We start from the raw sequence: 1,079,057 nt of genomic DNA on the forward strand, positions 1-1,079,057 counted from the left end.
AGTCTATGCAACTTTTAGGAATTATCCTTAAAGGCAAAAGGCATTTTTTGCCACCATTTCCCTTTTTCTTTCCAGCTGGAGTGTGGATGTGATGACTGCTGCTGGAGCAGCCGTCTTGGACTGTGAGGTAGAAGATGAAGATGTATGCTGGGGCTAATGGAGCAACGAGATTGGAGGGGCACAGATCATGATAACCATTTAGCCCCTTTACCAGCTCTGGACTCCTGTGTTTATCTGAGAGAGAAATAAATTTCTATTTTGCTCCAGCCAACTTTACTTTGGTTTTGGGATTCAGAATCTGATCCTCAAAAGTAGGATGTTGCAAATAACAACTAAAATATGGCATTGGCTTAGTGGAACTGGCAGGCCAGCAGATGGCAAAGACAGACATTGCCTTTTATACAGTGACTAAGGTGTCACTTTGATGGAAGTGTCATCTGCAGTACTTTGGAGGAGGAACCACATGCTGACCAAGGCCAGATAATAGAGAAAATGGTGGGAGGGTACAATAAGTATGACTGTTGTTCCTTGTTGCTTTTCACTAAGTCCCATAAAAGTGAGATTGGCTGGGGCTTGAGCCTGGTGGGCTGCAGCAGAGATGGGAGGGAGCCTGGCTTGGCTAAGGGAGGCAGCCTGTAACCTGTGCTCAAGATGCATGAAGGTCTTCAAGTACAGAAAATACCAACTGCTGATGTTCTCCAAACTGCAGCTATTCAAGGCAGTGGCCTTGAAGTGACAGCCTTAGCAGGAGATAAGGCTGAGGGCAGCAAGGCATCTTCAGGACTCTCAGCCAGAAAATAACTAGGTAGCTCTAAAGGTCAGATGAAGGGTCTTGCCTTCCCACCCAAGGCTTCTCTTTCTGGTGGCCTCAAGGTAGTCACCCTTAAGAGGCATGAGCAGAGCACAGAATGTCATTCTAGGCCAGACCTTCAGCTGTGGGTACTTGCTGGAATTCAAGAAACCACAACTCTGGGGACCCCCCCAAAACTGCTCCAGAAGTAAACAGGTGACAAAAGCTGTTCTGTCCCCAAGAAGGCTGCCCACCACTGCATTCCCACCTTGGATGTGGCCATGGAGGCCCATGGACAAGGAAGTCCCCCCAGAGAGCAGGACTTGGCTGTCGGGCAGCTGAGGGACTTACTGGCCTTCTAGAAGCATCTTCGTTCTTCCTGTGCAGTGGGCTTGGATAACTGCTTGGAGCAGTGTTTCCTGTTCTTTCCTCTTATGAATGAGTTTTCAGTGGTTGTTTTCCTATTTCTGCTTCCCTGCTGTTTATGGACTATGTTGGGAGATGACTTGTCTTGAGTTTAGAGGTCATTATACAAGAAATCACGCAGAGCTGATGAAGACCACAGATCATCCAAAGGAGATCTTAGCTTTAGCTTCAAGCCATAAGGGGCTGGGGCTTGGGTTGTCTACCTTGGAGAGAGGAGGAACGGCAGAACCAAAGGATTGAACTATGGTAGAGATTATTAATTGTCCCTTAAACCCATTCTTTCCTTCTCAGAAACAGAACTCTTTTTTTTTTTTTTTTTTTTTTTTAGAAACAGAACTCTTGAATTTGTAAGATACGTAGCTTCTGGGAATAAAAACCTTTCCTAGACTGCCTTGCAGGAGGTATAATGCTACCACTAAGTTCTAATCAATAGAGATGTCCAACATTGAGATGATATACCCTAAGGGAGGTGGTTTTGCTTGCTCCTTCCCCCTTCCTCCATCAGGCTGGCTGGAGCCATCATCACGGACCTCAGCATTGAAGCAGCATCCCGGGGATGGCAGAGCACCAGGTCAGAAGGAACCTGGGACCCTGCGGCTCTTGGAGCCACCCGACAGCCCTGTGTGATATATAAAGTACTGAAACTTCTTTACGTCAGTTATTGTTGTCATGACAGCTGAACCTAATTCAGATCTAGAATTTGCCATACCAGGTCAAGACAGAAATAGGTACGGAGCATCGTCATGCTCCTGACCAAAGGGAAGGCAGGCATGAGCAGAGAGCACTCTCCTCCAAGACAGTTGATATTTACTTAGAGAAAAAAAAAAAAGAAACAGAGAAAACCCTTTCAGAAATCAAGACAATTATTAGAATAAAAATGTCAGCACACAACAAAAAGTGTTGCATAACTTGTGTGTTTTTATATCATCAAACTTTTTCAGTAGAGTCACGGATGGTTCAGAATGAAAAACATCCCAAATGTAGGGAAAAAAACGTTGCTTATTAAGATACTTTCCAAAACGATGAAATACCAATCTTTTTGTTGCTCCAAACAGAATGTGGGTTATAAAGATGGCGGACAGTCGGCCATCAGACTCCCACATGTTCGGTTCCTCAGAGTTAGGCTGAGGCCAGAGTCTCTGCAGTCTTTACAGGTTTTGTTCTCAGCGCAGAACGGCAAGAACCAGAGGGTGCCGATCCTTGTCTCGGCTTTCAACCCTGCTAATGTTTGAGGGACAGTATCTCGGAGACAAGTCATGGAAAGGTGCTACGTCTCTCTCCAGTTGAATTATATGGCTTTGATTGGGGGTTAATTTCAATTCTCTGGAACACTGACTCCCAGAATGGTAAACGTGAAAGAACCCAAGAACTCATCTAGTCCAGCCCAATCTTCTCCTTTTGACACATAAGGAGATTGAAGCCTTAGGGTGTCACATCTCACCCAAGTCTAGGTCTAGACCCTAGTGAGCTTTCCCTTGTTTGAACGTCTATGAGCATTTCCTATTGATGCTGCCTCTTTGTTGCCTCTGAGAGATGAAGCGGCCTGTTGCTTTCACTAAAATGATAATTTCTGAGGAACAACAAAAACAAAAGTATCAGGTAGCAATAGAGGACCAAGAGCGCTTACACTAATCTAAAAGCATTTTTAATGTTTTAATGTTAACTGTCTGGAATTAAAATAAAAAACTTAATTAAAAACCTTTTTAAGTATAAATTACTATGGTAGGAATTACAGACCAGCATGTTTGTGATATAACACCCCTCATCCTGACCTCCCCCAGCCAATCTGAGTTTATCTTTTTTTTTCTGTGAAGTCAAAATACCAAGTGCAGGTTCTACAGGGACACAGGGAGGGACGTCCCTTCTTAAGTCAGCACATCAGTGGGTCTGATCAGATCTTCCAGAAAACAAAATGCAGACGTAAAATGTCTTTTCTGTTCACATCCAGCCAAATTTTCCAGGCAAAATATTCCGTTTTGAAGTTTTTCACTTAGGACTCCAAAAGGCTAAAGTATAATTGTTTAAATGTAGGAAGCACTGAAGCAGGAATGTGGTGGCACAAAATTTAATCAGCTGTGTCTGTAGTAATACTTACTCGTGGATTTTGCCCCTTTCGATAATTGTCTTGTCTTGTTCTTCCCCAGTATTTCGTGAATTTTGTTGCTAGTAACATCTGCTGGGTCTGCACCACTGGCCTGAACCATGGCCGAAAAAGGTGAGCTGGAACCCTGGTAAACTTTTTAGAAATTTACATACAATAATGAGAGCATTTCTGCAACTATATTGAATAATTTGTTTTTTAAGGAAAAAAAAAAAACCACAACTCTCCAAACACATTTAGTCTTCTCAAGCTTCTTGCACACAGGGCGCTGGTGCATTTTTATCAAACAGCAACGTCTTGCTAGACATCCTGATGGCATTTACGTGGCGGTCAGCTTTCTACCTTCCCCTCTTTTTTGGGACTTAACTGGTAGGATGTTTTTTGAGTCCAGACTGAAGAAAGGCATTGGTAGGAGGATATTCATTTGTCCTTTTGTTCTCAGCAAAAGAAATTTTCTTTTGTGGAAAGATCCATATACTTCTGATTCTGGTTTTGGGCTAATGGCTGGTAAATTAACTTTTCCAAGTAATGCACCTGTAAGCAGTGTCAGATAGCTGCCAGCTGATGAAGTCTCCTGCTGAGAGCATTTTCTTCCGTCCTCATAGTCAACCCATAGCCTCAGAATTATTTCTCCTGTTTTACAGGAAATAGAAGAAAGAGGTGTACTGCTCCAAAGTGACCAGGCCAAGAGACGGTTATTCAGGAGTGGGACCAGGAACCAAATCTCCAGCTGCATAATTGCAACCTTTCCGGGTTCATTCTGGAATCCGATAAAGATGGGGCTTCGATGGTCTCCTGTCTCAGAGTAGTGGGCTATGACATGGTGTGACACTTCCCTCCCACCCTTGCCATTTAGCAGTAAAATACTGTGGGGGACAGGTGGGAAGTATGCAACTAAATGAGCTAAGTCTGGAGATAAAGAACCTTCAGAAACCCGGCTCCCATCATCTAGGTCTGTATCCAGCTTGCAACCAGGAAATGACTCAAATGGTCCAGAGTCTGCGAACCATCAAAATGGCTTCACTTCTGCACACTATGATATAAAAGCATCCTTTTCCTATAAATCCCACTAAGAAACTGGCTGAGCTTCCTCTCCCTTCTGGATACATAAAAGCCGCTATTTAAAAATACCACGTTAAAAATTTTATGTAATTTATTTTCCTTAAATAATAATTTGCTACAATCCTGTCAAATATTTTTAAAAAATTTAACACAGTATGAACAAAGGCATAATTCTTTAGAACAATCAAAATCGGGGTGCACTTAGAATAAATTAACATCAAATTGTGTTTATATTCAGATAGCCTGATCCTCTCCTTTGAAATGAAATGGAGACCATTCTAACCGAGGGTGAATGCACACATTTGTTCTTCTATACAGAGACTCATTCTTTATAGAAACTCAACTGTAATTTGAATCAAGTTCGGGATCCTGAGAAACACTTACCATGGGCACACACACACATCCACACACATCCACGGACAACCCTCTAGAAGCTGGGGTTCCCATGGTTCCACGACTAGATCTTTCCTCAGAAGGGCCAAAGATTCTGAATATTTAGATGATACCCCATCTCCCCTCAGGAAAATCGTTAATGTTTCAAGTTTAATAGCTTGAAGTAGCAGCAATCCACGTAGTAGGTTCAGTAGTCGAGAATTCCAGTCTTGGGTTCTGCAGGTATAGCAAAGGGGCGAGCAGAGGCGAGAAGGACCCTACTCCCAAGGACAGATAGGACGGACAGGCGAGAAGGACCCTACTCCTAAGGAGACATCGTTCTCAGAGCCTCAGCTGAAAGCTCGCCTGAACTCACATGACTAACCTGGTCCAGGCATTGTGTGAGCCCCTGGAGAGGGTCACTAATGCAGGGAGCAAGTGGGGCATTTTGGACATGATTCTCAGAAACACGAAATACGGGAAGTGGTGGGGAGATGGGGCAGAGGAAGGAGGGGCAGAAAAGGTCACGCCTGCCCCTTAGCCTGCAATCCCACCAGCCTGCCTCTGAGTACATTCATCAGGGTTCCCCTAGCAGCAGCGGGTGAATGCCAACGGTTCCAGCTCTGCCTCGAAGCACAGAAAGCTCAGCCCTTAGAGTCCTATAAACACATACACACAAACGCCCTAGCAACTTCAAGTAGCCACACCCTCTTGTTTCTGGGAGGTCAACACTGTGGCTGGCCTCCCCTCCCAACTACCCAAGGATGGTTTACAGGAACATGGTGAGGTCTAGGGAGGAAGGCAATAGGACAGGCCCCAAACTGAGATCCCCTTTTGCTTATTTCGAGGACGAACGGGCCTAAGAGTTGCTATAACTGCATGCGTTATCTACACGGTTCCTCTGTACATGATACCTCTTCTAGAGAACTTTAAAGTGCCTGGGTTCAAATGTGCTCATTCCTTCCCCACGGCCTACATATTTCCTCTTGCTGCTTCCGGAGAGAAGGTCTGTCCTGACGGAGGACGCCCTTGGGAAGGAGGAATGAACGCTTCACAGTTGTCTTAACTGGGATCCAGCATTTGGACTAAGCCCTCTTCATAAACACGAAGGATCGCTTCACATACAAACTTGTACTGGCTCTGGAAAAGAAAAGAAACCTGTCAGCCCACCTGTGGCTCCGGAAACACGGCCTCGTACCGCATCCACGCTCGGTCTTTCACACGGTTTGTGAGTGCTCTGAGCTCCGGCTCTGGGCCAGGGCAGACCCTGAGTCCCTGCCTGGGACGCACGGCGGGGCAGAGACCCCCGTGCAGCTGTTATTCCTGCATCATGAGGGCTGGGGGCTCCCAGACAGTGACAGGCAGAGTGTCATGGAAGCCCCTGCCGAGGGAGGAAGCAGCCCATTCTGTGCGGCAGAGTCAAGGTTCAGAGCCCGGGCCAGGAACACCTGGGCGGGAAAGGAGAGGCTGCGCTGGCGGCCGGGCCCTGGGCATGTGGGGCCTTGAGCCACAGTAAGGAGCCTGGACCTTGTTTTAGGCAGGGCCACTGAACGCTGCTCGACATGATGTGGTTCTTTATATTAACTGACACCTATGGAACTTATTTAGTGAAGTGTACGGGGTGAAAGAAAGCGTTGAGACGGTGCTTTACCAGCTGGGAAAATCCACCCGGAAGATGCACTGTAAACATGGTAAACCAGGGGCACCTGGGCACCTGGGTGGCTCAGTGGGTTAAAGCCTCTGCCTTCGGCTTAGGTCATGATTCCCAGGGTCCTGGGATTGAGCCCCGAATCTGGCTCTCTGCTCAGCGGGAAGCCTGCTTCCCCCTCTCTCTCTGCCTGACTCTCTGCCTACTTGTGATCTCTGTCAAATAAATAAATAAAATCTTAAAAAAAACAAAAAACAAAAAACCCATGGTAAACCGGCAGGGAGGGCTTCTGTAACATGAACCAGGGCAGAGAACGAGAGTCTTAATAACCTGATCTTTTCCTCTTAATTGTATTTCCCAAGTATAATATAAAACAAGAGCTCACAATCATTAGAGAAATCTTAGAATCTCTGTCCATGAGCTTGTGAGGGCACAGAGCTGGCGGCAACATGGCATTCCTACTCCTTTCTTTGCTTACTCTACCACCTCCTCTAGAAAGCCTTCCCTGACTTTGCAAAGTCTGCTTTTGATACTCCTCCACTGAGTTCCTTGACTCCCCTTAGACTTCATTACTGTTGAAGCTTTAACTGACTGATCCAGTTTTCCCCCACATTGAAGCTTGGGTCTCTCTGATATGTGCCATTTTCTTTTCTTTTCTTTCTTTCTTTTTTTTTTTTTTTTAAAGATTTTATTTATTTATTTCACAGACAGAGATCACAAGTAGGCAGAGAGGCCGGCAGAGAGAGAGGGGGAAGCAGGCTCCCCACTGAGCAGAGAGCCTGATGCAGGGCTCCATCCCAGGACCCTGGGAATCATGACCTAAGCCGAAGGCAGAGGCTTTAATCCACTGAGCCACCCAGGTGCCCCTGTGTGCCATTTTCTAAATGAATGTGGGATGGTCCCCATTTTATAAAAGCTGGGGAAACTGAGGCTTGGAGAGAGGTTAAGGGACTAGCCAAAGGTCACCCAGTATGTGGGGTAGCCTGAATCATGTGCTTTTTTCTACATCCCCCCATCCCCCTCTCTTGAAGTTCAAGGGGAAACCCACAAGATTTCCTTTGGGAGACACTTGCAGTTTAAATGGCCCAGGTGTGATGCACATGGGAGACAGCCCAAGGAGGAGAGAGTAGGGCTGTGTGAAATGTCCATTGAGCCAAAAGGCTCACCCACAGACAGGCAGGTGCAGTAAAACCCTTGGGGGACTTTGCTTACTTCTGTTGGATAAATGATGGGCCAGTGGCTCGAGCACGTAGAACACAACCAGGGCTGCTCCCTGGCCGCGTGGCTGGCAGGAACCACATGACGGAGACAGCAAAGGGGAAGGGCAGCAAAAGACAGAGGTCACACAGGGTGGGCTTTGGAGTCGCTTAGCCCCGATAAGCTCTGCGACCTTGGGCAAGGGATGCAGAGCCCTGAGCCTTGGTCTCTGAACATGCCAAGCCCTTCGCAGAGGCCTGGCCCAGGGCAAGCAGCCAGAAAGTATTGGCCACCGTTACTACCTTTATCAATGGATTTCTACTCACTGATGTCTGCACCATCATGGCACGCTGGTCTCGCATTTTCCGGACAATATTCAGTGGGTAAACAGGCAGGTTTCTCTCAATGAGGCACATGGCTGTTTCCATGGTGACCAGCACACCGGTGCGCCCTATTCCAGCACTGGGGGACAGAAGCAGAGACTTGGGATTTGCTCACACAGTATTTCTGCAAGGCCCAGCTTAACTCCCAGCCAGTTCCCATGTTTACTCAGACACAGCCTTCCTCCCCTAACCTTCAGAAATACGAAACGCACATTCAGGGCGTGCTGTCGAACGGGCTGAGCATATTCTGAGGCCAGGGGCTTCAACACCCGTGAAGAGAAACCCAGCTTTAAGTGCAAGCTGCACCCCACTCTCATTCACGTCTATTATGAAGGTCAGAGGCTCAAGGACAGACGGAAAGCTGAGGGTGCAGCTTTCTTTTTCTGGTCTACATTCAGGACCTTATTCATAAAATCCCAAATCTTTTGAAACAGCGCAGAAGTAAAGCAGAGGCGTCTTGTAAAGGCGTCTGGTGTCGTGGGATGTAGGGTGCTCTTTGCCAACTTTCTCCAGGTCTTTCCCTCTGGGGTGTGTGTGTGAACACAAACAGCACCGGAGGGCCACCGTACCTGCAGTGAACTAACACAGGTTCGCCGTCCACGCGCAGGGACCGCACAGAGTTGACGAACTCCAGAAAGTCTGAGGAGTCATCGGGAACGCCGTGGTCGGGCCACGCGACATACTGGAGGTGCGTCACAGTGTGCTCCTCCCCGGTCTGTGGAAGAGGCAGGGTGGCCTTGGTGAGTCCATCCAGAAGGTGGGCAGGGGGACCCCAGCCTCAGTTATGGTGGTCCTGTCTCTGGCTGTCCTTCCGCCTGCCATGCACAGCCCTGCCGAGGCCCCCGGAAAGCCCATTCCCCAGGGCTACTCTCCCACGCACCCATCCTCTGGGACACGGCTCAGGCCACAACCCTGCCCCCCGACCCCCAGGACAGGTTCTTCCCCACTTCTGCCCTCCTCGATTCCTTCCCGTTTGCTCTGATGGTCCTTGCCATTAGGGCCACAAATGGGCTTTTTCTTTCTTTCGGGAAGCAAAATACACGTACAGTGAGCTTACCACTTTAAGCATTAGGTGTACAGTTCAGTGGGATTACCTACTTCCCAGAGTGGTACAACCATCACCACTAGCCTTTCGCAGAGGTCGTTCATCTTCCTGAGCTGCAGCTCCGGACCCGGGAAGCACTAACTCTTCGTGCCCCCGCCCCCCAGCCAAGCACCCTTCCGCTCCCTGTCTCTCGGATTTGGACTCCTGCGCTACTCCGTCCAGCTGCACAGTACTTTCCTCTCGTGACTGGCTGATCTGACCTAGTAGAACGTCTTCAGGGGTCATCCTTGCTGTAGCATGCATCAGCCTTTTTGAAAGGCAGTGAAAGGCTGAATAGTATCTCCACTGCACCAACGGGCCATATCTTGTTTCTCCATTATCTGTCAATGGACACGTGGACGTTCCCACCTGCGGGCTATGGTGAGCAGTGGTGCTGTGAACAAGGGTGCTGGTTCCTTCACAAGGCGGCCTGTACACTGGCTGAGAGGCTCAGCAGGGGAAAACGCAGAACAGACCTGGAGGCACCAGCCCGCCCAGGACCATGGGGGATACTGCTGTAGAACCTGCCTCTAAGCTGTGCCCTCCCCGCCACCCCCATTCCCTGCAGGGGTGCAGCTTACCTCAGTGTGGGTGACCAGCATTTCCCGGAACACGTAAGCAATGGTGCAGTCCTCTGACTGACATCGGATGTGAAAGTTGCCGTGTTCCATGACATCGGGAGGATCAGGCCAGTACTGGTGACACTTGGTCTGCAAGGGAACCGCCGGGTATGAGCTAACCTCCACTGTGGGGCTGGTGCTCAGGACCAGTCACCTGGACGGACGGGGCGGGGAAGGGGCATCCGGCCAGAGCCCACACACTCCCACCAGGTACTCTGAGAGTGGCTGGTAGCAGGCAGCCTCAGGCAGAGCCCATCAGCTCTGTCTGTTCCCTGAGGGCAGGAGAGGAGCCTCCCCTCCTCTCCTGGAGAGTAGGATAGGAGTGAGCCTGCCAGGGGCCAGGCCACAGCTCTCGTGCAGCCTGGGGCTGCAGCCTGGAGGTTGGGTACAGAGCCCAGCCTCCTCATCATCCGGGTCCGCTTGCTGGAAGAATAGGAGAGGCCTCAGACATGATGCCTTGACACAGGAACCACCTCTCTTCCTCATCCTCCGGCGCTCCAGGGCCTCGGGCCCCTTCTCTGCTCTCCATACACGCATCCACCTCACCCTCCTTCACCATCCATCCCCTACCCACTCGAGTAGAAGGCCTCAAGGCACAGCGGTTAAGAGCACACAGTGGGAAGTCAGAAGTCTACTGGACTCATTTTCTCCTCTACCTGTTAGCCTTATGGACTTTGAACCTGCCTCTCAACCTCTTGGGATTATCACCGTCTTCACTGGATAGACTGGGACAGCACCTGCTTCCCTGATGGTGACAGAGGCTGGAGGTAATGGTGGGCAGTGCCAGGCTCACTGTGGGGGATCAGGTTACCATGGTTGCTATGAGCCCCCCACTCAACTTCAGTAAGGGTGATCAGAAATTCCACAGAAATCCCAGTGGAAGAAGGCCCCAAACTGAGACGAACATCCCTGTACATTCAAGCAGGATCCCCTAGTCCCTCAGAGGCTTTTGTCCACGACTCGCAGAGCTGACACACTCCCCAGATGGCCAATGAAGAACCCCGGCCTCAGAGGCATTAAGCGACTTGCCCAAGGTCATAGAGCTGCTGTGGTTCCCCTTAAGCTCACCGAGAGCCCATGGCCTCTCCCTGTTTTTGATCCTCCCTTTCAAATCCTGATGCTGCCCACAGCTGTCTTAGCTCCTGCCTCTAGCTTCAAAGCAAAACTCAGGGCCAAGCTGTCCATCCCATCACAGTGCCATCAAATTCTGACTCATTCAATTTTTTTTTTCCTCTCCAAGCCTATAGTTGCAACATCTTACATAAAACTTATATTTGTGTACAGCTAAAAGGGGCTATAAACCGACAGATGCACGTGATTTGTCTAGAACAGCTTTTCTATTCTTATTTTCAAACGTCACAGCGAGTACTTGAAATTAAAGCGTGCGGTCGGAAAGTTGGAGTTAAGAATTTACTTGTAAACCTTAAATATGGGTGTTTGGGTTAGTGGCCATTTCCCAACTTCCCTTAGACAGGAAGGAGCCACCGTCCCCAGAACTCAGGGCAGAGTCAACCCCCTCTGGTCTACACCTGCCTCATCATCTCAGGGTGTCAGGGAACATCTCAAGAAGACGTGAGCACACATGGACCGTGAGCCGAACTGGGCACTCAGAGGCGCCTCGGCCCCTCCTGGTCCTCGGAACGTGGTTTCCAATTGCCTTTCCTGCTCCCAGGGGCTGCTTGGAGGACACAGCCTAAAGGCAGTAACGTGCTGTTGGAAACACCTATCCTAACTGAGCCCAGTTAGGGTCTCTATAAACTTTGAAGATTTGACGGGAAGGTGCAAGGATCCACTTGTCTTGTTGCTACCTAGGACAAGCCTTGTAAGGTGCCTTGGCTTCTGGAAACTGTCACCCACCAAGCCGCAGTGGTCTGTGTCTTTCTTCAGTTTCTCCCTGCCCCCTGCATCCTGCAAGTGGGCCTGGGACCCCTGCTTGGCTTCAGATCATAGCCGGGCAGCTCCTGGGAGGGCTCTCAGCTACAGACGCCCAGGCGTCCTGCCCACAGGACTGCTGACGCGAAAGGCTGTCTGAAGTGATCGGCCCATACAAGGCACAGCCACAGATACCCTATTTCCAGAGACTCCCAGTGAAGCTGACGAGAACCGGACTCTACGCTTTGATCAAATTTAGGTTTTAGGTCTTTTGGATCACAAAGCAGTGAGGGTGTAGAGAAAGAGCAAGGAGTCTGTGAAAACTGAGTTTCAATCCTGGTGAATAGAAAGCTCCACTAACCAATGGTGTGATCCTGGGTGAGTTACTAGACTTCTGGAGTCTCGGTGTCCACATTCCTGCAGGCTGTGGGGGTGAGGACGGTAACCACTAAAGCCTACTAGCTATTGCTCAGGGTACGCCCAAGCATGAAATGGTACTTTTTATGGATATTAGCTTGGCCTCAAAAATACCCTATGAGGGCGGTATTACCGTCTCTCTATTTTGCATATGAATAAACTGAGGTTTTGAGTGTGAATCTACTGCAGATCATACAAAGATGTGAAAAATACTTTTTCCCCCAGAGAAAGCATCCCTGATGGAAGGTGCGGGAGAATGCTTTTTCAATAGAAAAGTGATACCCCTATAGGTCTTTCTCCTCTATGAGGAAACCTGTGAACCTGAAGGGAGACTATTGCTAAGACTAAGAGAAGCATTTTGAGGGGTAATGAAACAAGGCAGGTATCAAAGTGATGCTGCCGCGGGAGCACCTCACAGGCCGGAAGACGTGCTCGAGGAGACCCCGCACTCGTGGACGCACCTGCTGGGCACAGTCATGATGGGGGCTCTGGCCAGCTGCCGTCTGCGGGGAGGCCCACCCTGCTGAATGCACAGTAGGGGAGAAAGCAAATGGGACACGGTGAAAAGCTCAACTCTCAGAATAGGGAAGGGGAGAAGCCGGCTTGGAGACAACCCGTGGGCGGGGTGAAGAATAGATAAGGGACCTCAGGGATAAAGGGCGCAGGTCAGCTGAGAGCTCGGAACAGGAGAGGGAGGAAACATGTGGCCTGGATTTTTACAAGAACAGGTTTTCAACAATGGATGCACAGGAGGGTAAGTCCCCCAGGGCCTGAGATAGCGAAGGCAATACAGACTCCGGAGAAGGGCCTGGCTGGGATGGGCTCAGTCAGGAAGACCGCTGGGAAACAAAGAAGGCCCGTGGGGCACAGGGAGACCTCGGAGGAGCTCAGGTTCTGAGCAGATGCCGACAAAAGGCGGGGAAGTGGGATGTCATCAGGACAGAGCAGGAGGGGCAGGGCCCATAAGAGTGGGCAGTGCCCATAAGAGTGGGCAGTGGAAGCAGGGCCTATGGGATGGAAGAAAGGGCCTTTCTGTCTGGGCTGGAATGAACAGGATGAGGGAAGAGGGGCTGTTTTCCAGGGTAGATCATCTGTCACTTGCCAGGCCTGCTGCCGCTGGAGAATGACCTCAGGGCTGGGAAGGGCAGAGCCAACCTTAAAGGGGAAAGAGAAGCCCAACCCAGGGAGGTCACCATGTCCAGCTGCCCCAAAAGACCTTGTGACATGGGGGAGTGGCACCTCTATGAATACTCTGAAAGAAGCTTCCAGGCACCCAGAAGTCACAGAATAGAGGCAAGCATAGCACAGGTTTCATATGGGGAGCCTGGCAGGCTGTGGAAAAAGAAAAGGTGACAAAGGTGATGTTAGTCACCTACAAAATACCAGAAGTGGCCCAGAGCAGGGCCTGCAGAGTGTGGGAGCTGCTGGTACAATTGGGGATTCCATAACATGGAAATGCATTTAAAAAAAATATATATTTATTTATGTACTCTTAGAGAGAGCGCCCACTCGAGCAGTGGGGAGGGGTAATGGGAGAGGGAGAGAGAATCTTAAACAGGCTCCATGCTCACTGTAGAGCCTGATACGGAGCTTGATCTCATGATCCTGAGATCAGGATCTGAGCTGAAACCAAGAGTTGGACACTTTAACTGACGGAGCCACCAGGCGTCCCAGGCAAATTTTTTCCTATGTGCTAAGGACAGTCTGAATTGGGTTGAGGATGGCTTTAACAACCCTTCCTTAATACATTAACTCCCTTTTCATGAGAGACAGAGAAAGCATGGGTGCGCACACATTCATCTGCTCCAGGCTTTGTGTCCAGAAGCTGCAAGGTGAGGCAAGAGTACTCACTTACACTTTAGTAACACTGTTCTATGGCGCATACACATATATAAACATATCTATATCTATATCTATATATATATATAGGGTCCATGCCCAGAGTGGAGTCCAACATAGGGTGTGAACTCAGAACCCTGAGATCAAGACCTGAGCTGAGATCAAGAGTCAGATGTTTAAACAACTAAGCCACCAGGTGTCCCGTGGTCTTTGTATTTTCATGTATACCTTCTCTTTATGGCATGTGATATTTGATTTCCATTTAAGGTATATCTTTTTTAAAATAAATTTATTAAAGGAAAAAAAGATATGTCAATTTAAAGAAAAAAATAATACTGTAGTAAAATAAATTCAGTCTTGTCCCAGCAATAATTGTTAAGGTGGTCCCCAGCTACCACTGCCAGCTGATGTTTACATCATATTGTGTGCCAAGCACCCTTCCAAGAAACCCACTGATATTAACCCCCGACAATCCCACAAGACAGGCACTATTATTATTCCATTCTACCAGAGGTTTTGTAGCTTTCCAAAGTCACACAAAGTTCAGAGCCAGGATCTGAATCTGACTGCCTAATCTTCCCCACCACAGCCCAGAACAAGAGGGTTGTAAGGGCTCCAGAAAAAGAGAGAGTGCGGGACTGTGAGTCAGCCAGGGTTCCCTAAGTTCAAAAAAAAAGGGTCTAGGTCACTTCATTTCCTATTCAAAACAAAATTAGAAAGTGACAAGAAATGAAACAAAATATAAACAAACGAACAAAAAAAAATCAGACAAAACAGACTTGTGGACAAGGAGATGAGGTGATGCCCTGTGATTTCAGGAAAGCCTTGCACAGTCTCTCAGGGTAATGGGGTAAGACAAGGTAGAGAAGAGCCAGAGCCAGGAGCAGAGCTGGAAGGGTTACAGCTGCTGCCCCAAGGGTGCCCTCGATGCGTCTGACTCACGGCATTCTAGAAGGAGGTTTCTACTGCCTCTTGAGGACCTTCACATTTTTAAACAGTGACTTCATGACAAGAAGAGATTCTGATCAAAACTGTGAGTGACAAGAAGCTAAGAGTGACAGCCAACACAAGGAACAATAGAAGGGAAGCCCAAAAAGCCGCAGGGAGCATGTGACAGGCCAGATCTATGGCCGAATCCAGCCCGTGACAATGACACACGACACAATGCTAACATCTGCTGGACACTTGCCACATGCAGTTCTCTAAGCTTTTTACATACAACGTCTCCGTCTCTACAACCCGTCCAAGATGGGCACGACGATCGCCTCCACCTCATATATGGAGAAGCTAAGGGCAGAGAGATGAAGTAACTTGCTCAGGGGGAATCACGCTGTGAACCCAGATTGTCTGGCTCCAGGACCCGCGACATTCTGCATGTGTAGCTTTGAAGAGTCAAGCGCAGAGTACAGAACAGGGCAACTGGTCCGAGAGTGACACCAAGACAGAGACCAAACGCTTTCTCTGGGTCACAGGATTGCTGGAGGCCGAGATTATAATAACCTTTTACAAAGTCTGAGGTTATTTTCAGATACCTAAAAGGCCAGTGCCTAGGAGGGAGGGGTAACTTATTCTGTGTCTTCCTGGTGGGAGAAGCAGGTGGGGTGGAGGTTCAAAGGCATGTGGATTTCAGCGAGTGGTAAGGAGGAATTTTTTTTTTTTTTTTTTAAACTGGAGCCGAACACCCATGAGACGGACCCTGGAGGTGTTTTTGCAGAAGCTGGGAGCCCGCTACTTCGGAGAACACACAGAAGTCCTTTGCAATCCATCAGGCTCTGCAGAATTAGTTAGGAATTCTCATTTTGCTGTTTCAGGCGAGAGTGTAGACTGTTCTCAAACATACTATTCATTCTAATCTGCACAATCTGATTTTCAGCATGGATCAATTTGGTATTCTGAGTGATGGACCAGGGAGGGAGGCCTGGGAGGGAGGCCTGGGAGGGAGCAGCACACGAATCATTCAAAGCAGGTGGCTCAAAGTTAATTTATCTCTGCATAAATGTTTCCTAATGAAGGTATCTTGCCGTATGCACAAGTTAGAGAATGCACAACACAGGTATCCCTTGCCCAGTGACTTCTGTTCTATGATCAGTGAAATGCTCCTCTGGAAAATGCACCCCACTAAGCCCAGTGTGCTGCCTGTCACTCTCCTCATCAAGCCCTTCTTCCCCTTTTTGCATCGGGTTTTGCTGCATCACAAGCAAGGCAGACAGACGCTGTAATTTTTCTACTTATTATGGTCACTGTGGCACACCCACCGCTCTGCTCAGGACCAGCGCTTGTCCTGCGTGGCTGAGGCTACAGTCAACACGGGGGTTTGGGGCCAGGTGAAGGGAGGCAAAGGGAACAGCCTTCTGCTGGTTATGATGGATCGGAGACAGGGACGGGAGGGGCTGTCTGATCCTCGTCAGCTCTGGGAGGGCCAGGGAGTGGGCAGGAATGCCGAGCCGCCCATCAGTCGAGGTGTCTATCGGTAGCTCTCAAAAGGAGACCTATGAGTCACACAAGGGCTGGACCAGGGGGCGTTAAAGATCCTTTCCAGGTCTGAGGTTCATGTTCCACAGAGCACGGCGTGACATGCCCGTGTGTGAATTGGAAATCAAGCCACTTACCCGTCCTCGCTCGGTGAGAGTTGTCAACATGACAATGAGTGATAACTTCTGATCCCAGACGACTTGCCAAAATTGTGCACAGGTGTGTGGCAGGGGACCCTGAGCAGCAATGTACTTGTTCACAAGGTTAGCAGCAGGAATTTCCATCTGGCAAGAGATGGTTCAGGCGTTAGTACCCGTCGCCGTGACAAGGTGGACGTGGAACTGGATCTTAAACTCTTCTAGTTGGTGCCTGACATCACACCAGAATATCCCGCCAATTTATAGCCAACAAAGAAAATCAAAGAAAAAGCTACTTTAAAAAATCCTTGAAACACACTGGACAACGCCACTAGCATTAAGTACGTAGGGTAAAGCCGTACGACACGCAGTAGGTGATAATCAGAAACATACCTACAAGATGGCAAAGAGTCTCAATGACTTTTACTGCCGGATCCTAAATATAATCAGTGCTGGCCATCTGTATCTTCAGCAACACATACCGGTCCTCGTGCCCAAATCTTTCCCCATGCAGGGCTTTCTATCAAGATCCATGGACTTTTCTCTGATGCACAGACCACACGGCTTATCCCCCCACAAATGCTATGCTTTGCTTTCTGCAGGGCTGCTAATGTCGTGTCATTGAGCTGACCAATCCTTTCCCCCACCCAACCTTACGATGTATCATCAACAAATACAAATTGCATGTATTTAAGGTGTACAACAGGATGGTGTGATACATGCGTATGTTGAGGAATGATCACCACAGTCAAGTTCATGAACACATCCATTACTTCACACAGTTACCACTTGAGTTCATTAATGTTAAACGCCAAAATGTTTTCAGCTGTCCTCAGGGTCCCTCCGCCACCCGGCCCTGCTCACACTTCTTCCCTCTGAACGGAGTCATTTCTATGAAAAACATTCAGAACCTGATGAGCTCTGAAGCGACATGGGGATTCACTCATTCTTAGATGGGGAAGGCAAAGAGAGGCGCCTAATTCATGGTTTGGTTGATGCTTGGGTTAATGGCTTCTTCAACCCCGGTCTGAGTTCCCTCATATCCTCACGGTCAAGGAGACCGGATAGCGTGACCTTGCTGACCCCACCAATTCTGATGCTCTGCTCTTAAGACACAAGGAAGGGTGAAGTGAGGGGGCAATGAGTTCCACAGATGTTTTGGAATAAATGGAATCACTGATAGGACCCATTTTATCAGGCAGTTCTTGATATTTTCCTATAACTTGAAAACCTGAGAAATCATCTGTTCATTTAGATCAGGGGTTGGCAAACTGTGGCCAGAGGGCCAAATCTGACAGCCACTTTGCAAGCTAACACTGTTTTGTTTTTGTTTTGTTTTTTTTTAAGATTTTATTTATTTATTTGAGAAAGAGAGAGCATGCATGAGAGAGCACAAGTAGGGGGAGCAGCAGGGGCAGGGGGAGAAGCAGACTCCCCGCTGAGCAGGAAGCCCAAGGCAGGGCTTGATCCTAGGACCCTGGGATCCTGACCTGAGCCAAAGACAGACACTCGACTGACTGAGCCACCCAGGCACCCCATGATTTTTTTTTAAGATTTTGTTTATTTAAAGAGCATGAGCAGGGGAAGGGAGCAGAGGGAGAGGGCCAAAGAATCTCAAGCAGACCCCACGTGGGTGAGGAGCCCGAGTCGGGGCTCAGTGGCATGACCCTGAGGCTCACGACCTGAACTGTAATTGAGAAACAGATGCTGAATGGACTGAGCCATGCAGGTAATCTGCAAGCTAAGAGTGTTTTAAAACTATTTCTACATGGTTGCATTTTATTTTATTTTTAAAGATTTTATTTATTTATTTGTCAGAGAGAGAGAGAGAGAGCAAGAGCGAGCACAGGCAGACAGAGTGGCAGGCTGAGGCAGAGGGAGAAGCAGGCTCCCTGCCAAGCAAGGAGCCCCATGTGGGACTCATCCCAGGATGCTGGGATCATGACCTGAGCCGAAGGCAGCCACTGAACCAACTGAGCCACCCAGGCGTCCCTACATGGTTGCATTTTAAATGGCTGTGTAAGTACCTAAGTAATATCCTCCATTTTGCCTCAGCCTACAAAGATCGAAATGTTTATCACCTGGCCCTCTACAGAAAAAGCATGCTAACCCCTAGTTTAAATGACGACAATGAGGTTCAGAGAGGCCAAGTAAGTTGTCCAAGATGCATCTGCAGAGTGAAGTGCATGTTTTTCCCACAACATGTGAAATCTGTTATCTTTTCTTTCTGGGTTATATGCACAAGTGGTTTTCTTCCTCTTATTTTTAGGTGGGATGTACAGTAATAACATGCGGTGGGGGGGAACACAGAAAGTTACAAGCATACCACTGGCAAGAAAAAAAAAAAATCAAAACAACCAAAAAAAAAAAAAAAAAAAGCAACTCACAAAAATGTCAGCAGTTGAGGACAGAAGGCATGTGGACGATGGGAGTCAGAGACACGGAGTCTGAGTTTTGGTCTCACCTTCTGTTAGCTTTGTGACTTTTCAAATTATTTAATCTCTCTGAACCTTAGTTTTGTCCTCTGTAAAGTGAGACTATTGTGCCTTCCCTCAGGGGCTGCTGAGGTGCTGAAAGGAGGGGGCGAACGGGGAAGCACTCTGTCCACCGCAAAGCACCACCCATGCCACGATCATGCTTGGGACAGTGATCAATGTGCTCTTAGTATCCAGATTCTTGACTTACGTTCACATAACTCGCATTAATATAATCTTCATTTCCCTGCAATAAGACCCGGGTGGTGTCGTCTGCAGGGAGAAAAAAATTTACCGGTTATCCGGAGCGTTACTTGGATCATGCCAAGGAAACCAGAGTTCAGTCCCCAAGCCCATCTGCAGTTCTCGTCTCATTAGCATAAACACTATCCCCCAACTGTTCCCAGTCTGACATGGCGGCAATAAAGACGGTGGTGTTTACAGACACACTGAAAATCGTTCCAGAATACCAGACAATCTGTTTTAAAAAGAGAAACATTATCTCGGCGATTTGGGGGAGGGTGGGCAGGGGAGGGAGGCGTTCACCCCGGATACTCACAAGGCAGCACATCTTTGTATCGGTTTTTGTCCAAATTTTGAGGCAGCTTTGCAAAGGTGATGGCCAGACCCGGCTTCTTTCTGTAGAGTTGCTATATAACGAATACAGAAGTGAGGGAAAAAAACCAAAACACAAAAAACCAGCATTGCAAAAAACAGCTATGGAGGGAGTGTGGAAACATACTTTAACAATAGTCAACCATGCCCCGCAGTTAGGGGCTATATCATTTATTTTTTCAAAGAGCGAGCAAGCAGGGAGGGGCAGAGAGAGAGAGAGCGAGAGAGAAAGAGAGAGTATCTCAAACAGACTCACCACTCAGTGCAGAGCCCGAAGTGGGGCTTAATCTTACACCCTGACATCATGACCAGAGCCAAAACCACGAGTCAGATGCAAAACCAACTGAGACAGCCAGGTGCCCCTAGGTGCTATATTTTAAAAGAAAATTCTTCCTAATAAGAAATTTTATACTCCTATGAGAAACTGACTACATTCACTTTTTTTCTTTGTCTTTTTTCTTAACAGGAGGATCTTTGGGAGAAAGGAAGTCACAGGCAGGGTTCTGAATCACCAGATAATGGAATATGGTTAGTAAAACCTCATCCTTAGGACAGTTACTTGACAAATGCTAGAAGCAAGTAAAGAAAGGAAAGGATCCTGACTCCAAGTTACAATGGAGACCATTTACATTAGTCTAGAAACATTTCCTTTCAGTTCAACGGAGAGAGCCCGGTTCTTAACTAAAGTACAAGAGCATCTCATTCATCATTTCAGAAGTCTTGTTTCCACAGTAAAAAGAGTGAAAGCTTTGTTTAAAGACGTATTTCCATGTGCATGAAACAACTAGGAAAAAATGCAATTAAAACCATCTTTGCCCATCTATAAGCACCTACTGGACACATTTATGTGGTACCTGGTATGATTCTGACAAAAGGTCTGTGGGAGGGACTAAGAGGGCCCTTATTTCGCAAGCGAGAAGCAGAGACTATATATCTTGCTCACAATCACGATCAGATCTGACTCAATGTTTGAGCTTTCTTTTTCTCTGAAACCACACTGTGGAGGTATGACTGTCATGTAAGAAGTGGTATGTATTTCATGTATATAACTTGCCGAGTCTGGGGAGAAGGATACACCACAAGGGCTGCAGACACATTTGTTCCTTCCCAGTTTTCTACAGCCCTTGAGTTTTTTCTTCCCCTCTTTCTTTCCTTTTTTTTTTTTTTTAAGATTTTATTGATTTATTTGAGAGAGCGTGCATGCACACATGAGTGGGGGAGGGGCAAAGGGAGAGGAAGAAGCTGACCCTGCCCTCATGACCCTGAGATCATGACCCGAGCTGAAACCCAGAGTTGGGCGCTCAACCTACTGACCACCCAAACATCCCTCACCAGTGCTTTTGCTAAATGAACTTTATGAAAGTTTAAAAACAACACAACTTTTTTTCAATATTGAAAGTGTTCTTTCTTTCCCTAGAAAATCTGGGAAATTCAGACTAGGATAAAGAAAAAAAAAAACAAAAAAACCCAGTAATTTCACAACCCCTACGATGACCCTTTTCATCGGTTTTCTCTAGTTTTCTATGCATACATGTATACAAATAAACCTAAGTACACATGTATACACAGAAGACCGAGACATACTACATTTTTAAAAATAAAAAATGAGACTCACCTCCATATTGGCACTTCCTATACTATGTTCTATGGAACCCAAGGGGTTTCGTTTCTTAAGACTTTTATTTATTTATTTGATAGAGAGCAGGAGAGCACAGCAGGGTGAGTGAAGGCAGAGGGAGAAGCAGGCTCCTCACCTGAGCAGGAAGCCCGATGTGGGGCTCAAAGTGGGGTTCGATCCCAGGACCCTGGGATCATGACCTGAGCTGAAGGTGGATGCTCATTCAGGCACCCTACCCAACTGTTTTGAAAGATGCTAATAGGTATTCCTTAGAAAGTCTCAAGTCAAAGAAATTTGGAAAATACAAGCCATCTTATGTTCTATGATTAGCTAAGCGTTTTTCAAGATCATTTGGAGGCCATGGAGGATCTCACATCTCATAAGAAGTATTCTGGGAAATACTATCGTAATTTTGAAGCCTGTTTTTTCCAGCTTACTAGAGCCTAGTTCCCTATGCCATTACATCTTCTAATATTCTCTACATAAAATGATTTTTACTGGAATAATTTATAGTTTCACATAATGTAACTTTTTAAAAAAAATTTACTTATTTATTTGACAGACAGAGATCATAAGTAGTCAGAGAGGCAGGCAGAGAGAGAGGAAGGGAAGCAGGCTCCCTGCTGAGCAGAGAGCCCGATGTGGGACTCGATCCCAGGACCCTGGGATCATGACCTGAGCTGAAGGCAGCGGCTTAACCCACTGAGCCACCCAGGTGCCCCTCACATAATGTAACTTTTACTCTATCTTTTCATTAGGCTGTTTTCAGTGTTTTTACTCTTATAAATTTCCAGGAGAATTATTGTATCAAAACGTATTTTTAGGGACTGTGATACATATAACTAAGTTGTCCTACTGGGGTGTATGAGAACAAATTAATATTCCATCAAATTGTGGCCAACATCATCAATGTGTTTGCAATTTTAGTAAGAAGGCTGGGCGGTATTTTCCGCCAGAATTTTTGCAAATTGTATTTTTTGCAAATTGTATTTCTTGTAAACTGACCTCTGTAAGTCTGTTTCTCTTATTAGTTCTTTTTTCATTAAATAAACAAGCTGCACAGAAATCACCAGGAGAGAATTAGCACTGAGATTTTTGGCAACAATAATTGTGTCATGTCTTATACATTTACCAGATGTTCAGAATTTGCAATCTCTCCCCCAGCTCAGCTACTGAACTTCACAATTTCAGTTCATAACAATCAAGCAGCCACAGAACAACTTCTGAAACGTCTGCCACCTTTCATGGACCGAGACCATTCTAGAAATAAATTCATGATTTATTGGGAGGTTTGGTTTGATACTGTAAGGAGACTGAGTCGTATTTCCCCAAATGACCTTTTGGTTCTGACTGACTAACTGCATGGAGGTAAAATCCAATTAAGTGAATATAATCAGTAAAGCTAAGCCGGAGGTTCAAATTCCAAGATTTTTTTTTTCCCCCAAATAAAGTCGTAAATGTAATCAACTTGACATGGTCTAGCAGAAAAGCACAGATCTAGCAAAAGGCTTTAATTACAACATAACATAATTTAACAAAACATTACCGTAAATATATAAATATATCTCAGCCATAACAATCTGTTGATAAATTAGTAAGGTTCTAAAATAAAAAATAAAATAACAGTGTTTAAACATTTTAAAATGTGCACACCCTGGGCTTTATCTGACAGGAATGCATAAAGATTCATATCAAAGAAATTTCCCCATGGCAAAGTATTTTTTTTATGAATACTGGAAATAGCCTGAAAATTTCCCAGTAGGGAGAAGTGTTGCCTTAAATTATGGTACAGTCATACCACAGAATTATGCGCAATGAAGAGAAGAAGACTTAAAGCACAGATTTGGAAGGATATTCATTCATCTCTTTCTAAGCGAAGAATGCAAGTTACAGAATAAAGTGTGATCCCTTTAATATATAACAGCACATTTGTCACTACTGGGTATTTACCCTAAAGATACAAATGTAGTAATCCGAAGGGGCACGTGCACCCAAATGTTTATAGCAGCAATGTCCACAATAGCCAAACTATGGAAGGAACCTAGATGTCCATCAACAGATGAATGGATAAAGAAGATGTGGTATATATACACAATGGAATACTATGCAGCCATCAAAAGAAATGAAATCTTGCCATTTGCGATGACGTGGATGGAGCTAGAGGGTATCATGCTTAGCGAAATAAGTCAGAGAAAGACAATTATCATATGATCTCTCTGATATGAGGACTTTGAGAGGCAGGATGGGGAGTTTAGGGCGTAGGGAAGGAAAAAATGAAAGAAGATGGGATCGGGAGGGAGACAAGCCATAAGAGACTCTTAATCTCACTAAACAAACTGAGGGTTGCTGGGGGGTGAGGGGTATGGAGAGTGTGGTTGGGTTATGGACACTGGGGGAGGTATGTTACATGGTGAGTGCTGTGAAGTGTGTAAACCTGACGACTCACGGACCTGTACCCTTGGGGTAAATAATACATTACATGTTAATAAAAATAATTTTTAAAAAAGACCAAAAAATACATTTGCATGAGCACCAGAACAAGTGTGGAAGGACAGGCACCAAGTTGTTATTTGTAAATGTGTAACAAAAAGAAAGAAGCTAAAGAAGATGGGAGTCAGGAGACAATTCTACTTTGGCTATTTCTTAATTACTTGAATTATTACAATGCAAATTCTTTTTTTTTTTTTAAACTTTTACTTAACTTTTAGTTAGTTAACATATAGTACAATATTGGTTTCAGGTGGAGAATTTATCACTTATATACAACACCCAAAGCTCATCAGAAGTGCCCCACTTTAATGTTCATCACTCATTTACCCCATCCCCTGCCCACCTCCCCTCCAGCCAAATTCTTTTCCCTTTTTTTTTTTTTTTTAAGATTTATGTATTTGAGAGAGAAAGAGCACGTGAGCGATCAGGGAGACTCCCAAGCAGACTCCCTGTTGAGCACGGAGCCCAACACAGGGCTCCATCCTACCACCCTGAGAATCATGACCTGAGCCAAAACCAAGAGTCAGAGGCCCAACTGACTGAGCCACCCAGAAGCCCCAGCCAAATTATTTCTTAAATTCAAATGACTGAATGAGGACAAAAAAGAACCTAGAATAAATCTATATATAAAATTTCAAAATTCTACAAAAAGCTGGGTGAACAGGAAGATGATTTTGGGGGCCTTCAGAGAGTAGGACAACAAGCTCATATTCGTGTCTGCCTTGCCAAGGTGAACACTGAGCCCTATTTCTGCTGAAATGCTTCAAGTACTAGTCATCCACTTAGCTTCTGAAGGTGTTAAGAGTTGGTTTTCAACGTCCTTTAATTTACTTTTTCTCCAGACTCCATGAGCTGCTCAGCAGGCTATGAAAACACTCCTTTGAGAAGGGTGATTCAAGGTGGAGAGTAAGGTGTTGGAAACCCAGGTATGTCTTTCCAGAAGGGTCAGGGATGGAGAGAAAGGAATTAAAGACCATCAGCCAGAATCCAGAGGAAGCTCTTTCAAGAACTCCTCATTGCAAAAGGACACTTGGCTGGGGTTATTCCCAGGCTAAGGGTGTGTGAGCCCAGGAAGGAGCGGTCAGGCACAGATCCCTTCAACTCTGCCCTAAAACAAGGGCAATCAGGAGCCTGGTGAGGGAGTCCTAGGCGCAGTGGGTTAGAAATTTCATTTAACAGTTTTGTTAAAAGCTGTTAATTTTTAAATCTCAAAGTGCTTTGTTTGCCTCTTATTGGAGTGTAGTTCTAAGAAGCTGTGAAGCTAAGGGTAAATTATAAAAAGACCAGCTGAGAATGGTTTGCAACAGAACAGCCACATTTATTTATTTATTTTGGGGGGGCTTGGGTTGAGCTCTTTTTTTTTTTTTTTAAAGATTTTATTTAGGGTGTCTGGGTGGCTCAGTTGGTTAAGCAACTGGCCTTCGGCTCAGCTCATGATCCTGGAATCCCAGGCTCGAGTCCCACATCCGGCTCCCTGCTTAGCAGGGAGTCTGCTTCTCCCACTGACCTGTCTCCTCTCATTCTCTCTCTCTCTCTCCCCCTCTCAAATAAATAAATAAAATCTTTTTAAAAAAAGATAAAAAATTTTAAAAAAAGAAGATTTTATTTATTTGAGAGAGAGAGAGTATACAAGAAGGGTTAAGGTCAGAGGGAAAAGCAGACTCTACTCAGCAGGGAGACCAACACAGGACTTGATCCTGGGACTCCAGGGTCATGACCTGAGTCAAAGGCAGTCGCTTAACTGACTGAGCCACCCAGGCATCCAGAACAATCCTACTAAAATTAACACCAATATCACCGGCTCTGGCTTCCAAAGACAGAAAGCTGAAGAGTAGAAGCTAGACCTCTCTCATGCAGGACCACCGGGATGGGTAAGATGATGTGGTTTTCCAGGCTAAACATTTCTCTGAAAATTCCAATATTAGAGAGAGGGTTTCAGGAGAGGACTGTGATCTCATCAGACCTCTGGCCCAAGTGAAGGTGTGAACTCTGGTGACCACCCTCAGACGAAAGCTTCTGACACCCCAGGGGCTCTAATCAGTGGATGCTGGCAAGGTCTCACACAGGGGGAATCGAACTTCCTGTCAACTCTATGACCAGAGAAAGGGAGAATTCTCAAAGGCTGAGAGCCCAGGGAGGCCGGGATTAGTAGGGAGGAAAAGGGAAAAAACAGGGAGAAAACAAACAAACAAAAAAACCCCCAAAAAACAAATAAAAGGAGGGGTCACTGAAGGGGCAATGAATAAGGAGAGATCAAACAGCAGAAAGACTCCCTTTCACACCCTTGGCAATGACCAGGATCTACTGCAGGACAATGGTTTTTCAAACAACCTACTTCCTGTGTCAAGCACCCAACAGCGATCTTCATGAAGTCGGGCATCTTGTCTGCTTGGCTCTCACCATCGCCCCAGGCCAGCACTCTACCGGACACATAGGACGCGCTTAATCAAAAGGTGTAGCGGGGTGTTCAGCTTTGGACACCACTGAGTAAAGCAAAACAAGAGGTGTCACAAAGCCCCACACCTAAGCTGAGGGTAACTCCTTTTTCAGGAAGACCTTAAGAGGCTATTTTGCCTTGTAGTACTTGGTGGACATAATTCACTACTCAGGGGCCGTTTGTCTACACTGGGGACTCCTCCCTTCCCTTATACCTGACCCACCAGAGGGCCAGGGACCCTATCTGGTGGAGGGTAAGGTGTTGGAATTTCCCCCTACATTCCCCCTACATTCCCATGAAGGTTTGCTGAAAAAAACACTATGGCTAGTAATTTGGGGACCTTCAAAAGTGCTACTTGAAGCAGATCCCATGGCTAGGATTAAGTATGCTTTCGAGTCTGTTTCACAGGTAAGTATAAGACAGTGAGCTGAGGTGTCCCCGCCTTTAAAATGGGCTTCCAGAACTTGAAATGTCAAGCCCTCACACTTGCTCCTGGGATCCCACACATTACAGAATGTTTTCCTTGAAGAAAAAAAAATCCGGGAAGATTCTTAAATGCTTTTTTTTTTTTTAAGGTATGAATTCTAAGCTTGAAGGTATAATCACCTTCACTAATTTCTACGTGTGTCAATTTAAGCCTCTCATTAAGTCTTTAGCTATCTCAGTCCTTCCAGATCAACCTTCATAGTAATCATGGGAGCCAGTCAGTCACTTGTTTTGACACCGAAGGATGTTTCCTACAAGCGTGATGTAGGAGGGACTTTAGGGAAAATGGGTCAGAAGAGAGAAAAAGGCAGGCTTCTGGTTTTGTAAAGGAGGAAGACATTGAAGGGGGAGGGGCGGGGTTTCTGAGCAGGACGCGGTCTCTGGTGGAGTCCTATAGCCTCTGCTCATATCCGTGCAGAGAGGGAGGAGGAAAGTGCATTTCCTATCGGCCCCACTCCGAAAGTCTCTGCAGACATCTTCACTGGACAAGGAGGCAGGGAAGTTGCAAGCCACCTGGTCACTGGATGGAGACAGGCATAATGGTCCTTTACTGGGAAAGCTGGTTCTCAAAGGACACCCCTTCCCTTGCTTAAATAGAAAAGGTCAACTCAGGGAAGGCATGAAGTGAGCCATGGGTTTCCTTTAGGAAGGAATGAACCTGGGGCAGACTTAATGAGTTCCTTAACAAAAGAGCATCCTGGAGATGGTAAGACTTGGAGCCATGCAACCCCCAAATCTTCTCCTTGACGTGAGACAGAGAGACGCCCAACCTCGGCTGAACCAGGCAGTATACTCAGGCAGTTTGATACCAATCTGCTCACTCGGGGTAGCTCCTGCGGGGCAGCTCCTGGAGGGAGGGACTCAGGCTGGAGGCTGGTGAGGAGCTGGGGGGCACCCGGCAACCGTGAGTTCTGACACTGACTAGACTTCCACACAGATTCGGATCCGACCTCGATCCGACCAGCGACTTAACACGCGGCAAGTCCCCAAGCCCCAGCCTCATTCTCTCCACCTAAAAAGGCGCCCTCCTCAAGTTGTGAGAATCAACAGAGACAACATATGTGAAACATACTTGGCAGATTCCAAAGTGCTACCGAAATGCTAATAATTATTAAGCGTGATCTTATTACAGCTGGGACCAAACGCTTTCTGGAACACATTAGTAATTGTTTACCAAAAGCCACGGGAGGGACAGGAACTCCCCTGGTGAAAAAAATGCTTCAAAACAGGCTTTGCTGAAAACCAGCTAGCCATCACCGGAGGATTCCATCTACGGCCCAGCCACCTCAAGGCGGGCCCTTGGCGTTGGGGAGTGGGTGGCATGGGCACCTGTTAGGGGCCAGCTCCCTCTTTCTGCTCCTGTCCAGAGTACAGCCCCCATCAGACACTCTGCCTTCTGCCAATGACACCACGGGGCAGGTGGAAAACCAGAACAGCCAAGATTCTGGAGTTGGACAGCTCAGGGTTCCAAACCCAGCAGACATGACCACTTCTTGTATGGAGACAGCCTGTTTTTTTAAAAAATAAATAATTATAGTTGTTATTCTTTATGGCATTTTTATCATATGCTAAACAACACACTGAGTATTTATCTCATCTAACCCTTACAATTGACCCATGAGATACCCAATTTACAGACGGGGAAGTGGAGGGTACAGAGAGGTGACAGGGACGGGCTGCCTGGGGTCACACAGGAAGCGAGGGACAGAGTCAGGACTTAAAGCCTGGCTCTGTGTGGTGAGATTGCTTCTCAGATCTTTTCTAGTTCTGATGCTGTACTATTCTAACAACTCCCACACGTAAACAGCACTTGGTTGTTTCCAGAAGTGGTACACTTGTTAAGAGAGCAAGCTTCTGAGTTAGCCTGTCTGGTTCCAATCGGGCAGAACCATTTACGATGCAACAAGCTCTCTGGGACTCTGATCGTCCTCCATACAGCGGGGACAACAGTTCTGTGAGGCAGTGCCCATGAAGCACTGGACTCAGACTATGAGCTAAATTCGGGGTTTCCCTTTGTGCGAGTCTCCTGTCTGACCCGGCTTCCCTGAGCACAGGTCCCCTCTAGCAGCGGGGGTGGGGGGGACATCCTCCCCATTCTGTAGCAGGGGTCGTTACATTACGTTCCACACTCTTGGGCTCCTTGGGACCTATGCGGGGACACTGGGGAAGCAGGGCTCCAGGTGCCCCACTTGCTCCAGCACAGAGCGGCTCTGCTGTTGTTTCTTCTGCAAACGATCGTGGTTAAGAAGAGGGTTTTCCTACTCCATCTCTAGGAAATGTACAGACTAAACGAAACGTGCGCATACTAAAATTTAACACTAGCATTTCTGTGTTCTCCATTCCTTATGCTGCGGTCCCCTGGATCAGAACCTCCCGCCCATCCTGGGAGGCGGGCCCACAACCAGGCCTGTCCCAGGGTGGCTCACCCAGCAGCTGTGGGCTGTGCCCCGTTTCACAGGCTCCTATCCATACAGGTGGCCACCCTCTGAGAGACGCTGCTCAGAACCACAGGGGATAGTAGGCGCTCCTCTCTCAAGTTTTTTTTTTTTTTTAAAGATTTTATTTATTTATTTGACAGAGAGAGATCACAAGTAGACAGAGAGGCAGGCAGAGAGAGAGAGAGAGAGGGAAGCAGGCTCCCTGCTGAGCAGAGAGCCCGATGCGGGACTCGATCCCAGGACCCTGAGATCATGACCTGAGCCGAAGGCAGCGGCTTAACCCACTGAGCCACCCAGGTGCCCGTCTCTTAAGTATTTTTAAGCTTCTTGGTGAAGTTCAGTGGACAGTGTTCAAGGAAAATCTTATGTGGGATTCTCACATGGGAAATGGAAGTGGAGCCCGCTGAATGGAGGGGGTTTTCAGGAGCTCTGTGTAAGACCACAGTCAAGCTCTTTCCCTCTTCGAGAGCCCACAGTGCCTCCTTGTGGACAATGTGATCAAGGACAAACAGTGTGCGATGGAAGGACTCCCGACACCAGAGGCTCTCCCAGGACTCCTTGGGGGCATTGCTCAACCCAGGTTGGCGTGTTTCCCCGTGCTACCTGACACCTTAGGGGCTTAGTCTGCATTCGGACTGTGACCTTCCTGGAACGACCTTCCCTCTGCACTTAATCCCATCCATCTTGTTAATACATCTCACCCCAGAGGACCTCCTGGAACCTCCCACATCCATTTCCTGTGGAACATACCACTACCACGAAAGGAAGTCTTGCCCTACCTTGGTCTTTCTTATTTATTCTTTTAAAGATTATTTCTTTATTTGACACAGCCAGAGAGCGAGAGAGCGAGAGAGCGAGAGCACACAAGTAGGCAGAGCAGTAGGCAGAGGGGAAGGGAGAAGCAGGCTCCCCGCTGAGCAGAGCGACCCAATGCTTGGCTTAATCCTAGGACCCTGGGACCACGACCTGAGCCGAAGGCAGACACTTAACTGATGGAGCCACCCAGGCGCCCCCCTACCTTGGTCTTCAGCTCTTTCTGGGTCTCATGATACATCCCCCAAATATACCAATATTAGACTGTTAGCTGGTTGGGGCCAGAAATCCTCTCTTTCCCTCCTTATGTTCCTGACCTCAGCACACAGTAAATACCCAATACACACTACTGAACTGGTGTCTCCATAGTGCCTTCCTGCCTTTCCCATCCCCTCCAATGCCAAACACTTAGTCATATTATGTAACTCGCTCTTACCCTCTCCTTGTTTCAATTACTCAGGAGAGTGTTTAAAAGTGTTGAGCTTTACAGTGTTTAAAATGTATATCTCAATTTTGAACTTTTTGCACTGCAAGGCCAGAGAACACAACACTTTCGTTTTCTTCCTTCAAACTTAAGTCAACACAGCCTCCTGCAGGACACTGGAAAAAAGGGCTATTTCTCTTCGTAGATATTCAGTATATGTCTATCAATCCTACCGAGTAATCATATTATTCCTCCCGTCTTAACCCGATTTCATTTTCCGCAAGTTATGAAGTATTTTTTGTTTTTTTTGGGGTGGGGTTAATTCCCTTCACCTTTTACTCCATGGGTTTTTTATACTTTCTACTGTGTTCAGATACGCATTGCTCTAATATTATTATTTCCATTCTATTCCTTTTATTTATTTATTTATTTGTTTGACAGAGATCACAAATAGCAGAGAGGGCAGGCAGAGACAGAGGGGAAAGCAGGCTCCCCGCCGAGCAGAGAGCCCGATGCGGGGCTCGATCCCAGGATCCTGAGATCATGACCCGAGCCGAAGGCAGAGGCTCAAACCACCGAGCCACCCAGGCACCCTCCATTCTATTCCTGACGCCATTATAAACCTTTCACTTAAGATTCTTTGCTTTATAGTGTTTCCTATTTAATATTCGCATCATTCATACTCTTCTGAATCAATATGTGACCACGTGTATTTGACAAACTTCTTAGTTTTGCTTCTATGACTTTTCTCTTCCTATAGCTTTCCAGTGAAAAACGGCACAGCTGACTTGTGCTTCTGAATCGAATCCAGACTCCTTCCGGGACTTATGAATTCGGACTGCGTATGCTGTCGTTAATCACAATCTATTCTAACAGTTTACGTTAGGCTTCTTTGAGCTCTTCTGTTATCTTTATTGTATGAACTACACTTCTTCCACCTTGAACAACATTGGAAGATAAACACTCACTCCATTCACTGTTCGTGATCAATACAATGGACTTAAAAACTGAACCTCCTTTGTTCCTGCTTCCTTCTGCGAGGGCCCTGCCTGTGCCTCTGTCACAGTCTCAATTCTGTGGTCAGAGGCCCCTCCTGGGGAAGGAAGACAGGGGTCTGACTCTGGATTCTACTCCTGGTCACACGGTTCAGGGGACCTGGGCAGGCCAGCCACTCTGCCCTCACAGGATGACGTGACCCCGCTCCAAAACTACAGGACAGTGCCTGGTGGGGTCAGGCACTGGCTCCTCCACCACCCTTTGGGCTCACCCACACTGCCTTTCTAGCACCTTCTACTGCTGAGCGATTTGAGCTTTTGTGTTGGCAGCTAAATATGCTCAGAGTCCCCTCCTCCTTGATGTGACATGTTTCTCCATGACGACTCTTTACGAGCATTACTAGGTAAGAGGGTGAGGCAGAGTTCAGCACAGGCTGTGGTCCCATCCCCAGCTCTCCAGGCCCGCTGCCCTACGCTCTGAACCCCACCGTGTTCCGCGATGAGCATGGGCTCCCTGGTGCCTGGGGTCACGCGGCAGCCACTGAGCAAGCCCACTGAGACTGCTGTGGCCTCCCCACAGGCCGAGGACGGTGGCCCTCGAGGTCTCTTACCTCAAACTGGATCCTCACTGTCCCGCTTTCAAGGCCCTTCTTTAGTTTGTTCCATGGATCCCTCCAAGGTGTCCCCACCCTCTGGACAAATGGGGAAAATGGCCTCAGGGAAAAGCTGGTTTAGTTCATCTTCGGATTTGATGTCTGCGAACGAGTGCACTGCTGTAGTGAACAAGAAAAAGAGTGTGTCTGGCAGGGGTAGGAACGTTCTGGTTGATCTGTTTCCTCAAAAAAAAAAAAAAAAAAAAACGTACTTACGGCACCTGCACGCAGATGGTTTAAAACAGCTTATTAAACGATTAAGCTCATGGTAATCACTTTCACCAAAGACACTACTTCTTGAATGATTCAGTAAGTGCTAATTATACAAAATGACATACTAATCTTTCTGGTTAGTTTTAAATGACGGTGTTTTGTACTCAGAGTCTTTTGACTAAGGTGGGAGAGAGTGAATATTTTTAAGGAAACCTGACTTCCTCCAACTTTGTTCTCTCTGACCTGGTTATTCTTCTACCCAACTGTCTCCTCTCCCCTACCTCTCTCTCAGGTCCCTTTCCCTTTCTTTCTTTCTTTCTTTTTTTTTTTTAAGATTTTATTTATTTATTTGAGAGAGAGACAGTGAGAGAGAGCATGAGCAAGGAGAGGGTCAGAGGGAGAAGCAGACTCCCCGTGGAGCTGGGAGTCCGATGCGGGACTCGATCCGGGGACTCTGGGACCTGAGCTGAAGGCAGCTGCCCAACCAACTGAGCCACCCAGGCATCCCTCTCAGGTCCCTTTCATTTGCTCCCTTAACACAAGTATTTTTCATGGGCACTCTATGACTGCATTGTTCCCCAGAGCCCAGTCAGCCTCTCCCTCAAGGCCATCTTTAGGTGGGAGGTTCCCAAATATATGTATCAAGTCCTAACAACTCCTCTGGGTTCAGTCCTACCTCATCAGTACGGATTCTGCCTTCACGTCAGACTCCTTGGGTAAGGACAAACATGGGAATCTCCCCCATCCCTAGGCCCTGCACTAACTTCCTCCCCAGTCTCACATGCCTCTTTCTGTCCACTGCCGCATTCTTCTCCCATCTCCCAAACTGGAAACTTTGGGATCATCTCTGAATTTTCCCCTTCTACCCAGGAAGGGAAGTCACTCTCTTACTCAAAAGCCTTCAGTGGGGGGCACCTGGGTGGCTCAGTGGGTTAAAGCCTCTGCCTTCGGCTCAGGTCATAATCCCAGGGTCCTGGGATCGAGCCCCACATCAGGCTCTCTGCTTAGCAGGGAGCCTGTTTCCTCCTCTCTCTCTACCTGCCTCTCTGCCTGCTTGTGATCTCTGTCTGTCAAATAAATAAATAAGTCTTAAAAAAAAAAAACCAACAAAAAAGAAAAAGCCTTCAATGGCTCCCCACTGCCTTCAGGACAACAAGAAAGGAGAAGGAAAATCACCACCATGGCACTTCCCCCAAATAGTTGAAACTGAATCCTGAACTAGCTACCACTGTCCCCATTTTACCGATGGGGAAATGGACTATCAGGGTGAAGAAGCTGTCTAAAGTTCCGAAGTGACCCGGACTATTGGGGGGGTGGGGAGACACACAGGAGTCCGGTCAGTCCACGGGTCTCTGATCCAAAAGACCACATTCTTTCCACAGACCCTGGAAGCACATTTCTTCTGCTGTTTTGTGAAGATAATATGATTTCTGTTATGTCTGCTACTCCTTATGCTGTTGACTTATTTTTCTTCCAGTCAATTCGTTTTTACTTAAATGTTTATTTTAAAAGTGAAATGATCGGGGCACCTGGGTGGCTCAGTGGGTTAAAGCCTCTGCCTTCAGCTCAGGTCATGATCCCAGAGTCCTGAGATGGAGCCCTGCATCCGGCTCTCTGCTCAGCAGGGAGCCTGCCTCTCTGCCTACTTGTGATCTCTGTCTGTCAAATGAATGAATAAAAATCTTAAAAAAAAAAAAAAAAAGGCTGTTTCAAACTTCAGCCTGTTTCCACCTTCTAGTGAGGGTGGGCTCACTAGAAGCCAAGGATGGACTTGGGGGCTTTAGCCATTTTTGGCCCCATAATTTCAACCAGTTCCTCTTCCTCCGTCCTTCAAAAAATAAAATAAAAGGGGCGCCTGGGTGGCTTAGCGGGTTAAAGCCTCTGCCTTCGGCTCAGGTCATGATCCCAGGGTCCTGGGATCGAGCCCCACATCGGGCTCTCTGCTCAGCGGGGAGCCTGCTTCCTCCTCTCTCTCTCTGCCTGCCTCTCTGCCTACCTGTGATCTCTCTCTGTCAAATAATAAATAAATAAAATCTTTAAAAAAAATAAAATAAATATAAATGAAACAATCATTAGTTCTAGACAGTCCGTGGCACTGCCCTTTAGCTCTAATAGTATACAAGCATCCATTTTTCTCCTCTCCAACCAGCGCCAGTCCCTTGCTATGGGCTGGTGGAGGACTCCCCTCCCAGGGAGGCCCGAAGACTCTATTCCTGGCCCTAGGATGGCCCACATGTCCCGGGGCGCAGCCTGTGAGGGGGCCTACTCCCCATCACTGGATTCCTGTTTCCGGCTTCACGGCGGCAGGACAACTTAGGCAGCCTGTGACTTGGTTTCCTCACCCTCTCCCTCTGGGTTAGGGCTACCATGCTGACCTTCTAAGAGCGTTATGTAAAGCAATAAGCACAGCGCAAGGCCAGCTGCCCAGGGCTGCGCTGACATCAGCAACTATGGCAGAGGAACATCCGCCTTGCTGGGCGTGGCAATGGCGGTTGGTGGGGGTGGGGCGCTGGGGATCTGGAGGGGATCTGGAGGGATCTGGAGAGATCTGGTGAGGCCTCAGGGATGCAGGCCAGCTCTGGGCTTAGAGAAGTACGGGGACAGAGGGAAAGCAGGTGTGTGGGGGTCTGGGAGCTGGGCGTATAGACACTGTGCGGCCAGAACAGAGGTGTGCCGCTAGGCCTCAAGTCACACACTTCATCGCCCTTATTTTAAATCTGGGCAGAACGATTCAAGGGCTTGGCTTATTTTACAACAGCAGCAGCAAGACCAGTCATGGTATTTAAGGGAAGCCGTCCTTCAAACGCCTGCCAGGTATCAGGAAACATTCTCGGTGCTTTCCAAGTCTAAGCATCAGTCTGTCTTCACAAGAACCCCGTGACGGGGTGGTCATCACACCCTTACTCTACATCAGAGTGAACAGGAGCACGAACTGGGCACGACACTTGCTCGAGGCCCCTTCACCCAGTAGCAATGGAGGGAGGATCACCCTGGGACCCTCCGCTCTACTGACTTCGACAGAACCCGACCCTTCGTGAAGGGGCCGAAAACACAAACGTCTGCGGGGGCGGGGGGGGGCAGGCAGCTGAGAGAGGGGTACGGGGCAGGGGAGCCGGCCAGGAGGGATCAGGGCTCATGCTCCGTATCAAGGGGCTAGGTGGGTGCTGCCTACCTCCAGAGGGCTGGCCACGAGGGGCTGGGCCCTGCGTGGGCAGATCTTCACATTTTTCAAGTGAGAAGTCCCACATCCTGGTTGGGAGGTGAAAGTTCTTGGATTTTCCAATGCCGGCTACGAGCTCAACATTTTCAAAACCACGGAACGGGCCACATAGGGCCCCACCTCTCTAAGGCCCCGTGGCTCCTCCCTGTGGCCGCTCTTACCTTTCCTCCTGATCACCAGGGCCAGCTCCCGCGTGTGGGACTCCCGGCTGGCTTTGATGAACATCACCACTTGGTCATGGGTGTGTTCCGAGATGTCCCGGCCATTGATTAACACGATTTGATCCCCTTCGTTCAGCTTAGGAATGCAGGTGTCTGCCTGGGTGGAGAGGAAAAGCGAGTTTCTTCAGTTACCATAACACAATCCTCAAGGGCAGGACGCGGACGCCCTTGGGGCCCAGACACTTGAGACCATGTTCGTGTTCTCGTCTCCCTCTGGCACGACCGCGCCATTATTTTTCTATCCGCTGCTATGCTGACACGGTCGCGGGTTGTGGGACTGTCAACGGTCCCGACGTGAGTCATGCAGCATTTCAGAATAAAGCTACGAGACTTACTGCAGCCTTTTCTCTACGATAGCCAACCTCCACTTATTACTATAACGTAGTAACTGTGAGGCTTCTGAGCTGCTGTTTTCTCGATGTGCTGTTAGGAAATGATTCGTCAGCCAAACGTGAGTCTTTGTCTCTCTTGCAATGGAGAAAGCCTTTGTCAGCGTAACACCAAAGGCAGAAACCAGCATGGAGAGAAGCAAAGCACCGAACAGTATAGAACAGAAGCCTTGTAATTTGAAGAGAACACAGGCAGTAAGAAAAAGGAAACTACGGGCTTAAGGCCCATGTATGAGTAAAAGCCCCAACCGGGTTTCCTTCTAAGGAGATGCAGTGTGGCTGCTCACTGTTCTAGAAAAGCAAACCCTCTCCTGAGGAGGCCAAGACGGAGGGCAGGGGGCAGGGTGCTGGCGTGGATGGTGGGTCCATGTGCAGAGTGAGCAGAGCAACAAACTCTGTGCCTCCATTTCCCTTCCGTGAGAGGACTTCTAAATTTTAATGGGCACACCACCAATCTCCTGGGAATCCCGTGAAAAATGCAAATTCTGGTTTAGGAGGTCTGGGATGGGGCCTGAGATTCTGTATTTCTAGTGAGTTCTCAGGGGATGCTGGTGCTACATTGACCGGCAAACTTCTGGAAAAAAACATGGATTCCATTCTTTCTTTCCATCTCCATGCATGCACTGACACACACTCTTTGTTGCTGGGAAAGGAACGGCACACGGAAAGAGAAATGTTAGATTTAGCAGAAAACAAAAGTAGGGAAGAACGAAATGTGTTCACTTACAGGTGACTCCGGGTTTATCCTCGATACCACGAGAGGCATCTTTTGGTCCACTCCTCCCTGGAAACACGTTAAATTAAAAAACAAAATGCTTGAATAGCTCATAGCAAAAAGACACACGGGTATTGCTGACACAGGGAGGGCTCAGACATCGCTTTAACCTATTCTCATCCCAGGGGTTGGCATCCTTTCAGGAGTACAAGCTCTGTGACCCTGTGGGGTCCAGTGGGGTAACCAGAGGACTGCTCAGATGTCTCTCACTGCCGTTCCCATATGGCATGAACTAAAGATGTGCTCAGAGGGTCGCGCTCCTTTTTAAAAATGCAACATCCCCCAAAGACTCCAAAAGCACAGCCTCGAAGTGCTGCTGGAAAGGGGAGTTTTCAGCATCGGGGATAGAAGCTGTAGAAAAAGTCACGTGCTGTGAGGGCAGGGCCTCAGCGGGGTGCTGGGGTACAGGAAGGGAAGTCTGCGGTGGCAGCTGTGGGGGTGGGCAGTGGAGACCACCCGCCCTCGCTCTGCTCTAGAGCAGGGCTTTGTCCACTTTGTATAGGGCCCGAGGGTAAGTAGGTATGGGATAGAGGGCTCTGTTCTAACTGCTCAACTCTGCCACCAGTGTCAAGGTAGCCACAAACCATTTGTAAATGAACGGATGTGGCCACGTGCGAATAAAACTTTATTTGCAGAAAAAGATGGGGTGTGACTTGTGGGCCAAAGCAGGCGGAGGTGGGGGAGGGCCCTGCACATGGCCTTGTAACTTGTGCTGCTCTTCTCTCTCATTGGCTTTAGTGATGCTCGTGGTTCCCTCGAAACCCCCTCTTCTGGAGGTAGACCGACGGCCAACAGTGCGTCATCGCTCTGAGCCTCAGTACACGTTTATAACTGAGCACAGCGTAGGCCCCTGGGCTGAGGCAGTGCTATGGCCACGTCAGAAACTCCCCAGTTCTGAGGCCTGAGCCAGTGTCCTCATGCAGACTTCAGCAAGCAGCACTCTCCCAATGGGAACTGAAAAGCCATCTAAAGACGGCATCCCTATGAAGACACACGACGTACCTTCAGATTAAATCCAAATTTTCCATCTTCATCTGGTGTGATGCGGATCAAAACTAAGTAGCCATCACCGTGATCATTCTGGAAAATGTGGCAGACATGATTAATTATGTTACTTCTTGCTCTCAGGGGGTGGTGAGGAGGTGTTTCCCCTTGGTCCTCATTACTTGAATTGTCCCGGGGCACCTCAGCCCAGGGAAGCCTGGGTGGTCGCCGGCTGGGCCGCTCAGCAGCCACGGGACCCGAGCTCACCCACCTTGTCACAGTAGTACTGGCTGCAGTCCTCGGCGGAGCCCCCTTTGGTCACCCTGTGGAAATCCTCTAAGAACTGCTGATCGACGCCATCTGGTGAGCAGGAGCCTGGAGCATTTGAAGATGAAGACACAGAACTGGATGACTTCTGGGTCAGGCAGCTTTGTGCTGGATTGTTCTCGGATATACTCCTTCATTATGGAGAAGGAGGAGATATCTTACTCACTGGATTAACATGTTAGCAGAGCAAGCATCATTGACGGTCGGGGCCTGGCATCCCAGGGCTGTCATGAATTCCTGCAACCTTAGGAGAGCTCCAAAGGTCAGTGCCAGGGCTCTGGCACACCTGGGGTCCACGGGCTGCCCTTGCTCTTGTCCAGCCTGAATATCACCACCTTTAGTTTTGGGGAAAATGTGCAGGAGGGCAGGGAGGATCCAGGAGCTGCTGAAAACTCAGCTCCCTTCCCAGGTCCTCTGAAGGTGACAGGGAAATGTGCCCAGCTACTCTGGTGGCTTAATTTCCAAAGCTCACTCAGATGTACACCTCTATCCCTTCTGAAAGCTTTTTCCTTTCATCTCATTCCTGCTGTTAGCTCTGTGTCAGTAGGACTCTTGGCTACCCAGCCTCCCCCAAATGGGACTGAAGTTCCATTTCGAAGACATTTACATTAATCCTAGTTTGCAGTATTTGCCTGTGATCTCCATTAATTACGTACAATGAGATTATACATTGCCCCCTCTAATATATGTCCTCCTGTGCCCATTTACACTTAATGAAGACCAGAAGTTCCTTGGTTTTATTACTCACATCTCAATAATGCTCAGGAGCCACGGTTACAGAATTTTCTTTTTAAAAGATGTTATTTTTTTAATCTATTTGTTAATTATTATTGTTGTAAGATTTTATTTATTTATTTGAGAGAGAGAACACAAAGGGACAGTGAGAGGGAGAAGCAGACTCCCTGCTGGGCAGAAAGCCGATGCAGGGCTCTATCCCAGGACCCTGAGATGATCACCTGAACTGAAGGCAGATGCTTAACTGACTGAGCCACCGAGGTGCCCCAAGATTTTATTTATTTGAGAGAGAGCGAGCAAGAGAATGAGAGAGCATGAGCAGGGTAGGAGGGGCAGAGGGAGAAGCAAACTCCCGGCTAAGCAGGCAGCCTGTCACAGGGCTCTATCCCAGGACCCTGAGATCATGAACTAAGTGTAAGGCCGACGCTTAACAGCCTGAGCCAACAGAACATTCCCATCAGCACAGGAAATTCTGTCTTAGAGAATTATAGACTATGAGAACAGTCCCTCTGAAATCCTCTGGTCTAACTCCCATTTCACAGATGAAGAAACTATGGTCTAGAGAGGCTGAGTGACTTGCCCAAAGGCAGTCAGCTTTCCGCTCACTTAACATACAGAATCTGATGGACTTGGGTCCCCAGGCATCTCTTTCTTCTCCAGGCCACACCAAGTCTGTTCCTAAGACCCCCCCCCCCCCGCAACCCCCCACCACAGAGGGTCACAGGGATTAACTATCTCAGCTGTCACTGTGTAGGACACTCGACTTCTCTGCATCACACACACCCCCACTATCCTCCCTCCAGAGCCACAGGCCTAGCAAAAGATGCCTTAAAATGCCAACAGACTATAGGGTTTTCTTTACCTACTACAGACTCTGCCACATTCTAACCTCAAATGGACTTAAAAGGTGACAGAGGAGAGTGGACAAGGCATTCAGTGACACATAATAGACAAATGATGGTGCTGCTGCCTCATTAAATTTTTATCTCAAACCCTTATCCGTGGATTTTTCATGAAATTGGGGCTTCTGTTTCCTAGAAAATTCAAATTATCTTACTCTAAACATAAAATCTGTATCATGTTCACACAATAATTCACTATCTCAATTTATGGGAATATAAAAATTCAGTGACAGACCAGTGTAGACATAACAGCGATATGCAAGACAAGAGTGTGGCCTTATGGCCTTCGAGCTGCTGGGTGACGAAGAGTGCTATGGATGGGAAAGGGTTTCAGAGACAGGATATTTTGGAAGTGAAGCTGTATACCAGTGGTAAGTTTTCACAATGAAAACGAATGAATCTTTAATTTACTTAAAGCTTTAAAAAAATTACCCCCAAATAGGGTAACTTGGCCTGTTTCAGGCATATAAGAGCACCCCCTAGTGGCAAGAGGGGCAACTGCTTGGCAGCTGCCAGACAAAAATCAAGCCAAACCCAGTTTAGGAAACACTATTTCCAGTTCTAGAGGTGGAGCTGAACCCTTAATATGAAGTTGCAAATAGCAAACAAGCTTCAAATGTTTGGAAGACTCTGGAGGGTGACAGTGACAGAAAGGGTGAAGGGCATATAAACAAAAAAGCAGAAGAGCAAAGTAATAAAGCAGAAGAGGACTAATTTCAAGAAGTCTCATTTTATGTCCATTATGTTTAATTTCTACATTTTGGATGCGTGGCTTACATCATATAAAGTTTTAAAGTATTTTTCTTTTTCAGTATAAAATGTAACGGTCGATCTAACACAGCCCACAGTGCTAAAAATAATATATTCCAAGTCATTATGTGCCCAATCCTATTTTCTAAGTAGGGATGGAGAGGTTACTTTTAGAGAGCAATTTATTAAACATATGACGATTTTTTTTTGGCTGATCAACTATGTACAGACGTTCCCTGTAGGCTGCAGTAGCGTTCTGCTCAGCGTGGAGGATGGACAGACAGATGGTGAGGAGGACATCAACTGAGAAGCAACAAGAACGTGGCAGCTGGATACAGCACACGGATGCCAGGAGCCAAGATGCCAAACCAAGCAGGCTTCTTCCCTCCTTGGGGCAGGATGCTTCGTGCTACTGAGGGGGAGCCTGGTGGGTGAGGAGGGACGAGGGGAGCAGCCAGGGGTACTTGGGTTCTAAGGAAAGGAGTGAAGAAAGGGAGTAGGATAAGCTGAGGCAAGAAGTCATTGTGGGCTGACAAAGCCAGTAACTGGGAAGAGGGTCTGTCCCTGAGGCAGGAAAGGGGCACTTGTCAGAGGAGCGGGGGACATGGCGGGTGGGGAGGGACTGTCACTGCTGTCTGGGAGCCAGAGCAGCCAGGGAGGGACTGCCCACCTCCAGCTCACTGGGGAGACAGGGGTAAGGACAGACTGACCGGCAGACCAAAGCGCATTCACCTGCAGGAAACATATGCTTCAGAACTCTAAGTGCCACCGACTACAGGTATGAGAAGCCAAAGTCATGCCAGAATTCATCTCTCAGAAGAGAAGCAAAGCTAAGGAAATTGTAAATGGTAGGACTGCCCACGAAAGAAAACTCCCTGATCGTGATGCTTTGATGTCACAGCTCCCTAAACCCTACGAAAGGACAATGACCTACACCCTCAAGCCTGTTGGAGAGAGCAAAGCCGTGCTCCATGGAGGGCGTCCCAGCTCTAACTGGGTGCCTGGTGAGGAGGTGTTTGCTGTGTGGTGTGACAGAACAGGGGCCATTTGCTGTCATTTCTCTCTAGAGTCTATGAGCTTCTCCATGTTGGCAGAGACCTCTTCCTCTTTCTCCTTCTCTTTCTCTCCTATCCTAGCACACAAGACACCCAGCCAGGCACGCAGTGAGAGCTCAACATGGTGCTGAGTGAATGAAGAAGAAAACCACCTTCCTGAAGTACCTGGGCTTGGCTGAGTTACGCTAGAAGAGCACAGAATTCACTGAGTCACCTGGAGGCGGAGGGGAAAAGGTGGGCTATGTAGCTCCCAGCTTCTATGAGCTCAGAGCTTCTGAGGGCGTCACGTTCATACGGGTCCCCTGAGGATCTTGTTAAAATGCAGACTCTCATTCAGCAGGCCTGGGGTGGGCCCGAGGCTCACATTTTCAGCAAGCTCTCAGGAGATGCTGATGTTCCTGAGCTGTGGCTGAAGCGTGAGTGTGAGGGGCTACAAGAAAGGGTACCAGCTCCCCCCTAGTGCCATGTTTCTTGTGAATGAGATTCGTGGAGAAATTTTTCATACAGATCTTATCTTCACATCAGGGTCGCTGAATGACAAACAGAATACTCTTTTCAAGTGTGGGTTTTTAGGACATGGAGATGTTCTGCACATGATACTCTGAAGATACTCTGAAATCTGTTGTAAATGCCAACGGCCCAAGATCAAGACTTCAGAAGTGGCAGAAGTGGCTCAGGGAGTATGGTGCAGATGGGTTGCTTTCTGGGCTCTATTATTTCTGCACTAACGGAATCATGGGTCGTGCATCTGTCCCACACCCCCGGCTTCTCCCTCAGAAATGAAGATATCGCAATAGCAAGAAAGCCCTTCCATTTCAGTCACTTCATGCTTTAGTTCTCTGAGGAGAGTTTCCTGCCATATGACCTGCCACAGACCTACCACACGGCTCTGCTCACAAATGATGGTTAACCTAAACTCACCAAAGGAGGTCTGTTTGATTTCTTCGTGTGCATATAAATCAAATCGTGCAATGCTGTTCACAGGATATGGGTACCTAACGTGAAGGTGGCAGAGGGGGCATCCCGCTGCTTCCTGTAACCATCTGTCTATCTGTCCATCTGTCTGTCCAACCATGCAAGTACTCACTGAATATGTACTAAGTGCTGGGCACCATGCCAGGTCTGGGGGAAGGAGAGGTACACAGGGCACTATCCCTGCTCTCAGAGAGGTACACATGGCACTATCCCTGCTCACAGTCTAGTTTCAGAGAGGAATTAAAAAAAAAAAAAAAAAGAGAAGAATTTAAAGTATAAAAATAATCAAATAATATCTTGTTGCAATGGAGATGCTCAGATGTCTGAGTGTACAGCAGGAAGCCAGGAGAGCCTTCACAGAGCAGGGAGCACTGGACCTGGAGTTTGAGTGATGAATTAGCAGGGGTCTGAACAGGTAGCTGAGAGGGAAGGAGAAGATGGACTAGGAAAAATATTAACAAAAAGGACAAAATAGCAGCATATGCAGAGGCAAGAAACTCTGACAAAGTGACATGCTGGGGCACAGATTTCCCAAAGAGAAGCCTGTTGACTTGTGAGGGATGGCTTGGGAGGGCAGATCCAAGGTCAAGGACACGATCACGACCGTCCCCATGACCAATGACGGGGGTGACCGCGGGATGCGCAGTGGCACGGTGTTCCAATTCAAGAACAGCCTAGGAGGAAGATTACCGAGGTGAGGGCCTCGCAGAAGAAGGCAGAAGAAAAGGAGTCTAGGATGACTGAGGTTTCCAACGGCTGCAAACAGGGTAGTAGTGAAATGCGGTCCTTACTTGCCAAGACCCAGGAGGAGCCACAGGTGGGACAGGGAGACGGTGAGTGGAGACTGGGGTCCCTGAGGTTTAAGGCATCGGTCATGCAAGTGGTCAGATGTCCTGGTGGAGGACAGGCGAGGTGCAGAGAAAATGAGCACAGAACTGCTAAGGCAGCCCCGTGGCGGGCTGGCCTCTTCCCTCAGATGTATACCGATCCCGTCACTACGTCCCAATCCAGGTGTCACCCTCTAGTCCAGGACTGACGTGCAGAGAACAGTGACCAGAAGGCTGAAGGGTGGACCGTGGCCGACGGAATGGGAAGTAATGTAAAGGAGGGGAGATGGGGCTGTGAGGGAGAATGAGAAAGGGACACCTCCTGTGTTGTTCCAGGAGCTCGAGGCAGGGATCTGCGGACGGCAGGGCTCGTGCTGGCCCAGCGTCCAGGACAAGGCTTCCTGCACAGGCTGGACGGCAGGGCTGCCCACCACCAGGACAGGCTGCCCCAGGGCCGGCAGGGAGACCCGGGTGGCCGGGCCGGGCGTGCTCCCGCACGGCCGATGTGGCTCCAGAGGGAGTTCCCAGAGTCCCTCTCGATGAGCAGAAGTTCTTTTTAGAAGTGTTTAACAGCGGAGGGTAAACACACACACTACAAAACTGACCATTCTAGCCTTTCTCGAGTGTACCGTTCAGTAGCGTTAAGTGCACTCACATGTTGTCTGCATAGAGTTTTGAGATAAAAAGTGACAGCCGCCCCGTGTCCCCCGGAACAAGGCAGGCCCTGAAGAGAGAGGCCAGCAAATCCTGAGGCATCACCACACAGAGCCGCGCTCCCTCTGAGGACCCGTCAGGGCAACCGTGAAAAACCAACGACGAAAAAGTCCTTCCAATACGACCCTCCTCTGTGCCCCAGTGGGTTTTCTGCCAGGCTCTGCTCTGAAAAGTCACTTTTCCTTCAGGGAACCTCCCCTCCCCCGTTTTCTGGGTCGTGGGGAGTGGTCGGTTTCAAAAAAATTGTTTTTCCCCCGCAATGAAGGAAACTGCCTTTCCTGCAGAGTCCGGACTTTGCTCCGAAGCCAGCGAAGGAACACGGAAGGGCTGAGAGAACCTTGGGAGTAACAAAAGAGCACAGCTGACTCGGGCACAAAGCGAACTGCCAAGGATTCAGAACGATAATCATAAACTTCGCGGCGCTGCTATAAATACGGAACAGCCTGGACGGTGACTCACCCGCCAAGATAACGTTCAGAGAGCCTGAGCCGCGCCACTCTGGGTGGAGAGCCCCCATCTCTCTGCTCTTTTCCCTCCTTTCTCTTTCTTCTTCTTGTTTACATGGGTACAGAACGGTACACTTCATTCTCCTTTCTACAGGGAACCCTCCAGACTGCGATATTATTCTCTGACAGAATAGTTCTTTTTGCCTCTTAGCACAAACGGGCTGTCGAAAACATGCCAGACGTTTCTTAAAGGCCTTGCAAATAAACAGTCCCTCCAGGAACCACCCCCAGTTTTTTTTCACCAAGCACAGAACAACCTTACCTGCTTGCCTTGGGCAGCAGAGGGACCCCCGACCCCTGGACTCTGGGGGGCGGGGATGGGCAGCTGCCTCTGAAGACCCAGCGGGCGGCAGCTTCCCGCCAGCAGGGAGAGGTCCCCCCCTGAGGTGGTAGGGCCTGCCATGTTTCACCTGCTCGCCCCACATGCCGCACACGGCCACCAAGGGGACTCTGTGAGATGTCTCCTGTCACACCTAGCAGAGCCGCAACAAGAAAGGCTGCGTTGGAATCACCATTATTTGCTACTTAGAACATTAAGCGGCAAGACAGAAAGTGCCCCGGGATGACACATCTTACAAGGTCTCACGGGGAAGTTTCAGAAAGAATTGATGGGCCACGTGTTGGGGTGTGCACGGCCTGAAAGTACTTGAATTAGACAGGACTTAACGAAGTGAGTTTTGAATCTAATTTTAATGAATGTATTTTTTTTAAAGTAGGCTCCCCGCCTAGTATGGAGCCCAACGTGGCGCTTGAACTCATGACCCTGAGATCAAGACCTGAGCTGAGAGCAAGAGCCAGCTGCTTAACTGACTGAGCCACCCAGGAGCTCCTGAATGTAAAGTTAAATAGCCCTACGTGGCTAGTAGCTTCTGTGTTGGGCTGTGAAGGTCTAGCTGCCACGTGATGCCATGATGTGGGTAGCAGGCCACGGCAGGAAAATCTGACGTGGGACACATAATTGGGTTTCTCAGGACCCTCAGACTATTCCCCAAACCCTTTCCTTTTCCCAAAGTGGTAGAAGACACAGTGACCAAGGCTGACAATATGCTGTTTGTCCAGCTGGACTGGAGGCCCCTTAAGGCAGAGACTTGTCTAATTCGCCTTGATGTTCCCTCCGTGAGCAGCAAAGGGTACATAGGGCATGCCGCTGTGGTCAGCACCACACGGAGCCTTGAAAAGCACCCACACCCCACCGGACAGCATCCACCTCTCTCTACGTGGCACGGATCAGTACTGCCGACAGCACTTTCTGTGATGATGGGAAGGTTCTCTGTCTGTCTCCATCCAGTATGGTAGTCGTTACCCACATGTGGCTCCTGAGCACTTGAAATGAGGCTCGGATGACTGAGGAATGGGATTTCAATGTTAAGAAACTTAAATCTGCTACACTGGACCACGGGAGTCTGGATGGTCCCCAATTCCATGAGGGGGCTGCAAACCACAAGAGGAAGGGGTGACAGGGAGGGTGTGAGACTGAGCTTCCCAGAGCCCTCGATCCATTTCCCAAACCCTCTTTCTCCTTTCCCCAAAGCTACACAACCCCGTCGTCGACTCACACTGGCTCAAACCATGCAGGCCTGCATTCTTGCCTTGTCTATCTAGGTTGGCAAAGCCATGGTGTCACACAAAGGAACTCACACCCTTCCACATTGTCACTTCAACAGGCCTGCAAGTTGGAGCAAGAGATAGGGATCATTTCAACAAAAGCATCACCCGAGCTCAGGTCACAAGGAAACAGTGACCAGAGAATTATTTAACCAGAGGTGTTAAGAACACAGATAAGCTGGAAACCACATTTGCTGCGGTCAGAGACAATAGAGAGGTAACAACCTCCCGTGTAAGGGGGAAGCCAGATTTGCAATTCACCTGCGACGTCCAGAATACAGTCAGGGTGTGCTGAGTGCGTTAAGCCTAGCAGCTAGAGTGGTAAAAATCTACAGATTAACTAAAGTGCCTTCTCGCTAACCTTGTGCCATTAGGGGAGGCATTATGTTCCAGATTTCAGGTAGAGTATGGCACTTAAACAGCATCAATACTCCATGTCTATGGTTGACTTCCTAATGGTTGACCTGGTCTTCTCATACTTGTCATTTTATCTATGATTAGGTCTTGTCCACTGCAAAAACTTGATTTTGAGATTGCTTACTCTAAAATGTATAGATCGGGTAGGACCGTGAATACATTAAGAGAAAAAAGTAAGACCCATGGAAAAAGTGAAGAAGTGTGGAGGCTCTGTCAGAAGCTGGAGGGAGGGAAGCCCAAGCAACTGAGCCAACCAGGGAGCTCTGGGTTCCCTGCTCATCAAGACAGAAGGGAACGAGTGAATTCAATACAGCTAACTGAATCATAAAAGCACTCAACCCAGAACTTTTGGAAAGACATTTTTTCCCTGGCCTTGAGATGTGAAGGGAGTGTGTCACATTTAACAAAGGGAAAGTGGGGACATAAAAGAATTTAATCCCAACTGTCGACAAAAAAGTTAACAAAAATGCAGGAGATGGTCTTTGCATGTTTTTGCTTTACACCAATGATTCATTAAAGACGAGCCCCTCTCCCCATAAAACCCCGAGGGCACACTGTGGGTCTGAGACGGCTTTCTGTGGACGGGTCTAAGTAAGCCTATCTCCAGCGACCCAGAAACCTTGCAGTGGTTGAAACTTTGGCAATCTAGAGAAATACTGCTATTAAGGTTAACCTAGCTATCGCTCTGGAACATGTACTAATTAAAACAGGGCTTTGCTCATGAACTAGAGACGGTCAAGAGAGCTAACATGTCTGTGGAGAGTATACAAGAAAAAGTGCAAGCCTGAGACCCCAGGCGTACAGCTTGTCCCCCCCACCCCGTGGTGGAAGGACACTCTGACACAGGCAGAGGGCAGCCGACGAGCTGGCTGCAGGCTCCAGCCCTTGATTTAAATGGCCATCTCTGGGCCTGAGCAAATCCCTCCACAGCCAAAATGCACAGATACAAAGAAGAGAACATGTTTCTTACTCTCGGTGCGGGCTTCGGTTCTGAGAAACCTCCGATTCGCTGTCTTTGGGGGACAGGGAACCCTTGTACGTGTAAAACACATCTTCTGTTTCCGTAATGTAGGTCATCTCGTTCGTAAGGTTATCTGCAGAAGAGTGCCGAGGCTTTCGGATTTCGTGCCGGAGCCTAGGACTTCGCCTGCGTGGGGGCAAGGTTGAGTGTGAAGTGTTGAAAGCAAATTCCACTTAAAAACTTTACCAGGCATCAGGGATCTAACTTTGTGCCCTGACCTTTCTAAGGATGCCTTGGCTCGCGCTGTTGGAAATTAAGAACCGGTTAACTCATTGCCACACTGGCATCTGCCCAGGGCCACACCAGTCCTCGAGACTCTCAGCCCCCATGCCGTAGCCCCCAGCATGGTAGCCCTGGCTATAAAAACAGGCCGATGAGATTAATTTATGCTCTTTGGGAAGTGGCGAGGTTGATTTAGAGTAAATTATCCTCCTAGGAAGACTCAAGCTCTCAGGGCACAAATAACAGACTATACTGACTACTGGTCAATTCTTCGGATTCGTTCGAACACCCGTATTCAGTAACGGGCTTAGAAGGCAAGATACAGGGCGCCTGGATGGCTCAGGAGGGTAAGTGTCTGCCTTCCACTTGGTTCATGATCTCAGGGTCCTGGGATCGACCCCTGCACTGGGCTCCCCGCTCGATGGCTACCCTGCTTCTCCCTCTCCCTCTGTCTGCTGCTCCCCCTGCTTGTGCTCTTTCTCTGTCAAATAAATAAATAAAATCTTACAAAATTAAAAAAAAAAAAGCAGCAGCAGCAGCAGCCGCAGCCGCAGCCAAAATACAGTTTTTGGCAAAACCAAAACCTTACTTCAACTACATCCCTTCATGGAATTTCACTTAATCCAAGAGGAAATTTTTTAAACATTTTTATTTATTGGACAGAGAAAGAGAATGAGAGAACATGAGCACGGGGAGCAGCAGAGGGAGAGGAAGCCCGACACAGGGCTCGATCCCAGGACCCGGAGATCGTGACCTGAGCCCAAGGCAGACGCTTCCCGACTGAGCCACCCAGGCGCCCCGAAATGTTTGCTTTTAAAAATACAGCCTGTATGCCCTATTAGACGGGCGCGGCACCACCACCCTGTTTCACCGACAGCAGCAGCTGCTGTGTGGCTTTAGGCAACTCACACCCCCTCTCTGGGCCTCAGCTGTACCCACCTGCTCCTGAGAATGAACCAAATGAAGCCGTGTTCTCTGGACCACTGGCGCGGCCCCTGGGCATCAGCTCCCGCAGTGGGTGACTCCGGGCTGCTGAGCCTTCTACTTTCTCTCCATTTTTCCGCCTTCTTCTTCCTTAGCCATGTCTCCTGGACACTGCCAGGGCCTCCGCTATTCCCATTCCCCCGGGGCCCAGATAATCAATAATACTGTGCCCGGAGCAGGGAAGAAAGGCTCGTGACTCCTCAGGAGGGGACCTATAAATAGCAGTCAGAGCTCCTGGCCACGGGTGTGGCGACATCAAACCCCGCTGTTCTCCTGGACGCCATCCTGAGCCTCTGCTCTGGGGCCCTGGCATCGCTGCCCCCAGAGGCTTCCAGACAAATTAAGCTGCTATGTTACAGCACAGATTTATCACTTTAGCATGAGGGGCCTAAATCTTGGGAAACCAAGAAACAAATCTACTCAGTCATGCCAGGATCTCTAACACCACGTATCATCGGCATCTCTGCCTATAGCATTCGGCCCTGGGGGTTGGGGGCGGGGGAGGTCCCCAACAAGCGGCCCTGCACAGCAGCCCCGTTTTATGCCTGTTGGAATCTCCCTTAGTCCTACTAGGACTATCCTCGGTCATTTACAGGTCCACCTGCATCTTTTAAGGCATGAATACAAAGCCATGCTCTCCAGTCCAGCAGGGAGCTGGGGCAATGTTTCTGGCTTGGTTTCCCCTCCTCCGGACGACGCCCGGCCATTCTGGACGGGTTCACAAAACTGGCCTGGTGTCTCTGACGAACATTCTAATACAGTAAGAATTCCACCTGATTACTTTTTTTTTTCCTACTTACAAAGCACTTGTACACTATTCAATCATTTGGGTGATTTCTGAACCCTTTGACAGATGGGAAGACTGAGACCAGAGAGGTAAAGAAACTTGTGAGTTAACAAAAGGGCCCAAATCTGAGGCTGGGTGATGCGGTTACACGCTGTCCTTCCCACTTTGCCAACTGACACTTTCTTGCCAACTGGCAGGCTACTTCCCCAACGGCGTCTGCTCCTGCTGCTGAGGGCCACACACCCTACCCGGTGACCCTTTACTAGGTTTTCCCGAAGTTTATTTTGTGTGATGTTAACGGAACACAGATGATGTTAAAGCTCAGTGTGCTTCCTTATCACAGGATTTCCCAGAACATTAATATGCCAGTGTGTACTCTAATTCCAAGAGGGGGCTTTTCAGTAGGCTGTAGTTCTCCAATTCAGACTAAATAACTTCTTAAAAACAAGAACATCCCAGCACCACACACTAAGGAAAATGTTTAGCCGAGGCCTGCGCGTGTCATGAAAACAGTAAACTGTTCGTTCCACAAGAGCCAAGCGAGCAACACAAACCTTGATTGTGGGCCACCTATCTTGGGAAGACTTAGGAAGCTGAGTTTTTAAGAGAGATAAAGTTTTTACTGGTGGGTAGTACAAAAAAAAACAAAGGAGGACATACCAGTTGGGAGTGATGGGAGGGGAGCGAGAAGGCAGGCTCTTGGTTTCTAAGTGCTCCACTGATAATGATCTCCGCATGGCTGGGTTCCACACCATTCCTCCAATCACCTTTTTGCAATACTGGTTATTTACAGACCTGAAAAACCAGAAGCAAGGTTCACTTTCTACGCGGACAGACATGTTCAACAAGAAATTACACCATAAAACAAACAGTCTATCCATGCACACTCCCTCCCAGGTGGAGGGCTGGTTAGCTCCTGGATGACAGACACCAGCCAAGGTTACAAGGAGTGGAGGTACGAGGTCCAAAGTGGTTCCCTTCTGCTCTGGCCTTTCCTTGTTGTTTCTCTGCTTCTGGTGAAAGTATTTGGCCCTACTACTGTAAACAACAAACTGAAGCTCAGAAGAGAACCAAACCTTACCAGGAGATGAGAAGGCATTTTCAGGATAACACAAAAACAGTTCAAATAACTTCAAGGAATTTTTCACGTCACTCACAATGGCATGAACACAAACATTAACCATCCTTCCAGGAAGGTGATTTTTGTCATCCGAGCTGGCAAAAGCCATAAGCTATAAATCACAGAGAACTCTCTGAAAGAAGGCCCGAGAACATGCTCTGGTGGTGGCGCTCCATGCCCCGTGCTGTATGAACAGGCTTCCCTGGAGCTAACGTCCATGTTCTATTTATACCTAGAGAATTGAAATCTTAGCCATCTAGACCCCCAAGGAATGAATTCTTTGAGGGATGGGGTTTGAAGTCACTTTAAAGGAAATTCAGTTCTGTCATTCCTACATTTTATTTTTTTTAAGAGATTTTATCTGTTTATTTGACACAAAGAGAGAGAGAGAGACACCACGGGACAGAATATAAGCAGGGGGAATGGGAGAGGGAGAAGCAGGCTCCCCACCGAGAAGAGAGCCCGATGCGGGACTCAATCCCAGGACCCTGGGATCATGACCTGGGCCAAAGGCAGATGCCCAACGACTGAGCTACCCATGTGCCCCATGCCATTCCTACATTTTAAACAAGTTATAATGTCTTATCAAAACATTCCAGGGGCGCCTGGGTGGCTCAGTGGGTTAAGCCTCTGCCTTCAGCTCAGGTCATGATCTCAGGGTCCTGGGATCGAGCCCTGTGTCGGGCTCTCTGCTCAGCAGGAAGTCTGCTTCCCACCCTCCCTACCTGCCTTTCTGGCTACTTGTGATCTCTTTCTCTGTCAAATAAATAAATAAAATCTTTAAAAAAAAACCCAAAAAACAAAAACATTCCATGCATGTCCTTGCAGCCTAAAACCAGTAAGCCAAACAAACAAACAAAAAGAGTGGGACAAAAACCCCAGAAGAACGTGAAACTCTCCTGAAAATATCAAGGTACTCAATTACAGTAAGAAATATCACTGTCACCCTGATCAAAATGTTCACAGCAGCAACACCAGGAGAATCTACATCAGAAAGCAAATCAGCATTGATTGAGAACCTTGCCTCAGAACAAGGGGAGAAAGAGGATTTAAAAGTTTAATATCGTAGTTCCCCAAGGTATGTGTCACAGGTTATTAATAGATACTGTTTAGGGGGAAAAAAGTGTTTCATTGTCCCTTATGCTTGCAAAATACTGAACCAGTTCCTTTTATGTGGAACCTCTATTAGGAGGCCCCACATGCAAATATGTAGGTATAGCTCTAGGGTTGGGCAAATCATGGAAGTGAACCTCAATTTTTTCATCTATAAAATGGACACAGTGAGGGCTAAAATCTGCAATACAATGGAGTTGGTCTTCGCAGTGAAGAACTGCTGACCTGTGTCCCCAAATCACTGACCCCCAGTGGTAGATTAAAAATGGCTCAAGTTCTTGGACTCTTGAATGTGGGCTGGCCTGTAACGGCTCTGACCGAGAGGAGCTGTGGCAGTTCCAGGCCTGGCCTTGAAGATGACTGGGTGCTTCTGGCCTCAGAGCCCTGAACTTCTGCATAAGACATCCAACTACCCTGCTGGAGAGCACACATGAAGAGGCCCTGAGAACAGAGTGAAGGAAGGGGTCCAGGGGGGTCCAGACTTCCAATCATTCCATCAGGCATGGGAGCCCAGTCTTCTTGGATCCGCAGCCCAGCCTGGCCACCAGCTGCCTATCACTGAGAAACCCCAGTCTATACCACATGGAGCAGGGGAGGTGGCTAGCCAAGCCCCTCCCAAATTCTTAATCCACAAAATCTCAAGACAGAACAGAAAAATGGTTGTGTTTTTGTTGTTGTTGTTTTTTTTTAAAAGATTTTATTTATTTGAGAGAGAGAGAGAGAGAGAACGTGCACATGGGGGAAAAGCAGAGGGAGAAGGACAAGCAGACTCCATGTTGAGCGTGGAGCCCCACATGGGACATGAAATCATGACCCTGAGGTCATGACAGGAGCTGAAATCAAGGGTTGGACGCTATTCTGACTGAGCCACCCAGGCACCCCAAGATGGTTGGTTGTTTTACTGTACCCAAAATAGGGGTTGTTTATTCTCTCACAGAACCTGCCCACCTCACCCCCAACTCTGTGTTGGCTGTATTTGACAGAAATGAGGAAATTCGAACAGTAATTTCAAATCAAAAGCGACACAGGCAGGATCTGAACTCAGTCTTCTCAGCAAAGTCCAGGCTTTCAACTGCTCACTATCCAGTCCTGTCAGCTGGCCCGAAGGCTTAGGTCCAACTAAAGTGAACAGCAAATTCCCATAAAGTTGAGTCTGTGACATGTTCAGTAAGAGCCACTAAACGTATAAAATACTAGATGATATTATATGAGCTGGAAACTTTGAAAATATATTTGGTCTTGTTTCATCAGGAGCTGAGAGAGAACACTTAGCACCATAAATACTATCACTGATATGAACAGAAATTCACTGCTTACTGGATCTATAAAAAGCTACCTAATGATTATCAATGTAATAGGAATGTCATGAAAATAGTCTGATACAGTCCCACATATCAGATAATGGCTTAGACAGGGGCCCCTGTTTCATTAGTAACAGCCACATCAACAACAAAATTATGAAAACAATTTTTTCAAACCAACCAATAGTTTACAGTAGCTTAATCATTTCTGTTAGATCTTATACTTAGAGGGTAGTCTTAGAATAAATACACAAAAATATAAACTGCAGGATTAGTTTAGGAAATACACTCTAAAGTTAAAATTTTAGAAGAGGAATTTCTTCCACTGCACTACTCATTAAATATTCTGATTATCATTCCTGTAGATATCAGTACACATAGGATTTAAATGTAATTTAAATATAATTAAGTATGTGCACCGTACAAAGTAAACACTCGATTGCCAGTTTTCATGATTACTGTTACTTTGTGATTGTGATATGTAGTATATCCCAACGTCACTTGACTCTGGGAAGCCTGATTTCTGCTCATTCATTATTCGGGAGCACTGTATGGAATTAACATTCTGTGGGAGAGGCTGTTCTTAGCAGCGGGACAACCCTCAGAGTCAGGGACATGGGCTTCCCTTATTGCAACACGCTGTGGGACTAGTTGTAATTCGGGCTGCTTGGACACTCCCAGGGCAGCCGAGCCGCGGAGGCAGAACGGAGGGATGGGAACCACGAGCAGCAGCTGAGTGTGCGTGGAAGGAGACGCTGCTGCCCCTGAGACACTTGGAGCCACGCAGCTCCCCTTGGAGAGCTGTCATCCCCTTCCCCCGAGGATGTCCCCTACCCGGCGGTGACGGGGACACAGTCACATCTCAGTCTACCGTGGATACTGTCCCTCAAGAATACTCACTTTTGGGGGTTCCTAGAGCCCATAGTCCAGTACTGAGCCAGAATATTCTTTTCCTGAGGTAGTAGCTTCTTTGCCTGAAAGAACGTATGATGCTCGACACAGGATTTCCACAAGTTTTTGCAAGATCGGTAATTTAACATGTTGAAGGCCACGATATGTTCCCTGGATTCAGTCTGGGAGGAAAAACACAGTAGAGGTTTCACCTGCACAGAGGAAGGAGCAAAGGCTCACAGAGATTCTAAGCCCACATCAGTGGTCGTCGGCTAAGATGCAACAGACAGCGGAAAACCAGCTTCAAAATGCCCAAGGCCACAAACCAGCATGACAGGGTCAGGAACAGGCTCTGTTAACCAGCTTATTAATGCGGTAAAGATGACTTTACTCTTTTTTTTGGTCAACTTTTCTTTCTTTTTTTTTTTTAAAGAGAGAGAGGCAATGAGAGAGGGAACACAAGCAGGGGGAGTGGGTGAGGGAGAAGCAGGCTTCCCGCTGAGCAGGGAGCCCGAGGCGGGGTTCAAACCCAGGAGCCCAAGGCAGATGCCCAAGGACTGAGCCACCCAGGTGTCCCCTGACTCTACTCTTCACCATCACTTATGATCCTTTGTGAAGACTCTGATTTCAAATGTACTTACGCTCCTGGGTTGGATATATTTGGAACAACCAGAAAAAAGGCTGTGTGATACATTTCTTTCAAAAATTAGCTCTGGGAAGATCTCTCCTGAAGAAATACTCTTCCATTTACCTGAAACTTGGGACTTTATAAGCCTCCGGATTTCTCCCTTTGTCCCCCAAGCACGGAGCTAAATCAAGTGCTCACATATCCTCACTTTAATTATTTCCTTGACCTTCATCCTACTTAAGTTTTCTGTTTTCATGCTAAATTACCACCTCGTACATTTTGGGGCCACCTTCAATCTTGCAATGGAGGGGGGCAGTCAGGAGACCCAGATTCTAGTCCTAGTTTGCTCTGGGCTTTACTGTCCTCATTTCCATGTGTCCTTTCGTGTCCTCATTCCATGCTAGGTGAAGCCATTTTAAGAACATATTATCTCTGAAACCCTGGGAAATGAACATAAGGACAGTAAGTGAAAAATACAGAGCACAACAGGACAGAGTGCGGGGTCATGGAAAGAGCAGGTGTCTCTGATTAGAATACTAGCTCCTCCCTGGGTAGCTGTGGGAGCCTGAGCGTCCATACCTTCAAGTTCTCTTCTTCAACTGCAGTCATCTGGAGAGCGGTGGTCTCCTCTTAGGAGACACATGCAAAGGTTACTGTGTATTTTATTTTATTTATTTATTTACTTATTTAAGATTTTATTTATTTATTTGACAGACAGAGATCACAAGTAGGCTGAGAGGCAGGCACAGAGAGAGGAGGAAGCAGGCTCCCTGCTGAGCAGAGAGTCCGATGTGGGGCTCGATCCCAGGACCCCGGGATCATGACCTGAGCTGAAGGCAGAGGCTTTAACCCACTGAGCCACCCAGGCACCCCATTTTATTTTATTTTTAAAAAGATTTTATTTATTTGAGAGAGAGGGAGAGAGAGAGCACAGAGCCTGCCATAGAGCTTGATCCCAGGACCCTGAGATCATGGCCTGAGCTGACATCAGACACTCAACCGACGGAGCCACCCAGGTCCCCTTACTGTGCACTAGAAACACGTTAAGGGAAGAACCTCATCTTGCTGACATTTATTGCCACCCCGGGTGGGCTCATGCCAAGTGTTCTGACCAGTGCTCTTTTACTTAACCTTTGGGATTCCCCGAGAGGCAGGCACTACCGCATTGCCGGAACAAGGTCGTTTGGGCTAGGGGACGTTAAGGAGCCTGCCCAGCTGATCAGTGGAGGTGGAGCATTGAAGATCCAAACCCATCGTCATGGGCTCCCAAGCAAGTTACATCTCCAACCCGATAAGCCATGAATTCTAGAGGGAACTCGGGACTCCGGCTTCCATTTTCTGCACAGCACACACCAAGCTCTTTCTCCAGTAACCCACACAGCCAGCTGCCATCCCCTGCCACAGAATAATGGCTAAAGTGGCTACAAACACAAGAAACAAAGCAAGCGCAGACATAACTCACCTGTTTCTGTCGCTGATGTATAAAGAACTTTTTCCTTTTGAAAGAAATTTTTAGAATGTTCACCCTGCAAGAAATAAAGCACACAGAATGCACTGAGGGAGAGCCAGGCAGAAGCTCACATCTCTCGACGTGTGTCTTCTGCTCTGTGATCAACGAGGAGCATGGGGTCGCAGCTTCCCGAGTTTACCTCAGGGTAGGAGTGATGGCAGCCTGTCGCCTCAGCCAGATACCAAGGACCGACTGAAGCTGAGTACCACACAGGGGCCGCTGGATTATGATGTAACTTTAAAATAACAAGAACCACGGGCCATGTGCTCTCTCTGCGGTCAGCTGCTTTGGTGAGGCCGCAGCTCTGCCTGGGCTGGTGTGTGCCCGGGGAGGACAGCTGAGGGCAGTGCGGAGCAGAAGGAGGATGGACAGTAGCCAGACAGACTTGAGTCCACATCCCAGCTCTGGTACTTACTGTGTGTCAAGCAGCATTTCTATTGTGTGCATGAGAACACGATGATAGCCCCGACGGACAGCATTTTTATATGCCAGGTCCCCTACTAAAAACTTTGCTAGCAGTCCCTCAACTAGGCCTTCGAACAGTCCTGAAATGTAGGATTATACCCAGTTTTCAGATGGCAAAACTGAGGCTCAGTGACCTCACCGAAGTGCTCAGGATTATCCAACTAGGAATGCGTGGATCTGGGCCTGTGCCCTCAAGCCCTGGGCTACAAAGACCTTGGAAAGCACTGCCTTTTCCAGAGTGGTCTTGTGAGGATTCAAGTCTGAACACTTGGTGAAAGTCCAACTAATAACTAAGGAAGCACACTGACAATACAGTTCCTGCACAGAGGAAGTCCTCGGACTTCTGGCCAATGCACTGCCCAGGACTCCTTCACTCCAAAACCTGCCTTGCACCATTCTATCCATGTTTCCACACAGTATCTCAAACCACACAGTGACTAGGGGAAGGGGATGCGGGGAAAACCCAGCTTACTTTGCCTAAGTACTGAATCTGGGTCAACCCCCCAGGTCGGAGGGGAAAACCTAGGGGGTAAAGTCACCATCCTGCCTTCAGAAATAAAAATTTAAAATTAGAGACAACATTTCTTTTGTTCAGCACATTTCTAAGGCATGATTCAGAAAATAATTAGAAGCGGTTTGCACTTACCAAGGATAGAAACTTGTGCAAATGTATTTTCGGTACACGGCGATGCCCGCAGAAGCAATCCCAATCATTAGCTCTAAATTGTGCAGATCCTGGAAAAGGGAAGAGCTCAGATGCACGGCATGTTGTAGTCATGCTAACACCCTCCAATCAGTCAAGCACCCATGCTTTTATACACAGCAGTATGTATACGCTCCAAAGGGAAAATCTTATGGAAAACAGGCATGGGACACTTCAGATCCAAGAACTCAGCATCAGACTCATCTAAAGTGAACACACACCACCTGAGAGCAACAGCTGGTTCCTGCCAGCTCAGAGAGTTACCAGGCAGGCCCACTCATCATGCCACAGACTCCTGCCGTGAGCATCCAATAATTGTATGTTTGCAACATTTGGATGCTATGCTAGCATCAGGAAGGCCTCGCCCTCTGCACAGCTTTCCACCAATCTCCACTCCCATCACTGGAAAGGCATTAGCTACCTGTTGTCATGAAGCATAGGACTGCTGACTTTAAACCCAATGAACAAAGAAATATTGCCTGTAAATCCAATACACTCAACCTTCATTAAGAGCCTGTGTGCTAGGGGTGCCTGGGTGGCTCAGTGGGTTAAGCCACTGCCTTTAGCTCAGGTCATGATCTCAGGGTCCTGGGATTAAGCCCCGAATCAGGCTCTCTGCTCAGCGGGGAGCCTGCATTCCCCACCCCCCCGCCTACTTGTGATCTCTCTGTCAAATAAATAAATCAAATCTTTGAAAAAAAAAAAAAAAAAGAGCCTGTGTGCTACACATTGCCATAGACAATGAAAATACGGAAGACAGAGCAACCATAAGGTGTTCAAATTCATTTCAGAACAAGGTGAGTACAGTAAAATTTAAAAATAAGACGGTTCCTTCCCCTGAGTCATCTATATCCCAACATACCCAATCAGATACTTGTAATTATATTAAAAAAGGAGTGGGGCACAGTCTGACTTAGTTATCACTGAGTGTGAACGTTAGGTTTGCCGCTTACTAACTGTGTTATTTTGGGATCCTGAGCCTCATTTTTTCCCTTTGTACAATAAGGATTATCAAAGCCACCTCTCCAAGGGTTTTTTCCGGCTGAAATCACAGAACACACAGCAGGCGTAATGAACTTTCATTCCCTTTTGCCTCCCAAGGTGCGGTGGGACAAATCACCTGTGAACAGTGATGCGAACACAGGGAATCAGAGAAACTAGCCAAAGAAAACAGTGCTGATACAGGCGGAAGTCCAGAGAACATTCACTACTGGGCATCCAACGGACGTCACGTGCAGCTCATCTCGAGACAGTCCCTGTTCACTAAATTCCCATGCTGTCCCCACATTCCCCAGCTGTACGTGTAGAAGGCAGGGTCATATGACTAGTCGTGGTCAGTGTTCTAGGAGAAGTGATGGGTCTCTTCTGGGCTGCAGGCCCCCGCAGGGTCTCTGGGACCCAGTGCAGCTTTTGCAGTGCTGCAGAACGAACTTTATGGTATCAGGTTATTGATATTATTGATATTCAGGGGTTTTCGGAAGATCCAGCATAGCCAAAGATAACCCAACTCCCTCCGATTCCCTGGGAGGTGTCAGCCAGGCAGGTAATCATCTGGCCTGAGGTGTCTCACGGGACCCAGGTGGTGGGAAGAGCACTCAACTCAGACACACAGAAAGCCCACTTCACCACGGCAGAAAGTTCTCCGCAACATTCTATGACAAGTTATTATCTGCAAATGTAATAAAAATCAACCGTCAAGTCCCAAAGTTGATCCCATATATTTTTCCTACTTTATTACTTAGGTCATAACTTGCCTATCACACAGTTACAGGATTGAAGGGACACAAAAGAGATGACAGCGTGTCTATGAATTGCAAAAATATTCTACAGATGAAAGTTTGGTCATTTACTCAACTTCTCTGAGCCTCCATTTTCTCACTGTAAAATGGGATGATTAGCTTACCGACTTCACAAGGTTGCTATAGTCTTTAAATGAGAACTTGGGGTCTCGTGAAAAGCATCTCGAGCAATGACTAGTACCTATTAGGTGTTCAACCAATATTTGCTTCCTTTGGGATATGATGGGGGCCGATTACTGGTAAAAATATAAAGATCAGGTGCTGATTAGACAGTGCCGGGGTCATGTACAGAAGCTGTTACTTCTGTGCTATATGACCTTTGAGACGTCCTTGAGTATCAGTTTCTCCATCTGTAAAATGGGGGTAATAATACTCACCTCATGGCAATACTACAGAAAATAAGCCACAGTGTCTGGCAGATAGAAAGTGCTCAGTAGATGATGGATACTAGTCAGTTTTATTTAAAAGGTCACAATCAATTGAAAATATTTACTGGTTTGCATGATCATACCACTATGATTTTTAAAAGCTGTCATATTTGAGCAGTTAGTGATATTCTGAGCAGCACTGAGATGAAACAGTAAAAACCCTGGTTCACTAATGTATCACCTGGAAAATGGATATACACACTTTTTGCTTCTTTAACCATAACATGAAATCATCTTACAAAAACTACTCATTTCTAATCCCCATGACCCCCCGCCCTCATCCCATGGAAACATGAAACATGAGAAAAGCAACCGGATAAATAACCTACCAAACTCAACATTACTTTATAAACTTTCCGAATATTGTTCAAAAAGGTTGTGGTTTTTTGTTTTCAGTTTTTTTTTTTTAAATACTGGAGAAAGCCGTTTCAAGAAGTTTTCAAACTTCTGGAAGTTACTTTTTGAACCAGACTGGGTCAAGGATACCTACCCTACCACTGTGCAGCTCCACGCCATAGAAGTCAAGGGTCCGTGCTATGTTGATAAAGCAAGATTCAGCCTCTGATTGCTTTAGCCCACTACAGGAGAGGAGAGAAGATGCAGAGTTTGCCAATCAGTAGAGTATAGAACTCCAGTTTTTAAAACAAAAATCCCCTCCAAGTTGGTAGCATTTTTGTCAGGTCATTAAATACCTTATGTTATTAATCTTAAATAGTCTGACCCTAGAGCACGTCTTTTTCTTTTCCATTGAAGGGGACTTCATCTAGCCTGCTCAGTCCTTTCCTAAGTACCTCTTTCTCAGTAGGTTCTCAGTCCTCAGATACAGAAGACAGCCACCTTTTAAAATTCCCACCTTCCTTGTTCCGAGCTGCTTACTTGATAGGCGCTTCAGGTCTTTCCACCTTTATCTATTCTTCCGCAGCCTCAAACCCTCAAACGTCACTGTCCTATTTTAGGATGCTGGCTTCTGCGTGGGAAACAATTCTGGGAGGGAGGATTGGCAGCGCCTTTTAGAAGGGACGCTGGTTGCGTGGCCTTTGTTTTTCCAGCCTTTCCAAGAATGGCAGGGCCCTCGAGACCTGGCCTTCCCTGTCGGGAGGGCCCTTACCTGAGCTGGACTGAATGGATGCCACTGCAACTTTGAATAAAATGAGGCAAAGGATGAGGGGGCCAGAAGGGGGCACGACTGCTGGAGTGCAGGTTTGGCCCGAGGCAGCCGCTGAAGACTGGTGCTCCCTTCTGGAATGAAGGTCGTTTCGTGGCCTGAGCCCAGAAAGGACGTGGGAGTCACACAGCCTGGTGGCATTCGTCCATCTGCCTGTCTGTTCCATGGGGCCTGAAGGAGCCGCCTGTTTTATTAAGTGCGGTCAACTGTTCAAAGGTTTGCCCGGTAGGTCAACTTGTGGGGCAGTCAAGATTTAAAAAGGGCATCCCCCCTAGGAATTAACGGATTTTAATGACATCCTAAAAAAAGAACGCTGTAAATCCCCCTAAACTCTTACTGGATTTTGCACTTTACAGAAACGCTAGTTATGCCAAATATATCTGCTAGCGTAACAGTGCAAAGGTTCACAACCCCCCCGACAGCTTAAAAAAGGTCTTGTGAACAAATGGAAGCGAACACATCAAACTTACTGGAACACGAGGTCTGAAATGCCCGACCGGGGTTCCCAAAGGAGGCCGCCCCACCCCTCCTCTCACCTGTGCTGCTCATGGAGGGATTCCACCTTCGTTAAAAAGTCATCGTTCTGATCTGGGATAAACTGACTATCGGAAAGATAGCCTGGATGATGGATGGAAGAATTATAGTCTCCAAAGTGAGCTACGAAGACAGAACAAGGAGGAAATCGCCTTTTCAGTTTGGTCTGTATTCACAAGCATTGACAGCATCACAAGAAAGGCCCTGGAAGCATTCTTCCAAGAGATTCTACCACCACGTGCGATAGAGCTGTTCATTTGCTCCAGATTCCACATTTTTAACAGAACCCTAGATGGGCTCGGTACCACTACGCATGCTTCTGCTGAGTGCTCTCTCCCTGAGGCCAGAAGTTCCAACAGTGTAAGCTAGGTCCTGTTCTAAACCCACAGACTGGCGAGCACAGCAGTTTGTACCCTAGCCTGGATATTTACACAGAACAGAGCCCACTCAAAAATACCACGCCCTCTACCAGACACTAGGCAGATGGACTCTCTAATACCCCAGGGCGATGACAACACTGGACCAACCTGCCCTAGAACAATGGGTGTGGGCAGGAGAGAGGGCATGCTGACCTGACTATTTCCTGCACGCTGACCAGCTTCCTGGAATTTGGAAAAGTGTAGAAGAAATTGAACCAGGATGTGTTGGGAAGCACAGTGGGAGAGTGGGGGATGGCCTGAGGGATGGGAGTGGGTGGGGCTGATGGGTCTGGGCCTCAGCAAGCCTGAAGGCAGAGCTCTTGGGAAGAAGGAAACCTTCTTAGGGGAGTCAGGGAAACATAGGGAACCTGCAACAGCAAAGGGAAGAGGAGGAGAGCCTTCTAGAGGGATTATCAGATGCATCCCTGGTCCAAACAACACCTCTCCCTCAAGATCCTTAACTACCATTCTACAAACATGACTCGCTGATGTGTATGGTGTCACTGGTATTCCTGAGAGTGGTTCAGTAGCCAACCTGTACAAGTGTACATGGCTGCCCCGAGGATTCAAACCACCTGCGTGTCTGGACTGTTGAGACTGGGAAAAAGACCCTGGGTGGAACAGCCCAGGATCTGGCTGTGGGGCCCGAGGACACCTGCTTCCCTTCTCCAAGATTCAGGTTTTTCTGCTTTATAAAAATACAAGAAAAACAAGCTCTAGTTATGATGGGCAAATTATCCTGTATTTCATTTTCTTAATGAGACACTTTCATCTTTTTCTTAAAAAAATATTAACCTTGATCTTTCCAAAGGTTTTGAAGAATTCTTCCTGCTGTTGGCTTCAGTGCCAGGGGGCTCCTGAGGACTGACGTCTCATGGCACCCAGTCGACACAGATTTCTAAATCACACAGCTCCTTCTGTGTCACAAGGATGGGGACTGGGAGAAGCTGCAGTGATGCTTCATGGCCAATCTCAGAAGGGAAGGAGAGGAGCTGGGGAGCTGCCCAGGCAGATTTCATCACAAAGATGAGAGGAGAGACACAAGCATGTCTTTCTTTACATCCATGTGGCCCTGCTCCCCCTCAGTTGCCATCACACGTTAACAGGTGCCCTATGAGATCCACACTGTAATGAGGGGCTGTTTCCTCCTTACAGTCTTCCCTGGGGGTTGGGAGTGAAGCAGACTCATCTGCGGGGCCTGGCACCTATGGATGGCACACAGCAGGCGCTCACAGATGCAGTGCTTGGAACTAACCCAAACAAAAGCTACTACAAAGTTCAGTTTTGGAAGGGGAAGAGGGCAGAAAGCCAAATGATCTATACAGGCAGACTCGGCCAAGGGGAGACCACAGGCTGTTAAGGCCAGCCAAATGCAGCTAAGCTATGGACAGAAACGTCAAGGCTGGACTTTGGAAGCACAAGCGTGGCTTACAGGCAAGTCTGTACGTGGTGAAGTGTGTACGTGTGTTTATAGGAAATAATTTGGATGCCCTGACATAGCCCCAATGAAGACAGCTTGAGAAAGCCTTAAAATTACCTTGTGTAAATTCATTTTAAAAGGGAAGAAACATACAAACAGATAAAGGAAAGAAACTGGTTGAGAGAAGGAACTTCTCTCACTTCACAGAAGTCACTCTCGGCAGTCAAGACCAGAACCCAAGTGATCAGTGCCCCAGCTGGTAATCTCACCATCTCCACCAGCCTGCCTGCCAGGTCCAAGCTGGTGCTGGCCAGCCATCTGCTGAGGACAGTGGTCATGTCCCCAGAAGGCAGCCAGATTCTACAAGAGACTTTCCTTTGCCTCCCAGAAAAATCCTACTGAATTTTACTCGGTTGGTTTCATTAGCTCATGGAGATTCTCTTGGATCTTGAGTGGGTCATCCCTATTAGCTGACAAGTTCCAACCCCTGGGCCCTTCTGCGAACATGAATAGCAAGGCTGTCTTCAGTCAAGTCACCGAAAAACATTTGAAGGAAGAAACCTCCCGGTAGGGTGGTTTTCCCTAGAAACAGTAGTCCGCTGCTTTGCGCAAAGTGCTATGCTAACCACTAGAGGGAAACAGAGTCAAACAGTCATCTGCAAAAACTAGGAGCGCCTAGGGAGCACGTCCCATGATGGTTTCAAAGCCATGGATCCATCATGCTCATGACCACCAGGTGACAGACATTGCATTCATCCCCATGAAATAGTTAAGGGAAGGGAGACTCAAAGAAGGGACCTGCCCACTTTGCTCAGCTGGTAACTTGGGAGCCTACACACTGACCACAGTCCAAACTCTTCCTCGACTTACTATAACACATACCCTAACCTCCAGAGTAATACACTTTCCTATTTGTGGAGAAGCACCGCACGCAAAAGCTAATTATAGCAGGAAGAAAAGGAAATGAGCGTTTATGTGGGAAATACATTGTCTTAAGTTCCATGCATTCTTCTGGCTAATGTTTTATACTGTGCAGGACAGAGAGAGTATATTCTAGGCACTCAAATGTGCAGCATTTCAAGCTGCTAAACTGTTCTGTTCGGCAAGTCCCTTACATCAGCCCCTTGCATGTTATTTATCCATATCCCACTTGACCTTGGAGGTTCTTCTCAGGGGTCACGACGAAGAAGCTTTTCCGGATACACTCACTTCTCCCCCATGCAGGATGGAGGGCACCCCCTGTGCCCGCCCTCACTGTCAGCATCAGCTGCCTACCCGTGCCTCCCCACCGGGCAGGAGACCCCTTGCCTTGCAGAGAGACCGTGCTTTGTCCGTCCGTTCACCCTTAGGCGGGTGCAGAACCTGGGTGTGACAGAGGCCAACAGACATTACAGAGTAAATACAGATTTTTAAAAATTTCATTCTTCGAGCCTCATCCATACCTGAGACCTACAGTCTTTGCAGGTTATTTGCCTACATGTCTTTTTATCTAGTAAGAAAGTGCACTCTTGATTTGCTCCTATCTTCCTCAGCCACATGGTGGGGACAATCTGGTGAGATGTCGCAGATACGTTTCAGACATCCCACAGTATCCTCTCCAAGAATTCACCTTACAGGAACGCAAGCCCAGAAGTATGGGGGAAAATACGTAGGTACTTCCTGAGAGCAGAGGGATAAAGGGCTTATACTTAAAAATGCTTGCCTGACAACCCATCTTTTTATGAGCACGCCAGTGAGGCCAAGGCTCCCACGGACAATAGTTTGTAATGTTTGGGTGCTTGTAAATTCTTTTAGTCCCCGGTCCGGCATTCGTTTGCAGAGTGGAACCTGACCACTGAAGCCTAGAGTAGGATTCTCTCATTCGGGTCTTACATTTCACTCAAAGTAGAGTCGATTGGTTTACAAGTGTTCTTTAGAAAGCTTGCTTCTGGGCCAACGTGAAAACAGAGTGAGAGTTAACGCTCACCTTACGCCTGGCACAATTCTGAGAGCTTTCCACATAATAACACATCCCTTCCTCGCTGCAACCCCATGAAGTAAATAGTGTTATCCCCACTTGACAGATGAAGAAGCTGAGGCCTGGGGAGGCTCAGGGTCCTGCATGTATGAGGCAAAGAGCCAAAACCCAGATAACATGGTCAGGTGTGCTCTGGTCGACTCAGGTAACAGCAACGGTCCAAGTGCAGAGTTTCCAGTTGGGAGACTGCCTCACACGTGTGGTTTGACTCACAAAGCCAATTCTGAGTTATCATAGTCACCGTCCTCACCTCCGTTTTACAGATGAAAAAATGGAAATTCAGGGAATTACCCCATTGCCACATTAAGTGGCAAATGGAGAAGCTGGGCTTTAGACCGAGTCTGGCTGCATGCAAAGCTACGTTCTTCCCAAAAGTGTTCCCAGCCCTCAAAGCGGAAGCTGTAGTCTCGGACACCAGGCTTCCTCTGGGATGTGGCAAAGCTGGTTTCTTCAGCCGACCAGCCTGGCAGAGACGGAGGCCATGAGGTCTAGAGACCAGCAGGGATACAGGTTGACTGTGGCTGTGTCACTTCCCTTCTGGATGCAACATGGCTGGGTCTGTTCCAGCTGTACTGTAGGGACAGGGGAACTTTCCAAACTACCCAGACCCACCATTGTGCCACCTCTTCTCAGTTTTCCACTGGGGAGGAGATGCAGGCTCTCTGGGGAGACCGATACTAGGTCTTCCCTCACTAGGGAGTGGGGTCACTGTTAAAAGTCCATCTTCCACTTCCTGGTATCATGCAGGTGGGCAGACAAGTGCAGGCCCAGCCACCTTGCCCTTCACCTCTCCTACACCTGTTCCTTGAACCCAGGGTGTGGACAGACTTAAAGGCCACCTCAGGAGTCCCTGTCAGCCTTCTCTTGCTACTTTGCCTCTGAGACCAAAGTAGAGTGAGTAATTCAGCCAGCACCTGCTCTGAGACCTGTCTTGCCCTTTTTGTTCCCTACCACACAGTCAGCCAAGAGGACTAACAGGCCAAGACGGTGCGCAGCGCAGAGAAAGGGAGAGGGGCCTTCCTAAGTTCTGGGCTCCCATGGAAGTCTGCCTGACACCACATGGCTAACTGGGAAGCAATACTTTGCCTTCCTTCTGGCTAGGTACTCTCTCCACTGTGCACAGCCAGCATCTACCATGGTGCCCGACGGGGTATATATTCTCAGCAAAGTTTTGCTGAATGAGTGATTCTTAAGCTTAAGCAGGCCTTGATGGGTAATTCCATATGGGTTTTCTACCCAGCATGGCAGCCACTAGCAATATATGGCCACTGAGCCCTTAAAACATGGCTGGTCCAAACTGAGATGGGCTGGTTTTCAAAGACTTCATAGGAAAACAAAATGTAAAATGCCTTGTTAATTTTTACATTGCTTATATATGGAAATGATAATATGTGGGATAGACTGGAGTAGTTAAAATATTAAAGCTAATCTCACCTGTTTAGTTTTCCTTTTTAATACTGGGTACTAGACACTTAATTTGACAGACAGAGATCACAAGTAGGCAGAGAGGCAGGCAGAGAGAGAGGAGGAAGCAGGCTCCCCGTGGAGCAGAGAGCCTGATGCGGGGCTCGATCCCAGGACCCTGGGACCACGACCTGAGCAGAAGGCAGAGGCTTTAACCCACTGAGCCACCCAGGCACCCCTGGGTACTAGACACTTAAAAGGACACATGTGGCTCACATTATGCTTCTATAGAACAATGATGCTACAGACTGACGAACCACCCAGGAACTCTGGGTCCAAAATACACTCCAAAAATAAATTCCTTAGATCCTAAGAACGTAGCATGAGTGGCCTCCAGCACATCCTTAACCACGGGACTTGTTTTCCATATCTGTAAGAGGCAAATGGTAGAAATTTTTGCCCCACTGGGGTTTATGATGAGATCTAATATGTGGGCGAGGGTCTGCTCAATGCGTTGTGTGACAGGTGACTTCTGTCGAATGGACTCATCCACACCTTCCCTAACCAACATCCCAGTGCCAGCAGAGTGTGTGTCAGTCAGGGGGAAAGTGGGAGTATCCCGACAACCAGAGAGAAGCTTGCCCAACGGGATTCCTGGGAAGAGGGGAAGTGACCTGGTCAAACAGGAAAGGCCACTGACTTTCTTAATACATTGGTCAGAACAGTCTGTCCCATGAAACGCGCCCTTGGTGACTTACATTGTACTGCATAGGATGCTAGAACCACTGCCGAGTTAAGAGGGCAGGTTAACCTGTCAAGAGAAAAACATATCAGCAAAGTCACAAGAGCCAAAGGCAGCCTGAAACAGCCATGATGGGGAACACTTGTCTTCTTCTTAGATTAGCCATTAAAAAGACATCATGAATCATAATAAAGATAATTTTAGGATGTAACTCAAATAGTAAAGATAAATGTAACATTGTAGATTCACAATTAAAAGAGAACTTTGTCATGTTTAAAATAATACACATTAATACAAATACCATGAAGCCAGAGGTCTAATATTGGCCAATATTGGTCAATTGGTCAAGAAAGGTCAGGCTCATATCACTAAGAGGAAACGTGAGAAAAATTATACTCTTAGATCAACGGGCAGCCTCCGTATCTTTCTAGTAAAGACGTGAGACCTTTCAGAGGGCTTTCTAACTAAATCCCTGACTAGAAAGATGGGGAAAACAGAAAAGGATTCTTAAAATTTTAAAACTCTTGTGAGTTCTAAATTACTTAGTAACAGTTACTTTTTAAGATTCCTAAATCTGTTTACCCTCCTGAAGCTTCTGATCTATAGGGAATGATCTGTCTGCCTCCCAGTTTGCCTGCCACCTCCTAGAAACCCATGGTCTGGACATTAGACTTGAGCTCCCTTCTCCTTAGGCTTATTGCCCTCCAAACACCCTGTTTCTACCAATGACACCATCTCTAGCTTCGTTATACTGCGAATCCTCTGGCTGCTCCCTTCTCTCTGTTCAACCATGAACTCTACCATCTGCCTAGGAGCCTGGCCACCAGGCCTGGGCCAGGGATCCCTGCCAGGTGGAGAAACACTGCAGAGGGGCCAACTACAAGCAGCACAAAGGAAGGCTTGCAGGGTGGGGAGACACAGATTTCAAGAGCATTCTTCCTGGCAGCCCCAGGGGAAGTGGAGAAAAAGTGCTGTTTCCATGGCAGCTCGTGAAATTCCCAAGATGTAAGTCAGCCCCATGTCTCTGACTAATCAGGTTGGCCAGCGCAGGGTTCCCCTTCCTGTCTGCTGTGCTATGCCCCGTCCTGAAGCTGCACAAGAAGGTAGCCTTCCCTATGTGAGGGGGCCCCCCAACTTTCCTGAAGTTACTAGGTATTCCCTGCTAGAACTTCTCAACGATCTCTCCAAGTCTGGAGATACGTCCAGCAATACTCACCATCTGTTTGTTCATCTGGAGGCCCAGAGAGCCCGTGGGGAGAGCAGACACCAGCCACTCACTCTCCACCAAGATGGGCTTCAAGGAAACCTAATTTAGGGTCCCCGCTAGAGGCAGAGCAGGTGAATGGGACTCGGGGAACACCTGAGGAGACAGGCTAAGGAGGTTCCATCCGCATGAATGGAACAATCTTATGAATACGTCAAAAAAAAAAAAACATTTCCAAAGAATAGTGTAAATATAAATGAAAAAAGAATGCTGAAAGCCTGCATGACCATTCAGTGTGGCCCCTAGAAAGACCCCTTTCTTTCCCTCTAGGCTTTAGGGTCTCCATCTCATGGCCAATGTCACCTAGTTCAGCGGGAAGGAGGGCATGCCTTGGGAACCGCCCGCCACTGATGGTTTCAGCCAGGACGCCTAGGAAGAAGGCTAACCAGTCTGTCAAAAGATCCACAGCTACTAATGGCCAGACCCACCCTGACGCACCCAGAAGTGTCTGGTAGTAGGAGAACCTCTCCTGAGAGAGGTGGCAAAGGCCACCAGCAGGCCTGATGAGAATGCCAGGGATTTAAGGCCGGTTGTGCCCCTCAACCGGTTTTACCCAAAACTAACAGGGGGTATTGTGTTGGGAGAAGAAAAAAATGAAGACAGCCGATTCCTACTGTGGGGAGCACTGGACTGAGAGCTCCTGGGAGGAGAGGGCCTTGCCTTTTTTGACCAGCACAGAGCCCACCCCCTAACAGTTGCTTGAGAAATACTTGTTGGGAAAAGATATTAGCGCTCAGGGGCAAGAGACAAGTTTCCATGGCTGCAGAGGGCAGCCTGGACCTGGGAGAGGGGCGAGTAATGTCACTCTAGCGTCACCCCCCCCATGTGAGAAGGCTGTCTCACAAAATGGGGAGCTCATTTCTGGGGGTGCTTAAGCAAGGCCTGCAACTGGGCTAGAGAAGGGGCTCCTTCCTCCTCCGAGTAAGAGAAGGAGCTAAATTACATAACTTCTCCAATTCTAGGAGCCCTGAACAGGTTTTCAACAGGTTCGGGCAGTCCAGATTTCAACATGTGTCTTGTTTCTAAATGTTCCTCTACCCCCAGGATCTTCACAGCCGTGCCCACAAATCTACCTTCCATCCAGATGAAGAACCCTAGCCTCTTCCAGCCTTCCTGTCCTTGCACTGGTACTGTCTTTGCGGATGCTGCTCTAGCCACATGCTTTCTACTTGAAAACCTCCAACAGCTCTCTGCCTGTCTGTCTGGCTTTGACAGGAAGACAGCCCCCCTCCTCCCCTTATTCTGCTGTAAACCTCCAACACGTGTTTTTCAACTGGGACCAAGTGGGTAGGGCAGGGCCTGCACTCCTTCCTCCTTCTAAAACCTTAGTGGCAACTGGGGTCTGCACAGCCCATACAGGTCCCGTCGTCTCATGGGCTCCTGTCTCATTGCCCCAACCAGATGGGGGGGGCCCCCCTCACAGAGGCTTCTGAAGACCCTCCTTGGGGCAGCTACCAGGAGGAAAGGGGATGAGGAGAACGGGAATAAGCTATGACTGTTTCTACCAGTTCACCGGCTGCAGGTTCTCCCCTAAGTCACGGAAAAGTCAGGATTTGGAGAAGGCAGCTCAGGCACAAGTGGCTTGGCATATCTCCTCCCTTCCCAAGCCATTTCAGATCCTTCCAGCCACTGAGATGGTCCTGCCACACAAGACGTGCTGACTCACAGGCAGATGCCCCTGTCTTCTAGCACAAAGCCTCCCAGAGAGAAAATGAATCATCTGTAGGTACTAAGGGGCTTGGAAGTGGACCTAAATTAGGCCTGAGCTGCCTTCCTGAATGAAGCGTGTCTCACATTCTCCCTGTAACATTTCTCAGGTCTTTACCAGAAAGATAACTGTACCTTTGCTAATAAAATCGAAACATGAAATGAAGTTTCTCCAACCTCAGCTTCTCCAAATCAAGACTGAGTTAAAAACAGATGTCCAGAGCAGAGTGTCATGCAGGGTGCTGCTTTCAACCACTATCCTTTGTTTAGATTTAATACTGTTTCTAGAAATACATGCTCATTAGATTGAAACCAGGAATTTTAGTGTCTGGCAACTGACAGGGAAAGAAGAATGTGAAATTTTCATTACCTTCCTTCACAAATATCCATCTTCAGTTGTAAGAAATACAAATGCCTACAAAACAATTGTTTTTATTAATTCACAATACTGGAAATACAAGAAAAAGGTGATAAGTCAAGGACAAGATCTGTACATTTGGAAAACAAAATACACAAATACGCATTTGCGTCTGAAGTCTTGGGGTTGCTTTTTGTACATTGCAAAGCTGCTCCTTCGCTAACAATGGTTCCGTGTGGCTGCTGGTTTCCACCCAGCCTCACGCCAGCACATGCTGTCCCAAGGATGGCTGAGCCCGCCAACAATCAGCCGGAGCTGTTGCCAGTGGGCTCCCCCACCCCGGACATTCCCCATCAAACTCGGGGCCTCCGAGAGCACCAGGCCCCCATGGGCATCACACACAGGGAGCCCCCAGGTGCTAGGGGGGCGGCGGTGCAGCGCACACCCACATTCCCTCTGCGTGAAGCGGCAGACAGGAATGGGTCTGTGAGGACACTTCCTTGGCTGGGTGCAAACACCCAGCTGAGCTGTTTCCCGTGTCCCGGGAACTGTGGGTACTCGGGCAAAAGCATAAACATCAGTCAGCTACCAACTGCCAGGACCTCTGAGCAGAATTCGGCATTTGCCCGCGAGCTACCAGCAATGTCAAAACCCAGGACCTAATTTGTGGGCAGAGCTTGGGAACCCATCCCAGGCCCTGCACCCCGTGAGTCTCCCCCCGGTCTAGGGACGGGTAAGAGAGAGCAGCGAGAGTCCTGCACCGGCCACCAAGCACCAAGGAAAGCTTTATATTTAGGGATGCGACATACACTCACTTGGCAGCTAGCTCCCACTCTTTTTTAAAGCCCAGATTCAAATGGGACAGACATTCCAGCGTCTGGCCAAGGGGACAAAAGGGAAACTTCTTGAAATACAATACAGATGCAGAAGTATCCTGGGGCAGGACAGTGATCATTTTGGCAATTTGAAACACATGGGGTCTCCTTGGTCCTTCACATTCATACGTTCAAAGGTCAAGGTGCTGGTGTCCCGAGACATGAATGCTTCACTTGGCATTACCTCCTCTGTGCACAAATCTGGGCTAGGTGCGGGGAATTCATTTCAGCCTCCTGCCCGTTCAGATAGGTTACATGGGGTCAGTTAGATCTTATTTTAACCTGGATACCCATGCTATGAAAAAACCTGACTATGCTACAAATTTCTTATGCATCTAATGACTTCAGGCTTGCGGTCAATGTCCTAACTCTGATATTTTTACGTAGCCTGTTGTCATCATCAACTACCCTTAACATGTTGAAGACCAGCACTGAGATACCATGTAGCCTACGGTTGCTGATTCACGCTTACTCTGTATTGGAGACTATCTTTTTCACCTAGGAGAACATCACCAGTCCTTTCTAGTTTGTTCCTATGTTTATCCAAGCTGACATTCAACCAGAATTAAGTGTTCTCTCCTCCTACAGTGCTACTGGGGGAAAGCAGAGAAGGGAGAGAATGCTAGATAATCCAATGGTAAATCTGGCCCTCCAGTGACGAGCCGGGCTAATCTGTGTATCTTCCTAGGGACAGAAATGCGAAGGGACATCAAAAGCTACCTTGTCTGAGTCAACCTCATGACATCACACCAGGAGGCTGTAATAGTGGAAGGAGGCCCAAAGGTAGGGCATCTCCTGGGAATCCTGAAGGAGATTCCCTTTGAGACTGCCAATAAATGAAAATGTGTCCAATGACGTAATCTTATCAGGAACAGCAGTTGTGAAGGCTCTCAGTCAAGGAGACGTCTAACCATCAGAATAAAAGAAAAATCAAACAGAAGAGGTGTCAGCATACCTGACTTCAGAAATGTAAAGGTCACTCCTAGAGTGTACCCCATCCGTGAACTCAACTTCACACAAAAAAGCAACGAATGCCTCCCTAGGATTTTAGAACACAATAAATACCACTTTCTCTGGCACTTGAGAGCTACATTTCTTTAAGAGGAACTTACTTTTGGGTAGGCTACAGAACTGGGGCTTAATAGAATACTGTGTGTCAGGAATATAGGCAAAACTTTAAAAAAAGTTAAAAAGTTTAAAAAAAAAAAAAAGGACATGTGAATTAATGGTGTAAGTCTAGCTCAGCATAGGAAAAAGATCTGGCAGTCCTGGCTGCCCACCAGCTCCATCGGAGCCATGTGGGTGGCTGCTGTTATGGCTCCTGTTACATTGAAATCTGGTGCCCCAAATCCTAGGAGGTGACAGCCACATTCTACTCCAACCCTGGGGATACCACTCATCTTAAGTTGGGAGGTGGGGTGGTGGCAGGTCACGTTTCAGTGGATTCTAGCAGGGATACAAACAAACTGAATTTTATCTTGGACTTAGGGAAGAACAAAAATTCGTCAATTACTCATCTTGTGCCCAAATCTGCCTCCCGGCATCCTCCACCCACTGGCCATGATTCTACCACCAAGTATGTCTAATTCCCCTTATCCGTGACAGCCCTTACAGATCTCAAGGCAGACTGTTTTCTCCCTCCGTCCCCAATGTCCTACATTTCCTCAGATGTCCCTCAAATGACAGGGAGGCTAAGCAAAGGGACTCTGTCGGCTTCCAGAGAGGGTGAGCTTCTCTCCAGTGGGGTATGGAAGTGGATGCCTGATGACGTGGAGAGAGACTCTTGGGGTAGGCCAGCCCTAGCAATCCCTGCACTCCACCATGCCCGCTGGCCACCATACCCTGGGAGCTCCAGCATCACAAGGGGCGGACAGAACCACAGGTGACAATTACTAGCTTAGGCAGGGCAATTCACACTTGGTGTTGAAACCTATCAGTTGCTCATATGTTTAATGGGTAATGACTGGCATTTTAAGAGAACAGAGAGCTTGGGGCGCCTGGGTGGCTCAGTGGGTTAAAGCTTCTGCCTTCAGCTCAGGTCATGATCCCAGGGTCCTGGGATTGAGCCCTGCTTCGGGCTCTCTGATTGGCGGGGAGCCAGCTTCCTCCCCTCTCTCTGCCTGCCTCTCTGCCTACTTGTGTTCTCTGTCTGTGAAATAAATAAATAAAATCCTTAAAAAAAAAAAAAAAAAGAGAGAGAGAACAGAGAGCATGAGAGGGGTCTGCCCTTGCTCTTGGTTTATTAAACATTTGCTTCCCTGATGTCCCTCCGGACTGCCCTGTGAAGCAAAACGCATTTTTGCTCTGTGGTTGTGATTTTAAAATCCACAGGTTAAAATCACACACATGTATACACACACACACACACACACACACACACTTATAACCCATCATAACATTTTCAAAGCATCCCTTCAACAGAACTTGGTATTTAATAATGGCCTTGTGGAACCTTGGTAAGGTGATCTCAAACACCTGTTCCTATAGCTATGTCGCCCCTCTGTGTCCCCTGGCTCAGGGGCTGAGCGGTTGCACCAACCCCTCAGTCCACCCGCATGAGGAACCATTATGGGGAAAACTCAAAGCACCACGTGAACTTCCCACGGTGACCCAATGAGCCCTGCCAGACATCTCTTACTCTGGCTTAAAATTCAACTGAACAGTAAACACAGTCAACTCTCCGATGTCTGTTATTGTGGAGGGAAGAGGTGCCCAAAGAAAGCAAAACAGAATAACAGACTAATATTTAGTCTTCAAACATCCTAAAAGTTAAAACATCATCATGTGATTACCTTCCAAAACAAAACAAAAAACCATACTCAATGCCTGAGTTAATGTCACCTTCTTGGTGAGGGTCTCTGGGTACAATGAACACAGAATAGGAGTCAATATTCCTGAACATCCATTAAGTCGGTTTTTGTTTTTGTTTTTTTTTTTCTGGTAGAGACAAAAACCTCTGCAAGTTTCCCCCCCTATGAAAAATAAACATATTATTAATAAAAGGGCTCAACTGTTGCTATAGGGGAGTGGAAGTGGAGGCAGGGTCACTATTCAAACAGCGACAACCCTCCTGCGTAGGCCTCTTCCATTCCAAGCCCGTGTTCCCCACCCAGAAAACCCACAGCAGCTAGCACAAAACAAGGGTCAGGCCCCTCACCAAGCCCTGAGGGGTAAACAGTTCTATCTCGGCTCTCCTTCCCTTATCTGGCTCACATTTGGCCTCTACAGACTGATTCACCCAGGAGAGATGCTGCCCCAGCTTGCATTCCTTTCTATTTCTACCAACTGGGGATTTGATAGAGAATGCTCAGTTCAGAACCTTCTTTTTATCCCGAAGAGCCTCCGTTCTAGCCTCACAGAGATACCGTGTTATTTGATGTGTAGATGATGGAAGACTGTGTAAGCAAACTGGTCTTCCAAATCCCCCCTCATGCCCCCACCCCCAACCGCGCGTTAGCAAATGAATGAGTGCTTTCTCTGCTTTCGCAGTGAACTCCAAATGGCACCAAATAAGGAAGTAAGAAGGCCCCAGACAGAGAACTAATTACCTGATGAAAATTTCAATCTGTAACCCTCTGATTTTTACTTGTTTCATAACTACTGGTGTGGTTATACCCAAAGGAAATGTACGGCCACAGTGATAAGATAAAGAGTATATTTTTAGTGGTTACTCATTTTTATATACTACAAAGGAAACTTAAAAAAAAAAAAAAAAAGTTATTACCTGGTTTGTTCTTCCTGTAGTGTGTTGGGATCAGGTATAAAAAATCTTACTCGAAAATGCAGAGTACAGGGGAAACCTCCTACAACATTTTTCAAAAACAAATTTAAGTTTTCCCTTTAAAAAAGTCAATGCAGGTAAGAGGCTACTCTTGCATTAGTGATGCATTTTTTTTTCCCCACTAGACCACAGCTCTTTTCATCAATTAAAGGACTAATTTCAAAAAAGGAGTGCACAAGATAATCGTTTAGAAATCTCCCAAGTCTGCAAATAGTCAAATATTTTGCAACACGAGCATAGAATGAGGTTCTCTATCCCCTCCCTACTATAGGTTTATCTTAGGGCTGTGTTCAAACAATGCACTCCATTACAGGTATTAGGAATTTTAAAAAATCCTTAAATCAACAGATCATACAACACTCATAAAGAAATAATGTCACACAGATAGCCATTTTATACTTTTTCCATTTTCATGTACATTCTTGAATTTAAACACTGCCATAACACTTTCATATGTGTTCTTCAACTTAAACATCGCCGTGACTCTGAGTAGGTCAGGCTGTTCTTGGTGGCACTGCTTTACAGATAAGCCAACAGGCACACAGTCTTGCCTTGGGCCACAGAGCAGATGAGAAAACCGGAACTCAAGTACTGAGGGTTTTGATCCCTCTATGCCACAGAGCAATCATTTTGATAATAGTTCATGCTTTTAATGCCAAGTGAATTCCCAAAGTGATGAACATATTAGCAAATATTACACAATTAACATACTCAAATATGGCTTTATGCAACGATACCAAAAGTCAATTTGCTTATAGAGATAAAATTAGCCCATTTCTTTCGCTGGATATGGCAACAGGAGCAGATCAGGTTGTGTGGCTAAGATTTCGTGCTCCTCTTCAGGTCAGCCTCTCCCCTCTCCGTTACTCAGTAAACGTTTGCTGGCCCATCTATGTGCTCAGCACTATGCTGCTTCTGAAACTCAAGCCTTCTCCACCCTGCTCCTCTCACTGATCGGCTACAGATCTGCCCGCCTCACCTCGTCTCTCTGTGGTACCTTCTGTCAGTATCTCTCTGGCTTGGGTCAAAGGTATGAATGGTGTGTGTGCACCTGTGAGTGTGCCTCTGTGCATGGGCCTGGGTACCAGTGGGTGGCGCCGTAACCTGGTACAGTCTGACCACCTGCACTTCAGGGGATAGCTCAGTCTTCCCACTGCCTTCAGCTCCTCACCGTACCTTGTCAGTGTGTGTCTCTCGGGATGCCTTTGTGCGCCCAGAGCATCCTATCAAGTGCTCAGAACTGTCCTAGAACCATCACTCTCCTTGCCTACATCTCTACCCTTGGCTGTCTGCTCCTTGAGGGCAGGGTCCAAATCTCATTTGGACCAGATTCCCAAAGCCCAGCTCAGCGCGCTGCCAAAATCTGAGCTCAGGACACATCTCCTGAATGAGGGAGTTAGTGAGAGAATGAGTAACAACACCTCTTCATGTGCCTACGGACTCAACGCTCTGAGAATTCAAATGGGGGCCAGTAGTTATCTGCACAGTGGTTCAGCAGCTCCCCATGGGGAGGTAGTTCTGAAAGCTGAGGGAGGTAAGGGCTTGGAGGTCCAGGCCCCAGGTGAGAGCATCAGTGGGATCACGACCATGGTTCCTCGTCTCTACTCCTTCCCACTGGGGTGCTGGGGCGGGTGTGGGGATGTGGCACATGTGTGTGTCCGCTTGCGTGAAATCTACCTGCCACTTACCCTTCACTGGTCACCTCCCGTGAACGGGGTGCATGGTGAGGGATGCAGAGAAAACGTGGCAAGCACCATTCCCCGAAGGAGCCTACAGTTTCCAAGGAAGATTAAGGCAGGCAACTAAGAGATGAATGAGTTACGACAAATGTAAGGGAGGGTAGGGGGAGGCATGTCTTCTAATAGCAGAGGCAAGAGTCTGAGTGGCTTAGAAGAACAGCAAGATCTGGATATAAGGAAGAGGGAAAAGCATTCCAAACAAAAGGAACAGACTGAGGGAAGGCACAGAGGAATGTTGCAACCTTTCAGGTCAGTCAGGTTTGTCTGGGGCAGAAGGTGCATAAAGGGGAACAGAGTGCGATGCTAGAAAACCAGGCTGGGAACAGACTGGTGGTGGGGGGGGGGGCGGCATGCTGTGAAGCCCCTCCTAACTGGGAGTTACAGGACAGCACTGGGGCCCACTCATGACTGGGGAGCAGTATGCTCCGTCTGTAATATTACCTACCTAGGTCTTAGGCTCCAGGGGGAGCAAGTGTGAGCGTGTGTGCATGTGTATGCACGTGTGTCTTTCCCACCCTGGCTCTCTCACTGGGCAAAGCAAGGCCATCCTCCTTCCCTTGTAAGAAGAAAGTAGGTTCCTCGGCTCCTGGCTGCCTTCTTTGACCTTTCCCTTTCCTGCTCCCAGCTGTGAGGGCTGATGTGGAAGCTGAGCTCAGGGAGAAGTGGGCTCACTCACATTGCCTGGACCCCTGGCAATCCAGGTCCCAGATGTTACAAGCACGCTGAGGCTTGGAGGAGAGAAATGGGCTGTGATACACGAACACCCCACGTTCAACCGAAATGGGAAGGTCACACTCACCTTTTAACTGCTTCCTGATGGGTTTGCTTGATTCCAGCCATCTCTGTCGGGTAAGAAAACATACGCTATAAAACCAGATCATGCAGGAGTCCAGCAAGTCTTAAAGGGACGGCACTCACAAGAGAGTCTATGGAGTCATCGCCATGCTGCAAACCAAAATACTCCTTTTCAGTCACACCCAGGTGGTTGTACACCATATCCAGAAGAACTTGACCGGTATCTTGTTTCTAGGGAAGGAAAAAAAAAAGTGTCTAGTGGGAAAAATTTTAAAATGAATCAAGAATGGACAGTTCAACGTCTTTATTGCAGGGGTACCTGGGTGGCTCAGTCGGTTAGGCGGCCAACTCTTGTTTCTGGCTCAGGTTTGATCTCAGGGTCCTGGGACTGAGCCCCGCGTCAGGCTCCACACTCAGTGGGAAGTCTGCTTGGGGATTCTCTGCCTCTCCCCCTGCTCGCCCACACAGGCGCATGCTCTAATAAGTAAATAAATCTTTATTTTTAAAAAAGATTTTATTTATTTATTTGACAGAGAGAGAGATCACAAGTAGGCAGAGAGACAGGCAGAGAGAGGGGGGTAAGCAGGCTCCCTGCTGAGCAGAGAGCTCGATGTGGGGCTCGATCCCAGGACCCTGAGATCATGACCTGAGCCAAAGGCAGAGGCTTAACCCACTGAGCCACTCAGGTGCCCAGTAAATAAATCTTTAAAAAGAAGTCTTCATTGTGGGCAAAAAAAGGAGTTAAAACATTTAGAGATTTTATGTACACTCTGACCTCACGGTAAGAAATGCTTTAATAGATGTCACGTCAACATGACATGTTGTCACATGGTACATATGGGAAGTAGGGCAAAGAAAAACCACATACATATGACTTAAGATGGCAAAGGTTAATTTTCTAAGTCTTCTTGCTTCCCCTTAGCTGGAATTCCCAAGTGATATCTGAATTGGAAAACGGAGACCTCACCATGAGAGTAAACTCTCCGTGACCTACCCACGGATTATCCACAGCAATATGCTAATCTCACGTCAGTTTCTTGGCTCTCGGGAGCCATGGAAGTGTGTACAGGGAACAAAACGCTAACAGCGTGAAGGAAGATGGCTAAGAACACGAAAATGCCATCCTAAATACCCTCAGAGTGACTGGGTATGTGACACCCAGGGGGATTAGCTGCCTCTCTGCTCCCTGCCACCTGGAGTGAGAAGCCAGTGGAGACATTCAACCACACTTCACGTCCAGAGCAGGACTCAGCCACCGTCACCAAGCTTTACAGAGCAGGCACAGTGCTGGGCATGGGGACAGAATCACAGGACGTGGCCCAGGGAGGCCAGGCATGGAAACAGTGGCCGGAACGTGGTGTGTCAAATGCTGGGACATTCAAGGCATGATAAGTGCACGGAGGACGACACAGGTGGTAATTCAACTTGGGGACAAGCAGAAGCAGCTCCCCACCTGGTCTGGGAGGGCGTCAGGGCTGAGTGTCACTGCTCCCCTCCAGGTGAAATTAAGAAAAAGCATTTTAAGCAGATGGCCTGGCACAAAGACACAAAGGATAGAGACAGCATGGTGCCTCCTGGAACTAGCAAACTCTCCTTTATCAGGCTGACTTCTCAGGCATCCTTTGAAGCAAACCATTTGACTTAAGGACAATAAGACTCAGAAATAGACTATACAGAACAAGCAAAAGACAGCTCCTTTTTTGAGTGCTTGAGAGCAGATAATGTACCTGGAAATAGGCCACACGGACGAATTAGGGAGCTGTCAGGCCTCCTCCTGCAGCCTCCTCTTTGGTGGGATCTCATATTGTTTGGTCCTAAGTGTGGGAACAGGAAACACGCCCATTTCCTGAACTCACCCCCCTGCCTGCCCTAGGGCCCTGCACCTGCTGCTTCCTCTACCCAGGACAGCTTCCTTCTCAGGGGAACCTTATAGTGTGGAGAAGATGGCTCGGTCCGCATATTCCAAGTTGGGAGATACGCTCCTGGTGCATCCATCAACAACTGGTTCTCCTTATTAAAATTTCTACAGGATTTGATACTTAAAAGGTAAGTGACTATTGAACATCCACACCAAGCCAGATCCGATACCATGTGCACTTTTACATACGCTCTCTAATCCCTGTGGCTACTTGTGAGGTCCTCACCGGCATCCCCTTGGCCGCCAGCAGGCAGAGGCCCTGGGAGCTCTACGCCGCACGCCGTCAGCTGGTGATGGATGGTCTGCCTGCCCGCCTGCCTGACTCCGGGCCGCCGGCTGCCACAGCCTGCATTCAGCGCACTGCGTCTCCCCCATAGGAGGAGGTTATTTGCCCATTCTAGTATATTCTGCTCAACTTTCCCAGTTCCCAAAAGGAACTGAAATGTACTAAAGGACACAGCCTCCCAGCCCAGTTCCCACCTGACGGGAAGTCAACGGGAGGTCATCTCGGCTGCACCAGGTCACCATCCCCGACCGGCTCTCTCCCTGGGCCAGGCTAAGAACAGCTGATGTCCAGGCCAGCTTCCTGATGAGGCCCGCTCCGGCCCATGAGGTGGTGGTGCCAGAGACCCCTCCACGTAGAAACTCTAAAGCGAATGGGACTTAAGCTGCCACCAGACCCTCAGATTCAAGTTCAAGGTGAGTCAGCTTTGACCCGACTGCAGGAGGCTTGGGGAAGCAACACATGAACAATGGTGTTCGTGACCAGCAATGACAGGCCACCCACTGAACTCCGGCTGTGCTCTAGGATTATCATTCTGGGCAGGCGCTTTCCTTATCGCCGTTTACGGGGCTCATCCGTCCTCCTTCACGAAGTTCTTACCTGGGATTCTCCTCCCTCCCAGAAGAGTCTGTCCCCATCTCCTGGAGCGCCTGATCCTGCTCCCTCAGACCTTTTATTTTTTTATTTTTTTTTTTTAATTAAAGATTTTATTTATTTATTTGACAGAGAGAGATCACAAGTAGACGGAGAGGAAGGCAGAGAGAGAGAGAGAGAGGGAAGCAGGCTTCCCGCTGAGCAGAGAGCCCGATGCGGGACTCGATCCCAGGACCCCGAGATCATGACCTGAGCCGAAGGCAGCGGCCTAACCCACTGAGCCACCCAGGCGCCCCTCTCTCAGACCTTTTAATAGGGAATCATGTTCGGAGCTTCTGTGGCCTCGCTTCTCAGGTGATGTCACCCAGTTTTGTCGGTTAAAATACCACCTCCACCCCAGTAAGCCCCCCGCCTATATTCCGGCCCTGACCCTTCCCTGAACCTCCTCATCTGTACAGCGATCCCCGACTCCACGTGGATGAGTACCAGGCACCTCAAACTCACTGTGTCCCTGACAAAACCCCAGACCTGCCCTGCTTCCTGCCTTTCCCATCTCTATCCACTGCAGCTCCATCTTGCCAGCTGCCCTGGCCAACAACCTTGAGAGCCACTGTGCGGCCTCTTTCACATCCCAAATTCCATCTATCAGCAAACCCCACAGGCTCCGCCTTCAAAAATAGTTTCAGATTTGGTTTACTCTTAACTACCTTCACATACTACCACACTGTCCAACCTCCTCTTCTCCTCTGGACTGTTCGAATAGTCTCTTGTCCCTGGCCCTCCACAGTCTACTACTGACAGAGCATCCAGATACTTGAGTCAGATCATGTAAGGTCTCTGCCCAGACCTAACAAAGCTCTCTGCCTCTCTCAGAATAAAGCCAGCACTCAAGGCCCTCAGGATGACCCACAGCTCTCCACAGTCCCTCTGATCACCCCGATACCAATGACCTCTGACTGCTCTTGCTACTCTCCCCCTTGCTCATCCTACTCCAGACGCACTAGTATTCATACTGTCCTGCAACTACACTGAATGGGAGCCTGCCTCAGGACCTTTGCACTGCTATTTTTTTTTACCTGGAATGTGCTTCCCCTCCAGAGAATCACATGGTTCTTTGTCTCACTTCCTTTTTTTTTTTTTTTTAAGATTTTTATTTATTTATTTGACAGAGAGAGAGAGAGCACAAGTACGCAGAGCAGTAGGTAAAGGAAGAGGGAGAAGCAGGCTTTCTGCTGAGCAGGGCGCCCAATGTGGGGCTCAATTCCAGGACTCTGAGATCACGACCTGAGCCGAAGGCAGCTGCTTAACTGACTGAGCCACCCAGGCGCCCCTCTCTCACTTCCTTTAGATGAGATCTTCCCTGATCACTTCTGTAGGAATGACAACCCCGCCCCTGTCCTGCTCTAGCCCTCTCTACCCTCCCCATCCTACTTTATTTTTCTTCTAAGCACATACCACCTGACAAAGTATACATTTCTTTAAGGTTCATTTCTTCACACAAGGATACAAGCCGTGAAAGGCCAGATACCTTGCTATTTTGTTCACTGCTATATTCATTACGCCCAGCATGAAGCCTGGCACATAGTAGGTGCCCAGTAAACATTTGCTGGGGAAACATTCATGTTCTTGTCAGGAAGAAGATAAACAGCAAAGGAACAGCCCCCAAATCAACAAGAGAGCCAGACACACACTGTAGTTTACAGTCTCTGGAGGAGACACCTGCGGCCTTTTCTGAGCACCCACCATGCTGTGACTTCATGCAAACCACTCTCTCTCCTCCTGTCTTCTTGGCTATCAAGTTCCATAGTGAGCTGGGGTCAGTGGGAGGCAGACTTAGGGGTGGTGCAGAAGACCCAGAGGCCAGTTAGTGTCATCCTTTCCAGTCCTGTAGCCTTCTATTACCCCTAGTTGTTTCCTGCACCCAGTCTTCTCTTTCTCTTTCCTTGCACACCGAACTTTCCAGGCTGAGGCAGATGCCGGCAGCCGACCCAGAGGATGGGAGAGACAGGCAGAGGGCACTGGCCTAAACAGTGACTGGGGTAGGGTGGGGTAGGGCAGGGCAGCACGGACTGCTCTGGGTCAGGCATCTCACTGCTGGCCAAAGATGGAGGCCACGTTTCCAGTCCTCCCTCTGTCTTGGGCTTGAGGCGGGAGAAGCCAGGCTCTCCCTGAGCCCTGCCATCTATGAGCAGAACCGTCTCAACACCCTCCAGACTGGACCCATCCCCTCGCACATGTCATAAGCGTTGGCCACGGGCCTCATTAAAGAACATATAACCTAGGAATTATAACTACAATCAGTGCAGTGTGGCATGGGCTCTCATAAAGCCTACAGGGCACCATTATAGGAGAATTAATTCGGGAAGCTGACGAAGATGTCACAGAAGAAGTAACATCAAAGAGTCTCTCAGTTCAGGTCTCCAAGAAGAGGGGGAAAGACACTCTAGGTGAACAAGAACGTGGGCAGAGATTTTAGAGTTATTTCCAGCCCAGTCTCAACATAGAAGATCTGAGATCTCACGCTTTCATTTTATTTTACTTTTTTAAGATTTCATTTATTTATGAGAGAGAGAGAGAACATGAGCAGAGGGAGAAGCAGAGGTACAGGGACAAACAAACTCTGCTGAGTGCGGAGCTCGAGCCCAGGACCTTGAGATCATGACCTGAGCCGAAAACCAAGAGTCGGACGCTTAACCCACTGAGCCACCCAGGCGCCCCGCAAGCTTTCATTTTAAAATAGTTTTCATCTCTTGGTTTATAAAACGAAGAAAAATGATTTCTCAGTGGCATGAATTCAGAAAAAATTGAATTTGGAGAACTTACATTAGCTTTGAAGGTCTGTACCAAGCCATCGAGAAAGCGGACACTGCAGACGACTTCGGACCGAGTTTTCTCCTTGGGTAATTCTGAGGTGCGTATATTATTAATTCTTCCACCCAACGCACGTAACCGGGAGGTCATAACTATCGCTGAACAACCTGTAACAGAAGTTATGCCTGTCAGCTCTCTGGCATGCAAATTACCCGTTGCATGGGACCTCCTCACAGTCCACCCATCCCTTGTCTGCTTTAACCCTCACACACTGAAGAACTCACAGAAATGAGGACCAGATAACACACCATGCTTCCATTTGAGTTTCTACTTCTAAGTGTCTCTAAGCAAAATTTACTGCTCATTTGTTACACATGAATAGAATGACAAGGGTTATTTGTGTGTCTTATCTCCCTGGCCTAAATCTAATTTATATTCCCCAGGCTTTTAATTTTTTACGTTTTTTAACAAATACATATTTGTATATTCTACTCCTTTTTTTCATTTTTTTAAGGAACTAAATGTGGTATAAAAATGATCTAAAATATGAAAATGCGTATTGGTAAAAGAAGGTACATTAAGTAACTTACGTTCATTAAAAGACACCATTTAAAAGTAAAGACAACCCAGGGAGATACTTGCAATATGTGTCTATAAAAGATACATCAAGGGCTCCTACAAATCAACATGAGAAAAAACAAGCCATCTGGTAGAAAATGGGAACCGCATTAGCTGTCAAAGAAATGAAAATTAAAACCACAAGGTAATAGCACCACAGACCCTCCCCCCCGCAGAGTGGCCACAGGGAAACCGGACAAAACCAAGTGTTGGCCACAATGTACAGCAACTGGAACTTTCGGCCATTGCTGGTACGAATAAATATTAGCACAACTGTTTTGGAAAACTATTTGGCAGTATTTACTAGAAATGAACAAATGTATACTCCGCGACACAATTCCAGTCTTAGGCAAATTCCCAACAGAAACATGTAGACTTATCCACTAAAAGACATGGAGAGAATTTTTTGTAACAGCCCCAAACTGGAAAAGACTCCAGTGCCCATCAATGGAATGGGGAAATTACGGTCGACTCCCACCACACTGACTATACAGCAAAGGAAATAAATGAACTACCATTAGGCAAAACACAAACGACTTCTTTTAACGTTGTGTTCAGCAAAAGCAGCCAGACATAATGGGTGACTGATACCACGAACCCATTTACGTAAAGTTCAGAAACGGGCAAAACGGATCAGTGTTAATAGAGGACAGAAGCGTGGTTACTGCTGTGTGAAGTGATGGTGTGTGTGTGTGTGTGTGTGAGAGAGAGAGACAGAGACAGAGACAGGAGTCTTCCGGAATGCTTATAACACTCTATTTATTGATCTGGGTAATGCTGATACCAGCGTATTTACTTGGTGAAGCTTCGTCAAGCTCTGTACTTAACCTGTGTACTTTACTCTGTTTTTCAATATCAATTCACTTAAAATAACACATGTATGAAGAGGGAGTTGGTTTAAAATCTGACCACGGTGTGTTCAGGGAGCAGTGAGGAAAGAGGTTTTCCTAGTGACCGTACTTGTGGAACCAAAAAGACCAAAAGAGATCAAATGTGCAGCCAAGCCCAGGGTCGTGGCGTGCAGACAAAAAAGCCCAGGGTCTGTGCCAGCTCCTCGGCCTCAGGAATGGACAAGGCGTAAATCTGATGAGGCTGATGAGGCTGGATGGAAGAACAGATAAAGATGAACGACTCGGGTGTGATTTAATGTTCTTTTTGATTAATTCTCTGTAAACTTTCTGTGATGCGCTGGGCCTTTGCACATGCTATTCCTTCTGCCCAGGAAGTTCTTTCTGCTCCTATTCAGGACTCAGGACCCAGCACAGGTGTCACTTCCTCAGCAAAGCCTTCCCTGGTGTCCTTAACTACTCTATATTTGCCTTACAAGCTGTCCTGTACGATGCTCGTTTTAATTCCACAGTTACAGCTGATGACGTAGCTAATATCAGCTCCTGCGACAACCTAATAAGCTTCACAGGGCTAGGAACCACATCTGGTTTTGCTCACTGCATCTCCCAACACCCAGCTCTGGGAGGCAGCCAATATACAGCTGAACAAATCAGTGAGTACAAGGAAGAAAAATGAAAAATGAAGCACGAGAAAACACAGTGCTACCTGGGACGCCTGGGGGGCTCAGTCAGTTAAGTGTTTGCCTGGGTCCTGGGATCGAGCACCGTATGGGGCTCCCTGCTCAGCAGGGAGCCTGTTTCTCCCTCTGCCTCTGCTGCCCACCGCCCCCCTCCCGCCGCTTATGCTCTTTCTCTGATAAATAAATAAATAAATAAACAAAACAAAACAAAAACACCAAAAAACCAGTGCTACCAGACAGCCTAACTTGGGTTGGTGGCGGCAGGAAGGAGGAGGGAACGAGGGTGGGGACATCCCGTAGACCAGGGCTCTTCGCACTGTAACGTGGACACGCGAGACCCCTTGGGGACCTGGATCAGAGACAAACCAGGATTCCAGCAGGGCTGAGCGAGGCCCTGCAGTCCGCACGGGACGGAGCCTCTGACCCAGGGTCCACGCGGTGAGGAACAAGTCCCAGATAACTGGAAAACCAGCACCCCATGTCAGACGGGGCCAGAGATCCAGATTTGGGAATGGGCAGCAAGGAAGGGGTGAGGACAGAGCTGACTGGAGCCTGAGAATCAAGCTTCAGGGAACCAGACAGGCACAGCCCAGCCGCAGGAAGCTCAACCACAAAGGAGGGGGAGGCTCCGGGACGCAAGGGTGCACCTGGCCCCTCATCCTCCCTAGGGAGCTCCAGACACACCTCTAGCCTCCCGAGGTCAGGGGCAGGGAAATCTCAAATATGAATACCACAGATCCCTGGGATTGGCAGCAGTGGAAGAAAACTCAATTCTGTCCCTTCCACAACCCCACCCACCTCACCGCCTCCACCTTGCCCTTTCCAACCAAAATGTCGTCAGAAGCAGGGATGCGTTTTCTGAGTAATGCCAAAAGTTATCAAGAGACAACAAACATGTTCCTTAGTACTTAAACCACATTGCGTTTAAAATGTCAGACTTATCTTTGTCTAAAAATTTCAGGTGGGCCATAATTTATTTTATTTTTTTTTAAGGTACGACAGAATCACTCTGTGTGGCTCTTAGTGGGAGGTGCAGGCCTGTCCTAGCCACACCCGTAGATGGTGAGTCAGCGTCCTGGGGTGCGGTACAGAACGACTTTCCCTTCGGGAAGCCAGCAAAAGAAGGGCCAGGCTGTCAGTGGCTAGAGGATGGGTTCTCAGGGAACCTCAGGATGTGCTCTGCATGTCACACTCAGAATACAGGTCCCACGGAACCCAAGCCCGTCACTGAGGCCGCACCCGTGGAATAGGGCTGTCCCTCAGAACCGCCAAAACTAAGAGCTCATCAGGCCATGACTCTGGATGGAAAAAGCCAAAGGTGATTTCAGACAAGAGTTGCCACATGAAAGGACCGTGAACTGATCTGCACGCGGCCCCTTGCCTGAGCAGCTCTGCGCAGCTGGCCCAAGCGTGGGTAGTGGTGGGACTTATTAACTTGACCGTGATTAATGGGGCCTCCCAGCACCGTCGTGCAGCCAGGTGACAAAGAGACCCGTTTTCCTCCGCACATGCATCTCTGCTATATAAAAGGGTTTGAAACCTAACGACAATGTCATGAAGAGGAATTTCATGAAAGTTGCGGAGCTGTTCTCCCCACGTTAACTCCTGAAGCAAGCCTTGATAAGAGCAAGCCTCACGCTGAATAACCATGTCATTGAACCATGTGTTTTCTGATTGTCTTGAAATTCTATCTTAAACAATCGGGTCAGGACAATGGATGCTGACTGACTGACCCACTTCCTGAGCCCCAGCAAGTGGGGAACTCGGGCTTTCTAGGGCTTCCTTTATAAGCCTCTTCATTTAAACAAAGCCACAACCCAACCAGGAAGACACCGGCCTCTCCAACCACAAGTGATTACGGCTGCAAGTGACGCGTTTCATAATATGGAAGCCAAGCTTGTTCTTCATCTTCAAAACCAAAATCAATCAGTTAATGACTCCACTGTCGACTCTGCACAACAGAGGTTCGACTACAACTGTAGTCCTTACCAGCCTGTCCTTGCCAGGCATAAAGAGCCACATTTCACTTGGTGCCCAGTAGGGGCCCAGTGCGTACCATGACAACTAGGATTAGCACATGTGAAGTGTGTAGACCATGTGAGACACGTAGCAGGTACTCAGTTAAAGGCATTTTATTAGGGGCGCCTGGGTGGCTCAGTGGGTTAAAGCCTCTGTCTTTGGCTCGGGTCATGATCCCAGGGTACTGGAATCGAGCCCGGCATCGAGCTCTCTGCTCAGCAGGGAGCCTGCTTCCTCCTCTCTCTGCCTGCCTCTCTGTCTACTTGTGATCTCCGTCTGTCAAATAAATAAATAGAATTTTTTAAAAAGGCATTTTATTAATAACGTTAAGCTTCTAATCCACCAGGGGTCCACTAGATTCTGTAGATAATCCTGACTTCAAATATCTTACAGATATACAAATATTGTTTCTTCAGTTTTTAATAAAGACAGCTTCTAAGGTTAAAAGGTACCAGAGATGTGTGATATATCTATGAGCTGCTCTACAAACTCGGGTTCTGGGAGCAGGAGCACATTGCCTGGGGTGTGGCCATCGAGGGCACGTGGGACACCAGAGCCCTCATGCGTAGGGCGTAGGGCTCCCTTTCGGGCTCCCCATCTGCCCTGGAGCCTGGGACAGGGGAAGAGGTGATGCTTTATTTCCCAAGAGTCTACATGCAGACCTGGGGAACTCTGTTCTTTCACAAGCCCATGAACCACAGATAGATAGACAGGAAGGAGAGCAGTGTACTCTTCTCCATTAGACAAAGTCAAAAAGCAACTCAATTCCACTTTGGTCATTTTAAAAGAAAGTGTTAAGGTTATTTTATACCCTTTTTTCAAAAATAACAATTTAGACCTCTAACTCAAGAGCACAGGTTTCAGTTAAACAAAAAACAAAAAACAAAAAACAAAAAAAAAACCGGGGCGCCTGGGTGGCTCAGTGGGTTAAAGCCTCTGCTTTCGGCTCGGGTCACGATCCCAGGGTCCTGGGATGGAGCCCGGCATCGGGCTCTCTGCTCAGCGGGGAGCCTGCTTCCTCCTCTCTCTGCCTGCCTCTCTGCCAACTTGTGATCTCCGTCTGTCAAATAAATAAATAAAATCTTAAAAAAAAAAAGCAATCCTGATTTATCAACACCCAATAAACCCTAAAAATGAACCACAGCAGGCTCAGAACAGGAATCAACCTGAACAATCATCAGGCTGACCTAGGCCGATGCTACCACCTAGTGGCCACCAGAGGAAATAACACCACCTCCCACCCTATCACCTCCTACTTTCTTCCGGGAAGGCAACAGCACAGCCACCCTCCCTTCTCATCCCAGTTCAACTTCAAAAAAAATCTCTCACGATATTAGAAGGCCTTCCTTGTATTCCAAAGCTCTCCTTTTCCTCCAACTCTTCTTCCCTAGTGAACTCAGGAGAGGTTCTTCTGGGGCGTGGGGAGGATATTTATAAGCCCCAACAGATGTCTGATCAGCTAGAGAGGAACGTCCCTAGCTTGGAAAAGTAATAAACACTCATGTATAATCAGCCAGGCTAGAGAGATGACTCATCAAATACCAATATTGCTTTCTCCTCCTTTTCACTGTAAATACCGCAGCAGTCGGGCTGCATTTATGGTTTAACCAAGTCTCTGGGGGGGCAAACACACATCACTGACATCTTCACTGCCTACGGATAGGAGAAAGTCCAATTGTTGACTGCGTCTCACATAGGATAACTTCTAGCTCTGGTCTGTTTTATGGTCAGGCTTAAGTGTTCCTTAAACTCCTCTGAGTGGCGTGTTCCCTTCTAAAGATTTATAAACATCTGGAAGGGGATTTGTATATGAAGCACTAGATTAAGATCAGCTCAAACTGTAAGAATGTATGCTTAGTAATTAAGCTGCTAAGAAAGAAATAGTGAATAAAACGAGACTTTTTAAACCAAAGACTTAAATAAAACTTTAATGTGCTTGATTTAATCATCTGGGGAACTTGTTAAAATAGATTCTTGGGCACCACCTACAGAAATTATGGTTTGGTAAGGACGGAGGAAACTGCATTTTAAAAGTTAATTTTTTCCAACTTATAGGAAAACTGCAAGAAAAAGAGAACTCCCATGCACCCTCATCGGCCTGGATTTAACTGGCATTTTGCCACATACGCTTTCTCTCCTGAGCACACACACGCACTCCTCATGCTTTTTACTGATCACTTGGCCTCATGCTTTTTACTGATCACTTGGAAGGTGCAGATATCATGCCCCTTTACCTCTGAGTATTTTAGCAAGTCTCTCAAGAACAAGGACCTTTCACACCACAGTACAATGATTGCACCGAGACAATTTAACATTGATAAAGCACTTATGTAATACACAGCCCATATTAAAGATATGCAAATTATTCTAATGATGTCCTTTATGTCTTTCCTCCTGATCCAGGATCTAAACCAGGAACTTGGGTTGCTTTAGTGGTCAGACAGAAGTTGCATTTTTAGTAAGCATCCCCTGGGGACCTAAATTCAGCGGGTCTGAGCACCATCCAGTGGAAAATACTCAACCAGATCAACCCAGGGGTCCTTTTGGTTTGACCATCTGTGTCCACAGCCAGGAGCCTGGTTAGGCTGGTACCCTAGGTCAGTTTTTCTACATTACAAATCACTTCCCAGAGCTAAAAGGAGTTTTCTGCAGCTTAGCAGCTGTCCCCTTACTCAGTCTGGGGAAGCCCTTTGCAAGACACTGTGGTTGAAGAAACAGACTTTCCAGTCTATACGTCAGTGCTGGGATTAGCACTGTTGTCAGACAGAGGAAGAAAGCAACACATAAATAATGTTAGTTCAAAAAGGATTCTATCAGTTGACATTATGTAACCAGATGTCTTGGCTTCTTTGCTTGAGTTAGTTCACATCTTTCCCAGACAGTAACTCTTAACAATTCCTAACAGCCAAGTTATAAAAAAGACAGCAGTGTCTTCTGTAATGCACTTCCTCAGAGAACAGGGACAGTCCACTATTGTGGGAAGGAAGGAAAGAAACAAAGGGAAAAGAGATGCACGCATTTTGTGATTTATTAGGTTTTGCGAATGTTATTAATGAAACTCAGCCCCACCCATTAGTGATTTTAGTTCCTTTTGAAAATACCCATATACCTTAAAAAAACACTGCCATATATACTATTTCACTTTTTTTTTTTTTTTTTTTTTGAGAGAAAGTGCTTGTGTGCAAGGAGTGGGGGCAGAGAGAGAGGGAGAAGCTGAAGCAGGTATTTGGATCCAATACCCCCATCTTCATGCCCAGCATGGAGCCCAATGTGGGGCTCGGTCTCGGGACCCTGAGATCGTAACTTGAGCCGAAAGCAAGAGTGGGACGTTTAACCAACTGAGCCACCCAGGTGTTCGTCACTTTATTAATTTTAAATTATGTGCACTTGGTAAAATTACAGCTGGTATACGAAACTTAATTTTCCTCATGGCTAATTTCCATAAATTTATCAACACTGCTTTCTGGCAATTACCTCCCCCCCCTCCTGTTACTTGGCTTTTTAAATATCCAAAGTACAACACGCCGTAACAATAAGAAGATAAATACACAGACTTCTTTTAAAAACTAGTTTATAATGTAAACAATCACTATGAATATCACTAAGTTAGAAAAAAATCTATTAAGGATGGCATTTTCACATTGCTAATTCAATGTTACAGCCAGTGCACTAATTCTTCGGCATAGAGGCTCAGGACAAATTAACTTTTCAATAGGATTTTTAAGGCTTAAAGCCTGCTACTGAAAATAATAATCACAGCTGACAATGGAAAGTATTGGTGCATAAGACTTATTTTTAATTTTGCGCATGCATATATGAGTAATACCATATTTATTAAAAAAAAATGCTTCGGGGCGCCTGGGTGGTTCAGTGAGTTGAGCCTCTGCCTTCGGCTTGGGTCATGGTCTCAGGGTCCTGGGATGGAGCCCATATGGCATTGGGCTCTCTGCTCAGCAGGGAGCCTGCTTCCCCACCCTCTCTGCCTGCCTCTCTGCCTACTTGTGATTTCTCTCTCTCTCTGTCAAATAAATAAATAAAAATAAAAAAAAAAAGCTTCTGTGAACACATTTATGAAAGTTCTTAACTCTCACATTTCACATTATCGGCCACCACATGGGAAAAAATGCTCATCCAAGTCCCTTCAATAGCACAGCTCGATACGCAAATTATCTTGCGACTTTTAATCCTCACACTCCAGAAGTACAGTCTATGGATCCAATCATTTGTTCTGTAGACCCTGTAATATGTCCGGGGAGTGGATCTCCCAACCGGAGCCCCCGGGGAAGCAGGGTGGAATAATTTGCAGGATTAGTTGTATTCAAACACAGACCGGTAATTAGCACCCTCCTTCTCCTACAACTTCAAAATGCCAAATAGTTCTCTTACTATGGTGTCGGGGTTTATTTATAGGTTCAACACCATGACACTTGCAAAACTAACAAAATAAGAGGGTTATACTTGATACTGGGAGGATAACAAGGGAGTAGTTTTAAGCTCCCTGAAGGGCAAGATAAAGAGCTCCCTGGGAGCTTCAGGCAGCTTTGGGAGAGAGGTAATGCTGTCAAGAGAAGCCAACCTCGTCTGTTCCACGGGGCGAAGTTTCCAGGGTAGCGCTGAGACGCTAAGGAACTCAACACAGTCTGTTCCCAAACGATGAGAAAGCTCTTGTTAGGCGTGTGAGTCTACTCAATGAAGTCATGACAGCCTCCCTCTGCCTCTTGAAGGATCACAGAGTGGGGGAAAAACACACAAATCCTAACTGCACAGCTCTCAAGAAGCCTGGCATGCCCAACCCCATGCCCTCTTCCAAACATGACTTCCCCTAGCGGTAACTACTCTTCTGGCTTTTAACACCATCTTCGTGAGATTTTCTAAAACTATACTCTACTCCCAGCACAGGGCTCGAACTCATGACCCTGAGATCAAGAGCGGCATGTTCTATGGACCAAGCCAGACATGTGTCCCTTCAGGAGGTTTTTTTTTTTTTTTAAAGTGAGGTTTTTAGGGGTTTTTATTTGTTTTTTAATGTTTAGGGAACGTTATCATGGTGCAGTGTTAAAGTGCACCCCTATCCCCAACTTCCCAGGACTCAGCCCTCCCAGGGCTGTTTTCATCACGCGTGTGGATGTGTCTGGCGCCTACATAGTGTGGGCTGCGGAGAAATGAGAAGGCCGGGATGTGGTCGCCCCCCAAGGGAGGCTCTGAACAGAGTCTGGTGAACTTCTCCCGTGAAGATACCACCTTGGAGAACCCAGAAACTTCAGAAGCCAGCAAGCCTGCCTCCTGGAAGAAAGAGGGGGACACACGCCAGCCCTTAAAGGGACTGACCCAGGGGCGCCTGGGTGGCTCAGTGGGTTGAAGCCTCTGCCTTCAGCTCAGGTCATGGTCCCAGGGTCCTGGGAACAAGCCCCGCATCGGGCTCTCTGCTCAGCAGGGAGCCTGCTTCCCACTCCCTCTCTCTGCCTGCATCTCTGCCTACTTGTGATCTCTCTCTGTCAAATAAATAAATAAAAATCTTTAAAAAAAAAAAAGGGGGGGACTGACCCAAACCATACTGAGGAAAAGGACTTCTAGGACACCCCACCAGACAAGGTGTCCTTACGTCCTTCCAACAGCTGGCTGAAGTCCCACACTGGACTAGGACTAGAACTTCACAGACCCTTCATCTTGTTTATAATTACTTTTAGCCTTTATTACTACTCTGGCCAAGGAGTTCTGGACCATTTCTCAATATTCATTTCCTGGGCACCTGCTCTGTGTCAGGCCGGGTTGGAGGGGTAAGGTGGGGAGATGGAGGCGCCTGGAGTTTCAGCTTCTAAGGCAGATGAACACCCAGGACACGAGAGGAACGGGAGGAAGGCTCCCAGCCTGAGTGTGGTGGCAGTGGGACCAGCTCACCAAGGTCTCATGGGGAATCTTGCAGGATTAAGACAGTCTACCAGGTAGAATGGCTTCCAACACCAAAGTGCATTTGTAAAAGCCAGGAAGGGAAACACATTTTAAGAACTGCAAAGAAAGATTTTAGCTGGAGTGTCTAAGGAATAAGTGGTATCCAGAGAAATCTCAGGGAAGGAAGATGAGGTTCAAAAATCCAAGTGGCTGTCACACAGGATATGGTGGGAGGCAGTGGGAAGGTTGGCAACTTGGGCTGGAATCAGACTTGGGCTGGAACCCCAGCTCAACCACCTAGTAGCTGCATGAACTTAGAAATCACTCACCCGTTTTCCCTATCTGTAAAAGGGGGAAACGTTCTTTGCTTTCCAAGGTTTTAAGCACTGAATATATGTGCAAATTAACTGGTACCTAGTTGGGTCCAATCAATGGTACTTATTATTGCTAACTATAGCCTGGTTTATTTAAACCCCAGGGGTTTCATGGGTAGAAGATGAAAGAAACAGATGTCCCTTCAACAGAAGGAAGAGCTTTTGAACAGTCGAGGCTGCACAAATATGGAAGGGACTGTGTCAGGAGAGAGGGAGATCCCCCCACTAGAAGTGCAAGCAGAGAAGCTGGGTAAGACCTCTGGTGAGAAGGCTGCAGAGGGCAGGCCGGCACTGAAGGCGGTGGAATGGGTGCACTCTGAGCTTCCAAGACCAAGGTTCTATTATGACTTCAGTTTCAACAATGCCAAGGTTAAGCTTCTGTACATGTAAGCCCACTCAAAGCAGCACCTTAAAAATGGGATTCCTGGGGTGCCTGGGTGGCTCAGTCAGTTAAGCGTCTGCTTTCAGCTCAGGTCATGGTCCCAGGACCCTGGGATCGAGTCCTGTATTAGGCTCTCTGCTCAGTGGGGAAGCCTGCTTCTCCTTCTCCCTCTGCCTGCCGCTCCCCCTGCTTGGGCTCTCTCCCTCTCTCTGCCAAATAAACAAATAAAATCTTAAAAACAAAAACAAAAACAAAAAACAAAACTGAATTCCTTACACAGACCTCTCATGGGAAAGAATTCTAAATGGATACCTCATTCTTGAAAACAACCAGAATGACCCAACACTGAAACAGGGGATAAAAGAGTATGAATGGACAAAAAGCAATACACAAAGCTCAAAACACAGACGGTAGAATGTTCTATACTGAGTTCTTTCCACCTAAAACTAAGCTACCAATCTCTTACCATTCTCCTTCTAGATAGTTCCACGAGGCCCCAAACGGACTGGAAAACAGGATGGAATAAATTTCCTCTACAGGGACATGAATCAAGTTGCAGAAACTTTACAAAAATACTGTGCTAGTATTTGCCCTCAGGGCACAGACACGCCCATCTGGGTGTCCATCCCTGATATTTCCATCCTGGGCTCCGGCCCCCACCCCTTTACAGCCAAAAGTAGCAGAAGCCTTCAGAAAAGAAAACAGCTAAAGTCACTTTCAAAGGTTGGAGATGTGCTAATCGCAACTCATCCCGGCCAAGAAGTCAGCCTCTCCCAACGGGACCTTCCTGCCAGCTTCGTTCCAGCCAAGGAGTCTGCAGCCACCGGCAGCCCGGCCAGAGAAACCCAATCCTCACCAGCAGCAGCCCTCGCCATAATTTTATCTCAGGGAAGCTCAGAAAAATATCCCCCAGCCGCCCCGCCCCCTGAAAAATATTGTCCCATTTGTCCCTAAACCAGGCCAGTGACCTGGGAAGCTGCTATTCCATTCTTCAGTTTTCCCTGGTGTTCCTTCACCGTTTCCCAGCTCAGGGCCCTCCAAAGGCTCCCTCCAGCTTTAAAATCCTCTGCCTGAAAGATTTTAAGCCAAGGGGCCAGTCCTGGGTTATATTAGGTACAGTAGCCCGGCGTCTCTAGACACCAAGATAAAATGTTATTTTTATGGAGCCTAGTCAGCCAGGGCTTTAGGACTTGGTGAGATGGAGTCGAAGATTAATGAAAGGAAACTGCCCAGTCTCTAAAAAACCTTTACAAAGACGTGCCAAAACGCTAATGAGAGTAACAGGGTTTAGGAACATTTGAATGCAAATACTGTATCTGTTGCTGCCATTGTTACATTTATTTGTTTGCGGTCTTCCAGGTGCTGGGAGTTGGGAATACAGAGAGACAGTTCTTTGATGTCAACAGTCTCGGGGATAGGGGGAGAGTAACACCACTGTCCAGGTGGCCAGGGCCACTGGAGGCCAGAAGGAGTAAGCCAGACCAGAGCGAGTTCCAGTCTCTGCTTGGCCACTCCTGAGATGACAGGACCTTGGTCAGAAGAACGGTGTAAGTCTGTTTGCTCATATGTACGTAATCCTGAGGAGCAAGGCTCTCCTGCCTGGCCCCCAGCAGACACTGGCGGTTGCTAGGAGTACTGATGCTTCAACCACCTCATTCCTAGTCCCCCGGCCGCTGCCATCCCCAGGCTTCTCATCCTGAGGAATCACCAAGGGTCCCACAGGGCTTCAGACTTTTCTTAATACTTCTGCCCCCATTCCTCCTGAGCCCATTCATTCTGATGGGGCCTGGCGGCCAGTCCTCCTGTTTCCACTTTACAGATTGGTAGACTCAATGCCAGGAGCCATGCCCAGGTCACACAGTCAGCCTCCAAAGGGGACGATCCCAAGCTCAAGCGAGGCACCACACGCCTGCGCACTGAGTCCACAGGCCCACACGACGGGGAAGGAAGATGAGTTACAGGTGATTCACAGTGGCAGGGGAGGGAGAAGGCCCCATGTAAGCCCTGCGGTCTCTGTAATTTACTGACTAAAGGTATGTTCTTACCTTTTGAGATAATCTTTGTAAACACTCCCCACAGTTCACATGTTCGTAGATTTCCTCTTAAGGAGGAAATGGTCCAGAAGACCTCTTCGCCCTAATTCTGCGACATCAGAAACCTGAGTAATGACTTGGGTATTTATTACCCTATTCCCTCTAAGATGATACAACTGATTGAACAGGTGTTTCAAATGAAAAAAAATTAAAGAAAAAGTACAAAGTACCCTCAGACTGCCAAGGGCGTGCTGATGGGAGTTAAAATGTGGTAAGGGCGTGCTGATGGGAGTTAAAATGTGGTACGCGTCTCTCAGGTCCGAGGAAGCATAGTAAAGGACTTCCTTTCCTTTGTGCAAAAGGTGTGGGCCGGAGTTCGAGGGCGAGACATCCACAGGCCCTTCCAGCTCCCGGCAGCCACTCTGGGTTAATTATTAGCAGTGGGAGAACAGGAGTAGGTCACCTCATTTCTGGAGGACAGGCCCTCAGTATGGCCTGGGCCTCTCCAAACTCTGACCAACAGCTCTCCTTCCACGGAGATCCTGAGAGCTACAAGCCAGTCCCAAACCCAGCTCCCCTCCATTTCCCTCCCCACGCACCTGCCTCCAGGGAGCCCCGAACTCGGAGGACTCCGGATGGAGGCCCAGGTTCACTGCAGCCCTTGGATGGCAGGGCTTCTAAGGCAACTTGAGTCCAACTAGACTCTTCCCTCTTCCCCTGCATGGTGGGGCCCTAAGCCCAGGATCTCATGAGGACAGCCATGGGGCATCTGAGGTGTGCCAGGGGCCTGGGTCCCCAGGAGGATCCCGGGCAGCCGGACAGGACTGAAACCTTGCTGTTCTCCGAGCGAGCTGTGGGAGGTATGCAGGCCATGCAGGATCCAGCTCCATGGCTGTGAAGGACAAGCTGGCCCCCATCGCCCACAGCTGGCTCACCTGGGAGGGGAAGGAGAGGCCAGTGATGCTGAGAAGCTGCCCCACAGGGTCGGCTCAGATGAACGCACATCAGAGAAAACAAGCAGCTGACAGTGTTGTCCTGAGCGGGCACCTTTTTTTTTTTTAAGTTGTCCTTGTTCCCATTAACCCACTGTCAAACATCTGACCACAGGCGGCCACAAAGGTCAGGGAAGTGGGGCCCAGTGGAGCCCTGCTTTAGGGCAAAAGCACCAGGGATATGTGGCAGCAAAGTGACAGGAAGGGGCTAGATACCCACCCCCGCTCTGCAGGAAAACGGCAAAACAGATGAGCAGGTAATTGATGAGGATTTGCACAAAACCACCAGATTTACACTTTTCCATATTTTCCACCAGACAGAACAATCTTTTTACACTTGGGAAAGATAGAATTTAAGGGAATGGGAAGGCATGACCCACACCACACACCTGTCCACTCGTTTGACATCCATGTCAAAAAAGAACCAGGCTAAAGGTCGCCAGGACCAAGCCAGAGGGGAGACGAAGCGGAGGGAAATCAGAGGGAATCAAATGGAGTGGCTCCTGGCAGTCGTGTTCCCAAACCTCCCCACCTCACCCAGCTTCCCTGCGTCTTTCTTGCGCCAAAACAAACAGAACACAGAATTTGCCATTTTAACCATTTTAAAGCATACAATTCAGGGGCATTAATTATATTCACAATGTTGTGCAACCAACCACTATTTCCAGAACTTTTCTGTCACTCCAAACAGAAACTCTGTACTCATTAAGCAATAACTCGTCATTCCTTTCCTCCCCCAATCTCTGGCAACCTCAACCTTGTCTATATGAATTTACCTCTTCTAGATATTTCATATACGTAGAATTAGACAACATTTGTCCTTTCATGTCTGGCTTCCTTCACTCAGCACAGTATCTTCAAGGTTCCTCCATGCTGGAGCAGGTATCAAAATCCCATTCCTTGTTAGGGCTGGGTGATAATATACCATCATACAGAGACCCCACATTTTGTTCAGCTGTTTGTCTGAGGGACACTGGGTTTCCCATGTAGCTACTATAAGCACTGTTGCGATTACCATCTCTGTACAAGCATTTATTTGAGCTTGGTTTCAATTATTTGGGGTATATGCCTAGGAGTGGAATTGCTGGGATATGGTAATTCTAGGTCTATAGCTTCTCTTGACTTTTCTACGGAGGCCGCACCATTTCACAACCCCATCAGCACGGGAAGAGGGTTCTAGTCACTCTACATCTGCACCCATACTTTGTATTCTTTTTGATGACAGCCATCCCAGCATGTGGGAAGTGACAGCTCATCGTGGTTCTGATTCGCATTTCCCTGATGACTAAAGTCGAGCATCTTTTCATGTGCTTACTGGCCACGTGTAGATCTTCAGAGACATGTCTATTCAAAGTCCTCTGCCCATAGTTTTAATTGGGTTATCTTAATTTAGGTTGAGTTAAAGAAGTTCTTTATATACCCTGAATAAACCTTTACCAGATAGAGGATTTGCAAGTATTTTCTCCTAATCTGTAGGTTGTCTTTTCTTTCTTGATAATTTCCGTTGATGTGCAAAAGTTTTTAATTTTGATGAAGTACAATTTATCTATTTTTCTTTTGCTCATGCTTTCTTCTATCTAAGAATCCACTGCGAACCTCAAGGCCATGAAGTTATACTTCTTCTTTAAATCCCTGTAAGTTTTATGACTTTGGCTCATATATTAGGTCACTGATCCATTCTGAGTTAATTTTTGTATATGGTGTGAGGTAGGGGTTGCCCTGGCCTTTCTTTTTTTTTTTTTTTTAAAGATTTTATTTATTTGACAGAGAGATCACAAGTAGACGGAGAGGCAGGCAGAGAGAGAGAGAGAGAGGGAAGCAGGCTTCTTGCTGAGCAGAGAGCCCGATGCGGGACTCGATCCCAGGACCCTGAGATCATGACCTGAGCCGAAGGCAGCAGCTTAACCCACTGAGCCACCCAGGCGCCCTGCCCTGGCCTTTCTGACCAGGCTCCCTCCCCACCATAATTCTCTGGCAGGACTAGCATTGCTGCACTACACTATGAACTTCATGGCAGAATCTGCGTCTCTTAAAAATCACGTGTGGTGGGGCGCCTGGGTCGCTCAGTGGGTTAAGCCGCTGCCTTCAGCTCAGGTCGTGATCTCAGGGGCCTGGGATCGAGTCCCGCATCGGGTTCTCTGCTCGGCAGAGATCCTGCTTCCCTCTCTCTCTCTCTCTGCCTGCCTCTCCATCTACTTGTGATCTCTCTCTGTCAAATAAATAAATAAAATCTTAAAAAAAAAAAATCACGTGTGGTGCAGGCAGCACAGGGCGTGGTATCATTAGGTGGTTGATAACTGCCAGATGGATGGATGGTTGAATGGATAAGCTATTGGGGTGGGGGGGGGTGGGGGCATGCTCCATCCCCATCTGCCTACCATTACTGCAAGCACCCACAGCTAGCTGAGCAACTCCTGTTTGTAACAAATAAATCTGAAAGGCTATATTTAATAAGAACTAAATATGTACTGGGGCACCTGGGTGGCTCACTTGGATGGGTATCCAATTCTCAGTTTTGCTCAGGTCATGATCTCATGGGTTGTGGGATCAAGCCCACGTGTTGGGCTCCGTGCTCAGCGATGAGACTGCCTCAACATCCTCTCCCTCTGCCCCGCCCCTGGCTTGTGCTTGCACACTTGTGTGCTATCTTAGAAAGAACTAAGTACCTATCAACAATTTCATCTACACATTCCAATCACTTAACTTAAAATGACCAAGATTTAACTAGTGCACTGAACTAATGGCACTTAATTGAGTCCTAGCCCTGGAAAGCTCCTCATTTCCTTACCAATCTCCTAGCTGAAGTCCCTCATTGCACAGAAGGGGAGACCCAAAGGGCCAACGAAAGCTAGGACTTCCCAAAGTCTGGGTTTCAACTCCCAGGGCTTTTCCCCACCAAATATAGGCCTTTGGATCTCCCACTGTAGATAAGCAACAAAAAGGTATGAAGTTAGTCTGAATTGCTTCAAATGTCAGGGATGGCTGTCTGGCTCCCAAGCCTCCCAACGGGGGAAAAAAAAAATGAACCCTGGGTCCTAGATCTCATTAAGCTACAAGGCCCATCTCCTGCCCTCCTAGTGCAGTACGCCTCACTGCTCACTCCAACCCCCTGCCCACCCATTCCAAGATTAAGCTCGTTCCCACTGCTGGAAGCCTGCTTCCCTCAGACATCCTCCAGCCGTGCTCTCTCCATGTGTCTGCTTAAATTTTACCTGTCAGTGAGGTCTTCCCATCACTCTATCTCCCTCACTCTAGATTTCTCCTTACCACTTATCACTGATGGACGTGTTAAGTACTTATTGTCTCCTCCCAGTTCCCATATCCTCACATCCTCACCTCCTACAAGACTGGTGGTTCCTTGGGGCACCTGGGTGGCTCAGTGGGTTAAAGCCTCTGCCTTCAGCTCGGGTCATGATCCCAGGGTCCTGGGATGGAGCCCTGCATCGGGCTCTCTGCTTGGCAGGGAGCCTGCTTTCCCCCTCTCTGCCTGCCTCTCTGCCTACTTGTGATCTCTGTCTGTCAAATAAATAAATAAAATCTTTAAAAGAAAAAAAAAAGACTGTGGTTCCTTAAAAGTCAGGGGCTCCCCTCACCCCTGGAGTAGAACCTAGCACACATGAGGCACTCAACAGGAGTCTGTGGAATGCATGAATAGAAGGTAAAATGCTGCTAAGCGTCACAGAAGGAAAGGCAGGTACCTCCACACTCGTGAGCATGACCGGACCCTGCAGCCACGCGGGCCTGCAATCTTACTTCTGGACCCACGGGCTGGGCCGTCCCTGCTTAGCGGGGCAGGCAGGGCAGAGACGCCGTGTGTGATCAAACACTCCCACACGTCTCGGGCAAGCCAGAGAGGCCGACAGCGGCTCCTCTCCTGACCTGGCCACAGGAAATGGAGTCTTGCCCCACAGGCGCTCAAGAAACGCTTGGGAGGGGCGCCTGGGTGGCTCAGTGGGTTAAGCCTCTGCCTTTGGCCTATGATTTCAGGATCCTGAGATGGAGCCCCGAATCGGGCTCTCTGCTCGGCAGGGAGCCTGCTCCCCCCCCCCCACCTGCCCCTCTACCTACTTGAGATCTCTCTGTCAAATAAATAAATAAAATCTTAAAAAAAAAAAGAAAAGAAAAAAAGAAATCCTTGTGAAATGCACACAGCAATGAATGAACAAACAACTAATGTCCACAGGGCTCATGCCCACGCTTTTGGAAGGCTTGTGTCAGCGGTAAGAGAAGATGACCCCAACAAAGCTGGGAGGTGGTCTGACGAACACCATTCCTAGGAACCTACTGTTAGGATACATCCAGACATGAACCGAAGTCAGCGGCAGAGATGTTCCTCCCAACCACGCTTCACGTGGACAATTACAAACCCAAAAAGCTGATTTCCAACTGTAGAGGGCTAGTTAAATAAGTCACAAAATAGCCCCCGGGGCCCATGAAGACTTCACAATGACACACTGATGAGATGGGAAATGTGAGAATATTAAGCAAAAAAGGCTGGTTGTAAAATTGTATCTACAGTGAACACAACTATTTAATTATAAAGGAACTTGAGACCATAAATATAATCGCTAGTTTCTCCTATCCTTTCAAACTTTATTTCCTAAGTTATAGTGAGCAATAACGAGTCTGAAGAAAATCAAACTGATAGAAGTTTAAAAAAAAAAAAAAAAAGCGGTCAACTGATATTCCACTGGCCCCCAGGGTGTGTAACTACTTAAAACTCCGTCCGGCCACCTCCTCTTCCCACCTTTTGGCCTTCACCCCACCCTGCTTCTCCCTCTTCCTCTGGTCTGCCCCCAACTGCCCGCCCAACACCCTCCACCTGTCAGCCACACCAGCACCCACTCCTCCCCCAGAAATCCCGTTCCAAGCCGGAGCCGCCCCACCCAACACTCCCCCGGCTCACAGACCCCAGGCTCGCTCCTCTACTTCCCAGCACTGGGGGCTTTGAGCAAGTTACTGAACCTCTCTGAGACACCACTTCCAGCTGAGAAAACAAGGCTGGCCCCAACTCATGGGGGCCTCTGAAGGTCCAGGGAGCTGAAGGATGCCCACCTTGCAGGGCCCCCCACGCCACAGGGCCCTTCTGTGGGGAGGGCCAACGTGCTGTGAGTTTGCTCTAGCCCTGCCATGTGCTGAATCTCAGTCTGCGGCTCCTACCCAGGATCCTGAAGCTCAAGTTCTTTATCTTCTCTCTGCCTGGGTCTGGGCACCTGTCCTCTCCTGAAGGGAGAAGAAAAGCAGGTTTGCTCTCGGATCTCAGATCAACACAGTGCTTGCTTGGCTGAAATTCCTATTCCCCCCCGGCAGAAGCCTCGGCTCCCACACAGTCCGGCTCTCGAGCTGATGCCCAAATCCCCAGAGCCGCCCCTCCCGAGTTCGCGTCTATCTTCAGAAGACATTCCCGGCATCTCACTTAAGGTCTTGAGGACTCCTCAAGTCCTCGACTTCTCGACACCAACATCATCCCATCGTCTCAACTTTTTGCTTCTCCTGCTCTTTCAGTCCCTGGGGTTTACACATTCTTTCTTCGTGAACATTCTGCACTCATCCCTCTCTAATCCCGGAGGCATTTAATGAGCCCCACCTGTGGCCACGCTCCACAGCGGGTGCTGGGGTTCAGGTGAGTAAGAGGCTGTCTCAGCTCCCCCTGTTCTCTGGAACTCACAGACAGGAACGCATGAATAATCAAATAATCACCTTTTGCTGTGGTGAGTGCCCTGAAAACAGCTGTGTGCCCCTGGCTGCTGGAGCCTTGTCCACGCTGTGACCAGAGCTCAGCCTGGGTCAAAAACAGCCTCTGAGGGGATTGTTATGGCAAAGCTAGACCTTGAAGGATGAGCTACCGAACAAGAAGATCAAATCACTCAGTGCTTATCCCAAAGCTCTCAGGCTCCCCCACTGCCCCTCCTCCACCATCACCCACAACCTGATTCCAACCGAGCTGCCAGTCTGCAGACACCTGAGTGCACCTGCCACTCCCAGGTGGCTCCACGGAGCTGAACAGAAAGAGCTGCGGCTGTGCTTACCTTCTTTCTCTATATGCTCTTCTCCAGGAGCTGTCTCCCTACCGAGGTCACGTTCCAGGCCAATGCCTCTTGAGTGCGGTTTCCAGGTGGCTGGCATCAGCATCACCTGAGTGCTTGTCAGAAATGCGGACCCTCAGGCCCCACCCCAGACCTACAGGACCTCAATCTTCTCCTATGCACGTTGAAGTCTGAGGGACCCCACTTTCCACCGCAGTCCAACCTCCCCCTGGTCTTCAGCCTCCTCCTTGTCACAGTGGCCAGCTGCCATCTTTAACATCCATGCAATGAGCGGACACCCAACCCCCATAGCGTCTGCCTTCTCAGCCACAGGGACCTCCACGTCCACCCCCAAGGCGGCACCCCCTCAGCCCCACCTTGCCCAGGGTGACGAGCCCACACGGCACAGATGTCTCCAGCTGCGACCTCTGGCTCCACCTGTGGGAGGATGTCCCCATGGTCCTTCTGTCAGCTTACTGAGGACGGCTGCTGGCCGGTGAAAACCGGCAGCTCCTAAGTAATCATTACGGGCCACCAGGACAAGCACTGCCCCGGACCTAGTGGGCTGGAGGAACTTGTCATTCCCAGTATGGAGATGAGGAAACCTGAGCAGCTCAACGAGGGCACGGGGTTAATGGGAGTGGGGTGCGGAGAGGACGCAAGCTTATAACCATGCACCAAGAAATAACAAGGAGCCCCGCAGGCTTGAAAAGAAAACTCTGGAAGGGGGCTTATAGCTGAGGCGGCCCATTTGCACTGGGCCAGGACCTAGAAAGGAGGAAAAGTAGGAGAACAAGTGGGAGAGGCAGGTGGAGGCTAGGTCACAAAACCTTTCTTCGTTGACTACAGAGTTTAGACTTACTGGGTGAAAGGAAGGTAACATTTTGGAGCAGGCTGGTCAAAAATGCCTACATCCTTCCCACTACCCAAGCCCCCATGAACCTGATTCTTTGCTTTGTGGTACTTGCTTCCCCGACCCTCATGGTATGGCAAACACAGCCAGACTCTCCCAGCTACCCTGGCTGCATCTTCCTGCCTGCTTGCCCTCAGCCCTCCACGACCTCCTCCCTCCCCTCCCAGGCTGAAGCCCAGCTCCTGGGAAACCTCCACCAGCATGTTTCTGCCAGCCGGCTGCCAGGAACCCCTTCCCTCCTTCTACGATGGACAGTGGACAGCACCTTCCCCAGGAGGGCCGGGGGCATGGGCTCCCCTTCCAACCTGGGCGTGGCACATCCAACCACCTAACCCTGTTTCCACAATCAGCTCCTCTTAGAGGAAGACCCAGACTCCTCCCCTTCAGCCAGCATCCTAAGGGGAGCCAGGCCCGGCCCTGGGAATGGAGCTGATTAAGAGCCAGTCTCTGCCCTGCAGAAGCTCCTAAGAGAGAGCCCTGACCCTGAGTACGTGCCTCTTTATGGGGAAAACATTTTTGTGACCTCTGTACATTCACGCACTTGACCTGTTTGGTGATTCTTAAAAAGGGTAGCCTTTCTTAGTCTTCTAAAATGTCTTTAAGTGGCGAGTCATTCCTGCAACAGTGAGTCAGCCTTTTTGATTGAAAAAAGTTCAGATTAACTGTATACAAAACAGTAAAACTATCCCAACATTAAAAATTTCTTGCATTATTTATAGATTGAAAATACGTTCGCAGAACTTTTATTTGTGAGACACAGATCGGTTCTAGAGTCTGGCTTCTCAACACCTCAACACCACCCGGGAGCTTGCAGACTGCAGGTCCAACCCAGACACCCTAGAAGAACACTAAGGCTTGGGAAGCCCTGGCTTAGAGCATACGCCTTGTGGGGTTGGGGTTAGAGACAGGGGGAAGCAAGGCCAGATGGAATCCGTGGGGAACAGGGGGATCTTAGGTGCTTTCGTATGGAATGTTTTTCGGCAGGAATATGAAGGAGGTATAGGTGTGAGGGGACACCAGAGGGGGCGGGGATAGGAAGCAAAAGCAGAGGCAAATGGGACAAGCACAGGGACAAACCCAGTTTTAGCAGGAGTGGGGGTGGTTGGGGGAGGGGGTGGAAAGGAAGGGCAGGCTGGAGGAGGAAGGTCTGAGGTGTGATGGGGCAGGATCTGTCTAGGGCAGGTGTGCAGGTGAGTGAAGGGTGACCCTGGGTTTCTAAGCTGGAAGACTTGTCACTTACGAAGAGGGCGTTTTTAAGGAAGGAGGGACCTGTGGGGGGGGCACCTGGGTGGCTCAGATGGTTAAGCATCTGCCTTCGGCTCAGGTCATGATCTCCAGGTCCTAGGATCGAGCCCCATGTCGGGCTCCCAGCTCAGCAGGGAGCCTGCTTCTCCTTCTACCTCTTCCTTCTGCTCCCCCTGCTTGTGCTCCCTCTGTCTCTCTCAAGTGGAATAAATAAAATCTTAAAAAAAAAAAAAAAAAAAAAGGAGGGACCCAGGGACACTTGCAGGGATGTTCAGATGTGATAAACATATGACCCAAATCGCCCAGAGATGATCAGGCCCTGTGAGCCCCTGAAAATGGCATCAGGGGAGTCTACCCAGGAAAGTGTGCAGAATGATAAGAACAAAGGATAAAAGAATGAGCCATGGCAGGGGTTGGGGTGAATTGTGGAACCACATCATAGAAGCCCTGGTATGGGGGGGGCAATCAGCCCGCAGCACAGAGACCCGGTGGGCTGAGATAGCAAAACCGGCCACTGGTCTTGACAAGCGAGCAGTTTCTGACCATCGTGGCAAGGGCAGTGTTGGTCAAGGGATCGGTGTTGGTGGGGAATGCTGGGGTAGTTTAAACACCCTGCCTGGGGTGGCAAGTCCCAATCAGTCAAAGTGATGTCTTTCTGTACACGCGTGTTCATGGCAGCATTACTTGCAAGAGGCAAAAGGTGGAAGAAATTTAAGTGTCTGCTGACAGGTGCATGATAAACAAAATGTGGTGCGCACGCCTTCAACGGAACATGACTCCTCCCTGAAAAGGAAAGATATTCCCACACCTGCTCCAACATGGCTGAACTTGGGGACGGGACATCATGCTAAGCAAAATAAACCGATCATGAGTCCATGTATGTGAGGTCAGGAATCCTCTAACACACAGAGAGACAAAGTCGGAGGGTGGTTGCGGGGGGCTGAGAAGTTAGTGTTTGATGGGTACAGAGCTCTGGTTTTGTAAGATGAAGAGTTCTGCTGTGCATGGGGGGTGACAGTGCCCCACCAGCGTGACCGTACCTAAGGCCACTGAGCTGGACACTTACGTCCATTTTACTGCAATTTAGAACAATTATGGCTTTCATTATAGGCAGAGAAAATCTGAACTCCCAGAACTGAGAAGGAGGTCTGTGTTGAGAGGTGAGAGCAAATCTTTCTCAGCAGCCATAGAGGACTCCTCCAGCTGGCCTGGCAGTAGAACTGGGAAGGGAGTAACCGGGTGGTGACCTAAAGGTGAGGCTGGGCTCAGAGAAGCCTTTTTCCCCAGGTGATGGGAGGACAGCCTTCGGCTCTAAGTGGAGAGGCGAGGCTGAGCCAAAGGAACACTCATTTTCTCAGACAGGAGGAGAGGAAGAAAGAGGAGAGGAGCCAGAATGTGAAGGGCAGGGAAGGGGATGGCGCTTCAGGATCTCGGGGCCACAGGCCCTCTGGAGAGCCAAGGCAAGGACGATAGGTAGGAGACCTGGAGAGAGTGGGATGGTCAGGTTGGCTGGTGTGGGAGTAGAAGGGGAGAGCTTGCTGCAGGGCTGGCTGGCGGGCTGGGGGGGGGGGTGGTTGGCAGGGGAGGAGGCCGGGGGAGACAAGCTGGTTGCAAAGCACAGGGCACTTGTCTGAAACGACCATGGAGCCTGAGGTGGCGGTTAGGAACCTTCTCAAAGGAAGGTCCCGGGTCTCGGGAGCAGCGGCAGCACCTGGGGCCTTGTTCGAAATGCAAGTTTGCAGGCCCCACCTGAGTCTGATTCAGACCCACGGAATCAGAAACTCTGGGGGTGGGGCCCAGCAGCCCATGTTTGAACAGGTGATTCTGATGTGATAAAATCAGAGACACCCTAACATATACTACAGAAATTCAGTGGAAGACACAGACCATTTTCCATATGAAAACAGAAACAGAAAATCAGCCTAGCAACTTCCACGTAAAAGAGCCAGAGATGCAGAGCGGGCTTCAACACCAGTACAACCGCTTACTTCAGCAACAAACTTTCTGTTCACAAGACAAAGAGGCCGTCCGTCTCACCCACTTCCTCAGATGAGATCTAGAAGACACACCTACGATCTGGGGTGGAAATGTGGGGACTAGTTCGTGCCCTCCAACTGGTTACGTGAGCCGTGGAGCCCGCCACAGGCCTTTCAGGGCCTCAGTTTACCCATCTATAAACCAGAGGGCTGGGAACACCGCTTCTGAGGTCTCTTCCAGTTCTGACACTGTGTGATTCCTTCTGTCCTACAGGAAATGTGACCTCAGACTAGGTGCTTTCGCGTAGCCATGCCTCGGCAAGAGAGAAAGAATATCTCTAACTGCAGTTAACTGGAAAACCTTTCTGAAGTTCAGTAAGTGCTAGTATGTTGCATTCGAAGAACAAGAACACTTCCTCACAAACTGGCTTTGCCATTAAAGCGACCAATGCCTAGAGTTATAAAAATACTGTACTGTCCTGGCCTGTGTTCATGAAGTCCACATGACTGGGACGGCCCAGAAAACATCGCCAAACCTTCACGTTTTTATCCTATGATTCTTTTTAATCCAGGAAGGTGGGGTTTGTTATTTTTCTGCTAGGCGGAAAATGAGTTAAAAGAACTGTACCATATGGCCCCCCAGGCCTGCCCCCTCTGACCCGAGTATCTAGGGACACGGCATTGCAAGTCTAGGCTTCCTGATAAATGGCCTTGTGTTGACCTTGTTACCGGAATCCCTAGATGCTGGTTTCCTGCCTGGCTTCTCTGTATCCAACTCCCTGTCTACACCTTCTGGTCATCCAATGCTCATCCTTTTGTGCCTGGGTCCCCAGTGCCACCTGCTTCCCTGCTTCTGCCAAAGGCCAGTCACTTGGTTCTGATCTCAGAACAAGGGTGGTGAGAGGGACGTGGGTGTTTGTGCAGGAAGGAGAGTGGAAGTGTGAGCACGAGGGGAAAAAAGATAAGGTCTAGGGAGTCTCTAGTCTCCTGTCCCACCTCGATTACACACCCTGGCTCTTAAATTCCATTGGAATTGATCAGTGGGAAACACAGCTGGCTTGTTGGGTCTCCTTGTGCACCTATCACAGACCCAGTTCTGGCTTCTCCATCCAGACCCAGTATGTAAATGACCTTCCAGGTTCTCCTAGTAGCCCCTCTGGCAGGAAGGTGCAGGGGAGGGGAGGGGAGGGCCAAAATAAGGGTGGTGTAGCAGGAGCAAATTTCAGTGGGGGCAAGAGAGGTGTGACCGACCGCAGGTATTAGAGCCTTGAACGGGGTTGGGACAAGCAGTGCCAAGGTTAGTCCCCTCTTTATCCAGGCAGAGGATCCCCAGTGCTAGAGTTTTCCAGGCTGATCTCCAACTCAGAGTCACATCTGGGTAGGGTGACCACACCGCCTGACTTGCCTAGGGCAGTCCCAGTTGAGGCTAGTTCATGAGACGCAATTATTAATAGCCCCACTTTTATCTCAAAATGTTCTGGTTTAAGTGATGAATTTTCATCGCTTTATTCTTGGGGCCCTAAGCCTGCAAAGTAGGAGTTGCAGACAGAGAACGGTGCTGAGCACTAGGAGGGAGAGACCTCCAGGCTGAGTCTCGCTTCTCCTCAAATGCTCCATTCTCCTCTCCAGCACCCCTGCCAATCCATCACTGGGGTCTGCTTGTACACCTTCAGGGACAGCAGGCTCGCTAGCCCCCGATGAAGCCTCTTCTCTGGGGAAAGCTATGTTATAAAAATAGCATGATTCAGGGGCGCCTGGGTGGCTCAGTCGTTAAGCATCTGCCTTCGGCTCAGGTCATGATCCCAGGGTCCTGGGATCGAGCCCTGCATCGGGCTCCCTCCTCAGCGGGAAGCCTGCTTCTCCCTCTCCCACTCCCCCTGCTTGTGTTCCCTCTCTCGCTGTGTCTCTCTCTGTCAAATAATAAAATCTCAAAAAAAAATAGCATGATTCAAACCTATAGACAGTATGACGGTAACGAACAAAATCCTTCAGCAAGGAAAGGAGTAGCAAGGGGGAAACTGGAAAACCTGCTTTTCCCTTCCACCTCCTTCCATCTTATGGTCTCTCCATTCAATAAATATTTTCTGAGTGCATCTTATGTTCCAGTGGAACTGGGGACACAATGGTGAGTTAAAACAGACTCAAGTTGAAGGGCATTTCTATACAATAATGGGCCTGTGCTTTCCAAAAATGTCAAGGTCATAAAGGACAAAGAAAGGCTAAGTAAGGGTTCCAGTTTAAAGGAGATTAAAGAGAAAGGATGACCTTATGAAATGCATGATCTGGGGGTTTCTTTGCTACAAAGGACACTATCCAGACAACGGGCAAAAACCTAACTAAGATCTATAGATTAGATAATTGTATTGTTTCAATAATGACTTCTTGATTCTAAAAATTGTGCTGTAGTCATATAGAAGAATGTCATTGCCTTTAGGAAATACACTGAAGTATTTTGAGGGAAAGGGAGAATCTAAAAATAACCCTCAAATGACTCAAGAGAAAAATATATATACATAAAGAGCAGAATAAAATAAATGTGATAAAATGGTAACATTTGCAGAATCTGGGTGAAGGGTATATGAGAGTTCTTTGTTCTATTCTGAGAACCTTGCTGTAAGTCTGAATTAGGTCAAAATAAAAAGTTGGAAGAAAAAAATAAGCCTCAGAGAAAGGTTGTTGTTGTTTTTTTTTTTTTTTGAAAAGAAAGCCAGATCAACCCTGACTTCAGAGAGCTCCCCGTGTTGCTGGGGAGACAGGTACTAATACAAATAATTACACTAATTAACTGCAAAACTGCAACTGTGAAAGCACTGTGAAAGGAGATCCGGAGGCATGAGCGTTTATAATAGGCCGTTTTACCTAAATCATGTGCAATCATGGGCTAACAACCAAAGCAGGAGTTACCTTGTGGGCAGGGGGAGGGGGACAAGGTTCCAGGCTCTCACAGCCCCTGTTGCAGGTAAGGCAAGCAGGGACCAAAGCCTGCTTACCCGGGCCCAGCAGGAGATACCAACATCAGTCTATCCTTCTCTTCTCCAAGCAACAGGAGGTGTTTCTGGAAGACACCTCTGCTGCAGAGGACAGGCAGGTGAGAAGGTGTGTAGGGTCCACCACAGTGGTGATGGTGAGTGTAGCCTCCAGCAAGAGCATCAGTGAAGTTTCTTCTGCTCCCTGACACTCTAATTTTCTACAGCAGACATGTAAGAATTTGATAACCAGCCCGGAGGAGGGGGCTGGAGGGAGGAAAGCGGGCTCTGACTATCACATCCTATCTCTTGGCCCGCTAGTGGTCAGGGTCAAGGGATGGCCGATGGAGCTGGTTGCTGCTTCACTTACAAGCACCCGGGGTCTAGACTGAGGCTGACTCCACCTTAGGGAAGCAAAGTGCTGGGGGTCAGGTCTTTACCCTCCACTCCCAAAGTCAGCCCAGTGCCTTCATCACACAGCATCCAGCTGGCCATGGCCCCTTTCTGGTCCTGGATCCTGCCCTTTGGAATATCCCTTTAGCTCTGAGAGCTGGGCCCCACAGCCCTGTCCTGGTAGTGGGCCATTACTCACCCTCGGTGACTCTTGGCACTGAACATTAAACAAAGCATCTATCTGGAGGGTCAGGGGCCTGACCGCAAGCCGGTGGGGGGGGACCCTTTGCTGTGCCAAGTTCTGTCCTGGTGGGTTTTCATTCATTAGCTCCTTTAAAAAGGTCCATTTAAAGGAAACAGGTTCCATTATTATCCTCATTTTACAGTTAAATGACTTGTCTGGGAAAAAGACTTGGGTTCACATCTTGACTCTCCTGCTTATGAACAACGTGCCTTTTGGGTGGTCACGCCATCTCTCTGAGCCTCGGGTTTTTTTTTTTTTTTTTTTCATCTTATCAGTAATGTGGGGCTGGTAGGAATTAACAAGGTTCTGGGACTAGACAGTACTATTTATCCCTTTTTGAGGCACCAAGGGGCTCAGTACAGAAAATCAACTCCAAACTACACATCGCTTAAATATTTACTAAAACTTTGTATATCCTAACAGTAAATCATGGGACCTGAATTTTCCAGGACTATCCCCATTTCAAATCCTCTGTCCTAACTTTCCACATAAAGCGTCACACGGTCTCAAAAATTCCACTCGCTCAGTATCCAAACAACACCTCCAACCAGGCCCTCCTCTTACACGAAGTAGCAGCACAAACATTCTTTCTCCAACAACAGATCCCAGTCTTCGGTTCAGAAAATGTAGTCAGTGGAACCTTGCTGGCGCCCTGATGGAAAGAGGGTCATGGCAGCCAGTGCCCCATCCCAGCTCCAACTCGGCTGCTTCCCAGCACGCAGTGGTAGGAGAGGCCATCCTGTGATCAGAGCACCGCCCACAGAGGGACACAGACTGGTGAGAGGAGCTCTGCCCCCACCTACCCAGCAAGCTGCCAGTACCTAGGTAGGAAGTACAGCCAGAGGGTTGCTCCAAGATTGGAGGTAAATGAGTTAATATTTAGAAAGCACTCAGAACAGTGCCTGGCAGCCAGTAAGTGCCATAACAGTGTTTCATAATGAAATCCAAAGGCATCCCTGGCAGAAGATGGTCATGCCTCAAAGACAACCCACCAGCTTCACTTCTATCTGGGGAGAACAAGGAGAATGGCCACTTACCTCCGCCTTGAGTCTGGGGACATGGGGGAGAGTGTGCTGACTACAGGAAGCCGGACCTGGGGAAGAGTAACCACTCCTGATATACACATGGTCTCTGGGCCTTAGTGCCTGCTGTTCTGTCCACTCCCCAAATACCATCTTTCCTCCCTTCAAGGCTGAATTCAAATGCCAACTACTCTTTATAGTGTTCCTTGACCCCCACCAGAATGAATGGTTGCCTCCACTGGTCTCTCCTGCACTTGGCTTTACCCTCTTTTAAAGTAACTGTGAGACAGAGAAGTAGATACAGAGCCTCAAACACGTTCACACACATCATTGTCTTCCCAATTCCACCATGCATCCTTCCGAGATATGGGTCTGACTTCCATCTCCTAGGGCCTGATACATGGCTCAGTAACTGAATTTGCTGTGAAATCTGTGTTCTCAGCTGAGTTTCACCTGGTGGGGCCAAAAGTAGATTCAGGTGCACACATAAGCAGAAGCCACTAGTTGCAAGATCTCGGGGTCTGGGAACCCATAACTAAATCAGATTTTAGCCAAGGGCCTACCAAAGCATTCCCTCTCATCCCTCTTGAGGGAGATGAAAGGAGACACCCGTAAGACCCGAGCAGGGTGGACGCTAACCTGATCCTGGCCCGTCTCTAATAGAGTTGGTAAGAAGAGCCCAAGCTTGGGAAGCAACACTGGCAGGATGCCCTTCCTCCAACAGCCCATCAAGGCCAGGGCAAGTGCAGAGTGCCTTAGGCATTCCAGCCCCTGCAATGGACCTGGGAACAGATGAAAGGGGATTGGCCTTGCTTTCCAGGAACCACTGCTGTCTGATGGAAGGAAGCTGAGCACAGGGATCACGGTCAAAGTCGCAGGTCCCCTCCCAACCTACCACAAGCCCTGAGAGTTCAGTGGGGAGGTAGGGAGCCAGGCCTTCTTGCTCCTTCCAATCCCCAAAGCTAAGCCCTGTGGGTGGGTTATGTGCATCCTGGAAGACAGATATCTTCCGGGCCTGGACTGAGAGTTCAGAAGGTCACAGTTAGTCCCTCTTCCCAGACTACCTTTGCTAGCTCGGTTTCTGCAAGAGTGGGATAGAACAGCAGTGATATTAAACCAGTTCAAATAAACCAATGTAGGCAAATCCTCCCAGTTTCACAGTCAACAATCAAGTAGTTGGTCCCAATTCCCTAAGGTCAGTTACCAGCTGGGAACCCCAACTCTTTCAGGGGTGAGATTTGTCTCTGTCCAGGTTCCAGCCACTTGCCTGAGGATAAGAGCTACCAGAATTCTTCTCTATGAAAAAATGTGAAAGAAGAGGTCTAAAACAGTAGTGGTGAAGCAGGGAGATATCCTGAATTTGACTCTGTGTTAACTTAGGTTCTTTCTTCTGCTCCCAGCTGTCCCTGAGGACCTGCCCCCACCTGGCAGGGAAGTTCCCCCAGGCATCCTGGGTTTGCTGGGATCCACTGGCCTTACTCAGCATCCCCACCCAGAGCTGCACCTGAGGTACAGAAGCAGCTCAATAAATGCTTGCTGAACAGAAAGCCACTCGGAAAATGCCTTCAGTAACTTGACCTTTTACATTCCTCAGCTAATGCCTAATTTGCATATAAGAGCCCAGTTTTAGGAGATGGCAATTCACCAGAGACAACTCAGGATCAATACAGAGTATTAGGCACGTTTTATTCTACTCTAATTCTCCAAATCGGTATTCCATTAAGTGTACGTGGGGTTTATGGGAGCTCACTATAAACTAGAATATTTAACTACAACGACCTACTCAATCATATAATAGCTTACCGCTGTTAATTTTCAACTAGTCAATCTCAGAAAGGTTTCCAGCTTCCAGTCTGCTTTACGTGTTGATTTAATCGCCAGGAAAAGTCATCTGTTTGCAAGTCTCCGTACAATAAAGGGCAGTTTGATGCAGAAGAAAAAGACTTGCCCAAGGAAGCAGAAGACCTGAGATCTATCTCACATGGGCCAATACTGTATGATAGGTGGTTCAAGGTCTCAGTTTTCTCATTTGTAAAATGGGAATAACACTAGCCTCACGGGAGAGTTGCAAAAATTAAGTGAGTTCCATCCATCTGGATGCATTCTGCACAGTTCTCTAAGGCTATGTGAAGGTTAGTTAAACACAAGATGAAATTCTGGACCAACAGCCTACTCAGGTAGGCTAATGACAGAAAGCAGGTGGTTCTAAAGGGGGAGAGGAGATATTCTGCCCTCCTAGGGACACTTGGGGGGGGGAACGACAGGACATTTTTGGTTGGCACAATGGAGGGAGAAGGATTGCTACTGGAATCTACCAGGTAAGACCAGAGATGCTGCTAAACGTTTTGCAATGCATTGGACAGGCCCCACAACAAAAACCGATCCAACCCCAAATGTTAACAGTGCTGAGGTTAAGAAACCCTGATTTAAATAATCAGGAAAGCTTTTCCCAACAGAAATCCTTCTAACCAGGCTGTACTTGCTCCCATCATCTCTTTAAACATTTGCAAGATGGATCATCTTGCAAAACAGCTCTTTTGTAAGTAAAGCTGAACTGCCAACTTCTGGAGTTTCTGAATGTATAACACTGCTTTTAACTAAGATGCTCTCGGATTACAATTCGGCTAAATTGTTTTTCCAAAACCCTTGACTTCTGCAGTTCTCCAGGGCACAAAGACAGGGTCTGTCACTCTGCCACTAGGCCCTGAAGATGCTTTCGTAATTCTAATTTCCTGGTCAAATGGGAGCCACGAGGGTCTCTAAACGAATTAAATTCACATCACGCCAACTGCTCCCTTGCTTTGTGCCGGGCACGGAGCCAAACACCTCCACATAATTTATCCCACTTAATCCACCCAACCACCGAGTGAGGTGGGCATTATTACCGGCTGTTTGCAGGGGAGGAAACCGAAGATCAGAGAGGTTAAACAACTCGCCCAAGGTCACCAGCTGGGCAAGGGGAGCCCAACTTGAAAGGAGGTCTCCAGTTTCCAAGTCACAAGCTCTTTCCACCAGGTCAGAAAACCCAGGTGTCAAGTTGTCTCAACTTCCCATGAATTTTTAAGGCAACCGCAACTTCTCAGTAAGTTTAGGTTGCTGAAAATGGGAATTTCCGGGGGACTGGGCGTTCTCACATACACTCCCCCACTGCAGCTGTCTCACCGCAGGTACCTGATAAATCATTCCATAATGCCCGCGGAACGGGGAGGATTTATTGGCGCTGGAGTTCGTGCCAGGCCCAGGAAATGCCATCTTTGAAAGCCGAGAGGCGGATTCGCCCTGGGAGCCGAGAAGGTCTGGCCGCCGCGCTTGGCTGGCTCCCCGCGGGCGGTGCGCCCCCTCGGCGCCCCGGGCTGGGGTCGTAGAGGTGCTGGGCCCTCCAGGTTCGCCCGCCACGTCCACCCCTGCCCGGGTCGGAGCGCACGCCCACGCCCCGCCGCCGCCGCGTCCCGGCAGCTCGCCCGGGACTGAGCCCCACCCCGCCCCGCTTGCTCCCTCCCGGCACGGCCCCGCCAGGTGAGCGCGCCCCGGGAGCCCCCTCCCCGCCCCGACGTGGCTTCAGGACCCCGGGGCCGCGGCGTCCACCAGCCCGCCCGCGCGCTCGCCGCGCGCTCGGGGACGGGTGGGGGCGGGGCGGCGCCAAGCGCGCCCCCAACCCCCGGTAGTCCCGCGCCCCGCCTCGGCCCGCTGGGGTCGCGCCCGCCCGTACCTGCAGCATCCGGGGGCGCGGGGCGCCCAGGTAGGTCGCGCGAGCGGGCGGCGCGGAAGCTCGCTCGCGGCGCGACCTGGCCGCCGTCTGAGCATGCCCAGTGCCGCCCGCGGGCGGCTCCCGCCGGCCGGGCTGGCCGCGACGGGCCCGCGCGCGGGGCGGGGGGCGGGCGCCGGGGCTGCCCTGCGGGGCGCCCCTGCTCCGCCCCGGTCTGGCGCGCTCGGACGCGCGGCCCAGGGCCCCTGGGGCTCTGCTGCCCAGCTCCTGGCAGCCTCCAGTCCCTTCGCGCAGGCACGCAGGCATTCGTTCCATAACCATTTATTGGGTACCTACTGTGTGCCGAGCCCTCAGTGATTTTATGCTGAGGAGTGTCAGACAGACCACGTTCAACAAATCTTTAAAACGAGGACGAGTCCTGCCCAGCTGGGGTCCTGCTGACTTTCAGGCCAGTGCTCATCCCGTTCCACTAGTAAGTTTACCGGCTTAAACCGTCTTCCCCAATTTTCTTACCCGCCCTTACCCTCCTCCTCCCATCTGTGCTCTTGCTGTCTTCTTCCCCCTCATCCGACGCCGGCCTTCCTGCAGCCCCATGAGCACCTTTATGTCCACCAAACTCTCAGTACTTGGCCACCCTCAAGACATTTGCACACGCCTTTCCCCTCCTGCTGTGTAGGACTTCTCTGCCCAGTTTTTCAAGTGGCTGGCACCTTCTCGTTGTACCTATGTCCTTGTCTGAGAGGCTTGCGCCAGCAACTAACTACATTAACACCCTGTTCCTGGACATTCTCCATGTCCTCGTTTTATTTCCTTCACATCTATCACTATCCATTAATTCATTTAACAAGTAATTATCGATCGTCTACTTCGGTTCTTCAGGCATGGTTTACAAATAGGCAAAAATCCTGTCCCCTGGTGGAATTTAGGGAAAGAGGGGCAAGCAACAGACAATAAATGTAAATAAGCAAGCTATGTAGTATATTAGAAGATTATAAATCCTTAAAGGGAAAAAGGACAGGGTAAGGAGAAGAAAGTCTAGGGAGTACGGTTTTCAATGAGGTGGACTGATCAGCCAGTGAGAGTGACACTGAGACGGTTTCAGCCCCACGGAGGGAACAGCTTTTGCAAAGACACTAAGGTACAATACTAGTTAGGCTTTGGCAAGGACAGAGTAGTAGGAGATGAGGTCGGCAAGTGACTTTTCCTCTCATTTGCTTACTTCTTGTGTATTCCCCTACGGAATGGCTGGAGCTGTACAGCCCTGCCTGTCCTCCCTGCAGTGTCCTAGCTCCTGCATGCCCGCACGTGGCACACAGTAAGTGCTCAAAAACTGTGCGATGGATATGTGAATGGAGGGATGGACTGATGTTTGGAACCGTCCGGTCCGGACTAAGGTGCCCGAGGTCCAGGTGGCCGGCCTGCCCAGGGCCATTCGGTGGCCGCCCGCAGCACCTGGCACCTCATCTAGGTCCTTGTCCCCGAGTGGCTTGTCCCCGGGGTGCGCCACTGCAAGCGGGCGCCGCCTGAGCGTCGCGTCGGGGGGAATTCCGACGGAGTCAAGGAGTCCCAGGAACAGGACCCGCCCCGAGCCCTGCCCAGCCCTTTGGTCGCTCGCAAAACCTGGAGCCGCGGCGCAGGTCCAGAGCCCCACTGAGACGGAAGGGGAGTTCACTGGGCATGCTCGGAGCCGGGCGGGGCCCGGGCCCGAGTGCCGGGGAGGAGGAGTCTCCGAGTGCTGCCGGCAACGCCCCCGCAGAGCCCGGCGGAGCCCCGCGGGACCGTCAGCTCCCGTTTTGTTCCCGACGCTTTCTGGAGGGTCTGAGGGCTTTTTTTTTTTTTTTTTTTCAAAGCTTAGTAAGAAAACTGGGGATTCGGAGTCCTCGAAGGGCGTTCTCTGCCTTCTCCGCTGTGTGATCTGGGCCAAGCACCATACTCTCTCTGTGCTTCCAGTAACATGAATACCCATCACTTGGATCTAGGCAGAATTCGGGGACTGAATGAAATAAAACACGTGAACATGTTTAATCCATTTTAAAGATCCATTTTGTGAGTGCCTACCTCAGTTATCTGTCATCTGCAAACCAGTTTGCCAAGTGCTAATATGAGGAAACGTAAGTTAATGGACATGGGAATTCTTGGAGTTGTCTCAATTTGCCTTCCACCACAAACTAGGCTGAAACTATCTTTTCTTTCCACACATGCAACAGTCGTGAGCTTAAACAGTGCTCTAAGTTTGAACTCAAAAATATCTGCACATCTAAGGGGAAAAAAAGACCTAAATCGTTTAAAAACCGTGCATTTCCATCACCATAACAGAAGCAGGAATAAAAGGAGAGAATAGTCCCCAAACTGGAAACAAATGAACGCTCCCAAATAGTCAAAGAGTGGAATGATTAGTTAGGTTATGGTATGTTTGTGGAAATAATAACTAGTTTATACTAAGCTAGACCATTATGCAACAGGGGAAAACTTAAAATACAATGTTGCAGGGGTGGAGGGGGAAGAGGTAGAGACGAAAAACACAAATACACTGCTTAAAGATTATGTCTATGCATTCACCTAGACTAGAAGGAAATATGGGAAAATGTAAATAGTTCAATTTTGGAGGGTAGTGTGGTTGGTTTCTCTTTTTAAGTTTATTACTAAAAAAAATATAAAAATAACCCAAAAAACAAAGTTGATCTATTACTGTCACACTGTTGTGTTTGTAATAATAAACATTAAAAGACCAAATTAAAAATTTGTGAAGTTTTGTGAAAGTCTAATCATCATCATAATAATAATTACTATTATTAAGCTCAAGTGTGCTTGATATTGTGTCTTTAATCCTTACTATCTAGGATGCTTGTTTCTGGCTCAGTTTTACAGAAGAGGAAATAATCTAGGAGCCATTCAGAACTAGTAAGACACAGGGTCAGGACTGAATACAGTTGGTGTGACCTCAAAACCAGGGTGTTAGGTTTTATAATACTGCCTCTCTGTGTGGTAGCTTACCATGTATTGATCAGAAGAGAAACCGCCTGTCATTTCATTTTTGTCCTTTTTTGCTTTATTATCTCTACCCTTTGATGTTTTTGTAGGCTGCAGATTGCTTTTAAATGTTCTTGTCTCCTGTTAACTATTTTATTGTTGGAGCCAAAATGTTAAAGTTCATTTTTTTCCGCTGTTGCACCTGGAGTGACATGATGTTATTATCAGTGGTGACAACTGATCTTCGGTCCTAAGCTCCCAAACTTTATGGAAATGAAGCTTTTGGATGGACACACAACCTTCTTAGTCTATGTGGTTGAACCCAGCCAAATCAAGAGCAAGTAGAGGCTTCATCAGAGGGTAAGGCTATCCCAAGTCTCAGATGAAGAGGCCAGTCCGGACATAGATGATTCTTCCTGCATAATCATTTTGGAGTCAGAATCACAACATAATGGAACTAACTGGTCCATGGACTCCTCAGAACTTTGTTGCGATGAAAAGATACAAGGCCGATAGTCCTGATGATGTTTGCCAAGAGAAATCCAGGGCCCTAAGAGCAGCCCTCCTGTTGATAACCAAAACCAGAAACAAACAAACAAAAACACCCAAAAAACCCCAGCTTGCTCTTTTAGTAGTGCTGGTCAACTGTTCCTGGCCCAGAAATCACTAAACAACAAGAAACACACACACACAGGGGTGCCTGGGTGGCTCAGTGGGTTACAGCCTCTGCTTTCTGCTCAGGTTGTGATCCCAGGGTCCTGGGATGGAGCCCCTCAGTGGGGAGCCTGCTTCCCTTCCTTTCTCTCTGCCTGCTTCTCTGCCTACTTGTGATTTCTTCCTTGTGTCAAATAAATAAATAAAATCTTAAAAAAGAAACACACACACACACACACACACAAAACCAAAGAGGGTCATTTCGTTGGAGAGGAAGGTATGCCACAAACCCAATAGCATCACTGGTAATGGGCCAGATTCAGGCAAAAGGAATGCGAGATGCCCAACTGGACAGAGTTAGTAGTGTATTCCCGGAAGCTGCTGGGTTCGGAAGAAAATCTGGTGCCCAGCACCAGACACAGGCAATTGGCTGGGGGCATTTACAGGAAGAGTTTCCTGGAAGGATCACTGAGGATTGGCTTTCACAGCAAGGTTCAGGAAGTCTGGGCAGCATGTGGACTGTTTCAGAGCAGGGCTCCCAGCTGAGATGCTAATGCTCATCAATTATTTGTATGTTAATGCAAACTCCTGAAGGATCGAAGCCCCAGCAGATACACGGGCAAGTGGTGCTGTTGCAATGACAAGGGAGAAGAATACAGGGTAAAATTATATACATAGTGTGGCTTCCACTCTGAATTACTGAGTTAAACCATATAAAACGGCCATTTTGTGGGTCAGTAATGGTTGAACGTGGGCAACTTTCTGTATTTCAACCAAATTCATACACATAGAAAAAATGACGAGAAGGAACCGCACGGAAATATTAATGGCGACTCTCGGAACCTTGCATTTACAAGCAGAGAAACAAGATAGGGAAGGTATCTTTTATAAACCTGGAGAACCTCAAGGCTTTGGGCATCTATTTCTTTGCTATGTCTTTACAGTTCCCTAAATCTTATTCTTATGGCATGTTTCCTTCATTATCAGGAAAAGTGAAGCCAATTTTAAGAGTTGGCAAGCCAAACAAAATGATGTACGGAGGGAAAACAGCTACTCTGGAATCACACACAGATGGGAGAGTTTCCTTTCACAGAGCATGAAGCCCACCGTGCCCTGTCCAGCACGGGCAGAGGATGACAGAGTGTCTGTTCCTGGCCCAGGAGGGAAGGAAGAGGAGGAACTGATCAGGGGTCTAGTCACGAGCCTGTAGGGGGCTGTTCGTCTGACTTGGGACCCCATTCATCCCCTCAGCCTGTGTTCTTAGGTCTCTTGGACTTCATGGATCTCACTCGCAGCAACACACATTTTTAGCCCAAAGTGTTATCCATTGAAAAATGTTTTTCCCTTGCCAGTTGTCACTGCCAAAAGAATTTTGTATGTAAAACTGATGAACAAAGCCAGCATTGGAATAAGAGCGGTGTTGTGGATTCATTCATTCATTCGTTCATTCATCACATATTTATCGAGTACCTATTGTGTGTCCGGCATTGCTCTAAGTGCTTGGGAGACATAAGTGCACAAAAGAAACAACATTTTCCGCTCAGCCTCTCAGTGTGAGCTAGACAGAAGGCAAGCCGATGTAACAGAGGCAAGCGAGCTTCTCAACACACGCCAAAGTTAAACGCTGTCCCTGTAGATGGTTACTAGATGCAACCTGACGGTAAACACAGATCTGAATAAGGGAACTGAAGTCATGGAGCAGGCCTCTGTTATAAGAGAGTCAGCCATAGGATCGAGGGTATGCATACATTTTTAGTGTTACCATATAAATGCAAAAATAACATAACCGGTGACCTCAGAGGGTTTTCAGACTTTCTGGAACACTTGAGTGAACCCTTAGAGATACACAGACCTGAGTTAGAAAAATAATTTCCTGGTGTACACATTGTAGATATGCCAGAGGACTGGAAGGACCGTTATAGGCCCCCAGACCACCACATGAATTTGCTGCTACACCTTAGAAAGATAAGTCTAGGGATTTTGAGATCCTGCTCTGAAAACTCAGCAGAAAGTTGTGGCTTTAGAAACAAAGAGAAATATGGGAAATGCAGGAAATGAGAGTTGGTATCCTGAACTGTGGCTGACGGTGTTTAAGCAATGGGTGGTGTCATCTTAAAAAACCAGGGAGAATGGATTTGTCAAGTCTCCCAGCCACACCTTTAAGGTTCATATATCCAACAATAGAAGGAGAGAGAAAAATACCCAGGCAATGCAGAATAGTCTTACAGAGGTCATAGCTTCAGAAAATCAGCAGCCATGAAGGACACATTCAAGGAATACCCTAATAGAAGATTCTAGGGTGAAGAGTCAGGGAAAATACCAAAAGTGGGATTTTTAAAACTTGGATCCAGGAACCACGTATCAAGATCACCTTGAGAGAAGTTCTTGCGTAAACGCAGACTTCTGGCCTCAGCTCAGACCTTCTGTTTCTGCTTGTGGACCCCAAGAACCTGCATTTTATAATTATCTGTAAAGAGGCGCCTGGGTGGCTCAGTTGGTTAAGCATCTGCCTTCTGCTCAGGTCATGATCCCAGGGTGCTGGGATCCAGCCCACTTCCCTGCTTAGCTGGGAAGTCTGCTTTTCCCTTTCTCCCTTTGTCCCTCCCCCCATGCATGCACTTGATCTCTCCCTCTCTCTCTCTCTCTCTCTCTCTAAAGAAATAGAATCTTAAAAAAAAAAAAAAAGAATCTTAAGCACACTTAAGTTTTATAACTTCTGTCCTGTAGCTCCAATATATGTACTTTAAGAACCTAGTCTGATAAACTAAGAGGATGGGAAATTTTACTAAGAGATAATCATGGTCCTGTAGGTATCACTGATACTTAGATGGATGGGGTGAAGGACCACAGCATCAGCTTCTTAGCCATCTAAAGGGGCAAGAGGGGAGGGGACAGGAGATGGAGAAAGTCCATCCCCTGCAGGAGAATAGGGACCCCTAGTAAAGAGATATCAGGCTTTCTGCTTTCTGTTCTTGACCTTGGATCTCTGACTCCATCTACCTGACCATGCTCTCCTGGGGCCAGGAGGAAGCAAACCATGTGACTGGAGAGGAAGTGGCCATGGGGATAGTCACCGTGGTGGTGATGTTTGCTAAGAGGAATAGACGCTAAAATAAACACATTGGAGTGTGTAGAGTACACACAAAACTGAAACTGAGAAGGTCATTACCTCCTGAAGAGGAATTGGATGAGTGGGGGCGGGGGAGGGATGAGTGTTTAACTTTTGCCATAAACCCCTTTTGTACCTTCTGACTTATGTACCATGTGATGTGTAACCTATTTAAAATTACATTCTCTGGGGTGGGGGAAGTATAATGATGTATGCATGGTATATATATATTTTTTATTATTTTGTTTTACATCTTGGCTCCCTCTCAATTTTATTGACCAAGTACAAAGCCCGGGTTACTTGACAGCTCAAGGCTGTAACTATGACCAGGGCACACAGTGTAGCTTGCTCAAAAGAAACAGCCCTAGGTCAAGGGCTCTTTCTCATACTGGCAATGCATGTGGCTAAGGGTTGGAACAGAAAGCTTCAGATGAGGATAAAGGAGTTAAGAAAAATCACTTCAGTGATCTCGAGATCAAGAATGATGCTTTCCTGACATAGCTAGTAAGAAAATGGCCGGGAAGTCAGATGGAGACCTTCAGCTACCCACACCTTGACTGGAAGTCACAGCCCCATGGAAAGATGATCATCGGAAATCTGTTCTAGCTTGGCTGCCCATTCCATCCCTGAGACACTGGAAACCTGATCTGGTCCCAGAAGAAAACCATGCTTCCAATCCTTGGTGACATTTCAAGAGCAGGGGGCACCGTTCAGCCTGCCCAGTGCTCTGGTGACCTTCTAGTATTGCGTGGATGACACACCACAGGATTTCCTCAACTGCGCTTTGGCGTCCTGCTAGGATGTGGCTCTCATTTTTTCCATGGTACACACAGTCACTGCATTGAAGTCCAAACAGACTGTCCAGCGATGCCTCCATAAACAGGAGTCACATGTGAAGTTTAAGGAATCCGTGTTTGGCCAGGGACGTCGGACTTCCATAGGCAGGCCATCTCCACATACAGGGTATGGGTTGACAAGAGTCATATGATTTTCTGCCAACACACCTGAGCAGTGATCAGGGACTGACTTCATGTGGCAGCCACCAAGACCTACCCAGATACTGTTCTTCATCCTGTTGCAGGGTGAAGTTCTCCAGCTATCATATCAGAAAACATTACCCTCTGTCCATTTGTCTTCTTGAGCTTCTCTCGGTATGGTCCTTGTTGCCGCCATCTTTCCCGTCCTTGGTCATGCAGCCCAACTGCTGGCACAAATCTCTTTCTTGCTTCCTCTTGAAGAATGAAGGTGACTGATGTCACCCTCCTAAAACAGATCATTCAGCCATCGCTGCCTTTGAAATCCTACCCATCCTTCAAAGCCCATCTGACAAGCTACCTCTTCCTAGATTATCCCAACTGGTGATGAGAAGTCTAATCCCCACACGCCTGTGGGTTTGGTCTGTTCTTTCATGCTTCTCATTGCATGCTGACTCCCGTGGAGTTAGTAATGTGCATGCCCCTTTTTGGAAGGCTCTTGGAAAAAAAATCCCCTGAATGGGGCCATGATACCATGACGCCACGCAGGCTGTGACTGTTATTTCTGAGCAGGGTATGCAAAGGGCCACGAGCCTCTTCTCAAAAAACTGCCTGCCTTTCTGCAGTGAGCAAGAAGTTATGTTGCATCTGAAGTCCTTCTGGAGTTTTTTCTGGAATTCTCCTTGCAAGTTTAATAATTAATTGACCAATAAAAAAGAGACACACATAGATGGAGATACACAGGGAGTATAAGAAGGTATATGAGATAATCTAAGGCAGAAACAAGAGCAGTGGTGTCCCAAATAAGGTATAATTAATCTGTGATTAGATGTCACTATGTACTCTTAATTTCTACATGAAACAATGAAAGGAATTAGGACATTGCCCCTGCTTCTCCACACCTGGGAGTCATCTCGTTGTGCTGGCAGAAGGTCTATAGGACACACCCTTTGTTGTCTGCCCGTGTTGCTGAGTGAGCTAATTCTAAACCAGCTCTGGGGCCTGTGACCTTCATCTTTAGGCCAGAGGCCCAGGAACAGCAGGGTGAACAAAATCCATCATAAAAATTACCAGGGAATGGAGGGGGGCTAAAACCTTCTTGGTTTCTTGTGGGTTCAGTTTCATTGTAATCTTAAAATCATGTACAGTATCAACCTTGGGAAGCTGCCCCAATTTTGTCAGCACCCATGACAATATTTTATCCCTACGTTATAAGGTCCAAAGCATCGAGGGCAGTCCTCACTTCCCTCTCACTCTTATATAATCTGAGTAAGCTCTTTCTCTGACTGCACAGGCAGACCCAGGAGCCCCTCCTTCTGCAATTAGATTCCACTAGATTTACACTAACACATCATATACAACGAGAAAGCCAGCTGCCCCAACTGTGAACTCTTATCATTTCTTTTTATGCTGGGAACCTAGGCAGAATCTGGCACCTAAGAAGAGTGTGATGAGTGAGAAAATTAGTTGAAATTGGATTGTCTCATTGATATATTTCAGTCAGTCCAAGTCCCTTGACTTACTAAGGCCAGCATATTATTTTCCATTACACTTGGTTCCATTGGCATAGAAAATGTACATAATACTAGTACATATTTCGAATGCCAGTTCACATGAGAGAACAATTTTCCAACAGTGTTATCTAGTTTCTTCTCATGTTCCCTGGGTTGAGGTCAGTCTTTGTAGTTAATGTTGGGTTCCTGACCCAAACACAGCCTGTGCCAGTTAGGAAAAAAAAAGTCAGCTTTCCATGGTTTGAATAAAGAGGTGACCGTGGGAACATGTACAGCTCTGTTTCTGGTTCTGGTGACGTCATTGAAAAGCCAACCCAGCCTGGCTATCCTGTGCACCCACACGGAAATGAGGATAGACAAGGACTGTAGAGCCAGAGGAAGTAGACCAGTTCTGCAAAGTCGGCCTTGGCATATGGAGCAGAGGAGAGTGTCCATTCCATTCAGGAGGAAAAATATATCTTTTGCTATTTATTAAGAAACACTGAAGTAACCTTGAAAAGTGTGCCATATAAGGAAAAAATACGGACTTGATCTATTCAAAGGAAAAATCCAAATGCAGATAAAGGTTTATGAGCAGAAATGGATGATTTTAGCCCTGTTGATAATTGCTAAAAAAGAAGAAATAAGGGGCTGAATGAATATATAACCCTATGTCCCACCGATTATTATGTGACTCTTAAAATTACAAAGAGTTTGTAATGACCTGGGAAAGCGCTAGTAATATAGTTTAGATAAAGAGTATAAGAGACAAGCTGCATTCATAGCATAACTTTGTAAAGACAAACACCTTTATGAACTTAAAAAATCCTGAAAGTATAGTAAAATGTTTAGAGTAATTATTTCTCGATAATGATATGACTGGTGTCTTAGTTTGTTCAGACTGTTACAACAAAAGACCATACACTGGGTGGCTTGTAAACGGCAAACATTTATTTCTTACAGTTCTGGAGGCTGGGAATTCCAAGCTCAAGGTGTTGGTAGATTCAGTGTTAGGCGAGTCAAGGTTTGTAGACAGCTGTCATCTCACCTGGTTCTCACATGATGGAATGGGATGAGGGAACTCCCCTCCCCGGGATCTCTTTTATGAGGCCGCCGATCCCACTCGTGAGGGCGCCACGCTCATGAGCTAATCACCTGCCCAAGGCCTCACCACCAAATGCCTTAGGGACTAGGTTTCAACACAGACATTTTGGGGGGACACATTCAGTTTATAACAACTGGTGATTTTCTTCACATTTTTCAATTCTTCCACAACAGATGGATAGCACTTCAAAAATAAGGAAATAGTTTAAAAAAAAAAATCTGTGTAACCTGTACAAACACAAAACTTCTGCTCCCAGATAATCGCACGGGAAGATACTTTTCTATCCGGGTGACTGTAGCAGTGACCACAGGAATTTCATGAGTCCTCCGTGGGAGGTGTAACTGTGGTACCTACGATACCCATGGTCACCTCATCTCCTTTATACCAGCCCAGCAGGGAGTCCTTCTGAGTCCTAGAATCCCCATGGATTAGGAAGTCCATGAGCCGTGGAAGTGCTTAGTCAGATCAACCAGATTCCTTCATGTAGGAATTTCAACTGGAGGACACAGCAGGAAAAAAATGTGAAGGCACACAAAGAAAGCCCAAGATCAAGCGACAGCCAGAGTAGCTGTGGTTGAAAGTTACACAAACGACGTGCACAAAACTGACTTCCTGGTGTCCATCCCCCACGCAGTCCCCTCCCACACTGAGGCACAGCCAAAGGGATGACTTGATTTGGTCAATGGGACATCGAACAGGACACAAGGTGATGTTTAACAGTCACTTGCGCACAAGGACGGGCCCTCTTGGAACCCTGAGACCAGCCTGACTTTTAGAAGCCCGGGTTGGAGAGGAGAGAGGAGAGAAGTCCAGCCATGACAGGCTTGTCTCAGCTGAATCCAGAGAAGACCAGTAAAAGAACCATTTAGCCAACACATTCAACGATGAGATATTAAAAAAAAAAAAAATTGTCATTTTGAGCCACTGTCTTGGGACTGGTTTGTGACCAGCAGTGGATGACTGGGACAGCCATGACAGGAAGTCCTGTTACCGAGGACTCCACCTGGCATCCTTCCATTTCCAAACTGCGTTTCCTCCTGGCTCGCCTGGGCCCAGTGGACAGTCTGTCCTGGGGTTCTTTGAGATTTCCATCTTCCCTATTGATCCCAATAGTCTTACAGCAACCTGCGTTATTTTAAAGTAGGTGCTGTCAAACCCCAGCATCCAAAGAGCTGAGCCAAAATACGAGTGTCTTTAGGAGAGGGGAGCTGTGGTCTTGTTCACATGACACCCCCACAGAACGGTGTCTATCACATAGCAAGACCTTAGGAGATATGCGTTAAGTAAATGAACAAGCAGATCTTGGGAGCTTGTTTAAAATACAGATTCCAGGGGTGCCTGGGTGGTGCAGTCAGTTAGGCGTCTGACTCTTGATGAGGTCATGATCTCAGGGTTGTCAGATCAAGCCCCACGTGGGGATCCACACTGGGCATGGAACCTGCTTAAGATTCTCTCTCTCTCTTTCTCCCTCTGCTCTCTCCTCCCCAGCTCTCCATATAAAATAAAATAAAATAAAATAAAATAAAATAAAATAAAATAAAATAAAATAAATATAGATTCCAGTGCCCCACCTCTGAAGACTCTGATTCGGTCGGTCTGGGTTGGGTCCAGGAGACTGCATCATTATTAAACCACTTGAGTGAAACCGAGGCCTGCGGCCTATAGGACCCATTTTCATCGTCAGGGCCTCAAGTTATCGGCAACCAAAAGAAGCCAACTAATCAATTTTCTAGCTGTCTGTGCATCAGGGGAATTGTTCATGATATTAGTTCCTGGTCCTCATTCCTGACCTACCAAGTCTAAAAAAATCACTGAAAGTGAAAACCTATAATGTATTATTAAGAAACTCCATGGAGCGCCTGAATGGCTCAGTGGGTTAAGCCTCTGCCTTCAGCTCAGGTCATGATCTCAGGGTCCTGGGATCAAGCCCCACATCGGGCTCTCTGCTTGGCAGGGAGCCTGCTTCTCCCTCTCACTCTGCCTGCCTCTCTGCCTACTTGTGATCTCTCTCTGTCAAATACATAAATAAAATCTTAAAAAAGAAAGGAAGAAAGAAAGAAAGAAAGAAAGAAAGAAAGAAAGAAAGAAAGAAACTAACTAACTCCTGGGTCAGTGTGATGCAGCTGGTCCACAAACTTAAGGGCATTGGGAAACCATTGGCCCAACCAACACAATTCTCCGAAAGTCATTTGGCACTGAACACACTTCTCTCACTCCTGAGAACAGAGAACACACACCCCCTCAGTTAGATATTCTCACATTAATCTTTAGGGCTTTAAAAAAAAAAGTTTTCATAACGACTGTGAGAAGTATTTGTTAGGGACTCTCTCTAAGCCTAAATGTCTCATCTATAAATCAGATGCTGTTATCACCTGCCTTTCAAGTGTTGTGAGGACTAAAACAAGGTGAGGTATGTGATGGCACTTTGAAATTGAGCACACCACACACGTGATTTGTAAGCCTTTAATCATAAACATGTCATGCGGGAGATTAAAGTATTCTTGTCGACTTTTAGATAAGCAATCAGATTCATTATGAGTTATCTTGTTTTCCAAGTGAAGGGAGAGCCAGGCCTGTGGGATCCCGATGTGAAGTGTTCCAGGGACAGGAAACCCTGGTTGCATTTCGAATTCCTTCACGTGGTGTTCAAAGCTATGTATCATCTGAATCCTGCATCATCTTGGTCTCTCCTGACTCCTCTTCCACACCCTCCTGCCCCCATGTGCCAGCCCTTCTGAAACACTAATGCAGCACACTAGCTCACCTCTGTCCCAAGCCCTGGCTCATGCCGGGCCCTGCTTCTGGAATGTTCTTTATTATTGTCCATGTCCATCCACCTGAACCTTTCTGGAACCTTTGGTGTCTGTTACTGTCTTCCATTCTCTAGTCAGAATCGACCAGCTTCTGTCTCGAGCCCCCACTGAACATTTGTCCAAGACCCTGTATCACTTGGCTGCATTTACCTAGATCATGCCACCCTCCCCCTTCACCTTGAAGGCAAGGACTTTTCCGTACTCATCCCTCTGTCTCTGGCCCTGAGCACAGTGCCTGGCACAGAAAAGGGACTAATAAATAGTTGTGGTTGCATGAAAGTCCAGACCTGTCCTTGGTGGGGTCTTAACTTCTAGGGAAAGAAAAGTGCTCCTGCCTGGCTATGGCCACTTGTCTCTCTCAGACTCTGATTTCCTGCCGTTGTCCTTTGCTCCTCGTGCCTCCGTGCAGAGACCTATGAGAACCAAACAACTTGCAACAAACTGCTTGCCTGGTCTTTAACTGGTGTTGTGTATCCAGGAGGTTTAGGAGAGTTTGCCTAAGTGGATATTACATATAAATGTAATATTTTATATACATGAAAAATTAAGGTGCTAATGAGAAATCTCTTCTGAAGGCCAGTTCTGAATTGTTGGTGTCTATTAGCTACCATCCAGCTGGATGTCCTAGAAGCATTTCACATCCAAGTTCCAAACTAACAAATCAGCTCCAGCCCACAAGCCCACTCCTGTCCATTCACCATCTGCCCCGTTGCCTGGGCTCCAAGCTCCAAGCACTTGCTCTCTGTTGCTATTCAAGAAAATGAGTTGTTCTCTCTATTCTACCCCCACAATATTTCTCACATCCTTCCCAAGCTTTGCTTTCTGCCGCAGGAACTCCTTATCTCTCTTGCAAATAGCCTCCCAGTTGGTCTCCCAGCTTCCTCTCACTTTTTTCTTGGAATACTGAAAACAGCTTCATCTTGCTAAAGCACAGATTTGAACAAGTACTCCCCTGCTTGAAAATATGCAACGTTTCCCCATGGCCTACCTACTGGAAAAGTCTCAACTCCTTAGTCTGCAGGGGTATTTGATGGTAACAAATCTGTCTGATCAGATGGCATCTCCTGGGAGGGGAGAATGTAAGGAGAAGGCAGCAAGAAGCATTCATTTGTTCATCAAACATCGATTAGCACCAGCCATATGCCATGCTCTGTTCTAGGTTCTGGGGACATGTGAAGTCTTTGGTTTTATGGAGCTTGTATGTGAAGGGACAAAAAAATGGAGTCACTGGTGTCTGCTTTTAAGATAACCTCTAGTCTGAAAAACAAGATCGTGTAGATTGCATTGGCCTCAATTCTTCTGTCCTCTGTGTCTATGTTCTTTGCCATGTGACAGTGAAGTTCCTTTATAGGAGAAGTAGATGGACTTCTCCCTGCTCAACGCCGGGCTTAGCCACATGACTTGCTTTGGCCAATGGGACGTTAGCAGATGTTACACAATTAGAGGCCTGAAATGTGTGTGTGTGGCTAAGTTTGTCCTTGCATTTTTGCTTCTGCCATGAAAAGGCTACCCTGGGTAGACCGCTGGTCCCAGAAGAAGGAGAAAGATATGAAGTAGAACCAAACTGTGAAGGAATGGTGATTGCTTTAAGACACTGGGGTTTGGAGGGAGTTTGTTAAATAGCCCTACTGGGGCAACAGCTGATTGATTCTATCCTCTGTGAGATCTTCCTGACATCCCTGCATTGGGGGTGCTGCTCCAGAGGAACTGGGCTGCTACCTGGCAGGACTCATACGTCCTTACTTCTGTACAAGAAACCCTTCCATGTAAGGAATTTTTAAAAATCTAGCCATTTACATCAGCACCTAAGAGATGGAGTATGTCTTTTCCTTACAACCTGAATGAGCCTAATGAAGGCGATGTCTCCTCTCCTATCACAGATCCCTGAGGAAGAGATAGTGGCCCAGAACCTGGTGTAGTGCACGGTATACTCCACGAGTTGTGAAACCAGATGAAACTGGGTAAAATGAGTGAGTTTAATGAAGCAGTCTGCCCTCGATCCTCTCTCGGGAGATCTTTTCCATGCGAGAGGCTATTGTCATTTCAGTTTACCTGTCTCTTTTGCTCCCTCCATCCCTGCCATTGGTGAAAGGAAGACATTCTGTTAGGCTGTAAAATATAGGGGGCAAATCAGGCATGGCTGATCTTGTCCTTGTAGAGCTCACAGATTAATAGAAGAGATTAATAGAATATTCCAAGGTGGTGAGACATAAAATCTACCAAAGAAACGATAACAAGATACTAAAGGAGGGTGGACTAATCCAGCTGGGAGGATAAGATGTGTCATCTTATCCTATCCTAGAGTTTTGATGGACAAGGAGGCATTGACCAGGTAGGGAAGGGGGAGAACATTCTGGGAAGAAGGTGAGCAAGGGCATGAACTGAAAATCTATGACGAGGGTGTGTGGGGTGGGGAGGGCATGGGAAGTGGTAGGAAATGAGGTAGAAACTCAGACCTGGCCAGGTGTGAAGAGCCTTGTGTGCTGCAGTGGGGCCCTGAGGACACTGGGGAGCACTGAAGATTTTAAGCAGGGGAGTGATGTGTTTGGATTTTGCATTTTTAAAAGATCCCTCTGACCACAGTGGCTTGGGAAGGAACAAGGGAGCTTGTTTGGTCATTACAGTCATACAGGGGGAAAATTTAGATGACCTGAAGTGTTGCTAGAAACCTAGAGAGGTGAGAGAATGGGAGAGTTAGGAGGTTAAGTGGACGGACCAGGTGACTGGTATCTGATCCGTGGAGAGAGGGTTTTGGGATGGCTCCCAGGTTGCCTCTTAAATGCAGGCTGGATGATGATACCACTCACTGGAGTTGGGAGCCTTGGGTGGATGGGGGTGGTGGTTGGAAGATGAGTCCCCTTAAGGTCATGTAGATTGGCGGGGGGCCTCAGGAGCCTCTACATGTAAGTCTCACAGGCAGCTGAGCACCCACACTCAGAAGAAGTATTTATTTGGGTGTCATAAATTGTGATGGTGGTTGAAAGCAAGGGTTTGGCTCGTCACTTTGCCTTCCCAGGGCTGGTGCTCGCAGACACACTGAAGAGTCATCTGCACATGGTAGAAGTGACTTTTGAAGTCCTAGAAGAATCCCTACATAGGATGTGAGAGGTTATCCTAGGATATTCATGTGGGGGCCATCCTTTTCCACCTTTGTGCAGCCAGAACACAGGGCCCAGATGTTAGCACATGCTCAGTAATGCAGATGAATGAATGAATGAATGAATGAATGAAGTCCCCTGGTGCTCTAGAAGTGGTGGATGGAAAACCAGCCCCATCAGACCACATACCACAACCTGATTCTGTAGGTTCAAGTTATGAATTAATGACGTTGAGGTTTCTCATAATTCCATACCTTCCAGAGATCCCCAGGTGAATTCTGCAGTCACCTTGAGGAGTTTTCTGAGAGTACAGATCCTGGGGCCCTACGGATAGATATGTTGATTTGGTAGGTCTGGGCTGGAGCTTAGGAATCTGCTTTTGAAACAAGCTCCCAAAGGGTTCTCGGTGCTGAGGGGATGTGGCCGTATTTCGAGAAAAGCCACTTGTGCTGGATACTCCCCATTTCTCCATGCAGATCTGCACTTGGCTTTTACTCACTGGAGTCTGTGCCCAGTCAGGTTGCCTTCTGTGGCCTGCACCAGGGTGGGCGTTGATGTCCCGGGCCCTCCAGCCGAGCTGTGTTTTCGCAGTGGCTTCACCCGCAGCCCCTCTGCGGGCTGTAGCTCTCCCCCAGTCTTGTCCCAGCTCCCTTCCCATGCCCCCTCAGCTTCTCTCCGCAGCTCCTCTGTGGCTGCTTTGCCGTCTTTATTTCCTCTAACTCTGTCCAGACGTCTAAATAATTTGTTTATTACATGCTCTTCAATTACCTCTTAGAGTGTGCCCTCTGCTTCCTGCCGAGACAGGAAAACAAAAACACTGACTGGAAATAGTCAGGAATTCTGGGCCCAGTTCAGTTCAGTTCAATTCAATTTAGCAAACATTTACTGAGCGAGGTCCGTGGGGCCGGGCTCTGGGCCAGAAGCTGGGGATCCAGAGAGTGACTTAGACACAGTACCTGCCTGTAGAGGGTTCACAGCTTCACGGGAGGGTAGACCCCAGAATACAGGGTGATGCTGTGGCAAGTCAGGGTAACACTGGAAGTACAAGGGGGACCACTATTTCAGGAGCAGCAGGCAACGAAGGCTTCCCAGGAAACGGGGCATGTAGAATGTGGGTGGGCCAGAAAAGAATGAAATAGGATGTTTAGGCAGAGACAGAATCATGATGTGAATGGCCAGGTCTGCTCTGGCTTCCTGGAGGAGGAACCAAAGCTAGGATCTTTGTGCCCACTCTGCTGGGAGGCCTTGGGAGGCCTCAGAGTCTTGAGATGTGGGATGCTCCCCTGGAACAGGTGCTAGTCAGGGTCTCCCGGCCTCCAGGTGTTCTCTGTGGGCTGGGGACCTCCCATTCTTTCTGACCTGCCTTGATCTGGACTCCTCTCCTTCTAACGCTGATCTAATTCACCAGCCCGCCTTCCAAGGGTTGTCCGGGAGAAAAGAGGGAGATTGTATGGATAATGCGTGTGGCAGTCTATGAGGTTAAGATGAAAGAAAACCTCTGGCTGTTATACACAATAGACTTCCCATTTGGGACTCCTAATTCCACAACCTATCTCCATTGTCTTTGAATGGAGATGAGTCCGGCAAACTCTTATTCATCCTTCAAAAGCCAACTAAGATTTCACCCTCTCCAGGAAGACTTCCTGGAGCTCCCTCACTCGTGCTCCTTCCTTGTACTCATCAAAGGCTTTGGTCATTCGTATGATCACGGGCCAATCCAGCTCCCCTCGACTGCTAGATCCTCACATGCATGGCTTTGACCTATTTGTCTCTTTCTTTCCGGGACCCAGCACGGGGCCTAGGGCATCACAGGGCATGAGAAAATATTTGCTGAACAGAACTAAAAGGAATTCTTGCGGCATTAGCAGAAGTGGTAATAATAATGGTGATATTATCAGCCCTATGTGAGGAATGAGGAACTGTGGCCCAGGGCCACAAAAGGGCTTGCTCACCGCGATGGCACAGCCCATAAATGACAGGATGGAACTGGGACCTGAACCCAAACAAGCCTGTTGATCACAAGGGCTGGAGTAGACCTGGGTGGGCTCTTCATCCACACAGACACAGTGTGTGCGATGGCTGGCCAGTGCTGCCCAGCCAGGAGATTAAAAATAAGAGCACATGTTGACAGAGCGCTCCTGACCAGGAACCGTCAGAGCGCTTCATTCCCATCAACTCACTTAACCCTGACAACAGCTTCGGGAGGTATGTATGTGATCACTGCGTGATTCCAAAGATTAGGATCCAGAGAAGCGGTTAAGAAATGCGCCCAGGTCATACCAAGAAGAGACAGAGCTTGCGTTCAAACTCAGACTTGTTCCAGAGCCTATGCTCTGAACCACTGCACTTTCCCCGGGGAATGTGACCCCAGTGTCAGATTTAGGAAAAAAGAGAAAGCACTTATGTATATATTGTATTTGTTGTTATTGTTGCTGGTTTTTGAGGGAGCAGAGGGAGAGAGAGAGAGAGAGAGAGAGAGAAAATTTGGCAGGTTCCACACCCAGTGCAGAGCCAGACATGGAGTTCCATCTCACTACCCTGAGATCATGACCGGAGCCAAAATCAAGAGTTGGGCGCTTAACCTACTGAACCATCCAGGCGCCCATATATATATATATATATATATATATATAGTATTTGTAAGAGGTTTATAAACCAAAGTATGCCTTAACATGACAGTGGTGGTAAAACAAGGAAAAAGAAGGGCGCCTGGGTGGCTCAGTCGGTTAAGCATCTGCCTTCAGCTCATGTCATGATCCCAGGGTCTCCGGATCAAGTCCTGCAGCCGGCTCCCTGCTCAGCAGGGAGTCCGCTTCTCTCTCTCTGCCTCTGCCCCTCCCCACAGCTTGTGTTTTCTCTCTCTTGTGCTCACTCACTCTCTCTCACATAATCTTTAAAAGAAAAGGGGAAAAGAAAAAGAATAATGTTTCTAGAAATATCCTGAATTAGACAAATTGAGAGTTTTAGAACATTTAGAGCATTGCAGAGGAAATTGCCTGGGCCTGGTGGAATGTGCTCCTTCTGCTACTGAGTAGCTGTGTCATTCTGGGCACATCACTTCCCTCATCTGCGTAAGTCTTCAGGAAAGCGTTCCCTTTCCGATCACCAAGTACCAGGCAGTTTGTATCAAGTGCAGTCTTTTAGTGCCCTCTACTGTCCAATTGTGGCACTGCCAGCGGCGTGGTTTGAAAGCGGAGGCGGTCTTGGTCTGAACCAAGCCCTCTGGAACCAAGCGCCCCCCTCCCCCCACCGGGAGAAACCCATAACCTGAAGCAAAGGCCAATCCTGTTCCATCCCTTCGAAGACTTAAAAGTCCTGCCCACACAATCTCAGTTGTTTTCTGAAGTCTCCCCTCCCCCAATGCCACCTGGATTATTACAATCCTCACATTGTGTGGTAGTAACTTGTTCACATGTTGGTCTTTTTTTTTAAAATTGTGTCATGTTAGTCACCTTACAATACATCATTAGTTTTATTTATTTATTTATTTTTTAAAGATTTTATTTATTTATTTGATAGAGATTACAAAGTAGTCAGAGAGGCAGGCAGAGAGAGAGGAGGAAGCAGGCTCCCCACTGAGCAGAGAGCCCGATGTGGGGCTCCATCCCAGAACCCTGGGATCATGACCTGAGCCGAAGGCAGAGGCTCTAACCCACTGAGCCACCCAGGTGCCCCACATCATTAGTTTTTGATGCAGTGTTCCAAGATTCATTGTTTACGTAGAACACCCACTGCTCCATGCAATATGCCGTCCTTAATACCCACCACGGGGCTCACCCATCTCCCCACCCCCTCCCCTCTAAAACCTTCCGTTTGTTTCTCAGAGTCCATAGTCTCTCAAGGTTCCTCTCCCCCTCTGATTTCCCCCAACTCACTTTTCCTTTCCTACTCCTAATGTCCTCCGTGTTATTCCTTATGCTCCACAAGGAAGTGAAACCATATGATAATTGAGTCTCTCTGCTTGACTTATTTCACTCAGTATAATCTCCTCCAGTCCCGTCCATATTGATACAAAAGTTGGGGACTCATCCTTTCTGATGGCTGAGTAATATTCCATTGTATATATGGACCACATCTTCTTTATCATGTTGGTCTTTTTAAGTACAATGCCTAGTGTTACTTTTATATTCTCTTCCTGCCGCCTGGAAGAGTGTGTGACACAAAGGTCTTCAGCTCAGGCTTGCTGAATGGATGACAAATGGTGAGAAGAATGAATGAACCAACAAGAGAGAGAGCCCTCTGCAGAAAGTTTGGAGCATGAGTTGGGGGAGTTCTGAGTTTGGGACTAGCAAACACCCGGCCTTTACCAAGCCCTGCCCTCTGCCTGGAACACAGTCCCCCGTCCCTCTGTGGGGCCTCACCTGGATCACACCCTCTGGGATCAGCTCGGTAATGATTTCCTTTGGGAACTCTCCTCTGATTCCCCTTGGCCTGAGTGAGATCTGCTTTCTCTTTGCTCCCACAGTGCCCTGAGCTTTTTCCTCCCGAAACTCTTACCAAACTATTTCCAACTCTAATTTGCTTGTCTTCCTCACCAGACTTGTGTTCCCATGAGGGCAGGGACTGCATTTATTTTGTTCATCCTTATGTTGCTAGTTAAAAAGTTGCCTGTACTCATTCTCAGAGACTAAATATTGTTTTGTTAAGTAAATATTACATGAAAACTAACATGAATAGGCTAAAGAAATCCACGATTGAAATGAAAATCATAGAAGAAACTTCAAGAGTGTCTAGTCTCATCCTTTTATTGTACAAATGGAAACCTGAGGCTCAGAGAGGCCTGTCTGAGGCAGGGCTGGAGTTCAAGGGTTCTGATCTGGATGGTTTGGGCTTTCTCTGCTGGCTGGTTTATCTAAGGAGTGAGGGAGTCTAAGCTCTTAGGACCAGCAGCGTTACTAGCGGATTCGTTGGGCTCTCAGGCCCTGCTCTAGACACGCTGAATCAGAATCATCATCATCTTCTTTTTTTTTTTTTTAAACAAGATCTCAGGTGTTTTGTAGACACACAAAGTCTGAGAAGTACTGACTTCAGTGACCAAGGGGACACCTAGCCTGGCTTAAAAGTCATCCCAGTTTGTGTGGGAAAGCCAACTTGTGAAGTGCAAACGGAAAACTATCCAAAATATTGTGGCATCCAGTGCATGCAGGAGATGAAAGTTCAGATGTACGTGCCCCCTCACCTTTCAAAGTTCCAGATAGTTTGGAAGTCCAGGACCTGACCTCATGGCGGTCCATGGTTCAAGTTCAGGTGAGGTGAATAAAGGGACCTTGAGTAAAGGGAAACTCTCAGGAGCACAGCTGACCAGCAAGCCTCTGCTGCACATTTCCAGCTTTTGTGGTTCTCAAATGTAAAAAATATATATATTTTTTTCAAATGTATATTCATTTATACAAATAATTCCAACTGTGCCTCTTGATTTGGTGGTGAGACCTCATAACCTACTGGTGACATCGTCCCCTGGTGCAGCCCGTGTGGTAAACACGACAACCATAGGTAGCAACTGTCAAACACAGTTTGTCCCGTTGGACCAAGTAATGCCATCCACGGGAAGTGATCCTAAGAGAGACAGTCGGACAGAAGGGAAAAGCTATACGCAGGAGATGCTTATTGCCACGGAAAGTGGAGCCTATGAAATGAAAAGGAAATTGCCTGAGCAAATTATGATGCGGTATCTTTCCAAAGACCATTCACAATTAATTGTAGTTTAACTAATATGCCTCAGTTCATCTGCTTGGGGTACATAGGTAATTAAGAGCACGGAGTCTGGGTTTTCGGTTCTGACTTTACCACTTGCTGTGTAACCTTGGGCAAGTTTACTCAACTGCTCTATACCTCAGTTTCCTCATCTAGAAGATGGGATTACTAACAATACCTACTTCACAGGACTGTTGTGAGAAATAAATACTTAATTTAATTGAGTTGATTGAAGTGCCTGGAATAGTCCTCCCTATAAATTGATACTATTGTGATTTTTAAGGTTTGTTTGTTTATTAGAGAGAGAGAGAGCACACACCCACACATGTGCGTGCACGGAGTCAGGGGAGGTGCAGAAGGAGAAGGAGAGAGAATCCTCAAGCGGACTCCTCACTGAGCGTGGAGCCTGATGGAATGGGAAGCGGGAGCTCGATCTCACAGTCCTGAGATCATGGCCTCAGCTGAAATCACTAGTGGGACGCTCAACTAACTGAGTCCCTATATTATTATTATATTATATTATATTATATATTATATTATTATATTATAATTTAATACATCACATCATATATTATATTATTATATAATATTATATATATATAATATTATTACATAATATTATATATATAATATTATTACATAATATTATATATATAATATTATGTAATAATATTATATTATATAATTATAATATATATTATATATAAATAATATATTATTTATTTTAAATTTTATATTATTTATTTATAATAATATATTATTTTATTTTAACAGTCAAATTAAATGGCCTGATATTCACACCCCACCTGCCTACATAAGAATGCTTTTCTTCCCTCCTCAGGACCTGACCTCCAAGACCCCAGAAAGGGATGTTTCCTCCATCCTCGCTGGAGTCAGTCTGGTTCTCCAGCCTCAAGGAGAGAAAACAAGAGAATCTGCTCAAGTGGCCTGTACCTTCCATTCTTTCTGGCTTTTGTTGATGGCCGGTGTTGCCACTGAAACAAGTGGTCCGGGGCCCTCTTGAATTCTCTCTCCCCAAGAATTATGTTCAACCATGGGAATTCAACCCCACATAGGCCAGTACTCCCAGGTCTTTGGCACACACACACACACACACACACACACAGTACAGCTACTTTCACAAGTCACTCCCTGTGGTGCCTAAGTCTTTGTTGCTGAGGGTAAACAAACTCCCTTCCTTTATCTCCCAAAGCCGTTGGTCTGTTTGCCTAGAATAGCATTCCATTCAGTGGATAACCTCACGTGTAACAGCTACCAGCAGTCGAAAGCCCAGTGTTCTGCTGTTGTTTTCTTAGAAACATCCATCCTCAGAATGAACCTATGAGGTAGATACCATTATTTCTACCTCTCAGCTAGAGTCTGTCCGGTTCAGGTATGTGAAGTAGTTTGCTGGAGATCCCCAGCTTGCAAGAGAAAAAAACTTAGATTTTAACCCAGGTTTGTCTAACTCCAAGGCCCACACTCAGAACCACTACCCTACACTGCCTCCTTATGAAGAGATATAAACAAGAAGTTCACAACAAATGGTAAATTTGTAGAAAGAAGTAAAATTGCATCATCGCAGTAAGTACAGTTGTACAAAAGTATGTCCGCATGTCCAGAATATGGGCTCTGCAAGAATGATAGGATTATGTGTGCTTGTTCTCCTCTTAAGATATTTCCTTTAGTGACAGCTGCTACATGGTTTTTACAATTTTTACAAAAGTTGTCCTCCATCTGCAAAAATTACCGCCTTCAGCCTAGTAAATTCTTAGCATTGGTTGCGCAGGAGAATCACCTTGAGGGTCTACTGGAAAAGATACTCAGTGCCTGGGCTCCATTACAGAGGAAGTAAATTAGGTCTGCTTGGGGTCGGATCCAGGCAGCGGTATTTTTAAAGCTGATTTTAGCGTGCAAGTAGAGTTGAAGAAGAGCTTCATGGAGAAGCTTCACCTCCCGCTCCTCCTCTTCCGGTGAATCTAGCTCCCTAGTGTTCTGTAACCCCATGCTACTTAACTCAAGTTTTTCCCTCTGTGCTCAGGAAGGGGCTAACAGTATGACTTTTTTTTTTTTTTTAAAGATTTTACTTATTAGAGAGAGAAAGAGAGCGTGCACAAGCGGGGGGCGGGGGTGGCAGAGGGAAAGGGAGAAGCAGGCTCTCCACTGAGCAAGGAACCCGATGACGGGCTTGATCCCAGGACCCTGGGATCATGACCTGAGCTGAAGGCAGACGCTTAACCGACTGAGCCACGCAGATGCCCTGTATGACTTTTTTCTAATCCTTTTTGCAAAGAGGCACTGAGAGGACTTTTTGGCTGATGGAAATATTCTATATCTTGATGGTGGTGTTGGTTACATGATTGTATACTTTTGCCAAAACTCACTAAATTATAAACTGAAAATTTGTGAATTTTTTTTAATGTAAACTATACTTTATTAAACCATTTTTTTAAAAAAGGTGTAAGTATTGGAAAGGAAGAAATAAAGGAAGATTGTATGTTTGAATATGAAGAAATCTAATATAAAGTATTAAATAAGTAAATTGGCAAGAGAACGGAATACAAGGTCAATGTATAAAACACATTTGTACTCCTACATACTAGCAATGAACAAGTAGAAAATAAAAATTTTAAAATATAATTTATAATAACAGAAAACACAAAACATCTAGGAATGACTTGAATGAAAGGTTTTGAAGACCAGTATACTGCCAACCATAAAACATTCCTGAGAGAAATTAAAGAATGAAATAAACTAAGGGATAAACCATGTTCGTGAATTGGAAGATACAATATGAATAAGATATGAATTTCCCTTAAGTGGACCTCCAGACTTACTGCAAACTCAACAAAATTCCAGTAAGTTTTTTTTTTAAGTGGATATTAGCAAGTTTTTAAAAAATTTATATGGAAGCAAAAGACATAGAATAGCTAAGGCAATATTGAAAAAGATTAACAAAGCTGAGGACTTCCACTACCAGGCATAAATGTATTATAAAGCTACAGAAATGAAGACAGTGTGATACACAGATAAACAAATGGGCCAATGAAATAAAATAGAGTCCATATCTATGGACTCCCATCCATATATGATCATATGATTTATGCCAAATGTTCTGTAGGAAGCCAATGAAGAAAGCATCAACTTTTCAGTAAAGAAAAAAAAAAAAAAGAAAGAAAAGAAAAAGAAGAAACTGGACCCTTCACACCACATACAAACATTCATGATGGACCATAGATATAAATGTGAAAGATGAAATAATTTTTTTTAAAGAAATTTTTTTAAAGATTTTATTTATTTATTTGACAGACAGAGATCACAAGCAGATAGAGAGGCAGGCAGAGAGAGAGAGGGAAGCAGGCTCCCCGCCGAGCAGAGAGCCAGACGCGGGACTCGATCCCAGGACCCTGAGATCATGACCCAAGCCGAAGGCAGCGGCTTAACCCACTGAGCCACCCAGGCGCCCATGAAATAATTTTCTAAAAGGAAACATTGCAGAATATCTTCATGATCTTGGGGTATGCAAAGATTTTTAGAATAGGATACAAAAATGGATAAGCCATAAAAGGAAAGCTTGATAAATTGGGTTTCATTAATATGAATAACTCCTATTCATCATAAGCACCATTGGCAGAGAAGGCAAACCACAGACTAGTAGAGAATATTAAAAATACACATATATCTGACAAAAGACTCATACCCAGCATATATAAAGAACTCTTACAAATCAATAAGCAAAAGACATACAATCTAATTTTAAAAATAGACAGCAATGATTGTTTCACAAAGGAGGATATCTAAATGTCAATTACTTATGAATAGGTACTCAATATTCTTATTTGTTTCACCAATGCAAATTAAAACCTCTGTGATCTTCTGAAGGGGCATACGGCAATGTTGTAACTATAACTGCTCAAGAAAAAAATCTATTAATTAAAAAAATTATTGACCAGGAACAACAATGATAACAACAGACTTGTTACCAGAGGTGGATGGTGGGGGGAGGGGGAGGTAGAGGAAGGGGGGTCAGAAGGAACAAACTGCTAGTAATAAGATAAATTAATATTAGGGATATAGTGTACAAGACGATGACTATAGCTGACACTGCTGTAGGATATATAGGAAAGATGTTAAGACCATAGATCCTAAGTGTTCTTATCACAAGGAGAAAATATTTTTTATCTTGTTTTCTTCCTTTTTTCTTTTTTAAAATTTTATCTGTATGAAAAGATGTATGTTAGCTGAACCCATTGTAGTAATCATTTCACACCATATGTATATCAAACCATCATGCTGTTTGCTTTAAACTTATACAGTGATGGGGTACCTGGGTGTCTCAGTGGTTAAGTGTCTGACTCTTGATTTCAGCTCAGCTCATGATCTCAGGGTCATGAGATCAAGCCCCACATCAGCTCTGCGCTGGGTGTGGAGATTCTCTCTCTCCCTCTGACCCTCCCCCAGCCTTCTCTCTCTCCCTCTCCCCGCAACAACAACAAAACAACAACAACAACAACAACAACAACACCCAACCAACCAACCAACCAACCAAAAAAACCCCAAAACTTTTACAGTGATGCATGTCAATTATTTCTCAGTAAAACTAGGGATAAAACCCCCACATAATCCCCCATCCTCCCCTGCCCCATCACTTGATATAATTAAAAGTACTATTAAGGCTTGTGTAAACAAGGATATAGAGCAACTAGAATTCTTGTTGCTACAACCATTTTGGAAAACTCACAGTATTTACTAAAGTTAAACACAAGTAAATCTTATGTCCAAACTTGCCACTCTGTGCATACGAAAACCAAGCACGTCGCTGTGTTTATCAAAAGACACATATATGGGGCACCTGGGTGGCTCAGTGGGTTAGGCTGCTGCCTTTGGCTTGGGTCATGATCTCAAGGACCTGGGATCGAGCCCTGCATCAGGCTCTCTGCTCAGCAGGGAGCCTGCTTCCCTTCCTCTCTCTCTGCCTGCCTCTCGGCCTACTTGTGATCTCTCTCTGTCAAATAAATAAAATCTTAAAAAAAAAGGACACGCATATGGATATTCTTAGCAGTCAAACTGAAACAAACTCCAATATCCATTAACTGTGGAATACAAAATAAATTGTGATATATTTATATGGAAAACTATGTATCAGTGAAAAAGGACAAACTGCTACACACAGTTAAAAGCATGGATCTCAAAGACATAAAGTTGAGTGAAAAGAAGGCAGTTGTAAGAAAGCACATAATCTCTGATTCCATTCGTATGAGGTTCAGAAGCAGGCAAAACAAATCTGTGGAGATGAAGGCAGAATGGTGATTACCTCTGGGGGTAGGGAACCCTCTGGAGGGCTGGATGTTTATTTTGATCTGGGTGGTCATTTCAAGGGTATATATAGGTGTAAAAATTTACTATTCTATTAATATTGATGCACTTTTCTATATATTATATGTTATCTAATATATATATATCATATATTATATGTATATATCTATGTGGGTCTAACAGTCTCTTCTTCCCTTCCCCCTTTATCTTCTTCTCCTCTCCCTTCTTCCTTGTGTGTGTATATGTGTCTCTAGAGTCTGTCTGACCATATTATACATGTTTTAGTGTCTCTTTGTTTGATGACTTCTACTTCCTTATACATTCATTCTTTTTCTTGACGTTGTTGTTGTTCTTCCCCCAGGGTTGGCTTTCCTCAGATATTCCTGGCTGCCCACTCTCCTTGGACGTTAGAAGTCCCTGGTTAGCACATGTTGACTCTCCATATGGTTCCAGTGGCTGCCTCCCACCACTGTGGGGGAAACAGGATGTGTGCTGGTGTTTGTCCTCCAGGATGAAGATTCTTGGACCCACCCAGTTTTCTATGAATCTGGGGCTTTGGAGTCTATACTCAGTGCTTCCACCAGGGAGAGATGCTGCTGTCTGTACTCCATTAGAAGTGGAGAAGGGGGAAGGGCTGACAGGTCTAGCTTTTCTCAAAGTGGTTCTCAAATCTCTGTCTCTAAACCAGGAGCATTAGCATCACCTGGGAACTTATAAGAAAGGCAAATTCTCAGGTCTCATCCCTAGACAAACTGAATGAGAAACTCAGGGGCAGGGTGCGGCCATCTATGCCTGGACCTGTGCTCCGGGTGATAGCAATGCCCTCTTGGGTTTGACCACTGCTGTCTATTATAAAATGCCTCGGTTAACTTCCTGGACCATCACTCTTCCTCGTCCTTGACCTGTTTTCACTGTGGGGACCTTTGCAAGTATTTCAAGCTAGATGTCTTCCGTCCTGTTTCTCCTTCTGTGCAATCCCAACTGCTTTCTATCGTTCAGAAATTCCTTTTTTTTTTTTTTAAGATTTTATTTATTTATTTGACAGAGAGAGATCACAAGCAGGCAGAGAGACAGGAGGAAGCAGGCTCCCTGCTGAGCAGAGAGCCCGATGCGGGACTCGATCCCAGGACTCTGAGATCATGACCTGAGCCGAAGGCAGCTGCTTAACCCACTGAGCCACCCAGGCGCCCCCGTTCAGAAATTCCTTACAGTTTCTGATGGGCGATAGCCCCCATTCTTGATTTCCAGTGTTCTAGCATTTATTTATGTGTTTATGTATTTATTTATTTATTATTCATTCACTCACTCACTCACTCACTCACTCCACACTCAGTGTAAAGCCCAGTGCTCAACGACCCTGAGATCAAGACCTGGGCTGAGATTAAGAGTCGGATGCTTAACCGATGGAGCTACCCTGATTTTAATTTTTAATTGTGGTAACATTTATAGAACTTAAAGCCTCCTCCCTTGACAATTTCTGAGTGTGGAGTTGAGTACTGTTGGGTATATTCACACTGTCACGCAGTCCTCATCGCCACGCAGCCCTAGAACTTTTTATCTTGCAAAACTGAAACTCTACACCCTTTCAGCAACAACTCACCTTTTAATGGATTTCGTAAAGCATTTTTTGTTTCTGTCATTAAATAGAATTTGGGGTGGAATTTGAGTCCGTAGCTGCATGTCCTTTGAATGCCATCTTTTTAAAATTGTGGGTAAATATATTACCAGCACCACTGTCCATCTCCAGAACTTTCTCTTCTTCCCAGACTGGAAGTTCGTACCCATTGAACGCCAGGTTCCATTCCTTTCTCCCCACCAGCGCCTGGCAACCACCCTTCTATTTTTGGTCTCTATGAGTTTGATGGCCCTAAGTACATCACAGGAGTGGAACTGTACAGTGTCTGTCCCTTTTGTGACTGGCTTATTTCACTTAGCATGTTGTCTTCAGGTTTCATCCAAGTCATTGCATGTGCTGGAATTTCCTTCTTTTTAAAGACTGACTAATATTCTATTGTACGTATATACCACATTCTGTTTATCAAGGGTGCTTGAGTTTCTTCCCCTTTTTGGCTATTGTAAATAATCCTGCTGTGAACATGGGTGTACAGGTATCTCCTCATGTCTCTGCTTCCAGTTCTTGTCGTTCTTTTGGGTAGATAGCCAGAAGTGGAATAGCTATTTTTAGTTTTCTGAGGGACAGCCATATTGTTCCCCACAGCAGCTGCCACAGTTTTACAACTTGCACAAGGGTTCAAATTTCTCCACATCCTTGCCAACATTTGTTTTTTTCTTAGTTTTGTGTTGTTTTTGATAACAGTCATCTTAACGGATACCAAGTGGTATCCCATTAAAGTTCTGATTTTCATTTCCCTAATGATTAGTGATGTTGAGTATCTTTTCATGTGCTTATTTTTTAAAAAAAGATTTTATTTATTTATTTGACATAGAGAGAGATCACAAGTAGGCAGAGAGGCAGGCAGAGAGAGAGACAGAGAGGAGGAAGCAGGCTCCCTGCTGAGCAGAAAGTCCAATGCAGAACTTAATCCCAGGACCCTGAGATCATGACCTGAGCCCAAGGCAGAGAGGCTTAACCCACTGAGCCACCCAGGCACCCTTTTCTTGTGCTTATTAATCAACTGTATATCTTCCTTGGAGAAATGTTGATTCTAGTGCTTTACCTGAATATGGTTCTTTGTGTTTTTGTCATTCTTATATATTCTGGATATCAATGCCTTATCAGAGGTAATTTTCAAACATTTTCCCTCATTCTATAAGCTACTTTGTCACCTTGTGGATAACATCCTTTGATGCACAAGAGTTTTTCATTTTGATGAAGTCCAATTGTCTGTTTATTCTTTTGTTGCTCCTGACTTTTGTGTCTTATCCAAGAAAATCAGAGCTGATTCTGATAGCATTGAAGCCTCATGTTTTCTTCTCTGTATGCCATCTTGATCCAACCTCTAATAATGGTTTCCAATTATCTGCTAGTTAAGCATAAATATATAGCTCTTTCCTACCTCTACCCTGCCTCTGTCATTAGCATGGATATTTAAAACCCAGCACTTTCGCTATCAATTTAAAGTATAGATACAGCTGCTCTCTGACGAAAGGCTAAGACAGGCTGGAGTAAGGCCAGAAATCAGAATGACCTTGATCTTAACCTTAGTCACACTGGAAGGGACCTGGGAATAGTAGAATGGGCAGAAGTTTGGAGAATCAAGGGAGCCTTGCTCAAAATCTTGGATTACAGCCTTGCCTCTGCCATGGCTAACTGGGGGGCCCTGAGCAAGTTCCATCAATCTGAGTTTCAGTTTTTATGTTATTTTTTATCTTTAAAATGAGGATAAGGTGTACTTGTGAGAATGACAGATAATTTATATAAATGTCTGGCTCTTGGAAGCTGGATGCCAACACCGGATCCCAAGCCTGGTCCCTGGTAAGTCAGGACCTCAATAGGCATTGGCTCAGTGAGTGATTTGGAAGGAGAAAAAAACATTCCCTTGCAGCCTGCCTGAAAGTCACATGGTTGTCCTTGCACACAGGTAGGACGTTGAGTCTGAGGGCTCCTGTGGAAAGCTCTGTAGCCTTGACCATGCACCCTGCTGACTGCCTACATTCTTGCTCTTTGAATGTATTTCTTTCCACATTATGGATGCTAAATGATGCCCAACATTTCCTTTCCCTTCTTCACTGCTGCCATTTTGTTTTTGTTTTTGTTTTTACTTTCCAAATGAAAACGATCCTGCAGAGAAGTTAAAACTTTGGAAGAAGTTTTGGTGGAGGTGAAAGCCAGGTACCCAAATGTTCTGGGTTTAGCAATGGAAGTCTGGGGTCTGGGAAACCCCTCTGTCCTGGGGCTTCCTTCAGAACGGTTGGTCACTCTAAAAAAGCAAGGGGAACCTGACTGGCAGATACACCAACTACAAGATGGAGACCTTTCAAATTCCCTCTGAAGTTGGGTTAGATAGGTTCTGTCTGGTTCTCATAGGTCACATTGAATTTAGTACTCAGGTGCACATGGAGTAGATAAGATTTTCCTTCTGGCTTCATTCAAATTTTCATTCTCTGTACGCAGCAACCCCACTGACTACTTCTAAAAAGTTACAGCATGCGGTATTTCTTGACATGGGAAATTGGCTGAAACTGAGACTGGGAAAATAGGTGTATTAATTTTAGATCCTACCTCCTTTTCTAAACCTATTTTCAGACTACACTTTGCTCTCATCAAAACAAGACTCTCTTCCTTGGTGAAGTATTTGCTCAAAGACAAGTCTCTAGGAGTAATCTTTAGAGAAAGAGGAAGCACGTTAATTTTATGTTCAAATCTGTTGGAAGCCAAAGGTGGTAGGATGTGCAAAAGGAGGGGCTTTAGTTCCTTAAAAAAACACCTACAACTTTTCTTCCCAGAAACAGTCTTCTTACTGTTTCTGAGTTCTAGTTTAATGGAAGAGGATTACAATCACTTCACTGAAACATGACCATGCAGTAGTTAGCATCCTGGTCCACCCGTTAGAAGCTCTCACTGAGCCAGCAGACTCTACCGGCTGTTTCCAAGGTTCTGGACCCTCCCTACTATTATCAGCCATGCAGTATAAATGTCTAGCCTTTTTTTTTTTTTTAGCTTTTATTTGTTTATTTTTATTTTAGAAAGGTGTGGGGAGGGGCAGAGAGAGAGGGGGAGACTCTCAAGCAGACTCTGGGCTGAGCAAGGAGCCTGACTCTGGGCTTGATCTTGTGATTGCTATATCACAACTTGAGCGGAAACCAGGAGTTGGCTGCTCAATCAACTGAGCCACCCAGGCATCCCCAAAACGTCCAGTGTAAAACAAGTCACCCACTGACTAAAAATTCCTCACTGCCATCCCCTTCTCCCAGGATGAAGTCTGAAGATACCCAAGGCTTGCGGGAGCCCATTCCCAATGGATCCTATAAACTTGCTTCCTGGCTCCCTCCCAGCTTCTTCAGAGCTCTCTTCTTACTCACATAATATAAAATTAACCGTTTTAAACTGAACAGTTCAGTAGCATTACCACATTTACAATGTTGTGCCACCATCCCTATTCTCTGGTTTTGGAGAATTTTCATCCCGTCGAGCAGTCACTCCCCATCGCCTCTCCTCCCGGTCCCTGGCCACCACTGATCTGCTTTCTGTCTCCAAGGATTTCTCTATTTTGAATATTTTATATAAATGGAATCATACACTCTGTGACCTTTCTCTCTAGCTTTTTAAATGGAAGAGTATTTTTGAGGCTCAGCTGTGTGGTGGCAGTGTTAGAAATTCATGCCTTTTTAATGGCTGAATAATAATTGAATGGATATACCGCATTTTGTTTATCCATTCATCTGTTGATGGACATTTGGATTGCCTCCATCGTTTGGCTATTGTAAATGGTGCGTGCATATACGTATTTGTCTAAGTACCTGTTTTCAGTTCTTCTGGGTATATACCTGAAAGCGGAATTGCTGGGCCATGTGGTAATTCTATATTTAATGTTTTGAAGAACTGCCGGACTGCCATCCTCTCCTTTCTCTTGTGTTTCAATAGCCCAGCGTATTCAAGTGAATTTCTGTCGTAGTACAATTAGCAGATGCCTTTAATCCTAACAGGCCGCGTACATATCTGAGGGCAGGGACTGTGTCTTACTCATCCGTGCGTCTCAGGCGGGCTAGTCAAGGGCTTCACAGAGGTGCTCCATGAAATATCTGAGGAATTGGATTGACTCTAGAAGGATCATATACAGTTTTATCCTTGAGGAAAACGTGGTGTGTGTGGTAAATCTTTGAATACCTTTGAGTGATGAGCTAAGTGGAAATTGGGGGGTGGGCAGCGAGGTGAAGGAGAGCCGACTGACTCCTTTGGACAAAGGGAAAGGAACACCATGTAGGAGAACCAGTTATCCGTATGCCTTGTTTCTGTTGCTGGCTCGCCTTTTTCTAATTCATTATAGTTCTCTGGGAAGTAGATTCCCCTCTCTGTCAAATGAAAAGTTTGCATATTTTAGTGATACTCAATTTTTTGGTTTCCTTTAGGGCAATGGAAACTGTTTTTCCCATGAATTCACAGAGGAAAGCCAAATGGGCCAGGGTATGCATTTGAGGAGGGAGAGTTGAGGGGGAGGCTAGAATGCAGGGTGCCCTCTATCCCTGCAACCCCAAGGACCTTGGAAGGACCCCAAGATTTCAAGGTCCCAGCACAATCTGAGCTCCCCTCAGTAGCTCTCAGAGACCTCTGTTCTACAAAGATTAGGAAAGCATTAATGCACCAAGGACATATTATTCTGTAAAAGATATTTTTTTCCGAAGCAATCAAGGGGAATGTAAGTATTGAGGTAGCTACTTAAGCAAAAAAAGAACAAAAGTTCTTTCTGTATGAAAAATTATAGTGAGTAGTACACTTGGTTAAAAAGGGGGCTACCCAACCTCCCTCACACCTCCTCTTCCTTAAAAAGTAAAAAGTAAAGATATTGTCAGTTGACTTCATGACAGGATTGTCACACATTTTTACTTTCCTAATCAAACGGATTCCTGCACTGTGAGAGCATTTCCTCTTCAAATGTCCTGTTCCAAACCAAAGCTGAACATGTCAATGGGCAAGCTTAGTCTTGTCCTAACACTCCGGGTTTCCTTTTCTTTCTGTCTCTCTCTCTTTCCTGGGGAAATGTCTTGGAAGCGCAACATTTACACTGTACCCTCATGCTCGCTGCCTTTTCTCTCTAGTTCTTTGCTTTGGAATTAGCCTGCAAAACCGGGTATTCACTGAGTGTCCCCCCACCCTGGCCGTTTCCTGACATGCCCATGGCGCCGGCAGGCCGTAACCTGTCCCCTCAGCGATGGTCACTGTTGACGCTCGCCTTGCTCTGGTCTTGTTGTATTCTTTATTTCCATGAAGCTCCTTTGTAGGCCGCACTTCTGAACACACCCCTGCCTGAACTCCAGCATCGTCTCTCCCAGAAGTTCTTCAGGCACTGAGACCGAAGATGGTTTAAACAGATGTTTGAGTGAGCCCCAAACACTTGGTGTTCTAACACTGGCTGTCATAGAAACATAGCTTAAGCAGTGTAACCACAAACGTTATTCACATTCTAGTATTAACCCTCTCTCTCTCTCTTTTTTTTTTCTTTTTTGCAAGGCTCTTCTTGAAATTCTAGAACTTCTTTTAAAACAGAGCTTCTCAACAATGACCATCCCTTGGGGGGCATAGCCCTAGCATAAGAATAGAAAGGACATTCAGTTTTATGACACCTCTGGTTTTTCTTGCTTAACGTTTGCTTTCATTCCAAAATCGGCGTGAATACAAACATTGCAATATTTCCACCATTTCTTTAAAGGCTTTGTTTCCAGGGAACTTACGGTTTTCCGGAGGCGGGTGCCCACAGGATGATAATCCCTCTTGCTCCACCATGATGCCACCGGACGAATGGAGAGGTGAAGGCGCTAATTCTTTAAACAGCACTTCTAAAGTGATTTAGAAAAGCTAACGTCCGTCTTGTAAACCCCAGAACTTGTCTCGGAAATCTTGCCTCGATCGGCCTCCAAAGTCTGAATGCAACATGATGATTTTCCTTTGGGGAAACCTGTGAAACAGGTCTTCGAGCCCCATTTAATGTGTCAGAGTTTTAATTGATTCTTTACCATGTCGGTCCACCCCATAATAGCAGTGCTAAGCACAGGACGTGTTTTACGGGAATAGTCACCCAGAGCTTAATTTGTTGTTGTATAGCAGACGGACTATTTCACAATGAAAATAAATCTGTTTCGTGCCCAGAGAATTTCTTCCCGAGGAAGCAGGGCCTGCTGATACAGAGTGCAGACCAGGAGAGCCTCCAACCTGCACCACGGCTGCTGCAGGGAGAACTTAGTCACTGCTCTCTGTCAGCTCTAAAGACCTTCCGGTTGAGGAGAGGGCTACCCAACAACCCTTGACCCTTGACCCCATTTACTCTTCTCTTGCTCCTTGAAGCACCAGACAGAGCTGATCCCCAGGCTCCTATTTATAACCCTCCTAAAGCAACCTCACAAACCTTATCTCCTTCTCTCCTCCTGATAACATTATAAGGAAGGCAGGGCAGATATCAATCAATGCGCCCATTTTACAGATAAGAGAACTGAGAGCTAACAACCTTGCAACCTTCTAAAGGAACCCCAGATAGGAAGCACTGAACAAGAATTAGAAAGCAGATACTCTTTTTAGTAATTACTGTTTTCCCTGGAGAACAGCCTGGACTGGTCTACCAGGAACCGGCTGCAAGCAGCACGGTATCCTTTCCCCAACACAGCTGGTTCATTCATTCATTCATTCATTCAACAAACATTTGTAATGAGTATGAATTTGGGGGCTCAAAATTCAGATCTGCCAAACAAAGGTGGCTTTCTTTTTCTATAATTTCAATTAAGTTCTCTCCCCAGCCCTTATTCCTTCTGGTGGCAGAATCCTGTCAACCCTAGGTTTCCTGAGCTGGCTCAGCGATTTCCCCTCCCCTTTTTTCCATGGTTGTATAGAAGTTCAAGCCCCTGGAAGGGATGTGTGGGGGGTGGTGGGGAAATGGAGGACGAGTATGGCCTTCAGAAGTCTTCCCACCCTGGCTGCTATTGAAATGTGTGGCCCATCTGGTCTTCAGACATTTGGAAAATGCTGGCCTTCCTTGTTATGTGGTGTTTTGTTCGTTTGTTTAAACGCGATCTTGAAGCATCTGTAGAATGGCCAGCTCTCTCTCTTTCAACTAGCTTCTGTGTCCTCCTTGTAAGTGTGGAAGAAGTTTGGTGGCTCTCCCAGGCTACTCAGAGGATCTGGGGGAATGCCAAAGGGTTATCTCAGGCCCTCATGGTCCAGCCTTGTCATACATCATTTTTTTTAAAAAAGATTTTTCTTTATTTATTTGACGGACAGAGATCACAAGTAGGCAGAGAATCAGGCAGAGAGAGAGGAAGGGAAGCAGGCTCCCCGCTGAGCAGAGAGCACGATTCGGGACTTGATCCCAGGACCCTGGGATCATGACCTGAGCTGAAGGCCGAGGCTTAACCCACTGAGCCACCCAGGTGTCCGTCATACGTCATTTTTATTCTAAAGCTCCTCCCTCCTTTCCTACTGTGCATGGGCGGTAGGGAAGGGATGGGAGAAGAGACTACTTCCCCATCTCCTCAAGCATCACCTGGTGTGAGGCACAGGTCCCTTCTCCTCTAGGATGTCCCAAACTGATCAAGACTGTACTTAATATCCCTAAGCACAAGCATATATCCCTCACTGCTGGCCTTAGCCCAGGGGAAGGAGGGCAGTACAATATGCTGGCTGATTGAAAGCATGTGTAAGGTGTCCCGGGTGCCTTTCTCGGAGACCTAAGCAAGGACTATACTCCTACAATTTCCTTGTTATCCCGCTATTTGGTGCTCACAACTTTGGGCAACTGTTCTGAACTAAGACGGGAGCAGAAAACCAAGGAAACAATGATAAAACCATTGTCATTTTGTATTTATGATTTCAGTGGCCTTCTCCACCTCAGTGAGAACTAGGAGGGTTATCTCCTTGTGGCCCCTATAAAGCCAGGGTTACTCAGTAGCCTCTTGTAGGTACCAGTGCATGTGGAGAAACACCAGTCTAGCATCCTGAAATAATCTGAATGTATACTCTCAAAGAAGTTCCGAGAGTGTGTGTGTTCTTTACTTAGAGCTAATTCCCTCCTTCTTCCATCTTCTCTTTTCTCATTTTCTCTTCCTCCTCACTTCTTATTTATACTATCTATTATCTATCAATCTATCTATTGATCTATCTATCATCAATCTATCTGTCCATCCATCCATCCATCCATTCATCATCATCTATCATTGACTCATCTCTCTCATACCCAACTTGGCCCTTTTCCCAGCCCAAACTCTTTCCCACCCTCAAATCTCTTGAACTGAGCTGGCATAGTCTTTTTTTTTTTTTTTTTAATAAACATTTTCAAGCCCTTCCTGTTTCATTTTCCTCTCTTTCTTTTTCTCCTTTTCTTTTTCCTCTCCTTTCCTCAAAAGGCAGGGGGGAATCACTGAGCCTGAAATCGCTGAGAAAACCTAGAATTGACAGGTTTCTGCCACCAGAAGGAATAAGGGCCCAGGGATCATGACCTGAGCCGAAGGCAGCCGCTTTAACAGCTGAGCCACCCAGGTGCCCCTGATGCTGTAATTTTAAAAATATATGATCTATAGCTATTTGTGTATAAGTTAAACTAGCACTGTCCTATAACATATAATATGAACCACATAGGAAATTAAATTTTTAGTAGCCCCATTAAAAATGTAAACAGAAACAAGTGAAAGGAATCTTAATAGTATATATTTTATAACCCAGTATACCCCAAGTATTATTTCCACATGCAACCAATTTAAAACTTGAGCTATTTTAGTTTTTTTCATATTAAAGTGTTTGAAAGCTAGTGTATATTTTATATTAACACCCCATCTCAATTCCCACTAGCCACATGGCAAGGGCTCCATATCTGTGCTGAACAGTATAAATCTGGAGGCTGCTAATTCAAGATGCGGGCCCTGGACCAGGGGCTGGGGCAACATGGCAACCTCAGGCTCCATCCCAGATGCACTGAATCAGAATCTGCATGTTAACAAGATCCCTCTGTGATTTATATGCACATTAAAGTTTGAGATGCACTATTCATCCATCTTGTCCGCCCAACACGGGGCTCGATCTCATGACCCTGAGATCATGACCCAAGCCAAAATCAAGGGTTGGATGCTTAACCAACTGAGCCACCCAGGCACCCCACCAGAAGTTCTTCTAAAACTTACTAAGTTTCATCTTTTTACTTTAAGATCTTTGATCCTTCTGAAGTTGATTTTGATGTAAGAAGTTAGGAAGTTTGCTATATTATTGTTATTTTTATTATAGGACATCTTTGGTAGGAGAATGAATCAAGAGCAATAGTGGGAAGACCATGGGATATGCAGTTGGATCAGTCTGGGTTCAGGTGACTCTACCAGTTACGAGTGTGTGACCTTGGTCCTAACCTCCCTAATTCCAGCTTCCTCATTGGAATAGTGGGGAATAATAATAGTTTCTGGCTCATGGAGCTATTGTGAATATGAAGTGAGATAATGCTAGTAAAGCACTTTGCACAGTGTCTGACACCTTGTAGGGACTTAGTAAATGGCAGTTAGACTGGGTATGATGATGGAGATAATTACTGTTGTTACATAAGTAAGGAGACGAAGTCATCACTCTTGTGAGTCAGGTGCACCAAGGGCTTGGGGAGCTGTTGCTCAGACACAGTCCACACTTCAAACCACACAAAAAGCTGCTTTCTACCCCAGAACCTGTGTGAGGTTTGAGTCCATGAGATGGATTTGAGTTTGTAGGATCAGGAAGTGTGACCGGCTAATGGGCAATGTTGTAGGTAACACATTCACATTTCCCTCAGTTAATGGTGGTTGACAAGGAAAATGAGGAATCCTACGTTTTCTAAGAGAGTGTTTTTCAAAGTCGGAATTCAATCATCTGGTATCCTTGCTAAAATGTAGATGCTTGGGCCCCATCCCTGATCTAGGAAATTAGAACCATGGGCAGGGCCTGAAACTCTGCATTTAGCAGGCTCCCCAAATAATTCTTCTGTGCACTGAAATTTGTGACAAACTTCTCTAGAAGGAAGAAGGTGGGTGTGGGGATGGGAGAGGGGTGAGGAAGGGAGAGCAGGAGACAAAACAGCAGAAGAATGAGAGGGGAGGGACTACTATTGTGAATTAGAGTATTAACATCTCCCCTACATAAATCTTCCTGGTCCCCTTCCCCCATTACCTGCTGTAAAATACAGCCTGCATCCCACTTTTTATAAGTCACTCAAAAAGCTCATTTAGTCAACCCAAAGTTTTTGAGTCTGGCTGTGGACCAGAACCCTGGAGAGAAACAGAAAAGAGACACATCGCCCAGTGATGGAGAAAGACACACACTCACATCCTCCCTTTCAGCATGAAGGTGCTGTGGTCGAGAGATGGGCATCAGGCATATATGGAAGGCTGAAGTAGGGCCACTAAACGCAGACAGGAAACATCAAGAAATGGCTTTCGGGGGGAGAGGTACCTGGACTGAGTGTCATAGAGTGTAATCATTCATTACAAAGAGGGGAAAAGAATTAGCAGGGAGAGGGGAGATTGGGAGCCAAAGACTCAGTCAAACAGCAGGGAGTGTCCAGGATGGGCCAGCTCAGTGTTTTTGGAGGAGACAGTTCGAGGTGGGAAGCTGTTTGTTAGAACAGTGGTCAGGAGCCAATATTCTCATTGTAGTAGCCACATCTCAAAAGAGTCTGTGGGCTGTGTCAAGGAACTCGATCAGCCAGGAACCACCCAAGGGTGGAAGCAAAGGATGAATGGGTAAGATTCTCATTTGCATGTTGTAATGTTGTTGTTTTTTTTCCCAAGATGGACATAGTTTTATTGATTTTTCTGATTTATAAACATGATGCATGCCAATTGTGAAAATAGAGATAATTCAGAAAGAGATAACGAAGAAAGTAAAAGTTGCCTAGAATTCCAACACCCAGAGAAACTCTGCAATTACCGTGTGTGTTTATCCTTCCAGACTTTCCTCTAGGTGGGCATACATCCAACCCCCCTCAACCCCACCACACAACATATTTTGAAATGAGGTCGTTTCACACACATTGTGAAATGCTGCCTTCTTAGCCTTTTTATCTTGACAATATGGAGTGGACATCTTTCTCTGTCTATAAATATAGATTTCTACCTTGATCATCATTTCTAATAGCTCTGTTGCTCACTTCTGACCCTCTTTCTTACTCCCTCTCCATGTGTTGTCCTCTTCCCATTTGGTCTCCAAGTGTCAGCTTGGGGGCTCAGCACTCAAGTCCGTCAGGCAGATGGAGATGCTCCGTTGTGGGACCTTGATTCTGGTAGGACTTCTGTGATGCTTAAATTTATATGTCACATAATTTATTTGCTTGGGCCATGGGCTGGCAAGATATTTAGTTAAACATTGTTCTCAGTGTGTCTGTGAGGATGTTTCTGGATGAGATTAACATTTGAATATGTAGACTGAGGAGAGCAGATTGCCTTCCCCACAGTGGTGGGCCTCTCCTAATCCACTGAAGGCCTCAATAGAACAAAAGGGTGGAGTTAGGGAGATTTTGCTCTCTCTGCCTGACTTCCTTCAAGCTGGGATATCAATTTTCTCTTGCTTTTGGGTTTAGACTTGAACTGGAATTTACACCATTGGTTCTCCTGTTTCTTAGGCCTTCAGACTTGGACTAGAACTACGCCATTGGCTCTCCTGGGTCTCTAGCTTGTCAACTGCAGATCTTGGGACTTCTCAGCCTCTATAATAAGTCTCTTATAATAAATTCCTATATATGTGTATATGTGTGTGTGTATACGTATATGTGTATGTATAATATGTGTGTGTGTATGTATGTATGTATGTGTGTGTGTGTGTGTATATATATATATATATATATATATATATATATACATATACACATACACTTTTAAATATGTGTATGTTCTGTTTTTCTGGGGAGCCCTGTCTAATGCAGTTTCCTGCCTTGTTCTTCTGTGCCTTCCTGGCCCACCACCTCTGTGCCCAAGTCTCTTGCATTGTCCCCTCAGTCATAGCAGCTTAGATCTCAGTAATGTTCTTCCTGTCCTAACACTCGCGGGCTTCATGTTTCTGTGGCTCTCTGTGGCCTTCAGGATGACACCCAGTTTTCTTAGGCTGGACCAGGGAGCTTTCTTGTCAACTTCTCAGGTGTCACCCGCACACCCTCTCCATCATCCATCACCTGCAGCCACTCCCCCTTAGGCTCCCTGTGTTTCCTGCATCTTGTTTCCCTGCTGTTGCTCATGCTGTTCCTGATGCCTGGAATGCCCTCACCCTCCAAATGTATCTGGCTCACTTGCCTAACTCCAATTCATCCTTTGGAACTCCACTCAGTCATCACGCCCTCCAGAACCGTCCCTGACACAACTTGGCCTGGATTAGCTACTCCTCCTGGTCTCTAAGAATACTCTGTGTTTCTCTCTGTTGTTTCTTTTATTGGGTTGTGTTAGCATGATCTCACGTGTCTGTCTTTCTCATGGGATTGTAAGCTCCTTCACTCATTTAACTTTGTATTCCTGGACCCTAAAATGTAATTGGCAGTAAGTACATGTTTGTTAAAGGGGGCTGTGTTTGTAGAGGGGGCTCCTCTTCTCCTGCCATCTACCCTGTGGCTCAGATCTCTGCCCTGTGCATCTCTGCCCATCACTGCTTTTTGCTGTCTGGGACAGACCTTGAATTAGTATAGACCTTGGCTTGTGATGCTTACTTCTGCCTCTACCTGCCCTCTCTAACTGATCTTCTGGTTTGGCGTCCTGTGTCTTGTCCTTGACAATTAGTCAGTGATAGCCCATCTTCTGGGTCTATTTGAACTTCAAGGCCCAGTCCTCTCCACCCAGTCCATCTTGTCACCTTAAAAAAAAAAACACCACAAAAAACACAACAAAACAAAAAAACCCAAACCAACCCTGCCATGTTCAAATTCCCTGTTTTACTTTACAGACATTTAACATTATTATCAATTTTATTTGATTATAATAATACTTTGATAAAAATGTCCTTCAGAGCACAACAACAACAAATGTGTGCATTTGTGTGGTTCTGTGAAGTTTACAAGGTGTCTTCACACAATTTGCTTCATTCAGTCTTCCTAACAACTGTGCGCAGTGGGTTATTATCCCCATTTTACAGATGAGGACACTGAGGCTCAGTGTAGTTAAATGAGCCCCTTGAGGCCTCATAAACGGGGAGTAACAGAGCATGAACCTTGGGTGAGATCCTTGGATTCCAAAGCTTTGAACTCTCTGGAGTTCTCACCGTGGCATTAACATTAGATATATGTGATTGCCATCAGTCTTTGTCTTGTACCTTGCTCTGCAGGCAGTGGTGGTCTGGCCTCGGTGCTCTATGACTTCACCTCCCACCTCCACTACATTTACCCTTGGCCTGGCCAGTATGTCCTTCCTATCGAGCTTAGGTGTCACCTCTACTCCGAACCCATTTTAACACAGCCCATCCTCACTCTTCCTACTACTGCTTCATAGTGTCATGGAGTGAGTCACACACGTTTTTGTCCCGGCACCTCTAACCACGTGTGGTCTTGTTCTGATTATCTGTCTGCCTCCCTAGGAAGACCTCTCTATTCTTCCGGTTAAAACTGAGGCTCAAGTCCTCCTATATTACAGACACTTAGCACAATCCCAGTGCGGAGTACAAGTGGGAATGGGAAGACAAAGGCAGGAACGTTAGGACGCGTCCTGCTGTGATCTGTGCTGTGATCCTGGTAGGGATTCTGGGAAGGAAGTCTTCAGTCCACCTTCATGCTGCTGCCTGAGGCATCTTCCACAAAATGAACCGGATCAGATCCAGGATATGATTGTGGCTTTCCTGGACGCCGAACTCCCAAGCACGGTATGCAAGGCATCCTGCCCCTGCCCCGGGTACACCTCCCAGGACACAGCAACCTGTCCCTCTCCTGTGCTTCAGCCACACCCAGCGCCTTCATGTTTCTGAAAACGCCCAGGCAGGTCCAGTTCCCCTCATTCCATGCACCCAGTGCCTGGCCCCTGGGAAGCACTTTCCTCCTTTCCTTGCAGGATCACTCCTGGATGTTGAGCTTTCGGGTCGAAGCTCATTAGGACCTCCTCGGTGGGTCCACGGTCCACCATTCCCTCCTTTGTGACTGTTCAAAGAGTGGCTCAGATTTCTCATGTTTTGTCTTTTTCTGTTGGTGTGTTTTCCTCATCACTGAACCCTCTATTTAAAACAGCAACCCTCATTTCTCTGTAACCCTTTATTCTACTTTCTTTTCCTTCCTAGCTCCTAACACCACTCGACATTTTCTGATGTATTCATATTTTCCATATAATTGTGCAACTCCTTTCACTTGGAAGCAATGCTTCCAAATTCCTGATAGATACTTATCTTAGGGAGTTAAGAACAAAAAAAATTGGCAGTTTCTTGGAATTTGGGGAGAGTCTCCAAATTGTGTTATTCTTTTTTTTTTTTTTAAAGATTTTATTTATTTATTTGACAGAGATCACAAGTAGGCAGAGAGACAGGCAGAGAGAGAGAGGTAAGCAGGCTCCCCGCCGAGCAGAGAGCCTGACTCGGGGCTCGATCCCAGGCCCCCGGGATTGTGACCCGAGCCAGAGGCAGAGTATTTAACCCACTGAGCCACCCAGGCGCCCCAATCATGTTATTCTTTTTAAAAACCTGAAAGATAATTTTTCATAACTTTGTTTTAAAATGATGAGAGACCATAATAATAAACAAGGAATTATTTTTCCAAGATAGGGTTGTACCCAAAGTTTTAGAGACCTTCCGTTTAAAAAACCTGACATAGAAAAAAAAAACAAAAAAAACAAACCTGACATAGGGTCACCTGGGTGGCTCAGTGGGTTAAAGCCTCTGCCGTCAGCTCAGGTCATGATCCTGGGGTCCTGGGATGGAGCCCTGAGTCGGACTCTCTGCTCAGCAGGGAGTCTGCTTCTCCCTCTCTCTCCTTCTGCCTGCCTCTCTGCCTACTTGTGATTTGTGATTTCTTTCTCTTTGTCAAATAAATAAATAAAAATAAAGAAAAAACCCTGACATAAAAAATACAAGGTTTGTTAATTATGGATTAATGTGTTATAAGATTATATATTTCAATAACATTTGAAAATGATTTTTGTCTGATATTTCAACATGAAAGATTAAAGAACATCAACACAAATAAATTACCTTTTTATTCATCATATGACAAATATTCCAGATGTCAAAAATTTTTTCATGTTTCACGGGGCGCCTGGGTGGCTCAGTGGGTTAAGGCCTCTGCCTTCGGCTCAGGTCGTGGTCTCAGGGTCCTGGGATGGAGCCCCACATCGGGATCTCTGCACAGCAGGGAGCCTGCTTCCCCCTCTCTCTCTGCCTGCCTCTCTGCCTACTTGTGATCTCTGTCTGTCAAATAAATAAATAAATCTTTAATAAGAAAAAAAATTTTTTTTTCATGTTTCATTGATTAAGTTAAGAGTAAATCCAAAATTATCTTCAAGTTGGGTGCATACTGTTTCATATAAGCTCATTTTCTTCATAATGGAAATACTTTTTCTGTCTCCTTCTTTCAACTCAAATATTACCTCCTCAGAAAAGCCTACTTGGACTACATGATTCAAAATAGCAGTGCCTCATTACCAGCTTTGCCTTGGTCTCCTGTCTTTCCTGCCAGCAGGAGGTAAGGGAAGAGCAGTGACAATTTGTCAGTTTTAAAGAATTCTACAAGTTCAACGTGAGTCAACTTATAAGAGGCTGCTGACCCTCCAGTTAGTAGCCATAGCAATAATAATAGTAAGTTGTAATAGTAATAGTAACAACAATAACTATTTTTTTTTAGATTTTTTTTTTTGAAAGTGCTTACTGATTTTTATTAGAATTCTGGAGGGTTTTTTTTGTTATTTTTTTTAATTTTTATTAATTTTATTTTTTATAAACATATAATATATTTTTATCCCCAGGGGTACAGGTCTGTGAATCACCAGGTTTACACACTTCACAGCACTCACCACAGCACATACCCTCCCCAGTGTCCATAATCCCACCCCCCTCCCAACCCCCGCCCCCCATCAACCCTCAGTTTGTTCTGTGAGATTAAGAGTCACTTATGGTTTGTCTCCCTCCCAATTCCATCTTGTTTCATTTACTCTTCTCCTACCCCCTTAACCCCCCATGTTGCAAGAATTTATTTGACAAAGAATTTATTTGACAAAGAGAAAGAAATCACAAATCACAAGTAGGCAGAGAGGCAGGCAGAGAGAGAGGGGGAAGCAGGCTCCCTGCAGAGCAGAGAGCCCGATGTGGGGCTCGATCCCTGGACCCCGAGATCATGACCTGAGCCGAAGGCAGAGGCTTAACCCACTGAGCCACCCAGGTGCCCCAACAATAACTACTTTTTAAAGGATATTTGGTTCTGTGTGTGTTTTTTAAATTTATTTTTTACTTTTTAAATTCCAGTGTAGTTAACTTACAGTGTTACATTAGTTTCTGGTGTACAATATAATGATTCAACAATTCTGTAATGACTCAGTCCTCGTGATGGTAAATGTTCTCTTAATCCCTTTCACCTGTTTCACTCATCACCCACCCACCTCCTCCAGGTATCCAACAGTTTTTTCTCTATAATTAAGAGTCTGTTTCTTGGTTCATCTCTCTTTTTTTCCCCTTTGTTCATGTGTTTCTTAAATTCCACATATTAGTAAAATCATAGAGCATTTGTTTTTTCATTGACTAGCTTATTTTGCTTAGCACTGTACTCTCTAGATCCATCCATGTTGTTGCAATGGTGACATTTCTTTCTTTTTTTTTTAATAGCTGAATAATATTCTGTTGTGTATATACACACTAAATCTTCTCTATCTGTTCATCAGTCAATGGAAACTTGGGCTGCTTCCATAATTTGGCTATTGTAAATAATGCTGCAATAAACATAAGGGTGCATATATTCTTTCTGATTAGTGTTTTCTTTTTGCTTCAGGTAAATACCTAGAAGAAGAATTGCTGGATTATATGGTGGTTCTATTTTAAATTTTTTGAGGAACCTCCATACTCTTTTCCACAGTGGTTGTACTAATTTGCATTCCCACCAACAGTGCACAAGTGTTTCTTTCTCTCCACACCCTTGCCAACACTTATTCCTTGTACATTTGATTTTAGGCATTCTAATAAGTGTGGGGTGATATCTCATTGTAATTTTGATTTATATTTCCCTGATGATGAGTGATGTTGAGCATCTTTTCATGTGTCTGTTGGCCATCTGTATGTCTTCTTTGGAGCAATTCATGTCTTCTGCCCAATTTTTAATTAGCTTATTTTGGGTGTGTGTGTGTGTTGATATTTATAGGTTCTTTATATATCTTGGATATTAACTCCTTATTGGATAGATGGTTTGCAAATACCTTCTCCCATTCAGCAGTTTGTCTTTTAGTTTTGTTGGTTATTTCCTTTGCTGCGTTGAAGCTTTCTATTCTGATGTAGTCCCAGTAGTTTATTACTTGTTTTTGTTTTCCTTGTCTCAGGAGACCTACCTAGAAAATGTTGCTATGGCTGATGTCAGAGAAATTACTGTCTGTACTCCTTTTCTAGGATTTATATGGTTTCAGGTCTCACACGGAGGACTTTTTGAGTGCGTTTTGTGTGTGGTGTAAGAAAGTGGTGCAGTTTCATTTTTCTTCTTGTAGTTGTCTGGTTTTCCCAACACCATTTGTTGAGGAGACTCTCCCATTGCGTTTTCTGGCAAGAGCTATTTTGTTTTTGGTTTTCGCTCTTATTATCTACTCGGCATTAAGTCCTTAAAATGTATCGTCTCTAAGGGACTAGATAGAATTACTGTCCCCCATTGCATTGGTCAGGTTACAGAGAGGTTAAACAGTTTGCTCAAGACCGGGCAGCTAGGAAGTGAGAGAGCCGGGAAAGGAATCCTGAATGCTTGACTCTGGATTGTACACTTTTCACTGTGATATCTGACTGCCTCCAGAACAATTTTATTCTATGGATAGCATGGTGTATGTTTCCAGGAGAAAAGTAGAGGTACGGCTTCACTGTCTCGACCCTGTGCTAACCACGTGGCACAGACGTGGGCTGTGTTTGGTGTTGGGCTCTACCAACTTCAGTCCTCCAAGAGAGGGTCCAGAAATCAGCCTTGAAAGGAAGACAGGGACCATGGGAACAAGCCCTGAGTAGAAAACATTCTGCACCTGGGGTACGTCCTGTTGGCTGAATTGCCCCCCATACAGAGCAGAACCAGGATGTGGCCCAGTGGACAAGCCAGACTTAACAACCACCAGCAGCAGCCATACCCAGTGGACACGCAAAAAACCAACAGTCTCCACAAACCTGAAAAACAGCTCCCCAAACCACCAAGGAGCTGCGCGAGTTGCTTGCCAATATCAACCAGCCAGCATGACACACTTTCCTACCCCTGATTAACATAGCTGACCACAGCAGAACCTGAGCAGGAACTGTCTGTGGGAATGTCCGCCACAGAAGTAGGGCCTCCTGGTTGTTGGGGATGCCAGCCTAGCTGCTCTCTGTGGGTGCTGAGTCTCCCCTCTGCTGGCGCGGTTGCCCCCAGAAAGCCTTGCCTGAGCCTCTGACTTAGAGGTCCAGCCCCGTTTCTGTCCTCGTCGGGTCCAAGAACCCGGCTCTGGTAACAGAAGCAGGGGCTGAGAGCCTGATGATGCTCGACCTGGGGAAGAAAAAGAATGTGACTGCTTCTCGACTCTGTTCAGGTCCCTACCCAGGCAAGAGAACCCTTCCCTGATCACAGGGCTTAAAACAGCAGCCCCGTCTCGCTGCTCCTTCTGTTTAATTTTTCGTCGTAGCACTTACTGCCACCTGACATTTTCTGTTACATGTATTTCCAACCATAAGCCACTGTCGAGTTTCCCCACTAGAGAGTAAACTCCATGACCTCAAGGATATTGTCCAGGACTGTCTCTGTAGGGACCAGAAGAGTGCCTGGTATAGAGTACACACTCAACATATTTGTTGAGTGAATAAATAAATCTGAATCCCCAAATATTCTCAGGTGTTAATATCCTATTCTAGTCCTTGCCCACGAACAGAACTGATTTGTATATACTTCAGCTACATCACAGAAAGAATTTAATGTCCTAAATTTTCCATTGATATTGGGCCATGCATATTTCTTTTTTTTTTTCTGTGACATTTGAACCTTACCTTCCTCTTTTCTTTCCTTTCCCATCTCCTCTTTGCCAAACGCAATTGATATTAAAAGTCGATCCTCCCTTATCTTTCTCCCTGGTTGTACAATCATGGACATATGACACGTGTACACGTAAGTTTTCTCATTGGTTTTCAAAATGGATATTTTACATATCTCTCACATCTGCCTTTCTCACTTACATAATGGAAATTCTTCCAGGTCAAGACATAGAGTAGCCATTAAAAAAAATCCCAGGATACTATTTCATGGTATAACTGCTTCAGCAGTTTATACTGTACTGGCGTTTTATCAGCAATTTATACTCCTAGGCATTTTGATGGCTTTCTGTCTGTTGCCATGTCTATCAATTCTGCGGTTTGCATTCTTTGAGGTATATTCTTTTGACCCTCATGCTTCATTTTTATTTGTTACATTCCGTAAGTGGGATTTCTGGAGTATGAAGGTGTGTGGTCAGAATAAATTTGCTAGATTACTTCCCCAAGGAGCAATCACAATTCACGTCCTATCAGCAAAGCCCAAGAATGCTCTTTTCTCTCTGCAACCCTCTGTAGGGACACAAATTTCTCTGGATTTTTCAGCATTCCTGTAAAAGCCCTAGCCTCCTGAGACAGAGCAATGTGCGTGGTATAAAGCCAGGGAATGTCTGACTTCCGTTCTCCTAGGCACATTTTGCTTTTCCCACAGTGAGAGAATTAAGTCTGCAGGCTTTAATTCCTCTAGTCCAAAAGGGTAATACAATTTCTCTTATCTCTCCAAGAGGTACCAATGGTTATAACCTGGACTAGATTTCTGTTATAGTCCCAAAGGGTCGGAAATACAGGACTGCTATCTTGCCAGGTATCTGCATTTCAAAAGGAATGAAGCCCAGACCTTGAAGACATCTCTTGATGGTAAAAGCCTAAGACTCTGGGTTTAGCTGGCCCTTGGAGAGTTGTTTTTATGTTCCAAAGGGTTGAGTGAGAAGCCAGGATCCTTCTCATCCCTTTTCCAAAGAGCCAAGGTTTTTCTCCTTCCCGTCTTTCTTTCTTTCTTTCTTTCTTTCTTTCTTTCTTTCTTTCTTTCTTTCTTTCTTTCTTTCTTTCTTTTCTTCCTTCCTTCTTTCCTTCTTTCCTTTCTTTCTTTTTAAAGATGAGTTTTTATTGTTGTTTTTTAAGATTTTATTTATTTATTTTAACAGAGAGAGAGAAATCACAAGTAGGCAGAGAGGCAGGCAGAGAGAGGGGGAAGCAGGCTCCCCACTGAGCAGACAGCCCGAAGCGGGGGCTCATTACCTGAGGTCATTACCTGACCCGAAGGCAGAGGCTTAATCCACTGAGCCACCCAAACACTTCTTCCTTTCTAGAGAGGAGGAGGATGGCTGCCCCTGTCCTGTATACAAAGGGAGGAAATCCTTTCTTCCATCCCTTGTCTGTGGAGTGAAACCGGTCACTCCTGGGAGAGTTGCTACGGTGCTCACAGCTCTGCCTGTAGGTCCACGTTTCAGGGGCTGATCTAGGTGTCAAGGGTGGACCCTCTGACTGTTACCTGGTTGCATCAGGAAAGAGCACTTCCCCCTCCCCCATCTGGGCACCTCATGTTTCTACAGTATCCACACACAGAAAGAACAAAAATTATCCAAGTGCCATAACGTTCCACACCCTTCACAGTTCTTGGCGAAGCATCCTGCCGGCGTGGGAAATGATCATTATTTTTAATTTTTGCCCATCTAATGGGTGAGAACTGGCTTCTCATAGTTACTTGCATTTTATTTCCCTGGCGGTCAGCGAAATTGAACATCTTCCATTTTAGACATTTCCGTTATCCTGGGGGCACATCTATGTATGTGTGTGAAGATCGCCTTTTCATACATTCTGCCCATTTTTCCAAGGGTTTCAGCGAAAATTCTACAGCTTCTACGGGCTGTTTTTAGAGTAGCGGAACGGTGATGAACGTAGACAACAGTGGTTCATTAGCAGACGTTTTGCACGTAATTTTACTTCCAGTGAACCTTTCTTCGGGGTGTTGTCCTCATCCCGCTTCTTCCCCCTGCTTTCTCTGTGTTACTAAACAGGACAAGGGTCCTTAATGCCTGCTGTTTGCAGGTCCGGAAGGGAAAGCATGTCCCTCGCTGAGGGAGGGGCCAGAGTCGCCTGGAAGGAAGCCCTTCGGGAGGGGCTGGTGGTAGGGAGGGTGGGTCCATGGACAACCTCGTGTGACACGGAGTCCGATGCGGAAGAGCAAAGCCAGAGGAAGGTCACAGTTGGTCTCTGAAGGAAAAGAGAAAATCACTGTCTGGTGCCCCAGCTGACTTGGTCACAGTAGCGTGAGGCTCGGAAGGTTCACTCAGGACTCCCGTTGGGAAGAACTTTGGCCTCTGCTTCATCGTGGGTCAGCTGGCACACAGCCAAAAAAGCAGGACTCTCCCCATTCCTCACCCCCCTGGCATAGGGGGGTGGTCACAGAAAAACAGGCAGAGCAGGACCCAGAGCCAGCAGGAAAAGACTACAGTGTCAGGAGGCTGTGTTTGGACCAGAAATGAACAGGATGCGAAATGGGGCTGGCTGAGGAGGCAGAGATGGGGAGAGCAGGGGCGGCCTCCAGGCTGGGTCCTGAGAGCGGGAGAGTCATAGGGAGGGAACTGGAGATCCATGTGGAGCTCTAGAAGTTCTGGGGCGGTGAGGGGCAGCGGCAGTGGGGGGAGGGGAGAGCAACGGGCCGGGTGCTGGGTACATTCCTTCAGCAAAGTTTATTTGTAGAAAGAAACCGCATGGTAGCTGATCAGAGAATGAAGTTTCCTTTCCAGATGTAAGCTCTGAGTGTAGAGAAGCCAGGAGGCATCCAAGGCTTAATGAAAATACTCACCCTTCCAGAAGCAAGTAGAAACCTTGTTGCCAGGGATGGTTGGCCATAACGTAACAAGTTTGGGGGCCAGAAGTGCTCTCTGGAAGGTTCGTGATGTCCAGGCTGCCCCTGTGCCTGGGGTCTCAGCTGGGGACCTCCATCCCTGTGATTCTCCGGCTGGACAAGGGAGAGACCTGTGCAGGGAGGCGCAGAAATACCTTCTCAGAACTCAGCTCTCATTCCTCCCTTCTGATTCTGTGCTGAGGGCTCCTGCCATTCTCCTGGAGACTGAAGAGAGACGGCAGAGTGACAAGAAAGGCAAGTCAGGGTCACGTTTCTCCAGAGACGCATTTGGGGCAATATCAGTGAATGGACCGGGTAGCGGTGAGGACAGTGAGGCAAGGCAGTGACTTTGCATTAAGGTCAGGTGTATGAATGGTGAAGCTTCCCCCTGCAGGGCGTCTTGGAGAGCTGGCACGAGGATGGACATATCCTGAACTTGCAGTCTCTGCCGTGGTAGCCGCTAGCCACGTTGAGCACATGGAAAATGCCTATGATTACCGAGAAAGCGGGTTTTTAATTTTCCATAATTTTCATTGATTTAAATTCAAATGTAAACAGCTACCACACTGGCTCGTGAATTCCACATTGTCGAGCCCTGCACCACAACACAGGGGTCTGGTGTTTGGGCCTCAGAGTGAGACAGAGAAGCTTGCCTCCCTCAATTCCTACTCCTGTGAACTCAGAAAAACAACTTAAGCGCCCAGTGCTTCAGGGTCCTCTAATCCAAACCAGACTTAATGGAACCAACCTGGCCTTCTTTCTGGGAGAGTTGAATGATGTCACCCAGGGGGAGGCAGTACAAGCAATCTTGCCTACACGTACAGGTGCCCAGCAGACATTGGCTCCTATCCCCACAGGTCTATCCAAATCCACAAACCCGGCCCAGCTCACGTCAACTCTCCTTCCGTGTACTTCCTCAACACTTACATTCTGACCCTACGCTTTGCAACAGGACTGGGATATCTGGTTCTGATTAGGAAGTACCTCGTTAGTCATACTGTAATCAAATCCACTCCTCTACTACCCACTCCTTGCTCCATCAAATCTGGCCTCTTGGAAGGGCACAGGGAACCTGCAGATGGAGCGCAGGCTCTGCTCAGGAAAGAGATTAAGACTTTTCTCCCACATGCTCTACAAGCATCCTAGGGAAGCCCCCAAGGTTTACAGCAGAAAGCAGTGACATCAGAGCATAGTCAGGAAAGTGGGCGAGGGTTACTCTGAGAGCCCTGCTTTGCCTCACTGGACCCTCAGTGTGGCTTTCCAGTCCACTGAACCCAGGTGAATGCCTCACCTGGCAAATCATTACCATCACACATCAGGATACCAAAGATATGGTTGAAAAATGGCAATGTATTTCATCTGAATGACTAGTTTCCTTTTCTCCCTGGCAGGAAATTAAATACCAGGTTAAATTGTTTCTTTTTTTTTTTTTTGTCTGTACAAAAATGTTTACTGCAGTTCTATTTATAGTAACACCAAATTGGAAACAACACAAATATCCATCAACAGGAAAATGGATAAACAAATTGTGGTATATTCATACAATAAAACATTACTTAATATTAAAGAACAAGTTAATAATGCAAACAAAAATACTAATGTGTCATAAAAACAGTACCTTGAATGAAAGAATCCATACACAAAGGAATATTTTGGTATGACCTTATTTACATGAAGTTTTGCCTGAAGTACAGGCAAAACTAATATATGAAGCTAGAGATCCAAATATTGATTTCCTGAGGGGAAAACAGAAAGAGACTGGAATGGTGCTCAAAAGAACTTCTTAGGGTGATGAAAATGTTCTATACCTTCACTGGGATCTTTGTTACATGAATGTATGCAGGTTAAATTGTTTCTTGAAACCTTTCTTGGACCTGAAGAGTAGGGCCACATTGTCAACGCAAAGAAGGACATTTGTCTATGTATTAATAGGAGATCATGTGTCTCAATCACCAGAAAAATATTATTCATACCGCGGGGCCTAAGAAAGGGTTCTCTGCTTTATAACCAGTGATGACAGAATGGTGATAGGAATAAAAATTAGAACAGATCTGGGTTCAAATACCTCCTCTATAATTTACCAGTTGGGTAAGTGATGCAACATCGCAGAGCCTCAGTTTCCTTTTTTGTGAAGTGGGGATAATAATGTTAACTACCTCATAGAACATGGTAGGGATCAAGTAAAAACGTGTGTCTCAAATATTTAACTCAGTTCTTTGGACATAGTGCTCCCTAAGTGTTGGCCATTATGATATGATATAATATGATATGATATGATTTGAAGAGTAGTATCAACTGTAAGATAAATCTGTCATATCAGAATATAGATAGTTATTAGGTTTTAGTTGTAAGCACACAGAATGTATTTGGGTAGAAGGCTGTGAAGTTTTGACTTTCTTGTGACCGGAGTAGGTAAGTGAGTCAAGGACACTGGGGGAATATGACCTGGGGCTTGGCTAAGGACAGATGGTGTAAGTCTTCTTTCTGGTTTCCTGAGTTTTGAGTTGCCTCTTTATGTAATGACGTCGTGATGAGCAAACCCCCTTCAGACATCAGTCCTAGCACTCCGTGGCTCATGAGCCCCACCTAGAGGAAGGGGTTGGAAGTGCCAGTTACAGAGGTTACAGGGAAGAACGTGAGCTCTCCATAAAGAGGCACCTTGGGCTGGAGTTTGAAAGCCTCTTGCCATGTGCATCTGCCTGCAGTTTCTCTTCCAGGCATGGCTGGGACCTGTGAGAATAAACTTCACCCCCTCGTCTGCCCTGCTTGCCCAGGCCATGGTGGGGAACACTCCACAGGGAGACAGGGGCGGTCACCACCATCAGTGGCTTCTATGTGTGGGCTTAGGTTGCCTGGGACCGTGACAATCTGATCTTGGTTGCTTTCCTGGCCCCTTGCTGCTGCTAAAGAGGGCAGAGCCTGCCTGCGTGGGTGGGATTGGGTGTCAACAGTGTTACTGCTGTGGCTGTGGGTGTCACTGACCCCACCACCGCCACCCTCAGTTATAAAGCTGGCGAAGGACATTGGTTGGCCCAGAAAACCACCACTGAGAACTCAGTTTCCTCTACTTAGAAGAAGACAAGAAAAGAAGGAAGAAGGAAAGACACTAATGAGCAGTAAATAACCAAGATAAATGTTGCAGTTCAGTTACTCAGGAGCAGAGGCCAGAGAAGGCGCTGAGATCTGACCAGGACGGCCACCTGCCTGGCAAGACACAGAGCTCCCTCCTCCCCCCAACACCACTTCCGATGGCCTGCAGGTGCAGGGCTCACATTGTGTTGTGTCATCCTTGGGACAACCCTGTGATGCATGGGTCATTGTACCTATTTTACAGTTAGGGTGAAGGAGGCTTGAAGACCTTGAAGAGGTGCCTGGGTGGCTCAGTGGGTTAAAGCCTGTGCTTTCGGCTCAGGTCATGATCCCGGGGTCCTGGGATTGAATCCCACCTCGGGCTCTCTGCTTCGGCGAGGAGCCTGCTTCCCCCGCCTCTGCCTGCCTCTCTGCCTACTTGTGATCTCTGTCTGTCAAATAAATAAATAAATAAAATCTTTAAATAAATAAAGACCTTGAAGAGTTTGTCCATTTTGATCCAGCTAGTAAATGGAAGAGTAGAATTCAAACTCAGATCCATTTGGATCTAAAGTTCTCTGATTCATCACTGGGATGTCACTCCCCCCCCCCAAGTCTCTACTTTCCTTCTCAGAATATGGGGGAGTACAACTGATTCCAAGGCCATCATTCTAACCCCAAGGATCACAGGGGATCATCAAGCAGTACTGGAAATGGGAAAGGAGAGGTGAGGACCTGGTTCAATGGAGCAGCAGCTCCGGGTCTTGAACAGAGTAATTCAGGCAACAGGTGTGTGCCAGGGGCTGGCCTGGCACAGGCAGCTTTGGGAGGGGAGCTCAGAGAAGGTAGGGTTTGGGACAAGTAGGGTGTGTCTTTCTCAGGTCATATGGGTTCCCTAGAAAGGACATTAAAGATGCTAACCTCCCCTGAGCCTCTCTGCCCTTCGTCCTAGCCGTGAAGCCTGGGTTCTGACTTCTTCCCTAGGAAAGACCCACACCTGCCTAGCTGGCTTTGTGCCACCAGACTGGACTCTCAGCTCTTAAAGCTATATTCTCCTTACCTCTGGATGCCTCTCTCTCCATCTCCACTCCTCTTCACCACAGGGCCAGCAACAGCACCAGGAGGTTCCTGGAAAAGTGGTCGGAGACTGATGCCCTTGCCCATGTAGCTGGGCTGATATTGCTTGTCTGGAAACTGTTGTGAATGACCCAAGTACAAAAATGTAATCCAAGGCCCACCAATGCTCAGCGACCTTCACATTTTCACTGGTTTGGCAGCATCAGTGGCGCTGTCTGTACCCACGGCACCGATATGAGTGTTAGGATTCAAACTGTCAGCGGAGCCACAGCAGACAGGCATCCCTGACCTCACCGATGATGCTGGAGCTTTCTGTGGTCCGGCCCAAACTCAGAACTCATTGCTTCTGTAAGACCTGTAAGAGCAGTGCCTTTTCCCAGTGTAAACCCCTGTGGATGTGCTTTGGTTAAAAAAAAAATTTTTTTTAAAGATTTTATTTATTTATTTGACACACACACACACACACACACACACACACACACACACAGAATACAAGCAGGGGGAGTGGGAAAGGGAGAAGCAAGCTTCCTGCTGAGCAGGGAGCCCCATGCAGAGCTTGGTCCCAGGACCCTGGGATCATGACCTGAGCTGAAGGCAGATGCCTAACGCCTGATCCACCCAGGCACCGCCCCCCCATATCAGTCTTACTGAGGTATAATTTCCATATGAAACTGCCCCTCTTCTGGGTGTACACTTGGTGACTTTTGTTGTATGTATACATTTGTGTAATCAGTATCACAATCAATCTATAGAACATTTCCATCATCCTACAATGTTCCCTGTGCCCTTCCTCAGTCCATTTTCCATCCGCCCCTCCCTGGTCCTTAGGCTTCCAGTGATCTGCTTTCTGTCATGACAGATTTGTCTTTTTTGTAGTTCCACATAAATGAAAGCATACAGTAAGTACTCCGTTCTGTCAGGTCGCTTGGTAGAAGAACGTTGAGATTCCTCCATGTCTCTGCATGTGTCATAGGTCATCGTTGTCGTCACTGAGTAGCTTTCCATTGTACAGATATGCTATCTGCGTGTCCATTCCCCGTTAGTGAGCATGTGGATTGTTTCGGGGTTTTGGCCAGTACGATGAACAGTGCTGTGAATATTTGCATGCTAGTCTTCGGGTAGACATAGGTTTTAATTTCCCCTGGGTAACGCCTAGGAGTAGAACTGCAAAGTGTGTGTCCTGTGTATACTTACCTTTCCAAGAAATTGTTGTCAAGTGCTTTTTCTGAATCAATTGAACAAATCGTGTGAGTTTTCCTTTCATCTGTTAACACTTGGTCCATGATCTGTTACCTTTTTTTACAGATTGGCTGATGTGATTTGCCAAAATTCTATTACAGATTTTTACATCTGCATTATTAAGGATATTGGTCTCAGTTTTTCATTTCTTGCAAAGCGTTTGCCTGCTTAGGGCACAATATAGTGCTGGTCTCATGAAGTGGGTTGAGAAGTTCCCCTTTTCCTCTATTCCCTGGAAGAGTTTGCATAGAATTGGTATTATTTCTTCTTTAAGTGCTTGATAGAATCCATCAGTAAAGATACCTGGGTCTGAAAGTTTCTTTGTCAAAAGGCTTTAAAATTGCAAATTTATTTTCTTTAACAGATATTGGGATAGTCAGATTTCCTAATTTTTTCTTGAGTCAGTTTTGTTAATTTGTATCTCTGGAGACATTTGTCTACTTCATCTAAGTTGTTGAATTTATTGGCAAAAATCTTTTTATAATTTTTTTGTTGGTGACTGCAAACCTGATAGCAGTGTCCCTCCTTCATTTATGATATCACTAATTTGTGTTTCTCCCCTTTAAAAAAACTGTGCATATAATTGACATATAACATTCTATTAGTTTCAGGAGTACAACATAACACTTTGATATGTATATATACTGTGAAATAATCATCACGTGAGACTAGTTAACATCTCTCAGTATACATATTTTTTTTCCCTTGGGATGAGGTCTTTTCAGATCTACTCACTTAGCAACTTTCAAATATGCAATACAATATTAATGACAGTGACCCTGCTGCCTATCATCACATACCCTCTTTCATTTATAATATTGGTAATTCTGTTTTCTCTTTTTTTTTTAACTTGGCAGTCTGGCTAAGGGTTTATCAGTTTTACTTATTTTTTTCATGGAATTTGCTTTTGGTTTAATTGTTTTTTTTGTTTGTTTGTTTGTTCGACCATCTTCTATGTCATTGATTTCTGCTCTTATTTTTATTGTTTCCTTCATTCTACCTACTTTGCATTTAATTTGCCTTTCTTTTTCTACATTGAGATGGAAGTTTAGATAATTAATTTTAGACATTTCTTATTTCATTAACTTTTCAAACTTATGGAAATATTTCAGAAAGCAAGAATTTCCAATAAGCCAATCCCCTTGAGGTAATTGTCTTAAAAATATATATATATATATATATATATATTTTAGAGAGAAAGAGAGAGACCCTATGTGATCAGGGGAAGGAGCAGAGGGAGAGGGAGACAGAGAATCTCAAGCAGACTCTGTGCTGAACATGCCACCTGATGGGGGAGGGCTTGATCCCAATACCCTGAGATCATGACCTGAGCCGAAATTGAGAGTTGGATGCTTAACTGAATGAGTCACTCAGGTGCCCCAAGGTAATTGCCTGTCTTTCTTTCTTTCTTTCTTTCTTTCTTTCTTTCTTTCTTTCTTTCTTTCTTTCTTCTTCTTCTTCTTTTTTTTTTTTACCAACACTGTGCCCACCAAAGACTTACCAAGGATGTGACATTCTTTTCACATACCACATGCCTTTGAATGTATGTGCTTTGCCTCATGGCATTCCTTCAGACTGGAATACTGAGCCCAGCATCCTCCCCCTGGTAAATTTCTGCTTACTGAGCTCGATCTCAAATGCAGCCTCTTCTTTGAACCTTCCTTCTATTCTTCCGCTCAGAGTTAGTTGTTCTCATCTTTGTGTACTATTGAATTTTATATACAACTCTACTACAGTGTTCATTGGATAGGAAGGGTAAAATTTTAATATGATGCATCTGTTTCCAAAGTCCACACTCTCATGTATTGTTTCCTCCTTGGAACTTTTCTATTGGAATTTAGAGCAGGATCTAAATGCTTGATTTGCCATACCTTTTTTTTTTTTAATTTGGGATATAATTCGCAAGACATAAATTTTACCTCTGTAAGGTGCACAACTAATTTCAACTATTACAGGTTTTTGTTTTTTTTTTAAGATTTTATTTATCCATTTGACAGACAGAGATCACATGTAGGCTGAGAGGCAGGCAGAGAGAGAGGAGGAAGCAGGCTCCCCACTGAGTAGAGAGCCCAACACGGGGCTAGATCCCAGGACGCCGGGACCATGACCTGAGCCGAAGGCAGAGGCTTTAACCCACTAAGCCACTCAAGCACCCTTACAGGTTTTGTTTTTTTGTTTTTGTTTTTGTTTTTAAATCACAGAGTTCCTCTTGGAAAAACTATATCTTTCTTGCTATTTCCAGTTCCTGGTACAGTATTTAACGTTTGGTAGTAAGACATTCAATAAACACTTCCTGAATAAAGGTGTTTACTATATGCTCCAAGGCAGCGCTTCTCAAATCATCCAGGGAGAGTGTTAAGACATAGATTCTAATGGGGGAGGGATGCGAGATTTACATTTCTAGCAAGCTTTTACATGATACCCATGCTGCTGGTCTGAGGAGACCACCCTTTGAATTTCAAGGCTCAAAGCTCCCTACTCTCTAGACTAAAGGTAGTTCTCCTAAACTTTCACAAGGGGGCGCAATGGGCAAATATTTCTACTGCTATTTATAACATTAAATGAATTCATGCGACATGCTTTCAGCAGCTGTTTTGCTAATTATTATTTATTTCATGGAACAAGCGCAGTGCATATCACAGTGGACTAAAAATAGATTTTCCTTTACACTATCGTCTAAAGAATTTGCCAAGATTGTGCTCACAGAAATTGGAACAATTCAGTATCTCTGTTATGGGAAGTGTCATATAAGAATAGTACTAAAAAAAATTATTACATACGAAATATCTAAAAGATGTGAAAATGATAATTGTAATAATATAAGTAATAATAATAGTAGCAGTCACTTATTACATGTTGTGGTATTGTCCTAGCTGTCTTGGGTAGATCGCTTCATTTAATCCTTACAACCACCCCATGAAATAGGTCATAATGCTCTCATGTTACAGGGAATAAAACTGATGTTTACAGAAATGAAATAAAATGCCTAAGTCCTGGGGTGCTTGGGTGGCTCAGTCTGTTAAGCATCTGCCTTCATGATCAGGTCATGATCTCAGGGTCCTGGGGTCCAGTGGAGTCTGGCGATGCACAGGGCTCCCTGCTCAGCTGGCAGTCCATTTCTCCCTCTCCATCTGCCCCTCCCCCCGCTTGTATTCACACTCTTACTCTCTCTTTTTCTATCAAATAAATAAATAAATAAATAAATAAATTGGAAAAGCAATACCCAAGTTCTGGAGGTCATAATTGGAAAGATAGAACTTGAATACACTCCATCTTTTTCCAAGGTCTGTGGTCTTGTGGGCTACGACGCCGCTTCCAAGGCATTTTCTGCTGGGATTTAGAGCAGGAATCCATGATTCTTGATTTGCCATCCTCTTTTAAAAGATCGATTTCTGATTCATATGCCATAAAATGCGCCCTTCTAAGACGCACATTTCCCTGGGTTTTAGTATAAACACAAGGTTGCACAACCATTATCACGGTCTCATTCCAGATTATTATTTTTTAAAGATTTTATTTGTTTACTTGAGAAAGAGAAGTATGAAGAGGGGGAGGGGGAGGGGGAGAGAGTGAAGCAGGCTCCCCGCTGAACAAGGAGACTGATGCGGGGCTTGATCCAAGGACTTTGGGATCATGACCTGAGCCAAAGGCAGATGCATAACTGACCGAGCCACCCAGATGCCCCTAATTTCAGATTATTTTTGTTACCCCAAAGAGAAATCCGCACTCATTAGCAGTCACTCCTCATTTCCCCCTCCTCTCCTGCCCCCTGAAAACCACAAACTTACTTTCTATCCCTATGGACTTGCCTATTCCAGGCATTTCATATAAATGGAATCATACAATAGGTGGCCTTTTGTATCAGACTTTTTTCACTGAGCATCATGTTTTCAAGGGTTCATCCATCTTGCAGCATATATCAGCCCTTTGTTCCTTTTTATGTCTCAGCAATATTCCATCACACGGATGTATTATTACACTTTGTCTATCCATTCACCAATGGATGGACATTCGAGCTGTTTCTAGTTTTTAGCAATTATGAATAATGCTCTCAGGAGCATTTATGCCTCCGTTTTTTTGTTTGTTTGTTAAGATTTTATTTATTTATTTATTTATTTATTAGAGAGAGAGAGCGAGACAGCGCGAGCGCACAAGCAGGCAGAGTGGCAGGCAGAGGCAGAGAGAGAAGCAGGCTCCCTTCTGAGCCAAGGAGTCCGATGCGGGACTCGATCCCAGAACTCTGGGATCATGACCCGAGCCGAAGGCAGCAGCTTAACCGACTGAGCCACCCAGGCGTCCCTATGCCTCCATTTTTGTGTGAACATGTGTTTTAAGTTCTCTCAGGTATACACCTGGGAGTGGAACTGCTGGGTCGTATGTGATCTCTCTGTTGAGCTTTCTGCAGGACTTCCAGACCGTTTCCCACAACAGCGGCCCCATTTTACATTCCCATCTGCAGTTTTCTCCACAGGCTTGCCAATGCTCTGTGTGACTCTGGAGTATGATCTAGTCCTTCAGATTCTCAGCTGGAGATTTGAGATAATAAAATCTGACTCATACCCCCTTCCATTCCCTCAAAATCAATCAGTCAGTCAATCAATCAATCAAACAAACAAATCTGATTCACTTACCTGGTGGTCGTGGCACAAAGCTAAAACCAAATACCTATGTCATGAGAAAGGGCTTTCACAAAGGAAAGAGCTACCGCAGAGTTCATGAAGGTTAAGGACAGTGCCCTCTCTTGCATGGGCCATGGCCTCTACCCCCACTCTCTAATCCTTCTCCTCTAGGAGTGGCACTGGATGGCCAAGGGCATGTTGAGTCAGAGCTAAAGATTAGTTGAGTTGGGTTCTAAATGACTTGTTTCTGGGGCACCTGGATGGCTCCTGGTTAAGCACCTGCCTTTGGCTCAGGTCATGATCCCGGAGTCCTGGGATCGAGCCCTGTGTCAGGCTCCCTGCTCAGCGGGAGTCTTCTTCCTCTTCTCTCTCTTTCTCTACCCCTTCCCCTGCTTTTGTTCTCTCTCTCTCTCAAATAAATAAATGAAGGCTTTAAAAAAAATAAATGACCTGTTCCTAATGAGGTGAGTGAGTCCCAGATGTCAATAAAGTCATGGCTGTATCTTCACTTACTCAACTATAAACTATACTGCATCTAGCACCTGTACTAAATACTGGGATACGATTTTGTACAGGGTAATTAGAAATTTTATTATAGAGCTGACTTAAAATAAGCAAAGGTATAGAAGAACTAAACAACATAACTAACAAGCCTGAAAAAATATGTACACTTCACACTTCATAGCCAGCATTCAGAATATATACATGTTGATCATACATTGCACATTTATTAGAATCGGCCATGTTTTAGGCCATAGAAAAAAGGTCCACTTTATTCCAAAGGGTCAATATAATACAAACTATGTTCTGTGACCATAATGTAATAAAATTAAAAACCAAGAATAGGAGTTAAATTTTTCCATTTCCTGGAAACTGACAAATAGTGAACAAACCAAAACTAAAGGAAGGCTCCCCCCCCAATCTTTGGGTTAAGGGGATTGTTATATGTCACAATTCATGAGGCATAGCCAAAACTGCATTTATTTTTTTAATTAATTAATTAATTTATTTATTTTCAGCATAACAGTATTCATTGTTTTTGCACCACACCCAGTGCTCCATGCAATCCGTGCCTTCTCTCATACCCACCACCTGGCTCCCCCAACCTCCCACGCCCCGCCCCTTCAAACCCCTCAGATTGTTTTTCAGAGTCCATAGTCTCTCATGGTTCACCTCCCCTTCCAATTTCCCTCAACTCCCTTCTCCTCTCTAACTCCCCTTGTCCTCCATGCTATTTGTTATGCTCCACAAAACTGCATTTAGAGGGAAAGTTATAGTTTTAAATACATTTATCAGAAAATGGAAACATTTGAAGGCAGATAAATGAAATATTTGGTTGCAATAGTTTGAAGAAGATAATAGAGCAAACTCTACTGATGGAGGACAGAATTCATGCTCTAACTTATACATACACAGGAACCCGAGGGAGCCCACCGGAGAGGCGGCTAACCTGGGAAGAAGACATGTGAGCTGAGTAGAAGGCTATGGGAGAGAAATTGTGGCAAAAATGAAGAACAAGTACACCGAGGTGAGAAAAAGTCATTTGGTTGTGCGCAGCTGCAGTAAGGGCTCCTATAAAGGGGTGCTCGGAGAGAAGGTGGGGTCACGTCAGACCATGAAAACTTTGTTGTGAAATCGATAGGGGAGCCTAGCACTTTTTTTTTTTTTAAATAAGAAGATAATAATGATCAGTATGAGGCAGTGGTTAAGAGTATGAGCTCTATAATGTATAGACTTATACAATCACTATATTGTACTCCTGAAACAAATGTAACATTGTGTGTCAACTATACCTCAATTAGAAAAAAAGAAAAAAAAAAGAGTATGAGCTGTCAGGTCAGCCGGTGCCAAGTTAGAATCTCACTCATTCCAACTGTGGGGTTTAAGCTGTGTGTTCATGGGCCCAACCACCTAACCTGTGCAAGCCTTAATTTCTTCATCTTAAGTGGATAATAATAACGATTGTCCGATGAGTGCATTGGGTATATAAAGTACTTAGCACAGTGCCTGCCAGAGAGTTAGGGTTTTTTTTTTTTTTTTAAAGATTTTATTTATTTATTCGACAGACAAGTAGGCAGAGAGGCAGGCAGAGACAGAGAGAGGAGGAAGCAGGCTCCCTGCTGAGCAGAGAGCCCGATACAGGGCTCCATCCCAGGACCCTGAGATCATGACCTGAGCCGAAGGCAGAGGCTTTAACCCACTGAGCCACCCAGGCGCCCCGAGAGTTAGGGTTTATTTGCCGCATCAGAGCAATTATTCATAGCACATCCTGTTACTATCAGAAGTGTCTGTTGGCTGATAAATTATATGGCCACATGTAGTTGGCAATCTGTGGGTCAACTCTAGGCGTAGGTGAGTGTTTTAGAAAGATCATCTTGGATATACATTGGAGAATGGATTTGGAAGACACAAGGCTAGAGACAGAGAGGGCCTCTGGGAGAAGCTTGAGCGATGCAGGTGAGAACTGACTGGAGAGTTCGGAACATGGGTGTATTTTTTTATTTTTAAAAGAAAGCAGCATTTATCCAGCTGGTAACTAAGGTGATGCTCCTAGGCGTATGCTGATGTTTTTGACTTAGATGACCGCATGGATGGTGATGGGGGATTCACCAAGGCGGGGCTTTCTGAAGGCAGAACAAGTTCAGGATGAAGGCAGATGGGTTAGTGAATTTTGGATACGTTGGTTTGAGATGCCCAAGGACTGCAATGTAGAGGAGTTCATGAGAGTCAGAAAACAGAATCAGAAGTTCAGAGCAAGGCCAGGCCTGGAGATGGAGATGTGGGTCTTATCTGTGTGTGAGAGCAAACAAGATCACTCAGGAAGACAAATGAACAGTGAGAGGAGATGAGAGCTGGAGACCAACCAAGGCACCCTGCCAGGTAACAAGGATGTTGTTACCTGGCAGCTGGGGAAATCCAGGAGACGTGATGCTCACGGAAGCCAAGGAGGACAGGGTCTTAAGAAGCAGGAAGCTGCGGTGGAACGGTCAGATACAATGAAGGCACGGATGGGTGAAACTCATGGCTTCTATGGAAAGGAAGGTTCTGTGAAATGGCAGGCTGGAAAAATATGGCAGAAAGCTTAGTGTGAATGGCAGTCCAAGGAGGAGTGAAGAGTCAGGTTGTTTCTGTAAAATTTCCCAGACTCAGAGGTTCAAGTTAAATCCATCATTCCGATGATTAAAGTAATGTATCAGAAAGTCGTGATCTAATTCTCGGGATGCACGAAGAGGCATCCACAGCTGTTATTTCCTGTGCACTCAAACGGCCACCCGCTTGCACACTACGTCTGAAACTGAGGATGTACTGAATCTTGGCTACCCGCCCACATTGTGATGCAGTGATGGTGTAAGGAACCTGCCCCCTTGACCCGTGCAGGAGGGGATGGGAGGGGGCTTCAAGTGGCCTGTTCAGCATCACACAACCACAGCGGGATGGAGCGGCAGCTGCACGCATCCCTGACCCAGCCCGGAGTCCACGAGCATCCCTCCGAACCTCAGCTCCAATCTCAGAACATCGCCCCACTTTTTATTTGTCGGAAAACAATTAGCTTCTACCGACACCGTAATCATGTTTTCCAGTAAAAATGCTGAAGGTTCACATAATTGCAGAGGAAGGCCATCGCTTGTGTTCACCGTGCAACCTGGGGACCTCAGAAATGTTAAAGGCATTAAAAAAAAAAATCATTGTGCTTTCTCGTGTGGAGAGCAAACAGTGGAAAATGACCTGTCTTTCCAACCTGAGCCCCGCTTTCGGGGAACAAGGAAACTTTGTGTATCTTTCAGTCCCAGAAAAGGGAGGGGCCTTGTCCCTGAGTAAAATAGCAAGTTTCATCTTAGCCTTCAAGAATGGTGCCTTTTCATGTCTTCCTGGGGTACCTGAAGGCCTGCCAAAACTCTTGAGTGAGAAACCAAACCCAACTCACTTGGCCAGTCTGCACCATTCCCAGCCAAATATGAGGCCCTTTTAGTGGGGGTGAAGGCACCCTTGTCCTTGGAGGTCCGTTTGTATTTTATTCTTTGTATCACATGCATTTTATTTATAGATTTTCGTGTGTGCGGAACATCTCGTGACACGATTCAAAGTGCACTGCTTAAAATGTAAGCAAAGGAAGACTCATCCTTTCAAAAGGGAAAGACAACTTTTTGAAGAGAGGAATGGTTAAATAAAGCAGATAATACACTGTATGGGATATCGTACAACGGAAAGAGCAGATTCTGTCTACTGGAGTCTGTTCGGGGGAAGCCCCAAAATATGTCATGGCCTGAAAATAGCACACCGCAAACTGACAGACTGAGCGTATTTATCCAAAAGTAAAAATAACCCAAAAAACCCTATACATTCTTCTACAACTATAGTCCATCTAGTAAAAGCCCGTATGAGGTGTAGATACCAACCCTAGAATTGTGGGTATGTCAGCATCTGGAAGGCAGTGGCGATGCCGGAGGAATTGGGGTTGGTGACAGATGAGTTGAGGAGGACCTCTGCTTGATACATTGCAGCTGCTCAAAAGGGGGGTCTGAGGGTCCCGAAAAGTCCCCGTGACTGCTCCAGGGGTCCTCAGAATCAAAGCTATTTTCATAACAACATGAAGATGTTCTTTGCCTTTTTCATGGTATTGACATCTGCACTGATGGTGTAAACCAATCAAACGCACAGAGCTGCTGGGTCCTTAGTGTGTCGGGGGGCTCTGACCGTAAGAGCTGTCCTTGCGTCCTGTCCTGCCACCTGCTTGAAGTGAAAAAAAAAAAAAAAACAAGCTTCACTTTGGAGTGATCGTAAGGAAATGGTAAAAACGATTAATGTTATTAAATCTTGGCCCTTGTGTACACATTTTTTTGGAAGATTTACTTATTTATTTTAGAGAGGGAGTGTGAGTGAGTGGGGGAAGGGGCAGAGGGAGAGGGAGAGACAGAATCTTCAAGCAGATTCCTCGCGCAGCCGAGAGCCCGACTGGGGCTCCATCCCAGGACCCCGGGATCAGGACCTGAGCCAAAATCCAGAGTTGGTCGCTCAGCCAACGGAGCCACCCAGGCGTCCCTCTTACATATTTTTTTTTAAAGATTTTTAATTTATTCATTTGACAGACAGAGATCACAAGTAGGCAGAGAGGCAGGCAGAGAGAGAGAGGAGGAAGCAGGCTCCCTGCTGAGCAAAGAGCCCGATGTGGGGCTCGATCCCAGGACTCTGAGATCATGACCTGAGCCGAAGGCAGAGGCTTTAACCCACTGAGCCACCCAGGCGCCCCTCTCTTACATATTTTTAAAATATATCCTGAGTAGGGGGCGCCTGGCTCGCTCAGTCCTTGGAGTGTGCAACTCTTAATATCGGTGTTGTGAGTTCAAGCCCCAACTTGGGTGTAGAGAGTGCTTAAAAATAAAAAATCTTCAAAAAAAATATCCTGAGTAATGAAGTATGAATAAAGTAGCTTTGCTGCCTTCTGAGGCACAATGGCTGTCCTTATTAAAAACACTTAAGTAAAAAAAAATAAATAAACTTGTATGTTTGAGTTGAGATCTCAATTAATCCCCCCCCTTTTTTTTTATGGAACACCATTTTTACTTGAAAGAACGATGGCAGACAAACTGTGATTATTCAGACAAGGGGATCTGGGGAATATTTTCCTGGAAATTAACAAAATGAGCCTGTTTCTTCAAGGAAAACAAGTGATGGTATTTTTTACCAATGATAAAAATACAAAATTTCAACCAAAAATTTGAATTTTGGAAAACTTGTTTCTGTAAGTGAGCTTGGCAACCCCTCTGTTCTTAAAGAATTCTCCAGTGAGACTTGTGGTAATACTAACACAGGGGATTTTTTTGATATTGTATAATACAACATTTGGAAGATCTGCATAAGCTGGTGAGCCAGTATTTTCCAAAAGACCAATGTGTTTCATTACAAGATCATTTTAGTCTCTGGTTTTCTGCATCTTCAACTCTAAAAAAATTATTTGCTGCAAGGTTCTTCTTTCTTGTAAGAAACCTAGATCATTAGAAATAAAGTTATTTCAGGACAGGGCAACAATTCACAGCATGCAAACATCCAAAGAAGTTTTACTTGCCTTTTTCTCCCAAATCTTTCACTGCATCTTCCTTTTCCCCCACTTCCCTTCTTTTCCATTTCCTACTTCTTTCCTGTGTCCCCAAACCAAAATGACAGGCGTATCCGAGGGTTGTTGCTGTGGTTCGTGCCCGTGCACTCACGCATGGGTACACATGCGTGCGGGAACGCAGCAGGTACGAGGTATCAGATAGTGGTGTTTTGTGTTTTCCCTGGATGTTGGCATTAATACCCCTTTCCTCTGTTCTAGTATGAAGAGAGAACCAGGGCGCCTGAGTGGCTCAGTTGGTTAAGTGTCTGCTTTTGGCTCAGGTCATGATCCCAGGGTCCTGGGATTGAGCCCTGCATTGGGTCCCCCGATCAGTGGGGAGTCTGCTTTTCCCTCTCCCACTGCCACTTCCCCTTGCTTGTGCTCTTTCTCACTCTCTGTCTCTCTCTCAAATAAATAAATAAAATTAAAAAAAAAAAAAAAGAGAGAGAGGGACACCTGGGTGGCCTTTGGCTCAGGTCATGATCCCAGGATCCTAGGATCAAGTCCCACATCAGGTTCCTTGCTCAGTGGGGAGCCCACTTCTCCCTCTGCCTGCTGCTCCCCCTGCTTGTGCTCTCTCTCTATCTGTCTGATAAATCAATAAAAGTTTTAAAACAATTTTAAAGGGACACCTGGGTGGCTTGGTTATTAAGCGTCTGCCTTCGGCTTGGGTCATGATTCCAGGGTCCTGGGATGGAGTCCCACACCAGGCTCCTTGCTCAGTGGGGAGCCTTCTTCTGCCTCTCCCACTCCCACTGCTTGTGTTCCCTGCTCTCGCTGTGTCTCCTCTTTCTGGCAAATAAATAAATAAAATCTTTAACAAAAATTTTTAAAAAGAGAGAAAGTTGGAGTCAGAGAGAAGAAATTTGAGCATGGAGACTTTGTCCCAAATGGCTTATTTTAAAATAAGGAAGAAAAAAAAGGCAAATATAGTGAAATATATTATATACAGAAATATAATACCAAGGCTATTATTTCTCAAGGAGTGGCCCAGGGTCAAAGTCGTGGGAGAACATACATTCTTCCTACAGCCTGGGAGTCCTTGGAAGTGTCATGAATTCTTGTGGTTCCAAGTCATGTTAGTCTTCTAATACTTTAGGTAGAAAACTGGTCACAGCATGGTAGGTGGGGAGCAGTTGAAGCACCCACTCTTTCCTGCCTCCTCCTAAGTCAGAACTAAAGCCCACCGGCTCTCCTCCCCACGGGGGATGGCATCAGAGAGGTGAGCTTGAGTTCTTCACTGCGAGCCTATCATGGGTCCTGTTTGGCTCAAGCAAGACAAAAATCCACCTCCTTAGCCCCAGACCCATGTCCAATGCAACATCCTCAGCTGCTTCTCAGGGCCTGTAAGTTGTCCTTGTGGATATTAGTAACTGCAGGACATAATATCTACTGAACCCTCACTGTGCACCTGAAACGCTTATTTTGTTAATAATCCTGTAAGGGTATCATCCTGGGGCAGGGACTGGCTGGCTTCCCCTTGTGGGTGCACCGCTAAACTCTATTTCCCAGATTCCTTTGCAGTTAGGGATGGTGATACGGTAGAGTTTTGGTTAAAGGTTTGTTAGTGAAGATGTCGTGTGTTACTCCCAGGCCTGGCCTCTACTCTCCTCCCATACCTCGGACCCTCAATGTTCTTTTCTCCTCTTCTATCTCATGAAGACAAGCATGGTGATGCTGGAACTATAAGCCAGAAGGAATCTGACTTTTGAATCACATCTTGGAGGATAGCCACCACTCTGTGACACCCCTTTAGAACTCCGCTGACCGTGGTCAGCCAGGGAGATTTTTGGAGTTTATTTTTCACATGAAAACTCATCCCCATTTTAGAGATGAAAAAACTGAGCCTCAGAACATTTTCCTTGTCCAAAGTTTCACAAATATCCAGCCTACCTACATGAACTTGAACTGTGTGTGTGTGTGCATTGGGAATGGAGTAACAAGAATGGCAGTCAGATGATGGTGTGTGTGAGTGTGTGTATGTGTGTGTGGTATAGTTCCATCTGTGTTTATGGGCTCTGTGGTCCTCGAGGTCCCCCTCAGTCTCCAGCAGGAATGAGAAATGTGAGTTTCAGTGACCATACTCTACCCTCCTCAAGGGACTGAGAGTGGGACAGTTATTTCTGCTTCTGGGCACAGCCGAACGAAAAGTAGTGACCCCCAAAGTGACTGAAACTTCATCCCCCATGAAGCGGCTGCTGTGTGGCTGCCTGACAAGCTCCCAGCCCTTATCTGAGGTGGAGGGGGCCTGGCCGAGGACAACGCCAACCTGAGGAGAATATAACTCTAAAATGTCAGCCTTTCCCAGGGATATCAGTGTCGGCAGGCTGGCAGGATGTGGAAGGGAAACAGTCTCAGGCCGGCTTACCTGGCCCCACTCTCACCCCCACTATGTGGAATTTCCACTGGGCCTGGCAGAAAACAAGCACCGCCACCCCCCCACCCCCGCTCCACTTCTTAGCCAGGTTACCCAGCTGGCCCGCCTTTCTACTCATTCCTGCGTCAGCGTGGAACTGCGTGTTTGTGACGAGGGGAGTCACTCGGATGTAGGTCATGTAGCTTGCTAGTGGCATATTGGAGCCCCTGTCATATGCTCGGCTTTCTCTCATTGTTGCAGGATTGTGTTCCCAAGGCAACACATGCTGAGACTCTGAGGCTTTCATGCTAGACATTTATTGGGTAGTCTCTTGGGAACGCGCCTGTAAGGGAGGCAGGACTGGGCAGAAGGAGACGTTGAACTGTGATTTGGTTGCAGGAGACCCTAGCTGATCCCACAGGGAGCATTGAAATTGAGGTGGCCCTTTGGAGATGTTCCAGATTGAGGCAAGAGGGCTGAGGTTTTGCATCCCTGCCTGGACTGAGTTGCAAGTGGGCTGCTCTTGGCAGGACTGGGGTTTTGGGGGAAGGTGGGGGAAGGTCATATCCTTGGGTGAGGCAGCTTCCTTTGGCGTGGGGCAGTTTCCAGGGAGAGGCTGTGCTGTGAGCTGGGGGAATGGGTGCCCCAGTTCTAGATCCTGGAGGGCGTCTGAACAGAAGACCACATAGCATTTGCTATATTCATTTATACACACAGAAGTGCCGAGATTTGGGATGGCGGAAATTGGAGCTTAGGGAAATGATGTTCCTTAGGTCACTCAGCCACTACGTGAACTAGAAAAATTTACGTCTCTGGTCTCAGAGTTTTAGCTCAAAGTCTCAAAGTGGTTGGGAAGCACACCAGAGAGGACGGAACAAGGTTGATCTTAAGAATGATGGACTTCGGGGCGCCTGGGTGGCTCAGTGAGTTAAGCCTCTCCCTTCGGCTCAGGTCGTGATCTCGGGGTCCTGGGATCGAGCCCCGCATCGGGCTCTCTGCTCGGCAGGGAGCCTGCTTCCTCCTCTCTCTCTGCCTGCCTCTCTGCCTATTTGTGATCTCTATCTGTCAAATAAAAATAAATAAATAAATAAATAAATAAATAAATAAATAAAATCTTAAAAAAAAAAAAAAAAAAAAAGGAATGATGGACTTCCCAGTTCAGGAAAGTGGCCTGAGTGGAATGCTTGGCCAGGGCTGAGTTGAGCCCTGAAGTGTATACTGGAACAGGAGAGAAAGATTGGTGGGGCCAGAGGCAGGGAATGAAGACTTGGTAGTGAGGGCAAGAGGCAAAGGATGGGATGGGAAAGCTTGGTGCCGAATTCCAGAAAGCCTGGTCTCCCAGGAGGAGCTGAGGAAGCCCTGTAACCACTGGGAAACTCATTTCCCTGCCTTCAGCGCCTTGGGAGCAGCAATGGGTGAGGTGGAGGGAAGGGGCCATCCTAAAGGTTCCCGAAGGACACTTCCTTCCTATCAGCAGACACCGACCCCCCCCCCCCCCCGCCCGCCCATGGATGTAAATGCCTTAGATGATTGATGACATTTAAGCAGGTGGCCCTAGCACCTGGGAGGCATACATCCTGTCAGGAAAAAATGTGAAAGACTACTGGGTGTCTTGTCTAGCGCACCCTTCCTGGTTATCTGCATCTCTCATTGCTTTGCAGCTTTTTTGGTAACTCTGTCATTTGTAGAAAACTGATAGTAATGCAAATGATTCTTGCCCATAGAAATGCAAATGAATTTTGTTCACTGGAGATGCACTTAGTTATTGCACTGGGGGTATTGACTAGGTTTGCGTTTGTTTGTAAATTCATTTCTGTGTTCGGGATTGCACCCCTCTCTGTGTTCTTTGAATGCTCCTTTGATCTGGTTGTAACACCTCATGGTTCTCACATTCATGATTAAATAAATCTTTGACACGTGATCATTAAAAACAAACACGCAAAAGGAAAAAAACCCTGCAGTCTCCTCTCAGTTGAATTGCTCTAAAACTGGGGAGAGTTATTACACCCTGCAGAGACTTCTAGAGTCTGCAGGAAGAGGGTGGTTCTGAGGGAGCGGCGAGAACTCAGCACGCTTGTGTCACTTAGAGAAGAATTCCCTCCTTCCCTCCTTAGGGGGCATCCTCGTGAGTTTTCACTGGAACCAAAGTGGCATGGGTTGAATCTTTTCCCCTTAGAAGATGCTGAAGTCCTATCTCCCAGTACCTGTGAGTGTACCTTCGTTGGAAATAGGATCTTTGCAGGTGGTCAGGTTAGGGTGAGTCATCAGGGTGGGCTTTCATCCAATAGGACTGTACCCTTATAAAAGAGAAATTTGGACACAGAGATAGACACACACATTTAGGGGGAATGCCAGGTGAAAAAGGCAGAGATCAGGCTGCTGCACCTACAGACCAAGGAATGCCAGAGATTGCCAGCAAGCCCCCATGAGCTAGACGAGAGGCATGGAGAAGATCCTTCCTTAGAGCCCTCAGAAGGAACCAACCCTGCCAAAACCTTCACCTTGGATTTCTAAGCCTTCAGAACTGTGGGCAATAGCTTTCTGTTGTTTAAGCCACCCAGTCGTTGTGCTTTGCCATGGCAGCCCTAGGAAACTGATCCCCAAGGCTTCTATAGCTCCGTGCAGTGCAAACCACCAGATTTTGGCTTGGAACCCCTCTTTACCATGAGAAGGGGAATTAGGACTATAGAGTGTTAGAGGACCTTGAGTCCCTTAAATACAACCACCATTCAAGTGGGGGAGGCACTTCATCTTTTTGGTTGTAAAACTCTTCAGGAAAAAATGAAATCCAAAATAGCCTGCCCAGCTGCAGTCTGACACTGGGTAATTATAGCTCTCCTGTTTGTTGTAGGCAAAAGAAGAGACCCTCCCCTCCTCCTAACAAAAGGAGCCGATTGGTGCCTGACTGGTACCCTGTTACTGTGTCCTCAATTTCCCAATCAGAACTGTCAGAGGTTGCACTTAATTAAGCTGTCTTCCCGGGCTCCCGGCATCCCACAGGTTCCCATAGTCATTACCGAGGTTTCCGAGAAGGGCTGGCTTTCCTGCATTTTTGCACACTGTCCTGGCAGGCAGGGGTGGTTTGGACTCTGATGAGATCTTGGCTTTTCCCCGCAGCATATACTGGAATAAACATTGATTGAACCTTGGCTTATCCAATTTTTTGACAGGAATAGGAGTACCGAAGAGGACACACCCAGGGCTTGAAGTGGGAGTGACCCGTGTGCCTTGCAAGGGTTCTCTGTCATGTCTCTAGAATGCTGGGGGCTGTGGGAGGAGGGTCGAGTGGGTAATGAACCTGGGGAATCAGCCCCATGTTTCTCTTAGGCTGAAGAGGTGTTGGCTGGGCAGTTCTCTCTGCTTAATAATCCATGCAATGCCTCTGAGAAGCCCACTCATTGCCTGCATTCCCTAGACTTAGGTTGAACATTGGACTCTGATGGCGATCTGATTGCTTGTCTGCCTGCAAGAGCTCAGGTCAATGCCCAAAGCTGGATGATGGGGAGGGCCACAGAGATAAGGCAGGAATAGGGAATCCCGATTCCTTTTGCATTTTCTCGCTTGCCGCAGAGCACTTGGCCTAAGGGGGTACAGCTTCCCTATGAAGATCATACTTCATTCCCTAGACGCCCTGTCTTTTCTCCTCCCACAGTCCTCTTTGAGGACTCCTCTTGTGTCTTGTAAAATCGGACACCTTGGCCTTCAGGCAGAGGTTGGTGAGGCTTCCTCTGGTGCCCCAGGGTGGGTCTCATGTGAGCTCTTTGAACTATCAGTTCTTTTGCTACTTCTCAACCTGCCGTGAACTTCTCTCCTGACTTCAGAGGCGTCTCCTGATCCCTCTCCCTTGAGACTTCAGAAGGTGGCTCCTCACCCTTGCTGTGGCTGTGAATGTCCCCAGTGTGATGCTGATGTCCAAGGCAAGTCCCCTAAGGGTATGCCTGATGTCTTCACTTCTGGCAAGCTCTAGGGAGGAGGAGTCCTCCCCACTGTATACCCTACTCTGCCTTTTGTCTAATTTTTAGTTCCCGTTAAAACTACAGAGAAAATATATGCTGGACTTGCTCAGCCCCAAGCTCGCCCCAAGGCCAATGCCAGCACATAGGGGATGGGCTGGTGGCACTCCAGGATGGCCTGGAGCCTTGGCTGTGGAGTCCCATGACCACAGGGATGAGAAGGGCCGAGATGGCAGAGAGTGACAGTTTCACTGTAGACTTGTCTCCATCAGGTGTCTGCACTTTTCATCATAAAAGAGAGAATATACGAGGTATTTGAGTTTCCTGGCACAAAGTACAAACTACTCCCCAAGCCCTCTGACCCGCAGACGTTGTAGCAGCTTAGTAAATTCTTGTCCCAACATCTGCATGGTCAAATATGTCTGGTCACTTGTGTTCTCAGTGAAAACTTTCACTGTGTTTCTCCTGTTAGCTGAGAAGGAGCTCCCAGAACAGACGGGGCTATCTCGAAAAGAATCTAGCAAAAGCAGTAGGTTAGCCTGGCAAAGCCAAAAATCACAGTTAAAGAATCTGGCCACAGGAGCTCATGCACTGTGTTGGGAGCAAGAGAGATCTCCTCCCGCGTTAAAAACCATTTCTGGCCCTTGACTTAGCTAATCCTGATGTTTCCGTTACGAGGAAAGTTCATCCAAGAATGCAGAAGTTGTCCGGATCTGTAGATTTCTCAGTCTACAAGGAAGCCCAGGCTACATGAAATGTGGGACTTGCTGTTCATTCACCTGGCCTTGCCCTTGGGACTGTCAAGAAGACCTCACTCAGAGGGGATGCTCGGGGTTCCTTATAATGGCATTGCTAATACATAGCGGTCAAGGTCCTGTCAGGAGGCAGAAACCACATCTTATTTTCATTTTCATTTCATTTTTCTTTTCTTTTTTTTTTTTTAAGATTTTATTTATTTATTTGACAGACAGAGATCACAAGTAGGCAGAGAGGCAGACAGAGAGAGAGGAGGAAGCAGGCTCCCTGCTGAGAAGAGAGCCTGATGCGGGGCTCCATCCCAGGACCCTGAGATCATGACCTGAGCTGAAGGCAGAGGCCTTAATCCACTGAGCCACCCAGGCACCCCTCATTTTTCTTTTGAACACCATGGGTTATGTTCACCGTCCAGAGCCTAGTCCTAGACGGTAGAATGTGGGATTTCCCAGGAAGGGAAGCTGGACGTGGCTGGAGGCCTCAGGGTGTGCTTGGGGCTTAGAATATGTGTCGGAGTAAGTCCAAGTCTAGATAGACGGGCAGGAAGAGAGTGGCCTGAGATGTAGAACAGACCCTTTCTCCAGGTCAGCGTGTAGCATTTTCTGGCCTTCATCTGACGCCCCAGGCAACCCTTCCTAGCTTAGGGCATGGTGTATGGGCTCTATTCTATATTTTGCAAGAACAGGTGGCTTTGCCACTTGTCCCTGAGCCTCCCAAACCACTAGAGGTCAGGTCCAATTATCATCTTTCTGTGAACCACATAGCTTTGGTGTTTGCCCCTGGGTTGAGCTATGCTTCTCTCTCTCCTTCACTGCATCAGTGGATTTTCTTTCTTGCTTTCTAATTCATATATGTATTGAAAAAGTTCTTATTTTGAGAGACTTGTGTGTTTTATCTTGCATTTCTACATGTTGTAGCTGAGGTGGGGAGAAGGGGGAGATGCTTTTATGACAGGTCAGTGTTTCATGGTGACCCAGAGTGTCGGAGAGTTCTGGCAGCAGTGAATGAGACAGAGAATGGGAGAGAGATGCAAAGGGAATGCTACAGTGTTTTTCTGGGAACTAAGAATGTGGTCTTCTGCCTGCCACTGGTAATGACTCAAATTGTTTTTAATTACCTTTGTTTTTCAAACTATAGTTTATTTGATTACAATTCCATGCACCAAATAGAGTCACACAGAGCTCTAGTTATATTTGAGATGGGACTCGTGGTCTCAGTAGTAGACCCTCGATACATATCTGTGGAATGAAAGCAGGCATGCACGAAGGTCAGAGTGTTAATGAAAAACAAAGGCATTCTTGACAGAGGGGACGCCTGGAACGTATGAACAGCAAAACTAGAAAGAGGGAGCCTGAAGAGAAAACATTTCTCCAAGAAAATGACATATTGAAGGCAACTTTAATAACAACAACAACAACAAAGGCATTCATGATCTTATGGTAGAAAATTGCTTTATTGTCTCTCTGGAGAAAAATCAATGAGAATTTTAGATTGAGAAGAGAGGAATGGTGGGTTCCTCAGGGCACATCATCTGCGGGGTGTAATGACAGCTTTGCCTCAGGGGAGGCTTTCACAGTGACAGGAAGAAGGTGGCTTCACTAGGCAAGTCGCAGGCCCGCTGGGGACCAGACCCAATGGACGGAACAGCAGGTTTTTCAGAATGGAAAGCTGACTCAGAAAAAAATGTATGCTTAGGTGTTGTGGAGAAAGGGAAGTGGACCCAATAAAAGAGATCTTTGATTCAAGAAGGGAGGAAGCTTGATAACCACATTAAGTTGATGAGAACAAGTAGCAGGAAGACAGGTGGGAGAACAGAAACGAAATCAATGGCAGTTATCAGTGCAGTGGGATCAGAGAGGACGCCCTGGACAATGGAGCACACTTGGGAGGAAGGTGGGGACAGGAAGCTTGGGAGGAAGGGATCCTAGTGGGCATAATGGAGAGAGCGACCTGGTCACAGCTTGGCCCCAGGCTGTGGACAAAGAGGGGAGAATGATTCCAATCTTTTCTTCCATTCTCTCTCTCTCAAGGGTATGGTCTTCAAACTGGAAAGGGTAGAACGGTGTGAAAGGGAACTGCAATCAGATGTGGTTAAGGAAATAGTGGAAACTATGTGCCCAGATGAAGCATATTCTGGAGATCAAAGGGCTAAACCCATACAAAGTTGTTGTCAGCCATCTATGAGAAATTATGGAAAATTGGGGCTGTCCAGATCAGAGGGGAGTTGTCTTAGTCCTTTTTTAACTGTAACAACATACCGTAGACTGGGTGTCTTATAAACAGAGACCACTTATTTCTCACAGTTCTGAGGAAGGAATCCAAGATTAAGGGGCCGGCAGGTTTGATGTCTGATGAGGAATTGCTTCCTTCTTCACAGATGGCCTTCTCCCCGTGTCCTCCGGTGGCAGAAGGGGCTTGGGCACTCCCTGGGGTCTCCTTTGCAAGGGCACTATTCCCATTCATGAGGACTCCACCCTCATGACCCAAGCACCTCCCAAAGGCCTCACCTCCAAACACCCTCCCACTGGGGAGTAGTTTTTAACATAGAATTTTGGGGGACACAAACATTCAGTTATAGTGTGAGTTAATATAATATTCAGCAAAGCCACCACTGGACCATATGAAGCCTTTGTGTGATGTGGCAAAAGGCACCTCTTGCTCAACATACTTTCCTTCCATCTGTCGAAAAATTATTGTAATACAATTTTTAGAGAATAAGACACTTCGTGGCCTTCTGCCATAAAAATTTGGATAATATTCAAGACTCAAATCTACAATATCTACCAGGTATAGGGTCTGTCTAAGTAATGTATCACCTGCACACCTTGCACAGTCCCTGATTTTCAGAACAGGAGGAAGGTAGATTACAGAAATTATAGAACAGGAATATGATATGATCCTTGGAAAAGTTGAAGAACATTCAACTATCCTGCTTGGGAACAGAAAATAATACGATGATCTATAGAACTCACCAAGAATTCTGATTAATGGAGACAAGTTAACTTGGAGAGAGGTTTCTGGGGCAAATGACGTGCTCTGCCCTCAGTTCTGCCTTACTTAGCAATTCCTAGCTGACACGGGCCTCAAATTTTCAGATATGACATTAAAAGGAGTTAGGAATATCGAAATTGCTGGGTAATAGAATTGGGGTGCCCAAAATGTTGACAGATCAAAGTGATACACTAATCTGTTAGAATGATATTTAATTGGCAGAACTTATAGATGTCAGCCCTGCAGTGTGAAAACAACACCATGAGTATAAGGAGAGGGAAACAATGGGATTAGAGGGAAAGCATGTGTGAAAAAGAATTTCTATTGCCAGGCATCTCGGCATAAGTAACAGGTGAAAAGTGATCCCTATAAAAGTTTTTGGTGTCCAAAGCCACATCCGTAGGAGTAAAAATATTAGAATGACAGAGATTAGGGTCCTTTCCTATATTTAAAATCTCAGGCCATGATCGACATGTCATTTTGTGTTCGATGCACGAAGGTATATATAACTAAACTGGAGTCCATTCAAATGTTTGTCTAGGAAAGTGAGAAAACTTGAAATTACAGGAGTATTCCCCCTATCTGTGGTTTGGCTTTCAGCAGTTTCAGCGACCCTGTTGACCACCGTAAGGAAGAAGCCAGAAGACTCCTCCTTCTGGCGAATCATCAGCCTGTCAACAGCAGCCGCGTGTCCCATGACGTCACAACACCTGCATGGTCCGCTCCCTTGTCTCACTCACCATGAGGGCATCTTACCATCTCATATCGTCTGAGGAGGGTGAGTAAAGTAAAATAGAATATTTTGAGAGAGAGAGAGAGCACACTCACATAACTTTTATTACAGTATATTGTTACAATTGTTCTATTTTGTTATTAGTTATTGTTGTTCATCTTCACTGTGCCTACTTTACATCATGGCATGGACCTAGAGGAAGAAACATGAGCATGTGGAGTGCCGTCTGCTGTTTCAGGCCTCCAACGGGGGTCTTGGAACATATCCTTCACACGTAAGTGGAGACGACTGTATGTTGTTCGTGTTGTAGTCTGAGGAACTGAAGGCATGAGCTTGTGTGATGGGAAAAATTATAAAAGAAAAACATTATTTATAATTTCCACACTGAATGGTTGTGGTTGAACACTGTTCTGTTTGCTGAAGTCAAAGTCATCTTTGGGAAAATAACCGCTAGCGTTCTGGGTTTCCAGGAGAAAGATGAAGACGGATTACAGGGCAGCCAGGGGGAAAGATGCTTGGGAGAAGGCTTGTGTTGGATGGGGATTCCTGGGGCGTGAGATCCTCCCTCTACCACATCAAAAAATCTGTTTCTGTTGCTCATTCTTGATTGTGGAAAATATTGGGGCCATAGACTGAGATGAAATGTTGAGTCCTGCTTCAAGGTGGTCATCTTGAAAAAGAGAATTTTTTTTTTTTTTTTTTTTTTGGTAGGGAAAGTAATGGTTACAAAAGGCCATACATTGGAAAAATTGGTAGTAGTCACTCCCTTAAATCTTTTTTGATCTATAGCAATCCCGTACCCCTCCCCCACCACCCCCCACACCTTAGCCATGCTATTCATCTGTGGAAGAAATATGGTCATTTCTCCTGCAGAAATTCCTATTTTCTGGATTTGGCTAGTTGCCTCTCGTGTGTTGATATCCTAATGAGTTGATATCCTAGCAACCTCCAAAAGTGACCCATGTGTATTCCTATTATTTTTATTTATTTTTTAGATTTTATTTATTTATTTATTTATTTAGAGAGCATGAGCGGGGGGTGGACAGAGGGAGAAGGAGAGAGAATCCCAAGCAGACTCTGAGCTAAGCATGGAGCCTGACATGGGGCTGGATCTCACGCTCCTGAGATCACGACCTGAGCTGAAACCGAGAGCTGGACACTTAACTGAGCTACCCGGGTGCCCCTGTTGTCATTATTTTTAAAGGATCCCATAGCCCGGGCAGTACCCTCAGATGGTTTACCTGTTCCATTCATTCTTGGCAGATGTTCCCTGGAGAGGCTCAGTCTTTGCTCCCCAGGTTTCCACTGTTCATTCCTTCCTAAAGCAGTTCTGGGTGGGATAGATAGTGGTAGGTGATGGCAGCTATCGGGCTGGCTAAGTGGACTGGTGTTGGGCTCTGGTAGATTGAGCTCCAAATCCTGGCTCTGCTACTTAGCAGGCATGTGACCTTAGCCACATCACCAGACTTCTCTGAGCTTCTGTAAACACATGAGAAAATAATATTCACTCTGAGTCTTGGGGCGTTAAATGAGATAATGGGTGCAAGGCACTTATCACAGGGCCTGGCAGGTAAGTTTGGATTAGAAAAATGGCAACTGTTACAAGAAGCCTCTTGAAACAGAGTTTCACCCCATTGATCCACCCAGACACGTAGGAGTCCCTGCTGAGCTCCAGTCCTCCCTCCCTCCTGCCAGCCCCACGGTGACCGGGCTCTCTCAGTCCTGCAGCAGAATTCCCTTGTAGCTTTCTTCATCAGCAGGTCAGGCCGCCGACTCCTTTAAACCTGCCTTGACGAGAACGTCCCCCCCCCCCTCACTGTGCTCATCGATAGTATGTCTTAATACTGAAGTTATCTATCATATACTTTTCTTTCTTTAAGTATGAAAGTTTTAGAGGAGTTTGTGCTGGAAAACAAAAAGTATTTCTCATAGTTGTGGCACATTTGTCTTTCCTGATTCACTCACTCTCCATCCCTTATCCTGCTCAGATCGTGTGTGCTCTGGCAGAGGGCTTTTTTGCCCTCTGGCTTCTGGCTGGGTTTGGCCAATGGGAGGCACAGGCTGGAGACCTGATTTTATCCCTGCGGGTCATGGTGGCTTGGTTGTCTCCCCCTAATGCAGGCTACACACATAACTCTCTCCACATGCTCTCTCCACTTTCCGGCGTGCTCTCATTCTCCATCAGGCCCAGGGAGGGTACCAGCTCCCTGGCCTTTCCAGCCACCAAGCAGTGCACAATCTGCAGTTGCTTTTCTTAAATCCTCCCCTTAACTTTGTAAATAGTACTTCTTCTGGGGTAAATATTACCTTGGTCAAACTCTCCTTGAGTTTCCCAATGCAAGTGTACCGCCTGTGTCCTGCTGAGAGGTAGGACAGCTGTTGGAGTGCCGAAAGATCAGCAACAGCCTAAAATAATCACCAATATAGAGGATTAGTTTATCCAATTATGGTGTAGCTATGATAGAAAATCATATGTAGCATCTGAATTCGAGTTTTTGAAAAAACACTTAATGGCAAATTCAAATGCTACAGTATTATCTTCAGGACTACCCAATTTTATAAAAGAAAAAGCATGTCTAAATTGTGTGAGCCTGTAGAAAAAGACTAAAAGTTAACATAAATTCTATATAGGATTGTGGTTGATTTTAACTTAATTCATGGTTTCGTGTTCCCAACTTAAAAAGTAAAAGGTGGAGTTTGTAAGAATAAAACCAGCACATCTCATTACTTTTATATTATCAAAAGGACTTTTCTGCTTCATGTTAGGAATGCCAATTATAGCAATACCAAAAGAGTTACTTTGGGCAGATGATCTTTTCTACTTGTATGTTGTTATGATGTCTATAATTTGCTTGAAATAACTTCAGCAGGGATGTGTTTGGGGTGGTGGGAGAGAAAGAGAGAGAGAGAGAGAGAGAATGAATCTGAGCTACTTTCTAATGGCTGTCAGTGGCCCTCAACAACAATTCCCACTCCGGGGCTGGTCCGCTAACATTTAATCTGAAAGTCCATACCCCAAAGGCAGCTGCCATAGCATTTAAGCTGCTCTATTTCAATAAGCACCAGAGGCTCTATTAATTAAAGATTTATTTACTTATTTATTTGACAGACAGAGGTCTCAAGTAGGCAGAGAGGCAGGCAGAGACAGAGAGAGAGGGAAGCTGGCTCCCTGCTGAGCAGAGACACCCCCCCCCCCCCCCCCCCCGATACAGAGCTCGATCCCAGGACCCTGGGATCATGACCTGAGCCGAAGGCAGAGGCTTTAACCCACTGGAGGCTCTATTAGTTAAAATAAAGAATGTCAGAAATGGGTATTCCTAGATGAATTTTATGTCTTGCTAATCTGCATAACAGATGTTAGAGATCAGCTTTTCTTAGTAAAATTAAATATTCTCGAGATATAGAAATTAGCTATAATATTTGAGAGACAATTGCCACCCTAGCAAGTCCTAGAGCCTGTCCTTTTGGGGATAGCCCTTGAAGTTTGGTCCCTAAGTCGTCCTGGGTTGAGCCAGAGTGGGATGATTCTGGTAGCTTTCTGTGGACAGTAGGGACAGCAGAATCCTGCCTCTGGAATGTTGTGGTGTCTGCCTCTGGCTAATGTTCCTTGCAAGGTGGGGTCAGAGCACCTATAAACCAAAAGGGATTGTATGACGTTTTAGTGTCTGCTACTAGTAAAAGGTTGTTTAATCCATGTCTGTACCTGTGGCAGAATTTAGTCTGAGACCTGCTTTCATAGAAACTTGGCAGCAAGGTTATGGGGAAATAGTTCATCCCTACACCCAGAACTTTTTGATGTGAACAAGACAATGAATTTGAGAGTCTTGGGTGACCAATGCAGCTTAAATTTACTTATAACACAGAGGCGTTTGGACTCTTAAGTCACAGATATTCTCTACCAAAACTGTAATTCCAAAAGAGCTACTTGAGGATGGAATCGGGATGGAAAGCACTCTTTGACCAGGGGACAATAAGATGGCATAAGGGTATGTAGCAGAACAAGATGGTCACTAAAGGCCGAAAAGTTTGCCTTTTGTTGTCCATCATACCCTGTGCCTTTGTAGCGTTCCCGGCACTCACCTGCTCCTAAGACTAGGATGTTTCAGGGAGGGTGGAGATCAGAACCAGCTGGGCCAGAGCTTTCCAGAAGGTGGTCATGTCCGGAGGAGAACAGCAGATCCTCCCAGGTCAGAGGAGGAGTGTGGTTATGAAAATAATTTCAGGGATAAAAGGGAAATAGGGGCCGCTCCCAAATATTCTTGGATATCTCCAAGAAACAGCACACAGATGTAAATCAGATGTAAAGGCCTCGATGCCTCCTGGGATTAAGAAATAAAGCATCAGTAATTGTGGGCATGTTAAATGTGTTTGCATGCTGAGTTCGCTTAGGATTTCTTCTTCTTCTTTTTTAAGATTTTATTTATTATTTGACAGAGAGTAATCACAAGTAGGCAGAGAGGCAGGCAGAGAGAGATGGAAGCAGGCTCTCTGCTTAGCAGAGAGCCTGATGTGGGACTCGATCTCAGGACTCTGAAATCATGACCTGAGCCGAAGGCAGCGGCTTAACCCACTGAGATACCCAGGCGCCCTTGTTTAGGATTTCTGAGTCATTTACAGTGTCTACCCCATAATGGGCATCAATTATGAAGTCACATATAAACAACATTTTTTATTTACTAAAATTCTGCCTTTGTCCTAGAACTATTGAGGCAGCTGAATAGTATCGCCTATATAACAAAAGGAGGTTAATTCATGCAATATTTGTGGATACATTTTATGGGCTAGCTTCATCTGATAAAGCTTTTAGAAGCAGTTTTGTTCTCAAAAGCATCAGGTGACCCGCTTATTGAAGAAATAGGGCTTTAGCTTTTCTTTAAACCTTTCTGTTGCCTTGTCTTTCTCTGTCCTGGATGAAACTTTGGGCAGTTTCCCCAGCTTTTCCATAATCCTCAGGTGTTAACACATTGTCTAATTTTCCAGCCATGCCATTAGTTAACTCCAGTCCTGTTGAATAGAAACTTCAGTCTTTCATCCAGTTTAAAGCCTCTCTCCCACAGTGTGGACCTCTGTCAGGCAGGAGACTAGCAGTGGGGGGTAGGGGGGTGTGGTTGGAATCTTTACTATTCCTCACCCTTGTGTTCTTTGTCCTTGTCTCTGTTGCTGTGGCTTCTCCATGGTTAGGGCCAGAAAGGAAGGGAGGGAAGAGGCAGAAACTGCCTGCCTTGAGTGCTCAAGCCGTCATCCACATCGGTGCCCTCTGGGTGGGGCCAGCCGACAGATGATGGGTTCTCTACAGGCTCCTTCCTGGAGGGAGCCCTTCTGTTTCTTGACATGGCACTTTTCTTGATAGTCCCTGACTCTTAGTGGATCCCTCCACACCCTTTCTGGGGTTGGCGGCGGGGTGGGGGGGGGGGACTGTCCCTCCTGATGACTTGTCCTTTGTTCCTCCAGACGACTGAGCCTTTTTTCCTTCTGAGGGATCCAGATCTAACATGTGGGAAACACATGTTAGAAACAGGCATCTTTGGGCCCTCCACAGACTTCAAGTGGAAGCCAATTTCAGTGAAGCCCTCTTTATCACCAGCGGTCCCTCTGGCCAGCTGGCCTTTCATACGTTGACAGCGTCAGGTGTGTGACAGCTCCAGACTCCAGGACTCCAGGCTCTCGAACCAGTCTCTGTCACTAGGGTATACCTATCGGGCTTTCTGAGACATGAAAGTTGCCTCAGGTCAGGAACCTTATGTGGCTTAAGGTGAAAACAACTTCACACTTCCTATTTCCCAGGGGGAAGGGAGGAGAAATGCCACAGCACACCAAGTCTGTTTCTAAAAAAAATGGCCCGATGTCTGTGACAGATCCTCAAGCCTGTCCCAATGTGAAGAGTGAAGGATGGAACACCCTCCGTCCCATTTTCTAGCCCATCCTATGAGAGTGACGTGTCCAGTTGTCCTCAGCTGAAACCTCAGTCTTGTCCTATTGTCCTCAGCTGAAACTTCAATGAGAGGAGAAGTCCTACTTAACATCCTGTAACTCGCACTGCACACACCCAGAGGCGGTTTTGTGCAAAACATAACATTCCCAAGGAGCCACGGTCCTCAAGATTCTCCTGCAGTAGAAGTGGGTGGGTAATGCCTGCTCTCAGAATCTGTTGGCCCAACATGGTCGCATTCCCTGTGTTTCACTCTGAAGAATTTAGGAACTTAAACACATCAAATACTCAGGTTACTTATCTTTCGGGAAGTCTCTAGAGATCTCCATTTTGCATTGACAACCACATGGTTCTGTCATGACCCTGGGCACAGTTGGAGCTAGCCCAGCCATCAAATACCCCCAGCCATCCCAGACTCTGTCTCTCTCTCTCTCTTTCTGAGACCCATATCAGGCAGAACAGGCAGTTCACTGAATAGTCTTTCTAGGACTGTGATCTAATTCCATGGCTCTCATCGAAGGTCAGTATAACAAACAACCATATACAATTTCCTGTTAGCCATACTAGAAATGTCAGGGAAAAAGCAAGTCTAATGGAGAAATAACCAACTCCCTTTAATCTTTCTGTAAAGCATCAAAGTTGTGAGATAAAGCTGGAAATTCCAGAGGAAAAAAAAATGCACAGTCCAGAATATCAACATAGCTTCCTAACTCCTGTGACAACAGAGAACATGTCACCTAGAGACATGGCAGGGGATGCCTCTGCTTCATTTGGGGACAAATCCCATTTCAAATAGATAGAACAGACTTTCTAGAAGTTGTAATAATTGCATCTGGGCCAGAATGGAAGAAGAAGCAATTGAGAATAGTGAGTTTAAATGCCAAGAACAAGAGGAATGACATTAGCAGCTGTAGAAAGTAGCCTCTGACCAAATCTCCCTGTGCCTTCCCCCTCCAGCCACCCTCAAGATCTTCACATTCTAGAGCAAGGTTTGTCACCCTTTATTTATTATGGTCCAATAAGGAGATTTTCAGACATTTTTCCCTACTCTCCACCTCCCATGAGCATTTAATATCACATATGTGTTTATGTACTTACTGTAGACTTATCTGTGTTTTATACATGAAAAGAGTAATATATTTGCACCCCCTATAATAATTTCCTAGGATTGCCATAACAAACTGTCATAAACTTGGTGGCTTAAAACAACACCAATTGATTCTCGTACAGATCTGGAGACTCAAAGTCCAAAATCAAAGTGTTGGCAGGGTGGTGCTCCTCCGGAAGGTTCTAGTGCTTCTGGAACTCTTCTCTACGGCCTCTGGTTCCAGTGGCCCCAACCGTTCCTTGGCCTGTGGCTGCCTAACTGCAGTGACTGTCCTCACACTTGGCCTTCTCCTCTCTGTGTTTCTGTCCGTCTTTTTCTACCTTGTACCAGGACACTCTCATTGGAGAGTGATCCCATCCAGCATGATCTCATGCCTTCCCGAATTATATCGGCAAAGACCCTCTTTCCAGGAAAGGACGTTTTCCGAGGTTCCAGGTGGACATGAATTTTGACCCAGCACAGATTTGCTCCTCTAGGGATGATATCATCTTTATCAAGAATACATAGACTAGAGAATAAATGATATTCAAAACACTCCAGAACCTAAATGCAGTTTACCTGGAGAAGCGAATGTCAACTCTCTGAAAAGCTTCTCTTATAAATCCTCTGTTGGAGACTTTCTTGTGGCTTCCTGCTGGGGGCTTTCATGCTCCCTAAAGGGGTGTCACAGCCCTGCCAGTCCATCTGCCTTCCCGCACCCCTCACCCAGCTGTCAAAAGCATTCTTTAGCATCTCTCATCCTCCACCCAAGCCTAGATGAAGTGGAGAGAAAAAGAGGCATTAAGGAGGGCACGTATTGCATGGAGCACTAGGTGTGGTGCAAAAACAATGAATACAGTTACTCTGAAAAGAAATTAAAAAAAAAAAGAGAGTATCTACTTCTAGAGTTAACTTTGCCAATAATGGAAGTCACGCAGGAAGGGGCATTAGCTCAGTGTCTGCCGTAGAACACATGCTCAGTAAATTATTAGTCCTTGTTTTTACTGTTACTCTCTTCCCCTCACTGTGACTTCTTTGAGAGATGGTGCTCCCTGTTCCTCCCCTGTCAGTTTCATGATCTCATTCCTCCCTCTAGCCCGGCGTCTTGAGGCTTCTCTTTTGCTCTCTCGCTCGTGATCCCCATTTAGTGACAGCTGACCTGATCTTTACAAGCTTCAGGTTTATCTCCGATCAGGAAATCATGGAAATGCCTGTCCTTGGCCCATAGCGCTTGCCTTGATACAAGCAGGGAGCATGGGCGAGAGAGGGGCAGCCCGTCCGGGTGGGATGCCAGACACATCGTGAAAAACCTGGGTGCAAGGTCCTGTTGGGTGCCCTTCAGAGGCCTTCTGTGTGACTCTTCTGAAAAGGTAAGAAACCTGTAATCGCCTTTTCCGAGAAAACATTTTACCATGACATATGCTTATAAATAATCTGCTTCCAGCACACTTCTCTTGGCATTTTCCTGATATTAGCTGTGTATCTTTGTCTCTATACTGTGGCTAAAACTCCGAGGCAGAATTAAAGTTGGACTAGGTGCCCTTAACCCCATCAGCCCCCGAGGGACTCCTCAGGCAGTCTCTCTTGTACAACCGGGAACTCTATTGCGTGGGTTTGATTTTATCTTTGATAAACAAGTCGAGATGTGTCTTCACTATTTCATCCTCTCCCCTAGAGTTGGGCCAAGAGTTCTTGGTCACACAGTATTGTGTTTGGTATCATTTACTGTGATATGTTTTTTATGCCCTTTGGCAGAACTAAGCATTTGTGGGGACTTGAATGCCGTTTGGGGACCACTGCTTAAGGGAGGTGCTAATGATCATTCCCTCCAGATAATCTGCCATATACCTTCGAGTCACACTGGCTCAAAGAGACCCAGGAAGGTGGATGGCACTCTCCTGGTGGCATACAGTTTGGATTAGTGAATTGCTTCTGGATTTTCTGTCTTCAGCCTATATTAGCATCCCCTGGACTGAGCCCTAGCAAGCTTCTTATTCTGTGGGAAAGCAATGCTGAGGATATCCTGCTTTCCTTCCACAGTGTCCTCTTGGGAAGATTCTCATCTTCCCTACTGAAAAAAAAAAAAAATCTATACTTCCCTTGAATGCTGGGTCTGTTTTTTGCCTCATGGATGTTGGAATCCTGTCTGTGACGGTGTTTCTTGTGCAGAAGGCAAAGCATAGAACAACTGGTAGTTCCCTAGGGAGCCAGGCTGAGGGCCTCTCCTCCCCCACGCTCGTTCCTGTCCCTCTCCTTGTTATTGTTCTTACTTCTACACCACTCAAAATTTGTGCCCTTGTGTTGTGTTTTAGTCACCCTTGTAAACTCCCTTTTATCATTTCTTGTAAGAAAGTGGGGAACACATTTTTAAGCAAATGTTTACCTGGAGAGGAATTAGACAAATTCTGTATGACCCAAATGGACAAAATGAGGGTTCTTTCGTCCCTCTCTCCCTCCTTTCCTCCTCATTCTTTCCTCCTTCCTTCCAACATATGTCAACTAACTATCAGGAACTGAGCTGGGAGACATAGATAGAGGAGGCAGCTTTAAGCTATTTAAGAAAAGACTTTACAGTGCTCAGAACTGCCCAAAGACAATTACCACTTGCCCCAGAACTTCACAATTTACAAAGCACTTCTGTGCACACATGATTTTGTTTTACCTTCACAGCAATGCTCAGTTGTAGGTGTTACTTATTATCCTCGTTGATCGAGAGTCTGAGCTTTAACGAGAATCTTAGCTAAGACAAGTCAGCTGCTAAATGGGGGAAGCAGGGTTGCCTTCTGGGTTGTTTGCCCTTTCCGTGACCTGATACTCTCCACCACCTGTCCCTCTTCTACTCCCCGTGGGGTGGGCACACCCTGTCAGTCTGAATGTGCTCCATTTCACTCTGACCTCGTTTTTACCCAAAATGTGAATAACATTTCATGTAATGCTCTTCCTATTTTTATTTTCTGTGATTTAAAAGACAACGGAAATACACCAGACATGTTTATGCTTTCATGCTTCAAAAGTTTGGCTTCAGGAGACGGAATCTTCCATAGAGGGGCCATATGAACGCTGGTTGGGGAACAGGTGGGTCAGCGTGCCCATCACTCAAGGCTCCCATCAGATTCAGCACACAGTTTCCGGGTCACCACACACCACCACCTCCACCTGGGAGGTGAGCTCTAATTTGCTGTTTATGTATGCATATATCCCATTACTATGGGGAGAGCAGAGCAGTATGTTCTAGAACAATGCTAGTGCTTGTCACAGCATGCCCCACCAACAACTATTAAGGCACTTCCTTCTCCAAAACCAATATAAACTTGGAGAGCATTGTTGTGTGTGTGTGTATGTGTGTCAGGAAGACTCCTCACCACGTCCCTATTTAGCGTGAAGAAGTAAAATTTTCTAAGATATTATTTATTTGTTAATTTGTTATCCTTCCTTAAACTCATTTTGTTGAAATCCCTCAAACCCCATGGCTTAATGGATGGTACTCTTCCTCTGCTCCTAGAGAGATGCCATTTCCCCCTGTTTTTATGGTTCTCTGGTCATTTCAATGAGGGCCCTTCAGTGTAAGTCTGTGGGTGTTGTGGATTAAGCAGGGTAAGTCAGGTTGTGCTGTGATAACAATATACCTCAATAAAACAAAGGTTTATTCTTGGCCTGGGTTCACTGTGGGTCACCTGGGGGCTCTGCTCCTCATTGTCTTTACTCTGGGACCCAGGCTGACGGAGCAGCCCCACCTATGTGGTGCTGGTTGGTGTGGCAGAGGGAAGAAGTGTTACAACTTCTGCACTAGACCCGAAGATTTCAACCTTTCAAAATGAGTCACTTGGTCACACACACCTCACTTCAAGGGGCACTGAAGTACAACCCCACCATGGGCCTGTATAGGGAACCTGAAAGTGTTGGAACAGTGTGTTAGATCCCTGTGCTATATTCAAATCTTATCTGGAAACCTCACCATTTATATTTTAAATGTAAATGTAAAGTTTTATTAGGGTTTTGGAATCCTGAGGCTAAATCTGACACTTACGGCTTTGTACTTTTGGATAGGTCACTTACCCTTCTTCTAAGTCCAGATTCCTTTATCTTAACATGGTAGTTATAGCCTCTGGTCTGGCTACCTTTGTAAGATCATTGGTGAGTTTATCAGTGAGATACTATATATGAAAATATTCTGAAATATGAAAAATATTTAGAAATAAAAATTGTTTCTATTATTACCATATGCCTCTTTTGGGTAGAATGATAATTCCAACTCATACCCATTAGATTAAGAGGAAATACACCTATTTTGAAGACTGGCACCCTTTCTGCAAGTGATTCTAAATGTCAAGAACCATTCAAAATAAATGCACAACAACAGTAACAAAAAGTTATTGCAGAACACACGGGAGAAGAGGCCATGGCAAAAATAGTTACTTTCACGAGGGTCTGACCTCATGGGTCACTTTGACTTTAGACACTTGTAGGAATATTTTTATTCAGATGAAGAAGGATTGTTTCTGCCCTTTGCTGGCTTTCTGTAAGTTGACAGGTAGAAGAGTGATCGTTAGAGAAGACAACACAAAATCCTAACACTCTAGGTTGTGAATGGATCAGATTTCATGGACAGTCTGAGGAATTCATTCCATGTCATTCCCATTTGTCATGGCAGTTCATGATGACCTTCTTTGGGGCCCCCTAGAGGGCAGTATTTAGCATGTGTGCTCTTCTTAGGTTAACAGGACCTCGGTTAACAAAACTTAGGTTAACAAGTTTCCATTTACCCCAAATTTCACAGGATACCATGGAAGGTAAGCTCTTTAGGCCTCCAAGAGCCTACACTGGGCACACAACTCCAAGTGGGTAGCTTACAAAAGCTGGTTCTTTGTTCTTGACTTTTTCATTCACCAAACACTAATTAAACACCTATAAGTTATGAAGCACTTGGCTAGTGATCTAGCTAGTATGGATGCAAAATTAAGACCCGGTCTGCCTTTGGGTAGTTCATATCTGAGTTGAAGGAGACCATTATACAAGTGGTGATTACTTAAAACATGTTAGAGATGTCCGGAAACAACTTAGAACAGGAGAGCCTAACTTTCTGTAGAGGTCAGGAAATGCTCCCAAGAGAAGACAGAAAGAAAATCAAGTCTTAAATGGCTATCAACACAGAGCAATAGAATCGAGGGGAGAGAGACAGCATATGGAAAGACCTAGAGGCTGAGAAGACTTCATATTATGAAACTTGTGCCACTGGGGGTCACGAGGCCCAGCAGAGCTAGGAAGGCAAGCAGGACTAACTGTGCTGGGAGAACTGTCCCCCTCAGAAGCAATCATCATCCCAGATGTATGCACACATAATGAATGCATACATTACACTCTGAGGTGGAGCCCAGAGAACACTTCTCAGGTTTCCCCCACATCTTCCTCCTCCTCTGCTCCTCTGCCTTCTCCCTGGCCCCTTCCTCTATTCCCTAGGGTTTTGGTTCCATCCAGCTGCTACCCCATTTGGGCAAGCCTGGGACACTGTGTGCCCCTTAGTTCTGAGATTGCTGCATTTTGGGGAAGATAACAATGGATCTCTGCATTCCTCAGAATGAGACACCTACCAGACTACCACCTCTCTCTTGCCCAATACCCATTCCCCAAAGGCTTAATTTTGATGCATGATAATCAAAGTCTAGAAGACTTTCTTCCTGTAAGGGAAGAGGATGGGAAGGAATAAAGCGGACGAACAGCAGAAATAGCCATGTCTATTCACTTTACCTTCTGAGGCAGAGATGAAAAGTCTGAGAGCAGCCTTGTCTCTGTATTTGCCTTGTTCATCGCCTTCCGGGCCAACCTCCTATTTTCACGGTAAGAGGATGTAAGTGGGTGATATAAATTCAAGAGCTTACTTAGCCAGCTTACCTTCAATGACAACCTAATGGATTCCATGAGATTGTCCCAGGTTATATAAGCCAACAACTGTGATCTCTGACTCAAAGTAGTCAGAAGAGCCAAAGAAGAAGACCAGTAAGAATGTATTGGTAAAGCATTTGGTCCTAAAAAAGAAAATTTGCAGTTGTTTTTAGTAATGTACAGAAAGGCTACAGAATTATTATGTGAGCAAGGATTCTGTTCTTTTGCTTAGTTCCAGTATATATTGGAATGATCCTAAATCATTCTCTATTATATTTCCAGCTCAGTCCCAGCTGGTCATTTTCTGTCATTGTGCCTGTAGAAAATAAAAAAAAAAATTGCAGCTGACCCATAACACAAAGACTACTGTATTCTTAGAGATTTGTTGGTTTGATTTTAAAATCCCAGAAGCTAGCACTGCATTTTGAAATGGCACATTGCTTGACATGGGGTTTAAATTCATCTTGGATCCAAATCTTCACCTACCACCCCGGTTGCTTACTGATGGGTCTTCCAAGCATTCATAACAGCAGAGTGCTATTTTCCCTCTTCCCCCCACAAACCATGAAATTCTTTCAGTTTACCACTTTATACAATGATCAAAAGTAGTGACCACCACTGATTAATAGTTGTTTTAAAAAATCTCCTAACCATGGGAGCATTTATGGTAGAGATTGTCAATCTTTTGCTGCAAGTAGATTCTTAATTCCATCATTATTCTTGACAGATAGTGGGAGTACAATAAATATTGAATGATCTTATGGAATATCTCTGCTTAACCATTTTCAAGTCTTCCTGTAGTCTTTTGATTTCCTCCTGACTTCGGTATTTAATGAAGAATCATTCGGTGTAGTTTGGGGTTGAGGGACTCAAAGAATATCCTTGGGTCTGTGACCCAAGGCTTTATTACCCCTAAATACTTATAGTATATATTTAGATCAGAAAGGCTACCCCACTTCTTTTCCTCATTAGCTCTCACTTGAACTGTTACTGTGGTTTCTGATCTGGTCTCCTTGCCTTCTGACTCTCCCCCTCATTTTAATCATCCATAACCCCATATCCTAAGTCCTGACCAGCCATATAATGTGAAGGTCACAGGCAAGATAAAAATGCATGGACTCCTATTCAAAATTATTCAAACTTTCAACACAGCAGCAGTATATTACGCCACACTTGGGACAATTCTTTGCTTGGGGTCCTGTGTGACTGTGTAGTTGGCATAGCCATGAAGCTGATCCTGCCTGGGTTCAATTCCTTTTTTTTTTTTTTTTTAAACATTTCATTCATTCAAGAGAGGCAGAAGGGAAGGGAGACGGAGGGGGAAAGAATCTCCAGCATACTCCATGCTGAGTGCAGAGCCTGATGTAGGGCCTGATCTCCGAACCCTGAGATCATGATCTGAGCTGAAACCAAGAGTTGGTTGCTTGACTGACTGAACCACCCAGGTGCCCTGAGTTCAATTCTTTTGAAAGTACAGTTTTGGTCGTGGTAAGTCCTTGCTCAAAAACTTTCAACAGCTCCAGTGTTTAAAGTTGTAACTTTAGGGACCTCTAACTCATTCTAACTTGCCATTGACGACAGAGGTGAAGATACTTCTGTGGACTCCTGAACTTTCTAATGGGGGCTACAAATTTCACAAGGAAAAGCCCTGGCTGACCCAGGCCTTATACTCCATTGGTCAGCTGAGTCCAGAGAGGCCTGAGGAGTAAAAAGAGAACAAAGAATGCTGCATACAGGTGTGACCTGGAGAGACAGCAAAGAAAAGCAGTTGATGCCTTTAGTCATTGCATATTATGAAATCTGTGGGAAGAAAGAGGGCACTTTTTTAAAAAAGGATTTTATTTATTCATTTGGCAGAGATCACAAGTAGGCAGAGATGCAGGCGGGGGGGGGGGGAAGCAGGCTCCCCGCTGAGCAGAGAGCCCAATGGGGGGCTCCATCTCATGACCCTGGGATCATGACCTAAGCCTAAGGCAGAGGCTTTAACCCACTGAGCCACAAGGCGACCAAAAGAGGACACTTTTGATATGCCAGCCACAAGTATGGTTTCCATCTAATTGAATCTATTCATCACTGTATTTTTAAAAAGATGATGTAATTGAAAAATGAGTTAAAATGAATCCATCCTCCCACAAAAACAGCCTGTTGTGTGTGTGTGTGTGTGTGTGTGTTTGCATGTGTGTGAGCATGCATGTGTGCACTGATATAGATTTCATTTTAAAGAATAAAATAAGTCCTGGCTTCGAGCAAACTGGAGACTTATTTCATATGGCAGCCTCCTTGCAGACAGTGGATGGTTCCAGGTCATGGAATTACTTGTGACTAAAACCTCTGACTGAAAATGAGGATGTGGCACTCAATTATCATCCTCTTTTCTGAGATTTAAAGGGCTCTTTAGAACACAAACCAACACCAGTTGTTATTTTAACCAATCTGTAAGTATCTTCATGGGCTTGATCTTCCCCATTTGGCAATATCCCAGAGACCTGTGACCATAAAGTTGTCATATATGTGCTGGACATAGCCATCTTGGAAAAGTAGGTCTTCTTTTAAAGACTCTAGGAAAGGAAAGGGCAGTGCTTGTTTAGAACTGTGAGAACCAGCCATTCTTCCCTCAGTATCTCATCTTGGATCAGGATTACGTTAGTTATCTGTTGGTGTATAACAAGTTACTACAAATTTAGTGGCTTAAAATGATGCACATTTATTAACTCAGTTTCTGTGTCAAGAGTCTGGGTATAGTTTAGCTGATTCCTCTGTTTTAGGGTTCCTCACAAGGCTGCAATCCAGTTGCCAGCTGGGGCTGTGGTCTCATGTGAAAGCTCACATAGGGAAGGAGCAGCTTCTAAGCCTTTTCAGGTTGTTGGCAAAATTCAGTTCCCAGAGGACTATTGGACTGAGTGCCTTATATTCCTCATGACTGTTGGCTGGAAGCTTCCCCAAGTTCTTTGCCATGTGGACCTCTCCAACATGGCCCCTTGACTCATCAAAGTTTGCAAGCCGAGAAAATAAGGAGAATCTGTTAGCAAGACAGATATCATAATAATCCTACAGGTGACAGTCCATCATCTCCCCTATACTCGAATAGTCCCCGCATTCTCAAGCAGAGGGGACTACACAGGACATGTGAATACCAGGGGGTGGGGATCATTGAGAAACATCTGGAATCAGCCCATCACAAGGATGTAGTCCCTGCTTGAGGGAATCACAATGCTATTCTCTTATAAAGAATGTGCTGCATGTTCCAGAGTTTTGAAAATTCTTGTGGATAGGTTCAGCAGAGAAAGTCTATCCTTGGAGAAACTGTGATATCCCAATGGCAAATTTATGTCTGTATTTCAGCTAATTTTCTCATCTTTCCCATAAAACATTATCTTCTATTCTCTCCAAAGAATCTCTTTTCTCTCATACCCCCTTTCATCTTAATCTAAGGGAGGAAATGTCTGGTTAAAGTAGAACCAGGAAAGAGCTCAGATTCCTTGACGTTGGACAGAATGGCCTAGAATTAGGGGGTGGGCAGTGCTGTGTCTGCAGGGCATCCTTCTGACCTTGGCTTTTCTCAGTTTCACTATTTCTCTTTCATATTTATGAGGCCCTGAATCAGACACCCACACATTTTCAGAGCCCTTTCCAAGTGGAGTTGTCATGACAAAGCATTTTTAGGGAATTCCATGCTTTATCCTCTAGAATCTTAAAACCATTGAATCTGTTCCCAGCCATTTCCCTTATAGACTTTGCTAAAATTTGCAGATGACATTCTGCAACTTATAATTCTGCAATTTCTTCTATGTTTGTCATTTTTAAGGACAAATACAAAGGGTCTACATGTCTTTTTCAAGTGGGCAGCGATCCCAAGAACTCGAACATTCTAGTGGTGGCTGTTCTTTTTGGTCACCAAAATGTAGTATACTAATGAAGTCAATCGCTCATTCACAGAGTAAACTTTACTCATTTGAGAATGGTCATGGCTGCTGGTGTTGGGAGTGACAAATGTCCCTGTTGGTCCTTGCTCTCCTCACTCTTGACGGCATTTCCTCTTAGTAATCACAGTTCTGGCCTCTCTTAGAGATGGAAAGTATTTTATCTCTGTGCCTCCTAGGGTCTTACCTGACTCAGAAACTAATATTCCTTGTGTCTGAACACAGGAAGCTGCAATACTTAAGTTTAGTCCAATCGTCCTTGGACTTCTGCATGTTCTGTGGGGACTCGGGTGCTATCGAGACCTGCCTGCACTGGGTCAGACCCAAGGATATGTACGGTTTCTCCTTTCATGACCTACTTAGAAGTAGCAGATGGAGCGGGGGAGGAGATAAGAGAGATGTCAGGAGTCTGAAGGCTAGAAAAGATGGTTAGAGTCTTTTAAAAGGTAAGATGGTAAATTTCAGAGCCCGTGAGAAGGCCTTGAGGTAGTTCTCAAATAGGTTAGTGTACATTAGAATCACCTGGGGAAAGTTTTTTTTTTTAATGCAAATTATTTGTCTCCTCAGATATTTTGATTGGGGTGGAGGAGGTCTAGGTATGGCCTAGGAATCTGCATTTGCACCTAGCATTCTTCACAATTATGACGCTGAAGGTCTACAAAGCATCATGAAGAAAATAGTGGGATCTTTGCAAAATAGATCACATGTAAAACTATAAGAAAAAAAATCTAAGGTGTGAATTTACTACTTATTATTCCCTTCATGGATTTCAGATGTATAATCACAAACACAATGCAATCTACTTCTTATATTTGACCAGAGTGGGGAATGATTGCAATGTTTATTAGCTGAGGGAAACCTAAAAGCTGAAATTAAGCTAACTGACTGCTTAATTTGATCATTTACCTCCTCCATTTAAAGGGCATTCATTCATTTCCTCTTTTCTTTCATTCAGGAACATAGTCACCTATGCTTTATGAATGAAAGTCAGCAGTCTTTCACAGCTAGACAAATAATGCCAGCTTTGGACAACCAGACAATGTCTCCTTTATATCTGTGTCTCTAAATCATACCCTGAGTACTCACTACTGTTGTTCTCTCTTGTTCTCAAAGTTTTGGAATTACAAAGACTCAGAGAGAAGTCTGTGATTTGCTAAAGAGAGCAAGGTATAAGATAATGAATGATACAATGTAACCAACCATGACATAACATCTATCTGTATATATTTGTAATATATATTTTTAAAAATTACTTATTTATTTGACAGAGAAAAACAATGAGAGAGGGAACATGAGCAGGGGACTGGGAAAGGGAGAAGCAGGCTTCCTGCTGAGCAGGGAATCCGATGTAGGACTAGATCCCAGGACCCCAGGATCACGACCTGAGCCAAAGGGAGACGCTTAACGACTAAGCCAACCAGGAGCCCCTGTAACATTTTTTATGATGAAAATTTTTATAATATTTATGAAATATTGTCATGAAATATTTTTATGGCAAAAAGAGGTAGAAGATAGCTCCATCCTATTAATGTGTCTTTCCCCCTTTGGGGGACTGAAGATGAGATAGATGTAGGAAATTATTAACTTTTTTATATCTTAGTATTCTTGTTAACAGTGAGCCTGTATATATATATTTTTTGTATCAAAAAATAAAAAAGTGGAATATTACAGTGTGTATTAGGTACAAGGAAATTCTGGCTTTTGGGTCCCAGGTCCTGGGCATGTTAAAATTAGAGGAAGAATGCAGGTATAAAGTAGCTTCCTTTCAGTGACTTCCTATCAGATGCCTCTCCTCACTGTCTTGTTAGGTCAATCAGATTTACTAAAGATTGGTGAGGACCAATCACCTGCTTTCTTTTTTCCTCAAAAGGCTCATGCTACAAAGGATATTCACTGTCACCAAGAACACAAAGCACCCCCAAAATGAATGATAAGATGGCAGGATTTCTGATAACACTTCACATGTGCCCTGATTTTGGAACAGAACAGAGATTAAAGTGACCAACTGTTAACTCTTTAAGAGCTACTAACAAAAGTCCCGGGGCCTGTCCAAGTTTTGAACCAGAGGTCGGGTACCAGTCATTTACTCACTGAATGAATTTTTACAAGTGGGTGGAAGGCCAGAGAAGGAAAAGTTGTTACTGATTTCATTCTGCTAGTGGTGCCCAATCAACAGCTGGTTATTTTAGCTACTATAATTGTAAACCAATAAAATTCAATTTATACTTTAATAATTTCTTGAAAGCAGGAAAGGACAAATATTATATGATTCCACTTACATGAAGTACTTGGAGCAGTCACATTCATAGAGACAGAAAGTGGAATGTGGTTGGCAAGGGCTCAGGGGAGGAGAGAGTGGAGAGTTAGTGTTTAATAGGTATGGAGTGTTAGGTGGGGAAGATGGAAAAGTTCTGGGGGTGGATGGTTGCACAATGATACGAATGTACTTAATGCCACAGGACTATACACTTTAAAATGATTAAAATGGTACGTTTTATGTTATGTATTTTACCAGCATTTAAAGAATTACTGAGAAAACTTGACAGAAAAATGCAAGATGCTTCCAGAAACCTCTTCAAGGTATAACATTCCTGGATCTTATGACCCTTGCAGTGTGGACTTAATGACTACAATCCAGAGGGAAATTGCAGGGGGCTCCCAACTGTCCCACTGTGCCTGGGACGGAGGGGTTTCTTAGGAGGTGGAAAGTGCCTAAACTGGAAAGCCTCAGGAAAGCAGGAGCATGTTGGTTGCCTTAACAGTATCTAGCAAAGATACCTCTTGAGGAAGAAAGACAACAGGATTGCAGGCTTGCAGACCATGGAAAACAAGGTGAGGGAGTGGCTGGAAAAGCAATCTTGATGTGGGAAAGCAAGCCCCATCAGGACTTCTTGAGTCTTTAACAGTGGAAATGCATTTTTGTTTTTTGCAATTTCATTTGAAATCTGGATTGCCTTGGCCTCTTCTAATTTACCTTTTTTTAAAAAAATTTTTTTTAAAGATTTTATTTATTTATTTGAGGGAGAATGAGTGAGAGAGAGCATGAGAGAGGAGAAGGTCAGAGGGAGAAGCAGACTCCCCAAGGAGCTAGGAGTCCGATGCGGGACTCGATCCTGGAAGTCCGGGATCATGACCTGAGCGGAAGGCAGTTGCTCAACCAACTGAGCCACCCAGGCGCCCTAATTTACCTTTTTTTAAAAAAATTTTTAAATTTATTTTCAGCGTAACAGTATTTATTGTTTTTGCACCACACCCAGTGCTCCATGCAATCCGTGCTAATTTACCTTTTTTGACGGTCGGTGAGCAATTCAAATAAGGACATGGTGCAGACCCAGCCTAAACTGAATTGGAAGCACTGACAGAGAAGGGAAACACTGAAGGACCTAATGCAGGACATAGAGATTGCCTGTTTTGCAAGCATCCAAGCTGACCTCGTCAGGTTTTCTGGAGAATAAACAACTGAAATGGCATCCTTTGATGGACCATTTGCCTGCCCAGGGACAAAATCCCACCCCTTCCCTGGCCTTTCCTTTTTGCTGGCTGCCAGCCAATCAGCATTGTACTCTTAAGTATGGAAATCCAAATCTGTGTTCTCAGAATGACTTTCTTTCCTCCTCGACTTCTCTTTCTCATATTAAAGTCCTGTTTGATTTTTTTTTTGTGCTTCCATTAGAGGAAATCAGCCTATTAATATTTCTCCTTATGTACAAATAACATGTTAATTTTACTGTATGTCTCTCAGTTACTGTTTGACTATTATTCTGCTGTGATCTAGCCCGTTCCAGAAACAGGTAGATTGAAGTGCACCTGGTCTGTGTCTTGTCTGTACCTGGACCCACTGGGTCCTTGGCTCATCTCTTGGCTCCTGTAATAAATCTTGTGTGGCAATTGTGCTCTCTGCCTCTTACATGCGGACTCTGATTCTTGGCCACATCTATTTCTGCATCTGGTTCCTGCTTTGCTTTGAGCAGTGTTGATTGAACCTACCTTGGTGGTAGCAATGGTGGAGTCTGTTTTTTTTTTTTTTTTTATTAAAGTATTTTATTTATTTATTTGACAGACAGAGAGAGAGAGATCACAAGTAGGCAGAGAGAGAGGAGGAAGCAGGCTCCCTGCTGAGCAGAGAACCGGATGTGGGGCTCGATCCCAGGACCCTGGGATCATGACCTGAGCCCAAGGCAGAGACTCAACCCACTGAGCCACCCTTTTAATTTTCTGGCCTGCCCATGACATCACTTCTCTTAAGTGGTAGCTGAAGGGCACCTATAGTCGTATCCCTGACCATCGTAGATTGTTTGCCTGGAGGTTCTAACGGTGCCTGGTACTAGAGAATGCAAGATTGAAAAGTTCTTGGGGGGTTTTTCTTGCTCTCGATCACATTCTTTCTATTTATGCATTTTGGTTTGTGTCTGTTTGGGTTCCTCTGATTCCAAATATCAGAGCCTTTTTTCCTTCTTTCAGACCGCTGGTAATTTTTCATGTGCATTTGTTCTGGACCCAATCGTGCCAATATCTGCAAAGTGAAAATTGCTGCACCAGAATTAAAAGGACACTGGATCTCTTTGCTTTCTGGCACAAGTTGTTTCAGGCGCATCTTGTACTTTTTTAGTTCTAGTTCGGAAATGAGTATTCAGTGGTCAGATTATGTTTCTTTTAATGATTGAATAATTCCAGAATTACTGTCTTCAGGACTTATAAAATAAGGCCAAAGAAAGATTTGTCACTATTTAAAAAAAAAAATGGAGGGCATTAGATAAAAAGGAAAAGAGATATCTTGATATAATTAGAAGGAAAATCACAAAGTTTCACAACATTGACACTGATGCTTCCCAAAAGGAACAAATGATGATCAATTACATGCCTCTATTCTTTAGCTGATCAATATCCTTAACAAATATGGCATCTACGTTTCCACTTTAAATTCTGCTCCTTATCACAATTAGCTCCTCTAACTTGCATAAGAATGGATACAAGTTCCCAGCTTAGAAATATGGATCAGTTTCTGAGCAAATAAATGGATATATTTTGTCTACCTATAGAGATAGTTAAAAAATTAGATTATAAGGTTTCTTAAAATCTAATGGGGCATGTGCCTTTTCCAATTAGCCTTTCCAATTTCAAAATATTAAGTGCTTATATAAATGTCAAGTAAGAGAAACTAAAAATTCTAAGTATGACAAGTAAGTTGATGGTATAAGAAGTTTTTCGTGTTAAAGCTGTAACTCAGAAAAAGATTTAACTGTAAGTTTCATTAACAGGCTTGAATACTAGGTTCGAAAATCAAATGGAAAAATTTGCTTTTAAACGTGTTGGATGCTTTAACATATAGTAATATAAAAGAACAGAAAATAGCTTCTTTTAATATTTATAAACAAAATGCCTCTGAAAATTAGACTGATTTAATAAATTTATTTAAAAATATTATCTCTTTCCTCTATGCCAGTCTTGGATATATTTTCTCATAAAAGCCTAATTAATTTGAGTTTCCTAAATTCTTAATACTCATTTAGCTGGTTACGTAAACTAACATTCCTTTATTTAAGATGATAAAATTACAAAAGCATGTGTTCAACTAAATTAAAATTTAAAAGGTAATTTCTTTATAGAACGAGATATGTTACTTGTAGACAAAAATAGCTAGTTCTTTTCTTCTTCAGGTTTTCTGTATCAGGAGAAAAACGTTGGCTGCATTTGTTAAAGATAGCAATTAATAGAGAAGGCTGATATACTGGTATAACATATTAAAAAATATGAGGGGTGCCTGGGTGGCAGAGTGGGTTAAGTGGCTGACTCGTGGTTTGGCTCAGGTCATGATCTCTGCATCATGGGATGGAGCCCTGTGCTGGGCTCAGGGCTCAGTGCAGAGTCTGCTTGAGGCTGCCCAGTGCCCCCCAGCCCCCATTTTCTCTTGCTCTCTCAAATAAGTAAATCTTTAAAAAAAATAAATGTGCATATACAAGATAATGGATATTTTAGCTGTTTATCAAAGGAATTGTTACAGCTTATTAAGATGGGAAACATTATATATTGTGTATGTTTATATTTTACACATTTGTATGTATACATTTATACAGTCTTACACATTTCACAGATGAAACAATTACCAATATATAGAAAAGCTGGAAATACTGCAAAGAATTTTTATTTCCTGAGCCATTTGAGAGCAATTTGCCAGCCCAATGCCCTATCACTCTGTCTAATGTGTACAATTTTTCTTATGAACAAAGTCATTTTTCTCTAAAACTGCAATACAACCTTTGGAATTGGAGAATTAACCTTGATATGTTATTGCTATATAATCCTCAGACCACATTCAAACTTTCTAATGCTGTCCTTTATAGGAAAAGGACCTAGTTCAGAATAGTTGTCACATCTCTTTTGTGTCCTTAAGTCTGGAACATTTCCTCACTCTTGCTTTAACTTTCATGACCTTGACACCTTTGAAGGTTATAGGTATAGGTCAGTTTTTTTGTAGAGTGTCCCTCAATTTGCATTTGTCTGATGTTTTGTCATGACTAACACAGGTTAAGCATCTTCAGCAGGAATATCCCAGAACTGATGCTTGTTCTTCTCACAGCAGCCCATCAGGTGGTACAGGGTGTCACTGGGTCCCATTACTGGTGATGTTCACTTTAGTCACTTGGTTTAAGATGGTGTCTTCCAGGTTTCTCCACTGCAGAGTTCTCTTTGCAATAGTTCATTTGTCATCCAAATTAGCTGCATTCTTTCTCTCTCTTTCCCTTCCTCTGTCCCTCTGTCCCTCCCTTCCTTCTATTACTATTGACTCATGGATTTCTATTTTGTTTGATGGGTGATAGTCTATTTCCATCATTATTTCTGTTGTCCCCAGTTGTTTCCCTGAGACCAAATCAGTGCAAGTTGGTTCTTCTGTCCTTCTGACATGTTCTTCATTGTTCAAGTACTTCTTTGGTTTCTGGCATAAGTTGTTTCAAGCTCATCTTGTACTTCTTTAGTCCCAGTTCTGAAATGAGTCATTTCTCCAAGGGGCTTTGGTGCCTTTAATGGAGAATAATATCCAGAAACCCACATCTGGGCACTTGGTGTCCTCACATCACTTTTATTGGGGTATTATTGTTCCAAGGCCCTCTTTTCGTAGACACAGCGAGAGAGAATATATGTTTCCATGCTTATATTTCATATACACATTAGTTTGCACACATTTGTGTCTGTATTAATTTCTTTATCTACCTATCTGTATATTAAAGACCATGAATTAACACCAATGTTTCTAATTCTAGGTTTCATTCTGATATTCACTCTTTGTGTATTTATTGCTCCTTTTTCAGATACTCAGAAACCTGGCTCCTGTTACCCTTCTGCATTTACTTATTTGTTTGCTCTTCCTGCCCAGTCTACAGTCTATGCTACTATCCTTGTTTTGACTTGACTGATATTCAACTCTGATAATTCTGAAGTGATAGTGTTCGATAATATGTATATATGTATGATGTCATATATATGATATATAAATGATGTATCATGTGTATATATATTATTACCTCTAGCTTATTCTCTTCAGATAGCCACTCTACTAGAGGTTTAAGAGTTAACATCTCTACCAATTATGGATATGTCTTCAGAGTTGGCTGTGCTTTTTGAGGTATAAAAATAAAAGTAAAAAACTAATGACTTCTTAGAGGCACTTCAAGAAGTGAAGAAAATCTCAGCTACTAAGATTAAAACCAAAGAAAATGCCCCAAATGACCTATATGCTTACAAGTAACCATGATGCTTATGGGTTCCAGGATTCTGTGAAGGTAGAATGGGCTATGGTGTGTTAAAATTAATATGGCCCAGGGGTGCCTGGATGGCTCAGTCGGTTAGGCGTCTACCTTCTGTTCGGGTCATGATCTCAGGATCCTGGGAGGAGCCTGCTTCTTCTCTCCCTCTGGAGCTTCCCCAGCTTGTGCTCTCTCTCCCTCTCAAACAAGTAGTCTTTTTTAAAAAAATCAAAATGGTCCCAACTTTCAGAAAAGCTTATTCTTTACATTTAGCACTAATAACTCCACACCCAAAACTCTTCTGTGCTCTTACCTGTGAAATGGTTGCAGGAGGACCCATGGGACTTGCTTGACTCTTCATCTAACAAACTCTACTTCCTTGGGCTCTGACTCAGTCATTAGTGAGATTTCTTGGGTTTCTTGGTATTCTCACCTTGCCCTTCCTCAAGTTTCCTGGTTCTGACCTCAGATTGCCACTGGGTATGGTGTCCTTCCCTTCTTTCTATAGACTTGACTTTGGTTATTGACCAGAGCCAATCAGACAAAGGCCTCTTCAATTTTCACAAAGAAATTGATAGTCACATGGCACAGAAGCAAAACATAGTCTAGAACATTTTTGCCTTATAGCAAAGAAAGTCAGAACTATTCTAAAAAGCATTGATTGTTAGCATTTTATTTGGATGGGAGAATCCTATGATTTGTACAATGTTATATTTAGTCTGGTCAATTTGAAACTTTATACTGTAACTTTAATATTCATTTAAAATTGATATTATTTCAAAGACTAACCAGTACCCAAATATTTTTCCCAAGACCAGTCACAGTGTCTGAATCTGAACATCAGAGACTCACTGGATGGTAAAGAGAGCTTGAAAATATGTTTGGTCCTTAATTGCCCTCCTTGGAAATCTGAACCACCACAGGAGGATTGTAAGGCTGGGAGAGGTTCTGGGGTTCTTGAGATCAATTTCACTTTTTAAAACCAGCCTCTGCTTGCCCACTATTTTTGTTTAAACTTTTCAAACACTTTCTAATGTTTTGGTTTTGGAGTGCTGCACAAATGATGCTTATGAATATGAAAAAATTTAAAGGGGAAATTATTTGTGTTGTTGGAGACAAACACAGATCAAGTTCATCTTTGTAAGCTGCTTAAGCACCCAAATTAAAAAGATTGCCTGGGGAAGAGTTATCTGTAGTGTTAAATAAAACCATGGGTGAAGGCAGGGGACCTGGAGAGTGGGGGAGTGGGTTTGGGAGGCGTCAAGGACAGTTCGGGAGGCAGAAAGGCCATCCTTGGCAGAGTGTCTGACAATGGGACCTATGTGCTTCAGGCCACCATCTTGTAGATGACCCCTACAGTCGACATCTTTTTAAGAAAAATTTTATTTATTTATTTGACAGAGAGAGAGACCACAAGTATGCAGAGAGGCAGGCAGGGGGTCTGGTGGGAAGCAGGGTCCCCACTGAGCAGAGAGCTTGATCCCAAGACCCTGAGATCATGACCTGAGCCAAAGTCAGAGGCTTAACCCTCTGAGCCACCCAGGCGCCCCTACAGTCAACATCCTTTTGACTGGGTTTTGAGCCAGTGATCTCCAGGAGAAGAAGCTGTAGGGACTGCTATCACCTCTGAGTTCTGTGAGAAATACCCCCGTTCCCCTCCTGTCACTCATCTGCTTACAGGCCCATTAAGTAGCTTGTTCTGACTTGTCTAGAAACCTATAACTCCCCTAAGAAAACTTGTATATGCCCTGACCTCTCCCCATTCCTAACAACCAACATCTTTTCAAGAAGCCCAGAGCCCCCTCCACCCCCAATCCGTCACTAAATAGCCATGCAGTAAACCATGTGACTCCGCAAGAAGCTATGAGACATCCATGTGGTTTGGGGAATTCAAACCCACCACTGTTGATTCCTTAAAACCAAGATTGTAAAGGGCCAAAGATGGCCCCCTGATCCACAGGGTTATTTACAAAATTTTAGTAGGTACACACCATTTTCTTGGGGGGGATTTTACACAAATAATTTTTTTTTCTTCAGAAAATTCAGAAGATCTGGACATACGCAGACCAGACCTGTATTCCTACATGGTGGTAGTTGGCTGGGGCTGAGTAGAGGTTATTGCCTCTAGAAGGTATATAGATTGGTCACAGTCCCCACAGGTCCCTATTATCACTTACCCAGCCCATTTTATCATTTAAAATATGTGCCTGTTCTCTGTATGCTAAGTTTACAAAACTCACCTAAAACTGTCCTTGGCTATCATCTTTACCTGTGGGAATAAGTTCAGAGAAAAAGTGCAGAGAGGATAGGAAAGCAGTAGGGATCTCTACAAACAACATTATCCTCTTTCAAAGAGTTGAGGCAAGCATTCACTCTCTGCAGGCCATACAACCTTATCCTGATCCTGACTTGGACCTTCTCACTGACTGAAGTTTCCTGTCTAGGTCTGCATTTGTGTCAGCCTCCGTGGACATGTTGGAGATGTGGGCAGGAATATTCCCAAGAATACTGGAAAGAGGCCAAGGTATACTTCCATTTTCCCTCTGAGAGTTCCAGGACCAAGAATATTAGCTCTGGGGAGCAAGGAGAGAACATACCCTTGCCCTATATCTCCTCTCTACTTCTGTTTCCCAAATGTATGCCCTTGTGAAGGAGAATCAAGAAGAGTGTGGAGACACCACTGTACCAACTCTTTCCCAAAATCTGGACCTCAACCCAGGAGTACCTTCCCCACCCCCTGCTATTTTCAAGTTGCACTAAGTTTGTAGGAATAGAAGGAAGAAAAGTGGATGTGGAAAAACATGATTCTAGAAATTTGAGAAAGTAAAACAGGACTTATCTTTATCCTTTATAAGTAGGTCATGTTCATATTTGGCATTTCATTGTGAAATCTGATGAGTGTCAGTGGCTTGAGTGGAATTGAAGTTAAGTTGCTGGGTGGACGAGGTCAAGAAACTGTGAAGAAAGGATTTGCACAAGACATTTGTGAGCATTTAAGCTGGTGGTATGATGATGGTATCTGGCTTACAGAGGAATTCTGGGAGTGTCAGTGAAAGTGAGTACCTGGCAAAGGTAATGGGAGGGAGAGGCTGGTTATGGTTTACTTGGTTCAAAGGAAGATATTTAAAAGTTTTATCTGAGGGGCGCCTGGATGGCTCATTAAGTGTCTGATTTCAGCTCAGGTCATGATCCCAGGATCCTGGGATGGAGCCCCACCTCGGGCTCCCTGCTCAGCTGGAAGCCTGCTTCTCCCTCTCCTGGTCCCCCTGCTTGTGTTCCCTCTCTTGCTGTGTCTCTCTCTGTCAAATAAATAAATAAAATCTTAAAAAAAATAAAAGTTTTATCTGAGAATGGAGGTCTAAGGGGGAGAAGTGGCCACTGGCTTCAGTGGATGCCTGACCTAAGTTATTGATGTTTCTACTGATGGAACGTTCGCTACCTGAAAGTCAAAGGATTTCTTATTGGGAGTAACTTACCTAGTTCTCTAGACTAACGCATAACCAAATAGCCCAATTTTGAGTACTCAGTTACTTCAGTTACTTTCCCTGAGCCCTCTGACCCTATATTTTTATAGACCTCTGGAACAGTATATTGTAGAAAACTAAATTCAGTTCTTTTCAGATGTTGCTTCCCTTCTCCTAATGCTGGCATTATCTCATTCCTTTTCAAAATGTTTTCCAGCATTGAAGAGAACTAGATCTGCATACTTTCTTGCCTATCTTGTGTGTGTGTGTGTGTGTGTGTGTGTGTGTGTGTACTTGTGTGAATGGGTCATGTCCCTGATCCCTGAGATAGGATCAAACACTGTTATACAGGGCAGTCAATGCATACCTAGAGAAAGAAATATTTCTATGGGAAAGACTTGGATTTGATAAAAGGTATATCAAAGAAAGTACAATTTCTTAGTGTCTTACATAAGATGATTTTTTTCATTATTTTATTTAACAAATATTTATTCAGAGACTGCTATGTGCTAGGCACTGCTTTAGGGGACATATGAGTGAATAAAATAGAAGAAGAAATCTCTGTCCCCATAGGTCTTACATTCTAATGGGTACTTGATTGCATTTGCAAAAGTAAAATGTTCTACTTACATTTCTTTTTCCTAGAGCAAAAGAACATTTTACCTCAAGAATAAATCCAAGTTTCCAATTCTCAGAAGGGAAAAATGGTTTTCAACTTTCTAATGATCTTCCTCAAAATAGGTTCCAAAAAATGTTGAGTTTCTTCTTAGGTAGTATAACTTTTAACATTGACATTTAATATTTGTATCAGGAGATGAGAATATTCAGTGAGTGTATAGATAAGCAACCTTTAAAGATACCACCAAGTAACCAAATAACTTCTCCAGCTTCATTCAGTATGATGAATGATAGAGCTAATAGGATTTTGCTCAATTAAGTATTAATGGCCTCATATCAAACATCACCAAGGTCTTCTGGCTCGTAGCTTTCCCAATGTGCAGGGTAGCTTGGTGACACTGAACTGACTTCTCTCCAATGTGTGGTCAAGGGACAGCTTTTCCTTGGCAAAGTCCCCTTCATGAGTCCATGGTGTCACTGGCGTTATCTCTGAGAGGTCATTGTTCATCTTCCATCATAGGTCAGACTTGGCAGTGGTGAAATAAATGTTCTTGCTACATCTGTACATACATAATCATGGGCTGTTCTGAACACATACGTCATTTTGTGGGTGGGTGAGAGGATTCTAAAAACAAAAAACAAATAGGCCTTTTCAGCTCTTTAAAAGAAAACAATAAATGTGTTTCAGTGAGAAGGATGATTCCAGGTCAACTGTAGAAGTTTGTGTTGGCTGATGGACTAGGTAACCCCCAGAATCCCTTCCATTGTCAATAGACTCTGATTCTGAGAACCATCCATGAGCCAGAAGTCAGTGTTATTAGTGTGTTGTCTGAGCATAGTCATAAATATATAGAGAAGTCAATAGAAGGACCATGAAGAAGAGAGAATCTTTGCCTGTGTTTAACCAAAGAAAAGAACTCCTTGCATTTTGCCAATATCCTTCCTGTCACAGTCTATGGGCTGGTTTTATAGAGCATCAGAATTACAAGAAGCCATTTGAGGTGACCTGTTTTTAGAGAGGACTTATTAATTGTGGAAGAAGAGTGAGACATAGAGTCTAGTAGTGCCTCCTCCACGTTCACGACAGCTCTATAAGCCAAGTGGGAAATGTACAGATCAGTGAAACTCAGTAAATTATTTAATTACACTCCTCCACCCCCCACATGTATAGTTCTAGATGAACAAATACCCAGTTTCTGTTAGAGATGTTCCTTCCCACATATCTCTAAATAGTAACATGGAAGTAAAAAGGTAAAGCAGTATGTTATGAAATATAAAAGCTACATAAAGATCCACAGGTCCTATTACTTCTAGGAATAGAGATAAAATCCAGTAATGTCAGGTAAATTAGAAAATTGCCTGTTTTTATATTTTAGTGATCAATCTAATGATTTGCTTTGGGTTTGTTAATGTATTTGAATGATGCCTTGAGCTTGGCAAAATGATTGTGCCTATTTCTATTCCCTTCCTCCCCCGTTAGACCTTTAAAATTATAGGTATATCTCCATTAACCAAACATTAACGAGAAATGAGACTGAACAGGAACCCCGATGCACTTTCCAAATAACTAAATGTTAGCCTAGCTGAAAGATAAACATTAACAACCTAATATGAATGGGAACATTTGAAAGCCTGTTTAGTCTTAAACACAGGTGCTGAACCTGATTATTCTGTGATGTTCTCAGGAGTTACTTTGATGTAGACAACTGTCAGTTCCTACACTAAATGATTCCACACTGTTTCTGTTTTGTTGTCCTATGTCCATTTTCATATGTTTCTTCCTCATTTTTTAGCTCTTACTTCCCAAAGTAACAGTTTTACTGATCCTCTCCAACCTCTTCAAATTGTGTATTTCTAATTCTAGTGATCCAGACACCAGTTAACCAAATATACTAAGTATTACATCCGAAGTAGTCCTATTCAGAATTTTGTTTGTTTTGAATCAGGGAACACTAAGGTAACACGGTGAGAGGCATGGACCTTTTCTCTCTACTTGACCTACCACTCCTAGCCCCTAATTCTGCCTGTAGTCTGAGACAGATCCCCAAAGCCCAGCCATGGTCCCCTTTTTAAGAATTCTAATTCTAAAGCTTATGCATTATGCCTAGATAGAAATCATGTTGGGTTTTCTCTCAGCCAGCATATTCTCTTTTTAGACCAGGAGGTTGAGGACTTTGGTTTTGTTTGTGAATTTGACTCTTGTTGACATGTGAACCCAGTAAGTATTTAACTACTCTAAGATTCAGTTTCTTCACCTACAAAATGGGGATAATAAGTCCCACAAGACAATCACAGGATAAATAGAAAACAATGTATATGGGAGCAAGTGGCAAACTTGCTCCAGGCAAGTAGAACTTAGCCTGAGGTCCATGAAGAATGAGTGGGCTTTAGGGCATCTACAAACCACCTGATATTATGAGAAAAATGTGAGTTTGTGCCACCTTATGTTTTTCTTGGGAGAGGGGTCTATAGTTTTTCCCAGATACTTGAGGAGGTTATAACCCTAAGGAGGTTAAGAAAAATAATTTATAACATGGACTTTTTTTTTTTTTAGATTTTATTTATTTATTTGACAGAGAGAGATCACAAGTAGACAGAGAGGCAGGCAGAGAGAGAGAGAGAGAGGGAAGCAGGCTCCCTGCTGAGCAGAGAGCCCGATGCGGGACTCAGTCCCAGGACCCTGAGATCATGACCTGAGCCGAAGGCAGCGGCTTAACCCACTGAGCCACCCAGGCGCCCTATAACATGGACTTTATGATATGACTCTTATTTCCTGGTTCTAGACTAAATTTCAGATGGGTAAAGTTGTTAAGGTATTGACTTCCAAGTTAGAGAGGTGTTAATGTGTATTTGGTGTACTAATAGTATCTGGTGAGCTCAACTAAATGAATAAACCATTAAAGAATGTGTGTATTGATATATCCACATAGCCATACCCTGCTACTTTTTATGCTATGTATACTACTTTACTATATTATATTATTGATATATCTATATCATTTTAAAGAATAAATAATATATCATCGAGTGTAACATTCTCATTCCATCAAAAAGAATAAACAAGTTGATCTTCACCATGTCTACACCTGTATCAGTTTCACTTCTTCAGGGGTGAAGGGATGTTGTGAAGATATAGCTGTCACAATGTTTAGGATTTCAGAGGAAAGATGCAATGTAATAATAATGATACAGTGACAGTAATAATTATGATAATAGCTTATTATAATACTATTAATTGAGTAGCTACTAAATACCAGGCACTGTGCTAGACATTTTATATACACTGTATCTAATTTCAAACCAACCTTTAAAGATAAGCATTATTGTCATTTCATAGATGAAGAAGCCTATGAATTAGATTAAGAAATATGTTCCAAATCACAAAACTAATAAGTGAGCAAGCTGGAATTTTAACCAGAGTCTTAAAATTTAAATTTTGGCCTTAAAGTCTGTTATTTTTTCCTGCTGTTAAATGTAGCAGATGATATGTTTGTGACTTTTAAAAAGATATAGGCCATCCCTGTAAAATGAATTAATTCTTATTTTTCTACTGCATTTGAAAATTATACTAGTGAGGAGACTAACTTCAGACAACTTGAGGTGTACCTACAATGCAATTTGACCTTTATCTTAAAGTTGAGAGATGCCGATTGAAAGGTGTTAGGCAAGGGGATGATATGATTAGATCTTGTGTCTTTGGAAGATTGCTCTGGCTGTACAGTTAGATGAGTTGGAACTCCTTAAGATGTAACTAGAAACAAAAAAGCCAGAAGGGAGGCTGTTTTATCAACATCAGTGGGGATAGACAGGAATGAATGGGCTCTGTGACTCTTCAGGAGGTAGCCTGGAAAAATTCTGATTGACTGGATATAGGAGGTCAAGATGGAGATAAATCAAAGAAGGTGCCCAGGTTTCTGCGTGGACATTTCCCTCTCTGTTGTTAGGATAGTGTACAGGTTACTAGAAGGAGATTTACAGTTGAAAATGATAAGTGCTTTTTGGACATATTGGATTTGAAGTGTTTGTGAAGATGTTACAAGGGACCTGGATATTCCATTTTGAAGATTAGAAGAATGATGGGGGCTGGAGATTTACTTTTGGAAATGAACACCAAAAAAGCAGCTAATTAAACCCACAGAAGTAGATAAAATTGCTCAGGGAAGATATGTACGGTCAGAAGGAAAGAGAGTTAAGACCAGATCTTGTAGAACACTAACATCTAAAAGACAAGAATCAGAGAACAGGTGCTAGAGCTATGGCAATGTGGCGTCACCTAGGACAGTTTTTCAGAATGGAAGGCGTGACCCTAGGTATTTACCCAAAAGAAATGAAAACATATGTTCACACAAAGCCCTGTACTTGAGTGTTTATAGAAGTTTATTAGTGATTGCCACAAATTGGAAACAATCTAAATATTCATCAACTGATGAATGAATAAATAAATTGAAGTCCATCTGTACAATGTACTCAACAATGAAAAGAAACTGCCTCTACACACAACACTGACTCCCAGAAGCATTTGCTAAGTGAAAGAAGGCAAATATAAAAGGCTACATACTGTTTATATGACATTCTGGAAAGCAAAACCACAGAGACAGAAATCAGGTCAGTGGTTGCCGGAAGCTAGAGGTGGGAGAAGGGAACTGACTATCCAGGGACTCAGAGGAACTGTTTGGGGTGATGGTAATGTTCCTTATCTTGATTATGGTGGTGATTATATGAGTGTATAATGTATCCAAACTCTTAGACCTATACACCTGAAAAGAATGAATTCTTTATATAAATCATGCATCAATAAAACCAACTTGGGGGGGGGTGGGAAGCAAATACAAAAGGAGTGGTCAAAATGTCAAACGTTGCTCATAAGTCATGAGTAGAAGTGGCCCGAGACATGGCCATTGCATTTAGCATTAGCGACTCTATAGGGAATAGTGTCGGTATGGGAAAGGCAGAAGCTAGATTGTTAAGGGTTAAGGAGTAAGAAAATAATGCTGGTTTGCCCCCAATACCCATTTTCTCCTTCTTTCATGGGAATGGAGCCCTGAATTTCTGGTTAGGCCCATGACTATGCAGAATGAAGACTGTTTTGCCCAGTCTCCCTGGAAACTGAATATGGCCATGTGACTGAATTCTAGCCAAAAGATGTAAGTGAAAGTGTCCTGAGGCAGTTTCTGGAAGCCTTCCATAAGAGGCAGCTGGGATGCTTCCTTAGCCCTTTCTTCTTTGCTTCTTCCACCTTTGTGGTGGTTGGAATGTAGACATGATGGCTGGAGCTGGAGCAGCCACCTCTGACTATGAGGAAGGGAGATCACAAATGACAGACCAACATTTTGCAGGAGCCTGGGTCTCTTAGCTCTTTGAGCGATATTAAACCAGTCCAGGATTGCTTATCACTGAACTTTTAAGAGGCAGACAAATCTCTTTCCTGATTGAGGCTCTTAATTACTCACAGTTGAGTTTAATCCTATAAACTACCAGGAACAAATAGGAGGTGAGGGTGGAGAGATGGTGAGTATAGGCAATCTTTTTAAGAACCTTGACTATGAAGGGAAAGAGTAAAGATAGGATGGTAGCTGGGAGGAACACGGGTTGAGGGAGGGTCTTATGATCTCCAATTCACACCAGATTCTCTGTGAATGGAGACCTGGCAATACCCCAGAATCTTTTTCCACAAGACAGCCCTATGAATATTCACTAAGATCGACTTTGTGGCTCACTCTCCAGAGGGAAAAGAGGAGCAGTGCATTCCCCCAGAATATTTTACACCCATCTCCTTCCAGCCCCTTGATTGTGCAGAGCTCCTTCCCATCTAGAATCACCCAGCAAGCCGGGGCTGCTTTTGAACCCATCCCCTCTCAGGTCAGTGTTTTCAGGGCTCCTTTCCTGAACACCTGACCTTAGTAAGCCCACTTCCCTTTTATTCTCCATTGGAGTATTTTTCTTTTAACTGCTTTAAGATATAGTTCATATACCATAAAATTCACCCAGAATGTACAATTCAGGGCTTTTTAGTATACTCACGAATTTGTGTCATCATCGTCACAGCTTAATTTTAAAACATTCGTCTTGATATTTTATTTCTTAATTTTTCGAGCAATATTTTCAGTCTGTGGTGATGTTTATGTTTCTCTTTCTCTGTGCTTTGTCTTTCTGCTTTAGCCGGTGAGCTCCACTAGGGCAGGGACTATGATGACTATGGTTAGGGCTGCATCCTTAGCGCCTGGCAGACACCCACTCACCGAGGGACCGCGCAGCAAGACACGGTGAAAGCCTAAAGCTTATCCCGTCTAGTCTTCATTGCAGCAGGTGCAGGGCACCTGGATGGGAGCCACGTTTACATTTGGGAAACCGTTAGGAGTAGGGAATCCTTGGGGGGGGGGGGGCGTATAAGGAGGGAATATATGCCCTAGGGAGGCTTATAACTCTGGGGTGGCGCCATGGTAATTTGGGAAAACATGTTCAATGAACCTATTGTTTTCAGAGAACGAACTAGGAAAAGTAACGCTGGACAGTATCTTCCTACTGGGCAGGAACACGCAGAATATGGAGTGATAATAGGAAGGGTGTGGGATTGCCGGAGGGATGACACACCGCAGTAACGCGCCGCCACGCAGCTGGAGTTTTCCTTGGGAAACTCACACCGATGCCCGCCGGGCTGGCACAATGGCGTTTCCGAACTCCTGCCCGGCCCGCTGGGGGCAGTACTTGTTAATTGCAGCGGCTAGATGCTAGATGCTTCTTTCTTTTGCAACTTCTAAGCCTCGAGAGCTGCAACCTTGCGGATGACTCAATCATTTCCCTGAGCCCTCTGGGCTGTGCGGCCGCCGCAGCCGCCCCTCTCTCCTCCCACGGGTCCCCCCCCCCCCCCCCCCGTGCCTCAGTGCCGCGCCGCCAGTCCCAGGGGAGCTACCGGCGCACCTGGCGCCTCGGGCGCCTGGGCACTGCGCGCTGGTGGCCACACCGCCGGGCGCGCAGCTGCCAGCGCGCTCCCTCCCGAAACATTTAAGTGGAGTGGCTTGTCTAGCGCCCAGCGAACAACATTATCCAATTGCTTCCCGTTTTACTCGCAGGCTGGGAGCTGAGAGAGCCTGAGCGTTCACTTTCAACCCTCGAGGGGAGGAGGGGGTGCGGGCGGGGAGGGGGAGAAGCTTGCGAAGCTTGCGAAGCTTGCGGCTCCACCTCACGCGCGGCGCGGCCAGAGCGCCCGGCTCCGGCAGAGGCGAGCAGCGCCGGTGAGCCCCGCAGCAGCGCGCCGCCGGGCCGCCGGGAGCCCCGCGATGGAGTGAGTATCCCCGCGCCGCGCTCACCGCTCGCTGCCCGGCTCTCGGCATGTTGCCATGGCGACCGCGGCAGCAGGCAGATCCCGGCTCGGGTCCCAGTCCGGGATGGGTGTTTAATTTCAGCCCAGTGTGTACGCCTGGTGTTTCTATAGCAGCAGCCGCAGGGGCTGGAGCCAAGGGGTAGGAGCCCCGGGATGCGCGGTTTTGTGCAGCTGCCTCTCGGCCAGCAGGGCCTCCGGAGGGGACGGTGCTACTAAGGAGGGAGGCAGGTTCTAGGCTTCCCCATCCCTGCCCCAAGCTTCCGCTTCTCAGGGAGTTGACTGCAATAGCCATTACTTCCGATTCCTAACCATGTCAGCATTATTGGACTGCAGTTAAAAAAAAAAGGGGGGGGGGGTCACTGCGGATCGGAAGCAAATGTGGTTCGGTGTGAAGCGTGTCATGGAAGGATGATGGGTTCGTGGGTAATATGAGCCAGAGAGGCAATGCCCTGGCTACTAGAGACCATCGGAGGACCCAAAATAATTGATTTGTTCCTGGGGTAATTGAGAAATGAGACAAAAAGGTAGGAGCAGCAGCTGGGGGTTGAGTTACAACGTTTGGCACCGTGGGCACAGCAAGAGAGGGGTGGGGAAGAGAGGGCAGGGAGGCAAGAGGGGCGTTAACCAGAAAAGACACAATAAAGGGCTTCAGTTGTGGGTTCGAACTGGGGTTTCTTTCTCAGTCTTTGCATTTCTGCGCTGGTCCTTCTCCGGGGCTGCTGCCGCAGCAGGGCCACTGTGACAGGCGAGATGCTCCACGAAAGGGTCAATTATGAGGTCGGCTATTAGATACTGCTCACTTGGTCAGCTTCTCTGCCTCTTCTTCTTTTCCCCCTGACGTTGGGGCTTCATGAAATCATATTTCAGCCTGGGGATAACGTCCGGTTTTCAGGTAGCAGGACCTTCATGTCAAACCCAATAAACCCTAGATGCAGCTTTTGTCCTTCTGCGTATCTGATTGTGTAGATGCAATTTAATCCTCACCAACAAGGCTGCTAAAGCAGAAGTAAGAGACGGTGTGGCATTTAGGAGTGAGGAGTTGTTAGGTTTCAGCCCCTGGTTGAAATACCCCCTGGCTGGTATTAGTGCTATTGATTTCCTATATCAGTAACTTTTGTCTCTGAGCCTCAGTTTCCCCATGTGTTCAGTGGAGTCAAAGATGCTCCTGACGTAGTTTTTAAGCATTGTTGAGAAGATCAGATAAGCTTTCTATCTCTTCTAAAGGGCATTGTAAATTGTAAGGTGTATACAGATTTAAGGAGTTAATGATTAAGTCTTTGCGATCAGTTTGCCAGGCTTGAGTCCCTGTGCACTTTGCTGAATGACGTCAGTCTCTCTGGGTCTCATTTCTGGAAAGAGGAATAATAACTATTTCAGCAATTTTTGTGAAGATTAAACAAACTGATACATATAATGGTCTTAGAGCCTAGCACAAAGAAAGCTCAATAAATATCCTCTATTATCTAAAAATATTATCTATTGTCTACTATTATTACTGTGGTCTCCAGCATTCTCCATGAACATTTTGTGGGGTTTCAGGTTGGCAACAAGATGTTTGGTTTTTTTTTTTCTCCCTCCAGACAATTTATAAAGAAACTTAATGCCCCAAGGGCAACTAAGAGTAACACAATTTTCAAGATGCCATCATAGGTGTGGAGCCACGACCAAAAGACATAGCAGACTTGCGTACACAACAGAAGCTGGACAGCTTGGCCTTGGACATATTCTATTCTTCTTCTTTTTTTTTTTAAGATTTTATTTATTTATTTGACAGAGACCACAAGTAGGCAGAGAGGGAGACAGAGAGCGAGGAAGGAAGGCAGGCTTCCCTGCTGAGCAGAGAGCCCAATGCGGGGCTCGATCTCAGGATCCTGGGATCATGACCCGAGTTGAAGGCAGAGGCTTTAACCCACTGAGCCACCCAGGCACTCCTGACATATTCTATTCTTATTGCCATTGTTGTTTGTTTAGACAGGGAGACTGTCCTTAATAAGAGAATGAATGTCGGTCTAGTCATCGCACCATGGACGGTTAAGGGATACCCTGGTTGTTTGTCAGGGCAGTGACTTTCATCTCTACCATCCCACATTAGTATGCTAATGTATTGCCAATCTTCCAGATTAAAACTGGAGTGCTCAGTAACTGTGAAACGCTTAAAGAATTTGTAAGTTTCCTTCCTCAGACCCTCCCTCCTTTCCTCTCTATCCTCCAGCTAAGTTCTTGTTCCAGGTGTGCTGATCTCCCACACTCTTCCTCTCCTATCGCAGGACCCACATAGTTGCCACAACCAGCCTGCTTCTCTCCTGATCAACCTGGCCCTGGTTTTCCGGTTCCCTTGTGACATTCCAAAGTCCTTCTCACCTTCCAGTTAATCTCCTGCATTTCCAACTGTCTATCTGTTCTCTGTCCCACTTCCTTTGCTTCATTAATGTAATTAACTTTTAAACTCTTTTTCTCTTCTTTCAGAATACAACCTCTTCCTGTCTTGGTTCTAACAACAAAATTTCTCAAATCCTGTTCTTCCTCTCAATCTAAGCCCTCTCAAAATCTCATCTTAGGTAGGACAGGCTGCTTTAAATATCAGTGAGATAGGGACTCAATTCTTCTTACTTACCGTGTTCAACTTATGTTTATGAGAAACAATTAAAAGGGGGAATAAAACTCACTTCGTCCTTTTATTTTTTTCATGTAACTAACAAATATTTGTTGAGATTAGTCCTGGTCAACAAAGCAGTCATGATTCTCACCATCTGAAGTTCATGGTCTAATGAAAAGGTAGATGTTAAAGTAGTAAATGAATATATAAATACAAAGGTATAATAAATGCTATGGAGGGAAATGCACAGAGAAAATAACAGGAAGGGGATATAGATTAGATTGAGGTGTCAACAAAGCCTCTCTGAGGAGCTGATATCTAATGTGAGATGTAAAGGATGAGTAGGAGTTGGCTAGGTGAGGAGTAGAGGGAAGAAGCACTCTAGGCTGAGAAAGCAGCATGTGCTAAGGCCTGAGGCAGGAGAGATCCTTGGCAGTTTGGAAGAACTGAGAGAAGGATGGTATGGTTGGAGCTTTGGCAGTGAGGGGAAGATGGTTTAGAGATGTGGCTAAGTGCAATGCAGAGCCATCAACAAGCTTTATGAATGGATATGAAGATAATCATTTGTCTTTTAAAACTTTTAAGCTTAAAAGTTCAGAAAGCTAAAATTACCTTTCCTTCTGAAGATATGTAAAACAGATGGCATAGAAAATGTGTCACACCATATAAGATAAAGTGATAGTATCAAAAATCTATAAAGAACTTATCAAACTCAACACCCCTAAAATAAATAATCCAGTTAAGAAGTGGACAGAAGACATGAACAGACATTTCTCCGAAGACATACAGATGGCCAACAGACACATGAAAAAGTGTGCAACATCACTCACCATCAGGGAAATGCAAATCAAAACCATAACGAGATACCACCTCACACCAGTCAGAGTGGCTAAAATTAACAACTCAGGAAATGACAGATGCCGGCGAGGATGGCAGAGAAAGGGGAACCCTTCTACAATGTTGGTAGGAATGCAAACTGTTGTAACCACTCTGGAAAACAGTATGGAGGTTCCTCAAAAAAATTAAAAATAGACCTACCCTATGACCCAGCAATTGTACTACTAGGTATTTATCCAAAGAATACAAAAATACTGGTTCAAAGGGTGCACATGCACCCCAATGTTTATAGCAGCATTATCAACAATAGCCAAATTATTGAGAGTGTCTAAATGTCCATTGACTGGTGAATGGATGAAGAGGTGGGGCGTGTGTGTGTGTAGTATGTAAAATGGAGTATATATAATGGGATATCTACACATAATGGTATATATATACATAATGGAATATATAGACTTAATGGAAATATATATATAATGGAATATTACTCAACCATCAAAAGAATGAAATATTGCCATTTGCAATAACATGGATGGAACCAGAGTATATATTGCTAAGTGAAATAAGTCAGTTGGAGAAAGACAAATACCATATGAATGCAGAATTTAAGAAACAAAACAGATGAATAGGGGAAAGGAAGGAAAAGTAAGATAAAAACACAGAAGGCAAACCATAAGAGACTATTAACAATAGAGAACAAACTGAGGGTTGATGGAGGGAGGTGGATGGGTGATGGGTTATAAATCCGTGATAGGTCACCTGAATGGCTCTGCTGGTTGGGTGTCTGCCTCCCGCTCAGGTTGTGAACCCGGGGTCCTGGGATCAAGTACTGCATCGGGCTCCCTGCCTTGCACGGAAACTGCTTCTCCTTCTACCTCTCTCTCTTTGTCTCTCATAAATAAATAAATAAATAAAGAGAGAAAGAAAGAAAGAAAGAAAGAGAAGTGATGGACATTAAGGAGGGCACTTGTGATGAGTGCAGGGTGTTTTATGTAAGTAACGAATCACAATTCTACACCTAAAGCCAATACTACACTGTATGTTAACTAAATAAAAACTTGGAGGGAAAAAAGAAAGAAAATATGTGTCATAGCCAAGCGTCAGTATACTGTAGATATCTGCAACAGGAGAAGGGGATTATCAGTTTTGAAAGCCAGACAGTTTGTACTGTCAGGTACTATCATTATCTGATAGTTCTGAATAAGCCAAAGTCACTAATTTTAAATGGAGTAAAATAAACAATGACTCTTGGAACACTGAAAAAATAAAAAGCTAAATTAAGTTAAAAAAATAAAATTATCCCTCCCCCGCAAAAATAGTCATTTGTTCATAAAACAAGAGCATCTCAGTTGAAACAGGAAAAAATAAAGATAGCAAGCAGAGGGTCCTAACTGATTGCATTTGTCTGCTCTCCTTGTTGGGTTGAGTGTGAGGTCAGTGTTATATATGGGGACAAACTTTAGTATGTGCAGTATTTAATTTGATACCACACCTATAGGTTTTGCTGGACACTTCTCTAGAACACAGCCTTCCAAACAGCATGGGAGCTAAAAGGCACAGAGGATACTACATGGAACTCTTTAAATTGTTGCCATCTCTGCAAACTTTGGGGTCTGACAACGTGGATGGCAGACTCAGAACTGATCTGATGGGGTGTAGAAATGACATTTCCTTTCACCTGTCAGGTGCCTGCTTTCACACAGACATACCACAGGGCAACTTTAAAGCATGCAGAGGAAATCACCAAGTATCTCAAGGAAAGTTTCTTCTTTCACATAAACAAATCAAGGCTCATGAAGGGATAAGTGTGGGAAGGATAGTGAGTCACAGCTGACTTCTGGTTCTTAATATATGTCTTCATTCATGCATTCATCCATTTATCCAGCAAATGTGTATCGAATATTTTCTTTTTTAAAAAAAAAATTTATTTGACAGACAGAGAGAGAGATCACAAGTAGGCAGATAGGCAGAGGGGGAGGAGGGAAGCAGGCCCCCCGTGGAGCAGAGAGCCCCATGCAGGGCCAGATCCCAGGACCCTGGGACCATGACCTGAACCAAAGGCAGAAGCTTCAACCCACTGAGCCACCCAGGCGCCCCTTACCAAATATTTTCTATGTGCCAAGCACTGTGATAGGTACTGGGAGTAAATGGTGACCTGATCCTGTCTTCAAGGAACTTCCTGTTTAGTCTAAATGTGACTGTGGGTGCTCTATGACCTTGAATCATTTTCCTTGGCTAAGTCTGCCATCCGGTTACACAAAGTGTGCCATTTCATGTGTTCAACACTTTGTAGGCATTGAAAAAATGTGTTTAAAAATGTATAAGTCTTTAAAATTTTTTTTTTGTTGTTGGAAGTAATGTTTGCTTTTTACAACAATTAAAATGTTTGGGGGCTTAGTTTATGAAATAAACCTCCCTTTTCCTTACTCTTTCCCCCAAGGCTTAGTCCTTGGACCCTTACTGTGAACAGTTTGGAGGTATCCTTCCAGATATTTTCCATGCAAAGCAAGTAGAGTTGAAAACACATACTGATAGAAGTTTAAATACTTCCTTTTATATAAATGAAATCATACCACATATGTTGTTCTGTAGCTTGCTTTTTCCTCTAAATATATCATACATACTTTTATATCTCAATATATACATACCTATCATGTATGCTTTTATTAGCTGATTAGCATTTACTTTTGGAATATAGTTCACCAGTCTCTTTTGATGAAGATTTGGGTTTGTTGCCACTTTTTTTTTTTTTTGCTATTAAATGCAATGTTGCAGTGAACATCTTTGTACATCCTGCAAATTAATCTGTATAGTGCTTTCCAGAAATGGAACTGCTGAGTGAGTGAATATGCATATTATGAATTTTTCTATATATTGTCAAAGTATATCCAAAAATGTTCTATCACTTTACATTGCCACCAGTAATGTGTGAGTCCCTGTTTCCTCAAATCCTTGACAACCCTAGCCACCTTATATATTTATATCTGAGTAATACATTTATATTTGACTCATCTGACTTTATGTAACCATTCTATCAGTGGTCACCGTCTTTGCTTTTGCCTCACTGGACTACTTGTCATTTTTTTCAGAGAGCACTAGGGAGCCATAAAATACAAACAACAAGCTTGAGTCAGGAAGAGAGTGAAAATTATTTACAAACGGAAAACTTAAGATACCTACTTAACTTTAAGAAGTGATCAAGTAATTTTTTTGTAGAGTTTGTTGTCAAGTTTTGACTTTATTGAATGATTTCTTACTCCTACCATTAAGGAAATCAGAGTATATCACTTAGCATTTACCATTTGTTGCAGTTATATTGTTAGTTAGATTAGTTAATTAGATTGTTAGTTACATTTTCAAAGTTTTTAACATTGGCAATTTTGAATTGTAAACCAAATTCTCACAGTTCAATCAACTGAGCACCCATTGTGCACTGGGCACTGTTGGAAGCACAGAGTAGAGCAGTGAACCAAACTGAAAAATGTCCTTCCTTCACAGAACTTATATTTCATAGAAGAGATACAATGTGTATCTACACTAACATCAGGAAGTGATAAATGTCGAGCCTAAAAATAAAACGCATTAGGAGACTGGAAGCTGATGAGGGAGGGTTATTGATGATAGGGTAGTCAGGAGACAAGTTTCTAGGTGGGAAAGTTTGAAGAGAGACTTGAACAAAGTGGGGAAGTGAGCCGTGGGGAAGGAAGACCATGCTTTGTGGACTTAGAGTTAGTCTTGAATCTGGATAGAGTCAAGGTCACCACCAGCCCCTTCCTCACTTGCATCTTCCTTCAGCATTTTGTGATGACTTAGTGTTTAGTGGGGAGGTACTGTTTTCAAACAGGGCCCAAGAGTGTTATATTCTGGATGCCTTTCTGTTTCTTCTATGAACAAACAAACTGACTGCTTGTAAAATTAAATTCATGTATATCCCCCTTCATAATTCTACAAGACATTGTTCCATTGTGTTCTGGCATGGACTGTTGCTCTGGAAAAGTGTGAGGGTGGCCTGATTATTTCCTCTTTGTAGCTGGCTTGTCGCCTCCTTGCCCTCCCACTCTTGCAATTTCTTTCTTTCTTTCTTTTTTTTTTTGGCCTTGGTGCTGATAGAATTATTTTTAAACATGAAAGTTTGGGGCGCCTGGGTGGCTCAGTGGGTTAAGCCGCTGCCTTCGGCTCAGGTCATGGTCTCAGAGTCCTGGGATCGAGCCCCGCATCGGGCTTTCTGCTCAGCAGGGAGCCTGCTTCCTCCTCTCTCTCTGCCTGCTTGTGATCTCTCTGTCAAATAAATAAAATCTTAAAAATAAATAAATAAAAAAAATAAACATGAAAGTTTAATAACTTCTCTGTGATATTTCTTACTGTAAGTCACTGTGTCAGTTTTTTCCTAGAAAATGGTACAGTCCTTTGATCTAAAGATTTTTATTTTCCTTTTTTTTTTTTGTAAAGGCATTTTCTTTATGGCTTTCAATTAAGCAATCTACTTGTTCTCTTATCTAAACTGTGTGTGTGTGTGTGTGTGCATGTATGTATCTCAGAGTGGGGGGGACAGATAGCTATTTGGTACTTATTTGTCACCAAGTGGTTGGCTTAGTTTAGCATCTACAAACAGAAGAGAGGGGGCAAGTCATCAACAAAGGTCATTGTTCCTTTCCTTTTTTTCTGCTGTCTCTCTAACCTCCGGACTATGGCTAGACTGGCGGATTATGACTATCCTCTGTGCATGCAGACTAGACCTCTTCATTAAGTTTTTAAGCTTCAGGCTTTCACTGATAATAAAGAGGAGAGAGTTCGCACCATCAGTGTCACTCTCTGTGACATCATGGTAGAAGTGTCATCAGTTCCACCATGCTGGTATGGAACCAGCCCCTCCATATAAGATGTTTCCCAAGTCTTTCATGACCTGTTGATGTCACTCCTCACCATTCTGGCATTGGGTTCTGTGAGCTCTCTCTTTACTTACAGAGAAATTTTTGAATAGGACTTGGAATCTCTAGAGGTATGGATCACCTTTTAGGTTTGTCCACTGGTTCAATAAAACTTTTACTCCTTAGGGCCGGTAATTCTTCTAGTCTGTGATTTGGGACTCTCCACTCTGCTAGTTTCATAGTAGATAATTTTTTTTTCAACGTTTCATTCATTTCAGCAGGTTTCAGGGGCATGGAGAGGAAATTTGCCTTTACCATATCTCCAAGTGAAAGACTCAGTGAATCTTGCATCCACATGAAAATATTACAAATCAGCAAATGTTGGTGTTATTGGAAAATTTGTTGTTATTATAGATCATTTTGTCAACTGGTTCTTAGCGATGCGTATGACAAAATAAATTTGTGAGTGCTCTTACGAATACTTTGCAGTACAGGAAATTTGAAAGAGGTGTGCATAGTCGGTATCCTCTGTCCTGCCCTTCAAAGCCATACTTTAGCTTTCCCCACTGCTTACTACCCTATGAGGCTGACGTCCGTGGACTGCATCAGTTGGCTCTCTTGCTCTTTGGTTTCCTATTGGGTCGGATGAATGCAAGGCACCAGCAGGAGACCCAGAGGTGGAAAGTAGGCTGAGGTCAGCATATTTACTCTATGGTCTCCCTTCTGGTAGAACAGGGTGTTGGCACTGGCTGCTTTCCTCAGCTGAAGGCTACAGGTCCTTCCTGTAGCCCTTTCCTGCAACTTTACTTCTAGTTCTCTCCTGGTTCTGGTGACCATTCCCTCCCCTTTCTCCTTCAAGTCTGGGTGAGGCTATGGCTGATCTCCCCACTTGGTTTCCTCCTGGTGTGTTTCGTCATCCCTGTTGGTTTCCCTGAACTCTGCCCCTGGTTTTGTAAAGTAGTCCCTCTATTAAGTGCATTTCAATTATCCAGGTGTGAAGCATGCCATCTCTCTCCAGCGGGGTTCCCAACTCACAGAGGGTGCAAAGGAAAGAAGTGTTTGAAGGTTTAAAAAAAAAAAAACCAACAGAAAACCCCACACACTTCACATTACCAGGATGGAACTTGGCAACTCTTTATTTGTTTATACATTTTGGTCATTGGAGGTCAAGGCCCCAAAATATGAAGAAGCTATTTGATAACTATTATGAGCTTACTCATGAACTTAAGAAAGAGAAGCTCCAATGCTATGAGCTACTGAAGTGTTTAGTTGCTTCCCATTGAAAATTGCATTCTTCTTATAACTTATTATAAAAATTCTCCAAATTGGATTCCTCAGAGGGAACACCAATCTCAGTCTTGAGGTGGCTTAATTAGAATTTTATTTAAGGAAATGAAATTATATGTGTTCTTGTAATAGGAGAGAACTTTACTATTAAAAAAACTAGGGAAAACTATTGTTTTCATGAGTAGAACTTCATAGTATTTGACCTACTATTTAAGTATAAGTCATAATTTAACTTATTATTAATATCTAACTGAACACTTCTTAAGTTGCTGTCAAATCAATAAAATCTGTTTTGTTTAGTCTTCACAGATAGCACAAAAGCATAAAATAGAGTCTAATGAAAAGCTGTGTTTTACAAGTTCTGAATAGGTGGGATCTAAATTAGATATATTTTACTCCATCTATTTTTATATAGTATTTCATGCTTAGAAAGTGAGCTTCAGGGGGTGCCTGGGTGGCTCAGTTGGTTAGGTGTCTGACTCTTGATTTTGGCTCAGGTCATGATCTCAGGGTCATGGGATCAAGCCCCACATTGGTCTCCATGGTCAGCACGGAGTTTGCTTGAGTTTCTCCCTTTCCCTCTGCCCCTCCCTGTGTGCACTGTCTCTCAAATAAATAAATAATATCTTAGAAAAAAAGTTATTTAGGCTGCTTATCCTGCTTTAAGTACTTCCATTTCTCTGTCAATTATGTTCATTTAATTTATTCATTTCACTCATAATTATTAAGTACTTACTATGTGCTAGCCAGTGCTCTAGGTACCTGTAATACCTAGGTAAATAAATAAATAAATAATAAGTAAATAAAAGAAGAATATGCCGGTCCCTGCTTTCATGGAGGCCACATTCACATGAGGGACAAACGTAGTTGACCAAGTTATTATAAAGTTGTGCTACATGTGGTTCTGGCAGAAGTTTTGGTGGGATACTGTCTGAAGCTATGACATAGTGAGAGGACAGGAGCCTAAATGAATGTTAAAATCTCCAACATTCTATATGAGGTCAAAATCCAAACCTAATTCTTAGCCCCTGAGGTTAATTTTGCATAAAAACACCTTGTTTTTATTTTTTTAAAGATTTTATTTATTTATTTGATCACAAGTAGGCAGAGAGGCAGGCAGAGAGAGAGGAGGAAGCAGGCTCCCCGCTGAGCAGAGAGCCTGATGCAGGGCTTGATCCCAGGACACTGGGATCATGACCTGAGCTGAAGGCAGAGGCTTTAACCCATTGAGCCACCCAGGCGCCCCAACACCTTGTTTTTAATGTTGGGACTAGTCATCTTAGAACTCCTTACGTCACTTTCTAAAACACTAGCCAAGCCAAGTCCAATGTTAAGACTATTTGAATAATTGACAGTCTTCAGATGTTTTTGTTTGCACTAATGAACCTGGGCTAATGCTACCTCCAGGACCAAGCATGTTGCTATCAGTATCATGGTGAATGGCTGCCCCCTTGAGGAATCAGAGACTCAGTTTTTCAGATGACAAAGCAAAGTGGGATGGCTAATAAAGACAAAACAAAGGACAAAGAGCAGTCAGAACAAACAAACACAAACACTTAAAAGAACTGCAGGTCACTGCTAGACATTTTTTTTTAGACACAGTACTTGAGTTGTTTAGCTCTCTGTCGAAATCATATAAAAAGCCTCTTTTTTTTTTTTTAAGATTTTATTTATTTGTTTGACAGACAGAGATCACAAGTAGACAGAGAGGCAGGCAGAGAGAGAGGAAGGGAAGCAAGCTCCCTGCTGAGCAGAAAGCCTGATGTGGGGCTTGATCCCAGTACCCCAGGATCATGACCCAAGCTGAAGGCAGAGGCTTTAACCCACTGAGCCATCCAAGCACCCCCAAAAGCCTCTAAGTTTTGAAAGTTATCAAGATCTGCTGAACTATTAGCCAGGGAAGCACTCAAGAAGTTGACCTAGAAATTACTGGGAATTCTCCTTCCTTCCAATGCTTTCCTTAGCTTCTTACCTTCCAAGAGGGAGGGACCCAGGATTTGAAGGTAATGATACCATCTCCTCAGAGACTCATGCTGTAATGTGCACAGGAATCACCTGGAAATAGTGTTAAAAGGCAGATCCCAATTCTGCTAAGTTTGGGGAGGGATTGGAGATCATCTGTATTTCCAGCAAACTGCTGGTCTGTGGACCACACTTTGAGTAGCAATGTTCACAGAACAGAGACACAGCTTAGGGCTGTACATAATGCAAGAGGTAAGGGCCTCATTCTTTTACACTTCATCCCTCAAAACAGAACTGGAGTTCAGCAGTCTGTGTGTGAAACAGGCCAATATACAGAGCCAAACAAGGCCCTTCATTTTAGTTGGCATAACTTGGCAGTTCCATGGGAATAGCTAGGTATTTTCTGGAAAATCAGAACAGGATAGGGGGTTGCAAAAAAAAGTGTGTATGAGGTAGATAAATGTAATCTTATCTTTTAAAATATGAACTTGAAAATACTTGGGGTCCTAAATAATTTAAAATCCAAAAATATTTTTCTTTGGCCAGTTCCTTAATATTTTTCTTCAAAAAAATGGTGAATCTGCTTATCTGGAGACTGAGGAGTCTGCAAATCAGTAATACCTTGGTATAAATGTCAAGTTAGGATTCTAGAAAGATGATATTCATGTGAGCATGAATATGATCTATTAGGACCAAGTAGCTTGTGGTATTACATTTTCGGAGTGAGGCTGACACACTTAGGGTTCTTTATTAGTGGAAGCCAGGAAAGAGCCACCTACTTCATGAAGGGTAATACAAACAGGTTACTAAGTTATATTTTCATTTACGTGAGATGGGAAATATCTCCCAAACTCTTTCCTTGTTACAGGAACTAAATATTATAAGGACAATCCATATTGGAGAACTAAACCGTACAGAGCAAGGTTTTGTTAAGGATTCTTGGTTGCTTAATAAAACGATGGCTCTCCACAACTAATTACATTTTTGGGAATTAAAGCACAGTTCTTATTTTTTTTTATGATTTTGTTTATTTATTTGACAGAGATCACAAGTAGGCAGAGAGGCAGGCAGAGAGAGAGAGGAGGAAGCAGGCTCCCTGCCGAGCAGAAAGCCCGATGCGGGGCTCGATCCCAGGACCCTGAGATCATGACCTGAGCCCAAGGCAGAGGCTTTAACCCACTGAGCCACCCAGGTGCCCCTAAAGCACAGTTCTTAAGGGTTCTCAATACGTCCTCCTTCAACCTGTGTCAGCCACACAATGTGCCTTCCTGTTAGTTTCACCCCAGGTCTTGAAATTGGGAACATTTTAAAAATATTTTTTAATATCAGGGTGGTGCCTGTATGATGTTTAGTACAAGAAGAGTAGGACTGTCATGCTCCAGAGAAAGAGAGATTAGGTGTGTGTGTGTGTGTGTGTGTGTGTGTGTGTGTATGAGTGTATGAAGTTCTACTTTTTTTTAAAGATTTTATTCATTTATTTGACAGATAGAAATTACATGTAGGCAGAGAGGCAGGCAGAGAGAGAGGAGGAAGCAGGCTCCCTGCTGAGCAGAGAACCTGATGTGGGGCTCCATCCCAGGACCCTGGGATCATGACCCAAGCCGAAGGCAGAGGCTTTAACCCACTGAGCCACCCAGACGCCCCTGAAGTTCTACTTTTTAAGACCTCTTTTTTTTTTTTAAGAGTTATTTACTTTATTTATTTATTTATTTATTTATTTATTTATTTATTTATTTGAGAGAGAGAGAGAGAGCGTGAGCAGGGGAGGAGTGGAGGGAGACCAGAAGACTCCCTGCTCAGTGGGGAGCCCCACATGGGGCTTGATCCCTAAACACTGAGATCATGACCCCAGAATGAAATCAAGAGTGAGATGCTTAACAGACTGAGACACCCAAGCACCCCGAAGACCTTGTTCTAAAATGCCAGTCTTCCAATATATCTGTGTCTTATTTTGATACTTTCACTTTTCTCCCATTCATCCTTACCTTGGGAATTTTAAAAGTGTTCCTAAGACCAGAATCCCCAGGTTGATTAACAGAAAAGCTTTGGCCCTTGTCACCCGCTGCCGAAATTTGCCCGCTTCAAGAGATTGGTCAACTCTTGGGGTTGAATCTTGCCCTCCATAGCCACAGAAGCCAGGGCTGGCTGCTGGTGCAGATCCTGGGATCTGGCTTGGGGGGTGATGGTGGTGGAGGGCTGAGGAGCTTGGGGGGAAAAGGGCAGCAGAGGGCAGGAAGGAATGTAGACAGCCGTCAACACAAAAACCTACAGGGCAAAAAAATGGTGAAATCTGCATTGGATCCTTGGTGGCTATTGGTTTCTTCAGTGGGGAAAGCTGCTGGCTTCCTCTGCAGAGCAGGTCACTGGGAACCGTGGTCATTCCCGTTGCGTGGCTGATATTGGTAGTTCCTGCTTTTCTTCCTTGTTTCTAGCTTGTCTCTATGCGTCCCTGCCTTGCCTGTTTCTGGATGGGGTAAAACCCAAGTGGGTCCTGAATGTCGTGTCCTGAAAGGCTAAGGAAGCTGGCCGTTCACCCTGCTCTCTTTCTCAGTGAAGGGGACTCTTTCTAGCTAGAGAGTTCCCTCTTGGCACTGAGCAGTGCCAGCCTTGGGGACAGGATGCTGTAGGTAAAATGAAGCTGTTCTTCCTTCCCTGTTTGTGTAGTTATTTTTGTTCTACTGTGTTACTTTCTTAAGAAGACTTCTGATCTCTCTCAGAGCTATTTTTGTTCATGGATAGCTGTCTGATTATTGATCTTTGTTGTGGGGGGGTGTCCCATACAGAGGTGGGATGGGACTATACCGCTGTCTTCACAACATCAACCTGGAACCTAGTAGGAGCTGTGTTCTACTTCCAATATGTTTGCCTGTCCTTCATCATGTCATAAGTCATATCCTTATAGTTTTGCTTTCCAAGTGATACTAAGGTGCGAGTTCCAGGAGGGCACCACAGCTGGGGGTGTGAGTATCTTGATACTCGCAAAGCTTTAGCTGTCACCATTTTGATTCATAGAAAAAGAGAGATGTGTAAGGTGGAAAAGCAGAAACCGGAGATCAGAGGTAATACCATTGCCTCCAATCTGCCTGTTCCTGGAGTGGAAGCTTAGGCTTGCAGTTGGTGAAGAAAAGTCACCTACACTTAGACGATAAGCTTATAAATAGGTCTGCTTTTGGGGAGGGTGAAAGATTTGGCCTTTCCACCATTAACTTAGCTACAGGCTTTTAATAGATGTTCTTTATCAAAATTGGGACGTTCCTTTCTTCCCCTGGTGTGCTGACAGTGTGTTTGTTTTTTAAATGAACAGCAGTTTCATTTGTCAGATACTTTTTTTTAGATCTGATGAGGCAATCCTGTGATTCCCTTTGCTAATATTTTGTGGAGGTATTTACATCTATATTCGTGAAACGTATTGTTTATGATTTTATTTTGTTGTGATGCCCCTGTCAGGCTTTGGTATCAGTGTTATGTTAACATCATAAAACTCTGGGAAGGTGGTCTTCCTTACCTATTGTCTGGATGAGAATATGTAGAAGTAGCATTATTAATTCTTCCTTAAATATTTGGTAGAATTCACCAGTGAAACTCACTGGGCTGAATTTTTCTTGACTAAAAGATTTTTAATGACAAGTTCCATTTGTTTAATAGATATAGGGACATAGATTTTAGATTTTTTGTGTGTGTTATTTTCAGTAAGTCGCATTTCCAAGCAATTTGTTCATATCGTCTAAGTTCTATCTATTGATAAAATCTTTCACAGTATTCTGCTGTTATCTTTGTAACATCCTAGGAATCTATAGTGATGTCCCTGATATCATTCCTTATATTTGTTATTAGTATTTTCTCTCTCTTGATTAGTTTTCTTTTAAATTTTTAAAAATTATTTCTTTATTTTAGAGAAATTGAGAGAGATATCAAGTGGGGAGAGGGGCAGAGGGAGAGAATCTCCAGACAGACCCCCCAGTGAGCAGGGAACCTGATGCAGGGCTTGATCCCAGGACCCAGAGATCATGACCTGAGCCAAAACCAAGAGTCCCAACGCTTAACTGACTGAACCACCCAGGCGCCCCTTGATTAGTTTGAATAGAGATTTGTCAATTTTGTTAATCCTTTCAACGTACCAACTTTTGATTTAATGTGTTCTCTATCGTTTGCTTTCCACTTCATTGGTTTCCATTCCTTTCCTTTTTATTTCTTGTATTCTAAGTATCTCGAGTTTATTTCATTATTTTTCTAGTATCTTCAAATGAGGACTCAGGTCATTAAAAATATCTTCTTTTCTAATATGAATACTTCAAGTTATAAATTTCCATCTAAGCACTTTAGCTGCTTGCAACGTATTTTGATTTGTTGTATTTTCCTTCTTTTAAAAACATTTTTTGTTAAGTGATCTCTGCGCCCAATGTGGGGCTCAAACTCACAACCCCCAGATCAAGAGTCACATTCTACCAATAGAGCTAACCAGGCACCCCTGTTGTATTTTCATTATCATTTAGTTTGAAATTATTTTCTAATTTCTATGTAATTCCTTTTTCAACTCCTAAGATACCATCTAGTATCATTTTCCTTCAGCCCTAAGAAATTTTTTCCACTTGGTTTCTATGTGACATGTTTATAATGGTGACAAATTCTTCTGCTTTTCGTTTATCTGAGAATGTATTTTTACCTTCATTTTTTGGAAGATTTATTTATTTGACAGAGACAGCGAGAGAGGGAACACAAGCAGGCTTGTGGGAGAGGGAGAAGCAGACTCCCACTGAGCAGGGAGCCCGATGTGGGGCTCAATCCCAGGACCCCAGGATCATGACCTGAGTCAAAAGCAGATGCTTAATGACTGAGCCATCCAAGCACCCTTTACCTTCATTTTCGAAGAAGATTTTTGCTGAATATAGAATTCTAGGTTTGCAGGGCTTCCCCCACCCCCGCTTTCTTTTAGCACTTTAAAGATGTCATTCTTTCACTTTCAATATTTCTAAGTAAGTCATAATTTTTATCATTGTTCTTCTATATGTAATATGTGTTTTTTCCTTTGGTTGTTTTTAGGATTTTCTCTGGTTTTCAGCAGTTTAACTATAATGTGCCTAGATGCAATTTTCTTGTAATATTTCCTATTGGGGTTCTGGAAGATTCTCAGCATATATTTTTCAAATACTTTTCCCACTCCATTCTTTATGCTTTCCTTTTGGAACTCCAATTATTCACACAGTGGAGTGCTTGATGCTATCTGACAAGTCATTGAGACTCTGCTCATGATTTTGTACTTTTTAAATTTAAATAATTTTTAAATTTAAGATAGTTTTTAGATTTATATAAAAGTTGCAAAGGCAAGTTACAGTTACATACATATATGCCCCATACCTTGTTTCTTGTGTTGTTTGCATCTTCCATTACTAGTGTACATTTGTTGCAACTCGGGAATGAACATTGATATATTGTTATCTAAATTCCACACCTGATAAAGATTTCAGTAGTTGTTCCTAATATCCTTTTTCTATTCCAAGATCCCATCTAGAACACTACAGTGTTCTAATTATCATACCTCCTTAGCTTCCTTACCTGATCTGTGACAGTTTCTTGGACTTTCCATGTTTTTTATTATCTTGACAGTTTTGAGGAGTGCTGGTCAAGGTTAATTTGGGTTTGTCTGATGTTTTCTCGTAGTTAAAGTGGGATTTGGCTTTTTGGAAGGAGACCGCAGAGAAGAAGTGCTAGTCTCATCACACCATTTCAAGGGAACACAAAATGGTTTATTTCTGATGATGTTAACCTTGATCACCTGACCAAGGTCATATTAGCCAAGTATTTAAAAAGAAAAATACAACTTTGTGAAGTTACTTTTCCCCCTTTTATGAGGAGGAGGAGTTAGGCTCTACCTTCTTGAGAGGGGACTATCTGGATAATTTATTTGGAATTATTCTGTAGGAAGACTTATTTTTCTCCACCACTTATTTATTTAGTAATTCATATGTATATATATACATCAGCATGCACTCAGGGATGTTTATTTTATACTTTAGGTTATTATTTCCAATACTACATTATTTATTTTGTTCAAATGTTTCTACTTTTGTCACTAGGATCTCTCTCAGGTTGTCCATGATGTACCTAGAGTAGTTTTCTTCATATTTCTCCTGCAGGGTTTTGGGGTCTCAGCATATAAACTTTTTTCACCCCATTCTTTATCTTCTCCTTGTAGGAGAAGTTATTCATATATTAGGGTGCTTGATATTGTCCCCTAGTCACTGAGGCATGCTCATTTTTTCTAATTATTTTCTTTGTATCATGCTTCTATTTTAATAATTTCTCTTGACCCATCTTTACGTTCCATGTTTGTTTTTTTGCTTCTGCATTGTACAGTTTGCTGTTAATCTTATCCGATAAATGTTTTATTTTCATTTTGATTCTTTGTTATCTCTGTGAGTTTTCTTATATTTTCACTTGTAATATCCATATTTTCCTGCAGGTTTTTAAAAATATATATATACTTACCACTGTTATTCTAAAAGACTTTATGTGCAGGGCACCTGGGTGGCTCAGTGGGTTAGAGCCTCTGCCTTCGGCTCAGGTCATGATCCCAGGGTCCTGGGATCGAGCCCCACATCAGGCTCTCTGCTCAGTGGGGAGCCTGCTTCCTCCTCTCTCTCTACCTGCCTCTCTGACTACTTTGTAATCTCTATCAAATAAATAAATAAAATCTTTAAAAAAAAAGTCTTTATGTGCTAATTCTAATATTTGGGTCTTCTGTGGGTCTGTTTCAATTAACTATTTTTCTCTTTGTGACTGTGGGTCACATTGTCCTTTAATATGCCCAGGAATTGGCAAATATATAATGTACATTAAGGATAATATATTGTAGAGATTCTGGATTTGGTTATACTCTTTTAAATAGTGTTATAGTGGTCCAGAACCTGGATACTGCAAAGGCTGTCCTTTCAACAATGTGGCAGGATATAAATCAAAATCACAATGAGATATTACCTCACACCAGTTAAAATCACAAAAATTAACAAGACAGGAAACAACAAGTGTTGGTGAGGATGTGGAGAAAGGGAAGCCCTCTTACACTGTTGGTGGGAATGCAAGCTGGTACAGCCACTCCTGAAAACAGGATGGAGGTTCCTCAAGACATTAAAAAGAGAGCTACTCTATGATCCAGTAATTGAACTACTAGGTATTTACCCCAAATACAGGTGTAGTGAGAAGAAGGGGCACATGCAATAGCCAAGCGGTGGAAGGAGCTGAGAGGTCCTTCAACAGATGAATGGATAAAAAAAGATGTGATTCATATATACAATGGAATATTACTCAGCCATCAGAAAAAATGAATACCTACCATTTGTATCGACATGGATGGAACTGGAGGGGATTATGCTAAGTCAAATAAGTCAAGCAGAGAAAGTCAATTATCATATGGTTTCACTCGCATGTGGACTCTAAGGAAGAGTGCAGAGAACCATATTGAAAGGGATGGAAAACTGAAGGGGGAGAAATTGGAGAGGGAGATGAACCGTGAGAGACTTGGACTCTGGGAAACAAACTGAAGTTTTCAGAGGGGTGGTGGGGGGATGGTCACCGGGTGATGGGCACCAAGGAGGGCACATTTTGTGATGAACACCGGGTGTTATACACAACTAGTGAATCATTGAACACTACATCAAAAACTAATGATACAGTGGCTAACTGAACATAAAAAAAAAAAAAGTGAAAAAAAAATAGTGTTATACTACCAGGTAATTAATTACTGATGTGCTCCCTTAACTTTGTGAAAATTTAATTTTGTGTTTTATTAGGGAGTTCTAGTCCAGTGTGGTCTTTAGGCTTCAGGTGCCCTTCTAATGTGTGGCTCTCCTGGGGTTTTAATGGAAGTTCAAGGTTTTAACACATTCCTTTATATAGACAATTGGTGAAAACATATTTCAATAGATTGAGGGAAGTATTTTATGGGCAGATCTTGCCAGATTGAAAATCTGATTCTTCTCAGCTCTGAGACTAGCTTGCTTCTTTGTCTTAATCCTCTATTTTAAAGAAATACTTATGAAAATACAAATAAAGGGAAAATGGGCTGAATTTCTGCATCTTAAAAATCAACTAATTTTTTTTACACAAAATAGAAAAATTGACATGTTTAAATTTAGTGGATGAAGGTAAACCCAATGTGCTTTTGAATACTTTATATTACATTTGTAATATTTCTAAATCTCAGGCTTATTATCTATTAAAAAACACCAAGAGAAAAAAAGACACCAAGATACTTGGATTTTCTTTGAAAAATGTGTGTATATCTTTCTAACAGTCATCATCAAATTAATTATGAAGTTTGATGACTATGTGTTGATAGGCTCAAGACTCATCCAGTAATCTAACCTTGGCAAAAGCTCTAAATAAGCAGAGTTCCCATACTTTGCTTGGCCTTATTGGCTTATGTGTTTGTCATTATTTTTTAAATCTCTTTTCCTTTTTACTACATATTAACAAAATACCTCATCATTTTGTTAGCCAAATTCTGTCTATAATTAGAGCCCCAGAGTTGTTTGCTTTTAAACATCTCAATCATCCCAGGGATAGTTCAACTTTCACATTCCAATCATCATTGTTCTAATTATAAAATATAAGAACAAAGCTTTTCACATCTTCCTGATGGGAATATTTTGCCATCAGACTTTGCTTAGTCAGAGACTTTGCTTCCTTCTTTTCAGTCTTATCTAGACACAAGTCTTATCTGGTGTTTTGCCTGCCTCTTCTCCATTTGTACTTATCCACTCTTACCTGTGTCTTGTCTCTCTGAGATGATTCTCTTTACTTTTGCCATGCCTATAGATTTTTGAAATGATGATGAAAGACTCACACATCATCGTATCTACTTATTAGGTCCTAAGGCAGCCTGCCATGCAAAATTTCTAACTAAAATATCCAGAAGAGACAAAAAAGACAAAAATGTTCAACTCTCAAAATTGAGGCAAATGGCCTATGGTTATCCTGTGGAAAGAATTTCCATTAATTTTAAAGTCAGTGGAATTGGGAAAAGGACAGGGGTCTTCTATCCATGCTTTGCCTCTGGTAAGGTAGTAGCCTCACATACCCAAAAGAAAGTTGAGAGAGCCCACGTGCCGCCATCTTGCATAATCATCTGTTCTAGTCAGAAAATCAGGCAACTTTTCTCTATTCATTTCAAAACATATATTCTGTGACCACTGTGCCAAGAAAAGAGAGAAATTGTTGTTTGTCCACTTAATTTTGGAGTATAGCTAATGAGCAATCTACATCAGGACAAGGAGATGATAATTGGATGGGTGTCAGGATGTTCCTTCAGCTAGGAGATACAGGAGGGGAGAACAGACTTAGATGAAAGATAATGAGTCTAGTTGTATGCATGCTGAGTGTGAGGCTCCTGTGGTGTTTTATTGTAATCATTAAGCTTGAGGTACTTTAAGGTTTTTATTTATAATCATTAAGACTTTTCAAATAGATTCAAGGGAATAAGTGGTAAGAACTTGGCCATGTGACTAGAGTTTAAACTAGAAGTGATATGGATTTAGAAAACATAGTAGTTGTAGTCAGGATATGGATGCGGGAAGAGAAAAGAGCCCTAGATAAATCCCCAAAGGGCATCAGCATTCTAAGTACAGGCAAAAGTAAAGGAATGAGCAAAGTTCGGGAGACACAGAAGGAGAGACGGAAAGATGTCAAGGAGAGGTTGGTGTCAGAACCCAAGGGAGTCGATCGCTTCAAGAAAGAGAATGGTTCACAGTGTCAAATGCTTCAATTTAGGTAAGGAAGTAAATAAGTATGTAAGCTGAATGTATGTATTATGTAAGATTATGATGAATGCAGAGAAGTGATGCTATAATTGGGTACCAGTTATCTGTTGGTTATCACTGACAAAGACATGTCATAGGAGTGATGGGATGAAAGTGAGATTCCCATGTGTTGAGTGAACGACAGAACAAGTGAGGATTACAGAAGTCTTATAAAGGGGTGTCTGGCTGGCTCAGTCAGAAGAGCATGAGACTCTCAATCTCTGGGTCATGAGTTTGCGTCCCATGTTGAGTGTCAAGATTGCTCAAATAGATACAACTTTTTAAAAAGTCTTATAGAAATTTGACTTTGAAAGTAATATTAGGGGGCGCCTGGGTGGCTCAGTGTGTTAAAGCCTCTGCCTTTGGCTCAGGTCATGATCTCAGGGTCCTGGGATCGAGCCCCACATTGGGCTCTCTGCTCAGCAGGGAGCCTGCTTCTCCCCTCCATCTACCTGCCCCTCTGCCTACTTGTGATCTCTCTATCAAATAAATAAAATCTTAAAAAAAAAGAAAGTAATATTAGGCTGTACCTAGAAGGCTATGTAAGATCAAGGGAAGATTCTTTTGTTCATGGGAAGGACTTGAATACATTTTTATTCTTAAGGAAGGATCTGAGATAGATATGGGAGAGAATAAGCTAGTCCCTAATGGATGAAGGAACAGAGAAATGTATTGGCTTACCACCTACTGTATGCTTCACAGGATCCCATTAGAGACTTGTGGATCTTTTAGTTCTTAAGTGAAATTATGTTGCTATAGGGATCATAGAGGTCTTTGCTACCTGAAGCCCCCTAACTATAGCATGCAATTATTAACATTAATAATATTAGCAGAAAAACCCAATAGGAACCCATTCTAAAAAGGTTTTGATGGGCACCTGGATGGCTCAGTCAATTGAACGTCCAGCTCTTGATTTCTGCTCAGGTCATGATCTCAGGGTTGTGGGATCCAGCTCTGCCTGGGCTTTGTGCTCAGCACAGGGTCTGCTTTTCTCCTTCCTCTTTCTCCTTCTGCCCCTCCCCCCCAATGACGTGTGTGTTTGTGTGTGTGTGTGTGTGTACGTGCACACTCGCTCTTTCAATCTTTTTTTTTTTTAAATATTTTATTTATTTGACAGAGAGAGATCACAACCAGGCAGAGAGGCAGGCAGAGAAAGAGGAGGAAGCAGGCTCCCCGCCGAGCAGAGAGCCCAATGCAGGGCTCGATCCCAGGACCCTGAGATCGTGACCTGAGCCAAAGGCAGAGGCTTTAACCCACTGAGCCACCCAGGCACTCCTGCTCTTTCAATCTTTAGGAAAATAAAAAGTCTTTGAGATGACCTATTTTAATAAATATTATTTATTTATTGTTTGTTATTTTAATAATATAATTGGATAAAAAGAAATCGGTGATAAAATCAAGATAAAAGGGAGATTAGGTTTAGAAATACAGAATAAAGCTGAGCAAGAGTAGTACACAGCGAATGCACATCACATTGCTCTGATCAGTTGCTAAAGATCGGCTGCAAATTTGGCTCCAAGCTTGCCAATGTCTAAAAACAAAAAAGGAAAAAATAGTTATAAGATTCAAAGCACCTAAATGAAAGAAACTATTTATTAATGAGAAAACAGTTTTTCCTAGTTTCTCTCATGGATGCTCTCCATTCCCATGATAAATACACAAAAAGATTTCATAGGAATTTCCTTACAGTGCCCCTCACTGGAAGTGGAGGACAAAACAACTATGTGTGTCACTTTGACAGCATGCAGCATTATTCAGGGGCATTTAACAGGCACTAAATATTTAAAAGATTCTGACAACTTTCATAGTTATTTACACTGAAGTATAAGTAACTATGTAAGTAACGTTGTTACTTACACCGAAGTAGTTCCTCAGATCACATCTGTCCAGTGTGGCACCCTGAATTTTCATTCTCCTTAAAACCTCTGAAATGAATGGGATCCACATTTCACTTCAGAGAGGCTGAAAAATTATCTGTCTCCGTGCCCTTTTCCATTGTTTACTGTGCTTTGCACTCAGTCTAAGAGAAGCAAAGCAGTGGTACTGGAAGCTAATAACATTGGATTTCATTTATAGTCATTAAGATTTTCAAATAGACACCATTTCTCAGGGCACATACTTATCTAGGAGAGATAATCTATGGGCCTTGCTAGTATCCAGCAGTGACAAGGTATAGACAGAGGAAATTAAAGTTCTAGGAAGAGGAAATCATTGTTGGCCCAAATGTTATAGGAGCTTTTTTCCTCTGGCTAGAGGTGAGCCAAAATTTAATTATACTGCTGATGGTTTGGCTTGATAAGCATAGCAAATGCTAAGTCATAGGTGGCTGGAAATCAGTCCTTTTTTTCCCCCCCCAGTGAGTAATAACATGCTTTCTTTGAAATAGTTTATCTAAGTGTAAGCTTCAACACGTACAGCTTCTTGAGGTTGTCAACTCTGAGAAACGCAATACAGCAAAGGCAGATTTGAGTTTGGGGCTTAGATAGAGCTGCCCTGCGAGATCTGATTACAGAAGCCCCTCTTCACCTCTGAAGCATCATTTAGAAACCTCCATGCTCTCTAAGTGCTGGGTCTCTGTTACTGAAACAAGGCCTCTGTGTGCCCGAGACGACATTGGCTCTCTCTTGTGCTGCTTTCTGTTGAGTGTTTCAGATTACATATTGCCGAGCTGTGGCCGTGGAGGGCTTCCTATCAAGAGCACTAGCTTAAAAGAAAATGCTTTCATGTTGTAGCAATACCAGAACCAGAGGGAAGGTAGTCTCAGAGACAGCTGTCCAGAAAAGAGAAGAGCACAGATATTCCAGTGAAAGACGAATGGTATGGGGATGGGAACCATGTATATATAAGAAGCCATATGAAGAGATGGGGTCTAGTTCCTTAATCAGCCAGATGAGCTGTTCTCTTCTGTTTCATGGGTATAGACCTTGTCCTTTACCAAGGAGAAGTGAGTTGCTGCTTATTTTTTGGGAAAGAAACCCACGTTCCCTGTCATCGAGTTTTGCCTCTGAAAACTCTGACTTATTATAAGATCTTTGGAAAGCAATTGAAATTCTGGGCTTCAGGTGCCATTTGAGTATGACCTAAACTAATTATATTTGGCTTTTTCATACCCCACTGGGAGATGCAGAGAAACCTCAAAGCACAGAATTGTAAAGCTCAAAGGTTATCTGGCTTAGCCTCATCTCCAGTGTGTGAGTTCAGAGGTAAGTGTTCTCCACCATAACTGGACCTACATTTTAAAAATGCACCCCCCCAAGGGTAAAGAAATTCCTTTGGTTGATTGTTAGTGTTCCCTTTAGTCTTAGGTAACAAGATACTCTTTGTTCTAAGACATATTGTTACTGAGGTGGCAGGACTATATTGTGGATACAATCTTCTAATTCTGTTTGACAGGTTTCATTTACTATCTGTGCAACCTGGTAAAGTCACCTTGGTTATTCTGATTCGATCATCATCTGTAAAACAGAATAATAATCTCATCTCTCTAGATTCATGCAAAAAGAGAGGGTTTTTTCCCCTTTCAACTCTTACATGCTGTCGTTATTTTATATTTCATTATGTTTGCCCTGGGAACGAACTAGTTTCCCTTGATAACTCACATTTGCCTTATGGTCCACCAAGATTCCCAGATGCTTCTGGCTATACCTGGACCTGTGAGTCTCTTTCCTCCTGTCTGGGATGTGTATGGTTTGGTTTTCAACAAATGGCAGATTCTGTCTAAATTCCCTTCTCAGGGACGCCTGGGGGGTTCAGTCGGTGAAGCGTCTGCCTTCAGCTCAGGTAATGATCCTGGGGTCCTGGGATCCAGTCCCCCATCAGGCTCCTTGGTCAGCAGGAAGCCTGCTTCTTCCTCTGCCTGCTGTTTCCACAGCTTGCGCTCTCTGAGAAATAAATGAAATCTTAAAACAACAACAACAACTAGTCTTAAAAAAAAAAAAGAAACTCCCTTCTCTGTTAGTGAAACTCAAGCGCGTGTGCACGTGCACACACGCACACACGTGCGCGCGCGCGCACACACACACACACGCCCAGACTCACGCATGGGTGATTAGAGCAAGACAGTCACCTGGGAGTACATACACATGTCCTCTCTCCCCTGCTGCCAACATGTGGCTGGAAACACTGTCCCACTGCAAATGAATGGTCCATACGCAACTAAGCCTCAAAGCTCAGCTCTGGCTTTGGACATCATCTCAGAGAAAGAACTCAGATATGTGTGAGGAATAAGTACTATCAGGGTATAAATCAAGAGTCCTCCAACTTTCTTGAATGCTATGGATCTCTTTGGCAGTTTTGTGAAGCCTGTGGAGTCCTCAAGAGAATCCAATAAAATATATTGAAATATCATTAAAATATTTTGCAAAAACAAATTTGTGGTGTGATATTAAATACACCTATGTTTATAATATATACATATTACATATGTATATATGTACTTTTAAAAAAAAAAGATTTTGTTTATCAGAGAGAGACAGAGCTCATAAGCAGGGGGAGCAGCAGGCAGAGGGAGAAGCAGGCTCCATACTTGAGCAGGGAGCCCGATACGGGACTGGATCCCAGGAGCCTGGGATCATGACCTGAGCCCAAGGCAGATGCTTAACTGACTGAGCCACCCAGATGTCCCAGCACATACTTTTCATTCATGCATTAAATACTAAGCCTAAGAGCAAATCAAATAAGCAATTTCAAAGTTATGATGAGTGTAACAGTTATTCCAATATACCTGTGACAGCTAGAACAGAACGTGAAAACACCCGTGATTTCTACTGGTGACAAAGTCACAGAAACCCTAACGTGACAGGGGCTGGTTACCTACACTTGTAATGGAAAGAAATACTGAATTTCAGTTGGACATTCATGGAAATACATATGTCATTTTTTCCCTATACCCATTTATGGATCTCCTGAATTCTATCGCAGGTGAAGGACCCTTGGTTTAGACAATAACGAAAACAGAAGAAAAGATCAGTATAAGGAAAATGGAAAGCTTTCCTTATGAGTGCAGTGACGTGAATGTTAATTGCATTTGAAACCACTAACAATAAAGGTTTTAGTTTGGTGGTTAATGCAGCTTTTTGTGTACCAGCATCTCGCAATAAATATCTGTTGGAGAAATTAACAAAATCATCGCTTTGCATTTGTCCATCTATTAGTCTTTTTTCACCAGTGGAATATGAGCACTTTGAGTTTATTGAATTAAAAAAACTGATATGGGGCGCCTGGGTGGCTCAGTGGGTTAAAGCCTCTGCCTTCAGCTCCGATCATGATCCCAGAGTCCTGGGATCCGGCCCCACATCGGGCTCCCTGCTCAGCAGCGAGCCTGCTTCCCTGCCCCCCAACCCCTGCCTGCCTCTCTGCCTACTTGAGATCTATGTCAAATAAATAAATAAAATCTTGAAAAAAACCCCAATATGATATGTTATAACATAATAGGATATAATATAATGTGATATAATTTCATTTAATGCTCACAATAAGCCACAGGTGTGCCTCACTCATGTACGACAATGCAATTCAAGTACGGCTGGGCGTTTCCATGCAGAAAGCCATGGCTGGCATTGCTCCAAGAACAATGGGACAGTGGGAATGTAGACATGGTCCCTGTCTGCAGACATCTCATAGTCCAGGAGGGTGGGTAGATATGTGTATGCCTGATCATGAGACAAGGTAAGCAAAAGCAGACCGAGAGGCTGCCATGGCAAGAGGCCCAGGGACAGGATGGAATTTTTTTTTTTTTTTCTGGGAAAGGTGGACTTTTCAGAGGAACTAAAGTTTGAGGAGAAAAGCAAAGGGAGTAGCAGAAGCGAAGGCTGGAAAGGTAGGTCGAGATTTAAATTGCAAAGCGAGGTGAGTCTACTGACTACAGAGTTCAAAAATACCACTGCTGCCCTCAAATTGCATGTCCGTTCTCTGCCTTCTTCCGGGCTCTTGTACACTGTTTCATAATGATTTTGTCGGGGCTTCTCGGAACACATAATAAATCTCAAGTTTTCCGATTAGGTTTAATCAACACCCCTCTCTTCATGCCCCGTGAGGGCATTGCTAAAGAGTTCAGGTGACTCTGGCTTTTGGACAGGAACAGAGAGCACCTAAATGCCATCTGTCACCAACCTAACAATGCTAATCGGAAGCACCGCTCTGCTCTCAGACTCTGGTTAAACGTTGTTGTCATGGTTCATAGTAGTTTTCCCAAACCAAAAATTTAAGAGGATTAATAACATAGTAATTTGATCAGATTTGATTTTCTTGGACTAGTCCAGGCAATTAGAGAGCCATCATCCATGCCATGCCTCTGTTGAGCCAAATGAGAAACGCCCTGATTTATAATGAAAGCTGGCAGTTTAATGTAGCTCAAAACAGAATTTGTGAACTCTAATGCCCAGAGAGTTAGCTATCAGAATGGTACAAATGGAACCATTTCTCAGAACGTGTGTTGTTTCGATGTGTCTGGATCATGTTGCTTTGCTCACTGTAGGAAAAATATTGCTTTGTACACAATTCACTAGATAATCAAACAGTCGCATCTTCTACTCAAAATATGTTTCTCATATAATCATCAGTTTAAGAACATCTTTGGCCTTTGAATGTGCAGAATCATGGAATAATTGAATAGAAGAGGCTTAAAATGCTCTGGTCCAATTATCTTATTTTGTAAATAAAGATTTCCAGGCCCAGAGAGAGAGAGAAAGAGAGAGAGAGAGAAAGAGAAAGAGAAAAGACTTGCCTAAGATCATTTGGTTCCATGTAATAGACCTCAGGTAGGACCCTGCCCGTGCATTTGCTCCCACCTTGAATAGTTTTTAGAACACTTAATCCTTTATTTGTTTGGTGTGCTTCATGCTGCAGGAGAACTTTTTGTTTCTGCCAGTTTTCTGGGACCTTCTGACCAAGTACCATTGGATATTTTATGCTGCATTGATAAGTGTTGTCATTGGTGAAGCAGCATCCCCTTTCCTCTGACTTCTTGACTTTATATCTGAACTTTCTTCCTGTAGTCATTTGAATGGTGACCCTTCAAAAAGATTTACCCATGTTCTAAGCCCATAACCTATAAATGTGACCTTATTTGGGGGAAAAAAAAAAAAAGAAAGCTCTTTGCAAGTGTCATCAAGTTAAGGATACCGAATCATCCTGGATTTAGGCTGGGCCCCCAGTCCAATATCAGGTGTCGTTATAAGAGAGGGGGCAGAGGGAGATTTGAGACACAGAGATGCAGGGGAGGAGGCCTGCGAAGACAGAGGCAGAGATTGGAGGTCTGCAGATACAAATCAAGGAACGAGGGGCATGCCAAGGATCACCAGCAGCCCCCAGAATTCAGGAGAGAGACATGGAATGGATAATCCCTCAGAATCTCCAAAGGGAACCATATTAGATGCTAATAAATTTTTATGGAAGGAGTGAAAGGCAAACAAATGTTTACTTCTAAAAAAATGCATAATAGCCCAGTTCATCAAATTGCCAAGAATTTAGGGATGCAGGGAAGATAAAAGGTTGAAACTCTCAAAGGAGAGTAAAATTTCATTGTAGCATTTGTGGCACCAAACATATCCTTTTGTAATAATTAGGTATGTGAGTTATCATCATCTCTGAAGGACTCATAGTTCTTCTGTATTTCCCCAACATCAGTGAATAAAATGCTTCATGTCTCTTGTTGTAAGGCCTGCAGAATCGCATTCCCATTAGAGGGGATAAAACACACTAAATGAGTTCAGTGCATAACTCTGGGTCCCGTATTCCTTCTGATCCTCAATTTTTCATCTGTAAAGTGGACAAAAATAACATCATCCTCAAAGCCTTGTTGAGGTCATGAAATGAGATAGACAGTGACCTATCTCTTGAATTGGACACGCTGAATAGTACCCCCAGTGCCTGTGTTCTGAACAAGCTGAGAAATGAGACAAAAGATTCAGTCAATGGAACACAGAAATGTCATCTTAGTGATGACTAGCAGAGACTAAGATGGAGTCCACAGCTAGCGTGAGACCCACGTGAGGCTGCTAATTCCCTACAAGGGGCAGATAGTAGTTTCAGGTGACACTGGACCCTGTCATGGGTACAAAGCCTGTCTCCGGAGATGCTGAGCAAATCCAGTCTCCCTGTAGAGTGGCCCACTTCGGAGAGAAAGAAGAAGGGTTTTGAATGTCAGATTCCAGCCACCAAATGCTCTCCTCAACTGAGCCATTCCCAAGGAGAGAGTGAGTGAGAGGTGAAATGAGGCCAGGAGTGTCATGGAAATAGAGCTTCTTCCCAATGGGCATGAGCATCAAGAATGGGAAGTAGCTTTCTGTTTTCTTAACCTACTAAGCCTGTGCTCAGCCACGGAGTGGCCTTCCCCTGAGGGAGAATGGGACCCTCCCATTCCCATCTTTGCGAGACTGTTCTCCACACCTAACAGCCTCTGCTCACCAGCATGTCATTCTGCCTTGCCTTATGTCCAAGATATTATCTTTAATTTAGTTCATAATCGAGAAATATGAGCTTAAAAATATGTAGTATTTGGCAAAAGATCTTAAAAGAAAACAGCTGTAGATAAACTATATCTTGATAATTATGAAGTTAGGAGAATAAATCTTTTCTGGATGCTGGCTAAAAGAGGAGGTTTGAAATTCTCTCTCTCTCACATATTCCTCCAAAGGCTCATCTGATCTCTGCTCTAAATTTATGTGTCTCGGTCTCAAAGAATCCAGTTGACTTTAAAATCCTTCATAATTTTGAGATGGACTTCTCTTCTCCTTTAGTCATTATAGCTTAATACTGCATAATCAGGAAGAATACATCATGCTCACAATTTGTAACAGATATGCAATTAAATTGTTCTCACATATACATTTAGGATTCCCCCCCAAAACCGAATTCAAAGATAAAATTAACACAGAGTACAGAGACCCTGGATACAATGTTTTAAATAATTAAATACATATTTGATCAGTAAATATAGTTTACAAGTGTGTAAATTACAAAGATTCTCTTCCTTCTCTTCCTCCCAGTGCAGGCAAAACACACAGGAACTGATTACAAAATTAAGATCGTGTCCTACACAACTGTGAGATAAAACAAGATCTGAGTTTTCCATGTTATAAGTTCTGCAATGAGAGTTCTGCCTGTCTGTGAGATTTCTCCTGGTTTCAGCATGGGCACACTGACCACTTCTCAGAATGAGAAATGAATGTGTATTTTTCCTGAACAAAAGCTGTAAAAATGGCTTTTAAGTGCCTTCAGGCAGGGCCTAGAAAATCTTGAAAGTTGAAGGGGTAGTGGAAGAATTTGCTATTAGCATAAAATCAGAGATTAAAATATGACCACAGTATAAAATATACAAAGGTTCTCCAAAGCACTCAGATCTTTCAGAGGCATGAATGCTGCATTTCTTTGAATTTACACACACACGCACACACACACACACACACACACACACAGAGCTTCATATGTTCTGCAGCTAACTGTCATCTGTCAGACTGAAAGGTGAGATAGTGAGGGGAAAATGAGATTGAAGAGTGGAGTAGAAATTCCTCCCCATCTCCCTTTAATTTTTTTCCCTCTTTGAATAATTTCTATTTATTCACCAGATAGCCTTATGGACCCGGGGAGATGGAAGAAACCTTACTTAGAATGGATCTAGTCCAAATTTACCTACCAAATTTTGGAATTTTCTCCCTACCATTCCAGATTCTGGCCTTCCTACTTCTACTTGAAGAGGCCTGGGGATGCAGAGCTCTGAAAGCACAAGGGCCTCATGTTCTTTGCAGATAATGCTAGCCATTAGAAAACACTTGTATCTGAGTTGACCTTCCTCTCCCCGTAATATCCATCCTTTGATTTTCATTCAGTCTTTTGGAAACAAGGGGAATAAATTTAGTTCCCTGCCTCCGTGTTATGACACTCTTCCAGATGTTGGAAGAAGCCTCTCAGATCACAATAAACCTTTTTTTTTCTGACTTACACCCAAGTTTTTCCCATCTCAAGAAATGATGTTTTTAGGGAGAATTAATGTCTTGACAATATTAAGTCTTCCAGGCCCTTAAAATGTTGTATCTCTCCATTTATGTTGGTAGTCTTTAATTTTTCTCAGCAATACTTTAAATTTTCTCACATTTTGCATATATGTATTAAATTTGTCTCTGGGTAATTTATAGGATTTTAAGATTGAGATTATAATTCACATAAAATCTACTCCTTTAAACTGTATAATTTGATGGCTTTTAGTAGATTCACTCAGTTGTGCAAAAAGCACCATTTCATAGTTCTTAAATGATATTTTAAATTTTAGTGTTCAATTATTTATGTTATTTTTATATATAACTAGATATATATAGATATACAGTTGAATTTTGTATTTTGACTTTGTATCTTGAGATGTTGCTAAACTCATTTTTAGTTCTAATAGTTTTTTAATTGTATTGGATTTTCTATATAAACAATCATGGCATTTTTTTTTTTTAATTTACTTGACAGAGATCACAAGTAGGCAGAGAGGCAGGTAGAGAGAGAGAGGAGGAAGCAGGCTCCCTGCTGAGCAGAGAGCCCAATGCGGGGCTCGATCCCAGGACCTGGAGATCATGACCTGAGCCGAAGGCAGAGGCTTAACCCACTGAGCCACCCACGTGCCCCAATCATGTCATCTTTTAAAAGACAGTCTTAATTCTTCATTTCTTATCTCTTGTTTATTTCTTTACTTTTCAATAAACTTCCAGTAAGTTCGTGAATAGCAGTGGTGAGAGCGAATATCCTCAACCTGTTCCTAGTTTTAGAAGGAAGCATTCTTCTTTCACCATTAGGTTTGATACAGCTATAGGTTTTTCATAGATGCCCTTTATTAAATTGTAGAGTTTCCTTCAACATTTAATGAATGGATGTTGAATTTTTAAAAAATATATTTTATTTATTTATTTGACAGATCACAAGTAGGCAGAGAAGCAGGCAGGGGGAGGGGGAAGCAGGCTCGCTGTGGAGCAAGGAGCCCGATGTGGGACTCAATCCTAGGACCCTGGGATCATGACCTGAGCTGAAGGCAGCAGCTTAACGAACTGAGCCACCCGGGCATCCCTGGATGTTGAATTTTGTCAAATGGTTTTTCTTCCTCTATTAGGATTATCATATGGTTTTCTGCTTAGAATATGTTAATAGGATGAATTACATTGTTTAACTAATTTTAAAATGTTAAATTTTGTCTTTCTGGAATGAACTCCATTGAGTCATGAAGATCTGTCTGATCACTGCTTTAGCTACCTTTTGCTAATTCTGACAGGTTAGGTTCTCATTTTCATTCAGTTTTAAATATTTTCTACTTTTCTTTGTGATTACTCTTTGGACTCGTGGCTATTTAGAAATGTGTTGCTCAATTTTTTTAAGTATTTGGGGACCTCTTAAAACATTCTCCTAATATTGATTTCTGATTTAATTCCATTAGGGTCAAATTTCAGTCCTTAAATTTATTGAGTCATGTTTTATGGGCCAGAATGTCGTGTTTTGGTGAATGTTTACTGTGCATTTGAAAACAGTGTGAATCTGAATCCATTCAGGTTGTTAGAACAAAACACCGGGTGGCTTATAAACAAGACACAATTATTTCTCGTAGCTCAGAGTTCTGGCATGGTTGGGCTCTGGTGAGAGCTCGCTTCCAGGTTGCAGACTTCTGACTTCTTGCTGGGTTCTCACACTGTAGAAGGAGCAAGGGAGCACTCAGACCTCTTTTAAGAGGTCCCTAATCTCATTTATAAGGGCTCTGCTCTCCCAAAGGACCCACCTCCTAATATCATCACTTTGGTGGTTAGGATTTCAACATATGAATTTGATAGGGGATACATTTAATTTACACCACTGTTGAAGAGTATGAGTTTAGATGTTCTTTAGGTCAAGATGACTGATAGTATATCCAGCTGTTCTGTATTTTTATTGATTCCTTTTTGGTTATTCTATTAATTAGAGAGGAATATTGAAATCACCAATATAACTTGAATTCGTCTCTTTCTCCTTTTATTTCTCTAAGTTTTGGGTTCATGTACTTTGAAGCTCTATTATTTGGTGTAAAGTCCTTTGGTATTGTTATGTCTTACATTGAATTTGCCCCCTTTATCCTTGTGAAATGTCCCTATTTCTCCCTAATTATAGTTCTTGTTGTGAAGTCTGCTTTGATATTAATTAGCCATTCCCACTTCCTTTATATTAATGTTTTCAGGTAACACCTTTTCTGTCATTTTTTTTTTAACCTGTGTCTCTAAACTAGTTCTTTTTTTTTACTTGAATAAACGGCACAAAATTGGTTCTTACCTTTTTTCAATAATGGGACAGTTTCAATGTTTTACTTGGGGTATTTAGGTTGTTAGCATTTAATGTAATTATCTATATGGTTTGGTGTCAGTGTATTGTCTTGATATTTATTTTTTAGTTGATCTGTATGTTTTCCTTCATTTTTCCTGTTTTCTTTTGGATCAACTAATATTTTTAATGATCCTGTTTTATCTTCTGTTGGCTATATGTTTTGCTTTAATTTTTGTTAGTGTGGTTTCTCTAGTGTTTGTAATATTTATTTTTAACTTACCACATTCAAATATTGTAACATTATACAAACTATGTAATGCCTTCAGACATTCTTTTATTTATTTATTTATTTATTTATTTATTTATTTATTTATTTATTTGACAGAGAGACACAGCAAGAGAGGGAACACAAGGAGAGGGAATGGGAGAAGGAGAAACAGGCTTCCCACTGAGCAGGGAGCCTGATGCAGGGCTTGATGCCAGGATCCTAGGATCGTGACCTGAACTGAAGGCAGATGCTTATCAACTGAGTCACCCATGTGCCCCTCTACCAGAATTTTAAATGCTTGTAGCTTTTGGCCCAGTAATTTTACTTCCAGGCATTGATTACGTCAGTGGTGCTGGCACGTATACAGAGGCATGTGTCTGCAAGGATATAAGCATTGCTGGTACCTGCAGAATCGGAAAGGACCTAATGTCCATTGAGGTGCTCCGCCTGGACCCCTTTTCCTGGGCTAGATCATTTATCTCTAGCCACATAGGTGTTGGCTGTCAGTGGTTTACAGCTACACTCTTCTCCAGAGACTTATTCTCAACTGAAAAGGATCCTTCTCTCTCGGAAATGGCTGGAAGGTTACCCCTGGATGCAACCAAAGCCATTGTCTGCGCAGAAGTGTGTCATGCACTCTCCAGAGCGCCCCATGGGATCAAGCTGATGTTAGACACTGAAGCGACATCTTTCCTTAGCTTCCTCCCCAGCCCTGTCTTTCCTCCCTGGCTTTTGGATAGGTTTCTCTTGAAATCACTTCTCAAGAAATCACTTGTGGAAGAACCTCCATCTTGGGCTTTGCTTTTGGAAAATCTGATCTAAGAGATCCATCAACAGGGGGCTGGCTAAATAGGTGTGGTATTCTATATAATGGGGTACTACCTAGATATTTAAAAGAGGGGAGGCAACAGCTTTCTATATACTGATATGGACTGATACGGACTGATCTCCAAAATAGAGTGCAAAAAACGAATTGCAAATATGTATAATATACTACCATTTATGGTAGAATAGACAATTAACAAATATGTTTGAGTATGCATGGAATATCCTTGTAAGTATAACTAAGAAAGGATAATAGTGTTTACTTTGATGTCAAGGGGAGCCTAACTGGGGTCTGTGAGATGGAAGGTAGAAGAGTGCACTTGGTACTATATACTCTCCTACCTTTTTAATATCTCACCATGTAAATAAATTACTTACTGAGTTATAGTCGGTCAACAATGTTAAAGCAAAAGCCATTAGTACTATTAAAATTTTTAGGTATCAGAAGTCTTTTCTCTTGCCCTCAGGAATAGATCACATTTAAGAAAATCAGCATGTCAGTACTCTAAATGGAAACATATGTTTTTTAAGTCCTTGGAGAGTGCTTAAAAAATCATCTAATCATCTACATCATAAGGATTCTTTCTGTAATTTTCTTAATTTACACAGTAAACACTTTCCTTGTAGGTAATGTCATGGCAACTTCCAACTGGCCCTTTCCAAATTATCACAAATTGGCAAGTATCTTCATTTAAATGAGTGTGCTTTTTATGAACTTGAATTTAATTGCCATTCATTTTGCTGCATTAATTATGGTAGATTTCCTGCCTCTTTATGCCTGTGGCCACACAGACATCATACCATTATTAGTTATACTTGGCCTTTGGTTACAAATTAAATACACATACCTGCTGTGAATTGTCCATTATATTAAAGATCAAACATGCTGGACTTGGGGCTTAAACAGAAGAAGTAATGTCAGTGCACAGTCCTGAAATATGAGACTGCACGTTGTCTCTGCCTCATGAAACAGAGGTCATGACTATATTAAAAGCATCTCTGAAACTGAAATATAATGAAAGATATATCATACCTCTTTCCCTGTACATCCCCGAGTCCATGATGTATAACAAAAAAACCTAGCCTTTGTTCTTCAACTGTATGGTGCTGCTTTTGGAGGCAAGCAGAGTACTCTTCCAAAATGCTTCCCCCTTATCATCTCCCCTCCCCATCTCTCACCCCTGCCACATTTGTCATACCCACTCAGAGATGGCACAGGAGATACAGGGCAGGAAGGCTGGTAGGAATGCATCTTCTGGCCATTCGTCCTTCCATTATGTTAATAAATGTTAATAAACATTTCATAAATCCTTACTATGTGGTAGGTTATGTGCTAAAGGTCTGGGCACACAGTGGTAGATATGGTACCTAGCATCTGGAGTTTAGACTTACTTTGAGGCAATATAGTAAGCAAATGAAAATAAGACAATAAGCAATGTCCTCTTAATGTGCACAGAGGAAAGGGAGAAGTGTGTGTGTGTGTGTGTGTGTGTATGTGTGTGTGAATTTTAACACTATATGCATATATCTATCTATATACATATATATGTATTATATGACTACCATAAAATTTTATAGTTTTGTGCACTAGGAACAGCACAAGCAAAATTGAAAGGCTTAAGATGACAGCCTGATTGTAGCATACAGGACAGAAAGAAGGGTGCGTTGCTCTTAACAATCAATAATAGAAAACAGCCCAACAGAAAAATGGGCTAAAGACATGAACAGACAGTTCACAAGAAATGATCTCATTAAATCAACAGGTATAATTTTTGCCTACTGAACTAGCAAAATGTTGTAGTTGTAGGACCTCATGCGATAAGAATGTGGTTGGAAAGACTCACACACAGCCATTGGTGGTGCAAATTGGTGTCTCCTTTTGGGTACCTCTCTACTGGACAGTTAGATTGTGTAAATAAAGAACCTGAAACCAGTTCATGGCACTTGACTCTATAACATCACTTTTCAGCATTTTATCTTGAGGGAATAATCAGAGATGTAAATAAAGATTTTTGTACAAGGATGTTATTGTAGCATAATTTGTGATCATGAAAAATTGCAAATAATCTATTCCAAAATTAGATGTTTAAATTTATTAAGGAGGTTATAGGGAGGAATATTATCCCACCATTAAAATTTATATTTTCAAAGAATAAATATATGAGAAAATATTTCAGATCTATTATTAAGTGAAGAAAACAGGAAAGCACAGTAAGAATGCTAATAGATTAGTAATGTACACACAGACAGAAAGGAGTAAGTTATTTCTAGGTAAGTGACTTATTTTTGTAAGGAGTGAACTTATTTCTATTTTAATTTTTCTTTGTATTTTCCAACTTCAACTGTGAACAAGGATTACTTTTTGAATATATTAAAGATTGTATCAAACGAGAAGGAAGAGATATGAATCCCACCCAATTCATTCAACACCCAGCCCAGAGATTTATAGTTGAGTGTCTATTTTTTTCCTTTGGAGCAACTTTATTGAGATATATAATTCATAAATGACTGTTCAAACCTTTAAAAGTTTCTAATGTCCTTTGGCATACAACTATCTCATAAACTCTCAAAATTCCTCTAGGATATAATTTCATGTTCACTCTTATACTTCCTGTGTCTCATTGAAAAGTCTGAGCTATTTCTGATAATTTATTCTATAATATCTCATCCTCCTCAAATATATATTTTAACACTTTTTCTGGATGTCTCTGTTATGCCTGGAGTTCTTTAGAGGCAAAGACGAAAGAAAATCTAAAAAGCAGATGTATTATTTCCCTATTTCCTTTTTGCTCCCCACCGCCATCTTATGTTTTCAAATCCTGCAGTTTAACACCAGATAAAAAGATCCTTTCATTGGAAAATCAAAACATAAACATAGCTAGCAAGAATGCATTAAGTCAATAATATGATTGGAATTGTAACAAGGACAAAGAATGGGGTATCATGTATGGTAGACATGGAAATATGTGCTAAATGCAACTTTTTATAGCTGGGAGAGAGGGAATGCCTGAAAGAAGATTTTGCATTAAGAATTAAATTTTATGTGGGGCACCTGGGTGGCTCAGTGAGTTAAGCCCCTGCCTTCGGCTCAGATCATGATCTCACGGCCCTGGGATTGAACCCTGAGTCTGGCTCTCTGCTTGATGGGGAGCGCCCCCCCCCACCCGCCTGCCTCTCTGCCTGCTTCTGATCTCTCTCTCTGTCAAATAAATAAATAAAATCTTAAAAAAAAATAAATTTTATGAGATACTATAAGACCGGATATAAAAAATTATAGTTGGAAACAAAAGAACAACCTACAACATTTTAAGGCTATAAAATAAATTCTTGGACATACTAATGGCACTTTTAAAATAACTTCTTAAAATGTTTTCATTTGGCTGAATTTAGAAATTCACATGTACATATTTAGTTCCTTTTTGCAATGTTACAGGTATTCAGGTCAGTATCCCCAGTAAAAATTATTCAGCGTTCTATAACTTTTCATAAAATTGGTTTTGGGGCTTCATCTGTCAGGAGCAGTTTTCTTTTGGGGTGTGTTTGTGTTGTGACTAAAGAGAGGGATTTTTCTTATTAGCCAAGTTTTCAATATATAAAATCATAGAATAATCTCATTTATTTAAAAATTGTATTGCATATCCAATATATCATGGCGATATATTTTTCTGATAATTCTATTATGACCTTTAAAAGTCTTCAAAATGGTATTTTGTGATGGAAAATTTTTGGAAAAGTTCACAGGTAGGTACTTATTTCAAAATAGATCTTTTTAAAGATTTTTTTTTTTTTATTTGACAGAGAGAGATCACAAGTAGACGGAGAGGAAGGCAGAGAGAGAGAGAGAGAGGGAAGCAGGCTTCTTGCTGAGCAGAGAGCCCGATGTGGGACTCGATCCCAGGACCCTGAGATCATGACCTGAGCCGAAGGCAGCGGCTTAACCCACTGAGCCACCCAGGCGCCCCTCAAAATAGATCTTTATATCAGAAAAGTAGGAATTGGATGAGTACTCTTTGGAATTTTAAGATTAATTAAGACTCCCTTGGAATGATTTACTTATTTATTCAAGTAAGAACCAAAACATTATCTTAACAAAAGGATAGTATGCCACTGAAAGACTAGGCAGTGTGGTGTGTTTCATGGAACAGAAACCCTAGATATATAAATTTAATATTCATAAATGATTGAGAATGATATATAATAGAGATCTTTACAGCAGCTGAAGAGTTAAAAATATTCATTACCTGATAGCTTGAAAATATTTTAGTTAATTAATCTATGGAGAATGTTAATTTTACTACACAATACTTGCATACCAGAACACTCATATTCTTTTATTTCCTAAAATTTTATTAGTCTGCTCTGAGTCTCTGCACCCATGTCTGGGGGAAAGTCAATCTTAGTGTGTTTTGTGAACACTCTTCACTCCTTGTGACAAAAATACAGGGGTCTTATGTAGTCCAAACTGGGGAAGAACCTGTTCATCTTTGGTCCTCATTAGTCACTTTTGAAAAGCTCCTTAGTCCGCCCTTGTGTCTTGGATGTCTCTTTGGGAAGCCCTTCAGTCTTGAGATCCTGGTGAGTGGCCATCTCTGAGAAAATAGATAGATGGTTTCCTGGCTCTGGGAACCTGAGATGGAGCATAGGGAAGAAGAAGGAAGTGCTCAGGGACCCAAAGGAAGAACAGATGTCCTTATGAGGGAAGAGTCTTACAGGGAGAATCGCTATTTGGACAAAAGGGCTGGTGCTCAGATGTTGCAGGTTCTATACCATGACCGTGAAGCCCTCAGATCTACCCTTCTTCCAAATTTCCCCATTTGTTAGCTCACAAAACAATAGCTAAGCCTGTGCCTGGCTCAGAATAACCTCCATATGCATGATGTGTAAATGATTGAAATCAGATGAGCTACAACTGTGACTTTACTCATATAAATGTGTAAATTACTCAAGTGTTCCAAATGAATGGAGAGAGAGAGCAAAGTGTAGTCCTTGGCACCTCAATGTAAGAAGAAGAAAATTCAAAGAGAGGATACTGCAGAATGGGGATTCTGATGGAAAAGTCTCTGCCCTCATAGAATTTAAAGGCATGGGGATACAGTGGGTAACCTGTGTCACTGTTTCAGGACTGCCCCTTTCATCACTCAGGCCTCTCACCTACAGTCTCCTTGCACACTTGTAACAGTCTCCAGACCCATCTCTGCCACTGTCTATATTCCCTGTTCATGTCTGATTGTCCCAGAGGATCTGAGACAACATATAACCATGAAGATCTGGCTCCCCATGAGCTGGCATTCACATCAGCTTGGCTCTTACCAGTGCTTGACAAGTTTTTAATTCCTTTCTCCTTGGCATGTCTCCAAAAGGGCTCTTTTTTTTTTTTTTTATGTTCAGTTAGCCACTGTATAGTACATAATTAGTTTTTGATGTAGTGCTCAGCAATTCGTCAGTTAAGTATAACACCCAGTGCTCATCACAGCATGTGCCATCCTCAATATCCATCACCCTGTACCCCCTCCCCCAGTGAAGCCCTCAGATTGTTTCCTGGAGTCCATAGTCTCTCATGGTTCATCTCTCTTTCTGTTCTCCCTCTTTTGATTTCCCTCCCTTCCCCTATGGCCCTCGGTGCCATTGCTTATTATCTGCATGTGAATAAAGCCATATGATAATTGTCTTTCTCTGCTTGACTTACTTCCCTTAACATAATCCCCTCCAGTTCCTCCATGTTGATGCAAATAGTAGGTATTCATGGTTTCCAATGGCTGAATAATATTCCATTGTATATATGTACCTTGTCTTCTTTATCCATTCATCCATTGAAGGGCATCTTGGCTCCTTCCACAGTTTAGCTATAGTGGATGTTGCTGATATGAATATTGGGGTGCATGTGCCCCTTCTTTTTGCTACATCTGTATCTTCAGGGTAAATATCTAGTAGTGCAATTGCTGGGTCATAGGGTAGCTCTATTCTTAACATCTTGAGGAACCTCCGTACTGTTTTCGAGAGTGGCAGCACCAGCTTGCATTCCTGCCAACAGTGTAAGATGGTCCATCCCCCTTTCTTCACATCCTCACCAACAACCGTTGTTTCTTGTTTTGTTAATTTTTGTCATTCTAACTGGTGTAAGGTGGTATCTCATTGTGGTTTTGATTTGTACTTCCTTGATGGCTAGTGATGTTGAGCATTTTTTCATGTGTCTGTTAGTCATCTTTATGTCTTCTTTAGAGAAGTGTCTGTTCATGTCCTCTGCCCATTTTTTGACTGGGTTATTAGTGTTTTTGAGTGTTTAGTTTCAAAAGTTCTTTATAGAGCTTGGATATTAGCCCTTTATCTGTAATGTCATGTGCAAATATCTTCTCCATTCCATGGGCTGCTTCTTGGTTTTGTTGACTGTTTCCTTTGTTGTGCAGAAGCTTTTAATCTCGATGAAGTCCCAAAAGTTCATTTTTGCTTTTGTTTCACTTTGGAGACATGTCTTAAAAGAAGTTACTGTGGCCGATGTCAAAGAGGTTACTGCCTATGTTCTCCTCCAGGATTTTGGTGGGTTCCTGTCTTACACGGAGTTCTTTCATCCCTTTTGAGTTTATCTTTGTGTATAGTGTAAGGGAGTGATCCAGTTTCATTCTTCTATATGTAGCTGTTCAATTTCCCCAGAACCACTTATTGAGGACAAAATGGCTCTTTTAAACTATTTTTTCTTCCTTAACTCCTCAGTTGTATCTGCTGAGAGTGAGTGAGTATGTATGTTGGTGTGGGCATCAACAGCTCTGCATTCACCAGCTGTAGGACCTTCATCACATTTCTTAAGTGCACCTGGAAAATGAAGATGATAGTAAGTACAACTTAACCTCTGAGTGCTGCTAAGCCTAAAAAGATAGTATCTGGGATGGGGCTCTGTGAATGTCATCTGGGAATGTGAGTAATCTCTCCTCAGCTGAGTGAACCCCCTTTTTCTTCCTTTTCCTGGAAAATAAAGCATCCCCTGCATATTCTCCTTCAGTTATTTGATATTCCTTTCTGCATATCATTCTGTATTTCCATTTAATCACCTTTTCCCAAAATGTACCAGCAGACCTGTATTTTTGGATGCCATTATTGAGGGCCCAGTTTCTTTGTCCTCATAATTACCTTCACCTGCTCTCTAACCTCCTTTGGGCTCCAGGCAAACTTGGCTACTTTTTTTTTTTTTTTAATTTTTTTTTTATTTTTTCAGCATAACAGTATTCATTATTTTTGCACCACACCCAGTGCTCCATGCAATCTGTGCCCTCTACAATACCCACCACCTGGTGCCCCCAACCTCCCACCCCCCACCCCTTCAAAATTCTCAGATCGTTTTTCAGAGTCCATAGTCTCTCATGATTCACCTCCCCTTCCAATTTCCCTCAACTCCCTTCTCCTCTCCATCTCCCCTTGTCCTCCATGCTATTTGTTATGCTCCACAAATAAGTGAAACCATATGATAATTGACTCTCTCTGCTTGACTTATTTCACTCAGCCATAATCTCTTCCAGTCCCGTCCATGTTGCTACAAAACTTGGGTATTCATCCTTTCTTTCTTTCTTTTTTTTTTTTTTTTTTACAGCTTTATAAACATATATTTTTATCCCCAGGGTACAGGTCTGCGAATCGCCAGGTTTACACACTTCACAACACTCACCACAGCACACACCCTCCCCAATATCCATAACCCCACCCCCTCTCCCAACCCCCTCCCCCCATCAACCCTCAGTTTGTTTTGTGAGATTAAGAGTCACTTATGGTTTGTCTCCCTCCCAATCCCATCTTGTTTCATTTACTCTTCTCCTACCCCCTCAACCCCCCATGTTGCATCTCCTCTCCCTCATATCAGGGAGATCATATGATAGTTGTCTTTCTCCGATTGACTTATTTCGCTAAGCATGATACCCTCTAGTTCCATCCACGTCGTCGCAAATGGCAAGATTTCATTTCTTTTGATGGCTGCATAGTATTCCATTGTGTATATATACCACATCTTCTTTATCCATTCGTCTGTAGATGGACATCTAGGTTCTTTCCATAGTTTGGCTATTGTAGACATTGCTGCTATAAACATTCGGGTGCATGTGCCCCTTCGGATCACTACGTTTGTATCTTTAGGGTAAATACCCAGCAGTGCAATTGCAGGGTCATAGGGTAGTTCTATTTTCAACATTTTGAGGAACCTCCATGCTGTTTTCCAGAGTGGTTGCACCAGCTTGCATTCCCACGAACAGTGTAGGAGGGTTCCCCTTTCTCCGCATCCTCGCCAGCATCTGTCATTTCCTGACTTGTTAATTTTAGCCATTCTGACTGGTGTGAGGTGATATCTCATGGTGGTTTTGATTTGTATTTCCCTGATGCCGAGTGATGTGGAGCACTTTTTCATGTGTCTGTTGGCCATCTGGATGTCTTCTTTGCAGAAATGTCTGTTCATGTCCTCTGCCCATTTCTTGATTGGATTATTTGTTCTTTGGGTGTTGAGTTTGCTAAGTTCTTTATAGATTTTGGACACTAGCCCTTTATCTGATATGTCATTTGCAAATATCTTCTCCCATTCTGTCAGTTGTCTTTTGTTTTTTTTAACTGTTTCCTTTGCTGTGCAAAAGCTTTTGATCTTGATAAAATCCCAAAAGTTCATTTTTGCCCTTGCTTCCCTTGCCTTTGGTGATGTTCCTAGGAAGATGTTGCTGCGGCTGAGGTCGAAGAGGTTGCTGCCTGTGTTCTCCTCGAGGATTTTGATGGATTCCTTTCTCACATTGAGATCCTTCATCCATTTTGAGTCTATTTTCGTGTGTGGTGTAAGGAAATGATCCAATTTCATTTTTCTGCATGTGGCTGTCCAATTTTCCCAACACCATTTATTGAAGAGGCTGTCTTTGTTCCATTGGACATTCTTTCCTGCTTTGTCGAAGATGAGTTGACCATAGAGTTGAGGGTCCATTTCTGGGCTCTCTATTCTGTTCCATTGATCTATGTGTCTGTTTTTGTGCCAGTACCATGCTGTCTGGATGATGACAGCTTTGTAATAGAGCTTGAAGTCCGGAATTGTGATGCCACCAACTTTGGCTTTCTTTTTCAATATTCCTTTGGCTATTCGAGGTCTTTTCTGGTTCCATATAAATTTTAGGATTATTTGTTCCATTTCTTTGAAAAAAATGGATGGTACTTTGATAGGAATTGCATTAAATGTGTAGATTGCTTTAGGTAGCATAGACATTTTCACAATATTTATTCTTCCAATCCAGGAGCATGGAACATTTTTCCATTTCTTTGTGTCTTCCTCAATTTCTTTCATGAGTACTTTATAGTTTTCTGAGTATAGATTCTTAGTCTCTTTGGTTAGGTTTATTCCTAGGTATCTTATAGTTTTGGGTGCAATTGTAAATGGGATGGACTCCTTAATTTCTCTTTCTTCTGTCTTGTTGTTGGTGTAGAGAAATGCAACTGATTTCTGTGCATTGATTTTATATCCTGACACTTTACTGAATTCCTGGACAAGTTCTAGCAGTTTTGGAGTGGAGTCTTTTGGGTTTTCCACATAGAGTATCATATCATCTGCGAAGAGTGATAGTTTGACTTCTTCTTTGCCGATTTGGATGCCTTTAATTTCCTTTTGTTGTCTGATTGCTGAGGCTAGGACTTCTAGTACTATGTTGAATAGCAGTGGTGATAACGGACATCCCTGCCGTGTTCCTGACCTTAGCGGAAAAGCTTTCAGTTTTTCTCCATTGAGAATGATATTTGCGGTGGGTTTTTCATAGATGGCTTTGATAATATTGAGGTATGTGCCCTCTATCCCTACACTTTGAAGAGTTTTGATCAGGAAGGGATGCTGTACTTTGTCAAATGCTTTTTCAGCATCTATGGAGAGTATCATATGGTTCTTGTTCTTTCTTTTATTAATGTGTTGTATCACATTGATTGATTTGCGGATGTTGAACCAGCCTTGCAGCCCTGGAATAAATCCCACTTGGTCGTGGTGAATAATCCTTTTAATGTACTGTTGAATCCTATTGGCTAGTATTTTGGCGAGAATTTTTGCATCTGTGTTCATCAAGGATATTGGTCTGTAGTTCTCTTTTTTTTGGGATCCTTGTCTGGTTTTGGGATCAAGGTGATGCTGGCCTCATAAAATGAGTTTGGAAGTTTTCCTTCTATTTCTATTTTTTGGAACAGTTTCAGGAGAATAGGAATTAGTTCTTCTTTAAATGTTTGGTAGAATTCCCCCGGGAAGCCGTCTGGCCCTGGGCTTTTGTTTGTTTGGAGATTTTTGATGACTATTTCAATCTCCTTACTGGTTATGGGTCTGTTCAGGCTTTCTATTTCTTCCGGGTTCAGTTGTGGTAGTTTATATGTCTCTAGGAATGCATCCATTTCTTCCAGATTGTCAAATTTGTTGGCGTAGAGTTGTTCATAGTATGTTCTTATAATTGTCTGTATTTCTTTGGTGTTCGTTGTGATCTCTCCTCTTTCATTCATGATTTTATTTATTTGGGTCCTTTCTCTTTTCTTTTTGATAAGTCTGGCCAGGGGTTTATCAATCTTATTGATTCTTTCAAAGAACCAGCTCCTAGTTTCATTGATTTGTTCTATTGTTTTTTTGGTTTCTATTTCATTGATTTCTGCTCTAATCTTTATGATTTCTCTTCTCCTGCTGGGTTTAGGGTTTCTTTCTTGTTCTTTCTCCAGCTCCTTTAGGTGTAGGGTAAGGTTGTGTACCTGAGACCTTTCTTGTTTCTTGAGAAAGGCTTGTACCGCTATATATTTTCCTCTCAGGACTGCCTTTGTTGTGTCCCACAGATTCTGAACTGTTGTGTTTTCATTATCATTTGTTTCTATGAATTTTTTCAATTCTTCTTTAATTTCCTGGTTGACCCATTCATTCTTTAGAAGGATGCTGTTTAGTCTCCATGTATTTGGGTTCTTTCCAAATTTCCTCTTGTGATTAAGTTCTAGCTTTAGAGCATTGTGGTCTGAAAATATGCAGGGAATGATCCCAATCTTTTGATACCGGTTGAGACTTGATTTAGGACCAAGAATGTGATCTATTCTGGAGAATGTTCCATGTGCACTAGAGAAGAATGTGTATTCTGTTGCTTTGGGATGAAATGTTCTGAATAGATCTGTGATGTCCATCTGGTCCAGTGTGTCATTTAAGGCCTTGATTTCCTTGTTGATCTTTTGCTTGGATGATCTGTCCATTTCAGTGAGGGGAGTGTTAAAATCCCCTACTATTATTGTATGATTGTCGATGTGTTTCTTTGATTTTGTTATTAATTGGTTTATATAGTTGGCTGCTCCCACGTTAGGGGCATAGATATTTAAAATTGTTAGATCTTCTTGTTGGACAGTTCCTTTGAGTATGATATAGTGTCCTTCCTCATCTCTTATTATATTCTTTGGCTTAAAATCTAATTGATCTGATATAAGGATTGCCACTCCTGCTTTCTTCTGATGTGCATTAGCATGGTAAATTCTTTTCCACCCCCTCACTTTAAACCTGGAGGTGTCTTCGGGTTTAAGATGAGTTTCTTGTAGGCAACATATAGATGGTTTTTGTTTTTTGATCCATTCTGATACCCTTTGTCTTTTGATTGGGGCATTTAGCCCATTAACATTCAGGGTAAGTATTGAGAGATATGAATTTAGTGCCATTGTATTGCCTGTAAGGTGACTGTTATTGTATATTGTCTCTGTTTCTTTCTGATCTACTACTTTTAGGGTCTCTCTTTGCTTAGAGGACCCCTTTCAATATTTCCTGTAGAGCTGGTTTGGTATTTGCAAATTCTTTCAGTTTTTGTTTGTCCTGGAAGCTTTTAATCTCTCCTTCTATTTTCAATGATAGCCTAGCTGGATATAGTATTCTTGGCTGCATGTTTTTCTCATGTAGTACTCTGAATATATCATGCCAGCTCTTTCTGGCCTGCCAGGTCTCTGTAGATAAGTCTGCTGCCAATCTAATATTTTTACCATTGTATGTTACAGACTTCTTTTCCCGGGCTGCTTTCAGAATCTTTTCTTTGTCACTAAGACTTGTCAATTTTACTATTAGGTGACGGGGTGTGGACCTATTCTTATTGATTTTGAGGGGGGTTCTCTGAACCTCCTGGATTTTGATGCTTGTTCCCTTTGCCATATTGGGGAAATTCTCTCCAATAATTCTCTCCAATATACCTTCTGCTCCCCTCTCTGTTTCCTCTTCTTCTGGAATCCCAATTATTCTAATGTTGTTTCGTCTTATGGTGTCACTTATCTCTCAAATTCTCCCCTCGTGGTCCAGTAGCTGTTTGTCCCTCTTTTGCTCAGCTTCTTTATTCTCTGTCATTTGGTCTTCTATATCGCTAATTCTTTCTTCTGCCTCATTTATCCTAGCAGTGAAAGCCTCCATTTTTGATTGCACCTCATTAATAGCTTTTTTGATTTCAACTTGGTTAGATTTTAGTTCTTTTATTTCTCCAGAAAGGGCTTTTATATCTCCTGAGAGGGTTGCTTTAATATCTTCCATGCCTTTTTCAAGCCCGGCTAGAACCTTGAGAATCATCATTCTGAACTCTAGATCTGACATATTACCAATGTCTGTATTGATTAGGTCCCTAGCCTTTGGTACTGCCTCTTGTTCTTTTTTTTGTTGTGAATTTTTCCGCCTTGTCATTTTGTCCAGATAAGAGTTTATGAAGGAGCAAGTAAAATACTAAAAGGGTGGCAACAACCCCAGGAAAATATGCTTTAGCCAAATCAGAAGAGATCCCGAATTGTGAGGGGGGAGAAAGGGGATAAAAAGGAGTTCAGAAAGAAAGAAAAAAAAAAAAAAAAAAAAGAAAGAAAAGAAACTATTAAAAAAAAGAAAGCCAATAAAGAAAAAATATAAAAAGAGGAAAAAAATATATATATTAGATAAACTATTTAAAAAACGTTAAAAAAAAACGGTAAGAGTTAAAAAATATTCAGCAGAAGAAGAGAAAAAGAAAAAAAATTGAAAAAGAAAAAAAAATTAAATTAACTGCAAGGCTAAGAAATCATGGGGAGAAAGCCATGAGTTCCGTGCTTTGCTTTCTTCTCCTCTGGAATTCCGCCGCTCTCTTTGGTAGGTGAACTTGGTCCTGGCTGGGTTTCCCGTTGATCTTCTGGGGGAGGGGCCTGTTGTAGTGATATTCAAGCGTCTTTGCCCCAGGCCGAGTTGCACCGCCCTTACCCGGGGCCGCGCTGAGTAATCCGCTCGGGTTCGCTTTCGGGAGCTTTTGTTCCCTGAGCGCTTTCCGTAGAGTTCCGGAGGACGGGAATGAAGATGGCGGCCTCCGGTCTCTGGCCCGGAGGAGCCGAGAGCCCGGGGCCCCACTCCTCAGTGCGCCCTCAGAGAACAGCGCCCAATGTCTCCCGCCACCCTGGCCTCCACCACGCTCCGAGCTGACCGAGCCCGCGACCGGCCCAAGGCAACCCCGAGCCGAGAGTCACTCCTCGGCTCTGTCTCTGCAGCCGGCTTCCCCGTTCCAATACCGGTAAGCTCTGCGACACTCAGACACCCCCGATCCTTCTGCGACCCTGCGGGACCTGAGGCTGCGCTGACCCCGCCCGGGCTTCCAGTTAAGCCTCTGGAGCGATGTCCCCCAGCAGAACAGACTCCCAAAAGTCCTGATTTTGCTCCGTTGCTCCGCCGCCCGCCGGGAGCTGGCCCCTCCCCCCGCGGTCTATCCTCCCGTCGCTTTGGATTCACTTCTCCGCCAGTCCTACCTTGCAGAAAGTGGTTGATTTTCTGTTTCTGGAATTGCTGTTCTTCTTCTCTTCAATCTCCCGTTGGATTTGTAGGTGTTTGCAATCTTTAGATAAGCTATTTAGCTGATCTCCCGCCACCCGAAGCAGTCTCAGCCTGCTACTTCTCCGCCATCTTGACTCCTCCCCCAAACTTGGCTACTTTTGAGCATACTTCCTGAAATGCTGCCTTCCCTTGAATGACCTTGCACCATCCCCTACCGTGTTGCTGGGCTTCTCTCCTTCCTGTGTCATATTTCATGGTTCAGTTCTTAATATTGTCATCTTTACTTTTGTACCCATTCACTCTGAGAGCTTTCACTGGATGTCAAGTGCAACAAATCATTGCTAAATGTCCCATATTCTGAAAAGAGCCAACAACAGCTGGGGCCAGATATGTCCCCATGACATACTGTGGAGAGGCAGAACTGCCCAGTTAACTAAGGTGATACTTATCCACTTCTGAAAATAGCCTAGTGGTTGAGAGCACTAAGATGTTTTTGGAGCCAGCCTACTTAGATTTTAATCCTGGCTCTGCCACTGACAAACTTCATATGCCTCTAGTTGAGATATTTAATCTCCCTGTGTGTTTGGTTTCCTATCTGTAAAATAGGGGTAATAATAGTACCTACTCCCACTCCATTGGGCTGAGTCCATTATTTTTTTTAAAGATTTTTTTTTTTTTAATTTGCTAGGGAGAGAGAGAAAGAGCACAAGCAGCCAAAGTTGCAGGCAGAGGGAGACGGGAAGCAGGAAGCCCAATGCGGGGCTCCATTCCAGGACCCTGGGATCATGACCTGAGCCAAAGACAGATGCTTAACTGACTGAGCCCCCAGGTGCCCCGGATTAAGTCCATTATTAAGAAGGATGGCAGTATCTTTATAATTCCCCAATGTTTCTGCCTCCTTCCCAGTCCCAGTAGGGGAAAAGGGGAGGAATGAAGGGGCAAACCATGTTTCTCTCTGCACTTAAGACTTCTCCAGAGAGGGGTCAAACTGGTACAGGAGACAAGGAAAGGGAGACGATGAGATTTAAATCACGTTTAAGAATGAAATGTTTGAGTAGATTGAAATTTTAATAACTTTTCAGAAAATGTCTGGAAAGCAGTGGCATCTATCCAAGATATAATTAATAATCAAGAAAAGGTTTATTGCAGATTTCGAGAAAAACTGAACTGATTCCGTATTATCACTCCTCCAACTTGATTCCTCAGTGATGTTGATGATGATGGCTAACAGCATCAGGATAGGTTTTCTTGGATATCTATAGCAAACTATCAAGCTTAATACCCATTAAGATGGCTATAATCAGAAATATAGACAATAACAAATATTGGCAAGGATGTGAAGAATCTAGAATACTTACGCTAATGGGAATGTATAATGGTACAGCCACTTGGGAAAGCCTGGCAGTTCCTCAAAATGTTACACATGGAGTTACCATCTGACTCAGTAGTCCTACTCCTAAGGATCTACCCAAGAGAAATGAAAATATATGTCCACACAAAAACTTGCCCACTAATGCTTATAGCAGCATTATTCATAAATAGCGAAGGAAGATGTCCGTCAACTGATGACTGGATAAACATAATGTGATATCCATACAATGGAATATTATTCAGTCATAAGAAGAACAGTGTATGGATGAAACATGTTATCACAAGGATGAAACTCAAAAACATTTTGCTAAGCGAAAGAAGCAAGTCACAAAAGCCTACATATTGAATTGTCCGACTTATGTAAATTGTCCAGAATACATAGAGCTGGAGAGACAGGAAGCAGTGGTTTCCTAGAGCTAATAGCAGGAAGTGACTCTTAATGAGTATGAGGTTTCCTTTTGGAGTGATGAAAGTATTCTAAATTTAAATTAGGGTGATGGTTGCACAACTCTGTATATATGATAAAAAAAAACATTGAATTATACACTTCAAGTGAGTGAACTTCGTGACATATAAATTATATCTCAATATAAGTACCATGCGCTAACCAATTACACCACTGGAGCTTCTAAATTATATCTTAATAAAGCTGTAAAAAAATCAGTTGATTTTCTCCAGCTGTTGAAAATAGAACCACAACTTCCCTTGCCTTGGGCTTCATACTCTACAATAAACCTTTACCTCCTCTTTCCACATGGCCTCACTTACCAGACAGTGGTACTAACAGATGTTTGTCATTTTTCTGGTGTCCCAGCATTTAAATCCATTTCCAAGTTTATGAGTTTTGGCAGGTACATCAGCCATCTCTCATTATAGAAATGGAAAACAATAGATAGCTGCTTGCCAGAGGTCGGAGGCACCCAACCTAGGCTTGGCCAACCTGCTCCAGACTTGGGAGTTCAGCATTAGGGATAGATTCAAAGAAGCAGGGATAGTGGGAAGTGTATTTGGATAGGGGTGAGAGCAGTGCCAACAGCCAACTGTGTTTCCAGGGATGGAGTCTGTGTCCCGTGCCAGGCAGTGGGAGCGACGCAAACTCTGGTCACTGTGCTCAGCAATAGGGGTGATCTCACTGGATGGATTTTTGGCTTGATTTTGGCTGTGACTAAATGCTATTTCATCTTCCAGTCCTGCCTGTTTTCCAAGTCTGGTTCCTCCAACCTTCTCAGCAATTGTGTGGGTGAGTTAATATCCTTCCAATCAGTTCTTTTTCTCCCATGATCAGTTTCTCTGCTTGCAGCTAGGAACCCTGTTGATGTAATTCATAGGTCAGGATGATTTTCATCCTACAGGGTCTCTGGGATTCATCCTTTTGACTGTAGGCATTTATTTATTCATTGACTACTTTGTGCCATCCATTATCTCATGCATTCCTTGTAATAACGTCGTGACATACATACTATTAGCCTTCCTCGCACAAATGAGGAACCAAACTCATTGAAATGAATAACTTGTGGATTTAAACCCAGAGCAAGCCCAGTGACCCTTCCTTGAGATCTTTGTGTGTGGCTACATCTCACCCACCATCTACTGGACAAAAGTCTCTGCTACTCTTCCTCCTTCTATCTCTTCTTTATTTAAGTTGTTGTGGGCATCATTACCAAAGTTCTTCATTAAAGTATTGTTGATTCTTCTGTATAAGAGTCTATACCTCCCTATTGTCTTGAGGCTCAGACCTCAGAAAGGCATTAACTGCTGACATCTGACAACTTCCTTTCTGGTTATATCTCTCAGTAATTCTAAACAAGCCCATCATATGCCACAAACACAGGCCCTATTTTTTCTTAGTCTGGCTCAATTTACTGCAGACAGTAGGCCCTCAATAAATCTCCTTAATCTGGAGACAGACTAAAGACAAAATATTGAATTCACTCCTCCATCATAAGCCCCAAATTCCATGGCAGTGATGATTTGGGGAACAATAAATAAGCACCAAACATCATATGACAAAATCTATTGGAATGTGATGTTCTTGGCAGGAAATCATGTCGGAGTGGAAAATGATCCCTAAATATAAATACTGTAAAGACATGTGTACCATCAGGACTGTATTATTAGATTCCCAGAGATTTTTATTTAGAAGCTCAAGAACTTGCAAGGCTATACAATTCCTGGAATGGAATTTAGGTTTGCTTTCTGAAATCAATCCAGTCAAGCCTTTTCACACACGAGCATTCTTAGAAAGTCTTTGAACGTCTATTCTTACTCATTTATACTGGTGGCAAGGAGTCCAAAAATAAAATCATCATGAGGTTCTGCTTGCTTCCTGCTTTAGTTGCACTGGAAATCTTCCAGGGAAAGCTCATGTACTTTTTGAGATCTCCTCTGCCTTCCATAGTCAGAACTGGGTAGTGGAAGCCTAGACTTGGGGCAAGGTCTGGGATAGCATTTGGGGTTCTATACCCAATTCCAGTGTGTGTGTGTGTGTGTGTGTGTGTGTGTGTGTGTGTGTGTGTGTAGTGGGGTTTCATCCACACCAATAAGCAACTACTGGACAGCAACAAGGTTTTTGAGAATTCAACTCAATTCTGACACAATCTACCCTGAGATAGTGTCAAGTTCCATAGATTCAGGACTCAGTCCTACAAGACTGTCCCTCCTCCCAGACACTAGTCACAAACCCAGGTTATGACCTGGTCTTCCAGCCAACCAGGTGTAGAGTGGAGGTTCCAGGACCCCTTGTTTGTATATCAGATTCCCCTTTCGAGTTCAGGTTGTTACCTGTACTTCTCATTGACTGGCTATAATCCCGAAGTTCCTAAGATCCCATCCCTGGGCTCAATGAACTTGCTAGAGCAGCTCGAAGAACTCAGGGAAGCATTTACTCACTAGATTATTGATTTATTATACAAAGATTTAACTTAGGTCTAGTCAGAAGAAGAACAGAAACTTCCATGCCCTCTATAGGTGCACCACTCCCCCCAAACCTTCTTGTGTTCACCGGATCAGAAGCTCTCTGAACCCTATCCTTTTGGGTTTTTATGGAGGCTTTATTACATGGGCATGGTTGATTAAATCGTTGGCTCTTGCCAATTGATCTAGAATTCCAGACCCTCTCCCCAGGTTGGGTGGGACTGAAATTTCCAGCCTTCTAATGACTTGGTTGGTTCTTCTGGCACCAGCCCCCATCTTTAGGTTACCTAACAGCTTTCTAAAAGTCACCTCATTAACATAACAAAGACACCTTTATTATCGTAGGAAATTCCAAAGGTTTTAGGAGCTCTGTGCTAGAAATGAGGACAAAGACCAAATATGCATTCCTTATTATACACCACAATACCACAGATCGTATGAGCCAAGTGAATCAAAGAGGCTGAGCAAGAGAATGCCAAAGACAGGATCTCATGCCAAGGATGGACCTGGAAAGCAAGGGCAATCGGGGAGGGTTGGTCAGGAGAGATAGGGACGTAGTAGACATTGAGCCTGGCTCTAGTCTGAGACTACTCCTCTCCCTCCACTGGGGCTACTGGGGCCCTAAACAGATCCTGACCTAGGACAGATTGAAGGGTCTACAGCCCACATTTTGGGGCACTCCAGCATGGCCTTTTTATGGCTGGGTCTGTCCCTCACTTTGGACCCTGAATGTGATACTCTGTGAGAGTATGTGGCCAAATCCTACTGTAAGGTCTAGCCTAGTATCTGGATGACTGACAGTTGCCCCTTCTCTCCTCTTGCCTCCCCTACCCCTCTCCCAAAATGGCTATCTCTCCATTCTGCCTGCTATGAGATTGAGCCTAGTGAGTGACTCTCTTGGAGGCTACTTGCTCACTGGGCCACTGCTTGTTGTTAAACTCATAGACTTCATTAATGCTATCCTTCAGAGCCCCTTGCCAGGGGCTGTGCCCTTAGGGCCTGTCTTCCCACCAGGAAGTCCAGTAGGCAGACCTAATTCCAGACCTGACCACATGCTGACTTCACCAGGCTCTGTTTCTCAGAGAGGTAGCATGAGCTGAGTAGGCTGCCAGAAGCCCAGCCATGGGTTAAAGATTGATAACCTTGCAGAGAAAGAATGGGTTAAAATCCTGGACTGACGGACAATAGGAATCAGGGAACACATTGAGGGGATCAGGATACCCATTAGCCCATACAGGTCTTTGTGTTAAATAGAAAAATCACATCCTTTGGAGGTGGAATAATTAGGAAAAGCTGCTCTTCTTCCAAGTGAATACAACCTGAAATGGATTGAAGCGGCCCCAAAAAGATCCATGCAAGTCCTAACCCCAGATACCTGTGAATGTGACCTTATGTGGAATGAGGATCTTGATAATATAATTAAGTCAAGGATCCTGAAATGAAATCATTCTAGATTAACCAGGTGGGCCCTAATTCCAATGACAAGTGTCCTTACAAGAGAAGGAGAAACACGGGGGTGACACAGGGAGATGATGAAGGCAGAGATTATCTCTACAGAGCTACAAGACAAGGGATGCCAAGAATTGCCAGCAGCTACTATTAGCCAGGAGAGAGGCATGAAGGGATTGTCCCCTAGAGCCTTCAGTAGGAACCAACCCTGCCGTTTCCCTGGTTTCAGACTTCTGGCCTCTAGAACAATGAAAGAATAAATTTCTGTCGTGTTAAGTCTGTTGGTTTGCAGTAATTTGTTGCAGCAGCCCTAGGAGATGAAGGCATAACTCCAGGAAGGGGATGTGGCTTCCTGGGCAGAATGCAGGTGGGCGTGGGCCCCCTTCTGCCCCTCAGCCAGATTTCTTTGAGCATGGCACAGACACAAACTGTGCAACTGTTCACCAATGCTCTGATGGAGACTGAGAAAACATAGCCCAAATCCACAAGAATTAAAGGGAGTCAACACAGGGCAGTGGTCAAAGAATGAATTCTGGAAGCAGACAGGAAGTCTGGGATTCTTTTTTTTTTTTTTTTTAATAAACATATAATATATTTTTATCCCCAGGGGTATAGGTCTGTGAATCGCCAGGTTTACACACTTCACAGCACTCACCATAGCATATACCCTCCCCAATATCCATAACCCCACCCCCCTTCTCCCAACCCCCCTCCCCCCAGCAACCCTCAGTTTGTTTTGTGAGATTAAGAGTCACTTATGGTTTGTCTCCCTCCCAATCCCATCTTGTTTCATTTATTCTTCTCCTACCCCCTTAACCCCCATGTTGCATCTCCACTTCCTCATATCAGGGAGATCATATGATAGTTGTCTTTCTCCGATTGACTTATTTCGCTAAGCATGATACCCTCTAGTTCCATCCCCGTCGTCGCAAACGGCAAGATTTCATTTCTTTTTATGGCTGCATAGTATTCCATTGTGTATATATACCACATCTTCTTTATCCATTCATCTTTTGATGGACATCTAGGTTCTTTCCATAGTTTGGCTATTGTAGACATTGGTGCTATAAACATTCAGGTGCACGTGCCCCTTCGGATCACTATGTTTGTATCTTTAGGGTAAATACCCAGGAGTGTGATTGCTGGGTCATAGGGTAGCTCTATTTTCAACATTTTGAGGAACCTCCATGCTGTTTTCCAGAGTGGTTGCACCAGCTTGCATTCCCACCAACAGTGTAGGAGGGTTCCCCTTTCTCCGCATCCTCTCCAGCATCTGTCATTTCCTGACTTGTTAATTTTAGCCATTCTGAGTGGTGTGAGGTGATATCTCATTGTGGTTTTGATTTGTATTTCCCTGATGCCGAGTGATATGGAGCACTTTTTCATGTGTCTGTTAGCCATCTGGATGTCTTCTTTGCAGAAATGTCTGTTCATGTCTTCTGCCCATTTCTTGGTTGGAGTATTTGTTCTTTGGGTGTTGAGTTTGCTAAGTTCTTTATAGATTTTGGTCACTAGCCCTTTATCTGATATGTCGTTTGCAAATATCTTCTCCCATTCTGTCAGTTGTCTTTTGGTTTTGTTAATTGTTTCCTTTGCTGTGCAAAGCTTTTGATCTTGATGAAATCCCAATAGTTCATTTTTGCCCTTGCTTCCCTTGCCTTTGGCGATGTTCCTAGGTAGATGTTGCTGCGGCTGAGGTCGAAGAGGTTGCTGCCTGTGTTCTCCTCAAGGATTTTGATGGATTCCTTTCTCACATTGAGGTCCTTCATCCATTTTGAGTCTACTTTCGTGTGTGGTGAAGGAAGTGGTCCAATTTCATTTTTCTGCATGTGGCTGTCCAATTTTCCCAACACCATTTATTGAAGAGGCTGTCTTTTTTCCATTGGACATTCTTTCCTGCTTTGTCGAAGATGAGTTGACCATAGAGTTGAGGGTCTATTTCTGGGCTCTCTATTCTGTTCCATTGATCTATGTGTCTGTTTTTGTGCCAGTACCATGCTGTCTGGATGATGACAGCTTTGTAATAGAGCTTGAAGTCCAGAATTGTGATGCCACCCACCTTGGCTTTCTTTTTCAATATTCCTTTGGCTATTCGAGGTCTTTTCTGGTTCCATATAAATTTTAGGATTATTTGTTCCATTTCTTTGAAAAAAAAAAAGGATGGTATTTTGATAGGAATTGCATTAGATGTGTAGATTGCTTTAGGTAGCATAGACATTTTCACAATATTTATTCTTCCAATCCAGGAGCATGGAACATTTTTCCATTTCTTTGTGTCTTCCTCAATTTCTTTCATGAGTACTTTATAGTTTTCTGAGTATAGATTCTTAGCCTCTTTGGTTAGGTTTATTCCTATGTATCTTATAGTTTTGGGTGCAATTGGGAAGTCTGGGATTCTAACACTGCCGCAGTCAATATGACTTTGAGCATCATTTCCTTACCTGCAAATGGGCATGGGGAGGGAAATGACATTTATCGACTACTTCCTGGGAATTATTATTCCTCTGCTTTTGCAGAATGACTTTTAGGATTGGATGACAATGTGTAGGACTTGGTGTCCCATCCTTTCTCAGTAGATATTTATTTCTGTTCATCTTCCCACCCTGGGCAATGTATCAGTATGGCAGATATAAGAAGGTTGCTTGGATCTGTGCTCTAGCTTTGCTTCTGCTTAGGAATATTGCAGGTCTCTTGACACTGCAGCCATTGGCATTTGCATTTAGCTCCTTGGGGCTGTTAGAGAGGACAAAAAGGGAGAAAACAGGAACTAGGGTTGAGAGATACTGTTTCCCCAACATGGCCACCTTGGGAAATCTACTCTGTGCCTTTATTTTGTATGTAACGCTATGGGTGCCCAAGGCTGACTTAAGACAAGCTCCTCGATGAACACAAGCATTAAATTTTTTAAAATTTTATTTATTTGAGAGAGCAAGCGAGCATAGGGGGAGGGGCAGAAGGCAAAAGAGAATCTACAGCAGACCCCGCACTGAGTGCCAAGACCGATGTGTGGGGGCTCAGTCCCACGACCTTGAGAACATGACCTGAGATGAAATCAAGAGTTGGACATTTAATCAACTGAGTCACCCAGGTGCCTCCAAACACAAGCATTTTAACAATTTAACAAGCATTTTTAGCAATTTCGATCTCATTAAGTGTCCAAATGGGAAAAGGGTTCTTTATTCCAGTATGACCATGATTGGATGTTGTTGCCTTTGTCAGGCAGAAGGGAATTACTTTGTTTTCATTACAAAAAGAAGGAAAGAGAGAGGGAGGGAGGGAGGGGGGAAGGGAAGGAAAGAAAGAAGGAAAGAAGGAAGGAAGGACGAACGAAAGAAAGAGAAAGAAAGAAAGGAAGAAAGAAATTTGGTGGATGTTAGCCTTGGGTTGGAGGAGAATGGATTGACACTTTTCTATCAAGCGGAGTCTGCTCTTCTGAAGCACAGGGACATTTCATATTTTCTGAACCTGAACAGAAGAGTTTGTTGAAATACACCATTAATATGCACTAGTAAGATGATTTTGGTGGTTTATAAAACCCCTTGTGAATCATACGGGAGCGAGGACCCTCATTGAGATGGCATTCGGTAATCCAGCGGCTGGAGTCTTCTAGTTCTTTCAGAGCAGGAGAGAACAAAATCATGGCTTTTCTTATCCTTGTGTGTATATTTATGAATGAAGACATTGCAAATGAGTGGGATTTACTGAGCTCTCCCTGTGGTATGTGCCTGTCCCTGCATGTGTGAGCAATTCACATAAAAAGCATCTCTAAAGGGCTCAGTTCTGCCTTCTGAAGTGACAGATGCACATACATTGGAACCATGAACTTGTTCATCCAATGAAGTAATACAAGAATATCTATATTTTTATGCCCCTTCTCAGCATTCCCAGGGACTCTTAGGCAGAAATTCATTGCTTAAAGCGTAGTTAAATAAAGGCGCTGAAGGATTAGCTAAAACATTATCCATGTGTTGTCTCAGAGTCCGTGCCAATATCTACCGATAAAAGAGAAGATTAATCTCAGAGCCTTTTGCTCAACAGCAAGCTGATGCCCAAGTCACGAGTCAGCATACTTCATCACGGGAGTCTGTTTTATCTCCATCCAAGGTGGTATTGATAGACTTAACGGAATAAGTTCTCCTGGTCTCCAAAAGCTTGTCAGCTTTCCAGTGACATGTTTTTTCAAATAATTCAGCTAGTCAGGTCCATCTGGAAACAGTTGTTTTGATGCTTTATGTCTTTCGTGTGACCCCTAATAAAGGCTACAGAAAGAATATGGCTTGCAGAAAGACTGAGGTGTCCCAAAGTAGTATTTAATGCTCTGCCGACATTCAAACAAATCAGCACCTTCTTTGGAAGTTTATGTCTTGGCACAAGGAGCCACTCCAAGGAGCCTTGGAGTTACGGAATGTTTGCGTTAGAGACGCTTAGAGCTCCCAAGCCTACCTTCCATTTGGTGATGGTGGGACATACCTGCTGTGGCTTTCCCTCTAGGTGGCCTCCAGCTGTGGTCTCTGCACACTTTGGTAGAGGATGTTCCCCACTTCCTAAAGGAGCCTATTTCTACTGCTAGGCCATAATAGCACAAGGGAAGTTCTTCTGTTGAGCTGAAATATGCTCATGTAACATTTGGTCCTAGTTCTGCATCCTAAAGCAACAAAGAGTGAATCCCTTTCTCCGTAATGGACTCCATGGTCTGGACAAATGGGTAGAGATATTGGATTTGACTCTGCTTCATCGCTTAGCTAGCTGGGCTGTTTAGAATCCCTCAGAACCTTGGCTTCCTGACCCCTCCAATGAAGATCAGAATCCCAATCACATAGGCTGTTGTGGGGTTTGGACCTAATAATATATTTAGCCACTCATCACAGTGCCTAGCATATCATGGGTGTTTTTTGAATGTTCCCCTTTTCCTTCTACTTCTCAGCTCTTTAGACACATGAAGACAGCATATCTGTTTGCCTTTGCTCTTCTCTCTTCACAGCCACTAAACTGCAGATCAAAGGGTTGGAGTTAAAAGTAGGGCTTGGGGAGGGGAAGGGGGGCTGGGAAATAGTCAAATCAGTGTTTCCTGAAGTGTTGGCATTGATAGGTGGTGAAAGGATTCTTCTCAGATAGCATATGGGTAATCATTTTACAGTTTAAATTTAAATCTGCCTATCTAAATGATATATTCCGGTTTCCTTCTGTTATGACAGGTGCTACTATCTTCCTTTCTTTGATCGTGATATAAAGTTTGCCTTAAACATACGTTTATTTAAGAATAAAGGTGAATTGAGCACCATAAAAAGGTCTGATTATCTTTAAAATCAAAAGAATTTCCAAATAAATCAAAATCCTGTTCAAAATCTCCTTAGTGAGCCAATCGGAAAAGGCTATACTGTATGATTCCAACTCTCTGATATGCTGGAAAAGGCAGAACTGGGAAGACAATAAAAATCACCTGGGAGCACAGGCGATTTGTCGGGGACAGAAACTATTCTGTGTGATGCTACAATGACAGGTGCAGGTCATTATACATTTGTTAAAAGCCATAGGATGCGTAAGACAAAGAATGAATCCTAACTTAAGCTCTGGACTTGAGTTAATAATAATATGTCAGTATTGGCTCATCAATTTTAACAGTTGTAACGAATACACTACACTAATGCAAGATGTTAATAGAGGAAATTGGGGGATGGGTGAAGGAGGGAGTGCATGGAAACTGTACTTTCTGCCCAATTTTTCTGAAAGCATAAAAGAGCTCAAAAGAAAGTCTGTTAATTAAAAAATCTCATTAGCTAGGCCAATTACCACTCTGTTTATTCACTACCATATCTCTGTTTTCCTGGGGATATTTCATGTCAAAAGCCAAATTAGCCACATTTCCCCCCAAATGTTACCATTACCACCAATTGCTAATCTCTGAGGTCCTCAGGCTCATCTCAGTGGGTCTTGTGCTCCTATTATTCCTTAATTTACTATATTCAATTTACTGCTTGCCTACTAATTCCCCCACCCCCTCTCCTCTTACTCTGCCTGGAATCTCAGGCCTATTTGATTTATACAACTCTTGCTATGGAGTAGGAACTCTCCTCCCTCCATGTCTAGGCTACTCCGAGAGCCTCCTGGGTGGTCCTCTTATCTTTAATTTCTCCCACATCCTAAGATCACCTGCTAACATCATTAAAATGCTGTGCTGATGTCAATTTCATCCTAATTCTCCTCTACTTGAGAATTTGTGAGTCTCTATTCCCGACCAATGAGTAGAATGATCAAAGATGTAGATCTTGCATGTGTCCACCAGGTCAGGACCGGGAGCTGAATGAAGATCAGCCACTAGCTGATCCAACCAAGATAATTAACAAGGACAATTATGAGCATTTTCTGAATACCCGTAATAGATGCTAGGGTGCGTGGGTAGGCAGAGGCTCCTGTTCTCCTCCCCCACCAACCACCCCGGTGCTGGGAGTGTTGGCAGCTAGAAGCTCTCAGAGGAGTCCCTCTCTAGGAATTGCTCTTATCTGAAGACACCACCTTCCAGGGGCAGCCCATAGCCAGCATCTGGTGGGTGACAGTGTATATAGCACTCTACCTCTTTGCCTTGAAGCAGGACATTTCTAAAGGCCCATTGGAGTATTAGAGTTCCCCAAAGACTGGCTGCATGTGTGGTGACTGCACTGCAGTTCAGCTCCTCTCCTCTGCCCTGTGATTCTTGCTCTCCTGCACAGCATCCAGCAAACTTCCTGCACTCAAATCTCCATCCTGGCATCTACTTCAGGGGGAAACGTGTCTATGAAAGCATCCAAGGTTAACTGGACTCTAAGTGTGCTGTTGCCCTGATGTGTGCTCTTTCTTCTTCTTTTAAAAAGTATTGTATTTATTCATTTGAAAGAGCACTAGAGAGAGAGAGACAGAAAGAGAGCGCGCATGAGTGGGAGGCAGAGGGAGAGGGGGAAGCAGGCTCTCTCTCGAGCAAGGAGCCTGTTGCAGGACTCTGATCCCAGGACCCTGGGATCATGACCTGAGCCAAAGGCAGATGCTTAACTGACTGAGCCACCCAGGTGCCCTAATGTATACTCTTTAAAAAAAAAAGCGGGGGCGGGGGATTAAAAGCAGCAGACATTTTTTTAATAACTTCTGGATTCCAGGTTCTATATAGGATATTTTATTTATGTGAGTTCTAATCTTTACATCAACCTCGTGACATACGTCTGCTTTCCAGATAAGAATACTAAGAATTAAAGGATTTGGAAATGTACAGTTGTGGTCCAGTGAAAGAGGTCTTTGGACTTAGGGAAGCTCCTGTAAGTGGTGGTAAGGAGGCAAAATGACAGCTTAGAACAGCTTGGTGTTGAATTATCAATTACTTCTCCCTCCACAAGGCCAAGTTTGGTTCCAGGAGAAGGAGGCAAAGTGGGAATGGGCAGTTTTCCCATAAAACCAACTCATGGCTGCTCCAATCCCAGGCCCACAGCCTCACTCACTCTATTTCTACCCATCAGCCCTCCATTTCCTGGCAGGTACTCTGCTTTCCATCTGTTTCCCTAAATGTAACCCAGCCCAGCCTCTGCGTTTTGTCTGGGCCTTGTATTTTCTTCAGAAATGCCCATTCATCAGCCCATGCCTGTTATATCCATTTTAGTTTTGTTTAAAAATGTATCTTCCTTCAGAAAGGCTCTCCTAATGCTATCTCCAGATAAAGAATTCACCTCACCATGGTACTTAATCCCTCAGCGTGGTTATAGCTGTTCTACCTTTACTCATACCTTAAGTCATATTCTGAGTCATAGAGTTCAGAAAGCTTCTTTTGATGACGTTGAAGATTGAGTTGGGTTGGGGGTTCTAATCTCACTTCCGTTCTGAATCAGTGGTTGAGAAAAGGCATAAGAAGCAATATGTAATACTAAATTTGTTCAGAGTTTGGGGATATTAACTTAGAAGAGGCATTTCTGGACTATGGGGCCTGATACAGGTATGGTTATCACAGGGTCTAGGAGCAGAGCCCAGGCCCCGTTGGAGCTCTAGCAGGTCTAAAAGAGAGCAAGAGGCCAGATTAGTTCAATCTCAGCAGGCAGGCAGAGAAACCCGTGCAGTGAGGAGGGGATGGGATTTGAAATATTCCTTCAAAGCTATGTGTTCATGGAGAGACTAGAGAGAGATCTCTCTTCTATGGACACATGAAGAGTGGGTCACAGTGCCTTCCCGTCCTCTTCAGAGCAGAGGTGTGTTCTGCGGAGAGTGTAAGCTCCTAGAGGACAGTGTACCTCTTCTTCCATTTCTTCTGTTCTAGTGCCCAGAAGGTTAGAAGTGTCTTGAGCAGGACATCACTGTGTCACTTGTCTGCTAATGCTCCTTAGAATAATGCACCCCAGAATGCCAATTTTAACCAATTTTGTTAAGCAGATGTACTCTTTTCTATTTATTACCACATCTGTGGTGCCCATGTGATTTCTATGTGTTTTTCAGATGCCACTGGGCCTGGACTTTTCTGCCAGGTTGACTGGAATGTCTAGAACATTTTATCATCTGCAGCTGGGAAATTGCTGAACTGTCTGAGTGTTTTCCTATGTGAGCAATTGTTGTGTCAGCCAAGGCACAAGTAAGATTTTAAATAAGCCCAAATTGTTCCATGATGTAATTTAGGAGTGAGACTTGTGTAAAAAGGGAAAGGAAGGGCTTTTATTGTGCTAACTCCACTTGTCAGAGTTTTCTCCCCTCTATGTCAATCACATCATTCCCAAGAAGACATTAAAATGTCTTCTAATGTTTATAATATTATTGAGGAACAAAAACATGTGAAGCAGAAACTCATGGTTTCTGTAAGCCATTTGGTACCCACTGGACATATAAATTCTATGTCAAGACCCAATGAGGACAGTTTGGTTATCTGTTATCTGGATCCCACTCATTAGACTGTCATAGGGGTTGCTAGGTGAAATATAGGATGCCCAGTTACATTTGAATTTCAGATGAACAACAAATAACTTTCTAGTATAAGTATGTCCCCAAAATTGTGTGAGATATACTTACACTAAAAATTATGTTATTCATCTGAAATTCATATTTAAATAGGAATTCTGCATTTTACCTTCTGAATCTGGCAACTGTAGGCTGACAGGGACTTGGAAAGACCCCTTCCACCCTCCAAGGAGAAAATTAGGTCAGGAGTAAAGCCTTTAGTCAGGGCAAGGGGAAAGGAACATGTTTTTAGTGGCAGCCAAGAAAGCCAAAATAATTCACATTGCCCTGTCAAAATCTGTTCTACCTTTGAAAAACAGAAATGGTTTGGGAAGACAGGCATAACCAATGGCGTGGGAATGAGACAGGTGGCCTCATATTGTACATCTAGAAAATCAGTTGGCCAATGTAGACCTTGGTTTGGCCATTGGTGGTTCTGGCATCATAGCCATATGCTGGGAAAGGGAAGAAGGGTGAGGTTGTCAGGAGTCAGCCTGGCAGAGTTGGTTTGGCTAAAGGACTGGATGTCTGCTTGTCAAATATCCAACATTCAGTTACGGGGCAAACTAGGCCTTGATTTAGGCTGGTAATAAGATCCAGTAATACTGATCCAATGTGGCAGTCCAATCATAAGAGAAAGTCCTGGTTCCTGAAGAGAGAGGGTTGATGAGACTTCAGGTAAGAGTTAGGACTCTTGGCCCAGTGGGGTCTGGAAAGCATGGCATGAAATGGTGGTGGCTGGAGAAGAGGCTGTTCATGAAGACAACTGCTTGATGTTTTTGGACTCCTGGGCTTCTTCCCAACATTATAAGGACCCTATTAGGGTAGCCTGTTTGATTCTGGGTCTGATTCAGGAGTGACACTGAGGCAGCTTGTGTCCTGTCTCTCTGGTCAGGCTGGCCAGGGTCCAGGAGGGGCCAGGCCTATGAGACCGAGAGAAGAACCAAGATCTGCATAGCTCAGGAGAGACTAGGGTAACAGCCATAGAATTACCTCATTTATGCCAGGAAAGTGTGTGGGGTAGAGAACAGCCATGTACCAGACATCATCCAAAGAAACAGCAAAAACAGTTGGAAATGCAAGAGTGACTGAAACAGAAATGTACAGTCCAAAAAGGCAGGTGAGTCATCATACAAAGATAGCACTCGAAGCCATAGAGGTCTTCTTCCTTTGAAAAACAGAAACAATTATAAAAAAGTGGGAATAAGCTTTTGTAGATTGCGTGTGATCTCTGGTTAGCCTCCCACACTCAGCAGGAACCTGTCCTAAAAAGATTTTCGCTGTGGGGGAGCTTGCAGGGTGAGCAGCTTGAGCCCTCAGGAGAGCAGCACCAGTTTCCATTAGGTCTGATGTCTCGATTGAGTAATTGCATTGAATGCCTTGTGTGAAGTCATAGGAACAAATTCAGGTGGATTGGGGGCACCAAACCTAACAAGAAAGAGAGTTTGGTGGAAGTGAATGAGAGATTAAAAGAAGAAAGGAAAGGAGATAAAAGGAAAGACATGGAAAGAGAGAGGCCATATAGACATTTGGTGCTCTGGACCCTTTCCCCTCGTTGGTGCATCTTTTTTTTTTTTTTTTTTAAGTTTTTTAAAATTTGACAGAGCGAGCACAAGCACACAACCAGAGGGAGCAGCAGGCAGAGGGAGAAGCAGGCTTCCGGCTGAGCAGGGAGCCCACATGGGACTTGATCTCAGGACCCTGGGATCATGACCTGTGCTGAAGACAGACCCTCAACCAACTGAGCCACCCAAGTGCCCCTGCTTTGTGCATCTTGACTGAACATCCTGAAGACTGGTCTCTGCTAGGCATTATTACCTGATTTTTTATTTAAAGTTAGTTTTGACTTTATTATTATTATTTTTTATTTGAGTATAGTTGACCCTCAATATTACATTAGTTTTAGATGTACAACTTAGAGATCTGAAAATTCATACATTATGCTCTGCTCATCACAAGTGGAGCTACATCTGTCCCATTACATCACTATTATAATTGCATTGACTGTATTCTTCATGCTGTGCCCTTTTCCCCCCCTGTGACTTACTCCTCTGGCATCTGGAGGCCTATATCTCTCATTCACCTTCACCATCTTGCCCAAACCCCTACTCTTCTCCCCTCTGGAAACCAGTTTGTTCTCTGTATTTATAGGTCTGATTCTGCTTTTCATTTTAATACAAAAAGTGTTTGAAATGCCCTTACCAGCTTCTGTGAGGTGTTCCTTACTCATGTTGCTTTCTACAGAGTTGATTTATATTTTACTGTTGAAAAGTTTATTGTCCGGATGTGGATGCCGTTGGTCCTGAATACTTCTCAGTGTAACTTCGACATATCCCTGGGTTTTCAGGACTTGCGAAATGTTCTCATAGGACCATGTTTTCCTTCTCCCCGGAAGCTTGAACTTTCCCACCCCAGGCTTTGGGATCAATGTGTGGTCCCTGTTCAAATGGTATTTCCTCTCACTCACTTGACTTTTGTATTTCCTAGATCTCTCTTTAATTCCTTAAATGTAAAATAAACTATTTCAAAATGATTTTTTTTTGCACTTCTGGACTTGAAACCAGCAGAAATGCATAGTTCTGGCAAGGGAAAAATATATACGAACTGGGGTAAAATAAAAACATTCATTTTCCAAATTCAAGGCCAAATGCTGGAATTTAATCATCTCATAAAAATAAACCATTTGAAAATTACTTAATTCATCACTGATTCAGTCTGGAAATTAGATATCAAGGAACAAACACAATAAAGCTCTGTTAGTTAGCACGGAAAGGCTAAAGCATGTTTTGTTTGAGCGTTAAGTGTATAGGATAAGATAATCACTTTGTGTTCACTCTAAAGAAAAGTTTAGTTTTCAGAGAAGTCTGCAGTGGTAAGCAAGGTATAATGTTGGGAGCAGGAACACACAGGACCGGGAACCCTCCAGATTCTTAGTATAATCCAAGATAAGTAACTTTACCTTAGATCTTGATGTCTTTGCCTATATATGAGAGACATTTAGAGACAGTGCCATGGTCTGAATGTCTGTGTCTGCTCTAAATTCATAGGTTGAAAACCTAACTCAAAGGGGATGGTATTAGAAGTCAGGGCTTTTGGGAGGCATTAGGTTATGTGGGCAGAGCCCCAGTGAACGGGATTATACAAGAAGCCAGAGAAAGCTTCCTTACTCCTTCAGCCTTGTGTAGTTACAGAGGGAAGATAGCCATCTCTGAAAAAGTGGGCCCTCACCAGACACCAAATCTGCTGGCACCTTGATCTTGGACATCTCAACCTCTAGAAGTGGGAGCAATAAACTTCTGCTATTCATAAGCTACCCATTCTGTGGCATTTTTTTAGAGCAGCCCAAACAGACTAAGACAGGGAAGTAGTTAAGGTCTTCCCCATTTTCTAGACTCCACAACAACATCCAGCAAATTCCCTAAATGCTGAGGCCTTTGCGTATTATCTGATGATTCACCTGGCATTTAGGATCTTGCTGTATGTGGGATCCCAATACAAGTGCTAGCAATGGTGTTGATGAAATGTGTGAGAATTAATGAGATTTTGAGGACTGGAGGCAAGATTAGTACCTTTGAACCCTCTTGATATGGCACCCATAGAAAACAGGTTAACAGCCAAAGATGCTTACGCCTAAAGCACCTGGCTTATAGTGTGATCAGCATCCCTAGGTTCTTTCCAAATGCCCCATGTGCCAAAAAGATTGTTATCTTGGGCACTGACCTATAACTCATTTGTGGCATACCTTCACACATCAATCAGGAAGCTCTGGACCAGAACTTGGAACTACAACTTACTATAGAATGGGGAATTGACAGTTTACACAATAAGCATGATAGCTACTAAAAATAATACTCTTTATTTTTATTCTTTAGTTGTAGGAAAATTTGAGAGTGAGAAGGCATAGATCTGAAAGGGGCCAGGTCGTATGTTTAGCTGGGGACACACCGATTAGGGGGCATCTCTGAGATATCCAAGTGCGGATGTTGAGATGCTAGGTAGATACCCAGATCTGGAAGTCAATGGAAGTCTGGGCTGGAGAGAGTTCTGGAAGTCATGCATGTATAGATGAAATTGGAAACCCTGAATGAGATTTCTCTGAGAGACTGAGAAGAAGTGAATAGATGGGGTTCAGAGAACACTAAAATTTGAGGAGTTGGTAAAGAGGAGTTAGCAAAAGATATAGGACTCATTAGGAGCCATTTACAAAGTGACTTAATGTCGTTCCATAACTGAAAAACATAAGATACATTGATATCCCTGTGTAGATACGATTTATTATGTAATGACATCCACAAATATAGGCAAGGACACGTGCATACAGTGGATTTGGACACGTGCATACAGGACACGTGGATACAGTTAATTTCATTCACTCATTCACATCATTCTTTCTTTCAACCAATGTTTACAGAGTACCTACTATATGCCTGGAATTATTCTAACCACTGGGGATATGGGATACACAAGTGAACATAACAGCAAGTCCCTTACCTAGTGGAGTTTTATTGTGGCACGCGCACACGCATGCACACACACACACAGAGACACCCCCCACTCACACACCCCACACTAAATACTTTACAGCCTACTTCCCAAGAGGTAGAGCAGAATGTAGACAGGCTTGTGTTTTTACTGGGCCAACATCCTTTATTCTCATAAAGAATTGCCTGTCATCACCCCCCACATATCGCTTTGGCCCTGTTATATTTGTCTTTTTCTCACTTAAAAGGTTAACTGGATGGTTGAATTATGGGATTCTAGCCAAAATACGCTTCCCTTAAAGGAGTTCCTAGCTAATCAGTAAGCTGAGCTGGTTTGGCATCTGTCTTACATTACCAAGGAGCTGGGCATCTGCAGGCTGAGCTCATACTGGGAAGGCATCAACGGGACCTTGATCTGCCTTCACACTGTCATTGCCAAATGACAGGGAAGCAGCATAGGGCATGGTTCCAATCTGAGATGGCAGGTTCTGAGGACAAAGCCTGCAGGGATAATTTTTTTATTGGAAACTCTTTCATTTCCACCCATTGTCAAATATTCTAACTCCAGGTTATTTTCCGACTCCAAAAAGTGAAGATAAATCTATAATTTTTTACCTTATCATTTTCCCCAGATTATTGTTATTATCATTATTGTCATTGTTTAATTTTTCTCATATAATATGGAGATCAGAGATTTTCTCCATTTTGGGGCCAGTATGTTCTGGGCCCTATTAGGTGATAGGACAACTCTACCTCTAGAATTTTCTGTTTCTATTAATGGCACCATCTGATGATGTTTCTAGTCTCCGTGGTTCCTTAAAGTGATTTCCCATTGAGGAAGCTTTTCTTCCCTTCTGTTCTTTCTCCATTGTCTGGGTGAGACCTATTTGAAAGCCTATATGGTATTGGAGATAGGAAGGATATAATATTTATGGGTGAGAAAATACTCCATTATGCCCAAAGTGTTGGCTGTCCTGGTCATTTTCATTAATGATCTTAGCATAACCCTATACTCCACCATCTTTCATAATCTGTTGTATCTAATTAGTTATATATGAAGTCAGTTTCTTAAAATGCTGTCTGTATATGCATTCTTTGGCCAATAACTTTCAATGAATCCCTATCATGGTTGGAATCCAAATGCATTAGGCTGTCATTTGACCCAGCGATGAACACTTGGAGGAATTTATCTTACAAATATAGTTACACAAATGCAAAATGGCCTATTTGCAAAATTACTTACTATAGCATTACATGTAATAATAAAAGATAGGAAATGACTTAAATGTCATTTAATCAGGGACAGATTAGATAAATTTTGATTTGTACATACAGTAGATTACCATTCAGTTAGAAAAAAAGGGAATTCTTTGTATAAGGGTGGGGAACAATCTCTAAACTATATTGTAAAATGATAAAAACTAACATTTAAAAGAAAGATACACATGCACACATACACTCATGCATAGATTTTCTTCATATGCATTGTATCCTTGGAAACACACCGAAGAAATATCAGTTGCCTGTGGGGTGGGGAGTGGGGGACAGGAGATAGTCAGACTGCCAGGTGTCAATTCCAGCTCCACATAACCTGCTCCATCCAGGACCTCAGTGAAAAGCTGTGAACCACCTGCTACGTGCTGCTTCTCTCCAGTCAGCCTTTCCTCACTTTTTGGATTCACTGAGTCATGGTGACATTTGTAATGACAACATCATTTCCACCTCTCTCTTTCTCAAGTCATCGGGTTCTTACTTAAAGAACGAAAATGATGTATAATAGCCTAACTTGTGCTGTAGAGGGGCTGCCCTACTGGTTTAAATTCCTACCCGCTGCAGTCCTGGGAGTGGACTTACTCGTCCCTAGAAATAAACGCTGGCACCAGATCCCCCCGACCAGAAGCCAAGGCCACTTTCTCCTTTCCTACTGGATGATGTGCACATGGAGGGCTGTCTCTCCAGCAGGGTGGGGCTCTTAGTCCCCAGAAAGGAATCCTCATGCTCTCCAATGCTAGCTCTCTGAAGCCTCTAGGAGAGCTGTTGCTCAGAAGGTCTGAAGGTGTATATGGTCTGATGTCCCTTTGTAACCTGCCTTGACCCATAAATGAGTCCTCTTTTCAGCTTCTGCCATGAGATGTTCTGACCATGAGATGTTCGTTGGCAGGTGTTCAGTCTTCATTTTGGATGAATTCATTAGGTCTGGGTCCCAGAGGCCTTTCCTAGTGCAGAAATTTTATGCTCTTTACATGTGACTTTGCCAGGAAAATGGCAAAACTCTTTCAACATACTCTCTCAGTCTGCTAAAACAGTACCAGATACATGATCTTGGAATCATAATAGTGTACTGACAGCTAACAAACATTTAACCACACAGCCTGTGCCATTCACTGGTCCAAGCACTCAATTTGCATAAACCCTTATAATCTTCACAGTAGCTCTCTGTAGTAGCTACTATTAGCATCCCCATTTTGGAGATACAACAACTGAGACCCACATAGGTCAAGTCATTTGCCCAAGGTCACACAGCTACTAAGTGGAGAAGCTGGGATTTGAACCCATGTAATCTGTCTCAAGCCCTTAAACACTTTGCACTCTATACCAAGTGTAACTTGCAAGCTGTTATAATATATTAATCTTCATGGAATGACTTTCTGGCCTCCATCAAAGGTTTTCCTCTTTAGGGCCACTCACTTGCAACCTGACATAATGTCCTAGGTCTCACAAAATACAAAATACAAAATTTGGAACTGGGCAGTCTGGATCCCAAGGCCAGGTACTTGATCATTATGCTAGACTGCCTCTCTGGAATGAGACTAGTATGGTAGACACTTTATTTCTAGTGAGGCCCATACTCCAACGTTGAGTTTACGTGAATTAGGCTGTTCATGGACACAACACATTTCCTGATGAGGACTGTGGTGTCAGAAAGTCTTGCTCTACCTCCTTCCTGCCAAAACCCCACACCTGACGGGGATCCATACAGCCCACACCAGCCCTCACAAGGAGGACCAGACTGGCAAGAGCAAGAACTGGGATTCTAACACAAATTTTTTTCAATGCACATTACCCTACAGCTTTATCTCTTCAAAACATGGCCTCGTTAACCACTTCAGACTGGACTGATTGGTAGCTCCCCATTTTTAAAGTGTGGGTAAGGGATCTTATCCTTGATCCTAGGTCCTTTTGTGTAGGGGAGGAGAAGGAGTTGGGTGAAAGAGCTGACAGAAGTTTCAAGCTCCTTCAATGTCCACCTACAGGTCCACCTCCCCCCAGGCACCCGTGCCTACACACTCAGCCTTGGTGATTTCCCTTGAATTACTGTAAATCTAATTGTGACTGCCCAAAGCACTGTCCAGAGCCAACCTGTATGGCCACTTACCATGACACATTGGGGAGATTGTGCTCTATTCCCAACCAACTTAATACACTTTTGCCTTCAACAAATTTATTGAACATCACCTGGTACCATCTCACCAGGTAGCAAAAAAGAAGATCAAGACCCATTTCTGCCCTCAGGTACTCATGGACCATTAGAGCAACAATTATATTTCCATGAAGAAGCCATCCCTGAGGTCAGTGGGCCATGGCAAGGAGACCTCCAAACTCTTCATGGGAGATCATGGAAAGTTGGCAAGAGTAGACCAAACTTGACATGAGTCATGAGGGTATAAAAGGAGCATTTCAGGATGACAAGTGGAAAAAGAGCAAGGGTAAGAAGGAGTTGTCCAACACCGAAGACATGTAGAAGTGCAGCTAATTCAGTGTAACTGAAGTACATAGCACCCGCGAAGAAGGAGAGGAGATGGGATGGATCCATAGGCATGAGCTACTACAAAGCACAAATTCCTCCTGAATATGGGCTTCTTGGTGGCAGGGATTTTTGTCTGTTTCTTGATGGACTTCTGGTGTTCCATGGCACTTGACACAGAAGAGGTGCTCAACACGTATTTGTTGTCTATGCAAAAAAATGAATGTGTGTTGGATCCGGAAATGTGAACTTCATCCTGGAAGATTGTAGGATTTTAGGCTCGTGAGTGACATGATTAGACATTCATTTTAGATAAACAAATAAAAGGGCTCAAAACAAAGGCTGAACACAAACCTACAAACACCAACCATTTACCCATATATGTAATTGCTGGTAATAACATGATAGCAATAAAAATTTAAAATACCGGGCGCCTGGGTGGCTCAGTGGGTTAAGCCGCTGCCTTCGGCTCAGGTCATGATCTCAGGGTCCTGGGATCGAGTCCCACATCGGGCTCTCTGCTCAGCAAGAAGCCTGCTTCCCTTTCTCTCTCTCTCTGCCTGCCTCTCCGTCTACTTGTGATCTCTCTCTGTCAAATAAATAAATAAAATCTTTGAAAAAAAAAATTTAAAATACCAAGTAAACTAAGAATGTGCATGATGTACAGTAAGAAAACTGTAAAGCTTGCTAGAAAGGCAAAAGAAGATTTGACTAAATAAAGAGAAACACCATGTTCCTGGGCAGGAAGACTCATATTGTAAAGATGTCATGCTTCCCTAAAATAACATATAAATTTAATTCAGTTTCAGTTAAAAATCCCAGTGGGATCTTGTGGTACTTGACAAATAGCTTTTAAAATTCGTTTGTATGTATAAATGAATGAGGACAGCCAAGAAACATGTGAAAAACCAAGAAAAATGAGAAGGGAGCTTGCTTAACCAGATCAAAAGGCACTATATAAATCCATGGTAATTAAAACACTGTGGTACTGGAGTTGGAACACACAGAAAAATGGGACAGATAGAATATTCAGAAACAGGCTCATGTGTGTGTGTATATAGTTAGCATATAGTGAGAGCTCACATTTACTGAGTACTTACTATGTGCGTGGCACTGTTCTAAGCATTTTGTATTATTCATTTAATTTTTGCCCAACTCTGTGAAGGACGTCCTATTGTTATCTCCATGTTAGAAATAAAGCACATAGAGATTATGCTACAAGCAGTCTAGGGAATGGTATCCAGGCTTTCAAACTCAAAAGACTTCATTTTCCATCACAATGGAATGATTTTTCTGCAGGTGAAAACCAGGGGAATTAAAAAAAAGATTAACAAATTGGACTATATAAACATTTAAACAATAAATGGAAAAAAAATAATGTTAAAAAGAAAATGAAGACCAGCAAGATATTTGCAAAACACATGATAGCAAAGGGTTACTATCCTTAATACACATTTATATGTATCAGGATATATAATAATACATAATTATATAAACTATTTGTAATTATATTAATATTTATTATGTACAAATCAATAAAATATGAATCTCTGGGTAGAAAAAGTAAGGAATCAGTATGAACAGGCCAGTTCATTAAAGGAGAATACGAATGCCCAATAAACATATAAGATGCTCAATTTCAATATCAAAGAAATGAAAATTAAAATGAGATATCATTTTTTTTCCCTATCAAAATGGCAAAGAGTAAAAGGATTTCTAAATGCCTGAGGTTCCCTAGAACATGGTGGGAACAGCGCCGTGCCAAACCATATTGCCTCAGAGCCTGAGGTGGAAGAAAAATCAGTAATACTGATTCTGCCTTTATTTAAAATTCTGTTATTTTGTTCATAATGGACTTCTGTGCCTTCATTTTGATTTTTAAAATATTGCAATAAGTATTTGTCTTAATTACTGAGTTTTTAAAATGGCTCCTTAAATTTTGAGCCCAAGGTGAACTGCCTTATTCACCTTGTCCCTGTCCCAGCCCTAATAGAAAACTAAACTACTACTACCTTCAACAATTACTTAAAAATGTGAGTCAACCTGTTAGATGTGGTTAGCCACTAATATAGCAACTCTGTCTCTAGGAATTTGACCTGAATGTATGGCTGGGCCAGTACACAGTAATATATGTACAGGGTTGCTTGTTGTAGCACGATTCAGAAGAAAAAAACTGTAAAACTGTAAATAATCTAACTGATCTTCAGTCGGGGGTTGTTAAATAAAATATGGTGTATTTGTGCAATGGACTACTGTGCAGGGGAAGCATAGAAACACCTGGGTGGCTGAGTTGGTTGAGTGACTGACTCTTGGTTTCGCCTCAGGTTATGATCCTGATCAGGGTCAGGGGATTGAGCCCCGAGTTGGGCTCTATGTTCCGCGTGGTGTCTACTTGAGATTCCCCCCACCCCGCCCTTCCTCCCACTTGCACTCTCTCTCTCTCTCTCAAATAAATGAAATCATTAAAAAAAAATGATGGCATAGAGGTGTGCATAAAGGAAAAGATCCATATTGTTTTCATGAGTACATTAAAAAGCAAGAACTACATGTGCGCAAACATCCCCATTATACAACACACAACTCCAAAACGTCTCAAAAAATAATGTCTTTATTGGAGTCCTATGAAAAGGTAGCCAAAGGAAGTATCACACTTCACAGAAATCTCACTTATTATAGCAGCTACTCAAAAACCCTTGACTATCTCTCAAAATTCTTGCTAACTCAACCTCCCCGTAATTCTCTAGCATGTTCTCTTGTCCCCATTGTAGTAGATAGCACCTTACATGCCAGCAGTTAAGCTCCCACATTCCCCAGATCCCTGGGTCTTCCATTCTGTCTGTAGCTCTACCTGTCCTCCAGGAGACCTGGTGCTTGTAACCCATTCACCTTCCTCCCCAAAAGGCGGGTGTAACAGATGTTTGTTTCTGTTTGGGGGAAACTCTGCCACTTAGAGTTTGCTTCCCTCTGTGGAAGCCAGATTCTTGCTCTTCCAGCCTCCCTTGCAGCTAGAGCACAGACACGTGACCTGGGTTTACTCCCAGGGAGCTGTTCTTGTGCCGGACTTGGAAGCAGAAGCCTGCAGTGCAAACCAGCAGGCGTGGTACAGTAGCCAACTGCTGATGGTGGCAGCAGATCCATCCAGTGTCCCCCAGCAGCTATGGCAGGGGACCTCGGGGAGGCAACCCAGGGTCCAGCATCCATTGATGGTCTACTGAGTCCGCCCTTGGGGCTGTGGTGTCTCCTCCAGAGCAGCTCTGCAGTAGGACTGGGCTTTGGCTCTGGCCATGGAGTCTCCAAACCTGGTTGTCTGGCCTTCCAAAGACTTTGTGAGTGACCTCATGGCCTTTAATACATCCCTTTTCTGCTTCAGTTAGCATTGCTTGCAACTAGGAATCCCGATTCATACATACTTATTTTTGGTGTTGCCACAAAAACATGTTGTGGGTAGATCTGATTTCAGTATTCATTATGACACAATTTTAAGTAACCCCCCCCCCCCAAAGACACATGCACACAAGCTTATAGGTCAGGTCAAGTAAAGTTTTGGGGCAGCTTTATTCATCGAGAGCTGTGTAGTCCAATGCAGTAGCTACCAGGCACATGTGGCTAGCTAAATTTAAATTAATTCAAAATAAATAAAATTAAAAATTCAGTTCCTCAGTACCACTAGCCAGATTTCAAGCTTTCAGTGGTCACAGGTGTCTCTTTGTTACTCTATCGAGCAGTGAGATGTAGAAGGTCATTTCCGTTATCACAATCTAGAAAGTTCTTGAGATTTCACCTACCCACCTTGCTGAACCCTCACAGAGAGTAAAAGAGCACTTGAGGATGTATTCATTGCAGCAGAGACATTTTAGGTTAACAGAGGAGTCATCTTGCTAACCAGACAGGTATGTTTTATTTGTGATATTTAAATTGTTCTTGCTTGCTTGCCCTGTGGCTTCCAATCTCCCTTTCCCCTCTCTCTCTCTCTGCCAGACTCATGCTGGTGAATGTGTTCAAATTATTTGGGCATATGCCATAAGTATCCCATGAAAGTATTTGCCCTGTCAACTTCACAAGGTTGCTATGAGTGTAAGAATATAACTCAGTAGGGGATTTCATGTTTATGACTGGTATGGAAAGAGCTCTGAGATGAGATGATTCTATGATTCTAATCATTTGACTCTGAGCAAATCACTCAACCTTTCCCAGATTCCGGTTTCCTCACTGGTCAACTGAAAAATTTGAATGAGATCATTTTTAAGGTCTCTTCCATTACCAACATGCAAAAATTCTATTATCCCATATGTAATCCAGAAATTGTGTTTATTCTCTCTTCAAGGGAGCTGAGAATAGAGTCGTAGAGCTGGTGGGCATTGGTCAGGGAGGTAGAGATCACAATAATTTAGAATGAGTCTTTATTCAAGATTTGATATCCAGTAGCCCATTCTACTGGTGTGAAAGCTTGGGATGTGAAAGGCAAAATGACAAAGTGAGGGGCTCAAACCACAACCTCTTTCTCAAATTACCCAGTTGTCATATCCTTACTGCTTCGTAGTTAATATTTAAGCATTCAGAAGCAACTTGCAAACAGACCAAGTTTGAAATCTGCACTTTTTCTTTGGGTGACCCACCTTCATGTTTGGCAACTCATTCCTTGCTATGGGAACACAGTCTACCCCAAAACACTGTGTGTTCTTTAAAAAAATTCAAGACTATTTCCAAGTCACCCTTCTGGGTCAGCTACCTGGTCATCCATCCCAGAGGAAGACTACTTGAGCCTCTGCGAAGGGTTTTCTGTTCAGGAATTCAAACACACAGAGTATCAACTTGTCTCTATTGAAACTTCTGCTCCCATAGACTTTATTAACAGATTAGAATGTTAGGTCAAGGCCACCTTAGAATCAAGGGTTATAATTCTAAGTGAGAGAGTATTAAGTTCTGGAGGATTTGGTAGTTTTAGAATATCTTTTAAGCACTCTCTCAAGGAAAAACAGATGTTCCTCATTGTTAATAGGGGACTGCGTTACAATAACATTTATTGTCACTAAGCATGTTCTGTGTATGAAGTACATTATTGACATCCCCATTCTACAGATGTGGACACAAGCACAGAGAGGTTTAGCGACTTTGCCTTGCCTTCTGGTTCATAGTTAACTGTTACGGCTGGCACGATAAATCGACCAGGAATGTGAGGGTAAGAGGATGAAGAAAAGAACTTGAGAAGCAGAGAGATGGGGGCAGGAGGAGCACTGAGGAGGATGTCCAACAGTGCTAAGTTTATTCAAAGCATTAAGGCCATATATATAGTGATATTACAATAGGAGAAGCAATACATCTGTGTCTAGTTAAACAACCACAAGTTCCCATAATAAGTTTCACACTTAACTATAAGCAGACCTCGTGACACCAAATGGCTGATGCCAGTACAATTGTTCTGTATTGATACAGCAAAACTGAAAGTAATTTATGGGCTGTACTAGGACAGCAAGGACCAGCCACGAACTTATGACCCCAACCAAATTGTTCTCATTTGTTTAGCAAGCGTGTGGGAAGTCACATAGGTGAGCGCACAACACATAGCACAGACCCTTTCTCAGTGCTACTCAACTATTCCCGTCCTAAACCTTTTGTTAGGTTATTTGGACTTTAAAGGAGGCACAAGTCAGGGCCTGGTTTGGTCCTCGTCTCAAGCCTTACCGTGGCCTCCCACAGTTAACCAATGGCTTTGACAGGATTTGAAACTTAGAGCGGTCACATCTTGCTACCACATATGGATGGGAAATGATCACAGCACCCAGAAGCAGGAGGTGGTAAGAAGCTGAGAGCAGTCTTGTCCCAATGGCAGCAGTAAAGCCCTAAAGTCAGTTGTGCCCCAGGCAAGTCTGCCTCTGCACTTTGCGGTTGCGAGGGGTCAAAGTTTTGGGGGTTCGGTTTTTCTTTCACTCGTACCTTCAAGAATCCTACTTGATAGAGCTTTGTTTTAATTAATGTCACCAATGCAAAGATGCATAACCTTAGCCAAAGAATATATTTGAATTTCAGAATATGGAGCAAAATAATTCAATGACTTTTTTTCCCCCTGGCTAAGGTGAGGACCTCCAAGAGCTGGCTGCATGCGGTGGCTCACGGGTCAGGTTCATCCCCTTCTCCTCATTCTGGAACTTAAGCCCGGAACTGTAGTGGAGAAATAATTTAATGTGGTATTTTGCTGAAACATCCTGTAGATATTTTAGGTATTTGCACAAGGAATTTTTTGACCTTTGAATAATATATGTGCTGAGAAAGGTCTTGGGATATTTTAACATGTTGAACTGAGAGAAGCCTAAAGGGGTTTATTTTGGTCTCTGTTGGCTGCCACTTTTTTCAAATCTTGTTGGAATATTTTAGTTTTTGTGAGGACACTTTCAATATTTTTATTACTGTGACGTATTTCAAGCCATTGGATTGTCCCTGTATCAAAGGTGATGGGCAGCCAGTTGATGAATGTTCCAGAAGCAGGCTTCATTAATGATCTAGGTGCATTAATGCTGACCTGAGGTGGCCACCTGGATCTCCAGGAGGCACCTCCAGCTTAATGTGTCCCAGATTGGGTGTCTGGGGACTTAATGTGGACACAAGCTTTTCCAACATTTCAAACGTGGGTGTAATTCTTTGAAAATGTAAGTACCGGTGATCACAAGCATGAAACAGGCCAGTATCATGACAGGCATCTTGAGGACAGGATCTCCTCCACCACTGGTTTTTGATTGAGCAGATGAATATGGTAAGTCTATCACATCAGCCCTTTCACAGAGGAGACTGTGATTCTGCTTTCACAGCTGTAGGATAGATCTCAGCTTAAACTGGGGATCAGTTAAAAGTGCATGCGGTTTGGCTGTTCTGTCAAAAATGTGAGGAGACAGATTGACCCAGAATGCAAGGTAGGCCCCTGGCTGGAGCCTGGCATCTTTGGAGGACCTGCTAACCTGTCTGTGCAACTGAGTGACCAGAAAATACATTTCTGTTAGAAAAAAAAAAAAAAGAAAAAATATGTTTCTGTACCCTAGGACATTTTATTTCCTAAAAAGAGGAACTTGCAGGTAAATTTGTAAGTAAGAATGTTATACTGTGGTCTGAAATTTTGTTAAGCCTGGTTTTCTTCCAAATTAATAAAAGCATGTGAGCTCTCCATGTCTTGCTCACTGCTGAATTCCTAGGGTTTGTCACAGTGTTTGCATACAGCAAGCATCCAATAATTATCTCTTGAAAGAAGTGCACTCAAGTCGTGAGCGGCTGCCTTGAAGAGACACATACCACCTTGCCTGGGAGATTTTGGATCTGAGTAGCAAAAGATGAGTGGGAGGTCTTGGTGAAAGGAGGGAGCATGGACGGGGGAAAGGAATCACAATAAAAGGGACTGGAGGCACTGATGTCAAGCACCCAATCATTCATAGCAGGAATCCATGAGTAAAATCTTGCATTAGGTCATAAATGACAGACTTTCACAAAGTGCAAATAAAACCCCAATTCGTAAATGTCCTGCTGTGGACATTGGCCAGAAGTTGGACTTGAGACACAACATACACATTATATTAGGCCAATTACCTTTGTGAGGTGATGAACCATTTCTCGAAGTTGGCAGTTTCCTCCCTGCTGGCTTTATAAGGCTATTGCATAGTGTCGACCTATTCTAGAATGTTGCCCGGGGCTGCATCACCAGGAGTACATGAATCGAGGACTGGTCTGGAAAATACACTAACCTTCTGTGTTTGATAAGGTGGGAAATTCTTCTACAGTGGGTCTTTGGCAAACTGCCATGTTTTTTTTGCCAATCGTGTACATCTGAGACTATGAATCTGGCTTAAGAAATCTAAGACGATTTTTAGAAATCACTGTATCTTTAAACACGTCCATCGTCTTTTCAGAGTTCGTGTGTACATACAGAGTCCTTCAGGAAGAGTCATCATGCTTTTCTCTCCCCGTAGGATGCTTCACAAAAGAGAAAGGGGGACTCAGTCACTTCCAAAGGTCAGGCTGCTGGGCTCACTAGATTTTATGCTGTACCTGTGCAAGGTGAGGATGTTGGTGCTCTTTCTAACCAACCACGTATCTTGAGTAGTACTCATTTACCAATGGCAGGAGAGAGGGAAAGCATAACATCCTTGATTCAAACCATTTGGTGCAGATTAAGATAACTATTCCTGAGGTGCTTGCCTGTGATTTCCAATTAGGGACCATCAAATGCTAACCCACCTTTCTGGAATATAACTTTTTATTAGGTACTGCAGATGTTAATTAACCACACCCAGAGCGCATATTAAAGTTGACTTCTCTATGCATATACATACAGACACACACTGTGCTGAACTGTTTTAAAGTAATTATGGAGGAATTGGTGTCTTAATTCCTGATTTTTTTTTTTCTAACAGTCCCATCTGTGCCTCTACTACCAATGAATAATGGAGTTCGTAATGCTGCGTGAACAAACCAGCTTATATCGGACATGTTTCCTGTCTTTTCTGTGTCAGATGATGTCGTTCTCAAACATCTTGGAGTAGCTTAATTTTCAGCAAAGCCAACCCTTATCTTTTCCTTTCCATTTTCTTCCTCTCCCGAAAATGAAGGAAAAAAAAAAGATTCATGGCCCCAACGCAATCACTTTTGTTGTATTCAGTAGAAAGAATGGTGGCCTGAATCTTTAAATTACAGTGAAATTAGAAAGGAGGATATTCTTATCTTTGCATTATTAGACTGCCTAATAATCCTTCCTCACGGTGGACCTCAGGTGTCAGTTCTGTTACATTTAATTATCACTAATGGTAATTAAATACTGCAGATTGTGAAAAATTTTTATGATACAAGGTTGAATCATGCCCTGCTCTTCCATGTGTTCCGAAGCGAGTTGAAGTTGGGGTTAACACCTGGGGGCAGCACACACGCACATTCACAGGTGTGACATGCATCAGGAGAGAAGAGAGAGGAAGAGCTCTGTCTTGTTTTGGCCTGAATGCCAGGGTATATGACGACCTTGGGTTTGATTCTTGTCCAGCTGTAGGGCTGGGTGAGGACTGCAGATGGTGCTACAAATGACATCTTGGGCAGTTGTCTAGCCAGGTCTGTGCTTTGGGAAGCCCGATCCTTTAGTGCCTTCAGCAGAAGCCATTTGACACAAAGGACAATGAAACAGGAAGATTTCTTTCTTTTTTTTTTTTAAGATTTTATTTATTTGACAGAAATCACAAGTAGGCAGAAAGGCAAGCAGGGAGAGAGGGAGAAGCAGCTTCCCGCTGAGCAGAGAGCCCGATGCAGGGCTCAATGCCAGGACCCTGGGATCATGAACTGACCTGAAGGCAGAGGCTTAACCCACTGAGCCTCCCAGGTGCCCCAAGACAGGAAGATTTCTATCAGACTAGACTCCCTCAAGCAACTTCAAGGGACCTGCTTCATTGTGCGTGGGTTTAGATGCTATGCAAAGACCAAGGTACAGATCAACAGCAGTGAAAGACTACACAGAAGAGCAATGATCCTTCCATGTGTTCTTTGCCCTGTGTTTTCCCCAAAGCTCTTGGGTACCTTGCTTCAGAACACTGGCAGCATAGGATCGTGTGATGGAGACAACATCAGCTTGAGCATCAAGCTAGGTAGCCCCATGTGTGACCCTGAGCAGCTCAGCTCCACAATATCCTCACCATGTCTTCACAGGTCCTGTGCACACGATAGCAGCTTTCTAACAAGGTCTGTGTGATGATTAATGAGACACCCCTCAGGAAAAAATTAGACTTTATTTATAATTGATGGCTATCATCAAAGAGGGGGAGGTGGATGATAGTCGTTAGAAGACTTTTTGTTTGCTTATTAGATGGATGGATGGTGGGATTGCAAGTTTGGAAGAGTTAGGATGGAACTAAATTGCTCTCAACTATTCCTTCAACACGTGGTCAGTTGGGGTGTGAGTGAATAGGGCAGACAAAGACCCTGATTTATGGAGTTTACCTTCTAGGTGAGGGAGGTAGATAATAAGCAATTAATCGAAAAGAAAAACAATATAAAGTTTGCAATGATGAGTGCTAAGGAGACAAACAAAGCAAGGGAAAGGGTTAGAGAAAGGGTAGTAGGGTGGGGGCAGGGAGGTGTCCATCCAGACAGGATGCTCAGAGAAGGCTTATCTCTGGGTCATTGGAGTAAGCCATACAAAACTCAGGGTTGAAGAGTGTTCTGGGCAGAGGTTGCTGACGTGCAAGGACCATGCAGCTGGGATAAACCAGGTGTGTTTGCTGAATTTTCCAGGGAGATGAACTGAGAAGGAGTGAGTAGAGTGAAGCATGTATGGCAGGAGGAGAGGGCTGAGAGGCGGGCAGGGCCTAGTTATGTGTGAAGGTTTGGGCAAGAGGTTTGGATTTTGTCCTAAGTGGGTTGGGAATCTCTTGAAGGATTTTCAAAAGAATGTTCTGGTTGATGCTGTGCTTAAAAGGGGGTGGGAAAATTTTTGAAGGAATTGGGAGCTGAGACACCGTAGAGTGATTTAGGTACATCTTGGAAAAGGGTTGAGGGGAAACATAACCCCTGGTCTGTTTTCCCATTGGCTTGGATACAGAAGGAACTTGGGGAAAAGAGAAATGGCCAAGGAACATTTTATTAGGTTGTTCAGAGCATGGTGTGTGGTAGAAGCTCTTACTTCCTCTCTCCTAGAGAAGCTTCAGGAAATTCAGCATTGGTCAACAATGCTTTAGGGTGAGTAGATCCTGCATAATTGTGAAATGCTGTGTCCACCTTGATGGCAAGGCAGAGTGTGATACGTGTGTAAATACCCTAGCATGTACAAAGCAGAAACTCATGAAGTGTTCCTTTCTTTCCCCACCCCCCATCTTTCGTCCTTGCTTTGCTTTCAGTTACTGTTTAAGGTCATTTCCTCATTTGTGGAATGACATTGAACTAGCCCGAGTCCCTTTCAAGGTTGACAGTTTATAGCCCCATGGTTCTTTTATCCCCCAGAGAAGAAAACTTTATGTAAATTTGTCCTTAATTTTAATTATGGCATTTAACATAATCATTTGGGGATCAATCTGGAAATCATCAGGGGATTCTTTTTTCTTTTAACCGCTCCCACAGATAGTGATTGTGCAACCGCATGGAGGAAAGATTTTTGGTTTTGATGCTGCAGGGAATGGAAAGTTGCTACCATCTGCGACTTAGCCAGAATCATAATTTCTTTTGCAACACAAAAGAAGGCTCATAGGGGACCAGAGGATGGTTCTGGGCAGCCTCGACATAGATCCAGTGGTGAATGCACCATTGCAAAGGGGAGACGCAACCACGTTTGAGTAGTTCGATTAAAGAGCAGCTAAAACAGATTCTAGATGATTTAACCTTGACTTAATGAAAACCCAAGGGAGGGACCATAATTACAACTTACTTCTCTTTTTCTTGGCAGAGTCTGGAGTCCATTTTGTTTTGATTTCTCTTAAGGTATCCCTCCTACTCAATTATCTCCTTTTTAGATAGCGGCTTTAAATGTTTTAAGAATCTTACGGTTGTTTTTCCTTTCAGCTATATCCTGGGGAATCAGTCTGGACTAACACAAGCAATGCATCATAACTGGCATCTCGTAGCTAGTAAAAGGAGAATAAATTACAAATTGAATATTTAACCTAACAGGACTGTGCTAATAGACAGCCATTAGCACATGTGTCTATTTAAATTTAAATTAATTACAATTAAATAATGTTAAAATTTAAGTTCCTCAGTCGCATTAGACACATCTCAAATGCTCAGTAGTGATATGTGGCTAGTGTCTATCACGTGGATAGCATAGATAGAGATTATTTCCCTCCGTGCAAGCAATTCTTTTTTTAAAGATTTATTTATTTTTGTGGGGGAGGGCAGAAGGAGAGGGAGAGAGAATCCCAAGCAGACTCCCTACTGAGCCCAGAACCTGACATGGGGCTCGATCTCAAGACCCTGAGATCACGACTTGAGCTGAAACCAAGTTCGTTGCTTAACCGACTGTGCCGCAGGTGTTCCTCATTGTAGGCAATTCTATTGGACATCCTGGTCTAGGAGTTTTAATGGCTTGGAATCAAGAGAAGAGTTCTTTAGAATGTATAAAGAGGGAAAAGGTTCTTATCAAACAGTTTCCATGACATTTTAATTTCATACCCTTGAGCGACTGACATCCTTAGCAATGATCTGTGTGCTAGAACCAACCCAGGGGAAGAAAAGGGAAGCTAAGTTTCCTACAATTTCCAATGTGTTAGAGTTCCCAGGAGCTTAGGGTTTTTTGCAAAGTGGCCGAAAGTATTTTCAGCAGATGGAGGGAGGACCCATCTACTGTGATCACAAGACCCTACTGCAGTGAACTCATCCATTCCCATCCCTGGAGAAATAGATGGAAGCCTTCTTGACAAACATATTGACTTGGTTCCATCGAGGTAGGGAGCAAAAGAGCTTACCAAGTATGAGACTCTTGTGGGCCAAGCTATTTTTCAAAGAATATAGAGAAATAATAGCAATTCATTCTCAAATACTAGGTTGGTCAAGATGAGGCAAATGAGAACTTTACCTTGTTCTCCAAGCATCGTTGAGAGAGTGTGTTCTTGCCAGCTCTCTGTACTCTTCTCTTCACTCTGGTAAGAGTCACCCTCAGATTTTGGATATTGCCCTGGGCACTAGATCCATGGTCTTTGTCCTGGAGTTCCTTTGTGGCTCATGCTGACCCTGCTCTCCAGCAGCTCAAATGCAAATACAGTTTGGGCTCACCATCATTTATGATCTCTTAGTGCTGCAAGGAAGGATACATTATGCACATGTGCCCATTTGCATACTTAGAGAGTATGGTGTCTGAGGATTGTTGAAAGCTGTGGGTCCAAGGGCTTCCTGCATCTGGTGAGTTTCAATTAAAAGGCAGCTTCTTGGGACAAAATCCCAGCTCAAATCATGTCCTGCAGGGAGCCATGAGGACTGAATCCAAGGATTTCCATTTTTAAAGCTGTAGAATTCCACACAGAAAGGCCCAGTGAAATGCTTGTGGTCACACAGCAAGTTAAATATAGAATAAACAAATAATTTTTTTTTAACTGAAATTCCTATTGCATGTTTAAGAACTTTGTTCCCCTCGTTCTGTACTACCCTTTGTAAAAGATGCTTTGTGTGCCCAGGGGATAGGGGAAGATGGTGTAGATGCTGATTTTCACTTAATAGATTTTTCTTGGAATGTTTGTTGGTTTTATTCAAAGCATCAGTGGCAAGTTGGCCTTTGTGCACCTTGTCATCATGCTGACAGTGGGAAGAAGAGAAGCAGGATGAAGATTCATTTTTCCCCCTCCCCTTCAGGACAACAGCTTGGGTTAGCTTTCTGTCTGTGTGCAGCAGGCTTCAGAAGACAGGCCATCTCTCTGGCTCTCAGATGTTAAGGAATGGGGCCAAATGTGGAGAAGAAAGCCAAGTAGGCGTTTCTCCCATGGTGGTTATCTTTAGTCTACGGTGAGGTCATTTCCCACTGTGAGAAAGTTGCCTGCTCAAGGGCTGGGGCCAAATTTGCACTGATTCCAGGAATCTGGAAAATCACCAATCATCCCAGCCTCAAGGATCAGACTTCTTCAAGGCATAAGCAGGGTTAAAATCACTGTGTTTTTGTCTTGCCTTTATCTGTCTATCTGGAAGAGAGGTCCCAGGGGTCTGGTCCTTTGGGGGGAAAAATGGTTATAAACACATACACATTTGTGAATGAATGTATAAACATTCTGCAGAAGCAATCTCTTTTTTTTTTTTTCCTGAAGTGACTACGAACATGAGAGAAATTGATCATTTAAATTTAAATCGAATGAGTTGCTAGTGCATTGGAAGACATGTTCAAACAGTGGTCTAGATGCTATGAGACTTTATAGCGGTGGTCACGGCCAAACACTAGTCCAAGTGAAATGACTTACCTTTTCTTCAATTTTAGTGGAAGATGGTGACACACAGCCACATTCACTTTATAAATGAAAGGATTTGATGGCCATTTCCTGAAGGCTAGAGAAAGCATCTTTCCCCTTAGACCGCCTCCAAAATCTTGGTATGAAAGCACAACCCCTGTGCTGTTGACAGAAAAAAATAGCCTTAAAGAACTGAAGGGCTGCCCCGGTTTGCTATGTCGTTTGCATATCAAGGTCAGCCATTCTAATCTTTAACACCATTGGGGGAGGAATAGAAAGCGGCGCCTGGGTGGCTCAGTGGGTTAAGCCGCTGCCTTCGGCTCAGGTCATGATCTCAGGGTCCTGGGATCGAGCCCCGCATCGGGCTCTCTGCTCGGCAGAGAGCCTGCTTCCTCCTCTCTCTCTGCCTGCCTCTCTGCCTGCTTGTGATCTCTCTCTGTCAAAAAAAAAAAAAAAAAAATCTTTAAAAAAAAAGTTAAAAAAAAAAAAAAAGAAAGCATTTGAAAATTGATTCGGAAAGAAGACAACATAGCCAAAGATTCTTTTTATCTCCCTGGAGATATCATTGAGGAAGGTCTTTGCCCAGTAACATTCTTTCTCATCCTAAATCCTAAGAGAAACAAGAAGAGGGCTAGGGATCACTGTTCTGGACAGAAGGCATCAAAGGGGTCCTGGGAACCATCCGATCAGAATGGCTTACAGAGATGTGGTGGAAAAGACAGAAGGAACAGGGGTCAGTGTGACCCACATACGGGACCCACATCCTGGGTAGCCTGAGTGGTCATCACAACTAGAAAGGAGTGACCAGTATATCCATTTGTCCTGTGACAGCACAGCTAGGACTCACTCCATGACCACGTGGCCAAGGATGAGGTCCGGCTTGATTCTGCAGAGAAGTGTCACTTACTCTGCCAAGCATGCGTCTGAAAAGAGGCAGAGGTAAATGAAATGTTAGAGGCAGCAGTAGCAGCAGCCACTGTAAAGGGAAATGAAACATGCCAGGAGTCCTGCCATGGACAAAAAGAAGGCAGCCAGGCACATAAGAATGAAAGGTCCAAGGAAAACAGAACCAGGGCTAGAACTGGGGCTTTGCTAATTTTAGCTAGGTACATTTACTGACCTCATAGTAAGAGTAATTGATGATCCAACAAGAATAATAACTGGTTAAGAATAATAGCTAGTTAACACACACTATAATTAGTGAATTTTGACCCTACATTATTTAGCAAATCTATAAGTAGTTTACCCATAGGGTTCCAAGCATGGGCTTTCAAAGGACCAAATTAAAGAACCCCATTCAAACATGATTACCAATCTGAAAATGGATGGTCTCCATCCAGTTGTAAGGTTTTATTTGATATTTTCTCAAAGCCTTTACAACTTGCAGGCATTGGAACCAAAAAAAAGTCTGAGACCAGGTAGATGGACACCAACTTGTGTAACATGGAATTGGTGTCTCAGTATGGAAAATCTTGATCGTGTCTTCTGGATGGCAAGAGACATGGACAATCATTATATAATCGGCCTTTAAATGGAAGGCCACTACTGCTGCTACTGCTGTCTCTCTACATAGTTCCTGATACTGGCATTGCCAAAAACGAATACCCATTTATTGAGCACCAACTGTATCCAGTCAACTACATTTGCCAACCGTTTCTTTACATAATCATCTTGTGTTTCGCTCACAGCATACCTGGGAAGTAGAATTACTATTCCCATTTTATTTATTCATTTATCTTGAAGATTTTATTTATTTATTTGACAGAGAGGGAGATAAATCACAAGTAGGCAGAGAGGCAGGCAGAGAGGGGCGGGGGAGTAGGCTTCCCGCTGAGCAGAGAGCCCAATGTGGGGATCGATCCCAGGACCCTGAGATCATGACCTGAGCTGAAGGCAGAGGCTTAACCCACTGAGCAACTCAGTCGCCCTACTATTCCCATTTTAAAGGTAAGGATACAGTGGGATAAGTTGTCAAATAGGATCTTCCTCCCATTTTCTCACAATTGCCCTCATAGCCTATTGCTGAGAACTTAAGAGTTCAGAGAAACAAGAGCTACCATGAAGGATTTGCGGATGTGTACACCATTCCTGAAGAAGGATCAGAAATAAAAGACATACAGCTAGGAAAAGAAGCATAAAACTGTCTTTCTTCACAGAGTAATGGTTGTTTATATAGACAATTAGGAAATCTACAAAAAAGCAACTCAGTGAACTGAACAAGGTCTCAGGATAAACGGTCACTATATAAACATCCCTTGTGTTTCTATTATACCAGCATTGAACAATTGGAAAATGACTTTTAAAAATGTTCCACTTGTAAAAACAGAATTCCTGGAAAGCATTAGGATCTGACTGATTTACCATTAAGGGAGTCAGCTATCCAGGCAAGTCAACAGAGAATAGTTGCTAGGAAAATAAAGCATTCTACATTTTACCTCCGAAGAGTTGAGACTCAAACAAACCTTTACACGGGCCCAGAGTGATTAACTGTTCCAAAACCACACGACTAATAAGTCTGCGAACTGGGACGTGGACTTCGGCTTCACGGACTCAAAAGTTTCTTGCTTTTTTTTTTTTCCCCCCACAACACCTCTGTTCTCTCTATGGGTACTGTGAATAGTGGGAAACCAATGGTGGGAGAGAGTAGATATACTCTCTCTTCCAAGTGCCCAAAGGTTCAAACATTCTTCCTGAACTCCTAGCATTTCCATTTGGTATTAGGTTGACTTTCAAAGTGCTGTGCTATGATAATACTATCTCATATTCACACAGTGTCTTTTACTAAGCTTTTGCATATATTTGACTCTCACAATAACTTGTAGGTAAGGAAAGACTGAAATGATCTGTTTTATAGATGATCTATATATAGGTAGGCTCAGAGGGTTTTGTCTCCACCAAGGTCATGTTGCTTATAGGTAACAGAGTTAGAAATGGAACAAAAAACTGCTTAGAAAACCTTGATTCATAAGAGCACCAGACTTGGCTGACATGGACGGATTTCATTAATTCAGATAGTCAGATTGTTGACTTAGACCATGTCTGAACATTGGAATACATTTAAGGAAATGCAGGTTGTTAAATCTGTTTACTTATGTCAGTGCTCCAAAAAGGATGGAGAAAGGGAAGCTAGGCCTCGTGTTTTAGAGAATGCCATCACTTGTATGAGGAAATAGCAAACTTGGGGCACCTGGGTGTCTCAATCAGTTAAGCATCTACCTTCAGCCCAGGTCATGATCCTGGGGTCCTGGGATCAAGCCCTGCATTGGGCTCCTTGCTTAGCTCAATCTCTCTCTCTCTCGTAAGTAAATAAAATCTTTAAATTTTTTTTTTAAAAAAGCAAACTCATTTGTAATAAGCCTATTTTTTTTAAAATATAGACATCACGATTGAAAGCTTTACTCATAAGTTGAATTCTTCCTCATTTATGGGTATAGAGTTCACAAATTCAAAAAATTTCAGGGTTGGAAAGTGATTTAACCAACTGAGCCACCCAGGTACCCACCCCTGGAAAGCACTTCAGAGTTCTTCTGGTTGAACCTGCTCTTTCCTAATTGAGGGTGATGAAGCTCCAAGATTTTAGCTGATTGCTTATGGTCACACCACTGATCAGTGACAGAACTGGTCCTTGATCCAGAGCCAGACCCCAGTCCAGTCCTGTGGTAACACATCTCAAGGGTGGGAATGGTTTCCCCTGGTTTTAGTGTGTGTTGGACAATTTTAATAAGAATTTTCAGGTCTCTAGTCTTGAATGGTTGTGATTTTGGAATGCAAAGGATGGTAGCTCAGAAACTCTCTTCTTGATCCTCTGCAGGGCCAGGAGGGAGGTCTGCAGAACATGGTCCCTCCCAGGGACTGGTCCATCCCTGGAGCTTCCCACCCTGAACACAAAGGACAGTGTCATGTATCACTTTGCTGTATGACATCTCATCTTAAAGGGCTTGTCACGGCTGGCCACACAGGCCCTTGAAAATATTGTGAAGTTCTTTGAAGTAGGTTGTTTATTTTTCCTGAAACACATCTGCTAGTCATCTTGTTTGTGTGTTAAAATGCAAGTGTTGTGGCCAGCCATTGGAAAGAGAAGTCTAATCAAAAGTACATATACCAGTCTGCTGTGATATTTTTCATCAGATGTACCATTACCCTCTGTTCATTCTTTCTTTCATTCATTCATTCATTCATTCATTCATTCATTCATACTACTTAATGGGTGTTTACTGCAGGCCAGAGACTGTTCTGCCTGCTTGGGAAATAGCAGTGAACAAAACGACGTCTTTACTGTCAAGAAGCTTTTACTCCTGGAGAAAGACACAGACAATCAGCAAAGGGATAATGAGTTTTTTTTATATGTCAGATGCCGATGTGATCTGTGACAAAGAGGCAGGATAAGGGAGGCTAGGGAGTGATGGTCATAGTGACTGCGATTTTCTACAGGCTGGTTTAGAGGCTTCTCTGCTCAGGTGGCATTTGTGCAGAGACCTGATGGAAGTGGAGAAATAAACCATGTAGCTACCTGGGAGAAGAACTTTCCAGACAGTGGCCCAGCAAGGCATGGTCTCTGCATTAGGAGACCATTTGGTATGTTCTAGCAACAGCAAAAAGGCCTGCCTCGCTGGAGTGGAGAGAATTAGGTGGAGAGTGATGGGTGCTGAGATCAGGGATGCAGCAAGGCCACCCAGGGGCTTATAAAATAATTTAAGGGATTTTTTTTTGGTCCTTTTTAAAAACTTTAAAAATTGAAATATAATTTGCATATAATAAAATGTCTGGGTCTCAAGTACATGTGTTGAAGGGTTTTGGCAATTACACATACCCTGTAGTCACCACTCAGAACCAGATATAGAACATTTCTATCACCTCAGAAAGTTCCTTGTGACATTTTCCAGTCAGCTTCCCACCCAGCCCAGAGTCAACCAGGGTTCTGACTTGTATCACTATTCCTGAACTTCATTAAAAAGGAATTGTGCAGCATGCCTGCTTTTGAGTCTGGTTTCTTTTACGCAGTGTGATGTTTTAGGGGTTCCCTCACAGAGTTGCTCTATCAGGAGGTCAATGCCAACTAGTATTCCACTGGATATGGATATCATGTATCATGTATCCACGGTCCTGTTGACAGCCATTTAGGACGTTTCTTGTTTTTGCCTTTTTTGAATGAAATTGCCATGAATATTCTTTTTTCTCTTTTAGTACCTTTAGAAGGTAATGAAGTACCTTCACCCATTTCCCCTATCCTCTACCCCCTCCCCTCTGCCTCTAGCAACCATCAGTATGTTCTTTATTTCTGAGTTTGCCATGAATATCCTTGAACTAGTCTTTTTGTGGGTATATATTTTCGTGCTTCTTAGGTACATATGTAGGAGTGGAACTGCTGGGTTATAGGGTGGTATATGTTTAACTTTATATGAAACTGTCAGTTTTCCCAAGAGATGGTGTCATTTTATACGCCTACTAGCAATGTCTAAGAATTCCAATTGTTCTATGTGCTCACCAACATCTGGTATTGTCTAGCATGTTTGTTTTGTTCTAAACATTCCAAGTAGTTGGAAATGCTCCTCATGGTGGTTATGATCTACATTTATCCACTAACTATTGATATTGAGCTCATTGTTTTGATACAGTTTTTTTGGAATCTGCATATCTCTTTTTTATGAAGTTTATGTTCATGGGTTTTGCCCAGTCTTTTAAAATTGGGTTGTCTTTTATTGTTGTTTGTAAGCACTAAAAAACATATATTCTGATAAAGGCCCTTTAATAGATTGATCAATCTATCTCTCTATTGATCTTGTCTAGCTAGCTAGCTATGTGCCAACCTATCTACCTAATATTTATACCAGTCTGAAGCTTGCCTATTTATTTTTCAAAGGATTCACTCATTCATTCATTCATTCATTCATTTGAGAGAGAGAATGTGTGTGGATGGGGGAGGAGCAGAGGGAGAAGGAGAGAAGCAGACTTCCTCTCAGCATGGAGCCCAAGGAGGGCTCAATTTCTAGACCCTGAGATCATGACCTGAGCCGAAGTCAAGAGTCAGAGGCTTAACTGACTGAGTCACGCAGGTGCTCCATTGCCAATGTATTTTCTTAATGGTACCTTTTCATGGGCAGAGATTTTTTCGCGGGGGGACAGAGATTTTTAATTAGATGATATCTGATTTTTCATTTTTTTCTTTTATGGTTAGTATTTTTTGTGTCCTGTCTGAGAGATATCTTTTCTCCTCCAAAGTCATGGAAGTATTTTCTTCAAGGAGTGTTGTGGTTTTAGCTTTTAGATTTACCTCTACGATAGGTCTTGAATTAATTTTTGTTGTAATGTAAAGCAGGATGAAGGCGCAAATACCAGTTCTAGCATCGTTTATTAAAATGCTTTATTTTCCCGTTGAATTGTCTCAGCAGAAGGAGTTTGTTTTTTATTCCAAGTGAGAAGAAAGCTCCTGGAGTGCTTGAAGAGCTCTCTGAAGACAATTAACACTTTCTACCTTCCACAGTAGTTGTTTATGTGTATATCTTAAACTGCATGGACACACACTTTGAGACAGGCACTGTATTTTGCTTGGATTTTCATCTCCAACACCAGCATGTAGCATATTGCTTGACACAGCATAGGTGCTCAATGAATCAATCAGTGAATCCCAACAAAAGACAAAGTTAGCTTTTTATTTCTTGTTTAGCACATGGGTCCACTCGTTTATTCGTGCTCTATATGGTTCTCACACAGATTATGACCATTTCCATTGGAGTTTGTTAGTCTCCGATTTCCAGGGCATTTATAATACGTGTGCAGGATTATATATTTCTTTGACCCGTACCACATAAGCATATGCTGGCCCCTAGCATGGTTAACTTAGCTTCTATTTTTATTCTTGTTTCTACTTGTCACATTTGGGTAGAGAAGATTAAAAGGCATGTGTGGACAGCAGAGTCATGGCATCTGGATTGTACCCTTGTTCAGCCCTCCCTACTCACTACTAAAACGCCCAGGAAGAATCAGAAACGTGAAGAAACACTCACCACAGCCATGAACAGTGTGATTGTTGAACAGGCTATTGCCAAGACCTAGGAGTAGTTTCCCTAAAAGAAGGGCAGAGGTGAATAGAGTGGGGAAAGGGCTTTTCATGACCTCCTAGACTCTTCCTTTTGAAGAAACCATTGGCCTACTCCAGCCAGAAAGCCGAGTGCCCCTTCTCTTACTTTTGAGAGGCTGCTTCCTTTTAAGGCAGCCACAAATCTCCTTCCTATTCACCCTTCCTTTATCCACCCAACCTCAACAACTCCCCCAAACTGAGAGGATGGAAAAAAGAGAGAGATCTTTTTCCTCCCCCTTAAAGCTTTTGTAATGCTTCATTGAACCCTGGGAAGTAGATTTCCTTAAGTTCAACACTCAGGTGGGTGCAAGAGGTAAGATTTATGGCAGAAGCCATCTATGTGCCGGAGTTGTAGTTTCCCAGATACATCAAGTCAAAGTCTCAAAGAATCAGACAATGGGAGTTGGAGGAGATGCCCCCTCAGATTCTGCTTTAGAATCTGGAGTTTGCTGAGAAGGTGTACTTCCACCTGTCCTCCAGCCGTAGGAGTGAGGTCATCACAGATGTGAAGGGTGGGCGTTGCCAATGTCAATTTCATGCCAGGTATGACTGTTGACACAAAGTCTAAGGGGAGCTCACCTTATTTAAATAATCATACTGGAAAAAACAATACAAAAGGCTACTTGGAACCAGTGGGACAAACTGTTGCCGACTCCCTGCCTACCCCCTCCCCCCGACACATACACCGCAAAGGAGATTCAATCTTAAAAGTTTATCAGAAAATGAGGCTTCTGAAAATTTTGTGTATTGTAGGACCAGAAGAAAATTTCAAAAAATGTACAGGATTCAAAACATCTTTTGAGATTTAAGCCTTATTTTTTTTAAATTTTTTAAATTTTTTGAGATTTAAGCCTTTCTTAAAACAAGGAAGACTTTCTACTTTACATTATGGTTGTTTACAATGCGCATCTCTCTCTCTCTCTCTCTCTCTCTCTCTCTCTCTCTCTCTCTCTCTATATATATATATATATATATATATTTTTTTTTTTTTTTTTTTTTTTCACACATGCTTTGAGACCAGAGGGACATAACTTGCTTCAAAGCCTAGCACAGTGCTTGGGACATTATAGATTCTCAATGAATGATGAATGAATTCCAGAAAGTGACAAAATGGGCTTTTTGTTTCTGTTTTGTTCTTTTTGTTTGGTGTATGGATGTACTCATCTGTCCATGTTCTATATGGCCATTAAAAGATAGAAATAGGGGATGCCTGGGTGGCTCAGCTGGTTAAGCCGTTGCCTTCGGCTTGGGTCATGATCCCATGGTCTTGGGATCGAGTCCCGCATCGGGCTCCTTGCTCAGCAGGGAGCCTGCTTCTCCCTCTGCCTCTGCCTGCTGTTCTGCCTGCTTGTGTTCTCCCTCTCTCTCCCTCTCTCTCTCTGACAAATAAATAAATAAAATCTTCAAAAAAAAAAGATAGAAATAGAAAATTCCAAGGTCATAGGGATAGGGAGGAATGAGATGAAAATGAAAACAAGAAGTGGATTAAATATGTTCGAAAGCTAAAATCTTAAGAACAGAATGAAAATCCTTATTAGAGGTAGTAAATAACTGAACTGAGTCAGTAGAGGTCTGGACATATTACTGGAGAAGATAAATTAGAACTCTCCCTTGGAATGCAAAGAAAAAGGAAAAAGGTAGGCAACTGGCAGGGAAGATATTATTAGATAGGGAGGACAGGGAATGGAATTCCAACCCAAAAGTAATGTATTTTTGGTTTGGTTTGGTTTGGTTTAGTTTGGTTTGGTTTTGGGTGTAGAATGTAGTGATTCATCCAGTGGTCATCACAAGTGTTCTCCTTAATCCCCATCACCCATCTGGCCCATCCCCTGCCCACCACCCCTCCAGCAGTCCTCATTTTGTTCTCTATGGTTAAGAGTCTCTTGGGGCACCTGTGTAGCTTAGACACTTAAGCATCTGACTCTTGATTTCAGCTCAGGTCATGATCTCAGGGTCATGAGATTGAGTCCAGGTCAGGCTCTGCACTGAGCATGAAGCTGCTAAAGATTCTCTCTCCGTCTCCCTCCCCCATCCCACCTCCAGCTTGTGCATTCTCTCTCTCTCTCTTAAAAACAAACAAACAAACAACAACAACAAAAAAATACTTCCTTATGCTTTGCCTTCCTCTCTTATGCTTTTCCCCCATATTCATCTCTTTCATTTCTTAAATTCCACATTTGAGTGAAATCATATGGGATTTATCTTTTTCTGACTGACTTACTTTGCTTAGCCTAATACACTTTAGCTCTATCCATGCTGCTGCAAATGGCAAGATTTCACCCTTTTTGATGGCTGCATAATATTCGTGTGTGTGTGTGTGTGTGTGTGTGTGTGTGTGTGTGTGTATCTTCTTTATCCATTCATTGGTTGATGGATATTTGGGCTCTTTCTGTAGTTTGAATATTGTTGACAATGTTGCCATAAACACTGAGATGCATGTGCCCCTTATAATCAGTATTTTCATATCTTTTAGATAACTACCTAGCAGTGCAATTACTGGTCTCACAGTAGGTCTATTTTTAACTTTTTGAGAAACCTCCATACTGTTTTCCAGAGTGACTGCACCAGTTTGCATTCCCACCAACAGTGTAAGAGGCTTCCCCTTTTTCCATATCCTCACCAACATCTGTTGTTTCCTGTACTATTAATTTTAGCTGTTCTGACAAATGTGAGGTGATATCTCATTCTGGTTTTGATTTGTATTTGCCTGATGTTGAGTGATGCAGAGCATTTTTTCATGTGTCTGTTAGTCATCTGTATGTCTTCTTTAGAGAAATGCTGTTCATGTCTTCTGCCCGCTTCTTGACCTATTTGTCTTCTGGGTGTTGAGTCTGATAAGTTCTTTACAGATTTTGAATACCACTCCTTTATCAGGTATGTCATTTGCAAATATCTTCTCCCATTCCATAAGTTGTCTTTTAATTTTGTTGATTGTTTCCTTTGCTGTGCAGAAGCTTTTTATCTTGCTGAAGTCTCAAAAATTCATTTTTGTTTTTGTTTCCTTTGCCTCCAGAAGTGTGTCTAGTAAGAAGTTGCTACAGCCGAGGTCAAAGAATTGCCCATCTTTTCCTCTAGGATTTTGATGGTTTCCCATCTCACATTTAGGTCTTTCATCCACTTTGAATTAATTTTTGTTAATGGTAGAAGAGAGTGGTCCAGTGTCATTCTTTCACATGTAGTTGTTCAGTTTTCCCAACACCATTTGTTAAAGAGACTGTCTTGTTTCCATTAGATAGTCTTTCCTGGTTTGTTGAAGATTAATTGACCATGTGGTTGTGGGTTTGTTTCTGGGTTTTCTATTCTGTTCCATTGATGTATGTATCTTTTTGTGCCAGTACCATACTGTTTTGATGACTACAACTTTGTAATACAGCTTGAAGTTCAGAATTGTGATGCCTCCAGCTTTGCTTTTCTTTTTCGGGGTTGCTTTGGCTATTTGAGGCCTTTTGTTGTTCCATACAAATTTTACGATTGTTTGCGCTAGTTCTGTGAAAAATGCGGGTGGTATTTTTTTTTTTAAGATCTTTATTCATTTATTTGATAGGCAGAGATCACAAGCAGGCTAAGAGGCAGGCATAGGGAGAGGGGGAAGCAGGCTCCCTGCTGAGCAGAGATCCCGATGCAGGGCTCGATCCCAGGACCCTGAGATCATGACCTGAGCTGAAGGCAGAGGCTTAACCCACTGAGCCACCCAGGCACCCCAGTGCTGGTGGTATTTTGATAGGGATTATATTAAATGTGTAGACTGCTTTGGGTAGTATAAACATTTTAAAAGTATTTGAACAGACCCATAGCCAGCAGAGAAATGGAATCAGTAATAAAAAAATCTCCCAACAAACCAAAGTCCAGGTCTAGATAGCTTCCCAGGGGAATTCTACCAGACATTTAAAGAAGAGTCAATATCTCTTTTTCCCAAACTGTTCCGAATAGAAAAAAAGAAATGGAAGGAAAACCTCCAAACTCATTCTACAAGGCCAGCATTACCTTGATTGCAAAAGTAGACAAAGATCCCACTAAAAAGGAGAATTACAGACCAATATCCCTGATGAACATGGATGCAAAAATTCTCAAAAGATACTAGCAAATTGAGTCTAACAGTATATTAAAAGAATTATTCACCACGGTTAAGTGGGGTTTATTCCTGGGCTGCTGGGGTGGTTGGTTCAATATTCTCAAATCAATCAACATGAGACACCACATTAATTAAAGAAAGGATAAGAACCATATGATCCTCTTAATAGATGCAGAAAAAGTATTTGACAAAATACAGCATCGATTCTTAATAAAAATCCTCAACAAAGTAGGGATAGAGGGAACATACTTCAACATCATAAAGGCCATATACAAAAGACCCACAACTAATATCATCCTTCATGGGGAAAAACAGAGCTTTTCCTCTACAGTCAGGAAAAATACAGGGATGTCCCCTCTCACCATTGTTACTTAACATAGCGCTGGAAGTGCTGGCCTCAGCAATCACCCAACAAAAATAAATATAAGGCATCCAAATTGGCAAGAAAGAAGGCAAACCTTCACTATTCATAGATGACATGATACTCTATATAGAAATCCAAAAGACTCCACCAAAAAATTACTAAAACTGATACACAAACTCAGCAAAGTCGCAGGATATAAAATCAATATACAGAAATCTATTGCATTTCTATACACCAATAATGAAGCAGCAGAAAGGTAAATCAAGGAACTGATCCCATTTATAGTTGCACCAAAACCCATAAGATACCTAGGAATAAACCTAACCAAAGAGGTGAAAAATCTGTCCTCTAAAAACTATAGAACACTTACGAAAGAAATTGAAGAGGATCCAAAGAAATGGAAAAACAGTCTATGCTCATGGATTGGAAAAATAAAGGTATTTTTGAGTTAGAAAGAATTACTGGAACAGGAATAAGTATAAGGGCTTTGAAAAAACAATTTTCTGGGCTGAAACCAAGAATGTGGTTGTCACACTCCAGGCAAAATGAATGACCATATTTCTGGATCATGAAGATAAAGAAAAATATCTTGCAAAGGCTAAGGCACTTTCCCCCTGAGCTCCCTTTAAGGCCTGTGTGCCCTCACCCCCTGTCATTTATGGATCCCACAGCCCTTCCTCTCAGCCTAGGCACCCAGTAACTTTTCTGACAGCTTAATCGGCATTTAAATCCAATCCCATCAGGGGCGCACAGGTTTCCTTTTGGATCACATTCGGATCCCCACCTCTTTGCTGTTAGGAGCTACCTTTCATAAAATGGCAGGATGGCGGCCCCAAACCGTCTAGCCCACCGCCAGTACCAGGTGTAGGCTTGGGTTCCACTGAAAAATGGGTCTCATTGTTCACAGTTCTTACTACCACTGTGACTTGACTTGGCTGCAGTGAATGCTACCTCACTACTTTCCTTTCTGATCTCTGGAATCAACGGTAGTGGATGGGCACACGTGCATGTGTGTGTGTGTGTGTGTGTGTGTGTGTGTGTGTGTTTGCAGACATGCACATACTTCAGCCTAGAAGGGAGGGACCTGAACTACACCAGTCAGAATATACACTCACACTCTGTCCTGTCTTACTAAATTGCGCTCTGGGTTATCCAGAATGGTACTCAGCTGCCGTATTTTTAGCAACAATAAAAAGGAGCAGAAATCGTCAATTCTATGAACAATAAACACATGTAGAAAAAGCGGCAGACAGTAAAGCCCGCTGGGAAGGGTTTCAAAGGCATCTCTTCAACACAGGAGCAGACGGAGGATGCCGGCAGAACTCCTGGGCCTCCACAGTTGATTTACACAATAGTCTGGGGTGCCCCAGTGGTGACCACTAAACTTGGCTCTGGGCTTTATAAATTCAGACCTCAGAATACAGTTTATTTGTGTTATGACTCTGTCCAAAACGTTCCAGGGAGGCCAACTCCCCTCACCCCATTAAAGGTGTACTACGTCATTTTACTAGTCTGTGAGCTCGGCCTTTGGAGGTAACAATGTGTGCTTTGTTCCTGCACAAGTCTGCCGTGGAGGGGGCTGCGGCTTTGCCAGGGGGTGTGAGGCTCCTTCCCAAGAGGGTTCACAGCCCGGAGAAGCACTTCAAGCTGCTTAACAGCCTGCTCCAGCCTTGCCTTTTATGGTGTTTTCCTTCTGCACCAGGGAATGACAACCACTTAGAGCATCAGCCAGCGAGAAACAGATGACAGCAAAAAATCCACTCTGCTCTTAGTTCCAGGATGTCCTATCTGCCTTGAACTATTGGTCTTTGAACCCGTGTTCTGATAATGAATTTGGGAATGCCAGTGGGCTTGGAGGGAAATAGGCGTCACTTCGTGCAGCTGGCTAGATGATTCTATTTTAAGAAAGCACAGAAGAGTGTCTCCCGCCCCGCCCCACCCCTACCCCCACCCTGGTACCTTAGTTAAGGAGCACAGGGCACAGGAAGCCCCCCCAAAAATGGAAGAAATGGAACAAAATACAAGCTACAAAGTAGGTGCTTGATCACATAGGCTAATACTTAATTTAATTCAATCTTTAGGGCATAGTTACCAGAAGTAAATTGACTTATTAATTATTAATCATCATTCTTTAATAATTATGAGAAGCGTATCAAAGTGTCCCCATGTTGTAGAGTCATCTAGTGGGCTAGCTCAGTAAAAAGAAGCCCCAAGAATATTCCTTGGAGGTTGAAGGGAAGACTGTTGTAAGCCTTTTAGATCTAGTATCTCAATCATCACAGCAGCCCTATGAGGTAGTACTCTTATTTTCCTCATTGTGCAGATGAGGAAACCAAAGCCACATGCTAGTGGGATTGGAGCATAATTACGAAGTGGCGGGAAATCTCACCAGGAGTATAATCTCACCGCCATATTGTGGAGGGCTTTCAAAGCTGATGTGGAGGCACTGTAATTACTATTATTACTACTGCTGTTAAAAGCCAATATTTTCATGCTTTTTTTCTTGTTAATTTCATCTGGACTAAATACAGAATTGTCTAGGTCTGTACTAGGGCACCAGTCCCAGTTCTTTTTGCCCTTGTCTTGCAAGTGTTTCATGTCAAGCCACGACTCTAGTATTCACTGAGTCTCTGGTATTGGATCTTTCATTAAAAATGCCTTCTTAAATTGATACCTTACTCTAGAAATGTTTTTGAAAAAAAAAATTCTATTCCACTTCTAAGTAATGGCTAACAAATACACCTAGGCAATGATGGCTTGGAGTTCATGCAGAATTTGTTATAAAATACTACACAATCATGCAAAATCATAAAAAAAGAATCAAAGAAATAGTCCTTCTTGCTAGTCATTTGCATGTCACAAAACAACATTTCTGAGTAGAAGGCATAATGAAACATAATTTCACTAAATGCTGCCTATCTGGTAGGCATTAACAAACAGTGAGTAAGGAAGTATCATTCTTCCCATTTCTAAAATACGAAGGACTCCATAATTTTAAAGCCCACAAAAATGGATCGGGCAGAAGTTATTCTTCTGACCGATTTCACTAAAATATTTACCAGCTCAAACTGCTTTTTATGCTGTTTAGAAGGCCATTTCCTTAATTACACAATTTATTCTAGGGCACTTACTTGATTCATCACTTGTAATGAAGTAGGTTGTGTTTTTCTCACGCTAATGGAATGACCAAGCAGATGAAGGAGGAAGAATATGAACCATGGCAGATGTACCCAACCCCTGTCCTCTCTCCATTTGGATCTGGTGAACTGGGCTACCCTCTTGCCCTTGGGAGCATGTTACCTGCCCAGGTCCTTATTCCCAGTAGGGTACTAGAGTCTGTAGGTAAGTAGGTACTATAGGAAGAGGAGTAAGAAAAATTGGGGTAAAGGGGGTCTACAAAACGGCAATCCCAGTTGCCCTTTGCTTTTTTCCTACCTCAATCAAATAGCATGTGATCTTTCCATTGTATTAGAAGCAGAGTCATGATGTTTCACAAGTCAGATGACTGACTTCATGTACTGTCGTGTGTCATGTTCTGTCTCAATTGCATTTACACATTTGTGCTCTGGACTTGGGGAGCTTTGATGTTGGGATGGGATGTATTTTCCCCTTACGGCTCCCTGGACCACTGGGCCACCTGCTTTAAGCATGAGGTGATACAGGGCGCCTGGGTGGCTCAGTTAGTTGTGTGTTTGCCTGTGGCTCAGGTCATGATCCTGGTGTCCTGGGATGGAGCCCTGTGTCTGGCTCCCTGCTCAGTGGGGTAGCCTTCTTCTCCCTCTCCCTCTCTCTCTGCCCTCTTCCCTGCTTGTGCTTTCTCTTGTCACTCTCTTTCTCAGATAAATAAAATCTTAAAAAAAAAAAAAAAAAGCATGAGGAGATAGGAACAGCTCTTGTATTTCTATCTCTATTCATTCCCCTGGGCTTCCCATTAGCTTTTGCAGGAGTCAGCCTGACAGGTCAGGATGCCCTTCAGAGGTGCCCAGACTTTTCATGGCATGCAGCACGGCATCTCCACATTTCTCCAACAGACAATTGAACTTGGTCACGCGCCCCGCCATATTAGAACCACTTACCCGGGCTTGGGCAAGCCCCTAGTGGTGAAAAACAATCACTGCACTAGGAATCGAGAGATCTGGTTCTCATCCGGACTGCCAGTAGCCTGCTCTGGGACAAGTCTTTTTCTTTGGTGAGGCTTGCTTCCCTACCTGAAAATTATGAGCATTATGATTTGTAAGGTCAGCTATATGTGAATTTACTAGTAAGTGCAAATGGGTTTTCATGGCTTGGAAAAAAAAAAAAAAACCCATAGAATATTTTCTAGGAACTGGGAGCTTTCAGAACTTGCAATTTCACAGAAATATTTTCATTGTTAAAGTTAAGGTATTAGGTAACCTTGTAGAAGGAGGCAGGACCATTTTGATGTTGTCTAGAATTATACCTGTGATCTCCATCTTCTAAATTTGAGCGACATTTTCGGAGCACTAATTCCATGCAAGGCACCAGGGCTGAGTGCTGCAATTAGGATTTCATAATTCAGAGACAAATAAATCCTGCCCCTGCTCCCAAGTTGCTCATAGTCAACCTGTTTCCTTGTTTGGATGTTCAGGACCCTTGGCTAATGCCAAAGATATCTACGTTGGAGACCATGGGCTTTACTTCCTAGTTGTCCTTTGGCATTCAGAGCCTAAACAGCTCCAGGCTGGTAGACATCATTGACATGGCTTTATTGCTCCCATGAACAATGAAAATTTTGCCCTTGAGCCTCCATGAGTCCAGGAACAATGATTTCAGTATGGCCAATATTGCCAGACCTCATGATTTACCAAGAAGAAGCCAGAAATCAAGATTGTAGGTAAACCCCCAGGGGTCTCTTTTTAAGAAAGGGCAGACAGGGAGCTGAAGGAGCTGCGTGAAATAAGAAATGCCAAGGAAACACTCTTACTTCCCTTATTTGAGACAAAGACGGCCAATGAGAATGCTCTCTGACACTGGCATGTTTGGTTCCTCATTAAAGAAGGAAAAAACACAAATATACATGAAAAGGCAATGTTCATATAATTCTGCAAAAGTGGTGTAAGGTAAAGAAAATAGAAGAAGGAGGAAGAGAAGGAGAAGAAGAAAGGAAGAAAAGGAAGGAAGGAAGAAAGGGAAGGAAGGGAGGGAGGAAGGAAGGAAGGAAGGAAAGAAAAGGAAGGAAAGGAAGGGAGGAAGGAAGAAGGAAACAGAAGGAAGGAAAGGAAAGGAAGGAGAGGAAGGAAAGGGGGAAGGAAATAAGGAAAGGAAGGAAGGATGGAAGAAGGGAAGGAAAGAGGAAAGAAAGGAGGAAAGGAAGGAAGGAAGAAGAATTTCTATTACCGTATGGAAGAGAAAAATCATGAAATAACAAGTAAGGTACCTAAATTAGAATGACCAAAGGTGGTCAGTCAGTGGAGACAAAACATTTCTTTCTCATCCTCAGAGCCGGCTTAGTGTGTGCATGCATGCGTCTGTTGGAATGTGTGTCTTTTCTAAAGATGATTAACAAGCAGGTTCTACTCTGATCCAGCCAATCATTGCCATGCAGAAATTTTTAAAACGCTGGCAACCAATTGAAGGCATTCTTTTTTAAGATCTAGTGTGGTCCAAACAAAACATGCCTGGATCACTGATTTGCAGCCTCTTTTCTAGAGCATCTTTCATAAGTTTAGATATGATATTCATGATCAGAAGCAGCAAGGGCAGTTCAAGACAAGTTTCTTTCCCGTTGAAGAAACTCCAGACAGAAACCAGAGCAGACAGAGTATCTCGCACCCCTACCACACCCCTACCCTGGCTTTCTGTGCAAACTATACCATCTACTTGATGTGCTCTGTTTGGGCAAGTCTTTCGAAACCTTCATCCAGCTGGGCAGTCCTGGATTTGCACAGGCAATCCTGTTCCATGTGCTCTCAAATGTTTTCTACTCCAAAAAGTTCTAGACTGAGTGGGAGCTATAGTTGAATTGGGCATACACAAGGGTGTCTTCAATTCTGAATCTTTCCCAAATATCCATGGCAAAAAAAAAAAAAAAAGTTTAATAATAAATTATTCAAATGTACATTTATTCTTGAAACATTTTAAGGATGTTTACATTGAAACCAGATGCCTCCCCCTGCCCCCCCCCCCCCCCCCCCCCCCCCCCCCCCCCCCCCCCCGGCCAGGCAGTCCCCATTTCTGTTGATTTTACAGTTCTACTGCTTACTTCAGTTTTCTCAGTAGGGTCTTTGTTTCACTCGTGAGTAGAAAGAATGTTTCTTTTGTTTGCTTTTCTTGCCATCACTGTGGCCAGCCTCGGGAGGGAACTCCCGCCACTCTGGGATTTGGCCAGCATCCCTTCCATTTCACTCCTGGAAGTCGCACGCTCACACGGCGGTAAATCGTTTCTGATACCCCCACGTGCTTGGGCTTTTCCTCCAGCCCGCGTCCTCTGTGTGGCTGGAATTTTGCAGCACTTGGAGCTGCAAAATAAAGAAGTTGAGTCAGTTTGGGAAACCCATCCCATGGAGCAGGACGAAGCTAGAATTTCTAGGGACTTCCTGGCCCTTCAAAAATGTCATCCGAACCCAAAGCTTTTATGTCTAATCTGAGCTGAATCCACAGGCAAGCAAAGATCTTGAAGACTCTTATTTGTTAAAATGCCTGCCCCTCTTGGCATGTGGGAGGATGGGGAGAATGGTTATTTCCAAGGGTGCCCTTAGTGCTTTCTTGAGGGGTTGGCAGTTGAAGCCAAAGGGAGAAAGATCTATTTGGCCTGGTTCATCCATTCATTTCTTCATTTGTCAATTTTTATTTATTTTATTTATTTACACCTGTTACATATTTCTAGGCTCTATGCTGGGTCCTGTGAGACAGCAGTGCATATCTTCTGGTGGGGGTGACAGGAGAATCCAGAAAATTGTTAATGTATCAAAAAATATGGAGGGAAATGCATAGGATAACGGGAGATCAGAGAAAGGCTTTCAGTGTGGACTAGGTAGAATAAAGGCAGAGTGAGAGAAGACTTCTGGAAGGAGGTCACTTTCAAAGTGACCATGAGGGGTGCCTGGGTGGCTCAGTTGTTACGCATCTGCCTTTGGCTCAGGTCATGATCCCAGGGTCCTGGGTTTGAGCCCCACATTGGGCTCCCTGCTTGACAGGAAGCCTGCTTCTCCCTCTCCCACTCCCCCTGGTTGTGTTCCCTCTCTTGCTATCTCTCTGTCAAGTAAATAAAATAAAATAAAATAAAATAACAAACACAAAAACCAAAGTGACCATGAGTAGCAATTAGCTGGACCAGCTCTCTCAAGCTTCCATGCACATAGTAATTATCTAGGGATCTTGTTATACTAGAGATTCTGATTCTGGATATCTGGGGTGAAGCCCAAGATTCTGGATTTCTAAGGAGCTCCCTTCCCTGACAACTTGACCCAAAATAGCACCCAACCCCACCTCTGCCCTCTCTGTCCCCTTACCCTGCTTACTTTTCTATAAAGCCCTTGCAAATAACTGATTAAATATTCATTTATTTATATATTATATGTAGGGAGAGCCCACTTAAGAAAGGAAGGGACTTCCTTGCGGTCATAAAACATAATGGTAGAGGGAAGAGTAGGTCCCAGATCTCTCTCTTTTCCTGCTTGATTTATGTATTTTGATTTTTATTTATTTTAAATTTTTACTTATTTTAGAGGGGGTAGTAGAGTCACATCGCTAAAATTCAAAAGGCATAAAGATCAGTACCTTAAAAGTCTTCCACACTTCCATTCCTCTGGGGTTCCCAATAGACAAGTCTGTTACCATTTGCCTGCATATCTTTCCAGAGATAGTCCAAGCGTATACAAGCAAATATTCACATAGATTCTCTAAGACCACCTCCTCCCCTTCTTTAACCTGCATGTTAACCTCAGTTCCCTATTCACATTTTGACTTTTTGTTTCCAGTATATCTTGATGATGGCTCCTTCTCATATAAGAAGAGCTTTCTTATTCTTTCTTATAGTGAAGGCGTATTTTATTGCCTGATATAGAAAAATTCAACCCTGCTGAGGGGCATGTATTTGCTATTCTGCAGTAAATAACGTGGCATACATGTCATTTTGCACATGGGTGACCAGAAGGATAAAATTCATGGACGTGGGATTGCTGGGTCAAAGTTATTTGTAGTTTTATTTTTTTTTAAAGATTTTATTTATTTATTTGACAGAAATCACAAGTAAGCAGAGAGGCAGGTAGAGAGAGAGATGGGGAAGCAGGCTCCTGCTGAGCAGAGACCCCAACACGGGGCTCGATCCCACGACCCTGAGATCATGGCCCCAGCCAAAGGCAGACATTTAACCAACTGAGCCACCAGGTGCCTTTTGATTTGTTTGCTTTTTTTTTTTAACTGGATATTGGTCTTATATCTCACTAATTCATAGAAGTATATATTTAGAAAAGTTACCATTTGTGCTAATTACATTGAGATTGAACATCTTTTCATATGTTTAAGAGCCCCCTGTATTTTCTCTCCTGAACTGTCTTTTCATAGTTTTCCTCCCTTTTCCTTTTGGATTATTAATGTTCTCTTCTTGATTTGTAGAGCTACTTATGAGTTATAGAACACAGTTTTTGGATCCCATTCCAACCTCTTACCTTGGCCAGGCTGTCTCCTCTAATGACATCATACTTTTCCTCATTTCATGTGGTGGAAAAACATTTTATAAATGGACACGTAAAAACCAATTTCCTAAATGCCACAAACTCAGAAAACAGCCTCAAAACTGTGATTGCTTTTTTTTTTTTAAGGGGAAGATAATGTGAATCACTTAATTGCTGGCAAATGCATTGCAACATATGAACTTTCAGAACAGAAAATGAATCAAACCTATAATAAATCTTGCAAGCAATTTGTAAACAGAAGCTACAGTCTAAGTCATTGATCACAGTTGATAAAGAAGAAAAAAAAAGTGGTTAACTATAACCTTCAGACTCCGTTTAAATGCAACCCTCTTCCATAGAGTAAGTCTTAGTGTCCTATCCCTGGATGGATGTTTCTCTTGCCTCTGAATTCCCAGAGAACTTTGCACCTCTCTGAGGAAGATTATCAAATGTCTGTTTTTGTTATAGTTAGTTTCATACAAGAGTATTCCCAAGGGCACCCTTAACTTCCTGTACTGCTTATAGATGGGTTTTTTTTTTCTTAAAGGAAGCCTTGAAGGTCCCAAGCCACAATTTTCTTTTCTTTTTTTTTTTTAAGATTTTATTTATTCATTTGACAGAGAGAGAGATCACAAGTAGATGGAGAAGCAGGCAGAGAGAGAGAGAGAGAGAGAGAGAGGGAAGCAGGCTCCCTGCTGAGCAGAGCGCCCAACAAGACGCGGGACTCGATCCCAGGACCCTGAGATCATGACCTGAGCCGAAGGCAGTGGCTTAACCCACTGAGCCACCCAGGCGCCCCCACAATTTTCTTTTCTAAAGTCAGTTTTATTGAAGTATAATTTACATACAGTAAAATTCACTCTTTTCGAGTGTACAGTTCAATGAGCGCTGACGAATGTATCCAGGTGTGTAATCACCTCCAAAATCAAGATACAGAACATTTCCACTACCACCAAGTGCTCCCTTGGGCCCCCTTTACCATCTGTCACCTCTCTCCACATTTAGCCCTTGTCACTCACTGATCTGATGTTTGTCACTAGAGTTCTGCCCTTTCCAGAATGTCCTATACAAGGAATCATATATTCTGCAGTTTTTTGTGTTTGGCTATTTTTACACTGAGCCACAGTACTTTGCAGTTAAACACAGAGGGACAATTTCCCCATTGCTTTGTGGAATTCAGTCTAAGTAGGCTTGCTCACCAAAATGATGTGAGTGGTTAGACAGTGGTCACAAGGAAGGAGTGAAGAGGAAATGAGAGAGAGACAGAACAGAAATTGAGACAGAGACAGGAAAAAAGCTTAATATTTGTTATCATCTTGATTGTTTAGAAATTGTGGCTCTGAGTAGAGGAGAGCACTCTTGGCGGGCCCAGTGTTTTGCGTAATTGCCTCGACAACCGTACAAATTGTTATTATTCCCATTATGCAGATGAGGACACTCGGGTTCAGACTGTTTATGTGGTTTGTCCCCAAAAAGAACACTAGTGACTGAAGTACAGGGACTGAACTAGCTCTGGTTTGAAAGACTTTATTTTTTGGGCTTCTCCAGGCTCTGTCTTCCCTGAAGCCTAATAAAGGAGAAGTAAAAAGAAGACCCATAAGCTCTGGATGGAAAAATTTCCCTTTACTCACCCAGAAACTCTCTCACTGTAAGCCCAGAAACTCACACTGTGCCCAGTACACAGTAGGTGCTCATTTAAATACTGTTAAATGACCGAGTAAAAGAGATCTAACTTTCTGATCCATCTAATGCAAATAACACTGATTTTTTTTTTTTTCCTCAGTAACTCACTGGGAGTTTTTCAGGTGTCCCATTTTTCTTAGTTTTTAAAAGTTTGCTTTTCTACTCGAAGTGCACATTATCTCCAACCTCCGATTTTGTTTCAGGGTACATTATCTCAACACATGCATTGAAGGAGTGTGAGCAAGTTCCAATTATCCCCTTTTGGATTGTCTGTCATTTGAATGAAGGTTTATATTCATTAAAGACCACTCCAGAGGCAATATTCAGTTAATCATTACTATGTTCTATTTCTACCCTATAAGGAGTAAAAGTCAACATGAGGTAAAATGAACTTAATATGAAGACCTAGAAACAATTTAAATAAGTATTTAATATCTTAGGTATATTTGAATACAAAATAGGCTATACAGGAAATAGTATTGTAATTGAAGGAAAATCTAATCTTATGGTATTTTAAATTACTGGCAAACCAATATGGTACATGGCAAAATTTCTTCCCAAATAAGATTATTGCTTTTCTACAAACAATCTGACTGCCTGAAAGCAGACGAATATGTCAGGAATCTTGACAATTTCACTTTGTGGAATGTTGTGAAATGATGTTTGAGGACAAAAATGAACAATGTAAAACGTAGCATTCTATCCTATAAACCCTGTGCTTCCCAAAGACGTTTCCAAAATATTTCAGGGAAGTTGTCAATCCCTTGGATTTCTCATTATCTCTTTACATCATTATATCTCCAGAATGGTTCCTCTTTTGGTCAGTGGAAATACAGTGACACCTAGGTAATAAGTCCAAGGTTCTCTTTTTTATTTAAAACATTTGTCTATTTGAGATCCTGAGCCTTCCTATGAAATTTCATCTCAGGGTAGAGTAAAAGTCTATTTTATCATTATTTAAAAGTATTTTATTTATTTACTTGAGAGAAAGAGAAAATGTGAGCAGGGGGAGGAGCTGAGGGAGAGACTCGCAAGCAGACTCCCTGCTGAGCACAGAGCCTGACACAGCTTGATCACCAGCCCCAGAGATCATGGCCTGAGCCAAAATCAAGAGTCAGATGCCCAACCGGCTGAACCACCCAGGCTTCCCAGTAAAAGGCTATTTTAATGCTAGACCTGTAGAATGATACTAATACCTCCCTTTACATTTACTGATTGATTATGGCCTCTAGCAGATTTTTCCATCCCGACCCACAGAGGAAATTGCAGGGGCTGGCAATTTCTTGAGCTAGCCATGTACGTCCTCCATATGGCAGTAACACAGCAGACCCTGTGCTTTGTAGCTGGACCCAAACTGGTGTAACTCACTCCCTGCAGACCAGCTAAATTATTACAAAGAAGCAAAAAGTACTTTCAAATGCTTTTTTTGGTCACTTGAACTCAGAGGATGAGAAATTTTACAAAGCGAAATAAGGAAACAATGCAGAGGGACTGATATTTTGCCTTGGAAGACATGGTTTTCCTACCAGCCCTTCACATGGATGCTATTCCTTCTCATTTGACAGGGGGATGGGGAAAGGGGAGGAAAGGACTAGGGAGGCTGAGAGCAGAAACCAGTATAAACAGTGGGCTTCTAGGGTCAGAAGAAGTGCCTGGGGAGAGCTCAAAGCTGTGAGAACACACAGCCAGACCCGGCACCTGGGTGGCTCCGTCACTCGAATGTCTGACTCTTGCTTTCGGCTCAGGTCATGATCTCATGGGTCGTAGGATCAAGACCCATGTCAGGCTCTGTGCTCAGCAGGGAGTGGGCTTGAAAGTTCTCTCCTTTTGTCCTTCCCTACTGCAAACAAACAAATAAATAAGAACATGCAGTCAGAGCCAAGAGAAAGAAGGAAGCATAGAGACCACCTGTCCAGGAAGTCAAACAGTAGGGCCACTTTGAGGACATATTTGGGGAAAGCCAAGAAGGATTCTTTGAGAAGCAGGTGCAGGGAGCGTGACTAGAGAGGTGGACAGGTTAGCATGTCCTGGGGGGCAGTGGGTCATGGAAAACAAAGGTTGACATCAACTCAGTGGATGGAGGCACCCCAGCACCTGAAATCCCGAAGCCTTAATCCCTCCTGCCCACCCTTCTGATGCCCAGGGAATGGCCATGTTCTAGTAATTCCACCTACTCAAGTCTGCTCCTCCCTCACCATCTCTCCCACATTAGGCCTGGGGCCTAAGGCCACAGGCTCTCCTCCCAGACTGCCTGCGAGGAAAGCCCTGCTCTGCCACCATGGGTTTTGTAACCCTGGGTAAAGCATTTATCCTTCCTGTGCCTCAATTCTCCCATACCATAGATGGGAATGCCAATACTAGAACCAACCTCATGCAATTGTTGGAAGAGAGCAAACACCATTGAAGCACTCACCCCTCCCTGCACAGAGTAAGGAGTCAATGTTAGTTACTATGTCAATTTCCTAGGCCCAGCCTAATACATTACTGCATAATGGGAGTTGTAGAATAGTAACAATGTACTCTCTCTTGGGTCTCTAGGTCAGAAATTTGAACAGGGTCCTTTCCTTCTGGAGGCTCTGAGGGAGAATCTGTTCCATGCCTCTCTCCTTTGTTCTTGGGGCTGCCAGATTCCGTGGTGTTCTTTGGCCTGTGGCTGCAGAGCTCCTATCTCTGCCTCTGTCTTCACATGGCCTTTCCCCCTCTGGGTCTCTGTATCCCAAATCTCCCTTTGCTTTCTCATAAAGATATTAGTCATTGAGTTTAGGGCCTACTCTAAATCCAGGATGATCTCATTGAAAGATCCTTAACTTAATTACATCTGCCAACACCCTATTTCCAAATAAGATACCAAGGGTTAGGATTCTGAGGTATCTTTTCTGGGCTGTTCAACCCACTACAGTTGTCATGATTATTATTTTCAATTCAGTAGCTTACCATCTCTCTTCAGGACTTAAGGGAAAATAGTCTCCCTGCTTACAGTCTTCACATGACAATCCATTCTCAATAAATAGCCCCAGTGATCTTTCCTTCCCTGCCTACACCCTTCAGTGGCTCCCCACCACCTGCAGGAGAACATGTGAGTGTGACATGCTGAGCATAGGTGTGACCTGATGCCTGCACATGCCCCCAGTGCCATCTTCCATGTCCCTGCACCTTGCACATCCCTCTCCAAAACAGGACTGCACTCTTTCTTGCCTCCTGGCCTTGCCCAGCCTCTTTCCTCTCCTTATGTACCATTCTCCTCCCTACTGAGGATTTGTGCAAACTTCAAAGTTCAGTTCTTATTTCATCTCCTCTGAGAAACCTTCATGGGAACCACCACCACCTGCTGCCCCAGCATTCTCCCCCAGGCCCCAGGAATAGGCGTTCTCCTCTTCATCCCCAATGCATCCTTGACTTATCCCTGTCACCAAACTTTATTCATCATTCTATAAAGGCCTGTTAAGATTTTTGTTGCTCTTTGAGAGTTATACCCTACTCAACTCTACATCCCAATGTCAGTGCAGTAAAGGAAGGTGTTTAGTAGAGGATGGATGGATGAGTGAATGAATAGATGGATGAATGTATAGGAGGATGGATGGACAGGTGACTTGATGGATGGATGGATGGATGAATGGGTAGATGGATGGATGGATGGATGGATGGAGAGATGGGTTGAGTGAGTGGATGGATGGATGAATGGTTGTGTGGATGGATGGAAGGATGGATGGATGGATGGATGGATGGATGGATGGATGGATGGATGGATAAATGGATTGGTGAGTGAATGAATGGATGGATGAATGGTTGGGTGATGGATAGACAGGTGAATGGATGGATGGATGGATGGATGACCAATAACTGGGAAAATGAAAATGAGTCATGGATTATATGGAACCAAGGATAAAACCTGAACTAAAACTGGGACCATCTACAGTCAGAAGATCTGACCAGTTACTGGAGGAGGGACTGTGGCTCCTTAGGACTTATATCTGCATAGTATAAATTATGAACAACTATGTATCTGAGCAGTCCTGTACATGATACCCAAGATGACCGCTGAACAAACTCATTATAGCTCCCCAGAGTACTTGGAATCTTCTCCATTTTCAAGGTCCTAAATTAAAGAAGCCACTTTGGGAGTGGATAGAACATGGTTCTCATATCTTATACTTCTGTATGAAGAAGATTGACTGGTGTACAAATCCCTAGGCCCTACCCTCAGAGATCCTGGTAAAGTCGGGGTGGGACAGGCTCAGCGATTTGTGAAGAGGTTGAAAGAGCAAATGTTGTCTCTGCAAAATCCTCCACCTATGATCTAGTTGTTGTTTTTTGTTTTTAAGATTTTTTAATTTATTTGACAGAGATCACAAGTAGGCAGAGGGGTGGGGAAGCAGGCTCCCTGCTGAGCAGAGAGCCCTATGCAGGGCTTGATCCCAGGACCCTGAGATCATGACCTGAGCCAAAGGCAGAGGCTTAACCCACTGAGCCACCCGGGTGCCCCTGATCTTCGTTTCGTAATTCTTAATCTCTGAAGTGGAAAAATATAGTGCCCCTTCCTAGGACTGCAGTGAGTGACTACAGTGATAAGAAGAGTCTGACATATGGAAGTGCTATAAAAGCACCTAGGAAGTTTGAAAACAGATCTTGACAGAGTCATTCTGGAGTGGGTCTCAGGGAGGGACATTATTTTAAAGCATCCCGAGTCCCTTGCTCTGTCGCGTGGAGACCCAGCAGGCCCTTAAACGATGCTCCTACAACTTGAACATGCACACAGATCTCCAACAGATCTTACAAAAATGCAGATTTTGATTGAGAAGGTTTCAGGCTAGCTGAGAATCTGCATTTCAGCCATGATGCCTCTGTTTCTGTCCACAGATCCCACTGTGAGGAGAAGCCCTGAGACACAGTGTACGGCTTGGTCAGGGGTTCGATGTCAACACAGGGGCCGGTTGTAGTGGAGGCCAGGTGGTTCCCGATTGCACCCAGGCCTGTCCCATGCCTCGTGCCACGCCACACTCTGTCTGGAAGCTCCCCCCGTTGTCGGCTAACACGGCCAAACCCTGGGAGGAGAGGCAGGCAGTCTCTTTCTGACTTCTCTGATAAGATATGTCAAGTGAACATTCATACTGTCCCAGGAGTCCTTTCAGGAGGCATTTAAGGAAATGCCACACACTTAGCACTTAGCTCTCCAGATTTCAGAGCTCGGGGGTCATCTTTTTACCCATAAAAGGGCCATGTGTGTGTATCTAAACTGCTGAGCCAATTACCCTGCCCAGTGGAAATAGTATTGTTGCGTCTGTTTTTGGCACAAGCGACTTGAGTCTTTTCCAAACACCATTAAATGCCAAGGGCCCTGGCCCTCGGTTCTAGGTGTAGTGACTCAGAGGTCTACTATCAAACAGGGCAAGGGGGGAGGATAGAAGGCGAAAATCAGAGCCGACTAACAGCCAGAGGATGTTAATCCCCCAAGACTACGTTGGCATCTTGCAGACTCATTGTGATTTTCGTCCAAGGTTTAAGTTGTTGGGGAGGCCCTCACTGCCTGGGTAAGGGACGGGACTCACAGCATCAGGAAATCACCCTGAAGGCAAAGCTCAGAGCATCTTCACTCACCGTGCGTGAGCTTAACGTGACGTCATCTTTTTGTTGCATGTTGATTAGGCAAAATTATGAGTCATTTAAATACCTGATTACAAAGACTTGCAATTTACACAGCAAACTGATCCTTTAGATTTTCATTTCGTATTTTGTGATTCCTAAGATCTAGTCAATACTAATTATATCTTTTTAAAAGGCATGCTTTATTTAGCATCCATGTCACCAGAAAAATAAAAGCCAACACAGACCTTTCCATGTTCCCCCTCGGGTAGATATTATTGGTCTCAGCTTACTCAGTTGAGGCACTGGGAAGGTAAGTACCTTGCCTAGGGTCCCCCTCCCCCATCTGCAGAGCTGGTATTTGAGATGAGCATCCTATTGCGGCAATGCTCTTACCTGCCGCATTGGGCTCCTTTCATAGAAATGCTGCCGCTCAGTAAGGACGAGAGTGCCGTGCCAAGGGCTCCACATGGATTGTCTCCTTTTGCCCTTAAGACACCTGGATGGGCAAGACACTGTTACTTTCAGGTTCCAGAGGCGAAATCTCATCTTAGAGAAATTCTCTAATTGGGTTTGAACCCAAGCAGTCATGTTCCGTCTCTTCAGTCCCCTGCCACTCATCTCCTCCAGCCTGGAGTGGAGGTTTCCTGGGTCTGTCCATGGGATGGTTCCATCTGTGCTCACCTATGTTCATTCTGCTGAAATCCCCTTGCCATGTAAGGTTCCACAGTCACAGGTTCCAGGGATCTGCACGTGAAAATCATTGGAGGCCATTATGCTGTCTCCCCCCACCTTCCTTCTCTCGTGTAACCCTCTAGCCGGTCTCTTAGTCCTATCTTCTTCCCTACCTGATGGCTGCCAGAGTGATCTTTTCAAACATAAATATATCCCTTCATAGCTTGTCCAGCCTCCTCCTACCCAGGCCATGTTCTGACTGGGCCACTCTCTGGCCTCTTTGCCCATGACTGACATCTCACTTCCTCTGTCCTTACCACACAAGTCTCGCAGCCACTCCCAGATGCTGAGCACAGTCATGTCACATCACAGAGGCTTTCCATCTGCTGTTCCCTCAGCCCGGAACAACCTTCCCTCAATATCTTCGTGGCTCTGTCACTCCATTCAGCTCTTTCTGATGGAGGCACTTCTTCATCCCAATACCACTCTCACTCTTAGTGTGATTCGTTTTCTTCAGAACATTTCTGAAATTAAGTTGCAGAGTTCCTGCTTTTAATGCCTCTCTCCCTTGCCTGGAATGTAAGTGCAAAAGGGCTCTCTTGTTCTCTGCTGATCCCCACAACCTGGGACAATGCTTGTTGAGAAGTGTTTGTCCAATGCATGTACCAGAAAGGAAGGTAGGAACGAAAGAAGGATGGGAGGGAGGGAAGAAGGAAAGAAGGAAGGAAGGAAGGAAAAGGGTGGGAGGGAGGTGTGGGAAAAGAAAGAAAGGCATAATGGAAGAAATTTGCTTAGTTGATTGTCTTTCTTATGGTTTTTGTCTGAGGTCTTATCCTTTCCGGAGGATGATATTCCAAGTACCTCAAAAGGAAAGAAATCACTTTTACCTCTTACCTCTTTCAATTGTGTGTTATTTATAATACAGTTAAGTCTTCCCAGCATTGAACTAGCCCCACACAGGTATGAGCTTCCAACAGCACAAGTTTATCTGATATTATTACATTGGCTACTCAATGACTGGAAGCTCTCTGTTGCCTCAGTGTCTTTGTCTGTAAAATGGGTATAGTAATAGTGCAGCCCTCATAGGGCTGTTAGGAGGATTACATCAATTAATGTTTGCAAAGCCCTTCAAAGGGACCCAGGGGACAGAAGAAGAGTCATGTAAATGTTTAGTAAATTTAAAAAAACACACTTTTACCCTTAAATTCAAACTATTTTCTCCAATACTCCAGTCCTACCTTTATTCAATGTAGAAAGACATTTAGGAATTTTCAGCCTTTTACTTACATCAATTTGTTTCTGCTTTCTTACAACTCAGGAAAATACTGGTTTATATCTGTGTTAAGGTAAAAAAAGGCAAAAGTGTATATGTTCCCATTTTTTCCCCACCTGTGGTCCTATTCTTATCAAATAAATGTTTCCTCTACAAACCAGGGCTGTTACAATGTTTTTTTAAATAATGGGACTGAAGTTTAAGTCGTCAACTTGCTCAGAGGGAAAAGCAGGCTGCTCTGAAGACATTGTCAAAGTATCATCCGCTAGGCTTTCCAGGGTGCTGGGTTTGAAAACGGATGCTCATTTGTTGCTTTGCCTTACCACCTTGGAAAGGCTGCTTCCCCCTTATTAAGGAAAAGGCTGCTCCCCCCTTTTTTTTTTTGGGTTCCAGCCGTCCTAACAGTGTCTTTAATTCAGTGACGAACTGTTTTCCTTGGAACTCGGAGAGTCCAGTGGTTTTGGATCAAGCTTGAGTTCTTGCTGGAAGTTCCAAACTCAAAGTCCAATGACGTCACTCAGCTGTGGTGGAGGCAGGAAGGTGGGGCCAGCCTTGGAAAGTGGATTTTGAATATCGCAGGCTCTTCATCATGGTGCCTAATGAGGGGGGCACCTAACGCTATTTGAGGGTGACGTGGACAAATCAACTTATTATTCAGTTCCGGCGCGGGGTCTTGATACCTGTTTTTGTTTTGTGTCGATTGTTTCTACCGAAGATAGAAAGCAGTTCCCAGCCAATCCTGGGAGGCAAGAATGGATTGAAAGATTGCCTGCTGTATGCACATGAAAGACAGATCTTTTCTGGGAGACCAGGTGAAGGCCACTGGCCAGAGAGAGCTGGAGGTTGGGAGAGAGACAGTGAAGGTAGCTTGTGTGCCGGGAGGGGTTTCATTGGCCTGGCGCCCTTTCTCGGCCAAGAGCTGTGAGTTGGGACAAAGGAAGCCAGCTCTCAGAGCCACCAGCTGGTAGCTTGGGCTGCTGTTGTCCAGGGCAGGGGGACAGGGAAGCTGAGCAGAGTTGTCCAGACTTCTGACACTCTTGCATTAATAAGCCAGGTGACCTTCCTGGATCTTGGAGATAAATCTGCTCTCTTATCTCTCTCAATTTCTCTGATATTCTAGGTTCCAGAGCAAAGATTTTTTTTTTTTAAACCAGATATTCATGGGTACTCTCAAGAGTATCTATCCATGGAAGAATTCAAGAGGTTCCTGAAAGCTCAGAAATTGTATACAATGTGTTGTAGGCATGTAAATTTCCCTGGGAAAACAGTTCATGGTTCCTACCAGATTCTCTAAAGGCTCCTCTGATCTTCCCTCCTGCAAAGCTTAGAACCATTGTTCAAGATGATAACATAAATCACTTTAGAACACTTTGCACTTTTGTCTCCTTCAGTCTCTCATGGTATGCACAGAATTTGGCAAAGCCAAAGTGTAGCAAAAAAGTTTGCACAGCTTGGAAAGACCTTGGATAGCCAACTCTAGTGGTAAGACTAGTCAAGGGCATTCACAAGCGGCCCTAGTCTGAAGGCCATGTAGGTGCACCTAGTGTCTGGGTCAGCTGTGAGCTCCTGTAACATATTATCATTGAGAGGGTGCTTAAACAGCAAACATTTTTCCTTCCAGTTCTGGAGGCTGAAGTCGGGAGATCAGGGTGCAGGCAGATTGGGTTCTTAGTGAAGAACCTCTTCCTGGTTTGCAGAGGGCTGTCTTCTCACTGTGTCCTCATATGGTGGAGAGAGGAAAGCAAAATCTCGAGTGTCTTCTAAGGACACTAATCCTAACACGAGGGTACCGCTGTCATGCCCTAATTACTTCCCAAAGCCCCCATCGCCATCACACTGGTGATCTGGATTTCCACATATGAATTTTGGAGGGACACAGACCTGCAGTCTCTAGTCCCTGGTGCTGGGCCGAACAACTCAGGAACCTTCACTCAAACACAAGCACATCTCTATAAAACACAGCCAGAGTGATAGAGATCTCAGTGAATCAATAAGATTGTGCTCATAAGAATAATAGAGTTTTCACTGACCAGGGACAATATGCCAGGAGCTTTGGATACATTACTTTATTTGATTATCACAATAATCTCATAGAGTGCATAATAGTATCTTTTCCATTCTACAGATAAAGTAACATAAGCTCAAATATGTCAAATAAATTTCTCAAGGTCATTAGGTGATAGAATTGGGATTTAAGGCCAGGTTTGTCCAACCCATGGTTCCTCTCAACTTAAATAGCATTGTTACATCCCAACAACCATCGTGGCAGCCTGAGGAATGCTGATTAGTCTAAGGTCTCCTTCAGGGTCTGAGTTTATGATTTTTAAAGTTAACTGAAAGAATGACAAGTCAGGCAATCAATTTGTAAGTCACACACTATGTTTGGAATTGGGAGGGAGAACCAATTTTCCTTCCCAAAGGGACCGCCAGGCATCCCCTGAGGGGCTGGGATTTCGGGGACTTGGTGGAGCTAACAAGAGAAGACTTGGACAGTTAGAAAAGCGAGGGGGAGGCTACATTCCAGACATAGCATATGGTATGAGAAAGCACCAAATTTGGAGTGGGACAAACAGATGAAGAACGTGTCAAGTTCTCCGGGGAGGAGTAGAGGAGAGCAGAGGCTACACACAGGGTAAGGTTTTGACAAGATGCTGGGGGTGACTTAGCTGAGTCTCAAATGAAGAAGAACCATCCCACAACCCAAGGAGCCCCGCCTGCCCCGTCCTAACAAAGGGGAGTTTCCGCAGATGAAAGGGACCAAGTCCCAGATGGAAGCCGACTGCCTGTTCTATAGGCAAATCTTCACTTCTAGCAGAGAACTCTCCATTCATAGGAAAACTTATCTCTATTGCAATGACTTGTCCACTTGCAAAAGATGACCTAGCAAGAGTTTGGCTTAGCGGCGAGGGAAAAGTAAGGAATTACAGGAGGAGAGGTAGTAGTTGAGTGGGAAGAAGAGAAATAACGGACTGATGGGAAGCAGCTGGGTCCCAGCGAGGCCAGAATGATCTTTTCTCAGTTATAGGCACACCGGACTTAATGCAACACAGCTCACAAATGCAACATCCCACCTTTCCTCCCCCTCCCCTGACCCCAAGGAAGCTGCCCCAGGAAAGGAAAATAACTGGAATGACACCACAATGGAAGGCAAGCTCAACTTTGCATCAGAAGTGGCCCTGCCAGCCTCCCCACTACTTTCCCCCCTTGGGGACAGACACCACCTTCAGTGGTGGAGAGCGGCTGAGTGTCCACTTCCCCAAGGGCTGGACCAGAAGCATGAGCTCTGGGGAGTCAGGGAGCTGCTTTTCCGGACACACAAGATCTGAAATCTTGTTGGTGCTCACACCCTTCTCAGAAATGAAGGGCACATCTGCTCCCCTGAAAACATGTCCCTTTGTCAAGCCAGCACCGGCTCCGTCCTCTGAACCTGCAGAGGAGCTATCTTCCCTCTTCTGGAGCTCCCCCAGGGCCCCTGGCTCCCAGTCAAGCAGCCGCCTCTGTGTGGGCTCTTTTTCCACCAAGTATGCCTTCCCCTCTAGTGGGATAAATTTAGCTCTGAATGAATGCGGAAAGGAGAGCACATTCATGTAAACACAGATCAAGTAGCTTTCAAATGCAGGTTTGACACAGACACAATCGGCAAAAAAGATCCAAGTTCCTCCATCTCCTTCTCTCCTGCTTCTCTCTGCTTTTGCCGTCTTGTCCTCAGAGCCCTGCACCTTTTTCTGCATTTTGTGAAGTGAATTAAATACGTAGACCAGACTATGGCTGTTTGTCTTCAGACTGGAGAAAGCAGGATCACTTGAGGAATTGAGGAGCATCTGGAAGTCAAAGGGAGCCCTAGATGGTGTTGGTAATTTTCATTTATCGGTCTGATTGTCTTAGAAGCCCATCAGAATCTGGGAAGCCTCTTTTGTCTTCTGCATTAGGAGAGTCTTTTCTCCCAGTGGGCCGAGCCCCTGGCTACTACAGAATGTTGCACAGGCCTGCAAACATTTCCCTGCTGACCTGTCATTATGTCCCTAAGTCCTTAACTTTGAAGTCACCCCTTTTGGTGTTGTCCTTCCCACTCACAGACATTTATAGTTCTCAGAACACTTTCTCATTCATGAGTTCCTTTATTCTTACAAGAACCTTGTGAGGGAGTTAGTGATCCCCTTTCCCTGTTTAAAAACAGAAAGCCTCAGCTAAGAGCAGTTACGTGACTTGTTTGAGGTTATATAGTAAGTGGTGGAGTTAGGATTAGGAGCTAAGATTGACACTTGGTCTTAGGCTCTTTCCATTCTACCTTGAGTGGCTTTGGGGAAAGGTAGCTTTTCCAGAAGGCCCAATCTGGGAGAGCTACATTTAGTAAACATTTGCTAGTGTATGGATGGTGGGTAAAGGGTGGGTAGGCGGGATTGAGACCCCAGATGTTCCAAAGGGCTCAGTATCCAAAGGCAGTAGGAGCTAAAGCCAGGCTTTCCAATTTTATTACTCATTCTCCAAACAGGAGGGCACATAGGGCTGGTGTGATGGGCCATTGTCCCTTCACTGCCAACCCCATAGGACATCTCTCTCTCCTGTCAGCAGTGCTGACTTGCAGAATGTGTACAGCATTATCGAATCATGGCTAACAATGAAAGTGTCAATGACCGTGCTGCAAACAGGGATTCCAAGCTGACAGGACACATCGCACTCATTGTGCTAAGGCCAACGAGACTGGCCCCTAAGCTCTCTGAGAAGCCAATGACCCCGTTGTGTCTATCGGCATTACATAACCAGATAGGCCTTCCCAAAGACTTTTTCACTTTGTAGCTAATTCATCCCCAACCTAGAACCAACTCCACGAAGGAGCATACTTAATAGGTAGGCAAGTAACTCTCCAGACATTCCGAAATCAAGCCTGTTTTCCATCCTTCCCTAGAATGCCATCCATCTCTTCTCAAGCATTCCCTTCTCACTCTTATTTATAATTATTAAATGGACTCACTCCAGAAGATAAGACTGTAGGTGTCTATGAATCATGAAAAAGAGAGTCTGGTAATGAAATTTCTAAACAATAAATGATGCAGAGCAGAATCCTCCATTTTAAAGGATGAGGAAAGAGAAGTACCTACTAATGTGAGGAATTTTAAGAATAACTATAGTTCACTCTCTTTCTCAAAGAAAAAAAAAAAGCCTACATAAAAGTAGATAAAATCCAGTCACTCACTTGGCCTGGTTTATGACCTTTTTAATGAGGCAACAGTTAGGCTGAACAATTAGGACCTACCATTTCTGGAGCAGCTACTGTGGCCACTCTGGAGCATTTTATACCTGATCTCCTGATTTCTCAGGACATCCTCATGATAGCCCCATGAAGTTAGAGTTATTCTCCCCCAATTAAAGATGAGGAAAATGTGGACCAAAGGAATTCCAAAAATGCAGCTGGTGAGTCTCGGGGCTGGGAGTCACACTTGTCCATAGAGCTCTTGCCTCTTTTCCATGTCACACCCACCTACCGCTTCCTAATCGTACTTTCCAAAACTTTTTTCAGTAACAAGATTATTAGGAACCGACATATGAATATCAAGCAAAGCAAATGTAAAAATGATCCCTAACTACCCTGCTCTAATTCCCATACACTCTCCTCCTACCCCCTCATTTCCTCTGACAATACACATCGTCAGTCAGTTGACATTGCCAAAGCTAACCAAGAGAAAAGGAAACCATAAAAATGAAATGCTAATGTTCATTTCTGGATGGATTTCCAGCTGCTGATTTTGAAGCTACTATGTAGACAGCCTAGTCAATAGATAGATACCTTAAGTGCCATCCAGCTGGTCCTGGTTGGATCTGTTTTCTAACTTCTCTTTTTTGCCCCACAGTGACTCCCTGGACGGATCTACCATTTGAATCCCACAGGGAAACACAGCACATACTTAAAATCCCATCAACTTTCCCAAATTGTTTGCAACCAAAGAAGCCAAAAGCCTCCAACCACTATTCCCCTCCTTTTGATTCCATCACATATGTTTTGAATGACCACTTATTCTAGAAGACCCTAAAAGGCAAAACAGAGCTCATACGAGTACAAACATTTTGGAGGCCCCGGGCATTCCTTTTAAAATTACTTTTGTCAAGAGAAAGCTTCAGGTTACTCTGAAATTTCACACTCCTAGCTGCTGCTTAGTAAGACTTTAACTGTTACTTGCTCAAGGGGTCTTGGCAAGTCATTTGCCTCTCAGTTTACAGAGCTCCTGCTGTCCCCACAGGGGAGTGGTCTCTGACCATCTGTGGTTCCCAAAAGACTCATGCTCTAAAGTATACTCTGAAACTTTTATTAATAAAATATTTATTTTGCAAATCTGGCATTCAGTACTCTCCCCATATAATGCTTTGCCATGAAGCATCTATCAGAAAAATCATTTAACAGTACGGGCAGTGCTTATGCAACACAATTTAATGTCCCAGCAAGAACTAGTGATTTGTTGCACACATTATGCACCATTGTAATAGATCTTTCCAGATTTTAAATGTGTAGAGGGCAGAAGGTCACCAATATTAGCACTAGACTACGAATTCTTTGTAATACCAAGCCATAGCCTAATGTCTTGTATAGAATAGCTACACAATAAAAGTTTATGAAAGAAATGACATAATTTGTGTTAAAAATGTCTGTGTTTGTAATGGATTCAATGATTTTCAAATGCTAAAATTTAGAGAGCTAAAGGGAAGAGTGCTGGAAGAGAAGAAAATGTTTCCCCTTGGCTCTTTGGCGAGCACGGGCCATTCATTTTACAAGCCTTCCTATTTCACTTAGTGTTCTTGGTCATGAGAAACAGACATTGATTCTAGTTGATAGGGGCAGAGAAGGCATGAACTCAAAGTGTATTCACAGAATAGCCGAGAAGACTAGAGAAGGAGGCTCGGACAATGGGCAGGACCAACGGTGAGCTACCAGCCTGAAAGAATTTTTGGATGCTGTGCCTTTAGGATCCTTGGCAGGTGCTCGTGCCTGACTGAGCCCAGATTGCACGCCATATTGTAGCTTCTAGGGGATCTGGGGATGCAAGTGTCTGGCATTTCCCAGCTTCTATGATAAGAGGTGGCTCTGACTGTCACTATGGTTTGTAATATGGGAATTCCCCAAAGATGGAAAGGGTTTCACAAATTGGGCAACCAAAAAATATGAAAGAATCTGCTGCACCTCCCCCTGGACAAAGGCCCAAGGTTCAGCATTCTGAATCTCTTCCCTCCTTTGACTTTTTGCCATATCTGGTTTGGCAATCCTCAGCACTGACTAAAGATACAACCACTGTGTTCATGGGCTTCAGGTAGTTAAAAACCACTGAGGAAGTACACACAATTGGTCATGGGTCTTTGGTCTATTCCTAGTAAACTCAGTCCAATGGTTCCAAAAACCCATCCCTAACCCCTACCTCACCCCATAGGAATTTATTTCTGTATAGAGAAATGTGTTCCATGGAAATTCTGATGCAGACTTTTGGGTGGGAACCATGTCTTAATTCTGTCCATTTCCCACAGCTTCTTTACAAACCATTTCTGTTTTTTTGAAGTCCCCCACCCCCATCCCATTAATCTCAACCAATGATTCTTAGGTGGGAAAATGAGGAGTTGATGGGGGGAGGGGATAAAAATATATGTTTATAAAAATAAAATTTAAATGTAAAAAAAAAAAGAATTGAAAAAAGAAAAAAAAAGAGTCTCTTATGATTTATTTCCCTCTCTGATTTCATCTTGTTTTATTTTTTCCTCCCTTTCCCTATGATCCTGTTTGTTTCTTAAATTCCACATATGAGTGAGATCATATGATAATTGTCTTTCTCTGATTGACTTATTTTGCTTAGCCTAATTCCCTCTAGTTCCATCAATGTCATTGCAAATGGCAAGATTTCATTTGTTTTGATGGCTGAGTAACATTCCATTGTATATGTATATCATATCCATTCATCTGTCCATAGTTTGACTATTATGGACATTGCTGCTATAAACATAGGGGTGCAGGTGCCCCTTGGATCACTACATTTATATCTTTAGGGTAAATACCCAGTGGTGCGATTGCTGGGTCGTAGGGTAGTTCTATTTTCAACTTTGTAAAAAAATTTTTAAATTTTTTAATAAACATATAATATATTATTAGCCCCAGGGGTACAGCTCTGTGAATCGCCAGGTTTACACACTTCACAGCACTCACCATAGCACATACCCTCCCCCATGTCCATAACCCCACCACCCTACCCTCCTCCCCCCAGCCACCCTCAGTTTGTTTTGTGAGATTAAGAGTCTCTTATGGTTTGTCTCCCTCCTGATCCCATCTTGTTTCATTTATTCTTTTCCTACCCCTCCAAACCCCCTGCATTGCATCTCCACTTCCTCATATCAGGAGATCATATGACAGATAGTTGTCTTTCTCCGACTGACTTATTTCACTAAGCAAAATACCCTCTAGTTCCATCCATGTCGTTGCAAATGGCAAGATTTCATTTCTTTTGATGGCTGCATAGTATTCCATTATATATATATATATATACCACATCTTCTTTATCCATTCATCTGTTGATGGACATCTAGGTTCTTTCCATAGTTTGGCTATTGTGGATATTGCTGCTATAAACATTCGGGTGCCCCTTCGGATCACTAAGTTTGTACCTTTAGGGTAAATACCCAGTAGTGCATTGCTGGGTCGTAAGGTAGCTCTATTTTCAACTTTTTGAGGAACCTCCATGATGTTTTCCAGAGTCCTTGCACCAGCCTGCATTCCCACCAACAGTGTAGGAGGGTTCCCCTTTATCCGCATCCTCGCCAGCATCTGTCATTTCCTAAGTTGTTAATTTTAGCCATTCTGACTGCTGTGAGGCGGTATCTCATTGTAGTTTTGATTTGTATTTCCCTGATGCCAAGTGATGTGGAGCACTTTTTCATGTGTCTTTTGGCCATCTGGATGTCTTCTTTGTAAAAATGTCTGTTCATGTCTTCTGCCCATTTCTTGATTGGATTTTTTGTTCTTTGGGTGTTGAGTTTGATAAGTTCTTTATAGATTTTTGGATACTAGCCCTTTATTGATAAGACATTTGCAAATATCTTCTCCCATTCCATGACTCCTTTGAAAAAAAAAATTTTTTTATAGTAAAATATACACGGCATGAAACTTACCACTTAAAAAAACCTTTTAAGTGTACAGTTCAGTGACATTAAGTCCATTTACATCATGCTCCTCTATTCCCTTTTAATATCTATATAGTTGGGGCAAGGGAGGACCATTTCTTATTCATTACCTGTTTATTCTGGGGGCCTGCCCTACCTCTGTTATCACTGGCTGAGCCTGGTGCTGAGTGGTGAGGAGCATGAGCTCTGGAAGTCTGACCTGAGTTTAAGTCTCAGCGTTAGGACTCTGGCTGGGACTGTCAGCCTCACGGGTCTCACTTTTCTCATCTTGTTATTCTCTCCTATTGTTGAGTACATAGTCAGTCTGCCAAAGCAATGACAGCTTGGTTTATTTGTGAGCAAACACCCTGCAAAGAACTTAACCTGCGGGAGCTAGTGCTGGAAGTTAAGAGAAAATAAAGTGTTTGAAGAAAGTGATAGATCTTGGGGCGCCTGGGTGGCTCAGTCATTAAGCGTGTGCCTTCAGCTTGGGTCCTGATCCCAGGGTCCTGCTCTGCAGGAAGCCTGCTTCTCCTCCTCCCACTCCCCCTGCTTGTGTTCCCTCTCTTGCTGTGTCTCTCTCTGTCAAATAAATAAATAAAATCTTAAAAAAAGAAAGAAAGGAAGGAAGGAAAGAAGGAAGAAAGTGATAGATCTTCGGCAGAAAATAGACTTTCTGGATAAATTGGAGTGGGATGTTGACTCGAGCATTGGCTTGGATTTATGACACAAATAACTCCACCTACACCCCTTATGAAAAGGAAGAGAAAACAATCATCAGTAAAGCTGTTTTGGTGATGACTTCAGTGTTCGGGCAGAGTAGTAATTGCTCATCAAATGGCAGGTAAAACCTCTGTGAAAGTTGAAAAAGCAATTTAGTTGAATTGCAAGAATTTGCCCAGGAAAGAGGTGATTTGGGGAAATTCGAAGTGCATACCTTTTAAAAAGCCTTTCAAGGGGCGCCTGGGTGGCTCAGTGGGTTAAGCCGCTGCCTTCGGCTCAGGTCATGGTCTCGGAGTCCTGGGATCGAGCCCCGCATCGGGCTCTCTGCTCAGCAGGGAGCCTGCTTCCTCCTCTCTCTCTGCCTGCCTCTCTGCCTGCTTGTGATCTCTCTGTCAAATAAATAAATAATATCTTTGAAAAAAAAAAAAGCCTTTCAAGTCCTGCATTTAGAGAATCATCAAGGGTCTAAAGAGGTAGGATTGTTTTGTTTCATTTCTTTCAGTGTTTATTATTTCATTTTATGGAGGAAAGTTTACTTGTGAGTGTGCTGAAGGTTAAGAGGTATTTTGTTTGTATTTAGCATTTATTTCCTTTTGGACTTGGTCTTATCCATCTCTCACATTCAGCCCAGGGCTGGTCACAAAAGATGCACTTTAGTACGGTTTAAAGGAATAGTGAAGTATGTTAGTGACCTGATTTTGCTTTTCCTTTCAGAGCCTGCATAGAGAAGTAAAGACTCTGAGAGAGTTTCAGCCCAAAATGTCACAGGATAATGATAGAAACAGCTTGCCCTTTACAAAGCACCTTTATATATTTTATCTCATTAATCACTGACGACATTCCATTTTTCAGATGAGGAAACTGAGGTTCAGAGTGGGTAGGCAAGTTGCCCGCATTTTCACTGCTGATTTGTCAAGCCCCACCTAGCCCAGCGCCAGAGACTACAAACTCTCTGTTGTCTTTCTGAGCCGCATTTGGCCTGCAGAGAGGTAGGTGGCCAGTGTTGAACTATATACCCTGGCCGCGGCCTACGTGACCTCTGAGCACCCTGTCATCTAAGGCATGTGGGCGAGGCAGCCCTTCCCTACTGGAAATGTCCCCACGTGGAGCCCAAGCATCTGGCATAAGCTAGAAGGCGGCCAGAACACTCGGCGGCCACAGCCCGCACGTCACAGCACGTGCTTGGGGCCCGCTTTCTGCCAGAGGCCCCTCTGCTGGCTGGCACTGGCGCCACCTTGCCCTGCTCAGACTCCAGAGAGCGCCCGTCCACCCCGGAGCCAGCCCTGCACCCCAAAGCCGCTCGCCCTGCGCCCGCGCCCCAGGTGCCCACCGCACGCGCGCTCCCCGTCGGCGCCTGGGGACCCCAACTCCCCCGCGGTGACAGCCCGGCGTCTCCTGGCCGCCTAGAGCCACTGGAGCGGGGGCGGTGGCCGCAGGTCCCCCACACTCCAGGGGCGGAGCGAGGCGCCGAGACGTCAGGGCGGAGGACCAGTGCGGGGCGGGCGCGCCCTCCCGGCGGCTGCCCGTGGCCCACGTCCCGGACTGGCGCGGCCGGCCGCGGCCGGGAGCTGCAGTTAGTGGCGGCGCTGGGGCGCATCCAGGCGGCTGGGCGGGCGGGGGCCGGAGGCTGAGCCGGGGCGAGCCAGCCGAGCGCACAGCTCTACCCGCCACCCCGCCCCACCGCCAAGCGGACCCCCGGCCGCCCCTCGGCTCTCCCCTGAGCTTCTAGCGCAGCCCCCCGGGGTGCCCATCCATTTCCTTAGGTTGACTACAACGTGTGTTTTGTTTTTCTTTCTTTTTCCCCCTCCCTGTGTGCCCTTCTCCAGGATGGCAGAGGCGGAGTTGCACAAGGAAAGGCTGCAAGCCATAGCAGTAAGTCCACTTTCATTTTATTTTCTTGCTCTATTGTCTGGGATGGAAGGGGACCCGGAGTGTTTTGGGGCCATTGACATTCCAGCACAGTAGCCGCCAGGCATGTGTTTGGGGAATAAAAATCTGTCAAGGCTCAGCTACGCTGCTTTTTCTTTTAGACGTCTGTGGATAGAAACCCCCAGGGCGCGCTTTGGGCTGGGGAATTGAATGTGGAAGACTGGCTTAGAAATAAGATGCTTGCTACTGGGCTTTGGGAAAAGACCAGGCGCATGGGGGTGGGGGTGGGGCGATTCCTGGAATATCAAGTCACCCAGTGATCGGTCCTACTCTGACTGCATACACTGGAGAAGCAAGAAAACGGCGACCAGAACAGTGGCTGCCACCCTTCCTGAGGAAGTTCTTCCGTCTCCTAAGTGGGAAACCAGCAGTCAGCCCCTAGGCCAGCCCCGCGGTAAAACCTCCTCCCTGAAACCCCGGGTGTTCATTTTCCCTGTTCTCTCTGATACTGACAAGGACATTGGCACAAGCCTCCATCCTGGAGGTGGTCTGGGAACTACTTAGAGCATCTGGGTCCTGGGCATAATATTCCAAGAGAGCATCCTTCTTCCCTGGGGTGGACAATCTGAAACCTATTTTCAGCATACGGAGGAGCAACCAGTTTTGGCAAAGTTTACATGCACTTTTGGAAAAGTGTACCCTTGTGCATCTCGATTGAAAAAAGAGAACTTTCTGGGACTGTGTAGATTTGAGCAATCTTGCCCCAGTGTTACCAGCGATCCGCAGATGTGGTATTTTTACTGGAGCCACCGCAGCTGGATTATATATCTCCTTTGCAGATGAGGGAATGATTACTGCTGCCGTATGAAATATTAACAATTAAAAGAGGTCTGTTCACATATTGACCTAAAAGAATCTCCATATGTTCTTCTACCGAAGTACCCTTTTTTTTTTTTTTGGTCCAAGAGTTCTCTGGAAACCCATATAAATCTGTCGGAGAAATCGTGCGTAATGTTTTGGAATCGAAGTCTATTAAAGTGTTGTCAAAATCTTTGGACAGATTCTTCATGGGGAAAATGCACACAGGCCCCCCCCCCTTTTTTTTTTAAAGAATCATTTGATACGGTTCCCAGGGCACTGGGACCGTCTTTACCAACGTCTTCAAATTTTAAATGTCTTGGAGACTTGACCACTGAAGTGAGAGGGACATTTGTCGGCAGTGTTGAAATGCTATGGTTTGTTTTTTGTTTGTTTGTTTTTGGTCTATTGGGCAATCTTTGAACTTGGTCCTTCAGAACTCAGGAAGGCTGTTTTGTTGTTGTTTTTGTTGTTGTTGTTTTCTCTTTTCCCTTTCCCTCTGTGCATGTATATTTGGATGGTTAATGAAGTTGTTTTACGGTTTCTAAAGCTAGTGGCAAGGCAGTGTGGCCAGTGTGTCATGTCAAACTTGATAAGAATGGAGATATTCACTTACTCGTGCCATGTAGCTGCTGGGTGTTTTATGTAAACTGAATAATGGGCGGCTTTAACCGCCCCGAAGTGGCCGCTTCAGAGGAGGGTCAGTGGCTCCTGGCCTGTGTGAGGGTTTCCAACAGTTGTCACATTTTCTGCCTTTGCATGAGCAGCTTTCCTGGATGCCTGAGAACAGCTGAGCCTTATGAAAGGACTTGCTCTCTGAACCAGGAGGCAGTAGCAGCTAACGCTGGGGCCACCCCTTTCCCAAGGGGCTTGGGTAATCCCGGGAGGGACCCGGTGGATTTTCAAGAAAGACTGCGCCAGTCTTTTCGGAATTCTCTTGAATGTATGATAACGTTTAAAGACAAATACTTGTGCCTGTTCAGTTGTGGAATTGAGTTCGTCCTGGACCCGGAGAGATGCTGATGATTCTCGTGACTGTATCAGCTTCAATTAACACATGTGTTGTCATTGGTTTGGATACACTAACTGTGTGTGTATGTGTGTGTGTGTGTGTGTGTGTGTATGTGTGTGTGAGGGACACAGGGAGAGACTTAAGAAATGAGAGAGGTCAGCGGGTCTTGGCGACCGAATCAGTATATAGTTCTATGCTATGCTTTGGCCTAGGGCACACTCTCCAAATTTGGCAAATGCTCCCTCTCTCTTCCGCTTTCCTAGAGTTCTCAGGGGACCGTCAGGAGGAAGGTCCCAAGCCTTCCTCTAGAGCCTAGCACTCCTGCGGTATGTCAGGAAATGAGAAAGAGAACGAGCACAAGTCCTTACCTCTTCACCAGCCTGGGCTCCTCCCTAAGCGGTGGAACAGAGAGACAAGGATTCTAGGCTGAGGGGTCCTGGGCAGTCTTTAGTCTGGACTGCTGTTCCTTCATCTGTACAGTGAGCTCATGCATTCTACCTCGTGGGCTTCTCGCAAGGTTTAGCTTTCTGAGACACGTGAAGTACCTGGCATGTGGTTGTCATTAGATGGTTTTGAGGCAGAGCCCCTGAGCCCCTGAACCCCTGGTTCCCGTCTATAGCATCGCTGTGTCCTGTGAGGCATCGAGACAGGGCCTCTGGAGCACAGAGCCTGAACAGCTTTTTACATTTTCCCCTTTCATTCTGACAAAGGCCAGGGCTGTGTCCAGCATCAGTTCCTCCGCTGCTTCAGACACAGGTCTGTCACCTGAGGACTCCTCCATCTATTCGTTCCCCGGGTCCTCACGGCATGCCTCCCCTGGGAAGGCACTATCAACACCAAAACGTCAGTGTCCCCACGTTTCATCCTTCAGAGGAAAGATACTACCTTTTACATACTTACATCCTGAGAGGACAGATGTCCTGTGACCCATTTGCCACATGGTCATCTGGGATTCCTCCCCCACCCCCGCTGGAATGAAATACTCAGAAACTGTGGTACTTTAAATGGAATCTTCCAGTTGAATCCAGAGCCTGATCAATGAGAAAAGATGGATCTCTCATCCTACCTCTTGCAAAAGAAGAGCAGGTCCATCTTTGGCAACTTTCTCTGCTCCCTTCCACCTGCGGGGACATTCCAAAGTGGTAGTATCAGGACAGAGCAGAATGCTTCTGTAGCAGAACAAATGTGAATAATAATTCCGGAGAGTAATAATACAATTGCCATTTATTGAACATCATCTATTCAGCAAGGCACTGTGTGATCAGCTTATTATTTTTAACCTTAAGTTTTTAATAATCTAAAGGAGAAGCACAAACAATTACCATGCAGTGCCAGGAGTACTTTTGCAAATGAGCACTCATGTGAGCAGGTAAACCAGACTCTAGGAGTTGCAGAACATTCCCCGGAGAGGAGGCATTGGAGCAAGTCCTGAAGACTGGGTCAAATCACATATAACATAATAACCTTCCTAATTAGCAGAAGGCATTTATTGGTTTCTTGTTAGTTTATTACTTATTTGGAACACTTAATATGAGAAAGGAAAAGCCAAAAGTGTGAAGAGGTTCAGTCACTAGCTAAAGGCACAAACTCAATAATGAGACTAAAGGGCATTTCAACACACATTATGTCATTTAATACTAACAAACTGATGAGGCAGGAAATGCTGTATTATCTGCATTTTGCAGAGAAAGGGCCCAACATGAACAGAGAATGTCAAAGCCAGGATTTGAACCCACACTTCAGAGCACTGGAGCCCCCGTATTGACTCCTGTCCTGAACTGCTACTCCCAACTTCTGCTTTTCCTGGGGGCACACTGTGCAGGTGATTCCAACCGCCCCAGTGGGAGCCAACAAGGGAGAAGCAGACTGATTGAGTAGCACTGGGAAAGGCCAAGACAAACTAGGAGGCTCACATCCTTTTGAGAGTCTTCCAAGCTGGGTTTCAGTGCATGGAAATATCTGATGTACTTTCTAACTGAATGAGTGACACTCTCTTGGGAGAGAAGCTATGGAGTCTCATTGAAAATCAGCCTCAGGAGAGGATGTTATGTCTGCATCCTTGAGGAAGACAGTCTTCCTTGGGCATGTGGGAAGATAAGCACATGTTGCAGAGGTCAGCATGTGCAATAGCCCACAGAGCCATGTGGACAAGGTCTCGGCCTCTACCAGGGACCAGCATGAGCCTGGTCAGAAATATGAAAGGCCAACCCAACCTACACATGCTTTTTAGAGAATTTTTGTCATTTCATGAGAACCCACTCTGTGGAATAATGAAAACGATCTTTTGCATCTGTATGCTGATTTACAATGTACAGACACCTGCGTAGGTAACTTAATTCTGAGCAGTGTGGGGCATTATCTTCACTTTACCAGTGAGGATACAGAGATATCCAAGCTCACCCAAAGAGATGTGGAAGAGTTGTATTAAGCCCAGTCTCTCCTGACTCCCAATCCCCTGTGTTAGCGACACATCTGGTTTGGAAGGGGTACCCTGATGAGTGTGGGAGCTCCACAAGAGTCCTCCTGAGCTAGAGTCCTGGGGGCAGAAGGAGAGGGATGAGCTTGTGGGTATGTGGGCCTGGAAGTGCCTCCGTGAAGTCTGCCCTTCTGGGGATCTCACTTTGGGCTCCCTGCCTCCGTCTTGAAACTCTCACACAGTTAGTGGGTCTGGGGCTCCCACCTCATCCCATTGTCTGTCCTGAGAAGGCCTGGATGTGGGTGGGCGGCTTAGGTTGGCTCCGTGTGCACTTGCTGAGAAACACTTTGGGCATTTCCTTGGATTCACATCTCAGTGTCTCTTCTTGCCTTGAGACGATAAAGCCTAGAATACCACCCGGGTTACGGTGTGGGACCAGGGGCTGGGGTGCCAATCAGCCTGCATTTGATCCAGGCCGCTTAGGTTGGTCTGCATAGCCTGGGCAGAAGTCCTGGCTGCCATTTACATGTGATCCAGCCCAGTCCAACTTCCCAAGTCAGGGACCCCTCAGAGCATTTAGAGATCCAAACCCCAAACCCTTCAGTAAAAACAACAGCAATAACAACAACAACAAACCAAACCAAAACAAAAACCCCAATTCTTGCAGGGACCATCCCCGTACAGGTCCCTTTTACACGTGCAAGGTCATACACCCACCGCTCTGGCCCCTTATCTGGACCTCTGAGTATTTCAGGCTTTAGCCTCTTGGGACAAAGAGCCCTGAGAAGGAATAGCAGTCATCATTAAAACGTCATCATTAAAAAAAGCCAAACAGCGGGGCTTGTGGGTTATGATTTGTCAGTATTTAAGGGAAACCAGGGCTCGGTACTGGTGCTTCTGTATTTCTTCTGGGCTGCCCAGCACTTTTGGGACCCCTGCTGTTGGCCGTTTGAACTACCCGCATTTCATCACTGGTCCCTTTTGGGAATGTTGTTCAACTCGCTTGACGATAATCATTATGTGGTGTGACATCTGTCATCAGGTGGTGTGACATTGATGGAGACAGCAAGTGGACTCTGATGCATGGAGAAAGTGGTCCCCTGGGCTGGTAGCGCCTCGCACGGTCTGACTAGTTACGAGCTAGGCTTCTGGTGTCCGAAAGCCTTGGCTCGAGTCCTGGCTTTTCTGTTAGTATCTGTATGACCTCACTGTCCCTCGTTTTCCTCATCAGTAAGATGGAGATAATGATAATACCTATCTCATGGAATTGTTGTGAAGGTTATTTGAGAAATTTCATGGGACATGCTCAGAGCAAGGACTCAGAAAGCACTCCGCCAAAGCTCTTTAGTTACAAGTGAATCACAGAATCATAACTCATGGATCTTAAACAGAAAATGGACACTAAGAATGGAAGATGAATTCTGTTAACTTCAACATTTTTGTCAAACTGGGAAACTCAAATGAACAGAGTAGGTATTGAGCATTTCCAGTGCAGAAGGATACCACTAATAACAGTGAAAAGGATTGTTTATGGTGGATAGGAGTTGCAAATTTAAAGGCTCCAGGGGCCAACATGTAACATGGAAGCTAGGGGTGGGGGCAGCAGTGAGGACCTGGAGAACAGTCACCGCTCTTTGGTTAGGATCCAGTGAATTTATACCACGTGAGAATGCGAGTGAGTTCTATGTTGTTACGTCCACTCGTCTAGAGAAGTCGGAAATCTGCTTTTTAAAAATGTGAGATCTCCCATTTAAGAAAGAACTAATTTCAAAACTTTTAAAAAATTTGTGGATACAACAAAATTCCTTTGGGTCAACAGGTCAACCTTTTATGACCTTCAGGTGTAGGTAGAGCTTTGAACTTTACGATGTGCTTTTCTTATGCATGGATTTATTTGGGTTTCGTAAGGATACTGTGAAGTAGTACGTCCAGCACCCCCTAGGTGTTTCATAATGTTACAAAATCAGGGTGTATTTTCACCAGGGTTTTGTGAGTTTGTTGTCCAAATGTTTGGACTGTTGGAAAAACAGTGTGCATCTGTTGTATCTTTTGACATTAAGTGAGCTTTTGGTAATCACTAACGTTTTTGTGACCCAGAATATTCACATCTAGGTGGGCGATTGCTCTCTCAAAATTAACAGAAAAGTTTTAGACAATCAGTATCTTGAGGTGGGAAATTCCTGTTCTAGAAGAGTCTTTAGGAACAAGGTATACATATCTGAGCCCCTCACATAAATCACCCAGGGTGTTTATATGATACCAATTTATTACCAGCCTCACATAATAAACAACCTAAGGAGACCCAGCAGGGCTTAGGACTTCTAGTAATAGCGGCAACTGCCATTGGGCACAGAGAGTTTGCCAGGTAAGGTGTAGAACGGTGATTCTCAAACCTTAGTGTATTAAGATCCCCTGAGAGCTTGCTAGGCAACCCCCTGGGAGCGTGTTTGATTCTGTAGGCCCAGGGTGGGGCCTGAGAACTTGCATTTCTAACAAGTTCCCAGGAGATGCTGTTCCCAGCTGCAGCTGCTGTTCTGGGGAACACAAGTGGAGCACACCTGCAAAGGGACAGAAGATGAATGGTCAAGAAAGATGGCGGCTGGGTCTTGATCCATACCCATTGTGACATGTCCAGGAGTTTGTGTGCTGTGGATATCTTCAAGAGGCAAAGTAGAATAAAAGATCAATTCAGTCATGATCAGCGGGAGCCTGAACAAAGCTCAGTTTGAAAGTGATCCAGCATGTTCCTCTCATGTCAAGTGGCTGATCAAGAAGAGGTCTCTGTTTGGGTAGTTGCTTTAACTGATTTAAATATAGTGAAATTTCTATCTGTTGGTCACTTGAAGACCCTGGTTTGAAGGGTATACTTGGGATTGGCTGATTAAAACCATGGGCCACCAAATTCCTTGAGGGGGCTCCTCAGTGAGACAAGAAGTCATACAGTGCGGTCGATAGCCAACTTACCGTGGGAAGACACTGAGAGGTGCATGGTACCTATTACAGTGCTCTAGATGGTCCCATAGCAGATCAGGCCATGGAGTCTGGTGGCAGCCCCTCCACCGCCCCCCACGCCTGGTTCGTGATGCAGCTGCTTCTCACGTGGGCAACTCTAGTGGGCTGCCAGGACAAGCCGCAATTGAGACTCATTTACTCGATGATGGTTAATGATTCTCCTAAGCCAGTCTGCACGCACACAGGCATAGCTTGTCACTGGGCTATCAAAGAGGAGTTTATTCTCGCAAAGCTGTCGTGGAGGCTTCCCTCATCCTTACTTGTAGCGTCCCTCTTCTGAACCAACCCTTCACGTGCAGAAGGCGTCAGCCTCACCCAGACTCTTCTCTGTCCTGAAGCACAACTGACAGAGGCCACCCCTGTACAGGAACAAGGCCCAAGAGAACATGGATAGGATTGTGGGTGATGGCCGCCCAGCACGGGATCCTTTGCCGAGGAATGTTCGCACATGAGTGCTGTGGGTTTGGGAGAATACTGCACAGCTGAGACCTATTTCTGACAGGAAATGCCAGCAGAAGCAGAGGTTTGTGTGGGGTGGTCATTTTTTTCTCCCTTCGTTTCTCGTTGGATTAAAATCTTCAAAAGATTATTACGAGAGACACAGATAAAGACAGCCTAGAGCCTATTTACAGAATGCTTGAACATATATAAAAAAATGCTGTGGGGTTAGTCTTTGACCTGAGGATCAGCGGTTCTGTTGCATCACATGAGTTCAGGCAGTAGATGGGAACAGGGAACACAGTACCTTTCCCTTGCATAAGATGGAGCGGAAAGAAAATCCATATGTGTCCCCAAGATAAAAGCTCTAGGTGTAGATGAGAAGTTTGTGGGCCAGACCTCAGGACACATCCTCCTGCCCATCATCCCCCACCCAGCAGCTGAGTTCATTACCCTGAGGGCTACCAGGCTCTTGACAGTCTGTGCCCCATCAGATGTCTTCAGAGCATTTGTAAAAGCTGTCCTTACTTTTTTGCTGAATTATACTGGTCTTCTTACTATTCTAGGTGGGTGGGATTCCCCCCCTACTTCTAAATTATAACCAGTCATCTGAGTATTCACTTTATTTTTAAATTCAGAGCTGAAACTTAAAACTTTGAGGGTTATAAAAAATGTTATTCTTAAGAGAAAAACATATGCTTGAAAAGTTAACCCCTTTAGTGGTAAGCGAGGGATCTTTCTCTGCGTCTGAGCAAAAATGGTGACAACTTTGAGGCCAGTGACTAGCACACAGGGCTCTAGGATTTGGGCAGCTCTGAGAGTTTGCCTGGGCTGTCTGTGACATGAGAGAGAGGCTGGGATCTAGGAGAGGTCCTCCTGGCTGAGAGGCGTAGAGCCTTCTCTGTGGGGCTTCTGGTGGTTTTAAACACTGAGTTATATGGCCTGATTTGTCAACATGGGCTGATAATACCTGCCGCCTCTAATGGGGTGGGAAGTGGTGCAGAAGTTTCCTTGTTCCAGCGGGGCCGTGAGGCAGCTAAGATCTGAAATGCAGAGAAGAGTAGAGCGGTTCCTCAAGAAATTAAAAATAGACCTGCCGTGTGGTCCAGCAATCCAACTGGGTGTAGCTCTGGAGGAAATAGACTCTCTACTTTGAGGAGATATCCGCAGCATTATTTATTATAGCCAAAGACATGGAAAAACCCAAGTGTCCATTGTCTGATGAATGGATAAAGAAAATGTGGTATATATTATAATGGCATATTATTCAGCCTTAAAAAATGAGGAAGTTCTGCCATGTGTGACTACACGGATGGACCATAAAAGCATTATGTTATGTGAAGTAAACCAGATGCAGAGAAACAAATACTGTGTGATCTCACTTATACGTGAGATCTATACGTGAGATCCATCTACACGGATGGACCATAAAGGCATTATGTTATGTGAAGTAAACCAGATGCAGAGAAACAAATACTGTGTGATCTCACTTATACGTGAGATCTAAAAAAAAAAGTCAAATTTATATAATACACAGTGTAATGGGTTTTACTAGGGCCTGGGAGGTGGGGCAAAGGGAAGATATTAATCAAGCCTACAACTTTAATTAGAAGATGAGTAAGTTCAGAAGACCTAATATATAACATGATGACTAAGGTTAATAATAATGTGTTATATACTGGAAACTTGCTAAGAGAGTAGGTCTCCTGTGTTATCATCACACACAGACAGACACAGACACACACATGCACACAAATCGCAACTATTTGAGGTGATGGATATATTACATTGTGATGATCATTTTGTAGTATATACATATATCAAAAATCATGTACATTGTATATACAATTCTTACTTGTCAATCATACTTCAATAAAGCTGGGGGGAAAAAGATCAGTTTTTTAAAAATCTGAAAAGCTTGAAGCTATCGTGAGTTACCCTAACCCCTGAGGGCCCCATTTTTCTTTACCAGGTGCCGTGCAGCCAGCCTTGTTCATGAATAGCAAAGTCTGAACGTCTGTGTTCAACACACAGTGCTGTTCATTAAATAAAACTCACAACTGAAGTGGAAGGATATTTAACAATTGGTGGGAAAGGTCTGGTGGGGATGAGTCAAAAGCCAGGGCAGAGCCTGGAGGCTAGGATATATGCTTTACTGCCACCAACTACTAGAAGTAAGACTCTAGTAGCCTGATCACCCTCATCTTTATTCACCCTGGAGTGAGAATGGTAGATACCTGGGCAGTATTGGATCTGAGAAGGGAGAAGGAAGAGGAAGTACTCATTCTGACAACACAGAGAAGAGGAAGTGACCGGGAAAGTAATTTCAATTGCTCAGCGACTCCCTCCCCTCCACCTTCCACCATCATCTGTGTCTGGGCATGTCAGCTGCTACGACCTCTGGATGATTCCAGCTGTCTGTCTGCCCTAAACCTGGGTCTACAGAGAAAAGCTGGAAGTAGACTGGCTTAGCAGTGCAAGGGCAGGCGTGGAACATCTCCCCTGTAGGGAGACAGGGAACCCCAGAACTCTAAAAGCAAGTAAAATATGGCAACTTCATCCTCTTGCATTTTTTAGGGGGAGGGAGGAGGGGTCTCCCAGTTTCTGAGAGCTTTTCATGGCCAGACACCCGGCCGAATGCCTGGTGTTAAAAACCCAGATGTGTACGGATGCCACGTTGATAAGATGGCTGAGTTCTTGGGGTTGTGGTGACCCAGACAGGGCGGGAGCCTCAGGGATAGGCAGCACTCAACCCTAGCTGATTGGAACTTTGTGGGAACACATGCCCAGGATCTTCTGCTTTTTCAAGAGAAAACCTGGAGATCCAGATTTTGAAGGAAGTCTGTTGATGTTTAAATGTTCACAACGATTTAAACACTGTGTGGGCCAAACCTAACATAATGAGATTTTAACACAGTGTGGGCTGGATCCATTTCCCATCCTAGTACCCCCTTGCCAGCCCCCATCCTGGGCCACCAGCTTGCCACTTCTGCTTTTCACAGCATATTTTATTTAATTGTCAGGAGTATGAGAAGGTGCTGGGGTGTAGTGTTATAGTGGGAAGCTAAGTGAGATGTAGATAGGTTTAGGCATGTTGGGCAGATTTGTGGGTGGGCCTGTCAGAAACCCTTTGTGGGCCTTTGGGGATGGGGACCTTGTAGGAGAACCATAGTCTTGGGTTAGAGTCAGGACGGCTACTTAAATCAGTTCCTTATGCAGCTTGCTCGAGGAACTGGTGAATTCTCCGTGAGACATAACAACTGAAAGCCCTCTTTAAAAGACAATTAACAGAGCACATGTGACCGTTCTGATGTACAAATTTTTGAGGGGGGAGCGGCAGAGGGAGAGGAGAGAGGGAATCTTAAGCAGGCTCATGCTCAGCGCAGAGCCTGATCTCATGACCCTGAGATCTTGACCTGAGCAGAAATCAAGAGTCAAAAGCTTAACTGACTGAGCCACCCAGGTGACCCTACTTCTCAGAATTTTAACACATGTGTAGATTTGTGTAACCACCAACAGAGTTGGTGGTGTTCAGTTCTGTCAGCTTCCAGTACTCCCCTAAGCAGCACTGGTTTTAAATTTCTTCAGACACTGGCATGTAAGTCATTCTGCTTGCCCTTCCCTTTGTACCCTGACTTTAACCAGAACAGGAAACTGGTGTTCCCAGTCTCTGGTGAGTAACTCTTTCCTAATAAGCACCACTCCTAGACCTTTAACAAATTCTAATTTCCCCCCAGTAATTACCTTCTGCTCTAGGCTGGCCCCCCTTTTTCCCTGTCCCCTACCAGGGTCATCACATTTAGCAACTAAAAATATAGGGTGCCCAGTTATTGCCTGGGGCACACTTTTATACTAAAAGATTACTTGTGGACCCGAAATTCAGGTTTAACTGGACATCCTATATTTTACGTGATGAGCCCATCCCCTTCAAGTACACATCGCATCTGCCACCGATTTCAGAACCCGCTTCTCCTGGGGTTGTGTTTCACTATTCCATTGTGAGTGTGAAGATACCCCTTGGTTTTAAATAGTAACACGTTTTTGTAGGGAGAGAGGGCATGTATTGGAAGGATGAGAGGACCTCATCAATACATTAACGTGTTTCCAAGAAATCCACCTGACCTGTCTTTTCTGGAGACTAAGAAATGGCCTAATGTGTGTTGGGAGGAGAACTACTGAATTTCAGAAGTTGGTGCATTTCCCAGCCCCTCCTCCCCCTCCCTCAGCCCAACCTCTGAATAATATTCTACTGCAGAGTCTAAACAAGGAGATCGCTCACACTGAATGAGTTTAAAAATACCACTGGAATGCAAGCCTTCAGCAAGCCATAGATCTCCTACTGTATTGAATAAGATGGGGCCTGGTGGTGTGTTGCGAATGAGTTCTCTCAGTGGCCCCAACTAGATGATTCCCAGCCTGGGTATTTGGGTTGAGAGTGCTGTGATAGTTGATTTATTTGTCTAGTTTTTTTTGTTTTGTTTTGTTTTTTCCATTTATCAATTTTAACTAGTGTGATTTCAGAATCCCAGTGAGACAAGAAGGAACATCAATTTAATTTTTTTTAAAGATTTTATTTATTTATTTGACAGAGATCCCAAGTAGGCAGAGAGGCAGGCAGAGAGGGAGAGAAGAGGAAGCAGGCTCCCTGCTGAGCAGAGAGCCCGATGTGAGGCTTGATCCCAGGACCCTGGGATCATGACCTGAGCCGAAGGCAGAGGCTTTAACCCAATGAACCACCCAGGCGCCCCGGAAAATCAGTTTTATATAGCAGCTACAGAATTAAGAAAAATGGAAATTCCAATTTTCTATCTAGACCAAGGGTCAGCAAACAATAGCCCACAGGCCAAATCGGGCCTGCAGCCTGTGTGGACAGGACCTGTAGCTGTATGTGGCTCTTACAGTTATAAAAGAAAGGAAAACAGTCTTTTAAGGACTATTTCATGACACATGAAAATTATGTCAAGTTCAGATTTCAATGTGCACAAATAAAGTTTTATTAGAACATGGCCATCCCCGGGGCACCTGGGTGGCTCAGTGGGTTAAAGCCTCTGCCTTCGGCTCAGGTCATGATCCCAGTGTCCTGGGATCGAGCCCCGCATCGGGTTCTCTGCTCTGCAGGGAGCCTGCTTCCTCCTCCTCTCTCTCTGCCTGCCTCTCTGCCTACTTGTGATCTCTGTCTGTCAAATAAATAATAAAATCTTTAAAAAAAAAAAAAAAAAGAACATGGCCATCCCCATTCATTTATGTGTTGTCTAGGGCTAACTTCGTGCTAGGACAGCACAGTTGAGTAGTTCCAACAGAGACCGTGTGGCCTGCAAAGGCTGAAATACTTATTTTATGACCGCTTCTAGAAAAATTTCTGTCTCCTGCTCCAGATGGCGTGTCTTCTGTGGTTGTGTCTGCCATTAAGGCTCTAGGTGTCTTTTACCTTAAAGGAGTAACTGTTTTCTTATTGCTGGCGGTCCAGAACAATAGAGCGTCTCAGACAGGCTTGTACTGTTTCCTGAGCTACCATGATGACAGGCTTATACTCCCTGAAGAGCTCACGTGCGTGTTTTGCGACTGCAGAATTTTCTTGTTAAATCCTTGCTATCCAAGCCACCAACTGCATGTTGTTTCCTTTTGAAAGCCGGAAAACCTGATCTCTGGGGACGCCTGGGTGGCTCAGTGGGTTAAAGCCTCTGCCTTCAGCTCAGGTCATGATCTCAGGGTCCTGGGATCGAGCCCCGCATCGGGCTCTCTGCTCAGCGGGGAGCCTGCTTCCTCCTCTCTCTGACTGCCTTTCTGCCTACTTGTGATCTCTGTTGAATAAATAAATAAAATCTTTAAAAAAAAACACCTGATCTCTTAGAAGTAATGGTTTGGCCCCTCTAAAAATAAATCATTACATTTAAAACCATTTTTTTCCCCTAGTGACAGGGACTGAGAGGGTAGAGGAAAACCATTGGTGATTCTCCAGGTCATTTTTCTTTCTCCTCAGAAATTGCCAGAACCCTCCTTCTGCTCTCTCTGAGGATTTTGAGGGTGAAGTGTTAGACTGAGAGTCAGAGAACACACCTACCGCTTTCCCAGAGTCCAAGCAGGAAGCCAGTGAACAGTGGCTTCTGACCAGCTGCCCTGTCATTTGTTAGTACATCATGGAGGGTTTGTTACCTTCTGGAAGCCAGAGTGTCACAGCCTTGAGTGCACATGAAGTGACCGTCAGCTCAAGCTGATGGTGGCCTGTGGTGGCGGAGTCCATGCTGGCCTCTCTGAATCAAGGGTTTCCTTTCTGCTCTCTTGGCTTTCTTGTTCAGAAGGGCCAGGTGCCCTCATGAAAGCTCCTCGGTGCACCCCAGCCCTGCACTGTCCTGTGTCCTGTGACAGCTGGCGGGGGCATGCATTCTGCATGTCAGATGCTCCGGATCATCTGGCTCTGGTGACCAGGGGGGCTTACGTTCCTAGTTCCACAGAACTCTAACAATCAGACAGTTCTCAACAGGCCAACATCCCCAGGGCACTATGCAGACAGCAGATTGAAACACACCCCCAGTCTTGTGAAAAGTGCTCATTTGCTTGTCTGGAGCTTCAGCTTGAGGGGCAGGCCACGGGTTTGCCACACATAGAGAAGCTACACGACTCTCTGAGAGAGTAGGCTGGGGGGCGCCATCTTTGTGCTCTCCCTTGGCCTCACGGCCGGTCACTGGTACTTGTCAGAAAGGAGCTTATCCCCTTGTCTGAAGTCCTGATTTTTGTAACTGTCACCCAGGGGACACCTCCAGGTCACCTGGTCTGGAGGCCAGCAGGGATTACAGTTGGGGTTCCATGGGCATGTATATATTTGCATGTTTTATTTTTTTCTATTTGTATTTTTAAAGATTTTTTTTTTTTTTTACATTTGGGTATTAGGGAGAGAGAGGGATAGAGGGAAAGGGAGAAACTGACTCTCCACTGAGCAGGGCGCCGGACGCAACGCAGGGCTCGATCCCCAGAACCCAGGATCATGACCTGAGCCTAAGGCAGATGCGTAACCCACTGAGCCACCCATGCACCCCTATTTGCATACTTTAAAAGCTGCTGCCTGAGGATCTGGTTTCCAATCAGCCTGAAACCAGGTGCTGATTGAGATCCCTCCCTTTGGAACACTGATAGACCATTAACAACTAGGACCTATCAGGAATAAATCAGGCCTCTTAGACAGTCACGGTTCAACAGTTTATTACAAGGATCATACATCAAGTGGGATTTATTCCAGGGATACTAGGATGGTTCAACATCCATATATCAATTAACGTGATATACCACATTAATAAAATGCAGGATAAAAATTATAAGACCATCTCACTAGATGTTAAAAAAGCATGTGACAGAGGGTTGATGGGGGAGGGGGGTTGGGAGGGGGGGTGGGATTATGGACATTGGGGAGGGTATGTGCTATGGTGAGTGCTGTGAAGTGTGTAAACCTGGCGATTCACAGACCTGTACCCCTGGGGATAAAAATATATTATATGTTTATAAAAAATAAAATTAAAACAATAATAATAATAACAAAAAAAAGCATGTGACAAAATTCAACATCCATTTATGATAAAAATTCTCAACAAAATGGGTGTAGAGGGAAAGTAGCTCAACTTAATAAAAGGCCATATACGACAAGCCCACAGCTAATGTCATACTCAACAATGAAAAGCTGAAAACGTTTCCTCTGAAGTCAGGAGCAAGACTAGGATGCCCACCCTTGCGGTTTTTATTCAACATAGTATTAGAAGTTTTACCCAGAGCAGTTAGGCAAGAAAAAGAAATAAAAGACATCCAGATCGGAAAGGAAGAAGTAAAACTGTCATTATTTGTGGATGATATGGTTTTATATATAGAAAACCTAAAGACTTCACCAAAAAATTGTTAGAACTAATAAAAGAATTCAGTAATGTTACAGGGTACAAAATCAATGTAGAAAAATCTGTTGGATTCCTATACACTAGCAATGAACTGTCAGAGAAATTTAGAAAACAATGCCATTTGCAATTGCATCAAAAAAAAAATAAAATATTTGGAAAAAAATTTAACAAAGGAAATGGAAGACGTTTATGCTGAAAACTATAAGACATTGATAAAAGAAGTTGAAAAGACACAAATAAATAGAAAGAAATTTCATGTCAATGGATTGGAAGAATTAATATTGTTAAAATGTTCATATTACCCAAAGCAATCTGTTGATCTGGTGCAATCCCTATCAAAATCCCAAGAGCATTTTTTTTTACAGAACTAGAACAAACAATCCTAAAATTTGTATAGAACCACTAAAGATGCAGAATAGCCAAAGAAATCTTAAGAAAGAGGTACAAGGCTGAAGGCATCATATACCTTCATTTCAAATTATATTACAAAGCCATTGTACTCAAAACAGTATGGTGTTGGCATGAGAACAGAGGTGTAGAAACACAATAGATATGTGGAACACAATAGAGAGCCAAGAAATAAATCCATGCATATATGGTCAATTATGACAAAGGAGGCAAAAATACACAATGGTCAAAGGACAGTCTCCTTTTTTTCTTGAAGAATAAAATTGATAGGTTATATTTACTGTAATAATCAGACCCCCTGCCTTCAACAACGAGCAAATGCACATTATTTTCAAAAATATGTGGAGCGTAGCCATAAAAATTGAACATGTATCATATAGTAAAGAAACCTCAATTGATTTTAATCCGTTGGTATTATCAAGACCAGTGAAAATGATAGAATTTAATTTTTTTTTAAAGTAAGACTATTTCCTTATTTTTATTTTAAGTAATACATGAGAGATTCTGGGAAACAAACTGAGGGTTAGAGAAAGGAGGGGGTTGGGGGATGGGTAACCAGGTGATGGGCATTAAGGAGGGCACATCTTGTGATGAATACTGGATGTTATATGAACTAATGAATAGGTGACCACTACGTCAAAAACTAATGAGATACTGTAAGCTAACTGAACATAATTAAAAAAGGGTAATACATGAATACAGCTTCACTTTAAGACATGAAGTCATTCAAACAACAGAAAAACAACCTCACTTCTTTTTCCCCTCTAGACAATGCTATTTTTATAAAATTATTATTTTTAATTTAAACTTTAGGTAGTTAACATACAGTAGCAATATTGGTTTCTGGAGTAGAATTCAGTGATACATCACTTACATATGATACCCAGTGCTCATCATAAGAAGTGCCCTCCTTCACACCCATCGCCCATCTAGCCCATCCCCTACCACCTCCTACAGCAACCCTCAGTTTGTTCTCTATTGTTATGAGTCCCTGATAGCTCATTTCCCTCTTTCCTTTTTTTTTCTGTCCCTTCCCCTTCCTCTCTTGTGTTTCTTAAATTCCACATATGAGTGAGATCATAAGATAATTGTCTTTCTCTAACTGACTTGTTTCACTTAGCATAATACCCTCTAGTTCCATCCATGTTGTTGCAAATGGCAAGATGTCATCCCTTTTGATGGCTGCATAATATTCCATTTATATATAAATACATACATACATACATACCATATCTTCTTTATCCACTCATTTGGGAATAGACATCATTTTGGGCTTTCTCTATAGTTTGGCTATTATTGATAGTGCTGCTATAAATATTGGGGTACATGTAATGCTTCAAATTTGTATTTTTGTATCCTTTAGGTAAATACCTAGTAGTGCAATTGCTGGATCATTCCAGTTTCAGCTTTTCTGAGGAACCTCCATACTGTTTCCCAGAGTGGCTACACCAGCATGGATTCCCACCAATATTGTAAGAGGGTTCCAACCCTTTCTCCACATCCTCTCCAACACCTGTTGTTTCTTGTGGTGTTAATTTTAGCCATCCTGACAAATGTGAGATGGTATTTCATTGTGGTTTTGATTTGTATTTCCCTGATGATGAGTGATGTTGAACATCTTTTCATGTGGCTGCCATCTGGATTTCTTTTTCTGAAATAGAGGACAGCCTCCTTAACACATGATGTTGAGAGAACTGGACAGCTACTTGCAAAAGAATGAAAATGGATCACTATCTTACACCATACACAAAAATTACCTCAAAATAAGACCTGAAACCACAAAACTTATAGAAGAAAACACAAGCAGTAAGCTCCTTGATATTGGTCTTGGTGATGATTTTTTGGATCTGATTCCAAAAGGAAAGGGAACAAAAGTAAAATAAATTTTTTTTTTATTGAGTTAGACTATATCAAACTAAAAGCCTTTTGCACAGCAAAGAAACCCTCAGTAACATGAAAAGACAACCTACTAATTGAGAGAAAATATCAGCAAATCATATATCCAATAAAGGGTTACTATCCAAAATATATAAAGAATTCATATAACAACAGCAAAAACCCTTCAGACAATCTGATTAAAAATGGGCAGAATATCTCAATAGACACAGAGAAGACATACAGATGGCTAAGAGGCACATGCAATGAAACTAACATCAATATCGCTAATCATCAGTAAATGTTAATCAAAACCACAATGATATATCACCCCGTACCCGTTAGAATGGCTGTTATCAAAAAGCAAGAAATAACAAATGTGGGTGAAGATGTGGAGAAAAGGGAACTTTCAGGCACTGTTGGTAGGAATGTGAATTTGTGCAGGCACAGTGGAAAACAGTATGGAGGTTCCTCAAAAAATTAAAAATAGAACCCCACCATATGATCCAGCAATCCTACTTCTGGGTTTTTATCTGAAACACTAATTCAAAAAGACATGTGCATCTCCATGATCATTGCAGCACTATTTACAATAGCCAAGATATGGAAACCACCTAATAATAGATAAATGATCTGTACACAATGGAGTACTGCTCAGCTGTAAAAAGAACAAGATCTTGCCATTTGTGACATGGGTAGACCTTGAGGCTATAATGCTAAGTCAAATAAGACAGAGAAAGACAAATACCAGAAAATGTTACTTGTATGTAGAATCTGAAAAACAAAACAAATGAACAAATGGAACATAACTTAGAATGGTGGTTGCTAAATGGCTATCAGACACATGAAAAAATGTTCATCATCACTAGCCATCAGGGAGATTCAAATTAAAACCACATTGAGATACCACCTTACACCAGTTAGAATGGCCAAAATTAGCAAGACAGGAAACAACGTGTGTTGGAGGGGATGTGGAGAAAGGGGAACCCTCTAACACTGTTGGTGGGAATGCAAGTTGGTGCAGCCACTTTGGAGAACAGTGTGGAGATTCCTCAAGAAATTAAAAATAGAGCTTCCCTATGACCCTGCAATTGCAGTACTGGGTATTTACCCCAAAGATACAGAGGTAGTGAAAAGAAGGGCCATCTGTACCCCAATGTTTATAGCAGCAATGGTCACAGTCGCCAAACTGTGGAAAGAACCAAGATGTCCTTCAACGGACGAATGGATAAGGAAGATGTGGTCCATATACACTATGGAGTATTATGCCTCCATCAGAAAGGATGAATACCCAACTTTTGTAGCAACATGGACGGGACTGGAAGAGATTATGCTGACTGAAATAAGTCAAGCAGAGAGAGTCAATTATCACATGGTTTCACTTATTTGCAGAGCACAAATAACACGGAGGACATGGGGAGATGGAGAGGAGAAGGGAGTTGAGGGAAATTGGAAGGGGAGGTGAACCATGAGAGACTATGGACTCTGAAAAACAACCTGAGGGCTTTGAAGGGGCGGGGGGTGGGAGGTTGGGGGAGCCAGGTTGTGGGTATTAAGGAGGGCACATATTGCATGGAGCACTGGGTGTGGTGCAAAAATAATGAATTCTGTTACGCTGAAAAGAAATAAAAAAAAAAGAATGGTGGTTGCTGGGGGAAGGTGGTTGGGGACTGGGTGAAAGGGGTGAGGGGGGCCAAGAGATACAAACTTTAGTTGTGAAAGAAGTCATGTGATGAGCAGCATGATAATTACAGTCAATGATACTGTGGTGCATGTTTGAACGTTGCCAAGAGAGTAAATCTTCAAAGTTCTCAACATAAGAAAAAAAATTATTTTTTGTAACTTTGTGTGGTGATGGATGGTAACTAGACTTATTGTGGCGGTGGTTTCACAGTGTCCACAATTATTGGATCATTACATTGTGCCCCTGAAATGAATATAAACTTGTATGTCAGTGACACCTTAATTAAAGACAAAAGAGCCAGGCACAACTTTGAGTCTTGTCTGCCTGGAAATTTCCAAAGCGTCTTTGGTGCCTTAGTAAATATTTTCAGATTGCCCAAGGTTCTGTGAGATAGCAGAGCCATAATTGTGAAATCAGGTTTAAAGACAACAGTTAGTGTCATGCTTGGGATGCTCTTGTGACCGTGTCGTAGAGAGCCACAATGCGGGTACTCAGGGGTGCTCTCCCTGCAGATGGATGGATTTAGGGCTTGTGGCGATACAGACTCCTGACCCTGAAACTCTCTCTCTGGCCAACCTCTGGAGAAGCTGCTCAGAGAGTAGGGCACCAGACGTAAACAGTGTAGCGTTTCTCAACTGTGACACGATTGACCTGATACTTTGGACTGAATAATTCTTGGCAGTATGGGGGTGTCCCATGTATTGTAAGATGTTTAGCAGTATCCCTGGTCTCTATCTGGTAGATGCCAGTAGCACACCCCCTCCCCCCTGTCGCCCCCCAGTTCCTCATCATGACAATCAAATATGTCTCCAGACATTGCCTGGGAGACAACATAAACTCTCCGAGAGCCACTGATCCAGTATACCATAATGGTTAGCCATCTGTAGTACTATCTTGGGATGACCTCCAAGGCCGCACTGGGGTTTCGGGGAAAGAACACCATGATAGAGTTTGTCTTTTATGTGCGAGAGCTGAGGGATATGTGGGTAAGGAGCCTTGTTACTTCACGTCTGGGGAGAGGTTCATTAATCAGGCCTTTTATTTTTTTTTAAGATTTTATTTATTTATTTGAAAGAGAGAGAATGAGAGAGAGAGAGCATGAAATGGGGGAAATTCAGAGGGAGAAGCGGACTCCCCTCTGTGCAGGAAGCCCCGATGCGGGACTCGATCCCAAGACTCCAGGATCACGACCCAAGCCGAAGGCAGTCGCTTAACCAACTGAGCCACCCAGGCGCCCCTAATCAGCCCTTAATCTGAGGTTGGAACTGCTCCCAGAGCACCATTCATTCAGGCATGGTTCCTGCGCCATGTGTATTTGTTAGGGCAGGTGCCAAAAAGGTATCTTAAGAGGCGTCTTGTCTAAGTCCTGCAGAATGGAGGTGCTGGAGTTGGTCTGATGACATATAAGTGGCGGGAAGCAAAACAGGGGCAAAGTGTATAAATGCCCGTCTCTTTGCCCTGCATGATCATAAACTTCTGGAGGACAAGAGCTGTGCTCTTGTCATTATCAGTGTCCTGCCTCCTGTGGTACGTTGTGCATTGGGTCAAAACCTGCTTAGTGACTGGAAGCTGGACTCCTAACTGCTTTTATATCTTGTGCTCCTTTGTGGTCTTGTGGACCTAGTTCAGAATAAAGCCGAAATATACAAAATAAAAGACACAGGGTTAAAAAGATAATCTCTTGTACTGAAATACAGTGGGAAAACTATTTAGAAAACAATAGTAGGACACAAATGTGCTGCTTTATTATTCTATTATAGCAAATCCAATGATAGTTCTAATATGCAGTCCAACCTCAAATTACTGAGGGGCATAGGTGTTATTTTGAGATATCTCAAACAGCTATAGTGTGAGATGAGTGTAACTGTGAGTTCTACTCAAGACAAAGTCATGGGTATTAAAGACTTTCCTGAGACTTGTGCTCATGTTCAAAACTAAAGACAGTGCTAAATTTTGGCTAGAGGTTAGTGAGAATAACCTTTAGCTGGAAGCCCTGGTTTCTTTCTTTCTTTTTTTTTTTTAAATATATATTTATTTGACAGAGAGATCACAAGTAGGCAGAGAGGCAGGCAGAGAGAAGGGAGAAGCAGGCCCTCTGCTGAGCAGAGAGCCTGATGCGGGGCTCGATCCCAGGACCCTGAGATCATGACCTGAGCTGAAGGCAGAGGCTTAATCCACTGAGCCACCCAGGAGCCCTGAAGCCCTGGTTTCTGACTTATCCCTAGATTCCCTTAATTCTTTCCTAACCAAGCCCCTGCTTTGAAGGCTCCCTCCATTCTCTTTCCTGGCACTTCCATGGCCACCTTCCTAGATGCTCTTCCCTTGCAAATTTCTTGAGGTTCCGTCTTCTACACTCGTTTCCACCTAACATCTCCTAGCTGGGTCGTTCTTTGGTTCCTAACTTTCTCATTGAGGTTAGCCAGGGAAGGGAAACTTTCAGCCTAGCTCATGGTTCCCCTGAGCTCGAGGAGAGAGAAAGTAGGCACATCATAGATGCCCAATGAATGCTTGTTGAGTTGAAAAGTTTGCTTTGCCAGCTTCACCCTTTTTATCTGATGCTGCTGTTGGGTGTTGAGTTGGTGCTTGGACTGTGTTTGAGGTCATTCCACTCTTGATGCCTCCCTCTGGGTGGAGAGTATCTAGTATTTCCAGTTAGAGCATCAACCTTCAGTCCAGTTTGCCTGGTTCCTGGAGGTCTACAGAGTAAGGCTGTGAAATTTTGTCCCCTCATGAAGAGAGAGGGCTGCACACCCATTATGACTTCAGGAGCAGCAGTGGGCAGGGGGAGCAGTAGGACCTTTGACCAGCGATGAGTCCCCTACATGCCCCTGCCATGAGTGGCTCTGCAGAGGTCTCCCGATCCCCATGGTCCACCTTGCTCTGGACCAGCAGGGTGGGGGATGTACGCAAACCAAGCAGCCTGGGGATGGGTGATGGCTTCATGAGAATTCCATAAGAAAGACAGAAAACCAAAATGGGCCATCTCTAATTTAGTTCCCTATGATATCAAAGTCACAAGTTTCCAAAATGTGCTGTGTGAGATTAGCACCAGTGGTTTTCACCCAATGAATACATCTACCCAACTTGGATCTTATGGCTTCCCCAGTTCTTGCCCCCCTCAACCCCCCACTGGATTGTTACAAAGGATCTGTAGTAGATTCCTAGGGCTGTCCTAACAGAGTGCCACGAACTGGGCAGAAATGTACTGACTCATAATTCTGGAGGTTGGAGGTCTGAGATGACAGTGTCAGTAGGGTTGGTTTCTTCTGAGGGCTATGCGGGAATGTCTTCTCCAGGCCTCCCTCCCTGACTTACAGGTAGGCAGCTTCTCTGTGTCTCTTCACATTGTCCTCTAGGTGCATCTGGCTCTATGTCCAAATTTTCTCTTTTTATAAGAACACCCCTCATATTGGCTTAGGCCCCAACCTAATGACATAATTTTAACCTGATTAGCTCTGTAAAGATGCTATCTCCAAATAAGGTCACATTCTCCAATAGGATTAGGTATTGAGGATACCTTTGAGAGGGGCACATTTAACCCCATGTAGAGGTCCGTGCATGTTTTCAGACGATATCTGCATCTCACAGTGATGGTTGTTTGTATCCTACTTTTCTTCTGACTGTAGTGCTAGAAATCGTGTCCAGGGGAAATGGCCCAGGAACCCATAGGTAGAGGTTCCCATTTGCCATTAATGCCTCAGATCTCTGCCCTTTTTTTCACATCATGACTTCCTTTTAGCACCCACAACCCTCAGCATCCTACAACCTTCTGTCTCCAGTCAAAGCCTTATATCTGGAAAGGCCCAGAATGGTATTTCACACTAAGGTGTGATGAAGAAAGCTTAAACATTCCCTCCCTCTGAAAGCCAGCTAAAAGCAAGGCAGGGCTGTAAAGGATGTCACAGGAGTTCAGGATGTCAATTCAGCCACCACTAGTGCTATCTGTGTTTTGTTTGGGACCCAAGGTTGTCCCCTAACTTGCCATCAATCATGAGCCAGACATTCCTGGTGAGTTCAAGGCTATTTAGAGTTCACAGAGTTCTCTCATTTCCATTTTCCTATTGGGTCCTCAATGATCAGCACAAGTATTATTTTCTGGATTTTACTGCAGAGAAAACAGCTCAGCTAAGCAATCTATCCATATTCATATATGACAACATCATCCACATCTCTAAGCCAGCTCTCTCTCCATTACCTCCAACACACCTGCCCTGTCACCTTCCATTTCTCCTCTGGGTTCCCACGGTGTGGTCCAGGCAGCCTGAATCTCAGTTTCACTGATTCCCTTGCTCTGCTCCAGGAGCCCATCCTGGCCCTTCCTGCTGTCCTCAGGAGGGCAAAAAGTAGCCTACCCCTGGGCAGGGTGGCCAAGGCGAGAGTATTCTTTGTCCCCGGTTTAGGCCAAAGGAGCACACGGGCAAAGGCACAAAGCTCGAGAGGGTGAAAGCAGCCCTGGGAAACCACATGGAGTTGGGCATCGTGGAGCATCCCAAGAAATGAGGCTTGAACGGCAAGAGGTGCTGGGTCCTGGTGTGCCCTGTGCAGGGCACCAGGACTTGCCCCATGGGTTGTGGGAGCCCGTGAACGCCCATGATTTCTCAGAGAATTCCCTGGTGGCAGAGTGAAGGCAAGAGGAGGCAGACAGCAGTTGTCCATCCCTGATCACCCCTCCAGAGCCCCGTCACTGCCAGAGGTGGTACATTCCTGAAGGGTTCTGAGGTTCTCTCTACTCCTTCCATGCAGAGGTCACCTTTAGCTTTTATTATCGCTTAAATCATCCTCTTGATCCTGAAATCCAGAAGCAGCAGCTTAACCAACTTCCGCTGAAACCCTCAGAACCAATGGAAACTGATTTGGAGCCTGAAAGTTGGAGGTTATTTCTGGACGCTGTGACATCCTGTTCAACTTTCAGAGGAGCCTGGGAATAAAGGGGTGACTCAGTCTGTGAGCTTATTTTTAGGGAAAGCTGAGAATTCAGTGTGGAGCCACTCAGAGTCTCCATTGCCTGTCCGTGCAGAGTATGCTATTGGGGAAGAGATTTCTGGGCAGAAATGCTGTATTTATCATCAACTGAGTGTTACCCGGCACATCCTACACACCAGCGCAAGGTTTGTTGATTTGAGAAGAGGGTGGAAATCCAATATAAACAAACCTTTAACTCAGAGAAGTGTGTTTCAGGGCACTTGCATTTGAGAGCTGACTTCAGAGCTCAAGAACTAATGTCATAAAAGTTCCTGTTTATTGGGGTTTTCGTAGGTCCTACACATGACGGTAAGTGCTTTGCGGAAGCATAACAGGAACCTCGGTTCTCTGTTGGAGGTATGGTATTGTCATCACTGTTTTAATAGTGGGGAAATGTTAACTTAAGGAAGTTGAACAGTAGCCTAGGGCCAGGTAGCTGAGTCCAGATTGGACCCGAGATTTGACTCCAAAGTTCATGCAAATGACTGCTCCAGTTTTGGCGAATAAGTAGCCCACGTGCTGCCACTCTTTGGTCCTGGAAATCACTCATTGCTCATGGAATTATTTCCTGCTCAGCTCCAATTTGGCCACACAGTGCTCTGGGTAGTTCCTGTGACCAACAGACCAGCCTTAGTGCTTGAGATAAAGCGCCTCAGTCGTCTTATTTTTTCTCTTTGTATTTGCTCAAAATAAAATCTTGAAGTCTGGAGACTTTTTGTTGTTGTTGATTTCTACAGATCTATTTATAGTCTTTTATTTCCCAAATACTTGTAAGAAACAGAGCATTTAACGGGATTTCCTCTTACAGTCAGTGGAGACTCTGTATTCTTTAATAGGGGGATTCAGCTGCCTTGGAGGGAAGAATGACATTTTAGGAACCCGAAGCCTTGATATGGACAATTGCCTTATGTATTGGTGTTTGCAGTGATGAGTGGAAGATGGGAGATGAACTTCAGGAACTCAGGCTGTTTACAGCAATAATGCTTTCAAATAACCCAGTCTGATTAATTATAACAGGATGGTGAAGTGGTGGAGGGGAGGGGAGGGTGTGGCTGTGGTATGAAGGCTAAGAAAGCAAGATAATGGGGCAGATGCTGGGGGAACACACTCTGCTTCAGTTGCTGTGAAAAGTGTCAGCTCACCAGGTAGGCCTGTAGTCCTGAAAGTGTAGCAATGGTTGGGGCTAAAGTCCCAGCGGGGAAAAGGGAGCTCCTTAAAAGCAAGTTCAGACAAGAGCAAAGGGAAGGCAGTCTCCAGGTTGGTGCCCAAGGAAGAAATGAGGACCCAGCCATGTAGCAGGATGAGCTAGAATCCACCCAGGAGGAAGTCCATGGTCAAGATAGAAAACTGGAACATTAAGATATAATAATAGAAATATATTGTTTAGGCAGTGCATGGAGGCTAGCATGATTTCTTTAAGGTTCCAGATAATTGAGCTAAAGTAGGGTTCAGCGGTTGAAATGGAGGGAAGGTACTACATATGTACCACTGATATAGGATATAGTTTAAAAAAGAAAGAAAGAAAGAAAGAAAGAAAGAAAAAAGAACATTTTTGCTATGCCTAAAAAAAAAAAAGAAAAGAAAAAGAAATAAAACCCCAAAACTCTAGTCAAGAAGCAATGGAAGCCTGCAGCAAGGGGCAGGATCTCAGTCATAGGCCTGGGCTATAGGGTTAGGCCTCCTGGCCCTGAAATGGGATGGGTACAAGTATGGCAAGGCTCACTCTGAAATCAGAACTGGGTCACAGGTCAGGGCAGAGCTGGAATAAACCCAAGTGTTGCCCCATCTAGGTACCCCCTGGTGAGTAGCTGCCCTCTCCTTGCTGATTTCCTCTAATTTAGTCTCATCTCTGGGTATGGCCCTCTGGATCATCTGGATCCAAACCAGAAAAAGGTCTACCCGGCAGACGATTTTACTTTACCTCTTAAAATGCTGGTGATTCGCCAAGCGGGGCTCAGAGACCCGAGAGCTTCCCAAAGCCCTGTTCCTAGATGCATCCCATCCAGTTTCTCCAGTTTTCTTATCCGCTCAACTGCTGGTTGGGGGTGATGAAGGAGCTACAGCGTGCCTGTGGGCTGCATGGGAAGGATGGAGAGGGGCGAAAACAACTTAGCATCAGCACGAGGGAGTACCCGCCACAGGCCCAGTTCGCCATCCCTCACCCTGCTTCTCCCTCCAGTAGTAGACATGGTGGGAGAGGAGATGGGGAATGCAACCAGTGGCTTGGAATTCTCAGGGTCTGCATTTAATGGGTGTGTGTCCCTTGGGAGTTCAAAAAACAGCAGTGGCCATAAGCATATTCCTTAGAGCTTGGAAGCTCCTTGGCTGTGCATTTAATGGGTGTGTGTCCCTTGGGAGTTCAAAAAACAGCAGTGGCCATAAGCATATTCCTTAGAGCTTGGAAGCTCCGTGGCTGTGTCCTGGACCAGGCCCACAGAGTCCAGAGAAAATCAAAAGGTGTCACATAACACCTGGCCATCCCCTGAAGCCCCACCTTTTCCCAGGCAGCTTCAGAGAGAGATAACTCCCAGCCCGGCTCTGACCGCTGAATTGGGTGGCTGAGTTGTGGCTGTGCTGTTGCCAAACCACCTGGATTGTTTACCCAGGGGGCCTGTGGAAACAGCCAAGTATCCTACTTTACCCTGAATTAAGCAGAAATCCTCACCTGCCCGGATGTTGCTATGTCTGTGTCACGTCATCACTGGAGAAAATACATTTCAACCTCCTGCAGCTTTTACTTCATGCAACGGAGCTTGGCATCGAGGAAATAAGAGTCGGTATGGTAGCAGGTCAGAAATAGTATCATCTGCATATTTTGATTATATTTTAAAGTTCCGTTTACACACAATTGGAGCTCAGTTAATTAACTCCCAGCCATAATATCGGTCTGGGTTTGAGTGGATCTGCATTTCAATAGCTTCTTCCTCCAAAATAATATTTATATGCCCAATAGCAGCCTATCATTCTAACACTGAAATCATGGAACTTGGTTGCTTCCCCCTCATTTTTCAACAATCATTATTATTTATGCAGCAGTAATGAAATCAAGCAGTTATCGTTGGACTTTTTTGTAGATGAGGTTAATTTGTCAATTTCCTGCCAGTCTCCCATTACTTCCAGTACACATTTTTCTGGTTAGCTGACAAATCAGAATGCTAATGAGAGCACAGCAGAGAGGACTGGCAAAGTTTATTTCTGTGGATTTTACCCAACTCATGACTGGTTGAATTTTTTTTTTTCTTTTGGTTTTCCAGGACAGAGGATTTAAAATTTTTTTAATAATTATTTTCCATTCAAAACCAAAATGTGCAATGTACAAAAAAAAAGGGAAAAGAATGGAATAATCTAAAAGTGTTCAGCACGGGGCCTGACACTCAATAAATGTTTTAATATTTTATAAGAAAATATGTATGTAATCTTAACAAATTTGGGGGACTTTCTGTGCATAGATTGTTTATGGTTGTAATTATGTTTCATATAAATGTTAGTTGGAAATTTTCCATTTAATGTTTTCATGAATATTTCTCATGCTGTTACAAACTCCTTATAAGTACTATTTTAATTAGTTAGGTAATTGTTCATTAGGAGTATATCTGGCTGTGAGTACTAGAAAATCCAAGAAACAATAATTTAAGGTTTGTTTTTTTTTAAAGTTCCGTGGGAGAAGAAATCAGGATAATTCAAGGCTCTTGGGGTGAGGGAACTGCTCAAGGGGGACACAAGGAGCTCTCAATGCACTGCCATTCTTAGGGAAGGCTGCCGTGGGCCAGGCATGGAGTCTTCCTGGAAGAAGCAGGAAATTTTGCCTCCTGCAGACTGAGTCACATGACTGCCCTAGTTCAAAAGAACTTTCCAGCTTCTTTGGTGGAGGAATGTGGATTTCTTGGAATAAGGTGGCCGGAACTAGATTTACCATGTCATAAAGGACAGTTGATTTTTGTGTTTTCAGAATTTCATTTGGATTGCCTACCTGGTAAGTGGCAGAATCCTGTGCTCCATTTCCAACCATCTGATTTGATCCTAGAAGCACAAAGGTACAATCGGTCGTGAAAGTAGCATCAAAACTCAAACTGGTGGATGCTGGTTTCAGGGAGGCAGCTATTAATACAAGGAGATATTCCTCAACATTTAGGGCCGGCCCAGTTTGGATTAATTAATTCATGGGATGGTGAGCAACCTGTCCCCAGATGCAGAGACTGAACAGAAACTTGGTGTGTAGATGGGAGAGGTAACTTATGCATCTGCTGAAGTGGGCCAGCGGACAGCTAACATCTGTACATTTCCATGTTTTAAAATTAGGGGATGTTTGCTAAAATACTTCCACAAGTACCTAGGATACTGGCTGTGTGTTAGAGCCTTGCTTCACTGTCGCTTCGGATCAAATACAATTACCTAAAATGGGTAAAGTAATTGCTGAAAATGACAGGACTTCCCTGTTAGGCTCCAGGCTCCAGTGCTATGGGAAAGCTCTCCCCAGGGTTTCGGGCCAACCATTACCTGGTCCATAAATCAGCCCTATCCACAGTTTTACCTTTTTCCTCATCGCCTGTTAAGATGACTCTATTATTTCCCGTTATGCCATGGGTTTCCCCTTCTGTGCCAATAAAAGTTACATGTTGCTCATGTGGACTCTCCCTCTGACATAACTCAGTGTTAAAAAGAAGGAAAAAACTCACTGTTCCTCTGATTTATTTGTAAGAGTGGGTTTACTGAGATAGAAAAGTTTTGCTGATGAAACTCATGGGAATAACTTAAAGTTATGAGGTTAAGTGCAATCGGTAAACAAGTAAGTTTGAGTTTATGTAACTCAGTCAACAAATATCTTGTGAACATCTTCTCTGGGTTAGACATATTTGTGTGTGCTGGGGATGTCGGTCAATGCAGCAGTTTCTGCCCACATGGAGCTTGCATTCTAGGGGAGGGTGGGACGATTTACAAATGGACAAGTGACTATGTACTGTGTTGATTTGAAATATGGGGGCTAGGGAGGGCTGGGGAGGGGAGACCTTCAGAGAATGGTCAGGGAAAGCCTTACCGATAAGATGATGTTTGGCACAAAGCAAAGGAGTGAGCCGTGTGGGTATCCGGGGGAAGTATACTCCTATGAAAAGGCACATCAAGGCCATTAGCTCTGAGTTGAGACCTACTTGGTGTGTTCAAGAAGCAACAGGAAAACCAGTGAGACACAAGTACAGTGGTAGCAGATGTGACCAAAGAGATGGTGGCCAGGTCTAGATCACCAAGGTATCTGGATACCAGGATAGAGACTTTGACTTTGACTTTAAGTGATATGAGAATCCATTAGAGGATTTGGAGCAAAACTCAACCTGTTTTTTAAAAGGGTTACTCTAGCATCTATGATAAAAATAACTTGGTATGGGGCGGGGGGCAAGCGTGGAGGCAGGGAGACCAGTTGGCAGAATATTATAGTAATTCAGAAGACAGATGAAACCTGTCTTGGACCAAGATGGTAGCAGTGGAGGTGGTGAATTATGGATATATTTAGATGGTACAGACTAAGGTACTTCTACTCATTGAGTAGAAGTAGAATGTGAGAGGAAGAAAGAAGTCAAGGATGCTCCAAGAGTTTTGGCTGGTGCAACTGGCAGGATGGAGTTTCACTTTAATGAGTTGGAGACAACTATAGAAAGGCCTGTTTTGGAGAGAAAATAGGATTTCAGTCTTGGGAATGTTCAATTAAAGATGCCTACTTGATACCCGAGTAGAAATATTGAGTGGGCAGTTAGATGAATGAGTCTGAAGTTCGAAAGAGAGGTCTGAGCTGATGACATAAAGATGGGAATCATCCATATCTACATGACATTTCAAGCCAGGAGGTTGGATGAGATCACCAAGGGGGCAAAAAAAAAGCGGGGAGGGGAGACGAGGCCCAAGGATGGAGCTCGGGGCTGCTGCCAGGGATGTTGAGGAATTGGCAAATGAAACTAAGAAAGGGTGGTGGGTGAATTAGGAAGAGAACAAAGATAAATGGTGACCCGGATGTGAAGAAAGTATTTCTAGAAAGAGGAAGGGATCCTCTTTGTCAAATGTTGCCAAAAGATTTGAAGTCGAGTTTTGACCATTGGATTTAGCCATGAAGAGATGACTGGTGTCCCGGACTGGGGCTGTTTTTAGTGGAGACGTGGAGGTGAACACGGAAGGGGTTGTATTTCAGTGAGAGTAAGACAAGAGGAAATAGCAACGGTCTTTCATGGAGTTTTGCTCTAAAGGGAAAAAGAGTAAGGGAGGCATAGGTGAAGAAGAATGTGGGCTCAAAGGAGCCTTCTTCTAGAAATACTAGCGCATGCGTGAGGGCTTCTGAGAATGTTCCAGAGACTGGGAATGTTGGTGAGGCAGGAGAGAGAGAGGAGACAGTTGCTGGAAGGACATCCCTGAGTTGGGGAGTATGGATGCCATCCAGAGCACAAATGGAAGATTGTCCTCTTATGAGAGTGATGGCCCAGCCTGTGGGACCCATGGGTGGGCTGGAGCCTGTGATAGTAAGGTAGGGATGAGCCCTTCTGACTGCTTCTGTTTTCTCAGTGAAATGGAAGCAAGGTCATCCGCTGGCAATGAGGAAGGGGGGAAGAGGTGTTGGAAGTTTGAGGAGATAAAAGGTGTAATATAATCCTTTGGGACAGTTCAAGAGCAATTAGTCTAGGGAAATACAGTTTGATTTCTGGTTACCTCCAAGGCCCTTCTGTCATTTGAAGTTATGAGTTGAAACCAAAACCAGACATCAGGGTCATGTGCTTTTCTCTAGCGTCTTCAACTGAACATGTAGAGGTACAAATACGCAGTGTTGGGTTTCATCTCAGTTGGTCTTTTGGAAGAATATGCTTATAATTATTGATAGTGCTATCTAAAATCTGGGCAAGGAGGGAAATGAAAGCCTGAGGTGGGTAAGAGGCAGTGGGAGATTGATAGGATCAAAACAGTATACAAAGAGAACTATATTATGCTTTTATATGCTGGATTCCTTTTTGTAAATTCATCGAATTTGTAATGCATGATAGAGAGTTACTATATTAAAAAAAATCCATGGTAAATTTTTATATATGAAACATCCAGTATAAAAGTAAAAAATTATCTGTCAGTGTTGCTCTTTATATTACAATTTCTTGTAGCAGGTTATGGTATATCTGGAAGAAACGGGATGTAAGGCATTGTGGGTAAATCCTGATGCCGTTGGCTGACTGGGAGGAATCTGTGTGGAGGCCTAGTGTGAACTAAGGGTCCTCAGCCCAGCCTCCAGGGCTGAATTTGAAGATCCTGCTGATGCCCCACCAGCCAAGGAAGCAACAGTTTTGGTCATGATAATAGAACTGATGATCAGTGGAGTGTCTGGTCCAGAGGGACAAGAGACAGCTAGTTAAGGAGAGGGCAGCTGGGCGTCTAGAGCCTGGATCTGTCCAATCCAGGAGAAGCAAACTGATAAGAACAGAGGAGAGTGGGCAACCAGGAACACCCATCTAAGAATGGAGCAGGGTAGTAGGGGCATGTGCTAGACAGAATAGAGTCTAAGAGACAGCAGAGGTAGCCCAGGAGGAAGGGGAGAACCTGGGTAGACCCCTTAGCCTCAGACACTCTCCCCACCATGGCCTGTGTTGGCTCAGGCATTGGGTAGGACTGAGTCCAAGGGTGGGGGGATGGACAGATCCAGCTGTGGAATCTGGGAAAGGCAGGGGCAGAGGAAGCCGAGAGGAGCTGACAAGAACCAGCTGCTCTCTTCCCCCAGAGCAGCTGGAAGGCCTAAATCCCAGCACACCATTCATATCATCCATGGTCCCGTTGTCCCTATTTGGCACAAACCAGGGTAGCATGAAGGGGAACCACAGGTCCCTTTTCTTGGCCTTACTGACTTTATTCTTGCCCAGGGCAGCTGTCTGTGGTGGGTCAGCGTCATGAAGGGGGTGACTCTCCAGGGCACGTGTCGTGATTCGAATCTAGCAACGTCACAGCCTTGGCACAAGAGCATGCCATGTTTGAGTCTCCTCATCCTTGAGGAGAGAATGGCAAGGCCCGTTCTCTCAGCAGCATGAGATAAGAGATATGGAAGCGTTCTTGGGAGGTGCCACAGAAGGCACAGCTGGGAGGCTTCCGTGGGATGGGATACAGCGGCCCAGTCCTTGCGAAACAAAGTGAGGTCAGCACAGACTAAGCAGACCAAATCAAATCTTTGATGGTTGAGTGATTTTTTAAAATGATTGCAGGTCTGCAGAATTTAACGGGACTGCCCATCGTGGCTGAAAACATTTTTCAGAGCAGATCAGATAAAACCAAGTTAGAAATCGGTCGTCACTCTAAATCGGGTGGTATGCTATCAGTGACCCAGATTTCCCCAGAAGTTTTCCCACAGGAAGCAAAAGGAAAACCACCGTGCAGGGGCTGAGTCTTGATTTGTCAAGAGCAAAGAGATCGACGCAGCATTAAAAGGTTGCTCTTCTCCCAGCTTGCCCTAATGAATTGGGGTCCACTTAATTCAGAAGCCAGTGAGATGTGTAAGTCACTCCTCTAAAATAAATGGTCTGATTTCAACCCCAGTTGCCAGCAATCTTTAATGGCTTCCGGTTACATTGTTCTTCTGTTAGCTTAGCTGACAGAACGCTCCAGTCACTGCTGAAGGGTCTGCTTTTTAATGCCTCACACGGTGAGGTCAGTATTTTTCCCATTTTCTGCCTCCCCCTAAGAAGGTAGAGTTGGAAGATGGTATAAGAGGGCTTGTTGCTGGCTCTGAACTGAGCACCTCCGAGAGCCGCTGCTGAAGCAGAGACCTGGATGGGTGCTCTCAGTTGTTCTGTAGGGTATGGGGCTTATCAGAGTGGCCCAAGGCTGTGGTAGTTACTCCAGGGCATCCTGGACTTTCCAAAAGGCCCATGAACTCCTGGGAAGAGCTTGGAGCCGAACGCTTCTCATCTGTCCTGTATCAGGCCTACAAAACAGTGGAATGAATCATATCCTGCAACTTAGCTGATGAAAGTGAGTCATGGTCACTACAGGATGGGTTCCTGAGGGTTCCTGAGGGCTCATCCCCCTGGGATCCACTCGCACACCCAGAGGCACAGGAGGAGTTTAGAGTGTCCTTGGTGACACCACAGACATCAGAGCTTCTGGGTCCACATTAGGACATAGTAAGTGAGCATAGTTCAGACAAAAATAAGCACGTGGCACACATTTGGACCCCCACCTCAAATCTGCATGGTTCTATTGCCCTGCTGTGCCGTATGCACATGGAGCGTGAACACATATGAATTTCCTTGTGCTCTTGTCCTATAGTGTTAATGATGGTGTTTGCAAGTGAAGATGAATCTGGCAACGTTAAAGTATAAGCCTGAAAAACCCTATAGGAGTGATTGTGGGAGGATTCTGGGGCTCTCGATGCCGTGTCTGAAGACCTTTGTAACAGCCAGGTATAAAGATGCAATATTTGGCCCTAAGAAAAAGTGAGCTTCCTGTTGCTGGAAGAATCCATTCATTCTCCTCATTATTCATATACAGAGTATGTATTGGTGGCCACTGGGTGCTGGGGATTTAAGGACAACCAAGTAGAGGAGATGGGCCATGAGTATTCTGTAAGAGAGGAGCATGTGCTCTTGTCCATGGTCACAAAATAGTAAGTGGCAGGGCTCGATTTGAACACATGTCTATCTGACATTGACTAGTCTAGCAACCACTAAACCATGTGACTTCACAAGCATGAGTTAGGATTGGTGAGAAACAGTGACAAAAAGGTAGAACAAGTGTTTGCTAAGTGAGGGGTTTAGATTTTATCCCGTGGGTAATGGGAAGTTCTTGGGAAGTGATCTAATTGGGTGTGCACTTCTGAAAACGTTTTCCACTGTAGCACCAAAAGTAATTTGAGTTGGGGGGCGGGGAGTGGGTACTAGGCAGGAAGACCACAAGAGGTGGTTTCACTGAGCCGCTGATGAGGTAGTGATAGCCTAAAGTAGGAGAGTAGCTATGGAGGTGGGGAAGAAGGCTGGACATGATAGTTATGAGGTTGGATTGTTAGACCTTGGAATGACTGAATAAGGTGGGAGAGGTATGGAGAAATACAGGTGCGAGACAGGTGTCCGGCAAAGATAAGTGGTAGGGATCACAGGGTAGGGAACACAGGGAGAGGGAGGTATGTGGGGAGAAAGCGATGAGTTTATTTTAGATGCATTAAGATCATTAGGCCTTTTGGAAAAACACATGCGATGCCTGGTAAGACAGTTATAGAACTAGGGAAGGAGATTTCATACGGCGATTTTAAAGACCTGCATATAATCATAACTGCATCTGTCGGAGTGATTGAAGCCATCCAGGCAGAGATTGTAGAATATAAAGTCAACCCAATGAGTCACATTTGAGGGATGAGAAGGCCAGCAAGGTAGGCGAGGTAGGCAGGGAATCCGGGCCGGCAGGAGTGGGGGTGGGTGGAGAATGAAAGAAGAACCTTTCAAGGAGGGAGTGATGCACAGGGGTGAAGGCTGACAGGTTGTAACGCGATTTCTGGAGACAACATGATTGGGCATACCACCTAGAAGGTCATGGTGGCCCTGAGAGAATGGAAAATCTGGTTAGAGTGGTGAGACTTGGAACTGGTGGCGAGAAAGTGAATGAGAGAAATATTGAATGAAACCCTTTTCTCCCCGAATGGTGTGATTGTGAAAAAAAAAAAGAGAAGAAGTGAGGCTTTGGGCAGGGAGGGCATCGGGGTTATATGGATGCTGTTTTAATTGAGAGGAAGCCAGAATTCTGCACAACAGGAGGCATTGACAATAGAGAAAGAGGGGAACGCTGCAGATGAGTGGAAGGAAACTTGATGGCACGTGGTCCTGAGAGGTCACGAAATGATGACATTCAAGGCACGGGTGATTGGTTTTTTTATGTATAAATGGAAAAAATTAGGGGCACCTGGGTGGCTCAGTGGGTTGGGCCTCTGCCTTCAGCTCAGGTCATGATCTCAGGGTCCTGGGATCAAGCCCCGCATCGGGCTCTCTGCTCAGCGGAGAGCCTGCTTCCCCCCCTCTCTCTGTCTGCCTCTCTGCCTACTTGTGATCTCTCTGTCAAATAAATAAAATCTTAAAAAAAAATTAAAACCAAAACAAAATCCCATATTGAGTTCCTACAGGAGCTAAGTATAGGCTTGTGCTGGGGAGGGAGTATCTTCTACTGACACTAGGGAATCGACAGAGAACAGGTGCAGAGATTTTTGGACAGTGGTGAGAGCCCACCTGAGGCTGCAGACCACGGATTGTTGGTCTTCTCCAGAACGGGCTTTTAGTCTTGGGAAATCAGGACGAGCACCTAACCCTGGTTTGCAATTTTTCTGGACGGGTATAGATGGAGGTTATCTGCGAGGAGATTATCTAGGGAACTGTGGGAATAACAGTTGGATGACTCATGCTCACAAACACTGAGGTCACCCAGCATGATGGTGGGATTGGATACCGATATTGGGAGCCAAGGAATGAAGTCATCATGAGTAGGAAAGAGGAGGTCTAGAAGAGCAGTTGGTGACAGAGATGATAGCATGATAAGGTAGAACAAGGGAACAAGCGAGATTTTTTTCCAGGAGGTCAGAGGAGTCATGGTCTGGAAGCAACATTAAGAAGTAAAAAAATTGCCAAACCCACTTCCTGATCCTGATACAGTCTGGTTTTTTAAAAAAGCCCTCTTTTTAAAACTATTCTGTACTGTTCACTGAATCTGAAATTGAATGAAAAACTACCAGTTTGCCTGGAGATGCTACCACCTTAAAAAAAAAAAAAAGGCTGTAGGAAGTAGCCCATTCTCAGCTTTATTCAACCAATTTACTCACCTCTACTGAATTTTCCAAATCAGTGAGTCCATATTTTAAGGAATAAATCTTAGGCATAAGAAATGGTGGGAGTTAAAAGACTTGCACCATCGGTGTCATCTTTTAATCAATCAAACTAATCATATAAATCTCTGGTTAAAATTTAGATGGCAGTGGACACTTAAAACGTGCAAACACTCCAGTTGGCACGTCTGTGGCTATTTGACTGACACTTGGGCACAGTAGCTGGCCTTTTGGTTTGATCTGAGGCCAAATTGAACTAGGAATACCCCATACATTCCCATGATGTCCTGTTACCTTTAACACACACTTGGCTTCTGAACCTGCCTGTTATGCTAAGAATCATCGGACTGGAGAAAGGTAGATAGCTGTGAATCACAGAGGCAGCAAATTTTGTCTAAAAAAAAAAATCAGACATCTATAATTAATGAGTTCATAACCCTATTACTCAGATTTTTTTTTAATTGGAAAAACAAAAGCAAAAAACCGAAAAAAACCTAACGTGGATGATACAGGCATGTGTACATTACAGTGGAAGTTAGCTCCTCCGGTGAGCCATCTGGTGTATAAGGGTTGAAAAATGAAATCCAGAAAGCAAAAATTTGGTCGCCTCAGAGTTCATGGGGTGCTCAGAACTCCTTAACATCATAGTGATGACCACGGAAAGTTTTGTGACTTGACTTAAAGCAAAGAAGATAGGTAGCACAGCTGTCAACCATGACAGCTGTATTTCATTTATGCTTGGAAACAGGGCCCTTTTGTCTGTTCCAAATGTTCTTGGCCCCCTCCCTCAATTTCATGGAGTTTGGTTGTTAGTGGAAAAGTAGTTGTTGAAATGTAGTCTCACTCTTGCTGAGCCTGCCACTCACCAGGACTTCTGGGGGACCTTTGGGTATTGAATTTAAGACAGCGAATCTTGTTTGTGATATGTGGCAAGGTGAAGAAATCATTCAGCGGACTGACCACGTGTTCATCTGTGGCTTCATTCATAGAAGCGCATTGATTCCCGAAGTTAAGTACTTGCTTCCCAGTATCCGGGAACACAAAAGGATGTAGCGCCGCCTAGTGGAGGTGACTTATTGGCGTGTGTTCCGCCTCTTTTTTTTGGTTAGAAAATATGCTACTGAATGCATTTTTTCAGTTTGGGTAGTTGTAAGACAAAAAGCTATAAATAAGCCCTTCAAAAATTTTAATTGATTACACAATCTTTTTTTTTTTTAAGATTTCATGTATTTATTTGTCAGAGAGATAAGACACAAGAAGAGGAGCACCAGGGAGAGGGAGAAGCAGGTAAAGGGAGAAGCAGGTAAAGGGAGAAGCAGGCCTCCCGCTGAGCAGAGAGCCTGATGTGGGACTCCATCCCAGGACTCTGTGATCATGACCTGACCCAAAGGCAGACACTTAACCAACTGAGCCACACAGACATCCCAACTACAATGTCTTTTAATGGTGAAGATAGTGACTTTGAACCACAGCATCTTGTAACTACAGGGGCTCTGGGGTTCAACTAAAGTTGTGGTTACTTTCAAGTGAAGGGAGAGGGGTTGAGATTGGGATGCACACGGAGAGGTTTCTGGAAGTGGCTGGCAAGTTTCATTGATTTTAACTGGGTGGTGGTTTTAAGGGTGTTTGCCTCATAAAAATTCATGTAGCTCAACGTTGATTTTTTGCTTTTCTGTGTCCATATTTAATAATAAAAAGGGAAAAATATGGAAACTTTTGACCAACATACCACCACATAAATCTATAGCCCTTTTTTAAGAGAAACCTCAACAACACTAAGGGTTGTATGGTTTTGACACTTTATTTCATCATATTTTCAAAGTATGGCTTAGGTACTGATGAATATTTGCGTCCACAAACTTGGTGGCATCATTCAAACTGAGTGTGTTGTCTACTTCAGTAGCTATATCACGCTATTTAGTAGACTGTGTATTTTGCCCTGTTGTGTATTTGAATCTGAGTTTTATATTCTCTGTGGCACAAATGTTCCCCTTCTCAGCCCCTCCAAGAAGTCCAAATTCAGCAATGCCCTTAGAACATCCGGTTGCCATGGAAATGGTCATTTAGGTTATAAGTTCAATTTTGTAATCGGTCAGACAGAGAAATTAAGAATTACTTAGGAAGACATCTGCCTTTTAGAAAAATCCTTCACAGAGTCCTAAATTCAGAAAAATTATACTTTGTTTTATAAGTGAGACGTGAACAGGTGCATTAGTAATGCTGAAACATCTGACTGCTTTCTCTAATGGGGAAAACTCTTAGCCTTTTACAAGGAGAAATTATTTCTGAGTGATCTAAGTGATAGCAAATCAACAATTGGATTGTAATATTAAATCGAACATAGTTCAATGAGTCGTAGCTAAATTTCTTCAAGACATGATGCATTTAAAAATTTACCTTGAGGAAAATCTCAAAAAAGCTTTCATATAATCCAGATGAGGATTGAGAAAAAAGCAGTGAAGTCGAAAGGCCCAAATTGATTCCAGAAGCCCTTGCCAAGTTTCCGTAATGTCTCATTAGCTGTTTGTGGGGGAGGGAAGCTTGGTGAAAAGCAAGGATTCTTTTCTAGGTTCTCAGGGTAGGAAGTGAGATTTTGATCTGGTTAGTCTGGTCTTATATCTCCATTCTTGTCTTCTACCCTATCCTGGACAGATCTGCCCCCAGCCCCACCAAGGGAAGAAGATGCGATGATAGGACCCATTCCAGGGGCAGCTCCTTCTTACACCCATCATAGAACATCACCCACCCCCTAGTGGTTTGGATATACACACACATACTTCAGCAAAGACTGCATTGGGTGCGTGTGTGTATTATGTATATTAAGCTGGGAGTATTTTGTTTTTTGTTTTTTTTTATTAATTTTATTTTTTATAAACATATATTTTTATCCCCAGGGGTACAGGTCTGTGAATCACCAGGTTTACTCACTTCACAGCACTCACCATAGCACATACCCTCCCCAGTGTCCATAATCCCACCCCCCTCCCAACCCCCCTCCCCCCATCAACCCTCAGTTTGTTTTGTGAGATTAAGAGTTTGTCTTAATCTCCCAATTCCATCTTGTTTCATTTACTCTTCTCCTATCCCCTTAACCCCCCATGTTGCATCTCCTATCCCTCATATCAGGGAGATCATATGATAGTTGTCTTTCTCCGATTGACTTATTTCGCTAAGCATGATACCCTCTAGTTCCATCCACGTTGTCGCAAATGGCAAGATTTCATTTCTTTTGATGGCTGCATAGTATTCCATTGTGTATATATACCACATCTTCTTTATCCATTCGTCTGTTGATGGACATCTAGGTTCTTTCCATAGTTTGGCTATTGTAGACATTGCTGCTATAAACATTCGGGTGCACATGCCCCTTTGGATCACTACATTTGTATCTTTAGGGTAAATACCCAGCAGTGCAATTGCTGGGTCATAGGGTAGTTCTATTTTCAACATTTTGAGGAACCTCCATGCTGTTTTCCAGAGTGGTTGCACCAACTTGCATTCCCACCAACAGTGTAGGAGGGTTCCCCTTTCTCCGCATCCTCGCCAGCATCTGTCATTTCCTGACTTGTTAATTTTAGCCATTCTGACTGGTGTGAGGTGATATCTCATGGTGGTTTTGATTTGTATTTCCCTGATGCCGAGTGATGTGGAGCACTTTTTCATGTGTCAGTTGGCCATCTGGATGTCTTCTTTGCAGAAATGTCTGTTCATGTCCTCTGCCCATTTCTTGATTGGATTATTTGTTCTTTGGGTGTTGAGTTTGCTAAGTTCTTTATAGATTTTGGACACTAGCCCTTTATCTGATATGTCATTTGCAAATATCTTCTCCCATTCTGTCAGTTGTCTTTTGGTTTTGTTCACTGTTTCCTTTGCTGTGCAAAAGCTTTTGATCTTGATAAAATCCCAAAAGTTCATTTTTGCCCTTGCTTCCCTTGCCTTTGGTGATGTTCCTAGGAAGATGTTGCTGCGGCTGACGTCGAAGAGGTTGCTGCCTGTGTTCTCCTCGAGGATTTTGATGGATTCCTTTCTCACATTGAGATCCTTCATCCATTTTGAGTCTATTTTCGTGTGTGGTGTAAGGAGATGATCCAATTTCATTTTTCTGCATGTGGCTGTCCAATTTTCCCAACACCATTTATTGAAGAGGCTGTCTTTGTTCCATTGGACATTCTTTCCTGCTTTGTCGAAGATGAGTTGACCATACAGTTGAGGGTCCATTTCTGGGCTCTCTATTCTGTTCCATTGATCTATGTGTCTGTTTTTGTGCCAGTACCATGCTGTCTTGATGATGACAGCTTTGTAATAGAGCTTGAAGTCCGGAATTGTGATGCCACCAACTTTGGCTTTCTTTTTCAATATTCCTTTGGCTATTCGAGGTCTTTTCTGGTTCCATATAAATTTTAGGATTATTTGTTCCATTTCTTTGAAAAAAATGGATGGTACTTTGATAGGAATTGCATTAAATGTGTAGATTGCTTTAGGTAGCATAGACATTTTCACAATATTTATTCTTCCAATCCAGGAGCATGGAACATTTTTCCATTTCTTTGTGTCTTCCTCAATTTCTTTCATGAGTACTTTATAGTTTCCTGTGTATAGATTCTTAGTCTCTTTGGTTAGGTTTATTCCTAGGTATCTTATAGTTTTGGGTGCAATTGTAAATGGGATGGACTCCTTAATTTCTCTTTCTTCTGTCTTGTTATTGGTGTAGAGAAATGCAACTGATTTCTGTGCATTGATTTTATATCCTGACACTTTACTGAATTCCTGTACAAGTTCTAGCAGTTTTGGAGTGGAGTCTTTTGGGTTTTCCACATATAGTATCATATCATCTGCGAAGAGTGATAGTTTGACTTCTTCTTTGCCAATTTGGATGCCTTTAATTTCCTTTTGTTGTCTGATTGCTGAGGCTAGGACTTCTAGTACTATGTTGAATAGCAGTGGTGATAACGGACATCCCTGCCGTGTTCCTGACCTTAGCGGAAAAGCTTTCAGTTTTTCTCCATTGAGAATGACATTTGCGGTGGGTTTTTCATAGATGGCTTTAATAATATTGAGGAAGTGCCCTCTATCCCTACACTTTGAAGAGTTTTGATCAGGAAGGGATGCTGTACTTTGTCAAATGCTTTTTCAGCATCTATGGAGAGTATCATATGGTTCTTGTTCTTTCTTTTAATTAATGTGTTGTATCACATTGATTGATTTGCGGATGTTGAACCAACCTTGCAGCCCTGGAATAAATCCCACTTGGTCGTGGTGAATAATCCTTTTAATGTACTGTTGAATCCTATTGGCTAGTATTTTGGCGAGAATTTTCGCATCTGTGTTCATCAAGGATATTGGTCTGTAGTTCTCTTTTTTGATGGGATCCTTGTCTGGTTTTGGGATCAAGGTGATGCTGGCCTCATAAAATGAGTTTGGAAGTTTTCCTTCTATTTCTATTTTTTGGAACAGTTTCAGGAGAATAGGAATTAGTTCTTCTTTAAATGTTTGGTAGAATTCCCCCGGGAAGCCATCTGGCCCTGGGCTTTTGTTTGTTTGGAGATTTTTGATGACTGTTTCAATCTCCTTACTGGTTATGGGTCTGTTCAGGCTTTCTTTTTCTTCCTGGTTCAGTTGTGGTAGTTTATATGTCTCTAGGAATGCATCCATTTCTTCCAGATTGTCAAATTTGTTAGCGTAGAGTTGCTCATAGTATGTTCTTATAATTGTCTGTATTTCTTTGGTGTTCGTTGTGATCTCTCCTCTTTCATTCATGATTTTATATTTTGGGTCCTTTCTCTTTTCTTTTTGATAAGTCTGGCCAGGGGTTTGTCAATCTTATTAATTCTTTCAAAGAACCAGCTCCTAGTTTCGTTGATTTGTTCTATTGTTTTTTTGGTTTCTATTTCATTGATTTCTGCTCTGATCTTTATGATTTCTCTTCTCCTGTTGGGTTTAGGGTTTTTTTCTTGTTCTTTCTCCAGCTCCTTTAGGTGTAGGGTTAGGTTGTGTACCTGAGACCTTTCTTGTTTCTTGAGAAAGGCTTGTACCGCTATATATTTTCCTCTCAGGACTGCCTTTGTTGTGTCCCCCAGATTTTGAACTGTTGTGTTTTCATTATCATTTGTTTCCATGAATTTTTTCAATTCTTCTTTAATTTCCTGTTTGACCCATTCATTCTTTAGAAGGATGCTGTTTAGTTTCCATGTATTTGGGTTCTTTCCAAATTTCCTCTTGTGATTGAGTTCTAGCTTCAGAGCATTGTGGTCTGAAAATATGCAGGGAATGATTCCAATCTTTTGATAATGGTTGAGACCTGATTTAGGACCAAGAATGTGATCTATTCTGGAGAATGTTCCATGTGCACTAAGAAGAATGTGTATTCTGTTGCTTTGGGATGAAAAGTTCTGAATATATCTGTGATGTCCATCTGGTCCAGTGTGTCATTTAAGGCCTTTATTTCCTTGTTGATCTTTTGCTTGGATGATCTGTCCATTTCAGTGAGGGGAGTGTTAAAGTCCCCTACTATTATTGTATTATTGTCGATGTGTTTCTTTGATTTTGTTATTAATTGGTTTATATAGTTGGCTGCTCCGACGTTAGGGGCATAGATATTTAAAATTGTTAGATCTTCTTGTTGGACAGTTCCTTTGAGTATGATATAGTGTCCTTCCTCATCTCTTATTGTAGTCTTTGGCTTAAAATCTAATTGATCTGATATAAGGATTGCCACTCCTGCTTTCTTCTGATGTCCATTAGCATGGTAAATTCTTTTCCACCCCCTCACTTTAAATCTGGAGGTGTCTTTGGGTTTAAGATGAGTTTCTTCTAGGCAACATATAGATGGGTTTTGTTTTTTTATCCATTCTGATACCCTGTGTCTTTTGATTGGGGAATTTAGCCCATTAACATTCAGGGTAAGTATTGAGAGATATGAATTTAGTGCCATTGTATTGCCTGTAAGGTGACTGTTATTGTATATTGTCTCTGTTTCTTTCTGATCTACTTCTTTTAGGGTCTCTCTTTGCTTAGAGGACCCCTTTCAATATTTCCTGTAGACTGGTTTGGTGTTTGCCAGTTCTTTCAGTTTTTGTTTGTCCTGGAAGCTTTTAATCTCTCCTTCTATTTTCAATGATAGCCTAGCTGGATATAGTATTCTTGGCTGAATGTTTTTCTCGTTTAGTACTCTGAATATATCATGCCAGCTCTTTCTGGCCTGCCAGGTCTCTGTGGATAAGTCTGCTGCCAATCTAATATTTTTACCATTGTACGTTACAGACTTCTTTTCCCGGGCTGCTTTCAGGATCTTCTCTTTGTCCCTAAGACTTGTCAATTTTACTATTAGGTGACGGGGTGTGGACCTATTCTTATTGATCTTGAGGGGGGTTCTCTGAACCTCCTGGATTTTGATGCTTGTTCCCTTTGCCATATTGGGGAAATTCTCTCCAATAATTCTCTCCAATATACCTTCTGCTCCCCTCTCTGTTTCCTCTTCTTCTGGAATCCCAATTATTCTAATGTTGTTTCATCTTATGGTGTCACTTATCTCTCGAATTCTCCCCTCGTGGTCCAGTAGCTGTTTGTCCCTCTTTTGCTCAGCTTCTTTATTCTCTGTCATTTGGTCTTCTATATCGCTAATTCTTTCTTCTACCTCATTTATCCTAGCCGTCAGAGCCTCCATTTTTGTTTGCACCTCATTAATAGCTTTTTTAATTTCAACTTGGGTTAGATTTTAGTTCTTTTATTTCTCCAGAAAGGGCTTTTATATCTCCTGAGAGGGTTTCTCTAATATCTTCCATGCCTTTTTCGAGCCCGGCTAGAACCTTGAGAATCGTCATTCTGAACTCTGGATCTGACATATTACCAATGTCTGTATTGATTAGGTCTCTAGCCTTTGGTACTGCCTCTTGTTCTTTTTTTTGTGGTGAATTTTTCCGCCTTGTCATTTTGTCAGATAAGAGTATATGAAGGAGCAAGTAAAATACTAAAAGGGTGGCAACAACCCCAGGAAAATATGCTTTAGCCAAATCAGAAGAGATCCCAAGTCGTGGGGGGGGGGAGAAAGGGGATAAAAAGAGGTTCAGAAAGAAAGAAAAAAAAATTAAAAAAAGAAAACCAATAAAGAAAAAGTATAAAAGGGAAAAAAATATATATATTAGATAAACTAGTTAAAAAATGTTAAAAAGGAAAAGGGTAAAAGTTAAAAAAAATTTAGCAGAAGAAGAAAAAAAATTGAAAAAGAAAAGAAAAAAAAATTAAATTAACTGCAAGGCTAAAGAATCATGGGGAGAAAGCCATGAGTTCCGTGCTTTGCTTTCTCCTCCTCTGTAATTCCGATGCTCTCCTTGGTATTGAAACTGCACTCCTTGGTAGGTGAACTTGGTCCTGGCTGGGTTTCCCTTTGATCTTCTGGGGGAGGGGCCTGTTGTAGTGATTCTCAAGCGTCTTTGCCCCAGGCGGAGTTGCACCGCCCTTACCCGGGGCTGGGCTGAGTAATCCACTCGGGTTTGCTTTCGGGAGCTTTTGTTCCCTGAGCGCTTTCCGTAGAGTTCCGGAGGACGGGAATGAAGATGGCGGCCTCCCGGTCTCCAGCCCGGAGGAGCCGAGAGCCCGGGGCCCCACTCCTCAGTGCGCCCCCAGAGAACAGCGCCCAATGACTCCCGCCACCCTGGCCTCCGGCCGCACTCCGAGCTGACCGAGCCTGCGACCGGTTCAAGGCAACCCCGAGCTGAGAGTCACTCCTCGGCTCTGTCTCTGTAGCCGGCTTCCCCGTTCTAATACCTGTGAGCTCTGCGACACTCAGCCACCCCCGATCCTTCTGTGACCCTGTGGGACCTGAGGCCACACTGACCCCGCCTGGGCTTCACCCCGGTTAAGCCTCTGGAGCGCTGTCCCTCAGCAGAACAGACTTTTAAAAGTCCCGATTTTGTGCTCCGTTGCTCCGCCGCTCGCCGGGAGCCGGCCTCTCCCCCCGCGGTCTATCTTCCCGTCGCTTTGGATTCACTTCTCTGCCAGTCCTACCTTTCAGAAAGTGGTTGATTTTCTTTTTTTAGAGTTGCTGTTCTTCTTCTCTTCGATCTCCCATTGGATTTGTAGGTGTTTGTAATCTTTAGATAAGCTATCTAGCTGATCTCCCGCTACCTGAAGTAGTCTCAGCCTGCTACTTCTCTGCCATCTTGACTCCTCCCCCCAAGCTGGGAGTTTTGTGTGTGTTCCTCTTCTCATTCTTCATAGCACAGCCTGTATAGAGCCTAGCCCCTGAGTTGGAATATATTACTTATTCATTGGAATATATTACTTATTTAAAAATAAGCTTTTAAAAAACATGACAATTGAGGGCGCCTGGGTGGCTCAGTGGGTTAAGCCGCTGCCTTCGGCTCAGGTCATGATCTCAGGGTCCTGGGATTGAGTCCCGCATCCGGTTCTCTGCTCGGCAGAGATCCTGCTTCCCTCTCTCTCTGCCTGCCTCTCCATCTACTTGTGATCTCTCTCTGTCAAATAAATAAATAAAATCTTAAAAAAAAAAACATGACAATTGAAATGAGAGCCTCTGCCCAAATAAACATGAATTAGAAAGTTTCTTTAAAAGTTTTGTTTGTAATAATAAGAAATTAGGACCAAGTCAATTGGGAGAAAGGGAAATGGTTAAATGTAGTATGTTCACAATAGGGAACATTATGTCGAAGCTTAAATTTTAAAGTCTATTTGTATGTACTGATGTGAAAAAAAGTCTGTATCCGTGCACATGGCTTGTGTAAATACATGAAGAATGGATCAGGAGTTTGAGATTTGGTCTTCCCTGTATTGTTAGGATTTTAAAATATCAACATGGTATTCATATAGTACCAGTGTTAATAAAAAAAAATTGTCAGCCAAATTGAAACATCTTTGGAATTGACTTTTTAAAAGTTATCTTACACCACCTGGGGATAAATATACCACGGTGGTTGAAATTACAATGATAACCTGAATTCTCATTGGACCTTTTCAGCTCAAGATGTTTTCAAAGGATGGCTTAGGGGCAAGATCCCCTCATGTGTATCTGTTGGGGATGCTTCATCATGTTGGTTGATGGCTTAGGGCTCAGTCTCTAGCTCCTCCTGCCCACTGTTAGCTCAAGCCCCCTGGGTAAGGAAGTGAAATAATTCAGGGCCAGCCCATCTCAGTGTTTCCTGGGTCCTTAAAAGCAGATGCTGTCTTACTCTAACATTTCTTATCCAAGGTACCATCAGCCCCAGAGAGTCACAGGGAGGGACTCACCAAAGATGCTGGCGATGCGAGCTGTTCCTTTGTCACTTGAATTCTGGCTTGTGAGCAGATCTTTTGCCCAAGACATGGGAAACCTCCAGTTGTCTCCAGTTGTCATGTTTGGAGGGATCCATGGAGTGACTAGAGAAAGCGGAGCCTCCCTTTTTCTTTGAACAGCTGTTTGTACAACGTGTGCTGGTGGCTTTGTAGACCTGGTTTTCCTTACCGAAGTATTCTATCTGGGGACAGTTATGGAAGGCAGCCACACATTTCAATTAGAGCAGCATGCTGGAACTCATTTACTTGTTTTCTGCCTAATGACTGTCCCAGCTGGGCTCCCAAGGACCCCCAGGATCTTCTAGATAGAACATAGCACCCTGATTTTAGCCTATGAAGTCAGTCTATGTACGTTTTTTTTTTTTTTAAGATTTTATTTGTTTATTTGACAGAGAGAGATCACAAGCAGGCAGAGAGGCAGGCAGAGAGAGAGGAGGAAGCAGGCTCCCTGCTGAGCAGAGAGCCCAATGCGGGGCTCGATCCCAGGACCCTGAGATCATGACCTGAGCCGAAGGCAGTGGCTTAACCCACTGAGCCACCCAGGCACCCCTCTATGTACGTTTTTAAAGCACTCTCCTGTCGCTGCACCAGGCATGGATACCCACTTCCAACTTCTATGGAGTTGGCTGCCAACCCAAAGCAAGGCCACCAGACATGTCTGTTGGTAGAGTAGGTGCTGAATAATATTCCTCGAACGGCTGAAAGAACAGACATTCGTATAATCTGGGTAAGTGAATGGGCCCCCTTCCCTACCAAGGAGCCTTGGTAAGGGAACTCCTAGGACCCACCTCATTTAGAAACCTCTCAGAGGTTGTTGTGTATCCATCCATCCATGCATTCTTTCAACAAGGAATGATTAAGTACATACTCTGGGCCAGATACAATGCTCAGTGGTGGGGATATAGTGGTGAAAAGGGCCATCATGGACTTTGCAATCCAATGGAAAATACATTCTGGGGTAGATGTAGGGTGTTGTGTAACCCCAGTGACTTGGTCACAATGTTGACTGTTGGCACCTGCCCAAGATGACGAGCCCTGCTTTATCTTCATCTCCACCCTGTATGTGACTCTTCCTAAGAGGGAGCCCATTCTCTTAGGTACCTTTGTACCTAATGTACCTAAATGGATCTTCTAGTGTCAAAAAATAAAATGTCTCAGATTCCATTGCTTGTAATAGGCATTTGGGACCTAAGGCATTTTATTTTTTTTGTAAATGAAAAAATAGTTTTTCATAAGTTAATGTTTTTTCTTCTAGACCTGGATGCCCTTCTCTTATTCATCCCCTACCCATGTAGCTAATCAGCTTTGAAGGGTAAAATAACACCAGGCTTATCACCGAATATTTCATGAGAAATGTATTATTAGTTAGAAGCCTGGGGTTCTAAGAAATAGAGACCAGATTGAGCTAGCTCAAGGAAAAAGGGGTGGGGGTTACTTACATCCTTACTATAAGGATGCAGGGGTGTCTCACAGAATCAGAAACAGAGATGTGACTGGCCCTAAGGAGAACATCAAATCTGGAAAGCAGAAAGTCCCCGGAGTCTTTTCTCTGTCTTTTCTCTTCCCATCTTCTCCATCCGTCTCCTTGACTTCCCTCTTTCCACTCCCCTCCTTTCTCTCTCCCTCAATATCTCTTTCTCTACTTAGCTTCTTCTGCTTTTCTGATGCATATAGTCCATCAAATATGGTGGCCTCACAGTTTCTAAGTTTATATGTTATAGGCCCAGCTACATCAAAGAGACTCCCTTCAAATCAGGTGTGGTCAGGAGCCAGAGACCTAGTGTTTCAAAATGTCTCCTGGAAGTCACTCTTCCGGGTGTGGGTTCGCTTCTAGAGAAGGGGAACGTGTATGCCCAGAGGTAGCTAGTATGCCTGGGTCTACATACACAGACACACTTATAGCTCATATGTCAAAATCCCTCTCATGATTGCTTACATTTAACTGGAGATGATCAGTTGGGCCCTGCTCTGAACTAGCCTATGGAGGAAATATTGTTTACTGAATAATTTTTTAAGAAAGTGAAAATTCCCTATACTTATACTTAGTTAGGTAGACTTCTCCACACTTCTCCATTGGTCTGGGGAGCACACACTGTGTTGTATCACCCTCTCCTAGGAAGCCCTCTGGCCACCTCTCCCAAGAGGCCATCCTTGGCTTTGCACCCAGGTGTGTCTTGTATCCATAGCACTTGGTGCATCTGCTGTCTCATCACCTGCTTTCCTCTCTTAGACTGTGAGTACCTTGAGAACTAGGAGATTGACCTATTTATCTTGGTTTCCCCAGCATCCTGGAGCAAAGAGTGCAGCATGTTGTAGGCTCTTGTGGCAAATGTAATTCAAGGTATCTTGCGACTGCCCTGCTCACTGTGGATGGAGGATAAAAACGAAGGTTTCTAAGTTCCCCACCTGCTACAAAATTCTGGGCTGTAAAAATATGAAGTACTCTTTTCCGAATACACAAAGCCTTCCGTTTCACAGCCTCAAGACTGAGACAACCAGTTCTGCTCTCCAGTCCTGTCCACCTATAAAAATCAATCCATCAATCAATTAGTAATTTTTAGAGTCAGTACGAAATAAACCTTGATTTATAATTTGATCGTGCAAACATTTGATGAGTTCGATTAGGCAAACAAACAAAAAATAGAAAGAAAGACAAAATTGAAAGGAGAAAGAATGACCTATTTGAATTGTGTGAATGATTCTTCATGGGCCTATGTTCCGGTGGGTATGGAGTGGGAGACTGATGGATTTACTAGAATCTCTGCCGGCTTCTGTTTATGATTTTAGTGTTTAAAGATTTGGATATGTTCTTCATGCCTCATGGCCTCTAAGCACAAGGTAGATTTCTGTATCTGGGGGTCAAACAAAGCAGCCCTGCCCTGATCACAGAAGAAGAAAGGAAGCGGTGACTGCGTCAGACTCCATGCGAGACACGGCGCTGGAGGCCTTATGAACATTTTACGGGATTTAATGGGCAGTTTTGGTGACAGATGATTTTTGCCGTATGCACTGATTAGAAACTGAATATGACATTCTTGGAGATGCAGAGTTTGTTCCGCAGATAGACTTCAAGGTTGGCAGGCTCAGTGAACACGTCATGTGTGTCAGTGGGGCTGAAGGGAGGGCAGGCAAGGGCCTGGTCCGCTCGCCAAACCAAGAGCTGGAGCTGATGTTTGATCAGCAAAACGCTTAGAAGCCTCGGAGTCTGACCTTGGTCTGGCTGCCAGCTAGGGTTGAGTAAAGCCTTTTCACGCCTGCCTTCCCTACCTCAGTTAATGGGGGGCGGAGGGGGGGAATGTTAAGGAAAAGGAAGAGCTACAGCCAGGCAGTGGTTCCTTTCACTCCGGAGAACAGAGTGTGTTTACTTAATTTTAGCTGAAAAGCCCCAGCCACTAGTTTTAAAGCTGAGTTGGAATAACAGAATGGCCTTGGGGGAGACGGAGAGGGAAAAAGAGGATGCTTGGTGTTTAGTGTCCCCTCTTCGTTGTGTGTCGTGTTGAATACTGAAGTGGAGGGGATGGTTCCCTCCGTTTTACCCACCACGCACTGGAAGCTCGTGGGCTGTGGAAGGCCACACGGTTAGCGTGACAGAGTTTAGACCAGAACCCAGGCCTGTCTCTCTTCACAGTCTTAGTTTTGACACTGCAGACTCGTCAACTTGACACAGGTTGAAGGCCAGAGGGAGACTTGTGCTGCTCCCCCAGATGTGAGAACGTCAGGTTTAGGGGTCACGTGTTAGGAGAATGGGCCGATTGTGAGTCTTTGGGTCCCTAGAGCCTTGGAGGGAAAAAACCTGCATCTGGGAGTCGGAGCTGTTCAGCTGGAGGTGGACAGTTTCCAGTGCCGCCTTTCCTTCTTGTGGATAGCTATAACTGCCCCCCCCACCACACACAGAGGGGTGCTCGAGCCCGTGTGCACACGTGTGCTTACACACTCGCATACGAGACACTGTTTTCTCCCATGTAAGGGCTCCTCTCCTTGTCCCTCTCACCCCAGCAATGTGTGCCTCTCTGTGGCAGAGCTTTGCCTTGTATTAGGGCGCTGATGTAGAAGAACTCTCCACCCAGGCCCCAGAGAGCAAGCCTCCTTCATCTTTAAGCCCCCGTGCTTCCTAGCACAAGGGCGATAAAGCCGCAATGAAGCCGCCTCATGGTCTGGGGTGATTTTTGATGAGTAACATAGGCGACCTCTTGACACCCTTATTGCCACCATCTGTCCCATGCTGTGGGTGCCTATAAAACGAGGCCAGACAGCTTCTCAAGATCACAGTGAGAACATTTCTGGCAGAGTCAGAAACTTCTGGGAATTGTTTGCAGGCCCTTAGGCAATAGTCTGCTTTGTGGACTTATCCCCGTTAGTGACAGAGGCAGTGAGACGAACAGAAAAAAATCTCCAATGATACAAGCCCTTTGAGTTGTTAATAATTGATACTACCCTGCATTTCTTGATAATCCTTGGGAAATATGGAGGCTTGCAGTGCTTAGAATAATCAGTCCGTTCCTCTGATGAGCCGGCTTTCTAAGTCAGTATAGAATTCTGTCTTTTTGACTTTTGAACTAGTCTTTTTTTTTTGTCTTGGTAGAGAAAATGATCTAAAAACTCCTTGTTTGGGGTGACTGGAGCTGTCAGTTCAATTGTGAAAGCCAATTATTTTTAAGCAGTAGAATCTTACAAATTCTAAAGTTGCAGACGGGAAGCCAACCAACCATCCAAAGTGTAAAGATTTCCTTTTGGGGGAGAACACTTGCAAATTCTTTCCATTTTATTCCAGTGCCCCCCCCCCCAGCCCACCCAGACACAAGGGAAAGCTCACCAATTGGCAAAGTTGAACAGGTGTAAAGGATTCGGTGCATGGAGAAGCAAGACCCTGACCTCTCAGGGGTATAAGAGCAGGCAGTGCTTGTATGGGGCAGTTTTGGCTGCACAGAAGGTTCTGGAAGTGCTCCAGGCTTGAGGTTTGGCAAGTCTCACTGGCTGGGTTCGAATCCCACCCTGTTCAGTCACTTGCTAGTATGCACACAGGGCTACTTACTTAATGTTTCTAAGACTCCGTTCTATTCTCTGTGAAGTAGAATAGTAACCATACTCACTTTGTAAGGATGCTGTGTTGCGAGGAACTGATGAGCCGTCCATGCCAGTAGGGTAGCATGGTGTGAGGCTCAGACTTGATGCTCAGTTGATGTCTGTTATTAGTTCTTTGGAGCTTACTTTCTTTTTTTTTTTTAAGATTTTATTTATTTACTTGACAGAGATCACAAGTAGGTAGAGAGGTAGGTGGTGGCGGTGGGGAGCAGGCTCCTTGCTGAGCAGAGAGCCCAATGTGGGGCTTGATCCCAGGACCCTGAGATCATGACCTGAGCTGAAGGCAGATGCCTTAACCCATTGAGCCACCCAGGCACCCCTCTTTGGAGCTTTCTTACTTCAGTCTCGGGAGCTACGTTAATCCTTCTTTTCTGCCCAATAGTAATCTGAGGCCAATTGCCATTCTCAAAAGAAATGCTTTTTTTTTTTTTTAATTAAGAAAAATGTACCCAGAATTCCAATTTTTGTTTTAGTTTCCATACCTTAACAGAAAAACCCAGATACCTTAAAAGAGTTTCCACAAAATAATAGATTTCCAATCTAGGAAATTCTCCATCAGTAGTGATGAAGAGCTTTTGCAAGCCCCAGAGCTCCTCTATGCCCACAAAACCATTCCCCAGTCACAGATCATCTGACACAATGTCACTGTGGTTCTCAGATGGTTAGAGCTTATGTAAAATGCATGGATCTGAGCCCCACCCCTAGAGAGTCTGATGAGGGCCTGGGAATCCACACTTAACAAGGCTCCAGTCTCACTCTGAGAAGGCAGTAGACTGCCCTAGGCCGTTGGGTTCCTCTCATCCCTGCGGCCCCAGTCTGCCCAGAACAGGTGCTCTCTGGTCTTTCTCTTGATGGAGGAAGATGTGCTGGTCCACTAAAGACAAGCTGTGTCTCACCTTTTAAAATCGACTTCCCAACCAAGTATTGCTGTATGCTCGACACCACGATGGGCCTGGAGTTGACAATGATGAATTCAGCATAGCCTGTGCTGACATGGAGCTCAGAGTCCCACTGTGACACCCTCAGAAGAGGGCTTCCATGTATACTGAAGGTGCTTACAAAGGATCGTGAGGTCAGCACTGGCCCAGACCACCCCTAAGGCCCGCGCACAGGTCCCAGTTTCTGGTCTGTGGGCTCACCTGCTTTGAAGACTCCCTTGAGCATCAAGGAATGTTCCAAGCATGACTCATTTGGGGAGTTACCAGTATATATGGCAGGACAGTTAGTCATTGTGTGGGACTGCCCAACACATCAGAGCATTGAGCATCTCTGTCCTTGGAACACTGAATGACAACTGTGTCCCACCTTGTCACTGTGACCATCTGTGAAAGAAGGACTAGCATGGTGGGATGACACTGCCCCAGATAGAGGGCCTCCCTCCAGTTTAGCTCTTTCTCTCTCTATAGCTCTGTCTCTTCTGAAGTGACCACCTCCACCCAGGGTCACGCTTTCTTGGAACTGAATTTGACAGTGTGCAAAGTTGATATGCTCTAAAATGCAAATAAATTAACAGAGTATCAACCAATGGGAACGAAGCATCATTCTATAACAAACAGAAACCAGTTGGGATGAAGAGGGTCCTTAAGCACTTGTAATTTTTTTTTTTCTATAAAGAAAAGTCATTTTATTTTTTTCCAGGGATCATAGATGAAAGTCTTCAGGTTGCCTTCGTGAGTAAATATGATTTGTAATCATATAAATGATAATTAGCATTTCTCAGGATGTAAAGCTGTACCGAGTCTGAGGCTGATCCTTAGTGCTGTGAGGAGCGGGCCCAGGCTGGGGGTCTTGGAGAAAAGAGGGTCCAACCTGAGGCCCTGACTTGCAGAGTGTCTCAGCTCTGCCTGAGATCACCACACGCAGAAATCAAGCCGAGGTGACCTTTTTTGTCCACTGCATGTCACCACATGCCAGACACCGTGCTGAACGCTGAGAAGGACCTCTTCAACCTTCACAGCAACCGAAGCTTTCTCATCTTGCAGTTGGGGAAACTGAGGCTTAGCAGCCAGTGTCAGACAGCCAGGAGGAGTGGAGCTGGGATTTGTCCAAATGCTGTTCAAATCCAGAGCCAGAACTCTGGACCACTGTACTATCCGCCTTCTCACCCAACTTCTGCTAGGTTCATCTATTTTATTATTCATTATAGATTCAGTCTGATTCCACCCCCCCACCTCAAATTCTTCCAAGATGAGCAGCACTTCTCATATAAACCCTTTGTTCTTATGCTGCGGGGAGCCGGGGGTCTCCACTTCATTGCTATTGTTGTTTCTTTTTCATCTTTTTTTTATTTGTGAGACCCGAGACCCTACAAATCCTAGAAGAGACCACAGGCAGTAATTCCTCCAACATCGGAGGGATCCCTGCTTAGATGGCTCAGCTGTCCCGCTGCCATGGTCCCGGCTACTCTCATCACTCAGATTTGGGCCTTGTGGAAGCTGGCATTTAATTTCAATAGCCCAATAGATGACAAGAGGCAGAGAGACATGCTGGCAGGGAGAAGGGACAGGGAGGATGACATAAAAGAGAGGCTGGAGCTGTCATGGAGAGACCTGGGTTTTTTAATTTTTTTTTTAAGATTTTATTTATTTATTTGACAGACAGAGATCACAAGTAGGCAGAGAGGCAGATAGAGATGGGGAAGCAGGTTCCCCACTGAGCAGAGAGCCCAATGCGGGGCTTGATCCCAGGACCCTGAGATCATGACCTGAGCCGAAGGCAGAGGCTTAACCCACTGAGCCACCCAGGTGCCCCGAGACCTGGGTTTAAACCCGACTCTCACATTTACCGGCTGGGTGACATCATGTGTGCTCCAATTCTCTGGGTCTATTTCCGGTTCACATGTGAAACAGGGACGGTGTTATCTACTTTAATCGGGCTCTTGTGATCCTTCAGAGCAAGGAGACAGAGTCATCTGAAGAGAGACAAACACCCTCCTTCCCCGAGGGCGAGCAAGACAGTCCTTAGGAGAGGTAGTAGAACATTTGAGCATTTCTATTTACCTTTTCCTTAGTAAGAAACTAAGTTTCACTAATATCTAATATAAGGGTTGCTCCTGATACCCACAGCATGCTGTGTGTCCTGGGCATGTCCCAAAAGGAAAGAGGGAGTTCTAAAAGCAGAAGGGAGGGGGCATGTCTGTCTTCACCCAGCATGTTGCATTGTCTTATAGTTCATTTCTGCAGGTGACATGGACTCACAGAGCTCATTATCCATTTTAAACTGCACCAGACTGAAGATGTGACTTATAAAAGATTTTTGCATAGACACTATGAATTAAAAGGTAATATGAGGGGCACCTGGTGGTTCAGCCTGTTAAGCGTCTGCCTTTGGCTCCGGTCATGATCCCAGGGTCCAGGATCGAGCCCTGTGTTGCGCTCCCTGCTCCACAGGGTGGAGGGAGTCTGATTCTCCCTCTTCCTCTGCTGCTCCCCCTGCTTGATCTATCTCTGTGTCAAATAAATAAATAAAAGCTAATATGAATAGTATCCACATAGAGCTAATATTAATAATATCCATATAGACCAAATATGGCAGAGCTAACACTTTGCCTTCTAGAAGGATTTTTTTTTTCGTCAGCTTCAGCCAGATGTTAAAAACAAAGACATGCTAATCATATCTGATAAGAAGTTGGCCCCAAATATTTAAAAATGATCAAGAAGACTTTTTGAAGTAAGATTTATAGTTACTCTCATGAAGAGTTCTCTTACTTGTCCATTGATTTAACAGATTGCTTATCTCATCTACAAATTACCCAATTTAAATGCCCATTTTGTGCATATTCTATAATGTACATGTTAGTTCAGTGGTACATATGTATTACGTTGGTTTATTATGTATATACATGCAGACGGTATGTACTGAAAATATTTTATAGACAAAGGTGTATGAGAAACATTGAAGGCCTCCATGCGTAATATATGTGCAGAGCCTGGCATGAATGTTAATTTCCATCCACTTTCACCCTGGACTGGAGTCTGTGCTACTGAAATGGGCCTCGCTGATGGAAGGAAAGGTCAGCGAGATTTCCAGAAGACGGTGTGTCTAAAGCTAACAGCTGTGCTCCCCTGGGCCTGGCTCTGTGCCAGCTGCTCACGCTGAACAGGGATGCGGCCAGCTGGCTTCCTGTTCGTGGTCCTCTTCTGTCACCACTGGGCATTTGTCACAACCCTGGCATTTAACCACCAGGCACAGCCACAGAGACAAGCTAAGATTCAGATCTGTCGTTCTTGTCCCCACCGGCCACACCCAGTTTTCTCGTTGGCCAGACACAAAAACCACACTTTTTCCGATGTGGGGGATCTGCGCCTCAGACGAGCTCTGGACCATTCATTTCTTGGTAAATCGGAGCTTGGGATGCAGTCGCCCTTCCCGGTGATATTGCGGTAGCTCACATCTGCTGAGTGGGGAGTATGTGTAGCCTATTGCTAGGCACCCTTCCAGAAGGATTTAATTTTCACAACAAAATTCTGCTCCTAGCTCCATTTTCTACATTAGCCACCTGAGACTTAGAGAGGATTAGTAATTTTACTGAAGGAAAGTAAACTAAAGGGGGAAGCGAGGGTCTTAGTGTCTCTTTGGCCTGAGCGTCATTTTCTGTTTGCAAAGCCTGTTTTGTTAGGAACGGAGGGGATGTACCATCCTACCTCTTCAGATAGAAATGCCCTAAATGCAGTGTAGTATTCTGGATTGGATTCTGAAGTGGAGAGAAAAGACATTCGTCTAAAAAAAAAAAAAAAAAAAAAGCGAAAATCCCAAGAGTCCGTAGTTAACAGCTCTGTATTCATGTGCACCTGGTTTGGGCAGCTGCGCTGGGTCCTTGCAAAATGCTGACATGACGGGAAGGTGGGTGGGTTGACCTTCTCTATGATCTCTGCCACATTTTTATAAATCTAAAATTATCCTAAAACTGAGAGTGTATTTCAAAATGGAAACGCTAAGTTCCCGTGTGTCCGTTTGTGGACACACACGCTTACGTATGGGCACATGGACGGTCGTGTGCGTGCGAAGCTTCTGGAACCCACTCTGCACATGATTGCACACCCACTGTTATCCCCTGTACCATGTGATTCCAGTGGTAAGGCACGCCTGCCACCCTGGGAAATATGAGAGTGCCAGCCAGGGGAAAGCCCGCAAAATTCACACATGACATCCCCTGTCATTGTCACGTCACTCCTCACCTTCGCTGTAGAAACCCTGCATCGTGGGTGGTAGGCTCATGCCCTGAGGGGAAATGTCTGGAAGGGGTGTGTGTATGCTGGTAGGAGGGCATCGTGAAGTCAGTTATAAGGATGGACTCAGGGAGGGCTCAGAATGACCAATTTATGTCTTAAATGCTTGTCTTAGGGAGGGCCATTTGCAGCAATCTTATTTATTAATTTTTTTTGGCAATGACACTGGAGAATTCCTCTGCTTTATCTTTTCATCTAGCACCCAAATGGAAACCAAGGGCTCCTGGCAGTTCTGATCTAAAAGGCAAGTCGAGGAGCTGCTGGCCACAGACTTTTGCCTTGTTTCTTAACATGGGCCACGGTGATGCTGAGAGCGTATCTGGATTGTCTTTCAGTTAATGCCTGTCTCCTGGGGGGCCTGTAAAGCTGGAATGAAGACAGTTTGCAATTTACGCAAGAGCAGTCGCTTCCCCAGATGGCCAGGAGGCAACCATGAAAAGTGCTTGACTTGCTAAAAATTGCTCGATTAACTAGATTCAGGGATTTTCAGGGTTTCTGGGTTAGACTGTGCTCCTTTCATACTGCTGTGCGGTGTAATTGCTCGAGGCCCCCGGTGAGCAGAGCAAACGGGGACTCGGGCTTTCCTGGGTGACTCCTAGCGTGCAGCCCTGGGGAGAGGAAGAGAACCCACTCATCTGAATGCATCCCATGATCGGGCAGAAATACTGTGTGCTGAGAGCCCAGGAGGCTCGACGTCCTCCCTGGAAACGGAGCTTGCTGGGGCTGTGTCAGTTCACTCGCTCGCTCGCTCATTTATTTATCGTCTGCCGTGCGCCAGACATCATTCTGGGGATGGGGAATATAGTGCGGGACAATCAGAAGTTTCCAGGCTGGGTTGGATGGATCAGGGTGGTGACTTCTGAGTTGAGATCTGGAGGATGAGGCTGCAGAAGGAGGAAAAAGGGACAGCGCTGGTGGGACAGCAGCTCTGCTCTCTCTGGCATCTCTCCGAGGCCCTGCACAGAAACTGGCGAGAGTGGCAAAGGAGGAGTTCAAGATGGGAGGGCCTTGTCCCCAGGCTCAGGCAGCGGGGAAGCTCAAGGCACCCAGATGGAGGCCTGCAAAAACAGGGACCTGCCCCCCCGAGGCCATGAAGCAAGGGGCAGATTGGTGTCAGGGCTGCTATGCAGATGAGTCTAAAAGGCCCAGGGGTGCGGGCAGCCTCCTTGGCCAGGGTTCAGCATCATATGAGAAGTCTCTGGCCATTGTTCTTTCTTACCCAAGTTGTTCCACCACCATCAGCTCCCTCCCTGCTCCCAACACACACACACACACACACACACACACACACACACACACACACACACGCGCACTCACTCACGCACTGTGTACCATTCCTGGCCAGGCTTTGTGATGTAGAACGCAGATGTTAGAAGGGAGAAGGCAGGAGTCCCAAGGACCCTTATTGCTGAAGCCTTGGCTTTAAGGAAGGCAGACACAGTGAGATCTCAGTCCTCAGACCTGGATGCAAATCCAGTACCACCCCTACCCCCTCCCTCTACGCCCTGTGCACTCTACCCCTTAAGCCTTAGTTCCTTCCTCTGCAGAGTAGAGAGGATGCAATCTTCTTGGTATTGTGAGACTTAACATCTGATAGTTCCAGGAGCGTGGGATTCTCGGTGAGAATTGAGAATCCTCTCGCTTCATCCTCCCTCGCTCCCTCCTTTCCTCCGGCAGTAAGGAGGACACCAGTTTGAGCCCCCGGGGCACCCACATACCTAGCAGAGCTCGGGGTCAGGAGTCACTTCTTGATGTGGTTTGGCCTGGGTCTGCAAAGTCCAACCTGTGGGCCAGATGGAGCACAGCCACACCTGTTTGTGTCTTGTCTGTGGCTGGATGAGGGCAGAGCTGGGTAGTTGTGGCACAGACTGGGAAGCCAAAGATATTTACGATGTGGCTTTTTACAGAGCAAGTATGCCAAGCCCTGCACTGGAAGATAGAGGTAAAGGGTCCAGGATGCGACATGGGAAAAAGACAGGGAGTGTGAGATAGGAGAGAGAGAGAGAGAGAGAGGGAGGGAGATCACGCTAGAGATTTCAGTCTTTTATTTCCCAGCAAATGCAATACTCCATACTAGCTGTTACCTTTGGCACTTCCAGCCCCCCTGCTTTAAGGCAGAACCTTCCAAAGATCAAGTGCACGGGGCCCGAAGCCCCAGGATCCTGGGCTGGTGTTAGTTAATACCTCTTTAGAGAGGCAGACATCTCAAAAATGAGCCTAAACAGAAGGCATCCAGCTGGGGATTTGCAGATAGATGCCTTCTCTTTTGAGAAATACTATGTGGTGTCACAATATAATCTTGTTTGTTTCTTGGATAGCCTTTTCTTTCTTCTTTTTTTGTGAGTTAGCTGGTATTTGCACGTCAGAAAAGCCTGTAATGATACGGGTGCCATTTACCAAGTTTGCGATTTCCCCTTCTTGTCCTATCATTGTCCTTTTCATTCAATGAGACCTTTATCAAATATCAGCCTGGGTTCTTCAGTCATTCCCCTGGCTAGGAATGTGCCTGAACTAAACGCTATGAGTTCATGGAAAGTGCCAGAACAAAGAAGTGCTCATTGTGTGTAGGGTATCCCCAGGGAGGCTGAGCCAGTTGGAGAGACCCATGGGTCTCATTGGCCTTCAGTGGTATGGATTCCCTCTCCTGTTCTCAGGTTGTCATTAGAATCCCCCTTCCCCGCCAGAGGAGACCGGATAGGGAATTCTGGGAGACTTTGGACATACCTGTGGGTTCTACTGCCTGCAACTCAAATCTGGCAGAGAATCTGCTCAGCTCACCTTTACTGCTTTTTCTCAGTACGTTTTTCTTAGATGGAGCTGCCTAGGAGGAATCCATTCTCAGGGATGATCTTTTTCCTAATCATGGTCTTTCCCAATTTTGAAATGTAGTGTAGCATCCAGGCATTTAAATAAATCTTCAAAGCACAAAACTTGTTTACTTTTGATGGAAGCCAGATTCAGTTTGACATGCCCTGGAGGTGTTTTCTGTAGTTCTGTGTTCAACCCCCGCCCTGCGACTTCGTCTGACTTGGTTTACCATCCATGTTCTGGGGTAGAACATTGTAATCTAAACCAATTCTGGGAGCCTCCCAGGAGGGGACGAGAACTGAGCAGCAGGTGAGGACGGTAAACACTACGAAGAGAAGCAGTGTTGACTCTTGAGAGACATGGGTTCATACACACTCCACAGCCCTTACCTCAAAACCCCAACGACCTTTGGGTGAAACCCAGAGTTTTGAAGAGGAAAGAAAGTAAGGATTTAACTGCAAAACCAGGCAGGTGACCGACTCTGTGCTGAGTCCTCAACAAAATTAGAACCAAAGAGCTTATTCCAGACTGACGATGAGGAAGCTCAAACCAGCCTGAGCAGAAGGAAACTGCTTCTCAGTGTGAACCATAGGATGGTCACATGCCCTTTGGTGACTTTCCACCTTTGCTAACATTAAAACTACCAGGGAGCGGTCACAGCCTGCAAGGCCCCGACCAATGAGACCAAAGTCTTGGGAGGTGGGGCCTGGGCTTGGTACTTTGTAATGTTCTTCAGGTAATCTTAATGGTCATCTAGGGTTGCACACTGTGGGGGAGAATTAAGGTCAAGGTGTGGAGGCATCCAGCTGGCTTCTGCTTGTTCGGGGCTGGATGAGACTGGAAGCCAGAGCTTAGAAAGAAGGAGATCAGGGCACCACTTACGTGATCTTAATAGACAGAAATCGTGAGTCTTGCCCCACACACTGTGGCCATAACTCTGGAGGGTTCCCTGGGAGGTAATGGCAAAGGAAAGCAAAGTCTCATTTTATTCTGAGGCGGACTTAGTGCAGATCCCCTCCCACCTGCCTGGCCCCCAGGCCATGTTGGATCTCTGGTTAAAGCCAGTGTGGCTGGAGTGGAAAGTGACCAGGAAAGAGAGACAAGATGAGGTGCAGAAGAGAGGCAGGCAATGCATTATGGATGGGCTTTCTTTGATTTTATCTCAGATGAAAAGGGAAGTCATTGGATGGTTGATAAGACTAACTAACTACTTGCTATTTGATTTTCTTTTTGGTGTTGCACATATATTTCTAGGTTGAATATACTTTACAAAAATCTTTGAGCATGTCAAAGATGATTTTTTTCTGCATAAATTCTTTATGATAAAGTCAATCAGTAACTTTTGAAATGCCTTCCAGAAAGACCATTCTTATTTGTCATTCTGACCTAGATTAAAGAGAGGGTCTTTTTTCTTCACACCCTCTCCAAAACAGAATACAAAGTATTTTAAGATACACTGAGGGTGTGTAGGAAGCGAGAGAGTACATTTCATAGGTGGAACATGGCATCCCAGTGCTTAATTTGCATTTCTTTGGTTACTGATAATGTTGAACGTTTCCCCTATATTTTGTTCTTTTTCCTGTATTTCAGGGTTCATAGCTTTATTTACACATCATCTCGTTTTGTAAGAACCTTTATTGACTAAAGGTCTTAGTCCTTTGACATAAATATTGCAAATATTTCATCCCAGATGGGCCTTTGGGTTGTATATTTCATTGATACTATAAAAGCCACATTTTTAAGTTTTATGTAATGAAGTTATATAATGAAGGTTCATACTTTGTGGTTTCTTACTCTGCTTTATGTTTTTAAAGTCCTTTCCCTTCCTAAAATCAGATAATCACTGTATTTTCTCATGTTTTCATTTTTCACATTGTTAAGTCCATCTAGAAATTATTTTGGTAGATGGAGAATTTTGTACTTTAAACCAAGGAGGATAGCAGCCACAGTAGAAGAAACAAACCTTCTTTCATTATAGACAAGTAGGCACAACTTGGCTATATAATTCTGACATTAACCATATAAGGAAGAGGGATACAAATTTGATTCCTCCTAGAAAACCATGGGGCCGTGATAGACTTCTGTTCATAGAGGAGAAAAGCACCACTTTTATAAACCTGAAAAGTATCCTTTTAAGCCCCAAAACACAGAGTAATTGTTTATGATAAAGATGGATGACACAAGTATGGTTTAAGAACAGCTTGCAGGGGGCGCCTGGGTGGCTCAGTGGGTTGGGCCGCTGCCTTCGGCTCAGGTCATGATCTCAGAGTCCTGGGATCGAGTCCCGCATAGGGCTCTCTGCTCAGCAGGGAGCCTGCTTCCTCTCTCTCTCTCTCTGCCTGCCTCTCTGCCTGCTTGTGATCTCTCTCTGTCAAATAAATAAATAAAATCTTTGAAAAAAAAAAAAAAAGAACAGCTTGCAGTTTATTAACAAAGTGGTGGATATTTTCTTTCATTTAAACTCCCCCTGGGTCACTAAGGATGTGGCTAATAAAGGGGAAAACTGTCAAAACCCTTTGTTGAGTTGCTTGAGTCTTATTTTCAACTCAGATTTATATCATTTAAGACACAGAGAAAACGGTTTGGGGAAGGCATTTTGGCCCTATTAAAGTGTTAAGTGCCCAAATCCTTTGACTTAGCGGTCCTTCTGCTAGAAATTTACCCTACAGATATGGCCACAAAAATACATTTAAGATGTATGCAGAAAAAGATTCATTAGAGCTCTGTTTATAACAGCAAATAAAATACTAGGAACCACCTAAATAATCTATCAGCAGTGGACTAGTAAAATAAAGTAAATCTAAGCAGTAGTTATAAAGAATGAGGTGGGGGGGGGGTGTCCCATGTGCTGAGATAGGAAAAAATCCCTAATACATCCCTAAGAAAAAAGGAAGGTGGAAAGCAGGAAGCATATGTTATGACTCCTTTTTATATAAAGAATAAAAGTTCTCTATGGATAATACATTGGTATACTTTGTGGGTTTTTTTTTCCGCATAGTAGGATGCATAAAAAAATCTAAATTAATGGGGGTGGGGCATAGGGAGACTCAGCTATTCATTTTATTTCTTTATGTATTGTTTGAATTTTCTCACCATGCACATCTATTAGTTTGATATATATTATGTTTTTATTTTTTAAAAAGATTTTATTTATTTGAGAGAAAGAGAGACAGAGATAATGACAGAGATAGAGAGAACATGAACAGAGAGGTTAGGGAGACTCCCCACTGAGCAGGGAACTCAATGCAGGACTTGATCCCAGGACCCTGGGATCGTGACCTGAGCTGAAGTCTCAGACCCTTAACTGAATGAGCCACGGAGGTGCCCCGTATTATGTTTTTAAATGCTGTAGTTATCTGGGCTATTTATATTTTCTTCTTTGTAGTTTTCTCATAGGTACAGGTAGATGTAGATATAGATATGGATGCCGGTAAGTGGTCACCGGATATTGACATCTAAAGAAACAAACAAAAACGTGGTTGGCAAGAGTCAGAAAAGTTGTGTACGTCTCTGTTTGCAATGACGCTCTTTTCTCGGAGTCGGCGTTCCTCTCTTGTGAGAATGCCCCACATTGGCGTTCACGTTCTATTTTAGGGCAGACTATTTTGTCTTGTATTTCTGACAACTGCAGCTCTGTTCGGGTGCCTCCCAGCCCCCCTACTGGTCCATGGGCTGCTGCTCTGAGACCTGTAAGCGGCCAGTGGGAGAACTGCCTCCCGTGAGGTCCATGCAGGGTCCACTCCTGCTTCCGGCTGAGGGACATTTCCCGAGAGAAGAAGTGCAGGCCTTGTACTTCTCCCCAAGATAGGACTGTCCATTTAGTGGATGCCTCTGCCCCTTACTCTTCCTGTCATCTAATTTTAGAGAGATATATTCTAATACCTAGATGCCCCAGATTTAGAGTTTCTCCACTCATGAGCCTGACATGGTAAATTGAGAGCTTTCCCAGCTGCTGCCTCATTTTGCAAACGTCCTTCTCAGATGAAAAGTTCAAATGGGAGAGACTTAGTTTGCATTTGCTCTCCTTATGACATGGTTCAATACTCTGGAAGTGTCTCCTGCAGGAACTGAGCAAAATGAATGTACTGGTTCACCAGGAATTGCTAAAGGTTCCAATCTAGCCTCAGTGGATTTCTGTTTGGAATTGGGAAATGCTCCCAGATTTTGTAAAAGGCCTTCTGTTTGGGGGTTTGGGGTGGTGGTGGAAAGGTTTGACGTCAGGATGTTTTGTATCCTCCATATCTCATTTGTTCTGGAAGGTTTTGGCATATGCGCATGAAGGTGGGGAGGTTGTGTGTTCTAGGTGTCTTGTGTGGAGCTCTCTCAGAGCTAAGCAAATGTTAGTAGCCAAAACACATGTCTGTTCACAATAACATGCTCAGGAATCAGACTGTCTGGGCTTCAGCCCCTGCTTGGCCACTGCCTAGCCCATGACCTTGGACATGTTTACTCACTCATGCTCAGTTTTGACTATTCTCATCCATCAAGAGGGGGGTGGGATAGTAAAGGTACCTCCTTGAAAGTGTCCTAGGGTTGCCTGGGTGGCTCAGTTGGTTAAGTGTCTGCCTTCAGCTCAGGTCATAATCCTGGGGGTCCTGGAATTGAGCCCAATGGTGGGGGGGGGGTCCCTGCACAGCGGGGAGTCTCCTGAGGATTAAATGAAAAACTGGAGGGATCCTGGCACATGGCAAGTAGTCAGTAAACTTAATTACCATTATTATGGTTTTTGTTGTTGATATTTTTATGACCACCAACATCCTTATTCTTAGTTTCAACCAGCAGAGATCTGAATTTTGGTTCCATGAGTAGACTGCCTTTGCCTGGGCAGATCCTAAGCCCAAAACTTCATACCAGGTGCGAAGAAAGCATCTTTACCTTTTGAGTACCCCACTCTGTCAGGAGATGGGCTTGGTTCCATTTTTTATTGTATTTCACATGGAACCTTAAGACATTTTTATTTCCATATTTCATACTGTGCTCGAATTCTGTTTGGCACTAGCCATCTGACCTCATCTCTGTATCTCCCTGTACCTCAGCTTTCTGCTCTGTAAAATGGGGAGAATTACCGTTCCTAACCTACTAGGTCATTGTGAAGGTGAAAAGTGTGAATATGTACCAATCTGAACGGTTCTAGGCACACAGTAAGCACTATGTAAACATTAGCTAGTGTGACTTTAGAGATGAAGAAGGGCATGTGACCATCTAGAATGTGAAGCCATTGTTCTCCCTAGAGTCGTGGATTCCTAGAGCTGGAGGAAGCTTACAGTGAAGCTGTTCCAACCTGCTCCGTTCCCACATGCAGAATCGAATGCCCGGAAACAACAGACTCATTCCAGTCACCCAGGGTTTAGGGGTCGAACCTGGACCCAAAGCCGGGTCTCCTGACTCCTAGTTCAGTGCTCATGGGGCTTCATGGTGGGAGTAACACAGTACTTTGAGGGTGATGATATGGAGATTACATGCTGTGGGTGAATTTAGTTATGTTATTTCTGGCATTTGGGACTTTCTGAGTTCTCTACCATCCCATCTGTGTAGAAAGCCCGCGATTTTTTTTCTTCACGGTGGACTTATCTATATGATACCATAAAACAGATCTTACTTTCTCATGAGAGCTGTGTCAGACCACTCTCCTTTCTGGTTTCCAGAAAAGGACACTAAAGGGGAGCACGCCTAGCAAAGATGTCGATGTTATAACCATTAAAGCAAAAATATAGCTATATGGTTAGATAATTATTTAAAGGGTAACACTGAGGGCAGATCTTAAAAATAGACTTAAGATATAACCCATATGGACTATAATGTATCTACAAAAGCCTTCAAACTAAAACTTTCCTGTGTTGTGCATGGGACCTGTCACTAATAGGCTAGCTATATTAGCAGTTCCGTTTTGCGTCTAAACTCTGAATAACGTTTGTTAAAATTTTAAGTGTTTAAGTATCCTTTCAGAGAAACCCTTAGGGAAGTTTGAACTAATCAGTGGCTTCTTTCCCATTTAAAATTCCTTCTCTTGACTTTATAATTTCTGTTAAAAGCAAAACAAAGCAGGTGGTTCCTTCTGTTACCAATAGTTGGCAACTTCAAGGCCAAGGAATTGGTTGAATAAAAGGTAATTACCTAAATGGGAATGCTCGTCCAGACTAAGCAATGGGAATGAAGAGTTGTAGAATTCTCTACTTCACATGGTGGTGCTGTAGGTTGAATGGGTGCACAGCTGGGCAGAGCGGTGTGCTTATAGGAAGAGTAGTTGATTTGTCCTTTTGACCAAGCCTTTTGAGCTGACTCCAGATTCTGCGCCTTAGTTTCGTGGGATCAGAAAATCACGTAATGACTTGGTTTTCAATACACTTGTCAACCTAAGTCCAGGCACCATGTTATTCATTTGATGGTGGATGGACATTGCAGGGGGCTTAACAAGTATGATCTCTCTCCATTTAACTAACTTCTTGAGGAAGCTTGGATATAATCAGAATCATGATTGGTGACCTTCAAGTCAGAGCCAGGAGAGAGAGTTTGGATATCAGGGGGCATTGAGATCAGATAACTGATCTCTGGTAGGGGTACATTCCTCTGAGCAAACTCAACCTTCAAATTACCCGTGACAGGCAGTTGGGCGGAGCTGGACGGTCCCCTCCTCAATTGTTCTGTACCTCACCACTCAAGTTCTCAGTTTTCAGACTGACCATCCTGCTTCTCTTTCCTCAGATATATAAATAACACTGGTTCTATAGCAGCATTAAACAGGTAATTATAATTCAACCACGACTGAGATAACATTCTGATTCCTTAATAGAAAAAGCTCACAGGGCCCCCATTTGCAAGTCGATTTCACAATTACCTTACTACTTAGCATAACCTCTATAAAAGCTGGCATCCTGGCGATTCCATTTCAGCTACAAGGCACATTCAAAGAAGCACGGTCTGAGGAAAAGTTCAGTGATCTTATCCGAATCTTTGGGAGTACATCAAAGAGGATTCATTTGATAAGCCACAATAAAAATATCGCAAGATTCTCTCATCCTGATCTTCTGGTCTTAATATCTCAGCTTCTTTTTAAATGGGTGAACTTTAAGCTGTCCCCAAGCCATCTCAGTTTTTTGTTTGTTTGTTTGTTTTTTTACTTCATTCCTTCCTTCCTTTTCTCTGATTTCCCCCATCAGCTATATGCCTTGTTCCCTTTCCAAGTGCAAACTATTTAAACCAGTCTGGGTCTGCTGTTCAGTACTCTGCCCCTTTCTCTGACGCTGCACCGCAAAGCCTATGAACCAGCTGGCCCAGAGACACTGACAGGCCTGTGTGAGCTCAGCAAAGGGACACACAATTCCCTCTGGCTCACAGTGGGAGGCCACCAAAGCCACTTTCTCTTTATCTAGCACTAGCTGGAGGAAAGACTGCAACATGTAAATTTTAATGTTTATTTTCTTTTTTTCCCCCTCTCATCTAAATTCTGGCATCTCTTGAAGGCAGTCATGCTCTGAATAAGTAGGTCTTCTGGTTCCTTCCCACAGATGCATGCTGGGGCTCTAAGTATCTGCTCAAGTTCATGGAGGCCTCAGAAGAGGAAAGGGAACTCCGTGTCTCTGCTCCTTACTGCCCTCCCTGCTCAGCCTCTTCTCCTCTCTTGCTGTTTCTCCCAGACTCATCTGGAACACCTCCCCAGCCACTGCCCTGTGTGGGTAGCAGCCCGGGCAGAGGTGAGAAGAAGGAGTCTGCCTCTAGCTGCACAAGGGTGAACATAGGCTTCCTAGTGACTCCCCGTTGTACTTACTCACCACCTTTGCCCAGAGTGTGCTCCATTCCACGGCTGCTCCTTCCTATGCTAAGAGCCTGCAGTTTCATAATGTTGCAAAACTTCCAGAAAATACTTGCCAGGAAAATATCTAATTTACAGAAAGACAATGAAAGTGACTTGCTAGGCCTCCCAGATAGTAGAGGGATCTGGAAACCTTCTTAATGAATCAAGATCACTTCATTCCAGATGTCTCTTGAGTCACATTCCTCCTGAATGGTTCGCTACTGTCAGCTCATTATGCTTTCCCTGGAATTTCCCCTTACCCCAGCTTTTCTCCCCAGAACGAGCTTTCCATGATTCCTTCCCAGAGTTAGCTTTTTCAGCTCTGTTCTTCTATGCACGGCAACAATGGCCTATTCTGCAGGGACTAATGTCTCCAACAGAAAGATGCTTCTGGTTCTCTTGACTGATTGCTAATGTGTTTTCAGTGATATATTTTACTGCCATTGAGATCATGAGAGCAAATTCATAATGCATTTGAGTGAGAGATTTGTGCAAAGAGAACATGATGAGAGGGGAGCAAGTATCCCAGTCAGGTATACTTGTCTATTCATGTCTTCAACATGCCATGCTCTAGGCTTTGGAGATGCATCAGCCAAGATTTTTTTTTTTTAATGATTTATTTATTTATTTGAGCGAGAGAGATGGGGGGGAGGGGCAGAGGGAGAGAATCTCCAGCAGACTCCCCGCTGAGTGTGGAGCCCGACGCAAGGCTTAGTCTCATGACCCATGAGATGATGACCTGAGCCGAAATAACGAGTCGAATGCTCAACCACCTGAGCCACCCAGGTGCCCCTGCATCAGCCGAGACCTTTGTCCTCAAAGGGCACGTAGTTTGCGTAAAGGGAGAAGATATGTTAATGGTTAAATGTGTAAGTGTTGAAGTGCTCAAGGTGCTCATGCAGAAAGACCCGCAGCCTGTAAAGAGAGAAAAGAGAAAGCGGGAGTGATGAATTCTATTTGGAGGGAGCAGAAAAGGCATCTGTACTTGTCACTACCCTTTGAGTCGCAAGTGACAGAAGCACCACTCACACTCGCTTAAGCAAAAGGGAGGTGTGTTAGTGTACATCATTTAGGAAGGCCAGGGGTGGTTCTGGCTTCATGTGCAACTAGACTTGGGACCCATTAGTGTCATCAGGATCCTTCTTTCTCTGTCTTTCAGCTCTGCTTCTCTCTGCGTGTTTGACCTTCTCCAACATGGATGCATTTCTTCCATGTAGCTTGGAAAAATTGCCACTCGGATGTGCATTGTTACAGCTTAAAACCTTAGTGGAAAGGGAGCTTTTCTCTCCCGGTATTCATGTGTCTATTTCTTATTGGTCCTGCTTGGGTCATTAATCCAGCCCTTGGCCCAAGTGGTATTGCACTGAGTAAGGTAGAATGATTAGCTCAGCCTGTGCCACACGCAAATCCTTGTGGCAGGGACGAGCCTGGCTACATCTGATTAACTTAAGACTGTCATACCCACCAGCTCCATTTACGGTGAGGGTATGTGAATTCTCTGAAGGAAAGAAGACTGGGCAGATGGTTACTCTAGTTTCGTTGATATTTAAACTCTATTGTCAAAGAGGAATACTTTTCTTTAAAAAAAGATGTCATATATGTGTGTATGTATTTGGAAAGCTCGGGCAGAGGGAAGGGCAGAGGGAGAGGGAGAGAGAGAATCTCAAGCAGACTCCATGTTGAGTACAGACCCAGTGCAGGGCTCGATCCCATGACCCTGGGATCATGGCCCAAGCTGAAATCAAGATTCGGATGCTTGACCACCCAGGTGCCCCAGTACTTTTTTTGCCTGATGAAGAAGTGAGGGAAAACTTAGTATTTGCCATTGCAGGCAATGGGAGGGATTCTGGGATTTGAGGCAAGGGATGGAGATACACTTCCATTTGAGAGTGTCACTCTGGCAGCCACGCAAAGGGACTTGTTCAGAGCCAAGACTCAGAAGAATGGAGACTAGTGAGGACACCCTTGCCGTAATGCAGATGGAAATTGGATGTAACAGGTAAGTGCCACAGAGAGCTGAAGATACTGATGTAGAACATTCTACACGTGCAGGTGGGGAGATAAAGGAGGGAACATTAAGGTAGTAATAATGTTGTATTCAGGAAGCAGAAGATGTGGAAAATGACAAGCAGAACCAACAGGAACCGGTCTTTTGAAAAAGTGACCTGTCTAGGACAACTGCAGTTTCTGACTTGAGTAATGTCATTTGCTGACATGAAGACTGGGAAGAACAGATGTGAGGCTGGGGGAGGAGGGATGGCCAAGATGGTGGTGAGGCAAGTGCTAAGTTTGAGGGAATGGGTATGAACCATCGGCCATTGGATATGGGAATCTGGAGCTCAGAAGAGAGATCTAGGCTGAAAACACAGATGGGGAAGTTATTAACATACAGTTTTCTGGTCAATGAGACTAAAGGGAATCATGTCGTCTAATTGTCTGGAGTGGGAAGAGAGTGAGTGGTTTTGCCTTCATCCGGGGAAGGAGAAATCTAGGAAGCAGCAGGTTAGCCAGTGAGAAGCACAGCTCAGATCCCAGCAGCCCAAGCAGGTGATACCCGGAACCCAGCAGTGCCCTCTTGGAACTTGCTGGACGTTGGGCTCGAAACCGATTGTATACCGTGGCTAGCTGCGCGTCTTAACTCTTCTGTTGGGTTAGTAGTGACTTGAGGACCTAGCCACATCACTGTGGAGGGGGACTCAACTCATCAAAGATTCCTCCAACAGCCACTGATGTGCAAAGGGTCCCTGGGATGGGGCCAAGCCTGAGTCTGCAGCAGATGGAACACAGATGGGAACATGTTCATGCCGGTGCCTGGTTGTATATGTTAACAACTGTTTGGTTTTGAGTTTTAACCTAATAAGGAGTTTCCTCAGGGAAAATGTGAATACGGCACCAGTGGGAAAATACTGCTTTCCCACTGTTGCCTGTTCCCACTCCAGCATGCTTTGGTCTGTGTGGCTAAAAGCCAGGATGCTGCCTTGCCTACCCACCCTAGATCCTATGAGTCCCCAGTCCCACCAGTTCTGGTTCTTGTATCTGTCCTTTCCTTTCCATTCTGATTGGAACAGCTTGTTAGTTTACCCGTCCCCACCACACCTGTGGCATCCTCCTAAGACATTTAATGATCTTTTCATCTGGAGGCCAGCAAACTCTGACTGCAGGCTAAATCTGACCTGCCCCCTCTGTTTGTAAATAAAAGTTTATTGGAACACAGCCACCCCTGGGGGGCCCAGGTGGCTCAGTCAATTAGGTGTCTGCCTTCGGGTCAGGTTATGGTCCCGGGATCCTGGGATCAAGCCTCGTGTTGGGCTCCCTGCTTAGTGGGGAGTCTGCTTCTCCCTCACCCCCTGCTTATGCTCTCTCTCTCTCTCTCAAGTAAATAAAATCTTAAAATAAAAAGAAGAACAGAACCATACTCATTCATTCATATGTTGTCCAAGGCCATTTTTGCACTATAACCCTAGTTTTGAGATTGTATATTCTACAAAACCTAAAATGTTTACTGTTTGAAACTTTATAGAAAAAGCTCCCATCCCCTATTAATCTATCCTATACACCAGTGTCAGATTAATGTTCCCCAAATGCCATTTTACTGTATCACTCTGTTGCTTAGAACCCTGCAATATGCCATTGCCTGAAAGATGAAATCCGAACCTCTTGACCTGGCATTCAAGACCCTCAATGGTCTAGTCCCAGCTAATCTTTTGAATCATTGATCTCTATTCCAAAGAGCAGATTTCCGTCCTCACTATCCCTGGAACATGCCAGGACATTTCTACCCTTGTTCACACAACTCCCTTTCCCTGGAATGTGCTGCCCATTAATTTATATCTACCTGATTCCTACCCATTCTTAATGAACTATCTTGAAACCTGCATTGTTCGTAATCATGTCTGTTCACAGTGACCACCCATCAGTCTACTGCTTGGGCATACAAGGGTTCACTGCTTATACCATTGGTAATATTTTTTCTATTCAAGGTTTAGTTCCCTCATATCATGGTGGGCAACTCCGGAGTGAGGATTTTCTATACGAACAAAGACCCAGAGGTGGGAAAGCCTAGGTTTGCAAATGACCAGACATGTAATTAGAATACTGGCTTAGCACATTCAGGTTCTATAACAAAATACCATAGACTGTGTGCATTATAGACAGCAGGAATTTGTTTCCCACAGTTCTGGAGGCTGGGAAGCCCAAGATCAAGGCACTGGCAAATTCCGTGTCTAGCGGGGACTTGCTTCCTGGTTCAGAGATAACTGTCTTTTCACTGTGTCTTCACACGGCAGAAGGTGCAGAAGCGTTCTCTGGGGTTTCTCATATAAGGGTACTAGTCCCATTCAGGAGGGCTCTGCTCTCATCACCTCACCACTTCCCAAAGGTCCCCACCTCCTAATCACTGTCGCTTTGGGGATTACGTTCTAATATGCGGATGTCGGGGGAGGACGTAAGTGTTCAGTCTGTAAAAGACACATAACACACAGTTTCACGTGCTTAAGTATGGTGTCTCTGCATCTTGTGTCCATGACATCCTAGATCATGGATGTGGATCTAAATTTGGCCAACTACATACATACTTTAACAGCCAGTGGGAGCAAATGAAGTCGTTCTAATGTTGAGGAGCTAGTTGCTAGGATATAGAGAAGGTAGCCAGTTCTGGAGGCCCTTCCTTTATCACCTGGCACTTCCGAGACCCTGGAGAAGGGGGCTCTTCCAATGAGGCCTCACTTTGCCATCCACTGTCATATATCATATGTTCTGACACATACTCTGGGCTTAAGCAGCATCCGTAATGCGCCACGGATCAGAGTTCTTTGGTAAATGGTGAAGTTCTCGGGCCTCACTTTGGTGGGGAGGTTATACTCCTGATGTGGATATCACGTCTCCCAGTGGCTGGAGATGAATAAACTAATATTTCTTACAAGTCTCTGCAGTGCCCAGAGGAACTTGGTTGTAACGCAAATCATTGCTGTGTTGACTTGATCATCAGTGGCGCGAGCCCATCCCCAGAAACAGCCACTCCGTAAAATACAGCCTTCTGTTGACACAGAGCACGGCAGCCGGCCTTCTGCGTTATTGTCTTCCCCGGGGTTTGGCGGTCGTATTGTAGAATGCCACTCTGTCTGTCTAGCAAGTTTCTCCCTGCATATGGGAGGGAAGGAAAGGAATCCAGGGCAGTGAATGTCTCAGCAGACTGCCCCACTGTGCACTTTGGAAACAAAACGTGGAACAAGCAAGCTCTTATTAAAGGCTGCCCTTTCTATTCTTAAATCAGTCATGTTTATGTGATGTCTGTTGTCTGCATTTGAGAAATGTGAAGGAGAAAAGCATTAAGTGTGTATTCCAGTCGAAAGGTTTTGCTCTAAATACAGGGGAATTACATCCCTTTAGAGCCGGCCTCTAGGCATTACCTAGAAGTAAATGCGATGACAATAAGCATAAGAACAAGTAACATTTGTTGAGCATTTACTATGTGCCAGACCATTGTTCCAAGCCCTTTATATCACCGTCTCATTGGATCCACGCCCCACCCGTATGGTTTAGGTACAAATTATGATCTCCTCTTTATGTGAGAGAAGGCTTGGACCCAGGGTTGTAAAAGAACTTGCCAGAGGTCACACAGGTAGCAAAAGGCAGAGCTGGGAGTTGGATCCAGGCAGACCAACTTCAGATTTCATATTTAACATAACCTCAGGGAGCCCCAGCCATCAGCAGTGCCCCACCTGCCCTTCCCACCCAGAGACTAGTTTCAGCAAAGACCACCCATCTAATTTGCATTGTTGGTGATATCCAACGGGAATGATGTGTCCTACGAAACTGGAAATGATGTCGGATTACTTGTGTGTGTGATTTCAATAAAAGAAAGCTAACCTTAGAATCTCCCCTGTTTCATTCTGTCATCTTTGCAGCCGATAACCACCTCTAGCTTTTCGTTGGAGACGTTTTTATTCTTTGTCTCCAAATTAACACTGCATAGAACATGATTCTGTGAGTGTGTGTGTGTGTGTGTGTGTGTGTGGAAACCGCCTTTTCTTCTGGATTCAATTGCTGCAGCCCGGCTGACTGAGGGGACTCTCCCACTCGCCGAGCCCACGGCAGGCATGTTAGGAGAAAGCTCCTGGAGGCGGAGGGGCAGGTGACATGCGTGTGTGCCCAGCATGTCTGCAAGTATCTCTCCAGATGTGAGCTGCTGCTGCTGCTGCTGCTGCTGCTGCGGTGGCAACGGCCACTGCTTCCGGCCTTAAAATTCGTGGAGCCAACACCCACCTACTCTTACAGGCTCTCTCTCTCTATTTTCAAGGAAAAAAGAAAGACGCAGACTGAAATAGAAGGCAAGCGCCAGCAGCTTGACGAACAGATACTTCTGCTGCAGCATTCCAAGGTAAGTGGCCGATCCCACGAACCTTTTCCATTATTAGACATGCAGATCACACTCCGGAGAGCCGGGCAGAGCCTGCCCTGGCGCGAAGGCATTGCCGCTGACTGCACGAGCCCTTTCTCCTCCAGTCAGGAAACCATCCTTGGGCTTTTCTTGTGAATTTCTCCAGCGCAGGGCATTGTTAGAGCATTCCAGTTTCTGCGAGCAGGAGGAGATTACAATGTGCATGTGGACGGGTTTGGGGGCTGGTGTGTGCATGTGAAATGTGCTGGTTATATATAGAAATGGGACGAGAATCTCCACATAGTGGGAGAGGCAGCGTTCTGGGGCTGCCTCTCCAGTGTATCAGGTGCCCTGCGTGTGTGTGTTCACAGGTTCCAAAGGATCCGTTGAACAGGCTGTTCTTTTATAGATGAAACACCGGAATGTTTTCTTTCTTGATATGGAGAAAAGGGAGATAAAAAGCACCGATGATCTGATAAAAGAGCAACCCTGTGTATTTCCGGGGATGCATTCGTTTTATTTCTACTTTCACAATTTTGGAAGTGTTCTCTCCGAATGAGCAGTTGGTCAAAAGATGGCATTGAAATGATTTCGGTCAGTTGGGTCTCCATTGCACAGAGAGAGAGAGAGGTACAGAGAGAGAGAGATGTTTCATTATTTATGTTTCTTTAAAACATAAGGCACTTAAGCATCGTAATTGATTACAGCCTACGAGAAAGCTCTGTCACTGTCACAGGGACTCCACGGGCTGTAGCATGTTGCTTTCTACAGGCTTGCAGAGTACGGTGAACGCATTCCAGCAGCCAGCTGGGAGCTGCTGCATGCCGTCTGTGGCTCTGCCCCACTCAAGTTGCTGTGACATTCATGTACAGATTCGCATTGCTCAGAGGGCTGGTCGGGAAGGTGGGGCTGGCTTTCCGGGTGATGCTGGGTGTAGATTGTTTAGATTCTTTCCAACAAGATGAGCCTTTATGATTGTATTTTCCTTTCTTCTCTAGAAGATAGCATTGTGCTAAATGAATCCTTCAGACGAGAATGATCAGCAAGCTGATTTCAAATAGCAGCATGACCTAAATCTGCTTGGCATATTTATCAGTACACTATCAACTTTAACCGGAGAAATGTGTTTAAAAGGAAGTACAGCAGCATGATACTGAGAATATTGCCCATTTATTTTTGCTCTTATAAATCCATTTATAGAACTTTCATTGTAGGAGCTTACAATACATCCCCTACGCTGTTACTCTCTCCTTACATCATTCCTCAGGAAGCACTGAGGGCTAGAGTTAGTATTTCCTTCTTGCATAGAGGGGGACTTAACACTTAGTGGAACCAAGTGAATTTTTCAAGGTCGCTCTGGACAGAGCTGGGACTGTGGCTCAGAGAAAAGTCAATTCACTCCTTACAGGAGACCAAAATGAAGTCTTGGTTTAAGGTGGATTTTTTTTAATGAAGGGGACTGGAAAAATGAGAGGCTGTTTTGACTAGGCAGGCCCTCTCCCCTTTAAGCTCAACATGGTTCTTTGCTTTTGCATTCCTTAAGCCAAAAGTCAGGTGATAAACATATGTCAGAAGATTAAGTTTCCTTTTCCCACTTTTTATCATTCCGGATGCCAGATAAGATACCGAGGACTCATTCATGACTGATGCCCAGCTCAGTATCCATCCATGTGTCTGGCCATCCAGTCAACAGAAATAACAGTAAAAGGACTTAGTATTGCATGTAGAAGCAGTGAGACTCCCTCAGAGACTTGGAAACAAGGGAATCAGCTCTTTATGGTTATCCTGGTAAAATTCTCAGATTGCTGGTGTAATTGGCTAGCTGAGGGAATACCCGGCCCTTTCACCAAGGTCATCTTTCTGTAACCTCGAGAGAAAGAACTAGAAGTGATGACAGTTTAATAAATGGAGACCAAGGGGTTGTGATTTTCTCTCTGGGGAAAGCCCATGTAGACAGAACGAGGGTAGATCACTAGTCTTGAACAATGAAAACAAAAACAGAAATGACTGCAGGTACCAAGTTCCTGTGCTCTGGTGAGGTGGGGTCTGAGGTAGGCGAGGCATGTCATCAGACCTCACTTTGGCTCAGGTGAAACTTCTCTCATGACTCTGCCTCTCTTTGTTCTGAGGCCATCATTCCCAAAATAACTGAGTTATTTTGGTGGTGCCTGACTGAGAGATATGATCACTTCAGGCACCAGAAAAGAATATGTTCTACTTTCAATCAGTTAGCGGTTGACGGGACTTGAATAGCCTGAGTCATCTTCTCTGTGATCATTCAGTTGTGAGCTCGGCAGCCTCACCTCTGGATGGTAGTAAATTCATTGAGGTTATAGTTCCTCTGTGAGCCTCTTGGTAGGGACTCCGCCAGCTTTGTCCTGGCTGTGTGGCAGCCCTGTCATCCCCTTGGCCATCCTCGGTGATAGTCATCTTTTTGAGTACCTAGTATGTACCTGGTACTTTAAATACATCCCCTCAGTAATGGCCACAAAAGAGATATTACTTTCCCTGTCTCACAGGCAAGGAAACAAACTCAAGAGGTCAGGTCATTTGCCCAGGAACATAGCGACTCTACGTGAGGAAGCCCTGGTTGAACTCTACAGCTTCTCTGCCCTCAAAACCAAGTCTTCTCCAGGTCACTGTTTTCTTCAAATGTAATGTTCCATTTTGAATAATTTGTCTAGAGAGCTGCCAGTTACCATCATCATTGTCTGTAACTCTAAGTTACACTTTCATGGACTCCAGAAAATTTAGACCATGCAGAGACATTATTGATTACTGGCAGTTCCTTGAAGTAGAAAATATTAAGAGATATGTCACCAATTAATATTTCTTCCACTAATTTATAAAATCTGAGATGCTCCCTAAAAACATATACATATACTTAGTGTAAAGTTAAATGGAAAAGCATTAGAATTAGATTTCATGTTTATTAAGAAAGAGTTCTCATTGTCCAGTAGTCTATGGACATTTTATTCTCATGCAATGAGGGATGAATTATTTAGATAGATTTACTGGTCTCTTGTCAAACCAAAAAAAAAAAAAAGAACGCAAGGCTATAGTTTTTATAATAATCACATAGTCATGTGATTAATATTTTTGGTAATTGTAATGTGTAGGATTATGCAGTGAGCAATGCCACAAAAATGGAATATTTTTACTTTATATACGGACAATAAACAAATTCTGCAATGCAATGAAAGACCCCAAGTATTAAAAGAGCTGCTACACTCCAGTGGTTAGGAAACCTCCAAGCACTTTGAAGTCCTTGCCAAATTAAACTCCGATTTCTTTTTACAAGATCCTTATCTATTCTGAGTCTCTAATATTTGCGATGTAAGAATTTCTAAGAAGTGCTCACCTATGGGACCAGTAAGCGATTTCAATAGCTAAATTACTTTTTGCTGATTGTAAGAGAAAGGGATGCATGATCATTCCAAAAGTAAAAATGTAAAGTGTAGGAAAATATAAAGGAAAAGAGATATCAGCTCTATACTGGTCACCCAGATGTCACTCCCACAGAGGTATATTCTGTGCTTTTTCTCTAGTATGTTTTTATAGATTAAGCTCTATGACCCTTATTCATAAGCCTCATGAGCTGGTGATTAAAATGAAATGGTTTTAACATTCAGGTCCAAAATATATTCACCTTTACCTCTTTTTTTTTTATTTTGATAGATGGGCTGTTTTAAATTCTCATAAAAGGGGCACATGGGTGGCTCAGTCAATTAAGTTTCTGCCTTAAACTCAGGTCCTGATCCCAGCATCCTGGGATCAAGTCCTGGGATCCAACCCCATGTCAGGGTCCCTGCTCAATGGGAAGTCTACTTTTCCCTCTCCTTGTACCTCCCCACTGGAACTTATGCTCTCTCTCCCAAATAATTAAAGAAATAATTAAAATCTAAAGTACATACGTTTTCATACAAAACTTTGATAGTTGTGATATCACATCTAACATTCTTTTTGCGTTATGATTTCTGACTTTGATGTGGTTCTTGCAAAGAACATCTCAGACATTCACCTAGGATGTTTCTTATCCTTCAATCATTTTAACCCATCTAGAATTTATTTTTCTATATGAAATAAGATAGGAATGACTTTACTTTTTACTGATGGTGAACCAGTTACCCCAACGTGATTTATTGATTAATTCATTCTTTTCCTCACTGACTTAAATGTCTTCTTTATCATATCCATATTTCTCCCTTATACTGAAGTCCACCATTGGTGCATTCTTCCTCTTCCATGAATCTGCCACTCCTGGGCCAATACCACCCTCATCTAATCCCTCTAGCTTTTTAATATATAACATATAATCATAGTATGTCATAAGGTAAGAGCCATCATTATTCTTCTATTGAAAAATGGTCTTGGCTTTGTATTCCAGGGAAACAATTATTTATTCTTATTGTTTTTATTATGTAACTTGTGATAATGTTGAGTTTAAAAAATAAATCAACTATGAGATTATACCAGACAGACTAAATTTAATATTCCCTTTGTGCTCTGGGTTGAATTGCCAGAGATTTGTCTATTTTATTGGTCAATCCAAGGTTCCAGCAAGAGTAGGCAGGTAGCGTGTATTGCCACACGAATCCCTTTGGAACTGTCACATTTATAAAGGTTTGTATGACAGAGGCAGCACTGTCAGAATCAAATTGTTAATATCATATCTTCAATACATAAGACGCCTTTGAATTATTTATTCATGATCAGGGAACCCTGACTAGAGTTTTTTTTTTTTTTCCTAAACCAAGCTGTGACAATTGTCATTATATTTTAAAAACCACAGCCTTTTCTTTCAAGAGGATTGAATGAAAAAAAAAAATCAAAGACTGAATTGTGACCCTACGAGATATTTATTGTCAACCTTCCAAGGTCATTTGCTACATAGCCTGAAGGTACCAGTGGGCCTTGCTGCAAACATGTTTTAGTGTGTCCCTCTATTGTGAACCTTTAGCACTAATTTTAGACTTTTCTTGGTCATTAGTATGTTTGAAAGGCCAATTTCAAATGTTAGAGTATTAATTGACAGGCAGGGTACACAGTGTAAAGGAACTTCACGTCCCACTTTTTCCCATCACGTCTCCACTGGCCCTTTAAACAGAGCTTGAGTAGAAATTAGAACTTGGTTTCTGCTTCTTCTTTTTCTTCTTCTTCTTTTTTTTTTAGATTATTTATTTATTTATTTGACAGAGAGAGACAGAGACAGAGAGACAGACAGAGGGGCAGGTAGAGAGGGAGGCAGGCTCCCTGCTGAGCAGAGAGCCCAATGAAGGGCTCGATCCCAGGACCCTGAGATCATGACCTGAGCTGAAGGCAGAGGCTCAACCCACTGAGCCACCCAGGCACCCAGGACTTGGTTTCTTCTATCAGAAGTCTTGGTTTGGGTTCTGTGTGGACTGAAATCATGTAACGAAAACTCAATACCAAACCAAGATCTCACTGGGAGTCAATGGGGAGGAGTGATAATTATCATTGTCATCATCATCATCATCATCATCACTCGATACTGTGGCTTCAGATATCATTTATGTATCAATGACTCCCAAATGGATGTCTCCGGTTCCAGTGACCCCTGAACTCCATGCTCCTGTATTCAGCTGTTTTCCTGACATATCCACTTGAACGTGTCACTTCCATTTATAAGCCTCTCAAGCTTATCCTGACCTAAATGGAAATTTCCGTTTTCTGCTGTTCTAGCCTTTGTTCTTCCTCTAGTCTTTCCAGTCTAGTGAGGATACCACCATCCACCCTTTTGCTCAAACCAACTGTCTATGTCGTCTTTAATACCACCCTATCCCTTGCCCCCCACATCTAATCTGTCAGCAAGTCATGTTGACTCTCCCTCTGAAGTACACCCCGTGCCTTCCATTTCTTCTGCTGCTCCTCCATTTCCAGCTAGCACACTCTGTCACCTGGTGATGTAATAGAATCCAATCACTTATACTTTGTAATCCTGTCCCTTCCAAACTGTTCTCTTCCTACGGTGCCAAACTCCTTAGCAAGTCTGCAGGACCCCACCAACTCTGGCCCCTGCGCTCCTCTCCATCTCTAACTTGTTCTCCCCTCCCTTCCTCACCCCCCACTCACCGTGGTGCCACCGCTTGGGCATTCTGTCTGGTCCACAAACGCTGTGAACTCTGTCCCACATCTGGGCTGTTACGTTTGCCAGTTTCTCCCCGTGAATGTCCCTTCCTTGGATCTCAGATCTCAGCTCAAGTGTTCAAGTACTCACAGGGACTTTTCCCCCCTAAAGGGTCCTCTCTCTGTCCCTATTTGTCGTATTGTCCTGCCTACCTCCTGCCGTGCATGTTTCACAGTCTAAAATTATCTCACATCGTTGTTTATTGGGACAAAAGCTTAGTGATGCTGAGGACTTGCCCGTCGTCCAGAGTGGTGTCTTCAGGACATGGCGGAGTGTCTGGGGGGAATGGATGGGGACACCACTGCTCCCGAGATGGGGATGCAGAGGGAGAGATGGCTGGGTGGGAGGATGACGAGCTCCTTTTTGGGTCAGGTTTGGCTAGCTGGTGGGAAAGCTTAGGTATTCTCCAGGCACTTGGATAGTCACAGGTTCTTATGTGGGGCTATTCAAATTGTGGACCTTGGGCCAGGAGCATCAATGACAGCATCACGCGGGAGCTTATTAAAATTCATATTCTTAGGCCTTACCTTAAACTTTGAGACGAGAATCAACATCTTGGGGGTGGGGAGGTGGGAATCTGTGCTTCTGCGAGCTCTCCTATAAGCCTTATGCATACTTCCTTTGTCTTGACTCTTCATAGTTGCATCTCCTTGACCAAAGTGAAGTTTGACCATTCTTCACTCCTGTAAGCTAGGATACAGTTTTTTGGTATATGCCGTCTGGACATTAAAAAAAAAAAGAAGAAGAAAATTTTTTATTTTTAGTGTTCACTTCTGCATGCTCTGCTTGTCACTTATTTCTGAAACACTTGGGCAGCCAGTAAGGACCAGCCCAGTAGGGGGAAACGGGTACTTTCGATGTGCCTGTGTGAAAAGCACGTACGAGTGCGTTCTAGTCTAAGGCCATAACACCACTGACCCTTAGAAACAACAGGAAGTGATCTGGCGGAGGTTAAGGGAACCTTTGGTGGTAAACGTATTTGAATTGGTGGTCTGACCACGCAACATCAAGGCCAAGGGGAAAAAAATCAACTTTGCTTTTTAATTTTTGTAATGTCCAAACACTTCTGTGAAACAGACTTCTCTGAGACCAGGCCTGCTGTCTTGTTCTGTTAGAGTCTCTCTTCTTGGCTCCAGCTGTTGGGGATGTTTTGGTGACATCATCACTCACTGCCTTATCCAGAGAAGAGACAGATGTGAGGGCACATGTGCTCTCGGCGCTCGTGGTCACCAGGCTGCTCTTGTCAGAAGTACTGACGGATGGCTAGGACTCAGTCAGCCGGAAATGAGTGATTAGACCCCTTCCTTGGTGGCGGGGGGCGGGGGGGCACAGTGCAAAGGAGAGCAGACAGAACATTTCCAGGAGCGGCCACTGGGTCACGTCTCTAGAAGCTCTGGCTCTAGAGCATCCCTCCTGGGGCAGAGAAAGCTGGGTCTTTCCAAGGCTGCCTTTCCAGAATGTCCAGTCAAAATGGACTCAAAAAGTCCATTCAGAAGTGTAAGAATTCGAGCCATTGGAACCTACCCCTCCGCATCCGGCAGCGGCTTCATAGCCCTGTGTAGCTGCTGGATTTTTCAATAGAATGGTGAATCAGAACCGTTAATGAATTCTTACTGTTACTAAATGTTGGTAATTTTTAATAACTCATTTTATAGCTTCATCATAAGTAGCTCTTGTTCCTTAACCTCAAGACAAATGTGAACCTCTGGAATTGTCTACCTTTTGCTTATGAGAGTTGTAGAAAGCAAAGTGTAGTGAGTATGAGTTCTGTGTCTATAATATTGGAGACGTTCCACTCTCTCAGTTCTGTACGTCCTATTTAATTGGCTCGAAGCCATGCATAACCTGACTCTTAGTCATTATAAGGGGTTCCTTTCCTTTACCTTGCTCAGCCTGCCTGAGGAGGTCAAACCGGATTCTGACGGAGGTGATACCAGGAACCAGGGAACCCAGGGCTTACCCTATGCTTACACTATGTTGACTGGCTTCATAGCCATGACAGGACCAGGGAAAATCTGGTCACATGCCCTGCTTTTGGGGTACCCTTACAGCCTTCCAGGACCACCGACCTGACCAGGGGACACTCAGCCATGATGCCTAGGGTCCAGCCTCTACAAACATCGAATAGCCACCATCTGCCATCTAGGCACCATGTAATGAAAACCCAAATCAAAAATCCTCTCCCACACCTTCTTCACCTTGCTCTTTGTTTTAGGGAGTTTCAGCCTGCCTTTCTTTTGAGCTGTTTTCATTTCCCTTGTCAAAGCAGTAATGGCTCCCTCCTCGCCATTGCCTGAAACTCAAAACCTTTTTATTTTGGGGGGGGGCACCTGGGTGGCTCAGTCAGTAAAGCATCTAATTCTTGATCTCAGCTCAGGTCTTGATCTCAGGGTTGAACGCAAGCCCCAAACTGGGCTCCTCACGAGCCTAGTAAAAACAAACCAAAAAAACCCCACCTTTTAATTTCACTCCACAATATATTAGTACACTGGTGCAAATGGAGTACATGATTTTAATACCATTTGGAGACCACTGCTGAGGATGGTTGGGAATCATTAAAAAGCTTCTAAGAAGTATGACATAATCTTTTTTTTTTTAAACACTTTAAGATGGATGCAATATCTGGTGATCTTAAGAAATTATATAATGAAATTGCAGTTGCACAGAAAAATGCCCTTATGTTTTAGAGATTCATACTGAAATACTTATGGGTGAAATGTCACGGTGCTTGTTATTTCCTTTAAAGTGTTTTGGTAAAGAACTTGTGGGAAATACGGCAAACTGTTTATAATTGTCAAGCTAGGTGAGTTACACGGACATTCATTATCCTGTTTCCTGTTTTTCTGTATGTTCTCAAAAGCTTTTTATAGTCAGAAATGCAGAAATCAATCCCGCTGGTGGCTCTCTAGGGGTTGGGCCTGGGGGAGGTGGGGAGCCAAGTCGGAGAGGAGGCGAAGGCAGCAATTCAGGTGACCACTGACGAGGGGCGGAGCTCGAACCGAGGCACCGCGGCCCAGAGAAGGCTGGGGACGAAAGGTATCATCTAGTCTGTTCTCTTCCCTCGTTCCCACAGTCCAAAGTGCTTCGGGAAAAATGGCTGCTGCAGGGTATCCCCGCGGGAACTGCCGAAGAGGAGGAAGCCAGGAGGCGGCAGTCTGAGGAGGATGAGTTCCGAGTCAAACAGCTGGAAGATAACATCCAGAGGTAGGTGGTTCCCCGCGCCGGCGCCCACCCCCGACCCCTCCCGCCCTGGGGTCTTACAGTGCAGTAACCGCCACTGTCCTCTAGGGGGCCCTTCTCAGTGCCAGCCCCTTTGCCCAGAGCTTGGGAATTCTCTTCCTAAAAACAGAGTACATTGGGGAAAAAAAACAACACCGGAGTACATTGGTATCGTTTAAACGTTTCCAGATAAACCCGAGTTACTACTCTGAGTACTAATTACTGTAGGGGCTGTTATCGGTACAGTGATGTTTTCCTGGAACAGTGAGGTGTTGGAAGCAGCTCGCCCCTTCAGTAAATGCCCACCTTTTTTGAGTTCTTCCACCAGCTTTTGTCATTTTCCTCCTGTGAGTCAGGCTGTTAGCTGTTGTTGCTGCTGTAGTGGGTCTCTTTCCTACCTTTGATCAATCTGAAGTGGGAAACGGTAGCCAGGGGTCTGAGAACGAGAGACGTGCCGAATGAGGGTACCACTGTGAGTTACGTGCCTGAGCTCTAAAATTAACGTTGTACTGTCTGCTTGCACGGCTCAGAGGGTGAGTTGGGTTCCTTTATGGTTCCCAGCCAGGTTCTGAACATTTCCGTCTGGGAGATAAGTGCCCTTCCTGTGGCCAGTGGTTGGCCAGGTTCACACAGAAGCAAAAACATAGGTTCATACTTGAAAACTGTAGTCGTACCAGGTCCCAGGACACCTAGCCAGAGATAAGAGAGGGGGGTGGAAAGTGGCGATCAGAGATGCCTTAGAACCGAACCTCTCTCTCCATCGCATCCCACCAAACCCCGCCTCAAATCTCAACCTCAAGAGCTTCATCTCTTTCTCCTGAGGGTGCAGCCTTGTTTAGAAGACAGGGCAAGAGCTATGTCACTACCAGCCTTTAAACCCAAGCATATATGAGGACTGTGAGAGTCCTTGGGGACTCCAGTACTGTTACAGAGGGAAATCAGACCGGCCATAAGCCCTAAAGGCCTGGGTCCCTATTTGCTCGGGCCCTAATGTCCCTTGAAGTGTTCTCAAGAGCAGCTTAGCTAAATTTTGCTTATAGAGGAAATTTGCTAAGAAAAAGTTTGTATGCGATGTACATATGTGCACATACACACATATGTGTATGTGAACGTGTATATATGTGTACATACATGTGTGAGTGTGTGCTCAAAAACATGTATATGAATGTGTATACATATGCACATACATTATGTGAATGTGTATGCATGCACATGTATGTATCAGACACATGTATGGAAATATGTCTGTGTACATGCAAGTGAATATGTATACACATGTGCACGCACATGTGTGCAAATATGTATGCATGTGGATATGTGCGTGTATATAAATGCACACATGCACAACACGTGTGTGGGTGTGCATGCACATGTGTGCATTTACACGTGTGTGTATACATGTGCATATTCTCATATATGTGTGAATGCCCACTTGCTTGTATACACATGCATGTGAATATGGTTACATATGTATACGCACATGCATGTGTGTGAATATAGATACACGTGTGCATGCACATGTATGTGACTATGTATGTCCTGTGTGCACATACATGTGTGTGGGCATTATGCACGTATGTGTCTATGTACACCCACTTTTTTCTTTAGCATACAAAGGGTAAAGGCTAAACTATTACCAGCCATTTTAGATAGAGAGATCTCTACATGTCATTAGAAGAAGAAAACCTTAGTCCTGGGAAGACGACATCAAGCTTGTGAAGACAAGTGCCTCTAGGAAGTAGGAAAGCTCTCCTGTCGGAGCCCAGAAGGTAGGAAGGGGAGGGGCAGGAGCAAGTCACTCAGCGTCCTGAGCCTCGGGAGTTCTTCTCCTCTGAAGTGGCTCAGCTGGCTGTGTCTTAGACAAGATTAGGGAGCCAGGGATTATTGAAAACATAGTAGGTTGGGGAGAAAGAGTCCGCTCAGAGAAGTGGTTTTACAGGAAGTCTCAGAAGTTCAAGTCCATGGTGCTTTCAGCTGCTGGTGACCATGGATATAATACAGCAGCATCGCTTTCTCTCTATTCTCGTTAGAAGTTCCGTCGTCCTCGTTTCTCTCTCTCACTGGCTTTACATACTCATGACAGACAGGTCTGGCGCCGAGCAGAAACTCCCCACCTCTTTGTTGAATGAAGAATTGGGACCTGGCAGGCCACGTTTCAGGGGACCGCCGCCTGGCAGAGGAAGCCTGGAAGATTATTCTCTGGGCTAACTTCATCCTAGGAGCCCCGTGGCCTGAGCACAGTCTGTTGGCTACCGTGGATGCAAAGGGAGGCAGGGTACACACTGATGGGCAGAAAATTTTGTTTAAAATCATTTTTCAAACACTGGGTATCTTCTCTCACCGAGGCTGAACCTGTTCATTCATTTCATCCATTAGGTGTCATAGATGGAAGGCAAAAAGGACTTGGAAGACAGGATAAAATTAGGCCTGTGACCTTTTCTCTCTCTCTCTCTCTCTCTCTCTCTGTGTGTGTGTGTGTGTTTTAATGGCATTAGAAAACGTGGTCTTCCCACCAAACTCTCAGTTTGGCTTTGGCCTACATACACGTAGACCATTATTCTGGTCTCACAGGAGGTAACCCTTACCTGTGAGATGAGTCATTACATGGAGGGAGAATCTTAAATAGAGACTCAGTTTGGGCTAAATTGACCCCCAGAGCTAGGCATAAGAGTTCAGGGCTGGTTTAACGTTCACGCAGGCATCCCCGTATTCGGAAAAATACGGAGCATCCCTTCTTATCTTTTGAGTCAACAGAATAAAGAGCTCGCGGATGTATGCGGGCAATCTCTCGGAGCTCACTGAAGACCCAGATAGCCGAGCCAGAAGGAGAGAAATCACAGCAGCCTAAAGGGCTGGGGATGCGGGTGCTTATTAGGCCTGGATTCAGGGCGCATGTCCTTCCAGCATAGTGATGGCTCTGCCTGGCAGTGGCCACTTGCTGGGGGTTGAGCTGTGTTCCCTCGAGCTGCTTTTCTGTAGGAGCAGGGCTGCCGCTGGGCGTCATTTCTTCCTCGGGGGCTCTGGAGGAAGGAGCTGCTTCCTGGAAGTAGGCTTCTGCTTCTTCTCATCTTACTCGAAACTTCTCTGTTGCACGTTAGCGTCTTCAGGTTCCTGTGCCAAGGGAAGAAAGGAGCTGTCCTGCTTTTTGCCTTAGAGGACCCTGAGCCCCCTCAGGAGCTTTCCTTAGTCAGGCATGGTTTAGTTCACTCTCACAGCCCTAGAGCCACTGGAACAGCCCTAAAGGCTCATTGGAAGCACGGGCATCCTGTAGTCTTTGTGGTTCGGCTGTTCTGGCTCTGCTCATTTGGGCTGAGCTCAGCTAAGTGACACCAGGGCATAGGTTGGACGAGTCTGTGCTTTCTTCCCCCGGCCCTAAAGAGCTGACCATGACTGTTTCCTTTTATGGCAATGGCAGAGGAGCCAGAGGACTGAGAGGAAACAGAACTGTCCATATGGTATTAGCTCCAGCAAGTCATGGCCACCCCCAAAATCAAGGCAGGGAGACAGTCCGCTTTTAGTGGAAGGAACTTTAGAATTGTGTGGCACAGGGCACAGATACAGGGAGGGGTGAGAATGGGGGCTCATAATTCACTTTTCCAGAAGCGTGATTGTTCAAGAGAGACCTGCAAGCATTAGGGGAAATATAAAAATATAGGGAAAATATAAAAATATAGAAAAGTGAATTCATGAGGAGGAAGATGAGCTAAAATTTTACAGCTTGAGAATTCAGAGGGACAGAGAGAAGAGAATGCGAGAAAACAGAATTGGCTTTGAGATCAGATTCAGAATCTAATCTTTATAGAACCGGAATCCCGGACATTGACAACAGATCAAATGCAGAACCACTAAATAAAGGAATTCTAAAGGGAATTTTCTTTGTTTGAAGCAGAATATTAATCTTTAGATATTTAGATTTGAGCCCATTGATCTAAGTCTCTCCTGAGTGTAAAATAAATTCTCCTAAAGAGGTACATGTGGGGCGTCTGGGTGGCTTAGCCGGTTAAGTGTCCGACCCGATTTCAGCTCGGGTCATGATCTCAGGCTTGTGAGATGGAGCCGCGTGTTGGGCTCCATGCTGTGTGTGGAAACTGTTTAAGATTCCCTCTCCCTCTCCCTCTGTCCCACCTCCCCTCACTCACTCTCTCTCTCTAAAAAATAAAAAAAATATAAATCGGGAAACTGTTTTCAAACCATAAAGTAGATGAGTACCGTTGTGTCCCGAAAGTATTTTAGTCCCTGCTGGTAAACCAAGAGTAGCTTGAAGAACTTGAAGGAACAATAGAGAATAGTAATCAGAGAGCAGGGAGAATGTGTTCAAGGAAATATTAAGGAAAATCAGTGTCATTTAAGTTTGGAAAAAGAAAAGGTAATAGCACCCTAACTCAGAACCTCAGTGTGGGTCGTTTTAGGCCATGTCTTAATTCCTTATGTCCGAATATTTAATTAATAGTAAATAAATTAATATTAATTCTTGAAGTCTGAATGTAATAAAGACTTCATATAAAGCACGAGAATTTGCACTTTAACATGTCTCTTTCCTTAGATATCTTCAGGAAGAAAGAATATGGCCTCATTTCTATTTCTGAGTCTACAGTTCTTTATAGTGTCAGCAGCCATGCAAATTCCAGGTTTCCCCGGCATGGTTTTTATAAAAGTGTTATTTGTAAATTGGTGGTTGTTTGGAACGAAGAATATTATCTCTCTTCCAAGACTGTTAGATGTGGTACTTAGATTTTGAAGACAGCACAGGTTAGATTTTGAAAAGGGGCAGAGGGAGGGAGGAAGGAACTAGACTATTAAATCCTGGGCCTTAGAATCACCTGGGAAGCTTTTTAAAAAAATATAGATTCCCAGGACTTATTCCAGAAAATTTGGATTCAGTGACCCAGGTAAGGAGCCCTGGATTTTTTTGTTTTTTTTTTTAAGAGTGTTCCTGATCATCTCTGCAGAGCATAGTCAGGTTCAAGAAAGATTGCTGTAAAGGGAAAAAGAGTAGAATGCAAATAAAATGCAATTTGCTAAGAGCACAACAGAACTGCAGTGGGAGAGGAAAGAGAGGACTGGTCCCTACAGTGGATAAACAGATGGACTTTTTGTTGTTGTTGTTTGTTTGTTTTGTTTTGTTTTTTTTGCACAACATTTCCCTGGACAATGTCAGGATAGCCCAGTCTATTGGTTTTATTCTTGGCTCTCTAGAAAGCAAAAGTGGTCAGCATTGCTGAAAGCAAAATCTGTACAATGATCTCTTTTTTATTTTTTTTAATTTCAAATGTCATATCTTCTGTGTGCTTTATTTCCTACTGGAATGCCAGATTAAGAAAGCCCAAAGGATTGTTTCTGGCTTGAGCCCATGGTCAGCTGCCCTCCATGTTGTCACTGAGTGTGAAGGGACCACATGTGGACCTCGCATTTGTACTCTTGGAGAATCCTGGCAATTAGATCCGCACTGGCCTTGTGAACTTCACATCTCTCTAGTCCACAAGTCTTGCTGCTTGCCCCGTGATTTTCCCACTTAAGAGTCTCTTTCTAATTTCATCAGCTTTTATTCATATGTTTGAAATACAGTGTTCTAGTGCTTGCTTCGGCAGCACTTACGCAGAAATGGAATGATCCAGAGAAGATTAACGTGGCCTCTGCACAAGGATGACACTGAAATTCATGAAGCTTTGAAATACATTGTTCTTAACTTTCTCGGACTAGTGAGAAATTTGGGAGAACTGTGTCCACCCACCCCCCGCACCTTGGAATTACCCCCGTGAAGAGGAGAAACTGTAGCAAGTAGTAAATGAAACGGGGACAAGCTGTTGTAAAACCAGGGTGTTAATTCTAGCTCTGTTGTTAACTTGATGTGTGACTCTGGGCAAGGCTCTTGCTCTCTCTGGTCTCGGTGTCCTCATCTTTTCAGTGAAGAATCTCTGAGGGTCTTCCAGCTCTGGTTTTCTAAGAGTCTCGAATTTGGGAAATTGAATAGAGATCCCTTTTCTGAGCAAATACACCTGTGTGGAGAAATGCTACTATTGTAGAAGGAAGTGCTTGTGGCGACAGGCTAGAATTGGGGAGAGAGGTGAAGTTCTTAGGAGATAAAAGCCCCATGTGTCAATCACTGACTCATCACCACAATGACTGATTCATCTGATCAGCTGTCAGTTCTAAAATATGTCCCATCAAATATTGATTGAATAAAATGTTGAAGTCCCAGCTGCTCACCTCAAGAGGGACATTGTAGCTTTTTAGAAAGAAAGTTCAAAATCCAAGTGGACTGGCTCATTTCTGCTTCTGATTTAAGATTCTCGGAGTGCTTCTGTTGGTCTCTGAACAAATTCGGATGCAAGAATTCACTTAGTTTTCCACATTCTTAAGAGACTCAAAGCAGAAGACTGGAGACATTAGGCAGAAGCATGTGTGTCTTACATGTTGGGATTTTGGCAACGAACAGGATGACAGTCATCCACAAATAACTGTTCTAGAAAAGGCAACCACAGAAATGTTCATTGGAATCACAAAGGATACTTGCTTGGGATTCATTCTGTCCTTCTTGCTATTTTTGACTCTATGGTGCACTGTTCTTCCGCAGAAGGGTACGGAGTACAGAACACTCACACAGGCGGTCCACATTTGTGCTCTCCCAGCCCGCAGCCCCACCCGCACAGCCACATCTGGCAATCCAGCCCTGTTCTCCTCTCATTCTCTATGTTCTGCTATAAACCAGAGAGTGATGCAGTGCGATCACTGTACCACCTCATACTCATTGTTCTCTCTTTTTTTTTTTAAAGATTATTTATTTATTTATTTGACAGAGAGAAATCACAAGTAGGCAGAGAGGCAGGCAGAGAGAGAGGAGGAAGCAGGCTCCCTGCTGAGCAGAAAGCCCGATGTGGGGCTCGAACCCAGGACCTGGGATCATGACCTGAGCCGAAGGCAGCGGCTTAACCCACTGAGCCACCCAGGCGCCCCCTCATTGTTCTCTTAATCACTTCTGGGTCCCTAGCTTTTTGGCTTCCACTTAATTCATTAATTTTCTTGTGTGTGTCCTCATCCTACTCCCATGAAGCTATGGTGATGATGATGATGCCCATAATACAGTTGGGGGAACTGAGGCCTAGAAGATAAAGTAACTTGTTAACCCAAATGACCCCATTAATAAGTGGAAAAGTGAGGGGTTGGCTTGGTTGGTAGGTAGAGCACGTGACTCTTGATCTCAGGGTCTTGACTTCAAGTGCCATGCTGGACATAGACCTTAGTCTAAAACAACAACAACAACAACAACAAAAAGAGTGAAAAAGTAATATTTCAGCTGGGCTCTGTCTAATCCCAAAGCACGTTCTCAAAAATCTGGACACAAGTTATTTTAAGGTCAAAATTTTTGAGACCTGTGGTATCTTGGTCACACTGAAATCACACTGTCGTTCTCCTCGTGATGCAGCCCTCAGTGTCTCCACAGGAAGCAGGGTAGCAAATGTGCCCCAACCCCAGAGAGATTGGGCTTGGGGCCATTGAGAATGGTCACGTGGTTCGGGAGCCTGTGCCTTCAGGTTCGGTCTGGAAGTACAGGCTCCATTTTAGGCTTGGTTCCTTTGTCTCCTTCTGAGGCCCTTTACTCCTGAGGGCACTTTCTTGGCTGAAGAAAGCCTAAGTGTCTGCTTTAAACAGTGTACAATGACGTCAGGGTCTCCAGGCATACTAATGCGGAGCTGGGCCCTTCGAGTCTAACTGACTGGGTTCGAGCCCTAGTTCTGCATTTGCAAGCTGTTTGGTCTTAGGCACAAAGTAACTCTCTAGGCCTTGAGCCCTGGACCCTGGCCATAGCAAAGCCCATCTGAAGAGTTGTCGTACAGACCGTGTGCTTTTGTGAAGTACCAAGTATAGTGGGTTGTCAGTGAGTAAGAGTAGTGCTTTTGTTGTTGTTTTCTCCTCCATGCTTCTGGAACAGGGTTTCTCAGTAGCAGCACTGTTGACGCCTGGGCTGGAGAATTATTTGTTGTTGGGGGCTGTCCTGCGTGTTGCAGGATGGTTAGCAGAATCCTGGCTCCTACCCGGGAGATGCCAATAGTGTCCTCTATCCCCCATCTGAAGGTCAGGAATGTCCTCAAGCATTGCTAAGTGTCCCGTGGGGCCCAGGTAGCCCCCAACTGATAACCATTATGCTAAAGCCTGGAATTACAGGTTTTGATATGAAGATAAAATCACCGCATCAAGGAGCTTCAGAACCCAGAACCCTAAAAAGATGTATGTGGCACAAAGGCCAGAGAGAACAGATGCAGGTGTGGATATGGAGCAAAGGGAACCCCTGTGCACCGTTGGTGGGATTGTAAATTGGTAGAAAACAGTATGAAGGGCGCCTGAGTGGCTCAGTTGGTTAAGCAACTGCCTTCGGCTCAGGTCATGATCCTGGAGTCCCGGGATCGAGTCCCGCATCAGGCTCCCAGCTCCACGGGGAGTCTGCTTCTCCCTCTGACCTTCTCCTCGCTCATGCTCTCTCTCACTGTCTCTCTCTCTCTCAAATAAATAAATAAAATGTAAAAAAAAAAAACAGTATGAAGTTCACTAAGAAAATTAAAAATAGAACTATCCAAATGATCCAGTGATTCCATTTCTGGGAATATATGCCAAGGTTATGAAAACCCAGAAAGATAACCAGGGTGCCCGAGTGGCTCAGTCTGTAAGCGTCTGACTCTTGATGTTGGGTCAGATCATGATCTCAGGGCTGTGAGATCAAGTCCCACATTGGGCTCCATGCTGGGCGTGGAGGCTGCTTAAGATTCTCTCCCTTCCTCTTTCTTTCTCTTCCTCTGCCCTTCCCCACCCTCCCCACCTGCATGTACGCATGCACACACTCTCTCTCTTAAAAAAAAAAAAAAAGCTATCTGTGCCCCCAGGTTCATAGCAGCTCTGTTTATAATAGCCAAGACCTGGAAACAACCTAAGAGTCCATCAGTGGATGAGTGGATAAAGCAGATGTGATAAACATATATGGAATATTATTCCGCAGTGGAATAATATTATTCCAAAATATTATTTATATATATATAGTAATATTATTTTATTATAAATTACATATTTTATATATAATAATATATTCCAATATATTATTCCAACGATATGGAATATTATTCAGCCATAAAAAATAAAGAGATCGTACCCTTTGTGACAACAGAGATAGACCCTGAAGACATTACGCTAAGTGAAATAAGTCAGAGAAAGACAAATACTGTATGATCTCACTTACATGTAGAATCTTCAAACAAACCCACAAAAAAAACAGACAAAACAAGAAACCCCAAACACATCGGAAAAGAGATTAGGCTTGTGGTTACCAGAGGCGGAGGGCAGGGAGGAAGGGGAAATTGGAGGAGGGTGGTCCCAAGGTGCAAACTCGCAGCGAAGTAAGTACTGGGATGTCATGTATGACGTGAGGCCCACAGCTAATTCTGCCACAGGATATACAGGAAGCTGTGAAGAGAGTAGATCCCAAGAGTTCTCATCACAAGGAAAATATCTTTCCTTTTTTCTTCTTTCTTTCCTTTTTATTGTCTGAGAAGATGGATCTTAGCTGAACCTATTGGGGTGATCTCTTCACATGTATCTATATGTATCTATACATCAAGCCATCAGATGGTGTGTCTGAAGCTCATACAGTAACATTTGTCAACTATTTCCCAATAAACCCAGGGGAAATATTTATGAAGAGAACATTCACGATTTTCAGTGCTTCATGATGGAAGCGTTTCAGGTGCTTGTAGCAGAAGGCTTCTCTCAAGCATGGAACCACGGAAGTCAGTTCTGCGTTAAAAAGAAATGATGGCCTTTTTCTTTTGCATCCAGTGCTGCACTGATTTTGCAAAGGCAGTGATTTTACGACAGCTCGTAAAACCATAGACTCTTAGAGCATTCATCATGGAGATGTAATCTGGATCAACTCCTGTCTGATGCTTGAATTTGCAGTGATCCCTGTGAGTGGGAGTCCATTCGTAGTCTCTCCCCGAGGCTGAAAGTGACAGGAGTCTCACTTCCTCACAAAGTAACACCCACGTCCACATTGGAACAGCTCTTACTATTATTACAAAGGATCCTCCTCTGGGATGAAAGTCATGTTCCCTGCCATTTTCACTGGTTCTCTGCTCCCTGCTCTCTGGAACCACATCGAAAGGTCCCTTTTCACAGACTCTGAAATGTGAATGTTTATGGTTTGTGGCCAGTTCTGGAAGTTGGGACAAGTCAGGAAGGAAACACTCTCCTCATGCTTTCAGCATGTCAGCATCGCCTGTGTGTAGCTCAGTGGCAATAGTGGAAATGCCTACTTCCAGGGGTCTGTTGTGAGATCCCAAATATCTTGCCTTCTTCGGCTTTTGTGGGCTCCATTATAATTGCCTTTATTATTGGTCAGGTAAATTGGGTTAAAGTATCCATAATTATGAAAATAATGGGAGAATTTCGTCCATACACTGAGACCCCATAAGAGCCACAATTGGGGGGAATACTTGCATTTTCCAGCCCTTAGAACAATTGCCATAATTGAAGACATTGTGCAAAGTCAACGTTCTTGGCAGCTGGCCCCAGGTTTTTTGGCTTATGAATGCCGTGCCTCAGATCTCCCCTCTACGAAAAGTTTCCCCTCTGAAAATCATATTTTTCTGCCCCTGGAGCTGGTAATATGGTCCCTTGTAACCTCTCTGTATTCTTGATGAAACAAGGACATCAAGCGTCCTGTTGACATTTTCCTCCACGGTTTTCGCCTACCGTGTGTTGTGAAGGCAGCGGATGGTCGCTCGGATCCTCTTCAGCGAGGGCAGTCTGTGATCTTACAACATGGCGTCACGACCGTGGAGTCTGGGGGCTGTGGCCTGGCAGCCATGGGGAGGCAGGCGGGCTCTAACCTGGGCGGGAAGCAGACGTGTATAGGCAGGCTGGTTTGACACTCCACAGCCAGGGCCTGGAGCCAAGTCAGTTTCCTAGGCACACCCCCGCTTTGTAGCCCCCTCTTTTCATGACTGAGGCCCCAAGAGAAGAGTTCAGTGGGTTCGGAGGCTGCTTGAGACTTGTCACGGCAAGTCCTGCGTCTACTGGCCTTGCCAGTTTTTCCTTCCCTCACCTCTACCCTTGAGTTCACTACTGCAGTGAATGGGTCAGTGCATGGACCCACTCCCATTCTAGGGTTCCAGTTCCCTAGCAAACTCATGCCAGGACCTGAGAGGAAATGCCCCTCTTTTTTCTCTTACCCAGAAAGTGACTTCTGACATCAGGGCTACTTTGGCTCTCTTCCCCACAATGTACGCAGCAGACTTGGGGACTTCAGGCCAGGGGAGAGGGAAGGGATGAACAGTAATAGGGGAGTTAGGTTGGGGCACATCTATGAGAAGGGCTTTGCCTACATCTTCCTTCCTGTCCCTTTTCTGAGAAACTGTTTTTAGCCCATTTGGAGCACATGTGCAGTTATATTTGCAAAATGAATAATTCAGGTTTATTGTGCTCATGGATTCTTATTTTTACTTAAGTATCATTGACACACATGTTACATTAGTTTCAGGGGACAACATGGTGATTCAACTTCTCAATGCCTTATGCTCTGCTCACCTCAATTGTAGCTGCCATCTGTCACCATACAGCACTGTGACAGCTCCGTTGACTAAATTCCCTGTGCTGTGCCTTTTATTTTCATGACATAGTCTTTTCATAACTGGAAGCCTGTGTCTCCTACGCCCCTTCGCCTATTTTTCCCTTCCCCCCACTCTTCCCCTCTGGCATCCATCAGTTTGTTCTCTATATCAATGGGTCTGCTTCTGCTCTTTGTTGTTTGTATTGTACTCTCGGATTTGAAGTCAAGAATTTGAGCAGAGAACAGTGGGGATGACTTGTCTCTGCTCCTGTGGGGCCTCAGGATGTGGGGCCTCAGCTGAGAAGTCGCCAGTAGCTGGGGGTGACTCCAGGAGCTGCATGCTGAAATCACCTGGGGACTTCTTCACTTGCGTGCCTAGGCCCTGAGCTAGAGTAACCCAAAGACGGGGACTAATGTCCGAGGCCCCTCCACAGGCGTGGCCTTCTCAGCACACAGCAGCTGGGTTCTGACAGGGATCCCAAGGGGGAGTGTCTGGAGAGCAAGCATTGCAAGGGATCTGGCTGGAAACCGCAAGACGTCTTCTGTCTTGGCCCTTTGGAAGTCACATAGCATCACGTCTTCTGTATCTCACTGGTTTCACCTGAGCCGCTAAAGCCAGCTCAGACTCAAAGAGAGGGAAATTAGACTCTACTTCTTTTTTTTTTTTTCAGAGAGCATCCTTCAACTAACCACTTTCATGTAGAAGTGGTTTTTAAAATATTTATTTAAATTCTATTTAGTTAACATATACTGTATTATTAGTTTCAGGGATAAAATTTAGCGATTCACCATTTGCATATAACACCCAGTGCTCGTTATAGCAAGTGCCCATCACCCAGTTATTCCTTGCCCCTGTGTCCTCCCCGCCAACAACCCTCAGTTGTTCCCTAGAATTCAGTGTTTCTTAAGGTTTGTCTCCCTCTCTTTTCATCTTATTTTATTTTTCCTCTCCTTCTCCTGTGTTCATCTGTTTTGTTTCTTAAATTCCACATGTAAGTGAAATCGTATGTTATTTGTCTTTCTCTGACTGACTTATTTCACTCACCATAACACCCTCCAGTTCCATCCACGTTGTTGCAAATGGCAAGATTTCATTAGACCATTTCTTGATGGCTGTGGGCCACCACTTGGAAAGACACCAGGTGGATTCCAGCCTGCTTTGGCCCCTCAGCCGATGTCCTTGGGCAGAAACAATCTGGATGAATATGCACAGTGGCCCCGCCCTCTTGTCGATCTCCACCCAGCCCCTTCTTATTGGTCATCAGGGTATTCCCAGTCTCCCCCCTTCTCATATGATCTCAGGTAAGTCCAGACAAGATGGACATGAAGCTTTTTACAGGCAGCTGGGGACACAGAATTATACATGGGAACCATCAATTGCAAAGTGGGGGGAAAGGTCTGATCATGGAAGTTCGGAAGGTTCTAGAGGAGCATATAAGGGGAGGGTACTTCACACTCAGGTTAGGGAGTGTAGGTAAGACTTCTTAATGAAGGAGATGTTCGAGGAGAAATGCTTTTCAGGTATTAGACAAGTGATTTTCTCTTTTTCCATCCCATCCCATCCCTTTCCATTCCATTCTGTTGGTTCTTAGCCAGGATGTAAATTCTATGAGAACAAGGACTTTATTGGTGGCCTCCTATATTAGTTTTCTGAGGCTGTTATAACAAATTACCACAAACTTGGTGGCTTCAGACAACAGAAACTTACTTGCTAACCATTCTAAAGGCCAGAAGTCCAAAATCAAGGTGTCTGCAGGGCTGTGCTCCCTCCAGAATCTCTAGGGAAGGAGCCTTTCTTGTCTCGTCCAGTTTCCAGAGGCTCCAGGTGAGCCGTGGCTTATGGCTGTGTCCCTCCTGTCCCTGCCTCTGTCTTGCATGGCCTTGTCTTCTCCCTGTGTTTTCTCCTCTTCTGCCTCTTGTAAGGACACTTGTCATTATAAGGTCCATCCAGTTAATATCAGATGAGCTCATCTGAAAACCCTTAAATTAATTGCATCCACAGTGACCCTTTTTTTTTTTTTTTTTCAGATAAGGTCACATTCGCAGGTTCCAGGGGTTAGGGTGTAGACTTAGGTTTCTGGAGGCCACCATTCAACACACAACACCCCCTGTGTGTATCCCAAGGACCTAAAATTGTGCACGATGCCTAGTAGGTTAATAAATATTTTTCAATTTAACTGATCCACATCGGGCTTAGACCATCCATAAGACTGTCAGGAGGACCCTAACCAACACTCCCGTGTCAAGACGGTGCAGAGCTGTGGTGTGGAGCCTGAGCATCAGCATTATACTTCCTGGGGTCAAGGCCAGGGACTCCCCTTGCCGCCTGTGAGCTCTTAGGCAAGTTCCTCTACCTCCTCTCTGCTTCAGTTTCCTCTCCTACAAAAATGAGATAATAATAACGAGGTGAACTTTCCTGGGTGGTGATGGTGGTTAAATTAACACAGGTGGAGTGCTTAGAAGGATCTAGGACTTGGTACCCAATAGACTCTAGCTTTTACTATTAATCCCCTTCATTATTTATCAATTATTATTATTATTTATTAAAAATGAAACTGATGTGACAATGTACCATATGTAAATAATCCCAGCTGTTGGATTTTACCAGACCCCCGCTCCACTCTCAGAAATAGCTGAGAGGGATGCCCCCCCCACCGCCCACTAAGCTTAGCGCGCTGTCTCAGAGGTCAGCTGCCACCAGACCTGCAAGTCCAGTGGCGACTTGGAAGTGCCAGCCCTCACCGCTGACAGCTCCAGGGCCGTGGAAGGAAGGGGGGATGGGAGCACAGCCGTGACAGTGGGATGGCTGCTGCCTTACAAGCTTGAGAAGCAGCTTCTGTCCCCAGGGCAGCTGCCTGCCTCCTGCCCCTCCCCTCTCGGGTTCCCTCCTGCCCTGTGATCAGCTGCTGTCTGTTCCCCTGAGGCCCTCAGCGGGAAAGCCAGGGCTGCTCCGCCTGGCCAGGCGCTGTCAGTTACAGGGGAGGATGATAAAGAAGTAGGACAGTGTGATAGACGGATTGGAGAAGAATCCAGATCAGGTGTGGGGCAGACCTGGTTGAATAGGGTGAGAAGCAGGAGTTATCTCAGCAGGTGTATAAAAATAAATAAATAAATAAATAAAGGGGACTTTGTGTTTTCCAGTTGCTTATTTAAAAAAAAAAAAAATCGGAGCACCAGGGTGCTGTGGTCCTTAAGTGTCCGACTCTTGGTTTCAGCTCAGGTCAGGACCTCATGGTTGAGAGATCCAGCCCCACGCCGGGCTCTGAGCTTGGTGTGGAGTCTGCTTGAGATTCTCTCCCTCTCCCTCTGCCTCTCCCACTCATGCACGTGTTCTCTCTCTCTCTCTCTCAAATAAAGAAATAAATCTTTAAAAAGAAAAAAAATCATCTAGGTTGTCTGAGTGATGCTCACCTCAGGTCCTTAGGAGGCTTGCTTTGTTCGAGAAAAATGACTAAACCCAGTGTTGTTCAAAATATGGTCCACGGCTGCTTCTTGTCAGACAACTGTTCATTACCAGTCTGTGACAAGATAAGGACAAAAATTGCCAGTTTGGAAGCTTTAATGGCAATTTGATATTGCCATGGCAACTGAGGACGGGGGTGGGGTAAAGGGTTGATCGGTGGACCTGTCTCACCAAACAGGCTGGTCTGGGTGTTGTCTCACTCCCGTGGTGAGTGGCATGCATTGTGAGTCAGGTGTGAGTATTGGTGTGTGAGAGGTTGGGGTTGGGGTGGGGGAGCCCTAGTCCCTGACCACAGAGAGTCTGACAAGTCCTGCCCCAACTCAGATGGCTGAGAGATGATGTGCCTCTAAACCACATGTTTTGCCTGAATGTTTAAATATTGTCATTGTCCTCTTTGGACATGATTTATCTTTAGATTTAGGAAAGAACTGGGAAGGTCCTTAGAATAGCCCCTCCTCACACTTCTCATCTTCAAGGTGAGGAACCCGAGGCCAGGCAGACCACAGGACTCCCCGAATGACCCCGCCAGCCAGTAAACTCGAGCTCCACGCGGGTCCCCCGTGCTCTTTCAAAGCTGCCGCTCTTTTCCTGCAGCCAATGCAAAAGCACATTTTAGTCCCTAACAAGGAATCACAAATTCCAAATTAATACCCCAGAATGATACGGCTTTTTCGGGTGCAGCCGGTTTACAAACATAGCTCGGGCCTTCCGCACAGGGTCTTCTGCGGGTGCTGTGGTCTGTTCTGTTCGGGCAAAGGATGGGAATCCAAGACACTGACATTTTAATCTTAGCCACCCAGATGTCTTGGTTTGTGATCTTGAGAAAATCAGTTAAGGTCCCAGCTGATTCTGTAAATAGGAACAATAATAAAAGTTGCTTTCCTTGGGAACATCCTAAGAATTTTCGTTAGGCTATAAAAGGAGGCCCAGAGAGACAGTTTGGTCCATGAAGGCAGAAGTAAAACTTGGCTCTTCATTCTGGAAGACTCTCCATGGTTTAAATAAATCATGTGAAGCCGGCGGGGACGGGGGAGACCCTTGTCAGTTGACTTGTTCAGCCCTCTGCCTTCAGGTAGGACAACACTTATGCTTTTTCTAAGTGATGACCATTTCTCCTATTTTTCAAGAAGGGAAAGTTAAGTAGCTTTTCCTTTGGCAAGTGCTGCCACGGTCACGATAATATTAATGGAGCCAGTCGGGGAGGAAGTCCAGCTTCCTCAAGGCACAGTCCCTGCAGATGGAGGGTCAGAAGGGAGAGCCTCCTATCTCAAGGATGACGGCACTTAGGTTCTAAGTGTGTCCTATGTCGAGTGGAGCCAGATGCAGTCCTGATAGCGAACATTATTCAGATGTCCTCAGGCTTTTCTTCAGATGGTATAATTTTACTGGCTTTCAGAGGCCCCCGCTGGAATTTTCCCCAGCCAACTTTTGCTTCACTTAGTAATTAGCTCCAAGGTCATTTTGTCACTCCTTAGATGCGAATCCCATGCTAATAACAGGTGATGGGGATTTTCCACAAGGTTTAAATATTCACCACTCAACCTCTTAGCACAGAGCAAGGAGGCCAGCCTGGCATCCTTCACAGGGGACAGAACGGTGTGGGGACAAGAGCAAACATCCCCACTGGTTTCGAACCCTGTACTTCCCCACCTCTGATGGCCTCAGACTGATTACTTTGTGTTTTGTATTTCAGTGTCCTCACCTATTAGATGGAAATTTCATAGCACATACTTGGAGAATTGACGAGCTAATACATGTAATGAGTTAATACATGTAAATATGCTCAAAATGGCATCCGGCAGTGATGGTAGATGACCTTGTCTATTGTGACCCAAAATCTGTATTTGCTTTGAGCAAATGGAATGATTCTCAGACCAAATGTTTTCACTCTCCATTTATTAGAGGGGGGTTTAATTTGATTCTCAATTATGTTCCAAGTCACACTCATTGTGTTCAAAAAAGAAATATAGATACATAGTTGTGGTTTCTTCTTTTGGAGGGGGCGTGGGAAGGATTCAGCATTGTCATCTTAAAGGTGACCTTCGTGCCTCACTCTGCTCATCTCTCACCAGAATTCCACTGTGTTTGCCACCGGCTCGTTCAGTAAGATAAGGGATGTAGAGGACCCCACTTACTGTTCAGATGAAGTGTCCTTTAGTCACGGGAGTATGGGAATTTGCATTCAAATAAATTACAGGTAATCGCATTAACAAACCAAAAAAATTGTGATTTGGTAGGGTAAAATATCATTTACTTACAAGTCCTATGAAACCTGTCTGTGACTATCTCAGATCTCTAAAGAGAATTCATATGAATACACCTTTTTTTAAAAATTTTAAAAATTTATTTTCAGCGTAACAGTATTCATTGTTTTGCACCACACCCAGTGCTCCATGCAATCCGTGCCCTCTCCAATACCCACCACCCGGATCCCCCAACCTCCCACCCCCCCGCCCCTTCAAAACCCTCAGATTGTTTTTCAGAGTCCATAGTCTCTCATGGTTCACCTCCCCTTCCAATTTCCCCCAACTCCCTTCTCCTCTCTAACTCCCCTTGTCCTCCATGCTATTTGTTATGCTCCACAAATAAGTGAAACCATATGATAATTGACTCTCTCTGCTTGACTTATTTCACTCAGCATAATCTCTTCCAGTCCCATCCATGGTGCTACAATACCCAACTTTTGTAGCACCATGGACGGGACTGGATACACCTTTAAAAAAAAAAAATTTAAACAAAGAGGTCACATAAGCAGTGGTACCCTACTTCCTTTGCAATAATTATATCCTTCATACGTTCCCCAGGTCATAGCGATATATCAAGGTCAAGCTCCCACTATTTCAAGTAGAAGTACCATTTCACCTATGCACACAGAGTTGCATACAGACTCCTGTTTTTCAAGTTTTCTTTCCATACCATTTTAGAGATGAGGACACACATCTCAAAAGTCCTCTCTTTCTGAGCTATTTGAAGATATATTTTTGCAACGTGCTAAATTCATGGTTCTGCTTCTATATATGTTAGAAATATCTTTTTGCCTGGACTCGTTTATGTTCACTTTCATAGAAGCCAGTAAGTGTTTCCTTTATTAGGACGGACTCAACATTGCTTGTTGAATTATTGGACCTTTTAAAAGCCCATCAAGAGATTAAATTTTAGGAATCTTGGTAAAAACAAGACAATCCGGGTGAACGAGCCTAGGAATGTGTAGCTGACTTGGGAACAGCCATTTCTTAGTGGTATCATCTGTTCCCAGGGCTTTCGAAATGTGTTCTTTCCTCCCACTTTCTTCCCCCTGAACTATCCATACAGCCACCCACCTCCTGTCTGTACCCATTTGGATCTTTCCCAAACACCTAAAACTCGGCATGTCAGATATTGAATTGTTTCCTTTCTCAAACTGGTTCCCCCTCTTTGGTTCTTTGTTTCATGCAAAAGTACCACAGTGCACCCAGTTACCCAAGTCTAAAACCAGGACAACATCCTTGATTCCCCTCCTCATATTGACCCCATACCTATTCAGTAATTTCATATCACAAGTATTTCTGGAATCCTTCCTTTCTTTCCTGTACACTCCGCCGTGATGCAAGTCCAGGCCACCATTATCTTTCAGGTGGATTGCAGCAACACTGTCTCACACCATCTCTCTGCCGCTGGCATTGTGTCCTACCCCAAACTCCACCCAGCCACCAGAAGTCTCTTGCAGAATTTCTATCTGATGGCACCGCTCTCCAGTTTAAAGATCTTCACCCATTCCCCTTGGACTTTAAGATAAAGTCCAAACTCCTTATTATGGCTCAGAGAACCATTTATGATATGGCTTCTGCCTACTTCTCCAGCCTTATCTCCCATAATTGCCTCCTCTTCCTCCCATTGCTGGCCACCCCAGTACTCTCTACAGCTCCTTGGAGGGACCAAGCTCTCTCTGGGCCAAGTTCTTTATACATGCTGTCCCTTCTGCCAGGAACACTCCTCAGCTCCTCTTTACTTGGCTAACTCCTACTGACCCTTCAAGCCTCAGTTAAGACTCTACTTACCTTGAGCCTTGAACACTGGTTCAGTGTTTCCTGTGGGCATTTTTAGCCCAGAACTGCTGTATCGTAACACACGTGAGATTGTTTTTTGCTCTGTTCTCCTCTAGCTTCAGTTTCCTAGAGGTGAAGAGCATGTAGTGTTTACTTTTGTATTCACAGATCCTAGCACACTGCCTGGGACAAAGGGCTTTCACTTATATTTAATGGAAAGGAGGAAGAAAAGACTGAAGGCAGCGAAACAACACACTCACAGTCACTCTGAGAATAAACCCTAGTAATTCTCTTTGCACAGGCATTTCCAACTGCAGCTTGGGCCTTTGTGTCTATTCCTTTGATTGACATGTAATCATGAAAAGGAAAGAGACTATTTTCTTGACAAGGCTTTCCTTTACATAGAAGTATGGACAAGTACTGCTGTGAACAAACATCCATGCTCACAACTGATTGCTCTATGGTGGTTGACATAACATTCATCTGGAACAAGATTATTAAAAATATGTTCATTGAGCATCATACCTAGCAGTGGTAAGGTGTAGGAATTATAGAAAAGAGGACTGAGTCCTCTCCCCTGCCTTTATGAATCTAACAGTCTAGGTGCCTGATGGCTGGTGTGTACATATGGCAGGTGCTAGGATATATCATACTTGTTCTCAACATAGTTCGGAGAAAGGAATAATCATTGAGGGGCTTAGGATTTGGGCTTTCACTCCAGTGGGATTTCTAAGACTGATGGATTCACTTAATAATCCGTTATTGAATATTTATGATGGAGGCTGAACTAAGTTCGAGATACACAAATGAAGGTAGACACAATTATTTATAATCCACTCAGTTAAAATGGGAGACAACTCTTCAACGTCTCTTAACTTTGAATATTCAGAAATTTCCAGAAGCTTCTGGACTTAGGTTTCTATTGGTCTTGAATTTGATTTTAGAAGGTCCCCTTCCAAGAAATATTTATCACCCAGAGAGGGTTAACTTTGACTCTAGACAGTACACTATCGTCCTAATCCAGAACCTTTAATACCTGAATGTTGTGAAGCAGTCATAGTTCCACTTCTCAAAAATAAAAGATAGTAGGTCAAATTTAATATGCCTTGATTCAGTAGAAGGAAATTCCAGGCTCGTGGGAAACAAGCTATGAAGGCTGTGTTGAGATGTTGGGATGGGCACTGAATGGCCGCCATTGAGATGCAGCAGAGGCTCACGGATATCATTAGATACTAGCAGACTGGAAAGTGGGGACCCTTCCTTGACCTCAATGAGGCCTTGGCCCCTTACAGCCACATATTGGGTCCCAGCTCTAGAGCTGGGCTTGAGCTACTAGATGATGTATGATGTAGTCATTAGAGACCATGGCCACAGGCCTGCTGGAACGGAACTTAACTGGCGAGGCCAGCTGGCTGTCATGGACGCTCCATTTTGACCAAGCTCATTTGGCTCTTCACAGCTCAGCCACCTGTTGTAAACAGCTGAAAGGGGCCTGGCTCCATTGGGACGTTGTCACTATCTCTGGTATGTTGTCCCTCCCTGGGAAGAGAAGGGTGTGTGGAAACAGGGAGGACAGTAAACAGTTGCTTCTCTCCCAGAGTCACTCTTTTTGTCAGAGGCAACGGTCCAGGCATGGCCAGGCACGGGTGGTCCTTCTGCATGGGATCTGCCATCGCTTTGAAGACAGGATAGTCTCAGACCTAACCATAGCGGCAGCTCTGCAGAAAAGACTCGAATAGCAGGCTGGAACCAGATCACAGAGGGCTTTGTATGCTCAGAGGAGGGATTTAGAATTTATTCTAGAAGCCATGGAGCATGACTGAAAAGTTTCAGAGCAGGAGAGTTGTAATAAACCCAGTGTTGCAACTAGAGAAGGAGAGGGGTAGGTGAGTCAAGGGTAGACTGGGAACCAGCTGGGCACGTGGCCAGCATAGGTTGAACTGAGCAGGCTAGAAGACATTCCACCGACACAAGACAGACCAGGACACAGCACAGATGAAACAGGTCACTCAGCAGTCCCGTGATCGTCACTCACACCTGGGCCAGAGGAGGCATTGCAGGGGCTGGCCAGGGCTCTAGAGACTTCCCAGGCAGAGGCATTGCTACACCATGAAGGAAAACTTCCAATCTTAGAACCACTTTTTGCCCAGCCCGATTGTGCATTTTTTTTTCTTTTTTAATCTTGGCAATATCGTGGGCCTGGATAGAGTTCTACCAGGGGTTCTCATCAGGGGTTCTTCTTCTCCCCCTGACCCTGGGGTTCCAAAGGCTAAGGTGGGGTTTGTTATGGAAGCAGTGAAAAGAGTATGTTCTTTGACATCAACTGAACTTAGTGTGAATCTCGGCTTATTAATTGCCCGGGCCCTTGGGCAAGCTACTTAACCCATCTGCAAAGCAGAAATCAATAACAGGAATCTCATTTGGCAGTTGAAAGATTTAACTTAGGTAATATATGTAAAGCATCTAATCAGTGCTGACTGCATAATGGGTTCCCAGCTCCTGTTGGTATCCTTCTGTCTTTCTTTTCTAACACAGAGTTTGTCCCCTGTGGATCCTGTTTCCCTCCAGCCAAAGGCCGAGCCATGAGGGGAGGGATGTCGTCAGAACAGCAGCATCCTTTGTTATGAAGTCAGTTCAGCCATACCTCATTTTACTTGGCACTGGCTCCCAGAAAGACTGTATAGTGAATTACCATTTCAGTGCAGGAAAGTAGCTGGATACCCCAGGTCTAGTCCTGCTTGTAGTCCTTTGTTCGCTGAGATATGTCACCACTGAATTCTTTTATATACGTTGACTCTGAGTTTAATTCATCTGCCTGTGGAGCGCATCTATGAACTTACTCGGCCACTCCTCAACAAGCACTCACGTAGAAGCCCGCATGACCTCATCGCAGAGCCTGGTTGTCTCTCCCCAGATTCTCACCATGCCCTGGGCCCTGGCTGGACTTGGAAATTCAAGATGCTTATGACCAGTTAGTTCTGGCGGAACCCTCTGTCCAGAAGGGAGTACAGTTATACCCTTACACTGGCCCCCATGAGGGGAGAACTTGGGGGATAAAGTATGCACAAAGTACAGGCCTTGCCTCAATTCCACAGATAGCCAGGGTCTACTTTGTGCAGGTCCTTCTGTTGGGTATTGGGGTTCCTGAGATGACACATGCTCAGACTCTGTACTTGGAACTTCACAGACCTCATGAACCTCATGGGCTAGGTGTCATTCCTGGCCTTGGTCACTGGGTTACCAGATGTACCGGGGGGAAAGCTGCTCCTTCAGGGAGGTGTTGCACCCCTGAAGGGAAGGACCAGGACACACAGAGTGGAGAAGTGTGCTAAGACCGCCTCAGAGAGGGAGCCGCCCTCCAGGGCCTCACTGCTACTTTGCAGCAGTGGGAAGAGCCAAGAGCCTCGGGGTCGGTGTCTAACCCAATGACTGGGCTTCAGGACACTGTGGACACTGTGCTGAGATATATTGAGATATTGAGATATTGAGATTTTGATTCCCAAATAACCACACAGTACCAAATCTCCAGAATGACAGCAATTTCCTCCTAGAAGCTTTATCTGAATTGCCAAACTTACTACCTTAGTTTGTGGTCTATGATGACTACCACCTGCCACTAGATGGCGCCACATGCACACACAAGCCCCTTCCACGGAGAGCCCTTGAAGTAGTTTTTCTGGTTTTTTGTTTTGTTTTGTTTTTAAAACGTGTACACACACATACATACAGGCACAAAATCTTAACTTTCACCATCTTTGAAGCTGATAACAAATTTACTAATTTCCCTTTTAACATTTAAATGCTAAAACTTACATTCTCTGGAAAATTGGTTTAACATAAAAAAAATCTGTGGGTGTTCTTAGATCCTCTGGGCCATAAACTACATGATTAAGAAAGAAATTAGATTTGAATATCTTCTATTAAATAGTATGTTTTGGTTTGCCTTGTAAAGTTATCCACACAGTGTTTAACAGAATAGTCTTTAAGTTCAAGTTTTTTTTAGTAATGCTTACTTTAAGCAATAGTCTTTAAGTTCAGTTTTTTTTTAAATAATGCTTACTTACTCCTTGACAGGAAGTGTTCTGAGATATTTTAAATGTTTTTTTTTTTTAAGATTTTATTTATTTATTTGACAGACAGAGATCACAAGTAGGCAAAGAGAGAGAGAGGGAGAAGCAGGCTTCCTGCTGAGCAGAGAGCCCGATGCGGGGCTCAATCCCAGGACCCTGAGATCACGACCTGAGCCGAAGGCAGAGGCTTTAACCCACTGAGCCACCCGGGTGCCTTGAGATATTTTAAATGTTAACTTATTAGTCTTCATAGTGAAATTAGCTCTTCTATACCCATCATTATAATCGTCCTATAGACAAGGGAATGGAGACAAGAAAAGTGGGGAGCTTACTCCATGTTTCAACGAGGCTAATCGAAGTCCTGATCCTGGTTCCTTGGCACTGCATCCTGCTGCCTCCCATTGGCCTAAAACAATCAGGAGGGGCTTAGCAGAAATCCAGTTGTGGGTGGCAGGAAAGATAATCAGATTCTGACTTCTCTTTTTTCCCTCCTTTCAATTTTCTTCTTGAAACCATAGAAACAAAACAGTGTTTAATTGCTACGAAAAGAACTTTGTGTATTACACAAATGTCTGCTACTGTTATTATGGGGATAGTTTGGGTTTTGTGGGAAGGTAGAAGTCTCAGATGTGCCCAGGAGGTGTGTGGTCCTTCCCTCATTCACCCAAAAAGTTATTTATTTGGAGATCTCCCACCCTGAGGTGCCTGTGTCAACAGTGAATCCGCCCTGCCCTATCACAGCTGAGTGTTACCATGAGGTTTCCCTGCCCTTTCAGCAGGTAACTCGCCCTTGGCCTCAGGATCCAGAAATACCAGACAATGGTAGGAAGTCTCCAGAGGTGGGACCACAGCTGAAGGGGAAGATGGCCAGTGATGCCCCTGCATAAGCCCGATCACCAGCACGAGGCAGACGGGTTTTTAAATCATTATTTTGGAACACAGTGCACTACTTCCGGATCCAAGAGTTTCCATTTCAAATGGCCAATCAGATCATCCCTCCAACAGAGAGCTTTAGCTAAAAAGCGCAAGTCTCTGGATACACTTTAAAGGGGTTTCTTCTTCCTTGGACCCGACACGAGCCACTTTGGTGTTGCGCCTAAGAGCTTCTCCAATTTGGCTTAAGCAACGCCGTCCGACCTGGGCTTCGATCCCTAGGGGTGAATCATTCTGTATCTAGAGGTTCTTTCTCCTTGGTAGGCTCTTGGTATAAGGAAAATTCTGTTTTCCTTCTAGATTTGAAAACCCAGCAGGAGACATCATTCTCATTTGACTTCTTCATAGGCTAGCTGGTGAGAAACAGAATTCGGGCTGATAAGTCTACAGGGATAGAGTTCATCAGAGAAAGTATGTGTGACTTTATTTGTAGTTCCTCGAGTTTTTGTCTCAAAACCTCATAAATAAAGGTGGGGTGCCTGACTTTCTTTATCCTCTGTAGGGCCTCCTTGGGACACTGGCCCACGCAGCAGCCTTCTGCCAGGTTTCTCAGAGCTCTGGCCAAGGGGGCTTATCCACCAAGGCCATTCCATTCCTAGCTGACCAGCCTCTGGGGCAGCAGGGGCATTCATGAACCAGAGATGGGGGATGTAGCTGTTTTTGCCTCAGAACCCTCTGTGCCCCTGGGGCCCCATAGGGCTCTCTTGATGGCATTTGGACAGATTATATTATATCTGCAAGAAAGAAAAATGACAGGGGGGCTGTCAGAGGGACTCCTGTGAACGTGCCAAGGGAAACCAACAGTGCGGAACCACTTTGTACCTGCAGTCCACATAGGACGCTCGAGGAGGACAGTGTTCAGTGTTCACTCAACCTCCCCACTGTAAGGGAGAGGGGAAGCCTCAGCATTTGCCCAGCCCTGTGAGGATCTGTTAGTCTGTTACTCTGAGCCCTTTTCTGCTGCAGCAACATGGGGCCTGTGATACAGCTAATCGGGCTAAGGCCTGATTTCCCTTGTAGGAACTCATGGGTTTGAGACCATTTCAAAACTTGGATCTTCTTGGGGCACCTGGGTGGCTCAGCAGGTTAAAGCCTCTGCCTTCAGCTCAGGTCATGATCCCAGGGTCCTGGGATCAAGCCCCGCATCCGGATCTCTGCTCGGCGGGGAGCCTGCTTCTTCCTCTCTCTCTCTGCCTGCCTCTCTGCCTACTTGTGATTTCTGTCTGTCAAATAAATAAATAAAATCTTTAAAAACAAGAACAAAAACAAAACTTGGAACTTCTTAAGTTGGGGCCTCCAGGTTCAAATTCATTTCTGGGGCAACATTGAACCAGAGACCATCAAAAGGGACAGAAATGCTGGCTTGGGCTATATTTCCTCCCTTCCCCAAGATAGGAGCTCTCTGATACCTCTAATGGTTGGACGGTCACAAGGAGGTGGGCGGGAAGGTAAAACCCAGAGTCTCACTAACCCATACAGACTCTAGCCACTGGGCCACCACAGTCTACTTTCGGGCATAGTTTCACTATTTAATGTGCTCATCTGTTTCAGCCCAGGCTTTAGGGTCACACCAGTGCCAAAATTTGATTTAGAAAGACCTTGATGTCCTTGGAATATAAAAATCAAGAAATGAAACCCTTTCTTGCTTTCCACAGTAGGTCTTCTCATCTCTTGCCTGGACAACTCCTAACTGGTCTTTATGGTTTCATCCTGTAGCTCTTCTACATATCCACATCCATTCTCACACAGCTACCAGAGTGATCTTTCTAGAACATAGCTGATCCAGGCAAACAGACAAGAAATTTAAGTGGCTTTTCTGTTGCCTTCAGTATCAAATCTAAACCCCAGAGGTATGGTTCCAGCACCACGTTTCCTGGACCTGACCCTTCCTGTCACCCTCTTCCCATCACGAGCACCTTTGGAGTCCGTCGTCCTATCTGACAGAAGTACTCACTCCCTTGCTTGAACCCTCCTGGCACATTGGGCCCCTTTGTCCATGATATTGCCTTGGCCCGAAATGCCTTCTAAACACCCCCCTGTCTTGATACCTTTTCTTATCCCTCAAGGTCCCACTGACATGTTCCCAGACCCCGAAATCCTGCCCTCCTGTCCCAGTCCCTCAGCAGTCAGCCTGTCTTCTTTGCATTCCCACAGTCTTGTGGACCTCCAGTTTGAACTCTGCTGAGCAGGGCTGTGTAACTGTTCATACACTGGCCTCCCCATCCGATGATGAATTTTTTAACTGTAGAGACGCGGGCAACTGTCACCGTACCTAGCTCAACACATCCTTGATGAGCAATGAGCGAGCGATTCAGAATATTTCATACCTCCCCTCTGAGACCAGAGAGACCCAAACACTGTGGTTTCTGCTCCAGCCAGCAACCACCCCTGTTTCGATTTCATACCCTTTTCTCCTGGCCAGGTGCCTGATCTCAGAGTCTCGTACACCTCAGCCCATAGCCATGACTGTGGCCGGTGGCTCCCGAGAGGAAGGGGCAGGGCTCCGTGGCTGTGTCTCTGAGAACATGCTGGAGAACAATAGCGGGAAGTGTGCAAGTGGGAAACAATCACTGGGCTCGGCCCATGTGGAGGCGCTTCCTGATTGGCTTGATTTGTTCTGAGCAGGAACTCTTAGAATAACTTTGGAATTATCCCAGTGGGATGACAAATTTCTCCACAGAAGAGGAACTGTCACCTGGTAAGATCAAGCATGGAAAACATGGTTACCAAAAACAAAAAACAAAACAAACAAACAAAAAACCGCAATAAAACATAAGAGGACGGTCCCTTGAGGGAGATGGTTTGGGTGTGTCAAGTCTCCCAGCCCCTCTCATGGCTCCTGGGGCCAGCCTTCTTCTGAGACGCCCCTTGAGGCACAATTCACCTGTCACCTGTATCTTCCAGATGGAGAATGTTCTCTCTTCCAAGGCTCAGAGACAGAGGTGCCTTCTGTCCTTTGTTGACCTGTCAGGCAGCTCATGGAAGTTCGGACAGTCGGTGGCCATAGGCAGCAGGGCTCCTCAGAACCCCATGCCTGTGGTAGACATTGATGGAGCCCTGGCTGTGTACATAGCACTCCTGGAGGCACTGTGGGGGGCATAGTAATACACCAGATGCTCTTTCTCCTCTCAAGGAGCAGTGGTTTCCAGACCATGTTCTGTTCTGTGGGCAGGCCCAGCCAAGGCAAGGATGGGGTAGCAGAAGCAGGAGGGTCTCCCAGTCCTCTCAGGCCTCAATCAGAGCCAATCTATCTGATCAAGACATTGGACAAGAAAACTCTACACCAATAAGAGGAAATACAACTGTTAGAGTAGGAACAGTTTCATTTGTCCTTGGAAGGAGGCAGCCCAGGACAGCCTAATACCTACCCTAGGCTCCAGCAACAAGCAGACCTAAGTTTGGATCCCAGCTCTGCCCCTTACTGTTGATGGGCCACCAGTTCCCCAACCTCTCCGAGCCTCCAGCAGACCATCCATCGAGTGCAGATGATAGAAATAGCTACTGTGCAGTTTGCAGAGAACTGAATAATGCTTATGAACAACTTAGCACGTTGTCTGGCTCATGGTAAATGCTCCATAAATGTTAGCTATTGTTACCACTACTACTGTTGGACATTAAATAATTTTTTTTCTGATGAATGACTCATTAAAACGCAAATTCAAGTATCCGGAAAGCTCAGTCAGTCTCCTCAGCGTAACATCCCATACAGATAACAGGCAAAAGTATGTTGATTAGCCCCAGTCTGGGCATTGATAAAAGCTGTGGCTGAGGGGCGCCTGGGTGGCTCAGTGAGTTAAAACCTCTGCCTTCAGCTCAGGCCATGGTCCCGGGGTCCTGGGATCGAGCCCCACATCAGGCCCTCTGCTCGGCAGGGAGCCTGCTTCCTCCTCTCTCTCTGCCTGCTTCTCTGTGATCTCTGTCTGTCAAATAAATAAATAAAATCTTTAAAAAAAAAAAAAGCTGTGGCTGAAGCCATGTGGGTCCACACACGTACACACACACACACACACACACACGCTCTCTCAGGGGCTAATGGGGAACTCTAACTCAGCAGGAAAGCTATCACAGAGTGCTGGATTTAGAAACAAACAATGAGTAAACAGGGATTTGGATGAGAGGAATGTGCCACATAAACAATTTTCACAATCAGATATGAAAGCCCAGATGCTTCCTGCATGAAGGGCAAACCCAGAGAGAATCATAGGGTGAGACAAAGTAAATGCTGAGACTCTCCATCATTCTGGCCCAGTTCCTGCATAGCTGTGTACCCTGTACCTGTAGTTTTCTATAGGTGAGCCCCAGAGTAAAGAATAGTGCATCACACATGCACACGTGTACACACACATGCATGCATGCACACACGCATACCTGGGGTCGGGAAATGATCTATTTGAGATATATTTGAGCGAGTGAAAAGTCTAGAAAACACACAAGTTCCCTCCTGCATTTTCTGATCTCAGAGAAAGCAAGACAAGTTGCTTCTCAGTCTGTTCTTTTTACTAAGTCTTGAGTTTCCGTTAATTTGAATTTATTCTTTCAAGAATCATTTTTGACTGAAGGCATTGAGCCAAAGGGTCTGCCTTGAGGCCGCTGCCAGTTGAGAAACAATTTACACATTCACTGAAGCGTGTCTTTCCTCCACCAGCATTTCTTGAGACTTTCCCTGAGCCCTGTTTCTTGCTGGAGGTAAACTAGCTCGATGCTAAAAGCCATATTTGGAGAAAGCTAAAGAAGAGATGGTTATTCTCTTTAAGAGTTTTGCAAAAGGGAGTTGGGAAAGGAACCTCAAATCCATAAACAAGTGATTCAAATATGATGGGAGAAAATTGGTGGTAGAAATAGTCCACACGGGGCATCTGGGTGGCTCAGTGGGTTAAGCCTCTGCCTTCGGTTCAGGTCATGATCTCAGGGTCCTGGGATGGAGCCCCGCATCAGGCTCTCTGCTCAGCGGGGAGCCTGCTTCCCCTTCTCTCTCTGCCTGCTGTTCTGCCTACTTGTGATCTCTCTCCCTCTGTCCAATAGATAAATAAAATCTTAAAAAAAAGAAATATGTCCACAGGATAAGGTGGTGAAAGGTATCAGGGACGACTTTCAGAAAGAGAGACTACCCAAGCAGATTCTTAATGTGCAGTAATTACCCAGGGGAAGGGGAATGGGGAGATAAGGCAGTTCAGGCAGAGGCAGTGGTAGGAGCAAAGGTGTTGAGGCAAGAAAGAGTATCCTGTGTGCATGGATCTTTAAGAAAGTCATGGTCCTGGAGATAAGTGGGAGGCTGGGAGTCTGTAGACTAATGGACTTAGAGCAGAGAGCCTGTGAGGAGTTTCGAGCAGGGGGATGCAACTGGGGTGTCGGATTGGAGGGCGATAAGGCTGGGTAGGGGCAAAGAGATTGATGGGAAGGTTGCTGTAGGCATTAGGGAGAAAGAGGAGAGAGCTATCACAGGACTGAGGAGGAAGAGATATGGAAGAGATTTGTGGGGCAAATCGGCAGGATTTAGTGCTACTACACATGTGTGGTGATTAGCAGAGAGGGGCAAGTCGGAGGTCAAGATAACATCCAGGTTTCTATCTTAAGTAGAATGGATTGGGGGTGGTACCAGGAAATGAGGTAAAGGGGTGCCTGGGTGGCTCAGTGGGTTAAAGCCTCTGCCTTGGACTCAGGTCATGATCTCAGGGTCCTGGGATTGAGCCTCGCATTGGGCTCTCTATTCAGCAGGGAGACTGCTTCCGCCCCACCCCCCTACCTGCTGCTCTGCCTACTTGTGATCTCTGTCTGTCAAATAAATAAATAAAATCTTTAAAAAAAAAAAAAAGGGAACTGAGGTAAAGAATGCCGGTGGGAGGAACAGCTTCATGGAGAAAAATGAGTTTGGTCCCGCCTGTGTTGGGTTTGGAGTACCTGTGGACCATCCCCGTGGAGACCCAGCAGATGCATTTGCGTACAGAGGCTGGAGTCTAGGAGAGAGGCTGAAGGTACAGGTTAGGTAGAGGTCAGCATGTCGTGGGAATCAAACCATGAGCAATGATGTGATTGGCCAAGGATAAAATGTCTAGCGAGGACGGTGAGCCAGATAAACATTGAATAAAGGCGGGAAGAGGAACACATTGAGAATCCAGTGTCATGGCCTCTGAGGGGGAGGAGGGATGGTCCACAGTAGTTTAAACATGGGAAAGCTAATAGATTCACCCTGAAGAGTATCCGTGACACTCCGCTGTTAGGACGTCCCAGATGGGAACAAGACCAGATACAACACAGTGGTGGGGGCAGAAAGTAGAGGGGAGCAAGTTGGACGGTGATGGGGATACGAGGGGTTTGAAGCAGCCGGAGGTGAGTGCCGTCAGGGGAATCTGGGAGAGAGATTTAGCAGTAACTCAAATAGGATGCAGGGTCATAAGAAGTTCACCTATTTTTAATGTGAGAAAATTTATTCTTGTTTATGGACTAAAGGAAAGGAGGCATCTGGGGAGAGGTTGAAGCCATAAGGGGAGGGGATAATTGATGGAGTGCCATCCCAGAGGAATCTGCAAGGTCAGGTGCACATGTAGAGGCACTGGCCTTGAACAGGAGAATCTCTGAGTCAGAGTCAGGAGGTAGAAGGCTGGATGAGACTTCTTTTCTCTTTTTACAAAAAGAGATGCTTCTCGTGCTAGAAAGAGTTTAAGCCACTGAGAAATGTGTTGCTTTGAAAGGAGATTCATCTTACTGTCGTGTAATCAAAACTCTTTATTTCTGATGAAAGCGGCTCAGACAGGAATCACACCCAAGAAATCAGTGCTCAGCACAAGCTTGGACGTGATTTCCTGTAGCAAAAATCAACTTGCACAGATTCTGGTGGTGTGAGCCGTGTGATTACAGATGGAATAAATACACAAGACGGGGAGATAGGCTGGTCTCTGTGGGATAAGGAAAACTTAGGGAGAGAGACATTTGCATTCATATTTATTTGGGATTCTGTTTGGTTGCACCAAAGTCAGTAATGAGAAGTGTTAATATGTCCCAGCTGTATACTTAGATCAAGAGATAAGTCAATCCAATATTAGTTTTTTTTCTCAATGTATATACAAATTAGTGTATCTGGAGGGGGGAAAGTAGCAAAACCAAGACAAGATTTAAAAAAAAATACTGAAAAGTACTATCTCCAAGTTAGTTTCACTATGGAATCCTTGAAAAGTGTGTTCTTGCCTTGTCTTGCTTTTCATTCACTCAACATATATGTACAGGGACCGAAACAATATATAGTCCTACATCTCGGTAAGTCTGTCCTCAGGAGCGGGGTGGTACAGATAAGGTTGGGTAGGGTAAACACATCTCTAACACTATTATCAGATGGTGTATACCAAAAACTTAACAGGGCTAGCAATGTTATGGTGGGGGGAGTGAACACAACAGGTTAAAATGACTTAAGAAAAACATTACTAAAAAGACAGGCTTTGGACTGGGTTTTGACTGTTAGGTATGTTAGATAAGGTTGAGAGTAGGGAGTCATTCCTGGCTTTTTCACAGGGCGGCGTATTATCTGTTCTGGCTGGAACTGTGGGGAGGGCATAAGGCTGGGAAGGGGTTAGAGCAGAGCATGGAGGGTGTAAACTTCCTGCCTAAGAAGTTTGGGTCCAGGAAAGAGTGAATGGAGAGCCACCAAGAGCTTTTTAACAAGGGAAAGGATATGAGCTGGATTTTAAGAATTCTTGATGGCACCATTCTCTTCTCTGCCATTATTTCTGTCTCAGGGATGACATGGAAAAAAAAAAAAAAAATGAAATGGGCATGAGTTTCCACTGACACCTTGCGGTCAGGGAAGGTCCTGTTGTGTTATAAGGAGAAGTGGAAATCCTCTGTTTATTTAAGAGCCATTAACCTTTTTTTGTCATAGTAAAATACCAAATGATCTGGGGTGATTCCAGATATGCTCATCTAAGTAAAAGGAAGCTGTTCCCTTGCAAATTGAGTCACAAATGAAAAATATTTGGGGAGTGCCATAGAAACAAATGTACTGTCTTCCTGAAATATGAAAAGGAATTTTGTAGCATCTATCTGTGTGAAAACAAACAATATTCTTCCCAGTGCTCCACCTAGAATACAGAAACAGAGATTGAGGTATTGAGAGAGACAGAGAAAGAGACTGGGAAAGAGAAGGCAGGTGTGGGGGGCAAAGAGAGACAGGCTAAGTATTCTAAGAATGGAGGAGGGATCAGAGGATTAGGCCTTGGGCAGAACTGAGGACCCAGGAAGCAGGAAGTAATAGGGCACTCTTCAGAATCTTGCTGGGGGAGTATCTCCCCCTTGATGTTTCTCCCTTCTTGGGTCACTCCTCTCAAGAGGCAGACTGGGCAAGAGTTCAGGCAGTTTCGGTTAGTTACATTTCTACTCCGTGGCTAGGGATGTGGGAACTTTTCATCAGTGAATGGTTCCACCAAACCCATGGAAACTCCAGAAGGACTGTGGATGAGCTGGTTGTTGTTCCCAAAAGTCAAGTAGCGGGGATCCGGGACAGGCACAGTTCACAGCAGCTGGGCCCCCCTTAGCCTCTTGTCACACTCACTTCTGAACCACATACATGTGGATGTGTCTTCTGTTTCCATTGTGTAACTGCAACTTCATTGTCTTTGATGAGCACCATATTGTTAATTAAGTCTTATGTGTCCCGATGATCAGCTCAGCTGGAAAGTTGTTTCAAGTATATACAGACAGCAAGGACTGCCTCTCTCTCGCCTTAATTCAGCGAGCAAAGGCTCTGAGAGTCAGAGTGACACAAACATCACAGTCACAGCACACCAAAGAGATGCTAAGACATGGGTGATTATCCCTGAGCAAAACACAGGAACTTCCCTGCTGAGCCTTTGGCTGGGGCAGGGATTTGAGGTAGGGCGGTTGGTCAAGCACAGCTTTGGCCAAGCCCCATTGACAAGAGTTGACAAGCAGTGGTGAATTCCAACTTTGCCAATTGCTTATTCTTCCCTCCTGCTGCTGCTGAGTCATTAATGAGGCTCTGGGCTGTGATTAACTCTGTCCCCACATCGTCAGCAGACTTCTAAGAGCGTTCATTCAAATTCAACCCTAACGTCTTGAATGGGTTAGAATTAAATGTGGTTGCAGGTGAAGGGATCCCCGATAATACTGGCTTAAACAAGATGCTCATTTCTCCCTCCAGTAAAAATCCACAGGTGGGTAGTCAAGACTAGTCTGGTGGCCATCTCTCTGAATTCCTCAGGGACCCTGGGCTGCTTTCAGTTTCTCCCTCTCCTATCCTTGTCCTCAGAGTTCAAGATGGTAGTTCGAGCTCCTTCTGCACATATGTGCGTTTCAGGCCGAATGATGAAGGAAGAGGTGAAGAAGAAAGGGCTAAAGGAAGGTTCTAGAATCTTCCCTCCAGGGCTTCCACTTACATCCCTTTGGCCAGAATACGCTGTACATGGCTACAAAAGAGGCTAAGAAATGTGGTCGTTATTCTGCATGGCTTTAAGCTTAGCTAAACCTTAGGGATCACACTGCTATGCGAGAAAGGATGGAAATCAGTGAACAACTAACGATCTCAGTTACGGGTTCCCTTGTGCTGGATACACAAAGATGTGGGCAGCCCTCCTCTCCTCTGAACACAAACATTCTTCCTGAGGTTCTTGTTCTGGGAGGTTGGCCAGATGGGTGCCCCACTTGACTGCTCAACTATGAACCTGTAGTTCAAGAGAGGAGAACAAGATCTCTTAATTCGGCGGCCCAGCCATCTGCCCACCTCTCCCGTTGTTCTGGGAGAATTTACTGAGACTCAAAAGACATGGCAATGAGCAGCCATGTTTGGCCTTTCACGGTTTGTGTGTGTCACCCTGGCTCAGGTTTCTCAGTGGAGAGGAAAACTGTAAAGGTTCACTCCACTGGCTTAGAGCTTCTTCAGAAATAGACCTGGGCGCCTGGGTGGCTCAGTGGGTTAAAGCCTCTGCCTTCGGCTCAGGTCATGATCCCAGCGTCCTGCATCGGGCTCTCTGCTCAGCAGGGAGCCTGCTTCTTCCTCTCTCTCTGCCTATCTCTCTGCCTACTTGTGATCTCTGTCAAATAAATAAATAAAATATTTTTTTAAAAATACCTTAAAAAAAAGAAAGAAATAGACCTGTGAACATTTCTTTACCACTCTTCTTGCCTCAGCTGACTCACGGCTGAGTTCCTCCATGGGAAAGCCCACAAGCCCCCCTTCCTCTTCTTACCTTACTTGTCTACTCCTCCCACCACCCCCCTTCCCACTCCTGGGCCCCAACTCATATCATCAATGCCCCCCGTCCCACTGGGTGGCAAGTTCCATTTGCCTGGGTCTTCCCATGTCCCAGAACGGAGCAACCTAGAAGTCATGGTGTTTGCTGAACTTGACCTCTGCACGTCCAAACAATAGCGCTCAGACAGTGAATGCTATAGGGAAATGAATGTCGCCTAAATCAGGGCACTCTGATCTGAAGGTCAGCGCTGCCGAAAGAGGGAATGGACTGCCTTTAGAGGTGGTGAGCTCCCCGTGCGGGGAGGATTTCAGAAAGGGGTAGGATGACTGCTGAGTGGAGTACCGCTCAGGGGCTTCATGTTTCTGAAAAGCAATTAGATTCCATAGCTTCCACTCCTCGCCTGACCTTCTGTGGGCATGAAAAATACATTGTGTTGCATTATGCATTCTTCAGGAAACCAGGGCAAAAAGAGGCAGTGGTCATAGGGAGGTAGTGGAAAGAGGTGGCAAAGAATACCAGTGCTCCAGCCAGACCACTGGGGTCTGAATCCTGGTCCCACGTTATCTTTGTGACCCTGGGCAAGTCAGGGACCCTCCCGCACCTCATTTCCTTCATCTGTGGACTGTTGTGGAGCTTAAGTATCTTAATGCTTGTAAAAGACTTAGAAACAGTGTCTGGCACGCAGTCAGCACTCAGAAATTATAATCATTACTATTGTTGTAGCACACAAGCAATAGATACGTAACCCACACAATATTAGCATTCTGAGTATCATAATGATTATTCTCACCACCACTGATGGAGAAACAAAAAGTAAGCATACCACAGGGATCAGGCAAAGTCCTCTGCAGGCAGTAAGACCAGTGGAAGCCCAGTTTGCATTGGTCTGTACTCTTTTGGAGTGGACAGAGAGCCGCCCACACGAAGGAAACATTTACTGGCTCCTGTAAGTAAGAAGGTTAGAGGTGTAGCAGAGAGGGTCAGGGGAAAGAGTAGTTAGAGAATCCACGGCCCAGGGTCCCTCTCAGGCAGCCGCTTCCTTGTTGGAGCCTTGTTTTCTCCCACTGCAGAGAAGGGGAGGTCGGTCCTCCTCAGAGCCCTTCAGATCTGGTATTTATTTCTGGGCCAGATGAGGCATAGCAAAACGCAAGCACTAACTGAGCCATGGGGAGGAGCCATGGGCAGGAGCCAGAGGGATGCGGGATAGAAATGCCGAGGACCTCTCTGGGACCATCATGCTGGGCCGTGTCCACTGGGGAGGTAGAGCTGGCGGTGCCTGAAGAGGCCATACAAGGCCACATGCCCCTGGGTGAGGAGCGGGGACACATTATATTCTGGACCGTGGCCTATGCTGTCTCCTTGGCCTGGCACGTCTTCTCTCATTCACCTGGTGAGTGCATCCTTCAAGGCTCAGCTCCCATGTCACCTCCTCAGTCAAGCTTTTCTCACCGCCCTCTGGCAGTTGGAAATTGCTTTCGGCTGTGACCTCAGCAGGGCCTTAGACTCCTACAAATCTGGGGCTAACAGTCCAGGTGCCTTTTGAGTTGTCTTGTGACGTTATGTGTCTACCTGGCTGTTTTGGTCACTTGACTGAGGTCTCGGGAGCTGATACCATGGCCGACCTTGCTCTCTGTCCCTGAGGCTCTGCGCACGGCCTGATGGGATGAAGGTGCTTGCAGAAAGCTGGATGGATGGATGGATGGATGGATGGATGGATGGATGGATGCATAATGGATTTTGAAGTGAGAGTGACTGATGCGCCTCACAGAGCCAGAGGTCTTTCGTATCTTCCTGCGGGGAAAGTCCAGTGGGGTTAGGGGGACTGTGTAAGACATCTGGCCATGATTGCAACTTTATCTCTGGTAAATTAAGCCTGCACAGGTGCAGTGTGTTCCCTCTGCTTACTGCCCATTACAGGTTGCTTTGTGCTCAGAGGACACCGAGCGAGCCGGTCCGAGGCTGCCCTGTGCACCTGGCTCAGCCTTAAGAGCCTCGATTAACCTGGAGTGTAAATTACACTTCCTGCCCATTCTTTATTTTTAGCTCAGCAATATCTACTTGACTCCTGCAGCCAAGACTGCCTTAGATTTCAGTCATGAAACTACAAAGCCGGAGCATCTCTAGCCCGGCTAGGATGACTCTCATTAACCCCACGATGCTCCGTTTCTTGGGACGCTCCCCAGCTCTGGGACTTAGGTTTGCCATAGAACGATGGCGGCCTGGGCCATTCAGCGCCCTCAGGACCTGGCCCCAGCCCACATGTGCACTGGTAGGGAAATCTGCTACTCGGACCGGACCTGCCTACACTTAACCAAACTGTCGTTTTCCCATGTTCATCCCCTTTGAGGGAAACTCATTTGTTGTTACTGCAGAAGTTGAGGTTTTTTTGCTTTCTCTCCCTCCCTTTCTCTCCCTCTGTCTTGCTCTCTCTCTCTCCCCCCCCTTCTCAGTAAGCAGTATCATGACCCAAATCTTTAGTGCTTGACCTATATAGCCGGGGGCAGGCTATGGAGACAGTCGGTCATCCAGTGGGCGTCCCCGGAGGATTCTTAAACACTTGGGGCTGCTTCACTGGGAGACGAGAGCAACTTAGAGTCAGCCTCTCCCCACCCCTTTTTTTCAGCCAGCCATTCTTTTTTTTTTTTTTTTTTTAAAGATTTATTTATTTATTTGACAGAGAGAAAGATCACAAGTAGGCAGAGAGGCAGGCAGAGAGAGAGCAGGAAGCAGGCTCCCTGCTGAGCAGAGAGCCCGATGTGGGGCTTGATCCCAGGACCCTGAGATCATGACCTGAGCCGAAGGCAGAGGCTTTAACCCACTGAGCCATTCTTAACACCATTTTGTTTATTTTAGAATCCCCGGCTCCGAGTCCAGCCACACAGGGTCCGAAAGTGTTGGTTGAGTTGAATAGAAATCCACGCTGGAGTGTGTCCTTTTAACCCTCCAGGGACCCGGGAGAAGCTGGCTCCTTTCCCGTGCCCCAGTCTGTGAAATGCTGCCTTCTCAGCACTAGGTCAAAGGAGGGTTTTTGTTTTTGTTTTTTAAAGCTACTTATTGTTTTATTCTAGTTAGACAAGGAATATATGATTTTTTTTAATTGGGGAAAATATTGAAAATTATGAAGAACAAAATTAAACTTCCCAATATACCATTATCCAGAGGCAACTACCACTGATGTTTTCCTATTTTCTCAATCTTAACTCCTCATGACAGAGGAGCCTGTATTGCTCCAGATTTTTCTGAGGACTGGGAGGAGGAATGTTGAGGGTGGATTATATTCTTTCTAATCTTACAGCTTCAGGCCTTCTTGGGCTATACACACACATATTCCAAATTTATATATATTATTGGGATATGTTTTATTAGGATATATATAGTCACAGGTGTATGTCATATAATACATATGTATATAACATGTACCCATATAATATATAAATATTTGAGCTGTATCAGCTGTTGCCGTAATAGTACTATACAACTACTTGCAAACTCTGTGGTTTGTTTTTTTTTTTAAGATTTTATTTATTTATTTGTCAGAGAGAGAGAGAGAGAGCACAGGCAGTCAGAATGGCAGCCAGAGGCAGAGGAAGAAGCAGGCTTCCTGCTGAGCAAGGAGCCTGATGGGGGACTCGATCCCGGGATGCTGGGATCATGACCTGAGCTGATGACAGCTGCTTAACCAACTGAGCCACCAGGCGTCCCACAAACTCAGTGGTTTAAAACGAATATCACTTATTATTGCTCATACTCCAGTGACTACACTGGTATTTGCTGATCTAGGCTGGGCTCCGCTAAGCAGCTCTAATTTCAGGTATAGGTCCGACTGGGCCTGGCTTCTTACTCTGGTTTGGGCTCCGGTCTACTCCCCATGTGTTTTTCCCAAGGCCAAGGCTGAAGGGACAGCCACTGAACAGAGAAGCTCTTCTCTTGGTGCCGTCAAGGCACACAAGGACAGAGCCAGCTCCACAAGCACCTTCGAAGCGTCTCCTGTGTTGTGTCTGCATCCCAGTGGTTAAGGCAGATGACATGGCTGAGCCCATCGTCCAGGGGCAGGGAAGTACAACCCACCCACCATGAGACGAAAGCACGTGACCAAGACCAACATCAGTGGGTCAGGGATGTATCCACTTCCCACAGAGGTGAAGAGGGGAGGGAGGGAATATGTTTGAGACTGATAGACTCTACCAGCGTCCCACATACCTGCTGAAGAACTCTGTCCTCTGTGATTCAGTCTGCTCAGAACACAGCGGGCGAGTACTATCACCCAATCTTCTCAGGAAGCCTCCTCTAGTGTTCCTCTACCCATTGAGCTAGTTCCATTTCTGGATCATCATGCCCCATGTGTGTTGTTCCTGTTGCACACTCATATCCCTTTCCTTGATTCCCCCAGAATAATGTACACAGAGGTGGGGAGGAGATTTTGCGGCACATCTGGAACAACAAAGGAGTTCTATTTTTTTTAAAAGATTTTATTTATTTATTTGACAGAGACAGAGATCACAAGTAGGCAGAGGGGCAGGCAGAGAGAGAGGGGGAAGCAGGCTCCCTGTTAGCAGAGAGCCCAATGCAGGGCTCAATCCCAGGACCCTGGGATCATGACCTGAGCCGAAGGCAGAGGCTTAACCCACTGAGCCACCCAGGTGCCCCTATCTTTTTGTTTAGATGTCTGTGACACTCGGCCCCATCTCCTGTGGATTCTGTTTGCATCTCAGCCCGCACACAGCCTATCAAATTTAGGCTTGCTGAAGAACTCATCTTGGCCTCAGAAATCCTAGACGTCTCATTTGGCTGAGCCGCATCTTTTTGCAACTTGGTTTCGTTTCTTTGACTCTTCCAACATACGTTACATTGAGCACTTGAGCCTTCCAGCCCTACGATGAATGAACTATCTAGAGTGGGAGATGAATGATTTCTATGTGCTGTCATGTGAGGTTGAGAGTTGCTAGACCTCAGCACTATTGAGATTTGGGGCCAGATAATTCTTTGTGGTGGGAGGCTGTTCTGGGCATTGTTGGGGGTTCAGCAGCATCCCTGACCCCAGTACCCACCAGATGCCAGGGGCACCATCCCCACTCTTCTTGAGTCATGGACAACCAGAATGTCGGCACACATTGCCAGATATCACCTGGGGGAAAAAATCACCCCGGTTGAAAACCATGGCTCTAACATGGAGTAGACTTGAAAAGACCTCTGATAAGCCAAAATAATGTGCTAATAAATGAGGGCAGTGTTATTTCCTGGCTGCCTCTGTGAAAGCCTCATAGGGTGGCTGGTATCTGTGCTGAGACTTCAAGAATGGTTAGGGTTTTGAGGTGGGTTTCTCGGAGGAGGGAAAAACGTGGGGCACAAATGGGCAAATAAGGAGTAGCTCTTGTCCAGAGTGTAGACCATGTTGGCATGGGAGGCTAGCTACTGGAGGGCCACCTAAGTTGTTATAAAGTCTTTCACTTCTACCGGGAATGAAATGATAAATATATCTGTGTTCGTTTGGAGAGAAGATGATTGTACGTAGAGTTTGTCTTCATAGCCCAAAGTAATTGCTACAAAGTCTCATCTATCCACAGGTCATTTCTCAGATGTCCAAGAAGGAAACCTCTAAGGGCACAGTGTATCCCTAAACAGACCCAAGCTTGTAGCTTGGTGTCCCTTACCCCTCTGAAGATCTCACTCTGGACTCCTCCTCTTAGGTCTTAGTTGAACAGACTTGGTTAGCCAGTTCCCACCAGCAGATTAGAAGATGGAAGTGGGTGGTGGTAGGACAGATTCAGATGGGCACAGACTCTGCCGCAAAGCTTTCAGCATGACAGAGGGGAAAGAAACTAAAAGCAAAATTGAATGAGCAAACAAGTATGTTCAGGTCAAATCTTTAGGCAGGGGAACATCCAACCCTTCATAACCCTTAGGACATTGCTGTATGACAGCATCACCCTAGGATGCCAACTTATGCAATGTTTCACAAGGCAGGAACTACGCGAGATACTACAGAACCCATGTGGTAAGAGGTTAACACCACGGTCAGGAGTAGGGTCTAGAGTTTGACTTCTGGCTTGAGTTCTTGCCTCAAGGCTCTGTAGCAATCAACTGGCCCCTTAACTTTGCCAAGCCTTACTGGTCTCATCCATAAAATGGGGATTCCCTACTCAGAAGGTCATCGGGAAAGTTAAATAAAATCCACTGTGTGAATTCTGAGCTCTGTTCTCGCCACGGATTTAGTACTCAATAAAAGCTAACATTTAATACTATCATTTCATTGAAAGAATTAGCGACTGAGACCTCTCCCAGATTAAAACTGTTCTGGAATATTCCCAGGGTCTCTTGTCAGTGCCCGGTTTTCCCTTTCAGAAAATACCTAGGATGGCCATGACAACTGAGAAAGTTCCAATTGTCTCAGTTACCACCCCCCTTCCCCCTTCTTTGGGGCAGAAGAGGACGGGCCACTAAGGGCAATGACAGCAGGCCTGCAAGGATATTGCCCACTAGCCTGTGGCAACCTATTTTCTTTGAGAAAGAAGAACAGTTGTTCTGAGATGACTAGGAGAGTAGGAATCTATTTTCCTTCGGCCCTTATGCCCTATGCTATGTAAGAATATCTACTGCCAGATTAAGAATGGGCACACTAACAGAGTTCCAGGGGGACACGCCCGAGCCTATCACAAAGCAGTGGCACTGAGCAAGGGGCGGTCACTCTGGGATGTTTTCCTTTGATCACTGTCTGCGACCTGGCAGAGCTGAACACACAGGGTGCTCTGTGGGGTGCTCTGGCCTGGTATTACACCGGGAGACGGAGACTGCCAGGAAGTCACCCCACAGGAAGGAGCTGCTCTCCGACCCAGGAGTGGCAGGACAATAAAGGACCCTGTTCTCTATTTGTGTGTTTTCCAGGCTGGAGCAGGAAATACAAGCGCTAGAAAGTGAAGAGTCCCAGATATCTGCCAAAGAGCAAATCATCCTAGAGAAACTAAAGGAGACAGAAAAATCCTTTAAGGACTTTCAGAAGGTAAAAAAAAACGAACAAATAAAAAACAAATGTGATTTCTCGAGATTATATCCCAGGGGAAGTGAGAACTAGCAAATTGGCACCAGTGGGGACAAGGCCAGTTAGTACTGATGAGATGTCTGAGCCCCACACTCCATGAAATGCGGTGCGGGTGTGTGAGGACCTGGCCATCTCCGACCCTGACAGTGGCCTATAGTCAGGTGTGGGACCACCTGGTCTGCGGAGAAGCACAGACAAGAGCCTGTAAATCAGCCCCATCCACCTATTATCCAAACCCTTCATATGCCTGGTTCCTGAAAAGTCCTCTGCCCTTGGACTTCAGAATTCCTAAGCTAATTCTTTTTTTTTTTTTAAGATTTTATTTATTATTTATTTGACAGACAGAGATCACAAGTAGGCAGAGAGGCAGGCAGAGAGAGAGGAAGGGAAGCAGGCTCCCCGCTGAGCAAAGAGCCTGATGCAGGGCTCAATCCCAGGACCCTGGGATCATGATCTGAGCCAAAGGCAGAGGCCTTAGCCCACTGAGCCACCCAGGCACCCTCCAAATCCAATTCTTATGAAGCAGATTAGACCTGCTCCTTGTGGCTTCAATCTAAATCTTTCCTTTACAAAAAGGCCAGAGGCAAAAACCATATCCAATGGATATAAATACCGAATAAACAGAGTGTAAACACTATGGAAACAGGTGGTGCCCTGTAGCACATAGGAGAGAACCCATAAAGCCAGCAGTCTCTGAACATCTCAGGACCTTCCTTCCATTTTGTCACCCAGCTACCCAGACCGAAGAAACAATCCAACCAAATTAATTTTAAGATGGGATTTTCCGATGTCACTTCTCCCACACAACCAAGGGTATTTGCTGGGTAATTGACATAAATCCCTACCGGGAGAAACTCAGTGTGAGGTGGAAATGACCAAACTTTCCCTTAAATTTCAAGATCCCAAACACATTCCCCAAAAGAAAAGAGAGTATTGGGTTTAGGCACCACAGTCAAATTCTGGACCTGGGGGAGAGAGACAGGTTAGATGGTTGAGGGATTGTGTCCCCACATGTGAGTAACGCTCTGCCCTGCTTTTGTTTCCACAGAGCTTCTCCAATGCGGATGGAGGTAAGTGGAAGTGTTCTCTGCCCCCATTCTTTAGAAGAATCTTATCCCGGTCAGCTTAGTGGGTTTCATGAACACAGGCTCACTGGGAGACGCGATGTGTTGGCGTGGGAGGCCATCAGAAAGAAGGAGCAGCTCTCTCTGCTGGGCCTCTCTGCTGCACATCCCCAGGCTTGTCTGCCTCCTTTTTCAAGGATGGTTTCTCAACTCACCATTTTTAGTCTTCTACAGTTGGCCTGGCTCCTCCCCTTCCCATCCGGTCCTCCAGGTTCCCTGCTTGGGCCTTTCTTAAAAGCTGCTCCACCAAGAGTGCTAACATTGGGACCAGGTCCCTGGTGAGAATGAGCCCGTTGGTGGCCAGGGCTCCAGGTCACAATACACATCATAAGGCCATCATCTGGTGTTTAGGGAACTTTTCTAAGGCCTGTGTTTTTACTCTGAATCAGAAAACTGCCATTTCTTCAGCCTCCCAGGGTAACAAGTCTGGGCAGAACTTCCCTCCCTATGTGGTGGCATTGGCCTTGAACCTGTGAAGGGTGGGAGAAGGGCCCTGGCTACCTGGCCCCATCCTGGCAGGAGTGGTTCTTTCTTCTGTTCCCCCTTCCCTTCCATGGCCCTAACCTGCCTCTACTGACTTTCCCTGTCGCCTGTAGTCAGGTGTGGGACCACCTGGGGTGGTGGGGGATGAACTTGGGGTTAGGGGATGAACTTGAGGTTGTGTGTTTCTCGTCCTTCACCTTGCTTCCCTCACTTAAGCTACAAACTCATGAAAACCACTCCATTTCCACTTTCACTACGGCCTTCAACTAGACTTGCTTTAAAAGGCTGGGACTTGTCAGAAAGATCAGATGCCGTTGCTCTCCTGATTCTTATAAGGTCAACCTCTAAACTATGAAGAAGATCAGGAACCAGGATAAAGGTTGGCATCAGTATTTTCCCAATGTCATTTGTAAATATAAGACCAAAGACTTATAAATGCAGAGATGGGTCTTGTAATTTTCTGGATTAGCAAAAATATTTGCACTGAGGAGAATTCTGACTTTAGCCAGAAAAAAGTATTATTTTATTTTATTTGGTGGGAGAAGTTGGTTTCCAGCAAATAAAAAAGGAGGAAATCTGGATTTTTGGGCCCCAGGGATCTTGGGGAAAGTAGTAAAATAAACTTCATGTTCCCAGCACATGAGGGCAGGGACAAATCAGGGCCAAACTAGTAGGGACTCCAGGGGGAGGACCTATGACATTCTAAAGCCTTCTCTAGGGTGTGGCCAAATCAGGGGTCTTGTTCTGTGCTTTGGGAATAGAACATGGAGTGAAGAAGTGGTGGTCCCGTGTCTTTGGGGCCTAAGGGATGGCAGCCTGGGAGGCACAGTGGGCTTCCCTAGTGCTAGGAAAGACCTGAGGCAGTGGACATAATCAGCAATCAGTCAGTAAGTGTGAGGCTGGAGTGGGGCCATGGGACATTGGCCCTCAGACACCTACATCCTGGAAGGGTACACACTGACCTTTCATGCTTTTACTTCTTTTTTCCCCCTCTTCTTTCTCAAACCAGAATCTTCCCTAGACTTTTCTGTATAATTAGGGAAAAGAAGGACCCTGAATGTCACATCTCTGGGAGGGCTCTGTGGGGCATGGAGACCCACATAGCCTATGATTTGTTAACAAGCAACACAGAAGGCATGTTATAAGCCCTGTGTCTTTCATTTACAACCTGAGCTTCTTTCATTTCCTCCTGCATCATTTCTCATGATGGGCGTCCCTTCATCCAGCAGCTCATGGAGGTGGGAAGAAACTTGACCGTGACTAAAAAGAGCCTACAGAGAAAATTGCTCTGATGACTCTGTCCTCAGTCACTTTTTGACAGAGGCGACCTCGGGCTCAAGGATGCAGACATTTTAGGGATCCCAGGAAACAGGGAAAGGTTTCTATGGTCTTACTGGTCACCCTGGATTATGGCTCCTGCCATCTCTGCTTATACCTCAGCCTGCGTGGACCTTTCCATTGTACCACATCTACTGGCAAAGAAAGAAGTTTGAAGGAAGGACCACATGCTCCAACAATGTGGTCAATGTTTAGCTCACACTGTGGTCCGAGAGTTCAAAGTAAAGCAAATCCAGTTGAGGAACCCTGGAATATCTGATTCATTTTCCATTCTTTGGTTTCAAAGGCCAAGACCCTCTCAGAATCAACCACCTGTTGTTACTAAGAACTAACCCCAAAGTATTATAGAATAATAGCGCCTTGAGAAAAATACCCTACTTCTGAAATGCTAACTACAGAATCCAAGGCCAACTAGGATTATAACTGTGCAAGACGCTACAGAAAACCAGCAGAACATCCCTAGTTTAATGAGGTGCCAAGGAGATGGCTGCTGGCGACCCCGCTTCAGGTCCCTGTGCACGTCCCCCTATGCATGTCAGAGGACGTGAAGGGACAGCACTGCTAAGTCTCCAATGGCTTTGGATTGCATGGTCGTCCTGGCCATCAAGAGCAACATATTCCGATCTTGAGTAGAATTCCCTGGCCATATACATTCTGACCCCGCTCACTTTCTCCCCACCCCCATACATTCTTTTTTTTTTTTTTTAAGATTTTTATTTATCTGTTTGACAGAGAGAGATACAGTGAGAGAGGGGACCCAAGCAGGGGGAGTGGGAGAGGGAGAAGCAGGCCTCCCACAGAGCAGGGAGCCCAATGTGGGGCTCGATCCCAAGCCCACGGGATCATGACCCAAGCTGAAGGCAAATGCCTAATGACTGAGCCACCCAGGCGCTACCCACCCCCATACACTCCCGTTATGTGGCAGAGCCTTCATCAGTTGGGCGGGTTGTTTTTACCGCCTTAAATTGGCAGAATGTCTTGCGTAACTGTAATTTCCATGTAGCATATGTCTTGTGATAACTGCTCTTCACCCACCAAGGAGCTGGGGTGAAACCTTTGGCCAGAACTGGCAAAGGAGCATGTTGTCCTGGGCCTGTCTCCGCCCTCGATGTCTGAGACCATTCTTGGGTTTCCATCCCGTCCCGGTCTGCGGGGGCCGGAAGCCATCCCCATATCAACCCCTTCACAGGCGCTGCTGGGAAATCTCAGTGTTTTCAGGTGCCCATAAATCATGCATTCCAAGGAATGTTCCTTTGGTTTCTCCAACTCTGGCTGTGCGTGTCCGATCTAGTCACGGTAAATATTTCAGCAGCCCCAGGGACTAACAAGGAGCACTCATGTGACGTGTCTGCCTTGGCAGTGACCATTCTCTGCCTTCTCTGACCATAGACCACCCTGTCTTTGGCAGGAAGAGGGCAGGTTACTGACTGAGTCTGCATGAAGAAATTCTTCCCAAGGAGGCTCTGGAGGCCCTGTAACTTATTCCTGGTGTTGGTCTGTTGGCTGCCTCCCAGTAGCACAGATTTGCTTTGACTACTTCATGCTATCTTGAGGGGGCTGGCTGCCTGGTTCTCTTTCTGGAACCCCATCCTCACCACTCCCTTATCTCAGCGGGAGTCTGTGGTCCCAGCCTTCCAAGAGCTGTAGTCCTCAAGCTTGTAGCCAGGGACCTCTGGGCAAAGGGGTTGCCACCCCAACCCACTCTGGGCAGGGAACTGCCTTCTGGGGGAGGCTGAGGCAGAAGCACTGGAATCCTGTGCTCTTTCTGAGGTAGATGCCCCTGCCTACAAGTGCCTCTTGTTTCTGGCTGCTAGAACTTTCATTATCAGATGCCCCAGAAACACTCTATTTAGCACAGAATGTATAGACACACAGGGAACCAGTCTGGAAGTCCTCCCTTGGTCCTAATGGCTTGAACCTTCAACTCATTTGAAGCAGAAAGTCAGATTTACTGAGCTCGCATTCCACAGATTTCTAGAAACACTCAGGGAAAACTCAGAAGCTCTGCAGATCTGCTCTGGCCACCTCTTGTCCCCTGCACTGTTCCTCTGGCCCCACACTGCTTCTCAAGTCTTCTTCTGGGCCACTGTCAGCAGTCTGTCCCTACACCCTGAGGAGCAGCTCATCTCAGGCCTCTGCTCTCTTCTGGTCCTGTGTTGTATGGGTTGGGGCCCGGACTCTGCTCACAGATTCCCACAGTGAGAGTAACCCGAATTCAGGAATAAAAGAGAATTATGTACGTTAGACCTGTGGACACACTCGGAACCCTTGACTCAAAACAACCCCATCTTCAGGGAGTCCCCACAGGCTGCCTCATGGATATCTCCCAGTCCCTCCCCATCATCTCAAAGGCCCAATTTCCTTCCTTGCAGCAGAGGACCCTCAATCATGTCTGCCCACCTTCCCGCACACCTAAGGCCTCAGACAGAGATGGTCACTTGAACCTCACCATGGCCAGAGGCCTGCCTGTTGACTCTGGATTTCCTGTTCCTTCTCTCCCAGTGGTTGATATGGAAAAATCCATTCCCTTAGTGAAACTCCCCCCTCCCCCCCATACACACAGTGTGTGTTCCTAAAAACATAACTGTCCAATCTCAGCACATTCTGGATCGTTGACATTGACACGCGAGTCAGCAAATGGTCTAGTCGGTGCAGACCCAAGCTAATCCTAATCCGCATCCCAATCTAGTGTCTGGGTCCTCTCCAGCATGGAATTTAAAAAAGGAAAAAGAAACCTAACAGAACTAAGGCGGTATCAGTGGGGACACAGAGGATGGGATGGATATAAGAGTTGTGCAGGAGGTGGAGGCTAGGGGCTGACCTGGTTGTCAAGAGGGGGTGTTCAGGGCACCGTCCGGGATCCTGGGTGAATTGTGGCGCCGACAAGCTGAAGTAGGGAGGACAGGACAGGTGGCAGATGAGCACAAATGAGAGTTCGCTTTGGGACATGTTGAGTCTGAGGTGATTGGGGGAGATTCAGTGGAGACGGGCAGGAAGCCGCTCCATGTATCGTCTAGGAGGGATTGGCATTCCAGGATTCTGGAATGTGGTCCTGGCACGAGGAAGGAATCACATCACATAGCATTCTAGAATGTTCCTGCCTTTGCTTTCCCACTCCTCTCTGGGGGATACACAGATTCTTCTCTTTGTCTTACCCCCGTGGTTTCCTCCTCTCCTCTGACACTTTGACACACCTGCTGAGGTTCATGCCCGGAGGATCTCCCCTCTCTGAATGGGCTTGTCAGGCGCTTTTCCCAAGAGGAGCTGGTCTCCCAGCTTTGCCCAGCCACAATGTCCTGCAACTGGGCTAATGGTGAATTCGCTGGCTGGTGTTATTTGGAATCTCAGGATTTTCTGGCTGAACCACCACCTTGAAGTATTAAAATTGTGGGATAGATTCTAGAGTTTGGGGAGCTTTTTTTTTTTTTAATGTCTATTAAAAAGGTCTTCTGGATGAATCAGGCACCCGACGCTACATTTCCAGTTTAAGGAATGAGCCCCGAGTTTATTTTTCAGTACTGTTGAAGGCATATTTCTAATTTGATGTCCCATGTTTGGTCAATCCCACCAAGCTCATAATGGCTCTTGTTAGCCCATCCTCTTCCCTCCCTCCCCAAACTCATTGTACTCTTAGAATCTAGAGCTTTCTGATGGATCTTTTAATACATAGAGCAGTCCTGGGGCTTGAGCTCTCTGGCCAGGATCCGTCCTACCTCAGCTACTCTGCTGAATACCAGTCACTGGGCAAATGCTTTTCTTTGTTTACCTTGATCCTCTGGTTCGGTGGCTGCCTCTGCAGTCCATTATGTAGGGCAGACCAGCTGCTGTTTCGGCATGAACCCACTGGGCCTCCCAACACTGTGCCTAATTGTATTCCCTGTTCTCTGCTACCAGATGCAGTAAATTACATTTCCTCCCAGCTCCCCGACCTGCCAATGCTCTGTTCACGAACAGCAAAACCATCACCTGGGCAGGACGGGACTAGCAGAGGAGCTGGTAAGTCCTGGGGAGCTATTTGGTTTTGATGCCGGGACTGGCCACGGGGCCTGCATTTCTCTGAGCTTTAATAACAAGGGATGCCCAGATAGCCTTCCATAGTGGACCCTCTCCTCAGCCCAGCCTCAGACATAGAAATTGCAATGGCCACGGAGTGTAGGTGCTAGGCCCTGATGAGTAATTAAGGATGGAATAGAAGGGACTACTGAGAAAATCATAGGGCATTTCCCCCTACCTTTAGTGGGGTCTTTCTCTCACGTTTATGGTCTTTATATATCTCCTTATTCTCAAAGTTAATCTGTGCTCTTCCTCTGGGGGTTTATATTTTCCATACTGAAAATGTACAAGAGCCAAGGAGCTATGATGGAAGCTGGGGGAAAATTACTTTCAAAGTGTATGAGTATGTTGCCAAATCCCTTGGGAATCAAGCTGCTTGTATATTATAAATATATATTCCAAGTCTTCCCATTTCTGGAATTATTTCTGAGCTACTGTGGTATATTTGGGGGAGGGGACGAACAATTTAAAGAACATGTTTCTTGCTAATGTTTTTCACAATGGTGGATTTAAAAAAAAAAAACATACCTTTACAAGTATAAAGTCTATAGAGAGCTGTGTTTTGCTCTATTTGATACAAATGTGCCTCAGAAATCAGAACTGGATGGACGTGAAGAATCAGTCTCTAAACCAGTCGTTTTACAATCCACACAGAAATGCACTGGGGGCCAGGGGCTCAAATGAAAAAAATGAATGGCCAAGGTGGCACAGTTAGGAACAATGTAGGTGAATTCAAATCCAATTTATGTTTTACATAATCTAGGTAAGTTTATGCCTAAAATAAATCACATAATGACACTTTTCATGGAACAAAATAATCATGGGCTTTTAAGCCAGAAGAAATCATTTATATAGGTCAAACTGAATGTTTTGTGAAGCAAATAGTCCCTCCTCCTTTTAATGTAAACGTACCCTAAAATGGCAAGTAAGTGATGATGTGGTCGACGTGTGCACCGACAGTAGCTACTGGGTATCTCTGTAAACATCTTAGCATGTCACTTTTACAGCTGACTCACAGAATTCTAGAACTGGTGTTGTCTGGTCGGACCCTGGCCAGGTTTGTGTGTCCCCGGACCGAGAAAACAGTTCTTAGGGCCTGCAGGTGTGTAGCCGAGAAATCATCATCAGAGGCTTAAGCCGCAAGCTCTCACGTGCTCCAAGAGCACTTCTGAAGTCAACTAGAGTGATAGCTCTTCAACAGTCACACACCTTACCTTCCGCCAGTATTAGAGACTCGGGTGCTGATCGTTCCCAATAAGCGTGGGTAAACAGCTTCCTGGGCCCTCTCTACAACATGTTCCTGGACCTTACAGGACGTGAGATATGATCCAACCAACCGACACATGGATCAGCTCCGGGAGAGGATAGGGACAATGTGACGACTCACTTTTAAGGGGTCTAGAAAGGGTTTGGGCAGCATCGATAGTCAACAAGTGTGACATGTAAGAGTAAGTAAAGCGTTAACGTGATTGGAGCTCTGGCTATGTGGGAATACGTGTGCCATCGCAGCCTAGCCTCCTTCAAGTTGAAGGTGCTCCAGAAAAGTAATGATCTGATGGCAAATGCATTTTCAGAAAAGAATTATGTGATCAGGATCTTCAAAAATAAGTGTATGTGTACTTCTGTTTATTACCAAAGAACTCATTTGCATAGATGTATCTAACTGTGGAAATACACACATGCAGAATCATGGAAGGAATTGCATTTGTTGTGGCTAACTCCTTTGTCTAGACTCTTTTCGGAATGGAGCGTCCAGATTCATTGTCAGTTATGGCCAACAGAGCATGGCTGGCGTACCAAATAACGGCACTCGCTCCCAGAATCCTTTCCCCTAGACATGACCCATTTTGCTTTATGAACATTCTTTTGGAAATTTGCACAATTTTATTTTTAAATTTTTCAATTTTTTTTAAAGATTTTATTTGCTTATTTGAAAGAGGGGGTGGGGAGAGGAGCAGAGGGAGAGGGACAAGCAGACTCCATGCTGAGCATGGTGCCTGATGAAGGGCTCCATGCCAGGACCCTGAGATCATGACCCAAGATGAAATCAAGAGTCAGACGCTCAACCAACTGAGCCACCCAGGCATTCCTTGGGCCCATTTTAATAAATGTCACTTGTGGTTACTCAGCATTATGACAAATCTTCTGGTCGTTTGGAGTTTGGAAGGTTTAGGCTTCTTTATAAATGGGAATTTATTTAGCATCATTGCTTTTAGAATTAGGAAGCATCTGTTGCAATCAAACATGAGGCCAGGCTTTAGCAGCCCTGCAAATGGATCCCCAGATCACAGTCATATACCTCTGTGATTGGAGTTTGTGTCCCTCCAGGAGCCCCACTCTGTCTACTTGTACTGACCATTGGGAAGTCCTTCCTCGGAGGTCTGCCTCCATCTTCCACCCATCAGTCCTTATCTTGCTCCCTGGAGCCACTTGGAACAAACCTTGAATTGATTTCCCTTCAACTATTTGAAAATGACTATCATTTCTGGTCTTTCCCAGATCCCCAATCTGCATCCCCTTAGCACCCACAGCACCCAGTCTCTTTGGCTGTCCCAAAATTAATGAAATGGCTTTGAGATACCCTCTGCTATCCTTGGCCCTCCCAACTGAACCCTCCCCACTTTGTCTCTTGTCCCTCAGACGTGCAGTGCACAGACCTGCCCCATGCACTCTGGGGTGGGCTGATCTCCACACCCCCCGCTCTGAGAACAGAGCAAGAATTCGCAGACCATGTGACTCACTCTGCTGGTGCCGTGGTCTCTCAGCTTCAAGTTCAACCTCTGCTCAGCCTCATTCCCTTGATCCAGTCTAGTCATTGTTCCAAAATCATTTCCACTGAAACATGTAGCAGTTTTCTCTAATTGTGCACATACTGCTTTACCTGCTCGGAGAAACTACAAAATTCCTTATTTCTTAATCTCAAAAGGCAAAAGTAAGAATGAGCTATATACCTTTCTGCCCTTTGTAGATTTGATGTGACTGTTGAATTTCTTCTTGATAATTGTCCCTTTAAGTGTCAGGGCCCCATGGGGTCACTGAGGAGCATCTGTGAAAGGTGGGGAGGGGAATGGTATAAAGGGATTTGGTAGTCAGGGCTCAGGTATTCTGTCCCATTTCAGACACAGCAGCTCCTCTGTCCTTGGGTTTATATATTGTATTTCTGCCTCAGATTTCCATCTGAATAAAGGTTTTCACAGTTTTGAAAATAGAAAACCCTTTTTCTCTAGTGCTGAGATTTTTATAGCTATTGATTGTAGCACCTCAAAGCCTCGCTTTTCTTCTCAGTTTAGTATCACCTGAGATCTGAAAACAAGCTTCCATTATTTTTCTTCATTTCATTGATGAAAACATGGCCCAGTTAGAACCAAAGTCAGAGTTCTGTGACACACTGTCGGGGTCTCCTGGCCCTTGAGAACCCTAAATAGGCACCTGTGGGACATGCTCATTTAATAAGTAACAAGTTCTGGCAACTGTCTTGACAGCCCAGGCACATGTTTCTGTCTCGTCCACAGGAATGTGAGGGACTTTGTGATGATCCAGATTGATCTTAATCTCTGGCTTTGCTTAAATTGCCTAAATAACTTGAACAAAAAGAGAATGAAATGCATCTCTATACCTTCCGCCTGATGAACCCTTCCTGGGTCTTGGTGGTCTCTGCTCTTTGAAAATGAACTTTAGAATTTAGCCAGCCACGATGGCAAGCTACTTCTACATAGTTTATGTAATTCCTTCCTTCTTCTTTGTTTAAATCAGAACTCCAGGTGTTGGCTTGTAGCACCTTTCCCAGCGTCTAAGATTCTTGAGACAAATTTATTAATAAGGGAACTGACTCCTGGATCCAAAGCACTGAGATCATTTATGTCTCTCAGTGCTTCATTATTTTCTGAGCTTCTCCACTCATCTGGGCTTCACTTCCCTCTTAGCAATATTCTTTGGCACTCTCAGACTGAGAAATGTCCTTCTGGACCAAGAAAGTGGAAGCAAAATCAGATATGGGAAATTGGCTTGTGCTCTTCTTAGCCATGACGTCACACCTTTCCAGACTTATTTCTGTCAGTACTAAGGTGTCCCGGGAAAACAATCGTTCTAAGAAACTTGTGATGACTGGTTTTTGAAGGTAGAGATTGTCTAACTGCTGGGATGAGAGGAAAGATCCACTCTGAATTAATTTCCTCACTTGCATTTTTTTTTCCATCACAGCAGCCAAGTTTGTACTTCTATCCCCAAGAGAAGGGATGAGCATATATGTATATGCATAGTCGTGTGCCCAAAGGGAAATGACCGCATGTATATATGCTCACTGCATAAGTGAGCTTATTCAGCCAAATGTGTGCATTGTTTCTCCTCCACATTCCAGGTGTGATGTCAGCTACTGGGTGTTCAGTATATTGTGGGGGTCTAATGACAGTGGGCTGTGTCATATTATATTTTACATGTGGACCTTCAGCCTTATACCTCCTCCCACTGATCACAGTGAGTCAGAGCAAGTGAGCTGCTAGGAGCTAGAGTCGAGGGACCTCACATGATTGAATTTTCTGTCCTCATGGAACACAGTGTCTTGTTTGGTCTGCTCTTGGCTTGATTCTGAAATGGAATCATGTGGTTGGTTGCCCCACCCCTCCCTTGGGTCAGATGCTCTTGTTTCCTCTTCCCTAGGCTTCTTAGTGCCTGTACAGCTGCCTTCTCCTTAACAAAGCTGAAGGGAACAGGGAACACGAGAGTACCTAGAACCGTTGGCATAAGCTTGCATTGGAATCAAGCATTCTCTGTGGCTCAGACCCACGTCTCTGGGCTGTGCAGTGTGCCAGTAGGTTCACCTCCTGCTCCCACCCTGGTTTTTAGGCAAGTACCTATCACAGGGGCTTCCCCTCTGAACCACACCTGGCTGTTTTCAGAACCAAGAGCCTAGGATTAACAATCCGAATTAGACTGCCTCTGTCTCCTTATTTACCAGAGGGTAGGGTGGAGCAAGGACCTACTAAACCAAACCCAGAGGCCTGGCATCAAAGGTCCAGTTGCATCATTCATTTGTATCCGTTGCAGAAACTCACCACTATGGTTTTTATTCTTCCTTGACAGTCATGAACATCTACTCCCCCATCTAGGTTCTTGGAAAGCATAGCAAAAATGCTTTATCCATTCCAACGTTATTGTCATGTATGTCATGTTGGGAAATCAGTAATTAAATATATCATTTTGTAAAAACATACTTTCAGATTTCAGTCATCCTGTCATTGGGACTTCCATCAGACCATCTCCTTTCTCTCTTCTCTGGCTCCAGAATCTTTCTCATTGGAGGAAATTTCACATACTTTCCTATATGTCCATGCAGCTCTCAAAATCTCTTCCAGGGGCTCCCCCAGAAAACCCCCCTCTCCTCAGAAGCAGCCCTTCCTGACTTGTTTTCAGTAAGCTGAGCACGGACCCCTCATCTCTACACAGATTGTAGTGTATCCCATGTGGCAAGGGAAGGCTCGAGGGAAGAGAATGGAAGAGAAGGGAGTATATTTTGTGGTTAGACACGAGAGCATGACCTAAGTGAGAGGCCTTTGGTAATCACCACCTGACAGCAGGAACAAGCAGGAGTTTTATTTTTAATGGTGTGCGTGCGTCAAAAATAAAATGTTGAATTCAAAATATAAGTCTCGTTTTTGTACTGGTTCACATTCACCCTGCTTCACATTTGAAATATTATTGGCTGAGAGCTGGAGCAAAATAAAAATGCTTATTTATAAACAGAATATTTAAGATAAATGTTCACACTTCCTGTGTGGCTTTCTGAATGTCTGGTAACATTCTTGTATGTGTATCCATGGAGTCTAAATGCTGCTTTTGTGTTAAGCAAGAGCTTCTCCAAGTGTTCACCTAAGTACCCCTTCCTAGAGAGGAGAATAGATGCAGACAAATCATGTGAGGCCAGATCCTGACAAAATCTGCTAAAAATCTGTTTCCTCTGAAGCCTTGTTTTACCTGGGGGAGAAAGTATGGATGGATGTTGTATTTTATGGCATAACATATTTAGGCTTATCTTATTGGCAAAATGTCTTACGATGTTCTACTCCCATATTCTAGAAATATTGAAAGAACAGTGTACAACATGTAAATACGAATACTAATATGTCACCCTAATGAAACCATGACACATGTGGTTCAGTCCCCAGAGCCATGTCACATTTAACAAAATATGGTTTAAAATCACACACAGAAATAAAAACAAACAAACAAACAAAAAATACAACATTAAAAAAGGAATTCTGTTCTTTACCTGTTTTTCCTGAAGGATATTACAAGGACTCCAATTCATATCCCCACCCAGAAGCACTTCTCACATGTCCTTTTCTTTATTCCCCATATCTCCACCACCACCACAAAAATGTACCCTCTTTTTCCATATCCCATGTAGCTTTTACACCCTCTCCTACTGAACTCCTTGCTTCTCAGCTCTTTTTTGTGTGCATCTACTCAGGTGTTCTAGCATAGAACTCCTCCTCACCCTCCTTTCTGTCTTGTCTCTGATTCTGGAAACAGGCAAAGACAAAATGAGGGTTGGGGGTTAGGATGGTGGAGAGAGGAAAAGTGGACCAACAATGACAGCGTTCTCATTGGTGGGCAGAAGAAGAAGGACATCTCCAAAGATTCCCATGCTAATAATTTGTACCCAATCGCATATGGATCTAAAAATAGACATGTTTTGTTCCATATTCTGTATTGATGACAGATCAGTGTGTCATTTTATTCACATATTACTAGATGCTTGGGGGATAATTAGGTATTGTACCTATAACTGGCAATCATTGGCATCATCCTTATTTATAAATATGTCCCGTGAGTGTTTTAATAGTGATAGGACATAATATTTTAACCCCCACACTGTGCTTTTGGATGTAAATGTAATATTTAAAGAACAAACCTTGGAGTCCACACACAATTTTAAATGCCTAGTCTGTTTCTCTGGTGACAGACTTGGTGGGAAATCAGGAAATAACCGAGACAAATATTTCTCTTGATGTCACCATCCTTGTGTGAGCCCATGTACTTCCATGACAAATATCGGTTGGCCTCTCACTGTGTCACTGAAGGAAACTCAAGATCTTTGTGCTGAATAAGGGAAACTTTCAAAACGGACATAAGGAAAATCAAGCATTGGATCTGGCTTCACAATCTGTTTAGTTAAGTGATAACTGTGAATGGACCATATCTTATTACCCAACAGATGAAATAGTATCATGGCTGTTTCTCTGACCAGTTCAAACATTAATTACTGTGTGTACCTTTTCATTGGTGTCATGTTATACAAAGTCTTTGTGACTAGATAGTAGACTTTTCAATTAGTGGTATTTATTTCACCGGTATTTGTAAATCAGGTACTGTGTAGACAAAAGGCTCTAAGGTAGGTGCTGGTGGGGTAGGGGAATGGTAGAAAGATGTCAGGCAGAAAACTCACCTTTAGAGATCCTAAAAACCCATGGAGCTAATAAAACATTCCCACAAATGATTATACCCCTGAGTGGAAAGTGTTAAGTGACATCAGAGAGGTTTGGAAGTGTTCAGAGAGCTTAAGAAGAGAGAGAAGACTTGGAGATGGAAGGACCAAAGAAACCTTCTGAGAGTGGGGAGGCAGCTGGCTGGGCATCGATGGATAGGTCCTAATTGGATGGATAGAAACTCTGAAAGGAAGGCCAGTTCAAGAGAAGGGAATCTTAAAAGCAGGAAAAGTTTAGGTGTGGGATGGTGTTATTTGATTATGCTAAAAAAGTTGGGGGCGAGGAGAGCAGTTAAAATGATCATTTGGATCTTCTTAACACCCTTGGGGAACGTGTAGTTATTCAGAAAGAGGTAGGGACTCAAAGGCAATCATAACCCGAGATGCCCCCATGGGAAAGGCAGGCCAGGCAGGGAAGGATGCTGAGTTCTGGGAATAGAGCAAAGTTTGCTGTGGTTGGAGCATACGTAGGATGAGAGGGGCTGAGAGACAAGGCTAGAAAAGAAGTTGCAGACAAATTCCCAAGGGAATTATATGCCACGCTAAGCAGTTTGGCGTTTGTCCTATATAGATGCAGGAACCCACAGAGCATTTGTGCAGAAGGTGTTGTGGGCTGGATGGAGCACAGGCTAGTGGAGCCAGCAGACTTTTTCTATAAGTGGCCTGATTGTAAACATTTTAGACATTGTGGACCACATATGGTCTCTGTCATCTATTCTTTTTTTTTTCTTTTTTCCTTTTCTCTTTCTTAAATTTCCGTCCTTCTTTCTTCTTTCCTTCCTTCCTCCCTCCCTCCCATTTCCTTTTTATAGTATTTTCAAGACAAGTCTTGGGCTACCTTTGCCCCCTGCTCTGAGAAGCGGCAGGTAGAAGTGGGCAAAACTGTTGTGTGGAGAGCAGAGGGGGCCTGGCCTGAGGCAGTGGCGGTAGAAGAGTCGTGAGGAGACGCAAGGGGAGAGGTCAGAAGTGGAATTAGTGGCTCCCAACAGTTTGGCTGTGGATGAAATTAGGAAGAAAAGGACAAATCAGGTGTGATTCTGAGGCTTCTCGCTCAAGAGACAATGTGGTACTGGTATTGAAAACCAAGAAGACAAGGGGGGAGTTTTTAGAGAAGGTAAGTTCGGTGTTGAAGTTGTGGGGTTTGAGGTAATCCATGGGTCATCCAAGGAAAGCGTGCCTGGGGCCAGTGGGCTTCCTGAGACCAATGCTCGCTTGGTGCCCTAGCATCCAGAATGCGTGCCTCGCACGGAGCCTCAGGGGTAACAGATTGGAGAGTTTGGAGGGTCACACAAGACTACAGAACAGGGGAGAGCAGGTCCTTAGGAAGCCCAGATTGGTGGCAAGATTTGGGATAAGTTGGAGAGGGCTAGAGTGGACGGGGGGAGCTGGAAGGAAGCCCTTACCGTAACCTAGGGAAGCAGAAATAGTGTCTTAAATTGAGTAGTAGCCGTGGAAGAGAGAGAAGGTGACCAAGGAAAAAGATGGTATGGGGCAGAATCACGAGGATTTGGCGCTGTGCGCATGGCCAAAGAAAGAGGCCTTCTGTGATCACTGTCCTCCAATTCCAGTCGCCACGGGATGCTGCTACCTCCATCTTGTTCTTTTCCTAGTCCTTGTTTCAGAAACGCAGCTCAGTGATTGAAGTAGTCTCAGAGCATATAACCTGACTGGTTTGTAGCTTCAGTTCCTGTAGACAGCCTAGTTCAAAGTACAGTGGAGGATAGCCATGCCCCACCAGCAAAATCTTTTGCATAGTCTCCATTCATAGTAAAAGGAGATGCAGAAAACAAAAACAAAAACAAAAAAACAACAGTAGACCGCTTGGTGAAAAAGTTAAAAAAAAAATTAAGATTTTGGTATTACAATGCTTCTTAACCAGGACCTTTAAAATTGTCTATAAGCCTCGGGTAAGCTGTCAATCAAAATAAACTTGCATGTGTGCCAGCCTCCCAGGAATTAATTACACAGGATGTACACGGTCGCTTGTGGTCTTACGTTAGCAGATCTTCCTTAGAAGTGTAAGTGCCAGTGAGATATGGCAACTCTGTACGTCTGGCTTCCCAGTGCAGTGAGCTGCTGTGTTCAAACACATTTATAACCACCTCTGTCCACACTGTGCACTCACTCTAACACTCAAGATGCTTGGCAGTTAGACTAGAAAGGGCACAAAGCCCTTTTTTTGGTGTCTGTTTGGCAATTAACCATTCACTGGCTTTTTTTGTTGTAACATGCACTTCCTTTCTCTTGTTTTCATTCAAGCTGTATACGCCATGGAAATTAATATGGAGAAAGACAAACAAACAGGAGAGACCAAGATTCTCTCTGCATCCACCATTGGCCCAGAGGGGGTCCATCAGAGAGGAGTCAAAGTCTATGATGATGTTACCAAAGTAGTGTATGAGGTGCACTCGGGAGGCACTGTGGTAGAAAATGGAGTGCACACGTTAAGCTCAAAGGATGTAGAAGCACTTATTCAGAAGGCGGGACAATCAAGCTTCAGAGGAGGGCATGTGTCAGAAAGAACTGTGATCGCAGACGGGAGCCTCGGCCACCCGAAGGAACCCATGCTCTGCAAGGAAGCCAAGTTAGAAATGGTACATAAGTCTAGGAAGGATCATTCTTCCGGGACCCCAGGGCAGCAGCCCCCAGCCCCCAGCACAGAAGGGCCCGAGGCCAACTTGGATCAGCCAGTCACCATGATTTTCATGGGCTACCAGAATATTGAAGACGAAGAGGAGACGAAGAAGGTGCTAGGCTATGACGAAACCATCAAGGCGGAGTTGGTCCTCATTGACGAAGACGATGAGAAGTCATTGAGGGAGAAGACCGTGACGGACGTGTCCACCATCGATGGGAATGCAGCCGAGCTTGTGTCCGGGAGGCCGATCTCAGACACCACAGAGCCCTCATCCCCAGAAGGGAAAGAAGAGAGCCTGGCCACAGAGCCAGCCCCAGGTACCCAAAAGAAAAAGCGCTGTCAATGCTGTGTTGTCATGTGACCACTTCTTTCTTCCCTTTTCTTCTGGGCAGCCTCTGGGCTCTCCACCACTTCCGTAGACCTCACTGTACCACTAACGGCAATACTGTCAGCTGGAAGCAAACACCTGCCTTGCCTTGCAGTTGGATTGCTTGGGTCTCTCTTATTTTTGTCCCCCTTTCATTTTTCTCCAGTTTCCTCACCTGAGAGACAACGTGCATGTGTGTGCTTCATTCTTTCCAAGAACTTGCTTTTCCTCTAAACCTTTCCTTGTGTCTTCAAGAGTGAATCAATTTCTTACTGCTCGATTGGAATGGACTCTCCACATCAGCCAGTTCTATAGTAGCCTTAACTCACTTGACCGGAATCGAACCCGTGGCCCCGGGGGTTTCCTGTTGTAGCGTGTTCCTATAATGTAGTCCCACATCACCACATCGCTGACTTCCCACTTGCCTCCCTTGCTGTGGATCTTTGCTTTTATATCATGTGTGGCAAAATGCTGTGGGCTCTCACTGGTTGCCAGCGTGGCCAAAAGTGGACCTTATACTTAGTCTGTTCAATCTAGGGTGATGCTTTTTGCTGCCTTACATAAGCTTCCAGATTACAGTATTGTGCATCTATGACTTTCCTTCTGTTAAAACTGAAATGACGTTGATGTAAAAGAAAAGGAACCCAGTGCGTGTCGCAGCTGAAATGTAGGGACTGATTCCATAACCCGCCCATCAGCAGCCGTCCCTTTCTGTGGCTTACCTGATGGACACTTTATATACGAAGCACCATTTTTAATTTTCTAAGGACATGAAACAAACATTGTTTTGAGCATTCGTAGTAATCTCTAAACTTAGGCATATCCATGAGCCTTGCTTGTATTCTCTCAGAAAAAAAAAAGTAAATTTTTATATTGTTTTCTTTTTCATGGATATTTTCTGATCATGTTAATCTATTTTCAACGAAGGGATCATTTTGAGGAGTATCTCTGCAGTGACCGTATTTCTAGAACAGTCTTTTTGACCAACTGTGGTTGCTACCAAGCTTCCATTTCATTGTGGATGGACGGTGCTGGAACTGAATTCACCTGTTCATCTCCCCTTCCCACTTGATTACAGAGCCTTACTTCTGGACTCTTTTCTTTCTGTCCCATGAGAAAGAGAATGTTTCCCATAATGTCACCATGCAGGTTGATCCACCCTTCAAAATCAGCTTGAAAATGTAAAAAATGTGTAAGACCTGTCTTCTCCACGTTAAGTCCTTAAACTCCTTCCACAAGTACCGGCTGAGTGGCACATAGTGGAGCTTCTTAAGGCGTTTCTTAAACTTCTGGAGATTTCAGAACATCAGAGAATAGTTTTTTGGTTGTTGTTGGTTTTTTTTTTTTTTTTAATCTAGAACACAATGAACAATTTAAATAAATTCTTAGCATTCTCCCAAAGCAAACAGCCAGGTGTGTAGTAAAACCAAAGGGAAGCAATAGAGTAAAAAAATAATACAGTAATAAAATAAAGATGTAACATTTTAACTGGTTTTAATAACAGAGATCTCTTAACCTGAAGTTATTTGCCCAGATGTTCATAGCACTGTTGCAAATCGTTCACAAAATGTATCTATGTTCCATGGAACATAGTTTTTAAAAACATACAATAAGTCATGCTCCCTCAAGTCGAACCTCTGTGGAAAGCAGACAAGAAAAATAAATAAATAAATAAGATAGTCTTGAGAGAATTTCTTTATGGAACCAACTAAATTTGTCCTAAACATAGTTTTCTCAGTGCTAAATCTAACTGTTACTACTTTAAGTTTCTTGGCTTGAACTTGTATTCCAAATGGAAAGGGGAAAAATGACATTTTTATTGTGAAAAGTTCATTTCTCTCAAATAATTATATTTCAGTGAGCACAAAGTAAGTCATTTTATCACCAACGGGTAAGCAGAAAAAGTCAAGAAGGGACAAATAAAGGAGCTAAATTCTGCTCCTAAAATGATTCCATCAATGGCTTCCTTTTGAATAGTGGAGGGGGTTCCCTCTAAATGATCTCAGGTTCACCAAAGCAGCTACCGTTGAATTAAGCTGCTGTCTTATCTCGGAATAACATCTGGTTTTGCTGCCTAGAAATCTCCCCACTCGGCTTCACACTCCTCAGTCAATGGTCACTTAAGCTTCCTTTAAATGTTGAAGAGAATGACATGCCAGATAAACTTATTCACGTAGAAAATGAAAAAAGTTTCAGTGTTTGGACAATCTATTATTTTAATAATTTATTTAATAAAGAAACAATCTAAAAGTTTACCATAACTTACCTTTTTTTACTCACTTAGGGGTTAATATTATTCAATAGGAGTTTTTAAAAGCACAGTTAGTGAGTGGAATGGTAGAATGTAGAACCCTTGAGCTTGCTGTTTGATAACCAGAATCAGTCTGGTTCGAGGACAGAGAATTCCCAGAAATGTTCTACCCATCCTGCCGTAGTGAGCTAGTTCTTCATGAAGAAAATGATCTGCCCCTTTCACTGCAGCCCTACACAAGAGATCTGAAAGACCAATGATAATCTGCACTTTCATTCATCAGTTATTATTATAGGAATTAACAAATTATATGAATTAGAAGTCTCTTTATAATTTTACTATTAAATCTTATTATTAGATCCTTTAAAGTAAGACATGTTACCTTTATTAAAATGATATGTGGCCATAGTAAGTGGTTTGTTGGAATATGGCATATATGTGCTTATTTTTCATCCTTTACTTATCAAAATAGAGGATTTAGGCTCAGCCAGTACTTTTATGGGATGAGACCTATAATCTCACCTACAGCATCGAGTAACTACATAATGAACATATCCTCAGTGTCGTGATTGAGAACGTTCTGCCTTCCCTGCCATCATTCTCTCTGTAAAAACTTTATTATGTGTGGTATCACACCCTCCAAAAATACAGGGTATTGACTTCCATAATCTGACAAATTAAAGAACCAGTATCGAAGCTGCAAGACCATGGTCTTTTTGAGCCAATGGTTCGTTGGATTGTCTTCTAAAACTATATAATCAGTTCCCCCTTGAACAGAAAGAGAAAGAGGGAAAAGAGGGATATTTCATTTCTTAGAAATAGATTTTCAGTGGCATTGAATTAAAGATCTTTTAATGGTTAAAATGGTAAAGTTTAACCGTACATATCCTGACAAATCTCAATGACTCGTATATCCTTGCCTTTGTTTTCTTTGATGTGCAATAGGACAGACTAAGGGGAATTTTTTTTTTTTACCTTGTACCTCTTTTGCCCTTAATTCTATTCATTACTTTTATAAGCAAAGTGAGTTGCCTCTAAAAGTGATTTGACAGGGTCCAGTGACATCACTAATACTAGGACTAGAGAGGATGAGGAGAGAGGGAATTCCCTTCTGGCCAAACCCACGGCATGGTTTCCTTAAGCCTCCTGAGCAACCGAAAAAATATTCAAAGACTTTCAGGAAACTTAGATTTGACTCTTTTCTGAACTGCAATTATACATGTATCAGCTTTAAATTCCCATCAACTCCATTTTACTTCCTGGTCATAAATGTGTTTGTTCCTACGTACAAGTAGAATGCTTTATTTCGGTTAGGGTCAAGTTTTTTATAAAAGGAGGGAAAACATCGAGGTACAAGAACCTCTCTGGAGCAAAACATTCAGGCCAAGTGCGAAAGCGGCTCATGTCTCTTCGCCTCCTGCAGAGTTTCATTTCAAGGGACCACTGAACACCCTTGAAATGAACACTTATTTCCTGCCAGTGAACCAGGGTAGCGAAAGAGGAGGGAGGGAATGTGGTGACAGAGGCAAAACTCGAACCACTAAACCAGCTCTTCCTTTTTACAAAGCACCCTGTCGATTTAAAACACAGGCGAACACAAAATATTCACAGAGGACTTTTTGTTGTCGTTCTTGCGGAAGATCTAGGAGCTCAGATCTCCCTTTGTCAATGGACTCATTGTGGAGTTCAGCTCACCAAAGGGCCCCTTCCTTGCGGGGATAGTCTCATCTCCCAAAGGGTTACTTTGTTTACAGTAAACACTCCTCCAAGGCAAGCAGTTTTAAGTTGTATTTTTTTTTTTTTAAGATTTTATTTATTTGACAGAGAGAGAGATCACAAATAGGCAGGGAGGCAGGCAGAGAGAGAGAGGAGGGGAAGCAGGCTCCCCGCGGAGCAGAGAGCCCTATGTGGGGCTCGATCCCAGGACCCTGGGATCATGACCTGAGCCGAAGGCAGAGGCTTTAACCCGCTAAGCCACCCAGGCGCCCCTTAAGTTGTATTTTTGCAACATGCACCTTCAGTCATTGGAACCACAAAGAAGGTTTGAAACCTCATAAATATGCAATCTTTTAGAAGCTCCTCAGTTTACTTTGTATCAAGGTATATAGAACTCCACTGATGAGGATAGAACCAGCAAATATCCTTTGTCCTGCTGGACGGTACAACCCAGCAGGTAAATGGAGTGACGGTGGTCTATATCACAAACCAGCTCCAAGAAACCAGCAAGATGAGCTCTTTGACTCTAGCTGCCAGGGGTCATTGTATAGCCTTCTTCTGGTCTTTTCAGGAAAACTGGCCTGCATTTTCTAGGGACAAAGAAAAGCCAGGCTTTCGTGATCATAGGAGCACAATGCAATTATGTGTCTGTATTTTCATAGTTTCAGTGAACTCTAGGATAAAATTCTCATTTTAACAAAAACCAAAATACTTATTATTTGAATGTAGAAAAAAATGAAATAAAGCTTACATCCTGAAAGGTTTCAAAAGGGCAATTTCCATGGGGATCCCTAGACCAGCCTCGCCCATCCCCCTTCATTTTTATATGACTTAAATAGGCCTCTGCTTCCCCTCTCCACTCCAGTCTAACCTAAGGTGAGAACCATATCACGAAACCTTGCTTTCAACTTGAAAATATAAGATGTAATTTTGGGGATCGCAGGTTTTCTGCATCAAAGATCTGGACTGCCTTAACTTTTGTAAAAAAAAAAAACAAAAAAACAAACCAATTTTTCAAGGCTCTCTTTTACTAAGCAGGAAACCAAAATGTTTCCTGAAAATGAATGACTTTTTTATATTTTGTGACTATTTTCTAAGTTTCTATAGGTTGAGGTGTAAATGGTCATCTTCTCCCCATAATGCCTCTTCCTGGTCAACAGGGGGGAGGGGGGCCTCTTTTTTGCAAGTCACTGCATTTTTATCAAAAGAAAAGTGTATTTCATGAACCATAAATAAATTAAAAGTCCCTAGACTTCAGGCAGTCCTTCTGGAGTGAAAGAACAAAAATACAGAAAGAAAAGAATTACAGGGTGGCTTTCCTTTTATTTTCCTATGGTTAATGTACTGTATGGTATGTATGTTTACAGAATGTATCTGCCTTGTGATGTGAACAAAATGAATGACAAAATAAGAGTTCTGATGTGCCATTTGAAAGTTTGCCTTAGCATTGCTGTTTATGTTCTTCTTTTCTGTCCTTTAAAAAAAAAAAAATGCAGGTTGTATTCCAAAGCTGTATTAACACAACATTCTCTTCCCCGCCCCTACCCAGCCTTCTTCAGAGCTGTGAATTCTATCACAGGAGCCTTGAGGCAGAACCTTGCTGGTCAGACCCAGAGGGAATAAAGTGGACATTGCTTGGACATTGTCTATGTCCATCTAGCAACCAAGCATGTTCCTGTGTTCTCATCTGGGTCTGAATGTCACGCTCTGACACTCCTGGGCAGGCTATAGACGGCATAAGATCTTCCGCAGTCCTTCTTACCGTGAGGGGATGGGGACTTACTTGTGGACCCCTTCTCTGGGTCTGGGAGCATATTTTTAAGCACAAGTAGCATAGCTTGTGAAAGCAAGAGAGATGGACTCAAATGGTGTGATTGAGCCATAACTGAGAGGTGTGCCCATTCATAAGATGAGTACCATAGGGGTGGGAGTAAGGAGTGGCCATTAGAAATGGAATATTTTACATTTATGTATTTTTTTAAGGAATGATATTTTTATAATGAAATCTATATGCATTATGAAGCTTGAGTTTGAAAACAATTTTGATTGAGTTATTTCTCCATTCCCTTAAGGTAACTTTCTGGTGAGTTCAGCACAAGCCTAGACCTAGGCATGATCAAAGGTCCTGTGGCCTGCCCATGTGCCTCCACTGCATGAAATCCAGTGTTTCCAAACAGACCTATATTGTAAGATCAAGCTTTCTATGCCTGTCATTAGATAAACCATGTCTTGATAGCTTGATAGCTCTCTAGGCTACATCTTTAATGATAAATAATGATGTTTTGAAAGGGGATAGCCATTTTAAGTGTAAGGCAACTCCAGCAATGATCAAAGTCCAAATATTTCACATATTTAAGAACTGATCACTGTGTTGGAGATTAAGGGACCACTCACTATGGTACATTTAAATGATATGGATAAAATGGTGCGTCAGAAGCCTCTGGCCATAAAGCAACAATATAAAACTTAGGAGGTATAATTGGCCTTGTAAATACCAAAGGTGCTGCACCACATTTTCAGAGTTAAGAAGACACAGAAAAGAATTGTCTTTATCTATCCACTAATGAGATTCTGAATTTTTAGAGTTCCCAGATCCTTCCCCCTCCACCAATTTTCTGCCAATCTCCCAAGTTCCCATTGCAATCAAACTCAGTTTCCTAAAGATCTTCACCCACACCTGTTCCTCTGTCTGAGGGACAGAGCAGCATAAGCCTCAGAGTCTGCTTACCACCCCTGTTAGACTCTCTTCCCAGACAGCATCCTTGCCCCAGATGGGCCCTTTTTCTATGACCCTAAAAGACCAAGACCCTTTTCCAACAAGGCAAGGTCAGAAGCATTCTCTCCAACTGAAGAAAAAGAACCCCTCCGGTTCCTATGCAAATCATTTCGATTCTGTCATCTCTAGAATCCCTCCAACAGGCCCAATTCAAGCCCAGCTATGAACGCCAGTGTCACGGAGACGGCTCTCAAAATGAAAGAGCTATGCAACTGCCTGAAGGTGCTAAGGGAGAGCTGCTTGGCTCTCATCTCTTATCACACGGGAGCCTCACAGTGTTGAGATGAGGTGGACAGGGAGGCGTCCAGGTCCTTGATTTTGCAGTCAGTCTTTATAGATAGAGAAACCACCAGGCAATGTCTGACCCGAGCTGTTCTGGTGCAGCTTTCACGCCAATTCCATGATATCCTATTCTGGCAAGCAGAAAGAGTCCTGTCCTTTGCTGGGTTCTGGAACATTCTCTCCTCCTCTCAGGCTCCTGACGTAGTAAAGTTAAAAAATCACACAGGGGTTCCAGAAAATGTTGTGTCTGATGCAGCTTTTCAGTGAATGTAGGTTGTTGATGGAATTTTCAGCTTTAGCAGTTCACTCGGGGTGAGTGACATCTCTGTAAATATTTCCATTTCTGTGGTTGGTTGGGGGGTGGGGTGGGAGCCTGTCGTGCTGACTCTGAATTAGACTTGCTGGGCTAGCTGCTGTACTTTGTAACCTGAAGTGTACTTTGACTGTTCTCTTTCCTTCGGATGAAAAACAAAACAAAAACTGACTTCAGAAATAACACTGCCAGCAACAGCCCAGTGCTGTACTTGTAGCTTCTCTCTGTTCCTCTGTACAGTATTAATAGACAATAAACTGCCTTTTCACTGCATCTATCTCTGAGTGTCTGTGCCCCAATTCTTTCCCACCCCCCACGTGCCACAGGTGCATTTCAGGCCAGACTGCCTCGGGGGGCGCCTTCAACCGCTTGCTAATGCCAAACCCTAACCCAGTGCCTTTCAAACTGGAGCGTGCCTCAGAATCGTGTGGGAGGACCCGCCAAGAAGGGGGAGGCTCGGTCCCACCTCTGGAACTCCGATTCAGGTTCCTGGGTGGGGCCTGCTCACCTGCCTCGCTAATCATGTCTCCAGGTGATTCTGATACATGGGGTTCGTGGCCCGACCGTGGGTTGGGGGGCCCCGCAGGGGGCATCCCTGTGGCCTGCCTGTTCCAGCTGGTTTCCACACTAACTAATCCGCTTTCCCAGCACCTCCTCTCTCTCACCTGCTCTTGCACACCTGTCTCCACACCTGTCGTCCTTGTTCTTGTTCCTTGCAAACCCTTAGCAGTGGCATCGACCGTGATCCCCTGGGTCCAGCTTGGGTTGCCCCTCAGGCAGTACGCATTCAAGCACTGTTGTCTTAGAAACAGGAGCACCTGAAGACACATGGGGATTTGGTTATTCTTCTTTACTGCTCTATCCTCTCTATCCAGAATAGGCTCAACAAACTTTTTCTGGAAATGGCCAGATACTAAGTATTTTGGCTTTGCAGGCAAGATGATTTGTGTCATGGCTGCTCAGCTCTGCCAGAAGACAGCCAAGCACTGCACATAAATGAATGAGTATGGCTAGGTTCCAATAAACCTTATGTATTTAAAAAAAAAAAAAAAAAAAGACAGTAGACTGGATGACTGGATTTGGCCCTCAGGCTTGTAGTGTGCTAATCCTTGGCCTCTAAGGGAGCCTAGCTCATAGGAGGTACCCAAGAAAAAAATGAAAAGGTATTATATGAAAGAACAGACAAAGGGCAGATGCGATACCACCTGTAGAACTGTCATAGAAATTTGTTTTCTTTGAGGATATGGAGTAAGAGAAATCAGTCGGGGGGCTCTCATCTGTTTGGGTTCCATAGTGGATTTTGTTTTTCATGTCTTTATGCATGGACGTTATCTTGCAAGTTCGAAGCATGAATGGTGCCTTGTAGACAGCTCAAAGTGCCAAGCTGAAATGAATAACTCTCAACCAACAGAGAGTTGAGGAAGTATTAGGACATCTTACCCTTGTTGGCAGCACTGGGGATACTGGAACCGGGTGGTCCCTCAGTATCTCAAGCATTTGATCCAAATGTCTGTGGAACTATATTTGGTCTGAGCCGTCCTATGCCGTGAACTCAGGGCTTTCTTTATATTACCTCTCCGTTCACTGAAATACTCTTTAGTGTGTGCACATGTGGGGAACCGCAATGGCACGTTACACATCCCATAAGCCAGGGCACACTAACAGTGACACACCAGGAGTTGTGTGTTTCTATCCACGGCCAGTGTCGTCGTGGAGTTGAAGGAAATGATATGTACACAAAGCGGTTAGTAAGCGAGAAGTGGATAACAAATGTTATCTTACATGTGATGGGAAAGTGTTTGTCCTGCTACTGAAGGGTTCACCTTTCCCAGATGGAAAGAGTATACGCTGTTCCAGTATGTTTCAGAACCAGCAGAAAAATGGAAGCCACTTTTCCCTTCTTTGGGGTTGGGACTACTTTTGTATTACGTGGAACCAAATGAAATTGGTATTTTGGAGGTCAGTAGTGCTGAACGTTGACAGTTCCGTAGCGTTCAAACTGATCATTCTGTTCCAGGAATCATTTTCCATCAGAGAGGGCAAAATATGACCAGAACTCCAAATACAGCAGGAGGAATTTAGATAATCAAGTAAGAACTTCAAAAGGAACATGGTTCAGTAAGACTAACGCAGAACTAGGCATTTCCTATATAGGGTGTGTAGGATTTCCTATGATCTTACATTGACCCGATGAGGTAAACATTGCTATTGTTCTCCTTTATACTTGAGGAAACTGAGTTACTAAGATAGTAAACACCTCGCCCAACCTAGCAGGGCTACAAATTGGGGTGGGAGTGGGGGTGGGAGCAGGAGGGACAAGTTTCAAGCCCAGCTCTAACTTACTTCTACACAGAAGTCTCTATGTCATGAAAGCGGTGTGAGGTTACAGCTAAGGTTGGACATAGGAAAGATGTGGAGGATGGAGCCATGGATGCAAATAAAAACCCCCCACAAAATGGCACCAGTTCCTTTTTGCACCTCTTCGTACTCGGTCAAACGCTCTGTAATATCACTGCCCTCTGCAGGCTGGGAGGAGTCTCTGCAGGCTTCCATCCCAGAAGAAAAGGAGAGGGTGAAACCGCCCGCTGTTCTCTTCTCTGTTCATTACTGCTTGACCGTTTTTGCGTCCCCATTTAGGAAAAGGATTAATAAAATTGCCCAGACAACTCTGTAAATTCTAAGAGTGCTGTGTCCATCTCCGAATAAGCGAAGGTAATTTTGTTGTTGTTGATGATGATAGAATTGCTGTTATAATTATTAAATCACCCATGTTGCAAACAGCGAAGAGGAACAGTGCCGGCGTTATGCACCTGCCTTTGGATCTAGGCTGGGTCACCCGTCCGCAGCACTACTACCTCCCCATCACCCAGCTCCTCTCCTGCTTTTCTTACATGGTATCAAATCCTCTACTTATGGACAACGCACAAAAGCAAAGATGTGCTAATATTTAGGGGCTCAGACTACCAGATCTGAAAGAGATCATCAAGTACAGAAATCACAAGATGGCTATCCATAGGCTGAATATGGCCTACGGCTATATAAATTTTGCCTGCATAGTGCTTTCAAATAGTTTTTAATTCATTGCCAAAAATATTAAGAGAACTCTCATTTGAAAGTATGAATTTCCAGCTTCTCTAGATTTTAGATCCTCTGTGTTTTTTTTAATGTTTCAAAGATATTATTTATTCTGTTCAAGTTTCCATTATACAGTAGACGTTCTTCTACTCTTGCTTACACAACAAACAAGTATACACCAGTCCCGTGGCTCAGGCTTACAAGTCTTCCCTAGAGAAGGGCATCAGGCCATTTAAACTCAGGGTGTCTTTCTCTGATGCCTCCTCCTGGAAGCACTGGAAGGCACCAGGCTCCAAGCTGTGTGGGTGTGCAAAGAGCTCCATACACGGAGCCCCATGCCTTGGTGTTGAACAGCTTGACTCTCTGGGAGAGCACAGAGTGGTATCCAACTACTTAGGGCAAAATCAAGCCCGTGGGAAAGAATCATACCACTGAAGCAAGATGTCCCAGGATACTCAGGCTCCAGCTCCTAGGGTAGGACTGAAGGCCAGTGCCAAGAGGAGGTGGCTTGGGCATCCCTGAGAAACTTGGTCCAGAGGGCTTAAGTCTAGGAGACTCTGGGAAGACTGGGGTTGGGGGTGGCAGGAAGGTCAGGGAGGAAAAGCATGTTAAGAGGGAATAAATTAAAGGTTAGAGAAGCACCAGGGATAAGAGGCTTGTCCTCTCCTTCGATTGTTTTCCTAGCTAACAATTGCCTGGAGCTGAGGGGCGTGGCTGCCCTCTTTAAAGGATCCACACTCTCATTCACCATCATCACCATCACCGCTTCCTATGATCTCAATCCTGGTCAGCTTCCTTTCTTTATGTCACCTGTCTGGCCCCTGTTGACATACCTAATCTACCATAATCCACCCATTTTATGGTTGGGTCAAATGAGTCCCAGGTGGGAGGTGAGACTTACCCTTTGCAAGATAACAGCTGAGCCAGAGCTTGGGATGGTCTCCTGAACGCTTTTGCAAGCACAAGGTTTTGTACTGTGTTTGGATTTGGCTCTGATAGAAGCATTTAAAAATTTGAACAGGCTCTGGGCAGGAAACCAATCTCAGTAGCTGGTGCTTTTGCTTTTTGACAGGGGAACCCACTTACTTGTATTATGATAGACAAGGCTGGTGAGCTCATTTACAACTCAAGAGAAAAAAAAGGGGCCCCTGGGTGGCTCAGTGGGTTAAAGCCTCTGCCTTCGGCTCAGGTCATGATCTCAGAGTCCTAGGATCGAGCCCCACATCGGGCTCTCTGCTCAGCAGGGAGCCTGCTTCCTCCTCTCTCTCTGCCTGCCTCTCTGCCTACTTGTAATCTCTGTCTGTCAAATAAATAAATAAAATCCTTAAAAAAAATTTTTTTAATAAAAAAAGAGAAAAAAAGTCCTTTTCCTACAATAATGAATAGTATATGGATTCTCTTACTCTGTCTTCCTTAGGTTAAATGAAAATGTAATGTTTTAAGAATATTGTGGGGGGCGCCTGGGTGGCTTAGTGGGTTAAGCCGCTGCCTTCGGCTCAGGTCATGGTCTCAGAGTCCTGGGATCGAGCCCCGCATCGGGCTCTCTGCTCAGCAGGGAGCCTGCTTCCTCCTCTCTCTCTCTGCCTGCCTCTCTGCCTGCTTGTGATCTCTCTCTCTGTCAAATAAATAAAATCTTTAAAAAAAAAAAAAGAATATTGTGGTATCATACGCTTTTTGGTATAAAGTTTCATTCTTCGAAAAAATAAACAAAAACTTTGTAATCAACAGTTGAATAGTACTGGGAGCTTCACATCTCTTCTTAGGGAAAATATGAGGCAAATCCCACACGTACTTAAATTTAAATGTGGTCTCCTCTCCTCTCCTAACCATGATCTTTTGTCATGTTCCTGAGGTTATATGGTCAAGGACTAGAAATGTTCTCTAATGTTTACTCCCTTATCTTATTAAGAAAAGCAATCAGTAAGAAGTTTGACAATTCAGAGAACAGAGGAAATGGGGATCTTCCCTCCCTTGGCTTGTCATCAAAAATCAATGTGATCTAGTGTTTTCTTTTTCTTTTTTATTTTAACTAAAGGCTAATCAAATTTAAGATGATAATTGTATTTCCTCACTTTCTTTTCATTCCCAAATCGCTGAGAATTAAAAATATGAGCAGTGGACCTACTCTTTCGGTCAGGGTTGTAGGTCAGCCTAGGGGAACTTTGTAGTGAGATGATGTCCAGGGTCGGTGTGATGCGTCCCATCCATACCATCAGTATACGCAGTCTCCAATCCCATGTCTTAAAGAGTGGTTTCAAACCAGAGTACACAAACAGGTTCACTTGTTTCCTCGTTACCTGAATTCCACCCAAATCCTAGCTACACTCAGAGACTCCATGTGAGATTCCATCACATACCTTAAACTCGGTTTTTCCTAAACTTTGACTTTGGGATGCCACTTTAGTTATTTTTATCCTGTATGTATATCACCTGTGGACCATTATTTGTTTTTTTTAACCCACATCTTTGACTTAAATAGACTTAAAATGTAGCTTTGTAGCCCTGCCTTAAATAGGTGGTACATGTCATAAAAAGTAACTGTCTAGGAGCGCCCAACTAGGTCAAGCAGAATAGCATGCGACTCTTGATCTCGAGGTCGTGAGTTCGGGCCCCACACTGGGTGTAGAGATTACTAAAAAAAATTATATAAGTAAACTTAAGGAGAAATAACTGTCAAAATAAAGGCAAATCAACATTATTAATTCCAAGCTTCATACCGTTGCCTCATCATGCAGTTACCTGAGACCAGCTCTCTCATTGTCAGAGGAGGGAATGGCCAGGCTGGAAAGCTGTCAGAAATAGACCTCCTTCTCTTTCATGTAACCAGATGGATTGAAAGAGAACGAGAATGAGAATAACTCTCTTACTCTGTGACTCAGTGTTATGTACCATGTTCATTTAGCCCTCAAGTTTTGGAAAAACTTCTTACCCCGTTGTATTCCCTTAAAAAAAATCCCAGTTTTCCACTTTGAAGATTACTGTGAGGAATACAAAGTGGCTTGCTAAGGCTGCGGGGAGGGAGAGCAGAGACACAGAACTGGTATTCACACCCAGGTCGGGGCGGGGTGGTGGGGGGACTTCAGATTCTTTCTGTCGCCCCAGGTGCCTGTCCCGCTGCGCCTTGCATAAGGAATGAATTGAATACATCCGCAGCAAACTTCAAGTCTCCACAAGGCTCTCTATCATTTAAACAAACAAAAGTAACATCTGTTCCAGCTCTAGCTGTCTCTGGCATAAGCAGTTTTTCGCTGACGGAGGCCAGGTCTAATTGGGCTCCTTCTCCCTCACTTGGGTAAAGTTACAGAATCAGATGCGTGTATCCAGATAGAGGGGGAACTGATGGGCTGGCTTGTCGGGGCAGGACAACTTCTTGGTTAATTCTCGAAGAGTCAGGGATTTAGTCGATGCAAACTGTAAAACTCTGGGCACTACAGATGAAGCAGATCTTAATGGAAGGAGAAGCATCTCAACTTCCGGGACATCTCACCTTCTCCTTTTCTCATCTCTTCCCTTTTCTTCTCTCTTCAGTCTTCCCCTCGTTCCTCTCTTCTCTAGTCTCTTCTGCTGAATGAGCCTGTTGTCCATGTGAGATGCATTCCCACCTGTAGGGTGAGTTGGGCTTCTCAAAGATCCTGGGAGTTCTCCCACCAAGTGCCATGCTGGAGGTCTCTGCTTCTCCTTTCCGGCCTGCTGCACATTACAGTCTGGGACAGTTCCTTAAAAATAGGATCATACTACGGCCCCACCCCAGAGATCCTGATTTAATTGGCGTAGGTGAGGCCTGGGACATTTATTAAATGGCCCCAAGTGGTTCTAATGAGGGCTGCTTGGTTGGAAACAATAGCGTAGAGGAGCCCAGTGTGGGCAGGAGTGGTCCAGAGGAGAGGTCCAGGCTGGAATCCTTGTCTCAACTTAGAAAACCAAGAAGAAAGGGAGGCTTTGGAAGCAGGACTAAAGTCAAATCCTGGGTCTGTCATTGGCCAGCTGGGTAATCTTGGACAATTGATTTCAGTTCACCAAAACTCAGTCTCCTCTTCTGTAAAATGAGGTTAATAGTTACTTTGTAGGGCTTCTATTAGGAATATTCTAAAGACTTTTCTTTCTGCTTTCCCTTTCCCCCTTTGTTCCCCTTATAAAAGGAACCTGTTTGAGGCAGTTTATAGGAAAAGACACAGCAGAAAAGAATATAGAGGGAAATCAGGTAAAGAGAAAAATAAGACAAAACCAGAGGACTCAAACTAGTATAGATTTCTGAATGGGTATTTCTCTTTCCTTTGTTTGAGCAATTCACTTTGTAAAATGTGGGACATGATACTTCTTTACCAACCAAACCACTGAATTTTAATTTCTTGGATCTGTTTTGAAAACAAACAAAAAACCCCATGAAATTATCGAATCAGCGTGTTTTAGTGTGAAGGGACCCATGGCCTGGACTTTGTCCTTGTTCTGCCATTGATTGTATGACTTAGAAGACTCCTTTTCCCTCTTTTGGCCCCAACTTTCTCATCCATAAAATGAGTAATTTTACCAGATGGCTGTTAAGGCAGTTTTGGGGGACCTTCTAGGTGGATGTTAATATCAAGACTCTTTCTTTATAATTGAGACGGAAGGAAGAAGGAAAGGAAAGGAGGGAAAAAGAAAAAAGAATAGAAAAATACATCAAACTGAGGGGTGTTTTTCTAAAAGTTCCAGAAATCTCTGGCCTTTCAAAACGAAAACATCAGCAGTCTGTTGTGACTCTGGCCTGACTCTGAGGAGCCCCTGGGCAAAAATCCCTCATCACTGCCTTCCTTCAGGGTCTTTCCAACCCAGTGGAGATCTGGTGGCCATTTTCCTCTGTGTAAAATCTAGTGGGGGAACACCTGGTTTTCCAAGACCTACAGTCCTCAGTGGTTGAAAACAAGAGTTTGGATTCCTTTTTTAAAACCAGCTGGCCTTATTAGGAGCTAAAGCCTAACATCTTCATGCCCTACTCTTTCCTGACCCTGAGAGTCTTGGAGAGTGGGTAAATACCCACCTAGAGTCTCATGGGAAGTGAGTATGGCAGATATACACCACTACTCATCTATTCTAGATGGTTTCTCCAAAAGAAACTTAAATATTTGACCCACAGAATGGCAATGCTTCTCTCCCCCAGACAATAGATGCTTTGGGCAAAATACAGCCTCCCTCCCTTGGGCCCCATAGCTTGATGTCCAGCGTAACTGGATCTGAGAGGAATAAATCCGTTCTGCTCCTTCATAGCTCTGTCTCTTTGGGGCCACTTAGTCTGTATGCTCTGCAGTATGCCACCGACCGCTAACTAAGCATAAGTATGTTTGTGTTGATGCAAAGAGCTTTAGAAGCAGTAGATAAAATGCCAGTCACAGAAGCTCCCAGCTGAGTGGGGTTAGTTGACTGAAGTTCAGCTGAGGATAGTTTGGTCCAGGTCTCTTCCTCTCAGGAGAAAATTCCCCCAGCTGAATGTTGGAAGGAGAAATGGGAATTCTCAGGTCATTTCCTGAGACCAAGGCGCCTATATAGCGAGTGTAGAAGCATCCATCAAGTCATCACCAAAGCACTGCCCGAATTCATAAGAACAGAGAATTACTGCTTTATTCATTCCTTCCGGAATTAAGATCAGACTTTGCTCTCTGAAAGTCGGAATTTCCTAAAATGTAACACCTTCGCCATCTCTACTCTCCTCCACAGGTGAGTTCCCAGTGGTTCCTAACATAAAGTCTCCTTTCCAATTCAGGAGCCCAGCCCTGCCCCTCACTGGCCACATTCACCCCCAGCATTGCTCATGCTGTCTGGTACACATCTCGAATAGCCCCTTTCCTCTCCACATTTTGTGAAGTCATAATCATCAGGCTTGGCCAAGCTCAAGCGCCTTCATCTTACACTCCCCCTGTGTCTGTCTCAGTTCCATTGCTATCAGCCTCCTCTGTCCTCTGTCCTCCTGCTCCCCTTATTTGTGGCTAAGAGTTTACATGGGTTCTCTGGGTTCCTATGATGAAAGACTCATTTTCTAGTTCCAGAAATGGATCAGAAGCAGTTTAGTTGACTTTACCCAGACTCTGAGTCAAAAACCATAATCAAGATTTAATGCCACCTCTTGGCTCCCAAGACTCAGAGGGAAAATTGGGACAAGGGTCCTTGCCTACCCTCCCCACAAAAAAAGGAATTATAGTTTTAGTGTTTCCCTCCAATACCAAAAGAAGGTATTGATGTTGTAATAAAAGCCACGATCTTCTCTTGTCAGGCCAGAGGAGGGGTTAAACTTCTATCAGTGGGTGCCAGAAAAGTTAAGTAGCAGAGCATATTGTCAAAACATTTTTTGTGTGCCTCATAGGATGAGAGTATGGGTAGGTAGGTGCTCACTACGTTTTGGAAGTGAGTAGGCAAGCAGACACCAGACTGAGGGTGACCAACTATTTAAGGATTAGACTGCTGAAGTATACCAGTTCTGGCTGGTGTGGAATGGGACTAAAGTGTTACATCCAAGGCTACCATGTATGATTGTCAGGTTGCACACTGCAGAATCCTAGAGGGCTCCATTCACATAAAGTATGATGTGAATGGTGCCCTTAGAATTGTGCAGTGCACAGCATGTACAATGTACATGCTCAGGCATGTACCTGCTCAGGCAGTAGATAAGTTCTTGGGAACACATAGCTAAAAATCAATCAGACACTTACTTTGTAAACCTAACTCTATATTAAATTTGCCATAGTATGTCAAGTTGCAAGACCCAGTTTTTAACTCCAGGAAACATTGGCTTTAATTCCTCAGAACCAGTAACCAAGGCATACTTTCAGGACTGGACCTATTCTTGATTTTTTACAGTTAAGTCTAGCTTGGTGTAGTCTAAACACATGGTATAGGAGGAATGTTGCATGGTGTTGTAGCTACGATCATGGACCGTAATGAAAAGGGCCAGTTGCTCTTCTCTCTAAGGCAGAACAGTATTGCTCAGGCAAAAGAGGCTCTCCAGTGGCTGCTTAGAAAGGTTTCTCTGACCCAGGTGACCTTATGTCCATGTTTGCCCATGTTTTCCTAGCCTAACTGTCAACAGTGTTCCAGTTTGGATGATAGAGCTCATGATCACGCTACCTCTGGCACGCAGATGGGCATCTCTGCTTCATCAGCCACCCCCACACCTGAGACCAATCTTTCCTTTGATTGATCCTTTGACAGTTCCCATGATGCAGAGCAGTGCTCAGGGCACAACTACGGCTCTTTATTCAAACTGACCATTATGAAGGATCAGACAGAGTGTTGTCGGACAGTTGACCATCACATCAAATCATTTCCTTTTTTCTTTGCCATTATGGTTGGCTTCATATTCCTATGGGCATGTGATAAAGAGGAAGAGTTAAAGAAAGAAAGCAGAACACTATCAAACTAAGTACTTACTAGCCAGATACAGACTCAGCAAGGACATGCATGGCTCTTGGCCCATGTCATTTGCCTGCTGTCCTTGGTTGTTGATGGAGGAGGTTCACTGTTGCCTGGGCTCCATAGTTATAATTGCCACCAATGCATGGGAGGGAGGGTGGAGGGTGACAAGGTCCTTTGCAAATGCACATTCATCCAACAACAACCAAGAAATACCCACAAGATGGGGCGCATGAGTGGCTCAGTGGGTTAAGTGGCTGACTCTCGCTTTTGGCTTAGGTCATGATCTCAGGCTACTGGGATCATGTTCCCTGTTCAGGGGGGAGTTGGCTTGAGGAGTCTCTCTCTCCCTCTCCCTTTACCCTTCCTTCCACTCACCCTCTCTCTCTCTAAAATACATAAAATAAACTAAAAAAAAAAAAAAGAAGAAGAAAAGAAAAGAAAGAAAGAAAGCAATACCCATAAGACTGTGCAGATGCTGCCCGCTTTGGCATGTACCCATGTACACAAATGATTCAGAGTTCAGATTCTCAAGTCTAATGGTCACTTCTTTGTGCCTCAGTTTCTTCCTGTATGAAGTAGTGATGAAGGTTAAATCTCTTATAAAGTGTTTTGGACACTGCCTAGTGAGTGTGGGTGAATTAAAGTATTAGCTATTAGTAGGAACAGTAACAGCAGCCTTGAGAGCCACAGAGCCAGCTCTGAGAATGGTATGACGAGGGGGTCGGTAACTATCATCCTTGGGGAAAATATGACTGTCTACCTCTTTTTGTAATAAAGTTTTATTGGGACACAGTTACGCCCACTTGTTTACATATAGTCCGGGGATGCTCTGTTGAGTTGTCAGGAAAGAAACCATGAGGCCCACGAAGCCTCAATTATGTATTGTCTAGTGCTTTACAAAATAATTTGCTAACTTAAGTCAGATATTCAAATTCACTTCCTAGTCTACTAGCATTTACTGAGTAATGATTAAATGCCCTCAGCTGTACTAGATTTTTATAACCTATATTATCTAATTTGACTTTCACAAGATGCAGCTCTTCAAGGTCAATGGAAATATCAGCTCATTTTCCCTAATGAGGCTCACAATACTGTGACTTGTGTAAAATTGTAGAGCCAGGATTAGTACTCCAGTCTCTGGACCGTAGGTCCAGAATTTCAGGCATCACCAGGGCAGACATCCTGAAGGAGGTGGACTTGCACTTGTTCTTGAAGAACGAGTGTGGCTGTCAATAAGAATGAGATCCAGGGGTGGGGGAGCATTCCAGACAGAAGGAACTCATTGATTAAAGGGCCTGAAGTGGGAAGCTCAGGCTGTGTCTGCTCATCTAATTTTACAGAACAGGAGGAGACTGAAGGAACTGAGGTCATGGAGGGCAAGAAGTGGCTTGAGGCCAAGATGTAGAGGGACAGGGTGTTCCTCAAGGAAGAAGTTACAGACTGAAAGTTCAAGGACAGATTGGTGGATGTACTGTGTTTGGCCTTTACTGTATTGACTCACACAGGGTATTTTTGCAGTGGGGGAGGCTTGGTTTTAATGTGAATTTATTAAACATTCCACAGTTTTATCTTCTCTTGAAAAAGCAAAGTATTTAGTCACACTCGGGCCCACATTCCTAGGAAGCAGGAATTAGCTGCAGTTGTGTTCAGCTGCTCCTTTAGATGGGACACCTGCTTTATTGCAGGCCTAATCAGTACCATCTTTAGACCCAAGCAAGAGGAGCCCCTCTCCTAAGCCCTGGACTAGTAGGGCCTTGCTCTGACCACACCCTTTTCCATATCAGGAGAAGTCTTTGGCTTCAAGGGGACTTGACCTCTCAGAGCCTGTACCCCTCTCCTGCTCCAGAGGCCAGTACTCAGAATTCTCTGCCTGAATGGCCCAGGCTCTCCTCCAGAAGTTATATGAGTCTCTTCCCTAGGTCTGTCCTTCCAAGGGTGGGGACACACTGAGGAGTCTACCAAGGGGGAGCAGATTGTAACGGGCAGATGGAGCTCTGAAGTGTAGGCTAGAGTGTCCACCATGGACTTCAAGGCCCCTGGAGATGCAGGACAGAGCCGGGAGCCAGAAGAGAAGGAATGTGGGTAACAGGCCAGAGGACCTTGTGCTGTACACCTGTCTCAACCTGGGGCTCCAAGGAATGCAGGAACACAGTTTGAACAGGGTCTTCTGAGTCAGCAGGAAATATATTTGCCAACTTAGGGGGAGGTAAGATAGTTTATTTAATAAATTAGTTCTTGATTTCCAACTTTTAAATATTGACACATATTTATGTGGCTTCCATTTGTATACTTGCTCTAAGCCCCAAACCCTACCTCAAATCCTGCTCCTTGACTATTGGTAGTTTAAAGTAGGAACTGCCTGCAGTCCCCATCAGTTCTTATGATTTTACACCATTGACATAACCTGTCTGGTCCTTACAGGCCTGGGAGTGTGGCACTTGCTATGAGCAATTTGTGCTGAAAAAAGTTGAAGACTTTTGATCAGGGCACAGTGTGCCTGGGGGGCTGCTGTAGATAGAAAATGAAGCAGGAAGTCCAGTTGGGGTGGGGGGGGGGTGGTTCCTAGGTCTAAATGAGTGGGAACAAGAAAGGAAGGGACAGAACAAGAGGAAATTTTTTTCTTGCACAATGATCGTTAGGTCAAGGTGGCCAATCCTTGTTTGCCTGGGACTTTCTTGGTTTCAGTTCTGAAAGCTTGCATCCCAGGAAACCCCTCAGGCCTACTGACACTGGGAAGATTGGCCCGTCATCCACCACCTAAACATCAGGTCCCATCATACTGAGATCTAACTATACCCGAGCCATCTCAGAACCAGGGGCATTGGACCTGAGGACAACTTTGCTTCTGGAGGCAAACTGTCCAGCTATTTCTATTCCTCAACCATAAATCAAAAATTTCTCCTGACTAGAGCAAATAACTTAGACCACAGAGGTTTCTCCCAGTGCTACAGAATCAGTCCTCATGGCAAGGACTCATCAGAAGGCTTAGGTTTCAGATTCATGCTGGAAGAGAAGGCTTTTCTAGTTTACCTTTGCTGGATGCAGGATGTCATTTTCCCACCTGTTTCTGACTATTGTCATTACCTTCAGAATGAACAGAGATCACACAGAGCACCTACAGTTATGGAATCCTCAATAAATTAGATTCTCATCTTATCTAGAACCAGCATTTATTAGTAAAATCAGAATCCTCAGGAAAACAATAAGTCCCAGACATGTGGCCTTGGACAAGTGACTTAACTTCCATGAGCCTTAATTTTCTTCATCTATGAAGTAGAACTAACAATCCCTACCACAGATTTGCTCTGAGAATAGATTTTTTAATGTTTCATGCATAAAGAGTTGAAAGCAGGGACTTGAACAGTAGACCAGTGTTCATAATAGCATTATTCCCAGTAGCCAGCTATGTCCATTGACAGGAAGATAAACAAAATGGGGTCTACCCATTTAATGGAATATTATCCAGCCTCAAAAAGGAATGAAATTCTGATATATGCAACCACACGGATGGACCTTGAAAAATCATGCTAAGTTATACAAGCCAGAGAGGACAAATACTGTATGATTCCATGATATGAGGCAACGAGACTGGTCAAATTCATAGAGACACAAAGTAGAATAGAGGTTACCGGGAGCAGAGGGCAAGGGAGAAATAGGGGGTGAGTGTTTAATGGGCACAGAGTTTCGGTTTGGGGCTGACAAAAAAGTTCTGGAACTAGGTATGGTGATGGTTTACAACGTTGTCAATGTATTTCATTGTACTGAATCATATACTTAAAAATGGTGAAAACTGTAAGTTTAAGTTATATATTTAAGAGCCCAATAAAAAGTAAATGCCTCCTACAGTACGTAGCCATGAAGAAGAAAAAAGCTGAAAGGAGAATCAAGATGAACTAGGTGTTCAGGGATAGGAGTTCATCCTTTAAACTACCAATAGCCAAAGAGCGGCACCTGAACCAGGGTTTGGTAGGACCAGGAGACCAGGCAAGAAAAGAGGCAACTCCAAGCAGCAGGAAATGCGTAAGCAAACCGGAAGTGTGCCGTCATGGAGGCCCGGTGGTGCTGTGTGCTCTGTTCCGTTTCCTGTTGCAGACTGGAGGCGGGACTACGTTGCCAGGGCGACCTGGTGGGCTGCCAGGCTGAGCAGAGGCAGCAGAGGTGTTTGGGCAGGGAGGATGGTGGGCACCGTGTTTGCGGGCAGATTCATCAAGGTGCTGCAGGAAACGGATGGGGAGGTGCCGCGGGAGAGGTGGAAGCCGGCCGGGTGCTTTTGGAGGAGCCCTAGGTACACTCAGATGGCGGTAGTGGGGAGGAGAGGAAGGGAGGACCTGGAGGTCAGTTTCAAGGGAGATTTGATAAACGATGTGGGGGAAGGGAAAGAGGTGGCAGAGTGATTTAAGCGGCCAGAAAAAGAGTAATTGAGCCCCTGAGCCAGGCCCTCACGTTCAGATAGCAGCTCTGTTGCTTGTGAGTTGTGTGCCCTTGAGTATATGACCTAGTCTTTCTGTCCTCCACCTCCTCATCTATGACACACAGAGGTGGGGGCTATCATAGTGGCTCTCTCGCGAGGCTGTCATCAAGTTAAATGAGTTAGTATGTGTCAGCTAACTAAACCAGCATCTGGAACAGAATATATACTTGCTGCAATTATCTGTTAAATCTGGTTGGTAAAGGTATGTTGGGGTCTGTTGCATTATTTTTTGTGTTTGAATTTTTATAGGCATTGCATTAAAATACTATACTTTAGGGCCTCCAGGGCGGCTCAGTCAGTTAAGTGTCTGCCTTCGGCTCAGGTCATGATCCCAGGGTTCTGGGATTGAGTCCCACACTGGGCTCCCTGCTGAGCAGGGAGCCTGCTTCTCCCTCTCCTTTTGCCATTCCTCCCACTTGTGCGAGCTCTCTCTCCCTGTCTGTGAAATAAATAAATAAAATCTTAAAAAAGAATCAAAAAACTGTACTTTGAAAAAAGATTCGGTAAACAATGCTGCTTAAATCTTCACCCGTATGTGAAACACTTGGCAGTCTTATTACAGTGCAGGATTGGGCTCAGCAGGTGTGTGGTGGATCCCAGGTCTCTGCACAGCTGACAAGCTCCCGGGTGGTCCAATGCCACTGGTCAGCCGGGCACCCCGGGAGTAGCAAGGCTGCAGAGGAACACAGGCCCACCAGTGTTTCCGGAAGGGGGGGACTGTTCTGGTTATCCTTCGCTGCAAATCACCCAAACCTAGTAGCTTCAGCCAAAACAGTTTATTATCATTGTTAGACTTATCATCTCTCGCAGTTCAGCTCTGCTCCAGGTCTCTCATGTGGGGGTCATCTGCTTGTGTGGGTCTGAGCTCACCTTGAAGCCTTCCTCACTTTCTTGTCTGGCAGGTGGTGCCCCTGGGACCTGAGCTGGGGCCATCAGCCAGGACATCTACCTGTGCTCTCTCCTCGAGACAAGGGACACAGCCCAACAGCTGAGTTCCAAGAACAAGTGTCCCCAGAGAGAGAGCCAGGCAGAAGCTGTGTCCCCCTTTCTGAGCTTGCCTCCAGAGTCACACGGCATCCTTCTACCACATTCGATTTGTTAGAAGTGAGTCAAGATTTAAGGCATAACATTGTGATTATACCTAACAAGGCTGTATTAAATACTGGAAAGTTGCTGAGGAGACTAGAACGTAAACGTTCTCGCCCCCCAAAAAAAAAAGTGACCCAGTAGGTACCTTCGAATGAAAAGAAAGGGCTGATCTGGCCTTAGATATCAAATACCATAGTTGCAATCCCAACTCTGTCATTTCCGGGCAAAGGAACTCCTGGGCCCATCCTTTTACTTTGAGTCTCGTTTTTTCCCACGTCTTGTCAGACTGTTTGCTTCTTTGGAGATATGAAAGTTTTTTTTTTCTTTTTTTTATTTATTTATTTGTCAGAGAGAGAGAGGGAGAGAGAGCGAGCACAGGCAGACAGAATGGCAGGCAGAGGCAGAGGGAGAAGAAGGCTCCCCGCTGGGCAAGGAGCCCGATGCGGGACTCGATCCCAGGACGCTGGGATCATGACCTGAGCCGAAGGCAGCTGCTTAACCAACTGAGCCACCCAGGCGTCCCGATATGAAAGTTTAATAAGGCCCCATACGTGACTAAGCCCAGCAAAGTGCCTGCTCCTCAGGAATTGTTTGTTGTTGAATAAGAGCAACGGGGACGGGGTTGGCATATCTCACGTCGTCACTGCTGAGACCTAACATCATGCAGGAGGCCAGTAACTATTTTGAGTGATGAGGCCAGATAACTGTCTATCCAAACATTGAAATAGGATATATACAAGTATTTTTCTAAAAGAAAAAGAAGAAGAAGAAGCAGCGTTTCACTAAAGCCAAGTGATAGATGAGGGGGAAGCCCATCGACTCCATGTCTTGAAGGGAAAAGGGTCCAGACCTTTGCAGACATGTCATAAACCCACCAGGGCCTTGTGCTTCAGGAAGCTCCAACAGGGACAGAAAACCAAGAACAAGTGCACCAGGGACAGCCAGTTTGGTTGTGTTCAGATTTGGGGGTTTGAGGTACGTGGTGGGTTGGGTGGGGGTTCCTTCACAGGAACCCTGCGGGACTCGATCCCTCCTTCCACGCAGGAGGGTGTGTGAATAGTTGGGTGTCTGTGTCCAGCACCAGACTGACTTCACAAAAGCAAGGACATGGTCCTTTTCTCTGCAACAGTCCCAGCACGATAGTCCCATGCAGCACTGGTACACAAACAGACCCCATAACTAGTTGTTGGGTAAATGAACGGATGGATGGGGAAGGGGTTAGGACCAAGACTCAGAAATTCTGGAAACCGCCCCCAGGATTAGCCTCTTTGGCATAGCTCCCCCAGAGAAAGGGACTCCTGGTTTGCTCAGAGGCCATGGTGGCCCTAGAGGTCTGGTCTGTGCTTCGGGCCCCTGCACCAGCGGGGTCTGGGAAACCTCCTTGACTTGCACTGAATGGAAACCGAAACCGGAATTTCTGGAGAAAATAAAAATCAACAGTGGCTCTTTGGACTATAATGCTATCTCTTTTCTAAGCAGTTCTCCCCATTTCCTGTTTACAGTCTCCACTAAGAGCAAGAGTGACCCGATCTCTGAGCAGAAGGTTTTCTCTGGGGACTTCTAGGCAGAGCAGCCTCAGGCAGCCGTGGGGACTTCTGGGCAGCCTGGAGGTTTTGATCGTGCCCTGGGTGGGGGCAGGGAGTATGGGTTTCTGACAGAGCCTCCAGGTCTGTGTCCATCTTCAGCATCTACCACGCGGAGCAGCTCCCAGTGGCCTGGATCCTGGGGACTCTGTGTGCAGTTAGCATGAGGGAACCGGGGAGGGAGGCCCCGAGGACTACAGAGGGACGTTCAGGGCCACCTGCGCAGCTGTGAGTCACTGTCAGCTCACCCAGCAGGAAACGCTGTCCCTGGCAGGCCTTCAGTTTGCACACAGATGATCTCAGGATCTCCTCCAGGGATAGAACAGAGTCCCTAGGCTGGCTCACCTCTGGGACTGCTCACGCTGAGAAGCCCCACCCACTCTGTCCTAACCCTCCAGTGCCTTTCTCATTCGCTGAAACTCCTAAATTCAGTCCCAGAGTCAGTGGGTATAATGATGACTCCACAAACCCAAGAGAGAGAAGGGACTCTTTGTTTTCTTTAAATCAAATGATACTGGACTCAGGTTCAGAGCTGCCAGCCTGGTGGGCAAGTCAATCTCAGTCTTTCTTGGGATTCCCTCTGACGCAGGCTTGTGCAGGGGTGCCATGCCAGCCATGGCGGGTGGAGGGGAGGCCCGCAATCGCTGGGTCCCCTGATATGTCCTCGGATGCCTTGTTGTGGCCCCCCACAGCCCCTTCAGGAAGCCTGTGTGGCTTCTGAGCACTGTCTGGGGATGAGGACCTGGGCAGAGGCTGGGAGCCAGCTTCCCTAAGAACACCACATTATTGGGGCGCCTGGGTGGCTCAGTGGGTTAAAGCCACTGCCTTCGGCTCAGGTCATGATCCCAGGGTCCTGGGATCGAGCCCCGCATCGGGCTTTCTGCTCGGCAGGGAGCCTGCTTCCCTTCCTCTCTCTCTCTGCCTGCCTCTCTGCCTACTTGTGATCTCTGTCTGTCAAATAAATAAATAAAAATCTTTAAAAAAAAAAAAAAAAAGAACACCACATTATTGCTTCCCACAACTCTCCTCCTCCCCCAAGCCAGCAGCAGCCTAGCTGAGCTCTCCCCTCTTCAGCTCTGGGAGGAAAGTATCCAGTTCTCCCCCAGGAGGCCCAGCTTAATTTCCTCAATGAATTTTGGCTTTTGCAAAAGATCTGAAGGCCCACTGACCAAAAGTAGCTCTGCCACTGTCCCCCCCCCCTCCAAGCAAGAGAGCACAAAATCCACCCACCTGCTAGCAATGGAAAGGAGGGTGACACATAGGAAACACCCCCACAGATGTTTCCTGGACCTTGCCAGTAGGGTCTCTCTGTTCTCAGGGATGAAATCCACCCAGCCCCTGAACTTGAACTCCCGGAGAACAATGCTTCTCTAACAATCTTAGTAAAGAATCAGATTTTATTTTCTTCTTTTTAAACTTCCAGTTCATCCCAGAATGAGAGTTTTGTGAAGTACAGTGAAAGAAATTATTAGAAAAATGAAAAGAAACATGGACTACAGGTGCCCATTTTTATTAGATTCAGCAAATTTCTATAAAAGTTTCTAAATAGTTTCTCCCCATTTGCAGACTCACCTTGTCACAAACAGGTGCCTGACTGTGGAGGGCCATAAACAGGGGAGGCACACCCTTTGCAGAGTATGGCTTTAGAACACTCAGGGAGGGCGCCTGGGTGGCTCAGTGGGTTAAGCCGCTGCCTTCGGCTCGGGTCATGATCTCAGGGTCCTGGGATCAAGTCCCGCGTCGGGCTCTCTGCTCAGCAGGGAGCCTGCTTCCCTCTCTCTCTCTCTCTCTGCCTGCCTCTCTGTCTGCTTGTGATCTCTCTCTGTCAAATAAATAAATAAAAATCTTAAAAAAAAAAAAAAAAAGAACACTCAGGGAGGAAGAGTGTCTCTTCACCTCTAAAAGGATCGTAGTCAGGTCATAGTCTCAGGGTCCTGGGATCAAGCCCTGCATCGGGCTCCCTGCTCAGTGGGGAGTCTGCTTGAGATTCTCTCTCTCTCTCTTCCCCTCCCCCATGACTCTTGCTCTTTCAAATAAAGAAATAAAATCTTTCAAAAAATGAGATGCTTAGTGAGTATAGACTCGTCAAAGAGGTTAAAGTAGAAGACGGAAGCAGGGGCAGCCTTTCCTAGCGAGCAGAGAAACTAGAGTTCAGCCCCCTATACAACTACTTCCCGTACAGAGAGACAGGACACGGCAAGGGGCCCAGAGCCTGCCTCTGGAGCACACTGCCTGCCAATGCATTCTGGCCCTGCCACTTACCGCCTTGACTCAGGATGAGTTTATAGCTCTGAGCCTCAGTTTACCTATCTGTACAATTATAATAGCATTATCTCCTGGGGTTGTAGTAGAGACTAGACAAGTTAGTAACTAGTGGATAATCACAGAGTGGTGCTGGGTACTATTAAAATGTTTCCTTAGAATGAAGACTTCAGGAGAGCAGGGATTTTTATTCCCTGGTATTTCCCAGATGCCTGGAATCGTGCCTGGCACATAGTAGGTGCTCAATAAATATTTGTTCAGGGAATGGATCCATCTTGTCACTCATGCTCAGCTTCAGACAGCCACGTTTATCCTACTCTAAGCTTCAGGAGAAGGGGCAGTCTAGTTGCTCTCCGAGCTGATACCCAACTTACTGTCCAGAGTATGTTTCAACCTCAGGCCACTGGAGGATTTTGTCCCCAGACTCCCACACCTTCAAGAAAGACTTGAATTGCCTCTCTGGTCTGAGCCCTTCCTGGGCAGGTATTCAGATATTTTCAGAGTTTAGAACCAGATCTTCATAGGCTGGGATTTCGACCCTTCGAAATCTGGTTCCACCCGATGTTTCCAGACATTATGACCCACCGCATGGTACACTGCCCCAGTACGGACTGTTTTACCTGCTCTGGGCATGCTCTTCCTCCAAGAGGCTCTTCTGAGCTCCCACCTGGTGAAAGAGGACTCATTCTACCAAGCCAGATGTGAATGTGACCTAGACCTGGCCCTGATGTTTGGCCAGAGTTCATCTCTCTCCTCCACATCTACTCATCTTCCCTTCTCTTCTCCCTCTTTAGAAGGCCTTTTCCTCTAGTTCATTATTGGCACATCTGTCTCTTTACTAAGGGGGATCTCCTGAAGGACCAGGGACTACGTTTCAAACACTTGAATAGCATCGGCACTTAACACAGGGCATATAAATAAACATTCACAGGGTCCACATTCCCACCTGCAAGTGTAAGGGCAACAGGCTTCACTTTGGCCAAATACAGGTGTCAGTCAGAAGAGGAATGTTCTTGAAAGCCCCGTGCCAATGGCCCCACTACCACTTTTCTCAAACTACTCCTTAGTCTGGGGTATTTTTTGGATGGCCTGACGGCACAGGCTGAACAGTCACTCTAAATGGAAGGCCTGTGCAGCTGAGGTTGAGTTTTCCTCAGGCTGAAGGCAGAGGCAGAAGGTACCATAGTGTGTGGGTGAACACAGGAGACGCCAACGCAGGATGTGGGGCTCTGACGTGGGCCGTGTCTGGCTTCCTATCCAGGCTCTTCTGTGACTGGCTGGATGGCCCTGGGCATGCTTTTTCCTTCTGAAAGCTTCAGTTTCCTCTTCTGTAAATTGTGGATAATGTTAGTACCTCCCAGCCTAGAGGCCCGGTGAAGGGGAAACCGAGGTGGGGACATCTGACCCCACTGGTGATCTATGGGAAGGGCCACGAGGATGCTAACCTTTGCAGACTCTGGCAGTGTTGTGGGGAGAAGGCTCGCAAACCTCATGTCCCCCCAGGTGCCGTGTGCCCTTACTGTATCACCTATATTACGGCACAATTGTGAGGATTAAACGCTGGGACATGTGTAGGGGGCTTAGTGCACTGCTCTCTGATAATGGCTTGATAAACATAAGCAAAATGCTCAATAATACAAAATACTATGAGCTAGAATGAATAATCCATGAAGAAAATCCTGGATGGGGTCTGTAGGCTATAGACACTGCTGTCCCGTCAGCCTTGCATCCCAGTTTAAAAAAAAAAAAAAGATCCACTTCCTTTTTATGCCACAAAATGCCACCTTGAATTTATTCTGGTGATTAAATGTCACAACCGAACAAACCCAAAGCACTAGGTGATCTGGGAGAAGGACAACAGTGTGTTCACTGATTGCTCAGAGGTTTACCCACTCCTACCGTGTATCAGCCACTTTTCTCTCTAGATCGTGCTGCCGTGACAAGCAGCCCAGGACGGGTTTCCTTCTCGCTCATATTTTATATCAGACGCAGGCCGGCTGCCCACTCTGCTTGGAGGGTGTTCATTCCAGGACACGCGGAGAAAGAGCAGCCCGTCTGTGGGACACTCCATTCTTAATATTCTTTTTTTTTTTTTTAAGATTTTATTTATTTATTTGTCAGAGAGAGAGAGGGAGAGAGAGTGAGCACAGGCAGACAGAATGGCAGGCAGAGGCAGAGGGAGAAGCAGGTTCCCTGACGAACAAGGAGCCCGATGCGGGACTTGATCCCAGCACGCTGGGATCATGACCTGAGCCGAAGGCAGCTGCTCAACCAACTGAGCCACCCAGGCATCCCGGGACACTCCATTCTTGAGGCATTCTCTCATCAGAGGAAAAAGGCCAGAGTCCTTTGGTGCTGTTGAGGTTCACATTGGGATGCGGCAAGTGTCACTTGTGTTCCATTGGCCAAAGCAAGTCATATGGCTGAGCCTCACATCCATCGGGTAGGAGCGTAAACCACCCACAGGGCAGCAAGGGAAGCCTTTTGGCAGTGGTGGGGGCTGGATAATCCTCTTAGAGGGATGACAAAAAATAACTGGGGAGAAAAATCCAGTCTGCTGCATGTTTTTATGAGTGCTGTCTAATTTTAGTCTCATGATAACCCTACGAGGTGGGTATTATTATCCCTGATTTAGGGAGTAGAGGATTAAGGCTTGGTGTGGCTCACTGACCTGCCCGGGGAGGTAGCCAGGAATGAATGGGGCCATCGGACTTGAAGCTGGCTCCAGGGGCATGTGGCCAGCTGTAGTCCCAGCAGCAGCTGCTTGAAAGCTCATATTCATATAGGTGTTGTCATTCAGGAAACATTTACTAAGTGCCTACTATGTGCCTGACACTGGGCTAGGCACTGGAAACCTGGTGGTGTGCAAGGCAGGCATTGCCTTACCCTTGTGGAGTCTAGAGTCCAGTGGTAGAGGAAGGCCAGCAAGAAGCTTGTGTCGCATGAGCAGTGCCTCCCCAGGGAGATCAGGGCACAGTGAGAGGCATGGTGGGAGCATGTTCTGGTGACAGCTCAGTCCCTGAGAGGTGAAGGACAAGGCACATGGCTCCTGTCTGTCTGGCAGGGTGAGTGTCGGGAACAATTTGAGGTTCAGAATTCTCAAGGGCACTCCTGGGAGCTTGGTGCAGATGGGTGCGTGCCCAGCTTGCGGCTAATGAGCCTTGTCTAATCCAAAACCCTCACCAGCCTCTCCTGGGGCTTTGCGCAGCCACAGCGACCTACTCAACCTCACATGCCACAGAAGGCAAAGGTCCAGAGACTTTGGCATCAGCCTGAAAGAGAAAGGGAAACCTGCCTCTGGTCTGATTTGAATCAGCGCGATGACACATGTCGCTAGCTCCTTGGAGCCCGGCACTCTCACTTCCCCGAATGGTTTCCATTTTAAAGGTGTGGTCATTAAAAAGAAGAAGGAAAGAAATCCCCTTCCACGGTTTACAGAGTGTGCTATAATTGTAAAAAACAAAAACAAAAACAAAAAAAAACCCCTTTTCTTAACACAGCTGCCTGTGTATTAGAGCATGGCGGGGTGGGGGGCGGCATTTGGTTTGTCCCTATGAACACAGCCTGTTACCTACTGAGCAACTGCCTCTGAACCAGAGACGGCACCAGAGCCTCAGACTGGCTGCCTCTTAATGATGTGGAACCCGGCATAAAGCCGGAGCCCCCGCGGACTGTCCCTTTCTGGACGCGCAAGGCATCTGGAACGTGAGCACATGTGTTCCATGGCAGAGCCTTCTGGCCGCCCATATCATCTCCAAGGAAATGTTTTGGAAAGAGGGGACTCTATTTTCGGTTCGGTTACAGACACACACATCCTTGAAAATTTCAAAAAATAGCACAAAAGGGGCACCTGAGTGGCTCAGTCGGTTAAGCATCTGCCTTTGGCTCTGGTCATGAGATCAGGGTCCTGGGATCCAGCACCGCGTGGCTCTCTGCTCAGCAGGGAGTCTGCTTCCCCCTCTCCCTCTGCCTCTTCCCCAGCTCATGCTGTCTCTTGCTCTCTTGCTCTCTCTCTCTCAAATAAATACATAAAATCTTTTTAAAAAATCACAAAGCTAAATGTACCTATACATATGTACGTGTATGTGTGTGTATATATATATATACATATATATATTATATGAATATGTATAAACACTCTTTTTAAATTTTGTCTGAAAACTGATACGCTTTGAGTTTATACTCCTTTTAAAAATTCAGTCTTGGAGTTTAGAAAGGAGCCTGTTCTGAACAGACAGACTCAGCCCCAGGCTGTGGGCAGGAACTTCCTTGCTGGGTCTGAGACCCCTGGGGGAGCAAGGAAGAGCTCCACATTGCTGGGGAACCACAGGGCCTGTGTTTGGAGTTTCAGCCAGAGGGGAAAGAGCAGATTAAGCCATCATGTCCCATATCCCATGCCTCTGTAATCAAGACAAATAATATTTTAATGCAATATTTAAAAAAAAAACTAACAAACTCTGGCTGTGGGCCATCTGCCTGTGTTTATAAATAAAGTTTTATTGCAACCCCTTTTTAATTGGAATGATTCCAAGCTTTATTGGAACTAAGTTCATTGTGCCTTTTAAGTTTTATACCCAAGGCAAGCTCACCTCACTGCAGACCTAGACCTGCCCCATATCCATTCACTCAATCCCAATACCTGTCCTATACCTGCAGAGTGGTAAGCTCCAGGAGATGGAGCTAACATTTATTGAGCACTTACTGTATGCCAACCACTGTTGTAAGCCTCTGTACATAGTGCCTCATTGAATCTCCCCAACAATCCTATAGGTAAATACAATTGTCCATCCCATTTTACAGGTCAGGCATTGAAAGCTGAAGCAGCTTTCCCAAGATCAAATAGCTAGGAAGAGGCAGGGCCAGGGTTTATGTCTGGGCAGTCCGATGGCTTTGAATGGAGGATGCTTAGCAGGAGAAAGGAGGGAGGGAAGCCATCATAGAGGAGGTAAGAGCTTGAAGGTTGAGTAGAAGTTCGCTAGACAGAAAGAACACGCATAGGCTACAGCAAGTAAGTGTTTTAGAGGAGCAAGTCCCTCGGGAGAGGTCCTGTCTGGCTCCTCTGGGCCCAGGCCCTACCACAGAATCAGAGCAGCAACAAAATCATACAGATAACCAGCATTTTGTTCAGTGCTTACCCTGTATGCTGGGTATGCAACTAAATACTTTAGGTGTATTATCTCATTAAATCCCCAAAGTAACAATGAGTGGCTACCACTCTTAGTTCTGTTGTACAGAGGAAGATGAGGCTTGAAGATGTTAAGTAGCTTGCTCATGGTTGCACAGATAGTAAGTGGCTGATGCAGAATGCAAACCCAGGGGGCACTGATCATCTTGTGGTCCCGGCAAAACCCACAGACCCGGCACCAGAGCCACAAATTGAGCCAAACCCTGTACCAGAGGTTCTCAAACTAAACGTCATAGTGCATCAGAATCCTCTGGAGGGTTTATTAAAACAGATTGCTGGGTCCTACCCCTGGAGATTCTGATTCGGAGGGGGTCTGGGGCAGAACTGAGAATTTGCATGTCTAACAAATTCCCAGGTGACGCTGAGGCCCCTGGTCCAGGAACCAGACACTGAGAACTGTGTTGATTCTATAGAATCCAGCAACAGTGTAGCGGTGCGCTCCTTGGCTGCAGGGGAAACACGAGCACAGGAGGTAATTGAAAGAAAATGCTTCCTTCTTGGTACATAGATCAGAATCAACCCACTGCTGAGTTTTCTACCCTTCCTTTTATTCTAGGGGCTTTCTTTTCTCTGAAACTTGCACTGACCTTCTTGATTGTCCAGGCTCTTCATATTCCTGCTCCTGTGGACTTCAGTGATGAGGTGGCCCCATGTCCCACCACCTCTGTTCCAAGCCTGATGTGCTTCTTGGATGGACATGGACTCCAAGCAGCGAGAGGGAGGAAGTGAGGGAGGAAGAGCGTGACGATCTAGGGTTTCCTGGTGGTTCTCTGGGCTCCACAGGGGCTTAATTTTACCAATTAGTCATTCATTCCACGTATTAGTCAGAAGTCTTGGTGTTACAAGTGACAAAACTCAATTTGAACTGGACTGCGAGAATTGGGCACTTACTGACTCACAGAGCCTGGTCACAGGATGGGTGGGGTGGCAGCTGAGCTGTAGGCATGATGGACAAGGCTCCAAATGCCACTGGCCGTGGCCCTTTCCCCACTGCCTCTGCCTCTTCCTGAGTGTCAGCCTCAGCCTTTCAGGCAGGCTCTGTCCACACAGCTGGAGACACACCTGCCATCGACTATCAAACCATCCATTTTTAGCCCCACCTTGCAATAGGAGCAAGGAGACAGGGGTCTGGGGTTCTGGAAAGAGCTCTGAGTGGCCCAGCCTGGTTAGTTGTCCATCCCTGGACCAGAGCCCTTGGCCCTTTTAGATGTCTACCTATGTCCAATCTGGGATGAGGTGCGATAGGTTTTTAAAGATGTGAGATCTCCCTCCAAATATAATGTTGGATTGAACAAAGGGGCATTTTCCAGAAAACAGTGGAGGAGATGCTGGGCAGGAAGATAAACCCCACAGGTGTGTGGGTGAGTGGTTGGAAGGATGTGTGTCTTCTCAGCCTCAGGCCCCGAGTTGGCAGCTGCAGTAGGCCGAGAGAGGTAAGCGCGGAAAACCCCGGTCTTCCCGGAGTCCACAGTCTAGAAAGCAGGCTAAGACATGCCATAGATGTCACTGAAGCTAGGTAGGAATTTCTGCAGGTCACAGCGGGAGGTAGAGCAGGAGGATCACAAAGGCTTTGAGAAAACCTAGGTTCTTATGGCCAGGCTCACTTATAAGCCACCACCCCAGCCAACTTGTGACCACTCACCTGTTCAATAACATGCCTGCACTCAACAGACTTGGCCACGTGGAATGCCTAGTATTCACCCTTACTCCGGGTCAGCCAGTCACTCTCAAAGCTGTTCGTAAAGCTCCCTGAGAAAAAGCATATATGTCGTGTCTAGTGACTGTCCCCACCTTGCTGACATGGCCACGTGAAGGACTTTCTCCCTGTACCAACTCAGGCTCTCCCAGCCTTTGCAGAATAATCTCATGGAGGAATATTAATCTGCCTTGTGCCTTCTATTTGCTTCCTCTGGATCAAGCTGTGGCTTCCAGAGCTTTCTAAAGAAATGGAGCAACCATGGCAAATCCTCCTGAGCCATTTGGCCTTGTCACTGTGGACACACTTGTCTCCTTTTTCTGTCTGAGTGGTGAGCTGGTGCCTGGTGGCACAGAGGACAGCAGGCAGATGTCATCGGGCTCCTTGATTATTTCTGTCTTTTCCATGTGGTTCTCTGGTCCAGGTCTTTCATTTTAAGTCTGGTAAGGAGGGGAGAGGAAGAATTTGAGGGACGGATGGCTTCAGGAGCTCTGTGCAGGAGTATGGCCTCCCTGTCACCCATGTGTCCCATTCCATTGGCAATGGGAATGCATGCCGGTACCCTCCCCCTGGCACACACACTGCACCAACCTTTGCAGAAATTCAGTAAACCAGGTTTAAAGTTGTCAGCTATCATCTCTGTCCTCTCCAAACAGGCATAACCTTTCCCTGGGCCTGTCCTTCCAAGAGCGTCTTTTTAGTTCCTGGCTTTATTATGCCTGTTCCTCATGCTTGGCCACAACAGGTGTCCAGGAAGTGCCCTATCCCCACGAATGGAGCTAACAAGGGATAGAGCTCAACTCTTCATGTAAAACAAAGGGGTGAAGTAGGAGAAAGTCCATCCTGCCACTGTCCCATCGTACTGTTGTGTTTGGGGAATGGTGATTAAGAACACCACTTAGACCCCCTTCAAATTCAAGAATACATTGAAATACAAGATCCAGTGAGGATTTTGGTGTTTACTTGTTTTGGAAAGGTGAGTAGAAAATGTGGTTTAGGTCTGTGTGCTGAATACATCCCTCACCTGAATTAAGGCCTCCTCCCCAGTTTCAGACCAGTCTGGACAGCCACAGGCCTTCCCCAAAAGCAGGCCAGTTTTTGAAGGCCAGCAGAGAGACACAAGTGTCCTTGGGATGCTCCTAAAAGTGTGGAAAGGCCACACCACACATACTAAGCTCCCTGTCACACCTTATCTTGACCCTGGCGTCCCTGGAGTAGGGGCCTGCTCTGTGCTCTCTGACCCTTACCTGTGCCTCATACCTGTACAGGCCTGTCCACCATGACTCTTCTCAGTTCTGAGGTCCCCGAGTTCTGCAGGCAAAAGGTGCTCCCTTGGTATGGAGGAAAGAACCAGGCCTTGGGCCATGAGTTCATCCCTTCCTGGTGTCCTTGGACAAAGTCATCCAGCCATGGTGGTCCTCCTCTCCCTCCGTTCTAGAACAGGGTGTCATCAAACTTGCCTGCCCCTGGGCTAAGCTGACCTCAATTACTTACTAAATTGCTCGAATTCTTATGTGAGGAGAATTCTTTCTGGAGGTGATTTGGAGATCGAGTAGGAGGATTTATCCAACTTGAAAAGGGTTCTGCGTGTTCCTTTAGGACACTGAGGATCAGGAGAGGTAAGCACCTTGCCCAGGGCCTCTGCCCCGGTCCCATCTCCCTAAACCAGCTCCTGCCAACCAAGCAGCTTTCTCGCTGCTTCTCTGCTCTCCTGAGACTTTGGGCTCATCCCAGCAGCTTAGAAGTAGGTTCAGCTGTGGCTAATAACCTCCATTTGCGACCCCCCAGGCATCATCCTGCCCACACCTGGAAACATTCAGTGAGTACTTGTCGGCTGCCTGGGTCCCAGGCGCTTTTGCTGCTTTAAATTCTAAGTGGCTTTGAAAAACCAGCAAAGATTTAAGTCCATGAAAGTCTGGAAGGGAAGCCAGAAAACCTGAGCATGGGCAGTGGTCTGGCCATTTCCTGTGAGATGTTATACGAGTCTGAGCTATTCCCTTGGCCCCCACCGGCCACCGCTGGCATAGGACTTTCGGAGCAGGAAAATGCCTCTGAGCAGGTTAGTAAGTCATTAATGCGTACATGCAATCGGGCAAACTTCTCCCTAATGTCTGAGACAAGGATGGTGAGCAGAGAGGGAAATTTTTGGTTGGGTTTGGTTTGGTTCTTAACAAAAAAGAGGCAGCAGGCCATCAGCCCACTGAGGGTCTCCGGGCTACATGAAAACCAGACCCCATTAGTCCTGGGCGGGGCTAGGGGTGGGGGAAGGTATGGAAGCCGGGCACTGGAAGTGGCCTCCTCTACTTAAAACATTTTCCCTCCAACCCTCTCTGCACTCAGGAATGGGTGAGAAAACAGTCCTTTTGACCGTTCAACAGGCTCTTGGGGGCTAGCCTGAAAAACCTATATGTATTCTCGTGACCAAATGTGCTCGTGGTTTCTGGCACCTGGTTAATGTGTTGGTTTGGGTTGATAGATTTGCCTTTCTCCTTCTCTTCCATGCCCCCTTCCCTTTCTTGTTTTCTGTACGGTCTCTCCCCTTTCTCTGTCTCTCCCTTCATGTTCCCTCTCTCTGCTTTTCCTCCCTCCCTTCCTCTCTTCTCTATCTCCCTGTTCTCATGTCCTTACCCTAGTAGCTCACAAGCCATTTAAAGTGACTCTCTAACAGAAATTATGAAAACATCAATAAGACATAAAGCATTCCAACAAGAGCGCCTGGGTGGCTCAGTGGGTTAAGCATCTGCCTTCGGCTCAGGTCATGATCTCAGGGTCCTGGGATCGAGCCCCACATCAGGCTCCCTGCTCAGCAGGGATCCTGCTTCTCCCTCTGCCCCTCCCTTCTTCTCTCAAATAAATAAATGAATTCTTTAAAAAAAGTTTTATAAAGTCGAACATGACTTAGAAGATCTTTCTAGGGATTTGCAGTTCGTTTTTTAATAAAGTTCAGTGACAGATACTCACAGCTGTACCGCTGTGTGTCAGGGATGTCCTTCCGGCTTCATGATTGCCTCGTACAAAAGTTAGTTCAGATGAGACACACGTTGGAAGAGACATGCAAGCAGGTGGCTGCTAGAACCGCTGAGGCCAGTGGGAGTAGAAGTAGATATTCGACTCTCAGAACAGAGTCCTGAGCCTGAATTTGGTGGCCTTCAAAGTGACCTGTAGGTAAACCATTTTAAGTAGCTTACAAACTGTGAACATCGGGTTTAAAATATTTTCATGAGTTGGGGTGCCTGGGTGGCTCGGTGGGTTAAAGACTCTGCCTTCGGCTCGGATCATGATCCCAGTGTTCTGGAATCGAGCCCCGCATTGGGCTCTCTGCTCAGCAGGGAGCCTGCTTCCCCCCTCTCTCTTTGCCTGCCTCTCTGCCTACTTGTGATCTCTGTCTGACTTGTGATCTCTGTCTGTGAAATAAATAAATAAAATCTTTAAGAAAAATTTTTTTTCATGAGGTATCCCCACAGACTGTGATATGGGAAAACCGTTGCTGAGTTTATTCTTATGTAATGAATTGTTTTTTCACTATGTGATAGATTCACATGATTCAGAGTGAAAATATGATACAAAGTACACAATGAGGTATCTTATTTGGAATGCATGCCCACCATTACCCCCTCCGCCCCTTCCCCCCGAAAGAAGATAAACCACTCTGAGTTGATTTCTTACCCATGTGTTCCAGTATGCAAATATAACCAAATACAAAAATACGTTCTTATTCTCCTCCTTTTTAATGCAAAAAGTATAATACTACCTACAGGATATTGCAGCTTTTTTTTCTTCTATTTAATGACCTGTTCTGGAGAGTTTTCCATGTTAATACATATGAACATATTTATACACACAGAGCTGCATAATATTCCAATGTGTGCATGTCCTTTATTCCTATTTGCAAATTCTGCCCATTTTACTGATCTTCCAATGGGGCTCAGCTGTCTACAGTGTAGGGACTGCATGTGGCAGTCAGAGCCCCAGAGACCTGGAGATACCCTCACTGATGGGAGACACACTATTCAGTGTGAGGTTGGGCTTTCTGGACATGAGTGTCCACCATAGGATATTCTGTTTTTTTTTGTTTTTGTTTTTTTAAGATTTTATTTATCCATTTGAGAGACAGAGAGTGAGAGAGAGCATGAGAGGGGAGAAGTTCAGAGGGAGAAGCAGACTCCCCGCGGAGATAGGAGCTTGAAGCGGGACTTGATCCAGGGACTCCAGGACCATGACCCAAGCCAAAGGCAGTTGCCCAACCAAATGAGCCACCCAGGCACCCCAGGATATTCTGGTTTAAAACTCTGTGAGGGGTGCCAAGGTGGCTCAGTCATTAAGTGTCTGCCTTCAGCTCAGATCATGAGCTCAGGGTCTTGGGATCCAACCGCACATGGGGCTCCCTGCTCAGCAGGAAGCTTCTCCCTCTCCCACTCCCCCTGCTTGTGTTCCCTCTCTCTCTCTCTTTCTGTCAAATAAATAAATAAAATCTAAACAAACAAAAAACCTCTGTAAGTTAGAGTACCTGTTGGCACAGAAAACAAATAATGAGATATGAAATTATTGCATAAATCACCATAAGTAATGATCTTTTTTCAACATCAAGAGGTGATCTTAATCCTTTCAAAAAAAAAAAAAAAGAATCCTGATGAGGTAATAAAAATTCACCAAAGGTGAATATGACCTCATCTCCCCTTTTTGTCTGGACCATTTTTTGGAGTTAATTTCTCCATTGACTTAGAGATTCTTAATCCTCTCTATTTTTTTTTTTAAAGATTTTTATTTATTTATTTATTTATTTATTTGACAGAGAGAGAGATCACAAGTAGACGGAGAGGCAGGCAGAGAGAGAGAGAGAGAGGGAAGCAGGCTTCTTGCTGAGCAGAGAGCCCGATGTGGGACTCGATCCCAGGACCCTGAGATCAGGACCTGAGCCGAAGGCAGCGGCTTAACCCACTGAGCCACCCAGGTGCCCCAATCCTCTCTATTTTTAATGACACTATTAGAGTGGCTAAAATCAAATGGCTATTTTGATGGAGAACTGACCTTTAAAAGACAGTACAAGGTGTCTCCTTTTAGAATTAAATCCTTTTAGATTTAAACTAAATCCTTTTAGAATTTTAATTTTAGAATTAAAAATTTGTGCTTTACAGTGTCAGATATTTAGTGTATTAAGTTTTTAGAAAGCAGGGCACATCTGTGGACTATTCCTGCCCTAAACATTTGCTATCTATAACAAGATAAAATCCCTATGTGGAAAATGCTTCCTTGTCTTCTAAAACTCTGAGTTGTTGTTTTTGTTTTTTTAATTCCACTGCATACCTTTCAGTAACCTGACATCTTTTTCGTCTCATTAAACTGGCTTCAACTGGTAATACTTAATCAAATTCAAGACATTTGACCCCCATGAAAATCCCGATCTGAAAACATTTAACCTTAAGCTTTGGTTAAAAAAAAAAAAAGATGCTAATATTTAACAAAGCCTTAATATAAGGTGTTGTTTGAGTCAGTCTTGGAGAAACTGAATGACAGCATGCTGTGTGAAAGCTTAGGGGGAAAGGGGAAAGAAAGGGGAATTTCCCTAAATGTAATTGAATGTGTTTTCTTGAATTATTTTGCTGCAGTTCATAGGCGAACCTCCCAATATTACAGTAATTTTCTTGGCCTTCATTTTCAATCTGTCCTAATTTAGTTGTCAATATACATAATGGAATTCACTTTCATTGGTGACGCTTGAAAGAAGAATTCCAAAAATAAAACGCTGTAATTGCCTACTACAAAAATATTCCTATAGCCTTTCCATCGGATGTGAATTTGATAGGGTTCCTTCATGTCCGGATTTTCCCTGCTCCACATTTTCTCTGATGTTCAGGCAGAGGCAGACCAATTTTTCAATGTGACAGCCCTTCTGACTTAGATTTTTCTATTTCCCTTGTGTTTGTGCCAATTAAGCCAAGCTTCAGGCTGTGCTTATGACATATTTTCGGAAATCCATTGTGTAAGAGATGTTGACAGTTCCCTACACTGTTTTCCCTTGGTCTTCTTTCTTCATTTCTCCAGAATCCTACCCTTTCCCTTCTTTGAAGTCTGTGTGTTTGACATTTTTGAAAAGATGTTTCATACATTTGGGTATTGTAATGGGTAATTACATCAAAGGAGGAGGCTCAGAATCACAGACATGAAATGACTAGTTCTAGAATCATTTCTTAAATTCATGCCCTTCCTTTTCAACAGATACTTCTCTGCTGTTTATTTCATGCAAAAGTTCATGTTTGGGGTCTGATGCCATTTCTCATAAACTTTTTTAAAATAAAATTTCAACTGAGTAATAATTTATAGAAACAGAATCTAATATGCATTCAACGATAAGCTATCACTATGAAGTTGAATTTGCTCATGGAGTTTCGTACAAGCCATGGGAATATTTACATTGTTAGGATTGTGTACCTACCCTTTTATATTCTGCTTTTCTTTTTCATAGTGTGATTTTCATGTACACGTGTCTCTGAATTTTTGAGTTTGGGAGAGAAAATTTTAATCTTTTGGCCACTACTTTGATATATCTCCTCCAAAGTGAATTACTATGTCAAAGACTACAAACGATCTTACAGCTTCCTGGAGTGCTTTTGCTACAAGTAAGAGAAAATTCTCTCTCTGTTGGCTTAAATAATAAAGAAGCGATATAATCGCCTACAATAACCCCTGGAGTGGGGCTGCTCTGGAATTAATTTCACTACATGGTAACATCCTCAGTGGCCTAGCTTGCTTCCATGACTCCGTTCTGCCAGCCTGAGGTAGTCATCTGTGTCACTTCACTTCTGTTCTCATGGTCACATTCCAGGCATCACCAACCCCCAGAGATCTGGCAATGTTCAGTAGAAGAAGAAAGGGATATTTCTTCATCTATGTCACTTTTAAAGAACAAGGAAACATTTCCCAAAGGACCCTATCTAGCTTCTCTTGCATCGTTCATTCAGTGTTTCATTGGCCAGTGCCTTTTCTATCCCGGCATAACAAGGAGCATAGGATTCCTATGATTGATTTAGTGAAACACAGGGCCGTGTGAAGGAGAGCAGCATACCAGGGTTGGATGGTTTCTGTTCTACAGAGGAAGGATACTTTCTGCTACACTTCCCTTCCATGTATTCTAGATTATTCTCTCAAAAGACAGAATCACTTTACAGTACCAACCTGCAATGCCTTAGTGTGCTTGTTCTCTGACAAAGCGGAGTCTCTATCATTTTTATGTATCATTATAAATTTGAAAGTTATACATAATGAAATTATTGTTTCAATGTGTGTTTCTTTAATGATAACCAAGGTATAGGCAGTCCATTTGGAATGAGTTAGTCTGTTTGCAATTTCTTTAGAGTTTCACGTCCCCTAAATTTGAAAACCCCTAGCCAACCACATTTATACAGTAGTTGTGCAAAGACATTCACTACCACTCAACGATCGCTATAGAATTTTTGAATCAGAGACCATATCTACTAAGTAAGCCTATATTGCCGTCTTCCTTACAAGATGTCAACAATTATAAGTAGTAAAAAGCAAGCAAGCAAAAGGGTAAAGGAGTGTGTTGGGAGGTTTTCTCCGCCAAAGCATTCCAGGTACTTGGAGACTGAAGGGCAGTTTGCGACTAGAGCAAGAAGGACACCCTTTTGGCAAATGGCAAATGGCCCCCTCCCAATGGTCCCTCCCCCTCCCTGTACCCAAGCATCAAGTCTGCCATTCTGTCATCCTGCCCCACAGCAACCGGAAAGGCAAGCAGCTGGGTCTATCCACTTGTAACTTGCCATAAGTCTTCTCCAACCCTAGAAGGTGCTCCAGCCACTCTCTCACTCTCCTTTCTGGATGCCCCACAGCTGCTCAGAAGGCCCTCTCACTTGTGGTCAAGCTGGCAGACGAAGCCTCCTTCAAGCTGTCACCCTCTTATTGTGCCCCCCACCCCGGTTCCATTTGCCTTGAATACTAACATTCTTCTGGAGGACCCTAGCTAGAACGATGACAGCAAAAAGCTTTTTCTCTAATATTTACCAGTCCAGATAGGTTGTTTTAAATATATTATTCTGGAGACAACCTGGTGGCTCAGTTGGTTAAGACTCTGCCTTTGGCTAAGGACCTGATACCAGGGTCCTGGGATCGAGTCCCTCATTGGGCTCCTTGCTCAGTGGGGAGCCTGCTTCTCCCTCTGCCTCTGCCTGCCACTCCCCCTGCATGTGTTCTTTCTCTTTCTCTCTGACAAATACATAAAATCTTGGAAAAAAAGAAAATAAATACATTATTTTGGTAAGAGACTCTCAGCAGGGGTGCTTACTTCTGTTGGGGTTAGCAAGAGTGAGGAGATGCAGAGCTCTGCCATGCCCCACTCTTAGTGGGCTGTCTGGACATCCACCCAGAGAAACTCTGCAAGCTTCTGCTATTGTCATTCAAACCTGGTCCACCCCATCTAAGTTATGAGTTGCTGTGGGTGGCTACCGCCTTCATCACTGGCCACGTGGGGACATAGATCATAACCCAGTCTGTCTCCAGAGATCCCCATTCTCCTCTAAATGCTGAACTGCCACGTCAGTTAGGAATTGTCTCTCTGAACATCTGTGGAAGGAAGGGGGAAAATACATTTTTTCCCCTCTCAAGTCTTCTTACTCCAGGATGGAAAGAATTTAGGGGAAAAACAAGTGCCTTGTGTTCACTACTGCTTAACCCGTTGTTTCCTTATGGTTTGGCTAATAGAGGTCCTCGTGAAGAATGGAAGTGTGGCCCTTTGGCATGTGGGCATAAGTGGGTGCACTGCGCACGCGCGTCTCCATATGGTGTTGTCAAAGCACTTCCTAAAAGTGACCTCAAATTGACCCCCGTCTAAAGATGAGCCCCAGGGCAGAATCTAGAACCAGCCCTTTAGAGTCTTAATCCAAGCTCCAAGAGCTACCTTTTTTTTTTTTTTAAAGATTTTATTTATTTATTTGACAGAGAGAGATCACAAGCAGGCAGAGAGGCAGGCAGAGAGACAGGAGGAAGCAGGCTCCCCGCTGAGCAGAGAGCCCGATGCGGGACTCGATCCCAGGACTCCGAGATCATGACCTGAGCCGAAGGCAGCGGCTTAACCCACTGAGCCACCCAGGCGCCCCCAAGAGCTACCTTTGAAGTCGTTCCCAAATTTAACTCTCCATCAAAGCAAAAGTGAAGATCCCCGGCTACACAGGACAAAAACAGCTTCTCTTTACCCCAGTAGGCATCAGACCAAAGCTACAAGCCATTCAAATGTGGGAGTGTACGTTGGAGTCTGTGACATTGCCAGAAATTGGCGCATTTGTCAGAACACCTTGCCTTTTGTTCGTTGTGAGATCAGCGTGTGCCCAGAATCCTGTGAGTCTGTGCTAATATTTTTATTCTTGGAGAAAAAATAAGAAGATGATGTTGAAAGGCTTTCTCTTTGTTTTCCAAATTTCCCCTCAGGACTGAGTAATTTGTTTTCCACTAATGTAGGACTTTATCTTTGGTTAACGGGAACTTCCTCTGACTTAAGGCCCAGGGATATGGGTCCTTGAGAATAATTCCCCTTTCCCTCTGTTCCTGCCTGTGGGGGGGACATAGGGGACCTAGAAGTACAGCTTGGGGTGGGACCAGCTTTGAGAGGAAACCTTCCTGCATTCCCAGTTGGGAAGGAGCCAGGATGTTTTTTTAAATGTTGTCTATTGACAAACTTCTGTGTCTCACGTTTTTGCTTCTTCCTTCAACAGCTTCTCATCATGTCTTAACCATCACTGTATTTCTTTAAGATGATGATGAAAAGTGTCCCTTGGGAGGATTCTCAGTGGGAGCAAGTGCCACCCCGAATGCCGGGTTGCAGTTTATCCCAAAGCCTTGTTAGCTCATATCTCAAAGAAGAAGGTACAGAGGATGTTTTGAATAATGTAGCTGTGGCAACCACTGAAAAAATAGGGAAAGGCTCCATGGTCGCCATGACCAAGCATTGGGAGGCATCAGGCTTTGTTGTTTGTTTGTTTGTTTGTTCTTAAGATTTTATTTATTTATTTGACAGACAGAGATCACAAGTAGGCAGAGAGGTAGGCAGAGAGAGAGGAGGAAGCAGGCTGAGCAGAGAGCCCAATGCAGGGCTCGATCCCAGGACCCCAGGATCATGACCCAAGCTGAAGGCAGAGGCTTTAACCGGCTGAGCCACCCAGGTGCCCCAGGCATCAGGCTTTAGAAGGCACCAGGATGTGAATGATCCAGGAGCATAAACAAAGAGACCTCTCACTGGGACACAATCTCAGCCTGGAATACTTTTTTTTTTTAAGATTTTTTTTTTAATTTATTTGAGAGAGAGACAGTGAGAGAGAGCATGAGCGAGGAGAAGGTCAGAGAGAGAAGCAGACTCCCCATGGAGCTGGGAGCCCGATGCGGGACTCGATCCCGGGACTCCCAGGATCATGACCTGAGCCGAAGGCAGTCGTCCAACCAACTGAGCCACCCCGGCGTCCCTCAGCCTGGAATACTTAAAGGCTGTTTCCTAGAGGCAGAAATAAGTGTGTGTTTGACTCCAGAAAGCTGAGCTAGGATTAGTGGTTGCACTAAGTTTTAGCTCAGTATCAAGGAGTACATTCCAACATGGAACTTGTTAAAAATGGAATGGGCTGTGTATCAGTTTCCCAGGGCTCCCTGGGACACATGGTGCTTCAAACTGGGTGGCTAATATGTCCATTTTTTTTTTTCCTGGGTTGAAATGTATTCTTACATGGTTTTGGAAGCCAGAAGTCCAAACCAAGGTGATGTCAGGGCTATGGTCTCTCTGAAGTCTTTAGGGACAGATCCCTCCAGGCCTCTCCCAGCTTCTAGCAATATACCTCTTATCTCTGCCTCATCTTCACGTGGCCTTCTCTTCTTGTAAGGACACCAGCCATACTGGATTAGGGTCTATACTCATGACCTCGTCCTACTTTGATTATAACCACAAAGACCCTATTTCATATATAAGGCCATATTCTGAGGTGCCAGGGGTTAGGTCTTCAACATATCTTCCTGGGGAACACAATTCAACCCATAACAAGCTACCTCTATGGGAGTAATTTCCTAATCCCCTGAAGTATGCAAATAGAATCGGAGTGAGTTGTTTTTCAAGATGCTTAAAGAGATGTTCGCATTAAGTAGAGAATAGGACCAGATGTCTTCCAGGATCTCTTCCAACAAAGGCATTTGCTAATTTTATGAGTCCTGTTGAGAAGGACTCTACAAAACTCTGGGACCACACTTGGTCCAGTCTTGGTAAAATATCATATGCACAGAAACACAGTCTAGCTTCTATAAATCACTAAAACGAATTCTCATCTTTACTTTAAATTTTTGACAAGCGTCAGTAGAACTTCCTTTTTCTGTCGCCTGCAGCTGCTCCTCTTGGGGTCCCTCCGTCCTGGCCAGTACTTGTTGGAATGACAGAATTCTAATTCGAAGTAGTGTTCAAAAAGATCCAATTTTCTCACAAAACTGTGAAGTTTGGGAGTTTTTATTTTGCCTTGAATTCCATTTTCAAGCTTTGTCTTCCTGCTTGCTTTCTTCTTAGAAAAGCTTTTCCCATATGGCGTCTACCAGTACCCCCAGGCTTAAATATTAGCATTTTAGCAAACTCACTAGGAAAGTTCTCCTTTTCCATTCTAAGGCAAGTCCCACGGTTGACTCTCATTGGTTCAACTTTGTCCCCTTGCATTTGTCATATACTCGTCCTAAACTCATCATTGGGATTCTGCTTACATTTTGAGGAAGGAAGTGAAGAATGGAGATAGCCCTATCTAAATCACATGGACTAGGAATGGAGGACAGTATCCCCAAGGGTAATTTGAGGTGCTATTAACATAATAAATGGGAATTGATGTTGGAAAGGACAAAGCAATGACTGTCCATTATGAATCTTTGATTCCTTGCTTCAAACCACTGATGTCTTTTGATAGGTGGGTAGGTAGGTAGCTAGGTAGGTAGGTAAAGATAGGTAGGTAGGTGGATAGATGAACGGATAGGAAGATAAATAGATTTCTATTTATTTCTATCTATTCATTCATCCATTCATTTATCCATCTATCTACTTACCTATTTGAAATCTCTCTAAAATATGCAGCTGAGTATATGCTTTTTGTTTTCTCTTGCATTTTTCTCTTGCCTTTCTAGCTTGTCTCTTTCTACTTATTTCCCAAAGTCTGAATTGTAAATGCCTACTGGGCTGGGAAATACTGAGCTCTCCTTTAAGGGCAAGAAAGAAAGAAAAATGGAGCCGGCCAGAACCAGATTCCTCTGGAAACTGCAGGGAGGGAGATAGGGAGGAACTCACATTAATAATTTTGTCCCCATCATCTATCAAATCACCGGAGTGATCTTTTGTCATTTTGAGTTGTGGGTGCTTTAAAAATTTGCATCTGTGTCCAGGAAAGAAGTAGATAAATTTGCATATGATGGTAAAAGAAGACTTTGGGATATAAATACTCTGATGGAGAAATTATGGATACATCCCAAAAGTCTAGTCAAACAGTGTCTGCATTTTAGCTTCCAGACTTCTGTCGTGGGTCAAGCCAAACTCCCAAATGGGTTTTTAAACTTCCGAAGCATCAGGCTTGTTTGTTTCCAATCACACAAGCCCTCTTGAATTGAAAACAACACTGGGTCATCAAACAATATAAAAATTAATTGATATCACTTATCCTTCTGCCTTCAACACATTCAGCCCTGTGACAGTTCAGAAGCAAATACTCTTTAAACAACCTCCCCACATACAAGCAGCCTGCTAAGAAGATTTAAAATCCCAGTCAAGGTCTTTTGTTCTGTCTCTGGAATCCATCTGGGTCACCTCTTATTTCTTTGTCTTTCTTTGTCTTATATCATTGGTCTTGCCCTTTCTCACTTGCAAGCTCTGAGGGGAGGTTCTGGGGTTCTGGTTCCAAACGCTGCCATGACCAGCTTCTCGGGAAGTCTCTCATCCATCAACTGCACGTCAGAGGCTCTCCTGTCCTATGCCCTCACCCTATGGTTCCCAGGTGGATGCATTTGCTAGGGGTGCTTAAATAATAGACATTAATTTTCTTATACTTCTAGAGGCAAGAAATCCAAGATCAAGGTGTTGGTAGGTTTGCTTTCTTCTGAGACCATTCTCCCTGGCTTGCAGATGACCAGTTTTCTGTGTGTCCTCACATGGTCTTCTTTCTGTGTGCAGTGCCTCTATGTGTCCAAATGTCCTCTTCTTGTTAGGACACGAGTCAGACTGGATTACGGCTCACTGTAAAGATCTCATTTTAACTCAATCAGCTCTTTAAAGACTCTGTCTCCAAATACAATCACATCTTGAGGGTACAAGGGTTAGACCTTCAATATAACGAAGGGGGGAGTACATAAACAGCTCATAACACCAGGTGCGTTGACTTCCCACTACAGACTCCCAAATATGCTAAAAATTGGGAGTCAGACATTCCCATGTGGCTAATGTAATTTCTTAATAAGACTAATTAAGAATCATGATCATCTGGCAACAAAGAAGAGAACAAATCATCACCACTATTTCTGGAAAAAAACTAAGTTAGCTGGACAATCCAATAGAGGGGCTAATTATGATCCCAGCCCTCCAAAGACTCTAGAATCTTCTATTTAGATCTGGATATATGTTCTCTCTCACGGCAGCACTTTTCTTAGCTGCAATTTTTGTTGCCAGATATTCCTAGAAGTTATTGATTTGAAAGTGAAGCCACTATGGTATCAAGGAATAAAGATAATGATAATGACTAGCTTTTATCAAGTACTTGCTATGTTCTGGGCACTGAGCTGTGGAGTTACATGCATTATCTTATTTAATCCACACCAAAACCCTAAGTGGTTTCATTACTGCCCTCATTGTACAGGTAAGGAAAACTATGGCTTTGACTGGAGAAGTAACTTGCTGTGGTCCTGGTTCTCCCACTAGTTCTCACAGTGAGCTCCTAACCAGCTGTGGCCAAGTCTGGTTTAAAATCAATCTACTTTGGGGCACCTGGGTGGCTTAGTCAGTTGAGGGTCCAACTCTTGACTTCAGCTTGGGTCATGATCTTGGATTTGTGAGATCAAGCTCCCTGTCCAGCTCTGTGCTGAGTATAGAGCCTGCTTAAGGTTCTTTCTCTCTCGGGGCGCCTGGGTGGCTCAGTGGGTTGGGCCGCTGCCTTCGGCTCAGGTCATGATCTCAGAGTCCTGGGATCGAGCCCCGCATCGGGCTCTCTGCTCAGCGGGGAGCCTGCTTCCTCCTCTCTCTCTGCCTGCTTGTGATCTCTCTCTGTCAAATAAATAAATAAAATCTTTAAAAAAAAAAAAAAAAGATTCTTTCTCTTTCTCCCTCTGCCCCTCACCAGCTCGCGCTCTCTCTCTCTCTCTCTCTCAAAAATGAGTAAGTAAATTCAAACTGCTTTAAAAAAAAATCTCCAAAAAGGAATTTGTGAGGTTCCCCCTGAGGGACACTGAGGGAGTTAAACCATATGGGGACTGTAAACTCAGATGTCATCAGGGACCAGACCCTTAACATTAGTGAGTGAAATCAACCCACAAATAAAACAAGAATGTGGTGGAGACTGAGTCCTGTCAGAGCAGGGAAATCTCTTGTAAAAAGGTGTCTTGGGATGCCTGGGTGGCTCAGTGGGTTAAGCCTCTGCTTTGGGCTCAGGTCATGATCTCAGGGTCCTGGGATCAAGCCCCACATCGGGCTCTCTGCTCAGCAGGGAACCTGCTTCCCTCTCTCTCTCTGCCTCCCTCTCTGCCTACTTCTGATCTCTGTCAAATATATAAATAAAATCTTTAAAAAAAAAGTGGTAATATTCACTCAGCTCTTGGCAGTTGCTGCCATGTAGAGCTATAGATAGCGGGCCTGGTTTTGCCAGTCTTCTAACTTTTTTCCAAAAAACTAGATGTTTGGATGTTCACGTACATTCTCATGAATTTAAATGCTGACAACTAAGTAGGAGCACCTGGCTGGCTGTAGAGCATGCGACTCTTGATCTTGGGGTTGCCCCTGTTGGGTATAGAGATTACTTAAAAACAAAAATCTTTAAAATGAATGAATGAGGGGCACCTGGGTGGCTCAGTGGATTAAAGGCTCTGGCTTCAGCTCGGGTCATGATCCCAGGCTCCTGGGATCAAGCCCCACATCAGGCTCTCTGCTCTGCTGGGAGCCTGCTTCCCCGCCTCTCTCTGCCTGCCTCTCTGCCTACTTGTGATCTCTGTCAAATAAATAAATAAAATCTTTAAAAAAATAAAATAAAATGAATGAATGAAGATAACTACGTCATTTAAAACAACAACAGTGTTAATATTCCTGACTGGCTTAGTCAGAAGAACATGTGACTCTTAATCTTGGGGTTGTGAGTTGGAGCCCCATGTTGGGATAAGTTAAACACACAAACTTAAAAAAAATTAAAACAACAGCAATGCCTTGCAGATGAAACAAAGCATGCCTGCAAGCCTGAAGGGTCATCACTCCTAACTTCTGGGCTGATGAGCATCCTAAGAACTTTTCTGAACTTTTCAGGGGACTCTTTTTTATAAATATTCTCTCTTAGGCACTTCTACTTGATTCAAGTGGGTTTTTTGAATGGGTGAACTCCCACAGGTCATCTGATACCACCACAGCCCCCCAAGGGGAGGAGAGGAAGCTCTGCTGGCAGGACGCCCAGAACTCAGGGTGGAAATGTAACATCGGAAGGCCCCATTCAGTGAGGAAAGGAGTGGTGCTGGCAATCAGATTGCCCAAAGACAAAACCTCCTCCTCCTAAATGGCCAGCTCCCTGAGTACCCGGACCAGGTCTTTTCAGCCCAAGCACATGCGTGGCAAACAGCAGAAATACAAGGATGGAGGTTGGGGTGGAGAGTGATGTGACAATTACGTTTCTGAAAAATAACAATGGTGATGATATGGCAGACAGATCTGAGTTGGGGGAACCTTGCAGGGCCTGAACCAGTGCACATTCAGTGGGGTTGGAGGGGAGGGATCTGGTGGGAAAGGCATAGGTGAGACTAACTTCTTCATGTCTCCAAAGGTCATGCTCCACTATGCCTTCATTCCAATGGTACTATTTTCACAGCCAAGAGAGGCAAAGTCACAGCACACCAGTTGGGTGGTTGACCCTCCAAAGAGCCCAAAGACCCTGAACGTGCCCTGGTCATCACTGGCTGTCTTAGTTATTAATATACATCTCCTCTGCATGGAAACTAAATCCAAGATGGTGGCTTGGGTTTTTATTTAATTTTATATCACATTATTTAGGGGCTGAAAATCAAATAATTTCCAGCCTAATAAAATCAGGTTGGCAAAAGTAATAATTAGGATGTTATAGAGATTATAACAGAATCTCTTATTGGACTTGGGGAGAAGACCTTCTGAATGGTAATATCTGTAGATTAATTTGCAAGTAAACCAGATTTTAAATTGTTAGTTCTCTAACCTTTGAGTAGGAACTTATTTGTGAGCGCTCCTTTGAGTTTGTTGCAAGTATCATGGTTGCCTAAAAAGGCTTTAATTTCTGAGTACTGATTCAGGTCAGCTAAAACAAACCATTTTTAAAATTGGTTTGGGCCTCAGAGTCTCATTAAATTCATTTTAAGCACCGTAACATAATCCTTCTTTGCTCTCATTTTCATGTAGTTTTCAAGTAGTTGAAGTTTGCCATCCCCTTACATTATGAGGGATGCTTAAAGTTCACCTTTGATCGTAGACCAGGAGATGAAACACCCAGTTTCTCAACTCACTCTCAGATGCTATGAGAGAGAAAGGCTCTCTTAAAGGGAGGTCCAAGACTCCTCATTGTACATTGCTGGCTGAAAAATTTGCAGCTTCATGCCCAGACATGCACATGTGTGCATGCCCATATGGGTTTGGGCATGGGTTATGCATGAGCACCTACATGGGTCTGCATGTCTGTGTATGCATGTGCATATACAGAGTATATGGATGTGGCAGGCACGTACATGTGTGTGCATACCTTCTCAGTCTCAGGAGGGTTGTTCTTCTTGCCCCTCTCACCAAGGGCACCTTGGTGAGCATAGGTGATTATTAACAGCATATTGCAGCATGAGTACTGAACTTGGAGAGCCTTCTCCAAATCACAGGTCTCCTTCTTTGTGTTCTTGGGCAAATTATTTACCTCTCCAAGACTCCTTTTTGCATTCTGGAAAGTGAGGATTAAAAATAGTGCCTACTTCACTTGGAACTTTGGACTATTAGTGTGATAATATATGTTAAATATACCACAGTGAAGAGCACATAATAAGCACTCAAGAACTGACAGCTGCTATTATTATTGTTATTCCTTCTTACCCCATGCTTGCAGGGAGAGAGTCAGGTGGAATCAGAAAATTATTTTCCAGCTTCTGTTACTCTTAAGTCTTCACCTCTTTTCCTATGTGTGATTGCCTCTTCAATCACCCAAAGTTTTTCTCAGGGTTTTTCCTGGGCTGTTAAAACCCAAGGTGACACTCAAGAGGCACTAGGTGCTTTCATTGTCTTAATCCTCTTCCATTTTTCAAAAGTTCTGCTGCTCAGGTCACCCTCTGCAGAATTAGATTGTGTGGGATCCCACAGGACCAAGCCCAAATCTCTTCCTTCATGAAAGGAGAACTGCCCATCCTAGCTGCCCCAGAGAGGTTCTGTAAACTCTTCATAAATGTTTGCTGAATTGCGTGGGATTGGGTTTGGTGCCCGGCCATATATTTTTCTCAGGACCCCACCATAAAAACCTTTATTTGATGTGTGCTTTGTTAGCTTGAACCAGAACCTCCAGGAAGACCATTTTCCCTCTGTGAATCTTGATTGTTTTCAGTATGTCCTCAAGTTTCCTTTTCTCCTATCTCTGAAAATGAAAGAAATACTAATCTTTTGGGTGGTAATATGATGTACTGGTTAAAAAAAAATAGCCTCTGAGGTAAAAGCACTTAGATTAAGTATTGGTTCCATCACTTCATAGCTCAGTTTCAAGTCTTTGACCCTCAATTTTCTCATCTGTAAGGTGGGAATAGTATTGTATCTGCCTCATGTACCTGTACTCTCTGAGGATTGATTGCAAAGCTATACATAAAGACAAAGCCTTCGACCCACAGTGCATCCCCAGGACAATTTAGTGGTCACAACTAGTTTTATTGTGTCCATGTTGGAGGACAGCAATGGGGTCAAGAAGCCTTGGGGGGCACACTTGGCAAGATACGGAGGTTTTTCTTTGTGCATTTTTGAGCAACCTAAACGTCCCCTGAGACGCACCTAAAGAGGCATCACTTACCCAGGAATGTACAGGTGGGGAAAGGGGTCACTAACCTCTGGGTGAGTTTGAGGAAAATAACTTGTCATCCAAGGAGTGGACCTTTCCTTTCACAATGGGCTCTTCTCAGGGAGAGGAACCAAGAGAGGGGAAATTGCCCTTGCTGCCATTGCTTCAGGAGGCCCTGGGGCCTGGCCCTTCCCTATGTCCTGTGAAAGAGAAAGCTGGGGCTCAGGTTCAAGGATGAGCTTCCACCTGGAGCAGTCTGGGCTGGGCTGGGCTGGGGCCACATCCTGCCTTGCTCCTCCAGCCCCTGGCAGGGCTTTCCCTTCAGAGGAAGCAGGCCCCATCAGCTTATCCTTGGGTGGGGTTTCCCAAAGCCATATGTTTAAAGGCAAATCATTGTTCTGAAGTTCCGCTAAGTTTTAATGACCACCCTTCTGAGAATGCCTTCAAGAACCAAGCGAGATTTTTTAAAGCCCAAAGATAGCCAAAGACAGTTACAAGAAGAGAAATACCTGTGTGAGTCTTTGTTCCAAGACACTCTATGCAGAGGTGTGGGAGAAGAAGGAAGAGGTGGGATCCAGGCCCTAGCCCTATTCTTTTCACTGTGATCAGGAAAAATACTTTCACAGTGGGCCGATCCTTTGTTTGTAAAATGGGGTTGATCCAGTTTGGGCCCCAGGAAGAACCCTGGTCTAGGAAATCAGGCAATCTTGTCTTTTCTCATCCCAGCTCAGTTGGGACTTTCTGGGAGACCCTGGCCACTTGTTTCTGACTGAGGTCTCAGTTTTCTCTGAAAAACATGAAAAGCTAGGTTCTAGACCCTCTTGAAGTTCCAAGCTATGTGTGGGTCAGTAAGTTGATGAGGGCTGAGGCAGAGGTGTGACAGGGAGGAGAATAGCCAGGATGGGTAGGAAGGTTGGCCACATCTGAGCAGGCTCGATCCACCAAAATCCCCACAAATGAAAGGAATAATCTCCTAACAGTTGGGGGTCTACTGGGTCCTCTGTTCTCTCCTTTAAATCAGGTGACATAGGTCCTCATCTGGGCTCTGTTTTCCCCAATCTGCTATGGCTCAGCTATCCTTAAGACATTCCAGCTGTCCAATGAACTTGACCTTGGGTGGTGGTAAGGAAGGTACCCAGGAAAAGAGGGCACCTCTCTTACCAAATGGAGGCTGAGGACATTGTAGAGGAGCTTTCTATCCTGATGAGAAAGCAGCTCAGTTGGCTTCAGGCCCCTTCCAACTCCTATTCAATTTGGGGAACATTGAATGAGCCCCTGCTACACATCGGCCCTCACTGTGCTGACTGAGATGAAGTGGGACTGGGTGGGGCTGGTGAATGGATGGCCCTGTCTTCATAGTACTCAAAGAGTCCTTAGGGAGCCTGGCTAGCTCATTCGGTGGAGTGTTCAACTCTTGATCTCAGGGTTGTAAGTTCAAACCCCACATTGGGTGTAGAGATTACTCAGAGTGCCCAGAGTCCTACCACCCAGATGTTTTATGGCTGGTGACTGTTATGCCCCAATAATGGGTGATTAAAGGATTAAAGGAGCGAGACTGATATAAAGCAAAGGTCAAGCAAAGCTTTATTTCACGCCAAGCATCAAGAATCTAACCGAATGTTCGGGGACGCACCTCTTGCAAGACAGGGCGACCCTTCTCTGTTTTACAGTCTAGCTTTTAAGGCAAAGGCCATGTGGTCTGGCCTGGCCACGCACAGGTGACCAATGAGATTGTAACATACACAGGAAACTCCACAGTGATGCTAGGTGACCAATTGAGTTCCAATTTACCCTAGTAGACATTTGATTTAGCCTATCACACCTTGGTTAGGATTGGCGCCCAAAAGGCTCCCAAAGGGCGGGGCCCATACTCCTTGGTAACCAGGGAGACAGTATGCATTCCCCCCACTGATCCGATGTCTCCACCTGGCCTGACCCACCCTTGTATCTGGGCTTTGTTACCTGGAGCTGGTTTCTGGGACTTGTTTTAAGTGAATCCCCTGGGGGAAGGGGAGCAGGGACAGTTTAACTTTAATGAAAGCCTCTTGCTAAGTAGGTCCTTACAGTGACTACACCTCCACATCCTCCCCGTCTGGGTTTGCCAACAAGTGCCTAGGGCCACCAGGTCTTGCCTGGCTTGGAAGAATGGGACCAATGACAACCTGTTTGTTTCTTTAGCATCTAGAGTGAATTAGCACAGCTCTGGTGCTGTTTCTAATGCCCTCCACACCCTGCCCTTCAGCGTCCCCCAACCTCCTTGGCGTACTCTCACCCCATGCCCCATTCTGAGGCTCTGATCCTTCCAACCTGGCTGTCCAAAACTCACACTTTTTATTTAACCAACATCTGGGGAGGCCAACTGGGTATCAGGCCAAGTCCCTGCCCACAAGTGCTTACAAGCTAGTTAGTTGATAAGGTCCCTATCGGGCATCATTGATGAGCCATTGCTGTCAGCCAGACTCACTTAAGAGCTTTCCCTGCTCAGGTCCTAATGTGTGCCCCAACAAGTGGGGCTAAAGATCAGGGCTATGAGTTCACTGTGGAGGGAGCAGGTGGTGATGTCACTCTGGACACCTCACGGTGGAGCTGACACTAGAAAGCAATGCTGAGTACTGGCATCACCTGTGTATTTAACTTCTATGAATTCTTGTGTATATTTCTAGCTAAAATATGATAGAAAAATACATTTAAAAAGTATCAGGGATTCTGCTGACATTCCAATCTATGTGCCTGTCTGTCAGACCCTGCTGTTTGCTTGTCTGACAGCCATCAACCTGTCTCCTTTCTTGCTGGCCAAGATCCCATTTTGTTCCTTTGTTCATCCTCCAAGGGGCGGTATGCTAAGAGAACGTTGACCCAGGTTAGGCCTGACTCAGGGGGTAAATCCTGATTAATTAGCCCCAAGCCAATTTTGAGGATTCCATTTGCCTTTTCTACAACTGGTTTAGAGATCGACTAATGCTGTGTTTGAGTGAGACTTTAGGTGTGTAGGTAAGGGTGCCTTGGTGGAAGTGTGTAAACTCCTCCCTTTTCCTGCCTCTGGATGTTTTCATGACACATGGAACTGCTATGTCCACCTTGGGACCATGGAAGAAAATCAAGAGAATGGCAGAGAGGTCAAACTGGGACCAAGAGGCCCTGAGGCCATAGAGCCATTGGATCCACCAACCACCTCTGGTGCCACACTACCTTGGGACTTCTTGTTCCAGAGTCACTCAATCCTCTGTTGTTTAGTCATCTGTTAAGTAGGCTTTCTACTACATGCAGCCAAAAGCACTCTGAATGGTACACTCTGGCATGAGGATGACAATGCCGGTGTTAATCTGCTGTCCCATAGCTGGTCTCTCCTTCTATCTCCAGTGTGTGCATCTCCAAAGCCTGAGAAATTCTACAGTTTCCAGATCTGTATTTTTTGTACAACATGATCCTTAGCCCAAGCCAACAGCATCGTCTGGTATTTAACAAAGGAAACGGTCTGTTCCAAAGCTGGAACAAACTGTGGCTCTGTTGGGTTTTCTGAAGTCTGGTGCTATTTTGGACTGGATGGAAGACTTAAGGAATTTTTAAGAGCAGCCATGACTATGCAGGATGAGGTCTTTTGTCTTTAGGCCACAAATCCTTCATGAGATGCAACTAACCTATGCAATAAGCACTGGGCATAATGGAAACAGGGTGGCTCCAAAACAGTACAAAGTATGGATCATCATAGCCTGGTTTTGGAGACAAAATTCAAATGGCAGGAGTGATTTAGGGAATAGAACATAGATTTCCCTAAAGAACTCTACCCAAAGAACTGGAGGTTGATGGGAAAGGCAAGTCTGGAAGGGCTCCTTCCTCTCCTTAGGCAGGGCTAGGTTCTGCTACTATAATGAACAACTCTCAAGTCCCATGTCTTTTTTTTTTATTTTTTTATTTTTTTTATTTTTTCAGCATAACAGTATTCATTATTTTTGCACCACACCCAGTGCTCCATGCAATCTGTGCCCTCTACAATACCCACCACCTGGTGCCCCCAACCTCCCACCCCCCACCCCTTCAAAATTCTCAGATCGTTTTTCAGAGTCCATAGTCTCTCATGGTTCACCTCCCCTTCCAATTTCCCTCAACTCCCTTCTCCTCTCCATCTCCCCTTGTCCTCCATGCTATTTGTTATGCTCCACAAATAAGTGAAACCATATGATAATTGACTCTCTCTGCTTGACTTATTTCACTCAGCATAATCTCTTCCAGTCCCGTCCATGTTGCTACAAAACTTGGGTATTCATCCTTTCTTTCTTTCTTTTTTTTTTTTTTTTTTTTACAGCTTTATAAACATATATTTTTATCCCCAGGGGTACAGGTCTGCAAATCGCCAGGTTTACACACTTCACAACACTCACCATAGCACATACCCTCCCCAATATCCGTAACCCCACCCCCTCTCCCAACCCCCTCCCCCCATCAACCCTCAGTTTGTTTTGTGAGATTAAGAGTCACTTATGGTTTGTCTCCCTCCCAATCCCATCTTGTTTCATTTACTCTTCTCCTACCCCCTCAACCCCCCATGTTGCATCTCCTCTCCCTCATATCAGGGAGATCATATGATAGTTGTCTTTCTCCGATTGTCAAGTCCCATGTCTTAAAACAACAAAGGTTTAGTTCTCACTCATTCTACGTGGCCACTGTGAGTTGGCTGTGTCTCTGCCTTGTATTACCCTCACCCTGGGACTCAGGCCAACAGAATCCCACTATCTGAAACATTACCATTCACTGTGGTAGTGGAGAGGCACTCTGGAGCGTCCTCCATCAATTACATGCTCCAGCCTAGAAGTGATAGATGCCACCGCTGCCCACACTCATCAGCCAGAACTCATCACAGGACCACCAATTCCAAGGAGGCCAGGAAGTGAAATTCTGTTATGTGTCCTCAAGAGGAAAGAACTGGAAATACTTGGTGAGCAGCACTAACGACCCACTTTGTCCAACAATCTATCTAAAATCAGTGTCGACAGATGAGCTAGAGCAAAGATCCACTCTCTTGCCCCCAAGGGTCCATATTGACTTGCCTTTCTTTCTTACTCTGCTTTTATCTAGCAACACACAATGGTCCCAGGAGATCTAGGGATAGCTAGCACCCTCTGGTACAGTGCTACCCTCTCCCTCTAGGCCTCTGACCTTGTGTTTTTACTTTCTCTATTTTGTAGTACTAACCAGAATCAAGATAAGGAAATCACCCAGTGTTTCCTGCAGTGCCACTGGTTGCTTCCCCAACAAGACTTCTTAGCAGCTCACCCCATTCTTTGCTCAGGCTAGTCCTGTCTCCCTTTGCTCAAACATAAAAGCCATGTTGTCTACAGGTTACTATACTCAAGCCCTCCTATCAGCCCACATCCCTCACCTTGTAGGTGTTCATGTGTGCCCTTGGCTTCTCCAGCCAGGCCCAGAGCTCAGCCTCTGTCTTTCTGCTTGCTCTTCCCTGTCAACCACACATGTGTTATTCCCAAAGAAATCAAAGAGAGGGGCCATGCCAGTTAGTAGAGTGCATCTTGTGCATGGAGACCAGACATGTGAGTGCTAAGGAACTGGAAGCTCGGGCTCATGGATTTCTTCATCTGACTGTGTGGCTAAGTGAGGAGATGTATAAAAAGCAACAATTGGTTGGCTGATTTTACTTATTCCGGAAAGATTTTTGTATAACTGTCCCTGATGGGGGCCTTAAAAGCATATATCAGCTATAAGTAGACAGGTCTCAATTTTTCCTACTACTGTGAAATGCAAACCTGTTCTGTTCTGGGAGAAAGATGTTATTTTAATCTAGGGATTATAGAAATAATATAAGATATGTTCTCTCTTCTTTGAGAAATTATAAATAAAAGAGTTTAAGCAAAGGGAAAGGGAATATAAGAGAAAAAAGGTTAGGGGCGCCTGGGTGGCTCAGTGGGTTAAAGCCTCTGCCTTTGGGTCAGGTCATGATCTCAGGGTCTTGGGATTGAGCCCCGCATTGGGCTCTCTGCTCAGCAGGGAACCTGCTTCCCTCTTTCTGCCTGCTTCTCTGCCTACTTGTGATCTCTGTCAAATAAATAAACAAAATCTTAAAAAAAAGAGAGAGAGAGAGAGAGAAAAGGTTATTTGGATGGAGAGTATGTAGAAATATAATATGTAAAATAGTGTGTATATATATATATATTTATATTTATATTATATATATATATTTATCAATTATCAAAATTCTTAGGTCAAATTCTTTATATGGGTTCTTTCCCTGAAATCAGAGGTGACCGTGCTTACACAACTGACTAATAATAGAAATACATCAGTTTGGAATGTGTTCTTTTACAATTATACATCTGACCTGTTAAATATTTGTGTTATTGTTGTAAATACTGATCTTGGTTGAGTGGAAATTCATCTCAGGAACTTAGACATGAAAGGAGATGTTGATAGTCATTGATAAAATCCTAGAGTGGAAGAATGACAAATGAGCATTCTAAGCTATCCCCCTGCCTACTTGGGGTGCAAGGCATTTACACTTGGTGGTATGGAAATCACCATTGCGGAAATAGAAGTCATATTTTCACAGGTATAAGCATCTTCCTAATAGAAGTGTAGGTCTTCTTGCTTCTCCAAGTCCTCAGGGTGAGAGGGTCTGCTGCCCTTTGGTGTTCAAATGAAACTGACCCATGGTTCTGTTGTGTATATTTGGGTCTAATACCCTGTCCCAGATTCTTATCATCATGTCCTCCTCAGATTCCACCTTTGCAGGGAGCTCCTCTGTGCACCTGCCATTCTCTTCTCTCCAGCCCGAGGTCCTCATTCTGTTTCCACCAAACCACACCAACACAAGACAATTCTGTAGAACAGATCTTCAGTCAAGGTATGAGACTGAGGGGAGCATTACGTGATGAGACAGCATGACAAAAAAATTAAAATCGATGTTTAAACGTCGTGGTTCTCGAGTCCTTTTTGTTGCCCTTGGAGATTTCTTAGCCAGTTCTCATCCCAGCTTCTTTCAGTTTCTCTCCTTTTTTGAATAGACTTCTTCCTTTCCCTCCTCCTTCCATGGCATGGGGCCCATCCTATCCAAAACTCCGTTTTCTCCCTGGAAGGAATTTTGCCTCTAGCTTTTAAAATAACATTTTCCTGTCCTTACAACTTATTATTAGGATTGATAATAATTTAAAATTAAAATGTTAGGCCTATTTTCTCTCACTCTTGACATGAAAGGATAGGCTATCTAATTTAAACTGTTTCCTTGGGGTGTGTGTCTGGTTCAGTTGGTAGAGCATACAACTCTTGATCTCAGTGTATACCCACATTGGGTATAGAGATTACTTAGAAACAAACAAAAAAGGTGTATTCTTGTTTGTAGGCTAAAATTTTGAGAACACATATATTTATGTCTCATGTCTCTTAGGGCCATATATCTATCCGTTAGTAAAGATTGTATTGCTTTTGAAAAGATCATAGCAGAGAAAAGATTCTTCCTCACATGGCATAACATGGAGAGATATGGGGGAACCTGGCTGGCTCAGTCGTTAGAACATGCAACTCCTGACCTCAGGGTTGAGAGTTCAAGTGCCACGTTGGGCACAGAGCTTACTTAAAAAAAAAAGTAGATAAAGAAAGACTCAATATTTGGGTATTAGACCCAAATATACACGACAGAGCCATGGGTCAGTTTCATTTGAACACCAAAGGGCAGAAAGAAAGAAATAGAAAGAGAAAGAAAGAAAGAAAGAGAAAGAAAGATAGATATAGAAAGAAGATAGATACAGAAAGAGAGAGAGAGGGGAATCAATACTTGTAACTGAAATTTTTTTGCAACAAAGGTGTTCATTTGCATTTGCACAAAGATTAATGTGCTTTATCCAAAATGACTTTCATGTACAATTTTGCTTAGGTATTGTATCTATTAGTTACTATTATAATAATGCTGCTTAACCTATATCATTTTCAAATTCAATGCCTTTTATTGTCATACATGTGCAGCTGGGCTAGGGATTGACTGATCAAGACTTGGCTTGGCTCCAAGGTGTTGATGGGGTCCAGGTCTGCTCCCCAGTCCCTTGCAGACCACCTGGAGCATGTCCTCCTCATGCTATAGCAGAAATGCAAGAGGGCAAGCATCACCACACAAGCCCATTTCAAACCTTTGATTGCCTTATGTCCACTAACCTCGCACTGGCCAGAGGAAACATCTGAGGGACAGGGAAGAAAATTTCTCCCACAGAGGGAAAGGAGGAGAATGAATATTTGCTGAATGATAATTCAAACTACTCCATAAAGTAAATATCAGATAATTGTCCATTATGCCCAATGTCTGTGTCTCTCTGCCAGCCAGATCCAACAGGGGCCAGCAGTACCTTAAACCAAGAGGGACTATTAGTCTGTTGAATGCAAGATGTGTCAGGGAAGTAATCCATTCATGTAGGAGCAAAGATTGCTCTCCCAGAAACTTGCATTTAAGAAAAAGCTGACAACCTCCTTGTAGCAATTTCTCTAGAAGCGGTAGGGCAGCTCACCAAACTGACCCAGTTTCTACAACCTAGCGAGAAACAACTATTTGCACCTTGCAATACATTGAGTGCATGGATCTTGAATAATCCATTGTGCGCATGTCCTGTACAATGAGGCTTTCAGGGATCCAGAATATAAAATAATGTAATTGATGCTAAAATATTAAAATTGAATTAATGTCATATTAGTTTCTTAAAAGCATCATGTAAAAATTGTTTCTGTTTCACCATCTGGTTTGTCCATTTGGTCTTTACAGAATGCTGGAGTATAACAATCTTTCTTGTACATGTCTCTGCTTTCTTGATTTAGAACAGAAGCTGGTAAAGTATCTTTTTAAAAAATTACTATATAATTTTTATGACATTAATACAAATGTGACACAAAAATCATTACAATACCATACACAGAAGTATATGGAATACTATAGTGAATATTTTATGTACCCACAACTTGCTTAGGACATCAGTCCCCATCACCATACAAACTATTTACTGATAACACTACCAAGCGAGTTATGGTGGTACCAAAATTATTACATCACGCATTGTTGGTGGTTGTAAGATTGACATCATTGTTTTACAAAGCGGAATGGGAACACATGCCATTACTCTTATAAGTATGCATACTTTTTGCTTAGGAGTCCCTTTGAGGGAGATTATTCGTAAGAAAAGCATTTTAGACAAAGAGGTATTCCTTTTAGCACTACCTATACTGATGAGAAATTAAAAATGACCTAAATATCCAACATTTTAGAAATAGTTAAGTAAGTAATGGTAATGGGTGATTATAGAATCAGTTAAATTGAAATTCTGAATATTGCTTAGCAAAATATTTTTTTATTGTGGTAAAATATACATAATATAAAGTTTGCATTATAACCATTTTTAAGTATGTGGTTCTGTGCATTAAATACATTCACAGTGTGGTGCCACATTAATCACTTTCCATCTGGCCTAGCGCATCTTATGGGCCAAATCTGGCCTGGTGCCTATTTTTGTAAATAAAGTTTTATTGGAACTCAGCCATGCCCATTTGTTTTGAATGTTGTCTGTTGGCTGTTTATGGGTTGTGTGTTTTGCTCTACAATGGCAGCTTGAGAAGTTACAACAGAAATGGCATGACCACAAAGCCTAAAATATTTACAGTGTGGCACAGAACAACGTTTGCTAATCCTCACTTAACATAATGCTAGATAATTAAAATTTTTAAATTTGGGCTAATCACACAAGTCCAGGATGAATGCTGTCCTTGAGTTATCCTTAGACAAAATTATTTGTTAAGGAAATCAACAATGGAAGCAAATATTACACAGCTAATTTTAACCTATTTAAGAAAACAATCTCTTTAATGCTTTAGGCTCTGAGCTTTCCTGTATCTCAGCAGGTAGCTGTTATATCCAATTACAAAATTTGTATCTACTGGTTAAAGTTGGCCCTTAAAAACTTTACTAAGGGGGCTCCTGGGTGGCTCAGTGGGTTGGGCCTCTGCCTTCAGCTCAGGTCATGATCTCAGGGTCCTGGGATCAAGTCCCACGTCGGGCTCTCTGCTCGGCGGGGAACCTGCTTCGCCCTCTCTCTGCCTGCCTCTCTGTCTGCTTGTGATCTCTCTGTCAAATAAAGAAAGAAAAAAAAACCTTACTAAGTATTCCTTTTTTAGCTTTTAAGAAGATGACTTTATCTGCAATAAATGTGTTTCTACTAATATACTTGTCATTACTTCAAACTTTTCTCTAATACAGACCATCCCCCTTTAATTCACTCATATAATTGCATCTGACCCAGGGTAGTTTCGCTGCATTGTGTTCGTGGGTGTATCTGAACACCAACCCCTGATCTCCTTTTTGAGGTGAAGAGAGCAAAATCTTGTCTCTTGCCATGTGTCTATTCTTGGAGATCATTTGGCAGCTTAACAAAAAAAGAACACTAACATTTATCAAGACTTGGAGAGAAAACATATATAGATTTTCAAAGTGAACATACACTCTCTGTCATTTCCAGTACGTATGTGGAATCTAGGGCAGTGAATAATCTGGAATCAGTTCTACTGGGTGTTGAATAGATTCAGATGTCTGTGTTTCTGCGTCCTGGAATTCACTTTAAGCCCCCAGTAAGACCTCACTATGAGGACTGGATTCTGGAAGAGAATTCGTTCCAACTTCTTCTCCACTCTGGCCTGGGAATGGAACTGTCTGGAAGTTACAGGACTTGGACAATGGACTCCAAAGTTGGAGGTGAGGTAGAAACAAAGGAGGTATTGACTGGCCACACTTCTGCAAGGATGCTTTCCCAGTAACTGCCCTGCAGGGGAAACTGGAGCGACATTGGTTTCCTTTATAACACACATGGGATTGGAATCTGCAAAATGTCACTTAGGTGTCTATCCATGCCAGCTGAATGTACTTGGCTCAAATGGCACTTTTGTTTTTGTTTTTGCTTTTTTCAGGGGTCGGGTGGGAGAGTATACTGCTAAAGGGAGACGAGGCAGCCTCAGACGCCACAGAAACATCCAGCGCAGACATGACTGTCAAGGTAAGAGGTGTCTTCTTTAGTTCGGTTCTCAAAGTATACCCCTAGAGGAAAATGAGCCCCTGTCAGACTGCTGGGAGCCAAAAGGGCACGGCCCCTCAAAACCCTGCTGGGATTCTTTCTCTGCTCACTGGAGCCTCAGTGAGTCAGCCAGACATAAGATTTTCTGAAATTTGGCATCTGGGTTAAGAAGCCACCTGAAAGGTAGAATCCAAGAGATGAATTCCAATGGCTACTTGCAGGGTCTTCAGTGACTATCTGCATGTAGGTTGTGGGCATGTGGTAACCCCATGGGCACAGTGGAGCAAAGCTGAGCATTCCAAGGTGAGCAACCGGGGCCCCACTGTGCATTGTGAAGAAAGGTCAGAGAGGCAAAAGAGCCTTGATCTTGACTCAAGACTTCCAGTGATGCCAGTGGGGAGGCAGCACGTGGCCCACTCCAGCTGGAACACCAGTGGCCAAAAGTTTACAAAATGAGTCATCTGGAAATCAACCTAATTATCACTGTTCTAATGAAATGCATGAATTTATAATCATTGCCTAGATTAAGGAATCCATAGCATAATTTATTAGAGTCAACCACTTCCCCTCTATTAATAGATCAGACACAAAGGAATAGTTCTTCCTTCTTGAAATTCTGTTTATGATTCCGTGAACAGAGGTTGGGAGTAGGAAGACTTTCTAACATTTTTGCTTTAGTGATTAGAATCTAAGTATACACCACTTATGAATTTTTCTTTGAAAAAAGAAGGTAGTGTCCTCCCTTTCTTCTAAGTCAGCTCTAGGCCCAACATGGGGCTTGAACTCACAACCCCAAGATCAGGTGCCCCAAGTAACATCCCTCTCTGTATTGAGATATACCTAGATATATTTCAGTCCTGGATTTATTAGTAGAGGTTGTACAAAGGAATATACAGGATGAATGTATCCAAGCTTTCCCTTGTGATGTGAAGGCTGGACTTATGTTATCTATGTTTCAAATGTTAGAGAAAGCAAACAAAAATGCCGCAGTGAAATTAAATGAAAGATGGGATAGTAGCCTGGTTGGTCAAAAAAGTCAACTAATCTAAATAATAACCATCTAGTACTGAAAGTTCATTTGTTTATAGTTATGTTGTTATGTTTAACAGAGTTTGCAAGACAATAATGTACATCCAATGGTGTATTAGTGTTTCACTGACTGTTATTGCAAAGATAAGTTTGCATCTATGGCCGCATTGGACAGAGAGGGACAGGTGGATGAAGCTGATGGATTTAGATTGGCCCTTTTGGAATCTGGCATCTTCTTAAGAGTTTGTTTCTGAGCTGTGTTGCTGGTAGAGCTGCAGATGTAGTGCAGGCATTCAAATGATCAGAAGGCCTAGAGTTTGTTTTATAAAAGCAAATGGTATATTCTGATAGAAGCAAGTCTTATCCAAGTCCCATTTTATAAGGTTGCTGCTTAATCAGGCTGCAGATCCTTGGAACCAGGATCGTGACTAAAGTTGTATTTGGGTCTATCCGGTTTAGATGTCGTTCTTGATCTCTCTTTCTCTTCTCTTTTAATGAATAGCTGGGAATGTTTAACAAAGGATTTTTAGTTCTTAAGAACTGAACCACTCTGAAGATGGACACCATATATTTTGAAAAGTTAAGCAAAATAGATGTATATTTAGGGGCACCTGGGTGGCTCAGTGGGTTAAGCCGCTGCCTTCGGCTCAGGTCATGATCTCAGGGTCCTGGGATCGAGTCCCGCGTCGGGCTCTCTGCTCGGCGGGGAGCCTGCTTCCCTCTCTCTCTCTCTCTCTCTGCCTGCCTCTCTGTCTGCTTGTGATCTCTCTCCGTCAAATAAATAAATAAATAAATCTTAAAAAAAAAAGATGTATATTTAAATACATCCATAAATATCTACAGATGTTATTAAGTTCCTCTGTTAATGCCAGGCTCTTCTCACTAAAGAATTAGTGAAACCTCTGGTGGATATAACTTAAGGAACTACTTCTGTTTAGATCTTCTCCTTTGGTTTTCCCAATTATGCAGGAATCACTATTTTTTTCCCTTTGCTTCATACTGTGGTTCCTACCCCACACTGCTTGATGTATCCATCCTGTCCTTTTACCTATCCTAAAGTACTGTTTTTTCCTGCATCTATAAGTGCCCGATATTCATTAATTAACTAAAGATTCTCATCATATATCTATACGTGTACAGCTATTACTGTTTCTAATAGCTACTTCATATATCCTTGCAATATCAGCTCTTCCTGCCTTCTGCCCTGCGAAAGTTTTATTCTACTAAATCTCTAATTACAATAAAACTTAATCCATTGACACTTGCCAAGGGGATACCAGGAGAAATCACTAAAACAATTTGGTATCCTCCATATTGCTCTTCTTATAATAGACATATCTATCTTAGTGCTTAGAAATTTTCTTTCTGAAAATGGTGCAAAAAAAATTTTTTTGCAATGTCACAATGCCCTGAATGCGGTTTTCTCTACTACATATAACCTTTTAATACCATGTCTTATTTTAAAATGACAAAATCATGCTTCTAAAAATATACATGACTCAGAGGAGTAAATTCATGCATAAATAAACATTGGCCATTCTGAGGAACATTGAACTAAGAACATTTATATTAAAAACACCCTCTAAATATAGGTCTGCTCAACAATTTTAAATCACTTGGTGTTGTAGGTTGAATTGTGAACCCACTCCTTCCCTGCCAAAAAGGGATGTCTATGTCCTATACCTGGTACCTGTGAATATGACCTCTTTCTTGACTGATGATTCACAGACCTGTACCCCTGAAGCAAATAATACATTTTATGTTAATAAAAAATATATATATGACCTCTTTCTGGAAAAGAGGCCTTTTCAATGTAATTAAGTTAAGAATCTGGGTGAGATCACCCTGGATTAACCAGGTCCAATGATACATGTCCTTACAAGAGACAGAAGGAGGAAACACACCTGGAAGAGAAGGCCGCATGAACAGATGGAGGCAGAGATGGGGGTATGTGCAGGCCCAAACCAAGACCACATGGAACCAACCAGAAGCTGGAAGAGGCAGGGAAGGATGCTCCCTTAGAACCTTCAGAGGGAGCACAGCCCTGCCAATACCTTGATTTTAAACTTCTGGCCCCAGAACTGAGAGAGAATTAATTTCTGTTCTTCTAAGCCACCAAGTTTGAGGTAATTTGTTAGGGCAGCTCTAGGAAACAAATACACTCCCACCTACAGGGAATTTTGTACCTACTTTTCACAAGTGCCAATGCCAGAGACATGGAAAACCAGTACTCTGCACACCCATCACTGTTTTCTTAGTATACTGTGTTCATTTTTTTTTTAAATTGAAGCATAAGTTTACTTATATGACTTAAGTCATTACAGTTGACTAATGACATATTATTGACATTATATGTCACTTATAGGACTAATGTCATTGGTTGACTAATGACATATATGACTAATGAGGTTACATTAGTTTCAGGTGCTCAACAGAATGATTTGACAAGTCAAGTCTAAATGTTATGCTCTGTTCATAAGGGTAGCTACCACCTGTCACCATACAACACTATTACAATATTATTTTTTTTTAAGATTTAATTTATTTGACAGAGAGAGAGAGAGATCACAAGTAGGCAGAGAGGCAGGCAGAGAGAGGAGGAAGCAGGCTCCCTGCTGAGCAGAGAGCCCGACTCGGGGCTCGATCCCAGGAACCTGAGATCATGACCTGAGCAGAAGGCAGAGGCTTTAACCCACTGAGCCACCCAGGCTCCCCTACTATATCATTGACACGCATAAGGAATACATATATTCCTTATGCTGTTTTTATTTTTATTGTTTTTTATACTGCTGATGATGATTCTCACAGCCATGCAAGCTTTAGAAAATACTGGTCTACGCCTTTTGCTTTTGTTTTTAAATCAAGCAGCAAAACACAGGCTGGAAGAGGACAGTAGGGTTCTTTTTTTTTTTTTTTTTTTTTTTCAGCATAACAGTATTCATTATTTTTGCACCACACCCAGTGCTCCATGCCATCCGTGCCCTCTACAATACCCACCACCTGGTGCCCCCAACCTCCCACCCCCCACCCCTTCAAAATTCTCAGATCGTTTTTCAGAGTCCATAGTCTCTCATGGTTCACCTCCCCTTCCAATTTCCCTCAACTCCCTTCTCCTCTCCATCTCCCCTTGTCCTCCATGCTATTTGTTATGCTCCACAAATAAGTGAAACCATATGATAATTGACTCTCTCTGCTTGACTTATTTCACTCAGCATAATCTCTTCCAGTCCCGTCCATGTTGCTACAAAACTTGGGTATTCATCTTGAAACAAGACCAGGTGAAAACAACTTTTAAAAAGTGAACAGAGGGGGGGTGCCTGGGTGGCTCAGTGGGTTAAGCCGCTGCCTTCGGCTCAGGTCATGATCCCAGGGTCCTGGGATCGAGCCCCACATCGGGCTCTCTGCTCGGCAGGGAGCCTGCTTCCCTCTCACTCTCTCTCCCTGCCTCTTCGCCTACTTGTGATCTCTCTCTATCAAATAAATAAATAAAATCTTAAAAAAAAAAAAAAGTGAACAGAGGGGACACCTGGGTGGCTTAGTTGGTTAAGCGGCTGCCTTCGGCTCAGGTCATGATCTCAGCATCCTGGGATCGAGTCCCATATAGGGCTCCTTGCTCAACAGGAAGCCTGCTTCTCCCTCTGCCTCTGCCTGCCACTCTATCTGCCTGTACTCACTCTCTCTGACCAAAAAAAAAAAAAAAAAAAGGAAACATAGTAGGGGCACCTGGCCGGCTCAGTCAGAAGAGCACATGACTCTTGATCTCAGGGTCATGAGTTTAAGTCCAGCATTAGATGTAGAGATTGTTTAAATGAGTAAACTTAAAAAAAAAAAAAAGTGATCCTAATCTATCCAACTGTCCATCTAACAGATGAATGGCTAAGTTCATTATAAATTATCCCTGTGACATTCATTCCATAACTGGAAGCTTGTATCTCCCACTCCCCTTCAACCATTTGCCCATCCCCCCCACCCCTTCCCCTCTGGCAACCATCGGTTTGTTCTCTTTATTTATGGGTCTGTTTCTGCTTTGCTTGTTCACTTGTTTTGTTTTTTAGATTCTACACATAAGTGAAATCACATGGTATTTGTATTTCTCTGTCTGACTTATTTCACTTAGCATAACACCTTCCAGGTCCATCCATGTTGTCACAAACGGCAAGGTCTCATCCTTTTTTACGGCTGAGTGATAGACATATATAGGCCGCATCTTCTTTATCTATTCATCCATCGATGGACACTTACCACTGTTCACTAGAAGAAAAGGGCACTCTTATTTCAGAATAGCTTCTGTATTATACTTTATTGTGTTTTGCTGCATGTCTAGACATTATTTTTTTAGAAAAGGGATGGATCAGTATTTTGTGAAACTTGCATGACTCTGAGAATCACCCACAGCTGTATATTTTAAAAAAAAAAAAAATAGTAAAAATACAGCTTCCCAGGCTTGAAAAAAAATCAAGATCTGGGTTTGGGAATTAGCATTTTTAAGGAGTGCTCCAGTGACTATGGTGGTCAGTTTGGGAAAACATTGTCTCTGCATACAACTATGACAGGGTCATGTGTGGCCACGTGAGCCCTGTCATTGCTCCCAGTTCCCTAGTTACCACCTAGCCTGGGAAAGGACTTCCCTGCCCAAAACCCTTATATTCCATTCCTTTGCTTTTGAACACTGACCAAGGCTTACATATTTCCTTTCACTTTCCAGATTTCCTTACCCTAACTCCAGTTTTGTTTCTAGCCTTGTCTTCCACCATGTCTTTTTCTGTACCCATCCTTGCCTTCTCAACTCAACCTATCTGTAGCCACAGTGATCCTTTCAAAAAGCCAACCTGGTACCCTCCCTCCACTCAAGCCGTGCTGGCCTTCCCCTTGCCCTGAGCAAACCAAACTCCAGCAGGTGCTCTGCTGTATAAAACCATAATGGCTTCCTTGGTCTTCCTCCTCTTCCTTCTTCCCTTTCCCAGCATGGTTCACTTCTCTTTACATTCCAGTCTTTGGCTCAAATATTATCTCCTGAAACAGCACCACTTTCTGACCTATCTTGATTATCACATGCTGTCACTGAACCTAGTACTTCCCCTAGCCAGTCACATAAATAGCCACAGAGGTCAATGCATGACATCCGGTCTCCCCTCGTGGAATGTGATTTCCGCAGGGCATGCATCGCCAGCACCTCGACACAAAGTGTCGAGTGCATTATGTGCACCTGTCAGTATTTGTTTAAATGAACAAATCTATGAATGAACAAATTAAGACCGCTGGACTGCTGGCCTTCCCCAAACTTAGTTTTCATGTTCTCACCTCAAGATCTTTCTCTTGAGGCTCCTTTCCTACATTCCCCTCCTATGCCACTTTCCTTGCGGTTTGACTTGTTTTTCACTTACTAGAGCCTCTAAATTGCAGTTCAGTTTTTACCATTCCTTTCTTTTTCAAACACAACTTAATTGATGTATATAATTTACAGACCACAAGATTCACACATTCAAGTGTATGATTTCACAATTAAAAAAAAAAAGATTTTATTTGTTTTAGAGAGCGAGAGACTGCATGCATGTGTGTAGGCATGCACGGGCAGGGTGAGGGGCAGAGGGAGAGGGAGAGAGAGAATCTCAAGCAGACTCCCTGCTGAGTGCAGAGCCCACTGTAGGGCTCCATCTCACGACCCTGAGATCATGACTTGAGCCAAAACTGAGAGTCAGATGCTTAATCGACAGAACCACCCAAGCATCCTTAAGTTAATAGTTGTTAAATTTATCAACCATCACCATCATTCAATTTCATAATATTTCATGACTTCCATAAGATCCCTCCTGCCCGATGAGAGATCATCTCCATTCCCACCGCAGTCCCAAGCCAACACTCGCATGTTTTCTGTCTCCATAGATTTACCTGTTCTGGACACTTCCATATAAATGGAATCATACAACCTGAGGTCTTTTGCGTTTGTCCTTTTTTCACTTAGCATGGTGTTTTGGGATTCATCCTTATTGTGTCCTCCACCACGAGTTCATTTCCTTTAGCGCTGAATAGTATTCTGTTAATGGGGACACCGGTGTTTTGCTGTGCTTCTTAGCTCTTTCACAAGCTGATGGACCTTGAGCTTGTTTCCACTTTTTGCCTGTTATGAATTCACTGCTGTGAATATTCATGTGCAAATCTTTGCATGGACATATGTTTTCATGTGTTGTGGCTATGGACCTGGGCGTGGACTTGCTGGGTCATGTGGTAAATACATGTTTCACTTTGTAAGGAACTGTCAGGTTGTTTTCCCAAGTGGCTGCACCATTTTACACACCCCCCAGCCTCAGGTAAGGGGTCTACTTTTTCCACATCCTAGTCCCCACTTGCTTTTGTCTGTGTTTTGATTATAACCATCCTAGTGGGTGGCAAGGTGGCATTTCACCCTGGTTTTGGTTTGCATTCCTCAGGGGTAATGATGCTGAGTATCTTTTCATGTGCTTATGGATCATTTGTATGCAATTAGGTTTTTGATGGCTTGATTTCCATTATTCACTAAAGGGTGGGGTCTTCAAAATTCTTCACTGCACACAGTCCTCTCTCATTCAAGTGCTCAGTCATTGTTTTCACAGCAGTGCAGGAGGGACGCTCTTACCAATTGGGGATGAGGCTTGGGGTAAAGGACATGGGGTTGGGGAGGGCCTCAACTCATTCTTCCTCTTTAGTATCCCTGCCATCAGCCCTGAGTAGGAGTGCGGACTTATCAGACTCTTAACACTTCTTTTCCTTTCTTTTCTTTCTCTCTCGCTTTTCTTTCTGCTTATATTCCCCACACATCTCAACTTAAAAAAAAAAAAAAGATCTTTATTAGTGTATCCATTTTTTAATTGTGGTTAAACATACATAACAAAGTTTATCCCTTTAGCCTTTTTTAAGTGCAGTTCTGTAGCATTATGATGCCATTCGTACTGTTCTGCAACCGTCCCTACCCTCCGTCTCCAGAACTTTTTCATCATCTCAAACTAAAACTCTGTATCCATTAGATATGAATTCCCCATTCCCTCCTCCCTCTAGCTCCTGGCAACCACCTCAGTGTTGCCTTTTATATATAATAATATCCCCTTGTCTTCTCAAAGGGAATTTAAGTACATCCTGTTAATCTTAAAAAGCCAGTCAAATGACTAACCCTCAACCTAGCATTTTCACATCCTGTGGACAAGGCAAGTGAGAAAGGCGATCACTTTTTAGACATTTAAGAGTAGTGTGCAAATAAAGGCATCAGGAAGGCGCTTAATGCTAGATTTTAAATGAATTTGCTGGTGACAGCACTTCCTTTCTTCTGTGGAGTAAACTACTCAGTGCCAACATCCTGGAAGTATCTGGCTTTATTCAGCTGGATGTACTGCTGGGAGCCAGAAATTGCACCTGTTGGGCTATGCATTGTTTTCTTGAATTTTGTTTATATGACTACTACTCAAAACTACATCAGTCATGCTGGAATTCTATCAGTCTATGTTAAAGAATTATCTTCTGAGTAGAAATCATGTGGCTTGGCTGCCATTTTAATCAGATAGATACACCAACTAAATCCCAAACACTCTCTGTACCTTGCCCTCTTGTTCTATATAAAGATACTAAAAACTTGAGTATTTGCAAAAAAAAAAAAGCCATTTTAATCAAATACGTACACCAACTAAATCCCAAACGCCATCTGTACTTGCCCTCTTATTCGGTATGAAGATACTAAAAACTTATGTACTTGTAAAAAGGAGCCCTGAAAATTCTAGCACAGCAGATTCTTTTTTTTTTTTTTTTTCAGAAAGAAGCCTTGTACTTATTTACATTATTAAAACATAAACCGAGACCTATTAAACATTTTAAGAGTTTGAGGAAAGATCAGTTCAAATTGGGCAACACTTGATCAGAAGTGGTTAACAAGGCTCCAAAGATGGGAACTCGGGGAGAGATTTGTATAGAGCAAAGGCAGAAGCAAAGAAAGGAAATTATTGATTGCTTATAGCTTGAAGCCTAGTTGGCTCTTGGGATTGGCTGTCCTTTGTGCTTCGATTTTATAACCTTGAAGCATTTACAGGCTTAGATTTTGATTTGCTTACATAGACGGCCGTGGTAATAGAGCCATGTCAGTCTAATTAATTTAACAACATATACAATATTTTTCATTTTCATTTCATTTTTCATTTCATTTTTCATATAAGCATTTCATTTCATTCATGCTTAGGCTAAGATTTAGGCAGGTTGGAAATTCTGGCTGTAAAACCATTAAAAAGAGGGCATGTTTCCTAATCAAGGACGTGGGAAAGCAACATTAGAAAAAAAAAAAAAGAAAAAAGGATGTTGTTTCTCTATACGTAAAATTCACTGCTGGGAGAAAGATTGTTCTGGAAGGGCAGATGTTCTCCATCACAAAAGGGGGAAAGCAGTTAGAATCTTCCGGTGATAAATAGAGGCCACAGGTTACAGCCATTCTGCAGAGGGTCTTTTGTGGGCAGCTGGGTGGTAGAGCCATTTGTCCTTTGTATTTGATGATGACTACACGGAGGATTGTTTTGTGTGGGGGACCAGAAGTCATTTCCACATTGTGTCCATACATAAGATTGCTCTCTGTTCGCTTCCCTGCCAAAGGAAAGATTTTTGTCCCAGATTGTCTTAATCCTTTAAACTCTTCAGAGTAGTGGATCTCTGAGAGGGTCGGAGGCATCCTTTGGTCCTACAGCTACCTTTTCACAGGAGTCCCTGTTTGAGAACCACTGTCTTGATTTTTTTTTTTTTTTGAAATATGCATTCGGAGGGTGCCTGAGTGGCTCAGTGGGTTAAAGCCTCTGCCTTGGGCTCAGGTCATGATCTCAGGGTCCTGGGATTGAGTCCCACATCGGGCTCTCTGCTCGGCAGGGAGCCTGCTTCCCCCTCTCTCTCTCTGCCTGCCTCTCTGCCTACTTGTGATCTCTGTCTGTCAAATAAATAAATGAAATAAAATAAAAAAGAAATATGCATTTGGCATTGTTACCAGGTAATGGATGTGAAAGGCCATGCTGTAGACTGTAACAGGCTGCCTCAAATAGGTTATTATCATTCCGATGTGTTACTCCCTATTTGTCCAATAAAATGAAAGTCACATAAATGAAATCATAGCCATTGACAGCTCTCCATTCTCTATGTATACATAAGGAATATTCCTGGCAACGGAAAGATCCAGGTACTTCTTTGCCGTTTTATTTCTTCGTCGTGTTCCCTTACCAGCAATCACAGCTAATATGGATTGAGTTCTTGCTATGAGCTCAGTTCTGCGCTAGGCCCTTCCTGCACCATTTTATATAATCCTCAGACTGACCCTGAGAGGGAGAGGCTCTTATTAATCCCATTTTACCGATGTGGCCACTGGGGCACAGTCAGTGTAAGTAACTTATCAAAGGCCTCAAAGTGAGCATTTGAACCTGGTAGAAAGACACTGCTTAACCTCTCCATCTGAGTATTGATGAATGCAAATTAGTTTTACTGTTAGCAAAGGCAGGAGTGATCTCAGGATGGGGCAGGAGTAGCTTTGCCACACACAACACTGGACAATCAATTAAGTTAATTTATTAATTAAATTAAAATTGAATTTTAGAGAAGTGATGAATAGATTTTTGAGTAACGGTGTGTCCCAAATATTGCCTGGGAAATTGTTTATTGGTTACCTAAAATTTAAATTTAACTGGGCATCCAATGTTTTAATTTACTAAGTCTGGCAACCCTAGTCAGGAGGGGTATTGCAAAGAAGGTGAAGATAATTGCTTAATGCGTCTGGTTATTATGGTTTGGGACTTTTTTTTTTTTTTTACTATGCTTTCATTCAGGGATAACAATGTGTTCTATGAAGCTTTAAATCAGACAGATACACAGTTTCAGTTCACAAAATACACTGTTAGCCTATCAATAGACCTCTCCTGGCTTTTTTCCCTAGAAATAAAGGCTTCCAAACCTGACTCAGGTCAAGATCTATAACTCACTGGTTTCTCTGTGAAATGAAACTATAGGGAACTCTGTCCCCAGTTTGTTTTATTTCTCTTGAATGAAAAAAAACAAAAACAAAACAAAAAACAAAACAGCTTTTCCTCAATCTGGACATGTTATAGTTTTTCTGAAGCCCATTCTAGAATTTTAATTTTAGCTGGGCTATCGGTGTTGGCCTGATTTCATTTTTTGCAGATAGCTTCATCATCCCAGTTTTTAAAATGTTGATGAAATACTCTTGCACTTTTACCAACTCTATTACTTGGTAAGATTTCCTTTTCTCTGAGTGGTCACCTCCTAAAATAGATGACTGTGGCCTGGATAGTCCAAGCCAAAGTTCTAATATATTCACAAATATTTCCTGGACACATCAGTGCATTTCCTCTTATGTTCATTTCTAGCATTCCAGCAGTGGGAGCAACTAATGATGATAAAGCTCTAGAAATAGTCTCTCTCCATATAGGTCAGAGCCCATTTGCAGATAAGCCTGTCTTCTTATGAGGGGCTCATGGGCAAGGACCAAAGTCTACAGAGGAAGAAAAGGTACAAGAGAGCCTAAGCAACTCGTCCAAGGACACAGAAAGGAGTCTCAGAGCCCAGATCTAACCAGGCAGCCCTTGTTCTTTTTTTTTTTTTTAAGATTTTATTTATTTGTTTATTTGACAGAGAGAAAGAGAGAGAGAGAGAGATCACAAGTAGGCAGAGAGGCAGGCAGAGAGAGAGGGGGAAGCAGGCTCCCTACTGAGTAGAGAGCTGGATCCAGGGCTTGATTTCAGGATCCTGAGATCTCGTCCTGAGCCAAAGGCAGAGGCTTAACCTACTGAGCCACCCAGGTGCCCCCAGCCCTTGTTCTTAATGACTACTTCACACTGTTTTGCTTGGGAGAACAAAATGACTGCACTGTATGCAAATGTATAAAGTAGGTCTGATCAATAAGGGAGCTTTTATGTAGTTCTGTTTGCATTTGTTCTTCAATACAAAGCTAGAGTTCACCTGGTGGGATAAGAGTAGATTTCATCCCTGGGATCTGGTTGGTTTTCAGACTTGCCCTTGGGCCCTCATCCCATCAATGTTCTGATTATATTTTCGTTATCATTCTACTGTGGTGATTCATGAATATGATAAAACAGAACTGCCTCTTCAGTAACTAAGGGAAGCTGGGCCCACAGTGAATAAATAGACCTTTCATGCAACCTGGAGAAATTCAGCCTATGGGTGTCCTGCAGTATCTATTAGAAAACCCGCTGTCCCCACCATGTCTGAGCTTAGGGCAGTTTCTTCATTTAGTGTTGCCTGAGGTACCTGCACTTCTCTGTTACACAGCATTTGTTGGCTTTTAGGTAAAAAATCGATTTATCAAATGTTGTGTTGTCTACTTTTACATGAGGTGTACTTTTTATTTATTCATTTATTTGACAGCAAGAGAGGGAACACAAGCAGGGGGAGTGGGAGAGGGAGAAGGAGAAGGAGAAGTAGGCTCCCCGCTGAGCAGGGAGCCTGATTTGATACTTGATCCCAGCCCCTGGGATCATGACCTGAGCCGAAGGCAGATGCTGAACTGAGTCACCCAGGCACCCCAGAGATGTACCATATTTAAACAAATTCAAATGTTAAGGGTGATTTTTTTTTTCAAATTAATGTCACTAAATCCTCTGGAAATTTTTAAAAATCAAAGCTTATTGAAAGTTGAGAAATAAACAAACATTCACCCAGTAGGAGCCACTACTTTTTTTACTCTTGATGTGCTGTAAATATGTTGGTTCTTGCAAAGAAAACATGAACAAAACCCAAATATGAAAAAAATTTCCAAGTTTATATTAAATTTATCCCATGAGTGACAAAGGAAAATCCTTCTTAAGAGAAATGGCATTGCAAAAGAGGTAGAGAATCTTTTTCTTTTTCATATTAAAAATGCATCCTGTTTCTAAGCATTTTTTCATTGTATTTGAAAGTTTGTTAAAATAAACCTTTTTCTCCCATGTGGACTTCATCAGGCTTTTCTTATCCTATGACAGTCTTGACCTACCTTCCTATTTCTTCTTCTCCTCCTCTTACCCTTCTTCCCTTCCTCCCTCCCTCCATCCCCCTCTCCTTCCTTCCTCCTTCCCTCCTTTCCTCTCCCCCTTACTTCTTTGTTTCTTTCTTCCCTTCCTGACTTGTCCTCCCATTCTTTCCCAGCATGCGCTAAGGGCCAAGCACTATGTTACTAGACCTACATTATTTTATTTAACACTCACAACTACACTGTGAGGCAGGTACCCTCCTGGCCCCATCGGTACAACAGACGCAGAAATCAATGCTCTGAGGAGTTAAGTGACTTTCCCAAGGTCACAAAATCTGTACAGTGGAGTTAGGATTCAGTCTGAAGTCTGTAATATTCCAGAGCCCACAGTTAATGCTTTCTGTACAATGAGGATGCATTTCTTTTATAATTGGAAAAATAACTTATTTATTTATTTATTTACTTACTTACTTACTTATTAGGGAGCGGGGAGGGGCAGAGGGAGAAAGAATCTCAAGCAGACTCCACCCCACAGTGCAGAGCCCATCACAGGGCCAATCTCAGCAACCCCAAGATCATGACCTGAGCTGAAATCAAGTGTTGGACTCTACACCAACTGAGCCGCCTAGGCACCCCCAAATACTTTCATTAAGATTTAACAACAGGAAAATATTTATGATCCTGTAGGAGAAGGGTTTAGTCAAGAACTCATCCGATCTAAGACCACTCTGACTCTTTGGACCAAACATCGGGAAATTTCAGAGCACAGACTGGCACCGATACATCATAGGGAGCTATGCCCACTGAGAATCTGAATGGTAGGTTCTGTGGACATCGTGAGCATTAACTCATCCAACGCTCACCCAAAGCTTGCGATATAGATACTGTGTAACTGTCCCGATTTTAAAGACTGGGGAAACTGAGGCACAGAAAGGTAAAGTCATCCATGCAAGGTTCCACCTGTGGATCTCCTGCCTGTGGTCCATGAGTGTTCATCCTTTTCTCAGAAAAATTGAGCCTGTTAACTTCACAAGCAGCCATTCACTTGGATTCAGATCCAGAGCAAAGACCAAAAACTATGCTTTCCTCCTGGAGGGAATCAGTAACTTCCCAGCCACACATTTTTTGCATAAGTGATGTGTCTGAAAAGACTGTTTGTGATTAAGGGAATGAAAGAGAGAAGAGTGACCCAGGTCATAGGAGGGGAAAAGAAAAGGCCATAGTAAATGTTAGAAATGTGAGGGTTGTTGATCCTTTCATATGAAATACAAAATTCTTCTTGGAATTTGCCTTACAGGAAAGTCTAGTTTGTTTGGGGTTTTAAAAGTGCAATTTTTTTTTTTTTTTACCTAAAAGTTTAAGAACTATTGTATTCAGTGTGCTTTAAACAGTTATTTTTGTGAGTTGGTCTTTTGTGTTTAGAAAGAAATTTCCTAGAAACCTACTCAAATGGGGACCAGTTCAAAAGAGCATTTTAGTGTAATGATTTATGACCAGAATGTTAGTGGACAGAGTGACAGGGGCTGAAATCTTCAAGTGGTGTGGGAGGAGAGTTTACCAAAAGAGGAAGACAGCAGTCCGGAAGAAATAGCAGGGAGAATGCCCATCCCCTCTCCAGGCTCGGTGGTCCTAGAGAGAGAGAGAAACACCTGCCTGATTGTCCCCGTATCCCTAACACATGCAGTGATGCTTTATACACAGCACGATCTTAATAAATATCTGTAAATGGATGAATGATTGAATAAGAAGGCATTTTAGGGGCGCCTGCGTGGCTCAGTGGGTTAAGCCGCTGCCTTTGGCTCAGGTCATGATCCCAGGTCCTGGGTTCGAGCCCCACATCGGGCTTTCTGCTCAGCAGGGAGCCTGCTTCCTCCTCTCTCTCTGCCTGCCTCTCTGCTTACTTGTGATTTCTCTCTGTCAAATAAATAAATAAAATCTTAAAAAAAAAAAAGGCATTTTAATTTTGGCAAGAGGAACCACTGGAGAGTGGTTTAGGAGGCCAACCCCTATACACTGTGAAAGTAGACAAGATGGGGGAGAGGCCGAAGACAGAGATGCCTGTTAAGAGACCAGGGAGTGGTCCAGGAGAGAAAGGAGGCACGACTAGACCAGGCAGAGGTGTTGGGGACAGTAGAAGAAACCACAGTGGCTGGACCTCTGGGAAGAAGAGGGCAGAGGTGGCTATAGGGACCGCAGGACCTTCAGTCAGGAAATGCAAGGAAGGTAAGGGGCAGGGAGGCACGTATGGAGTTTGGCTGGAGTTAGTGGCTTTGATGGGTCCTTAAGGGAAGACACTAAACTCCAGGTAGGACTTAGGGAGCACTCGATAGAATGTCTCTATCCAGGGAAATGTCAGGATAATGGAAATGGAGGGAAGAAGCCTGTGCTTGGGGAATGGCAGCCTTGGGGACAGGCTGAGAAAGAGGCAGGAGAGGAGTTGGGACAGGCTGGGGCCGGTGAGAAGGGCTTTCTGGGTGAAGGAAAGAGTGTGAGGTGGAAGGAGTTCTGGTTGTTTACTGTTTGCTTTAGCAATGATGACAATACCAAAGGAGCCAAACTTACAGCCAAGAACTTTACTTTGGCCCGAGAGAGAGCAGGCCTGTGTTTGAGTCCTGACTCTGGCCCAGTCTTGCTGGGTGGCTCTGTGCAAGCTCTGTCCCCGACCTAGGATTCATTTGCTTCACTAACAACAACCACCACTGAGTTCTGACCTTGTAGCCGGCTGTGAGTTTACAGCTTTACACGGATGATCTCATTATGCTCCCAGCAACCATATATGGTAGAAGCTCTGATCTGCCGCTTACAGGTGAGAGTTCCAGGAGACAGCTTTCCCAAGTTCACACAGCGAATAAGGGACAGATCAGGATCCAATCCCTGGCCTCTTGCTCCTATATTTCACGGACACTTGGTTGTGCTGTAAAATGAGGCACGTGGCTTGGGTGACAAGTCCTTTGTGCCCCCAGCTCTCAGTCTCCGTCTCTGGCATTGTGATATGCCCTCCCCCATCCCAAACAAGTACAGAAAATGCTTAAAATAAAAAACAGGAGCAGCAACAGTCCTCTATCTAAACACACCGTCCCAGTCTCCATGCCCGCCTATCTTATCTCCACCAGGCTATAAATTACTTAGCGGTCCAGCGCCAGGGCTCCTCAGGGCCCCAAGCCCTTCATGGGAGTCACCGACAGTTTCGGGTACCTGGCCGCTTTACCCATTTCTGTGATCTGTCAGAATAACAGGCTTCTTAAGGTATTTGAGTGTGCAGTGCCTGCTCCTAAAATTAACCAGGCAGCAGTCTAAAAAGAAAGAGAAAGAGGGAAGGGGGGTGGTTGGGGAGGATGGGAGAGAGGGACTGAGGGAGGGAGGAGAGCAAGTAAGGAGGAGAGGAGAAGGGGAGGGAGCTGTGGAGAAGCCTTTGACCTGAGCTGGTGTAGAGTGTGCACGGAGAACATGGCTCTGTGTATTTAGTTGACTTTACCATTAGCTATTGTGGCTTTGAAAGTGATTTTACACTGGCCACGGGTCTCATCCCAACAGAAGCTTTAAATATGCCGTCGAAGCAGCGATCGGCATTCTCCATATTTAAAAGATCTTAACACTTTGGAATCTTAGTGGCAGCTTAGGTGAGTAAGTAACTTTGTGCATCACATAAACTTAAAACACCTTCCAATATAGCTCATCTTCTTTGGTGAACTTAGCACTAGGATAAGGAATTTCATGTGTTCCGTGTTGTAGAAGGAAAAAGCCTACTTTCTCACTGGATAGTTCTCAATATTAAAACATTTGATGAGGGGCACCTGGGTGGCTCAGTGGATTAAAGCCTCTGCCTTCAGCTCAGGTCATGATCCCAGGGTCCTGGGATCGAGCCCCGCATCGGGCTCTCTGCTCAGCAGGGAGCCTGCTTCCTTCTCTCTCTCTGCCTGCCTCTCTGCCTACTTGTGATCTCTGTCTGTCAAATAAATAAATAAAATCTTAAAAATAAATAAATAAAACATTTGATGAGTCAGAAACTGCTGGGAAAATTACCTCTGTGATAATCAGAATTATTTAAGATATCAAAATGTAGTCTTTCTCTGCCCCTAATGGTACTGAAGAGCCTTAGGATTCTTTCCATAAATGAACAAACAGCCTCTGAACAGAAGTTCAAAGGGAGGGGCGCCTAGGTGGCTCGGTGGGTTAAAGCCTCTGCCTTCAGCTCAGGTCATGACCCCGGGGTCTTGGGATCGAGCCCCGCACCTGGCTCTCTGCTCAGCGGAGAGCCTGCTTCTCCCCCTCTCTCTGCCTACCTCTCTGCCTGCTTGTGATTTCTGTCAAATGAATGAATAAAAATCTTAAAAAAAAAAAAAAAAGGAAGTTCAAAGGGAAACTTGGGAATTCCTGGGAAAATGTTACAGTCCCATTTTGTGAAAAATTAAAAATAACAGCACCTGGGTCACTCAGTCAGTTAAGCATCTGACTCTTGGTTTTAGCTCTGGTTGTGATCTCAGGGTCATGGGTTCAAGCCCCGAGTCGGGTTCCAAGCTCAGCACAAAGTCTGCTTGAGATTCTCTCTCCCTCTCCCCTCTGCTCATGCTCTCTCTCTCTCTCAAATAAATAAATAAATCTTTAAGAAAAAAAAAAACCTAAAAGATAACTCTCCATCTTACCTAAAATTGAAAAGGAATCGAACAGCTCTGGAAAGACAGGTAGTTTAGCATTTCAAACACAGATCATTAATGAGAAGCAAATCCACTGAGTTTACTCAGCGAAGACTGTCCTGGGCATTGGGGGCACTGTTTCCCAGCATCCTGTGAACGCACTGTGCACGGCTCCAGTATATTGGGCATATTTTCTGTTTTTCAATGCCATGCTTTAAAAATGACCTCATTTCATGCTTTGTCTCCAGTAGGGCATAAACTCTGGAATGTTAAGTAAATTTTTTTGAAGTAATGGCTATACCCAATGTGGGGCTTGAACTCATGACCCTGAGACCTACAAACCCAGCCAGGTATCCCTAGTAGGTTTTTAAAATGATTCACTTGAGTCGCTCAGTGGGTTAAGCCTTTGCCTTTGGCTCAGGTTGTGATCTCACTTCCCATACCAGGGGATTCTGTCCTCTGTGCCCTCTTCCTTCCCCACCTGCCTTTCCCCTCCACCAATAGAGTTTTTCCTTCCACCCTTCCCAACACAGGGCGTCCCACATTGTTGCTTTTCGTTGAAGATTTTAGTTTGGAATACTGTATGACATTCTCTCTCGGCTACCGTGTAATGGTATATCACAACGGACCATCTGGATGATTCAATCTCAGTTTGTCCTTGGAGAGAAGTCAGGGTCCAACTGCAAGGTGGGACCAAAGAAAGACGGTGAGATGGGCAAAATTTGCTTTGGTTTTAGAATGTTTCATTTGCAGGCTTCCTAAAGGTCTTTTGAAACAAGAGTCTCAAACAGCAGGCAGGAATGTAATCAAGTCACCATTTCCTTGTGTTAGAAAGTTTGGCAAAGGAGAGGCCAAGTGTGAGGATGCAGGAAAAGGAAATAAATGTGGAATAGGCAGGGAAGGAACTCAGTGGGGGCACAGGAAGCCAGAGACCCTGGAGAAGGGAAGGAAAGGCAGGCATTTCTAACGAGGCCAAGAATGAGAGTAAACATGGTCTAAGAGCCAAGTGTTCTCATATGACACGGTCCCTATCTCTGTGTCCACGAGCTCTCTCCTTCTCCAGCCTAAGGACTGTGTCCACCCCAGGTGCCTCCCAAACCAGGCTGGGTAACAGAATCATGTGGAAAACTTAAACAAATACAGATTCCTGGGCCTCAGGGAAACAAAGCCCCAGTTTTTTCTCGGAGCTACTCTTGATGTGAGCTTGCTTGGGAAATAGTGATCTGCAGGCTTTAGAGCTGACTACCACTTAGCAACCAGGTCTGACCTTAGAGAAGAGTTGGCTTTTGAGAAGGGTATTTTTGATTTGATAAAACACAACGATAAGTCCAAACAAATTGTCCATTGACTGACCCATGTCAGTCTTATGTGTTGGACATTCAAAAAGTTGGTGGTTAAAATGTACTGTGGATGGGTCATCCCTTCTATGAAAAATCCTCACTATCTAGAGAGATGCCCTTTTTGCCTTTAAATGAGAATCAGGGGTCAGTGGAGAAATGTCTTAAGTGGGAAGCCATAGACATTCAAAACATCCGGAAGAACAAGGTAAAACCACTATTTGGTTTAGAAAGCAAGCAAATGACCTGTGTGAATCCCAGGAGTTAGTTGATTGGCTGTTCCAAGTCCTACAGCCAGCAGGGATAAATTGTTCTTTTTTACTTAAAGTAAAATTATTTGAACCCCTACTCACAAATTAGAAGATGTCCAGTGCCCGCCCCATATTTTTTTTTTTAAAGATTTTATTTACTTGACACACAGAGAGAGATCACAAGTAGGCAGATAGGCAGCAGAGAGAGAGGAAGGGAAGCAGGCTCCCTGCTGAGCAGAGAGACTGATGTGGGGCTCGATCCCAGGACCCTGAGGTCATGACCTGAGCTGAAGGCAGAGGCTTAACCCACCGAGCCACCCAGGCATCCCCCACCCCATTATTTTTATGGGCTCTTAACTCAAGTGATTAACTCAAATGGTGTGGGGCAGTGGGGGTGGGGTGGTCATTAGTTCTTCTGGTCATTCCTTGTTCTGATTTCTTATTTTGTCTGACGTCTTCATCTCGCATCCATCTTGTCTGATATTTACCCTGTAACAAGCCTCATACAAGCCTCTTGCCTTTGGTTCTCCAAACAAACGCTGTTTTAAAAGATCTGCAGGTTACGGAAATACTTATATCACGACACAGCATGGCAAACAACTTTAAAAGTATATATTAAATATTCTCTTTCTTTTTGGCCTTACTGGTGATCAGGAATTTTTCATCCACTGACTTCTCCCCACCACCCCAACCTATCATCTGATTCCTTAGATTTTATAAGTTTCTGAATTCCCAAAAGGAATTGCACTTGAGCACTGTATGAACATTTTTTATCCCAAGAGATAGCTCCAAATTGTCTTCTGAATTTACCAATTTATTAATGTCAGTATATATTCCCATCAACAAAGTACAACAGGCACTTATTTTCATCATTCCCTCACCAAAAAGAAATAAAATTTGTATTTTATGTATTTGCCAATTTCATAGACAAAATATATCATCCCTATATTTTTGCTTGCATGTCTTTAATTATGAAGAATTTGAGCATATTTTTTGAGTTCCATGGCCTATTATACTTATTCATCTATAAACTATTAAGTTTTTTTTTTTCTTTTGGGTATTTAGTGATTCTCTTCAGTTTTCTTGTTGATTTGTAAGAACTCTTCACATATTAGAATAGTAACTCATTGTTATGTATGTTGCAAATACTTCCCCCTGTTTGTTTCTTCTCTTAGATTTTCAGTGGTACATCTGGTCCCGTAGAGATGCCCTTGGGATTGGGATCCTTCCTAACTTCCCAAAGGCTTTACCTTTTGCTTGGTGGGAAAGCTGTACAGATCTAGGGCTGTTGTTTAAAGCGGGGCCAGCCTTTTTGGTGTTGGTTTTGTTTCCTTTGCCCTGCCCCCTCCCCCACCTCTTCCTTCTCCTCTTCCTTTTTCTTAGCAAAATTTTATTTTTGGTGAGACACATTTAACATATGAGGATTACACCCAGCTGATGTTTTTGATGTCTCTCCTTGCTAGAAGGAGGAAGTAGCAGATTCTCGTTTATGATGGGCCAGTCTTGGGCCCTCGTTTGGGTTTGCAAATCATCTCTCTGAGCCACTCACAAGTCTTTTTTTCAACTTCTGCTCTTCTCTAGGGTTGGAGGCATGTCACTATTGATAGACCATTATTTGCTGGGTTTGGTTCCTTTTGCTCAGTTTGGGAAGAAAGAAGAGGTTTTGTTAAATTGTGTCTAAGCTGACTTCTTTCCCAGACACTAACATTTACTTTTAGTGTTTCTCTCTTTCTTTCTTTTTTATTTTTTAAGATTTTATTTATTTATTGGACAGAGAGATCACAAGTAGGCAGAGAGGCAGGCAGAGAGGGGACGGGGGAAACAGGCTCCCCGCCGAGCAGAGAGCCGAGTGTGGGGCTCGATCCCAGGACCCCAAGATCACGACCTGAGCCAAAGGCAGAAGCCTAACCCACTGAGCCACCCAGGAGCCCACTTTTGGTGTTTCTTTAGTGTATATTGTATTTCTTGGGTTCTGTGGAGACCACTCTTGGTCAGGGCACAGTTTAAAGTGGGCCAGCAGCATGGCAGATGCAAAAGGAGCAGAAATGTACATTAGGTCATAGCAAAAGAAATCCTGAATTCTCCTGTTAAGCAACATTTCCAAAACATTTTGTGTCCTAGATGGTGTAGGGCCTTTGGGAACATTTAACATTTGGACATCCCAGCTAGATTTTTTTACCCCGCAACATTAATAGCCCTTTCTTTGCTTCAAACGTGCTTCTAAAGTGCATCTAGGGGACACGTGGTGGCTCCTTTGGTTAAGCATCTGTCTTTGGCTCAGGTCATGATCTCGGGGTCCTGAGATCATCTCCCATCAGGCTCCTTGCTCAGGGGGGGAGTCTGCTTCTCCCTCTGCCTGTGCTTCCCCTGCTTGTGCTCTTTCTCTCTCTCTGACAAATAAATAAAATCTTCAAAAAAAAAAAAAAGTGCATCTAGGAGACTAAATGGGCTTCTTTCATAAAATATTCTCAGCTCTAGGGGCGCCTGGGTGGCTCAGTGGGTTAAGCCGCTGCCTTCGGCTCAGGTCATGATCTCGGAGTCCTGGGATCGAGTCCCGCATCGGGCTCTCTGCTCAGCGGGGAGCCTGCTTCCTCCTGTCTCTCTGCCTGCCTCTCTGCCTGCTTGTGATCTCTCTCTGTCAAATAAATAAATAAAAATTAAAAAAAATATTCTCAGCTCTAATAATCATTCTCATGGGGCGCCTGGGTGGCTCAGTGGATTAAGCTGCTGCCTTTGGCTCAGGTCATGATCTCAGGGTCCTGGGATCGAGCCGCACATCGGGCTCTCTGCTCAGCGGGGAGCCTGCTTCCCCCCCCCTCTCTGCCTGCCTCTCTGCCTACTTGTAATCTCTCTCTCTGTCTAACAAATAAATAAAATCTTTTTAAAAAAATCATTCTCATGTTAAGAGATATATGATGTGATGTACCCATAAGAATATTATGGGTGTATTCTTACATACCCATAAGAATGTCCTGGGTGATGGGGTACCTGGGTGGCTCATTCGGTTAAGCCTCCAACTCTTGATTTATGCTCAGGTCATGATCTCAGGGTTGTGCATCAGGATCTGCCCTCAGCATGGGGCCTGCTTAAGATTCTCTCTCTCCCTCTCCCTCTGCTCTTACCCCCACTCACACCCATGGGCTTTCTCTCTTTCTCTCTCTCAAAAAAAAAAAAAAAAGTGCTAGGTGGTAAAGCCAGCTTTTCCCATCTCTAGGATTTCTCATACTTTCATGTTCTTATGCTCACCTAGCAGCTGTTAAAAGTTTACCTAGCAGGATGCCTGAGTGGCTCAGTTGGTTAAGTGTCTGTCTTCAGCTCAAGTCATGATCCCAGAGGACTAGGATCCAGTCCTGCATCCAGCTCCCTGCTTACCGGGGAGCCTGCTTCTCCCTCAGCCTGCTGTTCCTGTGCTTGTGCTCTCTCTCTCTCTCTCTCTCTATTTCTGATAAACAAATAAAATCTTAAAAAAAAAAAAAAAAAGTTTTCCTAGCCATGCCCCCATAGGTTCAGACTTAGTAGGTAAAGGTGGGGCCCGGGAATCTGCATTTTGGTAACTGTAGTGATTCTCATGTCTGTGATTCTTAGTACAGTCTTCGAGTCTAGGGCCAGATTCGCAGCCTCAGCCCTGTTGACATTTGGGATACGATAATCCTTTGTCCCTGGGGGTACTGTTTAGCAATGTCCCAGGCCTTACCTATTAGATATCAGTATATCTTTATAACATTATAACATTATAACTATCACAAAATCTCCCCCATTGTAACAATTGTAACATTGTTATAACAATCAAAAATACATCAGTCAAAAATATCTGCAGACATTCCCAACATGTCCTCTGGGTGGTCAAATCACCTTTGACTGAAAACCACTGACTGAGTGGGAAATAAATGAGAAAATGTTAATTAGGAACAGTTTTTACTTTCACATGCAGACATTCATACCCGTGATTTCACTGAACAAATTAAACAAATATTTCTGAGAAGCTGGCATGTAACAAGTGTTTTTATATTAAAAAGTGTTTAATCATGTCTACTTCTTTAACACCTTATAAGATGGAAGGAAAGGAAATTTTCTTCTAAATTAATATCTATAGGGTGCCTGGGTGGCTCAATGGGTTAAGCCTCTGCCTTCGGCTCAGGTCATGATCTCGGGGTTCTGGGATTGAGTCCCGCATCGGGCCTCTCTGCTCAGCAGGGAGCCTGCTTCCTCTCTCTCTCTGCCTGTCTCTCTGCCTACTTGTGATCTCTCTCTCTCTCTGTCTAATAAATAAATAAAATCTTTAAAAAAAAATAAATTAATATCTATATTGAACATGGACTTTTCCTAAATTAATATTCCCAATAGTTGTCTGGAGGATAGACCAGAACTTTAAAATTAACAGAATAACAGAAAATTAATATTAATTTTATATTTATTTATATTTATATATTTATATTATTTATATTAATTTAATGTTAATCAGTATTAAAAGTAATATTAAATTAAAATTAATATTAACATTGGGGCTCCTGGGTGGCGCAGTCAGCTAAGCATCTGACTCTTGGTTTCAGCTCAGGTTGTGATCTCAGGGTTGTGAGATGAGCCCCAGGTTGGGCCCTGTGCTCGGTACAGAGTTTGCTTAAGATTCTCTCTCCCTCTCCCTCTGCCCCTGCCGCCTGTGCACACGCTTTCTCTCTCTCTCTAAAATAAATAAATAGAAATCTTTTTAAAAAATAACATTAACACTGACATCGCTTTAGGAAAGATGTAATTCAGCTGGTGTGACTTGCCGTACTCTAATAATGAAACAAATTTGATTGATAAACTTTACATTTATTCAAATTTAGAAACATAAGAGTCATGACGCACCTGCCATGTTACGGTTTCTAAAACCTCACCTCTGCTGTCAGTTAAGAATCTTTCCTTTGAGAGTCTGTGGTCCATATAATAAATAACTCTACCCAAACACCCTCAGTTCGGTGTGAGTTTTTCATGTGTTACTAAAATGGTAAAAATAGAGCCTGATGTAGGGTACTCAGATATTTAACTCCTTAAGTCAGGGACTGGAGGAGCTACAAGGAAGGAAGGCAAGAGGGAGGGAAAGAAAGGAAGGAAGGAGGAGTGAAGGAAGAAGGAAAGAAAGAATGAAGGGAGGGAGAGGGAAGGAGGGTAAGAAAGGAGAGATGGAAGGAAAAAGAAGGGGAGAGAGAGAACAGGAATTGATTGAGGAAGCTCTGTAATCTCAGACCACAGATCAGTAAATTCTATTGAAATTCAAGAGTGGAGACCTACCAGAAGGCTGGTGAAACAATTCCCATATGGCAAGAAAAAGAAGCCTATTGACATTCAGGAACCCTGTGGAGAACAACGGAGAACAATGGACGTCTCCATTTTGGACTTTAGCCCTTCCCCCAGCAGAGGTGTGACTAAAGCTCAAGACTGGAAAGATGCCTTTTCTCTGGAGGTTCTGTTGTCAACGTGTCATTAGCGTGGACAGGCTTTCTGAGCAGTTCCCGATGATCATTTCTTTGTATGGGAGATGGAGGGCCTTTGTTGATTAGCAAAGAAGAACCGGACCAGCAGAGTCTGGCAGCACAACTGACCCTTGGGGAGGACCCCAGGACCTTGGCCAGGGTTTCAGAAAGCAGGCCTACCTAGAATGGAAACTCAAAGGAGAGTGAGGGGCTCTGACTTGCAAAGCTGGAGAGAGAATAAACAGGAAACTGAAAACCCCCATCATTCCCAATGGAAAGTTGAATTCAAGAAACCTGGCTTTTTATTATTTTCCTCTGCAGAGATGGAGCAGAGGAAGATAAGTGCTCGCTTTTTAAACGTGCTGTGTTCTGTGTGGGGTGTTTTCTGTGCGTGTCCTCTGAGGATTTCTAGACAGTCCCTTCTCAAAGGGTCATTAACATTATTTAAATATTCATGGTGGGGGAGGGGATTACAGACTGAAATTTCAGACCGCTGGAGAGTGAGGGACGGCTGGCCACCAGCCTAATGGAGCCCCACCTTGTGTATCAGCTGCCTCCTTCCCCACCGCTGGCTTTGTTAACTCACGCGCTGTGACACCAGGCCGCCGGCTGCCACAATGGGGAGGGCAGCCTGAGGGCTCTGGCTAGCCGGAGCGCCAGAAACATCCCTGTCCACACCTCGGCCTCTGGGCCATATCGGGGAGAGCGCCAAAACACAGGGAGACCTCATCCCTGTCACCAAGACAGACTTCCTCACCGCGGCCAGCGGTGGAACTTCCCCGGGGATCATCGTCGTCGTGCTGGGTAAGAAATGAAGGATCGCTCCCACCCCGGGCAGGAGGAGCTCAGCGGCTTCTGGCATCGCGAGCGCGCACCGGCACCCACACGGTTCCACCTACCCACACACACACATGTGTACACCAACATGCGTACGCCTGTGCACACGCCGACACGCCCACCCGCACGCTGACCCAGGTCCACATCCCCAGACACAGAGCCCTCTCCCCAGCTAGGAATCACACGGCTTCCCTGGCCCGGTGCCTCTATTCATCCACCCTCCATCCCTCCAGTCTATCCATTCATTCATTCCGTGGTTTCTCAGTTTGTGCTTGGATTCCACCAAAGCCACAGAGAGGTGTGGGTGGATGGGGAGGGCACGTGGAAGCGGAGGGGCGGCCCGCGGGCGCCGGGCGCGGGGAGGGGCGGGGAGGAGGCGGGCTCCGGCGGCCAGCGGGCGGTGCTCTCAGCCCTCCAGCTCGCGGGGCGCCGGCTTCTCCAGGCAGACGCGCTTCCCCCGCTCCGGGGCTGCCGCTCGTCTTCGCCGGAGCCTGTCGGACGCCCCAGCCGGGAGGCAGGGGCTGAGCGGGAGCGGAGCTCGAGGACTGCGTCCCCCGGGATCCCGCGCCCAGAGGTGGGTGGCCCAGGCTGGGGGTGCGGTGACCCCGGACACCGCATCCCCAAAGAGCCCTCCTGATGTAGGGGTTCAGGCGTGGTGGGAGGAGGGTGGCCTGGGAGGGGCTGCTGATCTGGGGTGTCCTCAGAAGGATCGCGGACTTTAAAAGGATTTTATGGCCTTGCTTAGAGGAGCGTGTGCTGGGAGGGGGCCTGGCTGGAAAGGGCTGTGGCCATGTGGCTTTGAATTCCTAGGTTTGGGGGAGGGCCGAGCCTTTGGCTGCTTTATTCAGTACTTAGTTGTATGTGCTTTGAATAATAAACTTAGGGCTCTTTCCCCTGCCGCCCCCCCCCCCCCACGGGCGCGCGCGGGCTGTAGAGGAAAAGCGAGGAGTATCTAACGGCCGGCCGTGGCCGCCCCTCCGGAACCGGGAGCAGCAGAGGATGGAGCCACCGGTTCAGCTCCCGAGGAAGACAGGAGTCCTTAGATGGCAGCGCTGGGGGTTTGGGGAACTCAGGGGGTGCGCCGGGAGCCCGAGGCCAGGGAGGGCCAGCTCCCGGACCTGCCGGAGCCCTGCAGACTAGATTTGCGAGCTGCGTTCCGGAGACCATGCGCGGACAGAGAGGGCACCCTTCCTGGGCGGGGATGGAGGGGTACGCGCTGAGCCTGAGGCTGAGACCCCGGCTGCTAGGATCCGGTATTTTATCCTGGATAAAGCCGAGGGTTCGTCTCTTTGGGCCCTTTGTGGAGACACTTTGGGGAGTGGGATGTGTGGATCGTGCTGGTGAGCTCTGAGCAAACGGTGCCGGTAATGGGGGCGGGGGAGGGGTGGGGTAAGCATGCCCTCAGAGAGGAGAGCGAGGAGATCCTGGTGGCCCTGAGCAATTCTGGAGAAACATAGTGGGGGACGGGGGACTGAATGGAAGTCCGTGAGCCCCGGAACCTGCGGAGGAAGGCCGGGGTGGGCAGGGGAGACTTGAGGGCTAAGGGCGGCTGCATACAGTGGGGAGCAGGATGGGCTAGACAGGCAGCCTGTTACTGAGCTCCCTGCCCTCAGGACAGACATCTCGAGCCCTGGGGAGCTCTCCCTAATCCTTAAAAAGGGGGCGTCCTGTAGAGGGAGTTCACTCATTTGGAGAGAGGGTGGGTTGTGGCTTCAAGCCAGTTTCCCGCGTGGGGTGGCATTGGTTTGGCTCCCAGAGGCTGTGTGGTCAGACTTGGACAAATCTGCACCCTTCTCTGTAGCAGTTTTAAATGCAGCGCCCATAATTTGGGCAAGCTTCCTTCCCCACTCTTAAGTGTACTTACCTTTGAAAAAAGTGCGCACACAAATATACCTATACGTCTATCTCTCTATGGTACATCTTTGAATCCGCGGAGCAAATTCCCAGGGGAAGCAACCTGCCCTCTTAACGTGTTCACTGGCATCTGGGGGGCCACCGCCCACCATTGTAATCGCAGGAGATCTGTTTCCTCTGTTCTGTTCTAATTAAAGAGTGAGTTCACTTAAGCATCACACTTTTCTTCCTGGAAACGGTCCTAATTTAATTAAACATTCTCTCTCCCAGCCTGACAGCATCCCCAATATTCATCAATAAAATTTCAGAATAGCATGTCTAGAAATGATGGCTATCTCTGAAGGAGTTTCCTCTGTTGCGTTAAACATACAGCCCTTAAGAACTAAGACTTGCCCTAACACACCTTCCAAACAGCTGTCCATGGCCAGCTTTCTCCTGCCCAGTTTTGACACAGGCTCTTTGCTCCGAGGATAGCTTCTCCTTTGAATAAGTGTCCCATTGGGTTATGTAGGTCCTGCAGTTATTTTGGGCTGCTCTAATAAAATGAGCCAAGAGCCAAGAAAAATGGGTCTTGCAGTTCCTTCCGTGGTGGACTGCATGCAGTTAGGTGCTGACATGTTTCTCTGGTGGTGAGAAGAAGAAGAAATTCACTTCAGTGTCTTTCTGAGATGCTGAGGTGCTGGTGTGAGAGGGTGGCCAGGCTCTGAGGTGGGAACAGGCATTTTGAAATATCCATTGTTTCATCATTCTGGCATGACAGTTGGCTGTCTCTGGCAGTTGGCAGATCTCTGCCTGCAGAGTTTAGGGTAGTGTGGTCAGAGATCATTTCACTTCCATTAGTGGCTCATTCTGACTCAGAAGCCTCGGGATCTCAGGGTAATAAGATGAAGCAGGTTGTCTTAACATGGTATCAAGTAAGGGGAAAAATGATCCCTTGGTTGTTTTATTCTGAAACTTCCCTATTTTAGTATGGAATTAACTATTAAATATTACTTTAAGAAATGCTAACACCGGGGCACCTGGGTGTCTCAGTGGTTAAGCCTCTGCCTTCGGCTCAGGTCATGATCTCAGGGTCCTGGGATCGAGCGAGTCCCGCATCGGGCTTTCCCCTCTGCAGGGAGCCTGCTTCTTCCTCTCTCTCTCTCTGCTTGCCTCTCTGCCCGCTTGTGATCTCTCTCTCTGTAAAATAAATAAAATCTTTTAAAAAAAAAAAAAAAGAAAGAAATGCTAACACCTTCGACTTTCTGCTTAATTAGGAGAATTGTTGTCTAGGTAGCATTGACTCCTAAAGCTCCCATCTCTCGGATTTCTATCACGGATGTCATTACAAGTCTCTACTTATTAAGATAATGAGAGATGTTTCAAGTAAGAATGAAGTCAAATTTGGGTGGAGGTTATGTTGAGGAATTTAAACAATTGAAACAGGAGCGTGTTGAAAGTTACTTCTAAAGACCACAGGGGTGATGGTGTAGTTCCAGTCTTTAATTTTATGCATGTCTCATCGCTGGTAGAACTGGTGATCAATCTTGAAGTAGCCTGTGGAATGACTGCTCTTTGATCATGAGAAACAGGAGTCATCCTTTGTTTAGGTTATTGGTCAGGGATCCTGTACCAACTATTGGAAACTTGAACCGATTAATTCATGTACTTATCAGGTTTAACAGTTTTAGTAAGTTCTGCCAGGAAATGGCGTCATTTTCTTTATACTGTGTAAACTCTACACCGATGGATAGATTTCTCTGTGAAGCCAAAATAGCTTAAGGTTGGGGGTTCCTCATTGGCACCAGCCTTACCCATCAGCACGTTGAGTTGCTTGGGCCCTAGGGTTTTGGTGCCTCCATGATCCATGGTGATGAGATCCAGGCTCTTGGTAAGAGAATCCCTTTCTAAGAACATCTGTGACTACTGTTTAGTTTTGGACCTTTGCCCTTCAAACATGTTTTTCAAGAATGTATTATTATTGGAAAGTTGAAATCATCTCTCTTCCGATAGGAAATCTATGATTTTTCTCAGGGAGAAATTATAGATTTTGCCTATGTGATTTTTAGTCACACCTGATGAACTAGGATACTTAAGAAATGAAGTACTCTAAGTAATATACGTTTAAACCTAAGTTTTAAAAATTTGTTTCAACTGTTGCTGATACAAAGCGTGTTTCTAAGATATAAAGAATGGTTATCTTGCCCCTGACTGCTCTTTGCCTTGATGAGTTTACTGTGGTGAACATATGGTTGTCCTTCCGTCAACAGTTTAGGACTTTGTAGTCTCCGTGTGATGTCAGCAGAAATACAAATTATGATTTATGGGAGTGCAGAAGTGTCATTGTGGAATCCACTCCAGGACAGCCCCTGGAGACTGGCTTTTGAGGAAACAATCCCACCATAAATATCATTTCTGTTCTTTGCCCCGCTGTCTGGAAAATTGAGTGCCAGGAGAATGAATTAATCATGAGTTTTCCTTTGCCTACAGTAACAACAAGATGTGCTTTCTCCAGGTTTCGGCCCAGGGTTCTTTTCACCTGTTGAAGTGAATTCTTCAACAAGAGAGAACAGACCCTTTGGGAGAAGGGCCTGAGGTTCTCCTCGGGCCCACCTACCTCTTTCCCGTGTAGTGTTTGTCTCTAAAATCTAGGTATACCTGTACTGCCAGGCCTTGTGGGATACCTTCGAGTGGGATCAGGGACATGTAACTGGTATTGTTCCCGTCTCGGTGGGAGTCTCCGAGTGGCCTGATGGACCATGCCAGTGGAAAGGGGGACCTGCGCAGGCAGAATGCTGCCCGTTTCCTTATCCAGGCGGAAGACAGGGTAAGGTGATGGAGTGTCCCTCAAGTGGGTTTGAGAAATTGGGTGTTTTTGTTTGGCCTTTTAAGTCTTGGGGGATATGTATCCTGGGTGAGGGGGTCATAGTATAAATGCCAGGGAAGCCGGGGGAGTGGCAGGACTCAGTGAGGAATGTATGTCACTGTCCTTTGGCCCCTTCCTTTCCTAGCTCCTTTGGTTGGTTTTGATGTTTGAGCGGAGCAGCCCGAGTGAGCAGAGCCGAATACACAGATGCTGTAATGCCCTGGTAATCGGGAACCTCGGCGGGGCCAAAACACATTCGTGCCTCCGTCAAGTTCTCTGTAAGATCTTGGGCATGTCACGGAATTGGAATCTTCGTTCCTTCCCATCTCAAAACGGGGATGCCAAAACCTGCCTATTTGAAAACTTGTGCTGAATGAGAGAACATATGGAAGCACCTTGCCTGTGTTGTGTATCTCCCCAAATTGGTTGTTTTCCTAAGTTAACAAAGTCTCCTTTCATCTTTTTTTTTTTAAGATTTATTTAGTTAGTTAGTTATTGACATCATCTTCAAACACACAACATGGGGCTCGAACTCACAACCCCGAGATCAAGAGTCGCATGCTCCACCAACTGAGCCAGAGAGGTGCCCTGAAATCTCTTCTCATCTTTAAGGTGGATGCAAATGAACGGTTTTTAAAGTGTAATTTATAAAATTTCAGCAATTGTATCGCAGGCTGGCTGTTCATCGCTCACACTGATCAGATGGCAGAGCTTTGGGCACAAAGATTCTCCACCTGACCTCACCTCCACCCTCCAACCCCCTTTCGACTTGGGGGGGTCTGGCTGACACCCTTCTCTCTTCACCCTCAAACCGCTTGGGCTCCGGAGGCTTTTTCCATTTTTTCTTCCATTTTGCTTCCTCTTTATGCTTTGAGTCAAGTCAGAAATGGCTCCTCGTTGGGCAAATGGACCCAAATTGTCAGGAGCCTAATCCTGGGCTTTAAGCTCACTCAGTGACCCATAATATGATGGATGTCAGTGAGACTCCCTTCCGTAACTCCTACAAGGTTCTTTGCTGGCTCTAATGAGTTTACTCGGTCACTAAGATGGGAACAGGGATTAATGTATTAAGTAAAGAGTTGCAGTTCGGGTTAAAATTAAAAAGGTTCTCAGAAAAGCCCGAGAAGCCTGGTTAATCTAGTCCGTTTATGTCTTACCATTTAACTTTACAGATTTGCAGATCTCGATGCGGGGATGAATTATTAAGCGGCACCATGGTGGGGTGGCCACAACAGAAACATTAATTTTGAGGGAATTTGTGGGCATTGCAAATCATTCTTTTATACAAAGACATGTAAAATGTTTTCTCCACCTCTGGTCCAAAGTTCTCCAGCAGATCCTCTGTGCCACCCAGCCCTGGGGGCTCAGCTAGGATGAGCCTGTACCTTTAAGGAAGTGAGTCGGTTAGAAATAACTGGGGATTTACAGGCAACATGATTTAAAAAGCAGAATATTGTAGCTCCTGACCCTGTTTGTGATGCCTCTGTGAAGTTTCTTTTTTAGTCACTATCTGCAGTGGGGGAAGTCCCCCCCACCCCCTTAAAATGTCCAAGTAAGTCCAGTGACCTCCCACTGTCTCAACTCTAGTCCTACACTGAAGACCCAGTGTCCGGGGAATCTGCCTTGTTCCCTGGGGCAGCCTATCGAGACAGGCAGTCTGGCCACGCCAATGTCTATGGAGGGATTCCTAGGCTTTGGCATGGATAGTCAGCATCCCCCATTTGAGAGGAGCCTGGATACCGCCTTTTGTTTCTTTGGGTTTTTTTGTTTTTGTTTTTTCTAGATACTGCCTTTTAAACCAGCTCTCCTGGTGATGTCAAATAAAGCCTGAGCACTTAATGCCCCAGGACACAAGCCTGCAGTGGATCCAAGTCCCTCCCCAGGGTCCCCCCCACCCCCCGCCCCGCCAAGTGCACCTGCCCAACCCCGGCTGTAACTTAGGAGAGATGGGCATGTGCCCTGGACCGGGTCCCCAGAGCCGTTCTGAGATCAGTTGATCTGCCCTGACTTGCCTGTCTCGGGTCTTGCCAGTTTTTGCTGCTCCCACCCAGAGGTGGTTCTGGAAATACTTGGAAAGGTCTGTGGATCCTACTTGAGCTTTCTGCCCAGTGGAGTCCCTACACTCCTTATCTGCTCTATAGGCTTGGAGAGAAATCTAGTCAATACATAAAGATAAATAAATGCTGGTCCAGAAACATTAGCCTCCCTTTGAACTACCCATGGGTGTATCTTACTGCTTCCCTTGTGCTTTGCTGAGGGGGCCTCGAGGACGGCTCTTACAGGGCCCGCTCAGCAGTGATGCGGGAGCCGTTTTTCCTGGGGTGTCACCGGAGGCCGGCCTAGAGGTTTCTGCATGGAGCTTAGAGTGCCCTGGGTTTGTAAGGTGTAGAGAAACTGCCCAGGACTTCCGGTTTTTAGTTCTTTGTTAGAAGAGTGTGTGTGAGGACCTGACACCCACTACGCTGAGCACCGGAAAGAGAAGGGGTTCCTAGGAAGGCATCCTCTCTGTAGCCCATGGCCTTCGCAGGATGTGCCTAGTGAACCTGTGGGGCCAGGACTGAGCCAGTGTCCTGTAGCAGACCCCCTGGGGGGAAAGTCCTACTGGTGGGCAGGGAAGGGGGGAGGGGACACTAGTTGCTGCTCCCCTCCCCCACTGCCGCCCCTTTAGTTGCCTCAAATGCAAAGCTCTGTGGGGCCTACCTGAGCCCCACACCTGGGTGAAGTGTGTGTAGAAGGTTCTAGGAAGGCCCAACCACATTTTCCTGTAGGCGGTTAACTGACTGCTCTCAGCCCCTGTCCCTGACCTGATTGGCTCACGTGATCACGATGTCATTTGCTCAGGGGCATAATGCAGAAACGCTTTGTTTGGAGCAGGGCCTCATGTAAATTTTGCGATACAGCCTGTAAACAGAGAAAGAAACCCATTGTCTAGCCCTTTTTATGTAAGGGGTTAGGGGGAATGCCCAAGGAATACATATTAATTTTCTAGAAAGTTCAAGTGCTTCACAGCCCTAAATTCAAAAAGCTCTCTCTGTATGTGTATTAAAATCGAGGACTGTGTGCCGTGTGCCGTGTGCCGTGTGATTCCAAGGCTATATTTAGCCTGGCAAATTAATGTTTTGCATTAGAACATTTTATCCTTGCAAAGGGATTTAAAAAAAAAAAAGGCAGGAATTCTCCTCTGACACAATTCCAGATGAGCAGAAGCCATTCATTTGGGGAGGAAAATGATCAAACTGTATTGGAAACTTAGATCATATCCAAGGCACTTGTGATTATCCATATTTGGGATCATTTTTCCTTTAGAAGAAAGCTCAATTTGGTGTTTCACACAGCACAGAGATGGGCCCTGAGTGTGGGAGGCATTGCTTTTGCATGAAATCACAATGTGTACATTGTTTTTAAAATATTCTTTTCATCATATGCTTCATTATCAAAACAATTCACAGCCTCTGAAGGATGACGGATGTTATAGTATCACCAGCATAGAGGGTATAAAATAGAAGAAGGAGAAGGGAGGAAACCCCTCCCTCTCCAATCACTGTTGAGAATGGAATTTCATTTTCTCTTCTAGGGAATTCCCTGCAATCCCCAGGGACACCTTGATCTTGAGGTTTCTAGGCATGGTGCTGGTGCTGGGAGGAGCTCTGAGGGAAGGGAAAGGGAATTAACATTTTTTTCCTTAAGATTTTATTTATTTATTTGACAGAGATTGCAAGTAGTCAGAGAGGCAGACAGAGTGAGAGGAGGAAGCAGGTTCCCTGCTGAGCAGAGAGCCTGATGTGGGGCTCTATCCCAGGACCCTGAGACCATGACCTGAGCGGAAGGCAGAGGCCTTAACCCACTGAGCCACCCAGGAGCCCCAGGGAATTAACATTTTTTGAGTGCCAGATGCTAAACTGGTTGCTTTATCTCCACAACATCTCTTTATCCTTAGAATCACCATCATGTTTCTAACGAGGATACTGATGTGCTCAGAGGCTGTGGAATCAGCCCAGGGGTCCCACAGCTGCACAGGGTCCTACCCAGCTCCTGTCCATTTCTAAACCAGGGCTATGGGCCCTTGCTGTTCAAAGTGTAGTTGGAGACCCACAGCATTGGCATCATTCAGGAGCTCCTTGAAACTAGAGAACCCTGAGCCCATCCTAGACCCACTGAAGCAGAATCGGCATTTTAACGAAATCCTCAGAAATTCGTATGCACATGACAGTGTGAGACTCCCTTACCCAACTAGTAGGGAGGAAGGTTTGGCAGTTAACACTCTGCAAACCAGCCAAGCTTCAAGACGGGCGAGATTGGTCTGTGAGTGGGAAAGGTTCTACTAGGATCTAGTGGACTGTACTAACAGCCTGCAGAGCTCAGCACAGCTCCCCCACGAGGAAGAATTACCCTGCCCAGAATGTCCATACCTAGAATTCACATCCTGTATGTGTTTCCGTAGCTTCAGATGTATGCAACTCTCTAGCAAAATCTTAAGTGAGATGATACAAATTGCAGTGCGGTATGCAAATGTGGTTCTTTTCACTGGGACTTGAAAAGCGACAGAGAGTTTAAATTGCAGCATGAAAGATTTCTGTCTGAATTTTGAGAGCATCTGGCTAAGGTACCCAGGAGGCAGTGGAAATGCTTCTGAGCCCAGTACCGAATTGACCCCATCACTCCCTCCCACAACCCATCCTGCCTGGGAACAGTGCCTTTCCTTTCTTTGGTTTACTCCCCAAACTTGTCCAGGCCTCTGTCCTATTTTTCAGCTCCCAAGCAAGCTGCGTTGGTCAGCTGTGCCACCTCGAGCCTGGGGGAGAAAAGGGGAAAAGTGGAGGCCACCTTCCTTCTGTTTTTCCTCTCTGCCCCCTGGGATCCGTGCCTCTACCTCTTTCCTCTGTAGCTCCTTTGGCTCTACTCCACTCACTGCCCAACACCCATCCCCTGTCCCTTCCTCCTTCTCTCTCTTTAGATTCTGGCCCGGAACATCTGGAACTCTCTCCCCTCCAGCTCCTCGGTCTCTCTCCTTCCTTTTCTCTCTTTCTTTTGTAAACAGAACATCAATGGGAATCACAGAATCACGACTGGGAAGTGAAACCAGCACGCTCAGTGTATATTAAAGGGGGGGGGAGTTTTGAAGGGAAATGATATCCACAGAGAGACCCCGTCATCCCCCTTCCGTTGTGAGAGTCTCCTCAACATTGCTGCAGACGTCTGTACCTACTTTCTTGTTTTACTCCGACTCAGCTTATTTTTTCTTGAGCTCTACCCTTTGCAAACAGAGTTTGTTCAAGGTTCTGTGGCATTTTCCAACCTTCTTTGACGGCTGGTATTATAACCTTCATTTCCCATACTTTTTAATAACCATTATCCATGGAGTAGAATGTTCTCAGTAAGCTTTAGAACCAAACTGGTTTCATAACCAAGGCATTCGAAGGAAAAGAACACTTTTCCATACCTTCTGGGTACCCACTTTTCATAACCATTGTTATTCCTTGCAAATGAAAGGTGGGGCCATGAACGTGGTGGGGGCGTTGGGGAGTGGCTGGCAGGTGGTGCAGAACTTCCAGCTCCAGCCCTGGGATCCAGAGGTGGGGGAAGGGAGGGGGCGGAAGAAGCCAGATCGCTGGGCATCTGGCCAGAGAGGACTGTATCTTCCCAGGGGAAGCCCGTGTTTTTCCAGCGGACCAGCTGATCTGCTCCAGAGGGCTTTAAACTGGAAGGTGGGGAATTCCGGGGCGGGGGGAGAGTGGGAGTCAGGGCAGGTGCTACGGAGGATTATCAGTCTTGTCACCAAAAGGTCGATTTGTCACCTGGTATTTGCTTCCTCGTTGTTGTTTTGAGAGAATGATTGGGAAATCCGTGATAGAAATAATTTTGTCTTTAACATCCACTCTAAAGGTGTGTAAATGAGAGGAAGCAAACCTTAAAGGCGTTTGTCCCCTGAAGTATCACTCCTCCCTCCAATCCACACCCTCTAAGTGCATTGTCACATCTCAGGAACTCCTCAAGGGTCCTCTTGGGCTTGATAACGTAGGCCACCTCTGACAATTCCACTGAACTCTCTGTGCCGCAAATGATACTTTCCCAAAATTGGCCGGGAAACACGCAAGCAAAAATTATTGCGCAATACACAAAACTTCTTACACTCTACTGCAAATACTTGAACAAATACAAAGTAACAATTCCTGTGGCTTTATAAAGAATGGATCCAAACCAAGGGCGGAGTTTATATGAACAGAGGAAGACCTAATACAGTATGTGTACAATTGGATAAAACCTTGAACCTTTAACATGGGTTTGTTTGCAATCACAAAATTCTGATTGAGCTTTTTTCAGAAGAGTATAACGTTGAAAAGTTCAAGTTTTTATATTTCTTTTGGGAGTTCAGGCTTCCCCAAGAGCAGAGAGCTTTACTCTGAGAGCAAAGTAGATTTAAGCTGCTTTTGATAATGACTGTTTAGTGAAAAGTTGGGCCCTCTTTCAAGGGCCATGTAGATATTGTCATCTTTGACCTTTGTAACTCCTGTTGGGGAAGATGCCATTATTATTTTTTGTTGTTGCAGATGAAGAAACTGAGATACCATGGTTTAGGACAAGAGCATATAGCTAGTAGCAAAGCTGGATTTGAATATAGCTTGGCTTTTTACAGTCTCTTAATCGTTACCCTCTTTATTCTGCCTGTTTAGTGCTTACTACAAGCTAAGATAGCCCTGTCCTTTTCCTGTGGTTGAAGTTATAAATCTCAGTCCGTAAACAAAGGCTTGCAAAAAAAAATTTTATTTAATTACATAAATTAACTTAATTTTGTCTTTGAGCCCTCAACCTGTCCAGCTAACAGAAAATTTAACTCCAGTCATTTGGGGGGATAGTCCCACCCTGTGATTATATCTAAAATTTAAAGGTTTAGAAGGTGCTAGGTTGTGGGAAGGAGGCCATCCTGACACCGATCTGCACTGTTTTAGCTGTGATTTCCTGTCATGCGTCTACATGGCTTTTGACTGTTTCTATCCACATGGTCAAGATTGAAGCTGCTGGTCCTTATGGGCGCACAGGGATCCTTGGCGAGTCTGTGAACTTGGGGCCTGGAGCCTCCTCTATGAGGTCTTGCCAGTTCCCCTAGGAACTTCCAGGGAACAGAGCAAAACACCCAGGGCTGGAGGGAGAAAGGACCCTCTCTAAAATGCCTTGCATAATCTTATTGATGACTTAGATTTTTACAAAAGCCAGGATTTTCGACTCCTTGACACCAGATCCCCAAAGCAAGCATTTAAATTAAAAAGCCTGGCTGCCTGCCTAAGGAGGAGAGAAAGTAAAAGGAGAAGACATTAAGATCTCAAAAATGTTTGGGGAGTACAATGATGGTTGCCAGGGCCTGGGGGAAGGGGAGAATGAATTAGTGTTGAAGACGTAGAGTTTCAGGTTTGCAGGATGAGAAGGGTTCTGTGGACAGATGGTGGTGATGGTCGCACAACTCTGTGGACATTCTTAGTGTCCACAGGACTGTGCACTTAAGAATGGTTAAGTGGTACATTTTGTGTGATATATATTTTACCGCAATAAAAAAGCATAGTCATCCATGCAGAAATTTTATTTTCTTGATATAAACTTTGACTCATTAAAAAATAGTAAAACTGCCCATAGAGACCAAACTGATGTTTGTTCCGAGGGGAAGTGGGGGGATGGGCGGCACAGGTGATGGGGATGAAGGAGGGCACTTCTGATGAACCCCGGGTGACGTATGGAAGTGCTGAATCCTGTGTTGTACACCTGAATCCAATACGACACTGTATGTGAACTCTCCTGGAATTAAAATAAAAGCCTAGTTAAAAAGCAGTAAAAAGATAAATCCAAATGACAGAAATAAAAAGTTAATTTGTCGCCCTCCAAAAAGAAGTTCATGACAAACGATTTTTGAATACCAAAGGAGAAAAGCAGAGTTGAATTCTCCGGTGGTGGATGGGTTTACTTTCCTTGGGGAAGTGCCCGTCTCGTCTGACCTCTGAGACCAGTCTGGGTCTTGGACACAGAGGCCCTAAACACCCAGGGGGGGACTGGCCCAGAGAGCGTTTGAGGTCCCCAGGGTGTCCATTCCCTCGAAGCGTACTCCATGGGACAAGCCTGGGTGGTTAATGGTGGCCTCACTGGAGGCCACAGGGCTCTGATTTGAAGAAAAGGACGTGAGTTGAGCCGTGTTTTCCCTGTCCAGGCAGCTCTCTGTCCCTGGGATGAGGGCGCTCCTTAAACGCCAGCCCTCTGTCATCAAAGGAATCCCAAGCTGTCCCATTTCTGAATATTGTTTCCTTTGCAGATTAACTCTGGCTTGTCACATTTCCAAGGTGGAAACTACCTTTCCCCTTTATGTTTTTACCCCGGTGGCTCCATGACAAGGGAGATGATGGATGCCCAGACTTGCCTTCTGGCAGTCGGAGCGTCAGCCATCTGGGCCCTTACACCAGTCCGGCCCCTGAGACAGGAAGAGGTGCCCGCTGAGGTCTCCAAGCCATTCCCCCTTGGAGTTTGCTCTCTGCTCATGCTTCCACGGTGGTCAGAAAGGGCATGTTCCGAGAGCGACCTGCGTGTTGCTAGGCTGTGGAAACACATTGGTGGAAGCCCTGAATGGCTTGTCCTTGAAGTGAACTTCAGGGCCATACCAGCGGGATGACTCCCTGGTGGGGGTGGGGGGCAGCTCCCTGACACCCGAGACAGCGGCCAGACTCCGGCCAACCAGCAGCCCACACAGGGATGTCGAAGCATTTCTGTGATGGGCACTCCTCCTGCCCTTGTTTGTTTTTAATTTTAACTGTGGCAAAATGCTTAGAACATAAAGTGTACCATCTTAATGGATTTTAAATGCACAGTTTAGTATCATTAAGTAGATTTGCATTGTCATGATATCAGCACCCACAGAACTTTCCCATCCTGCAAAATTGAAACTCTTTTCTCATTAAACACTAACCCCATTTTCTCCCTTTCCAAAAGCCCTTGGCAGCCATGTTCTACTTTCTGGCTCTATTAGTTTGCCTATTGAGGTACCTTGTGTCAGTGGAATTGTTCAGTATTTGTCCTTTTTTTTTTTTGACTAGCTGTTTTACTTAGCAACTTTCATCCCTGTTATAGCATGTGTCAGAATTTCTTTCCTCTTTAATATTCATGAGTCCTTTTCCTTTGCATGTAGATACCACACTTTGTATGTCTGTTTACCCCTCGATGGACCCTTGGGCTGCTTCTTCCTTTTGTCTCACCCTTGTTTTTGAGCAGAGTGATCGATCTGTGAGGTCCTCAGGAGATCACAAGAAATCCCCAGTCCCTGCTTTCAAGGGATTTACTATCCCTAGCGAGTGCCAAAGCGCAAACACAGGAAGAGTCAATCACGGGGAAAGTTGTAGACGAGGAGGCATCCTTTCAAGATGGGTCATGAGAGCTCGGGTGTGGATTTGCAGCATGGACAGTTTGGAGAGACTCTACTTCACAGTAAGGACTCCTGAGTTCTGAGCCCAAGTTCCAATCTGGCTTCGTCACTTGCTATCCAGGTTGCCTTGGAGTAAGGTTCAGCTGTGGAAGCTTCGGAAGCTTCAGTTTCATGAGATGGAAAATGGGGATAAGAACCCACAGGGATCCTGGGGGATTTAAACAAGAAAATGTAGATAAAGAGCTTAACAGAAAGCCCAGCACGCAGTTAGCATTGTAGTTTTAGCCCCACAGTAACGGATTTTGGAGACTCTCATTATCAAGTGGAGAAAAAGCCCTTCATTTGTTTTTATCAGATAGTTGATAATCAAAGTAAATATGGTGGGCTTTCTTATCAGTGGGAAGATAGAGAATGCCCCGGAAGGAGAATGACTGTTAATAGATAACCTTCCCCTAACTGACAAGGGAGTTGGCTCAGATTAGAGACAGTAGGATGCCAGGCTCCAGTCTCTTGGGAGCAGCGTGTCTTGATGACATTGTCTGTGTGGACGGGGCACTCATGGCTGTTCTCTCAACCAAAGATTTCACATTTAGATTACTTGAATCTCAAGTCTTGGAACACTCTCATTTTTTAAGTAATAATTAGGGAAACTTTGTAAGGTTAAGGTAAAATGGAATTGTTTTGCTGAGTGAAATGTTTTTGCTTAAAGTGTTTTATATAAAGGGTGCCCTTTAAGTAGTCTGTAATGTAGGTCTAACACAGATGGTCTGGTTGGTCCATTTCTTACTCTATTCCTGTTTGTCTGCTTGGTATTTCCTACCCAGGAGTTCATTGACTTCAAGGCAATCGAATCCATTATTAGCTGGGAGAAAAAACATCTCAGTCTCCCTGGCCCCAACAATGGATTTTTAAAATGCATTGTACACAGCCCTCTGAAGGAGAAAAAAAAAAAAAAAAGACATTCGAGGGGGGTGGGTGTGAACACAGGGGATTTCCTCCTCCACCCTAACTGTTGCTAAACTGTAAGTTAATATTGTGAGAGAGAAAACAATATCAAGGTCTCAACTTTCCTTGTCATATTGCTTTGTATTTTTGTTTATGAGTAATAATGAAGACTCGCCTCCCCTCCTCCCTCCCAATACTGGTTAAAGCTGGGTGGTTGGCCCTTGAATATGGAGACTTGGGAGTTTGCTTAGATTAATTCAAGGTACCTGGGCTGCATAGACTCCTCCTGGAGGTTCTTTTTATACCTTCGGGTTATCCTGGGGTTGTCTTCCTGTTACCACTGGGGATCAAGAATTTCTTGTTTACTCCATCCGCTGGGGTGGGTAAAGATATGCTGCGTGGCCTTTAAATGTATTTTTGATATTTGTCATCAGAAATGAAAACAAAACTTGGAGATTTATTTTCTCTATTTAAATTTAGATGTTTTTCTTTTTGCCGAAATCTCTGGAGAGCGACGGGGTGGCAGTGGTTGAAATACTTGTCTGGCTTTTAGCATGTGAGAATTTCCCAGATTGGGTGTAGATGTGTATTTGTTTATGTTCCAATTTTTTTTTTTTTTTTTTTGGTAAGGCCATAATTTTGAGTATCAACAGAACTTGGGGCAGATAGAATTTCATGGAATGTATAATCCTTTGGGGTTGTATGTTTTACTCAAACTTTCATGAGGGGTTGGGTAAATGGGACAAAGGCTCCAGCAGCTCTGACTTGGTTTATTTTGCTGTTTTGTTCTTTTCCTTTTTTCCTGATAAGACTTCTATTCTCCTCCTCTGAAGGGGTCAGCTGAACTGCATGAAAATAAGGGATCTGAGTGGTAGTGCACTTACTAAGGGGTATTGAATTCAGGCTTGGTAACAGATCAGGCTAATAACTAAGTGATACAGAAACCCCCATTCTGGCTGCTCTAGGGGTGGGTCTGGGGTATTCTCCAGTGAGGGCAAGATTGGAGGTCTCATCAAAGAGAATGCTTGTGGATAACAAGGTGCCTGAAGTAGTTAGACCCTGTTTGGCAGGACATAGGACTGCCCACCAAGGAGGGATCGTACACTGTGGAAGTAAGAACATAGTATAGGAAGAAAGCTGACATTTTTCAGTGTCAGCCTGATTTTAATTTGAAAAAATCCTTTATTTTCTAAAGCCCTAGAGTAACCCACAGACCCCTCAAGACCAAAGTGTGTGGTCTCTAAGAGGACCATGTTGTAGGGAAAGAGCCGTGCAGAGGTGGTCAACTCAGAATGACTTGATCGAGCTCGTCTACCTCCCAAAGCCTTGGCTTTGTGAACTGCAAAATGGGTTTAAGAATACTTCGGATTAGCTGTTGCTACTGAGGATTACGTGCAGTAACAAATCCAGAGTGCTGGCACATCTTCTTTCTTTTTTCCTTTTTAAGTTTTTCTATCCACATTTTCAATAATGTACTTTTTAAGTAGTGTAAATTCCCTTTCCTGCAGCATTCCCGATTAAAGGAGCTGACATGTAAAGTGTTTTGAAAACTACAGATATTAATTATTGTTTGTGATTGCCTCTTAGTTGACTTTAAAACATTTGTTTGTCCCAGCAACAGAAGACAAATATCTTTTGATCACAAGACAGGTGCATTTTTAGTATGTGGCTTATTAATGTGGTTAATTTAAATCCTTCCTTATTCTTTTTTTTTTTTTTTTTTTTAAAGATTTTACTTATTTGAGAAAGAGAGAGGGAGAGTATGTGCTTGGGGAGGTCGCAGAGCAGCGGGGAGAAAAAATCTGAAGCAGACTCCATACTGAGTGTGTAGTCCTACAAGCCCTAATGGCTTGATCCCACCACCAGGAGATCATGACCTGAGCTAAAACCAAGAGTCAGATGCTAAACTGACTGAGCCACCCAGGTGCCCCGAAACCCGCCCATATTTTCGATGGCATAGAACCTTGTATTTTTAACTGTGTTCCTGGGTTGTAAAGTTACCAGATGATCTTCTGGGCCTCTGTCAGCTCCAAAATTAAATAATGTGTGCGTTTACTTATTGACTTAACTCTAAAGCTGTGAAATGATGGGAGTGGGTGAGTGGGTGGAGTACTGAACAAATGACAACATTCAAACAGTCCCTCAGCCTCACAGAGCCTGTGTCTCTGGGGGTAGATGAGTGAGGCAGAGGTGGAGATGTAATCAGATGACTCCCAGGGGTCCACTCACACTCACTGGTTTCCGCCTGGTCCCATTTATCAGGAGTGATGTGAACATGAGTCAGAGATGGTTTTAGAAGAATTTTTATTTTGGTTGAATCATCATTTGTTGGCTAGTTCCAGTTTTTAAATATCATTTGATTAGCTCAGAGATGTCCAACCTTTATCGTCCTGACTCATGAGGGAGGTAAATCGCTAATTAACGGTGAGACCCTGGAGAGGAAGAGGGTTGGCACGCATTCCCACCTGCTGGCTAACCTGGCAAATTCCAGAGAGGGAAGCATGTGATCACAACTTCCAGCAAAGTGATATAAAACCTTGCACACAAACCTATCCTGGGGACACTTTCACCTATGTTAACACATCTGTCTTCTGGGAGGAGGCTGAGCTGACATCACCTCCACTCATTTTGCACACGAAGAAATGGAGTCTCAGACAAGCTAAAGTGAGTGGCTCAGAGTCACACATTTGGCTCTGGCAAAATTCCAGATGGAGACAGACTACCAAAGTAAGAGGAGAAGGGAGGGTCTAGAAAGATTTTCTCCTACTTTAAACCTTTCTGTGTTTGTTGGCTAGTTTCCAAAGAACAATACTTTTTTAAGTAATCATTTTAAAAAAATATATATAAATTCTGTTTATTATATTTGTACATATTTTCACATTTAAGAAAATGAAAAAGGACCTAATCAACCCTTTTGCCCAGTCATCTCCTTTTGACAGGTAAGTACAATGAGGTAATTTGGTCAATGTGGTAAGTCAGCTAGGGGTATAAAATATGTTTCAAAACTTAATAGACTGAATGTGATGACTTAAGGTCCATATTCCATTAAATACATCTTTAGTTACCTGAATTAACACAGACATCTCCAGGCTATGCTGTTGAGAGGAAAGCTCCTGACCCTTGGCTCTGGGATTTGCAAGACCCAGGGTGGGAACATGGTACCTCTTGGTACCTTGGGGCACATTAGTGTTCTTCTTTATATCTGTTTCTTTGTCTGTAAATCTGGCAAGGTGAGAATTAGACATTAGAGAAAATGAATTAGGTCAAATCCATCTGAAATGGCTATTTTATTTTATTTATTTATTTTTAAAGATTTTATTTATTTATTTGACAGAGAGAAATCACAAGTAGGCAGAGAGGCAGGCAGAGAGAGAGGAGGAAGCAGGCTCCCTGCTGAGCAGAAAGCCCGATGTGGGGCTCGAACCCAGGACCTGGGATCATGACCTGAGCCGAAGGCAGTGGCTTAACCCACTGAGCCACCCAGGCGCCCCTGAAATGGCTATTTTTATAGATTAAAATAAAATATTGGGAATTTCATATGACTTAACCTAAAATATAAAGAGTTTGACAGGCACTAAGTAAATAAACTATTCTAGCTGTAATAGGAGATAAAAATAGAATTCTTGCAGATACTATAGTCTGATCCCAAATGGCTGTTTCCTTTTCTCAAGGAAAGGAGGAACATAGCTATGGCTTTTTTTTTTTTTTTTTTAAGATTTTATTTATTTATTTATTTATTTGACAGACAGAGATCACAAGCAGGCAGAGAGGCAGGCAGAGAGAGAGAGAGGAGGAAGCAGGCTCCCTGCCAAGCAGAGAGCCCGATGTGGGGCTCGATCCCAGGACCCTGGGATCATGACCTGAGCCGAAGGCAGAGGCTTTAACCCACTGAGCCACGCAGGCGCCCTGAACATAGCTATGGCTTTACGCTTTCTTAAATAAGGTGGCAGCTCTCTCACTTTGAAAACCTTCTACTTCCTTGAGCTTCGCCTCCCGTTATGTCCCTGTAGGACCTGTTGCACCTTTTGATGGTGACTGTTCATGGCTCGGTTCACTTTCTCCCATTCTGTTACGGCTCCCTTGGACACACATAGGCCCAGTTTTCTTTCACTGAAGATCCATTATTTTTAGGTTAGAAACTTTCCTGTGGAATAACTGCCCTGCTTCACCGATGCCTGGAAAATGGGCATATTTTCAGGATTTGTAGCACTGTCGTAGTTTGTCGTAGTCTCTTGTTGGGTAAGTTTTGGCTAAAAGGATATCTCTACAATTTGCTTAAACTAAAATAGTATTATTGAGTGATAAGAGCCCAGGGTGACTTGGGAGATACTTCTCTTCTGGACATCACAGTGCTATTAACCAAATGGTTGACCTTGGGCTTCAGATGATTCATTTCTCAATATATAAGATCTGTAAGATTGTTAAGTAGAAAATTTGGTTATTTGTGATTCTCTCCTCATTATATATTTATAGATCATACAGGCAGTGAACAAAGGGTAGGGAAAAAGCAAAGGATGAGCTATCATTACTTCGTATTTTTAATTCATTTCATTGGAATTTCCTAGTTTTTCTTATCAAAAATTATCTCTAAACCAACATAACACCCAGAGAAACTGCTCAAGTCTGTTGGTAAAATGTAGAAACTTAACCACATTTCTTTTTTTTTTTTAAATATTTTATTTATTTATTTGACAGAGAGAGATATCACAAGTAGGCAGAGAGGCAGACAGAGAGAGAGAGAGGAGAAAGCAGGCTCCCTGCCAAGCAGAGAGCCCGATGCGGGACTCGATCCCAGGACCCTGAGATCATGACCTGAGCTGAAGGCAGCGGCTTATTAACCCACTGAGCCACCCAGGCGCCCCATTTAACCACATTTCATTAAAGGCGAACTATCGACATGAGCAGCTGGGATGGGAATGATGGAGAAAGAAGTGGAAGACGAAATGAGAAAATCCCAAATCTTCATCACCTTCCGTAGGATTCGACTCAGTTTCCTTACTCCCTGAAGCGCCAGGCTGGTCCTTTCCGTTTGGTCTTGTGACTGACTTAGAAAAAGGAAGCTGACATTTACATGCAACTTAACTCACTCAGCAGCATCCGAGGCCTGGTAGGAACGCGCATCTCTCGCTATCCTTTTCCAAGATTATCTTCTTTCATTAAAACTGCAGATGTGGGTCATCTGTTTTACTCATCCGCATAGTTTTAGTCATCATAGGAGACTTGCGACCTAGATAAAAACAGGAAGTATTAGAAATGGGAAAAGAGGGAAACTAAATGTCACTATCTCTGTGCCATGCAGCAGGGACTGTCAGTAAGAGATACCGTGGAAGGGTCTGCTACTGTGCCTTTAGACACCTTTTTAAGAAACCAGACCTAAGTAAGGTTAAAACATCTTTTAAAAAGTTGTCTAATTTAGTTAGATTTCCCAGGTGACCTCGGAGGCTAGCAGTGGAAGCGGTTGCCATGGTCTGAGGCCTTAACCAGAGATCGCACTGGGGACAAGGAAGAGGCGTGTTTTTCTTCCCTGACCTCTCAGGTGACCTCTCCTTGGCTCCCTTCCCATCCTCCCTCCTTTTGTCTTTTTCTCCTCTGTGAGGGCCAGATTCCACGGCAGCTTTTCAAGATCTGAGATTTACCTTATGCTCTGGGAATTTGCCATGTGAATTCTGGCTTCTCAAAAAACAGTAACTCATCAGCCAGGAGAGAAGCGGGGTGGGATGTCCAGCTGCGGACCAGGCTGCTGGTGGGGCCAGAGCAGGGCTCATTGCAACACCATGCTTCCTGCTGTGCATGGAGAATGCAGGGGTGCCGAGCCCAGGCCGGGAGGGCGAACGTAACCTCTCCAAACGCCCTGCGGCCTTGCAGTCCGCCATGCCCGCTCCAGATGGTGGGCTCCCTCTGGAGCAGCTCTGTGGCTGGCCTGGCTGATGGCCAAGCAGAACAGGATCGTCCCTGATCTAGCAGCAGTATCAAGACTCTGCCCCTGCTAAGCTTGTATCTTTCTAGCATCGTGCAGGTGCTAGAATTCGCCTATGATGTCATTTGTGGAAAAGGAGGAAAAACCGAAGGGAGGCTTAGAGAAATGACATGTCTTGCATCCTCTGGTGTCTGAGAATGGCCCTGAGGGTTTGAAGGAAGGGATTTGGGATGAGGATGGAGAAGATGCTGGTTTGAGACAGATTCGGAGTGAGGACACAGTCATCCTTGGGTGCAGGAGTAAAGTCTTATTTGGGGGAGCAGGGTTTGTAGAATGTAAACCCTCTAGAGGTCTGTGAACCCCCAGAGGCATTATCTATCCGTGGGATTCTTGTCCTTCCAATGCAACCAGTCCAGCGTGCCCAGTAACCCACCTCGGGAGCTGCCGGCTCTTAGAAGACTCTACTTAACTGACTGTTCCCCCTGTACCCGGCTCTCCCCTGTCAGGCCACTCCATTCACCTCCTCTGTCTCCTGAGTTCTGACCCTGGTGCTCCTTGATCTGACGCTCCAAATGGACCTTCTTCTCTGGCTCACCTCGCTGGCTTTCCCCTCGCCTTCCTTGCTTCACTTCGCACACCGACCTCATTTTCGGTCTCTAAAGAGAGCATTTTATTAGAAGACAGAAATCTGAGGCCATGAGAATGAGCAGAAATGTATCACTGTTTATTTTTAGCACCTTTACTCAGGCCTAGGAATTCGTACAACAAACCCAAACTGTTAACCATCGCCTTAGGAGAGGTTTCTACAGTGTGCCTGCCAGGGACAAGAAAAGAAAGTTCGAGTTGATTCTGATCACTCTTGTAAGACCCTCGTCATCAGTTCTAAGGCACCGAGTGTGTCTCTACTGGATTCTGTGTTCTGAGTGGGACGGTGGCGGGGGGGGATGGCGTCATTGTTGGTCTTGTGTCTTTCAGATAAACACAAAGCTTCTGGGGGCAAAAGCTTGAGTAAAAAGACAACAGGTTCTCCCATGGGAGTTCCTGGAAACCCTCAGATCTGGGATGCTTAAAGTGAGTCTCCTGACCTGGGCGGAGATTTGCCACCTCAGACACAGCTTTTATAAAATGTTCTACAAGGACTCACTTTGTATGTGACCCACTGACTCGAGCCACGGCCAACCTGGCTTGTTGTGTTATCTCAGTTAAAAAGACTTTTGTTAAAAGCACAAACGAGAAAATTCTGATGAGTCAAAAACTCATTGTATTTTCAATGCCAGTTCCAAGGATAGAACTTGATGGCAAATTGTGTCAATTTTGTACTGTTCTCCCCAGGGATTATGTGTTGCACACCCAGATGTCATCCCTTCTGCAACTTGTGCAGGTAAAAGATTTGCTTTTGAAACTACAGTATCTATATTATGGGAAACTCTCCCCCCACCCCACCACCAAGAGGAGCTTCAGAGTTTGTGCAGGTTATGAAAAATTTTTTTAGGGGTACCATATTTCTTAAATATAACTATAGTAAATATGTTATGAAGATGTGTTCGTTTGTTTTCTTGAGACTGAACTGATTGCTGCTTCAATTCAGAATAAAGATTTCAACTGTTCTCTTGTCCTATCAGAATATTTATATAGCTTAATGTATCTCTCTACAAAACCCGTATTTATTGCGAGGGGAAAACAATAACTTTACAGTGGAGGAAATCTGGCAGACACCACTCTAATCAAATATCTAAAGTTAGCATCGTCAGGAATTCGACAAATTGACATTGAGTGTCCTATGATAAGATGAACAAGACAAAAACCCAGCCTCACTTCTGTGATATCCCTCCAAAACGCTCATGTTGGAACTAACCATAAGGAACTATTGGATAATCCCAAATTGAAGAAGAGTCAACAAAATAAACTTTTAAGTGTATCCAGGTCATAAAAGACTAAGAAAGTGCCTCAAATTAATGGGTGCCTAGGTGGCTCAGTTGGTTAAGCCACCCACTCTTGATCTTGTCTTAGGTCGTGATCTTAATATCATGAGATGGAGCCCTGGGTCGGGCTCTACGCTCAGCACAGGGTCTGCTTCTCCCCCTCCTTCCTCTGTGCACTTGTTCTCTCTCTCTCTCTCTCTCTCAAATAAATAAATAAATAAAATCTTTTAAGAAAAACATAAGTGCCCCCAAAGAAAGAAAGAAAGACAGAAAGAAAGAAAATCTCTTTTAAAAAAAGAAAGTGCTCAGGGGTGACTGGGTGGCTCAGTGGGTTAAAGCCTCCGCCTTCTGCTCAGGTCATGATCCCACCTGGGATCAAGCCCCGCATCCGGCTCTCTGCTCAGCAGGGGATCTGCTTCCTCCTCTCTCTCTACCTGCCTCTCTGCCTGCTTGTGATCTCTGTCTGTCAAATAAATAAATAAAATCTTCAAAAAAAAAAAAAAAAGTAAGTGCCCCAAATTGAAAAAGGTTAAAGAGACATGAGAGCTAAATGCTACATGGAACTGTAGTTGGAACCATTTTGTCGGTAAGAACATCACTAGGACACCTGCTGACATTTGAATGGGGTCTGTAGTTTTAGGTAGTAGGATTTTATCGATGTTAGTTGTGTGATTTTGAGGCTCTACTGTGGTTAGGTAGAAAAATATCCTTTTTTTTAGGATATGTACACTGAAGGATTAGGAATAATGGGACATGGTATCCGCAACTGACTTCAGTGATTTAGAAAAAAATTACATACACACACCAACACACACACACACACACACACACACACACACACACACACACTCACCCCATGTAGCATTCTAACTTTTAGGAAATTTTTAGGAAATAGATAAAAGACATTATTGTAAGAGATAAACTAGAAGTAGTAGAGTATTTTTTTTTAAAGATTTTGTTTATTTATTTGAGACAGAGAGAGAGGGTACGTGAGCACAAGTGGGGGAAGGGGCAGAGGTAGAGGGAGAACCAGACTCCCTGCTGAGCAGGGAGCCTTATGTGGGGCTTCATCCCAGGACCCCAGGATCATGACCTGAGCCAAAGGCAGATGCTAAATGACTGAACCACCCAGGTTCCCCTAGAGCATTCTTTAATGCTCTTTACTTCAGGGACAACTATTTAGGCTGTCAGTTTGACAGTCCTGAAAAAATTCTAGCTAAAGTTTGGAGTGCCACCTTTTTCACACATCAGTCCTATAGTCTGCCCCTGCTCATCTGAGGTTTGAAGGAAAAATAATTTTAAATATGTTGTAAAATTTACCAGTGTGATATTACTGTTGTAAACAGTAATCTGTTTGGAGCTCAGAAACCTTATCTTCAAATTCCTCTGATATGAAGTATTAAGTTAGTGCAATACAAATTTTAGAAGACTTAATCAGATGTTTATGTGATTCATGAAAATGTGTAGCTTTCCTATACTATTTCATTTTTTTCCTGATTATGAAATAGCACATACTTCCTATAAAAACTGTAGATACACAAGAAGCATCAAAATAATACAGAGAAAATAAAGTTCAGATAGAATCTCAGCACTCAGCGGTATGCCCGAGTGACTCCGGGTTGTGAGATTGAGCCCTGCATTAAGGCTTCACACTCAGCTGGGAGTCTGCTTGAGATTCTCTGTCTTTCCCTCCCTCTGGCTCTCCTTGCTGCGCTCTCCCTCCCTCTCTGTCTCTCTCCCTCTCTAAAATGAGTAAACAAATTCTTCTTTTAAAAAAAGATATGTGGGGCGCCTGGGTGGCTCAGTCGTTAAGCATCTGCCTTTGGCTCAGGTCACGATCCCAGGGTCCTGGGATTGAGCCCCACATCGGGCTTCCTGCTCCAGTGGGAAGCCGGCTTCTCCCTCTCCCACTCCCCAGGCTCATGCTCCCTGTCTCACTGTGTCTCTCTCTGTCAAATAAATAAATAAAATCTTAAAAAAAAATAAAATAAATTAAAAAATAAATTTTAAAAGACATGTATCTTAAAAAAAAAAAAAAGAAAAAGAATCTCACAGCTCAGAAACCACATACCACTGGTAACATTCAGGCTTTTTTCTGTCTTATATACCTTTTTAAAGTGCCCCATTTTTGAGACATCATGCTGAACATATAGTTTTGGATCCTAATGTTTTTACTCATTTTATTTTATTTATTTATTTGAGAAAGAACAGGAGCTGGCGGGGGGAGAGGTTGATTGACTGACCCACCCAACACTAAACTGACTGACCCACCCAGGCATCCCAGCTTTTACTCATTTTAGCAAAGCATTTTCCCAGGTCACAAAATTTCAGTATTTTTTTAGCTTTTCATTTTAACATACTTTTTTTTTTTTAAAGATTTTATTTATTTATTTGACAGACAGAGGTCACAAGTAGGCAGAGAGGCAGGCAGAGACAGAGAGCAGGGAAACAGGCTCCCCGCTGAGCAGAGAGCCCAATGAGGGGCTCAATCCCAGGACCCCGGGATCATGACCTGAGCTGAAGGCAGAGGCTTTAACCCACTGAGCCACCCAGGCGCCCCTAACATACTTTTAAACTTTAAAAAAATTGCAAGAATAGTACAAAGAATTTTTGTCTTCCCTTCACCAATTGTTAGCATTTTCCATAGTAGCTTTCTCTCTTTCTTCAAATTCATATATATATCTATATATGAATTTTTAAATATATGTATACATAAGAATTTATAAATACATGTATATTGTACACTTTACATATTATATATAATTTTTAATACAATTTTTTTCTGAACCATTTAAAAACAAGTTGTAGTCATCATACCCCTTCACATTAATTTGTATAGTCATGATAAAGTTTTTAAATTCAGGAGATTTGACATAGGGTACTAATATTTACTATAAACTACATTTTCAAATTTTGCCAGGTTTCTTCAAATTGCCCTTTATAGCAATTTTTTTTAATCCCCAAACTAGGATCCAATCCAGGATCATTTGGAAGTCATGTCTCTTCAGCCTCCTTTAATATGGAAAAGATTCTTAGCCCTTTCCTCGACGTTGACATTTGTGAGGAGTACAGGCAATGGCCCTCTGTGTAGATTAGTCTGTTTCCTACATAGCTATTAATAGCTGTAAGAGATTGTATTTATTTATTTATTTATTTATTTTTTTTTAAAGATTTTATTTATTTATTTGACAGAGAGATCACAAGCAGGCAGAGAGGCAGGCAGAGAGAGAGAGAGGAAGCAGGCTCCCTGCTGAGCAGAGATCCCGATGTGGGGCTCGATCCCAGGACCCTGAGATCATGACCTGAGCCGAAGGCAGCGGCTTAACCCACTGAGCCACCCAGGCGCCCAAGAGATTGTATTTAGATGATGTTTTATGCTGGGCAGGTTGGTGGCTTCCAGATGTTTGCCTTTTTTTTTTTTTTCTAATTTTTTATTTTTTTTATTAACATATGATGTATTATTAGCCCCTGGGGTACAGGTCTGTGAATCGTTAGGCTTACACACATCACAGCACTCACCATAGCACACACCTTCCCCAATGTCCATAACCCCACCCCCCTCTCCCTACCGCCCTCCCTCCAGCAACCCTCAGTGTGTTTTGTGAGATTAAGAGTCTCTTATGGTTTGTCTCCCTCCCGATCCCATCTTGTGATGTTTGCCTTTATAAATAGTAATATTGCAGCAAACATCCTTACACTTACATTTCTGTAAGCACTTCTGATTGTTTCGATCTAATAGAATCCTGGAAATGGAAATAATGGATAAATTGGCATGGGTATGAAGACTCCTGAGACGGGCTTCCAGATTGCTTTGCAGAACAGTATGAAGCAAGTTGCCAAATGAAGTTCCATGTTTGAAATCCAGGAATATAAAATAGAGAGCGGTGGGGTATATTCTACGTTGTTACTAGTTTTAAGTTTCCCCTAATAGTTTTGTCAGATGTGCTTTGTTAAGCAGAAAGGCAGGGCCTCCACTTACACGTAGGCAGGAGAAACAAGTGTACGGGAAATGAGATCACCCCTCTTGAGTCGTGCAGAAAAGCAATTTTTGTGGGTTACCTCCTAATTTGAAATTGACCCTGGCACGCATCAAGGTAAAATTACTGACCGTTAGCATGGCTTGGGGGCTTTCTGTCACTGCCTGAATAGATAAAGCTTTAATGTTTATTTTACGAGGACAATACTGAACCTCTAACCCATGAGGAAAGCTCGCACGCAGACTGTACCCCGCTGGTGCTCGGGCATGGCGCTTGTCTCAGATACGATTCCAGGAGGCCTTTGTTCAATGAAGTGGATAGATTTGGTATATACCACTCAGTGGATTATATCAGAGACCCAGTGCCCTTAGTGGTTAATAGCATTAAGTTCTCGAGTCTCTGCTTCACCACTTACTTGCTGTATGACAATGGGCACATCCCTTAACCTTTCTGAACCTTGGTTCTTTTACCTGTGAAAGGAGAATCATCATGGTACCCATGCAATAGGGTGGTTGTAAGGACTAGATAAGGTAGTACACAGAACGCACTTAGCATGACGCTCTGCACATTTGGAGCATGAATTTGGCGTTAGCTTTCATAATGATTGTTAACGGTCTGTTCGCTTTGAGGCTGTGCTTTGCAGTGGCCGAAATCACTGTCGCATCTGGGGAGGTGGGCAACCCAAGGGTCAGTGCCTCTGTCTGACAGATGAGAAAGCCCACACTCAGAGAGGGGCTGTGAGCTGCGCAGTACGTGCATTCATTACATGGCGAGGTGGGACGTTCATCTCTGTTCCTTGCCTCCCGGGTCAGAGCTCCTTCCCTGTGGTCTGCTGCGTCTTTCATAACTCTGTACCTGGAAATCAAAACCACTCAGGCAAATGTTGGATAACCCCAAGGTTCTCTTACAAACATGTCTTTTTTTTTTTTTTTTTTTTTTTTGACAGACAGAGATTACAGGTAGGCAGAGAGGCAGTCAGAGAGAGGAGGAAGCAGGCTCCCCGCTGAGCAGAGAGCCCAATGTGGGGCTCGATCCCCCAGGACCCTGGGATCACGACCCGAGCCGAAGGCAGAGGCTTTAACCCACTGAGCCACCCAGGCACCCCAACAAACATGTCGAGATAAGCCAGGCATCAGCAAATGTTTCTTATAAAGAGCAAACAGTTAATATTTTAGGCTCTGCAGGCATAGGACATCTGTTGCAATTACTTGGTTCTGCTGTTGGAACGTGAAAATAGCCTTAGACAATATGTTAAACCAACAGACGTGGCCGGGTTCCAGCAGGACCGTATTCACGAGAACCAGTGGCCACCAGATTTGGCTCCTGTCGGGGCTGTCCTTATCAACTAGTGATTTAGACAATCTGTGCATTTCTTGGGAGGGAGCTTGTGCATTTCATTCCATTGGCCACACAGGGACCTTCTTTTGAGTTTTTAGACATAGCGAAGAATACTTTAGTAGCTTGGGTCTGGCACATAGTAGGTCCGTGGTCACTGCCTACTGGACACATGAGAGCTGCTTCTCTCAGTCTGTGTTTTCCTCCAGGTTATATAGTCCTATAGTTTACAAAAAGGATCACAGTTTATTTTGCCCCTGTAAATTTTTTTATTTTGTTTTTGTTTCATGCCGTTCTGAAGTGATATTTAAAGAAGATTGGGAGACGCCTGGGTGGCTCAGTGGGTTAAAGCCTCAGCCTTCAGGTCAGGTCATGATCTCAGGGTCCTGGGATCGAGCCCCGCATCAGGCTCTCTGCTCAGAGGGAAACCTGCTTCCTCTCTCTCTGCCTAACTCTCTGCCTACTTGTGATCTCTGTCTGTCAAATAAATAAATAAAATCTTAAAAAAAAAAAAAGAGTGGGAAAAGAGCTTCTATTCCCAAATATAAATCAAAAAATATTTTCAGATATTTTTAGTGTTTATCGTGCATCCATTTGTTATTTTATTTTTATTCTCTCGCACAGAGGATAATTTACAATAAAAACTCTCCTTGGGGATTTACACAGCTTTTGTTTTAATTAGAAAGCCATCTCCCTTGCACTCTTGTACTACTGTTGACTCAAATTATTAAAAAAATAATGGCTGAGGATACATTTGTTCTTTCAAAATAAACAACTACCATTAATAATCCAGAAAAGAACCAGCCTGTGGATATGCATGGGGTGTTTGCTCCAAGAATATTTCTCGTGGTGTGGGAAATGGCGGTGGTGGCCTCCTGACCCTCGGGCCAAGATACATAGTGTATTATGTCCCTGACTAGCTGTGCTTTGTCCATGAGGGTGTTCTGATAATAGCAAACCCATGTGACAATTAAATATAGGAAACTTGTGTAGTTAATTAGAAATGCTGCCTTGGGTAGTTCAACCTTGGCTGAATAAAGATGTTTTCTTTTGGGGGCATCTGGGTGGCTCAGTCATTGGGTGTCTGCCTTTGGCTCAGATCATGATCCCAGGGTCTTGGGTTCAAGCCCTGCATCAGGCTCTCAGCTCAGCAGGAAGCCTGCTTCTCCCTCTCCCTCTCCCACTCCCCAGCTTGTGTTCCCTCTCTCGCTGTGTCTCTCTCTGTCAAATAAATAAAATCTTAAAAAAACAAAAGGTGTGTTCTTTTGAAATCAGTACTCTGTTGCCCTCAATGGTTGTTCTACACTAGCCTGCCAAGAACTATTATTCTCCATTTACAGAACTTGGTGAGGTGCCTCAGAATCTCCCAGCAATGGTCAATGTTTCATCTGAAAGGAAACAAGTATACTTCTCTGGTGTGTAGTGAGGAGTGAGGTCACGTAGCTCACCTTCATCTTCAAGCGGACCTGTTGGGTGGACCATTAGTCTCCCAGGGCTTTTCTACAAGGAATAGTATGGAAAAGACTTGGGGAAAAATCAGTGCAATTCAGCCAATGACCAGAGCAGCTCAGTCGTTTCTAGAGGGGGGCACAGCACTGCCATGTATCTTTCTGTGTACTTGCTGCTTTCTAAGAGACTGTTTAGACCTTGAAGTGTGGCTTTCCCTATCTCAAAAAGTATCTTTGGTTTTTTCTCTCCACATCAAGTTTTGTGACCATGCATTTGACATCTACTATGGGCAAGGCACTGTGCTAGCCCTGGGGATATAAACATGTAACCCATCACCATTCTTTCTTTCTTTTTTTTTTTTTTTAAAGATTTTATTTATTTATTTGACAGAGAGAGATCACAAGTAGACGGAGAGGCAGGCAGAGAGAGAGAGAGAGGGAAGCAGGCTTCTTGCTGAGCAGAGAGCCCGATGTGGGACTCGATCCCAGGACCCTGAGATCATGACCTGAGCCGAAGGCAGCGGCTTAACCCACTGAGCCACCCAGGCGCCCCACCCATCACCATTCTTAACGTGCTGGTAACTTGAGGGCTACGTCCTAGACTGGAAACCAGTGGTAGTCACAGAAATTGACAGATAAGGTCTGCAGTGTCTTCTGTTTTTCTAAGGGGAAGAAAACTGGGGAGGAGAAAACGATATATTCTATCCATTTTCATCTCTGTGTTTTATGCCACGAAGAAGATTCAAAAGAAGTTACCGATAAAGTTGGTAATTTGAGATGATCAAAACCATAGAGGAGTGATGGCAGACAGGCCGGGCAGTGGGAAGCACAGTGTAGAAAGTCTGTATGGTACACTCAGGGGTTACGATTAGATCCGGGGAGCCGTCCCTAGAGTGTTGTCATTCCCAGTGATTTTTTTTTTTTTTTTAAATTCCTTGTCTATAAGAGCAGCACCCACTGGTCATACAGAATGAGCTGGATAAGACAAATATTTAAAGTGTTTTGAACTTCTCAGGAAACCAATGAACAGAAGTTTAAGAATCTGTGGTTGGGGTGAAAATATTTTGTATCTTTCCAGAGACTGAATGAAGAATGTGTATTTAAGGCAGTAAATGGCAGAAATGCTTGAACCTGGTAATATGCAGTTATTGCTCTGGGACTCTTACAGGAAGAATACGCACATTTTAATAAAAGAAGGCAATTTTTCTGATACTCTTATTTGCTTAGTTTTCTAAAGCCTTCTAGAAAAAAAGTGTATTGTGGAAAATCAATCAAGTTCGTTCAAGTTGAATGTTTTCCTCTTGATGCAAAGCAATGAACCCGAAGATCGCTTTCTTGGGGAGAGAAGAAAAATCATGACTCATGGGGCACCTGGGTGGCTCAGTGGGTTAAGCCTCTGCCTTCAGCTCAGGTCATGTTCTCGGGTCCTGAGATCGAGCCCCCATCGAGCTCTCTGCTCAGCAGGGAGCCTGCTTCCCCCTCTCTCTCTGCCTGCTACTCTGCCTACTTGTGATCTCTCTCTCTGTCAAATAAATAAATAAAACCTTTAAAAAAAATGACTCACACCAGAGCATTTCATTGAGAATTATTGTTGCTTGTGTTTTGGAATTCACATTGTTAAAAAGAGAAATTTTGGAAAGGCAGGGAGGGGTGGGACGAGACTCGTGGTTTGCATGTTGCCTATAATCATGTATTTCTTTTTTTTAAAGCCTGTGTTTCTTGGCGGATTGTGGTCTTAAAATAGAGCACAGCACATTTATTCTTGGGCTTGGCAAGGACCTGCATTTTGTTTACGGCTTGGGCTAATGTTTTGTGGACAAGAAACTTTTCATAGATAATCCCAGGACTGAAACAGCTCGTAAAGAAAGGTCAGCTAGTGCAGGCTCCAGCATCCTTTTCCCAGGTGGTCTTTCTGCCAGCAACCTGGGCCTCATCGTTCAGTGGCAGGCGTGTCTATTTGGGCAGTGTCCAAGTGACAGAAATGTCTCCCTTCTCCTGAACTAGAATCTTTCACACTGACTTCGCTTCTTGAGCTTTGTTCCCGTTGGGGGTTTCACAGAATCTGGGTAATTCTTTCCTGTGATAGCCCTTCAGACAGCAGAGATTTGAAGGACGGTCGTCAGGCTCACACCTTACCCCCCCTCCCCACCGCCTTCACCAGGTTGTAATTCTTCTATCTGTATTTCTGTTGATAATTAAAGTCCTTCACCACTGTGAACTCAAGAAAGGAACGTGTGTCTAGTTCAGTGTATCACTTCTCTGGCTCTTGGTTTTAGACTTCTGTTAATATAGCCCCGGCTGCCTCTTACCATGGGAGGGTCAGGCTCTCGAGCGTGAAAGCTGATATAGTAAGAATCATCCTTGAAATCGCATATGAAGTATAGTAAATGCAAACAACATGTGGTTTTGTGTCTACAGCCCTTTATAAAATTTCTTATATACCCGAAAGTTTAGAACTACTGATCTGGCCAACAGAATTAAAGAAAAAAAAAATCTTCTCTGCAAAAGATTTCTACATAAATGTAGTGATTGAAGACACATGCCTGCTTTTGTTGCCTACCAAACAAAACTTCATGGAAGCAAGACGAAGGAGGTGTGTTTTTGTTTCATTGTGGTAAAATGTACGTAATGCAACATTTACCATTTTAAAGTATACAGGTCGGTAGTATTAAGTTGTATGGCCATCATCACCATCCTTCTCCAGAACTTTTTCATCTTGCCAAACCAAAACTCTGTACCCAGTGCACACCCAACGCCCCATTCCTTCCTCCCACCAGCCCCCACAAGCACCCTTCTACTTTTTGTCTTTATGGATTTAACTACTCCAGGTACCTCATGTAAGTGGAATCTTACGGTATTTGTCCTCTTGTCCCTGGCTTATTTCACTTAAAGGAGCTTTTTTTTTTTTTTTTTTTAAGACATTTATTATTTATTTGAGAGAGAGAGAGCACATGTGTGTGCAGGTGCAGGGAGAGGGGTAGAGGGAGAAGCAGACTCACTGCTGAGCAGGGAGCCGGATATGGGACTCGATCCCAGGACCCTGGGATCATAACCTGAGCTGAAGGCAGCTGCTTAACCAACTGAACCACCCAGGTGCCCCTTAAAAGTGCTTTTTTTAAAGGCACAAATCTACAAGTACCAGGATAGTGGGAGAGGAGAGAATAGGAACAATTTTTGGCACCACGCTGAAGGGGAGATCTGCGGCTAAAATAAGGACTGGCTTGTTTTCAGAATGTCAAAACATTCCTGAGTCTTTTATTGTCTTTTAAATGAGTCAGTTGGCTCTCAGCCTTCCCCAGTGACAGCTTAGGGTCCTGTTTTTTCCAGGTCTGCAAAATGTTGTGGGTAGTTATGCGTCTGCTTTCTATCTTCCAAAGTTTTACTAAAAATGTTCTTGGTGGCAAAGAGAAGATCCTATAAGCTTCCAGGGGGAAAAACAGATCATATGCAAAGATCAAGAATCAGAATGGATTTTGACTTGTCCACAGTAACACTGACAGCTGGAAGGCAATGGGGCCATGCTTTGGGTAGTCTGGAGGAAAATGATATTAAAACTAGCACTTTATATCCAGACAAACTCTTAGTCGAATGTAAGGGTAGACTAATGACAATAGACATACAAGTTTTCAGGAAGCAACTGGAGGAGGTGGCCCACTGAAATAAGAGTAAACAAGGAAAGAATTGGAGGGAAGTGGTGTGAGGGGATGGGATTAAGGGATCCTTGTGTTCTGTAAAATCCATAAGACTAGTAGGCAATTTAAATTATATGCCCATATAACTTTAATAGAAAGAATAATTAAAATTAAAGAGAATGTGGGGAAGGGAGGGAGACAGGTACTGAAGGATATGCTCCAGAATAATGAGGGAGTAAGTAACAAAAGCTGAAAACCGAGGCTCCCAGTTCAGAGAGTACCCACTTGGAGTCTAGTGATCACCGAGGCAGGACTGGAACAGGACAAAGGGCCATAACGGAGCTGATCATCTTTTCGGTGAACTCAACTCTTCAGAAAATGGTATTGGGAGGTTTTGTAGACCTTCTGAATTTGTAGGAAAAGTTAAGTGATTTGTACATAAAACACCATAGTTCTTGGTATTTTTTAGGGAAACACCTCATTAGGGAAAATGAAGTAATTACTAACTCTAGAGAAAAGTCATTAAATTAGACAAGAAAATATAATGTACTTCTGAGGTCAGCCATGTATGAAACTTTCATGATCCTAGTAATATAAACAGTGAAGAGTAATTAACCACCATTTGTGAAGTAAGTAACAAGTGCTGGGAGGGCCAGCAGAGGGGAAGTCAGTTGGGATTGTCTAAAACTGATGGGAGTCATGTAACATAAATACCTTCTCTGGAAAATTTTGGCAAATACCATAAGAAATAACTAAAAAAAATTTGAAAGTGGTTTAAACTATGGAACAGAAAGGAGTAGGACCACTGTTTGAGAGCTGAACCCTGAACCCTGACACGACCATTTGATTTTGTTTTTTTAAGATTTATTTATTTATTTGACAGAGATCACAAGTAGGCAGAGAGAGAGAGAGGAGGAAGCAGGCTTCCCGCTGAGCAGAGAGCCTGATGCGGGGCTCGATCCCAGGACCCTGGGATCATGACCTAAGCCGAAGGCAGAGGCTTTAACCTACTGAGCCACCCAGGTGCCCCGACCATTTGATTTTTTAAAAAAGCTATTTGCGTGCTTTGTACCTTTAAACCTAATGAAGATATAAAATAATTCAAATAGGAAAACAATCTCTTTGCAGCTGTGTGGACAATCTAAAGGATCTTGAATCTCGTTATGAGATGTGTTTGCTGTGATTCTTAAAGGAGGTCATGTTTGTGAGAGCACCTTGCACATAGTAGGTGCTAAATCAGTGTTTGCTGGGTTTGAATCTAAAGCAAGCATGTTTGACCAGACTAGGAGATAGTTCCTTGGAAAGCTGCAGGAATGACTTGGCTGTCTTTCCTGACCTTCCAAGGCGGTATATCTTGCCGTGGCTCATTTTTGCTGCTGTACTATGGGCATTGGGCTCAGTACCCCACAAATGTGTGTAGTTGCCTGTGGGCAGGCGTGTGTGTAGAGTGTGTGTTTGTGTGCACGTGCATTAGGTGGTAAAATCAATCCAGATGACATGACCGGGTCATACCATTGTCAGCCATATCACTTTTGGCCCCGTTGAGGCCATCGGGCTGGGCTGTATATTCTGACCCTGCTGTACATCGTGTATTAGGCTGTTTCCAGTCTCTTCACCACCCATACATCTCAAGGATCATGAAAATCATTAAAAAGCAGATAGTGATGTCATCCTTTTCAAAACCTCTCGCCCACTGCCTTAGGAGTAACACCTCAAATTTGGGGTATTCTGGGTCTGTCTGAACTATGATTTCGCCCTCCACCCATTTCTCTACCTTTGTTTCTTGCCCCTCCAGGCCTCACTCTTTACACACCAATAAAACCAAAGAAATTACAGTTCTTTGTAAACAGTTGACCATTTCCTGCCCATGTCTCTGCTCTTGTTATTCCCCAGCTCCTCATCAGTCCTACTCCCACTGTCATGACAGTTTTCACGATTCTCTTCCCCTTTAAGATCCAACTTACTTAGCCCTTCCTCCAGGAAGCCTTCCCTGAGTACCCCAGGCTGAGCGCGGTATCTCCTTTTGTGCTCTCATAGCACAGGTACAGGTCCCCCTCACAGGGTCCCAGAACTAGTGCATCATCATAATACTATGGCTGTATCTGTCTCTTCCAGAAGGAGGTGACTACTCAACAGGTCGGGGGTCCCAGCTGTTTCCATCAGTGTCCTACACCCTGCAGGTGACACAGTTCACTCCCCCTAGGGCTGACACTAATCTTGTGGGTCTTTAGGGTTGCAGCCACTTGCTCAGAGGTGACTCTTCCCTTCTGTGAGAGGAGCTTCATGTCCGTTCCTCGAGGATCCCAAGGCCATGGCCTCCAAGTCTCCAACCTTGTGATCCTGGTTTGGAAGCTCCCCCTCCTCCTTACCATTTGAATGCAGAACTAGATGCTGGGGACGATCTGTAGGACATGGTTCTGTGGGTCAGAGTTCCGAGAAAGCAATTCACTCACCAAGATGCATGGATTTCCCTCTTTTTCCGTTCCATCAGGGAAGCACCTTGCCTGGGTGAGTGGATTCATTCACTGATTGACTCAGCAAATATTTATAGTTCTGTGCCAAGCCCTGTTCTGGGTACTTGGGAGGCAGCAGTGAATAAGATGAGTTGACTTTTCTATCCTTGAAGACATTCCGTTCTAGAGCAGAGAAGCAAACAATCCAAAGCAAACATAGACACAGTCATTCCAGGTACTGAGAAGGGGAGACAAGGTAGTAGGGGGTGAGGAGGCTACTTAGGTATGGTGACCAGGGGACAGCCTCTCTGTGGAGGCAACATTTGTGCTGAATGATGAAAAAAAGCTGCTCAAATAAAGAATGAATCTGCACTGTCCCATGTGGTGGTCACTGGCCACACGAAGGTACTTAAATTAATTAAATTAGTTCTTCAGTCATACTAGCCACATTTCAAGTAGTCGATAGCCAACAAATGGCTGATGGCTACCATATTGAACTGCACAAATAGAGAAACGTTTTCATCATCACAGAAGTGTTCTGTTTGACGGAGCTGAGCTTGAGAAAGAACATTCAGGGGAGAAGGACCTGCATGTGCAAAGGCCTTGAGGCACGATGGGACTGGTGTGGGAGGGACCGGAAGGCAGTCATGGGTAGGGTGGAGTGAGCAGAAGGAAGTCATTGGTGAAACTGATGTAAGAAGCAGAGGAGGAAGGGACATTGGATTACTTACAGGAGAGCACATGGATTTTTTTTTCAAAAAACTGCCTCCTTCCCTTTCACTTGTTGAAACTGGGCATGAAGTCAAGATGAGATGGGTCTGATAGGACTTTTAAAAGGAGAATGAAAATGATCTCTAGAGAGAATATTAAGTATGTAAAAATCATGGAGAAAAGATCTCTCTTGATGAATACAGCATGCATATAGCATGTCCTGACTCGGAGAGAAATCCTGGTTGACTCCAGTGGCCAGGGGCTGAGGTCATTCACTGCCCCTCCGACTTTAAAAGGAGGGAGCCAAACAAGAACATAATTTACCCAGTCTTTTCCCCAGATCTCTTAAAAACAGGACAATGTCTTTTAAAACCCTTCGTAATGTGGTTCTTAGCAAAAGTAGGATTTTGACTCTTGTGCGTTGAGAGGCTAGAATTAGATTCTTGTTTTATAAACAGGAGTATCTGTGCCTTGACTTCATTTCGTTTCCCATTTCACGAGGCGCTCGTTCCTTTTTTGCGCCTGCCCCTTTGCTAAACAAGTTTTCTTCCTTTCTTTGTAAAGGTGCCTTTGTTTAAACCAACTAAGTTACTTGCTTTTACTGTAAACACAGTGTCCAGTGACTCTCCTTATTGTGGAGATCCAAAGCTTCACAGGAGGAAAAAAAGTCTTCAAGGTCACTTTCTGATGTTTGTATTATAAAATAAGTCATCATGACTTTAAAAAAAAAATGAGCTCCTCGGGGCTTATTAGACCATTACACTTGAGTCCAAGTGACAGCTCGCGTTTGTTGAATCATAATTGATCTGATAAAATGTAATCTGATAATTAGGAGCTGTGTAAGAATAAATACACTCGACTCCTGTTTCCTTTGCCCTTGACGGCTCTCACGCGGTTCCAAACTGTACCTTTGAATCGGAGAAGAAGTTAGGGCGGTTCACGTTGCAGTCTGTGTGCTTTCTGGGGCAGTGTCCACCAGGTACGTGCGCACACGGGGTGCCTGCCCAGTCCCACTTCACCTGAAAGGCTGTGACCTGGCAGAAGGCTGCGTCCTTGCATCGGATTTTCATCTGAGGAAAGGGAAACCTGGTTGCAGCTTTAGGAACAGCTGGTTCTCGAGATCAGGTTGTACCCGAGGGCCGGTTGGGTCATGATTGCCACGTGGATGCTGTTCTCCCTCTTCACGGTAGGTCTCCTGGTTACTTACTTTTCTCGTGGAGTTCTATGGCGTGTCGCGGAGGGAGCTTACACCTGTAGGGCCTCAAACTCAGGAAGGCACATTTCCTGTTATTCTTTAGGGGAATTACCTTTTTGAACTAAGGGCCTTAGAGTTACCCAGAAAGAAAAAGCACATTTCAGGCACTGGAAGGAGCTAACGGTGTGCTCCCATGGCCAAGTTTTCTTTAAGAAAGAGCAGTGTAGCGCTAGGGCTGTTAAAAGTGCTATTCTTCAAGTTCCAATTTTGTTGTGAATTATTTCTCTCTCCCTAGTAATGACTATAATATCTTAGGACCTTCGACTTATATAGCATTTTTCTTCTTAGGGAGGCAAAGCTGAAGTAGAAATGTTCTCTGGGATTTTTACCTGATAATTTAATGCTGCAATTATTTCTAAACCAGTTAGTGATGATATTAGATGTGTTGCTAGGAAACCAGGCATACAGCTCATAAGCTGTGGAATACAGGAAAGGTATACATGCTGTGCTTTAAAATCTGGTCAAATTATTTGCCACTGACCTTGAATGTGTTGGCAAGGTTGGTAGGCCTGGGGGTAAAGCTAAAACCTATCCTTCTTAGTGTTTGAAACTATAATGTGAACTTTTCAGACCCACTTCTGGCCAGACATTCTGTACCCCACAGGGGGTTGGGGGCAGTTTTTTACTTCTGTGCTTCCCTAGCCCAAGGCAAAGAGTATAGGGATATATGTACAATGCCGCCTACATCAATATAGTGATGGTAAAGTAGAGAAAGGAAACGTGAACTTGAACACTTGAACTTCTTCAAGTTCATCAACGATCAGGTATTGTCCGTCCAAGGTCAATAAAGCTGTTAGAAAACATCCTCATAACTCGAGAGAGATGACTTCGTTTTGAGACTCTTTCAAATTTGCATGTGCTGATTTATAAAGTAATGTGTGGGATCTTTGCTTCTTTCCTGATCCCAGACAGTTTTGTGTGGTTGAGATGTATATGTATATTTTAATCATTGTTAAGATTTATTCACTTTTTATATACACGCAGTAAAACCCTTTTGGCTTACAGTACCCCACAGGGGTTTGGACCAATGGAGACAGTTGCAGATTTGTTTCCACAGTCAAGATACAGAACAGTTCAGTTATCCCACAAATATATTTTGTTTCAAATTTCTGTTGGCATGTTTGGTTGTCTAGTTTACTCTTACTTCTGAAGGTGGAGCCGTACAATTTGTCACAATTAACACAACAGCTTCTGATACCTTCCACCTAAAAGTTGAGTGAGGTATTAGAAGCAAGGTCTGATTTGCTAGTTCTTTTCTCAAAGAATCATAAATGATAAAGTTGCACTATTTGATGAGTTGTTTCTTCGTATTATAATAGTTGGTTAGAACGGCATAATGGTTGGTACAATATATTAAGAAAATAGCTGAAGAAATTTGTAATAAATACTACAGTTAGTAAAAGTAATGTACTAAAAATGAAAAAATGCTAATTTTAGGGGGAGTTTATATATATATATATATATATTTTTTTTTTTATATAAATTTAGTACTAGGGTTTTAAGGAAATTGAAATGCTGCTAGAAGCAAGGACTGCATGACTCAAACTAGTTTACAAAGGGGACTTTAGAGGCTCAAATCACTGAAAGGTTGGCTTCAAGCACAGCAAAAGCCAGGGGTTCAAAAGACAGCGTCAGTGTCCCTCCCCCCACCCCCATTCAGCTGTGTTTTCCTCTGTTGGCTCCATTCTTGTTTGGCTCTTTTCCTTGTGGGATCAATATGACTGATGGACAGCATCTCCAGGCTTTTATCCCATTTTCTCAATCTTTCCATTCCTTGGAATGGAATCTCATGGGTTCTGCTTGGCTCTCTTGCCCCTTGCGGCCCTGAAGGATAGGGAGTGGGCGAGCTGTAGTGCTCTGATTGGCTGGACTTGGGTCACATGCTCGACCCTGGAGCTGCTGCCTGTGACTGCATTGGGCAGAAGGAGGTAGTGATAGAAGGGGTAGTTCTTTAAGGGAAATTGAGGGACAGGTATGTCAGATAGACCAAGACAATACATGTCCTCCATAGAGACATTCAGGCCATGTAGTCAGCTGTATTTTTTTTTTAATCATCTTATAAACATATACTCTAGGCTGACCTTCCAAACCAGTAAAAACAAAACAAACAAAAATGTTCAGGATTGATTGAGTGATTGATTTTTATTTGTTTTTTTATTTGTTTATTTTTGAGTGAGGACTTGAAACATTTTACTGGATGGGAGATGTGATCATTTTGGAAAAGAGTACTGGAAATTGAGTGACCATGGAACTGTGCTGAGTTAGGTTGATGGGACATGAGGAAAATCGGTCCTGTGGCTATCAATGAGTAAGGAACCTGGTATCTGAGGCAAAAGCTGAGGGAAAAAAAATTGGCAACTGACCGAAAACTGAGCCCAGGGTAGCATTGCTGAAAGAAGAGGAATGGTGTCTCAGATAGAAATGCTATCAGGAACATTTGAGGAGAATTCATGAAGGTTGAAGATAGGCGGGGTTGGTCTCATCCTATGAAGTGTGACTGCTTCCAGAATAAAGTCCAGATTCTAAAACATGGCCTTTGCGACCTACCCAGCCTAACTCTCCAGCCTCCCCTCTCCCATTGCTGCCTTGCACCCTGTCTGTTAACACCTCATTGCTGAATGGTGGGTGTGCACATAGATCAGATGCTTGATAAATCTTTGTTGAAGACAGTTCATCCTCATACTTTAGTTGAGGGTCTTGGAGAGAATTACTCCAAAGACCCATTACAGATCTGTGCATTTTCTGTAAAACAACAGTGACTGGGAAGACTCATCAAGGGTTATGCCTTTCTTCTTGTCAAATCGATAAGTATCTGGGGCCATTTTAATCATTAATGTTAATGACCTAGGTTGTAAGGCCAACATTCAGCCCCTATAGCAAGAGAAATAAAATCTATACAGCACTTTTTTAGGATTAATAGACATGAAGCTTTTGGAGAAATATAACTGATAAATTTTTACTTCCACAGATGAGATCATTTTATGAGTTCTTGGAATGGTAACTGTAATATGGTTCAGATCCTGGGGCATCAGATAGGCCAGGTAGAGGTCTGCCTTGCAGACTAATGCAAGCATTAACTTTATACCATTCCACTGCCTAAGTGGCCAATTTAGCAGACATTGTGGAATCACCCCTCTGAGCTGGTTTGTACTGGGTGCTGGGGACACAAAGGTAGCTAAGACAGGATCTCAGCCTCTGAGAGGCTTACTGTCTGTTTGGTTTGGTTTGATTTTATAATCATGATAAAATAGACATAGCATAACATTTTGTCATTTTAACGATTTTTACATGCAAAATTCAGTAGTATCAAGTATATTCACATTGTTACCCACCCATCACCACGATCTACTTCCAGAACTTGTTTGTAATCCCAAATAGAGTCATATAAGATCTCTTCTTTTCTCTCTGGCTTCTTTTGAGTAGCACAGTGTTTTCAAAATTCCTCTATACTGTAGCATGTAACAGAATCCCATTTCTTTTCATAGCAGAATAATATTCTTGTGTGTGTGTATATGTGTGTGTGTGTGTATACCACATTCTGCCTATCCATTCATCCAATGATGGACTCTTAGGTTTTTCCTACTTGTTGGCTACTGTGAAGAGTGCTACTGTGAATGCTATTGTACAGGTACTTGTTGGGGTCCTTGCTTTCAATTATTTTCAACATGTACCTAGGTTCCTGTCGGATTTTACATCTTGTCTGGTGAACGGGCTGGTCTGGCACATCCATCAGTTGCTTCTGGCAAAGATCTATGCTCGTTTCCCTTCGTTTCTATCATGCTTTTTCCTATCATAGGCACATGGGGACCTGGATCGGTAAAATTCGATGCGAAAGAAAAGAAAAATCAGAAAGTAGCAATTCTGAGAGCGGAAATAATGAATCCTTTTTCGTCCTATGCCAAGCATGAATGACTCCCTCTTCTCCTAGGTCAAGGGGCTGCCAGGAATTCTAGAAAATCCTCTCCTCATGGATCTCTCTCTGAAAACCATGTAGGTGGAGGATACTATCTAAATGGGTTATCCTGAACACAGCAGAGTGGCTGCCTGTTTAGTTATTAAACACTGTAGGCCAAGAGGACACTGGCGGTCCTGCTCTGCAGGGTCTTGCTAGCTGTGAGTTCCATCGGGGAGAGTGCAGGGGGAGGCCTGCTTTTAACTTGAGTTGCTTGTGTTTGGGTTCGTGGCATGCCTTAGAAATGGAAGGGAGCCAGCCTTCCCTTCAGCCATCCCAGGCTTCCCCCGGAATTTCCTTTTTACCCTGGGATGTCATATGGACCCTGAGTTATGTAGCAGATCACATATGGCCTGCTGTCAAGCACGAGAATAGCCTTTTTGTTCTTGGGGAGCTGGACCAAGCAAATGGGAGAGGGGAAGAAACTCTTTTTTTTTAGTAGGAAAATACATTTTGCTATAATTCTTCCATTACCCCACTTCCTGCTTTGCTTTTTCACCCAGGGCTGAATCACAACATTTGGCCATAACAATGAAAAAGTGGTGGCTGTTCACTCTTGAGCTCCTGGAGTAGGATGGCCTGGGCAGGCCCCTTATCCTCTGTCAGGGCTGATTGTGGGGTTATACTGGGGCGTCTCTAAATCTCCCCCCAACCCCCGCCCCCCACCGCTATCTTAAATGCACAACACTGTGCAGTCAAACCCCCGGAATCAGTGAGCCCGTGACATCTGAAGGCACAAGTACAAATCTGATTTCTAATAAGAGTAGAGTAGGCTGGGCAGTTTCATGCTACCTTTTCTGAGTATGGAGGGGGATGTGTTTCTTCTTGGTTTTTCTGGACAGACTCGTTCTTATTGCCCTCCTCCCCCCCCAAAAAAAAAAAACCAACCTGGAGCATTAGTGCTAGTTTCAGGTCCAAGGGCCCCTGGTATTGGTTGGAGATAGCTGATTGGATCTCATTAATAACCTCCCCCCAACCGCCCCCCCCCCCCCCCCCCCCCCCCCCCCCCCGCATAGGCACATGGCTCTTCCTTTCCGCTAGCCTAAATAGAGATTTACAGGTGGTTCATGTCAGGAATGTTCTTTCCTGACTGATAAGCCAGTCGTTTTTGGCAATTCCATTATGTGTCAGGTGCTGAGGACCCCAAAATGAATCACATGCATCCCTACATGAAGGGGTATTCAGCTAGTGATCTTCCTGCTACTTCCTGGGAAAGAGACATTTTGGTCCAGGACAGCAAATTTATCATTGTCAAGTCTGTTGATATTTTATCTTTTATTCATAGATGAATGATGTATTCAATAAGGAATTTCATTATGTCAGACTCTTAATAGGATCACAGAATTTTCAAACCGAGTGAGAATGTTGGTTCTCCATTTGGACTGCCTAAGTCCAAATGTCAGTCGACTTTTCTGTAAAACAGGGATAATACTAGTACTCGTTTCATACATTTGTAAGGAGGATTATGTGAATTAATTCATTAAAAAAGTATTCAGAGTAAAGCCTGGCACTTAGAGCCATGTTACCTTTAAATTACTGATTCCTTCATTCTTCAAAAAATGAGTAGTGGATATAGTTGCCTAAGTCTGTGAATATTCTACAAACTACTGAATTGTATGCTTTAAAAGAGTGAATTTTCTGGTATGTGAATTATATGTCAGTGTAGCTGTTATAAAAGAAAATGAATGGGAAACCTGGGTGGCTCAGTTAAGCCTCTTGATTTTGGCTCAGATCATGATCTCAGGGTCAAGAGATCGAGCCCTGTGGTGGGCTCCACGCTCAGCGGGGAATCTGCTTTGAGATTTTCTCTCTCCCTCTGCCTCTGCCCACCCCCCTACTGTATGTACTTGCTCTCTCTCTCTCTCTCTCTCAAATAAAATTAATCTTTAAAAAAAAAAAAGAAAATTAACTGAGTATCTATTATGTGCTAGGCACTGCCTTTTTAAAACTGACAGGTAAGTAAGTGACCTGCTCAAGGTGAATGGGTGCAGAGATGGTTCTAGAGCTCTAGTCTCCTGGGGCACAAGCGAGGGTCTTTGCAAACCATCGAAATAAAATGAAGATTGCAATTCAGATTGGAAGCTGAGGTCAGTTTCTTAACCAGACCTTAAGAAAGAAAATGGTATAACCTAAGAACCGTAGCTTTCTACCTTTACCAGCTGTTTCTAGCACTTCACTTACCTGCCACACACCTCTGTGTTTTCAAGGCTTCAGACAAATAGATTGTAAATAGTTACATAAATACACTGGAAAATATGACAACATTCTCCCCATCCAGTTCTAAATACAGATGGATAGTTTTTGGTTAGATTTTTCCAGTTGAGTTATTGCTTTCAATTCCCCAACTTTGATATTTAGGAATTAGAACTTTCTGGAAGGAAGGAAGGAAGAGAGAGAGAGAGAGAGGGGAGAGAGAGAGAGAGAGAAAGAAAAGGAAAGGAAAAGGAAAGAGAAAGAAAGGAAGGAAGGAAAGAAGGAAGGAAGGAAGGAGAAAGAAAAGAATAGCTTCCTATTGCAAGACAGGGATAGTATTTAAAAATCACCCCTACTGGCCTGGGTGGCTTAGTCGGTTAAGCATCTGCCTTTGGCTCAGGTCATGATCGCAGGGTGCTGGGATCGAGCCCCACATCCGGCTCCCTGCTCAGCGAGGGGCCTCCTCCCTCTCCCCCTGCCTGCCGCTCCCCCTGCCTGTGTTCTGTCTGTCAAATAAAAACTTCAAAATAAATAAATAAATCAACAACAACAACAAATCACCCCTACTTACCACCACTACCAAAAATGAATAATACAAATTTTGTCCTCATGGTGAAGAAGATCTCAGTGATTGTTGAGATTTCCTAGCTAAGTCTAGAGAATCTAGAAGACAGAATAAGAGAGAAGTGGGGGCGCCTGGGTGGCTCAGTGGGTTAAAGCCTCTGTCTTCAGCTCAGGTCATGATCCCAGGGTCCTGGGATGGAGCCCCAGGATCGAGCCTCCCATCGGGCTCTCTGCTCAGCAGGGAGCCTGCCTCCGCCTCTCTCTGCCTGCTTGTGATCTCTGTCTGTCAAATAAATAAATAAAATCTTAAAAAAAAAAAAAAAAGAGAGAAGTGTTTTCCAAATAAAATGGCATTGTCTCTCCCGCTGGAGCCAGTTTATATAGTCACAGAAACTGTTTTAGAGCCAGAGTTGCCTGTAGCCTTGGGCTCCCATCAGCTGCTGCTTTTTTTCTGCCATATGCTTTGTTCTGGGGTTTCTTCCTTCTCCTGATATTTGGTATTCAGGATAAGGGAAAATGACTTCCCCTGAACCAGTGAAATTACTATCAGGAAAAAATGGCTCATGTTTCCAGGCATCTGTGAATGAGATGCTTCTCTGAGCGTCCTCAGCAACTATCTTGTGGAAGGAAACAGAAGAAGGTACAAGTTTTCAGCTCATCCAGTTACCTAGGATGAACATGAAGTACTTCTTGCTTCAGTGGCCCCAGACATCACTGGCTTTTCCCAAGCAGATGGGCAGCATTACCTCACTGCCATTTAATGAATAGGTTTGCCCCCGGCGGGTTGGAATGGTGGTGAAGGCTATTATGAAATCTCATTTGCTTTGCAGGAATCAGTTCAGGAGTCCTGAGAAAGCACCATCTGAAAAATGATAAAATAGGACTGTAACTTAAATAAGCTCCTTGTGTAAATCAGATTTGCCCCCAAACTGCTCTGACTTGGCAGGTCATTCTCATAGTAATTTTGCACTTTTGTGACAAAGAGCATTTTTTAATTGAATTTGTTTCTTGTGAGTAGGACCAAAACCAATTGTAAACACCTTTGGGGCTCCCCTCCCTTCTCTCTCTTTTATTTTTTCTAGGACTGTAGCATCTGGGGCACATAATTTAGCTCTGAAAGCAGATAGCTGTAGGGCTGTGGGGAGGGGGAGGGGATCGTAAGAAGACACGCTTTCAGTTCACACACACAACACACTGGAGTTTTATCAAGAAAGGTGCTAAGCACCGGGTAATAGACTCCTTTCATCAAACAACTTTAGGCTGTTTATAAATCTCATTTATCAAGGGTTGGACATTTGACCTCAACCTAAGCTGAGGTTTGAAAGGGCAGGCTGGGTAGCCCTGGGCCCACAGAGAGATGGAGAACACAGCCCTGCTCTTCTAGAACGGGGAGACAGTGGTGGAGAAGACCATACAGCGCCCCCCACCCCCGCTGTCCATCTGGGAGGAAGCTGGTCCCTCTCTGCTTATCCCAGTGTTTGCCCATGGACCTAGTGTCCCCTCAGTCACCTGGAGGAAACGGAGGCAGCTTATCATAAGACTCTGTGGAGTCATTTAATAAAAAATGGGTTCAGGTTTTGATTTGGCTACTGAGGTGATTCCCCCCAAAGACCCCTGTTTACATGGGCTGGGGTGGGGGTCCTGAAAAAAGGCCATTAGAAATGGGTGGCTTAGTTTTTCACTCTTCTCCTGTGTCCCAGATAGGAAGCTCCTTGTGCTAAAGAAAGGCCGGAGACCGTTGTCATTTGGCTCTGTTAGGCAGACACCCCAAGTTGGCTCTCTGGCTCCTTGAAGGCCATAGGGCACTCTTGCAAAAAGGAGAGTTGTTTTTAGAATTTATGTCAAGGAACGTTTTTAGAAATCATGAGTAACTACAAGGATCCTGCGATGCTTTCATGCCGGGCCTGTGACAAGAACATGCGAGGTGGATCCAAGCCCTCCTCAGCCTCAGGAGAAGTGGGTTCTCCCAGCTTCCTTGAAGACGCTGGTCTGGGGACTTACTGGGTGGCTGGCGGCTCTGCTAAGCGAGCCGGGGTGGCTTCTGGGAGGTGAGTCCCTGGAGGAGGGGGTCCCCTGAAGCCAAGTCATGATGTCTCCTGACATCCGTGAAGGGTTCTGTCAGTCTTTTCCCAGAAGTTTAGAAGAGAAGCCGTGTGAATAGGGGTTACGAAGAACATTCTTCTCAGAGTTGAACCTTTCGAGTGTTGCTGAGGTCCATAAGGTGACCCTGGATCTTTCTTGCGGATATTGGCCCCTTTTCAGTCAAATTAGGGATCAAACCTGGCTAGAACAGGAATCTTAAAAAATGAGGCATGTGGGGTCTAGGGCCGGCCTGGGGAGTTTTGCCGGCGTGTTCAGGGTCCTGCGTTTTCTATTTCCTGATGGCTCCGAGGGCAAGGCTGTGTGCCCAGCAATTGGGTCCCCACCTCTTCTCACTGTGTGGAGAACATCTGCTGGGAGCTAAGGAGCTCTCTGGCTGTGCTTGGAAGACAAACAGAGGGTAGGAGGATGGGGCGGTGCCGGCAGGGGCCAGGCCAGGACGAGGCAGACAGAGGTGGCTCCCATGGCTCCCACTTTGGCTGGGAGAACCACGGCTCCCTTTCCCTGCCTGAAATCCGGGGGCAGCTGTCACTGCCCTTCCCTCCGGCCTCCCCAGAGAGAGAACGCAGCTGACTTCTGGGCCTGCCTGAAGTCATCCACAGCTGCTCGTGTGTTTTCAGTAGGAGGACAAAGCAAACCGTGTTGGCAGAGGGTAATCTGGAAGAAAAAGTTTCCTTTTCATGGTTCCCTTTCCTTTTGGGTGTGATGTACGACCCTCTTGCTAGGCAGCGTGGCAGATCGCTGGCCCCCAGGGATCTGGGGAGGGGGGTCTATTCCAGATGATTCCTACTACGATGGGCCTTGTGCCACGGTGACGGTTCCTGCGTGCCGGGCTCCCTCTGGGCACATCACATGCATGGTCTCCTTTGGCTCGGTGATGCTCCAAGGACTGTTGACCCATCCCATTTTCAAAGAAGGGCAACCGAGGCTCAGAGAGATCTAGCAGCTCGCCCACAGGGAGCAGGTGGCAGAACCAGGATCCAAAACCAGTTTTGTTCAACTCTTCCTACCATGGCAGTGCATGCTTTCAACGCTTTCTGTCAGTGTTGAAAGTATGCTAACTGCGAATCAGACACCCTCCAAAAGCAGGACTATCCTCATCACAGGGGAGTGCCTCAAGGAATCAGGCTTACCTCTGTTTCCTAGACAGTATTCGCTGAGCTGTTAGACACAACATGTTTGGAAGATATACAGGGATTTATTGCTGTTATTAGGGTATAAGCCTTATCAAGCAGAGAATAAATTTTCCATCCACTGTTATTGGCATCACACATTTTTTGTTTGCGTTATCTCCAGGGCTGGATATAGAAAGATTAACGTAAGGAGAAAAAAAAAATCAGATGTGCAAAAGTAAATAAATTATTTCAGGCCTGGTCTCAGATTCACTGCTTACGGAACTGAAAGCCTGAAGTCCTTGGACCACATGAACACTGCCAGAATTTCATTCCCTGATCAGACTCCTGGCCTTGTCCAGGGGTAGCGGGAGCAGCAGGCCAGGGTCAGGACAGAAAACCAAGACTGGCTAAGCAAATGGCATGTCCCTCCCCACCCATGCCCTCCACACTTTAATCCCTTCAATGGCCCTTTGGTCTTAAATGCTCTTAAAATTAAGACCCTAATCCTACATGGTCTGGTCCCATCCACCTCTCCAGATATCTTTTTCTCCAGGAGTGTCTTGCCCCATCCCAGAGCAGTCTTAGGTTTCTTGTCTGGGGTCTATCAAATTAGACTGACAGAAGAGAGTTACAAGAGGAAAACAAACAGTTGACTGATCCCCATGTCCTGTGTGTATGGGGTTTGTGTGTGTGTGTGTGTGTGCGTGTGTGTGTGTTGTACGTGCGCGCATGTGTGTGCCTCCGCGTGGGAATACTTGGTGATGAGTAACTCAAAAGGGTGGTTAGAACTTGAACTTCCATAGCATCTTAGCAAAGTGATAATTTTATAGAAAAGTAACAAGACCAAGGAAAAGGACTGTGAGTTTCTAGGGTGGTGCATTGTGAGAAGGCGGACATAGGGAAGCAAATGGTGGAGAAGAAAGGTGTGTTAGGAATGTTATTCTGGTGCCAATTTTGGACTGATGAGGGTCTAGAGTTGTCTCCAGTGATTAACTTCTGTGCTGCCAGTAGAGAGAGGAAGGGGGACACCTTACAAAATCATGCCCTGTTTTTAGGCAAATAGGGGGAGAACAGAGAGCTTTTCTTGTCTTTTTCCTTTTATTTTATTTCCTTCTTTCTTTCTTTTTTTTTTAATTTTACTTTTGAGTACTCTGTACACCTACCAGGGAGCTTGAACTCTCAAACCTGAGATCAAGAGGCACAAGTTTCATGCACTGAGCCAGCCCAGCACCCCACAGAGAGCTTTTCTTGTATTATCTGCTGCATCTGGATGGCATTCATCTCAAAATAATTCTGTGCCGGGGTGGCATGTTCTGCTCCCCTTCACCAGCCACCAAAGCTACCTGCCATTTTTGTCCTTGCTCCTCTCACTCCTAACTCAGGGCCTTTGTGGAACCTGCCACCAGCCTGGAACAAGCTTCTGTCCTCCTTCATGGCTTAGTTAACGTCTTATCTTTCAGATGACAAATTGTTACTTCCTCCCAGAAGGCTTCCATGACCTCCCTGACTAGCTCACGTTCCCATGTTAGAGGCTGTCAAAGTACTTTCTTCCCAAGCACTTCTCACAAATGCAACTTTACATGTATTTGAGATTGGAAAGTGTCTTGTTCTCCCACTACAATAATTTCTGGAAGGCAGCTCCATGCCTGGTTCTCCCCATTGTGCCTGATCCACGGCACTCATTTGCAAGAGTGAATGACTGCAAGAAGGAAGGGAAGCCCAGTGTAGTATTCAGATCTCACTGCGACTGATGGTGGCGTCCGTGCTAAGTTGCACCAAGGGAAATACTGAGCAGGTAAACAGCTCACATTTCTTAACAATGGTGTTAAATTTAAAAGGAGAACTTGGGGCACCTGGGTGGCTCCGTCAGGTAAGTGTCTGCCTGTGGCTCAGGTCATGATCCCAGGGTTCTGGGATCAAGCCCCTGCATCATTCTCCCTTCTCCGGGGGCCCTGCTTCTCCCTCTCCCTGCTGTTCCCCCTGCTTGTGCGCACTCTCTCTCTCTCTGTGTCAAATAAATAAATGAAATCTTTAATACAATAAAATAAATAAAAGGAGAACTTGTTGCTTCTTACTGCAATTTATGGACTTTTAGACAAATCTTGGTTAAAGTAGCCTACAGAGGGCTCTTTGAGGGAAGAACAAGGGAATTTCCCAGGTTCGACTTTTGATAAAGCCTCTATCTTTCCCCTCAGGTGATTCTGCTCAGGAATCAGAAACTGGAGTGTGGCTGCTGTCTGAGCATTTCTTGGCAGTTTTTCCTCTGGTTGATTTTTCTACTTGTCCTTGAATTTTTATCGGAAGGGGAAATGTCCCTTGTGAATCCAGGTGGCATACAGAGAACCAAGACCTCTGGGTTTAGGCAGAGCTGGGCCCTCGTTCCCAGAGCTCCCTTGGGTAGAGACATCATTTGCCTTATTGGCAAGAGACCAATTTTTAAAATTTTTTATCACATTCTTTCTTGCTCAGATTTCCCTTCGCTTCATGAATACGGATCCTTCTGCTTCCCTCTCCTTTCGGGCTCTGTTTGATCCCTTGAACATCTAAAGGAATGCCAGTCCCACCATCTTGTAGGAACCACTCAGGGGTCTCCATCCCACTACAGTGAGACCTTCCCCTGGGAAGCTCCCATATTACTGTTTGCTCGTCAGTTGGCCCCTTGGCTCCATTCTTCCTCTTGTCTGTACTCTAAATGCAGCCTGGCAGATTTGAGGAGTTCTCTTTTTTTTTTTTTTTTTCTTTTTTTTGAAGGGCAAGGTGTCATATTTTGAGTTCATGTGAGTTTCAAACTGGAAACTGCCCAGACTTTTGTTTGGATTTCAGATATTAAGCCCCAAACAAATTAAGATGTAAGTTGAAACAGTTCCAGATTTGGTAATGCTTAAAATTCCTCCCGGAGCACAAATCGTCCCTCACTTGAAGCTACCATAAGTACAGTTCTTGAATCTTGAATCTCTGCATTCCTTGTAAACACTCATGGTAAAAACAGTTAACGATTAATCTGCTTGTGTTCCAGTGACTGAGAAAATGAGCATCCACACTTCTGCGGCCTCATCTTATCAGGGCTCTGAGGGGTGGTTTTTATAGCTAATGCGAGGCCTTGGTTTATCAGCTCCACTGGCCTGGAAACTCCTTAGACCCTGAATATTTGGGATGAGCAGAATGGACCCCGCTTAGGAATTCCAAGAAGGCAGAATCAAGATAGAGAGCAGCCAAAGCTCACAGATGTGGAATGAAACCCATTTCTAAACCCGATTCTTCTGCTCAGTTGGTAATGTGCTTAAAACCTGAACTCACTTGAGATTTTTGTAGCTGGTTAAAATATGTCAAACCCAGAATTACGCTTCTTTGTGTATTTATTTGGAAAACATAATGATGGTGATTGGACTATCAATCGAGGCAGGGCTCTGTAGACCTTTTAATGATGAGTCTTCAGAAGAGTTTCTGCTTCAGAAGCTTCGATAATGTGTATCTCCTATGTCTTATTTTGAGATTGGCTTGTAATAAAGCCTGTGGGTTCATTATGCCAGAAGAGGGGGCACAGAGGGAATTTGTGATGGAAATGATTGCGCTGTAGTTCAAAGGGAATAGCAATAGTCCATGCCAGGGCTCCCAGGATAGCATCTAAATGTTTCTATCATTGTTGCTTGACATTTGGTTGCTTTGTGGGTCCCACTTGGGAACTGAATTAACTTCAACACACTTGATGGAAGCCTCTTTTTTCCCTACGGTTTGGGGGATGTTTTATCATTGACATTAATAATTTTTTTTCTTTTCCTTTCTTTCCTTTTTTTTTTTTTTTTTTAAAGTAAAGTCTGTCCTCAACTTGGGTCTTGAACTCGCCACTCCAAGACCAAGAGTTGTAGCCTCTACCAGCTTAGCCAGCCAGGCAGCCTCGGGAGTAGTTGTTTTAAGGGACTCTAGTTACTTACCCACATGTACACACATCCAATATATATGTCATTAAAGAAATAATAAGTTAATTTTTTTAAAATTTTATTTATTTGTCAGAGACAGAGCACAAGCAGACAGAGTGGCAGGCAGAGGCAGAGAGAAGCAGGCTCCCCGCTGGACAAGGAGCCCGATGCTGGACTCGATCCCAGGACCCCGGGATCATGACCTGAGCCGAAGGCAGCGGCTTACTCTACTGAGCCACCCAGGCGTCCCAATCAGTTAATTTTTAATAATGTCCATCTGGTGACTACGAATTCATGTTTTCAAATCCCTGATACTCGTTTGATCCTTTTCATACCCCACCAGTCTTCAGTGCTGATCAGCAAAGCTAATGAGTTGCCTGAGTCCTGCTGGGTTCCGTTGCTCCTTCCTGGAGTTGGTCACACTTTTTTTTTTTTTTTTTTTTTTTTTGGGCATGTGGGTGGGGATAAAATTTATCAGCAGGCAAATCCGGGAGGAACTAACTCTGTTACAAGTATCCTATTAGACCTGCAAGCTGCCTCAGCCAGCTAGTTCATATTGTAAGATAGTCTATGGGGTTTTCATTCCAAAGCTTTTTGTGTGACTCGGTAAGCAGCCTCTGCTTGAGAGAGCAAAGCAGCCCGGGTTGTTATAAACGGACTATACCCTCTCACGTGTGATGCTCTCATTTTCCCCTTCAGAGTCTTTCTGTGAGAGCCAAACTCCCTACTTTTGTTTTTCCCAATAGCATTACACAAATTATTACTTGTCGCCAACAGCCTTGGGCATTTTGGAAAATATCAGGGGGCTACATCTGCGTAGCTTTGCAGGGGAGAGCACTTCTTCGACAAACATGGTTTGGTTTTCTTGAGGAGGAGAATCTGGGGTTCATCAGGTTAGTTTTTCTGACGTGGAAACCCAGGTGGAACCACATGAGGTCTTAGCAGGGTCACAACTCTGACCCCCTGGTGAGATTTTGTGACTAGAGTCTGGGTTGACCACAAAGGAGACCAGAAGAAGTCCAGAGAGCTGGGTGCACAGGTGTGTGGCAGGAAGAAGATTTGAACCCTGGGGCGCCTGGGTGTCACAGTCGGTTAAGTGCCCCACTCTTGATTTCTGCTCTGGTTGTGAGATCCAGCCCCGCCCCGGGCTCTGTGCTCAGCACAGAGTCTGCTCGAGATTCTCTCTCTCTCTCTCTCTCTCTCTGTCCTTCTGTCCCTCCCGCTTGTGTGCTCTTTCTCTCTCTCAAATAAATAAATACATCCTAAAAAAAGAAATAAGATTCTTACCCCCCAGAGCAGCTTCTAGGGTGTGACGTGGGGAACTGAACCAAAAAGGGGAAAGCCTATGCTTCGAACCACCTCAGGATCCCCCCTGGGCATTATTCCTGAGGGCACGTGTAAGGCTGCAGCCTTCCCAAGGTGGGGAGAGGAGCAGGAGTTGGTGGGTGTGTGCTGGGGCCGTGTCACTGAGAGGACAGGTTATGAGCTCTCAGTGCTTTTCCATCCCTGTGCACCCGGCTCCCTGATTCCAGGTGCATTGAGGACTAGTGTGCTTTCCGCAGTGTACAGCAAGGTAGGAGACTAGGGGAGAGAGAGAACAGCAGCCAGCAGTAGATGGGAGAGAGTTGGCAGACAAAGGCTTGTGTCGTTTTGTGTGTGTGCACAAGCCTTTACGTCCATCAACAGTCCAGAAATTGGATTACCGTTCAATCCTCAAATGGCTTGTTTATGAAACTGAAAGCTGCTATCTCCTTTAGGAAATATTCAATTCCAGCAGTTAGCCCCGAGGGTTAAAGAGCCTCACTCTCCACAGTCTGCTTTGTAAGGTTCCCAAACAATGCTTTGATGTGCAAGTCTCTCCTAATGGAAGATAAACCATCAATTAACCCAACTGGAAGGTTAAGCTGAAAGCAGACTTTTCAAGGAAGGGCTTATCTCCAAGTTAACCACTGATTGACTTTATCTATCTGGGATATGTTCTTATGAAAAGGCTTAATCTCCACCTAGTCCGAGGGCAAGGAGGGTGCAGAAGTATTGTAGTTATTTGGTTTGTTTTGAAAGTCCCTGTAGAAATTGGATCTTTGATCACCTGAGCCCGGGATGGAGATGACCATAGTTTCCTTTCCAAATAAGTTACCATTTGAATTCCTTCAAGAATTGGTCTTAATACTATTAAATTGCTAGGGGCTTTATTTTTATTTTCTTTACAAAAAGTGAGCAGAAGCATCTATTTTATAAGAGTATTTTTTTGTTTTATGAGAGTATTAACAATATTGTGAGTTTAAGCACAGTGCAGATGAAGCAGACTGGTAATTGCGTGCTTGAGATTTGAGATTCTGATTTCAGAATAAGTTTTCTTTATTTTGACTTTCAAATACCTTAAAATATTGACAAACACTGTTAATTTTCATAGAGATTTCCAGGAAAGTAATTCATAAATTGAGCTATTTCACTGTTACTTTTTATTTTTATTTTTTTTTAGTATGCCTTGCGTTTGCTAGTATGTTTAGGAAACCAAAGGGGGGCTATGAAAATATATATTGTCAAAAACACAGAAAATAGAATAGGGTAGTTATTCCACCACCCTGCTACAGTCAATAATTTATTTTCTTCTTGTCTTTTTTCCCCTGTGTTTGCTACAAAGTGTAATCCATCTACCTAGATTCTATTTCCTATTTCCTCAGCCTCATAGAAAGTTTCCAAAATTATGTCCGTGATCCTTAATGCCCTTAGTGGGTCCAGAGTTTCTTTTGGGGGGGGAATGAAAAATTTTAGAAATAGTGGGAATGATTTACTACGTTGTGAATGTAATTAGTGCCACCACAATGTGCTTTTATTTTATTTTATTTTATTTTAATTTATTTTTTTATTTTTTTATTTTTTAAAGATTTTATTCATTTATTTGACAGAGAGATCACAAGCAAGCAGAGAGGCAGGCAGAGAGAGAGGAGGAAGCAGGCTCCCTGATGAGCAGAGAGCCCGATGCGGGGCTCGATCCCAGGACCCTGAGATCGTGACCTGAGCCTAAGGCAGCGGCTTAACCCACTGAGCCACCCAGGCGCCCCTATTTTATTTTATTTTTTAAAGATTTTATTTATTTATTTGACAGAGATCACAAGCAGGCAGAGAGGCAGGCAGAGAGAGGGGGAAGCAGGCTCCCTGCTGAGCAGAGAGCCTGATGCGGGGCTCGATCCCAGGACCCTGAGATCATAACCTGAGCAGAAGGCAGAGGCTTTAACCCACTGAGCCACCCAGGCACCCCCACAATGTACTTTTAAAATGACAAAAGAAAAAAGGCACCTTTTACGTCGTATATATATATATATATATATATATATATATATATATATAGTCCCCCCCCCCCCGTTAAGAAATGAAGTTCAGCTGAGTAAATTTAAGGATCTCATTGGCTTTATTTAACAGTTCCTGGAATAGGCAGCATCCCATCTAATAAGCAGAGGAGAATGCCAAGGGGGTGTATAAAATGGAAGGCTTTTATGGGAAGGACGAGGATGGGGCAAGAAAGGTTTTTAAGCAAAAGAGAAGACAGGATTATTCCAGGCAAGCTCACTTCTCCTCAGGGAGAGGGCCTGTGGGGGGCAGGGGTCATGTTAGGTAGATGACCTCATCTTCCTTTGGGGGGCATAGAGAGAGCCCATGTGACAGATGATCTCATTGGTGCTTATCAGAAAATTCCAGATTGACAGGTTAAGATTTCTGGAGGAGATTGAAACTGCAATTAGGTTAGGTATTAAGCCCTGGTTTGGTGACTTGGCCTGCCCAAGTGACGCCATTTGGGGTCTCTGGATTTCTTTTTAACACCACATTGAAAAAAAGTACATAAAAGCTGTGCTCCCACATTGTTTGCTTTTTTCCCCCTTTTTTGGGAAGTAAAGTATTGATGGATTTCAGAGTTGTAACGCTGGGAGAAACTGTTAGTGTGGGCTTTATTTTCCACGAGATTAAAAAACCAGAACTTTTAAATACTATTTAGCCTTTGAAATAAGCCTAAAATTTAAGAGGAGAGTTTTCAGCAATGTAGTGGCATGTTATTAAAACTTAAGAAATGGGGCGCCTGGGTGGCTAAGTCCATTAAGCATTGGCCTCTGGGTCCGGTCATGATCCTGGAGTCGGGGGATCAAATCCCACATTGGGCTCCCGGCTCAGCAGGGAGTCTGCTTCTCCCTCTGACCCTCCCCCCTCTCCCCTCTCATGCTCTCTCTTGTTCTCTCTCTCTCACATAAATAAATAAAATTTTCATAAAAAAAGTAAAATTAAAAAACCTCAGAGACATCATGATTCAGGTTTGAGGTGATTAAAACCCCTCCAGGAACACAGCGGCTGTTGTGGCAAGGAGGGCCCCCATGATGGATGGTGGCCCTTGACAGATAATGACAGATGAATAACTCTTCCAACTAAATTGCCAGCTCCCCAACACCAGTGAGGCCGAACCCTGCCCATAGGGAGTTCCTACAATAACTGAGTAAGTCCTTGAGAAGGACATCCAGGTGTGACAGCAACATTCTGTCGCGGTGTTTCCGCACCAGGAGGCTTCACGGGGAAGCAGGTTTGACCGGGGCCCTGCAGAAACGCTGAGTGAGAGAGAGAGAGGGCACCAGTGAGGAAAACAGATGAGATTTGGAAAGGGTGGCAGGCCCTTAATTCCAGATTCAGGAGTGTCTTTAAAAAAAAAAAAAAAAAAAAAAAAAAGGGCTTAGTGCCATTTATTAAAGGCCTCATCGGGGACCATCTCTTGTTTCTTTCAGTTCTTAGAGACCCCGAGTCAGGACTTAGGGGGTTGCGGACCCTCGGAAAATGTCTGTGCTACACTTTAGTGGCGGGAAGGAAGAGCCGGAGGGAAACCACAGCGGCACCGCCGATCTCAAGCCTCCATCGCGGTGCCCAGGGTTCAGATCACAGGCTGGTGTGTCTTTTCAGACCGCACACCTGACTTCCTTTGCCCCATGGGACATGTGGTCCCAGACATGGTGGATGTGGTGCATTCAATTCCGGAATTCTTAAACAGTGCAAAGATGCATCCAGGCTTGCAAAAACAAGGGCAAGCTGGATATGTGAGTCCATTTGGGATCAAGGTTTTCAATATCTCCTACTCTCTTAGGATATTGCTTTGTGTTCATATATCCCACTTGAAATTCACTGGCCCCATACCTTGTTAAACGTGAACTTGTGAAATCAAAACATGATCTTAAAGAATGTTTTCCACAACAAGTTCAACCATGGTATGGAAGAGAGAATGCACTATCTTAGGCGTTTCGGTGCTGCATGGTGACATTGAGGGAGGCTGACTTAGTGGGAAGCTGACAAACCCCTCATTAGCACCCCACTCTTTGCAGGTGAAGTCTTGCCCCCTCCTTTTTCCATTCCCCTGATGGCCAAACTCTTTGCCAGGCTGAGATGCTGGCATTCTAACTGTCTGTGCCGGTTTTGAGGTTCACCATGTCCTCACCAATGTGGGGAACATGGGTTGGGCTTATTTCTTCATTTTGCATAGGAGGTGCTCAGAAAAACGAAGGGGAAAAAATGGAAGATTCAGCGTTTTAGAACACAACAAAGCAACATCAACATCGTGGTGTAAGCCAGCCTTCGGGTACCAGCATCTCACAGCTTGAGATGTTTGTTGATGGGTTCCTGAGCCATTCAAGTCCCCACCTGTATGCCCGGCCCCTGTCATTTCCTGTTCTTGGATTCCTACCTTTGTCCTCTTGTCTCGGGAGGCGCCCACATCCGGAATGGACTGGCTTCTCTGGGCTCCCTGCTATTGTGGTCCAAACTGTGTACACGACAAATAGACATTCTTGGGAGTGGCCGGACATTATCTAGAGAATTCCAACCATTCAGCTGAAGAGAAAGTCCCTCACCCAGAACATTTAGAGGAGAACTCCAGGCATCTCAAGTAGGGGCAGATGGCAAACACAACCTTTTAAGACCACCATCCAATTTGGGCTCAGGTCATGATCTCGGGATGGTGAGATCGAGCCCTGTATCGGGCTCCATGCGCGATGGGGAGTCTGCCTGAGATTCTCTCTCTCTCTCTCTCTCTCTCTCTCTCTCTCTCTCGTCTTCTGCCCCTCCCCCTGCTTGGGTGCTCATGTGCTCTCTCTTAAATAAATAAATCTTAAAAAAAAAAAAAAAGACTACCACCCAAGATACAGCTAAGAGCGCTAAGTGAATTTTCCTTTTGGTGGGCCATGGCATGTCATATGTCTTAGGAAAACAAAAAGGATGTCAGCATCTGCTTCTCTGTTGTGGACTTCGAAGAGCTGGGCAAGCCAGGGCTTGGATCTCAACTCTTATCACTTACTTGCTTTGTGTCCTTGGGCAAAACACTTCTACTCTGAGCTCATTGTCTTCACCTGCAAAAGAGAAATGATAATCTATTCCAGGGTATTGCTTATTGAGATAATGCATGGAAAGGGCCTTCTAAATGGCCTACACATTGTAATATCCGGTTCGTAATTATGACCCTTGCCATTCCTGTCATGTTTATTTCCCATAAAGGAAACTAGCACACGACTAAGCCAGAAAGCATGTGAAAGAAGAGTTTTAGGATCCAGTTAGAGGAGCAGGTAAAGTAGACAAGGAGTCACAGAGCTAATCTTCCTTATTTGATAAGCCTCTAGTCTAGATTGTCCCAACTTCTAATTCCAAATCTACTGGAGGCAGGGTCATAGTTCATTGCTCTTAGGTGGCCTGGGGTCAATCTGAGCCTCACTATTTACTGCTTGGTGTCTTGAGGCAAATCACTTAAAACTCTGGATCTCAGTTTCCTTAGCTGTATGGTTAGAGATGTCAAGGGTCCTGGCCTCAGAGGCTGGTTTTGAGGAATAAATGTGACTGTGCATTGAAATCATTTAATGGCAATGGCTAGCAGGTAATCAATGCTCATTAGAATGCTATGACCACTTGGTCATCAACCCCACCCAATACCTTCAAGATTGGTGGCCTCTGTCTTCCATCTCCAGTCTCACGGGGTGCACGTCCATCGCCAACTCTGAGACTCTGAAGCATCAGTCTTTGTAAACTGGCCTCGGTGGACATCGGCGCCCACCCATGCTTCCATTCTGGGTAGGCACTTGGTAAGCCTGTACCCATTGCTGCCTGACTGTGCCCTTACTCCACACCTCTCCCTTTGCTCTTCATGTTTGGTCCGCAAATTTTAAAAAGTGCAAATGCCATGGGGCCACTCCCCTCTGACAAAGCTGGAAAAATTCTGTTGTTGGCTTGCTACCAACACAGAAAGCAAGAGTGACCTGCCTCGTGTGGCCAGCTTACCTTGTCCCCGTCTCGGGGCCAGGTACCTTCACGTGCTGTCTCTTAGGGAGTCTTTACAACAGCTTTAGAAGGTGGGTATGTTGGTTTCTTATTGCTGCTGTAACAAATTACCACAAAATTAGTGGATTAAAACAATAGAAATGTATTCTCTCACAGTTCAGGAGGCCAGGAGTCTGAAATCCAGGTTGGCTGGGTTGGTTCTCTCTGGAGGCTATGAGGGAGAATGGTTCATGTCTTTCTCCTAGCTTCCAGTTGGTTGCCAGGAAGCCTCGGCACTCCTTGGCTGGTGGTTAAAATCACTCCAGTTTCCACCCTGTCTTCATATGGAGTTTTCCTTCCTTTTATGTATCTCTGTGTGTTTTTTCCTCTTATAAGGACACCAGCCATCGGAGTGAGGGCCCACCATAATCCACAAGGACAGCATTTTCACTAACTACATCAGCGAAGACCCTGTTTCCAAAAAAGGTCACATTCTGAGGTTCCAAGTAGACTTGAGTTTTGGAGGGAACACGGTTCCACCCACCACAGTAATTTTAGCCATTTAACAGATGAGGACCTGAGCTTCAAGAGAGGAGCAAATCCTTTGTGTAAGCATCGTGTGGTCCACGTGTGACACCAGACAATTCAAGCCCTGATGTCCTGTTCTCGAAGACTCCTGTTCTTCCCACTGGTTCCCTTTACTGCACATAAATAAGTGGAGAGTAAAATAAGGCTCTAAAATCATGGCAGCAAAATGGTTAGTAGCGATTAGCTACTAGATCAAAGAGGGCCTCTGGGGAGTGAGCCGGATGAAGTAGAGTCTGTGCGAGTGAATGGTAACCCCCTTTCTTGTTGCTGGTTCTCAGACTTCATCCTGTTTGCATAATCAGCATAACTTGTTGGCTCTCAACCACAGTGCTCTTCTCCCGGGACTCCGTGGCCGGGCAGAGAGATTCCTCATAAATGAGACACGAGGTAGTTGTCGGATTCTGTTGGCATCGAGAGAAAGGAAAGAACACATTTCTCAGTGTGGTGCCAAATACTCTTGTACAGCTCTCTTGCACCCCATCTTACTGCTGGCTTCTGCTTATCTTGCATCCCCTAGGGGGATGGAGAAATTTCATGCTTTCCTTCTCCCGCAGAGGTTTCTTCCTGGCATTCAGAGCCACAAAGGCAGTGGACGGAAGCAGGTGACTGGCCCTCGGCTGCCTCTACAGCGCGGCTGCCCAAACTTTTCCCAGAATGTGGTCCTGCAGAGCTGGCCCGGGGTAGCTTGGTATAGCACAGTGCTGTAACACAAGGGGAGTGATCCACGAGCTCACCCTCATTCTGGCTAAAGCAGAGGACAGAACCAGGGTCAGGTCCTCAATGTCGGGGCAAGCTCACCTTGGCTTAAATCACAAATGCCCCTCTGGTACCAGCCTCAGAGTCCTGAGTTGTTAGGGTCATCGGTTTGCGGCGTGAGGTGGGAGTCCAAAATCCGGGTGGGCCTGGCTTCAGCCTTTCTTGCCCTTTGACTGCCCTCCAAGGGTGTTCTTCTTCCGTAGACCAATGTCCCCAGCACCTGTCCTGATCCAGAACTGCCACTCAGTCCTGGAAGACCAGGACTGTCAGACTGACCATCTCGACTTTTCCTGGAGTTCTCTCTTGCTGTCAGCACCGGGTAGGGGTCTGTCTGCTTCCCAGTCCGCCTTCTCTTGTGGCTTTGTGCTTTTGAAGAAACTTAAGAAAACTGAGTAGCAGTTCATAGTGACTTGAATAACCGTAATGATGAAACCTGTTCTGTGAGTGGGGGTCCAAACCTTCTAGAGCCTTCCAGCAGTTCCCTTCTAATTCATATGTAGCAGATTCAATAGAACCAAACCTTTCTCCTCTTGGTAGGTGGTAGATGCTTTTGTTGAGTTTTCTTGGAGCTCCTCAGGTATTTCATTTTAAAAGTACCTCTTGATTGTTGTGGTTTCCTTCCTTCTCCAAACTTGTGAGCCTAGTCATGGGGAAGTGAAGACAGATGGTGTGCTACCTCCCATCTCTAAGCAGGGAAGAGCTTGGTGGGTGAGTCTACTCTAGGACTCAGCTCCTGGCTAAGTCTCCTTACTGCCCAAGGGCTGGGATCTGGAGGACAGACGGGAAGGGATCCTGAAGCAGAATTGGCACTTGGGTCCGGGCCCCATGGTTCAAGATTACCCCAGTGCAATTACTGCCCAATCTCTAAATTGCTCAGCATTCATTTTTGACATTAATAAGAGATGAGATGGTTTTGCTTCCAGATTACCAGATTTGCCAAATCCCAAATGTTTTTTTTCCCCTAAATACTGTTTTTAAAACTTGACTAGAACAAAACAAAACAAAACAAAAAAAAGATTTAGATTCACTGTGTGTGTGTGCGTGTGTCCACCAGTCTGTCTGTCTGACAGGGGAGGTTACTAGTTGGATTCACCTGCACATTTAAGTTGGAGAAAAAAAAAACAAAACCCAACTATTGTTTAGAATAATAGATAAAGTCAGCCTCCAATTTTTGTTCTCTACCGACTGAGCAGACCTTCAGAAATTTTTCAGTGGGGTTTTCCTATGACATATCTTGTCTGTGACAGTTCATGGAATTCTGTGACATTTGACTTCCCAAGAAGAATTTGGTTACTCACAAAGTGTTACACAACTTTTCTGGGAATAGGAAGCTCATGGAAGGAAAATGTCCATCTATAACAGCAAGCCAATTTCTTATCTTTGATGAATAAGGAAGATTATATGATGGTAAGATGGACAGAGAGAGACTGCGCCTTAAAGTATACTGGATCACAGCAAGAAAGCATAACTTCCTCAGGGACAGGCTGCATTTTGACACACATTTACTCATCATGGCTCAGTAAAGGCTGTAGTGTTCATTGTATAGATAGAAGATATAGATAGAAGATGAAGCGTAAGAGGCATTACAATACCTAACAAGTAGATAAGCCTTTGTCTATTTTGTTGTTGTTAGAGAGAACACATGTCCCTGCCATGATGGGGGAGAGGCAGGAGAGAGAGAGTATTTCAAGCAGATTCCATGCTGAGTGGGGACCCCAGTGTGGGGTTCAATCCCAGAACCCTGAGATCATGACCTGGGCTGAAACCAAGAGTTGGGTACTTAACCCACTAAGCCCCCCAGGTGCCCCTCCTAAAGTCTTTCTAAGCAAATTAGAGATTCCTTTGGGCAATTTTTAAGTTGTTGATATTCCCATCAAATACCCATCTAAGTATAAATAGCTTGAAAGACTGGCTCCGTGCTGAGGTGTGGAGTCACATGGGGCTGAGACTCAGAGGAGGACCCATCTGAATGGTAGCTGGGGAAAGTGCAGCCATGGCCATTTAGAAAGGACATCTGGAGGGGCCGAGACCCAGGCTCCTCGGTGTGTGCCTTGCATTGAACCTTGGAGCAGTTTGAAAAGCCACAGACCTCCAGCTCCCTTCCATCCTGGGAAGACTGTAGAGACTTCCGGGTGCCAGCCTCTCCCTTCCTCCCTGCTTTGCAATGCTTGCAGCAGCCTGGCCTTACTGTTTCTAAAGCCAGCCTCTCTCCCCATTGCCTGCTTCCATCTGGTTCCTCCTGATCTCAACAAAGCTACTTTGGAACATTCTGTCACACTAAGGTGTACGCATGGGATGGCTACATTTAGCTGAATAAACTTCAACCCAAGGGGTGAAGTTCTGACAAGGGGAATGTCTAAGACGGCCAAGTTCCATCCGGGAATCCTTGCAGTCTCTCTTGGCCCAAGTATCAAGCAGCTTCAAAGGCTGAAATGGCTGCTCCTGCTCCCGTTTGCTGGCTTGCTTCCTCTCAGCTCTGCCCTTGTTGTTACCGACTCAGAACTACCTAACATTTCCTTTTTGCCCAAGGCTCACCCTGGCCTCACACAACCACAGAGATTAGAAGCAGAAAGGAAGTGAACTTTGAGACTTCACCTGGTTTAGGTGTCCCATTTCTCAGACCAGAAAACTGAGACCCAGGAAAGAAAGATGGCCTTTCCAAAGTCACGTGGCAGCAGGTGCACGGTTTCAGAGACCGCCTGTTTGTCCCTTGCATTTGCCACCCCTTTTGAGCCTGCGCGTACTTCCTGGGTTGCCTCCTGAGCTGCCCTCTGGCTTCCAGAGCAAAGCCTGCTCTGTGGGTGGGAGTCATGGATTCTAGCCAGAGCTCTGTTCTTGACCAGCTGTGTCACCCTAGGGAGGACTCTGGGTCGTCGCAGGCTGTGGATGGGTGAGAAACTCCACTTGCTGTTGGTGGAGGAGCAGAGAAGCTGTGTAAGGAAGGGTGTGTGACACAGATTGGCACCCAGTAAGTGTGCAGCAGATACTTGCTGAATGGTGGACTTAAGAGCGTCCACTGCCTTCAGGCCCTGGCTGCTGGGGGCTCGCAAATTGCCCTCTGCTTCCCAGCCAACCAGGACCCGATTTCAAAATGGCTTCACTTCCCCCAGCGCCAGATACCCTCAGAGACTGAACAGGAGATCGGGTTACAGCACAGGAGCATTCAGCTGGCAGCCCAATTTATTTTCGTCAATTCAGGAAAACCACCCCAAGCTCCGAGGCCGTGCGGAGGGGAGGTGGAGGGGTGAGCAGCGGTGAGGTGCGCGGGCTGCATGTAGCTCTGCTCAGTCCTGACAGGAGAGCCACGGCCGTCGAGGGCAGGGAGGCTCGGTGTATGCTTTTGCTGCCTGTATGGACCTTGCTGGTTGAATTTTGCTCTGTGCCTCCGAGTATAAACCAGTTTTCCTAAACTCCATCCTATTTTTGCAACTGGAGGGAGGGGTGTGTGTGTGTGTGTATACGTGTACAAATGCGTGTGCACAAATGTGCATGCCTGAGTGTACATAATTGTGCACATGTGTGTGAGTGAATATGCATGTTCCTTCCTAGGGCTGCCATAACAAAGTACCAGAAACTGGGCGGCTTGAACCACAGAAGTGCACTGTCTCACAGTCCTGGAGACCAGAAGTGCAAAAACTAGCTACCGGCCATGCTTCCTGCTGAGGGCTGTAGGGAAGGGCTTTTCCAAGCCCCTCTCCTTGGTTTATAGATGCTGCCTGCTCTCCTGTATGTTCACATTGTCTTTCTTCTAGGTGTTTCTCTGTGTCTAAGTCTCTTTTTATAAGGGCGCTAGTATTGGATTAATGACCATGTAACTTGATTACTTCTGTAAGACCCCGTCTCCAGATAAGGTCACATTTTGAGGAACTGTATGTTTGGATTTAGGCATATGAAGTTGGGTTTCAACCCATAACAGGGAGCATGCGTGTGTGTGTATGTGCAAGTAGGTCATGAACCATAGCATCTCAGACTCCAGTCAGAAGCATGCCCACTAATGATAAGGCGCCTGGCTGGCTCAGTTGGTAGAGTGTGAGACTCTTGATCTTGGGGTTGTCAGTTCGAGGCCCACGCTGGGTGCAGAGATTACTTAAAAATAAAATCTTTAGGAAAAAAAAAAAAAGAACTCAGCTACTACTTAAATAATAGTACTTTTTTTTCTTTTTTAGTTTATTTATTTTTAGTTTATTTATTTATTATTTATGTACTTTTGATAATCTCTGCATCCAACGTGGAGCTCCAACTCCCAGCCGCAAGATCGAAAGTCACAGACTCCACCAACAGAGCCAGCCAGGTGCCCCTCAGATAATAGTACTTTAAGAGCGTGTATTGTTTTCTCTTTTGTGAACAGGGAAAATTTAAAATAATTTTTTAATATATATATCAATCTCTTCCCATAAGCAGAAGGGCAGGCATGACTATGTAGCAAGTCCTAGGTACCACTCTTGCCTCTTGGCTTGAAACCATCTCTTCATGGAAGGCTGTCTCCTGCTCTGTCACTCTCCAGCAGAGCGTGCCACCCCTGGTGCGTGATTTCCCCACCTCACGTTCCTTTAGACAGTTAAGTAGCATCTTGAAATGCCTCTGGCTATACTACAGAACATTCCAGTTATTCCAAAGGGTACATAAATTCAGAGTTTCCATAGCACTCCCTACTGACTTGGTATCACCAAGTTAGCCCTTGAGAAACCCCTGGAGATTTCTAAATAAATGTCAGCAGATTCAAAATGTCATTTAGATGTTGGAAATAGTTGTCAAGTATGGTATACCTTTAGCTTCCTTTTCAAAGGGGGCCTGCCTGGGCTCCATCTACTTTGATTATTCTTTCCTTGACTTGTATTCTCGGGAGGGTCCCAGGAGGTCCACTTTGCTGGCCAAGCCACAGACCACACAGGGCCGTCCTGCAACCAACGTTGGGTTCCTCGGCTGCTCTACCAGGAGGAACTGCTCCCATATAGACCGTGAACTTCTGGCTATGCAGGATCATGCCTGGCATTTGCCCTCCTCTCCCTGTGCTCTATAAATATCTGCTCTCTCTGTCTTCTCCAGATTGAGTTCTTCGTGGCCCTGCAGGGACCTGAATTCTGGCTTTCTAGTCAGCCAGACAGAGTTATGCCCAGCTTTTTCCTAGGTCAACCCAAAGTAGGAGGCCAGGTGGGTGGGACGTGGGGACAGAGTTGGGGACTCCTCTGAATCTACCTGGGCAGGGGAACCTACATCAATTCCCTCGTTAGCCTTAGCGTGTGGTGCTGGGTGGTCTGATTCTGTGGCAGAGAGTGGGGAATGTGTGTGACACTCGTGTCTGCCTGAGGCACGTAGAGATCTTTTTTGGTGGGTTGTTGCTGTTGTTGGGTGGCAAAAGATACTGGTGAGCTCTGAGGAAGTGGGCCCACTTCACCCTGAGACATCCCATAACCCTTTAAATGAGATCCCCCAAAGACCGTTAGAGGACATAAAAAGTGCGTGTGAGATAATACAAAGTTAAAAAAATGTTGGCTACGAAACCGTATGTACTGTCTGGTCTCGACACTATTAAATACATATTTCTACAAAGGAGACTGCAGTGGAATGCCATAAAATATTAACTGTTTTCCTCTGTGTGGAAGGAAGATGAATAATTTTTAGTTTCCATGTGGGCATTTATTACTTCAGAGACACACATGCCCATAGATCTGTTATATCTAGCTCAGCCATTTTCCTGGATCTTTGGGATCTTTCAGATTTTGTACCACCTCAGCACCACCAGGATATTAATTCCCTGCTTGCCCAAGGCCTATCTGTGACTTTTCAAGAAGGCACCGGTAACTGGTTCCTGTCAGCCAGAGCCCGGGTCCTCGGAGGGCCTGGCGGGGCCCGGAGGCCTGTGGACGGCTCCTGCCCTCCAGGCTGGGCCGCTAGGGAGGGGCCGGGCCTCTTTGAAGGAGGTTAAAGTCCTTCTTTGTGTGAATGGCCTTTTAGGGAGCAGAGGGAGGGGCAGCTGTGACATCATAGTCTTCAGTCAGGAGGCTCAGAAGGAATTTGTCCAACTTCAGCCAGTGCGCAGGAATCTGTCTGGGAAAAGAGGCAGTTCTGACTGGGGACGTTTGAGACACACACTGTGGGCAGGGTAAGCCGAGTCTGCTGACCTCTCTGACTGTTCTTTTCCTTCTGGTCTGAAAGGAGTGGGTTCCTTTCAGAGGCCAGTCTTGGTGGAGGGGGCCTCGGAGTGGGGACAGCAGGGCCGAGCTGGGGAGTTCTTTTCTGCTGGAGGGAGAGGGGGCAGCCGAGCTCTGACTGGTGACTTGCTTCTCTTTGAAACCTCTTCAGACTCCCTGCTTTCAAGTTAGAGGGCAAAGAGGAAGCGCGTGCAAAGATTCACAGGTCCTGTGGGCCACGGAGGACGGTGCGTGCGTGTGTCTGCAAGAAAGAGTGTGTGTGTCTGTCCTGGTTCAGAACAGGAGTAAGTGACCCAGTGATTCTGGTAACTGGTTTTCTAGGGACTTTATTTCATCTCTAACAAGGCTGTGTTGGGGGACCCGCCACACTCATGGAGTGATTTGGGGAGTTATGGGAGTGTGTGTTCCTGTCCCAAGTAGGAGCCGGGGGTGGGGGGCGGGAAGAGAAGCTCATCAGAATTGTTCAGATGTAGAATATCATCTGTGGACAAGGGGTTAATCTCGGAAGCATCTGGCGCTGTTTCCTCTTTGCTCCTGGCTCTCTCTCAACATAGTGGATTTGTGCTGGGTCCTCAGTGGTGCTCAGCTTTGGGTCTCTGCTATTAGTGGTTGGCCAGGCAAGAACCCAAGATCCTGAACTATTTTAAAACCAAGAGAGACATAGCTGAGTTACAAAGAACTAAAGTGAGCCTTGCCTTTGCTTTCAGCAGAATTAGTTACCCTAGAAAGTTCTGGCTGCACAAGCAGCCAGAGTTCCCTCTGTGGCCTTAATGGTGGTTTATTCTGGAGGTGGGGAACTGCCCTGTAAAAATCACCTCCCGGTGAAAAGGGCCGCTGGGGAGAAGAGCATCGGAGCCCTTGACAGGGCACGGAGTCTGCTGCATTGAGGAGGAAGTGAAGCCTGACCTTCTTGGGAGCAGAAAGGAAGCTTCTCTCCTCAGTGAGGGCAATCCTGAAGCCTCCGCTGCCATTCTCGGTCACTCCTGTAGGGAATGGATCCCAAGCCGCTGAAAGAAACAAGCCTTTCACCAGTTGCTGTAGAAAAGGAAACAGCTTCGTTCCTCCCTCCAGCCCTCCTGCCTGCCGCGTCCCACCTCCCACCCTACCTCCGCCCCCATCTTCAGTTGCTTTCATGGAAAGCCCGAGTTCTAAATGTGTTAATCAAACAACACCTTGACATTTTCCAGATGTGTAGCCCGACATCTGAGCTGGCCGGTGACTTTGCAGCTGGGTTGAGGGGAGTACTGTTAACAGGGCAGGCTGTGGTCCTGGGGAGACTCTGTTATGTTATAAATGGACCACCTTCCTTCAACAGAAGCTTGAGCCAAGACACAGTTTGTTACCAACGAAGGGAATTTCCAGAAGTATTTGCATCCCATTGTCAAGCCTGTATCTGTACCAGAAGCCAGAGAGAACAGCAGGATGGTGAGGCCTTGGAAGGTGTCAAAAAGAAAGGCTGGGCCCTATGGGAGCAGAACCGTCTTTTCAGTGCTGTCCCAGTCCTACTTGGCTGTAATGTGTCATGGCAGGAGGTCCAGGAGCTGTTGTTAGTGTTCACTCCCTTTATCAGGGGTCATAGCATTAACCCTTGAGCCCACCTGCTCTAAATTTAGCCTGCACCTGCCCAGGAGTGCTTAGGGGCTTTAAGTCTGGTCTATTTCCATCAACCAGGAAGGGGTCGTTCTTAGGGAGTGAGGAGGCTTCTGGCTTCCCACAGTCCGCATAGGCCCCTGGTCCTCCAGGCCGGAAGAAGCTCTGCGAGGGACGGAAGAGGAAAGGCTGCCTGGGACTGGGACTGGAATGTGGCCCAGGGTGATAGCCTCTCCCCTCTGCTTCCTGGCCCAGAGGCCTGAGGCCGAACCACGGAAGGAAGCAAGGCGCTCTCAGATATTTTCCATTCTCTGTTCCCTCACAACGGTGGGTGGAAGGGGCCTCCTCAGAGTCGCCGCACCTTCTCCGGCCTGCCCGGAGCCTGCCATCTCGGGCCCGAGAGCTGCAGGCCAGCTGCTGAGGAACTCAGGTGCTCTCAGCTTTCTCCATCAACTCTTTCTAGCCAGCCCAGTTTATGCCATGGAACAGAGCTGGGACTTTCTTTCCAGTTAGCACATCCTCCACCTTGTACTTTTTGCTATCTTTATGGGAGGTGGAACTCACTCCCTCTAAGGTCATAGGCTCCTTGCTACTGAGTAGGGACCGCCTCAGAGCTCAGGGACCCCTCACCGTGGCCCTGGCCCAGGCCTTGCCACTCTGCATGTAGGTACTCAAGGCATGCTTATCCTTTTGCCCTGTGACCTCTCTCTGCCCCAGATCTCCAGCCCGTAGCTCCATTCCAGTCCCTCCAAGTCGGATCAAGTTTAGGAGACTCATGGGGGCATCTTGGAGGTGTCCGGGCAGGATCTATTAGCCAGGATGCATCCCCTCCTTCCATTTACCTTTGTGACAGAAACCACAGCCAGGAAGTGTGGTCCCATAAGAAGCATTCTAGAGGGTTCCACCACACGGACCACAGAACCAATTCTCTGCCGCGAACAGCAGTCATGTCCTGTGTAATCAGAACTCGACTTAGGCAAGAGAGAGAGGTTAAGAAGGGAAAAAACGGAGATGTTCTCTGGTTGCACAGCTATGCGGAAGTTATATTTTATCGCCACGCCTCTGTTCCTAGGCCAAGAATGAGTTTGTATTTTTGGTGAAACTTAAAAATAACTGGATTAAAGGATCAGGTCACCTATTATCTGGGGAAGAGTGTTTCTAATTTGACTATCATGGCCTTAGTAGGAAGTAAGCTGGGTTATTCAGAGGAGAAAGCTGGTGGGGCAGCGGGCTCCTGATGTGTGAGTGATTTGGGTCACACCATGCATTTAGGCTGGGAGCCCTGAGGTCACAGCTGGTAACAGGCGGTTTCAAGGGGTAACAGCCTCAGGGTGGTGGGGAGGTCGGTTCGGAAGCTGTGAACCAACCAGCATTGAAAGCGCAGTGGAAGCTTCAGCTTCTTACTTGCCCCTGTAGCAGAGGATACCTTCCTGCTGTCCCCCTGGGCCCAGCCAGATCCGCTAAGGAAAACGTACCTCCTGCAGGTTCTTTCTGCTCACGACGTGCCCAGCTGCAGGCCCAGGCGCCCTGAGAAGTAAGAGCACACTGCCTTCCATCACCCAGCACGCCAGGTGTCAGGACCCTGCTGTGTTTTGTGTGCAGATTAAAAACAGTCTTCTAGAATCTTAGCTGTGCTGTTGACGAGTCACAGCTCTAATGCATGGTGACCGTGGCAATGCCTGGGACGTGGGATCTGGATCTTTTGCCCCTGGGTTGTTGCTGGAGGAAGCAGAGGATGCTCCTTCAGAGGCCAGCCAGCTGGAAAGGTAAAATCCCCAGACTGAGCAGGAAGTCAGCACCCTCATTTCTAACTGGAGGGCCCTATGGGGAGAGCAGAAGAGAGCAGACTCCAGGAAGTCCATCTCTGTTTGGTTCTGGATAAAGAGGAGAGTGGGGTCTCTGACTTCTGGAGCCAAATCGTGAGTCTTTCATCACTTCTAGAGGTACAAGGGTGCAAAATGTCGACCGGAAAGCCAAGGAAATACTCTTTAGTAAAAACTACCCACCCTTCTGAACATAATATCCCTAGTCAGTTTGGAAGCCTGCTGTCACGGAGGACACTTTCTGAGGTATCCAGAGAGAAATGTGAAGATCCAGCCTTCAGATCCTGGCTGTGCCACTTTCTAGTCAGGTGATCTCAGGAAAAATCTTTTAGTTTCTCTAAACCTCTTATTCTGAAGTTCTAAAATGAAAGTAGAAAACTCTGCTTTTCCTGCACACCAAAGGGCCCTGTTACCAGGACCAGCTGAGAGTGTGTGTACACATGCCCTGTGAACATGGCGTGTCCACAGCGGAAGAGGGTGTGGTTCTCGACTGTCTGTTCAACTGCATCCTCAGACTCGGACTTTCAGAGACAGGAGACGACTATTTTATAATTATTTTATGCAGTTACTCTGATTATGGCAGCAGCAGGTGCATCTTCTAATTGTGCTCAGCTTTAGTTAAAATGAACATTTGAGGACCTGAGGTAGGAAAAGATTGAGAGGTTAGAGGCGCCTTAGGTCTGACTTTTAGCCTTGCCTGGGCCTTTCTCCTTGAAATGCCTCATGCTGATTCTTCTTAAAATCAAAGCTTCATCACCTCCCCTCCCCAACCCCCGTCCTCCTCTAAGAAAGTCAACCAGCTCCCAGAGAGAATTTAGTATTGGTCATTTACACTTTAGTCTAAAATTGCTTAATAATAAGGAACATTTACACTAAACACTCTGCAGTTTACATAATATTTTTTTAAAAATTTATTTATTTATTTTGAGAGAGAGAGAAGAGAGTATGTGCGCACGAGGTTGGGGGACAGAAGGAGGGGAGAGAGACAATCTCAAGCAGACTCCCTGCCCAACACAGGCTTGATCTCGTAGCCCTGAGACCATGAGCTGAGCCGGAATCAAGTGGGAAGCTTAACCGACTGAGCCACCCAGTTCCCCCTTACATAGTGCTTTTAAACAACATTATCTAATCAAATTCCCAAAACAGATTTGAGAGATCTTGTTATGAGTCCTGCTTACAAAGGAGTTCTGTTCTTCCAAGAAGATTCCCATGATTGTCTTACGTAGGGTCTGGCAGAACTTTCACAGGAGACGCGGGGCCCCTGTGTTGTAAATTAACCATATAATTTGCTTTGCGTAACTATTAAACACATTTTTGTAAGTAGTGGCAGCTTGAGACGCTACCTGGCTACCAGGTTATAATAAAAGCCGGTCTTGAACCAAGTCCTGGCACTCATACAGACGTTTATTAAGTAAACATTTGTGGGGTGCCTGGGTAGCTCAGTGGGTTAAAGCCTCTGCCTTCGGCTCAGGTCATGATCCCAGCGTCCTGGGATCGAGCCCCGCATCAGGCTCTCTTCTTGGCAGGGAGCCTGCTTCCCCCTCTCTCTCTGCCTGCCTCCCTGCCTACTTGTGATCTCTGTGTGTCAAAAAAAATTAAAAAAAAAAAAAAAAAGAAAGAAAGAAAAAATAAACATTTGTAAAAGTAGGCATAAAACCTCCTGTCATCAACCTCAAAGAAACCTCTGCTCTGGAAGATTCTAGACGCTCCCAACTCCACTTGGCATGGAGATAGATGGAGCAGTTTCACAAAGGCAGGATTCCCTTACTATGTAGTAGTTCAACAACCAGAGTCCTCTGAGCCGAAGGTGGGGGTGGGGGTGGGGAGGGCTGTTCCTTTTCAGGCTCCAAGCACCTTCCCAAAGGTATAAAGCCCCAATGCTCACTCTGTCCCTAAATCCTATTCAGGAAAGGCCAGAGAACATCTCGAATCCGCAAATCTGACCACCACCAATCTCACCAATTTCTTTTTTTTTTTTTTTTTTTTTTTTTAAATTTTATTTGACAGAGATTACAAGTAGGCAGAGAGGCAGGCAGAGAGAGAAAGGAGGAAGCAGGCTCCCTGCTGAACAGAGAGTCCGATGCCGGGCTCGATCCCAGGACCCTGGGATCATGACCTGAGCCGAAGGCAGAGGCTTTAACCCACTGAGCCACCCAGGTGCCCCCAATCTCACCAATTTCTAACGTTTATTATGCTAATTGACAACCCGGTAATTTCACTGATGAAAACTTATTTCTCACCTTAACTGTGCCAATTAGCAAAGCCTCAGGGGGCCCTGGTAGCTGAACTACCCAGGAAGGAAGCCACCTGCGGACCCTGGAATTTCTGATTAGATCCTGGTTGACCACTCTTAGAGGGTTATATTCCCAGTTAGGACAGCTGTCTGCCCCGGAATAGGATTTAAACTGATTCAGACACACACGGCTGTATCATATGGTCTCTGTGCACATATTTTAAAATAAATAGTAGACATCCTGACTGGCCGTTAGCTATTGCAGGAAGCCTGGAGGCTGGCAGGTAACATGTGTTGTGCTGTTAGGGCTCCACCTGGAGGGTTAGCAGGGGGAATCCAAGGATTTCCCTTGGGTCTCTTAGCACCCTTTCAAAATCCGGTTTGGTGCTCCTTTATTTTATTTTATTTTATTTTTTTAAGTAAGCTCTATGTCTAATGTGGGGCAGAACTCATGTCCCCCAGGTCCCACGATCAATAGTCCTATGCTCTACTATTGAGCCAGCCAGGTGCCCCTGATGGGTGTGTGTGTGTGTGTGTGTATATTTTTAAGATTTTATTTATTTATTTGATAGAGGGAAAACAGACAAGCAGAGGGAGAGAGGGAGCAGCAGATAGAGGGAGAGGAAGAAGCAGGCTCTTGGCTGAGCCGGGAGCCCAAGGCGGGGTTCAATTCCAGGACCCTGGGATCACAACCCGAGCCAAAGGCAGACGCTTAACCAACGGAGCCACCCAGGTGCATTGGGGCACAGTTTATTTTGAGGACTTTCCAGTTCATTTAATGAATGCATTTTATCTGAATCTGGAATCAGGTTCATCTTCTCTGAGGCATGGAGAAAATTCTAGTCTTTCTAATCTTCAAAGGGAGCAATGAGCATTTGTTGGTTTCAGCAAAACATCATTTAATGACACCAAGCCCAGATTCCTGCCAAATTTGTGCTGTGGACTTTCTAGCCCACTTCCATTTATCTGGGCTACTTATTGGTGGCTTTGATTGCATCAGGCCATCTTGCAGGAAGGTAGATGCATCCCGTTGAGAACACAACTCAGGAGTTTGCTCTTTGTTACGACTGTTGCCCGACTTCATAAAAACTCAGGACCTCTGATGCATGGTGGTGAACCAGGAACGAGCGTTGTCTCTTTCATTACTTCTACCCTGATTTGGGTGTAGAGCTGCTACTACCTGACGTAGATGGAACTGAGTATCAAGAAAAATTTACTGAATTTGTGGAAAGAAGTGGGAGGACCCCCCTTGTAACTAATAAGAAGCAGAGAAGGCCATTTCCTGTTTACACCCTCCAGTGTCTCCATGTTTTAAACAAATGTATTAGAACAGAATTGTCTCAGATTACACTGGGACTCCAAACTCTGGCTTTTAGCCAGTAATTAGCATTTTTAAAGCTACATCATAGAAGGCATTCAAGGAACGAGACTCCTCTTATCTGACTCAAAGCTAATGGTAGTGGTGTTGGACGCAGCGAAAAGGTATTGTCAGATGCTATTCTCAGAGTTAAAATTTTGAATTGGAACACTTGCTACTTCAGAAAATAGGCCTTGGAAAGACTTGGTATAATTTTCAAGTTCTAAAAGAGAAAAAAAAGCTGACAGGGCATCGGCTTGGCATGGTCCAACATTTGACCTGAAGCAACAGGAGAAAGACATGAGGTGCTCTTAGGCCGTGCTGTGGAACTGGGCTCAGGACCTCTTGTCTCTGTGATTAGCAACAGATCACCCTTCCCTCCTCCTGACCAGAGTAAATAAACTCCAAAATAGACTTATGGCTTCCTAGGAAGTCCAATTTTTGTTAAGAAAGAAGTGTTGTCTCCTGGAGCTTATGGTTGCTGCTGATCTCATTATGACCTTGCAGAATAAGCCTCCTGCTTGTTTAATGAATGTTTAATCAATAGATGAATGACTAAATGAAGTGTAGAATGAATTATTTGCCTTTTAGCTTCCTTTACTGTTACACTGCCCTCTTTTCCTCTTATGTCAACTAAAGTATTTTATGTTTTAGGAGGGCGGTGGTTTTCAACCATAATACAGTTCTAATAGCTTCCTACCATTTTCCTACCCTTTTTCCACCCCCAAAACCAAAAAGCATATAAGAAAAGCTCTACTTAGTCCCATAAAGAATGTTAGCAGTAAGTCACTGGGCAAATGACACCGGGGCAGGAGGGTCACAGATCATCGGATTCTCACTGTAGCAGTGCCTTGTATCTCTTTTTGTTGGTCTGTTTATTCCAGTAATAGCTTTCCATGGAGTGGGCTGATTTTGACCTAGGTTTATTTGAAATTGAATGGCAGCCAGTAAGTTTCAGGCATTCATATTTTCTGTAATTCTTAATGACCTAGAAGTCACTGGCAATTGCCTTACCAAAAGAGAGTCTAGTTAACGTTTTTTTTTTTTTAAAGATTTTATTTATTTATTTGACAGAGATCACAAGTAGACAGAGAGGCAGGCAGAGAGAGAGAGAGAGAGAGAGAGGGAAGCAGGCTCCCTGCTGAGCAGAGAGCCCGATGCGGGACTCGATCCCAGGACCCTGAGATCATGACCTGAGCTGAAGGCAGCAGCTTAACCCACTGAGCCACCCAGGCGCCCTAGTTAACATTTTTAAAAGGCAATAAAAACATCTTTGACACGGCTCTTGAGTTCATTCCAAAGATAAAAGAACCCCTAGTTAATGATGGTAAAAAAATAAAATAAAGGTATTAGCATTATAAATATTAATGGTATTAAATACCAGAGTTGGACAAAGACCAGAGCTAGACTGGAAGATCATCTAAGACCAGAAGGTGTTGACAAAGGAATAGTTGTTGTTGCCTGTGACTGAAGAAGGCACATAAATTACCTGATTGGATTAAATCTGACGGAGAATGTAAAAAATGCAGAATGAGGGAAACCCCAGTTCATGGAGAACCATGAGACTTTTTCAGCATTCTGACAGCAGTGCAGAGCACATAGGGTGAGTCCCCATATTGTTCTAGGTCTCATGAAGAAATCCATAATTATGCACTTTCCTTAGAAGGACTCTGAAATGAATCCCCTGGGAGTCCTCCAAAAGTGATGTTTTAGCATTATGTTCTAAGATTTTAAAATCGTTTACAGCGGACATAAATGAAAATGATGCCACCTTGCAGTTTTGCATGGAAGTATGCCACTAAGGCAGCATGAACTTGAGAGAGGAAGACAAACTTGACCAGGTGTCCATGAGATCCTTGAGGAACACTCCCTCATTAATGTCACAATTTACCACTGAATTATCTAAGATATACCAGAGTCCTTAGGTGTGAAAAAAAATCATCCTAGAATTTGGAAATTAATTTTATTAATGCCAAATGACAAAATTGCATGGGATTGGCAATTAGTGACCAAGTGGGATTTATCTCAAAACATTAAGAAGATGTGGTTTTTCTTATTGAATGATAAGAGTGGAGCTAACACAGACAAAGCATTTTAGGAACCAGGGAGGAGCCTCGGGCCACTAACTTTTCAAAGCAAAATTACTCAGTCCTTAACTAAGGAACTGTTTTGATGTAGTCCCAGAGAATAGAACTGTGCAAGCAGTGGCTTTGGTTATGGTGTTTATAGCGCACATGCTGAATTAAGAGCCATAGCAATGGGGCACTGAAGTTGTTAAGAGGCTTTGGAAGGGATTTACCCTTTTCCAGTATTTTATCTTGGAAAAATTCTCCAAGAAGCTTCTTGTCTCCAGAATTAACTGTATTACACCTGGCAGAGACTCATGTTTTCAAGAAGAATTGCTCATGCAAGGGGACCATCTTATTATAGTTGGGGACACACAAATAGTCCTATTACATTTCTGCCCCATTGCTATGGCTATGGTATATAATCTCTTCTACTTCAGAAGATATCTGAACAGTGTCTTCAAATGATCTGAATCTTCATTTACATTGAAATTTTAAAATGGGGTTAACATCTATGGAACGTTCTCCGGAGACCCAGTGAGCAAAACAGAATCTGTAACCTGGAGAGGTTTAGGTACCAATCACCACAACAAAGTAAGTATGTGAAGAATTACTAGAAGGAATTTCTCTGTTCCAGAGACCTTGTCATGTTTCAATTTTCCTTCCTGTCAGTTACCAACTAATTTCTCAAGGCTTCACCTCCATAAGAGATTTAGTATCTAACTCTGCCTTTCCTCCTCTCTTTATTCCAGAAGCCTCCCCAGCTCTCTGAGGATGATATCCGGCTAAAAAACCAGAGAGACAACTGCAGCAGGGCCAACCCCTTGGAGCCTGCAACCAGCTCCCTTCCCCCAGATCACAAAAACATGGAAATTGAGGTCTCCGTCGCAGAATGTAAAAGTGTTCCCGGGACCGCGTCTACCCCACATTCCATGGACCACGCCTCTCCTTTCTACTCACCCCCCCACAACGGCCTCCTCAGTGATCACCATGAAGCTCTGGATAATGATGTGGCCAGAGAGATCCGCTATCTAGACGAGGTGCTGGAAGCCAGCTGCTGTGACTCTGCTGTGGACGGAACTTACAACGGTATCTCGTCCCCGGAGCCCGGAGCAGCCATCGTGGTGGGCGGCACAAGCCCACCTGCCCACGCAGCCATCCAGCCGGAGCCCACCGAGAGGGCAGCTGGCAGACAGGCCCCTCCCCACACTGAGCTCAGCACCAGCTACTCTGACGCCATGGCAGAGGGTGGAAAAGCCAACGGCCACTCCCCTGCCCAGCCCCGAGACCTGCAGGGGGACAGCCCCCAGGCCCCCGCGAGCCCCGGCTCCTCCAGCAGCTCGCGGTGCTCGGGCCGTGATGGGGAGCTCACGCTCACCACGCTGAAGAAGGAGGCCAAGTTTGAGCTGCGCGCCTTCCACGAGGACAAGAAGCCCTCCAGGCTCTTTGAGGACGATGAGAATGAAAAGGAGCAGTACTGTGTCAGGAAAGTGAGACCTTCGGAAGAGATGCTGGAGCTGGAAAAGGAAAGGAGAGAGCTCATCCGGAGCCAGGCGGTGAAGAAGAATCCCGGCATCGCGGCCAAATGGTGGAATCCTCCCCAGGAGAAGACCATCGAGGAGCAGCTGGATGAGGAGCATCTGGAGTCGCACAAGAAGTACAAAGAACGCAAGGAGAGAAGGGCTCAGCAGGAGCTGCTGCTCACGCAGCAGCAGCTCCCCCCACCGCAGCCCTGCGTGGCCCCCGCCCCCTCCCGCGAGCACGCCAGCGCCCCCGACCATGCCAAGGAGGACATCGTCACCGAGCAGATAGACTTCTCTGCTGCTCGCAAGCAGTTCCAGCTCATGGAGAGCTCCAGGCAAACGGTGGCCAAGGGCCAGAGTACCCCCAGGCTCTTCTCTATCAAGCCCTTTTACAGGCCTTTGGGGTCAGTCAACTCAGACAAGCCCCTGACCATCTCGAGACCAGCTTCCATCGGGGAACCGCTGGAAGATGGAGGTGCACCAGCAGCCAAGGGGCAGAAAGCCAGCTGTGCCCTGGACAGCCAGTCTTTGGGGGGAAGCCAGGGCAGCACAGCTCCTCAGGGGAAAGAAGGGCCCTACAGTGAGCCTTCCAAACGCGGGCCCTTATCCAAACTGTGGGCAGAGGATGGGGAGTTTACCAGTGCCCGGGCTGTCCTCACTGTGGTCAAGGATGAGGACCCCGGGATCTTGGATCAGTTTTCCAAGTCAGTCAATGTTTCTCTCACCCAAGAGGAGCTTGACTCTGGTTTGGATGAATTGTCGGTGAGGTCCCAGGATACCACTGTCCTGGAGACCCTGTCCAATGATTTTAGCATGGACAACATCAGTGACAGCGGGGCGTCCAATGAGACCACCAACGCCCTCCAGGAGAACTCACTGGCCGATTTTTCTCTGCCCCAGACTCCACAAACTGACAACCCTTCAGAGGGCCGGGGAGAAGGCGTCTCCAAGTCGTTTAGTGATCACGGTTTCTATTCCCCTTCGTCTACACTGGGAGACTCGCCATCAGTGGATGATCCCTTGGAATATCAGGCTGGTCTCCTGGTGCAGAATGCCATTCAACAAGCCATAGCTGAGCAAGTGGATAGAGCTGTGTCCGAAACCAGCAAGGGTGGGACAGAGCAGCAGGGACCTGGGGCAACTCTAGAAGAAGCCGGAACTGGGGCTCCCGGCTCAGAGAAGTCTCAGAGCATGTTTGAGCCACCCCAGGTGTCCTCTCCCGTTCAAGAGAAAAGGGAGGTGTTACCAAAGATTCTGCCTGCCGAAGACCGGGCGCTCAGGGAAAGGGGGCCTTCCCAGTCGCCGCCGGCAGTGCAGCCCAGTGGCCCGGTGAACATGGAGGAGACCAGACCGGAGGGGAGCTACTTCAGCAAGTACTCGGAGGCAGCTGAGCTGAGAAGCACAGCCTCGCTCCTGGCCACTCAGGAGTCCGATGTGATGGTTGGGCCCTTCAAGCTGAGGTCCAGGAAGCAGCGGACTTTGTCCATGATCGAGGAAGAGATCAGAGCAGCCCAGGAGAGGGAAGAGGAGCTGAAGAGGCAGAGGCAAGTCTTGCAGAACACCCAGAGCCCCCGGGCAAAGAACGCCCCGTCGCTGCCCGCCCGGACATCGTGCTACAAAACCGCGCCAGGTAAGCAAAGCGCGCGCCAGACACAGATGCTGCGCACAAAGGTTGATTTCAGCTTATGTGTTTCTTGTGGAGCTTCCTGTGTGTGTGGCTAGAATTCATGTTTGGGGTGGGGCGGGGGGGGGTGCGACGCGAGGGTTTTAGCATCCAGGGACAGGCAACTGAAGTGAGAATGTCCCCAAGAAGAACTCTGAACCTGGATGGCGTGCCATTTCCCTGAGGGTGCAATTGCTTCTTTCTCATTGTTCTGCTCTGAGTTTGCTTTAGTAGAGAATTATTCTCTTTTATTGGAGAGGGCTGCCTCTGGCTGAGGGAGGGGCCGTGTGTGGCACAGACCCCGGCGGAGCAAGCCTGTGTCGGGGCCGGCTTGGAGTCAGTAGCCTGACCCTTGGTCTCTGTGGTTAAATCAAACCCATGTGATTTGGGGGATGTGCTCTGCTAACCCCTTCCAAACCAGGTCCCTTCCTAGCAATGACAGTCATGACCCTGTGTTACAGACTGACCCATAGCAGATGTTTTTGTCTTTCTTCTGTATGATTGGATTTGTCTTCCTTTTAGTCACCACAATGCAGTTGCTTTGGAATCAGGGGTGGTCTCATTCATTCTTGGCCTGTCTTTACCACATTTGGAGAGATGGAGTTACCCTGAAGGTCTTTCGTCCCTTCCCATTGCCTGGGCTGTCCCTTTCTTGAATGCTTCGTATAAATGGTTGATGTTATTTAATTATGGTGGTAATTCATGTTGCCGCCATTGTGAATTAACAGTGTGACCAGTTGTTTTTATTTCCCATTTGGATATGATGGCAGTCAGAGCACCACACATCCTAGTGCGGGAAAATGCTGCTCGAAGTGTGGTCTGGGCTAGTCCATAAACTGCTTGTAACCAGTCCACACTGAGAATCAGACCAGACAGGGAGAGCGAGCGTTTGACCATTCTTGGTGCAATTTGATATTGTCCTCAAATCCAAGCACGGAATTCTGTGTTTTTTAAAAGTATTGGTTCATGACAGACTGAGGGGGAAACTTCTTTCACTGGAGACCATCTGAAAAGCATTACTGTAACATATACTTGCTGGCATTTGACTTGGTTTATCCAGATCCTAGTCCCATCTTGACACGTGGCTTCCATCAAATCTACAGTGACTCAAGGTAACTCTTTCGGTTATTAATTTTTAGCTTTGAAATAATCTCAACCTAAAGGAAAGTTTCCAAGTATAGTACAAATATGTTTTATTCTGAACCATTCGAGAGAGTAAATTGCCAACACTGATGCTCCATCACGCCCAATTTTTTTTTTTAAGATTTTATTTATTCATTTTACAGACAGAGATCACAAGCAGGCAGAGAGGCAGGCAGAGAGAGAGGAGGAAGCAGTCTCCCTGCTGAGCAGAGAGCCGGACGTGGGGCTCGATCCCAGGACCCTGGGACCATGACCCGAGCCGAAGGCAGAGGCTTTAACCCACTGAGCCACCCAGGCGCCCCCATCATGCCCAATTTTGTAGAATGTCCCTCAGTGTGGGTTTGTCTATGCTTTCACATGGGTACCTTCAGGTAATGCATATTTGGTAGGAATACCACAAGAATGATGCTATATTCTTCTCACTGTATCCAATCAGGTGTCCCTTACAGGGACAGATACTGACTTTTTTCACATGATAGTAATTTTGATCACTTGTTTGTGGGAGTGTCTGACAGGCTTCTGCAGTAAAATTACTATGTCCTTTGTAATTAATAAATATTCTGTGGGGAGTTACTTTGGTACTGTGAAATCTTTATCCCACTCCTTATCAGACTTTATTCATTTATCTATTTATGTCAACGTGGTCATATGGATTCCTATTATATTCTGTGGGTTAGAATCCATTTCTATGATTTTTATTCTTAATTTGTTTAGATATAACTTATGGGAGCTCTTTCAAGCTAACTTCAGCATCCTTTTGACATGTCCTCATTATTCTCTGGGCGTGTCCTTGCTTTCTGATTCCACAGATGTTCCAGTCTCATCTTATACTTTCCTAACCCTGAAATCAGCCATTTCTTCAAACAGCACTAATTCCTTTTTAGTGGAGAATGGAATTTAGAAACCAAAATCTGGGAGCTTGGTGTGCTCATTGTGATTGGATCGTCACTGCTCCCAGGCACTCCCAACAAGCAGAATTAGAGAATATACACAGATTCCATCTGTCTGTCTATCTGTCCACCTACCTGCCTACCTACCTGTTTTGAAAACCATGAGCTCACCTTGATACCTTTAATTCTAATTTAATACCACGGCATTCATATTCTCCATATTTGTAACCTCCTTTTGACAACAAAATACCTGGTTCTTGCTACCCTCAGTATATTTATTATTTCATCAGTCCCTTCCTCACCTTATGTAACCAATCTCCTATTTTCCTTACCCACCTTAGGCTCCAATACCATATGCCCAATACCAATACCCACCTACCCTGCTGTAAACTCCAGCACACCATTCTGAGTCACTGTGACTCCTCCCACCCCCACTGCAGACACCATCTTGCTGAGCCCTCCCCAGTGGCTTTTGGACTAAATTGTTCATGAAGAAAAGAAAGGGAAGAGAAAGAGGAAAAGCATGGTGACTTTCTTGATACAGTTTTTAATTTCTGTAGGTCACAGGGCAACGGCCAGCTGAGTGAGGCAAAGAAAACTTTCAAGGGCATTTGTGTGTGTGTGCATGTGTGCGCACGTGCGCTTAATAGGGACTGGTTGGCTTTCCCCAAAGATCCTTAGTTGTCAAGTTCAATTTAAATTTTTGTGGGCTAGCCTGGCACAGAGGTGCTAGTGAGCATTCTATATAGTATCCTAGAAAAAGTTTTCATACCACTTGAATACAGCCCAGTCTGAGGAGCCTACTTCACAAGTTAATGATGCTGAAGGGCCACATAAGAACTTAAAGTCTGGCGAAGGAATGTTCTTCAAGCATCTGAGCAATTTCTCTCACATGGAAGGTAGATGCTCACACGGCTCTCCTATCATTTATAGCTGATTTTACCTGCCTAAGCCCCCCTTTACATTATTTGATTATAAAACCTTCCTTAAAGTGCATGTGCTCAGTGAGTATTTTCAGTTTTCTTTACCTCTTAATTGAACCTCCTGCTGTATTGCTCCCCTCCTTTATTTCTAGTATGTGAAAAAATAAAATATTTCAACACTTTCCTCTGTTCCCTGACCTGCTGTGGTCTCTTGGGCTTCCCCACCAGGCTTAAAATAAGATAAGGTTCTGTGTTTGCCCTCAGCATCCCAGCAGCCCAGGGCTGATTTTCCCAGCACATCCCTCTATGCTCATGCTAATATCCTCCCCCATCTCTCCTCCCGGAGGATTGATTCTACATGATGATTCATCCAGGCAAGTCTGTGTACTGCAATGGTCTAACTGTTGCACTGAACGTAGTCATGATAATGACGCGTGTGCACCTCATTCCTTCATGTTTATCTCTAAGTAGGTGGCAGGCCTTGCCAGAATTACAACATAGATTGAAAAAAAAAAAAAAAAACCTGAATACAAAATGTAATTTTCTTTCTATCTGTGCCTGGAAATGTTTGGAGTAGTGCTTGGCTAGCCAGCCTCCCAAGTTTATGATCAGGGAGGAGGCTGACACATCCCTGTGAGCTGCCAAACTAGACGATTCATAGCCAGGGTTGAAACCGCTGGTTCCAACTTTGGTCTCGTGCATGGAGATGATGCTACGTTCCTACTGCGTTACTCTGCATCTGCCATCGGAAGAGGTGATTCAGCTGGTTTGTTGCATGACTCAGCTTGACGATTCAATATTAGGTGATGAAAAATACAATTTTTAACTTTCCTCTGGTGGAGATCATGCTGGAAACAAGCTGGAATCCTAAAACCTAAGGGAAGTAGAATCCACTGAGAGCCAGGATGTCATCGGGAAAAGCAAATCCGCTGATTCCCCCCAACCATTCCCCAGGTGTTGAAAAGATAACTTGTTTTTGCTGTTAGTTTCCTTGCCTTTCAGAGGTGGAGAAGATTTTTTTTTTTAAGATTTTATTTATTTATTTGACACAGAGAGAGAAAGCACAAGTAGGCAGAGAGGCAGGTGGTGGGGGAGGGGGAAGCAGGCTCCCTGCTGAGCAAAGACCCCGATGTGGGGCTTGATCCTAGGACTCTGAGATCATGACCTGAGCTGAAGGCAGAGGCCCAATCCACTGAGCCACCCAGGAGCCCTGAGAAGATATTTTTATTTTTATTTATTTTTTTTGAAAGATTTTATTTATTTATTTGACAGAGATCACAAGCAGGCAGAGAGGCAGGCAGAGAGAGAGAGAGAGAGAGAGAGAGAGAGGAGGAAGCAGGCTCCCCGCTGAGCAGAGAGCCCGACGCGGGGCTGGATCCCAGGACCCTGGGATCATGACCTGAGCCGAAGGCAGAGGCCCCAACCCACTGAGCCACCCAGGTGCCCCCCGAGAAGATATTTTTAAAAAGATATTGTCATTCTCAAAGGCAAATGATTAGTAAAATTATTTTGGAAATTTTATCTTGTTGGCTCTTACGTGATTTTAAAGGAAGACGTTTCACTTAAATAGGGTCTATGTGACTTTTGCTCATACAGAGGTGAGTAAGGCAGATGCAGTTCCTGCCTTCAGGGAACTTACAGTTCAATGAGAGGAAACAACATCAGACAAAGATGGCAGTTTCATGGTAGAGACACATGAAAACCTATAGGAGCCCATATCAAGGGAGATCACCTCACTAAGGGTATAAGAGAAGTCTTCCTTTCTTAGGAAGCTACTATCCAAGCTTTGAACTGAAGGGTAGAAAGAAGTTGGGTTTAGGGTTGGGGGGCAGTTGTTCCAGTAAAAAGGAAGAGCACCTAAGGAGGCCCAAAAGGAAGAGAGAGCTGGTATGCTTGAGGTACTTAAGTAAGGTTAGGATGGGTTAAAGGAAGAGATTTAAAACAAAATGAAAGAAAGTTGGTTTGGAGCCAGACAGTGAAGAGCTGCTTTAATGAGTCCATTCCACCAGCTTTTATTAAGCTCTTCCTGTGTACAAGAACTTCTGAAGGCCTATTGCCATCTTGACAAAGGCTGTGTGTTGTGTGAGAGGCCATATTCCCAAGAGTGAACACATGTGTGCCTTCTGTTGACAGTACTCAAAATTGGAGAAGAAAGGAAGCATTCCAGCAGGTGCCTTAGCCTAACTTGAAGGAGCAGCCTACAGCACTGCTGCAGATACCCTTGACGATCAAGTTTGGGAGGAAAACCCAAACTTTTTGTCGAAGTTACGATTTGGATCTTTTCAAATGTCTTTCAGATTGAGGCTGTCAACAGACGGTTCTCACTTTAGTGCCTGTTGTCTATTAATAGATATCCTGGTTTCACTTCCAAGTTCTAAGCATGACAGAGAAACCCAGCTAGTTAGGTGATGATGAATTTAGTTTTTTAAAATAGTTTCTGTTTTCGTGCCAGATGTTGAACTGGTCTACCACATCAAATAATTTGCTCAGTGGGACAGTATGGGGAGTGGGAAAGCAGAAGGTGTGGATATTGAGTTTTATTACTTGGAGTGTCTATTCATGTCTTTTAATATGTGGAAAGATATGATAGTTATGCATCTTATAAAGATAAAATTTCACGGAGTTTCAACTTCGACTGCCAGTTTGAATTAAGATTGTGCATGTGGTGACCTTTACATTATTATAAAGATCAGTGATTGGGTCTTTTTTCTTTCCCCTTCATTATCTTCAAATATTACAAAGTCCTAGACAGAAAAAAAAAATATTTATGTCAGCACAGTACTCATGAAGGAGAGCTTGATGGCTTTTTCCATGCAAAATTAGAATGGATGAGACCAAGTCTCACTTCAGATGCCCTCCTTGCTCCACAGTAGAAGACCTTGTATTAGCAACTGGTGGAAACATTCTGTCACAGACGCAAGTGAGAGAGGGCTCTCCTTCCAGGGTATCCGCTGTCTCCCTTTCCTACAGGCAGCCACAGATTGTACAAACTACAGGGGTCCAGCTGGCCTTGTGAAAGTACTAAGGCTTAATGTGGAACATCTTGCAGAGCATTATGCCTATGACTACCACATTTCCTGAACATTCTCTGGTGACACAAGCCTAATCATGGTACCATGGGTTACCAAGACCTTAAAGAGTGTACTATATGAGTTATTTCACACACATTTTTCTGTTTTTTTCATTTGCTCATTTAATCTGCCCATCAGTCTTTTAAGATGTCATAACGAATTATCCAAGTCCTTGAGGCCAGATATATTCAGTTTTCCTGATTTCAGAAAAGCCACGAAGTGTATAAACTCTTATTTAGAAAAGCAATACAAGGCCTATACTGTTACTTAACCCACCCGGGATGGGGTCTGGAAGCAACACCCTATCAACGAATTAGATTTCTACTATAAAACTTAGGAAGAGTTAGTTACATTAAGTGGGATAAATAAAGCCTAAGAAGAGCCTCATGCTGGATCTTGTCAGGTTTTGTTGTCAAATAGGGTATATCTTGGTTTTCAGAGCTTTGTGTGGATTTTGAAACCACACATAAGGGATCATGGACCTATAATATTATTCCCTTTTCAAGGAATTAATACCAGAGTCCAGAGAGATTAAGACCTGCCTGAGGTCACTTAACCAGGAAGTGACAGAGCCACTTTCAAACCCGGGCTCATTTGATTCCAAAGTCCGTATTCTTTCTATACCCTTTCTTGTCCTCTGCAGAACCTGCCCCTCTGCTCTAGAGATCTACAAGCTGTCTAGTAGTAACAGCTCCCCTCTCCAGCCAACAGTGATTGAGCTCAATCTCCTCCCACCCTCTCCCAGTCTCAGGCCTGACCCCTGCATTGTCTTGGGTGCCTCCTGCCCCCTGCTTTTTGGAACCACTATAGCTCTGAAATCCTTTGCTCACTGTGGTCTGGGTGAATGAGTTTGCTCCCAGAGGACATGAGACAGTGCTGCCCTAGTGATCCCAGTGGTTCCAGACCTTAATTCCAGTGCTCCAAATTACAATAGGCAAAATTGCTGGTGCTGTCCAAAGATCTGAGCCGATGGCAGAAGGGACGAGCGTAGTCTGTGTCAGCTGTCTAGCCTGATGGCACCCATGAGTTCTTTCTGAATGTTCGTTCCCCAGAAAGAAACACAGTCACTCACTCTCGGAGCAGGCTCATTCCCTGAAGCCATTGGAAGGATTGGGTACTCAAACAAGGAATCAATTTCTTAGTTTGAGGACGAGCAGGAATAAGTGTTCGTTCCATTAACCAAACATGTTTGGTAGAGTGGGACCAAAGGCAACTGTGTTCACTGGTGGTCATTGAGCACCGTGACTGCTTTCTGTTGTTCCTGTTTGCTCAAGTTTGATCCTTCTCCCTTGGACCAGAATCTCCCTGTGTTTTAGTTTATCTGAACCCAGCAAATACGTTCATTTTTTAAAAATATTTTTATAAATGAGTTAGTTAATTAGAGTGCCCTGGTAGGGGGAAGGGCGGAGGGAGAATCTCAGGCAGACTCCATGCTAAGTGCAGAGCCCATCATGAGGCTGATCTCTTGACCCTGAGATCATGATCTGAGCTGAAATCAAGAGTCAGACATTTCACCGACTGAGCCAAGCCAAGTGCCCCAACTACGTTCATTTTAAAAAATGCATGCCATTTGGGAAGGAATGGTCAAGAAAAGGTTAGATTGAAGGAGTGTTTGGCAAGGGGTGAGCGTATGTGAAGATGGGAGGGCTTTTCAAATGATAGAATTCAGAGTTCTTTTTTGGACATTCTCCTCCAAGGTTTGAAAAGGACAGCTGCCATGGTTAACATGTCAGCCTCGCTCCTGAGAAGATAGGGACCTCCCGTCTTCCTTCCATGCAACGTCTATGGGGTATATCTTCTGGCAAGAAGAACTTTGGAAAAGGCACTACATTCCATGGGTTTAGTTCCCTTCTGTAAGCAAGTTCTTCTGTCACTGCTCCTTGTGCTGGTCTTCTGACATATTCAGTGTGCTTGGGTTGCCTTCCAGTGGGGCTCTAGCCTTTCTGGGGCCACCTCATAGTGTCCTTGCTCCTTACCCTTGACCCCTATGTGTGGCTACTCCATGTTCCAAGTTGGACCGGCTTCCGAAAAATCCAACTCCATCGCCTGCCAAAAAAGATGTCATCTTAAGCTGAGAAAGAAAAGATGAATCAAAGGACCTAATTCTTATAAGATCCCTGCCCTACCTCCGGTAAGAAATATGAGCTAATCAAAGCCAGGCGTGGGAGCAGGATGTCCCCTGTGATTGCTGGAGTCTGGTCAGGATATGACTACGTCTCTTACTAGCCATCGTGACCTGCTGTTACTTCCCTCAGGAGATTGGCATTTCAGACCTATTTGATCTTTGAAGCTACTACTTCAGGGGTGGGCTAACTAGGGGCGGTGGTGGGGAGTGTGTAAGACATGGCCATTCAGGCACCAAGGAGTACATCCTGTATTTCATGTTGTGATATTTTATTTCTCATGGCTTTTCCCTATAAACTTCAAAAGTTTCCCAAAACCTGTCTGAGTCTGACCTCACAGGTATTTCCAGCCTGTCTTTAGTTCTCAAATATAAATTCGTGCCTTCTATTAAAAAAAAACTATAGTTAAGGGAAATTAGGTGCCTACATGTGACCGTCACGGCTCTGGACTTGTGTCTGCAGTTCAAATCCTGACTCCCCTGCTTGCTAACTGTGTGACCGACTTACTTCACCTCTGTAAACTCCCGTTTCCTCACCAGTAAATGGGAATAAGATAGTACCAACCTCATCAATAGGTTAGAACTGTGCCCAGGACACAGAAGTCTCCCCAGAAGAATTAACTGTTTTGTGCTTATTATAGTTATGGTTATGTTTTGAGAAAAGACCTCAAAAACCTTACAGAATTACTTTCGAGGTTGCTCTTCTGTAGCTACTGTGAACCTAAAATAAAAGTCAAAACGTGCATTATAAAATCTCTTTCTACTCCTAGCTGGTGCATTTTCATGTTTACTTCATTACAATGAAAGTCTCACAGAATCTCAGTTCAGGAATTAGTTTTCCACAGTTAGCTGTGATTTCAAAAAACAAAGTGTGTTAGAGGACAATCAGATTGCAAGTCCATAAAATTGTTTCCTTTTTTCTTTCCCTCTTTTTTTGGGGGTGGGGTGGGGTGGTAATCATCACATCACATAGTCGGACCCACCATGTTGGTGGAAATGCGTTTAACGAAAAGGTCTTGATGGGAGAATTGGTACTTGCCGTGATTTTCATTCTTCCTATTTTAACTAAACTTTTTGCTTTTTTGGTTGTACACTCTGCTTCCCCTAGAGAAGCAGAGCTCTTTCCTTCTAGAGGTTTCACCTTCTAGTCCTGTTCATAGGGGATGACCCAATATCATTCAACAACTCATCCAACACCCCGACCTTTAAGGAATAATACTTGTTAATTTATCAGACTTGTTTCACCCGGCAGGGCTGTATTTCTCATCCGAGCTAGGCTGACCACGTGAAGATTCATGTCATTGCATTTTCCCACCCCTGCGGGCCTTCAAAAAAAGAGATGAAAGGACCAGGGACCAGTCCTTGGTGTGTGGGTCACAGCTGGCCCCCACCAGCACCTGGGCCCTGGATCTGACAGGCGGGATATTCCATTTTACTGGGAGGAAGTGAAATTGAAAATACAAGTCTGAGCTAATTTCTTTCTGGGGACTTGTGAGTCGACTGTCTTAGATGTTTCAATCTTATCCCCATGCTGCGTGAAGAAAGGAGGTCATTGAAGGAGGCCTGGCCAAGGCATGGCATCTGGTGGGCGTCTTTGTTCAGTTTGGTTTGGTTTTTAAGTAAGAGTGGGTGATGGCTTTTTCTTTTCTTTTGAGAAATGTAGAAACAAAGGGTCTTTGATTTAAGAACTCCAACACCATAGACATGGAATATAATAATCCCTCAAATCATAGTGTTTGGCCAAAATAATTTTCTAAACTTTTGAAACCCATATTCTTGGCCTGTTAGAAGTTAGCCTTGTCCCTACAGAAGGAGGGTCTGGGCTGTCAGCAGTGGTGACAGCTGTGTGTTCTGAGGACATGCAGCCCTTGCTCCAGTTCCTGGTTCCTCTGTCTGCCGCCCCCCCCCCCCCCCGGGGCAACATAGCCTGTCACAAATGCCCAAGGGAAATCCTTCTTGCCTGGAAAATCCAGAAGTGCAGCCAAGGCATGGCTTTCTCTCTCTCTACCAGAAACTGGCTTAATGATTTATAATAATAGTTATCTATAATAATAGTTTCTTTATAAAACAGAAATGGAAAAATTTCACAGATTCATGTTTTTTAGTTTTCCACTCATGATGGGACACAACATTTACTAATTTATTTACTAATTTGGAGTGAGATGCCCTATAGTCCACCTCTCAGACCTACAGCCTGTGAGGGTCACTGTCACAGATGTGAGCTGTGCTGATCTGAGGCTCCCGGGAAGCGTCAGCTCATCAGTGAGATGCAAAGGCGTGTGGATTGCCTCGTGCATGAAGTTAAAGTAGTTAAGTAGTTAAGTAGTTTAAGTAGTTAAAGCAGGCAGCTTTATCTACTTTACTCAGCATGGCTAACAATATTTAAAGGAATTTTTTTCTGCTTTCTTTTATATTTTTAAATTAATTCATGCTTATTGTAGACAAAAACTGGCTCATAATCCATCCTAGTTAGGATTTCTGCCTAGTTTTCTGCATGCACATACGTACATGGAAGATAATATTGGGTTTATATTTTTATGAATTTCCTATCGCTGCTGAGACAAATCACCACAAATGCAGGGGCTTTAAGCAACACAAATTTATTATCTTACAGTTCTGAGGTCAGAAGTTGACAGTGTATCAGCTGTGGATTGAATTGAGTTCCCCCCAAAATTCATAGGTTGACCCCTAACCCGCAGTGGAGATGAGCACTTTGTGAGAGGTAATTCATGTTAGATGAAGTCAGGAGGGTGCGGCCCTCAGGATGGAATTAGTGCCCTCCTAGGAAGACACCAGAGAGCCAGCTCTCTCTCTGTCTCGGCCATGGGAGGACACAGTGAGATGTGGCCATCTGCAAAATAGGAGAACAGTTCTCACCCGAACCCAACCATGCTGCCACCCTGATTTTAGACGTCCAGCCTCTAGAACTGTGAAAAAATAAATTGCCGGGGCGCCTGGGTGGCTCAGTGGGTTAAGCCGCTGCCTTCAGCTCAGGTCATGATCTCAGGGTCCTGGGATCGAGTCCCACATCGGGCTCTCTGCTCAGCAAGAAGCCTGCTTCCCTCCCTCTCTCTCTCTCTCTGCCTGCCTCTCCGTCTACTTGTGATCTCTCTCTGTCAAATAAATAAATAAATAATCTTAAAAAAATAAAATAAAATAAATTGCCATTGGGTAAGCCACGCCGTTCATGGTACTTTGATATGGCTCCTCAAGCAGACTGAGACAGTGTTTGTCGGGGCTAAAACCAGTGTGTTAAAAGGGCTGTGATCCTTCTAGGGACTCTTCTGGGCTCCTTCCCTTTTCCCTTTTCCACTTCGAGAGGCTGCCTGCATTTCTTGGCTCATAGCCCCTTCCTCCATCTTCACAACCAGCAGCATAGTGCCTTCAAGTCTCTCTTTCTCTCTCTGACCCTCCTACTTCCTTCTTAGTAGGTAGGACCCATGTAGTTACATCAAGCCCAACCAGGTAATACAGCATCGTCTACCCTACTCAGAGCACTTACCTTCATCACACCTGCAAAGTCCTTTTGCCATGAAGGCAACATCTTGGCAGGTCTTAGGGATTAGGATGTGGCCTCTTTGTGGAGGCTATCATTTTGCTACCACAGGACTGTTCATCTTACTCAGAGAACAGCTTTACCAGATGTCACACATGCACTTTTGCTTTCTTTCACACGGCTGGTAAGTCGCAAACCAGGATTTGAACCCTGGCAGTTGTCTCTAGACCCTGTACTCTTAAAGCCCTGATATATATCTGCTTTTGCAATCTGTTTTTTTTTTTTCCTTTAAGTATTTTTAGTGTTTTCCCATGACCTTAACTATTCCTCTGAATTTGGGGAGAGACTAAAACATGATTTGTGATAACTAAATACTACCTCATTATCTGAGTAAGTCAAAACTAATTTAACCAGTCTCCTACGTCCAGATGTCTTTGTTGTTTCCACATGTGTCGTTATATATGATGGTAAAAATGCTTGTACATAAGCTTCGTACCTCTACTTAATTATTAGCTGAACTTGTGTGAGCCCATTAAGGTAACTGGCATACACCAGAGAACACTATTTCACAAACTGTTTTCCTTGAGATATTAATAGGGATTTTATGAAATGAGGTTCCCTCATTAAATTAATTTGAGAAATACTACACACCCATCCTTGAATTAGTGATTCATGATCACAGCTGCACTAAAACCTTGGAGAAGTCCCCTGGTAAAGAAATCCATCTCATTTTATTTTTAAAGCTTTCTTTAACCAAGTGTTTACCAATGACTGTTTGTTAGCAGCTGGTATGACTTTTTGCAAAGTTAAGCCAACAGGACACAATTTTAGAAAGACCTCTGGAATCATGCCACCCAAGTGAAGTTGCTTACCTTCAACATCTTTAAGAGCTTATAAAGTCTAAAATTACTCTCGATGAGTATTAACCCAAAGAATATAAAAACCCAATTCAAAAAGATATATGCAACATTTTTACAGCATTTTTTAAAGATTTTATTTATTTATTTGACACAGAGAGAAATCACAAGTAGGCAGAGAGGCAGGCGGAGGGAGAGGGAGAAGCAGGCTCCCTGCTGAGCAGAGAGCCCAACACAGGGCTTGATCCCAGGACCCTGAGATCATTACCTGAGCCAAAGGCAGAGGCTTAACCCACTGAGCCACCCAGGCACCTCCAGCATTTTTTACAATATGTTTATTGCAGCATTATTTACAATAGCTAAACTATGGAAGTAAGTAATCCAAGTGTCCACTGATAGATTAATAAAGAAGACATTGTATATATATATATTACACACACACACATATATACACAGTTATATACACGCATCTATGGTGGAATATTACTCAGCCATCAAAAAGGTGAAATATTGACATTTGCAACAACATGGATGGATCTAGAAGATATAATGCTAAGTGAAATAAGTCAGGCAGAGGAAGACAAATGCTGTGTGAGTTCACTCCTATGTGGAATTTAAGGAACAAAACAAAGGAACAAAGAAAATAAGAACCAAAGAGACTCTTAACCTATATAAAGAACAAACCGATGGTCACCAGAGGAGAGGTGGGGGGGGGGAATGGGCTTGAAACAGGTGATGGGGATTAAGAGTATACTTATCATGATGAGCACTGAGTAACGTATAGAATTGTTGAATCGCAATATTGTACACCTGAAATGAATATAACACTGTGTGTACACTAAATTGGAATTTTAAAAAATACACTAAAAAATAACTAATAAGTAAATAAAGTTACTCTAGATGGAATAGTTTGAACAAAATAAAAAATGAAGGGGAGTTGAAAATGTCTCCTACCCTCCACCGAGAATTCCTGCCTAGTTTTATTCTGTTGGTTCCTTATGTCAGATGCCGTAGAACTCATGTTGCACCTGCTCGCTGCTCTGTAAATGTCAGGGACCAGCCTTTGGCCAAGACCAACACAGGTGTGCCCCAACATCTGCGTGATGCTTTCTGTTCATGCTGTTTCACAGGGACAGTGATGGGTGTCCTTCAAGAGAGCTAGTTTGTAGAGTATGCAGTCCAGATGAGGAGCTAGACAGCAGGACGTCTGCCATTGAAAACAGAGGCCCCTTTCAGCTACCATCAACTAGTCGGTCATTCACTAAGTGAATAAACACATGAGAGCAAGTTTTGATGGAGCAAATGGGGATGGAACATGTTGGCACTGGGAGGTGCTGTGTGCGATATGCACCGATGAGCACCAAAGTTAACCATCACTGTTCTGGAATTGTAATGGGTTGCGTCTTCTGGGCCAAGGAATTTCCAGGGGCCTTGCAGGGCCATGGGCAAAGGTGAGACGGACTTCCCAGGTCTGTGGCACAGACCATTTTGCATCACATCCATGTGATGATCCCGAGACCCCACCAATGGTGGTGTGTGCAGTGTCCACTGCTGGGGGAAGAGAATTAGAAACTTCTTCACGCATCCTCGTCGAGAGGACTGTTGGCTACAATCTTGGGCCCTCCGAGGAAGAGGTTGGGTATGGAGCAGATGCCCCTCCAGCTGTTTGACCATCTGTGTGATTGCTGAGACCGCACAGTGCGTAGTTTGAACTGTACTGGGTCAGTGGGGGAAGGAGGGTAGGATGGTTGGAGATCACAGGTCCTAGCAGAGAAGTCCAGCCAAGCTGACTTCCCCTGATCCCAATCAGATTGATGGCCAGAAGTCAGGGTATGGGATGGGTTGTTGTGTCTCCTTTCTCTGGGGAACCCGTGACAGCTTCCCTTGAGGCTCTGACATTGGGTTGGTTAATCAGAAATCTGTTCTCTCAAAGACCTCTGGACCTCTTTGGAAGTGGCCATTCCAGACCTGTCAGCCATCTTTCTAACCTGTTACTTAGGTGACCTCTAGTGGCTGGAACCAGTAAAACGTGCTGCAGGGATGGGTGGTTTTGCTGGAATATTAAGAATAAGCAGGAAAATGCCTTTTAATGTCCAATACTTGACTATTTCTCTATATTAACCCTTCACAACCTTTTTATGATTCTCTTTCAGCATACATTCCATCATCTAATTTAGCCATAATCAACACAATTTGCATTCCAGACCAGACCCAACTCTGATTGTTACTCTAGCTGATGTTAACTTGGGCTGGCATTAGCCTCTGAGTCTCTGTGGTCTAAACCATTCACAGATGTCATGGCATTGACCCTGACTACATCCCAGGGTTGTTGTAAGAATCAAATGACATGAAGCTTATAAATAAAATGCCACATAAATGTGCTTGCTATTCCTACAAAGCCATTGAATCTGTGCTTCTGTAGACCAAGATGGCTTTGTTTCATGGCTTTGGTGAAAACATTTAAACTCTCCTCAGATTCTTTACTGGGAATTTTATCCCAATTCACAAGCACTTAACAGGTGGCTGCTGCATTTATGTCATAATGTTGTAATGTACTTAGGTAACTTAGTGGTTCATTCCACAAACACGAGCACCTGCTTTGAGCCAAATACCAGTAGATACCAGGATCCAGCAAAGACCTTGACACACAAGGTCCTGCTCTAAGGGAGTTTACATTCAGATGAGTTAAGGGATTCATAATGGTTGAAATCATCCCTATCCTGGGTTGACATTATAGCTTAACTAAGAAGAGAAGCTTAAACAACCATGTATGATACAAGTCAATATGTGATGGGGCTTTCACAGAAGTATAAACAAAGTGCCATGATCCAGGGGTCCTACTGTGGTATGTGTGAAAGGGTGAATTTAGAGCAGTGAATATGGACTCTGCTTTCTAGAAGGTTAATACTGGAGAGGTGACTGCTGGGAAATTATTTGGATACCCATGAAGTCAGTTGGAAAATGATATTTGGTGTCTATTTCTAGTTCTAGAAGAATTGCAAAAATCTTATGCAGTATATATATGCCCTTGAAATTGCTCATTCTCATTCGGTAGACATACTGTTCTTTGAGATTACAAATAGATAGTCACTAGATCATTGGAATCTCACTGTTTTAAATACTAACTTTATAAATATTAACTTAGTCCTTATATCAGCTGTGTGAGGTAGGTACTTCTAGCCTCATACCCATTTTATAGATGAGGACACTGAGATAGAGAAACAGGAAGTTGCCCAAGATTTGGCTGCTAATAAGTATTGGATTCAAACCCAAGTGGCTAGCTCCAGAGCTGCACGCCCACCACTATGCTGTATAATTTCTTAAGGCTTCACTTAAAAAGTCAATGGGAATTCTTAGAGACACATACTAAGCATTTAGGGGTGATACTACCTAAGGTCTAGGGTTGTTTTAAAATATTTCTGTACGAAAAGAGAAGGAAGATAGATGGAAAAGGCATGGTAAAATGTTGCTAACAGTTTAATCTAGTTGATGGGTCTGTAGGTATTATGATAGCATTCCCTGTTTTCATAATAAAAAATAGAATCCATTGCTAGTGAATTTGAGGACTTCAAAATATTTATTGCCTTACTGTCAATATCAAAAGACTTTTTATTAGTGACCTGAGTAATTTAGGTCAAGGCAATGAGCTTCGCTAAGTTACGATGGAATGGTGGGTCTGCAGATAGAGTGCTCTGTGTATTTAAAACCACCTTACACCTAATTTGCCAAATAAAATGGCCATATGTCTTTTCTTTTAATCAATACAGGTTGATCCTCTTGCCAGAAATATTTGACAGAACGGCAAAATGAGTTTGAGTTAGAAGGGACCTCAAAGAAGTTTCTTCCCAAATTCTCTCTTTTTTAAAAAAAAGATTGTATTTATTTATTTGACAGAGAAGGAGGGGGAGGGGCAGAAGGAGAGGGAGAAGCAGGCTCCCTGCTGAGCAGGGAGCCCGAAGTGGGACTCGATCCCAGGACCCTGGGATCATGACCTGAGCCAAAGTTAGTCGCTTAACCAACTGAGCCACCCAGGCACTTCCAAATTCTCTTTTTATAATTAGGAAAGTTGAAGCTTGGAGATCTTAAGTGATCAGCCCAAGATAAGAGGGAGAACAAGAAATGGTTGTCTACGGTCAACACAGAGCTAGTGAATGGAAGTGCAAGAATTAAAACCTGGGTTTTCTGAACTCTAGGGGGTGGGGAGGGTGTCCCACTCCCATCAAAAGGAGCTATGCTGGGAAAAGGGCTGTAGCAGCCCACATGGAGACATGGTCCCCAGGCTTCACTTGTGACTGTGGCTACAGTAGTTGCCCAGTTAGAAGTCTAGGGAGGAAGAGGAAAAAACATAAGCCACCTTCCGCTTGGGAATGAAAGGGGTCAAAAGGATCCGTCTCCTCCCCTGGCGGTTTCCAAACTTTTAGACTCAAATGGCCCTAGTAATTTGTGAGTTCCTTCCACATTCCTTGTTCACACACCCTATCTGTGTCTCCCGTAATGGGCATAGTTGGAAAAATCATGGCTGTTGCACCTGAAGATGCCTCTCAGAGGAGCATTTGGGGCTCTGGCAATGAGACTCACCCCGTGATGGGCCAGGAGTCAGGACCAAGCATTTCCTGAGGGAAGGATACAAACAGTCTTAATGAAAGTGCCTGGAGTCACCATGGCATCACAGTTGACCTGATGTCCTTATCCTGAGATTTCTCATAGGGCACTTCAGAAGCTTAAAATTTCACCTTTTCCAAGTCTGGTGCATGCCTTTCTGCAACACCCAACTTGCCTTCGTTGGTATTCCAACCCTAAGGTCTGGGAGTTGCAAACCGTATGCTCTCAGGGCCCTGGCAGGTAAGGTCAAGAGTGAAGCTGGCCAGTGTAAGACTGGGGTGACCTGGGAACAACAAGCCTGGCTCTCATCAGATGTTTTGTAGTCCTGTGCTGTCCATGCAGAAAGGCTGGGCAGGTCTGCTGCCCACTGCACTTGTGACTTCTGATATAAGAACCTGGTGAGGAAAGCAAGAGACCTGGAACCATCGCCAGCTCCCTGGGACCTCAGCAAGGCATCCCCTTTGCAGAGCCTGTTTTCCTCAACTGTAAAATGTGGGTTTCAAAAGCTTGGCAGCACCACCACCTCTGATGGTCGAATTCTGTAATCGGTGATAGAGCACATATTCCCAAAACAATCAGAGCCAGTGTCTGACTGACATAGATTTCCAGAGTGCCTGCAGGCCTCCTTGGTCTGGCTGATTTTCCAGCGCTGGTGTCCTTGAGGTCTTTGTCGGATGGGTTTGTGACATCATCTTTAACCTTTAGTCCCTGCAGTACAACGACCCACACTTAACTACCGTTCTGGTACTGCTCTCTGTCAGAGGTTGCTTTTTACAGGTTTTCTTTCCGGAAGCAGTCATGAGCAGACGAGCTTAGAAAGGGTGTTCTCTTCCTGTTGTTTCAGGGAAAATAGAGAAAGTCAAACCTCTTCCATCCCCCTCACCTGAAGGCCCCAGCGCGCAGCCTGACTTAGCTCCTGAAGAGGCTGCCGGATCCCAGCGGCCCAAGAATCTGATGCAGACCCTCATGGAAGACTATGAGACACACAAATCTAAAAGGCGTGAGAGAATGGATGATAGTAGTGTAAGTGTTTCCTCCTTTCCTCTTTCACTTCTCTGAGGGTGAATGCCCGCGTGGCGTGTGGTTATCCCAGTCCAGGCGCGGGTATGTGTGCCGTGGTCTGGCCAGCGTCCTGGCTCTGAAGCCAGTTCTCAGATGTGTCTGTTTAATGTGCCTGGAGTTGGGTTTGGGTGTTGTGCCTTGTTTCTCAAAAACGTGGATTACAGAGGGAGCTGCTGAGTGTAGCTCCTGGAACCCACTGGTGAGGCCAGAGCAGGGGATGTCTGGTGTGTAGAAAAAAACCACATGAGGACAGCACAGGAGGAAGGACACAAGCACCCCAAAATCATCTCCGGGTACTGGGGAGCTGATTGCTACCATGGCTGGCCCACCCCATAGACGTTTTATTTCTCTAGAGAACTGTGACGAGGCCGTCCCTCTACTGTCTCCTCGCAGCAATCCCCATAAATGTGTCGCAGTGTGCCAGAGGCTAAATGTGTTTCGGGCTGTTCCCAAGTGTGTGTGTACAGTTTGGCAGGAAAGAGCCATTGAAAATGACAGTTCGAAACCACAGGGCTACCCTGCTACCCTCGGTTCTCGAGATCTTTTTGCCCGTGACTGTCACATGAGCCATGAAGGAAATCATCTGCTCTGGCATTTCTTTCTCCAGTCAGAGACATAAGGATTGTTTCACACAGTCTCCCCAGCCAGGAGCCCGGGGACCAGCCTCGGGGGCCCATGCAGACCTCCTGGGAGTCTGGTTGGCCTCAGTCTCGTACCATTTATCGAAGTGGTCATCCCCCATGCCCATGCAGTTTCACCTGGGTCACAAATAGCTTGGGTCTATTGAAGACACTGCCCAGTTTGCCCAGAGGGTGCTGGTTTATGCCTGTGGTCCTGGTGTAATTTTTAACAGGCCCCTCCCCCCCAGTTTGGATGCTAAATTATGGGGTCACCTTGAACTTCCACCTACAGGCTCACAGTGGGAATCCCATGCCTACTTACTGCCGTACTTACCCTGGTTGGCTAAATTCAAAGGTTTCTGCACTCGAAGCTAGATCTTGAATGATGCTTTTAAAATATTTAGTGATAAAGAAAGTGGACACCTCCGTGGACACCAGCCCAATGACTCGCTTGCGTTCCCCAGGCTCTCCCTTGGGTTTACACCTAAGCTGCCTGGAACGCTGCCTCAGCTGCTCTGTTCAGCCGGCGCATTTCGGGGCCATTCCTCCTACCACACGGTGGATGGGGCCCGGCCCTCGGGAGCTGCTGCAGACACTCCTGCTGGGGCTCCTTCCCCCAGCACATGGGACTTCTGCCCGTGAAGTCACCTTGGCCAGCACTTCCTTACAACCCCACTGAGAACACGGAGTCTCCCTGTAGGTATTTTCTGGGTCCTGTGCTTTTGAGGTGCATGCTTGCTTCCTCCCAGGGAGTCCTCACTGTGTATCAGCGGCCGTGGTGGCGGTTAGCTGAGGGGCCCCTGCATCCTGGCATGGAAGGGGAGGAACGAAGGGAAGCACTCTACGTGTGCCCCGTGCAAGTGTTTTCTAAGCACTGGCCGCGTATCTCTGGTGTGTGCTTTTTGTGTGCCCGTTAGAGGCACACACTACCCACAGGAGTGAAGGGCCCGCGGCCGCTCACTCTGCAGACAGAGCTGGAAGCTGCCTTCGTGCAAACTCTGGAGCCACCAGACCGGCTTTCCCCTTCGCCTGCAGGACGCTACCTGGAATCAACGTCTCAGTACACGCCTTAACTCAACCAAGGGGCAGGCTCCCATCTCAGTTTTTCTCAAGTAAAGAAGCATTTTGCATAAGGAAGAAACCCATTAACTAGTCAGGCTATTAATATCCCCAGATCTTGGATTCAGAGCCGGGTGTTTTACACTGTTCTTGAGATTACAAGAGAACTGAGTTTGCTGTTGTGGGAAACTTAGGAACAGAGCGAAATCTATCCAGTTCGCTATATCCTCTGTACCCAGAACTCAAAAGCCTACTCAGATCGCTTCTAAAGCATGTCAGTGACCATCAGCCAGACTTGATTTTCATGCCACCTGTTCGTTCACCCCTTAGACCTTTTCACCCCGGGGATCCTTTCTACTGTCTCGTCATCAGTCGCTGGGGAACGTGTCAAAGTTTCCCTGTAGGAATGAACAAACTTCATTTGTCTTCCTTAGCTGTTTCTGGCCCCTTCTTTAATCATCTCTTCTACTGGAAGGATAATCACAGGGAGCCAATGGATTGCTTGATACTTATGTAGTGGCTTCCCTGCCCCAGAAGCTGGTAGTTCTGTTTTCCCAGTGCTGTTCCCATACACTATTCTGAGGGTGAAACCTGACTCCTTAGCTCCTCCCCCCTCTAGAAGTCTTACCTGGTTCACCTGAGGCCAGTGTCACCTGACACATCCACCTGCCAATATGCTTTCCAGTAGGTCACTTGACAGCACTATGAGTCCCTCACACACACTCAGGACCAAACTTTGTGTTTGCTCAGGGGAAGCAGCGAGTTCTTTCTGACTGGAATGAAAAGAATTCTTACTCGCTTGCTGAGGAGAAGGAAGACCTAAAAACAAAATGGGGCAGTTGGCCTGTATGTGTCGTGATATGGTAGACCCATGGTCCTATGGAGCATGAAGGACAGAAGAAAGAGAAGACAGAGGAACCAAAGGAAGCTATGCCTAGAGTTTTCATGAGTGGTTTTTGCCAACCCCCAAGAAAAACATCCTTACCATTCCAGACAGATGAGTTTTGTCCCCACCCTGGAGCAGCGGTGGTCTCTGGAGTCCTGTCCCTGGCTCATTTCCAGCTTAAATTTTCCCACTTTTAAAAAAATTGTATGCCAGACCGGAAGGAGGCTGCTGGCTCCTGGATCCCCTGCCAGGGGGTGGTGTGGGGGAAGCTGCAGTATTTGGTGGCCTTTCTCATGTCCCTGAGCTGGCCCTCTTCTGCTGGAAACAAGGTGAATGCTCAGAAAACAACAGAAGATGGGAAGTTCAATCCCAGCTCTCTTTTGGGATATCTACCCACAAGGCACTGCATCGGGGATCTTACGTCACCTGTGGATGTCTGCTCCTTACACAGTTGGTGAAAAAGTCATTAACAAGGAACTGGAAAAAGTTCCCTTTTCTTGAGACGTGATCCCCACATGGCCGCCCTTGTTACCAGCTCTGACCTTGGGCAGGTGCCACCTGTTGGTTTCCTTGCTCTGTGTGATATGGTCACCAAGGAGTGCCTCCCTGCTCAAGGCTTTGGCCAGGCCCCACTGACTAAGGGACCCCTCTGTTAATTTGGGGGTAGGGATGTTGCTTTCTCCACCCTTAGCCCCTTACCCTGGCTGTTTACCAGCCTGTTCCACAGGGCCTTTGTACGAATTAGAAAAAAGCACCTTTTTTCATGTTCCAGGACGCACCCCTGCCTCACTGGGAGGGCAGTGAGTGGACCAAGCTGCAACCCTGTCCACCCGCTCAGCCTGGTTCTTCTGCGCCTCGTGTGCACCACACACCCAGATGGCAACGGTCCTGTTCTGATTATGGGTTGCTCTTATCTGGAAGCGTTTTCTTTGTGAAAGTGTCCTCTTATCTGGGCCTGATGGCCATCTCTGGTCCATCCTGTAACACACGATGGGCTGGTGAATCATAGTTTCCTAGAAGGTTCCCTGGTGCCTTGCAAAGGAACGATATTTAGGCAAAAGTGTTTTTCTAGCCACTTGTTCCCTAAGCCTCAGAAGGGAACGGGTTCTTGAGTCAGTGATGCTCTTGAACAAGTTGGTGGATTTGCCTTCCCTTTCTCACTGCAGAGATGCTGACCTGCACCCAAATTAAAGTCTCCTGTAGGCATTCAGCCCCAACCCCGCTTCTAGCATAGGGTCTACTTTTGGAGGGGTTTCTACTCTCTCTTGCCCCCAAAATAGTTACTGAGGCATCTTTCAGTCGTCCCTGCCTGTTTTGGAATAAGAGAAGGCCTCACCTGTTCTTCTGGGTTAAGTCAAAGCTGGGGGCTAGCGTGCTTTTCTAAGAATTCCTCACACACATTCCCCCTCAAACCAAGACACCCTGTGGCCATACTTACTCTCAGGGAGTGGACGAGGGAGGCCTGTCCTGTGCCCCACACCACAGGCTCCATGGGAAGCTTAGCCACAATCAAGGATGTTTCGTGCTGCCTAGATTTCTCCTAGCTGCTCATGCCCTGTGGGGGTACAAAAAGAATTCATCAGACCCGGGTCATCAGCCTTGACCATTACAGAACTGTAATTTTTAGCGCTATGCATTAGAAGCCGGTAATGACCACAGACATAGGACCCCACCTAACCAGTCCATGGATGCCAGCAGCCAAGACTGAGAAATGCCTCTAGTTCCTAAGTTGTGTAAACACAAGGTCATTACCGTTACCATAATTCCGGAGGGGGCTGCCCAAAGTCCATTCTTTTATGTCCTTTCCCTTAGCTGGCCCATTTTGTTCGGAGATTTTCTTGCAGAGACTTTGAGTTTCCCACAGGAACTAAAGGGTCTTTTTAGTTTCTGCATGATCACCCGACTGTCAGGAACTCATCCAGGCCCCCAAAATAGTGACAGGGATGGCTGTGTGCCCTCCCTAGGCGGTGCCATCCACAGTTCGGCTCACAGAATCTGCCCCCACAAACCTTGCATCCAGATCAAGTCCTTCCTGTGCTTTGGGTCTTCTCTTCGGGGGACATTGCGCTACAAGACTGCTGTGGGGCTCAAAGGAACTACAGGAAGAGAAGAGGCTGGTTGGCTATAGAGTCTAGCAAATCCACTATAGCCATCGAAGACCTCGTTGGTGGGCAGCCATCCGCACACAGGGGAGGGGAGGACTATTGTTAATTCAAAGCACAGAAAAATGGAAGCAGCAAATCTTGAATTAACAAAGTATGGCTTATCTGATATTTTTATTAGTGAATAGCAGGGTATCTGTGTGCTCCCCAAGATAGAGTTTTAACTAAACTAATATCAGATGAAGCGAGTGTGGCATGTGTGTGTGATGGCCTCCCGATGTTCCGTCCCCACCTGCCCACCCCCAGCGTGGCGCCAGTTTCCAGCTGGGGGAGGGTGTTGTGCGAGTGTGTCTCTGCTGTGTACTAACCCTGCTCTTTTCCCTCTCTGCCAGTACACCTCTAAGTTACTGTCTTGCAAGGTGACTTCCGAGGTACTTTTCCACTTGTTTGCCTTGGTGTTCCTGCATGCCTGCCCCAGGTGCATGCTCTTGTGGTTTGCCATTTCCTGATGTGTTCAAGGAGACGGGCAAGGAAGCAGCTCGTCTCCATGTTTCTTTCTTCCAGCCTTTTTGGAACTGGGGACTCTGGGGACTGCCTGGAAATATTGGGGTAAATGCAAAAGGGCTCCTTGCTACTGTGCTTTGCTGTGCTGTGTGGTGGGACTGGAGAAGACCTTGCCCTGCTCATGGATCCGGAAGGGGTCTGCATGCAAAGGCACAGATGTTAGTTTCTTCAGGCACTGATAGCAAAGATACTCTGGTGTGGTTAGAAGACAGTGCAGCTCACGAGGACTGAGCTGTTGATCCAGTCCTTTGTTTGGTTGGTTGGGTTTTTTTGGAAGCTCCTTGAGCATTGAATTTCCAAGTCTCCTCCCTTCTTCTATAGTTTCCTTTTTCACAGAATTCATAAATATCTGTGCTATGAAAAATCACAGTATTTTTCATTTTCCTCTAATTTTTAAATATTTTTCCTCTTTTTTTGCTACAAAACCACGTTTTTGTATTTTTTCTTTAGAATTTTATTATTTATAAAACACTTATTGCAAGTATACAGAACTGTAGGAAGAATCATTCATTCATTCTCTCAGTTAACAATTTATTGAGGACCTAGGATACCCTAGGCCCTCTTTGAGGTTCCAGAAATAGAGCCTTCGACAAAACCAAGTCCCCAACGTCATGGAGTTGGCATTCAAATGTTCCAGTGATAAGAGATAATAAAACAATAAAGCCCATCCATCCAGGCTTGACCAAGCTTATCATTTCATAATATTTGCTTAATATTTTAAATTATTAATATTAATAATAGGTATTAATAATTAATACCAATACTATTAATTTTGCAAATACCATTCGAGCTCCCTTGTTACTTCTCCCCAGCCCCCACTTCTCTCTCTCCGGAGAGGTGACGTTTCTTCAGTTTACTGTTAAACATTTCTGTGCATGTTTTTATAGTTATATTTCATATGTTTGTCTACATGGGTGACATCTTGTTTTTTGCATGCCTTAAAACTTTCCAGAAACCTATCACATTGTTACATCCTCTGCTCCTTTATTCTGTCTACATTGTTTTTAGATGCGAACATGGGGTTACTGAGGGCTCTGGCTCATTCATTGTGACTGCTGTATCGTTCCCCACCGAATGAATATATCCCTGTTTATTCATCCGTCTGTTGATGATGTTGGTTGTTCCTCTCTCTCTGTTTCCTTATTTTTTTGCAATTACAAACAATGTTTCAGTGAATGTTACATGTTATCTCTTTGTGTAAGCTCTGGAAGAATTTCTCTCTTCTAGGAGGGAAGTACTGCTCAGAAGGCTTTTTTCCCATCCTCCCTTCCCGCTCATTACATACTGCATGTTATTCTTCAGGATGGTTGTGTTTAGTTATACCACAATATATTTTAAAATCTCCCTATCTCACAAAATAATTACTACCAGAGATGGGAGCTGATGATTGTCAGTAATCTTTGTTCGAAAGATAAGAGTATTCTTTCATAAGATATAAAATGAAAAATGAAATATAAAAGTTGTATCATCCCATGTACCCACCTCAGCGACTAATTGTGGTTCTCATCTCGGTAATGGCAGTGGAAGAAAGAGGCCCTAGGCCCCATCCCCTTTGAGTTAACATAATTAAGAATAACGAAAATCTGGTCAAGTATGTCCAAGGAAGATAACACTGGGCCCAGTCTATCTTCAAATGAAGAGGACTTAGGAAGACAGAATATTAACGTGAATGGAGTCACTGACATTCCTTAACCCCTCTGCCTTTTGTTCCCCATCCCCCAAGTACAATCGTCTGTTGATTTCTATGAGAAACAAGTGATTTGCTTGAATTCCTCAAGCACAAGAGACAGAAAATTAATATTAGGGGGGGTTGTTCAAAGAGAGTTGATTTTTCTCCCTCTCACCAAACCTAAATCTAAATTTGTGAAAATGATAAACCCTTAAATCAGACTTTTTATTATTATTTTCAAATTTTTTAACGTTTTCCCCTCTCCATCCCTGTGGAGTATTATTGTTTTTTCTGTTGCTTCTTTCGACAGACTCCTTACAGGCACTGAGCCGCAGTGTGGCACGGCGGCCTAGGGCATCAGCTCCATACCCACATAGGCACATACGACATTACTGTCTTCTGAATTAATTATGGAATAAATGCTCATTTAGATACCTTCTCCAGGAGCTTGGCCTTTAAATCTTCAAAAGGCCATTGTGGGATGCCTTCAGCCCTGAGACAGTCCTCACCAGAAGCCTTGGATTACCTGGAGACAGTAAATGGTGTAGTGCTCCTTATAAAAATGCCTTACATCTGAACACTTCATCATTTACAAACCCCTTCCAATAATGATGGAAATCGTTACAGTTCGCTAGTTGTAGAGCACAGGGAACTAGGCTATATGTACATTGTATCATTTATTCCTTCGGCCAGCTCTGTACTATAGCTTTTAGGATTCCCATTTCACACCTAAGAGAACTGAGGCCCAGGGATAAGTGACTTTTCTAAGGTCACACAGTCATTAGGATTTAAATCTAGACATGCCTGGACTTCAGAGTCAGCACTGTCTCCAGAGAATGCCTGTGACCCAGGGCAGGTGCTGTCTCCATCTTGCAGATGAAGAAACTTGAGACACGAGATGCCATGAACAGTACCGTGTTCCAGACGGAACTGGAAAGAAAGTGAGGACTTCCTGATCCAGGCTAGTACCCTCTCTCAGTACCGCGTTACCATGCACTGACCTTCTAGATGAATCCTCTACTAAACTACACTTCTTTGCCCCTACCAGTCTCTTATTCTTAGATATTGAATAAGTGACCATAGTATGCTGACACATAAGACCCTGCAACATGGCTTATTGCTTAACGATGAACATTCATTTAGGAGACAGGGCTGAGTGCCTCCTACATGGTAGGTCCAGCTGTCCCCACTGCGGAGCCTGGGGAAGGCTTCCCAGAGGAAAGCACATGGAAGGTCTGGGAAGTCCATCCATTTGTCAGAGGTCCAAAGAAGCAGGTTGAGATGGACCCCCAAGTCGTGAATCTCCCTAGAACTTGCTAGTACCCAAGACCGCCTGCAGCCCGCATCTCCCTGCTTCTCCAGAGTTGCCAGCCTTTCTGTCCCTTGCCAAAATGATTGTTCTTAGAATAAGCGAAGCCTTCACTGTAGTTTGGATCATCAAACAGTGCTGGCTCTGCTAGACTTTAATGTCAGAACCTGCATGTTCTAAGCTAATGCCACCGTAATTTAAGTGGTTGGCACGCATGGGCTTGCTTGTCATGCCGAGTGATGAAATTGAGTCATTTCTCATATGTTGGCCACCTGAATGTCATCCACCGGGATCTCCTCTCGATCAAACCAAAGCCGGAACAGCCTGAATGAAGTTTTCCCTCTGGAGTCCACAGAGTACTCTGGTGAACTGGAGGGAGGCAGGCCTTGCCCTGATGGTGGTGAGCCTACCTGTCCTTGATTTTCTGACCTTGGATTTCATTGATTAGCACCTGGGCCCTGATGTCACATCATTATGCTCAGGTTGCTTTAATTGGCCTGGGAAGCTCTTTTTCTTTTCACTTAGTTTCTGTTGGAAGTTGAATTATACCAAAATAGACTTTCATGATATAAATATGATTGCAGCTTATGTATGTCCACAAAGTTTGACGGATGGAATTCACACTGGCCCAGCTGTTTGGGATTATTTTCTGGTTTGCTGTTTACAAAGAGACTGAGACAACTGATAACCTGTGCTGTCCAATATGGTAGTCACAAGGTCCGTGAGGATATTAAAATTAATTAAAATTAAATTTTTAGTTTCGCAGCCACACTGGTCTTATTCCAAGTGCTCCACAGTCATGTAGCTCAGTGGTTGCCATGTTGATGACACAGATCCAGAACATTTCCATCAGACAGCACTGATCGGATAACATGTAGAGAACCACTGTGTTATTGAAACACAACGCAGAGTCAAGTCTAGTTCAAAAACATGTCCAGACTTGTGATGAGCTCTGGGCATTATATGTAAGTATTGAATCACTAAATTCTGCTCTTGAAACCAATACGACACTCTTTGTTCACCCACTAGAATAAAAATTTGGAAGAAAAAGATGGACTTGCAAAACATTTCAGGGAAATTAAATCTTTTGATATTGAAAACTATGGGTCAAATAGCAAATGAAATCTGGCAATGAAATGAATGCATATCCAGCACATCCCATCCTACTTCATTTCCCATGTCTCTTCCACTTCCTGGCCATACCAGACACTATTACTTTCCCTTTCTTGGATGCCGTTGAGAGGGAAAGGACAAAAGAAACGGAGAAGCTGGTTTGCGTACATAGTGAACATCCATGATCTCTGATTCATTTTTTTTTTCCTTCTCTCTTCAGGTCCTTGAGGCCACACGGGTTAATCGAAGAAAGAGCGCCCTGGCCTTGCGCTGGGAGGCAGGGATTTATGCCAACCAGGAGGAAGAGGACAATGAATAACAAATTCTTTCACCCAGGAAGCTTCTTTGGTGCTTGGGTTCCCAAGAAACCAAGAAATCCACACATCAAAGCATTTTAATGGAATATTTATTAAAGTGCGAACAAACTCCACAATCCTTATGTAGACCAGAAGCTGCAATGACCAATGATGAAAAATCAAGTGAAAAGAAGCCCACCCATCAAACCCTAGAAACACCCAGGAGTCAAAAGAGAAAGGATTTTTGATTTTTTTTTTTTTTGAGACTCAATCACCTGGGTTTGGACCAGTCCTTCGACTCAAAAGGACAAAGCAGTAACGAGTCAACGTGGCTGCCACAGGCAGAACTAAGACCAGCCTCTCTGGGTGATGAGGACAAACATTGGTAACAGGGCCACATAGAGCAGTAGAGCCCACGCTGGTGCAAGCCACGGGGCCTGGGGTACTTCCTACACCGGCTTCCCACCTTCACTCATGGCATCCCAGGTGTTGGGATAACTCCGTTTACTCCAGCAGCCATAAAACGAAATGCAATTTTCTCTCTATCTGCCCGGAAGAGACAATTATGATTCCATGTCTCTTCCATTTAGTTGTTTTTAATTGGGAGCAATCAATGATGGCAATACCTAAAATCCACCTTTTGGAGACCGTGTTTCTTCATGTTGCAAACACAATCTATTCTACATGAAGGGGTCAAGAAGGAAGGAGAAAGCCAAACCAAATGGATTGTTTTAGCTTTAGGATCTCGTCTGGTTTGAGTATTGACTAATTTGCAGTTCATGAGAACACATTTTCACAATTATGTTTCTCTTCACACGAAAGCTCTATTTAGTGGGCAACAACTATTTTTATGATGGGATGGGGGGAGTGTATCCATGTATGAAACCTGTACACATTCAACAGGTTGGCTCAAGACAGTAGGGATATTTTTGGAGTGGCAATAATTGAAAAAGGGCAAACTCTGCCTGAAGCAGAGGACAGGAAATAAAAAGGTGTTTATAGCTATATTTTATATTATAAACTGGACCTTGGGAGGAAGAATGATAGATTATTTTGGATCAGTCAGAAAGGAAACATTAAAGAAAAGGTCATGAAGGTAGACAGAAAAACAGGGAGGGAGGAAGTGGGAAAATACGGAAGTAAGAGATACTATTTTTGCTGAGCAACCAGCGTTTTTCAGGACGATAAAGAGAAAAATATAGAATAGAAATTTAAGTTCAGGCTTGGAATCAGCTACAATTCCTAAAGATGGTTGTGTGTGTACATGTATGTGTATGTGTGTGTGTGAGTGTGTGTGTGCCTTTGTGTGTTTGGGTAAAGTGTGTGTACAAGGATGAAAATTCCAGAATGATCATGGGACAAGGGTGTACAGTTATTTCCTCCAAAGCTGTTTGCCAGTGTCGGGAGTGAGTGAGAATTTCTTTTTTATGAAAAGGGATATAGAGGCACCGACCTGATACAGTATTTGTAATATTAAATTGACCTAACTTGGTATTTGCATGAGTCGCAATTGAAAAGTTTGGAGCGGTTTTGTAATTTGACATTGAGAAAAGTACCGTATTTATTCTCATGCTTTGTATTCATAGCTTAGTACACTGTGGAGGACGCCAGCTTTGCTCTCTGTCATTTAAAGCAATATGAAAAGGGTATTCCATAATTGGGTGCCCTGAATTTCTGGATGAGAAACATTTTTAATTCTGGCCATGAGAAAAAAAAAAAACGGACCAGCCTTTTTTTTTTTTTTTTTTTTCTCTTCCTATTTCTTTCAAAACTGTGGTTTTTTAAAAAGCAATAATTAAGCCAGACCTCACTAAAATTCTTTTTTGTTTTTATATTGTTATGTCATAAACTCTGCTATGTTACTCTGATAGGTAGCGATGCCACAACAGTGTGTATGTAGATGTTAGGCACGTTATCTTTGCTTCTCTTAATAGACTAGTGTTGACTTTAGGGGGGAAGGTTTATTCGCAGACCAGCAGTGGGCATTAAGTAAAAATGCACCTGTCTGATACCTCACAAGGATCCTTTCAAACTGCCAAGGGAACCTGCCATTTGAAGCCGAACTCTAGAGATGGGTGGTGGGCACCATCTTTATATGGTTTATTGTCCTGAATATTCTGAAGGTATACTCAGCCAAACGTGCTAGCCGCCGGGAACACAGCAAAGATCCCTACGGCAAGGAATTCTTTTTCAAGTTGGGGAGCCTGGCATGGAGACAGACGGGCCCAGGAAAATGAGGTCTGTGTTAGGTGGGGAGTCCTGACGGGTGAAATGGGGAGAACCCAGGAAGGCTGCTTTGCCTGAGGATTTCCAGCCTTCCCACAGTAGGCACAGGACTGAAAACAGCTGGGACAAGACCTTCTTGGGGCCCCGGGGGCACAGTGGTAGCTAGGACTGCTGGTGAGTGAAGTGGTTCTAGGCGGGGCACCAAAAACGGAACATGCTTCATGTTTTCTGGACTGCCTCTGCCTCTGGTAGTGATACAGACCTGATAGAGGACAAACACCGTCTTTCACAAGATGAAACAGCCCTCAGGACCGACCTGCAGGTTTTTGTTCGGTTTTGATGGAAGCCGTGTACCCACCCACTTTAAAACCTACATGTGAAAAAGAGAATTTGCTTCGGATTGAAAGCTTAGGAGGTCACACAATTAATGGAATTGCTCTAGAGGCAGGCCAGTCGGCCGCTGACTCCAGCTGATTGAACCAGAAGCATGAATCACGTTGTGCAGAGTTCTAAGAGCCGAGTCCCTTGATGCGTGCTCCGTGCGTCGATAAGGCAACAAATGCAGAGTTTCCGTGACCCTCCTGTAGTCACAAAGCTGCTTACCTATGGCCCCTACATCTCCAGCCTTCGCTTGTTCCCTCTGCTGCCTTCTGATGACAGATGGCCATTTCCTTGCTCCACTCACTCCCGATCCTATGAAAATGTAAATTACAGTTCCCTTGGAAGAGCCAGATTTTCTCTGAGCTCTTGAGTTTTTTACTCCTTCAGAAAATACGGGGCTTTGTACATCGCACCATGCTAGGCTCTGGGATCCCTAATGAACCCCTTTAACCTTCTGAAGATGCAGCAGACCCCTGGAGGAGAGTCATTCCTGCGTAATCCATCAAGAAGAAGAGGCTTGTCCCGAAAATCAGCCTCTGATGCTCGTCCCTGCCCCCAAATAGCACGCAAGCTTGTTAATCTCAACTATAACAAATGTTTAGATTCTGTAGATGTTAAAAGCTTTCCTGAAAGTGTTCCTTTCCACAGTGTTTATAGATGTTCACTTTCCTCGGGGGCTGATTAACTACTGACACGCCTTGGCTTTCTCATCCAGAAATTATGGAAACAGGGTCTGTCAGTGGTAGGAGGCGGGGCTGTGTTCCACTTGGTTGACACAATGCAGTTTCCTTGCCTCTTCACACCTCTGCATGCTGCCTCCTCTCGACGATGACATATAAGCAGTATATAGATCAGTGTCCACATATACACACAATACACACACACGCACACATAAAGCGTAACAAGAAACACTAAAACAGTGTCGACTCTTGTCTCTGAAGACAATTAAACATTTTTCCAACTAAAGAATGGATGTAATTAAACTATGTATTGAAAAAAAAAATAGCCTAAGTGTTTAGAGATGGTGACTATATCCAGTTTAAGTGACAGAACCAATTTCCTGAATTTTAAGCATTCAGTGAGTGAGCTGCCAATATTCATTTTGTGTTGCCCTGGACCCAAATGACTTTTTTTTTTTTTTTTGGAGGAGGAGAGTGGGGAAAGCAGCAATACTGTGTTTGAAAATTATACTCTGTATCTGGCTCTCCTGTGTATGTTAACCACTTAAATGTTATTATCCTGCTTCGGTTTTATAGTGATTGTGAGGCATTCAATGCAAGTATACAATTATTTTCTCATTAAAACCCAGTGTGTGCTGTGTTTTTATAACCCACGGCTGCTTGTTTGACTGGGGGTGGGGGGGAGGTCGGAGGCCAGATCTGCCACGCGGTGACACGCCCGTGCACCCTTGGCCTTGACTTCTGTGCAGCAGCACCCGCGTCTTGCACATTTGGAACCGAAAAAGCAGTACTAGCTGGTGGGCCATCCCTGTAACAGGCTGTCCCAGTCCCCTTTTTGTGATGCTGTCTCTGGCTGCCCCAGCTAGAACCTCGAAACCTCTTGGGACCCTAGGAATGTACAGGGCCTCCGGATCAGGTATGTAGACGCACAAGGTCAAAGGGATGGCTGGGCAAACAGCAGGACAAATGGTAAAACTCAAGCTTCACAGCTGGCTCTCAGGCTCTAATTTTTCTTATTACATTTCCAGCACCTGTATTGGGCTCCCCTCCGAAGAGCGGAGAATTTCACACTTTGAAGAGCGTACGATGATCGCAGGTTCATCAGAAAGCTTCCTCTCCAAATTTCCTCCTGTCCTCCCATCCCCCACTGCTCCCCGAGCGGCCAGCTGCTCAGTTCACTATCCAGCCCCTCACAATGACTCACGCCCGGACCTTGTGTCTCCTGCTCCTCCCCCTCTCTCCTGCGCCCCGCACCACCCCACCCCCTCCTTGGAGTCTCTTCCTCCATCTCTCCCGGTGTATATGACTTCTTCCAACCTTCTGAGACAGCGAAATTGTGATCAGCTCTGGATTCAGTGTCTTGGTCCTCTTTGCCTCTGTCACCACTAATATCTGAGAGTGCTGGGAAAACCAGGGGTGTCAAGGTACACAGGACAGGTACACTCAGAATGGGAGGCGAAGTCTAGCATAGTCCAGGTAGAAGGAAGGAGGAGTCTCACTGAGGAGGCTCTTACCAAAACCAATGGGAGGCATTAAAACCACTAATGGGTAGATGGCGGGCGTGCAGGCTTTTTGCTTTCTGACCAAGACCTCCCGTCCCTACGCCACTTTGATCTTCCCTGTGCTTATCGGCTGTCAAAAAGACAATCACTGGGGGACACATGAGGCCACGAAATTACCTCTGAGCATTGCTCATTTTCATTATGGGATGCCTGCGTCACAAGAAAGTGTGGTGGTTATGTCCCTCCCTGCAGAGAACCCCCACAAAGTTTAAAACTAGGCTCCTGGGAACACAGAGAACAAATAGGGAATTCAAAGGGAGACTTTAAAAGGTTTGAAAGGTCTAAGAAGACAGAAAGGCAAAGAATGGGGCCTCCAAAAATCCCCGGAGATGGCACACTAGCAATTTCAAAATGTTGCCCAAGCATTCAGATGTTTTCTTTCAGAGAAAGAAGAATGCGTAATAAAGATTTTTTTTAAAAAATTCTGCCATGATCTAGTATTTAGTATTCTCAGTGTCTGTTAAACTTGATGGGAGAATTATCCGGCTACTTTGTTCTCAGCTCACAGGTGGTGGGCTCTGAAAACCTAGGATGCCTGTGTGGGCACCCCCAGAAGAGTAAAGTCGCAAATCTCTGTTTACCCTTTTGGTTTGGTAATTCTCCGCCCACCCACTGAGACCACATTCTGTGTCCGCAGTGGTCTTCAGCTCCTAGCAGCAGTGTGCCTCTGTGGAGCGTGGCTTCTCCTGCTTCAGCAAATATCTCTGTCACCTGGAGGGCTTGTTAAACACAGACTGGGGCCTCGTATCCAGGGCTTCTGATTCAGTAGGTCTGGTGTACGCAGCCTAAGAATTTTCTAATCCGTCCCCTGGAGATGTCGCGGCTGGTCAAGGAACCCCAGTCTGAGAATCACCAACCTAGAGTAAGTAATGAGTAGGGTCTGGGCGTACCACTTAACGTTTGAAAACGGGGGAACGGACGCCTGATTTATAAGCTGCAGATACCGTCACATATGGTCCCAGGTTGTTTTGAATATTTGGGGGGCGGGGGTTGTGCCTTTACCCAACACGCCAACTCAATGCTTTGTGGGTCTTGGCGAACCAGGGTGTCGATTCCATTCAGACTCTCCAGAAGAGCCCCCCTCGAAGGGGTAGAGCAAATTAAAAAGAACATGTCAGGAATATCTAGAGACATTCAGACTCTGATTTCAGGGTAAGAACAAGGGATTCATTTGACCTTTGGAAGAAGTTTTCATTGTCGGGGGGGGGAGAGCAACATCAGGACCCTGTAAGGTTTTTTTGTTTTGTTTTTGGGTTTTTTTTGTTTGTTTTTAATTAACATGGCTGCATAATTTGAGATGAGATACAAAATAAAAGGCAATCCTTATTATCCTTATTTGGTCTAAAGCAGCACTTCTCAATTCTGACTCCATCTGAATCACCTGGAGAGCTTTAAAGTTTGGGTTCAATTGGCCTGGGCTGGCGATTAAAAAGCACCCCAGGAGACTAACCTGTGGCAAGCTTGAGCAGCACTGCCCAGGGCTGTGGCTCCCATCTTGGCCGCACCCACACAGGGTCCCCAGGAGTTTGCTTTTAAGATACTGGCACTTAGGCCTCATTCTCAGATATTCTAGTATTTTTGTCTTCATTGGGCTCAGACATGGGCTATGAACTTGGGCATGTCTTAGCAGCTCCCCAGGTATTTCTAACTTGCAGCCAAGATTGAGAATTGCTAGCCTAGTGGAGAAATGTGTTTGCCTCATGGCCTGACTCTATCCAGAAAGTTCTTAAGGGCAACCTCAAAATGAAATGAATAAAAGGCCTTGAGGGGCTGAACCCGCCCATCTCATGGATCCCAGGAGGCAGAGGGCAGTGTTGGGGGCTGAAGGAGGGGCTCTGCCTCAGCTCTCCTCTCTTCAACCCTCCTCTGGCTGACAGCAGGCCCAGCTGTTCAAACTTTTGGGTGAACTGAGGAATGCAAAAACTACAAGAGAAGCATGTTCTAGCTTCTATTAGCTGCACACTGAGAAAGAGCCCAAATGGACACAGGCTTATTTCTGGGAGATGAAGCCATGATTTTTAGAAGCGTTTGCTGATTTCTGTGGTATAAATATTCCTACAGCGGCTGATTGCAAGATGCCAATGGTTTAACAACTGTTTTGCAAAATCCCTGAATATTGAATAATTGGTGGAGATCAGAAAACGGGATAACCTAGAGGTCTGGAGCTAAAGGCCCATTAACAGAGCCATCATTTGCCTGAATGTTCTGAACCAGTCATAGCAGGTAGCAGCAATCAGGGGCTCAGGACTGTGACCATCTCTTCCGATGACAGTGATATGTCCCAGAGAGCAAAACCACCCAGCCTAGGTCTAGCACCCACTCCTGTCACCAGGGGCTGTGGCAGGGGGAGGGGGAGGGGGAGGAGGGGTGCTGGGAGGACCACATACATGACACCAAAGAGCCTGTGTTGTGAACCATGGCCTTGGACGTATAGTATTTCCACGGCCATTGTCAGTGTCTGACAAACCTCTGGGATCAGATAGGGACCTCAGAGTTGGGACCCACCACTTTTTCAGCAGAACCTTTGACCATTTGCTTATTCTAGATTGGATTTCTGACTTCTAGAGTTGCGTGCAGAATGAATAGAAATGTTTGGGACAGATGAGCTCGGAATTTACTTCCTGGAAAGGCCTGCCTTCCGTCAGCAAATACTTACTGAGCACCTACTAATGTGTCCAACGCTGTGCATATAAGAACAAATGAAAACGGGGGTTGTCGGGATGGTTTTCACTGGGATTGGGGGAGCTCTTTGCATCAGGAATGTGGGGACAAAGCTGCTCCAAAGTCGGGCACTGTGTCCACACCTGCCTGTTAAGTCCGGCCATCCTGTGCAGGTCTCACACTCTCTTAGCATGCTTTAAATTTTTCCCCTTAGTGTGGGACCTATGTAACTGTAGTATTCTTCTGGGCAAGAGAGAGGAAGATCCAAATGAAAAGATGTTTAGGAGAAGCCACAAATATTCCAGAACTCATCAGGGGAGGGTCAAACGGCGCTAGGAACCTGCCAGGAGACACTGAGGAAGGAACTTCCTGCAAGAACAGGAGGGCGGTTCAGTCGCCTCCGCCTCCGGGAAGGATGGAGTTTCTCACTTTTGGGGATTTGCCTTTGCCTGCAAGTATGAAGTGTGGCCACTAGGTGGCGATGGTCTCTAGGGCGAAAGCCGCCTCCCCAGCCTCGAACCTTCCCCGGGGGAGTCAGGACATTTTCCCACTCTGAACACAAGACAGAAATCCTTTGAGATCTGACACGGAGCTACACCAAAAACACCAAAATGGGAGCCACCACGTGTGCAATGCTATGCGGAGGCCAAATGTGGCCCTTACACTCGCATGTCGGCGGAAAGCCGACCGCCGCCAGCAGAGGGCAGCAGGCCTCTACCTGAGCCCTTCCAAGAGCCAGCCCTGGTGGGTTCCTTCATTCCATTCCTGGCACTACTCCTTTGAGGTACATAGTATTGTATCGTCTCCATCTTACAAAGGAGAAAACCCACCCTCGGGGAGTCTGAATAACTTGGTGCCCGTGACAAGTCTAGGGGTGGAAGGAGGATTCAAATCCAGGCAATCCTCCCGGCCAGAGCCTGTGCTCCTACCCCTCCCCAACTTTCCTTCTCAAAGACTTGATTCAACAGCAAACAAACCTCCCGTCTTGGTCCTGGGCCAGCTCTGCTTTCTGTCAGACCGGTAGAGCCTGCGCTTAGCGCAGACCAGTGCCAAGAGGGAGATGGCACTACTATGGGCTGGAAATTGGGGGTGTCATCCAAGTCAGGGCAACGGGGGGGGGGGGCGGTTGCACTGACAGTCCACTAAAAGCCACTATTGTCACAAAGAGCCAACACATGCTGAAATTCTAGTTCTTTCCAACGCGGCACCGTGGTTTGCTGTCTTTATTATCATGAGTGCCTACTGAGTCATGTATATGTTCTGGTGGGCCACAGACGTGATCGCCAGCTCTCTCTTGCCTACAGCATGTTTTCCTTGGCTCCTGCTGTCCCCATGTACACATACACATACACTCTACAGAATCACTCTAGTTCTAGATGTCTGCTTCTGGACTGGGCCAGGTGAAGCTAGACTGTCGATAAAGAGACCCAAAAATTAAGTCACTGAAGGAACATAGTTTATTTCTCTCTCACATGACAGTCCAAGGGGAGCAGTGAAGGTCAGAAGGCAGACTTATTTAAGTTGGCTTCTTTCTCATCCTGTTCCTCCATCACCCCTAGGACCTGCGGTCATGGGCATGGTCCAGCTTTAGGAAATGGTGAGATGCAGCCAAGCCACTTGCTGAAAACATGGGTGTGCCCATTCCCTGGCTCCTCGGTGGCATTGAGACAGACAGTAGACTGGCTTCTAGAGATGAGAAACCATTTCTAGAATTTCCGTTGCTTCCACAGAAACTGGCAAGGGAACAACCCAAAGGAAGCCTAAAGGAATAAGCTATTATAAACGTGATTAGGGTGGTGTAGCCTCTCCCAGTTCATGGTCCACGTCTAGCGTAGCTTTTTCCAGAGTTATGACAGCACAACCTTTGGGGTGACAAATAGTGACAAGGACAGATGAAAGGAACGGAGAACTAGAAAGTCCTCTGGACTCATCAAAATCTCCCTTGTCTTTTAACACAAAGAATAATGCTCACAGAGATACGACTGTGGAGCACGGGGTGTTTTGACCTTTTAAGGCTGACCATGTAGCTGTGTTGTGCCTGAGGACCAGCTCACTCTAAGAGATGTCCACTGCAAGTAGACTTGGGGCTCCTAGTGCTCAGGCTCTTTGCGTGTGCACTAGTGGTGAGGTGGGACCTGGGAGACTCAGCAAAGGGAAGACCAAGAAGACTGTCCCCAAGAATGTCAGACCCCTCCTGATGTGTGTCTCTCTCCTGCATTGCACCCTTTCCCTGGGACAAGGAATTTTATGCCTGAGCATAAAACGTTCAAATCCTGTGAGTCCTTTCAGCCTCAGAACATTTGAAGTAATGAATGTGTAATTAACACACATTATCTTTTCAATGCATCCTCATCATCTATTCTTAATGTCTCCTAAACCCTCTGCTTGCTCAGGGCACTTGGTCCTTGGCAATCAGCCTGGGGACCTAGAAAGGGAAAAGCTCATGACAGGGAGCATAATAAGGGCTCTCGGTTGTAACTCCCTGGGCTCCATAAATATGACCAAAGAGAATTCAAGTGCTCTGCCCAACCTGTGTGTGAGGAGACACAAAGGGTCACCCATGGGGAATCCATCATCTGCAGGGAAGAGAGAGGGACACTGTAGAGCAGCTCTCCCAGGAGGAAGGCAGGTCTGAAAAGAGACGAGCACCAGAACAGAGCCGCATGGGTGAGACAGAGGGATGGGCTCAGAGATGGCCAGCTGGAACCAGAGGGTTTGCTGGGGGAAGCATACATGACTTTAAAGAAATTATAATTTCCTGAGGTGAAATTCGCATAACATACAATTAATCATTTTTAAAGTGAACAAGTCAGGATGCTTAGTCCATTCCCAATGTTGGACCATTTCATCATCTCTATTAGTTCTGAAACATTTCCTTCCTCTCCAACAGAAATCCCATCATCCTTGAACAGTCACTCCTCAGTATCCCTCCCCCTGCTCCTCGCAACCACACATGTAATTGTTATCTCTGTGAATTGGCCAGTTCTGGACATTTTGTGTAGATAAAATCATACAGTATGTGACCTTTGGGATCTGCCTTCTTTCACTTAACGTAATGGTTTCTAGGTTTGTCCCGTTTTAGCAGGTGTTAGAGCTTCTTGCTATCTTAAGGCTGAGTGGTATTTCCACTATGTGGACAGACCACATTCTGTCTCTCTATCCATCCATCCACTGGTGGCCACTGGAGCTCTTCCCACCTTTCGGCTCCTTTGAGGAGTGCTGCTGTGAACAGACATAGACATGTACTTACTTGAGTCCCCGGTTTCGGTTCTTTGGGGCACATACCTAGGAGTGGGTTTGAGGAATCACTTGAAAATCTGGTTTAATCTCATCCATAACTTTTCAACCGCGCCCGTGTCAGGAGTCGGGGATTAGCAGACGGTTGTTGGAGACAAAGTTGAGTGAGTTCAGAGCCCCACCCCCACAGAGAGGGCCAGGGGTTCTGCCTCTCCACTAGCTGAGGGAAAGGGATTTTAGGGGCCCTCAAGCAGCTTGTTGTGTGTTCTCTGAAGATCAGCGAAATGGGGAAGTGGTCAGCTTCCTAACAACATAGGAAAGAGAGCTGACTGTGGGCATTAGAGCTCCTCCCTAGAATCCGTGGGCACTGTGGAGCAGAGGTGGGTCGCTCACTCAAGAGGTGCGAGGTTTCCTTAGATCCTGCGCATAGGGCTGCCCAGAGAGGGGCTGAGCAACAGCAGAGAGAAGCTGGAGCCTCACCCTGTGAGCAGAATAGCAGCCATTTGGAGCGGAGTGCATCCTCCCTCCCCTGTCAAAGGAAGATCCCAGCTAGGAGAAGGTGGGTCTCCAAAACCAAGAAAGGGAAAGTGTTGGCTCTAGCTCCTTCACTGCCCATCTCCAGGTGGTGTTAGTCAAGTAAGGTCTTACCTCACCTCCCTCCCTCCCTCCCAGCCACCACCTACTCCCAGTCCTAGAGAAGATAGAAACCTCTCCAAGGAACTCAGGATGAGAACCAGAAGCTCCAGGTAGGTGAGCCCTAGCCAAGCCCTAGTTGAGCTTCCCACCTTCCCACTGCAGACAGAGCTACAGAGGAAGAAATTTTCCCTTTGAATGAAAGCAGAAATCTTTTCTTTTTTAAATGACACTGGACAGAATGTAATAAGTTCTCAACCGAAAAGGTGTTTTGTGACTTCGCGGCCAGAGTTCTTCCTATATCTGTGAGTGATCAGAAATGCTACAAGCCCAGCTGTGAATTTCATCCATGACCATGGATTTGTTTGTTTGTTTTTGTGTGGTTTTTTGGTTTGTTTTTATTTATTTGACAGAGAGAGAGATCACAAGTAGGCAGAGAGGCAGGCAGAGAGAGAGGAGGAAGCAGGCTCCCCGCTGTGCAGAGAGCCCAATGTGGGTCTTGATCCCAGGACCCTGAGATCATGATCTGAGCTGAAGGCAGAGGCTTAAACCCTTGAGTCACCCAGGCACCCCTGGATTTTGTTTCTAATAAAACTAAATAATATATTAAAACGAGAGCAAACAGTACAGACCGGAGCGGTTAGGTAAGATTTGGTGTTGGCATTATAATTCTTCGGGTTTCTGGTCATCATTACCATAGTATAAATTCACTGGAGAAGGGTGTGGTGTTAAGAATCGGGACAGCCAAAATTTCTCAGGTATGCTGAGTTGAGTGTTGCTTAGAAAGTGAATTTCTGAGTCAATCTTCCCCTCTTTCTCTGACCCCGTTTCTGTGTGCACACCGTTTGTGGTTTATGATTCAGATGTATGACTATAGCCCACAAGGTGTGCCTGTGCAATGTGTTGGAGCTTTACTTACTCTCTTGAAGGACAAAGCGTGTGACATTCCTACATCCCTGACCCTTGTCGCAGCACAGAGCCTGGTATGCGGAAACTGCTCGGTACCTGGAAACGGTGTGTTCTCTGTCCGTCCGCGGACTCCTCACGCACTAACCCGCTACGTAACCCACTACGGTGGCCTCTCCTGAGCTTCACTGGCTGGCTTGACTCTGCAAGGAGCCGATTAAGAAAAAAGGGGAGGGGGCTCTGTTCCCTTCCTAGGCGGCTTCCAGGGGACACTTTTCTTCCCTGCCCCTCTTTAGCCCAGAGTAGGAAAAGGGGACCAAAAGTCGGTAAGCAAACTTGTCATGGTGGCACAGTCTCTCCCAAACCAGTAAGCAGTTCTCCAGCGTCTCTATACAAGTGCTTGGAACATTGACCCAGGATCTTTTTTTGCTTAAATCTAGAAGAAGAAATCTAGCAAATGGGATGCATGCAGGGGACAGTCTGTGACATGACTGTCATGACTGAGATGGCATCCGAATCACATGGAGGACTTGCTAGGACACACTGTGCAGCCTCACCCCCAGAGTTTCTGGGTCGGCAGGTCTGGGTGGGGCTGGATGATCCCCATTTCTGACCTGTGCCCAGTGAAGCTGGTGCTGCTGGCCTGCGGGCCATGGTGCTCAGTGCTCAGCAGGGGCACCAGCGGTGACCCCAATTGCTCCAAAGTTAATCACTCTGAAATTGTTAAAGTGTTTTAAAACACTCTGAAAATAACTCTTTGCCCACACTCCTCTTCCCTAGAGAAATACCACAGAGAGTGCTCTCGGGAGCATTTTGCCCAAACTGCCCCAGACCCTTGCCCGGAAGTGTTTTTTCATTGTGATCATTGAGTTTGCTCTCGTCTATGGATGGCTTCTAGCTCATCTCAAGAAGAATCCTGAAATTACAGAACCCTGCAGCCAGCAGCAACCAATATGTTTCTGGTTCCACGTACGGAGAACACACAGATGGGCTCTCGAGGCAATCCAGAGTCCCCACGTAACTCTCCCCTAGCATAGAACACAGTCAGGCCTGTGTATTGGTACGAGGATCAGTGGTCCTTCTGCTCAACTTTCTTTTTTAGAGAGCCCCAGATGCAGGGGTAAATGTTCTCACTCACAAAACTGGTATGATACAATAAGCATGGGCTATAGAACAGGCCCCTCCCTGCTGCCCCTCCTTAGGAAGTCAAGTAGAAGTGTGGGACCCAAAGGAGAAGGGACATAAAGATTCAAACACTGTGCTTGGTCTCACAGAGAAGCCTCTGTCCCATGAGAAACTTTGAGCCTCTGGTTTGTAATCCATGTGGTCCTAAGGTAGTGGGTCTGAACGTTGACCACACATTAGAATCACTAGGGGGAGCTTTCAAAAAGTGCCCGTGTTCCACAACAGCTGGTCTAGACAGGCGTCTGTAAATTTAAAAAAAAAAAAAAAAAAAAAAAGGAGTGGGTGAGAATTTAACAGAGAGAAATGAAAGCAAATGCCACCAAAGGACATGTACAGCGAACAATATTGACTTTATTCATGACGGCAAAAAAAAAAAAAAAATGGAAACAGGACAATGGGAAAATATGGTTGGTTACCTGGAAGAGAATGAAGGGAATTTTCTAGAATGCTGGAAATGTTTATCTTGATCTATGCTGTGTGTGTGTGTGTGTATCTATCTATGAAAATGGTATATATCTTTAAGATATACATGAAAGATTAGTGCACTTCCCACATTATACATGTTTTGTGCTTTGATTAAAAAGTAAACCACAGAATATCAATGGTCTGGCCCTAGTCTGGAGACTGTAATTTAATTGGATAGTCTTCAAGCCCCCGATGATTCTCTCATGCAATTGGGGATGGGAAGCACTGTCTTCAAGAACAGGGCCCACCCAGGTACGTGCCTTAGGCTGGAGGGGCCAAAGGGGGCTCCCTGCTCGCATGTGGGCCAACTCGCCAGGGTTTGCCACAGCGAACACTTGTTTTGAGTCTCCTTTGCCTGCACACACCCTTTGGGGGCCGGTGGTGATCCTTGGGTGGTCGGGGGTCTTCCCATCAATTTTGCCGGCATGTGGTAGAAGAGCTCAGCAGAGGGGAACCTGGGATCTGGGGGAAAGTCTCCCCTAGTCCTCAGATTGCGAGTTTGGCCACATGTGTGGTGGGCAGAACCTTAAAAGGAGCGAGCAAGGGTCTGGTGTTGGGAGAGGATCTGGCAAGTGGAACCTGAGCCTGGCAGGGGCAGGTGTCCATGGCTGGGGCAGGAGCGGAGGTGGGCTCTCTCAGAACCCTCTAACCAAGAGAGCACCATACTTCTTGTGAAGGAGAGCGGCTCCTGCATTGGGAAAATATATGCTAATCAGATCTCACATTGATTCTGAGGGAAAGTTTGGGTTGGCAGAAGGTGCCACCAGCAACTTTTCTCTTCCTTCTTCCATTTCTTGGCCAAGGCTGAGAGGCTGGCATGCTGCCCAGCCTTGGTTATGATCCTGGACTTGAGGAATTCAGGGGGTGGATTAAAATAGACAGGTGGTAGATTCATCAAGGAACAGACAAAGGGGAGATAAAAGGATTAAAAATACATAGTGAGTGTATTGTCTTCCCAGACAGAATTGAACGGGAATCTCAATGCCACTGCCACAAACCCAGAGCCAAGGAATAAAATTAAAATGAAATGTTCAGGCCCTTGAATACTGTTTCTAGGAAGTGTATTGCTCATTAGCTGTGGAAGACACGTCATCACAGCAGTCAGAAAAAAAAATCAACTTCAGGAATTTATGCGCAGATGGAAAATGTGGATGTGGAGTCAGGTCTTTCTCAACAGTAAGGAGGAGACCTAAAGGAATGTTCGTGCAAAGCAGGGATAACCAAAGCCTGGAAGGCTGGAACAGGGTTAGGCGTTAAGAAGCAGAGTATCTCGGGGCACCTGGGTGGCTCAGTGGGTTAAAGCCTCTGCCTTCGGCTCAGGTCATGATCCCAGGGTTTTGAGATCGAGCCCCGCATCAGGCTCTCTGCTCAGTGGGGAGCCTGCTTCCTCCTCTCTCTCTGCCTGCCTCTCTGCCTACTTCTGATCTCTGCCTGTCAAATAAATAAATACAATCTTAAAAAAAAAAAAAAAGAAGAAGCAGAGTATTTCGAAAAAGTCTTAGGGTTCTCTCTGACCTCCAGATAGAAGCACCAATTTCACCACAGTTTTCAAGTCAGAATATTTCAAGATGATTTCCTAGCTATGATGATGTAGAAGTAAATGAAGGGAAGGAATCAGAAGGAAGCAGTTGAACATAGTAGTGTTGAAAGAGAAACTGAGGCATAGTAAACATTTAAAGAGTTTATTTGAGCAAAAATCTATTCAGATCCGCTAGCCGCCGACTAAAAGTGCTTAGGGATGCCCCACCAACAGGAGCTCAGGGACAGACTTTCATACAGCAGACAGGGAAGCAACGTGAGGAAATTATTGATTGATGATAACCCAGTACCTGGTCGGTTGTGTGTGACTGGTTGTCCTTGGGTTTCAATTTTGTAACCTAGAGACATCATAGTTGGATTGGGTTTGCTTCTCTTGCAAAGGTGGTGGTGAGTTATGGGTGCAGAGACAGTTTCTGCCTGTGTGCCCAGGCCCCGGCTGGGCCAGCAGACAGGAGATGAGACCGGGGCACCCAGCAAAGAGAGGTGGAACTCTGATGCGTTGGGGGTGGGAGGGCGGGAGCTACGAGAGGGAATCTGTCATCTCCAGGAACCTGTGGGGCCCCCACATGTCCACACCAAGCCCACAGACCATGAGCTAGCCAAGGGAAGGCAGACCCAAAAGGCACCACAGCCAGTCATGTAAAGAGCCATCTGTGCTTTCTCCACACCCTCCATCTCATGCCAAAAGGCTGTACCCTCGGAACAATAGAAGGCTGTGGGAGCAGGGAGACCAGGCTCCCCAATGCTGGCCTTAAAAGTATGTGCAGCCGGGCTGTGTGGGGCAGGGAGGGAGGTCAGTAGGGTCTGACTTGAGTGAGAGATAAGAACAGGGATGAGAAGTTAGGGAATCAGGCTGAGGTAGCATGAGGGGAGACTGCCCCCTACTGGGGATACATAGAATTGCCAGCTAATGCCAAGGAGGAGCTATCATCACCTCGCGTCTAACTCAGCCAAGGTCATGTCTCCCAAAGGCAATGCTGAGATTGGAGCCCAGAAGACTGAAGCCTATCACCAGCAGCACGTCGGGGTCTCCTCGCTGTGGTCGGAAGGCTAGGAGGCCCGATGTGGGTTGGTCTCTAGTGGCCAAGAACCTTCCTCTGCTAGCACTGTGGAGAGTGTGGGAAGAGGTTAGCTCCAGTCCCGCCCAGCACAGGAGAGAGGAAATCAGAGCTGTGGGTGGTATGACAGCCCAGACTAAGCTGAGCCCTTTGCCCGAGCACATGTCCCAGCCCATGGGTTGGTAGAAGTGTGAGTGTGATTGAGCAATGGGAGCGTGGTTCTGGTCCAATGCTCGTGGCAGAAGCAGCCTTGTGGGAAGAGGAAGGACTCAAAACCAGCACGGCTCTTGCCCTCTTTCCCTTCAAACTCTCTGAGGGGAACACTCGATCCTCAACTACCCTCCAACACCCCCCCCGCCCCCGCCCGGTCCCAAGTATGAGAATGACTCAGTCCCAGGGAAGGCCAGGCCTCTGGGGCAAAGGTGCCTCCCTGTCAGGTCAGCCGCGATGGCAGGCAGGCTGTTGGCTCTGACCTGAACTTGGTGACACTGACCTGGCCTATTCTTGGCTGAAAAGTTCTACCACTCAGGGATTGCCTCTTGGACTCTGGCCTTTCATTCATTCATTCATTCATTTATTCATTCATTTTTTTAGAGGGTGCAGAGGAGGGGCAAAGGGAGAGGGAGAGATAATCTTCAGCAGACTCCCCCCTGAGTGTGGAGTCTGACGCAGGACTCCATCTCACGACCCTGAGACCATGACCTGAGACGAAATCAAGAGGTGGCCGCTTAACTGAGCCACGCAGGTGCCCTGGACTCTGGCCTTTTAAACCCTGGCTCGAGAAAAAGCAACTTCAGACAGAGGAATGTGGATCTAGAAAAGGGCTTTGTGGAAGGCTTACAGTTAGGGGAGTGACCCGTGCCATGTCTTGCCTCTCAAGGTCTGTAACTTCCCAGCACCCCGGCTCTCCTTTTCTCCTCAGTCAGGGTCCTGCTCTTTAGTGTCCAATTGGAAAAATCCTTAGAGACTTTTCAATTAAGTGAATTATGCATTTTCGGGATTCATTCTGGACCCTGTCTTCTCTCCACACTGGGTAGAGGTCTACTGGCCTTGACTCGTCCTTTTCAGTACCTCCACACGCTCACGCCACTTACACTCATATCCAGCCCAGAACTTTGGTCTCAGATGTCCACTGGCCCATTTGATATCTGCATCTGTGTATCTCACGAACATCTCAAACTTAGGATCCCTCAAACTGAACCTCTACTCTTCCTTTAGTAAATCCTAATGACTCTAGCTCCAAAATACATATGCAATGTACCCAAATAACAGCATCTTTCCCACTGAACTTGCCTTGTCCATTTTTCCCCTGGTGTTGCCTCTTAATGTGACCCTCAACTCATTCTCTCTGAATGATCAGAGTAATCTGGTTAAACTACAAATTAAATCATTGTAGTCTCATATGTAACTCTCTTCATGGCTACTCCTTGTATTCAGAATGAAATCTATCTGGCCCCCATCTGCTGTGCTAGCCATTAGTCCTGCTCACCCTTGCCTTCCACTTTTTCCCTCCTTCCAGGCACATGGGACGATTTCATATCCCTGAAGTGAAGATAGGACCATGAGACTTGCTTTGGGCAATGAGATGTAAGTAGAAGTGATTTGAAAGCTGGAACATGACAATTAGTGAGGGCACTTTCTTCTCCTGCTACAGTGATTAGGAAAACCAGTGTTGATATTGTAGGGATTTGGGAAGTTTGCCCAAATACACGTGGACTTTTTGTGAGTCACAACAATCTCATATTGTGAGATTGGAGGGTTTGTTTCTGCAGCAAAACACAGTCTATCCTGACTAACACATTGTAGAAAGAGGGGTTGCATGCGGCAGTCCTCTTCAAAACAAAGCAAAGGACAAAGGTTTTTCAGAAAATGTCCTTGTTTTTCATTAGACTAAAGAAAAAAATTAACAATGGCTCTATTGATTATTCCCAGAAATCCAGTCCCCAAATTGGAGTGGATTTCTGGGTGATCCAAGGAGCAGGCACACATGGATTTTTGCCAAGTAATGACACACCTAGTTAACAGCTCTGGGTGTAGATGGACAAGACTGGATCACTGTTGGGGCAAAAAGAGGAAAATACAAGTGAAACTTTACAGAGAGATTATCTGATATGAGGGAAGGGCACCTTCGATGTGTTTAAGTATATTACTAAAGTTAAACATTAACCAGGAGAGACCTACTTTCTTCCCATAACCCAAGCAGTAACACCGATTCCCTTTGTTTTAAGTTTAACATATCCCAGGAAGGATCTGAGGGCTTCAAATTCAGCTGAAAAGGGAGGAGTTTGTGGGGAATATGTATTTTCCAAGCAGGAGCATTTCCTTGTCTCCTGCTCAGGTTCCTCTTACCATATATCTTCAATGACTGGCCTGACAGTGTTTAATAATTTAGTTAGGAGAGAGAAAGTAAGACAGAGAGAGAGAGAGAGAGAGAGAGAGGGAGGGTGAGAAAACAGGTAAGTAAGAGGGATGGATGGGTAGAAGGAAGGAAGGAAGGAAGGAAGGCAGGTAGGTAGGAAGGCAAGAGGGAAGGAAGGAAGGAAATACACCTGTGATGAAATTGGAATATGCAGTCTCAGTGAGAGGGGAGAGATGGCCAACCTTCCTGACCATGCCTTAAACACACAAAACAGTAGAGTTCTTCTTTTAACCCACAGTGACCATACTTTGGGAGCCTCCGCTGAAATGGTATGGTCACTACCAAGGAATGTAGTGACTTCTCAGTGAGCTGGCCTCCAGACGCAGTAACCAGAAAAAGGCAATTCTCAGAGCTCATCTTCTCTGGATCATGTGAGAAATCATCAGAACATATTGAAAACAAGGCTGCCCATACTCGTTGACTCTAGGGCCCCCGTTAAGGCATTCCTATGGCTAGGGTGTCAGTATTACATTCCAAATTTCCCATTTCTAGGGGCGGAGAAGATGCCTACGGATCTCCCCAAGGAATCAGCATCTAGGGCTCCAGTCATGTCTTCATATACAAGCATAGTGGGGCCACCCTGATCAGATACAGTCTTTTATCCTAGACTGTGTGAGATCTGGCCTAGGCAATCTCTTCTTTTCTGAAGGACAAGACCATGCCACCATGAAGTTCAAAATCCCTACCACTGAGTTAGTCTGGTTCTTGCTCCTAGCTAGAGGCCCGACTCATGGCCCTGCCTCCTGGGTTCTTGGATGAGGCCATCCATGGTTTCAACATTGAGACATTTGGTTGAGCAGGAAGCTTTAGGCTGGGCCATACAAGCCCAGGTTCCGGGCAGTTTGAGAGATCCTGGGCGTTTTCCTCTGGGGAAATGGATAGTGAGCTGGTTTTCCAGACCTGTGTGGGTTCTTCTTGGAAAGAGGGTGCTGAATGTCCATATTCAAACCAGATCCTACTGTCTTTGTCTGGACATTGCCCACTGGACATTCACACTGGGCTGTTGGTAGGTTGGTGGTCCCTTGCTGGGTCATCTGATTGTTTTCAAACAGGCCTGGGTCTCCTTCCTGAGGCAACCTTTGTTTGGACCCCATGAGCTTATTCTTGTGTTTTACTGGAAGACTAATTTCCTGGTGGAAGGTTTGAACGCAGCGGTACATCTCCAGATGTGCGTGCCATGGAGATTCAGGGCCCTGAAGACAGCCTCCGTCGGCCTCCTCCAGCATCCCCTTGGCCCCCAGATCTGCCTCTTCTAGGGACACTGAATGCCTTCTCTCCTTGTTAATCCAAACAGGACTGACCACGGACTCAGCAGGAGCAGGCATGTATCCTCCTGATAAAGCAAGGCACAAGCAGGGTCACCACTGGCAGGTACAGGGCAGCTCTCATTCTGGGGGTCTCAGAGGTCTCGAGCCATAGGAATGTTACCCCAAATGTGTGTTTACACATAGACGTGGGTCACACGTGATCCCACTTGTACCTGCTCACACCTGTACCCTCCCTCCCCTGTCCACACACTCACACCCACACAAACCCTCTCTAACACATACACACCCTCATGCACATGTACTCATTTGTTCAACAAGTATTTATTGAGCACTTATTACATGCCAAGCATCATTCGTTCTAGGTTCAGGGAATACGGCAGCAAACGAGACAAAATCCACATCTTCACGGATAGGCTCTAGTGGGCTAGGAAAACGCTAAGCAAATGAATGTGTTACAAGAAAATTGCAGGTGGGAACCGATGCTATGAAGAAAATCTGAAGCAGAACAGAGTTTAATAATTGACTCCAGTTCCTAACTGCAGCGAGGGAGTGACCCCAGGGCAGAGCTAGGGAACGAGCATTCAGACTGGAAGAATGGAACAGAGTCATAGGCACTGGCCAGTGGAAAAGATTACTCTTCACCTACAGGGTTTTCTGTTCTGGGATTCCCATAATGGGTTTACAGCCCAAGGTGCAGGAGGGAGGAGCGGTATTTCAAAGCAGCTCCTTTTGGAAGACTGGAGCCTTGCCTTCTCCCACCCCTCTGACACTGATCTGGGAACACGGTTACAGCAGCTCTGGCTTCTCCAACCTGGCTGCAGGGATGACGGTTTAGACCGGTGTCTCTTTTTCTCAGGCACCTGTTTTTACCACCTTGTGTCACACAACTGTTTATTGTCAACCCTTGGTGGCAGAGATGGTTGTGGCAGTGACTGAAAGGGGTTCCAAAGAGAGTTGGTCTTTTGCCTCTGGATCGTGAGTGGGGCTCCCTTGAGCCCCATGGCACTTGTCCCTGCGGGAGGCCCTGGACAGGGCAGGTATGAGCAGGAGGGGAGAGACAGTGCTGAGGTATGAAGGCAGAAGGAAGCCCCTAGAGCTCCGGGTCTGGGAGTCTGTGGGAAACAGGACTGGTGGGGCCATCTCTGCAAACCACCGAGGGACTGAAAATGTGTTCCCACTTCAGGACTACCTGATTTTTCTTGACATGGACTCCCTGACTAAAAGTCTAGAATGCTATGTACTTATTTGGGAAGAGGGGAAGAGGGGATATGATAGGAGAACCTTAGAACTAGTAGCCTCTCCATTTTGTCCGGGCGGATAGGCAGGACTTGGTTGCAGAAAGGAGCCTCCTTCCCTGTCAGTCCCAGTCCAGGGTCCACGGAGGACAAGGAAAAAGACCCTGGACCCCAACCCCAAACAGATCCTGTTGAGTGGCTGACTTCACCTGGGAGTCAGAAGTCTTCCCTGACAAAGCAGAGTCTGGTCCGACCAGCCTTCTGGCATTAGCCTGGCCAAACTGATCAGTGAGGATAGCTGGGCGGGGGGAGGGGGAGGACACTGAGTTACAGAGTGTGGGAGGAAGATCCAGAGGGTTGGGTTGGGGCAGGAGCATGTTGAGTTGGCCCTTTGGTCTTTGCAATGCGAGTCCGAATTGTGGGTCTGCTAAGCGCGGTACTCTCTTGCTTTGATGAGTGGTTTAATTTCATGTTTGCTGAATGACTGAATGAATAAACACGTTTGGGGATGGACTAGACCTTTAGGAACCTTTTGGTGTCCACCCTGCAGAGATGGGGCGTGTCTGGCTGTGCCAGTTCAGTTCACACAGAACAGCCCCAGGAATGGGAGCTAGGCACCCTCCGCTCCGTGGGACCTCTGTTACCTCCACAAGGCAGCACACTTCCTGTCCCAGATGGTGATGTCTCCCTGGCCCCTGATTCCTTCCCAGCTGGCCTAGCATTGGGTGGACCGCTCAGGGAGTCCTGAAGAAACCCTCCGGCACAGCATTGCCCTTCCCACCTCCCTCGACCCATGCATTCCTCTGTTAGAGAGAAGGGCTGGGATGGAGCCTTAAGCTCCTAACTTCCTCCAGGAACAAAATCTGAGTTCCCAGAGGGAAGAGGCATTCTCTCCTTGAGGTTTCTGTATCTCATGCCTCCTTAGAAGTTGTTTGAGACTATGATAAGCAAGCTCCATAAGTCTGGGTCCCTGAGCGCCATGTGTCCTCTGGCCCGTGGCGGCTGTTGGGAGCACCATGTCTGCTCTCTCCAGGGCCAGTTTCTCCGCTTTGCAGGAGGCCGAGACCCAGCCAGGAAGTGCTCCCATCGCCCCACCTGGCCCAGCAGGGGGCCGAGCCACCTCCACCAGGCAGAACAGTCTGGCAAGATGAGAACCTAAGAGTGGAGGCCAGGTATGGCGGGCGGCTGGCTGGATGCCTGGCTGAGGCCCCTGCAGGGGAACTGAGCCAAGCAGAGCTGCCCAGAACTGGCCTCCGGGCTCTGCTGGCTTGCCTGCTCTTTCCCACCAGGAGGGCCCACAGAGCCCCCCACCGGCCCTGGCTGCAGCCCACCACCCATTGTGCCCATAGCCAGGCCCTCCTCCCTCCACTTCTGGCTTTTGTCCCAGCACCTGCCCAGCCCTACCTGTCGGGAGCACCACCAGGTAGGCCCGTGCCCTCTGCTGCCTTCGCAAGCCTTCGTACTGGGCTCGCAGGACCTGGATGCTGAGCGGGGGCTCTTTCCCCGGGGCCTGAGTGCCCGAGCCCTCAGCCATGAAGCAAGACTCCAGCTGCCAGAAATGCGCCAGGGCAGGGCAGAAACAGGGCCACCCCTTCATCTGGATCCGGGAGAAAAGCAAACAGTGATGGGCGGGGCGTGGGAGGGAGAGAAGGAGCGGTGGGGGGTGGGTGGGGGACTGAGGAGGACAGGTGGAAAGGTGGGGGGGAGGGGAAGAGAAGGGGGAGGAAAAGGTAAGGGAGATGGAGGGGAGGGCAGGGTAAGTGGGAAGTGGGAAAGGAGTGGAGCTAAGGCAAGGGGAGAAAGACCGGTGAGGGGAGAAGGAGGTGGGGAGCCATGAGTGGTGGGGGGAGGCAGGAGAGGGGAAGCGGAGAGGAAAAGAAGGAGTCAGAGGGAAGAGGTGGAAAAAGGGGTCCCCAAGAGGAAAGGAAGGAACAGAGGAGGAAGGTGGTAGGGCAAAGGGGGCTAACGGGATGAGAGGGGAGGGAGATGGGGGTAGGTGCCTGCAGTGGGGAGGAGGGACATGGAGGGAGACAGAGGGGCATGGGGTGACAGAGGAGGAGGGGAGAAAGAGCAAGTCTCACACAGCTGCTCCGAGTCCTTCTGGGTTCCCAGGGAGGCCCCATGCTCCAGGTCCTTCACTGCTGGATCCCAGTGTTCAGAGTCTAATTCCCAGAGCTCCTGCGCAGTCTCCCGCGTCCCCCCCCGAGCGGGAGCTGATGCTGGGCTGGGCCAGGCGCCTGCTCAGCTCACACCTCTTGGACTGAAACCTGGAATCTCGTCGGCAAACCTGTTCGTTTGGTTTCGATGGAAGAGGGGCACCCTCTGTAGCCTCACAAAGCTGGTGCCTCAGGGATATGCTCGCTGCAGCCATGCCCATGGGAACCCCAGCAGCAAAGGTGCCCCCCCCAATCTCCACTCACCCAGCACACACATCCCAGGAGGAAGCCCGGCCCCAAACCTTGCCCTGGGGACAGAGACAGGGGAGCTCTGTCCTCTGCAGCACAGCTCTCTGACATTTGCACCAGCCTGCTCCATCTCAGCTTTCTCCAGCCAAGCAGGGAGCTGGTGTTTCTCTTACCCGCAGAGAGGCTTGCCCTCACCCCTGCTGGCCAGGCCCACCAGCTCTATATCCCCTTGGAATCCTAGACTCTCTCCCCTGTGCCAGCTTGGATCCATCCTTGTGCCTTTCGGTCAGCGAAGTCCCTTTCTATCTTGTCCTAACATGAGGCTTGCAGAGAACCAAATTTCCCAACACACCTACGGAGGCTGTGGAGAGGGTAGCGGCTGAATTCTAGAGCCATTCTGGAGCCGAAATGCATGGGATCTAGTCACCAGGAGTGGGAGTGAGAGATGGATGGGAAGTCTCCACTGGGCAGTGTGTTTTCGAGGGCTGCTCTAATGGAGTACCACAGACTGGGAACATAAAGGACAGAAATATATTGTCTTAGAATTCTGGAGGCCAGGAGTCCGTGATCAAGGCATCTAGCCATCTCCCTGTGCGCCCGTCTCCGTGTCCAGATTTCCCCTTTCATGAGGACAACGGTCATGTTGGATTAAGGCCCACTCTAATGACCTCATCTTAACTAATTATATCTGCAATGACCCTATTTCCAAAATACAGTCACATTCAGAAATCCTGGGGTTAGAACTTCCATGTATGAATCGGGGGGGGGGGGGTACACAATTTAACCCATATCTGGTAGATGAATGGTAGTTCCAGTCACAGAGCTGGGCCCAGGAGAGGAGCAGACTGGGGTGTGGGAGAGGAGAAGGGGTGTGTTTCAGGTGTTGTGTTAGGGATGCCTGTGGTTTTGGGTCCTCAGGAGGGGATCAGCAACTCGGAGGCGGAGACGTGCAAGTGTTGTCTTTGGTGAGAATGATACAGTTGGCTCTCAGAAAAGTTGACTCCTGCTCTGAATATTCACGTACAGGTTTTTCTTTGAGTACTTGTCTGCAGTTCTTCTGGTGACTCTTCCCAGGAGCAGAATAGCTGAGTCATACAGTTGTTGCCTGTTGTTTTCATTGCAAAACTCCCTTGGCTGTAAGTATATTGCATGCTGAGGATATTAAAAAAATGTTTGCATTGTCTGCTTTGGTTTTTCTGTTGATACTCTGCCCTAGAGCAGGCTGGCCTTTGCAAGTTGGTGTGTTTGGTGTTTTGGAAAGGGGATCACCATTTATAATTCCTCATCATGCCGTGACAAAATAACTCCCTGTCTAAACCAGAAACTGTCTGACCTCCTTTTCCTAGCACTATTATGTCAAATTAATGTAAAGTTCAGGATAAAAATGTGCAAAAGTTTTCCCAAATTTGTTTTGCGTGGGCCTACCGGAATCATTACCTGTGCAATTAGAACTTTAAGTGATGACTGTGCAATCTTATTAAGTGAGGTGAAGAGGCACTGTGGTGACCAGGTTCGGAGTCGCCCGCCAGAACACCTGGGTTTTCATCCTGGCTGTGCCACTTACTGGTTGTGAAATCTGTTTTCTTAATCGCCCCACTTTCCCCATCTGTAAAATGGGCCAATAATAGTTACCTGTAACTATTTACCATCTGTAAAATGGGGTTAATAATAGTACCTTTATGAGGGTATGAAGTCCTTAGAACAGTGTCTGGTGTGAGATCAGCGCGATAAGGACTTGTTGGAGACAAACTGACAGATTGGTCCTGGTAATTACATACCTTAAATTATGATAATAAGTTAATAGTGCAAGTTCTTCTCAAGAAGGATCTTATTGATTTTAGTTTTGACAATGGCTATCACTCTCTGTTAAAAAATATTTCCCACCTCCCTCAAAATAAAGCATATAAAAGTTATTGAAGGAATCCTCTGGGACAACTACTTAATACTTAATTTCAAATACCTAAAAAGAGATATTTCAAAATTTAAAAGGAATTTTACTAATGATAAACACAATGTATTAGAAGAATAACAGCCTCCATCTTTTGGCTTTGAACTTAAGATTCAATTCATTCAATATGTATTTCATTCAACAAGTACTTACTCAGCTACTATGATGTTCCAGACTCAGTAATCGATCAGTGCAGAATAGCAAATTAAATAGACATTATCCTCATGAAACGTCCAATGCAGTTGTGGGGAAAGAGCTGTTATCATTTATGGTAAGAACGAGGTGAAGAGAATACAATAAGTAATTTAAATTAAATTAAATATATGGTAATTTAAATTAAATTAAATATAAATTAAATATTTATATACATAAATATAAATATAAATTAAATTAAATATATGGTAATTTAAATTAAATTAAGTTAAATATATAGTAAATTAAATTAAATATATTTATAAATTAAATTAAATTAATTAAATATATGGCATTTGGGGGAGTTCTCAACTTTTAGAATGTATGTAAGAAATGTTACCTATGACGGAGGCCAGGGTGACGGGAGTCATTTGGCGCTGTTCTCTGAGGGCGCACTGAGGAGTGGGGCCCCGGGCTCTCGGCTCCTCTGGGCCGGAGACCGGGAGGCCGCCATCTTCATTCCTGTCCTCCGGACTCTACGGAAAGCGCTCAGGGAACAAAAGCTCCCGAAAGCAAACCCGAGCGGATGACTCAGCGCGGCCCCGGGTAAGGGCGGTGCAACTCCGCCTGGGGCAAAGACACTTGAGAATCACTACAACAGGCCCCTCCCCCAGAAGATCAACGGGAAACCCAGCCAGGACCAAGTTCACCTACCAAGGAGAACGGCGGAATTCCAGAGGAGAAGAAAGCAAAGCACGGAACTCATGGCTTTCTCCCCATGATTTTTTAGCCTTGCAGTTAATTTAATTTTTTTTTCTTTTTCAATTTTTTTTTCTTTTTCTCTTCTTCTGCTAAATTTTTTTTAACTTTTACCATTTTCTTTTTTTTAACGTTTTTAAAATAGTTTATGTAATATATATATATTTTTTCCTCATTTTATATTTTTTTCTTTATCGGCTTTCTTTTTTTTAATAGTTTTTTTTTTCTTTCTTTCTGAACCCCTTTTTATCCCCTTTCTCCCCCCTCACAATTCAGGATCTCTTCTGATTTGGCTAAAGCATATTTTCCTGGGGTTGTTGCCACCCTTTTAGTATTTTACTTGCTCCTTCATAAACTCTTATCTGGACAAAATGACAAGGCGGAAAAATTCACAACAAAAAAAAGAACAAGAGGCAATACCAAAGGCTAGGGACCTAATCAATACAGACATTGGTAATATGTCAGATATAGAGTTCAGAATGATGATTCTCAAGGTTCTAGCCGGGCTTGAAAAAGGCATGGAAGATATAAAACAACCCTCTCGGGAGATATAAAAGCCCTTTCTGGAGAAATAAAAGAACTAAAATCTAACCAAGTTGAAATAAAAAAAAGCTATTAATGAGGTGCAATCAAAAATGGAGGCTCTCACTGCTAGGATAAATGAGGCAGAAGAAAGAATTAGCGATATAGAAGACCAAATGACAGAGAATAAAGAAGCTGAGCAAAAGAGGGACAAACAGCTACTGGACCACGAAGGGAGAATTCGAGAGATAAGTGACACCATAAGACGAAACAACATTAGAATAATTGGGATTCCAGAAGAAGAGGAAACAGAGAGGGGAGCAGAAGGTATATTGGAGAGAATTATTGGAGAGAATTTCCCCAATATGGCAAAGGGAACAAGCATCAAAATCCAGGAGGTTCAGAGAACCCCCCTCAAAATCAATAAGAATAGGTCTACACCCCGTCACCTAATAGTAAAATTGACAAGTCTTAGTGACAAAGAAAAGATCCTGAAAGCAGCCCGGGAAAAGAAGTCTGTAACGTACAATGGTAAAAATATTAGATTGGCAGCAGACTTATCCACAGAGACCTGGCAGGCCAGAAAGAGCTGGCATGATATATTCAGAGTACTAAATGAGAAAAACATGCAGCCAAGAATACTATATCCAGCTAGGCTATCATTGAAAATAGACGGAGAGATTAAAAGCTTCCAGGACAAACAAAAACTGAAAGAATTTGCAAATACCAAACCAGCTCTACAGGAAATATTGAAAGGGGTCCTCTAAGCAAAGAGAGACCCTCAAAGTAGTAGATCAGAAAGAAACAGAGACAATATACAATAACAGTCACCTTACAGGCAATACAATGGCACTAAATTCATATCTCTCAATACTTACCCTGAATGTGAATGGGCTAAATGCCCCAATCAAAAGACACAGGGTATCAGAATGGATAAAAAAACAAAAACCATCTATATGTTGCCTACAAGAAACTCATCTTACACCCGAAGACACCTCCAGGTTTAAAGTGAGGGGGTGGAAAAGAATTTACCATGCTAATGGACATCAGAAGAAAGCAGGAGTGGCAATCCTTATAGCAGATCAATTAGATTTTAAGCCAAAGATTATAATAAGAGATGAGGAAGGACACTATATTATACTCAAAGGAACTGTCCAACAAGAAGATCTAACAATTTTAAATATCTATGCCCCTAACGTGGGAGCAGCCAACTATATAAACCAATTAATAACAAAATCAAAGAAACACATCGACAAGAATACAATAATAGTAGGGGATTTTAACACTCCCCTCACTGAAATGGACAGATCATCCAAGCAAAAGATCAACAAGGAAATCAAGGCCTTAAATGACACACTGGACCAGATGGACATCACAGATATATTCAGAACATTTCATCCCAAAGCAACAGAATACACATTCTTCTCTAGTGCACATGGAACATTCTCCAGAATAGATCACATTCTTGGTCCTAAATCAAGTCTCAACCGGTATCAAAAGATTGGGATCATTCCCTGCATATTTTCAGACCACAATGCTCTAAAGCTAGAACTCAATAACAAGAGGAAATTTGGAAAGAACCCAAATACATGGAGACTAAACAGCATCCTTCTAAAGAATGAATGGGTCAACCAGGAAATCAAAGAAGAATTGAAAAAATTTATGGAAACAAATGATAATGAAAACACAACAGTTCAGAATCTGTGGGACACAACAAAGGCAGTCCTGAGAGGAAAATATATAGCGGTACAAGCCTTTCTCAAGAAATAAGAAAGGTCTCAGGTACACAACCTAACCCTACACCTAAAGGAGCTGGAGAAAGAACAAGAAAGAAACCCTAAACCCAGCAGGAGAAGAGAAATCATAAAGATCAGAGCAGAAATCAATGAAATAGAAACCAAAAAAACAATAGAACAAATCAACGAAACTAGGAGCTGGTTCTTTGAAAGAATTAATAAGATTGATAAACCCCTGACCAGACTTATCAAAAAGAAAAGAGAGAGGACCCAAATAAATAAAATCATGATTGAAAGAGGAGAGATCACAACGAACACCAAAGAAATACAGACAATTATAAGAACATACTATGAGCAACTCTACGGCAACAAATTTGACAATCTGAAAGAAATGGATGCATTCCTAGAGACATATAAACTACCACAACTGAACCAGGAAGAAATAGAAAGCCTGAACAGACCCATAACCAGTAAGGAGATTGAAACAGTCATCAAAAATCTCCAAACAAACAAAAGCCCAGGGCCAGACGGCTTCCCGGGGGAATTCTACCAAACATTTAAAGAAGAACTAATTCCTATTCTCCTGAAACTGTTCCAAAAAATAGCAATAGAAGGAAAACTTCCAAACTCATTTTATGAGGCCAGCATCACCTTGATCCCAAAACCAGACAAGGATCCCAACAAAAAAGAGAACTACAGACCAATATCCTTGATGAACACAGATGCAAAAATTCTCGCCAAAATACTAGCCAATAGGATTCAACAGTACGTTAAAAGGATTATTCACCACGACCAAGTGGGATTTATTCCAGGGCTGCAAGGCTGGTTCAACATCCGCAAATCAATCAATGTGATACAACACATTAATAAAAGAAAGAACAAGAACCATATGATACTCTCCATAGATGCTGAAAAAGCATTTGACAAAGTACAGCATCCCTTCCTGATCAAAACTCTTCAAAGTGTAGGGATAGACGGCACATACCTCAATATTATCAAAGCCATCTATGAAAAACCCACCGCAAATATCATTCTCAATGGAGAAAAACTGAAAGCTTTTCCGCTAAGGTCAGGAACACGGCAGGGATGTCCGTTATCACCCCTGCTATTCAACATAGTACTAGAAGTCCTAGCCTCAGCAATCAGACAACAAAAGGAAATTAAAGGCATCCAAATCGGCAAAGAAGAAGTCAAACTATCACTCTTCGCAGATGATATGATACTCTATGTGGAAAACCCAAAAGACTCCACTCCAAAACTGCTAGAACTTGTACAGGAATTCAGTAAAGTGTCAGGATATAAAATCAATGCACAGAAATCAGTTGCATTTCTCTACACCAACAACAAGACAGAAGAAAGAGAAATTAAGGAGTCCATCCCATTTACAATTGCACCCAAAACTATAAGATACCTAGGAATAAACCTAACCAAAGAGACTAAGAATCTATATTCAGAAAACTATAAAGTACTCATGAAAGAAATTGAGGAAGACACAAAGAAATGGAAAAATGTTCCATGCTCCTGGATTGGAAGAATAAATATTGTGAAAATGTCTATGCTACCTAAAGCAATCTACACATTTAATGCAATTCCTATCAAAGTACCATCCATTTTTTTCAAAGAAATGGAACAAATCATCCTAAAATTTATATGGAACCAGAAAAGACCTCGAATAGCCAAAGGAATATTGAAAAAGAAAGCCAAAGTTGGTGGCATCACAATTCCGGACTTCAAGCTCTATTACAAAGCTGTCATCATCAAGACAGCATGGTACTGGCACAAAAACAGACACATAGATCAATGGAACAGAATAGAGAGCCCAGAAATGGACCCTCAACTCTATGGTCAACTCATCTTCGACAAAGCAGGAAAGAATGTCCAATGGAACAAAGACAGCCTCTTCAATAAATGGTGTTGGGAAAATTGGACAGCCACATGCAGAAAAATGAAATTGGATCATTTCCTTACACCACACACGAAAATAGACTCAAAATGGATGAAGGATCTCAATGTGAGAAAGGAATCCATCAAAATCCTCGAGGAGAACACAGGCAGCAACCTCTTCGACGTCAGCCGCAGCAACATCTTCCTAGGAACATCACCAAAGGCAAGGGAAGCAAGGGCAAAAATGAACTTTTGGGATTTTATCAAGATCAAAAGCTTTTGCACAGCAAAGGAAATAGTGAACAAAACCAAAAGACAACTGACAGAATGGGAGAAGACATTTGCAAATGACATATCAGATAAAGGGCTAGTGTCCAAAATCTATAAAGAACTTAGCAAACTCAACACCCAAAGAACAAATAATCCAATCAAGAAATGGGCAGAGGACATGAACAGACATTTCTGCAAAGAAGACATCCAGATGGACAACAGACACATGAAAAAGTGCTCCATATCACTCGGCATCAGGGAAATACAAATCAAAACCACCATGAGATATCACCTCACACCAGTCAGAATGGCTAAAATTAACAAGTCAGGAAATGACAGATGCTGGCGAGGATGCGGAGAAAGGGGAACCCTCCTACACTGTTGGTGGGAATGCAAGCTGGTGCAACCACTCTGGAAAACAGCATGGAGGTTCCTCAAAATGTTGAAAATAGAACTACCCTATGACCCTGCAATTGCACTGCTGGGTATTTACCCTAAAGATACAAACATAGTGATCCGAAGGGGCACATGCACCCGAATGTTTATAGCAGCAATGTCTACAATAGCCAAACTATGGAAAGAACCTAGATGTCCATCAACAGACGAATGGATAAAGAAGATGTGGTATATATACACAATGGAATACTATGCAGCCATCAAAAGAAATGAAATCTTGCCATTTGCGACGACGTGGATGGAACTAGAGGGTATCATGCTTAGCAAAATAAGTCAATCGGAGAAAGACAACTATCATATGATCTCCCTGATATGAGGGAGAGGAGATGCAACATGGGGGGTCGAGGGGGTAGGAGAAGAGTAAATGAAACAAGATGGGATTGGGAGGGAGACAAACCATAAGTGACTCTTAATCTCACAAAACAAACTGAGGGTTGATGGGGGGAGGGGGTTGGGAGAGGGGGGTGGGGTTATGGATATCGGGGAGGGTATGTGCTATGGTGAGTGTTGTGAAGTGTGTAAACCTGGCGATTCACAGACCTGTACCCCTGGGGATAAAAATATATGTTTATAAAGCTGTAAAAAAAAAAAAAAAGAAAGAAAGGATGAATCCCCAAGTTTTGTAGCAACATGGATGGGACTGGAAGAGATTATGCTGAGTGAAATAAGTCAAGCAGAGAGAGTCAATTATCATATGGTTTCACTTATTTGTGGAGCATAACAAATAGCATGGAGGACAAGGGGAGATGGAGAGGAGAAGGGAGTTGAGGGAAATTGGAAGGGGAGGTGAACCATGAGAGACTATGGACTCTGAAAAACGATCTGAGAATTTTGAAGGGGTGGGGGGTGGGAGGTTGGGGGCACCAGGTGGTGGGTATTGTAGAGGGCACGGATTGCATGGAGCACTGGGTGTGGTGCAAAAATAATGAATACTGTTATGCTGAAAAAAATTAAAAAATTAAAAAAAAAAAAGAAATGTTACCTATGATTATTATTCCAATAATGATTATCATTTATCCAGTTTATTCACCGTAAAAAAAAAAAAAATCCATCATCTTAAAGTTGCCTGCCCTCTAGTGAGGACCTTAAGTCATAGCCACACAAACAACTAGGAAAGGTTGAGGGGTTTTGGTGTTTCTACTGCTATTTAATGAGCTCTGGCTGGTTCAGCTATCAGGTCCCATAAACCTATAAATTTCTCCAGAGGGCTTCTTTACACATGCTCAGTGCCAAGTGACCTCACCACCCTCCCTGGGCCCATCTATGACTAGTCAGTGGCCTATGAAGTGGCCTGGGGTAGAAGTTCTACTGAATAGGCCTAACCCTTCTGGAGGTGACCGGCCCAACTAATCAGGCTTCACATAGAGCAAGACAGAGCCACTGAATCCACAAAGGAATCGGATGGGAAGTATTTGAACCCTATTGGTGGGAGACCATCGGGACAAAGACTGCCTGCTACTGACCAGGCAGGGGTGCCTCTCATTCCCAAAATATTTCAGCAGCAGCTCCAAGCAAGTCCAAGTGGGTTTGTGACTATTGCCTTGTTCTTACTTTCCCCGAATATCTTTACCATAACCCTGAGTTAATCCACGTGGTTCCAGTGTCAAAGAGCCTTACCAAAGATGCTTTGGATATGCGGTCCCATTTCATCCCCATCAGCTTCCTGGGAAACAGGTATTATTACCCCCATTACAGGGGCTCAGAGGGGTTGTGTAACCTACGCAGGGTGCCATAGCTAATAACTGGAAGGACAGAATTTGCACCCACTTCATTCTGCTTTCGGAGCTGGAGTTCCTTCCCATAAAGTATATCCCATGAGGGGTACCTGGGTGGCTCAGTGGGTTAAAGCCTCTGCCTTTGGCTCAGATCATGATCCCAGGGTCCAGGGATCGAGCCCCGCATGGGGCTCTCCACTCAGTGGGGAGCCTGCTTCTCCCTCTCTCTCTGCCTGGTGCTCTGCCTACTTGTGATCTCTGTCTGTCAAATAAATAAATAAAATCTTTTTTTTTTTAAAGTATATCCCATGATACTGAAACCTGAGTCTAATGGGGGTCTGAGATTAGATACTCCTCCACTATTTATTATTAGCAAAACGCTCTTTTAAAAAACCTAGTTTAAAAAACTTTAGTTTCTCAGATAATGTTCTGTATGAGCTTTAAAAATAAGATAACATCCAGGGGAGCACCTGGTAGAATACTGTGACTCGATCTCAGGGCTGTGAGTTCCAGCCCCATGTTGGGCATGGAGCCTCCTTAAAATAAAAAATTGAAATAATAATAATAGTAAGTTAACATCCAGGAACAATTTGATTCCTCGTTCCAAAATCTGTAAATTTTCCTTTAATCAACTCATCCTGAACCTGATCCTTGACTGAAAAGTCTTCCCTAGCCTTTTGGGCCCTCATTCTTGGGTTTTCTGTTATATAGTGTGATGGATGCAGTCTGAAGGTGTTTAAGCTAATTTGGGGGCTCTCGATCCTGACTGCACAGCAAGAATCACTTGAGTAACTTCTTACAGTTTCTGACGCCAGCGCTTCATCCCATACCCACTGGATCCAAATCACAGAAGGAAGGGGCGAGCCTTCGCTACTATGTTACTTGCCGGTGTGCCACCAAAGCCAAGAACCACCGAGCTATTTCCATAGTAACTTATCAAGCTACCTAGCTTTGGAGAAACCTTTTCCTGTTCACAGTCCTGGTAGGTCTGCTTGCAGAGATGCATTCATATTGGAGAGTGGGGTGGGATGTGGAAGAAGGAATTGGCTTCAGGTCTCAATTTCCCTGCTCTGAGCCCTCTGTCCGATCTCAGCATAGGTGTGTCCTCTCTACTACAGCCTGTGAACTTGAGACCCATTGCAAAGATTTGCAGAAGAAGAGCGAGCCTAATTTCAGAGACTCCCTACAGGGGCTGACCTGTCAATGTCGCCATGTTGTGTAACCCAGGCTCTGAGTTTCTGCTTAGACTGTGTTGTCCAAGCTCCATGTCTCTGCTCTACTGTTCACAAACAACACTTGGGGGCCTCTTCCTAGCGTGTGAATTTGTGCACAGATCCAGATGTGTGCACTGAACGGCAAGGATATTTATGGAAAGACCTACTCTTCTCTGCTTTTGTTTCTACCGAAGATTTCAGCTACATCTCTGGCTTCCAGAAGATGACTTTTGGAACCCAGCAGGTTTGGCTGATGACCCCTGGGCTTCCAGAAATCATGTGAACTAGTCATGTGAGAGTTGCTCAATTTGACATCACTTCCCTGTCAAGTGTTGACATTCGACTCTTTGTGACATTATATTTATTTTATTTATTTCTGATATGTGTTTTAATGGGCTGTTTTTGTGTTTGGGTGGATTTGGAGAGGTGATAAACCCAAGAACACAGAGGCTTTTGAGACCCAGAGCCAGGTTAAACATTTGCTGGAACCTTTCATCTCCTGGAATTTCTCTTTCCATACCTCCTGGGTTGCTTAGTTCTTTCTCCTCAGAATTTCTGGGTGGAGACAGGCCTGGGTGGCCTCCCCACTTCCTCAATGGTGAATCACTAAAGAAAAAGCCTTTTTTGAGTCTCTAGCTTCTGTGCCCCCAACTTTAGCCCAGCCCTTCTGGGGAGGGGCCATTCCTTTGAATAGTCAAAGGAGAAGCCATGAAGGGACACGTGAGGGCTAGTTGGTTAAGCGTCCGACTCTTGGTTTCGGCTCAGGTCATGATCTCGTGGGTCTTGATCTCATGCGTCGTGAGATCGAGCCCTGTATCAGGCTCCCAGCTCAGCACAGAGTCTGCTTGAGATTCTATATCTCTGCACCTTCCCCCAACTCATGCTCTCTCTCTCTCTAGCCCAGTGATGGGTATGAAGGAGGGCACATATTGCATGGAGCCCTGGGTGTCATACACAAACAATGAATCATAGAACACTACATCAAAAACTAATGATGTACTGTATGGTGACTAACATAACATAATAAAAATAAATCTTTAAAAAAGAAAGCAGCAATGGAAATGTGATTACAAATATAAACAATATGGGTCTTCAGGCAGTTTGTAAATATGAGGACAGATAACCAAGTATCTAACCGTCCTGACTTCTTCATGCCTATAGTCTGCAGATGTGAGGAGGCATGGAGTCAGATGGAGAAAGATTTGGGTCCATCCAGAAACTGGAATTTGTATTTTGCTTGAAGTCTAATTGACATCCAACTCCTGGGTTGTTTATTGGCAATAATTACATCCTCAGAAAGTTGACCTCACTTAGGGACCCAAGTGGACAGTGAATCTAAATTAAAGAAATTTCAAGCCATACGTAAACATATCAATACAGAAAACTACCTTGAAATAAAACAGCTTAAACAGCTTATATGTTTGTGATGAAGGTAGCACTAGAGAGCCAGGGGGTGGAGGGAGAGGCAGTAAACAGTGTTCCATGAACAGTGTTTAGTCCAATGGACATCCCTGTGGGGAAAGATTAATCTTGACCTCTGCCTCCCATCATATACAAAATCCTATTCCAGTTGGATTGTAGGTCCAAATTTTAAAAGACAGTAAGTCTCCTAGAAGAAATAATAGAATAAGTTTTGGGGGAAGGCAAAGATAATTTAAACAGGACAGGAAAACCACTAATCGTGGAGCATATTATTGATAAAATGGACTGCATTAAAATGAAGAAATCCTTGGTTTCTTATTGAAGATATTATTAAGAGTAAAAATGCAAGGCACAGAATGGACATAGAAATACCAGTCAGTAGATTCCTATCTAGAATATATAAAGAACTATAAACCATTAAGAGAACATAGACATTAGTACAGACAGAAAAAAGACAGGTACTTCAAAAAAAAAATAAGTCAATAAGCATATAGAAAGATGTTTAATCTCCACAACACTGAAGTCAGTAACAGGGCTTTTGATAATAGATTTAAAAGGAATGAAATATTCACAACAATTTTCCTGGTTTCTTCGGGTAGCTCAATACTACATCTAATGACTGTTAGTTGAATTGACACTTGTCCCTGCCATCATCAAATTGAGCTGAATATGAATTTCTCATTTGAACTATCTATATTCTATCTATAGATTCCATTTTAAATTTTTCTTCCTGGATATTAATCCTTCCTAGGTGCTTTATTCTAGCACCTAGTTTCCAAATCATTTCTGCTACTTTCCATTGTTCTCTGTAGGGATTATGCAGTCGGCCAAGCAAAGATTGCTTCCCTGGGACACGCAATACTTGGCTTAGTGTTGGTGTGGTGTTCAAGAGCTTTGAACCAGTTCTCTACATCAGCATTGACCTGTCTGTTCAGTATCATCCATTGCTCACCACCTTCTCCTCTCCCAGTTCTGACAGTTCCCTATGTGCATCTTTCATGGGCAAGTGATGTTTCATATTGCTTTCATGGAGAATCTCGTTTACAGTCATACATACCAACATTGGCCAAAGAGAATTCCAAAGACCAGGTGTACACCATGGAATGGGAGTAATAAAATACTGTTCCTTGAACTGGGAATGTACAAGCCAGTGTCCCCCATCTTCTTTAAAATATCGGTTTGATTATTCAGATATGATGAGGCCAATGGAGCAGGAGATGTCTGCCCCTGGAAAGGCAGCTAGTACTCACAGTTCTCATGAAGAAGGGCAGGAAAGGATAAGGGAAACCAAGGCAAGTGTCTTTATTGTGGGTTCCACAGGAAGGAGCAGGAGAGGCAGGGCAAACAGGCAGAGGGTCAGCGAGTTCAAATACTGGCAGTGGGCTCCACAGCCCAGAAACTGTCCCCAACACCTTGGACCTGGCTTCCCTTCGTGGTGATGTCAGGCCTTGGGTTTGGAGTTTCAAAATCTGAGCTGTGGTGGGTTCAGCTCACCTGAGCAGTGAGGGCCCTTCATTCCAACTTTTAAAAACACAACTATGTTTGGTTTTCAGCCCCGAGGAGCAAATGCTGGCTGGTGGGAGATAGTTGGAGAAGTCCCTGGGAAACCGCAGGCTTCAGTCCGTGTGACACATGGTGGAAATTCACATGATGGATTTTAAAGTTTTTTAAAAATTTTTATTCCAGTGTAGTTAACATACAGTGTCATATTATGTTTCCAGTGTACAATAGAGTGATTCAACACCTCCAGACATCGCCCAGTGTTCATCGTGACAAGGGACTCATGAATCCATCATTTACTTCACCCATCTCCCCAACCGCCTCCCCGCTGGTAACCCTCAGTTTGTTCTGGACAGTTAAGATGTCGTTTGCTTGGTTTGTGTGTCTCTCTCCTTTTTTTCCTTTGCTCATTTGTTTCTTAAATTTCACATGAGTGAAATCGCATATTTGTCTTTCCCTGACTTATTTCACTTAGCATTATACTGTCCAGTTCCATCCATCTTGTTGCAAATGGCAAGATTTTATTCTCTTAATTTTCCAAATTTTATTTTAATTTATTTTCACACCCTAAGTTTATTTTATTGTCTTTTTCAGTGTTCCAAGATTCATTGTTTATGCACCACACCTGGTGTTCCCTACAATACGTGCCCTCCTCCATACCCACCATTGCACTACTGGTATTTACTTCAGAGATACTGAAAAGAAGGGCCATCTGTACCCCAATGTTCATAGCAGCAATGGTCACAATCGCCAAACTGTGGAAAGAGCCCAGATGCCCTTCAACAGATGAGTGGATTTCATTCTTTTTTTATGGCTGAATATAATTATGTTATGTATGTATGTATTTGTATGTGTGTGTATGTATGCGTGCATGTACCAAATCTTCTTTAACCATTCATCTATTAATAAACACACCATGGATTTTGAACATGATCTTTTCTTTGGCTGTGGGGTGGTGAGGACAGGTGAATTGTGGCTCTGAGTGTAAGAGCCTGATGGAGAAGTGGTGAGGTGGACAGGCTCAGGATTGGTTTCCATATGACAGTCACACTCATAGGTGAGTCCTTTCCTAGCACTAGGAATTGGCGGGCTCTGGGCTAAGCAGTCCTATCAGGATCACTAAGATCCCACATGTTGAAACATCAGAATCAAAAGATATGCTTAATGCACTGTGTTTGAAAGACATGATGTTAAATGAAAGGCTGTATTTTCTACCATGTTTATCCAGTGGAGAATCATTACCATGAATTTGAAGCACAGTGTGTTTTGTTAGAAAAAAAATCTCATGCTATTAAAAGGGTTAGAACCATTTTCCAGTATCATTATCCAACAAACACAGTAACACACCAGGGGTTTTGTCCTTTTTGATCAATCTGCTGGTTTTGTGTATATGATTTTATCTCACAAGGTGCAACCCAGAGTTACATTTGTTACTTCTGAATTATGCATTTGACATGAAGAATTCTCTTTTCCATCTCATTGTTTTAATTAGTAGCTAAAGAATCATTTACCAAATAATATTAAGTTGTAAGGATTTAGTCAGACTTGAAGTTTAAGCTGTGGATTTGAGCAGAATCATATTCTTATTAACTTCCATAAATAATTAAATTTTCACTAATAAATAACCTATAGTGCCCTATTCCTGAATATATATGGGTTATACTCAATAAAGTCTGAAATTTTTATTGCTGCTAGTTTTTAAAATTTCCACAGGCTTCTTGCTTGAAATTTTTTTTTCCCTTTCAGTTTTTTCTCTCTCCTATCATCCTGTCATGATTTCTACTATGATCTTGACTTGAACTCATTTCAGTGATCTTAAGGATTAAAAAGTAATGTGGAGTTGTTTCCAAATATTCAAATTTTGAATATATTTTAATCTAAAAATGTAAATTAAGAGTTAAAAAGTAGAAAAATTAGAAAATTCTCATGTCTCCAAAAATTAGTTTTCCCTAAATATTCAGAATTGCCAGGGCACCTGGGTGGCTCAGTCGGGTAAGTACCTGACTCATGGTTTCAGCTCTGGTTATAATCTCAGGGTCATGAGATAGAGCCCCACTTTGGGCTCTGTGCTCACGGAGAAGTCTGCCTAAGACTCTCTCTCCTGGGGCGCCTGGGTGGCTCAGTGGGTTAAATCCTCTGCCTTTGGCTCAGGTCATGATCCCAGGATCCTGGGATCGAGCCCTGCATCGGGCTCTCTGCTCAGCAGGGAGCCTGCTTCCCTTCCTCTCTCTCTGCCTGCTTCTCTGCCTGCTTATGATCTCTGTCTGTCAAATAAATAAATAAATAATCTTTAGGAAAAAAAAAAAAGACTCTCTTCCTCTCCCTCTGCCGCTCTGCCTCCATGCATGTAGGCACACCTGCACTGATCTCTCTCTCAAATAAATAAATCTTTAAAAATAAATATTCAAAATTGCCTCAAAAATTAGGGAAAAAAACATAAAGACATTAGTCAAAAAGGCCAACATCTTTACTGAATTTGTGAAAACAAATTGTTACTTTTATAAAAAAAAATAATAAAGCCCCACTTCAGTATTCAGTGTCCATATACTTCCCAATATAAAGAAACATAATTAGTATCACATTTTCATGTATTACATCCAGGCCTATAGGTTTATATACAAATTCAAGAATGATATGAATTCTGTACTATTACAAAATGTTCCTGGGTTACACAGTGTAACTGTTGCAAACTCTGCCCTACTTTGTGAGAACCTCAGGAACAGAGACTTGAAATACCAAGAGAAGCAAGATAAAGATTTCTCTACCATGACTGATCAATGATACTTTGTATTACAAGAATCAGCCCCCTCCAGGCTAAGAGTTGACCATGAAGAATGGATCTTCTCTTCCCCATTTCTTCTTCTACTCCATTCCTCTCTGCACTCTACAGTTAACACCTGTCTCCCACATCTATGACAGCCCAAATAGGTCTTGGCTGACCCAGTTACTGGTTGCTATGACACAAACTCAAAACCGAGGCTTGGACAGAGAGAAATGTGTTGATTCTCTGACGGTGGTCACATGCGCTCTTTCACTAAGGTTGTTCTAAAGCGTGCCTGTTGGCAAATGTATGCACAGATGGCCCCGGGGCCATTTAACACTGCAGTGAATTCAGCCTTACAGTTTTTTCATCTTGATATTAATGCCTCCAGATAATGATAGAATCCTGTAACTTCTACCCCCCAAATATTGCTTCTCGAAGTTTCATGTTCTAAGAATCATTAGAAAGAGCTTATTTAAAATGCAGATTCCTGGGTCCCATCCCAGAAATTCTGCTTATATAGAATCTGCATTTGCTGGAAGTTTCCAGACCACTCTCAAAGAACCACGGATCTACCCATCTACAGCAACACCTCCTCTTTAACTCTGTAGTAACAATTCGGATCCCCGCCCCCTACCATTTTCTCCCTGCTCCGACTCCTGACTGATACAATGGCTCCAGGAGAGACACCGATGTACGGATTCTCATTACCAGCTGCGCATTTCAATCACCTGGAGATCTTTTTAAAAATTCCTGATTCCCATGCTTCGCTCCTAGCAATGAAATCCTACTCTGTGGGACTGGCACCCCAGCTACCAGTATAGATCAAAACAAACCCAGTAGATAGAACTGTGCAGCCAGAGTGGAAAATGACCTGTCTCATCATCCACTGCCTGCCTTGGTCTTTCTTCCCCTGCCTTAAAGTATTCTAAGGTTCCTTCTATCCTGGAGCAGAGCCTCCCGGCTGGTATCCTGGGGAAGCAAACAGGCTACAGGTGTGGCACAAAACATCGACTTACCAGTAATCGGGCTGCTCCTGGGCCCACAGGCTCACGCTGTAAGTAGCTTCTCCCAGAGCTCCCTAGACTCGAGCTTGAGTTGAGCTACATTTGCTTTCTTCTCCAAGACCATGTGGTCTCTGCTGCCCACTGTAGATGGGGACCCCATTGCACGCAGAAGGAAAACAGGGCCCAGGTGGACCAGGAAGCTCAACCCCAAGGTAGGGCTGCTTGGGGAAGGGGTGTCATGTGAGCTGGGGTGGGTGGAAGGCCATCTGTACCAGCAGCCCCCCAGATCTCTGTCTTCACACGTATTCGGTTCTTTAACCGATGGTCACTGGTGTGCTCTCCATATGGTAATGGGGAGACTCCCCCAGTAGTGCACACGTGTTCTGAAAACTAGTTGCATTATCACTGGGAAGGATTTGATCTAAAAACATGAACCTGGATTTGAAATCTGTTGGCATTATTGCTGTGAGTGTTAACACTGTGTTGGGCTATGAAAAAAAAAAAGGAACTGTTGTTTCTCTTAAACATCATTTCAGACGGTGGTTGTTAAATTGTTTTGTGTTTATCACCTTGTGTGAAGCAAGTGTGTCGTTGTTGCTTTACATGGATGGTTACTAGCTAAAATAGCAGAAAACTTGCAAAAGCTTGACCAGGAATTGTGTGTAGCATAACCTGCCCAAATAAAAACACTCCCAAATGTGTAAAAGCAGTTATCTACCTGACTTCAGGGTTTCAACAATATTGAAATTGGGAATTTCTGTTTACTCAAAGCAACTTGCTGGTCCATTCATTGGGTTGTGTTGAAAGATTTCATGAAAAGTGCTCATTGAGAGAGACTGCTCACCTGAAGTGAAACTAGGGGCCACTAAGCCTGATCCCACTAGCTTGGTCCTCCACAGCCGATTATCATTCCAGAAGCTTCCTGTTCCTGAGCGCCCGACACGTACTGGAAGTGGTTTCTGGGCACAATGAGCACTGTGGCATTGCGTTTGTTACCTGAGGTCAGGGATGATAGTCAGGGAAGGAAATGGGGCCAGGCAATTCTAGTATTCTAGTATTTCTCAATTCTTAACATGAGATTAAAAAAAAATGTTAAGTGATAATACTACTTTAAAAATCCACAAAGTGGGTGAAAAGACAAGTCGCCAGCTGAAAAAATATTTGGGACATAAAATCAATAAAAGGCTAGCATCCAGAATGGACAAAGAATGTTGAAAAAATCAGTAAAGCTGAACAACCAACAGAAAAATAGAGGAAAAGGCTTTAATAGGTGCTTCACAAGAGAAAATCTGAGTAACCAATAAGCATGGTGAAAGTTCTCAGCATCATTAATCCAAAATGCAAAATAAAATCAAAATATGATTACACCGCCACTAAGTTGGATTTAATTTAAATGTAGAGGTCTGAGTACAGTAAATTGGGGAGTAGGTGGAGTAACGAACTTATTCCTGTCGTACCTAGTAAAACTAGCATTTAATAAGCTTCAGCAAATTCATACTTGACTCAAGGCAGAGTCCAGGGACCGGCAGCATTGACCCCACCTGAGAGCTTGTTAGAACTGCGGAATCACAGACCCACCAAACCGGAATCAGCATTGTAACGCACTCTGCAGGTGAATTCATGTACACAATAATGTTTAAGAGGCATAGGTCTGTGACTCAGTAATTTCACTCCAAGCCATCCCTTAAAGAACCTTGTTCATGACAGCATTGTCTGTAAACAAAAACTGAGACTAATCCTAGTCCACTGACCGTGGAATGGACAAAGAAATTACAGTGTAGCCCTAGAACTCTAGAACTGTGTGCTCCATTATAAATTGTAGGGGTGCCTGGGTGCAATTATAAATGGAAATCGTTTTCTTAATTCCTCTTCTACTTTGCTATTAGTGTATGGAAATGGATTTCTGTATTTTGTATTCTGCAATTTTTCCAAATGCTTTTATTTTAGTAGTTCTGGTTTTGTTTCTGTTTTGTAGAGTATTTAGGATTTTCTAGTATAATGTCTTGTCATGTGCAAATCAGGACCGTTTTACTACTTCCTTACCAATTTGGATGTCTTTTTTTGGGGGGGGGGGTCTGATTGCTATGGCTAGGGCTTCCAGTACTATACTGAGTAAAAGTGGTGAGACTAGACATTCTTAATTTTTCACTATCAAGTATGCTGTTAGCTGTGAGCTTATCATCTAAGGCCTTTCTTATGTTCAGGTGTGTTCCCTCTAAACCCACTTCGTTGAGAACTTTTATCATAAATAAATGTAGAAAAAGCCATTGATAAAATTTAACCTCTATAGAAATGATCGTAGGATTTCTAATTCTTTTTTCTTTCTGCTGTTTAACTTGGGGACTTTCCATTACCCTGCTTTCTAGAACACTGATTTGTTTCTCTGCGTCCACTAACGTGTTGTTTCCCTCTAATGTATTTTTCAGTTCAGTTACTGTATTCCTCAGGGCTGATTGGTTCTTTTTAAATACTTTTTAAAAATTTTTGTTGAAATTCTCATGGAATTCCTCCACTCTTCAGTCTAGCAAAAGTTTCTAGAATCATTACTTTAAGCTCTTTCTCAGGCATATTGCTTATCTCTGTTTCATTTAGTTCTTTTTCTGAGGTTTTGTTTTGTTCTTTCTTCTGGAGCTTATTCCTCTCACTCCTCATTTTGCTTGATTTTCTGTGTTTGTTTTTATGAATTAGGCAGAACAGCTTCTTCTCCTAACCTTGAAGAAGTATACGGTCATCCCCTGCCTAGACTGTGTGTGTCTGATGACGTTGGCTGGAGCTGTGGCCAGAGTGGGTTGGGGGTCCTAGGGTTCATCCCAGGATTTTTATCCTCCTGTCATTAATGTGTTATATCACACTGATTTGCAGAGCCATCTTTGAATCCCTGGAATAAATGCCACTTGATAATGGTGAATGATTCTTTTAATGTATTGTTGAATGTGGCTTGATAATATTTTGTTGAGAATTTTTGCATGCATGTCCATCAGGGATATTGGTTGGTCTGTAGTTTTGTTTTTGTTTTCTTTTGGTATGGTCTTTGTTTTTGTAATGAGGGTAATGCTGGCATTGTAGAATATATTTGGAAGTTCTCCTTCCTCGTGTGTGTGTGTTTTCTCAATACTTACTCTTCCCAAACTATTAATTCTTTTGTTAATGTTTGGTAGAATTGACCAGTGGATCCATTTGGTCCTGGACTTTGATCAGTTGAGAGGTTTTGATTACAATTTGATTGGATTACAATTTTGTTACTACTCATCAGTCTGTTCAGATTTTTCTATTTCTTCCTGATTGAGTTTGAATAGACTGTTTTTAAGAATTTGTCCATTTCTTCTGGGTTGTCTAATTTGTTGGAATATTTTTCATAAGTCTCTTATAAACCTTTTGTTTCTATGGGCTCAGTTATTTCTCCATTTCTGATTTTGAGTTATTTTTCTTGATAAAGGCTTTATCAATTTTCTTTATCTTTTCAAAGAACAGGCTCTTGGTTTTGTTGACCTTTCTATTTTCTTTTTTGTTTGTTTCCATTTACTTTTATGCTGATCTTTATTTCCTTCTAACTTGAGGCTTTAATCTTTTTCTGAGATAGGCCTGTATCACTATAAATTTCCCTCTTAGAACTTGCACCGTGCCCCAACTCAAAAAAATTTTGGACTCACTTTTATTTGCTTCAAGGTATGTTATTGTTGTTAATTTCTCTTTGACTTCTAAATTGATCTATGATTAGTAGCATTTCGTTTGGCCTCCATATGTTTGGGGTTATTTTCCATTTTTTTTTCCCTGTAATTGATTTCTGGTTCCACACCGTTGTAAACAGAAAAAAAGCTTGATGATATTTCGGTCTTGTTAAATTTTTGAGACTTGGTTTGTGGCCTAACATATGATCTATCCCGGAGAGTGTTCAATGTGCCCTTGAAAAACATGTGTATGCCATTTTATGGGATAAAATGTCTTATATACAACTGTTAAGTCCATCTGGTCTAATGTGTCCTTCAAAGACACTGTTTCCCTATTGATTCCGTGCCCTATCCCCCGCCCCGCCTGGATGACCTATCCACTGATATGAGTGGGATGTTAAAGTCCCCTATTACTCTATTACTGTTGGTCTCTCCTTTTGTCTATTAATGTTTGCTTTATGTATTTCGGTGTTGCAATGTTGAGTACATTGATACTTAAAACATTATCCTCCTGTTGGATTGATGCCGTTATCATATAATGCCCTTTGTCTCTTGTTATAGTCTGTTTTATCTTTTTTATTATTATTATTTTTTTTTACAGTCTCTGTTTTAAAGTCCTTTTTTTTTTTCTGATGTAAGTATTGCTACCCTGTTGTTTTTTTTCTTTCATTTTCATGGAGTATCTTTTTCCATCCCTCCTTTCAATCTTTGTCTTTAATTCTGAAATGAATTTTTTTAAGGCAACATACAGATGGGTCTTTTGTTTTTTTAGTTTATCCTATCTATGTCTTTTGACTAGAGCATTTAGACCATTCACAGTTAGTTAGTGACAGGTATATAATTCCATTTCGTTAATTGTTTTATGGTTGTTTTTGTAGTTCTTCTTGCTCCCCTTTCCTTGTGAATGATGACTTTCTTTAATGTTATGGTTGGCTTTCTTTTCTTTATTATTTGTGTATCTATTACAGGGTTTTGGTTTGCAGTTACCATGAAGTTCATATATAACATCCTTAAGTAATTGACAGTCTACATAAAGTTGGTCACTGAAATTGAAACACATTCTAAAAGAACTTCATGTTTACTCCCCCCATCTTGTGCATATGTTGCCATATTTTACATCTTTTTGTGAGTCTCCTTAACTAACTTTTAAACATCTAATTTTACCAGTTTTTTTAAAAAAATAGTAAATATACAGCATTTTATTAGTTTCAGGTGTAGGATATACTGAGTCAACAGTTCTATACATTACTTTGTGCTCATCATAAGTGTACTTTTAATCCCCTTCACCTATTGCATCCATCACCTCCCCAACCCCCGTCCCTCCAGCCTGCACCTCCCTTCTGGTAACCATCTGTCTTCTACAGTTAAAAATCTATTTTTTGTTTTTTTTTCTTTGTTCATTTGTTTTGTTTCTTAAATTCCACAGCAGTGAAATCATATGGTATTTGTCTTTCTCTAACTTATTTAGCATTATACTACCTAGATCCATGTTATTGGAAATGGCAAGATTTCATCTGTATCACTTAGTATTCGTGTGTGTGTGTGCACATGCCACATGTTTATCCATTTACAATGGATACCTCAGCTGCTTTTATATTTTGGCTGTTACAAATAATGCTGCTATGAACATAGGGGTGCATATATCTTTTCAAATTATTATTTTTGTATTCTTTGGATAAATACCCAGAACTTGCTAGTGGGATTGCTGGTTCATAGTGTAATTTAATTTTTTGAGGAACCTCCATATTGTCTTCCACAGTGGCTGCACCAGTGTGCGTTCCTACCAACAGTGCATGAGCATTACTTTTCGTCCACATCCTCACCAACACTTGCTGCTTCTTGTGTTTTTGATTTTTAGCCATTCTGACAGGTGTGAAGTGATACCTCATTGTGGTTTTGACTTACATATCCCTGATGATGAGTGATGTTGAGCATCTTTTCATGTGTCTCTTGGCCATCTGTATGTCTTTGGAAAAAATGTCTGCCCATGTCTGCTGTCCACTCCTTAAATGGATTTTTTTTTTTTTTTTTGGTGTTTAGTTGTCTCAGTTCTTTATATATTTTGGATACTAACCCTTTATCAGATAGGTCATTTGCAAATATCTTCTCCCATTGACTATGTTGTCTTTTTGTTGTTTCGTTTGGTTGTGTAGACAAAATATATGTGCATTTTTATTTTGATGTAGTCCCAATAGTTTATTTTTGCTTCTGCTCTCCTTGCCTCAGAAGACCTATCTACAAAAAAAAAGTTATGGCTGATGCCAGAGATATTACCGTCTGTGCTCTCTTTTAGGAGTTTTATGGTTTCGGGACTCACATTTAGGTCTTTAATCCATTTAGAGTTTATTTATGCGTACAGTATAAGAAAGTGGTCCAATCCCATTCTTCTGTGTGTAACTGTCCAATTTTTCTAATATAATTTGTTTTAAAAAATGGCCTTTTCCTCATTGCATATTCTTGCCTTTTCTGTCAAAGACTGACCATATAATCATGGGTTCACTACTGGGCTCTCTTTTCTGTCACATTGATTTATGTGTCACATTGATTTTGTGCCAGTACTGTTGTGATTATTATAGCTTCATACTATATCATGAAATCTGGGAATATGATACCTCCAGTTCTTTAAGATTGCTTTGATTATTTGGGGTCTTTTTGTGATTCCCTACAAATTCCAGGATTATTTTTTCCAGTTCTGTGAAAAATACTATTGGTATTTTGATAGGGAATGTATTACGTCTGTAGATTGTTTTGAATAGTGTGGATATTTTGACAATACTGTCCATTCCTGAGCATGGAATATCTTTCCATTTGTTTGTATCATCTTCCGTTCAGTGTTTTATAGTTTTCAGAGTGCGGGTCTTTTACCTCCTTTTGGGGGCCTATTCCTAGGTATTTAATTCTTTTGGGTGCAATTATAAATGGGATTGTTTTCTTCTAACTCATTACTAATGTACAGAAATGAAACTGATTTCTATATATTGATTTTTTGGGGGGTATCCTATGGCCTTACTGAATTAGTTTATTGGTTCTAATCCTCTTTTGGTGGAGTCTCTAGGGTTTTCTGTATATAGAATCATGTCATCTGCAAATAGTGAAAGTTTAATTTTTTCCTTACTATTTTATTTTTTATTTCTTGTCTAATGGCTGTGGCTAAGATTTCCAGTACTCTGTTGAGTAAAAGTGGTGAAAATATACATCCTTGTCCTGTTCCTGACTTTAAGGGAAAGCTCAGGTTTTCACCATGGAGAATGATGTTCACTGTGGGTTTTTCATATAAGGCCTTCATTATATTGAAATATGTTCCATCTAAATGTATTTTGTTGAAAGTTTATATCATGAGTAGATATTGAAATTGTCAAATGCTTTTTTTCTGCATCTATTGAACTCATAAGTTTTATCCTTATTGATGTGATATATCACATCATGATATACATGTGATATATTATGTGATGTGATATATCATGGTGGTTAATTGCTAATATTGAACTACACTTGCATTCCAGGAGTAAATCTCACCTGACCATATTGAGTGATTTTTTTAATGTTTTGGATTTTTTTGTTAATATTTTATTAAGGATATTTGTATCTATGTTCATCAGAGATATTGGCCTATAACTCTGGTTTTGGAGTGTGTATATCTGGTTTTGGAGTGTGTATATCTTTATCAGGGTAATACTGGCCTCATTGAATGGATTTGGAAGTTTTCCTTCCTTTCCTGTTTTTTGGAATCGTTTGAGAAGAATAGGTATTACCTCTCCTTTAAATGTTAGGTAGAGGGGTACCTGGGTGTCTCAGTGGTTAAGGCTTTGCCTTTGGCTCAGGTCATGATCTCAGGGTTTTGGGATCGAGCCCCACATCAGGCTCTCTGCTCCACAGGGAGCCTGCTTCCCTGCTCTCCCTCTCTGCCTGCCTCTCTGGCTACTTGTGATCTCTGTCAAATAAATAAAATCTTTATTAATAAATAAATAAATGTATGTATGTATGTTAGGTAGAATTCACCTGTGAGCCATCTGGTCCTAGACTTTTGTTTTTTGGTAATTTTTTGATTACTGATTCATTGCTGGTAATTGGTTTCTCCAGGTATTCTATTTCTTCCTGATTAAGTTTTGGGAGGTTACATGCGTCTAGGAATTTATCCATTTCTCCTAGGCTGTCCGATTTGTTGGCATATCGTTTTTCATAATACCCTTTCATAATCCTTTGTATTTGTGTGATATTGGTGGTTCTTCTCTTTCATGGCTGATTTTTGAGTCTGTTTTCTTCCTTTTTTTTTATGAATGTGTCTAAAGGTTCATCAATTTTATTGAACTTTTCAAAGAAACAGCTCCTGGTTTCATTGATTCATATATATGAATCTCCTTTATTTCTGCTCTAATCTTTATTATTTCCTTCCTTCTACTAGTTTTGGGTTTTGTTTGTTCTTCTTTTTCTAGGTTCTTTAGACATAGGGTTAGGTTATTTGAGATTTTTCTTCTTGATGTAGGCCTGTATTGTTATAAACATCCCTCTTAGAACTGCTTTTGTGGCATCCTAAAGATTTTGGACCATTGTGTTCTCATTTTCAATTGTCTCCATATACTTATTTCCCCCTTTGATTTCTTGGTCCATTCATTGTTTAGTAGCATGTTATTTAGTTTTCATGTATTTGTGTATTTCCCAGATTTTTTCTTATTAATTTCTAGTTTCATACCTTTGTGGTTAGAAGTTGATCTTTGAAAATTTGTTGAGACTTGTTTTGTGGCCCAATATGTGTTCTATTCTAGCAAATATTCCATGTGCACTTGACAAGAATGTATATTCTGACATTTTGTGAAGGAATGTTCTGAATAGGTTAGCTCCCTCTGGTCCAATGTATCATTTAGAGCCACTGCTTCTTGTTGACTTTCTGTTTGGATGTGACCTATTCTTTGATGTAAGTGAGGTATTAAAGTCCCCTATCATTACTGTATGGACTATTGATTTACTTCCTTTATGTTATTAGGCTGCTTTACACATCTGAGTGCTCCCATGTTAGATGCATAAATGTTTACATCTTTATAAATATATTTTCTTGTTGGATCATTCCCTTTATGATTATACAGTGTCCTTTTTTATTTTAAAGTCTGTTTTGTCCAATATAAGTTTTGCTATCCTGCTTCTCTTTTCACTTCCATTTGCATGATAAATGATTTTCCATCCCTTTACTTTGTCTGCATGTGTCTTTAGATCTCTTGCAGGCGGCAAGTAGATGGATCTTTTGATTGGAACGTTTACTCCATTTATGTTCAAAGTAATTATTCATAGGTATGTAATTATTACTATTTTGTTTTTTGTTTTATAGTTGTTTTTGTAGTTCTTTTTTGTTCCTTTCTCTCTTTTCATGATTTACTGGCTTTCTTTAGTGATACACTTTGATTCCTTTTTGTTTATTTTTTTGGTATTTATCTACTGGTTTTTGATTTGTAATTACCATTAGGTTTGTATATAACATCTTATGTGTATAGCAGTCTTTATTAAGTTGATATTTGCTGGAGTTTGAAATCATCCTTGAGTCCTTTCCTCCTTCCCACATTTTTAGGTATATGGTGTAATAATTTATATCCTTTGCTTTTGTCAATCCCTTGACTTTTTTTTTTTTTGTATATTTATTTTTAATGCTTCTCTGCTTCTTACTTTTCTTCCTCCAACTTATGGTCTTGCTTTTCCCATTAAAGAGTCCCTTTTAACACTTCTTGTAAGGCTGGTTTAGTGGTGGTCATGAATTCCTTAAAGAGTTCCCAGACAAACAAGTTAATCTCTCCTCCTATTCTGAATGATAACCTTGTTGGATAGAGTATTCTTGGCTGTAGGTTTTTCTTTCAGAACGTTAAATATATTGTGCCACTTTCTTCAGGCCTACAAAGTTTCTGCTGAAAAATCACCTGTTATCCATATAGGGTTTCCCTTGTATATAACTGGCTGCTTAAAGCTCCTCCAGAACCTTCCAAAGCACTGGCAGGATTAGGAGCATTGCCCTTAATCTGGTCAAATCTGCCCTACCCTCGTTTCCTCCCAATCCCTTTCAAATGATCTGCTGGAATCTAGATCAAAAGCCCTTCCTGTATCCTCAGTGTATTCTTAGAACATTTCTCCTTCTTTAACTAAAATTTTGTAAGGGTTCTTCTTCCCTAATCTTTTATATTCCACATACCCCGAGTCAGGGGGTGATTGGATTTTGTGCTTGCCCTCCAGTGCCCTTCATAAACCACTTTCTGCAAAATTTCCCACTCTTCAGAAACTCATTCACCTCATTAGAACAACTTCTTACCCTCTTTATTTCTGCCTTCTGCTGTCTACCAACCCCCTCATTCAGTGAAGATAGGTTCACCTCCTACTTTTCTTATCCCTGTTCTCATTTTCTTTCTCAGCAGCCATGTAATCACCTGGTCTCTGATCCTTGACCTGCTGAGTTCCAACCGTTTTCCTCTATGCCACCTCTGTACCCATTCATGGTCACTTAGTCCATATCTTCTCTGGAATCTGTATTATCTCTAAAATCCTGCCCTGCTCCCCATCTACCGCCTGTCCCTTTATGTGCTCAATCACTCCTGCTGCCACTTTTTTTTTTTTTTTATCTTGTTAAGACCTCTGATCTCCAGACTCCTTCACTTTGTTCATCGCCACCAGGCTTCTCCTAGATTTGCTTTTCCATTTATCCAATCGTGATTATTTCCTTTTATAAAAACACTGCATCAGTGTAGTCAATGCTCTGAAAATATAGTCTACTCATTTGCATCCTCCCTCTATTTGACTCACCTCCTGCAACCCTATGCCGCTTGCATTCTGACTCTCCACCTGCTGTTCCACCTCTCCTCCAACTGCTCAGAAGCAGCTGAATGGCTGGAGAAACACAGAACAGGGTTTTGAAATCCTAACAAACTTCTCATGGACACTCAACCCTGCCTAGAAACCATGGTTTACCTCCCCATTTTGACGATTACTGTTTCATACTTTCTCCTTTAAAGTTGCCGGCTTGCTTTCCTCCTATTTTCATCTTGGAATGGTCATCTGATGGTTTTTTCCCCTATCTTTTTATCCCAAACCCACAATTCTGTTTATATTTGCATGTATTTTTACTCATGGATTTACCTCTGGACTCTCTATTCCATTCCATTGATCTATGTATCTGTTTTTTATGCCAATATCCTACTGTTTTATTCACTAGAGGACAGTAATAATTTGAAATTAGGAAGTGTGATGCCTCCATCTTTGGTTTTCTTTCTCAAAATTGTTTTGGCTCTTCTGTGGGTCCATAAAAATTTTAGGATTTTTCTATTTCTGTGAAAAAGGACATTGGAATTTTGATGAGGATTGCAACGAGTCTATAGATTGCTTGGATGTTTCAAACATTTTAAGAATCTTCTTCCAATCCATGAGCACAGAATATCTTTTCACTTATTTGTGTCATCTTCCCTTTTTTTTTTTTTCCATAAAGGTCTTAGAGTCTTCAGCATATGTGTCTTTCACTTCCTTGGTTAAATTATTGCTAGGTAGTTTGTTCTTTTCAATGCAATTGTAAATGAGACTTTTTTGTTTCTAACTAACTGAGCCACCCAGGCACCCAAGACTTTTTTGTTTTTAATTTCGCTTTCTATAATCTGACAATTCACTTGTATAGAAACAAAGATTTCTATATACCAATTTTTGTGTCTTATAGCTTAATTCATTTATTCTAATGGGTGAAATCTTTAGAGAGTATACACACACACACACACACACACAGTGGCAGTTTTAGTTCCTTTCAAATTTGCATGCTTTTTATTTCTATTTCTTGCCTAATTTCTTTGACTAGGACAGTCAATACTATGTTGAATAAAAACGATGAGAGTGGGAAATCCTGTCTTGTTTCTGATCTTGGACTAAAAGTTTTCAGCTTTTCCTCATTGAGTATAATGTCAGGCACAAGCTTATCATATATGGCCTTTATTATGTTGAGGTATGTTCCCTTTATACCTACTCTGAGAGTTTTTATAAGTGGATGTTAAATTTTGTCATACTTTCTGACATCTATTGGTATAATCATGTAATGTTTCTCCATTTTATTAATATAGTGTACAACGTTAATTGACCTTTCTGGACTCTGAACCTGGGATTTATCCCTGGAATAAATCCCACTTGGTCATGGTATATGATCCTTAAATTTTTTTTGCTTTAATATTTTATTTATTTGACAGTGAGAGACACAGCAAGAAAGGGCACACAGCAGGGGAAGTGGGAGAGGGAGAAGACTTCCTGCTGAGCAGGGAGCCTGAGGCGGGGCTTGATCCCAGGACCCTGGGATCATGACCTGAGCTGAAGGCAGACACTTAATGACTGAGTCACCCAGGTGCCCTATGATCCTTTGATTTGTGGTATATGATCCTTTAATTGTATTTTTGAAATCAGTTTACTAATACTTAAGGTTTTTACATCTGTGTTCATGAGGGATATTGGCCTATTATTTACTCTCTCTCTCTCTCTTTTTTTTTTTTTTTTGGCAATGTCCTTGTCTTGGTTTTGGCATCAGGGTAATGCTACCCTTAAAAAAGAAGTTTGGAAGTATTCCTTCCTTTTTTTTCTCTTTTTCCTGAAGAGTTTTAGAAGGATAAGTATTCAAATGTTTGACAGAATTCACTGGTGAAGCTATCGGGGCATGTAGCATTTTATTTGTTGTTGTTGAGAGATTTGTGATTACTCCTTACTAGCAATCAGTCTGTTCAGATTTTCTATTTCTTCATGACTTAGTTTTGGAAGGTTGTATGTTTCTAGGAACTTACCCATTTCTTCTACATTGTCCAACTTGTTGGCATATGTTAACAATAGCTGCTTAAGATCTTTTGTATTTCTGTGTTATCAGTTGTAACATCTTTCATTTCTTTTTCAAGTCTCCTCTCTTTTTTTGTCCTTGAGTTCATCTAAAGGTTTGTCTGTCTTATTTACCTTTTCAAAGAACCAGTTCTTGGTTTCATTGATCTGTTCTATTGTCTTTGTAGTCCCTGTTTCATTTGTTTGGGCTCTGATATTTGTTATTCCTTCTAAGTTTTAGGCTTCTTCTTTTTCTTTTTTCTTCCCCCCCCTTCATCAAAGCATTTGTTTGTTGAAGTGTAGATGACACACAGTTACATTAATTTCAAGTGTACAGCATCGTATATAGCTCAACAACAATATGTTATGCTGAGCTCACCACAAGTGTAGCTACCATGTGTCACCATGCAATGCGATTACAATACTATTGACTATATTCCCTATGCTGTATCTTTTATTCCCAGGATTTATTCATGTTTATAACTGGAGGCCTGTATCTCCCACCACCTTCACCCATTTTTGTGCATCCTTCCCCCGCCCCCAACTCCCTCACCTCTGGCAATCACTGATTTGTTCAGTATTTATGGTTCTGTTTCTGCTTTTTGGCTTCTCATTTTTCCAGATTCTACATAAAAGTGAAATAATACAGTATTTGTCTTTCTCTGACCTATTTCACTTAGCATAATACCCTCTAGGTCGGTCCATGTTGCAAATGGCAAGATTGCTCCTTTTTTTTTTCCTTTTTTTATGGCTGAGTAAGCTATTTTGTGTATGTATACGTGTATGTATATGTATATATATCACATGTATTCATGGTGAGCCACATGTTGTATAACCACTACACACACACACACACACACGATCTTGTTTTCTTTATCCATTTATCTATTGATGGACAGTTGGGTTGTCTCCTCATCTTGGCTGTTTTAATTATTCAAAAAACATGAGGTACATCTATCTTTTCAAATTAGTTTTTTGGGGTAAATATCCACTAGTGGAATTATTGGGTTGTATGCTATTTCTATTTTTATCTTTTTGAGGAGATTCCATACTATTTTCCACAGTGACAATACCAATTTACACTCTCACCAACAGTGCATAAAAGTTCCCTCTTCTCCATCGCCTCACCAACACTTGCTATCTCTTGTCTTTGGTATTATAGCCATTGTGACAGGTTTAACATGATATATCTCATTGTTGTTTTGATTTGCATTTCCCCGATGATGAATAAAGAGTATCTTTTCATGTGTCTCTTGGCTATCTATATATCTTCTTTGGCAAAGTGTCTATTCAGATTCCCTGCCCTTTTTTTTTTTTTTTTTTAATACAATGAATGCTGGAACATTGAAAAGAAATATAAAATAAAATGGGGGGGAAATATTTTAATTTAGAGAGCAGGGTGATGGGCAGAGGCAGAGTGGGAATTTCCAGCAGACTCCACACTGAGCACAGAGCCCAACATGGGGCTTGATCTCAGGACGCTGAGATCATGACCTGAGCTGAAATCAAGAGTTGGATGCTCAACTGAGCCACCCAGGTGTCCTTCTCTGCCCATTATTTAAATCAGATTTTTTGGGTGTTGTATAAGTACTTTATATTCTGGATATTAACCCCTTATCAGATCATTTGAAAGTATCTTCTATTTAGTAGGTTGCCTTTCTATTTTGTTGTTTTTCTTTGCTGTGTAATCCCAATAGTTTGGTATAATCCTAAAAGTTCATTTTTGCTTTTGTTTCCTTTGACTGAGAATGATTATCTAGAAAAATGTTGTGATGGCCAATATCAAATTACCGCCAATGGTCTAGTTTCATGTTTTCAGGTCTCACGTTGATTTTTGTGCATGGTGTAAAAGGTGGGTTAGTTTCTTTTGTGTGTAGCTGTCCAGTTTTCCTAGCACCATTTATGAAGAGACTGTCTCTTCCTCCTTGTATATTCTTGCCCCCCTTTGTCGTGGGTTAATTGACCATGTAAGTGTGGGTTTATTTCTAGGCTCTCTATTCTATTGCATTGATCTATGAGTTTATTTTTGTGTGGGTTCCATACTGTTTTATTAGAGCTTTGTAGGATATGTTGAGGTCTGTGATTGTACTACTAACCGCTTTGTTTTTCTTAAGATTGTTTTGGCTAATCAGCATCTTTTATGGTTCCATTCAAATTTTAGTATTTTTTTCTGGTTCTGTAAAAATTGCAACTGGCTTTTTGATATGGATTGCATTGGATCTAGATAGCTTTGGGATAGTATGGACATTTTAACAATATTAGTGCTTCCAACCTATGAGCATGGAATGTCTTTCCATTTTGTTTGTATAATCTTCAATTTTTTTCATGATTGTTTTATAGTTTTCAGAGTACAGGTTTTTTACCTCCTTGATTAAGTTTAGTCCGAGGTATTGGGCTTGATTCTTCTAGTTCCTTGATGTTGTAAATTTAAATGGAGATTTTTTTTCTTGAGGTAAGCATTTAGCACTATGAACTTTCCTCTTAGAATTGCTTTTGCTGTGTCCCATGAGTTTTGGTTTGTAGTCCATTTTCATTTGTCTCAATGTATTCTGACTTCATTGACTCACTTCCATCAGTTCAATAGCATGGTGTTTAATAGCTACATATTTGTGAATTTTCTAGTTTTCTTCTCATAGTTGATTCTAGCTTCATACCAATGTAGTTGGAAAAGAGTGCTTGATAGGATTTCAATCTTCTCAAATTTAAGACTTGTTTTGTGACCTAACCTGGTCACAGGTGAAATGGGCTATATCATTTGTTACAGCCATCTGGTCTAATGTGGTGTTTGAGGCCAATGTTTCCTTAGGTAGTTTTTCTTTTTTTTTAGTCTGGATGTTTTATGCACTGAAATAAGTAGGTAATTGAGGTCCCCTACTATTTTATGGCTCTCTATTCCTCTTTAGGTCCATTAAAATTTGATTTACATACCTAGTGCTCATGTACCCATCTTTATTCTGCTGGTTATGGTGGAGGACATGACTTTCCTCCAATCCAAGACTGGTCTCTTCCATCATACTCCAAATTCCATTCTTTCTTGACTACATAAGGAATTCCTTTTTTTTTAATGTATCCCTTTTTCCTACAAAATCGGTCTCTACCTCTGTACATTTCCATTTGCATGCTAGCAAACCTGCTCTCTTAAAAACACAAAGTCTTTATTAATCACACCTCTCAGCTCTACTTTAGGACAAGATTTCTCATAAGTTCTACAAATTCTGCTTCCCTTTCCTTATATCCTATTCACTTAATTTTTTTTTTTTTTTTTTTTTTTTAGATTGATGTATTTGAGAGAGCAGGAGAGTGCAGAGGGTATGAGCAGGGGAAAAGGAAGAGAGGAGTCCTCAGCAGCCTCTACACTAAACATGGAGCTGACCTGGGGCTCAATATCATGACCCTGAGATTATAACTTGAGATGAAATCAAAGGTTGGAAGCTCAATAGCACCACCCAGGAGCCCCATTCACTTAATTTTTTTAAAGTAATGCATAACACATTCTTGTTATGACACATCCAAACATTTGTAGATAAACCTAAAAAAATAATCAATCTCTACCTGTTCTCCTTCTCCAGAGTCACTGCGGTAATCAGTTGGAAATATTTCCTCAGGGGCACCTGAGGGTGGCTCAGTCAATTAACATCTGCCTTTGGCTCAGGTCATGATCCAAGAGTTCTTGGATAAAGCCCCATGTTGGGCTCCCTGCTAGGCAGAGAGCCTGCTTTTCCCTCTCCCTCTGCTGCTCGCCCTGCTTGTCCTCTCTCTCTGTCAAATAAAATCTTAAGAGAAAAAAATATTTACTCGGAGATCTATTCCTGTTAATTTACATGCAGGTTTACCTATAGAGATAGGCAGCATGTCTCTTGTTTTATACAGATGGAATCCTGTTCTGTATTAATATTGTTCTACAACTTTTTTTTTTCCTCTGTGACTTTCGTATTTTTTCCTGTTTCAGTATCCATAGCTCCTTATTTTGCTACTTTGAGAGGATTTATCTAATTGATTTTAACCATTCTGCTATTGACAGATCCTGTTTTGCCTTGCTATAAACAATCCTATAACAATCATCCTTGGAATTCTTTACACTGAATAGTGTTATTTCTGATAACGCTTCATTTCTCACCAGTCTGGCTTCCATCCCTAGCTTTCCATAGGATTTATTTATTTTGTCACAATCACCACCTCCATTTTGTTTTCCTCTGCTATTTCTTAGCTTGTCAGCTTTTTTTTTTTTTTTTTTTTTTTAGCATTTGACATGCTTTTTTTTTTTTTTTTAAATGTTCTCCTCCTTGCTTTTGGGATAAAACCCTCTTGTGGGTGGCCAGGCGGGAAGGAGAAAAACCATTAAGTATGTCTTCTTGGTTCCTGTTCTACTTGGTCTCTAAATATTGGGAGTTTTTCAGGCTGTCTTGAGCCCTCTTCATTCCAGGTTACCTTCCTGGGTGATCTCCTAGATTCCTGTTCTTAAGAGCCAGCCAGACACACAGGTCATTGAGGCATGGCCATGTCTTTCAAATTCCTATGCCAGGCCAGACCTGTCCTTTTGAGTTCTACACTAATATCCCACAGCCTGTAGGTCATCTATATGAATTCACACCAGTGAAGCCTCTCTTAACAGGTCTATGGAGAACCTGACCTACTTCTGCCAATCCTTCTCTCATTACATGATACCCCAGACCCTCAGTTGATAAAGCCAAAAATTTGGGGATTTACTCTAAAATCCTACTCCCATGAGTCCTTGGATTCTCTCTCCTAAATGTTACTGAGCCCATACACATCGGTCCCATCCTTACACCTGCCCACCATCCCCTAATCACCACCGTCATTATCTCTGGCCTACGTAAATGCAAAAACTAACTGGTTTTCCAGTTCTTAAGTCTCCTTCCCCAACCCACTTTTGTATACAGGGTCAAAATAGACTCTTATCAGAGCACATTATCTCTGACTTACCCTACAATGGCTTCCTTTTGTACCTATAAGGAAGGCCTTAGATTACTGGGTCCTACCACTCTATCCAGCTTCAGTTATTGATGGTTCTGCTACACCAAGCTTTTTCTTGACTCAAGGCCTTTGTGCCACTCTCCCTGCTGTGGTGGGTTCCTTGGCTCTTTGTATGTTGGAGTCCTTTTCACTCATCAGGTCTCACAGCTTAGTCCCCTCAACCACTCCCTCCAAAGCAAGTTCCCCTATTCTCATTACTGTGCCCATTTGTTTTCGCCTCCTAGGATATACTAGGCTACTATTCACTAGTTTTCCTTCCTTTCTAGAATATAACCTCAATGGGAAGAGAGTCTTATTCACAGCTGTTGTCCTATCTAGCACAGAATAGACACTTACTTTGAGAGATCTTCTAAGTTCAGCATCCCAATTTTAGATGAGGAAAGAAACCTAGGTAAGGGCTCATTGTTTCACTAGTTGTTAAGATTTTCAACTGAGAGGCAGTATGGTGGTGGAGAGGATGTACGTGGGCTCCAGACTCCCTTGGTTCAAATCTCCGATTGTGTGCTGATGGGTGTGACACTGGAGAATTGATCTCTTTGCCTGTTTCTTCACTGGGAAAATGGGGATCATGGTACCTATCTCCTAGGATTGCTGTAGAAATTACCATAAGGATGGTGCATGGCATATGATTAATTCTGTGATTTTCATTATACAAATTTAAGAAGTGTTTCTTATGCCTCTAGCCCTTTGCTGAGTCTAGAACAAAAAAACACCTTTTTGTTTTTTACACCCTGGGTTTGATTTTCCATTGAAAAAAAAATTAAAAACAAATATAGTTGACACACAATGTTCCACTAATTTCAAATGTACAACAGTGACAAATCTATATATTCTATGCTCACAAGTGTAGTTACCATCTGTCATCATATGACACTATCACGGTAGCACTGATGATATTCCCTGTGCTGTTCCTTTTATCCTTGTGACTTACTCATTCCAGAGACTTGTGGCTCACTCCCCTTCACCCATTTGGCCCATCTACCTCTCAACCTCTCCACCCCCTGCCCTGGCAACCACCAGTTTTCTGGATTTACAGGTTTGATTCTGCTTGTTTGCTCATTTTTGTTTAGATTCCACACATAAGGGAAGTCCTATGGTATGGTCTTTGTTTTATTACATTTTGCATAATAGTCTCTCGTCTATCCATGATGCAAATGGCAAGACCTCATTTTTTTTTTTTAAGATTTATTTATTTATTTATTTGACACAGAGAGAGCAATCACAAGTAGGCAGAGAAGCAGGCAGAGAGAGAGAGGGAAGCAGGTTCCCTGCTGAGCAAGGAACCCAATATGGGACTCGATCCCAGGACCCTGAGATCATGACCTGAGCCGAAGGCAAAGGCTTAACCCACTGAGCCACCCAGGTGCCCCAAGACCTCATTTTTTAAAAAAAGATTTTATTTGTCAGAGAGAGAGAGAGAGCCCACAAGCAGGCAGAGTGGCAGGCAGAGGCAGAGAGAGAAGCAGGCTCCCTGCTGGGCAAGGAACCCAATATGGGACTCGATCCCAGGACCCTGGGATCATGACCTGAGCCAAAGGCAGCAGCTTCACCAGCTCAGTCACCCAGGTGTCCCAAGACCTCATTTTTAATGACTAACCCTCCATTGTGTATATATACATGTACCATATCTCTATCCAGTCATCTGTCTATCCCTGAACACTTGGGTGCTTCCTTATCTTGGCTATTGAAAATAATGCTGCAATAAACACATAGGTGCGTGTATCTTTTTTTTTTTTTTTTTAAGATTTTATTTGGTAGAGAAAGAGAGAGGTCACAAGTAGGCAGACAGAAAGGCAGAGAGAGAGTGGGAAGCAGGCTCCCCACTGAGCAGAGAGCCCGATGCAGGGCTCGATCCCAGGACCCTGAGATCATGACCTGAGCCAAAGGCAGAGGCTTAACCCACTGAGCCACCCAGACGCCCTTGTGTGTATCTTTTTAAATCAGTGTTTGGTTTTATCGATGGGTAAATACCCAGTAGTGGAATTACTGGATTATGTGCTTTCAAATTTTTGGAGGAAACTCCAGTTTTCCATAGTGGCTGCATCAGTTAACATTCTCCACCACCAATGCATAAAGGTTCCTTTTTCTCCACATCCTCATCAACATTTGTTACTTTTTGACTGTAGCCATTCTGACAGGTGTGTGACAGTATCTCATTGTGGTTTTGATTTGCATTTCCGGTGATGAGTGATGTTGGCACATCTTTTCATGTGTTTGTTGGCCAATCTGCATGTCATCTTTGGAAAAATGTCTATTCAGATTCTGTCAACTTTTTTTTTTAAGATTTTATTTATTTGACAGAGATCACAAGTAGGCAAAGAGGCAGGGAGAGGGAGAAGCAGGCTCCCTGCTGAGCAGACAGCCTGATGTGGGGCTCGATCCCAGGACCCTGAGACCATGACCTGAGCAGAAGGCAGAGGCTTTAACCCACTGAGCCACCCAGGTGCCCCAGATTCTGTCCATTTTTTAAGTCCGATTATTTTGGTGTTGTATAAATTCTTTATATTTTGGATTATCAACCCCTTATTGGACATAACATTTGCATTATTTTCTCCCATTCAGTAGATTGCCATCTGTTGGTTTCCTTCCCTGTGCAAAAGCTTTTTAGTTTGGTATAGTCACAAAGGTTTATTTGTGCTTTTCTTTTCCGTTGTCTGAGACACATCTAGAAAAGTGTTGCTAGGGCTGATATGAGTACTAGTAGTTTTATACTTTCGGGTCTCTCACATTTAGGTCTTTGTATATATTGTAAGAAAGTGGCCCAGTTTCATGTCTTGCATGTATCTGTCCAATTTTCCCAATACAATTTATTGGAGACTTCTCCATTGCATATTTTTTGTCTCTTTAGTCACAGACTGAACACACGTCTGGGTTTATTTCCAGACTCTCTAGTCTGTAACACTGATCTATGAAACCCTAAAGACAGATTTCTTTAATGAAATGACCAGTAACTTCCACACCGTTTACCACTTAAGTTAGTATGTCTATCTGGCCTCCAAAACCAGTTTCAGATTGTTCCCATGGCAATGTTTGCAGAACTCCCTTGTGAGCTAACCGTGAAGAACTGCTAATGGACAGAATAGGACTCCGTTTCCACTGACAAAACAGCAGCTCGCTGTGATGTTTGAGACTAGAATCTCAAACCAGAGAAAATTAGACGGGCCTCAATTTTGGTCTGAGGATCATTCAGACAGCAGATCTACCTGCTAGAATAGAGAACATGATTCTCTCTGCTCAGAGGAGTCAAACAGTTATAACATACTACCTTGTTATCTGCATTGCCCACCAAAAGATTTTTTTTTTTTATAGATTTGATTTATTTAATTGACAGATAGAGATCACAAGTAGGCAGAGGCAGGCAGAGGGAGAGAAGCAGGCTCAATGCCAAGCAGGGAGCCCGATGCGAGGCTCAATCCCAGGACTCTGAGATCATGACCTGAGCCGAAGGCAGAGGCTTTAACCACTGAGCCACCCAGGTGCCCCCCACCAAAAGATTTTTAATCAGCGGCCTATAAGGTCACTAAAGAGTTATCGACAGTATATGAAATTAAGACATTAAATGTCATCTAATGGCCACATTTCATTTATTCTGAAAGCTATTCAAAGACACCAGACAGTTTTAAAAAGGGTAGAATTAATATTTTATTGTCACTTATAATCAGACGGCAGTTGGGTATAGAGTCTTCATACTTGATCTTTCCTTTTTGTAAATAAAAAAAAAATTACAAGTTTTCAACAGCCAAGGGCTGGTTATGTTTTCAGAAAACATAATTAGATTAATTCATTTATGGTGGCTTCAAGTTTTTCCTTATTAGCTCCAGAAAATTCACTCACCTGTTAAGAAAATATTGAGTTGTGGTTAGATGTAGTTTTGTGACTGCGATATCACAGAACAGGGGAATAAGAGGGAAGGCAGAGGGAGAGGAAGTGTAATCTTACTTGAAAGAACTGGTTATAAGCCAGAGCTACAAATTTTAGGTTAAAAACAAGTTCTCCCCCACTATCCCCCAGTTTGTGTTTAAGACAGATAAAATTTATCTCTCAAAAATCAATGTACTTAAAAAAATATGAAGCACCAGTCATGGGATTAGTGACTAGTTCTAACAAAGATCAATTTTCAATTGGATGTCATAGCATGTACTGAATGAAGAATGACCTATTTAAATATTATTAAAAGTAGAAAATGGGGACAGGCTTTTCCACTTGAAGGGCTAAGTCCCTTCAGTGTCTTAATTTATTCTATGTTTTCCTATTGGCCAGCTGGATAGAAGGTCCGATGTACCTACCTTCTGTCCCTTTTTAAAAAACTGGAAGGTCGGCATGCATTTGACTTCACACTCTGAAGCGACATCCTATGGAGGGAGAGGCAAGGATAAGAACCAAGACTGAGTGTTGAGCTTTGAAAGAAGTAATCTCTAACCAGACTATTTCTCCCCTGTTATATACCTCAAAAGTCAGCACTAGAATATTTTTTAAGCATATGAAAACTGATGGGACTGAATGAAATGGCGGCAGAAGAGGCAAACTGGTTATATTCTCAGTGCAGATTAACAGGCACCCCCCTCTGGAGGGGCCGCCAACAAGCAGAATGCATCAGATACAATGACCCAGTGAGTTGTTTAACCCAATTATATCTTGCCTATTTCAAGTATAAAGGAGCAATAACAGATCCTTCTGTAACTATACTCAGGATTTAGAGTCTTAACTATTCCTCGGAATTAGTACTGCTCTTCTTTGTTCCTAGTTTTTTCCAATCTTCTTCTGGTAGTGGAGTCCACAGCTGATGGTCATAAAGACTAAAACACAGCCTTAGCAAGAGGACCAATAATTTACTCACCAAAGAACTGTTCTAGGACAAAGGCCTCGTAACCCAAAGACAAAGCTCTACACCATTTCTTTCTGCTTTTAACTAAACATTCACTTGTAGGTTCTTGTATCTGGCTGCATATCTTTTTTTTTTTTTTTTAAAGATTTTATTTATTTATTTGACAGAGAGAGATCACAAGTAGACGGAGAGGAAGGCAGAGAGAGAGAGAGAGAGAGAGGGAAGCAGGCTTCCTGCTGAGCAGAGAGCCCGATGCGGGGCTCGATCCCAGGACCCTGAGATCATGACCTGAGCCGAAGGCAGCGGCTTAACCCACTGAGCCACCCAGGCGCCCCCTGGCTGCATATCTTGAACAAAGGTCCTTGAAGTATCAAGCATTCCCTAATTCTGTAACCGGAATACCAAAAGAGAACTTCAAAGACCCCTTGCCCCCCTCAATACTTTGTTTATACAAGGGCTGGGGGAAATACCCCATAAAGTGGTTTGGTTTGCACAAGAGTTTTGGATCAAGAGATCCATTAGGGATGTCTGCCTGGTTCTCAAGAGGCTTGGGAAAGAAAGACCCAAAAGCAGTGAGGGACAGCAACCAAGGAGGCTGAATTCTGAGAACCAGATCGGAAAACCAAAGAGCCTACTGAGGAAAGGAAGGTGTCGTGGTGATTTCTAGCTTAGTATTCGGCAGGGCACAGGACTTAAAAAAAGGGGGTGTGGGCAGGCGTCTGAGCCCCAAGTAATGGCAGCATGCCAGCCTAAGTTCATCTCCTCCACCAAGACTGGGGAGAAAAACAAAGGGAGTTTTATAGCTTTATAAATTTGCTTTGCTGGTAGCTTGGGCAAGAAGGAGAGTGAGCACCACGGTTAGAGGAATTCCTTCCAGATAACCTTGACTCTTCCTCTAAATGCTGGCTGACAAAGAGGCACAAGGACAGTACTGACTGGAATAAAAATGGCTAATAGGTTCTGAATGCCTAGGGAAGTCACCACCACAATGAAGGTTCTACAGTTCCAGTAATCCCCGTGGGCAAGAACATCCAAGATTGAAAATGGGGTGAACACCCGACAGGGAGACTATGAACTGCCCATGACCAGGTTCTGGAAGGACTGTGGATGAGGATTCAGGAAACCAGAAGATGACAAGTTAGAAGGGGAGAGGGGGACTGGCTTAGGTACAAGATTGAAAACTGGTAGTCTAGGGGGCTGAATCAGGTCCAGATACACTGCTTGGCTCACGTAAGAGCTGAAAGCAAATCTCTGCATGGGTTGCAACGGCAGCTACCTCTTGAACTTGAGTATTTGGGAACACCGGGCTCACCCCTCACAGCGCTAGGGAGAACAGCTGTTTGCCTCGGCCCCTTCCCTCTCTGGTGCACACGGAAGCCACTGGCTGGAAATCACCTTTCACGCAGGCAGTTGGCAGAGCCTCATAGGAGCTGGGTGTTCATTTTACATTTACAGAACAAGGGCAGCCACCTGGAAAGGATGAGCCATCCTCTTCCCGACTTCCAACCAGAAACCCCCGGGGGCGTGACTGAGCTGCATCACACACAAAGGCAGGTAAAACAGAACCCTGACAGTCATCACAACTTTCTGATGAGAAAGCTTTATCAGCAGAAGATACAGGTCTCCTCCCAGTCAGTGAACGTGATAGTCTAATCGATGTTCTCAGATTCCAGACACCTTACCCCTCACCTACCCAGAAGCTCAGCATTCCTACATTGGCACAACTGCTTAATTTACAATAAAATCCTAAAACTGGAAAAAAGATGAATGCTCAGAAGTGGTGCCCATGCTTTGAGAGAGGAGAGTATGAACAAGACTTTTAAGATTTTATTTATTCATTTGACAGAGATCACAAGTAGGCAGGGAGGCAGACAGAGAGGAGGAAGCAGGCTCCCTGCTGAGCAGAGAACCCGATGTGAGCTCCATCCCAGGACCCCGAGATCATGACCTGAGCCGAAGGCAGAGGATTTAACCCACTGAGCCACCCAGGTGCCCCTGAACAAGACTTTTAAAATACTTCTAAAAATTACAGTCAAATCTTTACGTGGTAAATTTTTAAAAGCATTGAGTTTTCTTTCACTGGGTATGAAAGGGGTTTGCTGTTGTTTCTTTTAAAGACCTAGGATTTTAAACCTTAATTTAATTCCCCCAAGTGAGGCTTTGTTACTTGCAATTTATGAACATCCTTATGAATAAATTCTCTGACATATCCTAGGACAAAACCTTAATGTGATATGGCTAAGCTTATTAAGGAAGATCATTTTTATTTGCATAAGTATAATCCACCTTTACTGCAGAAAAACTGGAAGAGGGAAACAATTCCTCCTCAACTAGCTACTATAAACCTGTTACTATTGTATCTAAACGCTTTTCTCTATAAAACCTATGCTGTGTGCAGGCTACACATACAGTATAACGTACCTACAGTGGATTTTTCCCCATGAAAAAGTACACAGTTTTTGTGGTCCTATCAACACGGCATCAGTGGAACTAATCCGTGGTCAGTATGTGAAAGGCTTTGATTTTTGCTTCAGGCGAACACTTGCATCTGCCTATACAAGCGTCTCTGCAGCCTCTCTGGTCACCCCCGCTGGAAGCAGAATTGTTAAGAAAAAGAACATGTTCCTTTTATTTTTTTAAAGATTTATTTATTTATTTACTTGACAGACAGAGATCACAAGCAGGCAGAGAGGCAGGCAGAGAGAGAGGGGGAAGCAGGCTCCCCGCTGAGCAGAGAGCCCGATGCGGGGTCTCGATCCCAGGACCCTGGGATCATGACCTGAGCCGAAGGCAGAGGCCCCAACCCACTGAGCCACCCAGGCGCCCCGAACATGTTGCTTTTAAAAGCTCCAGATACATATTAAAATGACCTCTGAATCTGAAAGTGTATCGACTAGTCAGTATTGATCATGATTTTTGCCACCAGCCCTTCTCTACCCCATTCATTAAAAACACGGGCTTTAGCCTAAGCATCAGACTTCTGTTGTGTGACAGGATTTTTCCAGGCCCATTTCCTCAGTAGCAAGAGAGGAAAACAGTTAAGTTCCTGAGCCTACAAGAACCAGAGTGGTTAACGTGCTTAACAAGGTCCATCATTTCTCTAAGTATGTTCAATATTTTCTAGGATTTTTGTTTATACCCAAGTAAAACCTAGAAGACATCTAAAGAATGAGGCAGAGCTACAGCCCGTTAACCCCAAATGGTTAATGATTAATACACATTTAAATCTTTTTTTTTTTTTAACTTTCTAGTCTATTCCATGGGTATACCTGCCTACTCTGTTACAAGACCATCATGTTAGTAAATGCAGCTAATACACTATTTTTATGGGGCCTGACCTTTCTTATCCCCCACGACTTCTCTCCCAGTTAGTTTGTTTTTACAAATACTTTCCAGGACTTTCCTGTCTTATTTCAGAATGTTAATCAATGGCCCCAAAATATCAGGTTGACATTGCATCAGACAAACTTGGGGAATACCGACGTTTTAACTATGCCGAGTCACTATCCAGGAACACAGTACACCTACCTAAGATCTTTTATGGACTTTTCAACCTCTTCCTTTCTACTACTACTACTTTTAATTTGCCTATTCTTAATAGTGACTCTAAAGGTATTTGTCTTTAAACTTCAACTGTAAAGATATTTTTATCATGTTCTTCACCTAAAAATAAAACTAGCCCCCCTCCTACTGATGCCACCAACTTGGTTTTATAAACAATCTGGAATTTTAAGAATATAATGAAATTCACTTTTTAGGGAGTGTTTAAGTTCTGTGAATTCTGCCAAGTGCACAGTGACGTAACACTAAAATCAAGAGAGACTGCTCCCTCGCTCCCCTAAAATTTCCTCAGCAGCTCCTCTAGACTCCAATCCTCCCCTGGCCCTCTGCCCCCACCTGTTTCCCATCCCTATAGTTTTGTGCAATCTGATTAGTAAGTGTAATAAGACTACTTTTTACCTTACTAAGTTTAGTTTCATTGGTTTCTAGCTTAGAACTCCGTATGGCCAAAGTAACTTTAAACTTGCTTTTGTCACTTCTATTAACTCATCTAATCAAAACGGAAACACACAATGTTCTAAAAGGTTGCACAATTATCAGGTCTAGATTATTTTGTTTCTTGTTTTAATTTACAAAGTTAAGTATCCCATCCTATACAGAATTGGTACTAGAGTCAAGTCTATCATTTTCAAAAGGACTGGTACCTCCTACTTTTCTATAAATACAAAATTTTCTTTGTGTATCACATTATGCCCATGCCTCCTAATTTTTCCAGGGCCTGGAAAAATTTGTTTGAATCTATCACACCTAAAAGGTAACTTCCTCATGCTCAAGTGCTTACAGAGCCTTCTATTAAAATTATACACTGCTTATGCCAAAGACACTACAAAGTACCAGAAGTCTGAAACTCATCAGCAGGGGAATTATCTGCACAAAAATTCAAAGACTAGTCCATTTGTTAAAAATTTCATCCATTAACAATATGACCTAATTCTCAGAAATGTGACTGAAGTACTTTTTATCCCTTGACTCTATTTTAGAGTCGAAATTAGGGGATGACTTTACCAAGACCTGCAAATTCCATGAGGAAAAACTACTGCCTGTCAATCAACTGCTTTGACAGAATTTGCTAGGAGAATAATTCCGAATGGCCTGGGGAGTCGGAGCTGGTAGACACTGTTACATGTATGTGACCAAAGGATTCTGCAATTAGTTCAATTTTGAACTCTACAACAGGTTGATGAGGCTATTCAGATGGTGTTGTAATAGTATCATTAAAAGTATTCAAAGTAAAACACTGTGTGTTGCTCAATCTTTAGAATACAGAGGCAAAGTGAAAAGTCCTCAACTCGTGAGGGTCACTCCGAGGTCTAGAAAGTTTGAGGGTATATATGCTAATCAGATATGAAGGAAGAGTTCGGCCCCCCAAAAGGCCTTGCTTGCTCTGCATATCTTCTTCCTCAAGGTTTCGGATTCCAGCCCTGAGAACCCCTGTCCAGGGTCTGGCAAGGTGCACGGGTCCGCCTGCTCGGCCCGACCTACCCCTCCTCCTGTGCGGCAGGCCCCTCAGCTGTTCTGAGCTGTTCTGTGGGCGTGCTAATCAAGGCGGTTATCACAGCTGCCTGAGGATCAAAGGACACAACCAGCATGGAGCACAGGTTATTCCTTTCCAATAAAAACCGAAGAGATTCGCTTACTGTCTGACAGGGTCCCAGGACCAGTCAGCAATCTCTCTAGTCCCTTCCAGGTACCATATCTACCTGGCTCAAGTGACCGCAGAGAAAAAATGCCAGTAAGTTAGGTGGGGAGCAAGAGTCTGTTCACAGGCACCTGCTCTCTACTCTTTTTCTTGAAACTCTGGGACAATCACTTTACCTTATAAAATAAACAAACTCTATACCTACTGCATGCCAGCCAGGTAGGTAAGACAGACTTTCTGGTCTCAAGAAACTCATAGAGACTAATGATAAAAGACAGACAAAAAGACTACTACTAGTTAAGATTCTCTGAACACAGGCAGGCACTACTCTAGACACTTCGTAAGGATCATCTCACGTCATCCTGATAACTCCTGCAGGACGCTGGGTAAACACGGTTGTTTTACAGAGGCTCACGCTGAGATGGAACTGGAAAGTAAAGCAGGCAGTCTAGGTATGGGATCCTTCCCTTTCTACTACCATAAATGCAAGGGGGTGGGGGGAAGGGGCAGAGGACAACATGGAGACACAGATGAACGGAAAGCCTAGTCTGGTGGAGAAAGGTTCCTGGAGAAGATGTGAAGCTTACGGCTAGTGTCTAAGGTATGAAAGGAAAACATGTGCCAGAACGAGAAGACCCCACCAGGAAAGGCATGAGTATGGAATCAGAAAATGTGCTAAGACAAAACAATTTGGTGATCATAGGTCCTCACAGGTTTAAAAGTACTGCCATATACCTGTTTTTATAAACTCTGTACCTTTATTATACACTCTAAGTTTTGCTTAATGAAAAAGCCACCCCGGGAGGCTAATGAGGCAAGTATTAAGGTTAGCCTAAAGCAGAAGTCCCTGAGCCAGGCCTGGAACCTGGGTGGCACCCTTTGGGCCACCTCTTACCCTTACCCCTCCTGCCTCCGGGGATAAGGGAGAAATGTCCACATATCTGAAAAGAACTTCTAGGTAGTGTTCTTGAACGTGAATAAGCTATCCTAGCTCAGTGGGCTGGAGGGGAAGGTCTTGGGCCAGGAGCAGGATCTGCACCCACCCTGTGCCAGAGCTTCCTCTGAAGAGCAAGGGCCAGGCCAGAGGCTCTCGTTTTAAATCCTGACTCTGCCACTTACTGTGACTCCATGGACAACCTATCTTATCTGTAAAAGGGGGACGCATGGCCCCAAGGATTAAATGAATCAATTCTTGTAAAGCATGTGGAAGAGTACCGGGTACACAGTGTTATAAAGAAGCGTTTGTAAAATGAAATCAACCCTCAAATTTCCCTCCAAATTACTCTCTGCTGTCAGGCATCTTGGTGTTTGTTCTTTAAAACACTGGGTTTTCTAACTGACTAAAAACAAGCAAGATGTGTGAGCTTGTGTTTACACCTTCTCATGTCAGTAGTTCCCAAAGAATCCTAAGAGTGGTCTCCCAATTTTTAAGTCTATGGATTTAGTTATCATATTCCAATTCAATTTTGATTTATTGAGCATCTCTGTTAAAATGAATGTATTAGTTTTTAGAAAGGTGACTGGTAAGGTACAGAAGCTTTAACCATCTGTTTTAGGATGTGATATACATAGCTCTGGGTAGCTAGGATAAGCTCATAATTAGCACAATTACCTTTTGTGGCTGGGTCTGTAGTTGTCATATTACTTGACATGTATGTAAACAAGCACTTGCAATTCAGAGAAAAAGGCCAATGTGAAAAGCTTAGTAGTAGTACAGATTTCCAGTCACATACCTGACAGTCATCCACATCTACTTCAAGGAACACCACATTGGAGTACTTCTCAGAGAGAGACTGCAAAATTTAAAATGAAAAATCCAGAAAAATTCAGAACTGGGTAATGGCAAGTCACGATACTCAAGCTTCTTTAATAGAAAATAATAAAAGTAGAAACTACTACTTAAAGATCCAAAAATTCAGACTAGGGACCAGGTAACTGCAAAGGACATACGGTCTCTCCGACACAAATTCCTCCTGGCATAAAAGAATTCGGCACATCCACTTTTGAGGCCTGAATTTCAAAAAAGGCCTGCGTTTCAACATGAAGAAAAAGAAAAACCACTTAAGACAACCAAATTAAGTTCTGACAGTTGTCTTCAGTGGGTTACACACGTGCCAAAACTAAATTAGGTTGTTACAATATTACATTTGCATTAAAAGATTTTAAGTAATCTCTACACCCAGCACTGGGCTTGAACTCAAGACCCCAAGATATCCAGAGTCCCATGTTCTACAGAATCTGAGCCAGCCAGGTGTCCCTTAAGTTGTTACACTATTACTTTCAGACCAAATATCCACCACCACCACACACACTGTCCCTTCATAGCTTTGCTACCACCAACCCGAGGAATACAGAAACTCTTATAAAAACACAACTGGCGGGGCGCCTGAGTGGCTCAGTGGGTTAAGCCTCTGCCTTTGGCTCAGGTCATGATCTCAGGGTCCTGGGATCAAGCCCTGCATCAGGCTCTCTGCTCAGCAGGGAGCCTGCTTCCCACCCCCGCCTCCTACCCCGCCTGCGTCTGTCTACTTGTGATCTCTGTCAAATAAATAAATAAAATCTTAAAAAAACAAAACAACAACAAAACACAACTGGCTTCATACTCACATGAAAGAAAGGCTTGATCATTTTGCAAGGCCCACACCACGTGGCTGAGAAGTCAACTACTACAAGTTTATCCCCTGCACCGTCCAAGGCTTCCTGAAAAGCAAACTAAGAAGAAAAAAAGAAAAGCTGAGGTTAAATATCTCAAAGTCCTGATCAAATGCGAGACAATGTGACACAAAGAAGGATTCAAAGTTACTGCTTTTTAAAAGTTTAATAAACTAAAATGAACCAAATAAACTACTTGAAAAAGTCCTAGAGTGTGTAGTGTTACTTAATAAGATGAAACAAGTATGATGTGTATAGTGTATCATTAGTCATGCCTTCACCAATTTGTATTCAAACTGAGCAAATGATAACAGACATTTCTATTAGGTTTCCACATCAAATTTAGGTCTACGGCAAACAAGCACCTAAATGCTTATCAATGATGAAGAGGGTCACTTCAATCGAAGAAGTCACAAAGGCAGGGAATTTTGCACTGAAAACAAGTTTAAAAGCGAACACAGTTTTTGATCAAAATTGTCTATGATGGAACAAGTCAAAAGCTTTGAAAATATCAAGGAAAATAAACCTCCTGCAGACCCTCACACTCAGAGGGTCACTGTGGACATTAAGCATTCGCACACTCTCCTTAATGGGTTTCCAGAGATGAGAGCACACTGTTTATTGTTGCTGTTTGCCCTTTATCTCAAAACTCTGCCCTTGCTGGAGACAAATGATAGCTTTAGTTCCCCATGCAGGGAATTCTCCTTAGGTGTTATTTTGCATTACAAATATGTCAAATAAAATTCCCCCAGTGAGACATGCTCAAGAAATCCCTTACCACCAATCTCCCTGAATAATTTACCAATGGTTTGGATTCCGTAACCCCAGGAACCTAACCTTCTAGTTAAAAGGGACTCCTTTTCAAGGACAGTTTAGTCAGTTAGTGCTTACCAAAACTGGGGCAACAGAGAGCAACCCAAACGAAAGTATCTGTAGCTGAAGTCTGGGTTTTCCCTCAAGGGGAAAATGCTGTTCACACTGGTTTAATTAAAAACTAACATTCCCCTCCCTTGAAAGCTAAGAATCATATCATATCCTATTCAGTAAACACCATTTAAAACAAAACAAAACAACTGAAGTGAATTCTTCTGCAATACAGTTACTTTTCTAGACTTCTAATTTCTACCTCATGTGTTTTGCAGAAACAATTCAAAAGTGGCATTCCCTTGTCCTGACTTCTGTAACCTTTTACTTACTCAGATGCAAGCTCCCATCCCACCTTGGGGTGTGGGGAAATATTTGTGTGTGAGGGTGGTAGGGGGAGGGAGGGAGAGTGACAACAAGTTAGAATTATAGAAATTATTTTTCCAAACCATCAAGTTTCTCCAGATGAATTTAATTCAGAGCCTTCTCTACTGTGATTTTTAAAAAAACGTCAAACTAGGGATGCCTGGGCGGCTCACTCGTTTAAGCATCTGCGTTCAGCTCAGGTCACGATCCCAGAGTCCTGGAATCCAGTCCCCCTATCAGGCTCCCTCTTCAGCAGGGAACCTTCTTCTCCGTCTCCCTGCTGTTACCCTTGCTTGTGCGCCCTCTCTCTGACAAATAAATAAATAAAATCTTAAAAAAAAAAAAAAAAAGTCAAACCAGCCATTCTTTACTTCAAGAACCAGGTTAGACAAGAAAAAAAATCAAGGAATGATAATGTCAGATAATGTTTGTGAACATGGTTGGCCCTCCATAAACACCTGGTGAGATTACTTACAAAATAAAATATTATACAAACACGCTCAACGGTTTCCCAATCAATTCTGAATCAAATTCAAGCAAAGCCACCTAAAAATCTTGGGGTGGGGAGGAGAAGCGTTCAACAGTAACTTTTGGCTTAACTGAAGAATTAGAGTCAGGTATGTGTAAATTTCACAACAAATTCTCTTCTCCTGACACTTAAGTTTGTCTAAAAGAGATATCTTTTGAAAAGGACTCAAGATTATCTAAGAAGCAATCCACAATGCTAACACTCAGAGACTAACAAGGAAGATCAATAAAGGTCCCCATTATGGACCTAAATATTCTGAAAACAAAACAATGTATTTGGGGTAGATAAGAACAGAGTCTAGTATCTCTTTTCCTAAACACACCCATTCCAAAAGTAATTAACAAGCACAAGAGTGCCCATGTATAGAAGGTCGGAATTCAATAAGGGCCGCTACCACTCTTAATAACATACAACCATGTGTTGATTTCTTTCTCATCACCTTGACAGTCCATTATCCCACTTTATCTAAAATAGATACCAGTGGCTCTGAACCATGACACCGCAGAAAGATCTGACTTAGCCAACGGCACCAAGTTTTAGTTCAGCAGAATGAAAATCTAAAGTGTACTCAACATTTACAAGTAACACTGAACTGAGCTTAATTTTGGATTAATGTCCCTGGGTCATAATCTTGAAGATCACCTATTATCAGGGGCTTCGAACCCTATACCCAACCAATTTCTGGTCACCCTTGTATATCTTCTCATTGTTGAGGGGAGGAGGGTGCCAAAACTATGACAACTAAAATAGGGAAAAACTGAAAGATGTGTTCCAGGAGTCAAGAGATTCTGTTTGTAGTGTATGGATTCTGAGACAACTATAAGAATCTTTTTATGGACAACCATAAACCAGTCAAAGTCTTCTCCCTCCTTTATGGGTTCTCACCTGTTAGGTTATATTGATGATGTGGTCAGACCCCGGACAACACCTCCCACCCAGACTGATACCTGTCACTGAATAGGTACGGAATAAAAAGTAGGCAGAACAAAATTCTGTATTAATGACCTCTCCAACCAATGACAGGGTTGCTAATTTTAATATAAAAGCTCACACAAAAATAAGACATGCCATTTGTAAAAAATTGATTAAGGACAAGCAGATAGCTACAATTAGTCAATCAACATATGGTGGGGGGAGTTCAGAGTCCCTAATAATCAAAGGAGATACAATTTTTCTTACAAATAATGATTTGGCCAAAGTTAGGGAGAGAATGTCAGTGTCGAGGAGGGTGCTGTGAAAGACCACTCTCATATGCTTCTTGGGGATTTACAAACCTTAAATAAAAGGTTCCACCCCTTGACACAATCACTGGGCCCTAACCTGAGGAAACAGCTTGAACTCTGTACAAAGGGTTATATGCACTGAGGCACTGAAAACTACCTCAATGTTCAGGAATGTGTTCAGATATTGAAATAATTACAAAGCTTCTAACTACACAAAAAGGGTTCAGGCTAAACTAGAAAAGGGGGGGAGCTCAGGAACAAAACAGGATACATAAAATAATCCAACTACTTTGCAGTGGCTTCTAGGAAATAGAAGATCGCTCTCTTGCTTAATTTTCTACAGTGACCATATATGCTTTCTGATTTTTAAAGGAACCAAAAGATAAGGCAGCATTATAGAGAAACTTTCATTCCCAAAGCCACCCAGCATCTCTCAGGTCCAGACATTCAAGACGGGTGAGGGCTTGGGATGGGAGGTAACCGCAGGGTAAACGCTTTCCAAGGGTCTTCTACTGTTCCAGCAACATCAATTTCTGCCACTCGCTTTTCTGACTCTGCATCTAACAAACACCTTTTGAATGGCTGCAGTACACCAGACACGAAGTCGGGCTCGGCGTTACCCCGAGCAGGAGGGTATGAGGCTTGCAATATACTCTCAAAGATGGAACACGGTCTTGGACATTCCTAACAGGGCAGAACCACCACCTGGTACCCCAGGGCCGCCGAGCACACAGCCGGGCGCGGCCGCCTCGGGGGCACTCCTGGCTGCAGCGAAACCCACCCACCGTGGGTGAATCACGGACGGGCAGGGCAGAGGAGGCCCCTGGGCCCAGTCTTGGGGACTGAGTCATTCCAAAGCCAGCGCTGCCGGAAACACGCCCTGCGCCGCTAGAGGAGGAGTCCCGAGGGCGCGGCCCCGGCCTCACTTCCTCGAGGCCACCTGGGCCGCTCGGGCCTCGGGACCCGCCTCGGACAGACCAGGGGTTCTCCAGCCCGGAGCCGCCCCCTTGCGCAGAGGCCAGCACGCGCCATTTCTGGGGCCGGGCACTGATGCAGGCAGCTGGGGTCTCAGGCCCGGATACGCTCCCAAGGAAACTCACGCCGCCCGGCGTGGGCGATCACACCGCCCACCGGGAGGGAGCGGAGGCCCGCGACCCCGTGCCTCTTTCGAGGGGCCCTCCATTTCCTTCCTCAGCCTGTATCCAGAAAAGCAGCCTCCAGCCTCCATCCCCTCAGCCAACGCGTGTTTCCCGAGCACCGGGGTGCAGGAGGCGCCGTTGGCGGGGAGGGGGGACGCCCTTTCGCACTGGACCCGTGCAGCACCGGGGACCCAGAGCCCGCCCTCCAGGGCGCCCTCGTCCCTCTCCTCCCTTGCTCCGGTGCATGCTCCTCTGCCTCAGGCGTGCCCAGGCCCCGGCTTCCCGCAGTCCCCGGCCAAGGCGTCGCGTCCCCTACCCCGGAGCTGCGGAGGGGCGCCTGCCCACCTCCCGCCCTCGCCCTCCCCAGCTACTGAGGCTGCGCGTCGCGGGCCTTCTGCGGGAAGCACGTACCTTGCTCTCGATCTGCTTCACCATTTTGGCGGCTGAGGGTCTGACAAGCGACTGTAAGAAGCGATGAAAGGGGATCCAAAACGCCGGACGGAGCTTGCGGAGCGCTCAGCCCGCCTTCCCTTTATAGGACTGGGGGCGGGCGGACGCGCGCGGCGTGCGTGTTGCGGGGGCGCGCCCGCTCGGGCCTCTCGCGCCCGCCCCGGCGCCCGGGCCAGGCCCCGCCTTCCGGAACAACCGAGGCGCCGGCTGGGGGCGGAGTCGCCCCCGGGGGCGGGGTTGGCGCGGACGCTGGGCGGGGCTCTAGGGAGCGCCCTGGGCTCCAAGCCCGCTGCCCCGCCCGCTGGCGCCAGGCTGAGAGTCGGGACGTGTGTCGGCCGCCCAGCGGCCTATGGGACGGGGGCACTGTGCGCGGTAGGGGGAAGCGGGGACGCGGACGGCCATCCTCAGAGCCACAGGGCCACCTGGGAAGGGGCCGGCGGCCTTCACGGAAAGCTCCCACGTTCGAGAAGGGGCCGCTTGAGTAGGACTGCATTCCTCGAAAAGGCCCGCCACACTCCTGCTCCCCAACCCTGCAAACCCCGCAAAGTGCTGAGTAACGATGACCAGGAAGTATCTTTGCGCCCCAGCCTCCCTTCTGGAGCTTATCGCGATGGTTATCTTCTCTTCGCTCCTTCCTGTCCTTTTACTTTGACGCAGGAAACCGCTGCTCCAGCGTGACACTGCAGTTCCGTGCGGGAGAGATGGCCGGGAGCCGGCTTGGCCGCGGGCAGAGGCTGTGCGGCAGGTGTACCTGCGGCGGGGCTGCTGCAGTTGTGGCCGTGAGCAGGTCCTGACCTCCGGGTGCCTCAGTGTACCTTTCTGTGGGAATCATGCTGGTCCCTAACTCATGCTGGTGGTGTTTTGAGGACTAAATGAAGTACTTCTAAAGTGATTAGGACAGTGCTTGGCACGTAGTAAGTACTCAATAGTTATAATTAAAGCTGTTGTGAGTACTAATTAGGCTTGCTTGGTGTCACGGTGGGGGTGGGGGAGGCAGGCTGATCTTGGCGACCTTATATTTATAAGGGCGCCAGGACACACATTTGGGTGAGTTTTTTCTACCAGTGATAGAACCTGGAGCAGAGGTGTTCATCCCGGGATGTGCGTTGCAGGTTGGACCTGGCAGGTTAGGAGGCATTGTGAAGCAGGGGGGCAGGGTGTCACAGCAGGAAGTGAAGGTGGTGAAACTGTTGAGCTGGAGAGAGGAAGGAAGGCTTGGAGGTGGGATGATGTTGGTGTGGGGTTCTGAGTAGGAATTTTCAGGGGGAGCAGCTCTGGATGGAGCTACCTCTGGGTGTGATTGGCTGGGATGGTGAAACTCCCCGCTGTCTTCCTTCTCCCTATTGCAAACAAAGGGAGGAAGAAAACCAGAGGGTTTGAACCCATCCTGCCAAGCTTCTTACAAGGTTGAGGAGCACAGGGACATGAGTAAGGCAAGGGACGAGGGTCGTGGTCTGAGGAATGGTCTCAATGCATTCCCACAGAGTATAAGGACTATTGGAGCAGAAAAGAGGTTTTATGGGGTACCAGGACAGAATATATAACCTTCTTTGCTGCTGCTGTGTCACCGGTCAAACCTAAACACCTGTTTCTGGGCTTATGTAATAGTGGGTACGTTTACATGGGAGAGGACAATAAATCCTGTGCTGTCGAAAGGGGAAGTACAGGTCTTCAGTGACCATCCAAACCCCCCTCAGCTGACATCTCTCCAAAGATCTTCCAGATACACGGTGACTCAGTTGGAGGAGGTTCTGACTGACTCCCACCTTCACAGGACCAATATAGAGTGGCTATGGGGGAATGCCACAATTTCAGAGAAAAGGGAACTGGAAGGCTCACATTTATGCCAAGAGCCCAGACTCTGCTATTAGACACCTTGTTCTCATCCGCACTCTACCACTTAGTAGCTGGGGAACTCTAGAAAAGTCTAAATAGACTTTCTGTGCCTCAGTTTCCTTGTCTATAAAATGGGGCTAATAATACTTCATGCTGTTATAAGGGTTGAGTGAGCTAAAATATATGTAAGCTACTTAGAACTATGCCTTGGACACAGTAAACGCTACATGAGCTATGATTACAGGCTGTTAAATGGAATGGTGAAATCCCTCTGGAATGACAGCAGAGGTGGAAGGGGAGACTGTAAAACAGGTGTCAGAGTTGTAAGTGAATTAAGTAATCAGGAAAGCAGTAATGAACAGTGAACTCTATAACATGACTCTCCAAAGAAAAGGATTTTTGCCCCAAAGGGAGGAAGATGAGGTGGGCTAGATCTGGCCTTAAAGAGCAAGCCCCCTACCTATAGGGACATGGGAAACTTGTGTCCCATTGTGGCAAGGAGGTGACATTCTGTGAGGAAAGTGAGGTGCAAGGGAATTGTTTGGGACAGCCCAGTGAGGGAAGATTTGTTTGGGCAGACAGGTAGTGGGAGAAGAGGAGAGACAGGGTGACATCAAGGCCTCTCCATGTGAAGGGCTGGTTCTGTATATTAGAACTCCCAGCTCTAAGTAGAAATTCCAACCCCAACTAACTCACACCAAAAAGAGAATTAGCAATTCATATTACCAAGAACTCCAGAGGCCTAAAGATGTCACATTGCCACTGTCTCTACTGTTTCATTCTCAGTAGGCTCGCCGTCTTCTGTGAGACTAACCCAAGGAGTTCCAGCCTTAGGTTCCCTACCATCTTCCCATCCCAGAGGAAAAACTTTCCTCTCCTTTGTTCTGGTCAATGTCCTGGAGGCTGACCTTCATTGACTTGAGTCAATGAAGGTGGGTAGGGGTGGGTAGGAGTAGGAGCAAGGGTCAGCCTGGCTTGAGCCATTTGGACTAGGAATGTGGATAATCCAGAGGATTACCAGAGAAAGGGGAAATGGATGCTGGACAGGCAAAAAGGCTCCATCCCCATCATTCAGAAGAATAGAAAAAAGGGGCATGGGTGACGAACTTGCGTCAGGTTTCTGGGTCAGCTCCGTCTGAGGCTCCCTGGGGGCCTGGAAAACTAGGTTTGTTGTCATTGCACAGGTCTGAATTTGAAGAAAATGCAGCTCTAAGATTTCTAAAGTAAGCTTTTGTCAGATCATAGGTTGCCCTAAGTGTGGCCCTTGACAATCTCGTTCAGCATAGCTGGGGGTACTTGCTGACACTGTAGATTCCTGGGCCACACCCAGACAGATAGATGAGGTAGATCTCTGGAAGTCAGCATCTTAAAGAAGTCGCCTACATGACTGGATACACTAAGATTTGATAGACTGCCCTGGCATCTGCAGAGGAAGGCAGCATTAGTTAAGCTTGAAGACTGCTATTGGTACTGCCACTATGGAAAATAGTATGGAGATTCCTTAAAGTTTTTAAAATAGGTATACCATAAGGGCACCTGGGTGGTTCAGTTATAAAGTGTCTGCCTTTGGCTCCCGTCATGATCCCAGGGTTCTGTGATCCAGTCCCACATAGGACTTGCTGTTCCGTGGGGAGCCTGCTTCTCCCTCTGCCTGATACTTCCCCTACTTGTGTTCTCTGTTAAATAAATAAATAAAATAGTTAAAAATAAATAGATATACCATATGATCCAGTAATTCCACTGCTAGGTATTTACCCAGAGAAAATGAAAACACTAATTTGAAAAGATATATGTACTTCTCTGTTTATTGCCCCATTATTTCTAATAGCAAAGATATGGAAACAGCCTAAGGATGCATGGATAAGATGAATTAATTAATTAATTAATTTAAAGAAGATTTTATTTATTTATTTGACGGAGAGAGAGAGAGAGATGTCACAAGTAGGCAGAGAGGCAGGCAGAGACAGAGGGGGAAGCAGGCTCCCTGAGCAGAGAGCTCTGATGCGGGGCCCTGAGGAGGAGAGCCCTGAGCTCCTTCTCTGAGCAGAGAGCCTGATGCAGAGCTCGATCCCAGGACCTTGAGACCATGACCTGAGCCGAAGGCAGAGGCTTAACCCACTGAGACACCCAGGCGCCCCAAGATGAATTAATTTTAAAAACATACACACATACACCACATGTGCACACAATGTAATATTAGCCATAATAAAGGATGAGACCTTGCCATTTGCCAACAACACAGATGGATCCAGAGGGTCCATCTTATGCTAAGTGAAATAAGTCAGAGACTGTCTGACATTCCATAGGATTTCACTTACACGTGGAATCTAAAAAACACAACAAATGAATAAACAAACAAAAAGAATCGGACCTATACATACAGAAAACAAACCGAGGGTTGCCAGAGGGGTGGAGAGTGGACAGATGGGCAAAATGGGTGAAGGGGAGTAGCAGATCCAGGCTTCCAGTTATGGAATGAATGAGTCACAAGGAATAAAAGGCACAGCATATGGAAGATAGCCAATAACACTGTAATAGCGTTGCATGGGAACAGATGGCGGCTATACTTGTGGTAAGCAGAGCATGATGTATGGAGTTGTGGAATCACTGCTACACTCCTGATACTGATGTGACATTGCATGTCATATATACTGAACTTAAATAAATAAATAATACCCGTCCCTGGTGTGCGGAGTGGGGCTTGAACACTGTCTAGCAAGAGAGTTGAGATAGGAACATGGTATATGATATAAAATTGGGAGCTCAAAATACTATGGTAGAGGAGATACTTGAAGGAAAAGGAATAACTGTGCACGTGTGTGATAGTCATTAAGTGCCAAGTCTGGAGCAAGGGGTCTTGCATTACTTTTTTCAACATCCCCTAGGAGATAGATACTACTCTTCCATTGTACAGAGAAGAAAATTAAGGTTCAAAGAGGTCATCTTGTCACGCCAAATGCACACTGATTCTATTCAATATTGTACTATGGGTTCTTAGCCAGAGCAATTGGATATGAAAAACAGATAAAAGTCATCTGGATTGGAAAGGAAGAAGTAAAACTCTCTTGGCAGATGATATGGTCTTATATATAGAAACTCCTAAAGGTCCTAAAGACTATTAGAATAAGCAAGTTTAGCAAGGATGTAGGATTTGACACAATATACAAAATTCAAAAAGAATTAATTACTTGTATACAAATTTAATAAAAGTAGTATAAGACTTGTACAATGAAAATTGCAAAACTTCATTAAAAGGAATTAAAGTGCTAAATAAATGAAAAGACAGCCCATGTTTATGGACTGGAAGACAATATTATTAAGGTAATTATTAAAATTATTAAGCTAATACTTCCCTAATTGATCTGTAGATTGAATAAAATCCCTGTCCAAATCCTAGGTGCCTTTTTTTGCTGAGGTGGACAAGCTGTTCCTAAAGTTTATACGGAAATCCAAGGGACACGAAATAGCCAAAACAATCTTAAAAAGAACAAAGTTGGAGGATTTATACTCCCTAATTTCAAAACTTACTACAAGCTACAATATTCAAAATAGAGTGGTACTTGCAGAAGGATAGGCATATAGATCAATAGGATAGAATTGAGAGTCCAGAAATAAACATGGGTTTTATTTATTTATGATGAGTTTATTTTCAGCAGGAGAACAAGACCATCCAAAGGAGAAAGTATAGTATCTTCAATAAATGGTCCTGGGATAATTGAATACCTACATGCAAAAAGAATGAGGTTGGACCCATACCTTGCACCATTCACAAATATTCACTCAAAATGGACCAAAGATCTACAGGTAAGAACTAAAACTATAAAGTTATTAGAAGGAAACATAAGATAAATTTATATGACCTTGGATTAGGCCATGATTTTGTAGATATGACACCAAAAGAACAAGCACCCAAAAAAATGAGACACACTGGATTTCTTCAAAATTTAAAAAAAAAATTGTGCTTCAAAGGACACCCAAGAAAGTGAAAAGATAACCTACAGAGTGGAGAAAAATATTTGTAAATCTTATAGTTGAGAAGGGACCCAATTTTAGAATATATAAAGAACTCTTACAACTCAACAGTGAAAAAACAACTCATTAAAAAAATTGGCAAAGCATCAGACATTTCTCTAAAGGAGATATACGAATGGACAATAAGCACAAGAAAATATGTTCAATAACATTAATCGTTAGGGACATACAAATCAAAACTATGAGGAGATACTACTTTACACACACTAAGACTGCCATGTGAAAGACAAGAACAAGTATCGGTGAAGATGTGGGGAGATTGGAAGGCTCACACACTGCTGGTGGGAAAGCAAATGGCACAGCTGCTATGAAAAAGTTTGGCAATTCCTCATACGTTAAACATAGAGTTACCATACGATCTAGCAACTCCACTGCTAGGTGTATACTCAACAAAGTTGATAATACACGTGCACACAAAAACTTGCACATGAATGTTCATGGTGACATTATTTTTGATAGCTGAAATGTAGAAGCCACCCAAATGTCCACCAACTGATGAATGGATAAGAAGATGTAGTGTTCCCACCCCATGGAATATTACTTGGCCACAAAATGGAGTAAAGTTACAATACATGCCACAGCATAGATGAACCTGGAAAACATGCTCAGAAAAGAAGTCAGCCAGAGAAAGCTACATACCTAATGATTCCATTTGTCTGAAATGGCCAGAATAGGCAAATCCATAGAGTTAGGAAGTGACTGGTGTCCAGGAGCTTGGTAGTTCCCAAGGGATATGGAGGCTGTTTGGGCGGGGGGTTTGTTTCTTTTTTAAGTCTCAAATACGTTCTGGAATTAGATAATGGGGGTGATCATACAACTTTGCGAATATACTAGAAGCCATTGAAGTATAAAACAAAATTGGGATAAGGATATCTATTCTGCCTTCACAAAATCATCTTCTATAAGTAGATATGTTCTACAAATTCTAAAAAAAAAAAAAAAAAGAAAGAAAAAGAAAAAGAAATAAAACCCTTTTCACAGAAGCCAGGTGAATCCAGTTCTTGTAATTTTACTTTGGAAAACTTCTCTCTCCAAAACATGTGCATTAATGGGAGTAGAATATCTTTGTCCAATGCCATTAACCACTGGTCTAGAGCCAAAGGTGATCCTGACTCTTGTGCCTTAACAAGTTGTGCCTTAACATCTTGTTAATCTATAACCACAAGTCAACCCAGAAGTACTATATTTTATGATCTTCTCCTTACCCAGGTATGGTAAGCCAGATCATTCACTGGAGCTCTATTAACAATCCAGCTATGCACAATTATTCTTACAAATGGGTAAACTTTAAGGGAAGGAAGCTGATCCCGTAAAGGAGTTTTACATAATTGGATCCCTAACTCATAACAGAAGCATTCAATCAAAATACATGGTTGTAACAGATGTCAAATCCTAGAACCATTTAGACTTCACTTGGTGACAAAGAAGTAATTTTTTTTTAAAGATTTTATTTATTTATTTGACAGACAGAGATCACAAGTAGGCAGAGAGGCAGGCAGAGAGAGAGGGAGAAGCAGGCTCCCCGCTGAGCAGAGAGCCCGATGCGGGGCTCCATCCCAGGACCCTGGGATCATGACCTGAGCCAAAGGCAGAGGCTTTAACCCACTGAGCCACCCAGTTGCCCCACAAAGAAGTAATTAAATGGTCCAATAAGCACATTCAAGATTATTCCGCTATGGCAGTTTTGAGGGTATGGTCAAAGTGTCACAAGCCAAGACGTAAACATATTATTGGTCAGACTGTTATGTGATATTGGCCTTTACCTTTTGATTATCATTGTAACTTGGCCCATGTTTGTGAAACATGTTCTATTATGACTCTCCTCCCAGGGAAGCAGGGGTAAGTCCTGAAATTAGAGTCTTTATCAGAAATGAAGGGGAATTGAAGAGACACTAAAACTTAAAAATGTATCATTGTAAGTCAATGTACACCAGATGTGAAGTGATCTTTATTTTGCCCATAAAGGAAATCTTTACTCCAATAAAGAACTTGGTGTTTCTTCATTTCTCTTTCCACTGCTACCTTCCTGGTTGAGACCACTCCATCCCTTACCTGGACCACAGCCATACCCTTGTAACCTATCTCCCTTCCACCATTCTTGTTCCCTTACACACAATGTGTAAATCTGAGCACGTCACTCTACTTGAAACCCTTCAGCGATCTCTTCATCGGTCCCTGAATAAAACACAAACGCTGACCATGGCCACGGGATCATGCTTCCCTCAGTTCCTCTCCAGAATGTTCCCACTTTGGGATCAACTCCAAACTCATGAAAGAAGACATAGGAGTCAGACCCACGAAGACCAAAACATCACCCTTTTTCCTAAAAACACATCTGTTTGGAAAACAGATGTGCAGCTATAATCAGACCTTCTTGGGAGCCAAAATCTCCTTGTAGAAATACAAGGGCTGAGGTATAGTGGTTTCATCTCCACTTACTTGAGGGCCCTTTCCGTCTTATTTCTTGATGATTGTAGAAACCAGTCAATTATTTGTCTCATAGTAAACTGGCATGTTTACGGCATCATTACCATGTTAACACAATTCTTAAAACAACTGTAGACACACTGAGCTTTCCTCTTTGATTTATCCCTTTTCTAATTTACAGGACATTAATTGTAGTATTACACTTAGTCCTTTTCTCAGGAACACATTTGGAAAACTATTAGAAATCTGATAACTGGGGGGACCTGGCTGGCTCAGTGGGTTGAGCCTCTGCCTTCAGCTCAGGTCATGATCTTGGGGTCCCGGGATCGAGTCCTACGTCGGGCTCTCTGCTCTGCAGGGAACCTGCTTCCTCCTCTCTCTCTCTCTGCTTGCCTCTCTGCCCACTTGTGATCTCTCTCTGTCAAATAAATAAAATCTTAAAAAAAAAAAAAGAAATCTGATAACTGAAATGTGTCACCTAGCACCATCCCACCTCTGCCCAAACAGACCAAACAGACCAGTAAGTCAATTCTATTTAATCCTGAGTTGGGGGCAGGGTCTTAGGAAATAACATGTTACTTCATGAACATTATTATCAAAACTATTCATAGACCCCAAACAGATATAATCACATTTAACTTCTAACCATTCCCACCTAAAGACAAGCTATGAGCTCTTAGTGGAAAATGTGGGTTGACCACCAAACACATAATGAAACAAAACACAACCTGCAAAGTGGCTGAGTAAAAAGGTAATCTGTCATGTGAGCTCTCTGGTTTCGGGACACATCAAGATCAACTAATGTCACCAGGACCTAGTTTCTCTTCTCTCTTTGGTTCTACCACCTCTGCTTGGCCCTATTTTCAGACAAACTTCTTTACCGTGGTAGCAATTTGGTTGCTGCAGTTTCAAACCTAAATTCCTATCACTTCAAATCCGGGAAAAGGGCAATTTTTTCCCTTCCTCAGGAGCCCCCGTCCAGGTTTTATTGTGTCCTGTTGGTTGTGGTTGAGAGGATCAGTCAATCTTGGTCACATAAGGGATGAGGCCAAGGTTATATGTGCCATTGCTTTGGCTGGACTGGGACAATGAGAAATAGGATCCTGTAGAAGGAATCTTCAGGGATCACTCAGCTTCTTTAGGATGGCAGGCTGTGACTTTATTGTCCCTCTTAGATTTCCTATCACGTGGGGGCTGTACTTCTCTATGCAGAAAAGAGAGAGGGATGCTGGGTACAAAAAAAAAATCCACCACGTCTTTATGTAGTCTGTGTATATCTAAAATTATCAATCTTTACTTCAAATTTGGCTTCTAAAGCCATGTAAACAGCTCTAGCTGTGAGGGAATAAGCTGGAAAAGACCGGAAAGACTGTGTCCAGCATCTAAGCACCAAGTTCAACCACCTTTATCATCACTTCATAAGCCAGTAGCCCAAGTGACCCAGTATCCCCCAGCACGTCTGCAAGATACAAATTTCATGATCTGGAACCAAGGTGCTTCTCTCCTATCTAGGGAAGAAAGAAGGGCAGTGTTTCCAGCCTATAACCATTAGCATAATTAAATTGCTTCATTATAGGACCCAAGGACAAGTAGCAAATTAGCATCAACCCCTGATCCTCAAGAGGAAATATATTATTTTGGAAAAGTAAGAAAGTTAAAAGGAATACAATAGAATGTAGCAGCCAAGAAGTAATAATAACGTTTTTCATGTTACAGGTTTTCACTGTATTCATATTATTAAACTTAATCATAGGGTAATTATTTATATGAGAAGAAGTTAATTTTATCAGTCACGATAGGCTAAAGGAAAGGAAGAGTCCTAATAAGGGAAAGATGTGATGATGCTCGAATTTTGTAATCCTTAATTTTTAATTCATCTAACATTCCAGGATTGTTTCCAGTTCACGCTTAGGTCAGTTGAAGCAGGAGGCATTTTTGTGAAATTCCTCAAGCCACTGATAAAGCAGAAGCTTAAAACAAACAAACAAACAAAAAACCACCTAGTCCCCTAGGGCCCAGACTTGGGAAGGCAGTCCCATGCTGCTTCTGCTTTAAAAACGTTCCTTGTCCTCTTTTTCTCTCATCCTGATATCAACGTTAAGGGACACTTTCACATTTTTGTAATGGATATTGCGGTTTGTATGATACTAGTTCACAGTTGCAAGCAACTGAAGCTTATGCTGTATAACTGATTCTCATGGAATGTCTGGTAATGACAGAAGGAGGCTTGGAAATTGAGCAGGAGCAAGGGGTGGGCGGTAGGGGTTGGGGGGGGAGTAGCAGCATGGACCACAAACCCAGTCTGGTTGAGGGCCCTCTTGCCACCTGGCCATTGAATATGCCGATCCCATTGGATTATAGTTGGATAAAACAGATTGCCTAATTAAGCTTGAGTTGTTTTTTTTTTTTTTAAGATTTTATTTATTTATTTGTCAGAGAGAGAGAGGGAGAGAGAGCGAGCACAGGCAGACAGAATGGCAGGCAGAGGCAGAGGGAGAAGCAGGCTCCCTGACGAGCAAGGAGCCTGATGTGGGACTCGATCCCAGGACGCTGGGATCATGACCTGAGCCAAAGGCAGCTGCTTAACCAACTGAGCCACCCAGGCGTCCCAAGCTTGAGTTTTAAGGAAACAATGCATGAGTTTTTAAAAGTATAAGTATGTGCCATGCAATACTGGAGATAGACTTAAACTGAAAAATTATACTAAAAATTATTTGTTTTTTAATCTGAAATTCAAATTTAATTGTACTTTCATTTGCTGAAATGGCAACCCTCTACTGGATGTATCTCCTGTTGCCACTACTGTCCTTGGAAACCAGTTCCCATAACCACTCAAACAGATTTTTCAGGCCATTTCTGGCTCTTGGCATCATGGGTTCCAGAAAGAGTCTCATTGAAGTAGTTATGTGTGATTGGTAGAGCCTCCGTTCCATGCCCCTACTTTGACTGTGGGAAGGTGAGAGCTGATGGTGTCTCCACTGTTCATGGAAATTGGCTTCTGTCTTCCACTAAATCTTAAATTCCTCAGACACGGGGTGGGGTAATAGTGAGGTTCAGATATTAGGGGAGAAAAAAAGATCAATGTCTACCCTATTTTCCTTTAACATAAATTCCCCCTCTTTCTCATTGTCTAATGGCTGGTGAGTTGGGGGCCAGGCAGAATAATATAATTCTCTTTGCCAGTGACTGCTTCAAGAGCCCAGATCTAAGCCAGTTAGCATATGGCGTCCTCTTGGCCGCAAGGACTGTTGCAGGATCGGCCATGTGACCCAGTCTGGACCAAGGAGATGAGAGGAAAGCACTAGAAGATTCTAGGGAAACTTACCTTATTCCTGAGACTTACATGAAAAAATGAGCTCATATTCCTCCAGTACTGTTTTGGGTGCTCAAGAGGCCTGAAAATCCTACACCATCTTGCTTCCAGCCTGAGATAAACAACAGAGAGAGAAAACAAAGGCAGAAAGCATCCTGGTACTTGCAGAGAAGTCGAGCTGGAACCACTGGATTAAGTCCCCTGACGCCTGTCTTACATCTGGACGTTCAGTTCTGGACACCAATACATTTTTGTTTGGCTTAAGCAACATCAAGTTGGGTGTTCTCGTACTTATAGCCAAAACCAACCCAACTGAAAAGGGATTCATGAATATGAGAGCCAGTTTTGCAAGCTTTGTCATTTGTTGAATTCTGGAAGTTTAGCATAATGTGTTTTGATTGAACTAGAAATTATTGCTATTATGAAATTGTGAGGCAAAGATTAGTATTTAAATTAATGCAACACAAACAACTGGAGAGCAGCTCCATTAAGTCAGGGAGAGAAGCGGCTTATGATTAGTGCCAGATTCTTGCTCTTTTTGCATGAACGCCCCGAGGATGAACCAGCCTCTCAGGGAGTACCCTCTGAAGACAGAAACATTTAAATTCCTGGAAGGGCCGGCAGTACAAACAGAAGCAAGATTTTGGAAAACATTTCTCACCCTCTTTCTTTCATCATGAGGTGGACAGCTGCTTCTTTGGCCTGCCTAGCAACCTCTCCCCCCTTCTTTGGGTGCTAACACCCGGATTTTCCTGGGGATACTCTCTCTCCTCCATCTCTTGTTGTCCCGTTGGGACCAGCCATCCAGGTGCCACACCTGCTCCTACCATGAGGCCCAAGTGTAGGCATGTGACTTCAGACCAAACTGTCTTGAAGAATGTAGCTCTCTAGGGAATGATGCAAGAGGGAAACTCACTAGAATCATTCCTAAAGGGACCCTTCATGGGTCCCTGCTCTTGACACCCCTGCAAATGCCTGAGTCCTGTCCTTTCTGAGGCTTTTTTCTGGAACCCTCCCCAGTGGCTTTGTATCAGGTAACCAGGGTGAATTTCTCTTGCATGATGCCAAAAGCTTTAGCTGACATGCTCCACCAAAACAATCCTTGAACACACCACGCCTTTCTATAGGAGATACCTCCTTAATTTTTACAAGGCACGTATATAAATCTTTTTATAATAACTCCCATCGTTTGCCTGAATTATCATACAATTATTGATAAAAATTTGATTGGGAGTTAACATATTGGAAATGACAGTCAATTTCAAGGATTCCTCTGAAAACCACTTACATAGCACTTATCCTGTCCAAGGCATTGCTTATGTGCTTAATTTCATGATAATCTGGTGCTGTAAATACTATCGTTATCCCTATTTTACAGATTTTGAACCTGGAGCACAGAAAGGTCAACGAACACGCTCAAGGTCACACCGCTAGTAACTGACAGAGCTGCAACCTGACCCAAGACAGCTTGACTCCGGGCCGTGCTCTGATGCATGAAGATCCGGCATCATCCAAAGGCTGAGACAGACTATAAAACAGACTTCGAATGCAGGAGATTAGTCCTGTGAAAAAGCATTTTGATGATAGAATGTCTTCTTCATCCAGAAGCAAGGAAGATAAACAGTCTGCTGAAGCCTCTGGGTTCCAACTTTCAATTTTTGAACCAAACGAAAACTGCTTCAGATTTCCAGGGGAAAAACCCTCATCTAATTAGCGAGCAAGCAGGAGCGAAGTCCGAACACCTGCTGCTGTTTTTTCTTTCACTGTTGCCAGGGGTTCCGTGAGCAGCCTCGGATCAGTAAGTAATTACAATGGAGACTGAATAGCATTAATTATGTAACTTTAACTTACTAGGTTTATTTCCATTAAAATTGCCCCATAAAACCGGGATGTTTTAAAGGCTGCCATAGAAGAGGGGAGCGCAGAGGACTAAACCCTTTTTTACATTTGACTCAGCTAGGAGTCATATCCTGCACAGCGTGAATTCTCTCATATCACCGTAGTTAACTCTAGTCAATAGCCACGGAGGTACTCGCCCATTCATTCAACCAAACCTACTAAGTACCAGCTAAGTGACGAGCTCCGTCCTGGGTCCTGGGACTATGGCAGGGAACGAGCAGATGAAAATCCTGGCCCTTCTGGCTCTTACTTATAGGGAGCTGTAATTCCACAGCCACAAAATTGAAGAATCCTGAATTTCTCCCATCTCTTGATTGCTTCCACTGCTACAATGAATGAAAGGGTGGGTTCACCTGAGGGTTGTGCTGAGTGTGGGAGTCCGTGCAAGGTTAGCTGGCCTGGTACTTACCAAGGTGTGCAAGGGAGGGACACTGTGGCTGCAGACTGACTGCTTGGCAGAGGCCATAGTATCATGATTTGTTATTGCCTGCCCAGGATTGCATATGAATACGCCATGTGCTTCCTATATCCTAACACACGTTTCGAACAACCTAAGATCTAAAAGCAATAGCACTACATCTCCTCAGACTGCTGCCTCAGGCTTGTCCTTTCTCCTCTTGTCCCCATTTCCAAAGGCAGAGTCCTTCCCCACCTCCCACACCTTGGGCATGAACTTCTTGCCCGAAGACCACAAAGACTAACTAGTGTGAAAATGAAAAACCAAGAACTGAAGGCTTGGTCTCAAAATACCCACCAGTTGTTTATTTCAGGGGAGTTCATTTCAGAAGGAAAACAGGTCAAGCTTGGGACAAAAAACTCTCCTGGATCCTACAGGTACAGCAAGAGGCTGGGACACCATGAAACATGCACCAGGAGAGGACAGTCAGCTGGTGGCATGGGGTGGCTTGGTGGCTGGAAAGAACTAACTCTTTGTGATGAACGTATCTGGTGAAGCCGTTCCAGCCACCAGTGGGGAGGCCGATGCCTAGAACTCCCTGCAGGTGTCAAAGCCGATGATGGAAGCCCAGAATCTGCAGCTGCTCTTCAGGATCTTGAGGAAGACATTGGCTGTGAAGGTGACCTTGCTGAATGGATGCATCCAGATCTGTCACACTGCACCAACCACACCTGGTGACAGGAACTACTCACGGAGATGAGGCTGCAAACGAAAGTCCCAAGCCAAAACCAGGGGATGGAGCATTTGTGGAAGTGATTTCTTTACCAAGGAATGAGCTGGAGAAGAGACCTGATACTCTGGTGGCTGAAGGACACCCAACAGTGGACGCTAGCTGCTATTCCTGGACTATGGTGCCAAACCATGCAAATGTGAAGCTGTTGGAGGCCCCCTTCCTGGAATTTGAAGGCCAAAGGACAAAAGCCATATGTTTTTGTAAATGAGACCATCAGACCTCCTTCACTAAGACTTTGTGTTCTGCTTAGTTTCATGTAGATTTGAAATGAGCTTTTTCATAAAATAAAAGCAACACAGAATGCAATCAATCAATCAATCAATCAATCAACAATTTGCCGATGTACCTGTTTTCACACCTTAACTTCTCTGGAATTGAGAAGCTGACTTAGAAGCCAAGGCCTCTCCTAGGTTCACAAGGTACGGTAGTGATGGAAACATCGCCTACAATACCATGCTTGGACATGACTGTTTCTGTGTTCAGCATTTCAGTTGAATTACGAGCATTGCTACTGCATGTGCTGAATTAATTGTTATTTATAACAGCTTCCTGGTTCTTGCTTGAAACCTTCTGTTGACACTGGCTGCTAAGATCATCTTGCAGAATGGATGCCAGTGACAGGGAAGAAAGTCTCCCAGATAGGGCAGGGAGCAGTGAGGCATGCATAGGGGGAACTTCTTTGGGAAATGCTGCTTGGCTCATCTTACTGATGGAACAAGGGCTGGGTTTGCTTGGGATAGCAAACAAGAAAACACTGGGTTCTAACTTAATTGGTAGGTTTTTCTTTAATAGTATACAAGGTGTCTTACAAAAAAGGGCAACTTAGAGTTGATGAAATACAGAATAATTAAGCTTACTTTATAGATGAGAAAGCTGAGACACAATCATGTGAGTTAAGTTGCTGCACACCCCAAAGATAGTAAGTGACAGAGCCAGGATTTTATCCTGAACTGTACAGTCAATCTAAGGTCTAAACACTTAGGTAACTATTGTACTGTACTATTCCCTGGTACTTATGTTGATAAAGGAAGGCTATGGTGACCTGATTTACTCAATTAGCCAACCAACTGAATCATGGGTGCCCCATATACTGGGGACAGGTCCAGCAGTGAACAAGGACTTGGAGCTACCCTCACGGAGTGCATAACTGAATAACAGGATAGGTCTTAATCACGCAACAGGAATAAATGTAAAGTTGTAACATGCAGTAACAGAAAGGAGAAAAATACAGTGCTATTCAAATATAAAATGAGGGGCCCTCTTTTCTTTCCTTTTTAAAGATTTTATTTATTTATTAGAGAGAGAGCGTGTGAAAGTGAGCATGAGTAGGGGTAGGGCCAGAGGGAGCATCAGACTCCCCGCTGAGTGCAGAGCCTGACTTGGGCTTCATCCCATGACCCTGAGATCACAACCTGAACCAATATCAAGAGTTGGATGTTCAACTGACTGAGCCAGAGAAGTCAGAGAAGGCTTCCTGGAAGAAGGCTTTACCTTCAAGTAAAGGTAAATAGGCAAAGAGGTGGGAGGTAAGAGCATCTCAGGAAGAGGAAGTAACATGTGAAAAAGGTCTTGTGGTGGGAAAGACGTTAGCACCTTCTCAAACGGAAAGAAGCCAGAGTGGCCATAGTGAGTGTGTGTGCGTGTGTGTGCACGTGTATGCACACACAGATGGGGGCCAGAGTGTTCTGAGATGGACGTAGAGAAGTAGGTTGGGGTAAGATCATGCGGAGCCCAGCAGACATGATAAAGATTTAAGTTTTCATCCTGAAAGCAATGATGCTCTCCCGGAGTCTCACTGTCCCATTATTGTTCCCTAGCTCTACTTCAGTAAATCTGAAACTGTCCCAAATTCTGATTCATTCTCTGTGGGTGAGAGTAATTTTTCTGGAAGCCCTGATAAGCAGCTATCCTGTATAACGTACAATTATTTCCCCTACTATTTAAAACAGTTCTCATTGCTTGCTCTGGCGAGCAACTTAAGTGATGAAACTTAGCCATAAATAAGAGAGAGATTTAAAACGGAACTTAGCTATGGTGCTACAGTTGTCTCGGTCTGTTTGGGCTGCTTTCACAAAATTCCCCAGGTGCGGTGGTTTTTGAACAACCGAAACTTATTGCTCACAGTTCTGGAGGCTACAAATCGGAGATTGGAGGGCAGACACAGCTGGGTGAGGTCCCCCTTCTGGGATGCACACTTGTCACATGATGGAAGGAGCTAGGAGCTCTGTGGGGTCCCTTTTATGAGTGCTCTACCCTCAGGACCTACTCACCTTGCAAAAGCCCCACCTTTGGTAATGGTATTTCAACATAAGAATTAGGAAGGGGACACCAACACTCAGACCATAGCAGTGGTTCTCCAGACCTGTAAATTAGTACGTATAGAAAGACAGTTGAAACAAAGTTTATTTGCCAGTATGTAAACATGTGGTGTAGAGAGATGCATGCAAGGTACGGAGAGGTCATACATATGAAACATACTGAATTTAATTCATTCAAAGATGCACATTTTTTTCACTGAAATTATGACCTGTCTTACAACAAAATACACATCTTATGTGTCACATATGAACGGTCAGTATCTGTTCTTGGTGATATATAAAATAATAGTCTTCTAGTTGCAATACAATCAAGTAGAATGTCCAAGAGTCGAGTTTATAGAGGCAGAGCCAAAGACAGATAGTGGGGTTTACATAACTGATGAGAAGTGCTCTTTCAAAAAGGCCTGTAAGGGAGGAAAGCAGGAGAGGGAAGGAACAGAGATAAGCAGGGTCTCAAGTCAAGACTAACCCCCGGCCGATCCCTCGTAGGAAGTGGGTTCTGAAACATAAGCCCATCATGGTTTTACTCTCTTGAGGCAAGAGGTCTTTTGCGTCACCCAATTAGCTAGTCATTGACTATGGGCTGCTTTTAGAGGGGTCCTAACTTCTTGGGCAAGAGGCTCCTATCAGCCAAAGGTAATCCTCAGAAGAAGCAAGGGAGCTGGGAGCCATTATCAGCCAATAGTCACAACAACTGAGCGTTGGGGACCTCCACTTGGGGTAGGTGATCTGAGGGACATTACAGCACCCACTAGAAGAATCCCGCTCAGCTTCAAGGTTCACAATGCCCACAAAGTAGAAACTAGCCCATCTCGAGAAGAATACTCATTATCTTGTCATGGTGTGATTTTCAACGTCCTCAATAATATCCTTAGAGTAGACTCACCACCAAGTAGCCTAGGGCTGTATCTCCCAGGTCTCCTGAGGACAAGGCAAGGGGATGCTGTCACAAGTCACAACTACCACAGGCACTGAGCCACTCGGATCTGCTTGTGGCCAGTCTCGCTCCCAGAAGGAATTCCCAGACTCTTAACATCCCGGGAGGGGCAGGAGGTGGGTGGGTGGTGGTTAGCCCAGAGATGAAAGCACAACGCAGGTGGAAGTGTGCATTCTGTCCCCTGCCCCACCTTTCTAGAATCTTGTCTCCCCTGCTAGCATCCTTTTCTCTACCCAGATCACCTCCACTCTCCCTCTGCCTGATCTCTAACTTTGAACTGTTCTCAAGATGTTTCTTTCTTTCCTTTTCCCCCAAAGAACTTAAATTAAAAAAAAAAAAAAGTGTTACTTAGCAATTTTATGTTACAACCTGGGTATATTTGCATTTTAAAGACCACTGGCAGAAGATACTGTTTACCATGAGGAAATGAATAACTATTGGTGTAATTCAAGGCATCTGGGGTCCTTTAAATTATTCAACAGGGACAGGCTCCACATACAAACTCCCAACCTGGGGTGAGTGAATAAAGAAACAGAAAAGTTGAGAAAATCTAGCTCTGCTCTCTCTTTTTCTGGCACATAGACCAATCCATGCCGCTAGCCTTAGCTAATTCTTTCTCTCTCCCTGTATCTTGGCTTTTTTTGCAAAAAAGAGTGGCCAGATGGATGGCATTCACAGGCTCAATCAAGGGCATACGCAAGGATGGGCTAATTCCAATATATTAACTTTCCCTGTTGCAGGGGTAACAACACTAGCAGCAATGACACAATAAACAATCACTGAATGTTTTCTAGGTGTCAGGGACTTTTGACCCCCAAGCCTTGTAAAGGAGTGCTCAGTGGACTTTCTGGTTAATTAGAGCTAAAACCTCCATCTTTGGAACCTTTTTACCTGAATACGTTTGTACACATTTGAGCTGACCTAGAAATGAACGTGAAAATGATGAGAAAAAAAAAATACTTGGACAAATGTAGTCTTTCCTACACTGACAGCCTGGGGGACATTACTGGCTCAATTAAAAGAGATGTAATAAGGCAGAGAGGGATTGGGTCCTAAGGATACAGAGCTGTAAGGGAGCTTAGAGTTCCAACTTTCTCACTGTACAGATGAAAAAATTACATACCAGGTAAATTGTCTAAAGCCACAGAGCTCCAAGAAGACTTGGTGGTGGGAGTGGGATCAGGGAGGTGACATGGTCATGAAAGCAGGAGCCAACAAGGACTTTGCTAGATTTAAGTGAAGATATTTTAATACAGAAATAGAAGTTTAGGGGCACCTGGGTGGCTCTGGGTTAAAGCCTCTGCTTTTGGCTCAGGTCATGATCCCAGGGTCCTGGGATCGAGCCCCGCTGTCTGCTTAGCAGGGAGCCTGCTTCCTCCTCTCTCTCTGCCTACTTGTGATCTCTGTCAAATAAATAAATAAAATCTTAAAAAAAAGAAAGAAATAGAAGTTTAATAATGACTGCAGTTAAATTCAGCTAGAAACAAATAAGGATGAAGACTAGGGAGTGGTTTCTAGCTGATGAGTATCCATTTGCTGAAAGTACATTAGCAATCATTCCGAGCTCTTTCCCTGAGCAGGTGATAAGAAGGGCAAGCACCCCCTCATGGAGATGTGCCTCATGGAGATGTTCCCCAAGGTGGGTGCCTGTGATTAAGTGAAATAGAACATCTTGGTGAAAAATGTGGGGAGAACAGTTTCTATGCCAAAACGGGTTCTTTCCTATTTTAAGAAGGAAGTGGCTAGTGTTTCTTATCTGCCCAGATTTAGTCTATCGGTAATTTATGAAAGATCGTGTGCAGTCCACCAGTCACCCCCAAAGGTTAATTTCTGGTCTTATCCAACCAACTGTGGTTGAACGTCATCAGCTTGATGAAAGGCACCGAATCACCGAACATTTCCAAGGCTTCAGTCTCTTTGGAAGTCTAGAAGATGACTATGCTTTATTGCACATTTTACTAGAGCCCCTTGGGGAATAAAAACGAAGTCAAAAATTAAAAATAAATAAAGAATATGTTCACAGGTTCAAAGAGAGGGTAATCTGGCTGCAACAGTAGAAGGAAAAGCATAATCATCCCTACCACCGTCAGTAACACCCTTGAATACTTGCTGTGGATAGGTACCATACAAAACACATCATGGGCATTGTTCCTCTTAATACTCACACTGACCTTTAGGAAGTTCTATTAGAACCCAATTTACTGATGAGAAAACTGAGCCCCAGAGAGGCTTGTAGCTTGGCAATGCTGGAGTCATAACTGTAAACCCAAGTCCGTCTGACTTTCAGAGCCGGTGATTCTTCCATCCCTGCACACTGGCCCCCACAGGAAAGCTTTAGAGCAAAGCATGGTGATTAATTGCCAGCCTGATTAATAGAGACAGAACTGGCCCCACTATAGAGTGGATTTGTTCTTGGCTGCAGCTCCTCTTTATTTTGCCTGGTTTTGGATTCCGTCCTCTAGCTTCTCACCCTCCTAATGTGATCTGTGTGGGAGCTGATTATAGACTTGTAAAGTATATAGAAGCCATGCAGTGTGTGACTTGTTATTATATGTGTTAAAGACAAGATAGAGAATAATGCAGACACCTTTTGCTCCTTCTGACAGGTCTAGTTTATAGATTATGAATTCAGTGTGAGCCCATTGTCTTTCCTCCTTCCAAACCTGCATTTCTAGGTGGAAATAGAAATGTATTCCTGATCTTAGCTGAAATCTTAGGGTTTCCTGTGTGTGTCTGGGTAGCAGTCATCCTTCCAGTAGTTACCAAGCCTCTACTAAATGCCTAGTGATGTCCTCAGGACTGCACGTGCAAGGATGGAAAACTATAGCCTTTGTCCTTAGGGAGCTGAGTCTCATTGAACACAGAGAGTTGCAAGATTGAGCAAATAAGAAATACAGGATACCCTGTTAAATATTGCATGGAACATGATTACACTAAAAAATTGTCCTGTTTATCCGGGTAATACACTTTAACTAGGTGCCATGTATTTTAGCTGGTAACCCTGGGCAGACATAAAAATCTACCACACCCAACAAAAAGATGGCGGTTCTAATGGTTGTGCACATGCAGCTCTGTAGGCACGCAAGAGAAGGACAGCCAATGGAGGCTTCACATGACTGTGTGGGCCAAAGGAATGGTGCCTTTGCAGGGTGATCTGGAATAAGATTTGACAGGCAAAGTTGAGGGGAAGGAAATTCCAGAGGAAGGAGGGAGCACAGAGTTTGATACAATGCCTGGAGTGTGCGGTCAACGGGAGAAGGGCAGAGATGAACATGGGGGTAGATCATGAAGGGCTTCGGCAGAAAAGTGAAGGATTCAGACCTCACTCTGCCATCAGTAGGAAACCACCCAATCAAATACTTTTTATTTTTTCATACAATCAGGCTTTGATTAGGAAGCATTTTGTTACAAAATGTGGGCCATGGGCCAATGTTACTGTGAGAGGCAATTTTAGGTAATAATTTCTGATGACTTGGCATAGTATGGGGAATGCAGCATTAAATAATCTTGACTCACATGGGGTAAATGCTAATCTTTTTTTTTTTTCAGTTTAAAACTTAATTTTATTTTTACATTTATTTAATTCTATTTTACAATAGACTAGAGGTGCCTGGGTGGCTCAGTCATTAAGCGTCTGCCTTTATAGTTCAGGTCATGATCTCAGGGTGCTGGGATCAAGCCCCACATTGGGCTCCCTTCTCAGTGGGGAGGCTGCTTCTCCCACTGCCCCTGCTTGTGTTCCCTCTCTTGCTGTCTCTCTCTGTCAAATAAATAAATAAAATCTTTAACAAAAACATATATTAAAATTAACAGACTTTTTTAGAACAGTTTGGAGGTTAAGAGACATTGAGCAGAAAATACAGAGTTCCCATATATCTCCTCTTGGTTCCTTTTTTGTTGTCTTTCAATCATTTTTTATTATTCAAGATGAAAGTCTTCACTTGGTGTTATTTTATTTTATTTTTTTAAGTAAACTTTACCCCAACATGGGGCTCAAACTCATGACACAGAGAGTCACTTGCTCTACTGACTGAGCCAACCAGGTGCCTGGTGCTGTTCTATCTTTAACACCTTTCTAGTAGTTGTTCTTTTTGTTGGAAGAGAGGGTGGAAGAGAGAAGTAGGAAAGGGAGAGAAAAGGAAGGGGTGGGGGCAGAGCATTCAGGCTTTGAATCTTTGACAAGCCACAAAAATCAGTTGTTTTCAGGATATTGTTTATGAAAGTTTTCTTCCACTTCGGAGAACAGTATTCATCTCCCATTTCAGTTCTGATGATAAAAATTTCATTGCAAAATAAGTTCATTCCTATACAAGAAGTAAATAGATAAAGTAGATAATAAAAGTGACATGTGAATGACCAAAGCTTGGAAATTTTAGGGCTAAGGATGAGGTTGCCTTCTTACCTGGCGGCAAGCTCCCACTGGACCTTTTCAGCGTTAAGGAATTTTCTCGGGAAAAGCTCCATCTTTTTGGGAGAATGAAGGAATGCCTGGGAGATCAGTCGCTCTACAGGATTCCAGTAAATTGCTAAAACTCTTTCTCTGGCTCTTCTTCTCTGAACTCTCATTTTCATCTGGTCACATGTTCCTTTCTTAAAAGCCCTGACTATGAGGAACAGTCAAATGAATGCTTCTTTTTAAGAGGAAACCAACATGAAAATCCCAAATATTTGCCCTTAAAAACTCAAAAAAAGAACGGCTCAAGATTTTTAAAATAGTGAGTACCCGTGACACATCTACAGCTGACTGGTGACTTTCAGGAACATTCTGGGAGAGAGGACTCTATTAATTTATGGAGATTTCTCTGAAACCCATTTTCTGGATCAGGGTACAGGGGCCTGTATGCTATCAAAATAAGGACTGACCAGAGCAGCAGATTTTATCTGCTTTGAGAGAATCTTTTATTAGTTCATCTTCCTTTTAATTTTGTCTAGCAACCCTGGGTTCCCATCTGGGCTCACCCCATTACTAGCAGTGTGATCCTGGGCAAAGAACTTCATCTCCCTGAACTTCCCATCTAGAAATGGAGAACAGTAATACTGTGAGAATGAAATGAAATGGTGTGTGGGCTTCTTGAGCTGCACTGTTCGAGAATTGCAACTTATTTCTGCCCTGTCCTCTTTGGTTCCAATGCCTCACTGATGATTGCAATCAGTCCTTTGATGTACTTTAACATAGGTGCTCAATGTGAGTGTAGACCAGAACATTCTGGATTCCTCTCGGGATCCTCCACCCAGCTTCCAACCCAGGCTGTGGGCTCTGTGTATGTGTCAGAATGTGCATTTTGAACAAATGCCCTGGGGATGTTCCTGATCCCAGGACCTCCCTTTGCAAACCCCAGTCCCAGGTCATCCCCAACACAGGGGAAACCCTCAGGCAATGGCTTTCAGTTGTGACTCACCAGAACCTACTTTGAGAATCATATTTTACGTTGTGACTCTAGTATAAACGTACATCAAACTGACCACCGTTCAGGAAATGAGACCTATCATTGTGACAGTACGTGCTCTCTGCTATTTCTTGTTTTAAGAGAATGCTGACCCATAAATTGCATTTTAGGAACCATGATTGGATCATGCCTCAGAAAATACTGCGAGCGCTTGAGAAGCAAGTGCTGCATTGGTAAAAATGAGCAACGCAGCATTAAACCACAAGGTAAAAATTAAGTGACTTCTCATTCTCTTTTCCTATCAAAATAGAAAGGACATTATATAAGCTTGGACTCTTCTAATCCTAGGCAAGAGAAATCGCCCTGGGAACTTGGCTGCTGAAAGTGGGAGGGAGACTGGTGTCCAGGGATACCAGGGACAGTGGTGTGTCCTGTTTTACTGTTAAAATGGATGGCAGGCCTGGAGTAACAACGAAGGAAACAAAACATCAGCTCCAACACGTACACAGACGCTACACAAGGTAACATGCCAAAGGCTGCTGGGATGCTGCATCCATATCTGGGCGTGGAACTCCTTGCCACCCTGTCCTCTTCTCTGCAGACATTTTCCAGGCCGCTCCTTCCAGAGGGCAGTGCCTAGTGTGAGTGGGCTTTGGTGTCAGGTTGGTCCTTGACTTTCATTTATCGAACTTGCACATATCACCCCTTCATGCAGAGAACCTGATCCTGCCACTGTCCCCAGCTACGTAATGATTTCCCAGCCATCTTCCCCACAGCGGCCTGTGCTCTGGGGTAGGTGAAGGCCTTAGTCAAGGCGGTAGGCATATTCACTCACTCATACTAGTGTCAGTGCTGGTCTGGTCCCAGGGCCTGGCCAACAGCTTTCTCACCATCTCCTTTGTCCTACCAGCAGCCTGGCCCTCCAGAGCCAGCTAGCTCCAAGCTCCTGTCCTCACATCTCTGTCTCAGCCTCACTCAGAGATCCCCTGGGCTTGGCAGAATGGCATGTCTGGGAATGGGGGAGCAGAGACAGGATCAGCCCGCCCCCCCCAGGATCTTGTTTTTTGGTGCAGAGAGGAGCACCTCTGCTTCTTTTCTGCCTCATGTACTTAGAACATCTAGACCCAAAGATTTAAAGATTAGGGGCCCTAGAACATTCCATCCTTGACCCTGTGGTGAGGGCAGGCTTGATTTCGGTTCCAGGCAGATAAGCAGTTGGACCCTATGGGCACAGTACACATCCTCCTCACCCCATGAAAGTTCCATCTGTCCTCCCATGGCCCCCAGCCCTGGTGGTGGGGCTTTGGGCAAGAAAGAAGCAAAGCATCACTAATCATACTTAAGATCTCTATGAAAAAGGGACAAAGCTTTTTTGGAACCAAAATGCTCTTATATTCCTCACGTCTCAGTCTCTTTGATTTTGAGACCTACAATTTCCATAACACTTCTCCAGTCACCATTTCACCAGGAGGTTACATTCCGGAACGGGGAGCAGGCAATGAACAAGAATGAGCTACAGTGACAGAGAGATGATTCAGATGAAAAGAGAGAAGAAGAGCACAGAAGTACACAGAACCACCCTGGGCTCCCCATCTTTCTCCTCTTCCTGTTTCTGACTGCATGCAAAAGCTGGCTATCTTTCTGTCTTTGGATTCTCTGAACCAAGTGTTATTCTGCATGCCTCTAACAGTGGTTGGCCCAGAGTAGGTGCTCAATAAATATTTACTGAATGATTAAAACTGTCCTTTTCTCTTAAGCTGGCATCTGTTGGCTTCTGCTACTCTATGTTCCAAAGAATAGTAAGATTCTGTCAAAATCTTAGTCATCAGTAGCTAGGGAAAGCTGGCTCCATTCTATGACTTCAGAACCCCAGTGTTCCTCTGATGGCAACCCCACGTGGGAATGGTTGGTGTGAGAAGCAGCTGTCTTCTCTGGGGCCTTAAAATGTCTGAGCTGTCTCAGTTAACAATAATAACAAAAACATTATATAGATGGTAAAAGGACTTTCCAGCTTTTGTGTGTACATGTGGATTTCTTTTAAAATTTATAAAAGAATTTTAGAAAGGCACTGGGGGAGAGAAAAATGACACCATTCTAATACAAACGGATGCGTCAGAGAAGAATTCTGTACCACAAGCGATGGGTCAATTAGCACTGGCTTCTATGTGTTTGCAGTACACTAGGGAAAGAGGGCACTCATTTGTTTCTTGATCACTGTGAAGAATTCCATCTTTGGCAATCTCTGGAAAGCCTTCTTCATGGCACAGTATCACTTAGCTATGCAGGGCCTGTTGTGGAGGTCATAAAAACATTGCCTAAGAAAAACATTGCACAGAAAGAAGAAAGGCTAAGTTAGATAATGGGAGTGATACCTTCTAAGTTAGAGAATGGGAGTGATACCACAAGAGCTTTAAGCAATTTTGCAGTGAGATTGCAAAAAGGTGGAATTCAACCGGTAGAGCGTCAGGAGAAAGACCAATGAATGGGGCATGAACAATATTTGCCGCAAATAAAAACACAAACACATTAGCTGCCACCTTTTAAAATGTTGCAAATGTATTTTATCTTGGAGATCGGCTTACATTAGTTCTCGAATCTTCGCTTCCAATTTTTGAGCATCAGCTCCACAAAATTCAAAAATCTGTTCACAAATACACAAGGGGAAATATGTATTGGTTTAAATATTTGCAAAGATGTTAAAGCCTTGAGTTTTGCTCCTGTTAAATTATCCTCTACTCATTTCTGTTGTCCGAAAGATACTTAAAATATAAATATACATTCAACACATTAAACTCATGATGTTTCAATTACTTGGCACCTTTTAAAAAATCATTTATGCTAATGTTTTGTCAGATTTATATAATTCTTCACAGTAGTCTTCTAAACCGAGCTCTAAAATGTATAGTGTGTTAGAAATGAGAAAACACAATCACTGAAGCCTTTCAGAGCCTTTATACATTGGTCTTAAGGACTTGTTAATTCATACACGATTTCTTGAAATCAAATGAGTTGTAATTTCCCATGCCCTGACCTTTGCACAGGTCATAGTATTATAAACAACTGATTCTAAGAAGTGCATATTCTTTTCAAATTGTCACATCTCTGTCTCAGGATACATCTCATAGTGGATGGTATATTTTATTTGGAACACTTTTCAGTGGTATATAATATAATGGTGCATCTGTCAATGTGCAACTTAGATTTGATAAAATATGGAAATTTAAGACCCTTACCATGCATTATCACATTAGTACCAATAGTATAATGTGCTTGTGGAGAAGGCAGAATGTGGGTTAACTGAGGACAGGATTAGCTGAAGATTTGAGTTTCTAGTGAGGGAGGCTTCAGCTGCCAGAAATGGAGTTAGGACTTTGGGACAGGGTTTGGAAAGTTCTAGAACAACTTCAATGCTCCGTGTCTAGCAGAGAAGAAACCATCCCTGCTTCTAATGATTCTGCTTCCCCAGGCAGCAACATTCTATCTGGGTGCTGCCTGTGAGCATCATGGTTCATTCTATTTCTTGAAAGTATACCCCAGTGTACCCCAGACTTGTGACTCCATCTTGATCCCATTTTCACTTACCGGCTTGTTCATGAATCCACTTCCATTACAGCAAAATGCTCTTTTGAGTCTCGAGAATAGGGTTACCTAAGTGTGGGTGCAGAATTTCATGATTTATCTGAGTTGCCTGGTTTGTACCCATTTCCTCTATAAATAGTTCTCGTGGCATTGGCTGGCAGGGAGGAAGGGGTCAGAAAGGATCTACAAAATGTTTCATTTCTAAGAGTCAGGTGGCAGGTGGATGGCGTCTATAAGCATGAAGGGAGTTTTGAAATCTTCTGAGCCCAGGGCAGGTCACAAGACAAGAACCCCTGGCAGGAACATAGGCAGGGTTTGGCCACCTGAATGACGGGATTTGGCCAACAGTTTTCCGAAGTGATTTGATCAATTTCTACTCCCCCAGCAGAGGATGAATGTTCTGGGTGTTCCATATGCTTGACAACACCTGGTATTGTCCATTCTTTTTTATGTTAGCCATTCTGGTAGCTTTAGGGGACATTAAATTTGTCACCAAATTCCATGGATTTTATCTCATGAACTTTCCCTTGAACTTACTTTAGCAACAGCGTATGATTTGTCTGTCTCCAGTCTTATGTCCCTTAGTTCCCTTCCCCCTTGAAGTTCAAAACCACAAATCTAGTCTTTGTAAAATTCTTCAATGTTTCTTCACCACCATAAAATCCAAAGTCCTACAGGGATTCCTTGATTTTGTCCTATCTACATCACTGAAACTGAATCTACCTCACTGTCCTATCTACCTCACTGAAACTCTGACCTCTAGCAATTCATTACAATTGGATTCACTTACTTATCTAATTTAACAAATCTTTAATAAGAATCCACTCTGAGCCAGACATTGTAAACATGCCAGACAAAAGTCCCCTCTGGAGTTCACATTCTAGTGATAACTTTGTACTAATGTATTGTCATCGAAAAATTCCTGATACATACCCACACTATTTTGTAACTCCCCTTTCTTGCCTTCTTTCTCACCTGTTAGTTTTAACCATCCTTCAAGATTTAACTCATGAAGTCTCTGTGATCGCCTAGAACTGGGGCATTCCACTACTCAAGAGTTGATTCTGTTACATCATCTCCTGCTGCTGACCAAAGATGGGGACTCCGCCTCATGTTTTCCCTCCATACTTCTAGCATCTAGCTAGGAACCTTATACGGAGTGGGTGCTCTGTTAATGGTTTTAGGTCTGATGTGAGCTGAGCTAAGCTGATTTCTGGTCACTGAAGTACAAGTCCAAGACTCTGAGTAGTGTTACATTTCAGAGACCAGGTGTTACCTATTTTCTTCTTTGTCCAGTTTGCCAAAAGCAAATGTGAGGTGTTTCCCTGTCTAGCATGGGGCTTTATATACAGGAGCTTCATATGTGTAGTTAGTGAATGAGGAGCAGCTCAGTGGTAAGAGTTTATGGAATAAGTAGCTTTCTTTTGAAGAGATACACATACAAGGAAACTAGCATATAATTTCTGCTTACAATGTTTTCTCATTTTGATCTTAATGTTGGGCCATGTCTCTCAAAGGCATGCTCCACTTCTCTCTCCTCAATGCCTTCACTTTATAAGCACTGCTGTCACCTCACCCCAACCCCACACCCATGACTGCTAATGAAAATGACAAGCTCCAGTTTACGGAGCCCAGTGGGATATGGTGCGGGGCAGGGGGTGGGGCTCTCCATGCATTTCAGAACCAACAATGCCCATTATGAAAAATGGGCATCTTTCATTATGAACTTCTTTTTTAAAAGATTTTATTCTTAAGTAATCTCAATGCCCAATGTGGGGCTCTAACTCACAACCCTGAGATCAAGAGTCACACATTCCACCAACTGAGCCAATCAGGCACCCCTTATTATGAACATTTTCAAATACACACACACACAGAAAGAGAGTAAAAAAGTGACTCCCTACCCGCGATTGACTCATCACCCAGGTCCAACCAGAGGCATTTTTTTTTCCCCCAAAGACATTCAATCACCTATAAAAAGTATATTACTATTACTGAGAAAATGCAAAAGATCCAAAGACAAGGGTCCCTTCCTAACAAATGGACTTCTGAGAGCACTAATTAAGGAGTTTAATGATGTATTCATAGAATAATTATAATAAAATACTTTGGACATTTGATAGGCAATGTGGTCAAGTGAATACTGAAGTTAGGTTTGGACCAGCTGACTGAAAGCTTGCCAATTTTCCAGACTTCTTTACTGAGTTAAAAACAACAACAGAATCCTCAAAGCAACAATAACACCACAAACAAAAGAGCCCAAACCACCAACCAACATAAGACACTTTTTTGGGAGAAGGCTGTAGCAATGTTCATACATACAATATAATTTCATTAGCTGTAATAGTATGATGTTCCTTTTCTTCCTTACAAAGGGCTTGCTAAGGCATTAAATCTTATTAATGAGATGGGAGGAATATGTCTAGCAAGAGAATGGTGAAAAGCACCTCCACCTGCTGAGAGCTGGACGGTGTTAATTACTTTTTGATGCCATCTTTGCTTCTTTCTCTGATTCCACCAGACCCATGCTTTGCCCTGAATCAACCTTATCACGGTGCAGGTGTTTGCAAACTTCCCCCCTGGACTTTCACAAGGCCGATGTAGGGCAGGCTTTGCAAAGGCAAGCAGCTCAGTTGTGATTTTTGGAGTTCAGCAAAGTCAAACCAAGAAGGCAGGGCCTCTTAGAAACAGTCTGTTTCGAACAGCTTGAATTTATATACATTTGGATTCAAGATGAAAGCATATGAAAGCAATCTATTATCTCTTTTTTTCGAAGATACACTAGCCGCCTTCTCAATTTGTTCCAACAGTGAGATTTCAGGAAAACACTAATTTGGTTTCATTTTCTTATAGCTGGCTTAGAAACTCTGGCTGCATACCTGTTTCTTAAGCACGAGTGGCATAAATACTGTTTTTCTCCTTCTATGTTGGAGGTTGACAAACTTTTTTTGGAAAGGGCCCGATACCTGTTTTAGGCTTTGCAGGCCATATCCTGTGTGTTGAAACTCCTCAGCTCTACTACATACAGTGTGATAGTAGTCAAAGACAAAATTTAAACAAATGGACATGACTGCGTTCCAGTAAAACTTTATTTCCAGAAGCTGGTGGATTTGACCCTGGGGCCACAGTTTGCCAAGCCTTAGCCTACTGCCATCAGTTGAAGGTGTTGAGCACACACGTGAAGCTGCCTGAGAACTCCTCTCTCAGTACAGTGTGGTTTTCTGTTGAAGGGAGAAAGGGTCATGAGTCTAAAGTTGTGGGAATTTATCCTAAGCCACACTGAGAATCATGAAAAGTGATTTTGGACTCTGGCCGTAAGAGATGTCATTCTGCCCGTTACCAGAAGTATAGGATGAAAATTTGTTCATGGGGATAATAATAGTTTTGGAGCCATTCTCTTCAATGACCTATACTCCTGTTCTCATGTTCCCACTGGAAGATCTGCTCAACTGTCCAATACTGGGAAATCCCTTCACTGACTTATCCCCAGCTTGAGGAGAATGTATCAGTTGAGCCTAGATAAAGGAATGAGTTCATGATTATCCTCTCCCTTTCTGGGGGTGTTCTGCCCAAGGGACAGGTCTGCTCTCCTCCCACTGTCCTTCCTTTTCTAGAAAGCACCTCTGAAGCAGGCCTCACGTGGGTCTAAAAGGCTATTATCACCCTGTGTCCTCACTTTTGGAGCATGACAGTTCTGAAAAGCAGCACCATCTCCTCCACCTAGGTGAGTAAGTTTCTCCTCCGTAGTCCAAGATTCTCTTTTAGATGGGCCATCTCAAAGTCTAGGCTTCAAGGGAACAGAAGAAAGTCTGTTGACATGAGCCTAAGCCATGTTCTGTAATTAGCACAATTTAGTGTTACTACAACTTACAATAAGGGTGATATTTTGATTTTCTACATGACTCTATGTGAGAAGAATTAACACAGCAGGTCTGGTTCCTTATCTCTTGGTTGTCTCCAAGGGAACCATGATTGATCCTTCATCAATGCCCCAGAGACTATGTACCCTCCCCCCACCAAAGTATTCTTTGTGTCAATAATTGATGATTTTGTTATATATATCTGGAGTGATGGACCATGCCATGCTGGCTTGCTTGGCATAAACATTAATATTGATGACGTGCACCTGGTTTTATTGTTGGGGTCCTAGTCTCCATTGTCATAGGTGGTTGTGTAGCAATGGTTGCTGAGCAAGATGTGTCTACATGGCCAGTCCCCACATAGAGGCCTCAGACCCTGAATGTCAAAAGAGCATCCCTAGGCAGAAACAGTCCACAGATGTCCTTGAAGTTCACTACTAAAGAGAGAGAGAGCACTCCTATGTGTCCCCAGCCAAGGAAGAACATCAGAAGCTTGTGCTGGACCTTTCTGGACTCTACCAATGCATATCTTTTTCCTGATATTTTTGCTCTATATTTTCTGTTGTAATAAATCTTAGCTATAAGTATAACCTGCTATTGAGTCTTGTAAATCCTTCTGGCCGATCACTGAATGAAGTACTCCTACATTTCAATGATATAAAATTTCGAGGGCAGGGCTAGGAGGAGGATGTAAAATTTAAGAGGTTCCCAGAACTCAGTAACTAAGATAAATAATATTTTAATAAATATTTTAAAAGTCAAACATTAATGCAAAAAATCCATCATGAACAAAATATCAAAAATTCAAATAAAGACAGGTTTCCACGCTATACCTGCAATCACCTGCCTCACTCTAATCCCTGCCCTGGAGACAAGAGGAGTACAAGTAATTACTGCGTATGAATTGCAAATACCTAGAGCAGTATCTTTAGCAGTGGTGCTAAATGGTGATAAATGCTTGCTGCTCCTCCCTCTTTCTTTCCCTCTATCTCACTTAGTTCTTGCCCTTCCCAGTCAATTAATCTCTGCTGATGTATCAGCTGCTTATGGGGCTGACATACAACCCCTAGACACTATGGGAGAGTGCTTTTATTTTCCCTCAGGTAGAAACCCTCTGTGTCACAAAAACATCCTTAACAGGTTGAATATCCCTGAGCAGAAAACTCTTAAATGCTAAGAAGACTTAGCTTAAGTGGATATCGTCGTCATTCAAAGAGTTTTAGAGGTCTCTCCTAACTACTGCTTCCAAATTTCTACTTATTCATAGATTTTCAAGGAGACAGGGGCACAGACAGATTCTGGGGCTCTAGCAATAACCTTATTTTATAATATGTACCAAGTCTAGTGCTAAAGCATTTATATACATTATCACAAATTTTCATGACAACAGTTCAAAGATACATGATACAGTCCCCATTTCAAAGAGAGGGAAACCGAATTCAAGGTGGTGAAGGCACATTCCCAAGGTCACACAATAACGAAAGGCAGACCTGGGGTTCAACCCACAGGTGCCTGACTCCAGAGACAGCAAAAACTAGCCACAGACATTATTTTGGGCAGTCAAGTACTATTTTTTATGAACTTGAACAGTGAGCATTTGGGAGGGTGATTCTCTAAGGACCACCATCCTCCTCACTTTCTATTATCTCACTTATTGTCCCTGCCTGGCTCTTGAAGAAACCAATCCTGTCATCTCCTGAGCACCCCATGGTGCTGCCCCTTGGGGATCCTTTTCATCTTTATACCTACTTGAAGGAGGGAGCTCACTGAAATGACTTCTATGACCTGAGCAGGAGCCTTGCTCTTCACAGGCACAGGGACAAGAACTTCCCCTGACTCGATGTGAGCATAGGAGCTCTCGGTTCTTCCGAATTATTCATTTGTAAACGGCTCACTTATTAGCATCTATGCTCCTATATCCTATGGCTCTTATGAGTAGATTAAAGTGCTTCGAGAAGCCATTTATTCTCATATCAAAAAATGAAAGATGGAACAAATTTCTGATGTTGGCCCATGTTTAAGCAGTTGGCCAAGAGTTGCTAAATCTTTGTTACTCTTCCTTTCTGCTATTCTACTGATAGGTCAACGTTGGTCTGGAATCAATGTTATTAACCCAGGGGATCTCCTGATGGGCTTCAGAGGCTCAATGAATAACTAGTATCATATGCACATTGCAGTTTATGTATTTTTCTACTTATCATAGAATACACTATAATATTCTGGTTTAAAAAAAATCAGCCAAGGTTTTGGATGGCCCCTCTGAAAGACACTGCAGTTTTGTTTTTTTTTTTAAACAATAGTTAATCTTACTGGAACAGGATGTGGATGTCCCAGGTGAAAACACAAAGGAATACAGCAGGAAGAAACAACCCTACCTTATTTATTACCTAGAATTTGCTTTCACTGTCTTTTGCCCCAACACTGTGAAATAATTACAACTCTTGTTTATAGTGCATCCCTGCTAGGGGGCCATCCAAATCTGCCTGGAAACTTCCAGCAACACGTAATGCCTCTTATTTACTGAGACCCTAGGTCATTGTTCTGTAGCTTTATCTGCTTCAGTTTTTTCAAGTTTTATTTGTTTATATTTTATGTATCTTGAAAATAGTTGAAGTGAGCTAGAATCAAGGGCAAGATAAAGTGACAACACCATTCGAGTATGATTCAGTATGGAGATGGCAATTAGGGAATGCCAGGAAACTGCAGATAAGGGGGAGGCTACTGTATTTGAGTAAAGGAAGTAATCTTGAGATTATTGGCAGCAATTGAAAAAGAGAAACCCAGGGGATTCCCTAAACCATCTGATCTAATGCAAGGGAGTGGATCGTATTTTTGAGGGCAGCAAACATTTTCCTAACTCTGTTCTATGAGGAATTATCGCAGGGCTTTTTATACAATGTACATTTTAAAAGGCATAATGGGTCGTGGCTCTTTGCCAGACATTTTACCAGAAATGTGAGTACCTTTCTTATAACATCCCTTAATAGAAACTGGATTCTAAGCTTTTTTTTTTTTTAAATACTAGATAAATGCTATTTAACTGCTTTCCTAAGTCAATTTTTAGTTGCACTGTCCCAGATGAAAGAGAGATGGAAGTGGTCTCAAAGAAATGAACTTAATCTTTTTCCACTCCAAGGAGAACAATGAATGTCATTGGCAGCTTTCCTAGTCAGTACTATTGAGAGAGGAGGGAAATTCACATAGACTGGTCCTTTTGCACAGTTATGCTCAATTTTCTCTGGTTCCAGTGATTTTCCTGTACAGACCATTACAGGATAGAACCTGGGAGCATTTCAGAGGTCTCAGGTTTTGACTGTAGCTCTGGATGCAATGGAAGAGGTGGGGGACCCTCCAGAAGCCCTTTACGGATCTCAGATATGAAATGCTGGGGATTGAGTCAAAGAGGTAAAGGGATTTGTAATACCATATCTTTAGGATTTCTGTCTCCATATTTTTTCTGCTGTTGTCTTTTGCACAGATTGTTATTCCTTATCAAATGGAAGCCAGCGTTGCCAATCTTCTCTGCAGGTTTTCAAATGATATCTAAATTGACCCAAGTATGACTCTTTCTGGAGATAGGATTATACATACAAAGTTTAGAAGTAGACTTATTTGTATATTATGACATGAATGATTTCAAGTTGTTATTTTTTAAAGAACTCCATAACCAAGATGCTAAGTTAGTAATATTCAATGAGACCCCTCAATTCTCAAGAACATTTCTTGGGACATAGGTATCCATGTTATAATCAGAGGCTGGCTAACTCTGGAATTAAAATAGAGGGAGAGGCAGGTCAGCTTAATGCATAGTGTCATCAATTCAGTTAATTTTCTTTTCCATCAGCTAACTGGCATAAAACTCCAAACAACGCCACTGGTGTTTCTGGTCTGAATTTGCTCTTTTGATGTATGGTGGCTTCTTTTTCAAGATCCCTGTGGTGGCAAGCTAGTTGTATACCATCAGCCTCACATCTCCCCAAGTTCAAATCCAGTGAAATTGAAAGAGAAAGCTTTTACTCAGCTACTTAAGCCAAGTCTTACAATTAGCTCTGGTTTGGCTTGGATTGGCTTGACTGGAGTCAAGCGGCTATCCTTGATGGGGATGGAGTTCACTCACAGGTCTAGGCCTGGAGTGGAGCCCTAAAGAAGCACATGGATCAAGAATGGGAAAGGGCAAGGTTCCCTGGAGGAAAATCAAAGAACTCTTGATAGAGAATGAAGAATGGCAGTCGGTAGCAAAAACGAGTGTCCAAACACCAGGTCTAAAAGAAGGTAGCTGATTGATTGAGGCCTGGAGCACAAGGGAGGGAATGCAATCAAGGTATGATGGATGAAATCCATTTCAAAAGAAGGAAGCATTTTCATTTCTGAGATGGAAGAGAGGAAGATAAAAAATGGCACAGAAACAATCTGATCTATGGGACAGGGAGTTGGGGATACGTAGGCTATAGTTTCAATTTTCAAGTAAACACTCAAGAGAGGGAATAGGTAGTGTTAATTCTTTTTGAAGAATTATTTATATTTATTGCACCAATTATGTTATAGCAAATACCCAACAAATAGAAGCTAAAAATGAAATTCCATAGCTAGCCTACCAACTGCTTTCACTTTTTATGTTGTAGACGCAAATCTTCCCCAAAGTTTAAGCCTGAATATTTTTGCTTTACATATGTTCTTCCTAACACTTTTAATCGCACACACTTTCATACAGTAGATGTAACACAAATCACTTAGCAGGTCTACTAGAAAAGACATTGAGCTTGCTTTTGTATTTTGTTAGAAGTAATGCTACAATTACTATACACTTAGGGATTTAGTTTTCCTTGAGGTATTTCCGTAGCAAAGGTTTCCAAGGATGGATAATTGTGTGAAAGGGAGTCAACAGTTTGTTCCTCTTTAGCATGTTGCAAAGCTACTTTTCATAAGGTATGTACAATTGTCAGTGCTCCCAGCCATATGTGGAATTACTATTTTCATCACACGTGAAATATTTCAGACATTTTATTTCATTAATATCTTTGTGATAACAACTACCATAATGTGCTCAGTACTTATGCATGTCAGGAAGGGTCTACAAACTTGAGTCCTATTAATTCATTTAATTCTCTCAACACCCTTTGAGGGGAGAAACTTAATGATCTTTGTTTCTACAGATAAGGAAATTAAGATCAAAGAGGCTTTTAAGTGAAGTGCTACGAAGTGGTAGATCAGGTATTTGAACCACGGAAACCTATATCCAGAGCCCACATGCTTAACTACTAGGCTCTTCTGCCTTGTGATTGTCTTTGATTAATATTTCCTCAAGTATTGCCAACAATTTGTATACATTTGTGTGAGAATTTCATCATGTCGTTTTCTGTAAGTTTCTTTTTTGATGGTTCTGTCCCATCAAAAAGGATAAGATAGGGACAATCATGAGATATTTCTTACGGATTTGGATATCTCAGACGGTCTGAATGAGAATATTTATTACAATTCATGCATTTTTTTTGTACTCCTTGCCAATATGGAAAGTTCAGAATCTAAGAATTCCATTGGTAAATATTAAAAATAAATGCAGTTGTTTCATCCATCCTGGATACCCCAGGCCTTTTTTTAGATTCTGATGATTCTATAATTCAACTCTGCCAGTTACCATGGAAACATACCTTCTGGGCCTTCTTGAACATCTGAAATGTGGGTATAGCTTTGACATGATAAATTTGGGCCAAGTCCTGGGAAAGGAAAGAAATGGCATGAAGTCACAATTTTGGTATCCTCACTCTACACCGAGTCCAGAACTTTGTGACTTCTCAGGAGGCATGTCTGAAAGACCAGGGACAGCTAAGACTTGGTAGATTCTCTTGCTAAGGAATGTCAAAGCTTCTAGGAACGCTACCATAGAAAATGGTTGCTCTCTGAATTCCTGAGCTTTCTCCTCTCAGGGCTCTGGGAGAGGGCTGAGAAATGGAGGCCAAAATAGAACAGATGCCAAAGGACTAAATGAACTCTATTTAAAATAACTTATGAAAGATTGCAGAGGGACCCCAGTTGAACCCAATATGGAGACAGCACATTGCAAAAAAAAAGCTAAGGAAGAGTAGAGGTACCTTTACAAAGCACACTTGAGACATGGGGTGTTAATACTGGTCTCGCAGTTTCAGTTAGGGTTTATATGTCTCTTTCTTTTAGGCCTTACTCCCCCCTTCACTGCCTGTGTTTGTGAAAGATGAATCCAAAGTCAAGAAAATATGTCAGAATTGCAATTGTTATAATCCATTATAATCTGCTTTCAGATGCGTTTTTGTTTATCTTGTTCAAAAGCCAAAAGAAAGGATCAACAGAACTGGACTTCTCTCTCTAATATACATATCATTTTATGGGGTGACTCCCTCCCCTGCCACCTATCACACACACACACATGGACCCACACATGTTAAATTACAATTTTCATGATCACAGCAGTGACAACTAATAAATAAATTACTGTTAAAGAAAACTGTGCATTTTGTTTCACCTGAAAAGGGAAAGAGCTATAATCAAAAAGGCAGACAATAACATGTGTTAGGGAGGATGTGGAGAAACATGGAGAGCCCTCACACACTGCTGGTGGAAATATAAAATGGCGTAGCTACTTTAGAAAATGTTTTGTCAGTTTCTCAAAAAGTCAAACATAGAGTTACAATATATGGCAAAAATTCCACTCCTAGATAGGTACTCAAGAGAAATGCAAATATAGACATACATGTTATACTATCATTACTCATAAAAGTCAAAAGGTGCAAACAATCCAAAAGTCCATCAATAGCTGAATGGCTAAATAAAAGGTGGTGTAGCCATACGATGGAATACTATTCAGCAACGAAAAGGAATAAAATGTTGATAACATGCTAGAATATAGAGGAACCTTGAAAACTCATGCTAAGTGAAAGAAGCTTGTCATAAATGACCACCTGTTCGATGATTCCATTTATACGAAATGTTCAGAATAAGCAAATCTAACAGAATATAGACTTATGGTTGCCCAGAGTTGGGAGAGAAGGAACTGGAGGTGACCACTAGAACCTCCAAAGTGTTTTTTGCTTTGTTTTGTTTTTTGGAGTGGTGAAATGTTCTAGAATTGATGACAGTGATGGTTGCACAACTCTGTGAATATAAGAAAGGACAAAGAGATAATGATCCTGGGTGTATTCTGAACGCACAATATATGATTCACCTTCAAGGGCAATTAAACACTGTAACACTTTGATGAAGTTTGAAGGAAACGGAGAAATGGAACTTCTATTGCGTTATGGGAACTATGTCATATATCTTATGTATTTCATCTCATTTTATATTGTTAAATTTTATTTGCCCTGTTTTACAGATGAAGAAAATGAAGTTTATAAGTGATAAGAAGTCACAAAACTATTAAAGAAAAGGATGGGTGCATAACAGATTTTTTGTTATTCTAAAGCTCAGATTTAATCCAGTATGTCCAACAATCACTTGTTACTGTTTTTTTCCGAGTTGTAAATGGACAAATATTAGGAAGAATAATTTTTCAGATACTTTGTGTATACCAATAAGGCACATTTTTTTTTTTATTTTAAAGATTTTATTTATTTATTTTAATTTTATTTTTAATAAACATATATTTTTATCCCCAGGGGTACAGGTCTGCAAATCACCAGGTTTACACACTTCACAGCACTCACCATAGCACATACCCTCCCCAATATCCATAACCCCACCCCCCCTCCCAACCCCCGTTCCCCATCAACCCTCAGTTTGTTTTGTGAGATTAAGAGTTACTTATGGTTTGTCTCCCTCCCAATCCCATCTTGTTACAATTATTCTTCTCCTACCCCCTCAACCCCCCATGTTGCATCTCCTCTCCCTCATATCAGGGAGAACATATGATAGTTGTCTTTCTCCGATTGACTTATTTCGCTAAGCATGATACCCTCTAGTTCCATCCACGTCGTCGCAAATGGCAAGATTTCATTTCTTTTGATGGCTGCATAGTATTCCATTGTGTATATATACCACATCTTCTTTATCCATTCGTCTGTTGATGGACATCTAGGTTCTTTCCATAGTTTGGCTATTGTAGACATTGCTGCTATAAACATTCGGGTGCACGTCCCCCTTTGGATCACTACGTTTGTATCTTTAGGGTAAATACCCAGCAGTGCAATTGCTGGGTCATAGGGTAGTTCTATTTTCAACATTTTGAGGAACCTCCATGCTGTTTTCCAGAGTGGTTGCACCAGCTTGCATTCCCACCAACAGTGTAGGAGGGTTTCCCTTTCTCCGCATCCTCGCCAGCATCTGTCATTTCCTGACTTGTTAATTTTAGCCATTCTGACTGGTGTGAGGTGATATCTCATGGTGGTTTTGATTTGTATTTCCCTGATGCCGAGTGATATGGAGCACTTTTTCATGTGTCTGTTGGCCATCTGGATGTCTTCTTTGCAGAAATGTCTGTTCATGTCCTCTGCCCATTTCTTGATTGGATTATTTGTTCTTTGGGTGTTGAGTTTGCTAAGTTCTTTATAGATTTTGGACACTAGCCCTTTATCTGATATGTCATTTGCAAATATCTTCTCCCATTCTGTCAGTTGTCTTTTGGTTTTGTTCACTGTTTCCTTTGCTGTGCAAAAGCTTTTGATCTTGATAAAATCCCAAAAGTTCATTTTTGCCCTTGCTTCCCTTGCCTTTGGTGATGTTCCTAGGAAGACGTTGCTGCGGCTGAAGTCGAAGAGGTTGCTGCCTGTGTTCTCCTCGAGGATTTTGATGGATTCCTTTCTCACATTGAGATCCTTCATCCATTTTGAGTCTATTTTCGTGTGTGGTGTAAGGAAATGATCCAATTTCATTTTTCTGCATGTGGCTGTCCAATTTTCCCAACACCATTTATTGAAGAGGCTGTCTTTTTTCCATTGGACATTTTTTCCTGTTTTGTCGAAGATGAGTTGACCATAGGGTTGAGGGTCTATTTCTGGGCTCTCTATTCTGTTCCATTGATCTATGTGTCTGTTTTTGTGCCAGTACCATGCTGTCTTGACGATGACAGCTTTTTAATAGAGCTTGAAGTCCGGAATTGTGATGCCACCAACTTTGGCTTTCTTTTTCAATATTCCTTTGGCTATTCGAGGTCTTTTCTGGTTCCATATGAATTTTAGGATTATTTGTTCCATATCTTTGAAAAATGGATGGTACTTTGATAGGAATTGCATTAAATGTGTAGATTGCTTTAGGTAGCATAGACATTTTCACAATATTTATTCTTCTAATCCAGGAGCATGGAACATTTTTCCATTTCTTTGTGTCTTCCTCAATTTCTTTCATGAGTACTTTATAGTTTTCTGTGTATAGATTCTTAGTCTCTTTGGTTAGGTTTATTCCTAGGTATCTTATAGTTTTGGGTGCAATTGTAAATGGGATGGACTCCTTAATTTCTCTTTCTTCTGTCTTGTTGTTGGTGTAGAGAAATGCAACTGATTTCTGTGCATTGATTTTATATCCTGACACTTTACTGAATTCCTGTACAAGTTCTAGCAGTTTTGGAGTGGAGTCTTTTGGGTTTTCCACATAGAGTATCATATCATCTGCGAAGAGTGATAGTTTGACTTCTTCTTTGCCGATTTGGATGCCTTTAATTTCCTTTTGTTGTCTGATTGCTGAGGCTAGGACTTCTAGTACTATGTTGAATAGCAGTGGTGATAACGGACATCCCTGCCGTGTTCCTGACCTTAGCGGAAAAGCTTTCAGTTTTTATCCATTGAGAATGATATTTGCGGTGGGTTTTTCATAGATGGCTTTGATAATATTGAGGTATGTGCCGTCTATCCCTACACTTTGAAGAGTTTTGATCAGGAAGGGATGCTGTACTTTGTCAAATGCTTTTTCAGCATCAATGGAGAGTATCATATGGTTCTTGTTCTTTCTTTTATTAATGTGTTGTATCACATTGATTGATTTGCGGATGTTGAACCAACCTTGCAGCCCTGGAATAAATCCCACTTGGTCGTGGTGAATAATCCTTTTAATGTACTGTTGAATCCTATTGGCTAGTATTTTGGCGAGAATTTTTGCATCTGTGTTCATCAAGGATATTGGTCTGTAGTTCTCTTTTTTGATGGGATCTTTGTCTGGTTTTGGGATCAAGGTGATGCTGGCCTCATAAAATGAGTTTGGAAGTTTTCCTTCCGTTTCTATTTTTGGAACAGTTTCAGGAGAATAGGAATTAGTTCTTCTTTAAATGTTTGGTAGAATTCCCCCGGGAAGCCATCTGGCCCTGGGCTTTTGTTTGTTTGTAGATTTTTGATGACTGTTTCAATCTCCTTACTGGTTATAGGTCTGTTCAGGCTTTCCATTTCTTCCTGGTTCAGTTGTGGTAGTTTATATGTCTCTAGGAATGCATCCATTTCTTCCAGATTGTCAAATTTGTTGGCGTAGAGTTGCTCATAATATGTTCTTATAATTGTCTGTATTTCTTTGGTGTTCGTTGTGATCTCTCCTCTTTCATTCATGATTTTATTTATTTGGGTCCTTTCTCTTTTCTTTTTGATAAGTCTGGCCAGGGGTTTATCAATCTTATTAATTCTTTCAAAGAACCAGCTCCTAGTTTCGTTGATTTGTTCTATTGTTTTTTTGGTTTCTATTTCATTGATTTCTGCTCTGATCTTTATGATTTCTCTTCTCCTGCTGGGTTTAGGGTTCCTTTCTTGTTCTTTCTCCAGCTCCTTTAGGTGTAGGGTTAGGTTGTGTACCTGAGACCTTTCTTGTTTCTTGAGAAAGGCTTGTACCACTATATATTTTCCTCTCAGGACTGCCTTTGTTGTGTCCCACAGATTCTGAACCGTTGTGTTTTCATTATCATTTGGTTCCATGAATTTTTTCAATTCTTCTTTAATTTCCTGGTTGACCCATTCATTCTTTAGAAGGATGCTGTTTAGTCTCCATGTATTTGGGTTCTTTCCAAATTTCCTCTTGTTATTGAGTTCCAGCTTCAGAGCATTGTGGTCTGAAAATATGCAGGGAATGATCCCAATCTTTTGATACCAGTTGAGACTTGATTTAGGACCAAGAATGTGATCTATCCTGGAGAACGTTCCATGTGCACTAGAGAAGAATGTGTATTCTGTTGCTTTGGGATGAAATGTTCTGAATATATCTGTGATGTCCATCTGGTCCAGTGTGTCATTTAAGGCCTTGATTTCCTTGTTGATCTTTTGCTTGGATGATCTGTCCATTTCAGTGAGGGGAGTGTTAAAATCCCCTACTATTATTGTATTATTGTCGATATGTTTCTTTGATTTTGTTATTAATTGGTTTATATAATTGGCTGCTCCCATGTTAGGGGCATAAATATTTAAAATTGTTAGATCTTCTTGTTGGACAGTTCCTTTGAGTATGATATAGTGTCCTTCCTCATCTCTTATTATAGTCTTTGGCTTAAAATCTAATTGATCTGATATAAGGATTGCCACTCCTGCTTTCTTCTGATGTCCATTAGCATGGTAAATTCTTTTCCACCCCCTCACTTTAAACCTGGAGGTGTCTTCAGTTTTAAGATGAGTTTCTTGTAGGCAACCTATAGATGGGTTTTGGTTTTTTATCCATTCTGATACCCTGTGTCTTTTGATTGGGGCATTTAGCCCATTAACATTCAGGGTAAGTATTGAGAAATATGAATTTAGTGCCATTGTATTGCCTGTAAGGTGACTGTTATTGTATATTGTCTCTGTTTCTTTCTGATCTACTACTTTTAGGGTCTCTCTTTGCTTAGAGGACCCCTTTCAATATTTCCTGTAGAGCTGGTTTGGTGTTTGCAAATTCTTTCAGTTTTTGTTTGTCCTGGAAGCTTTTAATCTCTCCGTCTATTTTCAATGATAGCCTAGCTGGATATAGTATTCTAGGCTGCGTGTTTTTCTCATTTAGTACTCTGAATATATCATGCCAGCTCTTTCTGGCCTGCCAGGTCTCTGTGGATAAGTCTGCTGCCAATCTAATATTTTTACCATTGTACGTTACAGACTTCTTTTCCCTGGGCTGCTTTCAGGATCTTTTCTTTGTCACTAAGACTTGTAAATTTTACTATTAGGTGATGGGGTGTGGACCTATTCTTATTGATTTTGAGGGGGGTTCTCTGAACCTCCTGGATTTTGATGCTTGTTCCCTTTGCCATATTGGGGAAATTCTCTCCAATAATTCTCTCCAATATATGCTCCCCTCTCCGTTTCCTCTTCTTCTGGAATCCCAATTATTCTAATGTTGTTTCATCTTATGGTGTCACTTATCTCTCGAATTCTCCCCTCGTGGTCCAGTAGCTGTTTGTCCCTCTTTTGCTCAGCTTTTTTATTCTCTGTCATTTGGTCTCCTATATCGCTAATTCTTTCTTCTGCCTCATTTATCCTAGCAGTGAGAGCCTCCATTTTTGATTGCCCCTCATTAATAGCTTTTTTGATTTCAACTTGGTTAGATTTTAGTTCTTTTATTTCTCCAGAAAGGGCTTTTATATCTCCTGAGAGGGTTGCTTTAATATCTTCCATGCCTTTTTCAAGCCCGGCTAGAACCTTGAGAGTCATCATTCTGAACTGAATATCTGACATATTACCAATGTCTGTATTGATTAGGTCCCTAGCCTTTGGTACTGCTTCTTGTTCTTTTTTTTTGTTGTGAATTTTTCCGCCTTGTCATTTTGTCCAGATAAGAGTATATGAAGGAGCAAGTAAAATACTAAAAGGGTGGCAACAACCCCAGGAAAATATGCTTTAGCCAAATCAGAAGAGATCCCAAATCGTGAGGGGGAGAAAGGGGATAAAAAGGGGTTCAGAAGAAGAAAAAAAAAATAAAGAAACTATTAAAAAAAGAAAGCCGATAAAAAATATAAAAAGGAGGGGCGCCTGGGTGGCTAAGTGGGTTGGGCCGCTGCCTTCGGCTCAGGTCATGATCCCAGGTCCTGGGTTCGAGCCCCACATCGGGCTCTCTGCTAAGCAGGAAGCCTGCTTCCTCCTCTCTCTCTGCCTGCCTCTCTGCCTACTTGTGATTTCTGTCAAATAAATAAATAAAATCTTTAAAAAAATATATAAAAAGGATATATATATATATATATATATATTAGATAAACTATTTAAAAAACGTTAAAAAAAGAAAACGGTAAAAGTTTAAAAAATTTAGCAGAAGAAGAGAAAAAAAATTGAAAAAGAGAAAAAAAAATTAAATTAACTGCAAGGCTAAAGAATCATGGGGAGAAAGCCATGAGTTCCGTGCTTTGCTTTCTCCTCCTCTGGAATTCCGCTGCTCTCCTTGGTATTGAAACTGCACTCCTTGGTATGTGAACTTGGTCCTGGCTGGGTTTCCCGTTGATCTTCTGGGGGAGGGGCCTGTTGTAGTGATTCTCAAGCGTCTTTGCCCCAGGCGGAGTTGCACCACCCTTACCCGGGTCGGGCTGAGTAATCCGCTCGGGTTTGTTGGGTTTGCTTTCGGGAGCTTTTGTTCCCTGAGCGCTTTCTGTAGAGTTCCGGAGGACGGGAATGAAGATGGCAGCCTCCTGGTGTCCGGCCCCAGAGGAGCCGAGAGCCCGGGGCCCCATTCCTCAGTGTGCCCTCAGAGAACAGCGCCCAATGACTCCTGTCACCCTGGCCTCCGGCCGCGCTCTGAGCTGACGGAGCCTGCGACTGGTTCAAGGTAACCCCGAGTTTAGAGCTCACTCCTCGGCTCTGTCTCTGTAGCCGGCTTCCCTGTACTAATACCGGTAAGCTCTGCGACACTCAGACACCCCTGATCCTTCTGTGACCCTGTGGGACCTGAGGCCGTGCTGACCCCGCCTGGGCTTCACCCCAGTTAAGCTTCTGGAACGATGTCCCTCAGCGGAACAGACTTTTAAAAGTCCTGATTTTGTGCTCCGTTGCTCCGCCGCTCGCTGGGATCCGGCCCCTCCCCCCGCGGTCTATCTTCCCGTCGCTTTGGATTCACTTCTCCGCCAGTCCTACCTTGCAGAAAGTGGTTGGTTTTCTGTTTCTGGAATTGCTGTTCTTCTCTTCAATCTCCCGTTGGATTTATAGGTGTTTGCAATCTTTAGATAAGCTATTTAGCTGATCTCCCGCTACCTGAAGTAGTCTCAGCCTGCTACTTCTCCACCATCTTGACTCCTCCCCCAGATTTTATTTTTTTTATTTGACAGATAGAGATCACAAGTAGGCAGAGAGGCAGGCAGAGAGAGAGGGGGGGAAGCAGGTTCCTCGCTGAGCAGAGAGCCCAACATGGTGTTTGATCCCAGGACCCTGAGATCATGACCTGAGCCGAAGGCAGAGGCTTTAACCCACTGAGCCACCCAGGTGCCCCCCAGTAAGGCACATTTTGACTGTGGACATGAGGCTGATTATTTTAGGGTGGAGGGTGAGGAAAGAAGAATCTAAGGAGGGACATGAAGGAAGGGATTTCTTGGAATTCCTGTGATGTTTAAAAAACCCACAAAAAGCACAAGATATAGCAAGAGGAAAGCAAGGTATATTAATTAAAATGTCTGTAATGCATCGAGTAAAGTTTTAGTAATTGATTAATAATTTACTATAAGGGTGAAAACCACTTTTCACCTTGAACATAATACCACCCAACTAGTATTGTCTGTGTAGAGCAATTCTGCTCAGTGGGATTCTGGGGCAGAGCTGAGAGCAAGTGGAGAAAAAATGTTGGGAAGTCTGCCACAGTATGGGAGAGGAGGGGGCAGCAAGAGAGTCACATACTTTCTCACATACTTTAAAATTAATACAAAACATATAAGAACATTATGAGGAAGTTTACTACCAATTAACAGAAAAAAATTACGAAATTCTACTAGACTTAAAATTAACTATATAATCAATGAGATCACGGAGACAGGACTTTCAAAGACATTGCATTTGGATTTTATGTATCCCCATGGAAGGATCTAAGATTCTTACCTGAGAATCATCCACATCCACATTAGCAAACATTACATTTCGGTACTGCAGAGACATTGCCTTCAAAATAAAGGAATAAAAATTCCCTATTAGCTTAGCATTAATACTAAATCACACATGAGAATTATACACTTTTCTTTTGGCAAAAACAAACCATGAACAAAAAGACGGTTCAAGAGAGCTGAGCATCACTCTGGCATTTCACTACTGCCTGGAACTTAAAGCACGAGAGTCAAATATGGGATGATACCAAGGTCAAGTCAAGATCACTGGCAGAATCAGAGTCTAAAGAACCATACTGGAGATCAGAGATTCAAAGCTGGGAAAGGAAGCAAAGAAATCATGACATGTGGGTCCAGATTTACTCTGCAGGGTGAAGGGACAGAGGAAAACCGCAGCTCTCTTCTGCTTCTGGTTTGTTCTGAAAGCAACTTTGGCAGCAGTGGTGACAAAGATTTTGATAATGGGTTTGGGAATAGTGGATGCAGTGGCAGCCTGTAAATGTCACCCCTTGTGTTTTTTCTTTTTTTTCTTTTCAGACAGCTGTCTTCATACTTCAAGGACACTTAATAGCATCTGGATTTGTCTGCTTTAACATCATATCTCAGGCATTTCCAGTGACCTATTTCAAATGGGACCTCTCTCTGATGGTATGAGGTATCCAGAGACAATGGAAACTCTTCTGTTGTAGGGATTCTCTCCAGCTGTTGTCTGGAGGTTGTGACCGAAGTGGGAGTTCTTTCTTTGGTGGCCCATCAAGGTTGTGAAAATGGGGAAAAACTCTCAGATAACAGAGTATTTTTCAGACAGAAGAGAAGCTGATTTTGGTCAGCAGCATCTCTGTGCCTTATAGGAAAATGGGATTGCCTATGAACTCTTGGGTAATTGACTTGTACTTCAAAGTTTGAAGATATATGGATGTTCCCCAGTAGGAGTCATGGGAATGAGTTTGACCTATGTGGACATCTAACTGTATTTATGAAGTTTTCAGAGCCTGTCAGGAAATGGACAGGGTTATGGAAGTTGCCATTTTTGCATCAAGTAGTATGTATACATGGGATAGATATGGGTTCTTTGCTAGGCTGGTTCCCCTATAGACACTGCCTTCCTTCATTATCCCATTCCATCCACTTATGACCCCATCCCCAACCCCACCCACTCTTCCTTCTACTCTGTTCTTCCTCGTACGTAGTCTGCTACTATTTGGTTACCTATTCCGTTGATCTTAGCTCTAAAATGTCTCCTGAATTTGATCTTCTCTTATTTCTCCAAAACCACTGCCCTAGTTTTGGAAAACCTATCATTGAGACTGTTGTCACCTTGGGTTACCTACCTTCAGTCTTTCCCATCCATTTGTGTATAGCACGGCTAAAAATATTCTCTACACTCTCCATTTGACCACGGCAGAACCCTTTTTAAAATTCTTCTGTTTTGACTGTCTATAGCAACTCATTAAATTATAACACAAGGTCCTTTCTGTTTGAAGTTCATTTGTCACCATGCCTCCGTGTACACTGTAAGTATACCTCACAGACTATTTATTTGTTTTTCCATGATCATACCAAGAAATTTCTCAACAAATATATAACTTCTCCTTTCTCCTGAAAATGCTCTTTTCAGGATGATCCTCTTCACCCAGGGTCAGCAAACTGCACCCCGTAGAACAAAGCCAGGTCTCCACATGGTCTTGTAAATTAAATCATATCAGAACACGATTTGTCTGTTCTTTTGTGAATTGCCACTGGATGCTTCTGCACTACAACAGTGAAGCTGAGTAGTTACCACAGAGACCACAGGGCCTGCAAACTTGAAAATATTGACCGTCTTTTCCTTCACAGAAGTTTAACTGGCTAACTTCCATTCCACCTTCCTGTAGAACCTGGAAAGGAAAAGAGGTAGAGATTCCTTGGGCTCCCTCGCAGCTAGAGTTCTGGATGCAGATTGACTTTTCCCATGAGACACATGCAGGAGAGACATGGAAGGTGGAAGTGAGACAGTAGCTACTTTCTTCTTGTCTTTGGATGTTCCTGCTGGAAAGCAAGACTGTGGGTAACAGAAGTGGTTTTTGCTGGAGGCAGCAGCAGAAACCAGACTCAGGCACTTGTGCCCAGACATCAGCTTCCTGGAAGTCCAGAGGCACTTGTGACAGTAGGAGCCTCATGATTCTGGTTCTAATTTCCAACTGATACTCTATTGTCATTTTGTTTTCTCCTTCCAGGGAAGGGGAGTGGCCTCCCATCCCCTCTCACTTCTGATTATGGCCAAGTTAGGATCCTCAAAGGGGGGTATGTTGTGTTTTGAGAGAATCATTCATGGAACCTATTAATCTAATCTTTCAATAATTTTAAATGCAATTAGTTCCTTGTATTAAAATTCTTTTCTGTTTAATTTGGTTTCTGTTGCCTGCTTTGATCTCTGACTAGTAAAGTAACCTAGAGTAAGTAAAGCCCTCTCTCCACCCCCTTATGTACTAGAAGTTTAAAAAAATTATGCACATGGTACTTGAATAATTATCATGCAAAATTTCAAACCTTACAAGAAAGATAAAGGTATCCAAAATTAATACACTTTTGCTGAAAAAAAAAGCTTCTTTGATATGCATCTTTCTGTTTCCCTTTTCTCTACATATTATATGTGTGTGTTTATATATATATACACATACATGTATGTGTCTGTTTTACATAAATGGGACCATCCTAGATACATTTTTATATACTGTACTCTTATCACTTAATACTACATTGTCTTAGAGACAATGTCACTATTCCATATGGGTCTACTTGATTCTTTTTAACATCTGGACAGTCTTTCAGTATGAATTTGCCAAAATTTATTTTAAAACTATATTTGCATTAATCTGGATTCCACCAGGAAACAGATGGCACATTCAAATTAGGATTGGGTAGTTTATCTCCAAAGGGCTAACTAGGTCTATAAAAGTAGGAATGGGTATTGGAAGAGCTACAGGAGCCTGGACAAAACTGTGGCAGAACTGTTACTGCCCTTAGGGCAAGGTATGAAGAGAGGAGTTACTAAGCCTTCACATTCATTGCACTGTCTGGAAATGTCACATGTTGACTGTTGGAATTTGATCGGCTTTGACTGTGTGGCATGTGAGTATATTTATACTCTGGAAGCCGAACACTGAACATTTTCTTTCTTCAAGTTTTGAGTGCCAGAATAAAGGGGCCCATGAGATAATAAAATGTTTCCTCTGGATAGTCCAATAATTTTTAGGTACAGAATGGATGTTGGGATGTCATGTAGCCAATTTCTGTACTTGGATATAAATCAATATCAAAGGTTGTGACTGTGGTTAGAATGAATTCAGGTAGATTCAAGACACAACAACAAAACGTATGATGTACTATATGCTGGCAAAATGAACATTAACAAAAAAAAGATCAGGGAAACAAAAAGAAATTTAAATCTCAAAAAAAGAGCCAGTTCAAATTGAAATGTTAGAAACTTTGCTGAAAAGAAACCATAGTATATTCAGTCATGTAGAGAAATCAAAACTTCTTTAAATTTGAAGAAATATTTCACAAAATTGACCATAAGAGTGAAACTTCTCCAAGATAAGGAGAAATGAAAATGCCCTGAAGTTCTTTCTGTGGCATGTGACACCAAAAATAAATAAAATGTTGAAAACTTTTAAATGGAGCAATAAGGAAATTAACCAGATGAAATACCGTATAGACATTAAAGTTATAATCTGGAGACCCTATAAAAAGGCGAAAGAATGTGTACATGGAAAAAAGACCCAAATAAAATTATATGATTATAACTAACTAGAATATTTTACTAAAATAGTTTATAAAGTAGAAAAGACATGAAAGAATATGTAAGACATAAGTTCTGATAATAGGGTTGAAGGATGGGAGAAATCTATTCCTTTATATTATAGTTAAAAACAAGTATCATATTTTTTAAATAAATTTTTCCATTATTTAGAAGTTCTGAACTCTGGAACTTTGGCAAAATGTCATTATTATGAATAATCCATTCATTTGTACCACTGTACCCTTTTGCTCATCTGGATGCTGCTTGCAGAATTAGCCATAGATAAATAGTATTAATCTTCTAGTATGTATACTTATGATCTTATTAGGTCCTGGTATGTTATCATACAGATAATCAGGAAGCTTCAAAAAACTATGATTCCATATGGCTTACAAGTGCAAACTTTTTAAGATTGAGAAAATTATTAAGATTTAAGATTCCTTCAAAAACTGGGAAATATATACAGGTGATACTTACATGAACAAGAGGACAAATCTTTTGGCAAGGACCACACCATTTTGCTGAGAATTCAACCACCACAAGTTTGCTTCCAGCAGCTTTCAAAAATGTTTTTAATTCATCCTGAGACCAGAGCACAAATGAAATATGTATAATCACTGCATTTCATACAACTTGCAGATAATGACACTTCAGTTCTTGAAAACCTTAACGAGATACCCCACCCTATCATTCTCCAGGAGACACACTTTTCCTAGAAGCCCCTTTGGTCACATATATTTAACTTTCTAAGTATACATAAGTGACTCATAAATCTGCAAAAAGTGATTAGGACTGTATTTACCAAGTGGCGGTTCTTAATGGTAGGTTACCTCTGGGGAGAAATAAGATTGACCAATGAAAGATAAGGGGTGGAAGGTAGTGGTGGAGAGTTGTTCAAGGTGGACATCTATATTTGACTTTTTTAACAAGGACCCAAACAGGCATTAATAGTGAAATTTAAAAGAAGAAAAAGAAGTCTAACACCTTGAATCCATTTCTTGTTTTCGTTTTGTTTTGCTTTGGGAGGTAATCATTACCAAAGCTGTAGTCAAACCATACATTTAAAGATTTGACATTCTTCTCACTGAGAATCTGCAGTGATTTTTCCATCAGCTGTCCAGATCATTTAAGTAAAAGTTTCCCTTTCTAGAACCTCAGGCCGTTTTTATCATAACTTCCTTGGCCTCTGGCCAGGCACCTTGCAAGTACTCATAGAGTTGATGATTTGTTTAGTTGATAAATGATTTGCTAATATACAGTGTTTTGTATATTATTTATTTTTCTTTTACTTTTTTCTCACTGGAATAGCAATGACAGTAGTAGCTAATTTACTCTGCACCTGGTGTCCTCTTCCTTAATGTTTACTACCATCCTCTGGAATGGGTATTAGTTTTATCTCCATTTTGCAGATAGAATAAAACAAAAGGTTATTAACTTTCTTCCAGTCAACCAGCTGTTTGGGACCGCTAACCTAAGCAGCCTAATCCACAATCCCTTTCCCTAAGCAGTACACGAAATCATCTCCTGAGTTCTTTCTAGTCATGGGGTTCTCTCTCCCTCTCACTGGCCCGAATTCTATCACATACTCATCCCTGGACCGATCATTAAGATAGGGAATGGATCAAGTCAAGCAGGGCCTATCACTGGAATTAGGAATGGGGTTAATTCCATACAAACGGCATACTGCTCTGTAATACGGGAATCTTGACAATTATGTTGCCATTTGATTCAGTTTCAAGCAGATGAAACAGATGACTGAAGGAAGATATGCTCTCTTTCTTTACCCATATTCCTCTAAGATGGGGGGTTACTTAACTCTTTAAAGAGCTAGGCCACGCTTCCATTTCTTACTTGCTTCTGAAATTATTTAGTAGGTGTCATCCTCACAAGCCCTCAACACCCTCACTTCTCAGCAGATGCTAAGGTGTAAACTGGCCTAGCTGGATCCGTGAATTTGACTTGGCTAAGTCCTCTGAAGGGAATACCCCCACAGGATACACACTGACTCGACAAGTACCTATTAAGACTGATGCTATGCCAAGTAATGGACACACTGCTGGGATACAGCTTGTGCAAAAAAAAAACAAAAAACAAAACAAAAAAAAAAAACAGAAAACATTTCCCTGCCTCCATGGAGCTTATTTATTTATTTATTTTAGGAGTTTTATTTTTTGTTTAAGATTTTATTTATTTATTTGACAGAGAGATAGAGAGAGCCAGAGAGCACAAGCAGAGAAAGAAGCAGGCTCCTCACTGAGCAGGAAGCCCGACTGGGGGCTCAATGCGGGGCTTGATCCCAGGACCCTGATCATGACGTGAGCTGAAGGCAGGCGCTTAACAATCTGAGCCACCCAGGTGCCACCGGAGCTTATATTTAGAGGCAGAAGCTGATGGTAAGATCAATAAGTAAAATACGCTCTATGCTAGTAATCATTGTTAATAAAGAGAAAAGGAGAAAGATAATGCCAAAAGGAAGGAAATGAGCTATAGTCCAGGTGGCCAAGGTTCACCTCGAATAGAAGGGGACATTTGGATACAGATATGAAGGAGACAATAGGCCCTCAGGTGAGGTCTCTGAGGAGGAGACAGAGAGGGCATCTCACAGGGCTAGTGAGACCCTGGGTTATTCTGTAAGATTCCCAGAAAATAAAAAAAAAAAGAAGCATCACATGCAAATGTGTGTTATTTTAAAACATTTTCTTACAGCAAATCTACATGGCAATGCCTTCTTTCAATCCTGTTAACCTCACTTTTGTGACCTTATATATAGCTGCATTTGGGGAAAATGTCAAAAGTGTAAGTCAGAGGGTACTGATGGATAGCAGGCCCAAAGCCCTTTACCTCCCCCCTTCCCTCCAGGCCCATGCCTCCTGTAACAGGGCCTGGCACCAGAATGTCTGGGTTCCAAGGCCCACTTCCCTCCTAAATGGTGTAGAACCTTAACCACTCTTACATTTCTTCTTTATAAAGAAAGAACTCTCCCTGGCCTATCCATAGATTTTGATTTTTTGTGTCAGTAAAACTGGACAGTGTATAGAAAGTGGCTTTATAAAATACCACCTAAGGAATTATTGACACTGTTGGCTGTCATTTTTCTTACCCTATTCCATAGGCACATCTGAGGTTTCTATTTTCTAGAATAAGAGAAATATACAGACTTTTATTTTCATAGATTGTTCCAGGTGCAGCTAAGGTGGAATCAGTGGGATCAGGTACAGGACAGGATGTGTTAGGAGTTGGCCTGGATTCAGCTAGAGTCAGAGGAAGAAATGAGAATCAGAAAAGAACAAAACCCTTCCGATCGATTTGTTGCTTGGCTACTCTCTAGATAGAACCATCCCTCCAGCAAAAAAAAAAAAAGGGAGCAAGACTTAAAAAAAAAAAAAATCTCCCCTTTCTACAGAGCAGTGAAGGAACACTAATAGAGGAAATCATTCTTAAGGTTTATCAAATCTGTTCTCAAGGTTGTCCCTTTTAAAATATCAGTGAAGCCATATAAATACTTGCCATGTCTTTAATAATCTGAACCATGATTTCCTGGGAATTGCTGACAAAACCTGCCTGTTGGTTCAGTTGGCTCACTGTAGCAGTCTGTCATGAAAGGATCCTAGCTGGAATAGAAGGGTAACTTCTCTATGACATCATTAAACATGACATCTCAGAACCCAGAACTTCGGCAGACTTGAAGTGAATTTCACTTTTATGTTAGGACTAGGTAGTCAACGTGTGGTCAGCCAAGAGCCAGCCAACTGCAGGCCTTGTGCACAGACTCAATAATCAGTCTCTCTACTTTTGATCTTCTGCCATCTATTTCCATGACCCCTCTTCCTTCTCCACCCCTGCAACCACCAAATGAGATATCAGCAAGCTAATCTTAAATAGATGAAGACTATTTTCAGTTAGGAGTTTGAAGGGATTGTTTTGCAATTGAGAAAAATAGGAGAGCCTTAATCCTATAATTGTAGGCTTCCTACCAATTGGGTTTTATAAGTCATAAATTCCCTGAACTTTGTTATTTTGTTCTAATCATTTAGGAGGTAACAAAATTTCACTTTTATGGACTGGATGGATCATGGGTGGGCAAACTTTTTCTGTAAAGAACCAGATAACTCGGGCTTTCTGGACCACTTGGACCTGGACTCTGTTGCCTAGTCTTTGTTTTCATAATCTTTTAAGAATGCAAAACCCATTCTTAGCTGGCAGGTCATATAAAAAACAGCATTTTGCCAAATCCTACACATGGTGATTTGTCATTTTTCAGAATTTAACGTTAGGAAATAACCCAAACATGGCCATGACCAATGTTCCCCTTATCTTCTTCAGAGCAATTACAAGAAAAATTAAAGAAGTTGCAGAATTCTAGAATAACATAAAAACATCAAAATCTTCCTTTCTGGTCTTTCTATATATCCAGTCAGGTCTCTCAGGTATGGGAGTTACCAGCCTTTCCTTTCTTTTCTTTTTTTTTTTTTAAGATTTTCATTTATTTATTTGACAGACAGAGATCACAAGCAGGCAGAGAGGCAGGCAGAGAGAGAAGGAGGGGAAGCAGGCTCCCTGCTGAGCAGAGAGCCAGATGCGGGGCTCAATCCCAGGACCCTGGGATCATGACCTGAGCCGAGGGCAGAGGCTTTAACCCACTGAGCCACCCAGGCGCCCCTCCTTTTTTGTATATATTAGATGAAGTATGAAGTATGTGTATTTTCCTGTATGGCCACAGGCCAACTTGGCTTTTGTAGCAGATATCAGAAGTCCCCTCCCAGTACCTGCTTCCTCTACTTTCTACCAAAATACACTGACTTTTCTGTGGATGAATTTATCCCTCCTCCATTTTATAGAAGCTATGCAGTTTGTGTGGGATTATTCTAACCCTAAATCCAGGGTTAGACCCTTGTTATCTTAATCCAACCAATAGTCTTATCTTTAGGTCAAGAGTTAATGAAGAAGGAGGAAGAAAGCAAGAGAATGCCATTTCTAGCACTGTGACAGAGTCAGCAAAACTTTCTCTTTCCTCATCTGAATATTAATAAGAATCTGGCTGGCAGCTCTTACAAAACACACAGGAACCCAGCCTTTGTTGAAGGCCAATATGCCACAAAGATGTGAGGAGACATTGAAGAGAGGTGCGGTTTTAGTGATACCTTGATCCACAGGATTAAGTGTGGCCAGAAGTTCAAGCTAAGTCTGAAATGTTCATTTCCACAGTAAACTCCTTTATGGTTTAACCTGGATTAAGATGGGATTTCTGATAGTTATCTGGAAAGTATTCAGATACAATATTATAGAAATTTCTCCCCCTGAGTTAAATTGCAAGCACTACGACTAACATCATCATGGGTGTTTTAAAATTTCTCACATAAGGTATGTCATAATAAAGCAAAATCTAACATTATGATCAAGGAATTTAATTTCTTATTTCTGATATACCAAGGCTCAAAAGATTCATTAATGCTCTGCAATGCCCAGGGAGAACATGGAAGGAACACGAGCTTTTGGATTCAGACAAATGTTATTTTCCACTTCATGGTGTATGACAGGTGCTACAGTTGGATAAAATAACTTGGTTTCAAATCTGAGAGCTGCCTTTCTGAGATCTTGAGTGAATTACTGCTTATTTCCTCATCTGCGAAATGGGGATAACATCCACCTCATGAGGGTGTGGTGAGAATGAAGAGATATGAAAAAAAAAACCTGGTCAAGTGTGTATAATTTCTAGCCCAAGCTAGCAAAGACATGCATTCCCTTCTGGATTCCCAAGTTTATACTTCAGAGAGGGCTTTCTTAATGCCTTAGAGAATAGAAAGCAAACAGAAATTCAACATGTTCCCTTTTGAGATGGCAGAATTCGAAAAAGAGAAACAAAACGTAGCTGACCACAAGCCTTTGATGGCATGCTAGGTTGACCATACCATAGTGTGCGCCAACATTGGCGAACTAAATATTTTAGGAATAAACAAAGCCTCTTATTCATCTTGACAAAGACCAGAAGCTCTGGTAGCATTGCCTGCAGTCTTGCATTGCATGCTAACTGTCGGGCACAGAGCAGTGACCGCCCCTCTGGAGGGGCCATACCCTTTCCAGTCAACCACTATCCCCGCCATCTTTTACCACTTCAAGAACTCAAGGTGGAGTGGCAAGGTCCTTTCTGTTGTGGGCATGCAGCTATTTGACTTCTACTACAGTAGGCATTAGAAGTTTTTCTAATGTCATTCCTTTCTCTTTGCCTCTAGGGTGTCCCTACTTATGTATACTACTTGGCTGGTTTCTGTTGGCATTTGAGTTTGAGACCCTTGATGCTGATGTTTCTACCATCACAGGCAGGAATTTTTTTTTCCTGGCCATATATTGAAGATCTTATCATTTCCTTCTCCTTTTCTCTCTTTTTCATCCAAGAAGGAAAGACAGATATTGATACACATTGTACATCCTTCAAGCCCCCGATTAGGAACCACTGCTTTGATGTGTGGGCTCGGTTCTAAGCATCACTTTATTTAGGTTACCTTGCAAGTACCCAGTTAATTAAGGGGACCGTGTCTGCTCTACAAGTGAGATGGCCAAGGTACAATATTGCAAGTTTAGGCAGAATTTAGAATTTAGAATTCAAGTCTGGGTCACCTATCACTGTCACACAGGGAGGAATGTGGGGTCAGTTAAAATATGCAGGTCTCTTAGAAAGTCATTTAGAATGGATGAACTGAACTTGGGGAGTGAATTTCTTTCTTCTCTGCTTTAAGACCACATCTATCATTTCTATCTTCCTTTTCCTCGTAGGATTAGCTTTTCCAGAACTTTCCTCCACTGCATTTGTAAAGAAATTAGTACAGAATTAACCCTCGGGCTGCAGTGCCAAAAAACTGCTGCCACATTCTGGGGTTCCTGGAAGTTGAGCAAGGCTGGGTCAGTAATTCTGCCTTTCAGCACTTGTAGACTTTTCTTCAGAATTCGCTCACACTGTCAGAGTACAAGTTGACAGCCCACAGAAATCTGTTTATTCTTTTTTTTTTAAGATTTTATTTATTTATTTGACAGAGAGAGAGATCACAAGTAGGCAGAGAGGCAGGCTGAGAGAGAGAAAGGGAAGCAGGCTCCCCGCTGAGCAGATAGCTCGATGCGGCGCTCGATCCCAGGACCCTGGGACGATGACCCGAGCCGAAGGCAGAGGCTTTAACCCACTGAGCCACCCAGGCGCCCCAAAATCTGTTTATTCTTAACTGGAATTTGCAATTGACTGCCTTCTTTGTTTCCCTGACATGCACTCACATGTATTTTCCTAGACTCATTTCTGACCTCATTGTTGGGAGCAGGAACCTTGAATGTAATCTGGGTGGAGTCTCCCTTTGAGAAGTCTGGGGTGTGCGTGTGTGCTGTGTGTGCCTGTGTGTTTTAGTTTATCCGGGGCGGAATCCTGGGAGTGGGTTGGGAATTCTAAACCTTGAAAAAAATTGACAAAAACAGAGTGGGCAGAAGAAAAGGAAAGAGGAAAAAAGCTGATGAGAGGAAAAGGGAGAAAAGAAGGGCAAAAGAGAAGAAAGGGAAAAAAATTTTTTTTTACAAAATAAAAAATAAATTGCTAAATCATTCTTATATATTGCTTGGACTTTACCTCAGAATTTACAGAGCCCTATCAGAACGGTAAGTAGAGGTGCCTGGTGGCTCAGTCGGTTAAGCGTCTGACTCTTGATTTCAGCTCAGGTCATGATCTCAGGGTTATGGGATCGACCCCCCCATCAGGCTCTGTGTTGGGGATGGAACCTGCTTGAGATTCTCCCTCTCCCTCTGCTCCCCCACACCCTGCCACCTCCGCAAGAATGTTAAATACCACAGAAGTAGGTAAATAACCAATAGGAATCTCAGACCATTATTAGTCTTATCCTAAGGGGAAAAAGTCACTTTAGTGCTCTCTGCACAAAAGCCCTGGTGAAATCTTCCTCTCTTTGGAGGTTTAGCTATTGGGTGAACGCTGAGAGGGAGTAGCTCAAGGATCTATGCCCGGGAAGGAAAGGAGGGGCTTCCCTAAAGTGCTCTGCAGGAGAGGCAGAGAACTGGACCCATTCCTAGAGTCTTGCCGCTCAGTACGCTGTTCAGACCAACAGTATCAGCATCAACTGGGAATTTGTGGGGTGGGGGAGGGGGAGAAAAGGAGCTACAGGAACAACAACAAAAAGAATAATACATGGAAGAAGAAGGGTGAAAACTTTATGAAGTTTATCTTAGTTTCTTCATAAACTTCATAAACTTAGTTTCTTCATAAACTTTTTCATAAAGTTTATCTTCATAAAGGATTTACAGCTAGGACTTTATGTGCAGGAGAAGGGGGAATTCTTTTTCGTGCTGTAAGACCTTGTTAATCAAGGTCATTTATAAACACTGGCATCACCTGGGAGCTTGACAGATGGGGAGAACGTCAGGCCCCATCCTGCAATCACTGCACAAGAATCTGTATTATAAGGTTCCCCAGGGGATTCTCATGCACACTGGTTTTGAGAAGCAGTGCTTCAGAGCTATGATTCTATCAGGGAGCGGTCGGTGACCCCAGGACCAGGAGCACTAGCATTAGCATTGCCCAAGATCGTGAGAAAGGCAGATTCTCAGACCCCACTCAGGACCTACTGAATTAGAATCTGAGGATAGGGCCCAGGTGGGGCGGTTTTAACACGCAGTCCAGGTGATTCTGCTGCAAGCTCAAGTTCGAGAATCACTGCGCTAGAGGTTTTTTTAAACAATGGGATGGATTTATGTTGGTCTGGGGTGGCATGTCTTCGACACCGTAACGAGGCAGGAGTATCATTCAAAATACGTAACACCCTGAGTGACTTGGAGGCTGATCATTCAGACTGCACAACAGCTGGGCATCTCCTCAGTGGCAGGGGGAGGGGGTGGAATGAGGGCTGCTCTGCCAGGTATTAACATTTTCGGTTGCTGGATTTGGGGGAGATCCAGAATGTCCTAGTGGTGGGGAGGAATCAGCCTCTCGGGGTTGGGACGTGAGGGTGGGGCTGGGGGCAGAGGGTACTTACGAGCCATTATATATTCCCATAATTTAACAACTGGTTAAACTGGCCCTTCCCAAGATTAGCCTTGTGATACTGACGGGAAATGTTACAATTCTTCCCAGAGATCAGGTGGGCGACTACAACGTGTGGATTTAAGTTCTTTACCAGACCAAAAAAAAGAAAAAAAGGAAAAAACAAAAAACCAAACCATTAGTCAAAACAAAGCCATATTTGCTTAGAGTTTCAGCACTAAAGTGGGAATTTATAACCTCCAGTGATCCCTTGACTACCAGGAAGCAAAACGGTGAGAGGTTCCTGAGCCAATGGCTAGTCTCAGGAACAGAGCAGGAAGGAGCTCTAGGATTCGAAAGGCCCTTGGCACTTGCTCATGGTAATGGGGCCAGAGTCACAACGGTGGATCGTGTGAAGAGTACACATCTTGGATCATGTGGAGAAAAAGACTCAGATGGAAAAGGACCATTCGCACTCTTCATTCAACCCCTGCAATGTGCCTTCAGGGAAGTGAACGAAAGTATAAGTGTGGAAAACCGTGCCAGGGCAAAGTGTTCACGAAAGTGAGCTACTTAGTATTATGGCAGCTGTTGGCACCGAGCCAATCCTGCCAGCCCGGGGCAAACCCATGCATCCGGCTCCTATGGGCGGTCTGTGGTGCTCCGCTGGGAGAAGCGGAAACCCCCACGACACTCTCTCTGGAAATCTTCATTTGCTCTGTGTCACCCCCATTTCCACGGGAGGCTTACAATCTCTCTAACAGACAAAATCTGTAGTTAATTACGTATTTCTGATTACTTTTATTAGAAAACCATTTGAAAATACTGAAAACTGGAAAGTAGAAAAGCAACTGGGATACATGATCTCTAAGATTATATTATCACCACAGTATTTTGATGTCACACACACACATATTTATATGTAATATGTGTGCGTTTGGGGGGGTCCCCACACCAAAAAGCAATTCTGGGGACACCAACAGAGTGTCCTATAATTCAACTCAATTCTGACACTGTCTCCTCAGAGATAGCGTCAGATCCAACAGGTGGAGGGTTCAGTCCCCAAAAGACCCTGCCCCTTCAGACCCTAGTCACAAGTCCAGGTGGTTTACCTGCGCTCTGACTGCCTATGATTGAGAAATTCCCATGACCCTCTCCTTGGGTTTGATTAATTTGCTTGAGTGGCTCACAGAGCAGAGAAACATTTTGCTTACTAGATTACCAGTTTTTTTGTAGAAGGAAATAACTCTAGAAGAGCCAGACAGAAGAGATGCATAGGGCGAGGAATGGAGAAAGGGTTTGGAGCTCCCATGCCATCTCCAGGCTGCCATTCTCCCTATTATGTCCGCTTGGTCACCAACCTGGAAGCTCTCTGAATCTGGTCCTTTTGGGGTATTTATGGAGGCTCATTATGTAGTTACAGTTGATTAAATCATTGGCCACTGGTGGTCCAGTAGACCACCAGCCCCTCTCCCCTCCCTGAGTTTGGGGAGGGAAGTGGTGCTGAAAATTCCAACCCACCCACCACAAGGTTGGTTTCCTTGTCAGCCAACCCCCAGGTTAAGTTACCTTGGGGCTTTCCAAAATTCACTCTATTAGCACAACAAAAGCACGTTTACCTACCTTATTACAGTCATTGTAGGGTTTTGGGAACTGGCAGAAGAGCAAATATTTGTTATTATATATCACAGTATCACAATATATGTAATTCAGTTTTACTGAATTGCCATTACATTATTACACGATTTTGTATTTGTTCTGCTCCTCAAGGTTTAGTGTTATGGCAGGGTCACTTTCCCATTATCTAATGTAGTTGGACCATATGTTTTGTTTTGTTTTGTATTTTTAAGTGGAGCCCAACACAGGACTTGAACCCATGACCGTGAGATCAAGACCTGGGCTGAGATCAAGAGTTGGGTGCTTAACCAACTTGAGTGACCCAGGCGCCCCCACACCACATGAGTTTTAATTGTTGCCTACATACCACTTTATCATTTTAGTGCGTCACTTTTTTTTAAGATTTTATTTATTTATTTGACAGAGATCACAAGTAGGCAGAGAGGCAGGCAGAGAGAGAGGAAGGGAACCAGGCTCCCCGCTGAGCAGAGAGCCCGATGTGGGGCTCGATCCCAGGACCCTGAGATCATGACCTGAGCCGAAGGCAGAGGCTTTAACCCACTGAGCCACCCAGGCGCCCCAGTGCATCACGTTTTAATTAACCTTTTTTGTATTAAGTCTTTTACAACCTTACAGTCATAAAACAACACTGTGATGAGTGTCTAATAAACCATTGTGGAAACCCTTATTTCTCTTAGAGTGACTTCCTAGGAATATAACTATTGTTAGTGATTTTAATGTGTAATGTCAAACTTCTGTCTGGAGTGCTTATACCTATTTGCAAACACTACCAGTCCATGGACTTGTTATTAGTTTTAATTTGTACTTCCGCTATTATTAAAATGGTTGAACACATCTCTATTTTTTAATATGAAACTATTTAGTATTTGCCAGGTTTTTTTTTTTACTAGGTCTGTTTAATTTTTTTTTTAAGGATTTTATTTATTTATTTGACAGACAGAGATTACAAGCAGGCAGAGAGACAGTCAGAAAGAGGAGAAAGCAGGCTCCCTGCTGAGCAGAGAGCCCGATGTGGGACTCGATCCCAGGACCCTGAGATCACGACCTGATCCGAAGGCAGCCGCTTAACCCACTGAGCCACCCAGGCGCCCAGTCTGTTTAATTTTTAATTGGTAAGAGGATCTTCATATTTTAAGTGTTTTAGTGATTGAAGTTTCTTTTTTAGTACAGAAATTAAATTTTTTCAGTCAAATTTATGGTGTCTTTTGACATTTTTGCATTGGTTATATGATTGAAAAGATACTCTTATTTTGTGGTTCTTTATGTCTATCATATTTTTCCTAATAACCAAAAATAATTCCAGTTTTTACATTAAGCCTTTTAAATTAAAACACATTCTAAAAACCTAAGACAATCAAGATATATTGTTAAAAAGCAGCATTCATTCAAGTAAATTTGGAGATCTAATTGGCTTTTATTAAATGATTCATGACTCTGGCAGCATCCCATCTACCAGGTAGAGGGGAACTCCTATAGGTTACAAAAAGTGAAAGGTTTTTAAAGGCAGGCCCAGGAAGTCATAAACAGAAGGGTTATTATAGGTGAAGCAACCTGCATTTGGGGACAAAAGGGTTTTAGTAGGTGGATTACCTTATCCTCCTTTGAGGGTATGAAGAGGGCCCAGGTGATAAGGTGCCTTGTTGGTACTGACTATAAAATCCCTAACTGCCCTGTTAAAGGTTACATTTCGGGGGGTGGGGGGGTTGAAACTGCAGTTAGGTTAGGTATTAAATCTTGGTTTACCAACTTGGGGCCTTAACCCAAGGGATGCCATTTTGGGTGTACGGTCTTCTTTTTAACAACATGAAGGATAAAAGATGTACTCACCTCCCAACAAATACAATATTATGTACACTGCTTCCCTGTTGTGTACATGTACATTTTAATCTTTCTCTCACTATTTATTGTTATGGGAAGAGAGGAGAACACACATACATTTCTCTACAGTCAAGTTACTGAATGTCAATCAATCCTTCTCCATTGCCTTGTGATGTTTTCTGTATAACCTACTGAAGTCCTATTCCTGTCTCATAAAGCATGTTAAGCATTTCCCCCCTCAGTGGCTTGTGTGTTTACTCTGGCCTCAGAATCACATTTATTTATTATACATTTAATGAAAATATAAAAGCTGATACGATTACTTGCTCTTTGCAAATGGTTCTTAGCTCTGAAAAAAAGTTCTGAGAAAATATCAATGCTGGTGAAAATAAATAGAAAACAGTTTTGTACATGAAAGAAAACAGAGTGTTAGTATGTGACATACAGAGATTCAAGGTGTAAGAAAGTTAAACACTTGAACATTGAATTCCCCTATGCAGGGCAGGTTGGAGGTGATGTATGAGAAAGCTAAGGTTGGATGATAAGTAAATTGGGGTCAGACTATGGAGGGACTTCAAGGGGAGAACTTTGAGGTTAATAAGCAACCAAGAAGGAGACTTCAGGGTTCTTGAGTGGGGACAATGACTAGGAAAAGCCATTAGTATGATAATGCTCTACAGGCTAGAGGCAGGGACACTGGATTCAGAAAAGCATACTGGGATTTACAGAAGTTCATTTGTGATAGTAGGAGGAATTTTATAGGAGTGGCAATGCAGCAGAAGGCAATGTTTTCTTCACATGTCAGATAGACACAAGGCACCCACTCAATGAATACTTGTCAAGTTTGCATATACTCTAAGTATATAAAGGACAGAAAAGAGAGAATGCCACTGTTATGAGCCTTATACTTTGAAGAGGTAGTAATACCACTGGTCAAAATGGGAACATTCTCTCCCATTGTATGGACTGTTGCATATCCTTTTCCCACTCAACTCCCCATAACTAACCCTCCAAGAAACTCTGTCCTTGTCATTTTTCTCTACGGTAACTTCTGAGGGGAATCCACACATTCCTGGGGGAGTTGATTTTGGTCCATCTATCCTTGGATGAGGAGTCCAATTGTGATCACTGTTCATGTGCTCTGACTTATTGGTGATCTTAACTTCCCTCCACTCTCTCCAGATCCCATGCAGGACAAGCTCTAATGAGAGCACTTTGCACCAGAGGTCTCTATTGATGTGAGAAACAAAGGTAGAAGAAAAATTATTCAATTTCCTACTGTCTAAGTCCACTGACAAGTGCTTGGAACAGGCAGAATGATATTCCTCTAGGGACTCAACTGCCTTGATGTTAGTACTTCACTAAGGGCAGAAGGCAATTTTAGCTTACCCCCAGGATCCTGTAAGTATACTTCAACATATAAAAATTCCTTTGAAAGCTTCCTCTATCTCTATCCCCCAAGATACATGTTGGCAACCATCCCCCAAGCATATGACTCACCAATAAACATCTGAAGGGTCCCATGACTCAGGTTTTATTACACAGTAATCAATGACCTTTCCCCAACAATAGCTAGCCCACTCAAGGTCCTGGAAACCTTGCTTCCATTCCTTAGAGACTTATGCTATCCCTAACCCCCTCCCAACTTGATGGTATATTAATGGACCACTCTTCATGACCCCAGTGTAGTTTTTTCTGCCCATAGGTCCCGTCCCCATGCTTTTATAAAACCACCTTTTTGCACCAAACACATCTCAAAATTCTTTCTTGGCCATCAGCTTTGCACCCTAACATCTTTTCCTACATCATCTATCATCAGTTTATATAGCAGGATGACAAGGGTCAAACTTCTCTTATGCTACATCTAGGTCTTGGAGAAGAGTCTCCAAGAATGGGTCCAGCCCATCTCATCAGGGTAAAAGATGACCAACCTGACCTGACTTCAGCATTTTGGTTCCAAATTTTTGGCTAATTTCAGTGTCCTACTTGGCCATCATGGAATCAGCAGGAACCCAGGGATTCCAAACCTGTTCATAATCCAAATATCTGGGCTTCTGACCCCTTTCTCTGCATTATTACATCTGTTACTCTGATCCTCTTGCTTTGTCTAGTTTAGCCTGCTAACTTGCTCCTTGAATTTGGGCTCTAAAAAGCCTTCAAATCTCCTCTATAGAAAAGTCTGCTTTTGCCTTGGGCACTCTACTTTGCTTCTACCCTCACCTAAACCAAGTCCTAGCTCTAATCCCCTTCTCTCCCAAAGCCCACATGGTTTCTGCCTGACCCATCACTGGACATTGCCTGCCCCAGAATCTACAATTAGTTGCTATGTAATTTAAAATGACAGTAGTTCACACTGTCCCTCAAAGAGTACCATGACCTCTGATGGCCCCAAACCTAAACAATCCGAGAACTGCTAATCTGTAAAATGGGGCTAAGATGACCTGGCCTCCCTGCCTCACTGAGTCGTTTCGGGGCTCAAATGAGATTATATATGCAAGTTGGCTTTGAAGGCTTTTAAGTGCTCCACAAATCCATGGCATTACTATGTGACACTAGCCAACAGTCACTGAGCACCTCTCCTGAGGCCTACAGCTGAATGACCTAATGAAGAGGTTCTATTTAAGTGTTAAATTTATTAAATTTATTTAACACTTAAATAGAACCTAGGTCTTAAATTTACTGAAATGGAGCATCTTCTTAGCCTGCTTAGGCAAAATCCTTTTTTGGATTTTGATAACGTAATTTCATTACAGAAGCAAAACAACTTAAGTAGAGGATTCAGAGTATATAGCTCTTTAAACAGACCACCTTCTCTTTCTCTTCTCTTCCCTCCTCACTTCCTTTCTCCCTCCCCTCCCCATCTTTTAAAAAAATCTCAAACCATGCTTCTATACAAGCAATATGGCATGTGTATGTTTAGGAACAAAGAAGTGGTAGATTTCAGTGTCAATTTTTCTAGAAGCTGTTAGATGATTAGGTAAGCAGCTCAATCATTTATAACTCCCTAGACCTTTCCCACTGTCATTCTTTTCAATGATGTTCATTGGGACCCATGTCAGGATTTAATTTGAGAACTCTACTACAATATTCCGTATGTGCGGCATGATGTAGAAAGGTACACAGTCTGCAGTTACCACCTGGCCTAAATGAACAATTCTGGGACAAAAACACCTTGTAAGAGCCTTCGCTTGGCACTGGGGTTAGTAGTGAATCAGCCAGTACTGGCACTGGAAAACAGTTTGGTGCTTGATCGAAACATTTTGCTCTCCTTTCCCCCATCCCTTTCCCCCATTGCCTTCCCTCCTTTCTCCCCTCCAACCTCCTCCCCAAGAGATAAAGACAAAACATGAGCAAAACCAATGCAGACACATTTAGGAGATTATATTACCACCTTCAAAAATGTTAAAACCACATGAATTGAAGGTTTTAAGATAAAACACAAGGTTTTACTTAATTGGCTAATTCGGGAGGCCATGGAAGCTGGTTAGGAGTAACTGGAAATAGAGAGGCAGATTTAGGGAGCAAAATCTCAGAGGGGGGTCCTCTGGCCCACTCTGTCTAAAAAAAAAACTGGAGTTCACAGACAGTCTTCATCGGATGTTGGGAATGTGAGCAGTGCTACTTGCAATCATTATGCTAGATTGTTGTTACAAAGGGTGTGGGGGAAAAGACATTTCTCCTCTTTTGTAGAGTATCACGTCATTGAGATGGACTCAGGTCAACTTTAGGGGCATGAATACCTTGTGGTGGGAAGGGAAATGGTGGCAAGTTCCAGAAAGACCTTCATGATGTACATTGCAGAGATGCCTCCTTTTAAGGAACCAGAGCCAAAAAAAAAAAGAATGGTAGATGTTACATATTTGGGAAAATTTTAAGACAGTCTCAGGCCCTCCAGAAACAGCTGAGAACAGAGTCAGGAGGGGTGAGCCCGAGGTTCTACAACAGTAATAGATGCTTAATAAGAAACACAACATACATGGGCCACTGTCAAGTCCAGATTTCATGCGCTTCCAAAAACAAAGAAGGTGGACCCAGTGGACCTTCAGCGGAGGCGTCAGTGCTTAATGCCACACATTAAATTCCTTCTTTTATGCTGGCTGGACCTGATTTATCACCTTTTTTTCTGAGTCAGTGCTACTGGCAGGGAGTTAACACTTGAGGTAGTTAGGAGCAATCCAAAGAGAAAGAAAATGCAAAGGAAATTGTGCCCGTAGTCCACATGTCCTCCCTTTCTACTTGGGAATGAAAACCCTCCCCTTCTGCTGTTTGGAGCAGTTTTAAATGATGGAAGAGAAAACAGCTAAGCTGGAGACTGAAAATTCACAATACATCTGAAGCATCTTGGGACTTCTGGAGGGCAGTGGGACTTCTGGAGGAAAAAAAAAATGTTAAAGGAGAGTGGGAAGAAGAGGGAAGGGAAGGTTTAGATTGGACCTCTCTGCACTGTGTTGGGAAACATCTAAGAGAGGACAACATGAAGATCTGAGTACGGAAGCCTCACACTTTTACAGAGAGCAAATGACCAGATAGCTAGATTAAGAGGAACCCTACTTCTCCCCACTAAGTCTGTTAAGTTTTGATTTTATCACCTTTGTTTGAGTTAAAGTTCTGGATCTGTGTGTGTGCTTTTGCTCAAGAGGGAGCATAGCCAAGATGTTCAATAGCACGGGGAAAAGAATAAATCCCCAACTCAATGTCAATGTCAATATCTTATAATTTTACTGTAAACAATAGGTAAGAAATGAATCCAGCCAGGAAGATCCCCAAATGGAGACGGCATTTAAAGGGTCAAAGGTGAAGAACCTATCACCCAGTTGAGGGAGGATGCCAAGGATATAGCTTGGGTCATGCTTTGACCCTTTCTGTACATCCTCCACTCTTTGATGTGGACAATTCATTCTTCCTTGATCTTAAATAAAGTCATTTGCAGGTGTGCCTCCAAGCCCCATTTCCCAACCACATTGCTGCACCTATAAACCACTACTCTCTGGGTTATAACAGTGATATCCAGGATGTTCTCATAGCCTTTTATTATAATCCAGAAAGACGACAAAGAAGATGACAGCTGCCCAGTGTTTCAATTCACCTGCTCTTCTGGAGATTGAAGTTGGAGACAATCTAAACTGAGGGAAGAGGTATACACTCCCTGGAGGCTTAGTGGCCAAGGTTGTGTTCCTCATGGTATTCCTAATGGTGTCACTCTGGGGAAATCCCTCTCCCCTGAGTCTCATTTTTAAAATCAGAATATCAAGAAAGTTCCTGGCCCCTGAGGACCTTAACTTTTTCAAGGCCCTTTCCCCTTCTGGTTTTGACAATGTTGAAGCAAGCTGTGCCATCAAGGGGACTGACCAGTTGTGACTGCTCTGCAGAAGCTGATTTGGAAAAAGGCATATGTCCTGGAAGATGGGAATATGAGACTGAAGGTCAGCACACCAGGAGAAAAGAGAAATGTGATCACATAGGCAATGGGAAAATGGGAGAAGTCAGGGTGCAGGGGTGTCATCCAGATGACTTCCAAAAAGAAAGTTCCTCCAGCGTGTGTTTATGTGACTCACCAGGGAACTCGATGACAAGGCTGATGATGGGTGGAGAAGGTAGTTTTCGTGTGTGAAGGGAAATGATTCTGTTATGAGGCATCTTGGGGGGGAAGAAGCTGGATTTAGCCAACTCCTTTTTTCCCATTGTCTTCACTCACTTACTAGGAGAGCCAGTATAATTGAGGGGGAGGGTCAGAATCTGAAGCACCATTCCATAATGACACATACAATCGAAAACAATGATGTTTAGGAAAGAATCTTTTTCAAATTAAGGTTCAGGGGTTCAAAGAACTCATATGTTCTTCCTTTATCTTGATGTTTATTTTCTATTAGCAATAGCAGAGTTTAAAGGACACAGAGACTCAAAAGACTTTCTACAGACACAGAAAGCACCTTCAGCACCTTGGGCCAGCAATTCACCTAAGGCTATAAGTTTCCACGTGTCAAATATTATATTAATATAGGGTTGGGCACCAAAGATGTCATTTGATTGCTTCTTATGAAATCTAAGATACCATGATGGTAAGATATACCATTAAACTGCCAATTATATCATGCCACGCCATTGTAAGATGCATTTCCATCTTAGGGATGGTATATTTCAGATGAATGAAATATGTCAAACATCCTAACTCTGCTGAATATTGTGGTTTATGTTAAAGTCTAACTGGACACTCTTATATCTGGGGATGTGGTCAGTTGACTCTGGCTAAGACTTTATTAATCCTTAAGACCATATTCTAATATCTGGGTCAGAACGCTGAATGCCAAGACAGGGGAACCAAGCAGAGGAGAGTCACTTGTGCTCTGTTGGTAGCAGGGTCATTGGGTGGTAGGATACAGGAAAACTGATTATCTTGGCAACTTGCTAGCAAGCCACAACAGTGGGCCATGGACTAGACTGCTCTTCAGTTCCAGTTCTAGTGCATGACTGTGCTTTTATCTCAGTGTTGTTCCTTCCTCAGTGGAAGAGGTCTGGGGCCATCAAGGCATCAAATCCATAATATTCATGTTCCATTTGCCTGTCTAGAAAATAGGCAACATGGCTATGGGGCTAACATTGTCTGTATTTCCCTCTAAAGAGCTTGGTTTTCGGTATTGTACTATTTTCTCCAGTCTAGCCTGGTTGCCTGGACAGAATGTGGGGTCAGGAAATAAAAGAGCCTGGGTTACAATCCCATGGATGGTTAGTGTAGTAATGGGACTCACAAGGAAACGTACTCAACTGAGAAAAATGGACTGGTTCAGTGAATTGTGTGAACACCTACTTGTGAGACTTTGTCATCCTCACAACGAGAACAATTAGAGTAGGTCCTATTATTGCTTCCATTATGCAGATGAGGAAAGGGAGGTTTTTGGTCTAGGACCTTGTCCAGATGATATGGCTCCTAAGGGGAAGGGGCCAGGATTTGAATGTGAGTTGTTGAATTCAGAGCCTCCCCTTTTCATGACTGTTATCACTGTACAAGAAATAATTCTTGCCATTATGGAGATTCAGACACATAAACTAGTCATGATATAATGAGAAAATTGCCTTAATACATACGTGTATACAAAGTGCTGGGGAGCCCAGAGGATAAAGCTATTAAGTTCTTACTTAATCTTACATAATATGAAATGTAACCTTGAGAATGAACCAGCTACATTTGCTTTTTAAGAAGGGACTCCTTTTACTGTTCTATAACCTCACACAATTGGGTTTCCTAGACAACACGCATTTGCCTGTTTGTGGATTGAGCAGCGATACCTTTCCCCCAAGTCTTAGGGATATCTAACACAAGCTTTATCAGCTAACAGCCAATAAATGTGATGGAAACACATTGTTTGGTCATGGAAAATTTCAACCACACCCATAGGTAGAGAGGACAGTGTAATGATCCCCGAGTATCCTTTGCTCAGCTTCAGCTGTTAGCAACATTCTTCTGTTCTGGCTGACCCCCACTTTTTTTTTTTCCTGGAGTATTTAAAAGCCTATCCAAACAGCCATATAATTTCATTATAAATAATGTAAATACTTCAGTATGACTATCTAACATACCAAGCCTTAAGAAAATAATGAAAATACCATGAACCCAATGAAATCAACAATAATTCCAAATATTCACCTGATATTCAGTGTGTGCCTAATTTTTCCTGATTAATAAACACGCTTTTTTTTTTTTAAAGATTTTATTTATTTATTTGACAGAGAGAGATCACAAGTAGACGGAGAGGCAGGCAGAGAGAGAGAGAGAGGGAAGCAGGCTCCCTGCTGAGCAGAGAGCCCGATGCGGGACTCGATCCCAGGACCCTGAGATCATGACCTGAGCCGAAGGCAGCGGCTTAGCCCACTGAGCCACCCAGGGGCCCAATAAACACGCTTTTAATAGAAGAACTTTCACCTTTTTTTTGCATAGAACAGAGGTAGACAGTTTTCCCTCTCAGTTCTATCCTGGCATATTTGCAAAGACTCAACTTTTCTGAGGAGTCATGTAGGTTGTTAGGAAATAAAAATAGAGTGACCAGTTTTCACAGATCACGTGCCAAGGTGAGAACTGCTGAGGAAGTTGCTACGAAAATCCCATTAAAGCACAAGCATATTCTTGAGACTCAAAGGTTCCATTTCTGTATTTCTGGATTTACCATAAATTTGAATGTAGCAAGCCAGGCAGTGGCTTAAGACCAACATCATGGTTGGTTTTAACAGGAGTAAAAAGGTTTGTGTGGTGTGTGTGTGTGTGTGTGTGTGTGTGTGTGTGTGTTGGATTGCCACATTTGCTTATCTGTTCTACTCATTGGCATTATTGACTAGAGGGAATATTGAAATGAGAAAGGGCAGAACTCAGTCTCCCTGTGTCCTGTGAAGTTGACCTTGGGGTGGAGGCCATGAGGTTGAGTCAACAGGATCTGAGAACCCAAGAACAAATGATAGAAAGAAGAGTGTGGGAGACAGTGATTACCCTGGTGGGGTTAGGTCAAAACTGGGAGTAGAGAACAGTGACACAGGTAAAGGTAATGACTTGTGCAAAGGCCTCCAGATGACAACGTGGGCATTCAGAGAACTGAAAGCCATTCATCACCAAGTCTTCTCAATGTGGCAATTATGACTTATGGAACATTTTGGGCTGCCCTTTAAACATAGCCTAGAGTTATTTGGTGGGACTCTCATGAAAACCAAGGCTGCTTTGTGATTAGGAACTTTTTCTTTTGCAAACAGCAGAAACACAGGTTGTCATAATAAACTACCAGAGTTATAAAGCTTACTTGGGGTTGAAAAGGCCAGCCATATTCTAGCTAAGGTTTGTTGTCTGAAAGGGCTGTGGTTGAGTACTCTGGGCCTTAGCCTTGGACTTCGGGTGTTGGCTGGTCACTTCTAGATCTTGTAGGCATTGCTTCTTCGTGCCTCAGTTTTGCTAGGATCAAGAAGGGGTTTTGAAGATTGTCAAGAAGGGTTGGGGAAAGGCTAAGAAGAGGGAGGGACTCGAACATTTATTCAGCTATTGGTTGATACAAGGCATTCACGTAACTTCCAACTCTCACATTTTGAGACAGCCTAGAAGAAAGTACATTTTATATGACAAAGCAGCATGCCAACTATAAGGTGTGCAAAAAAGAATCTGGAAATATTTCCCCCTTGATTATATACTTCATAGAGTCCCAACAACAGTTCTGAAGAATGTGGTATAATTGAGAAACACATGCACCTCGTTTTTACTTCTTTTTTGTGGTCTTCACCTTAATCCATTCTTTCAGGTTTTTCTAGTTTGTCAGTTCACACTCTTTATTGCCTTTGCTGATCGGAGGCACTTGAACTTGCAGAGGCATAAACTACTCGAAGTACTCTGCCGGCAAGGTGAAAGATTCCGTGGACATAATGAAAGGCGGGATCTCAGTGATTCAGAAGGGCGAGGATCAGGTGTGTAATTAGACAGGTCAGGACTCATGAGGGTGGAGAGAACACACCAGAATTCTATGAGGGGTGGGTGTGATCGGCATCGCTCCCTCCCCGGGACAGGACAGCAGTCTGTACTGGAACTCCTACAGACACCCAAACAGCCGAGCTCTGTGTGGCTCTCCTTAAAGTAGCGTGGCTTCCTTCACAAAACCCAACAGCCCAGCGACGCTCCCCGGGAAAAGCAGGTACTTTAAGTGGCTTTGCCCGCTGGTGGCTGCAGCTAGGAACATGCAGACGTGAGGCCCTCACAACAAGTCTGCAGCTTCCCATTCCTTTCAAAACAATTCCATTTTATCCAGGTGCCATCCAAGTCTACATTTTGGGCCCAGGTTACCTGGAATGCCTGCTTTGTAAGATCATTAGGAAAAAAAGAAATGGAAGTCTGAAGTTGCTGTCACTGCCTTAAGGTCTGAGTTAGGAGGAAATCATGAGTAATTATGTATAAGCCCTTATAAAAAAAAAAGATTGTTGTCGCTATGTTGGTTGTTAAGGAAGCATTAAGAAGGTAATTCTGATGTAATGTGGCTGGTAAATTTGCAACCTTGTGCCAGACTCATGCATTCACCTGGGGCAGGAAACACAAGGACATACTGTAAAAATACATCGCCAGTGTCAATAATTAACTTGTTAAATCCTTTAATTTGAGCACCAGCAAATATTTTTCTCCCGTGTAGAAACGCAGCTCCAAATTTATGGATATTGCCTCTTGGTAGCAGTTTCCATCTTTATATTAACCTAATGATCACCCTGATCTGAATTCTTCTCTAAAGAATCCTCACGAAGTGTTTAAACAAAACTATATGGAGGCAAGATTTTTCAATTTACTGATGCAAATGCATACGCCAGATTAATTAGGGTAGACAGAAAGATGACCTATGCATCAGTGTGGGGCTTTTACTTCCATTAATTTTTATGAATTTAAGATTATTTTTGGTGAATATGAAAGTATGCTTATGAATATAAAAGTAATATATTTTCTTTGAAATAACTCAGAAACTGTCGCCATCATGCCGGGTAATATATTTCATCGCTGTTGCTCCTGGAACCCGACTAACACCTGGCCTGCGCTTCTATCTGTGACGCTGTTTTTTAAATAAATGTAAGTAGTAAGATACATAATAAATAAAAATTCTCTGCATGTTTCAGCAAAAAAAAAAAAAGAAAGGGAAATTTGGATAAGGGGTGAAAGTTTCCCAATGTTCCACATCTTGGGGAAAATCATTACTAATAAAGTTTGGCAAATCTCTTTCTACGCTTACTGTATATACATATTCTAAGCAATGGAGAACACACTATAAGCACTTTTTTGGTTGTTTTTAGAGAGTTTTTATTTTTAAATAATCTCCACGACCAAGGTCAGGCTTGAACTCGCAACCCTAAGATCAAGAGTGGCATGCTCCATCGACTGAACCAGTCAGGTGCCCCCCTAAGCACATTTCATATACTATTTTCCACAGAACATTATGCCATAATTTTTTCATGTTATTTTTCATGTTATTAAAACTCTTTGTAAATAGAGAGACGTGTGTGTGAGCAGGCGGAGGGACAGAAGGAGAGGGAGAGGATCCTTAAGCAGACTCCCTGCTGAGTGCGGAGCCTGATCCCAAGACCCTAAGATCATGACATGAACTGAACTCAAGAGTCAGACACTTAACCAACTGAGCCCCAAGTCAGATTTTTTTGTCAAAAAATCCAAGTCAAAAAATCTGTGCCCCAAATCAGATTTTTTTTTTTTTAATAGGATTGCTTCTCAGACTAGGAATTACTAAGAAATATGTATGCATATTTTTAAAGCTGTTAATACATGTTGCCGATTGTTTTGGAGAAAGCTTGTAGTGTACAACTAGAGATGTTCAAGGAAATGATTTTATTTAATAGCCAACCGGTTATTATCACTAAAACAAATACCATCACCACCACTAAAATCTTTGCCAATTTGGTAAGCAAAAATGTACATCATTTTAATTTGCATTTCTTTTATAATTAGTAGGGCTGCTCCTTTTCTATCTGTATTTTTTCTTTAGTGAATTGCTTGCACACATCCCACCCCCCCCAAAATGTTTTCTAATGGCTGTCTATTAAATCATAATATTTTAGAATATTATTATTTTGTCATGTATGTTTTCCCTTGGCTTCAAAATTCAGTTAATGGTAATTTTTGACTTGTAAGAGAAGTTTTTACTTTGCAGTCAAATATATTTGTTTCTTTTTGGATCCCTTAAGATTTTATTTTCAAATTATTTCCAAAGCGTATAATTCAGTGGTTTTTAGTATATTCACAAAGTTGGGCAATGATCACCACTATCAAAGTGCAGAACATTTCTTCACCCTGAAAACAATCCTGTTCCCATCAGCACTTACTCCCCATTCTCTCCTTGTTCATCTTCTGTTTGTATAATTTGCCTATTCTGGGCATTTCATATAAATGGAATCCAATGCTATATGGCCTTTTGCATCTGGCTTCTTTTACTGAGCATAATGGTTTCAAGGTTCCCAAGAGTAATGTCAGTCTTCGTTTTTTGTCTCTTCCTGATCATGCTTGGTTTTGCTACACCCTTTGTCTTTTTTAAAAAATTTTATTTATTTGATAGACAGAGATCACAAGTAGGCAGAGAGACAGGCAGAGAGAGAGGAAGGGAAGCAGACTCCTGGCCAAGCAGAGAGCCCGATGCGGGGCTCGATCCCAGGACCCTGGGATCATGACCTGAGCCGAAGGCAGAGGCTTTAACCCACTGAGCCACCCAGGCGCCCCCCCCCCCCCTTTGTCTTTTTTGAGAAGCCACAGGAACTTAAGATTTATTTGGACCTGGCACACCCTGACCCACTGACTTCAGTTAATTTGCTGAAAGCTTTTGCTACATCTACTGAAATGATCATATGGGTTTTAGTACTTGACTTTCCTATGATAAAGTGTAGGAATCACTGTGCTATGGTTGGACAATGTTTTCATTCTTGTGCAAAAACTATATTCCATTTGACTGTCATGTGTTGTTGAATTTGCTTTTATCTATTGCTGCTAATTATGTTAGCCATATAAATATTCTGAAGTTAAGAAGTTGTATTTGAATACAACGAAAAAAGCACAGATATTTGGGGCCAGACATATCCGAGTTTTTTTTTTTTAAAGATTTTATTTATTTATTTGACAGAGAGAAATCACAAGTAGGCAGAGAGGCAGGCAGAGAGAGAGGAGGAAGCAGGCTCCCTGCTGAGCAGAGAGCCCAATGTGGGGCTTGAACCCAGGACCTGGGATCATGACCTGAGCCGAAGGCAGGGGCTTAACCCACTGAGCCACCCAGGCGCCCCCATATCCGAGTTTTTTTTTTTTTTCCCATATCCGAGTTTTAATTCAGGTTCTGATACTGATAATTCTGTGACCTTGGCATTTTCCCTTCTCATCTTCATTATGCATTATTTTTGTAGATTTTAACCATATGAGTATGGAAATTTTTATATACTGCCTTTTCCCTAATTTAACCTTACACCCCATGCATTCCCCCCGTCCCCAGGTCACTGTGTTATCTTCGCAGGCTGTGTAATAATACATGATTCAAAATGTGCTTAAGGTAGCAGAGTTTAGAGTTCCTTATCATTGGGCTTTGCATCCATGTCCACTTTTTTACCAATTAATAATGATGCTATGATGAACTTTATCATGCCTAAAATTCGCTTTATATTAGCTCAGTGTATAAAAACACTTTTAAGGATACGTACTGTCAACATGCTTTCTAAAATTATTATAGAGATTTCCATTCTCACTGACAATGTATAAAACTCCCTATGTCATCCTACATTTGCCCACATTGTTTATTAATGTTAAAAGTAAATCACTGTTGGGACGCCTGGGTGACTCAGTGGGTTAAGCCACTGCCTTCGACTCAGGTCATGATCCCAGTGCCCTGGGATCGAGTCCCACATCTGGCTCTTGCTCGGCAGGGAGCTTGCTTCTCCCTCTGCCTCTGCCTGCCACTCTGTCTGCCTGTGCTCTCTCTCTTTCTCTCTGACAAATAAATAAAGTCTTTAAAAAATCACTGCTAATCTCGGGGTGCCTGGGTGGCTCAGTGGGTTAAAGCCTCTGTCTTCAGCTCAGGTCATGATCTCAGGGTCCTGGGATCGAGTCCTGCATTGGGCTCTCTGCTCAGCGGGGAGCCTGCTTCCCTTCCTCTCTGCCTACTTGTGATCTCTGTCTGTCAAATGAATAAATAAAATCTTAAAAAAAAAATCACTGCTAAGCTGATAAACAAATGGTTTCTCACTATTGTTGAATCTGCATGCTGCATTGGTAAGGTCCAACATTTTCTCACATGCAATGCATTTACTGCATTTCTTTGGTGAGTTGTCTATGCTCTTGAGTTCCATGTATCTTTTTCAGTTTATATAATAAGACATTATAATAAAGGCACTATTCCTTGGTCTGCCATAAGAATGTGTCTTTACATTTTGGTGACGATTTCTAAAATGACACCAGAACTTTCCATTTACTTATGCTATCAAATCTACCCATCATGCCTACCATGAATTTTCTGTGACTTGTAGGTTTAGGTTTTTTAAAATCTTTAAATTGCTATGAAAAATTAGTTATAAAAGCCATTTTTATGGCTTTAATATTGGTATTTCACTCCCAAATCTATCGTGAATTTACTTTTGTTTTGTGGTGAGAATAGAAATTAAGAGATTTTCACGTTTTTACCAATTATCTAATGCCAGTCACTCAATACTCCCTCTCTCTCACTTTCTAATACTTTATAACAAAAATGCCAGTGGTCACTTAAAAGTTTTTAAGTAGAATATTTGAATTTATGTGTACAGACTATCACACTGATGCTTTTGTGATTCTTCATCTTGCACTATTTTAATTAGTGCAGCTTTTTTTTTTTAAAGATTTTATTTATTTGACAGAGATCACAAGTAGGCAGAGAGGCAGGCAGGGAGAGAGGGGAAATCAGGCTCCCCGCTGAGCAGAGAGCCCGATGTGGGACTTGATCCCAGGACACTGAGATCATGACCTGAGCTGAAGGCAGAGGCTTAACCCACTGAGCCACCCAGGTGCTCTAGTACAGCTTTTTATTGTTTTGGTTTTTAGTAAAGTAGGCCTTTTCATTATTTTTCTTTAAAATATTTTAATTTTCCACTTTTTTCCCCCAATAAACATTAAAATAAATAATTTGGTCATGCTTCAAAAAAAATCCAGTATGGCAGGTATGATTAGAATTAAATTATGCCTATAATTTTATTTGGGAAAAATAGACATCTTTAAAACATGTTATTCTCTCACTGAGGAGATGGCATGCTTCGCATTATTCAAGCATTTTAAATGTTTATGGTATGGGGCGCCTGGGTGGCTCAGTGGGTTAAGCCACTGCCTTTGGCTCAGGTCATGATCTCAAGGTCCTGGGATCGAGCCCCGAATCGGGCTCTCTGCTCGGCAGGGAGCCTGCTTCCTCGCCTCTCTGCCTACTTGTGATCTCTCTCTGTCAAATAAATAAATAAAATCTTTAAAAAAATGTTTATAGGTATGATTTTATAATATTTTTCCTTGAGGTCACATACGTTTCTTATTTATATAATATATACACACATACATAAAGATATATGTATGTATATACTAATATTGTGAATAGGATCTTTTTTTACTATATTTTCTACTTTAAAAATTTTTTTTAAGATTTTATTTATTTATTTGACAGACAGAGATTACAAGTAGGCAGAGAGGCAGGCAGAGAGAGAGAAGGAAGCAGGCTCCCTGCTGAGCAGAGAGCCCGATGTGGGGCTCCATCCCAGGACTCTGAGATCATGACCTGAGCCGAAGGCTTTAACCCACTGAGCCACCCAGGTGCCCCTATATTTTCTACTTTTAAATGACATTTAGGAAAGCTCTTTTTGTATGTTTATCTGTAACTAGTTTATGGGACTCAGTGTTTTTAATGAATTTTCATGCCTTTGGCTTTTCATTTTATAAGTTATATCACCATTCCTTCTGCCAAAATAAAAATTGTGACTTAATTTTCTCATCCTTATACCTTTCACTTATTTGATAAATTTACATATTACTGCTTTGGCTGGAACTCACAGAATAATGTTCAAGATCAATGGGGATAGCTTTTTTGCTTCATTTCTGATTTTAAAGGGAAACATTTAATACTTCACTATAGAACTGGTTATTGTTGGTTTGAAACAGATTATGCTTTAGTATGCTGGAAAACATCCTTACTTCCTTTTTAGAAATTTAAGAATTCACTGTGAATATATGCAGTACTGAAGATTTAAAAAATTACGTTCTTCAGCTACTTTTGAGTTTCTACTCTGTGACTCATATTTCTCAATATGAAATATCATTTGCAAACCTCATTTGCATGATGCTTTATTTCACTGTACTGCCTACATAACACAAATAATTTAACTTACTATGAAATAAAGATCTTTTCACCTACTCAAAGTAACCCAATATAAATACCACTTAGCAGGTACACTTTCAGAGCCGAGTTTTGTTTTCAGATGCAGTAGCTTTCCCTAGCTTCTATTTTCTGGTACCATCTTTCTTTTTATTACTTGGCTTTTATTTTATAGTTTAAGGATTATAAATGATGAAGATCAACATAGTTTGGAAGTTGACAGGATATCAGTAAGCTAAATAAAAGGTATACCCATAAGCTCATAAAATTGGTCAAGAGGGTGAACGTCAGGAGAAAGAAGTCAACAGCTGAAGAGTGCAGGGCAGGGAAGAGAACCACTAGGACAATCGAGATCTTCTTCATTGTTCCTCCATTTCTTCATAGTGTTACAATGTACCCCATGGCAGATTTGGGAGCATTTCTCCCAGGACGAAGGCGAGCTGATTGTGATTCTCTTGTTTTAAACAAAATCTAGTGTTTGGCTTTATTTTCCAGAAGTCTGGGGAAGTCTTTATCCTGGCAGAAGTACAGTGATTGAGTGAATGGGGATTGAGGGGGAGCTGAACCCTGCTTTGGACAGCATCAATTCTTTATTGCAAGTGAGACCAGAAGCACAGTTAGGAGGAACTTCGCCCATTTGCCTTTTCCTTTCCCCTTCTCTGTCCTGCTTTTTCCTATCTCCCAAAGCAGTGAGCTGTGGGATTATGACCTAGGAGTGGGCTCTCTGTTCACCTTCCAGTTTTTGCATTTCTTATTCCAGCTGTGAGAAGGAAGGGAACCACTTAGCTTTCTGAACCATGACCATACTTTCCCCTCCATCCACTAAGCTGATTGCCTATAGCTTTCCAAATGCTGGGGAAGGAATCAGCCAGGCTATTCCTCAGCTCCGGCTTCAGCATTCTGTGTGGCAGGTGGTAAGGTCCAACAACTACCTGCTGATTCAATAAAAGCAAACCTTTTTGATTCTGCATACTGTTGAAGAAGATGGAACTAGAACGAGGGGTGTTCTGTACTGTGATTTCTCGATACACTGCACGTGATCCTGTATTGGGCCAGCATGGATGAAAGATCATTATCCTCTTCATCATTTCTGGGACATCTCACAAAATGGCACTACCCAACCAAATATTATTTAATAGCAAAATAGATTTTAATTGAAAAATCATTTTAAGTAACCGAAGAGAAACGTGTAGCAGGAACTTCCCTAGCAGACAGCAGAGTATGTACATTTTGTGAGTGGAGCAGCGTCTATTTAATATACCTTTATATCGAAAATATGAGCATATTTAAAAATGGAAACGTAAGAAAATATGTCACAAAGAATAACAAAATAGAAGACAAAATACAAAGGTTAACCCCAAATAACAAGTTTACAAAACAAAACAAGACCCAGCACCGTGTTGGAATTTCTTTGCATAAGTTCCAGGATGTCCAGGACTACCAGGAAGAGATGATCCTGCTTTTAGGAGAGCTGGTTGGTTGTGCAGTGGTTAAAACCCAGGCCTCCTTTTCCTGGAACAAAAAACAAAGAGATTCAACAGAAGAACTGAAGCGAAGAGGTAAAAAGCTTAGGGGCCGATGAAAACAGGACTGAAAGTCTCAGACGCCGCGGGCATCCTCCGTGACATCGTTTGTACGGATGGGGGTCATCCCTTGAGAGAACACGGGCCAACCTTAGGAAAAGATCTGGGAATCAGCAGAACCTGAGTTTCAATCCTGGCTCTGCTGCCAGTCTCCTATCTGGTTATCCTCTTATCTGTAAAACGATGAGTTTGGTCTTCGTGAACCTGAAGGTCCCTTACAGCATTGACACTTTAGGGTTTTTACTTATGCCATTTATTTAAGATCGATTTCCTGAAGATGCCCATAGAGATCAGGGGAAATACACTCTCTTTCTTAAGGACAGAACTAACTGGGAATAATAGCAGGTCCGTCTTAGTCATCAGTAGAGAAGGTTATAGGTTGAGGAATTTAATGGATACCACAGGGTGTTTCTCGGCCTGCTATCACTGATGCCTGGAAATGGCTCCATCTGTGAACAAGCTTTACTGAGCATTTTTGTGTGTGTGTGTGTGCCTGGAGTAAGTACGAGGGAGACAATCTTCAAGGCACTCAATCTTGCCGGAGAGAAGGAATTAAAAAAAAAAAAAGTGTTTGGAAACATTTACTGTTTTGATTTCTCAGAAAAGCGTTCTCCTCTTCCCAATTCGGGAATCCTACCACATGTTTCTTTCTTCTTCTGGGAATTGTCAGCCTCCTCTCCCCTTTACCCAAGAGTAAAGTGAAGATTTTGACAAAATGACTCTTCCCGTTAGTACAACATAACTCAACTTAGGACTATGGTTCACCAATCCGTGGTGGGCCCATGACTGGATCTGAGTAGTCAGTTCTTCTCCTGGATTTTTAAACTGGGTCAGCATACATTTCTGTGGCTGATGTGGCATGACATGTAAAATGCGGAAGCTCTAAGCAGTTCTGTCCTTCCACTTGAACTGAACAACAGAGAAAACCACACGACAGAGGATGGAGTGGGCACTGGAGAGAGGAGGGGAGACCAGAGGTAGAGAGGCTGTACGTGGCTTTCCAGTCCTCAGTCTGGTCTACTAATGCTTAGCTGCCTCATGCCTTTGGGTTCTATGAAGGTCCTTCTATTGTGACAACATATTCCTTTCTTTAATTAAGCTAGTTAGAGTTGTGGTAAGAGAGTCCTAACTAGTAGTTTCTCCTAGAATAATCCATCACAGTACAAAGAGGCAGGAGCTGGCCCAATCATCTGGGTTGAAGATGACCTTTCCTTGAATGTGGGATATGCCTTGTAGTTTATTTTGCTGATTGCTGAATATATACATTCAGATTCCTTTATTAAACTTTTGCATAAGAATATCTAGATTTTTTTCTTTATTAATATATTTTCACAAAAGCTAATAATTATTCTTCCCCTAGTTGAGAAAGATCTCTTATGGGAGTATTTTGATATTAGGGAATCGCACAAACAACTCCGGGTATCCTTTTCTTATCTAAAAGATGAAGGAGTTGAAATACAAAGTCTAAAATTATAAGGATGTTATATTTCCTGTTCCTTTTTGAGTCATTTCCATTCTTATTCCTTTAATCTTTTTTTTTCTCTCTCTTCTTTTCTTTTTTCCCCAGAAATCCATTCCAGTTTGATTTTCATTTTCTTAAATTCTTTCAACTCTGCTCTCACATAAAACTATTATTTTTATCTTGGAAGCTTCTACATATACAATCCAAATTCGCTCTTTGGGGTTTAATTTATGTTTTCTCTCTGCAAAGATGGCATATACATGGGATGATGTGAAGAAATTCATCTTCAAGGCACTTGGCACCAAGACTGATTTTTTAAAAATGAAATTTGTACTTAAATTTTTGCCTTTGCAAGTTTCTAATCATGATGAAATAAAAGGAAATGGAAAAATTAAAGTTGTTTTCAGTTAACTGAATTTCCTGCTTTTTAAGGTGAATATGAAAATATCCATTTGTTTTTAATGATTACTATAAAATGAAAGTAAATAGACATAATACAATTTTAAGTGATGTAATACAATAATATATACTGAAGTCTTAAAATAGAGCTGGTAATATTCTACCATTTCAATGTTTGTGAAGATAGTGCTACAGTACTGAAAATACTTTATCCACTGCATGGTGCAGTGTGTCTGACAATTCCTGAAATTTAAAAAAGTTTAAATCTTGAGAGAGAAGAAAAAAGCTAGAGGTGTCATGTTCTCTGATTTCAAATTATATCAAAAGCTATGATAATCAAAACAGTATGGTGTTGGCATAAAAACAGACACATAGATCAATGAAACAGAATAAAGAGCTCAGGAAAAACCCATGCATAGACGGTCAATTAATTTATGACAAAGGAGCCAAGAATATACACTAAGGAAAGGATAATCTCTTCAACAAATGGTGTTGGGAAAACTGGACAGCCACATGAAAAAGGATGAAACTGGACCACTTTTTTTTTTTTTAAGATTTTATTTATTTATTTGACAGAAAGAGAGAGCACAAGCAGGGGGAGCGGCAGGCAGAGTGAGAGGGAGAAGCAGGCTCCCCACTGAGTGGGGAGCCTGATGTGGGGCTCGATCCCAGGACCCTGGGAACATGACCTGAGCAGACGAAAGCAGATGCTTAACCGACTGAGCCACCCAGGTGTCCCCCACTTTCTTAATCATACATAAAAATTAACCCAAAATGGATTAAAGACTTAAATCTAAGAGTTGAAACCATAAGACTCCTAGAAGAAAACATAGGTGGCAAGCTCCTTAACGTTGGTCTTGGTGATGAATTTTTTGGATTTGACAGCAAAAGCAAAGGCAACGAAAGCAAAAAACAACAAGTGGGTCTACATCAAACTAAAAGCTTCTGCACAGCAAAGGAAACCAACAACAAGATGAAAAGGCAGCCTACTGAATGGGATCATAGATCTGATAGGGGATTACTATCCAAAATACAGAAAGAGTTTATACAACCCAATAGCAAAAACAAACAAAACCCAAAAACCAAAAACCCAAAACCAAAACCAAAAAACAACCCAAACAATTAGATTAAAAAACAGGCAGAGGATTTGAATAGACATTCTTCCAAAGATGACATCCAGATGGCCAACAGACACATGAGAAGATGCTGAACATCCTCAGGCATCAGGGAGATACAAATCAAAACCACAATGAGATATCACCTCACACCTGTTGGGATGGCTATTATCGAAAAGATAAGAAATAACAAATTTCGGCAAGAATGTGGAGAAAAGAAAACATTAATGCATTGTTGGTGGGAATGGAAATCGGTACTGCCACTATGCAAAACAGTACAGAGGTTCCTAGAAAAACAAAAAATCAAAAATAGAACTGCCATACAACCCAGGAGTTCTTCTATGTCTGTGTATTTCTCTGAAGAAAATGAAAATACTAACTTGAAAAGATATCTGTACCACCATGTTCACTGCAACATTATTTACAATAGCCAAGATGTGAAAACAACCTAAGGGTCCACTGATGGATGAACAGATCAGGAAAATGTGACATACACACACACACACACACACACACACACACACACACACACACGCACAGAAATATTATTCAGCCATTAAAAAAAATGTAATCCTGCCATTTACAACAATGTGGATGGCCCCTGACGGCATTATGCTAAGGGAAGTAAGTTGGACAGAGAAAGACAAATACCATATGGTCTCACTCAAAATAACCAGCCAACCAAAAAAACCCCCTCATAGGTACAGAGAACAGACTGGTGGTTGCCAGAGGCAGGGAGTGGGGGTGGGTGAAATGTGAAAAAGGAGTCAAAAGGTACAAAGTTCCAGTTATAAAATAACGAAGTCACAGGGATGTCACATATAGCATGGTGACTACAGTTAACAACACTGCATTGCATATTTGAAAGCTGCTAAGAGAGTAAATCTTATAAGTTCTTATCAGGAGAAAAACATTTTGTAAATGTGTGGTGATGGAGGCTAATTAGATCTATTGTGATAATCATTTTGCAATATATATATAAAATCATTATGCTGTATACCTGAAACTAATATACTGGATGTCAAATATACTTCAGTAAAAAATAGTTTAAATTATATTTAATCATTTTCCCTTAGAGTTATTTTTGTGATAATCTTTTCTCAACTATGATATTTATCTAGTTAGAAATGAGAAAACAACTGAGACATATTTTTACATAAATTTTTTTTAGTCAATTAAATACTGCACATACATACACTAGAAATATGAGACAAGATTTTTGACTTTAAAAACAAACATTTCTTATCAATTTCCATACCATTTTCTACTGTAATCAGGAATGCAAGTGAACATCAATACAATGTATTGAGTTTATTATTTATTTTACATCCTTACATATGAATGATGCAATCTTCTATTCAAGAGGGCAGTTAATTTATTTGTTTAATTAAACCTTACCTTTTTTTGTGGAAAAATATGGAATGTTTGATGAATTTGCATGTCATCCTTTTAAAGGAGCCATGCTAACCTTCTCTGCATTGTTCAAATTTTAGTTTACATACTGCCAAAGTGAGCAAAAGATTATTTATTTTTGAGATATTGTTTTCTTAACTATTACTTCTTTGTGTTGGCTCTGGTTCACATTTCGAGAGTATCTGAAGATGGACATTTTTGGATGTAAAAGGATTATACTTAAACCAGAGTTACCTTCTGGCTCTTGGGACATACATCCCTTGAGTTTTGACCTCTTTGTGTTGTAGATAAATATTCATTTTTAATTATCTTACCTGGAGCAGTCATGTCCTGTCCAAGCTGAGAGACAATGACACCGGTTTGGTCTTACACATTTTCCACCATTTAAGCAGGGAGACTGGCAAACAGCTGGGATGAAAAGTTCATGCATTTATTTAATTAATACTTAGCAAGTTGGAAGATGTTCTGCAAATGTACACAGAATAAGATCTCACTGTGCTTTCTGCTCTAGCCACTGCCGTACCCCACCGGCTATCTGCATTACACATTTCTGCCACTTTGTTTGACTGCATGTCATTACGGGACACCACCCTTTCCCTTTTTCCCTCCACGCCAGTCCATTCCCATATTTAAGCTCCAGGCTAAGTCCTACACCTGTGTATTGAAACCTTTGCTGATAACATTAAGTCCACTGATTTTTCTCATTTATGCTTTACGCGACCAATTTGACACATACGGTTTTGAACTGCAAATATTTCAGATGCTCAATTAGACTATCTCACTTTCGAGAACTAGCAGTGAATTCTATGACTGATTGAGTCATTATATCAGACACCAACTCTTTTTTTTAAGATTTTATTTATTTTTTAAAGATTTTATTTATTGATTTGTCAGAGAGAGAGAGAGAGAGTGCACAAGCAGAGGCAGAGGGAGAAGGAGGCTCCCTGCCAAGCAAAGAACCCGATGTGGGACTCAATCCCAGGATGCTGGGATCATGACCCGAGCCAAAGGCAGCCGCTTTAACCCACTGAGCCATCCAGGCGTCCCCAGACACCAACTCTTAAGATAATCAATCAGATATATAAATTATCTAAAATAACAAAAAGCAAAACAAACAAATAAAAATAGGAGATGATTCAGAAGTTCTTTGTATTTGCTAGAAAACACATTTCATGGCTTTTACCATCTTTAACTGGAATTACAGAACCTGGGATAGAATTAAAAGTTAGCCACAGATAAAGCCCCAAGTGAACACCCAAAGGTTTATTATCTAGGCATCTTTCCCACAAATGCATGGTGTCATAACCACACTCTTCAACTGTATGTACCTACCTGTTAAAAAACTTGCGGATGCTAAAAGCCGATGAAGACCTAACACCCACAAGTTTAACATAGCAAAGAAAAAGAAGAACTTCCTTGAGGAAGAAAATAAAATTTCTGTTGAAAGAAGGCTGGAAATCAGAAACGTTTCAGCCTCATTATCGCATGGAAAAGTAGGTTTCCCAGATGAAAAACTCATCTTCGGTGAGATAGAGGTAAATGTCATTTCTTTAATAGTTCATCCAGCCTGACAAGCAAGCACTGGGCAGGAAAAAAAACCAACCCTGTCCTCACCCTTGGGGAGCTCCCATGGGGAGGTAAAGAGTGGGAGTGGGCCAACAGAATGCATATATCTGCCACACAATAAAGAGGGAATTATGAAACAAAGCCCAGGATTAAAAATAGCAAAAATAAAACCCAATCATTAAAAACCAACTCTCTACAGATTCTGCTCACTAATAAAAAAATTGCTCCTTTTCCTTCCCTTTTTAAAAAAGACTTATTTACTCATTTTAGAGAGAGAGGATGCATGAGTCGGGGGAGGGGCAGAGGGCAAGGGAGAGAGACTCTCAAGCAGTCTCCATGTTGAGTGCAGAGCCTGATGTGGGGCTCGATCGTACAACCCTGACATCATGACCTGAGCTGAAATCAAGAGTCCGATGCTCAACTGACTGAGTCATCCAGGTGCCCCACTCCTTTCAGTAGCATGATGATTTAGTGGTTTCCGACTGTACTAACAAATTCATTTCACTTACTTGCCTAACAGCTTAAAACCTCCTTTTCCCTATAACAGGCATGCCCCCAATGTTCCATTTTGGGCTACCTTTTCATGCCATGTGATTTCTGTATGATCTTATGTTTTTCTCCATGAATGTTTCCCAGTGATGACTTATATATTGCTATCTTCAATCTAGATGTATCTTCTGGGAACCCAAACCATCATTCGACTGCCTATCAGACCTCTCCCTTGTATGTTTCACAGGGTCCTCGAACTCAGCACGTACAAACTTAACTCCTCATCCGTACCTTCAAATATACTCCTCTTGGGTTCTCTATCTCAGTAAATGGCAGCACCTTCCCCTCAGGGGCCCAAAACATGTATCGGTCTCGATTCATCTCAGACTTTGACTCCCTTAATACATCTATAGCCAAGTAGCGAGTCACCTCCCCAACTTCTCTCAACCCACCCCCCTTCTCAGTTACCATTTTTCCAGACTTCATTACATCTTGCCAATTCTGTTTTGTTAACTTCCTAAGTGGACTCCCAATTGTAAGTCCTGCTTTCTGCCATTTTCCATACTGACGCCACAATCACTTTTCTAAAAGAAAATCTCAACACGTGATTTTCCTGCTTAAAATCCTTCCGTGGCTTCTGTTGCTCACAGGACATAATCCAGAACTTTGAACCTGGCACATAGTGCGTGTCCTTCTCTGGCTCTGCCCATCCTGACGGCTTCATTTCCAGTCACACCCCTACGTTCCCTTTATGGCTTCAGTTCTCCTATGCAGAACACACCTGTGTTATGCTTCCATGCCCTTGAGTAGAATGATCTTCCCCTGGTGGCTACTTTTGCTCTTCTGATTCTATCTTTACGACGACTTCGGAATGTCTCCACTTGGCTAATGTACCTACCCTCACTGTTGTTATGACCCCTTTCAGAGAATTTGGCTAGCCTCTAGTTATCTGCTTATAGGCCATTCTGCTTTTCTAGATTAAATTCTGGAGAGCAGGAGCTCCCGTATCATACGCAGCGGTATGCTTAGTATATAGGACGTGTGAGCAGGATGTGTGCTGAGGCAGCCGCTCAGGAAAGGAGCACTATGTGGCTCAGCGTCATTGGGGAGCTAACTCCAGTTAGGGAGCCAAGGAGCTAAAAGAAATACAAATAGATCAATGGAGCTTTAAACTACATGGTTGTACCTAACTGTGTCATAGCTATAGAAATGGGATGTTAGAAAATAGATTATTGTGGTATAAAGCAAGTTTGGAGACAAGAGGAAACTTGGGCAGGGCTTGTGAGGTTGGGTAAGGTTTGAAGAGGTAGGGGAAAGAGGGAAACCATGGGATGGTGCTGAGCCATGGGGAGATGAGTAAGCCATCACTGCAGGGGACAGCATGTGCTTGGCTGGATGAATGCTGAGTTTTACCAGGTGTGTGGCAGCTAGTCCAAGCAAAGCCTTGGAAGTCAGAAGAACTTGTGCTTGAAAATTTGGGCTGGATGTGGACACAATAGGGAGCCATTTTAGGTTCTGAAATAGGGCAAAAAGGTACACCAAAAGGAGTATGTCATGATGTTTAGCTTGGAAATGAAGAGACAGGAAGATCTGATGGTGATTCCAAGGAAAAGATCTTTTACACGCTGGTGACGGTGGGGACAGAGTAGGATGGGGGAGGTACTGTGCAGCGAGAAACAGAAAGGTGCTGATACTGGGAATCTCAGAGGACAGAGCGGGAGAATCAAGGGTGCCTCCCCCTGGAAGAGCAGGGCCACCGCCTGCAAAGTAAGATGGCTGGGCCATGGCCAGAAGCGTTTGCAAGTGACTTCAATTCGGAAAATGCAGATAAAACCTCCAAGTGGGTCTGTTACAAACAAACACTCTATTAATTGCTTTTAAAGTTTCAAATAAGGGCTTTGCATTTAACCTCCAGTAGATTTTTTCTTTTCTACATTCACAGATGGCTGTTCCGGGGGTACGGGGACGACACATCTGATCTTGCCTGTGACAGTATGTGGTACTCCCATTTCCTTAGTTCACTTGTCAATTGTATCCCTTTCACTCTCAGAAATGTCCTAGTTTGAAAGCTAAATTATATGGGCTCCTGGCCCTAGAGCTTATGACAAGCTCTGGGTGCCAACACGCCTATTCTACTTGATGTCTTACCCCATCACAGAGATGGTATAATATTGTTTACAAGAAAAACAGTGGAGTGCTAGAATGAATACCAAATAAATACAGCGAGTTGTCTTCTTTTAATAGTTACCTAAAAATATCAGACTTTAAGAAGGTCCAAACCTGTCATTTTAGACTGATTTGTTTCTTCCACATGAGAAGCCTATCACATGCAGGCGCTATTTTAGGTACTGGCATGTAACGACCACAAAGGGACACCCCGTCCCCAAGCACCGTGTCATCTAGTGGGGGCAAGGACAGATGGGTAACCCAACAGTTAAGACCTCAAAGTACAGAGGAGTAGAGGTCATATTTGAGATAGGTAAGGGTGGTTAAGGGGACGTGTCTGTCCCCAATTAACCAACAATTTGTTACTGCTGTCTATGAAGGAAACATCTCTTTGATTTAACTTAAATGGTAATGATTCAGAGCCTTGTTCTTACTAAATAGTTACCATGAAGTTAGTAATTTAGTTTCATAGAGATTAAAATAAATATTCTTCTGAACCTCCCCATGTTTTCTCGACATTCTGCAAAGTAGAGCAGATGACACGAAGAAGGATGACAACTGAGCTGACTGAGATTCCCGTCTTTGGTTCTCGACCCTGACAGGTGCCTCTGAAGCAGTCACAGAGCTCAGCATTGAGACCGTCATCCAAGAGACCATCTTGAGGGATTCCTGAGTGACTATGGCATCATTTTGTTTCCCTGCCACCTCTGATTCTGAGTCACACTCACCACTGTTTTCTAGGGCCTCACGGAGCCAAGTCAACAAGAAAACAAATGGCGAGAGAAGGCCTACCTGTATGACAGCGGGTCCCCGTCCAGCCAGGTGGGCAGTCACACTGATAAGGGGCCACACAGCGCCCACCATTCAAACAGGGTAGAATGCATATTGCTGGAAAGGAAACCAAAACAAATTTAATCAAAATACACACTCAGACATGTTCAAATGTTCAAAAAACATTTTCCAGGAGGAGGAAAACCTTGAATGACCCACCAGATATGTCTCCCTGGATGTGTTTTGTTTAGTAATCAGTAAACATAATCAGGAAAGTAAGGGTGGACCTTTAGCCTCACGAAATGACTCTAGTGCCAAATGTACTTTCAGAGAGGATATACCGTAACCGATGTCTACTAAGTGCTTTGCTTTCTCTTCACAGAATAAGCAGAATGTTCTCCACTTATCATTTCAAATTTCCTTTTCAAATTACATGAAGTGCTCAAGAGGGTTTGGCTGTCTTGAGGCTCTCTCACTGCTTGAATTAAAGGTATGAATGGGGTCCGAGGGGCTATCCTGTAGGCTGGTTTTGGCAACACATCAGCAGTGATGGGACAATTCACCCTTTATTTCCTAGGATCAGAGGACTGAATCAGGCCTTCTTTACACCCTCCAATCATTCTTCCTAGAAAATACTGAGCTCTTTAAAGAGGAACAATCTGTTTAAAAGGAGTTGGAGAGTCTCTCGGCTTGCTGCGCGAAGAACAATTCATGCACCGGCATGACCTAGGAGTTGGCTGGAAATGCAGAATCTTAGGTCCCAAACCAGAACTACTGAATCGGAATCTGCATTTAACATCTCTCAGGTGGTCTGTACACACATTAAAGCTCGGGAAGCCCTGGTCTAATGAAGGAGGGTGGCCACATGCTCAGCAAGCTCGGCTAGACCCCCAGGGGAAATGTTTCCCTGGTCTTTGGACTCCTAGCATTATAGCAGGTCAAGTTTGGAAGCCCTAAATGGGAAGGAATGGTTGGGGAGAAGAGGGAGGAAAAACATAATTTCTCTTCTTTCTTAATCACCGTGAGAATGCTTGCTTTGGTGAGTTGTTAGCAGCCAAATTTATTTCCATTGTGTATTTTCCTTTCCAGATTAGTTGCAAGAACTACACTTAAAACAGTTTTACAATCTCTTATACCACATCTGGCCTTCAAGAAAACTGATACAGACCAATGGCCATCACCCAAATGACTCTTTTTTTTTTTTTAAAGATTTTATTTATTTATTTGACAGAGAGAGATCACAAGTAGATGGAGAGGCAGGCAGAGAGAGAGAGAGAGAGAGAGGGAAGCAGGCTCCCTGCTGAGCAGAGAGCCCGATGCGGGACTCGATCCCAGGACCCTGAGATCATGACCTGAGCCGAAGGCAGCGGCTTAACCCACTGAGCCACCCAGGCGCCCCACCCAAATGACTCTTAATGTGATTTGCAGACACCACTCCCAATGCTATATGAAATCATTTTATCCTTATATATATATATTTTAAGATACCGAAACAACGTATAGATTAGACATTAAAAAAAGTTTAAAACCACTTATTTCCATTTTCCTGAATGTTCAAATTCAAACATATTTTCATAAGGATCAAAATTCTATCAATTTACTAAGCATTGTCTAGATACTGGAGGGCCAACTTCCCCTATTTTCTTAGTTGGGAAAAACCACCCCTAAAAGAGTGAATGGTGGGCTTCAAATACTACAGAAAAGTGTAGTATTATGCAATGCCGTCAATTTAATCCCAACTACAGCAGTGAGAGGCATAGCATATAAATGGACTTGAGATAGGGAAATAGAGGCCAGGAAACCCTCTATTATAAGGTCCTTCTGAAGAGGATTCCTGGGAATTTGTGACAGAAGGCATGTAGAGATGGCTCTGGATGGACTGCGGATCACTGTATTTTCAAGGTCACTTATAGTCTAGATCTTTTGTAAATAATAGACATATTCAGATCGACCCTAGGCCCTCTTGCCTGGCCTGCTGCAGGATTTAAGCAAATGAATTCCTTCTGACAGTAAAGCCAGTTCCTAGTAACTCCCCTGAGTTGGCAGCTTCCAGGCAAATTATCAGGACTCAAAGTAAGGTTTAAGGACGTAACATGGAAGGTTTGAGAACAGACTCACGTTCTTCACAGAGGCGCCCCATCCAGCCATCTGGACAGGAACAAGCATTGGGACGTTGGCAGATCCCTCCATTCTGACATGGGAATCGACAGACAGCTAGAAAAGAAGCAGGATGGATCATAAACCCAGGGAATTATGGAAGGGTATTTGTTGGAAAATAGGATTCCTTACTTACATTTCATAACATTTCCTAGAGTCAAGATTTATGGAAGAAAACACTGAACCTCAAGATTTAGTCACGGACAAATGTGAGGGCTCTCAGAAAGGGGCATAAATAAGCTTGGGTAGTTCTGAGAATGTGGCTTTCAAAGTTTTAGTAATCTGGGGACTCAGAGCAGAAGGGACAAGGTGGTTCAGACAGAAGGTCATCTCTTTTGGTCTGGACCAGGGGAAAAGCCTCTTCCGGAAGATCTGAGAATGGCCTTCCAAAGGTGCCCTTGATGGTCAACAGCTCTTTGGTGCTGCCACTGTCATTGAGTGTCTTAAGATAAGCACATGGAGGAACAAGCAATCCAGCCAGCAGACACAGCTCTCATTTGACTTCTGATTTGAAGTAGGCTACTCTAGGAAGGTGGCACTTCCTCCGCAGCCCTCTCATTCTCTTATACCCCATGTGTTAGTGATCTCGTTCCTCACTGTTGCTTTCAGACAACTCATCTCCCTTCTCCTGTGATCACCCTTGCCTCTTTTGAGGCTCATGCCATTCATTCATTGATTTCCTCAATTCTCCCAGCCCTGATGGGTCATTAAATACTCTGGCCCTTTCACCCCAGTCCAAATCTCACCAGGGCCCATGTGGCCATGTGGACAATGCACTCAACTGTTCGATTTTTCTTTCAGTTCTTGTTCACGAGCATAGCTCTTGACTTTCAGTAAGTATTTGTAGACTGGACCAATCGTTCTGGTTTGTAAGAAAGAATCCTGTTCTATTAGAAAGATGTAAATTTTAGGACCTATTGGGATGCCCTTGTTATGTACCTCTTTCAATTTTGCAGAATTTTAAGCACAGAACCTTGTTCCCTCGTTTTCCCAAGAAGATTTTAGGGACTGCACACACAAAATTCATCCTTGGGTTGGCAAATTCAATCCAGCAAGTGAAGGGACAGCGGTGCTGGTGTGAGCATGGAGCGCTTGTCACCAGCTTGTCACCTGTCCCCAGCATGGCCCAGGAGACCCTGGGGCTGCCCAGTACATCTTGTGTCTTACTCTCGCCATGGGGCAGGCTACCCCATCTCTGGCAGGGCTAGGGGTCTGCCCAGGATGGGAGTGGAATCTGATCAAATGACCTGACTGTCCAAGAAGTCCCTTAGGGCTCACACATGACACATCTCCCCTAGCAGCTGGAGAATACTCTGGAAGAACACTTGGACTGAGACCCACGATCGACTCGGGAAGGGGCCGTGTGCTCGGCCGGAGTTCTATATGAAAGCTTTCAAAACTCAAACCCATAAAGTTAAGGAAAATGACATAGATGTCAAGAGAAAATTTAAAGCCAAGGAGAAGTAATAGTTCATGCATTATAGCTGTTGGCCTTATCAGACTTTATTCGCATTTCCCTACTGCTTCCCTGAGAAATAGCCATTCAAAGATTGTCTTACCTCTGCAAACAGGAGGTGATGTCCAGGTTCCATTCTCCAGGCAAACACTCCTTAGGGAACCCTCCAGCATGTATCCACTGTAACACGAGTAGGTGATCACGTCCCCATACTGGTAATGTACACCTCGAGCAATCGCATTTTCGACATGAGCTGGCAGACCACAGGATATTTCTACAGGAACACAGAACCACGATGAAGCCTGTGCTACTAACACAGCTAGTGGTCAGAAGAGAACACAGTCTCCTCTCCAAGACTGGATTGATTTAAAGAGCAAAGATGAAATATAGAAAGTTGCCTTTTCACCTGTATAATAACTAAGAGGTCCTAGGGACTAAAAGTATAATCTGCTGCTGTCTAGAAAAAACGAGATGTGCAGGATCAAAGGTTTTGTCTTTTGACTCAAAGACCTGAGCTGTTTTGTTGTTGTTGTTTTGTTTTGTTTTTTATCAAGCAAGAAGTCTCGAGGAGCCCAAGAATGAGCTTTTGTGGATTGCCAAAGAGGTAGCTTCCAAGAGAACGTTCATGCAGGATGCTGATCAAATCAGAAGGGGAGAAGCATGGGGGTTATTTGAAGTCTATTGTTTTAGAGTAAAGCTCATGAACTGCAGTAGTGCCTATTCCATCAAGACCATGGTATGGGTGGGGCACCTGAGTGGCTCAGTGGGTTAAGCCTCTGCCTTCAACTCAGGTCATGATCCCAGGGTCCTGGGATGGAGCCCTGCATCAGGCTCTCTGCTCAGCAGGGAGCCTGCTTCCTCCTCTCTCTCTGCCTGCCTCTCTGCCTACTTGTGGTCTCCATCTGTCAAATAAATAAATAAAATCTTAAAAAAAAAAAAAAAAGACCATGGTATTGGTGCCGAAGATAGCATCCCATAGGCAGTGGGCTCCCGAGACACATTCGAAAAGTGAGTAAATGAGTATTTCTTTAGCCTGTCCAGACTCAGTTTACACACTTTGATGAGGTTTATGACATTCAAGGTTTCAAGGCTTCACATCAGTTTCCTTCTTTTCAAGACTGTAACCCAGTGACTCTCTGCTTTCGAAATGTGAGAGATTGAATGACAATCCTCTTTTAGAAGTGACATGTACTGTATATTTAAATAAAAAGCTTTATAACTAATTTTGCCTCAAGAAGCCTTGAGATAACTAGAGTGAATCTGGGGTGGCTGACTAGACAAGGCCTGGATTGGAGCTGGGATTCCAGTCAGCATCCTGTTCGTGTAAGTCTAACTTTTGGATGACTCTCTGTGAAGTCGAAAATGTCACTTGGTGGTCATAATACTATGAAGAACTTGTCAGAGGGGATGACCGATGTGTATGATTTTTCTAAATTTTCTTTTCCTTCAAGGTGGTTACAAATGTTAATTCAGTGAGTCAGTTGTAAAATATGTACTAATGCCTTCTGTGGCTCAGAAATTGGAAAGAAACCAATGAAGAAAATGCTGTTCTTTTGTTCAGACAAGGAGCAGAATGATGGACAACTTAAAAAGAGCTGGATACTCTCCTACAGGAAAATCAAGGTGAATGTGACTGATTATACTCAGGATTATCAGGGTACAAATCACAGTGAAGGCGGCATTTGGACTGGGCCATAGCGCTGGAGTGGATCAGAGGGAAAGAGCTTCCAGGCTGGGGGAGCAGCCGGTAGAAAGGTCACGGCAAGCTGATGGCTGGTTTCCTGAAGTGACCAAAGCACAGATCTCAGACGACCTATACGGGAATCACCTTGGGTTTTTGCTGAAAATGAAACTTTCAGGAGTTTCTAGTTTTCGAGTCTGGATCTTACCCACCCTCCCCAGGTGATTCCCAAACATGATAAATTTTAATCACTGATTTGTAAAAATAAATATTAGGATGAGAGGAAAAGAGGTAAGTTGTTGCTCATGTCCCTCAGCGAAGAGATTGTCTTCTAAGCCAGAGGCTTTCTGTGTAATAAAAAATGCAAAAGAGGGATTGAGGAGAGCCAACAAGGGTAGAAACTGTCTCCTCTCCCAGGCAACCGCCGAGCCTCTCAGGAACACAGAAGAAGAATGAAACACGCCCCACAGCGCATGTCTCTCCTCGCTCCATGTCCCGGGCTCTGCGTGGTACGTCTCAGGATCAGGGCCCTTGGCCTGCCTTAGTTCAGGCCCCTGGTCAACGCTTATACATACGCAGTTCTTCCCATTTCGCTTGGAGTCGATTTTATAAGGCTAAACGTATAGTATATATTTGCTGGAGTAAAAATCGAAATTCTAAGGCTGCCGTAGGCTGCTGGTTGGCAATTCAGACACTTGGGCTGTTGGTGTATCTCTTCCTATCAGGAGACACAGCTGGAAGAAATACACCGACTCACTGATTCTTCAAAACAAACCTGTAAGACAGGTGTTATCGGACCATTAACACACGAGAGCCCGAAGGTTCAGAGAAGTTAGGACACAGGCATAAGTTTCGACTTAGAAAGCTCTGAGGACAGAATTGAAACCCAGGGCTTCTCCGACTCCACAATCCCCGTGGCCTTCACACACACTTTTCTTCTTAACTGGAGGGCAAGAGTTCTGAAGATGGTCATCGCAGGCACAATATATTCTCAGACTACGCGGCCCAGTGTCCTGCATCTGGCTAGGCTCGATGCATGTTTGTTAACTGCTGCAGAGGGAAGAGCTTGGACGACAAGGGAGCCGGAGGGCAGGATGTCGGGCAGGGCAGATGTTTTAAGTTATCACAGGGCAGCAAGTGGTGCTGCCGGATTCTGGGTTCTCTATCAAAACGGTGCTAGCCCAGGGGTTCTCAAACTGTGGTTCCAGGACCGGCATCTGCAGCAACACCTGGGAGCTTGTTTGAAATACAAATTCTCAGGCCTCATCCCAGCCTACTGAACCAGACATTCAAAGGAGGAGCCCAGGAACCTATTTTAAACAAGTCTTCCAGGTAGTTCAAGTTAGAGAACCACTGTGGAATAATTTTTGTATGGCAAAGCATTCATAGCCTGTTAAAGGATAGTTTGGGGACTCTCGGAATATGGGAAGAATATGTATTTTGTTTTTTTAAAGTAATCTTTACATTCACCCTGGGGCTCGAGATCATGACTCCGAGATCAAGAGCTGCAAGTTCTACTGACTGAGCCAGCCAGGTGCCCTGGAAGAAAAATATATTTTAGATTTAATATTTTGCTCGTTCCTAGAAGAACACATTTTGAAAATCTGTTCAGCGAATCCTGGCTAAGTAGGTTTTAGCCTACTTCTGGAAAGTTTTCTTTTTATGTTTGGAATTCAAAGATCTTTTTAAACAGTTTATTTATTTATTTATTATTTTAAAAAAAGATTTTATTTATTTATTTGACAGAGAGATAGAGAGCACAAGTAGGCAGAGCAGCAGGCAGAGGGAGAGGGAGAGGGAGAAGCAGGCTCTCCACTGAGCAGGCAACCCGATGCGGGACTCAATCCCACGACTCTGGGATCGTGACCTGAGCTGAAGGCAGCCACTTAACCGACTGAGCCATCCAGGTGCCCCATAAAGATCTTTTTCTTTTTTTTAATTTTAAAAATTGTCAACACAGAAGCTGATAACCGTAAGACAGAGATCTCAATATCTACATTTAAGTTACTTGATTGAAAATATCTCACAAGGATGAGAAAACGTTCTGCACTAATGAAAGGAACTGGAATCCACCTGTCCATTTACTTACTTTCACATTTGGCACTTGTCAGCGTCCACGTCTCATCAGGGTTACAGGTAATGATGCCTTGGCCTTGGAGCAGGAAGCCTTCCCTACACTTGATGGACACGTTCTGATCAACATAAAACTCCTTTTCAGAAAGCACAGCATTCTCGGGAATCACAAAAGGAACAGGGCACGGATTTGCTGTTAAACAGAACAAAAAAAATGCTTATTGATATTCTCCTTCTCTTAATCTATTTCCTTAAAGGCAGAGTATGATGAGCCCTTTAGAGTTGGGTTCTCAGTGAGGATCATACGAGGCTTAAAAATATAGAACTTCAAACATTTAAAAAAATGTGGTTTGCAACTGCATGAAATTATTTTTAAGGATAGGATCAGATCAGATCTGTAAACCTCAAGTTATTCAACCACTAACACCTTGTCCTAAAATTCTAAGATGGCAAATTAAATAGTTGTTTGAAATTATGGCCCAATACTGGGGAAAGAAGAGGTATACTAGGAATCAGGGGTGCATTAAACACTGCCTTGGTTTTGGAAGAATATTAAGAATGCAGATTAAATGCTTCTCTTTGTCACTTTACTTTCTTTTACTGGACATCCTTCAGAAGGATGCCCCAGAGAAGCGTCAGACTTTTCTAAGTGAGCTGAATTAAACTTCAGACTCACACTACTTAAACAGGATAGTATAACTTAATTGTAGAGTTTGCTAGGCTTATTCATAAAAATGGGTTCATTTTGTACATCTGAAGCAAAAACAAAAAATGATTACAGCACCAGGATTTCTTAGTGCAAGTGTGTGGCACACATCAACATATTTCAGCAGTTTTCTTTCTTTTTTTTTTTTTTTTTTAATTTTCAAAGAAGTCTGTGTGAGTGAAGCAGGGATCAGCTGAATCCTAAAGACTCATTTAGTGCATTTTAATACTTTAAACATAACCAGCGCTCTGTCAAATTAGATCTTGCATGTGATATTGTTTTTATTCTAATGTTTATAACTATCTTCATTCACTATATTTATACATATTTTATTGTATCAAAATTGCACCTTAATATATTCTTTCTTCACCCTTTTAACATCCTTAAACAAATTCCTTATACATTTGGGTCAAAATTTTTTCATTAAGCTGCATTTTTTTATTAGTGCCTTGGACTGCTTATAATCATCCAAGGAATCTGATGAAAGCTGATTCTCAGACTGGATATTTCAGATAATATGAGTAGATTTTAAAAAATATCCCATAGGTAGGGGTGCCTGGGAGGCTCAGTGGGTTAAAGCCTCTGCTTTCAGCTCAGGTCATGATCCAGGGTCCTGGAATCGAGTCCCACATCGGACTCTCTGCTCAGCAGGGAGCCTGCTTCCCCCTCTCTCTCTGCCTGTCTCTCTACCTACTGTGATCGATCTCTCTCTCTGTGTCAAATAAATAAAAAATAAAATCTAAAAAAAAAAATACCCCATAGGTTAAGGTTAAGTCGATTCAGCACCTGCCTTTGGCTCAGGTTGTGATCTCCGGATCCTGGGTTGGTCTGGTTCCCTGCTCAGTGGGGAGTTTGCTTCTCCCTCTTCCTCTGCTCCTCCCCCTGCTCATGCTCTCTCTCTGTCTCACTCTCTCTCTTTCTCTCTCTCTCAAATAAATAAAAAAAATCTTTAAAAAATACCCCATAGTATTTGCTTTGGAGATGCACAGATTGCTTTCTCTGGGCCAGTCTCACTCAGTGAAGTTTTCTCTGTGTTTAGACATTTGGAAAACTAATCACGAAACGGAAGCTGACAAAACCTCTAGAGTCAACACACACGTTTGCAAACAGGAAGTGGGTGGCTCCAAGCTCCGTGTTCTGTGCAGTATGCCTCAGGTGCCCCTTCAAGGCTGTACCCTCTATTGCAGGAATACAGCACCCGGGGTCCAGTTGTGGTGTTTTCAACCTCAGCTTCCCCGTTCAGAAACTCAAGTGGAGCTTCACAACTGGTCTCTAGAAAGAAAAACCAAAGCCTCGTATTAAACGCTTCTTTCAATCCTCTTTCCTTCCTCTGCTGCAATTGCTACTCAGTGCATCACAGAAAATACTGAAGCCTACGACTATGTGAGACACAAGGATACGCTTGAAAAATCCCAGCATGTATAAGTTTCGCTTTAGGCATGTAGGTAATTAAAGATTGGTATTTTCCTGTTGACTCTATTTATCTTTATGTATATTGTCACCTTTTGTTGTTAATAATGCTGGGGGTCTAAATGAGCAAGGCCTCTCTCTGACCAAATGAATCGGAATCTCTGTGTTGTGGCCTAACTTCTGGTATTAGAAGCTCCCCATATGATTTCCAGTGCTCACTCACGGTTTGAGAGCCAGTGGATTCGATGCTAACTGACTCCTCCCGGCTTCAGCCAGCCTGGTAAGGACTCCGTACACCGGGACCATGGATCTTGGAATTACCTGGGAGCTTTAAAAATATATTGATGTGGGTTCCCACCCACAGAGATTCTGACTTAACTGATTTATCTGGGCAAGGGATTTTTCAAAGCTCCGTAGGATGCTCCAGTGTGCCAAAGGCTAAAAGCCATGGGTCCAAGGCAATGTTTCTAGACTGATGTGCATGGAAATCATGTAGGGAGGGCGCCTGAGTGGCTCAGCTGGTTGAGCATCTGCCTTTGGCTCAAGTCATGATCCTGGAATCCCAGGATCGTGTCCTGCATTGGGCTCCCTGCTCAGCGGGGAGTCTGCTTCTCCCTCTGACCTTCACCCAACTCTCTCTTGCTCTCTCTCTCAAATAAATAAATAAAATCTAAAAAAAAATCATCTAGGGATATTGTTAAAATGCAAATCCTATTCTGCGCTGTGGGATTTTTTTTCTTTTTCTTTCTAAATTATTAAACACATGGCACAAGTTCTTTGTAGAAAATTAGAAAACACAAATAAGCAAAAAGAAAATAATAGTTTTAATGCCACCACTCAGGGATAAAACTGTTGATATTTTTATATATTTTATTATATGTTTTCCTGAGCCATATAAAAATTACAAATATTTCTGAGGGGAAAAAGTGCTCATACTGAGCAACCTGATTTGAAAGATTCCTATATGATTTACTAAATTATTACCTACACTGACATCTGTATCTATTAGTGAACAGACTTCCCTGAAAACAGGTTGATACAGATATTAATATATTTGATTTTTGATAATTTAGAAAGAAAATGAAAAACACCCACAGATAAAAGAATAGGATTTGTATAGGGGGACTTAGGTGGTGAGTTGGTTGAGCTTCCAGCCCTTGGTTTCGGCTCAGGTTATGATCTAAGGGTCCTGAGATCGTGTCCTGCGCTGGGCTCTGTGCTTAGTGAGGTTACCTGCTGGAGATTCTCTCTCCTTCTCCCTCTGTGCCTCCTCCTCATGCACCTGTTCTCTCTTTCTCTTTCAAATAAGTAAATCTTTAAAAAAAAAAAAAAAGAATAGGGGCGCCTGGGTGGCTCAGTGGGTTAAAGCCTCTGCCTTCAGCTCAGGTCATGATCCCAGGGTCCTAGAATCGAGCCCTGCATCGGGCTCTCTGCTCAGCAGGGAGCCTGCTTCCTCCTCTCTCTCTCTGCCTGCCTCTCTGCCTACTTGTGATCTCTATCTGTCAAAAAAAAAGTGTGTAAGTCTATAAAGTCTATAAATCATAAGAACGAGAAAATAAATTTCTAGTACCATACTGTATTTATTGAAACAAACCACACGTAAGTGGACATGCCCAATTCACACCTGGGTTGTTTATGGGGCTGACTATATATTGTCTCTGGCAGAGGAATCATATGAACCATGTGTTGGGAATAAACTCATAAGAATTAACTCATGTCTTGCTAAATAAACTTGGGTTTTCTCATTAAATGAGTTAATACAAAATTCCACAACTATTCATTTACTTGGCAGATGCGACATCACTTTAAAAGACTGTCAGTATTGACTAGTACCATCACCAAAAAGCAGAAGGGCTAAGCCTTCTAATTTATAATTATTTGGGGGGGGACCCACAAAAAGAATGCAAATAAATTTAATACTTAACTAATTTCTAACAAAGTGTTTGCCATTCCGGCGTCGGTAATCTTGTGCTCTATGCCATTTCAGTCATTAATCTCTACAACAGTTTTTGACCTATTTGTTGGTTTGGTGACCTTGAGTGAAATCCTATCTAAGAGTCTCACACAGTTTGTGGAGATGATTAAAAAAATTTTTTTTTTAATTGAAACACTGATTTATAAAGGAAATGTGGCCACACTGTCACTATGAGGCATCAGTATTGTTTTTGGGACAGCTGAATGTCACGTGACTTACTTTTACACCTTGCTATCTCTCCACTCCACATTCTGTTCTTCTGACAAACACGTTCCTTGCTCCCCTGTGAATCAATGAGGAAAAAAAAAAGATTATTTCCAGGATTATACCTTAATGATGAAAAGATAATAAGGGAATGCAAAGTAATCATAGCTATAAGCCAGAATTTCCGGGCACTGGAATGCTAAATGAATTCATTAAATAAATATGGTTTAAGGATGAGGCTTAGACTTTTTTTTTTTTTTTTTGACAGATAGAGATCACAAGTAGGCAGAGAGGCAGGCAGAAAGAGAGAGAGGAGGAAGCAGGCTCCCTGCTAAGCAGAGAGACCAATGCGGGGCTCGATCCCAGGACCCTGGGATCATGACCCAAGCCAAAGGCAGAGGCTTTAACTCACAGAGTCACCCAGGTGCCCCGAGGCTTAGACTTTCAAAAATGCTTTCACCAGTTTACTTCAAAATTCATACCTGGGCTGACCAGTGTAATTAATTTGTTTCACTTTCTATTCAAGTGACAACTGATTATAACCAATAGCAAAGATTGATGAGAAATGTGTCTGAAAAGTCAAGGAGGTCTATTTGTTGAGTAAATTAAAAAAAAAATTTTGAATTGAATTTAGTTTTCAATACCTGAGAGGTACAGCAAAGAATGGGAATTGGTTTTTTTATACCCTTGCATGTGAAACAAGTCAAGGTATCTTATTGGTGTGAGGACTGAATTTTTTGACAACGTAACTTATCCATTAAAGATAAACTTAACCTATTAAGGGCCCAAGCATTTAAAATTTTAAATATTTGGAATAAAAATCTTCTTAAACATTACTTCCATGCCTTCTGAAATAAAGTAAAATGAATAGAATTCACTTGAAAAATTATTTATAATCATTATTCTGAATATATTTTTATACATTCTTCAATATCTCATAGCCCTTGATGGCTCTATAGGCTGTTGGCTCCCTACAGTTATTATAGGTGTATATGAGCTAAGATTAATTCTCTTTGACTTTTGGATATAATTTTTATGAGTCTTTGTTTCTTCCTTCATTGTTGCTTATCTCTTACTATAATCATCAGTGTTCCTAAATAGTCAGGGAGCTGGCTTTAATGGCTTGTTATATACTTCCTCAAAATTAGTCAGGTAAAACCAAAAGAGAGGCAATAGCTCTTTTTCAGATCTTGCTAATATAGAACACAGCTTCAAGATAATTTGATATCAAATTCAAGATAATTTGATATCCAAATTTGGATAATTTGATATCCAAAGGGCTCTGAGTAATGAAGAAATAGGTAACAAAATCTTTGTGCATATATTGACTTAGAATCAAGCCCCTTAATGCATTACTTAGACACTAATCCTTTTAAACACGCATTATAAAAATTTACTTTATTTATTATTTTATAGTAGATAAGGAATTTAAAGCATGGAGAAGAACTCAAGCAAAATATAACAAAAGAAATAAAAGTAACAAACTCCCAAATAGCCACAACCCACCTTATAGGATTAATTTGAGGCCAAATTTGTTTCATCTAAGCCCTACCTCCTTCCTAAGAAGGCACATTATTTTGAAGCAAATCCCAGACATCAAATCATTTACCGGTAATTATTTCAGTACAAATCTCTAAAAATGAGGGCTCTTAAAACTATAACCACAACAACCAATAACACTATCATAGCTTAAAAGTAACAATTCTTTTTTTTTAATAAAGATTTTATTTATTTGTCAGAGAGAGAGGGAGAGAGAGCGAGCACAGGCAGACAGAATGGCAGGCAGAGGCAGAGGGAGAAGCGGGCTCCCCACCAAGCAAGTAGCCCGATGCGGGACTCGATGCCAGGATGCTGGGATCATGACCTGAGCCGAAGTCAGCTGCTTAACCAACAATTCTTTAATATTAATAACAATCTGGTTAGTGGTCAAATTTCCAACTGTTGCATAAACTTTATAATTTATTGCTTTATGGTTCATTTGAATCCAGACCAAAATAAGGTCTACATGGTTTATGTACCTTATTAAAATATAGGTTCCTTCTATTTCTTCCACCTCTTATCCTGTCAACTTGTTTCAGAAACTGGAAAACTGGGTCACTTGTTCTGTAACTATTTCTATAGACAGAATTTTGCTGATTGCCTCATTATGGTATCTCTTACCAAGTACTTCTCTCTTCGGTACTGGTTATTGGATTTAGAGGTTTGATAAGATTCAAATTCACTTTTTCTTCTTTTTGGCAAGACTTTTTCATACGATTTGTTCTTCCACCCAGAGGCACATAATCTTTGGTTGCCTCTATTTTTTTCTAACACCAGTAGCCACAATGATGATGACCTAAATCTACTAGACCATAAGAGTTGCAAACTCTGAGATTTAAGTTCTATCACTTATTGACTGAAATACTTCTATAAAGGAAACTTCTGTTCATTTACTATTGGTTTTCTTATCATTCAGTTAGCATGGAAAAGACAATTCTTCCCCTTTCATTATCTGTTTTCAAAATAATGAATTTGGTCATGAGCATCCTCTAATAGTTACCAACTAATTTTCTTGTGTCTTTATGAGTCTACTGTTGTTCATGACAGATTTGATGTGCTTAGTCCATTAAAGTTATTGCCTTATTGAAGCCCAAATAATCTCATTTTGGCCTGTGGGAACCTCACCCAGTTGGCCTCCAAGTCTTTTTTAATATATAGTCTTTGAGATTCCCTAATATCTCACATGACAAACTTTTCTAGGTTAATCTTTTACATTTCATCTCCCACACCTGGCATTGGTTGTTTCTGCAAGTAACTAAACATTAATATTTTTTTAGAAGTTTCTAAGATGATTCTAACAGGTAGCTTAGAATGAGAACTATTCTATATTACTTCTCTCAATTTTGTAGTTAACACGAGGATATTCCCCCAAACTTTTAAGATAAGTTATCTACTTCCTCAAATTTAATGACCCATCTATTTATTAAATATTAAATTTAAATTCATAAGTTTAAATTTTATAACACTTTACTTCTTAACAAATTGTAAGATTAGTACTCTCACATGAAAAAAAAAATTTAAAAACAGAAAAACTCCAACTGCAATCAGCCATTACATTATCATACTTTTTTTTTTAAAATCTTCTGAAGAAATGAAATAAGATCCACATAAGTCTAGTTCCAGCTTTCGTGGATCTATCTTATGACAATTCTCTGAATGCATGGTCAAAAAATAGTGGACTGTACTATACAAATTTAACAAATAACTGGCAATGAATACTTCTGCAAAATCCACATTTAAATACCACAACAATAAAAACAGTAAGAAGTTTCCTGAAAAATCAGATGACAATGTTAGGAAATATAAGCAAGCCTCCTAAATTTGAAGTTTGATGATATGATTAATGCTTCAGCAAAACTGACTCCAGATAGGAGGGAGGATGGCTGTGGGGACCCTAGACTTGCCTCATCCCACAAATACAACTAGATAAATATCAAATCATACTAAATACTCCCCAAATTAACTTGGAACACTGGCAGAACAAATTCCACAACTAAAGGTAGAGAAGAGGCCGCAACAAAGAAGGCAGGACGTGCAGAGATGTGTTTTGGGAGAGAAAAAGATCACGGCCACTGCAGTGGGGAAGGAGCTGCAACAGCAGAGAAGGGGAAGAGACAGACCAGCACACAGGGAGCACGTGGATGAATCCCCACAGCAATTGGCCTGGAAAGCAAAAGGGCTTAAATTTCCTGAGTTCTGGCAGGCTTAAAGCCTAGAATTTTAAAGATCAGTGTGCTTGGCTCTGGAAGAGCTTGGAGGACATTGGGGTGTTCTTAGAAGACAGGCAAACATCCCAGAATGACATACAGCATGGACACAGTGATCTGAAGAATGCCTGGGGGCACACGGTGGGGAGGTTAGTTGCTCATCCCAGAGTGTGTCTCAGAGACACAGCATTCACAGAGAGACCCTTCTGGGAACAAAGGAATTGGCAGGCACCATTTCCCTCCCCCACTCCTCAGCAGAAGCACAGGGCTACCTGCAGGAACCACCACAGTGCCAACACTTACTACCTAACTTACTTACACCAACCCTGCCATCTCGCACTCCCGAACAACTCACACTTGCTTCAGTCGCAGGGCAATGGGCCCCTACTCCAGAAGACCAGCCTAAAAACCTGCCAGCACTGTACTCCTGACCTGGGAGTTTTGCAAGGGCTCAGTTCTGGTGGTGGTGGTGACAGGTCTCATTTCACAAATGGACCAGAGCAGACCTAGTTAAAATGCACCACATTTAAGCCAGGGACAAACACTGCCCACGACTGGCAGAGAGAACCTCTGCAGACCACTGGCCTGAAGGAAAAAGCAGCCGGGATACAAAAGCAGAGCACGCACAAGACACACTGGAGACACTCTCAGAAGTACCAGGCCCTGGGGAACAAGGGACACTACACTGCAGGGCACTACAGGACCTCTTCTTCATAAAGCCATTACCCTCAAGAGACATAGCATTCTTAACACAGAGAAACGGGCACAGAGAGTTAGACAAAATGAGAAAATAGAGGATTTTGTCCTAAATGAAAGTACAGGACAAGGTCACATCCAAAGATCTAAGCAAAACAGACATAAGTAACATGCCTGATGGAGAATTTAAAGCAATGATCATAAGGCTACTCACTGGACTTGACAAAAGAATGGATGACATCAGTGAGACCATTAACAAAGAGATAAGGAATAACATAGCAGAGATAAAGTGCTCAATAAACAAAATGAGCAAAATGCTTAATAAAAGTAACAGCACACTGGAAGAAGCAGAGGAAAGAAATAATGACACAGAAGACAGAGTAATGGAAAGTAATCAAGCTGAACAATAGAATAAAGAATTATGCAAAATAAGAACAGATTTAGGGAACTCAGTGACTACATCAAACATCATAACATTTGTATCACTGGAATCCCAGAAGAAGAGAGAGAAAAGGTGGTAGAGTATTTATTTAAAGAAATAATAGCTGAGAACTTTCCTAAATCTGGAGACAGAAACAGATATCCAGATCCAGGAGGTACAAAGAACCCCCAACAAAATCAACAAAAGCAGATCTACACCAAGACACATTGTGACTAAAATGGCAAATATAGTGAGAAAGAAAAATATTAAAAGCAGCAAGACAAAAGAAGACAGTTTCATACAAAGGAAACCCTATATGACTAACAGTGGATTTTTTTAAACAGAAACTTTCCAAGCCAGAAGGGAATTGAAAGATATATTCAAAGTGCTGATGAGAAAAATCAATAGCTGAGAACACTCTATCCAGTAAGGCTATCATTCGGAATAGTAGGAGAGATAAAGAGTTTCCCAGGCAAACAAAAACTAAAGGATTTCATGGCCATCAAACCAGCCTTGCAAGAAATATAAAAGGGAACTCTTTCAGTGGAAAGGATAGACCAAAAATGACATAATGAAGGTAGGAAACAGAAAGCAATAAAAACAAATATTTTTGTGAAAAGTCAATCAAGTAACTCACAAAATAAAAGAATGTAAAATATGACACCATATACCTAAAATGTGGGGAGGTGAGGAGGAAAGAATGGGTTCAAACTTAGATATCTATCAACTTAATTTAGACTGCTATATGCAGATGTTATATACAAACCTAATGGTAACCACAAATCAAAAACCACTAATAAATGTGCAAAGAATGAAGAGAAAGAAATCCAAATGTATTGCTAAAGAAAATCAGCAAAACATGAAAGAGAGAATTAGATAAGAAAGGATCAGAGTAAAACTTCAGAAACAACCACAAAACAAGTAATAAAATGGCAATAAATACATATCTATAGCGATTATTTTGAAAGTAAATGGACTAAATGCTCCAATCAAAAGACAAAGGGTGACAGAATGGATAAAAAACCAAGACCCATCTAGATACTGCCAACAAGAGACTCATTTTAGACCTAAAGACACCTGCAGATTGAAAGTAAGGAGATGGAGAAACATCTCTCATGCACCTGCATATCAAAAGAAAGCCAGAGTAGCAATACTTATATAAGAAAAAAAAAACCCTAACCAGACTTATCAAAAAAGAAAAGAGAAAGGACTAAAATAAATAAAATAATAAATGAGAGAAGAGAAGTTACAAACAACAACACAATTATAATTAGGATATTGTGAAAAATGTTGGATGTAGAGATTAGTTAAAAATAAAAATCTTTTTAAAAAAGCTCTTGTACAGTGAACGAAACAATCAACAAAACTAAAAGACACCCTATGGAATGGGAGAAGATATTTGCAAATGATGTATCTGATAAAGGGTTAGCATCCAAAATATATAAAGAACTCAACACCCAAAAAACAAATAATTCAATTAAAAATGGGCAGAAGACAGGAACAGGTATTTCTCCATAAAAGACATACAGATGACCAACAGACACATGAAAAGATGTTCAACATCATTCATCACCAGGAAAATACAAATCAAAACCAGAAGGAGATATCATATCACACCTGCCAGAATAGCTAAAATAAAAAACACAAGAAACAACAAGCATGGGTGAGTATGTGGAGAATAAGGAACGCTCTTGCACTGTTGGTGGAAAGGCAAACTGGTGCAGCCACTCTAGAAAACATTATGGAGGTTCCTCAAAAAGTTGAAAGTAGAACCACCCTATTATCCAGCAATCGCACTACTGGGTATTTTCCCTAATAGCAAAGAACACTAATTCAAAGGGGTATATGCATCCCTACATTTATTGTAGTATTATTTACAATAGCTAAGACATGGCAGTAGCCCAAGTGTCTATTAATTGATGAATGGATAAATATGTGGTATATATTACAATGCAGTATTATCCAGCCATAAAAAAGAATGAAATCCTGCCATTTGCAATGACATGGGTGCTAAGTGAAATAAGTCAGTCACAGAAAGACACATACCATATGATTTTACTCATATGTGGAATTTAAGAAACAAATGAACAAAGGGGAAAACAGAGAGACAGAGAGAGAGAGAGAAACTAACCAAGAAAGAGACTCTTAACTATAGATAACAAACTGACAGTTACCAGAGGGGAGATGAGTGGAGGGATGGGTTAAATAGGTGATGGGGGTTAAGGGGGGGCACTCATCATGATGATCATTGGGTGATTAAAAAACAACAACAGGGGCACCTGGGTGGCTCAGTGGGTTAAAGCCTCTGCCTTCAGCTCAGGTCATGATCCCAGGGTCCTGGGATCGAGCCCCACATGAGGCTCTCTGCTCAGCAGGGAGCCTCCTCCTTCCTCTCTCTCTCTCTGTATGCCTCTCTGCCTACTTGTGATCTCTCTGTGTCAAATAAATAAATTTTAAAAAAATTAAATAAAAAATAAAAAACAACAACAAAAATTAAAAAAAGAAAATCAACTGCAGCCTTCCCACCAAAGTGAATAGGGAGACACAGGTTTTGTTGACGGGGTTTTAATATTACAAACCAGGAGTGGTCTTGAGACATAACTTGGTATTTGGTCAGAACTGCTCTGAGGATTTTCAGGCCACACTTGCCATATGGCAACCTGGCATTTCAACCAAGAACCCTCCAAAGTATTTAAATGCATTGTTTGAGGAAGTCTTAGTTTGCACACCTGAATCCCTATGGTCACCTCACCACAGTGACAGATGGACTGCCTTGTTACACAGTAGGATTAACAGGAGGTCAAAACACAGGTTTAAATGGCCAACTAAAGTAACAGTATCAGTCTTGTGGCTGGTATTCCAGCTTCCTCTTCTTTCTCATGGCCTTGATTTTTTGAATTTGAGATTTTTTTTTAATTTTATTTTTCCCGTGTTCCAAGATTCATTGTTTATGTACCACACCCAGTGCTCCACGCAATTGGTGCCCATCTTAATACCCACCACCAGACTCACCCAACCCCCCACCCCTCTCCCTTCCAAAACCTTCAGTTTGTTTCTCAGAGTCCACAGTCTGTCATGCTTCATCTCCCACTCTGATTTCCCCAATTTCCCTTTTCCTTTCCTTCTCTTAATGTCCTCCATGTTATTCCTTATGCTCCATAAGGAAGTGAAACCATAGGATAATTGACTTTCTCTGCTTGACTTAATTCACTCAGCAAAATCTCCAGTCCCATCCACGTTGATATAAAAGTTGGGTATTCATCCTTTCTGAAGGCTGTGTAATATTCCATTGTATGTATGAACCATGTCTTCTTTATCCACTTGTTTGTTGAAGGGCATCTTGGCTCGTTCCACAGTTTGGCGATTGTGGCCATTGCTGCTGTGAACATTGGGGTACATATGGCCCTTCTTTTCACTAGATCCGTATCTTGGGAGATTCCTCAAAAAATTAAAATAGAGCTGCCCTATAACCTTGCAATTGCACTACTGGGTATTTACCCCAAAGATACAGATGTAGAGACTTGCTTTGTTTTTTAAAATTTTAAGTTACTTTAAATATTTCTTGGAAAGTGTTAGGATATATGGTAACAAAGTATAAAAAGTCTTTTAAGACCAAAATCAGTGAAACAAATTGGTGCTGATACTAAAAATGTTCCCAAGTATATTGGAAAAACAAATTAATTCTAGTTAACCAATGTATTCACTTACCTCTAATTCATAGCCAGGTTCACACTGATAAATAATTGTGCTTCCAAAGCTGTATTTACTGCCGAACATAAAGCCATGTTCTGGACTTTCAGGTTTCCCACAAGAGACCGGGCTGCAGGATTCATCAGAAAACGGTGGCTTCCAGGTGCCATCAAGCTAAATAACAAATGACAGATGAGAAGTTACATTTAGGAGTTAATACATATGAATGAAGAAACTTGCAAATATGGTCATAGAAGAATAATCCCCAATATGATGGTCCGAAGAACCTAGAATTTGGTTCTACTTCTGCCTTGTATTATCTGTGGCCTTAAAAACACACATTAAATATTAGATGGGGTTCCTAGTTATTGCTGAACAATCTTAGACATTTCTCGAACACATAAAACAAGCATTTTCTTCCTAATAGAATCCTTGGAAAATCAAGAACACCAAGAAGTATGTTTTCATTACGATGAAGGAGGACTGGAAAGTTGACACAAATACTCCACGACCGACACCAATGCGTTCTTACATTACACTTCACTTCCCTCCTCCCAACCCCCCCCCAACCAGAGTTAACTTCTTTCAGCATCTTTATTTGGGTGAAAGTAAGGCATACCCAGATGTTTCCCTCTTGAAGACTATTATCCTTTTGTTAATATTTTTCTGTTTCCTTTGAGAAAATACTGCATGAGCTGGATAACAGTCTAAGACAGGACAATTATTCCACATATGAGGCAGAATTAATTTTACATATGTGTCTGCCTCATAACTAAGCATTTCTCTAATGTCAGAAATTTAAGTTGTATTTAATTTTTCAATACAGTGAATAATGCTTCAATAAACATATCTTTCTGCATAAATTATACTGGCATTACCATTAACTTTAAAAAACTATGTAGTATTGGTTTCTTTTGATATATCTGGGATCTGTTTTGGCACATTTTAATGTTTCCTTGTAATGTTAGTTCACTATATCAGAATAATTTGTTTACTAATGATTCCTTTCTCCATGGACTGTGATGATTCCTTTATCAGGATGTACTTTTGGTTTATTTCTTCCATTCCACTCATTTTCCTGTCTGCTGAATCTACACATCACACTGATAGGACCTTTGTAATTCTGTAATATGTCCTAATCTCGGGAAGGGCTGGATCTCCTTCATTCTTCAAAATTCACATTGATCTTCTCATCCATTTATTTGTTCTATGAAGTACAGAATCATTTAGTTGTATCAAAATAAAATATTTCTAGGCACTAGGAACATAGTTATGGACAATTTCTACATTTTAACACTTAGAAAGGGTCTAGTCTACCTTTCAGACCAAAATTCAACCCAAGGCTCAGTTGTGTGAGGGTGAGGTGTCATACCTTATGTGGAGAAAGTAATGAGGGTTGTCAAAAATAAATTACTGACTCCAAAAACAACAACAAAAAACCCCCCACAAAACATAGTCACCAATACATCAGGGTTCTACAGGGCACATGGAGAAGCACCCAGTTATCCACATACCCAACCTGGAAAAACTCTGGGAAAGCACTGAATTAATTCCCTAAGCATGGTGGGACAAACTTCTTGAAATCTTATTTCAAACAGCTCAGGGTCTGTGAAAAAGTTGCCCCTCAGATTGCTTCAGCGCTAAATCTAGAAGGGACCATCTGGAAAGATACCAATTTTGAGAGCACGGTAACTGACAGTCATCTGACCTGCTTCTTGCGATGTTTCTGTTTTTAGTTTTGGTAGCAATGAATCATTGAGTATGCATGATTTATAAATAGAAAACTGGGAAGACTTTGACATAGTTCTTGAGTCCCTAACTAAATGTCTACATGTGCTAGATGCTTTACAAACATTCAATAATTTAATCCTTCCAATTACAGATTTACAAATAAAGGGGGTGGGGGGAACAGGTCATCAGAGAACCTGTTAATATCTGAGCTGGAATTGAAAGGAATGTTGAAGGCAAAGTCATTTCTTTACCATGCAGCATGTCCCGGCTTTCACCTCCTCACTCCCCCAACTCTAGCAATGGAAGAACATACTAATAACTCATTTTATTTTTCTTTCTCTGGTTTATCTTACAGAAGCTAGGAGAAGGGGATGTGCTAGGGATAGCTGCTCTCTATGGTGCTGGTCTAGGCATTTCCCCCATTTACTCCCTAGTTTCTCATTCTGACCATACAAGACACATATTACTAGACACATTTTTTCAAGTAAGGAAACTGAAGCTCAGACATTTTAAGTGACTTTCTCAAAGTCACACAAGTAGTAGGTAGGAGAGATAGGATTTGACTCTAAGTTGCTGTCTGTTTCTGCAACCTCTGGTTTTTCCACTAAAACTGCAAACAGTTGGTATCAGTCAGGGCTCATCTCCCACACAAGGACACTCTTTACCACATTTATGTGTAGATTTGTGATTAATTTTCCATAAATATTTTGTTATAGATAGCTTAACATTTTATTTCACTTTGGCACTTTTCACCTACTCCTGGCACGTTCATAGTTTAAAAACGGAGCTATTGAAAAGAAAGATATGTTTTAAAATATTTCTACCACAAAGCTCCTCGAATTCTTGACACAGCTGGAAACTTGACTTTTTTTTTTTCCTTTTCAGGATAGCAAGATACTGCTGTTGACACACACACACACACACACACACACACACATTTAATATATATGAATGAGGTACAGGTACACGTTCTACTAGGACAGAGAATCTTACCTGACACGTTGATATGTTAACTCCCTCAGAGATATACCCTTCTGCACATGACACAGAAATTTGCTTATTCACACTGAAATCATCCCCATGAACACGTATATGTGTTATATTTGCTGGAAGAGGGCATTTTTTAGGGCTGCAGGAGATTTTCTCAGGAAACCAATGACCATCTTTCTGACAGGTGAATGTGTCTACATCGGTATCCATCACATACCCTTCCAGACATCTGCAACGGAAAAAGCAAAATAAGCACTCTAAAGAGAGTAAAATACCGTTGGGGACTTCTTGGGGTTAAGATGCTGTTACAAAGCTCAGGAGACATTTTATGTGATGTACTGAAACCGATTTGAATGTCAAGGGAATGGGATGGCCAAGCTAAAAGACCGACAGAACAATGACAAGCTGATCAGTCCTTTGCTGTCCACCTTAAGGATGAGCCAAGCCTAAAGCTGATTTAAATGTTGCTGACGTTATTTACCCTTGTTGTGGACAGTATCAACGTTGAATTCACCTTTATTCTGAAAAGACCTAACAGTTCAAAACATTCTAGACAAAGCACAACATAGACTCAGATACTAGTTAAGAATATAACATAAGTAATATTTACTGAGAATCTACTTTGTGCCAAGCACTGTTCTAAGTCCTTTACATAGGGTATTTCTTTTTTTTTAAATTTTTAAATTTATTTTCAGCGTAACAGTATTCATTGTTTTTGCACCACACCCAATGCTCCATGCAATCCGTGCCCTCTACAATACCCACCACCTGGTTCCCCCATCTTCCCACCCCCCTCCCCTTCAAAACCCTCAGATTGTTTTTCAGAGTCCATAGTCTCTCATGGTTCACCTCCCCTTCCATTCCCTCAACTCCCTTCTCTCCATCTCCCCTTATCTTCCATGCTATTTGTTATGCTCCACAAATAAGTGAAACCATATGATAATTGACTCTCTCTGCTTGACTTATTTCACTCAGCATCATCTCTTCCAGTCCCGTCCATGTTGCTACAAAAGTTGGGTATTCATCCTTTCTGATGGAGGCATAATACTCCATAGTGTATATGGACCACATCTTCCTTATCCATTCGTCCGTTGAAGGGCATCTTGGTTCTTTCCACAGTTTGGCGACCGTGGCCATTGCTGCTATAAACATTGGGGTACAAATGGCCCTTCTTTTCACTACATCTGTATCTTTGGGGTAAATACCCAGTAGTGCAATTGCAGGGTCATAGGGAAGCTCTATTTTTAATTTCTTGAGGAATCTCCACACTGTTCTCCAAAGTGGCTGCACCAACTTGCATTCCCACCAACAGTGTAAGAGGGTTCCCCTTTCTCCACATCCCCTCCAACACATGTTGTTTCTTGTCTTGCTAACTGTGGCCATTCTAAGTGGTATAAGGTGGTATCTCAATGTGGTTTTAATTTGAATCTCCCTGATGGCTAGGGTATTTCTTTTAATCCTGAGTAGTCAATATTATTATGTAACAACAGTACTGGTGTTCAAACTCCCATCAGCCTGGCTCCACAGTACCCTATGATTTATAAAATTTGGATTTTTTATTCAGCAAATGTTTACATAGCACTTATTAAATTCTAGTCACTGTTCTAAGTGCCCTACAAATATGAATCCATTTAATTCTCATGACAACCCTATGAGTAGGTATGATTATCTTCACTCCCATTTGGCAGATGGTGAAACTGACATCAGAGATACTAAACTTCCCCAGGAAGTGACAGAGCTGAGATTCTGGCCTAGAGACTCTGGTTCTCAAATCCATGCTTTCACTACTATGCTACACTGCCTTTTAAATTAAACCATTTAGCTAATTAACACTTATTAGGTGGATATATTTTTTTTAAATTTCACAAATCACCAGGTTAGACAGGAGTCACAGGTTTTGCAAACTTGTAATCTGTCTACTACATGTAAAGATCTGAAACATAATCAACACATGACAAGGCATAACAAATTGGGGGGGCTCTTGAGAAGCAGATGATACTGTGATTTCTCAAGGTAGCTCACACATCAACATCTGAAGACAAAATTGAAAATGTTTTTCAAAAACGAGCGATAATTTTTGTTTTTCTCCTCTGTGCATGATCAACTACTCTTCAGCTTTCTTACCATTGATGATACTCCCTTGGGTCTCCTCCTTACTGCAATTAGGAGAGAAAAAAGGTAGGGCTAAAATGTCCACAACAGACATGTTTAAGAAGAGTGACTGAATTATTAAAATCTTAGAATCCAATATGTAAAGGATAATCCATAACTCCTTCACAGACATGAATAAAATCTAAATTGATTTAGAGGGTTGAGCTATCTTATGGGCATTTATTCCAATAAAAATTTAATTGCAAATTTATTCCATATTCTCTTAGTTCTTTGTAATAATGCATTATAGATAACATTACAGCAAAAAAAAAAAAAAAACCACTATTTGTGCATTAAATAGTTCAGTTTGTTCAAATAGCATAGGTTGGAAGTCTACTTAATCTATCTTCCTATATAGGAGGGCCGGGGTGGCTCAGTGGGTTGGTTAAAGCCTCTGCCTTCAACTCAGGTCATAATCTCAGGGTCCTGGGTCCTGGGCTCTCTGCTCAGCAGGGAGGCTGCTTTCCCCGCCTCTCTGCCTACTTGTGATCTCTGTCAAATAAATAATACATAAAACCTTTAAAAAAAAGATATCTTCCTATATATGCTGTTCAATGAAGTTATCTGCTTTTTGACCTGAATTATTCAGCTTTTGCCTTATTTCCCCAATATTTGCTTGTATGAATATAACCACAGAGTGATATCATAAACTTATCAGCATGATGTTTAGAAGAAAAAAGAGCCTAGTGCCTTAAGAGATACAAAAGCCAGCTAGAGAATCTCACTGTTTCATGATGATCAGCAGAATATGATATTCATGACAATTATACGAGGGACTATAAGCTGAAAATGTAGACTTTTATTTTTTGTAGCCAATGGATTTCTAAACAGTTATGAATAGAATAAGGCCAAGTGTGAAAAGCTTCAGTTTTTGGAGAGCAGTCCAGAGACGGTATTTTCCCAATTAGCTTAATTTTTGACCTAGTGCTTTTTATTTTACAATCCTCCTGTCTGCACCCTTTGAAGACGCTAGAGCCATGGACTTACCTGAGTTTCACTTTACTTTCAAAAGTGTGTGCCTCTCCAGTGGCCACTGCATTGGCGACAGATGGCGGGGGTCCACAGGACAAGGGCACACAGACTGGATAAGGCTGGCTCCATGTCCCTTTCTCTGTACAAACCAGCTCCGAACTGCCTTGTATGACGTACCCAGATCTGCAGTTGTAAGTTACCACATTTTCCTCTGAAGAGCCGCTCTCACTGGTGAATGCATTTGGTATCGCTGGGAGAGAACCACAAGAAGCGTGCTCACAGTGTGGGAAGCCAGAGCTCCACTGGCCATTGGCTTCACAGGTGATTTCAGAAATTCCATGGAGCTTGAAGCCTTTGAAGCACTGAATCTGGGCTGCCCTTCCGCAGCCAAAATCTGTTCCATTGACAGCTCCGTTCTGAATCACCGGCGTGGAACACCTGCAAGGCAGGCAGGAAGGCGGGCTGCCACTCCAGGAGCCATTGGAGAGACAACTTCTTGAAGGACTCCCATGGAGCTTATAACCAGCAAAGCACTGATACTGTATATGCCCCCCATGATAAAAGGAGAAGCCGTTAGAAAAGCCATGGGGAGGATCTTCAGGAGGGCCACAGTTGACTGGTTTACAGAAAGGGAACTCTGCGTCCCAGTTGCCATCGGACTGACAGGTGAGTTTTGGAGCACCATGCAACATGTAGCCATCCTGACAGTGGAACGCCACTTCCTTTCCAAAGCCATAGTCCAGGCCATCCATCACTCCATTTGCCACCTGTGGTGGGGTGGCACATCTGACAGGCACACAGATGGGAGTGGTTCCACTCCAACTTCCATTGGCAAGACAAACACGACTCCTGGCTCCCTCAAGTAAGAACCCTACATTGCAAGTATATTCAACCTCTTTTTGGAATGTATGTTCATTTCCTTTCACTTGGCCATTGGCTGAGACTGGCGGTGACCCACAGTCCACGGGAATGCACGCTGGCTCATTCTCATCCCAATTTTTATTTTGTTGGCATGTTCTCCTCTCAGAGCCATTCAACACATACCCAGGATCACACTCATAGTATAACACGCTCAGGTATGTGTAGTTGCTTCCTTTGATGGAGCCATTCATAATGGGATTTGGTGCTTTGCACGAAATGGCCTCACACCTTGGGGAAGCACCACTCCATTCTTTATTCTGTAGACAAAACCTCATGTCGGAGCCCAGCAGAACGTGTCCTGGCTTGCAGCTATACTGTACGGCATTGCCCATGGTCGTCTCTGCAAAATGCAAAAAGCCATTTTCAGGAGCAACGGGCAAGTCACATTCAATGGAAATGCAGGATGGTGCACTGCCATTCCAAGTGCCATCTTCCTGGCATATCAGCATACGGCTCCCTAGAAGTTCATATCCTGGATTACAGGTGTATGAAACAATGGTGCCATATAGAAAGCTTGTAGAATGTGGAGTAGGAGATCCTTTGGTGCTTTCCCCAGCTTTAGCCCCTGCTGTCAGATGGTAAGGAGGGTGAGGAGTCACATATGGAACTTCCATCATATCTTCTTCTTCTACAAAAGATTCCTGACCATCTTTGACCTTAGTACATTCTCCAAAATCAATATGAGGCGGGAGACCACAGTCTATGGGTACACATGTTGGTATGAAGCTTGACCATCCTGACTCTTCACAGGTCTGCATGGCATGACCAGCTACCTGGAACCCAGGTAAGCAGCTGTAGATGATCATGGCCCCATAGCTGTAATCTGCACCTTCTACAAAACCATTTTCGATGGGTTGTGGGGGATTACAGTGGATGGCACTGCATGACGGGACACCCATATCCCAATCACCTGTCTCTAAACAAGTCAAGGATTTGGGACCTTCTAGCCTGAAGCCTCGGTCACAGGAGTATGTAATGGTTTGCCCGTAGTACAGGTTTGTGTAAGAGAATTTGCCATTTGAAATCTCCTTGGGCATTGGGCACTCAATGGGTTTGCAGGTAGGTTTCCCCCCAAGCCAGTGACCATTTTCTCCACAAAGGATGGTAGTATTTCCCACCAACTCAAAGCCGGGCTTGCAGGTATAGAGAGCTGTGCTGAGATAGGCAAGACCTTGTACATCGATGATGCCATTGAGAATTTCCTCAGGGTGAGGACATTCCACAGGGATACATTCTGGCAGTGGAGAGCTCCAGGTACCATCAGCTTGGCAGGAGGTGGTAGGATCCCCTCTCAGGAAAAACCCATCCACGCAAGAATACTTGACAGTACTTCCAAAATGAAGAGCAGACGAAGGAGCGGGGACCCCAAAGGAAATGAGGGGAGGTGGGAGGCAAAGAACCATCTTACAAACAGGGAAAGAATCATTCCATCGCTGTGATGGCAGGCATTTCAGGACGGAGGGGCCCTGAAGGGCATGTCCTTCTTTACAAGAAAATATCACCATTCCTACTTCCGTAGCTGACTCCTTCAGGACGAGCTGGTTTTCCAAGAGGGGAGGCTCTGGGCACTTGGCAGGCACACACTTCTGGTTTGGCTTCTTATTCCATTTGCCAGATTTCTGGCATGTCCAGGAATTATCACCGATAAGCTCATAACCTTCATTACAGAAAAACTGAACCTTGGAGCCTACTTCAAAATTTTCTCCTTTCACGTAGCCATTCTGGATCGGGGGAGGTTTCCCACAGTTGAGAGGGACGCATGACAGAGGGGATTCACTGTGCCAGTGGCGATTGGCTTGGCAGACAAATATGGGACTTCCAACTGACTTATAGCCTGGATTACACCGATATCTCGCTTCACTCTCAAAGATCCTGCCAGTTGTATGCTGTATAATAGGGAGAAAACAATTAAGTCTAACATGTCTAATGAATAATTAACTAAAGACATTGAACAATACAAAAAAAATATACTGAAGTGCCTATGTTAAGACGAGTCAGTTAAGACATAAGCAAATAAGGACTTAGTGCTTTTTTCATTAGGTCTGTTCTATTTTAGTAAGTGAAAAGGACAGGTCGAATTTTGTAATCCTTATTGCAGAAATGTTTACCATAGGGCTGAGTTATCATAAGTAAAAAACCAATAGTTTTAAATTGATGATTTGGTAGACTACTATTAAAAATGATAAATTACTTAGTAAGTTCAAAAAAATCTTGCTCACGAAAGCAATGCTGTAGTTTTGTTGCTTTAACTATAGAGAAGGAAGTATACACATACAACCTACATTTATTTGTTAATATTGTCAAAAAAAGCATATAAAATATTTTCATGGATATATTCCATAGAGTACAAAGTTTTGTGTTCATTATTAACATACTCTTAAAAACTGCTGCTCGAAAGATGGGAAATTAAAAAGCAATATCTTATCTTTTAAATAAAAAATTAATTTTTACGAACTCAATATTTAAATATATAAGGGACTAATAACAGGTCATTTTTAGGCAGTACCACACATGAATTAGTAATGAAAACTTTAAAAGGAATATCATGGTAAAGCCTAGCTTGTATGCTATATAGTGAACTTCTTGTTCTAGTGGACATAATTTTTTTTTAAATGTCTTTCTTGGGTACACACATGGAAGCGCCATGCCATCATGGACCTAATCTGTGTTGTTAAATACCAGCTCTCCAGTGCTTACCTGGCACCTAGTAGGAGCTCCAGAGATATTTGCTAAATGAACAAATGAAGAAAGCCTCCTCATCTACATACACCCTCTTCCAGTGGATCTGGTACCTCAGAGCAGAGGTGTTAAACAGAAGGTGTTTAGAATATAAAGGAGAAAAGGTATGATGTATGTGTGGGTTTTTTCATAATATTTAATTAGAATATTGTCTCTTTAAAATAGCCCTTGTGGGGTGTCTGGGTGGCTCAGTGGGTTAAAGCCTCTGCCTTCGGCTCAGGTCATGATCTCAGGGTCCTAGGATCGAGCCCCACATCAGGCTCTCTGCTCAGCAGGGAGCCTGTTTCCCTCTCTCTCTCTGCCTGCCTCTCTGCCTACTTGTGATCTGTCAAATAAATAAATAAAATCTTAAAAAAATAAATAAAATAGTCCTTGATTTGGGGAAATAGATTAGGCACATATTAATGTGAAAGGAGAACAAGTGTGGATTTGAGAGAACTCTTTATGTCCTGATGAAACTACCTTTAAGTCCACTGAAAGAAAATTGTAATAACTGCATTATAATGAACAGATGATTCACCCCATCTTTGGTCTAAAAATCAGAAATGATATCAGATTTCTCTAAGTTCCAGGAGACCTTGATTTCTATAAAATATACATTCACCTTAGAATACTTTCTTCTATAAAGGAAAACAATATTGTATTAAAATTGGTTTATTCTGCCTTCATAGTTAGGGCTAAGGTATTGCTACAAAGCACTTCAAATAGCACTTCTATATGCTAGCAGAAGGTAGAAAGCTCTATATTAAAAGGATCACTAATTTCTATCAACTTCCCTCCAATATTCACTACCTATAGGTCTAGCCACTTCTGTTTTTCAACAGTTAATCTGTCCAGTGTCCTGCTTCGAATCCCAGGTTAGCCGCAGGAGGCGGGTGGTCAGTGATGAAAGCCATGGACCACTCGCTCATTTGTCTCTTACCTCGAGAAAGCCATTCTCAACCTTGGGTGGTTCATTGCAAGCCACAGGGTGGCAGGTGGGTGTGGGGCTACTCCACTGTCCTGTGGCCTCGCAGGTGCTCTTCTTCTCCCCTTTGATGTAGAAACCCTTGTTGCAGCTATAAGCCACCATGGCCCCAAAACTGTAGTTTGATCCACTTGCATAACCATTCATGATGCTTGGAGGCTCTCCACACCGCACAGGGATGCACTGGATGGACATGGGGGAAGGGTTCCACTGCCCACCTCTCAAACACTCAATCTTCGCCGAGGTGTTCAGTACAAAACCTTCTGTGCATTTAAAGCTCACAACGGATCCTGCTGCAAATTTTGCTTTGCTCACAGATTCTAAGATGCTATAAGAAACAGATGGAGGCTTTTCACAGAAATGAGCTATACAGCGGGGCATGGCCTGACCTTCTGGGGGAACCCACTTGCCCTGGGCATTGCAAAGGAGCTGGGAATTGTCTGCCAGGCTGTAACCATCTGAGCAATAGTAGAAGGCAATGTCTCCAAATAACCGATGGGCAGTTTCTGGAGAGGCGTGTTCCACATTGGGGGGCTCATCACAGGAGACAGCCAGACACTGCTGGTTACTTCCATTCCACTTGCCATTGGCCAGGCATTCAATGGTGTCAGGACCAGCCAGGGTATAGCTATGAGAAGGGAGGAAAAGAACAATAACTAAGCATAATATTCAAGAAAAGGTGTTTGTGCCTTTGTAATTCTGTTTTTAGTTTTTTACTCTTTGCAACAATGACTATTTTTAGTTGTTATTCTTTAAAATAATATTTATTAAGATGGAGGTATAAGTAGGAGAACTCTACAGGCTCGTCTCATGCCTCAAATACAACTAGAAAATTATCAAATCACTTTGAATACCCAAGAAGTTGACCTGAGGGGACAGAGCAAACTGTACAACTAGAGGGAGAGAAGAGGCCACAACAAGGAAGTGCAGAGACATGGTGTGGGGGAGAAATGGATGGTGGGTGCTGTGGAGGAGAGGGAGCCCTGGTCTCAAAGGTGAGAGAAAAAGGAATGCTCAGGGGAATTGACACAGAGAACACTTCCCCACAGCCATTCACTGGGGAAATGAGAGGGGCTGATTTTCATGAATTTTTGCAACCAGCAGGGCTTGAAGATTGAAGTTTTAAAGGTTGGTAGTCTTGGCTGGTAGGGAGAACTGAGGCACTGCCCTACTCCTTGAGAGAAGACAAGCAAGCAGCCTGGGATGGGGTGAGGGGTGGGTGGGCAGCCATTTTAGGAATGCCTAGGTCACATGGGGAGACTGTTTGCTCTTCTTAGAGAGCATCTGCGAGAGGTGGCATTTGCAGACTTGTCTCTCAAAGGACAAAAGAGCTGGCGGTTGCTTTTCTCCCTCCCTCTCCTTCCCCCCAACATAAACGCAGAGACACTTGCTGTTAACATCACAGCACCAACACTGGCTGCCTGACCTGCTTATACCAGGTCCCGATCCAAAACTCCTGTGCTCTGCTGGGACTGCTCTTCTTGGACAAATGTGCCTCAGTGCCAGCGTGGAGAGCCCTTTCCCCAGAAGACCAGCAGAAACCCCTCTCCATGCCTTGTCTCCCAGCCAGAGTTCTATGAGGCTTCAGTTCTAGTGGAAATAGTATTAGGTCTCATTTAACAAGCAGAGCAGAGCACACCTACTTAAAACTTGCCACAGGATCAAACCTTGCCCACTGCAGGCAAGGAGAACCTCTGCAGACAAGTGGCCTGAAGGAGAGAGCAGCCCAAACACAGTAGCAGAGGGCACACAGCACGCACCAGACACAATCCCTGAAGCATCAGGCCCTGGACACTACATGACCACTTCTTCAAAAAGTCATTACTCTCAAAAGTAGGACACGTAACAGGTTTCTCTAACACATAGAAAAAGACAGAGACTTAGACAAAATGCCAAGATGGAGGAATTCATCCCGAATGAAGCAACAAGATAAGGTCACGGGTCAGATTTCTAATTGAAGCAAATATAAGTAATATGCCTGATGGAAAATGTAAAGCAACAATCATAAGGATACTCACTGGGCTTGAGAGAAGAATGGAAGACTTCAGGGAGGCCCTTACCACAGAGATGAAAGAGGTAAAAAAACCCAATCTGTCAGAAATGAAAAATGTAATAACTGAGATTGGAAACAGACTGGATGTAATGAACACAAGGCTGGAAGAAGCTGAGGTACAAATTAGTGACATAGAAGATAAAATTATGGAAAACAAGGAAGCAGAATAAAAGAGAGAAAGAATTATGGATCATGAGAATAGACTTAGAGAACTCAGTGATGCCATCAAATGTAATTACATTCATGTCATAGGAGTTCCAGAAGAAGAAGAGAGAGAAAAGAGGGCAGGAAATTTGAGGAAATAATAACTGAAAACTTCCCTAATCTGGGGAAGGAAACAGACATCCAGATCCAGGAGGCACAGACAACTCCCATCAAAATCAACAAAAGCAGGCCGACATCAAGACATATTGTAATTAAATTTGCAAAACATATAATAAAGAAAAAGTCCTACAGCAGCAAGACAGAAATAGTCCCTAACGTACAAGGGAAGACATATAAGGCCAACTGCAGATCTCTCAACAGAAAGTTGACAAGCCAGTTTAAAAGAGTGCCATGACATTCAATGTGCTAAATGAGAAAACTCTACAGACAAGAATACTCTATCTAATGATAGCAAGTCTATTATTCAGAATAGAAGGAGAGATAAAGGGTTCCCAAGACAAACAAAAACTAAAGGAGTTTGTGACCACTAAACCACCCATGCCAAGAAATATTAAAGGGGTACCCTTTGAGTGGAAAGAAAAGACCAAAAGTGACAAAGACAAGAAAGGAACAGGGAAATTTTCCGAAACAATGACAAAATAAGTAATAAAATGGCACTAAATACAGATCTATCAATAAATACTCTGAATGTAGGTGGATTAAATGCTCCAATCAAAAGACAGAATGGCGGGGCGCCTGGATGGCTCAGTGGGTTAAGCCTCTGCCTTCGGCTCAGGTCATGATCTCAGGGTCCTGGGATCGAGCCCCGCATTGGGCTCTCTGCTCGGCAGGGAGCCTGCTTCTCCTCTCTCTCTTTCTCTGCCTGCCTCTCTGCCCACTTGTGATCTCTCTCTGTCAAATAAATAAATACAATCTTTAAAAAAAAAAAAGACAGAATGTCAGAACAGATAAGAAAACAAGACCCATCTATATGCTGCCTACAAGACAGTCATTTCAGACCTAAAGACACCTAAAGATTGAAAGTGAGGGGATGGAGAAACAGTTGTCATTTATCATGCAAATGGATGTCAAAAGAAAGTCAGAGTAGCTACACTTATATCAGACAAACCATATTTTAAACCAAAGACTGTAGCAAGAGATGAAGGGCACTATATCATTATAAGGGGGATTTCCAATAAGAAGATCTAACAAATGTAAACATGGAAGCATCTAAATACATAAAACAGTTAATGACAAACATAAAGGAGCTAATTGATAATAATACAATAATTGTAGGGGACTTTAACACTCTACTTATATCAATGGACAGATCATCTAAATAGAAAATCAATAAGGAAACAATGGCTTTGGATGACACACTGGAACAAATGGATTTAACAGATATAGTCAGAACATTCCATCCTAAACCAGCAGGATACATTCTTTTTAAGGGCGCATGGAACATTTTCTAGAATAGATCACATATTAGGCCACAAAACAAGCCTCAACAAATTCAGAAAGATTGAAGTCATACCATGCATCTTTTCTGACCACCATGCTATAAAAATGGAAGCCAATCACAGGAAAAAAAATCTGGGAAAACCACAAATCCACGGAGTTTAAACAACATGCTACCAGAAAATGTGGTCAACTAGAAAATAAAAGAAGAAATGAAAAAATACAGGGAAACAAATGAAAATGAAGACATATTGGTTCAAAAACTGCTGGATGCAGCAGAAGTGGTGGTCCTAAGAGGGAAGTTTCTAGCAGTACAGGACTACTCAAGAAGCAAGAAAAATCTCACATAAGCAACCTAACCTTACACCTAAAGGATCTAGAAAAAGAACAAACAAAACCTAAAAACATCAGAAGGAAGGGGATAATAGAGATTAGAGCAGAACTAAATGATATAGAAACTAACAAAAACAGCAGAACAGATCAATGAAGCCATAAGCTGGTTCTTTGTAAAAATCAGTAAAGTTGATAACCCCCTAGCCAGACTTAGCAAAAAGAAATGAGAAAGGACTCAAATAAATAAAATCACAAATGAGAGAAGAGAATTAACAACCAACACCACAGAAATACAAATAATTATAAGAGAATACTATGAAAAACTATATGCCTACAAATTAGACAACCTGGAAGAAATGGTAAATTCCTAGAAACATATAAATTACCAACACTGAAATGGGAGGAAATAGAAAACTTGAACAGATGGATAATCAGCCAAGTAGATGAATCAATAATCCATAAATTCCCAACAAACAAAAGTCCAGGACCAGATGGCTTCACAGGTGAATTCTACCAGACATTTAAAGAAGAATTAATACCTGTTCTTCTCTAACGATTCCAAAACATAGGAAAAGAAGGAAAACTTCCAAATTCATTCTATGAACCCAGCATTACCGTGATACCAAAACCAGACAGACTCCACAAAAAAGAGAACTACAGGCCAATATCCCTGATGAACATGGATGCAAAAATTCTCAATAAAATACTAGGAAATTGAGTCCAATGGTACATTAAGAGAATCGTTCACCACAATCAATGGGAATTTATTCCTGGGCTGCAAGAGTAATTCAATATTCACAAATCAATCAATGTGATACAGCACATTAATAAAACAAAGGATAAGAAGCTGGAGGCATCACAATTCTAGACTTCAAGTTATATTACAAAGCTGTAGTCATGAAAACAGTATGGTCCTGGCCCAAAAATAGACACATAGGTCCATGGAACAGAATGGAAAACCGAAAACTTAAACCCATAATTATGTGGTCAATTAATCTTTCATGAAGCAAGAAAGAATACACAATGGAAAAATAGGCCATCTCCTCAGCAAAGGGCGTTGGGGAAACTGGAGAGCAACAGGCAAAAAAATGAAACTGGACCACCTCTTAAACGATACACGAAAATAAATTCACAATGCATTAAAAACCTAAATGGGAGATCTGAAACCATAAAATTCCTAGAAGAAAACATAGGCAGTGTTCTTTTTGACATCAGCCATAGTAACATTTTTCTAGGTAGGTCCCCTTGGGCAAGAGAAACAAAAGCAAAAATAAACTATGGGGACTACATCAAAATAAAAAAAGTTTCTGCATAGTGAAGGAAACATCAGCAAAACTAAAAGGCAACCTATGAAATGGGAGAAAATATTTGCAAGTGGATATCCAATAAAGGGTTAGTATCCAAAATATGTAAAGAACTTACATGAATCAATATCCTCCAAAAAATAATTCAATTAAAAATGGGCAGAAGACATAAATAGACATTTTTCCAAAGAAGACAGGTAGATGGCCAGATACATGAAGAAAAGCTCAACATCACTCATCAACAGGGAAAAACAAATCAAAACTACAATGAGATATCATCTCACGCCTGTCAGAAGAGCTGAAACAAAGACCAAAACCAAAACAAAAAACAAAAGAAACAACAAGTATTGGTGAGTACGTGGAGAGTAAGGAACACTCTTGCACTGTTGGTGGAAAGGCAAACTGGTACAGCCACTCTGGAATATAGTGTAGAGTTTCCTCAAAAAGTTAAAAATAGAACTACTCTCTGATCCAGCAATTAGACTACTGTGTATTTATCCAATGGAATATTAATTTGAAGGGATACATTCACCCTGATATTTATAGCACCATTGTCAACAATAGCCAAATTACTGAAAGAGCCCAAATGTCTACAAACTGATGAATGGATAAAGAAGATGTGGTGCATACATACACAGTGGAATATTACTCAGCCATTAAAAGGAGGGAAATCTTGCCATTTGCAGTGACACGGATGGAACTAGAGTACTATGCTAAGTGAAGTAAGTCAGAGAAAGACAAATACCGTATGATTTCATTCACATGTAGAATTTAAGAAGCAAAACAAATGAATACAGGGGAGGGAGAAAAAAGAGAGGAAAACCAAGAAACAGACCCTTAACTATAGAGAACAAATTGATGGTTACCAGAGGGGAGGTGGGTGGGAGATGGGTTGACTACATGATGGGGATTAAGGAGTGCACCTGTGATAAGCAGCAGGTGTTGTATGTAAATGTTAAATCATTAAATTCTACACCTGAAACTAAATTTACACTGACTAACTGGAATTTAAATAAAAACTTGGAAAGAAAAGAAAATATTTACTGCTTGAATACTGAGCTTACTGATCAAATGAACTTCCTTCAAGAAATAGAAATACATCTTGGGGGACCTGGGTGGCTCAGTGGGTTAAGGCCTCTGCCTTCGGCTCAGGTCATGATCCCAGGGTCCTGGGATCGAGCCCCGTATCGGGCTCTCTGCTTGGCAGGGAGCCTGCTTCCTCCTCTCTCTCTCTGCTTGCCTCTCTGCCTACTTGTGATTTCTCTCTGTCAAATAAATAAATTTTAAAAAAATCTTAAAAAAAAAAGAAATAGAAATACATCTTGATATTAAGAGTAATGCTTATTTAGAAAGGGAAGTGAATTTAAAATTTCTGCTATTTAAGGACCTCTAAAAATTGTTGCACATTTCCTTAAAAATAAGAATGACTCAGCTTAAATTTAGAACATCATCTGTCTATAGACTGTTTTAGTTGGTTGATTTTATCACTAGTCCTTGAAACAAAAGCACTGATGAACCATATGTAACCCACACATAACTCATGTACTTACTTATATTCAATGAAATTTAAAGCAATAATTGTAATTTTAGTCTCCAGGGTTTCCTAAACCCTTATCCAACCAAATGTTAGCATTTCGAGCTGTGTTCTGCATATGGCTCTGCTATTCAACCAGTATGAATCAATTTCGCTTAATAACTCTCAGTCTTTCTTTGTGCTTTGAACAGGTATTTTCCCACAGAAGGTGACAGATTGATGACTTGCAAAAATCCGAGATTATTCTCCAGTGCCCTCTCAATGAAGGAGAACAAAATATTACGATATGTAGTATTAGAATAATTACATGTGAGTCATTCTTAACTTGCTTCTCGCTTTCTTACTGAAGAGGAAGATGACAGAATTTTAAAGGAATGTCTAACACCTGAGCCGTCTGTCATTTTGAAACTAATGAAGGATAAGGGTATGAAAATAATCAGGCACCTAATTTAATCATTTTTAGACATATTAATTTCTTCATTTTACAGATGAGTGAATGGTGGTTCCACAGGCTAAAAGCCCAGTCTGGAGTCACACAGTTGCAAGCAGCTGAGTTAAAAAATTGCATTTGATTTATAAGAGTCCAACACTTAACCCTTTTCCGTGATGTTGTTGTTGCCCCCGCTGCCTTTCTCTTTTCAGAATGAGGTAGATCATAATTTGCGGGTGTCCTGTGGAAACTGCATTGCAGTGTCACCTAGTACAAATTTTCTGATCCATCTTTCAGCAAAGATTTTTTTAAAAGATTTTATTTATTTATTTGAAAGAGAGAGAGAGAGAATGAGAGTGAGGGAGCACGAGAGGGGGAAGTCTGGAGGGAGAAACAAACGCCCTGCTGAGCAGGGAGTCCAGTACGGGACTCAATCTTGGGACTCCAGGATCATGACCTGAGCTGAAGGCAGTCGCTCAACCAACTGAGCCACCCAGGTGCCCTCAGCAAAGATTCATTAGTCATCAGTTAGCAAGCACATTCCTCCTGAGGTCCCTTTTAGTTTTACAAGGGATCTGCTATCATAGCGAGGTTGGAATGTGTCCCCCCTCACTGGCCAGATTCATGAAATCTATAGGAAGCAGAAAGATCAAGGAGAAAATGGTAGAACATCAGCAGAGACGTGTACATCCACCTTACCTAGGGCCACTTATTCTGCTAGGGAAAGAAGCGGTCTCAAAATCCTCATAGATGTCCCTGACAACACGATGCAGCCTCTAATTAGGGTCTGCTACAATTCATTGTTATGGATAAATTCTGCTCTTCCTATTAGAATTCAAATTTAGTAAGCTTTTAAATAGCTTCTGTCTAGGAGGATATAGGAAGGTATATAAAGACAATATGCTAAAGGCCTAATTTTATTATTAAAATATCCATTATCCCAGGTCTGAGTGCCCAGATTCTACTGTTCCTGTGTAGAATGTGCTCTGAGTAGAAGTTCTACTTATAAAGACATCTGATGTTCTGTATTTTTATAGCACAATTTACATCCTCTGCACACTTTGAACCATGCATCATTATTTTCATGGGTCCCTTGATGCTGCTAGCATATTTCATTAGTGGAAGTTCACAGACACCACCTGAGACATCCCTGACTTATTAGGATCCATTGTGCCATCTATAAAATGCTCGCTTTATTTCATGGGCCTGGCTACTTCAAGGTAGAAGCATCTGCTTCCAGTTCCTTATTCTTCAAAGCCTCTTAAGGATGCAACAATTGTGTATAGTAATTTGGCAGCCCTTCAGTAGGTCTCTGACCCCTGATCTTAAAGAAAATCTCCACCTACTCTTCCCTAATGAAAAATCACAGCAAAGCTCTTCTGTAAAATAATGGGCAATTACCACTAAATACATATATTATGAATAAATGAATTTAAAGAATGCATTTTCATCATTACCCATAATTTCTTAGACCCCGCACTGTCTCTTTCTCTGACCTTAGTTTTTTACTTTTCTTAATGACGCCCAATCAACATTTAGTCTTTCATTAAATAATTCTCAAGGACCATGCTATGGGCTAAAACCACTTCCTTGGTGCACAATGCAATGCTCATGCATTTGCTTGTTTACACACCTGTGTCCATCCTGCACTCCCTACCCCATCCATTGCCTGGTGCATTGCAGGCCCTTTCACACCTACAGCAGCTGCTTAAAGGATAAAAGCTTAATTCTACCTGGAGAATGGAAAGGCTTCTCTGTGGAAATGCTTTTGAGAGGAGTCATGAGAGAAGAGCAGAAAAGGAATCGTTCGAGAATGAGGGGTAACATGAACCAAGAGCTTGCAGTCTGGTACGGCTGGGGCACTCTGAGAACTTACGAATAGTTGGAAACGGCATCTGAACACTGGAACAAGGAAATGGTGATCACTAGGATTTTGTGTGTTTTGACACTTCGTGATGGTTGATGGATAGAGACGTGGCAGGCACAGGTGAACTGGAAATGCCTTTTGACAGTTTCTTCTACAAGGACTCTCAAAAGATTTTAGCAGACAAAATGCTGCTAGGACAGAAAGACACTTAAGTGGTTTATTAACCGGATGACCCACGGAGTACTGCTTTACAGAAATACCCTCATTGGGAGTTTCACATCTTGGGAATGCCAAAAAACTGTCCTTAGTTCCTACGTAGCAATGTGTAACTACAGGGTGGGGAATAGGGAGCTTACGGTCCAGTTCAGTGTTTCTAATCTTACAGGATAATATTTAATAAAGATAAGATGGAAACAGGCTGCACAGATACACAGTAAAGAAAAGCTGAGCAGATGGAAAACCCGGCTTAGTGACCGCCAATAGGAAAGACTTTGGAATTCTACTGAAATTAAGTTGAATGAGTCAACAGAAGCATTCTGAAAGGGTGACTGCATTTCTAGAAACTCATTTATTTAGAAAGAGAAGAAGAGAAACGAAATAGTTATCTCTGTATGTGTGTGTATGTCACGCCATGCAGTGTTTTTCTCTCCGCCATATTCTAATGTGCATGTGTCAGTGTACATTTAGCTTTGGGTTCCACAATTGAAAATGGACAACAGACCTACTGGAGTAGGCTCAGAAGGATTCTGACAGGAACAGACTCAGAATCACCTTCGTTTATGAGAAAGAAGCACAGACTGGAGGCTGAGCTGGCTGAAATGCCGGTCTCCTTGCACCAACGTGAGTGATCACCTCTCAGTCAGGAGATGTGTGAAGCCTCCCATTTAGCTCCACTGATCCATTTGTAAGAGAACCTCGGGACCAAGCTACAAACACCCGAACGGCCGGCATCTCACTGGTGTGGAGAGATGTACACAGAGGAGTTTCAAGAGGTGGAAGCAAAGCCAGTACTTGAGACTAGATACAATGCTCAGTAAGATGGGGGTTGAGGTTTACTAAAAACAACTCTCTTCCAAAACACATCAGTTAGTCTTTGAAGATGCTAAAGAAGTATATACATTCCAAATTACAAAAAGTGAGGAATTGTGAGCTATCATCTAGATTGAACTAGGAATGGTTTCTGATCCAAATGCTGCGTTACTTCCTCACGTTAGAAGTCTGAAGCTGTGTTACAATTTCTATGGAACATACTTCACCTGCTTATTTGTTTAAGAGAATCATTTGGGGCATCTGGGTGACTCAGTTGGTTAAGCATCCGACTCTTGATTTTGGCTCAGGTCATGATCTCAGGGCCATGAAATCGAGCCCTGAGCTGGGTTCCACACTGGGCATGGAGCCTGCTTGAGATTCTCTCCCTCTCACTCTGCCCCTCCCTGCTCACACACATACTCTCCCTCTGAGAAAAATCATTTAAAAATGATAAAGTTTTATATAGATGATGACATACATCCTGTAAATGTTGGCTACCAAAGCAGGAAAATTGGTATTGGTCCAAACCTAAAATGCCGGACTATTTATGCTGTGACATTTTGTATTCTCATTCAAGAGACACTGGGAATGCTAATGCAGTCTATTATTTAAAATCAGGCCATACATATCATAAAAACAAATCATCCTACTCCATAATCCCAAAGAAAAATGGCCCATCAATATTACAATGATGCCACAGGAGGACATATTTCAGGATGAATTTGCTGCAATTCATTAGCCTATTTCTCAAATAATTTTGAAAAACTCTTGGAGATTGGGCAGAGTAATCTGCAGACACAATTTTCAGTGATTTGATTCATACATTGAGTGGAAGCCAACTGATGAGCATGTGGGAAGCTTTGTGAGAGAGCTCCCTAGTAGATCATTAGCTCTTCTCTGTTTAAAGAACCTTCTAAGAGCCTTAAAAGAGCAGCATATTAGATAGGTAAAGGGCTGCGACTTAATAAGATCGATGGAAAGTAGAAATCTGCATCAGCAGTTAATTCTGTTTTCAACTAAAAATGATATAAAATTTTATCCTTAGTACATGTAGTAACTGCATCTAGAAATCTACATTTAAGAAAATCAAAGGCGGAACATTCTATGAGAATTTTAGGATTTCAGTGACCCTTCCTTTCCTCTGAGCTTCTCACCAAGAGAGGAAACACATAGAAAAGGAAAATGGGAAACAATTTATCATTTTATTTATTTGGGCAAGCAGCTGCAAGCTTCCAGCCTAGTGTTTCGATAAAAGGTGAATGTGGAAGGTTAATTTTAGAACAGGAGGCAGAAATGTACTTCTTGCTTCTTTCCTTCCTGACATTCATCTTACTGCTCCTGTCTTCTAAAGTATTTGCTCTTGGGGCACCTGGGTGGCTCAGTGGGTTAAGCCGCTGCCTTCGGCTCAGGTCATGATCCCGGAGTCCTGGGATCGAGCCCCACATCGGGCTCTCTGCTCAGCAGGGAACCTGCTTCCCTTCCTCTCTCTCTCTCTGCCTGCCTCTCTGCCTGCTTGTGATCTCTCTCTGTCAAATAAATAAAAAAAATCTTTAATATAAAAAAAATAAAGTATTTGCTCTTCCATCCTACAGCTGAGACCGTTTCTTTCCCCCTTATTTCAAGGGAGAGTCTATGCAAAGCACATCATTGATATGAGAAGAAGCAACACCGGGCCCAAAGTAAGAATGAGTGTATGTGCCCTCAAGAAGCAGGTGGGGGTGGCTCCCATATGTGGAGGGCAGTGGGAGTGGAGACAGCTGGAGAGAAAAGAGGTTCTAACCCTCATTTCAAGCCAACAGCATCTCAGGAAGCCGAAGGAGACAGCAGGCCCATTGCACAAACAGGCGCACTGCACAAAAGCCATGACTTGAACACAGTGACACCATCCTGGAACAGAACAGAGATAGTTCATCTTGGCTATGCCAACCAATTTCTTGGGGGGAAGAAATAGAAAAGGAGTAAAGGGAGAGAACTTCTAGTTCTGGCTATACCATAGTCTGAAAACCTTCCTTATATCATACTTGATGAAATATAACAGAAGTTATTTTAGATGCACATGCCAGAAATGAAGAGGAAATTAAGAACAGAGTAGTAAGCCTGTGACTGAATGCTGTGATTGCCATCAGATTGGACAGAGAAGGGAAGAAGGGATGAGATAGGAAATACAACTATGGAATTGAAAGAGAGTAATAGCTGAGTCTCTGGCATGGACCTTTGCCCTAGAAGGACATTCACTGAAAAGATATTAAGTAGAAAAACCCCACCCAGAGGCCCAGTGACAGGACAAGTGGGATCTCTGTATTGTCATGGCTTTGGGTGGGAAAATCAAGTCCCTGCTAAGGTAGCCATCCCAGGTCTCATCTCCTGTGTATTTGAGGTTAGAATTTATGCCATTTACTTTGGCATGGAAAGCCTTCGAACTTATAAATGAATGTAAAATTGGTTTCTTGGTGATATTCCATAAATTCCTGGTAGAAAAAAATAATTCACACACTTAAACTATAAGGAACTATCACAGATAAAATAAGTCCTGCTTACTATAAAGATAAAATTTGAAATTACAAAACATACACCAGCATGTTTTCCATCACGAGTCAGTCAGCAGGCAGAACAAACAGCAAGATTAGAGTACCAATAAATTGAGATAGCAGAAAAGTGATCTAAAATCTGAAGATTTATATAAGTATGTAGACATAATTAAAGAAAAAAACCTCAAAATCCTATTTAAAAAGAAGAGACTATTTTAAAAGAAATGTTTGAAAAACAAACATATAAATTCTAGAAGCAAAAATAGAAAAAGTAAAGATTTAAAAAATTAATGGATGCATTTAAAAGCAGATTATAGTAGAAAAGAAAAACCTATAAACTACAAGACATCCGAAAAAATATCCAAAAGCAGTCCAAGTTTATAAAGTGATGGAAAATGTGACAGGTTACTACATATGGAGACAGAAAGAAAAGATCCAATATATATCTAAGACTTAAAGAAATAGGGAAAAAAGAAGGGAAGAGGAGGGAATATGTGAAGTGAGAATATGCTCAAATTGGTAAAAGAATTCTCAGATGTAAGTACAATGAGTCCTAAAGAAGACAAATGACAGTGAATACATGTTTAGTCATATCATAAGGAAATACCAGAATGACAAAGACAAATTAAAAATAAAAACCAAAGGGAAAAGATACTACTTATAGGGGAACCACGATTCAAGCAGAGTTTCTCAATCTCAGCACCATGTGGGACCAGACAATTCTGTGTTGTGGGGGCTGCTGTGTGCATTGTAGGCAGTTCAGCAGCATCCCTGGACTCCGTCCACTAGAGCTAGGAGCACCCTCCCCTCAGCTGTGACAACCAAAAATGTCTCCAGACATGGCCGAACGTCCCTGCTGGGCAACACTGCCCCTGGTTAAGAACCACTAACAGACTGATGATGGAATCCTCAGTAGCAACATGAGAAGACAGAAGGCACTGGAATAATATTTTTCAAAATGTCTATGGAAGAAAACTAATGTAGACTTGTATACTCGGTTAAACTGTAATTCAAGAGCAAGGGTAAAATCTTATTATTTTCAGAAAAAGATTACAGAATATGCTGAAACTTACTGGAAAAAAAATATGCAATGGATATTCTTCAGGAAGTAGAAATATTAAAACCCAAAAGGACAGAATGGGATACAAAACGCAATGGTGATGAAGAAATTAATAAACATGTGAGTCAAACTAAATAAACACTGACTATATTAAAAAATGACTAATTTGAGAAGTCGTAAAATAGGAGGGACGTAAAATACAGACAGCAATAAAACATTTAAGATGAGAGGGGGATGGAAATTTGTGCTTTCCAAGATCTCTGCATCGCTCAGGAGAAAGGCAAAGATACTCAGTATGACGTCGGGGTAAGGATGATTTCTTGAATTTGATACACCCACACAAAACAAAACATAAAGGACATGACTGATAAATATCAAATGCTATCTCATGAAGTTTAAAATAAGCATATTTCATAACTCAACAACTTCAACCTTCGGTGGCTGGGCCAGAGATAGTCAAACTCCTATGTACCAAGAGACACGGGGAAGGAAATTTACTTCAATTCTGTTACATCAGCAAATAAAGGAGCAACAAACTAACCTTCTACCTGTAAGGAAATCAGTAATTTACAGACAGCTCATTCTTCCAAGGGAATACCATATAGCTGTTAAAATAAATTTTACTGATTTACAAAAATGTACCTTTGTTACTTTGGGAGAACGGCAAAGTGATGAGAATGGCTTCTTGTTGTATTTGTAATACTTTATTTCTTTCATAAAAAGAAAGCTACAATATGGCAAAAACTTAACATGTACTTTTCTCTCAAGAATGGATACCCAGGAGGGGTGCCTGGGTGGCGCAGTCGCTTAAGCATGGGGCTCTTGGTTTCGGCTCAGATCATGATCTCAGGATCATGGGATCCATCACGGAGCCTGCTTGAGAGAGTCTCGCCCTCCCTGCCCCTCCCGCTTGTATTCTAGGTCTCTCTCTAAAATAAATAAATCTTAAAAAAAAAAAAAAAAAGAAAGAATGCATACCCAGGTAACTTTAAGTGGAGATTAATAATTACTATTCGTGTTTTTCCGTATATTTCAAATGTTTCATTAGCCATTTGGCCAGAAAAAAGAGGAGTACAAAGGTTTTCTTTTCTTTGGCATCCTCGTAGCATCCCAAGGTGGAGTTAGGGGTATGCCAAGGGCCATCAGTATGCTTCCTCTCACCAAAAGTTTCACTTCCAGAAAAAAATGAAACTATCCCTTAATAGCTTGATTTTTTTTCTTTTAGAACAAAATGTGGGTGGCAGTGATTTGGGACTGTAGATACTTTCTATTAATTAGATTAACTACCTAAGACAGTTTTTCCTACATTATTTTAAAATGTCATCACCGTATATAGCAATAATGATGACAGAGAAGATAATAAAGCCATTTTCTGCTTCATTCTTAATGGGCATAAAAAGCACTTTCATAAAACTATTCTCATATCCTTCAATAGATACATGATTTAGGGGAGTAGATTTGGTTTCCATCTTTTTGATGGATAAAAGGTCCCACAGAGCGTCTGCTTTCCTAGACCAGAAGGAACATGCAAGGTGATATGGGCCAATCCCTTCAACTACCAAGTTGGAATACTGTTTATTCTGCCAAACCCCCACCGTTGTGGAAGGGAGCACAAGAGGAGATAATGTGTAGGAAAGCCCTGGGGGAATGGAAAACCCTCTGCAAATGTATGGCTATGTTGTAATTTTAATTAGTGCCTTTAGTACTTCTTTTAATAAAACCCTTTCTTATAACATAGAGACTTAATATTAGGCAGATTCGGAACTCTTAGGATATATTTTAGGTGAATGATTTGTAATGAAAAAAAATGTAAATTGCATCTATAGCAGGATTTTTAATACTAAAAAATATGTAAAGACAAAATTCTGAGAAGAAATATAGTAAAATACCACCATTTGTTTTTGGATAATTTTTTAAAATATATTTTTATTTCTCTTTTTCTTTTTTTTCTTTTCTTTTCTCTTTCTTTCTTTCTTTCCTTCCTTCCTTCCTTCTTCTTTCTTTAAGATTTTATTTATTTATTTGAGAGAATGTGAGTGAGTATAGGCTGGAGGAGGGGCAAACTGTTTTATCAGGTTCAGGTGTATAATATAGTGATTTAACCATTCTCTACATTACTCATCAAGGGCTCCTCAAGATAAGTATACTTCTAATTCCCTTTACCTATATCACTCATCCCCCGTTTTAATAATAAAGATTTCTGTTTCACTTAAGAAGGTGTTAAGTTTTGGGACTTCCATCAGCTATTTATCCAAGTAGCTGACTCTCAGGAGATTTTTGCAAATAAATAAATAAGAATATATAAATATTTATATGGATAAACACACACACACATATATATACACACATACATACACACACACACTATATATATGTATACATATATATATATAGGTATATATATATGTGTGGCCTATATATGTGTGTATATATATATATATATATATATGTGGCCCAATATATATAGTGTGTGTGTGTGTGTGTGTGGCCCTATATATATATATATATATATATATATATATATATATATATATATACATACATACATTGTCGCCACCTGCTGGCAGTCCTGTTCTACTGGGACTGTCTTCCATCCTGGTGAAATGAACTTCTTGCTAGAAATATGCTAGAATAGAAACTGCTATCTCATCTGTGCTTCAGTCATAATAATGGCAAAGTTGGTTGAATTAATTAAGGTTTTTTTTTCCTGGCTAGGCCAGGCTTTATACTAGGCATTTGATTTCTCACAGTACCCAGAAGTATGAACCTTGAATGAAACTGTTTTTATGTAGGACACTCGAAGCACAGAGAGGTTATACAATTTCCCTGAAGCTACACAGGGAAGGACAGAGCTGAGCTACAAACCCAGAAAGTGGCAAATTCCTGCTGGAGCTGCTTCCAACTGCGTGACAAACACCTCTGGTCAATCTGGAGTGTGAAAGCACTATTCACGGTGAAAATATTTATTAAAGAAGCATGAAGGGGTCGTGGAGAAGCAATGAAATGCAAGTCAGATGTCGTGGGGATTCACATACCCCTCACTTCCTTATAAACTCCCAGAGATGCTAAGCAGACACCACCCCAGATGGAGCCTTCCCTTTCTCTGTACCTCATTCCTTGTTTTTCAAATTTTACCTCTGAATGAAATGAGATAATTAAAAATAGAATAACCTGAGTTTTATGATCTTTTTTACTCTGCAGACCTGTCATCTTTAGGTTGTGACTCAAAGTGTTGCCTTCAGGTTTGCCAAAGATAAACACACCAATGTCTATTCAACTGACCAGACCACCCAGGCGCCCCCACAGATGCCTATGTAAATGTGCTTTTTGCATCCTTAAGTATAAAGCTATTTTCCACTGCATTGCCTAGTGTCTGCTATTGGAGACCTAATTTGACAAATTACTCTAACTCCAGAAACACACTGTTTCCACAGGAGAATATGCTTGCTCTCTGCTGTCAGGAAACAAGAGCATAAAGTTCTCTCCGGCTTTGGTGTCCAGGAAATGTAATTTAGTGTTCAGTGGAGACCATCTCCATGGTGGACGGGGGGAGCATCCCCTCCCTTGAGGTTCCCAATGCTTCCTTCCCTCCCAGGACCACTCACCCTTCTTTGCAGGTGTAAGTGACAGTGTTTCCAAAAGTGAAGTTCCTCCCTGTGATGACGGCGTCTTTGATGGCCGGCGGCTCTCCACAGACAACGAGATGGCAGGTAGGTGGCGCTCTGTCCCAGCTGCCTGAGGCCGAGCATTCAAGGACTGAAGGGCCCTGTAAGCTGGGAAAGAATGGCTATTATTCACTGCCCGTGGAGACGATTATATACAAAGAAGGGAAGCCAGAGTGCTTCTGTCATGGAATGGGCTAAAACAACATCACAACTGCTGCAAAATAAAAGGGGCTCCCTGGTGCTGGAGTAGGGCCCTCAGACCTCACCAAGGGATTAGTGGATGAGAAGGGGTTAATAGGCTGGTTGGGATCCAGCTATAATAGAGACAGACACCCAGGAAGTCAGGGTAACTGAAGTCAAAGGGCACTGTCCTTGTCCTGAGTCTGGGTATGTGCACTGGTGCTCCTGACTCTGACCTCTGGTCTTCCTTTGATTTCGCAAACCTCACATCCCAATGGCGTCACGTATCCACCTTTGTTTGCCTACCTGAATCTGTGTGTGTCACCTGACTTTCTACTCACTGGATCTGTTTCACTTCAGATCCCGCTGGCCAAATTTCTGACTGCAGCCTCGCCCTACTGTCCCTTCTGTTGGAACATACACATACACCCCCATGCATAACACTGATCGAATCAACCTGTTACAGTATTAAGAACTTAGGATTGCGACCTGCTTTTTGTAACATCACATGCAATGTTCGGTATAAGTGTGGTAAGTTATGTTCCAAAAAAAAAAAAAGTCCAGATACTATGCTATGCCTCCGAAACACTTTTTTGCTTTCATGTTTAATGACTGAATGTTTATAGTGACTCAACTAGAGCTCCCAGAGTCAAAGTTAGGTAGACTGTTTCCCTAGGTATTCCCAGCATATAAGCCAGTCCTCACAAAGCATGCAAATCTGAGACTATCTTTTACATTTAGAAACTTGTGTCTAAAGTCAGCTAGTTATATACAAATGAAACCTATGGAATAAGTAATGGGTAACGGGGTATTTTAGGAAGCTTGTGGTGCCTACGGACTTTACCTATATCCGCTCTCACATGAATATGATGCAGTAGAAAGGTAGGTAAGCCCACTCAAAATATATTTCCCATTATTTATGCTTTCAGGGCTAGAACACTTGACCAGTTCACACACAGGAAGAGAATGACTCCAAGAACCGCTAGCAAGACAAGATGATTCTTTATCACCATTCAGCACATATCCTTTATTACACCTAAAAAGGATAAATGGAGATTACAGAATACAATTTGCTTTATTTTGCATAATTTTAGCAGTACCAAAACCTTTAAAAATATTGAGAATTTACACTTTACAATTTATTGGAAGACTTCTTTCTTTTCTACTAAAATAATGCTTTAAAATTATTTCCAAGGTTGAATACTGTACATCTCCCCCATAGGGAACCTTGCTGAGTGACAAGTAGAAAAATGAAGAGTTTGGCTTGTCCCCAGTTTACGTCATGGATTAGTAGGTGCAAACAGAAAATTCCTAGTTTGAGAATGGTCTGGTTTAGTATGAGTGCCTGAGCCAAAGCTCCAGTTTATAACCAAGAACATTCCTTAGCTTGCAGGGTCTTCCTCCATGGCACTGGTCCTCAAGGATGTTTGTCACAATGATAAGTTACTTGTCAAGGGATTTAAGGATTCTAGATAGGAATGCTACCATTAGGTTACTGAACTTGATTCCTCTGCACTACACATAATCCAATTAATTCCATATTAATTAAAAAACATCCTCTGGGATTCTTCTACCTTTCTTTCAGTTTTAGGTCACAGACAGCATGTCACTAACAATTTCTACAATGTAGTGTTAATCTTACACACTTACCTATATGTTATTTTACTGCCATAGGTAAATGCTGACCCATCAATGCCACCATTTTCTGGAATAGCAGGTACACCACAGTAAACAGCTAGAAGGTGCAAAAACAAAGGAAGTGTTGCTTTTTTTTTGTCAGTGTATATAAAAATCTCTAAAAGCTCAAGGGTAGCTCTAAGTTCTCTTGTCACGTTTAAAGATGAACCCAATAGTTGGGTTTTAAATACAAAGAATATTGATACAACCTAACACATGACATGTCTATACCTTAAATTTCTAGTATCCAAACACCATGAACCTGGGGGAATTTATAAAACACACCTTCGCAATACGGTAACAGATGACTCCATTCTCCAGACTCCAGACATGTGATTTTGGTTACTCCCAACAGCTGGTATCCTTCCTCACACGAGAATGTGACTTGGGCGCCCAGTGTATAAACCTCACCAGAAGAGTGGCCATTTTCTGGATTTCCTGGAGCCTTACATTTTATAGGTTCTTGAAAGAGAGAAAAAGTTTGTGTGGGACAATGAGTGGTGTTCACACAACCACGCAGGGTCTCATGACAAAAAAATTTCACTACAGTCAAAGTACCAGTTAAATCTTGGGGGCGTGGGGGAAGCTTTTGAAGGGAGATATGGACAGGGCTGGGGTACACTGGACATTAGACGAGAACATACATTTAATAGGCATTTAAACGATAATATTTTGAAACACAGTGACTAACAAAAATATACAAAATTTATCTGGCTAAAAGGGAGTTATTTATTGGGAAGTAGTGTGGTACCAGGAGTTTATTAGAACTTTAACAGCTCCTACCTCCCCTGACTTCATGCCTACCTTTTTAAAAGACACTGGCTTTCTATCAAATTGAGCCAAAGGCCGTCCCCTAGGCAGATGTGAGAAAAATCCCCAGCCTCCCTTTCCAAACAGACTATGGATCAGAAATCCTTTCTATGTACGAATTGGGGTTGGTCACCATTTCTAGGAAGAGAAGTAAGTTAAAGGGATATTTACAACTAGACTTGGATAGGAGTAAATATAATACTTGAATCATCAAAAAGGGAAGATATGTTGATTCAACCTTTCTGAAGGTCATTCTGGTCGTGGAAGTCAAGGACTTTATTTGTATTTGTTTTTAAATTAATTTCTTAATTTTTTTCTTTGATGGGGGGAGAGGCAGAGGGAGACTCTTAAGCAGGCTCCACACCCAGCACGGAGCCTGATGCTGGGCTCAGTCTCAGGACCCTGAGATCATGAACTGAGCCAAAATCAAGAGCCAGATATTTAATGTACTGAGCCACCCAGGCACCCCAGAAGTCAAAGACTTTAACTTTAAAAAAAAAAAAAAAAGTATTTATTTATTTCAGAGAGAGAGAGAGAGCGCATGCACAAGTTGGGGGAGGTGCAGGAGAAAGAAAGAGAGAAAATCTCCAGCACGCTTCGTGCTGAGCGTGGAGGCTGACACGGGTCTCGACACTGCAACCCTAAGATCATCACTTGAACTGAAATTAAGAGTTGGATGTTTAACGGACTGTGCCACCCAGGTGCCCCGTAAGTTGAGAACTTTAAATGAATTCTCTCAAAGAGTAAATGCCATTGTAAGACTTGATTTTGAGACTTCCTCTTCACTTTCTGTTTTCTGGGAGTTGGGCCTGTATTACCAAAGTTATGATAAAATCTAGAGATGTGATAAGGGAACATGTCAATTTTTTTCAATAACATAATTCTGTGTGGCTGAGGCAGGGGAAACATACTGACGGTGAAGTTGTCTTCTTTGCTCTGAATGTGGCCACAGAGGCCGGTGATGATATTTCTAAATTCCCTCTGTTATCCCTGTACTATGCAGATGTTGCTTCAACATTCTGGTGGTATGGTTGGCTCTCTGTTATGTTTTCCAGAGATTAAGAAGTTGGGAGAGGCAGAAGGCTCATTTAAAGCTCCTTTAGTGGTTATTTGTATGTCTTTTTTTTTTTTAAGATAGTTTTTCTCTTCTCCACCTGTCCTTTGGACTTGAAAATACTGTTATATTTTTAAGTAACATACATTTGAAATATATACTTAAATAAAAAAAATTAAGGGGCGCCTGGGTGGCTCAGTGGGTTAAAGCCTCCGCCTTCGGCTCAGGTCATGATCCCAGGGTCCTGGGATCAAGCCCCACATCGGGCTCTCTGCTCCGCACGGGGCCTGCTTCCTCCTCTCTCTCTGCCTGCCTCTCTGCCTACTTGTGATCTCTCTCTGTCAAATAAATAAATAAAATCTTTAAAAAAAATTAATAAGCTTCCCAATTATACACATATTAGTTACCTGCACAGTTTTTACCATCTCCTGTGTGGGGTGGGATACATGAGCAAACGTAGGATCCATTTGTATTCAGGCAGGAAGCATACTCACTACAATCTGACCCAACTGCGCATTCGTCAACGTCTAAAATGAAGATAGCTTACAGGTAGTGAAGTTGATTGATTTTTTTCTTATATATCAAATACTCTTTTTTTTACTTGTAAGTCATTACATATTGCTTAATGCATAACACTATAGATACTTTTATAGAGTGAAAATATACTAAATATAGTAGTCATGATCACATTGCGGACACACAATAAAAGCTATTATTCCCCCACGTTAGAGGTGGTAAGTACAAGAACAGAGATAGATGGAAACAGTCTCAATATCGAGCCTGGTAGCAATTCCAAATATTTCTGGCACGTCTGGGGACAGCTGCTTTGTCACTGTGGCTTGCCCAGGGCTTACTGGGATGAGATGACGTTAACAAAGGAATGTCACAAGAAAGCCTCAGGAATTCAGGAAGACTGTCTCCCAGGGAGCTAGAATGAACCCAGATGGTATTGCCAAGATTCATCTCACCAAGGCACGATGGTGCAATGCCATTCCAGCTTCCGTTATCTGTACAGAACATCCTCGAGTCGCCCAGCAAATAGTAGCCATTGTTGCACTGGTAGGTCACTGTGCTGCCAGCGTGTAAATCCTCAGCTGAATAAAAGCCATTCTCCAGAGGGGGCGGCACCCCGCAGCGGATGCCTGTAAGGGGGCCGGGAAGAGCACAACTACATGAGGACTGAAATGCTGGATGCACATTTTGTCTGTATTAAGCTAGCAGTTCAGTTAAGCGAGACTTTCTTGTTGTGCATAAATGCAGATGCAGAGCCCTGGGGGTGGGAGGAGGTGGTGGGGGGTAGGGGGGTCCAGGCTGTAGCCAAACTTGTGCCCTCGGCATCCAGCAGACTTTCTGGCTCAGAGCGGGCCTGCCCCTCATTAATGAAAACAAAACATTTATGAAGGTCCCACTAGATACCGTCAAAGGTGCTGAAGTTACAGCGATGAGCCACGGAGACGAGCCCCTCCCTGTGGAGCCAACCCTCCAGTGGGAGTAGAGAAACAAGCCACAGGAAACACACGCGTCGGCGGGGACAGGTGCTATGGAGGAACTTGGCTGATTGCTCCACTGATGAGGCAGTTGGCTTCCCCTCAACCCTCACTTTGTATTTCCCTACTTTGCTTTATTTTTCTCCAAAGCCCTTACTTCCGGCCCTTGTTCTTCTTCACTATAAATAAACCATATTTACTTGTTATTTCCTGTCTCTCCCATTTTCAGTGTAAACTCCATAAAGGAGACTTTCTCTCAGCTGTTGCATCGCTAGGACACGGATCGTTGTCTAGCACATAGTGCGTGGTTTAAAATCCCTGAGTAAATAAATGACTGCACGCATCCAACTCAAGAGATCTTTCCCGTTTCCCACCCAGCCGTAACCCACCTCCGTTAGGGCTCCAGCTCCCAGCTCTGACTTCCCTTCCCATCCCATTCCCTATCCCGCCTGGGGGGCAGCCACAGGGCTGGTCCTTTCATCGCCCATCTTCCTCATGGAGAGTGAACTATTCCATGAATATCTACTGTGTTTACGACTGTGGTGTATTTAGCTTTTATCTAGCATTCCTGAAAAGTGTCCCTGTGCTCCAACATCGGTCAGGAACTACTGAAAGGCCGTCCACAAAGGCAGCTCACGTTCACAGTGGGGGAGTGGTTGTGTCCACTGTCCTTGATTCAGACAGTACTGCACAGGGTTCCCAACCATCTGGAAGCCTGGATCGCAGAACACACTGACTTTGGAGCCTGGCTTTAAGTCGGCCGATGCGGTTCGCAGATGAGGTACTGATCCTTCTAAAGGTGGACAATCTGCGGGCAGAGAGCACAGGCACACGGCTTGTCAGCACCCTCGTGGCAGCGTCGCCAGGTCAAGCGTCTCAAATCACGTTTTGTGCCAGCCTTTGAGAGCCATGCTACTGCTACTAAGCCACACATGCTACAAGGTGACATGTGACCAGATTACTGGCAAGCAAAATGACTAAAAAAACAAACCCTATTTGAGGCCACCACTTTTCCTCTTGCCACAAAAGTCAGCTGAATTTTTTTAAGGAAAAAGTGGTATTTTAGAAATATTAATGAAATGTACTTGTAAGTTATCAAAACCCCTGAATTCCAGGACAGATTTAGAAACCTCTTCATATACATTGAGTTTTATGACCATTCAGAGCTGGATTAGGCAGTGTGTGGGCTGTCATGCCCACTGCTTTTCTCTCTGTGCCATCTGTCCCTAGACGGCTGCTAGGAAGTTACAAGTGCCCATCTTGCACAGGACAGGGCTTTGGTGGCATTTGAAAAATTAACCATATCCTTCCTCTAACCCTATTTTCCTAATCTTATTTTACCATCGTCCAAGTTTTCTCCACAGTGAACTCTGTACTCTCCAACATAGCATGTGTTTAAGTATTAAAAAAATAAATCCTTTGGATAAAGGTAGAATAAGGGTGAATTACTAGCTAAACAACAGACTGAAAGGCACACGTTACTTGACCAGCAGTGCATTTTGGAATCATCTCCTTTTGCAGGAAAATCCTGGGAATAGTCAAGAGATGGCAGTTAATAAGGAGAACATTCTAACCAGAACAGAATATGCTCTTGTAATTGATCTTCACTTTTCCCACAATTCCAGACAGGAAATCAGGCCAGGCCAACACATTTCCTTTTTTGAGTTCCTCTGGACATGACGTAGCCAGTGACTTCACCTGGAAGTTTAAACATGCGTCTTTAGATAAACCTTATCTGTTTCAGTATGACAGAGTTATTAAATCTTAATTGAGTAGTCTTGAAAACATCCACAGATCTGCGGGGAGGCTGGGGAAGGGACGGAGGCTTTTGTACAGTATGATTTTGGGGTAACAGAGAAGTCTCTTCCCTCCCTCTCTCTCCTCCATGCCCATCCTCCCTTCTCCCATATGCCAGTTGCCAGATAGTCTGGAATTCTCCACCTAGAATTTCTTGTCTCAAGTTCCGCAGTTTATTGAGGTGTTGTAGAGGTTCCCCATAGCACATTCTCCTGTCTTCTGCCTCTGATCCAGAGGTGGGTAAACTGAGGCCTAGACAAGTTCTGCCACTATAATAATAAGGGTAGACATCTGGAAGCCCTCGCTATGTGGCAAACAAGACCATGACTATACCTGTCGTGTTGTGTGTGATCTGCTGAAACTCTACTACGCTATCTATCTTTCACAGATAAGAAAACCGAAGCTTCAAGAGATGGAGTTAACATGTTCAAAACCAGCACAACAAGGCTGTGGTAGAACTGGGATTTAAACCCAGGCTGTCAGACTCCAGACTGACTTTACCACAGGTTCCTCTGTTACTCTCTAAGCATGGTTTTATGGCCAGCCCTCGATTTCTGCATCGTTAGTCCGAGGGATGTGAACCGGTATTCTGATTCTCTCAAGCTTGGAAATTACAAAGTATCTTAAAATTATCTTGTCTAATGAGATTTAAATACATCACCAAGAAACTAAAAAGGGGATTCACTGAAAGGGACTGCTGATAACCTCTGCCTAGCTTAGTCAACCTCCACCTAGCTTAGTCTATGACCGTAGCATCAAATGATATCGGGGTCAAGTGTGAAAACCCAGAGGCTGCAGGAAGATATGGCATCATTAGTCTGTTCACATTTTCACTAGGTTTGTACCTTTGCAGCTCATTACTGTCATACACTGAAAATGGAATTGACCTGCTGTGGAGACAGGACATAGTCCCAGAGGTTCAGCTGACTTATGGAGCCCACAAAAGACTCAGCTGGGTTGAATCCTTCTCCTTTTTGGTCTTGTTCTTGCCCAACAACTAAGGCACCACCACCTAAAGACAGGAGAGAAATAAGGAGGAAGACTGACTTCATGTCTGTTATTCCAAAAATGCTAACTTACTGAAATCACTGCCAATAGAAAGGTATTGGGGAAAATTGTTGAACAACCAAATTACCTACACATTTTACCTATAAGGCCAATTTCAATATTTTATCTAGAGCAACTTAAAAAATAGCCACAGAAGGTTTAGAATATTATATTAGATTTACAAACATTTAACTATAAAAACTGCACATATACATACATATGTGCATGTAATATTTTATGTCAACCAAACAGGTGAGTTCTGTTTTGCCTCCGTCCTTGCAGGAAGTCACCTTCCATGACAAGCTACCAGGAACTGCTCTTCATTTTCTTCTTAATCCTGGAATGCTTAAATTTCTATCACCAGCTCTAAGGTAACTTCTAAATTTGCCAGCGGCAAATTCAATGGGAACGCTTCATAGTCACCTCCGCCGATTTCTTTTTATCATCGGTTCCTACCGGCCATTTCATTCTATTTAACTGTCCTTCCTGGATGTACTGGACGGTCTGTGTTTGCCCCTCCACAGATACCTGCCACCCTCCTCAACTCTGCTTTGCGCCCACAAAGGTTCACACCATCTGGCTGCCTTGTTCCTCTGGCTTCTGTTTATACCTGCCCAATGGAAGGACCAACCCGAGATAAGAAAGTCGTATGAAAGAGAAGTTTAGTTTCCTGGGTACCTTCCTCCCAGGCAAGGTTTAGGTTTGCCTAAATGCTGGCAACAACTCCCACTCCTTGTCACTTTGGGCCCATCTTTTGGGCCATTCCACTGTCGCTAGTCATGGGTGTGTTTTACTGTCATTATTTTGGTTCTTTTAATTCTGCCCACACCTTGGAAAATCCACCCTTCCTTAAACTGTCTTTAGTTCTCCTCCTTGGGGGTGCCCCTGGTTTCCTGCCAGGGCCTGGGCTGATTTCACTTTCTTTTCATGAAGTCATCCTTTCCTGGTTCTCCTCGAATCTTTGTGCTCATTCTCTCTCTCTTCTTTGCCTGCCTGTTAAGACGCTGATGCACTCAGGCTTCTACTCATGGCCTCTGCTCTTCTTCCTTCAACAATCTCTCCATTTGATCTCAGTCCTGCCAATCGATATATGTAGAACCCCTTTGTGTGATCTCCCAGACTATGTCCTTTTCTTACTAAAGTAATCATTAAAAATTGATAACATGCACAGAAGGAAATTTGAAAATATAAAGCATAAGGAATTCTTCTTATCCAGAAAAAAAAATCACTTAATGGTTTTGTATATTTCCTTCTAGGTTTTATTTTTATTACTTTTTTCAGCATATGTGTATGTGTGTGAGAGGTTTCAAAACATACAACATAGGATCATACTATAGATCATGTTTGAATCTGGCTTTTCTTCTTGGACATTGACATTTCATTAAAACTCATGAAATAAGTTAATAGCTATTTTATAGATGAATACATTATAATCCATACTTTGTCTAATTAATTAAGTAATTAAACAACCATTTCTTATTGGATACTGGAATTGTTTCCAAGTTTGGTACAAAAGTATCACTGATAAATATAAATATATATTTATTAAATATAAATATAAATATAAATATAAATAAATATATTGATACATGAGTATTTATTCAGACCACTGATTATTTCCTTTAACCTGATTCCTTGTTTGCATGCCAAGGGTTTCTCTAAAGGTTCTCGACAAAAGTTTCTAAATTGCTTCCGAGAAAGGTTGTATCATTTTTCATTCCAGCACTCTAAGGTGTCTTCTATACTGAATCCTTGCCAATCACATCCTATCACTAAAAACAACTCTGTCAATTTGTTATCAAGTAGTATCAACCTATGTTTTTAGTTGCATGTATTCCTGTGATTAGAATTCAAACTCAGTATGTCTAAAATCCAATAGAAATTCTTCCTTCACCCCTAGCCCTGCTCTGATAATTGTCCTTTTTCCTAGAATTCCTCTTTCAGCTAACAGACTCTTCAATGGACCCAGTACCCCCTGAAGCCAGCCACTCACTAAGATCTGTCAGTTGGGGCTCCGTAACACTTATGCACTCCAACTCATCCTCACCTGCTGTGGTCAGACAACCACCTCCTTGGGTGGCTACTATTACAGTCTCCGTGATTTTTTTTCTGATCCCTTTAACCTACTTTCACTCTTCTATCAGGGTTTATTTATATTTTTCTTAAACATAGAAATGCTAGTTTTTTAACCATAAAGGAAATACATGGTCATTATGAAATATGGGAAAAGAATAAAGAAGAAAATAAAATCCACCTGCAATCCCACTATCCAGAGATAGCTGAAAGCAAGAATACTTAAAAGAAAAGGAAACACTGCCCCACTTTACCTAATGTCACTTCCTGTTGAAACATCTTTAATGTTTCCTTATTTACTACGAGGAACCTCCAACCTTTCTGCTTCCTATCATGTATGTCATAGAAGGATCTAAACAGAGCAGGTGGATTTTCATTTGTGATACTGAGAATCCTGTATCACCTAGTACTTCTGCATTCTTTCAAACAAAAATTCCCTGAATACTTTTTATAAGACAGTCTGAGTTCTATTTGAAAAGGGCATAAAAGACAGACAGTATTAGCACTGCTCCAGCCTCCACATTGGATATACCTGTATCCTATATACATTATCACAAAACAAAACAAGCAACCAAAACATACCAGCAATTCCTCTCCTCCTTGGAAGACAGTTTAGTAACCTTCCATGGTTAGCTCAGCCTGTGTCTTGCTAGTCTTACCATGAGTCCCCAAATGCGTTTCTTACATGGAGTCACACAGCTCACCTAGGAAAAGCTTCTAATAATTCAAAGTCTGGGTAATCAGGGAGTAGGAAATGGGAGAGAAAACTGTTGACCTTTGTGCAGAAGCAAGGACAAAAAAGCTAGCCAATGTGATGTTCATCTAAGTGCTTCCACGCCTGGCATCTAACAGAATTATATTCCTTTAGCTAAGACATACCAGGTATGGGTGAACCAACAGAGAGGCCCACACCACCGTCAGATAGTTTCCCATCAATATAGACCTTCCAGGCTCCATCAGAACTCCTCCAAGTGATGGCAATGTGGTGCCAATGGTCATCATTCACGGAGGGACAGTCTGTTATCTTTTCCTTGCCATTCACATAAAGAACCCAGCTGTGAAAAGATTCCAGGTAACAGAGTCATCAGTCATATGTCATACTCTCATCTATGGGGCACATTACTATTTTTCTTCTCTTCCTTCTTTTTCTTTTCTTTCTTTTTCCTTTCCTTTTTTTTTTTTTTTTGTATAGAAAGCATTTTGAGGAAAATCATTACTTTTTTTTTCTCCATTTGGTCATAGTTCATAGAGGTAGAGCTGATTTATAAATTATACTTTATTGGGGTTCACTGAAAATTAGTTAATGCTTCTTAGACATGAAGGGGTAGGGAAAAGTCTTAGGATAATGAGAGAAGTTGTTCCAAGTTGAGATCATTTACCAACTGTCTATTCCAGAGACAGTGAATCAAGAATGGAAGGGATGAGAATTGTACAAACATCAGACTGGTTTCTTTCCTTCGGAATGGATGTTCTCCTAAGACCAGGAACAAACTTCAGAGGTCTCACAGAAAGTGAGTTCTGTCTCTGAGTTGCCAAAGCAGTCACATGGCAGATGAAGTATGTTAATCCAAAGGCAAACATAATTGGAACTAAACAAAGATGACCAACAAAAAGAGGGTTCCAACAACCATGTCACTTTGGGGAATGTCAAAGATATAAGCAGTTTGAAATGAAATATCTTCAAAAGCATTTGGAGAAAAAGGAAAAAATACGGAAAATTGATAAGGAAGATAAGAATTCATTGAATACCTCTCTCCGTATCTTCTTAGTCCTTATATTCATAAATGTTTTGGAAAATACGGTCTTTTTATAATATTAATTATTTCCCCTTTGTGTTTTCCCATTTTCCTTCCCTATTCAAGTGGGTAACAGGCCCTCTCTTAAATGTATTTTGCCTCAGGGGAGGTTTGTGCAAATTTCTTGGGTTTTGTTTTGGAAAGCTCAGGTCCACTAAGGATAGAGTTTGAGGTTGGGGAGAGTTCCATCAGAATAGTGAGAGTCCCATGGACTGAGGAGAGGCAAGAGAGCTCAATGGGGCCTGTACCCTAATCCGTAGCAACAGGAGAGAAATTTGGGTAGATCTGAGATGAAAAGGCACCACAGAATCTGTCTCGACTGAAGGTCAGGATTTCATGTGTCAAAGAGCTGTGATTTTGAAGGGCCCACGGAGGCTGAGGCAGTTCACAGCCTAGTGATAAGCAGTGTGGACTGAGGGCAAGTGATGGAAGTCCTGGCTAGTCTGTGGCTCTTTAGCAAGACTCTGTGGGTTTCCAACAAGATGTGAGGACCTAAGATAGGAAAAGCACTCAGTAGAGAAGGAAGGAGGGTAACAACTGAGATTGACCTTTCTGACAGCCCAGAGAGATGGGGCCCTGTAGGTGAATTAATTGATCCAAAGAGAAATAAACATAAGCTCTTATACCTGAGTCTACAGATGGGTTCATATTTAACATATGTGTTTCCCATGGGTCAATAATGTCACTGAAATCCTTGAACCCCTGCAGGCTCTGATATATAAAAGAAAGTGTCAGTCTTAATAGTCAGAGTCTGCAACTTAGCTCTACCACTCCCAGAGTGTGAGATTTGGGGCAAATCACTGAGTCTCTCCGAAACTTTGCTTTGCTACCTAGAAAACGAGTTCCTCAGGCCACTGCAAAGATCAAATGAAGTAACACTTAGCAAATAGCAAAACATAATCCGTGCATAAGGTGCTATCATTGAAACTTTGCTTTCTTATAGAACGTGTCCAGATGCTCTGTTTGACCATTGTCATTCTGCTGTCCTCATGGAGCACCTGACCCCCATGCTCCTCTATCCCTCAACCCCAGTGTCAGCTCTAACTTGGTCTCAGGATAAGATCTAGAGTATGGCTTTCCTGACATTTCTGCTTACCCATTATAATCGGTCAGGAGGAAGGTATTGTCACTGCCATTCTCAAGTGCATAGGAGATCGGTGTCCCATAATTATTGGTGTCATTGGATTTCATCCAGAATGTGCAGGTTACAGCCCAGAGAGATGGAAGCACACCATCTAGCATGACGTAACCATAGATACCCGAAACTTCAAAATCCAGGTTAAAACCTGAAGACTGGTCTACAACAAATAAGAAAAGAGTGTGGACCATGGGAGGCATTTTTCAATTGTCTAAGGTAAGCAGCAGATATGCAGAACTTTTGTCAAAAAGTCCATTTCAGTCAATGTGATTTTATGGGAAGCAGTTTCAACATTAAATATATAGTATTTACAAAATATACCATACATTCTTTTAAGTAAAGGAATCAGTGGGTAACTAAGATAGGGAAAGCACTCAGTAGTGTAAGGAAGCAGAGAAATAGGGACTAGCTGGAAGGAGAGGTGGAATTGGGAAGTTAATAAAGACAGAAAACACTAATGCATGTCTGTATGCTGATGGGATGACTCTGCAGAGCAGGGGAATTGAAGGTTCAAGAGAAAAGCGGGGGGGGCAACTGCTAGGGCCACATTCCACCTCTACTCAGGGCCCTTGCTTATCCCTAGTTCATGAGCAATTCAGCTCTGCCTCAATCCTGCATACCCTACTCAAGAAAACAAAAGTCCCGCAGCTAAAAGACTCCAGCACCCTGAGAAAGCAGCTTAACTCTGATTCTCATTCATGTCTATGGACTCTGAGCTCCTAAATCAAGTGTCCTTTCTAAACATGTAAAAGGTGAAGAGTTCTAAATTTCATTTTCTCTGTTTTCCCTCTGAGCTTCATTTTCCTCACTTTTGCTATTGGGGATAATTGTAACTAGTCTGCTGGACGGCTGTCAAGATTAAATAAGTACAAAATGCTTAGCATCATTTTTGGTATGTAGTCAGTGTTCAGAACAGATAAAAATTGACATTGTTATGATCTCATTATTTTTAGTATTGTTACTAATAACACTGAGCTCACATATACCTGTTTCACACCTGCTGCCTGAAAATCCCGGCTGACATTTACAACTGTACGAGTTTAATTCATCCACACAGGTGGCCTGATTTCTACATGGGTTAGACTGACATTCATTGATGTCTATTTCACAATATGGTCCAGTGAAGCCTGCTGCACACTGGCACCTGAAAGAAACAAAATGTTACTAACACATAGAAATGCATTAGATGAAGAAGTCTCCCATTTATGACAACATTGTCTCAAAAAACTTTGAATACTGAAAGCTCATAGATGCAGAGAACAGACAGGTGGTTACCTGGGTTGGGGTGGGATGGAGAAATGGGTGAACTGGGGTTTTGTTTTGTTTTTAATTTAGAAAAACTGAGTAAACAACTCTGAAATTATGAAACATATTTTACACATCAAGAAAGTGCTTTAACTGTTAGTTACCTTTTAAATTAAATTTCATTTAGTGGATTAGGATTTTAGACCCAGTCTAGGGCCTTGTTCTTCATCAGTATGCTGTACAGTCTCTGTGGTATGCAACACACCATTTAAACCTACCGGAATGGACAATATATCTGATAATGTCAAACGCTGACAAGGGTGTCATGAACTGGGAAATCTCACATAGTGAGTAGAACTACAATCTGGCAACATCAAGAGAAGCTGAGGGTTTGCATTCCCAGGACCTGTAATTCCATTTCAACTTATGTGTTCTAGGAACTTACTGCACAGGTGCACAGCACACATGTAGTAAACATTCATAACAGCATTATTCTATGTGTTTATGAAGAATGGGAAAATAAACCATGATATAATCCTTTACTGGAATACTAATCAGCAGTTAAAGTAAATAAACTAGAGCCAAATGTATCATCTTGACAACACACAATGCTGAGTGAAAACAAAACGCAAATTGCAAAAGGAAGTATGTAGTATAATACTTATTATGTAACTGTAAAACTATACTATGCTCTGTTTATGTAGCAACCTATGACATCTGAATGAAAAAGATATACACCAACTTCAGAACAGTGGTTACTACTGAGGAAGAAGAAGAATGTGTGTGTGTGTGTGTGTGTGTGTGTGTGTGTGTGCGCGCGCGTGCGTGTGTGGGTGTATGTGTGTGTGTCTGTGTGTGTGTTTTGAGGGAAATCCAAAACGATCTTTAGAAGGTATTTCTTTAAAACAAAAGATGTGAATCAAATAGGGAAAGATGTTAAGGCTTGATAATTACCATGATGAGTGTGTGATTTTTATTGTTCTTGGTAATTTTCTGTATGCCTGAAATATTTTTTAATTAAAAAGGACCTGTCCCATACATGTTAATTAACATTGTTATTAGCATGTTTACACTGGAATCAGGGGCGGGGGAGTCTTTACTGAGTTCTCTGTATTCGGTGATAAATCTATTTTGGCTAGACTTTCACTCATCTGTATCTGCCCATGTTTGATATTCTAGCAATCCAATATCCTTGTCTATGAAAGAGGTTCACTTTGGTGACAACTAACATTCCCTTTGGATTAAGAGAGTTTACCTTCATGTTTCCTCTAGTTAGGACTTAGACAAATTTATAATTCATCGATTGTTTTTGACTCCGGGGAGAATTTATAACTCTTGTTGTTTATCTGGAAATTTCTCATTGCCTCCTAGGCACCTATATGCCAGAAGATGTAAAAAGCCTATGAAAAGATGAAGCTACACTGCAAAGATTTCATTCCCACATCAAGAGTGAAAGTCTCACTGGCAGAACCGGTCGCCTATTTCTTCTGTATCGTGCCCTGGCTATTTGTTGGGGGACAGTAATGAAGGGCGCTGAGCCACAAGAGGACTAGGAAATTTTGCAACTGGGTACTTTTTTCCCCCTTTCTTTTAACTTTTATAAACTTCCAAAGATAGTGGCATGTTGAGGACAATAAAGTTTCCTAAGATTTTGCAAGCAAGACCAGTCCATCGTTCGTACTGCAGAAGCTACAGACCCTGCGAGGGGAACAGGATGTAATACAGGGCCGACTTGACAGTGATGAAGGAGAGTGTTGATTTTCAAACTGTATTCTCCTGGCACCCCAAGAGCTACCTCAGAAAGACAAAGGATGTCTCCTCTACAAATATTACTGTTTTCAACCACGAAAAGTTAGTTTTCATGTTAGATTTCTTATGAACCAAGGGTTACTAAACTTTAAAAAAAAATGTTTGAAAACCACAGACAGAGAATGTACACTGGCTCTTTGACAGGATGATGGCACAATTCCTTTTGACGTTGGCTTGTGCAACAACTCTGGCTAAAACATAAGACATTTGACGCTGAGCTCTGTCTAGTGCTTTGGTATTTATTTCTGTGTTACTGTGTTTTCTTTCATCTTTCATGACTTCCCAAGTACAGAACGGTGGTTTTCATATCTGGTCATGCATCAGAATCATTAGGGAGCTTAAAACATATAGGCTATGTATTTTAAAATTACAGACTCTACCCCAGACTTAGTGAATCAGAACCTCAGGTGGTAGGGAGAGTCTACCGCAGCCTATCCTTGGGCTAGAATTAGGGAGTGGCTGACTTGGGACTTGAAGGAACGCTCCATAAAGGCTGCAGAATGACGGAATGGTTGAGAAAATAAAATTAGGGCAAAGGACCACACTTAGGGCTTTACCTGAAGCTACTGGCACCATCTTTACACGTAGCTCCATTTTTGCATGGTTGACTGAGACATTCATCCACATTTTTTTCACACCGGGTACCCAAGAATCCAGGAGGGCATTTGCACAAGAATCCCCCAACCTGATCTTCACAGAGTCCATTATTTAAGCATGGGCTTGACTGGCATTCATCGACTTCTGTTTCACAGTGCAGGCCTGGGGATGGGGGAGGGTGAGAAAGAGCCCAAATGTTAACCTGCCTGGGAAACAAAGATGGAAGTGTGCACTTCTTAGTGTTGCTCCTAAAGGATCAGAAGGGAAACTGCCGGACTACTGGCACACTGGTTTGAGATCCACTCTTGAATGAACTTTGGCTTTTGTAAGGCATTTTAGGATTGTGTTTTGGATAATCTGCTCATTTGATCTCAGGTCTTTCTGAAACTAACATTTGTAATAGACATCTAATTGAGGCTATGTTAAAAAAAAAACTAGCAAATTTAGTTCAAAATTTTCCTGTTTCTTTGACATTGCCTTTTTCCTTCACTGGTCATTTTTTTGGGGAACTCTCTCTTTATAAATTGTATATACATATATATAACTTTTTATATATGTGGGTTATATATATGATATACTTATATTGTTTAGCATCTATTTATTTCCAGTTCCTTCTTGAATGTTTATCTTAGCATATAAACTCTTGTCTTCTCTATGTCTCTTTTTCTTTCTGTCTCCTTTCTCTCTCCCTCTCTCATTTTCTCTCTTACACACACAGTTTTTTCTAAGCTATTTGGGAGTAACTGCACCCTTGATGCCATTTGACCCCAAAATACTTCAGCGTGAATTTCCTCAAAAATAAGGACTTTCTCTTGGCTAATCACAGCACAGTTACAAAATCAGAAAATGAACATAAACATAATATAATGTTTAAAAATGTAGTGATTTGTGGTGCTTTGCAGGACAATGCAACAATGCAGGAAGAATGGAAATGTCTCACCTGTGTATCCTTTCATACAGGTGCAGAGATAGCTAGCCAAGCCATCAATGCAGGTTCCTTTATTTAAACAAGGACTAGAGTTACACTCGTTTATATTCTCTTCACATAGCTTTCCTGCAAGGAATTGCAGAATATTTTAACTGGAGGAAACGTGAAAGGAATTTTAGATGAATATTTTCAAGCAAGCTGTTCAGGTGTAACAGCAGAACAATCAGAAATCGTGACTAATATGTTTGTGAAAAACTTTCCTCTTTGCCAAATACATTGAAATAAGATGTTTCCTTCCATTCTAGTTATTGCAAAAATTTTCTAGCAAGAAATCCGACATTCAACATACAATGGAAAATGATAACTATGACTATCTAGCTTTTTTTAAAATTAGGATGACGAGTATGATCTATTTTAAAAATTTTATATTATTTGCTAAATGTTCACCTCTTTATTGAATTTATTTCCTGAGTTCTTAAATATGACTTGCTTATCTACTAGTTGCAGGTTTGTACCCTTAAGAAACGTATCCCCAGGGTGCCTGGGTGGCTCAGTGGGTTAAGCTTCTGCCTTTGGCTCAGGTCATGATCCCAGGGTCCTGGGATCAAGTACCGCATAGGGCTCTCTGCTCAGTGGGGAGCCTGCTTCCCTTCCTCTCTCTCTCCCTGCCTCTCTGCCTACTTGTGATCTCTGTCTGTCAAATAAATAAATAAAATCTTAAAAAAAAAGAAAAGAAAAGAAAAAATAACCCAAAAAACATATCCCCAGTAATCCCACAACCAGCCCCTGGCAACCACCCTTCTACTATCTATTTCTTATTTATTTATTTATTTATTTATTTGAGACACGGCAAAAGACAGAGAGAGAGAGCACAAGCGGGGAGGAGGGTCAGAGGGAAAGGAGAAGCAGACCCTCTGCTTAGCAGGGAGCCCAATGCAGGGCTCAATCTCAGGAGCCCAAGATCATGACCAGAGCCAAAGTCAGATGCTTAATAGATTGAGCCACCCAGGCACCCCTCTACTCTCCATTTCTATGGGCCTGCCTTTTTTAGATTCCACATATAAGTGAGATCATACAATATGTCTTTCTCTGTCTGACTTATCTCACTTAGCATATGCCTTCAATTTTAATCCATGTTGTTGCAAATGGCAGGATTTCCTCCTTTTTATGGCTGAATAATATTCCATTACATGTAACTCAATCACGTTTTCTTTATCCATTCATCTCTTGAGGTACACTTAAGCTTACTTCCATATCTTGGCTATTGTGAACAATGCTACAATCAGCAAACCTTCTAGATAATGATTTCATTTCCTTTGGACAGATATCCAGTAGCGAAATTGCTCAATCAGGCAGTAGTTCTGTTTTTAATTTCTTGAGGAGCCTCCATATTGTTTTCCATAGTGGCTGCACCAACTTACATTCCCACCAACAGTGCACAAGGGTTCCCATTTCTTCACATCCCCACCAACACTGTTAACTCTTGTCTTTCCCTGATAGCCATTCGGACAAGTGTGAGGTGGTATTTATTGTGGTTTTGATTTCTAGCAATGAAATTTTAATGATGCCAAGGTTTATATTATAAAAATGAGAAAATTTCTTCTTACCTGCATAACCAGGTGGGCAATCACAAATGAATTCCCCAATTAGGTCTTTACAAATTCCACTGTTGAGGCATGGCAGTGAGCTACATTCATCAATGTCTGTTTCACACTTTAAGCCTAAAATGCAAATGAAATACTGAAGGACAGTCAAAGAGTAGGATCAACAGAAACAGAACATGATCATTTAAAGGTAATTATCTCAATAATCTGAATTTATAGGGAATGGTAGTGGTGAAGGAAAGGGCAAAATTCCTTAAGTGCTACCATCTAGCTAAGTTTTTAGCGAAAGTACTGACTCTTTCTAGAGACCCCAGATATCTTGGGGCACCTAGCTGGTACCGTCAGTTAAGCATCCGAGTCTTGGTTTTGGCTCAGGTCATGATCTCAGGTCATGAGATTGAGCCCTGTGTCAGGCTCTGTGCTCAGTGTGGAGACTGTTTCGTTTTCTCACTCCCTCTCCCTCTGACACCCTGCCCTATTCTCTCTTTCTCTCAAATAAATAAATTTTTTTAAAAAGGTATCCTTATAAGGAAGAGAGCCTGAGTGACTTGGTAGGTTGGGCTTTTGACTCTTGGTTTTGGTTCAGGTTGTGATCTCAGGGTCCTAGGATCTGGGCCCTGTGTCAGGCTCCATGCTCAGCAGTGGGTCTGCTTTTCCCTCTCCCTTCTCTTTGGTCCCTCCCCCACTTACTCTCTCTCTCTAAAATAAATCAATGAATAAAATCTTTAAAAAGAAAAGATATACTTATAAGGATACATAAAAGATAGCAGAAAATCCCAAGTTAGAAGTTGGTGGGGAGGGCAGGGGAAGACCTGGGAACATAAAACTAGTTTAACCCCAAAGTGAAAAATATAGGGTCATATATATTGTGATCATGGCCATTTGGCTGAGGAGTAGGGGTGGGGCTAAGTCCTGCCAGATAGCACTGCATGTGCCAGGTGTCCTCGAGGGGGACATGTCTTCTGATACAGTACACATAAGCTATCTGTGGGCTAGCTCTGCCAGAAGCCCATGTTTTTCCTCTACACCAGTGGGTCTCAAAGTGTGGCCCCTGGACCAAGAGCATCAGCAATTACCTGGGAATGTGATAGAAATGCAAAAACTTTCCTAGATCTAGAGTCACAAATTCTGGGTGAGGGTCTAGCACTCTGTTTTAAGAAGCCCTCCAGATGATTTTGATGCACATCAAAATTTGAGAAATACTGTCCAAATTATGCCCTTTCTTGACCACCACTTGCTTATAAAATTCTAGGTCAAGATCCATTATTTCTTATGGAATGTCAGGACAAAAATCTTATAAAAATTGAGACACACACATATACAATATAAGTAAGCTGAAATAAGTAGAATATTCTTGATAGTCCTGGGCTACATTCCTTTTCCAATTCTCCTTTTGCTCATTTTGTGGTGAATTCTTTTATTTTAATACTATTTTTCTCATTGAAACGACATTTTGTGTTAGCTGTACAAAAGCCAAAAAAAGAGGCAAAAACTATTTCTAAGAGAAAATAGTGAACTATTATTTGAAATAAATTATAATTTTAAGATATAGTTCATTTCCCTCTCAAAAATTATATTTCTGAACTGAACTGGAATGTGAATTACACTACAAGAAAATATAATTCTTGCATAATTTCTACATAACCAAGTTCAAACCATATTGTTTTTCCAGGAACAGTTTCCAGAAAGATAGAAACGGAGCAACAAATCATAGCTATTCATAGGAACTTCCACTAATGTGAAGCCAATGAGAGAAACTGGAGTTTGTTTAAAAATATTTATGCTGGACAACCCGTTCTATGTTGGGTATCATATCTTACATTTAATTTGTGTTAGAATGGAACCTTGGTCATGGTCTCTGAAACTGTATTCCTATTTAAATGGTGAGTTATGATGTGACTTTTTCCATAGAGAAGATGATTCTTGATTCTTCCTCCAAAATGTGCAAGGAAAACTGTTATTTGTAAGATATGCACACGTTTTTTCACCTTGTTTTATCTTGTTCAACCAAATTTTCGTGCACTGATATAGTCCAGTGTATTTAAGTCACAGGGCTCATTTTTAGTGTTTCAAAGTTTGATGTGCAAGTCACTATAATTTGCATTCCTCTTTGTTACCTGTATATCCAGGTGGACAGAGACAAACATAACCACGCCCAAGCTGTTGGCAGGTTCCACTATTGCGGCAGGGGTTCAAGAAACATTCATGGAAAACCTACGGGTAGCAAAAAGAAATCTATCAGAGACAAAACACTCCAATCATATCAAAGCAATCCTGAGTAGGGAGTTTGAAGGTTTGCAGCATTAGACAGGTGGTTCCTGTTTCCAGGTGAGTTCACTCAAGCTAGATGGACCACTGCCTGCATAATGTTGGTGTCCGCCATATATGGACACAAAGAACATATCTTACTCTTGAGTGACATTCTGAAGTGTTTCTAAATGCTGGCTGCATGTTAGAAACCATCTGAGGTACTTTGAGGTGCTTTAAAAGTAAAAAGGCTAGGGCTCCACCCCAGACCAGCTCAATCGGAATCTCTGAGGGTGGGATCCGAGCATCATTATATTTTAAAGTTGCCCAGTGGATTCTAATATGTCTCCAGGGTCGAGAGTTACTGCTCTATGGGTTCTTACAAATTTCTGTCTTCTAGGCTCAGTTTCAAATATGATTTACAAGGCCCTTACAAGTCGGTATGTTTGGACAAGATGGTAGGAAGCTGAAATAAGAAATACAACCTTATTATCCTCCTTAAAAATACTTAGGGCCAAAGAATTCATCTTGACATTGGGTTAGGTCTATGCAGAGTAATGGCTGAATCTACCAAAATAATTGGTCTTTAGTAGTCTTTTTTTTTTTTTTAAGAAAAACAATAGTTTAGTTATATTCATGAGTTATGTTCCTTAGTTTTTTTAGAAACCCATACATTATTCCGATAAATGATCTTTTTTTCTGACAAAAATTTTAAATAATTTTTATAAACATTGAGGAACTCTTCCTGCCAATCAGAAAAGGCCTTTGGCTAAACCAAATGCCTCTTACTCAAATAATGGATTATGCTTGAGGTAAGTGCTAATTATTAGTGAATTTAAAGGCTCACACATTGACACATTCTCTATGCCAGACATTGTTGGGGAGAATTCCTAATTTTTGGTAGTTAGAACTCTTCCAATAGTGCATTTTTAGAAAGTTCTTATTAGAGGTCGCAAGTGAATACTATTGTTCATTGATAATGTTTCTGAGACTTGATTACTTGAAGTTTCAACTCTGGTAGTTTTCCTCTGTGTAGCATGTGTAATGACAGAGTATTTTCCAAACATTCCACTGGAGAAGATTCTATAACTATAAAAGGGACTTGCCTGACTGCTGACTTCATACTTCTTTTTGATATGTCCAGGAGAAGCACGGGGCACTATACTTTCCTCTGCTGCTGAGAATGTTGAGCTAAAAGCTAGTAAGATTAATAAGAAAACATCAGAAAACCATATTAGTGTGCAGTAGTTATTGCCCATAAGTAAATTCTACCTAAATACTACGGTCAATATTCTAGTTCCCAGAGTAGGAAAGGCACATATATTTTGTTTAGGAATAGTGAAAAAGAGAGCATAGAGATGGATGGGATACATCATTAAATCCTAGACTCTCAGAAAGAAACTGGGAAGTTATCAAGTTCAATGTATCCAAAGTAAGAATCATTGAGTTACTGTCATCAAAAAGGCCTCAAAAGACCAGACACCAAATCCACGGAAAATAGCAATACTCATAGTTGAAGCTACCACGAGACAAACACAGGTCTCCAACACGTGGGATTACGTAAGAAATAAAGCATCTCCTTCTTACTGGAGCAATCTGCGATGGACCTGGTACCACTGGTGGCTGTAGTTCCATGAAAGGGACAAGATAAGCAGAAGGACTTCCCTGGATTGGGTTGGTAGTAGTCTCGTGGACATGGGTAACAGGGCGTTAATCCAGAACGAGAGAATTCTCCTACTGGACAAGGTACTGCAAAGGTAAAAAATCATTTGTAAGTCCAAACAACATATTTTACTTTCAAAAGAGGTGCATTAACCCTTGGTTGTAAGAAAGCTACTGAACTGCTGATATATTCTCTGGCACATATTTAATAACCATACTATTTTATCTCATTGGATAAACATTCTGTTGTTTCCTTCCTCTCTTAACAACACACATTAACTCAATAAAAATTTGAATTCACCATGTAATATTGTATTCTGATTTTTCCACTTTATATCCTCAGCATTCCACAAACTGTTAAATAACATGGTGTTTCCTAAAAGGAGAATATTGCATGCCAGTGACAGGACATGATTGAGCTAACATTTCCTCTACTACTGGACATTTAGGTGTTTGTATTTGTTAGCTATTATAAATAATGCTGACCATGAAATTTTCTGCATAAGCCCTATAAAAAACTCTGATTATTTCCTAGAGATAACAGTTGAATTTAAACAGATGAATATGAGTAGCTGAACCCATAGATCTAAAGATTATAGAAAACTTAAAAAAAAAAAGATGATGGAAAACTTAAAGCCAATAATATATGTCAAATCATCAAAAAATAAATAAATAAAAATGGTTCTGACTTATAGGCCCATTAGTAATGTATGGAATTACTCTTACTGCATACTTATTACTGATAATGATCATTTAAATATGTTTTTTTTTTCAATTTGAAAGTGAAAAATGGAATTGCACTGTTATTTTAACTTGCATTTCCATGATAAATTAAGTTTTTTTTTCTATGTTTGTAAAAAATTTTATTTCTTCTGTGTTGCTGTCTCTTCTGTACAGGGGAGAGGGCCTTTTTTTTTTAAACTTTTAAACCTTTTAATGTTATTTTGTATTAGACATGCTTTTTATTAACAACGTCCAGTTGAATACTGTGATTTAACCAAATCTGAAATTCTCTTGCTAATAATTGGTAGAATATTAACCAAACAAGAAATAGCTTCAAACAGAACATGAACCTGCATTTTCTTTGATAAATTTTGGTTGCATCTGTCAGAGCTACAGTGAGGCAGACCAGTCATGACTACATCTCTGGGCTGGGATTTTAGATTGTGACCCAAAGATGAATTTGGCATGTTCTTTTCCTTGTGCAAACTGGTGTCATCTACATGAGCCCTTAAACCACTATGAATGGAGAAAACCACTAAAACTGTTAAGACTTGTCTGCATAAATTTAAACATAGAAGATAGAACACAAAGAAGTAGCTATTTGGGAATCTCGGCATATTTATTACGTAGGCTTTCGATTTTTAATAAAAATTAGTTTGGCAGAAATGATTAGCAATATGGCTGAAAAATTGAGAAATGCACTCAAGGCTCAACAGGGCAGGATAGTCCAAATAATGGCATCTTTTTTTTTTTTTTTTGGTATGACCGTAAACATTAAATAAACAATAAGGCATTTGTGGTAATCTCAAGATGTTTAGATCAAAGTTTTTAAGCAAAAACAGGCAACCACATCTTTTGCAAAAGTGCTCTTTTATATCACTGACAAAAAGTCAGGAGTCAAATCAAGAGATGGCAGAAGATATCATAGATATTAATGCTTATTTAGAAAAACGTTATTTCTTCTGGTTACGTTATATTAAAACTTTAAACTGTAAGAATCTTGGTCAAACAAGATACTTGTCATACTTGTTATAAACAAGATACTTGCTATAGCAAAAATATTTGTTATATTAAAATTTTCTTAAAAACATTTTTTTAAAAGATTTTATTTATTTAAGAAAGAGAGAGAGCGCACAAGCAGGGGGAGAGGCAGAGGGAGAGGGCGAAGCAGATTCCCCACTGAGCGGGGAGTCCTACCTGGGGCTTGATCCCAGGACCCAAGATCATCCCAAGATCATCATCTGAGCAGAAGGCAGATGCTTAACCAACTGAGTCACCCAGGTGCCCCTAAAACTTTGTAAGTATATTTGTTTCACTAACAATAAATTAACCAATTCTTCATTGTTAGATTTCAGAGTTCCAGACAAGGTTTTGCACAAACATACCCTAAGTTGCTGAGTTTAAAATGGGTTTTCTGAATCTCAAGTTTCAAAAAAAATGATTACCTAGTAGGAAAAGGTAACTCCCAACAACCAATTAAAGTAGTTAACTGGAAGCATAGATTTTCTACTGGTAAAGGCATAAAACTTTGGTTTGAGAGAGTATCTATGAGTGTGTATGATAAGGTAAAAATACAAATTCTGTCAGTGAAACCAAGATGCTATGATGAATTAAACTGTTTTGCACATACCATTTTTTTAGCACAACCTTACTCTCAAAAAGAGAAAGACTATGCCCCTAGAAAACTGTCAGAATGCCAAAAATTATGCTAATAATAATAAAATCTCAAGATTAAAAATCATCAAGGTGGTTAGTGAATACTATGTTGTAATGTCTATAACTTTGTGTTTTGACATAGAAAATATAAATTTTTATGTGAAAATTAGCTTAAATTATATTCCAAGGGCAGACAGCTGTCACCAGAAATATACTTTCTGGGACTGGACAATCAATACTTAACGCATGATTTACACATACAGAAAATTTACATATGCAGTAAATATACACGGACACATAGAGCATATGTATGTGTAAATCTCACATGTCTGTTCCCTGACAGTGTTAAAGATAACATATAGTGAATTTTGCCTTTCAACAGGTTTCCTAAGACAAATTCAAACGTCAGAGACTCTCGTCCTAAGCCTCTTTTTAACTTCATCCTATAGGATTAGGGTAAGAAATGCCATCTTGGCTCAGCAATCATCTTTCCTTTTCCTACAGGACCAAGTGTAAACAATACCATCAGCAAAAAATAATTTGTGGGACTTATCTTTTGGATAAAAGTCATTTTAAAAAATGAAAGATTTCTAGGATGCCGGTATGGCTCAGTTGATTAAGCATCTGACTCAACTTCAGCTCAGATCACAATCTCAGGATTGTGAGATCGAGCCCCGTATCACCTCCTCACTCAGCAGGGAGTCTGCTTGAGATTCTCTCTCTCTCTCTGCCCCTGCTCTCTCTCTCTCTAATTAATTAATTAATTAAAATAAAACAAAAGATTTCAGACTCTTGAGTTTATCACCACAGACCCACAGATATTTAATATCCTAAGTAGTGATAAAAGATGAAATGCATGAAATATATATTACTTTAATATAGAAACAAACTTAAATATAGCAGCTGTGTTGATTAAAGTTCAACATGCTAAACAATGCAAAAAGTGATACCTTAGTAAAAAGTGAGGTAAACCATAAACATACACATAAAAATAAATCACTACAAAGAAAAATAAAAGGAAGGAAGGAGATTTAAAGCTAGGAAAAGTTTTAAAAAAATAAATAAAACTAAGAAAATATATAAGGGACTGTTTTAGAAATCATATACATATACATTTAAAGTAAAATGGTATTTATTCAATACCACAGGAGAGAGTGCTGAGTGCTGCTGTTTCCAACTCACTCATGACAAGAAAATGTGGTTAAACTTGTGCTGGGAATATATTAGGAGAAATACAGCAGTTACCAGAAGTTTAGAGACTTTCTGGGAATCAGAATTACTTAATTGGAGTAATTTGGTATTAAACAAACCTCAAGTCTTATTTGGGAAGCTAAAGGGAAAAATCATCAATTATGAATTTGTTTTACTGTAAAATCCTAGTTACTTTTGTGGTTGGAGGAAAAGAAAGAGAAAGAATTTTCACTACAGACTTTCTTCCAGAATTCAAAATTTTATCTGTATATTGACATAATAAGAGTCTCTGGTAGATTTATTTCAACCATAATGTGGAGCCTTATTTGCCTTTTAATTATAAAAAAAAAAACAACCTCAAACTTGGTATTACACAACAGATATGGTTTATGAGTTTCAATCAGGTCCTAGTTAAATCTCTTCTCTTCAGTCAAACATCAGGTTAATGACTACTGCTTGTCTGATTCCTCAGGTCTAACAGACTTTTATCTACTGTGATCCTACTACACTGAGATAATTTAAACAGGAGGAGTATATAAAAACTGTAATCATAGTAGGTTTCCTCATTTTCTCCCTACAGCACTCATTTACAAGGACTATATCTCCCAAGATGCAATGCTGGACACTCCCCTCCCAGGATCATACAAAAATGTCCTACACAGTTGTTTTCTGGGAATTTGTTTTTAACTAGATGCACAGATATAAATGACTGGGGGTACAATGAGGCTCTGTGTGTGTGTGTGTGTGTGTGTGTGTGTGCAGCTTGAGAGAAATGGGGAGCCAACAGATTGTTTTCTTAAAAACACTGCTTTTCAATAAGGGAACAGTTTTCTAATTTTCAGATAGCCAATAGACCTTAGGTTTTTAAATAAGTGTGCAGAGGAAGTGGAGGATAATTTTTAAAAAGTCATGTTTCCGCCAGCGTGTTTGTTCTGTTCCCAGTGATATAGCAGAGGTAGGCCAACAACTTTTTATTTTTAATCGAGTTCCATTGACTTTGCAAAGTACGTGGAATTTGGCTCTCCTAGAAGCAGGATGACCCTGACTCTCAACCCTAATTTCAAGGGCATTTTAAGCTTTCATCTTTTCATTTTGTTTACATCTTCTAACCTTCACTGTTCTGGAAAACTGTACTTAGTAGGGATGTTAGAAATAGTTGAAAATTGAAAGTTTAATCTTTTTTGTCTATTGTGGTTCTCAACATACGGTCCCTGGACCAAGGAGAAGCAGCATCCCTTGCGAACTGGTTAGAAATGTACATTCTCGGGCCCCACACCAGACCTGCCCACTTAAACACTCTAGGGTTGGGGCCCAGCAATCTGTGTTTTTAAGCCCTTCGTGCTGACATTTGAGATCTGAAATTAGTCATACTCAACTTATCCTGTTACTTTAGAATCTCCGGAGGGGAACTTAAAAAGAAAACCAGAGAAGTTAAGTCAGAACATTTGGGAGTGGAGACTGGGTTTTAGCATTTTAAAAATGCTGAGGTAAATGTACAGATCATTCCAAAGGGCAGCCAAGAGTGGACAGCCACTCACAAACCTTGCAAACTGTAGGAAATGAAAATCATAATTCATAAAATGTCTTTTTAGAGCTTCAAGGAACCTGAGACAGGACCTCACTTTAGAAAGGAAGAGACTAAGTTCCTAGGTGAGATGTATTTCTACCGTATCATGAAGCTCGTGTTTATTAATGTTGAATACTAGCACCAAGTCTTATCCTTTTTTGTGTTCCTAAAGGCACTAACACAGTGTTTATATTGGGAGTGTTTACACTTAAGCATTGACTGGCTGAGTACATGGAAACTCTCCATGAAGAGACAGTTATTTACATTCTTTGCATACAGGAGATACATGGTTTTGCTGAAAATATTCAACTCCTCCATGCATAGAATCTAGGGGGTTAGAAGAAATATCAGTGTCTAAGGCTTTGATAACCTCCACAAGCAGAAATGTTCACAGCTCCTCTCTTCACAGTGGAAGTGTTTTCTGGGCATGAGAGGCAGCTCCGGGAACCAAATGCTGGCTGGTAACTGCCCAGGGGACACGATTCGCAAGTCTCAAGTCCGTTTGATGAGTAGGTGCCTTGTTTGCATTGAGCTGAAAAGAAAAATGTACTATGGTTAAGAACGATGACATTAAGCTATACAAAACTAACACTGGCTGGGAGAGGGTTTTCTGCATTTTAATTCATTTAGGAGACAAAGAACTCTAAGCATAAAAATTGTATTTTAGACTGCTGCCTGCTTCTCAGTCCTAATAAATTTTAGACTGATTTCCAGTCACTTTCATTATTACGAAATTTCGTTATTATGAAAGTGCGGATAAATGGTTTCTGAGTGAAGTTAGAAATTTCACCTCAGAAAGGTATTGTCACAAGAACAAGTTGTACGCAGGGGAACTTGTTCTTGTATAAGTTCTCAGCTTGCACTCAGTTCACTGGAGTAATGGAAACAAAACCTCAAGTTGGGTGAGAGCCTCATTAACTATAAGGCACCTTTGTCGCTCCACAAATTGGCCCTCTTCTGTCCTCCTCCGACAGACCCCATCAGAGGGCTGGCAGAGTAAAAAGTAAAAGTAGTCTTAGCATGAGGCCCAGGGAGATAAGCAACTTTCTAAGATTCATAGCAATGGTTCTGTGGGAGAGCAGGACGAGGGCCGGAATCCTCAACCCCCAGGGCACTACTTTCCTTTTGCCCTTGTTCTCCAAATGATTCTCATTGTCAGCATTTTTAGTGTACTTCTAATCAGCTAGCAAGGCTCTCAAGTTTGTAACTGTCATTAAGCAATCACATCTACATTTGTAACAATAGCAAGGGGCATAGTTCTGAAATTCCCTCTTTTAGGTGTTATCTTGTTTTTTAAAGTTTGTTTGTTTATTTATTAAAGTCATCTTTATACCCAACATGGGGCTCAAACTCATGACCCCAAGATGAAAAGTCCATGCTCTCATGACGGAGACAGCCAGGTGCTCCTCAGGTATATCTTATTGTAACTTTAATCATGAAAGAAAATGTTTCCATCAGAAATGTTTATTGAGAATGATAATCAAATGTTTTGAAAGTATTGAGTATTTTAGTAGCAAGAATACATGCATGTGTACCTATAGTTATTAATTTCCAAATAAATGGAGAGTTGATCTCATTGTTATCAAATACTATTCTCACAAAAAAAAATTATTAAAGCCAACTCATGGTTGCTAAGTGTTATGAAAGTACTTTCCACCAATTAATTTGAGAGTTGATTAAAAAAAAAAACTATGTTACTTGATAAATGCAGATTAGAATTGAGGTGCCTGAGTGGTGCAGTCAGTTAAGCATTTGACTCTTGATTTCTGCTTAGGTCATGAAATCAGGATTGTGGGATCAAACCTCAGGTCAGACTCCATGATCAGCATGGAGTCTGCTTGAGATTCTCTTTCTCCCTCTGGCCCTCCCACTTGTGTGTGCTTTCTTTCTCTCTCTCTCTCAAATAAATCATTAAATAAATATTTTTTTTAAATGTGGGTTAGAATTATTGGCAGTGGAGTCTGACTTAGAGCAACAGAATGTGCCAAAGGGGAAAAAAAAACAGACTTCTTTAATGTGAGGGAAACACTGAGATAATAATTTAAAACTAAAAGAAAAAAAATCAATCAATGAAATTGCTTATAGTGATGCTCTTATTTCATCCTATTTGCCATTTAGACTTCATAAGTGAAGACAAAATTCAGGTTTCTTGTCAAAATGTGCATTACCTTTGCATTCCAAGATGCTTCTTGAATGGAGATACTCGGTGTAAGTCCCAGCTGGACAGAGTTTGCACTCAAGCTGCCCTTCCTCATCCTGATAGAATCCAAGCAAGCAGCTTTCACAGACAGAACGCTCCAGAGAATAATAGGTTCCCAAAGGGCAATTGACTGAAAAGAAAACAGAAAACACTGAAACCAGTAAACTATAGAAACAGAACACATTTAATTTCCTTCTTCTTAAAGACATGAAAATAATAAAGCCTGATTCCAAGTACTATTGTTTCTGTATTAAGTCTTACTGTGAGAGGTTTCCTCACAAGATAAACCTTCCAGAAATGTATTCCTAGAAACAAACAGTAAGATTCTTTTTAAGAAAATGCAAATCCTTATTGAACGAGATTAGGGCTTGTGTGATAGGAGCTTTAAAGCATGGATGAAACCAGATCATCCTGGGAAATACACAGCTAACAAAGAAAAGGCTGCTGTAGGGAAGGAATAAAACAATGAACATCAGGTTAATTTGAGGCTCCACAATAGGAAAAACAGTTTCTTAGCGATTCCTCTGAATAGTTCCGTATGAAACTGACTGCTTGTCTATTACAGCCTCATTTCTAGAAATAAAACCAGCCGAAGGTTGTGAGTCTGAACCAGGAGAGTTAAGTAGAGCCTTGTCTCTGCCTATAGGAATTACTGTCCACTGAAGGCAAGTCTGAGATATCCTGAGACCCATGGGTTCCAAGGAAACGGGCCAATTTTAGGACCTTCCTTCCTACTACTTGGCAGGCTTGAAGTGACTTTAGGATTTCTGAGACCAAAGTGGAATGTTAAACCCACAGAAAGGATGCGAGCAAAGTTAGTGTTGGTACAGAGAGGGTACTTGAAATCAGCATGTATGATTCTCATGATAAAGTGTGTAATTATGTGGAAACTTACTAAAAATTCAGATGCCAAGGCCCTGCCCCCAAAGTGTCAGATGTATTAGTCCTGGGCTGGGGCCCGAATCAGGATGCATTTTGGTAAGCCCTTCAGGGGATGCTGACACAGGTGGTCTGAAGGCCAGACTGAGAAACACGGAACACTGACCAAGATGATTCCTAATTTTTACTTACAACGTAGGGAGGAAACAAGTCACCCAAATGAGCTCTAGGAATAGCAAGAAGTACTGTTGAAGAAGGTTTTCCAAGCAAGGGGCGAGATCCCACACCTCCAGGGGGACACCAGACTCACACCATTTGGTTCATTTGAGCGTAGAGTTTGGTTAGAGGAGTCTCCCGTATCTATAAACCATGACTTATTTGGGAAACAGGCTGGAATTGATCCAGATTGTGGCAGTCTGGGTTAAACGTTAAGGGGCTGTGGGTGAGGAGAATGAGGAGTGGCTGCCTAATGGTTAATGGGGATCTCCTCTGGAGGTGGTGAGAAGGTTTTGGCAGTGGTGATGGTTTGGTAATGGTTGAATAGCATCATGGATGTGCTAAATGCCACTGAACGCTACACCTTAAAGTGGTTGATGTTATACCATGTGAACCGGGCACAGGCTACTCAGCTGGAAATCTTAGCTACCCCACCTGCTGTCTTAATGGGTAAGACTTCCTGAGTAAGCTCCTCGCCTCTCTAGCTTCAGTTTTGCCATCTGTAAAATGGGCTTAATAGTAATAGTACTTCACAGAGTTGCTAAACAGAATTAAACAAGAGAGGGGCTCAGCCTGCCTACGGAAGTGGTAAAAAAGGATCAGTCTTTATCATTGGAGATGCTGCTGAAAGTTGTGAGCTCTAAAGTGCTAGAGATAAAACCAAGATCTGAGTCCCTTACCTGAAATAGCTTTCTTGTCCTGAACAATGGTAGTTACTTAGATTCCTGAGACAAAATAATAAGAACAACGACACAACATTCGCACAATGTTTCATTTCAATACCCTAGTATAGTTGTAAGGCGGCTCTACTCATCTCATTTGACCCACTAGGAGCCAGATAATTTTTTTTTTTTTTTTTTTTTTTTTGCAGGGAAAAGTCTTACCACACATACGCCCTCTCAGCACCGAGCCTGGTCTGCAGAAAAGGAAAGCCTTTTCTGTCTCTAACGAATTGCTGTCAGCTACCAGAATTTCAGATGAAAGCTGGAAGGAATACATGGGCTCCTGACTTAGGGTCCTTTCAAGTTGATTTGTAATGGTTTCCAAAGTCTTAATGAGTCGTTGCTGATTTTCCAGCTCGAGGGTATCATTTCTTTCATCGGGCAATGGCACACTAGCTGAGATAAAAACAAGACGAAATAAAACATAACACACACAACATGGTGTTTCAGAAAACCATTCGTAGTTAGCGTCTTTTTTTTTTAACCAAAAAGAAATGGCATATTAAAAATCTTCCAGGAAAAATTAACTGACACTCAACCACTACTTATTGAGCAACTAGTATAGGGGTAATACTAAGAACAATGCAATTTGTTTTAATCCTGCTCTCATGTGCTGGATCTACGTCACCTTTTTGTGAAGTTCTTCCTTATAGCATGTATAACTTTCTGTAAATTCTTGCTTTTTAAAAACATGCCTTAGTTCGTCATGCCAAGATGGGTACAAAGCAGGATGTCTGTTGCTGCGAGAATCATAAAAATATCTGTGATATTAAATTGCAAAAAATGACAAAACTTGGGTGATTGCGCTCTCCCTCATTTTCAGTTCCAGGACTCTTTCCTAAGGATGATGACAAATGGTAAATTTGCAAAATAGGTCTCCCACCAAGAACTTCACATGATATTGTTTTTTCAAACAGACAGTCTCTCCTTACCTGTGATGTTAAAAACTAACTTAATTTTGTGGTTCGATAATGGGGCACTTCTTCTAATTCGTGAAGATCTGGCTTTGCCAACACCCGTGGGTGTTTCTTGCACAGAGTCCAAGAAGTCATCGTAAGAGTAATCGAGCCTGTTAGCTGCGCCCCAACCACCAGGTCCTGGACAGTTGGGACAGAGAAACAAGATTCTACAGTTGCCTCGTTATCGGCATTTAGGTCTGAATCTTAAGCCACAAGTCAAATTGCCCCCTATTCCGTCAATTGCCCATAATGTACTGCATACAGGGATTCATCTAGAATCTCATATTTCTCATCTACAATCTTATATTGTAATTTTTACACACTTCATTTTAGATTTAGACTACCAATGAATCGCACAAGAAGAAAGACAAGTCCCTTTGGAGCTACCTAGGCATTTAAGCCGTTCTTCCCTTTGAGTTACGAGTTAATTACCTTAGTTTTAGAGGTAAATTAAGATGTGGGTGTGGAATTTTCAGAATTTTAATCAATTCCTATTTCCCTTCAGGGTTTGCGCCATTCTTTTTTTTTTTTAATTGTAATATCAGCTTTATAAACAATGCAAATGAACAGGCTTCGTTTTGTGAAGCTTATTCAGGATACTGCATCATATTTTAAAGGTAGAGGGGCAGGGGTGCCTGGATGGTGCAGTCAGTTAAGCAATGGATTCTTGGGTTTCAGCTCAGGTTGTGATCTCAGGGTCATGGGATGGATCCCCACATCGACCTCCATGCTCAGCACTGAGTCTACTTTAGATGCCCCCATGCCATTGTGACCACCCACATGGATTCAGTTGGTAGCTTCTGGACGTAGGGTGTGAGGGTGTAAAATTCTAGTCAATTTACTTTCCTCTTTCTGAACCTCAGTTTCTTCACTTATAAGTTGAGGTCATTCTTCTCACCTCACAGGTTTGGGGGATAATTGAGACAATTATCTAGCTCAGTGTTTGACTCATTCTAAAACCTCATTAAATGATACTAATATTGGTCTGGGCATACTGTTGTTGCATGATTATGTGCTTTAAATATCAAATTATATTTATACAGGCCTCTTGACCTATGTAAGCAGTTTAAGATTTTTAAATGAAATTTAAATTGGGTTTTAAAGAAAATAAGCTCTTAAAAAATTGTTTTTGTCTAATTTATGTCTTCTGGCTATTAAAATTACCTAGAATAAATATTTTTGTTTTTCATGCAAACATCTGTCCCGCATGTATTATGTAGCCATTATAGAAAAACAGATGAGCCAAGACAAAAAAATTTTTTGATTGCCTGCAATTCCACCATATAGAAATAATGCCTATAACATTTTAGGCAAGATTTTCTTCTATGAATATATAAACACACATATATGTTTATGCATACACAGATACATGAAATAACCATACCATAAACAAATGATTAAACTACGTGTATATTACTTAATAATCTTTTCCTAATTTTCTCAATGATATATTATGGCATTTCTCATAATATTCTCTTCTATGGCTATACCACAAACTAACCAGGTTTCTATTTTCAGACTTTTGGGTTATTTCAAAATTCTAGAACACCCCTGTGCACAGAGGATTTCATAAAATGTAAGGCACAATCAATGAGAAGATATATTTCAATTTCAGAGATGTCCAAGTGAAAAATGTACACCTTAGAATTTATGAAATGTAGGGCATCTTTGCACACTGATGTGATTTTTATCTTGAGAAATATTCTTAGAATTAGATTTCTGGGTTTCAGTATTTTTAATCTTTTGATACATATTGCCAATTGCCCTCCAATTTCTCCCCTGCATACGATATAAGAGTATTATTTTCTTTCCTTATACCCTTGCCAATTTTGGGTATTATGATTCTTACTTGAATGTGTTAATCTCCCATCCAAATACTAATCTGACAGGTCAAAAAGGGCATCTCATTTTAGTTTTAATTGGAATTACATGACTATTATGAGGTCAAAGCATTTTAATATATTTATTGACCTTTGTTTTTCATACATTATGACTTGCCAAGGTGTTGTCTGAGATATTACACTAATCTTGTGACTCTCTACTGTAAAGGCATTCAAGGAGGAAAGCTTATCTCTTAGGATCAATTATACTATGTGTCCACGTAGGATTCTAACAAACCACCATTTTGATCCTTATTAGATGACAAATATCACCCATCTCAAAGCCTTATGATGCCAGCTGACTCCCTCTAGGTGCATTCTTATACCCTAACAGTCTACTTCAACAGTCTGGGAGGGGAAACCTGTGTCATGTGTGACAGAAGAGTCATTGTTATTCTAGACATACCCCTGCCAACTCTGTTGCCAACACCACCTCATGTTTTCCTATCTAACACTTTAATGTCCAAAATTTTCACTGAGAAGTTTTATATAATAGTTAAAAATGGGAAAAAACCCAAAGGCTACCGGTAGGAAATTGTTTACATAAATTATGTCAAATTGATTAAATAATGTGGCCATTGAAACTGAAGAATAATATTTAGTGACAGAAAAATGTCCTCAATATAATGTTAACTAAAAATTCGAGTTTACAAAGTAGTATGGGCACATATACATAATGTGTATAGTTATATGTATATATGTTAATATACATAGTAATACATATGTTAGTATATTAACAGAATTATTTATGGGATTGTGGGTTATCTTGATTTCATTCTCTGGGTTTCAGCATTTTTCAAATTTTTGCAATAAACATATATGCAAAAATATTTTTTAAATTTAAAAATTATAAAGCAAAACATCACTCTAAATGCTAAGTCACTACAAATATTACACACATGATTAGTGTCAGGAAGAAAAAGGTTGTCTGCTGTAATGTCAACTAATATCGTCTCTCAGATAACCTTCCAAGAACTTTATGTGTACTTGTACTTATTCATTTAATCCTGAGAATGGTCCTATGAGTTCAATACATATACAATACATATACATACACATATATATATGTACACAAACTTGCTCAAGACCACATAGCTAATAGGTAGTAGAGGAAGAATCTGGATGTAAGAAGTTGGTCTTAGAGTATATGTGCTTAACTATGATACTATCTTGTTATCACTATTATTATTATTATTATTATTTTGAGAGGAAAAGAGAAAAGGAGAGGGGGAGAGGGGGAGAGGGGGAGAGGGAGAGAGACGCTTAAGCAGGCTCCATGCCTAGCATGGAGCCCAGCACAGGACTCAATCTCACATGCCTGAGATCATAAACCGAGCTGAAATCAAGAGTCAGACACTTAACTGACTGAGCCACCCAAGAGCCTCCATCACTATTATTTTTTAAAACATTATTCTGGAAGTGTTATACAGTTTTATAATAATGCAATAAAAATGACAAATATAATTACTGGAAAGGTTGATGATGTTATTAATGAAAGACCCAAGAGTGACTATGAAATCTTCCAGAAATATTAAGGCAGTAAGCTAAATGGCCAGCTACACCAGCAAACAAATCATATACCATAGTTAGAAATAACTTTAATAAAAATGCTGAAAGATAATATGGAGAAAACATGAAAATTCAATTAGAAGGTATATCAGACTTGAACAGATTGAGTCTTAATATATTCTGTGTGAGAAATCTGAATATTTTACAGTGTAACTATTTTAAAATAATGGCTTAATTGTAATTTAAATTGAATGCCATATAAAATTGCTTTAGTACTATTCTAAGATATCATATAAATATTAAAATTTCACAACACAAGGTGACTTATTTTTCTTAGTTTTTATCATCTCAAGAGTTTTGGTTTAAAAAAAAGTTAATTTTTCTAAATTGTCCCACTCTTCTGGACTTAAAAGTTATTTTGCAGATCAATCTTGCAATCTCAACACTGCATAATTTAATTACCAATTGCAAAGCCATTTTCATAGTCATAATTGTATTCAAGGCAGTATTTTTTGGTCAGGTCCTCTAATCTGCAGTCAATATCCTCAGCATCACTACAAAATGATGGGACCTGCAAATAAAAAATGAAGAATATGAAATGTAAATTCCACGTCTGTGTGCTCTGGATAAGCCCTTTATTCTGTTGGTCTTCCATTTCCCTCTACAGGAGGGAGGAGAGGAACAGAGCTCTTCCCGCTTCTGGACAGACCCCGCCCCTCGTCCGGGCCATCCCCTGCAGCCTCTGGTACATGTGGACCACCAGGATTAGATTCAGGCCTTTTTTCTCTGTGCATGTCTCTGATCCCCAGAAGTCCAGGACTCCTGGCATATCTCTTGTCTCTCAACTTTCACCCCATATGGCTCTTTAGATCTCTTTTCTCTGATTCTATCTCCCACCCATCTCTTAGTCCTCAGAACCATCATCTGCCTTCTGGATCTCAGGCATCAGCAAATCTCCTATTTTTTTTTTTTCCACCTCTCTTCATGGTCCCTTCATCTTTGTTCTCAATGACACCTCACCTTTCAGTTTTCTCAAACCATGGATGTGGCAGTGGAGGAAGTGTCCTCCTCACTCTTCCCTGCTGTTTCCAGATCACGCTCCCATGCCCCTCCTTAGAGCCTCACAGTCCTGAAGCTCGCTGCATAGTAGATGGCCCCTCTGTGTGGCAGCCACCTACAGCCTTTCCCTATTCTGCATCACCCCCTCATTCCAAGAATATCCAGTAACTGTCGCTGTTATCATTCTTGGTGATTTCTATATCCATCTGGCGAATCTCCCATCACCTTGGCTTCTCACTTCCTTTTCCCTCTCTCCTCCAGTCTTCCAGCCTTACTTTGTTCAGTGCAGTCATGGTCATACCCTCAGACCCCATCACTACCAATAACTGCACCCTCTCTTACACCCAGAAGTCTTTGACTTCATCAAATTTATAATCCATGGACCCTACCACCTCTTCGCTGTCTCTCAGTCCAATGTCTCCACCTCCTAGCTCATCCGTCTTAGATTCTATGGCTTATCACCAGGAATCCCTCCTTCATACGCACCCATCTCCACTGCTTGTCTGCAGAACCCATAACCCTAGTTAAGCTAATTGCTCTGCTTTCTTTACACGTGCACCCACATGGTTAATTACAGCTTGAGAGAAAACACAATCCTGCTTCCTGCCAATCCTGCCACCTTTCTTTAGCACATTCATTTGCATTTTCCTAGAAAATTATTTTATACCATCAACTCCCTTTCCAAACCCTCACAACTCCTCCCTCCATCCTTACTCTCTCAGCTGATCACTCCACATCTTTTTTTCTGTGAGAAAACAGAAGTCAGAGAAGATCTTTTGACACACTTCTACCGCTGGGTGTACCCACTCGTGTATTTGTGTCCCTGCGTACACTGCCTCCTTGACTCCCCTCTTTCTCTCACACTGGACGTCAACCCGACTACCACTGAATCTACTCTTAGCATCTATCCAAAATCCAAGCTGCCTACTCTGTTAGGGATACAAATATGTATGTAACACATTTTCTTTGAGATGTTCAGCACAAATTAAATACATTGTTTTGCTTTCCTATAAACAGTGAAAAAGTCCTAAACAAAAATGCATGAAAAAGAAAGTCCTTTCAATGTTCAATTATCTCTCATAAAATAAATACAGTCTACAATGGCATTTTTGTCATACTTTAAATAACAAAGCAGACATTTTCAAACCACATGGACCCCACGCTTCTCTGGCTTTCTGACTCAGAATGTTTTTAAAAACTCAAAAATGTTTTAATAAAGATTCACTTATAATTCATTCCAGAAGTCCAAAACCTATAAGCAATCCTAACTATTAGGAGCAAGTTTGGATTACAGAGAGGCGGGAAATCATTAGGACACAGAATTCCAGTGGCAGGTTACCCTGAGAAGCTATGAAAAGCTCAAGAGCATCCTTTAAAATCCAACAAATACTGCGGACATACCATTTTCCCCAGGGTAGTCTCAAATGCTTCAGAAAACTTCTTCAGCAGATCTGTATCATCACAACGAGTTGCTTTGTATAGCATCTCAAAGGATTTGAACCCATGATTTGCAAAACGTTTTACTGGAAAATGTTAGAGAAAACAGCTTCAGTTGGTTAAGTGTTTTCAACACAAAGATTTAATTGCCTTTGTAATAACTGTAACTTAGGACTTTAGTTCTAAAATGATTTGTGGGATGGCTATAAAAACAAGAGATGACAGTTAAGACAATTTCCTAGGCATTAATTGATCACAATAAACCATGAATCAGTCAAGCGGCACCCTACCCAGTTACCCCGTGATGAAGTTCGCTTTGATATATTATTCTTTAGTTTACAACCACATTAAGAAAATGAACATTTAATGGAAAAAGAGATTTAAAAATTTTTAAATTACATTTCTGGGAATTTTTGAAAAAGCCTGTCTGGGTCAAAGATATCTTTTATATCTATATAATTTTGTATCATATATGTTTCTATTATATTTTTAACCAAAATACATTAAAAATTTTCTAACTATGATGGACAATCATAATCCTTGAAAGTGTAATTCCCACAGAGAATTCCCCCTTGGATCAGAAACTTGCATGGTTAGACATAGCAACCTGTCCCATAATATTCTGAGACAATGATTCCTAGTAGCATCAGGATGAAAATCCTACTGTCTAAATCTCTGACGGAGGTGAGTGATATTGCAGAACTTTTAATTACTACCCAAATTTGTGGGAAAAAATAGCTCAAGTAATTGGGCTTTATTCTCTTTTTAGGACACTGGCATTTAAACTCCAACTATAGTAATGAATCAAGGATTCATTCCAAAGAGTATTTATTTACACTAGACAAAGACACTGGCTATTTTTATAATTATACATATATTTAAGATTATGGAATAGCTCTAAATATAAATCAGACCTGCAGAGATAGTGACTGATCTTTCTCTATCACATATAATGGATCTTACTTTAATTAAATATAAGCTCTTCTACAGACTATGAGACTATAAGTTCAAGTTTATAGATCAAGAACAACATGCTGACATTTCTATTTCTGGTGAATAGCAGAGATTGGGCCAAGATGGGTTTGCCTTAAACAGAATCTTGTCCTGTACCAATCGATAACGAGACTCTGATGGGCTAACTTTTTAAATCAAGGGCTGAACTATTTCTCTTATTCACAAACATTTCAAGTTCACGACACCATTTTTTTTTTTTTTTCAAGTAAGCTCTATGCCCAATATGGGGCTCTAACTCATGACCCCAAGATCAAGAGTTGCATGCTTGCTCTACTAACTGAGCCAGCCAGGTGCCCTTCGTGGCACCATCTTTCATTCATCAAACCTAATCCCCATAGTAAGGAGGTTTTCCTCTGAAATGCTCCGAAACATACACACACCCAAACACACATACACACACACACGAAAGGAGTCCAGAAAGAAATTAAAACTTACTAGCACAGTCTGGCCACTCAGTGGAATATGGTGGCTTCCAAATTCCATCTTCGTAAGCACAGTAATACTTCTCAGTAGACCCTTCTGTGAAATCATAGCCCTCCGAGCAACTTAATGTGCAGTTAACTCCAGCACTATCTTGAGTACATATAAAATCCCCATTTACAGGTGTAAATGGAACTTCACAGGGAGAAGCTGCATTAAAAAAAATTGTACTATTTCTACACGGTGGTTTAAACAATATAAATTAAATTCTATGAGTCTAAGCTGAATTTTGAAAAGGACTCCTCCTGTCCACCAGCATTCCTAGAAGAACCTTCGCCATAAATCCTTAGTGTGAGAACATGACAACATATGCCTCTTGGTTCCTAGGCGGGTACAGTTGAAAAGCTGTACCTATGTGTGACTAGAGGCTGTGCATATTTTATAAATGCTAAGCTACTTCTGACTTGGGGTTGTTATTTGTGGTCATCCTTGGGTGAAAGTGAAAACTAGATAGCATTATGTAGTAAGTACATTTGCAGAGTCTGTCTCCTCAGCTATTTAAAACAGAATTATGATAGTAATGTTTTGTACTTTCAGTGAGAATGTTAATGAAATGTTAAAGACCACCCTTGAAGAAAATATTTCTATGTATCATGAAGTGAGGCAATGACAATGGGAAATGCAAATAAGATCTGTCTGTATTCTTACCAATCTATAGCACACGGTCCATTTTCTCTCACTAAATACAGCAATTACATATACCGAATGGCAACTAGCTTTCTGGAGGTTTTTTTTTTTTAAGATTTTATTTATTTGACACAGAGAGATCACAAGTAGACAGAGTAGCAGGCGGGGGGTGGGGGGAGCAGGCCCCCCGTCAAGCAGAAAGCCCAATGTGGGGCTCGATCCCAGGACCCCGGGACCATGACCTGAGCCAAAGGCAGAGGCTCAACCCACTGAGCTACCCAGGCACCCCATGAAAAGAATACCTTTTATGACAATGTGGATGTCACAGCTTCTGTTATTGCCCGAGGGGTCAGTGGCTGTATATCGCACTACAGTCTCCCCGTGAGGGAAAAGGTCTCCTGGTGAATGGCTCCTGGTGATGAGCAACACGGCCCCTAGAGAGGAAAGAAGGGACCCAGTCTGGGGGTGACTGGTCTGCAGTCCCTTCATCAGTTCCTGTATTTGAATTTTCACTTTCTCTTTATACAAACCAGCTAGGCGTTCAATTTATGTTTATTTGGTTACTAGTAAAAAAATAAAAGATGCAATGTTTACTTGTAACACAGAAACATTAGATTCAAAAACCTCATCGGAGTAAGGCATTCTTGCTAAATAAATGGTTTCCCCTGAGTAGATCAGTCTATTGGAATACTGGAAAAATTTTTTAATTCATTATTTAAATTCAATTTAGGTAACACATTATTAGTTTCAGGGGTAGAATTTAGTGAGTCGTCAGTTGTATATGACACCTGGTGCTCATGACACCAAGGGCCCTCCTTAGTGCCGGTCACTGGTTTATCCCTTCCCCTCACTCACCAATATTGGAAATTTAATTAAGAAATTTATTTAATTTGCATTTTAATTGTTGCTTACTGGGTTTTAGTGAGACCTTTAACATGAACTTCAAATGTATTTCCTCACTTTTTTTCTACTTTCCTATGAACCTTTCTGACTTTAGGGGACAAATCTTGGAGAAATGAAGAGGACTACAGAGAAGTGTACTAACAACATTACTGAAGTGCACAATTCATGCCTTCAGGATGACGTAAACATAGAGAATTTATCAGAAATCTTCAAGTACAACAACTAGTATAGGTTTAATAAATGTGCACTAGACACTGAATGAAGAGAAACCCCAGGGGCAGGTAAGATGAGTAATATTAAATTATATGTAATTATCCTAGCATTAAAAATACTGCCTTATATGATTATTCATTCCACTTAAACAAGGAGTAATTTGCTTTTCGTTTCTTTTAACCTTTTTAAAAGCTTTTAAGAATGAAATATAATTCAGTGTTAACCACGCTGACCACAAAATCTCGGCGTCCGCACCTGAGTTGTCTGAGAACTGAGGCTCATCCCACACTGCAGGGTACTCCTTCTCTGAGACCTGCATCGGAGGTGGGGATCTGCACCAGTCTATGCTAGGTGGTTCTACATCTAAAAAAACAGGAAAGCAGACAAAGAAGTTACAACTGGTATTCAAAAGTGACGCGGTGTACACAAGAGAACTGACGTCTACTTGCGCTAGCAGAGAACCTTGACCTTGTTAGACTGGCCCTGGAGCCCCTTTAGACAATGAGATTTGTGGTAACCCTGGTCTCCAGGCAAAAGAAAGAGCTGACTCTTGTTATTTATTTTGTCCTCTGCCTGCTGAAGAAGAAATACTAGGGTCCTAAAACCACCCTGAGCACGGCCATGTACAAGGCAATTCTGGGGGCATCTGGGTGGCTCTGAGAGTTGAGCGTCTGACTCTTGGTTTTGGCTCAGATCATGATCGCCGGGTTGTCAGATCAAGCCCTTAATAGGGCTCCAGACTCAGCATGGAGTCTGCTTGACATTCTCTCTCCTTCTCCCTCTGCTCCTCCCCCCGATCACTCACTATCTCTGCCCTCCCCCAATAAATAAATAAATCTTTAAAACAAAAGATTTTTTTTTTTTTAAGACAATTCTGGATGTGGTGGGCATGCCACCCAGCGTAGTGAAGCCGATGGACCAGGAAATGAAGAGAACCTTCCCAGAGAAGCAGAAGGAGTGAGACGACCAAATCTCAGGACAGGCAAATTTAAGGGACTCATCTGAGGTCATTACGCTAAAAAACTGCAACCATGGGCATTAAGACCAGGGTATTTCTACCCGTGATAGACAAGAACATATACTCGGAAATTAAATGAGCTGTATTTATGCTAAGTCTTTTCTCTTTTCCTCATGCTTGTCATTTCATTAGTTCAGTGCCTACTGATTTTCTAGACTGTAAACGCTGCCTGCCCGTGACGAAGTCTCTCTTGCAGTTAGGTTTTCACTGCAGAGCACGGCACCTGGTCCATAAACCACGCACAGAAAAAGTTGCTGAATAAAGAAAAACGTAAAGAAATGCTCATGGGAGGTCTGTGCACTTGAAGGGTGCCGAATCGAGTCAATTCAGAGTTGAACTGACAAATCTGGCAGTGTTTACGGTTTTCCCAAAAGAAATTGCAAAGAGGTATTTCCAAGATTTTCTTAAACTCATCTGATCCTAGGCAAACATTTTATTTTTTCAAAGATTTTATTTACTTATTTTTCAGGGAGAGAGAGGGGGGGAGCTGCAGGGGAGCAGCAGTCAGGAGATGCAGGCTCCCCGCTGAGCAAGGGGCTTGATGTGGGGCTCCATCTAGGACCCTGGGATCCTGATCTGAGCTGAAGGCAGATGCTTAACCGACTGAGTCACCCAGGTGTCCCTAGACAAACATTATAAAGTTGAATTGCAGGCACAAGAAAGCAGGAAGACTCCGTTAATTACTGTCAAAGAAGAGGAGGTACTAGCGGAGGCATTGTCTCCAAAGGGGAAAGAAAGCCTATTTCAAAGCAAGTGAGGCCGCATTCCTGGAATGCTAAGCAAAAGCATTCCTGCTTCCTCTCATTTATCAGTAAGAGACCCACACCCTGTCATCCGAGGAAACAAGCAAATGCAGGCTTTAGAATATTTTCTCTGTCTTTTTCTGTCTCTGGCTCTCTCTGCCCCCTCTCTCCTTGTCTCCCTTTCTCTCACCTCCCCCTGCTTCCTCTTCTTTCCCATTTCATCTCTCTCTCATAATTTGAAAATCCAGTGTCTAGCTAGACACTTGAGTACACATTTCACATTTCACCGTGCTGACTCTTCATTGTGAAAAATTAAAACTTGGCAAATGCTTGAACCACAGTTCCATGTCTAAAATTGCAGTATCACAAAAAACAAATCCAGCGTATTTTTCACATGACAGGTCAAGTTCATGTTTAAAACAACACTGAACAAGCAATAAAAAAAAACAAAAACAAAAACGCTAAGCACTATGAAATGAATGAGGCTGATTTTTACTTGGATCTCTTTTTATCGACTTTTACCCAAACCTATAATTTCTAAGATAAGGAGCCAGTGTGATACACATTAGTTATTTTAAGAAGTTATGCAAAATTCTTGAAATATTATGAATTTAATGTGTTGAATTTTTTTTTAAAGATTTATTTATTTATTTATTTATTTGACAGACAGAGATCACAAGTAGGCAGAGAGGCAGGTAGAGAGAGAGGAAGGGAAGCAGGCTCCCTGCTGAGCAGAGAGCCCAATGCGGGACTCGATCCCAGGACCCTGAGATCATGACCTGAGCCGAAGGCAGCGGCTTAACCCACTGAGCCACCCAGGCGCCCTAATGTGTTGAATTTTTAAACAAGCATATTAAAATATATGAGATGAATATAGGAAATGTCAATATGTTTACTAGAGCTTAATGTGTGTCAGGCACTAGCTCAAGTGGTTTATGAATTTTAAGTAATTAAAAACCTCATAATAACCCTATGATGTAATATATTTATTCATTCTATTTTTGGATAAGGAATCAGAGGAACAGAGAAACTACTGGTCACACTGCCTTTAAGTGGGTGAGCAGACTCAGACTGGGCTCCAAGTCTGTGCTCTTGACCACTACAGACTGCTACATGTCCTGTCTCTCGATGCATTACATCTTGGTGGTGGGTGTCTGCTGTCCGCTGTATATCTACTCGATTGACTGGAAACACAAAGACGAACTGGGAGATGGAGTTGCAAATCAGTGCATGTCCCTACCCCCCAAAAAGGACTGACCTATAGCAGTGGTTGTAGTGATGAAGAGGCTGGGACAGATTTCAGAGACAATAAGTAGATGAAACCAGCAGAACTTGATAACTCATTGAATGTTGGTGATGGAAGGAAAGGAGTCAAGGATGACTTCCAGATTTCTGGAGGTAGGTGTTTGGCTGGGCCACTTTCTGAGCTGAGAAACATACTAGGTCTGGGTGAGTCTGAAATGCCTATAGGACATCTACATGGAAAGCTCAGTAGGCAGTTCTATAAATTCGTTTGAACTTCAGAAAAGAGACTGAGATAGAAATCTGAAAGTGGTCAGTTAACAGAATCAGTAGGAAAACTACAGAAAGAAAGAGAAGAGGACTGAAACGCTGGAGATGAGTCACAGTTGAAAACTGGCCTGAGGAAGAGAAGCCACGTAGGAAAGAGATAAAAAGGAGAAATGAGAACAATGGGTTGGCGAATCAAGAAAAGACTGGCGTCGGATAAGCTAGGGAAGGAGACGGTTTTAATAAGGAGAGTGTGGTTAATAATGTAAAATCTGAGGGCGCCTGGGTGGCTCAGTCGGTTAAGCGTCTGCCTTCAGCTCAGGTCATGATCTCAGGGTCCTAGGATGGAGCCCCGCATCAGGCTTCCTGCTCAGTGGGAAGCCTGCTTCTCCCTTTCCCTGTGACCCTTCCCCTGCTCATGCTCTCACTCATGCACACTCTCTCTCAAGTGAATAAATGAAAAATCTTAAAAAAAATTTTTTTAATCTAAGGAAAGATTGTGTGAAATGAGAACTAGAAAGTGTGTATAGTAGGAGTAACTTTAGAGACCATTGGGTACCCTGATGACAGCAGTTTATGAGTGGAGGGGACAAAGGCAGACATATTGAGTGACTTTGAGAATACATGGCCCTTGAGACAAAACAGATGGCAACCCCTGGGAACTTTTCAAAAGGCTCATATTGGAAGAAATCAAAGAGAGACAGGGATATGTAAAGGGCATGTAGGTTTCAAAGAGGGAGTGGCTTGAGCAGGTTTCAAAGCCCATAGAGAGAATCAGTGGGAGGGAACTGTCAAAGATAAAGGAGCAGCAAAGCCCTTCAGATTATTCTCATGAACCCACCCAAATAATTTCATGGCTTACCAATAACCTTGACATGGAAAGTGCAGCTGGCTTGGTTGCCGGAGAGGTCAACTGCTGTATATGTGATGGCAACATCTCCAATTGGGAAAAGGTAAGGTGGGGTGAAAGCTGGATGAACATGGATTGATACCTTTTAGAGATAAATGAATATTTTGAAAGTTAAAGTTAATAGCAATGATACATTTTTTAACTTAAATATTATTAGGAAAAGTGAAATTTAAACAATGATACAGTATTTCATACATATAGCAAATAGAAAAAAAAATAGGCACAGCCTTGTGGTGTGTTTCTTTCCAACTATTATTCTATTTATATAGTTTATATAGCTGGCATATGTATGAAATGTTATTCCTTGTTTTTTAAAATATAGTATCTTAAAACATTCTTTATGCTCTTACATAGTCTTTAGAACTTAAGAAGACTCTTAAATGTCTCCAAAATTTTCTATAGAATATGTATATGCTAATTTAAAAAAATCTATTGAAGGACATTAAAACTGATCCCAAATTTTCCTATAATAAACTGGGATGAACAGTTTTGTACAGGTAATTCTAAGATTTTTAAATTATGTCTCTGTAACACATTTCTAGGACATAATTACTAACCTCAAAGTCACTAACAATTTATTAATAGATAATACAAAATTTCTTTCCCAAAACATGGTAATAATTTGCATTCCCATTTGTCCGTATCTGACAGTGTCACTGTTAAAGTTCCCACTCTAAGTTCTCTGCCCTGTATTAAATACCATTACTTCTTGGTTAACTCAAAAATATGACACCAGGTCATTGTTTTAGTTCACAATTTCTTAATGCCTCTGACTAAGACTACATTCTCATATGTTTGCAAGATATAGATATATTCTTTCCTTTTTGAATTACACATTTGCCTTCTTAGGCTGTTTGAAAATTATGATATAAATACATTTATATTAATGTGTTAGGTAATGAATACTCTAACCTTTGACAAGTCTGAAGCATTTTTCTCTTTGCTATTTATCTTTTTATTTGGGTATTTTTAAAAATAAAAATTTAAAAATACTTTTGTAGTCAAATGTGTTTGTCTTTTCTATTGTACTTTTAAAAATATTTCAACACACAGGGGAACATCTAGTGTGAACTCTCATTAGACCCTGAAATATGCCGCTGTATTCCTCTTAGTGCTTGTTGATTATGATGAAGGCAACAATAATGCGTGTTTTCACAGGCCTCTTAATGGAAAGTAGAAACCACACATGATAGACATCACCTACAGTACATTTAGTCCTAGAAGTCACATTTGTGCTTTTATTTATTTTTTAAATTATGTTCAGTTAGCCAGCATAGAGTACATCATTAGTTTCTGATGTAATGTTCAATGATTCATCAGTTGCTCATAACACCCAGTGTTCATCATAACCCAGTGCCCTCTTTAATAATCATCACTTGGACATGTGTACTTTTAAAATTCAGATTTAAAAGTTACCTTGTCTTTAGTTATCTAAAGAAAAATATCATATGATCTCATTTAACATAGAATCTAAGAAAACAAAAAATCACACCCCTAGATACAGAGAACAGGTGGTGGCTGTCAGAGGAGGGGATGGAACCGGGGAGGGGGTATGAAGTGGGGTAAAGGGGGTCACAAGGTACAAACTTCCATTTATAAAATAAAAAAATCCTGGGAATGTAATGTGCAGCATGGTGACTATAGTTATTTTTTTTTAAGTTACCTTGATTCTAAGTATATTCAGCACAATGATTACGACAGTGTTCGTGTGTGTGCTGTGACCTCCCCTCACCCCAATATAGCCTGGCTGGCACAAATTATACATGTTTACACACAGTTGTGAAAACAATATACCATAAAAGCATCTTTGTGTATGTGAATACTAACAGTGTTAAGTCCTAAATGAATTCCTTTTTTAACATCTGATGGATAATTTCTCAAGCTATATACAATAGTGAAATATTGTATTCTGTGTTAGAGAAAGCTGAATTAAAAACTGATCTCTCCTTCACGTTGGCCAATATACAATCATTTAGGGCTCATATTTTAAAAGATACATTCATAAATAGGAATTAATATTGTTTCCACATCTTTTTTTTCTTAAAAGTTCAGCAGAGCTTAGGTAAGGGGCAAAGAATTCTTAGGTAATCTTAATGGATACATAAGACAACAAATCCACTGTGTACAAAGTTTCCATTTTAGAGATTCTTATCTGAGATTTCTAGTTAAATACTCAAGGCCGATCACTCCTCCAGCCAATGAGGCATTAATATTTATTAGTACAGTAAATATCGAGAGAATGGTCATTAGTGTAGTAGTAAATCTTCGATATCTCACATATTTGCAGTGCATTTAAAATCCATTCAAAAAGGATGCAAATGTTCGCACAAACCTTACCTTTTCCCCAGAGTTGTCTTTACTTGTTGGGATTTGCCAGGTGATGTTGGCAGAGTCTTGCTGTTCCTGAGTCTTGGCCTCTATGTCCTTAGGACAGCTGATTTGAGGAGCCTCCACATCTGACTCAGAAAATGCACAAATCAGTGAATCGATTGCTGGGTAATTCTAAGTCATTTAAGAAAGAGGTAAAAATATGTGAATACTCTGTGACTCATTGTTTCCATCCCAGTCCAGATTAGTTTGGAATATGCGACGGCCTTCAGCGTGGCTTATGAGGCCCTTCCTGACCTGGTACCTGTTGACCTCTTAGCTTCATCTCTTATGGTCCCCGACAGGAAATCACTCTCCAGGCTGGATACTCTCATTCCCATGCCAATTCCCTGGTCTTTCTTGCACCTGTGCCTTTGTGCCTGAGTCAATGCCCTTGCCCTTCTTTACCTAGATAACTCCTTGTCCTTTCTCAGCTTAGACACGAGCTCCTCAGGAAGCGCTCCCTCCACAGGCTCCCACAGCCCTCCATCCTTCCTGACCATAAAACTCAACATGCCATTTTGAAATTGAATTTTCGCTCCCCAGAATTCACATTTGTTGAAGGCCAGGATAGCTCTTGTCCCATTGTGTTAAATAGTACACTGGAAGCTTGGTAAATATTTTTGAATGGAATGAAGAAACAGAAAAAAAAAAAATAAATGTTAACTGTGGCCGGAAGGAACTACACTCGAAAACAAGACTGTCAAGTAGAATTAATTGGCAGTGCTAAAATGCACTGTCAAAACAACAAATGGAAGCCAATGATATTTTCTGCAGCATGAAACTCGTGATACAGATACTGAGTTAGACAGAGGTGGTAACGTTAAACATATCCACATCGGTCACTGTAGAGCTAAGTTCTTATATACAACATAAAAGTTCTTTATTTTAAGTTATGTTAAATTAGGTCTATGATAACTTGCAGCTGGATATATCCTAGTTGATATAATCTGAGTCTATCTTGTTTTTTGAAAACTTTATACAATTTATATTTTCTTTTTCTTGGAGGGGTTGACACCTGGACACTTTTCCCCCCACAAATATGAGTTACCATATTGACTCTGAAAATCTAAAAAAGTAGTTGAGTTTTCATTCACACTCGAATAATAGTTTAACTGGATTTGGAACTTAAAGTTTCTATTTTCTTTCTGTATTCTTTGGACATGGCTGTATTTCCTTCTGGCATTTAGAGTTGTAAATGAGAAGTATCATGTAAGTCTGCCTCTTGTTTCTTTTGTGCAATTTCTCTTTTTTCTCTGGAAACTGAGTTAAGATTTTCTTGTTAAATGCTGGACCTCAGAAATTTTGCCAGTCGTGAAAATATGCCTGTCTAATGGTCAGGAGTCATGACTGATCTCATGTTTCAAGTTTAGCTCAGAGAAACTTCCTTCTACTAGTAAGAAAGTTGTTCTCCATCCACTTCCCTCTCTCCTTCTGGAACTCTTTATTAAATGTACATTGGGGCTTTTTCCTATCCTTGGTATTTCTTAACTTCCATCTTTTTTTAACTTTTTGATTTGATCATTTGGGATATTCGGGTTCTTTGTTTATTATTTCTCCATCGTGAGGGAACTCTCAGTTTGGTTCTTCAAATCACTACTACTGTTTTCAACAACATCTGCTCCATTTTGTTTACCCTTCTCTTAGAGATATTTTTGATGTTTTTACTTCTGAAAACTCTTTTTGTTCTCGACACCCCCTTTTTCATAGCAGGCTGTTCTGGCTGCAAGTAAGATAGCAATGGCCTCCTGTGAAAGTTATGGGATGCAGGTTTTCAAGGGGAATGGGGTGCCTGGGTGCCTCAGTTGATTAAATGTTTGACTCTTGGTTTTGGTTTGGGTCATGATCTCAGGGTTGTAGGATCGAGTTGAGGATTTTCCCTCTCCCCCACTCTTTAAAAAAAACAAAAACAAAGCACTGATAACTTGCTTCTTTTTAAACTGACTCAGTCCCATGGGCTTTATATGGGCCAGAAATTCCTCAGAGATTTTCATCTCCTGACAGAAAACTTACCTGATTTCCAGCTTTAACATTATCCTTATATTCTACTTCTTCTGTTATTGCCTGGCGTATTGGAATTGGATTTTGTAAATCCATCATTTTGAAACAGAAACCTTCAGAGAGTGTATTAGGATAATTCCTACCACTTTATCTTGGATTTGCAGCAAAAGCTGCAAAGAGGGACAGGCCCACCCTGTACCAACATGGCATTATATAGGAATCTCGTTTTCAACCTGACCAACATAGGGGGCTACCTTTACACACAGCTGTCTGAACTTTGGCGCTCCACTTCCCAGAGGTGGTGCATCTCACGTCTTCTCTGACCCCTGATAAAACGAATCCTCGGCGGCAAATGAGCTGACAGACCGTCCCAGGTCTGGCCGGCTGCTTGCCACAGCTGTGGGGGGAGATGAGGACCCCTCTGGGCTTCTGAAAGGTGGGGCAGTGGCGCTCTGTTGTAAGGGAATGAAAGAATGTTATTTGCATTCCCACCAATTTCAAGAAAAATAAAATTATGCTGCCTAGGAAATGACATAAGTCATTAAATGGTATCTGTTTATGACACTGAACATATGATACATTATAATTAACGCTAAACTATACATCTGTGGTTATCTCATGTTACTTTGTCAGTGTAACCATACACTGAAACATTTCTAACTGGCACTTTAATTAATGCCAACTGTGACTTTTATCACTGGCTTGGAGCACCTTCTTTCATTCTATAGAACATTTATGGCTCTAAAGTATAAAACAGTAAATTAGGGCATCTGGGTGGCTCAGTCAGTTAAGTGTCTGCCTTCGGCTCAGGTCATGATCCCAGGGTTCTGAGGTCAAACGCAACATCCTGCTCCCTGCTCAGCAGGAAGCCAGCTTCTCCCTCTCCCTCTGCCCCTCCCCCTCCTCATGCATGCTCTCTCTCTCTCTCTGTGTCTCATTCTCTCAAATAAACAGATAAAATTTTTAAAAATAAATAAACTAAAATAGTAAAGTAGAGTCCCTCTTTTATGGATTAACCAGTATATTCAGCAACCTGTCTCCATTTTATGAGTTCTTTTGGTTCTATCTTTAACTGAGCACATTATAAGAAAAGTTTTCATTCCCTCCCTCAAATCACTGTGTCATACTGGGGCCCTGACCCTTTATGTTATCTTTGGAACAGATGTAGGAGGCAGAATGCAAGTAGAATGGAAAATCAAGACTAAGACTTACTGTGGGATGTGTGTAAGCGTGTGTGTTTGTGTGTGTGTGTGTGTGTGTGTGTGTGTGTGTGTCCCACCCATGTGCACATTTATTTGTTTTGTACTGATTCTACTGGCAGCACTCCTAGCATCTTTAGTCTGTATTTCCAATGTAATAACTGCTAACATTTATTCAGTATGTACTATGCCAGGCATTTTTCCAAGTGCTTTACGTGTATTGACTCACTCAATCCTACGCACTGAGGGGTATCGTTATCAATCCCACTTATAAACAAGAGTGTTGAGGCACAACTATGGGAAAGTCACCCACAGTCAACATCCTTGAGGTCACCCTGTAGGTATGTGGCAGACTCTGTGTGCTCCAAAATACTTCACCACCACGCCTACCCCCTGAAATTTCTTTCAAACTCCTGCCCCGGCAAAAGCAATTTTTTCTGAAAAATTGGTTGTTTCTTTATTTTTGCCCAATACGTGCCAAATGACTGCCCAAACTTTCTGTTGTGCTGCAATAAAGAGGAAAATCAGAGCCAAATTTGTGGTTCAAATGTAATGACCATGTGGGTCTCAATATCCCTTATTTAGGGATGGTTCTTTGTAAATTAAGAAAATTATCATTTTAGCTGTGATAGTCATTGAAGATTTTTTTCCCTGTTAATATGCTCTTTTTGATTGTTTATGTTATTTTGGATAAATATTCTTTAATTTTTATATAGTCTGATCCACTGATTTTATTTCTACTTCTTTTATACTTAAGTTCTGAAATTGGTTAACATTCACATATTTTAACTATACTCTTCTAATTTTTAATGGTTTTATTTTTTAATTTATATTTTAAAATCTACAAAGAACTGATTTCGGTGTCTGGTGTGAATTAAAGACACACAAGAATTTCATTTTATTTCATTTGTTTTTCCCAAGGAGCTAGCCAATTTTTCCATATTACAAATTGAATAAATCTTTTCTTCTCAACTGACCTGTAATGCTTCCCCAGTAATACATGAGACTCATAAGCTTTGGGACCTATTCAGTTGTCTACATCTATACAGCAGTACTGGCAAATTCTTCATTTTTGTAGTTTTCGTATATATTTTAAAGCCCCATAGAGCTACTTTCTCTTTACTATCCTTTATTACTCTTCCCTTTTGATCTTGTTTTTGTGATTTTCGTGTACATATTCTTTCAGATAAGCTCTAGAATCACTACCTACTTTGAAAAGTGGAACAAAAAAAAATCTCTTTTAAGGTATTAAATGAGATTGTACTTTACCTATAGATATATCTAGAGAGTACTTACATTTTGATAAAATTTTATAAAAATATTAGGGTTCTCTCTGTCTCTAACATTCTGTAATTTGTATAACACTGTTTCCATACACTGCTGTTTGAGGTTACATATTTTATATTTTCCATAGGTTTTTCTGAATGTGATTTTTCACTATATATTCTATTTATCATTGTATATGGAAAATTTCTTTATTTGGTATTCTTACGACATTCGGGAACTCTCAGCTCTCTTAGTAGATTCATTCCATTTTGGGGTAGACACGTAATCTATCAAAGATGATGATTTTAAATCCCCAAAGTTCTAATCTTATGATTTATTACAAGTGCTCCAGCTTTGAGAATAATACTACACAATATGGATGATTCTGGGTACGCTTTTCTTTTCCCAGATTTAATAAGTCTGCCTTATATTGTTTCCATAAGTGGTTGCAGGTTTAATAAGGACATCTTTTTTATTATGTCACTTATCAATATGAGCTTCTCAGAATTTTATTGAAAATGTGTTTTAAATGATGATGAGTGGCATTTTTATCTTCTGCTAAGTAACCATGTGAATTTTTCCTATTTGTTACAATGAAACAAGTTATTATGTTGATTGATTATATCTAATTTTAAGCCCTTCTGCAGACCTAGGTTAAACTGCTGTTTTGACAGGCCATTCTTTTGGTAGTATATTTGCTGTCATAGTTTATTTATTATCTGTTTTTTGGTAATAGCTATCAAGTTGGCAACTTGTAGTAGTTTGATAATACAAATGATTTAGCTTTCCATTATTTGGGCCAAGTTATATGGTATAGAGTTACTGTTTCTGAAAAGTTAAAAAGAGTTTCATTGATTCCTCAGTCATTTTTGGAGTTATTAATGCTCAGATAACATTTTCCATTTTTTATAAGTAATTATACACTTTCATTTCTACTTTTTTCTTGACTCGTTTAAAACATTTTGTTTTCATAGAAAATCATACATATCACAGATTTTTAATTTATGTTAACAAATTTATGTATAGTGTTTTATTATTCTTTGAAAAATGGAAGGCCTCTATATACTTTGTTAGAGCTTCTTAGAATAATTCTGTTTTTGCATTTTTCTTATTTATATTTTAAAAATCTATTATGGTAGGGATGCCTGGCTGGCCCTGTCAGTTCCAACTCCTGGTTCTGGCTCAGGTCATGATCATAGGGTTGTGAGATCAAGCCCCATATCAGACTCCATGATCAGCGTGAAGCCTGAGATTCTCTCTGTATTCTTGCCTCCTGCATGTGTGTTCTCTAAATAAAACCTTTAAAAAAATTAAAAACAAATATCTCTTCATTCAAAGATTTCCCTCTTACCCATTCTATGGCATCCCATCTCCCTTCATAGTTCATTTTCCTTAATTATTAGTGTGTATTTCTTTCAAATTCCATTGCAGTCATTCTTTTCCTAACTTTTGAACTTAATGTTTAGTTTCAATCTCCCTGTTTAATAATGAAAGGATTTATAACTACAAAATTACAGCAGTGTATAATTTAGCCCATGTCTTGTAACTGGTGTTAGGAGTTTCTCAATTTCATTTTTTATCTTTTTAAAAATTGCATTTTTTAACTTCTCATTTGTCCATTGAATTCATTTCCTTTATCTCTCTTTCTATTGAAGTCTTTATGCTTCAGTGTTTTTGTCTGGTTCCATACTTTAGAAAATGCTAAGAACAATCATTAATAACATTGATGCTGTTACATGTGTTTCAAATAACCTTTCTTTTTTGCTGGTTGCCTTTTAATAATGTAAAGAATTCACTGAAGTACAGAAATTTAAATCTTTATGTATCCAAATCTGTTCTTCTTTTCTTTTACTCTTAGGAAATTCTTCTCCATTAAAAACTCAGATTGTCTTTTTATTCTCGAAAGTTCTCCTGCATAAAAATCCGCATCTTTTCTTATATTTCACTCCTTAACTTGCCTGATTTAATTAATCAACTTCATTTAGTGATTTTTTTGTATGTATGTAGTGGAGTCAAAATTAATTTTTACATAAGCTTTTTCCCCCATTGATTTCTGGAATTTCCTTTACTGAGTGTTATACTCTTCTATAAACAAACGTTCATTTCTGCACCATATTTAGTCATGTGTAGCTCCATTGTTCTGTGCATCCTTGTACAAATCGTGTCCTATTTTTTAAGTACTGTGGGTTCACAATCTGTCTTATGGTGGTGAGAATAAGTTCTCTCTCATTTTACTTCATGTTCAAAATTTTTCTCTTTTGTACCTGTCTATTCTTCTATCAATTTTTTAAAATCAGAATCTTCACAGTAATTACAGTGGTTGTCAGAATTTGGGGATTATAGCAAGTTGTTCCCCAATAAAATGTAAAGAGAGATGCAATTTTCTTTGATAGTTACACAAATCCACCGAGATGTGCATATGTTTTAAATCATTAGAGAGATGAGCACAACAATCTTAAGAAGAACTGAGAACAGAACACCTTATTGGAGGCATTACTATTGTTAGTGAAAGACTGGGTCCCTCAGCAGAGGAGGTGGACAGTCATGGAACCAGGGAAAGAGGTTATTCTCAGGAGTAAACATTTGTATTTACATAGAAAATCTAGCCTAAGGAGACAATATCCCAACTAAAGAGGTTTATTGAGATTTACTGTCCCATTGTAAAAGCCACCTTTTTTATAGTGATAGATCCATCACCCTTCCTTAATTCTGTGGAATATCTGAAGAAGCGAACTCCCTTTGTTTTGGTCTTATGCAAACTAAATGTGTTCCTGATTTGGGTGTTCTTGTAGATTCGCCTACAGGGAAATACCATGTTTGTTGGGCCTGAGTCTTAGAGTATTGGTACCAGTAGGTATGTCATTGCTAATGAACTGAATTTTTGTTTCAGAGTAAATTTCATTCTCCTATCCAGGAGAGATTAATCTCTTCCCAGTATGATAATAGTTTTTCTAAGCTTGCACAGTGAGGATCAATTCTTGGACTGTTAAATGAATCCCCCCAGACCCTGGAAGCTCAACGGCCTTCCTGGTGATACCTTCCTCTATTATCAACCATGGATCCAATACCAGATAATACTAGAACAAACCTGTAAATTAATTTGGAAGAAACTGACATTATAAACGATACTGATATGAAATGAAACTGATATTATAAATTAATATCTAGTTTCCCATCTCGGGTCTTGGCATATCTCATTTCCTACATATAGATCTTCTTTTTCCTTTTTTAAGATGTTGGTTACTTTGATTTGGGAAACAAAGGCAAAAGGAAAAATTAAATTTCCTCACTGCCTACATCCTACTGACAAGTCCTTGAAAGGCGCAGTGTTAGGAGTGTTAACATTCCTTTAGGAACTCAGCTGCCCTGGCACTGATACTTTGCTAAGGGCAAAAGACATTCTTAGCCTGAACCCCAGGATCCTGTGAGTCTACTTTAATATATAAAAGTTCCTTTGGAAACTCCCTTTATCTCTACCCCCCAAGATATATGTTAGCAATCATCCTCCAAGCATACGGCCCCCGATACACATCTGAAGGGTCCCATGACTGAGTTTTTATTAAACAGTAATAAATCACCTTTCCTAACAATAGCTAGTCCCATCAGATTCCTAGAAACCTTGTTTCCAAAATACCTGGGAGACCTGTGCTTTCCCTAACCCCCTCCCAAATTCAAAGTACATGATCAGTCACCCCTCATAACCCCAGCGCAGCTCTTTCTGCCCACGGGTCTTATCCCTGTGCTTTAATAAAACCACCTTGTAGCACTGAAGACTTCGTAAGAATTCTTCCTTGGCTGTCGGCTCTGAACTCCAACACTTCTACATCAATTTAATTATACACCTGCCACACTCCTAGGTATCCTGTATGTGACATACAATAAGGATTCACTAAATGGCAGTGACCCTCTCATCATCATCATTATTATTACCACTGTTATTTGTATGTACAGTGTATAAGGAGCAGCAGACTGGAAAAGCTCCTGAATTTATTCATTCTGGACCCAATTTCAGTAGTGAAATGTCACAACTCTTCATGAAGGACAAGGCAAAAAAATCTTCTGATGAAACAGAATGTTACGGTCTATGCCAAGATCCACTGGTTCATAATCTTGTCTTTTCATCAACAAGGTGAAAGTAATGGTATTTAGCAAAGCATGGGATCACAGCGCATGCTGTTTACAAACTCCATCCAAATTGGCCCCAGTTTAAAAAAAAAAAATCACTATTTGAAGCTGTAAACTTCAGTGACTTGGAAAATGGGAACCTGGAGTAGAAGTCCTTTTACCAGTGGAGAGGAATAAAACGGTGTATTCGTTTACATACCTGTGTCTCTGTGCACCTGTATATGGAGGTGTAGCCATTATATTCATTAGGAATCAATTTTAGTTCCAGGTTTTCACAGAAAAGAGGAAAATCCTAGAGCCAGAGAAATAATCACCAGAGGCACCCTGCCTTCAAGGACTTACCCATACACCGGGGTTCTAGGCCATCCCACTGGGTGTTCGCTTGGCATGTAAGCTTAGCACTTCCTTCTAGTGTGTACCCTTCATCACAGGTAACCAAACACACTGTCTTGTAGGACATTTCCCCAGTGGAACAGCTGATGTGGCCATGTTTGGGCTGGCGGAGATGAGGGCATGTTCGTACTATATAAAATGAAAATAACTAGGTCACATTTTACTAAATAAACACAAAAATTGTAAGTTTAATAATGCCTACACATTGAAAGCAAGAACATACCTTTTCTTGAGATGGCAAATAGTAAATAACGCACCATTAGGTTCTGAGCTAGTGTGGGACCCTTAAAAGAATGTGTTTCATCAGATGCTCTGCCCAAGCAAAATCACTGTGCTTGGCCCCTGCCCACAGGTGGGACACTTAAGCTATCTAAGGAGTCTCATCCTAGATGGATGCTGACATCTGTAGATTGGAGGTGGCTGACAATGGGAGGTCTCTGCAACCTTGGCTAGGCCTTGGCTGTGATTTTCCAGGCTACAATCCAACAAGGATTGTATGAATGAATCCAAAGGCTACAAGGAGTCTGTGCCAGGACAGGGATTCAGGTTCATGATTAAACCATTCTCAGGTCTCATGCATATATGGGTATATCCTGGGCCTCTTAATGGTCCCAGTCTCCACAAAGCTGCCCAGCCTCTGCAATCTTAAAGAGAGTATCCTACTCTCTGATCATAACACTGGCCCTTTTAGCTTTTTCATCCCTTTCTCCCAAGACACTGATTGCAAATCTAGCTCACGATGCTAAATTTTGACTTACGCACTAAGATAGTTTTATTTGTGCATTTTTGCTGCTGTGGCAAAGACAGCCAGTTGCCTACCCAGTAACATTCTTCCCAGTTTTATTCAGCATAGAATACACACAGCTAGAAGGTAACAATTGCCCACTACCAGTGCAACAAATGAGAGGCAATGAGCTGTGAGCTGAAGTTGTATGGGATGTCTGGAAAAGTTTTGAATGGAGACTCTTTCACTTGAGAGTGCTTTTTGCCTTCCTCTCCTCTTCCTTCTTAGTCCTAAACTATGGACATGAGGGATAGTACCCTAGCATATCACAGTGTAAGTAGAGAATACTCCTATAGGATAACTATCATGCCCTAAGATGGTAGAGCAAAAAAATTAAAGAAGCCTGGGTCTCTGATGACAATGGAGCTATCACACCAGGTTAGGATTACCTGCTTCTCTTCTACTTTTAGATGAGAGAAAAAAAAAACTCTTAATTGGTTTAGGACTGTACTACTTGGATCTTTGATACCAGTAGCTGTACATAATTCCCAATTGCCTGTGCCCAGTAGCCATTCATTTTTCTTTTGCTAATTTCCTAGGGAAAGATCTCTCCCTTCTGTCAGCTCACGTGATTTGTATGTGCTCCAACCCTGCTCAGAGGTAGAGCTTGTGGCCTAGGATCACATTTCCCTGGTCTGAGAAGTGAGCTGGTACCACTGGGGACACGATTCCTTTATCTATCAGCTTCAAAACTACCATGAGAGAGCAGCCAGGCATATTTACTAAACCCTTGATCCTGGAAATGCCCCTGTGCCCCAGTCAGTCTCATCCCCAGCAGTAGAAGTGCCACAGGGTATCTAGAGAAACATGCATTTTCCTAGTACTGCTAATTCTAACTCCTCAGCCTCAATACTACAACACAGAAGGTCCAAGAGGACACTCAGACTGTCTACCTCTGCAGGTCCCCAAGAAGCATCTGTGCTCTAAGCGGTCCCAGCAAGATCATCCTCACTGCCCAGCCCACCCAAATCCCATAAATTGTCTTAGGTTCTATCTCAATTAACACCATGACAATCCTATATTCCTGTTTCTGACACTCTCTTGGGATGCCCAAGGCTCCAAAGTTAACCCTCATCTACCCGGGTCACCCCCATGTAGTTCTAACCCAAATCTAATTCACAGTCTTGCACCTGCCCTCTGGAATACATGATGGGTCTTCAATAAATCCTCTCCTATCCTAACCTTCACTTGCCAACTTTTCTTTCACATTCTTATCCTAATCAAAATCTCACCGTCTGTACACCAAGGCCTGCAGGTGAGAGAAGTGTCCTCTTTGCTCCTTGGGACTTCCCAGATTTTTGTGTCTCCCTTCCTCTTTTCTTTCTAAAACACTGCAGTTCCCACAAAATGTCATAGTAAATACTCAACATCTTTTCTTTCCCCCCACTTCCCTGCTGACCTCTGAGCCGCTTATTCTTTTAAGATTTATTCTCTCTCTTTCTTTCTCTGTTTCTCTCTGTCTCTTTCTCTCACACACACATACACACACACATTGGTGATTTCATATATTCTATGTAGAAGATCATTCCAGTATCCGGGAGTTATATTCGTTACCTCCTCTCCTCCAATAAACATATCCTTCACCCTACGTCAGCCTCCCTTCCATTGCCTTATCCCCTAGGCCTTGCTATCATCAGCCTAAGCAACCCACTGTCTGACAACAACCTCCTATCTTCTTGGGTCACTCACTTCCTTGGGTCACTCCTTCTACTCCATCAATTTCTACACCCTCCTGGGATCTCCAATCTTTCACATGTTCTGTAGAGAAAATTATCTCTAAAGAGTTACTCTTTCTACACCTCTTTTCCTCCAGTTCTAGTTTGAACTCACTCTGTTCAGGATTTCCAATCGGAGGAAGGACGGAAAGAGTAAAGGAGAAAGGAAGTGGGAGAATAAGAAAAGAGGAGAAGAAAGGGAAGAGAAGGCAAAGGGAAGGTAGGTAGAAGAGGAGGAGGGGAGTGGAGAAAAGGGAAAGGAGTAGTGGGAAGGACAGTGCAGAGAAGGGAGGGGAAGCTGAAAAATGGGGAGGGGAAGGTAAAGGAGGAACAGGGGAATAGGGAAGAAAGGTGGGGGGAGGGAGGCCGCAGAGCCTCGTGGAGATTTACCCTTTCAGTCAGAGGTTATGTACATCCCTGTCATAAACAGAGATACGGAGAGGAAAAAAGTATATGTGAAAGGATGTTCACATATATTCATTTGCTCACAGATTTAATCCTATAAGCATCAGGCATAGCAAACACACACACACACACACACACACAAATAACCTCTGCAAAAGAACAAAGTTCTATTATCAACAATAACACTTATGTAACACTAAAGGCCAGAAGAAAACATGGCAATTTCTAGATATTTTTGAACAAAATAATTTGGGACTCAAGAATTTGGGGGGACTCTGGGTATGATATTTTTTTCTTCTACATTTCTGTATTTGTGAATTTCTCATATCAAGAATATATTTATGATGAAAGCTTAACTTTATAATAAGAGGAAAGGAAGTTAGGAAAATTGTTCAGTGCATATTCTGCTTAAGTCACTGTCTGGCAGGATCTATTCTGAAGGAATCCATTCAAATGATATTAGTCAGCAGAGCATAAATATTGGGTGCATTAAATATACATATTTAGGATTGATTATTCTTAGAGAAAATTCAAGACTCAAATTAAAGATTAAACCACAAGCCTTAGCCTTTCCATCCCTGGGATGATTTGGACCAAAGTCAACTACTGATGACAGATGAGTAGACGTATTTTGCCTTCCACATCTAGATTTTTATTGAATGTGTCCATCATATAAGTAAAATCATTGTTGAGCGTATCAGGTTCACAGAAGTGATTTGCCTTCCACATTTTTGACTTTCCTTGAGTGTGTCCACCATATGTGGCAGAATGCCAAGTGACCGCTGGATTAAAAAGGTGAACAGATAAATGCCTATGATCAAAATATATAGGATCTGGAAAATCATAAACAACTACTTTTAGATGTAATAAGCTACCAAAATCACTCCAGCTTTCCAACTCAAGACGAAATGGATTTGCAACATCTCTCAAGAGTACTGACAGTAAATTAGAGTTGGTGTTTCATGCACATACAAATTACATTGTTTCTCAAATGCTGGTTTTAATAAACTTTCATTGCTCCTCTGGGAAACAAAGCATATGCAAGAATTCCTATTTAGTGGTTAAACATCTTATATTCCTTTTCAACCAAGAATGTTTTTAATAGAAACATGCTTATTTATTAGTTTCAGTTAAAAATTTTTTTTTATTTCAACAAGCTGAAAAACTCACAATAAATGTTTCTTGATGTACCTCCATGTTAAAGCAATCCTTAAATATTTGTTTGGTCTTTTTAGAAAATAGCAATTTATTCCTTCAAGAAAACGGTCTAGTAAGTGGTAGACAATGTGAGAACTGCTCTGGTTCTTATTTTAAAGGCTAATTGGATTTTCTCCCCAGTTAAGCAGTTCCTGCCAATCTCCAAATTGTAATAGTATCTATACTGAAAATAAAATAAATCTGATGTTAAATGTAGTATTCTCATTGTTGTTTGGAGCATTTTCTCAGGAAAAATTCTATCACAAAATGTAATTTTCTATGATGTTGTGGTTTAGTGAGTCATCATTAGGAAACCATAAAAAAATCCTTACAAGTTTAGAAATAAGTGTGTAATTCAGATAAAATTTTAAAAAGAGTATAAATGCTTTATGATGAATACAAAGGAGGAATAAGACTCAAGCCTATTATTATTCAACACTATAAGACATTAACAATGCAACATGAAATTTATAAAAGTCTTTATATCTTACACTGATCTTTCATTTCTGTTTCAGTTTTGGAAAGATTTTCAAGAAAAAGATAACATAACTAAAATGGTACTGTTCCTACAATTAGATTTAAATTAGATCCTAAAACACTGTTTTCTCCATGTTACCCGCCCTGAGACCGAAGTGAATACCCATGCAGCTGCCATATTTCACCGAATCCCAGATGCTCCAGTTATGAGGCACACCATTATTTTATGTGCCACTAATAAAGAAACAATATTATCTGTGAAAAGACTTAATACCCCTGATTTTAAGGTGCATCTTAGTTTTTAGAGATGTTAAAATGTGGGGGGGAAATGTTTTAGAATTAAAGAAATACAGAATATTTTCAAAGAACAATATCTCAAGTAACTAAATTCACTAAAGATGAGCTAGAGGAAGGGATTAAGTATCTTCATTTGGGACAGCTCTGTACACTGGTAAGTTAGGAAGCAGCTTTGGGGATGAAACGAATGGATTTTAGTTAGAGCCATGATCCCATTTCATCTGTCTTTTGATTAAAATTATTTTATTTATATTGGAATATCAACTGAAATTGCATAAATAAGAACAGGAATGTTTTTTTAAAATGAAAATGCATAATGAAAAGCGACACAGGCAGACCACTGACACACCTACTTATCAGTGCATGTGTCAATATGTGTATTTGCCAAATTCACATTCTTGATCATTCACTAGAGGTATAACCAAGAATTGACAGGAAAAGATACATTCTGTGCTCATAAAAAACTAACAGTCGAGCAATGGTGATAGACCAGTTGATTAATAAAAGTTAAGTGTGTTGGTTGTATTATAAAACATTGGTTAAGCTGAGAAATAGGCTGTCAGAATCCCCTTACTGTATGCCAGGTTAGGGTTAGTCAAAAGATGAACCTGTCCTGGATTTTAGAAAGCAGTAAGGGAAGCAGTGGTCACTGCAGCCAGACTCAGTGATGGACAAATGTAGACAAGTCCCATAGGTTCCAGCTTGTCTTTGCTCGCCTCCATTCCAAGTCCCAACTGCGAACTCTGTTGACCTAAGAAGGCTCCAAGATCACTGCCAGGTTCTTGGCTGTGGAGCCATGGGGTGGGCTTACACAAGCTTCTCTTAGACCTCCTAACACATTCGGCTTGGCCTCACAGGCTGAGTTGGTAGTAATACCTCTGATGCTCCAACTTCTCTTCTAGATCTTCAGTTTGCCAGTTCTTCCAAAATTGTGTAAGGTCTGATTCATAAAATAAATCCCTTATCCTGTGACACTCAGGGTGACCAAGCTTCCCTGACTGACCCCAACACACACATAGCACAAGGCCTCTAATCAGGGGAGAACAGATTGGTGGACATGCATACAGAAGTCAGAGGTCATCCCACCCAGGCCGAGAAGTTTGATGACAGCAGAGGGTTTGTATGTAGGGACCAAGAGCAAAGGCAGGCCTATCAGACACTCAGAGCTGTGGAAACAACCTGTAAAAGCATGGCTGAGAGGACATTTCTTATGGATTTAGTGCAGGATCTGAGGCTCAGGGTATGGACTACGGAAGGTAAAGAGGCTGGGGTCGGAACTTATCCTAAAGGGGTTGTCTACTTGCTTCTCTCACTCTTCTTTGGAAGTCCAGTAAGTGGAGAGTTAAAATTTAATACTTTCCACCCTCCGCCATGAAGTATGTAGAGGAAGGGGTAGAGATAAGACATATCTACAGGAATATATCTAAGTGGCTTTCTATGATTCACTTTTTTGGTAATGGCATGTGGGTTTTTACCATTGGAGACTGCAGGACTGAAAATGTCTTTCCTTGGCCTTCCCACATGAACAGTAAGTAGCTTGTCTGAGTTTGGAAATCTAGGGTCTGATTCTTTTCTCTCAGAATCCTGGCAACATAACTCTCATCTTCTCATATCTACAACGGCTAATAAGAGGCTCAAGTCTGATCCTCTTTCCTTTGTAGGTAGTGTTATTTATTTCTAAGTGTGAAATGGAGACAATTTTCCATTCTTCCAGGGCATTCAGATATTTCACTAAGATTACTTCCAGACATGGATCTGTTTGCAATAATTCTTTTTCTAGCACTCATTAAGTGATGTTAAGCTGAATATCAAAGATGTTAGTTGTGTGTATTTTCAAGATTTCAGCTTGAGGATATACCCTCCTTCACTCCATTCTCTCTCTGGATTCCTAATCTGAGAAGAGTCTATTGCCTGGGATGATTCTCATTCACTTTATTCCTTCACATTTTTTTAATCTTTGAAATTCTGCTCTACTTTTAGAAGTTTCTTGAGTTGGTTTCCTGACTTATTAATTTGGCTTTATGTCCAGTCATTGTGTTTGTAACCTTTTTATTTTTTTTTCCCTCCAGAAATCCTTTTGTTTTCAGATTTCTCCCATTTCTTGGCATCCTGGCCTTATTTAGCACTGTGATTCCATTTGTTCCCCTTTTCTTTCAGGTCCCCCTTGTATAATTTTGCTGATTTCTTCTTTTTTTGTAGATACAGAGAAGGATATGGGTTGGGACCTAAGTTAAGCAGATTCATATAAATGGATGGGTTCAGTGTCGGCAGCTGATCACCACAGTGGTGGGCTCCTGGGCTCACATATCACCTCAGAGCCTGAGTGGGTCGCCTTCCCTTATGGGTACAAGAGCCAAGAGGAAACTCCTCACCATACTCCAGGGAGCTATGTGGGATCCTGGAGAAATCAAATCCCAAAGTGTAGTACCAAAAGATGCCTGAGGGATGCGGTGGGGGTGAGATTGCCATATTTTAGCAAGACAAACAAACAAATAAGGAGATCCAGGTAAATTTGAGTTTTAGAAAATCAAAACCTCATTTTTAGTATAAGTAAGTCCCACGCCTTATATGGGACTTAGTTATACTAAAAATTGTTGTGTATCTAAAACCTGCATCTCAGTGGGTGTTCTGTGTTTCATCTGGAAACTCTAAGCAGGGGATAAATACTGTATTCAGAAGCTTGATGGGAAGAGATTCTCAAGTCCTTCGGCTCACTCCCCTCTTTTCTTAGATACCTCTCTCTCCCAACCCTACTTGTGAAACCTGGGTGGCTCAGTCAGTTGGGTGTCTAACTCTTGGTTTCAGCTCAGGTCATGATCTCAGGTCATGAGATCAAGCCCAGCATTGGGCTCTGCACTCAGCAGGGAGTCTGCTTGAAATTCTCTCCCTCTGCCTCTTCCCCCACTTGCTCTCTCTCATTCTCTCTCAAATAAATATTTAAAAAAAAAAACTGGACTCATTTAAAAAAAAGAAAGAAACCTTAGGAAGTTTTGAGTATGCAATAGTTCTAAGAAGTAGGAAAAGAGATCTTAGAGATGGCAAGAGTGAAGGTAAACTAACGTACTGTTCCATCTGTTTTTTCTCTTTTTTCGATGTGAGAGCCTTAGGTTCTACTTGAGGTACCATATGTCCCTGTTTCTGTTGGGCTGACTAGGCTCTTTGGGATCTCATTTTAGCAAATTCCCACTTTCTATAGCAGACTGTCTAATCCGAGAAACGGCTGGAGACATACAATTCAGCTCACCAATCCTGTTGCGGGACCGTGGTGTGGTTCCCAGTCCTCCAATGACATTAGTCATCAAAGCCCCCATTCCAAGCATTCCAAAACTCTCCTTGGCACCCTGCCTTGGCTGCTTAAAATCTGAGGTTTGGATAACCTGTACATTTCCTTCCCAGGAAGGGCCTTTCTTTGCTTTTTGCTTGTTCATAAAAGAAACATAAAGGGGATAGTTTATGATGATGTGGTCAATTGAACTTGGTAGTTCTGATTTCAGATGTCCTATAATCTTTTCTTTCTGTGGTCTGTGGTCTATGAAATTAAAAGAAACAAAGAACTTCACTGGTCCATTAAAATTTAAGTCAAGGAAATCAAGCAAGGCAATCAATAAACAATGTGAACCGGCAGTTTGCATACCTCTGCAGGAGCTCTCTGAACCAGACCACAAACCACTGGGTAGACACAAGAGGATGCTGCTTCCCACGAGGTCAAATCCAGGGTGACATCGGACCCCACAGGCTGCATTGAAGTGGTTGTTACAAGTGTTCTGGATAAAGTAACCGTTTTCAGGAGGCCTCAGGGCAGGGCAGTGGACAACTAACATTTACAGAAAGAAAATAAAAAAGCAAAATAAGCCTTTGAAGCAGTCTCCTTTTCTTTGTTTGTTTAAGAGGACACTTTAGACACACAGTGAAATTACCCACATCATTTCTATTTACTGCATTTCAATTTCTAAGTTCATATTTGGAAGAACCCTTACATCTCACTCCTATTAGGTATGTATTTACTTCCAATTAAACTTTTTAAACAGACTAAAGAGTCTTTTTTAAGCTTTAAAATGTTTTATTTTGTTATCTATGTGGATATGAGATTTTCTAGTTCTTGATATTCGTATGTCATTATTTATTTTCCTTCTTAATTAAGGTGGCATGAAACAAGGAATAAGTCCAACAAAGTACATCTGCTACAGATTCCACAGCCTCTTGTACATGTTACAGGTTAATTAAATCAATTTAACTTTTGATATGAATACTATCAAGATACCATATCACAAAAATATTCTCTTTAAATGGATTTAAATATCACCAGAGCCAAAACCAGCTCATTTGTTACCAAACTGTTGTTAGATTTTTGGCTTTTAAGTTCATATGAGATCTTTTTCAAGTACTAAATCTTTCTGGTTTTATGGTTCTATCACTCCTAGGGTCTTGGATCCAGTTTCTCTGGAGCAAGATTACAGATGTGTGCAATGATAAGAAATGCTACTTAATAAAAACAGAGAAATTCTCCTAAGATTAGAGAAATGAATATTAAAGATCACTTAAAATGAATTAGATGGAAACATCAGCATCATTCCTCTCAAAGAGATCAGCTTTTATATTTCCTATCTGCCAGATGTGGGAGACTTACCTTCACAGGTCTGGCCAGACGCCCGATATCCCTCCTTGCAGACACAGTCTTCCGGAGATGTACTTCCAGGTGGAGAAGTATGATTTTCATCAGGACATGGAAGGCAAGTGCCGATTCCTCCTGGAGAACCTTCTGGTTTGTATGTCCCAGATGGGCAAGCTGGGGAAGTCCATTTCATATGAATTAATGATACATGAATTGATAGTTAACAGCATTTTTGAGACTAAGCAGGCAGGAAAAATACTTCAGCAGAAAGAGAACATTGCATTAAAGTATCACAGTATTAAATACTTAATTATCATTGAATTATTCATATTGTTGAGTACTTCTAGCAAAAGTTCAGTAAATATTTGCGCAGATCCTCAAGAAGATGCAAGACAGTGTGGTCTCCTTTAAACAGAAGTTAGCAGCTGTAGGAGAAAATGATTAAGATAAACACACAGATGGAGAAGAAAATACAAATTGTAACAACAAAATTAAACTTGTCTTTTGAGACAGTAAAAAGAAGCCATAAAATTCCAGAACAACAGAACTGAGTAGACCTAGGAAAAGTACTAGTTGTGATAGTAATGCAAAAATATATTCCTTACTTGAAGATTTGGCAAAAAAAAAAAAAAAAAAAACAACTCATCAAGTTTAGGCAAAATTAATAAAAAGTGATTTGACACCCAGGATAAAGGAAAAGCAATCATCTAGGAAAGAAAACCAAAATATTTATAAATGGGAAAATCAGATTAATATTTCATTTCTCCTGTGCAAAAATAAATGGCAGGAGAAAGAATGGAAGTAAGATACATAGGTATGTGGAAGAATTATTATGAACCCTAAATCCTGTATCTGGGCAAGCTATTGGTAAATATGAGGAAGAGAAAGCCATTGAAGGGGTGGCTGGGTGGCTCAGTTGTTAAGCGTCTGCCTCGGGCTCAGGGCATGATCCCAGGGTCCTGGGATTGAGGCCTGCCTAGGGCTCCCTGCTCAGCTTCTCCCTCTCCCACTCCCCTTGCTTGTGTTCCCTCTCTTGCTGTGTCTCTCTCTGTCAAATAAATAAAATCTTAAAAAAAAGAAAGAAAGCCATTGAAGGATATGGATGGCTCCTGGAAATAAAGATGCATTTTACTGACTGAAAAGAAATCAAAATTAAAAACTCAAGTATGGGAAGAAATGGTTTTTAATAAACTGCTTGAGCTTAAGAAACTAGGAGGACATATAGTATATTGCTATACATCTTTCTAAAATTGCAAAAATGAAAAAAAATCAAGTAAGTTTCCTTCGTAAAAAGAAAGACGTGATCGAAAGAAGAAAATAAGCTTTGCACAATATAAAAAAATTGGGAGGTGAATGGGAAGAGAACAAGGGAAAGTTCTCATTTCTTTTTATATACATCAATATGATAAAAATGAAAGAAAAACTGAGGGTCACATTTGTACATTAAAAAAAACACAAATAACTATGACTAGAAAAAGAATATGTAACCTCCAAATCAGTGGAAGAAGAAAAAATCCCAAAGAACGAAGATAGAAAAACATTGGGAAAATAAAAGAAATAGCAGAAAGAATGAAAAACAAAACAGCATAAACTGGGGCATGTGGGTGGCTCAGTTGGTTAAGCTTCTGCCTTCAGCTCAGGTCATGATTCCAGGGTCCTGGGATCAAGCCCCGAATCAGGCTCCCTGCTCAGTGGGGAGCCTGCTTCCCCCTCTCCCTCTGCCCACTTTGTTCACTCAGGCATTCTCTCTCTCAAGTAAATAAAGAAAACCTTTTTAAAAATCATAAACTAATATAAGAAACCCAAAGATATCATCTATAATAAATAATAACCATGGGTTAATTTAATCCTGTTGATAAGATACACACCTAAAATAAGCCGACTCACAGGTAAAAATAAGTGGATGTACAAAGATACTCTAAATATTTTTTAAAATTTATATTATTATTACCTTAAGGAGAAATAAAAATCAGATACATAAAGAGCTTTTTCCAAAGCATGAAAAAGAAATGAATACTCCAATAAAAAAGTTGACAAAGAATGAGAACTAGAAATTTCCTACAGAAAAAATGAAAATAACCAATAGTCACAGAATAAACAGTTTAACCTCACTCATGATAAAGAAATGCAAAGTGATAGCTACTTTTTAATTTGGCAGAATTTTTTTTTAAAGATTTTATTTATTTATTTGACAGACAGAGATCACAAGCAGGCAGAGAGACAGGCAGAGAGAGAGGAGGAAGCAGGTTCCCCTTGGAGCAGAGAGCCTGATTGGGGCTCAATCCCAGGACCCTGGGATCATGACCTGAGCTGAAGGCAGAGGCTTTAACCCACTAAGCCACCCAGGCGCCCCTAATTTGGCAGAATTTTTAAAGCATGTTAATACCGCTGATTGCCAGTAAGCAGGTAAGCAAACAGGTTCTCTTCCTCTAGGACAACCGGAGGGTAGACATCAAAAGCCCCAAAAGGAGCTTTCCTTTTAGCAAAGCATTTCACTTCTAAGAAGTTGTCCCAAGTAAAGGTTAGTAAATATGTATGTATAATTGTTGTTTATCATTACACACTCAGCACTGGCTATAACACAAATGCCAAGAGATGGGGAGTTTGTTAAATTCTTATGACACATCATCCGGTGGAATATTAGCCATAAAAATACAATTCTTAACACAGAAAATCATCCAAATTATGTAGTTGAGTGAAAAAAAAAAAGCATGTCTCAAACATCATTATGTATTATGTGATCCTTTTTGGCTAAAAAATACATATATAAGACTTCAAGGAAATGATCTTTAAGGCTGTATATGCATGATAGAATTATGAGACTTTCAGGTTCATTTTTGTTGATCTCCATTTTCTAGTTTTGCTACGCTGAATAGGTATTGTGCAAAAACAATTAAAAGTAAATTAAAATGACATGCAAAAGAAATTCATTGTCACAGATGTTATATTTCATGTCACCATTACTGGTTCTCTCACCTCAGAGATCATTTTGATTCCTCTTTCTCCCTCTCTCTTACAAAAATCCAAATGAAAACCATGCTGTTTGGATTTTATTCCTTAAAAATCCTCTGCATTTCTCCTCCTCCCTCCATCAGCATTGCCCTGTCTTAGATCTGGACCTATGATCTCTCATCCAGGTTCTTACAAAGTCCTTTACTGGTTCCTCAGCCTCCAACTCTACTCCATTCCACCATGAATGTTGCTGCCTCAACATCTTCCTAAAATATAAATCCGATCAAATAACTTTCTACTTAAAAACTATACCAGAAGGATGAGGCCCACTCTCTTCACTCTGCCATATAAGGACATCTTTGCTCCGTCTGCAACCTTCCTGTATGCCTGCTATAAAGGACCCGTGAATTCCATATTCTGGTTAGAACCTGCTTCAGAATCAAGGACAGCCTAGTTTTGCACTAGGCTCCCCCCACCCCGCCCCCATCAATGTACTGGACTTGGGAGTTTGAACAACGACTTCGTTTCTCTGAGACATGGCTCCTTTGTGTGTAATATGAGCAGTACCTCCATTATAAATTTTATTTTTCAGATTAACTGAAATAATGTGAGTAAAGCAACACTATCTGACATGTAGTTAGTGTTCAGTAAATTTCAGAATAAGGTCCCCAGCTAATCTTAACTTTCTCGACAGTAAAAGAGATAATTATACTTCCTTCCTAGAGGCCTGGTTGATGCTGTAGTGCTTGGTAGATATTACCTCTCTTTCTTCCACTTAGCTTCTGCCTTTGCACGTGCTTTCCTTTGTCTGAGTGAACCTCCAGTATCCTTCAAGGCTAATTCATTCTCCAAAGCTCCTCCAACTTTTTCAGATTTTGGTGGCTACATTTCTGAGCCCCTGGAGTACATTACCCTTACCTCTGCTCTGGCACATGTCCCACTGAATGGAACACATGTACCTGTCTCTCTCTCTCTCAGGGGGCAACCTGCTCTTGCCTGTTCCGAGAGTCTTCCAATGATATGACCTAGTCATTAGCCATCCCATTTCCTGACCAACAGTCACTCAATCAAAGGAGGGCAAGGAAAAACAAGCTGTGTTGGAAGGGGGCGGTGGGTTTAATGTGGAGGGAGGACTAAAGTCAGAGAGAATAACAACTGGGTGAAGGGAAAGGACACTGCACTTGGGGTCAAGACAACCGAGTCGCAACCTTGGCTCTTCTACTGACGAGCTTTGCGGTCACTGGCAAGCGACTTTCTTTTCTCTTCCTACAAAATGGACAAGTTACAACTAATGAGGACTACAACCATTTCAATGCTAACATTTGATGTTTCCATAAATAGAATAATACTAGAAAGTAAGTTAAAGGAAACTTCCATATGAGCAGTCAGATTCTGTTTACAGATTTTATGATTTATTTTTAAAATATTACATAAAAAGGAAGTCATCTTAACAATATTACCCTCCAAAATGGTTTGAATAATTGAGAGCTGACAACACTGGAGAACAGTGTTTTGGATAAAAATATCCAAAAGTACATTTGGAAATGTATTGTGAAATTCATAATGATAATGGAAAACAGACTTCAGGAGAACTATTTAAAGGCATTGCACAATTCTAGTGGGAGAGGTGTAATCAACTTCTTTGATACCCCAGGGGGAGAATTCCTCATCTAAAACCAAGCAAAAGTTGAAAAGACGAAACAAAACTGTGGTTTGAGCAAGTTTCATAAGTGATGGTAAAGGGACGGGGTATGTTCTTTTCTTTCAATATGAAATGGTTCCTTCCTGGAAATGTCCCAAATATTATTTCTTAATTGCTCTTTTAGTTGTTGGTAAAATAAGCACTTTCTCTTTTCAGAAACATCTTGGCGGTTATCAGCTACTATTACTGGAAGTGTGATTCCTGAAGCTCTCATGATGTGCTAATGTTAGATTTTTCTTCAGCTGACAGTGCAATTCTTTGACTGAAATAAATGAAAGCATCAAACCTAGTTTGGAAATTGGAAAATACAAAGAAGCCTCCATTCTCTCTAATCCGTCTTACCCACTAAATATTAATTTGTTAGGTGACTATTTTAGCTAATATAAATAACAAACAGAGTAACAAACACTTGATATAATTCCTTCATATACATAACCTAAGTTTGATTTTTTAAAATTTGGTAAGTATTAAGAGCCTTTTTTCCTTGCATAATTCATCTTTAAAGGTTAATAAATTCCTCTGAAGGCTACAGGAGTAAGGTTGCTGTTTGCGCTGCATTCAGGCTTTTTACTACGCAATTCTAAGGGTGCCCATTTGGGTAGATTACCATGCCATTCAAGAGTCATGCGACTCAAAAGCCCTAGCTTCTGTTCCATGTAGGAAGGGCACCAAGCAAGTGCCCGGGCCCTCAGAGAAAGATTCTTTATTCTTACAACATCAGGTCCCTTCTCAGCATTAGGGATTTGATCTGAACAAGGAATCTGTCCCTACAAATAGTTGTGCTAGGATTTTGAGCACAGGGATTCACTGCCCTAGAAGAGAACCAGGTTTCCCAGACACAGAGCTAGTATTTTCACAATGACAAGACAAGCACATGGGCATGCATACCAGGAAATTTGCTTCTACGAGACAGTCAAGATCCTTTCCGTGTTCATTCATGAATTAGATAAGGAGGCTTTTTAAATGCCTTGGATCCTGCACAGCTGAATCTGTGGTAAATGAATTAGCATCCTGTCAATCTTCCGGCGATCGGTTAGCTTGTTTGGCTGAAGGACAGTGTATTTGGACAAAATTGTGAATTTGAGCAACTGAGCGGTGCCAGCTCAGCAAATGGACCACTGGCTGTAGGATGCCATGCTGCAAAGAGAAGCGTCTGCTCAGATTGGAAAGGAGATTACTGATGGATCAGGACAAGTCTATCAAAAACCAAAAGATAAAATCCTAGAGACCCTATCTGAAAGAGAATGCATCAGCAAAGAAATTATTATATTGCTAAGAATTAACATATGTCAGAGAGAGACAGACAGACAGACAGACAACCTGGCTAAGTACAGAATACTTAGGCAAAGCCTTTTTTGTTGAAAACTCCATGTTCTTAATTGTTCTAAGGTGTTTACTGTCTGGATAAGAAATGTGAGATCATCCTAACTTTTACAACAAAAATTTTGTGGGCAAGTACTTTTAGGAGAGGCCACTGGAGATTTTAACATTATCTTTAACCTTGTTTATTCTTTCTCAAATAGCCAATAATTCAGAATCGTATAAAAAAGAAAATAAAATTTACCGTAAGATAAACCACATTGGGAAGGGGATTCCAGTTTTTTATAATTATAAACAACTTTCCCTGTTCCCTTATTTCTTTTATCCATTGAATTTTTTTCTTAAGCAAAATAACATTAACTTTTCAAACTCATTAGCCTATTGCCAAATTACTTTATATTTCCATTATTTGGACTAAAAGTATGTATCTTATTGTAACCTCACTAACACTGGGTATTAATAGTTTTTAAAATTACCAGTTAATCAGGACATTTTGGAGCCTGTGGAGGCCTGCTGCAAATAGGACTCCTAAAAATGACAAAAATGTCTGGAAGGTCATGGTCCAAGGCCATTTTTGCTGGCTACAAATGGGGTTTCTGGAACCAGAGGGAACGTACAGCTCTCCTTAAAAATTGAAGGTGTTTATGCTTGAGATGAACCTTAATTCTATCTAGGCAAGAGATGCGCTTCTATGTATGAAACAAAGAACAACACAGTGACTCCTGATGGAAAACAAAAACAAAACAAAACAAAAAACCCAGAGTAATCTGGGGAAAAGTAACTTGTGCTCATGGAAACAGTGGCATGGTTCGTGACAAATTCCAAAGCAACCTCCTTGCTGAGGGCATTGGCCACAGAATCCATGTGATGTTGTACTCCTCAAGGATTTAAACTTAATGAAAAGTGAATAAATAAAGATGCAGATGTGTTCTCTTGTAAAAGTAAAAATAAAATAAAATAAAATAAAATAACCAATTAATCAATTACTTAAATGTGAAATTCTATGCGTTTCAGTGCAACAGAGCTCAGCTTGAACCTAGTGTGGATCTGTCCCTGAGATTCAGACATGTATAGGTCTATTGCTTGAAGAACTTGAGAACCTTCTGGGAGAAAACTCCATCCATGGTAAGAGAACTATTCAAAATATTACAACTCAGAATGGCATGATTGTTGATCAATAACAACAGACATCAGCTATAAGATGAGGCAGAATTCTACAGGCCCACTCGTCTGCTAGGTATTACCTCTACAGGTGCTGGGCGATGGGACAGATGCCAGCGAGCCTGGAAAAGGGCTCAGATCAGTACGGGAACATTCAAGAGACTTGGGGCAGTAGCTATTCACCAATCCAGTATCTTAACCATGTTTACAACTGTACTAATGCATAACTGCTGAAAATTAGTCCGTCCTAAGGAAAGAGAGAAATTGCACACTTTGGATCTAAGAACAACCTTGGCAGTAAGAAAGGCAGAAAAATTCTGAGTATGGTTTGGTGTTTGTTGTCAAATTCATTTCCCTGCGGTCTTACAAGGAGTGTTAAGTTATGAGTCAAGTCTTAGGCCATACTTGCCTTCGATATTCTCCCTCCCTCATCGTCTCTACCTCACTTCAGTAAGACTTTAAGGTCTTTGGGAGTTTGGAAATGTGGATATGTGATGTTTTCCATGCCCACTGTTGTTACACTAATCTAGGACCTTATTATTTTATGACTTGATTGATTCTGTAACCTCCATATGTATAACTCTTCTTCTAGGTTACTCCACATTTGGTGATTTCTGTTCACAGATTCCAAATTAATATCCCTCTAACATAGCTTCAATCAATCACGCCACTTTCCTGCTCAGAAATCTCCAAAGGCCTGCAGTTAGCAGTTAACCAAAGGCCATCTCTGCAGCCTGAAATTCAAGTCCTAGTACAATCTAGTTCCTACTCCCAAACTTTCTGGCCCAGAATGCCATTATGTTCATAGATTTAGCCCATTCACACATCCATACAAGCTACTGCTAATATCCATCACAGGACATTCTGTTCTGCACAGTGGTATCTCCTATTTATAACTGTCATTCAAATCCTGTCATTCATACCCAGTGCAATCCCATCACCTCCATAACCAAAAGTAAATATTTTTAGAAAAGCTACAGCATTTTGTATAACATATATGTTGGATCATTTTAATTTTCATTTAACTTCAGTTACTTAGAACTGGATTAACCATAATGCTTTGTTCATGACACACATTCTGACTTCTGAATAGTTATTAGATGGCTCCATTTCATAATAAGCTACTTTAAAGCAAGTACTGGGCAATAATCATATCTTCCAAAATACCTGAAAGATACTCAATAATTAAAAGAGTCAATGGATAGAGTTAAATGACTTCCTCCTGTAGTTTCCATAAACCCCCATTTAGAATGAGCTGTTCCACCTGGCATTCATTCTGATATCTGTGTGGTCTTGTCTACTGCACTTCGAAGTAGTCCACTCATCTAGCAATGTTTTCCTTCCATCTTCCCACATTAAAATGTTTGGATTGTTTTCTGAATAATCCATATGTAAATAAAATTCTAAGTATTTCACTCTGGCCACTGCAATGCTTTCAACACATTAAATTTCACCATGTCACCACCTTTCTCCCATTTCACCCATTAATGTAGGGTGTGGTGCAAAGGATCAAGTGAGAATCCTTGGAAGAGAATTCTGGTAATTACTACTGGCTCTGACACTGTCTGCCCTTCTCTACGTTATATAACCAATTAAAGAACTGGTTTTTCCATTACGATACCATGGGTGATTATGTTTGTAACCAACTAGTTGTAACATTAAAATTTCACAACCTTCTGCAGGGATGAGAAGGATATGACAGGTAACAGGATACTGGGGATAGAGAATAAGACAGAGTTCCACCTGTACCCTGACAGACATTGTAGTCTTATAGAGATGATTAAAAGGGGCAGAGTACCATGTTATGTGAGAACGCATAAGAGAGACATTACCTAGACATGAAGCAGTCAGTCAAAGTGATTTCAGAGTGAGACCAGAACCATGCACAGAAGTGAGAAGTGTACGCATAGGGGGACGGCATTCAAAACAGAGGGACCAACACATGTTGAGGGGCCCAGAGGCAGGAGAGAGCATGCTTGAAAACACAAGCATTCACTCTGGCTGGAGTACAGACGGGTGAGGCTAGAAAAGTAAGTGGGTGCCAAAACCACGAAGACTGGATAAGCCACATTCAAAAGCTAGGAGTTTATCCTTAAAACAGTGAGAACAGGGAAAATGCTCAAGTTAAGGTATGTGACAAGATCACTCTGGGTGACTTCTGGAGGATTATTTTGAAGGACAATAACATTTCATTCTCAAACACATGTTGATTCTACCACTCCCATTTTTCCCTATATGTAAGGATCATTTCAGAACTTTGAGTTATGATGAATGATTTTTTTTTTGCCTACTTGCAAAAAATCAAAATTTCATAACTTTTTCTAAAACTGTTATCCTTTATTTATTGGTCATTAGTTATTTTTTTTCCATTTTACTTTTGGTTTCAATAGAAATAAAAGTTATCATTGGGCATAAGATGTGAGAAAAAGAGACATCACTGCTTCCACAAAAGGTACGCCTAGTTAAGTTAACAGACAGAAAGCAATACCACTGTTGAATGGATAAACCCAACATGGAAAAATCTGTCACCAGAGAAGACATGATGACACAAAAAGTAGAAGAATCTGTTTCTGAGAAGATGGAGTAGATGTACTTTTTCTTAGTCTTCCTGGTAAATACAACTAAAACCCCTGAATATTATATATAAAATAAACATAAAATGACACTAATAAAAAGGCAGACTAGCTAGGGATCTTAAGAACCAAAGCCCAACAGGGTAGTGAATTCCTTGGGCTTCCTTTTTCCTCACACATTCCAGACTTGGGGCCAGAGTAGTTAGCCATCTAAAACACCAATGGGAATGGACAAAAACTCCAAAACAACAAAATACTGCTCTCTCTGGCCAAAGGATGAAGAAATGGCAGTTAGGACAAGAACCAGTCAACTCCTCTAGTCCAGTCAAACACCACAGAAAAACTGTGGCCCAATGTAGCCATACCACACAGAGACCAAGTGGGAAGTCTAGATTTTTTCTCTTGCAAAACTCTAGCAAGGCACCTCAATACCCCTGCCAGAGTGGTATCAGAGACGGCCAAGTAGAGAGGTGGATCTTCCACGCAAAGGGAGGTGACAGTGGTGAGGGTTGTGTCTCACTTCCACACTTAAACTGGGAAGTAGCAAGGGGTCTTCTCTCACCCCCTGTGGAATGGTGTCAGAGCTGGCCCATGGAGAGTCAGAACTTTCATCACCACCAAGCAGCAAAGAGGTCTCCTCTTTGTAGTGTCTGGGAGGTCATGCAAGGAGCAATAAGGAAACCTTCCTAGAGCCAAAAATTCCATCCACATCCAGCAGTAACGAGGATCCCCCTCACATACACATATCAGTGTCAGTGGGGGCAAAATGAGGGACATAGATAGCTATGCTCACTCGGCAGGAATAAGGCAATGCTCCTCATCCCTCTTTTTCTGCTGAGGGAATGATTACATAACATTCTTGAGATGACAAAATTATAGAAATGGAGAACAGATTAGAATTTGCAAGAGTCAAAGTGAGGGCAACTAGGAGCAGAAGGGCAGTGTCTGGGTTCTAAAAGAGCACATTATGAATCCTTGTGGTTTCCATCTTGATTGCATCCATGTCAATATGTGCAGCGTGATATTACATGATAATTTTGCAAGATGTTATCACTGGGAGGATCTAGGAAAATGATATAGGGGATCATTCTGTATTATTTCTTAAAACTACATGTAACACTACAATTATCTCAAAAGGAAAAAAATGTGACAAAAAATCAAGAGCAAAAGGCAAAGAAGCAAAATTTCAAGGTGCATCCGAAAATATCCAAGATGGAGAAAATGGATTTTGGAGTGTGGAGTACCTAAGGTCACCACACAGGTGTGGTTGGCTGGTGGCCAGGGCTGACCTTCTTATTTGCATATCAGTTTCAATGAAATTTTATAGTTCCTCATGAGGGTCACACAATTCTCTTTCAAATTATTCTTAGGAAATATATATTTATATTTTTTATTACTGTGAATGGGATGTCATAAGATTTTTTAAACTTAATGTTCCTGCATAAAAATTTATTGATTTTGAAGTATTTCTCTTGTTACATTATAAATCTATTAATTCTAGTGATTTCCAATTTATTTCTCTGTATTTTCTAGGTTAAGAATAATAATGTATACAACAGTAAAACAATTCTTTTTGTTTAAAATATTAAATATTGATGGTAAAACAATAAACTTGCTTTATTAATGTTTATAGTTGTTTGCAGTATTTCACATATAAAGTGCATTTGATTAATTTTTTTCTTATCACTTGTTTCATGGTCCATATTTTCATATATCTGCTTCCATATTTTGACAAAATTTTTTTTAAGATTTTATTTATTCATTTGACAGAGAGAGACACAGCTATAGAGGGAACAGAAGTAGAGGCAGTGGGAGAGAGAGAAGCAGGCTTCCCATGAGCAGGGAGCCCAATGTGGGGCTTGATCCCAGAACCCCGGGATCATGACCTGAGCCCAAGGCAGAAGCTTAATGACTGAGCCACCCAGGTGCCCAACAAAATTTCTAAATTTCAAGTTTTAAGAGAAATTTTCCTAACTACTAACATTATGCTACATGCAGTAATAATGGTTTGCTTTATGTATTTGTTAAATGATTGCTTAAATGGTAAAAATCCACAATATCCTGGTTAAGTGACTGCTTTAATCGTAAAAATACACAATATCCTGGCATACTATATCTTGCACTGTTATATGCATTAAAATCCTTTTCCAAACCATCAATCATCAATACATACAAATAGCTTTACACACACACACACATGCACGCATGCACGCACACACACACACACACATGTAGGAGCACACCAGTGACACAGTTTTATGAGTAGGTTTGGAAAATAATGTCAATAATTAGATAACATGAAAGCGATAAAATGTGTTATTAGCCACTTCCTATGTTGAACTCAGCCTTCCAGATGGCCCGCTTTGATTCTAAGCCAGTGTTTCTCAGGGTCAGTAGACTTGTTCACCTTCACTTCTCCAAAAAAGGAATGGAAAATTCCCAGGAAGTTGGGAACCAAGCAGAGTTTCCATATGCTGTGTTCTAGTATCTGAACATGCAGTGTGCTTTATTATCTCTTTACTCATTCATTCTTCACTCCAAGTTTACTAATGTTTACTCCAAGTCCCTGTGCCATGTCTCAGAGGCTATTAAAAAAGAAAGAGACATGGATGTAATCCTGCCCTAAAGGGATTCACAGAGTATTTAAGAAGAAAAACTTACCCAAAATGATCATACTGTATGGTGTTTTAACAGAAAGAAGATACTGAAGAAAACCAAAGACTTTAGCTCTAACTCACTTACAGCAACGAATCCACGGAAGAAGGGATAAAAGGGAAAGTTTCATAAGAAAAGTGAATTTGTTGGGAATCCTGAAGTACTGGCAAGAAATGGACAGACAAGATGTGGAATATTCTAGGCAAAGGTGACAAGGCACGGAACCATGAAAGGCAGTGAAGTGGAGGAGGAGCCACAGCAATCTGTAGCAGCCGGAGCAGAAGATGCTTCAGTGATCATAATTAAGAGATAACTTAACCCTAGTAGAATCACATGGCTTTGATATTCCCTCTAAAACTTTACAAAGAGATATAGTAATGCTTTTTTGATCTTATGCTAAAGCATGAACTCAGTTTGTCCCTACAGAACATGGTTTCTCAAGCTCAGTACTATGGGCATTTGGAACTTGCTGGTGACCGTTTAGTGTACTGTAGGATATTCAGCAGCGTCCCTGGCCCCTAGCCACTAGATGACAGGAGCTCCTTCCAGCTGTGACAACTAATATTGTCTCCAGACATTGCCAAAAATCCCATGGGGAGCAAAATCGCTCCCTATTGAGAACCACACAGGTAGAGAGTCTAATAATTTAAATTAATCAGGCACTTACTATAAGCCAAGCATCCTAGCAAACTTTCTGCACACATTAACTTGTTTTATTTTTATGACCATCCTGCTATTATTAAGCCCAATGTATAGACTAGAAAACTGAGGTCCACAGAGGTCAAAGAACTTGCCCAGAAAAACACAGTAAGTGACAGAACTAGGATTCATGAATAGAATTCATGCCAATAACTGCAATCAATGACTATACATACATACATATACACATGTGCATATATATATATGATAAGATATATCAATCTTACGACCACCAGCATTTAGCATACTACATGGCATATCATAATTTCCCTGAGTTTGGTTTTCTGTAGCTTGGGCCATCATTCTCAAATTGCTCACACTGGCTAGTCATCTAACATTTAGTACGCACCAAACCTTGTACAGACCCCACAGAACCAAACATATGGGATGCTAAACTACAACTCAGAACCAACAGTTCACATTAAATATAACCCGGAAAGAGCAGCAACATATTTCTGGATCATTTCTTTGATGGATAATGACCGTGCAATGAGTGTTAATGGATGGACTGTGGGCAGTATCATGGCTCAGAGGCAGCACGAGTACTGGGATCCAAGAGAGCCAGGTCTGCGTGCTAATGTCTTTACAGTTGAGTGACATTAGGGAAACCTTAAATTCTTGAACACTGTTTCCTCTGCTGCAAATGAGGAACCTAAGTAGACAAAAACTTTGCAAGAGCTGTGTGGTTGCGTCATGAATCATTTTGAGAAACAATTTTCAGAACCTCGGCATTGCCAGGGACTCTTACCTAAGGTGATGTACCAGAGAAAGCATCTAGAGCACTTTTTGCAACTGCTCTTCATTCATTTTTCAAAAGAAATGTGTGTTTTTCTAAGTCTTCTAAGTCTTACTAGGGTACACTGTCCTAAGGCAGCAAAGCTCCACCACGACTCAAAATCTTGACACCTGGAGACCTTCCTTTAATTAAGGTACAATAAGCAAGTCCTCTAAGAAATGTTCCTTGTTTTACACATACTTAAGTTAAATATCATTCTGTATTTCCCAACATTGGAAATGGAGTATTTTGGTTCATTTCTGGGATGTTCTGAATTCAGAAATATTGTAGGCTGGGAGAGTGGGAACAAAGGTGTTGTTCATTTATCACCTTTTCTTTTCAACTTCCTGACTAGTGTCAAAGAGTATGTCACTTCTTCAGAGGAGTCTAATGAGGGCAAAGCAAGGGAGACAATCTCCACGGGAAATACTGAAGGTGGCAGCTACATATTCTATCCAGCTGAGAAACTCAAGAGCAGGCTCTCTGCCTTATTTGCCAACTGTGGAAATCTAAAATAATATGTTGGCCACCAGAATCTGCATTAGCTTATCGAGGCTTTTTATCTCAGAAAATAAGTCTGATTTGGAAAATAGATTTAATTGTGTGAAATATTTTCACAAATAGGTTATATGTAGATATTTGTCCATAGAAAAATAAGCTGAATCTATAGCTCCAAGATTTTGGTAAGGATATATTAATGCACATTCTAAGATAAAATAATTTTATCAGAAGTTACTGGACTGCTAAAGGTTTATTAAAATTTGTATTGCTTTGATTTTCCCAGATATGATTAGATTAAACAAAGCACTTCCATGTGAAATAGTAATGGGTAGTCTTTTAACGTGTCCTAGCAAAGTTTCTTTGGGGGACTTCCGAGAAACTTGTGAAAAAAATGAATGATTATAATGATTATAATGATTGGGTAATAAGTCCTTTTGCAAGTCAAAAGTATTTCAATTCTTCAATTTCAATAAAATTGGAAAAGGACTTAAGGGAACAGTCAGCTAATAGATCATTTGCAATATTTCTTTTGATGATGGATAACTCATGATATTTTTGGCACATAACTCAGGAGGAACTCAAAGAATTGAGTGATGTCAACATAACACAACTCTTTCAAGCCCAATCTACATATCTGTGTGAAGGAGGTTTTCAGCACGAAAACCTATAAAAGTGAAAAATAGAAAGGAAATGATGTTGTATGCTCTCTTACTCTAATAATAGAAGTCCATGGACACATGAATTAATCATGATCCATCTCACGAAGACATGAGTCTCCAACAGCAGCTTATTTCTACAGGTAGTAAGTATCAAAAGGAATATTATCTTTGACAAATTTTATACAAATAATACTTATAATAATAACCCAATCGAACAGCAATTTTGGGTCACAGAAAATTTATAAATTTCAATGTATGTCCATAATTTTTGTGGCAGAGAAGCAGAATTATGTGATTCATAAAAGGCTTTAAAGTATAAAAATACACTGCATTTCAATGAAGTGGTGCGAGTAGAATAGACAAGCTCTAAGAAAACAAGAAACCATGCACAGCTTCTGCATTGAAAAAAGCTTCTTCATAAAGGGATTACTACTAGAAAGCAGCAAATTTGTTATATATAATATTTAGATTTCAATGGGTACATTTAAAAGTGATATCATAGTTTTATTTTAGAAGTCAATACAGGGGCACCTGGGTGGCTCAGTCGGTTAAGCATATGCCTTTGGCTCAGGTCATGATCCCAGAAACCTCGGATCGAGTCCCACAACAGGCTCCCTGCTCAGCGGGGATCCTGCTTCTCCCTCTCCCTCTGCCTGCCATTCCCCATTTGTGCTCTCACATCTCTGTCAAATAAATAAATACAATCTTAAAAAAAAAAAAAGTCAATACAGTATTACGGAAATACCATCTGTTAAAATCCTGCTGAAAATTTTCCAACAGCTACTTTTGACAAGGGGTATATGGGTTTTCAATTTTTTAGGGGTTATGTGAGCAAAATATTTAAAGACTATCAATTAGCAGATGTTAAATGTTTTCCTTTGTGTCCTTTTAATTGTTGTTGGAGTTACAGGGCTAGGGAATAGAAGGAAAAAGGTAAGATTTCATAATGATATCATAAGCAGGAATTAGTTATAATCTTTATTTTGACATTTTAGAATACTGGATATATTTTTATGAGTATTTCTAAAAAAAAAAAAAAATACAACATACTGACTTTGGGAGGTTCAGGTTTAAAATGGCAACAGAAGAGGATCCTAGGCTCACCTTGTCCCAAAAACATATCACCTCTGCAGCTATATATGGAACAACTTCCTCTAAGAACAATCTAAAGACTGAGCAAGCCCTATGCATCAGACCCACACCAAGGCAGGTAGAAGAGTCTAGGACACAATCTCACCGTAAACCCCATCCCTACCTGGGGTGACCCACCACTGTGAGGAAACGTAAAGTCCTGAGATTCTCCCTAAGGAGGGAAAGGTTTGAACCCCACATCAGGCACCTGAACTCCTAAGACCTACACCTGATTGATGAGCCCCAGAAACATCTAGTTTTGAAAACCAACCAGACCAAAGGCTCACATCCACAGCTGCACAGGGCTGTAACCAACAGAGAAGCAGCTCTCATGGGGCTCCTACTGCTCCCTCGCCCCCACTCAGCGGGAGCAGCCCATCCAGGGGCTCCCAGACTTCACGGGATGAGGCCTGTTTGCTAGCCTTACAGGGCCAACCTGAGGGCAGTCATCTCAGGCAGCTCACAGCTGGAAGCCTTCTGGCTGGCGGGCACCATTTTCACACTTGCTCTAGTTGCTGGGCACCATCTTGTTCGTTTGTTTTAAACACTAGGTTTTTTTCCCTTTTCCCCAGCAGGAACCATCTGTACACAGTCCCTCTGCTACACTCTACAGTGGCAGCATCTCCTATCTGGTGTCCTGGCTTTGCAGCTGCGGCCCGGAGGGTGTCCCTTAATCCCCTGGCTCTGGTGGCCCGGGGCTGGTGCTCCTGGGTCCTACATATGGTACCAATGGGAGAGATAGTCTTGGGTAGGCTACCACCCCAGGGCACCACACAGACAGCAGACTGAAAGACACCCTCTTGTCTTTCTTTCAAAGAGGCCTGCTGCTTATCCTGGAGCTTGGCCTGCAGGCATAGGTCTCAGGTTTGGCACACAGAGGCCTTCTGCTTTGAAGGAATGGAGGCAAATGGATGCTACCTTCCAAAGAAGGCCTTTCCTTCAGCCTCCTGACAGCCACGAATATCTCCCTCGAAAGAGCTTACACACTCCACTGGAGCCTCAATTTTTACCACTGCCACCGAGGGGACACTTCCAGATCCCCTGGCTCTGGAGGTGGGCAGGGTGTCAACCAGCATTCCCACAAGACTATACATATTTGCATACTTTAAAAGCTGCGTGAGGGTCTGGCTTCTAACCAGCCTGCAGTCAGATGCTATCTTAGCCCTCCCCTTTGGGACACGCTCAGGTCTTGGCGCACCCTCAACAACTGGGAGCCACTAACAATAAAAACGGCTGCTTGGACAATCACAAAGTTTTGAGAGACAATCAGAGTTAAGGTTCATCTCCTACATGAGGTCATTCCTTCAAGACTGGGAGAGGTGGCTGTTTTATCTACGGCACAGAAACCAACACAGAGTCAAGAAAGATAGAGAAACAGAGGAATATGTGTCAAATAAAAGAACAATATAAGACCTCAGGGGGGAAAAAAACTTGATGAAATGGGGATAACTAACTTACCTGTTATAGTTCAAAGTAATGGGTCCTACAGATGCTCCCTGAGCCCAGGAGGAGACTGGATGAGCACGGCGAGAACGTCAACAGAGACAGAAGAACGTACCTAAGAGAAGGGTGCCTGGGTGGCTCAGTACCTTAAGCGGCTGACTCTTGATTTAGGTTCAGGTTATGGGATCAAGCTCTGAGTTGGGCTCCATGCTGGGAGTGGAGCCTGCCTCTGATTCTCTCTTTCCCCTGCTCCTCCCTGCCCCACATGCTTGTTCTCTCTCTCTCTCTCTCTCTCTCTCTCTCAAAGGAAAGGAAAGGAAAGAACCAAATAGAAATCACAGAACTGAAGAATACAATAACTGAACTGAATATAAAATTTACTGACTTTGGAGTTTGGTGATGTTTCACACGTGTGGTTAAATGCGTCTGATTCCATGCATTTTCCTGTTATAAAATCAGACACCACCAGGACTGAATACCTACCTTATTCAGTGGAAAAACTGAACAAACTAGCCTACTCTAGGCAACAGTTACCCATCCCCCTCCCAAAGTTGATGGTAACCAGTGTCAACCTGCTAAGAATATTCCCTCATAAAAAGCAAATAGGAATACGGTGTACAGATTCTTTATACCTTACATATCCATTATCAGGCACCTCTGGGGATGTTTTTGGGGGGGGGGAAGCAAAGCTCTGCTCAGAGAACAAGATTGCCAAATGTTTTGATTTCCATTCAAGAATTTCTAGAGCTCTCTGTCCTCTCTCTTTCCAAAGAAATGACATAATATTTAGGCAGGAAAATGTCTGTGCGCAGCACAGGGGTGGGGATTCCTGCGCATATATTTACATGTATGAGATACTTCCACACAAATATTTTAGTGTTTCTATTTCTACAGTGTACCCTCCTTTTATGAAAAATAATACAACTGGGGCTGTCGCTCGTTATCTAGCCCTCAGCCTTGGCCCTCATCCAGCTATAATTTTCAATCTGCAGATTGTTCCAAATTCACTGAAATGGAGTCAATGTCTGCAAAGAAGCAGTGTCCTCAAGATGCCTATTGTCTTCATACTCTGCATCTCTCAAATCCCTTCAGGGGAAAGCTTAGCACATCTGCCATTGCTTGGATTTACAACAAGAGTTCACTGGCTGTTCACAACTGATGTGATGATCTAGCCATCTAAAAATGACTACTCCAGGATATCGACCATACCCTGAATTTGATTTATTGTTGACAAGGTTTAGCCCAATGTAAATATTTTACATTAAAAAAAGACATTCTTAAAAATTTCTTCCCATGTGACTTTGGGCTAGGGATCCTGTGGTGCCCAAGGCAGACACGGAATCCAAGCTTTTGCCTGAGATTTCAATAATGAGTTCTCATCCATTTAAGATTCTGGTATTAAACTTGCCCTCTTACCTACATCCTTCCTCTGGAGTACTGAAGGTAGGCAGTACTGAAGGTAGGCAGTGGGCACACATAATAAATTTGTCAGTGCCCGTTAAGAGTCACTAGTGATGAAGTAGGACAAAGACAAGAGTTGGTTGTGGTGGGGAAGGGAACCAGAAGAAGCACAAAAAAAGTCTGAGGAATGAAAGAGCATGATACTTGGTGTAAACTATAACTATTTCCAGCTTTTAGCTCAAAGAGTAAAGACAGGCCAACTCAGGCAAAGCCTTTATGCCATGCTAAGAAGCTTGAAGTTTATTCTATGAATGAGTCATAACTAAAAACATTGAGCAGATCTATATTTTATAACTCATCTTCTTCTTTTCCTTCCTAGTATTTGGTTAAAACATATGAGGCTGCTAATTAACATTGATGACCTCATAAAGGCCGAACTAATACCTAATAAAATCTGAAATTGTATTTTTAATTGTGCATTCATTTGTTAAATGTCTATCTCTATGGTCAGATGGTAGGCTCTAGAACCAGACAATCTGGGTTTACCTCCCAGGTCTATTAGCTGACTCAGGACTAGTTATTCAACCTCCCAGACTTTAAAATGGAGCAATACTCCAGAGAGTTAGGAGTTAATACATATCAGTGCTTGGGAAAGGACCTGGAATATCATAAGCACCCCTTAAATATTAATAAATTATTATAGTTATTATTGCAGTCTTCGCATCACATCCGTATGACTGTCCAAATGCCAATGTCAAAGGTGTAGGGTGAAGAAAGGAATGCTAGAGCTAGAAATGGAAGTAACACCTTCTTTTCATTAGACTCCACACTTCTGTAGTACAGTTCCCTTGGCTGAAGTTCAATTACTAATCCTAAGGGAACATCTTCTCAACCCTTTAAATATGGACATGCTGTGTTAAAATTCCACACCTGAGGGGTGCCTGGTGGCTCAGTCAGTTGGGCCTCTGGCTTCGGTTTAGGTCATGATCTCAGGGTCCTGGGATAGCCCCGAATCCTGAGTCAGGCTCCCTGCCCAGTGGGGAGTCTGTTTCTCCCTCTTCCCCCGCCTGCCCTCGTGCTCCTTCTCTTTCTCTCACTCTTTCAAATAAATAAATAAAATCTTTTATAAAAATTCCATACCTGAATTTCTGAATCATACAAAATATTTACAGTAAATGAAATGGAGTCATTTTCATCAGAAAAAAAAAAACCTGAGTTTTTTTTTAAAAAAACAAAGTATCATAAGCCTTTTATAAGACAACAACGAAAAAGGATTGATATGCAAGTGTTCCTGGCCTTTCTCCCTTTGTGGTTCCCCAGAGGGTGATGCAGACTCAAGAGGAAAGAGTGAGAAGGGTAAGGAGTTTGAGTTAGGGCTTGGAAGGCACAATTGTGCTTGAGAGAGAGAGAGAGAGAGAGAGAGAGTGTGTAGAGAGAGGAATTTGAAGAGATAAGTGCAGAAGAGTTATGGTTTCTAAGGGAAAGGATGATGAGGAAAGTGAGATTTTAAGAATTGCTGTGGTCTATATATCCCTGTTCTGGAGTTAGAGAAAATCAAGAAAATGACTTACACTATTTTGAATTTATTTTGATTGCTGTACTGGATTTCTTTTATTTCAATGCCTCCCCCTGAGACTGGACTGTCTGGGGGAATGGATCTTTAAGTATTACAACTATATTTTGGATTCTCTTTCCCTAGCAGAGTTTTTAGTGTTATCTGAACTTCTGTCAAATATGGTTTTTATGGTCAGCCCTCTTATACAAATGAACAAAGCAACATTCTACCTTGGATTATCTATTTATTATATGGTCCTCACCTCTGTAAAACCAATTAGCACACATTCTCCGAGACCACCAGCTAAAAGCATGTGATTATTTTGAAATGAACTCAAGTTTTGAGCCAACAGAAATTAAAAACCAGTTCAAGCACATTAAGAAATGTCTCATAAAACTGAACTCTTTTGACAAAGTACTACTTGTTAGTAACTGCTAATGAATGTCTTCGAGCTTGCATTCAAGTTAAAATGTTCAGGCTATGGAACGGATCTGCAATGATTAAAATCTTTTTGTGCATCAAGGTCTTGTCCATGAAGCAGCTGCTTACTGTGGCTATGGTGCTCAGGCCATTTCAAGTTTTGGACAGGGCTGAGCAAAGTCATTGTTTGAGAACCCAGGCAACGCTGATTGCCAACCACCCAGAACAAGTAGGGAAAAAGAGAAGAGCTTAGTGATACCACAGTCGTCAGCTTTCTCACAGCACCAAGGGAGACTAAAATAAAGGAAAGACCCTATGGAGTTAGGAGACCTGGATTCTGCTACAGCTCGCCACTTACTTCCCATATGATCATGGGTAGAGTTTCTGCATCTCCCAAGTGAGCAAAGCCCTTACAGCTAGCTCCAGCATTCCGGTCTATGAAATTGATAAATAAAATTTACCTCAGGGTGTTTTCTCCCTAATCAAAGCAACCAAGCTCCACTTTCTTCAACATCCAGTGGTGTATTATCCCACTGCCTTCTCTCACTCGGTATTCTTGATTTTCACCGGAGACTCATCAGGTCAAAATTTACACCGGGGGTGCATGGGTGGCTCAGTCACTTAAACGTCCGACTCCTGATTTCAGCTCAGGTCATGATCTCAGAGTTGTGGGACTGAGCCCTGTGCCAGGCTCTGTGCAGAGTGTGGAGCCTGGTTGGGATCCTCTCTTCCCCTCTCTCTTTGGCCCTCCCTGCACTCACGCATGTTCTCTCTCTCTCTCTCTCTCTCAAAACAAAACAAAACAAAACAAAAACCCAAAAAACAGAAAAAAAACAAAAAACCCCATAATCCACCTTTAGTAGGTGTAAGCCTTCTTGATGGCATTCTGCATATACAGATCTTCCTCATCCTCTGTGGCAAAGTTTTATAAAATATATGGTGTCATTTATCTTCAAGTATCTCATACATGAGGTAACGACTTTAATATTCATTCCTTAACTTTCTCATAATAGTATGTAAATCATCTCACAATAATGGTTAATAATAAAAGTACCACTGATTAAGAATTGATGTGCCAGATACTATCCTAAGCAGTCTAAGTAATTCTCACAACCTAAATATATATATACTTGCGAAATATATATTTATGTATACACACATACAGACATATCTGTGATTTCTGTATACAAAGATATATATGTGTGTACATACATAAATCTGTAGGTATATCTATCTATATACACCATTAATAAGCACATTTTACAGAAGAAACCAAGTTTCAGAAAAAACTAAGAGTCCAAAGCTATATCGCTTATCATTGGCACAGACTGAATTTGAGCCAGATCTTCCTGTGTTTTTAAACACTCTGCGCACAGTTCAGTGTCTATGGTCTCTGAAAAGCGATGTATATAAGCTATTCTCAAAAATACAAAATAAGCTGTGCGATATCTTGGAAATAACACAGAACTTGGAGAAAAGTGTCCTGGGTCCCTTTTGGGGTCCCGCTGATGACAGACACACTGTCTTAAGCAAAGTATGCATCTTTCCTAAGACCTCAATTTCCTCTTGTTGAATGAGGGATTTCATGTAGATAAGCTCTAAGAGTTCCTCTGGCTCTAAAGAGGAATGATTTGGTTCTGAAAGGTACTGTTTCTACACTGAGGAAAAGTACTCAGAATTCCAGCTCTTCAGAACAAAAGGTTAACATCCTCTCCAGGAGCGAGAAAACAGCTCTCATCAAGGCACCTTCAGATCTTAGACGGACGATCTTAGTAGAGCCTTCCCTACAGTTCCTTCCTTAGAGCACGGGCCTTTCTACTTTATAGCACACATCATGGCTTGTGGTTACAGACTGACTTGTGTGCGCAGACTGGAGGCTCCCAGCAGGTGAGGACCATGTCTGCCCGCTCACTGTCAAATCCCTGCCTGGTGTCTAGCACAGGGCCTGACCTGAAAAACATGCTCGATAACATTTGTCAATATTTTAAAAGGGGCTCATGGCTTCTAGGTTTTCGATACTGGATGACTTAGAGCTGATATTTCTTTTTGCCTTTCTTAAAGAGTCTGGTAATGAATGAGTCCTTCATGCCATAGGAAAGATGTAATTAATTTCTCTTCTCTTAGTTCTTAGCATGTAGGAGAAGCCAGCGATGGGTGCAGTCTCCTACAAATATACAAATCACAGCACACACCTTGAGGTTCCAGCACGCCTTTCCTAACCCTTAGCAATAAATACTAAAGGTGACAATGTGAATGTGTGTATGGATGCAACTATATCTCATTTAAATCTTGCAAGAAAGGAAGTGGTAAGCTGAGGCCTACTCATTTAGGAGAAGGGGTGGATAAATGAATCCTTTTGTGCTTGGTGTTCTTGGCAAGAGCCAGCTGCAAAAGGACTCCTGTCCCCTCTCTGGGGCTCTGCTGCCAGGCCCACCCAACCTCACATATATTATAGACCGCTGTGCCTCTCAGCCTGGAATGTACGACCAGGAGCTGCCACAGCTACTTCAGGGAGAGTGGGTTTGTGAACTGCCCCCATCTCCCTGCCACTTATCCCTTGGGGTGTGAGATTATAGGGCTGGGGAGCAGGGGGAGCTACAGCCCAGCATGGCTGAGGCTGTTGGGCAGCCACCCGGCAGTGGCTTGTTGGCAAGGAAGGGATCAGTCTACGACCACACGGAAAGCAGACATGCTGACTACAGCATGCAGCAAAGAAAATGAGAGCTTCTGCCTGCGTCTGGTGGGCTAGGGTGGGAGGAGGGGAAAGGAGGGGGTGTTGGGGAGGGTGCCAAGCTGGGCTGTTGATGAAAGTGTGGGAAGATTCCAGGGGAGGCATTTTGCCAACTCAGAGGCAGTTGGGCTGATTTCTTTCCCCTTTCTTCTGCTCAAATGAGAATTCCTGCTGGGTGGGGTAGGAGCAGAGCCAAGAAAGGAGTGATTTGCTGGGTGAGCATGGATGCTTGGACCTAGGAAGTATGTGCCTGCCCGCTGGGACCAGGGCCAGGGGAGGAAGGAGAAATTAAAGGAGGGGAACTGAGGGGCAACGGGAATAAAGGAGAATAAAAGAAGAACACAAAAGGAAATGTCCTAGAAGGAGAAAACAGGAAAGAGAGATAGCAGGTCACGTAGACAGGGAAGAGACTCCTTTCTGTGCTGTTGAGCAGGCCTACCTACCTTCCAAATGTCAGAATAAAATAATGTTCACATGAAACAGGCAGCGAAAGACCACATGGTACAGTGTAAAGTAAACCGACTGCTCCTAAATTTTTCCTGGTGGCTTTTCATTTCCATGAGAATACATTCTTCCCAAATAGCAATGTTGCCTTTTAGGTAAAACAGAACAAACAAAATGGTATCACAGAAAGCCCTATACCACTTCTAAAGATTAGGAGAATATTACTTAGAAGTATTTCCTAAAATATAATGTAAAACACCGGAGTCCTAAATTGCTCTTCTTGGCCTTGCTAACAAAATATGAGAACTATAAAGATCCTTTTGTGAGGAAATCTAGAGCAGGTTTGACAATGTTGATGCGGTGAATTCTACTGTGAAGTGATGTCACTTGAAGCAAGTTTTCTGATGTCCCTTGGCGGAGGCTTGTGAGGAGCTGAAAGGTCATCAAACCAATGTTGCATTTTTTTGTTGCAAAATCCCACACATTCTGGCCTGAGAACCAGTCTCCTACAGAGACTAAGGCATATTTTGGCTAAAGTGCCTATAGGATGGATCTGATTATTGATCGATTATAACAGAAGACCCCAAATCGTCCTTTCCCAAATCTAGGAACATCAAGGCTTTATGAGGCCTTGCAAACTTCCTTTCTCCCTCTGGGACTTCAGCCACCACCTCGTAAACAAGCCCAGGATAGCCTGATAGCATCTGAGAGGCCCCCTAAAGACCAATCTCGTGGTCATAGACAAAGTGGTTATAGACCAGGTTCCAGCCAGCTGATCCCCAAATAGGTAGGAAAACCCAGCTAAGATCAGCGAGGCAGCCTACCCAACTCCTAGCTAATGACACTGTTTGAGTTGGCACAGCTGAGACTAAAGAAGCTGCCCAACTGACCCAAAGATTCATGAACAATAATAAATACATGCACACATACACCAACCAACCAACCAACCAACCAATAAATAAATGTGTTAAGCCACTGAGATCGGAGAGCTTTTTTTACACAACAGATAACTGATACAATTACACCCAAACCAGAGACTCACCTGTGCATTCGTACTGCAGACCTTTCCCATAATAGCCCTTCTCACAGATGCACTCAAACTGACCCGTGTGTGTCCCACATTTGCAGCTTGCCATGCGGTCACAGCACTCCTGGCCAGCTTCACACAGATACGAGCAATGGGACATATCCTCTTGAATAAAACTCCCAGAAGGCAGATCTGTCGATGACACAGGGTAATAAAAAACAAATTAGCAGTTCAATGGTACATTCTCCAGTTGTGAAAACTGAGGTGCAAATTGGAGAAATCAGCTTTTCATATCCGTCCAATTCCCAACGGCCCACCCCTCCCACCCAAATATGCATGTGTGTCCTGCGCACGATGACAGGCTGGGACTTTGTTTTAGCCAGTGCAGTCATTTCAGGCTGGGACCTCCTTGTAAGCTCTCAAGGCCACTCGGGGTCAGGCAGGAATTAAGCCCTTCGGCGAGGAATCTCCAGATGCAGCAGGAAGTAATACAGTCGGTTCCCCAGGTCACTCCCCTGGCTTCCACACCAGAAGTGTTCCACTGTCACAATATGAAGTCAGGCAGCAGTAACTAGATGTCCAAAACCCTTTTTCAAAAAGATAAATAAAATTACAATCTTAACTGCTGCATAAGGGTTTGGATTATGAGCTACTGGCTTAAGAACAGATTATCATCACTTCTATAGTTATTGGATAAAGACTTAACAGCACCACACAAACTTAATAATAGAACCTGAAGATGGTTTCTTTCTCAATGTTAAGTAACTTCTCATGTTTTATGTGACTGGAGATCATACTGATGACTTCAGCCATGTTCTGAAGTGAGGCATGCTGGGAAATCAGTAACTCAGGCAGGGTCATTCAGAAAGTGACTTAACAGGGCAGGGTATGGTTGAATATCGATCCAGAATGGATGGCCTAGAATCAGGCAAATAATAAGTTTTGTTCACTCTGCTGAAGAAGTTCAGAAGTCTTAGTCCAAATCCCTGGGCGGGTGCTGGGCCCAGATAGAGTGATGGGCCCCTTGCAGGAATTCAAATGTGTGAGTCCGAGCAAGACACATGCACTGCAACTGAACACCCGGAAAGAAGACTGGTGATGGCCTCATTTATGCAACATCTGTGTCTATGTCTTAAGATTCTGAACTATACACCAGGGGCAAAGTAAAGAGAGGATTCCAGCCACAAGGGAAAGAGGCTGGTACAATCAGGTACCCGATTAACACTCCATCTACGAGACTGCGGTATGGGTAAAAGGTCTGCAACATGCACACTTAGCTCTGAGGCACTGGGCCATGGGATTATCTGGCAGTAGAGTAACGTAGGACCAAGAAAGATCAGGCTACCAACATCGGTACACTGGCATTCAGGTCTGAGAGAGGTAAGTATATGTGTTACGCATGGGGAAAGCTATTATTCTGTAACCCAGGTCTACTGAGTATGGCCAGAAACATGGATGGTCTTGAGACCAAAAGTGGATCCATCCAAATTGAAAATAGCTTCAGAGGACTTAAAGGCAGGGAATATGAGGCTCATTTCCTTTGAGTTGATCATGTCTTAGCAATAGGAACAGGATCTTTCCTTACCTAACCTGGAAACTTGATCAGAGAATTATGCATTCTAGATATTTGCTTATTGTAATAAAAGTGATGCCTTCTAAAACTCTGTTGCAATACTGTAACCAAAAGAACACTCTATCCCAACTCAGCTTCTGGGTCAACTTGGCATTAGGGTTCTAGAAGGCTCCAATCCTACAAGCAGAGGGATGGTAGGACTGGAAATTAGTCTTGTAGAACACAGCGGGTAACACCCATGATTTCAGAATCCCAGCTAGTAACAGCCACCTGGCCTTCCCACTCAACATACCACTTTTCCCTGAGAAAAGGAGAAATAAAGGAAGCCCCACAGGTACTGAATTTCTGCCATGTGATAACACTACACTTAGTAATATTTAAATATTTTATTTAATCCTCTTGACAAAACCATATGTATGCATTATAACATCTCCATTTTAAAAGCAGAGGAAGTGAGGCTTGTAGATGTTAGATAAATTGCCTATGGTAAGAATAGTAGAAGATGGTTAATGAGGCCTGTGGATAATAAGCCCTCAGTAACTTTTCCAATCACTTTGTATGTACAAACCCATTGAAGCCTTGTGACACTCCTATAGAGGAGGTACTATTCTCATATCCTATTCAATTAACAAGAAACTTAAAGAGGATAAAAGCTAAAGAATTTGCCAAAAGCGTCTCCACAAGTAGGTGACTTAAATTTTTTGCTATATTCATAGCTAGTCTGAGATCCTGCTCTTAAACGCTTCTCTTGGAACTATGATAGGGCTGATCTCTTTCTTACGAATATCACTAATTGCCTGAAACCTCACATGGCCATGATTTGCCCATGAACCTGAATCTTTCACATGGATACCTTCAAGGATCAAGCCTAACTCGCTGCATGGTTTTGGTCTGAGGCTGGATTTCCTGTCATTCCTTCCCAATTTTACTTTCCCGGGGGGCTTACCAAGACACATGCCCGTATGATGCCTGGAAGTCCATCTAACCTACACCACACAACTAAACATCCTTACAAATGGTATAGAGCAAACTCTAATGAGTGGGTTTACTGACTTCTTTCCTTGTTGGGGTAATGCTCTTCAACATATGCATAAGCACACGAGTCTTCAGACCACCAGGTCAAGAAGTACGTGTTAAGTATTTATTGTCCCTTTATCTTCATGTGTATTTCTGGAAACACTCTGGTGAGATTCACTAGGTCTGTCTCTGCATGTTTACTTCATTCTTCCAGATGACTATAAATAGATCTAAGTCAAGGCTTCCCGCTCTGTGTGTGGCCTCAAAACACACCTAAATTCATTCCATTGATTCTAACGGTTCCAGGTGGGAGCGTATGGACAGTCTAGTGAAAACCATCACGGCTGTTACAAAACAAATAAAGCAAAACAAACACTCTTGTTGTGAGTCAGACTGTCATGTCTATTTATGAAGTTCAGCGCGTCTCCCAATACACCAAGGACACACGGGCGCCATGCTCAGGGAAGACTTTACAGGGTTTGCTGTTTGTTACCCACCAACAAGCTTCAAGCAGGAGGAGAGAAGGACCCCATTAAAATGCATCACGTCATGCCACTGGGTTTGCCTCACCTTCGTGCAATGCCCGGCGAGCTAAAGCCTCAAATTCTTCAAAACTGTGAAGCAGGTAGCAGTGCTCCTCCTTTGGGGTGGAAGCCATGTCATTCAGTTCTCGAATGTTCCCTTGCCATATGCCAAACGTGAAGATCTCCACTCCAAAATCTCGCAGAGATGCTGCAACTGGCCTGGGATCTCCCCCATTGGAATATCCGTCGGTAATGAGGAATATAACTTTTGTTGAGTTTTCTCTAGAGTGACGAAGAATTTGCTGTAATGAAATAAAGGAAGTTAGTATAAGTCTGAATTGCATCAGCCTACTATGTGCTTCCCCTCTTATATAGAACAGCGTTTGTGAAGATCATTAGCATGTCACGAGAGTGAGAACAAACCCTGATCAATGAGAGTAAAACAGAAACAGGCACAGACCAGCGCCTACGATGACCTTCTCACAGACCCACAAAAAACCCTAAAAGCACTTAAAATGTATCACTGTCATCAGTGGCAGCATCCTCATCCCCTTTGCGCACCTTGTTAATGAAGAGCAGCAAATGCTTATGGAATGAATTTTTATTCATATTATTATCACTTATTATGTTATTTTTATGAATTTTCAGGCTCTCGACAAATGAGCCAAATGTGAGTCCTATGTATCTCTTTCCAAGTACACCCAGCTAGCTGCCCATCTCCCGACTTAGCTGAACCACCTCATGATCATATATCAAAAGTCTAATCAGAAGAAAATTTAACAGAAAATGACTTTTCCAGAGTTGATAATGGCCAACCTACTTCCCATGTTTGTTTTTCCACTGCTCCTCCAAAACTCCTCTAGAATTCACTCAATTCTTCATCTTTTGGGGACCACCCAGTATTAGCAAAAAATCAGCTGATTTTGATGCTGTCCTATCTTTCTGAGAAAATACAGATTTATTCAATCTGACACTTGGGCTTTACTATTTTAGGACAAGTGAGTTATGCTTTATAATCTGCTATCCCTTCTCTATAGACAGAGGGGGAAATGAAACCTTTTTATTAAAGGTATCTATTTATCGTCACATCATGATGCTTTATATCATACACTGCAAAAAGCACAAGGAGTCCAGTGGGGAATCTGGTATCGTAATGGAATTTGCTATTGCTGCTTTCCATCAGAAATGGGTTGGAAAGGTGAAGAAGTGCCAGGGTATATTTTCTGACAAGTTCTTAGAAAGAATTCAGTATATTCAGAAGGTAGTTAGGAAGAACGACAAGTATATCCTATATTTTGTTAAAATTAAAAGGAGATGATGAGATTTAAAAAAATAAAATAAAATTCATATAAGGAGCGGACGCAGTTAAAAGCTCCAGATTCTCTCAGATTATATGATCCATGTCTTCATTAGTAGAGAACTCAGAGTGACTGACTCTAATTTAATAACTCTTACCAAACTTTATTACTGTTCGTGAGCTAATTAGATAAAGCCGCTAAACCTGAACTTAAAGACAATTAAAGGAAACTAAAAATGACTCTGGAAAACATCTGGAAAACCAGCAATTTGAGAAGTATTCAAACACTTCACCTCCCGCTCTCAAAAGCCTACTACCGCTAAGGGCCAAAGAGAATCAGAAACCAGCCTGAAGGAGCAACTTCTGGCCAAATAAATGATAATCTGAGTGTCAAGAACAATAACAATTGAAGGGAATTTCAATGCATCCTACATATCTACCTTTTATCATATGCATTTACATTGAAATGTGTATGAACATTTATATTTTCAGTTAGTACATACCCCAGGTGAAAAGCCCTATTGATATAAATAATAATTGGAAAGGACAGAGATACACACACACACACACACACACACACACACACGATTTTTTCATTCAGGACCACCTCTGGGGGGGAATCCAATCATCCGTGATGGGCGGCATGAAGTGAGGTATTGGTTTGTCTTTAGAGATACACTTCAGGCTTCGAAGGGCAGCTCCTAGTTCTCGCACTCCAAGATGAGGCAACTTGTGTTTACACTGGCCTTGCTCTTTACCACGTGATAAACTCTCTCTTTCTGGGTTGTTCCACTCTGAATCACAACCTAACCTCCACAGACACTCCCATAGGATTTTGCTCCTTTCGATTACCCTCTCTTCCACAAGACCGTGGAAGGAAACTACTCAAGACACTAAGAAAGGAAGAATTTGGATGGAAGTAGAAGGAAGGAAAAAAGCAAACTGACTTTTTCAGCGTGGTATTCTGGACTTGTCTGGCACAGAGTATGCATTCGTAAATATTTATTTGATAAATGAATTAATGACGGAGTGAGTGGACAAACTCTAGGATACTCTGAAGACAGTTGAAAAAGAGTTGGTCTTGAGGGAGCAGCAGGAATGTACAGAATATTTGTGTGTGCACACGTATTTTATTTTGTATAGTTTGGTACAAAAAAAGACGAGGGTTTCTTCTTGTGTGTTTACTGTCCTACTGCACAAATACTATTTTATAATATTAATTGTAGCTCACGTCAAGGATATTCCTTAACATTCAGGTTAGGATTTAGGGATTTTGCGGAGCTTTCTTGCTGTACTACTCATTCCGTGCAAAGCACATTAAGCTAGGATTCCATTTTTCTTCTCTTCTTGCAGGGAATTGATAAGTGTTTACCGGAACCGTTATATCTGTTGGCAAGACAATATATTAAGCTTAAAATAGTCAGAAGAATAGCAGGACTACTAGTCCAAGCAAAGAATTACACAAGATCTGGGTTTGGAATGCACTCTAAAAGACAGAGGAGGAGTGGATGATTTACTGAAAATATTTTACCCCCTTCCCCCAATCTTTGTGCTTCATCATACTTGAATTAAAACATAATTCAATAAAAACATTTTCATCCCACAGATCTAAGAAGTAAATAGATCTGTGGTAATGTTTGTGGAATGTGGTAGAGGCCTGGCACTTGACTCTCCTTTCAGGGTTCCTGAAATAGTTTACATCATCTGCTACCCTTGTAAGGTATTGTGAGAAATAGAACCTTCTGGTCCAGAATATTGAATGAGGCAAACCTTCTGCTGCCTAAGAAAAACAGGCAACGTGGACATCGTAAGGCAAAAGGTTATCACCATCTGTATTGTATCAAGCCTCTGATTAGCTGGTATAAATATCTGGCAGGGAAGTAAGCGCCCCTTGTCCAGCAAAAGTCACTAGAATGATAAAAATGCAGGGTTGTGTAACATTGTTCTAACACCCGAGATCCATCACCATTACACAAGACTGCAACCCCACCCCTATCCCCAAGTCAGGCCACAAGGGAACTGCTCTGAAAAATGGTCTTGAAAGGAGAAGAGAAGTCACAACAAATCTGGCATGGGGACTATATTTGCCCTGGGGCTCCATTAATTAAAATACGTGTAGAAAGACTACTATCTATCCGCGGCACAACCCTGTGGTTATCTGCCACGGCCCCACGTGCCTAAAGATGCTAACTGGAGAAGCTCCTAAGTCATCCTTGAAAGAAGTTGTTTGTTTAAGTTAATATCTACTGTGACTATTATCAGAGCCCCTCTCCTCCAGGGGGCCAGAAATTAGTAAATATTTTCAGTGTTTCAACTTGTTTTCCACACGTATTTTTTTCCTTGTTAGGAAATGTTAAGTACAAACAAGACACCAGAAGCTACTTGTAATACTTCCCTTATCCTTCAAATTCTAAGATTTCACCAAGCTGCATCTGTTATTCAGTTAATATTTTTAATTTGAGTACTCAAATGTTCTTCAGTTGAAGCAATGTTTACGGTTCTGTACTTTCTGGGGGAAAGAAGTTCTTTGTCTATTGGTTCATCATTTTCTGGATTTCGAATATTCTCTCCTTTTTCTTCATTGTTTATCTCATCTTCCTTCCTTCTGAGTTTGGTGGAAATGTCTGAAGCTTTTCTTCCCTATTCCCTCCCCCACTCCCCCTACCCCCACCCCCACTCCCCCCACCCCCGCCCTTGGAGCCACCCCCCCACCCCAGTTTGCAGTTTATGTATTCTTGAGTCTCTTCCTTTGTGCTTCTAATTAAGAGTTAATCCTGGCATTGCATTTTATTTTTCTTGTGACAATACTTCTTTTTCTGGCACATGGTTTGTTCCCATGTTGGTCTATTGTTTATCCCCTCGTGTCTCATCCTCATTTCACTGTTTTACTTACTTACAGGCATGGGACAAACGCTTTCTAGGATTTCTTTCTATTTTTCAAAGTGAATTCTTGTACTTTATCTGTAGCTTACATTCTAGCTTTATTTTACTTGGCAGAAGCTTTTCAAAGAAGCCGCTGGATAGCGGGGTTCTATAGGAGAGTGCAAGGCAGGACAGATAGATCCTCATCCCAGGAGAAAAAATTACCGAAATCCAAGAACAGGCCCATCAGAATATTCTTATCAACCCAAGATCTGCAAAAACAACTTGAAGATTTAGAAGAACACACAACTTAATATCAAGATAGGAAGAAAATAAGCACAGTGCAATGGTGTTTGCATCACAAGGACTTAGAAAGTCACAGCCTCTATGAGGACAAGAACAGAAAGCTATAGAGAGAGAACAGGCTAAGAAGAAAACGGACAAGTGTAGGTATAGAGGGATTTTATAAAAAAATTATGAAGGAAACCCAAAATACAAGGAAAGACTTAGAAATCCACATTGGTGGTAGTGAGATAAAATGTCAGAAATTCGAACAGTTTAGTACAAACTTTAGCATACAAAGCTGCTGACTTGTCTCACTTATAACCATAGAAATACAATTCCAAATAAATGCTTCCAAATCAAATTCAAATAATATTCAAATAATCTTTGTCCTTTGTTTAATAAGGCTTATTACTCAAAGGCAAAAATTGGTTAAAATCAGTAAACCTCTTGTTGTAATACAACACAATAATTGTCCCAAATAAAACAATAATCTAAGATGCTAAAAGTTATTTAATAAAATTAATTTCTGCCTATTTTAATTAATAAAAAATTAAGAATAAGATGCCTTATTAATATAACAGATTGTCTATCTCAAAGCAACAATGTAAATCATGCTTAATTGTGAAAAACTTGCAAATTTCTGATATAGATGGGAAGTGAGTCCGCAATTCTAAATATTTTCACTATTATTTTAAAATCCTTTGGAAATTTCCAGCCAAGGCAACAAGACACAAAACCAAAATAAATATTACACTTCTTAAAGTTTCTGCCCCTTCTCAAACAATCAATATTAGAAAATAAGGAACTGGAAAATGCATTCATCAAGGCTACCAAATAAAGTATTGAGGTCTTTATAAAAATCTTTTACTCATTTCTAAGGAAAAATAAAGAAAAATAACAGAAATATAGATGAGTGTTTTGACAAAGAAAATAAAGACCAAAAAAAAAAAATTCTACTTGTCAGAAAAATGGGAAAAACATTTAATTTCACTAAATCAGAATAATGTGAGTTAAGTAACAGTAATACTATTTTTTTCACTTCCCAAATAGCCAAAGATCTTTTTAATTAAAATTTTATAAAATTTATGAGGAAACAGCTATTTCTACTGGGGATGCCACATGGACTCGTAACATTTGGGGCACAGTGTGACAAAGTGACAAGTCTTAAAAATTTCACACGATTTGAACTAAAACTCTTCATCTAAAATTATCTTCAGGAAATAACCATGGATACACAGGGGAAAAAATTAAAAAGATGTGTATCCCAGAATAATCTGCAATATAAAGAAATGGAAACAGTATAAAATTCAAACAATAGGTACTGTTTAAGGAAATTACAGGGCAATCATGAAATATCATTAAAATAATACTATTGCATAATAATACACTTTTAAAGTAGGTAACCCAATATGATGATTTTATTACATTAGTGTGCATGTATGTGTGCCTGGACTGCATGTGTGGACATGTATGTATTTGTATGGCCGACAGTATACACATCAAAATGTTGACTATCTCCTGGTTGTATTTAGGGAGTTATACTGACTTCTATTTTGTAGTTTCGTATCATTTCTAAATTTTTACTTTCTCCTCTCTATTCTTCCCCTGAGAAATGTCATATGAACTCGGAACTTGGGAGTCTTACCTATAGATAATGACTCCTAAATCTACATCAAATCAAACTCTTTTTTTTTTTTTTAAGATTTTATTTATTTATTTGACAGAGAGAAATCACAGGTAAGCAGAGAGGCAGGCAGAGAGAGAGGAGGAAGCAGGCTCCCTGCTGAGCAGTAAGCCCAATGTGGGGCTCGAACCCAGGACCTGGGATCATGACCTGAGCCGAAGGCAGCGGCTTAACCCACTGAGCCACCCAGGCACCCCACAAATCAAACTCTTTAACTCGCAAGGTGAAGTCCCATTGGTCCAGTGGACCTTTCTGCCTCAATGTTCCACAGAAATCTCAAACTCAACATGTCCTCTCCATGCACAAAGAAGGGTTCCTTTCTCCTTTATTCAAGATACATCAAATGTAGCACCATCATCTATCCCACTGTACAAGTCTGCATCTAGGAGCGATTAGGACGCCTCCTTTCTGATCTATCATCTACAGTCATCCATCCAGATCTACACCCTTCACTTCCGAATTATCTACCTACCTTGAAATCCTATTGTTCTAGCCTCAGTTCAGGTACTTCTGTCTGGATTATTGAAAAGCAAGAGTTACTTTACGGTCTCCGGGTGAAGTTGCTCTTCTTTGAATTCATTTTCCGACCTCCCCTTAAGGCTATTTTTCTGAAATACTAATCCATTCATGTTTTAAAGCTTCCATTATTTTCCCTCTATCTATAAAGTGTAAATTTCTTTACATGTCCTTAGACTAATCAGTCCTATACTTCCAGCCACATCCCCACCACACCCCATCTCCTGCCTACTTCCCCAAACTACCTCTCACACTATGTTCTCATCACAGGGATCTATTGGAAGGTTTTGGAACATACCATTCTTTCCTTACGTTTGCTATACCTGGAAGTTCTTAAATCTTTCCCATCTCCTAACATGTTTACCTCTACTTTTAATAACCTTTCAAAATCCAGATTAAAGTTCACCTTCTCTTTGAAATTCTCCCAAATTCTTCTGCTGTGCATATTAAATCCAATTCAATGTTCCCTCAACATTCCATTACACTTACCCCATCATAATTATAGTTAATTTATCTGGCTATATCCCCAAGCTAAACACAAGATACTCTAAGGCAAGAATTAACTATTTTATTTTCACCCAACTGATGATCAAAAAATTACTATGAAACAAGAGGATGAAAGAGTCAATAAACATATGCCTTAATATTCAACATGCAGAATAAGTTCTAAGCCAAACACTGTTGTTACAGTAAATCCTTTTCTGCAATTGTGAAATGAAAACTCTTATAAATACTACATTTAAACTTATTTCACCAAATCCAAATGGAGCCTCTATTTTATATGAGGTACTATGCTAGGGTTTTTACTTATGCTATTTGATGCTACAATAGAACCATTAACTAAAAACAAATAAGCCAAAGCTAAAATAATGACAGAAGTCTATCTGGGAAAAATATTCTACAGTAACTAAGTTTTCCTGTTTATATTATAATACAAAATAAATCATATTTAGGTATCTAATATGTCTCATTTATTTTAAGTATTTACTGAGCCTTCACAGACTGAAATTCTAGTATTAAAAAAAAAATCTTGGCTCAAATAACATTTAGGCTATTTGTTATAGTCTAGCTAAATCACAGAAGAATCAGAGGGTCAAAAAAGAACTTAATCTCAGATTTATGGTCACAGAGTTTTTCCACCCACATACATGCTTTTGTTATTAAACATGGACACAAATCACTTTCAAATGGACCCATAGAGACAGTACATCAAATTGGGAAATGGTGTGCACAGGAGTTGATGGGTAGTAGATTAACTTCAGACTATAAAAAACAACAGAATAAATAGGCAAAAGAATAAACAAACTTCTAATAATGCTGAATTCCACTACTCATTCGATAGACACACAAGAAATAAAGAAAATCTGGATAGCATAAAGACATCAGAATCTGAATACAAATGAAAAAGGGCTAAATGACAGACCATTTTTAAGTGAATTGATAATTTGCTACAAGATAGCAAAATCATATTCAACTTGACTGTTAGTTTTGTTATGAATAAATGTATAAGGTGATTTCAGTTGACATGTTAAATGCCTGTAAAATATGACCAAGGGAGAGCACTTACAGTCAAAGATGTGATGGAACTTTTTCATGTGCCTCACATTAGGAGGGTAAAGAAAAAAGTAAGATGATCTCAAATGATGTTGGACATCGGTTTATGATTTTACAAATGACTGAGGCGAAAATACAGCAGCACTTACTTAATAACACAGTTATCATACACCAATGGGCAAAATCATGTTTGAAACAGTCTCACTAAACTCAGGAAGAAGACAAAAATGCCCCATCACCTCTATGTGCGAAGTCTAGCTAATCTAATGAGGCAAGGGAGAGATCAAAGTGTAACAAAAAAATTATTCATATTTCAAAAAAAGAATCAAATTGAAAGGAAATATTGGGAGATGTTGAGAGTGATACACCAGAATATTTTAATTGCAAAATTTTGTAGTAAAAGCTGACCAGTAATACTTAAAAATTTAACTGTGGTAGATCTACATGACAAAATATACTTGAAAGGTAATTTTAGGAGAATTTTATAGTATGGGAAAATTTTCATTAAAATAAAATAATTAAATTAAAAATTATAGACTGCAACTTTACTACAGATCTACATATAATTATATATGTATTTACACATATACATGACAAGAGTCTGAGACAAAACTATAATAGTTATTATATTTTCCTATTTTATCTAAAACTAATTAATGGGTGTATTACTTCCATAATAAGGAAAAGAAGCAAAATTTTAGAGAAATACTTGTAAATGGAAGTTAATAAAGGGTTACCCTCAAAGGTATTTTCACAGTTTCAAGATAAAAATTTTTTTAGGAAAGATGTTTTGAACATACTTCATTGCCAATAAAAATTGGATATCCACTTTATTAGCTTAAACAAAGTAGGAAATTTATTGGAAATATACAGGAATATCTCTCCAAACCCAAGAGCAAGGAGAAGAACTGAGCCTCAAAAGGGACTGGAACCAGGGGGCGCCTGAGTGGCACAGCTGGTTAATCATCCAACTCTTGGTTTCAGCTCATGTCAGGTTGTGATCTTGAATGTACGAGATGGAGACCCTGGTGGGGCTCAGTGCTCAGCATGGAGTCTGCGTGAGATCCTCTCTCCCTCCGCCCCTCCCACTCATAGGCTCTCTCTCTAAAATAATACAGTTAAAAAAAAAAAAAAAAAAGAGGGACTGGAACCAGGAACAACCAAGCTGCAGGAACCAATGGCTACTCCCTCTGATCTTCCATCCGTCTGGTTCCTTCTGGGGCCATGCTGTTTCTTGTCTCAGTTTCTACCAACACATCTTGGTTCAATCCTTATACTGATGGGATGCCTCTGGTTCTCTGTGCATAGTCTTAACTTTATATTGCCCACCTACTGGCAGGAAAAAAAAAATCTACTCCCTCGGGTCATTTTTGTGTCCTACTCCAAATTCCCAAGAGAAAGAATATAAATGATTCACTTCAACCTCTAAATTGCCACTCTCGATCCAAACAGAAAGGGACAGCCTCTCTAGGTGGGCAAAGGACTGAGGATGGATGTGGTTTTCTGTGAAAATGATTGTTGACTGACACAGACTGTAGAAGAAACGAGCTACAAATAAAGGAAAGAATTGAATGCTACACTTGGACTTATCCAGTAGAAAAACAGTTTTGAAAATTTATCAGAGCAAACTGTCCTTCCAGAAAAACATCAAATGCCAGGAAACAGTGTAGATTTTGGGGAGAATTCAATCGTAAAATTTTTCCTCAGAAAGTACAAAAATCTTACAATTCAAAACTGTCAGGGAAGAAATGATGTCTTCTTACTAGGTATATTATAGTATCTATGAAAGAAAAATTTATCAGGAGCTTAGATAATATAAAGGACACAGATAATCTAACCATTATACTGCAAATATTTGGGCTTCAGGAACCTAACTTTTCAAAAAAGCCAGACAAATGTACGGACACACGGAAATTCAAAGGGGGTGGAGGTTGAGAGGAGATTTTAAGTTCATGAACCTACTGTGTATTTTGTTTTTTATAGTTATCCTAAATTTATCAAAAAACACATTTAATTGTGATATTTATTAGCGTTCCAAATAAATGACACTTTGTTTTGTTTTTCTTTTTATGTTTGTTTTGTTTTGTATTTTGGCTTGTATAAATGACATCAATTACCATTCTAGAGCAGAAGATTCTGTGCTTCATATATTAAAATAAAAAACCCTGAAATTAAACCCCAAATGATCTGACTTTAAAAAATTAGAAAACTTATTATATGTAAAAAGTTAAATCATCCATCAGAGACTCTAACAATATTTACATATGTAATCATTCAAAAATGTTGGCTTTTAAAATTGCTTTGAGAATAATATAGTCTGGCGGATTAACTAATTCTTATAATTACATGCTTACCCTTACAGTGTCAGTGTTCCCTAAATATGCACTGGATACATAAGAAATCTAGTTCATTACCTAAGGTATTTAAAGAAAGACTTTTCCAACCATTGGTGATTATGGAGCTAATTGCTAAAGCGAGGATTCTTTTTACCTGAAGAAACTATTAGAAGAGTCATAAGGAGATTTTGTTTTTCTCTTGTGAAATGGGATGGTGCATGGAAAAAAAAAGGAATATTATGATGCATGGGAACATTGTGTATCCCAGATTTAAGATAAACTGAATTTAGCTGGAAGACCAAGTTTTGTATGGAGATTTGGCATATAAATTTATAAACCTAAGTTTGGGCTATACAATAATTTGAAAGAAGGACTAGATGTACCTAGGACGAGGAAAATTACTTCTGTTGAGTCATGTCTGTACTTCAATCAAGAGTGTGAGGTTGAGGACCTATTAAGGATTAGAGAAACTTAAGAATATAGAAATGGGAAGAGGCCAGATAGAGGTGCTACAAACCATGGCCTAGGGACCTTGGTCTCTGCAATGGCTGGTAGTTGTAGCTGTGAAGGCACATGAGGTGGGAGACGCAAGCCAATGAAAGTATATTGTACAAAAGAGGCATATAAGAGCACTGGGCTGCGTGGGGGTCCAGGGGGTGGGAGAAAAGGGCGACCACTTGGGACTAGCATGGGTTTATAGAGTGTCCATTCAAATGACAGTCTCCAAATGTTCACTCCTCCTGGTCCCGCATGTGCTCCAGGAGGCCTCCTGCTTGGTCATCCACAGACCGAGTCCCCATCACAGCTGCCCTTTCTGCCTCACGTTTTGCAATGAACTTCAGTGATGGGTATATACCAGAGGACCCTGCACCTGGCAGATCTTCAACAACAGAACAGGGGGTAGTCCTCCCCGGTGGTTAAGGATTTAGACCCCGGCTCAGATGGCCCACGTGGGGATTTCAGTACCTTGACTTACCAGCAGCATAACTTTGGGTCAAGTCACTTATGTCCTCTGTGTCTCGGTTTCCTCCTCTGTACTTATGGGATAATAATACTAACCACCTGGGGGAGAGTTTGCTGTTGGGAGGATTTAATGAATTCATATGGGGAAAAGGGCTTAGAGTGGTCCCTGACGAGCAGTAATTACTCATCTCCATTACCATGATTAGTAAAAGAAATTGCTAGCGTGTTGCTGGAATTATGTCTGTCAAGCAGATAAACCAGACAATGGAGCCAACATTTTGTTCAAAGCTGTGAATGAAAACAAATAATCCTATTTGTGGAGACTGAGAAGATAGGTCAGGGGGTTTGGGAAAATTATGACTCTCTAGTAATGACCATACGATCCCACCAGAGCCAGGAAGGAGGGGATAATGCCCTGGGCAGAGGAACAGAAAAAGAGCTTGACCTTTGCTGTTATGAGAATGACACTGAAAAGGGCAGTGTGGACAGTGATACGGAGAGGGGATGCGAGTTCACAGTTTGGATGCCTGCAGATGCCCTTCCGAGCTCAGTGCATGGAGTTCTCCACAGAGGTGTTGTGGGGTTGGCCCCCTTGACCAGATTTAGGGGGAAAAAGGTAGGGAGTCACACCTGCCTGAGAGTCTACTCACTGTGGATTGCTCCCTTGGGAAAGTGATCTGAAGAGTGAATTGGCTAAAATTATTAAAATCCGTCATTTGAGAAGTCAAGCATCCCCTCAATAGTCCTTTGAGAAGATATCATAACCATCCTCGTTCTAGTTTGAAATCAGAGAAGCACCATATTCTCCTTGATATACCAAAATTCAAAATTCTAAATAGCCAAAGATATGTCTTTTCCAGAACTCCAAAGTTATAATGAATATCATTTTCTACCCCGGGGCATATATAAAATCCAACAAGATATGATCTCTGTCGTCATCAAATGGAGGGGAGACAGGCATCACCTCCACAACAGGTGCTCTGATGGAATTACATCCCTTGTTTCCCTATCATTTCCTTATTTAACCAGCTACATCCCTACAGTATTTCTCCACATTTTGGAAACATGTTAAATAGGTGATTAGCGATTACTCGGCAAACCCCTGCAAAGTTCTCTGTTGCTAGGCCTTCGACAACCTCTGCCTACTAAATTGATAGTAGGTCTTATTCCTTGAAACAGAAGGAGATAACAGAAATTTTGAAAGAGCAGAAAGTGAAACAAAATAAAGAGAAAGCCACTGGTGCTTTCTGGGTCTGTAGACCAGCAGATGCTGGCCCATGTGTGTTCTTTAGAGAATTCCTCCCCTTTCCTCAGATCCCACTTTCTAGGAGTCTACATAACTTCTGACTACTGGAGTTGTCTTGCTTCGTGGGCAACCAAGTCACTTAATTCAGCTCCTTTCTGTGGTTCTCCTCCATCCATGGAAAAGTCACACCTCTTCACTTTATAATGTGCCTATAGGGCAGGCCATTCCTGAGGCCCCTTCTTTCCTGCAACAGCAGAGCCTGTCCATATGTCCCTGTTGTCACATCCCACACTTCCAACCACCTGCATCTGTATCTCTTCATCGGAGGGCTTGCTTTGGTGCCTAGAGACCACTTTGCCCACTTGCAGGGGAGGTGACAGTGACAGAGAATCGGTGCCCTCCATGGGACCCCTCCCAAAAGTGACAGATGAGAGCAGGTCTAGAAATGCCACAGATCCCTCTCAGTTGTGGTCATTCTAAAGCTTAAAATCTACACTGGCCACGCGGTGAGGCTCAGCACTAGTCATCTCTTCTGTTGTTGGTTCCTTTCCCTGTCTCCCATCCTCAAAGTAGACTAGGATCATTGCCCAAAGAAGCAAATTGCTCCTGAATCCTCATCTCAGGTTCTGCTGCTGCTGAATCCAAAACGGAAACACTGGCCATGTCTCTGGCTTGCTTCTTCTCCATGAAATAGGCAGAGAGACAAATGAAAGCTTCTGCCCAAGTAAATTTCCAACCAGTATATAAAATGCTCATCTCTTTGCTGAGTTGCTGATAGGAAAGCACTATGTGAGGGACAGAGAGATCTGCTTTCAGTATGAACACTGCTCTCCTCCAGGATCCCAATGCCTGCTGTGCTTCTCTGTCTCTGTTTACCTCTTGCTCCCAAATTCTCTCCTGATAGAGACTAGAGTTGGGTACTGGGCAGGAGGTGAGGGGGAATTGATTTTGGGGGGTCTGTTCTGCAGGCTGTGAACTCTGAGCGAATGTATCAGTCCCAGTTACTGGTGGCTCTCTTCAAAATGTGGAATGATCAATGTTCTTTAGGGTAAACCACGGATCCTGCCAAATCTGGGACAAGAGTGAGTTCCACATAACATCCTGTTGCAGATGAGTATTTAAAATACAGATTTTTATTACCGACCAGATACAAAAAGCCTAAACTTTGGTGTCTTTTATTGCTAGAAGATTCCAACAATAACTGCCTGAAATCATTACTTCTGAAGCAACATTTAAAAGCCAAGTGTGCATATTTTGAAGGAAATCGTGACTAAAAAGAGAGCAATCTTGGCGAGAAAGAGTAATGTGAAAAACATAAACAAAACTTGCTTAATTTCTTTCAAAGTGAATTTCAGATTCATTTGGAAAGGTAAAGTCCGTAAAATAGGATTAAAATGACAAGGCTTGCAAATATGACTCAGCTGGTGTAGGTCAAAATGTGTGAGCCAAGTTGAAAGAAATGCCAGGATCAAAACACACCATCAAACAACACATCTGAATGTGCCTGAACATTCTCCATCAACAACAGCAGGCAAACAGACTCTCTTTTACTGCACAGGACAAAAAAAAAAAAAAAAAAAAAAAAAAAAAAAAAAAAAAATCACAATAAAAAATAAAGCTTGAGAGTTAGAGAATTAATTGAGGAAAATGGGTCCTTTGAGGCAATCATTTCATTTACATGTGATAACATTAAAGAGTTAGCGTCCTTCTTCCTTGAGACATGTTCTTTGATAAGGATTACCAGCAAGAGTGAAAGACACTGACAGGGCAGTGGGTCAGCATCCCTCTTGGTGTGTGACAAGACAAAGGAGGGCCACATTCTCCTGACCTCTCAGCAAGGTGATGGAGTCCGTTTCGTCCACCATCTGCAGCCTCAACACCCTGCTCTGTGTCACGTCATGGCCAGCTGTCCAGGCTCCTCTCCTCAGTGACTGACTAGCTTGCCAAGTAGTGGGGAAGAAAAAAAAAAAAAAACAAAAAAAAACAAAAAAACCCACTATTGTCTGTGTGCAGAGTTGTATGTGAGTCTGGATTCTCAAGATCCAGAGTGGCACCAGGACAGAAGAGAAGGACAGCTGGAGTGAGTGACAGGATCCGAAAGGTCAGCGCCACTTTCAAACCAGTATGATTCTCCAGCCCTAAGAGACTCAATGCTACAGCATTCGGCATCTCTCTGATAAAGAAAAGACTAGAATTCTATCATTTCAATTTCTTGATAATAAGTGAAAGTATTATTTCATTTCTTTTTTAAAGATTTATTTATTTGGGGGGGGAGGGAGAGAGAGAATCTCAAGCCCACTTCCCACTGAGCAAAGAGCCCCACACTGGGTTCAAGCTCAAGACCCTGAAATCATGACCTGAGCCAGAATCAAGAGTTGGACACCTAACTGACTGACCCACCCAAGTGCCCCTAAAATGTCATTTTATTTTTTAAATTCCCGTATTGGGGAATAGAACACAATATTCTCCTGAATATTTAAGACAAAAGCTGAAACATAAAAGGGCGTTCATACTTGAACCCAATCACTTCTGGCTATGCCTTCAGATACCCTAAAGGTAGGTCTCCAATCACCTGTGCCCAGGTGGACAGGGATGTTTTACTTCCTACTATGCAGTGCGTGTTCACTGTAAATACTTTTTCAAAGACAGTAGAAATGGATTAAATAGGTAAATATACTACCTGTAGATAACTTCTGTTAAGATTTAAAAATTTTTCTTCACAGTTTTTTCTGAGTGTGTATATCTAATGAAATTGGACCTATGTTATATATACAGTTTTATATACTGATGATGAACACCCACAGAAAGTTTCAGCTCATGTAATATGCTGATTTATTCTGTCATTAAATAGTTTTTAAAAATATGATTTAAGGGGCATTTGGGTGGCTCAGTGGGTTAAAGCCTCTGCCTTCGGCTCAGGTCATGATCTCAGGGTCCTGGGATCGAGCCCCACATCGGGCTCTCTGCTTGGCAGGGAGCCTGCTTCCTCCTCTCACTGCCTGCCTCTCTGCCTACTTGTGATCTCTGTCAAATAAATAAATAAAATCTTTAAAAAATATATGATTTAATTGACTATAATACTTTCCTGTGTAGACACAGTATTTTTTAAAATCGTCTTGAGTTGTTGGAACTTGGTAGTTATTGCCTCTAGTTTCTGTGCAGAGTGTCAGCCACAAGTTACCCTCCTGGGGAAGAGGGTTCCCCAGCCACTCCTTCTCCCCTTCTCTTCAGCCTTTGGCTGATAGGAAAGAGCGCTCTCGATTTTACAAAGGCAAGCTCCCATGTGCCCAGAACTGTCTATTTCTGGGGAGGGAAGTCCATTTAATTTCAAGATTCAGTATTAGGAAGCTGTGCACCAAAGTTATATTCTCCATGAGCAGGAGACAAGGCCGTGTGCAATTCTCCACCTGCTTTTATGCTGTATTATAATTTAACTGATCTAGAACTCAGGAGAGGCGAAGGAAGGTACAATTTACTGAGCCCTCCCAAACCATAGCCAGATTGCTTCTAAAATTTTCCTACTCCAAGCAATGCTGGGATGAATATCCTTTTACAGAATCTTTGAGCATGTCTTAAGTTAGTATTTTACAAGAAATTCTTTGATTTGTAATTACTTCGTTTTCAGATTTTTCTTTTACAACTCTATAAACATACTGACAATTTATCATATTGCTCTGGAAACAAGATACCAAGTTTTTAAATATATAGATATATTATGAATGTTCTACCTTGAAAGGAAGGGCTTGAAGATATAAGAAAGAAGGGGAAAGACCCAGGGGAAGGTCTTCCTTGGCTGAGGGCAGAGACCTTGCTCTAATTCATGTAAGGAAGTATGGATGCACTTGAGTTTAGAGGCAGAGCTAATGAAAATTTGAAGAGGTTCATATCTGAAGAAAATAAAGTGTATGTATTTTAACCACATACATGTATATACATTTAAAATACCATCTTTGAAATTTTGTAAAAAAAAACCTACATTTTGGATTAGCATCCAATATAACCTAAAACCAGGTATGGCAGGATGGGCATTACACAATGAAGCCTATTAGGAGTGGTTCAGCAGGAATAAAGGAAATAGTGCATCCAATGTGTGTATCTCAAAATATATTTTGTTTACTCTAGCAGCAACTTACAACTAGAAAAATATCCAACTTGGATTCTATTTATTCAGTGACTGAGTCAATTTACTAAGTAAACTTGCTTTACTTAGTAAATGATTCAATCACGGAGTAGGTCCTGCAAAGAACTTTCTTTAAAATGTTTTTCTCTACTAATATTGTAGGAAGTTTGTTTTTCCTTAATTTTGGATTCTGTCTATTCACATCTAGAAACAGGGTAGCTAGCACCACTGCAATGTATATAGTAATGAGAATCTGTCCTCAAGTAGATAGCTTTCATGATTCGTACAGCTCTGAAAGAAATATATGCTCTGAATTTGAAAAATCTTTACTTCTTAAGTCTTTACGCAAATAAAACAGCAACTGCTTGAATGACCTCATGAGGAGGACAGATAGCAAAGGAGATGCATACTTTAAGAATCTTTTTATGAAGATAGGTAAGTAAATACATCTACTAATGTGTTGCAGATTTTACCTTCTGACCACTGTCATTCATTTCAAGCAGAGCACTGTAACAACATCCAACATACACCGTCAGCTATCGCCGAGTCCTCCCTATCCACAGCTGGCCTCCAAACCAGAGCAGGTTACTGTATATAAGCAGAGTCTATGCCAGAAATCCATTCTTCACATGGCCTGGGAGCTTTAGAGAACAGTCTCAAAAATCAGGGAAAGGCACACACAATACAGGACAGGAAATTCCGTGTAATGTAGAGGTCTCTTAACCAGATAGCTTACTCTAGAAAAGCCAAAGAAGCACCATGTTTCCTGAGAAACATTAACTTGGGTTTACTAAATTAATGATAAAAAATATTGATTTTTATTTTATAGTGTGCATTTCCCCCCCCATCACTTTCAGTTATAATATTTTATTTGGGAGCAGATGCCATATTATTTAGAAGCTTCTGGCTCCTGGACAATGAACATAAGTAGTTTTTGTTGCCAAAATTTAAATGAATTGCTCTGGAACTCTGATAGTTTTTATTAAAAGAAGTATAACCAAGCACAAGGGTGAAGATGTTTCAGTTTCAGTTAGGGAAGGCCCAAGTCTTCCATTTTGAGCTGAGTCGGGCCAGTGCCATTTGAGGAAGAAATAAAGTGGGATTTCCAAAATGTCCCTGGTTAGACACAGGCTCTTCCTGAACACTGAAATGACAAAGACTGCTTATTACCTCCTCAGCATCCATCCTCTCCTCCCTCTTCAAGGATGGGCATGAGCCCAAGTTGTCCCAAATGAGATCTACATGGAAGTATTGTGTGGATAGCCACAGAGTCTCCTGAAAGAATGATGTGACTGTCTTTGCCCTGTCCTCCTCCCTGGGATCTGGCATAAGCCCCTGATGGTTAGAAGCTCCAAAAGCCATCTTCGACCGCTGGGTCACTGGGGTGACCTGAAGATGGTGGAGCAGAGAACTGAAAGGAGAGACTCCAGACCCCTGAAGACATCACAGACCCGCCCTGTTAGAATTTTCTAACAATTTTCTTTAAAAAAAAAAAAAGATTTTATTTATTTATTTGTCAGGGAAAGAAAGAGAAAGAACTTGCACAAGCAGGGGGAGCAGCAGGTAGAGGGAGAAGCAGGCTCTCCACTGAGCAGGGAGCCCGATGTGGGAATCGATTTCAGGACCCCAGGATCGTGACCTGGGCTAAAGGCAGACCCATAACTGACTGAACCACCCAGGCGCCCCTCTAACAATTTTCAAAACAATTTGAGACACAAATAAATGTTTATTGTGTTTAAGCCAGTGATACTTTAGATTTTTCAATTACATCCAGCTAAACCTACTCCTAGATAATTCAGTGATTAAAAAAGAAGCTCAGAAGATAAACTGGAAGGGATTATATCATTTCAGGTTCTGCCAACAATTGGTCTATATCAGACTATGGAATAGCAATCAGGACCATGAAAGGAAACTCCATGAGCCAGGTGGAACTCTGATGAGTGGAGACAAATCACACCCAGAATTGCAATGTATTCCAATTTGTCAAGGGGAAGACAAAAAAGTTAGATTTTTTTTAAACTGCTATCTTCTGATTTTAAAGTATCTGCTAGTATTATAAAATATATTGCATGGGAGGGGTGGGATGGGAAAAATAAAATATATTGTATATATGTAAACACACAAATGTGCACATACATACATATGTCCAATTGAAAAGTATCCATTGAATGAAAAGGCCTGAAAACTGTGGTTTATGTCTTCTGGGTTAGTGTTTGGCTTTATGTCTTAATATAACACTTCTATAGCTCTAGAAATGGAATCTTTTACTTCTCCTTAGCTTTTGATATAACTCAAGACCTGGAGGTAACATGGTCAAAGGTAGGTGAGGCTAAGAAGTGGCAGGCAGGGGAGAAAAAGACAAGATGACAAGTCAGAAGACTGGACTGACTCTGTCTGTGGCATTTACTTAGTTTTGTGACTAGCATTTAGTTACCTAACTTCTTCCAGAATCTGATGCTGTTCCTATAAAGCTCGAATCTTCAGAACAGATTCTGTAAAATCTTAATATGAAAGCACTGTAAAGTTATAAATCTCTTTACAAATTAAAGGCATATCTGCTCAAGAATGGACACACTGAGTAATTCGGTGGCCACTATGAAGAGATATCCTCTCTGAGCACATTTATACCAGGACGACATGGCAAGAGGTAGGGGATGGGAGAGACTTTCTTATCCTTCAACCACAGAGGTGAAATAGGACAGAACAGCCCATCCTCTCTCTGTGTCTAGGCATTCAAGTCTTTGCCCAAGAGTTCTCATGATATGGTTCAACAAAACACAACATGTTCCTGGCAGCTAACAATGATGACAGAAGCAGCAGGTGTACATCTGCTTATTCTTCTTCTTATTATATTATCATTCTTATTATTCTACTTCATGCACTAAGGACTCATTCAATTCCTTCCTTCATTTGCATTTCTAAGGTTTGGCTGGGATAACGAAACCAGCTCCTATATAAGACCAAGGTAATAGGAGAATTGTTTAAAAGTTTAAGCAGCACAAAAGAGAGGCCTTTTCCAGAGGGGCATTTAGAAGCTTATCTTTTCAGTTTTGAAACAACTTAGCCTCTGCATCAGTGAGCAACTCTTGACATCTAAATCATGCTCTGAGTTTGCATCAGCTGAATCCACTGCAGATTGTATGACTCCCCCTCAACCTTTTCCTCTAGAAGGAAAGCTCAAACCTCCCTATTCCTTCAGGATTTGGACCAGCAGAAAGCCTGCTGGAAAATGTGCAAAAGCTATTCTTGGTCTACTGTATGAAAACAAAATGGCTCTAACTTTATTCATCAGGGTTTTAATCTAGTGCCATCTCACACATCTCCAGATTTTATTAGAAAACTTAACAACAGATCCTTTCCTCCCATAAGGCTGAGAGAGCAGACTTGCCTCCTGGTAAAGGTGTGAATGTGTACTAGTGTGGACATATCACAACGATGCTCTTTCCCTAGAGCTAGGAAGATAGCTGCTGCCCATCTCTTCCTAGTCTTCTGGCCATCTAAAGCTCAAATTTTTTTGTGAGACAGCACATTCCCCACCAGAGGATCATATTTCTGGAACTCTGGAACGTTGGAGAAAAGCAGAAATTTTTTCCAAAGGAAGCTTCATGCTGTTTGTTTAATAGATATTTAGTGAACGTGAAGTAGGATTGAGGGGCTCTGTTTTTATTACAAACTTGAAATGCTGAAGAGGTGGAGAGCCTTGCATTCACAGCATGACCAATCCAAAAGATGCAGTTTAGGGAAGGTAATTTATAAATACACGACAGAGAGAAAAATGAAGAAAAAAGATCATTATGAAAAAGTCATTCCTTGGAAAGGAGAATCTGAAGAGCTTTTTGTTTGTTTTGTAAAAGGTTTTCATGTGATTAAGTTCAAGGTGCTAAATCTTCCTCCCATTCATTGACAGTGTTTCTGCAAAGACCTGTGCTACCTGTAGATGCACTGCTTTAGTCCTCGCCCTCTTTGATGAGTGCTGGGGGGATAATGTCTAAAAAGAAAAGGCCTACACTGCCGTTTATCCATTGAAATAAAGTGTAATATACTGAAAGCTAACAGCAAATCCCATGCTGGTAAAGGAAATTCTACATCTTGGGATTTTTACATAAGAGGAGTCAGGTGTATGGACTCTTAGGGGCAGCCATGGACTTGCAAGTATGTGTCTACGTTTATGTTATTGTGCCTTATGTGTTTGTCTGCCTGTGTTTATGTCTGTGTATGGTTGGGCGGACATTCAGTTTCAAGTGGAAAAGGTTTGAAAAACTAATTTTTCTTGGGAAAGTCACTAACAACCTCAAAAATATCCCTGTGATATTCACTTTCCCAGCTCACAAACACAGTCCGTTCCAATAATACCATTCTGCACACACATGGGAATCTGATGAAGTGTCTCATTTCCCTGATAAAATGTATTAAGTTTCATATCCAAACCCGAACTACACAGCTTACAATTTTCAAACTAATTCTGCAATGAAACAGGCTTGTCTCATCCTCATGCAGAAACCCATATTCAAACTTCCACTAATGTCATTTTTAAACATCACTCCTCTTCTGTTGATTTTCTCCCAATACCATATCTTAATTATACCTAACAATACTCATCAGCGGTTTGGAAAAGTTACAGTAAAGATGCGTTAAGTTTCCAGGTTTCTGACCCTCTCCTGCACCTTCACATAATCCAAATGAAAAAAGAAAAATAAAATCAAAGGAAAGGTCAGTGAACACCAACTTTTGAGAAGTCTCGGCTTGTTAGATTACAAATGGATCCAGACTGAAGAACAGCACTGGGAACCTTGTTGGCAATTTCCCTTTCCAAGACAGGATGTAGTATTTGGAAGGAGAAGGCTGAAGACAGAGTAGGTCTTGAAGCGAGCAGTGTGTACTCGATTCATTACCCATTTAACTGTTTTGGATCAACGTACTCAGAGGCCCCAGGCAAACCTGGCCAATCCAAACAGAGGAGTGGGTATATGGCAAGTTTTTCCCTGATGTAGCAGGCTTCTTCTCAGATGGAGTGGGTGATGACATCAGGAAAAAGGCCAGCCCTAGGACTTCATGAGTACTTGGAGTGGGGGCCAACAGAGAACTGGATTTGCAAAACTGAACCCTGCCTATGAAACAATTCAGTAAAAGGAGAGCATCTTTAAGGAGTTACTTCATCTCCTAGAGGCAAAAGCTTTTCAAACTTCACAGAAAATGAAAAAAAGCATAAATGAAAAGAAAAATAAATTCAATCAGTTGATAAAATGATAGAGGTTATCACCATGAAGAAATTTAGAATGCAAGTAAAACACTGAGAAAAACAACTTTCTTCATACTTAGCAGTGGGAAGGTTAATACCATCAAGATGCAAAGAGCATTTGCAAATCAATAAGAAAAAGAACCACCCTCAAATAAAAAATGCATAATAACCCCCAAATATTTTAATGGCTATCCAAAAAAGCAGAGCCAATAATATATGGCCAATAATATATGAAAAAAGTGTTCAGACTCACTAATAAGGAAATGCAATTCAAAATGGGACTCTTTCACATATAAAGTGGGACAAGGGGGTGGTGTTCAAATGATACTAAACCTGTGTTGGCTGCTTCCTAAGGACTGATCCAGGTACTTCACATAAGAGTACAATTTGGTACCATTTTTCTGCAGGACAACTTGGCACATGCCTTAAAAATGGGCAAACTCTTTGATGTATCAGTTGCTGCCACTTCAGAAATTTGCATTAAGGAAACTATTAAAGATATGAACAAAACTTTAGTCACACAATATTGTTTTTAACGGCCTAAATATATAATAATAGGTATTCACATGGTAAAAATAAAGGCATATTCTATGACAGATACTATGTAACTATGAAAAATGAGAAAGTAAAAGTCTATTTCTTATTATGGAAAGAAGACTGAAAATATGGTGGAATAGAAAGTCAACTTGTAAAAGAGAGTGTACAATATAATCTGTTTTGGGAAAACACTGCTTATGCATGAACAAAAAAAAATACCTATTATTTAAAGAACTGAAAAAAGTCAAGAAAGGTGTGTATCACAATAGTACAGTACATTTACAGGAAATTTGTCTGATTATTTCATTTTCTATAAACCATTTATTATCAGTAAAATAAAATGTATTTAAAAAGAAAAAAAAAATGAACCAAAGAGACTTCAGCAAGAATCCAGATACAGAAGATACAGTCAGAAAATCACAATGTTTCTGTAGAACAAGAATAATCATTTACAATTGAATTCAAAAAGGTGCTATTCACTGTAGCAATATTGAGTAGAATATAGCTCGGTCTAAATTTGGAACTGTATGCAGGACTTAATTATTAGAAATCTACAAGCTTATTGAATGATATAAAAAGAACTGGTTATATATGGACATACCATATTTTTGACTTGGAGGGAACTGTTTTATAATAATAGTAATAATAATAATAATAATATAGGTAATCTACAACTTAATTCAATATTTTCTGTATTGAAATAAAAATTCTGGTTGCTTTCATTTGAAATACGTGAAAATGAATTAAAAATCCATAGTAAGTAATAAGTGCATAAGAATTTGATTTCAAAGGGATAAGAAAAAAGGAGAATTTACACTGCCAGATATTTAAATATATTGTAAAGTTATAATAATTCAATCACTTTTGCAAAGCTAAATAATAATAAATAGATAAGACAAATTAACAGAAAGTCAGAAGATCAAATACACATAAGCATTTAGTGGATGATAAAAGTAGCATTCAATTACATTGAAAAAGGATGGATAGCTTTCAAGCAAATGATACTAAGACAACTTACTAACTACTTACTAAAAAATAAAACTGGGTATCTCTGCCATACCATACACTAAAATAAGTTCCAGACGGATTATACTGTTAAATGGAAAACCATTTCTCCAATTTGGGAAATGAAAAGGCCATTCTAGGAATGCAAGAAAATATGGGATCTTAAGGACAATGTTTAATAGATTTGAATATATAAAAAGTTACATCATCCATCTAACAACACTGCAATAAACAAAAGTAGAAGGTAGTGACCTGGAAAAACATTTGCAGCATATACAAATAGGAGGTACCACTGTTACTATATAAAGAGCTTTTACAAATTATTAAGAAAAAAAAACTAACATGTACTGTCAGTGCAAAATGGACAAAAATTATGACCAGGTAATGATCAAAGGAAAAATACAAATGCCCAATAAATGTACTGGAAAATGTTCATCCTCAATAAAACTAAAAATGTGAATTTGCTGAGATGATACCTCCTCTATTCAGTGATGAAATTGGCAAAGATATTTAAAATAATAGTACATGTTATTGGTGACCATATGGCAAATTTACTGCTGTGATACTCTGCTGGTGGGAATGTAAATTTACACAACCCTCTAGGAGAGAATTGGATAGTACGCATCGAGAAGCTTACAAGTGTTCATATTCTGAAGTCAGGAACCTTCCTAGGGAAGTAGTCAAAAGGGCATACAAATATTTGTGTTTACCACAACTTTGTTAACAAAAACCCTAAGTGTCCAATAATAGGTGACAAGTAAAATAAATGACAGTGTATGTATTCAATGGAATAGTATGCAGCTAAGGTAGCCTATAATAGACTAGTGTAGATCATTTTTGATTTAACAAATGAAAAATGCAGACTACAAAACAGCAAGACACCACTGTGGTAAAAAGTATGCACAAGCATACTGGGCGACTGTTCAACAACATATAAACAGTGGTTTGTTTTTTTTTTAAAGGGTGATGGGGTTATAATCCCCCCCCTTTCCTCCTTTCTGTTTCATTCATTCCATAAATATTGGCTTGCTGGTATGTGTCAGACATTTCTGTACGTTCCAAATTTTCTTCAACTGAATGTGCATTACTTGGTTAATCAGAAAAACTTAAAATACATAAAAGTCCATCCTCTATCATTGACTTCCTCTTCCAGATGCTAAAAATCCTATAAAGGTCTCAGAGTAAAAGTAAGATGCTTAGCATGCAGTGAAATGAGTATCAAAAACATAAAATAACACAAAAAGGAATCGAGGAACTATTCAGGTCGCTCTACCTCACACTTCATAACACACCCCACTCACCTGTTCCAGCTGGGACATGGTCTGTCCCTGCAAGTGCGAACGTGAACCGCATTTTAAAAGGACCCCTTCCTAAGAGGGCCCTCAAAGAAGACCCCTCTGAGGAGCCTGCCATCTCACTGAGCGTTTAAAACCCATGACCCGCCGGGACCCCCTCTCAACAACGGGAAGGTAGGCAGGACTCTGCATCTGTGCACTGGGACTTGACGTGGGTAAGCAGCGGCTTGCCGGAGGGTGAGCCCCGGGTTGGAGGTGAGCCGGCAGCAAAGGATAGGCAGGGCCGGGTGGGGGCGAGGGCGGGTGCCGGGAGGGGCGGGCGCCTTACCGCGGCTTGCTGGAAGGCGCCCTTGGTGTAGGTGCCGCCGCCGCGGTAGGTGATGGCCGGGATCTCTCGGCTGAGCAGCGCGCACTTGTGCTGGTGCGCGCGGCTGTGGGAGATGTAATCGACGCGCGGCACCACGTTGTTCTTGGACGAGAAGGTCACGATGGCCACGCGCGTGGCCGTGGACACCACGGGGAAGTCGGAGAGCAGCTTGCGGACGAACTTGAGCTCGCTGAGGAAGTTGGCTTGGCCCACGCTGGACGACTCGTCTACCAGGAAGACGAGCTCCAGGCGCTCGCTGAGCTCCCGCAGCCGCCGCACGCGCCGCCGGAACGCCTGGCCCAGCCGCTCCACTTTGCTCTCCGCCGGGTCCTCGCCGGGAGCGGGCGGCGCGGGTAGCCGCCCGGGGGCTCCGGGCGCGGCCTCGGGGAAGAGGCGGAAGCTGAAGTTGCGCGACGGGGACATCTGCTGAAAGGTCGCCCAGCCCGAAACGAGAGCCAGACCCCAGCAACAAAAGGCCAGGCGCGGCCACATCGCGCTGGAGACGGAGCGGCCGGGCCGGAGGGCAGGCGTCGGCCCCGGCGCGGAGGGACGTTCGGCCGCCGGGCTCGCGGAGGGGCGTGCGCGGCGCGGGCGCGGGGCGGCGGCGGGAGCCTCGGCGCCCTCTTATCCCAGCCTGGGGACACCGGCGGACTCCCGCGGCTCCGGGGCTCGCGGGGAACAGCGCGCGCTCTCTACCCCTCGCGCTCTCGCCTTTCCCCTTCCCTCTCGCCTCCTCCCTCTCTCTCCGAAGCCTATAAAATGTTTGAAGGAAAGGGGGCAGTCAAGAAAAATCTCCCGCGTCCCTCCTTCTCCCTCTCTTCCTCCTCTCTCTGTCTCTCCCGCTCCCCTCGCCTCTCTCCTTCCTCTATCTCTGCCTCTCTCTCTCCTCCCCCTCTCATTCTCCTCCCGGGATCAGGCCAAAGACTCGGAGATTCCATGACACCAGAACCCCGCGTCTGTCAGGCTGTCAACATTCCCGCAGCAAGCGCACCAGCGCCGAAGCCCTGATTGATCCCATATGTCTGGCAGGAGCTGCAGAGGAATTCACTGGAGATGGATCCAGATACCGAGAGTGCCACAGTAATTGGAAACACTTTGTAGAGGAAAACACACACGGACTGGCCAGCGGGTTGAAAGCATCCTTTGAAAACTGCTTGCTCACCTTTTGTGTCTCTTTTCCCTCCCCGCCGGTGCCCCACAGCCCTCACCAAATAGATGTTTATTTGACTTTGCCGGTGGGGATTTCTGGTCAGTGGTGTGCGTGGGTGTGTAGACTCGCCCCCTCAGACCACACCACGTAGGGACTGCATCTACCCCTACGCATCCATGGGCATAATCTGTCCTGCTGCTTCGTCCTTGAATTTACTTATTCACTCATTTGTTCATTCATTCATTCGACAAATACCTTTGAGCACCTATTATGTGCCAGGGCACCAGGAATATAAGGAGAGACAAAAACGGCCATGGATCTTGTTTCCAGGGAACTTACTGGGTAACAAGTGAGATGACCATTAGCCAGATATTCACAAATGATATATATAATTATGGCCCTCAACGTAAGTGCTAGGAAAGAGATCTCCGTAGACAGACTTGACCTTGAAGAGGTCAAGGAAACCTTCTCTAAGAATCTGTTGGAATCTGAAGAATGAGTAGTGTTCCTTTACTGCCAGTACACTCTCATGTGTCTGTGGTCTGTTTCAACAGCCAAGACCCATAGAGGTCTATTTCCTTGACCTTGAGTGGTACCTGGCACATAGCTACCGTGAAACACAGGTTGCCACCTGGGTGTGGTTTTTCCAAAGCAAGATCCTAAAAGTAAAAGCATACTTTGCATTAGAGGCAGGGACCTCGGTTAAAATATTCCAGCTACAAGTTAGGAGGCTTGTGAAGAAAGGCCCCTGCAGTTTCGAAACCATCTAAACCAAGTTACTTCCAAACCTTGACATCAGTTTCTGCATCTATTTCATGATGAAATTCAATGATCTTCAAGTTCCTTCTATCTCTAGTATCAGATGATTTAATTCCGTCTATATTTAATGGAATTACTTCATTGAGAGGTATCATAGTGTATTGGTTGAAATGCTAAGGTTCTGGAATCAGTTTGCCTGAGGTGAAATCTCGGCTCTACCATTCACTAGTTGTATGACCTTGACATCAGTTTGCTTCTGTGTGAAACAGAGTAATAATAATAGTCTGGTAGGGTGACTGTGAGGACTTAATCACGAAAACCTAAAGTTCTTAGGACAGGGCTTAGAATATAATGTGTCTTCTATAAATGCTGATTCTATCATCACCACCTTTAATCATGAACATTCTTCAAACTCTTATTTTTCTAACAGTATTTATTGACCACCTATCATGTGTCAGAATGTTAGATACTGAGGTTTTAAAGTTGACTAAGACTCAGTTCCAGTCCTCCAGAAGTTCAAAGGATATCAGAAGAGAATGTAATTTGGAAACCTTTACAAAGCAGTAAGATGACTGCAGGAATGGAGAAGGGGCAGCAGGAAGGAGAAAGTTCTAAATCCTCCTGGGGAATGAGCAAGACCTCGTTTGAGCTGAAACTTTAAAGAGAGAGAGAGAGAGAGAGTTCTTCCAAATTTTATCTACTCTGTGTTGTTTCAAACACATCATTAAGAGCTAACATTTCAGGACTTGGATGTGCCAGGTACCATGGCAACTACAATGTGTACTAGCTCATGTGTTCTCCACAAAACTCCAGGGGGGTAGACGATTCCACTAGGACTCTTTGGTTGCAAGCAATAGGCACCCAACTTCTCCTCATTTAAACAAAAGGGGATTTCTTGGCTCGCATAACTAAACTGGGGAAAGGGCAGGGGTGGAGCTGGTCCCAAAAGGATTTGGAAAGGAAATAAAGAATTACCTAGGCCTTCCATTTTTTTCTCCCTTATGCTTCTCTTTGCATGTTAGATTTGGTCTCTATCTTCAGATTTATGATCTGAGAAGGAAAGATTCTTTCCTTTAAGTTTAAAATATTATCAAAGCAACACTCACCATGACCTTAAAGAAGGACTCCAGGATAGCAGGCATAGGTTATATGCCCATCCTTAAGCCCACTCTGTGATTGAAGGGAGGGGCCATAATAATTGTCCTAACTGAGCTCATACACTCACTGTGGCAGAGACTCCTAGTCACCTACCCACCATATCTGGTATCACCTCCTTCAGGTAATAGAGCTCCTGAGTTTTAGCTAGGCATATAGTATTGAAATAAAGACTGCATATCCCAGCTACCCTTGCAACTGGATGTGGCCATGTGACTAGGTTCTGGATATACATATCGCTTTGCATGGCAGTTTCTAGAAGATCTCTTTAAAAGATAGCTGCTATTTTTTATCTGTTATCTCTTCCTTTAATCCCCTAATCCATCTTTCTACCTGGAACATGATTACAGTGGCAGAACTCTAGTAGCCATCTTGGACCATGAGAACAATGGTCTCATTCTAGCAATGGGTGAGTAACAATCTGGGAGGAGCCTGACTTCCTGCAGACTTGGTAGAGCAGAACCACCATACTCACCTCAGATTTCTCATCTACCTACCTTGATATGGACTTTTCTGTCACATTCTGCTGAACTTGATCCTAACTAATAAACCCAAACCTGTAGCCAGAGGCTATCTTTCAACACATGCTTTGCTTTACCTCAGTGTAGTGGCAGAAAAAAGAACATTATGAATTGCTCATGGGCTCCTAAAGTTGTCCCAAAAGGGACACATCACTTCTGCTTCATTTCATTGGCCAAAGAAAGTTATATGGCTATCTCTAATCCAACAGGAATAAGGAAGTACAATCCCACCATATTCCCAGGAAGCAGAAAGCTAGAAATATTTGACGAACAGAGCAAATAATTACCAAATTGAATCACATGACAATGAGAAGACAGTTGAGTTCACAATGCAAAGGACAGGGAAAGGGGGAAGAAAAGCAAAGGAATGATAAAAGCCTAGAAAGTTTAGCCTTCCCTAAAATTTAGGACATTCCTACAGGAGAGAGTTATAAATCAGTTTCTGCAAGCACTTTCTGATCTTTGGTTTGGGACAGTAAATATACCTGATGCCTACTCTATTTACATATAACTATGGTAAATTATGTAATAGTGTCTGGTTCTAACAGGAGTTCTAATTAATCATCCATAGGAATTAGGTTATAGACTTCTTTTCTACCTTTTTCATCCCAGCCCATCCTGGAATCTTAGTCTTTCTTTGCATTAAAAAACACTGGATTAAATCAAAATATAGTTATTAAAATATTGTTAAAAAATAAATGTGTCATAGGGGCACCTGGGTAGGTCAGTCAGTTAAGCATCTGGCTCAGGTAGTGATCTCAGGCTCGTGAGATCAGTCCAGTGTGGGGCTCTGCACTAAGTGTGGATCCTGGTTATGATTCTCTCTCTCCCTCTTCCTCTGTCCCTCCTCCACACCCCTCCCTACTCATGCACACATGCCCTCTCTCTCTCTCTCAAAAAAGAAAAATAAAAACAACAAAAACTAAATATGTCATATAGTAATACATGTACTTCTTCATGACCACATTAAATAACATTATCTATCAACTGTTCCAGTAAATGCCTTATTTTCAAAGCAGTGATAAGAGCGATATTTTGAGGTATTTGGCATGGGTCTAGGCACATTTAAAGCTTCCTGGATAATTCCAACCCATGCCCTCTGGGTGAGCACCTACGCCAACATGTCATTGTGTACCTGCAATGGGCTGAACAGTCAGGATTATGTTCATCATCCTCATGGTAAGATGGGGACATAGAGAACATTATTAAGACTGCAGTTCCAGGGCCCCTGGGTGGCTGAGTGGGTTAAAGCCTCTGCCTTCGGCTCAGATCATGATCCCAGAGTCCTGGGATCAAGGCCCGCATCGGGCTTTCTGCTCAGCAGGGAGCCTGCTTCCCTTCCTCTCTCTGCCTGCCTCTCTGCCTACTTGTGATCTCTGCCTGTCAAATAAATAAATAAAATCCTTAAAAAAAAAAAAAAAAAAAAAGACTGCAGTTCCAATCTTGGCACTACTCTGCAGAGCTCTCTAGTGTTTATACTCTCTAGTCTAAAGCCGTGGTTCTTAATGGGGGTTGACTTCGCAGGGAACAATGGGCAAAACTTGGAAATATTTGGGGAGAGGGCAGTGTTACTAGTGTCTCATGTACAGGCCAGAAATGCAACTAAACATCCTAGAAAGCATCAGAGAACCTCCGCCACAAAGAATCATCCAGACCAATATGGCCATCGCAACAAGGTTCAGAAACCCTGGTTTAACCCACAATAGATAACAGACACAGAAAATGATTAACTTTCATGATACTCAGAAACTGAGACAAAGAAGCCACCAAAAGGTACTGAAATGGAAACTAGAGCTAAACTGAGGGGAAAAAATTACCCTCGCATCATTCTATGAAATAAAGACTCCCATGGTGGGGGGGAGGGGGGGAATTGTGTTGATACAGTCAGGAATGGGGGACGCATTATATTTTTCTCACCACCTGTGTGCTGTCTCAGAGTACCACCGTTTGATCAACAAAAGACTGAATTTCCATCCGTGTCTATCTACTGAGACCTGTGCTGGTGGGCACCCACCCTTCAGTGCAACCATCTTTGCACATTGAAGCAGGTGCTGTAAGAAGACAGGACACCTGTGTGTTTAGGGAAACAAGGAGGGGGGACCAAAAAAGAGAGCAGAGTCATACTGGCAAAGATCCTTCTGTGACATCAGGCATTAAGTCAAGTAAATGGAAGTAGAGCAGGAATTTTTTTCAGATTCCATGTGTCCTGGGAATAGTGTCTTGTTTTAAAAATCTGTAACAGTGTTAGCTAATCAAAGGACAGGCAGTAATGACTGGAGGAAGATGCCCCCTTGTGACTATATTCTAGAAGAGTATCTTTTTGTTGGGTGTTTAACAAAGATAGTCTCCCACATACAGAGGTTGGAAAAATAAACCACCTTGTATGTTTCTTTGAGTAGAATTACCTGAAGATGGAGTTTAGGATAGAAAAGTCCTACCAGTAGACACTGCAAACAATTAAAAAGCCATATCTGTAAATAAATGTTGCAAATCTGGTTACAACACGAGATACAGATTGAAAAAAAAAATTTAAACGCACGTTATTTTATGTGTTTCATCTCATTTGACCCTGCCATAAATCCTGAAATAAATATCATAGTCACACCATTTTTATAGGTAAAGTAATAGAACTTATAAAGGTACCCACAGAATCAAGAAATATAAATGGTTTACTGCCATTACCTTTCGATGCATAGCAGGTTCAGTGTGCTGTGCTTTGGTAGCAATGCAATCTTGAAGTGAGGGGGCCCATTAAGTTATCATTTGTGTCAATCTCTCATTCATCTGCCCTCAGATAATTTAGTATCTGATTTCTGCAGGATAAACCTGAGCCTTTAACAAACCCCAGAGGAAGGCCTCAAACGGAGTTCTGATCTGGTAGTCTACTCCACACAACGCCATCAGCCAACACAGTTCTGGAAATTCTCCAATGAGTCCCTTGTGGTAGTGTGCCGGCCTGCTGGAACCACTCCAGACACCCCGCCCCAAGTCTGTCATGTGCAGGCACTGACTGGTCATTTGACATGATGAAATTCATCTCTTCAGACATGTAGCTTCAAAGAAAATGGTCCCAAGACACGTGTTTTGCACAGGTCACATCACACCATCACCCTTGCCTTGTGTTTGGGTGGCTGAAGTCCAATGGAAGTTGTCTTGTCTCCTGACCAACAAGGCATCTACTGTTCATTGGCCTTCCTGTTCAAATGAAAAGTACCTTGGTCTCAAAACAATCTTGGGAAAAGCAGGTGTTCTTATCCAGGAGACCCGAGCATCAGGAGCACATTTCCAAACAACAATTGGGGTTGTCCTTGGCTAAACTTTGCAGGATTTGCATCTTGAACTGGCAAAAGGCATTGAGAATCTTACATGTGGTACTGCTAGGCACCCCAAGCTTCTAGAATGGTCTGTAGGCTGACTTTCTTCAGGCTGGCCATTAGGCTCACAGTGACCATCTCCTTTACTTCTTCAGAAACAGTCATCTGCAAAAGAGTGTGCCCCACACATTGCCTATATCCTTGAATTTGTGAACCAGCTTCTCAAAGGTGCATGGGAGATGTTACTTCTTCCAGAAGGACATGCATAGAAGGACTCTTTAGATCCACTGGTAGGACCAGCCCTGTGTCCACTCAGAAGTAGTGGCTTAATGTGTTCATCTTTCATTATCTTTAATCTATAAAAAATAAAATAGTATCATCTTTGTTTCTAGATATTACACCCAAGGTCAAGGCTTGAATCAAACTCTGTGATTTCCAGCATAATTCTAGAGGTTGCTGTGCTAATAACAAATAATAATGATGGCAAAAGTCTTAAAAAAGGCATGTTCTTTCTTCTCTCTTTTCCTTTTTCTACCAGTGTGTGAAATACAAAAGAATCAGTAAGGATAACTAATTTCCTACTGGCAAAGTATACCACTACCACTGTCATTTGGAGGCAGTTCTAACTATGTGTATTTTTAAGATTATCATACAGTAAAACTGACTTCTTGTGTGTACAGTTTCATGAATTCAGACACCAGTAACAGATTCATGTAACTACAACCAAAATCAGTATAGAGAACAGGTCCATTCACTCCAAAAAACTCTCTTCTGTAGTTATGCCCTCTCCTTACTCCTAACCCCCAGGCAACCCACTTCTCTGTTTTATAATACTATAGTTTTATCTTTTTGAGGATCATATAAATGAATCATACAGCATGTATTTTTTGGAGACTGTTTTTTTTTTTCTACCTAGAATAATAACTTTGAGATTCTTCTGGGTTTGTATACAGGTTTTTGTGTATACTTAAGATTTCATTTATTTAGGCTAAATATTCAAGGATGGGATTCCTAGATCATATTTAATGTTATAAGAAACTGCCCAAATGTTTTCAGAATGGTACACATACCATTTCTCATTTGTGATAGAAATAGAAGTGTGTGAGAGTTCTAGTGACTATGCATCCCATCCAACATTTAGTACTGTGTGTGTTATGGGGTGAGGAGGCGGGGAGGAGGGATCTCTATTGTATATATATCACCATTCAAGTAAGTATGTAGTGGTATCTCATCATGGTTTTAATTTGCATTACCAAATGGTTAGTGATGTTGAACATCTTACTCTTTCTTCATTACTGAAATTGTGGGTTTACTGCTGCCTGAAGAACCTCTGTTATAAATTTTTGTAGAGCAGATCTGCTGGCACAAATCTTAGTTATCTTTGATCTGAAAATGTGTTTATTTCATCCTAATTCCTGAAGGCTATTTTGTTGAAGATGTATACTATATTTATAGATACAGATTATATAAAGTTCTATAAATATAGATATATAGGTAGATCAATAGATATAGATTTACTTACATATGTAATTATAAAATTATGTATAATTATAGCTTGATAGTCCTCCCCCTTTCTCTATTGCCTTGAGTCTACTATTGGGCCCATTTAGGAAATTTTAAATTTCAGTTCTTGTATATTTCAGTTCTCATATTTTCATTTGATTGTTCTTAATATCTTCTATTTGCTGGAATAATCTATTTTTCCATTTGTCTCAAGAGTGTTTATAATTTTGAGACATCTGTATACCTTCTTTAAAGTCTTTGTGATGTAATTCCAATTATATAGTCCTAATATCTACCATTATCCTCCATGCAAGTTGTGACTTCCTTTTTTATATGGTGAGCAAATTTTTTTTAATTTTTAAATTTTTTTAATAAACATATAATGTATTCTTAGCCCCAGGGGTACAGGTCTGTGAATCACCAGGTTTACACGCTTCACAGAACTATATGGTGAGTAATTCTTAATTATATCCTGAATATTTTAAATATGTTATGTGATTCTGGATCTTGTTTAAATCCCTTAGAAAGTGTTGATGTTTTCATTTTAGTTGGCAGTTAACCTTAGAAGTTTCAGGACACAAGATCCAACCAGACTTTTATGTGTGCTAGTTCCAATGTTAGTTCAGATTTCAAAGTTTTTGCAATGCTATTAGATCTTCTGCTAGTGTGAGGTCCCCAGTGGTCAGTCTGGAACCTGTGTAGCACTCAGTTACTCATGAAGATCAAATCCATGCATAAGCAGCCAAGAAGACCCAAGCCCTTTGCTTCCCATGACTGCCCATTTATATTCCCAATTTCTGGGGCTCCCCTCTTCAGTTCTCTGCCCAAAAAACTGCTAATTTAGTTACCCTACTCTCCTGCACCCTCCTGAGAGTACGTCTGAATTTGGGCCAAATGGCAGGAGGACACAAAGGTTTCCCCACATCCTCCTGGATTTTCAACTCTGTTGAGAGAGAGAATCTCCTCCAGGGTTTGGCCCCTGCAATTTCTGTTTGCATTGCAGCCGCTGAAGTCACTGCAGCCGCCACGAGATTGCCTGGGGTTTGGGAAGCATGAAAGCAGAGGGGAAAAACAAATACTCTGTCTATGCACCAATGCCTGTCTACTTAGGGGTTTCAGACTGTTGCATTCCACCTGGGGAATCCTGGAGGGGAAGAAAATGGTAAACTCGTTGCTGGCATTTTGAATTCTGATCTTCTTCCCCAAGTCCCCTGCTACTACTAACTTTTCTGAGTACTCAAATAGTGGCCCCATGCTCCTGTACAGACTGACTGTATAGCTGTATTCAGGGGAAGAAACAAGGTGGAGTAAACTTATTCCATCTTGCACAGAACTGGAATCATTACTTTATAGTTTGAATAACAATTTTATTTTCCTCCATTACTCTTCCAAGGTTATGTGTTCATTTAAAGTTTTATATCTTTTCTTAACAAAGTTTTAGTCATTAACATTTTCTTAAGAAATTGTCCTTAATTCAAATGTAAATTTAAAAATTTATTAACAGAGATTTAAGTAGCATATGTTTCCAATTATTGTATTCTCTTCTACATATATGGTGTCATTTAGTTTCTTTCCAATATTATATATGGCTCATTTTACTTTTTTTCTCTTGATTACTTCATGAAAATTTTTACCGATTATGCTTTTTAGAGACCCAAAACTTGGACTTTTTGTTTTCTGATACATTAACTTATGCTTTTACCCTGAACAATTTCTTTTGTAGTTCCTTGACTTGAATCCTCTGTTTATTTTTATTTATTCTGCTTTTTAAATAGAGCTTTTAAAGGAATCATTTCCCACGCAGTCTAGCTTCAGCTAAATCTTATGTGTAGTGCATGATTATTTTCTAAACACCCTATAATTAGACTTTTTTTTCCTCTTTGGCCCAGAAATTATTGAAGTGGGTGATTTATTTTATTTTATTTTAATACTTTATTTTTATAATTTTAATTCCAAGTATTTGTTTGTACAATTTGTTAATGTATTTCAAAATTAATTCCCAGGTTTATTTCATCGAGGGCATACAACAGGTCTTTTCCTATTGAAATCTTCTATGACCTAATATATGTCATTAGGTTGTTTTTTTTTTTTAAGATTTTATTTATTTATTTGACAGAGAGAGAGTGAGAGAGAGATCACAAGTAGGCAGAGGGGCAGGCAGAGAGAGAGGAGGAAGCAGGCTCCCCACTGAGCAGAGAGCCCGATGTGGGACTCAATCCCAGGACCCTGAGATCATGACCTGAGCCAAAGGCAGAAGCTTAACCCACTGAGCCACCCAGGTGCCCCATGTCATTAGGTTTTGAGACATTTTTAGTTGTAAGATATAAATTTTTCTCTAATAAATCAGTTTTACTGTACACATTATCTAAATGCTCTATATCCTTATTCACTTTAATCTATCCCATCTGTTCAAGACTGAAAGTGTGTTAAACTCTGGTACAGTCATTTTTTGACAATTTATACTTACATTTTTAGCTTTGCTTTATATTTTTGTGATATATTGTTTCATGCATGAATGTTCAGAATGGTTATATATTCTCTGTGAATAAAGATACACTCATTAACAAGGTAACTTTAACAACATAAAATTAGCCTTTGTTCATTTACCACATTTACTTTGAACTTCATTATGTTTGGATGGCACCTCAGGTTTATTATAATAATTAGTATTATTAGTATTATTATCAATATCACTACTTTCAATTTGCTTGAAATTTCCTTACTTAGTCTTTTTTAATCCCCTCTTTTAGACTGTCTCTCTTCAATATGCCTTAAAAGGATATTAGATTTCTGACAGACTTAAGAAATAAATATAAGTTAAATCATAAATAAGACAGAAGAATATACAGATGAACATTTCTAATGTTCATGTAGAGAACATTGATTTATTTGACCACATAGCAATTAACACTTTTACTCAACATAAAATATCATTAAACAAATTAGAAGGAAAAAGACAGATTAGAAAATGGCAGAAAAAAATCTTGTCCTTACATATAAAGCACCCTTGTCAGTCTACATTAGCAAGACAACTGAAAATATGGACAAAGGATAATGGAAAAGCAATTCACCAAGGAATATGTTCAGATGGACACCAAGCATATGAAAAACCATTCAGCCACATTTTTAATTGTGGAACTAGGCATCATAATCAAAACAAGAAATTTTTTTCTTTGCATTTCACGTTGGCAAGAATTACTGAATATATATTCAGCCCCAGACTGGCAAAGGCTGAGTAGCAGACACAAAGCACATGTGTTTCTATTCTTCCATCCCTCATGGAAGTTAAACATCACTAATTTATCTTAGCGTTCTTTGCTGCTGGGCCCACATGTGGTCTTCTAGTCCTCCTCATAAAGGAGTGCCAGGTCACCACCACTAATCAATTGATGCTGGTACTCCAGATGGAATCTATCTGCCATCCCTAAAGTTTGATGAAAGTGGGGCTGTTATACATGGTTAGCCTTGAAGGCCTGATTCAATAATACGATTTTTTTAAAAATTATAATGATCATATTCTTTAACAAAGCATCCTCTCAAAGCAGATAATCAGAAATGAGTACACATTTATGTACAAGGCTGGAATTTATAGTACTAATTACAAAAGTGACATGTTGGGAATATTGGCAATAATCTTAACATAAAATAATATGAGAATGATTAGATAAAGCATATTTGATGCATACAAAGAAAATTTACAATTAGTATGCTTATATGTTCTCAAAAAAGTTCAGGGCTCTAAAAATGCTCAATACATCCTGCTAAATTGGGAGGCGGGGAGGCAAAAAAACACACTTGCATAACGTGAAGGAAGAAATACATGTAGAAAATGATGCAAGGAAACATAAAAATGTAATAATGCTTATTTTAAGGTAGAACAATTGCTATGGGTGGTTATTTCATTCATTATATTTTAAGCTACGGAATATGCCTTGGTATTCACATCCAGATAGTGCTGAGGAGATCATACAGAGGATGTGACTGCTGGTTGACCTTGAGCCGGACCCAGGCAACTGGAGGCTGCCTACCACCTCCCCTGTCCTTGGAATGTATCTTCTGGCCACCATTCCCACAGCGGGAAGCATATTCAAGGAGGCAGCCTTGAGAGAACAATGTGTCATTGAGACCATCTGGATGGTATGTATGACTAAACCTAGTAAATCCTCTAAATAAACTTAAGGATCTGGTAGGTGGGTATGGAGGTCTACTGATCTTTTAGCTGACAAGTCTCCTATATAAATTCCCTCACTTTATTAAACCTGCCATCTATCAATCTGGAGTGGTCCGCCTCTTTCTTTGACCTCTTGCTGCCCTCCAAGCAGAGGGGCAATTTTCAGATTACACCTGGGAAACCTTCAAATTTGAGAACTAAGAATATAGATATTATAAAATATGTATCAGTGGTAACCTATGGTTAAGTAAATTCAATATTGTAAACCTCCCAAAGTGTCTATGTCTAATATAAAAATGTTTTTTCAAATTCTGGCTTTGTGTACATAGCAGTTTCTGATGATCTATGGAGTATAACCACTCTAAAACTCAATGACTTAAAACAATTATTATTAACTTTTAAGATTCTGTTGGTTAATTGGGATCAGTTGACTGGGTCTCATTCAGCTCTCATGGGATTCCAATTACACAGAGGCTGTGGCTGGAGTTACCTAGAGCTTCAACCGACCAGGACATCCAAGATGGCTTCCCCACTCACAAGTGTGAAACTCAGTGCATTTCCATGTAGTTCTCTTCCCAAAAGAAAAGCCCAGACTTTTGACATGGTGGCTCACAGCTTCAGCAGGCAGGAAGCAGAACCACTGGGCCTGTTAAGAGTGATGACTGGAGATGGCATGCCATCACTTCAGCCATACTCTAATGGTCAAGCAGACAGAAAGTCTAATTTTAAGGGGGTGGAGAAAGAGACTCTACCTCTTGACTGGGAAGCAGTGAGTTCAACACTGCAGAAAATCATGTGGAATGAAAATTATTATCATGGACCTCTTCAGAAAATACACTCGATCACTCAGTATTAGAAGCAAATCTATCACTTTGAAGGATCTCTTACCTATTCTGCAACTTGCCAGCCTCATAGCTAAGGATTCTAAGCCTTCAAAGAGCTTTAATGTATTCAGTGGGTCTTAAGCTGATGTAAAGTCTAAAAAAATAGGAACTTCTCTCTTATTTCACTACTTGATAAAGGACCAATTTTCAGTAGCTTAATTTATCCCTTATGGAATGTGATTTGATCTCAGACTTACAATGTTTGCAAACTTGAAGAGTTTAAAATGAAATAACATACTCCACTAACTTCTGTTCATCCTGTTAATCTGTGCCTTGTTTTCTTCTAGCCAGATGTTTCTTATACTTCATTTGCCTAACAATATTCAGACTAGGAAACGATTCTAGCATTAAAATGATGCACCAAGCATACCCACATTTATTTTCCATATCCTTGGCTCTTTCTAGATCTGTCTTGCATTTTTCAACATCCTTAATTTCTATTGAACCCAGATGGAATCTAAGTTTGCCAAGAAAGAAAGAAAACCAAACATGCGCCAGTATTTTATATTCTTCCATGCTATATGGAAAAGGTCTGAAGATACAATACGCTCTTTAAAATTATGCATACCAGGCATTTAGTTGAAGAAAGTGTGGTAGTCAACTTTTGAAATGGCCCCCAATGGCCCCTAATGACCTCTGCCTCCTGATATCCATAGCATTTTGTAATTCTTTCCCTTTGAATGTGGGTTGGACATAATGACTTACTTCCAACAAATAAAATATGACAAAGTGTTGGGATGTCACTGTCAAGATTAGGTTTCAGAAGACTCTATTTTCCATTTTTTCACTCTCTCTCACTCTCTCCCTCTCTTGTTCTGAGGAAAACCAGCTGCTGTGTCATGAGATGCCCTAGAGAGAAGTCCACATGGCAAGGAACTCATGTCTCTGGCCAACAGCCAACAAGGACCAGCAGCCTGTCTACCGTCACGTAGTAAGCTTCAAAGTGGAACTTCTGAAGCCTGTCAACATCTGTATGTTCCGAAGCTGACCCTTCCACTGTCAAGTCTTGAGATAACTACAGCCCTGGGCAGCATCATGACTGCTACCTTGTGAGATGCTCTGAGCCAGAAAACCCAGCTTAGCAACACCTGAAATTCTGAACTATGGAAATGTCAGATACTAAACACTTGTCAGGGAAAGCCACCAAATCGTAGGGTAATTTGACATAGCAGCAGCAATTTGGGTACCTAAAATTTATAGAGAAAGCTCATGTCTTTGGCTCTAAGACCAAAGAAAAGAGCTCCTGTGGTCCAAAGTGTATGGAGGGAATCAACCTTTTTTTTTCTCTCCTTTCTCTTGCTACTTCATTTTCAGGGCAGCCCTGGTAGCACAGTCTCTATACAGAGTGGGGGGGATAAAACTCTGAAAGAAATTCTGGCTTTTTATCGTTAAGAGATGGAGAGTATAGGGGAAATTCCAGGGAGTAAAGAGCTAGAGGAAGATCCCTAATTCTATGTATGAACAGATATAAGTTGTCATTCATGAGCTCCAAGTGCATGAACAGACACAAAGAAGAACAGCTTTGAGAACGGAGCTACAATATAAACCACTACCCATAGCCCTAACTAACCTCTCCACAGTGCATGTATGGAGCAGACCCATGCAACACAGGAAAGTGTTTGAAAAGTAAGCTTACATCAGAATCACCACCCACAGAAAGAGAGAGAGAACGTGTGGTCTAAACCTAACTGGATTGATTGTGTGCTAACATAACATAACATAGCATAGCATAGCATAACATAACATAACAATGATTGGCATCTCCAAGGCTTTTTAAAGGACCCAGAATCTCACAATATAATACCCAAAATATCCAGGATACACCCCAAAATTACTTCAGAGAAAAAGAAAGATCTGATCACTTTTGAAGGAAAGACAGTCAACAAATTCAAACTCCAAGATGGCCTAGATGTTTGGTATCAGACAAAGATGTTAAAAGAGCTATTATTATACATATGCTCCCTAAGGTAAAAGTGAATATTCTTCAAACTGTTTTTTTTTCCTTTTTTTCTTTTCTTTTTTCTTTATTTTTACTATTGCATGCAGAGATAGCATTTCACCTACAGAGAGGCATTTCTTCCAAAGAGCATTTTTTTTAAATCTTTTTTTTTTTAAGATTTTATTTATTTATTTGTCAGAGAGAGAGAGGGAGAGAGAGCAAGCACAGGCAGACAGAATGGCAGGCAGAGGCAGAGGGAGAAGCAGGTTCCCTGACGAGCAAGGATCCCGATGTGGGACTCGATCCCAGGACGCTGGGATCATGACCTGAGCCGAAGGCAGCTGCTTAACCAACTGAGCCACCCAGGCGTCCCTTAAATCTTTTTTTTTTTTTAATATTTTATTTATTTATTTGACAGACAGAGATCACAAGTAGGCAGAGAGGCAGGCAGAGAGAGAGAAGGAAGCAGGCTCCCTGCTGAGCAGAAAGCCCGATGCGGGGCTCGATCCCAGAACCCTGGGATCATGACCTGAGCTGAAGGCAGAGGCTTTAACCCACTGAGCCACCCAGGTGCCCCCCAAAGAGCATTTTTGTTCAAACTGGTTTTTTTTTTTTAATTTTTTTCCTTTTCTCTCTTTCTTTTTCCTGTTGCATGTAGAGATAACACTTCATCTACACAGAGGTATTTCTCTCACAGACACTTTGTGTTCAAATTGTTTTTCCCTTTTTCCTTTTTTTTTCCTTAAGTTTTACTGTTGTATGCAGAGATAAAATTCTACCTACATAGAGGCATTTCTTCCATAGAAAGGTGAATATTCTTAAAATGCATGACAAGTAGAATTCTTGAGCAAAGAAACTGTAAAAATGAACCAGGTAGAGATTTAAAAACTAAAAAAATCATTATCTGAAATTTTAAAAGATTAGTGGCTGAAGGGGATGACAGAGGAAATACTTAGTGTACTTGAAAATAGGTAAATATGATCCAGTTTGAAGGACAGTCAAAAAGATTTGGGGAAAAAAAAAAGAACACAGGTACAGTTACCTGTGGGACAATATCATAGTTCTAATATTCATGTCACTAGAGTCTCAGAAAAAAAAAGAAATTGACTGATGCAAATATATATATATATATATATATATATATATATATATATGAAGAAAATATAGGTAGACACTTCTTAAATTTTGCAAAACACAAATTTACAGATGCAAGAAATTCTGAGAACCCTACATAGGATAAACTAAAAACAAAACAAAACAAAAACCCATGCTTAGCCAGACATACCATACCCAAACTACCAAAAAACAAAGAGAGATAGATAAAACAACAGGGAATGACTGTGGATTTCTCATCAAAGATCATGGAGGCCAAAGATGGTGAAATAATGACTTTTAAGTGCAAAAAAAAAAAAAAAGGAATTGTCAACCAAAAATTCTATATCCAATCAGGAATGATGGCAAATAAGGACATTTTCAGCTGACAAGAAACTAGAAGAACTAGGAACTAGCAGACCAGCTCTAAAAGAAATATTAAAGGAAGCTCTTAAAGTTGAAGAAAAATACCAGAGGGAAACCTGGAACTACAGAAATAAAGAGTGACAGAAATGATAAATATAAAGGTAAATATAATAGATTGTTTTCTCCCTTTTGAGTCCTTTAAATATAACCGTCAAATGCAAAAAGTATAAAATCAATTGTCTGGGGAGGCTTTCAATGTGAGTATGTGAATGTATATTAAAAGTATAACATAAAGAGTATAAAGGGACCTATGTGGATATAAGGCTTCTACATTTCTATGTGTTCCAATTAAAAACAGAGACTGGCAGATTAGATTTTAAAGCAGACTCAGCTATATGTTGACTATAGGAAATCTACTTTATATATAAACATAGATTGATAAAAGTAAAAGGAAGGTAAAAGATATATTATGAAAATACTAATCAAAAGAATACTACAGTAGCCATATTAACATCAGACAGAGCGACTTTAGAACAAGGATATATTATCAGTATAACAAAGGACATTAAGTTAATTATTAAATACTAATAAAAGGATAAATTCTCCAAGACATAATCCTAAATATGTGTGCTGCTAACAATAGGCATCAAACTTCATGAAGCAAAAATGGACAGATCTAAAAGAGGAAGTGGACAAATTAACAAATATAGTTGGATACCTACAGTCAGTAATCAATAGAAGAACCAAATGGAAAAATCAGCAAAGACATAGGAGACTTAACACTAATTGCCATTTATAGAATACTTCATCCAACAATAGCAGAATATGCATTATTTTAAAATATTCATAGAATAGTCACCACAATAGATCATATTCTAGGCCATTAAAAAGTCTTAATCAATTTACAAGAATTGAAGTCATACAAAGTATGTGCTTATTATAAATGGAATTAAACAAGAAATCAGTAACAGAAAGACGTCTGGAAAACTCCAAGACATTTAGAAATTAAACAACCAGGGCGCCTGGGTAGCTCAGTTGGTTGGGCGACTGCCTTTGGCTCAAATCATGATTCCGGGGTCCCGGGATCGAGTCCTGCATCAGGCTGTCCCCGTATCGGGGAGTCTGCTTCTCCCTCCGACCTTCTCCCTTCTCATGCTCTCTCACTCTCTCTCTCAAATAAATAAATAAAAATCTTTAAAAAAAAAATAAAGAAATTAAACAACCAATGAGCCAAGAGAAAAATCTCAAGAGAAATTAGAAAATATTTTTAACTAAAAGGAAATGAAAATGCAACCTATCCTAATTTATGGAATATGGCTAAAGCAGTACTCACAGAGAAATTTGTAAAATTAAGCGCTTATATTTAAAAAAAAAGAAAGAAAATTTCAAGTTGGTTATCTAACCTCACATTAAGAAACTAGTGAAGAAGAACAAATTAAACTAGAATAAGCAGAAGGAAGGAAATAGTACATACATTACTAAGGGAGTGTATTCTCTAAATATACGAAGAGATATATATGGAGTAGAAAACAGGAAAATCAGAGAAAATCAATTAAACTGAAGAGTAGATCTCTAATAAAACTCCAGCCAGAGAAAACATGGAGAAAAAAATATGCAAATTACCAACATCAAAGGCGAGATAACACTACAGATCTCACAGATACTACAAGGACAGTAAGAGAATACTACAAACAACCCTAAACACAAAAATTCAACAACTTAGATGAGATGGATGAATTTCTTGAAAACTATCAACTACCAGAAGCCACTCCAAACCAAATGTTTGGTGACTGGAAGGCATTCATTCATCTCAGAAAACTCTCCAGGTGTTATTCGGGACAATTCCCTGCTCCCAGGTGCTATTTCTCCAGCATCAGCCTGACTTCTCATCTCCACCCTCCAGATACCAATGGAGATTAGTTCCAAATTTTGGCCACTGATTCTCTGGTTGCCCCTTTTCCTTATAAACTTCTAATTTCATCTCTTCACCACCCCCTCCCTATCCCTACACCCTCACGATTTTTGTTGAGAGGAGAATTGATACAATCTTCGGAAAAGACAGCCTAGGCTTCTATTGAAAATTTTTTGAAGAGCGTCTGATTAGCTTGAGTCCCTCTCCTTATTATCTGGTGCCCAAACTTTCTCAGCAGCAACGTGTGCTCTTGGTATTGGTGCTCATTCAGGAAGAATCAAAGCACTTTCCTGCTACTCTGTATGTGGCCAAGATCTCAATCAAGAGCCTTTCTTCATCTAGCTACACTACTTTCCAAATCAACCTGTTATCAGTAGCATGTGGCTTGTCTCATGAGCTTTACTTCCTGCTTTGAAGAATCAACAGAGTTCTCAGAGTTGAAGAAGGCTCCTTGCTCAAATAATCGTGATAAGGTTAGGATGCTAAAAGGACACCTGCTATAGCTCTTCCTTCTAATTTATACAATTTATGCCTGCAGATTCTGGTTTATGGATTAACTTCTAGGGTTCCTCCTCTCTTGTCAACTTCCCAGGTAGTTTGTGTGAGTTTATAATAAGATGGGAAATACATATTCAAAAACACAATTCTCATCTCTGACAAATGATTAAGTAGATTTTTACCAATTTCTTATAATTTTGGAGTTGTGTCCCCCAACTAATACTAATACTGGACAAATATATATTCTCAGGCAGCATTTGCCACTCCCTTGACAGGTATGACGAGTTATAGTCCTGGCAATATTTTGAGAGAACACAAGAGCAATGGAGTTTGTAATAGATTCACTAATGAAGCCAAAAAGTTATAATGTTTGAACTTCCCAAAAGCCGCCCCCATAATTAATACAAATTTCTTTAAACCACTAGAACTGGGCCTCATTCCTCTCCCACACTCCCTGGGAATTCTGACTGCCATCCAGGATCTTCCCTATGATTTAAGATCAAGAGGGCATGGTCTTTATGGTGTCTCCCAAACCGGATTTCTCTTAGTTACATGTTGACTAACAGTTTCTCATTGAAGTGATCCCCAACTCTGCAGAAACACCTGAATGCTGGCACCAACACCTCTCTGAGCTGAGCCCCTGCCTTGCCTTTTTAATTTTTTTTGTAACCAAAATCCATGGTATATACTTCTCTAAGAAAATATAACTCCTGCTCCCTTCTTTCTGTCTTTCAACAGCACTGCCTACCATCCCTCTTACACAAAATTACCTCTTTATGCTCTACTACCCCTTATTTAAACAGGTATTTCCCTCTTTTGTTCTCTTGTTTCCCTTTCTAAATCCCTAGGAGTATTAAATTTAGGGCTTGATTTTCACTTGGAAATGTTTTCCATATTTGTGGCACCAGTGCCACCAGAGGATTTACAGTAGGTCAAGTGAAGAAAAACAGAGTGCAGAATGAATGGAGAATTAAAAAAAAAAAAAAAAAAAAAGGAAAACTCTTTTGCAACAGATCAAAATGCCAGTCAATTATTTTCTGCTAGAACACATTTCATCAAATAATTCATGGCTATTCTAAGAACTACAGCTAGTTGGATTAATCAAAAAAATGAATTTGAATAGTCATTCTCCTTTAAAACACGGATTTTCAGATTTGAATGTCTGAGGAATTTTTTTAAATTCTTTTAAAAATATTTATTTATTTTAGAGAGAGAATGTGCACAGGGGGAGGGCTGAGAATCTCAAGCAGACTGCCTGCTGTGTGTGGGGCCTCATATAGGGCTTGATCTCACAACCCATGAAATGGTAACCTCAACTGAAAATAAGAATCAGACACCCAAGTGACTAAGCTACCCAGGTGCCCCAAATGCCTGAGGACTTTTTAAAAACACTAATACCTGGGTCTCAGTCACAAAGACTGATTTAACTTGTGTGAGTTGCAACCTGGGCATTAAGATTTTTCGAAGTTCCCCAGGTGACTCTATTGTGCAACAGAATGACTTTACTGTGCAGCCAATTTATCATGAGAACCATCACCAGGAGTCTGATAAAACACAGATTGCTAGAGCTGCTGATTCAGTAGGTTTGAATGGGGCCTGAGGATTTCCATTCCTAATAAATACCCAGCAGAAGCTGTTGTTCCAGAGGTCATACAGTGAGAACCACTTTCTTTCTTCCTTTTTTAAAAAATTAACATGTAATGTATTATTTGTTTCGGAGGTACAGGTCTATGATTCATCAGTCTTACACAATTCACAGCACTCACCATAGCACATACCCTCCCCAATGTCTATCATCCCATCCCTCCCCCACCCCACCCCAGCAACCCTCAGTTTGTTTCCTGAGACCAAGAGTCTCTTAAGTTTTGTCTCCCTCTCTGGTTTCATCTTTTTTTTTTTTTTTTAAGATTTTATTTATTTATTTGACAGAGATCACAAGTAGGCAGAGAAGCAGGCAGAGAGAGAGAGGAGGAAGCAGACTCTCCGCCGAGCAGAGAGCCCGACGCGGGGCTTGATCCCAGGACCCCGGGACCACGACCCGAGCCGAAGGCAGAGGCTTTAACCCACTGAGCCACCCAGGCGCCCCTCTGGTTTCATCTTGTTTCATTTTTCCTTCCCTTCCCCTATGACCCTCTGTCTTGTTTCTCAAATTCCTCAAATCAGGGAGATCATATGATAATTGTCTCTCTCTGATTGACTTACTTCGTTTAGCACAATACCCTCTAGTTCCATCCATGTCGTTGCAAATGGCAAGATTTCGGGGGGTTTGATGGCTGCATAATATTCCTGTGTGTGTGTGTGTGTGTGTGTGTGTGTGTGTATACCACAACTTCTTTATCCATTCATCAATTGATGGACATCTAGGCATCTAGCCTCTTTCCATAGTTTGGCTATTGTGGACATTGCTGCTATAAACATTGGGGAACACGTGCCTCTTCGGATCACTATATTTGTATGTTTGGGGTAAATATCCAGTAGTGCAACTGCTGGGTCGTAGGGTAGCTCTATCTTCAACTTTTTGAGGAACCTCCATGCTGTTTCCCAGAGTGGCTGAACCAGCTTGCATTCCCACCAATGGTACAGGAGGGTTCCCCTTTCTCCACATCCTCGCCAACATCTGTCATTTCCTGACTGGTTAATTTTAGCTCTTCTGACTGGTGTGAGAACCACTGCTTTCAAGTGCATACGAATCACCTTCAGGTGCAGAGGATTCCTGTAAAAGGCAGATCTACTTCAGTCTGTGTGGGATTGGAGTAGAATTTCTGCATTTCTAATAAGCTTTCAGGAGATACTAATGCTGCTGATCCACAGACCATACTTTATACAGCAAAAGATTAGAGCACAGGAAATTAACTATTAGAGCGGGACATTCATGAAATAAATACGATTTTGTGAAATACAAAAAAAATTTTAGTACCAAAACACCATTTTGAAGCAAATTTTCAACTGTAATTTCAATATCACACGGATATATATGAGAAAAATTTCATGACCTTTGAAAATTATGAAAAAATGCTTAAAGTCATAGAAAGAAATTCAAAATTACTTTTTTCAGGTTTTATATGTTTATTCAGAAAGTGATTCAACTATGGATGATGAATTTTTAGCACTATGAAATCCAACAGTTTAAAATCACTTTTCCCTGAAATTCTGTTTATTACATTTTTTTGTAGTCCTGAAGAAATTCTCTTATCTTAAATTTTTCATGCATTCGGGTATTTTGCATGATCTCTGATGTGATCAGGAATAAAGGTTGCATTGATGCTGTAGCTATCATCATAACCCTCTTAAACCTCAAAACAACAGGGACTTTCTTTTCTGTGCAGGCAGCTATGAAGTTACCAAGTAGTGACTGTCCATCTGGAAGGAACTGGTTATCTTTTCCTTCATCAATTATTATGTCTCGCTGAGCACCTGGGTAGGACCTCACAAGCTGGGTGGCATCATAAGTCTTCCATTTATTTTGATCTGTCCCTAAATATCTACTAAAGGATTTTTTGTCCCAAAGACAGAGCACTGGGTTGCAAATTGGAGCAAAGGCAGATACAGATTTGTATTTTCCAAGATTCTTTGGAGCACAAATCAAAGTTTCATGGCCTCCCACGGAGTGGCCAAAGATAGACATCCTTTGGGGGTCCACTGGAAAACTGGCATTTATAAGTTGGGGAAGCGCCCTAGTTACATAAGAATACATTCTGTACTTGGGGCTCCTGGGTAGCTCAATTGGCTAAGTGTCCAACTCTTGGTTTCAACTCAGATGATCTCATGGGTGGTGGGCTCGAGCCCAGAGTCAGGCTCAGTGGGGATTCTGCCTGACCATTCTCTCCCTCCGCCACTCTTTCTCTCCCTCTCTCTCTCAAATACATAAATAAATCTTTTTTAAAAATGTAAGCCTTGTGGTAGTTTTTAAAAATCAGTGCCTGAAAAGTGCCTATAGAGTAAGAATTGGAACCACCGGGCTCCTGAATAAGTAATTATTTGGAGGTCATTTTCACAAAAGAGTTCTAATATTATAATTTTATAATTCTGTTTCAGCTCTCATATTTTTTATTTTCTAGGCTTGAAGTTAGCAGGCTCAACAATTTTTACACTCCTACTCTGCAAGTGTTTATCCAGTTTTACGTAAATGACAAATCAATCCCTGAATTTCGTTAAGTGCTTTCTATTTTTTGGATAGTGAAGGTCTCATAATAGGGTGGAGAGAGAACATTTGGTTCCTTTTGTGACCTTCTCATACACATTTTAAAGCAATGGCTTCAGTTTTAGAACTGCTGGCTTTTTTGGAAACATCTGAATGTGTGACTTCCAAATTCTGAGAGAATAAGCAAATAACCAAATAAAATGGCATTATAGTGTGATAACTGAACCTTTTAGACTCAAGATTCTAGATTTTAGAGGAAGTGGCCAATATAAAAATGGCAAGAGATCTATTAGAAAATGATAAAGATTGTGATAAAACCATATTTCAAAACAGGAATAAGACATTAGGCAGATTTTAGTAAAAATAAAATCAATAATATGTATATTTCTCCCTTGCAAAATTAGGATTATTCTCACCAGTCTGAGAGCTCATGATTGACAGTATAGAGGCTCTGGGTGATCAATACAAGTAAATAAGACCTGATGGGGTGACAGCCCATTTGGGCTCTCAATAAAATGAGAAGGTTCTACTTGACACTGTTTCTTAGTCTATGGGGGCAGGAGGAAGGCACACAACACTTTGAAAAGCTTATGAAAGCTATAGATCCTCTCTCCAGAAAAATTCATAATTTGCATGTGATTCCAGATTCCAGATGCCCTGACCAGGGCTGACAGATGGGGATGCTTAGAGCCCAAGTGAACACACACGTCATACAGTACTTGGCACAGAGGAAGTTCTATATGTTGGTGATGATGGTAATAAATAGTTTTGTTTCAAAAAGTGAAGAAGCAGAAAAAACCCACGTGTTTCATAAATGGGGTTTCATTCAAGCTAGTGATTAGAGAACATCCCTCCCAGATTCTGGCAACAGGCGGTCAGCCTCTACTGTCAACATTTGTTATTTTGAATGCTCCTTCTTTCCTGTTTTTAATCAATAATTTTTGGCAACTTGGGAGAAGATCCATTTAAGAACTACTGACTATTTATTAATTCCTTTGTACCAAGCTCTCTGATAAGCAATTAGTCTGCATTAGCTCCTTTAATCCACAGAAATCCTAGTAAGTAAGGTTTACTAATGAAGAAGTTGAGGCTTCCAGTAGTAACTAGTGATCCCACAGACTATTGTGTGCCAGGAGCAGCTCCGTTCCACAAAGTGAAAATTATATAGAACACTATTCATTTTTTAAAATAAATCAACCTTCGTTAGCCCAGGAATTACTGAAAATTTCTTCCCGGTTCTTTTTTTTTTTTTTTAAAGATTTTATTTATTTGTGTAAGATAGAGGAAGCGAGCACAAGCAGAGGGAGCAGCAGGCAGAGGGAGAAGCAGGCTCCCTGTTGAGCCAGGAGCCCAACGTGGGACTCGATACCAGGACCCTGGGATCATGACCAAGCCAAAGGCAGACACACTTAACTGACTGAGCTACCCATGCATCCCTTCTTCTGGGTTCTAACAGTCTGTTAATACTCATTTTCACTGTTTGTTGTTTTGGATTGTCATCATCTCCTGATTTTCGTCAATATTTTCATGTGAACTCTGGACAAGATAAACTAGGAGCTGCTAGCTCTTGAATACGCCATTCTGACCAGAACTGTCATTTCCACTGTGTAGCTCCCAACATTGTCATTTGGTTTCCTTTCTAGCTTTGGCTTTCATCAAGAAATTGCTCCCTGGAATATAAACTGAACCTGATTCTATGCTCTATACTTGCATACCTTGTTTTCCTTTTCATTCATCTTGGTTTCATGCTAAACATGAAAATAGCTAGAACATTCCACTTCAAAGTGTTCACTGCAAGGTTGTGAAGAAAAGAACACCATTTCTGTAAAGACTACCATGCTCGACTTGGTAAATATTTGCCATTAATGTCAGTAGGTGATAGAAACTGCTCATCCTGTGATCATCTGCTTTCTCTTTATAGGCTTTTAGCCTCTGCCCTCTCCTCCCACCACTTAAAAGCTTTCCTGATGCATACTCGCGTTTTGGCCTCATATTATCATACTATACACATGACCCTTGAGTGGCCTCATCCACTTTCAGATATTCACGACAAGCAAAGCTCCATTCCCAGCCCAGACCTTTTTCCAAACTCTCGACTTGTTAAATCATTAACAACTTGGATCAACCATCCAGTTTTCTGTGGGCATCTCAAACTCCACATGTCCAAAACAAAGTTATTATCTTCAACAATCCTTCTACCTCCTGAATCGTCCACTTCCCTCCCACCATTCACCCATACAGAATTAACTTCTGATGTTTCTCACCACCCCACAATTATCACCTGCATTAATTTATTCTTGTGAAACTGAAAATCACCTATATTCACTGATCCATGAATTGTTAATTGCTACTTTCTGCATATGCAAATAGGAAGAATAACATTCACTTACCCCAGGAGGGTGGGGGTTAGAGGGAGTTGCAATTGTTTGAAGGCTCTTTCAAATATGTTTTTGTGTGATTAAAATGATGGAATACCTCTGAATGAATTTAAGTATAAAAGGCAAACTATTCCATCCACTTAACTTTTTTTCCTTTTGGCTTAGAAAATGTTAATATTTCTACTCAAGCCATCTGGGTCTTGGAAATATCATGTGCCTTTGATGACTATATGTGAAAACTATTTTTTGCATCTTTGAAAATTCCTGAAGGAATGCTATTACTCAGTTTGTTTTCCTTTCTATTTTTCTGACAACAAATTACAATTAACTTGTAATTCAAAAGGACAAATTTGAAATATATTTAAGCAGTTCCAAGGGAACATCACAGATACCAAATGATCAAATTAAAATATTAATAGCTCTAGATAACTCAAGTGTCTCCTTGACTTACTGTCTTTTGTTTGGATGTAATTTTCTCTCATATTTAAGAAGTCCTTCAGCACCATCTGCTCCTATAATACTTTGCCATGCTTAAAAAATGTTATTCCCAGACACGGTAGTTTTGAAATTATTCCATCAAAAAGTTTCTTAAAGAAAATAAATTGGAAAAAGAATTTCCATTCCTCCTAGCTTGTTTCTTAACAAACAGCAAAGAGGACGTTTGTTACCCAAGAAACACGGTGCTACACGAATATTTTGTTATAATCAGACATTTCCCTTCTGATTTTCCTCTGACCCTAAGGCTAACTAGTGCCTGAGGGAACAATATTTTATGTGCTGTATGTACGGATCTGTGCAATCATGTGCCTTTTGGAGATGCAGGTCTCATTTTTTAATCAGAACTATAAAACAGGGTGAATTTTCATGTGGTCTTGTCCATTTTATGGATAAACACTGAACAAATGACTAGATTGCCAAAATAAATTCCCCAAGGGAAGCTGATAGACTGGAGCGATAACACCAGTAAAAGAAATCCAACAAAGGAAACAGATTCTTCCTCTATGAAACCGAAGCATACTCTTAGAGAAAAATCAGACTTTTCCAGGGCACCTAAGTGGTCCAGTCAGTTAAGCAACTGACTCTTGATTCTGGCTCGGGTCATGGTCTCTGGGTCATGGGACAGGTCACTAGGGAGTCGGCTTGAGATTCTCTCTCTCTCCCTCTGCCTCCCACCCCCTACCCCAGGACCCCCAGGCCCTCTCTCTGTCTCTCTGAAAGAAATAAATTAATCTTAAAAAAAAAAAATCAAACTTCTCCAATTCTTTTTTTTGTTTTGTTTAAGATTTTATTTATTTATTTGACAGAGAGAAAGAGATCACAAGTAGGCAGAGAGAGAGAGAAGCAGACTCCTTGCTGAGCAGAGAGCCTGACGCGGGGCTCGATTCCAGGACCCCGAGATCATGACCCGAGCCGAAGGCAGAGGCTTAACCTACTGAGCCACCCAGGTGCCCCAAACTTTTCCAATTCTTGACAGTCGTAGTAGAGGATTAGGCAGCTGACTTTTTCAATGTGTACAACTCTGAGTCAGTGATATTGATTTAGAAATATAATTAGGATAGTGATATTGACATTGTTGTAGACAGAATAAGAATAGGCCAGTTGTCTTCCTAAGGAAGTCTACGTATGGATGCTAAATTGTTTACAGATCTATTCATCCTTTCAGTCACTATTAAATATACATCAAACACCTGCTAGGTCTAGATTCTATATTAGTTTTTGGAATGAATCAATGATTTTCTTTTAATTATAATAAAATACATTCATCATCTTGTAGATGTAATTTGGACCTCCATCCTCCTATTTTCTACCTGAATCCATTTTCCACAAATGAGCCAGAATTGACTTTTTTTTTTCAAAGATTTTATTTATTTATTTGACAGAGAGAGAGAGAGATCACAAGTAGGCAGAGAGGCAGGGAGAGGGAGAGGGGGAAGCAGGCTCTCTGCTGAGCAGAGAGCCTGATGCAGGGCTCGATCCTAGGACCCTGAGATCATGACCTGAGCCGAAGGCAGAGGCTTAACCCACTGAGGCACCCAGGCACCCCTAGAATTCACTTTGTAAAGTTAAAATTAAGTTGCATGATAAAGTTCAAACTCCTTAATAATGGTTTACAAAGACCTTTACCGTTTGACTCTTAGCTTACCTCGCCTGCCTTGCTGATAATGAACTACTAACCATTCACAAACAGGCCTTTGCATGCTGTTTCCCTGGCCAAATGCTCTTCCTCCCCCACCTTGTCTGACTCTTTCCCCCTGACCTTTAGTTTCTAGCCTAAACATCTCTTTGGCTAAAACTTCAAGGACTAAAGCGTGGGCAGGTGAGCCTCTTAGGCAGTCAAATGCTCTGCTCCTGAGCTACAGGCAAAGGTGAACTTCTCACGCACCATACAACACTCCAGGCCTTACACTGTGTAGCCCTATCACGGCAAGTGATTTCCTTGTCTCGCTCCAGCTAGACTGTATACCCCTCAAGAACAAGCACTACACTTGGTTTGCTCTGCAAACCTCATGATGTGAAATACAGCCTTGGCACATCTTAGTGATAATAATTTGTTAAATGAGTAAGTCGAAAGTTGAACTATGCTTTCTTCCCATTCATCTTGGTAAGGTCATTTTACAGTGACAAGCGTGTGAGATAAGGAAAACTATCCTTAGCCTCACTACTTGACTGCATGAATTCAGACATCTGATGGTAAATGCACATAGTTAAACATCTTCTCTTTGCCCCGCCTCATACATTTTAATTATTTATATTATTTTAGTTATTTAGTTCAGGAAAATGATTCATCCTGAAATCAGTAATGTCTGATCTTTCCTACTGAGAATATTACATGGCTTCTTCTTGCTTTATGTTTTATGATGGATCAAAATACAAGGCATCTCCAAAATCAACTTAAATCTTTTTTTTTTTTTTTTTTTAAAGCAAGGTAGAAAGTAAAATGAACTGCTCTAGAGAAATAGTAGAGAGATAAGAACTCCATCCGGATAAATTGTTTGGGTCCGCACAGTGTAACATAAAAAATACTGAACTTTTTTTTTTTAAAGATTTTATTTATTTGACAGAGAGAGATAATAAGTAGGCAGAGAGGCAGGAAGAGAGAGAGGAGGAAGCAGGCTCCCTGCTGAGCTGGATCCCAGGACCCTGGGATCATGACCTGAGCCGAAGGCAGAGACTTTAACCCAATGAACCAACCAGGCGCCCCAAAAATACTGAACTTCTGAAAAAGTTTTATTTCATTGGTATTTTCTCTTTAAATTTATTGATATGGATACGGCACCCCCGTTTTACAGTATCATTTTAAGCAATATCTATAGATCCCAAGATCAAATCTGAAAACCAAATAAACATACATCTACATATATTTGACCGGGAGGAATTAGATCAAACATTAATGACAGTTACCTATGGCTGCATTTTATTTCCATTTTCACTCCTCTCTATTTTCCTAAAGTTTGACCAAAAGGTCAAAAGAAAACCAACAAACATTTAACACACAGGAATGAACAGAAAAGATAGTAACATTGTTCAAGAGAGAAATTAGTAAATATGGATGTTCTGTAAGTTTCATACTATCTTTAAAATTCTACAATTTTATAACTTCTCAATTGCATTATGCAAAAATCTCTTAAGATTTCAGTCTGTACTAGACACAGTGGGGATTCAGATAGAAATGTCTGTTAAATATTCTTTCACAATAGAAATAATTAACAAAATAGTTTACATATGACCTTGTCATAATTAAAGGTGAATGCCCTGCACGTAGTAGTCACTCATTCTGTGTTAAATGAATAAATCCATTGATTGGTCAATGAATGGTAAATGACCTTGGTGTTAAAATTGTGTCTCTGCTGCCCTCCAGTGGCTCATGTGCTTAACTCCAAAAGAGAAAATCAAGTGCCTTCCATTCCCAGACCCTTATTTGAGAGGAGTATGAGTGCTCAGATTTAGGGGCTTGGTATTCCTTTTGGGAAGAATTTTGTATTCAACCTCTGTGATAGAACCTTGGTAGGTCAAGGCCAAATGCATTATCTGTCTCCTTCCACCTGCAAAAAGTCAAAGTGAAGCAATCGCAACAGATGGTGTCAATAAACAATATGTTTATGTTCACATGTCATAGGGATTTTTTCATTTGTGTCAACACAAACTTCTAGTAAGAAATTGTGGTGAAGGGTGCCTAGGGGAATCAGTCAGTTAAGTGTCTGACTTTGGCTCAGGTGATGATCTCAGGGTCCTTGGATTAAGTCCTGGCTCAGAGCTCAACAGGGTGTCTGCTCATCCCTCTCCCTCCTATTTTGCCTCTCCCCTGGCTCGTACTCTCTTTCTCTCTCTCAAACACATAAATAAACCCTTAAAAGAAAAAAGAAACTGTGGTGATAGTAATAATAATAATTGCAACTCCTTTATTAGAAATAACTCTGGCCCCTTGCTAAGGGCTGATGGTGTTGTCATGGGCTGTTAGACATGAAAGTTCCCATCAAGGATACATCTTAATGAGCTGCCGGGAACTCTAAACTTACAGATCATCTAAGTGTAGTACTAGAGGAAAATGTTAACTCAGCAGAAATACCGTCAGCAAATATTAGTGCTGCCACTGGCGAACACTAGGACTATATTTTGGTATTGCCCTCGTCTGTGAGAGTTATACCCTGAGTTCATTTGGTCGTTACGGTGGCTAGAGGAAACCTTCTAGTTTCCAGAAACTTTTTTTTTTTTTTGACATTGGCTATGATCTATTTTTTTTTTTTAAGATTTTATTTATTTGACAAAGATCACAAGTACGCAGAGAGGCAGGCGGGGTGGGGGGAATGACGGAGGGGAAGCAGGCTCCCTGTCGAGCAGGAAGCCCAATGCGGGGCTCGATCCCAGGACCCTGGGATCATGACCTGAGGTGAAGGCAGAGGCTTTAACCCACTGAGCCACCCAGGCGCCCCGGCTATGATCTATTCTGAGATATCCTGCACTTCAGGCCTCATCCTGCCATTTTAGACAATCATCTCCAAATGAGTTATCTTCTCCATGACTTTCTTAAATGATTATTTATTTTAGAGACAAAACAAGAGAGTGTGAGTGGGGTGTGGCAGAGGGAGAGAGAGAATCGCAAGCAGAATCCCCATTGAGCCAGAGCCCAACATGGGGCTCAGTTCCAGAACCCTGAGACCATGACCTGAGCCGAAGAGTCAGACACTTGGCTGACGGAGCCACCCAGGCACCCCATGTGACTTTTTAATGTTTATTTCCCCCTGTTATTGTAGTTGTTCTGGAATATCCTTCTAGTGTAGAGCAAGGAGTCTCTTGATTCCTTGCTCATCTGCCACACCTCCACGTGAGCTGCTTACTTCTATCTTTCTCATCTGCTGTCTTTCTGAATTATAGTCTCTTATTTTATTTATTTTATTTGTCTCTTACTTTCTTACTCAAACAATTTTTTCCTTTTTGGTGGTATGGAAGTATGAGGTATTAGCCTTCATAAACAAGTATTTGTGTTTTCCTTATGCTTTATTCCATATTTATTCCTTATCCTTATTTTTTCCTTATTCCTTATGAGAATTTTGTGCATTGTATTGATGTTTTCATAAGCTCTTGGGGTTATTTGGCAAATGTATCATTTTGTGCTTCTTTACTTCACAGTAATTTTGTGACTTGTTTTCAATTAAAATACTGGGAATATTACAAAAGAACATCTATTTTTACAACTAATCTTAAGAGAATAATTCTCTCACAAAAGCCTTATTTTATAATACTGAAGCATTTTTAAAAATAAGCTAAAAGTCCAATAAGAGATGTATGATACAAACTCAATAACCACAAAATGTAAATAATATTAAGAATTAAAATTGTGTGTATTTTTAAGGAATTAATATTGTTTCTTTAAAATATTCGTTTGGCTTGTTGTAAGTCCATAAAATACCAAATAAAAGTTAAAAATTATACAACATTGTGGCAGTTAAAAAATAAAAACAAAGAAATAATTATAAAAAATACTTTCCCTATTTTTAGAAACGAAGGTACATGCATGTATTGTGTATTTATGTGTTGTGTATACCACACGTAATGTCTGAAGGAATATACTCTAAGCTACCAACAGTGACTTTATCTGTGTCACAGTTGTCATTATCTGACTCTGTAACCAAGATCTATCCCAACTCTCATTATTGCTTCAGGAGGCTTTTAACCTACTCCAGTTGTGCCTTTAAGTTTTAGCACATATTTCATATAATTTCCTAAATATTTTTAAAAATTATATTGTAATGCAATAAGACCAAACACATTATAATACCATCTCTATTCCATCTGTTCCAATCCATTACCAGCAGAATATATTTGAGATTAGAACATTAAGATAATTTCATTGACCAGTAGGCATTATTGAGTAAGGGGGAAATTCGTAAGTGGAAACACACTGCACTTGAGAAGCAAAGACATCAAGCTTGGTTTGCAGCGTAAAATAATAAATTAAGAAGACATTTTTCCTTAAGAACTTACACAGAAAACTAATGGAAAAGACTGGACTCTGGTATGCTTTTCATTCTTGTTGTAAAAAAGGTGAACCAAGAACACAATGAGAAATTGTTTTAAAACACCAATTTGTGGTACTTAGTTATGCCAGCCCTAGGAATCAAATACAGTTTTCTTAGGGAATTATCCATTTTCTCAAGGTTTTAAAATTTTATTTGTATCGACATCTATAAAGCAGTCCCTTGTGATTTTTAAATGCTTTCTGTTTCAATTTGTTTCTACTCAATTTCTCTTTGTGTATTTTTAAACTTTTTTTCTTGATTAAATTAGTAGAATTTTGTCTATTTTATTTTGCTACAGAATGGGGATTTTATTTATGAGTTAGATCTACTGTTTTCTCTTCTAAACCTCAACAATTCCTGATTTTATCTTTACTACTTCCTTGCTTATTTCTTTCTTTGGTTTGCATTATTTATCTTTATTATTCTTGTTTGTCTCCTCCCCCTTGTATTTTGATCTGGAAATTTGATTCACTTATTTTCATTCTTTCATTTTTATTCATAAAAATTTAAGTCTATGAAGTTGCCTCTGATCAGTACTTTAAATATATCCAATAGATTCTGATACATAATGTTTTCATTATCATTAGTTTTCAAAAATTCTGTAATTTCAGTTTGTATTCCCTCACCATCTATTAGGCAAGAGTTGAACGGAACGCTTTCAAATTTTCAGTTGGACTTCTGTTGTAATTTTTATTTTTTGGCTTTGTGATAGATAATGCAGAATATTTCTACTTTATGATCCTCATTGCTATTTTCCTCATGACATGATCTATGGTCAATTTTTGTAACTGCCATGTGCACTTAAGGAGGCTTAAACCAGAGTTTAAAGCTTTATATATCCTTGAGATCTTTTTTCTCTTTAAGATTTTATTTATTTATTTGTCGGAAAGAGTGCACAAGCAGGGCGAGGAACAGGCAGAGGAAGAAGCAGACTCCAATCTGAACAGGGAGCCTGATGAGGGACTTGATCCCAGGACCCTGGGATCATGACCTGAGCTGAAAGCAGACGCTTAACCAACTGAGCCACCCAGATGTCCCTTCCTTGAGATCTTATTATCAGTTTGGTGTTTGTTATCTCAAGTCTATCATGTTATTTTATAATTACAATATATATTTTTTTAGTTCTTTTTCTATATATTGTATCTTTTCTTCACCCTTTTACCTTTTAAAATCTCTTTTGCTATTTAGAAAGTTCTAGTGTTATCCTTCTTATTCCTTTTAAATGCATTTAGTCCTCTCTTTCTTCTTTAACCTTTTCCTCAGTATTTTATTAGTTTTTTCTGATATCCATATACTCTCCCCTATTCCGTATATTAAAAGAAGAATGAAATTATTCTACCTTCCTCTTTGGCTGTCTCTTCTCCTCTCATATTTTAGTTGCACTGTTTATACTCATCGAAGAATAACTTCTAATATATAGCATACAACATACTCTTCTACCATCCTTGTCCACGTTTTTGTTTTGGTCTTACTTAGATCTACAACCGAATGTATTAAATGTGTGCCATTAGCCTTTTTTTGGTTGAAGTTTCAGCAGTAATAGCTTTGGTTAGAAGAAGCTCTTGCTCTAGCAGATTACTCAAGAAAGGCTGTTGAGTATAGAATGTCCTGCTCTCTAGCATATTAGCATGGATAGATGAAAGACAACTCGCCTTTACATAATTCTTGGTTCATACCTCCTTTCTTGGAGCTGTTTGAAAATGCTGCCAACTGATGCCTTGCTTTATATATGTTTCTCTAAGAAATTTGATGCTGGTTTACTAATCTTGTTCTTATAACTTATTGGATTTTTTTTTAAACTGGTGGCCTTGAGAATCTTCTTCCTCATTTTTAAACTATACTACTTTTAGACTCATAGGTCTAATAGGGTATATCACCATATTTATTGTGGTGGGTCAATTTTTCCTTCTATCTGGTGGGCCCTTTCAATATGTAAATATAGGTCTGGTTTGTTTCCAGAAAGTCTATTAGATTATACTTTTAAGTATTAGTTCTGTTGTATTGTTTAATTTTTCCTCCTTCTGAAACTGCAATTATACATAAGCTAGTTCTTCTTTGCTTGAATACCATCTTAATCACTTTCCTTTGGCCTTTAAAAAAAAAATCTCTATTTTTCATCTCCATTGTTGTTTTCTTACTATCATTCATTGCACTTTATTAAATGTTCACTCATATCTTTTCTTCCTTGGGTTCTTGATAATTTAGTCTTTATTTTTTATACGATTCCCCTCCCCCCTCCAGTTCAATCAATTCCCATTTTATTTCTTCCTATTTTGGCTCTTGGATTTTTGATCCAATCTGTTTTGTTCTGTTCTGTTTTGCTTTAATTCCCAAATGCTGGTTTCAAAATATCTAATTCCACTTGGAATATTGTGTTATAATTTCCTTCTGCTTTGCTTTTCTTTTGTTTGAGGAACAGTTCCTCAAGGGCCAGGTGCCCCTTATGAGATTCTTAAAAACACCTTCTTCTGTCAATATAACAAAGTATAATTTCTTTCGAGATGGTGCTTGTTTTTCTGTAGGGAGTAAAGAAAAATGTGTGCTTTTTGACATTTTTATTTCCTTTTGTCTTCCAGGATCTTAAATTTCCCTCTTTTGCTTCTTTTTTTCATTCACTGTGAAATTTCCAAGACAAGTCTCTCTCATCTTTTCAAGCCTTATCTCCCCCTCAAGATTTACTCTTTTCCAATTGCTTCCTTATGTTCTCTGTACATTTTTAAACCCATTTCACAAGGTCACTACTCCTCTTCAGTATTTTTACACTTAGGGTTGATTTTCTTTCTCTCAAAGTGATTTTTAGATCTATCTTAGGTCCACTGACAGTTCCCTTTCTGTCTCACGCAGTTTTGAATGGGCTGCTATTGCTCTCAAATTACACTTCTGTCAGGAGTATGAGATAGAGTTCACTGGTCTTTTGTTTGCATTTTTCTAATTTTACACATAATTTAAACTTTGGACCTCTACTACAAAAGTTTTGCATAGTTTTATTTGTCCTTATTGTTCTGATTTTTTTTTTAAAAGAGGCTATGTTGGGAGATTTGAATTTACACCACTGCCTTTGCTTTGGGCTCTCCAGATGCCACCAATTTTTAAGTGGTGGATTTTAATATATTTAATATTTAATATATTTATATATTTAATATATTGTCATCAACTTGATTAAAAGTAACTTTGAAAATAATGTGCATTTTTTAAAAGCAAAAGCATCCCACAAAGCTGCACAAGATGCTTTTCAGCAAAAGACATGTTGAAGTTCAGGCTTCTGCTCAAAGAGCAATTTCTTTTGCGACACCAGAATCACTACCAAGCATCTCTGAGATATCAAGAGGACATGGGACAGTTGCATAGATATCACAAGTGGGCAAATACTGTTGAAGTTTTCTCAACATGAAAGATGGGTTAAGATAATTATAGCAATTTTGATTTTGTGCCTCAATAGTGTTATAGAATGGTTATTGAAAAGGTAGTGTGCAACTGCTAAGATGAAGCATTAGTTGAATATGGGTTTGTTGTGAAAAAGTACTATCAGGGGGCGCCTGGGTGGCTCAGTGGGTTAAAGCCTCTGCCTTCGGCTCAGGTCATGATCTCAGGGTCCTGAGATCGAGCCCCGCGTCGGGCTCTCTGCTCAGCGGGGAGCCTGCTTCCCTCTCTCTCTCTCTCTCTCTCTGCCTGCCTCTCTGCCTACTTGTGATCTCTGTGAAATAAATAAATAAAATCTTTAAAAAAAAAAAAAAGTACTATCAGATTATCTGGACTCCTTTTTTTTTTTTTTTTCTTGACATGATGGACAGAGTTGGGGATTATTGTAGATGCAATCCAGAAGTGTGAATACATTTGACAAATCTTTTATTAAATCCTTTTGGACAAATTAGGAAAATGTAGGCTGTATATTTCTTATGTCTTTCCTATAGGCTATAGGACTTATCTTTGTGACAGATATTCACTCCTTCATATAGAAAAGGTCCATCAACACATTCTTTTTCACTACCATTGTCCTAAACAATTTTTCCTTATTTGTTTCTTGTTTATCTTTACCTGAACTTCTGACCTGATTCATTTTCCTATTTATGACTTCAACTTGACCCTTGGAATTCATTACAATTTGCTGGCTAACAGCTATATTTGCCTAGAATTCATATTCTCTTGGGTAATTTCTATGAAAGGGGAGGCTATAAATTGAATAAATTGAAGATGATAGAGTTATAATGTAAAACAGAGATAAGAGAATATTAGAGTCCATATTTCAGATTTTGGAAACCATTTTAATGGTATCAGACGTAAGTTAAACTAAGTGAATTTCACAAGATTTCTTCTTATACATTCCTCTTTTTTCTTAAATATGTTATAATGTTCAATTCTGATAATTATTGACTTTCCTATATTCTCAAATTTTTTGTTGTTCTAGGGAACACTCCCAACATGATCAGCAGATGGCACTGCTAACTTGAAGAATGAATTTCTAGATGCATTTAAAACTGGAGACATGACTTCTTAAAACTATTAACAGACACTATTTTTTCATCACATATGTGTCTTGTAGAATAATGAGAAATAAAGTTAAGCAGATGGAAGAAATTTAATATCCATATACAGTTAAAGTCACTATGAACAATTCAGTGCATAGCCATGTTTTATATTCATATATTTAATAAAAATGGAATATAACCTACAAGAGTTTAGTAAGCAGGTTTTTTAAATGAGCCATGTATTATAAACAAATTACCATGTCATATTTCAACAACAAAATTTTTTCTGGCTGTAACTGTATCATGATTTAGTTAATCAATAGCACGTCTGAAATTTGGGTTATTTCCAATTTCTTATTCTCATAAATAACACTGTCATGAACATCCTAGTGCCTAATTCCTTACTTACAAAGTCACATAACTTAACTGCCTCCACACGACAAATTCCTAGAAGGAGAACGTCTGTTTTAAAAACATCTATATTTTTATTTATTTTTTATTTTTTTATTTTTTTTTTAAGATTTTATTTATTTCTTTGACAGAGACAGATCACAAGTAGGCAGAGAGGCAGGGAGAGAGAGAGGGGGAAGCAGGCTTCCTGCTGAGCAGAGAGCCTGATGTGGGGCTCGATCCCAGGATCTGAGCCAAAGGCAGAGGCTTTAACCAACTGAGCCACCCAGGCACCCCAAAACATCTATATTTTTAAAGTATTATTTTTAAATTGGTCCCAAGAAAGGAAATACTAATTTACTCTTTTCTCCCTTTGGTTCATATACACTGTATATTAAAATATCATTTGCTTCAAAATAAGTACAAAGCATAACTTTTAAAAAGTTCTGTCTTTGATCTACTTGATTTTTGTGAATTTCATCGAATTCATGTCTTTTACTCTTTTTGAAAAACAGAATAATTCATGATTTCTCTATTTATTTTGTAAGCACTTTTGACATATTAAGGTTATGACTGCCATTAAGTTTATCCTAAATAGAGCACTTGGGTAGCTCAGTCATTAAGCATCTACCTTCAGCTCAGGTCATGATCCCAGGGTCCTGGGATTGAGCCCCACATCGGGCTCCCTGCTCTGCGGGAAGCCTGCTTCTGCCTCTCCCACTCCCCCTGTTTGTGGTCCCTCGCTCACTGCCCCCCCCAATAAATAAATAAATAAATAAATAAATAAATAAAATATTTTTTTAAAAGATCATCCTAAATATCCTAGTGCCATTAACCCAAGAATAATGTAGAACATTCTTTTACTTTAGAAATAATATATGTCTCATTTTTAAAGCTTATTGAATTATTCTTTGGGTGTTATTTTAGGCTTAATTTTAATAAATGTCCTCAGGGGCTGCAAAAAGAGTTAGTCTATACTTGCATGCTATAGAATTCAAAATTTACAATCCTGTTATATTTCTCAAATCCTCTACATACTGTCATTTATCTTTTGACCACTTGGTTTCTCATGAAAAACAGATGCTAAAATTTTCTGCAATCTATTGGAGTTTTTCCTTTACATATTTTACCATTATATTATTTGATGCATTGAAGTTCATAATTAACATTTTCAGTGTGGATTTTGCATTTTGGTTCAAAAAAAAGTTATTTGCCCTATTTCAGTTGTTTCTATCTCTTTAATCTCAAATTATACTTAGTATACTACTTAATGTATCACTTAGTACATTAGTAATATATCAATCAATAGATACTTCTAAAGTGGTTGAAAAGTTTGATCTTTCAGTAGCCCTAAATATTGTACTGATAAATGTTTTCTACGTTTTTTCAGTGGTTTCCTTCAAATGGTAGCCCTGCCACATACCACATATTATGAATTATTAAGGTCTAAATTCCATAAAATAAATGCCATAAAGAAGGATGTGTTTCTTATGTACTCAGTACTTAGGGAACTGCCTAAACTGGAATAAAATATTCCCACTGAAATTAATGGATTTTTTAAAATAATGGTCATTCACTTAATGATGGTTTTCAGGAATAATTTAAAATCTTTAAACATGGGATAGGTATATTTCCTTATCAAAATATCCATACAAGGTAGATATTATTAGTATACTATTTTACAGATGAGGAAACAGGGGTTAAATTATTCCCCCAAGGTAAGGCGGCCAGGATCCAAACCCACATGACAAAAATATCTGAATTTGTGGTTTTATTTCCACAACCATCCTAGAGAGAGAAAAGCCTATGAATTTTTAATGTCTTTTGTTGAATCACCTGTGGGAACTTTCTTCTTATTTTATATAGTTGATATAAGCCCTTTACGCACTATAGTTCATAATCAGTTGCAATGTCAGTGACAAACATTTATCCTTAATTTCTCTTAGGGAGAGAATGGTTCTACCTCATTCCTGATGTCTATATGTGAACTCTATTTGCATACGGTTCCTAGCTATTTTCTGACCTTGTTATCACTCTTCCGAAGGAGAAGCAGCATCATGATCCCATTGATGAGTTTTGGAGGAAACTTCCCCCTCGGTGAAACAAGAGGAACAAGTTCTGTTCTGCTCCTTTATGTTTTAAGTTTGACTGGGGGGACAGGGCGGGGGGGGGGTGCTTTATGTAAAGGTCTAGGTTGGTGGAAGGTTGTCTGTGAGTGAGTGGGTATACCTGCCTAATACAGGGACTTTTTACTAGTAAACCACCAATCACTGTCCGGGAACATTCTCCAACATCAGCTTAATAATAACAAAGATGGTATTTGGGCCCCTATTGACTGATGACCTCTTTTATTCTTCAATAAGTACAGAAGTTGGGCAGAGTAGAAAGGTAATATTTACTGGACAATTTGCATTTCAATAATTTGATGTTTTCTTCTCGATGTGTTTTTTATAATATAAAATATTTTAATTTTTGTGAAGTCAAATTTATTGCTGCTTTTTTTTTTATTCCTTAGATTGCTTTTGTCCTTAAAAAATCTTTTCCTATGCTAAGATCATTCAGAATTTATCTATATTTTCATCCAACTAATACACAGTTTGGCTTTTTGTTATTTAAATTCATGAAAAATTAGCCTATATACATGATGAGAAGTGAAGATTTCTTTCCTAAATAATTAAGAAAAAACCCTGGCACAACTTTTTAAATTTTTCTTTTTGGGTGCGTGGATGTCTCCACCAGTTCAGCGTCTGCCTTTAGCTCCAGTCATGATCCCAGCGTCCTGGCTAGGACCAAGACCTATGTGGGACTCCCTGCTTAGTAGGGAGTTTGCTTCTCCCTTTGCCTCTGCCCCTCCCCCCTGCTCATGCATGTGTGCGTGCTCTCTCTCGCTCTCTCTCTCTCTAAAATAAATAAATAAATAAATAAATTTCCTTTTTTTTTTCACAAAATTGCTATAATTTTATCATATACCACCTACTTATGTGTGTATACATATGTATTTATGCAAATGTGTGTGTGTATATATATATATATATATGCATGTCTTCACCCACATAGTAGTACTGTCATGTCTCTATCAATTATATACCCTGTTGATTCTTTTGCTAAAGTTCTATTTTTCAGTTACCACAGCTACATTATTTTTTTTGAAGTATAGTTGACATGCAATATATACCTATTTTTTAATCATGTAAGGAAAGTTCTATTTTGCATATCTGATTATGTGAATACATGTTATAATCTATAACATAACCTAAAATACTATTTTGCAGCCATCAAGTTTGCAAGCAAATGTTTAAACCCATTTCCTATAATAGCTTTTATTATTTTATAAGTATGATATTAAGCACTGTCCATGTGTAAAAGGCATCTGTGAGCTAGGCCGTGGACTGTATTGTGGATTGTGCTACCAGCTGGCCTGGTGCATGACAGAGAATGGTCACCACCAGTCACAAATTACATCTGTTTGTGCCTCTATTTGTTAGACAATCTGGCACCAGTAACAGCTGAGAAGAAAGATTTGCAAACAGCTTGCTTGATTGATGTGTCTAGAGTTATCTCTAAATCCAAGTAAAATGTTAAGTACTATCAAGAAATCATAAATCAGGCATATCTCTGAGCCATGAGAAGGTCTTGCTAAAGCTTTTATGACACCCATGTGGGAGAGATACTATTGGCTGATATTCAAAAAGAGAATTTGGACCTGCTTGTCCCACACCATTAATTTGGTCACATTTTTAACCTGATTGAGCTATAAGGTATACCAGAGGGCCTACCATTTAAGTCATGATAATAAAAAACAAAAACAAAAACAAAACTAGGGGTTTTGATCAGGTAAGAGGAATATAGCATCAACTAAGAATGCAGAAGGTGGTTGTACTAAGGAGTATGTTGAGAAAACAGATGACTTGTGATCTAGGTTATCTGTTTTGGGGTAGCCAGACATCAATCGGGATAGGCATGAACAGAGCAGTGTAGCTGAACACCAACCAGTAGGACACAACCTTGGGGGGGAATCCCAGCACTAAACATACATGGGTTATGACAAGAAGTCTTCACATTTTATATCTGTGAAAACTCTAAATGCCCACAAGAGCATGCAAAATTATCTCTTTATCAGGCAAGACTTAAAAAAAAAAAATCCTTATCTGTTGTATTAGATGAATACAACCAATGACTACCACCTCTGCCTAATTTAGGGTGAAAGGAATTACGGAAGAGTATCATGAAGCTCACAAAATCAACAGGAAGGCTAGCGAACCAACCTTGAAAAGGGGATAAAAATTGAAAATAAAGCTAGGCGGGAGGCACTATGTCAAAGCAAGGGCCAAGGAGTCACTGGGCTCTGCAGACATCTTGGCAAGCACTTATGGCTGGACTCTGCTGCCTCCATGCCCACCCACCTGCTCTGGAGGCAAGGGTCAAGAAGCTGAAACCTTGGACTTCTTTAACGTAAGGATTGCCTTGACTCCTTAGTAAGTCCTCAAGAGTAGGAAGGGAGAAAGTCTACGTGTTGGGTAGCAGAAAAAAAAAAAAAAAAAGAAAGAAAAGAAAAGAAAAAAGAAAAAATAGCACCTCCCACATACACACATAAATATATCAACAATGTAGTTCTATACCTAAAATTTAAACATTGTGAATATTTGTTACTTACATAATAAAATTGTTACTTATAATAAAAACCTCTTTCTCTTTCTGCAATAATTTGCTTTGAAAAGGATATTTCTTAAGGTCTGGTTTTGGTTTTATTGTTTTTTTTTTTCCTACTTTTGGTGAGAGAAATATCTTCTGTTTATTTATTCTTTTGATAAGCATCTGGTATATCTCCAAGAAACTGGGTGCTTGGATGGACCCTCCCGGATTTCCCCAAGTAAGGCTGAGCTCTAGCTCAGTTTGGGATCAACTAAGAATGCAGAGGGATCTGAGGTAGCGGGCAGTCCTGGCAGGTAAATCTCGTTTCTGGGGTTTCTCATCTGTGTCTCTCCAAAGTTACATATCAAATACCTCATCCTGTATGTCTGGATCTCACTCCTGGTGCGGCCTCAGCTATGGAAACCCACGCATAAGTCGTGTCACTTACCGGAGACGATTCCCCACTTCTGCCTGCTCCTAATTTAGCACTCTGAACAGTTAGTGGTCTGAGTCTTGGCAAAAGTTTTCCAATGTTGCCATTGTTAGCAGCCAGTGACTTGACAAAGCCTTTCTTGGTTCAGAACTCTCAGGATGGTTACTCTTGAACCCTGTTGGACTCCCCTCCAACACTGACACCATCAAAGTCTCTAAGCAGCCACTGCCAAAGGCCTTCTAGGAGGAGGGTTTTCCTATGATCTGATGGTCCATTTCCAACTCAAGCCTTGGACCATATAAATTAACGTATGTTTATAATTCTTAATTTTTTGCAAAGCTCTAATTTCTAGGGCAATGCCTTCTTGATGTTCAGAAGGCTCTAATCTCTAAGGCAAATGATTTGCAAGTCAACCCTGATTAATTTTCTTTAAACAGGTCTCATGTGCCCTTTAATGACAGAAATTCTAGCATTTGGACGGCACCCTTGCTAGTTTCTTATCTGAATGCAGTTGTTTCTCCTTTTCTTGGCTGATTCCACTAGTTACTGGGAAGGGAAATGCTAGACATCTGTTGTCAAGTAGCCAACTTGTCCCACAGATGGCAATGTGACCTGCAATCCTCTTTTTTTATGTATTTTTTTTTTACCTCCTCCTTTGAATTCTTGTCTCTTTCTCTCTTTCACCATTGACAGAAAGGTAGGAGGCAAAAATGAATGAGGCAAGAAGGGAAATAGCACATTTCTCTCATATCCCCACCTCTTGGAGAGGTTAATTCCTGTGAGCTTCGTTTCTCTCCCTGCCCTCACACCTACCTAGCTAACAACTGCTCAGCTCAAATGCTCCCTTCTCGGGGGTGGCGATCACCTCAGACTGCCCTCCCCATTGCTGGATCCCCCCATAAGTGCCCAGAGTGCCCCCCAGAGTGCTCTAAACAGGCCTCTCTCGCACTTATCCATGCTATTTTAATTTTTGATGTATTCACCCACCTCTGCAGCCAGACTGTGAGCTCCCCGATAGAGAGGGCTCGTCCCTGTATTCCCAGGGTCAAATTCAGTTGCTTAAAAGAATGAACAGGTTTGGAAAAGAGAAGAGTCAGGAAGAAAGGTTTCCTTAGAACCTCTAGAGAGTTTCTAAATTGGTAACACTTAAGATCGCTCATCCTTGGTTCGGCCAATATAGGAGGACAAATGTGAAGAATAAAGAAAGAGCTGGATTATTGGAACTGACAACCATTTTTGTTTATGTTCTGTTAAAAGCACAGTGCATGTGTTAAGGGTTAATTTAGTGATTGTAAATAGTTACTAATAGCAAATAACTATAAAACATAGCTTTTGATAGTAGCTTCTATACAACCCCAGTTCTTTATAATACCTGCACTATTCTGCACTGGTAGAAAAATGAATTGTTCACTGTGAAAATGCCACCCATTAGTGCCACGGCTCCCAAACGATATACAGTCTTGTGTTTTATGGCTCTCAGCTGCACACTGCCTGGAAGATACTTTAGACATGAGCCAAATTTTTACATCTAATAAATGCCCAGTAAAAGACACTAAGAATTCCAGTTGGACTAAACTTGCCCTTCTCCAGAGGGCACATAAATGAATAAATACAAGGAAATCCCCTCCCATCGCACACACACATATGTACGCACGCAATCCTCAGAGCAGCTGTGTTATATTATAAGTTGGAAGCCTTTTGTTAGTTCAGATGTTTCAGGTCTGCAAAGGCACTCTGGAGAAGAAATAAATATTATGAGTAAGTCTCGTTTCCATGCTTGTAGTGGGGAAATACTTACTAGTACCGTCTACTACAGTCTTATACTGCAACAATCTCATAAAAGAATACCAGCATTACTCACTCAGCACATGACTGCTAAGACAAGATGGTGTCTGTTTTACTTCCTCAATATTCAAACATGATTTCATACAGACGCTTTCCCAGATGGACTTTCTTTTCAGTAAAACTAATCAGAACAATCACAGAATGTGCTTACTAAATCTAGTCTTTTTTTTTTTTTCCTAACCATTCATCTCTCTCTACTTTTACTGAGTAGCGCATATAAATGAAACTTCACGGACGAGAAAGACTGGATATTAGCAGGTTGTCAAAGGAAGGGCAGGTTGGAGTTGCTGGGGAACTCAAGCTGGACTCCAGGTCATTCCACCAGAGGATCTAGTGTTCTGCTGTGAAAGCTCAGAGCCTGAGGTTGACAAATTCGGAAAGAAGACAATGTACTAGAGATTGATATAAATGTGGCTTTATTAATTTGAGAGGAGAAGGGACTCTCCTAATAAAAAAATACTACAACTCTGCACAATCATTGCATTCTCTTGTTATTATGAAAGCATGTGTGAAGCCAAAGTATAATAAGATTGTTTAATGAACATAAAGTCAGGACAAGGGGACACAGAGAAATCTATTTTTAATGGCACTGAGAGCTCGATGTGTCCATCTCCCTCTGAGGTCCTGTTGAAGGGATTAGAAACACTCTGCCAAACTCATCCCGAAGCCTGGTACATTCTCTCCCCATTCTTCACTAACTTCTACTAATCCATCTAATCTTAGCTCAATTATCACTTTCTTAGAGACACCTTTTTTGGTCTTCTTATCTAAGAAAGGGTCCCCACCGGACACTCCAGAGCACTCCGTAATTTCTCTTTATAGCACTTCCCTCAATGCTTAGATTCTTATCTAAGGTCCGTCTGCCTCTAGACTGTAAGCTCTAGGAGAGCAGGAACCACGTGTGTTTGGAGTCCTGCTGGCTTCTCGGTGCTGGCCAAGTGCCTGGCACATCTATCTGCAAGCGTTTAGGATGCACTTGATACATGAACAAATGAGAAATGCTCACCCAGGAGGTTTGCAGGGTAATGGCGAAGGGCACAGGTGCTAGATTCAGAAATCCTGCCTCTGCCTCTTTAGTAACTACGTGAGTGTAAGCAAGTTACCAAACAGGATTCTTTATAAAATGGGAAAAGTGAAAGGGCCTGCCTCCCAGCATTCTAGTGAGGATTAAATAAATTAATAGATATAAAGCACCTGGAAAGATATATAGATATAAAACAGTGACTGGCACAGAGTGAGCCCTCAAGCAGAGTTAGCTCGTAATATTTCCTTACAAAGGATAATTCTAAGAGAAGTTGAAACTTGATTGCTAAAACTCAGTTTCCTTGGGATGTTATTGGGATGGGTAGAATTCATATGAACCTTTGAAGATATGTATTCATGTTCCCATGGTTTAGCAACTATCTTTCTGATGACTTCCATTAAGGATGGAATGTATTCAAACAGGTTTTACCCAAGCCCTTCCAGCATGGAAGCCACTTTATCTTCTTTCATGGTTTTTTTGTGTCTGTGTACTGACCCATTATGCATGAACATCAGAACTTAACTCTAATGGCAGGTGTATTTTACCCTTTTTTCCAAGTTCTTGGGAGGGTTATACCCGTAACAATGCATTGTGGATAACAATATTCATTATAGCATTTAGAAAGTAGAAAAGGACACAATAAATATTCATAATTCTGTAACAAGAGAGGTAATCATCATTGTATTTGTCTTATTTGGTTTTAAAGGCTTTACTAAAAAATATTATGGGGCAAAGCACCATATTTAACAATCACATATTATAATGTTGTAAGGCAAAACTGGCATGGTTGTTAGAATATTAGCCCCTAATTCATTTGTTGAACATGTTTTTATTGAGTGCCTAATATGTGCCAACCAGAGATCAATGGAACAGAATAGAGAACTCAGAAATAAATCCATGCTTATTAGTTCAACTAATTTTCCATAAAGGCACTATGAATACACAATGGAGAAAAGATAGCACTTTAATAAATGTTGCTGGGAAAACAGGATATCCATATGCAAAAGGATGAAACTGGACCCCTATCTTTTTTTTTTTAAAGATTTTATTTATTTGACAGACAGAGATCACAAGTAGGCAGAGAGACAGGCAGAGATAGAGAAAGGAGGAAGCAGGCTCCCCGCTGAGCAGAGAGCCTGACGCGGGGCCCGATCCCAGGACCCCAGGATCACGTCCCGAGCGGAAGACAGAGGCTTTAACCCACTGAGCCACCCAGGTGCCCCAATTGGACCCCTATCTTATACCAACACAAAAATCAACCCAAAATGGATTTAAGACTTAAACATAAGACCTGAAATTATAAAACTCCTAAAAGAGAACATAGCAGAATAGCTCCTTGACATCAGTCTTGGCAATAATTATTTGGATTTGACACCAAAAAGCAAAGGCAACAAAAGGAAAAATTAAAAAGTGGGACTATATTAAATTAAAAAGCTTCTGCACAGCAAAGGAAACCATCAACAAAACAAAAAAGCAATCTATGGGATAGGAGAAAATAACCACAAATCATATATCTGATTAGGGACTGATATCCAAAGTATATGAGGAATTCATACAACTCAATAGCAAAAACAAACAATCCTATTAAAAAATGGGCTAGGGGCCGAATATCATTTTTCCAAAGAAGACATACAAATGGCCAACAGGTACATTAAAAGGTACTCAATATCACTAATCATCAGGGAAATGCAAATCAAAAGCACAACAACACACCACCTCACACCTATTAGAATGGTTATCATAAAAAATCCAAGAGATGACAAGTGTTGGGAAAGATGTGAAGAAAAGGAAATGCTTGAATGCTTTCGGTGGGAATATGAACTGATAGAGCCATTATGAAAAACAGTATGGAAGTTCCTCAAGAAATTAGAAACAGAACTTAGAAGGCAGCAATTCCACCTTTTGGTATTTATTCAAAGAAAACAAAATCATTATGAAATAGACATCTGAACTCCCATATCCACTATGGCAGCACTATTCATAATACCCAAGACAAAGAAACCACCTAAGTATCCATTAACGGATGGATGGGTAAAGAAAATGTGGCATATACATACAGTGGAACATTATTCAGTCTTAAAAAAAAAGAAGGAAATCCATTCGTGACAACATGGATGAACCTGGAAGACATTACGCAAAACGAGATAAGCCACACATTATGGTACAGTATAACTTCTATGCAGGATCTAAAAAAAAAAAAAAGTCAGACTCAAAGAAACTAAGAAGAGACCAGTGTTTGTCTGGGAAACTGTAAGGTAGTGGAAATGAGGAGAGGTTGGTAAAAGGGTACAAACTTCCAGTTACACGATGAATAGGTTCTGAAGACCTAATATACATCACAGTGACTGCACTTAATAACACTGTATAATATACCTTAGATTTACTAAGACTATAGATCTTATACATTTTCACCAAAAAAACGTAACTATGTGAGCTGATGAATGTACTATTTAGCTTGATTGTTGGAATCATTTCAATATATATATATATATGTATATATATATTCGATTTATATATACACATATATAAATCAAATCATCAAAATATCTTAAAAATTTGTCAAATAAACCTCAATAAAGCTGGGGGAAAACCTACTACTTTCCACTTGGACTATCAATTACAGAGATATGTTAAAATCTTCTCCAGTGGCTATAGATTTGCCAAAATCTCCTAGCAATTCTATACATATTTCCTTTATGTATATTGGGGCTAAATAATTTGATGTATTAAGCTATAGTGTATAACAGGAGGTCAAGAAGAAACATATATTAATGGAACACAATGTACAAATATACAGAATATTTGATATTACCCTCCCATTTGTGTGCTCATGGGAGAAATCGGTAGTCAATCATGGCATGCCAGTCTGCTCCAACATGACTCCAGAATATGTTTTAATATTCCACTCTATGCAGTCATCTTAGTTGTCGCTCAGAGTAATTCCTTTTCCCTTTCCCTGGCCTACCTTAGTATTGTCCTGAAGGACAGAATATTCTAAAAAGATAGAATTTCAGATAAATGGGATGAATAAAAGATTATTCAAGAAATAGTGGTAGAACAATTGATGCTTTAGCAAAGAATGCCATATTTCTACTTTCTATGATATAATAATTCTGACTAAAAAAATTCATTATAAAAATAATCAACTCCTAGACAGTCTAGAAGAGAACATAGATGTAATCTTTTGTTGGGATCCAGAGAGCTTTTATGACCATAAAACAGAGGTGGATTTGCAGTGACGTGGATGGAACTAGAGGGTATTATGCTGAGTGAAATAAGTCAATCAGAGAAAGACAATTATCATATGATTTCTCTGATATGAGTAAGTTGAGAGGCAGAGCGGGGGGCTTGGGGGTAGGGAAGGAAAAAATGAAACAAGATGGGATCGGGAAGGAGACAAACTATAAGAGACTCTTAATCTCACAAAACAAACTGAGGGTTGCTGCGGGGTGGAGGGGTAGGGAGAGGGGGGTGGGGTTATGGACATTGGGGAGGGTGTGTGCTATGGTGAGTGCTGTGAAGTGTGTAAGCCTGATGATTCACAGACCTGTACTCTGGGGCAAATAATACATATGTTAATAAAAATAATTTTTAAAAAACGGAGGTGGGAAAGAAGTTACAAGAAAAATCTGATAGATTAGGATTTATAAAAATTAAAATCTTGTTTTTCAGTCATAAAAAAGCAAACTGAACAAATGAGGGAAAATTTAGCAGTGTGTATAACAGTTAAAGTTCTTAATGCATAAATATCTTGTAAATTAAATAACAGACAAACATCCTACAGGAAAAATAAACTAGCAACAAATTCGTATAATTTACAAGAGAAGACGTATTGACAAATAACTTATATCGCATAAGGTTACATTTCACACTAACAATAAAATAACACAAGGTATCTTTTTTAACCATCAATTAACCATGAAGAGCTCAGAAATAAGAAAGCCGTGACAGACTGTGCATAGGGGAAAATATCTGGAAGGAAATTTGAAAATACACACCCAGGGCCCCATAAGTACTCACTCACATTGACTCAGTAATTCCATTTCTATAATGATCTGAATTAGATATAATAATCCACAATTAGAGCATCACGTGGAATAGAATGGATGAGATGCTGACATTTTATTCCTAATAGGTAAAAATTGGAAATAACTAAAACAGGTGAATGGTTACACAGACAACAATGTATCTGTACATTAACAATTAAAGTTGTAATAATCAATGATGGTAGAAATGTACAAGAAACAATGTGCTGTGGGCTTCAAATTTTATTTAACGTGTATTTTCTATATATTTAATATGAAAGAAATTGGGATATAAATGCACAAACATGACAATGATGTTCGTCTTCTAAGTCTGGGCTTGACCCTGAAGTGCTTGGCTGTTGTTTTTATTGTTGGCATTTTATGACTGTTTTCCTATTACTTTTTAAAAATGAATGGCTGAAGTAATCAGAAAAAGATTTCTCAGAAGAAAATGTCAGAGAACAGAGAGTGCCTAAAAATCACATCAGTTTATTGCAGTTCCCAAATATTTCCTAATCCAGAGAGACACAATCAAAACTGTCTTATTATACTATTGTAATATGCCCAAGAAAATCTCACAAATCTAACTTTGCTCAGGAAGATAGAAAACGTCTCCTTGAGTACACATTGTAATCCTGCAGAAAGGCATGTGTAACTCACAGCTCAAAATCTCTAGGACTGTCCATCATCAGCACAGTTCAGTCCGGCCCCTTGCCCTAGGCTAACCTAAAGCAACCCCTAAGTCTGGTCCAGAGGCCACCCAGCCAGGCTTTGAGAAAGAGCCAGAAGCCCTGTTGGTTTGCCTACCCTAATCCTGTGATTACCAGAACATTACAAAAATAAGACTTATCTGTGGGTTTATATTTTTATTAAATTAAGTCTCCTGAGAGCATCATGGTTATGCATAAACCACATTTATTAATTCTGGCATAGCTCAGACAGATCACTGCAAAAATAGACTATGAATAAATTGACCACGTCATACTTACTCAGTGTGCAGTGTAATTTTCCTAGTGTTATTTTGTGCCACTGAGCTGCTGAGTGGCTGAGGGGCTAAATGAAGGCTTCTCTTTCCCTGAGGTACTATAGTTTTCAAAACTGGAAAATTCCTTTCCACGCAGTGTTGACATTAGTACACACTTTCTGAGCCTTTATTTATCTAGCAGAGTCATTTTTTTTTATTTTATTTATTTATTTGTCAGAGAGAGTGAGGGAGAGAGAGCGAGCACAGGCAGACAGAATGGCAGGCAGAGGCAGAGGGAGAAGCAGGCTCCCCGACGAGCAAGGAGCCCGATGCGGGACTCGATCCCAGGACGCTGGGATCACGACCTGAGCCGAAGGCAGCTGCTTAACCAACTGAGCCACCCAGGCATGCCTAGCAGAGTCAATTTAAGTGTACTGCACTTTTACAGAAGATGTGAGAAGATGCATCTAGCATCTAGAATCCATTCAAGATGGCTGAATTCAAGAATATAAAGAAGCATTGTCATAATCTGTGTGTGTGACCAGCAATTACCACTAGGATAGGTGAAGGACAACTTGACTGCATTTATTTTCTGATCGTTTAATCACATGGCCAAAAAAGGGGCTAGTTTTGGGAAGCAATTTGCAAAGCTACTTTAAATGTGGTGTTAACAGTCCAAATATTTTCTGCTTCAGATTTCCAAAATGAGGATTCCATGAATCAAATTAAGTCGAACTGAAATTTCATACATGCATAGTTCTCCTAAGACAAAATATCGTCTGCAGTCTTAGCCTTTCACTCTGCAGTTTGAAATAAATTCCTCCTGCCCAGGTTGCCAGCAACCAGCCTATGGCCAGATCAGACGGCGCTCCCACCCCTGAACTCCCTTGTCCTCTCAGTGGCCTCCGACCAAGTGGAGCGCTCCCGTCTTCTTAAGGAACATCCATCTCTTTCCCCCAACCATGTACAGAGCCGGACCTCCTCCGGCTTCTCTGACAGTTGTTTCTCACTCTCTTCTGCCTCATTAACTTGCTCTTCTTCCTCAAAACAGCCTCTTAAAGCTGACATGACTAGGAGCTCAATCCCAGGCCCTCGCTTTTGCTCCGTCTGAACTTGCCTGTGACCTTCCATGCTGGCTCATGATTAAACAACACCCATGTGCTGAAAGCTCCCCCACTGGTATTCTGAGTTGCACACCTAAGTCGGTCCTACCTAGCAGGCATTTTTATTTGGAGGTCACGTGACTTCCCTACATCCAAATCTGAAATCACGATTAAGAACACAGCCCTCCCTAAAGTGGCTTTTAATCCGATCTTTAGCATCTTACGACATGGCGCCACATGCACCCAGGTGTTCTCTCCAAAATCCTCAATAACACTTCTGTTCCCCCTTCTGCTTCGCCAAGTCCTGTTGTTCTGAAACCTCTGATAGAGGCAGCAATCTTTTTAGAATCTCATCTCGGAAGTAACCCGTCATCGCCTCGGCTGCGTTCTGGTCATCAGAAGTGAGTCGTGAACTCCACACCATGCTCAAAGGAAAAGGATCCGGCTGTTGGCGGCCATCTTGGAGGCTGCCTGCCCCACTGCCAGGGCAGGCTCCCTGAGGGCTGCTCTGACCCTTCTGCTGTGCTCTGAACCTTGCCAAGAGCTTCTCTCCTTACACTACCACATGGCCTATTGGAAGCAGTTGCCCATGTTTCCTTTGGACTCCAGGGCCTGGCCTAGCGCCTAGCCATGACCTGCTGAACTGAACTGAATTGTGCATCTCTCAGCCTGGATCGGAATATATAAACAGTGCTGGGACTAAACAGAGAAACAAAGCTCCTAAGACAGGATGTTTCCTTTGGAGGTGATCTCCCAGTGCCCTAAAAGCAAGTCTAACATATTTGAGGAATCTGTGGTAGGAGTCTGGAACACTCCAATTACAATGAAGAAGCGGAAAGGAGGCAGTGAGAAAGAAGGATGGCTCTGTCATCCTGGTAGGAGCTTACATATGGTGTTCAGTCTTTTGTGTCTCCTCACAATACCTTGGGAAACTCAAGATGATGTTTGTGATGAAGGGAAGCAGAAAAGAGGCGACAGAAGGGAAAGCTACAGGGTATTCAGGTGCCAGTTTTATCATAAGGGGAACCAAGAAGGGCATTTGCTTACCACCTTCAGGTTCCCAAATGAGAAAAGACTACGGAGGGGCCAAATCAAAACCAATCAAAGACACTCTATTTCTGTATACTGTATTTCTGTATTCTGTATATTCTGAATTCCTGCTCACCCTTCCCCCTCTAATTTAGCTGGGTAAGTAATACAGATACTCTTTCTTCTCTACCGAAACATAGTCTTCACAA

General features: G+C 43.1%; 6 protein-coding genes, 1 long non-coding RNA gene, 2 other non-coding genes and 1 pseudogene across 15 annotated transcripts; 3 read left to right on the plus strand and 7 right to left on the minus strand.

Annotated features, from left to right (window-relative positions):
• Positions 1 to 4,448: 4,448 nt before the first annotated feature.
• On the minus strand, positions 4,449 to 115,741 carry PTPN3 (protein tyrosine phosphatase non-receptor type 3). The gene is given in 27 exon segments (XM_047699159.1): positions 4,449 to 5,891; positions 7,923 to 8,058; positions 8,549 to 8,694; positions 9,645 to 9,773; positions 16,421 to 16,567; positions 19,106 to 19,167; positions 19,454 to 19,544; positions 31,822 to 31,866; positions 31,868 to 31,983; positions 35,458 to 35,614; positions 36,634 to 36,690; positions 37,684 to 37,761; positions 37,937 to 38,123; positions 47,449 to 47,625; positions 50,153 to 50,287; positions 53,927 to 54,099; positions 56,008 to 56,071; positions 57,167 to 57,255; positions 59,941 to 60,028; positions 61,152 to 61,272; positions 67,168 to 67,220; positions 70,493 to 70,537; positions 75,080 to 75,158; positions 77,675 to 77,717; positions 77,794 to 77,901; positions 83,289 to 83,443; positions 115,606 to 115,741. Coding segments are annotated over 26 exon segments (2,742 nt in total). The 5' UTR covers positions 83,427 to 83,443; positions 115,606 to 115,741; the 3' UTR covers positions 4,449 to 5,813.
• Positions 115,742 to 193,341: 77,600 nt separating this feature from the next.
• On the plus strand, positions 193,342 to 696,824 carry PALM2AKAP2 (PALM2 and AKAP2 fusion). 3 transcript variants are annotated; one of them, XM_047700792.1, is made up of 14 exons: positions 193,342 to 193,393; positions 193,493 to 193,622; positions 355,567 to 355,612; positions 429,456 to 429,536; positions 438,758 to 438,888; positions 480,069 to 480,183; positions 481,271 to 481,292; positions 487,062 to 487,163; positions 496,963 to 497,658; positions 560,962 to 561,047; positions 662,696 to 665,096; positions 683,078 to 683,256; positions 688,355 to 688,393; positions 692,838 to 696,824. In XM_047700792.1, exons 1-14 carry the CDS (start codon positions 193,357 to 193,359, stop codon positions 692,934 to 692,936), a joined length of 4,164 nt encoding a protein of 1,387 aa, XP_047556748.1. In that variant the 5' UTR covers positions 193,342 to 193,356; the 3' UTR covers positions 692,937 to 696,824. The 3 variants fall into 3 exon arrangements, with proteins under 3 accessions (XP_047556748.1, XP_047556750.1, XP_047556751.1); XM_047700794.1 differs by lacking the exons at positions 193,342 to 193,393; positions 193,493 to 193,622; positions 487,062 to 487,163; positions 496,963 to 497,658 and having other exon boundaries at positions 355,587 to 355,612; XM_047700795.1 differs by lacking the exons at positions 193,342 to 193,393; positions 193,493 to 193,622; positions 355,567 to 355,612; ... (5 more) ...; positions 496,963 to 497,658; positions 560,962 to 561,047 and adding an exon at positions 586,990 to 587,151.
• Positions 444,476 to 444,581, plus strand: LOC125084149 (U6 spliceosomal RNA). The gene has a single exon (XR_007122507.1). It is a non-coding gene; the product is annotated as a U6 spliceosomal RNA (small nuclear RNA).
• Positions 696,825 to 711,304: 14,480 nt separating the features above from the next.
• C13H9orf152 (chromosome 13 C9orf152 homolog) lies at positions 711,305 to 716,572 on the minus strand. Its single transcript, XM_047700324.1, has 3 exons — positions 716,452 to 716,572; positions 715,773 to 715,965; positions 711,305 to 713,198 (listed from the first exon to the last, which is right to left on the minus strand). The coding sequence occupies exons 2-3, from the start codon at positions 715,963 to 715,965 to the stop codon at positions 712,672 to 712,674; spliced, it is 720 nt and encodes a 239-aa protein (XP_047556280.1). The 5' UTR covers positions 716,452 to 716,572; the 3' UTR covers positions 711,305 to 712,671.
• Positions 716,573 to 755,181: 38,609 nt separating this feature from the next.
• On the minus strand, positions 755,182 to 768,914 carry TXN (thioredoxin). Its single transcript, XM_047700328.1, has 5 exons — positions 768,774 to 768,914; positions 764,197 to 764,301; positions 763,323 to 763,382; positions 755,851 to 755,916; positions 755,182 to 755,398 (listed from the first exon to the last, which is right to left on the minus strand). Exons 1-5 carry the CDS (start codon positions 768,795 to 768,797, stop codon positions 755,336 to 755,338), a joined length of 318 nt encoding a protein of 105 aa, XP_047556284.1. The 5' UTR covers positions 768,798 to 768,914; the 3' UTR covers positions 755,182 to 755,335.
• A 25,751-nt stretch (positions 768,915 to 794,665) lies between these two features.
• On the minus strand, positions 794,666 to 821,896 carry TXNDC8 (thioredoxin domain containing 8). Of its 3 annotated transcripts, XM_047700325.1 has the most exons (6): positions 821,793 to 821,896; positions 818,763 to 818,867; positions 814,503 to 814,562; positions 805,239 to 805,304; positions 795,734 to 795,799; positions 794,666 to 794,792 (listed from the first exon to the last, which is right to left on the minus strand). In XM_047700325.1, exons 1-6 carry the CDS (start codon positions 821,814 to 821,816, stop codon positions 794,730 to 794,732), a joined length of 384 nt encoding a protein of 127 aa, XP_047556281.1. In that variant the 5' UTR covers positions 821,817 to 821,896; the 3' UTR covers positions 794,666 to 794,729. The 3 variants fall into 3 exon arrangements, with proteins under 3 accessions (XP_047556281.1, XP_047556283.1, XP_047556282.1); XM_047700327.1 differs by lacking the exon at positions 805,239 to 805,304; XM_047700326.1 differs by lacking the exon at positions 795,734 to 795,799 and having other exon boundaries at positions 794,668 to 794,792.
• A 25,843-nt stretch (positions 821,897 to 847,739) lies between these two features.
• Positions 847,740 to 1,027,265, minus strand: SVEP1 (sushi, von Willebrand factor type A, EGF and pentraxin domain containing 1). Of its 3 annotated transcripts, none has more exons than XM_047700073.1 (48): positions 1,026,598 to 1,027,265; positions 1,001,377 to 1,001,632; positions 998,232 to 998,408; positions 973,083 to 973,241; positions 972,090 to 972,269; positions 963,530 to 963,709; positions 956,852 to 957,049; positions 954,567 to 954,685; positions 952,182 to 952,311; positions 948,305 to 948,412; positions 947,236 to 947,367; positions 946,262 to 946,456; positions 944,777 to 944,898; positions 942,779 to 942,887; positions 938,901 to 939,065; positions 938,131 to 938,364; positions 936,120 to 936,281; positions 934,322 to 934,483; positions 928,740 to 928,901; positions 928,259 to 928,350; positions 927,023 to 927,119; positions 924,909 to 925,022; positions 923,314 to 923,427; positions 922,334 to 922,535; positions 919,709 to 919,866; positions 918,681 to 918,882; positions 916,668 to 916,843; positions 913,556 to 913,680; positions 912,446 to 912,569; positions 911,509 to 911,679; positions 910,353 to 910,526; positions 909,792 to 909,911; positions 907,806 to 907,982; positions 907,494 to 907,578; positions 906,688 to 906,879; positions 905,604 to 905,771; positions 888,214 to 888,886; positions 883,647 to 886,438; positions 880,512 to 880,737; positions 877,806 to 877,961; positions 869,250 to 869,313; positions 866,744 to 866,917; positions 864,956 to 865,132; positions 861,289 to 861,459; positions 859,691 to 859,786; positions 857,594 to 857,689; positions 852,895 to 852,988; positions 847,740 to 848,120 (listed from the first exon to the last, which is right to left on the minus strand). In XM_047700073.1, the coding sequence occupies exons 1-48, from the start codon at positions 1,027,126 to 1,027,128 to the stop codon at positions 848,099 to 848,101; spliced, it is 10,713 nt and encodes a 3,570-aa protein (XP_047556029.1). In that variant the 5' UTR covers positions 1,027,129 to 1,027,265; the 3' UTR covers positions 847,740 to 848,098. The 3 variants fall into 3 exon arrangements, with proteins under 3 accessions (XP_047556029.1, XP_047556031.1, XP_047556030.1); XM_047700075.1 differs by lacking the exon at positions 1,026,598 to 1,027,265 and adding an exon at positions 1,026,276 to 1,026,450; XM_047700074.1 differs by lacking the exon at positions 909,792 to 909,911.
• LOC125084146 (U6 spliceosomal RNA) lies at positions 852,578 to 852,684 on the minus strand. The gene has a single exon (XR_007122505.1). It is a non-coding gene; the product is annotated as a U6 spliceosomal RNA (small nuclear RNA).
• On the plus strand, positions 860,483 to 873,980 carry LOC125083466 (uncharacterized). The gene is made up of 3 exons (XR_007122279.1): positions 860,483 to 860,493; positions 863,150 to 863,157; positions 873,821 to 873,980. It is a non-coding gene; the product is annotated as an uncharacterized LOC125083466 (long non-coding RNA).
• Positions 1,027,266 to 1,049,103: 21,838 nt separating the features above from the next.
• On the minus strand, positions 1,049,104 to 1,052,202 carry LOC125083001 (S-formylglutathione hydrolase-like; annotated as a pseudogene).
• Positions 1,052,203 to 1,079,057: the final 26,855 nt, after the last annotated feature.

This window comes from Lutra lutra, chromosome 13, assembly GCF_902655055.1.
Source record: "Lutra lutra chromosome 13, mLutLut1.2, whole genome shotgun sequence".
Classification (NCBI taxonomy): domain Eukaryota; kingdom Metazoa; phylum Chordata; class Mammalia; order Carnivora; family Mustelidae; genus Lutra; species Lutra lutra.

Bases quoted from the DNA above. Each gene is read 5' to 3' on its own strand.
- PALM2AKAP2 (XM_047700792.1), top strand. From the start codon at position 193,357: ATGAGGGCATCTTACCATCTCATATCGTCTGAGGAGG. The intron at 193,394-193,492 runs GTGAGTAAAGTA...TTTTGTTATTAG, and splicing joins TCTCATATCGTCTGAGGAGG to TTATTGTTGTTCATCTTCAC. The intron at 355,613-429,455 runs GTAAGTCCACTT...TCTATTTTCAAG, and splicing joins AAAGGCTGCAAGCCATAGCA to GAAAAAAGAAAGACGCAGAC.
- C13H9orf152 (XM_047700324.1), bottom strand. From the start codon at position 715,965: ATGAAGGGGTGGCCCTGTTTCTGCCCTGCCCTGGCGCATTTCTGGCAG. The intron at 713,199-715,772 runs GTAGGGCTGGGC...TTGCTTTATCAG, and splicing joins CCTGGTGGTGCTCCCGACAG to GAGGATACATGCCTGCTCCT.
- TXN (XM_047700328.1), bottom strand. From the start codon at position 768,797: ATGGTGAAGCAGATCGAGAGCAAG. The intron at 764,302-768,773 runs GTACGTGCTTCC...TTTTCTTCTTAG, and splicing joins TGAAGCAGATCGAGAGCAAG to TTTGCTTTTCAGGAAGCCTT. The intron at 763,383-764,196 runs GTGAGTATGAAG...TAAATTTTGCAG, and splicing joins TGATCAAGCCTTTCTTTCAT to TCTCTCTCTGAGAAGTACTC.
- TXNDC8 (XM_047700325.1), bottom strand. From the start codon at position 821,816: ATGGTTCAGATTATTAAAGACATG. The intron at 814,563-818,762 runs GTAAGTATCACC...TTTATTTTGAAG, and splicing joins AGATTTGTCCTCTTGTTCAT to GCAATGTCTCTGCAGTACCG. The intron at 795,800-805,238 runs GTATGTTTCCAT...ACCCACACTTAG, and splicing joins TGTTCAAGAAGGCCCAGAAG to GTAACCCTATTCTCGAGACT.
- SVEP1 (XM_047700073.1), bottom strand. From the start codon at position 1,027,128: ATGTGGCCGCGCCTGGCCTTTTGTTGCTGGGGTCTGGCTCTCGTTTCG. The intron at 954,686-956,851 runs GTAGCCCCCTAT...TTTCTGAGTCAG, and splicing joins TCAGACAGCTGTGTGTAAAG to ATGTGGAGGCTCCTCAAATC. The intron at 923,428-924,908 runs GTAAGAAGAAAT...AATTCCTTGCAG, and splicing joins TTGCCCACCTGGTTATGCAG to GAAAGCTATGTGAAGAGAAT.